At 45.8% G+C, this 1,153,433-nt stretch overlaps 1 protein-coding gene across 2 annotated transcripts; it reads left to right on the top strand.

Annotated features, from left to right (window-relative positions):
- The first annotated feature begins 300,059 nt into the window (after positions 1 to 300,059).
- LNPK (lunapark, ER junction formation factor) lies at positions 300,060 to 946,457 on the top strand. Of its 2 annotated transcripts, none has more exons than XM_086956173.1 (13): positions 300,060 to 300,199; positions 357,474 to 357,564; positions 421,303 to 421,344; positions 488,309 to 488,496; positions 540,627 to 540,685; positions 601,346 to 601,386; positions 665,660 to 665,743; positions 665,820 to 665,871; positions 725,871 to 726,086; positions 758,838 to 758,943; positions 781,596 to 781,666; positions 905,222 to 905,392; positions 945,605 to 946,457. In XM_086956173.1, exons 2-13 carry the CDS (start codon positions 357,538 to 357,540, stop codon positions 945,796 to 945,798), a joined length of 1,251 nt encoding a protein of 416 aa, XP_086812299.1. In that variant the 5' UTR covers positions 300,060 to 300,199; positions 357,474 to 357,537; the 3' UTR covers positions 945,799 to 946,457. The 2 variants fall into 2 exon arrangements, with proteins under 2 accessions (XP_086812299.1, XP_086812300.1); XM_086956174.1 differs by having other exon boundaries at positions 300,120 to 300,254.
- The last annotated feature ends 206,976 nt before the right edge of the window (positions 946,458 to 1,153,433 follow it).

Genomic DNA, 1,153,433 nt, shown 5'->3' with positions numbered 1-1,153,433 from the left:
GCATCGGTGCTTAATTGAGAGTTCAGCTCAATTTCAGGCATACAAACACATTTTTTGAATGCTAATTTCTCAAAGACCACAAAGTAGATTTACCCTTAACCAAGCAAAGGTACTTCTTCGAGTGACGTGCAACTTTTCTTCCAAGTTTTATTTAATGTCAGTTCAAGAAGTCTTTATTCGATTAATTCATCATAAAAGACATAAATACACAATACACATGAAACATATAAAACCAGTATTAAATCATCGGCATCGAGTTGACTTCTTACAGGGCAATACAAAAGTTTAAAAAAGAGTCGAGCACGACCATACTACCACAGTATATACAAAATTTAAACAATCTCCACTAAATTGTTTTTAATAAACCTACATCTAATCACCCAAGCACACCCGAGAAACTTTGCAACCCCCACAACAATAAGCGATCCAGATTAGTTTTTAACAGTCTCAAGGCTTCAACAGCCGATCTGGTACCTAGTTGCCTACATACTGGTTTGAGCCATTTGGTTCTGGGGGCTGAGTATAGTGGGCACACATACAGAAGGTGAGACAGACTTTCCCCGGTGCCGTGACAGTTAACGCAAAACCCCGATCTATCAATTCCCCACTTTTTGGTAAAGTCCCCTATGGGAAGTGAACCACATCTAAATTGAAAAAAGAGTTTGCGGTCCAGAGGTTTAGTAATAATTTCCCAGTACCCTTCTAACTTGGGAGAATCTTTATGTACCATAAACAGTCCAGAAAGACTGCTCGTACTCGTTTTTAAGAAAATGTTGTGCGTCACCCATTCCCAATAACATTTTTTAAGCTCATTTTTTGATGGGAATTTGGCTGTCTCGGGCGAAAACCACAACTCATCGAGGCCCAGAGATAGTAAGGTAGCCCTAAGATCTCTAAACCATCCAATTTTATTGGCACCAGTGAGGAAATATAAATTTTATGGTCAAGAAATGTTCCCTAACGTGTACCCCACCGTCTCCATGTACGAACTTAAAGTGCATGTAACTCCCCTCCTGTGCCAGTTATGAAGGCGCAAACACATTTGCGTCCAACGTTGACATGTCCTCTTCCAGACCCACCCTGAATGGGTCGAATAGTCCGCTGTAAAGTATACCATGCCAACGTCTTTTTGTGGTGTACTTTACACGTTTTTCAGCTCTGGCGAAGTAGGCCCTGAATTCTGCCATCAAGCTTTTTCTTGCCTGTTGACTCTGAAAGGCCTCAGCCTGGGTCTGCCTCTGTACCGTGACCTCTGCCTTACTCCCTGCGCGGCTAACAGCGCTTGGCTCAGCCTGTTGCTTGCCAAGACTGTATTCAACCTTCGAATTATCTGCTCCGCTCCTCGAAAATACATTCCTGTCTCGTAGTTCAAGTAAACATCCTTCCAGCTGCAGAGCAAAGGGCCCGGCCTCACTGTCTCCGTGCAAGTAATTCATAGCTCCTGTTTCCATGGTAGGCCCATGCCCCCTCGCATCTCATGCAGACACGTAGACGCTTATACACGCACTCACAGTCAGTATAGAATAGCTTCTGTCCGAGAGACCTTTCCCTTCCAGATAATACTGTTCCTTAAACATAAGATATTAGATACGATTCGGGATTAGGTTGATCTGACACTCCAGACTTCTGTCTCCACATGTAGGGCCAAATGTCAAGTCCCCCTTCACCCAACAGTTACACGTAAATCACACGTCATGCCGCTGCGCGCGCATCTCTGCCATGTATTTCTGCTGACACCGTAGGATTCACTTATGGATCCACCTACTTGTGACCTCATGTTAATGACGTTTCTAGTTCACGCCTTTATGCACGCCTATTGTAACGCCTTTTTATTACGTATATACATTCTTATCTCCCCTCTCAGCTGTTACGCCTTCTGCAATATGACATTACTGTAATGCATTGACTATATATATGAATGTCTGTTAATAAAATGTTGTCTGTCAGTCCCTTCCCGAACCTACGTGGTGACGGAATGGTATGCCACCTTGGCTCGAGCCAAATACCCAATTCCTTTTTAAGGAATAAAACCCCTTTTTAAAACCTCAAATATCACGGATTTTGCCTCTTATTTTTCATGAGTTATTCTTATTGAACTTTACCGCATAAATTAAGTATAGGTAATTTAATTTTACCACATAATTGGCGCCCGAACAGGGTCCCCTCCCCCATCTTACGCGCCGGAGGTGCATTGCAGGCCCGGCCCCCTGCCACAGCCGGACGGACCACTACGCGTACCCGCAGGATTTCCTGCATCTCCCTCAGGCCAACGGAGGTGACTGAGGCTGCGATCAACACCCAGACGAGGCGGTGAGGAGTGCGGAGGATCCCGACCAGAGCCTAGCTGAGAGAGCAAGATCCGAGGTATACGGAGGCCCACCAGGTTCCGAAGTTCCGAAGTATCCGCGTCACGAGTCGAGTCCGAATCCAGTCCGGTCCAGTCCAGTCCAGAGTTTCCGAGGCCTTCTGTTTCCGTGCATCCCGGTGAGTACCGTTGCTGGGGACGCATCTAGACGTGCGCATTAGTTTGTGCCGGTCAAGACGGGTCTGGGTAAACAGGCCTGGTCTGCACTGTTTAGCAGTGTATCTGTACTGTTTAGCAGTATATCTCGTCTGCACTGTTTAGCAGTGTATCTGTACTGTTTAGCAGTACATCCAGTATCATGCAGTCAGCTAGTTTTATTCTAATCATTGTTGTTCGTCTTAAAATGTTTTAATGTGTCTTAAAATGTCGTGGTATGAGTGATTGTTCGATCTTCATTATTGTGATCAGTGTGTTCATATCTGAATAAGGATCAAGTAGCCTGGTTTTAAGATGCCGTTATTCTCTAAATTAAGACAAATAAACACTAGAAAAGGGATACTCGAGGAAGCCGTTCCCATTCCACCTAGGGACACTCCAGGGTACTTTATGTACCACAAACATGGCCTAGATGCCGTTTTATATCTCGAGTTATGGGTGGACTACACCAAGGATCTAGCGGAGAATCAGAGATGGCCCGCTGCTGGGACATGGGATGCAGATTGCATCATGAGAGTAGAAGAAGCATTATGGAAAAAGAAAGCCAGACAGTCACAGAAAGATGCCATTGAATTATGGCGAAAAGAATCGCATAGGCGCACAGAAAAAGCACACAGAAAGGAAGAGAAAAGGAAAGAGGATTCAGACAAGGCCCAAGAAAACGTATTAGTTGAGGAAGGTATCCGAGTAAAAATAGAACAAGTAGATAGACAACGAAACACACTTATGAATGGTATGTACCCTCTTTTAACCGAAGGTTTACCTAAGGCCACCCCGGAAGTACCAAAAGATCTACCACCTCCAATGCTCCCGACTAAAATACATCAGAAAACCGCAAAGGACATTTTCCTTTCTTCCTATCTAGATGATGTAGCCCCCGAATATGTTAATACTGCACCGCCACGCACACCTCCTCCTGGCGGCGCTGCACCCAGAGACAATCCGCCCCCACCTCCGCGACAAGCTACTCCTCCTCCTCTTCCTCCTCCTCTTCCTCCCGTCCCGGCTGTCCTTCCTGGTCTTCCAGCAGTCCTTCCACCTCTTCCTACAACTAACCTTTCTACCTTACACCCAATGAATCCCTTCGGAGACGGCGCGTCAGGAGGGGCGACAGGTTTCCAGACACCACCACAAGCACATAGATGGACTTACAGGGATCTAGCACAACAACGTACCCCTCGGGCAGCCGATTTTGATATAATAAAGGAACGTCTCGGGGATTGTAGATATGATCCAGTACCCGGTAGAAATGATGACAGATTAATACTTGCATCAGTACGACTAAGACGGGTCACCAACTTCTTATTGACACTACCCGGAATGATTGATCATCTAGACAGAATATATCATTTTGTTCAAACAGGGGAAGGCCCTGAGAGTATTGGCCAGGCCATGGCTCACCAGAAAGTTGACACTCAAGCCAAGATATTACGGTTTTTTATAAACTGCTTAATAAGAGAACAAGATAGGCCGGGTGTAGACCCGGAGGAAATGAAAGCACTTCATAGATGGGGTCAGAATATAGCAGACGGGAACCACGATAAACAGAATTGTATAAAAAACATGTATCAAAGAATCAGAAGCGTAGTAATAAAAATACATGAAACAAGACAGTCAGAACCAGAACTGGAATCAGACAAGTTTGAGTCTTCAGGGGAGGAGGAGCAACCAGAAACGGCGACCGGACAAGCACAATTACCAGTTAGAGAAACAATAGCGTATGTAGGTAAAGGAAGACCCTTTAATAATTCAATGCGCCCAGTGCGTCCAGAAAGTAAAAGAATTTTTCAAGAAGCCATGTGTAATCCGAGAACTCCTGAACACTTATTCCAAGCCACTGATAACAGACTTCGAGAACGAATGGGGTACCATGTACTCGATTCGATGGATGAACAAGAATTAGCTAGGTCAGCAGTACAATGGGCTGACGATGCGGGGAAATATAGTGATGATGCGTTAGCACACACATTTTTGAACATGACACCAAGTGAACAGCGTTTAGCTGGTACGTACATGATACAACACCTGCTCTTATTGTATAGAAGTCAACACTCTGATCCAGGGCCCCTGCCGGATATATTAGCAGAACTGCTCATGAATAAATGGAGAGGTCTAGGTACCGATCTAATTAAAGTGATTTTAGAACATCGGCATAGATATAGTGCCTTCCTGTGTCCACAGTCTGATTCAGCACATTCCATGGAAAGAAAAATGTATTACATGGACAGACAGAATCCGTTACGAGAAGTGCACCCAGTTCAGAATCCTGATAATACGCTTAGACGTGTGTTTGTGTACACACCCATAACAAAAATAGAATTACTGGAAATGAAAAAACTAGTACCCAGCCATGACAAAGATCCCGCAGGTTTTCACCGTGAAATAAAAGACATGTTACTCATGGGTGATTACACTTATCCTGACCTTATGAAAATACTGAAAGTACTACTGCCTGCTGGCATTTACGAGAAACTTAAAGAAAAAGAGTGGGAAGTGGGAAATGCAAAGATTGAGTGGGCAGCATTAGAAAACGAAGAGAATACTCGGGTTCCAGGCCTAGGGCTTGGGGACAAAGTTAAAGCGTGACCGGGATTGTTAGTACAAGTGTTGCCACGTTTATTAAGTACGAAAAAGGAAGACTGGGGTGCAATCTCAGCCTGCAAACAAAAACCCGATGAAGACACTAGTGATTTTTATTCCCGTTTTGAAAAATGTTTTGGTATTAACAGCGGCCTGAAACCAGGTAGTGAATCATATCCACACCTTTTTGTAACGAAATTAGTCGAGAATTCCCTACCACAGGTAAAGAACAGAGTACTGAAAGTCGAGAGTACTTGGCAAGCTAACACCCCTTCACAAATGTTACAAATGTTACAGTATCACCAGAATAGAATCAGAGAAGAACAAGAACATGAACAAAGACGTATGAAGGACACGAAAATGAAAATGTTAGTTGCCCAGTCAGTTCCTGCTGACGGTCACAAGAAGGGTGCGACCCAGCCTAGTAATTCAACGGCTCCTGTTAAAGGAGTCTGTAACTATTGTAAACAACCAGGTCATTATATAAACGATTGTGCAGTCCTGAAACACAATATCTCCACGGGTAAGACCAAGGAGAGACCGCGTCCCCCTAGACAAGATCAGGCCCAGCAACAAGTACCCCAGAATATACAACATATTCCGCCTATGCCAGCTTCATCACAGACTGTAGCAGTACCACAGCAACAGCCCATTACCGCAACACAGAACACGACACAACAGATGTACCAGTATGCACAAAATGACTACCCCGATTATCAGCGATACACATGAAACAGCCTAGAGAGGGAGTGTGGTTTGCCTCTTATTGAGGTTCCTGTAGATCAAGAAGGTCCTTATGTACACAGTCAAGTATTAGGGAAAGACAGAAAGTTTCTCATTGATACAGGGGCAAGCAGGACCACAATAAGTCACGATGAGGTTCCAGGGGCACCCCTCTCAGGCTCACAGAATGTTTCCCTTGGATTTTCAGGAAAGCCTATTATTAATGAAGTATCACAACCCCTTCCTCTTGCAGTTGGCCCTCTGACACGGACTACAGATTTATTGCTTACAAAATCATGTCCGGAAAACTTGCTAGGTATAAAGACTTTGAAGGCTCTAGGAGCTATAATATGCTGCTCTCCGGAAGGAGTGCGATTATTCTTGCGAGATTTTAAAGGACACTATGTATTGAGAGACATGGATCACCGGTTGCAGAATGTCCCTGCACACTTGTGGGCGCAAGGCCCCACTGATGTAGGTTGTATGCACATTACACCATATCGAGTCACACTCAAAGCAGGAGTGGTATTACCACGAATTCGACAATACAAGTTACCCCCAGATGCTGTAGTGGCTTTACTGAGAATCATTGACGAGCTCATTGCACAAGGAGTGGTCGTGGAAACCGACTCCAATGTATGTAATTCTCCTATCATTCCAGTTCTTAAACGTACTGATCCAAATGCACCACCGGTATATCGATTAGTTATTGATCTGCGCGAATTGAATAAATGTATTGTACCACAGTATCCTGTGGTTCCAGATATCTCTTCATTATTGACTGCCATTGATTCAGAAGCGACGTTCTTTACTGTAATTGACCTCAAGAACGCCTTCTTTAGCATCCCAATCGATCCGGAAAGCCAATACTTGTTCGGATTCAGTTTAAATGGACGGAGTTTCAAATTTGCACGCGCACCTCAAGGATTCACAGAAAGCCCCAGCATCTATAGCCAAGCACTGAAAAGACAACTTGACAGTATCCACATGCCTGTTAACACCGCTCTGCTTCAGTATGTCGATGATCTGCTGATCACCGCCCGAAGCGAACCCGAATGTGAAAAAGCATCACTGACGGTCTTAAATTTCCTGGCTGACAAGGGGCACAAGGTATCCCCTTCGAAGCTGCAATTCTGTGTTCAGCAAGTTGTGTACCTGGGTCACTTGCTGTCCAAAGTGGGGAGACAGCTCACTCCTGACCGCATCCAGTTAATTGTAAACATGTCACCACCGAAAACACAAAAGGAGGTGCGGGCTTTCATAGGCCTCACCTCGTACTGCAGACAATGGATTCCCCAATATGCATTTCTAGCAAAACCGCTCATTCAGTTGACAACTCAGGAGGCAGCGACATCGACTGTCCTCCTTTGGACTCAGGAACATACACAAGCTTTTGAGGACTTAAAGAAAGCCTTATGTCAAGCGCCTGTTTTAGCAACACCATGTTACAGTAAGCCTTTCACACTTTTTGTCACAGAACGTGAAGGTACTGCATTGTCGGTCCTCACTCAGGAACAAGCAGGTTCACACAAACCGTGTGCTTACTTTTCTAGCACATTAGATCCAGTAGCCCAGGCCCTGCCTGCGTGTTTGAAATCAGTCGCTGCGACAGCTTTAGCAATCAGACAAAGTGATTCCATAGTGTTAGGACATCAATTGACAGTACAAGTTCCACACTCCGTGGAAGTTCTTTTAAATCGTACACAGACCCAACACTTGACCATAGCAAGACTGACAGGTTATGAATTGACATTGTTTCAACCACACATAGAAATCAGGCGTTGTAACACATTAAATCCTGCCACACTTTTGCCATTAAATGGTGTAGATCCATTGAAACATGATTGTATTGAAGTCATTACTATTACGACGAAACCCAGACAAGACTTGACAGATGTTCCATTACCAGATCCAGACCTGACACTTTATGTGGATGGTTCATGCATGAGAACCGGTACAGGTGAATTAGTGGCGGCCTATGCAGTCACGACAGACACCGAAGTTATAGAAACCAATTGTATCGACACCCTGTCAGCTCAAGCAGCAGAGCTCATCGCTCTGACACAAGCCTGTATTCAAGCCAAAAATAAGAAAGTTAACATATACACTGATTCACTTTATGCATTCGGAGTCGTTCACGACTTTGGAGTCCTCTGGCGAGAGAGAGGTTACTTAACTTCTCACGGTGCCAACATCCAACACGGTCCCCTCATTCAAGCTCTGTTAGATGCAATACATCTACCTACCGCGATATCTATTATGAAGTGTAAGGCACATACAAAAGTCACCGACACTATCTCCCAGGGTAACGACCTGGCAGACCGAACAGCTAAGCAGACTGCCCAGAATCGAATTCATGCAACTGACGTGTCAAAGACAATAGTCCCGACTCTGACACACTGCCTGACAGTCAGGGATCCCGCACATGATGTAATTGACATACAGACACATGCCACACCAGACGAAATGAAGAAGTGGACTGAACTAGGAGGGATCCAAACAGATCAAGGATGGATGACGAAGGGAAAATCTACATGGTTTCTCCCCGACTCTATGGTTCAAGTAATCATCAACACAGTACATAGTCCAGCGCACCTAGGAGAAAAGGCCATGTTAGACAGTATTCAACACATATGGTACAATAAAAACTTACGAGCAGCAGCGAAACAAAAAGTGCGTACTTGCATGATTTGTTGCCAGTTCAATCCAGGTAAAAGCATTCCAGTAGAGCAAGGTGGATTTCAGCCTCCCGATCACCCTTTTGAAGTCCTCCAGATGGATTATATCCAGATGGAACGTTGTCGAGGATTCAAGTATGTCCTCGTAGTCGTATGTGCACTTTCCCGATGGACAGAAGCATATCCAGTTCCAGATTACACTGCTCCGACCACTGCCAAGCAGCTGGTTCGTGAATTCTTCCCACGGTATGGTTTGCCCCGTATCGTGTACTCAGATAACGGTCAGCCATTCTCATCCGAGCTTGTGAAACACATTACACTCTTGTTAGGCTATCAGTGGAAGTTCCACTGTGTTCGGCATCCCGAGGCAGCAGGTCTCGTGGAGCGCCATAATCAGACTCTGAAAATCCGACTTTCGAAAATATGTAGAGAGAAAGGCGTTGACTGGATAGTAGCCTTGCCAGTTGCCCTTTTTTATATGAGGATGGTGGCGCATTCTCGAACCGGGCTATCCCCGTATGAAGTGGTCTTTGGTAGGCCACCAAATATGTGGGGGACGCCTATACCTCGTAAAATCACAGATGTTGACTGTATTATGCTGACAGATTACCTTGCCTCCTTAATGTCTGCACTACAATCTTGGCGTTCACAGGTAGCTGCAGCCTTTCCCGACAACACCGAGGTGAAGCCCCATGATGTGGTCCCTGGCGACTTTGTCTTCGTTCGCAACTTCGACCGAAGGAGTCCACTGGAGCCCCGCTGGCAAACTCCGAAATTGGTCCTTCTGACGACGAGGACCGCTGTTAAGGTGGAGGGCAGAAAAGGGTGGCTACATTCGAGCCACATTAAAAAATTCCACGGACTCCCTTCGGACTTGGACTCTAAGCCCTGCCCTCCTCCACAGACTGATTCAAAACTCCCCCTGGTTGAGAAAACCGCCTCTGAAGAATACAGACTCAAGCTACGGTCTAGCAAGTCAGACAGTTTAATTGTTTAAATCCTCCCCTAGGTGAATCGGTTAAATTAGTTCCTGACATGTATCCCCTAGACCGAGATAGAGAGAGAGATAGACAGAGACAACTCAAGAAACGTGCATATTGTAAATCACTCCGTAGTCACTGTATAGTGACATTATTGATTATGTTTTTTCTAAGCCTTCTGATTATTGCTGCTAGTATATTGCTGCCTATATACTATCCTATCTTCAAGCATGAACAATCTGCTTACAATGTTGCTGCCGAACATTCTTTTAGCGAATTACCTCCACATGAACTGTCTTACAGACTTGCGCTGCGCAACAACACATTCATTAGCATGTTACATCACTCCCATCAAACTAATAACGCTACAAACTGTTGGATATGTGGCCGACTCCCTCCTTACCAGAAATACAAGGGAGTTCTGCCCCTCTTTCCGTACCCGTTCACTCACAACGGCTCATGTGGTGCGTGGTTTAGACTGATTAATTCTTTATATTCTGACATTGCTGTCCTTGACGGGAGTTGGGTTTGGGGAAACCTGAACTCAGTTCTACTTAAAGTCTGTTACCCTGACAAGAAGGGACTTCCCACTAGAACAGGAACTGATCTAGAAAATGAAGTATATGGGTTAGGTAATTACACAATTAACCTCATGATCCTAACTGTGGAATCAGAAGCTGCACCAGTATTACCTGCTATGTCAGTATTACCAGTCACGGGTGAATTATGTATCAGAAAGAATGGTTCAGTACACTTGGGTCATAGTAAATGTACTACCATAGTCGAATTCAATGATCAAGGCAAATCTACATTCAGAGCTACGCGACACTCCTATTTCGTTTGTGGTCATACAGCATACATACGCTTACCTTTAGATTGGGATGGTACCTGTTACATTGCATTCCTTCTACCACCTGTTTTTCTAGCTCCTCCTGATTACCACAGAAATACCAATCTAGTAAACAATAGACTTCGAAGAGATCTCCCGATTGTCGACTACACTGAAACGGCATGGGAACAATACACAGACTTCAATAAAGGCTTCTTCCCCTACTTAGGTGCTGTCTTTAATAGTAAACTGATACGCAAATTAACTAGAACCCTCGAAGCGGTAGTGAATGAAACTACTTCTGCTCTAGGCAACTTAACAGAGGAACAGTCTGCCATGCGGGTTGTTGTTCTTCAAAATCGTCTCGTCATTGACGTCATCCTAGCAGATAGGGGCGGAGCCTGTAAGGTCATCGGGTCGAGTTGCTGTGTTTTCATTCCAGAAAACGCGCCAACGGTATATAAAGCTATAACACGTCTTCATAAGATTGCAAGTTTGATACATCAGAATCCAGGCACCTGGACTTGGTCCGGTTGGTTCTGGACAACATTGACCGCTTGGGGATGGAAGATCCTATCATTCCTAGGCATTGGTCTTCTCATAGTATTCAGTTGTTGCCTGTGTTTACAATGTGGACCAGCGATTTGCGGCTTGTGCGCCACATCATGTTTCCCGCATTCAAATTCCCATTCCCATTCAAAACGAGAAAAGAAGAAAGAAGAGCAAATGATGTTACGTGAACAAATTGATCGATTCATGAGGATCGATATATCATGAAGGGCCCATAGGGAACAAGGAGGGAATGAGGAAATATAAATTTTATGGTCAAGAAATGTTCCCTAACGTGTACCCCACCGTCTCCATGTACGAACTTAAAGTGCATGTAACTCCCCTCCTGTGCCAGTTATGAAGGCGCAAACACATTTGCGTCCAACGTTAACATGTCCTCTTCCAGACCCACCCTGAATGGGTCGAATAGTCCGCTGTAAAGTATACCATGCCAACGTCTTTTTGTGGTGTACTTTACACGTTTTTCAGCTCTGGCGAAGTAGGCCCTGAATTCTGCCATCAAGCTTTTTCTTGCCTGTTGACTCTGAAAGGCCTCAGCCTGGGTCTGCCTCTGTACCGTGACCTCTGCCTTACTCCCTGCGCGGCTAACAGCGCTTGGCTCAGCCTGTTGCTTGCCAAGACTGTATTCAACCTTCGAATTATCTGCTCCGCTCCTCGAAAATACATTCCTGTCTCGTAGTTCAAGTAAACATCCTTCCAGCTGCAGAGCAAAGGGCCCGGCCTCACTGTCTCCGTGCAAGTAATTCATAGCTCCTGTTTCCATGGTAGGCCCATGCCCCCTCGCATCTCATGCAGACACGTAGACGCTTATACACGCACTCACAGTCAGTATAGAATAGCTTCTGTCCGAGAGACCTTTCCCTTCCAGATAATACTGTTCCTTAAACATAAGATATTAGATACGATTCGGGATTAGGTTGATCTGACACTCCAGACTTCTGTCTCCACATGTAGGGCCAAATGTCAAGTCCCCCTTCACCCAACAGTTACACGTAAATCACACGTCATGCCGCTGCGCGCGCATCTCTGCCATGTATTTCTGCTGACACCGTAGGATTCACTTATGGATCCACCTACTTGTGACCTCATGTTAATGACGTTTCTAGTTCACGCCTTTATGCACGCCTATTGTAACGCCTTTTTATTACGTATATACATTCTTATCTCCCCTCTCAGCTGTTACGCCTTCTGCAATATGACATTACTGTAATGCATTGACTATATATATGAATGTCTGTTAATAAAATGTTGTCTGTCAGTCCCTTCCCGAACCTACGTGGTGACGGAATGGTATGCCACCTTGGCTCGAGCCAAATACCCAATTCCTTTTTAAGGAATAAAACCCCTTTTTAAAACCTCAAATATCACGGATTTTGCCTCTTATTTTTCATGAGTTATTCTTATTGAACTTTACCGCATAAATTAAGTATAGGTAATTTAATTTTACCACACCAGGACTATTTTTTACCTCCAGACAAGCTTCTGCGCAATGGTGTAGTTCTGGCGTCGTCCACAGGCGTCGCCAGAATGATAAAGGTCGGAGTCTTGCTTGGTCGACCACCGAGTGGCACCCCAGATCGTATAAAAGGGGGATTAGTGGTGTTGACTGAGGCAGACCTGTTGCCATCCTCAAGAACTTGTTTTGGGCATGTTTCAAAGACTCCAAATTACTTCCACTCCCAAAGCTCTGCACCATATAACACCGCCGATAAAACCTTTCCTCCATAGATCTTCATCAGCGGTGACATAGGCTTCGTAAATGACCCTTTATGTTCCTTAATCAAGGCTCCGCCCAACTGTTGATGTTTCAGGGTCATGAGCTCGATCTGGTGGGTCCAGCTCAGGGTGTCACTAAAGGTAACTCCCAGGTAGGTGAAGTACTTTGTCTGCTCCAGGGGGGTATCCCCCATGGTCACCCTAGCCTTAACTTGTTTATGCCCCCTCAAAACCATGAATTTAGTTTTGGCCACGTTAACCTCCAGCTCATGTTCGCTGCAGAAACTCTCAAACCTCGACAGAGCAAGCTGTAGGCCCTGTCTAGTTCGTGAAATCAGGAGAGTGTCGTCAGCGAACATGAGCAGGGGGATTTTCATGCCGGCCAAACTGGGAGCATCCGTGGGAAAGCCGTCAAAGTACTTGGTAACTCTATTAATATATAGAGAAAACAAGGTGGGTGCCAAAACACATCCTTGTCTGACACCTTTCGACACAGGGAAGTTCTTTGTCACCTCACCGGGTTTGCCCCATCTTACAAAAGCATAAGTCTCTGCGTGGAGGTTAACTATAAGGCGGACCAGAATGGGAGGCATGCCCATTTCTAGCAGGCAATTCCAAAGCCCAGCCCTCGGGACAAGGTCAAACGCAGACCTAAGGTCTACGAATGCCACAAATAAATTCCCTTTACCCAGGGTGACCGTCTTCCAATGCAGGAGCATAAAGCGAAAAGCCTGATCCAGGGTGCTTACATGAGGTCTGAACCCTGCTTGGAGGGGAGTGAGAACATTATACTCCCCGATCCATGCCTGGACCCTAGCTAGAACAAGTCGACATACTATTTTCTGTACCGCATCAATAAGACTGATCGGCCGGTAGTTCGATGGAACCGACCGATCACCCTTTTTGAAAATGGGCAAGATCTCTGCACCAGCCCATGAGTCAGGTACCTTGGCGCCCCTAGCCAGCGTGTTTGCCAAATGCAATAGATACGGTACCCATAAGTCTTGGTCCTGCTGGAAAATATCTGCTGGGATACAGTCCGGTCCGGGCGCTTTGCCCCTTGGGATGGCATTCAAAACATTTTCAACCTCTTTGGCTGAAAACACAAGGGTATCAAAGGTTAAAGGCCAACTAATTGAAGCTTCCCCAGCCCCAAGACACCCAAACTGTTCCTCAAAGTGAGACACCCATCTTAATTGATCAACCGAAGCGGGTGTGGGACGATCATCCTGGGACTGTCCCCATCTGAGGAGATGCCAAAATTGCTGGAGGTTCCTAGAGCCGCAGGCCTCAGCTAGGAGAGCCCAGCGCTCATCATCCCATGCGGCTTTAGCCCGCCGTTTAACTTCATTGTAAGCCATCCTGCTGGTTTTGATTAGGGCTGGGTTCTTAGATTTTAGAGCTTTGAACAAAATTAAATGGGACCTGCCGCACTCTTCATTAAACCAATTAGCAAGTTTCCTCGCCTTTCCTAAACCCTTGTTGGCTACATATTTGACAAATAATGTCTTTAGGGACAAAAACAGGCTGGCATGAATGTCGGAAATTTTAGGGATTGTCCGATTCAGATTGTCACACTTATCAAGTTCCCTTAAAGAATTAGAAACCAGGGTTCTTATTTTACTACGTGCATTCACATCTACAGCTACCTTTGGCCAACGAACCCTCCTCATATCGTTAGTTAATACCATGGCCTCTTGAACGGGATTGGAATGTCGCACAATCGGCCCGGCAAAACTAAAGTCCTTCAGGTATGCTATGAGTAGTTCGTGATCACTTTCTGGTCGTGGTTTAATTGTCATATCCGAAACTATGGGCCACAGGGTTATGTCGACTAGTATATAATCAATGCGACTACTATGCCTGCCATTGTAGAATGTTGGGTTGCCCAACCTATCCGATCTTGTACGACCATTTAGGGCACGCAGCCCCCAATTCAGACATAAACCTTTAATGAAGGTGGCGCCTTGGGACCACTTAGTGATCGGGGGTAGCTCGAGTTGTGGAATACCCCACATCATGTCCTCTGCCTCAGTTAGCAACCCATCCTCCCTGCTTAGAGGTTCAAAACAAGTATTAAAATCACCCATTACAACCACATGACCCAATGATTGGGTAGAGCCAAGGAATTCATCTAAACATGTTAAGGTGGTTGATACACGGCCACCCGGAGTTCCTCTGGCATATACATTAAACAACAAAATGTCCAGCCCACTATTAGATTTCATGCTAACTATTAAAATATCGGGGCAGTCGATATGAATTTCCTTCACTGAGACCCCTACTGTTTGACGAACCCAAGTAGTGAGACCCCCCATGGCCCTGCCTCTTTGGCCTCTAACTGCAGGTTTATTAAAGCTCAGGAAGCCTGGAAGAAAAACTGGAAGGATTGACCATGTCTCCTGAAAAGACCAAACATCGCCTTGTCGGATGAAGTCAGCCCAGTCAGGTATACATATACAGGATTCTATACCAGCCACATTCCAACATCCCAAAGTAGTACCCTTAACACAAGCCTGAACACACGGGACTATTGTGTCTATAGGGAGGGATTCACAGGGTTGAGAGGAAGATTTATCAGACGGAGGTGCCTCTATGAATGACCCTTCCCTTGTCAAGCATATTAACCCAGCCTGAGCAGCTTGCACAGGAGATGTGCCCGTGGGGGAAACAACCATAGATTGCCGTGGGGCAAGAGACAGTGTTGATATGGCTAGCTCTCTTGGGTAAACTAAACATCCCTCCTCACAGCACTGGTGTGTGACTTTGGATCTTACAACATTACCTGGAAGGATGCACTTGTCATCTCCCACACACGAGGTGTGAAGGTCGTCATCACTTTTCTCTAGTGCTTGTCAATCATTAGACGACAGGCCTGAAAGTGGGTCATATAAGTTTCTCAAGGGAATGTTCCAAAGGTCTTTGGGGTGGGTAGGCCTGTTGGCGTAAAGGTTTGCTGGAAAAAAGCTTGGAGGCTGCTGTGACTGTGTATAGGCTGGTGTTAAGGGAACCATAGGATACGGGGGCTTATTTGAAAATGGCAGATCCAATAGGGCTGGTGGACCAGTGGGCTGGGTGTATGACTTAGCCCAGCCCGGCGTTTGTACAGGGCAGTTGTAGGTAGATTGGATATAGGAACGATACAGCGCCTCAGGGTTAAAATGGGGTACATGGAAACTTGGCGTGAAGTTGGACCATTTAAGGAGGCTTTTGGTGTTTTTATTATTTCTACCGGGGAGTTGGTCAGTTGGATTGATCAAGGTCTCGGGGTAGAAATAGCTTAGATTCCTTGTGGAGATCCCTCCCTCGTTGTTTCCCACATACCAATCTGTAAGATGAGATACAACTCTGTGGTCCCTGAAGTTGATGATCACTATGTCCCCCTCTATGTCTTTAGGGCGCACCCCAACCCACTGACATCTTCTGACCGTAACAATATCCCCATTGAGGTTCGAAGGAAGGGGTCTATTTGTTTTTAGCCAAAAGATGACTTTATTTTTTAAACTTTCATTGTTTTCTCTATCCCCTTCCTGAACTGGTGGCACACCTGTCATAACAATAACAAAATTTACAGAGTCTGGGGGCAAATCTACATTTCTCTTTATTGGTAAGGGTTTGTTGTTTTTACCATTTGAACCTGCGGGTTTACCCGGCCCTTTCTTTGTCTGTGGTGCTGCTCCCTTAGCCAATGGTTTGCTGAGTGCCACACTAGGGTTTGGTTTCACGGTGGGAACTGTTGGAGTGGGTGTCGCAACCACAATCGGTGCTTTGTTTGACATAGTGACTGCTTTAGTAGCATTAATAGTGTGTTGGCTGGTAGTACTAGGAGGTTTGCCGGCAACATGAGATGAACCGGCTGATTTATTGGAAGAGCCCTTCTTCTTATCCAAGCCAGTACTATGTGTAGACTCTATGGTCTCCACAAGGCGATCCAATTTTTCTCCCATAGTCTTCACTCGTTCTAGTCCAGATTAACAGCGCTTACTATAGTCACTAATAAACCACTGCTAGCTATACACAGTGCAGAGATACTAAAGCAAAGCGTACTTCAAGCAAGATGTAAATGACCTGGCCCAGCCCGGCCTCCTGCGGCCCCGGACGGCCACAGACGGTCCCGCCCTTGTCCCGGGCTTCTCCCGGCGCCCTCCAGCACGCTCCCGCGCTGCGGGGATGTTAACTCCTTTTTGTAGCTTCACAAGGGTCACCAAGTGGGCGAGGCCGGCAGGGAGAGGAGCCCAGCTGGAAACGGGCGCGCGGGGACTCCTGGTCCGTGGAGTCCACCCGCTCTACCCTCGCAGCCCTGCCGGTCACAGGTGATGCCCCTTGAGGAAAATTGACAGCCGCTGTAAGTCCGCGAAGCGGGACCCGCGGAGCAGGTCCGGCGAGCAGCAGCGGCTCACAGCAGGCTGAATCAAAGAAACACGGTGGTGATGGTAAGCGTGGCGTCTGAGAGAGGAATCCGCCGTGGTGAGTTTTGGCAGCCTCTTTAAACTTGCTGTGATGGGGGCGGGGCCGGCAGGGAGAGGAGCCCAGCTGGAAACGGGCGCGCAGGGACTCCTGGTCCGTGGAGTCCACCCGCTCTACCCTCGCAGCCCTGCCGGTCACAGGTGATGCCCCTTGAGGAAAATTGACAGCCGCTGTAAGTCCGCGAAGCGGGACCCGCGGAGCGGGTCCGGCGAGCAGCAGCGGCTCACAGCAGGCTGAATCAAAGAAACACGGTGGTGATGGTAAGCGTGGCGTCAGAGAGAGGAATCCGCCGTGGTGAGTTTTGGCAGCCTCTTTAAACTTGCTGTGATGGGGGTGGGGCCGGCAGGGAGAGGAGCCCAGCTGGAAACGGGCGCGCGGGGACTCCTGGTCCGTGGAGTCCACCCGCTCTACCCTCGCAGCCCTGCCGGTCACAGGTGATGCCCCTTGAGGAAAATTGACAGCCGCTGTAAGTCCGCGAAGCGGGACCCGCGGAGCGGGTCCGGCGAGCAGCAGCGGCTCACAGCAGGCTGAATCAAAGAAACACGGTGGTGATGGTAAGCGTGGCGTCTGAGAGAGGAATCCGCCGTGGTGAGTTTTGGCAGCCTCTTTAAACTTGCTGTGATGGGGGCGGGGCCGGCAGGGAGCGGAGCCCAGCTGGAAACGGGCGCGCGGGGACTCCTGGTCCGTGGAGTCCACCCGCTCTACCCTCGCAGCCCTGCCGGTCACAGGTGATGCCCCTTGAGGAAAATTGACAGCCGCTGTAAGTCCGCGAAGCGGGACCCACGGAGCGGGTCCGGCGAGCAGCAGCGGCTCACAGCAGGCTGAATCAAAGAAACACGGTGGTGATGGTAAGCGTGGCGTCTGAGAGAGGAATCCGCCGTGGTGAGTTTTGGCAGCCTCTTTAAACTTGCTGTGATGGGGGCGGGGCCGGCAGGGAGAGGAGCCCAGCTGGAAACGGGCACGCGGGGACTCCTGGTCCGTGGAGTCCACCCGCTCTACCCTCGCAGCCCTGCCGGTCACAGGTGATGCCCCTTGAGGAAAATTGACAGCCGCTGTAAGTCCGGGAAGCGGGACCCGCGGAGCGGGTCCGGCGAGCAGCAGCGGCTCACAGCAGGCTGAATCAAAGAAACACAGTGGTGATGGTAAGCGTAGCGTCAGAGAGAGGAATCCGCCGTGGTGAGTTTTGGCAGCCTCTTTAAACTTGCTGTGATGGGGGCGGGGCCGGCAGGGAGAGGAGCCCAGCTGGAAACGGGCGCGCGGGGACTCCTGGTCCGTGGAGTCCACCCGCTCTACCCTCGCAGCCCTGGCGGTCACAGGTGATGCCCCTTGAGGAAAATTGACAGCCGCTGTAAGTCCGCGAAGCGGGACCCGCGGAGCGGGTCCGGCTCACAGCAGCGGCTCACAGCAGGCTGAATCAAAGAAACACGGTGGTGATGGTAAGCGTGGCATCAGAGAGAGGAATCCCTGTCATTCAGTTGTGTTTTTGTGTATCAGAGAGCAAATAATCCTAGGGGATTTAAAATGGAAAATATAATTATTTGATCCCCCTTTTTTGTCCCCACTTGATGGATCCCCACAAACCTTGATAAGCCAAACCCAAATTTGATCAATTTTGTTTTTAGAAATCTAAAACAACACCAACATTGTTAAGAAAACGTACGAAAAACAACTTTAATTCATTATTTTACTTTAAAAGTATACAGATGTACTAACCTTAATTTTATAATTCATACTACAAATTGTTTGAAAGATTGTTTTGTATGTTTATGCATTTATGCTAAATGTTTATTTTATTTTTATAAATTAATGTATAAATGAATCAGTGTGCAACTTTTTATTTGGAATAGAGAATAAATAAACATTTTAAATGAAAGTAAATGTTTAATTTATTAAAAGTGTTTTCAGTAAACACATTTTAAATACCACCTGTCACCTGGGGAAACATTTTGGGTGAACACCCTCAAGCCAGCCCCAGGTGGCAGCAAGACTGATGCACCTGTTCTGGGGTGGGAGCCCTGCACAATGCCTGGGTGAGTCACCCCACCCATCTATTTTTGGGCCTACTTTTTCCTTGGTGTCTTGTGACTTTTCTGTTCCCCGGGCTGATTTTGTCCAAATACCCTCAATCCATTGGGGGAGTGGGGGGCGTATGAAGACTTGTGCACCTATTCTGGGGTGGGAGCAAGGTGTGATGCCAGGGTGCCTACACACCCTCTGTGTTTTGGCTGTTTTGGAAGGTGTGGGGGAGGCTCACCCAGGCATCATGACATGCTCCCACCCCAGATTAGGTGCATAAATGTTTTACCCCTCTGGGATTGGATTGGGGTAACTTAGCCAAACTTTGCCCCAGGGGACAGTAAGGCTGCTGGGCAACATGGAAAAATAGGCCCCAAAAAAAGGTGTGGAAGCAGCTCACTCAGGCATCATGTTGTGCTCCCACCCCAGAACAGATGCATTAGTCTTTCTGCTCTCCTGGGGGTGGATTGCGGGCTTTTACCCTAAATCTTTCCCCGGGGGAGGAAGACCACTGGACACTAGGGAAGAATAGGCCCAAAAACAATAAAGGGAGTGGGACAGGTCACCCAGGCATCACACCGTGGTTACACCCTAGAATAGGCACTTCAGTCTTTTTGCTCCCTTGTGGGTGAATTGAGGAGATTTACTGCATATCTGCCCCCAGGGGACAGTATACACAGCGGTCAAAATTGGCTGAAAAAAATGGAGTGAGACACTCATTTTGCATTGCTCCTTGTCTAGAATAGGCACAACTGTTTTTCTGACCCTTAGGGCAGATTGTGGGTAAATACCCTCCAATCCCTGTTTAAAAGGAACAGAAAACCCCCCCCGGTGACTAGTGGACTTTCTCTCTCCCATCCCCCTCCGGGTGCCATATTGGAAGGAAAGACCTGCTATCTGACAACCAGGTGGACAGAAATACTATTGAGGCTATTTTGGGAGTGGGAGCTCAGCACAATGTCTAGACAGGCCACCCCAAACCTTGTGTATAGTAGACTCTCTGTCCTCAGCGGGGGATTACTGGAAGTAAAGTAATCTCATCTGCCCTCTGGAGAGGGGGCACAAAGACTCTGAGGGTCATTTTGGGGGTAGGGGCTTGGCTCGATGTCTGAGCAAGCCACACCCATCCCCAACAGCAATACAAAAAAATCACCAAGGTGTATAGTGGGCTTCTGCCCCCCCACTCGAGTTGGGGCAGATTTGAGGTAAGGACCTCCTATCTGCCCTCCAGTGGGCAGAAATACCATTGGCATATTTGTTGGAGTGGGGATTGGTCCAATGCCTGGGTGGGCCACTCCATCCTTTTAAATTATGAACAAAAACCTCACTAGTGTCTAATTGAGTTTCTGACCTCCCCGGTTGGCAGATTGGAGGTTATGACGTTCTATTTGCTCCCCAGGAAGGGCAGAAAGACTTTTGTGGTTGGAAGGTTTGGGGAAGCACAAGCCCATTGCCGAGGGGGAACTCCCACATCCAAAAACACTCCTCAGCAATTAGTGGCCTCTCTGCCCCCCCCCCCCCCCTAGTGTGCAGATTGGAGGTAATGGCATTCTGTCAGCTCACAGGAGGGGCAGAAAGGCTGTTGCCTTACTTGTTGAGTGGGGTTTTGCCCGATGCCTGTGTGGGCTACCCCCACTATCGTATATGCCCCAGGGTGCAGAAATACTTTTGTGGTTGGGGTGGAGAGGGCAGCACTAGCCAGTTACCAGGGAGGCCTCTCCCTCCCCCAAAAACACTTCCTGGCATCTAGTAGGCTTTCGGCTGCACCCCATTGCAGATTGGAGGTAATAGCCTTTAATCTGCCCTTGGGGTGGTAGAAAGACTTTTGGGGCTGAGACATAGGAGAAAGCATTAGCCCACTGTCATAGTGAGTGCTCCCCCTCCAAATGTACTCCCTGGAGGTCTAGATCTGGTGGGTTTTCAGCCCCATGCCTGGTGGGGGGGGGGGGAGATTGGAGAAAAACACGTCCTATGTTCCCCAATGGGGGGCAGTAAGTTTGTAGGGGGTAATTTTAGGGTGTGGGTCTAGCCCCATTGTCCGCAGAGTCTGCCCCACCCATTAGTATATAAAAACAAACTCTGGTATTCAGTGGGCATTCTGCACTTCCTGGGGGCAGAATGGAGGTTAGAACATTCTTGAGACCCTAGCTGGTGAGTAGTCCTGCTTAACAAATACCGATTGATTGATTGATTGATTGAATATCCAATGTGCCACAGGAGACTGAAAGACTTTTAGGCCTGGGAAGGGGAGCACTGGCTCATTGCGAGGGGGCTGCTCCCCCCTCAGAAAATAGACCCTGATGTCTAGTGGGCGATCCCTGCTTGTGGATCTCCTTGCTACAGCTATCTCCCAAAAAAGATCCACTAGGAAAACATACCATTGGAAAGGGGAGACTCTCTTCTTTCCAATGATACATCGCCCATCTTTATCAAAGCTAAGGGGCCTGAGATATGCCCAGAGCACCAATGCGGCGAAAGAGAAATGAGCCCTTCAGCTCATTTTACTTTCACTTTCAATTGTGAGGTCGTCAGTGCACCATACGTGCTGCTCGCCATTACCAAATTTGAAAAAATGCCTCGGGTTTCTGGCAGAGCTCTTTCCCAGCAGCTTAAAGTGAAATCAAAAAGGAAAATCCTCTGGCGCCTGCTGCACAATAGAGATTTCCTGTGGTCACTGCGAGAACTGGAGGGGCTGTCCTCAGCACAGAAGTGCTTCTGTGCAGTGCGGATCCAGCACATCCTCCACATGGAAGTAGTTAAAATCGTTACACACTATCATTATTTTTTCGATTAAAAAATATAAGTAACTGCTATTTTACTAAATTACCTCTAGTCCATAAAACATTATGAATTATACATACATTGACATGGTCATGATTACTATTCTAACTCAAGGCCCACAAACAATAGGGAATTTTTCATCAATTGGGGGTGAGTTGAAGGTGGGAGCAGAGGTGTCTAACTTCAGTCCCACAAATATTGAAGAAAATGCATACATTTGGGGCATTCGATTTATTATTCAAATTTGTCCCACAAATACAGAGGTAAATTTATAAACTGGGAGCAGAATTACTATTCTAACTATAGTCCCACAAACATTGGTGTATAGTGTATAAATTGTGAGTGGCAGGTCAAATCTACTAATCTAACTCAATTCCCACAAACAATCAAGTAAATACATAAACTGTAGGGAGGAGAAATGAAATTTACTATTCTAACTTGTCTTACAAACACGTGGGAACTTTCATAAATTGGGAGATGAGATTTACTATTCTTAATCCAGTTCCTCAAACATTGCTGCATGGTGGGGCGAGTTGACTGAGTTGCTATTTAAAAGAATTGAGCAAAATGTATGAAGTTGAGAGGAGTATGGATTTACTATTCAAACTCTGTTTAAAGAAACATTTGTTAAAAATGTATATATGTGATGGAGTTAAAACATTCATAACACCAATGTCCCATAAATTAGTTTATACCCCACAATTTCAAGTAACAACTCAAACAAGAACGATTATTAATCATAATCGCAAACATAACCCATGAGCTCATTACAATGTTTTTAAATCCACCTTTTTTTTAAGACTAACTTACTATAAACTCACTACCCACCTAAAACCCAAATAAACTACATACACACCCCACAAAAACATAATATTTTAAAAAGTGAAACCTAATTGTTGTGGACAGCAATACTGACAACCAACATGACCTAAATACCACTATAATTTAAAATATATTACACTGATGAAAATAATGACCCAAAGGAATTCAAACCTCAAATAAACAATGAACGTAACCTATTTTAATGTACACACATTATAAATGTAACCCACAACAACATTAATTTAACCCCCCCCCCAACAATTTACCAAAATAGAAATCCCAATGCAATCCTGCAAAAATTCCATAATCTACAGAGATTGTTAATTTCTAAAAAAAAAAAAACTCAAATTATATGGAAATATTGTACCCAAAAACCTGTGAACTCCAATATTTAAAACCAGTAAGACCAGTAAACTTTATTAATAAAAAGTACAAATAAGTAAAAAAAACACTGATACAAAGCACTCTAAAACAAAATGTACCCCAAAATATAAAATAATACACAATAAACACACCTCGTTAGCACAATTGCCAGATATAACCCACAATCACATTACACTTGAGTCCCATAAATACTAACTTAACAGAACACATCTTATATTATAACATTGTACACCCAATCCCTAGAATAAACTGCAGAGGATATAGAAAAAATGCACATGAAAAACAACATACTAAAATATAAGAGCCCCAGCATTTACAATCATCAGACAATATAAAACAGAATGCACAATACAATCTATTTGAAAGATAAAAATTATTGATGAAAAATAAGTAAATAATTCAACATTACAATACCAACGATCAAAACCCCCAAATCAACCCACATCAAAATAGGAAACAATTGGTTTCTTACATTTTTTATCTAAAAAAATACATTTTAGGCAAAAACATAATAGTAAACACACGCATTCTGATATCAATGTAGTCTTTGTAAAATGCCACGCTATTTTGATATACAATATTTTTTAATGCAATAATATTAACAAATAGTACCTATAATATTTTGCGTAATGATATGATTGTTGTCATGCTATTTTGATTAGAATGCTCCTGTACAATCAAATTAAGTACTCAATATTCAGATATCATACCATCACTTATTCTTACAGCATCTGAATTCCAAATTCTTTACCACTTCATGGAGTATCCTACCTGCAAACCTGGGGCCTCATTATAATGGCGGAATGACCGCCACCGCCGGGCCGGCGTGTCTGTCCTTCCGCCTTCATACTGAAAATTCCCACCGCCAAATTAGGATGGGGTGGGAATTATAATGGTTCTGCGGTGGACGAAAAGTCCGTCCGTCATGGTTCCGCAAGGTGGTCCTTTTCCGCCCACCTTGCGGAACCCGGAACCAGGGCAACATTGCGGTGGTGCCATGCAGGTTCCGTCATAGTGATTAGGATATGCCCTTCCGCCTGTCTGTTTGCTGCGGATATCCCGCCACAAAAAGACAAAAAAGACAAGTTCCATGCACCAAGTGGCAGGCACTTTCACTTTTAAAAAATATTATGTTTTTTGTGGGGTGTGTATGTAGTTTATTTGGGTTTTGGGTGGGTAGTGAGTTTATAGTAAGTTAGTCTTAAAAAAAAGGTGGATTTAAAAACATTGTAATGAGCTCATGGGTTATGTTTGCGATTATGATTAATAATCGTTCTTGTTTGAGTTGTTACTTGAAATTGTGGGGTATAAACTAATTTATGGGACATTGGTGTTATGAATGTTTTAACTCCATCACATATATACATTTTTAACAAATGTTTCTTAAAACAGAGTTTCTGGCGGGCGGTCCCAAAACCGTTATGATGGCGGGCGGACATGCCCCTAAGTCTTCAGACCCTAAAAGAAGTCAAGACCACTGTGCTTTCCTAGCTCATGCCTGAATCAGCCTCTAGTAGGCCACATAATCTAATGATGGACATTGTTATAGATATGCTCATCTAGGTGACATGCTCCACTGTCCACAGCTGTTAGTTGTGATTGTGTGATGGGGCATCACTGAGGTGTATCCCTCTTTTATGCACGAGCCGGCAGCAGTGTGCTCTTTTCTGCGGTAGCTCTGACTTACATACTTACCCAGTGTCTGCTTTCACCCTCAGGCTGTTGCTTCGGTGTTACAGGCCTCCTTATGTTCTTAATTTGAATTTCTATATTCTCTGGTCCCTGGGTGTGCAGATTTGGGTTCTTGGTGACGGTTGGGACTTGGGTGGAGACGCACAAATTTTCGGCACTGCGGCCACACTGGTCAATGGAGAGCAGATAGCGCACCAAAGGGTTTAGGATCTTTATGAAAGTCTTACAAGTCCCTAAGATACAGCCGAAAATTATCTGCTCAAACAGTCCAATGCAAGAAGGAGGCTGTTATATTAGTAGAAGTATGCTTAATAATCTGTCATGGCATTTTACCTATGTCCTGTTCTTCTATTTCATTTACTCTATTGCAGCTATATAAATCTGTACTGCTAATCTAATTCTTGTTTGGCCAGATGTATTCCGTATCCACTGTCTTTGAACAACCATTCTAAGGAGTTTTTTTTAATTCCTAAGGTTTTTTCTTCCTTCCGATAACTACTACCTTCAGCATAGGCATCCAATACTTTCACATTACATTTGTGAAGGAACGAGGTGGCTATAGGAGTGTGTCCCTTTTCTGGGACTCTACAAATCTAAGCATGCAGAGAGTAGACAGCATCTAGCAGTAGTAATCCAACAGCAAAACAGAAAATACCACACTCAGATCAACTTTTAACTGCTTAGGTGAAGTTGTTTCAGTGATAACAGAAGGTTCCATACAAACCTCTCAAGAGCCATTGAGGTTAAAATTATTTTGGGATCTATTGGCAGAGCATTTTGCATCTAGCACAATTTGCTTCTAGTACTAGATTGAATCCCTGCCTGGTGCAACCACTAATTGGGCAACTCATTCAGTGTCCTTTGAAGATGCCAATTGAAATAACCATTCAGCCTTTATGTATAATTTTGAGAAAATCTTTGCAGATCCTCAGAGGAAGTTTTTGACTAAGGACATGTTCTGTGTTATTCAACGGGGCGGCTAGTACGTTCTATCCTATAGAACTCAATTACAGCAGTTGGCAACTGAGACAGTTTGGGATTAACGCACTCAGATGACCGTGTTTTGTTTGGGTTTAAAATACCAAGCCAAAGATGAAATAATGAGGTCTTTGCAAATAAAATCACTCTCCAACTTGATTGAACAATCCTTGATAATTGAACATTGTCTACCTGAGGGAAAAGCTGAGAAACAAAAGACTAATGGAGAAGTCCTTAGGACTCTATATTAATTCCAGAAAACCTAATAATTTATTATCTGCTGCTTCAACTTCAGTACCTATATAAGAAGAGCTAATGCAGATTCAGAAGCAGAAAAGGAACAAAAGGGACAAAAGTCTGGTCTCTTCTCATACTGTTTGGGTCAAAGTCATTTACTCTTAGATTGTCCCAATAGGCCAATTAGGAGCTCAGGAAATGCATAGACCTGTACTTTTTGAGGATGAAAGGGATGGGGTTTAGTCAACTTCCTCCTCTTGTCTTTCTCTGAAAAAACCTGGATCCTCAAATTCTTTAATATTTATCTTGCTGCTACAATTCTGCACTCATCCTAGCATGTTATCAGTGTTCAAGCACTGTTCAACTGGGTGGTAGTGGAATGTACATGGATAGGGAAGACATAAAGAAATAATAGATTCTAACAAAACCCAAGAATATTCCTGACCATATTTAGATAGTTGATCAAACTCCAAACTCTTCAAGTTCAGTGAGCTAGATGATGTTGGGATGGAAAGGTCCCCTGAATGGTAATGGACTTGCACTCCTGAACTGAAAGCCCTAGCTTTGGGGAGATCTGGATATTTTGCAACATCACGGTAAAAAACGAATCATGTATGTGTGCCATGACTTATGCCTGTCTCATGGATTGCGACCATTAGTGGCTCACCGAGCGTTAACCTGGTAGTAACATGGGTGCTGCCCTTACCCAAAGTTAAGTAGCATGAGTGGGGTGGTGACAGCATACCGTTGTAACCTGTGTCACTGGGGTGAGGCTTACCTGCCCACTCATGTAAAGTTCAGCTTCACTTTATCTAATGTGCCCATTGCCTACATCATGCTGGTATGAAGCGCTATGTAGCGTGAATGTGATTGCGAGTGTGTGTGCTATGATTTATGTGTGCCTTTGTATGATATAGTACATGGAGACCTGTGGGTCCCATATATTTCTTTTTTTTGTCCTCATTCATCTCCGACTTCAATGTCAGTTCCACCTGCCCATATCCTGGGTCCATAAGTCTGGGATAGGGTTAGCCCACCTTCAGGTACGTATGCGAAAGTGTGTACATTGCCCCAAGTTGGTACGTCTCTCTCATAATTCTCCAGTAACCGGCAGCCGCACGAAGGGGGAAGGCCATTGCAGTTTGGAGAGTAGTTTAGGTGTAATTATTGGTCAACAGACATATGCTCTTTTGCACCACTCAATTACCCCCCCCCCAATTGTTCCCTTGTTCCCTAGACCATCTTAATAGGAAACTTCAAAATGTCTCCTTTTATTTGAGGCTCTCCCCATTAATGCAATTTTGGACATATAAAAAAGAGATTCTAACCACTCCAAGTGTTGTGGAGAGATAACTCCTACCCGCCTACGGTATATTTCCCTTCTCACCAGTACTACAGCATAAAACAAAAGATGGCAAAAGAAGATCTGCCAAATGTATGAAATGTGGATTAGAAAAGGCATCAGATGCACATATGTTTTAACATTGCCCAGGTATTCTGAACGTTTGTGAGGAAGTGGGTAAGACCATCTCAAGCATATTGATGTTGCATATTAAGGTAAACCTCTCACTGATAATCTTTGGAGTGTTGGAGGGTATTACAGGTCTGCAAGAGATCTTTTGCTTTATGCTATAGTACTGTGGGTCCCATATTGAAAGTAGACATCCTAGGCTGATTTGTGGATTTTCTGCATACATGATGGCCGGGTGGGATACACACACAGGAGTAAAGAAGAGACTGGCCCTTGAGTACTTCAAAATGGTTCTTTGAGTCTGTGAAGGTCATTGGATACATCTCAATGATGGGGCAGATAAGGAAATAATAAAGAAATGACCTGGGGCCTTGATAAACCTTTCATATGCATATATCAATGAGGTGTGACCCTCTAGCTACTCTGATGGTCTATGTGTGTGGCTTCCAAGTTTTGTAGTTGCTCCTGATGTGACAGACTGCTTCCTGGGACAAAGTACAAGAGAGAGGAGTGTGCACTTCATAGGCGGCAACCTCCACATCATGAACTTCAAAAACATAGACATTAAAACACATTTGTCTGAAAAGAAATTATAGAAAGGGGGTGTGATTGGGAATCCGAGGATGTGTCAGTATTCAGTATTCAGTTAACTTTATTCGGATATCCAAGTATCCACAAAAGTAGATGTGTCAGAAATCAGCCCTGGTGGGGAACCTGGGGGCATGAGTGGAGCGCAGGCAAGCGTTCTATTTGTTTTTCCAGACATGCATCAGAAGAAGTGCTTTGCCGTTAATTGGCCAAGACCTGTAGCCTATGATTTTTGTAGAGAGGAGGATGTGAAGAAAGCAACATCTAACGACGAGGACGCCAAGACGAGAGGAACTGGAGCAGAGAGATCAGGATCAGAGGAGTCAGACAATAAGAAGAGTGGGGTGCTGTGGAGCGAGCGGTGACACCAGATCAGGTAAAGGCTGTCCAACATCAGCCAGAGCCTGTGGAAGACTCCAAAGAGGAGGAGGACACCACAAGAACCCAGAGGAAAGGCAAAAGGGACGAGACTGCTGTGACTCCATGGCTGAGTCACAGCCTCAGGCAAGTGCGGGGTTTGCGCTGAGGGATTTTGTGGGCCGTTTCACTGGGATATTTAGTGGGTTTGCAAGAGCACAAGAGCACTATACCAGGCCTTAATTACCTGGTACAAATTCTGCAACAAGCACAGGAAAGGAAGAGAACACTGTGGCACATCCAGAAACCCCAACTCATGGGAAAACCCAGAGCCTATTCAGGTCTGTAGTACAAGACCTGTTACCAAGAGTCCTACAAAAGGATGGCAGTGGTCAATTACCCTAGACCAGCTCTCTGAGAGAAGAGCGCCCGGTGAGGTGACTGGTGCCCTTCCTTTTGAGAAGAACTGCTTATTAAGGTATTTTTCCTGTCTTATATTTCCCAGAGGCTTAAAACCCAGTTGGGCAGACAGGGGAACCAAGAAAGATTCAGAGCAAGATTCCTGGAAGTCATGAAGACCCCTTTACTTGTGACTCAGGCCTGTACCCTACTTGTTCTCTTTATTCTGCATCAATACATCCTTAGAAATTTTTTTATTAGTTTGAGTTATCTTCAAACCCCGTTAGAGGTGGCTTGAGCTGCCCAAATGGTCAAACTGGAGATGAACATCAGTGCGGAGAAGCTCAGAACAACTTCTGCCTGTTGTGACTAGGACTTGGGGCTGAAGTCTGCATGTCTCCCAACTGCATGGGTGCACATTGCCCAGGAGAATCAACACCACTCACCCTGGAACCTGGATCACCATCATCGCCTTACTATCAAGACTAGAGGACCCTGTTAGGAGGAGGGGAGCACTTGGGTGGAGCAAGCTCCATTGGGGATCCTGTTGAGTGGATCCCTGAAGCTGAGTGTGAGAATCTGGGTCTACGTTAAGGACCATAGCACAAATTTAGCTGTCTGTCCGAGTGCTGCTGTTTGCAATCCCCATTACTAGAAGGGAGCCACAGTGAAGATAATTGTGATCACTCTGCTTTAGCACTGTAGAAAGAAGCGAGCAATATTTGTTCAATGTTGTGACTCGGAGAGGCCGTTGCCCAAAGTGTGCTGTTTGTGCCCCCTTCCCATTGCCAGAGGGAGTCATGGTGAAGAAGAGGGCAGTTGCCCAGGAGCAACATGTTCCAGGGCAGTGTAGTGTGTTGTGACCCACAGGAGAGAGCATTGATTCCATTAGCCGAACACAAGAGCATCTGAGACTGGCTGCTAGACTTGGGAAGACTTACAGCATGATTGGAGGAGTGCTGTGGATGCCTGCTATCTTGTCTCAGCACCCAGACATCTGCTTACAGCTGGGCTGCTAACTGGCTCCTGGGTCTACCATACTGCAGCTCCAAGTGTGAGTGGGAAAGTCTGATTGCCAGGCCGTAGAGCCTCTGGGGAACTTGCTATGACTAAAAACGCTATTGCGTTGAGATCCTTTGACTTTTAGGAAGCTATTGTGGAACTTGTAAGACAAATACTTTTTTGCAAGTCCTAACTAGAATAATCACCTTACATGTATTGTGAACATCCACCATCCTTAGATAAGGGAGGAGGACTCAGGGACAAACCCAGACAACATTAGATTGCTAGCCTTATAAAGACTACATATATTATTTGTTGTGTGCCATATTTAATTTTGTGTTCATATATAAATACTACTTTTTCATGAAAGCAAGTTTTTGATTGGACATTGATTTATTGGGGTTGCTGCACTTATGTAGAGTTGTGAGTCTGTGTTCACCTCGCATCTACCTCCCTCCCACTCCTCCGAGAGCCTTGAACAGCTTGCCCTGTACTTCCACTGAGAGTCAAGTAGTAAAAAGCTATTGTTGGAAAACCAAAAGCCTCTCGACTGCAAAGTCCCAATATTTTTCTTGTAAGCGCTGTTGTGTCCAACTCCAAAGACTGGTTGTCCTCAGCCTCAACAAATACAATAGACAAAGGATAGGAGTGGCACTAACTAATTGTTGCACAATTCATGTAGTATAGGCAAATAACCTCAGTCCGATAGCAAAATAGTGTCTAACAAAGGAATACCTTTGAAATCAAATCTTTTAATTATAATTCAAACTATTGAACTTTTATCAAAATTCAGCCAACGGGTTTCACTCTTGGCAGAGAGAGCTTCTTTGCGACTGAAAACAACAACAAAAAAGTATAAATATAAAATATAAACATCTTTAAATACCTGTACAAGGCAATAAATATTATATATTACAAAACTGTCAAATCACAAACCCAATCAAAAATATCACAAACATCTAAAATATGCTCCCACCATTGGGAACATTACATGGACAATCCAATGCAAAGCATCTACTTACTTAATTATATAGTAAAAAAAGATAAAGATTAAATTAAAACACACGAGTCATTACACATAAAATAATTCCAAATACTGGGAGGGAAAATATGTCACAATATGCAGGTTTCATCAGTAAAAGAAACAAGGAAAGTACGTTCAAATCATATGTCATATCCAGAAGTCTCATGCATTGCAATATCATATGTAAACACAGTTCATAATGCTCTCCATATATAATATGAATCTTCTAAACTTTAGAATCTGAAAATTTTCATTAGGGATCAATAATAATAATAATAATAATAATAGTAATGAGAATACACACATGTATCAACATTAAAAAAATTCTTACCTACAAAAGTTTAGCAGTCATATAACAATTATTCAGCGTTCTGGCAAGTCCCAACAGCGGTTGAAATAATACAAGGTCAAGAGTCCACCAAAGAAGAGGTAATACAAGGCGATTTATTCAGAATCTAAAATACATCAGGCCCATGACATCAGGTTGGACCCAGTAACACTTGCTTGCATGGGGGCCCTCCGAAAAGAACCCCTGACAACTGACAATTCTGCTATTGGTCCTTATGGGCCCCAAAAGGAAACAGTTGCCTTTGACCTTATTGAAAATCACAGCTATATTACGTATTCCATACCTTGAGTGACATAACCCTTATAACAACTGGGTGACATGTACTCTGCCTCTCTCATACTTGTTTTGTTCGTAAAGTGCAAAGCACTTTACGAACTTGGACCCGAATGCCTCAACACACGACTGTCCTTCTACACCCCCTCCCGTCAGCTACGATCCTCCAACCAAGCCCTTGCCACTGTACCTCGCATCAACAAAACCACCATGGGAGGTAGATCCTTCTCCTACCTGGCAGCTAAAACCTGGAACTCACTTCCCACTCACCTTCGCCTTACTCAGAACCACCTAGCATTCAGAAAACAACTTAAAACCTGGATATTCGACAAGTAATTCCCCACCCTTCCTCTAGGGCCTTGAGACCCTATGGGTATGTAGCGCGCTATATAAATCTCTTGACTTGACTTGACTTGAGCATTGAGTTTAATCTGAAAGCTACTTGGCTCCTGTAATGGTTCGTTCAAAGAACTTGTAAACTTCATCCTGAATTGCCTCACTGCAATCAGTGGCAATTCAATATCACGCCAATGCAGACATCTATGAAATGCCAACAAAAGGTTTCCTACCATTGCATAGTAAATTTAGATGCACTGTTTCCACTCTTCCTGAAGCAATCATTCCTTATGGGAGCATACACTCTTTATCTGCAAAAGAATAAAAGTTTTGAAACATTATCTCCAAAAGAATTTTAAGTTGATGTCTCAAGCAACATCCCGAAAATTAATCTTTCTAAGAAGGCATATAACGGCGTGACAGAGCTATACACCAAACATTACAGGGCTTGCAGCTGGCTTTCTAATAAACACATTTTCAGCAGCCCCTTTGTGAGAACAGGGTGGTATTCGACTAATTCGCTTGAGGATCTGTGTAGTGTAGTGCTGATGAGGTATATCTATATACATATTTATATCTATCTACCTATCTACATATCTACATACCTATATATATATATATATTTATATATATATATATTACCTACTGGCGGTCGCCAGTAGGTAGTTATAGTTAGGATTTTTTTCAATGTTAAATCTCAAAATTCTATTTGGAATAACTTTGGCGCCGGTTGACGAATCTGCCTGAAACTTTCCTCAAATGGCCTCGTGGAGCTCCGGTCCTTCCCTGAAAGTTTGGGGGGGATGCGTCAAGCGGGGGCCGAGATAAAAGGGGGGTCCCAAAACGCGTTTTCCCCATGTTAATTTCCATAGGGCGGTCGATGTCACTTTTAGCCCGAACGGCTGAATGGATTTCCACCTAATTTGTCAAAATTGTAGGGACTGGTAGCCCGATGTGCCTTTGCTATGTCTCGAGATATGTGCTCCAGTGGATTTTGAGTAATTTAGGTTCAAAAGAATATATATATCTAGAGCCGCGCCCCGGTACGCGCGCCGGGGAGCGCTCAAAGCGCGCCACGCGACTTGCGTACGGAAAGCTGATTGGCTCTCGGGTGTCTGTAAACATTCGAAACAGTCCGCAGCGGCCGCCATCTTGTACCTCGGTAGGATTGAGGTGGTAAAAATCAAAGGGGGAAATGAGCAAAAGGGGGCAGGGTACACCCCCCCTGATCCCCTAGGTTTGATGTGGGGGTCATAAAAGGGCCGTACGGGGCAAAAATAAAAAAACATTTTGATTTGCGCCGGGGGAGCGCCTGGTACGCGCACCGGTGAGCGTACGATTGAGAAAAAGAATGACACTTTTTTTTTTAAAAATAGAATTTTTTTATAAATTGGAGGTAGTTCTGAAAATAACTTTTTTTTTTTTTGTTTTTGTTGTTTTATAGTTTTTTTTATACTTTTTGAAACGAATTTATATATTTTTTGGATTTTTTACAGGGGAAAAACAAAAACAGGGATTCAAAAAATGCTCAACAGGAGCAAAAAAATGAGAAAATTTAGGGACGGGGAGAGCATTGGTGTTCCTGTTTCTTTATTGCAATGAGTTCAACGCTCTGCTCCCCGTAACAGAGTAGTTCGTCACAGTCCTTGCATAAAAATGTTATTCCTGCAAATACCGGCTGGACGTTAGGGACCATTCTTGCACGTGTTGAACCTGAAGGTGTTGCTCCACCAGTGGAGGTGCTGCTGCCATCTCTTCGTGCCTTCTCTGCCAGCTCCCTGACACTCTCCCTGGAGTAATTGTTGGGGTGTCTTCTTTTGACATGCCTAATTAAATTGGGATTTCCAAAGCTGCATTTTTTTAGAGGATTGCCTCTGGATAAAATACTTCCACATATTTTACAAGTTACTTTACTTGCATTAACTTTTTTTTGTCCTTCAGGGATGTCATAAAATTTCCAGATGAAGTGGTTCTTTGTTTTCTGGTGAGGAGGGTCCTCTTGCACAAATCCATCTGAATCACTGCTGGATGACTCCTTGCAGTCATTGCTGTAGATCAGGAAAGTAATGAGTTGAAAATTCCCAAAACACCTCTTGCTCTCTCCAAGTGCAAATCAATAGTGAGAGTAATGGGTGGGTTTCTCTAAATTTAGAAAAAAATAATTATTGAACCAATGAAAAGTGTTATTTACAGGTCACATGACCAAGGGCTTCATCATTATGAAACCAAAACTGTTATGAACCAATGAAAAGTGTTATTTTCTGGTCACATGACCCGATGCGCTTACGTGACGCGCCGCGGGGCGCGGCCAGAGGCGCGCCGCGTAAGCGTGTCAGACGCCTACGTTGCGCGATCGTATTCGCTCGAGTGCTTCCGGGTGCGCTTACGCCGTGCGTATCACGCGGACGCGGCTACGCGATACGTCACGATCATGTTTTTGTTTGCGATATTGGCGCTCTCTGGACGCTCCCCGGAGCGCGCCTCGAGACGCTTTATAGAAGTACGCTTTTCGGGGCGCTCCCCGGGGCGCGCATCAGGAGCGCACAAAAAAAAAAAAAGGGATATTGTAGGGACAGGTAGCCCTATTCTGAAGTGCTTTTTACGAAAATTAACTTTGGAAAAAAATGTATTGTGCTACATTGGGCTTTATATATGTTAGAGCAAAAATGTAGCCCAAATGTAGCCCAATGTAGCCCAATGTAACCCAAAGATGGCCACCAGAGACAAAAAAAAAAATATAGCTCAAATATAGCCCAACTGTAGCCCAATGACAGAATGTATCAGAGTGTTCTAAACAACTAGAGCGCTAACAGTCTTATTTATGAAGTGAGACTTATAGTTAGGAATTAGCATTTAAAAAACCTATGAAATTCACTGAAAAAACCATAGGTTTCACACCAGTTATAGTTAGGAATTAGCATTTAAAAAACCTACTAAATTCACTAAAAAAAACATAGGTTTCACATCAGTTATAGTTAGCTGGAAAATTTTACTGACATAAAACCATTGAAATTAAACGTTATAGTTAGTTGGACTCACTATAACTTGCGCGTGTAATGCACTGCTGATGACGTCACATATTACATCACTCATGACATGGTCAGTGACATCACTCATGACATCACTGATGACATCATCCTTGTGACAGAGTGACAGACCTCCTTTCACTGTAATGTAACCCATGAAAACACATATTGAAAAATATAAATTAAATTGTTTTTTTAAATGGAGATACCCATACCAGTTACAACAACCAATTCAATAATTCCACCATCTATATACACAGTCACTCATTCACCAACAGTTCTATATAGTCACTCATACATATATACACTCATCATATGTAGTGATACACCTATACATCCTGTTACACACCGACAGTCATCCAAACGTTACTCACACACATACTCACACATGCAAATAAACTATTGAACATCCATTTATTTGCATATACAGCTAAACACACACTACCACCTTACTTCTAAGGAAACTTACATATACTTACTCTCTTAAACAATCACTTATAGAAACACATAATTATTTAAACATGAACTCTTTCAATCTCTCACTCTCACATATACTCACTCATATACATCAATACTCACATACACTAGATTAAAACATATGTACTTACTGATAAAGACACTAATGAGACAGTCATTCACTCACTAACACACGCATATGCACACTCATCCACCCATACAGTCCTGCACATATGCCGTCTTCAAAAAACATACAGTGAGTCAGTCATTGATGCATCTATGTGCTAAGTAACACTCCCACCAAACCATACAGACACTCATACTGATACTAAAAAACATCTAATAATCTATATACACACATATGTAGCTACTCACCAACCCATGCAGCCATTTATACACAAAGTGAAACACTGATACATATATTTAAATATTTAAACATTAATCGTTAATATATGTATTCACTAAGATACACTTAATAAGCCAATTAATCAATCATTTTTTTTTAAAAACATCCATTTACACACTTATTTAAACATTTATTGTTCCATCGACCTTTACATATACATGTATAAAATATATTTATTTTTCAGAAAGCCACACATTCACTGGATGGTGTCATCAGTGATGTCATGAGTGATGTCACTGACCATGTCATGAGTGATGTAATATGTGACGTCATCAGCAGTGCATTACACGCGCAAGTTATAGTGAGTCCAACTAACTATAACGTTGAATTTCAATGGTTTTATGTCAGTAAAATTTTCCAGCTAACTATAACTGATGTGAAACCTATGGTTTTTTTTGTGAATATATATATATATATATATATATATATATATATATATATATATATATATATATATATATATATATATATATATATATATATACACACAAACATGTACATGTACATGTATATGTTACAGAAATATTACAGCAGCAGTTGCTGCTGTGTAGTTTTAGTTAGGTCTGGGCTTCCCCAGGAAATACATTTTTCGGTTTGCTAATAAAGTTGTTGGCATTTGAGAAATATTCACAAAGCTTTCCACAAAAAAAATTGAGCCAGCTTAGCTCCTTCGTGAAAAGTTCCAGGCATTTTGTCAAGCGGGGCCAAGAAAAAAGTAGACCCAAAACCTTCTTTTGCCCATGCAATTTCTCATAGAAATACTGAGCAATGCTACAGTCAAAACACCTGAACGGTGAATGCATGGAACGATTTCTAACCAGAGGCTACAGTTTTTCCCTTTTGCAAAACACCCTAGAGAGGGTTAGGAAAGTACCACGTGCTAGTCTTTTTGTTAAAGAACAAAGTCCTGATACTGAAGGTAAATTTCGCATCATAACACCATATGCTGCCGACTCATGCAAACTGCGATCCATTTTGTCTAAACATTGGCATATTTTAAAATCGGATCAAATTGTAGGGCCGGATATCCCCAACACCCCACTGATCACATTCAGAAAGGCCAGATCACTCAGGGACAAGATGGTTCATAGCTACCTACCACCGTTGAAAAGACCACTAGGCACCTTGAAAGACGCCAAAGGCTTTTTCCCTTGCGGAAAATGCAAAGCCTGTGCCTCAAGTAAAAGGACGTTAACATACCGAGTCCCAGGAATTAAGAATGGTAGGAAAATAGCAAAGTTTATGTCATGTCAGTCTGACTTTGTTGTTTATTGCCTCATGTGCCCCTGTCAGTTACAGTATGTTGGGAGTACCATCAATCCTGTTAAGTTGAGAATTTTGGAACATATGCGGGCCATTGTGAATAAGGACATCACGTATCCAGTGGCCCGTCATTTCTCCCTTAAACATAACAGTGATAGAAACCTTCTTAGATACTTCTGTTTGGACCGAGTCGAGGAAAATCCCAGGGGGGGTAATAGATTACTTGCACTCAGAAGACTCGAGTCCCGTTATATAATAGACCTCGAGACGAAAGCACCTGGAGGCTTAAATTTGGGAGAGGAACTGGCCTCACACCTGGGTTGAACATATGTGCAGTTCTATGCTATGACTTCCTGTCAAGTTGAATACTGAATTTCCAACATTGACTTGACATTTTGCTAATTTGTGCTAAGGTTCTTTGGAGTTGTTTTGTATGTTTTTGTTTTTGCTTTGTTTCTGATATGTGATGGATGCCTTCATCACCACTGAAATTATACTGAAGGATATGCTTAAATAGGTAACCACATTGTATGTTTTGCAGTCCATACAGGGGCTGCAATTGCCGATCCACGGCAAGATTTTTCCGACCTGTACACTTTATACATACGGTGTTCGTGTCGTAGGTTGGTTAGGTTTCAACATTATACCACTGTCTTAACCTTGTGATATACTTTATAAGATTAGTATTGGGTTTTTTGTTGACAGGAGGTTAGCCGATACACGGCATTATTGTTGTTTGTGGTGTTACTATTAGCAAAACAGTATTATAATTGTGATATTGAGACACTCTAAGATGGCGCCCCTTGCTGCAAAAAAGCATCAGTCCTTTGTTTGTTTCTTTATGTGTTTGTAAACATTCATAATGGCGCTGCGCTCGTCTTGTGAGACGAAAACATTGAGAAAGGGAGGGCTCTCCCGAAACGCGTCTGTCCTGAATAAACTTGCCCTGTGAATACGAGCTGTGCCGTGCTTGCGAGTGCTTCTTTCTTCCTTTGACCCGGCTGGGCATTTTGAGGATTGTGGAGCTTTGATATATATATATATATATACACACAAACATGTACATGTACATGTATATGTTACAGAAATATTACAGCAGCAGTTGCTGCTGTGTAGTTTTAGTTAGGTCTGGGCTTCCCCAGGAAATACATTTTTCGGTTTGCTAATAAAGTTGTTGGCATTTGAGAAATATTCACAAAGCTTTCCACAAAAAAAATTGAGCCAGCTTAGCTCCTTCGTGAAAAGTTCCAGGCATTTTGTCAAGCGGGGCCAAGAAAAAAGTAGACCCAAAACCTTCTTTTGCCCATGCAATTTCTCATAGAAATACTGAGCAATGCTACAGTCAAAACACCTGAACAGGATTACACAAAGCTTGGTACATAAATGGCTCTTTACCCAGACAGTATGCTTTTTGTGAGTTGGTACAAATGTGTTCATTATTCTTTAAGAAATTCAAGGTTCAAAGTTTCGCCTTTGTACAACTTCAGTACCACCGTGTTATTGCAAGCTCAAATATGTGATCTGATTGACTGGCTGCAACCTGAAGAGAAAGTTGAAGCCGCCATTTTATGACTCGGGGACTCGGCCCTTGTGTCCAAGATAAAAAACAAAAATAAGGGGGGGGGGATAGTGGTACACTGGTGCCCTGGCCTTTGTGGGGTCTCCCAGATGGATACTCACTGAAGTTAAATTAAAAAGATTTTCTTTTTGCGGCACATTATTGATAACAATAATGTGGATGTGTTATAGTTACTTCAGTTAACTATAACATTTAACTGACATTTTCATTGATCCATAGCGTCATTTTAAATTTAGTCTTTTTCAGTGCATGTCTCCATTTTTTTAATGTAAAGTAAAATTTTATAGCCATGCCTAATAATAACATCACTTCTACCTTTGTTTTTTCTGATGAAAATATAGTTGCCACTGGGTTGAAGAAACTATAACTCATGCCGGCGCCATTCACTGCTGATGATGTCATATACTACATTACTCATGAAACATTCTATGATATAATTACTAACATCACTGGAGACATCTGAAAAGACATAATTGATGACAATACAGTGTATGGTGAGAACGCAAGTTAGAGTTTCTTCAGTTAACTATAACTGGTGAATTTCAATTAACTGTTACCGTTTAACTAACATTTTCACCTAACAATGGGAACATTTTAACCTTCGTTTTTCAGTGAATTTCTAAGGTATTTCTTTAATGTAAAGTAAGATATTATTACTATACCTAACTATAACGTCACTTTAAACTTAGTTTTTTTCAGTGAATATATGTATAACTGTTTGAAATGGGGGTCTCTAGTTGGCAGAGATAGGTATCTTTGTCTAAATAGGAACCCTTGCTTCTAGTCAGGGTAAGGGGGGATACACTCCTAAAATAACCCCTGCTCACCCCCCTTGGTAGCTTGGCACGAGCAGACAGGTTTATCTCAGAGGCCGTGTGTAAAGCATTTGTGAATACATACAGTAATACAGTGAAAACACTGCAAATGGACAGCACACCAGTTTAGAAAAATATGCAATCTTTATCTAAACCATAACAAGACCAAAAAAACAAAAACCCAAATTACAGTATCATAAATATCCTTAAAAATAGGTTATTCATGTAAACAAGCTTGTAGCAACAAATAACTCCACCTGGAGATACAACAACCTCGTGGCAGATGAAAATCCCAAAGTACGGCCTCGACCGCAAGGTGCATGGCGTGGGGCCCACAAAGAACAGGACCTTGAAATTATGAAAGCAAAGACGGTGCATGGCGTCGGGGAGGTGATACTTTGTTGGCGCCACACGCCGGCGGTTCCTTACTGCAGCGCTGGGGAGGTGAGGCCATGTCTCAACTAGATTTAGGCTTTCCCTTAATATTTTTGGGAGGGGGAAAATATTTTCTCATTTTTTCTGTGAAATTTGTGATTTTGATTTGTGATTCACAGTGCCAGGAGACTTCGTTAGGAGTGGCAGTTGCGCTATAGAAAAACTACTTTTCATTTCATTTCATTCATTTCATTTTAATGAAAATCACAGTTGCAAGCACAGAAATGATGGCCTTGAGATGGCAATTATTATTAACATTGTGATTATATCACAGAAAAAACATTTTTTTCTTTATTGGGGCCATTTTCCCACACCACTTATGGTCCAGTCCATGGCTGTGGAATTTGTGTTTCCACCTTATGGAAATTGCAATTTTTAATTTAAAAATAAGTCAATTTCAAGATGGCAGAAAGTAATTTGTTTTTTTCTTCAGCAAATCTCTAATCAAAAAATCAAATGTGGTAGACAGGATTCACAGTTTTCTGAAATCTGATTTAAATAGTGGAGCCATACACAATGTTAAACATTCAAGGCCGCCCAGCAACTTTTAAAATACTAATATCTCAATAACTACTGCACAGACTTGCAAACAACCCTAGCTGCACACACCTGAAACAGGTTTGGAGCTAGGCCTAGCTGAAGGCAGTGCTCAGAGTAGAATGGGTACATCATAAGGTTCCTCATTAAAAACATGACATTCACTGAAAAAAACAGATACATGTAAGTTATGGTTCAATAAATAGAAAGAATGAAATTCGCCAAATTGCACAATACACACCATAATGTGCACCCCCTCCCACCGTGCTTGTGCACCCCTTAGCCAATGGCATACAAAAAAGGCCTGGCTATGAAAACCAAAATATGGTAGAGGCATGAGCTAGGGTTAGCGTTGTGCACAACTCACTAAAACTGGCACAATTCAGGGTCTTTTTGTTTTGTGCTTGCTGAGCTATACCTGACCCATAACTGTATTTTTTCAGTGAATATATGTATATGTGTGAGACGCAACGCCAACAAGAAACTATACTTGCAGCATGAAGTAGTTTGAGTGTTCCCTTTGCATGAGTGTTGATCTTGTAAGAGATCTAAAACAATAAAAATCAATGGAAATTGAAACTGTGTGCCCTTTATACTTGGAGGAGTGGTGTATGGAGGGCTACCGAAGCCCTGCTCAGACCGCCGCATAATCAGCCTCAGAACTTCGGAAACCATTTGTGTTTGCCACACAATTTTTTTATGTTGTTTCCCCGGAAGGGTTTTTCTGGGACCCCCCCTGTAAGGTTTCGTGCCTCAGGCCGACATGCTGGTAAACAAGGTGACACAGACACTGGGATAACGGTTTGTGACTTCTGTGGTGGGTGGGTATACAGTGTAACACATACACACTTGGCACACTAGAATGCTGACTCCACGTCACTACACCCCTACCAGGGCTATGGGGCCAGGGCATGCCTACACTCCCTCTTAGCTCCTATTTCATTTTATTTTTTAGGACTCTGTGACCGAGTCCTGTAATGGCATCCTTAAAAACTTTCATCATTGAGCCAGTCAATGGCAGCGCTTGGTCAACGGCCTTTAGGAATTGATAGAAACTGCATTGGGGGAGAAAGTGTTTTGGACCTCCCCCTCCCCCCCATATTTGCCTTAGCCCATGCTTGATAGATCACCTCAAAACTTTCCATGAAGGAGCTGACGTTGACGAACTTTTATTCAGAAAGTTTTGTGTAGATTTGCCAAACAGCTCCAACGCTATTAGCAAAACAAACAAAAAAGTTCTTGCTAGGAAACTGAATCAGGCTTTGCTACACAGTGGCTCCCGACACTGTGTGATATATAGATAGATGTGGCCCAATAACACATTATTTAGACCAACTGCACCATTAAATGCATAGACAGACATTTATTACTACTGTGCAAAAATCAAATGCACGTTTATTGGCACAGTACTGCTAAACTGACAGTAGAAAAACAGTCTTTACTACATCACACATTGCATGCAATAATTACTTCACAGAGGAAAACAACTCTCCGAATGATCACAAGGTCTCTTCAACGTAATTTTGCCATACTGTACCAATTTAATTAACCCCTTGCATTCTTGTTCTGATTAGATACCTTTTGTTAAAACAAGAACACATAAAAAATCCATGGCAGAAATCATATACGCAACTGCCATTGTTAAGGAAAAGGAGAGACATCATGACCCATCGTAGGTTTATGTCAGAATTTTATTTTAGGGAAAACCTCAATGAAAAGACTTCTCTGCCGCTGTGAGTGCTTCAAACCTATGCATTTCGAGCTACCCGTGTTTAGCATGGTAGAACAGTGAAGTAATGTTGGTGAACTTCTACAGTGAATCCAAACCTTGTTAGGAAAACTATATTTAACTTTCCATAGCTAATAAATCTGAAAAAACACCCCACAGGCGAACTTGTTATTAATTTGCTTAAAGCCATTCTCTAACAAAAATGCACTTTTAATTGAATTCAAAATGTTCTCCACAGAAGTATTTCATCATTCTGATAAATCCCCCTTCCCTTAATAAATGATTTTAGAAACACAACCACATATTGTATAAAAGCCGTAATGGGGCTGTTTTCTTACTTAGTCATTAAGGGTTTACCTTTACGGCCGCCTTAGGCAGCTAGAACACTACTCAATGAAAGCATTTCATCTGGTTGCCGCATATTTTAGACCAAATTAATCATTTGCAAAGCCAGAACCCTCTACATAAATTGATACATGATATTATTTCCCGGGAATAAGAAAGAAGTATTATATCCCTTGCTTCCAATTCAGGCCTGCTAGGCATTTCCTTCCCTGCTGGTGTGGGGTTTTTATAATGTCGTAAATAGTTGTTGCCTTATATACATTACGGCTGAACCTTTTGCGGATATTTGTGTAACCCTTTCAAAGAGACAAGAAAACATTTATACAGCAGTCTTTTCGTTTTTCATTGCTCCCTTGGGACGATTACACGCACACAAACATATCGTATGCAATATCACACTTATCTAAGTACCTAATGAGGGGGGTATTTACTCAAGGTGTGCAAAGCCACAGAAGGGCCAGGCCGCGAGGCCACAACAGGAGGATCTGATTCACAAAGGTAAACTTACATTTTTGTGTAAAGGTAGTATTTTTTGGGTATTCACAAACTACGCGTTTGATTTTACGAATAGTAACTTTACGATTGGGAAACGTGTTCCACTTTTTAATGTGCGGAGTCTCCGCGGTGGTAAAATTAAACTCTGTAGTTTGTGAACACCAAAAAAATAGCTACATATACTTCATCAATATTTCTCGTCATTCATGACTGAGTGGAATAAAGGTGGTAGCTGAGTTTACTATTATTAGGATAAACCCTGTTTTAGCGAAAAATTAATTTAAAATTACCAAGTAAATTTAACAGCTTTACATTGTCACTTACAACAATGAATCAGTGAAATAACAATACTTCATAAAAGATAAAAGGTAAATAAATCGAGTTCTTTGGAGTTTGTTACACACTACCCAACGTCCTCCTGATTATCATCAAAGGATTGTCTCACATCACAGTTTATGCCTCATAATACTTTTGCCTCATAAGATCTCAGATCAGGGTAATATCACACTATATCATGGTATTAGTTTTATTTTTTTTTTGTAGCACATACTTGGCCCGTGGGCATTAGAGCGCTTTACATGAGAACCGGAGTACGTTACATGTGTTTTAGGTATAGGGAGACTGAATGATTTGCCTGGAATCACAAGATGTTGATCCGAGCCCAGGGTTCGAACTTGGTTTCACAGTTCTGTCACCAGCTCGAGCCCTAACGCACTCACTTTTTTCCCAGAGGTGGGTTAGCTCACTAGCTTATTGGGAGTGCCAATGCCTAGGGCCGGCCCTAGCTTTCAAGAGCCTGAGCCTTGAACATTTTTGGCATGTGACTCTTGCAACAAAGTTCCCAGCGGCGGCTCCTCTTCAATGGTGGAGGAGCGTCACCCCACTGCCTGGCTCAGAGCAAGCAAATGACAAATAAACCTTAGCTATGATAAGTTCTGCAATACAAAGCAGTGTATTTATCTAACACAACGTAGCATTTCACTTCAGCACATTACATTGAGAAGGATTTATTAAAAGTGTGAGTTTTTAAACATGAACTGTGAAACATTGCTACCTCTTCCGTGATGATAATGCTATCAATGAAGTAAGTGACAGCTCAAAGGTCATGCGTGCCCTATAGGATGGCTCGTTTTTATTATACATTGAGCAGCATATTAGCCTATTCAATGAAACAAAGGAGCTTTTCTGTTCAGCACCCAACCTGAACTCAAGTATTTGAAGTATATGATAATGGACAAAAAAGGAGAACCAGTGAAATAAATTGTTTGACAATTGTTGCAAAGTGACCCCTTGGTGGGTGGTCACCAGAAGTTTTTAACATCCTTTATAAATTGCAACACAACATTTTTTGGAGACTCACCTGCAGGTATTCTTGATCTGCAACACTGGGTCACAGCAATCTGGCACCCAGTATATTTGCTCTGACCGTATGGCATGTTGAAACTCACTTAAAACCTAATTCACACAATTAACCTTCTTGTAAGGCTATAGGATAGGTACAGAAATACATCCCTGACATGGAAAGTTAAATGCCACCTGTCGACTGCAGCACCTATTGTGCCATCTGCTACATTGGGAGTGAAAACATGGCTTCAGGTTACCTTGTGTGGCCTGATAGTAGCAGTTTTAACCCTTCTGCACCCAGCTGTCAAAATCATCCTATTGATAGGTAGAAAAAATAGATTTTAAAACCTTGCCACCAGAGTTAGCAGAAGTGACATCGCTTACCATTTGACCTTAATGACATCACAGGAAGTGATATCATGTGAACCCTAACCTTGAAAATTTTCAGGAAATCATGCCACATAACCTTAATTTTAATTACATCATGATAACTGACAGCTAAAGTTCAATATTACCTGCATGATTAATGTAACAACACAACATTGCATTGACAAATGTCTACTTAAGATAACTCTTATATTATGGTGCCGCTCACTGACTGCTGCTGTCCCGGGAAGAACGACGTGGGATTCCTGTGCTCCGCCTGCGCTCTGATAGCGCTTGTCACTCTGTGTGGGCTCTGTTGTAGGGAAAAAGGATTTGATTTGCACCAGGCGCCGAGGGACTGCGAGGTCCAGCAGTCTCTTGGCTTCACAGCTGCTGCCTCTTCCCTCGGCGCTCCGCCCCCCGCCTGGACAATACAAAAACTTATCGCGGCCCCCGCTCCGCGTGTGCCGCTCACTGACTGCTGCTGTCCCGGGAAGAACGACGTGGGATTCCTGTGCTCCGCCTGCGCTCTGATAGCGCTTGTCACTCTGTGTGGGCTCTGTTGTAGGGAAAAAGGATTTGATTTGCACCAGGCGCCGAGGGACTGCGAGGTCCAGCAGTCTCTTGGCTTCACAGCTGCTGCCTCTTCCCTCGGCGCTCCGCCCCCCGCCTGGACAATACAAAAACTTATCGCGGCCCCCGCTCCGCGGGTGCCGCTCACTGACTGCGGCTGTCCCGGGAAGAACGACGTGGGATTCCTGTGCTCCGCCTGCGCTCTGATAGCGCTTGTCACTCTGTGTGGGCTCTGTTGTAGGGAAAAAGGATTTGATTTGCCCCAGGCGCCGAGGGACTGCGAGCTCCAGCAGTCTCTTGGCTTCACAGCTGCTGCCTCTTCCCTCGGCGCTCCGCCCCCCGCCTGGACAATACAAAAACTTATCGCGGCCCCCGCTCCGCGGGTGCCGCTCACTGACTGCTGCTGTCCCGGGAAGAACGACGTGGGATTCCTGTGCTCCGCCTGCGCTCTGATAGCGCTTGTCACTCTGTGTGGGCTCTGTTGTAGGGAAAAAGGATTTGATTTGCACCAGGCGCCGAGGGACTGCGAGGTCCAGCAGTCTCTTGGCTTCACAGCTGCTGCCTCTTCCCTCGGCGCTCCGCCCCCCGCCTGGACAATACAAAAACTTATCGCGGGTGCCGCTCACTGACTGCTGCTGTCCCGGGAAGAACGACGTGGGATTCCTGTGCTCCGCCTGCGCTCTGATAGCGCTTGTCACTCTGTGTGGGCTCTGTTGTAGGGAAAAAGGATTTGATTTGCACCAGGCACCGAGGGACTGCGAGGTCCAGCAGTCTCTTGGCTTCACAGCTGCTGCCTCTACCCTCGGCGCTCCGCCCCCCCGCCTGCAGTGAATAAATCGTGATCCATATCCCGCGACGCGGGATATAGCCCGGGGCTAAGCCCGGGCAAAGGGCGGGCCCTCCACGGCCCTCAAAGGCCGGAAAAGGACGGGACGGGCCACCCCCCCTTGGTTGCCACATTGTAGGCATACTATATAGTAGGTAAAGACCACCTGTAAGTATTCTGTGTTCCTATTAGTGGACTCTTTCTCATATCAAGGTCCTACATCCCTATACCACCATGACCACCAAGGGGGACCATGTTACCTACGAAGACAGCAGTGGGCAAACGTGCTCCCTGTTAGATGAGCTGAATCTCCTCTGCAAAACCACATATGCCTCATTGGATACTCCCCTTCTGCCCCAAAATGTTAGTTTACTTTCACACAAGGTTACACTTCTAGATCCACCCATATTTGTTAATAAATCCTGCAGTCCGAATACACCAAGCAATGAGTCCCCTCAGATCCCATCTACAAAAAGGAAAAATATCGATGTCTTTAAAGATGGAAATAATCCTAAAATTCAAAAACTGTGTCCATCCACTGCAAACTCCCCAACGATTCCTCCGTCTGTGGAGTTTCCGGAAGCTATAGCACCCCCTCCCCAACTGCAAATAATACCCATTATCGAACAACTGCTTAGTTCCATGATAGCACCCTTACTAGAAAAAATGAACTTGTTAGGGGAACGGCTTTCCGAGATAGAGAAAGCCATTATGTTAAATCCGCTGGTTGGCAAACATAGTGCTATACCCAATCGCCCTAAGACTTCTCCTACACATCTAGGCTCAAAACCACCTGGGCAGGATAAAAGGCATCAAATAAAACCCACTAGCCCTACTGCTTCAGGGCAACAAACACCTAAATTCCCCACTAAAGTTTCCCTCCCACAGCTGACCGCACTGAGAGTAGGTCAAAATAAAATTAATTCTATCCATTTACCTCCGGAAGCGGCCCCATACGTGTGCATCCTTGCGGGTGTACCTTCTCTCCCACCGGGAAAAATTGAGAGACAATATGATTTAGTCAATAAAACCAAATTCTGGCTGTCAAAAAATAGACCATTGCCTCCCAACCTATACGGAGTAATAAGGAGTGTTAGAAGGGTTGGTTGGCTGGGCTCTCTTCCCAAAGACGTTGCGGGGGACCTGGTACTCGTGAGATTCAGGGACCGAAACATAGTACCTTATTTGAAATCCTGCCCGCCTCGAGTAAGAGACGGCCCAATATCAATATGGGACTTACATGACTTTTACCCCATAATCCCGTGTTTTCCCCCCTGAATATCTGGACATGTAACAAAGGCTAATCATGAACTCCTGTGTTTAAACCACGAACTCCTTTGATACTGCCATACCCTTAGAGCGGAAAATAACTTTTTATGTCAGGGACCCTTCCTTACTGTACTCTGGTCATTTAAAATGTTTTTATATAGATTGTAAATTGTATTTATCATGAACTTTTATGGTTTTGTTTTTCAAAAGCCGAATAAAGTATATTTGAATTTGAATTTGAATTTGAATTTATATTATGGTAATGACTTGAACTTTGAAACTTTTGGAGTATAATACTTGCCTTGAATTGTAGTGAACGAGTGAAGCAAGTATGCAGGACCTCTTCCAGGGGGTTTTGATCCCCCAGAACATTTTGAAAAGAAATGGTTCGAATAGTGCATTTTAAAGCACAATTTTCCCTTAAGTATGCTAAAATGCTATAGGGTTTGAAAGAACGTACACTAAATATTCAACTCCTTTCATGATCTACCAAGCTATTTAAATTTGCTGCTCTCCAGGATTTGACCCAATTTTTTCAAAACGTACTATGGGTGCCCCATATGTCAAAAAATTACCTCCATTGTGCCAGGGCTTACAATGTGTCATGCGTACCCTATATGGCACGGGTGCCCCCAATGTGACAGTGCATAATTTTGCCATTTATACTGTCCATGACCATTATTTCAAAAATTACCTCAGAATGCCATGGTCAGAATTTTTTCATGGTTGCCACTCTCCCGTATGCCGACTGTCCTCCTTTTACCAGGGAAAGAAAGGTTTTGCCAAGTTGGATTTACAGCAGAGAGGTGAACTGTGGGATAGTTGAAAGTTAAACACACAGAAAGTACTGCAAAAGTAGGTAATGTCACTTCTGGGAACTTTTACCTCATTGGTTAGGTAGTGGCCAGAACTTTACCCCACTCACAGGTGTATACCCGACATAAATGTAGGATTCCTAGTACCCTGCTCAGAACATTCCTGGACATGTGAAGAATCAGAAGGCAGACTGCTCTGGTGTCAGAATAATATGAAGGAAGACTGGACCTGCTCGCTTTGAAACCAAAATCCAGAACTCCAAGGGTCTCCAAGGTCTCTTAATAGTGCTCCATATGTATACGGAGGAGAGGTGTGCCTATTGTCATACAGTGGATTTGAAAAGGAAAAAGAGAGGAAAGCATTAAGCTTCAGGGTTCTCTTGTGAATTAAAGCCTCTGTCTTAGAATCAGCTATGCTGTACTTATGACTGCAAGGTCCCCACCTGGACTGCGCTACTCTGTGCCTGCATCTTGAAGCAACTGAGCAGCCTAAGCAACTTCTGACCCATCTGCCTGCTCCCCGATCCAGCCAAAGTTACCGAGAAGGCAATTAACAAGCAACTCACATCCAACCTCGAATTTGACTATCTTCTATACAACTAACTATCAGGATTCAGAAAGACCCACAGCTCCGAAACAGCACTCATCACAGCCACTGGACCGAAAAGAAACAGCAGCCCTCATCCTGCTTGACCTCTCCGTGACCTTTGACACTGTCTCCCACAAAACCTTTATCAGAAAATTGGCATACAAGGACCTGCTCTCAAAAGGATCTGTTCCTTCCTCACGAAAAGAACTCAAGATTCAGGCAGCCACCCTTCACATCAGAGACCAAGAAACTGAGGGATCATCCCTCAGCCCCACTCTTTTTAACAAATAAATGACACTGCTCGTCAACATCATCTGATCACGAGACATCACCGTCATCTCCTTGCCGATGACACCCAACTCATCCTCTTCCTGATGGACAAGACAAAAAATACCAGAACCAACTTCACAAAGTGCACAACCATAGAAGCAGGCTGGATGCGAACCAACTGCCTGAAGCTCAGCTTCAACAAGATGGAAGTACTGGTCTTTGACAACAAAACCTCCCCATGGGAATCCACCTGTTTTGATTTTAACGTGATGTCTTTAAAAAGTCACACCACCTTTACCCGGTCCCTCACAACCTTCGCACTTCACCTCCCCTTCTCACTGAGAGCACTCTGAATGTAATGATTTGACAATTGCATTTAAGTAATTTTTTTAAAAATATTTGATAGAATAGGCTGATTAATGTACGCAAATACCAATATTGCGCAAATACCAATATTGCACAAATAAATGCAATTTCTTTATCCCTGATTCTTTTTAATAAATGTGTGTAAATCCATGGCAAAATGTTTACGTGGTGAATGTCTGTTTGATATGATACAGACTTATTATAAGTACATTAATCACATTGTAACTCGGACCACCTCCTTTTTTGTACTGTGGATCGAGGTCAAGGCATCACACGCGCTCCCCACAGCGGTCACCTTTACACCGTTATCTAGGGGAGGGGGCGGGAGAAGAGGTGGAGGCGGGAGTGGGGCTGGAGAGGGAGCGGGGCTATGAGGAGGAGCAGGAGCGCCAAAAAATGGGAAGCGGGAAGCGCTAAGGCGTTGCCAGAAGCGGAGGACAGAAGCTGAAACCTGAAAAGAAACTAACAGGCAATATGGCAAAATACACGCACACAGAACTGAAGAAATTAGCTAGAAGCCACAAGCACACAAACAAAACCTGAGGCACAGATGGGCGCGAGGCTCGAACTCTGCTCCTGAGGACTTCTGGCGAGATTCAGACTGACGGAGCTCCCGGGGAGAGTGCTGCCTGGACCGAAGTCAAGGCGTTACACGAGCGCCCCCGCAGCGATCGCCGTAATGTAGGGGAGGGGAGTGGGAGAAGAGGTGGAGGCGGGAGTGGGGCTGGTCAGGGGGTGGGGCTATGAGGAGGAGCATGAGCGCCTAAAAATGGGAAGCGGGAAGCGCTAAGGCGCTGCCAGAAACACAGGACAGAAGCTGAAACCTGAAAAGAAAATACCAGGCAATATGGCAAATTACACGCACACAGAACTGAGGCAATTAGCGAGAATCCACAAACACACAAACAAAACCTGAGAGCGAGTCAGGTCGCGAGGCTCGAACTCTGCTCCTGTGGAATGCTGGCGAGAGTCAGACTGGCGGAGCTGCCAGGGAGAGTGCTGCCTGGACTGAAGTCATGGTGTTCTAATCAGAATAAGGGGGATCCACTACTGAAATAACAGCTGCTCACCCCCTTGGTAGCTTTACACAAAAAACTTGGGTAGCACTGTCATTTTGATAATGTTGCATCTTCCAGTTATACTAATTGGGAGTTTATGCAATATCTTTAAGTTTTGAATTACAGATTGCAGCAATGGCTCATAGTTTAGTCTCCATATCTGCTCAGCGTTGGGAAAATGCGTATGCCTAGGTAGGTAGTTGGCAAGCAATTACCTAATATCAGTCTCTCCATATGAAAATTGAGAAGGGCTTGAGTCTTATTGACATTCAGCTTCTAGCCGGAAAAGCAGCCAAATTGTTCCACCTTATCCTGAATTAAAACAAGTGCTGTCGCTGGATCAGAAGAAAAGGCGGTTATGTCATCTGCATACGCAGTGACATTTAGCTTGTGTTGCTCGATGCTAAATGGTAAGATGTGAGTGTTAGAATTAAGTGATTTTAAAAATGGCTGGATATATAGCGCAAATAGCAATGAGGAGAGGGGGCACCCCTGCCGAGTACCTCGATATATTCAAAAAGGGTTTGTAGTTTAGATTAGTATAAATTAACTTAACTTGCAGGATAATGTATAAGGCCCATACCCATTTGCTATATCGGCCCCCAGACCATTGGCCAATAGGGTTGACCATAAGCAGTCCCATACAACTCGGTCAAATACCTTTTCAGCATCTAGGAGTACCATCCCTATAATATGCACAGCCTTCTTTGCTATATCAAAGGCAATAATAGCTGTATTCACATAAGCTGTGGTATCTCTCCCTGCTATGAACCCGTGCTTCTGGCTTGAGACTAACCCAGGCATGAGAAGGGCTAATCGATTTGTCAATACTTTGGCAAAGATTTTTGCATCTGTGTTTATGAGGGATATAGGTTGGTAAGATCCACACTCCTCAGGTGGCTGGCCTTTTTTAAAGAAGAAAGCAACAGTAGTCATGTCCCAAGAGTTAGGCACCTCCACACTGTCTCCTATCTGATATATAACCACACTTAACAGTGGTAAAATGAGATTCTTAAAGGTTTTGTAGAACTCGATTGGCAGGAAGTCATCCACTGCTGCCTTACCCGAAGCTAAAGCCGCCAAGGCAGTCAGAATTTCTTGATGCATGATATCATGGTGGAGAAGGGCAGCTTCTTCTTCATTCAAGCACAGCAGATTACAGTCTTTTAGATAATTATCAAGCTCAACTTTGTGCGGTGAAGTAGACGGCATATAGAGTTTCTGGTAAAATTAAAAAAATTGCTCTATTATAGAGTGATAATGCATATATAGCAATCCATTGTCTCCTTTTATAGCCTTTATTTGGCTTTTGGACCTCTTATCGGCTAGTTGATATGCCAACACTCTGCCAACCTGTTCCCCATATTCGTATTTTAAGGAGCGGTGTTTGTTAAAATTAGCAGCCGTCTTCTCTTTTAACATCCTACCCATAAGTGAGCGTTTCTTTATTAATGAGACATATAGCTGCTCCTGGTTCGGCCCCCCCAACCTAATTTCATCTGCGCTAACAGTTTCTAATTGCCTTATTGCTTTAAAAGCTGCCTTAGTTTTATTTTCTCTAGTTTTATTTTGTCGCAAAATATACTGTTCAGTAGTGCTTCGGAAATAAGCCTTCATTGTGCCCCATACTGTAAAGGGGGAGGCAGTACCAATATTGGACTGTGAAAATTCTGCTAAAGACTTTCGAGTAAATGCAATAAAATCATCGTCAGTAAGCAGATACTTGGGGAATAAAAAAGACTGTCTAGTTCTATCCACTGCTGATGAATGAAAAACAAGTAGGATAGGATTATGGTCTGAGGTTATCCGGGGGCAAACCTGAATGTCGGCCAAGAGTGATTTATTACTATTGACAAATGCCAGATTTATTCCAGCGTACTGTTTGTGTGGGGCGCAATAGTAAGTGTACCCTGGCAGTGCAGAATAAAGTGTCCGCCCTGCATCCCTAAGACAATGAAGACGGGCCAGCTCCAAAATTGAGTTTCTAACTTTTGCCATTCTTAGAGTAGCCCCCCCCCGGTTTGTACAGTCAATGCCATAGTACAGTTAAAGTCCCCCATAACTAACAAGTCACCCTGCCAATCCAGTAACTCTAACATCAAAGTGTTAATGACAATACGTTGTCCACATTAAGTCAATATACAACTCATCGTACATATTTTCTGCCATTCATTTCTAACAGCGATATTGCCCATCTCCCTCGATGATCAGCATAGACCCTAAGAATACTACATTTCATCCTTTTGTCCTTTAAAATACTACCCCTCTAATCACTCTGGGAAGTGCAAACTACTATTTCAAAACCAGGGTGCTGGAGTAGTCTCCTATTCTTGGAGGCCAAAAGAATTTCAGTAAGAAGTAAGAAGTGGGTCTTGTATAGTTTAAGTTCTTCTTTGCTAGCTGACGCTTATTCGCAGCATTCAAGCCAGCTACATTCCAACACATACACTTAATTGCCCCCATTGCTAAGCATCATTATTTCGAGAAATATTAAAATGAAGTTCCCCGCCCTTCCCTGTTGACCTGATTCATTAATAAATGAAAAAAAGCAGAAGCAAAATAGTGTACTCCATATCAAGGACATTGTCCTGTATTAAATCATTATCATGATTGTCTTTGGTCCCTTTGATTTTCCTTTCTCTTCTTCCCCCTCCACTTCCCCAAACTTGCCTGAATGCAGACCCTTCTTTTACTCTCCCCCTCCCTTTCCTAGCACTATTAAAGACTCTAATCCCAAACCCACCCCCATGTGATCTGAAAAAGTAATCAACCCCCATACCGGCTGTCGATGGTTGACAGCCACAAAGGAGCACGAGAACCGCAATCCCCCATACTGCAGTTGCATAGTAAATTCTGCAATTAAACAGTATACAAGCAACAAGGAACAAAAAAAGGATGAAAGGTTGAAAAGGTGAAACAACATATAGTAGAGAGAGAAGGGCCAAATGGCATAGATGAGTTATGCAAGTATCTCATTGCGCCTATCAAAAAGAGATCCTGCCAAAGGCCAATGTAAATGACACAGTCAATTTAAGAAAACCTCCCTTCCCCTTGCTTCAGCGAGTTATTGCTTAACGCTTTGCTGCCATTTAGTAAGAGCCTATTTTACATCTAAGTACGAATGAAAAGTCTGCCAATGTCCATCCTTGATAAGCTTTAAGAGAGCTGGCTTCTGCAAAACCACTTGTGGCCCAGTAGCCTTCAAAGGATCAATGAACTTCTGCATTGTCCATCTCCTGTGCATTGTGCTTTTGCATAGATCCGCCCTCACAAAAATGGAAATAGATTCAACAGCAACAGGGGCAATGGGGCGAGCTTTTACAGCGAATGCTTGTCGTAGGATAAAGTTGCCACTGAATATAAGAAATGGGCGAGGGTGATATGGATTAGTCCAATCAGAATGATTTAGAAAAATTGGCAGTTCATGAGCCCTTTGAATGTGAGAATCACAATCCCAGTCTGCCAGTTCAGGAAATGCTTTCTGACATGGCTGCACGATAAATACACGGGGGTCCCAGCCCTACTTTTCTTCAGTCACCTGAAAAGTCTTTAGTTATTTTGGCACTGACGGTTTTCTAGATCTTCTGCTTTCCTCTGTAAAGCTGCAGGCTGATTGTCATGGGCTCGAATTAGGCTAGTTGTAGATGTTATGGCATCTTTGCTATCTGCAATACATTGTTGTAGTTCTGCCACGTCGATAGTGAGTGAAGCCACCTTGTTAGTCACTTCAGATAATGAGTGCTAAATCAAGATGTCATCGACTTTAACCTGTGAATAGTGTTCTTGTGCCTCATCCCTTTGCACTTGCAAGGCTTGTAGAATTAGCAGAAGAGAGGCTTCCTGAGCATCGGTGCTTGGTGTAGCCATTTCGCCCATTACCACAGAAGAGGAGCCAGATATCTCCCACTGTGCCCCCCCACCAATGTTTTGCAATTCTGAAATAGCAGTAGAGTTGGAGTCAGAACTGGGCCCATCCCCTGGTCCAGAGTTTGAGAGTTGTAATATGATAGCTTTGACTTCTCCCTTAGCGGTAACCCATTTCCCTAAAGGGCTTCCATCATCTCCACCCTTTAAGTGTGTTGCCATAGAACCTTGATCTTGTGGAGTGGTGTGGCTCACTGGTTAGAGGCGGCAGACCCGGAAGCAGAGAACAGCCTGGGACCAGGGTTCAATTCCCAACGCGGCAGGGTCGTGGACCAGGGTCAACGGACTCGATAATTCTCGCCTCGGTGCCTACTCTAATCAGGGATCACACTCGGCAACTCTGGGCATTAAGCTTGCCTCATCTCTACAACGGCCCCCCACAGACGCAGGGGATGCCTGGTTTCACCTTGGAGATATCCAGAAAGGGACCATCTCACAGGGAAAGCCAGGACGGGTTTTCCAGTGGTCTTCAGCGCCAGGACACCCCGAGATGGGGTAACAGTGCGCTTTACAAGTGTCATCATTACGTTGTATTTTGCTCAGGTATCAAAACTTTTCTTAAGGCATTTAACAGACTTAGCAGACTTAGCACTGTGTTTCCTCTTAACTGTGGAAAGAGTAGCTTCAAAGTTGGGATCCCTTGAGGCTCTAAGAAGATCTGAGAGTAAATGATCCATGCCCCGTAAGAAAGGGAGTGGAGCCAGCAGAATATCAGCCTTATCAAGTATCCCAGTAAGCTGGCCCCATGTCTGCTTCTCAGAATTAGTAGCTGTTGTTTCCTTTTTCAACGAGCACTCTCCCCATCAGGGGAAGATATGTCTAGCCCAGTTATTGAGATTGAAATTGGGACTGCTGGGTTAGGGCAGATTGCAAGGTCACCCTGCATTTTAGATATTTCCGAGAATTGCTGAGGTTGCTCAAATTGCAGCAATGGTATTGAGGAAATATTCAGTTCTTTAGCAATAGCGCTGTCACGAATCTCAGCCTTGTATAGCCATTTGATGAGGGGTTTGTTGTAGCGCCTCTGTCAGAGCATCTAGTGAATGACCATTAATAGAATCCGCTTTTTCCTTCGTCCGAAAGGTGCTGGACCTGGCAGGCGACTCTTCGTAGGGGACTCTTCGCTGCTTTTCTCCCCACCAGTGCAGCTTGATTGTACTGTGTCAAGTAGAGCGTCCAAAATTGCTGTTTTGGAGATGGCAGAAAGGATGCCCATTGTTTTGCCGGATTGAAGGAGCCTCAAGATTTGTTTACCCATGCGAGATGGGGTACTTTTGTGACCCCCAACTTGCTGCTCAGTTGCATAGGGGCAGTAGGCAAGTTCTCCTCGGTGATCATCAGCCTAACGCCCCGCTGTAGTGGAAGCTCGAGTTGCGCGTTCGCCCTTTGAGCCGCCGGTCATTGGAGGAGCCATGGCGTGAGCTGGAGACAGTCTGGACCAGTGAAGAGCAGAGCGGCTGGGCCCAATCAGCTGGCGGGCATGTGCAAACAGTCTCCAAAGGTGAATGAGAGACGATGTATACTGGTGCAGCATCTGGAAGAATGTAACTTATCTCTGTTTTTCTTGGGTTATCACCGTCTCTATTACGTTTCTTGATAACTATCCCTTAAACAAAAGGTTGCATTCTGAGAAGATAACCAGCAACAGCGTTCGCAGAGGGCTCGAGGGACGTGCTCCTCACAGCGCAGTCGATCCGCCATCTTCCCTTTTCCTCCTCCTGCAATTCCCTTACGCATTCCTATTTTTTTCCCAGAAACTATAAGGAGCAATCAGTAGTTTTATTTGGGGATATGAGCAAGGACACTGTGCCATACAATCGTTTAAAATCCCTTAGAATCAGGGAGGGCTGCAACTTCCTGATTTTAAACTATGCTATTGGCCCGCATTTTCAGGACGCCTAAAAGTCTTTTGCTTGCCAAGAATCAACACTTTTGCTTCCACCTGGCACTTGGGTAAGATAGTAATATGTTTTGTATAAAATCAATGACCCTAAATATTTTAAGAGACTTTGATTTAAGACGATTAGGGATATAACACACATATGGCATGAAATTTTATGCTTTTGCTCTCTGTCTCCCAATCTCTTCAATTACAATCTTAACCTCCATCTGTGGGGTAATCCAATGCTCCTGAAAGTTTTTCACAGCATAGACGGCCGACACTGGGCAGACTATGGAGTTGAATGACTTGGGCAGTTCTATGATCTCAATGGATTTCGAACATTTGACAACCAACAAACCTCGTATGAATTTCCGCAACAGCGATTCTATAAATACGTACCGATCAGAGACTATTTTATGAGACTTCTAAAGATAAAAACACCGGACAACCCTTACTTATTGACATGCCTATACGATATGTCTAAGAAATCACAAATTAGCACAATCTATTTGCGACTCTGTCAAATTAAGACAGATGATAGTCCAACTTTAGGTGTAGAAATTGCTCCTATAGAGTTAACTTCGGCAATAGACACTCGGCATGGGGCAGTACATTCTATTAGCTTAAAGCTGCAGGAATTCCGTACTATTTGTATGTTATACTATAACCCGATAGAATTGCGAAATAGGCCTAAACTGGACGAGGAGTTGGGGGAGATAGGCGGCTCTGCCTGAAATGTGGAGTTGTTGCAGCAAATATCTTACAAATGTTTAAAACCTGTCCCAAGCTGGATATTCTGGAATGAGGTAACACAAATTACCAACAATTGTAGGGTTGGATTTTTTACCCACTAAAAAAGAGATTATGCTTGGTTACAAGGTGGAAGCCAATGGTTGGCTTGAGGTCTTTTCGATCAGTTATCTTAGTGGCTGCTTGACTCTGTATAGCAAGTTCATGGATTTCTCCAAAACCCCCTGAAGCAGTAGAATGGTGGGCAATCATGAAAGAAATCTGTGTGAGGGAAAGGGCATTGGCTAGAGTTAGAGAAGTATGCTCATTACAGAAATTCAATTACATATGGCACAGATTTACTTGAATTACATATCTGGGTATCAGTTAGATATCTCTTCACTCTCTTTATGTTTTTCCTTTTTTCTACCCTACCCCTACCCCTTTTCACTTTCTTATTTTGAATAGTACATGTATTGTTTTTTTTTTTAAATTAAGTGCTATGTTGTACCCAGTGCTTAATTTCTAAACAAATAAGTGTTGGGGCTCATATGTTGTCTCAAAAGCGTACAGGGAGGCACTCTGCCTGTAAAGTATTTAGTTGTGGTGCACGTGCAATAAAGATAACCGTATCAGGATGCCCTTCCTGTGCAGAGTAAAGAGTTGTAGGGAGCCTTTTCAAGCAGATCAAAGCACCCGTGTGTTTTATTTCCACAGAATACACATATGAACCTTGGTTTGCCATTCAGACTTCTTGAGGTGTGCTTTGCCAAGCAAAATATCTGGCTCTCGCATGCTTTGGTGTTCTTAAAAGCTGGAGAATGCTGAAAGAATTCTCTTTACCTTTCATTCCACAGGTCTCAGCACACTGTACTCCTATAATCGTGCATTTTCACAAGCCACGTGTTTACTGACTAATCTACCTGGGATCGACAGGCTTATTTGGAGCCTTTCCCTTTTCATAATGATAGCGTTTTTAATTTTTCCTGCACTTTGTCTCGTGCGCGGCCCAAAGCATTTAACCCCAGCTGCCCCAACTTGGTGACAATCGTCAAGTAATATAAATGTATTTCCTGCAGTAGCTTCAAACGAACGTATCTTTAGATGCATGCTTTGTTTCAATGCCTTCTCGCTTCAAATCTGGTTCCCATTTAAAACTGGGACGTTCAGTAGGCTGTAATAATAATAATAATAATAAAGAGCTTATAGAGCGCTCAGTAACGCCATCACGGCGTGTCCCCGCGCTGAAGCTATCAGTGAACAGCGAGAGAGCCTAGGATCTACGTTGTGTATAGATGTGTTTTAAGCATGGCCCTAAACCGCGATTCACTGCTCTCCAGTCTCAGAGCAGGGGGAAGTTTGTTCCATTGTTGAGCTGCTTGGAGCGCAAAAGAGCGTCCGCCCATTCTAGCCTTCCTAATCCTGGGGACTGTCAGCAGTCCGGCACCCTCCGAGCGGAGGGTCCTAGTTGGTTCATATCGGCTGACTAAATCCTTTAGGTATGCGGGGGACCTGTCCCAGACAATTCGGTGACAGAAAAGGAGGCACTTAAACAGCACACGCTTCTTCACAGGCAACCAGTGAAGCGCGTCCAGCGCCTTTTTCGAGTTAGCTCTCCTGGGTCTTTTTAACACCAGTCTAGCGGCGGAGTTCTGTATGACTTGTAGGCGGCCTATGCTGCCCTCGGTTGCCCCAAGGAACAGAATGTTTCCATAATCTAACCGCGAGGTCACCAGTGCCTGAGTTAGTGTCCTTCTGGCCGCTAAGGGAAGGAGGTCTAGAGTTTTATTTAGGGTCTTTAGTACTCCAAAACATTTGCCCACAAGACGCCTTATGTGGCCATCATATGAAAGAGAGGGGTTCATCCAGATTCCTAAGTTCTTAGCCTCCTGACATGGTATGGGGGTAGGGCCCAGACATGAAGGCCACCACTCGGCCGACCAGTTTTCGCTTTTACCCCCTACCACCAGCACCTCTGTTTTAGAGCCATTGAGTTTTAAGCAATGGGCATCCATCCACTCTGCTAGTGCCTGCATACAGGATTTAAAGTTGTTGGGGGTGTTGGAGGTGTTCTGCGATAGGGAGATCAGCAGCTGGGTGTCGTCGGTGTACGACACCAATTCCACCCCAAATGAATGTACAACTTTCGCCAGGGAGGCCATGTATAGATTAAAAAGGGTAGGGCTCAGAGCTGAGCCCTGAGGCACTCCCTGGTCTAGTGACATCTCAGCTGAGCGGCATGTCCCTTGCTGTACCTGGAAACACCTTTCCGTAAGAAACGATTGTAGCCAGCACAGCGCTGGACCAACTACCCCGGCTTCGCTCAGACACCGTAGCAAGATGGAATGCGCTACAGTGTCAAAAGCCGCGCTTAGGTCGAGCATTATCAAGGCCATTGTATGACCTGCATCTGCCCCTGCTCTTAAGGTCTCAGTGGCTCGTAGGAGAGCCGTCTCCGTGGAGTAGCCCGCCCTAAAACCTGATTGTGAGGGATGGAGTAGATTCCATTTCTCCAGGTGCTCCGTAAGCTGAGCGTTAACCACCTTCTCAGCCACCTTCGCCACGTACGGCAATAAGGAAATAGGTCTAAGGTTTTCCAGCACCTCCATGCTTACATTCGTTTTTTTCCTTATTGGCAGTACTATGGCCTTCTTCCACTCCATAGGGACTTGTTGAGTGGAAAAGGAGGTTTATAGGACGTGTCTGATGTGAGGTTCCAGGGCTATCAGGCCCTCTGAGATGACCCAGGCCGGAGCCGGATCGTTGGGGGAACCGGACTTCACACTTCGACAGATCTTTATTAGCTTGTCAGCTGCGGGGACCTCGAAAGTTAGTAAGGAGGAATCAGGGGCTGCCGGTGAGCTGTCTGCTATAAAATCTATGCCCTTATCTGGTTGTTGAGAGAAGGAAGCATAAATCTTTTTAACTTTACTAGAGAAAAAGTCGGCGACTCTATTGCATCCCTCCTTGGAGGTTTTTATGGGGGTGTTAAAGCTAGAGACTAAAGATATTTCTTTATATATTTTGAACAGTTTGCGCGAGGAGCTCTCAGCAGCCTCAATACGTGTCTGAAAGTATTTGGCTTAAGCTCTACGCACCGCATACTGGTAGCTCCGGTGTGCTGAGCTATAACTGTTTTTTGCTTGTTCACTCGGGTTCCTTCTCCATCTCCTTTCAAGTTTTTTACAGTTAGATTTAATTTGCTGGAGTTCAGTAGTGAACCATGGGGCAGTACGTTGTCTGCCTTCTCTAGCTTTACCCTTGCTCATGGGAGCTAGCTCATCCAAGGTGGCAGTTACAAGTATATTAAATTCCTTGTTCGCCTGATCACTATCTGTGGCACTTAATGGTTGTGCTTTCTGGATGGCACCTATAAAGTTTTCTTTAGAGTATTGTCTCCATTTGCGTTTCATGGTGTTTCCCATTCCATTGTCAATAGTCCTAGCAGGCTGGTAAAAACACTGAAAAGGGACCAGGAAGTGGTCGGTCCAAGGGAGCTGACAAGGGGTAAGTACTTTTATCATATCCCAACTGGCGAAGATAGGGTCCAAACAGTGACCCCTCTGATGTGTAGCTGCGACACTTAGAAGGTTGAGCTGTAATTCTTGTAAAACAAGGCGAACATCCTCTGCCTCCTTCTGTACGGGATCCTCTAGGTGTAGGTTCAAGTCACCCAGCACCAAAACCTTATTGTGTTTAATTGCGGTCTGAGCAACCCCTTCTAATAAGCTACTTCGGAAGTTGCCCAGGGAGCTAGGAGGTCTGTATATTAGGATGCCCGAGATAGCCTCGTGTTGAGTCAACTTAATACTAAATTCACCTGCTTCGCTGTCATCAATTTTTACTGGCTTTAGAACACACTCAAAAGGGTGTTTGACGATAATGGCAATGCCACCTCCCCTTCCTTTTATCCTATCAAGTCTATGGAGGGTATAGCCTGGTGGGATAGTGTCCACTATGTCTGGATCAGAGTGTTCTCCTAACCATGTTTCAGTTAAGAACAATATCTGCATGTCCTCATCCAATAAGAGATCCCACAGCTGGAGAGTGTGTTTGCTGATGGATCTACAGTTTAAAAGACCCCCTTTAACAAGAATCGCTTCAGAGTCAGAGACCATGGGCGCTAAACAACTTCCTCTAAATGAACAGTGAGGGCATGGACCTAGGTCCAGAGGCTCCATCGTGTGATGGCAGAGGGTAGGTAGAGCGGGGCACAAATCTCTCAGCCTCTTACTAGTGTAGGACTGTCTGTGGCACGCGTGAGATGTAGGGGTTTGGGCCCCTGGCCCCGGTCGGTCGCGGACGGGCGCAGACGGGCTTGGCTTAGGCGCGGCTTCGGCGCGCGTCCGGCGCACCCGCTGCGCCAGCCCGCTGCGCCGTCTGAACCCAACGCACATTTTATAGGTGATGAGGAGGGTGGGAGGCCGGCGCGACTAGAGCGCAGCCCCTGCCCGCACCCAAGATGGCGCCCGCCGCCGCCTCAACTGGGATTAAAGAGCGGCTGGGCGAGGCTGTCAGCGACGAAGTAGTGTGTGTAGAGGTGTCAGAGTGCCTCAAGAAACAATTCCCATTAATTCTAGGAATAAAAAGCCCCCCTCAGATTAAAATCGTAACAGTAGCAAAACACGCTCTAAAATCACCAATGCTATCGCTGGACTCGAATGCTGCTCGACTGATAGCTCGCAGCCCTAGTCCTCCCTCTAGGGAGAGCTCTAACAGGCAGCGAGCAGCTAAGAAAACCTGTTAAAATAGTCTGGGAGGGCGGGAGGCCGGCGCGACTAGAGCGCAGCCCCTGCCCACACCCAAGATGGCGCCCGCCGCCGCCTCAACCGGGATTAAAGAGCGGCTGGGCGAGGCTGTCAGCGACGAAGTAGTGTGTGTAGAGGTGTCAGAGTGCCTCAAGAAACAATTCCCATTAATTCTAGGAATAAAAAGCCCCCCTCAGATTAAAATCGTAACAGTAGCAAAACACGCTCGTAGATGTGAAGCACGTGTATTTGTATAATTTTCCTCCGTCTGCATCTGATGACGTACAAATCGAGCAAACACAAACACCACCCTGTCAGCCCCCTAGACCTTCAGAAACAAATAGGGAGCTGCTGAAGGAACACGTGACAGGTAACAGACACGAAGATTCTATCGTACTTCCGATCTTTACTCCCTGAAGAGGCTCTCTAACTTGCTTGGAAGGAGAAGGATTTTAACCGTGGAAATATAGATGGCTCATGGAGAGCCTGTTTGCTTTTTTTACTTTTTAAAAGCTTGAAAATTAAATCCAGTCAGCGGTGGGCTAGCCTGCATTGACGAATGTGTGAGAGAGAGAGCAGCACAGACGACGTAGGAAGAGCCTTGTGCATATATTTTTGAAAACATTAAATTCACCACCACTGCCGCGTAAAAGAAATGTATAGCCCCGCTACTGTCAAAAAAGTTCTGGTGCTTAGCACCGGAAAGCACCAGCACAAATTAAGCACTGGATGTACCTGATGGAAATACATATTTGTTTCTTACTTTATGTACTCTGAAAAATTGTTAAAATTGTAAAAAAATAATTCAAAAGACTTCAAGGATTGTTTCCCTTTGACAAATAATGAAAAAAGGATTTACAAAAAAAAGGTAGCTTTGCACGAGCAGTCAGGCTTATCTCGGAGGCAGTGTGTAAAGCATTTGCACATAACCAACAGCAATACAATACAGACACTACAAAAGGACACCACACCAGTTTTAGAAAAATAACCAATATTTATCAGTGCAAACAAGACCAAAACGATAAAAAAGGCATCATACGGTAATCCAAAATATGCACTTTGCAAGAATAACTCTAAAATGCAGTTCCTTGAAACCACTAAATCCATCCGGGGCTACCACAGTGCTGAAAACAGCAGAATCCAACAGTTCCAGCTGATCGCAGTGGTGCAGACTGGTGTTAGTATCAGCAGACTCATAAATAGGTAGATTGGGGGATAGGATACAACTGGGTCTTTAATAATATTCTCCCCTTGGACCCTCTGTGAAGTTTACTTTTATATACAAAGAACAGCATGCCTGCCTAGACTAAAATCTACCAGCTGTCTCACACATTGAGGGTCAACATCAAGGAAGAAGTATCTAAGATGGTTAATTTGGGATTATTGAGCTGTCCTGTAGTCACTGGTTCAGATGCGTCGCACTGGTACCCAAGGCTGCCTCACAGGGCACGGCCCAGGACTTAGGTTCTGAGTAGATTACTTGAGCCTCAATTCAATCATCAAGACAAATGCTCACCCTATAACCAGAGGTAATGAGCTTATTGATCAGTTAGAGGCTGCCAAGTTCTTTGAAACCTTTGATTTGATGTCAGACTGCCCTGAATGAGGTGGGTAAGGAATGGTTGGCATTTCCCATGCCCAAAGGACCACTTTCAATTCAAATGATGCCCATTAAACTTAAGAATGCCTCTGCCTCCTTCCAGAGCTTAGTCACCAGAGTCCTGACTGGGCTAGAAAATGTCAGTGCCTACTACTTGGATGACATTGCTGTTTTAGCCCCAGCTTGGATGACCACCTGCATCACCTACTGGAAGTGCTTTAGGCCTTGCAACAGGGGCCTCTGATTATCAAGGCCAGTAAATGTCAGATATGGCAGGGTTCAGAAGTGTTCTTGGGCTACCAGGTCAGAAGAGGCAAGGTGCAGACTCTCCAGTCCAAAATACAGGCCATTATGATTTGTGAGCCTACCAGGACACAGACCGAAGTTGATCTGGAGACTGGTGTGCCACAAGGATTTTGACACCCTAAAGCAGGTAATGCAGTTGGCACCAGTGATCAAGGCAACCGACTTCTCCACGTAATTCCTTCTTAAGACGAATGCTTCAGAGCATAGCATTGGAGTTGTCGTGTCACAGCTAAATGATGAAGGCTTGGACCTACCAGTAGCCTTCTTCAGCGGGGGATAAAAAAAATATCACTTACCTGCAGGACGGCCGCCGCCTCTCGGTCCTCTTCAGCTCTTCGGTTGACTCCAGGAGCAGGAAGCACCCAGGCTCCCAGACTACCCTAGCCAATCAAAACACTGTGTGAAAGCAGCGTTGTGATTGGTCTGAGCGCCATGGCTCAGCGTCTAGACAGGGGCAGGAAGCCTGTGCATGTTCTCTGCCCAGGTTGTGCAATACAGCAGGGTGGAGAACATGCAAAGTGCGCAAGACTGTTTAGCCGGCCTAAGACAGCTGGCCAAACCATCATGCGCACTTAAGGGAGTTCCTTCCACTCCACCCCTGCTCTTCTGACAGCCCACTCCGGCCCCTACTAGCTGAGCCAGACCTGAAAAATAAAATGTTAATAAAATTAGGTTATTATCATTTTATTTTTCCTTTTGGAACTGCTCACGGGACAGTGGGACGACGCTCCTCCATCTTAGTGGACAAGCCGCCGCTGACACCATGGCATTTTGCAACACTCCCTGTTGTGAGGTGCTCTGCGCTCTGGTGGTGTTTGTTTGGCCCTTTTTTCATCGAGGTATGCGCTCCTTATAGTCGTTAGCAGTGCTCCTCTTGGTGGTCTTGCTGTGTGTGCCTCTTAAAGATGTGCACTGCCCTGTTGCACTGTTTCAGTTATCTGACACTTCTTGCAGGTGTGCCCCAACTTCCTTTTGTAGAAGAAGTCCTTGGAACGTCCGGAACAGCCTCTGCAGTGCGTACAGAACACACCCCACAGAGCAGACACCATAACAGCCAAGAGTGCCTTGGTTAATCATGGAGCAGCAGGGCAAAGCCGTCCTACTCATCGCCTGCAGGTGTCCCTTGACTATGCACTGTACCTATAAATCACATGGCACACAGCGCAAACACAGTACATTTCAGTAAGTGGGTACACTCACGAACCTCTGCGACTAATTTAAGAATAAAAGTAGCAGTAAATGCCCCAGAGGCTCCAGTGGGGCTAGACAACTAGATCGATTATCCAGAAATTAGGGAGCCAAAGGTCGCCAATAGTTTCTTCTAAGTCATATACTTTCACAGTACTACATTCTATTATAAAATGTAAAGAATCAAAATGAATTAAAAAACGAACGTCACAGCAGTATCTGCGGCCACATCTACGCATTTCGACACAATAATATGCCCTTGTCACAACAAAGGTCACTTGCCTTACAAAGCATTATATATACCTTTTTTATAGGTTATTTGCCCGCCTAACTATGGAAAGGTGACGTCTTAAAAGCAACATCAAAGAAATCTGAAAAAAATAAATGCAAAATCACGCTTCTCAGGGAAAAACCGAATAAACCTAGAAGTATTTCAGTTTAACAGTTTCAAAATAATGATTCACACGTAATATAATTTCCAGCATATTCTAATCATCATAAACAGTGTAGCTGCGGTGGGCAATATTACTTGCCATACAATTTATTATAGGAAAAACAAATATAATTAACCAACAATATTAATAAAACAAAGTGTAATTTTAAACCCATATGATCGAACAATGTTGGTTCACTGTTAGGGCCACTGGAATTATGCTGCAGGGGAGGCCCAAAGTTCTGCGTCTGGATTTCCTAAATTATGAAGCAAGAAAGGGTACATTATTTGGCGTAATGCAGCACGTTTTGTGATATAAATCCCTCGTTATTTCATCATTTATTGCCACGTTAACACTATCTGGGTAAAGACTTCACCTCATGGGTACCGATCTGACCCATAAATACATCCATAAGCGACAGGCTAATAACCAGCCAACCTTTGTGGAGGGCCTTCCACTGCCCAGCAACAGGTGTTGCTGCATTTTTAGTACCTTTTGAGCCTCTTGAGCTAGAAGCTCATTTTTTTGTTATAATCTGCAGATTTTGCAACAGCTGATGGATTATGATGCAAATGCTGCAAATTCTTAATTATGTTGACAACACGACAGCCGCAAAATTGCATAATTCCACAGGCCCTGGTTATTGTACCCCTCCACAATTGAGATAATTTGCGTACAAGTAAACAAGTTTACCCTTTAAGGAATATTCAAATGAAAAGTTCGAAAACCTTTAAAATACTTTTAGTTCTTGAAAAAAAGTTACTTTAGGGTATTATTACCAAGGCTAACCATAAGTCTAACCTAAACAGTCAAAGCTAACCTAAGTCAGTGAACCTTTGATCACATACTACATTTAAATTTCTATTAAGCTATACCTTACCCTGATCAGTTTCAGCTATGTGCATTAGGGTTGGCTGCAGGGCTTGGCCTTTGCTCAAGGCTCACACCCAAACAAATGTGGGGGTCCAACCCTTGATGGCCAACCCTACTGTGTATGGTTTCAGCACCCATGCAGTCTTTTTTTGTTTTTCTTTTTTGTACTCGCGGGCCACAGTTTAGATTTGGGAACTCACACTTATGGGCCCTTGTTGGAACTCTCACTGGATCCAATGACTCAGTACTGGGACGGTGAACCCTGCAGGAGGTCCGACAAGGGCCCATGGGCCTGTGTGGGTTTGTGGACCATAACCCAGGTTCCGTGGACCAAAGGACGGAACCTAGCAATGGTCTACAAGCTCCTGCCCAGGAGTGTTTGTGAACCTTGGAGATGCACTGGAGTTGGTGAACAAGCTAAACTTTGTCTCACTGTCTCTGAACCTCGCAACAAAGTCTACTCTTTTATTCTAAATTAAGCAGCCTCTTTGTGGCCCCTCTGACACAGAAAGAATGAGAGAAATCCCCTTATGGGTCCTTTCGTTCTTCATTTTCAGGACATGGGGACTATGCCTTGAGTCCAGTATGATAGCTTCAGGACATATTTCTTTCATACAAGCAGGCAATCAGAAGCTTCCGGTCCACAGACCAGGCTTTGCATCAAGGGACCAAAAATGGAAGATGGAAAAAAAGCTCTCTCATCCAATAGTATTCCATTATTTCTTAAAATTAGTCCTAGGGTGGTTCAGATATCGTTTCAGGTCCACCATGACAAACTTTTAAATGCTAATTTCTGGAAAGCTACTGAATGGATTACACCATTCTTTTTAAAGGCACCCTTTTGAGTACATTTCTACTTTAATGCAAAGTTTGGGGTCATTTTTTCTGGAGTTAACTTTCAGGAATGGAACTAAGTGGGACCAACGGAATAGTATACTGTATAGAGAGGCAAAACTCCTGTGGGAATTAAAATTAGGAAAAGTAACTTTTTTACCCCCTCTCCCCACTCCCCTTATCCCTTCCCACCTTGATGAATAGCACAAAACTTGCCACTCCAAACCCAAATCAGATGACCTTTTTTTTGTTACAGGTCATGGAGATCGGTCAAATAGTACCAAATAGATTAAGAAATCAATAGATACTCTGACCTAACAGTAACTACATAGTCACTATCACTACCAAAGTAATTGTTGTGTATAGGTATATTCATGAAGTCAGCCTTCCTCAGGACACAGTAATTTCTCACTCTTGACTTATGACTAGGCTTTATTTGCTTTTTCTGTATTTCACTATACACGGTTCGATTTCCAGCCCATTTTTTGTTTTACAATTTTGTATTACGCCAAATTTACTTTTTATTGTTCCTTCCTTTTTTTCGTCTGACTTGTAAGAATTACACTTTAGTATCCCCTTCAATGTTACTTTCATGCTCATGGTTATCCCCATGATTACATGCCACTCATTTACATGCTAGATGTGCTTTTTAATGTATAATACATTTTATTTTTATATTAACTTATCCAGTTAATATCGGGTTTATACTTTTGCATAACATTCTGTCATATTCTGCCATAAAGTATATTGTGAAATTATACATTGTTTTTATTCATTCTTAATCAATCACCTTTTCATATGATATTTCTAATTATCTTGAGAGGTGATAATTTTCTTTGCACATCCCTCTATTAGCCATTATTTGTTTCATTTGTTTATCAAGATGATGGTTTTCCATTGCATTGCATGTCCTTACAAGTGGCACTTAAGGTATCCAATTCAGCATGCACGTATTTATCTTTTCCATTTGTTTATTGTTTGTTTGCCCGACATCTTTTCCTTCTCTGTTCGGCTTGTGGTATTGGCATCTGTGGTTGTTATCTTTGATTGTTCTTCCCAGATTCGTCCTAGATTCACATAAAGTTCTTCCTTTGCAGACAGTGCAGGTCACTGATTGAGCTTGATTCTCTATAATGCAATTTCATGCTTCTGTTGTCACTTCTTACATGTTATGTTACTTGATGTATTCCATTCTATAGAAAGTCACTGAGGTTCTTATTATGCGTTTGATTTAAACAAAATGTTTACTAAGCAGCAAGGGAGATCCTTGTTCTTAAAGGCTCTCATAATTGAGAAAATCCTTAGTTTCACTGAATTTTCCTGTCCTGCCCAGATAAGTTTCTGACACATATAGGTCCACGCTACAAAAAACAGTGGTCCCTACTCGTGGACACAATGGTATACTGAGCTCATAATCACACACCTGATAAGTGTTATGTATTTTGTCCAGCCGGACAAGGAATTTATTTAACTATTTTCTTAATAAAACTGAATGAACATATTAATAACAAGTGGGCACAGCCGTGACCCACAACATTCAGACAAAACAACGAACAGAATGGTAAAAGGAGCAAAGCAAAAATATGTCTGTGTACTTGTAGTCAGTGTTACAGACAGAGATTGTTACAACCACACCATTGCATTTCACAATATTTTAAATGTCATATTGCATAAGGGGGTTTTTGGTCGACGACGTTTCGATGCCTAAGTTAAATGAGGGGCATCATCATCAGGACAAAAATATAGTCATTGTTGTCTTTAAATATTACACTGCCTTTTAACGCAATTCTATACATTTATACATTACATGGGAAAAAAGGAGGAGAAAAGGGGAGAGTAGAAATACATGAAATTAGGCATGTTGTATTGGAAATTTGCAACCTCATCTCTTCCATTAAAACAGAGTATATTCATGTGCTCGTGGTGGAGAAAAACGGCGCATGGTGGAACTCAGTGTCCAGGATTGTAAAAGACAACAGGGAAATGACTTCATCGTGTAAGAGGGGTGTATTTGAGTGCGAGTGATGACAAAATAACGGCGCATTGATGAACAAATTATCAAGTACCGTGAGGGCAGACTAATTAGGCACAGTGATGGAGACAAGTGTTCCAAATTTCGATGTGGCACAGTGACCGGAGCAAGATCGGTCGGAAATGTTGGCAGTGAAGGTCTAATAAACCATAAAACACAAATATAGACGGAGGCTGAACCGGGTTCCGTGGGGCAGTCATGTAGTGAAGGGCACAACCGTTATGAGTGCAGGTGAACATAAATACGGAGCATGCGACTGGCAAAAATAGAGACTAAAACCTACGCGTATTACAACAGGCAAATCATCGGATCAGCAGATACCATGAACATAGGAGGAATCTGGAAAAGTAATGGTTGAGCATTAAAAAGGGTCGTGTGCGACCAGGGGGGTAAGCGGCATGGCGTGCTACTGGTAGAATAATTACCGGTACTGCCTTGTCCAGGGTGGAGAGTCGTCTGGATCGGGAGCGTAATAACTCGGTCTGGGGAGAATGTTCAGTGGAGTCAATTACCCAGCGGGGCATGGTGGGACTGGAGTGAAAGGAAATGGCGCGTGCGGGTTACTTACATGCAGAAGTCGGCGGCACTGTGGCGGATGGTAGGGTTCTGGTGTTAGAGAACTGGCGTGTGGCAAGTTATTTAAAAGGACCATGTGGTCTGCAGAAAGCGATGATGGACTGCAGAAGTGAAAGCCGGTTAGGCTGTGAACAGTGAAAAAAGACTGGGGAAGTGAAACCTCTAGTCATGGTAAGCAGACGCGGCGGCCATCTTAAGGTAGTGAATATTGTGAAAAGAGTAAACATTGTTCAAGTTAATCAGGCGCATTGCAGTACATAGAATAACATTTAGAGGGTTATTTCATGTAAGCTTTGTTTACAGGAGGGAGGTCCAAATTTCGAGACCATTCAGGCCATTCCTGATACTGTTGGTTTTAACGATCCAATGGAGTTCCTCCTTGTTGAGCAAAAGGGACATGTCTGCTCCTCTAGGAGGAGGTTTGATGATTGTTATCACAGTCCATACCAAGTCTTTGTCACTGTGACCTTTTTCTGAAAAATGTTCAACAAGCGGTGCATTAGCTGTCTTGCACCTTATCCTGCTTCTGTGTTGGCCAATCCGTAGTTTCACTTTCTGGCTCGTTTGGCCTATGTAAATGAGCATGCATGGACATAAAATAGCATATACAAGATTTGCAGAGTTGCAGTTAGAAAAGTATTTACGGTCAAATTTTATATTTCCATACTCAAAAGTTTTGCCTTCAATGGTTGAGTCGCAACATACACAGTTTCCACATTTTGAGAGGCCCAAGAGTGGTGGCAGACCCCATGGATCAATTATTGAGGTTTTGAGGGGTTGCTGTGGTAGGGATGCTCTCACTAGATGGTCCTTTACATTCTTGGCTCTTTTAAAAGCAAACATGGGGCGGTCCAGAGTCAGTTGACCTGCATGAGAACCGGCCAGTATTTCAACACACTTTTTCTGACTGCATTGGAAACAGGGGAAAAGGTGGTCACACAGATTACAATCACAAAGGAGGGGCGAGGGTCAAAAAAGTTTAGACTCTGCCACCCCGAACCCACGGGGACCTATAATTGTACACACAAGAGGGGTGGGTAGAGTAAGTAACAAAACAATATATACTAATACAACAAAATAGAGAAAGCCCCAATAGCGCAAATCACTCTATTTGAAAAAACTGCCCTCACTCACATACTAAGGTATGTGACATGCTTCATCATTGGGCCTGCTTACAATACGCCCTGGTGTACCCTACACAGGGCGGAGCATAAGGGAGGGGGAAAAAATAATAAATTTCTCTTAACACAACATATAGTCAAAACAAACTGAACAAACACAACACTTAACACATCAGTATAGTGAAATCGTGCAAACACCAAGTGTTTTCAACCGAAAAGTGCGACAAAAATGTGCAATATGAGGAGTGATTTAAAACCGATTAAAAGTGTCAACCAGAATACAACCTTTATTAAACTTTTCTTGGCACCTCTACTAGGATTAAAAGAAAGTGAACAAAGGATGGGAAAGTGCCTTCAGGAGATAATTAGGAACCTCAAGGCTTCCCTCCTACCACTGCCAGAGTCAACATGTTTTGACCGCTCTTGATCCGCCTGAAAGGTCACTCCGGTCTTCTTCAGGACCGTTGCATTCGGTATCACTCAGGGTTCCCCCGTATTTCGGAGAAAAATTACCCCAACAGGGAGGTAGGTCCAATTAATCCCTACCACTCCTGTACAATATGTGGAGAGTGTCCCCTCAAATGCGGGAGAATATTCGCTGTGGCAAAGAAAGAGAGAAAAGAGGGGTGGATAAAGCACCCTTGTTAGGATCCACCTACTCAATCTTTCAATTATATACATTGTCTATAGCCACTGAAATAGTGTGTCTCGTGTTGTTTAGAAAGCCCCAAATGCAAACTTATGCATGGACTTCTGTTAAAATTATCAATTGTCCCTATACAGTCCGGTGTGTATAAGACCCAATGCCTTATACTAGACCATCTCTCTGCCTTCACATAGTCACTTATACCAAGTACCCAGTTCCACTTAGAACAGCCCAGAGGCCATTGTAATACCACAGTATCCAACTGTGGCTATTATAGTCACGCCACTCCGATTGTTATATCCAGATGGTTCACTTACCGAGTTTATGTCATTTATGTACTCGTACTGGTGTCCGGTGTAGAGGACACCAAAGAACACAATCTGGAAAGTAAATAGTGAGGGAGATTTAATCTAGAAGGCTCAACCCCCTCATATACGTCTGAGAATCAATGTATCCCAGTCCGCTCTTTAACCTTCGTTTGTAAGTTTGTTATTGCCTGCGCAAAACGCGTTACCCCCTGTCGAGCCCCCCACTTTACCGTTCTGATGGCTTGTCCTGGTTTTATCATTCACGACTCGTGGCACCACGTAGATCAAGTACGCCGTGTTTGCCCGGGTTCTTAATGTTGTGAACCGGCTCAGGCGTCCCACGTGACCGCGTCAAAGAACGTCATTACGTTCCACGTTCACGTTCAAAGATAATGGGAAATGTAGTATTCTGTGCAAATGACGCTTCGCGTTCAGGGTTCGAGACTCCTGTGACGTTGTCCCGTTTTCTGAAAACTACAAAACTATATCGTGTGGTAAATTGCCATTTTCTGATTATCCCTATTTTACCCCAGCTCAAAAAATTGATTTAATTGAAGAACTTTGTCAGACGATCAGAGTCGTTACTAAGAAACAGTGGGGAATATAATTCGTGCCGAGAATGTTACCTCGTAACAGGGGTTCAAGACTCCTATGGCGACATCATATTTGTAAAAGTTGTTATGTATATATTTTTTTTAAATAACATAATTTCCCATATTCTACTCCAAGTATAAGGAGAGACTTGGTAGGTAGAATTCAACGAACGACCCAACACGGTTGGCGCAGGCTCCCAATAGAGCTAACTAGGAGACAAGTAATGCTCATTGCTAAACCTGGTTGCCCCCGGATAGCATATAGGTCAGAACCTGAGAGGTATGTGGTGTACAGGAGCCTCATAAATCAGCTCTTCTTCATAGGGATAAAGTTATTTAGGACTTGCAAGGAGGAAACACTCCTGATAGATCGGGAATACCCCCTCCATAGAGCCAAAGTAGGACATCCCTCGCAATCACTCATGGCTCAACATTAACCACTAGATAGATGCTGGGATAAGTTGTAAAGGCATTTTGAGGTGTTGGGGGGGGGGGGGGGGGCAAAATCCTAAAAAGGTTTTGTATAACGAGGGGCTCCATTCAATTCTAGAGACAGACCCTCATGAAAAAAAGGCTACATAGTATGTCGGAAAACCACTGCTTCATCATAAATAGAGAACTATTGTCTACTCAGTGCCTGCCAGGGGATGTCATCATTCAGTCCTACCAGATGGCTCTTCAGACGATACACCCATCTTTGCTCCCGCCGGAGCAGAAGATTCTGATCGTCTGCTTGGTATCTACTTAGTTGAATTTTTTCGATGACAGCCAACTCCAGATCATCTATACCGTGTCCTTTTTCCTGGAAGTGAGCTGTAAGTCGAGTATTGGTCTTCCCGCATCTGATAGTACTGCGATGTTCAGTTATTCTCACGCGCACTTTCCTACTTGTCATCCCTACATACCTTCGTTGGCAAGGGCATGTAATCAAGTATATCACCCCCTGGGAATTACAGTTGGTATGAGATCTCTGTTCCCAGGGGGTGCGAAGGCCAAGGTCAATGGTTTTGGAGTTGCGTGTGAGATGACATACACTGCATGAACCGCACCTAGTGTGACCAATCAGTCTAGGTAAACCTGGTAGTGCGTTGGTCTCCCTCGCTCCCCCCAGATCCCTGGGTCTGGTATGTACCAGTAAATCCTTCAGGTTTTGGCTGCGTCTGAATGAAAAGAGTGGTGTTGGAATGTTCATCCCCCCGGAGTTCAGGATTTTCCAGTTCTGCATGACTAAGCGTTTTATGTGGTGTGAAGCCGTATTAAAAGTTGACACAAACACTGGCTTATTCATTTCAGGTTTGACAGTCTTCACGAGTAATGACTCTCAATTGGTGTTGAGGGCCCTTTTCTTAGCCTTTTTGATTATTTTAGGTGGGTACCCTCTTTGTTGGAGTTTATTTGTCAAAACCTCTGATTCGACTTGAAAATCCTCTGTTTCCGAACAATTTCGCCGGATCTGGAAGAATTGTCCCACAGGTAAATTCTCCCGCAGGGAGCGGGGGTGGAAGCTCCCAAATTCCAATAAGGAATTCTTATCCGTAGATTTGTGGAAAACCTTGGTCTTTACTGTACCGTTGGAGGGTTCAATCACCAGATCCAGGAAAGGTAGTTGCGTTTTGGTGACAGTGGAGGTGAAATGCAGGAAAGGATTGTGGGCGTTGAGCCATTCCAAAAAGTGGTCGACTGATGATTTATCACCCCTCCAGATCACTAGGACGTCATCAATGTAGCGACGCCATAATCGCAGGTTATTAACCCAAGGTCCATTGACGTCCAGAATAGTCATTTGCTCAAAAGCGCCTACATATAGCCCTGCCAAACTGGGGGCGAAGACACTCCCCATTGAGGTCCCATGGGTTTGGAGATATATAGACCCCTCAAATTCAAAAAAGTTCCTGGTTAAGGCAATTTCGGCCAAATGTAAAATGAAGGTCTGCGGTGTTTCATATGGCCACTCCAGTTCAAAAAGTAATGTTTCTAAAACCCTGAGGGTTTCCCGCTGTGGAATGTTGGTATATAGGGCTTCGATGTCCAGCCCTATTAGGAATTCCTCCTCAGGGTTGAACGGTATCTCTTTCAATAGATTCAATACATCTAATGTGTCCCTTAGATAGGTGGGTAGCTTTTGGACCATAGGTTTCAGGTAGAAATCACAAAACTCCGAGAGAGGTTCCAGCAGGGACCCCATCCCAGAGACAATAGGTCTCCCGGTAGGGGGTCGCACTGCTTTGTGGATCTTGGGCAAGATGTAAAAGTACGGAGTCCTTGGTAGTTTTTGTACAAGGAACTCCGCTTCTTGTTGTGTGATCCAGTCATTAGCCTTGGCCTCCTCTACCATAATGACAATTTCCGTGGTGATCTCCTCCGTGGGGTCTTGTCTCAATTTCTGGTACGTTTGTGGATCTGCCAGGAGACGCAAACATTCACAGCTATAGGCCTCGATGTCCATGATTACGGTGGCCCCGCCCTTGTCTGCAGGCTTCAGAATAATATCTTTGTTGGACCCCAAAGTCTTCAGTGCTTCCTTTTCCCGATTTGAAAGGTTGGAGAAATGCCCTGAGTTTGCCAAGTTTCTTGATTCCAAATCATGGATCACTGCTGCCTCAAAAGCCGCAATCTGTGGTGGAAGTACTGCCAATTGTGGTGTGAAGGATGACTTAGGACGGAATGGTGTATCGCCCCTTTGTCTATCAAGAGAGTCTTGGTGCTCGAAGAAGACTCTCAGTCTAACATTGCGGAAGAAGACAGCCAAATCCTGTCGTAGTTTAAATAGACCAGGATAGTTCGTAGGGACAAAACCCAGACCCTTGTTGAGGATCTGCTCCTGGAGGTCAGTCAAAAGATGAGAGGACAAGTTAACCACTAGTGATTGTCGCTGCTGGTGCTCGGTGTGGTTCCCTGTGCCATGCTCCTGGTGATTCGTTGGGTAATCTCCGGGTCCTGGTCTGACCAGTTGACTCTCGCAGGTGTCTTCTGCTTGCCACGTCCCCTCCCGCGGCTTCCCCCTAAAAAAGGCCCCTGGAAGTTTTGGAACTGTGCGTTCTGGAAATCAGGATTCTGGAACCGTTGATTGCCAAATCCTTGATTTTGATATTGTCCTGCTGGAGGATAACCCATCATAGGCCAATTGAAGGCTTGGTTGGGATATTGTTGGAAGGGTTGTTGGAAAAATTGGGGTCTCGGGCCCCTCCAATTCCCACAACCTCGTCCTCTTCTCTTAGGGTAGGACTCATTTTCACTCCCCTCACTCAAACTGCTGGTGGTATACTGGCGAGGGCGGCCTTGCTGGTTGTTTTTGTTCCCTTCTGCCATTTTTTGTTTAGCATACTCCTCTGACGTGTACGGGTAAGCTTTCTCCCTTGAGAAATTCTTCAAGTCTTTTTGTAATTTAGAGATCTTTGAGTGTATCAAGTGATCCCTATACTCCGCCAGTTGAGTATTAATCTGGTCTAATTTTTGGTCGAATGTTGCCATGACAATATCAGTTTGTAAACCCCTTTCAGTCGTCTGTATTTTAATTAGCAGAGCATCCGCCAACCGTTTGGCCGTTCGAATGATTAGCACGAGCCAGTCTCTGGTGCACTTCCATGACACCAGAGCCCAATCCCGTATGAATTCCTCGGCATCCAGGAAAATTAAAGGCTCATTGGTCACAAGTAAGACCCTGGGGGTGGCATTTACCCGCAAGTATTCAGTAAGGATAGCTCCGTGTAAAATAGTTTTGACTTGGTTTTTCTTCAGTTCCAATAAAGTGTCCCAGCCCTCACCCTGAGCTAACACTGCAGTGACTGTGCTATCACCCAAAAGGGATGGTCCTGCTAGTATGTCGGAGACAATGTCGTCCCCAAACGAGAGGCCGGGGATAAGCGCCACATTAAACCTTTCTCAACAAGGTCAGGTGGTGACCCAAAGTGATTTTACTAATACTTCAAGATCCAGAAATAAGTAAAATTAACTATGGTTGGAGACGAATACAAGTAGGGTGGAATTGGCTACTGTAAATGAAAGTGGTTCTAGGAAGTGAAGGTACTTAAGTGTCTACCCAGTTGGACTAGAGAGTAGGGAACAGAGCTAATAACCCCTGCGGCTGAGCCGCCGCTCTTACAGAATTCAATCACAAAGGAGGGGCGAGGATCAAAAAAGTTTAGACTCTGCCACCCCGAACCCCCGGGGACCTATAATTGTACACACAAGAGGGGTGGGTAGAGTAAGTAACAAAACAATATATACTAATACAACAAAATAGAGAAAGCCCCAATAGGGCAAATCACTCTATTTGAAAAAACTGCCCTCACTCACATACCAAGGTATGTGACATGCTTCATCATTGGGCCTGCTTACAATACGCCCTGGTGTACCCCACACAGGGCGGAGCATAAGGGAGGTGGAAAAAATAATACATTTCTCTTAACACAACATATAGTCAAAACAAACTGAACAAACACAACACTTAACACATCAGTATGGTGAAATCGTGCAAACACCAAGTGTTTTCAACCGAAAAGTGCGACAAAAATGTGCAGTATGAGGAGTGATTTAAAACCGATTAAAGGTGTCAACCAGAATACAACCTTTATTAAACTTTTCTTGGCACCTCTACCAGGATTAAAAGAAAGTGAACAAAGGATGGGAAAGTGCCTTCAGGAGATAATTAGGAACCTCAAGGCTTCCCTCCTACCACTGCCAGAGTCAACATGTTTCGACCGCTCTTGATGCGCCTGAAAGGTCACTCCGGTCTTCTTCAGGACCGTCGCATTCGGTATCACTCAGGGTTCCCCCGTATTTCGGAGAAAAATTACCCCAACAGGGAGGTAGGTCCAATTAATCCATACCACTCCTGTACAATATGTGGAGAGTGTCCCCTCAAATGCGGGAGAACATTCGCTGTGGCAAAGAAAGAGAGAAAAGAGGGGTGGATAAAGCACCCTTGTTAGGATCCACCTACTCAATCTTTCAATTATATACATTGTCTATAGCCACTGAAATAGTGTGTCTCGTGTTGTTTAGAAAGCCCCAAATGCAAACTTATGCATGGACTTCTGTTAAAATTATCAATTGTCCCTATACAGTCCGGTGTGCATAAGACCCAATGCCTTATACTAGACCATCTCTCTGCCTTCGCATAGTCACTTATACCAAGTACCCAGTTCCACTTAGAACAGCCCAGAGGCCATTGTAATACCACAGTATCCACCTGTGGCTTTTATAGTCACCCCACTCCGATTGTTATATCCAGATGGTTCACTTACCGAGTTTATGTCATTTATGTACTCGTACTGGTGTCCGGTGTAGAGGACGCCAAAGAACACAATCTGGAAAGTAAATAGTGAGGGAGATTTAATCTAGAAGGCTCAACCCCCTCGTATACGTCTGAGAATCAATGTATCCCAGTCCGCTCTTTAACCTTCGTTTGTAAGTTTGTTATTGCCTGCGCAAAACGCGTTACCCCCTGTCGAGCCCCCCACTTTACCGTTCTTATGGCTTGTCCTGGTTTTATCATTCACACAGATTAGCCTATCTTGTTCTCTCTTATGTTTGGGTTCCAAGAGGGCTTCTCTTGGGCAATACCAAGCCCTTTTGAGGGAGCGACGTACCAATTTTCTGGGATAGCCACGGTTTCTGAGTTTCTTACTGAGTGTTTTGGCCTCTGTGAAGTAATCTTCTTTAAAATAACAGTTACGCCTGATGCGCAAAAACTGGGAAAAGGGGAGTGAGTCCCGTAAGGCCCTGGGGTGATGGCTGCTGTATTCTAGCAGAGTGTTTCGCTCTGTAGGCTTACGGTGTAGACAAGTGGTAAGACGACCATCAGTGTGTCTTATCTCCAAGTCTAGAAATGCGATGGATTCAGTACTGGTGGACAGGGTGTATTTTAAACCTCCGCTATTGTTGTTCAACCAATGTTGGAATAGTAAGAGATTGTCAGAGGATTGGGACCATAACATAAATATGTCATCTATATAGCGTTTCCACAAGGCAATGCCATTGTGGAAAGGATTAGATGTATGTAAGATGTTATTGGTCTCCAAGTGGTCCATATACAGAATGGCCAGGTTAGGGGCAAAAATTGCTCCCATGGAGTACCCCTGACCTGGCCATAAAACTGCCCCTCGAAAAGAAAAAAAGTTTTTCGTAAGGCAGATTTCAAGTAATTGTAGGATGAACAAGGATGGAACATTGTGAGGCCGTGTCCTTGAATCAAGTTCCTTTTCGATCACACGTAAAGAGATGTTGGTGTATAGTGACTCCACATCCAGCGTGCACATGGTGCTGGATGTGGGGTCAAAAGGATGTTCTTCTATCATGTTAATCATGTTCATGCTATCCTTGATATAGCAGAGAGTTTCGGGTACAAAGGGTTTAATGAAATAGTCAATATAGTGGCCCAGTGGCTCTAAGACAGACCCGCAACCAGAAGCTATGGGGCGTCCTGGAGGGGATAGAGGGTTTTTGTGGATTTTGGGTAAGCAATATATGACAGGGATGCTGGGAGACTTGGTATCGAGGAAATCAAATTCTTTTTTTTAACAAAAAACCTGAGTCGAGTCCTTCTGTGGTAACCTTACTAATCATTTCTTGAATCTCTGTTGTGGGATTTCGAGGGAGTTTGCAATAGTGCTCAGTTTTGCTCAGTTGGCGTAATATTGCCTGTTTATAGAGTTCTAGATCTTGGATCACAATACCTCCTCCCTTGTCTGCAGGTTTTATTATGAGAGACTGGTTGTTTTTGAGGGAGGAGATTGCTTGTTTTTCTTCAAGCGTGATGTTGTATGGTATGAAGGACCTTTGGTTCTCAAGGTGGCTTAGATCTTTGAGTACTAATTTCTCAAAAGGTGGTATCTCCGCCGGGATCATAGCGCCAGTGGAGTAGAAATTAGACGGGGGTTTGAAGGGATTGTTGCCATGTGTGGGGGGGGGGGGGGGGGGGGGTTGAGAGCAAAGAAGCTGTGTAAGCGAATCTTCCTGAAGAATCTCAGAAGTTCTATTTGTACGTCTTGGAAATTGGGGCGTATTGTCGGGACAAAGGAGAGGCCTTTGCTCAGGAGTGACACTTCATTGCTAGACAGGGTATGGTTGGTTAGATTGAAGATTGGAAGGAGGCAGCTTTGTTCATGGTCGGTTTCAGTCATATTGTGGTTAGGTATGTCTAACAACGGTAATGCTGGAGGCGTGTGAACCTCTCGCCTGGAGGGTTCGGTGGTTTCTTCCATGTCTGGGGTGGCCTCCCTCTGCCTCTCGGATGGCCTCGGCCTCCTTCTAAAAAAGGACGGTTAGAGGGACCGGGACTATCACTTTGGTCTGACTGTCCAGAGGAGTCTGCTGAACTGTCTGAAAAACCAACAAACTGTTGTCTTCTGTTAAACCTCCCCCACGGTCTTTGATTTTGTGGGCCGTCAAAAGGGCGGATTGTATAGTAATCTTTAGATAAATAAGGGTATGTTCTTTCTTGGCTAAAATTCTTGATGTCTTTACGTACTTAGGTAGTTTTTTTGTTAAGTTCAAATTTGTGAAAGTCCTCAATCGTTTTATTCAGTTGTTCAAAGAGTTTGGAGGTTTCTGAACTGGTGTTATTGTCTTTGATTTGTTTTTCTAGCACAGTAATTTCTGTGTTGAGCTTTTGAAGCTCTTCAGTAGCGATATCAATTCCAAGCACCATCCAGTGCCTGGAACATGTTGTACTGATATAGCTAAAACCGTTCAGATATTTTGGGGTCCTAGTAAAAACTCCTGGGACATTACGTACCTGTAGGCCCAATGGAATTGTGTTTGATTTTAGATAGTCTGTTAATAGTTTTATCATTAACATCAATCGTACCTCCTTTTTCTTAAGTTTTTCTAGATCATCAGGTAGTGATGTGCTTGGCCCAGATGGTGTTTCTATAGCGTCAGAAAGGAGCGATGGACCTCCTAGGATTTTATTAATGTATTCTAAGTTGTATAATGGAGGGTGAGGATCAGACATGCCTTGGTTTTTTTTTTTTGGAAAGGATAGAAAACTACACAGGTGGACAGGTAAGACCCACTCGTAAAACAAGGGGCTGGGATAGCTAGAATCCCTTGCAACCCAGCGGTTGCGCTAAATATGTTTAGGAAAGACAAGGGAACCCAAAAGGTATGCCATAGGGACCTTGGGCAGTATCATGCTACAAAAAACAGTGGTTCCCTACTCGTTGACACAATGGTATACTGAGCTAATAATCACACACCTGATAAGTGTTATGTCTTTTGTCCAGCCGGACAAGGAATTTATTTAACAATTTTCTTAATAAAACTGAATGAACATATTAATAACAAGTGGGCACAGCCGTGACCCACAACATTCAGACAAAACAAGGAACAGAATGGTAAAAGGAGCAAAGCAAAAATATGTCTGTGTACTTGTAGTCAGTGTTACAGACAGAGATTGTTATAACCACACCATTGCATTTCACAATATTTTAAATGTCATATTGCATAAGGGTTTTTTTTGGTCGACGACGTTTCGATGCCTAAGTTAAATGAGGGGCATCATCATCAGGACAAAAATATAGTCATTGTTGTCTTTAAATATTACACTGCCTTTTAACGCAATTCTATACATTTATACATTACATGGGAAAAAAGAGGAGAAAAGGGGAGAGAAGAAATACATGAAATTAGGCACGTTGTATTGGAAATTTGCAACCTCATCTCTTCCATTAAAACAGAGTATATTCATGTGCTCGTGGTGGAGAAAAAAAATGCGCATGGTGGAACTCAGTGTCCAGGATTGTGAAAGACAACAGGGAAATGACTTCATCATGTAAGAGGGGTGTATTTGCGTGCCAGTGATGACAAAATAACGGCGCATTGAGGAACAAATTATCAAGTACCGTGAAGGCAGACTATCTAGGAAAGATCTTGGAGACCCATGTCACACGCTGTCTGAGCGCCTTTGTTGAGAGCTCATCTTTTTTGGATCCCCAACAGGCCGGTTTCCGCCCCCTTCACTCTACTGAGGCGGTCATTGTTGCCGTCATGGACACTCTAAGAACTGGTACTGACAACAACATCTCTCAAGCCCTCGTCCTGCTAGACCTGTCGGCGGCTTTTGACACGGTCGATCACTCTATATTGATCGACCGTGTCACTAACGCCGGCATTCAGGGCGTTGCCCTCGATTGGGTCAGATCTTTCCTTGACAAGCGTTCTCAAGCCGTACATCTCTCTACTTTCTCTGCTTCTTTCTCTTCTCTTTCCTGCGGAATCCCTCAGGGCTCAGCTCTATCCCCTCTGCTGTTTAATTTGTATATGCAGCCCCTTATGGTTTCTCTCCGCAAATCCTCTGCAACAATTTTCAACTACGCAGATGATTTGCAGCTGATTTTCCCTATCGACACCTCTCCCTCCTCCCACATTGGTTTTCAAACCACCATGTTAGACATCTCTGACTGGATGGCTCACAGCCAGCTCAAATTAAATCCTACAAAGACTGAGCTTGTGTTGCTGGGTGGGCCGGCCAACCCATGGAACAATAGCTTTTGGCCCCACTCACTTGGGATCCCCCCTCGCCCTGTCAACTCTGTGAAAAGCTTCGGTGTAGTCATCTCTGGTGATCTATCCATGAAGTCTCAGATCAGTGCGGTAACATCATCCTGCTTTTTCCATCTACGTAGGATACACAAGATCTGTAGATTTCTCACCAGAGATGCACTTATCCTGGTCATCCTGGCTCTTGTTATCTCCAGAGTTGACTTTGCCAACATCTTATACGCAGGGATCCCCGCCTACGAGCTCCAGAGGCTACAGATGATACAAAACCAGGCTGCTCGCTTAGTATATCACCAGCCTAAGCACCAGCACGTCTCGCCGCTATTACGGAGCCTGCATTGGCTTCCAGTGGCCAAACGTTGCACTTTCAAACTTGGATGCACAATATTCAAAGCCCTCTACAATCTTGCACCTGCTTTTATTTCTTCCAGCTTGAAGCGGTACATACCCACACGAAACCTACGCTCTTCTGCTGATAACCTCTTGCACATCCCTCAAATCCATCGCAAGAAACATGGTGGCCTCCGTTTCTCTTTTTTAGCCCCTACATTTTGGAACTCCCTCCCCTCCCCCTTCCGCCACTGCCCCTCTTATGAATGTTTTCGCAGGACACTGAAGACGTTTCTTTTTAAGTCAGCATTTGAGTAAACTTCTGCCCTTGCCCTCCGCATCTGTTATGAGCGCCAAGAAACCGTTTCGGTGAACGTGCGCGGTATAAGACTTTTTAACATAACATAACATAACATAACATTAGGCACAGTGATGGAGACAAGTGTTCCAAATTTCGATGTGACACAGTGACTGGAGTGAGATCGGTCGGAAATGTTGGCAGTGAAGGTCTAATAAACCATAAAACACAAATATAGACGGAGGCGGAACCGGGTTCCGTGGGGCAGTCATGTAGTGAAGGGCACAACCGTTATGAGTGCAGGTGAACATAAATACGGAGCATTCGACTGGCAAGAATAGAGACTAAAACCTACGCGTATTACAACAGGCAAATCATCGGATCAGCAAATGGGTGTGGCTAGCGCTATAAGTATGTGTGCGCTGCGGATTGAAGCAGCAGTCTCCGTAGAATTGTCTTTGTTCCATTCTGGGACCCTGCCCTTAGCTCGAGCTAATAAATAACTTACTTCCCTCCAAGGCTGGTTGTCCTGGTCTCTTTGGTAATATATGATTTAAGTAAGAAGAACCCGTAGATTCTAGGTGTCCCCTGCACCGCTGGCTTTGACTCTCCTAGTGGGGGAGGGGTCTCCAAAAAGCCAGTTCTAAACAACCTTTCTATATTTTTAGGTTTTCGTCAGGACCAAGTGAATAGAGTCGAGAGGTCTGCACATGCTAAGGTGCACCCATCCCAGACTCTGCCAAATGCTAGACCGTGTACTTACGGTTTACCCTGCTTACATCCTTCTGAGTAAGATCAGACAAATCTGAAAAAATAAAGCAGAGCATAATGGTTGCATAGTTGTACATATTTTTTTAGTGGCGTTGCTCCACATTCAAGGGCATTCCTTTTTTAAAGGGTCTCACTAGTAGTCTTGGTACGTGACATGATTCATAAGTGCGTATTTTCTTAGCTATCATACCCACTCAACCTTGAGTGTCAATGCCTTTCTAAAATTTTACATAGCGATTGGCATACAGTGAGAAATGTCAAATATTCACTGCTCGTGAAATGATAGGCTTGTCTTTGCAGATTCATTCCCACTCAAAGTTTCTCCTCTCAAACGGTGGGTGTCGAGCGTACCTGCCAACATTATTGGGGCACCTTTCACGTGCTTTTAAACCCTGGTAAAAGAACTGCCATTTTTAGGGGCATGATCTGATCGTGCACGTGTTTACTGCTAATGGGTGAGAAAACCAAAGGATGTCTTTCGCCGATATTAAAAGTTTACACTCAACAAAGTCCCAGGACTTACTTTCAACTATCAATCAATCAATCAATCAATCAGTGACACTTATAGAGCGCGCTACATACCCGTAGGGTCTCAAGGCGCTGGGGGGGGCAGGTTGCGTGCGTGGTCTGTCGGTTTGGGTGCGGTGCCCAGGGCGGGAGGCCACCAGGAGTCGTCCCAGGCGGAGGGGGAAGAGCCCAGGATGAGGACCTCCGTCTTGTCAGAGTTCAGTTTCAGGCGGCTGGTCGTCATCCACTCGGCTACCTCTTTCATCCCTTCGTGCAGGTTGGCTCTGGCGGAGGCGGGGTCGTTGGTCAGGGAGAGGATCAGCTGGGTGTCGTCGGCGTAGGAGATTATGCTGAGGTTGTGTTTGCGTACGATGGCCGCGAGGGGGCTCATGTAGACGTTGAAGAGGGTGGGGCTCAGAGATGATCCTTGAACTAGTTGTAGTTGGACCCCATGGATACCATGGGGGGCCTTTTAATGAGCATTCTGTGGGTGAAAAGATAAAAGTATACATGTATAAATGCCAAGGTGTTTTTTTTTTTGCCGTGGTCGTATCACGGGGACTCGTGGTCCCAGAGCCCTCCTTGCAATGCTATGCTGTTGTTAGCCCGTCTTTGCAATGCTATGCTGTTGTTAAGCCAAAGTGAGCGAAAACAGAGCCCCCCCCGCAATGCACTTACTTATCAACTAATCGCGGCCCGCCGGAAACCTGACGAATGCCAACACGGAGTCCCGAAGCCGGTTCGATTGAGGACGTCCGACGAATGCAGGCTACGCAGCGTGATCAGCTGCTTGTGACGTAATCAGAACAGGGCGTGTGCCTTGTGTTCGTTCAGGGATCGTGTGGAAATGCACTAATCCCTATGATGTTACCCAGGGATTAGGCGAAAGTTCCCCAACACGGTGTTGCAAAACTTTATTCAACACCTCAAAAGGCCGAGTATAACAGTTCCTATGCATTGTAAATCTGGGGCCAGAGTTAGATTGAGGTTATTTGCGTTTATAATACTTTCTTAATACTTTTTTAATATAGATATGCTTTACACAGTGTTAAAAAAATAAATGTATCTCTTATTCTAGAGTAATCAACTCTGGTGTACGTAAAGGGAGTGTGAAGGGATCTGAGTCAGCAGTGTAATTTCCCTTCTGTGTTGCGCTTGAATAGGGTATCCACCTATATTATTGAGAGATAATAATTCAGCTAGCAATAGAGGGAGACCATGAGATTGCATGAGTTTGGGACTGCATTACACCGTTCATCTTTGTCTGACCGTGTTCCAGATTATATTATCATGCAAGCCAGACACATTGGTAGAAAGTCTGTATACCCAGCGTTCTTCTTTCTCGAACAGGCGTTGTGTCATATTTTCCCCAGGATTGACCACTTCTATTATTGTCCACCGTATGTCATTGTCATTGGTGGTGTGGTACCTCCTTGTCTCATTTGGCCCTCCCATGGCGACTCCCCGTTACGTGTGTTGTTGCTCGGTAGGCTTTAATTACAGCCTCCGAGCCCTATTTTCTCAAATAGCCTTGTCATCCCTGTTGTTGCAGGCAAAACACGCTTTGTACTAACTTAAAAAAAAAATTATAGCATGCATTTTCAATGCAATAGGTCTTGTATTCGAGAGAGTTTAAGCTATTGGCATTGTGTATGACAATGCCTTTTATTTACCTGTTTTAAAAACAGAACATACATAAAAGACATTGTCATTTACAATGCCTATAGCTCAAACTCTCATAAATGCGAGACCTTTGCATTGCAAATGCTTGCTTTTTAAGTGTAGGCAGTGGTACGAGGGACAACTGCCTGCTCTTAAAAAACATTTGTGCAACCGTTCACAAAGGGTAAGGGGCCACTTGGCACCCCTTCCCATTTGCGAATGGGTTACCAGCTACTTGAAGCAGGCAGTAAAATACAAATTATTTAGCGACCGCATTTCAATTGCTAAACATTCTTACATATCACTACAATTTGGTATTAGGAACAGACAACCTAAACACGCCCCTTCCAAATACCAAATTGGTATGTATTTGTAATTCCAAATTGTGATTCGGTAACATGCTACTGAATCGCAATTAGGGAATGATACTGTTAGACTTCGAACCAGGGCTACACGACAAACACTACAAAGACCATAATGCTTTGTAAGGGGTTTGAACAGTGTGCTATCCCATACTGCTTTGGTCTAAGTCACCTGATGTCAGGGGAGGTTCGTAAACTACCAGAGACGTAATGGCGGCGCTTGGCTTTCCGGCTCAGTCCTTAAGTATCCTGTCTTGGATTCCCTATTTTCCTGCCTCCCTACCTTTGGAGATACGCTTAGCCTTTTGAACTACGGATTCCCTCCTGATTTGGCAACTTCCTTGTTCGAATGCTGCGTGCTTGTTTGTCGCCTTTGCGGCATCCTGCCGAGTCTTGCCTCCCGTCACCCCCTCCCTTGCTATCTCAGAGTAGCGGTTGTTCGTCGTGGATTACCTGGAGAACCACTGTGTGATTTACTCCTCCGTGTGTGTGCTGCCTGTCCCGGCATCTAGCGTACGCGCCTGAACTCTGACACTGGGCTTTCCCGTGGAGAAACGGGTAGGCGCTTCCTTCCATTTTTTTTTAATTGAGAACTTTACGCTAACAAACGCGTGTGCTACTCCTCGTTTTCCGAAGCATCTGGACAACACGCTTTGTTCCTTAGCGTGTCACTAGCTGGGTGCTTTTTGCTACTTGTAGAGATTCCTGGATTTCACGCATTGTTCCTTCTCCAGAGTCTTACTCATACTCGGTCATACTCGGGTTGCTACTGACTTTACTTTGTTGCACAACGATCTCCTTAGAAAGACTTTTGGGTTTTTTCTTGATCTTACAAAAGGATCCCTGGCACTTCCCTTCTTCATTTATTTGGGACCTTTTCGTTTTTTGGTACAACGTTTGTACAAACCTTTTGTTACTCAAGAGACCACGACCTCAGGTGTCAAGCTTTCCTACTTTATATGCGCTGGTGAGTATGGGATAGCACATAGTTGGGGATTGTAACTTTGACTCAGTTTGTTATATACTGCCTTGATAATCATTCTAAATATTTCTTGTTTTGTGTTCTCCTCCTCTGCAGTGATTCCCTACTCCTGTGAGAGCCAATCCACCCATCCTGCTTAGGGCTCTTAACTGCGGACATATTGACTTGGTCTCTTCATTTTCCGAAGTGGTTCTTTCCTCACTGTTGTGTTTTCTGCAACACAGAGAGGGAAACCCCTTTGGGAAACGTGGAGGCATAGCTTCGCTTCTGGGGTATTGGTATTCCTGCCTGGACACATCTTACGCCCGACAGATACATATCAAAATGCATTTTTTCTGGTCGTGAATAGCCCAATTCTGCGAATCGGGCCATTTGCGCACGGAAAAATGCTGGATACATCTGGCCCTAAGACACTGCTTATCAGGCAAAACTTAAGTAGTTGTATGAACATCTCTGTGTGATTCATTAAGCTCACAGGTCTAGCTCTCAAAATTATTTTGGTTGCATGGCTTCCCAAATCATAATTAATTGATGTATGTTAGGAGACAACTAGTGGAATTAACTTGTATGTGCTTTCCCACCGAATTATTCTCTTGGATGGAAATGTGTGGTATTTTTTATGTAGGGTGGCAGACCATCCATAAGGGTTCACAAAGATATCCACAAAGTGAAATGTGTTGTTATAACTTGTTATAACTCTTGGGGAGTTTGCTTAGCTATTATGTATTTTTGTAATGAAATATGTAGTGGATTTCTTTTTCATCTATCAAAACTTCTTCATACCATGTAGTTAGAATGTTCCTTTTCCATTTTTTGTTCGGTTACTCTTCATTCTTGTAGATCATTCCTCTTGCACTGGTTCCCACAGGTTAGAAATCGCCCGAAACGACTATTTTAGCTGATTAAAACACAATCCAACCACGCAACCACCCAATCTCAACAATCTGCTTGTTCACAGCCAACTTGCGAAGCGGTTGCTGACTTCTTCCTAGAAAAGTCGAACAAGATCAAATCTGACCTAAGGTTGGCTGCACTCTCACTCTCACCCCTTCCTGCCTCCTACCTCTCCACGCCATCGCCCAACCAGTCTGTTATCTCTCTCAAAAACAATGCCTCTTAGAGCCTATTCACTCCCCTTGATGACATTAACATCCTCAACACTCTCTCGACCATTAAACCTTCAAACCACTTCAATGACCCCTTAACCCCAACTTCTATAAAGAAATGATAGGCTGTTTAGCACCGCTCTGGTCCAAGATTATCAACGCCTCTCCCAGGCAAGGCGAGATCCCGGACTGCCTGAATGAGGGCCTAGTGCTACCCATCTTAAAAAAAACCTCGGCTGAACCTGAAGACCTGAATAATTACAGATCAATCACAAACATTCCTACCTTGGCTAAACTACTGGAGAAATGTGTTCATGAGCAGCTGCGTAGACACATTAAACAAACCCCGGTCCTTAAATGGTTTGCCTCTTTCCTCAACAATAGAGCTCAAATAATTAAATCCAACCAGTCTCTATCCAACCCCAGTCCTTGCATGCTGGGTGTTCCCCAAGGGTCTTCCCTCTCCCCCACGCACTTTAATCTCTTCCTGGAACCACTGACAGTAATTCTTAAAGCCTCAAACATCCAATATCACATGTACGCCGATGACACCCAACTATACATGAAAATATCCTCCCCCGAAGACATCAATGCTCTCAACGGAACCCAGCTCAAAACCTTAAACTGGCTTATGTCCAACCACCTCAAACTAAACGCCCTCAAGACGGAATTCCTCCTCATTGCACTGGCTAGGCAAACCCCCACTGTTGTGAAATATCTGTCTAATCTCACCGCGCTCAATTGCACACCTCACCTCATTGACTCCACAAAATCACTAGGAATTCTGCTTGATAAAAACCTTAACAAGCAAGAGCACATCAGAGCATATACCAAAGGGGCGAATTTCCAGTTGTGCATCCTAAGAAAACTCAAACCCTACCTGCCCCATGAGGACTTCAAATCGGCAGTGCAAGCACTGGTTATCTCCAGACTAGAATATGGCAGTGCTACTTTATGCAGACTGCCGAAACTCAGTTTAGCCCCTATCAGAGCTTCACTAAATGTGGCTTCCAGACTCATCACAGGTTCTAAGAAAACCACCCACATCTCGCCGGACCTGAAATTACTCAACTGGCTTCCCTTTGAGGCAAGGATCCAATTAAAGATTGCTTGTATGACCCATAGAGCTCTTCACTTCAATACCCCACTCTGCCTGGCAAATAAACTGGAACTCTCTGGTGGATCGCGGCACACAAGGAGCACCGGCCCCTTACTGCTCAAGCCAAAGAAATTCAATAAGCTTAAAACCTACAACCGTACATTCTCAGGCATTGCCCCGAGAATCTGGAACGCCCTTCCAGTGGAGACAAGGCTTATTCCATCCTTTTGTTTTCAAAAGGGAAGTGAAAGAACTACTTATGAACAATGCGCTGATCTAGAAACTTGCTCCTCTTACCTCGAGACTTTTTGGTTATCCTAACTATTACATGTCATCTGTTGCGACCCATTGTTGCCTGCCATAATGTCCCTTTTGTTCTTGATGTATATTAACTTAAATTTCCTGCTGCAATTGCTGTCTACCTATTTCCCTCCACTAGTTAATTTTTACTCTTGTGACACATTGACCTACTTGTAACTTGTTGTGTCTTTGAACTATGTTCCTTTTTCTTCGTCATCCTTATGTAAAGCGCTCTGATACCCACTTGGGTCATGTTCGTGCTATACAATGCTTACAAATAAATAAATAAATAAATATATTTACTCCTATATCTGAGGACGGTAGTATTCATTATTTATTCTTCCTAAGTTCATTTTGCTAATCTAAGTTACTGCGCTTCATTACTCTTATGTCTCTCTTTATTTTGTTTCCATTTAGCAAGGCTTCTCACTGCAAGATCATTGCACACCTTTACTGTATTCCTGAGTGGAATGTTTGGATAATATTTGTTTTATTTAGAGTTTTGCTCATCCAAAAGACCCCAAGTTCATTCTACTCTTATAATATTTAGTTGAGTGTAGAGTACTTTCATTTACCAATTCATTGAGGCTTTTAAAATTTTCCTGATCTGCTATAAGTATGCATTTCTACCCAGAAGGGTCATATGGTGGATTTTGATAAGAGGGTTTTAATACTACCATAAAATAAAAGTTGCAGGATGACTAGAAAGAACTCAATCCTACAGGTTCTCTTGGGGGAAAAACGGGATATAGAGTAGAAGAGAAATACAATGTAGGATAGAGATTTATGCCCCAAAGTTTTGGATTGCACCCATCTCTCGCTCTCTCTGTCTCTCTCTCTCCCTCTATCTCCCTCTCTCTCTTTCTCTCTCTCTCTCTCTCAAATAGTGGAGATCAATGGTGATAATGCACACACCAGAGGGACAGCAATTTTTAACAATACTGAGCACGTACAATCCCCATAATGGTCACAAGATTCTCCGTTAGGTAGCGCTGGTAATGAACTCTGAGGGAGGAACTGGAGACCTTCCCCGAGCTCATGCGCATCGGAACAGGAGATCTGTTGGTGAGATCAACTTCCAAATATATTTAAGAGTAGAAAAGGCTGAGCTGTGAGGGAGTCTTCTTTGGATGTGATGGAGATAAGCTGGAGGAAACATGAGTACTGATATTTGCCAGTCTTACTGAGAGAACAAGTAGGTGGACAACAAGTGCTTGACTATGGGTAATCAAGGTGGCTAACAGTGCTTTGTAATACTGGTTCCATATTTCTACACATGACAAGCTGATGTGATGAAACTGCATATCCACTGTGACAGAAAGAAATGAACTGGACAGCAAGTTGGTGCTTTGCCAATAGTGCATAGAAGCATGGTGGATGCTTTCTTCTTGCCAATGCATATTTACTGATTTCTGCAAAAACTGGCAGATATCTTCAGATGGCATAGGCCTCGAGGGGAATAGAGAATGATTTAGGAGTAACTGTTGTTTGCCTGTCCATCAGGAGAAGGCAGATACTGCATGGCTGCATGGTACCAGCTGCCTTCATGCTCCTGCATAAGCTATTGGCTTCTATGATCACTGGCAGAATTCCCCAGGTGGCACAGGCCTCAAGGAGAATAGAAAATGATCGAGGAGTAACTGGTTTTTGCCTGGCAAAGTGTGAGACTGCTTCTCTGAATGAAAGAAAGGCAAAGCTACTTTTTACAGAGGTTTTTGCATGTCAGCAAATCAGTTGATGGCTTCATTAACATTTTCCTGCTGAACCTCATTAGTTTCACAAACCATTATCATAAATCACTGAGTCTCCTGTTTCACATTTATTGTACAAATAATGTTTTAGTAGTTTCAGACGGAAGAAGAATCTTTCATGTGTGGCAGTTGTAATAGGTAATGTAAGAACTAGATGTAAAACATTCAAAACCTGAGGATATGCTCCTGGTAGATGCATACAATACTGCCTGACAGTGTGAATACCTGGTACATTCTTGTCTGAAACATACGATTTTGCAGTTTCCAGTTCAGATTGTAGAAGACTTCGGTCTACTGCAACCTCTGCATATTTGTTAACAATAACTAGTGCAGAGGAAAAGTCCCAAATATTTGCAGCTTTTGGACTGAACATTCCAACAGCAGACTTGAGGCCCATGTTGTCTGTAAATCGAGCATCAGAGCATCAAACTCATTTACAAATCTATCCAAAGTAGATAAATATACTTCCTTGTTTAAGCGCTCATAGAGTGGAGTTTGACTTTCTGAAAAATCAAAATGGCTGGATATTTTCACTACAGAGGTACTGAGAAAATATTTTGTCAGTTTGTAACTCAATTTATGGTGCTTCAAAGTTGGAGCCCTTGGGTTGAATTTTTCTAGAATCTCAACTCCACGCTGCTCTGCTAAGTTCTTAACCTGACTTAACAATTCACTCCACTGACTGTCTTGATGGGGTTTCACTAAATCTTTTCTTATTGACTTAATTAGATCACATGCTCTTGGCAAGTCAAGGTCTTCGCTCTGTAGTACTTCGGACAAACTGTGAATCTTTTGAAGCATTAATTCCATACACTGCAATGCAAGCAGAAAACCAAAGTTTTCTATGTACCCATGATGTGCTTTGGCTACTGAACTCGCCTCCTTGTCATGTTGTATGATTGTATTACACAGAGAACAATGATAATAGACGCAAATCGCATCTGTACTTTCCTAACCCAGGAGCCCCAGTAAAACCACCTCATACCTGAGAGTCTTTCTAGCTCAATTACACACAGATTGCTCTCTTTCTGAGCTTTCACAAAGAGCTCATACTTGAATTTGTAGAAGAAAAACATAAACTGCTTGCAATGTAGAAAAGAAATGTTGTACTGGTTGTATGTTAGCTACTGTTCACACTAATGCAAGGTTTAGGCAAAGGGCATGGCAGTGTACATACATTTCTTGCAATGCAATCTCTCTTATTTTTGCTTGGACACCATTAAAACAGCCACTCATAAAAGATGCTTCATTGTAGCACTGTTCAACACTTCTCTTCCAATCAAGTCCATTTTTCTGTCCTGCTTCAACAATGGCTGCAGCAAGACTGGACACATCTAACTTCTCTATATGGTAATACCCTAGTACATTCTCCAGAACATTTCCATCACCATCAACAAAGTTGACAATAAAACTCACTGCTCTTTATGTGAGACATCTTTGGTTACATCAACCAGCAGCGCAAAACATATTGTTACCTTTAGAGAAAGCACTCCCTGACAAGCGCTGACACCACAGATATCTTGTCATTTTGGTAATCTCTAGAGGTAGAGTGCCCATACCTCCTGACCATTTTTTCTTTTAACCTCTCATCTTTATCAGAAATCATCTCTAACAATTCAATGAAATTTCCCCTATTGTGAGAATGCTCAGTTTCATCCGTGGCATGGAATGCAAGTCCTTGATGACCCAAGAAACATTATACCTTTAGCAGCTGCCCGCATGTTGTTTATTCTAGTGAATTTCCAGCTTTGCAGCTCTTGCTATCATGGAAAAGGTAGCAGAGCTTCTGTCACTGGTGGTTGTAGGCTGCTGTAATCTTTTAAAGTTGGTCCAAGCAATAACTGATGATTTATTATTTTCTGACTCAGAATGTTTGACAAACAACAAGTACGCTTTTTTCCACTTACTGAAGCCAATATCAAGGAATGCAACACTGTCATGTTCAGGTCCTCCTCCTCCCACAGAACCAGCACTAAAATGCCTGCACGAAAAACAATAAACAGCATATTTAAGGACTGAATACTCCACTCAAGGATGTATTTTTTTTATCATCCATTCAACCTAAGGCATGCTGTTAAGGGGGAATCTTTAAAGTTTTAGTTGCACTGGGTCGCTATAATAATTCAGTGACAAGTCATCCGCCAAACATTCACTTGCCAGGTGGCATTTTGATGTTGGTGTCTGACTAGTTTCTTTAATTCGAGATGCCTCTGTTATGTCACTCCTCAAAAAAGAGATGGCTTTATTGTCATCACAGGGTGATTAACAGTCAGCAAGGTCAATCTGGGAAGTACTGTCACCTAAGCTGCCAAAATAACAAGATGAATCTTCAACCTCAGTCTGAAAGCAACACTTCAGCATGCGAAGAAATATTAGTAATATCAACAATGGCAGAACTATCATCAGCACACGGAGAAAAGCTGCATTGACAGTAGATGATGTTTCAGGGATGTCATAAGAATTTGAGCATATGCCTTCACTGCTAGACAGTGCAGCATCTCTTTTGTTCTCTTCGGTACTCCTTTTTTTAGTGAACAAATCCAATATTGATCTTTGGGTTTTGTAGTAGGGAAAGACATTTTTCTGTGTTCGTTTGTTAGCAGCTGAACTCATCAATTCTACTGCTCAAATGCCAAACATACAGAAAAAGGGTTAGGGCATGGCATGGTACACAGCACATAACAGTGAGGAAACATTGGATACCGGACAGTGAGGAAACATCGAACCATAGAGGGCAGGAGAGAGGGGCATGTGCATGGACCCGGACAACAGAGGGCAGGGAGGCAGTGGGTAGGGGCAGCAAGCTAACGGTGCAGGACACATGAGGGAAAGGCAGTGGCAGAACAACGGCCACACAGGGCTGGATGTAGTGGAAGGGGTATGGACTTGGACTTGGACAATGGAGGGCAATGAGGAGGGAGGATTAGGGGCAGTAAGTTTGGACGAGGGCGGCACAATGGAAAATTCCAAGCCAGACCCTGTGTGCAGCTTAACTTAGCAATTCCACTACTAAAATGTCAAACATACAGAAAAAGGGTTAGGGCACGTCATGGTACACTGCACATAACAGTGAGGAAACATTGGATACCGGACAGTGAGGAAACATCGAACCATGCAGGGCAGGAGGGAGGGGGCAGGTGCATGGACCCGGACAACAGAGGGCAGGGAGGTAGTGGGTTAGGGCCAGCAAGCTAACTGTGCAGGGCAGATGAGGGAAGGGCAGTGGCAGAACAATAGCCACACAGGGCTGGATGTAGTGGAAGGGGTATGGACTTGGACAATGGAGGGCAACGAGGAGGGGGGATTAGGGGCAGTAAGTTTGGATGAGGGCGGCACAATGGAAAATTCCAAGCCAGACCCTGTGTGCATCCCCCCTGCCATGCTTTACAATGGACATCTTACTTTACGTTATAAAATCCTAGAAATCCGCTGAAAAAACAAAGGTTAAAGTGACATTATAGTAAGGAAGAGGTGAGGTATGTCAGGTGTAGAGGACCAAAGGTGCTTTGTGGTGAGGGCTGGGCTGGGTTGAGGGCATGGAAGCAGCCGTCCAAAGAGGCAATGCGGGACATTCTGGGTAGTTAAGCAGAGATCGAGTGGAGTGGTACAGGGAGATGGGAGTCATGACGCATTTATTTTATTTTAGTTGGTTTCCAGAGGAGCATGGCCCCCTAATGCAATTAAACTGCAGCTCTAAAACATGCTAGAATTGATTTTTTATAATGCCTAGCAGTGTTAAGTGTGTATTACTACAGTCAGTCACTCTGGACTTGAAATTGAAGAGTGGCTCAGAGGTTACTTGATTGAAGGCTTTTGTTTTGGTGCCAGCAATAGTGCTCTACTGCTGTTAGGGTTAAAATGTGAGTGGGGAAACTGCATACAAACTTCACATGGTCAAAAATTATGGAAACAGCATGTTTAAACATTAAACTGGGACAGTAGTGTGCGGTCAATCCCTGCACGGAGCCTAGGTGTTTGAACCTCAGCAATGTGCAAGATGCTTTTGGTCAAGGACATAATACTCATTATCTGAGGGATATACCCTTTAGAAAATAGAGCTTGCTTTTATGCACCTAGCCTTTTTTTGCAGACAGTTGGGCACACGTCACCTATACCTTTGTTAAAACACATGATGCGTTCCACCATTCGTAGGAGATCATGGGCCTCACTTAAGTGCTCTCATCTCACCAGTGAAGCACCAGCACCCTACCGCTTCACATCACACCTCGTCCCTCCACTCTTCCAACCAGGAAAGCAACGTTGTAACTACTGCAGTGTGTGTCAATCTATTTTCCACACCACATAGATGTTCAGGTGTAACTGATGTGCAGCATGTAGTCATCCCTTTCTTCAATGCCAACTGAAAGCATGAACAAAGGAGTTCACACAAGCAGATAGTGGCTGGTAAATTCAAGAGCACTTTATTACACCTTCTCCATCACCAGCACCAGATCTTCTAAATGCCAGATCCCTTTAAATCACAACCTTCTTTCTCTGCTGACAGAGAGAGCAAGAGTTCTAATATAGAACCTTTGCCACCCACAACAAGGTGGTATTACTTTGTAATCGGAGCCGTGAGGGAAACGGCAGTACCTTTCGACGGACCGACCCAGGGCAGGAGCGGGCAAGAGCGCTGCAGCCTTCATTCGCAGCCATCACTCACACCGCCATACCGCCACCGCCGAGAGGGCTGGACTCCAAGACCCAGGTGCCCCGGCGGTAGCGGACGCAGCCCCAGTCACACCTGAGCGCCCGGAGGCGCGATAAAACAGCGGTGCGCCGAGCGCACTTCGGGGGCATTACTTTGTAATCGGAGCCGTGAGGGAAACGGCAGTACCTTTCGACGGACCGACCCAGGGCAGGAGCGGGCAAGAGCGCTGCAGCCTTCATTCGCAGCCATCACTCACACCGCCATACCGCCACCGCCGAGAGGGCTGGACTCCAAGACCCAGGTGCCCCGGCGGTAGCGGACGCAGCCCCAGTCACACCTGAGCGCCCGGAGGCGCGATAAAACAGCGGTGCGCCGAGCGCACTTCGGGGGCATTACTTTGTAATCGGAGCCGTGAGGGAAACGGCAGTACCTTTCGACGGACCGACCCAGGGCAGGAGCGGGCAAGAGCGCTGCAGCCTTCATTCGCAGCCATCACTCACACCGCCATACCGCCACCGCCGAGAGGGCTGGACTCCAAGACCCAGGTGCCCCGGCGGTAGCGGACGCAGCCCCAGTCACACCTGAGCGCCCGGAGGCGCGATAAAACAGCGGTGCGCCGAGCGCACTTCGGGGGCATTACTTTGTAATCGGAGCCGTGAGGGAAACGGCAGTACCTTTCGACGGACCGACCCAGGGCAGGAGCGGGCAAGAGCGCTGCAGCCTTCATTCGCAGCCATCACTCACACCGCCATACCGCCACCGCCGAGAGGGCTGGACTCCAAGACCCAGGTGCCCCGGCGGTAGCGGACGCAGCCCCAGTCACACCTGAGCGCCCGGAGGCGCGATAAAACAGCGGTGCGCCGAGCGCACTTCGGGGGCATTACTTTGTAATCGGAGCCGTGAGGGAAACGGCAGTACCTTTCGACGGACCGACCCAGGGCAGGAGCGGGCAAGAGCGCTGCAGCCTTCATTCGCAGCCATCACTCACACCGCCATACCGCCACCGCCGAGAGGGCTGGACTCCAAGACCCAGGTGCCCCGGCGGTAGCGGACGCAGCCCCAGTCACACCTGAGCGCCCAGAGGCGCGATAAAACAGCGGTACGCCTCTCGCCTCGCGAGTCGCGCGCGGGAGGCGCCCGTGAGAAGCCCGGGACAAGGGCGGGCCCTCTGTGGCCCTCAGAGGCCCGAGGAGACCGGACTGGGCCGGAAACGTTGCTCGGATTGGGTAGGCCCCTTCTACTTTTGTTAGTTGACAATCAGTAGATATGGAGACTTAATTTCAATTTTGTGCCTACATTTTGTAGGGTTCTGCTCTTGCACAGTGTATCTTTTTAAAGTGTGTATATATATCCCATGATCACAATGTCGAAGGCTAAAGCAGGCAACATGCTCCAGGGTCAGAGTGCCATTAATAACTATATGGTAAAAAAAGTCGCCCAGATAAATAATGATCGTCGTGTATCATTAGGAAAAGGAGTTACCTCAGTAGGTACACAGGATGATTCTCTGATCATCGCTCAAGACCCAGATGCCACTTTCAGGGACAGTTTGTCCAACATGGAAATGCCCCCCCCGAGGGCAGCTGTTTCGCTACCAGCTAGCCCATCAACATGCACACGGACACTAACATCTAACTCTGTTAATGTTGTGGCACTGGTACATTCAGGTGAGAGGGAGCAATGTGACTTAATTAATGAATCCAGTAAGGGAGTATCTCCCAAGAGGCAGCCATTAAGGCAGTGTAGAAAGATGGCAACACGCAAGGGGAGAAAACCAACTAGTAAACCAGCGGTAGCTAGTCACACTACAGATAAAATTTGGACAGCCGCTAACAATCCTTTTCTGTTTACGGGAACTGATTCAGGCTCCCAGAAGCAGATTGCCAGTGTAAATACTACTAATGATCAGTTTACTGCCTTATTCTCTAACATGGAGAGCAGCCTGGGGTTGAAGATAGAGGAGTTTCTTAAACCACTACTGGAAAAAATTGATTCCCTTGTAAAAGAAGTAGATAGGCTTGGGGGGCTTGTCTCCGCACAATTAAAGTCCGCTGGAGATTCTAGCACTATACTAAAAGAAATAAGGTCCACCCAAGCTGAACAGGGGAAAAATGTGTCAGCTGCTGTTAATCTCACAGGTGCTCAGAGTACAATAGGGAATAGACCTCAGCGGCCACCACCTGTCAATGTCCCTCAACCTAATACAGGAAACTCGCAGCCTCGAGTAGGCTTACACTCAAACAGAGGTAATAAGTTAGCGCCCAGTCCTGATAGAAGAAATCGCTATCTAAACCTTCCTCCGGAGTGTGCACCCTTTGTGGTGGTCTTAAGTAATGTCCCTGCAGTTGGCACGCACCCGGCATCTCCTCATGGCGAGTCACATGACTCATTAAAAAATAAGACAGTCTCATGGCTGAATAAGAATTGCGGCTTTCCCGTTGGGTACGCAGATCAGATAACGCTAGTTAGAAGGGTTAACTGGGTAGGGCCCTCTAACAAAGTGGGCAATGGGGATTGCATTGTGGCTAATTTTAGACACCCCCAACATGTGGCAACTATACTCCTGAGGGCTGCATCACTGGTATACAATGAGGGTAGTATTTGTGTTCGTCCCTTGGGCTACTTTTATGCTCACCTTTGCAAGGAACCCCCACATCGAAACAGGCCAACACCTCGGCCGGACTCCCAGACTTCGAACAATGGGAATAGTGGGGTGCAATTTACTTACAATGTAGCCAATATAGGTGGGCCAGGTTTTTCCACTAACTCAGGGAACAGATTTGATCTCGGTGGGCAACACCAGATGGCTTATAATGTCAACACACTTAACAGATACGAACTTTTGTCCGGTCTCGACATGTGTGACTGACATAAAATTCCTGTGGGTGAGGACGGACTAATAGTAGCCGATTCAACATGTAATATTGACTCTACCAACCCACAGGAGACTAATAAATGTGTGAATATGGTGTCTTGGAACGTTGCAGGTTTGGCAACCAAAATGGCAGATGAAAGATGGGTCTCTTTTATCAAACAATTTAAGGTCATCTGCCTCCAAGAGACATGGGATGTGGGGTGCGAATTGTTTTTAGAAGGGTACAAAGCATTCTCTGTGCCAGCAACTCCTTCTAATAGAGGAAGACCAAAGGGAGGCTTGGTGATCTTTGTATCTGTGATGATAACCTCGTGTATCTACTCTATTAATGTACAACGATCTTGTGTCCAGGGCATTGTCTTGTCTGTAAAAAGCAATAGGGTTGGGTTGGTTAATTTCTATAATGCCACTAACACCACTCTAGCATGCAATGAACTCAATGTACTTGACGAATATATTAATGTCTCCATGAAGAAACACAGCCATAATATAATGGTCATGGGAGATTTTAATTTGCACCTCTGTGGTGATCCCCTTAGGAAGTGCCTACGTGATTTAAATTGCGACAGAGCTGAAGGGTTACACTTTGCACATACAGCAGAGGGTGAATTTTGTAATACCATGTTGAATGATTTAGTTCTAACAATGGGCATGGAAATTAGAGATCCCAGCAAAAGTTTTGACACTCCAACCTTTAAGGGGCATGGCAGTGGCACGATTATTGACCACATGTTATTTTCTGAAGCTTTGTTGCCTTTTTTAGAATCCTTTGATATTATCACAAGTGAATTCAGCGATCACAACCCCCTTGTGGTCTGTCTTAGGGGTTTTGGTCTCTCAGATGTCATGCTCCCTCGTCCTGAAAGCAACTTGATAACGACTGATGGGAGGCGGCGTATAAAGTGGTCAACTATTACCCCAGACCTTCTATATAATAACATTGAGGAATCTTGTGCAGATGAAATTGTTAAATGTACTGGGACAGACCCGGTGGGGGTGCTCAATGCCTTTCAATCTCTGGCGGGGAAAGTGTCAGGGCTACTAACAAAACCATCTAAGAGTAACTTAGAGAAATGTGGGCCAAGGTGGTTTAATCGAGAGTGTTCAAAAGCAGCCCGTAATTTGAAGGCAGCATTGGCAGAGGTACCGCGAATACATGAAAATATCCGACACTGCCGCAAAGCATATAAGTCCACCATTAAAACACACAAGGAGACTTTGCGTGTGGAGGCCTGGAATGAACTGTTGGACCCAGAGACCCTAAACAATAGCATGAAATTTTGGCAGTTAGTAAAAAAACCATTCTTGTCAGAACAACCTGGGGACGGGTTGGAGTGCTGTATATTGAAAGAGGACTGGTTCCGGCACTTTGAATCACTGTATTTTTCGGCCGACCCTGTTATTAATGCTAGCTTTCCCAGTGACCCTAATGGAGTACTCAGTTTTGAGTGTAGCGAAGTACTGGAAGCTATAGAAGGTTTAACATCAAACAAAGCGCCCGGCCCAGATGGCATCCCACCTGATTTATTTAAGTCCAGACCACATTTTTGGGCTCCTATCTTACTGGCGGTTTTCAATGCTGCCATTGTGGTAGGATGTCCAGTGTCCTGGGGGGTGTCAACCATTGTCCCGGTATTCAAAAAGGGAGATAGGGGTAGCCCATTGTGCTACCGTCCAATCTCCCTAATTGATTCCAAGGTTAAAGTTATCGGGAGAGTTCTGTTGAAGAGAATCACTAGCTGGGCAACTGCAAATAATGTTATGTCCATATCTCAATATGGATTTTGTGAGGGCAGATCCACGATAACCCAGTGTCTTAATTTATTTCTTATTCTCAGTAAATATACGGTAGCCCAGAAGGGTACGATCCACCTCGCCTTCATGGACCTGTCATCAGCCTTCGACTGTGTCAACAGGGGGAGGCTGTGGCAGTTCATGAGGGCGAGGGGAGTCGACACTGGGATTGTTGATTTCCTGGAGGATATGCACCAACAAACCAGTGCCAATGTTAGATATTCATCTAATGGGGACACCACTGATAAGTTTATGATAAAAAAAGGAGTACGTCAGGGATGTATTCTTGCCCCTTTTCTTTTTAATTTTTATATTAATGATTTGGATGCAGCACTACAATCTATACAGGCTGACTGCCCCAGAATAGGTAGAAGGGGCATCCCCGTGCTGTTATACGCGGATGACGCGGTTTTAATTTCACGCACGGAGAAGGGGCTTCAGGCACTTTTAACTGCTTTTAATGTCTTCATGTCTGACAGGGATCTTATGGTTAACAATTCTAAGTCTTACGTAATGCAGGTTGGCCAACGCCCAAGAAAGACTTATGTATTTAAGCTTGATGATAGTCCTATCCCGGTAACAGAGACTTTTTCTTATCTGGGTGTGCTATTTGATTCGAAGTTATGTTGGGCCCCTCATCTGGTGAAGAAGAAGAATGACATGCTGAGGGTTAATGGAAGCATCCTTAATCTAGCGAAAAAGATAGGAAAGAAACCAATAGCCGCAATGATTAAGTTATATAATGCCAAGTCTGTAGCCACGGCGGCTTACGGCAGTGAACTGTGGGGCTATGTGCCCAATACTCAACTACAGGTCACTGAAAACACTTTCTTTAAACGATTATTATGTGTCCCTGCTAGTACCCCGAACCTTGTCGTGCATGAGGAGCTAGGGACACCGTTTTTATGTGATAACCTAGCACTGAAGCCACTGATCTGCTGGGTTTCATTGTGGCTTAACAAAGAGATACCACTCACCCATCAGATTGTAAGGGATGTAATTTCCCAGGATAACTGTATGCGCATCCCCTGGCTAAAATATTTGAAATCTTGCTTTGAAATGCTGGGGTGCGCTAATTTGTTTTCACATCCGAGTGGCATCGTGAAGGAGGACTTAACAGCGGTTAAAGGAGCCTTTCTTAAGCACAAATTAGCGGATAGAGAAAGTACGGAAATGCTGAAACCGAGTGTCAGAAAGTCTATTATGCTAAAGTCGTGTGGTGGAATGGAGCCATACCTGGCATGCGCCTTTAGTTCATATGAAAAATTTTTGCTGACTAGGTTCAGATTTAATATATTTCAGCAGCTTTTAATAAGACCCAAATCAGACATTTTTAGCAAACATGTAGCTCCCTGTGGCTGCGACGGGAGGTCTCCTCAGGACATGCTACATTTTATATTTTTATGTAGGTTTTATGATTATCCCAGACGCCACTTTCTTGTTGATTTGCTGAGAACACTGGAATTTAAACAAATTAGACCTGCCCTTATTTATTTGCAGCTTTTGCACCAGGACTGTGTACTCCACATCTTGTCATTTTTAAAAACTGCACTAAGAATAAGAACCTGCCTTGACCTAGGTTCTTAACTACCATGATGAATTTGTGTTATCTGTGTATAATGTTTTTATAATGTATGATGTGTAATTTGAAAAATGTTTTTAATGGATGTACTTTTTATGGTTTGAAATATTAACCGAAATAAAGTCTCTTTTGATTTGATTTGAACAAGGTGGTAGCATGCACCTAGGGTTCAACTGACTGGTGCTGGAGACATAAGCAGAGCCTCTTAGATGGCCACCACTCGTAATCTACCTCCCTGTACAGCCCCCTTCCACCTCACTCCCAAGTAACAGTGCTAGCTGCGATGACCAAAAATAGCACAAGCAAACCTAGTGGCCTCAATGTCATGCTCAAAGACTCTGGACTCGAGGAGAATCAAACATGCTGTGCCTGCTCAGTTTGGCCCACTGTTCTACTGTACATGACAATGAGGCAGCCAATCTTGAGCTTCGAACATTGCACTAAGGTTGCAGCAGCTTTTAGGGTCAAGCCCCAGAGGCCAAGCCGGTCCAGGCAAAAGTGATTTTATCTACAGCTGAAAAAATGTTTGACCCACAAGCTGGCCTTTGCCTCAGGCCCCCCGGGCAATGGGGCTTTGCGGGGGGTGGCCGACCGGAGGGAGGCTCTCCCCCCCCCCGGGGATTTTGGGGCCCTGGGAGGATGGGTGGGGGGAAGGATTAGACTGGGGGACAGGAAGTGGTTTTTGGTCTGGTTGGGCTGTTTAGGGGGATTTGGGCTGCCTTGGGCTACTTTTGGGCCGGGGGACTATAATTACGGCCATCTTGGGTCACTGTGCGCCATTTTGTGGGACAGTGACCCAGCAGCCGAGCAGCAGGGGAGAACTGTTGTCCCTCCCTCCCACCCTTTAAGGCTGGCTATGGAGTTGGTAAGGAAGGGGGTGGTACTGGGGGGTTGATGAGTTATTTCTGCCCTGTGGTTGCAGGGGTTTTGTTGGGAGCAGGTGTTTCCTCTGGTTTAGGTGGTGGGAATATGTTGTCGCTGGGAGCAGGTGCTGGAAAGTTGTTCATGGTGTGGCACTTTTTCCTAGTTAAGGGGGGGGGATAGGATAGGAGGAATGATTTGCCCTGGAGAGAGGGTGAGGGAGTGTACATATGGCAGGTGTTTAAACAGTTGAGGCAGGCGTTTTGTGTATTTGGTAATTATGTTTATGTTGTTGGCAGGGGAACTGTTTAGGGGTGGGGGGTTTGGTCAGGTATGTGCATATTTAGTTAGACCTAGTTTTGTACGGCAAAGGCCAAGGATGTGGTATATTTTCAGGATACACCTGTTTCCCAATAAAGCAGCCTTTATCACACCTTAGTATTGTCTCCGGTCGGTCTTTCCCCTCCCCGTCTCCCCATGGGCCCCAATGTCTGATTTCCCACCCTGCCAATCCAACGCTGGTTCAGGAGCCCAAAACTTTATTTAGAAGCCACCAGCCAGCGCTATTGTTTGTCGGGCACAGTTTTTCCCTCTTTCTCTCCCTCCTTTTGTGTTTTTAGGTCTCGACCTTCCAATGCGCAAGCGCATTGCAGCTCGAGACATATAGAGTTGGATCACGAAAGCTGACCAAGGGGCTTTGGCAGGCGGATTACACAGAGTGCATGTGCCCTTGCACACGCTTGCCATTTGCTCCCCAAGCCGCCTCGCATCATCGCATCAGACCCGCCACAGCAATGCCGAGAGCTGCAAATTTCAAAGGAATGCTCTCCCCCGCCCCCCTCTGCGCAATGCCAGAGCTTGCCATTTCACGAGCTCCACAGAATCAGCCCTCCTCCGAAGACTTGTTTTTAATCCTACAACGTATTTGTAGTTGATCTAGAGTCGGCAATGTTTGCTTAGTACATCGCTGTAGCAACGCATCTTTAGAAGCTCATCCAGTAGAAGTGCTTTTATTCTTGTTCATTGTATGCTGCTTTCCTTAATAATTCGAGCAGCATTATTAATTATGTATAACATCTCATTGTTTCTGTTCCACTGTTTTCCTTCCTTTTTGTTTCACAAATTAGCTTTTCTTTCACCAACTTTGGAGTCGTGTGACACTCCTGTAGGTAGGTTGCGTGGTGTGATATTTGCATTTACCTTTCGACTAGAGTTATCTTTTTTTAGATGTGTGAAATGCAGCACAATTATCGTGGAATGGTTATCCTCTGTTGTCCACATTTGAACGCTTCCTTACAAAACTGATTTGTATTCAAAATGTATGCTCAATGCAACAGCCTGGCAGGAAATTAACCTTTTCCAGTGAATATTTTCTGCCTGTAGATTTTTCGATCCTGGAAATAACACCCGATGACTACGGGTGCCAATTTGCACAATTTAGACTCAGCGGTACTGATCAGCTCTGCCAGTGCTTCTACGTCATTTCTTACTACCACCAGATTTTTGTCTCCACTAAAACATTTTCTCCCTTTTAGGCTTTAACATAATTTGTGTTTCTTCCACAGCCTTTTGGCTCAAAGTGCGACAAGAATCATCATATTACTCGGGGCTTTAAGTGGGATGAAAAAACTGGGTGGGGTCTCTCAAAGGGGCGTGGTGAATGTAATTAAAGGCGTGGCTTGAACATGTAAGCTAAAAATCTGTTGCTCGCAAAGTGTGCCGTCCGACTTGTATTTTGCTGATTCTTTCTTTGCATCCAGATATATGATACAGCAAGTAATATCACACCTACAAGAAGTCAGGACAATTGACTTTGTCAATGGTGGTTAGTTGTACACGATAAATAAGCAGCATGTATGGCTTGTTACCCTGTGTGTTTCACAATCACTACTCACAGTTCCTTTAGAGTTTCTCTTTTTCTAGTCTGGACTGAGCATGTGCAACTTTTGCGTTCTTGGTGTGAGACAATCTTTGCATTCTTTGCGTGTCATTGCGTGCAGTCCGAGTGCCGTCACTGTCCGCTTTCTGTTTCATTATCTTCTTAATGAGTGTTTTTTTCCCAGTATTTTCGTCTTGAATGTCTGTTGTCCATTTTCTGTGTGTCACGGTCTGTATTGTGTTAGGATGTTGTACTTTCTAAGTGTCTGCTGTACTTTGTGGGTTACTATCACATTATTCAGGCTACGTGTCAATTTATTCATGCTCTGCATGTCTGCTGTGCACCCTGAGAGTTTTTGTTTATTTGTAGTATATGTTTTTATGTATTTATTAATGAAGAACTTCACCTGGAAACACTGTGCCCCACTAACATGATGGTACATTAGATCTTTGTCGCCAGAAATTGTTGTTTGATATGCAGTGAAAGCGACTGACTGTGAATGTGATGGTATACATTGAAGGTATATTACGTTTAAATGTACTCTGCACCCATTTCATTTAATCATTTCGCAGTGTTACTGCCTTCTCTCATTGTAGAAGTCAATGTGCTCTCAGTTTCATTCTCTGGACAGTGTGTGAGTAAGAATACACACTCTTCGGGTGTGATTCGTGTGTGCACACTGTCTACTATCTGTGTAATAACAGTTCTGTTGCTTGTTTTACTTTCATGCAAGAAGGGTGTCCAACGAGGGTTGGGATCCATGACACCTTTTAAGGATAACCATTATGTCATTTGCATTTATATTAATTAAATGCATATTTCTCATATGTGAATGGCTTGTTTAATTAGCGTGGCCGCGCTGGACCCCCACGCAGTCTCCCCCCCCCCCTCGTGCAGCACCTCCCTCATTGACTCGAACCGCTTTGTCTTCCCCTCATTAACAGCCTTGTTCTTTGACCGGCTGTAATGAATGGTTTGTCACATGTGCACAGTGCCTATGGGGTCGCTGCACCTTCCTGCAGGAGCTCACACTCTTATAAAATGGTCCATACCGTCCCCATAAACTTCAGTGATCAGCGGCTTTTCACCGTAGAATGGCAGATTTTGTGAGTGTTTTTGTGCGTGTCGTGTTTACTGCGGAGCGTGTGCAGCGACAAGACCATACTTGTATGAAAATGGTTCTCTGTTCCAGGCACAGACTTACTTTGTCCGCATACAAGGCGGTTTGCAACAGTTAGGCCATCTTTAATTTAAACCCCTCGGGGACTCGTCAGAGCTGCTCCTCCACCCTCTCGCTCCACCCTGTGCAAACCGCTTCAACCATCTGTCTGCGAGATGAAGGAGTGTTGCACCTTGCCAGTGTGAAAGTTTCCGAATGCCATGGGCGTTGGTGACTGTTGCTGCTCCGGCACTGTCGCCGTGTACACTGTCACAACAGACGAGAAGCATTTATTTCACGCATTCACCACCTTTGAACAGCTCAACCCACGACAGACTCACTTTAGATGATGATTGCGACAAAACATGGAAGAGTTCTATGCCAGGCTTCACCTCAGGGGCAGTTTGTGTGCTCCTCTGCAATTCTGGCTTTGGTCTTTCTTCATCATCTGCTGCTTGCCCATTCACATCCCTGCCCCCCTTCTCTATGTTACTCTTCCAACCAACCCCAAATCCACCCTCCAACCCCAAATCCACCCTCCAACTCCACCCTCCAACACCAACCTCCAACACCAAATCCACCCTCCAACTCCACCCTCACCCTCCCACCCTCCAACTCCACCCTCCAACCCCACCCTCAAATCCACCCTCCAACTCCACCCAGCAACTCCACCCTCCAACACCACGATCCAACACCAACTCCACCCTCCAACTCAAACTCCACCCTCCAAATCCACCCTCCTACTCCACCCTCCAATTCCACCCTCCAAATCCACCCTCCAACACCAACCTCCAACACCAACTCCACCCTCCAAATCCACCCTCCAACTCCACCCTCCAATTCCACCCTCCAACTCCACCCTCCTATGCCAACCTCCAACACCAACTCCACCATCCAACTCCACCCTCACCCTCCCACCCTCCAACTGCACCCTCCAACTCCACCCTCCAACACCAACCCCACCCTCCAACTCAAACTCCACCCTCCGAATCCACCCTCCAACTCCACCCTCCAACACCACCCTCCAAATCCACCCTCCAACTCCAATTCCACCCTACAAATCCAACTCCACCCTCCAAATCCACCCTCCAACTCCATCCTCCAACTCCACCCTCCAACTCCAACTCCACCCTCCAACTCCAACTCCACCCTCCAACTCCAATTCCACCCTCCAACCCCAACTCCACCCTCCAACCCCACTCTCCAACTCCAACTCCACCCTCCAACTCCAACTCCACCCTCCAACCCCAACTCCACCCTCCAACCCCAACTCCACCCTCCAACCCCACTCTCCAACTCCACCCTCCAACACCAACTCCACCCTCCAACTCCACACTCCAACAACAGCTCCACCCTCCAACTCCACCCTCCAACCCCAAATCCACCCTCCAAATCCACCCTCCAACCCCATCCTCCAACTCCAAATCCACTCCCCAACCCCAAATCCACCCACCAACCCCAAATCCACACTCCAACCCCAAATCCACCCTCCAACCCCACCCTCCAACACAAAATCCACCCTCCAACAACAACTCCACCATCCAACTCCACTCTCCAACTCCACTCTCCAACTCCACCCTCCAACTCCACCCTGCAACTCCACCCTGCAACTCCACCCTCCAACTCCACCCTCTCTCTATCTATCGCCCTCCTCCTCAATCTACCAATCTACCGCCCTCACTCTACCGCCCTCACTCTACCACTCTACCGCCCTCACTCACTCTACCTCCCTCCTCACTCTACCGCCCTCACTCACTCTACCGCCTTCTCTAATTCTCTGTTCACTTCTCTTCTCCTGTACCGATATGCTGCTCTCTTCCACCTCCTCCTTCTCTAGCTCCCTGTTATCTTCTCTTTTCCTGTGCCGATCTGCTGTTCTCATCCAACCTGCCTCCTTCTTTAGCTCCCTGGTTTCTTCTCCTGTGAGGATCTGTTCCTCTCTTCCACCAAACTCCTTCTCTAACTCCCTGTTCTCTTCTCTTCTCCTGTGCTGATCTGCTGCTCTCTTCCACCCCACCTCCTTCTTTAACTCCCTGTTCTCTTTTGCTGTGCTGATCTGCTGCTCTCTTCCACCGCCTCTTTCTTTAAATACATGTTCTCTTCTCCTGTGCTAATCTGCTGTTCTCTTCCACCCACCTCCTTCCCTAACTCCCTGTTCACTTCTCTTCTCCAGAGCTGATCTGCTGTTCTTTTCAACACGCCTCCTTCTCTACCTCCCTGTTCTCTTCTGCTGTGCTAATCTGCTGCTGTCTTCCACCCCACCTCCTTCTTTAACTCCCTGTTCTATTCTGCTATGCTGATCTGCTGCCTATTCCACCCACCTCCTTCTCTAACTCCCTTTTCTCTTCTTTTCTCCCTATGCTGATCTGCTGCTCTCCTCCACCCGCTTCCTTCTTTAACTCCATGTTCTCTTCTCCTGTGATGATCTGCTGCTCTCTTCCACCACACTTCCTTCTTTAACTCCCTGTTCTCTTCTCTTCACCTGATCTACCTCATTCTATCTATCTATCACCCTCACTCTATCTATCGCCCTCACTCTGTCTATCACCCTCTATCTATCGCCCTCTATCTATCGCCCTCACTCGATCTATCGCCCTCTATCTATCGCCCTCACTCGATCTGTTGCCCTTTATCTATCGCCCTCTATCTATCGCCTTCTATCTATCGCCCTCTATCTATCACCCTCACACTATCGCCCTCACTCTATCTATCGCCCTCACTCTATCTCCCTCACTCTGTCTATCTATCTATTGCCCTAACTCTGTCTATCTATCTATCGCCGTCACTCTGTCTATCTATCGCCGTCACTCTATTTATCTATGTATCGCCCTCACTCTATCTTTCACTCTCGATCTATATATCGCACCACCACAGCATCACTCAAGGGCACCACAGCATCACTCAGAGGCACCACAACATCACTATGCGCAACCACAGCATCACTGAACGCGACAGCATCACTCGTCGCCCCCACAACATCTCTCCGCGCCACCACAGCATCAATCAGTGCAACAATTCAACAACAACTGGTTCAAATATGTTCTCTCAATGTTTCAAGCTTTATTACAAATGTCACAAAAATATGTTAATATTTCACTTCAGTTCTTGGATTTTCGTCACAATAAAATACACTGCACATAATCTTCACAAAAGGTATTTAATAAAGTTTAAGCTATTGCCATGATAAATTACAATAACTTTTATTTAAGTACTAATTATTTTAAAAAATATAAGCCATTTTTATTAGTAATATCAATACATCTAAGTCATGTAAATACAAAACATGTTGCATTACAAATGCTATAAGTGTCACATTTGCAAAAGTTAAAAGTATTGGCATTGTAAATGACAAAGCTATTAATTTCACTATTTTCGAAACCAACACATAAATATAAAATGTGTCATTTACAAGACCAATAGCTCCAACTATCCTAATGCGAGACCTATTGCATTGCAAATGCTTGTTCTTTCTCTTGCTCAAAGTCTGATGAGAAAAAGTTAGAGCTGGTCCCCAAATAAGAATGCTGGTGGGCCCCACCTGCAACCACCGGCTCAAATTATGTCCTAGTAGTCTGACCCATTTTTGCATTGGAATTATCCTGTTCAATGTAATTCCCATCCCCTCTCAACCCCGCCAGCTATTTCTGAATCAACGTTATGTTGCTTCTGGTGGTAAGACTGCATTTAATATCAGACACAATTCTGTTAGTCTAATACTGAATGGTCGAGGGAGCAAAAAGGCAGTCTCGTTGAGAGTGACCGCATAAACTGTCTGCATCTACCCTTAAGGAAAGATGGGGGGGGGTCTTTGTCACACCTTCCCTTTAGGATGCTCTTGTTTAACACCCGAGGATAAACTACTTTATATAATGCCTCTCTGCACAGGTTTACCTACCCAGCTGATTAACAATCCAGCCAGCTTAGGCCGAGGTCTGGTCACATAGGGGCAGATTTACAACCCCCTTGCGCCAATTTTGCGCCATTTTCCCCATGTTAAAAATGACGCAAAAGTGGCGCAAGGGGGGTGTAAATTTGGCCCATAGTTGTTAGGGTCCCTTGTTTTTAAGTTCAACAATTATGCAGTTCCACGAAAGTGAGCCACCTTTAGTTCTATATGAAGGGTCTGTATTATGTTCATCCCTGTCACACTACAGTCAACCCGACCTTCCTTAGTAGGCCAGACACATAACTTTTTATTCGTTTTCTCACACCTGACCTTCCCGTGGCTAACTCACAGAGATCAATAGAATCACATGGAAGAAACTGGATAAACACATTTACGAATATAGTACACCATTGCCTAATAATGAGTCCCCATTCTAGTTGGATATTTCACTATTGCTCATCTTGCAACTTGGCAAATATACTATAAAAATGGGGAGTTCCAGCTATGTAAAAGTATGTGAGGAGGAAATCGAAAAATCTCCAACCACTAGCACTCTAAATTGTTGAAAACAATATTGTGATACCGCACATTTTTTTTATCAGAATGTTCACATTATGGTTGCCAGTCCCAAAACATTTGTTACGTGCTAAAAACACATTCACAATGTTTCTTTACTTAAACAACAATGGCTATTTTGCTACGTGCAGCGTAAGAACAGTTCCTTCTATTAAGCTCTGCACACATCTAATGACTGTGGGTGGTTCCTTCCGCTTTATGGCTTCCCCTTAACACCTATTTCTTTCCTTCATTCTCTCAAGAAGGGGGCGGGGAGGGTGCGGAGGTCAATGCTTCCAATCTATAAACACCCATTAAATGTTCCCAGCTCTTTTATCCTGGGTTGCACTTAATTGTTTGCAGCTGGGCAGGTCACTGGGCTTGTGTTTTTTTAATGTTGAGATTCTTAGTGTGTGATGCACTGCTTTGAACTATAAAATGAACAGTTACTCCCAGAAGAGGGAAGAGAGGGGGCAGGGCGAGCGCATCGTTTTGTACTGATGAATTAATTCTACAATCTGTGAACAGTGGACCAGTCTTGAGGCCTTGCTCGCTCTTATAACTGCGTGTCCATCCCAACTTTCAGTTAACACATTCTTCTCACTGACGTTTAGTCAATTTAAAGAGCAAATACACTCTTCTCAGACCTGAAAACATACCGTGGTAAATGCAGACTTTCATAGTAGGAGTAAAAGAAGGTCCAGCTTAGGTCTGGCTTCATAGCGCTACCTTCACAGACCTTATGTCTTTTTGTGACTTTCATCCTTTGATTGGGAAGATGTTGTGCACTTCTACCAACAGAGAGTACTTGTTGTAGTCCTATTATTTGATGAAAGTGCTCTCAGCCACTGTGTCAAGAAGTAATGAAGCAGCGTTCATAGTTACATCATGGCAACAGGACCTCCCCGCCCCACAACATACCACATACCTGCAAATAACACACAAGACACAAGTGTTATGTTGGGAAAAAACTTGCTGCAGGTTTATTATATACAACATTATGGTGGGTTATCTGACGGGCGATCCAAGGGCAGGCCGCATTCTCGCCACCTGCCCGCCTGATGAGCCAGGCAGCACCGTGGCGAACCACCTGAGTGCTGCCCCCTAATGGTAATTAATATACTCGCGCCCCTAGTGGGACGGAGCGCAGTTAGGCAAGCTCCTGGTTGCACAGGCCCACAACCGCCCAAAGGACTACTGGGGCGCCGACACGGGTTCCCGGACCTCCCCTGAGGTCCAGGTCTTAGCCTCTGGAACCCCTATGTGCCTGCTGAGGTACAGATGCTGCACCTCTCTGCTTCCGGATCGCCCTGTAACTCCGCCACAGCCCGGCCGGCGCCAAAAGCGGCCGCCCGGGCCCCCCACCACCTAAAGTCCTCTACTATTTGCAGCCTTTACCCTGCAGGGCTTCCTGTAAATCCATTAGAAAAAGGTCCATACCGACCGGAGAAAGGTGGACGCCGTCAGGTTCAAAGTAACCTTTTATCTTATCCTGAATCATTTCATGCCTGATGAAACCAATGCTCCTCTGTAAGGTGAATTTACGCATGTTGCTGTTTATTCTCCTTCTAGACTTCTCTATTGCTTGGCCTGACTTAGCGCCCTGCCATACCCTGCCTGGTACCAGTTCGGACCACCAAACCTCACAGCTTCCCACTAATCTGCACACTTCTCCCAGGTCGACTTTCATTTTATTCTTTCACAACAACAAGGGTACCAGAGGGTCAAAGTAATAACAAAGGATACTCGGATATTGGCTGAGAATTAGTACCACTAGCTATACCACAACTCTTCTTTATAGGATAAAAGTGAGCCAATCAAGTGTATGGTCTTGAACACCCATCAGTCACCACTCGGAACCACCCTTCATCATTTGGGGTTCTGGGGACCCGCACACCAAATTGCCTGATCTCAACCAGGAAAGAGCCTAATAGATGATAAACGGTCCCTCCTGTGGGCAGCGTGGGGTCACCTCTTGTCAGAAATAGTTGGTATATATATATATATATATATATATATATATATATATATATATATATATATATATATATGTGTGGCATGGCTGATGGGGTAACAGAAAATGTGCAGTGCAGATAAAATGTGATACCAAAAAATGAGAGTAAAGTAGGTAAAATTGATTTAGGAAGCAAAAAAACTAATTTAATTGGATATAGCTTCCAATGCCAACATTAAAAATAGCCAAGACAGAGAAAATTTATAAACTCTCTAGTAGTGGAACGCGGTCATTAAACTAGCCCTAGGGTCCCCATAATCATATGTGTTATAGTTGTTCGACTTTCATTTTATGCAAAAGGGGCTGACCATCCCAGGATGGTGATATCATTGCCCCCCAAGTGGATGACCAGATGATGGGGAGGAGCCCCCCTTGAAGCTAGGGAGTCTTTGAGCCTCGGCAAAAGGCTGTTCCAGCACATGCCAGGGAAACCCATCCACACGCACTTAGTGTTGGTGAAACCACGTATCCAATTTCTTATGGCCGCCCATCGGCCTAACCTTGCGACGGTTGAATGCCCCAAAACCCGCACTCTTGAACCTGTTGAAACAAAGGACACAATTTCACTTATTGTTCTTTTATTCACACCAATGGTACAACACAGCAAACACTGCACACAAAATTATCAATTAGCCAACACTGCAAACTTAACATCGACCCATGACTCAGGGGCGGATGTAGCGCTTATAACAAAGGGATTCCCAGCGCCCAACTCTTTTTATGCTTGCCGCTGGCATGCCAGCGCAGGCAGCCGCAGTACCCGCCCCTATTCTAAAAGAATGGCTGGAGAACCTCATTCCCTTATTCGAAAAACCTGCTCTGGAGAGACATGCCATCATAACTCTGTCCATCTGGTACCTGGTGAGCGGGCTTAGATCCTCATGCATGAGGAGGTAGCCAGATACTGTTGGTTGAAGGGCGAGGTAGGCACGGACCGTTGAAACTGGACAACCTATCTGGTCCTGTAGTGGAGCTAGCACAATGATAACCTCTTTCCTAGCCTGGTCCGTCTTTGACTTCCTGAGCATAATGGTCAGGTTCGTGTCTATACTGACGTCATCCCTGTCCAGAGCATCCCCTGAAATGTCACTTTTGGAGAGTGCCACCAACTCGCTACTACGAAAAGCTCCGAAGAAAGCTAGGCAAAAGGCTGCCGCAAACAAAGAAGATTCGAAATGATTGTGAGCCACGGCTTGCAACACCACCAGCATAGACTGAAGAGTGCGGAAATCAATGGGGGCTCTGTTGTCTGGTGTCCTAGGTTCGTCCCTTGCCCACCCCTTCAGAGCCGCCCTGATAACGAAGGACTGGGCTAGATCCCTCAAACCTTTCAGCTTTGCATCATTGCTAACAGCGGCTAAGTGGCTACAAATCCAGGAGTGAGACTTGCCCTGCTTCTTTGCCCAAACAGTGATAGCCTGTACTCTGTCTTCAAGGGGGATTCCCGCCAAACCCATGCCTATGACTGGCTCATTGAAAATCGACAGGTGCCTCCATAACGCTTCCTGGTGCTTGGCGCCAATGCTCTCTCCCCCATTGCTCTCAGTTCTTGCTCCACTCCAAGATGCGCTAGAGTGCCGGTGGGAAGGGGGCAGGCCGCACGGAAACGGTCCCACTGGAAACGAAAAAGTGCATCAGCTGCAATGTTAATGACCCCAGGAATGTGTCACGCCCTGAACTCCATGTTGCAGCGCAGGCTCCTTCTCGCTAACTCCCTAAGCAGGGAGAGGACCAACGGGCAACTGGCAGTCTGCCCATTGATGGCTTGGACAACCGCCATGTTGTCCGACCAAAAGAGTACCTTTCTGTTAGACAAAAGGCCGGGCCAGAGATGCAGAGCAATAACAATGGGGAAAAGCTCCAACACTGTGATGTTGGCAGTGATGCCTCGCTTGCGCCAGGCGTTGGGCCATTCTTGCGCACACCATTGTTCGCCCAGAATTGCACCAAAGCCCTCCCTGCCTGAAGCGTCCATGAACATGCTGAGTTCTGGACTGTCAGCCCAAGGTGTCCTCCAGATGACAGTGCCGTTGAAGTCATCCAGGAAGTCATCCCACATTATCAAGTCTTGCTTCAAGCCAGCTGACAATTTCACAAAGTGGTGGCGTTTGACTACCTTCGCAGTTGCCCTAGCTAAACGCCTAGCAAAAACCCGGCTCACAGGGATAACACGTGCCGCGAAGTTGAGTTTGCCAAGGAGGCTCTGGATGACGCCTAGCGGTGCCTTGTTCTTCCCCAGCAGATCGCGGATGTCCCGTTGCAGGTCCTGCACCTTCCCGGCAGGGAGTCTTGACACCCCATTCACTGTGTCTAGCTCGATGCCCAGAAACGTGAGAACCTGTGCTGGGCCCTCGGTCTTGCCGGGGGCCAAAGGCCCCCCAAGGTGTCCTGCTAGATCCATGAAGCATGAAATCCCATTGCTGCATTCCTCAGTACCTTCCCTCCAAATGAATAAGAAATCGTCCAGGTAGTGAGTAACTCCCCTGACCTCATATCTCAACGAGAGGGACCACTGCAAGAAAGAGCTGAAAGCCTCAGAGAATGCGCAGGAAACTGAACATCCCATGGGCATGCACTTGTCAAAGAAATACTTGCCTCCCCACTTAAAACCCAGCAGGTGATGGCTCTCAGGGTGAACAGACAGGAGTCTGAAAGCTGCCTCAATGTCGGCTTTCGCCAACCAAGCCCCCCTCCCTGCTCTCCTGATGATGTCTATGGCCACGTCTAGTGAAGAATAACATACAGAACATGCAACCTCCACCAACCAAAAGTTAACAGAGTCCCCCTCCGGGAAGGATAGATGATGGATGAGCCTGAACGCACCTTGTTCCTTCTTAGGGACCACTCCTAAGGGGGATACCACAAAATCCGGAAGGGGGGGAGGTCGAACGGGCCTGCAACCCTCCCTAAAGCCAGTTCTTTCCGGATCTTTTCAAACACTACTTTGGGGAGGTCTCTAACAGATTTCAGGTTTTCCGCGTCCCTACTGACTCTCGGCCCCAAATAAGGGATTTTGAAACCTTCTAAAAACCCTTCAGACAATGTAGCCCTGTCTTTCGCATTGGGATATGACCTCAGCAGGGGCAGGAGGTTGGGAACAGTAATTGGGGAAGGGCCTTTCGAGTGGAGGGAAAAAACATTTGTGGTAGCCCGGACATCTGAGAAGGCTGCCCTGACAGGTTGTAACCAAGGCTCATGAGGAGGAGCAGAAGGCTGGTCTGTTGGCAGTGGAGGATGGGCTGCAGAGGATATGGTGGGGCTGCTACTTATCTTGTTTCTGCTGGCCCCCAGCTGTATCCCGCTTGTCGCATGACAAGGCAGGATGGGCGCCGCTGCACTTGCTGCATGAGTGAGCGAATCTACAAGCCTTGCCCCACGTACAGTTCCCCGCATTAAACAACCTGCATGTACCAAAGAAGGATCTTTTACCACCCCTGTTGTAGCCACCTCCTCCTTTCCCGCCCCGAAAGGACTGTTTATAATGACCTTTTTTGTCTTGGCTCTGGCCTTTCCCTGCCTCCACTTTCTTCTCAACGGAGCTGAGCAGTGACATCAGCCATACCCATGCCCATGTACTGCACCCAAAGCCTAACTTCCATTTGGTCCCAGTCCAGTTCGGGACACACTGACATATTTTTTCTAAATTCGCAATCGTAATTGTACCAACCCAAGCCCCCGCTTGATTCCGCCTCATTGGTGATTACGCTTGCGTACTGAAACAGGCCCTGCGCCTGCTCTGGGAAACGCTCTGTGATGACAGCGGCTAAGATAGAGAAAGCCTGCCTCCAATTCTTAATGGTTTTCTCAGGCCAGGCCTGATAGCGTACTTTCTTCTCCTCATCCTTAGCCCCCATCTTCCTGATGTCAACCCCTTCAGCCCCGATCATGAGGAGGGAGAAAATATCAATAAATTCCCTTCCGCCAGATGCCCTCCTTTGCCGCCTGGGGCACCTGCCAAGCTAAAGAGCACTTTCCAGAAAGCAAGGGAGCCATGGACATTTGCGTTGCTGCTGGCACACTGGATGATGATGTGCTTGCCACAGGGGTGGGTGCTACAGTTGGCGCGGGGGGTACCTGAACGGCGGGGGCCGGAGGAGATAATGCTGGGAAGGGGGGTACTGGCGCTACGCTTTGCTGCTCGGCAGGGGTTGTGGGGGCCGTTGAGACTGCTGGCTGGGGGACCGCGACGGTGCTTCTGCTGACTCCTAATTGGGAGAGGTGGCTTCCCCACACTTGTGTAAAATTTGCTTCTGCAGCTGGCACAAGAACAGGTGCTGGTGCCCCTGTCCCGCCCCCCACCACCACAGGTTCGCCCCCTGCTGGCTGTCCAGCTGTCTTTAGTCCTGCTCTAATTTCAGCCATAAAGTCTGTGAGGGTGGTGGTGAGCTTACCCAACTCATCATGTGTAGCAAAGTTTGTGGGTGGGGCCACCGCTGCCACGGGGGGGGGGAAGCCCTGACCACGGGTGGAGGGGACGCCGCAGCATGTACTATGACATTCCTGGCTGGCTCCATGTTGCGGCTTTTGGCTGGAGCCGGTTCCGCAGGAAAGTCTTTACATATGGTCTTCTTCAATCTCTTGGGCCTTGAAGACCCAGTTTCCTCTGTTATCTCAGGTTCCGCCGCAGGTGGCGACAAGACAACCCCGAAATCCCCAGGACCGTTAGCACCCAAACGCTCGCTGGCCCAAGCCACACCTCTGGCCTTTATCAGGTCCATGAGTGCCTTCATTTGTGCATCCTGAAAAGGTCCTGCTTGAGACTCTTCAACTCGGGACATCTGTGAGAAGAGCTGGGGGGATCCATGGCTGTCCATAACGTCTCTTCAAGCTCGGATCCTCTAAAATATCTCACGAGAAGCAGTGCGGATGCGTGTGCAAATGTTTCGGTACGACAGTCGTCTGAAAGGAAAAGGAATCCATGAATATGACGTTGGGACCTTGTGAACCAATGTATAAATAGCCATGGCCTGCTTGATGAAAACTATAGCACACATCTTCACAAGGTCGGTGACTGTGCTCTACCTGAGGAACATGGTCGGTAAATGTGCGCGACCTGGGGGTCCCCTTGCACTGACACCCTAGGCCCAACTTCACCAGCATTACCTATACTTTTTTTTAAAAGGCTGTGTGTCCCTGCACGCCCAACACGTCACCTCCTTCTACATCTGAAACAGAAAAGACCATGAGCACACGCAATGACAATTCTCTGCTGAAAATACAATGCATGTACTGAACAGACTGTCCCTTTCCGCCCTATGCGTTGGCGTGCCGCCCATTCCTTGGCTACCTATACCTTCTATACCACATTGATAAAACGTGTGAAAGAAATGGGGTAATTGTCTGCAAGGTCTGCGCTTCCCCTGATCCCTGTAGCCCCCCTAAAGCACTGTGTGTGTGTGGGGGGGGTTAGGTTTGCCCCCATCCGGACCCCAGATGCTCGCATGTCACTGCAGGCATGGGCCACAGCATCCAGCCCCTCGCGCGCTGCGAGATGCATCGCAAGGCCTTGTGATAACAATAGCAGCCCGACGCAGAGGATAAATGTAATAGCATCTCCCCCCTCGAGCGCATGTGGACGGCAACCCACGGAACTGTATGGGGCGCCCGGGGAGGAGCACACCACAAAGTACGGACCGAGGCACGAGGCCCGCCGCATCTCCCAAGCGCCAAAAGGGTGTGTACGTGAACCACGCAGGGAGCCTGGCCCGGGACCACAGCGGGCGGCACCAACGACCCCGCCCGGAACGAGTACTGCCTCAGCCTCCCAGCGCAGAAGCCGAATTGCGGCGCGGCAACATCAAGCTCGCACCCACCCGATCCCTAGACACCGCGTGTGCCATCGCGACCTGACGCTGGCACCCCCCCCGCGACACAAGGGGCGGGGAAATACCTGGGCAGTGGCGACATGTTTCGTATTCTCGGCCGCCGAGGTAGCAGCCGCCATAATGAGTTTACAGCGCTGCTGGCCATGAGGTGAGCAGAACGACCCTAATTGCATTCCACAATGTAACAAAACGGCAGTGCAAGCCCCAACCCGTTCCCCGAACATCGCGGGTAGCCTCGCGGCATTGCGCCCCCTGCCCACCTCGCACGAGGAGCAGGGGCGACACAAGGAGCAAGGGCGACTAGGCATTCAACATGAGCCACCATATTGACGTCCGCCATTTTGTGATGTTTCTGGGATGGCCGCGATAGCAATTGTCCTCGCACGCAGAGCCTGATTGTGGGAGAGGGACGGAAGCTGCCAATGGTCTTGCCTTTCCCATGGTGCAGGCCGCGGAGGACCGTGCCCAGCACGAATAGTCCCTCACAAAACAGCAAAATAGACTCTGCTAAGGACGAGGGGGGGGGGGATCGCCGGAAAGTCCGCCGCCTGTCCCGCTCGCCGCCATTTAAATGCGCACACATTGTGGAACTGAGCATAAACGGCCAGATAAAACAAAACATTGGGCCTGCTCCAACCAGCGGATCGGCCCTATAGTCCTTTCCGTCAATTCCCTGAAACACTCGCCCAGTACTAAAAGCCACATTCATGACTGATTAACTCACAGCAGTCGTGAGCTCATGTCACCCACAACACTGAGTGCACTGCTCTTAATGTGTTATGCCACCAGACTAGTACGCAGTTGCCGGAATACGCACTTACATACGACGTCCCCAGGGGCCCCATGAATGAAAACACGACGGCCAGGAGCCGAGCGGCGCAATGGCGTGTTGGCACGGTGGGGTATCTGGGTGCCATGGACTAACCACCCGACCCCCAGCTAAATGCCGTTCCCTCACCGGGACGCAGATCACACATGGGGTAGCGATGAGCACGAGGCACACAAAGGGGGGGTGGGCGCCCGTACAACCCCATACTCCCGCAACGGCCTCCAAAGACCCATTATGCGGGCTTGGTGAAGTTTGGCACCCCCACCTCCACAGTGACCCACTAACTAAGCAGGTCACCTAGCCCCGCTCAACCTCCGCTCAACCTCCGAAAAGAGGGAGTAGGCGGAGGGGGGGGGGGGGGTACCGACCAGCTAGGCCCTCACTCACCGTGAAAAGAGTGTCCACGTATCGACTGGAGGCGTCCGGGGCGGCAAAGAGGCCTCTAAAATGGCACGGGGACTTAAATAGCCCCTCGCCCTGCCTCCTGCCCCGAGAGCACGTCACTAGCCCAGCCTTCTCCCTGCCTGTCAAGACTCATCCTGTACCAGAGGAGTGATTGGCCAAGAGACAGAGGGCGGGGGGGGGAGGCCCTCTGTAACTAAGTTGCCGCCCTCTTAATGGCCACCGGGTGGCCTCGGGCAGCCGCACAGTCATGGTTGGTTTTATTTTTAATGGCGTTAACGACAGTCATATTGTGCTCACCTGTCTGCTACTCACACATACCGGCTATATATATTCAGCACCACATTCGGTGCAATTATTGGCCTTTTTACGGACGTTTGTGCCTATTTTCGGCACACTGGATCGTACCAGCCAGTCTCCATTGGCCGAACACATTCTGAGTCGTCAGAGAATGGGATCGTAACTGTAACATGACCGTGGATTGGCGCGTTGTCAGCACCACAGCCAAATCTAAAGTGCTGCACGGAATTCCAATGTGCTCACTGCTTGTGGAGCAGTGCATGCACAAACACTGTTTATGCTATGGTCCTATGCAGCTGTCCTCTACCTGGTGTGGATGGCGCTCCTCACTGGGCAACACGCACTCTTTGTGCACAGAAATACATTTGTAACTCATGAATCTGCCACTAAACAGGTAAAGTGCATTCTGCAAAACCGCAAGCAGCAAGCGCCTAGCCACACAGATTACCAGCTAAAATGGGAATACCCTCCCTCAATGATTCTTCATAAAGAAGGCAGTTTGGATACCCAAGCAGAACCGGCAGAGCATCCTCCTGCCTCACAGTTGCAGTGTATGGTTCCATCTCAAAGATGCTCAGGTTAACACTTCTAAAGTTTTAGTCACAATGTGTGGTACTCAAACGTCCTCAGGTCGCCCACACCTGTTTGCATTGAGTGCAGGCATAGGGTAGATGGAGCAAACAGTGACATCAGAGGACGGCTACTCAATGCTGCCCTCTTTCTAATTTGTCTTTTCCCACCAAGCCACTCCACTCTATTGCCCTGGGAGGGTACGGTGGGTCTCATAATACTGCTCTTCTGTCCTTCTCTCCTCCCTCCACTGGGGTGCTCGCAATACAGCTCTTCCAATCCTTTCTGTCAGGAGCGTAGCTTGGTGGGTGAGATTGCGGGTGTGTGAGCTTCAAGTTTCTCAACAACCACGCTGGTTAAAATACATTATACGAGAAGCAGGGCAGGTGGGGCACATTAAAGAGCAGCAGGAAGGGAGAGGAGGGCAGATTGTGAGGGGTACTTGAAACTCAATGTTTTGTAAATAACCATTTTTAAGACCTTCAAAACAGAGACAAGAGTGTCTGTGTTTTTGTCTGCATGAGTATGTAACATTCCAAAGGTGAAATCTGACAAACAACACACCATACCCGACTTAAAACACCTGTACCAAACTAGTTCGTACAGAGTATATTTATTAGCAGTGTACCATCCCAACCCCCCCTGAAACTACGCACCAGCTCTCTGTCTTTCCCTGTCAGGCCGCCTCTCTTCTGCTTTGGCGGGAAGCTGCAGGTCCCATAAGTCTACCTCCATCCCTATGGGCAGTCTTCCCCTCCCAGGCAAGTCTTACAATTCTGCTCTCCCACTATTTCTCTGTCTTTTGCCAACAGGCTCCTTCAGAGGCTGCCGCACCCCCCCGAAGGGGGGGGGGAGGCTCAAGGGCTGGCGCTATAACCCACGCCGAGCCCCAGTTGAAGAACCGGTTCTGGGCGCCCAGAAGCGGCAGGAAGGATCAACACCTCCCAAGGGAACATCCGGTTGGCACCAAGGAACCCCCTAGCCAATAGGGGGGACCGCTTGGTACGAACTCCCCAATGGGGGGACAGCTGCGAGTAGTGGACGAGCAAAAGGGGGGATATAAGCCGCCGCTCCCCCAGATAGCTCCTAATTTCTTGGAGCGGGGGAAGCGGCGCACCTGAATTTTTGGAAGAAGGTACCTTGCTTGTTGGTACGAGGCAAGCTCCGCCGGAGGAGAAGGAGGAAAGCGCGAAGAGCTGCCGGAGGAGAAGGAAGAAAAGACGAGGAGGCGAACCCCTGCCAGTCAGAGGCCCAAGAAAATCGGCAAAAAGCAATGGAGGTGCGCCTGCTCCTCGCCCGTTGGAACCAGAACCTGGGAGGTCGGGACCGACGTGCAGCTGGGCAGCAGGGCGATCGAGAGGAACCCGAACTGCTAGCGAAGCACCTAGAGCCAGAACGGCCGGGGTCGGGAGACTTCTATCTCCTTCTCGCATGAGGCGTAAGGAGAGAGAAGACGGACCTGACCGACTGAACAGCAGGACCCTGGGGTGAGCGGCCATACGGAGCAAGACGCCGCGAACGAGTCGTGGGGGAAGGCCAGAAATTGGCCCCGAGGCTGCGATGCTCGAATGCGAGCTCATACTGGTAAGCGGTAGCTCCGACCGAGGGTGAAGCAGCTGCGTTGCAGTGTGCCAGGGGAAGGCCCAAGTCGGTATCGCAAGGAGGCAAGCGCAGCCGTGTGAGTAAAGGTTTTTTGAGTTCCAAAGGTTGCAGCCTTGCCCCACGTACAGTTCCCCGCATTAAACAACCTGCATGTACCAAAGAAGGATCTTTTACCACCCCTGTTGTAGCCACCTCCTCCTTTCCCGCCCCGAAAGGACTTTTTATAATGACCTTTTTTGTCTTGGCTCTGGCCTTTCCCTGCCTCCACTTTCTTCTCAACGGAGCTGAGCAGTGACATCAGCCTTACCCTTGCTCATGTACTGCACCCAAAGCCTAACTTCCATTTGGTCCCAGTCCAGTTCGGGACACACTGACATATTTTTTCTAAATTCGCAATCGTAATTGTACCAACCCATGCCCCCGCTTGATTCCGCCTCATTGGTGATTACGCTTGCGTACTGAAACAGGCCCTGCGCCTGCTCTGGGAATCGCTCTGTGATGACAGCGGCTAAGATAGAGAAAGCCTGCCTCCAATTCTTAATGGTTTTCTCAGGCCAGGCCTGATAGCGTGCTTTCTTCTCCTCATCCTTAGCCCCCATCTTCCTGATGTCAACCCCTTCAGCGCCGATCATGAGGAGGGAGAAAATATCAATAAATTCCCTCCGCCAGATGCCATCCTTTGCCGCCTGGGGCACCTGCCAAGCTAAAGAGCACTTTCCAGAAAGCAAGGGAGCCATGGACATTTGCGTTGCTGCTGGCACACTGGATGATGATGTGCTTGCCACAGAGGTGGGTGCTACAGTTGGCGCGGGGGTACCTGAACGGCGGGGGCCGGAGGAGATAATGCTGGGAAGGGGGGTACTGGCGCTACGCTTTGCTGCTCGGCAGGGGTTGTGGGGGCCGTTGAGACTGCTGGCTGGGGGACCGCAACGCTGCTTCTGCTGACTCCTAATTGGGAGAGGTGGCTTCCCCACACTTGTGTAAAATTTGCTTCTGCAGCTGGCACAAGAACAGGTGCTGGTGCCCCTGTCCCGCCCCCCCACCACCACAGGTTCGCTGCCTGCTGGCTGCCCAGCTGTCTTTAGTCCTGCTCTAATTTCAGCCATAAAGTCTGTGAGGGTGGTGGTGAGCTTACCCAACTCATCATGTGTAGCAAAGTTCGTGGGTGGGGCCACCGCTGCCACGGGGGGGAAAGCCCTGACCACGGGTGGAGGGGACGCCGTAGCATGTACTATGACATTCCTGGCTGGCTCCATGTTGCGGCTTTTGGCTGGAGCCGGTTCCGCAGAAAAGTCTTTACATATGGTCTTCTTCAATCTCTTGGGCCTTGAAGACCCAGTGTCCTCTGTTATCTCAGGTTCCGCCGCAGGTGGCGACAAGACAACCCCGAAATCCCCAGGACCGTTAGCACCCAAACGCTCGCTGGCCCAAGCCACACCTCTGGCCTTTATCAGGTCCATGAGTGCCTTCATTTGTGCATCCTGAAAAGGTCCTGCTTGAGACTCTTCAACTTGGGTCATCTGTGAGAAGAGCGGGGGGATCCATGGCTGTCCATAACGTCTCTTCAAGCTCGGATCCTCTAAAATATCTCACGAGAAGCAGTGCGGATGCGTGTGCAAATGTTTCGGTACGACAGTCGTCTGAAAGGAAAAGGAATCCATGAATATGACGTTGGGACCTTGTGAACCAATGTATAAATAGCCATGGCCTGCTTGATGAAAACTATAGCACACATCTTCACAAGGTCGGTGACTGTGCTCTACCTGAGGAACATGGTCGGTAAATGTGCGCGACCTGGGGGTCCCCTTGCACTGACACCCTAGGCCCAACTTCACCAGCATTACCTATACTTTATTTTAAAAGGCTGTGTGTCCCTGCACGCCCAACACGTCACCTCCTTCTACATCTGAAACAGAAAAGACCATGAGCACACGCAATGACAATTCTCTGCTGAAAATACAATGCATGTACTGAACAGACTGTCCCTTTCCGCCCTATGCGTTGGCGTGCCGCCCATTCCTTGGCTACCTATACCTTCTATACCACATTGATAAAACGTGTGAAAGAAATGGGGTAATTGTCTGCAAGGTCTGCGCTTCCCCTGATCCCTGTAGCCCCCCTAAAGCACTGTGTGTGTGTGGGGGGGGGTTAGGTTTGCCCCCATCCGGACCCCAGATGCTCGCATGTCACTGCAGGCATGGGCCACAGCATCCAGCCCCTCGCGCGCTGCGAGATGTATCGCAAGGCCTTGTGATAACAATAGCAGCCCGACGCAGAGGATAAATGTAATAGCATCTCCCCCCTCGAGCGCATGTGGACGGCAACCCACGGAACTGTATGAGGCGTCCGGGGAGGTGCACACCACAAAGTACGGACCGAGGCACGAGGCCCGCCACATCCCCCAAGCGCCAAAAGGGTGTGTACGTGAACCACGCAGGGAGCCCGGCCCGGGACCACAGCGGGCGGCACCAACGACCCCGCCCGGAACGAGTACTGCCTCAGCCTCCCAGCGCAGAAGCCGAATTGCGGCGCGGCAACATCAAGCTCGCACCCACCCGATCCCTGGATACCGCGTGTGCCATCGCGACCTGACGCTGGCGCCCCCCCGCGACACAAGGGGCGGGGAAATACCTGGGCAGTGGCGACATGTTTCGTATTCTCGGCCGCCGAGGTAGCAGCCGCCATAATGAGTTTACAGCGCTGCTGGCCATGAGGTGGAACGGGGCGAGCAGAACGACCCTAATTGCATTCCACAATGTAACAAAACGGCAGTGCAAGCCCCAACCCGTTCCCCGAACATCGCGGGTAGCCTCGCGGCATTGCGCCCCCTGCCCACCTCGCACGAGGAGCAGGGGCGACACAAGGAGCAAGGGCGACTAGGCATTCAACATGAGGCACCATATTGACGTCCGCCATTTTGTGATGTTTCTGGGATGGCCGCGATAGCAATTGTCCTCGCACGCAGAGCCTGGTTGTGGGAGAGGGACGGAAGCTGCCAATGGTCTTGCCTTTCCCGTGGTGCAGGCCGTGGAGGACCGTGCCCAGCACGAATAGTCCCTCACAAAACAGCAAAATAGACTCTGCTAAGGACGAGGGGGGGGGGGGGATCGCCGGAAAGTCCGCCGCCTGTCCCGCTCGCCGCCATTTAAATGCGCACACATTGTGGAACTGAGCATAAACGGCCAGATAAAACAAAACATTGGGCCTGCTCCAACCAGCGGATCGGCCCTATAGTCCTTTCCGTCAATTCCCTGAAACACTCGCCCAGTACTAAAAGCCACATTCATGACTGATTAACTCACAGCAGTCGTGAGCTCATGTCACCCACAACACTGAGTGCACTGCTCTTAATGTGTTATGCCACCAGACTAGTACGCAGTTGCCGGAATACGCACTTACATACGACGTCCCCAGGGGCCCCATGAATGAAAACACGACGGCCAGGAGCCGAGCGGCGCAATGGCGTGTTGGCACGGTGGGGTATCTGGGTGCCATGGACCAACCACCCGACCCCCAGCTAAATGCCGTTCCCTCACCGGGACGCAGATCACACATGGGGTAGCGATGAGCACGAGGCGCACAAAGGGGGGGTGGGCGCCCGTACAACCCCATACCCCCGCAACAGCCTCCAAAGACCCATTATGCGGGCTTGGTGAAGTTTGGCACCCCCACCTCCACAGTGACCCGCTAACTAAGCAGGTCACCTAGCCCCGCTCAACCTCCGCTCAACCTCCGAAAAGAGGGAGTAGGCGGAGGGGGGGGGGGTACCGGCCAGCTAGGCCCTCACTCACCGTGAAAAGAGTGTCCACGTATCGACTGGAGGCATCCGGGGCGGCAAAGAGGCCTCTAAAATGGCGCGGGGGACTTAAATAGCCCCTCGCCCTGCCTCCCGCCCCGAGAGCACGTCACTAGCCCAGCCTTCTCCCTGCCTGTCAAGACTCATCCTGTACCAGAGGAGTGATTGGCCAAGAGACAGAGGGCGGGGGGGGAGGCCCTCTGTAACTAAGTTGCCGCCCTCTTAATGGCCACCGGGTGGCCTCGGGCAGCCGCACAGTCATGGTTGGTTTTATTTTTAATGGCGTTAACGACAGTCATATTGTGCTCACCTGTCTGCTACTCACACATACCGGCTATATATATTCAGCACCACATTCGGTGCAATTATTGGCCTTTTTACGGACGTTTGTGCCTATTTTCGGCACACTGGATCGTACCAGCCAGTCTCCATTGGCCGAACACATTCTGAGTCGTCAGAGAATGGGATCGTAATTGTAACATGACCGTGGATTGGCGCGTTGTCAGCACCACAGCCAAATCTAAAGTGCTGCACGGAATTCCAATGTGCTCACTGCTTGTGGAGCAGTGCATGCACAAACACTGTTTATGCTATGGTCCTATGCAGCTGTCCTCTACCTGGTGTGGATGGCGCTCCTCACTGGGCAACACGCACTCTTTGTGCACAGAAATACATTTGTAACTCATGAATCTGCCACTAAACAGGTAAAGTGCATTCTGCAAAACCGCAAGCAGCAAGCGCCTAGCCACACAGATTACCAGCTAAAATGGGAATACCCTCCCTCAATGATTCTTCATAAAGAAGGCAGTTTGGATACCCAAGCAGAACCGGCAGAGCATCCTCCTGCCTCACAGTTGCAGTGTATGGTTCCATCTCAAAGATGCTCAGGTTAACACTTCTAAAGTTTTAGTCACAATGTGTGGTACTCAAACGTCCTCAGGTCGCCCACACCTGTTTGCATTGAGTGCAGGCATAGGGTAGATGGAGCAAACAGTGACATCAGAGGACGGCTACTCAATGCTGCCCTCTTTCTAATTTGTCTTTTCCCACCAAGCCACTCCACTCTATTGCCCTGGGAGGGTACGGTGGGTCTCATAATACTGCTCTTCTGTCCTTCTCTCCTCCCTCCACTGGGGTGCTCGCAATACAGCTCTTCCAATCCTTTCTGTCAGGAGCGTAGCTTGGTGGGTGAGATTGCGGGTGTGTGAGCTTCAAGTTTCTCAACAACCACGCTGGTTAAAATACATTATACGAGAAGCAGGGCAGGTGGGGCACATTAAAGAGCAGCAGGAAGGGAGAGGAGGGCAGATTGTGAGGGGTACTTGAAACTCAATGTTTTGTAAATAACCATTTTTAAGACCTTCAAAACAGAGACAAGAGTGTCTGTGTTTTTGTCTGCATGAGTATGTAACATTCCAAAGGTGAAATCTGACAAACACCACACCATACCCGACTTAAAACACCTGTACCCAACTAGTTCGTACAGAGTATATTTATTAGCAGTGTACCATCCCAACCCCCCCTGAAACTACGCACCGGCTCTCTGTCTTTCCCTGTCAGGCCGCCTCTCTTCTGCTTTGGCGGGAAGCTGCAGGTCCCATAAGTAAGGCCATAAGTAAACACTGTTGGGAGATGAGCTTCCACTGGTGCAAACTCCCACCGAGCCAGGGGTAGACCAAATGAACAACTTGGTGCGCATTTCTTTTGAAAGAGGTTCAACACCGGTCTTGAGTAAGGCATTTCTTTTGTGTGACGGTGGATGCCTGTTGACATGTTGGTAATCAATTTATAGACACTGACCACCAACAACCGTGCCCTCCCTCCCCCCCCCACAAATTTAACAAAAGTGCATTGGCAAAGTCAACTGTTATGGCTTTAAACTACGGCATTTCTGCGCGTCGGCAGTTACACGTTTGGACTCATTAAGTACAGGCTTACTGTTTGGTCAAATTCTTCAGTAAAATAAGCATGGGACAATAGCGGTTAGATGTAATGTATGTGTTCTTGTAAAGCGCACTGCTGCCCTGAGGCGTCGTGGCGCTGTAGACCTCTGGGGAACCCGTCCTGGCTATCCCTGTGAGATGGTCCCTACTGGGTATCTCCAAGGTGAAACCAGGCATCCCCGGCGAATGTGGGGGGCCGTTGTAGAGATGAGGCAAGCTAATGCCCAGAGTTGCTGAGTGTGATCCCTGGTTAGAGTAGGCACCGAGGCGAGAATTTTCGAGTCCGCTGACCCTGGTCCACGACCCTGCCGCGTTGGGAATTGAACCCTGGTCCCGGGCCGTTGTCTGCTTTCGGGTCTGCCGCCTCTAACCAGTGAGCCACACCACTCCACTGAGAAAGCAAGGCAGCGAAGACACCACCCTTTAAGGTTTCGGGAGCGTTCATCATTTTGAAGTTGGTAATGCGGTCATGGCAGGGGACAGGGGACACTCATCGTACAACCGCAAAAGGGTTCTTGAATATTCGCTTTCCCTGGATTGGAGAAGCATAGCGAATGTAAGAGGTTAGGCCGCTGCTCAGCGCAGTGGCATTCAACCAAATTTCATGACAGAGAGGGAGATCAGAAGCGCGACCGTGATTCACGGTGCGCCGAACACCTCACTAAGTAAGAAACACTGCAAGCGGCTGCAATAGCGAGATTTTGGCCACAAAATCAAGAGACGCCCACGGGCGAGCCCCTCACGGGACTAGAGACGGCACCGGCTCTCATCCGAGATATCATCAGATATCGGTCGAGTTTACGGGCCCCTGGGCGGGACATACTTTGAAGCCACCCTCGTTTGAACAACTTTGAGTGCATGCACCCTTTCCAGCGCGGATACGGGATACCGAACATTCAGAAACGGGGGCATGCAAAAAACGGCCGGGAGCCCGGGCAGTCGGGTATCGGCCGGTCAAAGGGTGGAAAAAAGCTTAAACAAGCATTGATAAAACCATTCCTTTTTGAATAGTCAGATCAATACAACCCAGACCAGCTCCAATGACCTGTAGCTAACAGGGAGACAGCCGTCTGGATCAGGTCGCTAGGCGACCAGCCCACATGCAGTGGATGCTGGTGTACATAGTGAGAAACTTCAGAAGCATACAAAAAAAAAAAAAAAGAGCCAGGGAGTAACGTCAGTTTACGGCAACGAGTCAGGGCTAGGACGCCCGGTTACAGGACGCCGGCACAAGGCAACCACAGGAGGATGGCTCCGCCGCACGCACCCAGCGGAATTTTGGGGCAGAGCGCTAAGGCACCGACAGCCAGCGCGGGGGGGTTCCCCAGTTCTGGGCACCTGGGGAGCCAAGCCCAAAGAAACCAATAGCAGGCAAAGCAAGTATCCATCAGGGCCGGCACCCATGTTCCCGGCAATTGACAGCAAATGTTTCAGTGGGAGGCGAAATCCCGCGCATGCCAGTCAGAAGGTGAGCAGAAAAAAGGGGAATGAGTTAGCAACCGCGCGGTGAAGGTAAGCGATTTCACACGCAGGCACAGTCCTGCGAACACCAGATAGACCCTAGACCACGTTCCAGCCCCGACAGGGAGGCTCAAACATCCTGTGATTCTGGGCAAATCACCTAGTCCTCCTGGCCAAGGGGAATGATGGTTGCTCTGGGTGCCAGTGGCCCCGAGCGCAGATCCCGCGCCCACCCTGGTGTGGGTATTGGGCCTGCCTCACGAATAAGAAAAGAGCACAGCCGCGCATAGGTTCACAAGGCCGGCACAGAATACGTCAGGCGGGGTTCGCCTTGGATTTGCCCTGATCGCCCAGAGCCATTCAGCCATGACGGAGTCTAGCTGGCAGAAGGAAGGATGAGAGGCAGTGGAATGCCTTTCGGTGCCACAATGGCGCAGGCAGGCCACAAAAAATCACGAGAGCTGGGGGGAGCCGCATGAAGACGTGCGCCTCCCTGCGGCGTTGCGGAAATTGTTACAACGGATGGGTAAGGAGACACACCAACAGGGCGGTGTGTAGAAGTAGGCTACTCATTTTGCGATGCCGCACAGCAGGGTGAGGTGGCCGGGCCAAGGAGGGGAGTAGCAAACGGAGACGGCGCTCGCGGCCCAGACCCGGCCGGACGGCAGGGCACAAAAAGGTAGCGAGTTGGGCCTAACTCCTTGGAGAAGCTATCCCTCCCTACACGCAAAGGGCGTTGGTGACCAGCCAAATGGTGGTCCCAGAGGTAACACGACAAAGAGGACTACCAAGGACTAACAAAAGAACTGTTTTGGTAGGCGTGCCATCTACGAACTGAATGTACCACAATATGATCTGCACAATATGATGATTGACATGTTTATGACCCACATATGATTTATGACGATGATGATGACATGTTTATGACCCAGATATTAATTTGGACTAGGGTTAGGACATGCATGATTTATGACCCAGATATGATTTATGAATATGATGATGACATGTTTATGACCCAGATATGATCTATGACTATGGAGATGGCATGTATGATTTATGACCCAGATATGATTCATGATTATGAGGATGTCATGTTTATGACCCAGATATGATTTATTGGCTATGGTGTTGACATGTATATGACCCAGATATGATTTATGATCCCAATAAAACTGCGGCCAACAACCGCCACAACAAATACGACCTTGTTGGCTAAGTATATTGGGATGACAGGGGTACTTGTCTTGGGGTAAATACTTCCCACGGTATGGGGGAGTCCGATGGTTATTTGCTCTCTTGCTCTGGAAGGGACTGGTGATTCCCGGAAGGATTTTCTCTTGCTCCTCCCCCTTCCCTCCCTGCAGTAACGCCCTGCCATCCGCAATGCTGCCCTCTTAAGGCCCCACTCTGCATGTGCATCCCGTAATACTGCCCTCCAGCCCCTCTCTCTCTCCCACCACTTGTAGGGTGAGCAATGCAGCCTGCATTCCCCTGTTGGCCCCACTTGCAGGTACTTCCATACTGCCCACCGCCCCATCTGCCATTGCTGGTCCAGTCCTCTCTCCTCCAATGGGTTTTCTGGAGAGTTTGTAAGGCCGATAAGGGGAGAGTGAATGTGTGCAGAGTGAGCAGTGTCTTTGCAGTATGGTGTGCCTGTGTGAGTGGCTGGTGCACGTTGTCTGTGTGAGTGAAGAATGAGCAGTGTTTGAGTGAAGAGTGAGCAATGTCTGAGTGTAGAGTGAGCAGCAGGTCTGTGTGAGTGTTGGGTGGGCAGTTGACTTACGTAAGTGTGAAGTGAGACGAGGGGCTCTGCGAATGTGGGGTGAGCAGGAGGCTGGTGAGTGGGGCCTTTGTGAATGTGGAGTGAGAGTTGGGACTTTGTGTGTGTGTGTCTGTGGTGAGCTCAGTAGTAAGGAGGTTGCCTCGGTGCAGGTTGAGTGGAGTCTGTGAGTGCAGCATGAGTAGTATGTCTGTATGAGTGCAGGGTGAAGGAAGTGTATGTCTTAGCATGGGGGAGTGGATTGTCTGTGTGTTTGGGAGGCGAGTACCTGTGTGAGTACTCTGTGAGGGCAGTGGAGGAGTCTGTAGAAGTAAAGAGTAAACTGTATGGGTGCAGTTTGAGTGCAGGGGAGGAGCCTTTCTGTAAGAGTCAGATTGAGTTGTGCCTGAGCAAGTGCAGGGTGAGCAGTGTGTATGAGTGAAGGTTGATCAGAATATCTGTTTGAGTGCAGTATGTGAGCTGAGTGTCTTCGAGTGCAGAGTGGATGCATCATCTGCAAGTACAAATTCAGTTGGGTGTATGAATGAACAGTTGCCCTCCTCAGTGTGAGTGTAGGGTGAGCAGTGTGCCTGTCTGATTGCATGATGAAGGAAGTATCTGTACAAGTGACAAGGGATTATAATGTGTGATGGGGTAGTTGAGTGTCTGGGAGTGTAGAGTGAGTTAAGTGTCTTTATGACTGCAGGGTGAGCAGTAAGTGCAGGCTGAATGGGGTGTGTATTGCGAGTGCAAAAAAGGAGTCTGTGTGAGCACAAAGTTAGTTGTATCTGTGTGGGTGCAAGGGGAGGGTAGTGTGAGTGGAGGGCTAGGAGAATGTGTGTGATTGCAGGGGGAGGGGAGTGTATGAGTGGAAGGTGAGGTTAATGCCGGAGTGAATAAGAGTGAGTTGAACCTATGTGAGAGCAGGGAGGTGGTTGGTATGAATATGAAGTGACATATGAGTTTCAGTGTGTCAGAGTGAGTGCAATTTGAGGGGTATGCGTGTGAGTGTGTTGAGTACGGGTTGTTCCTGTGTCATTTCAAGGTGAAGGGTGTGCCTGTGTGAATGCAGGGTGGGCGTAGTTACCACTGGGGGAGCATATTGCTTGTGTGAGTGTGGGATGTACTTGTGTAATTGCAAGAGGAGGGGCCTTTATGAGTGTGGAGAGAGATGCATGAGTGCACACTGAGGGTTATGATCATACTAGTGTACACTGAGGGGTGTGCCTCTAAGTATGCAGGGTGAGAGGTGTGCTTGTGCGAGTGCAGGGTTAGTGGTGTGCATGTAAGAGTGCTAGGGGAGTACTCTACCTGTTGGTGAGCTGTGTGCCTGTGTGAGTGCAGGGTGATCAGAGTGTCTAGTGCGGGGAATTCTATGTGCAGGGAGAGTAGAGTATGCGCATGCAGGCATTGCAGTGCAGAGTCCTTGTGAGTGCAGGGTGAGTGGTGTATCTGTGTGAGTGAAGCGTGAGCAGTGCACTGGTGTGCAAGGTGAGCCAAGGACCGCTCTGAGTGGAAGGAGAAGGGCTTTTTGAGTGCAGGGTGTGTCTGTGTCAGTGCAGGGGAGAAGTGTGCCTCATGCAGCGCAGAGTAAGCACTGTGTCTGTATAAGTGGAGTTTGCAAGTAGAGGGGTAGTGGAGTGTCTGTAAATGCAGCATGAGTTGACTGCTATGTGACTTCAGGTCGAATGGAGTGTCTGTATAAGTGAAACGTGAGTAGTGTGCCTGAGTGCAGGGTGAGCCGCATTCCTGTGTGAATGCTGGCAGAGCTGGGAGCCTGAGTGCAGGGTGAGCAGCATTCCTGTGTGAACGCTGGCAGAGCTGGGTGCCTGAGTGCAGGGTGAGCCGCATTCCTGTGTGAAAGCTGGCAGAGCTGGGTGCCTGAGTGCAGGGTGAGCCGCATTCCTGTGTGAATGCTGGCAGAGCTGGGTGCCTGAGTGCAGGGTGAGCCGCATTCCTGTGTGAACGCTGGCAGAGATGGGTGCCTGAGTGCAGGGTGAGTCGCATTCCGGTGTGAATGCTGTCAGAGCTGGGTGCCTGAGTGCAGGGTGAGGATGGTGTTTGTGAAGGTGCAGAATAAGCAGAGTTGTTGTGTCACGATCCTATTTTAATCAAGGTCAAAACAGACGTAGTGTCTGTACAACACCGTTCCCTGTTCCTTAAGAACAGTACATTCCCCAATTAAAATCTACCCCTGTCCCATGCATCCAGCACTCCAAGTGTATTATGTATGAATATATATGATTATTTTTATACTCAATACTATAGGACAGTCTGATCGTCTAAATGTACTCCAATACAGGTTGGAATTGCCAATTTTTGTTGTCAGGCATACTGAACCTCATCGTGTCTAAGGTCTTGAATGCACTTTGGTATTTACAAGAGTCTCTTTTGTACTGCAAAATAATAATGTTTGTCGTGGTTGTTTTCATGGAACTTTTCTAAGGTGAAGACAAGCGTTTTTAAATACTCGCGTTCACCCGCATGCACTCATTCTGCCGATCGCACTGGCACAACGTAAGCGCGTAGGGACGCCCATGACTCAGCGGACGCTTTGGGAGTGGCATGAGCATATAATGCCACACCCAGGTTCTAGAAGGCGCTTAGCCTTCCGGTTTTCTACGCGGCAGCAGCTGTCCTCGTTTCTGCGCTTACCTGATTACAAAGAAGCCTTCGTTATCTTCAATCCTGATCTTCACGTCGGATCAACGATTCCTGAAAGAGAAAAAAGGAAAGCTAAGTGACATTCTTTTACTTTAAAGGCGCCCATCGCAAGAAAGCAACCAAGTAGCGCGCAGCTATAGATTTTAAAGGACAATTTTTGGAAACACTTTTCTATTTCTTGAAAAGACATTTTGAACTATAAGGAAATATCAACAGCATAAGAGAAGCCAAGTTATTTGTGCATTTGTTCCGCATTCTTTTCTTTCCTTTTTAGCATAGGGGGCCATATGTATGAAGCATTTTTGCATTCGCCGAATTTCGGCGTTTGCGAATGCAATATTGCAAAAAGGTATGTATCAAGGCAAAATAAGGAATCACAAAATTTGCGATTCCTTATTTTGCGATTGCATTTAAGGAATCGCAAATTTTGCGATTCCTTAAATGCAATGTAAGAAGCCAAAAAAAAATGCTAATTGGCTTTAAGGAATCGCAAATTACCACCAACTTCAAGTTGGTGGTAATGTGCGAATTTCTTGAAAAATCCAAATATTTGTGTTTATCAATGTGCCATGTGACGCACATACATGCCCTTAGGGCATGTCGTGGTTGTTTTCATGGAACTTTTCTAAGGTGAAGACAAGCGTTTTTAAATACTCACGTTCACCCGCATGCACTCATTCTGCCGATCGCACTGGCACAACGTAAGCGCGTAGGGACGCCCATGACTCAGCGGACGCTTTGGGAGTGGCATGAGCATATAATGCCACACCCAGGTTCTAGAAGGCGCTTAGCCTTCCGGTTTTCTACGCGGCAGCAGCTGTCCTCGTTTCTGCGCTTACCTGATTACAAAGAAGCCTTTGTTATCTTCAATCCTGATCTTCACGTCGGATCAACGATTCCTGAAAGAGAAAAAAGGAAAGCTAAGTGACATTCTTTTACTTTAAAGGCGCCCATCGCAAGAAAGCAACCAAGTAGCGCGCAGCTATAGATTTTAAAGGACAATTTTTGGAAACACTTTTCTATTTCTTGAAAAGACATTTTGAACTATAAGGAAATATCAACAGCATAAGAGAAGCCAAGTTATTTGTGCATTTGTTCCGCATTCTTTTCTTTCCTTTTTAGCATAGGGGGCCATACGTATGAGTCATTTTTGCATTCGCCGAATTTCGGCGTTTGCGAATGCAATATTGCAAAAAGGTATGTATCAAGGCAAAATAAGGAATCACAAAATTTGCGATTCCTTATTTTGCGATTGCATTTAAGGAATCGCAAATTTTGCGATTCCTTAAATGCAATGTAAGAAGCCAAAAAAAAATGCTAATTGGCTTTAAGAATCGCAAATTACCACCAACTTCAAGTTGGTGGTAATGTGCGAATTTCTTGAAAAATCCAAATATTTGTGTTTATCAATGTGCCATGTGACGCACATACATGCCCTTAGGGCATGTATGTGCACCACATGTGCACCCATGCTTATTTCAGGGGTGCAACAGGATATCCTTTGGACACCCCTGCACCCTTGGAAATATTCTCAATTTGCGATTAGCAAATTGCGAATCGCAATTTTCCCTTTCATTTCAATGGGCCAGGAGGCCCATAGAAATGAATGGGAAGTATTCCTTAATTGCGAATTCGCAATTTGCGAATTCGCAATTAAGGAATATCAAGAAATCGCAAAAAAATAGCATTTTTCTTGATACATACCATTTTGCGATTTTGAAATAGCGATTTCTTGAAAATCGCTATTACAGAATCGCAAAATGGTTCCTTGATACAGTAGTGAGGAGATTAGCACAAGGGCATAAGTGAAGTAAGTGAATACTGTGAAGTAATCATAGAATGTTCTGTCATATTTCAAATGCGGCTTTAAACTAAAAGAAACAGAATACTAATCCAAAGTTGTTGGTTACTCTCAGAAAAGAGTCAACATTCAAAACCACAACTAGAACTCCACAATACTGACCACGCCCTCAGGAGACAACATCCCAAATTCCTGGATTAACTCACGACGACATCCAGGACGCGACGCCCATTCCTGTAGTTGGCAGGTCGATGACAGAAGCTCCACCAGCATCCCAATTCGACCCTCCTCCCTGATTTCTATCACCAAACCATAGTGTGTTAAAATAAATCACTGGTTGTAGGATAGGGTTCCTGGGAGGTTGGCCCATAGCGTCTTTGCGAAACTCTACCAAGTATCCTACAGGTAAGATTCCGGTAACAGTCAGGTAAGAGTGCATTGGTGAACCTGACACGTTGTGAATGTGGAATGAGTAGTATGCCTTAGTGCATGATTTGAGTGTGGAGAGAGTTCTATTGGGGCAGTACCAAGGGAGGGATCTGTCTGCATGAATACAGGGTGTTAGAGATATGGTAAATAGTTGGTAGTCGGCATTCACCCTGTCCAGGTAGGGAGCCTCACTCTAGTCAGGGTAAGTCAGTTACACATCTAAGAGAACCCCTGCTCACCCCCTTGGTAGCTTGGCACAAGCAGTCAGACCTCTCTAAGTGGCAATGGGTAAAGTGATACAGTGTCAGAAAGACCCGCAAAACAGTACCTTTGGAAGTGAAGGGACCTTGCGATGAAATATGAAGATGAGGCATCACCGGTGTCAGGGGGAGTAGGCTCTGAATGCCAGGATTCGTTGAGGCCTTGGAGTCACGTGTGCTGGGGGTCGAGCTCCGCGATGTCGAGGTCAGGAGTTCTGGCGCTGGCGGGGCCGGGGCTGCAATGTTGCCGCATTTGATGCAACATGCTCTTCGCGAGCGGTGACCACGGTTTCAGTGCAGGTAGCGACATAGTGTTGGTGCGGAGTGCTGTGGTCGGCAGACCCAGGGCTGCGATGTGAGATACGGCAAGTTCAGTGGCCCAGTGAGCCAGGGACCCACATCAGGGCATACCCGGTACCCCTAGGGCGAGAAAGCAAAAGACACACAGTTGATGGACGGAATGCTGAACAAATCAAAATATTCACCCCAGCCAAGAGATCTGGGTTAAATCCATCATTCTTTTGCTCACCAGGAAAAATGTTAGTTATGACTGGGATGAAGAATGTGAACGTGAGTTTTAAAGATAGAAATTGCTAATGCATATGCACTGGTGCCATAGGCAACTAGGTGCGACCCTGCAAATGTAAAGTAATTTTCACAGGGGGAATGTGCTTAGGCAGACAGGAATGGAGAATTGGAAATTAAGGCTTATGCATCACACCCGTTGAGAGACACAGACGCTAAGCATTCTATGATTGAGAAAGAGACACCAGTGTGCGTGGTGGGGAGTGTTATTTCAGGGCATATATGTGGGGAATACCATTTATACTAGATACCCATCATCAAATGGTGGTGTATGTTTTTTTTAGCAAGCAATGGATGGGCCAAAGTGACGCCAGGATTTGTTATATGGCAAGATTGGCTGTTGGAATATAAGTTTTCTAATGTTTTTGGAATTTGCAAAGTATTAGCAGATTGTGTCCTGGCTCTGGTAATCGAGGAAGGCAATCGCATTGGAATGAATGATGATGAAAGGGAGATGATTGTGGCAGTGTCATCTATCAATGAGGAATGTAAGATGTTACAACGTATCCATTCACAATGCAGTTTTTTACATCGCGGTTGCTACAACGCAAGTTGTTACAACGACTTGCGCTGGACTTAGGCATAATATGATTTACTATTCCAACTCCAGCCTATGTAAAAGTAGGGAAGGTGTTGGAATAGTATATTATACCATTCCTTATCTCAGAGCGTCATCCAGAGCAAGTTGTTGTAACGACTTGCATTGTAATACCCTCGATGTAAACATACCGTTGTGTAACGACCGCGATGCAAACATCGTTCTCCATCAATGAGGTGTCTGGTAGAGGAATAGGGAAGGAAAAATAGTGTGATACACTTGTGGAGCATGATGTGCAGGTTTAATTAGGTTAAAGACTGGCCTGACAAGAAAAATGTAAACACTTACATATTATTCTTTTATGGTCTGAGGAACACATTTCCATGTATAAACTGTTTGGCATTGAGGTGAATTAATATTTTTAACTACATAATTAAGAAAGAGTAGTATCGCTGAAGCATGGAGCACATTCATTTTTTTACGACATATGTGGATAGAAGTGTAGAAGAGAAGATGTTGCCAGTGCCTGGAGTGACTATTATCAGAAGACAGCGCATTAGGCCTTCAGGGGTGTGGAAGATCCCAGGGAGCCGTAGGACAAATTACCCCTTGTCATATCTGGGACATGGTGTTCCTGGAGAAAGTCCAAAGCCCACTGTAGTGATCATGGGACAATTTTGTCATTGACCCATATTCACATTGGATGAAATCAAGAGGGAAGGTATATCAAAGGAAATACTGACCTGCAACAGTGTACAGTTTGTTTCCTATGATTTGGAAGGTTTTTAAAGCAGTAAAGCAGTATGGCATACAACACATTATGGAAGTGGGAGGGACAACCCTTCAATTGCTGGCAGTTTTCAGTCCCTGATGGACAATTCTTTTTTTTATGCCCAAAATAAATCGTATGTATTTTGTCTCATATTGACCTCCAAGCAAGGACTTCAGAGAACCCCATTGATTGCTCTTTTTTTGGAAAACAGGCATGTGAAGTTGCGAGTCACTGAAATTCATAAAGTCACAGTAATCAAATTAAAACAAAACTCTTCATCTCAAGATAAAGGAATACATCTAAGTATTTAATAAAACAAGAGAGGAAACAAACATATACCTGACTGCGAGCAGAAAGGGAAATATGCTAGCATCGGTCAGGAGTTTTCAAGGAAAGATCACATCACTGCATCAATTTGGTGGTTGTTTTCCTTCCCTGGGCCTTTAGAAATGAGGTCGTTCTTGGTATGTTACTAACTGGTTACTAAACTAAACCCATATAGCATTTCAAACATAATAGGAGCCTTCAGTATTGTTCTGAAAAGTTCATATCAGTATTTGAAGTAAACTCTTGTCGGTTTCACACCAAAACCAATACTAGACACATAGGGACAGATTGGGAGTTTGGAGTACAAGTCACCCTTCCTTTGTCATGGAGTGCTTAATTAATTTGATAAGCTGACGTAAGTCCGTCCCCCATATTTATAGATTGAGCTCAAGGTCCCCAACCTTTATGATGAAGTTGTCTCTCTGATCTGTACCATCTTACTATGTTGTCAGTTACAACTCCATCAACATTGGTATAGTGGCTGTTAGAAATGGGATCTCTAGCTGGCAGAGGTTTTCACCCTGTGCAAGTAGGGACCTGTTAGAAATGGGATTTTTGGTAGGTTAGGGCATGTGCCAGGCAGAAACTACCACTCTAGTCAGGATAAGTTACACTTATAAAATAACCACTGCTCACCTCCTTGGTGACTTGGCACGAGCAGCCAAGCTTATCTTAGAGGCAGTGTGTAAAGCATTTGCACATAACCAACAGTAATACAGTGTAAGCACTACCATAAGACACCACATCTGTTCAGAAAAATATCCAATATTTGTATATACTGAAGTCAAGACCAACAACGATAAAAATCCACAATACAGTACTTAAAAATCTTCGGTTATCAAAATATGCTTGAAAAACAGTTCCTTGATGCCGATAGCTCCGTCCTGGGCTTTCACGGCATCATGAGCAAAGAAAGCCAAACAGTTCTCGCTGACCGTGGGGTCGCGGGCGAGCTACGGTGCCGGGAAGACCCGCAAACAGTACCTTTCAGAAATGCCAGGCGTCAGTGACCTCTCGTTGAGCTTCCGAAAACACAGCGTCCGCAGGCGTCTGTTCAGGAGGTCAGTGCAGGAGTCGTCGGTACCCTCGAAGTCAGACTTGTTGCAGGCTGGAGTCGACAGGCGTCGGGTGCTGCAGTGCGAAGTGCAGCTGTATGGTGTGCGGTGCCCTCGTCGTGGTGCGAGAAGCAACTCGGCGGCGACATCAGATGGCTTCATCGGTGAGGCTAGGGTCGCGGTGCGAAGCGAATGCGGTGCTTGTTGCGGTGCTGGCAGGTTGCGGTGCAAGCAGCGGCATCGTCATTGGTGAAGCGCTGTCGTCGGCTGACGAACCTGAGTCGATGGGGCCGGCGTCGGTAGGCCAAGGCTGTGGTGCGGGATGACGGCGGTGCATTATGTAACTTTATGAGTGGTGCCCTCGAACCACGGTGCAAGCAGCAGCGTAGATTTTGGCGTGGAGCGGCGGCTTCGGGGATACAAAGGCATCGTTGTGAGGTGGTGCAGAGTGCGGTGCCCCAGGTCTCGGTGCGAGTAGTGGTTAAGTGGCGGCATCAGCAGGGGTCGTCAGTGAGACCAGGGTCGCGGTACAGCGTTACAACGGTGCCCTGTGCAGTACCTTCAGGACACGAAGTTGGCAGCGGCATCATAGACGTCGTCAACTTGCTATTCTTCTGTTGCAGCACAAAACACAGTCCCCAGTTCAGAGGGCAGAAGAGCTTGAAGTCTTTGCTGTTCCTGAGACTTCTTGAACAGAAGGCTCTACATCAATTCCTTGGAGAAACTCACAAAAGTAGATTGCAGAAAGGCCAGTCCAGTCCTTTCACTGCCCAAGACAGAAGCAGCCACTGCAGGCCAACACAGTAAAGCACACAGCAAAATGGTAGTTCCTCCTCACAGCTTCTCCAGCTCTTCTTCTTAGCAGTCTTCTTGGTCCAAAATAATTTTAAAGTTCAGGGGTCTAGGCCTCAATATTTATATCCCAAAATCCTTTGATCTCTTAGGCAGAGAGTGTCTGTGCCCAGCAGAACCAGTTCTGCCCTCTCTAGTGTGACTTCCTGGCAGAAGATGGAGACGGCATGATCAAAGGCAGACCATTCCCTTTGAGATACAAGGAAATCTCGTCCGCCTTCCCCAATTGCAACCCAGGTCTATTCAGCCCTTTCCTGACCCACCTAGACTATCTGGAGCTACTCCTGCTCCGAGCCTTCTGTCATCCAACACCCAGACAGGCAATCCACATTCCAGCAGAGGCACACAAAATGACTGAGCAAGAAAATACCTCCTTTCTAAAAGTGGTATTTTCAAACACAGAATGAAAAATCACCTTCACTCAAAGATGCATCTTTAGATTCTGATTTCAGGCGTCCTAAATTTTATTTTCCAACCTAATTCACTGGGCCAGTTAAGTTTATAAGATGTTATAATCAAACTCTCCATTCTGTTCTATGGGAACAAGTGCCTTGCAATAGGGAAAAACAAAATTGGCCGTAATTCTCTATTAGGGCATGCCACACACACCAGGGCACGTCCTACCTTTCACATAGACTGCACTTGGCCCACAGGGGTACCTCCGGCCTATCTTAGGGATGGCTGACATGTAAGACAGGGGACGTTGAGGGACTGGCAAGTGTGCGCACTGGCCAATTCGACATGACTGTTACAAACTGCACGCAGACTCCGTAATGGCGTGGGTGGCACAATCAGTGCTGCAGGCCCACTAGTAGCATTTGATTCACAGGCCCTGGCACACTCAGTGCACTTTACTAGGGACTAACAAGTAAATCAAATATCCAATCATGGAAACACCAATCCATAACACAAGTTACCACAGGAGCACTTACACTTTACCGCTGATCAGCAGTGAGAAAAGTGCACAGAAACACTATGCCAGTAAAAACAGAGTCAAAACCGTGAGTTCAGAAAGCAAAAACTCAGGGGAAACACGCCAAAAGATGCCAAGTCTAACACATGTCCCCTCCAGCTGAAAGTAGGGAGAACTACCCACCCTCCTGGGAGTTTTCTTCACTAAGGCAGAAGAACCTGGACAGACCATCTGCATTGGCGTGATCTGTGCCAGGATGGTGTTCCACCGTAAAGTCCATTCCCTGTAGGGAGATGGACCACCTCAGCAGTTTGGATTCTCACCCCTCATTTGCATCAACCATATGAGGGGCCTGTGGTCTGTCTGAACCCGGAAGTGAGTCCCAAACAGGATTGGTCTCAGCGTCTTCAGTGCCCAGACCACAGTGAAAGCTTCCCTGTCTATGGCACTCCACCTCTGTTCCCTGGGGAGTAGTCTCCGGCTAAGGAAGACTACAGGCTGGTCTAGGCCCTCTTCGTTCAGTTGTGAGAGCACCGCTCCCACTCCATGCTCTGAAGCAAATTCCTTGGAGAAGTCGGGTGCCTTGAGCATGGGTGCCGTGCACATGGGGCCTTCAGGTTATCAAAAGCCTTTTGGTAGGACTCAGTCCAGATCACCTTCTTAGGCTGCTTCCTGGACGTCAGCTCTGTTAAGGGGGCAACCATGGGGCCATACCCCTTAACAAACCTCCTGTAGTACCCAGTGAGTCATAGGAAGGCCCTCACCTCTATCTGGGTGCTGGGGGGCTCCCAAGCCAGAACGGTGTCGATCTTGTGTTGGTGGGGCGCCACCTGGCCGATCTTATCTGGTGTCCCAAGTACACCACCTAACCCTGCTTGATCTGGCACTTACTGGTGTTGATCGTGAGGCCTGCCCTCTGCAGCGCCTTCAGCACTTCACCGAGGTGCTGCAATTGTTCTTCCCATCTGGAACCGAACACTGCAATATCATCAAGATTGCATTGGCTTCCTGTGAGAGACAGGATTGCTTTTAAATCCCTCTGTATTGCCCACCAGTCATTCTGGTCAACTGATTAATCATCCCTTAATCACCCCATACCTCCCTAGCAGACAGCTGCGCTCAGCTAGTGCCTTCCTGGCTACGGTGCCCAAAGTTAATCGGGTTAGATCAGGAGGCCGTTCCTTTTCATTGAATGCTGCTAAGCTGTGGAAGAGCTTACCCCTCCAACTAAGGTCTAATCCAGATTTGACTTCCTTCAGGAAACATTTGAAAACTTTTCTGTTTAATAAATAAATTCTCTTTCTGTCTGTGTCAATTGGTCTCATTGCTTAGAACATCTTGCAATCTCAGCGCTTGGACGCCTCCGGGCAACTATTTGCGCTTTATAAGACGCATTTTCATTTCATCCAGGTAGGCAGCACTGAGATCCTCCAGCCCAGCCAACACCTGATTGACCAACCTCTGAAAGGTGGCAGGGGCATTCTTCAACCCAAAGGGCATCACCTGGAGCTTGTAATGTCATTCTGGGGTTGAAAATGCTGACCTCTCCTTGGCCCCATCGGTTAAGACATGCTGCCAGTACCCAGACTTTAAATTAAATGTGCTGAAGAATTTGGCAGCTCCCAACCGATCAATGAGCTCATCAGCTCTGGGGATGTGGTGTGAATCAGTCTTGGTGATGGCATTGAGCCCATGGTAGTCCAAACAAAACCACAGTTCTGGAGTGGCACCGGGTGCAACAGCCTTTGGGACCAAGACCACTGGGCTGGCCCAAGGAGTGTTGGAAGGCTCAATCACCCCTAACGCCAACATCTTAAAGACCTCCTCTTTAATGCTGGCCTTGACCTGGTCAGTCAACCTGTAAATCTTGTGCTTCACTGGAGGGCTGTCACCGCTGTCCATGTCATGGTACACCAGTGAGTGACACCTGGGGTCAGGGAGAACAGTGGGGCAAACTGTCCCAACAACTGGTGACAGTCGCTCTGCTGCTCTGGAGTCAGTGTAGGGGAGAGGATCACACCTTCCACTGACCCATCGCGCTCCTTGGAAGACAGGAGGTCAGGGAGTGGTTCACTCTCCTCTTTCACCCCATCATCTGTCGCCAGGAGCATGCTCACTTCGGACCTCTCGAAGTGGGGCTTGAAGCGGTTCACGTGCAGGACCCTCAAAGGGTTCCTTGGAGCCCGCAAGTCCACCAGGTAGGTGACATCACTTGTGCGTTCCACCACCTCAAATGGCCCAATCCACATGTCCTGCAAGGCCCAAGGTTTTACTGGGGCTTGACCCACACTTTGTGGCCAGGTTGAAATTCAACCAGAGTGGCATTCTGGTCATACCACTTCTTCATTTCTTCCTGGCTTGCTTCTAGGTTCACCTGAGCGAGTTTCCTGAAACGGGCAGTTTGGTTTCTGAAGGCCAGCATGTAACTAAACACATCCTGGGGAGTTTTCCTGGGAGCTGTCTCCCAGCCTTCCTTCACCAAACTCAGAGGTCCTCTCACAGGGTGACCATACAGAAGCTCAAAGGGACTGAACAAAAGAGACTTCTGTGGTACCTCCCTGTATTCAAAGAGAAGGCACAGCAAGAGGACATCCAACTTACGCCTCATGGGTTCTGTTAGATCCTTAATCATGCCCTTAAAGGTCTGGTTGAATCTCTCCACCATATCATTACCTTGTGGGTGGTAAGGGGTGGTGAACTTGTAGGTTACACCACACTCCTTCCACAGGGCTGTCATATACTTGGATATGAAATTGGTCCCCCTGTCAGAAACCACCTTTCTGGAGAACCCCACTCGGGAAAAGATCCCCATTAACGCCCGGCCCACCACTGGTGCCATTGTTGTCCTGAGAGTGACTGCCTCCGGATACCGGGTGGCATGGTCCACCAAGACCAGGATGAACCTGTTGCCTATGGCTGTCTTGGGATACAGCGGCCCAACAATGTCCATCTCTACCCATTCAAAGGTCGTTCCAACTACTGGAAAAGGTTGGAGAGGAGCTTTGACCTTCCTCCCACTCTTACCACTTGCCTGGCAAGACCGGCAATGTTCATCTGACTGCCTTCTCTTTGTGGCCAGAAGAAGTGGGGACAAGCCTGTCAAAGGTCTTGTCCTGCAAAGGCACGTCATGAGCCAGACCCAGCAGGAAGATCCTGAAGCGCTGTGGTACCACTAGCACACGGGCTGACCCAGGCTCAGCGACCTTAGGCTCACTGTACAGGAGATCATTCTCCCAGTAGAGCCAATGTGAACCGGAGTGATCACCAGCTGCCTGGTCTGCAGCCTGCCCCAGCAGACCCTCCAGAGAAGGGCACTGCTTCTTCTATTTGTAGAATTCCTCCCTGGTGGGCCCTCTTCTTGCTACCAATGGGTCAGCTAGGAGATGTCTCCCAGTTCAGCTACTTGCTCCCCTGTAGGCACCAGGACGTCCCCCTCCCGGTCCGTGGGGACTTCAGGGGCTGGTTTCCTGCACCCCTTGCCCTTTCTCTTGGCAGGGACTTGGGCCACTGTTTCAGGCTCCAAGTCCTCTTGATCACCCTCTCTGGCCGCCATTGACCGAGTGGACACACATGCCCACTCTGGCAACCCAAGCATCTCCAAGTGAGACCTGAGCTTAACATCCTTCCATAAGGACTGCTCCATGTCGTTACCTAGCAGACAATCTACAGGCATGGAAGGGCTCACAACCACCCTCAAGGGACCTGAGACCTCCCCCCACTTGAAGGGAACCTGCGCCACCAGACACTGGCGCTCTGAATTGTCCACCGCATTGACTTGGTGGAATGCCCATGGGACTACCTGCTTCTCAGAGACCAGGTGACACCAGACAGAGGTCACACTGGCTCCTGTATCTCTGAGAGCCTCTACCCTTTTCCCATAGATGGTCACCCAGGTGTTGTATTTCTTTGTGTTAGGGGGCACCGGATTTCCTGGGACCAGCTCACTGTCCCCACGTGAGAAGAGGGTCATTTCTGCGGGGTCCCCACCCTCCTGTGGGTACTCCTCCTCCCGAAGCACTACACTAGCCAACACCTTGGACTGCCCACCGGTGGGTGGCTGTGCCCGCTTAGGGCACCTGGGGTCCCCCTTCATGTGACCCACCTGGTCACATGCAAAACACTAGCAGAGGCCGGTCTCAGCAGGCTTTCCTGACGAGACCCCATGTTTATTATCTCTTGGGGGATGGGAACCTTTACCCTGGGTGTTAGTTTGGGGCCCTTTAGAGAACTCCTGTATTTTACTCTTGCCACCCCCACCTTTCTGCTGGGGACCCTGCCCGCCTTTGGCAGAGTCTCCCCATTTGCTTTCCTGTGAACCCCCGTACTCACCCAGCAGACAGCCTCCATAGCAAGCGTCCTGGGGTCAGTCAGCTTACTATCAACTAGGTGCTGGCGCAGATCTGCAAAACATAGACTAGACAAGTGCTCCCAAGTAATCAAATTGTAGAGCCCCTGAAACTCTGTCACATTACTGCCCTTCACCCAGCCATCCAGTGACCTGCGAAACATATCTATACATTCCAACCAAGTGTTGGCATCGGACTTTTTACTGGACCTGAACTGATCCCTGTACTTTTCAGGAGTGAGACTATACTTAGTGAGAAGGGCGTCCTTCATCTCTGGATGGGTGAGGTGATACCCCTTACCCAAAGCTATTAAATAATTCCTTGCTTCTTCTGGGAAGAGAGGCCACAATCCTGTTCCCGAATTCTCCTCAGGGACCCCATTCATGTGTATCGCTGTCTCGTAACCCTGAAACCACCTTTGTATGTCATCCCCCTTCTTGAATTCTTTGCCTACATTCTTAAGGATGTGCACAATCCTGTCTGCCTTTCTTGACGGGTTGTTGTCACCATCTGAGCTGGCTCTACTCCTCTGATCCAGCTCCTTTATCCTGAACTCATGATCTAACATCATCCTTTTCTCCTCCATGGCTAACTTAAGCTTCTCCAGTTCTGCTGCAACTCTCCTTGCATCCTGCCTGTCCTCCAGCTCTCTTGGGGACAGGCCACCGCTGCCTGGCCTGGAGGGTTCCACCCCTCCCAAAAGCACATCCACCCTAGGAATTGGCTCCTCCGTCTCTCCACTGAGATCACCAGACTGCTCGTCGGCATGTATGGCTGCTACCCAGGCCCTCAGCACCTTTTGTAGCTCCTTCTTCCTCGTGAGGCCCTTGACTTGGACTTTTAGGTTTTTGCAAATTGATTTCAATTCCCTATCATTGTAGGATTCCAACCTATCCTCCTCAAAGGCAATTTCCAGGGACGCAACAGATGATGCTTTTTATTCAGGCATGATGAAGTAGCAAGTTCAAACTGGCAAGATCAAAAACAGGCCAAAAAGAAAAAGAACCAGTATGTGGCACGTAATGGTCTGCGATATGGTAGTAGTGCACACCAATCACTGTAAGTCAAGTGCAAATGCAAGTCCGATGCTCACGGCTGACAACCAATAATAAAAATTGGATTTTTGGTAGGTTAGGGCATGTGCCAAAGCCAGGCAGAAACCAACACTCTAGTCAGGATAAGGGAGTTACACTCCTAAAATAACCCCTGCTCACCCCCTTGGTGGCTTGGCAAGAGCAGTCAGACTTATCTTAGAGGCAGTGTGTAAAGCATTTGCACTTAACCAAGAGTAATACAGTGTAAGCACTACAAAAGGACACCACACCAGTTCAGAAAAATATCCAATATTTTTATATATACTTAAGTCAAGACCAAAAACGATAAAAATCCACAATACAGTATTTAAAAATCTTCAGTTATCAAAATATGCTTGAAAAACAGTTCCTTGATGTTGATAGCTCTGTCCGGGGCTATCAAAGTGTCGTGAGCACACAAATCCAAACAGTTCTGGCTGACTGTGGTGTCGCGGGCCAGCTACAGTATTGGGAAGACCTGCAAACAGTACCTTTTAGAACTGCCAGGTGTTGACGACCTCTCGTTGAGCTTCTGAAAGCACAGTGTCTGCACGCGTCCATTCCGAAGGTTGGTGTAGGAGTCTTCGGGGCCCTCGAAGTCACACGCGTTGCAGATCGAACTCCTCTCTGTTGAAGTCGGATGTACGACGTTATGACGCGTACTATAACAACGAGTGCTATCACAACGCGTCCCTTACAACGCAAGTCGTTACCACGACTTGCGTTGGGGGCGCGGATTGTGAATAGTATAATTTACTATTCTAACACCAGTCCCTGTGGACACTAGGGAAGGTGTTGGAATAGTAAATATACTATTCTTAATCCTCTAGCGCCCTCCAGCGCAAGTCGTGGTTACGACTTGCGTTGTAACGGACGCGTTGTGAAAGCCTTGCGGAGTAAAATCCGCGTTGTAAAGGATGTTCCCCGTTGAAGTCAGAAGCGCTGGCAGCGGCAGGCATTGGGTGCTGTGATGCGAAGTGCAGAGGTATGGTGTGCGGTACCCTCAGGTCGCAGTGCGAGCAGCGGCTCGGTGGCAGCATCAGATGCCGTCGTCGGTGAGAGCAGGTTCGCGGTGCGAAGTGAATGCGGTGCTCGCCAAGGTGCTGGCATGTCACGGTGCAAACAGCGTCATCTTCATTGCTGATGCGCTGTCATGTACTGACAAACTGGAGTCGATGGTGCCAGCGTCGGTAGGCCAAGGCTGCGGTGCGGGATGAGAGCAATGCGTCATGTAACTTTACGAATGGTGCCCTCAAATTGTTGCAGGGATTCTGCACATATACAGAACTATGCACAGGAAACCAGGACCCCGGTGTGTAGTGGTGTACCAACTACCCATCTTAGTGCCCAAAATCCCAATCCGACTAGCTATAGTGTCTCATTCGTTCTCCGTACTACTGCAAAGTTACCAATTGATTAGACACCCAGAAAATGTCACTCCGACTCTCTCAGGAATTGTGGGAGCAAGAGCACTCTTTCACTCACTCACTCATACTTGCCCACAACATGAGTAATCAAAGACACTGTATAGTTTAAAATGTTTATTTTAACTAGCGTTCTCTAAAAGACAGTGCATGTGCTATTACTAAAGTAAAGAATATGAGAGGAGACCCCACGGGCTCCTGGGAACAGGGTACTTAAAACACTGAAAGTCAAAGGGCTATCCCTGGAATGGTTTGTAGATAAGAATACTAACACCAAAATACCATATTGCTATCTCATTCACTCACAGCATGCACTAAATATGTTGTTTAAATCACTGGTCACGAACTAGATTATAACGTTTACAGTCTTTTTATTAAAAATTATATTTGCTAAAATTTCAGTAAGGGATCTGTTAGATTCTACTGAAAACATTTAGCATAGAGACATCTCATAACATAAAAGAATTGTTTAAAAAAGCATAGTAAAATTGCATTTATACAGCACATTAAGGAAAAAAGAAAAAATAAATTTTTCAAATCATCAGAAATAATCACACAGTATATTTAAAGTCAATAGGAAAAATACAAACAAAACCCCCCCTGTCTTCAATAGTGCAATTGATGTTGCTACAGATTATCTGATTCAATAGCCTTTAAATAAATACATTGAGACTTCCAGTGTTACAAAATGAAATATCACTAGAGTCCCTAGGCTTTGTTTGAATTCTGTATAGTGAAGTGCATCGACGCGTTTCGGTGTTTGAGCCCGCAGATATGGTCACACTTTCATCAGGACAATTTATATTCGTTTGGGGTCATCAAGTTCAAAAGACCGGTATCCTTTCTGTATATTAGAAAAGCATCAGTCAGTACATGTTTGTGTTTGTACATACAGACAAACAGACAAAAATAGCGAACTTTGTAGGGCCAAATGACGAGAAGGAGGCCAAGAGTATGTATAACATGTGTGAGAGGCAGACATTGTTTAAGATCTGCTACTCGAACCCAAAGCAGTTTATGCTTAATTCCGCTGCCTTTGGAATCATAATAGTCATTCTGAGACCAAAATATTAAGTTTTCATTGAAAGACTGAACACAGTAATAAGAATCACTCACAATGAGAGTAGTCACATTAGGATCAGCAAACTCGAAAGCAAGCAACAAAGAGCGCAGCTCGACCAATTGTGCGGTACAGTCACCTAGTGTTGTGTTTGTCAAACCACTCACCTGAAACCCAGGTAGTTGGCAGGGGCGATGGTGAAGACTATTCCTCAACCCGTCCAGACCATTCCCCAGCCTCACTAAATAAAACGGTGGTGCCAGCAAATACCCCAAAAGGAAAGGGGATTGGGACGACTAACAACACAGAAAAAGAAAAGACACTGCAACTTCACTCCTGGACCTGCCGGGTTCTTAACTGGGAAGTTGCTTCTGTCTTTGTGTTCTAGGAAATAAACACAAGCCTTCTATTAACACTACATTCGTCTGAATTGAATCTATTGTTCAAATAGGTTTAATTTGGTGAATCACCTTGCACGACAACAACAAACTCCAAGCACAATTGTATGTCTTTTTCTGAATGCTTTCGTAAATATTGCTCACTAGATCAGACTGAAATGTTAAAAAGAAAAGAATGTTACAGAAAGATAATTCCTTCTCTCGCTCTTGTTTTATCTTTTTGAGAATATACATATGCAGGAATCTCACCCTTAAACACTTTTCTTGAACAGTACTGATGATATACCTTCAAGACGCCTTGGCGAAACACACAATTTTGCTGGAGAGCATTTCAAAAGCACTACAGTAGAAAGTCTTGAACAATAGTGGCGCAGGATTAATCTTAAAAGTTCAATCACAAAGTCAGTGCTGGTTTAAAACAAGCTTTTGCTTAGTTTTAACATTTACCAAAAACAAAGTTCTGCTCAATGCCAGTGAGCTCAAAATAACATCTTCATTAAAGAGATAACAAGTTCTGCGCAATTTCTTACAGCTCAAATCAACATGTCCATGAAAGCGCCGAATCTACAGAAGAAAAGCGCTAAACAAACATTTTTATGAAAGCGCTACATAAGCACCAACTAGGCGCTGCAAACAAGATTCTCCAGAAAGTTTTGACACAATTCCAATAATTGGAGCTAGTCTACTTTTCATGAATGCACCAAATTAACATTCCTCTCAAGCCGCTGAATGAACGTCAATAAGAACATTAAAATAACCAGGTTCCTGCAAAGTAAATAAACCTCAGAACACAATGTGTCCCCGGGACTTAGCTTCTTGACGTGCAGAAGCAGCGTGGGAGGTGGCTCTCTCTTCTTGAATGTCCTTTGTTGACTTTGGCTGCTTGGCGATGACACATATTTACTGAATGGAGTCCAACAAAGTCAAGGAAAGGATTTAGATACTCGTGGTTATTTATACCCGCAGTAGGGCAATAGGGTTTACTTAGCAGAGAGACACGCTTCCCAGGCTGGTTTCCTGGCAACCATTTGAAAGCATCCCCAGGGCACGTATCTGCCAAAGTATTTCAGGAGACAAACTATTGCAGGGAACAGGAGGATCAATGTACACATTTAGGAACAAATAATAAATGAGAAAAGAAAAGGTACAAAAATAAGTGCAGCATTAAATATATATATCAGTATTTAGAGGAAGGCAGCCATGATTTATGTGTTTAGTACCAGTGGAAACACAAAGGACACAGTTGGAGAAAACAGTAGCCTGCTGATTCCTGACACCTAGCACCTGAGTATGAACAACAATGGTCTTGAACTCACTGTTCACCATGGTACCTGCCACAATAGCACAGGCCGCCAAATAAGCATGCTAAGACCCGGTGGCCGGTTGCGCCGAACCATTGCTGTAAATGATACAATTGTACTCCTCAAGCGGGCACAAAGACAGAGGAGGAGGATGAATAAATTCATACTGAATAACTCATGAGTCTGAAGAGAGGAGTCCAAGATAAACGTGACATCCTGAGACGTCAAAGAAGTAGTCCATTGTATCTAACGAGGATGCAAAGCCTTAGAGTTCTGTACACCTGCCTTTGTCACTGCCTCTAGCGCAGGGTATGGTGTTACCACCAAAATGTGTATTCTCTGTGTCAGTGCGCATTCCTTCAGGATTATCATCTGTACAGCTGTCAAGACTTTTTCAGCAGTGGAGAACCGCAACTCGGCAGAAGTGTATAAATGTGATTTGTAAGCAATAGGTACTGTGTTACCTTCATTAAACAATAAGTAAGTGAAACCAACTGCGCCTGGCACTATTCATATTACCAGGTTTGTATGGTTATCACGTGTTAACAAGTATTTTGATTCAAGCAAATCAGATTGTAAAGATAGTAAAATAGCAGAATGTTCCGGTAACCAACTGGCTTTTGAAAATGTAGGTTGAATCGAAGCATAAAGAGGCTTGATACGTTGGGCATATTCGGGAATGTAAGAACACCAGAAGTTAAAAAATTCCAGCCATGACTGAATTTTTTTCAGGGTCGTCGGAGGCCGCAAATGTGCGCATTTCTCAAGGAAGTGAAGCGCCAAGCCTTTACCTTCATTATTGAGCTCATAGCCCAAAAACACCACTATATTCTGCGAAGTGTGATTTAGCAAAGTTAAATTTGTAGCCGTAGTCTGCAAACAAAATAATGATGCGGTCGACTCGGCAAAGATGTGGCCACAACTCATCGTCTGTGAAATAAATATCATCAACGTACGAGTACGCATCTGGGTCTATGCTGTCTAGTAAAGAGACAATCAGCCTGATTCATGTAGGTAAATTGCACTCGCAAAGGGCCAGATTCTCAGAATCTGGCCCTTAGCGAGTGCGATTTTTGCATTTGGTATTCATGATACCAAATGCAAAAATCGCTATGTAAGAATTTGCATATTTGCGTGGAATGGCATTTAAGGAATCTCTAATAGAGATTCCTCAAATGCTATTCATGACACACAACAAAATTGCGATTTTGGACTTTTGGGGCCGCTATTTACCGACAGGTCAGACCTGTCGGTAAATAGCAAAAACTCAGAAAAATGCTTTTAAAAGCATCATTCAAAGTTGCATGTAGCACACACACATGTCCTTTGGACATGTGTGTGCGCAACACCTGTCCAAAAGTGCATTTTAGGGGTGCTACAGGGCGTCCTTTGGACACCCCTGGCACCCTTAAAATCGCTATCTCAGTTGCGAGTAGCAAATTGCTACTCGCAAATCCCCATTCATTCCAATGGGCCTCTTGGCCCATAGGAATGATTGGGGAGTATTTGCGAGTAGCAAATTGCTACTCGCAAATAAAGAACATGTAGGAATCGCTATTTAAGTAGCAATTCCTACATGAATGCCGTTTTGCGTGTCCTCAATAGCGATTCGCTATGATTCGCTATTAGGGACACGCAAAACGGCATGTACATGAATCAGGCTGAATATGGGCGGTGAATACCCCATGGCTGTTTCCATAGCCCATTGCTAAATGCCGGCATTCTTTTTGTTTCTCAACGGCTGTGAATGCTGTCCATTGACTGCATGCAGGGGACAGATTGTGACTGAAGAAGCCTTTGGAAATGTCTAGGGTCGTTTTATATCTTTTACGAACAAGACTGTGTACAAGAGCTGAACTATGGGTATTTTGTACGGCAAAAGTGCGACAATGAGAGTTCAAATGCAGGTAATACAAAACTATGCGGTACGACCCATCGGGTTTGGTAACAGTAAAAAGAGAGTTATTCATTGGTGACACACAAGTCTCAATCACTCATTGATACTCCAGCTGAGTTAGAATCTCAGATGCAGTATCTTTTGCTTCCCACCGAATGGGATATTGGGTTTAAGGCATAGACTGCAATGGTATCTCATGGGGTGGAGAATCTGGATCCGAGCCCACATGAGTACGGTACAATGCCGGTGCAAGCACCAAAGCCCATTCTTCTGCAAAATCCTCTGCATCCTCCCGGGGGACGTTATATGGAAAACTCAGACGTATCACCGCCTCCCCTTTTGGAGCGGTTAAAACAAAAGGTGAGGGGCAATCTGCCTCCGCCAACAAAATGTCATAAGAAGATGATAGATTCTTCCCCAAAAATCCCTTTAATAGCACGTTGTATGTCAACTTCAATTAGAACTATATCATATAGTCTGTAAGGGGGAGCCACTCGAGTGTTAGCTGTTTCATCAGTAACAAAAGTTTCATATCGCTGTCGCCTCCAGAAATGGACGCAGTGCCTGCCGCATTATGGTAACTTCCGCTGCGCTGTCGAGTAGAGTCACACCCCATGTTAAATTCAGGAGCCGGGTTCTCACCATCTCTGGAATATCTGGCTGTTAAAGCCACAATTTTCTTTTTCTGAAACTGAGGGCGCTGACGAGAAAATTCATCTTGTTTTCCCTTTCCTTCAGTCTGCCGAGGCTGCTCACGTCCTTGTGGTGCACCCCGACCTCTGCCGCAAACCTGGCGCTCCCCTTCACCGGCTTGTGAGCCTGATGTTTCCTGCAAAGAACAAGGTGAATGCTGATCAGGAACCTGAAACTTGTCAGGAGACCTAATTTTGCGCGCGGTCAGGCAAATCATAAGTGTGCTCAGACGCTTCGGGTATCGCTGACGCAGCACGTAACCCATGTTTCTGTTGTTGCTTTCCCTGTTTCTTAATTCTCCAATTCTTCTTAGAAAAGATTGGACGCTCGCCTTTATCAGACTAAGACTTCTGTTGTGATTGTGTTTGCAGTGGTATTTTAGCAAAAGGCTTAATTCCCAAACTATTGCGGCCAATGGTTTTATAAGCCTGTGCAATAATTTTTGGTAATTCGCGTGGCTTCTCATCCTCTGGGATGAGAGCTAAAGCATTAGCTACTTGAAAGTTGACTGCATCCCCCTTCATGTGTTCAAGAATGCGATCAGCAACTACATCGAACACTCCCACTAACCTCACCCCCAACTCGACAGCCACTTCAGGGCTGTGCTCATCCTGAACACGCTTAATCACGGAGGGAAGTACGGTCATTGAGGGAGTGGCGAAACACTTCGCATATACTGCTGTCGACACCTTACCCCAATTGTTACAATCGGTTAACACAGGAATTAAGTCTTTCTGCAAACTTATAGTCAAAATCCTGTGTTTCTCCACAGGAGAAGTATTCGGAAATACTGCCTCCAACTGGTCGAATTTCTCAGCAAGCCAATAAGGTAAATCATCCTTATTCTGAGGACGCTTGCCTATTACTGAATTAACAATGATGGGTCTGATAGTAACACCGCCAGATCCAGCTGGTTGCGCAGCAATTCCAGGTGGTCCACCTGAACACTGCGTGTGATGTATCGTACAACAGCTCTGTGCACCGGTATCAAAGAGGTGTGCATCACACAGAGTTCCGCCACTGCCAGATAACGTGGGTGTGGGGTGTACCCAACCAAAATGAACAAAGTGGCCCCTTAAATAGATAAAGGGCCTAAACGGATTTCAGTCACTGGGTGTGGGAGGGCGCCATTAAACCAAATCTGGTTTTACCATGCCGTTAGCGGAAAACTTCAAGATTTCTGTATGGTCGAAAAACATTAAGGACTGTGGCAGTGTATTCATGGAACAAATTATCAGTTCCATCCACCGCCATAAAAGTGACCCAAGAATCAAAAACCTCAAAGTGGTGAGCTGGATCAGCTTCTACCACGGAGATTTTTTTTGTGTGTGTTTTATAGAGCACGAACTTGACCCATGAGGGCATCAGAGCGTTATACACGGTATACAGTGGTGAACAAACAACACGTTTAAAGTGCAGAAATATACAGAGTCAACAAAGGCAAAGGCAAGGGCCGGGGTGCTGAGAACCTGGGGGAAAAGGGGGATACAGGTGTATGTTTACAATCATAGTTAGAGTCAGTGAAAACAAAGGTCCCGCTATGTTTACAATCATAGCTAGAGTCAGTGAAAACAAAGGTCCTGCACATTTTCGTCGGGGAGAATTGATAGTCTGTGGAAGAAGCAATAGTTTTAGATTCAGCTGGCAACATGTGGTGGTGGAGGGCCGGCCTTACACAAGGAATTTACCCATGAGGAAGGATTAGACCTCCTTTTAGAAATGTACTAGAGAAGGGATTCTTCTGATGGCTGGTGGGAAGGAGTTCCAAATTCTTGGTGCTGCTCCGGTGAACGCCCTATTGTAGTTTTTTTTTTTTTAAGGAAGGTAGGTTGGAGTAAGAGGTTTTCAGCGGACCAGGAGTTCCTGTTTCCTCCTGATACCACAAGTTTCTGTGGCAGATAAGCGGGGGAGTTTGTGTATAGAGCCTTGTGAATAATGCAGGCCAGTTTCAACTGGATTCTGGCCTCAAGAGGAAGCCAGTTCAGAGCTTTCATGTGTGGGGAGATGTGGTCGAATTTCCTGGTGCCTGTGAGTAGTCTGGCAGCTGCATGGAGGCAGGCTTTTAGAGGTGCTAAGGAGATCTTTGGTAATCCTGTCTAGCGATGACTAGTGCTTGAACTGCCATTTTTAAGTCAGGAGCATCTATGAAAGGTTTCAGCTTCCATAGGTAGCTCAGGTGGAATCTGACTGCTTTAGCCATCGAGTTAATGTGGTCTCGCATGTTCAGGTTACAGTCGAGGATTATGCCCAGGGATTTGGCAGAGTCCACGATGGTTGGCGGGCAGTTCAGGGCTGTAATGGCCTTGATCCACATCTGAATCTCTGGATTGGCTTTTGAAGGGGAAATAAGGAGAAATTTAGTTTTCTTAGCATTAAGTTTGAGTTGGTTATTTGCTAGCCATTGGACAGTCAGTTTTAGGGTCTCAATCAGTGAGAGGATCTCCTCTAGCGATGAGATATTGATAACTTCAGTAAGTGGTTCTAAGTAAAGATTATAGAGGGTGGGGGAGAGGGTAGAGCCTTGGGGGACTCAGACCTTGACCGGGGTGGGAGCTGATAGGTTGCCATTGATGAGGAATCTCTGGGAGCGGTTGTGGAGGAAGGACTTGAACCATTCTAGGACCACGCCATTCAGACCCATCCTGACTCTGAGGCGCTCAAGTAGTTTTTCATGGTTGACCGTATCGAAGGCAGAAGATAGGTCTAGGAGGATTAACAGGCAGGTTTGGCCTTGATCTAGGGCTTGGAGGGCATCATCCACGATGTGGAGCATAATGGTTTCAGTGATGTGCCCTGGTCTGAATCCAGATGGGAAGTTATCCAGTAGCTGAAAGTTGTTGATGTGCTGACTTAGTTGCTGGTGTACATACTTCTCCAATACTTTGTCTAATAGCGGGATATTGGAGATAGGTCTGAAATTGGCAGGGGAGGCTGGATCCAGTGATGGTGTTTTTAAAATAGGGAGGACTTGGCCGGCTTTCAAAGGGTCCAGAATTGAACCCTGCTGGAGAGAGGCGTTGATTATTGTAGTCCAGCATGGTACGATGGATTGGGAGGCGGCAGCGAGGCAGTTGGAAGGTAGTGGGTTGTTAAAGTGGTTATTAGGGTAGATGCGATCTACACCCTCATTTGGCACTCCATATGCAGTCAAATGTTGACTGAGTGCAACGCGGCTATGTGCTGCAATATCCACCGCAGCCATGAAGACAAAGAAGGTCTAACAACCTAATGCCCTGCAGCGCAAAAAAAGGGTTAAGAAATAATAAAAAAAACTTTTAATAACATCAAGCTTGAAAGAACCTATAAAAATATCAACATAGGAGGTTACACACTCACAGCTGTTTCCGGAAACTGAAGTGAGGGCATTGTGGACAAGCACAAGCACTACTCAAGTGTCTTGCAGATAAGAACCAAACCAAACTTTGGGTGCACCATGTTGCAGCAATTCTGCACATATACAGAACTATGTGCAGGAAACCAGGACTTCAGTGTATAGGGGTGTACCAACTACCCACAGTTAGGGCCCAAAATCCCAATCTGACTAGCTATATTGTCTCATTCATTCTACAGCGAAGCTACCAATGATTAGACAACCCAGATCATGTCACTCCAACTCTCTCAGGAATCGCGGGAGCAAGAACACTCTTTTGCTCACTCAGTCATACTTGTCCACAACATGAATAATCTGAGACACTGTATAGTTTAAAATGTTTATTTTAACTTATGTGCTCTAAAATGCAGTACAGTTGCTATTACTAACAGCAGAATGCATAAACACAATATAGCAGCATTGTTAGAATTCCATAGAATATGAACGGGGATATAATTTTATAAAGCTGGTGGAAAATGGCCTACTGTGCCTTGCCACCCTCCCAATGCAAGGAACTAGTTTATTATAATGGAAGACCTCAGGGCTTTGTCAAGGCGACCCCATGGCTCCAAGTCTAGATGCAAAGGTTTACATCTCCGGACAAGCATAGCTCTTCTCTCTGGAAAGGTTTTTCTCCAAGTGCCTTGAATATTCGTGCATGCAATATTAAAAGCACTCAATTTTAAGAAGTGCAGCTGTGTTTCGTGTTATGTCTAGGTGCGGGGGACTGACCAGAGCAGAATAACCAGGGACATTGTTTTTCGACCTTGCACATCATGTACAGACGAACACCACAGAGAACAGCAAGGAACGCGAAAGGCAGACGGTTCTCATGTGAACAGGCACAAGCAGAGTCTTAGTGAAAACAAAGTCATGTAGTAATGTGTGCAACAGCAGCAGCATGCCAGCCAAGCTTGTGCTAACGTAGCAATGTCTGTAGTCAACCCACCAACCTCACTACAGAACCACGGTGCAAGCAGCAGAGTAGATTTGAGCGTGGAGAAGCGGCGTTGGGGATACCAAGGTGTCGTTGTGAAGCAAAACGGGCGGAATGCGGTGCCCACAGGTCGCGGTGCGAGCAGCGGCTCAGTGGCGGCATCAGCAGGCGTCGTCGGTGAGACCAGGGTCGCGGTACGGAGTTGCGGCGGTGCCCTCTGCTTTACCTTCAGGACACGGAGTCGGCAGCGGCATCATAGACGTCGATGGGTTGCTTTTATTCTGTTGCAGTACAAAACACACAGTCCCCAGTGCACAGGGCAGAAGAGCTTGAAGTCTTTGCTGTTCCTGAGACTTATTGAACAGGGGGCAAGCTCTACCTCAAGCCTTTGGAGTAACTCACAAAAGTAGATGTGCAGAAAGTCCAGTCCAGTGATTTCACTGCCCAAGACAGAAGCAGACACTGCTGGCCAACACAGCAAAGCACACAGCAAAGTGGTAGTTCCTCCTCACACCTTCTCCAGCTCTTCTTCTTGGCAGTCTTCTTGGTCCAAAAGAGTTCTATAGTTCAGGGGTCTGGGCCCCAATATTTATATCCCAAAATCCTTTGATCTCCTAGGCAGAGAGTGTCTGTGTCCAGCCAGAACCAGTTCTGCCTTCTCTGGTGTGACTTCCTGGCAGGAGATGGAGACAGCATGGTCAGAGGCAGACCAGGCCCTTTGAGGTGCAAGGAAATCTCCCCCCTTTCCACAATTGCAGCCCAGGTCTATTTAGCCCTTTCCTGACCCACCTAGACTATCTGGAGCCACTCCTGCTCCCAGCCTTCTGTCATCCAAAACCCAGACAGGCAATCCACATTCCAGCAGAGGCACACATGATGACTGAGCAAGAAAATACCTACTTTCTAAAAGTCGTATTTTCAAACATAGAATGTAAAAATCCCCTTCACTAAAAGATGCATTTTTGGATTCTGAGTTCAGACATACTAAACCCCTATTTTCCTACCTAATTCCCTAGGCCAGTTATGTTTATAAGATGTTATAAACAAACTCCCCATTCTGTCCAATGGGTAACTGGTAGCATTGCAATAGCAAAAACGAAATTGGCCGTAATTCGCTATCAGGCCATGCCACACACACCAGGGTATGTCCTACCTTTCACATACACTTCACCCGGCCCACAGGGGTACCTCGGGCCTATCTTAGGGTTGGCAGACATGTAAGAAAAGATAAGATGAGGGACTGGCAAGTGTGCACACTGGCCAAGTCGACATGACAGTTACAAACTGTGGGCAAACTCCGCAATGGCAGGTCTGAGTTACCTTTTCAGGGCTACTCACGAGGGTGGCACAATCAGTGCTGCAGGCCCACTAGTAGCATTTGATTCACAGGCCCTGGCACACTCAGTGCACTTTACTAAGGACTAACAAGTAAATCAAATATTCAATCATGGAAACACCAATCCATTACACAATTTACCACAGGGGCACTTGCGCTTTACCACTGATCAGCAGATTAGAAAAGTGCCCAGAAAAACGACGCCAGCAAAAACAGAGTCAAAACCGGGAGGTCAGAAAGCAAAAACTCAGGGCAAACATGGCAAAAGATGCCAAGTCTAACACAACCCCTACCCTAATCAGGAAAAGTCAGATTCACACCCTAAATTAACCTGTGCTCACCCGCTGGTAGTTTGGCACAGTGCAATCAGGCTTGACTTAAGAGATAAAGTGCTAAGTATTTGTTAAACACTTAAATTACAGTCACTCAATGAAATCACCACAAACACTGGTTTAGGAAATTAGAAAATATTTATCTGATTAAAACAAGGCCATAACAACAAAAAAGTAGATGTTGAGATATGAATTTTTAAAGAATAAATCACAAAAAGTGCTTCCTAGTTTCTAGCAGCCAAAAGGTTACCTAAGGTCGTGAGGGACCGATGCAAAGTCACTATTCAGGCTGACCGAAATGGAGGGCAGTCTGGCTACAGGACCCAAACAAGTCCCACTGAAGAAATACCTTGAATGGAGCTTTTGTTGACATTGAGAGTCTACTACATTAATATCAAGCTGCGCAGAGGGGGTCCCTCGTCATCGTCGAGCTTCGTTGAGGTGAATACAAAGCTTCGTCATCAAGCCACCTATGTGTCGTCGTCAAGCATTGCAGGCTGTGGATTCTTCATCACCTGGCTAAAATATTAGACAAGACTGATTTGCATATGGCTGGGTCCAAACTTGGGTGACATAGTTAGCAAAAGAAAAATGGACTAAACTCAGACCTCTTAACTGGAGTGAGTGTTTCAAAAGTCTCAGCACTCCGTTCATCATCTTGTTGTGTTTGCTATGTTAGCCCTAAGTGGTCAAGGGTATGCCCAGACGCGGATCCCTTGCTCGCTGTGCTACTGGATTCAAGCTAGCCTGGCTGATGAGGGGTGATACCCCAAAACCGGTCCCAGGATGTTTGTTTCCAGTTTGCTAGTATTGGGTCCAGCCCCAGGTTTCAGTGACGGCGGAACACCACCCAGGCTCTGCCAACAAAGTTGTAGATTGGCAATCACAAAATATTTAGGATAAAAGCCTTTGGAAGTTGCTTCCAGCCATATTTCTATCCCTCTCAGCCTGGTGGGGCCCGTTCACGATAGACCTCTTTCCAGCCGGCTCGATTACATACTTCCCCCGGTACTTCAGTTGGAGGCCAGATACCGGCGCGGTGGCGACCAACGCCTTCCTTCAAGATTGGTCAGTGGAGAAGAGTTATTCTTTTCCTCCCTTTGCCATGATTATGAGACTGGCGGCATATGAGCGCAGGCATGCAGCATGTCTGGTGGTAGTTACCCCAATGTGGAAGTTACAAGTATGGGTCCGGTTCTGATGAAACTTTCTTTGGATTTTTCAATCTGTCTACCCCTGGATCCAGCTCTCCTCAGTGATCCCTCAGAGAATCCCCATCATCTGCTGGGGAACAGAACTGTCTAGCTTATCGTTTGGAGGATTACAGGTCTAAATGGTAAGTCCCAGGACTTTCGAGAAGCTCAGCGGATCTCCTTTGCTAAGCTTGGGAGGACGGTATGGTCAAACGCTACTAATCAGCTTGGTCTCGATGGGTGGGTTGGTGCCAGCAAAGGGACTTGGATCCTGTAAGGAAGGAAGTTGTCAATATCATAAACTTTTTGGCTTCCTTGGCTACAAACAGAATGGCTTACAGATCGGTCAATACCTTTTGGTCTGCAATTTCTGCTGGACATGCCCTGATGGGAGGTCTCCCAGTCGGGGAACATCACCTGGTTAAAAAATTGCTCAGGGGCATTCGTTTGTCTCTTCTGCCCGAACTGAGATATTCGGTTATTGGGATGTCAACAAGGTTCTGAACCTTTTTGTCTCATGGCCTAGCAACAAATACTTTTCCTGTAAACAGCTATGGGCCACTCTCCTATGCCTGATCTCTTTCAGGATAGTGTCAGCTTTCCAGGCCTTGTGCCTGATTTAATACTCGGCTTTTTCCAATTCCTCTAAGTTGTGAGTGGTCTGATGTAGCAAGGCATATGAAGCGGTGACTGAGGAGCTTCACCGCATGGTTTCTCACTGCCTTTCGGAGACCATTTAGGGTGGTCTCTTTCCTGACCTTTGTAAGTTGGAGGCCAGATACCGGCGCGGTGGCGACCAACGCCTTCCTTCAAGATTGGTCAGTGGAGAAGAGTTATTCTTTTCCTCCCTTTGCCATGATTATGAGACTGGCGGCATATGAGCGCAGGCATGCAGCATGTCTGGTGGTATTTACCCCAATGTGGAAGTTACAAGTATGGGTCCGGTTCTGATGAAGCTTTCTTTGGATTTTTCAATCTGTCTACCCCTGGATCCAGCTCTCCTCAGTGATCCCTCAGAGAATCCTCATCATCTGCTGGGGAACAGAACTGTCTAGCTTATCGTTTGGAGGATTACAGGTCTAAATGGTAAGTCCCAGGACTTTCGAGAAGCTCAGCGGATCTCCTTTGCTAAGCTTGGGAGGGCGGTATGGTCAAACGCTACTAATCAGCTTGGTCTCGATGGGTGGGTTGGTGCCAGCAAAGGGACTTGGATCCTGTAAGGAAGGAAGTTGTCAATATCATAAACTTTTTGGCTTCCTTGGCTACAAACAGAATGGCTTACAGATCGGTCAATACCTTTTGGTCTGCAATTTCTGCTGGACATGCCCTGATGGGAGGTCTCCCAGTCGGGGAACATCACCTGGTTAAAAAATTGCTCAGGGGCATTCGTTTGTCTCTTCTGCCCGAACTGAGATATTCGGTTATTGGGATGTCAACAAGGTTCTGAACCTTTTTGTCTCATGGCCTAGCAACAAATACTTTTCCTGTAAACAGCTATGGGCCACTCTCCTATGCCTGATCTCTTTCAGGATAGTGTCAGCTTTCCAGGCCTTGTGCCTGATTTAATACTCGGCTTTTTCCAATTCCTTTAAGTTGTGAGTGGTCTGATGTAGCAAGGCATATGAAGCGGTGACTGAGGAGCTTCACCGCATGGTTTCTCACTGCCTTTCGGAGACCATTTAGGGTGGTCTCTTTCCTGACCTTTGTAAGATGGGTTTGATGGACCAAGCTAGAGGCAGGCATCAAACCAAGGCATTTGGGGCAATTTTTGACCAGAGTTGTTATGGCATCAAAAGCCTTCGCCCAATTTATATTTCAAGCCAATCTCCTCCATCCATTGCTGTTCTGGATATTTTTTTTTTTTGTAAGTTTCAAAAAACCTTTATTGATCATAAACACGGTACATCAGTGTAATAAAGTCGTCCGATGCAGTGCCAAGTATTCAAACATATTAGCAACACCTTCCAGTGAAAGCTGGTATACATTGTGCATAGTAAGAACTAAGAACAAGAAGAGAAAAGAAAAACAGAAAAACTACCCCCCACCCGCCCCATAATACGTATGTGCATTGTACAGAAGGCAATCAGAGGCATCAAATAACGGTCCAAATAATAGCAATGTGACAGGCATTTCGATATGCATAACATGTGTGGTACGGCATATAGGAGGACATAATAATCAGCGGTGGACGCAGACCACAACCCAACAGGGTTATTCCTTCCGAACTAGTCACAGCCATCTCAAGACATAAGGTATATTTATATTTATATTTATATTCTTATATCGCGCCTGAATCAGCCCCGAAGGGGTATCTCCGCGCGTAGCTTCTGTAGGGGGTAAGAAACATACTAGGGCATGACAATGTAGGAGCTGGAGGGAATTAGTCTTGGGTGAAAAGGTATGTTTTTAATTTCTTTCTGAAAGAGAGAAGATTAGGGATTTGTAATACTTCAAGTGCGACTAGTGCAGCTGAGCAATCTCAGATACATGGTGAATTTGTTAGAGGTGCAATATTTCTGAGTCAGGTTGCACTATGTAGGCTCCCACCCCCAACATTCTCCTCCCTTCCCATCTCTCCTTCCTCGCTTGCTTCTTGTCTGAGAAGGTATGATGTAAGTGGGCCCACGATGTCCTTCGGGCGCGATCTGAGTGGTAGCAGGTCCGCATAAGAGTGTAGCTGGTCCTGCCAAGTAGTCATAGTCAATACCCAGGATTTGAATTTGGGGGCTCGCCCTCTTCCCCACCTGCACGCCACCTGCCGTTTAGCCAATAATAGACTCATTGCCCAAAACTATTTATGCACAGTAACAATATTTTGCGTCAATCCTAGCAGCGCTATAAGTGGGCATGGCGCTATCTCAATCCCCAACATATCCGCCAGTCCCGCAAAAACCATCATCCAGTACTCAGCTACTTTGGGCAGGGCAGGTCCATGCCAGGTGTAGAAAATCTGCTCCTTCCGCCCCACAGCGGTTGCAGCAATCATTATCTCTTAGATGGTATTTGTGTAATTTAGTACAGGCGATGTAAAAAGTTTAAGTGTACGAGGCGCAGTGTGCTATCGCTCGTAATTGCGTCCGTTTGTGTAGAGCTGGTCTCCCATTGCTCATCTGTGAGTGGTGTGTCAAGGTCTTTATCCCAGTCTTGCCTAGCCCGTAAGGGGATAGTCAAGGGTACACTTTGTGTATGTTTATAAAGTAATGATACGACATGATGTGGAGCTTCTGTTTGCAATATGGCATGTGGGGGTGCGAGGGTGTCAGGTTCGCCTGGGAATGCAGGGGTGACAGCTCGAACGCTTTGTCAGAGCCGGGTGTACAGAAAATTGTCCATTATTGTAGGCTGACGATCCCCCAAAAATGGTGCTATGGTACAAAACTGGCCATGTATGTAGAGGTCTCCCCAGGTGCGGAAAGCAAGCCCAGTTAACATCTTACGGCATATTTCTTCACATGTTACTTGTAGGGGGAGATCATTTAACAAGGACGCCCAAGGTGAGTATAGAAATAGGCTCCCCATGGTGCGAGCAATACGTCTCCATGCCGCCACCGTGCAGTCAACCGTGGATGGATCTCGATCCCTCTCCCCTACGTGTGTAAATAAATAACCAGACTGGCGCGTTGGGGTCATATAGCCGTCCTCTACTGCCAGGTGTGCCATATAAGGTGGCGGGTGGAACCGATTCGTGGCAAAGTGGACCTGCGCGCAGTCATAATAACGCTCAAAATTGGGGACTTCAAAACCGCCCTGGTGGTATAGCAGCATTAGTGTGTTGAGACTGAGTTGCGCCTGCTTCCCTCCCCATATTAGCCGTGTCAATTGGGTTCTAAGTGTGCGGAAAAAAAAACTTCCTGGGTTATATGGGATATTAACGAAGAGGTATAATAATTTTGGTAGCAGTACCATCTTAATAAGGGAGATACGACCCGCCATTGAGAGTGGTAGATGTATCCATTTGGTAATACTATCCATGATTTTGTCAAGTGCCGTCCCGTAGTTGGCTCTCATCAGGGCATCTTTCTGCCTTGTAAAGCGTATACCTAAATATTTAAGTTCGTCTGTTTCCCACACAAGGGAGTAATCTAGCTGGTACGGCTGTATTTTATCCGTCAGAGGGAATATAGGGGACCTGGCCCAGTTGGTCTGCACCCCAGCAATGCCCCAAATTCCGTGATTTCACGCAGCACGGGATTGAGATTATCCTGGGGGTCTTTATATATAGTGTATGATAGCGCTATTCCAAGAGGGAACGAAGTCCTCATAGAGCACTCAAGAGAACATTTCCTTCAATTTTCAATTCGTTTTACTGAGTTTTTATTCAAGAGTTTTCTTGTTCAAAAAATCATATTTTCTTCATGATAACATCATTTTAAATCAAAACAATCAAACGCCTAATGCATTTCGGGCAAGAGCCCTTCTTCAGGGGCATAGTATTCTGTTGAGGAAAATAACACAACTGTAATACAGTCAGCAGACCTTCAATTGGTATAAAACAAACACATTTTAAATTAGGCATTTTTCAAGAAACATCTCGTTCAAAGTATTTTATATACCTTCCCAGTACAGTATACGAAATTTTATCATTTGTGTACCCGTGAGATAAAATTATGTAAGCTTGTTAGGATGCAGTATGCAACAAATGCAACGAGAAAAACGTGTTGAAAGCATAAAAAAGATGAAAAAGTTGTGGTACCTGAATAGTGTTATCAAGATAAATCCTTATAACAATGTTTTGGAAGATCGACCCATAAATGACCTGCAAAATGTATGGTTACCAATTAGAACTATGGTAAGCGTTTCGAGTTTAAAAATAGACAAGTTTACATGTGCATGTAGGGTATTTACGTACCGGTATCGAAGACCGGCTTGTTGAAAATGGGTTGATGGATAGGTCGTATTTCTAAAATGCACGAAAAGTGTCAAAAAGTTAGGTGGTGGCATGATATTGGTTTGGAATACACTAAACAAATAAGCTAGGTCATTTGAGAAGTCTTACAGTGAACGGTGAAGATACGGGCGCTGGTGTCCGAACCGAATGTCAGTGGCGTTACAAAAACGCGGGTGGAATGCGACTGCCGGAACTGCCGGATTTAACCTGGAAGTTCCGTGGGATAATCATGAAAATAAATGAGGGACGTGTTATGAAAGTGTGATTCCGACCCAAAATGGCGGATTGAAATAAAGGTACGATACAATGCGACTCGCTGAACTGTCGATATTAACCCGGAAGTTCAGTTGGTTAGTGAACAATGTGAACGTCGTGAAGCATATATAGACATACATAGATTGTAAACTGAAATTAGGATATGTACTAATAACGGGTCACAAGTTTAAAAGGTGTACTGTTTATCAGGACTCGGGTCCGGGTCAAATAATTTGTGTCTAAACAGTATAGAAGAGATGGTGTCAAGACAGTCTAGGATACAATTATCTACCCTCAAAGACAATTATCTACCCTCAAAGACAATAGTCAATTCTATTAGAAATATACATGATGTAAAAATACAGTAGTGTAAAGCGTGGACTCATAATGATTAATACATCCCATTAAATATCAATTAAATGAAACAATTTAGATCCATACGATCATTAAGACCTTTCGGTTGACAAGTGTTCAAAAATGAAATCCAAAACACTTCTCTCCGCAAAAGATGTTGGGAATTATCTCGACCTGGTAGTATTGGAACAGTTTCCAGAATCAGAAAACGAAGTTGGCTGGGAGTGTGGTTGTTGTTATTGAAATGGTTTGCTAATGGTGATTTTGGGTTCTTTGTACGTATACTGCTCTTATGTTCTATTATGCGCGTCTTGATTTTGCGTTCAGTTTTTCCAACATACGTGAGTCCACAAGGACATTTAATCAAATATATGACATTGCGGCTGTCACATGTCGCAGTTACACGCAAGGGGATGGTGGTACCTTTGCTTGGGTGTTTCATTTCTTTGCCCTTAATTATGGCATTACAGTTCCCACAGTTTAAGCAAGGGATGGTCCCCTTGAACAATTCTTGTCTGCATGGTGCCTTTTTGTTCAAAATTTCTTTTATGTTTCTGGATCTTTGATAGGCGAATCTTGGTGGAAGTTGAAAAATGTGATTGAAATTGTTTTCCATGGATAATAACGGCCAGTTTCTCAATATAGCACGTTTGATTTTAGAACTTTCTGTAGAATATTTCGAGACAAATACCATTCTCTTTCTTGTGTGGTTTGTTTAGGTTTAGGTGATAACAAAACACGTTGGTCTATGTTGTTCATTTTGGATGTTGCTTCCTCTAGAATATCTCGAGGGTATCCTCTCTCACTGAATTTCTCAATGCAATTTTTGACACTTGATTTCAGGGATTCATCAGTAGATGAAATTCGTTTTATTCTTATTAGTTGCGAATACGGCAAATGTCTTTTGAGGGATGGATGATGAAAACTGTTGAAATGCAACAGATTATTGCGATCTGTAGGTTTGGTGAAAACACTAGTGTCCAGTTCTCCATTATTGTTTGTGATTTCTACATCCAAGAATGATATTTGATTATTTTGTATATTGTGTGTGAATTTGATTCGGTCATTTACCAGATTAAGACATTCTATTGCTTGTTGCAATGCAGGTAGTGTACCTTTCCAAAGGATGAATATATCATCGATATATCTCCTATAAAGTATCAAATTCTCTGTCCAGCACTTTTTATTCAGAATGTTATCCAGCTCAAACCGGTGCATAAACAAATTAGCATATGCCGGTGCGGCACAATTGCCCATAGATGTTCCAGAGCTTTGAATAAAATATTGGTCTTGCCACGTGAATTAACTGTGATACAGTATGAAGTTCAATAATTCCATGATAAATACTTTCAATCCTTCTTCCATGTTTGATGTCATTAGAAATGACGCAGTTGCATCCAGTCCCAAATTGTGGGGGATTGATGTATAAAAGGCTTGTACATCGATTGTGCATAGAAACATGTCGTTAGTGAACTCCGATTTGTGGTTATCCTAGATGGTGAGGAAGTGCGTGGTGTCCTTTATATAGGTTGTCATGGATTGTACTAATGGTTGCAGATGTTTATCAATATACCGTCCAATCGGTTCATGGATAGAATTTATTGTAGAGACGATGGGTCTGCATGGAGGGTGCGTGGGATGTTATGCACCTTCGGTAACATGTAGATGTACGGTATAGATGGATTGATTTTGATGAGGTATTGTTTTTCTTTCTGTCCAATGACCCCCAGTTCTATTGTTTTGTCAATTAAGTTTGTCAATATTTCCATGAATTGTTTGGGGGGGTTTTGATCAACTTTGTAGTAAGTATTGGTGTCGTTAACATGTTCGTTGACTCGTGCATTGTAAAACTCAACATCCATAATCACAAGGGCTCCTCCCTTGTCCCCTTGGCGAATGGTGATTTCTGGGTTGTTGGCAAGATTTTTGAGAATGTTTAGTTCGCTTTTGGACAAATTGCTCAATTTGGATTTTGGTTGTTTGTAAATTTTTTCCATTTCTTTCTGAATGATTTTTTCGAAGGCGTCCAACACCTTATGGCTTACCGGAGGAATGTTTTTACTTTTACTCCTGAGGCCCATAAGCGTATCTTTGGGAGGCTCTTCCGTAATTGGAATCACATTGGAAAAGAAGTGTCGTAGCCGTAGTGCTCTCATGAATTTGTGAATGCAAATTTGTGTATCTAGTAAGTTGGAATGGAACGTAGATACATATGAGGTTCCTTTTTGTAATACATTCATTTCTGTATGTGAAATTGTTTTATTTGATAAGTTGATTACTAAGGTCTTTGACTCCTGGTATTTTTGGCTATTGCGTCCTCTGTTATTGGGCCTTTTGCCCCTCCTGGTTCGTCTGATGATTTCTGGCCTCTCTCTAAACAAGCACTGGCGTTGCCAATAGGTCTCGCAGTAGGAATGTTGGAGCTATTACAATTGCAAATAACAATGCCTTTTATTTTTGTTTTCATTTTAAAAACATAAAGGGCTTTGTCATTTACAAAACCAATAGATCCAACTTTCCTACTGCGAGACCTATTGTGCACTGCACAGTGTGGGTGAAAGTGGCACTGCGTGTGTGTGTGAGTGGCTTTGAGTGAGTGGCGTTGCGTGGGTGTGAGTGGTGTTGCGTGGGTGTGAGTGGCGTTGCGTGGGTGTGAGTGGCATTGCGTGGGTGAGTGGCGTTGCGTGTGTGAGTGGCGTTGCGTGTGTGAGTGGCGTTGCGTGTGTGAGTGGCGTTTGCGTGTGTGAGTGGCGTTGCGTGGGTGAGTGGCGTTGCGTGGGTGAGTGGCGTTGCATGGGTGAGTGGCGTTGTGTGAGTGGCGTTGCGTGTGTGTGAGTGGCGTTGCGTGTGTGTGAGTGGCGTTGCGTGTGTGAGTGGCGTTGCGTGTGTGAGTGGCGTTGCGTGTGTGAGTGGCATTGCATGTGTGAGTGGCGTTGCATGTGTGAGTGGCGTTGCGTGTGTGAGCGGCGTTGCATGTGTGAGCGGCGTTGCATGTGTGAGCGGCGTTGCGTGGGTGAGCGGCGTGGCGTGGCGTGGGTGAGCGGCGTGGCGTGGGTGAGCGGCGTGGCATGGTTGAGCGGCGTGGCGTGGGTGAGCGGCGTGGCATGGGTGAGCGGCGTGGCATGTGTGAATGGCGTGGCGTGGATGAGTGGCGTTGCGTGGATGAGTGGCGTTGCGTGGATGAGTGGCGTTGCATGGATGAGTGGCGTTGCGTGGATGAGTGGCGTTGCGTGGATGAGTGGCATTGCGTGGATGAGTGGGGTTGCGTGGATGAGTTGTGTTGCGTGTGTGAGTGAGTGGTGTTGCTTGGGTGAGTGGCGTTGCTTGGGTGAGTGTGGCATTGCGTGGGTGATAGTGGGCTTGCGTGGGTGTGAGTGACGTTGCGTGTCTGAAAGTGGTGCTGTGTGTGTGAAAGTGGCACTGCGTGGGTGTGAGTGGCTTTGCGTGAGTGAGTGAGTGGCGTTGCGTGGGTGAGTGTGGTGTTGCGTGGATGATAGTGGGCTTGCGTGGGTGTGAGTGGCGTTGCGTGTCTGTAAGTGTTGCTGTGTGGGTGAAAGTGGCACAGAGCCTTTAATGTGGCCTGGCGCAGGAGAAATGCTGCTGCTGCTAATTAAATATAACTAGGGTTGAAGGCATGCGGTGGAGCTGATGGCCTATTTGTGGGGCGCACGTGCTTTCTGTGGATTCTGAAAGTCTGGAGTGCTGACTCTGCCGGCTCGGGTGTTTCCCATTGTCTTTTTTTCCGCCTGCTGGCGCAGAAAGAAGCCAAAACAGTAATAACATTTCACTTTGAATTACTGTCCCAGTCGAGATAAGCCCCGCTGCAGAGGATGTTTTCTGTAAGCCTTCCTCGCTTTTGTTGGCGCGTTGTTGCCTGCCTGTACGTCGTTACGATCCACGGTACGCCTTACGTAACCCAACTATTCGAAGCCCTGACATCACAGCAATGGCGAACCAACCCAGTGTGTTTACTGAGGGAACGCCACCAAGGCTCGTAAAGAAAAACACGTGACGGATCTCTGCTTCTTAAAAGAATAGGCTCTGCCACACCTTCAGCTGAAGGCCATTTTTAGCGATGGACGTGATAGAAATAAGAAGATAATACCATGCTCTAAGAAACAAGGGAACTCCGAGACAGTTGAAATTGGAAAAAGTAGTTTTAAAGTAAAAAGAAACAAGTCAGGCCTGGGAGCGGACGGACATGTCGGCAACAACTGTTCACAAACGAACCACACGCAGGACGTGTAGGTTTACAACAACCACATCACGAAACCGAGGCCCTGCATCTGAGAAGGGCTGTCCGTACACGGTCAGGTCAGAGACAGGCTTCGGGAGTGTATTTTACAAGGCTTGTGATAAGTGGACGAGAAAGGCTGGTCACCATCGGAAACCATGCAAAGGTGTTTGCGGGGAGAGAGAGGGGAGGTGCTGGTGTGGGAGGGGGGAGGTGCTGGTGTGGGAGGAGTGCTGCTAGGGCAAGGCTGTGTTTCGGGGAGAGAGAGGGGAGTTGCTGGTGTGGGAGGGGGGAGGTGCTGGTGTGGGAGGAGTGCTGCTAGGGCAAGGCTGTGTTTGCGGGGAGAGAGAGGGGAGGTGCTGGTGTGGGGGGGGGAGTTGCTGGTGTGGGAGGAGTGCTGCTAGGGGAGGAGAAGCCTGATGCCGGATGGGGGCGGGAGAGCCTGGGAATGCGAGAGGCTGGGCTTGCATGCGATGCGTGTGCTGAACAGATGTCCGTGAGGTGTGGGAGGAGTGCCTGATGCCGGATGGGGGCGGGAGAGCCTGGGAATGCGAGAGGCTGGGCTTGCATGCGATGCGCGTGCATGTACACGTGAACTGCAAGAAAACCGCGGGGCTGAAAGCCCTTGGTTTGACTTGTGTTTTGCCGACATGAATTCTCGCTCCGCTCGATGTGGCGTTGCGTGGGTGAGTGGCGTTGCGTGGGTGAGTGGCGTTGAGTGGGTGAGTGGCGTTGCGTGGGTGAGTGGCGTTGCATGGGTGACTGGCGTTGCGTGGGTGAGTGGCGTTGCGTGGGTGAGTGGCGTTGCGTGGGTGAGTGGCGTTGCGTGGGTGAGTGGCGTTGCGTGGGTGAGTGGCATTGCGTGTGTGTGAGTGGCGTTGCGTGTGTGTGAGTGGCGTTGCGTGTGTGTGAGTGGTGTTGCGTGTGTGAGTGGCGTTGCGTGTGTGAGTGGCGTTGCGTGTGTGAGTGGTGTTGCGTGTGTGAGTGCCGTTGCGTGTGTGAGTGGCGTTGCATGTGTGAGTGGCGTTGCATGTGGGAGCGGCGTTGCGTGTGTGAGCGGCTTTGTGTGGGTGAGCGGCGTGGCGTGGGTGAGCGGCGTGGCGTGGGTGAGCGGCGTGGCATGGGTGAGCGGCGTGGCATGTGTGAGTGGCGTTGCATGTGTGAGTGGCGTTGCGTGTGTGAGTAGCGTTGCGTGTGTGTGGCGTTGCGTGGATGAGTGGCGTTGCGTGGATGAGTGGCGTTGCGTGGATGAGTGGGGTTGCGTGGATGAGTTGTGTTGCGTGTGTGAGTGAGTGGTGTTGCTTGGGTGAGTGGCGTTGCTTGGGTGAGTGTGGCATTGCGTGGGTGATAGTGGGCTTGCGTGGGTGTGAGTGGCGTTGCGTGTCTGAAAGTGGTGCTGTATGTGTGAAAGTGGCACTGCGTGGGTGTGAGTGGCTTTGCGTGAGTGAGTGAGTGGCGTTGCGTGGGTGAGTGTGGTGTTGCGTGGATGATAGTGGGCTTGCGTGGGTGTGAGTGGCGTTGCATGTCTGTAAGTGTTGCTGTGTGGGTGAAAGTGGCACAGAGCCTTTGATGTGGCCTGGCGCAGGAGAAATGCTGCTGCTGCTAATTAAATATAACTAGGGTTGAAGGCATGCGGTGGAGCTGATGGCCTATTTGTGGGGCGCACGTGCTTTCTGTGGATTCTGACAGTCTGGAGTGCTGACTCTGCAGGCTCGGTGTTTCCCATTGTCTTTTTTTCCGCCTGCTGGCGCAGAAAGAAGCCAAAACAGTAATAACATTTCACTTTGAATTACTGTCCCAGTCGAGATAAGCCCCGCTGCAGAGGATGTTTCCTGTAAGCCTTCCTCGCTTTTGTTGGCGCGTTGTTGCCTGCCTGTACGTCGTTACGATCCACGGTACGCCTTACGTAACCCAACTATTCGAAGCCCTGACGTCACAGCAATGGCGAGCCAACCCAGTGTGTTTACTGAGGGAACGCCACCAAGGCTCGCCATTTTTAGCGATGGACGTGATAGAAATAAGAAGATAATACCATGCTCTGAGAAACAAGGGAACTCCGAGACAGTTGAAATTGGAAAAAGTAGTTTTAAAGTAAAAAGAAACAAGTCAGGCCTGGGAGCGGACGGACATGTCGGCAACAACTGTTCACAAATGAACCACACGCAGGACGTGTAGGTTTACAACAACCACATCACAAAACCGAGGCCCTGCATCTGAGAAGGGCTGTCCGTACACGGTCAGGTCAGAGACAGGCTTCGGGAGTGTATTTTACAAGGCTTGTGATAAGTGGACGAGAAAGGCTGGTCACCATCAGAAACCATGCAAAGGTGTTTGTGGGGAGAGAGAAGGGAGGTGCTGGTGTGGGAGGGGGGAGGTGCTGGTGTGGGAGGAGTGCTGCTAGGGCAAGGCTGTGTTTCGGGGAGAGAGAGGGGAGGTGCTGGTGTGGGAGGGGGGAGGTGCTGGTGTGGGAGGAGTGCTGCTAGGGCAAGGCTGTGTTTGCGGGGAGAGAGAGGGGAGGTGCTGGTGTGGGAGGGGGGAGTTGCTGGTGTGGGAGGAGTGCTGCTAGGGGAGGAGAAGCCTGATGCCGGATGGGGGCGGGAGAGCCTGGGAATGCGAGAGGCTGGGCTTGCATGCGATGCGCGTGCATGTACACGTGAACTGCAAGAAAACCGCGGGGCTGAAAGCCCTTGGTTTGACTTGTTTTTTGCCGACATGAATTCTCGCTTGCGCGCATCGATAGGTCGCGAGACCTAAAAAGCATTCCCAGTGTTGTCACTACCACCAGATGTGGTTGGTATTTCTTGCAATGGTGTAGCAATTGTTGTTGATTTATCTTGCAATGGTGTAGTGATTGTTGTGGGTTTGGGTCGTGGAGGCTGTTTTCTGAATTGTGAGTCATCAGATGATGAAGTGTCGTCAGATGTTCTCCCTGAATTAGGTTTTTGTTGTCTTCTCTATACATTTCTCCTAGCTTGTAATCAAGCGTGTCCCTTTTGAATTTCCTGATTTTACGATCGTTGATATCTTTGGTGTATGATTCCAATTGTTTATTGATGTCGTTTAACATTTCATCCATTTCCTCCTTAGTTACCATTTCATTAAGTTCATCCTTAAGTTGTTGAGTTTCTGTTATTAAATCTTTGATAAGTTGAGCCAATTCTTCGATGATCAAGAGGATCAAATCGAGCGGACATTTATTAAGTATAGCTTGCCAGCGTTGTGTGAATTTTGGGTTATTTTTACAAAGTGTTGACTTGAGTGAGATGCGTAGCCCTCGAGGGATTCTTTGTACTTTGTGATACTTAATGAGAGTACTTGCCTGTAATTTTTGATTTACTATTTTCTTGGATAGGTAAAGTAATTGTTTGATGTTACTTTGTTTAGATCCCGTTGATGGTAATACTGTTTCAGTTTCTTGAATCAGAGAATAAATACGTTGTGTGTCCTCCTCTGAGAATCTAAGAGTATCTGCTTTTTCATTTGTCATGAGTAAAATGTCTTCGTACTGCATTTTTGTTGGTGGTGCGTGATTCTGTTGACTCAGAATGGGGAAATTGAACACTTTGTATTGACAGAATCTTCGCACTCAAGTTTATATGAGGTAAGTACTGGTAATTTCGTGTATGTAGGTGCTGAATGAGATCTCCCTTCTGGGTCGTGGGAGTCAAATAAAGAGTAGGATAGCGCTATTCCAACAGGGAACGACGTCCTCATAGAACACTCAAGAGAATATTTCCTTCAATTTTCAATTCGTTTCACTGAGTTTTTATTCAAGAGTTTTCTTGTTCAAAAAATCATATTTTCTTCATGATAACATCATTTTAAATCAAAACAATCAAACGCCCAATGCATTTCGGGCAAGAGCCCTTCTTCAGGGGCATAGTATTCTGTTGAGGAATATAACACAACTGTAATACAGTCATCAGACCTTCAATTGGTATAAAACAAACACATTTTAAATTAGGCATTTTTCAAGAAACATCTCGTTCAAAGTATTTTATATACCTTCTCAGTACAGTATACGAAATTTTATCATTTGTGTACCCGTGAGATAAAATTATGTAAGCTTGTTAGGATGCAGTATGCAACAAATGCAACGAGAAAAACGTGTTGAAAGCATAAAAAAGATGAAAAAGTTGTGGTACCTGAATAGTGTTATCAAGATAAATCCGTATAACAATGTTTTGGAAGATCGACCCATAAATGACCTGCAAAATGTATGGTTACCAATTAAAACTATGGTAAGCGTTTCGAGTTTAAAAATAGACAAGTTTACATGTGCATGTAGGGTATTTACGTACCGGTATCGAAGACCGGCTCGTTGAAAATGGGTTGATGGATAGGTCGTATTTCTAAAATGCACGAAAAGTGTCAAAAAGTTAGGTGGTGGCATGATATTGGTTTGGAATACACTAAGCGAATAAGCTAGGTCGTTTGAGAAGTCTTACCGTGAACGGTGAAGATACGGGCGCTGGTGTCCGAACCGAATGTCAGTGGCGGTACAAAAACGCGGGTGAAATGCGACTGCCGGAACTGCCGGATTTAACCTGGAAGTTTTCGTGGGATAATCATGATAATAAATGACGGACGTGTTATGAAAGTGTGATTCCGACCCAAAATGGCGGATTGAAATAAAGGTACGATACAATGCGACTCGCTGAACTGCCGATATTAACCCGGAAGTTCAGTTGGTTAGTGAACAATGTGAACGTCGTGAAGCATATATAGACATACATAGATTGTAAACTGAAATTCGGATATTTACTAATAACGGGTCACAAGTTTAAAAGGTATACTGTTTATCAGGACTCAGGACCGGGTCAAATAATTTGCGTCTAAACAGTATAGAAGAGATGGTGTCAAGACAGTCTGGGATACAATTATCTACCCTCAAAGACAATTATTTACCCTCAAAGACAATAGTCAATTCTATTAGAAATATACATGATGTAAAAATACAGTAGTGTAAAGCGTGGACTCATAATGATTAATACATCCCATTAAATATCAATTAAATGAAACAATTTAGATCCATACGATCATTAAGACCTTTTGGTTGACAAGTGTTCAAAAATGAAATCCAAAACACTTCTCTCCGCAAAAGATGTTGGGAATTATCTCGACCTGGTAGTAATGGAACAGTTTCCAGAATCAGTGTCATATATATAGTGTCATGTCATCTGCATAGAGGGAGATGAGCAGTTGTCGGGCTGGGAAAATGAGGGCTCGGTGATTGTGATGCTGTCTGAGTTTTGCCGCCAAAGGCTCGATAGCTAACGCAAAAAGGATAGGGGATAGCGGGCATCCCTGGCGTATGCCTTTGCAAATCCTAAAGGGAGAAGACCTAGATCCATTTAACAATACTGTAGCCGTCGGTTGGCAATATAATAATTGCATCTAATTTAGAAAGCTGGGGGGCATTCCCATGCGTCCCAACGTGCTCAGCAAGTAATCCCATTCTAGCGAGTCAAACACTTTAGTTGCGTCAAGAAAAACAGCTACTGCCTCGCTGTTGGGATCTATATCTTGCAGTACTGTGTTAAGGGTCCGCAAGTTATGGGATGTTGCATGATTGGGAATAAATCCTGCCTGATCTGGCAAAACCAGACGTTCCATCAAAAGGTTAAGGCGTGTCGCCAAGACCTTTGCTAATATTTTAGTATCGCAATTCAACAGGGACAAGGGACGGTAGGAATCGCACTGTGTGGGAGGTTTGCCGGGTTTGAGCAAAGAAGTTATAAGAGCCTCTCTCATAGTGGCAGGTAGGCACCCTTCCTCTAACGCTGCATAAAAGACTCCTTTCAATATGGGAGCTAGTAAGGGAGCATAGGCTTTATTAAATTATATCGGGAGGCCGTCCGAACCCGGGGCACGCCCCGACTTCATCTTCATCATGGCTTCAGTATCTCGTCTAGCTCCAATTCTAAGTTAAGAAACTTTTGTTGAGTTCCCCTAGCCAATCCAGTGCAGTATCCTCAAAGTAAATAGCTAAGTCGAGTGGCATACCTCTGTGTGAGGAATAAAGTGTACTATAATAGTCTCTAAAAATGCGAAGTTGGTCCGGGAGATTCCTGTACGTGTTTCCTTGTGCATCGTGTATTTCAATGACATAGTTGTCGAATTTGGGAGGTCTAATTGAGTTCGCTAAAGCCTTCCCTGGGCGGTATCCCTCACCATAAATGCGCGCCATGTGCGGCTTCCCTCGAAATTTACATTCCCTATCTGCAATCATCTTGTATTCAGTTAATTTGTCTCGCATTTGGGCCTTAGTTATATTGTCGTTCGGGCTATGAGTAAGTGTGTGTTCCAGCTCATGCAAATCAGTCTCCAACTTTTGAAGGTCCCTACGCAGGGTCTTAAGGACACCCCTCCCTTGGCTAAGCACCACCCCCTCACAGTAACTTTGAATGCCTCCCACACTGTCGTGATACTAGAGACAGAAGTCAGGTTACGGTCAAAGAAATCCTGAATATCCTGTTCCAATTCTGTCTTAAACACGGTGTCAAAGAGGTGAGAGGGATTAAGACACCAATTTAAATATAGGGAGCATTCTAGGGGAATCTGAAGTTCAACAACAACTGGTGAGTGGTCTGAAAACGTACGAGCTAAGTGTGTCACCTGGTGTAGCCAATGTGCCATTCCCGCCGACGTAAACACATAATCAAGGTGAGCCCAGGCGGAGTGAATCGCCGAATGATGTGTGCCCGCTCTGAGTGTGGGGTAATTGTACCTCCAAGCATCTATCAGGCAATTTCCGTCCACTATATCTTTTAGCGTCCTCTGCGTGACTGTGTAGTGAGCTGGGAGGGCCCGTGACCTGTCTAGTTGCGGTTGCAAAGCCGTGTTGAAATCACCTCCTAGGATTACATATGTGATACCTAGCATTTGAATCTTACCCCATAGTAAAAGCAGAGCGTTAGGGTTGTCAATATTAGGACCATAATAACAGGCAAATAATACATCATGTGAATAGAATCTACCCCATAACAGACAGAATCTACCGTCTATATCAGACTCCGTCCCCCTGGGCACAAACGCCACACCTCATTTAATCAAAATGGTCACTCCTTTAGAGTAGTTAGAATAGGACGCAAAGCTGCGGCATGAAGCCCATCTAGAGGCAAATTGGGGAGAACCACCAGGCGCCAGGTGTGTCTCCTGTAGGAGGGCAATCGCTATCTCATGTCTATCAAGATATCCCAATACCTGTCTGCGTTTCCTAGGGTCATTGAGGCCTCGAACATTCCACGAAGCAACTTTGATAGTACGAAGAGCTTGTGTCTCACCCACTGTCCATATAGCGGTGGATGTTGAAAAGTATATGTAAATTGAGTACTGTCTCCCCTTCAGCACATGGCAGTATAGTCGTCAAAACATAGTGTCCCTCCATCCAAACCGGCGACCCCAACTTACCGGGTAAAGCCCTCCCTACCCCACCACCCATGCTGGCCCCCCAACTTGCCAGGAATATCCATCCCTCCCCCAATCCTATAAATTGTATCTGTACCCCAAAAAAATTCATTCAATACAGAGAAGAGATACGAAAAAAAACAAAAAAAACGAATTAGGGGAATGCCCTTAGTTGGGGACCGATAGGGGCCTTCGCCGCACCCACTCAGCCTCCCTATCTCACCCACCCACAACCCCAGTTATCTCAGGGGTCGTTCTGATGGGACGGAAGCGAGTGTCTGGGCAGCTCAATAAGTCAAGCGATCAATAAACTGCGTAGCAATACATCACCAGTCGGTATAGCGTCCAGAAATCTCTTGGTTACGGCTCTGCTATTATCCCCATCTCATTTAGTGTCTTGATGTCAACCGGGCTCCGACAGTGGTGAGTGGGACCGGGAGCGCTGTCAGGTATGTTCTTCCCGGGATGCTGATCTACCATCACGTTTAAGGTACTCCTCTACTTGCTGAGGAGAGCTAAATAGATGTTGTTTCCCCCGGTGGTGGATCCTCAGCCTCGCAGGGTATAGCATGGCGTATGTTATTTCTTGCACTTGTAGTTTCTTCTTCACAGTTGTGAATTTGCTACGGGCTTCCTGCACAGCCTGTGTGAAGTCGGGGTAGAAGTCTAAGGTGGTATTCTCGTAACGTACTTCACCTTTTTCACGTGCTAGGCGCAGAACAGTGTCTCTGTCGCGGTGGTTCAAAAAGCGCATTATCACAGGGCGCGGCAGGGCTCCGGGGGGGGTGGAGGGGGGCGTGCCGATAAGGATCTATGGGCCCGTTCGATAACTAGGTGCGCTGAGAAGGCGTCTGTGCCGAATACATCAACCAGCAGACGTTCCATCAAGTCCTCCAGCCGCTCTGTGTTGGTAGATTCCGCAAGGCCTAGCATCCGTACGTTATTTCTCCGGGAGCAGGCCTCCAACTCCTCGGTCTTGTCCGCAATGACCTTCAGGAGTTTGTCGATTTGCAGCATGTGTTGTTTACTGGCCACCGCTCCATCTTCCAGCCCGGACACTCTTTGCTCCGCTTCCTTTAGTCGCTCTTCATGCTGATCAAGTTTCACCACCACCATCTCCAGCCTGTTGTTCATAGCGTCCATTTTAGCGTCGATTGAGGTGAGGCTTTGTTGCATCCCCACCAGTAATGCTTTCCACCCCTCATCTTTCGTCTCCGGTAGATCCTCCCCTCGTGCTATTTGGAGTTGGAGCCAGTCGCCTTACGTGTGTCAAATGTTAGTTTTGGTTGCTTGGGTTCCGTTCACCCCTTGTCAGCTTGCCAGCTGCAGTATATGTAGATCTGAGGTAAGTGTCACAGGGGGGTCAGATGCGCTATTTACAATTGTGAGTCCTTCCACAACATGCACTCTATCTCGTTCTTGCAGGCTTTGTTGTATTTCTATCTAGGACCCTAATTCGATATTCCTGATTCATGCCCTTATGTGGTTATAACAAATAATATCCTTATAAAGGCATAGGAATCATATCCATATTTAGTAATAGCCCATGCAGTCCAAAACACGGCAAGGCTACTCCCATAGACTCCTAGAAAGCACAACGCGTTCTTTAAACAAACCAAGCCTCCAGCAGCCCGGGAATTCCCCCTGCTTTTGTTTTGATTTGCACAAGAACTCCTGGAGTCCAGAAAGAACTGTTAGTTCTTAGTGACGTCTTATGTCCAACCTTACGTCAAACCCGGCAACTTTCAGGTATAAATATACCAACGTTGCCTTAAGCAAACACACAATGGTGTGGAGCAGAGCGGCTATCTACTTATCAGAAGCCCAGCTGATGCGAGAGCCGAAGGAAGCCGCCCCTCCCTTGAGAAGCTGCCTTTTCTCAAGCCCAGAAATCCAGCTCCGGTGTTCCCAAGTCACCCTCGCAGGTTGCTGGGAGATCGAGTCCTGAGAAACGAGATACAAGACCTCCTTCATTCTATAACCAAGGTACGGAGCTGATTAAAACCTTAGAGAGAATTCTTGATTCCAATTCTTGGCAAAAACCTAACTTAACTTAAAACTTCAACTTACTTACTCCTTCCCACGTATTAAGCTTAGGTCAGGTACACCGGGGTAGGCGTATCTTAGAAGCACCAGTTGAGTTCGTTAGTCAATGTTTTTATGTATGTATATATTTTATCCATTTTAAAGTATCATATGGCTAAGAAACCATATCAATGCTTTTACAGTATTATTTCATAATACTACTTTTACTGTACGAACTTTACTTTATAATAAGTATTGCAATTGTGGCAATTCATTTCTCTTGCATGAGAAAGAAGACTGCTCAATAAAAAAACACCTTTTATTGAAAAGGCCCGTCTCTCTATATCTCTGCACTCTGGTGAAATTAAGCATGCACGATTGACTGAGCGAAACAGTTGTCTATTGTTTTCAAACGACTCTAGAGATATACTCTTTATTCTGAGGGAGCAAAGTTGTCATGTTTATGCGGTTGTCAGAAACAAATCCCTTCTTGTCTAAATCAGGACGGTTAACCCTTTCCTGAACATTCGAGAAAGTTTCTAGTGACCTCTGAGCTAGCTGGCAAAAACGAATTAAGTCTAACATAGTCAGTAGAGACCTAGATGACCTCAGCCCTACGTCTACACTGCTGTTTATGTTATTCCAATGCGCAGAGCCTATTTGGAATATAGGAACTACACTACATGGCGCCCAACGTTTGGTAAGGCGATACTCTAACGAAAGACACTAGAGTAACTCAGTCGTGCTTTTCACACAGACCCCTTTCTCCCGTAAAAACTCAAATAGACGTCTGGAGTGGGTGAAAGGTTAATATCTGCCGAAACTTAGTAGGATGAGAATCCTATGTATTCGTTTTTGGTATAGTCAACGTTGAAGGATACAGTGTTCCAAAATATTGTGCACCTAATCTTTGTTTCCTTGAAACTTGCTCTGCAACAAAAACATTCTTTAGTCAATAAAATGACGGAGAGTGAAAATGAAAGAGATAGAGAAGCATTAGCAACTCAACTCTTAATGGAAGACACAAGTCTCCAGCAAGATGACCCAAATGCTATAATCATTCCGGTCAATATAAGAAAAACTTTAACTCTTAAACTTATCGAACATGGACTATCACCAAGAGATGGTAAGGGCATATTCGTGATAGAGGCACATGAGTATCGAGAGACAGAGGTATTCTATTCATGGATACATTTTTCAGCAGCACACGCTTTCCACTATTACAAAATAGAAGAACCACCGGATGTATATACTCCTTTCGAGGACGTTGAAATCCCACTAACTTACCAAGAGCACCTGCTCTGGTTTAATGGCGCCCTAAAACATCAAAATCACATCACCAGGCACGGTCCACTAGGTAGACCAGGAGCCACGTGGCCGGTTCTAGCCAGCTACACACCACACCCAGACATTGATAAAATGTCGGACCGGGCACTTTTAGCTCAGCTAAAACTATTACTTAAAATACATAGACAATTGGTCCAATATGTCATGCAGACTTCAACAATCCAACCAGCAATTAACATCCCACAACTGACCGCTCATCAGGGGAATACAAACAAAATTACACCACAGAACATACAATCATGTCTTGGTAAAACACCCATAAAATGGGAACAAATCCCATTCTGGTTAGCTCAAAAAATAACTCAAATAGAGGCAGTATTTCCTAATACTACACCTCATGAAAAACACAGAATTCTGACTATCTGCCTCCCAATGGGGATCGCACCACATGTGGAGGACTGTGACACTTGGGGCACGGTCTTTGCTTCCATCTACACAAAAAACCAGATGTACTAAGACAAATTCCAAACGAATACGGTCCAGAACCTGCTTTAACTCTGGGTATGAAATTACTAAAAGACTTTAAGCAGGTCTCAGCTATATTATTAGCCAACATAAAAGGAGAAGCAGCATGTGTGGCAATCCGCCAGAAATTAAAGGAGACAGATATAACAGACCAACCATTCGAAATTGCCAGAATCATAGAAAAATCCTATGAAGTACTAGGAAGAGATAGTTTGGGGGGGAAACCAATAAAACCCCAACTAACTGAAAATCCTGAAAAAACATTTATTAAAAATAATCTAAACACTCCAAAAAAGAGTTGGGATGGTGATAAACAATCCACTCCCAAGGAAAAACGATTCCAGTCCAGAGGAAGGTCTCCTGGCCGAGGAGGCAAGTCTCCCCAAAGGGAACCCTCTGAAAAAGATATAATCTTAGAGATCGGGATAAATTAAGGAAACCTGACAGATATCAAGATATTGGTACACGTCCCTCTCGATCTTTTCAGACTTCCTCACAGAAATTGGAAAGAAGAGGACGGTCAGAACACAAGGAAGAACACGTCAAGTCCAAAGACAAAGAACCTGTTCATCAAAGTAAAAAATCACAATTTCCCAGGAAGAAGGTAGCAAGTATTAAAATTAAACATGCCGAGGATTCTGAGGACACAACTGAAAAATGGAGAGTAGGCCCAGACAATGCTAGACAGCACAGCAGAAGTGACCATAGCTCGCAAGATCCTGATGAATCTTCTGGAGACAGTGGACACGAATGAATACATTCAGGTGGAAACTGCAGACACGCGAGTTAGCGTGCCCCATATACTATATGAAATAACATTACGTATAGAGGGAGATAAAACTAGGAAAATAAAAGGTCTCTTTTGGGAGAATCTATCTAAAGGCTATGACATCCTGTTAGCTGAAAAAGACTGGCCACCAGATTTTGTCAGGGAGTGCCCACATGGCGAAGAAATGATTATGCCTGCCTTCTCAAATCATTTCCCAAATCATAAAAAATACACATTTGCAAGAAAATGGGCGGTGGCCCAAGCCTCTGCCTAATATAAAAATCATGTAGGATGGGATGAGGACTCTCCTCCCCACAAAATCCAGTTAAAAAATCAACCCACTGCACAAAGGCAGTACCCAGTTAAACAAGAAGCTACAAATCAAGTCAGGGAGATTTTAGATCAACTTGAATATCAAGGGGTGATTGAAACATGCACCTCACAAATGAACAAACCTTTGTATCCTGTCTCCAAGCCAGACGATTCATATTGTCTAGTTTTGGACTACAGACATTTAAACTCCTGCTGCAAAACTTTTGCAGTACAAAACTCACACAGTGCAGCACTAATGAACAACATTGTGCGCAAAAAATATAAAACGACATTAGATATCTCTAATGGATTCTTCTGTCAAAACATTTCACCTGAAAGCAGGTATTTGACCGCTTTCTCAATAATGGGGTCGCAAAAACAATTTTGTCGACTCCCACAGGGATTCAAGAATAGCCCAGGATTATTCTCAGCAAGGATAACAGAATTACTACAAATGTATGATAATGAGGCATTATCCTATGTCGATGACATCTATCTTACAGACGATGACCTGGAGACTCACTTAAAAACAGTGAACACCATAATACTTGGGATTGCATCAGAGGGTTACAAATTCAACTTTAAAAAGTCAAGAATTGCCCATCTAACAGTCCTATTTTTAGGATATGAATTATCAAGTGGAGGCAAAAGCCTGGCAGACAACTTCTTAGAGAAGTGTGCAGTACTCCAAGCACCAAAAACGCTGAAAAATTTACAATCAATAATAGGCTTCCTGAATTTCGGTAGAACATACATTCTAAATTATGCAGAGAGGATTAAACCTCTCTATGAATTAATAAAACCTGATTTCAAACCAATAAATTGGACTCAGAAACACACAGAAATTTTAAGATCATTACAGACATGTTAGCTAAAACAAAATTGCAAACTCGCGAAAACGTATGCAACCTTGTAATCCGAGTCATCCCAGGAAGATGCGGATTCACGTACCTGACCTCTAATGAAGGGGAAACGGTACCAATAGCTTACAAATCACACTGGTACACACAAGCTGAAATGAAATTCAGTTCAACTGAAAAAATTCTAATAGCGGTTCAAACTGCTGTAGCAAAAGAAAGAGCTCTAGCCCAAGGCAAAAGAATATCTGTTTTTTCAGCAGAATCAGCCCTTGAGGCATTAACAAGTTCACACAATCTGAATGCAGTGGCATTAGATCCAAAATGGATACAATGGGAAAATTCTCTTGCTACAGAAGACGTGAAATACTACTTTGACCCGAAAATGAAAAAACTAAACGATCTAGAATACGAACAAGAATATCCTCTGCCAATCGAAATCCTGCCTCTCGAACAATATACCTGTGTGATCTATATGGACAGATTTGCACACCATTACGATGTAGAGAACAAATCCTACAATGCAGCGTGCGCGATTGTTAAAGGTCGCTGACGCTCTGGTAAATTCAGACCGATGATTACCAAAACTGAATCAGTCAGAAACTGTTCAGCTCAGCGAGCTGAAATAAGATCTTTAAAGATGGCGCTTGAAAATGCCGATCGCGAATTCCCCACACTGATAGTGTGCGATTCGCATTACTGCGTCAAGTCATACAATAGTGACATGCAGACATGGAGCAAAAACGGTTACAAAGATGACACAGGTGCCATAATAAAGCATAAAACGCTTTGGGAACAAGTAGTTCTTTTGCAGAAAGAACTACGAAAGACTCACGTGATACCTACACTGAGTCATCAGCGTGATGGCGTTCACGTTGCAGGGAATTCATTGGCTGACAGAGCCACAGCGGCAGCGGTTCAACTGGCTTCCGTAGCCACAAAAAAGCGTTCTAAAAAACACATAGATGGAGAAACCATGCTAGCGGTAAAAGCGTCATTAAAAGGCGATTATGCATTATTACCTCTCAACTATCCACTCAGTAATACATACATAATTGATGCAAACTCCGTTCCTTTTGCTCAAATCCATGGAGTGGGGGATAGAGTAATTCCAAACACGAACCGGAGAATCTTCTTGATACAAGAAGCACAATTGGGATTGGGTCTGAGGCACCAAGAGATCCTGAAATCTCTGATAGAATTACAATCACAATACTGGTGGCCGGGGATGAGCGTAGAAATTTACAATTTTGCAATGAATTGTGAGAACTGCAACAGAGATCGCAGTTGTGAACCAGACCAGGCACCAGCCCAGACACCACTATTAGACAGCATCAGGCTTTCTATGCGCAGACGTCCGACCGGACAAATGCGGTTCCACAATTATTAAGACTTGATTCACTAAAGATGTGGCCCCAGCGCTCGGCTGACGCCAGAACTGTTATAAAAGATTTGCGAGTCTTTATCGGCACATACGCAATTGGCAGGCTACATTCTGACCAGGGTCCTGCGTTTAGCTCTCGAGCTTACAAAGAGGCCATGAGCAGCATGGGCATTGCATTGCGGTACTCTTCTCCCTTCCATCCTGAGGGAAATGCGGTAGTGGAAAGAAAAAACGGTGACATAAAGCAATCTATAACAGCGAGGGTATTAGGTTCGGGTGATGGGTGGGTCAAACATCTAATAAGTGTCCAACGTAGTCTTAATAACATGCCAAGAAATTCTCTAGGAGGTATCAGTCCGTATGAACTTTTGTTTGATACTAGAATGATTATCCAGGATTTGGATCGTCAAACTTCAGTGGTAGAAGAAAAAACTTTTGATATAAAAGATCGTTTGGCTGTTTTACAGGACTTGAATGAAACAAGAAAGAGTCTAAGTAACATAAATTTTAAGCCAACAACCACTGAAGAACCACCTGTTCCAGGAAGACCTGTCTGGATTCCAAAGATTGGGGATCTGGTCAGAGAAAAAATCGCGGTGAAGAAGGAATTTGGGCCTTCTTACAGAAAAGCAGTACCTGTCTTAGCTGTCAGCAGAACAAGATCAGTAGTACTACCGCCACTTGCTGGTAAAAAAGAAAACAGAATTGTTTCCATCGACCTGGTGAAACCACAATCATGTGGCCGATAATAAGTAGTAGGCCCAGTGGACTCCCCAGAAATAGCAGAAGACCAAACTTTGCTACAATCCAAGAGGTTCAAACTGAGAGACTAATCACATTTGATAAACCTGCAGTGAATAAAAAAGGACTATGCAACAAAGCCATGGAATTTGTGCCTCTTGAAACCCAAATTGCTACAATTCATGATGATCCACCAATCTACAACGATGTAGCCTCAGACTCTATAAATTTAACAAAAGAAAATCCGGAAGCAATCCCACCAATTGTCAGAACTGCATCTGGCTATTTTATCAACTTTGATGACTTTTCCGATGATCCGAGTGAACATGGAGACAAACCAGCAACAAAAACTTTCAAAGAAAAAATAACCGAGCTTTTTCACCAACTAAAAGAAACATATCTGATTTCCCCATGGATTGAATTTTGGACTGTGTTAGGTGTAATTTTCCTCCTGCTTTGGCTCATCATGGTTTTATGCTTGGGTAAATTCATTGATGGAAAATATAGTACAATGGACACAGCAAGTCAGAACATCAACTTGGTCCTGAAACCACACAGATCCTCTCACATCGAGAAAAGAGAACTATCATCAGTGAACATCACAGCCAATCCAATACCCGGTGGTATAGCATGGGACAGAACTGACTATGAAATCTATGGCCCGATTGAGCTCTTGAAGTATCCACACCAGTTTAAGGTTTCCTTAAGCGACTTTGTGATACCAAGTTCTTTCTCTGATGATTGGGACTTTGAAAATATTAATAATATGATGTCAGATTTAGTATTGTCAGCTAAATTCACAGAGCATGATTATTTACAGGGTTCATCAAATTATGAAGAATTATACTGTTACAATCACTATGGTCATCACTATTTGCATAAATCTGCTCAACCTAGAAATGTTTTTACTTATAATCAATGGGAACATTGTCCAACTCCACCAAAAGTAAGTTCGAAGACATTTTATGAGAAATGTCCATACTTCTCAGGGTTTAACAACAGTGATCCAGAAACGTTTTATTTTAAAATGTTAAATAAGACAGGAATTAAAACAATGTTGACTAATACTAAATTGATTTATTCTGAAAAAATGTATGACGAAATGTCAACATTTGGTTTTGAATTTTGGAAAAACAACATTGAAACAAAAACCATCTGGGGAACAAAAGACTGGCAGGTACAAGGTCTAGAATCATTATTAAGAGCCTGCATGATCCCACAACAAATAATATTCCTGAATGATACAATTCAACAAACTACTTGTCTTGGTTTAGCTAAGATAAAAGACTTAAATAAACCGTCTATTCCGAAGCCCATACCTGATAGCAATAGTACTATGGATGTGGAAATAGACGTATCCCATATTTTTCACCAAAACAGAACAAATCCTGATTGGAAAAAATGGTTAATCTGGCCCACAGACACAAATAACTGTCAAGATAGATTCCTGAACAAAAGACAGGGGTTCAAACTGACCAGGCCAGACCCAAGATACTCCCAGAGACAACATCCAGGGATAGTTACAACATACAGTGTAGGGAAATTATGCCTTGAGTGGCTACAGAAATCCACACTGGCTGAAATTAAGCAACACTTGACTTTACTTAAAGAAGGTGCTGAATTGCGAGATTTCATAATGGGACCTCGCAAACAGCATCAAAAACGTTTCATGGCGGCCGGTATATACGCTGCATACAACGAAGCTTGGAAAGTAATGCAAATTAAAACAGCAGAAAAAATACGAGAAATTGATTGTATAAATTTGGAAAAATCACTTTCTGTAGTGGACAATGGTTTAACGACTCTGTCCTCCAGAATATATTTACTGGACAGCATTGTATCATCTGCCTTTGATATAATAGAGCAAGACTTGCTAATGTTACAACATGGTCAGTCCCAATTGCGTTCTATTGTACAGCTAGGCTGGACGTTGCAAAACCTACGTTCAGGCTACGTGCCATGGCGTCTAATCAACATAACGTCATTATTTTCTATTTTTAACCTTACTGATAAACAAATCAGTTTGGCACAAAAAGGAGCAGACTATACGATTCTGAGCATTGAAAAACTTGAGAGATTACCATTGACAATGTCAGAGAGACCTGTCATTGAATGGATAATACACGGAAAAATTACAATTCCAATAACAACTTTCCAGTTTAAATATTGCCAAGAATATATACCGGTACAAAAGGGGGTGGTGATGGACGGAGCATCTGAATCAATCAAACACTCACACCCAGTCAAAAGATCTGGGTTTAATCCGTCACCGTTCTTTAGCCCACTCTGCCCCCCCAGTTCAGATATGGCTATATGCAAATCAGACTGACCCTGTGCCTCATGGGAACAGTCCAGCCCCAACTACCAAGCCATGTCTTCCCTGGACCGGAAACAAGCTTCCGAGGACCGGTTTCTGGCATTCCAGCCGTCTTCAGCCCGGCTTGCTTGAATCCAGGGGCAAAGTGAGCAAGGGACTCACGTCTGAGCATACCCTGCCACACTTATGGCGTCCAAAAGCGGTACAAAAGGGGCCAGGCCGGTATGAAAGGTTGGGTAAAGGATACATCAAATCAACCTGGGATTTACCTTACACACACAAATGTTATAGTGAAGGGAAAAAGGAGGTATTCCTTAGTGGTAATAATTGTAAAAAATCACTAATCAATCAATCAATCAATCATAGCATTTATATAGCGCACTACTCACCCGGAGGGTCTCAAGGCGCTTTGGGAGGGGGGTCAGCTACTGCTCGAACAGCCAGGTCTTGAGCTGCTTCCTGAAGGCGAGGTGGTCTTGGGTCAGGCGTAAGTATGAGCTCAAAATCCGTTCCGCTCGCGGATTTTGCGAATTTTCGGTAAATTCGCGATCCGCGAACTCCCGCAAATTTACTGAGAATTCGCAAATCCGCGAGCGGCGGATCCGAGGGCAAAAGTTGAAGCCTGGCCTGTTGTAACTATTTTACGATGGCGCCGGCAAGCTGCCAGCGCCATCCTAAAATAGTTACTAAGTTAGCTTCAACAGGAAGCTCTAATAGATAAAATAAAGCAGGTGCTCGATTTTATCTATTAGAGCTTCCTGTTGAAGCTAATTTAGTAACTATTTTAGGATGGCGCTGGCAGCTTGCCGGCGCCATCGTAAAATAGTTACAACAGGCCAGGCTGGTGTAATTTCCTTTCCCAAATCTACCGTGGAACATCAGCTGTGATGCTGGATAGAGGCCTTTGCATCCTTGACTTTCACTAGCGCAATACCTGTGCTGTTCTTGTGACCAGGGGCTTCTTTCTCTTCATCTGCTGAACTGATCTTTCTCTGACCTTTTATACACACAAGAGGCATGTGAACTCGCATTGAAGCCCCGCACGTTTGGTCCCGCTCACACACTCGCGGTGTGCACCGTCTTCCCGCCATTTACCCACTATGATGGACAGCTCACTCAGGGACCCCTGCGCCCTTCGGGGCGATAGCATAGTAACACACACATGGTCGCTCGAACTAGTTGAAGCTCAAATTCAGTGACTCATTCATTAGCCCAAAAACAATCGTGAGCGTCGTCGAGGCTGGGCAGGTGTGCCTTCATCCCAAATCTACCGTGGAACATCAGCTGTGATGCTGGATAGAGGCCTTTGCATCCTTGACTTTCACGAGCACAATACCCGTGCTGTTCTTGTGACCAGGGGCTTCTTTCTCTTCATCTGCTGAACTGATCTTTCTCAGACCTTTTAAACACACAAGAGGCATGTGCACTCGCATGGAAGCCCCGCCCCAAATCCGCGGATCCGCAAATCCGCCGATTTTGCGGATCCACGGTCCGCAAATCCGCAAAATCCGCGGATCGTGGATCTGCAAAATCCGCCCATGCTTAGTCAGGCGGAGGTGAGTCGGGAGGGAGTTCCAGGTCTTGGCGGCCAGGTAGGAGAAGGACCTTCCTCCTGTGGTGGCTCTTCGGATGCGGGGGACGGCGGCGAGGGCGTGGCTGGTCGATCGGAGCTGGCGTGTGGGAGCGTAGAAGTTGAGGCGGCTGTTGAGGTAACTCGGGCCTTGGTTGTGTAGGGCTTTGTGTGCGTGAGTGAGGAGCCGGAAGGTGATTCTCTTGTTGACCGGGAGCCAGTGCAGGTCTCTCAGGTGTCCGGAGATGTGGCTGTGACAGGGGATGTCGAGGATGAGTCTCGCTGAGGCGTTCTGGATTCGCTGGAGTCTCTTCTGGAGCTTGGCGGTGGTTCCGGCGTAGAGGGCGTTGCCGTAGTCCAGTCGGCGGGTGACGAGGGCCTGAGTGACTGGGGATCCACCGGAAGATCTTACGTAGCATGCGCAGGATATTGAAGCAGGACTAGGAGACGGCGTTGACTTGTCTGGTCATGGAGAGGGAGGGGTCCAGGATGAAGCCCAGGTTGCGTGCTTGGTCTGTCGGTTTGGGTGCGGTGCCCAGGGCGGGGGGGCACCAGGAGTCGTCCCAGGCGGAGGGCGAGGAGCCCAGGATGAGGACTTCCGTTTTGTCTGAGTTCAGTTTCAGGCGGCTGGCCATCATCCACTCGGCTACGTCTTTCATCCCTTCGTGTAGGTTGGCTCTGGCGGTGGCGGGGTCGTTGGTGAGGGAGAGGATCAGCTGGGTGTCGTCTAAGCGGTACACTTCTGTGTCACGGTATTAACTTGCATGGGGCCTGTGAAGGTTCTTCAAACAACCTTTCATGCCATCTTCAGGGTACCTCTACTACACAGATAGAGCCATTTTTCAAACAACTTTCCAACGGTAGTTACGTTTTAATAAGTGATCACAGCTGCTGTGGCATGGTGCCAGGGAAGGCCTATCTCGTAACTGTGATGTCCAGGGTCATTTGCTGTATGCAAGTATTGTATCCAAACAGCAATCCAGACATGGAGGCGGCAATATGGCCTTATGTCAATATCTCTTCTATTCGAATTGATACTTTTAGCAGAATAAAGTCTATTCTTTTACAGACTACTGTGCCATTAACCTCGTCCAAAGAAACGTATGATCTCCAAGTTGCAAGGACAGCGGTAGAGATACATACCTTTTATCGACAAATTGCCCCATGCATTTCGTAGAAATGTTAAGTCACATTTTAAACATGTCTGATACCAGTGGCATCGCACATGTATTTAAGACCATTTTTTCGGGACTGTTAACACCATTTGAAACAGTTCTGGGCATCTTCCCGAATTTTTTCCATTCTGTCTTTGGCGGCCTACCTTTAATTTTGGGACTTGTAGCAGGAATTTTATTTTTGTTCCTTCTGCTCCGATATGGCAAGCCAAGCCACAGACAAGACTCCAGCAACAATGGAACAATACGCTACTGAGACAAAATCACTAAGGTCCTCGGATTAGCCCGGCTAAGAGATCAGAGTACAACTTGGTTTCTTTCATTCAGACCAATCTGGCAGGATTGCATCTTACCTGTGCTTCAATGTCTGCTATGCGGAGAAGAATGCGTGTTGGACGTCTGTCTTACACTACCATCAGCAGTACCAATGGATATCAATACTTTGCTTTGTCCAGTAACGACTCATGTAACGTGTTGTCCCCAGCGGCTACCGATTCTGATGACGGCATTCGTTGGGACTTCACCATTACGAGTAGGTGGCGGTGAAGTACGAAAGGAAAGCAGCACCAAACAGGTACAACCTTCTGTGAGCATTACTGATCCAAACATCGATGATAGCAATCACGCTCACAACTGCACAGTTACAGCATTTTCAAACTTGGTCGAACTTTCACCTGATGTTGTACACCAATATTTTACAAGCCTGTCTGATATGATGTTCTCCCCTGAACAACGAGAATAATTTGTAAGAAAAGAAAAAAAAACGACAAGCACACAGCGTTCCCTGAACTCTGAATTCGGCCTTCAGTTCTGTTAAACAAAGCAACTGAAAACATTTGGAACTATTTCTTCCCCTGAAAGCGAAATTATTTTTCTTTCACATCAAAAATATTTACAATTTTTTTGGGCACATGGTACTCTGCTTAAAGTTGAACTATTCTTAGAGAACAGAGCTTCTATTTTTAGAGACATTAGAGACACTATTTTACCTCAGCCTCTAGCACTTGTACAGTATCGTATAAATATGTGATGAAATGGTCTCGACCTTCATTTCTGTATACAGAGCCATTTCATGTGTAATTTTCGCAAATTCATTCAGCTGATATATATATATGCATTTAACTGAAGGATAACCATGCTTGAAAAACGTACAGTACCAATACTCATTTTCGTGTATAAACCATACACCATTTCAAAAGCAATTTATGTATTTTGGGGTGGGTTGGAAAACACACATGCATCGTATGTTTAATATTGCTTATTATTTTTAGTAATGATGGACATTAATACGTGGAGTGGCTGTTGTATTTCTATCTAGGACCCTAATTCGATATTACCGATTCATGCCCTTATGTGGTTACAACAAATAATATCCTTATAAAGGCATAGGAATCATATCCATATTTAGCAATAGCTCATGCAGTCCAAAACACGGCAAGGCTACTCCCATAGACTCCTAGAAAGCACAACGCGTTCTTTAAACAAACCAAGCCTCCAGCAGCCCGGGAATTCACCCTGCTTTTGTTTTGATTTGCACAAGAACTCCTGGAGTCCAGAACAAACTGTTAGTTCTTAGTGACGTCTTATGTCCAACCTTACGTCAAACCCGGCACCTTTTAGGTATAAATATACCAACGTTGCCGTAAGCAAACACACGGTGGTGTGGAGCAGAGCTGCTATCTACTTATCCGAAGCCCAGCTGATGCGAGAGCCGAAGGAAGCCGCTCCTCCCTTTTGACGCGGTGGAGAAGCTGCCTTTTCTCACGCCGAGAAATCCAGCTCCGGTGTTCCCAAGTCACCCTCGCGGGTTGCTGGGAGATCGAGTCCTGAGAAACGAGATACAAGACCTCCTTCATTCTATAACCAAGGTACGGAGCTGATTAAAACCTTAGAGAGAATTCTTGATTCCAATTCTTGGCAAAAACCTAACTTAACTTAAAACTGCAACTTACTTACTCCTTCCCACGTATTAGGCTTAGGTCATGTACAACGGGGTAGGCGTATCTTAGAAGCACCAGTTGAGTTCGTTAGTCAATGTTTTTTTTATATATGTATACATTTTATCCATTTTAAAGTATCATATGGCTAAGAAACCATATCAATGTATCATTTCATAATACTACTTTTACTGTACGCACTTTACTTTATAATAAGTATTGCAATTGTGGCAATTCATTTCTCTTGCATGAGAAATAAGACTGCTCAATAAAGTAACACCTTTTATTGAAAACGCCTGTCTCTCTATTTCTCTGCACTCTGGTGAAATTAAGCATGCACGATTGACGGAGCGAAACAGTAGTCTATTGTTTTCACACAACTCTAGAGAAATACTCTTTATTCTGAGGGAGCAAAGATGTCATGCTTATGCGGTTGCCAGAAACGAATCCCTTCTTGTCTAAATCAGGACGGTTAACCCTTTCCTGAACATTCGAGAAAGTTTCTAGTGACTTCTGAGCTAGCTGGCAAAAACGAATTAAGTCTTACATAGTGAGTAGAGACCTAGATGACCTCAGTCCTACGTCTACACTGCTGTTTATGTTATTCCAATGCGCAGAGCCTATTGGGAATATAGGAACTACACTACAGCTTTCCCTGATCCTTTCCGAGCTGGCTTTATCAAGAATGAGGGTGTAGTCAATTCCTCAGGGGATAAGTGGAGCAGCAGTTCCCAGTTAGCCATTGCTGGTATCCCAGGGCAAACAGGGGTATCTGATTCCCAAATTCACTAGCAGAATGGTCCCCTTTCGCCTCTGATAGGTTGTAGGGGCCAGTGACTTAAGCACGCATAAAATGGCGGCTCAGGGCCTGCAACACTGCACAATCAGCTGCCAGTTTTAAAGTGTGGCTTCTCATCCCCACTCGCGCTGTCAGCCTCCCTCGTTGCAACGCGTCGCTGTTGTCTGCGGCCCCAGGGCCTCCAGACACCCCTGCTCCTCACCGCCACCTTTGCCTCTGTTGAGTCGGAGGGGACGGCGTTCTACGTTCACATAAAATGGCAGCTCAGGGCTTGCTATATAGCAACAATCAGCTACCAGCTTTAAAATCTGCTCTCTCGCCCTTACTCGCACCGCCAGTCACTCTCGTGGTAATGCGCCGTTGGTATCTGCACCACCGATGCCATCAGCAGCCTCCGCTCCTCACCTCCGCCCCCGCCGGGCCTCCGGTCCCACTGTCCCTCTCAGGCCGCTACGCACAGGCGTAGGGGCCGCAGTCTTATCTTCCCTCTAGGGCCGTGTAATCGCAGCTCCTACTCCCCGTTTTGTTTATGTCTTGCTGGGAGGGATCAACCTCCAGAGGCTGCCGGTCGTTTCTTCAGAGCAGCGCTGAGTCACGACCAGCTGCGCAATTTGGCCTAGTTCACCACGGCCTCACATGATTCCTCCAGCCAGCCAAGCGTTCCTGGCCACACGCTCTTCGCACCTCTACCAGGCTCCGCAGCCCGTCGCTCTGTCTTAAAGCGGCCCACCGGTACCAAACTTGGGACTCAGCCCCAGGACACCTTCCGTTACTCAGTGGTGATGTTGGAGGATCGTTCTGCTGAAAAGGATGGGGTTTATGATTAAAAGTCCGCCCGGGACGGCGGGAGCCTCACATTAGTGCGACCATTGCGGTCCAGCGCCACCTAGCGCCCCTGGTGTTGGATACATTTTAAACTAGAATAATCCTCACCTCTAGGTTCTGACACAAGATAAAAAATTTCCTAGTTAACATAACAGAAAATTGAAGTTCTTTTAAGGAAATAGAGGCAAATATTATCCCACCCAATGTGTGCATTGTGGCCCACATGAACTCAATGAATCTGGCTATGGATGTAAGATAAGTAAAAAAAGAATTCTGTCATTTTATATTGGGGAACTGTTTTCCGATGTGATTATATTTGGAATTACAATCAATAGCTCATTATCTTAGTGGTTGTGTTACGCGAATCTTTTCTGATTTGGGAAGGGCACATGGACTGAAAATTGACCTGTTGATTATTGCAGGATCAGAGTCTTACAAACAGGAATAGGATCTTCCATGGTCGGCATCTGTGGCAGGAAGAAAGAGTAAACGAGAGAAGCAACAAGATTGGATTATGGCATTCCTTGGCGTACCATTGAATGTTGAACTTTATCTTCTTTTATCTTCATTTTCTCTCGGCTTATAGGAAATGAAGTCTATTATGATGTTTCAGTATGGCTGCTGTTTTAATAAATGAAGAAAGAAGAGCAAAATCCGCGCCTCCGTGTCCTTTGGGGAATTGAAACTTTCCATTATGTTTGGTAGGAAATTCCTATTGTATGAAACTTATTGAGTTTCATTTAGGGATTCCATGTGAGTCATAAATAGACCTACCTTATAAATATTAATGCAGTAGGTTGCAGTTTGTGACCCATTAGGAATCACAGCTATCAAAGCCATCACAGGGATGGTGGCCTACTGAGGTCAGCAGTCCACCATGTCTGTGATTACTTTTAATAAAGAAATCAAAATTTTTTTTAAATGCAGCCCATTTTCCTTGAAGGAAAATGGGGTGTGTTTAATAAGAAAAAAATGAAAGCTTAAAGATACATTTTTTAAGAGTAAAGTGGTTCCACGGACCACTGCCTGCTCTTAAAAAATATTTTATTTACATTCTTCTTTGGCGACCCCTTCCATTTCGCGAATGGGTTACCATCAGTTTTAAACTAGGGGTGGGTGGAATTTGTGGAGTCATAATACGCGGAATTCCGCAGAGTCGCAAAAAAACTCCGCCGCTGGCAGAGTTTTCTGGTGCGCCTGTTCGCGTTGCTCTGGGAATGCAGAGTGCGTCCCCGCATGCCAAAATCGCGCAGGAACAGCACTACGTGGTCCTGAAGTGTGCTTGCATTCTAAATCACATGCGAGCAGCACCACGCAGTCCGGATGGGTTCGGCCATCTTGTTTTTCTGCTCTCTTGTATGTTGCTGGGCCTAAATTTTAATCTCTTCTTAATCTTTGTGATCCTCCCCCTTTATCACTTTTCTACCCCTAATTTCTATTTTTTACAATAGTGTGTCTTTTTGTGTTTGTGTATTTTACATTTTTGTGTAATTTTTTTTAATGTTTTTGTTTATTTCCCCTTCTTTCCTTCTTTCTTTCTTCTTTACTTTCCCTTCTTAGTTTATTATTTCCCCACCGAGCGCCATGGAAGAGGGGCGGCTTCCATGCAGGTGGTGCTGCTGTCCAGGTGTGGAGCCCCGGGGAATCTTTGGAGAGGAGGAGGTGCAGCACTAGTTTTTTTGTGCAGTGCCACCTTCCCTCTATGCTGGCAGCAGGCATCAGTCACTGCCCGTGGCACTGGGAAACGGTGCGCCGGTGCGTGCGGTGCACCAGCGAGGTTCGGAGCACCGCCCAGCAGCAGTGGCACTGCTGGGCCGAGATTCTCAGCCGGGAACAGGACCTGCTCGACCTGCTCGGCATCGAGAATCTGGGGCTCAGTGAGTATTAATCATTTGTTGTGTTTGTGTTCTACAATGCAAAAAAAAAATCAGAGTAGCATGCTGCTCACACTCAGAGGTAAGTTATATAGTAATGTTTAGTAAAGTTTACGCTTCTACATTACTGTGTGATCCGATTTCTAGTTTCTGCTAGGTAGGTGCTGCTACCTAATTCATTAGGCGCTTGCTTTGGCTGATTAATTAAGAAGCCATTGCAGACTGTTTCGTCTGTCACTATAGTGAATCACTGAGTAGTGCGTTCTCTCTGTGACTTTGTTTATGTAGCTCGTACAGTTCTATGTTATTTAATTGAATTCACAGTTATGATGTGATGCATGCATTGCAAAAAAGGAAATGTGAAATATGGATTTAACAACAGGCGATAGACTCGAGTCAAACCTAATAGTACTAAAGGTGATCTGTTTTAGCGACTGCATTTGCTTTTCATAAGATATTTTGTGGGGATTATTAACAGAATCACTAATCTATTTTTAATTATCTTCTTAATTTCTTTCATCAGCACCCCAGGGCCAGACGGGGGATAATTCAGAGGGTCCAGAGCAAGCTGGTCAACAAGTGCTGACCACCAGCGCCACTGCTGAGGGCTCTGCTGATCCCAGTAAGTCCGTTTATGATTGTTGTGGATTTCTTAGTGTAGAACCGTCAAATCTTGGGGTATTTATTGGTCTATTGGAATGTTGGTGCTATCTATCGTGATTTGTGAAGATTCATTTAGCAGGCCCAAGTAAGCTTATATTTTAAAAAAATTAAACATGTATGTTTGCTCAGAAAGCTTTTCCTTTGCTGTTCACACCTAGCTCTAATACATTCAGTCCATGAAACATTGGCCATGGTCATCATGGAACATGCCCCCCAATATAGTGTGCTGCAGACCCATTTATTTATAGTTACAGTGTACCAGCAGTTTCCAATGACAGTGCAGCAAATCTGGTAAAAAAATTATGACGTCCCACTCTCATTGCATTTGCCACTCAACACTATGTTTTTCCTTGACCTTTATTCCACGCCTGGCTTGTCTAACTTTGTGAACTAATCAATCAAATACCCAGAGTGATACTTCGAAGGTACAGACGTGCTAACCGAGCTTTAGTGCTGCATTGCTGTTGTATTTGGGGTTGCGTATCTGGGATCTAAATTATGTGTATTGCTTTATTCTAGCCACACAGAAAATCGGTGATGCCAGCTCCAGTGCTGCTGCAGGAGGAGACGGTGACGTGTCAGTTGAATGGGGAGAAGCAGCGTCAGAGACATACACTGGTAAGTCACATATTTCTTGCAATTACTATGCTCACTAGCTATTGCCATGGCGTTGCTTGTCATCATAAAAAATATCTGTGAGGTCATCCTCCCCAGCTTTACCAGCCCCAGCGGGGGTTGAGTTATTATTATGACCTCTTCTATCTGTAATGCAGCAAAATCTCACATAATGAGCTTTAGTGGCTTAAGGGAGACACAAAGGAACATAAGTTAACTTAAAAGAAAGGAAGTGATATATGAGTGAAATGGTGGGCGTATCATTCTTTTCCTGTGACACCTTTAACCCCTTTGATGCTCATGACGAGCTCAGCTCGTCATGCGGTACACCTCTCGTGTGCTCATGACGAGCTGAGCTCGTCATGTAAAAGGGGATTCTGTAAATTTCAGCACAGTGGGGGGATCTGCTTAGCAGCCATGGTGTTAATCATGCAATACCCATGTGAAGTGATTCCAGCACATATATCATGGTTTCCCATAACAGATTAATTTACACTTGTTCAGATTTTTTCCTTTTGAATTGAACCATGACTGAAACAGCCAAAGGTGCTAAATCGATGATCATTGTATTGGCCCCTCTATTATATATTTAAAAAAAGGCTCTACCCTACCTGTCTAATCCCTCTACCCTACCCCCTGCAGTAGAGAAAATCAAGTCTCCTTTCCTTAGTTACTGTCCAGCAAATGAAATTATTGGACATATGTTATGGCGAGAAAGACCACAGAGTAAAGTGGGAGTAAGTGCATGATTTGATATCAAGTTTGGCATATGGGATACACAGTGACGAATGTGCCAAATACAATCTATGTAATCCATTCCATTAGCTGTATTGTAGTCCATTAGATTAATTCTCCTCAACGTCTACTTATGGCAGACAGGATAATATATCAATATCCGTATTTCATACTTGAGGTGTGTGAATGATGTTGTATCTTATTTATCATCAGTCTCTTTGGAGGCAGGGTAGAAAGAGAAAAGCATTTGGTGAAGACAGGGCCATTGAAATTAAAAATAGATAATTGTCTACTACAACTGCAGACAATAGTAAACGAGCAGAGGCATCGGCTAGCAATGAGCATTGCTTCATTATTTTAGCACCACACACAACCTGTACTCTATATAGTGTATAATAACGTATTCATCAATAAGAACTCATTTATTTTTCAACTCGAAGTGTCTGACTCTAATTATAGTTACTTGAAAAGCCTTTAGAAAAAAAAATAATGCAATCATGGTTTTTCTAATCCTGTGGTGTTATTCTCTGCCTGTTACTTTTCTGCGACACAGTTAGTGCTTTTTCATGTTTGGCAACATGTGTGGGTAAAAACAACCCATTAAATTGGCCTTGTGATTATCCTAATCATAATCACATCAAATACATTCCAATGGCCCTAGGGGACCAGAAATGTACTGCTATTGTGCCACCCAGTTATTTAAAACAATTGTTTGCACAGAGCATTATTTACAATTTGTCTTTTTTGCATTTCTCAACATAGCTGCTCCTGCTGGTCCAACCAGACCACCGGACAGGCAGGAGAGCTTGGCCAGTTTGCGGCAGCAGAGGCTGGAGCATATTCAGCAGCAATGTTGGTGGCTGGTGGTCCTGGAAGAGGAGGATGAAGTGCAACTGGTCCCCCTCAGCCTCTAGCCTCCCGACCATCCCATCACCAGCGCCACCGCCAGCCAACTGCTGCCACCCCTTACCAGAATGGCAACAGGCCATTGCTGTACCACATTCTGCAGCGCCTGGACACAATTGAGGGCCAGCTCACCTCAATGGAGCAGAGCATGGACTACCTCCGGACCAACGTCCATAATGCCCTCCTTTAGCCCTTTTAAATTTTGTTTTGGTGGGAGGGATTTGTTATTTGTTGGGGCTGGATGGAGAGGGTGGGAAGGGAGTTGGTAGTTGGACTGGAGAGACTTTCTTGAACATTTTGAGTTTTGTGCCTTGTGCCAGTTTTGTTTGGGAGAGGAGTGGGCATGTTGGTTGGGTGGAGAGTGTGGTTTGCTTTGTAAATAAATAAAGGGGTAAACAATTTTTTTATAATCTAAAATTATGTCTGGAGTAGTTTGTTTTACTTTTACTTTACACTGCTACCTTCAAGTAGTTTTACGCAGCATGTCAGGTGCTTGTAACTTAAGAGATAGCGTAGCATTTAGTTATAGAGTCTAGGCTTATACTTCTCTAACTAACTTGACCACCATGGGGAATGCTGCCATGATGACCTAAATTGTGTCGAAGTTCTGAACTATCTAGATAAAAAACAGTAGCAGTTAATTTAGGTCTTACTAAGTTAAACTACATCCATACTAATTGTCTTGCCTGTATATATGCAGCAATAACAAGACACGGGCATGGGGAGCAAAGAAACAATGGATTTAGGCCCAGATCTCTGTACTGGGGTGAATGTATGACATTGTTCTGCATTCTGTCTATCAATTGTTCTTTTTGCATTTGTCACTCCAAGTGGGATGGGTATGCTCAAACGTGGGTTCTGTGTTCTCCATGTCACTGGAGTCAAGTTATCCTGGCTGATGAGGTGTGAAACCCCGAAACCGGTCCTAGGATGCTTGTTTCCAGTCCATGGAGGACCCGGCCTGGCAGTTCAGGCTCGACTGTTCCCATTGGGCACAGGCTCAAGACTGATTTGCATACGGCTGGGTTCAAACTGGAAAGACACGGGGAACAAAAAAACGATGGATTTAAGCCCAGATCTCTGTACTGGGGTGAATGTATGACATAGTTCTGCATTCGTCCATCAATTGTTCTTTTTGCAATAACAAGAATGGCATCACAACTTCACAAGCGATGTCCCACTTCCAGTTCCACCCAAAGTGAGCTTCAACTGTAGGATTGATCTAGTTGATTGATTGATTGCTTAATTATCCATCATAGGCAACTAGATGGAAATAGAAAGACTGAGTAAGTGGGTTATATATTTATCAAAGATATACAAAGAATTTACACCACCCGAGTACTACGTGATGACATAATAAGAATGCACGGTTGTGCTAAAATAGAAAAAATGACAATACTAGTAAGTTTTAACCAATTTGGAGCTAGCAGTATTATTTGTGAAATCCTCAAGTTAACAAAAATGGACTCAAAGTCTGGCGTCTACAAGCTTAGGTTAGGCGCTTACGGTTAGGCAACACAAGGCCTGAATAATGATGATGTTGACGACTGAAGTTCTTCATTCTATATCTATAAAAATATGGACCATTTTTAATGCACAGGTTGGTAATGGGCAGGTGTGGGCTACTGCTTAGAAGATTCTACAGTAAGTTGGTGTTGCTTTCACCACATCTGCCCCACCAAGTGTGTGATCCATTGATTGCTTAATTTAAGCCACATGTTAATAAATCACACAGCTCGGGGGAAAAGGGTTAGGGGTTTGATGAATGGATGGGTGATGGGATTTGGGGAAAGGTTTGACAAAGACAAACACTACATCACAAGGCCAAGAGCCTGACAAGGCTCTTCTCGTTCGTCGGGAGGATGATTTGCTATTCTTCAGCGACTCTTCGGGCTCTGCAAACCTCTTCCTGTACTTGTTGATCCGTCTTTCCGGGTCGTTTTAGGGGAAAACGGCTCTGCCCTGGGTGTGGATGGTCGCCTGTTTGTGCCCCCCCCGCCACTCTTCGGTTAGACAAGGTCCGTGTGAAACATCTATGCCTACTGCTTAACACGAGATCAGTAGGCAGACATGCCCTTGACATCTTCGATCTTCTTGTTAGGGAAAAACCTTTATGCCTTCTGTTGACCGAAACCTGGTTGGGGGAGATGTCAAATCCGGACATCTTAGCGGCTATTCCACCGGACTACAACATCTTCCGTCAGGACAGAGCCAAGGGTAGGGGAGGTGGGGTGGCGGTGGTTGTGAAGAAGAGTGTTCCATGCTCTATTCTCCCCTTGGACACTATTGCAGGTTCTGAGTCCCTTGCCTTCACTTTTAGACTGACCCCGCATCAAGCTTTGAAAGGGCTGCTGGTATACAGGCCTCCAGGACCTGTGGGCTCTTTCTTTGGGGACCTCCAGGCGGCCATCTCCGGATTGGCTTTGTCTACACAGCATTGTTTGTTGGCGGGTGATTTTAATTTTCATCTGGATGTGGTTGAAGATTCAGATTCAAACAAATTGTTGGACATTACTGCCCCTTTGGGCCTTGCTCCTTTTGTGACGGGTCCCACACATGATAAGTGTCATATCCTGGATCAAGTGTTTTCGTCGATCCCTTTAGCCGACATTGAAATTCTCCCGGTACTATGGTCTGATCATAGGTTGGTCAGGTTTTCCATATTGGGAAGCATGCAACTACCCAGCGGCGCTCCCACACAGCCTAGATCAGCCTTAAGGGCACTACACAGAGTGACGCCCGAGTTGCTAGTGCAGGCGTTTGCTGACCATCCGTGCCCCCTTTCGGGTGACTTGGAATTGGACACAGAGGCCATGCAGGTCTGGCTGGCAGAGAGGGTGAATGATTTAGCCCCTGTATTGGCCCCCCGGCCTATGGCCAAACGACTGTCTGCGCCGTGGTTTACTGAGGCGTTGCGCATCACTTGTAGCCAGTGTAAGGTGGCTGAGAGGGCATGGCGCCTTCAGTATGATGGGGAGGCCATACTTGCCTATAGGTTGGCAGTTAAAGCCTACCATCGCAATATTCTCTGTGCTAAAAAGGAATATCTTGCCAGAAGGATAGCGGCGTCCTCCAACTCTTGCAAGGAGATCTTCACTGTGGTGAGGGAGTTTACGGCCCCTAGATCCAATCTGCCTCAAGTAGTGTCATCTGAGTCGTGGGTCTGTGATCTTGCCAGGTTCTTTACGGATAAGATCAAAGCGATCCAGGCCTCCTTTTCAGAGAGGTCCGATGAAGGGTTTCTCAGCATTGGGGCGGGACCTGCTCCATCGTCCACGCCAGTTGCTGTTTTGGCGGAGTTCCCCGCTGTTTCCAGCGACGCCTCCATGGTGCTTTTGGCCAGTCTTAAATCAGGTTCGCCTTTAGACCCTTGTCCGGCCAAATTTCTGGCCAGGATGGCGACGGTGGTGAACCCATTGGTCAATCCTCTCTTGAACGCGTCTCTGAGGGAGGGTAGGGTCCCGCGGTCCTGGAAAAGGGCTATGGTGATCCCCCTCCTCAAGAAGCCTGGATTAGATGCCGAGGTTCTGGCCAATTACAGGCCAATTTCCCTCCTCCCGGCTCTGGCTAAGATCACAGAGAAGCATGTGCATGGCGTTCTTTCTGGCTTTCTAGAATCAAATGACCTACTGCACCCCTCACAATCCGGATTCCGGCCTAATTTAAGTACGGAGACGGCACTCCTTGAGGTGTCAGAGGTTATTCGGGAGACACTGGACGCAGGAGGCAAGGCCATGCTTGTCATGCTAGATTTGTCGGCGGCCTTTGACACCGTCCCCCATGAGGCGCTCCTCGCCAGACTTTATGACATCGGTCTAAGGGGGACGGTGCTCAAATGGTTTACTTCTTTTCTTGAGGGCCGCCGACAAACGGTCTGGGCCTCCCCGAGCTCCGCTGAGATGCCGCCTTTGGGAGTCGGAGTTCCACAGGGTTCTGTGTTGAGCCTGACTCTTTTTAATATCTTTATGACCCCTCTGGCGGCACTGGTGGAGGCTTTTGGGGCCCAGATCGTGTCCTACGCGGATGACACGCAACTGCTCTTTACGTGCAGGAAAGATCTGGCATTCGATGGAGAGAGCATTCGGGGGTGTCTGGGGATGGTCTTTGATTGGTTCCAGCGGAACAGCCTTAAGGCCAACTCCAGCAAATCGGAGGTTCTGTTCTTTGGCTGTGCCGCAGGCCCTGAATGGTGGGAGTGGTGGCCAACGGACATGTGTCCCCCTGCTCAGTCATCTCAGGTGGCCAAAAACTTGGGAGTCAAGCTGGATAACAATCTCACGCTAAGATCTCACATTCTTGGTCTGACGGGCACTTGTTTTGGTATCCTGAAGATGCTCCGTAAGTTTCTACCTTTGCTTACAGAGGAGCACAGAAAGATCACTGTTCAAGCCTTAATAGGCTCTAGATTGGACTATGCCAATGCCCTTTATTTAGGGCTTCCGGCTTATTTGGTTCAGCGGCTGCAGGTGGTGCAGAACTCCGCGGCTCGCGCCATCTTTGGCCTTCATAGGCGAGCAAGAGCATCCGGGCTGCTGCAGTCGCTTCATTGGCTGCCCATCCGGAAGCGGATTATGTTTAAAACTCTGACTTTGATGCATAAAGCACTTTTTGGCTTGGGAGCAAGGTATCTGCAGCGAAGGCTGGCCTTCTATCGCCCAGCTCGCTCACTTCGGTCGGAATCTCTGTTCACGGCCGTGGTCCCTCGAGTGAGGAAGGCTTGCACCGGGGGCCGCTCCTTTAGTCTCAGGGCTCCCCAGCTGTGGAATTCTTTACCTTTGGCTTTACGTAGTACTCCCAATTTGTTCCTGTATGGAAGAGCCTTAAGACCTGGCTTTTTAACCTTTAGGTTGTTTCTCTTTTCTTCTGTTTCTGTTGTATGCTGTTATGTTTGTTAACACTGAGCTGCCTGTATAAAGCGCCGGGACACTCTTTCTGAGTAGCCGTGCGCTATACAAATAAAAGTATAACATAACATAACATAACAAGATTCATCTGGGCATTAAGCAGCAGCACATCATTCGCCATAAATCAGTTTGTAGAAGAAAAGAAAGGAATCTTCTAGGTTAAGGAGTGCACCCACCCACCCACTTCTCTTAGTTAATATGTTAAAAGAAAAACGCTGTGTTGTTGAGAGCAGCTAGCTTTCACCTTTTGTTCATGAAGGAGACTAGAAAAAAGCCTGCGGATTGTAAAAGAGAAACTGTATTTAGGGTCAACGAAAAAGACAGAAGAAAGGTAGGTAAGCTTCATGAGGAGTGGATCAAGAAGACTCAGAGACAGCATCAAAAAAATAAAAGGGGGACTCAGAGTATCACTGTTGCCACAATTCCAACACACACACACACACACACACACAGAGTAGCATTTCGCAAATGCACCTCTCCCTTTTCCACACAGCTGAATACTAGGCCTCAGACTCTTGGTTTTCCTTTGAACTCAGGTCGATAGTATACTGGATAACTTCTTGCTTCTAGCTATTGATGAGGTAGTCCTGCAGCTCCGAGTCCCGCCCTGAGTTCTTCAATTATACTCCTCCAGTCCAGACTCCGAGTAACGCCGTTCCAGACCAGTCATCATCATGATCATAATGACTAAATTATGGTGAGCAGACCAATATAGACATGGAGTGCAGTCAATCAATCAGAGTACTTGTAAAGCGTGCTACTTACCCGTGAGGGTCCCAAGGCGCTGAGGGGAGGGACCGGGTGCTGCTACTGCTCGAAGAGCCAGGACGAGAAGTCTTCTGAAGGCGAGTAGGTCTTGGGTCTGTTGTGGGTAGGGAGGGTGTTCCAGGTCTTGGCGGCGAGGTAGGAGAAGGATCTGCCACCGGAGGTCGTTCGTTGGATGCGGGGGACAGCGGCGAGGGCGAGGCTGGCGGAGCGAAGCTGGTGGGTGGGGGTGTGGAAGCTGAGTCTGCTGTTCAGGTAGGCTGGTCCGGCATTGTGGAGTGCTTTGTGTGCATGGGTGAGGAGCTTGAAGGTGATCCTCTTGTCGACGGGGAGCCAGTGTAGGTCTCTCAGGTGGGGGGGTGATGTGGCTGCAGCGGGGGAAGTTGACGATCAGTCGGGTGGAGACGTTTTAGATGAGTTGTAGTCATCGTAAGTGTTTGGCTGGGATGCCTGCATAGAGTGCGTTGCCATAATTCAGCCTGTGTCACCGTTCTTCTTGTTTTGGTTGGGATCTACTTGTAGATCCTGCAGAGAATGCGGAGGGTGTTGTAGCAGGAGGAGGAGCCGGCATTGACCTGCTTAGACATGGAGAGGGAGGAGTTGAGGATAAATCCTAGATTGCGTGCATGGTCGGTGGGTGTTGGTGCTGTTCCCAGTGTGGTCGGCCACGAGGAGTCAGTCCAGGCTGAGGGAGTGGGTCCGAGGATGAGGACCTCCGTCTTGTCAGAGTTCAGCTTCAGACGGCTGCTCCTCATCTAATCGGCGACGGCCTTCATTCCCTCGTGGAGGTTGGTTTTGGTGGTGTGTGGGTCCTTGGTGAGGGAGAGGATGAGCTGGGTGTCGTCAGCATAGGAGATGATGTTGAGGCCGTGATGGCAGGCCACTTGTGCGAGGGGGGCCATGTAGACGCTAAAAAGCGTTGGGCTGAGGGATGAGCCCTGGGGGACGCCGTAGATGATGTTAGTGGCTTCGGATCGGAAGGGTTGGAGGCGGACGCTCTGGGTTCTGCCGGAGAGGAAAGAGGTGGTCCAGTCAAGAGCCTTCTCTTGGATTCCGGCTTCTAGGAGGCGTGTCTTTAGAGTGCGATGGCAGACCGTGTCGAAGGCGGCTGACAGGTCCAGGAGGATAAGGGGTTGTTTCGCCGTTGTCTAGTTGGCGCCTGATGTCATCTGTGGCAACGATGTGGGCTGTCTCAGTGCTGTGGTTTCGTCTGAATCCGTACTGGGACGGGTCCAAGATGTTGTGGTCTTCGAGGTGGCAGGCCAGTTGCAAGTTGACGATTTTTTCGATGACCTTTGCCGGGAACGGGAACAGGAGCAGGGAGATTGGCCGGAAGTTATTGAGGTCCTTGGGGTCCGCTTTGGGCTTCTTGAGGAGGGCGTTGATTTTGGCGTGCTTCCAGCTTTCTGGGAATGTTGCTGTTTTGGAGGAGATGTTGATGACCTTCCGTAGTTGGGGTGCGATAGCTGCGTCTGCTTTGTTGAAAACATGGTGTGGGCACGGGTCAGGTGGAGATCCTGAGTGGATGGAGTTCATGATCTTGCGTGTCTCGTTGTCATTGGAGTTGTTGGTGTTCACAGGGGAGGTGGAGCCTGGCGTAGTCGGGGCAGTCGTGGTGTCGAAGCTGTCGTGGATGTCAGCGATCTTGCGGTGGAAGAAGATGGCTAGTGAGTCGCACAGTGAGTTCCACCAGGTCTCGGTCAGGAAGGCCATGTCTGGGGCCCAGGTGTCGAGCAGATCCCAGAGCTTGACGGCGTGTTTGCGTGCAGAGCGGGTATTGAGGAGTATGCAGCGGAGGTGGTTGGGTCCAGTCCTTGGAGGTTTGGTGGTTCTGTCGCAGTTGAAGCTGCAGGTGTGGCAGGAGAAGGGTCCGTGGGTCCATTTTGGGGTGGCCTGGAAGCAGGTGTGGTTTTTGCCCGGCGCTGAGTGTGTGGAGGGTGCTGGCGTCATAGTGGATTCTGGTGTTGTGGCATTAGCGGGGTCCAGGGGTTCTGGCGCTGGGCGCAGTCCAGGCGCAGATGGGCGCGCGTCTGCTGCGCGGCTGCGATGCTGCTTCTCGGCCTGGATATGAGGTGGCTTGGGAGGGAGGAGCAGCTGGGAGGTGGGAGATGGGGAGGCGAATGGGTATGCAGGGGGGAGGGGCCACAGGGATGCAGCAGCGGGAAATGGTTGGATCGGGAGTGGCGAGGGACGGGGGAACTGGTGCACAGGGCAGAGGGGAGGGAAAAACCCAGGAAACAAGGAGGAAGGAACCAGGCAGTCAGGTGACAAGCAGCAGCGTGGGGTCGACCTGCCTGCAAGCAGGGTCAAAGGTCACAAAAAAGCACAGAAAGGTCACAAAAAACGGGGGGAAACGAGTGGCACAGAGGCAGAAAGGTTCCAAGAAAGGGCAGAAAGGTGACAAAAAATGGGGGGAAACTAGTGGCACAGAGGCAGAAGGGGAGTAGAGCCAAGAAAAACTAGTACAACTTGGGGGGCAGAATGCAAAAAACGAGTGCAACCAGGGGAGCAGAAGGCACGAAAAACGAGTGCAATCGGGGGAGCAGAAGGCAAGAAAAATGAGTGCAATCAGGGGAGCAGAAGGCAAGAAAAACGAGTGCAATCAGAAGAGCAGAAAGCAAGAGAATGGGCACAGATAAGAATGCAGGCACAGGGGGGAGACAGGCAACAGCAGTCACAGACACCAGAAGACAGTATGGGCAGTACAGGGAAGACAGACAGCAACAGTGATACAAACCTAAGGCTTACCACTGGCCACCAGGGATGAGGCGCAGGTGGTAGCCTGCGGGTGGAGGAGGGCCTCAACTTCTACCGCAGCGGCAGCGGGACAGGGTCAGGACAAACAGACAGAGCTGTGTGGTGGGGGAGCGATCTACCAGCAAGGTCAAGGGTCGCTCCACCACCACACAGTGCAGTGCACATCTGTTGCAGAACAAGTAGAAAATGGAACAGAATTGCACTATTTTGGATAGGTTTTTTTTTATAACAAAAGTGACTGTTCTGGTGTCCGAGGAACCAAAAAAAAGGAGACATCCTTGCAATTAATACAATCTGGCTAAGTGTGAAAGGGCTGATTATCATCTACAGGGAAAAAAATTGCACGTATCACTCAAGACCCAAACAATGCAGATCAATATTCATCTCAAGAAATGTCCCATATTACAGTTCAACAAACACCCTCCTTCAGTGTCTGCCACCACATGAATCATCGATCAACTTAAATCATGCAATCAGTCACTCACCATTGCAATAGTTGAAGTTACCTCATCCAATCCAAGCACATGTAGTTTAGATAGGTATTCAATCATTTTTTGATGCAGAAAACACAATGGAATTTGGTCTTGGCAGGCAGTCTTGTGGGATTATTAATAATGTTATGGGGCAGCCATTCTAGTGCTAAGTGATGCAAAAATGAATATACATTAGGCAATAGGCATGTGAGGAGGGCAGGCCTTGTCCTCCTCAATGTCATGAAGGAATAGCGGAGTCTTCTTCAATGCACAATGGTCCAACTGCAATTCGGCAATATGTATGTGACGAATAAAAAAGGTGGGGCAGCATAAATCTGACACCAAAATAATAATGTTCCTCTTTGCAAAGAAAGAACTAAGTTCAACAAGAACATTTTAAAAGTTCTATGGGGGTACTAGTATATTTAGTCTGGGAAGTAGAGTTCATCCTCAAACGCATGGGGTTCACCCAAAAGTTGGTCAGCTAACACACTTGATTCAATTTTGAACCAATTACCTTTTTCTCCTCCTGTGTTGCTGTTTCAGGAATGGTGTAATTGTGTGGTATAAAATGTTGGTTAATTTAGACCATATTCATTCTCTCTACATTTTGAGGTGAGAGATTGTCCTTCTGAAAATGACAACTATACCACCTGCACTGAACACATGTTCAGCAGACACACTGGTGACAGGACAAGCCAGAAACCAGCCTGATGAGATCTGGCCACTGGCGCATCTTCCCATACCAATACATCAATGGGTTTTGATCCACATAGACCTCTTTTGGATCATCCAGATACGCCTGAAACATCCTGTGGATGGTCATTGGTGGTGCCACTTGCTCTACTTGTTTTGCCATCACGTCTGCACTGAACTTAAGCCCTGTCAATTGAAGCCAAAAAAATTTAGAGGTTCGGCCCGGCCCTTCTTTTGCTGTTGTTGCCGGTGTTCTGGTTGATGGTGTAGGTAGCTGCTGTGAGACAAAACTGCCCTCTCCGGAAGTTGCAGGCAGCACCCCAGAACGGCGGGGTGTAACTCAAAGTTCCAGCCGTTCTTCTTCCAAGTCTCCGACTTGCTCTACAATATACCTCATATATTTTAAAACATCCCCTTTATAACATACGTACAGAATGGTCATCAACAAGATACAAAATACATTATTCAGAGTAGAAGGGAGCAACGTGGTGAGGGAAACTTTTTAAGGACTAAACCGGAGTGTCTGGGCCAGCGAATGCATCTGTCATCCAAAGCCAAATTGGATCCACCTCAGCCTCCTTCTCCTTGGTTCATTCTCTATTAGGATCATCTCCAGCATACTGATATTTAAGAACTTCTGCGGCCAGTTCAAAGGATCGAGGATCAAACTAAAAAACCATGCAATTATGCATGCAAGCACAAATCTGGCCAAAGAGACTGAAAAGAAACATAATCCCACGAAATATGAAAGGATAGCCGGCGAGTGTCCCAAGATAATCAGTTTCAAATCTGTAGCCACCTGTAAATTTGTGATACTGCACATTTTACCCAAAACGAAGTCCCACTATAGACGCAGGGCAGGACAAGAGTCAAAGATTTTAACTGAATTAGCCCCCTCGAGGCCACAACGGAAACAGCAATCATCCACCAGAAGCTTCATAGCATAAAGGTGGTGGGGAATATAATAAAAATAATCAATGCATTTAAAATTATGCACCTTAATATGTGACACATTGAGGGCCGTATGTGCCAGAATATCACTATGCCTCAGATCGCCAGTCGTTACCTCTGTATTGAGAGATAGGCTCCATTTATTATCCCTACACGAAATGGATACTCCATGTGGTCCCAAGAAAGCTAATAAATTAGCTTATAGACCAGACCAATATTTCTCTTTTCTGGAGCTTTCGCTACCAGCTCTGACAAAGGATTATCCAAACACCTATACTCACCTTTGTTAAGACTAGATATAAAGTGTTGAACTTGCAGTTACCTGTAAAAAGAAGTATGAGGAAGAGAGAACTGCTGCTGTAGATTCTCAAAAGAGCGAAGAACTCCACCCCAGGGTAAGTAATTTTGCCCTCTCACAAAAGCAGTCCTGCACACAGGAGGGTAAATTGGGGTTATATCCAAGATTAGTTAAATGATTAAGCGAGGTAAGATCAGAGAATATTTTCTTTGGAGAACCCCAAATAAGATGAAAAACCTATAGGGCAGAGGTCTTCAAACTTTGGGATGCCGAGACCCCCCTGTCAAAAAATTTCAGGCATGAGGCCTCTCTCCTTACAAACATTTCTAGAACTTAGTATTCCTCATAATTGGTGCTCCTGTTTTCCGTTTTTACAGATAGAAAACATTGTATATCCTGTCTGTATCTTCTTGTAAAAGTGGAAAAATGCAGATAATTGGCTTCTTTAGGGTATAAAAGATCTGAAAGCACAGCCAAGGCATGCCAGCAGGTGCCTGGCTGAACCTATAAAATGCTCTCCAGCCTGTGTTCACTATTCCAACCTCGTGTTATTGTTGTGTGACTTTCTTCAGCAGAGGAATTCCAAAGACAGCAGTGGGGAAAGGGTGGGCGTGAATTTTTAGAGTTAAGAATGTGTGTGTGTGCGTGTATGCTTGTGTGTGGGTCTGAGGATTAAAAAGCCAGGGAATGGTGGAGGTGGGGCAGGGACAGCCTATTTACAAGTTCCACCAAGCTCTGGTTGCCGCTGAAACCAGGACACAGCCACGGGATTGTATTTCAAAGGCAGCCACGAAGAAGAAGCATGAAAAGGGCACCAAATTGCAGTTTCAGGCAGTTCCAGGCAAAAGTGCGATGGGAATGCGCGACCCCCTTTCTAGGACTCCACAGCCCCCCTGGGGGTCGCGCCGCACAGATTGAAGACGCCTGCTCTAGAGGTACTCAGAAAGAAATAATTCAGGGATACCTGTGTGAAATCATCTAGGCACTCTCTCCACTTTTTCATTATTTGAGAGTCAGCACATGGATTCATTTTGTGAAAGAGAAGATAATGGCTTTCTTTGTTACACTTGGAGGGTGGCCTTTGAAATAAATTTTGTGCAGGACCAAATACAGGAGAGGAGAATAGGTTTTCAGAGCTTCCAGTGTGTGCAGAAAAATGGCAATTCCTTATTTGACTTTTCTGCCCGTTTCCTCCTCTTTGTCCCAACCTTCACTCCAAATGTACCCCATTATTCTCGATGTTGGCCTTCTCCCACATTCTCTCCCTACACTGCGTCCTTCCCTGCCATTCTGCAAACATGCTTGCCACCTATCCTCCACCTCAGGCACTCTGTACCTTCTCCCACTACTCACTTATCTCTTATGCTAACCCTCTCTATCCATGTCCTTATCACGCCTCCTGTAATCTCTCTCCATCCCTGGTTTTGTCTTTCTTTGTCCTGATTGATCTCCATGTTTCCTCTCACCTTCAATCTCGCTCTGTTTCTCTCCGCCCCCCCCCCCCACACTTTCATTCATATAAATACTTGGGCCTAAAATATCTTTGCGGTTAATACAAGAAAAAAATGAAATACAAGGAGTAATGAAGAAAGATATTAGATGGAAACATGAACGGGGAGAGAAAGTAAGAATGGAATGGACTTGATTTAGGGGAGAGAGAAACTATTTAATAGCAAAGGACACGAAATGTGATCTAAAAACACTGGCAGCATTCGTTGCTTGCTTGTGAGAAACCAGATCTCACTAAAACATCTGCTCTCATTAGTTATGTATTTTTCAAGGTTTTACTGTAACTACTGGCAGTGTACGTGCCAAATAATTCCTGTTTGTTAGTGTCTCCAAATAAATGTGAAAGAGAAACATTGTTCTCCAAAGAAAATTCTATTATCAACGCGAACATGAAGTTCCAGGTGCCACGGAAACCAGGAAACAGCCACAGGAATCGAAAAGGACCCCAGCTGCTGGAAAAACACAGCAGCAGCATGGACAACGAGGAAGATCAGGAAATGCAGCAGGAGTGCAAGGCAGCAGCAACAACAATAACATTAAACCACTCCAGACGCTTCTCCAGAGCATATTTATGGCCCCAGTTCACGGCATTTCCTGATGTTAAATCTGCAACTTCTCTGATTGGAGGACAATCACCGATGATGCTGTATGCTTTCACGATGTCCTCCAATCAGAGAGCGCCCGAAGAAGCCACTATTCAGGCAGTTCTAGGCAAAAGTTTGATGGGAATGCGCGACCCCCTTTCTAGGACTCCACGGCCCCCCTGGGGGTCGCGCCCCACAGATTGAAGACCTCTGCTTTAGGGTCTTAAATTGGGTCCGCTTGAAATACATCGTGTTCACGATTCCAACACCTGGAACGATTGGTTCCCCAACAACCGGAAGTCGGTTAAAGTATGCCCTTGTTACTACACCCCCACCCCAGAACCAAGCAGAGTCATGACAAAAATGAGGCAAGATAATAAAACCGCAGGATTGCCATCCTCCTTAGGTTGTTGAAGAAAATAAATCTCACAGTTAGGTTTCCTGTAGCACCAGATAAGCCTCTTCCATAGAGCCTCGATCCCATATAAAAAAAAAACACCAGAAGAAAGAGCGGAATACATAGAAACAGGTAAAGCTACCTCATGAGGATGATCATTTTGATGAGATTACAGCATTCAATCAAACCTAGATGAAGACAGTTCCATTTAGTAAATACATTAGTGGAGTTTTGATAAAGCTTACCATAATTATTCCTAACAATATCCACCATATGGACCGTTAAGGTTACCACTAAATAAACAAACAACTGTACCCATCTTATATCATGACAAGGGGGAGTAACACTGGACAAGACCTGCATCTTATCTGTGTTAAGCTTATATCCAGAAACGTACCCAAATGTTTGAGCAACTCCCAAAACTGCCACTAATCTGCTGGTTGGGGTAGGGGTTAAAACAGCCAAATCATATGTGAATGCTAAAACCTCGGCCTCAGAAGATCTCAGGAGTTGGATGAAGGTCTCAATGTATACTGCAAAATACTGAGGGGAGAGAGGGCAGTCCTGCCTGGTACCTCAAGAAATGGTTATGGGTTCTGAGAGGGAGCCTGAACAATGGATCCTAGCTTTCAGACCGATATACAGATGTCGAACTCTGGATATTAAAACACAGTAAAACCACAGCTTAGTCCTGCACTCTCCATGAGCCCCCAGAGGAAGGGCCAGGAGACTCGGTCAAAGATCTTCTCTGCATCTAGAAGGATGATGCCCACTCGTCACCCACCAACTGTGTCATCTCCAGGGCAGCGATTGCCATACTGACATGAGATGTTGCATCACATTCCAGGATAAAGCCATATTGATTTGGATCAACCAAGACTGAGATAAATGCTGAAAATCAGTTGGCAAGTATGCATCTGTAAATCTTTGAGTTGGCATTGATTAAAGAATTAGGTTGGTATGACCCACATAGCATGTGATCTTTTCCTTTTTTTGAGAAAACAATATTTGTCTCTCCCCAAAACCCAGGAACCCGACCAGATACTTCAAAAGGATTACACAGATTTTCAGTGGTCAGAGCCAAGATTGTAAGAAAGTGACATAAAACTCCAGTGGAATCTGATTGGGCCAGATGCCTTACCTTTAGCCAGGAAGCTACTAGTAGTTTCCACCTGAGAGAGTTATAGGTGCTTCAAGTTTTGATCTTTGAGTATGACTCATCTTATGAAGGAAATACCGCCCAATAAAATTGACAATTTCGTTGGCAGAAAAAGAACTGAACAGCTGATGAAGAGCACCCCTAAGTCGATGCTTACCACTAAAAGCACCGCTAGAATAAACTGGGTCGGGGATTAGAGTCTCAAAAGAAGAGCCCCTATTGGGGCATGCCATCACGTTAAAATCACCGCAAACATTAAAGAGTAGTGGCCAAAGATGGAGCTCTGTCAACAGAAAATCAAAGGCCTTCAGATTGTCGATATTAGGACTGTAGACAAAGGCAATTAGTAAAGCAGATAAGATCATTCTGAATAGTCACCAAAACCCAACCCTCCCCCCCACCCCAATCCACCCTCTGGCATACCACTCCCCATTTACTATCCCAAACCAATAATACAACACCCCTATGTGCTGAATTGAAACACAAAGTGGACAATACCATCTATTCAGGATCCTGCCCAAGGCCAGTCCCCAGTCTCACTCCCCTGGAATGCAATGAAAAGCATCTGCCAAAACAGAAAACGATAAGAAATAGGAAATAACACTCTGCGAGAAAGAAAAACAAGAAAGAAAAAAACAAAAAGACAAAGAAGAAGGGGGGAAACAGTTTCTTTAACCTCTTAACCCTTCTCAACCCTCGAAAAGGAATACCCAGCTGTCAAAAGACTATTACCCCTCCCCCAATAGCCATGACCTTAGCCAGTGTGGCCCATCCCACAGGGAGACTGTTATACTAGAAGAAGGGGAAACCTTGTTGAATGGGAAAAGCATAGAAAGCACACAGAGCAGTCTCAGCCAACCGGCTGCCAATAGCAATCCATGCAGGTAAACGCGGTGGGGTGGGGCGAGGCGGGGTGGAGGGCGAAGGTTGACAGACGATGGGATAGGAATTATTTTTTTATTTCATTTTCCCTATTCCGTCGCCTGTCGACTCCCCCCTCCCCCGGCCTGCCCCATTGTGCTTACCTGCACGGTCCGCCGCTGCCAGCTGACACTTTGTTAACAGCTCCTGAACCTTTAAGCCTTCATAGAAAAATAAAATCTGTCCTTCTATTCGGATCTGCAAAGTTGCGGGTTACATTAGAGAAAGAGTTGCCCCCAGTTTCTGAAGTGCCAATATGTGCTCTTGGACCTGCCAGCGCCTCACCACCATAAATCACACAGGCTTTATTAGGCATCCTAGGAGTGGTGAAGGATTAAGTTCCCAATGTAGATGAGGATAGCCCAAAGAATCTGAGAAGGCTTATTGGGAGGTCAGAATAGGATGGGATGTGCCCTCTGGATCATACTGTCCAAGTTTCAGTCACTTAATTCTAGGAAAGCTTCTCAGAATAAACAAACCACAAAACTCCTAGGGTAATCCCCCTCCATGTATTTTGAGACCCCTAAGTTATTTCTGCATGACCGGTTCTCCAGATCTTCCACCTGGGTATCATGTAGGGCGATCATTGGGCTGTTTTCCTCCATCTGCTTTAGGAAGACCTTTAGAGATTCCTCAACTGGCCTGAGCTGAGATTGTATGATATCCATATTTTTTTTAAATTTTACATCAAAAAGGTCACATACCTTGTCGTATTTAATCAGCACAAACTTGAAGTTTCAAGCATTATTTTTCTGTGACATTTTCAAAGCTATTTTAAAGAATTTGTTGTGTGGATTTCCACACGCACTCACCAGCTGAACATCGGATCCCGGCCTTGCCCTGTTTCGCCGCAGCAAGTGCAGTTTGCGCAGAAAGCGTGGTTGGACCAATCAACCGCTCTCCTCACTTCCGGCAGCTAAAAGCATTTCCAGATAGTGTGCAGGCTTTTTTTCTGCCCCAATCACCTTATTAGCCGATCCTGCATGGGAAGCTGATGCGCCGCCGGCGTGCAAATGGCAAGCCCGTCTGCGCCTGTCTGTGCCTGGTTGGTCCCCAGTGCCATAACCCCTGCCATTTATTTCCCAGAAGTAGGGTCAATAATCAAATACTCAAGGGATTAGCTTCTGGCACTTAACAAGGCAGTTGGAAATCATGATTGCCCTCTATAAGACATACAAAGTGAGCCCAGGCAAAGCCACCAATGCAAACTTCACCTGTGCTTCACTAAGGTCAGAAACAGTGCCCTGGCCACCATGCATAAATATCTGCTACCAGGAGCCACAAAGGTGTTCCTGGGTATGCTCATTAATGCACGGTCCTTATTTAAACACAGTACCGAATTTGCAGAGATGGTGGGCACCTATAAGACTGACTTGGCATTTGTCACTGAAACCTGGGTGGATGATTCCACAGGTCCAGAACTGGGTTTTGCAATACCGGCAGGTTACTTGATTCTTAGAGCAGATGGAGCAGACAAGTGGGGAGAGGGGCTAGCAAACATCTTCAGAGATGACTTGCTGGTCTCAGGGTCCGCAGCAGGAAGCTTCCAAGATTGCGAAGAACTATCCTTTCGGATCCTACTAAGTAAAAACTATATATTTAAGGGCATTCTCCTATACAAACCGACTAGGTCAAAGCCCACCTTTTTGAATGCCATTAGCCCGTTTGTAGAATCCAGTATCGATGCAGCTGACTTTACAGCGTTAGGCAATTCCAATTACCATCTTGAAAAACAGGAGTACTATGACACATCCTCATTAGTCGACGCCATGGCTAGCTTCTCCTTGAGACAGATAGTCAAACATGCTATCCACGACGTAGGGCACACCTTAGATGGTATTTTCACCTCAAACCAATCCTTGAAGGTCATCAAAGTGTTGCAGGTCCCATGGTCAGAACATAAAGCTATACGGTTCTCATTAAGCATTGATCAGCACTCCCCGAGGCCGCACAATCCCCATGTCCCTTCCAAGAGTCATGAATGGGGGGACATCGATCCAGGCACTTCACAAGTATCCCTTTCCTGCTCAAAGCCAGACTTTAACAGCAATGCCAACACTGCTGCTCATCGGCTCTCTGCCTGGATTAAAACTGCAGTTGACCCACTAGCACCGACTAAGATCTTTCCCACCAAGCGGAAAAATCTCTCCAAACCATGGTTCTCCAATAAATTAAGAGCTCAAAAACAAGTCTGTAGAAGGATAGGGAGGCAGTGTAGAGCAAATTTGACCCCACGTTAAAAACACAATATGCATATTCACTGACGAATTACATAAGACTGATAATAGAAGAAAAAAGTAAATACTTCGCAACAAAAATACTACAAGCAAAAAACTCTGGCAAAGAGCTCTTTGATACAGTTAAAAACCTAACCAAACTTCCCGAGCCACCAAGGCTGGAAAGCAGTGCCGAATTTTGTAACATACTGGCTCACTTTTTTAAAGACAGTGGACAATGTGGACAAATTCTTCACTGATTATGATGAAAAAACATCTGGGAACACTCTAGCAGTCATAGCTCCTCTCCCACCCTATTTGTTTACGTCCTTTTCCCCTCCTTCCACAGAAATGGTCATCCAGATGGTAAAAATGTCCAAATCATGGGCTCCTTCCGACCCCTGTCCACCTAAAATACTGCACCTGGTGCCTGATGTCATCAGTGAACAACTAACCATGGTTTACAAGGAGATAATTCTCTCAGGTACCTTCCCGGACGCTTCAAAAATTACATCGATTTTTCAGCTCCTAAAAAAAACAATCTTGATCCAGCATATCCCAGCAGCTACAGATCTATCGCCAGACTATCCTTCCCGGCCAAGGTACTGTAAAAAATATTAAATACACAGCTTACGGCATTTATATCTGCCACTGACCTTCTGGATCCCTCACAGTACGGATTCCAGGAGGGGCACAGCACTGAGACAGCCCTGGTCATGGCAGCAGAAGAATTAAGAGTTATACTGGACGCCGGGGGTAAGGCCGCTGTGATCTTGTTAGATCTATTGGCGGCCTTTGACACAGTGAACCATGAAATATTAGCCAACAGAATCTCCAATCTGGGAATTAGAGGCTCAGCCCTTAAGTTGCTGACATAATTTCTCTCCGGCAGGGTTCAATCAGTAGAATCTGAATTATTCGCGTCTGAGCAATTTAAACTCCCCTGCGAGAAGCACTACACTCTTTAATCACTACATGTCTCCAGCAGCCACAATCATCAGTCGCCTCTGCTTCTCAGTGGTATCATACGCAGATGACACCCAGCTAGTGGTTTCAGTGTCAAACAAAGTCGAAGAAACAGCAGATCGCTTTAACAGCTGCATGACACGGCTAAACCTGTGGATGAGGTCTAATTGCCTAAAACTTAACGGCGGTAAAACAGAGGTCCTACTGTTGGGTACTGATACCTCCTTCTGTTCACCTGACCAGCTAGTCTGTGAGTCTTTCCATTCCCAGTGCAGAGGGTGAAAAACGTAGGTATCATTTTCAATGACAAACTGACTTTTAAGAACCAGATCAATACACTCACCTCTTCCATCTTTTTGATCCTAAAAATGATCCAGAAAGCCTGCCCATTTATCCCACCCGACTCCCTGAAAACACTGGTAACAGCCCTAGCCCAGTCCAGATTAGATTAACCCCTTTGCTGCTAGGCCTTTTCCCCTCCTGTGCTGAAACCTTTTTTGGCAATTTGGAATAGTGCGCGCTTAGGCCCCTGTAACTTTTTGACCACATAAGGTATCCACGCCAAATTTGCGTCCTTTTCTTCCAACATCATGTGGATTCCAAAGGCGCCCAGGGTTTGTGGATTCCCTTGGAGGGGTCCCAGAAATTAACCAAAATATAGTGATTATTTTGTTTTTTTCAGGAAAATGGGAAAAACGGGCTGCAAATGAAAGCCTCTGGGTTTTTCCCTGAAAAAGTTATCAAAAAAGGGTTTGTGGGGCTGAAATCTCCATTTTCTCAGCTTTTAGGGAATGACAGTCTTTTGTCAAAGAACTCACATTTTCACACAGTATTGGCATTTTTCTGTGACATAGCCTATTTTTGCTATTTTTAGAGCTTTCCACCTCCTTCCAGTTAATGGTAGAAAAGAGTTTGAAAGCAATAATGGATCCTGGAATGCTGTACATTTTCGAAAAGTAGACAAAATTCTGAATTCAGAAAGGGGTCATTTGTCTAAATCCATGAAGGTTTCTTTATATAAACTAACAGTTAAATATTGGAATATTTGAACATTTGTTGAAAAAAACAGCCTTTTGTCTCAACGTTTTCACCTATAACTTTTTCTAATTTTGACAGCTCTTGGAAAGCAATATACCGTTACATCCGTTAGACCTTCCTGGTTGTGGGGATATATAGGACTTGTAGTTTCACCAAGAACCCGACGAACCCAGATCCAAAAACTGAGCAGCAACTTGCAATTGTATTTTTTCATTTACCGGGTATAGAGCACTTTGTCTTGGAAAATGTATACATGGAAAAATCTGTATGAAAGACACCTATGTATTTCTGGAATGGGTACAAATTATAGAGTTCAGAAACAGTATATAATTGCTAATTTTCAAAATTGGGAATACTCATACTAGCATGAGAATTATTGGTCATTTTTCAAAAATATTTTTTTTAAACACAATGTTTTTCATTTTAAAGGGAGAAATGCATGAAAGCTCAATTAGTAATAACAGTTGATTTACAAATCTGAATTACCCCAATTCTCCCGATAAAAACGGTACCTCACTTGTGTGGGTCGGCCTTGTGCCTGCGACAGGAAACGGCACAAAATGCAACGTGGTCACACCTAAATTTTGCAGTTACAAATTGACCCTTTTTTGGCAAAGTGCCTACATGTAGTTTTTGCACCCTAGCTCTGCCGGCACCTAGGGAAACCTAGCAAACCTATACGTTTTTTAAAAGTAGACACCCAGGGGAATTCAGGATGGGGTGACTCGACTGCCTACCCTCAGGTTTTGTTACCCAGAATCCCTTGCAAAGCTAAGAATTTGACAAAAAAACACATTTTCCTCACATTTCTGTGGAGGAAAGTTCTGGAATCTGCGTGGATCAACAAATTTTCACCCTCCCAGTGTTCCCCCAGGTCTCCCCAAAAAAATGGTACCTCACTTGCGTGGGTAGGCATAGTGGCTGCGACACGAAACAGCGCAAAACGCAACGTGGTCGCACCTCAATTTCCCAGTGAAATCTTGCGCTCTTTGGACAAAGAGACTACCTTTTGTTTTTGAGCCCTAGCTCTGCCAGCACCTAGGGAAACCTAGCAAACCTATACATTTTTGAAAACCAGACACCCAGGGAAATTCAGGATGGGGTGACTCGTCTGCCTACCCCCAGGTTTTGTTACCCAGAATACCTTGCAAAGCTAAGATTTAAAAAAAAAACATTTTCCTCACATTTCTGTGGTGGAAAGTTCCGGAATCTACGTGGATCAACAAATTTCCACCCACCCAGCGTTCCCCCAGGTCTCCTGAAAAAAATGGTACCTCACTTGCTTGGATAGGCATAGTGGCTGCGACATGAAACAGCGCAAAACACAATGTGGTCGCACCTCAATTTCCCAGTGAAATTTTGCGCTTTTTGGACAAAGAGACTGCCTTTTGTTTTTGCGCCCTAGCTCTGCCAGCATCTAAGGAAACCTAGCAAACCTATACATTTTTGAAAACTAGACACCCAGGGGAATTCAGGATGGGGTGACTCGACTGCCTACCCCCAGGGTTTTGTTACCCAGAATCCCTTGCAAAGCTAAGATTTTGACAAAAAAAACACATTTTCCTCACATTTCTGTGGTGGAAAGTTCTGGAATCTGCGTGGATCAACAAATTTCCACCCACCCAGCGTTCCCCCAGGTCTCCCGAAAAACATGGTACCTCACTTGCGTTGGTAGGCATAGTGGCTGCGACATGAAACAGCGCAAAACGCAACATGGTCGCACCTCAATTTCCCAGTGAAATTCTGCACTTTTTGGACAAAGAGACTACCTTTTGTTTTTGCGCCCTAGCTCTGCCAGCACCTAGGGAAACCTAGCAAACCTATACATTTTTGAAACCTAGACACCCAGGGGAATTCAGGATGGGGTGACTCCTCTGCCTACCCTCAGGTTTTGTTACCCAGAATCCCTTGCAAAGCTAAGATTTTGACAAAAAAACACATTTTCCTGACATTTCTGTGGTGATAAGTTCTGGAATCTGCGTGGATCAACAAATTTCCACCCACCCAGCGTTCCCCCAGGTCTCCCGAAAAAAATGGTACCTCACTTGCGTGGGTAGGCATAGTGGCTGCGACATGAAACAGCGCAAAACGCAACATGGTCGCACCTCAATTTCCCAGTGAAATTGTGCACTTTTTGGACAAAAAGACTACCTTTTGTTTTTGCGCCCTAGCTCTGCCAGCACCTAGGGAAACCTAGCAAACCTATACATTTTTGAAACCTAGACACCCAGGGGAATTCAGGATGGGGTGACTCCTCTGCCTACCCTCAAGGTTTGTTACCCAGAATCCCTTACAAAGCTAAGTTTTTGACAAAAAAAAACACATTTTCCTCACATTTTTGTGGTGGAAAGTTCTGGAATCTGCGTGGATCAACAAATTTCCACCCACCCAGCGTTCCCCAAGGTCTCCCGAAAAAAATGGTACCTCACTTGCGTGGGTAGGCATAGTGGCTGCAACAGGAAACGGTTCAAATCGTACGGTGGTGAATTTACAATAACCAATAGCAACATTACCTTCTTTTTTGGGGGGGGGGACTGAGTTTTTGGACCGGGGCTCGGCGGGCATCGTTGGAAACTACCAAACCCAAACAGTTCTGAAAACTAGACACCCGGTGGAGTCTAGGGAGGTATGGCATGCGTGGGTCCCCCAATGTTTTCCTACCCAGAAATCCCTGCAAACCATAAATTTAGGTTAAAAAAACAGTTTTCCATACATTTTTGCGTGGGATCTCCGTGTCGGCACAAATGTCCTACCACCCAGCGTTCCCCTTGTTCTCCCGAGTAAAATGATACCTCACTTGTGTGGGTGGGCCCAAGGCCTGTGTCTAAGGCAGGGGGGCTTAATTTGTAAAACTTTAATACTACTTTTTCAAAATTCATTTTCGGACTGTTCTGCTTTGGGGCACCCACACAAGTGAGGTATCCTTTTACTCGGGAGAACAAGGTGAACGCTGGGTGGTAGGACATTTTTGCCGACACGGAGATCCCACGCAAAAAAGTTTGGAAAAGTGATATTTTTACCTACTTTTAAGGTTTGCAAGGAGTTCTGGGTAGGAAGACATTGGGGGACCTACGCATGCCATACCTCCCTGGACTCCCCCGGGTGTCTACTTTTCAGAACTGTTTGGGTTTGGTACTTTCCAAAGAATACCACCGAGCCCCGGGCCAAAAACTCAGGTGCCCCCCCCCCAAAAAATCAAGGTTGTTTTGCAATTGGGTATTGTAAATTCACCACCGTACGATTTGAACCGTTTCCTGTTGCAGCCACTATGCCTACCCACGCAAGTGAGGTACCATTTTTATCAGGAGACCTGGGGGAACGCTGGGTGGGCGGAAATTTGTGTGAGCCCAGTGACGCCACGCTTTCCCACACAAAAAAGTGTGAAAAAACTGATTTTTTCAGCAAATATTGAGGTTTGCAAGGGATTCTGGGTAAAGGAACGTTGGAGGATAGACACGCACATATGTCACAAGAGATTCTTGGGTATTACCGAAGGGTATAGTATCCACAGGCCAGACCCACGTTATGTACAATGAGAACACCCAGGGGTAGTGACATCCTACAGTGTTGGGAAGTAGTGCCTTGATTGGCTAGAAACCTCAACACTCACAGAAATGAAACAACACTTATCTTTACTCTCACAATGACATGGATCTTAGGGATTTTTTATTAGGTCCCAGAAAGACACGTCAGAAACGATTCATATATGCTGGTATTTACGCTGCCTATAATGAAATCTGGAAAATATCACAAGAGGCCGCGGAGAGAATACGGGAAATAGACCGTATTAACTTAGAGAAATCGTTAGCTGTGGTAGACAATGGGGTAACAACTTTGTCCTCCAGAATATATTCTTTAGGCAACATTGTGTCTTTGGCTATGGACATCCTAGAACAAGATTTGGCCATATTACAACACGGGCAGTCCAATTATGTTCTATCATGTTATTAAACTGGACGTGACAATCATTGTGTGCAGGCTTTGTGCCTTGGCGTTTTATAAATAGTACGACTCTGTTTTTTTAACCCCTTCCGTTCGGCCGCGATTTTCCCCGTGTGCGGCCGCCGGCAGAACACGGGCGGGCCATGACGAACCCCAGCCGTCATCAGCACACGAGCACCGTAGTGCATGACGGCTGGGGTTCGTCACCAGCATGGAAGGGGTTAATATAATCTAACAGATAAACAGGTTGAAATGGCACAAAATGGAGCAAAATATTCAATGCTGTGTATTGAAAAACTGGACCGACTACCATTTACAGTGGCGGAAGCTCAGTCCACTGAATGGCTTATCCATGGCCACATAACTCTACCGGTCACTACATTTCAGTTTCAATATTGCCTTAAGCAAAGGCAGGCGAGCAAATTTGCAAAATTGGGTAAAGATTACATTAAGGAATCCTGGGATTTACCATTTATTTATTTTTTTATTTTATTTATTTAGTGCAATTTTATATAACGCGAACTTTACCCAAAGGTGTCAGAGCGCTTTACAAAAGGACCAGTTACATTACATAAGGACTTCGGAGTACATGAGCTACATAAAAGACAAATACAGACAGAACTCTAAAATCGCAAAAGAACAGTAGTCAGTACATACGCCTACTACAGAAACTAGAGGTTAGAGTTGCATATATACAAGTTGAAGATTCACTCAAGGAGAAGAAACAAACAGAAAAAACTCTAAAATTACATAAGAACGGTAATAAGTAAATATGTCTACTACAGATATTAGTAGTTCGAATTACATATATACAAGTTGCAAAACACTGAAGATTACATTTAAAAGCGATTAGGGTTGTATAGTGCACATTTCCAGAGCATGGCATTTACAAGAGTATCAGCAAGAAACAAGTAAGAAAAGCAGATAGGGACAGGAAAGAGAGACAGAGACAAAACGGAGGTGGGACCAGAAGTATAAACAATAGTCACAAACAGGGAGCAGATCTGTGGAGAAGTAGGACGATCGATAGGTTGCCCAGCTGGAGAACAGCAGGGACGGAGGAACAGACCACGTTCGCAAGATGGAGGACCAAGGAAAAGAGCGACAACAGGAGACGCTCCCAAAATGGCGGGCGCACACGAGTCCCAGCCCAAAAGTTAGGAATACCAAGTCCGAAGAAAGCCAGGGAGCCGACCCAGTGGAGAAGGAAAAAGAAGGGGAAAGGAGCCAGACAGTCTAAAGGGGGGGGGGGGGGGGGTGGGCAGGCGGTCTCCGAAGCACAGCTGTGCCGTCCATGTACGCAGGACCCAGGCAGTGGGGGCAACAATGTCTGATCCATTCTCCCAGGTCGAAGGTAGACTAACACGGCTCCAGGGCAACAGTCCAGAGATCGGGACGCTGTAGAGTCCAAATCAGAGGGGGCGCCTCACCGGCAGAGATGGAAGGTGACAGGCTCAGATAGACACAGAGAGTCGCGCCACAGTTCCCACCCCGCCAAAACCTCCAGCGAGGCAGGCGGGCCAGTGGTAGCGAAAAGCAGCGGCCGTCAAATCAGGAGGGTCAAGAGGAGAGAGCCCCAGCCCGGCTCAACCGCGGCCATCCAGGCTTCCGGGCATTGCCTATCTGGTCACTTTGAACTCCTGGGTTACTTGCTGTATGCAAGTATTGTTTCCCCATACAAACACAGTCATGGAGGTGCTGTTATGGCCTTCGTTGAACGTTTCTTTTATACAATTTGATACTTTGAGTAGACTGAAAGCCATGCTTTTACAGCAAACCGTGCCCTTAACCTTCGCTCGAGAGACCTTTGATCTTCAAATCACAAGGACCTCAACTGAGATATAGGCACTTACATACAAATTGCCCCATTAATTTCGCAGAAATGGTGGGCTGTATCTTTAATATGTCTGATATGAGTAGTATTGTACACCTTTTTAAGACCATAGGGTCAGGATTTCATAGCACCTTTCAGGCAATCGTCAGAGTTATTCCAAACTTTATACACTTAGTATTTGGAAGCATCTTTGGAGGTCTACCACTGATCCTGCTGGCAATAGCAGGAATCCTGATTGTCATTTACCTGATACGCAATGGAGGACACAATCACCAACAAGATGGCAAAAGCGCACCTGGAGCAGAAATACCATGAATGCATGGTACAGCATCTGGGCACACCTCGCCTACGGGAACTAAGCACCTCTTGGTTCCTATTGTTTAGACCGGTCCTGATGGACTGCATCTTACCTGTATTTCGATGCCTGTTTTGCGGTGATGAATGCGTGTTGGACCTCTGTCTGACACTTGCCACGGGCACGCCTGCAGGCTTGAATACCAGCCTGTAACCCTTGAGGTCTCATGCTCGGCAATGTCCCCAGCGTATTCCAATACTGACGACTGCATTTCTTGAGAATCAGCAGGTGCCTTTTACAACTGGAGTAAGCATTAGCTATGCTGTTAGCACCACTAGCACCCAGGTATCGACTACACCACCGGCTGCCTCTACACCAATTGTTGGCAGTACTGAATATCATTTGTGCTCCATTGAGGTACGCTGCCAGGTCTTACAAGGACCGTCCTCTGAAGCAGCAAGCAGTGATGATGTTGCGTCTTCCAGCCAGGACATTTAATCTATAATTGGCTCATCGTGTGCTGGTAAAGAATTGGGAATCTCCTTTCTCTACAACTTAACTAAATTTGGAACATTTCCAAAAATAATCGGCACTTTTTCACTGAAAAGCACGGCCTTTTGGATACTTGTAGTAAATTCAACTTATATAAACAAACTCAATTAGGACTGTGGCTTAAGGGACAATTCAAACACATATAATTCATAGAAAAGTTCTCTTTTCCCCCTTTTTTTAAACTATTTTTAAGCAATTTAAAATTAAAAAAAATATTTTTGAAATGGCTCAGTTAAACTGTTATGCGCAGACACCTAGTAAAATAGGTGGTTAACTAGCATATTATTATTATTGACTATTCGGAAGAGGAGTGGGTGTTATGTTTCATATAGGTAACCTAATATAGGCACAGAAAACATCATAATCTTTCACCTACATCACCTCCCCTACATTAAACAGTAACAAGCCTTTTAAGGATTGAACACCTTTTATGGACAGAACCTTTTAGCTAGTTCTAGGCCTGGGTGCAGAAGGAGGGTTTCCCAGAACAATAGTGTTCTATGACTCCATCTTTAGATTGACACAGTATGAATGAATATTCATAAGTCTACTTGGAAACTAGGCAGGGGCTAGTTTCCTAATATCTATGCACAAGGTTCATCACATACGTCATCCTCATCCCCAAAAATGGCTAACACAACAACAAGGGACAAAGGGACTCTGTATACTTTTCTGTATAAATACAGCACCTCTTGCTAGCAGTAGTGTGAGGGAACCAAGACATCCAGGCCCACACAGTGACCAGAGATGCTGAGGCTCCTGCATGCAGACGCTCCAGCTGACAGTGATCTGACCATCCATTGCGGGGTGTCCAACTTGAGACCAAGAAGGGCTCCAACATTGCTCACACTGCAGGTAATGGGGTTCGACTAAATCCTAGAGGGATTCTTTGCTTCACACCTACTCATATGCTAGGTACACTTAGGTACATCTAGATATGCAACGTAGGAGTATGCACACTTTTATCATGCATTTTATATTCATGTATTTATTCATGCTAATTGCAAAATGGTAGAACTGTACTATCCTTTTATATTCACAGTACTGCTAATGATATATCTCTGCTACTGTCTAATGGTTGTTGCAGCTCATATATTTTACACAAGAATAACAACTGTTCAATAAATTCTTATTGAAATGCCCAGACTGTTTATTCTGTGTATCTCTGAGATAAACTAAATGAGCACGAGTGACTGAGCGAAAAGTAGTAAGTTGTTTTGATGATCTTGAGGGATCAGGGTTGTCATTTTCTAAGGCTGCCAGAAACTAATCTCTCCCCAATAAGAGGAGACACTAGTGGCACTGTGAGCTAGCTTATATGCAAACAGGCTAACATTTCTCGGTGGGGGTGTACGGTACCAGTCTGCCACCAATCCCACAGTTTATGTCATCCAAACACGCAGGTCCTGCATGGGTACTATAGGAACCAGAAATACAGGAACCCACTCTGAAGGGTTCGGAGACCTAGTTGGTGTGTATGGTTACTGCTAATTATGTCAGTGTGTACCAAAAAATGAGAAAGAAAAATTTGAGAAAGAAAAATTTCTTTCTAGAGTCCCCTCACTCACCGGGGTTTTCCCACGGTGACATGCTTCATCATTGGGGCCATCCCAGTTCTCTACAAAAAGGGGCGTGCTGCGACTAGCGGACTACGCAGGAGCACTGTATTAGTGAAATGACTATGTGTGGTGTAAAGTGTTGTGATGGTGGAGTGGGTGTGTGATTTAAAAATACCGTGCTAGTGGGCCTCAACAATTTATTATGCTCCTAGTTTGGTATGTTAAAATGGGGTAACACTGTATGCCAACCTTAAATTTGGGTTAGACCAGTGTTGTGGTCGACATGTTTCAAGCTCCCCAAGCTTTTCATCAGGCCCATACAGGCATTTGACAGCTACCACCCTCGCCACCTCAGACAGAATCTTCCGTTCGGGCAGTTCCTTCGATTACGAAGGAATTGCAGTAAAAAAGCTGATTACCTGGCCCAACCTGAAGATTTGAGTACAAAGCTGAAAAATAGAAAATATCCTAGTAAACTGATTAAGGAAGCCAAAAAACGGGCTGGAAATAATAACAGAGATGCCCTTTTAGAACCAAAAGAGAAAACTGAATCAGAAAATACCAGACCAATCTGTATCACTACATTCAACCCAACATCAGACACAGTGGCAAAAATAATCAAAAAACATTGGCCCATGATCAACAGTGGTGGTTTAACCATACCTACCCCTATGTTCAGCCATCGACGGGGGAAAAACTTGAAGGACTTCCTTGTTCACACTCGACCCATATCTAAAAATCAGACAATAAGAACCCAACCACTACCAAGTGGACACTTTCCCTGTAACAACTGTAGTGTTTGTCACTTAACATCTGCAACGAAATCTGTAACCTTTAACAACACTACAAAATGGGAACTAAGAGGTTTCTCTAATTGCAATACCAGTGGAGTGGTGTACCTAATAACATGCACCTGTAACCTACACTATGTAGGGATGACCACGAGGAAGGTCAGTACCCGCATAGTGGAGCACAGAAGCAATATCAGGTGTAAACGAGCCACCACCAGGATAACTACCCACTTTATTGAACAGAACCATACACCGAATGACCTGACCTGGGTGGTGCTAGAAACAGTAAAAAACACGGACAACCTTGAGAGAATTCTTCATGAACGTGAACAAAGATGGGTGTTCCGATTGCACACTGACACCCTTGGGCTCAACGATGAAATCCCGTGGGGCGCCTTCAGAACCTAACTATCAAGAAACAACAATATTCCTTGGAGATCCACAATTCTTGAGGAATCTCTCTGCCTTTTTTTGAACTATAACCAAAAATAGATAAGAAAAACTATCTAGTGGCATGGGAAATCACAATTCCATTGTCACAGAACACAGAACTTAATTGAACCTAAGTGGATGGTCTCAACTGTTTTTCCAGACCCACTATTCAGAATAAACATGGACTAAACATTTTTTCACAATTCATACCTAAATTGCATAAAACGAAAGCCCAACATTGAGGCATCACTCTAAAAAACTCCTTTTCTTAAAAATCAGCCGATTAAGAACTATACATAGAATTGAATTGCGCACTCGTGGCGACTTCATCTACATACACCTAAGATGGCCGCCGCATTGTGTACGGTATAGCGTTTACAGACGCTCTGAACCCGGAAGCGCAGTGATTCCAAATACACCGGCGCACCCTTCCAGCATCAGTATGCGGTCGGGTGAGGATTGAACAGGTAGTACCGAGCGGGTTTGCCGATAGGAAGTAAGTAAAATATCGCGAAGCAATACAGAAGGTTCAAGCCTCCTAGGCCCAGATGTAGGTAAATCTGATTTACCGACTCTAGAATACCGAATTTTACCGATTCGGTATTCTAGATTCGGTAAATCAGATGTAGGTAAAAATTCGGTAATTTTTAACGAATCTGTATGATTCGGTAATTACCGAATCAGTATTTACCGATTCGATAATTGCCATTGATTCCTATGGGCCTATAGGCCCATAGAATCAATGTCAATTACCGAATCGGTAAATACCGATTCGGTAAAATTACCGATTTTGCAAGGGTGACAGGGTGTCACTTTGACACCCTGTTGCACCCCTGATTTTGCCTTGTGTGCCATGTGACACACAGACATGCCCTTAGGGCATGTCTGTGTGCCACATGGCACAGGTGTACATGCACAGATTTGCATGTACACTGGAATTCGTTATTTACCATGTAATAGTATTACATGGTAAATAACGAATCGGTAATGGCCTGTGGCACTGTTTTCAGTGCTACCTACATCTGTATTTACCGATTCGGTAAATTTACCGATTCGGAATTTTACCGAATCGGTAAATTTACCGAATCGGTAAATATACCGATTCTGTAAATTAAGCCTACCTACATGTCAAATCCCAAATACCGGTCGGTAACGGCCGAAATCGGCCGTTACCGACCGGTAATTGGCGACCTACATCGGGCCCCTAGAGTGTTTGAATACTTGAAAGATGGAAACGCTCAACTGTGGGTGTAAAGAAATTTAACTATCGCCTGATATTTTACAGCAATGTTTCCACGAGGCGATCCTGCCCTCGCTTGAGACCATGAAGTGCAACCTAGCACTTACATATGTAAATATACCTTTTGCTATGACAATATTTTATGTATATGTGTTGTGTGTCTTGTCTATAGTCACTTTAAGTCCTGTGTTATTTGTGTGCAATCATGTAACCACTTTTTTCACAGTTCTTTTCAATTTTCACTGGTTTTGAAAGCCTGCATGCACCATTATGGTGCCCAAGGCACACCAATGCCCTAGACGAAGTGAGCTGCATGTGTGATCCCCTTACCTTTTTGAGGGGGGATGTTTGCCACTAACCAAGTGTCATTCTCTTTTTCAGAAATACGAGTAGGATACAAATCGTATGTATAAAAAACGCATGTTTAATCATTAACAGCGCATAGTATAACCACTATTTTTATAAAACGTATTATTGGAATACAGGAGTGGCTAATACAGGGCTGGACCCTATATGGTCCTGATGAAAAGCTTGGGGAGCTTGAAACATGTCGACCACAACACTGATCTAACCCAAATTTAAGGTTGGCATACAGTGTTACCCCATTTTAACATACCAAACTAGGAGCATACTAAATTGTTGAGGCCCACTAGCACGGTATTTTTAAATCACACACCCACTCCACCATCACAACACTTTACACCACACATAGTCATTTCACTAATACAGTGCTCCTGCGTAGTCCGCTAGTCGCAGCACGCCCCTTTTAGTAGAGAACTGGGATGGCCCCAATGATGAAGCATGTCACCGTGGGGAAACCCCGGTGAGTGAGGGGACTCTAGAAAGAAATTTTTCTTTCTCAAATTTTTCTTTCTCATTTTTTGGTACACACTGACATAATAAGCAGTAACCATACACACCAACTAGGTCTCCGAACCCTTCAGAGTGGGTTCCTGTATTTCTAATACTACTTGGAGGCCGACCTAGTTTGGTTTAACCTCCTTCTCCCCCCTACGTTCTTTTACTATAGGAACCACACAACATTATCCCACCCACAGAAGTGTTCTATTGAAATATTGAATAATTGATGGTTGTGTCAATGTTAATGACTTTTATCACCTGTGATTGTAAGATGTTCCAGATACCCGCCCATGATTGGTGAAGTTTTGTATTACAGCTTTGGTTTTCTTTTCAGGTGCGGAGAGCAAGGCGACCTGAAGGATCATGTTAAGCTAGTGATCTGGCTAGGACGTTGACAAAGGATGCCTTCTGTTGAAGGTCCCGGTGAAGAAGTGCGGTTGAAGGACCAGATTTTCTGAAGTTGATATTCATGTTTGGACTGTTTGCAAAGAAAGAGGACGATGGATATTAGAACTGAGTGATATACCCTAAGGGGTGTGTGGTGATGGCAGAGACAGGGTGCGCTATGCCTGAAGGGTAATGTAGTTCAAAGTTTAATTGGCAGCTGTAATGTTTATTAATGAAAAGAGAAGCATAATCCTCGCCTCCGTGTCCTTAATAGAATTGAGAATTATTGATGAGTAAGCTAGAATTTTTTTATGCCTTCGCAAACTCTAGAAGCGGACCTGAGAGCAACTTAAGAAAAGTCCCCACAAACAGCGCATCACCATCTCACAAATATTTATGCCTGTAAATTCCCTCAATTACTAAGGGATGATAAGCATGCCATTAAGATCATAACCCTGAGAATTACATATAATTGCATAAAAATTTCAAAAACTGCCTGTGCCAATTCAGTTAGGTAATATATGCAAACGAAGTGAGTTAAAATCACTCAAACAGCATTCAGCAAAAAACATTTGCAATCTTGGCAAAATATAAAAGTGACAACGTAACACTAGTCTGATAGTTACCATTCCCCACATAAACGATGTGATACATGCAAAGGAGAGAGACACTTTCTATGTATGTATGTGTAGATCAAATAATAAATCATATAAAAAAGTAAATTACACTGAAGAAAATAAAGAAGAGGGTATATCAAGTGATATACAGAATATGGTTTCAAGTATTCGTGACTAAGTCAATAAAAGTCACAAAGACAGGACAACAATAAAAAAAACAAGCTGTGAGGTAAAAATTGATAACAAAAAAGTGACATTAGAAGTGCATTCAAGCTTATTGCATATAATCTCACCAAACAATACATGGTAAATGTTGTGGCACAACATGGTATTAAAAGGAAATATGAGACTGGATGGACACAATTGTGGAAGTGTAGACCTAAATGGATATTGAAAAGGAAAAATCAAATTTAAGGACAGATGTGTCCAAGAAGTATACTTTACAAAACGAGGACCAATTGTTTTAGGATGGAATCAACAGTATGTAATGGACGCAGCTTTAAAGCCAGAATATTGCGAGGAAGTGTTCATAATAAAAATGTTATTAATTTGCCAATAAAGAAACATGAAAACTATTTGAGAGAAGGATAGGCAAGTTGAAAGGTTATGAACACAAAATAAGAATTAAAATAAGTTGTGTACCTGTATGCCACCGTATGAGACCAGTCCCAGTACGTCAAGAAGTAAAGAATTTGCTTAAGGAACTGGAAAAGGAAGATTTTTCCAACAAGTGGAAGGAACTGAGTGACTTTCTCCAGTGGTCAGTTTAAAAGGGCATGAGATAGAAAAATATGTGTGTGCACTGATTTACACACAGTGAACAAAAATATAATTATAGACATCTGCCCACTACCGAACATAAACAAAAAGGTTAACCACATTAGGAGGAACAAACATTTTAAGTAAACTATATTTAAAATCATGGCACCATCAATACACCTTCATCCTCATTCTGAACACATAATGGTATTTATAATATCAGAAGGTATGCTGCCTTTGTCCATTGGCCCTATGCAGCATGTATAGTACTGGACCTGGCAAAGTCATTTGATGTTGTAGACTGGGAGTTTAAGTTTGTGACCCTAACATCAATGAGCATCACCGGTAAGCTTCATCAACTCATTAGACTCTTCTAGACAGAGCCCTCTGCCCGGGTGAAGATTGAGCAATGTATTTCTGGCCCACTAATGATGAGTAGAGGAAGGCGTCAGTGATGTCCTTTATCTCCGCTCCCCTTTGCCCTAACGAAGGAGCCGCTCACACAGCGGCTCAGACAATACAGCCAGGCATGGAGCATACCGATCAGTGATTAGACTCATGTTGTCTCCCTGTATGCGGATGATGTACTAATCTATGTTTGCAGTATCTGGAACAGTATATCAGAGGTACAGGACATTCTAATGGAGTTCCAAGCTGTATCAGGCTTGAGGGAATATTGGGCTGAATCGTAGCTGTTCTTGAAACACCTGGATTTCCTGCTACAGAACTTGATGGTAGACTTGCATCTTCTCCACTGGGAGCCGCACATCTTTTGGTATTTGAGCATTCATATTTACCATGCCACATAAGACCTTAGTGATGGCAACCTTACCAGGGCCATTACCCCCCTGTGCTCACAAATGGCGTTCTGGAGCACGCTCCCACTCACTGTCCAAGGTAGAGTTTCACTATCTAAAAGTGATGCTCTCACGTTTATTATATTTCTCTCACAATGTTCCAGTGCACATACCCTGCGGTACGTTTTGTGCCATCCATGCTACATTAGGGGGATTCCTCTGGAATAAAAGTAGGTAACCAGTCGAATTATACACGCTACAGCTCCTTGTTGAGAAAGACTGCCTCTGAGCACCAAACTTTGAACATTATTCAGCAGTGCAAATATGGTGGCCAGGCTGCTGGCTCACAGGGCGGCTACTGGAGGAACCAGGTTTGCCTACTGCTGATGCGACTTGGTGCGAGTATCATTTCTGCCACAAGAGAGAGATCTGCTGCGTTTAGAGCATACGTTTTCAAAGGAGTCTGCGTCTAATGTCGACCCTAACACAATACACACCTGAGATTTGTCCTATATCAGGACTTTCAGAGATCTAATTGGGAGGGATGGATTGACCACATGGGAGGCTTCAGGTGTGGGCACTCTAGGCACCATGTTTCATAATGCTGTGCTCATGCCATTTGAGCAACTCCAGACTGTAAGAAGCTGCCTCTGCATATACTATACCAAAGTAACACCTTACTCTCTTTTGTGGTAGTGTGGTTCAACAGTCAGGCTTGTTAGAGGGCAGTGATAAGTATCTGTTGTACACACTCAGGCAATAAATGATTACATACACTCAAAGACTGAATCCAAAACCAATTGTTTTTGTATAAAAATGTTACTTTGTTACTTTTATTTTCGAACCTAGAGAAACCCAGTTGCAGGTAAGTACCAGTTTAAAAAAGCAATGCTTTTCAGGTACAATGGAAAGATGTTTCTCAAAAGCAGGAAGAATACTTTAAAGTGATACTGAAAATACTTTGTGGCGGCAATCAAAAGCAGCAGTGTTTTGGCAATGTACAAGAGACAGTGCAATTTTTAAGAAATGCAATGTAATCCTATCGGAGGAAAACAGTTATGCATATTTACAAATAAGTACTCGACTTACACATCCAGTCTTTGGGGATTTAGACCAACACTGGACAAAGGTGAGATCAATCTAGGTACTGCACCACCAGCAGCAATGGGGTGGCCGGGTGCAGAGATCACTGGGCCCAATGTTAGTCAATTGAGACTGGGGGCACCCACAGGTGTTGGTTGCAGGTAGGTACCCGCGGTTTCAGGGCACAGGCCCAAGGGTTTAAGCAAGCACAGGGGGGCCACAAGGCACACCAAAGCTACACCACCAGAAGCACAGGGGCAGCCGGGTGCAGAGTGTAACCACAGAGTTGGGCATCCAATGCAATTCTATGGAGATTCTTATTTTTGGAAACAGGCTGCAGGTGTAAATCCGAAGGGTGCAGGTGGAAAACCAGCAACAGTTCAGGTAAGTTGGATGTTAGGGGTCACAGGGGCAACACTGGTCAAGCTCCCCAAAGCCCAGGGGCTGCGGTTGCAGGGGTGCCTTTAGATGCTGGATTTGTTCTTACTGGGCTGGTTGCGGTTGGGGGAGCTCTTCGAATTCACACTGCAGGTGTCTCCGTGGTGGATAGCCAATGCAAGATTCGAGATCAGGGTTGCTGGGGTACTTTCATATGGCTGGGGGCCCACCTGGAGTCGGGCCGGAGGCGTCGGGGGCAGAAGGGTCAGGACTTAGTTCCAGATGGCACAGGAGTCCTTGGAGTTCATTTTTCTGGACAGATCTGCTGTCCACAGGAGTTTGGAGTCTTTTTTTTAAGGCAGCAGTCCTCCCTGGGTTTTCAGATGTCACTGGCTGCAAGACAGGTCCCCTTTTTTTGCAGGATCTTCGAAGCTAGAGACAGGCAGTTGTGGTCTTTAGGATTCTCTGCAGGGTTGCTTCAGGGATGTCTTCTTTCTTCTTAGATTGTCGCAGATCTGAATTCCTTGGTTCAATTATGCCCCTAAAGTACTAAACTTTAGGTGCATTACCTTGAGTTACAGGTAGGAGCCAATGGGCTAATTACCTTAAGGGTGACTACACCCTCTATGTGTTTACTTCCTATTGGCTAAAATCCTTCCATCCAATATGGAGCTTGTCAATGGAAGGGGTCACTTCAGCTCAGTACACCTTAGGGGTGGTTCTGCCTGGAAAATGAAACACCTCTACTGAATTCAAATGTTCCCGCCGACCTTTCCGCCAAAAGAGGGGCTTGGTCAGGGGAGCGGGCATCTCCCTTAGCTGGAGAGGCCCTGGTTAGCTGAGCAAAGGGCAGGAAGCCTTTGAGGCTCGCCGCCCTGAATGCTGTTCCTACTTGGGAGTTGGTGTGAAGCACCTCCACCCAGCGCAGGCTTCGTTTCTAACCCACGAGAGCACAAAACTCCCATGTCAAAGGATCAGAAACATGTCTGGAAGCGGACCACTCAGCTGCACACCAGAGAATTGGTCATTTTTCAGGGGGCATCTTTAGGATGCTCTGTGATTGTATTTTACATAAATCCAACACTGTGTGTGTTTATTATGCTGAGAAGTTTGAGATCAAACTTCCTAGCATTCAGTAAAGCCATCATGGTGCTGCGGAGTTTGTAATGACAAACTCCAAGCCTATGTGCTCAGTGTGGCTTCACTGCACTTACAATGTCTAGGAATGGACTTAGACAATGTAGGGGGGGGCATATTATTCATGCAGCTATGCCCTCGCCTGTGATATAATGCACCCTGCCTTAGGGCTGTGAGGCCTGCTAGAGGAGTGACTAACCTATGCCACAAATAGTGGTTTGTAGGCATGGCATACAGGGATGTGTACCATGTCGACCCTTGAGTTTTAGCTACACCTAAACACAAAGTCTGCAATGGCAGTGTGTATGTGTTAGGATAGGTGAGGAGTCTCTTGGGATGGCATAATACATGCTGCAACTGACAGGATTCGTATCTTTCGCGGAGCGCTGTGGATTCCTGTAAGCCATTTCGAGTCTCGAAGAGGGCAGCAGCGTCAACAGTAAACTACAATTCCCGGCATGCCCGGAGTCACGTTGCGTATGTACCGCAATCCACGCAAACCAGGAAGTAAATGGTGCGCCAAAGACACCGACTTTGCCGCTTATTCGTTGGAGGAGCCGTAGATGGTTGGTATGGAGCCGGTTCGGTAAGCTCCTCTTCTGTTTCCTTAGTACTTGGTAATCCAACCGTACCCCACTCTGGTCGAGTATGCTGCCGTGAAAGCTCCAGGTGGAGGCTCGTTGTTGGTGGGTCTCGGGGCATATTCTTCTCGCTATCACAGAGAACTCCCTGTTGGAAGAGACGTAGACTGCCGTCTCATTGCAGGGGGGAGGAAACCTGAACACAGGCACGAAGGGATATCATGTGCCTTTAGATTGAAGTCGGGGCTCTGATTTAGTTCCAGTGATAAACTGTGCGACATAAGTGCTTGAACGTCTAAGAGGTATTAGACGTCTAAGGAACCTGGAAACATTATGTTTTATATGAAACTGTGATTTTACTCACGACCTGTTGGAGAGGTCTTCACATTGTTATGTACTTTATCATCTCTACACAGGAAAAACGAGATAGGGGGTACAAGCCAGAGGGAGTGGTGTGCCTACAAGAATAAAAACATACAGAGTTTGGTATGCATAAAAGTTGTTTGTACGTAATATTAACACCAGTAGGAATGTGAATTATATGTGGTATACTGTGTCTTCCTCAGCTATTGGTTGCAACACCCTGGCATTACCCAGTGTCCTTTCTCCTAGATTTCAGGTCCAACGTATTTTCCTTTACAGGTAGGGGTGATACTGCATTATCTGAGAAAAGAAAGGATTGTGTTTGAGTCTCATATAAAGGGGTGTGGGGGTGTTTTCTAATGTACTGTTGTTCTCGTTACAGATCTCCCCCTCCGCTGTCCCCTTCCTTTCCTTCCCCTGCGGGACTGTCCTAGTCACCTGTGTTCCTACTTCAGGCTCTGGGAGAGTTGTGTAGGGGAGGTTATAGGTCATTCAGCACAGCCCCGAAGAGTTGAGAAGACTGTGCCTGACAGCAGCCCTTAGATACCCTCTCTGGTCTCAATGCCCTTGGCACTACTGGCATGTTTTAAAAGGGACTTATATGTGAGTGTGGCGGGGGGAATGTAGCGGGCCGGAAAAGCAGGCGAGGAGGCCGTATATAGTGGGCTATATTGTTTGTTTATTGTAGAGAGACAGAAAGGAAGGTCACAAGGGAAACAAAGAAGGATCCAGGGGACGAAATCCGCTCCGGGTCTTGGGCTCTGCTCCAGGTCCTCTGGCACTCCAACGTCGACTCCGATGACGGGGAGGATCCACGGAGGGCAGTAAGAGAGGAAAAACAAGGGACCGTTAGTCCTATCCTGTTCTCAAGGCACAATATACCGATCACCGTCACCCGGGTAGTGTGAGGGGGGGGCGAAGAAGAGCCAGTGAGGGAAGGGAGGTATCGGGAGGTAGGAACACAGGTCGGTTGATAGAAAGGGTGTCGAGTCGGGACGTGAGCGGAACGGTTGGGGTATGCTGTGAGGGTGCTATACAGTTCTACTACAGTGCAGGGGACGTGATACTATGGAGAGAGGGGAGAATTTACAGGGACTTTACAGGGATGCCTAGTGAGCAGGGGAAAAGAAGGCTAAAGGCACTCACGCGGTCCGCCGTAACTCTCCAGTGAGTTACGGCCGCTCTTCAGCCACCTCCTGAGGACTCCACCACTCTTCAGTCCACACGTCTTCGTCGCACGTCTGCTCTCCTTCTCCACCTCGAGTCCAAGCGTCCTGCCACGATTCTCCGACGGCGTTCTGTTCTTGATCCTCGGCTTTATCCTGTTCTCGCGCTGCCACTGGGGCGGGACTTCCGGGGTCAGCGAGATATGACTCCTCCGGACCTGGTGCTCGGGTTGGTCCCTGCGGGAAAAAGAAGGGCCGGGTTTCGTGCGTAATGGCTCGTGCTCCGAGTCCTATCTCTGCTATGGCGTTTTGTTTTCGGGTTTGCAGTCCCGGTGGAAACGAAGGAGGTACGTGCGGGGGAGGGGGGCCTCCATGTTGAGGTCCCCGGGACGCCGTCTCACATCCCCTTCCCCTAGCTGTCCTTCTTGTACTGGATGGAGAATGAGGGTACTGCGAAAGGAAATCGGCATTACCCTGGTCCGACCCTTTCCGGTGCATTATTTTGAAATGGAAAGGCTGTAGGGACAGAAACCAGCGGAGGACCCGGTCGTTCTGACCCTTGTTCCGGGCCATCCACTCCAAGGGGGCGTGGTTGGTGTAGAGGACAAAGTCTCTGCCCTCTAGGTAGTATCGCAGATTGTCCACTGCCCACTTTATTGCCAGGGCTTCCTTTTCCACCACAGCGTAATGTTTTTCTCTGGGAAACAGCTTGCGGCTCACATAGAGTATGGGTCTTTCGTTACCTAGGGCATCTTTCTGGGATAGCACGGCCCCCAACCCCTGATCGGAAGCATCCGTTTGCAGAATAAAGGGCAGGGAATAGTTAGGGGGTACCAAGACAGGACTTGAGGTCAAGGCGTTTTTTAAGTCCGTGAAGGCATGCCATGCTTCGGGAGAGGGGTTTCTGAGCATCTCATCGGATCGGTTTGTTTTCTTCAGTAGATCCGTCAGGGCGGCTGCTCTCTGGGAGAAATTGGGCACAAACCGCCGATAATATCCGAGAAGCCCTAAAAAGGCTCGAAGGTCTTTTTTTGTTTGTGGAAAGGGAAGGGACCGGATAGCCACTGTTTTATTTTCTTGGGGTCTTATCAGGCCATCCCCCAGAAGATACCCCAGGTATTTGACTGTCTTCGCCGCCAAGGTGGTTTTGGCTGGGTTAATGGCAAATCCAAAGGAGCCCAGGGAGGAGACAACGCTGAAAAGATGCCTCAAATGTTGGGGCCAGCTGTCACTAAAGATAATGATGTCGTCTAAATAGGCGCCGGCGTACTGTGAATGGGGCCGCAGAACGTGGTTCATAGCACGCTGAAATGTGGCTGGGGCGCCATGAAGACCAAAGGGCATGACTAAAAATTGGTATAACCCCTCAGGGGTGGAAAAGGCAGTCTTCTTTTTGTCTTGTTCCCTGAGAGGTATCTGCCAATACCCTTTGCAGAGATTGAGGGTGGAAATATACTTTGCCTGTCCTATCCTCTCAATCATCTCGTCCACCCGGGGTAAGGGATAGGTGTCAAAGTTGGACACCTTATTGACCTCCCGAAAGTCAATGCAGAAGCGGACCGACCCGTCTGGTTTTGGCACAGGAACGACAGGGGAATTCCAGTCACTAACTGAGGGCTCTAAAATTCCCATCTTTTGTATTTCTTCAATCTCCTGACGTATAACAGCCCGGCGGGCCTCTGGAACTCTATAGGGTCTCAAGCGGACAACTTTCCCTGGTTCTGTTTCTATTGCATGCTCAGTGATGTGGGTTCGACCAGGAGAAGAGGAGAAGACTCCTTTCAGAGGCTCTAGGGCTTGTCGCAGTTCCTGGACTTGTACGGGGTTCAGTTCAGGGTCAAGACAGGGGTCGAAAGAGAAAGGGAGGGGTTTGCTGGTTCCGGACAGCACCGGGCGGGGTTCTTCCCATTTTTTAAGCAGATTCACGTGGAATATCTGGGAGGTACCCCGTGTGGGGTCTAGTTCAACCTCATAGGTACCCGGGGTCACCTGCCGGAGGACGGTGTAGGGCCCTTGCCACTGTCCGAGGAGTTTCTGGTCGGACGAGGGCATCATGAGGAGGACCAAATCGTAAACAGCAAAGACCCGGGACCGAGTGCCCTTGTCATATTGCTTCTTTTGGTTGTCCTGAGCGCTCCCTAGGTTCTGTCTGACTATGTCCCGGATCATGGATAGGTGGGTTTTCAGGTTTTCCAGGTATTCGGGAAGCGGACGTGTGCGATCCGGTTCGGCTTCCCAGGCCTCCTGTGCCATGTCTAACAGGGTACGAGGGGGACGCCCGTACAGCAACTCATATGGGGAGTAGCCTGTGCTGCTCTGAGTCTTACAGCGGATGGCAAATAAGGCCAAAGGCAGCATGTCTTCCCACCTTTTTGCTTCCAGGCCCAGGAGCTTCTTTAGAGTCTGTTTTAAGGTGGCGTTGTAACGCTCTACCAATCCGTCCGTTTGTGGATGATATGCAGATGTTCTGATTTGCTTTATCCCAAGTTCGGAACAGACTCGTTTCATAAGAGCAGAAACAAAAGGGGTACCCTGATCGGTCAGGATTTCCCGGGGAAACCCAACCCGAGAAAATAGGGAGATCAGGGCTTTCGCTATGGTCTGAGTAGTGGGTTGGCGTAGGGGTATGGCCTCCGGAAAGCGGGTGGCATAGTCAACTATGACCAACACATAGCGACACCCACTGCGGGAGGGCAAGAGAGGTCCTATGATGTCCATCCCTATGCGGCTGAATGGGATGTCTATGAGAGGGAGGGGTTGTAATGGTGCCCGGGGGGGTCTGTGACGACTGTTTTTCTGACATACTACGCGTTCACGGCAGTAGGTTTTTATTCTTTGATATACCCCCGGCCAATAGAACTTCTCCAAGACTGCTTGACTGGTTTTCTCGTCCCCGAAATGACCCCCTAGAAGGTGGCTGTGAGCGAGGAAGAGGACTTTGTCCTGGAAGGGACCGGGGACGAGTAACTGTGCGTTTTGTTATGCTCCCCCTTTTCGGTATAGCAACCCGGTTTTCTTATAGAAGTAAGGACCTACTTGCAAGGGGTCTTCATGATCAAGGGCTCTTCCCCATGCTTCCTGTAGGAGGGGATCCTCCTGTTGTGCCGCCCTGAACTCCCTGTCGGTCTGCCAAGGGTGGTCTTCAATGATTGCAGGATAAGCGCTGACGTACTCTTTCTTCTCTTTTCTCTTCTGGCTTTTAGGTTTGTGAGGTTTAGGAACCGTAACCGGATTGGTCTGTCCCTGATAAGGAGCGTCCTTCCACCACTGTGCCAGGGAGTCAGAGGTGTCCTGGAGGAGCGTAGGCAGTCCCGGATAATCGCTCCCTAGAATGGCTTGCTCGGGAAGAGCGGGTACGAGACCTACAGTGAGGGAGGTTCCGGGGTCCTTGTGATGTTGGACTCGCACCTGAGTAGTGGGGTAATGTTTGGTGTCCCCATGGACACATTGGATGGCTACTACCCCCGTAGGGTTACTGACCAGTTGTGCAAGGTCTTGTGGTCTTAGAACGCTCTGACGGCAACCGGTGTCGGCAAGGGCCATAAGTCGTTGACCGTCAATAGACACAGGGCAGTGGAACGGTGGTGGTGTGGACCCTGGAGGGGTGCACAGATAGTTCCTTACAAGGCCGACCTCCATCGGCTCCTCCTTCTGCGGGCACATCCGGGCGATGTGTCCGAACCCTCCACACGAATAACACTGGGGTCCAGGATTAGGGGGTCGGAACACGACCGGTGAGGGAAAAAGGGGTGATGATTCTTGTCTTCGGACCGGTAGTGGCCGGGGAGGACGAGTGGTCATAGCATTCGGGGGCCTGTGTGGATGTTCCTCCTTACCCCGCTGGAGTTCCTGTGCACGGCTAAAGGCAGAAGCTATCTCGATGGCCGTCTCCAGGGTGAGTCTGGAGTGCTGCCTCACCCAACGCTGGGTGGCTGGGTACAAGGAGTTCAGGAATTGTTCAAGATATATTTTTTCCAGGATATTGTCCTTTGTGGAGGTCTCGGGTCGAAGCCATCTGTTTGCGAGATCCCGGATCCGGAATGAGAGGGCCCTTGGATTCTCTTGGGGTCTCTCTTTGGCTTGTCGTAGTTTCACCCTATAGGTATCATCGTCAATGCCAAGACGTTCTAATATGCACTCTTTGATATCCGCATATGGTGTGTTGCCCTGTATGTTAGCCTGTTGATAGGCGGCTTGTAGGTCGCCGGTGAGAAGGGGACCTAAGTATTGGCCCCAACGGCCCACGGGCCAATTGGCTGCTTGGGCTATTCTTTCAAAGTTAGTGAAAAAGTAGTCTGGATCTTCTCCCGGGACATACTTTTGCAGGACCACGGAGGGGAGAGAGGTCACAGGCCTTTGTTGTCCCAGGGCATCTGTTAACTTTTCCATGGTTTGCTCGTGGGCCACCCCCTGACCCTTCAAGACGTCGTGTAGCTGTCCCCTGTCGTCTTCAGCGGTCTTCAGGAACTGCTCCATCAGTTTACCGAACTGTTCCTGGGATTCCGCCATCCTTTTAACTACGGCCTCCATGCTTCTAGCGGACCCCACTTCTGACACCAGATGTGGCGGGGGGAATGTAGCGGGCCGGAAAAGCAGGCGAGGAGGCCGTATATAGTGGGCTATATTGTTTGTTTATTGTAGAGAGACAGAAAGGAAGGTCACAAGGGAAACAAAGAAGGATCCAGGGGACGAAATCTGCTCCGGGTCTTGGGCTCTGCTCCAGGTCCTCTGGCACTCCAACGTCGACTCCGATGACGGGGAGGATCCACGGAGGGCAGTAAGAGAGGAAAAACAAGGGACCGTTAGTCCTATCCTGTTCTCAAGGCACAATATACCGATCACCGTCACCCGGGTAGTGTGAGGGGGGGTGGCGAAGAAGAGCCAGTGAGGGAAGGGAGGTATCGGGAGGTAGGAACACAGGTCGGTTGATAGAAAGGGTGTCGAGTCGGGACGTGAGGGGAACGGTTGGGGTATCCTGTGAGGGTGCTATACAGTTATACTACAGTGCAGGGGACGTGATACTATGGAGAGAGGGGAGAATTTACAGGGACTTTACAGGGATGCCTAGTGAGCAGGGGAAAAGAAGGCTAAAGGCACTCACGCGGTCCGGCGTAACTCTCCAGTGAGTTACGGCCGCTCTTCAGCCACCTCCTGAGGTCTCCACCACTCTTCAGTCCACACGTCTTCGTCGCACGTCTGCTCTCCTTCTCCACCTCGAGTCCGAGCGTCCTGCCACGATTCTCCGACGGCGTTCTGTTCTTGATCCTCGGCTTTATCCTGTTCTGGCGCTGACACTGGGGCGGGACTTCCGGGGTCAGCGAGATATGACTCCTCCGGACCTGGTGCTCGGGTTGGTCCCTGCGGGAAAAAGAAGGGCGGGGTTTCGTGCGTTACGGCTGGTGCTCCGAGTCCTATCTCTGCTATGGCGTTTTGTTTGCGGGTTTGCAGTCCCGGTGGAAACGAAGGAGGTACGTGCGAGGGAGGGGGGCCTCCATGTTGAGGTCCCCGGGACGCCGTCTCACAGTGAGCCAGAGGTGTGCCAATTGTGGAAACAATGGTACAGTTTAGGGAAAATAACACAGGTACTGGGGCCTGTTTAGCAGGGACCCAGTACACACTCAGTCAAAGCTGCATTGGATACCAGACAAAAAGTGAGGGTTACTGCAACATAACCCCATTTTCCTACACAACCTCCCACCTCACAGGCCAGGAAGCTCAGCCATAATCTGGGAGAGCCTACCTAGTCTGTCAGGAGCAGAATCGTAGGGAAAATGGTTGGGTGGTTGCAGGGCCTACTCTGCCTTACATCTTTCTGGCTAGGACGCTCCCTCTAGAAAGCTGACCTAGACTGAAGTGCACTCTGTCTATTTCTTTAGTTTCCTTCCCCAATCTTTTTTATCTTGGGATCTGGGGTATCTATCTCTGCTAACCCTATCTTAGCCAGGGAAACACCCAGCTTACCAAAAGGGATCACCCACAACTTCAGCAACCCCACAATGAGTGGAAAGTATGGTCAGGGGGCCTATCTTGCTTTTGGTTATGGGGTCAGACCACCATTTCAAGGGTAGTGCAGCCGTAAAGGCTAACACCCGGCAGAGGCCAATGGCAGCTGTCAATTCCAAGAACCACGCATTGAGCTCTTCACTGACAGGTGAAGGAGCTCCTTCACAGGCTCCTTGGGGTTCAGAGGGCCTGTCTGTGTCTTTTAAGTATGGGGTCACTGCATCCTGTAGTAAACACCTTTCTTCCACTCTCTTTTCTGTTAGCTGGGGAGCCACCTCCTCAGATTGAACAGCTGCCTGATTATGCAGGACTTTTTTTGTGGGTCAGGTAGGACTTCTCCATTGCCACCTTTGGAGTTCCTTCTACTAGTGTAGAATCTCCTTGGTCCACTAGAACTATGGTTAACAGTTGTCCACCTTTCCTACACTTACCCTTCTTATTCTTTTGGGGCTTACCTACAGTAGTTGCTGGTTCAGACCCCCTAGAATCCTTGGGGGAGGCCTGGCACTGGACCAGTGCCTCACGCTGGTTCAGACCAACCTCTGGGTGGTCATTCCCAAGGAGACAGTCAAGGGGGAGGTCTACCACCCATCTCCAAATAATGGACTTAGCTATTTCTAGGTGCACTACAGCCACAGGCCTAAAAATGACCTCCCCTGGGATAGCCCTTACTTGTTTCATCTCCCCTAGGACATACTGGTTTGAGAGTACCAACCTGTCATGAACCACAATGTGACTGGCACGGGTATCTCTCAGGCCAGTGGCTGGGATTCCATTCACCAGTAGGTGGTGTAAGTGTCTACTACCCTCTGGAATGTCCAACTCACCTGTGGACCCATTTTCCAGTTAAAGGCTAGGAGGACATCCTAATCTAGAGAATTAAACCCGAAGGGCACACTGGCAATCCATGGAGCTACACTAGGGGTTTTGTTTTCCAGACAACTAGGGTTCTTGGCATGGTGTCCTGTCTTTTGACAGTTGTGACACCATGCCCTATTGGGATCCCAATTCTTACCTTGGTACGCAGTTTTGTTCTGTGAGGTATCTTTGGGCTCACCCTCCTGGACAGGATTTTGAGGGGCTGTGAGGATGGTACCATCACATTGGTCGGTAACCTACTGTGCCCGACTCATGGTCCGACAATCTCCGATATCTGTGACTCAGACGGAAGGGAAAGGAAGGGGTTAACAATAACCAATGCTTCCCCCTCACAGGAAGGATGGCGAATGGCTGACGTTGACGAAGGAGGAAGAGGAGGAGCCTTCAGTACATAAGAGGAGGGAATCTCTGGAAGCCGGAGAAGAAAACCCGGAAGACGCCAAGTGTTTGTGGAGCCCAGTTGTGACGGAGTTCGAGGATGCCAAGCCAATGGAAGAGGAGAGCCCAACTGACGCCAGGAGAGAGGACGGAGACCACACCGAGGACGGTAACCCCGACGACTGGTGGAAGCACCCGGGAATAATTTTCAAGCCACTGCAAATTAGAAGAGTTGCGGCAGGTTACTAGAGCGAGGGAGGGTACATAAGGGTCTGTCCCAGTAGAGCCACAATAGGGGAAGAGGAGAGGGGTCACAGAGGAACACCTCTCTGATATTGTGCACTACCGTGGTCTTTATCTCATGCCTGGATTACCCCAAAAACCTCCGGAGAGGGAGACTAATATACACTTTGGGGTATAACATTACCAACTGGAACCTGTAGGTTGGTCTGTTTCTTTTTTTTTCTTTTTCTTGTTTTTATGGTGGGTATATGACTTATTCCCTGGGACTAAGGGATAGGCAGAACAGGGCAGAGAGGGAGGGAGAAGAATAAGCAGCACAACATTATTTGCTTTAGCCAGCACATTCTTAGCCTTTTTCATTACTCCTATATCCCAGCACTTTTCTTGGTGTGGTGACAGACCCTTTACTGGAAACCCAAATACAGGGCCATCTTACTTACGCTACTTTCTTCTTTTTTTCTTGAGACTCCGGGGACGTTGTCCTGACAGCATGATAGAAGATACCTGGAGAGGACAAAGAATGAGAAGAGCGACTAATTGGAACCTCTGGGAATACCCCTACATTTTATGTTCTGGAGTATTGCTTAGTGTCAATCCAATAAAACTACGCCAATATTGAGCCGCACATCAAGCCTCTGAGATTTTATTCCCGCCTGTCACTCCCACAGGGGCTACATGGGACTCCTTACTTTTATCTTTAGGAGGCTCACCCACTTTCTCCTGGGAAGGTTTAATAACCCCTTTCTTTTGGTCACCCCAGTGGTAGACTTGGCCACCTTAGTCTTGACTCAGCAGTCTGCCTTCTTTGCCAATTCTTGGGGAGAAATTGGACCTAGATCTACCAGATACTGATGCAACTTTTCATCAGTGCAAGTAGCTAATATATGTTCTTTCATGAACGTATTATAAAGCCTAGCATAGTCATGCACTTCACTTCCAGTCAACCAGCCTTCTAGTGTTTTAACTGAGTAGTCCATGGAGTCAACCCAGGACTGACTCAAGGTTTAAGAGGCCCCTTAAATCTAATCCTATATTCCTCAGTGGTGAGTTCAAAGCACTCAATCAGGGTACCCTTCATGAGGTCATAGGAGTCAGCATATACCCCAGTAAGAGTCAGGAGTCTGTCCCTGCCGTTACCAGTGAACAGTTCCCAAAGCAATACTCCTCAGTGGGACTTATTCGCCTTTCTCATTCCACAGACTCGCTCTAAGGCTAGGAATCATTTTGTGATTTTATCACCTTCCTCATACTTGGGGACAATCCCTTTGGGGATTTTAAGGGCAAAATAATTCTCTCTGTCCCTAGATATTAAAGTGTTGTCACCATTTATGGGTGCTAGACCCATTTCTGCTCTTTCCTTTTCTATAGCCAGGAGTCTATCCTCCGGGCTAGTCTTTTAATCAACCTTACTAAATATGTATTCTTCATTGAGGCTGTCCTCAATGTCACTTGGGGTGCCTGTCCCACCTGTGTGGGATCTAGTTACTCTAGTCACTACTTTTTGGAAGATGGGTGCAGGGGCCACATCTTCTCTATGTAGATGGGGGTGGGGTGGGAACCAGTCTATTAATCCTTACTTTCTCCTTCAGCAGGGAGATCATCCTCTTCAGAAGAGTTTTCCTTAGCATATTTTGCCAAGAGCTCCTGGAGCTTAACCTTGGTAGGTTTGGAATCTGATTTTATTTTTCTAAGTTTGCAGAGGGCCTTAGCTCCTTCCAGCGAAGATGAAGGTAAGGAGTGAGGTTGAGTTCCACAACCAACTCATCTGCACCTTCCATTATGTTACTAATAGTTGGGTCCTTTTTAAAAGGACTAAACAAAACTTCTAAGCACTTTTACCCTTAACTAAAGTAAACTTTAAAATACTAGAGGGACTTAACCAACGCCTTGATTAGACTTTTAAACATGTATCAATTCAAAAATACAGTTGAATCTAAAAACTATTTTGGATTATAGTCCTGTCGTCACTTTTTGTCAAAGTGGTCCAACAAATGCTAAGTCGTAGGCCCCACCACTGATCCACCAATGTAGGAAGCTGGCTCTGTATATACTATACCAAAGTAAGGTATAGTGTGCACAGAGTCCAGTGGATCCCCAGAGACTTTACAGAGATAATACCTTACATTCTTTTGTGGTAGTGTGGTTGAGCAGCCAGGATTATCACATGGCTGTGTTATACATTTGTTGTACACACTCAGCCAAGAAACGATTACATACACTGAAAGACTGAATCCAAGACCAATTATTTTTGTATAAAAATATTACTTTGTTACTTTTATTTTAGAACCAAGAGACACTCCGTTACAGGCAACAGTTTAAAACTGCAATACATTTCAGGTACAATGGAATACAGTGATACTGAAAATACTTCGTGGAGTCATGCAACAGTAGCAGTGATTTTAGAATGTACAAGATAAATACTTAGGACAATTTTTAAGAAATGCAATGCAATCCTATGGGAGGAAAACAGTTATGCACATTTACAGGTAAGTACTCGACCTACACATCCAGTCTTAGGGTTTAGACTAACACTGGGCAAAGATCAGATCAAGGGAGGTACTGCACCACCAGCAGCACTGGGTTGGCCGGGTGAAGAGGTCACTATGCCCTGTGTTAGTCAATGGAGATTGGGGGCACCCACAGAGGAGCTGGTCACAAGTAGGTACCCGCAGTTTCAGGGCACAGGCCCGGAGTTTTAAGCAAGCACAAGCATGTGATCTGTCAACAGTTGCTTACTTTTGCAAAGACGTATTCATAATCTGTTGGGAGAAAAAAATATGTATCTAATATTATCAGGGAGATATATGAATGTATGCAAAAACAAAATGGACGGCAAAGAAATATAATGAAGAGTGCTAGATATCGTGGAAAAGCAGGCTTACCTTTTTTTTAAAAAAGGAAGTGTTAATTTGGGATGTGTGAGTTGGAATACTTATTGCACATGCTTTCAGGGAAAGGCATATAACCCAATTCAGACTTGCTAGAAGCAATCAAAATGGCACCAGAAAGGAAAATAAGGAGACTTTGAGTTCCTATTTAAGATTAATAGAATACTTTGTGAACTTTGTTTTGGGTGACAATACTAAGAAAGAAGCATTACATAAACTGTGGGGTCAAGAACAGAATGAAGCTTTTAATGACGCTAAGAATCTGATATTATAAGCAAATATTTTAAATCCATTCAAATAAAACTATCACACCAATGGTGGATGCAAACAACTGAACTAGGAGCAGTCCTATCCCAATAAGACAAAACTGATTAAGAGGAGGTAATAGCTTTAATTTCCACAATATTGTCACCAACCGTATGTATGATGTTCCAGCTCAAATCCATTTGATCTGGCATCAGTGGCATTACTTTGCTGATAGATGTGATAAAAAAGAAACATTATCACATGTATGGTGAGTAGCACACTTCAACACTTACTTGTGGGCAGAAAGGTTTAACGTTCTATGGGCCAAAAGTGCCTAATAAGAGTACTGGAAACAGATGGGACAGATAAAGTGTCACCAGACTTGACAAGATTAGCAGTTTAGATGCAAGAATATACTTATAATACTTCATACCTACCAGGTTGGAATAATAAATTAGCGGGATTGCTTGCCATGATTGCTAGAATCAACCGGAAAAAGAGAAGGAAAATATGGACTATGAGACAGTGATCATATGTTTAGACGAGATCAGAAGCAGGAATGGTGCACGTACTAGAAGTGAGTGGGGAAAATTGGTGGAAGACCTGAGGATGAAATAACTTTATGAAAGTATAATACAGGGATGGGCCACTGAAATAACCACACTGAAATAGCTTTACAATCAAGTTTGAAAATACAGGATTATCTGTGCAGAAAGGCTTCATCTTGAGAGGAAGCAAATTGGGCCCCCAAAGGTAATGAAAAGTAAATTAATATATTTGACGTATCAATGACAACTGTCGAAATCTGTAACAGAAAGTAGGCTAAAAGAAAGTTATTGGTGGACAGAAATGGTCAAAGGAGTAGAAGAGAGGATTTATAAGGGTATGACATGCACTGAAATGAAGAAAAGACTATACACATGTTAAGCACCATACTCCGTGGCTGAGGTTCCAAAAGAAGTTTGTAAAAAAAAAAGCTTTTGATTTAACAGAAGTAGAGTGTCATCTGCAAACATTTTGGTAGGAATTTTGGTGGAACCAATCTTAGCTTCATCGTTATCTCTTACCCCATTCAATAATTCAATAAATCCATTGATATAGAGAGAACAGGGTGGGGGCAATACGCAGCCCTTTCGCTCTCCCCTCGTCACGGGAAAAGGATCTGAGAGCTCACCCAATGTCCCACAGCAGACCTGTGCAAAATTGGCCTCTTGCAGCCTCCTGATTATGTGGCAAAGGTAAATAGGAACTTCTATAGCACTTAGTGCAGACCAGAGTTTATCCCTAGGGACTAAATCAAAGGCAGACTTAAGGTCCACGAAAGTTAGGTATAAGCTACCACACTCCAACACAGTTGCTTTCCAGTAGAGAAGTTGGAGGCGGAACACCTGGTCAATTGTGTAAGTTCCGTTCCTAAAGCCTGCTCGTAAATCTCTTAGTATGCTCTGTTCCTCCATCCACTCCTCTAACCGATCCAGTAATATCCGTAAAAAAACTTTCTGCATTATGTCTTTTAGACTGATGGGTCTATAATTCTCGTATAACAGGGGGAGGTATTATTATTTCTGCACCAGCCCAAGACTTACGAATGGGCATGCCCCCCAGTATGGCGTTGAAAATGACCCGCAAATAAGGGCCCCAGACTCTGGGCTCAGTGATAAACAGATATTGTGTCGATACTCTGTGCCTTGTGCGGACCTATTTTAGATATAGAACTATGTACTTCTGTAGCAGTGATTAGAGGAAAATCCCGCAAATCATACTGATAAATGCCAATTATGGGCGATTCAGTTGCGGTAATCACCCCTACCGCGATCTCTCCTGTCCATCATATAATGGCCAGAAAAGCCCATTCTTTACTTTGGCTGAAATGTTGGGCTCAATGTAGTTTCTTCCTTCCCTGTTCCCAAAGATGACTATGTTCCAAAAGGCCCTAGAATCTTTAGTCTTAAGAGCCTGGGGGAGAGAATCCTATTTATGCTGGCTCCTGTCTATTTTGGCCAGTCTAATGGCGTTCCTATGTCTCCTTCGTGCACTTTGAATCTGGCGCTTGTCTTTGGATTTTATAGCTGTTAATAGTGCGGTTTTGTCTTTTCTGCATTGACCATTATAGCATGAGGGGATTGTGTGCTTATGCCCACTGGACAACACCTCCACAAAGAAGAGGTACTTCAGAGAGGTCATTAAATGTGAGTGAATTTTTGCCACCTGCTTGATCAGATTACATGTATCAGTGGTCTCAACACATTTGCACAGATCTTCCATAGCATTACCCACTACCTCGTATATGGCCTTAATGCTACAGGAGATTGCTGCACCCTGGCCCAATGGATACGATGCCTAGACGACGACAGGAACAATCTAACGTCAAAGGGGTCCCAGTGCTTCTCTCACTGTCCCTTCTAGTAGTAACAAATCTAATAAAAAAGACGTTGTGGTCGCTATCATGTCGGGAAACGACGACGAAGTCTAGAATTGAGGGCCACAGTTTGCAGCTCACAAAGACATAGTCATTTTGAGACTTGGACCCTGCCCGATTGAACGTAGGATGACCTTGACTGAAGGACTGTTTTGACCACTACAGGCCCTCATAGAATGGTTCAGTGCGAAAGCATTTATTTGCAGGGCTAAGGAGGACCATTGTTTAATCCTTATAGGCCGACCCCGGGATGGAAGGTAAAAAGATTGCTAATTTATCCACTGCTGGGGATTCTTTACCATTACTCACAGGTTTGGAGTAAACATTAACCAGTACTATGACTACAGCAGGGGAGAATGTCAACAATGCACACATTATATCTTGCGATCCAATTTGAATCTCCCTAACTGTATATCCAAGATGAGTAGCAATATATATGGTAAGCCCCCTGAGGATCTTAACCTCCAACCAGATACAGCAGTCTTGAAGAAATTCACAAAACCAGGGCGCCTTAGTTCCTCTTTGGACCATGTTTCCTGGAATAACACGAGGTCAAATTGGTCCGTAAATGCCCCCCATTCGCTGCATGCCACCCTGTTTCTAAGTCCTGTTACATTCCAGGAACCTAACTTATAGTTTTGGTTCATACTTTGGTAGCTAGTGTAGTCACTCCAGTGTCATCTTCCTGCATGAGCTTCTGAGGCTGTCCTCTAGGGTCAGTGCTGCAATTAATGCGCAGCCTGTTGACTGATCCCTGTTTCCTCCCTATCGCTAATGATCAGCCCGGTCCCCCCGCCTGTGTCTGAAAAGAAAAGTGTTTGAGGTGTACCAGGGCGGGCAGAGACTACTAAAGTGTATTTATCAAGCCTGACATCAACCCCCTAGAGTCCGACCAGGCACCTGTCATAGATCTATCCTACTCATCTGCCCTACAATGGGATTCACTACTTGGGCCTTCCTGGTTAAGGTATGGGTTTAAGGCATGGTAGCCATAGGCTCTATTGGCCCCATCAGGAAGACCTGCTTCTTTCGAATTCCTGGGAGAAACGGTCTTCTTGGGCCCAATATGTCAATCCAGTCCATCTAATGTCTCAAGTCTATTGTGAACTGGAATTGCGTAGAATGGGGTCCATGAACTATAGGGTTTTGGGGTCAGACTTGGGGAAAAGGTTAGTAGTGCGCCAGGAGTGGTGCTTTGGTATGCCTGGGGTTAGTCTGTGAAAGTAGCAAAGTGGAAGAACCATTCTGGCTGAGTTAGGGAACTGTGAAAATAAGTTGCCTAATAACAAGTTGTAGGTCAAGTGGGTGTCCCTAAAATTGATGACAATGCAAACCCCAGGCTTCTCTATGGACCTTTCCCAATCCAACTGACTCTTCGTGTTAGAATGATATTGCCAGCTCTATCAGTGTGAAGTGTATATGCCTGAAGCACCATTAGAAACAATTGTTTTTTAATTCCTCATGGCATTCTCTCTGATTAACTTTTAGTTCCTGAACCCCTGTCAGAACAACAACATACGGGCACGATGCAGGGGGCAGAGCGATGATTGGAGATTTCAGCAACGCCCCTGGGAGCCTGTAGGTGCTCCCCCTCTATTCTACTGAAAGCAGTACCTGGTAACAGCTGGGTCCTGGAACAGGTACCAATTGGCCTCCTCTGGTCCTCTTCCGTGGCTGCTTTATAGGGCCCTCCTGTGGTATTAGGAAGATATGGCGTGGTGGCTTGGCAGGAGCATCTTTTACAACATGATCAGTTTGGGATCCAATGCACCCAGGGCCGGACTGACTACCGGGCAGTTTGGAATGCTGCTGAGCTGGGGGCTGATTTCACTGTGGTGGGGGCTGATTTCGTTCATGGAGACCCGCGTGTGCTTCGAAATAATTAAAGCAAAACGGATTTCGTTTAGCACACGCAGGTCTCCATGAACGAAATCAGCCCCCAGCTCAGCAGCATTCCAAACTGCCTGGTAGCCAGTCCGGCCCTGAATGCACTTGGACAAGTTGAACCCCCACACTTTCTGATATTGGCATCTTCACTTAGTTGGCTCAGCTTATCAAGTTGCCTGATGAGGAGATTCTGTTCATCACTTATGATAGTTTTGACCTGCTCGATGATGACCATTATGAGGCTTATGACCCACAGAGGTTGGGCCTAAACTTCCCTATCATTACACTTAAGGGGGTAGTAACTTCCCTGGGTTCCCATGCATTTCTAGAGGCTTTCAGTGCACAACATGGGGCGATCTTTTTCTTAACCGCCTCATCTGCAGAGCTTCCCTCAGGATGCACCCTGTTGGAAGCCTCTCAGAGGCCATCCATATGGGCCAGGGTTGCTAGATCCTTGTCAGGGGGGTGTCAAGACTGCGTGGTGAGGTAAATTGGTAACTGGGTATTCCTCCTGGGGAATCAGTGGACAGACATCCGTCTTTAAGTTAGTTCAATCCATGTCGCCACTACACCAATTGTTCTTTGCAACATCTTGTCAATGGAAGTGGCTTTGGAGGTTTTGAGGGGCCGGGGTAATAAAGGTCTTCCTTGAAGTTTCTTTTTTCCATTCTAACGGTTTGGGGGCAGTGTAATTATTTAATTTGATCCCCAAATAACCCCAAAAATCCAACAAGGGTTGCAGCAAGAAAGGATAGACGTGGAGTAATTCTCACAGGGTGATAGGTTTGTAGATAAAACAAATGAAATGGACGTCGGAGTCACTCACCCACTGATCCTTTGGATGAAAGAGGGGTGGTCCAACCCAGCCTCGGCCGGTGCATATAGGCCCGCTCTAGACAGCGTGACCAGCATGCGTCCTGAGCCTGCGGGACTCAATGAGCGCTTTGCTTTTGCAGCATGTCCTCCTGCAGGCTCCACCCACACACAGACTGCACTCTGGAGGACAAAGTCCCACCCCAGAGGCTCGAACAGCGGATAAATCAGGGGTCCCGCTGCAGCTCAGGTCAGCATTTTGATATTCTGTTTAATATCTCTATGGTAAAGGTTTAGTCATTCAATACATTATGTTACCAGTTTCCTTTGCAATTCAGTTTACAGACTCAAGATCCACTTCCTGCTTGAGTTTTGCCATAAACATAGCTAGATCAGCTCTTTGGTGTTTGGTGCCAGAGGGTGTGAGTAAGAGATTCTTTGCATTGAAAGCCCTCACATTCATGAGAAGCACAGTAAATTTGGTAAATTAAAATTTCTTGTTTCAGTTTCTCTTTTTTATTTTTCAGGCTAGGTATCTCCACCTTGGGGCTCTAGTCTCTGATGTCTGAGTAGTTTCTCCTTTAACACTTGATATAATTAAAGGAGAATTCGTTGTTCAGGGTTTTCCCATATATTGGTACAGAGGACTTCTTTAAAAACATTTAATGTTCTTTTTTACTTTCTTTCTGTGTTGCTTCAATCACCAGCCGTATGATCCAGTGATCACAGCCCACAGGGCTCCGCCAGCTCCCTCCGCCGCTTTCAGGTGATCACAATCTCCATGGTGCTCATGGCGGCTCAATTTGCGAGTCAGTTAGTGGCTTCCTCCGAGTCGATGACTTAACCTCAGCCTCTCACTATGGGTTCCTTTATGCGGGGAACCGGGGACTGCAAGGGTGCAGGGGCCTGCTCACTATTCAGCTTTGTCTTCCTTCGCAGATCCTGCAACTTGTTCTCAGTGGTGATGAAGGACCCCTATTTCGATTTGATTGGCCCAATGTCGGACCTGCCCTTATTTCAAAGATATGCACCAGTCATCGTGGATTACAAGAGCAAGTTTGTAGAAATAAAGTTTAAGAAGGAAAAAACAATGGCTAATACTATTGATTTCATGGAGAAAACGTTCAATAAGGAAGGGCCACCTGAGACGATAATAACAGACAGTGGAATTCAGTTCACGCCATATTGACTAATAAAACAGGCCATATTGCTGGCTATATGAAGTAACATAAACATAAAAAATATACTGTGTGAGGATCTGGGGTCACTATATGATATGGCTGTGGGGGCCTTATCGTGGAGTACACTCACGGATACCCTTCTAGGTACAGTCAGCATTGTTTATTTAACCTTAGCTCAACCCTGGGTAGCTGTGGCTGCAACCAGTAAGGCTTAGCAAAGGAACTTAAAGTTAAAGATTTAAAAGCACCACACATCGGAATAAGAAAATCACACCAATAACAAGACATGACACCAATTTATAACAATAGAGCTTAGTTTTTAGAATTTGTGATCATTAAAATCCAGCTGAGGGTTCCGGAGATACAGATTTTATAACATTTATCACTTTTAAATGCAACTGCAAACAAGCATTGGCAAACGTTAAGTTTGAAACTTTTGAAAAGTTTGTCAAAGTTAGTGAGAAGGTCCTGGCCTGGCTTGGGCAACCAAATCCAGCAGGGACATGGTCTAGGGGACCAGAAAGGATACTTCAGACAGTTACCTGGCAATCAGAGTGTTTTTAAAGCAAGATTTCAACAATATAGCATGACCACCATCGAAGTCACTGGAGTTGTTGTGATGCTGAGGGATGCAGGCAAAGATGTTCCCGTTTTGTTGTCGGTGGAAGTGTCTCGTGGTGGTTCCTTGGACCATGGGTGGTATGGGGCAACTTTGGCCACAGAGATCGGGGTCTCTTGAAGTCGTCTGTGTTGCAGTAGTCAGACAACAGATGCTGGATTACAGTTCATGTTGCACCACAGTTGGAGGCAAAACCTTTGATGAGGGATGATGTTCTTTGAGTATGACTAATCCGACTTTGAACAGCACTCGGTGCAGGTTTTGGCTGTCTTGGATTCTCTCTTTGTTGTTCCCGGCGACTGGTAGCGGCAAATCATCTGCAAAAGCTACCAGTCTGTTGATTTTGACTCTTTTAGTTCTGGGTGTTCTGGAGCTTGTTTCAGGGGATCAGCCACCCGATCATTGGAGTCATTGGTCTTGGAGAAGAGGGGGAAAAAACCTTTTCCTGAGTCAGGAGCCGCAGGCACAGTTCCAATATTGCTAGCCCAAAAGTGCAGCTTCTCTTTGCACAATTCAGGGACAGCAGGGCAATCCTTCTTCTGTTCTCTCTTCTTCTCCATTGTGAAGTGAGGGGTAGGGTGCCAGATTATCCCAGAAACAAGCCCTGAGGCGTCCACACAGTCACTAGCCAATGGGATACTGGGTCCCCTCCTCTCTAGTGAGAAGGTTCCTGTGATGTGTGGCACTTGGCTATCCCAGAGTACCCCATTCTTGCCCCTTTAAAGGTGGTACGACCCTTTCTCTGTCATGAGGAGCAGAGTACCCCACCTTAGGGGTTTGGCTATCAGCGGGCTACAAGCCCACGAGAAAAACAGTTTGGGCACTGGTTTCCCTCCCTTTGCCCGGTCTCCAAATTGTCTGCAGAAACAAAAAACTCATGCTCGGGATGTTTTTACCAGTAGAGGTTGCTTCGCCTTTGAAGCCTGGCTTGTGGGCCAACACCCTGAGTAGCCATCCTGGGAAAGGAGGTAACACCGCGCTCTGCAGCAAACGCCTTTGTTCCTGGGCCTGGGAGTCCTTCACATGTCTTCCCAGGCAGTCAGAAATCCATCTATGTGTCAGGGCCCTTGTGAGGCCACTGTACTATCTAGAATGCAGGGCAGCAGGTTTCTAAAGCAGCTTACCTTTAATATTGACCTTAAATCTGACCTTGCCTTTAGTTCAGATGTAATGTCCCAATTAATTTGATTGTACACAAAAATGTAGGAGGGGGGTCCAAGGGAAGGTTACCCCTCCCATGCTCATGACGAGATCAGGTCGTCATGAGCAACGGTTCCCGAGTGCTCATGATGAGCTGAGCTCGTCATGACTGTTGGAACGCTCACAAACGGGGCTAATTCCCCTGCTGTGCTGAGCGTTCCATTAAACGGGCTCAGCTCGTCATGAGCACACGAGAACCGTGGCTCATGACGAGCTGAGCTCGTCATGAGCACCGGGGCGCTGTGTGCGCCCACCCTCCCCCCAGCACAGCAGGGGAATGTGCCCGGCAGCTAGGGGTTAAAGATCAGCAAGGATTAGTTCCCCAAACAATTCATAATAAACACTGAAAAAACCCTGGGTCTAAGTTACAGACGATTATCTCATGATGTTTGTGGGTGAACCCTTTGTTAGGACAAAATCCCTCACCCACCGTAGGTGGCATGCTTCATCATTGGGATTCTCCTCGTGATGGGAAAACATAGTTCAGCAACGGGCTACAACCCCCTCTCTGAGAGGGAGGAGCTCAGGGAATGTTTTGTTCCTAATTAGTAGGATGAGCTAAATCCTGCAATGAGAAGAAGAATATCTGGTTGGGGAGAAGGCGCAGCGCAAACAAAAATGTAAACTGTGCGGGTAGTGATATTAAAACTAGCTACCAGGAGAAACAGGGATGAATTTATTGACTCGTTCCTGGTGCCAGGATTAAAACCAGAGTACCTGCAGTGGTAATTTATAAATGCAGGTATCAGATGAAAACAGGTCTACATGTTTCAGCCTTATAGACTCAGAAAGGTGTTGCGACTCTCGTTAGGACCTAATTATGCTTCTGCGTGACAAAATGTGATAAGTGATAAATAATAAAGATGAATACAACACTTATATTCCTACTGATAGCTTGGATGATTTACTGGTCAAAACTATATGGAAAACACAAGCAACAGGAGAAATAATTCCAAAATGTGACTGTGAGCATGTCTGGTATTTACTAAACAGACCAGTGCAATGTAATTCTGACATCACTGGCCTACTGTTATGAATATTATTATGATAAAGAATTTGCTTACCCGTGTCATAAGGATAAGAGGCTTCACCTCAACCTGGCAACAGCTCAGGGAAGGGACACCGCTCTGGAAAAAAGGAAATGATGTGTCAGACATTCAAAATGAATGCAAACACTTCACCGAAAAGAGATTATGTACAGGCATCTGATTACATGAATAACCGGATGCACTCATGCACTTGCTGGAAAGATGCACCAAGTAATGGTACTGGGCTCATACATAGTAATCAGCCACGTCAATACTGCAATTAACCTTGAGCCTAAGTAGTATGGGACTTATATTGGAGCCTGTCAGAACTTAACAAGACCAGACTTTGTGGTTCAAGCAACAAAAAACAATGACTATCTTTTCATTAAGGAAGCAAACTGCCAGATGGAGAAATGAACAGATCTAGCAAGCTTTCTAAAATGCAAAAGGTCTACTCATAGGTCCAAGAAGGCCCCACAAGGTGTTCAGAACAACACTGCAGGATACAAACATGTCAAGCCGAGCCAGAGCGCCGGGCACCGATGGTTAGACCTATAATTACTTATCAAGCTCACACCACATCAAAAAAGAATTGTTTCCTTATTAAGTGAAATGAAGATATAACAGCCATTAAGGGACATCATGAAACCACACAATACTAGCAACATAACCACGTTGTGAGGGTATGCTCTTACGTTGTATACTCAGGCTTACAGTGACAAAAAGGGCATTGCTAAAATGATTTAAATGAACATGGACAATTTAAATAAAAATTGTCCCATATTGAATCATGCTCACAGAGAAGTTAAATGTATTAAAAAAGAATCCTTTATGGGAAACTACCAGTACGTGGCCTGGCAAGGAAACACCCCGCATATAAAATTCGCTAGCAGAGAAGGGCTCTGCCAAGCCCTTTACCTTTCCGTCAGTACGCCAGATGGTGGTAAAGCTGAAACCGGAGGCAGTGAACAGCTGCTCCGGTGGGATTGAAATAGCCTGTGTCAAAGAAGTCGTATGTGTCTGACATAACTACGACATCATGTTGCGGCCAGTATTCATGGGAAATGGAGTCTCATTGACTCCCAGTGTTCTTTTGTTTAATGAGACAAGTGGTGCTCTTTGTGTCTCACAACTGTAAGTCATGTACCTCATGGCATGGACCCTCATTATGCCAAAAATAAAGAGATTTATAAATAGTAAACTGAGGCCATCACTCCGCTGGGTGTTGAGAGGTTCCTCGGATGGATTCTGGGAGATGTAGTGCAGACACCCAGAAGTGAGGTTAGAGTGGTTGATACTAGGGTCTCGTCCTGCTAATTGATGAAACCCCTGACATTATTAGTCCTAGTGCAGTGGTCTAAGCCTCCCCGGAAATACAAAGATAAGTTCCACTAATTTACATATTCTCAATGTTGGATCTGAAAGTGTATATGGTGGATGGACCCTAGCTACAATTGTCCAAGAAAATAGTGTATAAGGAAATTTATAATGGATAAAGGCAATTATACCCAGACATATGGTCCCAATGATTGATTATAAATCAGCATGAGATATCTAAAGGCAAAACAGAAATGGATCTCCACAGTTTCAGAGTAATGTTATGAAATCGGTGTCTCCTTTACAGTGTATTTTACAGTGAAGTCCAAGGGATCTCGTCATTCAAGCCCCCAATGTCACTATGTAACTGGTGAGCCCATCTCTGCTCTCAGGAATAAGAATCTTGTGATGTCAGATACATGTGTAGGAATGTTTGGTTAGTCCATCCCTGTCCATCTCAAATCTTCTGCATTATGTTCTTTCTCCAGGAAATGGTTTGTGAGTTTAGTAGACAGTTTCCTACATGATATAGTACTTTTATGTTCCAATATCCAGGTTTTGATCTTCCGTGTTTTCATACCCACATAACGTAGTCCACAGGGACAGTTTATCAAATAGATAAGTCTTTCACTGTTGCAATTATTGTGGCGGGCTAGTGTCCAAGGTCTCTTCGTGCCAAATAAGTTGTATGTTTGGTCTGAGGACATACCGCACATGAACTGCATGGTAAATGTCCCTTCATGGTCGGTAATCCCCAAAGTGTTTCTTGATTTGTAAGTCTCTTGTTCTTTGGTCTGGTGTGGTCCAAGTGAGACCCTTCTACCGGCCACCTAAAGTAGACCCAACGGAGAGATTGATGCTAGAAATAGCCACATTGGTGGAGGAAGCGAAGAATAATGGTTGGATCACTTCCATGGAGAATGTATGACGTAACTACATGAGTCAGTACAATTCGTGCCATTACATCACGGTGTTACAACGATTGCAATGTTACCACACTATGCCATTACAACGCAAGTCTTTACATCGACTTGTGCTAGATGGCGTGCTAACATAAAAAAGTGTAATTTACTATTCCAACTCCATTCCACTTAACAGTAGGAAAGGCGTTGGGATAGTAAACTAAACTATTTGTAAAGTTAGCACGCCATCTAGCGCAAGTCAATGTAAAGACTTGCATTGTAATGGCATAGCGGGGTTACATCGCGGTCATTCTAATAACCGCGATGTAACAGCATCGCGGTGTACTGACCGCAATGTTAAGGATGCTTCCCACTATGGAAGCAGCCTTCCTCATTACATCCCACCCTGTCACCCACTACTTTTATGTATTGCCAAAAATACATAGGATACAAAGGCCCCTCCTGGGAGACCCATTATCTCCGGTATTGGGTCTCTCTTGGAGCCGCTCTCTACGTTTGTGGATCACTTTCTCTGGCCCCTTTTATCTGAAATGCCTACATACCTTCACAACACCAAGGACGTCCTAAGACTACTTATGGACATACCCTTTGATGCCGTAAGAGTTTATTTGGTCTCGTTTGATGTGGAGTCTCTGTACACTTGTATCCCACAAGACAAGACTCTCACAGAAATAGAGACACTACTACATAACAAAGACTTGGATACCATCTCTCCAGTGCACTTTATCATGGAATGCGCCCGATTAGCTATGAAGGAGAATTTCTTCCGTTTCAAAGACACATTGTACCAACCAATATCGGGTACTTCAATGGCAGCATTGTAACGCTAAATCTAGCTAATCTGTATGTGCACATCTTTGAACAAGAACAGATTTTGACAGACAGCAACCCCTAGAGAACACACGTCCTCCTGTAGAAGCGCTATATTGATGATATTTTTGTCATTTGGCGGGGGAACCAGATGCAATCATCAAGTTCCATTGGTGGATAAATACCAAGAACAAATTCTTGAAATTCACGTTTGAATTCAGTAATATCAGCCTACCGTCTTGGACATTTGGATTTATCTCACAGGAGACGGACTCGGGCCAGAGCTATACAAAAAAATGATTGCTCGGAACTCCCTCCTGTTCTATAAATCATCATCCTAAATCGCTATGGGCAGTTTTTGCGAATTAGGAGGAACTGTTCTTCCAAGGACAAATTTGAAGAACACACTAAAAAGCTCTTGACACAACTAAGAGAGAGGGATTATCCTGCAAAATTGATCCGACGCTCTTTAAAAAGAGCAAGAAACAACAAGAGAGAGGCGTTGATCGAGATTGCTCCAACAAAGGAACCTCTTTGCAGGATTACATGTGTCAACACTTTCTGCACATTTTCCAACAAGGTTAAGAAAAGCATCCAAAAGAATTGGAAGATCCTCAATCTAGGAAACACTCCTATTCCAGAACCTTTGTTTGCTTTGAGAAAAAGTACTAACTTGAGGGACCGGCTGGTCCACACCAGACCTAAGAACAAGAGACTTACAAATCAAGATACATTCTGGGGATTACCAACTGTGAAGAGACATTTTCCGTGCGGTTCATGTGCGGCATGTCCTCAGACCAAACATACCAACACCATTGACATTGGCACAAACAGACCTTGGACTATAAAGGTCCTTATACATCATTTTATTGGACAATTGTAGCTAGGGTCCACCATATACACTTTCAGATCCAACATTGAGAATATGTCAATTAGTGGAACTTATCTTTGCATTTCCAGGGAGGCTTAGACCACTGCACTAGGACTAATAATGTCAGGGGTTTCATCAATTAGCAGGATGAGACCTTTGTATTAACCACTCTAACCTTACTTCTGGGTCTCTGCACTACATCTCGGAGAATCCATCCAAGGGACGTCTCAAGACCCAGAGGAGTGATGGTCTCTGTTTACTATTTATACATCTCCTTATTTTTGGTATTATGATTGTCCGTGCCATTAGGTACATGACTTACAGTTGTGAGACACAAATAGCACCACTTGCCTCATTAAACAAAAGAACACCGGGAGTCAATGAGACTCCATTTCCCATGATTACCGATCACAACATGATGACGTAGTGATGTCAGATGCATGCAAATTCGTTGACACAGGCTATTTCAATCACATTGGAGCGGTTGTTCATCTCCTCTGGTTGCAGATTTACGAACGTCTGGAGTATCAATGGAAAGGTAATGGGCTCGGCCAAGACCTTCTCTGCTAGGGCATTTCACATGTGGGGTGTTTCCTCGCCAGGCCACATACGGCTACTTTCCCATAAAGGATTATTTTTTAATACATTTAACTTCTCTGTGAGCCCGATTTAATATGTGGCAATTCTTCATTTAAATCATCCATGTTCATTTAAATCGTTTTAGCAATGGCCTTTTTGTTGCTGTAAGAATGAGTATACAACGTAAGGGCATAGCCTCACAACATGGTTATGTTGTCAGCGTTGTGTGGTTTCTGAAGTCCCTTAATGGCTGGTATAGCTTTGTTTTACTTAACACAGGAACAATTCCTTTTTGATGTGGTGTGAGCCTGATGAATAACTACAGGTCTAACCGTCGGTGCGAAGGGCTCCGGGTCGGCTTAACATGTTTGTGTCCCGCAGTGTTGTCTGGACACCTTGTAGGGCCTTCTTGGACCCACGAGTAGACCTTTTGCATTTTAGAAAGCTTGCTATATCTGTTTATTTCTACATCTGGCAGTTACCTGCATTTACCTGCATTAACGAACAGATAGTAATTGTTTTTTGTCGCTTGAACCATGAAGCCGGGATTTATTAAGTTCTAACAGGCTCCAGTATAAGGACCATACTCCGTAGGCACGAAGTTAATTGCAGTATTGACGTGGCCGATTACTATGTATGTGAGCCCAGTACCATTACTTGTTGCATATCTTTCCAGCAAGTACATGAGTGCATCCGATTATTTACGTGATCAGATATCTGTACATAATCTTGTTTAGGGGAAGTGTTTGCATACATTTTGAATGTCTGACACGTCATCCCCATTTTTTCCAGAGCGGTGCCCCTTCCCTGAGCTGTTGCCAGGTTGAGGTGAGCCCTCCTATCCGTACGACATGGGTGAGCAAATTCTATGCCAGGACCGGAGGTGAGGATTATGCTCAAACTTTCTTTATTCCTCCTTCCAACAGTTTTTAACTTTTAACTTCATAACAAAAAATTAGCACTCCCATGGTGTCTTAGCAAGGTCATGTACAGTCCAACAATAGATGGTCTCCATCATCCCCGAGGGCGTCTGCTTCCTGTGCCAATTACTCCTTTTTTCCTGCTGCCAGCAGTTAAGTCCTTTTTCCCTCTTGCTCATCAGGGTTGTGGGGAAATTGTATTGAATACATATTTTATATGGTTTTATTGCCACAGTGCTAGAAGTGTCCAGTATGTAAATCGTTTCCCTTAACGTGTTGTGGCAAAAATTGTTGTTTTATCCTGTATTGAAAGCGCTTATTTTTTCTATTGTATTTATCACGCTTGCGGTGTAACGCTGGAATTTCCTGGAGAGCTATTGTGGTAGCATTTCCTTTCAATAAACTTGGGGCCGCGGGAGCACCGTCGTAAGGTCCACTTGCGGCCCCCCTCATAGACAGGCAAGCAGTGAGTGCACGTCAGGACTGCGGGAGGGGGCGCATGTCTCAACTCATTGATCCCGACAGCTTTAGACAGCAGAGCCGATGAGTTTAGTCACGGAGCCCGCTTTTCCCAGAGCGCACAGAGGCCTGGAATTCTGGAAGCCTTGACGCACACCTGAGTGTAAGTCTGTATATGAAATTGATAGCAGCCAGATGCCCGCATCAAAGCGGGTCAGTATTCATGCCTTGAGGCATGCAAAGGCACTGTAGGTACTAAGAGGCTGTGGGGGGTGGGCCCAGACTAATGAGAAACCCGATAGGATAAGGGCGGTTGCCCCTTTACCGGATAATTCCAGCTAGCCGTTTGGCGGCACAAAACTTAGTGATTCAATCACAATAAAGAAACTGCCAATATTTTTCAGTGGGTTTGCCTACTAGCGCACAGAGCACTTTAAAAGGGGGTTAGCATATATATATTTTTTTCCCAGCCACTGTAGTGTCTATTCCCTAGTCATGGAGGAGGAGTATGCAGAGGAAGAGTCCCTGCAGGCTCTCCCCCTCGATGACGAATTTTGGGATACGGCTGACGGTTCCATTTACTAAGCAGTGGCTGAGGCTATGGAACCATTTGAGCACCGCATAATGCAGATAGCATATGCTTTCCAGGCAGTTCAACCCCAATGTGCCATGAAGCGCAAAAGCACCTCGCACATGGACGTGGGCGCCTTTGAACGACTGAAGAGAGCCTTCTTAGCAAAGCCAGAGGTAGGAGGGCAGGATACGACCCCAGACATCCCAGAGAACCCAGGGATCATGCATGATGTGGAGAAAGAATCCTTGGGGGATTCGGCAGATGAGGCAGGCCCCTCTAGACCCTAGCGCCCCATAGTGTCGCCCTCAGGAACACCCAAAGAAGCGGAGGAGCTCTCCGATATGTTGGTACCAGAGGACTTAATGCACCCAAGGTCGTCGGAATGGACACCCTCTCCAAAGGTTTCGGCGTTTGTTGCAGGAAGGCTGTGCAAACCTCTGGATAAGGAGGTAAGGGCTTGCCTCAGAGCAGAGTGCCCTTGCCCTGCCCTTCCAGGCAAAGTAGCACCCACGCCAGAGGTCGACCCAAAAATGGCCACCTTATTGCAAAAGTATGTAAGGGACCCAAAAAGGGGATAGATAGATCCTGGGAATCCTGCCAGGATAAGCTTTTAGACATAACAGGGCCCATTCCAAAAATATTGGAGTTGGCAGACGAGGCCAAACTGCCAGGCACCCCTCTTCCCCCGGAGAGAATTTCCAAACGAGCACAAGGCGCAATAGTTTTTTGGGGAGATGCTAACTGTGCCCTCCCTACAGAGAGGCGTCGCTCTTTTCTCCTAAAAGTGGATCCCAAGCTTGGGGACTTGGCCTCTTCGTAGGCGGGCACAGTTGCGAAGGGCGGTCTCTTTGGAGACCCATTCATGAAAGAGTTGACGAAGGTCGACTCCACTTATACGTTCTTAGATAAGGCGCAGTCATCAATTAAAAAAAAAGGTTTTCCATCCTACAGTTTTTGTCAGGGCCGGTCGTGGAAGAGGGCACTGGACCAGCTACTTTTACACTGAAGGCCCTCGCAGGGCCGGTAAAAGAGTCACAGACTCAGGCAAGCAAGAGTTTTTAAAATCCCGGAGAGGCTACAGAGGCCATGGACGCAGAGGAGCAACCAGAAGTCAGCCCTTGCCCATATCAGGTGAGCCTTTCTCCTTTTTACCATCTAAAAGTGGGTGGCAGGTTGGCGTTTTTCGAGCACAATTGGAGGTCCAGTACCTCAGATGCTTGGGTACTTCAAACCATCAGAAGTTTCCAGGTAGAGTTTTACGGCACACCTGTTCAGGCTGCCCGACCCAGACCGCTAGTTTTCGTGCAGGATCAAGCCTCACTAATAGACAAGAAGGTGGCGGACCTGCTGCAAAAAGGAGCAATTGTATCATCCCATCTGCATCCCAGAGGCTTTCTCAGAAACAAATTTCTCGTAGACAAGTTGGAAGGAGGCCAACGACCGGTAATAAACCTAAAAGAGTTCAACCAGTGGCTGGTCTACCGCCACTTCAAGATCGAGGGATATTTTGAAATCCCCAGCACACGTCACGGTGTCTCACATTTAATTCAAACAATGCAGTGTAAGCACAAATAATATACAAGTCAGTTAATCCTTCGCTTGTTTCATTTAATCTCAGGGACTTCAGACAGCCGACACGTGTTTCGTCGCATATAAGGGAATTCGTCCAGAGACTTTATCAAGGCTATATCTTCTGAGATGTATTCTTTTGTTTGTGGTGATAATTCCGACCCACAAAGCGGTTCTGTTTCTTACGACGTCTAAGCGTTGCTGTGTATCTAATGGGGTTGTATGATGTTACAACGTGATCTTTTAGATCGCGGTACATCACAACGCATCTTTTACAATGCAAGTCATTACCACGACTTGCACTGAAGGGTGCTGGACAGGAATAGTAAGATTTACTATTCTAACTCCAGCCTACGTACAGTAGGGAAGGTGTTGGAATAGTAAACCTACTATTCCTTAGTCTACAGCGCTCTCCAGCGCAAGTCGTGGTAACGACTTACGTTGTAAAAGACGCGTGGTAATGGCAGCGCTGTGTTTTGACCACGTTGTTATGGATGTTCCCCATCTAACAGGGGCTACCAGTATGCTCCCAAAGTCTCCAACATAATTTCTGGTACAAACTGTATCAACGTCATTTTCCTGTGCGCTCCGAGTGCGGGACACAGAAGATGGAGGGAATCCATCTTTTACGGGACCTCCTACAACCCAACGATTGGATGGTCCGTCTTGAAGGACACATACTTAGTGGTATTCATCTTCCCCACACACAGGCGCTTCCTGCTGTTTCAATGGAGAAGGCAGGTTTACAAGTTTGCATCTCTTCCTTACGGCCTCTCATCGGCCCTGTGGTGGTTAATGAAGGTTCTCAAACTGGTAGTGGAAACACTAAGGGCCAGGGGCTCTCGGCTCATCATTTATTTGGATGATATCCTACTCTTAGAACAATGCCTGTTGCGCCTATCGCACCATTTGCACGAAACAGTGGATCTTCTCCAGAATCTGAGGTTCGTGATCAACGCCAAAAAGTCTCTTCTTACCCCATCCAGACAGGTGACCTTTTTGTGGTTCACTATAGACTCGGTGGCCCGCACTCTGAGTCTTCCAGCAAGGAAGATCACCAAGATCCGCAGGGAACTGAGGAGAATGTTAGAACGGTCCTCCACTTCACTGAGAAAGATAGCTCGTTTTGTGGGTCTTCTCGCCTCTTCGATTTAAACGATCTTCCCAGGGCTACTCCATTACAGAGCATTACAATGTTTGAAGGCCTATCACCTCCGCAGGGGCCTGCAGTACTCAGATCAGGTTCCCATTACGGAGGAGGTCTGCATGGAAATGAGATGGTGTCTAGACCATATGGAAGCCTGGAATGGCAGAGCCATCTTTGGATGCGATTCAGACTTGGTAATTGAGTTGGATGCCAGTAAGTTGGGCTGGGGAGCCCGTTGTGGGGATTCCCTTACAGGGGGGAAAGTTGTCTGCCGAAGAAGGTCAGCTCAACATCAACTGCCTAGAGTTGATGGCGGGCTCCTTCGTGATCCACTGCTGGACGAAGGACAAACTGTTCTGCAGTGTTCTCTTGAAAATGGACAATGTCTCGGCTGTCCGTTACATAAACCACCTAGGGGGTATGAAGTCCACGGCGCTAGTGGATCTGGCCAAGGACCTTTGGAAGTTTTGCCTCTCCAACAACATCTCGGTAAAGGCAGAATACCTCCCGGGAGCCTCCAATGTGGTGGCAGATTGGTGCTCCAGGAGTTGGCCGGACATGAGTTTGTGGCAACTGCACTTACAGACATTTTAGAGACAGCACAAGTGGGGCCTGTTTTCATAGAGACCTGTTTGCGTTCCAGTTAGATCACCAGCTACCGAAATTCTTCCGCTGGAAACCAGACCCTCTAGCGGCTGCGACGGACGCTTTTCTCCAAAACTGGTCCAAGGAGGCGGGATATGACTTTCCTCTGTTTGCAATGATATTGAGACTCACAACGCATATCCGCAGACAGCAAGCGAAGGTGGTGTTAATCACACCGTATTGGAGATTTCAAGTGTGTTTTTCAGTTCTTCTGGAACTTTCTTGGGATCCTCCAATCCTTCTACCCTGCGATCCTTTCCTTCGGAGGGATCCCCGGGGCAATCCCCATCCTCTAGTCCAACAAGGGAGAATGCCATTAGTGGCCTGGCGGATTTCAGGCACCGCAGGAGAGTCTCTGGCCTTTCGATTGAGGCTCAAAAGCTGCTGGGAGCAGCGTGTGTGGATAGCACAAATAAATTATACTGATCAGCTTGAGCCAGATGAGTCAGTTTGTGTGCTCAGAACAATCAGGATCCCATGGGGTGTGAGGTGGTAGCCATTATGAACTTCTTGGCGTCACTAGCAGCCCAGGGACTGGCAGAACGCACGGTTAACTCCTACAATTCGAGGATTTCAGCAGGCCATATGCCAGTCCAGGGTCAGCCAGTCGGAGGGCAACCAATGGTCTGTAAGTTGATGAGGGGAATCCGCCTCACGCTTCCTGCTGAGCCCAGGTATTCGTCACTATGGGACATTAATAAAGTGTTGCATCTGTTTCAGTCTTGGCAACCCAATAAGTATTTGTCCTGTAAAGAACTATCTGCTAAGCTGGCGATGCTTTTGTGCCTGATTTCTTGCCGGAGAGTGTTGGCCATTAGGGCACTGGACATGTCAGGATGGGTTATCACTCCACAGGGAGTTACGTTCCATATTATTCGCAGGATTAAGTCAGACTCCAGAGTGGTATTTTACCCGGCTTTTGATAACTCACCTAAGCTGTGTGTGGTCCAAAGTCTCAAGGAGTATGAGAGTATGACGGAGGAAAGTCGTCAACTCGCCCTCCTTGGGAACGCCAATTGTTGATTTCCTTAAAGAAGCCCTTCAAAGCGGTTACGCCAACTGTAGCCCGTTGGTTCCGATGAGTAATGCAGGAAGCAGGTATAAAAGTCTTGCAGTTTAGCACCCATTTAGTGCGAGGAGCCATGGCTTCAAAAGTTTTCTCCCTGAGGGCCAGGTTAGAGGATATTTTGAATGCTGCAGACTGGTTGTCGGACTCTATGTTCAAGAGATTCTACTTTATTTTTTTATAAATCTTTTTATTATTTTAAAACAAGAAAAAGGAATAGACATATCCGGTGCCATACATTCATACCTAATAATAGGGCGGACAGGTACAATGACAGGATAGACGTGAAGCAACAGAAGAATCGCTGAGATGCCTGCACTAGTAAATACGAAGCAGGATTGGTAGCATTACAATCGACAAACAATTTAAGCGCAGGCCCTCAGGGCCCGCCCACCCATAAAATCAGAATAATAGACAAGCACTGGCGTTGCCAATAGGTCTCGCAGTAGGAAAGTTGGAGCTATTGGTTTTGTAAATGACAAAGCCCTTTATGTATTTAAAATGATAACCAAAGTGAAAGGCATTGTTATTTGCAATTGTAATGGATCCAACTTTCGTACTGCGAGACCTATTGGCAACGTGAGTGGCGTTGTGTGTGTGAGTGGCGTTGTGTGTGTGAGTGGCGTTGTGTGTGTGAGTGGCGTTGCCTGTGTGAGTGGCGTTGCCTGTGTGAGTGGCGTTGCGTAGTTGAGTGGCGTTGCGTAGTTGAGTGGCGTTGCGTAGTTGAGTGGCGTTGCGTAGTTGAGTGGCGTTGCGTAGTTGAGTGGTGTTGCGTAGTTGAGTGGCGTTGCATGTGTGAGTGGCCTTGCGTAGTTGAGTGGCCTTGCGTAGTTGAGTGGTGTTGCGTAGTTGAGTGGCGTTGCGTAGTTGAGTGGCGTTGCGTAGTTGAGTGGCGTTGCGTAGTTGAGTGGCGTTGCGTAGTTGAGTGGCGTTGCATGTGTGAGTGGCCTTGCGTAGTTGAATGGCGTTGCGTAGTTGAGTGGCGTTGCGTAGTTGAGTGGCCTTGCGTAGTTGAGTGGTGTTGCGTAGTTGCGTGGCGTTGCGTAGTTGAGTGGCGTTGCGTAGTTGAGTGGCGTTGCGTAGTTGAGTGGCGTTGCATGTGTGAGTGGCGTTGCATGTGTGAGTGGCGTTGCATGTGTGAGTGGCCTTGCGTAGTTGAGTGGCCTTGCGTAGTTGAGTGGCGTTGTGTAGTTGAGTGGCGTTGCGTAGTTGAATGGCATTGCGTAGTTGAGTGGCGTTGCATGTGTGAGTGGCGTTGCATGTGTGAGTGGCCTTGCGTAGTTGAGTGGCCTTGCGTAGTTGAGTGGCGTTGCGTAGTTGAGTGGCCTTGCGTAGTTGAGTGGCGTTGCGTAGTTGAGTGGCGTTGCGTAGTTGAGTGGCGTTGCGTAGTTGAGTGGCGTTGCGTAGTTAAGTGGCGTTGCATGTGTGAGTGGCGTTGCATGTGTGAGTGGCCTTGCGTAGTTGAGTGGCCTTGCGTAGTTGAGTGGCGTTGCGTAGTTGAGTGGCGTTGCGTAGTTGAGTGGCGTTGCGTAGTTGAGTGGCGTTGCATGTGTGAGTGGCCTTGCGTAGTTGAGTGGTGTTGCGTAGTGGAGTGGCGTTGCGTAGTTGAGTGGCGTTGCGTAGTTGAGTGGCGTTGCATGTGTGAGTGGCGTTGCATGTGTGAGTGGCCTTGCGTAGTTGAGTGGCCTTGCGTAGTTGAGTGGCGTTGTGTAGTTGAGTGGCGTTGCGTAGTTGAGTGGCGTTGCGTAGTTGAGTGGCGTTGCATGTGTGAGTGGCGTTGCATGTGTGAGTGGCCTTGCGTAGTTGAGTGGCCTTGCGTAGTTGAGTGGCGTTGCGTAGTTGAGTGGCGTTGCGTAGTTGAGTGGCCTTGCGTAGTTGAGTGGCGTTGCGTAGTTGAGTGGCGTTGCGTAGTTGAGTGGCGTTGCGTAGTTGAGTGGCGTTGCATGTGTGAGTGGCGTTGCATGTGTGAGTGGCCTTGCGTAGTTGAGTGGCGTTGCGTAGTTGAGTGGCGTTGCGTAGTTGAGTGGCGTTGCGTAGTTGAGTGGCATTGCATGGTTGAGTGGCGTTGCATGTGTGAGTGGCGTTGCGTAGTTGAGTGGCGTTGCGTAGTTGAGTGGCGTTGCGTAGTTGAGTGGCGTTGCGTAGTTGAGTGGCGTTGCGTAGTTGAGTGGCGTTGCGTAGTTGAGTGGCGTTGCATGTGTGAGTGGCGTTGCATGTGTGAGTGGCCTTGCGTAGTTGAGTGGCCTTGCGTAGTTGAGTGGCGTTGCGTAGTTGAGTGGCGTTGCGTAGTTGAGTGGCGTTGCATGTGTGAGTGGCGTTGCATGTGTGAGTGGCGTTGCATGTGTGAGTGGCGTTGCATGTGTGAGTGGCCTTGCGTAGTTGAGTGGCCTTGCGTAGTTGAGTGGCGTTGCGTAGTTGAGTGGCGTTGCGTAGTTGAGTGGGGTTGCGTAGTTGAGTGGGGTTGCGTAGTTGAGTGGCGTTGCGTGGTTGAGTGGAGTTGCATGTGTGAGTTGCGTTGCGTGGTTGAGTGGCGTTGCGTGGTTGAGTGGCGTTGGGTTGTTGAGTGGCGTTGGGTTGTTGAGTGGCGTTGCGTAGTTGAGTGGCGTTGCATGTGTGAGTGGCGTTGCATGTGTGAGTGGCGTTGCGTAGTTGAGTGGCGTTGCGTAGTTGAGTGGCGTTGCGTAGTTGAGTGGCGTTGCGTAGTTGAGTGGTGTTGCGTAGTTGAGTGGCGTTGCGTAGTTGAGTGGCGTTGCATAGTTGAGTGGCGTTGCGTAGTTGAGTGGCGTTGCGTAGTTGAGTGGCGTTGCATGTGTGAGTGGCGTTGCATGTGTGAGTGGCCTTGCGTAGTTGAGTGGCCTTGCGTAGTTGAGTGGCGTTGCGTAGTTGAGTGGTGCTGCGTAGTTGAGTGGCGTTGCGTAGTTGAGTGGCGTTGCGTAGTTGAGTGGCGTTGCGTAGTTGAGTGGCGTTGCATGTGTGAGTGGCGTTGCATGTGTGAGTGGTGTTGCATGTGTGAGTGGCCTTGCGTAGTTGAGTGGCGTTGCGTAGTTGAGTGGTGTTGCGTAGTTGAGTGGCATTGCGTAGTTGAGTGGTGTTGCGTAGTTGAGTGGCGTTGCGTAGTTGAGTGGCGTTGCATGTGTGAGTGGCCTTGCGTAGTTGAGTGGCCTTGCGTAGTTGAGTGGCGTTGCGTAGTTGAGTGGCGTTGCGTAGTTGAGTGGCGTTGCATGTGTGAGTGGCGTTGCGTAGTTGAGTGGCGTTGCGTAGTTGAGTGGCGTTGCGTAGTTGAGTGGCGTTGCGTAGTTGAGTGGCGTTGCATGTGTGAGTGGCGTTGCATGTGTGAGTGGCGTTGCATGTGTGAGTGGCCTTGCGTAGTTGAGTGGCCTTGCGTAGTTGAGTGGCGTTGCGTAGTTGAGTGGCGTTGCGTAGTTGAGTGGCGTTGCGTGGTTGAGTGGAGTTGCATGTGTGAGTTGCGTTGCGTGGTTGAGTGGCGTTGCGTGGTTGAGTGGCGTTGGGTTGTTGAGTGGCGTTGCGTTGTTGAGTGGCGTTGCGTGGTTGAGTGGCGTTGCGTGGTTGAGTGGCGTTGCGTGGTTGAGTGGCGTTGGGTTGTTGAGTGGCGTTGGGTTGTTGAGTGGCGTTGGGTTGTTGAGTGGCGTTGTATGTGTGAGTGGCGTTGCATGTGTGAGTGGCGTTGCATGTGTGAGTGGCGTTGCATGTGTGAGTGGCGTTGCATGTGTGAGTGGCCTTGCGTAGTTGAGTGGCCTTGCGTAGTTGAGTGGCCTTGTGTAGTTGAGTGGCGTTGCGTAGTTGAGTGGGGTTGCGTAGTTGAGTGGCGTTGCGTAGTGTGAGTGGCGTTGCGTGGTTGAGTGGAGTTGCATGTGTGAGTTGCGTTGCGTGGTTGAGTGGCATTGCGTGGTTGAGTGGCGTTGGGTTGTTGAGTGGCGTTGCGTTGTTGAGTGGCGTTGCGTGGTTGAGTGGCGTTGCGTGGTTGAGTGGCGTTGCGTGGTTGAGTGGCGTTGGGTTGTTGAGTGGCGTTGCGTAGTTGAGTGGCGTTGCATGTGTGAGTGGCGTTGCATGTGTGAGTGGCCTTGCGTAGTTGAGTGGCCTTGCGTAGTTGAGTGGCGTTGCGTAGTTGAGTGGTGCTGCGTAGTTGAGTGGCGTTGCGTAGTTGAGTGGCGTTGCGTAGTTGAGTGGCGTTGCGTAGTTGAGTGGCGTTGCATGTGTGAGTGGCGTTGCATGTGTGAGTGGCGTTGCATGTGTGAGTGGCCTTGCGTAGTTGAGTGGCGTTGCGTAGTTGAGTGGTGTTGCGTAGTTGAGTGGCATTGCGTAGTTGAGTGGTGTTGCGTAGTTGAGTGGCGTTGCGTAGTTGAGTGGCGTTGCATGTGTGAGTGGCCTTGCGTAGTTGAGTGGCCTTGCGTAGTTGAGTGGCGTTGCGTAGTTGAGTGGCGTTGCGTAGTTGAGTGGCGTTGCATGTGTGAGTGGCGTTGCGTAGTTGAGTGGCGTTGCGTAGTTGAGTGGCGTTGCGTAGTTGAGTGGCGTTGCGTAGTTGAGTGGCGTTGCATGTGTGAGTGGCGTTGCATGTGTGAGTGGCGTTGCATGTGTGAGTGGCCTTGCGTAGTTGAGTGGCCTTGCGTAGTTGAGTGGCGTTGCGTAGTTGAGTGGCGTTGCGTAGTTGAGTGGCGTTGCGTGGTTGAGTGGAGTTGCATGTGTGAGTTGCGTTGCGTGGTTGAGTGGCGTTGCGTGGTTGAGTGGCGTTGGGTTGTTGAGTGGCGTTGCGTTGTTGAGTGGCGTTGCGTGGTTGAGTGGCGTTGCGTGGTTGAGTGGCGTTGCGTGGTTGAGTGGCGTTGGGTTGTTGAGTGGCGTTGGGTTGTTGAGTGGCGTTGGGTTGTTGAGTGGCGTTGTATGTGTGAGTGGCGTTGCATGTGTGAGTGGCGTTGCATGTGTGAGTGGCGTTGCATGTGTGAGTGGCGTTGCATGTGTGAGTGGCCTTGCGTAGTTGAGTGGCCTTGCGTAGTTGAGTGGCCTTGTGTAGTTGAGTGGCGTTGCGTAGTTGAGTGGGGTTGCGTAGTTGAGTGGCGTTGCGTAGTGTGAGTGGCGTTGCGTGGTTGAGTGGAGTTGCATGTGTGAGTTGCGTTGCGTGGTTGAGTGGCATTGCGTGGTTGAGTGGCGTTGGGTTGTTGAGTGGCGTTGCGTTGTTGAGTGGCGTTGCGTGGTTGAGTGGCGTTGCGTGGTTGAGTGGCGTTGCGTGGTTGAGTGGCGTTGGGTTGTTGAGTGGCGTTGGGTTGTTGAGTGGCGTTGGGTTGTTGAGTGGCGTTGCGTAGTTGAGTGGCGTTGCATGTGTGAGTGGTGTTGCATGTGTGAGTGGCGTTGCATGTGTGAGTGGCGTTGCGTAGTTGAGTGGCGTTGCGTAGTTGAGTGGCGTTGCATGTGTGAGTGGCGTTGCATGTGTGAGTGGCGTTGCGTAGTGTGAGTGGCTGCAAGTACAGAAGGACCAGCTTTGCTTGTTTAAAACTCAGAGGCAAAAGAAGAGGACATATGTACTTATGACATATGCTCTCCCACTTCAGGCAGATGAGTGTAATGTGTAAAGCGTTTTGTGGAGCAACCATGTCACATGAGCAGATCGTGGAGTCTGAGAATGGCAGCCAAAGCAAATACAAACAAGAGGAATGACTGTGAGGCGCATTGGTGTGAAGCACATCAAAGGGCTTCTCCTCCCCTAATTAGGTGAGTTTCGGGAAACTGAAAGTACGGCCGGCCTGCGGCCGGCCATGAATAATTAGGGGAGGAGAAGCCCTTTGATGTGCTGGGCTGGCTGGCCCTGAATGCGCGTGCATGTTATCACGTGGTTCACGTGAACAGCATGAAAACCGCGGGGCTGAAAGCCCTTTGGTTTGAAGAGAAAATATCCGACTTGAATTCTCCCCATTTCCCATTCCTGCGGAATGGTAAAGGCGAGACCTAAAAAAGCATGGCAACCAGACACTGGAATTTAAACAAAAACATATTAATTCGCCAATATTACTAATAAGGGAGAAACTAAAGAGAAGATTGAAGAAAAGAAAACCATAAGAACGAGAACAGAAATAAAACAATAAACCCATCCCCCACTCTGCACCCCTGCATATGGCTATCGCCTAACCCAAACTAGCAGTGTGCCTGTCGCCCAAACTAACTAGGTTCTAAAAATAGAAAACGAAAACATGGGGGACGGCATTTCTGTAAGGGCTCCCGGTCACCTTCCCCCCCGCCAGAGACAAGCACCCCTATGATAAAAATACAATTTTATCAGAGATCACAGAAAAAGTAAATTAGGGGGAGCCATGATACACCGCCCAGGCTCCAGTTAGACCTACAGTTACGATTCCCACATCCGTTAAGGCCATAGTACCAACCCCGGTCAATCGATCTCAGCCTTGGCCCTTTCGAACCATCATGCGAACCCCTCCCGGTAGGACCACTACTTCTACAGGAGAATCAAAGTGCAGAAAGAGTCCAAAAAATGTCAGTCCAAAACAAATCAAAGTCAGTAACTCCTCAGGAACTCCATCAGCACAGAAACGCTTCCTCATGGACGGATAGTCCCAATGTTGTTTTCTCCACGATCGTACGGGCACCAAAGAGGGAAAGGATGAAACAGACGTCCAAGAACAATCACCAACAGGAGTCTCCGGGAAGGGAACACCAATCGATTCTTCCAAAGTCAGCAATGATGGTAGGCGTAGTAATCTGTTTAGCAAATCAAAATGGAGAGAGAGGACTAGATAGGCTAGTCCGGATCCCCTGGTTTATATGTAGTATCAAGAAAGGACTAGCTTAGTTGTGTTTGGGAGACTCAGTGGGTACGTATGTCGGCAAACCAATTGGTTTGATTGTGAAGCCCTCACCCACCAACCTAGTTGGTGGCATGCTTCATCATCGGGCCCACCACAGTGACACCGAATGTGTCCCGGGTGTGCTTCGACTCCAGATTACTGAGGAGCTGGTATACTTGCTGAGTGTGCTGTGTTGTGGGTGTGAATGTGATTTAAAAGCTATGCAGTGGGTCCCAGTTCCCGAGGGTATATGGATAACTTTAATGTCTGGGCCCCTGCTAGCAGATAAAAAGGCAAATGGACGCAGTGGAGTGAGTTATGGGCTCCCGTGGGCTCCTGTGTACCTACCTAAGGATGGGGAATTAGCAATATACAAGCTTAGATCTTCTAAAACACCACACTCATACTGTATAGTCTAGGGCAACATGGGCCCAGACTAGACTACCCTAAGGCAGTTCTGATTACTTACCATTACAGACTGACCGTAATCAGTGCTCTCTCAAGCCACAATCCTGTGGGTATATACACTGTATCCTCCTAGTGCTCTCACTATTTCATACAGACACAAGCCACAATCCTGTGGGTATACACATTGACCGCAGTCAATGCTCTCATTAACGCTGCTTTCCCTAGAGGCAATCTCACTACACACCGTATCCCCCCGGTGCTCTCTCAAGCCACAATCTTGTGGGTATACACATCGACTACAGTCAATGCTCTCATTAACGCCGCTACACAACGACGATCACTTTCCTATGAATACCTTCAGCTCTCCATGTTGGGAAATCTCTCTCCATCTACAATACTACAATATTATAGATCACACAAAAATGGCCAAATTACACTGTGTAAAGGTTATTCCCTATTTCAAGATCTCCTCTCTCCCTCATTGCTCAGTTACCATTTACCTGGACGGGAGACGCATCCGTTCACATAACAGCATCTGACTAGAAGAAAGGTTAACTTTACCTTAAGAAAGTAACAAATACACACTAGTTCACTAAGAACTGGGGTATCTTTATTCATTAATAATATCAACAATATAATACTGCACTATAACACATAGCCTGAAAAGCAAAAGGAAAGGTTAGAATGTGTGTGCACGCTAATAAGAAAGGGTCGACGTCACCTTATGAATATGAAATCTTGCCTCAGCAGTCATCTGGGTTCCCTTCTCGTCTGTGCCTTGGCTCGTCTTAGGATTACCTCTGCAGTCACGGATACACGTCTGCACCGCTATGCTCTGTCTCCTCCGTTTCCCTCCAAGTCACTGGAACCTTTTTCTTATTCTCTGTCTCATCAGCTGCTCTCTTGCTGTTCTGCACTACTCCTCTCTCCTCTCAATCACGGACTGTCTTCACTTTTCAGCTTCGATCTTATAAATCAGTTTCTACCACACTGGTATTCGTTCTCTCGGCTAACTGCTTCACTCTGTATGCTCTGATCTTAATGTCAAAGCTCGCCAGCTGCTCCAACTAAAATAACTTCAATCTTTCTAAGAGAGTATTAGCTAATCGGTCTTTCTCGGACTTCAAGATGGCGACTGTCTGCCTTGAAATAATTATTTGCAATGATGCTAACGGCTAGCTGCCGCCTATGAAGTGACTCACACTACCTCCTGCTTTTGCTAATATGGAACCTTGTTCCTGCATGGAAAGTTACGGTCAGTAACCTGCCGCCCACCAAATTCTTGTACCTCCCCGTACCAAGGACACGTTCTCAGCCGACCGGCCTGATGTTATGTCTTCGACACGAAGAAAAATACAGTCCTTCGATAAGGGCCAGCCCGAGCCATTTCTCTCCAAGCGAACAACACCTCATAACTAAAACATTACATTTGACCTAAAAGCATCTCAAGCTACCAAGGCAGAAAGAAAGATGGAGTCTCTCCCGTTTCAGGCCTACAAGGCCCGAAATAAGCATTACTCCATCAGAAATATACTAGCACTCTTATAAAAGGACGGATTACTACTAATACTAAGGAATCTATCCCTTAACATAGATTTATAAGCCCTAAAATAAAAAGAAGGGTAGGGGATTGCATCAAACGCCTTGTAAATAGGCCCTGTCTAAGGTTCTAGTCCTCCTATTAGAATGATAGCAGACTAAAGTCACCTTCAATCACCTTCACTCATGAAAAGGGGCAAAAAGTTGGTCAGAACAATGATTTAGCACATCCTACTAATTAGGAACAAAACACCCCTGAACTCCTCCCTCTCAGAGATGGGGTTGTAGCCTGTTGTGGGACTAGGTTTTCCTGTCACGAGGCGAATCCCAATGATGAAGCATGCCACCCACGGTGGGTGAGGGATTTCGTCCTAACAAAGGGATTCCCCCACAAGCATCATGAAATAATCTCCAATAAATTCAATACCTTACGTGACTGTGTTAGGTAGTCCCCTTTAGGAGTTAAATGGCTTGCAGTGCCAACTGTTTAACACTGTGTTTGCCAATGGGGCTCCTAACCTTCCCCAGCAAATCAACAGTTTGGAAGTGTTGCTGCTGAAAAATATTAAAACATATGCCTTACTTTAAAATATATAGCTCCCTGCCATAGGACTCTATATGCTTTTCTTAGGGGAGTCTTACATATATTACTTAAAGGAAGTTGTCACTTTTCCATTAGGCGTAATGGCAAAGTCAAGTTAGCAGTGTGATACACTGCTCTGTCAGTCTGCAGTGGCAGGCAGGGGGTCCATTTTACGTCTGTCACACACCGGATGGCACAATTAGTGCTGCAGTCCTGAGTGAACACTCTGCCTTACATGCCCTGGGTACCATATACTAGGGATTTATAAGTAACTCAGAACCTCCCAATTGGGTGTATCTAATTAAAAATATCTTTGTATAGGGCTAATCACTGGCACTGAGGTCTGGTTGGCAGGCCTCAGTGCACTCTCAGAGTTTAAAAACAAGCAGCATCAGTCCCAAAAAGCAGGGGTGAACATTAAAGAAGATGCATTTCCTTAGATACTGGAAACATTGAAAGCTCATAGGATAACAACATTTAAAGGAGACTCAAAATGGACCCACTTTGATTAAAGAGCGGTCGTAAATCACATTTCAATATGACACACTGGTGGACAAATAAATTCAGGAGACGAAAATTCCAAGCAAACAATACAAAAAAAAAAAAAACTAAAGACAATATCAACAAACTGCAATGAGCGACAAAGAAAGAAGCTTGCACATTTCAAAGGAGGCAATATGGTATGGGTAAAATTACAATGCATGCAGAAACAAAGTTTGAATAAGTGTAGCTCACCACTGGAAGTCAAGGGACAAAATGGGGCATTGGTGATGTTAAAGGACAGGAACAACCAGGGCTGAGGTCGAGGTACCACGGGGTGGACGGTGTTCCCCACTTATTTTATACGGGAGCTCTATAACTGGAGCAAATGGAGCCACACATTCACTATTTGCCCTCTCTGGGGCGAGATCGGAGTTCATGCAGAACGCTGCTCATGCTTCTCTAATGCAATCGCATCTAAGGGTGAACTAGGGGAGGCAATGAGTCTGATGGTGCAAGCCATCTTCCGTGATTTCACTTCCTGTTGTGATGTCAGAGTCCCCCACTTCTTTTTTTAGGACTTGAGCCCTGAGAACAACTGGATTGAGTCTAAGGCGGCTTTGTTTAAAAGAAAATGCACATAAAAACACATGACTGGAGAAAACAAATATTACCATACTCTGAAAAAGATTACTATTCTTATGGTGCTAGTCACAGGCCAAGTAACAAAGATGACAACCGGCCACAATTCACAACAGAACAAGCGATGCAAGACAGAAAACCACAGAAATGAACACGTATATGTAGCCCACACAGTAGATGTAAGGAGTTTTATTGGGACTGACTTTGTTGCATATGTTATATGTTTATAGTTTAGAAGATTTGTTTCCTGTAAGAAGAGAAAGGGTTATATATAGTGATCCTTCTTTGGTTTCTTTTGTAGCATTACCGAGCCCCAGCAATGTTTCAAGTCTAGGAACTTGATGGGCACCGATGCATGACAGTTCATGTGAGGAAAGTGGGAAGGTGGTTGCGGAGCTCGTCTCTCTGTTCGCCTTTTTATTTTTTATTCCACAATAAATAACCTTTAATTTCATGATTTTTGCTCCATTCTTGTCAGCTTCAACCTTCTCCACTGTCGATCACGTCCTCTATATATATTTACTTTATGATATGCTCTCTTCCCACAGTTATTGTTTAAGACTTACTGGTCACTACCAGTACAAATTAAAATAGGGAAGACTATTTTTTTAATCGTCAAAATATCATTCCAATACCATCACCGCACACCTTATTTTCTATTTTAAAATTAAACAAATTTGAAATAAAGGAAATAGGGCGGAACAAGAGCTATATAATGAATGCCTTTTACACGAAAAAATGCTATTTTTTTTACAGCAATTGCAATGACAAGAGGCATGATGAATAACGTGCCGTATACAGAGGTACTCCTCCTGAACTTCACAACACTGCATCACCTCGGGAATAGGAGTGCCATACAGAATGTGATCTGTGAGTGTCAAATAGACTGCAACCAGTGGTAGAAGTGGGCGGGAATGGAAGGGCACGGTGTGCCCTTACTTCTAAAAATTATTTCAGTCCGTTCCCCTACTTCTTACTTTCAAAAAAGCATCCCGGGACGGCAAGAATAGTCCTACTTAAAAATAATAACTTTTTTCATTAGATTCCAGGGGCTGCTCAACTTCTCTGTTGAACTCCAGAGGCTGCAGCAGCCCCTCCCTGAGCTCTCACAGACTGAGGGCAGGCCCATTGTCATTCCGACTGAGGCTGATTATCCCAATTTGAATGACAATGCACCCGCCCTCTGACTTTAGCATATCAAGTGCCAGTGAGATCAGAGTTGGTGATTACAGAGGAGCTTTCCCCAGACAGATACTGTGGGGAACTTGACACCTTGTGTAATTTGTTAATGTTGTACACAGAGTGAATTGGGCAGGAGCAGTGACCGGACAGAAGAGGCGACAGGAAAGGAGAGGTACTAGGGCAGGAGAGGTGACCGGTGCAGGAGAAGTAACGGATAGGAGAAGTGACGGGGCAGGAGAGTTGACGTGTCAGGAGCAGTGACGGGACAGGAGAGGTGATAGGAAAGGAGAGGTGACAGGGCAGGAGAAGTGATGGGTTAGGAGAAGTGATGGGGCAGTAGCAGTGATTAGGCATGGGCAGGAGCAGTGAACGGATAGGGGCAGTGAACGGATAAGAGCAGTGAACGGGGCAGGAGAAGTGATGGGACAGGAGAAGTGATGGGGCTGGAGCGGTGATCAGGCATGAGTGCTGACCGAACAGGGGTAGTGAATGGGCAGGAGCAGTGAACGGGCAGGAGCGGTGACAGGGCAGGAAAAGTGACAGGGTAGGAAATGTGACGAGACAGGAAAAGTGACGGGTCAGGAGCAGTGACGGGGCAGGAGAGCCAACAGGAAAGGAGAGGTGACAGGGCAGGATAGGAAACTGGGCAGGAGAGGTGACCAGGGCAGGAGAAGTGACAATCAAAAGAGGTGACGGGCAGGACAGATGACGGGCAGGGTAGATGACGGGGCAGGGGAGGTGATGGGGCATGGGAGGTGAGGGGGCAGGGGAGTTGATGGGCAGGCGAGATGACGGGGCAGGGGAGGTGACAGGCATAAGCTAGAGCGGTACCCGGGAGGGAGCGGTGAAAGGACAGTAGCGGTGAAAGGGTAGGAGTGGTGAAAGGACAGGAGTGGTGAACGGGGCAGGAGCGGTGAACGGGGCAGGAGCAGTGAACAGGACAGGAGCAGTGAATAGGGCAGGAGCAGTGAATAGGGCAGGAGCAGTGAACGAGGCAGGAGCAGTGAACGGGGCAGGAGAAGTGATGGGGCAGGAGAGGCGACAGGGAAGGAGAGGTGAGGTGGAAGGAGAGGCAACAGAGCAGGAGAGGTGACTGGGCACAAGAAGTGACGGGCAGGTGATGTGATAGGCAGGAGAGGTGATGGGCAGGAGAGGTGACGGGGCAGGAGAGGTAACGGGGCAGGAGAAGTAATGGGGGGAGCGGTGATTAGGCATGAGCAGGAGTGGTAACCGGGCAGGAGCAGTGAACGGGGCAGGGGCAGTGAATGGGGCAGGAGCAGTGAACGGGGCAGGAGCAGTGAATGGGGCAGGAGCAGTGAACGGTGCAGGAAAAGTGAACGTTGCAGGAAAAGTGACAGGATAGGAGAAGTGACAGGACAGGAAAGTGACGGGACAGGAGAAGTGACGGGACAGGAGAAGTGACTGGGAAGGAGAAGTGATGGGGAAGGAGAAGTGATGGGGAAGGAGAAATGTCGGGGCAGGAGCAGTGAACGGGGCAGGAGCAGTGAACGGGGCAGGAGCAGTGAATGGGGCAGGAGCAGTGAACGGGGCAGGAGCAGTGAACGGGGCAGAAGTGACGGTGCAAGAAAAGTGACAGGAGAAGTGACGGGACAGGAAAGTGACGGGACTGGAGAAGTGACGGGATAGGAGAAGTGACGGGGAAGGAGAAGTGACGAGGAAGGAGTGGCGACAGGGCAGGAGAAGTGACCGGGCAGGAGAAGTGACCAGGCAGAAGAAGTGACAGGCAGGAGAAGTGACTGGGCAGGTGACGTGATGGGCAGGTGACATGACGGGCAGGTGACATGACGGGCAGGTGATGTGACAGGGTAGGAGAGGAGAGGTGACCGGGCAGGAGAAGTGACCGGGCAGGAGAAGTGAAGGGCAGGAGAGGTGACGGGACAGGAGAGGTGACGGGGCAGGAGAGGTGACGGGGCAGGAGAGGTGACGGGGCAGGAGAGATGATGGGGCAGGAGAGGTGACGGGGCAGGAGAGGTGATGTGGCAGGAGAAGTGATGTGGCAGGAGAAGTGGTGGAGCAGGAGCGGTGATGAACCGACAGGAGCAGAGAATGGGGCAGGAGCAGTGAATGGGGCAGGAGCAGTGAACGGGGCAGGAGCAGTGAACGGGGCAGAAGTGACGGTGCAGGAAAAGTGACAGGACAGGAGAAGTGACAGAACAGGAAAGTGACGGGACAGGAGAAGTGACTGGGAAGGAGAAGTGACCGGGAAGGAGAAGAGAGGCGACAGGGCAGGAGAAGTGACCCGGCAGGAGAAGTGACGGGGCAGGAGACGTTATGTGGCAGGAGAGGTGACGGGGCAGGAGAAATGATGGGGCAGGAGAGGTGACGGGGCAGGAGAAATGATGGGGCAGGAGAAGTGATGGGGCAGGAGCGGTGATTAGGCATGAGCAAGAGCGGTAACCGGGCAGGAGCGGTGAATGGACAGGAGCAGTGAACGGGGCAGGAGCAGTGAACGGGGCAGGAGTAGTGAACGGGGCAGAAGCAGTGAACGGGGCAGAAGTGTCGGTGCAGGAGCATGAATGGGACAGGAGCAGTGAACGGGGCAGAAGTGATGGGGCAGGAGAAGTGACAGGACATGAGAAGTGACGGGACAGGAAAAAGGACAGGGAAGGAGAGGCGACAGGGCAGGAGAGGCGCCAGGGAAGGAGAGGCACGAGGGCAGGAGAAGTGATGGGCAGGAGAAGGGACGGGCAGGAGTGGTGATGGGACAGGAGAGGTGATGGGGCAGGAGAGGTGATGGGGCAGGAGAGGTGATGGGGCAGGAGAGGTGACAGGGCGGGAGAGGTGACGGGGGAGAAGCAGTGAATAGGCATGAGCAGGAGCTGTGACCGGGCAGGAGCAGTGAAGGGACAGGAGCGGTGAACAGGGCAGGAGCGGTGAACAGGGCAGGAGCGGTGAACAGGGCAGGAGCAGTGAACAGGGCAGGAGAAGTGAGGGGGCAGGGGAATTGACGAAGCAGGAGTGTTGATCGAGCATGAGCAGGAGTACTGACTAGACAGGAGCAGTGAAAGGGCAAGAGCAGGCGTTTCCAGGGTGACTGAAAGGGTAGGGGGCCAGTTTAGTTTTCGGGACCGGTTTTGTACAAGTGCAGGAGTTTTAAAAACACTACAAAGTTCTTTGTATATTCAGCAGGTTTCGGTCAACAATACAAGTGCCAAGATAACCATGGTGATCAATGTACCTGCTGGAGAGAGATGGGAGCCAAGTCAAGTCAAGTCAACACTTATATAGCGCACTACATACCCAGAGGGTCTCAAGGCGCTTGAGGAAGGGGGGGAATTTTACTTATCGAATATCCAAGTTTTTAGTTGTTTTCTGAAGGATAGGTGGTTTTGTCTAAGGCGGAGGTGGATGGGGAGGGAATTCCAGGTTTTGGCCGCTAAGTAGGAGAAGGATCTTCCCCCCATGGTGGTTTTGTGGATGCGCGGAACAGCGGCGAGGGCTTGATTGGACGATCGCAGCTGGCGGGTGGGGGTGTAAAAGGATAGGCGCGTGTTGAGGCATTCGGGTCCAAGTTCGTAGAGGGCTTTGTGTGCGTGGGTGAGGAGACGGAACGTTATCCTCTTGTTGACGGGGAGCCAGTGAAGGTCTTTCAGGTGACCGGAAATGTGATCTTTGCGGGGAATGTCTAATATGAGTCTAGCTGAGGCGTTTTGGATGTGTTGGAGTTTTTTCTGAAGTTTGGCGGTGGTTCCGGCGTACAGGGTATTTCCGTAGTCCAGCCGGCATGTGACCAGTGCGTGGGTGACCATCTTTCTTGTTTCGGTGGGGATCCAACTGAATGTTTTTTGAGCATGCGTAGGATGTTGAAACATGATGAAGATACGGCGTTGACTTGTTTGGTCATCGAGAGGGAGGAGTCCAGGATGAAGCCCAGGTTACGTGCGTGGTCTGTCGGTATGGGTGCATTTCCCAGGGCCGGTGGCCACCAAGAGTCGTCCCAGGCGGAGGGGGATGTACCTAAGATAAGGACTTCCGTTTTGTCCGAGTTCAGTTTTAGACGGCTGTTCTTCATCCATTCGGCTACTTCTTTCATCCCTTCGTGTAGGTTGGTTTTGGCGGTGTTTGGGTCTTTGGTGAGGGAGAGGATCAGCTGTGTGTCATCTGCGTAGGAGATGATGTTGAGGTTGTGTTGTCGCGCGATGGATGCGAGGGGGCTCATGTATACGTTGAAGAGGGTAGGGCTGAGTGAAGATCCTTGTGGTACGCCGCAGATGACTTCGGTGGCCTCTGATCTAAAAGGGGGAAGGCGGACTCTCTGCGTTCTTCCGGCGAGGAACGAGATGATCCAGTTCAATGATTTTCCTTGAATTCCGATGTTGCTGAGTCGTTGTATAAGGGTGCTATGACAGACTGTGTCGAAGGCTGCGGAGAGGTCAAGTAGGATGAGGGCGACTGTGTCTTCGTTGTCCAGTAGTGTTCGAATGTCGTCTGTTGCTGCGATGAGGGCGGTCTCGTGCTGTGTTTGGCTTGGAAGCCGGACTGTGAGGAGTCGAGGGATTTGTTGGTTTCGAGGAAGGCGGCGAGCTGGCTGTTGACGGCTTTCTCAATGACTTTGGCAGGGAATGGGAGGAGCGAGATGGGGCGGTAGTTTTTGAGTTCGGTGGGGTCTGCTGTGGGTTTTTTCAGAAGGGCGCTGAGTTTGGCGTGTTTCCAGCTTTCCGGGAAGGTGGCGGAGTTGAGGGAGCAGTTGATGACGTTTCGGAGATGGGGTGCGATAATGGAGTTTGCTTTGTTGAAGATGTGGTGGGGACATGGGTCTGTTGGGGATCCTGAGTGGATGGAGTTCATCAGGCGAATGGTGTCTTCAGTGGTGATTGGGTCCCAGTCGTAGAGGTTGTTCGAGGGGGGTTTTAGTTCAGAGGTGGGTGGGGTGGGCTGGTTTTCGGGTTGGTTGTCAAAGCTGTTGTGAATGTCGGCGATTTTGTCGTGGAAGAATGAAGCTAGGGAGTCCCAGAGGACTTGGGAGGGAGTGATGTCGTTGGTGCTGGCGGTGTGGTTGGTAAATTCTTTGACGATGTTGAATAGTTCCTTGCTGTTGTGGGCGTTGTTGTCTAGTCGGTCTTTGAATGCTGATTTCTTGGTTGTCCGGATTAGTTGGTGGTGTTTGCGGGTGGCGTTTTTGAAGGCGGCTCGGGTGATAGTGTTTGGGTCTTCTTTCCAGGCTTTCTCAAGGGCACGACAAAGCTTCTTGGATTTCTTAAGGTCATCGTTGAACCAGGGGGCGTTTTTGCTGCCTTGCTTGATTTGATGGTTTTTCAAGGGTGCTAATTCGTCGGAGCTGTGGGTGATCCATTGTGTGAGGTTGATGGCTGCTTGGCTTGGGTCCGATGAATTGGCATGAGGGTTTTGGAGAAGCGATGTGAAGATCTGGTCGGTGGTGATTTTGTTCCAGTTTCTTCGCAGAGTTGGTTGAGGGTGGTTGTGGATCGTGGTCTTTTTGTAGTTGAAGTGAACGCAGCTGTGGTCCGTCCAATGGAGAGCTGTGGTGTGATTGAAGGAGATGTGCTTGCTGGAGGTGAAGATAGGGTCGAGCGTGTGCCCTGCATAGTGGGTGGGGGTGTTTACAAGTTGTTTGAGTCCGAGATTGGCGAGATTGTCCAGAAGGGTGGTGGTGTTGCAGTTGTTGCTCTTTTCCAGGTGGAAATTGAGGTCTCCCAGTAGAATGTAGTCCTCAGAGGGGAGGGCATGTGGGGTGATGAAGTCAGTGATGTCTTCGCTGAATTGTGTGCGGGGTCCTGGTGGCCTGTAGAGGAGGGTGCCTCTGAGTGTGGTCTTGGGGTCGGTGTGGATCTAGAAGTGAAGGTGTTCGGCGATAGTGAGGTTATCGTCTGAACTGGTCGTGACGCGGATGGAGTTCTTGTGGACGATGGCAATGCCTCCTCCTGTTTGGTTGGTGCGGTCCTTTCGGATGGTCTTGTAGCCGTCCGGGATGGCTATGGTGATGTCTGGAGCTGATGAGGCATTCATCCAGGTTTCTGTTAGGAAGGCGACGTCCGGAGAAATGGTGTCGAGTAGATTCCAAAGGTCGATCGCGTGTTTGTGAACCAAGCGGGTGTTGAGAAGGATGCATTTCAGGTGGTTAGTGTCGGGGCTCTGTTTGGGGTTTGTGGATTTGGTATGGGTCCTGATGGAGTCGAACTTGCAGGAGTGGCAGGTGAATGGTCCATGGGTGTGTCCTGGGGCGGCTTGGTGGCACTTTGGTGGACGGCCAGGGTTAAGGGCTGAGAGGGTTGGGGCGTCGTATGTGATGCGGGAGGTGATGGGTTTGCGGGGGCCAGGGGGTCTGGCGCTGGGCGCGGTCCAGGCGCGGACGGGCGTAGACGGGCTTACCTTTGGTGCACCTTCGGCGCGCACACTGCGCGTGAAACGCTGCGCGTAGGTCCATCTGACATAAGTGGATAGTGGGGGGGCGGAGCGAGGGAGGATCAGCTGGGAGGCGGGAGCGGGGTGGGGAGGCTGGCTGCAGGCACAACAAACAAAATGGCAGCGATAGTAGAAGTGAAACTGGGCGAGATTGGGGGCACAGAGGTGGAATATGCTATGGGCAGTGATCTCGGTACAATCTGGCAATTTAAATGAAAAAGCACACGTTACACAATGCGAGCGCAGTGAGGTAGTGAAATCTGGCAATTTAAAGAAAAGACACAAGTTACACAATGCGAGCGCAGTGAAGCAGGGAAATAAAGTCAAAGCACTACGATTTCCTGGCACCAAGCAAGCAATGTGGAGAGCGCTACGATACCCTGATTTCAATCTGATTGCAGGCAGGCTGTGTAAGCAGTGCAGGACGAGCAGGGAGCGTGTTTTGTCTAGTGGCTATTTTACTCATCTAATGTAGTGCAGAGGGGTAATATGCCTGCTGCGAAGAAAATGTACCATGCATATCAAAGAGCAGTATGTTATGTGCATAGTTCAGTGGGTACAGCTTTGTGTTCACTTCCCGAATGAAAGGACACTTGAATACATATTGCCTGGCAGTTCGGGCTGGACTGTTCCCATGGGGCGCAGGATCTAGACTGATTTGCATAGGGCTGGGTCCAAACTGGAATGGCATAGTGGGCAAAAAACAATGGATTTAAGCCCAGATCTCTGAACTGGGGTGAATGTATGACATTGTTCTGCATTCTGTCCATCAATTGTTCTTTTTGCATTTGCCACTCCGAGTGGGACGGGTATGCTCAGACGTGTGTCCCGTGCTCTCCATGCCACTAGAATCAAGCTATCCTGGCTGAAGAGGGGTGAAAGCCTAAAAGCCGGTCCTAGGATGCTTGTTTCCAGTCCAGGGAGGACCTGGCCTGGCAGTTCGGGCTGGACTGTTCCCATTGGGTGCAGGATCAAGACTGATTTGCATATGGCTGGGTCCAAACTGGAATGGCAAGGTGTTGGACCTAGATTACCCAAGCCTACATATGGTAGCTCGGCACAGTAGTGGTCTACAGCTAACTCAAGGCGTTGGCTAAGTACTTACAAGTCTCACTCACAGTAACACAGTGATGAACCACTAAAATAAAGACACAACACCTCTGTTTGGAAAAATACCGTTACCTTTTATAAAAATAATATGGCTCTTTGGATTTAAATCATACAGGATACAACATCAATTTCTTTTAGGAGTAAACATTACACTTTTACTTTGAGAAATTACTTTTCACTCCTCCTCCTGTGGAAAAAGGGCAGTAAAACACATTCACTTGACAAGAGTTCAGTAATGAGGAAGTGACACTCTTTTGAAATTAAAAGAAACCTGTTAGATTTACACTATGCAGGGTTACACACTTACATCACCTAACTGGCATGTACATTTCCTAACAGTTTCAGAGTGCTCTTCAGGGTTATTGGCCTGCTTCAGTAGTAATTTTCAAGACCCTAGTATCACTACCCTGTAACCAATTCTATAATTACTCTGGGGTATCAAGCTAACTCCCAGCTTTGATCAACCCTGGTTTCTACAATGAGCTATTATTTCTTCTATTCACAACTTAGGATTTTCACTAACAGCTCCCAGTTATCAGACTCTTTAGTGGCCCCTCTTCCCTGCTCCTTACTTTAGCGTGGGGACGATGATGTTCCAGTCCCCACGCGTCACTGTTGCCTCAGGGCGCCTGCCGGCGTCTTTGCCTCACTCTGCCTCGGCTCCGCCGAACCGGCGCTTTGCTGGGGGGTCTGGCGGAATCGATTGGGGTCCCCAACTCTCCCTTCCCTGCTCGTGTCTGCTTCACACTTTGACACTCGAGCGGGGAAGGCAAAACGGAGCAACACGCCTGGGCCTTCTTTTCCCTCGCTCGCGCTGGCTCCTTCAGCTAGCGCTCGAGCGTGGGGGATCGATGTAACTGACACGGCGCTCCGGGAATCCTTCCGGCGCCTCTTCAGTCACTCCGACCGTCGCGCTGAACCTCCGGTCATGCGCGGAAGCGCTCCTCGACGACTCCGCCTCCGCTCCCGCCTCCTCAGCGACGCGCACTGCTCTGGGCCTGCTCACCTTATTGCCCCTCCTTCCGGGGACATCCACAGCTCACGGGGCATGCGCGAGCCTGACGCTGGAAGCGTCTCTTCAGGGGCCGGCTCACTTCGCCTCACAGAGGCCGATTAAGGCAGCGCGGGTGCGAGGGACCAGTGTTCCCGCTTGGCGCCGCGCTGTCACCACTCTTTTGGCCACTGATCCTCCCCTCACTTGGCTCCAAGGAAAAACGCTGCACAGAGCGGGACGCTCTATCTTCAGGGTCCCAACAGGCTCCGCTGCCGCCTGCCTCCTCCACCAAGCCTCAGGAGCACCACAGAGTCCACACCTGTGGTAGGTGGAAGTCTTATCCAGGGAAATTAAGTCTCCTAGCAGAGCGTTCCACTAGGGATCAATGGGGGCAAGTCTTAGAAGGGTCTTCCTTCTCAAATAGATCGATTTCTTTATCAGTAGTTGTTGTCTTGAGAGAGGGATCGGTCAAAGGCTGAAGGGGGAACAATCCTCTGAAGTAACTGTCAGCCTCAGTGACAAACTAGCTGCTCTCAGTGTGTCCACCTCCTCTCGCCACTGCCTCACTCCTCTACTCTGGGGTCAGCACAAAATGGCTGCTGGTCACTGGCCTTATATAGGGTGGCCTGAGACCTGCAGAAGTCTCTAGTTAATTCCAGAAAGTTCCCTAATGTTATCCTATGGACCTGTCCTCCAGTAGTGTCCGTTATGGCAGTTGGTGGACACCATTTTAGATCTCTGGAGATCCCTAGATTTTCAAGGGGGTGACTAGGCCTCACAAGTTATGAGGGAAAAATGGCGTCATCGCCAAGGAACACCTAGCCCCCTGACAGCATTAAAAATTCCTGATGGACACATGTAAAAATAAAAATAGAAACTCTGGGAGGCTAAGGGGGACAAAAATAAATCATGATGGTTAGAGTCTTCCCAGAAGCAGACAGGTCTAACACGCGTCCCCCCCAGCTGAAAGTGGGGAGAACTACCCAACCCCTTGGGAGTCCTCATCACTAAGGCGGAAATACCTGGATAGACCGTCTGCGTTGGCATGGTCCGCCCCAGGTCGGTGTTCCACCCTAAAGTCCATTCCCTGTAGGGAGATGGACCACCTTAGCAACTTGGGATTCTCCCCCTTCATTTGCATCAGCCAACGAAGGGGGCGATGGTCAGTCTGAACTAGGAAATGCGAGCCAAACAAGTATGGCCGCAGCTTCTTCAGAGCCCAAACCACCGCAAAGGCTTCTCTCTCAATTGTACTCCACCTCCTTTCCCTGGGGAGTAGCCTTCTGGACAGGAAGACCACGGGTTGATCCAAGCCCTCATCATTTAGCTGCGATACACTGCCCCAATGCCATGTTCTGACGCATCTGTTTGGACAATGAATTCTCTAGCAAAATCAGGGGCCTTGAGAATGGGAGCGGAACACAATGTTTGTTTCAAGGTCATGAAGGCTCGCTGGCAAGCCTCCGTCCAGACTACCCGTCGGGGTTGCTTCTTGGAAGTAAGTTCAGTGAGGGGGGCCACGATAGTGCCATACCCCTTCACGAAGCGACGGTAGTATCCAGTGAGGCCCAGGAAGGCTCGGACCTCTGTTTGAGTCTTGGGGGGCTCCCAGGCGATGATAGCCTCAATCTTTGCCTGGAGGGGCTGCACCGTCCCTCTGCCCACCAAGTGACCTAGGTACACCACCGACCCCTGTCCGATCTGACACTTGCTGGCCTTGATTTTCAATCCAGCCTGTTGCAGGGCATGAAGAACAGCTTGCAGATGCTGCAAATGGTCCTCCCAGCTGCTACTGAAGACAGCAATGTCGTCCAGGTATGCAGCAGAAAAAGCTTCCATTCCAGAAAGGACCCTGTTCACCAGCCGCTGAAAAGTGGCAGGGGCATTCTTGAGCCCAAAGGGCATCACACGAAATTGGTAGTGTCCCTCAGGTGTAGAGAAGGCTGACCTTTCCTTCGCCTCCTCGGTAAGGGAAATCTGCCAGTACCCTGAAGTTAGGTCAAAGGTACTTAAGTATTGAGCAGCTCCCAGCCGGTCAATAAGCTCATCCGCCCGTGGGATAGGATGTGCATCAGTTTTGGTCACTGAGTTCAAGCCTCGGTAGTCCACACAGAATCTCAATTCAGGTGTGGTGCCTGGTGGGGCAGCCTTTGGTACCAAAACCACCGGGCTAGACCAAGGGCTTCCAGAAGGTTCAATCACTCCCAGCTCCAGCATCTTGGCGACTTCACTCTTGATGCTGGCCTTCACCTTGTCCGACAGCCGGTAGATTTTAGACTTCACAGGTGGGCTGTCTCCTGTGTCCACGTCATGGGTACACAGGTGGGTCCTACCCGGGACAAGGGAGAACAGAGAAGAAAATTGCTCCAGGATCTGGCGGCAATCACTCTGCTGTTCAGGAGTTAGGGATGGCGAGAGAATTACTCCCTCCACCGACCCATCCTTTTCTTGGGACGAGAGAAGATCAGGGAGAGGTTCGCTTTCTTCTTCCTCTGCTCCATCGGTTACCATCATTAAGACAACCGCGGGCCTCTCATGATGTGGCTTGAGGCGATTGGCATGCAGCACCCTGTGGGGCTGCCTCGGGGCCTTAAGATCCACCAAGTAGGTGGACTTCCCCTTCTTCTCCAACACCTCAAAGGGGCCTGTCCAACGGTCCTGGAGGGCATTTAGCTCTCCAGGTTCCATCACCCACACCTTCTGTCCAGGCTCCAGTTCCACTGGGTGAGCGTTGTGGTCATACCACTCTTTCATAACTGCTTGGCTGGCCTCCAAGTTGTCTGAAGCTTGCTTCCACAACTTAGCCATTTGGCTTCGGAAGGCCAGCATGTAGCTCACCACGTCCTGGGGAAGCTTCCTGGGAGTCCGTTCCCATCCGTCTTTCACCAGGCTGAGAGGTCCTCGTACAGGGTGCCCGTACAAAAGTTCAAAGGGGCTGAAGCCCACTCCCTTTTGTGGCACTTCTCTGTAAGAAAACAAGAGACAGGGTAGGAGGATGTCCCATTTCCTCCGCAGGCTCTCAGGTAGACTCCGTATCATACCTTTCAAGGTTTTGTTAAACCTTTCCACAAGACCATTGGTTTGTGGGTGATAAGGAGTGGTAAACCGATAGGTAACTCCGCACTCCTTCCACATAGCCCGCATGTATGCTGAAAGGAAGTTAGTCCCCCTGTCGGACACAACCTCCTTGGGGAAACCCACTCGGGTAAAGATCCCCATCAGGGCCCTTGCCACCACAGGTGCAGTGATGGTCCTCAGAGGTATTGCTTCTGGGTACCGTGTGGCATGATCCACCAAAACCAGTATGAACCGGTGACCAGCTGAAGTTGGTGGATCCAATGGCCCTACAATGTCGATGCCCACCCTCTCAAAGGGGGTGCTAACGACAGGTAGTGGTTCCAGGGGAGCTTTAAGCTTCACTCCTGTTTTCCCACTAGCTTGGCAGGACACACACGTCCGACAATATGTATCAGACGCCACTTTCATTCGAGGCCAGTAGAAGTGGGGGACAAGCCGGGCAAAGGTCTTGTCCTGTCCTAGATGTCCTGCCAATGGTATCTCATGAGCCAGTTCCAGTAGAAAGGCTCTAAAGCATTGAGGGACCACCAAGGCTCTGGCTGAACCGTGGCCAGGTGCCTTGGGCTCACTGTAGAGGAGTCCATCCTCCCAGTAAATCCGGTAGCTCCCTTCAATGTTTCCCGCTGCCTGGGCGTTGGCCTGTTGCCGCAGCCCCTCGAGAGTAGGACACTCTTTCTGAGCTTTGCAGAACTCTTCCCGGGAAGGACCTCCCTCCACATGCCATTCAGTAGGGATGGGTAGGTTCTCCAGGGAAGCAACATTCTCCCCTGTGGACTCCAGATCCACCTCCGCAGGTGGTCCAGCTGTCTCACGAGGTGGAGATGTCGAGGCAGGGTCCTCCGGCCTCTTGTCCTTCTCCTCTCTGGCAGCCGGCTGGGCCATTGTTCCAGGCTCCAGCGTAAGCAAACTTCCCCTTCGGGCAGTCGCTGACCTTGTGCTGACACAAGTCCAGTCAGGGGGTCCCAGCATCGCAGAGTGAGTCTGGTACTCCACCCTCCTCCAAGCATTGTGCTCCATATCATTCCCTAACAGGCAGTCAACAGGCACGGCAGGGCTTACGGCAACTCGAAGTGGACCTGCAACCCCTCCCCACTCAAAGGGAACCTCAGCCACAGGGTAGTGGCCCAATCTGTCGTCAGCCATTACGGCGGGATGGAGTACATCTGGGATGACCTGCTCTGGAGACACCAGCTGACTCCTTACCATAGTCATGCTGGCTCCTGTGTCTCTCAGAGCCTCCCCTCTACGGCCATTGATGGTGACCCACTGCTCATACTTAGTAGTATTAGAGGGCAGCTGGGTCTTGGGAACCATCTCCTTATCTCCCAGGGATACTAAGGTGACACCCGCCCGCTCCCCCCCATTAACCAAAGGCATCTCCTCCCCGAGCACTACACTAGTGATTCCCGGGGCTTTTCCTCCAGTGGGAGGGGGTGGTCTTTTTGGGCATCTCACATCTCCTTTATAGTGTCCCACACCACCACACTCAAAACAATGAACAACCCTTGGCTGCTGGCTTTGGCCAGGGGTAGGGTTGCGAGGGGGGTTACTCTTGGGGATGAATCCTCTGCCCCTTCCTTGCGAAGTATTTTGTGGCCCTTTTGAGAACTCCCTCTTAGTTTCCCCTCCCTCTTTCTTCTGGGGGGCGCCCTGTCCTTGCTTCTGGGAATTCCCTCCAGTCCCCTTAGTCGACACCCGGGTACTAACCCAGATGTCCGCCTCCTCAGCAAGCTTCCTGGGGCTGGTCAGCTTGCTGTCCACCAGATGCTGTCTTAGTTCGGGAAGACACTTCTCGAGTAGGTGTTCCTTGAGTATGAGGTCATATAGTCCCTCATAGTCTCCTACTTCGCTGCCTCTTACCCAACCCTCCAGGGCCTTCCTGGAGTAGTCCAAGAAATCTACCCAGTTTTGCGTGCCCAGCTTGTAGCTGCCCCGGAACTTTTGCCTATATTTCTCAGGGGTCAACCCAAACTTCTTGAGCAGCGCTGATTTCATAGCCGGGTAGTAGGTCTGTTCACTCTGGTCAAGGGCCAACAAAGTATCCCTGCCAGTGGGGGGCATGTATTTGTATAACCCACCTCCCCAGTGGACTTCCAGAATCCCATGGGCCCTCAGCGAGACCTCGTAGGCGGCTAGCCATTTAGCAATGTCGTCACTGGGTACATAACAAGCCATAATATCTTTTGGTAGGTACGGTCTAGGTTCCCTGATGTTGGTCTGGATATCGCTGCCACCATTCTCTGGTTTGGGGGTACGTAAATTTAGGGCTTGCAAATCCATCTCTTTGATGGTCCGCTCATGCTCCAACCTCTTTTCCTCCCTCACCATGTCCATCCTGGCTAGTTCTATTCTCATCCTCCTCTCCTCCCTCCTATCTTCTAACTCGGCGTCGGTCAGGCCCCTCTCTGACACGCTACTGCCCACTCTGGAAGGTGTTCTAGGACCTGTTACAAGGTTCTCCCCTCCCGCCTGGTACAGTGTTGCGGTCTCCAGGACAGTGTCCTTGTCACTCTCTTCAGGATCTACCTCCTCCCCGGAATGAGCCTCTACCCATGCCCGGATACTGGTCAGCAGCTCAACTTTTCTGGCGCCCTTCTTGAAAAACACCCCCTGCTGCTGACACCATTCCTTCAATTGGGTCACAGTATAATTGTCTAGCTCTTCCACATTTATCTCCATTTCTATTTGAAGTATACAATGCTACACAGGAGAAATCCACAAAGTGACCTGAGGTCAACCTCCACCCACCGCCAGAAGTAAATTTAGAAAAATCAAAAATGTAAATTAGGAGGGCCGCAGGGAGAAAACTCCAGGTGAGGTCTCGTGGTTGGCACTGCGTTACTAATAAGTGAGTGTAAGTACAAATCCGCTATCCCACCGCTGAAACACCAATTATGTTGGACCTAGATTACCCAAGCCTACATATGGTAGCTCGGCACAGTAGTGGTCTACAGCTAACTCAAGGCGTTGGCTAAGTACTTACAAGTCTCACTCACAGTAACACAGTGATGAACCACTAAAATAAAGACACAACACCTCTGTTTGGAAAAATACCGTTACCTTTTATAAAAATAATATGGCTCTTTGGATTTAAATCATACAGGATACAACATCAATTTCTTTTAGGAGTAAACATTACACTTTTACTTTGAGAAATTACTTTTCACTCCTCCTCCTGTGGAAAAAGGGCAGTAAAACACATTCACTTGACAAGAGTTCAGTAATGAGGAAGTGACACTCTTTTGAAATTAAAAGAAACCTGTTAGATTTACACTATGCAGGGTTACACACTTACATCACCTAACTGGCATGTACATTTCCTAACAGTTTCAGAGTGCTCTTCAGGGTTATTGGCCTGCTTCAGTAGTAATTTTCAAGACCCTAGTATCACTACCCTGTAACCAATTCTATAATTACTCTGGGGTATCAAGCTAACTCCAAGCTTTGATCAACCCTGGTTTCTACAATGAGCTATTATTTCTTCTATTCACAACTTAGGATTTTCACTAACAGCTCCCAGTTATCAGACTCTTTAGTGGCCCCTCTTCCCTGCTCCTTACTTTAGCGTGGGGACGATGATGTCCCAGTCCCCACGCGTCACTGTTGCCTCAGGGCGCCTGCCGGCGTCTTTGCCTCACTCTGCCTCGGCTCCGCCGAACCGGCGCTTTGCTGGGGGGTCTGGCGGAATCGATTGGGGTCCCCAACTCTCCCTTCCCTGCTCGTGTCTGCTTCACACTTTGACACTCGAGCGGGGAAGGCAAAACGGAGCAACACGCCTGGGCCTTCTTTTCCCTCGCTCGCGCTGGCTCCTTCAGCTAGCGCTCGAGCGTGGGGGATCGATGTAACTGACACGGCGCTCCGGGAATCCTTCCGGCGCCTCTTCAGTCACTCCGACCGTCGCGCTGAACCTCCGGTCATGCGCGGAAGCGCTCCTCGACGACTCCGCCTCCGCTCCCGCCTCCTCAGCGACGCGCACTGCTCTGGGCCTGCTCACCTTATTGCCCCTCCTTCCGGGGACATCCACAGCTCACGGGGCATGCGCGAGCCTGACGCTGGAAGCGTCTCTTCAGGGGCCGGATCACTTCGCCTCACAGAGGCCGATTAAGGCAGCGCCGGTGCGAGGGACCAGTGTTCCCGCTTGGCGCTGCGCTGTCACCACTCTTTTGGCCACTGATCCTCCCCTCACTTGGCTCCAAGGAAAAACACTGCACAGAGCGGGACGCTCTATCTTCAGGGTCCCAACAGGCTCCGCTGCCGCCTGCCTCCTCCACCAAGCCTCAGGAGCACCACAGAGTCCACACCTGGCTGGAATCCACTCCCTACTCAGCGCTGGTAGGTGGAAGTCTTATCCAGGGAAATTAAGTCTCCTAGCAGAGCGTTCCACTAGGGATCAATGGGGGCAAGTCTTAGAAGGGTCTTCCTTCTCAAATAGATCGATTTCTTTATCAGTAGTTGTTGTCTTGAGAGAGGGATCGGTCAAAGGCTGAAGGGGGAACAATCCTCTGAAGTAACTGTCAGCCTGAGTGACAAACTAGCTGCTCTCAGTGTGTCCACCTCCTCTCACCACTGCCTCACTCCTCTACTCTGGGGTCAGCACAAAATGGCTGCTGGTCACTGGCCTTATATAGGGTGGCCTGAGACCTGCAGAAGTCTCTAGTTAATTCCAGAAAGTTCCCTAATGTTATCCTATGGACCTGTCCTCCAGTAGTGTCCGTTATGGCAGTTGGTGGACACCATTTTAGATCTCTGGAGATCCCTAGATTTTCAAGGGGGGTGACTAGGCCTCACAAGTTATGAGGGAAAAATGGCGTCATCGCCAAGGAACACCTAGCCCCCTGACAGCATTAAAAATTCCTGATGGACACATGTAAAAATAAAAATAGAAACTCTGGGAGGCTAAGGGGGACAAAAATAAATCATGATGGTTAGAGTCTTCCCAGAAGCAGACAGGTCTACCACAAGGTGATCAAAGAAACAATGGATTTAGGCCCGGATCTCTGTACTGGGGTGAATGTATGATATTGTTCTGCATTCTGTCCACCGGTTGTTCTTTTTGCTATATTATGATTGAGCATCTAGTTGGCTGACATGAATATGAAGGACTGATTAATCAATAGGGGGGGATTAGGGATTTGAATGTCTGTTTCATTCCCCAGGGTAAGTAGGATTTATCAAAGAAGAAACAGACACTTGTAACACCTTAGGCCATTGGTAACAAAAATTTTTAGAGAAACCTCAAAAACCCTATGCCAATATGGTTGTTGCGGTATATTTGGTTCATCCGCCCCGCATAAGGGTTGTTGGCCGTTATCATTGGTTGCTCCAAATTTGTGGTGTTGCCAGCCTCAACCCGAGGCACCTATGGCTTGTAGTGCAGTGTCCAGAGAAAGGGATGAAGTGTGTAGAAATTAGAATCTCAAAAAAAGGAATAAAGGTTTAAAAACTGAGAAATCACCCTGGGTCATTTTAATTATCGGTGTGATTTTCAGATTAATTAAAAATGGATCGGTACTACCCAATTGATCGAGTTACCAGATCGTGGTAGTTAGGTACAGTTATCACACAAACGTCGACATGTTTCTGCTCCGTCGGCCCACAGGGGTCTATAGAGCATTCGTCAGGACTAACAATAAAACAAACAAGGTACGTATTACTCACACCATTTGTGTTGTATTTTGATAAGAACCTGTATACATTTCCAGGGATATTGCCTCCTCCAGTTTCTGAAAGATAATAAGGAGAGTACATAGAGAAATACACACTTATTAGGAGCATCCTGATTTAGGCTTATGCATTAAGTGGAATAAAATTGTTATTCGTTATTTCCAGAATTTTATCTCGTTTAGGAGGGGAGGGTTTTAGTGGAAAGGATCGAGTTTTTTACGCTGCAGACATAGTATTTTTTGCTTTTGAAATTCATTAGTTATTGCCCTGTATTTAAAAGAACCATTACGTGGTGGAAGAATGTTTTTAAATTCTTACGTACAGGCCTCTCGGGGCGCAATGCTGTAAAGCCCTTAAGGTAAGGGAAACGCGTTAAGTTGCAAGCGCGGCGCGTTATCACGGAGGAAGAAAATTCTAAACTTCTTACGCGCTGGCCTCTCGGGGTCCAAAGGAAAGAGGAAAAAGGCCCGTTAGGTTAAGGCAAACGTGTTGGATTACATGCCCGTTAGGTTAAGGCAAACGTGTTGGATTACATGCGCAGCGCATTGGCCTACCTTGTAACTGAGGAGTATTCGCTTGCGTCGGGGGAACCCTCTGGGCTCAGAGCTGAATTTAAAAAGTATTGCATTAATATCTATTGCACGTAGTCACCTTACCGGGATTCAGTAGTTTAAGAAACAGCGCTCCGCCATTACCCGCGTTAGATTGCAACCTCGTCTTGTTCTGACTCTGCCCCCGGACGTAACTGACTCCGGCTGGATAGACCTTTTTTAAAGGGGCAGGAGCTTCTAGTTACGTAGTCAGAGCACGTCATGGGTTCTAGTTTTTTTGTTAGCAAACTTTATCGATACAGGGGATAAGTATAGCTCTTTTGTAATTGTTGATGGGAGCACAATTTGGTGGTATTCATTGAATACCACCAAATTGTGCTCCCATTTTGTGCAGGCAGGTCATTCCTGCGATGATATCCACTGGTCGGTAATCGAAATGTTAACTGATAAGTCTCAAAGATGCGAAAGAACTTTGTTCGAGAAAGAACAGAGGTGGGTGGAACGCCTCAAAACCCATGAAAATGGACTTAATGATTGTATTCCTTGGCACCAGTTTTCGAAATGATCCCATTTCATCATGAAATGATTGCTTACTCCCTGTAACAATTACAAAAGAGCTATACTTATCCCCTGTATCGATAAAGTTTGCTAACAAAAAAACTAGAACCCATGACGTGCTCTGACTACGTAACTAGAAGCTCCTGCCCCTTTAAAAAAGGTCTATCCAGCCGGAGTCAGTTACTTCCGGGGGCAGAGTCAGCACAAGACGAGGATGCAATCTAACGCGGGTAATGGCGGAGCGCTGTTTCTTAAACTACTGAATCCCGGTAAGGTGACTACGTGCAATAGATATTAATGCAATACTTTTTAAATTCAGCTCTGAGCCCAGAGGGTTCCCCCGACGCAAGCGAATACTCCTCAGTTACAAGGTAGGCCAATGCGCTGCGCATGTAATCCAACACGTTTGCCTTAACCTAACGGGCATGTAATCCAACACGTTTGCCTTAACCTAACGGGCCTTTTTCCTCTTTCCTTTGGACCCCGAGAGGCCAGCGCGTAAGAAGTTTAGAATTTTCTTCCTCCGTGATAACGCGCCGCGCTTGCAACTTAACGCGTTTCCCTTACCTTAAGGGCTTTACAGCATTGCGCCCCGAGAGGCCTGTACGTAAGAATTTAAAAACATTCTTCCACCACGTAATGGTTCTTTTAAATACAGGGCAATAACTAATGAATTTCAAAAGCAAAAAATACTATGTCTGCAGCGTAAAAAACTCGATCCTTTCCACTAAAACCCTCCCCTCCTAAACGAGATAAAATTCTGGAAATAACGAATAACAATTTTATTCCACTTAATGCATAAGCCTAAATCAGAATGCTCCTAATAAGTGTGTATTTCTCTATGTACTCTCCTTATTATCTTTCAGAAACTGGAGGAGGCAATATCCCTGGAAATGTATACAGGTTCTTATCAAAATACAACACAAATGGTGTGAGTAATACGTACCTTGTTTGTTTTATTGTTAGTCCTGACGAATGCTCTATAGACCCCTGTGGGCCGACGGAGCAGAAACATGTCGACGTTTGTGTGATAACTGTACCTAACTACCACGATCTGGTAACTCGATCAATTGGGTAGTACCGATCCATTTTTAATTAATCTGAAAATCACACCGATAATTAAAATGACCCTGGGTGATTTCTCAGTTTTTAAACCTTTATTCCTTTTTTTGAGATTCTAATTTCTACACACTTCATCCCTTTCTCTGGACACTGCACTACAAGCCAGAGGTGCCTCGGGTTGAGGCTGGCAACACCACAAATTTGGAGCAACCAATGATAACGGCCAACAACCCTTATGCGGGGCGGATGAACCAAATATACCGCAACAACCATATTGGCATAGGGTTTTTGAGGTTTCTCTAAAAAATGTTGTTACCAATGGCCTAAGGTGTTACAAGTGTCTGTTTCTTCTTTGATAAATCCATGAATATGAAGGAGCCTTTGTGGGTTTCCGTGAGTCTAGATTTTCCTGAAGAGTCCCTTTCTCTTCTGAGCCCTGCTTAACACATGTGTACAGGAGGAGCCCTGTATTCATGACCTCAATGTTTGAGACAAAAAATAATCATGGATTTCTGAACGATGAGTGTAAAAGCATTAAAGTAACATGTTGTTCCTGCTTATATTTCACACGCTTTACATAAACCTGTATTCCCTAGGAGCGTTTGGCATCTATACGGTTTCATAACAGCATGACAGGTATTTTAATGTACCTCCTTGTACAAAAATTAGGAAAATCCCCAATAGCCTAGATGTTTTACCCTTATCAGTACATACTTTAAACAGTAAATATACGGGAAAAATACCTTAAAATGTGTTTTGCAGCTGACTTAATGACCTCTGGCTGTTAATGAAAGTAAACAAAGATTGACAGGCTATGTTAAAAATGAATACAGAACATTTCATATAAAGTTCTACTTGAGAATTAACCTTAAACGTAGGAAATCCTAGAAACGCCACGTATGCCTTAAAAACTGCTACCCTGAAAGCCATCCGTCCCCTGCCACATCTATTATAGCTGTCACGCCCTCTTGAACCTCAGTAAGGTGGGCAATAACCAAAACTCTCGGCCCTGTGGCCACACTACCTGAGTCCAATCAACGCTCGCTCTCTAATCACCCGGGACCTGACTCCGCGCATGCCCCGCCCCATCCTTCCCTCCTATCTAGAATGGCAGACAGCTGGAGGCCAACGTGGCTTGCTGATGCAGCCTGTCACCGCCCGGTCCGTGGCTAGCTCACTTCACGTGGCCCTCCAACCAAACCCAGCCCGCGCCGAAGTAGGCTGCAACTCCCACCGACTCAAGGAGGACGTCTCGGCTCGGCTAAGGGCACGTGTGAAATTCACCAATCAGCATCTCGGAATCGTGTGTGGCTCACCATGATTGGCTGAGGAGCCTCCACTGCTCCAAATCTAGGCTACTTTACACAGTAGCAGAACCTCCCACGCCCAGACGAGTTTCACAGACTATGTTCTGCCCTGGATTGGTTGTTGGGTAACCCGGAAGTGTTAAAATTACAGACAGATGACTGCCGTTAGAGGAGCAACAACGGCCAGTGGGCATGAGGCTGAGCTCACGGCTGGTCCGTGTAAGTAGTGGACAGGGTTCTTACTTTGTACCGGTTATCTCAACCTTTCGACTGGGTAAACACAATATTTTGGTGGCCCTTCGCTAATACTGGTGGTGGGGTCTCTCCACTCGTGCTCCCCTCTTGCCAGAACAAGTGCTCACTCAGTATTTTATTTTGTTTCCTCGCCGCTAAAGCAGTGGTTCCGTAGACTAACTGATGGTTTTAGCCAATATATAAACCTACGTTAGTTAACTGCAGTGTTGATAAAACTTTGTTTTATTTCACGTTCACTTGCTTCCAAGCTCTGGCTTGACACTGCAGCTGTCTGACCTTCCTATTGCTTCCGATAGAGCGGTGACTGGTTCATCTTGCTTTCATTCATTGTTCTGTTTTGGTTCATCCTGCTTCCATTCATTGTTTTGTTTTGGTAAATTTCCTAAAGCCATTGCTTAGAAATCCTGTCAATCATATGTTGGAGCCAGGTATGTCCAAGGAGTATACGTCTCACCTCATGCTTTAGTATCTCACCGCTTCCTAGTAGATGGAAAAGACTCAACAAATGAACAGGCACGAGCCGAGCTTTGAAAATGTAAATCGTACAACATTCATGATAGTCTATTTAATAAAGCGTATTTTAATAAAGCGTATTTTACGTAATTTCCTGGAGCGTTTCACCCTATTTAATCCGATTTTATAACTCCATCGAGAGGCACTGATCCTTTTATTGTACGTGAGCATTCATTTGCTGCCCCCACCCTGACGACTATACCATTAGTACCCTAAAAGGCACGTATGTTATCATATGCACCCAATAAGTGTCCTAGATTCTTATAGACGGAGCAACACTTCAGTCTTACATCAAACACTATTTTTTTTTTGTACAGCACACATCTGAAATCACATATTTGAGAGATCCAGCATGTGATTATAAGAAAGACTTGATAAAATAAAGTATTTGACTAGGATCACCCAACTTGGTCAATCAGGGAAGCCAGGATTTATCCCAGGTATTCTAGTTTAAAGTTGTTCAATTCAGCCTTTGTTATGGATTTCTTGTTCTCCTGACTTACATCTACGTGTAATGCATTGTCTTTCGTGCTTGGTGCATGATATAGCCGCTTGCGTGTAGCTGGTATAAGCCACATGAAAGCTTGGCTCGATTTGGGATCGAGGATCCAAGATGACTGCCAGCTGAGCTGCAGCCAAGTACGTGGTTTGAGATTTCAGTGACTCGCCTACCCCCACTACATATGCAGTGGTTTATTACAGTACATGAAGTATTTTACTTTTGAAAAGTACACTTCGTTTTTCCCTGTTTTGTACATGTGTGGTGTACAGAAAGCAATTATTTTTTGTTTTTTTTGTTTACATATTGCGACATGCTCACTCCAAAATGGCTATTCTAATGTCTCATGATATTCAGGCTTTGCCCCTCCCTCCTTGTATGAGTGGGTGCATGGTAGTTCTGGTGGTTGCAGCTCTGGTCTTGTGAGAAACCGAATGTAGCATGCCACCCATTCCTTTGCAGTAATTATCTTGTCATCTGTGATATTCACACACGCACTTACACTAGTACAGCATGCAGTCTCCTTGCATGGCCCATGAGGATTTCCTGAGACATTAATCCTGTTCTCATGTCAGGAGTATGTGGTATTCGTGCATGTATCGTGTGTGTGTGGCGCGTGTGTGTGTGTGGCGCGTGTATGGCATGCGAGTGTAGAGCGTGCATGGAGTGTGAGTGTGGAGTGCGTGGTAGGTCGTTTGTAGAATGCAGGTGGGAGGCAGTTGCTGGAGGGAGAGGCGGAGGAGGTCCTGTGCTCATGTTGCTGTACTACCTGTTACTGTTAAATAAAGAAGAAGATCGAACAAGCAACCCTGTCTGCGTGTCCCTGCTTACAATACATGGCGACGAGCGGGATTTACAGCGACAGCAACATTGAGCACGAATTTTTTTTGCATTTTTAATTTCTTTACTTATTTCATTTAACTGTTGCTCAACTACCTTCAAAACGATAACGATTCAAGCTAAGCGGCGATCTCCTCGACGAATTGGTATGCTTTTAAAAATTTGTTTTTACCTTCAAACACACTATTTTATATAGTGCATCTTTCAAGTTGCCTTCTGAACCAGCATCGGCACGCGCAAGCTGTTTTTCCAAGCGAGGAACTCCAGAACGTCATCACTACGTTGTGCGTCACCACGTGATTCCGTCTTATCGTCACCACGCTCACGTTTATCTTTACGCACAGCGGCCATTTCTGTTGTTCTTGTAGCATAGCAACGCGTTAACGGAGCAACGCGTCAGGTACAGGATGTGTTAAGGGAATAACGCGGCTTGAGAAGAATTCAACTAACATTAATTGCCGAATGCCGATTTCAACGCCGGTTGCTGTTTTACCTGCAAATTACCATTTCTAACATTATTTAACCTCGGCGAACTGTTGAGCAACATAACCATAAGAGGTTAAGTATTACTTTAAATTTTTGAACTTTGGTGAACTATTTGCGCAAGCATTGGCAATTGTTTGAGCAACATGATTAGAAAGAAGTCAGGTATTAACATACCATTTTGAACTCTGGTGAACTTTTTGCGCAAGTATTTACAAAGAAATCTTTTTAAACATTTTTTTTTCTGTATGGTGTAACTTGTACCTTATTGAAATGTCTTCAATTCATCCACCACCATTTTTTTTAGCAGAATCTGGTGAACCTCCTATTGCATGGGACTTATGGTTAGATATGTTTGAAGCCTATGTAGAAGTTTTAGCTGAAGAAGAGTCTTCACAAGAAAGGAAAGTGTCATTGCTTAAACATAGATTAGGTGCTGTAGGATTAAGAGAGTTTAAAAATCTTCCTAAAATTGAGAATGCTGGTGACATGGGGGTTTACCAATGTGCTGTCAAACAAATGCAAGAAAGATTTGGGAGGAAAATTAACGTAGTGATGGAAAGGTTTAAGTTTTATTCAAGGGCTCAAAAAAGTGACGAATCTATTGACCAATATGTATCAGCTCTAAGAGGTTTGGCTGTCACATGTGAATTTGAAAGCATGACGTATGACCAAGTGTTGCGTGATCAGATTCTTATGAAGACTAAATCGAAGAAAATCCAAGAAAAACTATGGTCATCTGGAAGCACTTCTTTAAAAAATGCCATTGAAGTAGCTAGGGGTGTAGAAATTTCTGATCAATGCATTCGTGAGGTCAGGAATGAAAAGAATGATTCTGATTCTAATTCCATTAATGTTGTAAATAAGGGTGACATGTCCAAATTCAAGAGTGATAATAAGATAACAAATTATTCATCTTATCCCAGTAAGAAAGGAAATGAAAAAAGTTTCGAAAGAAATAATGACCCGAAAAAATTTGCATGTTTTAGATGTGGGTCTTCTACTCATTTAGCTAATTATAAATGGTGTCCTGCCCTTGATAAAATTTGTACCAACTGTAAAAAGAAAGGACATTTTACCAGAGTATGTCGGAATTTCAAAGCTAAAGTTAATTATTTACAAGATAACGAGCAGGATGACATTAATTGTGTCCAAGATGGGAATCAAGATGATGTTTTCCATGTTGTGGGTGACATATGCAGTATCCACGACGAAATAGCTAAAGGGGCGTGTAGAGTTAAAAAGTTACCATCTTGTTCTATTAATATCGATGGGCTAGAAGTAAAGGTCATGGTAGATTCTTGTGCCTGGTATACTATTATGGGTATGGATTCATTCAAATCTTTATGGCCCAGCAGGCCATTATTAGGTCCTGACATACATCCTGGAAGTTACACTGGACACAGAATACCGTTAGAAGGGTTTATAATAGCCAAAATAAGTTTTGGATGTAACTCTTGTCAGGGAAAAATTTATGTGGCCAATAAGGGTGCAACAATCTTGGGGTGGCCACACATTTATGATTTAGGCATGAAAATTGATCCTAGACGGGAATGCCCAGTTTATTCTATTCAGGATGAGTGTGTTGAAAAAGATGCTTACTCAAATCTTCCAGAAAAATTCCCTGATGTATTCTCAAGTGGAATTGGTAAAATGGTGGGATTCAAGCACAGAATAATTCTAAGGGAAGGCGCATGTCCTATTCGGCAAAAACTTAGAAATGTCCCGATTAGTTACAGAGAAAAATTGGGCGAGATACTTAAAAAACTGTGTAGTGATGGTATTGTTGAACCGGTTGAAAGTTCTGATTGGGTTTCGCCAGTGGTCATTTCGCTTAAATCCAATGGCGATTTGCGCCTGTGTGTAGACCTAAGATGTTTAAACGAGGCTATTTGGGTTGACACATTCCCTCTTCCAAACCTGCAAGAATTGACATCTTCTGTGGGTGGTTCTTCTTGGTTTTCCAAGATAGACCTAACTAGTGCATACCATCAAATCGTGTTAGAGGATGATTCTAAACACTGCACTGCCTTTATCACCACAGAAGGGATGTTTAGGTATAAGCGCATGCCTTTTGGGCTCGCTAGTGCATCTGCAGTGTTCCAAAGGGAAATGTGCAGGGTCTTACAGGGGATCGAAAATGCTAAAGTGTTTCAGGATGACATTTTAATATTTGGGAAGAACAAAGAATGTCATGATAAAAGCTTGTTTGCAGTTTTGGAAGCATTAAGAAAGAGTGGACTAACTATTAAAAATGAGAAATGTGTATTTGGGAAATCTGAGGTGGAATACTTAGGTCATGTCATATCTAAGGATGGTATTCGACCCAAAATTAGCCACGTTGATGCTATTTTAGCTGTTCCAGAACCTACAAGCAAAGAACAATTAATGTCATTTCTGGGACTGACAGAATTTTATTCACGATTTATTGAGAACTATGCTTCAAAAGTTGAATCGCTAAGATCCTTACTAAAGAGAGGCGTTACATTCTCATGGGGTGATCAACAGAGAACGTGTTTTGAGAAAGTGAAGAAGGAAATAGTTACCACGCCTTGTTTGAAACCCTTTTTACCAATGGCAGAATGTGTTCTATCTGTGGATGCGTCTGGGTATGGCATTGGTGCTGTTTTCCCAACGGTCCAAGTCTGAAAAATGGGTAGTAGCGTATGCTTCACGTACCCTAACCAAAGCAGAACGGAACTACTCCGTTATAGAAAAGGAATTGTTAGCTGCTTCATGGGCAGCTGAAAGATTTCGAATGTATATATGGGGAAGGAAGTTTAAAATCTGTACTGACCACAAACCATTAGTGAACATTTTGAGGCCTGAGGGCGGGAAGAACTTAACGCCAAGATTAGCTCGTTTGGCTTCAAAGCTGCAAATGTTTAGTTTTGATATTGAATACATTCCCGGTAAGGACAATGTTGTTGCTGATGGTCTGTCTAGATTACCCAATGCAGGTGTGTCTGATGCCAAGACCAACACTGATTGTGAAGTGGCATTTACCACTAAGGATGTATTTCTTATTGACGCTGAGAATGTTGTTAGCAGTGTTTCTGAAGCATCTTGGGTGAGTGAGATGGAGAAGGATGTGGTCCTGAAAGAAATTAAACGTTTCATAGTTGAAGGATGGCCTAGAGAGTCATATTTACGCGGTGAATCTATCGCCTTTTCCAAGATTAAGGATGAGTTATGCATTGTTAATGATATCATCTTAAGGGGTGACAGAATTGTGCCTCCAGTTGGGTTAAGGAAGGACATTGCTGAGAGAAGCCATTTGGGACATGGTGGCATGTCTAGTTCAAAGAGAAGGGTTAAGGAGTGGTTTTGGTGGCCAGGTGTGGACTCTATGGTGGACAAACTAGTAAGGGATTGCAAAATTTGTAATAACAGTGATAAAGTAGCTAAGCCGTTGAGTGTACCATTGACCATGGTGGAGCTTCCTGAATACCCGTGGCAGAAAGTAGCTATCGACTTTATGGGACCATTTTCAGCCTTGTCTTCTACAGACTGTTATGCCATTGTATTAGTGGATTATTATTCGAAATGGCCCGAGGTAAGAATGGTGAATGGGATGACTACGGATGTTGTCATTGAGTTTTTAGAGGATGTATTTTCGAGAGAGGGTGTACCTGAAATGTTGGTCTCGGATAATGGTCCCCAATTTGTTTCACAAAAAATGGAAGAGTTTTTATTGGTAATGGGCATTAAGCATATTAAGTCATCTCTGTACCACCCAGAGGGAAATGGCCAAGTTGAGCGCTTCAACAGGGTGGTCAAGGAAGTGATTGAATTAGCATTAAGTGCAGGGTTACCCTGGAGGAAGGCCTTGCAAGAGAGGTTGACTGCCTATCGTGTAACTCCCCACTCAGCTACCGGGAAGACACCTTTCGAAATTTTAAGAGGCAGGAAGCCTTTTACGGGATTGGTTCCCTGGTGGTTAAGAAAGAGAAATAATAAGATGCAATGTAACACCAAGAATGTTGATGAAGAAGTCAGATCTGAAATTAAAAAGTATCAAGACCGAAATCAGCAGTATCATGGGAACAGATGTAACTGGCCTCTAGTTAAGATAGGTCAGATGGTTAGGGTAAAGAACCCTAGGAAGGTATTGAAAGGTGAAAGTGTATGGTCCAAACCTTTAAAAGTGATTAAGGTTTTTGGTAGTGCTGTTGAGTTGGAAGATGGCAAAAGGTGGAATTTTCGTCAATTGAGCTTTTGTAATGAGAGGAGGGGTGTGGTTGGTGTACATTCCGATGGTGGGTCTTGTAGTGGTTACTTGTTAGGCGATGATTTTGGTTTGGTTAAGGATTTGAGGCTGACCGGTAATGCAGGTACGTGTGAGCCTAGGGATGTTGTTGACGTTCGTGATGTTGGTCCTTCTAGTGCTAGGAATGTTATAGATGCTGAGGGTGTCGTACCATTTCGCTCTAATGTTGACATTAGTGGTGAATGTCTCCGCCGTGGCGATAGAGTAAGGAAGATGCCAGCTAGGTTTTTGGATTTCAAGTTAGGGTGATCTTAAAGGTGGTTCCTTAGCTTTTTGAGGAGGAGGGTGTGTGGTATTCGTGCATGTATCGTGTGTGTGTGGCGCGTGTGTGTGTGTGGCGCGTGTATGGCATGCGAGTGTAGAGCGTGCATGGAGTGTGAGTGTGGAGTGCGTGGTAGGTCGTTTGTAGAATGCAGGTGGGAGGCAGTTGCTGGAGGGAGAGGCGGAGGAGGTCCTGTGCTCATGTTGCTGTACTACCTGTTACTGTTAAATAAAGAAGAAGATCGAACAAGCAACCCTGTCTGCGTGTCCCTGCTTACAATAGAGTACATACAAGATTCATCAGAACCAACTGTTGACATGTTATACATCTGTGGCATAATTATTCTACTAGAACTCTGAATCTGGAGTTGAACCAATTTTGCCTAAACAATCGAACCATTTCATCTCTCTTCTTATGTGCAGGACCATAGAAATGTTGTCACGGGAAACACAAACTGTCTAGCAACACTGATCCTTCGTCAGTTGAAACCCAAACGTCATGGTCATCCTTAACACAACCTGCTCTGACCCAGCCTTGCTGTTCTGCTTCTGAAACCTCATTTTGCAACCTTTTATTCTCTTCCTAAGTGTAAGCTACTGACAACATAGAAAAAGCAGTGTCTTTATATTCAATTGTATTTTCTCCATTAAATGTGCAAGTCACAAGTACACAATACCGGGCAACTTCCTCTGTATTTTTATCTCCAACTCTGACCTAATCATTGCCGGTTATATGCGCAGCAAATTTTACCACTCCAATTTCCTGGGGCAACTAAAAAGCGTCCTAAAATTCTTTCACATATTCCCCATTTCTAATTGGGGGGGTGAATCCTGAAGATGTCATAAAACCCCTTTGTGACCATATCTGCCCCAAATCATAGACCACCACAACTGCATACTGACTATCCGTAAATATAGTTATTGTCATTTGTGCTGAAAGGCAACCTGCTTTCGTAAGGGCAATCAATTATGCCACTTGTGCCGAGGTAACACCTTAAAGCCATGAAGCTTTTACCACTTCTTTATTTGTACAGACTGCATAAACTGCCATCAAAATTCCCTCATTGTTTCTAAGACCAGAGCCGTCCCAAAATAATAACATATCATAATCCGGCTCATCCAGAGGTTCATCTCTTAAGTCTGGTCTGGGCTTGGGTCATAAATCCGTAATATCTATACGATCATGTTCAACCTTACCCCCATCAATTTCATTTTCAGTCAGGAGCAATATTGTAGCAGGATACAATATGCAATATCTTTTTAGCTCCACCTATTCGGCTGCAAGTATCTGAGATGTCTGCTTTTTGTCAAATATTGTGTTTTCGTTCGAGTGAGCAAAATCTCTACAGAGTGAGGAATCATCACTGCAAGAGGAGGTTCCATCACTATTCTCTCGCATCTCTCAATACTGACCCTAACTGCCTCAATGGCTTTAGGAGGCAGGGCAATCCTGCAGCAACAGGACCAAGTGTTGTTGAAAAATATGCCACTAGGCTTCGAGGTTTCCTGTGCATCAGAGTAAGCACTGCACTGAGCGAGCATAGCCCTCCACCTCACTGCAAAACAATCTGAACATTTTACTATATTGATTGCAACCCATACCATGACAATATAACAATATGTAAACAATAAATCAAGGAAATATGTGTGGTATGGCCAGGTACGGAGGTGTCGACCAACCACTTTGCACTGTTGCTTAAACGTTACAGAGACTGAGTTCCTTAAGTTTGCCATGTCTCAAAGCAAAGTGGAAATCCCATTTTTGGAAGTTATGATAACTGTATACAGTGCTTTAAAAAGTCTACTACAAGCCTACCGATCAGAACCGCTTACTTCAGTACAACTGTAGCCACCTAAAAGCTCTCGGGCCAGCCTCTCAGTTGGCCAATTTGTCAGGCTCAGACGCAGTTGCCCCCTACAAACAAAATTTCCAAAGACATGCACATAGTCTAACAGAGAAGTTGGTAGAGAAGAAATACCCACAGAAAGTGATTTACAGGGCTTCGAAAAGAGCTTCTAATACACAAAGAGCTACATTATTAAACTCACTGAACCCCCCCCCCTCCCTCCCCGAGAGACTGTTGTGTGACTACTTTGGCCAGCCCTCTTAATACCATGCCAAAAATTATAAGGACTCATTGTAGCATTTTAAGATCCGGGTCATTGGAGTTATGAAAAGCCAATGTTCTCCTTCAAATGAAGAACATCCATAAAAGACTAATTGGTGCACACACGCCCCAAAGTCCTTAAGGATAAATCCAACCTACAATCTGCCTGGAATCTGACGTCCATGGTGGGGCACGCTACTTGTGACCACTGTAGTGTCTGCAGACTCACAAAAAGGGCCAAACAACTTGATTTAGGCCTTAGAACTCCCTGGCTAACCGTAAATCATCCAATGTGACATACATGCTCACAAGTCCATGTGCAGGAGGTATGTAGGAATGACAACACATAAAGAAAAAATACTTATCAATGAGCAGAGCTGTACTATTAGATGTTGAGACACATCCTTTAATATGACCACACAGAGAACCACTTTGAATGGACCATTATTGAGCAAATACCCTCATATGGACCAAACAAAAACACGACTGTTCTACGCTAATTGGAAATGGATGCACCGCTTGGGGACTTCCAAAGACTGCCTCAACTACAAGGTGCATAGGTTACAGCTATAGGCAGCCGCAGAGCTTACAAGGTGGGAATACGCCTCTGACTCATCAGGAAGTTAGGAGCACAGAAACCTCAGACCTTGGCTTACAACATGAAGCAAAATGGGTCGCATATCCGGAGAACATTTGTTTTCAGGGGACTACTTTGTGAACGCGAGTGTGTTGTGAACTCTCATCTGTGATCAAGCCACTTTTGTTCTTAACAGCTGTTCTTAAGAAGATTAATTAAATGCACATGCAGGCGTTATTTTATTGTAAATCTATAAGAACACCGATATGTTTTCTAAACACTATTGATAATAATTAATTGTAGTGTTCACTTGGTGGTTGCTAGGTTTTAGTTATGATTTTCCCTTTACAGAATTCCCTTTTGAGTAGGTTCTCTCCTCCCTCTTATTTTTCTAAAGGTTCTGTAATATATACTTGTCTATCATTTTAAATACCTGCTTTTGGTCATACATACCAACCCAGATTATTAAGATGACTTTGTTTTTGTTTTGCCGCACAGGTTGACGTCCAATTAGATGGTTGACTGGTTGGAAAAAATTCTCCTTTTTTGCATGGCATGAATGTATAGGATAGCATAGCTAGGTAGTCCGAATACCCTGACAAAGACAGTTGACCTTCCTTGGCATACCTACAGGTTGAAACATGTTTAGAATCGATGGATTCTAAATGGCTAGATAAAATATTGTATCTTCTGTGGACCATTCTGTCTGCTTTTAATCAATACCTGGGGTACTCATTAACAAAGGTAATTCTGTGGGTACACCCGTAGGTATTTTTCATTCTTATAACATGATGTGGATCACTGTGTTTGTCATTTAAAAAGATTTACAAGAACTCCTGGGTCCACGGACGTTGGTTGAGTGTGCTGAGTTGTCATTGTTCCTACCCCAGTGTGAGATGTTGCCGATGATGAAGCATGCCATGATACTTTGTGGGTGAGACAACGTCTCAAATATTTTGTTATGACCCTTTTGCCAGCTATTCCTTTCTGTGAAAAAACTGAGGGAACTAATAGGTTTGTGAACTCCAGTATCCGTGGTGTGAATATTTTGATTGAAGAGGACATACTTAAGTATATACTTCCTTTCCTTTCCTGCAGGGATTGATGGAGCATTTTACTACAATCTGGTATTCCTAGTGCCAGGGCACAACAGACTTTCTCTCAGCCCTAGGAAAGCTTTCAAGCCATCTTTGGGCCATGAAAGCTTTTCATGCACGTCTATTTGCATCCGCCTCTTTAAAGGCTTGACCACTGGGGAAAAGATTGGTATCCACTGTTTACAGTAGCAAACCATTCTCTGGAACATCCTGACTTCTCTTGGAGTTCTTAGTGGGCTCATTGTCAAGATTGTTTCAACTTGGTAACGTGACTCCTTTCTTGTTCTCTTCTTAATTCTATGTCCCAAATATTGGATTTTTTTTTTGGACAGTACTACAGCTTGCTCAGAAACCTTATGTCCATTCTCGGCTAAATGATTCAGGAAAGCAATTGTATCTTGTTTGCAAGCTTCTTGTGTATTTGATGCCATCAGTGTGTTGCACAATAACTGAATTGAAAGGTATCGGCAGAGTCGAGGTTTTGTTTCAAAATCAGATTAAAGATGAATGGACTCTCTCTAAATCCTTGTGGAACTCCGCCCCATATATCAAGTGAGAAGCAAACCTGTAGGATATCCTCTGCTTCCCATTCCATATTAATGCTATCCAGGTTAGAGGGCCTATTTAGGTTATTTGTTTCCAGAAGATCTGGGTGGTGGATAGTAGGACCGTGGAATGTTTTGGATTTTATATAGAAGGATCCTCACCCACAGGTAACACACATTGTATGTTTAATCATCGGATCCTCACCCACTGCATCTAGTGAGAGTGGATGGGCTGGATGTGATTTGTTAACACAGCTCTTACTATGGAAGACTCTGTATTAAAAATGGCATGCAGGTTTCTCCCGTTTCTATTTTGGTCAATCTTTTATTATGGATACCTTTTGGCATGGGTAAAAACAATTATCGGAAGATCTTGTGTATTATGGCCCAAAACATCAGAGGTCTACATGTTTCAACCCTGTTTATTTCCCCTCCGAGCCGTTTGGCTTTCTTTAAGACCGCTTTTTCTTTTGATCCCTGTTTTGAGTGATTTACAATTCTACGATATTTTGTAGGGGATGTAACCTTTTCACACACGTGGAAAACATGCATATAGGTACAAACTATACTCCAGGAATTTCCCAATGTTTTTCTGGAACGAAACAATACAAATATTTATCTAAAATTTTCCGCATAGTAGCACAAACTTATTGTACAATATTGCACAGTGTTCCTTTTGTTTTAAAGATGGTGTCTCTGCATCACGTTGTGTGCAATAGTAATCCCCATCACTGCACCATTTACAGCTGTAGAAACACTCTTGCTTCATTGCAAACACAGTGAAGTGTAAATCGTGGTATAGACTTGCATGCACGAAGTACTAAGACCTACTCTGTCCATTTAGATGTATGGCTCCGTAAGACCGCAGGAAGGGTGGACCCTGTAGTCAAACACTATATAAAGAGGAAAGTATGCCTGTGCTCGTAAGTTCATCTTATCATTAAGCTCCTTGGGAGCAGGAAGCATTCTGTTAGCAAAAGTGAAGTCCAAGCCCCCTCATGAAATATGCCCCAGAGACTTACTTCATCAAGAGTTTGTGTCCTGCGGGATATCTATTCCTTTCCTCCTAACGCTGTATCTTACCAGAATGTGATGTTACTCTGTTTTAAGCGTAGTAGTCGACCGAGCAGCGCGCGCAGATGTATTGTCACTGCAATTTTTTTATCCTAGTTCCATGGGTTGTGCCGACTTAGACGCGCTTGCGAGAGGCGCTGTGCAGCCCCACTTTTGTCTGGGAAATGGAGTCCCCTTGCATGTAGTATCTGATTCAGTTTGCTGTACTGCCCGTGTAGATTCTGTACTTATAGGAGTTGTAGTTCATTAGTGTATAGGGGCCCATTCAGGGTTTGTGTGAGGATCTCTTCAGGGGGTTGTCTATACTTCCCAAAGTAGGTGTTCATTATTTTGAAATTATGTTGTATTGTATTGCAGACTATCCATATAAACAACCATATGGTTAGCATTCTCAACTAGACTTTGGGTTCTGAGAGAGAAATTGTGGACATGATAGGACATTGAAGGTGTGATAACCTAGTATCGATTAATAAATATTTATTTTCTCATTGTCTGACTCTACTCAATTCCATTGTGCTTCAACAGGAGTGTGGTATTTTCTAAAATATCTACTTGTCAAGGAGGCCGGATGCTTTATCAATCCACTTGTCTCGAAAATAACTCCACTTGTCTCTTTAGTGCCATGCAACATTGTGGGGGGTGTTCTCACTATACCAGAGCTCGGATAATATACTTTCTGATTATGTTGGAGCTCACATATTGGATTTTCAGTTCAGCCAATGCTCTGATTTTTGAAAATCTACATACAGCTACTGGAAGTCGGGACATGGTAGTTCCAGGGTTGGAATAACTTTAGAGTCTGTGCATGCCCACAAACCAACATGTTTAAGGTTATTCATAACTCCTCTGCAATCTCTTCCTACTCCGTTAAATGTTAGACATTTACTCTTGGTAAGACCAGAAGTAAAGCGCTTCCATAATGGAAGTAAAATCGGGGGTAGATTTGTTCTGCTTGGTCTTCAGTCCCCCCACTGTTGGATACCAAAATATCTCTGACCGCTCATTGTTATGGAACGGTTTGTGAGCTGCCAAAACCGCTCTAGCAGCATAATGGAGGATAACCGAGACTAAATTAATATCTTTGTGGCTTCGTAGGCTATGGAATGTCCTGGCAGTGGAACGATTTTCGTATGCAATGAGCGATGCTCCTACAAGTTTTTAATAAATCTGCCATTCACTTATTATTTTTGTGACAATGTACCCCTTGTGTCTCGTTATACTTGCTGTGATGCATTCTACACCAGGTTGAACCTGGTGTAGGACGTTGAACTACATTTTTTCTGACGTGCTGGTATGGGACTGTTTTAGGGGTGGGAGAGAAAAGGGATCATTCCAACCTAGTGATGTTTTGTTTGAGAACTTAACTATAATATATGGACTCATTAGCAGCAAATGTATTTCTCAGGCACGGTTGATAAAGGATACTGTTGATCTTTATTAAAATTCAATAAACTACATGATACACAAAGCTTTAGGGAAACTGAATTTGCAGTTTTTCAGCAGGTTTTCACATGAGCAAATATACATGTAAAAATTTGCTCTGGCAAAAAAGATTCCCAGAAAATTGCTGAGTACGGGTTTCAGGCCTGCTTCTTTAACCTCTTGTGAATTTCTGAAAGTGGCATGAACTCTGCACCAATGCAAAGACCTATTTCTGCGATAGGGTTTGCTACCTTGTGTAAAGCAAAATACCAGCCACTTGTACAAGTTTTGAGCTTCTAGAACATAGGTACTCACAAACTTTCTCTTGGGGGGCCAAATTTACAGTGTGGTTTGTGGCTGAGGGCCGCACCGGTGGGGGCGGGGTCAGAGGGGGCGGGGCTAAAGCAAACAAAAATTGTCACCTTGAGGTTAAACACAGGTCCCTGCAGCAGACACCTTCGTCCAATGAGCCACCAGACCCAGCATACACACATGTCTCTCGCCTTCTCTCGCCTTCTCTCGCCTTCTCTCTCCTGTGTGTGTGTGTGTGTGTGTGTGTGTGTGTGTGTGTGTGTCAGCCCTCAGCCGGGCTGAGACAGCTTCCCCGGCCGCTCACACAGTCGCACCAAGTACTTAATGGGTCTTTAAAAGACCATTTAGATGTTAAATCAGTCTTTGTTGTATTTCACCTAGGCCCCTGCAGCTCCCCTCTGACAATCACTGATATCACCCGCGCCCCCACAGAGCGAAGTCTGAGTCCGAGCTGCTGCGGCTGTATTTGCGAACACTATTTAATTTATTTAATTTTAAACACAGGTGTCTGCAATGTCCGCGGGTCGCCCAGGAAGGCTTGCCGGGCCGCCACCAGCCCGCGGCACGTACTAGGAGTACCCCTGTTCTAGAAGGACCAGGAGCTATTGGTTTTATGGCAGTCTGACTGAAGTCTGCTGTGTACTCCTTTACCGCTGCATGATGAATACATATAGGAAAATGTTTGTTTGATTGGCCAAATATAACATAGTAGTTGCGAGCATAGACATAACATCTGGCTAACCTACAGATTGAACATCTCTCCTATCGTCAACACTTTTGCTGAAGTCTGTATTTGGTTATCCATGTGCACCATAAGAGCTAAACAGGAATATTTCACTGCACGTACCACCTCACTCTCCTCCCCGAAAGAGCTTTTTAAAAATTGTTGATTCCCTTACTTCCCTTCAGATTCCTGATCCCGTTATTGGCTCTCAGCAGCTTTGCAATAACATATCCCTTTTCTTTCAGGCAAAGATTGTTGATATCTATTCGGCCCGGGAGCTACAGAAGGCTTCAATCAGTGATTCCTCCGGTCCTTCTGCTTTTGCCCCAACTCTGGCGGAGGACATCCCCGTAGGGTGCTTAGCTACTTTTCCACCCCTTTCACTTCAGGAATTAGAAAGCCTCCTGAATAAAACCAGGTCGGGCTCCCCTTTAGATCCCTGCCCTCTTAAGATCCTCAAACAGTGCAAGGAGACTTTTCTGCCTCCCCTCCTGGATATTATGAATAGGGCAATGAGGGATGGTATTTTCCCCTCACAATGGAAGAGGGCAGTGGTGAAGCCATTGCTTAAGAAGCCAACATTGGACCCAGGTGTTCTTAAAAACTTTCGTCCTATTTCGCTGCTCCCGCTCCTGCTAAGATGCTGGAAACCCATCTCAACCAGCATCTTGCAGTCTTTCTGGAAGACTCTGGTCATTTGGAACATTCGCAGCACAGATTTAGGAGGGGGCATAGCACCGAGTCGGCCCTTACCATAGTGTTGGACAACATCCGCACCCGAGTTGATAGGGGCCAGACTACCCTCCTCATCTTGCTAGATCGTACGGCTGCGTTTGATATCCTCTCTCCCTCGGTCTTAACATCTCGTCTGAGGGAGATTGGGGTGGAGGGGTCGGCACTGAGTTTGCTGACCTCCTTCCTTGACCAGAGGGAACAGAGTAAAGCTGGTGGAGTTTCTATCTCCATCCCTGCCTGTGCATTGTGGGGTAACGCAGGGGTCGGCACTAAGTCCGACCCTTTTTAACATCTATGTGACCCCACTTGCCAGACTTATTAGATCTTTTGGGATGGAGGTAGTCTCTTATGCCGACGACACCCAGATCTTGGTCTCTCTCTCTCTCCCAGCCTGTCATCTCGGCTGCCTCCAATTTTAGACTCTATGGAGGCAGTCGCTCAATGGATGATTTGCAATTCATTGAAGCTAAATGGTGAGAAGACGGAGATCCTGGTGTTTGGAGGAAAGGAGGACATTTGATCGGCGAATTGGTGGCCCGCATCATTGGGAGCATGCCCGGTACCTGCTGCCTTAGCTAAAAATCAGGGTGTCCTGATCGACCCTACCCTCAGTATGCGTCAGCAGGTGAATAGAACAGTCTCCACATGCTGGGGCATAATTTACATCCTGAGGAAGATTAAGCACTACCTATCTCAGCAGGCGAGAAAGGAAGTTGTGGCCGCACTTATAGGCTCCCGACTTGATTATTGTAATGCGCTGTATGCAGGACTGAACAAGGGGCTGCTTCAGCGCTTACAAATGGTCCAGAATGCGGCGGCCAAGTTTGTGTTGGACCTACCCAAACGTGCGTCAGCCACCTCTGCAAGGAAATCTTTACACTGGCTCCCGATTGAGGATAAGATTTCTTTTAAAATAATGTCTGACCTATGGGGCCTTAGCAAGAAATAGGTCAGGTGGAATAAGAGACCTTTTGGTTCCTTATACCCCCTCCAGAAATCTGCGTTCCACCAATAAGTCTCTGCTAAATGTACCCCGCTTCCGCAGAGCTAAATGGGGTGGCAGAGCTTTCTCTAGCCTAGCCCCGAAAATGTGGAACGCGGCTCTGCCTGTGGAAATTAAGTCCTTTCCCACCATGCAGTCCTTCAGAAAGGCCCTGAAGACTCTGCTATTTGCTAAAGCCTACTTGTAGTTTTGTACTGCCTTTTTGAACCTTTTGTTAGGCGCATTGATGCCTTCGGCTTTTAGTTGCGCGTTATAAGTTACTTTTTCATTTCATTTCATTTCACCAGTGGCAGAAGGTGCTAAAAATATCTTGAGACAGAAAATGACTAATAGTGGCAGTGCAAACCAAAGGAATTTAATACGAGAATACATTTGAAGTGACCTGTTTAGTTAGTAGGTGACCTGCAGCCTGAAGATTCTACTGGAAAATTGTAAGGCAGCAACAAATGCAAATACATTATCAGTCAATAATATGCTGGCATTTCCATTAATCTCATACACTGAGATGTAGAACCTTAAAACGTATGGATAGCCTGGTAGTGTATGGCCTACAAAACGGAGCATACCTATGTGCACGCTGCAGTATAGGTGGACTATGACCCATTTGAAAGTCTGATAATGAGATGCAACGTTTTTGGTCCTTCTGTGAGCCGCAGCCAGAAAGCGTACCCATGGTGCTGTTTAGCTACAACACGCCTTCTATGGTTACCTCCTTCCTAAGCATATCAGAAGCTAGCACAAGACTTGTATTATGTACTGTACTTTACATTTATGTCCATGTATAACTATAACCTGCCTTATTTGCCATTAATACAAGTAGTGGTAAAATGCAGTACCGATATTTGTATTACTTTTTATTATTGTCCTTGCCTCTACATAAACTTGAAAGTTTGTTGTTTCACACTTTCACTGCAAATGTTTTATTTACATAACTTATTGTAAACCCTTCAGTGCTTTTTATCATGTCTATCCAGATAATCTGTTTTTCAAGATGTTCCACTTTGGACTTCCTCTGTCTTTCATGCCCTTTTACTTTCTTTCCCCAGGGGTACCATATAGTGCCGACACCCTGCCTCCCCCTCCGTCCTATTCTTCTTCTTTTTTTTTTTTTTTTTTCTTGACCCTGCGCATGACCCGCCCACTCCTTATGACTACGTCTCTTGGACGCTTGCTAGCACCACTAGATCGCAACCGTCAATACGGCACGATCAAAACGTCCTCCGGACCCAGAAGTTTGCTTGGCACCTTCCTCGGGTTGATTCCCTTCAACCAGACTATTTGAGTCTGCATTTCTACAGATACCACACAGATTTGTTCCGCAGAAGGTAATTACTTATCCAACTACTAGGATACTAGAATCACCCTCTCGTACTTGCGGTGGATGCACACCATGGCTCACATAACTGCCTCTCTTTTCCTTCCATAACTGATGCCCGGCCCACCATCCACCCCACACTTCAGATTCATCCTGTATTTACCCTGAATTCTTGTTTTACCTCCTAAGCGACCTCCGGGCATTACCCAAAACGTCCTCCGGACCCAGAAGTTTGCTTGGCACCTTCCTCGGGTTGATTCTCTTCAACCCCACTATTTGAGTCTGCATTCCTAAAGATACCACACAGATTTGTTCCGCAGAAGGTAATTACTTATCCAACTACTAGGATACTAGGATCACCCTCTCGTACTTGCGGTGGATGCACACCATGGCTCACATCACTGCCTCTTTTCCTTCCGCAACTGATGCCCAGCCCACCATCCACCCCACACCTCAGATTCATCCTGTATTTACCCTGAATTCTTGTTTTACCTCCTAAGCAACCTCCGGGCATTACCCTAACACACATTACTTGCGTTCCACAAGGACCTTGGGTGTCCCACGCGTAAGCTTTCACATTTATCGCTAGCACTGACGTCTAGGGCTGGAATTCCTCTTGTCATGCTATAGCCATACCTTCATTATTGCATTTTCCTTACCCCACAGACCGTGCCCTGATGCCTTTCCCTTGACTTGATTTGCTATAATCCTACAAGCTCCTCGCAACCTTCACAGGTAGGCCTTACACCTTTTCATTGACCTTTTTGCCATCCACTGGTACCTCCTGGTTCTTATCTCTCCCTTTTCTCCTCTTAACCCCCTATACAGCACTTACCCTATCCATGTAACACGGTCCTGAGGATGACCTGAAATGTACAGGTCGAAACACTGTCTACCTTCCAGCCCAATTGTGGGTGTTACTGTGATTTTCTTAAACAACTGAATCTTTTTTTGATAAATTATCTGTTGACTGTTTTCGTGACCATCAACTAAATTGTTTCTTGCACCTTTTCTCGCTGTTTCTTCGTCTTTGTCCCGTGTCACTTGCGCCATTCACACTCTTCACGAGCACATATGCGCACACCTACATTTGGGTTACCTATGCATATAATGTAATGTGGCGCTGATATAACTAATTTCATTCTAAATAGAATTTTTTTTTCACTAACTCTTGTGGTCTCCTTTATTAACCTCTCACATTGAATTGTTTTTCTAATGTGCCTGTCTAACTTAATGATTACCGGTTGAGACTTTGTTACTTTGTTAAACCTATTTACCCAGGTCTCAACTGGGTTAACAGCCCTTCTCCTGTTTAGGTCTCGCCTACGCAGCGCGCATGCGCTGCATAGGAGAGGACCTCCTGTCATCGATCAGCTTTTCCCCCCATACCTGTGCACGCGTTCCATTGCCTCCAGGACATCATAATTCCAGTAAACTACCATACAAACTGTCATCCGAATAACAACAGTAACCTTCTAGTCTTGTCTGCTTGCCCCCTCTGGACACTGGTGCGCTTGAGCCCCCTGCATTGGGACCTCAGTCTCGCGTACGCCAGGCATCAGTTCAGCAACGTTTAACTAAGGACATGATATCTATGAGCACGTTTCACACCTTATTAAGCCCACAATCTACAAGTATTGAAGTAAAGAGCAGCTGCCAGTTAAATACCTACACTTCGACAAGGCACGCTCCCTAACACTACATCTGCAGCTACGCATAGCAAGAAGGCAAGAAACAATCACAACAAGCATTGGCATAGCCAATCGGTCTTGTTTGTGTTGGAGCGAAGTTCATCGTGCAGAGGTTGGAATGGGCACACCAATGGGGGGTGCCCCAGCAGGCTGCCCGGGGCGAGGGGACTTGGCTGCACCTCAGTGTTTTTAGGTGAGTCATTGTGGTGGCTTCCGTGGTTGGGTCAGAGCTTTGCGATGGTCGCTCAATATTCTGTGGTGTGGCGGCAAAATTACTTTATTTCGCATTTTGTGTCTTTCTGTAACGCAATTGGATTATGTAGAGTGCTCAGATTCTCCCAAGGCGTATCGATTTTCTGGTTTTGATAGGTGGGCGCCGGAAAGCTGTGAGTGGGAGTAGCATGCACACCATGAACCCTGTGAGGGGGGAAGCGAGGTGACTGAGGTGTAATGGGGTAAAAGATAATGATGCACGGTTTGGAGAGAGATGATAGAATGGTAAGGTATTAGATTCTAGTGTTCTTGCAATACAGACATTAACGGATGCCGGAAACCACGCCGCTCGGCTGAGTTGAGTAATGACTCGCGCGGTGAGACAACCTAGTTTCTGGCCCAAGGTGGTACGCAATGATCTTGGGTAAAAAGTTCTATCTGCTTGGAGAACTAGGTTAGAGAGGTCAATTCTGATGGGCACTAGGTTGTAAGCTGAGCATTGTGGGCAGCGGAAGTGGCGTATTCCTGATTGCTCTTATCATTCTTCATCCCTGGAGCACCTTCCCTGCCCCTCTCCCCTCGCTATTCGGCAATAGCCCCTCCAGCGTAGAACGCTCTGGTGCTAGGGGGCGAGGTATACTTTGCGCATGTATGCAGGCTGACATAGAGCATGCTCAGTCCTGTACGTTCATGAGTCTGAGCCGCCCTTATCACAGGATCTTCCGGGCATTCAAGGGGGGCAGCGTGCTGAAGATTGATATACTTAAAGTGGGGCTACCTTGGCTATTTGTGAGACCTATTGGCTTTGCCAATGCTTTTTTAACAATGTTGGTACACCCCACCTTCTTAATACTCAGTTCAGTGGTTCAATTTTTACCACTCGGAGGAAAGATGTAAAGCTAACACACCTTTAAACCATGGACTGCAGTATGACACTCAATACGAGCTGTCATTTAGGCTTATCTTCTGGTCCTTTTATCTCCTGATGGGAACTGGAATGAACACGGTGAACCGATTAGTCGTGTTGTTGTCTAGGATCATCTTCCTGTTGCCTGAACGACTTGGAGTTTTGTGGTCTGAGTAGACTTGCCATTAGTTTGGGTGAGTGGTGGCATCCTCTGGGAAACACTGGATCAGTGGGCTTGCATTGCCCTTTTAATGCGACAAACGTGGGCGCCATTTCTTTCACCCCTAAGACGCCGGCGCCAGGCCTCAACAATGAGCTGGAAGTGGCTGTACACCTCTTGCAAGGTTTCTGTGAGTCCTCCTGGTCATCTAATGATTTTAGTGAGACGCCTGACACTCTCCGCAGGACTCCTGACACTCTCCGCCAGACGTCTGTCCCGAGCGATGACCCAGAGGGTCCCAGGAACTCCAGCGTTAACAGTAAATGGCACTGAATAAATAAATGAACGAAATTATAGCTTACAGCTCAGGGTAAGCTAGGAAACCGTCAAGATTCCAAAGTCAAATGGGGCCCGATGAGCCCCAGACCTTAATATGTCGCACACTGAATGCATGAATGAATGATTGAATTCATAGCTCTTCAGCTTTACAGGGTAAGCCACAGGCTGGATCCGAAGTCACGCAGGCCCTAAAGTACCTCAGTACCAAAAGTAAGGTCACATTGAACACCAGGATTAATCTACGTCTAGATCAAAGCTCTTGATAGGTAAGCCATTTCTGCATTGACCACACTCTTTTTTTTTTTTTTTTTTTTTTTTTTTTTTCTTTTTTGCCTTTGATCCTATCCACGCTGCACGCCTTTTCATAACCTATGCTAGCATCTGTAAATTATACTGTTGCACCCATTATTCCCTTTCTTGCTGTGCAGTACCCTGAAACCTGTGCTGGGTATAGCACCAAAATGCTCATAAATACCAGAAGTAAGCAAATTTGCATGCGGGATAGGTAACACTGAAGATGTTCACATTTTAGATAACTTTGCTGGGACCCAGATACGTCACGTTGTGTCTAATGCAGGTGTTTGCTGGTGACAACTGACAGTGAGGTATGGTTGCATTTTTGTACGATTCATTTTCCTTCCCTACCCCAAACTCTACCTAACAAACAAGAAATCAAGAGCACAATTCTAAAACAATTAATGCACAAGAAATAACCAAAAAGTAATAATAATTGTTTTAACCTACTAATTACGGATCCGGAGTAGCGTGCTACTTGTTGCAGATAACGCTTCAGTGTCTCTTCAGAAGTAGTAATTTCTGTGATGGAAAGTTCTGGAATCTAAGGAAAGCAACAAACTTCCACCAACCCAGCATTCCCCTAAGCCTCCCGATAAAAATGGTACCTCACTTGTGTGGGTAGGCCTAGTGCTCGTGACAGGAAACAGCTTAGAGTTATCGATTACAAAAGAACTCTTTCTAAGAGGGAGTCACCTGTGTTTTTGATCCCAGGCTTGCCGGCATTCTTGTGAACTCTACCAATCTCAGACATTTCTGAAGCCTAGACACCTGGGGAGTCCAGGGAGGTGTGACTTGCATGGTTCCCCCAACGTTTTCTCACCCAGAATCTCCTGCAAACTTCAAATTTAGCTAAAAAAAACATTATCCAATTTGCCTTAAATTTCTGTGTGGGATCACCACGCCGGCACAAATGTCCCACCATCGAGCGTTCCCCTTGGTCTTCCGATAATAGTGATACCTCACTTGTGTGGGTGTCCAATGCAAAATCGCCTAAAAACGTATACAACAAAAATATATAGTGCTTGGAGTTTGCTGTGCTATCCCCTCAATCCCTATGGTTTTCTGCCCTTGGCAGACCCCCACAATTGAGGTATCATTTTACTTGGGAGACTAAGGGGAACGCTGAGTGGGAGGACATTTGTGCCGGCGCAGTGATCTGAGACAGAAATGCGAGGAAAATGTGTGGCTATTGCCCTAATATGCTCCAAAGGCAGAAAGACTGTGGCCATTTGTTTGGGGGGTGGAAAGCATTGGCATGCCCATGCTGGGCAATAAACCTATTCCCTGATGCCTAGTGGGCTTTCTGACCCCCCCCCCCCCCTTTACCCGGGGGCAGGGAACACAGGCCGGGGGCAATTGACCCAATCTGTATCCTGGGGGAGGTAGAAAGACCCCCCCCCCCCCCCCCCCCCAGGGAGCAGATCATAGACTATTGCCCCCATCTGTTTACTGGGAGGGGGCAGAAATACCGTGGCATTTTTGGGGGGGGGAAGTGCGGGAATTGGCATGCCCATTCTGGGCAGCCCCTGAACTATAAAACAACAAAAAAAATCCCTGGTTTCTAGTGTGCTTTGTGCCCCCTCCCTGAGGGGCAGATAGGGTGCTACTGCCCTCATCTGCCCCCAGGCCCTACAAGCACTCATTACCCGTGGGATACTCACAAGGAATTTTTGTACTGCCTTTACCCTCAGCACAAACTGAAGGAGTAAAAGTGCTGTCGCACTTTCTCTGCAAAGAACATCAAAGACAGTTAGGCAGGCTGCTTCTCTTGCTTCAGCAGAAGAAAGCTCGGTCTGAATCTGAGTGCGAAGAGGACACCTCAAAAAAGTGAAAAAATGAGGGCTCTTTCTCACCTGGTAAACATTTAGAGGGCAAAATCCCATTGTAGGAAAGCCAGTGGTGAGCAAGGAACCTGCTGGACCTTCTCCCCCTCTCAAATCATCTTACTCATCTCCATCGGTTCCCGTTATACCTTTCAGAGAACTGTCTAGGAAGATCTGTTGGCGAAGACCATTTCATTGACTGCTACGTCCGCATCTCCTAGATTTCCTTCAATGAAGAGTTCATCCAGGGCTACGTTGTTGACGACCCAGTCGGTAGCACCTTTGACTGCAGTGACTGATACTGTTCATTTCTGACAAGTGCATTTCCACGCCTATGGGACATGACTTGTTTAATGTATCCCCTTTACCCCCAGTGCACCTGCTGGACATGTAGGAATTTGGGGATGAAAGTCTCTTTAACCCCGCATACAGTCTGCCTCAACTGAATTCTAAATAGATGGAAAGTGAATTTTCTTTTCAGGACAGAAGCCAGCACTCTGCACAGGAATAGGACACCTTCCAGGAGCATGACCTTATGATAAGTCTGAGGAAGAGCCGCATCAGGGACACAGACACTCTATTGCAGTCCCTGTCTTTTTGGTCACTGATTTACGTATGATAAATGACTATTACAAAAGGTATTCTGAGGCCAGTGCCCGACGCAACAGACCCCAATGCATCCAGATGTTCCAGAGACTGCATCTCTTGCAAAGACCCTGTTAAGACAGCAGCGAAAAGAAAGCTGTGTTGCCGCCCATTACAAGTACATATACTTTTGCTGATTGTGATGGAGACCAGCAGCCTAAAGAGGGCAAAATCTCCTTTGACTCAGCAGTGGATCACCCGGAATAGGATTACTATGTGGCGCCACTATCCTCCTTGTCTACCCCGCCCCTGGTGTACTCTCCTCTTGCTGATATTGGTTGCTTTCATGAGATCCTTAAATGAGCGTCCAAGATTTTTGACCTACCACTAAGCAAATTGAATGCTTTCTTTATGACTTCAAGGATTCTGCTCAACTCACTGTAAGATCTATTCCCATTGTAAACTAAATCTGGCAAGAGAAGTTGAAGTTAATGAATGCACCAGTTTCGTTCCAAAACTGGACAAAACAAATATAAAGCTCCTACAGCTCCCCAACTTGCCTTATAGGTCAGCCTCGCCCTGACTGTGATCATGCAGGCAGCCAACAGACTGGCTAAAAATTCATTATCATCTTACTCTGGCCCCTCCCCTTTCCCCAAACACCTGAGGGTCACATTTTGGATAATATAGGGAAGAGATTATCTGCCATTGCGGCAACATCCATTAGGCTTCTAATGTGTTGGCCATTCTGGGGAGATATAGTGGTCAGATGTGGTTGCACATGCCAGCATTTTTGGAATTTCTCCAAGAGGACAAGAGGAAAGAAGCAAAGGGAATACTGCTGGAAGAGGAAAAGGCCTCTTCACAGATCAACGCAGCTATGGACATCTCTTCTACAGTCTTATGCCAGATTGCAGGAGCAGCTATTCTGCATCACCAGGGTTGGTTAAAATCAACATAGTTTCTCACAGAAGTGCAGGCAAAAACTTTGACATGCCAACTGATGGGGAATATCTTTTTGGTAAGCATGTTGATGATGCCTTGCAATCCATAAATTCGGACGTTGAAGCTTCTTGTTCACTTGGCACCTTGCAACAGCAGCACTTCCAGGCTTTTCAAGGGGGGCAGAGGGCAATTTACATTTCTAGCACCTTACCAGCAAAGTAAGTTCTAGCCCTACTGTCAACGCGATTTTAGACCCGCATATCCTTCCCAACAACTTACAGGATGACCACAGTGTACTATTGTAGGCAGCCAGTGCGTAGACTTCCTTTGGCTGCAGGCAAGTCAGTGGACAGTTATAGGAGACAACGAAACATCACAGGCACGGTCACCTCAGTCCCTCCTCAACGTTTCGGAAATCCCCTTTCCAAATTTTACAAATGATGGAAGAGCATTTCTTCTGACAAATGGGTGTTGGCTGCAATCAGGTGTGGTCGCACCCTGGAATTTGTTCTAAATCCTCTCATTTTTCCACCACGCAGGACATCGCATAGTCTTCTTTCTCTCCGGGGATAGGAAATTTGCTTACTTCTCTCCAAGGAGGCAATAGAGGAAGTCCCTTTGTGTTCTTGCAACTTCTACCCCATCAAAAAGAAGTTGGGAAATGTGAGAAATGGACCTGAGACTCTTAAACAAATTTATCAAGAAGCAATCTTTCAGGAGAATCTGTAGCTCTTAGATACAAGGGATTGCATGACATTCCTGAACCTACTTGATTTGTATCTCCATATCCCTAGTCACATAGAGCACCCAAGGTTTCTGCGGTTCAAGATGGCACAGTGCCATTACCAATTCAAAGTGCTTCCTTGTGGGCTACAATGCGCTTCCAGGGCATTTACAAAGTTCATGGCACTGGTGGTGGCTTTCCTGTACCTGGACGACTGGCAAATAAAAGGATCCACTTCTCACTCTGCAAGAATCTACTTGGTCCTGTCTAAAGCTATTAAAAAATCTAGGCCTCAAGCTGGACAGAGAAAAATCTTCCCTAATAAAGCCCAGGTCCGCTGTTTTCTGGGGGCAATTCTGGATAAAAAGATTGCCAAGGCTTTCCGCACTCGATTTTCAAGTCAATGACAGCATCCGTCTCTGCAAAAAGGTTAACTTCTGTACGGTAGTAAAAGTCCATGTTGGGGATGATGTCATCCTGCAGCCTGTTGATTTGAAACTGTCTTAACATGCGACCGTTACTGGATCCACTGGACAAACCGTGGATACAGTGCTAGGGCACCTTCGAGGACCCAATTTTGATTACATCGAAGATTACATTTGCGATGTCTTTATGGATGAACAGACCAGATCTGTCAGGGCCTCTCTTGTTCCTGTACAGCCTCATATAGTGATGACTATGGACGCCTCCTGAGAAGGCTGGGGAGCTCACTTGCAGGACTTAAAGATACATGGAAAATGGACCGCTCAGCACTCTGTCACGCAAACTTTCTGAAGTTGGAGGCGTTTTTTCTAGGTCTTCAGGCCTTCCTTCCCAGGCTCCACAACTATTCAGTCTTGGTGAGAACAGACATAACTTACCTCACCAAACAAGGAGGAACTTGATAGCAGATTTTGTCTGCTCAAGCTTAACAGACCTAGGAATGGTTACTGGCCTTGAAGATCGAACATGTCGCGGGGTACAGAACGAATGGGCGGGCTCCTTACGCAGGACAGACAACGAGTGGCTCTGTCAGCGGCACCTAATGCAGATTTTTCAGTATGGAAGGTATCCGATTCTGGATCTTTTTGCTACTTTTCACAACAAGAAATGTAACTTGTATGCCAGCAGGTACCCTCAACCGAATTCTTGGGTGAAATGCTTTCTACCTAGCATCGACTGGGATGTTTGCATATTCTTTCCCTCCTTTCCCAAGGTCATCCACAAGATGAAGCAGGAACCTTGCCTTCTAATTCTCACAGGCACCAGCGTGGCCAAAGCACATATTTTCCATTCCAACCATCGAAAGATTTTCGGTCTATGACGAAGGGCAAGTTATGCATCCACAGATACTGTAGTGTAGTTCTATATTCCCAATAAGCTCTGTGCATTGGAATAATATATCCTATAGATATGATGTAGGACGTAGGTCAGTAGGTCTCTAGCGAATATACTAAACTTAATAGTGAGTGCCAGTTAGCTCAGAGGTCACTAGAAACTTTCTCAAATTCATAAGCATGGATTAGTTTCTGACAACTGCATAAACATGACAACTTAGTTTCCCTAGGACAGGAATAACTATCTTCACTCGTGGAAACCATAGATAAGTATTTCACCCCAGTCAATCGTGCATGCTTCGTTTCTACAGAAGGTGCACAGAAATAGACTGACGTTTCAATAAAAAGGTTTATTGAACAGGCTTCTTTCTCATGCAAGAGAGTTGAACTGCTACAATCGTTAGGCTGAATGCAAAGTATATTGCGTACAGCGTAAACAGTAATATGAAATAATACTGTAAGAGCATTGTATGGTTTCTAAGCCATAAAAAATACATACATAAACCACACAGGCTAAAATACTCAACTGGTGCTTCTAAAATACACCTAACCTAGGTCTAGTACGAGGGAAGAAGTAGGTATTGTTTTTTAGCATGGGTTTAGTTTTGCCAAGAATTTGCCAAAGGTTTCTCTAGGTTCTAATCAGCTCCATACCATAGAATGAAGGAGGTCTGGTATCTGTCTCGGGTCTTGATTTCCCAACACCCCGCAAAGGGAGTCAAACACTGGAGCTGGATTTCGCGGCAGAGGAGGGCAGCTTCCTGATCAGTGAGTCGGCTGGAGAGTCTGCCTCCTTCGGCGCTTGCTGTAGCGAGCTGTGTAAGGCAAGTAGGTTGTTGCACTGCACTGAACCACCGTACTTTTCAATAGCAAGTGAAGGTATATTTAGGAATGCCATGTTTGACGTAGAGTCTGGCATATGAACGTCATGAATGAACCCCTAGGGAATAGTTGTTCATTGTAAAGCAACTGAGTTCTTGGAGAAATCAATATTCAAGCAAGGGGAAGTCCCTAACTGCTCAAGCTGGTTTTCCAAGAAATCGTTGTGACGTTTGTGAACGGATGGAAGTAGCCATGCCTGTATTTGGTAGCATGGGCTATGCCTAAATAAGTGCTTGATTTCTATGCCTATATCATGGCAAAGTGAATTGTACCTATATAAGGGCATGAATCGAGAGAATTCATTTGGAATCTAAAATGCCATACAACACCCATGCCACATTTTTTTTTTTATGTACGATATTACTAAGTTCTAAACACGTTAAACATATCTAAGCATGATGTTTTAACAACCCACCCTAAACGCATAAAAATGCAATGGTAGTGGTTGTACACCAAACCTCATTGGTGCTGTACGCATTAAAAGCAATGTTTCATTCTAAGCATATAGGTGACATGTGAAAATGCTATCTTGAATGAATCCCGAAAATACATTTATGAAATGTCTCGTAAATACAGAAAAAAGGTGCCGAAACCGTTTCATGTCCTATTACATATAACTGTTGGTATGAGGTCCAGGTCAAATATTGTCTTGAAGTTATTTACAGAGAATTCTTGTTCTTTATGAATATTTCTACTTTAAGCAGATTAGTTTGTGCCAAAAAAGGGTAAAAATACAAATTTGGAGAAAAAAAAAATTCATAGGAAAAAGAGTCCCAAAGTTAGAACTTTGTTTTTGAAAAAATGAAGGTCGAATTTAAAGTCTCTCAGAACACGGTGTGCCAAATCAAAAGTCAGTTTGTGGTAGGTGAAAACCTAAAATCTTCCAAGTCTGTAAAAGTCATCTACCATTGTAGGTGAAAGTTGATTACCTCGTTAAGAAGATTAACCGCGCATAGATGTGAAGCATCGCCGTCCGCATTGGTCGCATTAGCAATGTTAGTAGTGGATGATACCTGTGTGCCTGTTTCCTGTCGTACTTCACTGTCCGTGTTAGACCTGGGCGTCTCTAGTTGGCAATGGTTTTCACCTTGGTCCAAATAGGGACCCTTACATCTAAGTCAGGATAAGGGATTACACTCCTTAATAACCCCTGCTCACCCCCTTGGTTGCTTGTCACGAGCAGACAGGCTTATCGCAGAGGCAGTGTGTTAAGCATATGTGAATATACACCGTAATACAGTGAAAACACTACAGATGAACACAACACAGGTTTTATAAAAATAAGTATTCTTTATATAGACTTAAACACAAGACCCAAACGACACAAATCCACAATACTACACTTAAGATTACTTAAAAGATTATTGAAGTTGCTTAGTTCAAGTTGATGGTAAATGCGACAAAGTTCTCAACAAGTACCTCGATGCGTAGCGCAAAGTGAACAAAAGGCTCGCAAAAGGGGACATGCGTCTGTTTCGTGACCCGGGGGAACGGTTGCGTCCTTCCTCAATCCTTGCGCAGAGTAGTGGACTCGTCGTGAGCCTTACTGGTGCGGAGGGGATGCATAGATTCTCTGCCTGCAGGCCCGCTGCGGTGCGCAAGATGGCTCCTTGATGCGATCTGACGATCCGGTTGCGATGCGAGAAGATGGGGCCCTTGATGCGGCGATGCGATGACGACGCCTTAGCAGCCTCGCGACGACTCTGTACTTTATAGCCGCGACAGGCCCCGCAACACGCTTCTACGGTGATGTGATGGCAACTCACTCTGGCGTCGCACTTCTCCAGTGATGCGACAGCAGGCAGCTTTGATGAACACATACTTCCAGGGAGATGCGACGAAGGCTCGCTTCTCCGGCGTTGCGGTGATTTCAGCTGCGGTGCGACATGCTTCTTCTCGATGCATCGCGCTCCCAGTGGCACGCAAGTGACTGGAGTCTGAATTTCCAGCAAGGAAATTCAGGAGGGAGCTGGAGGTGAAGTCTTTTGGCCCTCAGACTTCTGCAGGAGGCAAGCACAGTTCAAGCCCTTGGAGAATATTCTGTAGATGAAAGTCCTTACAATGTTCCTTCTCCTTTCCCTTGGTAATGAAGCAACCACTGCAGGCCAACCCACCAAACAGTACACTGGCGGAGGGGCAGTCCAAACTCCTGCAGCTTCCTTGGTTCTTCTCCTTGGCAGAAAGGTTTCTTGTCCAGAAATGATCTTATTTTCATGGGATCAGGGTCCCAATATTTATACCCCTAAATACTTTGTTCTCTGAAGGCAGAGAGGCCTCTGCTTAGTCCAAACCAGTTCCTGAGCACTTTATTTACATGACTCTCCTCTTCCTTTCACTGTGCAGGGGCAGAGACATCAGCCGCCCCACAGGAGGTGGATCCAGCACAGGGGAGGGAACATTTACATTTACATTTACATAAAGCTCTGGAGCACTGTTGGCATGATTCCTCCTCTCCTTTCACAGTGCAGCTCAGACATCAGACAAGCCACAAGAGGTGGAGCCAGCATTGTAGAGGGAAGGCCCAGCCCTATTCAGGTCCCAGGTGCAACTCCTCTCTCCCACCGAGATGCAGATCTCTGCTTGTGTAATATTCACTACCGGGCTGCCCCAGCCTGTCTCCTGGAATCCCCCAGCCCTATCCTCACAAACCCAGACAAGGAATAAACAACCCAGCAGAGGCAGGCCTGGATAGTTGGGCAAGATAATACCTACTTTCTAAATGTTCAAACTCAGAATATTAAACCACCTTTACTAAAAGATGTATTGTAGTATTCTGAGTTCAGGCATACTAAATTCTAATTTCTACCATGTTCCCGGAGTCAGTTAGGATGATAAGAATGTAATAATCTAACTTCCCATTCTGGCGTATGAGAACAGGTAGCTTTCAATAGTGAGTGAAAAGCGAAAATGGCTGTAATTCACTATTAGAACATGCTACACACATCGGAGCATGCCCTACCTTATACTTACAATGCACCCTGCCCTTGGGCCTACCATAGGGGTGTCTAAAATGAAGCAAAGGGAAGGTTTAGGGACTGGCCAGTGGGTGCACTTGGCCAAGTCGACATGGCAGTGCTAGACTGCACACAGGCCTTGCAATGGTAGGCCCGAGACTCACTTTACAAGCTGCTTCTGTGGGTGGCACAACCAGTGCTGCAAGCCCACCAGCAGCATTTGATTTACAAGCCCTGGGCACACATGGTGCGCTGTACTAGGGGCTGACAGATAAATCAAATAACCCAATCGTGGAATAAATAATTAGTACATACATTTAACATAGGGAGCACTTGCACTGTGGCACTGAATAGCAGTGGCGCAGTGCTCAAAGCATAAATCTAGCTAAACATATCAAAACAGAGGAGGCAATCCGTGAAAATGGACGGGAGACTCACACCAATGATGCCAGGTCTAACAGTCCGCATTTTGCGTCTGTGAGATCTTAATGAATGCTGTCATCCGAATTGGTAGCCGCTTGGGATAACAGTGCATGGGCCGTTACTGGTTCAAGCAAAGTATCAACATCCGTTGGCTTGACTGATGGGAGTGTGAGACATGTGTCTAAATATTCTTCTCCGCATAGCAGGCAGCTTAGAACAGGTAAGATGCTATCTTGCCAAATTGGTCTGAATGATCGAAACAATGTGGTATTCAGGTCTTAGACGACGTGGACGATGCGCTCATGACACTTCATCGCCAGTAGAGTTGTCTCCATGGAGAACTGGATGTCGCTGGTGAATTGGCTAGCCATATCGCAGCAGTAGGAGCAAAAATAGTATCCCTGCAACGAGTCCCAAAATGAGAGGATGTCCGCTAAACACGGAGTGCACGAAGTTTGGAAATATTCCTAGGACTGCTTCAAAGGGTGCTAACAGTCCAGAAAATACTGTCTTAAATACTTGTACAATGCCACTCTTATCAGACATTTTTAAGATAAGACTTAGCAATTCCGAGAAATGTATAGGGCAATTTGTAGTTAAGAGGGCATGTATCTCTGCAGAAGTCCTTGCGACTTGCATATCATAGGTTTCTTTGGCCGAGGTCAGTGGCACAGCTTTTTGCAAAATAATGGCTTTCATTCTGCTTAAAGTATCAATTCTTATAGAAGAGATATTCAGTGAAGGCCATAAAGGCGACTCCCAGTCTGTCTTCGGTTTAGGAAACAATACTTGCATACAAGTGACCCTGGCTGACAGTTACTAGATATGGTAATCCTGGCAACATGCTACAGCAGCTGTGTTCGTTCAACATAATGTATCTTCCATTTAAAAGTTGTCCAAAAAGTCGATCAATCACCGTAGCCGGAGAACCTTGCAGGTGGCAGGATAAGTTGTTGGAGGAACCATCGCAGGCCCCGTGTAGGCTCTAACCCTGACACAGAAGGGAACCACTTAGTGCGTTTTCAGTTTTTACCACTAAAACACCTCACAACCTCCACTCCAACATCTGTAAGAGTGTGGTAATTCCCAGGATGTCTTCATGTATTTTTTACCCAACTTTTCATGTGCCTGCTGGTATGTTTTAGGCAATACTGAAATTGTAACAGGCAAGAGTGATTGTTCCATGTATAATCCATTCAGTGGCTGGTTTTTCAGCATCTATAAATGGCAATCTTTCCAATTTTTCAATGCTCAGCACCGTGTAGTCTGCTCCCCTCTGTGCCAATTCGATCTGTTAATCGGTGAGATTGAATTCTGAAAACAGTGACATAGTATTGATTAAACGCTAAGGCACGTAGCCTGAAAAAACGTTTTGCAACGTCCAGCCTAATAGCATGATAGAATGTAATTGCGACTGACCATGTTGCAACATGACCAAGTCCTGTTCCATGATGTCTATGGCAGAGGACACTATGCTGTCCAAAAAATATATCCTGGACGACATTCGTTAACCCTTTGTCCACCACAGAGAGAGAGTTTTCTCTAAATTAATGCGATCCATTTCTCATATTCTTTCTGCAGTCTTTGCTTGTGTAATCTTCCATGCTTCTTTAGAAGCAGCATAGATACCGGCATATGTAAAACTTCATGACGCAGTGTTCTTGGTCCTAGCTAGAATTCCCTGAGATCAGCGCAATCTTTAGGTAAAGATAAGTATTGTTTAACATCCTGAAGTGTAGATCTAAGTAGCCAGTCAAGGCTCGGCTTCCTACGCTGGATGCTGTCTCTATTCTTGGATGCTGTCTCTGAACGTATCTTGGATCTGGCCTAGGGAATGTGAAACCCTGTGTTTTGTTCAGGAATCTATCTTGACCGTTGTTTTGTGTCTGTGGGCCAAATTAACCATTTTTCCCTATCTGGATCTGTTCTGTTGTGAAGCAAAATAGTATGTACGTCGACCTCCCCCACTGAAGTATTACTATCGGGTGTAGGTGTTGGTATAGAGGGATTGTTCAAGTCTTTTATCTTGGCTAACCCAAGACAAGATGGCTTTTTGACAGTCATTCAAAAACATAATTTGCTCAGGGATGATATAGGCTCTAAACATGGCTTCTATACCCTGGACCTGCTAATCTTTTGTGCCCCAGACAGTTTTAGTGTCAATGTTGTCTTTCCAAAAGTCGAAACCTAGTGTAGACATTTGAGCATAAAAAGCTGCAGAATAAATTTGTTTGATATTTGTCAACATACTTTTCAATCCTGTCATAACCTTTTTTTAAAGTCCAATTATTCTGGATTGGATACATTAACATCAGAAAAGTATGGACACTTTCCTACAAATATTTTTGAGCTACCCTTTGGTGTAGGACAATGTTCCCATTGGTTATACATAAATACATTTCTAGGCCTTGTTGATTTGTGCAAGAAATGGTGACCATAATGATTATAACTATACATTTGTTCATAATCTAATGAACCTTCTAAGTATTCATGATTTGTAAAAACAGCAGACTTTTCCAAATCTGACATCAATTTAATAACTCTCTAAGTCCCAATCATCAGATAAGGTACTAGATGAAACCGTCATTCAAGGAAATCTTGTGTGTGGAAATCAACATCTCCACTGGGCCAAAAATATCAGTCAGTTCTGTCCCAAGCTATACCACCAGGTATAGGAACTGCTGTGATGTTCACTGATAAGTGTCTTTGTTCACGATGAGATGATTCTGGGGCTTGAGGAGTAAGTTGACGTTCTTACTTGCTGTGTCCATTTTTACAGATCAGCATTCCCAAAGTTATTACCACAGTCAACCAAATTAGAAGAAAAAGCACACCCAACACAATCCAAAGTTCAATCCATGGTGAAACCAGATAAGTCTTTTCCAGGTGATGAAAAATGTCTGTTGCTTGTTCTTTGAAAGTTCTATTAGCGGGCGTCGTTTCAGGCTCGCTGGGATCCTCAGAAAACTTATCCACGTTAATGAAATAGCCAGAGGCAGTTATGTCCATTGTAGGGATTGCATCAGGATTCATTGAAATTGCTTGAACCTCACGATCACTTGTTACATTTGTGTAGTCAGATGCTATTTCGTTGTAGACAGGAGTTTCTTGACTGTTATTTGGGTTTCAAGAGTTACAAGTTACATAGCTTTTGTTGCTTATTCCTTTAGTTCCCACTGCAGATTCTTTAAAGGTGATGAGTCTCAGTTTGAACCTCTTGGATAGTAGCTAGAGTCCACTTGGCCTACTGCTTATGTTCGGCCACTTGATGTGGTTTGACCAGGTCGATGGACACAAACCTGTTCTCCTTATAACCAGCAAGGGGCGACAGTAATACTGTTCTTGATCCGTGGATTGCTAGGACAGGTACTGGTTGTCTGTAAGAAGGCCAAAATTCCTTCTTGTCCACGATCTTCTCTCTGACATAGATCCCCAAGCTTAGGAATCCAGAAAGGCTTTGCTGGGACAGTCTGTTTCTCTTCAGTGGTGGTTGGTTTCAGGAACACGTTACTTTGTTTCGTTCTTATTTTATTTAAGTCCTGTAAAACAGCCAAACAGTCACTGATATCAAAGGGTTTTTTGTCTACCTCTGCAGTCTGACAATCTAGGTCCTATACTAACATTCTGATCCCAAAAAGGACTTCCTATGGAGTGATACCCTCTAGAGAAGGTCTTGGCAGATTGCTAACACTACGTTGGACACTTATTAGATGTTTGACCCACCTGTCACCCGAGCCGTATACCCTAGCTGTTATAGATTGCTTTATGTCCTGTTTTTTTTCTCTCCACTACCGAATTTCCCTCAGGATGGAGTGGACTAGAGTACCGCAATGCAACACCCAATTTGACCATGGCCTCCTTGTAAGCTCGAGAGCTAGACTCAGGACCTTGGCCAGAATGTAGCGTGCCGCCTGCATATGTGCCGATAATGACTCGCAAATCTTTTATAACAGTTCGAGCGTCAGCTGAGCGCTGAGGCCACATCCAAATGAATCTTAAACACTAATCCACTGCGACCATGATATATTTATAGTTACCATCCATCTGTAAAGGATGGTTCATCTTAAATGAACAGGGGCATCTGCGCAGGAGGTTTCACTGTAGAGACTTTCATCTTTTGGCATATTTCACATTCTAAAACAGTTTTTGGTTTGTTTCCTCATGCGTGGCCACCAGTATCTCTGTTTTTAATAACAACACTTTGCCTAAAACCCCTGCATGTGCAGAGGCAAGCCCTTCATGTGCTGCTAGGATAAGTCCTAATCTATGTTCCATGTTTGGAATTATCCTATCCCCCACTCCAGGGATTCGAGCAAACGGAAGATTGTTGGCATCAGTTATGTATGCGTATTTGAGTGGAAACCCTTTAGGTAATGTTTTGCCACTGTCTTTGCTTGAAGCATTGACGGCTAATATTATTTTGCTGTCTATTTTAGTTTTTGAACGAGTGATTGCAGCTACGGAAACTGTTTGCACAGCTGCCTTAGCGGCTTCATCAGCCAATGAATTCCCTGCAACGTGAACGCCATTACGTTGATGACTCAGCGTATGTGTTTTGTAGTCCCTGTCGTAACTGAACTACTTGTTCCCAAAGCATTTTATGCTTGATTGTGCCACCTTTTGCATCTTTGTAACTGTTTTGAATCCAGTTTTGCCAGTATTCATTGTAAGATTGAACACAATAATACGAATCGCACACTGAGTGTGGAGAATTTGCGAACTGTATTTTCAATTGCCATCTTGAATGCTTGTAGTTCAGCTCGCTGAGCTGTACAATGTCCTAGATATTGTGTTTTAGTGACCATTGTTTGGAATTTTCCATTGCGCCAGCGACCTTTAATGATCGCGCACGCTGCACTATAGGCTTCTTTACCCACATAGTGGGTTGAGCTGATGCGTCAGTATAAATTATACATTCATACTGCTCTAGAGGCAGAATTTCAGTAGGCAGAGGACTTTCTTGTTCATATTGTAGAAATGCTTGTGTTTTTAAATATGGATCAAAAACCTATTCAACGTCTGTTGCAGCAAGAGAATTAACCCATTGTATCCATCTTGGATGTAAAGGTTTAGCATTTGGAATGCGCGCTTTGGTCACTGCCTCTAAGGCAGGTAAAGGTGTGATGACCATAATGCGCTTTCCCTGTGCAAGGGCTCTTTTGCTACTGCAGTTTGAACCGCTGTCAGAATTTTTTCTGTTGAAGTGCATTTCATTTCTGCTTGTATGTACAAGTGTGATTTGTAAGCTAGTGGTACTTTTTCACCTTTGTTAAAAGTTAAGCACTTGAATCTGCATTGCCCTGTAATGATTCGGATCACTAAGTTGCGTACGTTTACGCGTGTTTGCAAATGTTTGGTTGCTAACATGTGTTTGAAATGATCGCAAAATATGTGTTTTTGTGTCCAATTAGTTGTTTTAAAATCAGGTTTGATTAGTTCGTAGAGGTTTAACCCTTTCTGCGTAATTTAGAATGTATGGTCTTCCGAAATTTAGGAAACCTAGAATCAACTAAGTTTCAGCGTTTTTGGAGGTTGGAGCAGCGCACATTTCTCTAGAAAGTTTGCTGCCAGGCTTTTGCCTTCATTTGAAAGTGTATATCCTAGAAAGTGGCTGTTTGAATGGGCCTTTGTAGATTTTTTTTTATTTTTTTTTTATTTTTTATTGATTTGTACCCTTCAGAGGCGAATCCCAATATAATTGCGTTCACCCTGTTCAAGTGCCTATCCAAGTCATCATCAGTCCAATGTCATCAACACAGGACAATGCTTCATCATCACAAGTTTGTACTAACTCTGTTATCCTCGTTGAGAGTAACCCAGGACTATTCTTGAATCCCTGTGAGACGACCGAAGTGACGCTGTGTCCCCATTACTGAGAAAGAGGTCAAATACCTACTTTCTGGTGCAATGTTTTGACAGAAGAAACCGTTAGAAATATCTAATGTGGTTTTATATTTTTTTACGCACAATGTTATTCATTAATGCTGCTCTGTGTGCATTTTGTACTGCAGAAGTTTTGCAACAAGAGTTTAGATGTCTGTAATCCAATACTAGACGGTATGTATTGTCTGGTTTGGAGACAGGAAACACAGGATTGTTCATGGATGAGGTGCATGTTTCAATCACCCCTTGGTATTCAAGTTGATCTAATATCTCCCTGACCTGTTTTATAGCTGCTTGCTTCACTGGGTACTGCCTTTGTGCAGTTGTTTTTTTTTTGAATTTTTTTTATTTTTTAACTGGATTTTATGGTGAGGAGAATCCTCATCCCATCCTACATGATTTTTATATAATTCAGGAGCCTGGGCTACTGCCCATTTCCTGGCATAGGTATATTTTAAATGAATTGGAATGTGGTTGGAGAAGGCTGGCATAATGATTTCTTCGCCATGTTGGCACTTCGTGACAAATTCTGGTGGCCATTCTTGTTCAGCTAGAAGAATGTCATAACTCTTAGAAAGTCGCTCCCAAAACAGTGCTCTCACTTTTCTTGGTATGGCTCCCTCCATCCGGAGTGTTACTTCATATAACTTGGAGACCTAACCCTTGTATCTGCAGTTTCAACTTGAATACATTCATTCAAGTCCACAGTCTCCAGATGATCCTTCAAGTTCTTGAGAGCTAGGGGGACTTCTACTGCTCTGTCCAACATTGTCTGAGCCCATTACCTGTTCTTGAGTTGTGTCCTCAAGATCCTCGGCTCGTCTGATTTTTAGACCTGCTACCTTCTTTTTGGTGAATTGAGGTTTCTTGCTTTTTTGTACTTTGTTGATCATCTTTAGACTTCACAAGTTCTTCCTTGTGTTCGGACCGTCCTCTTCTTTCGGATTTCTGTGACTAAGTCTGAAAGGTACGAGAGGAACGTGTATCAGCATCTTGATAGCTTTCAGGTTTTCTAAAATTATCCCGATTCCTGAGGTTATACCTCCTTTTAGAGGGCTCCTTTTGAGGAGACCTACCTCTGGAATGAGAACGCTTCTCTTTAGAAGTTCGTTTAGTGTTTTCCCACTTCTTTTTATGGTTTACATGTTTTATTGAGATTTCACAAAGAACAAAACAATAAGACCTTGCTCTGTCAAACAATCTTAGTGAGTCATGCTCCAGTGTGAGATAGATCAGCATATTCAGTGTCAGCCGGAGCTAGTCAGCGACATAAGTCGTTTGTAATGCCTCTAAACAATACATGTCCCCACCCCCCCTGTCCACCAAATAAAACGGTAACTCCATTACAGCCAGGCTTTCTGTTCGCTCTTGGATGTTTTTTGTTCCGGGATCGGGGTATCTGCCAATCGAAGAAGACATAAGTATCTGGGACAGCTCAGTTCACGGAATTCCCCTGTGAGCAGCGTCAAGATAGGCCACCACTACTCTGGGAATTCATCCCCCACTCCCGGCCTGTACCAGGGACAGCTTCTCCATGCCAAGCAACATCCACAACCTCTGTAGCCAACCTGTGTGGGAGGGGAGGCCTGTGATGATCTCCTGTGTGCTAAAATGTTTTGTGTGGCTGCCCCTTATGCAATGGTGATGAGGCGGCCCCTCTGTGACTTCAGGGGATACATCAGGGCGTTGGGCAGCCCCAGCAGAATATAAGTGGGAAACCGGTGGAGTTGGGTATCTAAGTGAGAGTCTGTCATCTAGTATCGTGTCCCAGCACCCCAGTATGCATTCGCAGCTCCAGAGTAGATGTTAAAGTGTGCCCAGTTCCCCGCACCCCCTCCAACAGCGATTGCTAATGCGGGGGATCAGCTTGATGAAGGCGTTCAGGTGTGTGGTACCAATAGGTGGCCAACTTGGTCAGGGTTTCAGTTAGTCCGGCGTGATATGCGGAATGCCGTGCTCTATGGTAGATACCACTCCATTCTTTGTGTGTGAGGGCCCATCCAAGTTCCCGCTCCCACCGACATCTGCCCTCGTTATATGTGTGGATGTTCGTGGGGAGGAGATGTTGGTACAGGTCAGAGATCAATTTTTTTCTCGGAAGTGCGAGGGACCAGCCATTTCTCGTAGGGGTTAAGATGTCGTTGGGCTCCCGGTTTAATGTAAGGGTGAAGAGCCCAGTGTCGCACCTGCAGGTAGGCTAGCCTGTCTTCCTCTAGAATGCCGTAATCCTTCTTTATCTGTTGAAAGGAAAGAATACCTTCCAAATTAAAAAGATGCCCTATCGCTTTGCAGGGAGAGCGTCGCCAGTTCGCAAATGCTTTTGGATCGAGGCCCGGGGTGAAGTCTGGGTTGGCAAACAGCCGTGTCAGGGGGAGGGGAAGGATGTTGGTTGGTATTTGGTGGCGACACTGTCCCACACCTCCATGACCGTGCCTGTGATTTGGGATGCGTAGAGGTTAGGCGGCCGGTGGTGCCTTGAGAGAAAGGGAATCCCTTGTAGGGGCATTCCTGCTACCGCCTTGCTAGATTCCAACTGGTGCCACTCCACCAAGCTCCGTAGTTGTGCCACGTAAAAATAGAATTGGCGGTCCGGTATTCACACTCCACCGTGACCCGGCGGGAGGACTGAAATGGCCTGTTTAAAGCGCGGTCGACGACCCTGCCAGATGTAACGTGCCAATTCGGACTGAGTCTGTTGGATCCAGTCTTGCGGTGGACAGAGGGGTTGGGTCTGAAACGGGTAAAGGATCTGTGGTGGGAGAGTCATTTTTATGGCTGCTATCCTCCCCGGCCAGGAGAGGGAATGGCGTTTCCGTCTCAGGAGTTCCTCATGTAGTTGCGTGCGAAATCTGGCATAATTCGCTTCCACCGTAGCTGGAATGGTGGGGCCAAGGAGGACTCCCAAATAGGGAACTGTGGTGCCAGACCATTGCATATCATGCTCCCCTCGCACTTCAGCTAGAGTCTCGGGTGACAGACGTTAAGGGCAAGCAATTTATCCGTGTTTTTTTTAACCCAGAAGCGAGTGCAAAACTATGGAGTTCAATAAAAAGTGCACGTAGCGATTGGAAAGGATCGGTAAGGGAGAGCAAAATGTCATCCTCGTAGAAGCTAACTTTGTGGGTATCTCCTCCGAACTGAATACCTTTGAGAACGTGCTGTCTGATCCTCTGCGCCAGCGGTTCCATGTAAAGGGCAAACAGTATTGGGGACAGGGGGCATCCCTGCCTGGTCCCCCTGCCAATCGGGAAGCGAGAGGAGGTATGCCTGTTGATGCGCACTGTGGCGTTGGGGTATCTATAGCAGTTTAAATACGGGTACAGAGAACATCCGAGGCCGAATAGTTGTAGGACCTGTCTAGGTAGGGCCAGTGCACCCTATCGAATGCCTTTTCGGCGTCGATGGTGAGGAGCATGCAGTCTGGTCGCCTACGCGACCCTGCCTCAATGAGGTGGAGGACCCTCCTGGTATTGTCGCTGGTCTATCGCTGGGGTATAAAGCCCGCCTGGTCTGGTTCTACCAGCTGCTGCATGTAAGGTGCAAGCCGGCTTGCCAGAATGCCTGTATAGAGCTTGAAGTCAATATTCCATAGCGATCGGTCGGTACGAACCACAGCGGGTTGTGTCCCTGCCGAGCTTCGGTATGACAGATATAGATGCCTCCAGAAGGCCTGCGGGAATCGCACCAGGCTGATCAAAGGAGTTAAAAAGATCCCGCAGGAGGGGGCCACCTGATGGCAGAATGTCTTGTAAAAGATCGCTGGGTACCCATCGGGGCCGGGGGATTTCCCAAGCTTCAAGCAGGAGATTGCTAACCCCACCTCCTCCAAGCCTATGGGCCTGTCCAGGAAGTCTGCTTGGGCCTTGTTTAAGGACTGGAGACGCGCTCCCTGTAGGTAAGTCTGACCCGCCTGCAGGTCAAGGGTGTCGCCGGCATAGAGGGACTGATAAAACGTCCCGAAGGTCTCCGCTATTTCGGCGTCTTCCGAAACAAGGTCGCCCCCATCTGTCTGTATGGCCTGCACCCCCTGCCTCTTGCGCTATTCACGCAGTTTGTTCGCCAGTAGCCGACCGCAGCGATTTTCCCCTCCCCCACCCCCCCTGTGTAATACGCCCGCCGGAGGGCCGCATACTCCGCTGTGTCTTGGTCTAGAGCAGCTAGCATTTTCCTCTCGGCGCACAGTTGGCGCCAGGTCCGTGCCACCCCGTGCGCTGGTGCATTTGCACCAGTTCCGACACCCGTTGCATAATTTTGGTCCTTTTCTGCGATCGGTCTTTGTTGTTGGCCGTGGCTATAGATATAAACTCACCTCGTAAGACCGCTTTAAGGGCAGCCCACTAAGTAGCCCGTGTGGTGTCGGTGTTGTTGTTGTGGGTCAGGAATTGTGTGATAGCGGCTTTAATCCACACATCCGTTGAGGGGGTATGTAGAAGGGATTCCCTGAGGCGCCAGTGCCGTTGTGGGGTCTGTGCTGCCGGTAAGAGAAATGTGGCCACCACCAGAGAATGGTCAGATAGCGAGGCCGGCAGTATATCCACTTCTGCACGCGGTACCAGTGGGGACGCGCAGAGGAAGTAGTCTAGCCTGGCATAAGACTTATGGGCCCCAGAGTGATAAGTGTAGGTGGTGCTGCGTGGGTGGGGGTGTCTCCTAGGTCGGTGAGGCCTAGATCCCGGAGATATGCATGTCCAGATTTGGAGAGGGCCCCCACTTGACCTGTCCTTTGGCAGGAGCGGTCTACTGTGTTATGGAAAACTAAGTTGAGGTCGCCCCCAATCAGTAAATGTTGTTTGGTGTTGGCTGTGGCTGCTGCTAGTGCTGTCTGGAGAAATGTTTCCTGCCGCTGGTTGGGTTAGTAGACCGAGCCCACTAGGAGTGTTAGTCCTGCTATTAGGAAGAGGTATACCAACAGTAGCCCCTTTAATTCTGCCTCTCGTTGAAGAACCTTGCCCGTGAATGATTTGGATACCAGTATCGCCACTCCTGCTACCTTTTTGGGGGAGGATGAGTAAAGTTGTGTGGGAAAGGCCCAGGATTTAAGTCTGTGTTGGTCTTTGGGCAACAGATGCGTCCCTTGAAGGCAAATGTCGGCTGAGGAGTGGTCTAGTAGGGACAGAACTGCCTGGCGCTTAATGGGGTTATTGAGCCCTCTTACATTAAGGGAAAGGACTTGAAGTCTAGTGTGTGATATCGTTTGTCAGGGTGGCTTCTGGAGCTCTGAGTGGTGTGCGAGGAATAATGCAGAAAGAAAAAGAAAAAAAGGGTGGACAGGGGGTTCCCCCTCCCAAACAGCTTACTCCCAACCCCCGCTCCCCAATACGTCCCCCAACACCCAAACCTCAGTCCCCAATTACCCTTCCTCCCCCTCCCCTGGAACCAACCTCCTCCCCAACTCTTTCCCCCCCCCCCCTCCTCCCCAACTTCTGCCCCAGCCAAAAAGTCTTGTGCGTTGCCTGCCGCACATGTCGAGGCTCCCCTTCCCGGTCCCCGCCCCAACTTTAAGTCCCAACTTGCGAATCATAGTCTCAGGCCAGTCACCCGTAGTTCAGGCCTGTAGTAGTAGGAAAAAACGGAGTGTGTGGCAGTGGTGCAGTGGCGACCCCAGTGGCTTCAAGACCTGTGCAGTGGAAGTGCGTTTAAACCCCCGTGATCTCTGCTTCAGGCCTCAATCGTCGTGTCCTTGGACACCTCCATTATAGCTGCTGCTTGCTCTTGCGCCATCGTCTTGGGGTCTGGTTTAAGGTTGTTTCTGGGCGAGCTTTGGTGTCCCACGTGTTGCCACCTCTCCTGGGGGGGGGGGGCTGAGTGGATTTCGTTGGTGACAGCCGTGTTGACGGTCCCTCTGCGTTGTGAAGCCTCCTAGTTGTCGATGCCCAGTAGCGTGCACGTCTCCTGCATCGATCGGAGCTGGTGCAATGTCCCTTTCCACTTGAAGATAAGTCTAAAGGGGTGCCCCCAGGAGTAGGGGGATCTCATTGTCCCGTTGAAAGGTGGTGGCCATTCTGAAGCTCTTCCTTTTTGTAGGGTGATGGCTGAAAGTTCTTGATACAGTGCTACTGGGTGGCCTTGGAATTTGAGGGGTTGTTTCTGGCAAGCCTCCTTCAAGATGCGTTCTTTCAATGCAAAGTCCGGCAGGAAGGCCAAGATATCAGGTTGTGGGGCAGGTGCCCGGCGCGCCAGACCCACCCTATGTGCCCTATCAATGCGCACCTCAAAGTCCTCGGGTTCCCCTAGGATCTCCCGGAACAGCTTCTGCAGGTAGCTGGTTACGTTGTCTCCCTCCAGATTTGAGTGGCACGCCTCAAACCCTTATGTTATTTCTTCTGGAGCGATTCTCTAGGTCTTCTGCGTATGCCTGGAGGGCAACTTGCTGTTCGCGGAGATGGATGACCTCCTGTTGTAAGGTTTCCACTTCCTCACTCCTAGATTGGTCTGCTTTTTCCATTGCTGCCACTCGTTCCCCCTGCCAGTCCACATCGCGGGGTAATTCCTGGTGCTCCCCAGCCATGTCTTGTTTGAGGGTCTAGAAGTCCGGTCCCTCAGAGTTGAATAAGGACTCCCAAGAAGGCTTTGGTGATGGGGGGGGCTTCTTTGTCCTCCTGTCCCGGGGTCTCTTTAGTCGATGTGGGTGGCGACTGGCTCTTCTCTCCTTTAGGGGTGCCTTTAACATTTCGGAGATGGTGCGGCCTCATCTGCGATTTGTAGTCACCATGGCGTGTTTACTGCTGGCACTGCAAATGTCACTCAGACAGTTGGCCCACTTTCAATTGCTGACTCCGGGGTGGGGGGGGTATCACCTATTAGTCGTGTGACGCCGATAACTCTCGTTAGGGGCCTTGGTTGCTGACCAAAAACCCATCGCAAGCTGTGTCTGAAGGCGCACCTGGTGGGTGGTTGCGTGCTACAAAGGCGTTGTCGCTAGTCTCAAACTTCTCGCCAGGGCTTTAGGACTTTGTGGCCTCAAAGTCCAGGTCAGGGGTCTGATCTCTGTTCACCGTGGCTGGTCACGCTGTAGGGGGGCCGTGCTGGTGCGCAGACGTCCGCAGTCTCGATCCCCTTGTGTGCTGTGGCTTCCCCTTATGTGCTGCGTTCCGATAGATCCTAGAGTGCGGGCGCAGGCTGCTGACTGTAAGCAAGGCGGTTGTGGCCCACCCTTGGCATCCCCAGCTGTCGCGCTCCCGAGGCAGGCCGCAAAGCCGGGGCCTCTATTTTCGCGCCAGCCGATGCGGCGCAGTCTCTGCGTTCGCCTGCTCCCCTTGCAGCTGGGCACACTCACCGGCCAAATGCTTTGTGGGGGCACCTGGCGTTGCTGGAGCTCTGATGTCCGCCGTTGCTTGGTGCACGTTCTTGGCTGGCAGGAGGCGCAGCCACTCCGGGGTCCGGCCGCCATTTCCCAGCAGCGGTCGGTGTCCTGTGGTCTCATCTGCTTGGGGTGCTATTGGCTCAGGCTGGCCCTGCAGCACATCCTCCCCAAAGTTCGCCTGCAGACTCTCTGGGCTCCTCTCCCTCCTGTCTGTACCAGGGTTGTGGGCCGCCCTTGACGACCCCCGCTGTTGCGCTCCCGAGGCAGGCCGCAAAGCCGAGGCCTCTATTTTACCGCCAGCCGATACGGTGCAGTCTCTGCGTTTGGCTGCTTGCCTCGCGGCGGGGCGTACTCGCCGGCCAAGCGCTGCTTTATGGGGGCACTTGGCGTTGCTGGAGCTCCGAGGGCCGCCACCACTTGGTGTGTTTGTGGCTGGCAGGAGGCGCGGCTCACTCCGGGGTCCCGGCCGCCATTTCCAGCAGGGGTCGGCGGCTCGGCACGTTCAGGGAGGGGTGCCGCGCAGGGACAGATCCGCAGACTCCCGCTGTCCAGAGATGTTATCGATGAGTACCCCTGCTGTATTGGGCACAGATCAGTGTTATTTGGGGGTGTCTAAGGGCTAATGAAAGGCCGGAGTGGAGGTCCGGGCCGGGAGCCTCACAAGCTTACATCTGCCATGGTTGCCATCTTGGCCACGCACCCTCCCACTTTATTTTTTTTTATTTTTTTTATTTTTTTAAGTAGTAGGAGTGTTTTTTAGTAAAGGCCTTTAATTATGTAATTCTATTAATTTTTGTATATTAAGTAATTGTTGATCCAACATTGAATCAGTGTCTGGGTCAGGTCTGTAGTTGGCTAAAGCTAGCAATGTTGCTCCTGGTCTACCTAGTGGACCGAGTCGGGTAATGTGATTTGTATGTTTTAGGGCGCCTTTGAACCAGAGCGCATGCTCTTGGTAAGCTAGTGGAATTTCAATATCCTCGAAAGGAATGTATTCCGCTGGTGGTTCATCTTCTCTGTAGAAGTGAAACACATGTGTTCTTGAATCTGCTTCAGGGAAGACTATCCATGAATAGAATACCTCTGTCTGGTGATATTCATGTGTCTTGATCACCAAAACTGCCCTACCACCTCTTGCTGATAGGCCATGTTTTATACGTTTTATAGTGATGACTTTCCTCAAATTTAGAGGTATGCTTACAGCATCATCTGTTTCTTGGAAACCTGTATAGTGTAGCTCCACCGGCTTTGGTGTTGTCACTAAAAGTTTGCAGAGCAAGTTTTAAGGCAACAAAGAAGGTGCACAATATTTTGGAATACTGTATCCTTTAACGTTGAACAAACCATAGGATTTCGTCCTACTCCGCTATGGCGGGTATTATCCTTTTACCCACTCCAGACGTCGGTATTACGGAAAAAGGGGTCTCTGAGAAAAGCATGACTTAAGTATCTAGCATTAAATTAGTGCCTTACCAAACATTGAGCGCCATGTAGTGTAGTTCCTATATTCCCAATCGGCTCTGCACATTGGAATAATACATCCTATAGAAATGACGTAAGACTTGGGTCAGTAGGTCTCTATTGGATATACTAAACTTAATAGTGAGTGCCAGCTAGCTCAGAGGTCACTAGAAACTTTCTTGCATTCACAAGAAGGGATTAGTTTCTGACAACTGCATGAACATGACTACTTTGTTTCCCTAGGACTGGAATAATTCTCTTCAGAGTCGTGGCAACAATAGATAAGTATTTCACTCAGTCAATCGTGCATGGTTAGTTTCTACAGAGGGTGCCCAGAAATAGAGACTGGCGTTTCAATGAAAAGGTTTATTGAACAGTCTTCTTTCTCATGCAAGAGAGGTGAACTGCTACAATAGTTAGGCAGAATGCAAAGTATAACGCGTACAGCGTAAACAGTAATATGAAATAATACTGTAAGAGCATCGGATGGTTTCTAAGCCATATAAAAATACATACATAAATAACACTGGCTAAAATACTCAACTGGTGCTTCTAAAATACGCCTACTGCAATGTACCTAACCTAGTCTAGTACGGGGGAAGAAGTAGGTATTGTTTTTTTCAGCATAGGTTCAGTTTTGCCAAGAATTTGCCAAAGGTTTCTCTAGGTTCTAATCCGCTACATACTTAGAATGAAGGAGGTTTGGTATCTCTGTCTCAGGACTCTATTTCCCAACTCCCTGCAAGGGGAGTCAGAAACACTAGGGCTGGATTTCTCGGCAGAGGAGGGCAGCTTACTGAACAGTGCATCAGCTGGCGTCGGCTTCCTTCGGCATTTGCTATAGCGAGATGCATCGGGCAAGTGGGTCATCGACCTTCACCGAACCACCGTAGTTTGCTATAGCAAGTGAAGGTATATTTATACCTTGAAGTTATTTAGGAATGCCATGTTTGACGTAGAGTCTGGCATATGAACGTCATGAATGACCCATAGGGAATATTTGTTCATTGTAAAGTAACTGAGTTCATGGAGAAATCCATATTCAAGCAAGGGGAAGTCCCTAACGGCTTAAACTGGTTTTCCAAGAAATCGTTGTGACGTTTAGTGAACGGATGGAAGTAGCCATGCCTATATTTGGGTTGCATGGGCTTTGCCTAAATAAGGGCTTGATTTCTATGCCTATGTAAGGGCCACGTGAATTGTACCTATATAAGGGCATGAATCTGGAAAATTAATTCGGAATCTAAAACGCCATACATCAATACAATCACTCAACTTGTCAGCCTGGCTTATGGACACTAAATCTTTGAGGATTACAGATCGCTTCTCTGGCACACTGGTGCTGAATCCACAACTGAATGTTACGCTGCAAAATGAAAGATTTTGCTTCTCGTATGGTTCTCGTTCTCTGCATCCTCTCCTCCACTCCGCCGCAGATATTCCATTATCTGCTGCAGGTAGCGAAATCCGGTCCGACTCGCTCATCTATTAAAGTCCATCTGGCAGCTATATCCTATTTTGAGTCTATTCTCCAGTGAAGCCCGCATCTGTGATAAGGCAGATTAACACAACCTTATCGCTGCTCAAGAAAGCTCCTTTCAAACCAATTTATAACGCTAACTTGAAATTTCTTTCCTGGAAAGTAGCTTTTTTTTTTTGGGGGGGGTGCTCTCCTCCACAAGGAGAATAAATGAAATCCAAACCTTGATGGTCCATGAGCCATTTTGTAGTGTAGTTCCTATATTCCCAATAGGCTCTGTGCATTGGAATAATATATCCTATAGATTTGACGTAGGACTTATGTCAACTAGGTCTCTATCGAGTATATTAGACTTAATTGTGAGTGCCAGCTAGCTCAGAGGTCACTAGAAAGTTGCTGGAATGCACAAGAAGGGATTAGTTTCTGACAACCGCATAAACATGACCACTTTGTTTCCCCAAGAATAAACTGATCTTCAGAGTTGTGGGAACAATAGATAGATATTTTACTCAGTCAATCGTGCATGCTTCGTTTCACCATAGGTGCAGAGAAATAGAGAGACGGGCGTTTTCAATACGTATTTATTGAACAGTCTTCTTTCTCATGCAGAAGAAATGAACTGCTAGAATCTTAATACTGGCTGTAAAGTATAATGCATACAGCAAGAAGAGTATTATGAAATAATACTGTAAAAGCATGGTATGGTTTCTAAGCCATAAAATACATACATAAATAACAAAGACTAAAAGTACTCAACTGGTGCTTCTAAAATACGCTTACTCCGGTGTACGTAACCTAAGTCTAGTACGAGGGAAGAAGTAAGTATGTGTTTAGTTTCTTTGCCAAGAATCGATCTACGATTTCTCTAAGGGTCTAATCAGCTCCATACCTTGGTTTTAGAATGAAGGAGGTCTGGTATCTGTCTCCGGAACTTGATTTCCCAACACCCAGCGAGGGGAGCTTGGAAACACTGGAACTGGATTCTCAACGAGAGAAAGGCAGCCTCTGTCGGTGCGTCAGCTGGAGGGTCGGCTTCCTTCGGCACTTGATGTAGCGAGATGCGTCAAGCAAGTAGATAGTCTAACTGCTCTGAACCACTGTGTGTTTGCTAGGGCAAGTGTAGGCATATTTATACCTTGAAGGTGCCTGGATTGACGTAAGGTCTGACATAACATCACCAAAGAACAGTAGTTCTTTGAAAACGCCATGATTTCTAGGATAAATCAATATTCAAGAAAGGGGATGTCCCTGACTGCTGAAGCCGAGTTTTCCAAGAAATCGTTGGGGCTTTTTCGAACTAGTGGATGTAGCCATGCCTGCCTGCCTGTATTAGGACTGCATGGGCTATGTCTAAATATGGGCATGATTTCTATGCCTATATAAGATAACGTGAATTTTATCGATGTAAGGACATTATTCGGGAAAATTACACTACAAATTCAGTCTCGATTTAACGAAGACTTTCAAGAAATCTGATCAACTTGTGATTTCCTCTGCCCCATCAAGAAAAGGACAAGCTCTGTCATGGGAGAGTATTGCTCTTTGGCTGTCTGTAGGAAAGTGACCCTCTTGGATGGTTACTCTGCACTTTTTCTGTAGCAAGTATAGCTGGACACTGAGAACCTGGCTGTACAGATTTGTATTTATCAAATGTTATTGACCACAAATAAAAAATAAACAATCTTATTCTCCTCAGTCCTTTATTTATAATTAGTCCGTGTATCAATTGTACAATTATTAAAATTGCTGTTGGATCACTGTTTGACAACCTAAATTGATCTCATTAACATCAAAATCATCAGGAAAAAAATGATAAAACAATGAACATTGGTCTATTTCACAAATTGGTATGCTCTTATATCTTTATGGTGCATGTCCATTGCATTTCGGGATCTATATCCCTTCTTCATGGGCCACTGTAGAAATGAGAACCTACTCTTGTTACGTGTATAATAATTCTCGGGGAGGTCGCACAATATCACTCATTCATAATTGTGATGACTGTACTTCAGTAAAGCAAATTTACTTAACTGTCTTTGTTATGTAAAAGTAAAGCAGACTTTGGAATCTCTTCACCAAATGCCAAGAGGTGCTTGTGAAAAGAAAACTACAGAATTTTGCAATTTAAAAGGTTACGAAATTATGAACTGCAATGCTGTCTTCACGAAAAGCAAGTGCACCCTTTTTATGTGTCTCATGACAGTATGCAAAATGTAGAAAGCATCCAGTGAGCGGAAAGCATTCCCCCACTAAATTCAAGAAAGGACCACTTACTGATAATACCCAGTGTATTTATTTATATAGTTTTATATAGCGCGAACATGACCCTAGTGTGTATCAGAGCACTTAACATGACCTGAAGTATAGTAACACTTGGCCTGGTAAACCAGAAACACATGCTTGAGAGCCGAAGTGGGGGCCCTTACAGACAAAACGTGAGTTTAAAAAGCCATTATAGATGGCCATTATAGATACCATCTATATGGTAGGTAAAACGAGGTGATCGGTGTGATTCTATTGTCCCCACACCGATGTCAATGACTCCATTGACATCGGTGGGGGGGACAATAGAATCCCCAACACACCTATTGCCTTTTAAAAAAAAAAATGTTTCCTTCCAACCAGCAGTACATAGAATGAAACGTATTGCATTTACCAAACATTGACTTTACACATCGCTTACTGATGCAATATATATCCTACACATCATTTATCACTTTACAATTCCCGCTTCGACAGATTATATCCTAGTTCAAAAGAGGTACCTCACCCCCACTACCTCACCACCACCGGGTTTTCTACTTCGCACTGCTTTTTACATGTAGTACATGTTGAGTACATATAACAAGTTAGTTTAAGGTCTTGTGTTATAGTACGTCAGTCTATGGGTTCGGGCCCAGGGGTCGCTTGTAAGTATTGGACTAGTGGTTCCCAGAAGTCTCTGGGTCGCGAGGCTTGTGGAATGTCCTCTGCGTAGGCCTCCAACGTTGCCTTACAGTAGGTCATGTCCGTGATCCAATATTTAAACCTGGGGGGTCTCTTGCTTCCCCCACCTAATCGCTATGCACCTCTTTGCAAGCAGTAGTGCAACAGCCAAGAATTTCCTGCGTCTCGCATGTTTAAGTTTCCTGACACCTAGAATGCACACTAAGGGGGTGTTGGGGATCTGTTCCGATAGCATGCCAGTCAGTGAGTTAGTAACTTCGCTCCAGTATGGCTGTAGTTGTGGGCATGACCAGGATATATGCAGGAAGTCAGCGCTCAGTGCATTACACCTCTGGCAGGCACCACTCTCTTTTAGGACTAGTCTATGTAGTTTAGCCGGCGTGTAGTATAGGTGATGATGGAATTTAAAATGAATAATTCGCAAATTGCAGTTTGTGAGGAGCGCGAGTTGTGTGCAGCTGTAGTGCCAGTCTTGTTCGTCTATTGTCTCACCAAGTGCTATTCCCCATCTGCCTAACGCTGCATTAGGTTTCTCAGCTTGTTCTTCCTGGGCCGCGTTGTAGAGGCGTGTTACCAAGTTTTTTGGAGTAAGAGCTGTTAACAGTATTTGTAACTTGTTCAGTTACGTAGGTTTGTCTGGGAAGGTGGTGTATAGTGACCTGATTGCTGTGCGTAAACGTAAGTATGCAAATTTCTTCAGGGAGAGTTGATTAGCGCATAATGAGGGGTCTGTTAATTTTATGAATTTATTTTGAGGGAATAAATGTCCCATAGAGGACAGTCCCATCTCCTTCATCAAAGTATGCATTTACTTTACTTTTCTTGCGTTAAAGTGAGCTTAGGGCGTTTCTCAGTCTGTAGCGCCCGTGCATATACCGGTAACTTATGTGCTCTATATGCCAGCGCATGCCACGCTCTAGAGGTGCATAGGGCTGTGTGTATCTTGTCTCGGGTGTATATTTTATCGGGTCGGCTATGAGCGCGGTCAGTGGCACGGGAGATATGCTGTCTTTTTCCACCGCAATATGTGGGATGTATGCGTGGGATTTTGTCCAGTAGTGTGCATCCTGTGCCTGTGCGCAGAGAAAATATAAGTGGAAATCTGGAGCCCCAAATCCTCCCAGATGGTACGGTTGTGGTAGGATCTTCCAACTAGTCCTAACCTGTTAACCTTCCCATGTCAGCTTCTGCAAGATAGACCGCAGTCTGACAAAGAAGGCCATGTCTAACCATATTGGTATATTCCAAAACCGATATAGGAACAGGAACCTGGGTAGTACAATCATTTTCTGTAGGGCTATTCTGTCAGCCATTGAGAGGGGCATTTTTATCGATTTGTCAACCTGGTCTTCCAGTCTCACCAGCGCCTTGCCATAATTCTTCCTAATAACCAGTTCCGTATCTTGGTGTATCCAGATACCTAAGTATTTAACTGGGTCTGTGCGCCACTTTAAAGGGTATTCCAGATCGGGTTCCAATGTGTGTGCAGTGAGAGGTATCACGGCTGACTTACCCCAGTTTATTCTGAGACCTGCATATTGCTCATACCTGATATATTCTCTAATGACCCACTTTAGGTTCCTGTCTGGGTGCGTGGTGTAAAGGACTATATCAGTGTACAGTGTAATGCCAATGGGCCTGAGATCGAACTGTAAGGCCGAATCAGAGTACTTCTGCCGAAGTTTACAGGCCAGTGCTTCCAGGATTAAGGCAAAGAGCATTGGCGACAGCTGGCAGCCCGGTCTTGTGCTTCGTGTAATCTCTATAGGGTTGGATTTGTACCCGTTTATTATGATCCGCGCTCTCTACGCAGTATATAGTAGTGCTATCCATTTTAGGAACGGTTCAGGAAACCCCATTTTGCGAAGGGTAAAAAAACATGAAGGGCCACTCTACTGAATCAAATGCCTTGGCATCTAATAGGGCCGCGGCTGCTGGCATATCTGGATTTATTTGGTGGTATAGTGCAAAAAATGGTATGGATATTGTGGGAGGTGAACCGTGTGGGCATGAAACCAGCCTGGTCTGGCAGTACCTGAGCACATAGGAGCGGTTGTATTCTGTTTGCTATTATTTTTGCTAAAATCTTAGCATCTATGTTTATCAGGGATAGATGCCTGTATAATTCACATTCACCGGGGTCCTTGCCTGCTTTCGGGAGTGCTATTAGAAGCGCCTCACTTAATTAGGTCGGGAGAGTGCCTTCTTCATAGGCTTCAAGCATTTCAGCCAAATGTGGGATTAGTAGATCCTGGAATTCTTAATAAAATTCTCCTGGGAGTCCATCCAGTCCCGGTGCTTTATTATTTGGGAGGGAGTTAATGGCTTCTATGATTTCGTCTTTGGTAATGTGGTGACAGAGGTACTCTCGGTGGGTGTCTGACATCCATGTCAGTGCTACGTCATCTAGATAGCTTTGTATATATCAGATGTGGAAGACTGCGTCTTTACTGGTGTATAACTGAGTGCAGTATGTGGCAAACATTCCAAAATAGCTGGAGTGTCGTATATTCTTTGGCGCTGCTCGTTTTGGATCTGCGTAATGTATGCCGTGGTGTGAGTGGGCTTGAGTTTATATGAGAGCGCACTACCAGGTCTCCCTCCCTCACCATAGTTCCTAGCAGTGTATTTGTGCGCAATGTATTTTACCTCGTCATCTGCAGACACATTGAATTTATCAATGTGTTCAAAAAACTGCCAATATTATGTTGTCTTGAGTGACTTTAAATTCCCGTTCTAATCCAGCAATGTCAGTCTCTATTCTTTCCAGTTGTCCCTGTATATCCTTTAGTATGCCTGCATGTTTACCAATGCAGTGCCCCCTAATGGTGACTTTGAAAGCCTCCCAGAGTGTCCTTGCACTCTGTACTGATCCTGAGTTATGTTAAAAAAAGTCTATTGCCTGTCGTAATTACTCCCAGAATACCTGATCCTGCAGTGCCGTCTGTCTCAGTCTCCACATGAATTGTCGCGGGGTATGCATTGAGATTTCTAGTTTGATTCGAACTGGGACATGGTCAGAAAGTGTTTTGGGTAGGTGGGCAATGTCAGTAGTCCATGTGCACCACGTCTTAAAACACCATCCAGTAATCCAGCCTGGACCATGTTAGGTGTGTTGATGAAACGCAGGTGCCTTCTACCTATCACCTTGTTTTACTTTTTGTGAGATGCCTGCACTCACAAATTAATTAATAAACTGTAGCACCTGGGACACCTTACTGGGAGCTGCACTTTGGTGGGTTTCCCTAGTTGGCCGCCGAGCCTGGGCCCAAAACCCAGGTCCCCCAATCCCCCTTGCTAAACCACGTCAATTTGTGGTAGGTAATTGTGATGTCTCCACAATAAGTTTTGGGCCTTTTCCTGCTGCAAAGGGGTTAATACAGCAATTCAGCATCCTTCTAGCCCCTTGTTTTGTAGGGATGTGTTGCCTATCCACTATTGACTTTAGTTCCTTGTGGGAATCCATTTTTTGAGTTCTGTGTTTCCTGCCGGACTGGATATTCACAGCTCCACTCTGGAATCTAACCAGCGCTTCACTTGTGGGTTTCTGTTCCTGAAGGATGGCAGCCCAGCTGAACGAAAATTCTCTGCAGAACTGCCTAAAGAGACTGTGCCCAAACCAAGAGATTATTTTACATGGCACCTTTTGATCTATTTCAAAGTTACACTGCCGTCCATCAAAGTGCCAGTTAGAAGCCTGAGAAGAGCAAAATCAAGCACCGAAAATAAGGAGACATTTAATCCGGCAACCCCTATATCTACTGACTGTACCCATCCGTAGGGTTGCCACTTTGTGTATTAAGGTGTACCCATGATTTCATAATACTACCCCCCTGTGCGAACCAGGGATTCGGTGCTATAATCCTGTGTTTTCGCTTTAATAACCTAATGCTTTTTGGGAAGTTGTTGTCTTGGTTTACAGCATACATGGAACCCTCCTCAACTGGATCCCCTCCTTCGTAACCGGCAGAACCCAAAGAATCAGACTACCAACCTTTCTCTCAGAACCCACGGAAATCTACTATGGAGTACCTCAAGGATTGCCGCTGAGCTCCATGCTCTTCAACATCTACATGCCCCCCCCCCCCAGCTGCCATCGTCTGACAGCACAGACTCCGTATAGTATCCTACGCAGATGACACCCAGCTCATTCTCTCCCTCACCAAGGACCCCGTCACTACTAGATTCCAGGAAGGAATGAAGGACTTTGCATCCTGGATGAGTGGCAACTGCCTGAAGCTCTCCTCTGAGAGGACTGAGATTCTAGTCCTTGGACCCTCCCACCCGGCATGGGGCAACACCTGGTGGCCCACTGCCCTTGGCAGCCCACCCCCACGGACCACGCCCTAAACCTCTGCATTGTACTTGACCCCTCCCTCTCCATGGTCCGAGAGGTCAACTATGTCTCCTCCAGCTGCTTCAACACCCTCTGCATCCTCTGAAAGACTTTCAAATGGATCCCCTCTCCCGAAATGAAGGAAGTCACCCACGCCCTCCTCACCAGCAGACTGGACTACGGAAACGCTGTATATGCCGGAATCAACGAGTCTCTGCTCCACAAACTCCAGACCGTACAGAACACAGCAGCTTGACATGTCCTCTGCATCCTTCGACACAAACACATCACTCAACACCTGCGTAACCTCCACTGGCTCCCCATTAAGAGTGACTTTCAAGATACTCACCCATGCCTATAAATACCTCCACCACACCGTACCCAAGAGACACCTTCGGTCCGCCAACCTTGCCCCAACCATGCACAGAGCCAGGACAGGTGGAAGAACCTTCTACGTCGCAGCCAAGACAAGGAACGAGCTTCCGATCGACCTCAGACACGCCTCCTCCCTGAACATCTTCAGAAAGGCACTCAGGACCTGGCTCTTCGACTGAACGGAGCTGCCAAACTGTCGCGCCTTGAGACCCTCACGGGTGAGTAGCGCGCTTACAATTCCCCTGATTGATTGACTGACTGGTTTTCATCAGCTGATCCAGTTGAACTACAGCAAATTAAACCAGTACTGTGTAAAAGAAAAGTACCGCACCTAGAGAATTAAGTCTTTAGTGCGGCATCATCTGATAAGTGTAACTCATGTCGTTTTAGTATCTAGTTTACCAGACTAGTCCATTTTGGGACCTGTAATCTTTGAATGTTTGATTGTAATCTCTGAAATACCTGACACCAATGATTGCATGTTAATGTAAGTTACTAGGTGGCATATAACTTGTTTGCTTTAGAGGCTTTACTTCAGTGATTAAGTGACGGATATACATTACAGTAACCAATTCCGTTAAATATCTTGTGATTACCTTGAACAGGGAAATACATTAAGGCCACGCCTACAGTAGGATCTGGGAAAGCTGTGATTTATCGAGTATTCTAAATAAAACGTTTTGCGAGTGACTGTCTGCAGTGCACATCTGGTTGCAATAAATGAATGATTTAATATGCTAGCTGCTCTAATGGCCCCAATCTGGATATCTCTTCGCTGCAGTTAGTACAAGATACTGTACATAGTCTGAATCCTAGAACAGTGCAATTTTAAAATCTTTCCTGAATTTTCTGGATTCCTTACAGGTTCGAACTGTGAGAAGTAATTTGTTGAAAAGGGAGGGTGCCAGGTAAGACAAATGATCTTTACCGGGAGCCAATGTAGTCCTTTTGAGAGGAGCAGGGGCCGTGGCGGTCGGTAGCAAATCAACAGGGCTACCGTGGTTCATAGGACTTGGTGTTTTTGCAATAATGTCACTATAGGCAGCAGCAAAGTGAGCATTTCCATAGTCCAGCCGGCTCACAACAAGAGCCTGAACCAGGGTCTTTTTGGCCTCTAGGGGTAGAGATGGCAAAGCCTTTTAGTAATTTTAGCATGTTGAAACAAGTGCCGGTTGTAGATAGAACTTGTGTTTCATATTAAGTTCAAGATCTACCTAAGTCCAATGTTTTTCACAATCTTGCTAGGAGTTGGGACCTTGCCTAACTCCGGTGGCCACCAATACATGTGAAACCGCTAATAGTTAATCCCAGAGGCCTGTTACGGAAAAAAACATTTTTGCTTTTCTTCATTGATTTAATAGTGTTAATGTCTTAAAGTTCCCACTTTTGTTCAATCGGTCACGATTTGTGTGTCTTCTATGTTCCTCCTCCAGCACTCCATCGTTTGGCTCACCCAAACCCCGCTCCTCAGGCTCTGTCTACCCCACCATCCTCCCTCATGTTGCTTAAATCCCCGTTCTGTTATTATTCATGTTCTCGCCCTCCCACTGATGTCCCCCCTTCTCCAACTAACTGTGGTTTCACACAACCCCCCGCTACCTCGTGTTTCTTAACCCTGTGTGTATGTGTGTATGTATATATGTGTATGTATGTATATATGTGTATGTATGTATATATGTGTATGTATGTGTATGTATGTATATATGTATATATGTGTATGTGTGTGTGTATATGTGTGTGTGTATATGTGTGTGTGTATGTGTGTGTATGTATATATGTGTGTGTATGTATATATGTGTGTGTATGTATATATGTGTGTGTATGTATATATGTGTGTATGTATATATGTGTGTATGTATATGTGTGTGTGTGTGTGTGTGTATATATGTGTATGTGTATATATATATATATATATATATATATATATATATATATATATATATATATATATATATATATATAGCTAGGGCTGCTGTGCAACATGTAATAAAAAAGCTAATAGTTTTCGCATAGGATAAACCTAATGGTTTTGCCAGTGCTTGTTATAAAGTCTTATATTAAGGGTCTTCATGTTGGAGTCTCATTATAAAAATAAACTTGGCATTCTGATAACTTGGCAACCCGAGATAGTTGCAATAATGTATTAACAACTGCATATTAAAGGCTATTTTTACTGGTTGGAAACTGATGTCCTAACTTTGAAACCATTTTTTTTAAATGGTTCATTTGTTTCGCTTTGTATTTTTTTCACAATAAAAATGTGAAAACTCACAATTAAACCAAGAAATTACATCTCCAGCACTGAGTAATTTAAGGCGACCTATCTCGTGATCACTGCCAGTCTATTTTACATAAAAGAGCGAATGTAATGCACTGTGTAATTTCATAATTGTTAATATGTGCATGTTTTCTCCTAGGTGTGAAGACTATCTAAATATTTTTCGCTCCTTTTCTCATCACTGATCTAAAAGACCGTAAACCATGGGGGCATTTCTTACACGGTGGAGGGTAAGTAACAGCCCATACTTGCTGGGATGCCTATATCACTCAAAAAATGTGTTCATGTCCACTGTAAAATAGGAGGCAAATAATTTTGATAAACATGTTTTATAATATCGGTATGATACTGTATTATTGAGATTGGAATTAACAAATCTGAGTTGTGATTTAAGATTTAAATTTAACTCCATCCTTCTCTTCAGGAGCGGAAATGTTAATTCTCTTGCAGTGCATGTTCTGCTTGTGCTTGCTGAAAACTGACTGCTAGTGTTTAAAACGCTTCTCTGGCTTATCCAGGAAAGCCATGGATTGACACTATGCTTGAGCACTCTCACGTAACCTGTTGCATACATTCATTGCAACCAGCTTTAATTAACAACCACAATTGTCCAGAGATTGTCATTTTGAGCTGTGACTTGACTTCCATTGTGTTTAACACCATCCTTGGGTGACTGCAACCCAGAATGAACTAGTTTGGCAGCGTTGACTAATTTTATGTTTGCCAGGATAGGAAACAAATCTGAGGAAACTGAACTGGGTATTTTCGATTTCCTTTTTGAACCTCTAACCTTGGAGAACCATGCCACAAGTTAGGCGTGGATATTGTAGGACCTTTTACTACCCTCTAAGACAGGGGTCTCCAAACCGGTCCTGGAGGGCCGGATCCATTCCTGATTTTTGGGATATCCCCATTGAGATACATGTAGTAATTTTAAAAATCTGGCATGGATCCGGCCCTCCAGGACCGGTTTGGAGATCCCTGCTCTAAGAGGTATGTTGGGGTCTTTGTTGTAACCCATTTTGTGGAGTAATCAACTAAGTGCCTCAAGGCTGACTTTTAAAACTGAGTTTTTGAAAAACTAGTTTGCCAGAGAAGATTCCAAAGGTTGTGACAATGTCACAAGAAATGCATGAGATCAGAAGTGGATTGGCAGTTTCACATGATCACACAGCACGTTATCACCCTCAAGCAACTGGAATGGCAGAGGTCATGAATATAATGGTGGAAAGGTGTGTGCAGAGAACATTGCTATATGGGGTGCCTCTTGTGGATACCGTAAGACATTTTGTAGGCACACAGAACTACTTCCATACAGGGATGGGGTAGTCTTTTGAGGGATTGAAAGGTAGAAAAGAAGGGACAGAGTTGGATATCCCTAGAAACTGGAACTTATGTGGGTAGTGGTGTGAGAGATGTGAAAGGTATAAGAAGCGTTTTGATTCTTTGCATCATGGGTTTGTAATAAAGTGTGGGCGATGTGGTGTATGTCAGGAAGCCAAGGATCATTAAAAAGGCAACCATAAACTTAATGGGACTTACTAAATAACAGATGTTAAGAAGAACGCTATGATTTTTAGTCCGGTGGTGCATAGAGCATGTCCTGTTTGGTGAGAGCTAGGAGTGAACGAAATTAAAAACTAATGTTGCTGAGAGCAACTGTGTGGGACAGAAATGAAAAATGATGGGAAGTCGTAAAGGATGCTTTTCTAAAGTCCGAAGGAAAGAACAGGGTGGTTGACATAGAATAGCTAATCTCATTATATCCATTGTTAAGTGGATAACAGCTATTCAATTCAAGTTCTTCTGAAGGCTCTATTTGTTATGTTGGAATATCTTGTTTTTATTACTGTATTTCTTAAGAACTTATTTGTTTTGTGTTTTTCTTTATTTTATTAGAAGGGGTGATGTGTTATGTATGACCTGGTTGGATGGGGAGCTGTATGACCTGGTTGGATGGGGAGATATGTGCTGTCAAGGCTTCCTATTCCAGAGTTGAATGGCTTGATGGGATTCAAAAGGATTGTTTATTTGGACAGTCATAGAGATGGTGGTGGTTAAGGCCTTTCCTCTGCCACAATGATCCAGGGACATTCAGGATATGATCCCTGGGGTATGATTATTCCTGGGTCTTGGTTGACACATCCTAGAGGCATTTTGGTCTCATGGGCTGATGCATTATTCTCATCTCAAACTACAGGTGGCATGTATAGGCACTGTAGTGGGACTTCAGAACTCAATGGGCTCAACATCTGCTTTGCATTTTTGACTATTCAGAACTTGGGACACTACAGGATCTGCAGTGCTGGCTGGAGGACGAAAGTTTAACCTGCGGCAAGCCACTCTCCTATCCAACCCAGGGCTTATGGTTGCGACAGATGTGCCACTGATGGGTTGAGGAGGTCACCTGGGAGAAGCTGAGATCAGAGGCATCTAGTCTAAACCGGAGGTCTAGCTCCATAGCTACCTGCTGTAGCTTTCGGGGATCTGTGTAGCCCTGAAAGCTTGCCTGCCATCCATTAAAAGGGCGGGGTAGTGCAGGTTCTCACAGGCATAACTTATGTGGTACTGTAACAAGCAATAAGGAATGTGGTCCCCCACTCTGTGCTAGTAGGCCCTAAGCCTGTGGCGGTGACAGAACAAGCAGAACATCTCCCTGGTCACCATCCACCTTGCGGGGTCTTCACCGAACAGCTAGGATGCCTTTAACACTATGCACACAAAATAAGACTCAAAGAAAACTCCAAGCCAGTCTCAGCAAAGGTTAGGAACCTACCCATCTCGATACAGGAAGCGTGTGGGAGGAGCTAAGTTCAAGTTCAGTGATTTGTATAGCGCACTACTCACTCGGAGGGTCTCAAGGCGCTTGTGGGAGGTTTGGTGCATTACTTATCAAAGCTAGGTTTTGAGCTGCTTTCTGAAGGAGAGGTGGTTCTGCGTAAGACTAAGGTGAGTGGGGAGAGAATTCCAAGTCTTGGCTGCTAAGTAGGAGAAGGATCTTCCTCCCATGGTGGATCTATGGATGCGCGGAATTGCGGCGAGGGCTTGATTGGATGAACGTAGTTGGCGGGTGGGTGTGTAGAAGGATAGTGGTGTGTTGATGCATTCAGGTCCTAGGTCGTAGAGAGCCTTGTGTGCGTGGGTGAGGAGACGGAATGTGATTCTCTTGTGTACTGGGAGCCAGTGGAGGTCTTTCAGGTGGCCGGAAATGTGAGCATGACTGGGGATGTCCAGTATGAGTCTGGCTGAGGCGTTTTGGATGCGTTGGAGTTTTTTCTGTAATTTGGCCGTGGTTCCGGCGTTAAGGGTAGTTCCATAATCCAGTCAACTAGTGACCAGTGCGTGGGTGACTGTCTTTCTCGTTTCGGTGGGGATCCAACGGAATATTTTTTTGAGCATGCGTAGGATGTTGAAGCATGAAGATGAGACGGCGTTGACTTGTCTGGTCATCGAGAGGGAGGAGTCTAGGATGAAGCCCAGGTTACGTGCGTGATCTGTAGGTATGGGTGCTGTACCCAGGGCCGGTGGCCACCATGAGTCGTCCCAGGCAGAGGGGGGTGATCCTAAGATGAGGACTTCCGTTTTGTCCGAGTTTAGTTTTAAACAGCTGTTCTTCATCCAATCGGCGGCTACTTTCATTCCTTGGTGTAGATTGGTTTTGGCGGTGTTTGGGTCTTTGGTGAGGGAGAGGATCAGCTGGGTGTCGTCTGCGTTGGAGATGTTGAGGTTGTGATGTCGCGCGATGGGGCTCATGTAAACTTTGAAGAGGGTGGGACTGAGCGATGATCCTTGTGGTACGCCGCAGATGACTTCAGTGGCCTCTGATTTGAATGGGGGGAGGCGGACTCTCTGGGTTCTTTTGAATGGGGGGAGGCGGACTCTCTGGGTTCTTCCGGCAAGGAACGATATGATCCATTCCAATGCTTTTCCTTGTATTCCGACGTTGCTGAGGCGTTGTATGAGGGTGTTATGACAGACTGTGTCGAAGGCTGCGGAGAGGTCAAGTAAGATGAGGGCAGCTGTTTCTCCGTTGTCCAGTAGTGTTCGGATGTCGTCTGTAGCTGTGATGAGGGCAGTTTCGGTGCTGTGTTTGGCTCGGAATCCGGATTGTGAAGGGTCGGGATTTGTTGGATTCGAGGAAGGCGGCGAGCTGATTATTGACGGCTTTCTCAATGACTTTGGCCGGGAAAGGGAAGAGTGAGATGGGGCGGTAATTCTTAAGTTCAGAGGGGTCTGCTGTGGGTTTCTTTAGGAGGGCGCTGAGTTCGGCATGTTTCCAGCTTTCCGGGAAGGTAGCGGAGTTGAAGGAGCAGTTGATGACACCGCGGAGATGGGGTGCGATGATGGAGTCTGCTTTGTTGAAAATGTGGTGGGGACATGGGTCGGTTGGAGAACCTGAGTGGATGGAGTTGTTCAGGCGGATGGTGTCTTCAGTAGTGATTGGGTTCCAGGCGCAAAGGTTGTGAGAGTGCTGTTTTGGTTCGGAGGTGGGTGGAGTGGTCTGATCTTCGGGCTGGTTATCCAAGCTGTTGTGTATGTCGGCGATTTTGTTGTGGAAGGAGGATAAAGAGGCGCAGAGGTCTTGGGAGGGAATGATGTCGTTGGTGCCGGCGATGGAGTTGGTAAATTCTTTGACCATGTTGAATAGTTCCTTGCTGTTGTGGGCGTTGTTGTCGAGTCGGTCCTTGAATGCTGATTTCTTGGTGGATCGGATCAATTGGTGGTGTTTGCGGATGGCGTCCTTGAAGGTGGTCAGGTTGCGAGTGGTTGGGTTTTTTCTCCAGGATTTCTCGAGGGTACGACATAACTTCTTGGATTTCTTAAGGTCATCGTTGAACCAGGGGGCCTTTTTGCTACCTTGTTTGATCTGGTGGTTTTTCAAGGGTGCTAGTTCGTCCGCGCTGTGGGTGATCCATTGTGTGAGTTTGGTGGCTGCTTGGTTTGGGTCCGATGATATGGTAGGAGGGTTTTGGGTAAGCGATGTGAAGAGTTGGTCGGTGGAGATTTTGTTCCAGTTTCTTCGAGGAATAGGTTGTGGGGGGGTTGCGAGTCGTGGTCTTTTTGTAGATGAAGTGGACGCATCTGTGGTCCGTCCAATGAAGCGCTGTGGTGTGATCGAAGGAGATGTGTTTGCTGGAGGTGAAGATCGGGTTGAGCGTGTGTCCGGCTAAGTGGGTGGGGGTGTCAACAAGTTGTTTGAGTCCGAGATTGGCCAGGTTGTCCAGAAGGGTGGTGGTGTTGCTGTCGTTTTTTCTTTTCCAGGTGGAAGTTGAGGTCTCCCAGTAGGATATAGTTCTCGGATGTTAGGGCATGTGGGCTGATAGTCAGTGATGTGTTCGTTGAATTGCGTGCTGGTTCCTGGTGGTCTGTAGATGAGGGTGCCTCTAAGTGTGGTCCTGGGGTCGGTGTGGATCTGGAAGTGAAGGTGTTCGGCGGCCGCGAGGTTGTCGTCGGAGCTGGTCGAGATTCGGATGGTGTTCTTGTGGACAATGGCGATGCCTCCTCCTGTTTGGATGGTGCGGTCTTTTCGGATGATCTTATAATTGTCCTGGATGGCTATGGCGATGTCGGGTGCTGATGAGGCGTTCAACCATGTTTCAGTAAGGAAGGCAACGTCCGGCGATGTAGTGTCAAGTAGATCCCAGAGTTCAGTGGCGTGTCTCTGGACTGAGCGGGTGTTCAGCAGGATGCACTTCAGGTGGTTAGAGTCGGAGCTGTGTTTGGAGGAAGTGGATTTGGTGTGGGTACAGATGCAGGTGAACTTGCAGGAGTGGCAGGCAAATGGTCCATGGGTGTGTCCTGGGGTAGCTGCGCAGCATTGTGGTGTGCGTCCGGGGTTAAGGGCAAAGGGGGTATCGGCGGCGTACGTTATGCGGGTTGGGGGGGGTATGCAAGGACCAGGGGGTCTGGCGCGGTCCAGGCACGGACGGGCATAGACGGGCTTACATTTGGCGCACCTTCGGCGAGCATGGGGCGCGACCGCTGCGCGCAAAAGCATCTGACGTATGCGGATAGTGGGAGGGGAGGGGCGAGGGCGGAGCAGCTGGGAGTCGGGGGGGGGGGGGGGGGGGGGGATAGCAGGGTGGGGAGCCGGGCAGGGAGGCACAACAACAAACAATGAAATGGATGGCTGCGAGCCGAAATCGAAAGAGGAATGGGGCACAAGCACTGAAAACGCGAGCTAATTGGCAATGGCACCGGCACAATCAAGCACAAGACAATTAATTAAGGCAAGGCAGCACAGCACAGTATAATCATACACAAAGCGCACTTTCGCACTATAGCGCTGTTTTACAAATCTATTGTGCAGTCAGGCACTACTAGTAGCGTGAGCAATGCAATTTAATTCCAAGCAATTTAAAGCAATTTAATTCCAAGCAATTTAGCAGTCTTGTATGCCGTCTGGCGCTACGATACCACTCGGGAGCTGGGAGCAGCGTGAGGAGTTGTGCAGGTTGGAAGTGATTAAACCTTTAGAAGCCACAGAATGGTTGGCACCAATAGTTGCAGCCTAGAAGGTTGATGGCACAGTGCATTTGTTCATTGTTCTAAGAGAAATTTACAGGGAACTTTTAGTTAACAAATACCCTCTGCTGAACATTTCATAAATGAGCAGGTTAGCATGGGCAAAGGTATTTACAACACTTGTTCGAACATCTGCCTACTGCCAAGTCAGGCTCCACCCAAAATCATAATTACTCACAGCGTTTATCACGCCTATGGGAGCCTACAAATTCAAGCGCATGCCGTTTGGACTTGTGTCCGCTGCTGTGGTTTTTCAAAGGATCATGAGAATCCTCCTAAAGGGCATATCCTGAGTTTTATGCTATCAGGATGATCTGATCTTTGGGGAGAATGGTACACAAAACTATCTCCGACTCAGACTGGTGCTTAAGAGATTCCAATAACAAGGTCTCACGGTAAAGAGAGCAGTGCAAGATCGGGTGTGCGGAGATAGAGTTCCTGGGGCATTCGCCCTAAGACAGATCTGCAAAACACCATTCTTAACCTCACACCCCCTAAAAGTAAAGATTAAATCAAATCCTTCATGGGCATGGTGGAGTTCTACAGAAAACTTGTCTGCAACCTGCTAGGGAAAGGGGTAACATTTGACTGGAGTGAGGCGTGCCAGAAGGAGTTCAAAGACACCAAGAAGGCCTTGGCTGAAGCACCAAACCTCAAATCCTTTGTACCTGGCAGGAACTGTCATAACCACGGACACCAGTTCTAAGGGTTTAGGAGCAGTTCTGATGCAAGTAGGAGACGGTGGAGAAGAAACAATAGCGTTTGCATCACGCTTGCTACGCAAGTCCGAGGTCAACTACTCTGTGATCGAGAAAGAGGCTTTGGCGGCTCATTGGGCTGTTACTAAATTCAGAGACTTTGTGCGGGGAATGAAGTTCAATCTGAGGACCGACCACAAGCCTCTAGTCTAAGTATTCATGAAGAAGGGTCTAAACTCCATCTCAAGCAGAATTAGGCAGTGGGTTGTGAGTCTTCAAGAATACATGTTTGAGGTTGAATACGTACCCGGGGTGAGTAACTTTGCAGTGGACTGTCTCTCTCTCTCCTGGTAAGAGGAGAAAGTGATGGGAGCAGTCTACTGTGTGGAGGAAGATGAGGCAGACCAGGATATGCAGGCGGAGCATGTGTGTCCTCACTCAAGGAGCCGTAGAAGAACGCTGGAAGGAAGCTTTGAGAGCGGACGTGCTCCTGCAGAAGGTGTGTGAAAAGACTAAGGGTGTTTGAATGGGCCAAGACAAGCTGGAAGAGACACGTAGACCATTCTGGATGGTCCGAGACTAACTATCCATAATTAACCACTGTCTTTTCAGGGGTACAAGGTTGGTCCTTCCAGAAACTTTGAGAGACAGCTTGGTCAACTACGAGGGGCACCTGGGAGCTACCAAAACCAAACAGAGGTTGCGTCTAGACTATTGGCGGCCCAGCATGGATCAGGAGATCGAAAGGAAAATAATGGACTGTGTACGATGCTCCACAAGTGACAAGGTTCTAAAACACATGCCTCCTATGCACTGTAGATCTCTTCCTGTTGGCCCCTGGGCGGATGTGGCTTTTGACATAGTGGGTCCATTTACAGGGGAACATCGCACACCTTACATACTGGTACTCCTAGATATCTACTCCAGGTGACCAGAGTTAAAGTTTGTGTCTGAAATCACCACCAGAACTGTCAGACTTCCTACTAGAAGTGTTTATCAGGGAAGGTTTTCCAAGTAGCTTGCTTACAATGGGGTGCAACTCTGCTTGAAAGAAATTAGGGAATTTCTAGTGTGCAATGGGATAAAGCACACGCTATGTGCACTTTATCATCCAGAGACCAATGGGACGGTCTAACGATTCAACAAGACAATCAAGGAGGGTATCCAACTAGCGAGGGCTGTGCTGGAAAGATGAGGTATTGAAACGCCTAGAAGCTTACAGGCTTACCCCCGTTCAAACCACAGGCATGACATCTTTCGAATTCCTCAAAGCTAGAAAACCCAACTCAAGGTTGGTACCAGGGTGGATTAAGTGGTACAAAGGTTGGACAGGTCATTCAAAAGCGGCACAGTGGCGAAATAGGGAACAGAAGGCAATGACCGAGAGAAAAGCCACATTTGACAAGTTGCATGCAGTCAAAACATAAGATTTCATGTGGGGGATCTGGTCAAAAATTAAGCCCCCTCAGGTAGGGTGAGTTGGTCAGAGTTCACTGGGCCTACCAAAATTGTAAAGTTGCTCAGAAATGCTATAAAAACACAAGAAGGGAAGATTTGGAACCTTGGAAGGGTAGTTAAGTAAATGTTCCCACTGTGGACACCAACAACCCTTTGGAATCTAAAAATATAGTTCAAAGTAGGGCCAGGTCACTAGAGCCAGGGTGTTCAGGCAGGCCAGCTCGTCTCCTAGGAAAAGCTGCAGGAAGGTTTTCCGTCCAAAGCATTTAGAACACTATGTGGACATGTAGATTTAGCCATCCTACATCTGCTCCTGATTTTCACTGTTCATCAAATGTATAAAGGAGTCGGATGTGTGGTATCCTCTGCTCTTGTGGGGTTGCACTGTTTATTCCACTCACCCCCTCCCATGTGCATGCTAATGGTTTGTTCTCTTGGTGACATGCATTAGAATGTCACCACGCTGAAGATTCTATGTTGAGCTCCTTGCGCGGAGTGTTTGAGAGAACGTGCTGGTCGACAGCTGTGGCTGTGGCCTTTTTCTGTACATAGTCATATTAAACTTCCTCTTTTGTACGTCTTCGCCTCTTGCTATCCAGTTAATTTCCAAAGTATGTCTTTGCTAAATCTTTTCTTCAACATTAAACATTCAGTGTTGACAATCTGACCCATTTGAGTTTCTTCCAAAGCACCCCTCATGCAGTTCAATCTGTCTGGAATGGAAGGACCGCCTTGTGTAAGCCTTTCCTCTGCTACCTTTCCTGCCTCTGGTTCTGAGGAAGATCAAATCTGATTGGCCCAAATCATTCTCATTGCCCCAGACTGGGCCAAGAATGTGTGGTACCCGGAACTCCAGGAATAAGACTTCCTCTTCGAGAGGCAACAATGCATGGTCCTGCATTAGAGTATCCGCAACTTACACCTCCATGCTTGAAGATTAAGTGGCAGCAGCTAAATGCATATGACTTGCCGGCTGAGGTGATCAATGTTATCCTTGTGGCCAGATATCCTTCAATGAAGGCTGCCTATGCTGGGTGTTGGGACACGTTTGTGTCCTGGTATTATAGGCGAAACGCAGCCGTTGCAAGCGAAGGTTTCTGAATACGTTTTGTTTGTTCTTTTGTTAGCTCAGCTAGGCCTTGCAGTAGCCACAATAAAAGGTATTTGTCACCCTGTCCGCCTTCTTGCGTTTACCTGAGCAGCTGTCATTGTTAAATCACGTGCTTTGATGAATTGGTTAATAGGTTTGACTCTTCTTTCCTCCCCCAAGCCATTTGCGATGCCTCAGTGGGACCTTAATCAGGTCTTGACGTTTCTTATATGCATGCCCTTTGAGCTGGGCCATAGCTGTTCTTTGAAGCTTTTGATTTTTCACCTTCTACATGTAAAATTCTCACCATACTTTCGAATGCAACATTCATTCTCCCAAACCAAATCTTTCACATGCTTTTTACCTTGTGTGAGCGCCTTCAAAAGGCTGTTCTTTTCTGCCACAGGTCAGGGAGAAATGTCCTGATCCAGGGAGCCATTCACATTTGCCTACTGTTATTAGATTGCGTGCAGCCTGATAACGTATGTGGGATGGACGTTGCATTTCTAATTAAGGCAGTATCTATTAGTGTCCTTGTTAGTCCAAGAATACAGCGTTTGGGTTTTTTATATTCACTTGTCAAATGTTTGCCTGAGTTGCTACTATATAAAAGCTTTCAGTATAAAAGCTCTTTCAGTAAATCTACTATATTCTATCCCAGGGTGGTGTTGAATAAGGAACCTATGGACACAATACTTTATGCGCATGTTTTTACTAACTCCATGGGAGTTGCCAAAAGGGGCTCTACTTTATAACTACTGTGCTAGGTCTTTGAAAGTTCTGATTTGCATGTGTACATAGTGGCACTCTTGATCCAGACCGGAGAGGGCCTTTGAGAACCCGGTCTGTTTTCCCTGCTAGCCAGGGTTCAAAGGATCTAGCTATGATCCCTATTTGGGTCATGAGGAACCCTGGATATCCCTGAATGATGCACCCTTATTTCAGGTCACAGGTGACCCTGGATATCCCTGAATGATGCAGGTCACAGGTGACCAATCCAACCTGCTGTAATTAATCAAGTAGAAAAGAATTGGATCCAATTAAATGGTAGGTCTTCTGCTCATGGCCCCTTCAAGCCACTCTAGTAGGATTCTATGGGCCACATCACAGGGCACAGAGGTGCAGTGGAAGATTACTGCCCATAGTTGGTCTTTATCAATGGAGAATGGAGTTATTCTGATGTCCTTAACTATTTGGTTACCAGGATCGAGGAAATCTTTTTTTGTTGGCTGAGAAATCATGAGCCCGACTGTGGTTTTATAGTTGGTTCATGATTTCCTATGTGAGGATTTAGGCTGGGGATGGTGCAGTAATGGGCTGGGTTTTTGGATCTACTAACTTTTATTATGCTTATTATAAGGACAATATACACTACATCCGATAGATGGAGGCATTCACAATCTTGATTATCTCTGGACTCCATGTATCTGAATTGTTTAACCCTGTGGTTGCTGGGGCTATTCCCCTGCTGTGCTGGGGCGCGTCGCGCACAGCACCCCATGCTCATGACTAGCTCCGCTAGTCCTGAGCCACGGTGCTCCGGTGCTCATGACTAGTTGAGCTAGTCATGACCACTCCTGTTTAATGGAACGCTCAGCACAGCAGGGGAATTAGCCCAGCGTGCGAGCGTCACCGGAGCACCGTGGCTCATGACGAGCTGAGCTAGTCATGGGCATGGGAGGGGTTAAGGAATGCACCTTCTCCAGTATTACATCTTTCATAGATTCACATGCTTGTATCTTCCCAGTCTTCATGGTGGGAGTCTCACGGTAACAGAATGACCAAGCAGTATCATAGAGAACTGCATAGAAAATCCCCATAGGGACTGTAGTATTTGGTAACCAGACCATTTCCTTGTTTGGTCCAAAAGTCAGCCAATCAGCATTGTTGCCCTGCCCTCACACTCCCCAGCAGAAGCTTCCTGCCTCAGATTTCCAACCGCCTTCGTGTGAGAAAGGAGTCTCCCTGAGCTCTGCTCAGTTTACACTTCCTGAGTGAACTATTGACCTTTTGGTTCTAAATATCCTGTCTACTGGATTAAGGTATTGTGTGTACCTATTTTCTTCATTATGGCTGAAAGCTCTAAAAAGAGGCTGTTCAGGCCTTGCAGATCCTGTGGGAAAGCCAGGCTTTACTCAGAAGATCCTCACAAGGACTGCCTATACTGTCTTCATCCTAAACATGTTGCTAAGGATTGTAAATACTGTAGAACCTTTTCTGTCAAAACTCTTAGAGACAGAGAGGCTCGCTTGCTGTTATGGCTTCAGAAGAAGAAGGCCACATCAGACTCAGATTCTGGGGAGGAATCTTCTCAAATGACACCTAAGAAGAGAAAGGCCTCTATTTCTGAGGAGAAAGTGGAGCCTAAAAAGAGTAAATCTAAAGAGAAAGCAGCATCCTCTCTTCCTATTACTCCTCTGAAGAAGCAGTCGAGTCTAAAAGGGTCAGCGTCCGCTCCGTCGACCAGTTCCCTAGCTTCTGCTTCAAAATCTGTGGTAAATACTTCAGCTCAGTCGACTACTTCACCGTCGACGACTGCTTCGTCGACGATAGGATCTAAAGCTGCGTCGACGTCGACGAGTAAAATTACCCTGTCGACGAAGAGACAGTCGACGACATCGTCGACGAAAGGTTCGACGACTATGTCGACGGGGGCCTCGTCGACGGTGGTCCCGTTGACGACGGCTCCGTCGACGGTGACCGCGTCGTCGACGGCACCGCCGACGAAAATCATTCCGTCAACGGCGAAAGCTTTCAAATCGCCACAGTCTAAGACCATGATCTCTATCCGGTCTTTTCAGTCGACCAGGGGTTCGGCGACTATCAGCAAATCTGCGGAATTCACGTCATGGACGCAGATTTCACCTCTACCACCATCTTCATTGTTGGAACAGGACTCAGATGGAGAGGAGTCCTCAGGTGCCGCCTACAGTCCTTCACAGCTCCAAATAAAGAGCCAGGACACGGACGAAGAGGAAGTATTTTCCTTCAAGGACAGAACTCAATCTTCTAGATAAGTCTTTCCAAGAAACTGGTGATTATAATGAGGAGGAGGAGGAGGAGCAACAAGAGGAATCACGAGAGGAAGAGCGGCAGGAGACGGTTTCCATAACTGTGTCTCTTGTATCTGACCTCAGGTTCATGATAAACGACTACTACCGTCGTTTTCAGGAGGCAAACGACCCTCAATCATCTACGCTGGTGGCTTCTTCACAGCCTCCAAAGACAAACTCTACCTCTCAAGAACAAGTGGTGAAATCACCGCCAGTAATTACAATAAGGGATGACCTAACAGAGTGACGAGGATGAATAACCTGAAGGAGAACTTGTTCATGATGCTTCGGGGCAGGAATGGAATGAATACATTTTGCCATTGGCCCCGTCACCTAACCCACTACCATCTACCTCCCCTCCTCAAGACATCGGAGGGTTCCATGACATCATGGAGAAGGCGGCTAAGAGGTTCAATTTAGATGTGGAAGTTCAAGAGACGGAATGTTTCTTGTATGATTTCAAGGACGATGCCAAAAGATCGGTTCGTTCAATACCAATTATCCCTCACGTCTGGGAAGAGGGCCTGAAATTTTTAAAGACACCGGCTTCCATAGCGGTTTCTGTTCCAAGGATTGAAAAGAAGTATAGAGCGCCAGAGTCTGCTGCAGCCTGTCTTATAGGACACCCCAGACCGGAGTCAGTTGTGACGCAGGCGGCGCAGAGAAATTCAAAAAACCCGGTGGCTACTTCCTTGGTGCCACCAGACAAGGAAGGACGGAGAATGGATGGTGCCGGTAAGAGGTTTGCGGTCATGGCAGCCTCTACTATTAAGGCAGCCAATGCTATGGCTCTTATCAGCCATTTCAACAGGCAAATGTGGTCAGATCTTGCACCCATACTATCTGCGCTACCGGAAGATGGGAAGGAGGAAGCGGCGGCTATCCTTAAAGACGGAGCAAGGTCTGCTGCCGAATCAATTGACATCGCCATGGATGTTTCATCTATGGCCTTCAGACAGATGGCTGGGGCAGTTTCGCTGCGCAGGCAAGGCTGGCTTAAAGCAACATCGTTTCGTCCGGAGGTGCAGGCAAAAATTGTGGATATGCCTTTCGATGGCGAAAATTTATTTGGGAAACATATAGACGAAGCGCTACAAGGCATCAAATCTGACACGGATACTGCTAGAGCGCTGGGGTCCCTTCAACAAGGACTGTTCCAGTCCTTTCGTAAAAGGGGTGCAAGAGGTCAATTCAATCAGAGATCCTCTTATCAGACCAATAGATATCAGCCTTATAACCAACAGGGATATCGACAATACAATGCTAACACCCAGTACAGGCCCAACTCCTCTTACCAGCAGCAGTCTAGGGGCAAACCAAACACCAGAGGGAAGAATCAACAGTATAACAGACGTCAATGATTTCAGGCCGGCGCTCCCCCACACAGCAGATCCCGGAAAACGATCACTATCTGTCTCAATACTTCAACAACTGGATGTCCATAACATCGGACAAATGGGTTCTAGATGTCATAAGCAGGGGTCATACCCTGGAATTTGTAGAAATGCCACCAGATCATCCCCCGGTGCTCAGGCTCAACCAAAATAGTCAGGAAATGCAGAAGGAAGTCCACTCGCTTCTGCAAAAGGGAGCCATAGAGGAAGTGCCGCAACATCTCAGAGGGAAAGGCTTCTATTCTCATTTTTTCCTCATCAAAAAGAAACAAACCCTGAAATGGAGACAGGTATTTGATTTGAGGGATCTGAATCAATACATAAAAAAGATTCCCTTTAGAATGCTCTCATTACAAGAGATCCTACAAATGTTAAAGAAAAGACTACATGGCGTCTTTGGATCTCATGGATGCGTACTTCCATATTCCCATTCATCGGAAGCACAGGAAATATTTAAGATTCATCGTTGAGAGTTGCCACTTTCAATTCAAGGTCCTTCCATTCGGCCTCAAATCGGCCCCGAGAGTGTTCACCAAATGCATGGCCCCGGTGGCGGCCCATTTAAGATTGCAAGGGCATTACATTTATCCATATTTGGACGACTGGCTGGTGACAGGTCCATCATTCAGAGAAGCAACAAGATCTCTTCAGTGCTGCATTCGGCTATTTCAACGCTTGGGACTAAGGACCAACTTGGAGAAATCCTCGCTGACTCCAGCCCAGGGCATCCAATTCTTAGGGGCATGGATATGCACCAAGGCAGTGAAAGCTTATCCTTCCAAAGACCGAATGAGAAAGATAATGGGTCTAGCGGCGACACTTCAGACAAAAAGGTCCACTTCTGTGAGAATGTACAAGTCCATGTTGGGGATGATATCATCCTGCATCCCACTGGTACCAAATTGCCGTCTTCGAATGAGGCCTTTGCAGGAACAACTGGACGAGCAGTGGGTTCAGTCCAAAGGAACCTTCGAGGATCGAATTACCATCGCGAGCCGTATGAAGGTGGCCATGTCATGGTGGAAGGTTCAGAAGAACTTGGATCAGGGCTTGAACTTTGTTCCTCAAGATCACGATTACGTGATGACAACGGACGCCTCGTTGAAAGGATGGGGGGTGCGCATCTTCAAGAGCTGGAGATTCAGGGCCTTTGGTCAGACTGGGAAGCACAGCTTCACATAAACATGTTAGAGCTCAAAGCTGTGTTTCTGGGGCTTCAAGCCTTCCTTCCCAGGATACGACACTCGTCGGTACTTATTCAAACGGACAGCACAACGACTATGTTTTACTTGCTCAAACAGGGCGGAACAAGATCCAAACAACTGTCGACGTTGGCGCAAATAATCTGGAAATGGCTGATAAACAACGGCATTTCAATTCAGGTACAACATATACAGGGTATCCTCAACATACGGGCAGATGCCCTGAGTCGCACATCAAACGTGACGCACGAGTGGGAACTGCACGACACTCAGATTCACAACCTGTTTCAAAGGTGGGGCACTCCCACATTAGACTTATTCGCAACCAGAGACAATTCAAAGTGCGTCCAGGTACCATCAACAAGGATCCAAGGGAAATGCATTCCACATGGACTGGACAGGAAGGTTTGCCTACGCGTTCCCTCCGTTTCCATTAATACCGCGAGTACTTCGCAAAATGAGATTAGAACCGTGTCATGTCATACTGATAGCACCAGCCTGGCCGAGGCAGGCATGGTTTTCAGAAATACTACAGATGTCGAAGGGCAGCAAGATCCAGCTTCCGACATTCCAGAACCTCATTTCCATGAAAGACGGTCAGATTCTGCATCCGGATCTGCAATCGCTAAAATTGTCAGCATGGAACCTCATGAGCGGGAATTCCAAGACTTAAACATTAAACAGGAATGCAGGCATATTCTGTCGCAAGCCAGAGCTATGTCAACAAACAAGACATATGCAGCAAAATGGACTCGTTTCTGCCACTGGTGCGACAGTCAAAACTTACATCCGTTAACAGTACACCCCGAAGGTATTCTACCTTACCTGCTGTCGCTATCTAAGGCAGGTCTGTTGCATGCCTCGGTGAAGGTACACTTGGCAGCAATATCACGCTTCAGGAGGAAGCCAAATGAGCCATCTCTGGTCTTCCAGGATAATAAAGGAATTTATCAAAGGACTTTTTAGAGTCTTTCCACCCATCCGGCGCCCACCAGTACCGTGGCACCTCAATACAGTCCTGTCACAACTTATGAGGCCACCTTTCGAGCCTATACACAAAACAGACTTACAGTTCCTATCATGGAAGACAGCCCTACTGCTTGCCCTAACATCAGCAAGGAGGGTTAGCGAAATTCAGGCCTTTTCAGTGGAGGAGCCCTTCTTACAATTTCGCCAGGACAGGGTTATATTAAGGACAAATCCAACTTTTATATCCAAAGTTCCTACGTCTTTTCACCTCAATGAGCCTATCATTTTGCCTACCTTTTTCAGCAATCCCTCATCAGAAGCAGAAAGAGCATTGCACTCTTTAGACATCTCTAGATGTCTGAAGTTCTACATTGAACGGACAAAGACATTCCGCAAATCCAAACAATTATTTATTGCATTTGAAGGCCAAAGGAGAGGCCTTCCTCTGTCAAGACTGAGTATTGCCAGATGGATATCATCAGCTATCCTGAAATGTCATGAGAAAGCGGGAAAGCCACTCTGTTCTACAGTGAATGCACATTCCATAAGGAAGATGGCGACTTCAATGGCCTTGTTCGCAGGAGTGTCGCTGCCTGACATCTGCAGAGAAGCAACATGGAAGAGCGTGCATTCATTTACAAGACACTACTGTCTAGACACTGCGTGGAAAGAGGACACGGCAGTGGGACAAGCTGTTCTGAAACGCCTATTTCAGTAAGGTATGATTTGATTGTATGATTATCTTTCTATGCAGTACTTTGATTTATGTTTGAACATAGATATATATATATATATATATATATATATATATATCTATCTATATCTATATATCTATATATCTATATATATATCTATATATATATATCTGCATATATGGTATTATATTGATATGTATTGTTATATCATTACTTTGCTGCAGAGCTTCCTTCTGGGTTCTGTCCTGGAAACGCTGCAAATTTTGTGAGCACTGCTTACTACTCTGATACAAGCATGTGAATCTATGAAAGATGTAATACTGGAGAAGGAATTAGTTACTTACCTGTACACTATAGCTCTCCAGTATTATCTTTCATAGATTAACATGCGCCCGCCCACCTCCCCGTTTCTCAGGCAGATCCTGTTTCTCGGTATTATCCATGTCTCTCACTCGGGGACGGAAATCTGAGGCAGGAAGCTTCTGCTGGGGAGTGTGAGGGCAGGGCAGCAATGCTGATTGGCTGACTTTTGGACCAAACAGGGAAATGGTCTGGTTACCAAATACTACAGTCCCTTCGGGGATTTTCTATGCAGTTTTCTTCTCTATGATACTGCTTGGTCATTCTGTTACCGTGAGACTCCCACCATGACGACGGGGAAGATACAAGCATGTGAATCTATGAAAGAATACTGGAGAACTATAGTGTACAGGTAATTAACTAATTCCTTACCATGGAGAAACTGTGTGTTTTGAAGCTTTATATTTGCATGAGGCCTGGAAACCTTGAACGTTGTTAAGTGAAAACTACATTATAAGTCTGATGTAGTTTCCAGATGCTGACTGGTGTTTGATGCTGGATTTGGCATGTTTGTGCGCTGCAGTGGCTCCATGTTGGTTGGTTGTGATTGACTTTTTCAGTAATTTGCTTCAACAGTAGTTTAAAAGGTTTTCAAATTGTTTTGGTGAGTGGGGCGTGCTTCTGTGCAAGTCTGACTTGGTGACCTTTGTAGCCAGTATTGCGTATCCATTTTAGTTGCAGTTGACATTCAAAAAATTAAATCTTTGGCTGGTGTGCTTCATTGTAGTGACCTCCCATCTAGGCCTTGCTGCTTACCCTAAGCTTTTATGGTTAGCTAGTTCTGTTTGCCCATCAGTTGGATAGGTTTGTATCTGGCATCAGCTTTCTCAGATGGCTTAAGGGCACCATGTTTATCTTTTCAGTAAGCTTGAATGTGGTTTGTCGACTAACAAATTTGGATAAACTGGTTTGGCAGGTTAACTTCTCAAAGGTGGCTCGAAATACCTTTGTACTAACCTGCTATTTAGATGAGGGAGGTGGTTGTCGTCAACATTTTGAGCAGAAATCCATTCCAAGTTGTTGCCCAGCTGTGTTCCGAGAAGAACATTGACTTTGAAAATTCGCACCAATCGTTAATGTTTTTAAACAAACTACTTAAAATACTTTATAATCCTGTTCTTAAAATGTCAACATTTGGGTTTTTATTTAGAACAACAAACCAAAAGTTAATGTGTCAAATCAAACCTAGATATTGCCAAACCCGGTCTAATTATTTGCCTCGGAATATTCACTGATGACTATTTTTTAGATCTCTGTCCTTATCTACTGATCACCCCTTATCTACCTGTCTGTCTCGGTTCTTCTCTTGCTCCCTGTCCTTGTCTATCGGCACATCTAGTATAAATATGAATGAAAACAAATCTTTTCCTTGTTCTGTGACTTTTTTTTAAATATCCTAAAGTGTCTTCAACGTAATATTTCTAAATGGTTTTATAAACCTGACGTTTTGTGGAAGGTGTGGCGCAGCGGCCAGGGTGCCTGACTCCGTACCACGGGGTTCATGGTTCAATCGCCAGCGGAAGGTTAGCCCAGCACCAGGTGTCTCTGGGCAGTAGGTCGCTTAATCTTTCCGACTGCCCCCAGCGCTGGGACACCTCTCCGGAGGTATAGGTGCGCTTTAGAAATGCTGCATTACGTTTTTATTTAATTTAGTTGAGGCTTTACTCGCCCTTTAGAACATTTTAATGGCACATATGCTTCATTTGCTTTTAGACTGGTAAAACGCGAAGTGTGGACTTCAAGAGTCCTTTGCACGGAAAGCATTACGTTTTGGATTTTCTTGTGTGGGTGTTGAAACTTAAAGCAGTGTCTTTCTTGAAAGTCTCAGTCAAGAAGACAGGTGTTAGTTGTAATTTTTCTGCTCTTGTAACCGCAAAGCTGACTGAAAGAAGACCCGGTCATACTTTAGTTTTTCCAAAGGTTGTTTTTCGAGAGGGAAGTCATTCATTTTATCCCACCTGTGTCTCTGTATTATTGTTAAAAATGTTTCGTGTGTTTTATTCTGCTGGAGGTCTTTTCCTACTTTTTCAGCTTTGAATAATGTAGAAATCGGTGTACCACCCACACTTCATATGGCTTTTGGCATGACCAGCAGTAGCAAAATACATGGACCTCTTTAAGGTAAAGGAATAGAGGCTCACGTCCTCCATGTTACCTTTGGAATGCAGAGGACAGGAACGTCCCATGCTCATCCTAGATGTTACAGGGCACCTGCAGACCATGAATACAATAGTTATGGTGAGTGCCAGTAAATACACCCACACTCCGTGTCGTGGTGTAAGCCGGAGGTCACAAGCGACCCGACCCCTTTATTTAAGCCTTCTGGACACTCCTGGCCAGAAGGTGATACAATGTGTAGAAACGCTTCCTGGGTCATAGTTCAGGTCCCGCCTCCACTGGACTCTAGAGAATTGCATCCCTCCCCAAGTTAGTGTTCAAATGAAATTGCATAATCAACAAATAAAGTCTTGGAGCATTTGACTGAGAGGGGATGTGGTCTCAAGTTATACCTTCCTTGGCTGGACCGCAGACTCATGGGTTGACTGTGGTGATGGTATGGCCGTGTCAGCATTTGGGTTGATGATCGTGGTAGATGGTTGGGAGAAGCCTGCAGCACACAGAGTTCCAGTGGGGACAGATGTCATTTCACCCACCGATTCTTCCCTGTATCTTACATGGCTGGACTTCTCGTTGTCATAACCAGATGGTGGCACTCTCTTGAACCCGGAGACGTTTCGGTTTGTCCTGTCCGTACACTTTTTGGCAGTACTTGCAGTGCCGTTCGCTTTTACGACAGTCTACAGCCCTGGTTCTTGGGCTTTCCTCCACTGCGTCGATTCTGCACCAGTACAAAACTCCCTGGCATGATGAGACTAATCTTGGCTAGTTGGGACATCTAAAGGCAATTGCGAAGCCCCTGTATATGCTAATTTGTACATGAAGGCATATGAGGAGGAGCACATACTGAACAATCCCACATGGACTGACAATCTGAAAATATTAGTACGGTATATAGACATATTTTTGATATGGAAGAACACGGAAGACAAGTTACAACAAGCACTAACTGAATTGAACCTGAAAAACGAAAGAATACAACTCACTTGGGAAACCTCCAAGTCCACTATAACGTTTTTGGACGTCCGGGTCAATTTACAGGAAGGTAAAATACAAACAGAAATGCACAGAAAAGCGACCGACAGGAGCAACAAAGTTTTCATCAAGACTCACTAAAAAAGAATCTACCTACATCTCAGATGATGAGAGCAAAAAGAATTACCTCGGAGACAAGCAAAGTGGATCACACCTTGAGAGCTATGGGTGATAGATTCCTAAGGAGAGGATATCCAAATACTCTTATTGATCAATCTATTGAGAAGGTCAAGAACATTCCAAGGGCAGAACTGTTGAAGACACGTATCAAGACCAAACAAGAAAGAATGACAGTTGTATCAAAATATTCAACCATGAGTTATAAATTCAAAAGAATCATACGGACCCATTGGAGTATCCTACGAGCAGAAGTAGACTTTAAACCAAGCTTTGAACAGCCTATTTTTGCCTTTACCAGGGGCAAAAATCTAGGAGAACTATTGAAACAAAAAAGATCTAAAAATGACACTTACCGAGGAATAAGACCGTGCCTTCAATGTGGACACTGTAATAACATTATGAGAGGAAATAAGATCACACAACCTATGAAGGGACATAACATAAAGCACGTGTTAATGCAACCTGTGACACGGCCAACGCCATCTACATGTTAAAATGTCCATGCGGAAAGGCTTACGTAGGAAAGACAACCCGAAAAATAAAAACACGACTAAATGAACATAAATCTAACATAAGAACTGCGAACGTCAAATCCACAATAGCGTTGCATTTCAATGAAGCCAAGCATAACGTCTCACAACTTCAATTTACCATCCTGGAAGTAATTGAAAAAATAGAGGGTCGGGACAATAACTGGTTTCTCCTTCAGAGGGAGAACAGTTAGATGTATCTGCTGAATACTCATAAGCCCTTTGGACTCTATGATCGGGTAGAATTTATGTGCTATTTATGAATACGCAGGATAGATGTATAGAAGCACAGCTGTGCTCTGCCTTACCCACACTGGTGGATGTAGTAGCCATCTACTTGTAAAGTATTTTGTTATTTCATTTCTTTGGCTACATTGTCACATCGTGCTGATGATGAATGTTTTTCACTCATCTTTATTTTTATGTTTCATTTTAGAATGCCACTAGTTCATCTATGGTAATAGCATCGAGAGAGGATGTGTACAACATGTTTTTCTATCATGATTTACATTAGAAAGCTTTAGTGACAGCTATTTGTATTAGAGACGCGTATGATTGGCAGAAATCCCGCTCACGTGACCGGGAATCATCCAATCAGAATGACAGAGTAACGTTTACCGCACATTGAGTTATAATATGGGTGATTGGACTGGCTTCTTGCGAATGCCGGGAGATTGCCGTCTGCGGTTTTTGACCGAGAGCAGGAGAGAGAGGAGACGCTGTTCAATGCGTCGAAAGTGAGTTAAAATCAACACAATGATGCACTTAAACGAGTTTCTCTTGACTATCGTGTATGCGGAAGGAGGCTTTATATCAAAGTTGTTCTTACGCTTTCCTTGACAGTTTCGCTAACATAGCAACAGTGTAAAACGTTTTCAAGGACAACAAATGTGAGTGCCTGAATGGGCATTTTTGCAATATTATGTCACGAAAACACTAAAGCTGGTTTTGCACTTGGGTGAGATGCACAGAAAGTCACTACAAACAGTATTACATAAATGAACAGCATGTACTTATCTGATATTATTCCTTATTATTTTTCTGACATGGCATTTTGTTATACCTTGTTTCAGCTCATGTGGTCCCAGATGAAGGTCTAAATGACCGAAATGCATTGGACTTGAGTACGATTAAAATGCATTCTAAATGATTAATTTGATGAACTTAATCAAAAGAATACTTCTTTGACAAAGAAACACATGAACATTGAAAATTTGTGCATTTATAAACTTTAGAGGAACTCTGGGTCATTTCCAGCAGGATTTCACAGCTGTGCGTCAGGGGATGCTTCTACTTTGTCAGTGGGAAGCACTACTTGTTGGATTGTTCATTGGGTGCCTATAGGCAAGAGGCGCCGCCTTGACTGCACGCTTAACAGAAAAAGGTCACAAGCGAAAGTAAGAACATTTCATTTAAAAAGGAAGCAGTGCGCTCTAACCTCATCCTATTTCAGTTCTGAATGTATAAGGATGTCATCACTTACATTTAGTACCCCTTGGAGGCCTGACAACATCTCATGTACTGCATTTTGGAATATCTCCGCTGCGGACGAAATCCCAAAGTTCAACCTCTTGTTGAACCTATGTGGGTCGAAGGTCGTAATGTACCGGCTCTGCTCTGAGAGCTTCAAATGGTGATAGCCTGCATTGAGGTCCAATTTAGAGAACCATCGGGATCTGTTGAAATCAGCGACTATGTCATCGACTGTCGGGTTGATGTGCTTTTTCCTTTTGATCACTTGGTTGGGCAGGCGCATGTCAATGCATAGCCTCAGCTTCCCGGGTGGTTTCGGCTTATCAGCTATACCCAAGGGCGAGACCCACTGGGTTGGCCTGGTAACCTTCTCAATCACCCCTTGTTGTTCCAGCCTGAGGAGTTCTTGTTCCAGTAGAGGTCAAGGGTTAAACGGCATACGTCTGTGACGCAGTGCTGTTGGTTTCATGGCCTTGTCGATGTGCTGTTGCTTTCTAATCTAGGACCCCGATCAATACTGTGACCTTATGCCCCTATATGGCTATAATCCATTTATTCCCCTATAATGGCATAAACGATCGAGTGATATTTCAGAAACTCGTCTCTGGCCTCACATGATCAGAGCCACATTTCAGAATCACTTCCTCTGCAGCTCATTAGATCAAATGACACAGCAGAAGCCACTATCTAAGATTCCTAGATTACACTCAGTTCTTCAAGATAAAACTCAGCAACCTTGGAAAACCCTGCTTGCTATGTTTTGATTAGTAATAGAACTCTAATGAGCACTAAGACGATCACTTCCTAGTGACATCTTTATTGACGTCTTATGTCCAAAAACTTACGTCAAACCAGGCACCTTTCAGGTATAAATATTACCAACGTTGCCTTAAGCAGCTGCTGATGTTACTACCGCTGCTGCTGTCTTAACAACAACGATAGCGATGGTGTGGTGAACATAGGAGCAGAACAGCTGTCCCCGTCAGAGCCCAGCAGATGCAAGCTGCCCACGGACGCTGCCCCTCCTCTTCGACGTGCTGAGAGAGACTCTGTCTTTTCTCCTGCAGAGAAATCCAGCTCCGGCGTTTCCAGCCTACTCTTGTGAGTGACTGGGATATCGAGTCCTGGAAGGAGATACAAGACCTCCAACATTCTATTCCAGACGTATGGTGTTGATTAAACCCTTAGAGAATTCTTGAAGAAAACCTTGGCAAAACCAACTTAACTAAAACTGCTACTTACTTACTCCCTCCCAAGTATTAGGCTTAGGTCAGGTACACTGGGGTAGGCGTAGTTAGAAGCACCAGTTGAGTACGTTAGCTAAATGTATATATGAATGTATAGATGTTTTATTAATTTTAAACCATTGTATGGCTAAGAAACCATATCAATGCTTTTACAGTATTTCGCAATACTCATTTTACTGTACGCACTTTTTATAATAACTAGTCTTGCAATTGTGGCAATTCATTTCTCTTGCACGAGAAGAAAGTCTGTTCAATAAATAATACCTTTTTATTGAAAACGCCCGTGTCTCTGTTCTCTGCATATTGGTGAAAGTAATCTGCACAAAACTGACTGAGTAAAATAACTGTCTATTGTTTCACACGACTCTAGAGATTGACTCTTATTCTAAGGAGCAAAGTTGTCATGTTTATGCGGTTGTTGGAAAACTGAATCCCTTCTTGTCTGTACCAGGGAAGCTGATCACTTCCTATTCAGTCAAAGTTTTCAGTGACCTCTGAGCTAGTTGGTAACAAACCCAATTAAGTTTAGCATAGTCAGTGGAGACCTGGAAGATCCGCACTTCTAAGTCCATACTACTGTTTGTTATTCCAATGCACAGGGCCTATTGGGAAAATAGGAACTACACTACAGTGCCATTCGCTAGGCGACCTCTTCATACACCCTGAACAGTTTGGGGAACCGCTCTAGGTCATCTTCTGTTTGCAGCGCCTTGACAGCTTGGGCGAACCTGATGAGGCAGAGATCTTCGGCCATGTGGCTACCCATTAGCATGTCGACTTCTCGGTCTACTATGTGGAACTTTGTCGTTACTACTTGACCCTCTGCTCTTACGGGCACAGTTATCTTGCCTTTCAGGGGCAGCGGCATTTGTCTACAGTAGGTGAGTATCTTGATATGCGATGGTACCAGCAAGGGTTTGGGCTGGAGCTGTTTTTACCTCTGACTCCCCAGGACCTTCACGGATGCCCCGTGCCGATTAATGCAGTGACTCTGTACCCAGCAACGTCTGACACGTGGGTTGTGGGCATCTTCTCAGTTTTAGGTCATTGGCAAACAAGATGAGATGGCATTCACCTTCTTCCTCTGTGGATGAGTCTTCTAGATACCGTTGGCGAGACAGGGTCTTCGCTTTTTTCACATTGTTGTTCTTCCAGTGCCAGTTGTCTTACTGCCATCGAGGGTGGTCTCCCTCCTCGTGCTCCTCTACTCCTAGTATCCGCACCATGAGCCCACTGAGCTCTTTGCTGGCCAATGTCCTCAGTTCCCTGTGTTCGGCGTGCATTGGCACCTCTGTTTTAATGATCGTGGGCTTCTCTGACTGTTGGGTGATGGCCATATCCATTTCAGCCACCCTTGCATCGGACAAATCGTATGATCTTGCCATAATGAGGATGTCTTCCAGCGAGATTCCGGGCTGACTAAGGATGAGGGTTGTAAGGGTCTTATTACGGGGTCCGTGAATGACTTGTGCCCTCACCTCCTTATTCTGGTAGTCCTTGTCTCTCATGTGCTGGCTAGCTCCCTCAGGCGTGCATGGAATGTGCTACAAAAATTAAAGAGCTCCCTTTCCCTGCTTTTGTACAAAGTGAGGCTAAGTGCCTCTTACAATTCTTGAATGTGAGATTTCCCATTCTATTTCTTACTTAGTCTGCCTAAAGTAGGTTACCAAAAAGGAATTTATTCTGTATTTCAAAACAAAATTAATAACAATTAAAACAGGAAAACTCCGGACAATTAGAGTCTATTCGTTATCTATTTTATTTGCTAAAAAGCATGAATTCATAGCACATAACATATCATTGCAAACATCAATTTTCAAATAATAAAAAAAATCAATTACAATAAAATACAAAATTGTTAAAGTTCTGTCGACACGGCGTTTCAGTGTTCAGATGAAGATAGTCACCTTCTTCAGGACTATACTTTCAAATGAAAACATCTAAGTGGGAGCATAAACATGGTGTTCTCTATTTTCACCTAATTTTCATATTACTAAACCATTAAATTCACACTAAAGCTCTAAGTCACAGTGTGTTTTACTTATACAAACATCTAAGTTAGTTTTCTCCAACCCATCCACAAGATTCTTTTACACTACCCAAAAGGATTTACGTTATAATATCGTTCATTATGCTTCACATATTGCAGTGTTTGTGAAAAGAATTTATTTCTACACAATACAAAATCCCAAAACGATCTGATTTTGGTAACCTCAATAGACTGCCTGGTTGTTACTACTACTAATAATGCAGTTTCGATATACTTTATTAGACTGGGTGTAGAAACTGCTTCAATTGGGTTCTTGAATATTCGCTTGGGTTCTTCGTTCATATAAATTAGAAGAAAAACTGGACAAAAGAAAATAATTTTTATCTCCTTTTCTTCTTTTATGTCTTGTTGCTTCTGTTGCTATATGCATATGCAGTACAAGTCACTCATAGGAGAACGGCAACTTTATATAGTTCTTTCTGTTCTGCCTACCTGGATAATTGAATTCTCCTGCCTTTTATTAATGGGCTTCATAGTCTCATATAATCCAATGTGTCCGTTTCAATCTTATTGAGTTAATACTGTTAAAAAAGAAGCATATTATAGATGTATTTTGCTCTAATTATACTATTTATTGCCTTATTCTTTATATATTATAGTTCTGCATATCTTATCTTACCCTTTTCACTTAAGATAAGACTTGGGTGCAGGACGGGTCTGTAAACAATGTTTTCCTTCTGGTCTTTTTGACCTCCAATTCTAAGAAATTGGAAACGGGAAACATATTGCTATTGCCTCTGTGTGTACACTCCCACTTAAAAAAACGTATCCTTGCTAGTTGTTACATTAATCCATCAAGTTACCTTCTTTAAAAGATGGCCAAGGTATTTAATCCCTCTCCCTCTTATAAATTTGTCTCTCCTGGTCTGGGAGCCTTCAACTTGGGGAAAAAAGGAACCTACTGTCCGTTTAATCTAATTTCCTTTGGTAAAGTGAAAAACCTTTAATCGAACTCCCTTTCCTGCTGGAACGACTTACTTGGTAGAGAAATCCCTGGTGTGGACCATCCTGCAGCATGTTCCTTTTTAATCTGATGTTCTGAAGGCTGCTTGCCCCTCTTCTTATACTCTACTTAATTGGTAATTAATTCTATAACTATTTCTCATTAAGGTAGTCATCTGCTGGCTTCCCTTTGTTTGCTATAGAAAACCTCCTCCAAGTGGCCGTTTTCTTGGAGTGATGCTCCTTAATCTATGTTTGCCACCAATCTCATTATTCTCAAGGTTCTTTTGATCCCTTCGTTATCATTTGTCTCTTAATTCTTTCTTCTGGGGTGTAAGCCTGTTTTCCGTTTTTAATAATATCAAATTCCCGAATTTATTTATTTATTTTTTTTAACTTGCGGATTTTCGGTCTTTATTGTTCACTACAAGTCTTGGTTGCAACTTATTTTTATATTATGCTCCCATTTACAATCGTACGGATATCTGGGTGTCATATCTTTGTATTTGAGATATAAATTATGAGGCTTGCACTTTCCTTCATTTGTCGGGCCCACTCGCACTCGATTGGCCTTTACTTTGCTTGCTTGTGAAAAATGGCGTCCATCTTGGAGAAGTACTCCTTACTCTACGACGCCTGCCACCGGGTTTATTGATCTCGTTGTTCTATTAATCCCTTCACGATTGTTTTATTGTTAATGCTATCCTCTAAGTTTGTAAACATTTATGGCCGTGTTTAACATGGCGAATAGTATATTCTACTTCCCGGTTTTTAACACACAATTTTTAGAACTTAATTGTTTATTCAAAATGAAAGCCCCTAATTCAACTTGTTTCTACCCTCCTATGCCCTATTTTGTTCGTTTAGAGATGTCCCGCTTATTATTTGGGACATGGAAAAAAACAACAACAAAAAAAATAAAAATTGCTTAACTCGTCCGGTACACAATTTAACAGCGGCCATTTTGGGGTGGGACAATTTTTTTAAATAATTAACTCCACTTTCGGGAACGAAAGCTTAACTTAAACTTACAAGGGACTCATATTATCAGTTTAATTTCTTTTTAATTTACTTATATCCTTTGTGTCCCCCTTGTTCTTAAAGGCTTATTTTACAGGTGTATATACTACCCCATTTTGTTTCCTATTACTGGATCATAGTTTTTCATCGACCATTTTGCAATGGTCTTGGTATATCCTTACAGTCATCCTTACTTAGTCGTCATTGTGGTGAGTGTATACCGCTTGTCACACTGATGATCTATGCACACTTCTTATTGATCTTAGATTACTATTTCTGTTAGTGATTTTATAAAATCACTAACCCCTTATTCATTTAGATGCATGGAATGTGTCCATGGATTCTCCTTCCCTTTGCCGTGCTTGGCGCAGTTTGAATCTCTCATAATCTGGGTTCAACTGAGGGTCGAAATGCGAATTTAGGGCCCTGACGGCAGCATCGTAATCATTTGCGTCTCCAGTGTTAGGCAGGTGTGCAAATAATTATTAGATCTCCTCACTCACGAAATCGGGCAGTAGAGAAGTTTTTACGGTGCCGCCCGCCTCCCGCGTCGCAGTGAAATAATTGTCTAACTGGCTGATCCATATTTTCCATCTTGGAGATGCCGTGGGTAGGGCAGCAGTGCATTCATCTAGGTGTGCTGCTGGCCAGCCTGTGGTCCTGGTTGTGCCTGTTGAGGTGGTGGCGCTGCCTGCGCCGCTGCATCAGTCATGCTGCTTTGCACAACCCTGATCTTTTTTATGGGCTGTGAAGACACACTGTGGGTATTGTCTGTTATTTTGTGCTGCTCCCTTTCAGTTTGGTTCAGTCTCCATATGTCCCTCTGCCTGTGTTCCTCAATCCTTGCTTGTTCGGAGTTTTTTAGTTCTCGGCTGGCGAAAGCAGTGCGCATGCGCAGCTTTCGTCATACGAGAGCTTCTAAGAATCAATACAGATTCCAAAGCTCTTGGAGGCGGAGTTGAAGCCCCGCCCATCTTTCTCCTCCGCTGGTGTCATCCTGCATGCAAAACGCAGGCTCACGATTGAAAAGGAGGCTTCTTAGTCCCTCCTTGTTGCTGCCTTGTCTCCTTTTGGCCCCGCCCACCGGGATTGGATCGTTTACTGGCGGCTTGTTACTATGCTCTTTAATTACAGGGTGATAAAAGTACTCCACTTCAGTGGAAGTTGTAGAGTAGCTTTAATGTACAACCATCAACAAGGAAAAGTAACAGCAAACTGAATCCCCAGCAATTGGAATGTAATCATTCTATTAGTGATGTAATCACCCAAGACACTTTTAAAGAAACAGTAAACATAACACATCCCCCATACACAGTAAAAGAAATAAAAATAAAGCTTGAAAAGAGAATATGAAAAAATTCAAACTAGAAAAAGGATGTGCAATATAAAACCTCAAACTAGACGGAGAACGCGCAACAAATAAAATAAATTAACGCATTACAAAATCATTGAATTTCCTAGGAAGCTGTAGAGACCTTCTAGGAGAATCTCTCTGACCACTTGTAGGAGATGCAACATTAGGACTGTTGAAATGTCTGAAATCACCATTGAAGTGATTCCTGACATCATTGAACTTAGCTAATTTAGACAAGTTCCAAGTGCAACCATTATCCAAAGTGACAACATTTTTCCTTATAGAAACAATCGTGAAAGGACCAGTGAAAAAATTTCACCAAAACAGTCACCTACATTCAATTTCCTAAGTTTGACAACCATCTTAGAATCATAACGTTGTTTATATTTCTGCTGATAGTTTGTCAACACTTCTCTCCTTCTCACTTCTTCTTCAACACTGTCACCACAAACCCTCTCCGGAAGCCAAGTAGGATTGAGCTTAGAACTAGCTAATGACCCCCTCAAAGCCTCAAAAGGAGATCCCTGCATGACCGCATTAGGAGTTGTGCGATGTGCCCACCACGTCTCCCTCAAAACACTGGCAAAAGAGACTTTGGACTCCAGAGCCCTCTGTGCACAACATTTCACAACCCTATTCATCCTCTCTGTGAGACCATTCGCCTGAGGAGAGTAAAGAGCTGTTTTCTGATGAATGATCCCAAGACTTCTCAAAAAACTATCCATCTCACTGGAGGTGAATTGTACCCCGTTATCAGTGAGCAAATACTTTGGCACAACTTCTGACACAAACACCTGTCTCAAATTCAATCACAGTTCTAGAATTAGCAACACTCATGCATTTGGAAACCACCAATTTAGAGGTTTAATCTACCAACACAACAAATCTCTCATGTGAGGGCATAAGCTCAAACGGAACTGCAATATCCAACCCTAACTTAGTCCAGACAGCAACAGGAACCTCAACAGGTGAAAGCGGAGCCTTACTAGTGGTACTTGATTTGTCATTGACAGCACACAAATGACAATCTTTGACAACAGATTCCATCATACGATCCATACTAGGCCACCAGTATTGCTCTCTAATCCGAGCCTTCGTGAGATTTCTACCCAAATGCCCTTCATGAGCGAGATTAACAACTCATTCTCTTAAATCACTTGGGGGCACAAATCTGTCACCTCTCATCAAATTATTTTGCAAAAAAGACAAATCCTCCTTCACCGTCCAAAAAGGCTTCAATTCACACTCCAGAATATCATAGTTTGGCCACCCATTCCTGATGACATTTCTTAACAATTGAAAAACGACGGCATCTTTAACACACTGTAACCATTCCTCCTTGGATATGCTAGGCTCCAATACCCAATTTATACATGTATAGACACCATCAGCAACACAATCTCTTTCAATAGAAAGATGTGATAAACAATCAGCAGGTTTATTGTTCTGTCCTGAAATATACTGTACTATAAAGTTAAACTCCTGCAAACCTTCACTCCATCTTTTCAACCTAGGTGTCATATGATCACTCTGACAAGAAAAAATTTGAACCAGGGGACGATGAGATTTAACAACAAACGGAATGCCCCACAAGTAAAATTTAAAGTGAAGTACGGACCAAAATACTGCCAACGCCTCTCTCTCAATACAAGAATAATTAAACTCAGCTTCCTTTAAGGCTCTTTAAGCGAAAGCAACCACAACTTCTTCTCCATTCACAACTTGGGAAAGCACAGCACCCAAACCCTTAAGACTGGCATCAGTTGTCAAAATGGTCTTAAGTTTGGCGTCAAAATGACCCAGAGTTGGCATTTTACCAATTTCCATTTTTACCAATTCGAAAGCTTTCTCACAATCAACAAACAAAGTAAAATGTACACCCTTCTTTAAAAGAGATCTTATGGGCTCAACAAGACTGGCAAAACCCTTAACAAACTTGGAATAAAATTCTGCCATTCCTAAAAATGACTTGATTTGGTCTTTATCTACAGGAGTTGGTGCGTTCACAATGCTCTCAGCCAATTCCAATTTGGGCTGAATTCCACTCCCAGAAATAACATGTCCCAAATATGTGACAGACTTTAAACCAATACGACATTTTTCTCTCTTAACTGTAAGTCCGCTATCATTCAACTTGTCTAAAACTGATCTCAATACTTTGTCATGTTCACACTCCTCCACCCCATGAACTAAGATATCGTCTTGAAAAAACATTTAAAAAATGTCTGCACGTTCACCATCAGCCCCACCAACGGGTATCGTATCCATACTGTCATATGTGTGTCTGCCTTCAACCCCTAAATTATGTAACAAAATAGCTTGTTTCCTAACAGCTGAAAATTTCTCTCTTCCAATCGCTACTAAATACGAATCAAACAAATTCCTCCATCTCTTCCAAGGAAGAATAGGTTCACCCTCCTCCGAAAGAAAAGGTGGTGGTTATGACATGCTAGATGTGGTGGCCATGTTGAAAAATGAAAATAAAATCCAATGTTTCTAAATACACACCAAATAGAAGTTGAAACGTTAAAAGTACAAGTGGTTTCTTTGAGAAGAAGTACTCGCAACAGGTCAGAATAAATGTGCTGCCATGCACAACAAAGAAATATCAAGTTGAATATCCAATACTTCCAATGTACTGCTTGTAGAAAACGCTGAAATGTTCAATGCGCTGATGTGCGCACCGGCGCTGAAAATGGTACTGGGACACAAGTAATATTAAAATTTAACGATGCACAGCCGTGCGCATCGGCGCTGAAACTGTTGTCATGGCAATCACAAAATGGCCGCCAGCGCGATGACGCTGGTTGCGTGTAGACTCAGGTTCCTCGCATCAAGAGGAGAAGAATGGAGACACCAGCACCGAACACGGAGCTTGAGCATGCAGATTGCTTGCGATGTCTCACGCGAGGAAGATTTAAACCCAAACCAAGTGAGTAATCGTTGCACACTTCGGAGAAACCTCCATCAGCCCCACAAATCCAAATTTGATAATGATATGATACATACGATTTTCCGAAATTTTACACACGAAGGTAGAGTGTTCTCAGATCGCCAGTTAAGAGGGGCTTTTCACAAAGAAACGCGATGAAGGGGCAGCAGTCCAAATCTCAGAAAATGAAATAGTTATAGAGGTTGAAAGGTACAGGAGCTTCAGCAAAAACGTAGAAATCAAATGTAATCCAATCCAATAAGATGATGGTACAGTGTCTAAGTAAAATGGTCCCGAAAAAGTAGACCCAAACTGTCCAGAATAATCCAAAATTGTCAAGAACAAGTCCAATAAACCACCTGTAGGGGAGTTGATGGTTGCAGGTGCCTGTCCCCAATCAAGCCTTGACCCTCGTCGCCAGTGATAAAAGCACTCAAATTCAGTGGAAGTTGTAGAGTAGCTTTAATGTACAACCATCAACAAGGAAAAGTAACAGCAAACTGAATCCCCAGCAATTGGAATGTAATCATTCTATTAGTGATATAATCACCCAAGACACTCTTAAAGAAACAGTAAACATAACGCAGGGTGAGGACTTTTTTTGTCATTTCAGCTGGTTAACTTTGAAACGGAGCGCGGCGCCGCTTCACGGACACCGCGCTCTGATTATTTATATATTTCTTAACTTAAGCATAGAGCGCAGAGCCAGCTTCAAGGACACCACGGCCAGTGTTAAAGTTATAATATATAAAGAAACAGAGTGCGGTGTCCGTGAAGCGGCACCGCGCTCAGTTTTAAACTTAAGCATTTGCAATGCATTCGGACCGATTACATTGCAAATGCTTGTTGTGTTACTGCCGTGGGTTATTTTAATCTCTTCTGACAGCCTGCATTAAACGCTGTGATCCAGCACGCGCCTCCCCTTGCGCCTGCCGGCTTAGATTCCCTGAACGTTCTATGATGGCGGGAGAAGCTTGGTTGTTGCCACAGTGCACGGCTGTAGTATCCGGCACAGTATGTCCGCATGTCCTGCCGGAGGTTTTTGGTGCATGGAGTGCTACTGTCCGTGTGTAGAATGTTCCTTCCCGCGGAGTCTACTAGAGATCAGTGAAGGTCTTGAGGCAGAGCAGGCACGTCAATATACAGCTCTTGGAGGGTTAATATTCCAAGTACTTGAAACTATATGTGTAACCTACACAAGAATAACTCTCCTTGTGTTGTACCTGCACGCTTGGAGAAGACTATTCCGAGTCTTCTATATAAGTCGCCTTGGCATTTCTGCTATGTGTAACTAATAACATTACAGATTCAGTACCCACAAGCGGTTGGCACGTTTGGGCAGTGTCCAGTTAATGGTGCTTCACTGTAGTGTAGTTCCTACATTCCCAATAGGATCTGCGCATTGCAATAATATATCCTATAGATTGGAGGTAGGACTGAGGTCTACTAGTTCTCTATCGAATATACTAGACTTAATTGTGAGTGCCAGCTAGCGCAGAGGTCACTAGAAACGTTCTTGAATTCACAGGAAGGGATTAGTTTCTGACAACCGCATAAACATGACCACTTTGTTTCCCCAAGATAAAACGTATCTTCAGAGTCGTGGAAACAATAGTTAGATATGCTCCGTGTCAAAATGGCGAGGAATTGAAGAATATACTAGCCTCACGTAACCTAGTGAATGCTATGGAAATCGCTGGAACTAGTGCTGAAGCTAAATTTGCACCCACCTATATAGGCCAAGGCTGCGCCTCCACGATTGATTATATATTTCTTTGTTCATCTCTATGCAACATAATTCGAAAAGCTGAGGTTATTTGTAGCGCATATAGTGACCACTATCCGCTTAGAATACATCTAGACCATCCTCAGACAAGAAAGGCTGCATCAAAGACTGAGAGTGGGCCACAAAATTTGGTATTGTCTACCGATAGATTAAGACTAATATGGAAAGGGGCGGATAACAAAGCTATTCTAGCCAAGGTAATCAGAAAGCATCCAATGTTAATAGACATCTGTCTGTCTCTTGAGAGTACTGATGAAGTATTGATTGGGGCATTTAGCAATCTCTGTGGGGCAGTAAGAAGGGAATCCTCTAAACCATCTAGGCCCAATATAGACCACAGCCCACGCTGGTTTGATTCCGCGTGTTCTAAAGCCAATAGGGAACTGAGGACGGCCTTACAACTAAACCCTAGGGATTTTAACCTAGTGAGAGTATTAAGAGCTAAATATAAACTCGCCCTACGGACAAGAACTGAGGCTTTAGTGGTTAACCATTGGGAGTCACTAACGCGGACTGTCTTATTAAAAGACACCGCGGGGTTCTGGAGAGAAGTCAAATCACTCAGGTCTTTTGGTTCTAACATCCAACCAATTAACTGTAACATAAATGGAGAGGACTGGGTGGAGCACTTCTCCAAAATTTACAATATAGCTGCCCCTAGCATAGATTCTATATTGTCTTTAAATAATACTGATCAACTGAACTTCTCCATATCTGAGGTGGAGGATGCAATTTCTGACAGTGCCAGTAATAAAGCCCCTGACCCTGATGGTCTATCTATCGACCAGATCAAATCGGAAACTAACTTCTGGGCCCCCCTATTATGTAACTTATTTAATCATCTGACCGACAGCTCCATCCCCGAAACCTGGTCGAACAGCGTTATCGTACCAATATTTAAGAAAGGTGACAGGGCCGATCCGGCCTGTTACCGTCCGATCTCGCTGATCGACAATACATTAAAAGTCCTTGGTAGGGTACTATTTAAGAGAATAAGGGATTGGGCTGAGGATAATAATGTGTTACACTGTAGCCAATTGGGGTTTAGAAGCCATGTGGGTACGGTTGAGCAGTGTCTCAACTTGAACCTAATCATGGCCAAATATATTATCGTCAAAAAGTCCCCACTTTATTTAGGTTTTATGGATCTGAGTTCCGCTTTTGATTTTGTTAACCGCTCTAGGTTATGGTCACAATTGCTGGAATATGGTTTAGATGATTCATTAGTATATTTTCTTTCATATTTACACAGGGATCTTAAGGCAAAAGTACGCATCAACAATGAAGGTGAACTATCTGGTGACATTTCCATCCAAAGAGGAGTCCGGCAGGGCTGTGTACTCGCCCCTCTACTTTTTATTTTATATATTAATGGGCTGAGCCCTGCCCTGAGCAAGAACACCAAGGATGTTCCAATTATTAATGGTTCCCCTATCACCACCTTACTCTATGCGGATGACGCTGTACTGATGGGGCGTACCCCAAATGCGTTGCGCTCATTAATTACAGGGTTTGTTGTTTTTATGTTTGATTTAGGTTTAAATACCAATTTAAAAAAATCATTTATCATGAATTGTGGTTTAAAAAGATACAACATTCTTTCAATTAAAAGTGGCGAAAATGAATTAAAATGCACAAGCACTTTCCCCTATTTAGGGTTATTATTTTCCAACACTGGCTCGTGGCAACATCACACCGCCCACGCAAGAAATAAGATTGGCAAATCAATTAACTCAATTTTATCTCTTCGCCAACCGAGAACGGCAGATGTGATCACCCCCTTGTTAAATATTTATCGTACCCAATGTCTGCCAACTGGGACATATGGATCCGAAGTGTGGGGTTATTGTAATAGCCTGCCTTTGCAGCTAGAGGAAAATAGATTTTGCAGGAAGGTACTGGGTGGTATTTCTTGCACGCCCATCTTTATTTGCCACCAAGAACTTAAGTTGCCATATATAGCTGATTTTATAAGGTCAAGGCCTACGCTTTTCTGGTTAAAAACATGGACAAATCCAGCGGCTTCCTTGACCCGTAGCATAATCTTAGATTGTTTATCTCATGAACGATCCAACCTCATACCTTGGCTAAATGCGGTCAAGAATAGCCTAATTAGTGTTGGACATGGTTCCCTGTTTAGCTCCCCAAACACCATTGTGCCCGCCCATAAGAATAATGTAAAACGGGCATTGTATGAGTTATACAAAGAGGAACGCATGAGAATTGAAATAACAAAACCAGCTATTATTAAATATCTTCCACTAACTGTGACTAGTAATGCTGTTTTAAATGAACCCTACAAACCCTGTAGATATCTGTCATTACCGACAGGAAGATGGAATCGGAGCCTCTTATTTAGGTTCCGCGATGGCAGTATTGTAAATTTACTGAGCTTTCCACTCGGCTATAATAAGAATCTAGAAGAGCTTGAATGCCCGTGTTCTGTCGGTGGGAAACAAAGTTTACTGCATTATTTTATCTTCTGTGGCCACTATAAATTGTACATCCATCACTACCTATTGCCAATTTTCAGAAAATACAATCTAAGAGACTTTAAATTGGCATTGAAATTCTTGCAAATGTTACCAACCGATGATGTTATATTCACCATAAGCTGCTTCATAAAAGCCTGTGTAAAATCGAGGGCAAGTATGGAACATGCATAATGGTCTCCGGATGCATAACGCACTTTAAACTCTAAATATAAATTGTATAGAGGTTTAATTATCTGTCTGGAAACATTGTTACTAGTATTATCTAAACAGAAATTTACGAATGCTTTTCTAAACTGTTTATGATACTATATCATGTAATATGCACTTTATGCCATATATGCTGCTCATGCCTAATTGGGATGCATTTTAACTTTTAACTTTTGTATATGTTTTTATGTATTTTAAATGATTCATCCTGTATGTACTTTTATGGATTTTTTCAGAATCCGAATAAAGATCATTTAAAAAAAAAAAAAAAAAAATAGTTAGATATTTCACTCAATCGTGCATGCTTCGTTTCACCAGAGGTGCATAGAAATAGATAGACTGGCGTTTTCAATAAAAGGATTTATTGAACAGTCTTCTTTCTCAAGCAAAAGAAATGAACTGCTACAATCGTAAAACTGGTTGTAAAATATAACGCATACAGTATAAAAAGGAGAATAAAATAAGAGCATTGTATGGTTCCTAAACCATAGATAAAGACATACGTAAATAACAGGGGCTAATTGTACTCAACTGGTGCTTCTAAAATACGCCTACTCCGCTGTACGTAACCTAAGCTTAGTACGAGGAAAGAAGTAAGTGAGGTGTAGCATAAATATAGTATTCTTTTGCCAAGAATCTGTCCAAGATTTCTCTTAAGATCTAATCGGCTCCGTACCTTAGTTTAGAATGGAGAAGGTCAGTCTTGGGACTCTATTTCCCAACAACCTGCAAGGGTAGCTTGGAAACACTGGAGCTGGATTTCTCTGCAGGAGAAAAGACAGCTTCTCTCTGTGTGTCTGCTAGAGGGTCGGCTTCCTTCGGCACTTTCTGTAGCAGGATGCGTCTGGCAAGTAGATAGTCCAACTGCTCCAAACCACTGTGTTTGCTAAGGCAAGTGTGGGCATATTTATAACTTGAAGTTGCAGAGTTTGACGTAAAGGTGGACATAATAACGTCATCTAAGAGTCTCAGTTCTTTGAAAACCCCATGAGTTCTTGGACAAGTCAGTTCTCGAGCAAGGGAATGTCCCTAGCTGCTGAAGCAGAGTTTTCCAAGAAATAGTTGTAGATTTTCGGAACTAGTGGAAGTAGCCCTGCCGTTTTTGGACTGCATGAGCTATGCCTAAATATGGTTATGATTTTTATGCCTACATAAGATCTGGTGGTTTATACCTATATAAGGGCATGAATTGGGAAAATAACAATAGGGTCCTAAATTGATACATAACACCCACTCGACGTTATCATGTTCATCTAAGTTCAAGCACTAAATTATATAATCTAGAGCATGTGTTTACACCCCCCAAAAGACCATATAAAATGCATTTGAAATAGTTGCACACGGAAAAAATGAGCATTTTGTACAGTACACATTTAAAAGCAATGATTTCATTGTAAGCATATGATATAATGCTAACCGAATGAATCACGAAATTTACATTTATGAAATGGCTCTAGATACAGAAAAAAGGTTGAGACCATCCCATAACATAATATATAAGCTAGTCTGATTTGTGTATTGGGTCAATATTGGTTTTAGGAAGTAGTCAAAGAATTCTTGTTCTCTGAGAATAGTACTACTTTAAGCAGATTACTTTGTGCCAAAGTTCAGTGTGTTTTGGAAAAAAGTCAAATCAAAAGTGGAAATAGATTTTCAAATTTTGGAAGCTTTGGTTTTTGAGAAAGTGAAGGTCTAATTTCAGAGTTCCAAAAAGAACGCTGTGTGATAATTTCAAAAGTTTTTCTTGGTGTCAGGAGAAAACATTAAGTCATCAAGTCTGGCAAAGAAATAGTCTACCACAGTAGGTGAAAGTTCGACCACTTCATTAAGAAGGTCAATTGTGCACAGATGTGAAGCATCACCGCCAGCGTCAGCCGCGTTAGCAATGTTCATAGCAGATGGTACCTGTGTGCCTGTTGGTCCCCGTATCTCCCCTCCAGTTGGATTTGCCGGTGAGATCTCAAAGAATGCCGTCATCAGGATTGGTAGCCGTTGGGGGCAACACAACACATGAGCCGTTACCGAACCCAGTAAAGCGTCGGCATCCGTTGGCATAACTGATTGTAGTGTTAGACAGATATCCAACACGCATTCCTCTCCACACAGCAGGCATTGTGGAACAGGTAAGATGCAATCTTGCCAGATTGGTCTGAATGACAGGAACCATGTGGTATTCAGATCTCTCAAACGAGCCAAGCCAAGGATCTGTGTTATGCGTTTGCGTTACCTCATGGCCTGGAGCGCATCCTCCATGCTGACTTTGGTATCGCTGGTGGCCGGATTTGCCATAACGGAGCAGGAGGAATAAAAATAAGATCCCTGCTAAGAGTCCAGAAATGAGAGGCAGGCGGCTGCACATAGTGTACGAAATTCGGAAAAATGCCCAGGACTGCTTCAAAGGGTGCTAACAGTCCCAAAAAAATAGTCTTAAATACATTTGCAATACCGCCGGTATCAGACTTGTTAAAGATACAACCTAACATTTCTGCGAAATGTATTGGACAGTTTGTTGATGATAATGCATGTATCTCTGCAGAAGTCCTTGCAACTTGCAGATCTTGCGTCTCTTTGGACGAGGTCAGTGGCACAGTTTTTTTGCAAAAGAATGGCTTTCATTCTGCTTAAAGTATCAATTCGTATAGAAGAGATGTTCAGTGAAGGCCATAGTGGCGACTCCCCGTCTGTCTCCAGTGACCCTGGCTGACACACTAACGAGATAGCCTATTCCTGGCCTCATTCCACAACAGCTGTGTTCATTTAACATAATGTAGCTACCATTGGAAAGCTGCCTGAAAATTGGAACTATCACCGCTGAGGGCGAACCTTGCAGGTGGCAAGAGAGGTTATTGGAAGAATCTTTGCAGGCTCCTTGTAAATTAATACCTTGACACAATAGTGTACCGCTTAGTGAGTTTTCACACATTTTACCACTAAGAAACCCCTCCTTTCACCCACTCCAACATTTGTGTGTGTATGGTAAATCCCAGGTCGACTTAATGTATTCTTTACCTAACCTTTCATACAGGCCTGCTGGTATGAGTTTTAAGCAATATTGAAACTGGAAAGTAGTCACTGGTATTGTGATGGTGCCATGTATTATCCATTCAACTGATGGTTTCTCAGAAATGGTCAAAGGTAATCTCTCCAGTTTTTCTATGCTCAACACCATATAGTCTGCTCCCCTTTGTGCCAACGAGATTTGTTTATCTGGAAGGCCAAATACAGTAAACAATAACTTGGTGTTGATTAAACCCCAAGGCACATAGCCAGAACGAAGGTTTTGTTACGTCCAGTCTAACCACATTATAGAACGTAATTGAGACTGGCCATGTTGTAACATTAGCAAGTCCTGTTCCATTATGACGACAGAGTTGTTAACTCATTGTCAACTACAGAGATTTCTCTAAATTAATACGATCGATTTTTCGTATTCTTTCAGCTGTTTCAATTTGCGTGACTTTCCATGCTTCATTGTATGCAGTGTATATACTGGCGAAAATGAAACGTTTATGATGTGGATTACGGGGTCCCAGTAAGAATTCTCGTAAATCAACGCCATCTTTAAGCAAAGATAAGTGTTTTATTTCTGGAAGTGTAGATTTCTGTAGCCACTCAAGGCATAATTTACCTACACTATAAGTTGTTATTATCCCTGGATGTTGTCTTTGGACATATCTTGGATCTGGCCGAGTTACTGTGAACCCTGGTGGCTTGTTCAGGAATCTATCTTGAGTTATGCGTGTCTGTTGGCTAGATTAACCATTTTTCCATTCAGGATTTGTTCTGTTTTGTTGTAAAATATGGTTTACGTCTACCTCCTCACTTGAAGTTAAATTTATCAGGTGTGGGTTTAGGTATGGATGTTTTTTTTAAATCTTTTATCTTAGCCAGGCCAGGACAAGATGTCTGAACAGTGTCATTTAAGAACCATATCTGTTCTGGGATGATGCAGGCTCTAAACAATGCTTCTAAACCATGTACCTGCCAGTCTTTTGTGCCCCAAACAGTTTTTGTCTCAATGTTGTCTTTCCAAAAGTCCAAGCCTAAGGTGGACAATTGAGCATAAAAGGCAGCAGAATAAATTTGTTTAGTATTTGTCAACATACTTTTCTTGCCTGTCTTATTCACATTTTTAAAGTAAAAACTTTCTGGGTTTGTGACATTAAAACCAGTGAAATATGGAAGACTTCCAATAAATGTTTTAGAACTACCTTTTGGAGGTGTTGGACAATGTTCCCATTGATTAGAAGTTAAAACATTTCTAGGGTTTGCAGATTTATGCAAGTAATGATGACCAAAATGATTAAAACAATACATTTCTTCATAATTTGATGAACCTTCTAAGTATTCATGTTTTGTAAATTTTGCTGACATTTCTAAGCCTGCTATCATGTTATTAACAGTCTCAACGTCCCAATCATCAGAAAATGTGCTGGGTGAAACAAAGTCACTCAAGGAAACCTTAAATTGGTTTGGAATTTTCAGCAGCTCGATCGGGCCATAAATGTCATAATCAGTTCTATTCCACCTGGTAGAGGAACCGCTGTGATGGTCACTGATGACAGTTCTTGTTCACGATGAGATGATTTGTGTGGCTTCAGGAGCAAGTTGATGATCTTACTTGCTGTGTACATTTTAATGTGTTTTCCATCTCTCCGCTTTCCCAGACTTAAAACAAGAATGAGCCATAGCAGGAGTGAAAAATACATCTAACCCCGTCCAAAATTCAACCCATGGTGAAACCAGATATGTTTTAGCAAGCTCTTGACCAAGTTCCGTTCATTTTTCCTTTAAGGTTTTATTTGCTGGCGTAGTTTCAGGTTCACTGGGATCCTCAGAAAAGTTATCAAAGTTGATAAAATAGCCAGAGGCAGTTCTGTCAATAGTTGGTATTGCATCCGGATTCTTTGAAATAGCTGGAGTTGCTTGTTCCCTTGACATGTTTGTATAGTCAGATGCTACATCATTGCTGAGGGGAGTTTCTTGACTGACTATTTGGTTTTCAAGAGGCACAAGTTCCATGGCTTTTTGCATAGTCCTTCTTTTCTCACTTTAGAATCTTCAAAGGTGAAGTCTTTCAGTTTGGTAGCAAGATTTGGTCGTCTGCTACATTTTGGGAGCCCACTGGGCCTAGTACTTCTTATCGGCCACACAGTGTGTTTTTACCAGGTCAATTGATACAGACCTGTTATCCTTTCTTCCAGCAAGGTACGGCAGTAGCACTGTTCTTGATTCATGGATTGCTAGTACAGGTACTGTTTTTTTGTAAGAAAGACCAAATTCCTTCTTGTTTGCTATTTTCTCCCTGACTAGATCCCCAACCTTTGGAATCCAGACAGATCTTGCTGAGGCTGGTGGTTTTTCTTAAGTGGTAGTTTGCTTTTCGCTGGTATTGCTTAGACTTCTTCTTATTTCATTTAATTCCTGTAAAACAGCCAAACTATCTTTGATATCAAAGGGTTTTTGTTCCACCACTGAAGTGACGATCGAGATCTTCAACCAACATTCTAGTGCCAAAAAGGATTTCATATGGAGTGATTGCACCCAGAGAATTTCTTGTCGGGTTATTAAGACTATGTTGGACATTTATTAGATGTTTGACCCACCCATCACCCGAACCTAATACCCTAGCTGTTATAGATTGCTTTGTCACGTTTTTTTCTCTCCACAACAGAATTTCCCTCCGGATGGAATGGACTCGAAAATCGCAATGCAACGCCCAAGGTGGCCATGGCCTCCTTGTAAGCCCTAGAGCTAAACACAGGACCCTGGTCAGAATGTAGGGTGTCGATTGCGTATGTGCCGATAAAGACTCTCCAATCCTTTTTATAACCGTTTGGGCATCAGCCGAGCGCTGAGGCCACATCCAAATGAATCTTGAGCATGAATCTTTGCTATATTTATAGTTGCCATCCCTTTGAAAGGGACCAGAGTGGTCCAGGTAAACACATGCTAATGGATTATCTGAAATTAGAAGGGACGCCTGCGCCGGGCGTTTCACTGTTAAAACTTTCATTTTCTGGCAGATTTCTCATTCCCAAACATAGTTTCTCGTTTGTTTCCTCATGCGCGGCCACCAGTATCCTTGTTTTAATAATTAAACTGGCAGAAACACCTGCGTGTGCAGAGGCAAGACCTTCGTGTGCTGCTAAAATTAGTCCTAATCTGTGTTCCATGTTTGGGATTGCTCTATCCCCCACTTCAGGGATTAGAGCAAACAGAACATTATTCGCATCAGTTTTATATAGGAGTACTTGAGTGGATAGCCTTTTGGTAGTGTTTTACCACTGTCTTTTATTGAAGCAGTGACTGCTTGCATTATTTTGCTGTCTATTGTTGTTTTTGAACGAGTAATTGCAGCTACGGAAGCCATTTGCACAGCTGCCTTCGCGGCTTCATAAGCCAATGAATTCCCTTCAATGTGAATGCCATCACGCTGATGACTTGGTGTATGGATCACGTGAGTCTTTTGTAGTTCTTTCTGCAAAAGAACTACCTGTTCCCAAAGCATTTTATGCTTTATTGTGGCACCTTTTGCGCCTTTAAAGCCATTTTGAACCCAGTTCTGCAGATATTCATTGTAAGACTGGACGCAGTAATACGAATCGCACACAGTGTGGGGAATTCGCGATCGGTGTTTTCAAGCACCATCTTGAAAGCTTGGAGTTCAGCTCGCCGAGCTGTATAGTCTCCTAGAGATTGAGTTTTTGTGACCATAGGTCTGAATTTACCATCGCGCCAGCGACCTTTAACAATCGCTCACGCTGCACTAGAAGCTTGTTTACCCCCAATTGCGGGCTGTGCTGATCAATCTGTATGAATTATACAGCCGTACTGTTCTAGAGATAGAATTTCAGTAGGCAGAGGACATTCTTGTTCGTATTTGAGAAATTCTTGTGTCATTAAGTAAGGGTCAAAAACTTATTCAACGTCTGTTGCAGCAAGAGAATTAACCCATTGTATCCATCTTTGATGTAGAGCTTTTTCATTTGGAATGCGTTTACCCTGTGCGAGGGCTCTCTCCTTTGCTACAGCAGTCTGAACCGCTGTCAATTTTTTCTGTTGAAGTGAATTTAATTTCAGCTTGTGTGTACAAGTGTGATTTGTAAGCTATTGGTACCTTTTCACCTTAATTAAAGGTTAGGTATGTGAATCCGCATCTCCCTGGGATGATTCGGATTACAATGTTGCGTACATAGTAATGTGTTTGTGTGTTGTTGCCAACATGTCCGTTTGTACTGAACGCAACATTTGTGTGTGTTTGAGTCCAATTAGTTTGTTTGAAATCAGGTTTGATTAGTTCGTAGAGAGGTTTAGGAATCCTAGAATTGACTAAGGTTTTTCAGCATTTTTGGAGGTTGGAGCAGTGCACATTTTTCTAAAGTTGGCTGCTAGGCTTTTGCCTTCACTTGAAAGTTCATATCCCAAGAATAGGACGTTGAGGTGGGCAATGCTTGCTTTTTTTTTATTTTTCTTTTTTTAGTTTGAATTTATACCCTACAGAGGCGAATCCAAGTATCATGGTGTTCACCCTGTTCAAGTGCCTGTCCAAATCATCATCTGTAAGATAGATGTCATCTACATCAGATAATGCCTCATCATCATACTTTTGTAGTAACTCTGTTACTCTGGCTGAAAATAATCCAGGACTGTTCTTGAATCCCTAGGGGAGACGACAAAAGTGTAATTACGTCCCCATTATTGAAAAAGCAGTCAAATACCTGCTTTCTGGTGCAATGTTTTGACAGAAGAAACTGTTTGAAATATCTAATGTAGTTTTTATATTTTTTGCAAACCATGTTATTCGTTAGTGCTGCACTGTGTGCATTTTGTACTGCAAAAGTTTTGCAACAAGTTTAAATGTCTGTAGTCCAAAACGAAAAGATATGTATTGTCTGGTTTGGAGACAGGAAACAAAGGATTGTTCATTGACAAGGTGCATGTTTCAATCATCCCTTGGTATTAAAGTTGATCTAAGATCTCCCTGACTTGTTTTTTAGCTTCCTGCTTTACTGTATACTGCCTCTGAGCAGTAGGTTGATTTTTCAACTGGATTTTATGGTGAGGAGAGTCCTCATCCCATCCCACATGATTTTTATATAATGCTGGAGCCTGGGCCACAGCCCATTTCCTGGCATAGATATATTTTTTTATGAATAGGAATATGTATAGAAAAGGCTGGCATAATTATTTATTCGCCATGTGGGCACTCCCTGACCAATTTAGGTGGCCAGTCTTTTTCAGCCAGAAGGATGTCATAACCCTTAGAAAGCTTCTCCCAAAAGGGTACTTTTTATTTTTCTAATTATGTCTCCCTCTATCCAGAGTTACTTCATGTAACTTATGGGGTACACTAACCCTGGTGTCAGCAGTTTCAACCTGAATGTATTCATTCAGATCCACGGTTTCCAGATCTCTCAGGATCCTGCGAGCTATGATGCGCTGTCCAGCATTGTCTGGGCCCACTCCCCCTTCTTGAGATGTGTCCAAGATCCTCGGCATGTCTGATTTTAATACTTGCTACCTTCCTTTTGGAGAATTGATTTTTCTTATTTTTTGGAACGTGTTGGTCAGCTTTGGACTTCACGCGTTCTTCTTTGTGCTCTGATCGTCCTCTTCTTTCGGATTTCTGTGAGGAAGTCTGAAAGGTACGAGAGGATCGTGTATCATCATCTTGATATCTATCAGGTTTTCATAAATTATCCCTATTTCTAAGGTTATACCTCCTTTTCAGAGTGCTCCTTTTGATGAGATCTACCTCTGGACTGCGAGCGCTTCTCTTTAGGAAGTGGCTGCCTATTTTCCCATTTCATTTTATGAGTAGTTAGATTATTTTTGATAAAAACTTTTTCAGGATTTTCTGTTAGCTTGGGAGGGAAACCTGTAAAGCCTGAACTATCTCTTCCTAGTTCTTCCTAGGATTTTTCATTAATTCTGGTAAGTTCATACGGTTGCTCAGTAATATCGAGTTCTTTTAATTTTGGGCTGATTGCCACCGATGCTGATTCACCTTTAATGTTAGCTAATAAGATAGCCGAGACCCGTTTGAAATCTTTCAGTAATTTCATACCCAAATTAAAGGCTGGTTCTGGACCGTATTCATTTTGTATCTGTCTCAGAACGTCTGGTATTACCACCATAGACGGGACACCATGTGTTTTTGTGTAGATTGAAGCAAAAAATGTACCCCAAGTGTCACAGTCCATGTGAGGTGCAATCCCCATTGGTAAATAGTTTGTTAGAATCCTGTGTTTTTCATGAGGTGTACTATCTGGAATTACTGCCTCTCTTTGAGTAATTTTGTGGGCTAACCAGAATGGAATTTGTTCCCTTTTTGCGGGCAATTTACCAATGACTGATTGTATAGTCTGTGGTGTGATTTTGTTTGTGTTCCCCTGATGAGGGGTGTGTTGTGGAATTCCAATAGCAGGTTGGACCGTAAAGGTCCGCATGACATATTGTACCAATTGTCTATGTATTTTAATTAATTGTTTTAGCTGAGCTAACAGTTCTACATCTGACATTCTTTCAATGTTAGGATGTGGTGTATAGCTGGCTCGTACCGGCCATGTTGCTCCTGGTCCACCTAGTGGACTGAGCCTGGTCATGTGATTTTGATGTTGTAGGGCGCCTTTAAACCAGAGCTGATGCTCTTGGTAAGCTGTTTAGTGGAATTCAGTGGAATTTCAACTTCCTCGAATGGAAAGTATTCCGCTGGATGTTCCTCCATCTTGTAGAAGTTGAAAACATGTGTTGTTGGATTTGCTTGTGGAAAGACAATCCATGAATAGAATACCTCTGTCTGCCGATATTTGTGTGCCTCTATGACTGATATAACCGTACCACCTCTCTGTGATAGGCCATTATCTATAAGCTTTATAGCTATGGCTTTTCTTACGTTTTCCGGGATGATTATAGCATCCCCGTCGTCTTCATAAAACCCTGTGGTGTCTAAACTTGCTTAATGAGTTCCAGATCCACCGGCTTCGGTGTTGTCCTTATTCGATATTGTTTAATGAAAGCTTGCAGAGCAAGTTTCAAGGAAATAAAGATAAGGTGCACAATATTTTGGAACACTGTATCCTTAAACGTTGAACAAAACCAAAAACTAATACATAGGATTTTTCGTCCTACTCAGTGTAAGGCGGATATTTTATCCTTTAACCCACTCCAGACGTCTATTGGAGTTTTTACGGGATAAAGGGGTCTTTGTGAAAAAGCACGACTGAGTTACTCTAATATCTAGCATTAAATTAGTGCCTTACCAAACGTTGGGCGCCATGTAGTGTAGTTACTATATTCCAAATAGGCACTGCGCATTGGATAATGTATCCTATAGATTAGACGTAGGACTGAGGTCTACTAGGTCTCTATCTAATATACTATACTTAATTGTGAGTGCCAGCTAGCTCAGATCGCTAGAAACGTTCTCGAATTCACAAGAAGGGATTAGTTTCTGACCACATAAACATGACCACTTTGTTTCCCCAAGATAAAACGTATCTTCAGAGTCGTGGAAACAATAGTTAGATATTTCACTCAGTCAATCGTGCATGCTTCGTTTCACCAGAGGTGCAGAGAAATAGATAGACTGGCGTTTTCAATACAAGGATTTATTGAACAGTCTTCTTTCTCAAGCATAAGAAATAAACTGCTACAATCGTAAAACTGGTTGTAAAATATAATGCATACAGTATAAAAAGGAGAATAAAATAAGAGCATTGTATGGTTCCTAAACCATAGATAAATACATACATAAATAACAGAGGCTAAAAGTACTCAACTGGTGATTCTAAAATACGCCTACCCCGGTGTAACTAACCTAAGCTTAGTACGAGGGAAGAAGTGAGGTGAGTATAAATGTAGTAGTCTTTTGCCAAGAATCTGTCCAAGATTTTTCCTAGGGTCTAATCGGCAACGTACCTTAGTTTAGAATGGAGAAGGTCAGTCTCGGAACTTGATTTCCCAACATCCCGCAAGGGGAGCTTGGAAACACTGGAGCTGGATTTCTCGGCAGGAGAAAAGACGGCGTCTCTCTGCGTCTGCTGGAGGGTCGGCTTCCTTTGACACTTGCTGTAGCAGGATGCGTCTGGCAAGTAGATAGTCTAACTGCTCCAAACCACAGTGTGTTTGCTAAGGCAAGTGTGGGCATATTTATACCTTGTAGTTGCCGAGTTTGACGTAAAGGTAGACATAATAACATCATCAAAGAGTCTCAGTTCTTTGAAAACTCCATGAGTTCTTGGACAAGTCAGTTCTCGAGCAAGGGAAAGTCACTAGGTGCTGAAGCCGAGTTTTCCAAGAAATTGTTGTCGATTTTTGGAACTAGTGGAAGTAGCCCTGCCGTATTTGGACTGCCTGAGCTATGCCTAAATTTGGATATGATTTATATGCCTATGTAAGGATATGGTGATTAATACCTATATAAGGGCATGAATCGGGGAATATTACAACATGGTCCTAAAATGATACATAACATCACTGTCACAATGGCAGTTGTCACCAGCAAGGTTGTGTAGTACAGCTAGTTTCGAGGGAAGCAGTACTTGGTTTCCTGCAAAGCACAGCGTAATCCTCGCTGACATACACAGCAGCTGAAAGGCGTGCTACTGAGGGAATGCTCATGACACATTATTTGCAGAAGCAGGAGGGTGGACTGTTTAGTCCCTTCTGTGAACATTTGTGCCACGCCGGTAATGCAAAAATCCCGGGGAGAACATAACCGTGACATGGCTGGCTCATAGGTGTGACACAACAATAACATCTATGAATAGATACTCGCTGAGCATATGTGTGGAGTGCTGTATGCTGATGTCGGTTTATGTAGCATGAGGAGCTATATCGAGCAGTATGTTATGATGTCAGTCACCTACCACCACAGCGGTTGCCTGTATCATGGGGATATTAACTAATTAGCCCAGAATTCCTGGGCAGTAATCTAACGCATTGACTGTCATGGCTCCAAAACTTCTAGCTCGGCTGCTCTAATCATTTCACCACATCCTACTGCCTATGGAGATTGCCTACTGCCATATTGTGGTTAGGCTCCTAGCTACAGTACGTGAAACATTCAAAAGCACCAGCTACACATTGCGGTGGTTCATTTAGCCGGTGTAGTGAGTGCAGCACGTCATACATTATTTAAAAGCAATAGCAAAAGTCACATGCTACAACCTTTTTATATCTGCATCAGCGCCGTGATCTACCATGGTTCCCTAGCTTCTTGCTCGGCAGCTCTGCTCATTTCCCCGCATGCTGCAGCCTAAATTGTCCGTGAAACCTTTATGTTCGAGGCATGTGGGCTGCTGAATTCATATCTGTGCATAGGTCGCCGCCTAGTGTTGGGTCTGGATGATTGCACATTGTTGTCCTGGAAGAGTCTTCGAAGTATCACGAGATAGGTGGCTCCTCCCCTGGACTACAGTGCGCATGGGCATCAACTCCATCCCCAGATAGTTTTTTTCCGCCATTGGGTTCGGATGTGTTTCGGTTCCCTCTGTCGGAATCGATAGCTGTTAAACTTACTTTGCTCGAGACCAAAAGGTCTTTAGGACTTGCGTCGGTATTGTCTATCGTTCGGGTTCGTATTTTCCTCGGCTCCGAACCAACACTGCCCTTCCGCGTGCTTTCGGCGCGGACGGGCCTACTCGACGCTCCAACCTCTTCCATCATGGAACGAAGTCCATTTAAACGGTGCCCGGTGTGTGCCTCGAAGTATCCGCATATCGATGTACACCCGGTGTGCAATAAGTGTTTGTCGCCGGACCACGACGAGGCCAAGTGTATGGCCTGCTCAAAGTTCCGGTCCAAGAAAACACTCAAGCTCCGCCGAGCTGCGCGCCTGGAGGCCCAACGATCGGCACCACCTCCTACAGACCTCTTCAACGCGGAGGATGTCGGGGACGACACTGTCCAGGAGATCACAGAATCTAACCCGGCATCAGAGGTCGAGGACGACTACGACGCGGAAGACTAGGATTTCAATGAAGTCGTCGAGGAGGTAGGGGACGACGACTGGGCCCTTGCCACCGTAGAGGATAGCTTGGATGAAGAGCTTCCTCAGACTGACTCTGGGGCCAGCCAACATTATAAGGCCCAGGTCGAGGGATCGCCTTCGGGCCTTACCCAAAGCCTTGATGCCCGTCCTACGGCTCCGCCTTCCGGCCCAGCCACGGACATTGATACGGCACCACTCACGGTACAGCCAAAACCGAAAGTGAAACCGACGGTCTCGACGCCAAGCGTATCGAAACCGAACGCGCAAGTCACGCTGGTCGGGTCGAAGACTTCGGAGGCCTCGGCGCCGAAGAAATCCAAGATGGCCGTCTAGCTCAAGAGCCACGCCAAAATGGCCGACCCGAAGGCTACTGTATCGAAGCCGAAGGTTAAAGGGACCGACGCAGCTGCATCGGCGACGAAGACGGTCGACGCACATAAGAGTCGAGTCGATCCCAAGACGGTCGACGACCATAAGAAGTCCACTCTCGACCCGAAGAAGCGGCAGGACGACCCAAAGTCCCTCACTGCCTCGCTTCCACTCGACAAGGCCAAGGGGGCAACGGCGTCGACTCCGAAGAGCGCGTCATCGGTCACCACCTCAAAACCAGCTTCAAAAGACTCTCTTGAGCCGGTGCGTCCCTCCGCCTCGTTCACTAAGAAGGTTACGGAGTCCCTTCAACGTATTAGGGAGGGGGCCGCAGCAGTCGAGCCGAAGGACCCTGTGCCGCCCAAGCCTCTAGAAAAACCAGCGAAGGCGCCAACGCCTATTCTCTTCACAGGAACAGACTAATTTGCATACAGCCAGGTTCTGAAACTGGGATGGTGCAGTGAGCTAAAAAACGGTGTTGGATCTAGCCCTGATCTCTTGACTGGGTGAGAGTATTCTGTTTAATTCAGAGACTCTGTCCCTCACCACCCCTTGTTGTAAATATTTTTGTCCACCCTAAGCGTGGAAGGGTATACTCAGATGTGAGTCCCTTGCTCATTGCACCATCAGGATTCAAGCAAGCCGGGCCGAAGAGGCTGAAATGCCAGAAACCGGTCCCCGGTAGCTTGTTTCCTTCCCAGTGTAAGAATTGGCTTTTGTAGTTTGGTTTGCCCTGTTCCCATCATGCACTGGGACAGGAACAGACTAATTTGCATACAGCCAGGTTCTGAAACTGGGATGGTGCAGTGAGCTAAAAAACGGTGTTGGATCTAGCCCTGATCTCTTGACTGGGTGAGAGTATTCTGTTTAATTCAGAGACTCTGTCCCTCACCACCCCTTGTTGTAAATATTTTTGTCCACCCTAAGCGTGGAAGGGTATACTCAGATGTGAGTCCCTTGCTCATTGCACCATCAGGATTCAAGCAAGCCGGGCCGAAGAGGCTGAAATGCCAGAAACCGGTCCCCGGTAGCTTGTTTCCTTCCCAGTGTAAGAATTGGCTTTTGTAGTTTGGTTTGCCCTGTTCCCATCATGCACTGGGACAGGAACAGACTAATTTGCATACAGCCAGGTTCTGAAACTGGGATGGTGCAGTGAGCTAAAAAACGGTGTTGGATCTAGCCCTGATCTCTTGACTGGGTGAGAGTATTCTGTTTAATTCAGAGACTCTGTCCCTCACCACCCCTTGTTGTAAATATATTCTGTTCACTTTGCCACCAAAAATGGCGCTGAAAGCTTTCACAGCAAAACCAGGGGCCGGAGTGCCCGTGAAAGTGTCTTCGACGCCGAAGCCATCGTTAGTGGTCCCGAGCCCACGGCAACGACCGCTGGCAGAAGAGGAGCGTCAGGAAGTTCTCATCGACGCCAACACGGGCAAGCTCTCTCTCCTTAAGAGGAAGATCACCCCTTAACCACAATTGGAGCATTACCAAATTCCACTCAAGAAAAAGATGGACTCTGCTGGTGCCTCTGCCTCTATGGAGCCCGTATCACCATAGGCACAGGAACTTTCACCCTCTCATTCACATGTAGAGGAGGGTGACGGCAACGACGAGGATGAGTATAGCTATCCCGTCTACTCAGACCCAGAGGATGTGACTGAACCATGGTCTGCTGGTGGTGATCCTGGGGACCCGCATTCGGGACAAGAGCCTCAGCTTTTTTCAGCCAAGAATTCCCCAACAGAGGACTCTGCAGCTTTCAATGCCCTCATTGAAAGGGCGGCAGCCAATCACGACGTCGATCTCCATGCTGACCCAGTGGACGTCGACTTCCTCTTTACAGTTTTTTCAGAGACTGAAAAGGTGTCAAAGACTTTGCCAATGCTAAAAGGGGTGTTGAAACATGCGGCTGAGGTCTTCAAGGAGCCCACCCGGGCAAGAGTCATCAACCCACGTATCGACAAGAAGTACAAGGCAGCGCCCACTGATCCTACTTATATCAAGGGACAGTTGCCTCTGGATTCCCTGGTTGTCTCCAATGCACGCAAACGAGCCAACTCACAAACTACGGGTGATGCTCCTCCCACAGACAAGGAATCAAAAGTATTTGAGGCTTCTGGGAAAAGGGTGGCTGTGCAGGCAGCCAACATATGGCGCATATCCAACACACAGGCGCTACTAGCGCGTTATGACAGGGCACACTATGATACTCTAGAGACCCTTTTACAGCACTTACCCGATCAATATAAGGAAGCAGCAGAGATGTTGATACAGGAGGGGAAGCTTATCACCAATGCTTCAATTAAGTGCGCTCTAGACGTGGCTGACACTGCCTCGCGAGCAATTAACACTAGCGTTCTACTCCGTAGACATGCATGGCTAAGGATATCCGGGTTCAAGCCAGACATTCAAACTACCATCTTGAACCAGACGGTCAACCCAGACCACCTTTTTGGCCCCGAGGTTGATACCACTCTCGAGGATGAAAAAGGACACCGACACTGCGAAGTCTATGGGTGCCTTGCAGTTTCGGGGTGGTTCCTTTCGTCGCTCCAATAATAGAGGCGCCTCAATGGGTCAACTTTCACAGTCAACACAATTCTACAAGAGCAACACCCAAACTTCTTATACCAACAAAGGTCGGGGTAGATACCGTGGCAACAACGCCAAAGGCAGAGGACGTGGAAATAACAGCTCCAGGTCCTCCACCGCCAACAAACCGTGACGCCTTGTCACTGCCCCCCGACCACGCAACACCGGTCGGGGGGAGACTCCAGCAGTTCCTGCCCGTGTGGAAGTCCATCACCACGGACAGGTGGGTCAGAACTCTTATCCAATACGGTTATTGTCTGGAGCTCACATCCACTCCACCCAACATACCCCCAAAAAAACGTCCTATGTCAGGCGAGCACTTGCACTTGTTGCAGCAAGAAGTCAACGTCATGCTGCAAAAAGGGGCAATAGAGCTCGTGCCCCTACAGGAAAGAGGTGCAGGAGTTTACTCCCTGTACTTTCTGATTCCAAAGAAGGACGGATCCCTCAGGCCCATCCTAGACCTCCGGCCGCTCAATTTTTACATTCTATCAGAACATTTCCATATGCTCACGCTGCAGCAGGTTCTCCCACTGCTTCGGCAAGGGGACTTCCTAGCGACTCTGGACCTGAAGGATGCGTACTTCCACATTCCACTACATCCTTCACACAGAAAATACCTCAGGTTCGCCATCCAAAACCAGCACTACCAGTTCAAGGTTTTGCCTTTTGGGGTCACCACGGCGCCCAGGGTTTTCACAAAGTGCCTAGCGACTGTGGCGGCGCATCTGAGACGTCAAAACATCCACGTCTACCCCTATCTGGACGACTGGCTCATTCAAGCGAAGTCGGCCCAGCAATGCGCCAACCACGTGTCCCACACCATTCATCTTCTGCACGATCTGGAGTTCTCACTGAATTACCCAAAGTCCCATCTCCAGCCCGCCCACATACGGCAGTATCTGGGTGCTACCATAAACACTCTGGCGGCCACAGCACAGCCAAATTCAGTGAGTCAGCAGCATTCAGTCGCTGATCCAAAAATTCAGACCTCAACACTCGCTCCAGCAAGAGTGTTCATGCAGTTGATAGGCGTGATGGCCTCCTGCATCTCCATAGTCCCGCACGCGAGACTACATATGCGTCTGCTTCAGGAGTGCTCAGCACGTCAGTGGACTCATGCTCACGGGCAATTGAAGGACCTAGTGTTGGTGACCGGTCGGGCATACAACTCTCTGCATTGGTGGAATCCACGAAACCTTTGCAAGGGCCGACTGTTTCAAGAGCCTGTGCCACAGATTATCCGGACAACGGACGCTTCTCTCCAGGGATGGGGAGCGCATGTACTCCAATACACGGTGCAGGGACTATGGACGCAGCAGCATAAGAAGATGCACATCAATGTACTGGAACTGATGGCGATCTTCATGGCATTAAAGGCATTCAAAGTACATCTGTGCAACAAGGTCATGTTGATCCGGACGGACATGACGGCCATGTACTACATTCAGAAGCAGGGGGGCACACACTCTCCGCAGCTGTCTCATCTGGCTCAGAGCATGTGGAAGTGGGCCATTCAGAGGAACATTTTCCTCATGGCAGAGCATCTCCCAGGCAAAGACAATCAGATGGCGGACATGCTCAGCAGGCACAGCCACCAAATGCACGAGTGGGAGATACATCCATCAGTACTCCAACCGTACTTCCAAAGGTGGGGTCATCCAGAGATAGACCTGTTCACCACAAGGGAGAACGCAAAATGCCAAAGCTTCGCCGCCAGGTTCCCACACCCACAGTCGCAGGGCAATGCGATATGGATGAACTGGTCAGGCAGATTTGCGTACGCTTTTCCCCCAGCACCTCTGATTCCGCTGGTGGCACGCAAACTCAGGCAGCACTCGATGACTCTCATCCTGGTTGCTCCAACTTGGGCTCGCCAACCATGGTACACCACGTTTCTGGAACTATCAGTGGTACCGCATCAAAGGCTGCATCTCACACCCAGCCTTCTGACGCAGAGCCATGGCGACATTCAGCACTCAGACCGCAACAGCTCAACCTGGCGATCTGGCTCCTGAAGTCCTAGAGTTTGGCTACCTCAACCTTCCTCCCAATTGCATGGACATCATTCGGGAGGCTAGGAAGCCCACTACTAGAGCCTGTTATGCGGCGAAATGGAAGCGGTTTGTCATCTATTGCGCAAACCACAACATTGATCCGCTAGATGCTTCTATTCAGAACATCATCTGTTACCTGTTCCATCTATACAGGTGTAATCTGGCATATACTTCCATTCGCATTCACCTGTCTGCGATGGCCGCATACCTCAAATAGACAGCACCTTTCACTTTTCAAGGTGCCTGCCATCAAAGCATTTCTGGAAGGCCTCAAGAGTCATTCCGCCACGGACTCCACCAGCTCCTGAATGGAACCTCAATGTGGTTCTTACAAGACTGATGGGTCCTCCCTTTGAGCCACTACATTCCTGCGAGATTCAATTCTTGACATGGAAAGTGGCTTTCCTTGTAGCAATTACATCGCTACGGAGGGTTAGTGAACTGCAAGCCCTCAATCCAAGAGCCTTTCTTCCAAATTCATTCCAACAGGGTAGTGCTCCGCACTAACCCTAAATTTCTACCCAAGGTTGTGTCTCAGTTCCACATCAACTAAACCATTGAGTTGCCGGTTTTCTTTCAAAATCCAGAGTCACTGGCGGAGCGGATGCTCCACACCCTTGACGTTAAACGGGCCCTAATGTATTACATTGATAGGACCTAGGATTTTAGGAAAACTAAGCAGCTTTTTGTTGCCTTTGCACCACATCACAAAGGTAACCCTATTTCCAAGGCTGGTATTGCTAGGTGGATCGTCAAATGTATTCAAATCTGCTATGCAAAGGCAAAACGCACTCTTAGCATTCCACCAAGAGCCCACTCCACCAGAAAGTTGAGGGCCTCTATGGCTTTCCTTGGAAACATTCCCTTAGAGGACATATGTAGAGCAGCCACATGGTCTACCACACACCCATTTACCAAGCATTACTGTGTAGACGTGCACTCCAAACAGCAGGCAGCTGTAGGGCAGGCTGTTCTCAAGACACTTTTCCAAACTGCTGCAGTTGGCACAGGCGGCCGCCGCTAATGGAGGGACTGCTATGTATTCTATGCACAGATATGAATTCAGCAGCCCACATGCCTCGAACTGCAAATGCTACTTACCAGTATGCATCTGTTCTTGGCATGTAGGGCTGCTGACATTCATATCGCCCGCCCTCCTCCCCGGCGCCTGTAGCAGCTGCAGTGTTCACATATAATTTCATGGCATGGTCATCATTCACTGAGTTTCACTCCATCTTGGCCATAATGGCTGAAAACAATCTGGGGATGGAGTCGATGCCCATGCGCACTGTCGTCCAGGGGAGGAGCCACCTATCTCGTGATACTTCGAAGACTCTTCCAGGACAACAATGTGCAATCATCCGAACCCAACACTAGGCGGCGATCTATGCACATGAATGTCAGCAGCCCTACATGCGAAGAACAGATGCATACTGGTAAGTAGCATTTGCATTACATTGTTTTGTGTTCGCTGTTTGCAATCTCCTTGCTTCCAACTTCATTTCACTCTCGTTCATCATATCGCGGCGGTTTAGTCTTTTTTTACTTACCTTCTCATATGTTCTTGGCGTTTATACTTGCCCATATTGCAGCGTTTTATTTCAAGTTTGTTGGTTCTAAAATGTACATACCACTTTATTGTTCAACTTTACCCCATTGTTTCAAGTTAGGTCACGCAATAGTTTAAGCTGGTGTTTTCGTACACTGCCTTTTTGCAGTGCTCTCAAATCCGACCGTAATATTATCGCTATACTATAAGATGGAAAGAATTTTGCCTACTACATACAAAGAAACAGACTGAGGCAACATTTCAATTTTGTCCTTAATAAATAGTGTATAACATTAACCCTGGGCGTAGTTTTTGAAGTAGTGCTACGTCAAGCTACGCAGTGCACTGTCCAAAATACTGTTCGCACTGATTGCACAGTGCCGGATGCTTGTCCGCACTGTGCAAGCAGTGCAAACTGCTTCTTGCACAGTGCAAGCGGTAGTTTTCTGCAGCTCGAGTAGATTTCTACTCTAACAGCAGCTTTCTCAACGCGGACTGGTAGTTTCTCATCGCGAGCATACACGACCACTCTCAATGAGAAACCTGACCTCCCCGCGTTGAGAAGCTCACCGGGAGGTTTATTTTCCACGCTCGCGATCGGCATCTTGATGTTGCTGATCGCGAACGAGGAAAAATTGTTGCGGGGATGTCCTTTCTGCTTGCTCGCGGTCGCCAACTTGACGTTGAGGACCGAGAGCAAGCAAAAAATGACCACTACGCTACACGTGTTTGCACTGTGCTACGTGCAATTCGCGTAGTGCGAAGTAGCGCAAACTACGCGAGCGTAGCGCTTTGCCCAGGCTTACACAAAATGCGGTCACAAAAAATGCATTTTTTGAAGTAGTACAAAACTTATCATGTGTGCAGCAACTATTATACCTTTTTCATACTCCATGCATTCCCAAATATCAGACGCCCTCACTGGTAAATATTTGCCTTACTACTTACTTTCCACGGGCCAGACACATGCCCTTCCAGTACTTTCTTTACTGTTTCAAAGGCTAATTTCTTAGTCTCATCAATACCACAATCTATTGTGCGCCCTGCATTAGGTGCTAAAAGTAGCATGTTGTGGTTTGTACACCACATGCTGCGACTTTCACTGTCTCTGTAAAAGCTTTCATTAAATTGCAAACAAGAAAAACAAGCTTTGAAAATGCAATCGGTCACGCTTTTGATTAGGTTAAAGCCATTTGCTTTGCTAATGGTATTGTATAGCAAAGCAAATGGCTTTAACTTATTAAAAGGCGTGGCCTAGTGCATTTTTAATGCTCGTTTGTTTTTTCCTTGTGGCACTGCACTGACAGGAAGTCTTAAGGTACCCTGCACTAGCGAATCAGACTGTGTTGGGCCGCAAGAGGTGCAGACGGTCACCCTCTGCAGCTGCCTGGAATCTTGAGCAAGAGCGTACACAGGCGTGCAAGTGGAAGTTTCCCCAGGCAGGGCTGCAGCGGCGTTGCTACCTCGCGAAGCCTTGGAGCCAGTAGGGGGGCGAGACGCACGGGGCACGGATGGCAGTATAAGTGGGCCGGTGTGCCTTTCTCCTCAGTCACTGAACGTCTGCTCTGCAGCATGTCGTGCCGCTGTAGGTCGCGCCATACCGCCAGCAGCGTAGGGGCTTTCACCCGTTACTCCGGACGTGTGCAGGTAGAGCCACCAGTTAAGCGGTTCCCCTCAGGCGTGGAGCGTTGGCTCATGAGTTTGTGTGCGCACCTGGTACGTGGGGTGTAACTTGTCACCCCCCTTGTTGCCTTTATTACAGGGCACCTGTATGGCGAGCGCCAGTAAATACACCCACACTCTCGACCCCGGCCCTTTTTTAAGCCTCCTGTCCAGAAGCTGATAAAATGTGTAGGAACGCTTCCTGGGTCATAGCCTGGGTCCCATCTTTGCAGGACTCAGGTTTGTTACAATAGAGACAGAGTAGCCTTCTTGGAAGTGTTTTGCTGCAGGGCAGTGATTCTCTGGCCTGCCCACCTCAGGGACCCTCCCCCCCCCCCCCCCCCCCCCCCCTTCTACTCCCCCAAAAAAACACCAGGGAATCTCTCACAGGACACTGGGGAAAGCAGTCTTCCAGGCACGGGTAGGTGCTTTCCTCAGAACAAAAAAGGCCTTCAGTTTTTTTTTTTTTGGGGGGGGGGGGGGGGAGGGAGGAGAAGGTGGTTGCTGAACTCAGACTTACGCCAGGGAGATCTTTATATGGGGATGTAATGAGTGGGGGCAGCCCTACCTGGCCACAGGCAGTGTTTGCACTCCCTAATTGGCCCCATGGTCTACACAGTACTATGTGACAATACTAAGAGCAACTGCATAAAGATTACTCCTCTCGTAGCCTCTTAATATTTTTGCAAGACATGACCTTGTTGGGAATGTCCCTAGACCTCAAATAACTATGTTAAGCCTCCCGGTGACCCACTCCCAGCCTAAGTAGCCCTTTCTAGTGTAGTATACCGTTATCTAGTATTGGGGTATCTTTCATAGATTCACATGCTTAGAATCCTCTCCGCCGACTAAGTGGGAGTCTAGCGGTATAATAAAACATATACATAATAGCTACTATGGATAGCGAAGTCACTACATTAGCCTATCTTAGTCCTTTTGCAAAAAGAACCAAAACACAGAACACAGCCAATCAGGCTGCAGCCTCCTCTTAGAACCCTTCACAGAGAGGCAAACCCTCAGATTTTCTACTGCACGTCGTGTGACTGGGAGTCTCCCTGAGCTCTGCTCAGTTTTCTTCACCTTTGTGAATAGATATGTCTGACTCTTCAAAGAAAAGCTTGTTTTTGCCTTGTTCTTCGTGTGGAAAGGAAAGATTACATTTTGAGGATCCCCACAAAGAATGTATTTGTTTTTATCCAGCACACAAGGTTAAAGACTGCAGAATTTGTAGAACCATCTCGGCCAAGACTCTGAAGGACAGAGAAGGAAGACTGCTGGTTTGGCTGGAAAAATTGAAGGCTACATCTGATGTAGTTTCAGGAGATGATGGCAATGGAAGTCCTCAGGAGTCCACCCCTCTGGCCAAGAAGAGGGAGAGATCTGATGATCCCCCCCCCCCCTGAGCGATAGAGTAAGATCTTGAAGAAGCCTCACTATGGGACTGGTCACTCTTCTTTCAATGAAAGTGCCTCAAAACAGCGGAAAACTTTCTGGGTCTGCCAGGATCCCGTCGACGTCAAAAGCACCTTCCACGATGAAATCTCCTCAAATGGTGAGTGATTTGTCGACTAAGAAAATTCCGTAGTCTACTATCATTTCGTCGACGACGGCACCGTTGACTATTATTTCATCTCCGTCGACTAGGCCAATCTCGTCGACGCCTTCTTCATCGCCGATTGGACACATGACGTCGACGCTTTAGATGTCGATAATACAACTCTCGTCGACCAGTCGACTGTCTACTATGATACAGCTCCAGTCGACGAGTCCACCGTCGACGACCATTCTACTTCCGTCAACCAGTCCACCGATGACGGCAGCGGCTTAGACGTCAATGACAACTTAGTAGACTATGGTTTTTCGGTCTACAAGTTGAACAATTACAACGTCTATGGGATCTTCTGTTATGGCTATTCCTACCGATACTTGCTCACCATCTATGTACGTTTAGTCGACGCTGAAGCGTAAAAGGCCTACATCTCAGATTATGCCAGTTTTGACTTCAAAATTATCGTCGTCATTCCCATCTTCAAAGGAACTATTACCAGGACGTTTCTCATATTTCACCCTTACCTCCTAAGTCAGTATCTGGAGTAGTCCGATGATGGACTTTTTAGCCCCGCACGTAGCCCTTCTCAACTCCGGCTTAAATATCAGGAGGATGATGATGAGGAAGAGCACTATGAGCTTTGTGAATCTGTGCGAGGTCCTCGTGTCGTTTCGGCAGGAACCTATGGTACAAATGCCTATAGCTTTGATGCAAGATATGACTGCTATGTTGAGGGATTATCATACACGCTTTCCACCAACAGCGCCTGTTCCAACACAATCTACTATGCCTACGGTTTTGCAGACTGCTGGTCCTTCTGCTCCGATCATTGTACCTCAGGAGGTCGTACCTGCACAATTATTTCAAGATGGCGATACTGTGGCTGAAGATAGGGAATTACCAAACTCACCCACAACTGTGGATGAATGGGATGAATATTTGATTCCTACGCCATCCTCGCCAGTTCCTCAGGTAGTAGATTCCCCTCCTGAAGATATTGGAGGTTTTCATAAAATTATGGGAAGGGCAGCAACTGATTGTTTCCTTTACGATTTTAAAGACCAGAGTAGGAAATCTGTATGTTCTATCCCTATAATCGATCATATCTGGAAAGAAGGAACGAAGATAATGAACTCAATTTTCAGTGCCTGCGATTCTCCCTAGAATCAATCAAAAGTACAAAGCACTGGAAAATTCTCCTGCTTGCCTGTCTGGACACCCTAGACCAGATTCCGTTATTTTACAGGCAGCCCAGCGTAAGTCTTGGAATACATCCATTCCTGTAACCGCACCGCCGGGTAAGGATGGGAGGCGCCTTGATAACATTGGTAAGCGTCCTAAAGAAACCCCTCAGCTGCCGCTTATAGACAGCAGAACAGAAGACATCTGCTAGAAAACACTGACCATTTTTAAGCACCTGCAGCAGATCTGCCTTATCTTGTTTACAGGATTCCAAATGTATCCCAACATCTCAAAAATTGGTAAAGATTAACCACAGACAAGTGGGTCTTGGATATTCTCAAATTTGGGCACACCCTGGAATTTGTCAATTCGTACCTCACACCCGTCTAAGTATGGGGCCGATTCAAGAGGAACTAGACGTTCAGTGGCTGCAGATCTCTAGACGTTCAGTGGCTGCATATCTCTGGGTCGTTCGACGACCTAGTGGAAATAACTCCAGTTATTGGAGAAGCGCTTGTCTGATGGCTGCGCTCCAAGGGCTCAATCAGGCTCACTTTTCTGCCTTCCATGCCGGACTTCATCCTCACGACAGATGCCTCGCAAGAAATGTGAGGTGCACACCTTCAAGATCTTTGCATAAGAGGAAGATTGTCCGCTGCTATGGCGAAAATGCATATCCGTTTTCTGGAGCTTCGAGCCATTTTGCTAGCGTTGCAGTCTCTTCTCCCAAGGCTCCAAGGGTCAACTGTTATCAGAACCGACAACACCGCTTGCATGCATTATCTAAACAAGCAAGGAGGTACCGGTTTGCACATTCTGTCTCAAGATGCTCAAAGCATTTGGGAATGGCTGCTGTCTCACAATATCAAAATCAAGGTGGAGCATTTGCCAGGGATTCACAACACTTTAGCGGACACTCTGAGCAGGACCTTGAAGTCCTGTCCTAAAAGGGAGCTGGGTCAAACCGTGGTGGAACATATATTTCAGATGTGGGGCAAACCAACTCTGGATCTCTTTGCACCCAAGAACAATCGGAAGTGCCTATTCTTTGCCAGTTGGGAACAGGAGAAGAGCTCGTGGGGGAACGCCTTCATGATGAGATGGACCGGGATCTTTGCGTACGCATTTCCCCTCCTTTCCGTTGATCCCAAGACTTCTACACAAACTCAAGGTGGAACCATGTTACATGATTCTCATTGCTCCGCGGTGGCCACGTCAGCATTGGTTCACGGAGCTTCTCCTACTGTTGAAACACAGACCATACATCCTTCCTGCAGTTCTGACCTTTTTATCAATGAGCAAGGGCCAGATTCTTCATCCTCGTCTAGTCCAATTGAATCTTCATACATGGTTTCTGGATTCACAGAATTCTAGGAGATAGATCTACCTCAGGATTGTAGAGATTCTTGCTAGGGCAAGAGCTCCTTCTACGTTAAAGACTTATGCTTTGAAAAGGAAACTATTCTGCTCTTGGTGCAGTGACGAGAATATTCATCCTTTAAGATGTTCTCCAGATAAAGTTTCGCCTTATCTTCTATCATTATATAAGTCTGGTCCTATGATTACATCGTTAAAGTTGCATCTAGCCGCCATCTCTACCTACAGACGTTCTGCAGGAGCGGCATCCCTTTGTTCTAATCGTTTGATCAAACAATTTCTAAAGGGGCATTTCAGAACCTTTCCACCCGTTGGAGCTCCTCCTCCAGAATGGAGGCTTAATCTGGTGTTACAGCAGCTCATGAAACCTACGTTTGAGCCTGTTCATAAAGCTGACCTTAAGTACCTCTCCTGGTAGACATCACTTTTAGTGGCATTCACCTCTGCTCGGAGAGTCTGTGAAATTCAGGCTTTCACTATCAAGCAACCGTATTTGAAATTCACCAATGATTATGTCCTCCTCCGAACTAATCCAATGTTTATTCCGAAGGTTCCCTCTACATTCCTTCTTAATGAGCTTGTTATACTGCGTTCTTTCTTTCCAAATCTGTCTTCTGCTGAGAAATCCTTGCATATCTTGGATGTTAAAAGGTGTCTACAATTCTATATTTCCCGTACTGAGTCCATCAGAAAATCTGATCAATAATGTATTTCCTATTGTGGTCAAAAGCCAGGAACGGCTGTGACAAAATCCACTATTGCAAGCTGGATCTCATCTACTATCCAATTCTGTCGTTCTAAAGCTGGACATCCTTGATCTATGAAACCTAAGGCTCACTCCACAAGGGCAGTGTCCTAATCTACTGCTCTGTTTGCTGGAGTACCTTTGGAGAAGATTTGCCGTGCTGCAACTTGGAAGAATGTGCACACCTTTACACTGCATTACTGTCTTGATCTGGCGACAGAGGCTGAATCAGAAGTGGGTCAAGCAGTGTTACGAAAACTTTTTAACCAAGGTAAGCCTTTGTAAGGAGGTTATTATATCATTACATGTTGACCTATATATGGTGTATTGTTACATATGTATATGATTATTTCCCTTATTAGGTTAGAATGTTGTATTGCATTGCTGTATTGGTTTTACGAGGTATCTCCTTTTTTTTTTTTCTTATGATACCCACCATCCACTATACAAATTAGGATTATTTGCTGCTAACTATTCTGATTCTAAGCATGTGAATCTATGAAAGATACCCCAATACTGGATAAGAAAATGAGTTACTTACCTGTAACTTCAGTTATCCAGTATTGGTATCTTTCATAGATTCACATGCGACACCCTGCGAGAGGCTTACCTGGCATACTTACTGTCACTAGTGCTATCTGAGGGTTTACCTCTCTATGGAGGGTTCTAGGAGGGGGCTTCAGCCTGATTGGCTGTGTTCCAAGTTTAGTTCTTTTTGCAAAAAGACTAAGATAGGCTAATGTAGTGATTTCGCTATCCATAGTAGCTTATTGTATAATGTTTTTATGACTATTATGTATATGTTTTTATTATACCGCGACTCCCACCTCGTCGGCGGGGATGATTCTAAGCATGTGAATCTATGAAAGATACCAATACTGGATAACTGAAGTTACAGGTAAGTAACTAATTTTCTCCTTTAACAAGATTTGCACTGTCTGGCCCCATCTGTCCAGGATTTTACCAGAGCATGCTTATGCCAGTAGCCGCTATCCATTTCCTTATATATACAGACCACGGCCGTACCCTCTTTGCCTTATTATGCGACCTCACGTTTTACATAGTCCTCATATGCATTTTACATTATTTGTAAGTATAATTGCAGTCTATTTTAAACTCCTTTCTTATCTACACAGGCCAAACCATCCACTGTTGAAGTTTTGGAAACCATGGAAAAGGTACGATTTTGTTTTTCTTTCTGTTTATATTAAAGTGCATGTCCTTCTTCTTTAAACTAAAGTATATAATGACTTTGATATTGATTCTTTCTAACACCATAAAAAGAGAACCCTATAAAATGCTGCAAAAGGAGCCTGAATGGTTACATTTGAAGAATGAATGAAATTTGTGGAGCGCATCGCTACTCCAAGATGTGTCCTAATGCTGTAGCTCCAGATTGTGAGAACCAGTAAGCCTGCTACTTTGCTGAAAAAAAGTTTAACACTTTGTGAAAGGACCGCTCATGAGAGATGGAGCGGAGATAAAGCGGAAGCTTATTTTATTCACCACCAGACACCACCAAAAAAGGACCTCCCTCCACATTGTGAGTGTGAAACCTCAGAATGGTGACTAACACCGCAGAAGCGGAGCGCAGGTCTGGATGGAAAAGGGTGCTTAATTTATTTAATCAAATACTTGGGCCCCTGCTGGTAGAGAGCCTGAGAACTTTGAAAAGAATCCCCTTTGTGACTGGGAACCAGTGAAGCTCTCACAACTGGTGACTGATATTCGTCCTCCCCAGAATGTCTAACATCAGGTGGGCTGCCACATTTTAAACCATCTGGACAGCCATTCCACGTCCAGATGACCAAACAGAAAAATATCTGTTTTTTATTTTCTGCATTGCATAGCTGCTGGGTCTCTAAACTACTGCAAAGGGGCAAATAGGCAGTGTATCATCTGCATAAGAAATCGTTTTAAGGCCAAAAGATTCTGTTAATTTTACCACTGCTGCCATATAGATGTTAAATAACAGAGCTCAACGAGGAGCACTGGGGCACCCTGCAAGAAAGTTTCCTAGCTGATAGGCTTGGCATAGGGAGAACAAGACGAATATAATCTGTTAAATTAAAAAACGCACTGTGAAATTGATGATAATGGGTAAGGTGCACTTATTTAAATTATTTTGCCTTACTCTGCTACTACATCAACAAATCAATACTTAAAGGAGTTTGTGGTACAGATGCATGAAATTTCCCTATTGCCAAAAATGAGTGGTCTGTTCTCAATCAATTGGCAGTCTTCAGTGGTTCTCTTTAAACCGCATTAATGGAAGATTCCCACAACGTTGACACCATACCTCACTTTTCTTTTCTGACTCTTTTCCTAAATGCTTGTTGTGAGCCAGTGGCTCTTCAAGGCCACGAAGCATTACAAATAATTTGTGCTTCTTGGTGGCTTTCTCCTGTTTGTCTCCTATGCCTTTTTCTTGTAGCACAAACTGCCATATTTCCACAGAGTAATTCCCTGGTGAAGAAAATGTTTTGCAGTCTCAAAAAAATCACTAGCTTGTGTGAACTAATAGACATTTTAACAGGTGATCCATATTGATGCTCTTAAGCTCTTGTTACGAGTGGCCTGTAAAAAGGTCTTTAATTCGAAGCCCTTTTTATGTCGAGCCTGTAGCAGCGTGCATGCGTTGCTTGCGAGACTTTCTGTAGGGGCTTTTGAATGCTGACCACACACTCGTGCGTGTGCTTCTGTTTTTGTCGGCTGCAATTAGCTTTTGCCTGCATCTTTTTTTAAAAAGACAGCTCGTAATTGGTGAAAGGTGGGTGCATGTTCAGCTACCTTTAGAAATCTATCCACCCATGGCCTATTGGTGTCTGTTACGCGCAGCAGCGGCATCTGGTTTTAATTATAAACGTGTTTATAATTAGCGTGTGTTCGCTTTGCTGCCGCGCTCCCTCGCCCCTCTGTGGTGCGCGCGCACCACTGGTGTTTGGACAGTCCATGCCATGCTCTCTTTCTGTATGTATACCTTTCTCTTTTCTCCTATCTCGTTTCCTCTTTCCATATATATTTTTCTGTCTCTGCCCACCCCTCTCTTAATCTCTGCCTAACTTTATCTTTCACACTCGCTCTATTTACAGTTTATGGAGATGCACGTGCTCGGTATGGATGCGGGCAAAGAACAGTGGTGCAAGTTTTAAAAATAGTGTTGTGGTTTGGGCTTTTTTTGTTAACTAATGCTTAGGAAAATATTTATTTACCTTTTTTGCATATTATATGGTAGTGTTAGACTTACATGGGTGCAGCTCCTTCCCATCAACCCCCCACACCCCCCCGATGATGGAAAGGAGCCCCGCAGCCATCACACCTCCCTCCCGTACCCTCCTCCCAGCTCGGCCTTCAGCGAGAGCAAGCCTAACCGAGCCTCCTGCGTGCCCCTCCAGCACTGAGCCAGGCAGAGCGGGCACTCCATCTCCCCATCCTCTGGCAACCACCATAGGAACGGAGAGGGGGAGCTGGAAAGAACAGCTGCAGCTCTTCTCTGCCTCCGGAGACCGCTTCTCTGCTCACAAATTCCCCTTTCCTGTTTTCTGCCTTGCCAGGCTGGACATGTGCAACTTCCCCCAGCCCCCACTGGCTGCCCAGACACTCGGAAGGGAGTGCACTTCTATAGCCACTTCCCTAATTAGCATTTTTCTTGCCCATGCTGGGACTGAAACCTTAGTAACCGCCGCTGCGCTTTATTTTATTCCTTCTGGGGCCTCAGGTGTATATGGGTGGGGGCTGCATGCCTTTCTTTTATTCTACTTGAGCCCCCTTTCAACTAGTTCCCCCACCCACCCCGTCGCTGCCATGTGTTCTCACTGTGTTTGTGTCAGTTTCTGTGGTTTTTTTTTAGGTCGAGGACCGAAGGCTGCGCTTGCGCAGTCTCCGGGAGGAGATTTAATGATTTGGAGTATGGGGGCTTGAACCCGCCTCTCTCCTCCGCTCTCCTCCATTGGCTGGCTTCCTAAACGGAGGCCAGCCATTGGAGGAGACAGGCGTCACTCCAATAAAGCCCCGTCTTTCGGATTCGTGGGCGTGTTTTTTTGCGTTCTTTCGACTGTGCCGTCACCCATCACTCAGAACGCCAAAACCCGCCCCGATTCCGAAATTTTCGGAGCTTTGCGTCCGCCAATTTTTTCCCTGTTTGTGCCGTTTTTTTCATGGCGGAGCTCGCTAGTTTCATCATGTTGGTGAAACCTGTTGGGTAAACCCGGTCTCTTTTTTCTTAGCCACGAACATTTCGTATTAAATGTATTAACCCCTACTTTCTTCTCAGGGCACTATGATCATAGGCACAGGGATGCGCTGTAAAATGCAGATCTGTAGCATGCCCTCTCGCTTCGCATTGGCCTCATTTTAGAGGGCCCCAATGGATGCTTTCGCTTGTGGAACAAACTTGCCGCATTTTTGCTTTGACCGTAGCCGAAGCAGGAGGAGGCCGAGGACCCGCCGCAAGCGGGACGCAGGGCGCTGAAGCAGTTTTGCCATTTGCTCCCTCCTCTCCCTCCGCCTCGGCCCCAGCCCCCCGCTGATCACTCCCCATCGTGGGTTGAGTAAAGACAACTGAGCCGGGGGCAAACGGACCACAGGCAAGACGTGAGGATGAGGCTGGGTGAAGCTGCTAGGGGGTGGCGTACTCACGAGCAGTACGCAGTGGCAAGAGCTCTACCTTTAATAAGGCTGAGACCATTGTATTGTAAATGCTTGTTTATACAATGCATCCCTGCTCTGTTTACTGGCCCCTGCCTCACCCCATTCCAGCAAACGGGGAGTATGTAATACTTACCCACAAATCAGCTTTCTTTCCTCTTATCAAGTCCTGCCAGATGCCCGACCCGACCCCAGGCCATCCGTCACATTTCCCTCCTACCATTAATCCCTATAAAAAAATAAAATACTGTGTGGAATTCCGCTTGGTAAAAAAATGATCTTCAGTTATTCCCCATTCTGCTGGAATTCACTTGTAACAGCATTTACTTGTGAAGTTGATTGTACCGATTTTAAAGGAAATGAAAGTTAGACGATGTTGCGCCGCCTTTTTAGAACTTCAGAAATTAGATGTTATTTTTATTGTAGCTTCCATTTCGGAATATTTTAGTAATGTTTTTAGATTACGTAAATCAATTTGCACTTTAATTCAACGTATGTTCTTAAATCTACTGCATACTGTACCCATATTTGCATTGCCAATAACCTTGTGGTTTTAATTATTTCTTTTAATAATAACTATGATGTAGTATTATGAATTGTTTTTATGTACTTTTATGGTTATTAATTTTTTAACAGAATAAAGTCGAATTGAAAAATACTTGTGAAATATTACGGCATTATATACCAGTGTTTATGCACCGTAACCTTCTTACTCGAAAGGAAGTGAGAGCACTTCTGTAGCCCATTCCCTAATTAGCATTTTTTATTATATACCACTGTCTGGTGCACACATGCCTTTCCTGTTTATATTCTGCAGTGTAAGATGTTCTAGGCAGCCTACAAGGCATCTTACATATTTGACTATAATAGTTGTCCATATTATCCCTTGGCAGTTAGGGTTTCTGACATCCTTCTGGTGCGTGTACTCTTCTGAAACATGATAGATTGCATTGGTGGACAAAAGAAAGCAAGGGGTTGCAGGGAGGTATCCTTTCAGATGGAGGCATATGGTTAGTGTTATCTTTTAAAAAAACAAAACAGTTTTTATAGATATGTTTTTATCGATTTAAAAAAAAAAAAAAAAAATTTTTTGGGGGGTGGGGAGGTCAGGGGGGGTCTACCTTTTTATTAGGTAAGGGGGGCAGTGTCTAGTATTGGTTGAACAAACCTAGCATGGTTGCACTTCCAGAAATGTAGCCTGCGCGATTGCTCAGTAATTTTAATATTCATGTACATCTAAAAGTTACAGGTTCACATTGACTCAAAATTAGTTCAGCCTTCTGTGCTTACGAGGGGGAGGGGTGTCAGTACATTGAGCGCCATTACAGCTACTAAGCTTAACTAACACCAGATATTTAATATGCAGAAAAGTGCTCCAAAGTGTTATAATAAAAAATGTAGTAAAGTTACTGTCTTTATTCCTCTCAGATCCCACTTCACCCACAATGTATTGGTAATACAGTGCTTAATTTGTAAATAGAAAAGTGCCAGGGCCCGAAGCATTGCTTACCAGGCCACTGCAGGGGACGCCTTTCCTTTCCGTTGTGCCATAGAAGTGTGTTTGTGTACCTGAATCTTGTCGGTGTTTAGGCTTAGTCTCCAGAATCTGTACTGTTGGAACCTTTTGAAGCCTGGGCTGGTTGGGGATATCAAAGGGCCATAGCAATGTGGCTGTAATTGTTTTAGAACTCGCCAGAAATCAGACACCCTTGTATTGGTAGCTTCCAAAATTGCTAGGGTTCGACAATTTGTTGCTGTTTATGCCGTTCTGTAATAAGTATTTGCAATGCAATAGGTCTCGCATTTGTGAGATTAAGCTATTGGCATTGTAAATGACAATGCCATTTATTTATGTTTTCAAAACCAACACCTAAAAGGTTTGTCATTTACGATGCCAATAGCTCTAACTTTTGCAAATGCGAGACCTATTGCATTTTAAATGCTAGTTTTTTTTTGTTGTCCCGCCTGAACACCTGAAATCTGTGTAAGTGCGCAATTTAATTCTGATGGGGCCGGGAACTGGTGTTACTGTATGTCATGAAGGGGCCATATATGTTGTCTGAATATCCCTGGTAGTGGAGTGATTAGCAGCCTGCAAACCATTCAAATATGGCAGCTAAATACATAGTGATCAGATTAGTAACCAGATAACTCCTAGAAAGAAAGGTATACTGGAATAGTAAACCTATAGGTGATGTTTGCAAGCCTCCTTTTAGACAGTGTTTTGTGGGAACACAGGGCAGACAAAGGCTGCTGGCCTAACCTGTTGTGGTTGAGGCAGTTTGCCAATGGTGTCATATAGTCTGTCCTACTAATTCTCTGGAAACTATGCCAAGTACTACCCATTCCACACTTTACTCTCAGGGTGGCAAAGTCGAGCAGTCACAGGCTGCTTGGCGATGAAAACCTTGTTGCGAATGACAGTGACGCGCTACACCCACTTCGTCCCAGTATCCCACATTTTCACTGTAGGTTTTAGTCAAGATCAGGCACCGGTTCAGATGGATTTATTTATCTTGCATGTGGATTCCACAACTTCAGCTTAATGTCTCTTTACCCCTTCTTGGTGCAAAAGTCTTAGCGAGCACAGCAGACTTGTTGGCACACATTCAGTGTTTAGTCCCTATGCAAGCTAGTCCCCATGTTTCCCACTGTTGACATTTGTCGCAGCAAGACAGGAGCATACCAGTTTCTGCCGCATGGCAGAGGTTCTCCTTAACTGTATACTGGGCCAGCACCCTCCCACATGAATGCAGGAAATATGCTTCCCCTGCCTGGGAAAGCTTAGCTCATCTTCCATCATGAGCCATGCTAATACAGAGCATCCAAAATGGATCCAATAGCCCCAGTACTAAGAATCACATACATGGAGTACTACTACCATATGTACTACACATGCACTCGGAGTGCAGAGCAAGATTCTGGGTTTTACAAAACAGTAAACCATTGCACGAGAGGGCTCAGTAGAACACCCTCTGTCAGCGAGAAAAGGGTTGAATCTCACTACTCCTTTTCAAAACATGGTATGCTGGTAACGTTGGTTTACATGATGATCTAGGGAATGGACAGGAGTTAATTGGCTACTATGGGGACTCACTTGAGTTGCCCCTGCAGGTCACAGGGCAGGTCCTTGAGTCTTATTGCAGGAGACAAATCTAGGCCTTTGTTCACATGGTAGATTAGCAGGACACCAGGGAAATAAGTTAGGATACCAGTTTCTTATGCAGTAAAGCACCCCGTTCTTTGAAACACTTCTGTTTACCCTGCAAGGGACATTCCTGTCAAAACACTACCCCTTTAGTTTTTCTGTACTTCGAGGTATTTCGTTTTTGTGGTGCAAAAATGTTGGGCGTAGTCTTAGCTATCTAAGCTTCAGCCCTGGTGGCAGTTTTTGTTCCACTGGTTTGTCACCATCTCCTTTGTATTAAAATTGATTATTGTGGAAACTGGTGTTATCACACTAGCACACACTTGTGTTAACCTATTATCTTCAGTGGACAGCTCAGTTGCAACCTACTTTTTACACTACTTTTCAAGTATCATGGGTATGTAAACTTATTATTTCAGTCTGTACATTGGAAAATCCTTGGACATGGCCATAGGCAATGAAAACAACCTCTTAAGCCCACTTGACTTGTGCCTCTAGGATCTGTACAAGAAATGTTCATTACCTGTCTGGCTGCTCAAATGAATGTATGTTCAGAGACTCTAGTAGCACAAAACTGTGTTGATTGGGAACCACAGTCCTTGACCTGAATAGAGGGACCTATTTTCACTGATGCAAGATTTATTATTTCCCTTTTGACAAGATAGGAGCTGGTCGTATTCTTTCATAACTGGCTCAAATGTCCTAATATCTCACAAAGAAATGAAACTACTTTTCTGCGGGATATTCGTTTTTTTTCTTTTTAAGTTACTTGTTTAACTGTGCTTGCACCTAGTTACACAAGTTCCCCTTTAGTAGGTTTAGTCGTATAATGAGCAGGAACTCACTATGAGGTGAACTTAGGAGTACATTTGGGCACAAAGAGTACATTTTTGCTGCAAGACATACATCTATAAAAATGTTTACACTACGATACGTTTATTCTCTTCGGTGTAGATCCTACCATACAGATCCATAATAGGCATAGTTGTTGGGTGCTTTGCTTTATGTGCTGTCAGCACAAGGGCATGCCATGGGCATTGGTAAGTTATCTGCCCTTTTGGTCTTTTAACATTTACTAGACGACCAAATGTCCTTATTTCATTCACCTGTTTGGATGCCTTTTCTTAAATGTCGGGTCTCTATGTTTCTTCCCAATCCTTTTGTGATGTCACAGCGGGACCTCATTTTGATTCTTACTTAACTGATATGTACCCCAATCCGATAGAAACCACTAGCTGCAGATTCCTTACCTTTGAACATCCAGGCCTCAGGCTAGTTTCAAATATTTTTCGTTTAAGTACCCCTGCGCGCCGGTCAACCCCGCTTGACATCGTGACGTCTGCGTCGTCAATACAACCGCCACTCCTGTGCACTGCAATCAGTTCTTTTCTTTCCACACCAGCCAGCGCAGATCTGTTCAAGAAAGCCTACACCCTGTCATTTTTTTGACAGACTTCTTAAAAACATGTTAACTCCTTTTGGTGTGCTATGGATGTCTAGCAAGAAGACCTCTTGGCTCAAGTCGTGTGGTACCTATCACCGCTCCATGTTGGTCTCAGATCATACCCCCCCCCCCCCCCCCCCCCCCTTAGTGTCTCTGGTGCCTGTAGCGCGACTATGACACAAAGTAGTTCTCCAATTGCCAGGCAATGGTCCCCAAAGCTTTGAGGGAGCGGTCCCTAAAGCTAATCTCAGCCCGGCGTCCAGCGCCTTGGAGGTCGCCCCATTGATCTCGGTCGAGAGGAAGGTCCAAGCACCGCTCCGGAGAAGAAAACTCTTCTTTAGTCATCAGGTAAGAGGCTTCGCAAATGCAAGAAGTCGAAGCATGCTTCGACATCTCCACTGCCGTCGCATGACGAGACAGAGGATCCTCTGTGCTTAAGGGCCTCGCTCTGCGGAGCTGGTGCCTGTGTAGGGTCCACGTTTCCATCCCTTTCCAGGGCTGTGAGCAACCTCCGCCCAACTGAAAGTGTTCTATGACTCCATGTGCCATAAATGGGCAGCCTGACCCTGCTGGCACTCCTTCGGGCTACATGCCGTTTAACCTACCCTATTCTGAAGGGTTAGGAATGGATGAGGAGGATTGGGAGGGGGAGCAGGACCCTTTAGAAATCCCGCAACCCCAGGACAAGGACTGGTATAAGGAACTGGGTGATGCCAGTGGCCTGGACACTCCCCAGATTCTGGCATGCTGTCTCTTCCTAACCTGGTTACAAAAAAAAGGGGGGTCCTCATTCGCTATGGTGGAGCTGCGGGTTTCTTGGATAGTGGCAGTCAAAACATTAGAGGTCCTGTTGTCTCCAACTCTGAACCCTTGATGCCTTACAATGAGGCCTTGATGGCCGTTCTTTTGGGCACCTGGTCTAAGCCCAGCTCGGGGGGGCTCCTGTGAATAGTATGATTGTCCGCGCCTGGTGACCCAGCTTTCCCCATGGCCCAGCCCAGCACACCCCACCAAGCTTGGTGGTTCAAGCTTCCTCTACCTGTGGCGCGTTCCCTTCCGCACCCCTGGGCAGAGAATCCAAGAGATTGGAAAGCTTTGGGAAGAAAACTCTCTTCTGTCAGTCTAGCATTGTGGTTGGTGAACACCGCATTCCTTTTGGGCTGGTATTCCCATTCAGTATGGGACACTGTTGCGCATGTGCGAAGGAGACTAGATTCTACTCACCCAGGCCATTTGAGACCGAGATGCAGCAAAGTTTGCTATCCAATGTGACTTGGACACGACAGACTTGCTGGGCAGAGCGATTTCCACGATGGTGGCCGTAAGTTGCCATACCTGGCTGAGGACGTCTGCTTATTCAGGGGATGTCCAACCTAATTTAATGGAAATGCCCTTTGATGGCTCCTGTCTTGGACCAAGCAGATTTCGCCCTTGTGCATTTCAAGGACTCGTGGGCTACGGCAAAGTCCTTGGGCCTCACCACTACATCTGGACTTGTCTGCCTTTCGCTCCTTTCGTTGCTACGGAAGGGGCTACCAACTGTGCCAACCCTATGCTGGCCAGAGGGCCCTGCTAGTTCAGCAACCTCTGCGGGCTGTGGATGCGGTTCACACCAACCCCATGGTTCGGGAGGCCTGAAGTCGAGCCAATCCACAATCCCCTCCACCACCACAAAACCCTCTTAGTCCGATCCCTCAGGATCACTCCTGGCCAGTAGGTGGCAGAATACCCCATCAGCAGCAAAACCTCCCCTTGAACAGGTGGGTGTTGCAAATAGTCCGAAGGGGCTACTCCCTCCCCTTCAAGACTACCCCTCCATCCATGCGTCCAGTATGCGATCGGATGACTGAGGATCACCTTGCCTTACTCCGCAATGAAGTCTTAACTCTCTGGGCCAAGGGAACTATAGAGAGGATTTCCGGGCCAGAAATAGGCTGTAGTTGTTCCTGCTATTTTCTGGTCCCAAAGAAGGACGGAGGCCTTCGTCCTATACTTTACTTCTGAGCCCTCAACTACTTCCTCAAAAAAGTTCAGGTCCTGTCTGCCCTGGATACGGGAGTATGGATCGTAGCGCTGGACTTCCAGCCGGGCCGATCCACTTTCTGTGTGGACCAGCTCCAACCCGGCAAACATTTGTGAAAGTGATGGCAGCGCCCTAGTGTGCGACTGCTACTCGGCCCCAGAAGCAAACAGCCATTGACTTCTGGGTCACTATGGGCAGCTCAACAGGTGCAATCACTTGTACTCAAAACTGCCAATTACCGGCCACATAAATGGAGCCTCCCTGCCGTCTCATTCACACCGAGGAGCCGCAGGATGGCATTACTTAGAGCGAGGCAGTGTTATTGCCGTTCGTAGAACCAAGGTTTCCACAGCCCTCCGTAAAACCACAAGCAATGGAGTGTACCCATTTTTTTCCCCTGTCTTTAAATAACAGAATACAGTGGCGACACCCCTCCCACCCGTTTCAGAAGCTCATAAAGTATTGTCTCCTACATAATATAGTATGTATTTACAAGTGTATGTTTGTATCTTTTACATACCCACTTCTTTGCAATTAATCTAGTCATGCGCATAGTGTGTATGATTTGTGTTTTATGTGTGTGCGCGTCTCGTTTGTCCTTTCTTTCCACAGGTCATGGCATTTATGTTTTAACACAAAACTAAAGCTAAATATACAACCGTCACATTATGTTTTTTTGCGTTTACAGGTCTCGCGTGTTTGCGCATTGGGAGGCGCAATTATAATATTGATTCTAGGTCTGGACCGGAGACTTCAGATTATGCTTTTCCTTCTTCGCTCTTTAATTAATAAACAAAACACAGCAGCCAGAAAAGCACCAACGTAAGTCCTAAATCCCAGAACAAGGATAAGGCTTAAAAATACATCAAAGAACAACACAGATTTGCATAAAAAAAACTACAAATCCCATCATGTCCATCAAGTTAGTCCACAGAGCAGTCCTTTGCCAATGTCCATAACTGTGACCACTTCCTCTTTCTTCACTGCTTCGCAGCCAGTTAAGTGTTTTTTTTATTCTCCCTAGATGTCTTGGTCATTTTGTATAATTTATGGTATCTTTATCTGTTTGCTTGCTTGGGGACTCTTTAAGGCTGTTTTTCTCGCATTTCTAACATTGTTGCCTTTCAGAGCCCCTTTAGATCGCCGGAACATTCTCCGTTCCTCACCCGATCTTTCCGAGTTTGCGGCTCAGTTATGGCCACCAGGGGGCGCCAGAGCGTCTCGTTGGTCTCAGCGCGGTTCTTCACACACTGAGAACCGCGCTGAGGAGAGCGACCCGCCGGAGCCTTCCCCACCGCCTCACCTTTACGCCCAGGCATCCTGGGTCAGTACTTTGCCCCCACAGCTTCTGAACGCCCCGCGGGGGTCTGTAAAAGCGGTTTAACCGCGTTTGCCACCTGAGGGCGTTTCTGGTTGGTACAACAAGCAAGTTAGCTCGAGACAGGAGATACCTGCATAAATTGAATTTCTACCCAGTGAACAGCGCGCAGGGAGGTGGCACAGACCCGGTCTATCAGAGGGTCAGCGCTCTGAGGTGTTAGTGCTGCTCCAGTTTCCGGTTCTGCCGGCCCCAAAGAGTCTCAGACGGTGGTCTGCCAAAAAGTGCGCTGGTTTACCCTGCAACTCTGATCCACTGCCCGACCTAATTCATCCTAATAGGGGGTGTGTGCGTGTACCTTAAAGGGATCAGGAGGAGGAGGAGGAGACTCATAAGTACTTGAATGATGATGAGTTTTTCAACACTGTTGATAGTTCTATATACCGCTGTGTAACTGAAGTGGTAGGGCCTATGGAGGAGCGCTTATCTGCCCGCATTGTACAGGAATGCGAAAGGGTGGCGCAGGCCCATTTAGGGGCTTCTGGAAATACACCTACCCCAGAAGGGGATAACTTTCCAGCCCCCAAAAAGGTTTTCAGGGAAGGTGTTTCTGGGGCGACGCAGGCTGTGGACAGACGCAATTGAGCGTTTGCGTGATGCTTTTTTGGCCAAGGCGACTGCGCCCACCCCTGCGCCTCCGCTGACCCTGGGCCCTTCAGGTTGGATGGGCACGGCACCCTCGTCCCCTGGCAGGATGTCCCCAGCAGACATGGACGATGAGGATGGGTCTGTGCATTCTTGGCACCCATCGGGCTCCCCTGCGGAGTTACCACTGGATAGTTCAGGCATGCTGGATCCGGCTGAAATAATGCATCCGCGGTCGACTGCTTGGACCCCGGGGGACAAGGTGGTGAAGTTTGTGGCGGGTCGTCTCCGCAAACCCCTGGAAAAGGAAGCAAGGAGCTGTCTGCGCGGGGAGTGCCCTAGGCCCACTTTGGAGGGAAAGGTGGCCCTTACACCGGAACTGGATCCGAAAATGGCCACTTTCCTTGACAAAGTCTTTAAAGACCCTCGCAAGGGCATTGACGTTCCTGGCGCTCCTGCCAGGATAAGTTGCTAGATGCAATAGGGCCCATAACTAAAATCCTGGATATGGTGGAGGAGGCGAAGGTGACAGGAGCAGCCATTTCCCCCGACGTAATGTCGAATTGGGCAGAAAGGGTGGTGGTCTTTCTAGGGAACGCCAATTGCGCCCTCTCGACCGAACGCCGGCGGTCCCTTTTGATCAAACTGGATCCAAAACTGTGGGACCTGGCCTCCTCGGAGGCGGGAGCCGTGGCCGAAGGGGGCCTCTTTGGGGACCCTTTTTATAAAGGAGCTAGGGAAGTTTGTTATCTACCTTTACGTCTCTGGATAGAGCTCAATTGAGCATCAAGAAAGTTTTTCAGCAACGTTTCTCTTGAGGGGCCAGTCGCGGTGGAGTACGCGCGACCGTCCGTGGCGGTCAGCAGTACGTTAACTAAGAGCAAGGCTCCGGAAGAGGTCAATGTAACACCTCAGCGAATTACATCAACTTCTATCCCACCAGAGGCCAGCGTTTCTGTGGTCGAGGTGGATTCAAGAACACCCCTGGAAACAACAATTCAAACGGTGAGTGTCATATTGGCGGATCAGGTCCTCATTGGTGGGCCGCTCGCCTTATTTCCAGAGGCTTGGGCTGCGATCACGACAGACGCATGGGTCTTACAGACAATCTGCGGTTTCCACGTAGAGTTCTACGATCAACCCCACCAGGGGAAACCTCCATGTCCTATTGTTTTTTCCCTGGCTGACGCGCAGCTGGTCGACGAAGAGGTCGCAGACTTGTTTAGAAAGGGGGCCATTTGCTAAAAAATACAGTGGGATGGCGAGCTGATCGGCAATCTTTCTGGTGGAGAAAACGGATGGAGGGAAACGGCCGGTAATCAACCTCAAAGAATTCAACGGCTGGTAAGTTTACCATCATTTCAAGATGGAGGGTATCCATCTTCTGCGGGACGTGCTGCTCCTGAACGACTGGATGGTCCGGTTGGACCTCAAAAACTCGTACTTGCTAGTGCCTATCGAGTTTACCGCCCTTCCATTTGGTCTTTCCTCTGCGCCTTGGTGCTTCACCGAGCTTCTCCGCCCAGCGGTAGAGTTCTTGAGAGGACTAGGAATCCGGATGATAGTCTACTTAGACGACATCCTGTTGATGGCCCAATGCTCCAGGACATTGGGACTTCACCTTCAACAGACGGTCTCCCTGCTCCAGGGATTGGGTTTTGTTATCAACAGGGACAAGTCCATCCTCTCTCCATCCCAGACCATTGTGTTCTTGGGGTTTGCCGTGGACTCTGTTCGGTCCACCTTAACTCTTGCAACCAGGAAAGTGGGAAAGATTCGCCACATGTCGCATCAAACGATCTCGAGATCCCACACATCCCTCCGACAGATTGCCCGGGTGGTAGGGCTCTTTCCTCTTCCATCCAGGCAATCTTCCCAGGTCCCGTCCATAATCAGGCCCTTCAGCGGCTCAGGGCACATAATTTCAGACAAGGCCTGACATACGAGCAAATGGTTCCTCTTTCGGACGAGGTGAAGGGAGAGATGGCCTGGTGGCTTGCACTTATGGAGGCCTGGAACGGCCGAGCAATCTTCGGTCCGGTACCAGACCTGGTGAGAGTCAGACGCCAGCAGGGCCGGTTGGTGTCCCCTTTGTGGGGATTTTTCCACAGGCGGCGCCTGGTCGTCCGAGGAACAAGAGTTGCACATAAACTGCTTGGAACTGCTGGCGGGGTCCTTCGCAGTGTGCTGCTGGACCAGGGACTCAGTTCGATCCTGTGTCCTTCTTCGAATGGACAACGTCTTGGTGGCCCGATACGTCAACCACCTGGGCGGTCCTCTATCCAAAGCCCTAGCAGACTTGGCGAAGGATTTTTGGGACTATTGTCTGGCTCACCATGTGTCTGTCAGCGGAATATTTTTTTTTTGTAAACCATTTTATTGGCATTTCTAGTCGTATACATACAATTGGCAGAAAAACTGGCACCTTGTCGCAAGGTAACAATAATACAATTTAGCATTCGTATACGGTACGTAATATTATCAGTAGTGGTCAATTGGCACAAATCATAGTCTCACTCGGCCACAAACCCCACGGTGAAGGCATCATGTTTATCAACAATGTATTTCCCTCCTCCATTGTCGGTGACAGCGGAATACTTGCAGGGCTAAGCCAACCAGGTTGCGGATTGGCACTCCCGACACTTGCGGGACTTTAGTCAGTGGAAACTGGACATTCAAGTTTTCTGATGGCTGAGCGACCTTTGGGGCCCGTTCTCTGTGGACCTCTTTGCGTCACAGTTGGCCCACCTACTCCAGCGGTTCTTCAACTGGAGGCCGGATCCTCTCGCGGAGGCCACGGATGCCTTCCTCCAGTACTGAAGTCAGGAGAAGGCTTACGCGTTCCCTCCTTTCTCGATGGTGGTGCGGACGGCGGCCCAACTCTGCCGTCAGGAGGCAGAGATGGTGATGGTGACGCCCTTCTGGAGGTCTCAAGTTTGGTTTCTGGTTTTTCTGGAACTTTCTTGGGATTCTCCAATCCTACTACGCCGGTTCCTGCGCCTTCTTCTCAACATGGACGGGGATCCTCATCTGATCGCGCACAGCTCTCTCCGCCTCATGGCATGGCGGCTTTCAGGAGACGGTCGCTCCCAGGCCTTTCGAGGTCAGCTGGGGGTTTCATGTCAAAGGCCTGAGTAGTTAGCACAGCAAAGTGCTATCGCTCCGCCTGGAATAAATGGACCCGTTGGTGTCTTCGACGGGACTTGGATCCCTTGGTTGCAGGAGTCATTCCAGTGCTAAATTTCCTGGCGGAATCCACTTCAACAGGCTTAGCTTATCGCACTATTAACGCGATGCGGTCGGCGATTTCGGCAGCTCACCACCCAGTGGAGGGAGCACCATTTGGGGAACACCCTTTTGTTTGTAGACTTCTGAGAGGTGTCAGACTCTCCTTGCCCCTGGAACCGCGCTACTCGGTTCTCTGGGATGTCAATCTTGTGTTGAATCTTTTTTTGTCATGGCAACCTAATAGGTATCTGTCTTTGAAAGAACTGTCTGTGGTTCGTAATGCTTTTGTGTCTGGTGTCTTGTCGCCGAGTTTCCGATGTTAGAGCTTTGGATATCTCGGCGAAAGTTTTTTCTCCAGAAGGGGTGACCTTCACGTTGGAGCGTCGCACAAAATGTTCGTGAAGAGCGATTTCGTACCCAGATTTTGTGGACGCCCCCAAATTGTGTGTGGTCCAATGCCTGAAGGCGTACGAGGAATTAACTCTAGAACTTCGCCCTCCGGGTGGACGACAGTTGCTTATTGCTTTGCGAAAGCTGCACAAAGCTGTCTCATCCCCCACCATTGCCAGATGGGTGAGGTGGATCATGAAAGAAACAGGTATCGATACAAAACTGTTTGGTGCCCACTCGGCTAGAGGGGCTATGGCTTCTAAGGCTTTCTAGTTGGGAGACTGTTTGGAGGACCTAATGCGAGCGGCGGATTGGTCCTCTGATTCCACTTTCAAAAGGTTTTATTTTAAACCAGTGGTCGACATTGCACATTTGGTGGGAGTAAGCTTTAAACTAGCATAATCTGAAACCTCCGGTCCTGAGATAGAATCGAAATTTGCATAACATTGTAACGGTAAGTTTCAATTCTTTTAAGGACACGGAGGTGAGGATTATCCCTCCCAGCGATTTTTTTCCCCCCCCATGCTACAGTAAGTAGTCAGGTTTCCTCCAAGATGTTAATCAACCTTGAAATTTCATTGTTGTTTTTTTTGCCTGGAGCGTGTGACTGTATCCTTTTTTTCTTTCACCTCTTACGCTGTTGCTTTTTTTTTTTTTTTACTAGGAAATGTTTCGAAACCATCCAATAAGATCATGCCGTGACTTGCGCGAAGAAATAGGAAGTGGTCACAGGAGGGACGTCCTATCTACCTGTTATGGTCATTGGTGAAGGACTGCTCTGTGGACTAACTTGATGGACATGATGGGATTTGTAGTTTTTTTATGCAAATCTGTGTTCTTCTTTGATGTATTTTTAAGCCTTATCCTCGTTCTTGGATTTAGGGCTTATGTTGGTGCTTTTCTAGCTGCTGTGTTTTTTTTTATTAATTAAAGAGGGAAGCAGGGAAAGCATAATCCTCGCCTCCGTGTCCTTAATTGAATTGAAACTTACTGTTAAAATGTTAGGCAAATTTCGATTCTACTTTCTGTTTCAGACTAACATTTTTGGAATACTAATGGATAACGTATAAAATGCATGACATTTCTGCATTTTTTCACTTCTGTATATAGCCCACAATCTCATTTGATAGCAACATAGTGAGTACTGAAGGGATCTTATTCAGTCCTGATGAAGAAGCCTTGATGCTTCGAAACATGTTGACTTACTATGAGTATCCGCACATTGTACGCAGGACACCTCCGAATCACTTTTTTAACAGGTCCAGCCTCCTGTGTAGTTGCAGGTCGCAGCGGGACAGGAAGACCCCTATGATGAAGCATGGCACCAAGGGCCCTTTTGGTGTGTTAGAGGTACTTAAGCAAACACTGTGTGCATCCAACCCAGGATAGCAAACACACTTTCTTGACCCAGCAAGGCACTCTATCAAGAGACCCACACTCTTCAAGGTAGATCCTTATGTTTTCAAAAACTTTTATGCCTTGGCAAAGAAGCAACCTCCTGAAGGCCTTCAAGCACATTCCACCGGGGCGAAGGTAGCCACCACAGCCCTTCAGCATGGAGTTACAATTGCCGATATCTGCCAAGTGGGTGTCTCTGCACACGTTTGCCAGACATTGTTGCCTGGATTCTCAGGTTCGCAGGGAGGGCCTGTTTGGCCGCTCTGTTCTGCAGAATTTTCTGGTCTAAAACTTTCCGCAGACACTCCTCCGGGGAAGGTATTGCTTGGGCATCTGTTCAAAGGTAAGGAATCTGCAGCTAGATGTCTATCAGATGGACATGTTACTTACCTTGGGTAACGCCTTATCTAGTAGAGACATGTTCTAACTGCAGATTCCTTACCGATCCACCCATCCTCCCTGCCCTGCGGAATTGTTTTTAGTGTTGGTGCCGGTCCCCTTCAGACACACCATGGTCAGTCACTTCATGGCTCCGTGCTTCTGACGTTGAAAGTTGTGAAATGTACTGACGTCAGTGCTCCAGAGTGGCTGTTTTATTGACAAAGCGGACGTCACAATGACGACTAACATGACCCCGACGTCATGCAGAGTCGGCTGATGCCACGTACTGGCACGCAGGCATACTGCTAAGAAAAATCTTCCAGATCCAGCCTGACGCCTGGAAGTTCAAAGGTAAGGAATCTGCATCCAGATCATGTCTCAACCAGATAAGGCATTACCGAAAGTAAGTAACTTGCCCCTAGAGCTGATTTGCAGCTGTACTTGACTCCTACTGACCCTCAAAACAGTCTTTCTTGAAGCATTACCTGAGTGAGCTAGAAAGTTGGTCAGTTTATCCATCATATACCACCTTTTCCATCAGACAAACTAGTGTGGACTAGTCCATCATTCCTGCCAAATATTGTGACTCCTTTTAATATCTGACATTCAACAACCATTGTGACATTCTTTCTTCCACTCATCCCTCTAAATCAAAGGGGCTGCTTAATATTTTTTACCCCCAAAAAACCTTGAGCTTTAAAATCTATCATATCAAAGATCATCGAGTGGACGTTAGTTCCTTTTGGAGTTTGCTAGGGCGAAGAATGGGAAGGTAGTGCAGAAAAGCACCATATTGAGGTGGATAGTTCTTTGTATTAAGATCTGATGTACATTGGCCAAGAATCAACTCCTGCAAAGTATTATGGCTCATTAGACCAGAGCCAAGGCTGCCACCACTGTGTTGGCTCGTGGAGTACGTGTCAGACTGACATATGGGGCAATTCACCTATTAATAGCCAGCTCTTTTCCAGTTTGGTTCTGCAGGACTTTTTTGTTTGTGCCCTTCCACAGACACATCTCCTTAAGAAGTACTTGGTATATAATCACAGAGTGAGGAATATAATTATCCATCAAAAGAACAAGTTGGTTACCTTTGAGTCACTTATTACTTAACAACCTCCTGCCTCCCCATTCTGTGAAATGGACGCTCTGTTCCATCTATAAAAAAAATCCCAAGAGACCTGCACACTGCTATAGATGACTACTGTTTAAGCTCCATGTCTGAAGGCGTGTACGGAGTCAAAGTGCTTGTATATGGCTCTGGTATCACTTCAGTGGTGGGTCCGAGTTGATGCGGAGCCCACAATGCCACTTAGTGGCATGTAGGAGCAATGCAGAGGAATATCTGGATCCAATCTGGTGCCTGGAGTTATTCACAAGGTGATGAGGTATCTGTGGTTAGATAGAGTATCCACCAGAAAGAGTGTTACTGAAAGCAAGTAACTTGTTCTTCAGAGTCACTCAAACAGAATGTGGCAGAATGTTAGGCCTCAGGAAAAATGAAGTGATGTAGGAGTCAGTTTAAGGAAAAGCTTCAGAGAAGCAGAGTGCTGATGATGCAATATGATGAGAATGAAAAGCAGCATCAGTGCCATATGGACAGGAGGTTATGTTGAAACCCTTTGTCGAAGAGGTTAGGATGATGCATCCATACATGGTAGTGCAGAAAATATCTAAAGTGAACAACTTGGAAATCATTTTAGCGGCGAGAGGAGGTTGATAAAGAGTAACTCACTTTCTGACGGGTTGCATAGTGATGAGAAAGATGGACCTATGGAAGTGGTATAACTCTCCCCAGCAGTGACTCATTAGCAGAGAGTGCAAAGAGGCTTTGGGATAATTTCCCCATCACTTTTTGCTAACTTCTAGGATTACACCTGGCTGTTGACAGATTGTTGTAGATAGTTTGCCAATGAAGAGCAAGGTTTATAGGATTTCGGTCCAGGATTGCATCAAGGCAGACGTTTAGGATGTTCCTCTTGGGAGTTATTGAACAATCCTGTAGTCCTGGGGGTAGTCCAGTGAAGTTTGTGCCCAATAAAAGAACCACATACTTGAACTTTCTGTTTATTTCGGGCCCTCAGTGACGAGAACAATGGAGATGCACACCTGATTCCTAGAGCTGATGAGCTATTGTACTGGCTGGGTGCAGCTCCCTTTTTGAGTACCTTTGATCTGACCAGTGGTTATTGCTAGATTGCATTAATGCCAAGGAGAATACTGCATTTTCTATACCACAGCTATTGTACCAGTTTACGGTCCTACTTAGATTTTTTTTTTGGAGTTCTGAATACTTCTACCACTGAGTGCCCGGTGAACTAAAGAAATTCGAACAGGCACGAAAGGTGTGCACATCCTGACTCCTTAGCCATGTGGGGGGGGGGGGGGACACCAAAGAAACCCCCATGCACCCCAGAGTTTAAAGTTAAAAAAAAGACTTTGTATTTTTCCTTTTAGGATTCGCTTATTTGAGTACGGCCATCCATGTAAATTTGCAGATCCTCCCTGAAGTTGAGAATCCCCTGATCCAAGAATAATAATTTTTAAAAAAAAATGCCTTCCCTAAATATTTTGTGCTGGCCCTGGCAGGGTTCAACATTAAGGAATCAGGCCTGAATTTCCTTGGTGGGTTGCAGTAGAGAAACAAGATCACTGATGTGTCTAGTATTTTCTCTGCTGATTGCAGTTGGGATGCTTCAGCTTGTATGCAGATGTTCCTTGCTGACTCTCACGTTTCGTACGCCTTCACAGCTGCTGCTGCCACGATGGAGGATTGTTTGTCTTTTTTTGCTGAGTTGCCGGCATGTTGCGAAGGCACCACCAAAGGTGCAGGGAAGGTATAATTTCGAAGATTGAAGGTGACCAAATTCAATCGCTCTCTAGAGAATGTGCCACAAAGTGAGGCTTTTACTTTACAGCACAGCAAGAGAGCTATTTTCCAAGCGGCTTATGTGTGGTCTCAGTGGTGGAATGTGTGTCCTGACAACTGATCCAGGTCAGTGTGAATGGCCGAGGGAAGATTCTGGATATGAACCTCTGTGGTCACTTTTACCTGATGCTTCAAAATGCTGCAAGGAACTTTTTAAGTGTGTATGTAAACCATTGTGTGCCCATGCTTGTAAATGTAAACAAGTGTCTTACATGTACTAGTCTTCGTGTTTGTGATGGACCATGCAATCAGGAGGACATGTTTTAGATGACTTACCAAATCGTAACCTTTAAAAAAAACACTGACTAGAACAAATAATATCATTTGTATCTTTTTTTTATCAATAAAAAAAGTTTTAATGTTTACATCTTAAAAAATCTTTTTTTTTTTATTATGAACAAGTATAGCAAAAATATGCAGCCTGCCATGTAAAATTGTGTAGTAGACTTTCGGTATATGTGGCCCAAGTGTCCCAACAATAATAACCACTTAAACTAGACATTTTTTTTGATGAACCATGATTTTTGTTTGAAATTTCTTTCTTTAGCTGTTCAAAAGTTAAGGGGGGGATAGCAAGTTATGTAGAACACCCTGTATATCTACGATATCTGAAAGAGACACGTTACTGATAGATTCCTTACCTTAGAATATCCCCCGGCGTCAGACTGGATCCGGAAACTTTTGCGTAGCAGTACCCTTGCGCGTCGGTAGGCGCCGTCTGCGGCTCCGCGTCTGTCGTGGGCGCCGTGATGACGTCGTTGGAGTACTTAGACGCCGCCTCCGTGTGCTGACGTCAGTTCTTCTTTTTTCCGCGCCAGCCAGCGCAGATCTGGAAAAAGCAGTAACCCAGTCAATTTTTGACAACTTTTTTGAGATCATTTTTGATCCTTCTCGAAGTCTTGCGACTCCGATCAGTGCCGTAGGGATGCCTGGTTTCAAGCACTGTGAAGATTGCAACCGCACCATGTCGGTTACGGATCCTCACCACCTGTGCCTAACGTGTCTAGGCGTCGACCATGACGACAAGGCCTGCTCCAACTGCCGGGGCCTCTCTTTGAAAGCCAGGCGGGTGCGTGCCGCAGGCGACTCGAACTCCGACAGTCGGCCCTGCGCAGTGTGAGGTCCCGGTCCCACGGGAGGTCGCGGGGACGGAGCCACCAAAGCTCTGAGTCGGCACCACTCCTCCGGGAGTCGGCACCACTCCTCCGGGAGTCGGCACCACTCCTCCGGGTCGAAGTAGTCGTCGGGTAAGAAGCACAAGAAGTCGAAGAGGCGTCATCGCTCTTCTGAAGACCCCCCCCCCCCCCCGACGTGGCCGGGGGTTCGGGTGACACCGACCACGCGGCTCCTACGGAGTCACGGGCGTCACGTCCCGCCCCACACCCTCCGGTCCCTTGGCGAGACGCGACGCCGGAGGAGATTGAGCGCTTCCTCATGGCCATGAGGTCCCTTTCTCCTCCGACTGGCTCTGTGGCGCCTCCGGGCCCAGCAGACCCGTCGGGGCCCCTAGCGGGTCGGGGGCTTCGGCCCCGATGCCGTCGGGTGCTTCGGCGGCGCCGGCGCCTTCGGGCCCAGTGCCGCCGGACACTGCTGGACCTTCCTCGGGCTCTGGATCGTCACCGGTGGCCCTTACGACCCCCCCCGGCGTCGGTCATCAGGTGTCGCCTCCGGCGCCGTCCCCGATTCCTCCTTTGCTCCGGTTCAGAGGTCGGAGCAGTGCCGCTGGGCGCCGCATCCGACGCAGTTTGGAGATTTCCACTTCTATGAACCGACCCCATTGATTGACAACCTTGAGAATCAGGAGATGGGTGATGAGGAGGATTTATCTACTTATCGTGGTGTACGAGAAGTCAATTACATTGCAGCATTTTTTAAATCCTTGGCTAAAAAAACATTACAATTATGTTGTTGTAATACTTTATTCGATATCGGAGTATCATAAAAGCAATACAAATTCATTACATAAGGTAAAATTGGATAAAAACAAATAACAGGATATAAAAGCGAAAAGCAGGTTTAAAAGCCAATTAATATACACGTCAATGATAAAAACAGGTCCAGTCTAGTTTGTTTAAAAGGGATGCTAATTAATAAGGTGCTAGTTAATATAGTGACACAGTTGTACCTCTTGATGTCCTACCCCATTCTCAGTTGGGCAAGCCTTGTACGTATTTGCCATGCTTTCCCCAGAAATTTTGCAACTCTGCAAATTACCATCATAGATGTGGTATCTGTTAAAATGCGGAGGGCCAATGAATAATGCCTTGTTTCCAGTTCTCTACACACTGGTCTTAACCATCTCCTTCTTGGACCCCTGTATGCCCTGCAGGCAACCAAGAAGTGAGCAAGGGTCTCAGTGGGATTTGCACACCCCGGACAGGTAACTTGATGGTGAGAGGATACTCTCCAGTTTCTAGTAAAGGCATTCAAGGGTAGGGTTCCATATCTCAATTTCAAAAACCATGTTTTATCCCTCGAATTACTAATGAAGTCTAGAAAGGGTTCTAGCTTCCTCTCAGGCTTATGGTCCAAGAATTGGTCAGTTAAGAGGCCCACCTTTTGGATTTTTCATCTCTCTAGCTTGAATCCACTCCCAGTAGAGTTTCTTGATGGTTTCCTTCGGGGGTGGTAACTGAGAGATCCACTCTTCCCTTAGTCCCAAATTGATCGCCATATCCCTCAGTTTTTTCAGCCAGCCAATCTTCATTGGGGAATTGACAGTAATAAGATCATCAAGGACAGCAGCATAGTTGGCAAGCTCCGGTGTCCTTCTAAGGCGTACCCAATAAAGTAAAGGCCGAAGGGCAACAATGTATTTAAAGGAGCGGCAACCCATGTCGTGGTGTAATGGTTTTAAGGGAGTGGGAATGGCGAGACACTAGCTCTCTCAGGATATACTCTGCTTTAACCAGATCTGGGACTCTGTCAAAGCCCCAGAGTTCCGACCCGTATGTTGCAGCAGCCAAGGCTTTGCCATCATAGACTGCTAAAGCAGGGCTGATGGGTCTGCTAGAGGTTGCACGATGATCTCTAGAGATAGCTCCTGCCACTCTCTTGAAGCTTAGAAGCATTTTAGCTACGTGGGAGTCCCACTTCATTTTGCTATTTATCCTGACTCCCAGGTAGTCCAAGGCTTCCACTTCCTCCAATAAAATGCCATTAAGGGAAACCTTAATCCTCCTAGCTTTTTTAATGCCAGACCGCACCATCAATTTAGTTTTGGAGGTGTTAATTGTGAGCCCACGTTCTTCACAAAAGGTACTAAACCTATTTAATAGTTTCCGGAGACCAGAGGGGGTTTTAGACATGAGGAGGGTGTCGTCTGCAAAGAGGGGGGTCGGTATCTTTTCACCCGCCAGGGTTGGGGCATCCACTGGGTCCTCCCTCAAATGGTCTGCCACCCCATCTATAAAGAGGGAGAACAGGGTGGAAGCCATCACACATACCTGGTGGACCCCCCTCTGTACTGGTATTCTCTCAGTTCTCCTGCATTCCCCAATCTGATTGCATAGGTACCATCGTGCAACCTTTTGATTAATTCTAGGAGGTATCGCGTTAGGCCCATGTCATGCAGCACCTGCCACAATTTGGCACGTGGTACAAGATCGAAAGCAGTTTTAAGGTCTATAAAGGCCAGATACAAAGATCCCTTGCCAATGGTCACAGTTTTCTAGTAAGTTGCTGTAAATCTGAAAACCTGGTCCATTGTACCTATTTTCTGCCTAAATCCTGCTTGTAGGTGCGTTAATGTCTCCCTCCTCTAACCAAGCAACCATTCTAGAGATCAGGACCCTACCAACCACCTTTTGAATTACATCAATTAAACTTATTGGTCTGTAGTTTGTAGGATCCTCTCGCCCCCGTCTTATGTATTGCGACCACTTCTGCGCCTTTTCAGGAATCTGGGACTGTATGGCCCTGTAGCAGGAGATTAATCATGTGTAAAATGAGATTAGACCAAACAATGGGGTTATGTAGAATTAAATCGTCAGGTACACCATCCGGCCCAGCAGCCTTTCCAGGGGCTATGCTATTAATGGTTGCCTGAACCTCCAAGAGTGTAACGGGGTCATCAATTTTAAGAGCCGTGCTCTCTGGCTCGAGGTCTGGTTGGACACCCGGAATATGCTCAGCACCATCCTCATAGCTGTACAGATTTAAAAAGTGGGAAAACCATTGTTTTTCAGTTACATTATTTGGGACGGAGTCAGTTCCCCTTCTGGTTAGTTTGTTTATTAAATCCCAGAAGAGTGGAGTCTTTTTAAAAAGGCCGCCTTCCTGAGTTTCTGCCAGTGATCCTCCCCCCATGCCCGTTTTGCAGATGCTGTGATGTTTCTGTATTCCCGTCTCGCTAACCCTACGGCCAGAGGATCTTTTTTCCGTAGGGCTATTCTGCAGGAAACCAGGGATTACCACTTTTATATGCAGGATTTTTCCTACCTCTGGTCCCCTCAATTTTAAAATGGGAGCCTATTATATCTATGAAGGCCTTATAAGATTCACTGAGCTCGAACCCCGGCATAGAATTAAGTATGGGGTTAAGAAGGGAGTGTTCCACTGTCATAGATGACACCTGAAGAGATATACTAGACAGTGTTTCCTCCTGACATGCCACCTTGTGCCACTTTAACCTGCGATTGGAGTTAGATGGGACTACTACTTTTGTGGGAGGAAGGGGATTTATGGCCTTCCCTTTAAGTTCCCATCTAATGCAAGCGCAAAGTGGGTTATGGTCACTGTCTGGCATCTGTTTAACCTCCATATCTATCACGTTCCCCCATAATCTTAAATCTAAGATGATCTAATCAATGCAAGAGGGGCCATTCAGCCTGTTAAATGTCATAGCCCCTTTGGGGTCCGAAGTTGTTCTCCCGTTAAGTGCCCGGAGGTTGTATTCTAGTGTCAGGGCATTAATCTGTAGGGCCCTGACAGTCCATATTTTAATAGGACTATTTCCAGAGATAGAACTGTACTCGAGTTTTGATTGCTTGGGCTTCCTCTGGTATATATATTGAAAAGATTTACTCTATTGCCATTCAGGGGTCCTCTAAAGGATAAGTGTAGGATGTCCTCTGAATTTACATTATGGACCGAGATATCCAGGTTAATTGATATCTTGATCCATATATGTAGACCCCCTGATGGACGACCCAAGCCTTGCGTTACGGCAGGGATGAAAAACGTGGTGTAACCAGACTTATACAAGGGTACCATGCTTCACGTCTCCTGGAACATGCAGATCTCATGTTTATCAATAAATTCATGCCAATCTGGAATATCCAGTTTCTTTTTTAGGCCTGCAATGTTCCAAGAGAGGATACAAATAGTACCTGGTTTGCCCTCCCCAACCCCATTTGGTTCAATGTCAAATGTGGGGGGCTGAACAATGGTTTCATCTTCAGGAGTACCCTTCCAGCTAGGAACAGTGCTGCTACTTGTTGGATGTGAACTAGATGGTAGTGGGCTCATAGGGATGTTCAGTGTGTTATCTACTTCTATTCCACTTAGAGCCATATGTGATGAGTTGGTGAGTGAATCCACCTCATCCAAGCCTACAAAGGGGGTAAATCTGTTTGATGTTTGGATATTAAAAGCTGTCCCTCCCAATGTGTTGTAATAATGTGGCTTGCTTATCCTAGGGTGCCGTGGTTTTAGTGACCTAGGATAAAAATAGCTCAAGTCGTGTATCCTTATCCCCTCTCCACCGGTCCCTGACACCTGGTACCAATCTTTTAGGTATGAGATGACCCTTCGGTCCCTGAAATTAATGATTACTGCGTCTCCCTGTGTGTCTTACGGCCTCTGGCATACCTACCCAAGCCTTCTCACATTTAAAATGTCCCCATTAATATTGGGAGGTAGTGGTCTGTTATTCACTAACCAATGATTCACTTTGTTTTTTAGGTCAGTGTACCCTTCCTTTATCCCTGGTTTTAATTCGGGGACCCATGTCAATATAGCCACGTATGGGGCGGCTTCTGGGGGCAAGTCAATCAACATTCAAGCCTTTGGGATTCCTGGGGTCTGACATCCACCTGCTACCATCTCCACACACATCTGCTGTTTGCTTGGGGATGCTTCGGATTCCTTCACCCTGGGTGTTTTGGATGCTTGTAGCTCGATGTTAGTTTTAGTGGAGGCCTGTGTTTTACCTGATACCTGGGATGTTGGTTTTACAATTTTATTCCCTTTGCTTAAAGGTGTCGATTTAGGGATATTGTCCACTTTTTTTAGGTTGTCTATTCCAGATTTGTTACGATTACCTGCTAGTAAGCCTTTTAATAGAATTGTGTTTGAGGTGATGGCTTCTTCTAAGGACTCCAGCTGAGTTGCTAGCCTTTTAGATCTTTCCACCAGGGGTAATACTAAAGATCTAACCAGGAGCTCTATACTCCCCAGTAAGTCTTGATGTGGGGAAGGGTGAGCCAATTTCTGGGTTGGGATTATGTTCTCAGTTCCTATCTTCCTTGTCATTGGGGGATTCCGGGTGATATTAGGTAATTTTGCCTGCCTACCCTTATGGGTGTTTCGCCCCCCTTTTCTCTCACAGGTGTGTCAGCGCCCATGCTCTCTCTGCCTTGTTTGCACTGAATTGAGCACTATTAAGAAACTGAAGAATGGCATCTCCTGGTGTTGCTGGCGGCTAGGAAATAACTGCAGGAAAACATGAATTTCACACTGTTTGTTTTCTGGCGGCGGGCTGCCGCAGTTTAAATATTTGATAATGTTAAATAGTATTTGTAGTAGTAGTAGCCTTGTTACTTTATACCTTCTGTGTCCCTTTAAGTGGGTTGAAGTAGACTGGAGGCAGTTTTTGTGTATTCCTATTGCTTTGCCGTTGGGTGTGTATCATACTATTGGTATCCGGCAATAAATCGTAATCCGCTGCAATTGCCAACAATTTAAAAAAAGGCTGGATAAAACCCAACGAAGGGCCAAACAGAAATCTGAGTAGATGAAGGATGCATACAAAAAGTTCTCTGCTTTTAAAAGCATGTCCACGAAGGCTCAAAGTTAAATTTGGCAACGAAAGAAACAGGGGAATTTGCCCCCACGAAAGTAGTGTAATTAATTACAAGAATCTCCACCAAGCTTGTTTTGGATACATTACAGCCTCCAATGGGGGTGATAAATAAGTATTACAACGTAAACAATGAGCAACAGTTGGGCGGGGAGGGGCGCAGCCTTTAGTCAGTCCCTCAGGTCACAAAACTAAATTCCATCGATGCCAGCCCTTGTTAGTGAGGAGTGTAATTATATGGGGTGGAAATATAAACGAGAGGTAGGGAGTGAGGAGAGTAGTAGATTGAGGAGAGTCTCTCACACGCACTGTATCTCACACGCACTGTATCTCAGTCTTACAGTGTCTCTCACACACAGTGTTTCTCAGTCTTACACAGTGTCACACGCAGTGTCAGTGTCCCTCTCACACGCAGTGTCAGTGTCCCTCTCACCCGCAGTGTCTCACACACACACTCACACACACACACTCACACAGTGTCTCTCACACAGACTCAGTGTCTCACAGACTCTCACACAGTTTCACACACTCGGCGTGTCTCTCACGCACGCAGTGTCTCTCACGCACAGTCTGTGTCTCTCACGCACAGTCTGTGTCTCTCACGCACAGTCTGTGCCTCTCACGCACAGTCTGTGCCTCTCACGCACAGTCTGTGCCTCTCACGCACAGTCTGTGCCTCTCACGCACAGTCTGTGCCTCTCACGCACAGTCTGTGCCTCTCACGCACAGTCTGTGCCTCTCACGCACAGTCTGTGCCTCTCACGCACAGTCTGTGCCTCTCACGCACAGTCTGTGCCTCTCACGCACAGTCTGTGTCTCTCACGCACAGTCTGTGCCTCTCACGCACAGTCTGTGTCTCTCACGCACAGTCTGTGGGTTTGTGAGACACAGACTGTGGGTTTGTGAGACACAGACTGTGGGTTTGTGAGACACAGACTGTGGGTTTGTGAGACACAGACTGTGGGTTTGTGAGACACAGACTGTGGGTTTGTGAGACACAGACTGTGTCTCTCAAACACACAGTCTGTGTCTCACAAACGCACCCAGTGTCTTTGTCTCACAAACGCACCCAGTGTCTTTGTCTCACAAACGCACCCAGTGTCTTTGTCTCACAAACGCACCCAGTGTCTGTGTCTCACAAACGCACCCAGTGTCTGTGTCTCACAAACGCACCCAGTGTCTGTGTCTCACAAACGCACCCAGTGTCTGTGTCTCACAAACGCACCCAGTGTCTGTGTCTCACAAACGCACCCAGTGTCTGTGTCTCACAAACGCACCCAGTGTCTGTGTCTCACAAACGCACCCAGTGTCTGTGTCTCACAAACGCACCCAGTGTCTGTGTCTCACAAACGCACCCAGTGTCTGTGTCTCACAAACGCACCCAGTGTCTGTGTCTCACAAACGCACCCAGTGTCTGTGTCTCACAAACGCACCCAGTGTCTGTCTCACAAACGCACCCAGTGTCTGTGTCTCACAAACACAGTCTCAGTGAGACACTGAGACAGTGCGAGTGAGACACTGAGACAGTGCGAGTGAGACACTGAGACAGTGCGAGTGAGACACTGAGACAGTGCGAGTGAGACACTGAGACAGTGCGAGTGAGACACTGAGACAGTGCGAGTGAGACACTGAGACAGTGCGAGTGAGACACTGAGACAGTGCGAGTGAGACACACACTGTCTCAGTGTCTCACTCGCAGTGTCTCACTCGCACTGTCGCTGTGTCTCACTCGCACTGTCTCTGTGTCTCACTCGCACTGTCTCTGTGTCTCACTCGCACTGTCTCTGTGTCTCACTCGCACTGTCTCTGTGTCTCACTCGCACTGTCTCTGTGTCTCACTCGCACTGTCTCTGTGTCTCACTCGCACTGTCTCTGTGTCTCACTCGCACTGTCTCTGTGTCTCACTCGCACTGTCTCTGTGTCTCACTCGCACAGTCTCTGTGTCTCACTCGCACAGTCTCTGTGTCTCACTCGCACAGTCTCTGTGTCTCACTCGCACAGTCTCTGTGTCTCACTCGCACAGTCTCTGTGTCTCACTCGCACTGTCTGTGTCTCACTCGCACTGTCTGTGTCTCACTCGCACTGTCTGTGTCTCACTCGCACTGTCTGTGTCTCACTCGCACTGTCTCTGTGTCTCACTCGCACTGTCTCTGTGTCTCACTCGCACTGTCTCTGTGTCTCACTCGCACTGTCTCTGTGTCTCACTCGCACTGTCTCTGTGTCTCACTCGCACTGTCTCTGTGTCTCACTCGCACTGTCTCTGTGTCTCACTCGCACTGTCTCTGTGTCTCACTCGCACTGTCTCTGTGTCTCACTCGCACTGTCTCTGTGTCTCACTCGCACTGTCTCTGTGTCTCACTCGCACTGTCTCTGTGTCTCACTCGCACTGTCTCTGTGTCTCACTCGCACTGTCTCTGTGTCTCACTCGCACTGTCTCTGTGTCTCACTCGCACTGTCTCTGTGTCTCACTCGCACTGTCTCTGTGTCTCTCTCGCACTGTCTCTCGCACTGTCTCTCGCACTGTCTCTCGCACTGTCTCTCGCACTGTCTCTCGCACTGTCTCTCGCACTGTCTCTCGCACTGTCTCTCGCACTGTCTCTCGCACTGTCTCTCGCACTGTCTCGCGCACACACACCCACCCACACTGCCTCTCGCTCGCACACACACCCACACACAGTGCCTCTCGCACACACACCCACACACACAGTGCCTCTCGCACACACACACCCACACACAGTGCCTCTCGCACACACACACCCACACACAGTGCCTCTCGCACACACACACCCACACACAGTGCCTCTCGCACACACACAGTGCCTCTCGCACACACACAGTGCCTCTCGCACACACACAGTGCCTCTCGCACACACACCCACACACAGTGCCTCTCGCACACACACACCCACACACAGTGCCTCTCGCACACACACACCCACACACAGTGCCTCTCGCGCACACACACACCCACACACAGTGCCTCTCTCACCCCCCCCCACACACACACACACACAGTGCCTCTCTCACACCCCCCCCCCCCCCACACACACACACACACACACAGTGCCTCTCTCACACACGTGTGTGATGATTGGCACCTTAATACCCCTTCTTGCTAAATGCTCTGTCGGTAAAACGCGTCACACTCTGAAAAAGTCTCCATGACACCCGATTAGGAAGATTTCTTTTTTTTTTTTAAAGACCTACGTGAGAAAAAACCCTGCTTTCAGTGGGTGCTGTGGTGAGGGGGCGGAGGGAGCAGTGTGTTTTCGCCGTTCTGGTGGGAATGGTGCGTCTTACAATCCGTGTGTTTAAAAAAAGACAGACCCCCAACAGTCCCCAGTGCCGTGGACGGAAACATTCAGCAAAATTGAAAGGTCTCTACCCTCTGACCTTTTCACCCCAAAACCCTCGAATGAGGAGGCGGGGTGCCCGAAACCTGCACTGCAGAGCGAGGGGGTTTGCAGAGGCAGACCAATGTCACAGATGCTCTTGAGGCTTTAAGAGATGTACTGTGAAATCAGCTGACTCCTTCTAATCCCAGCTCACGAGATCAACTTGTGATTCTGGCTAAATTACTGTCGCTCACATTTCAGTTCCCCTTAGCTTTGAAGATCGGGAACAGTGTGGAAAATGGAAGATATTTGCATTGAGGGGAGCTGGATTTTAAACGCCTGTGTTAAGTTTTGCTTCTGGGTGAGAGAGACTAGCGCTCACTAGGAGCCATGGTTATGACAGACTTTTCTTTTTTTGAAACGGCCCACTTGGATGGGCTCGTCTGACTTCCTTTTGGCATAAAAGGTTTCATATCTTTATGCGGTCAACATGGCCCCATAAAGATAAGAAGCCTTTTACGCCAAAAGGAAGTCAGACAAGCTCATCCAACTGGGCTGTCGCAAAAAGAATAAAGTCTTCACAGAATGCTCTTTCCCAATGGCTCGCCACCGTCTAGCATAAACGGTGACGCCGGCCAATAGGAAAGAGGGGCGGAGCTTAAAGCCCGATAATAATAAAAGCCTCTAAAAAATAATTAAAACTCACCAGCGAGACTGCGCATGAGTTGCAGCCCACGCCAGGCTGAGATCTAAAAATTGAGGTGGGCGAGCAGAATTATATTGTAGAAAAAGTGGACTCTTAAAGTGCACTCCACCATCAATCAGGCCAGTGTTGAAGAAATCAAGGAGCCTCAACCTGCAGACTCCTGCTCATTTGATAACAAGTGAATCCTCAGTTGCCTCGATCTCCAGAGATCAAAATGAGCAGCAGTGGTCTTCAACGACAAATTGTTATAGACTCAGCAACTAGGGTGTCTTCTCAAGAAATGGGCACTTGCATGCCACTGGAACAATCTGCTGAAACATTGAGTATTCAAAACCTCCACCACAACAAGGCTGAGACAACACTGCAACCAGATGAAGGTGCATCAAGCCCAATTAGTATGGACATAGCAATTAACAAACTCTTAAGGAAAATAAAAAATGTTTAAGCAAACTAAATGAAAAACCAATTGTCATATAAAAGCTGCACAGAAAATATCTCATATTTGAAGACCTTCCATCCGTGAGAGAGACCACGACCAAAGGTCAAATAAAAGACAAAACAACGCCTGGAATTGATATTGATCCCAGTAAGCAACAGTTAATACAAAAGGGACAATGAAGGGTACTATCCAACAGGCTTTACAAATGATCAGAACCAAAGGAATAAAAAAACAAAAACCACAGACAGATATGCGAGTACTCCTAAAAGATGATAGTTGCGTATTATAGACAAATTAGACTGAAACAAATTCTTGACAGCACATGTTTTTATCTGGAATTGGGGGTGGGTGGGGGCTGTATTGTCTCGGAAAACACAAATCCTATAAATAGGGGGGTTCATCAGAACTCTCTAGCCAGTAGGGAACCGCAATCAAGAGATCGCTTGGCACAATATTAAAAATATGTAATCAAAAAGGACTAGCCTATTGTGAAATTATAAACAGGACTCTGAGCTGTATGTTGAAGCACAAACCATTAGGTTTTTTCATGAAGCCCTCACCCACCTACTTAGTTGGTGGCATGCTTCATCTTTGGGCCCACCCAGTGACCGAGTGTGTCCCGGGTGTGCTACAACGCCTGGTTACAGCGGAGCTGGTATGTAATAGTGTGCAGTGTGGTGACGTGAATAGTGATGGTTAAAAAGCTAAACGGTGGTCCCAGTACCCGAGGGTTAATTAGACGTTAATAACTGGGCCTCTGTTAGCGTTTAAAAAGGCTGGTGGATGTGAAGGGAGTATGTATTGGGGCCTCCTACATCCAGGTATGGTCTACATGTTTCAACCAGGCCTTTAAATTTAAAACTGGCTTTCCTCAGGACCGTAAAATAGTGAAAGTGCAAATAAATATTTAAGTGAGTGTTTTGGTTGGAATATGTGAAGCACTCTCTAAGGTGCTATACTTGTGCGAGGGGGATTCCCTCACCTCGCAAACCTGGACATACAACATGTATGACAAGACAAACATACAGGGAGAAAGTCCTAGCATGATGGCTTATGTCACAATAAAAACGTTATTCGCTGGTTTTTAAGGTGCAATGTACATGATCAAATGTGGCAAAGGTGTGACCGTATTGGTGGTACGGTCAGCGTGAAGATATAGAGTTGGTATGTACAAGAGTGGCGAGCTAAGACACGGGAGCATCACACACATGATCAGTGATGTGGAGCATTTTAAGGGAATTGTATTCTTACGCTGGCGTTTTGTTGCAAATGCCCCCAGGAGTTATCCGGCAGAGGTATTGACCCTGTAAAAATGAAGGGCCATGGATAATGAGCGACCCTCAAAGAAAGATTGGCTTACCCGGGAAGTTGAGTTTCATGCTACTCACGGTACTGGCGGTCAAGACCTGTGGTGGACCTGTAGTGTCATCACGGACCTCCGGAGACTGGTTCGAGGTCTTCTGTGGTCTTAAATAATGCCTGGTTTTGCTGAGAGCACCTGTGTTTTGAGAGGACACAGAAGAAACACTGCCTATTGCCGTGTCTTGCTCGCACCGCGCCTGTGCGTGTGTGGTAGCAGGCGTCTCACAGGCTGCGCATGAGCAGAGGAGACAATCTTGTAGTTGGGTGGTGCCTGTGCAGTGATGGCAGGCGTTGTCATGGAGACTGTTGCCGGCAGTACTCTGCAGAGAGATTGCCGGTCTTATGTGCGCTCATATATTGCGGGGTGATGTCAATTACAAAAAGCTGCTCCATGTGCCTAAAACGGGGCAGTTTGTCATTTATGGAGACCTGCTCTGTCTGTGAACGTTAAAATGTATACCGTTTAGGAACACTATAGACAGGGGCCTCTTCTAAGGGGAGAAAAAAGCGTGCCCAGTGCTATGGGTGTATGAACACTGGTACATGGCAAGTTACTGCTTTAAGGTAGATATATCTAAAGCTGTTTTTTTAACACCTTGTCTAGGGTGTCCACGGTCATGGTTTTAGCGAGTTCCATAGAATAGAGTCATGGAGACCATGATGATGTAGGGACAGACAGTAGATCCATCTTTGTTGCTTGGTCAGGAGGATCTTGTCACTGTCTCGTTGGTTGGTATCAAATTGTTCGATGACTGTCTAGGTTATATCATTGGGGGTGTGGTTACGTTGTAGGAAGTGGTCAGTCAATTTTGCTGATGTTCTTTTTGCATCTGATGGTGCTCCTGTGTTCCACCACTCTGGTCCTCACTTTGCATGTTATCATGCCCATGTAGCGGAGGCCGCATGGGCATGTGATGAGGTACACCACAATACTGGAGTTAGTTGGTTTGTTGGCGTTGCGTCCAAGTCTTCCCCGGTTCAAGGCTGAGTGTTTTGGTATGTTGGGTAAGGTGGCAAACGCTGCAGTCATTACACAGGTAGTGGCCAGTAACCCTCGGAAGCCCCCAGGTATTCAGAATGGTATTAGGGGGTTTGGTGCTAGTTTTTGGACGTGTTGACACCAGGTGATCTTTTAGGTTATTCGATCGATAGTATGCAAAACGTAGTGTGTCCCATTCTCTTGTTCCTGAGTTAAATATCCGACCGTGTTTGCGGATAATGCTGGAGACCTGGTTGGAAGCAGTGTTATCGGTAGTTACACAAGTCATGGGTGGTGATTCGGTTTCTTTTGTTACTGTTTCAAGAAGTGCCTCCCTGTTTGGGTCGCGGGCCCTTTTGCTAGTTTTTGCAATGACTGCCTTGGGGTAGCCACGTTGTTGTAGTTTGTGCGATAGAGCAGCTGACTGTTTCTTGTAGTCCGCCAGTTGGCTAAAGTTCCTGTGTATTCGCCCAGCAGTAAAACTTAATATCGTCATTACATGCAACCATTTTAAGATGGTCGACCCTTTTAGTTTTGTTATCAGCACCAGTCCACTTTTTATGTTTGTCACAGGATTGCGATAGGTTTGTTTAAATGCCCACATGTTATAACTTGGTTTACCCGTGAGCAAGGCGGCTACGCCGAAACGTGTTGGGTACTTTATTTTGGCTTAAGATGCACCTGAAATAAACCTCATCGAAGCTACGATACAGAGTTGGTGTCGAAGTAGTTGGAGTGCGCGTGTGCTGCAGTGCAAGAAGGATCGGTATATGTATATGTGTGTGTATATATCTATATATATATCCTGGAAACTCGAGCCACTTCCTAATACACCACTCGGCGATTTTAGGCGTGGAAGGAGACACAGACCTCTGTAGTTTCTTCTGGGCAAAAATCTTTTTTATTAGAGAGACCCAAACACAACGCCTTTCAAGCCCGTAAGCCCTTGTTCAGGTGTAAAAAATTGAGAAAACGCCATCTACCATTTAAAGTAAAAACACCAACTCCCCTTGTCTGACATCATAGGTCACATGGTGATAGGCATAGACAACAGACTTTTTATGCCACATAAATAGTTTTGTCGTTCCAAACTAGAATAGCAACATATGACACACTCTTTATATATACACATGTTATTAAAAATTTTAAAACATGTAAAGTGCATAAATGTCTGTCTGTGTGTATGTATGTATGTATACTGATTTTTATAAAATTCTCATTGGATAAATCCAAGACCGCCTACATTTCTGTTGTCATAAAATTGAATTATCACCGGATAAATCCGAATTTGATCCTCTCTAAGGGTGATGACCTACGTGTCATTCGTGCATAACAATTTATTTTTTACGATTTTTAGTCATTTTTTTTTTTTTATAAATACGAAAGTGAGTGAAAAATGTGCAAATATATAAATATAAAGTGCTGGTATAGACAACGTGTTGAGTTCATGATTTGATTTTCCAAACTATTCAGATATTGGTGTATTGCTTAAAACTACCAATAGGTCAAGGACAAATCGATTGTCCGAAACCAGCATACAATTAATAAAAGCCACCTATATCAAAAATATATGACCATGTAATAATCAAGTTCATTAAAAAATCAAATCGGAGGGAAAGAACAGTATTGTATAATTCATATAATCGGGAAATTAATCCAATTCACCCTAGGTTACCCCAAGGTAAATCTATTGGTGACCGGAGGGTGTAAGGGGCCTGCACAAAATAAAATGGTCCACTGTGATATCTGCACAAAAGGTAGAGTAACGTAAGAAATTCCTTCAATCAGGGTTAAATGACTCTGTATCAACACCATACCAATGGCCAAACTTCATCGCACAGTTGCTACATACATTTTTGCAAAAATTGTCTACATGTAATCCTGAAAAGTTGCAACCCTTTAACTATCCCTGTGTTAAAAGCTCGTAAGCAGAATGTGAAGTCTTCTGAGAAGGGGGTTGTAACAATAGAAATTGCGATCTATTAATCCTCAACTTTCGGAACGCAAGAGGCTCATGGAACAAAGTTTTGGGAAATCCGCAGACAAATTGAGAAAGTGGATTTAACTACATCAAGCCACGAAACTAAAGATTTCAATTAAGTTTTGGCAGCTGGTGCAGAAATGGTCAAATGCAAATACGCAGATTTTGACAATTAGCATCTCTGCAGTTAGGTGAGTTGATTATGTAACCAATCTATATGCCACAACAGATATAGAACGCTTGAGGAGCCCGTGACCGTTATTTGTGTAGAGCCTTGTTTGGATATTCTGAAGGAATAGAATAACTGCTAAAACATAAACTGAATAAATTTGCAATTGCCTCATTTTGTTTGGTTGGTACTCCCGGACCAAGTGTTATAACAGCCAATATGTTCAAAGCCGCAAAGGAAGAATGGGCAGCCCTACTATGTTCGCTGTTGCATTACAACAAATCTATGACATCCCTGACAGCTGACGAGGCTCAGTATTCACCCAAATAGATAAAGGACCAACAAACCAGCCGGCCATCTTCCAACTGATTGCACTCCTTGATGTGGACTGTAAATGTGTTGCCAAATCACTAAACATGGATTTAAAAGAATGGACCACAAAGAGCGCTCTAATTCCAATCATGCAATCGGGGTCTCGACGTGGGAATGGAACTGAAGGTAATTTGGTTATTCTTTCCTCGTTGATTGAAACCTCAAAGAAAGATGCATCCCCGCTCTATGCAGCAGTTATCGATTATACCACAACATTAGATAGTTGGCAGAACTAGGCTTTGGCAGAAGCTTAATAATTGGGCTTTTCCCGACAGTCTTAAGAGTTTTAATGAACCTATATTAAAAGACCTTGGCGAAAGTTAGTTTCTTCCAATAGAGTAACGTCAAAAAGATCTTGACTAATTTCAGGGCTTAAGCTGGGGTGCCTACTAGCCCCCCTCCTGCTATTCAGTTTGTTTGGCAGACATGAATGTCGCCCTAACTAAAGCAAGATCATTACTGCATACGTTTGCAGGTATGCAAAAACAAGAAAAGAGAGGTAACCATCTCCAGTGTTAACACTGCTGATGACCCACTTATATTTGATCACACAACTGTTGGCTGTGAACAATCTCTGGAGTTTTTGACCATTTTCTTTAATGATAATAAGATCTTAATCAATTGCTCTAAATCGCAAATAATGGTTTCTGGAAATATTAACCAAGCCAGATTTTAAATTGGATTAAGTGAAATTAGAGCTAGTATAAACATGAAGTATTTGGGATTTCACTTCAACCAGCACAGCTAACACGATAAAGGTTTTTAGTATTGAAAGGAATATCTAGGCCCCTGAATATCAGTTTTAAAAGAAATAAATAATGGAGGATCAGATCTTACAGCAATTTGCTGTGTTATTGACGCTAAGCCTGTAACAACATTGTCGTACGGCACGATTTTCAAACCACTCCTAGCTACTTGGTTGGAAAAAGCCCAATGGTGCTAATATAGAAGATTTCAGCTGCCTGATGCCACTCCATCCCTATTCAAACTTGAATTTAGCAATCTATCATGGCGAAAGCAAGGTTTTTTGGCTACAATGCCAAGCCCAAAAGCTTTCCTGATTTGATCCCTAAGGGAACTGATCAGGTTGAGCATGCAGAACAAAAAACTCCAATGGGAGACCTACATGAGAGACTCAATGGATTTCTTGGATTTACAGGACATGTAGGCTTTAAATGTGCATCTGAAATGCGGTGCTAAAATTTTGATTAGAATGCAAAAGCTAAATTTCTTCCTGATGATCGGCATGAGTTGGAAGTGAAGGCCCATTCAGGTCTGTGTGCAACGTTTTATCAATCCACATGGAAGGCACTATCTATCCAGCCATCTTAGCCTCAATCAGAAAAAAAGACTTAACAAGGCTGAGGGGTGAACAGAATGAAGGCTACGGAGAACCACGCCTCAGGGTAGCCTCCGGTGACGCTGCCGCTCCGCACCCAGCAATGGTGAATAGTACCTTGGCGGTCTCCGAGTAAAACGCGGCAGGAACAGCCACCCGAAATCCGAAAAAAGCCCCAAAAAAACGAGCCCTTGCTGGCTAGCTTTTGCTGTATGGTTTCCCCCCCGCCGGAGGACAACGCAGCTGAATACTTTGTGTGAATGCGGCAGGGTAGCAGGGAAGCTTCTTGCATAGAGCCCTACCGATCCTTTTTGGTGCTCTCCCACAGTGTGATAGCTGGAAGCTGCGCAGCTTCGGTCTTTGCCACAGGTGTTCCCAGGTCTCTCTTCCACCGCGGACCTGCCGGCTCTACACCTTTAAAGACGCTGGGGAGTAAAAGAGCAGATAGCGCCAGGATTTTATTGCAAAATACACCTGGGCTCTGAAAACTAAAAAAAAACGCCAATGACAGGATAGACACTGGAGAAGGACCGGGCAGTTTTCAGGCTGTATGCAGAGGAAGCTGAAGAGGCACAGCGGTACGGAGCAGCAAAAGGTGGAAGGAGGTGGGAGGCACTTGATCCGATGTACATAATTATATGTGCAAAGCCCCCTGGATTTTGTGTGGAGACCTGGGAACAGTTGGCTCTGTCAGGAGACACCTGGACAGATTTGAGGGGGGAATAAGAGGGCGGTTGAAACAAAAGGAGGAAAAAAAATGGGTAAATACCTCAAACATTCTAGCGTAGTCGCCAAAGTTAACTCCACAGAAATCCTGCTTAGCCCAGGCAAAGGCGACCGCACGAATAGCTAGAAAGACGCATAGTACCAATCCCCATGGCTCTGATGCCAGCTTTGAAAGTTCAGAAGAAGAGATGCCCCCCTCTCTTTCCCAGAAATCGGTAGAAGATAAGATTTTAGTGGCACCTAATCCGATGGAGGTTCCAGTATCATCAGCTAAGCAACGACCAGACACCCCAATAGTCTATGGACACGAAGGAGTTAAAAGGTGCAAAGGAATTTCCTCTTTTCCTGAAAAAAGCATCCCTACCACCACCACCTCCTCCCAGATCAAAAACATTAAAAGTGCCACCCGAGACATTAGGCAATTTACCGGCAGGTCTTGCACAGGACCTGTTTATCACAATGCGCCCAGTTGTCTGAACAGGCCCCATCTTCACTCCCTAAGAAAACCCCGGCAATCCAGAACTAAGACCCGGGGGTTCCATCAGAACCATCAACTTTGGCAGAAAAGATTGCTCTGAGCCCGACCCAGCTACTTATACTTCCATCAGAAGGCAACAAGACGCCAGAAAGCGAGGCACAATATTCTCCACCACCACAGGACCTAGCCCAATCCCAGCCTCAACTCCGACCACAGTCTGTCCCAGTCTCAGCCTCCGATATGGGGAATACCGCCAGGCGATGCCTTACTGGAAACTGAGAACTCATTCGCTGAGAATTTGAACCAGGACTGGACGGCATCACTAATCGACTGTAGCAACAGGGTAGAAGCACCCTTCACGCATCAGATCGACATAAGAGACATGTTGAACTTTATTCTGCAAGCGGTCAGGGAAATGAAGAAATCACAAAAACTCGAGATTGCCTCTTTACATCAACGGCTAGGCAAAATTGAAGAAGCAATGAAATGTCTCAGCTAAATTGCAGGAAGCTGAAACCAGAATCTCACTGCTGGAAGACCAAATGAATGAGATGCTCAGGAAGGTGAACAAAGCAGCTAAAAACAAAAGTTTTTGGGAGAATAAGTTAGAGGAACTCGAGAACCACTCTCGGGGGTTGAATCTTCGTATAGTGGGGGTCACCGAAGGAATTGAAGGGACTCAAACTCTTCATTGGGACAACAAGTTTATTAAACAAAGTTCTTCTCGAATTTGAAGGAGACTGAACAATTACAAGGGCACAACGAGTTCCCGCTCACCCCTTCCCAAACTCCACGATACCGCGAACAATTTTGCTGAACTTTGCAGTCTTTCGTGTTAAGGAGCGTATTTTAACAAAGGCTATTCATCAGAGGCAGTTTGTTGTAAATTAAACCTCTAAATGCCGAATATTTTCTGACATGACAGATGTGGCAGCGTTCAGACGAAAAGAATTTGTAAAGATGCTTTATCTAATTAAAGCTCAGGGTGCCCAAGCATCTATAGCACAAGTCATAGCTGGGGGTTTTGGTTAAGGGGAAGTTCCATCTATTCTCAAATTTGTAAGTGACCCAGGTCCTATTGAAAAATCTCGGCTGTATCTAGAACCTGATATAATATTAAAGAAAGCTTGAGCTCCTTATTTGCTGGGCGCAGCAGGGCCACCTAGGGTGTGGCACCATGACATCCACAAGGTTAGCAGGGTGGGTTGAAATGTGGCTAGTGGTTTTTTTTCCACATTTCTGAGGAGGAGTTCTTCTTTTTTGGGTGAAAGGGTGGGTTGGTGGTGGGGGGGGGGGGCAGTAGTAGGAAAGAGCAGCAGCAAAAGGTGTAGACAGTGGTACACACAGGTACTTGTTTTCGAGCAAACCAGACACTTATTTAACAAATAGAAACATAAATCGCTAGTAAATGTAAGATCCTGTAAGTCAATGCCAATGGAATGCTTAAACAAAATTATGGCGGGCTCATTAGGTGGCTTGCCTAGTTTAATCCCCATGTCTTGTTTTTCCAAGAGACACATTTCCTAGGGCATTTTCAGATGCCTTTTTCGCATCAGCAGGCCTACCTATGAGAGAGCTTGGTATTTATTTTACTAAGAACTTGCCATGGGAGTTTGAACAAATTCGAAACGATCCACAGGGGAGATGGCTATGCGTAGTAGCAAAGTTTAAGGGGAAGATCTTAAACTTTATAAACTACTATGGTCAAGTCACGGATGATGCATCAGGGCTGATCAAAATCAATGAGCTCCTGAGGGGGCCCCTGGGCAGATCATTATTGGTGGAGATTTTTATTATATACAGGACCTAAAGGACACCTCAAATAAAAACAAACCACTGAAACCAAATACTAAAAGAATCTTTGAGGTTATCAGGCATGATTACCAATTATTAGATCCTTGTCGGAATATAAATATCGATAAAAATACCTTCACTTGTCATTTGCCCCACTTTCAGACTGCTTCCCAAATTGATTTTTTTCTAACCTCGAGATCCCTTCTTGTCGAGACATTGGGATCAACCTCTTCTCTAATCATGCGTATATAGGGCTTGAGCTAGAATTTGGTGAAGGGAGCGACCCAGGTGGCAGATGGATCGCCTCCTTCTCCAAGATCAAGAATGGGTGGAGAATTTTAGAGCATGGATCTGCGAATATTTTAAGATCAATGAGGACGACCGGACCCTTTGCAGTTTGGGGGGGGGGGGGCGCTTCAAGGCCGCAGCTCGTGGACAAATCTCCTTTTCGGCCGCCCAGTCTAGGGCCCGGCAGTCAAAATAGCTGAACTGCAGCGGGCGGTGGAAAAGGCTCATGCTTAGAGGACCCGGTCATGCCCACATCAATTGGATAAGGCTAAAAAGGCCCTGATTGACTTTTTTGTTGTAGAAGAGATTCACAGTTCCCGATCCTACCTACGAATGGTCCGAGGATAGCCAGATGGTAGGCAAACTGCTGGCCAGCTCTACAAAAACCAAGCATGAAGCAGCTTTAGTTTCGAAGGTGATCAACCTTAAGACCGGAGTAGAAGTAACTAATAGTGAAGAGATTCCACAGATTTTCTTAGAACACTTCCAACTCTACACTACTGAGTACTCTGTGGGGGAGGGGACTATACAGCAGTACTTTGACAACGTAAATATTGCCAGATTATCTGATTTTCGGATTAATCAGTTAAAATCAAATTTAGAAACTGCTGAGATCTTGGCAGCTAATAAATCAACGGCCGAGGCTAAAGCGTGTTGTGAAGATGGGGTCCCAATAGAATTTGATAAGATCTTTTCAAAAGAATTGAATCCACCCATGAAAAAATGATTTAATCACATCAAAACGGTGGCCAGGTTACTTCGTTTTTAGGTCTCGGCTAAACGCGCGGAAGCGCGTTGTCGCCGAGAACTTATTGTTAGCGAGTGTGCTTCCCAGGAGACACTCCTGGCCGCGCGCATCGCCTTGGAGGGCGATTTGAAACGTGCACGCGATCGCGCTCGCTGTGGGCAGCTGCTGTCGTGCATTCACACAGACACACACCAGCGCCCATGCACGCACTTGCTCATACAGTGCCATGCTTCAAGGAAGTAAAAATAATGTGGACAGAACGAATAAAAAGAAGTTAAACATGAATGCTAAAGCTGTGATGGGCACTAAAAATCGAAAAGCTTAAATCAGATGTGTGAAATAATAACGTACAGAAAAAACCCTGAAAAATAACATGTGCATGAAAGCCAAAAAATGAAAAGCAAGTGTTTACCTGTGGATGCAGTCCGTGCGAAGCATTAATACAAATGTTTACATGCTGGCTTATGTGTTTAATCAAACGGAGAAGAGAGGATAAAAGCACAGTGCTAGTGCAATGAGTGAAACAAAACTGCTATATATGTCCTCCTAGATCCAACACAGTCTTACATCGTAGGTGCCAAGAAATATATGAGAGTACCTACATACTGCATCCGGCCGTGAAGGGCATTTACATTACGGAAGGGAGAATGCAGAGTGGTGAGTGCAGAGTGGTGAGTGCAGAGTGGTGAGTGCAGAGTGGTGAGTGCAGAGTGGTGAGTGCAGAGTGGTGAGTGCAGAGTGGTGAGTGCAGAGTGGTGAGTGCAGAGTGGTGTGTATTGGCAATGTAAATGACAATGCCATTTATTTATGATTTAAAGAAAAAAAAAGAAATGTCATGAGCAATGCCAATAGCTCTACCTTTAATGATGCCGAGACCATTGCATTGCAAATGCTTGTTTAAGGAGGCAATCGTTGTTTGCTTCGTAAAAAAAGGATAAGAACCTGAAGGATGTCAATTCTTATAGGCCCATTAGCTTCCTCAATTCAGACTACAAGATTTTAATAAAGTTGTGGGGCGTACGTTTTTTATCAGTTGCACAGGAAACCATTCACAAAGACCAGGCAGATTTTATAGCAGGAAGATCCATGGCAGCTAATACGAAATTTTTAATATAGGCTCTCGATTTATTGTAACACTAACCCTGTCTGTATTGTGATGGTGGATGCGGAGAAAGCATTCAATTTGGTGAACTGGAACACTGTCTTATGCCCTTGGTCAATTTGTTTTCCTCCCTCAGGTTATTTCAATGCTACTTAATATTTATCAGGGGGCACAGGCCCAGGTGGTAATTAATACGAAACGGGCAGGCACTGTAAAAATAAATCATGGAACAAGACTAGGATGTGCGTTTTTCCCATTACTTTTTACTTTTTTTATAGAACCTTTAGTTAATAGAATGCGTGACCATGCTGCAATTAAGGCCCCAATCTCAGGGATGGCTAAATGTAAACTTTTAGCGGATTACATTATTTCATGTTTGAAGCCCAACAATTATAATTTGGAAGTGGTGTTGAGGGAATTTAGTAAATTTGAATTAATTGGTGGCTATAAAATAAATTCTAACAAAACTGAAGTTCTTGTTTTGAAATCAGATATAAACTTCGTCACACCCTGTCTCAGGGTGCAAGGCGAAAAGCCAGATCCAATTAGATACTTGGAGATCTTTGTGTCCAACCAATATGGAAAGCGATATAATCTGAATTATGTAAGAACACAAGAGACAATAAAGTGGTTATTAGAGCAGTGGCTTCTACTCCCTTTGACCTTGGTGGGACGGGTATCCCTAATTAAGATGTCCATACTTCCACTACTCCTATTTCTTTTTATTAATGTAACTATTAAAATAAATGTTTTTTTTTTATAAAAAGAAATGGAAACCCTGATTAGACAGTTTGTCTGGAGAGGGGGGGGGCGGGGGGGGAGGTGGGAGTGCAAAAGGTTAAGCTTATATCACTACAACTAACTATTGAACAAGGAGGTCTGGCTTTACTCCATTTAAGGACTTATAACGATGCTGCTTTTTTGGATTTACTAGAGGGCTTATTGCTCTCAAATGGCGCTAGAGAACTTCTTTGTGGACAAAATGGTGCAGGAAACCGGCTCTCAGATCTCTCTCTATATATAATATATATATATATATATATATATATATATATATATATATATATATATATATATATATATATATATATATATATATATATATATATATATATATATATATATATATATATATATTTTATTTATTTAACATTTTATTGAATTTTAAGAGACATCACAGCAGTCGTATAAGCCCCCTTACCACCAAAGGAACATACACAGTTCAGGGCTTCAGCGTCGTAGGACACGTGTCCGACTATGGGCAAATACACAGCCGTATATCCAACAACCCAACAACGGACAGGCGCCGCTCAATGCACTCATCATTATCTTAATAGACAAGTGGGACAAACAACCCCCAAAACCAGTCCTCCCCACTCCCAGAGGGCTACGTAACTGTCCCATGCCGCCTTGTATGGCAGCACCTTATGCGCACGCACCCTCTCCAAACAACGCCTTACGTGTCTCCACACAGCCCCCCTAACCCCTCACAGCTCTCTCAGTAGGTTAACTTACTAGGTCTGTTCGCGCCCCCTCCCCCCCCCCTCCCCCCCCCCCCCCTGGAAAGTACACCCCTTGGATACCCCAGAAAGCAGAGGCCACATATCGCACACCCGTAATAAGTGATCAAATCTTATCCTCGTGTTGCGCTTCCTCATCCCCACTGCTGGCACATTCCTCTGCCTTTTCCTCAACGCCCCGCCACTCAAATGAGTCTGGAACAGCCCCCAGAAATTTTCCGGGCGGCTCCTACCCTTTCCCGCCGCATAAGTTCAGCTGTCCTCGCTGCAGCTTCTCATTAAAAACTCCTACCATATGCAGATCCCTTCAACATCAAGGTAGACGAAAGAGACAGGTATGCTCCAAGACAGCTTTCACTCGCCCCCCTTTTAGTTTTTGGAGCATAAACTGCAGATCCTTGCCACAACATAGATACAATATCCATGACTTTCTTGTTGATAATCAACCTGATGCGATATTCCTGACCGAGACGTGGCTCAGAGACTGCTCAGGTCCGGATATTGCAGATGCCATTCCCTCCAATTATGCCATTCTTCGTCAGGATAGAGTTTCTGGCAGGGGTGGTGGAATTGCAATTATTTACAAGAATGTATATACTTGTAAATTGGTAGATACCACTCAAAGATTGTGAATCAGCCCTATTTAAATTGTCCATTACCCCCCAATTCACGCTGTCAGGATTATTGGTTTACCGTCCCCCTGGGACAGCGAGCTCATGGATAACATCATTACCGGATCTCTTAGCTCCAGTAATGCTTAAAGCGTCGAATTTTACGATCTTAGGGGACCTAAATATACATTTAGATGACCACGAGTGCCCTAATAGGAATCCGCTTCTCTCCATCCAGGAAGCTTTTAATCTTCAACTTCAAAACACAGGTCCCACACATTGTGCCGGTCATTTACTGGACCCGATCCTGTCCAACCTGTCTTTAGACTGTTCTCGTGAAGCTCTACAAATTTCCTGGTCCGACCACTTAGCTGTCCCCTTCTCCTTAGATATGGCTGAAACAGCAATAAGACCTGAGGTGGAAACTACGAGGCCAGTTCGAAATTGGGGGAAGCTCAACATGCCAGAACTCAATAAGCTATTGATTAAAACACTCCCGTGTGCTGAACTACCAGTTGTTGCACTCAATTGCGCCACTGAACTCTGGCTAACCAATGCGGTCAATTTGGCACTACCGATGACATCAAAGTCCGCACTTTCACACCATCCCCTGGCTCCATGGTACTCGGAACAACTAAAAAGCCTCCGCTCACAATGTAAGACCTTGGAGCGTAAATGGAGACAAGGCTATTCTCCTTCACGCAAAGTTATATATAAAGAAGCCTTGAAAAAGTACCACAACAGCTGTAAAACTGCCAAAGCAGATTACACTAAAAAAACAGTGACGGATGCACAAAACTGCCCAAAGGTGCTATTCTCCGTTGTTAAAAAAATTGACTGGTGCAAATTCTACTCCTCCTCCTCCGGCACTTGATGCCACCCAGTGTCAGTCCTTAGCAGATTACTTTATAAATAAAGTTGATCTTATCTACGACCATTTCACTACACTTCCAGGTATTACTTCCACTGCCTCTGATATGGTCCAGGAACCGGAAAATACCGCCTCTGATGTAGTAATTACTACCTGGCAGCCTTTAGATGCCACTTCCTTTGTCTCCTGTTTAAATAGTGTGCGATCGGGCTCCCCACGGACGCTCTCCCGGCCAAAATACTAAAACTATTAGATCCCCTCACTCACCCCACCATTATCAAATTATTAAACGCTTCGCTGAGTGAGGCCCATGTCCCCCAACCTTGGAAACATGCCATGGTTGTACCTTTACTGAAAAAACTGGGTGCAGATTCTTCCAACCCTGCTAATTTTGCCCTATATCTCTGTTGCCAATCGTCTCGAAGATACTGGAGAGACATATAAATTCCCAGCTTTCTAAACTGGTCGAAAACACTGCTTTTCTCCATCCTTCTCAGTCGGGTTTTCGGCCTAGGCACTCAAATGAGACAGCCCTCCTGGGGGTAACAGAGTCTTAGGCACGGTGTCGATCAGGGAAACACCATGGCGCTCATCCTGCTGGATTTGAGCGCAGCCTTCGACACCGTGTCGCACTCCATCCTCATTGACTCTCTGAAATCTCTAGGTGTGGCAGGCCAGGCCTTGGCCTGGCTGGTGTCTTTCCTCAACGACCGAAGCTTTCAAGTGTTTTCTTCTAAAGCAGTTTCCACCATCTGCCCATCTACCGCGGCGTCCCCCATGGCTCAATCCTTAGCCCTCTATTATTTAACATTTATGTTAAACCCTTGGCAACCATAGTTGAACAGGCTGTGCTAACCCTGTTTTCCTACGCAGATGACACCCAGATTGTCTTCTCCTTATCAGGGAGAGACGAGAACAATATCTCCGCACTCAAGTCGGGCCTCACTCTTGTGGCCGATTGGATGCGGAGAAACTGTCTCAAGCTGAATGGGGAGAAGACCGAGGTGGTCATTCTGGGACGGAACAAACATCTATGGGGTCCCCACCATTGGCCCACCGAACTGGGAAATGCGCCTACACCATCTACTGCAGTTCGTAACCTGGGTGTCATTATTGACGACAGGCTAACCATGAGGCAACAGGCTACTAAGGTTGCAGCCATTTGCTTTTCAATGCTGCGGTGGCTTTATAAGATTCTGTGGATGCTCCCCCTCTCCTCCCGCAGAACCGTAGTCCAGGCACTTGTAACATCACGCCTGGACTATGGCAACATTCTCTATTTGGGCGCAGATAAAGCCACCATACATGTGCTGCAGGTTGTGCAAAATGCGGCTGCGCGCCTGCTAAAGAACGTCCCTAGACGCACTTCAGCCACTGCCGCTTTGCATGACCTTCACTGGCTGAGCATCCCTGAACGTGTTAAATTCAAGGCACTCTGTTACATGTTCAAGGCCAAGCAGGGCAGCGCCCCAGCATATATTCAAGGGCTGGTAAAACCCTACAGACGCCTGCGCTCACTAAGGTCATCGGACACTGGTAACTTCACAGCGCCAAGATGGAAGTTGACAAAAATGGGAGGCCGCTCCTTTTCTACTTTGGGTCCTAAATACTGGAACTCCCTCCCTTTAGCACTAAAATCAGAGACCAACCTACTCCGCTTCCGTAAGGCTCTGAAGACTCTGCTTTTTACTAAGCGTGAACAATAGTCGGCTGTGGCCTCAAGTCAGGTGATACACCCTCCTTCTTCTACAGTCTATCCCTGGCGCCGGGAAACCCATTGTGGGTAGCTGTGCGCGGTATAAGCTTAAATAAATTAAATAAATAAATAAATTGTAGTGTTCAGACTGCGTGCAGCAGTATAGCATGTCTTGTGTCCAGCGTTTGACCGTGGGTGCTGGTCCTCTCATCCAGCATAGGGCAATCACCCTTTTAGCTATGAGCATACCCATGTCCACTAGCCTGCGAGTAGCCCATGGCAGCTTCCTGGAGTGACCCAAGAGCGCCAGCACAGGGTCTAGGACCAACTCAACCTCCACTATCCTGCTCAGCTCTTTAAAGATGTCCCCCCCCAGTAAGCCTGTACTCCCGGGCACAACCACGCCAGGTGCAGGAAATCTGCCATTGGCACATGGCACCTCTCGCATTCTGCCTCCTCGCGGAGGGCATATCTGTGCAGGCGTTCAGGGGTGTACTACACCCTATTAATGGATTTAAAATGTACTAGCCTATGTTTGCCATTTAGAGATATCCGCCTGGTGTTCACACAACAGTAGCGCCGCATATCATCTTTTTATATCGGAAAACAACGGTTCCAGTGGCACAATAAATGTAAGACTGATAGTCAATACAGTATATGCTAATTAATAACAATTAAAGGGTTAAAGAAGGGTATCCGACAGAGAAACGACTCTACACGGAAGATTCCATATCATCATTAAATTTTATGTTTCTTTTGTTTGATTTTTTTCATACTTTTTCAACAATCAATAAATATTCTTAGTGTTACAAAATTAAGTGCAAAGTGACCCAAAGTGTAAAATAAGAACCAAGGAGGTACAACAATTATAACAAACTAATACAGACAGGGGTAACATATAAGGTTTCTAAAAGGAATAATAGTACAAGAAAACGACCACAATTAATAATGAACACAATAGTTTGTGACAATGGCTATCAAGAATCATAGGCATTTTGTACTCACGCTTGGTGGCCACTACTCAAGTTATCATCCTGTTCGCGTGTGATTCAAACGTCTAGGTAACTGGTCCACTTGCCTCCCAATAATCTCCAATTAAATATCTTTGTTAAAAGTAGTGTTCTTACACCACATTTTATTTTTTTGTCGCCCCCTATTCACAGAGTCCCACATTGTTTAGTCCTGACGAGACCCATTATACTGTCTGGGTCGAAACGCCGTCGACGCCCCCATAAAACGAACCCTACGAACAGTGCCTATGATTCTTGATGGCCATTGTCACAAACTATTGTGTTCATTATTAATTGTGGTCGTTTTCTTGTACTATTATTCCTTTTAGAAACCTTATGTTACCCCTGTCTGTATTAGTTTGTTATAATTGTTGTACCTCCTTGGTTCTTATTTTACACTTTGGGTCACTTTGCACTTAATTTTGTAACACTAAGAATATTTATTGATTGTTAAAGTATGAAAAAAATCAAACAAAAGAAACATAAAATTTAATGATGATATGGAATCTTCCGTGTAGAGTCGTTTCTCTGTCGGATACCCTTCTTTAACCCTTTAATTGTTATTAATTAACATATACTGTATTGACTATCAGTCTTACATTTATTGTGCCACTGGAACCGTTGTTTTCCGATATAAAGTACTGACCCTGGTTCCTTAGTGTGTAGGGTTCCCTTGTCTCTTTTGTGGCTCATCATCTATCGTAATCTGTAAGTCCTTTTGCCATGCCAGCCTCGCAGCCGTGAATTGGTTCTTTCTGTGGGACATCGCTCTTTTATAGAGATTGGTCACCAACTTGCGGGGAGTCTCAGCCTTGATTATATAGGTAGGCTCAGGGACCTCCGGTGGTTCTGCAAGGTCATCCCCCAGCTGCTCCAAAAGAGCTCTGCGTACTCTGTGATATTGGAAACGTAGTAGTGAGTCCGCCCCCCCCCCCCCCCCCCCCCCCACTCTCAGTAACGTGATCCCAGGTCTTAACCTTTTCTTCTTGGAAGAGGTCCACCGCCTGCATGATCAACTTGTGCAGGGCACTTATCACTCCCTTATCTCTGCAGGGAGCCAGCCATTGGGCCCATTTCACAGGCTTACTGGGCGAGTACAGCAATGCCCCTCCCTGCTGTTGCAGGAGGCAATGCCAAGCGTGGTTAGTGGATGTGATGGAATCTAGAATCCCAGTTCAGCGATCCACTGGTTGGAAGATTGTTGCAGTAAGGTAAAGTGGGTCTGCAAATAACTTTTTCATGCGAACATGGGGAATATGCGCGTCTCCGTGCACCCAGGTGTGCATGTGCGACCCCTGTGCCACCCTGTAGTAAAGCTCAAGGTCTGGGGCCCCTAGGCCCCCCATACTTACGCCAACATGAGAATCTTTCACCGCACCCACAGTTGCTTACCCGCCCACGCAAGTTTTATCATGATTTGAGTTAATCTCTGGAAGAATAGCACCATCGGAAGACTTGTGAACAGGAACCGCATTCTTAGGAGCACCACCATCTTCATGACCGAGATGCGACCCAGAAGAGCAAGCAGGAGTCTACACCAGGCCTCTACATCTTCCAGTTTGCTGACAGCCACGCCGTAATTCTCTCAACACTATCTCGGAATCAGTATGTAACCGTATGCCCAGATATCTAAGTCAGTGGTCCACTGCAGTTGAAATTCCATGTCTAATTCCTGCGTGACCGAAGTAAGGGGGAAGGCCAATGATTTCGTCCAGTTTAACTTCAGTCTAGAGAGAACCGTAGTGCACTACTTCTCTGAGCACCGCCGATAAATTGTTTTCCGGGTCACGGACGTATAACAAGGGGTCGTCTGCATACATAGAGACCACAATTTTGTAGGTAGGGAAGCCTATGCCCTCATGACCATGGTATTCCCGCAGTGCGCACGCTAGTGGCTCCGCTACCAGGTCGTACAGCAGGGGGGACAGGGGGCACCCCTGGCGGGTCCCCCGGAATATGGGAAAGAGTCTGTAACCAGATCTCGGAGGCGAATTCTCGCCTTCGGCCTGTTGTACAAGGTTCCAATCATTTGCAAAAACGGCAATCCTAGTCCCATCCTCGTTAACACCTGCCGCATGAAAGCCCACTCCAGTCAAAGGCCTTTTCCATGTCCAGGAACACTGCCAAGGCATTTGTGTCCTGTTTTACGTGCTGCATAGTGCCAAAGACTGTGCATATGTTGTATTTGAGGTTTCTGCTCTGGATGAATCCTGCCTGCTCCAGCGCACCCAGCAGCGGAGCCAGGAGCGCCAGCCGATTTGCCAGCACCTTAGCAAATATCTTTGTGCACTCATCGGGCGCTTTCCCCGGCTTGAGGATAGTACCGATCGCCTCTCTCATCGACTAGCATGCAACCCGCCACACATAGGTCATCAAACAGTGTCGACAGGTGTGGGAGCAAGAAGTCCTGGAACGCTTTGTAAAATCCTACCGTGAGCCCGTCTGCCCCCGGGGCACTACCCGACCGCATGCCCGCAAGGGCCTCCACAATTTCGTCCTTCTCTATGGGAAGCATCAGGAATTCCCTATGCGTGTTCGTGAGGGTGGGTAGCTCTATATGTTCCAGGTATTCTAGAATTTTATCGTCTAGGTCGCTGCTCTTTGAGTACAGATCTGTGTAGTAGCGCTTGAATCTGTGCTAAGTCTGCCTCATCTGTGAGGACTTCTCCCTCTTCTGTCTTCACCTCCGTAACCTGTGGCCTGCCCCGTCTCCCCTTTAGTACCCTAGCAAGAACAGAGCTAGGTCGATCTCCCTCTCCATATGTGCGGGCCGACGCGCACTTCCCCATATGTTTGACCTCCACATCTGCCTTTTTTATGGTATTCAGCCAGTAAAGGTTTAATGTCTTAATCTAATGCTGTATCATGAACCCTCTGTTGCCACTCCTCTAATTGCGCTAGTCGCTTCTCCAATTCAGCCAATCTTTGCCTGATGGACTTGAGAACCCCCGAGTGTTTGGACATAGCTGTGCCCTTTATATAGGCCTTAAATGCCTCCCACACTGTTTGGAAGCTGTCAACTGAGCCTATGTTAGTGCCGAAGTACAAGTCAATAGCCTCCGCCAACTCCCCTCTGAATAGTGGGTCAAGGAGTGAGTAGGGCGGGAAGCGCCATGTAAATAATGGAATTGTTTTCTTAGGGGTAGCTAATAATACTACTAATAGTAGTGGTGAGTGATCAGAGTGCACGGGAGGACCCTGCAGTCTTTGAGCTGTCACAGCAGGGAGGAAGACGCCAGCCAGTAGTCTATTCGAGTGTGGATGTCATGGTAGGCTGAGTAGTGTTTATAGCCGCATGGTGCTGAGTTGCGCGCTCTCCACACATCCTCTAGGTTCAAGCTGGTAATAATGCTATTTAACATTTTCGCATCCGCTGAGCCTGCAGATCTGTCCAGTGTCTGGTCCGGAACCAGATTAAAGTCCCTGCCCCACAGGAACTGGGCCTTACGGTAATCACGGGCCGTCGCAGCCAGAGATGTATAAAATTCTGGGCAGTCATAGTTAGGACCATACACATTAACTAACACGAAGTCCAGCCCCTGTCCCTTGCACTTTGATATCACAAATCGGTCTGCCGGGTCCGCCCTCTACAGCTCCAGTGTGTATTTCGATTTGGGGTTCACCCAGGTCAATACCCCTCTAGAGTGTGTCGTGAAGCCAGCTGAAGTGGAATTCCCCTCCAGCCCCCTACTTTGTAACATTTTGCTCGCTTGTGGAAGGTGAGTCTCCTGTAGGAGTGCAGCGTTCACTTGATGCCTTTGTAAGTAACTTAGTACCTTCCGTAGCTTCCAGTAGTCGTTAAGACCCCTGACGTTCCAAGTGAGTGCCCTAATCGTGTCTACCCCTCTAGGGTTCTCAGGCTCAGCCGTACCCGCCATCGCTGTCTGCTCTGAACTTCGTGTGTGCACACTCACTGAACGTATCTGCGCCTTGCTTTGTGTACAAAACCCACAACAGTCCCTCCAAACACCCCAACATACACCCCATGCGCTGTATCGCCCCACCCCCTCCCTCAGCTAACTACCACCAACCTGGCTATACAGAGTCCCCAATTCTCCCCCCCCCTCACCCCCCCCCCAATCCAGCTGCCCTGACAGCTTGACCCACTGAGTCATGTGGGTGCTTAACACGCAGGGGCAAAGGTTGCTTCACAACCAACTAGTAGTGCGTCTCCATAGATTGCTAGACTCCTTCCTCCGCCCTCTCGTTGTGCCAACTCTCCTGCATCATTAAGGACCAGATTACTCCGTCCCCTCTTTCAAACATTAACCTTAATAAGTTTCAGTAAGTGCTTTATCCCTCCCCCTGTCTGTTATGTCCCAAGGCTTCCAACGTTGGGCAATTCGCACAACCTAAGCAACTTTGCACTCTTATCATCCTACGCTTGTGTCGGTGGTGTCACTACGGTACACCACTCTCGTGCTCACCGCGAGCCCTAGCAGACCATCCCGCCCGCCTCCTCCACCCAAGTAGGAGGAAATCATGTCCGAGAGTTATAGCGCCACAAGACCCCACGCCTCACCACTCATTGTCCCTTACCCCCCCTTGCATCAAGAAATGTACAAAGTCAGTCCTGTTCATCCAACTGGCTGCCGCTCTCCTAGTCTTCCAGGTGCCTGACAGAGTTTTGCGATGTTCCTTCGTCCACCCTTTCAGCGCCTGCTGCAAGGCCTTCGGGTCTGTGAACAAATGTGATTTCCCCTGTCGGTAGACACGCAGTTTTGCAGGGTACAACATGGCGTAGTCAAAGTCACGCAACTGCCTCTTAAACGGGACAAAATGTTTCCGAGCTTCCTGCACTCTAGCTGTGAAGTCCGGGTAGAGCGATATCTCGGAGCCCTCAAACTGCAACGACTTCTTTTCCCTTGCGAGTCGTAGCGCTGCATCCCTGTCTCTATAGTTGAGCAGCTTTGCAATTATGGGTTGCGGCGGTGCTCGCGGGCCCAGCGAGCGGTGCGCCCATCCCACAACAAACATTGGCAAGAACGCTCCCTCTCCGAACAGGGCTACTAATAGCTTTTCTACAAACCGCTCCATTTTGCCTGTGGGGGTAGTTTCTGGCAAGCCCATGATGCGCAGGTTGCATTGCCGCGAGCGGGCCTCCAGGTCCTCAGTCTTATCCTGCAAGGCTTGAATGAATTTTCTGAGTTTTTTTCTGATCTGTCTAGCTCCGTATGTGCTTCCTCCACTTCAGTGATCCTTCTTTCGGACATGTCAAGTCTTTCCGCGTGCTTGTCGATCCTTTCTGCCATCCTGTTCATTCTATAGGTCAAAGCGTCTATTGTCGTGCCTAGGGACGCCATACTACTCTGCAAGCCTTTCTCCATGGCTAGGAGTACGTTTTTTTTATGTCCGTACCTGCAGCGTCCCCCTCGCTGGCTTGCGTACTTTCTCTGTCCGCGCCAGCAGCGTCCTGGGATTTCGAAAGTCTTTGTTTAAAGGACCGCTTGCTTTGCGTTTTGTCACCTCTACCCATGTTGCCCAGGGACCCCTGTGGGGTGGTTTCCGATGCGCTAGATTAACGTCGTTTGCAACCTACTGCAGTCTCCTCGTGTCTACCCGGGCCAGTTAGTGCCCGGTTCGCCTCGGGCATGTTGCTCTGTCCCTCTACAGTGCAGCTGTGGTTTTTGTCTCCACAAGAGACCGCTGCCTGTCCGCTATTGCTGCATGCCTCCTGTCTCCAGTTCTCGCGTGGTAGTCTTCCTCACCGCCTTTGTTAGCACTATACCGGGTCTACGCCGTGTCCCTCAGAACGCCTCCACTTTCTCTGTGGCTCCTGTCCCCATTTCACCGCACAGTTGGCTTCCCAGTGTCTTCTATGGGCCCTCAATTCACCCCCGTCGGAGCGTGCTTCACTTGTGATACTGCCGCTCAGGGTCACTTCAGTGCCGCTCTTTCTTGTAAGTTGCTCCTCACTGCAACGCAAGAGGCCAATCCAGTGCTCCCCCCGACTGTCTGACCACTCTCTTAAGTCCAGCAGCGCCAGTCTTCACCCTGCTCAGTCTGTAACGCTGCCGCCTCCTCCTGGGGACCGCATGGAATCTCCTCACTCCGGCACCGCGGCCCTCACTCCAGCGGCGCCGCCCTATGCTCTCCCGTGGTCGCTGCTCACCCCGCTCCACACTTCACGCTGCTGGACCACCCGGTGAAGTAGCTGCCAAAGCCAGGGCTGCCACCTCCAAGCGCCGCGACGTAGCCCACTGCTCCCGCCAGGCGCCTTTAGTCTCTCGTTGCGCGGCGTCACTAACCTCGCCAACCGGGCCAGACCCCAGGAGCGCTCGCTCTTCAGGGCGTCCGAATTCCGCCGCCTGGCCAGCACCGGGCAGTCTCCAATGCCTATGCCGCACGTACAACGCTCCCAGCAATCCAGGTCGCGCGGCCCGCCGCACCTACTCACTTCTCCGCAGGATATCTTCGGGCTCAGGTCACCGATCTCAAACCGCCAGACACCCGCCTGTAGCTCCGCTCTTCCGCTCGTTCAGGGGGTACCTCAGCAGTTCTGGTTCGAACAAATGATGCAGGATAATGCCGGATAGTTTGCACACCGAGACTGAGCCCAAGGCTCAAGCGGCCATCTTGGTCGCTGGCAAGCTCCGCCCCCCCCCCAGATCTCAATATTTTTAAAAACCTCAGAACTTTCGAAAAAAACAGGATATAAGACTCTGAAGGACTATTCTACTAGACTTCAGTCTTTTTTTTAAAGTGACAGGTTCCTCTGGGCTACAGTATTTGAAATTGAGGGAATGTAAGTCTTGGCCTCCAAATCCAGTCAGGTCATTTGAGAAACTGGGAAGGCTGCGGACTAGGAGAGCTAAGATATTTTTCAATTCAGAATAGGGTGATCTCCTGGCAGGAGGTGCTTCTGAGGGATGGGAATTCGAGGAAGCCTGCCCTTTTTGAATATTTACCAATTCATTTCATAATGGTATTTTTGATACACCAAGTAAACATGTGATGGCTCTTTGGGGCCCAAATTTAGCGGCGTAGAGAACTGGTCTCGTTTGCTACGAAATCAGGGCCAACTCCCATTGATAAGAGAACCATTTGGAAAGGGTGGCGCACAAAACACAATTAACTTTTTTTCCATTCATGAATAGGAAGCTCTGTCATTGAAGAAGTAAGTCGTTGAGAGCAGGCAATTTTTAAAGAATGGCCTTCCTATCCCGGTTGCTGGCCTACCTTACTCCGAAAGCACTAAGGAAAAGGTATCTGGATGCCGGAAATAGGTGCTTCCGATGCCAGGCGCAAGGAGAAGGGGGCTGGCTCCATATTTATTTTACCTGTCCTAGGTTGGGGTTTTTTTGAGAGGCAATCTTGGCTGCCCTAAACAGGGCCTTTGAAAAGAGTCGATTGCCGGAGGCCAAGGTTGCCCTGTTTGGAATTTGTAGAGAGAACGATTTTAACTGGAGCAGAAGCACTTTCCTTTCTATCACTTGCTTGGTAGCCCACTCCTTAATTCTTCAAAATTGAAGGTCCAGGGATGTTCCCACATTTACGACAAATGGTTGAAAAAAATGAAAAGTACTCAGGCTTACGTGAGACGGATGGGAGCTTCCAGGAAATTCAACAAGAATTTAACGTTTTAAAGTAATTTGGAAAACCCCGATAGAGGTGTAGTATTTACAATCTAACTGTTGTTCTATCATTATTATAAGGTTTGGAGGAATTAGAAATATGCTCTGTTAAGCACTTTAGCACTTTAATATTGTAATTTAGAATCTTTGCACTAGCACTTGCACTTTTTAGGGCTCGCCTGCTGTGCGCATGCGCATAGCTGGCAAGCTCTATAGGGGCTTAAATAGGCTTTACCTAGACTGGCGATTGACTGGCGATTTGATGCTGTGCCCGTGGCTTTTAGGTCAATGCGCAAGCGCATTGACCTAAAATGCGCGTGCACATCATCAAATCGCCAGTCAATCGCCAGCAGCACTCCTCCCCTGCTGCTTCACACCCTCATGCCGCTCTCCCCGCTCCGCCCCCTCCCCTGCCCGCCGTGTCGCATTTCTCATCCCCCCTCCCCACAGCAATGCCCTCAGCCGGCCGGCTTGTATGCCTGTGCCATTTTGTCGTTACACGCATTTATGGTGCGCATGCTTAAAAAACGACGCAGGCAGCCATGTCAAAAGCTTATTTTTTTTTCCAACTTTAGCCACTCTGCACTGCGTTGCTAAAACAATTGGCGTCTTGTGATCCTCGACCTCTGCCAGATAGACTTATCTGTCAACCAAACTTTTAAAAGTAAGTTTGCATTTCGTGGCCGTTGTTTGTGTCTTTCAACAGTCACTGTTATTTACCGTTGTGCAACCTCCAGTTTGAAGAGTGATGAAACCACAACACACTGTGCCAGCCACCATCTTTCATGCTGGTATGACTGCACACACTGTGATCTCATTGGTTGAACTGGCACGTGCTGCCAATCTTGTGCTGCCATTGAGAGGTTAAAAGGCACAGAATGCCACCCTCTATGACACTGTCGAGGATCGAATGGCTTTCAATATCACTTCCTATGATGTCTTACTGGAGCTCAAATGCATAGGATGTCCTTTCCTACTAAGTAATTTCCCATGATGTCACAGAGGGGACAATTTGCATATGACCTAGCGTTACTTCAGTGAAATAGGTTAATGGGTTTCTTTGACAATTGTACTAATTGTGAAACAGGCATACTTTTCTGCAGATAGTTATATTGTTAGGTTTCTCTTGTACCAGTAGCACTTCCACGCCGTTTCACTATATATGGAACCATCTCTCTGTTGGTGTTCATCTGCTGAGGCTTACACATGCTTTCACAGCAGTGTCCTTACATTTGCATTTGAATGCCTGAATTTCAAACCATTTTGACATGTGTCTGCCAGGTTTGCCAACGGCATCGTGTGGAGATATGTGGGATGTTAGATTACAACCATATGTAATCATATGCAAAGTAGGTGTGCTCCGTGTGATTTCTTAAAGTGAACACACATGCACGCGTGTAAGATATACTTTATCACGCCAATCCACCACCACCGCATCCACCACCACCGCATCCACCACCACCGCATCCACCACCACCGCATCCACCACCACCGCATCCACCACCACCGCATCCACCACAACCGCATCCACCACCACCGCATCCACCACCACCGCATCCACCACCACCGCATCCACCACCACCGCATCCACCACCACCGCATCCACCACCACCGCATCCACCACCACCGCATCCACCACCACCGCATCCACCACCACCTCATCCACCACCTCATCCACCACCTCATCCACCACCTCATCCACCACCACCTCATCCACCACCTCATCCACCACCTCATCCACCACAACCACATCCACCACAACCACATCCACCACAACCACATCCGCCACAACACCACCACATCCACCACCTTCACATCCACCACATCCACCACCACCGCATCCACCTCCACCGCATCCACCACCACCGCATCCACCACCACCGCATCCACCACCACCGCATCCACCACCACCGCATCCACCACCACCGCATCCACCACCACCGCATCCACCACCACCGCATCCACCACCACCGCATCCACCACCGCCGCATCCACCACCGCCGCATCCACCACCGCCGCATCCACCACCGCCGCATCCACCACCGCCGCATCCACCACCGCCGCATCCACCACCGCCGCATCCACCACCGCCGCATCCACCACCGCCGCATCCACCACCGCCGCATCCACCACCACATCCACCACCGCATCCACCACCGCATCCACCACCGCATCCACCACCGCATCCACCACCGCATCCACCACCGCATTCACCACCACATTCACCACCACATTCACCACCACATTCACCACCACATTCACCACCACATTCACCACCACATTCACCACCACATTCACCACCACATTCACCACCACATTCACCACCACATTCACCACCACATTCACCACCACATTCACCACCACATTCACCACCACATTCACCACCACATTCACCACCACATTCACCACCACATTCACCACCACATTCACCACCACATTCACCACCACATTCACCACCACATTCACCACCACATTCACCACCACATTCACCACCACATTCACCACCACATTCACCACCACATTCACCACATCCACCACCACCATATCCCCGGATCCACCACCACCACATCTACATGTGTGTGGCTCTGTGTGTGTAGGTGCAAATGCAATGTTCTTGGATTGTCGTCACAATAAAATACACTGAACATAATCTTCACAAAAGTTATTTACAAACGTTTAAGCTATTGCCATTATAAATTACAATAACTTTTATTTAAGTATTAATTATTTACAAAATTAAAAGCCATTGTTATTTGTAATATCAATACATCTAAGTCACGTAAATACAACACACATTGCATTACAAATGCTATAGGTGTCACATTTGCAAAAGTTAAAACTATTGACATTGTAACTGACAAAGCTATTAATTTTGCTACTTTAAAACCAACACATAAATAAAAAAAGTGTAATTTACAATACCAATAGCTCAAACTTTCCTAATGCGAGACCTATTGCATTTCCAATGCTTGTTTTTAGTTGCACTCTTGCACTTTGGTATTATATGGCCATCAATCACTCTGTTTTAGATATTTGTGAAATCCGTGTTTTAAAAAGGAAAGATGAAGTTATCGTTTTTGTGCCGATTAGTGTTAATGTTTGCTCGCATATCATTTAATGCTCTTGATGCTCTGCTCAATAATAAAAAAAAAAGGCTGAGCTGTGAAATAATATCCATAAACGCGTATAAGTATAGGTGTTTTGAAAGGGACGGCTGCTCTCAACTGCAGACTTTGTCATTTCAGAGCAAGAATCATTGTTGCACACATTGTGCCTTTGTAGTGGTTTAAGGCCTTAAGGTGTTACTGGTTAAAACCAGTATTTCTTCATTTAGGAATAAGGGAGTGCAAATTAACAATAAGAATGTGTTTGAGTGGGGACAATGTACATTTAACATCTAGGTTTTTGGAGGATGCCTACAAGATCATTAATGAGAGTGTCTACTTTTAATAATGCTGTAATACATTCGTGTTGCCTAAATATCTAACCACTCTTTTAGTAGTTCATGAATAGTGTGATTTCTATTTTCATTTTTGCACTGTGTGCTTTATTAAGCTGAATTTTTTTGTTTTGTTTTTTAGAAATTAATGCAATTTATTAATAGTCTTGTGAATAGTAGTATAGCTATTGCAAGTCCCTATGAATTGCACTTTGTACCGCTAAAGGCTTTCGTGGATTATGGCGAATTGAGAAAGTAACTTTGAATTCATTTACCCCAGAGGCATTATTTGTATTGTGAATTGTACATTTCAACTTGGTCTGCATGGTGTTTTTAACAAATATATATGTATAGCCCTCCATTCTTTTTTAGATAGTTATGTCCCAAAACCTTGTTGCCACAGGTGACGACTGCTATTACACTGGTCTCGTTCCCTTAGAGGCAGCATTTGAAAATCTGATACAGACTTCTAACTGCAGGTGCCTGACTAGTTATGGAAAATCTTGACCATCCGCACAAATCCGGAAGACATACCTCATTTTTTTTAAAGACACATTTTCAATGTTTTGTCTACCTTTTTGAGCCTTTTGCTCTTAGTGTGCCGTATGGATGTCCCCTAAGAAACCTATGCGTTTTAAACCCGATGTAGCCTGTCACAGATAAATGTCCGAGTAATTTAGAGGAGATGATTGACGGAGTGCTGAAACTTATTAAATGTCTGACACACTCCAACTCCTGATTTACATGTGGTGCCTGGAGCTGTACGGACTCCAGGTTATGCCCCAAATTCCTTACTATGAACCCCAAAGTGTATCGGGAGCAGGTGATGAAGCTCTTGGCTGGACAACTCTGCACCGTTCCATGTTCCGGTTGCGCGGACTGTTCAGTTACTGTCATCCTATAAGTCTCATAAGACCAAGAAATTGAAGCACTCTTCAAATTTGCCTTGCCGTTCCAAGTCATTTGGTGAGGTGCAGGAACAACAAGTCTAGGCGCTGCTCCCTCACATACCCTGCTGAGCTTGGGTCTGCTCCATGCCTTCCTGCATTTCCCGGAGCTGGAGTGGCCCCCACTCAGGGAGTTCTATGAGGCCTTTGCTAATCTTTGGTGGACCGACTCCTGTAGAGCGCTCTCTGGCCCCACAGGTTTAGGAAGTGCCGAGATTGTGGTACCGCTAGCCGGTTTGCTCTTGGCGCCATTTGTTCCTTCTGAATCTGTTCCTGAATCCAGATCGACTCTGAAACCATGATCTTCGCTGAGGTTGGGTCTAGTGGTGCCATTCTTTGCGCCACCTGCGCTGAACCCACATTCATTTCAGACTCCATTACACAGCCAGACCAGCGTCCTCTGATGTTCACTCCAGTGCCTAACAGACAGAGACCTTCCAGGTCCGAGATGGTGCCTACTTTTCCTGACCGGCCCTGTGATGAGTAGGATTGGGGTGAATCTGAGGATACTTATAGCTACCCTGCCCCCCTTTTGCCGAAGACTGCTGATAAGAGAATCTAGTTGAAGTCAGTGGTCTGGACACACCACTGGCCTGGTCTCTCTTTCTAGTGTGGCTACAGTGGAAGCGACCTCCTTTGACATCGGCGTGCGTAGGGCAGCAGAGGTCCTAGACCTCACACTACCCACGTGGATGACCATACCAATGTCGTGATGGAGGTGCCTAAAAATGGAGTGTCCCACACAGAACTCTGCCCTTCAATAAAGCCCCATCTGATGCCCTGTTTGAAGTCTGGACCAAGCTCTGCATGGGCTGAGAAATTGCACGCCATCACCTCCCTGCTCCTGAGCTTTCCTCACCCGGCACAACACCTCGAGAGCCTGGTGGTGCGGGCCTTAACTTGTAAAGTTAATCCAAGCGTCTTCCCTAAAACACCACCAGATAGGGAATCAAAGAAGCTGGATACCTTTTGGGAAGAGGATTCACTTTTCCACCAGCCTTGCACTGCGGTAACTGAACACCGCCTGCCTCTTGGACCGAAATAGCAACACAGTATGGAATTCAGTTGTGCAAGTGCTGCCCATGGTCTTGGAGGACGGTACAAAAGGGGGTGGTGATGGACAGAGCATCTGAACCAATCAAACACTCACACCCAGTCAAAAGATCTGGGTTTGATCCATCACCGTTCTTTAGCCCACTCTGCCACCCCAGTTCAGACATGGCTATATGCAAATCAGTCTGACCCTGTGCCTCATGGGAACAGTCTAGCCTGAACTGCCAAGCCATGCCTTCCCTGGACCGGAAACAAGCTTCCGAGGACCGGTTTCTGGCATTCCAGCAGTCTTCAGCCCGGTTTGCTTGAATCCAGTGGCAAAGTGAGCAAGGGACTCATGTCTGAGCATACTCTGCCACACTTATGGTGGCCAAAAGCGGTACAAAAGGGATGGTCTTGGAGGAGGCCCAAGCCATCCTAATCCAGGCTATGGCCGGAAGTAGGGATGCAGCCAAGTTTACCATCTGAAGTGGGATGGACATAACAAAGCAATGGCTCCGTCCAGCGAGTCTCATCAGTGGCGCTTCGTCACCACGCCTGGCTGAGATCAATTGACTTCTTGGGGATGTCATCTGTCTCAGTCATCCCTTATTGCAACAAGGTAGATTCAGTGCTTGTGCTTTTCAAGGAGAGTAGGGTCACTGCCCAGTCATGTGGGTTCACCATGGCCCCACGCAAGCCGCACTCTTTTGTGCCCCTTCTATGGCTATGGTAGGGTCTACCAACCGTGTCCTTTCTAACTCGGCCAACAGGCTCCCAGCCTTTTCGTATCAGTGGACTCTGCTCCCACAAATCCTGTGGGACTCAAAGCCAGAGATCAGCCCAGTCTGCCCTCTCCACGGCAGCCGCATCCTCCAAGCATCTTTAGTATGCCTTCACACAAAAACTGCAAACAAAACAGGTGATGGACCGAATGTGGATCAATGTCACACATTCACCCCAGTCCAAAGATCTGGGCCCAAATCCATCGTTTTTTTGCACTCCACACCACCCTGGGTTAGACAATGGCGATATGCAAGTCAGCTCTGACCCTGTGCCCCATGGGAACAGTCCAGTCCGAACTACAAAAGCCATGTCCTTCCCAGAACGGAATCAAGCATCCGAGGACCGGACCGGTTTCGAGGTAACACCTCTCATCAGCCCGGCTAGCTTGACTCCAGTGGTGTGGAGTGCCTGGGACCCACGTCTGAGCATCCCCAGCGCACTTATGGCGAATTTGCAAACAAAACAGGTGATGGACCGAATGTGGATCAATGTCACACATTCACCCCAGTCCAAAGATCTGGGCCCAAATCCATCGTTTTTTTGCACTCCACACCACCCTGGGTTAGACAATGGCGATATGCAAATCAGCTCTGGGAAGGACATGGCTTTTGTAGTTCGGACTGGACTGTTTCCATGGGGCACAGGGTCAGAGCTGATTTGCATATCGCCATTGTCTAACCCAGGGTGGTGTGGAGTGCAAAAAAACGATGGATTTGGGCCCAGATCTTTGGACTGGGGTGAATGTGTGACATTGATCCACATTCGATCCATCACCTGTTTTGTTTGCAAATACTGCCATAAGTGCGCTGGGGATGCTCAGACGTGGGTCCCAGGCACTCCACACCACTGGAGTCAAGCTAGCCGGGCTGATGAGAGGTGTTACCTCGAAACCGGTCCGGTCCTCGGATGCTTCCTTCCGTTCTGGGAAGGACATGGCTTTTGTAGTTCGGACTGGACTGTTCCCATGGGGCACAGGGTCAGAGCTGATTTGCATATCGCCATTGTCTAACCCATGGTGGTGTGGAGTGCAAATAAACGATGGATTTGGGCCCAGATCTTCGGACTGGGGTGAATGTGTGACATTGATCCACATTCGATCCATCACCTGTTTTGTTTTCACACAAAAACTGGCATCCTGTTGGCAGCACGATCCGCCACCACCTTTCCCAATGGCATGTCATAATTTCAGACAAGTAGGTGCTTTTAATTGTCTGGTGAGATTACTCTCTTCTACTTTGAGGAACCCTGCTGTCCCTGCAACTGTCCTCAGATCAGCTGACAGAGGGCCACTCCTGCCAGGAAGTGCAACCTTTTTTGGCCAAAGGAGCTAGGACGTGATTGTTGTTCTTGCTACTATCTGGTGCCCAAGATGGACGAATGCCTCCACTCTAGCCTAGACCTGCACCCTCTCAATGCCTTCCAAAAGAAAGAGAAATTCAAGATGCTTACACTTGCTAAGGTCCTGTCTGCGCTCAACCCTGTAGACTGGTTGTTATCTCTGGACCTGCAGGATGCCTATTTTCATACCACCATTCAGCAGGCCTGTTGGCTTTACCTGCTGTTCACGATGGGCCTGAAGCATTTGCAGTTCACTGTGCTCCCCTTTGTTCTCACCTGTGTCCACCAAGGCGATGGCGATGGTTGGAGCACATCTGCGGAGGTGAGGGATTATGATCTTCCATTAGCTTAACAACTGGCTGCTGACGGCAGAATCGCCCAGGCAGTCCTCAGCCACCTCCAGACTTATGCAGAGCTCTTTAATTTGCTGGGGTTCACTATCAACATGCCGAAGTCAAACCTGACCCTTTCTAAGACTCTCCCTTTCTCTGAGCCATTCTAGACTCAGTGCAAAGTCGCACCTACCCTCCAGAGCTGATGGTCCAAGATATTCGGGTTATGATCCTGATGTTTACATCTCAGTCCTGGATTTCAGTGAGACTGACTCTGAGACTGCTGGTTCTGATGGCCTCCTGGTGGTGAAGTACTCGCTGGCACATGTGGGCTCTGCAGTGGGATCTGAAGTCCCAGTTGGTGCAGCATGAGTGGAATCTCTCTAACCTAGTCCAGATTGCAAGGGAGACTACAAAGGATTGACAGTGGTGGTTACTGGACTGATCAGATTAGTGGCAGACCCCTTTCCTACCAAGAGCTGCTGGTGGTGACCAATGTATTGCTTCTAATCTGGGGTGGGCGTCTGGGAGAGGTGGAGATAAGGCATCTGCTTTCCGGCAGAGATTCTGTTCTGCCCCACATCAATCTTCTGGAGTTTAGGGAGATTAGCTTGGCATTGAAGGCTTTCCTGTCCTCCATCCAAGGGAAGCTTCTCCAAGTGTTCACATACAGCACTACCGCTTTGTTCCTACAACAAGCTAGGCATAGTGAGCTCATGGACCCTCGGCCAGGATGCTCTGTGTCTTTAGACATCGCTGGAATGTCAGGATATTTTCCTGGTAATGCAGCACTTGGTGAATTTCTAAACGCCATGACTTTAAAACTCCGCCATTGATGCATCATGGACCCGAATGGCAGCTGCATTTGGAGGTCGCTCAGGTTCTCTTTCAGGACTAGTGAGAACCTTGGCTAGATCTATTCACCACTAAGAACACGCACTGCCAACACTTCTGCATGCTGGAGTTTAAAAACACCTCTTGCTCGGAGGTGCATTCAGACTAGACTGGCATACAGGACTCTTATATGCCAATCTGCCAATATCTTTCTTTCCCAGAGTGATCAAGAATATCAGAACCGACCAGCCCAAGTTATCCTGGTGGCTCCGCTCTAGCGCTCCAGAGCATGTGCATCTGTCTTCCAATCAGGCTCCCCTTATGGGAGGATCAACAGGGCAGGGTTCTGCACACAAACCTGCACAATTCCACCCTCATGCATGGAGATTGAGCGGTGAGAGTTGAGGTATTCAGACTCCCTCTCGAGCTATCTTACGCCATCTTGGCAGCCAGGCATCTGTCGGAAAAGACTGTATACGCCTGCTGTTGAGAAATGTATGTGGCTTGGTGCGCCAACAAACCTATTGATACACTGTCTGCACCCTTGTCCGAAGTGTTAATGTCCTTAGCCAGAAAGGCCTTGCTCTGGGCACAGTTGAGAGGTATCTTTCAACCATATTGGCTTTCTTGCAGTTGTTAGGACAACCCTTCCTGTTTGTCACCCTATCATTCTTCAACACATATTCCCTCCCAAGCCTTTGGTATTGGCGCTAATGGATCTTAATTTGGTTCAAACCTCCCTGATGTGCTCCCCCTTCAAACCTATGCATAGTTGTCCTCCACCTCCTGACACACAGTTTTCTTGATGCCCAATACATCAGCCTGGTGGGTTAGCGAGTTACAGGCTCTCAGCTCTGTCTGGTCAACCTCAATACACCAGCTTCTTCCCAGATAAACTGGTTCTCCCAACTCATGCTTCTTTCTTACCGAAGGTGGTGACACCTTTGCATGTTGGCCAAAGTATCACACTGCTGACACTTAACTATACCAATTCCTCACTATACCAATCCCTCCCAAAGAGGAGGAGAAACTCCACTATCTGGACCTGAACAGAGCATTCTATCTTGATTGCATTAAATATTTTTTGGTTAGACAATCAGCTGTTGGTGGCGTTTATCTGTACAAAGAAAGGGAAAGCAGTACAGAAATGTACCATATTCAGATGGATTGTACACTGCATTATAATCTGCTGCACACTGGCCAAGAAGCAATCTCTCCTCCTACAGATGTCCTGTTGACCCTTAAATTTGGCACACTAATCACACCTTGCCTTGGCTCAGTGCTTCGGGTACAGAAACGATCACATAGAAACTGAGGTCCGTGCAGTGGGGTGCCACCTACATAGGCACCACATACACCACTTTCAGCACAGTTGACCTGGAGCGGTTCAGTACCACCTACCAGCGTGCAGATATACTAATCCAGATTTTCCAGATCCAGTCTGATGCCAGTAGAGTATTCGAAGGAAGGAATCTGTGCCTAGATACAATCTACACCAGATAACACGTTAGCGAACGTAAGTAACTTGTTCATTAGACGGTCAAATTTGTAAGTGCTGTGAATTAAAATAGTTGTCATTAACTAGGCCTGTTTACTTATCCTCGCGCATAAATGACCTAGCTACCTATACCAGAGAATAAAATGGATAGATGGGTGCTGCCTTATTTAGTTTTAAGGCCTCATTCATACCTAGAGTTGTTTTTAATAAAATGGGCTGTATTTATTCTGCCCCATTTGACTTTACAAACTTTTTTTTTTCTAGGAAATCCAGTCATTGGAGGAGTTCAGAGAAAAAAACCAGAGGTTAAGAAAGTTATGGGTTGGAAGGCTGCTTATTTATTCCTCATTTGTTTACCTCGTCACCTGTTTAATTGTATATTGCTGGTACCTTCCTGTAGAATGGACAGCAAGACTCCTTATGGCACTTCCATTTTTTGTTTTTCCAATCATGTAAGTAACCTTGTACTTCTAAACACTACTTGTTGTATTGTGCTTTCTGCTTTTATAAGCCTGAAACCGCAATAATCTTCATTTGACTTATTTTCAGAAAGATGTTTGTATTTAATGGTTTGTAAATATTTATAAAGGTCGTACCCCCTATGTCTTCAAAATGTGGTGGTATATAAAAGGTTTACGTATTTAAACATTTAATGGTGTAAAAATACCTTCACCTTTACTTGATTCTCATTCCAGTTTGGATGTTCTTCCCATGGCTACTGTTAGCTGCAAATAAAATCAGTGAAGTGAAATGGTTGGATTGTTGAGGGTCTTAAGATAAAAGTATTATCCGAGGAAATTTGTTTTTTATTACCGAACTATCACTGCAGTCTAGAAATGCACAACGCTGCCAGGAGTTGAGTTCTCGGTTTAACCATTTAATCTTTTTTATGTCTATCTTTTAATTGCTTTGCAGTGTACTTGTTCCCTGCTATTTATTATGAGAGCGTGCATGATTTATCGGGTTTCTAGCTATACCACGGAGCTGACAACACCTTTTGCGTATCACTGCGTTTTACCTTCCTCCTTCAAGACACCCCCCGTTTGCTGGGCAGATAACTATTTTCAGCATCCAGTGGGATTAGACAATTTGGAATACGTACGTTTTACCATCAGATTACTATTTTTCATTTGCCATGAATCCTGTAACAAATGGACACGTCATGAACAGCCGGTTACACCAGAATGAAGGACACATCCCAACAAACTAGCTATTCTAACTTGTTACAACTCATATTTATCCTTGTGGTTGCCATTTGGGGTCGTACATTTCGTCAAATTTAAGTAGTCATTGTAAAACATTTTCCAAGACACTGATGAAGTCTATTCCACTTTGTTTTGAGGCTGTCAATTGAATGAGCAAGGTTGACTTAAAAGCAGATTATTTTTTATAACAAAATCCCAGAGCACTTGTTTAATGACGGTCTCTCGGCGAGGAATCCGTTCACACATCTCCCTCCCCTCTTGTGTGCATCCTCTTCCCCTAGTAAGCACAAGAAACGTACAAACACCAAAATGGGTCCCCTTGCCAAGAAAGCATCTTATAACTTTCAAGCGCGAAGCACTTTCCTTTTCGAGTTTGGCAGTAAGAGTCATGTAGTTCGTGGAGTTTGTCATCGTTGTAAAATTGTTTTAATGCAATTTCTGATGTGCATTTGAATATATGTGGACTAAATCTGAAGAACGTAGCAATAAGCACTAAATATGTTGAAGTTAGTGTAGTCCAGAAATATGATTTTACTCTTTGGTTGTGGTCTGTGGTGTTTTCCGGGGATGGGGGGGAGGCGGGGGTGGGGGGCAAGGGGGACAGAAACAGGAAGGGCCCTGCTCAGGTGTCCGATATAATTTGCCTCATCTGATAGACTTCTTGCTGCAGTTTCCTTACCTTAGAAAATTCCCTGGCATCCAATTGAATCCAGACCTTTTTTAGCAATCCTCATGCACGCTGGTAATTTGCGTCGTTTGGTTCCGTGTGGTGTCATCTGCACCTGAAGTGATCAATGCGGTTCTTATATAAGCGCCATTCCAGTATGCTAGCCTCTGTTCCTTCTTTTCTGCGCCGTCCGTGCTGATCCGGATTGAGCTCCCCTCAGTCACTGCTCAACTTCTTTTGATGTTTTTGTCGAAGTATAGTGTGCCTTCAATCAATCAGAGTACTTGTAAAGCGCGCTACTTACCCGTGAGGGTCCCAAGGAGCTGAGGAGCTGAGGGGAGAGGGGGGTGCTGCTACTGCTCGGAGAGCCAGGTCTTGAGGAGTCTTCTGAAGGCGAGCAGGTTTTGGGTCTGCCGTATGTGGGTAGGGAGGGTGTTCCAGGTCTTGGCTGCGAGGTAGGAGAAGGATCTGCTGCCAGAGGTCGTTCGTTGGATGAGGGGGACAGAGGCGAGGGCGAGGCTGGCGGAGCGGAGCTGGCGGGTGGGGGGTGTGTGGAAGCGGAGTCTGCTGTTCAGGTAGGCTGTTCCGGCGTTGTGGAGTGCTTTGTGTGCGTGGGTGAAGAGCTTGAAGGTGATCCTCTTGTCGACGGGGAGCCAGTCAGTCAGTCAAAGAACTTTATTCGGTTAATTAAAACCATAAAAGCAATACATAGTTCATAAAACAAGGTTAAAATACAATTAAACAAGTTTAGAGGTGATTGCCAATCCTGGGTAAAAAACATGTTAAAAAAGGATTTATAAGAACAAGTTTAAAAAAAGTAGATATAGGGAGTACCCATTCCAGTATGTTTTAAACATTCCCCCCGAAACTTATTTGCAAGTGTCAGGTTTGGTGGTTGATTTTTGGAACAAGTCTTGTTTTGTTTTGTCTAACGGCTGCTACCAAAAAACAAGCTACACCATATGTGACCTGTACCAAGTTCAACATCTGTAGGTATAAGAGAGCCGGCTGTACTTGAACAAAGTTTAAGTCTTTCAAAATTGGGAAAATAAATTTTTTACGGGCCACCAAATAATGTTCACAAAGCATAACTAGGTGAAGAGTGTCCTGTGTGGAAAAATAATCGCAGGTGCAGGGTGGGGAATTTTCTGGAGTACCCCACTTTGTGTACGAGCCAAGCACAAGATGTATCAGGTTGAACCTGAACCTTATTAGTAGGAAACGATGGTATGGTTTGGTTACATATTTTAGATAAGGTTCCATAGCCATGGACGACGAGAGTTGGTATAATGATCTTACCATTGGCTTACAAAGCTCAACCGTTTCCCTCTCAGTCTCCAACATATTTCGAAAATGCTGCTTGACCCACCTTACATCCTCTTTCTTAAGGTTCTGTGGAAAAGAGTACATATCCGGGCGGCCTAGCCTCGCGCATGCCGCTCTAACATACGCCAGCCACGGTATGCTGTCTGCTTTATCCAGAGTCATACAATCTTTGAGAATGCAGTGATTCAATGTGATCTCCTCATTTGTCCAGGTTTTAATCCAACATAACAGTGGGGACATTTTTAAGAGATCAGTGACATGTCCCAAGCCTATTTCGTTGTGGATTGAATATGTAGGAGATGATTTCGGGAGTGATAACAAGGCTCGTATAAAATTGTTTTCTACAATTTGGATGCCTGGGGCTGAAACATATTCCCAAATGTCTGCCCCATAAGATGCAATTGCTACACATTTAGCTCTATAGATACGAGTCATGGCTTCCATGGGTCTCGAACCCAATCTTTTAGAAAAATGCATAAGAGCTGCGGTGTATCTGCTAACTCCATTCTCCTTTAGTTTCAGTTGGGCACCCCAAGTTCCTTTCTCGTCAAAGGTGACACCCAGATAGCAAAAGAAGGGTACCCTCGAAATTGGAGAGCTATTACAGCTGAAGGACCTGATCTTCATGTTTTTCTGCCGTGAGCCTGTAACCATAACATGAGATTTAGCAGTGTTAATCTTTAGGTCCAGGGCTTCCATAAAACCACCAAAGTGATCTAATAGTCTTTGCAGGCCCGTACCTGTCCGAGCTAGGAGGACAGCGTCGTCCGCGTATAGGAGGACCGGAATAGGTAGCCCCCCCCCATACGCGGCATGTCCAAAGTAGCTGAGTTCAGGGATTTCCCCAAGGAGTTAATGTACAATGTGAAAAGAAGAGGGGCCAGGATGCAGCCTTGTCTGACCCCTCTCCCTGACCTAAACTTTGCAGTGCATCTTCCTTCCCTTGTTACCCTGACAGAGGCGAACCAGTTTTGATGGAGGTCGTGCAAGAAATTAACCAAAGTAGTGTCCAAACCCAGGTCACGCAAAATAATCCACAGTTTTGAACGGTTAACCAAATCAAAAGCAGAAGATAAATCCATAAATCCCAAATAAAGAAGCCCCCCCCTTCACCACGGTGTATTTGGTAATAATGAGGTGAAGGTTTAAACATTGGTCCATGGTCCCACTATGTGCTCTGAAACCGTACTGTAGATCCGAAAGGATCCCGCTCTCCTCAAGCCAATCCCCCAGTCTTTGCAGAATGACTCTGCCCAGGATCTTAACAGCATAGTCCAACAGGGAGATTGGCCTGTAGCAGGCAGGGTCCCCCCTGTTCACTTTCTTGAAGATGGGCACGATGATCGAGGTGGACCAGGAGGAAGGAAAACCAGCTGCAGGTATCGCATTGAAAACATTAGTTAATACTTTTGACCAAAATTGCGGATACTGGATGTAGAGATCTGCAGGGACCCCATCCGGTCCCGGGGCCTTGTGTTTACTTGTGTCTTTAATCGCCCTTTTAACCTCAGTGGTGTTAAACTCCATAACCAAGTTGGATGAAGCATGGGCACTGGGTGGTGAAGTTGGTGCTGTGGATTCATAAATCTGTTTAAAGTGGCATAGCCATCTATCGTCTTCGATCACACAGTCCATATCAGTTTTCCCATCCTCGGGAAAAAAAAGGCTGATTCACAGTGGACCAAAACTTTTTGCTGTCTCTCAGTACATCAATGGATAGTAAACTATCCCAAGCTTACTCCTTAATTTGGGTTTTGCGATTAATAACTGCAGTTTTGTATTCTTTCCTTAGGTTAGCCACTAAGGGCCTGTCTCTGGGTTTGTTTTAGTGCTTTCAACAGGGCACTGTGTTTTAGCGAGCATTCCTTGTTAAACCATTTGTAAATCTTCTTATTGCGCCTGGCCTTGGCTCCAGGTTCTTAGAGATCCTTGCACATATCTCCTCATAGGCGGCCACTACGTCGGAGCCCAGGGCGGTTGGATCTAAGCACACTGCCATGTTAGCCTCAGACTCTTGGGCTAGTATTTGGAAGAATTGATCAGGGACAATCATTTCCCATTTTAGATGCCTTCCCTGGTCCTTAGTCGTCAGATCTTTTGGAGCTGCCACACCTGTCAATCTACCGGTCCGGAAACAGTCTAGGTCCAGCATTAGGAGGACAGGATAATGATCACTGAAACTAGCAGTAACAACCCTATACTCACATGCCTTTACCAAGACCCCGGTTGATACAAAAATATAGTCTGACGGTGTTGGCGTCTCTCCCAATAAAAGTTGGGGCTCTAGGCTCATTTTTACCCTGATCAAATTCAAATAGGTTTAAGTTCGCAAGGAAAGTCAAGACCCTCGCCCTCGTTCGTGTGTTCAAAATGGGGAATGCCCTCTGTCGGTAAACCCCCATATCTATCGTTATAGCAATCTCCCTCGCAAGGGTGAATATTAAAATCACCCAGGATTACCATCTCTGGGACGGAAATGCAATCTTGTCTATAGACTGACAGGAAGTCTAACAGGGAGGTCAAATGCTCATTCGCGCAGGAAACCTCCTTGGAATTATAAAAATTAATAAGCAAAAAATTTTTTGAATCCGGTAGAGTCCACTCCACAACTAACGTGTTCATGGGTGCGGAATGTAGTTTTTTAAAAACCCCCACCAAGTTCAGAGAACACAATGTGAGTAGGCCGCCCTTAGCTCTCCCTCTTGCTCCTGGAACTGCTGGAGTAGAAAAACTGCAGAAACCATCCAATGAAAAGCTTGTGGTGGTATCCCATGTTTCTTGGATTGCCATGATGTCGTATTGTTTTACGAACCCTTGCCATATGGGATCTAGAGCCTTTACATTTAAACCCGCCACATTCCAGGTAAGAAATTTGCAATATAGCGAATCTGCGTTAGGAGGGGTAAGCGTTCCCCGGCTCTCGCCCTCCGTCGGGCCTTTGTCAGGCGTAGGAGATAAGTTTAAATTAATCAAGTCCTTCGTAGCAACATCCTTACATGGTTGAATAGGAATAATCTGATAACTCCGTCCAATTGGGGAGCCCTGTGTTTGTCAGTCAACCCAGTCTGTGGTTGACAGGCATTCGAAGCGATTGGCTATTGGAAAGTGCAAAGGATTATCTAGACCATTTGTAAACTGGTGGTAATAATAAGGTTGGATGTGTTGTGGACCAACAAAAGGACCGCCTTGGCGCGGTCTACCTCTTCTTCTCCTTGCCAGGTTCCATCCCGCATCCCCCCCTCCTCCCACCCATGGGGTTGTGTTTCCCAAGGGGGATTAAATCTGTCTGGATTTACAGTCATGTGGTCCTTTTAACCAGCTCCATCGATTATCAGCTTGATTTTGTGGTGGATAAAAGTAGGAAAGAGGTCTAGCAGTCACCGTACTCGCCTGATATCTAGGGGATCCACTACTACAAATAAAATCTACAACCTCCGTATTCTCAAAGGTGACCACTACGCAGTCCCCTTGTAGGTTTTTTCTGTTGCCTCCCACCCACGGAGCTCTCTCGATCATTAGAATGTTGCTCGGTATGTTTGGCGGGAGGGGATAATTTTTTGATAGCCAGTGACATACTTTGTTTTTAAAAGCCTGGTACGATTCTACTTCTGATGGAGGGATTTCAGTAACACCAGTGAGAATAACCACATAGGGACAGGCATCAGGGGGAAGGTGGATATTTCTGCGAGCCATGCCCTTGGCTCTGTCGGGTGCATCAAGATTTAGAGGCTGTGATAAGCAATCGCTCGATGTAGCCTGAGGGGTTGGATTAATTTTAGTTGTTTTCTGGGATTGATCTGTTTTCTGAATTTGGTCAATTACAGAGGGCTTTGTTTTAGTGCCGACCTGGTTTGGAGTGTTACTAGGTTTCTTGGGGGCCACACTTTTGGTCTCCAACGTTCTGTTATCAACCACCGAAGGCTTGTTGGCTGTTTTAGGTGGGATGGTGACCTGGGCAGTTTTGTTATTCAAGGTAAAACTAGGAGCACTTATATCCTTATGTATGTTTTTTAGGACCGTTTCCAGGCAGCGTAATCTAACCTCTATGGGTTCAAGCAATACTTTTAGCATATTAAAAATAGTGGTATTATTTATCCTTAAACCGTTCCCCTCCTGTGATGGTGATTTTGCTAAATTACCAACTTCCCCACTCAGCTCCAGAATTTCCTCCAGACTTTGATCGATGATAGTATCGTCTGGGAGGCTCAAGGGTAGACCAATCTTGATGGAATGCGGTCCTCCTGTGGGACTAGGTAAAACTACTGGCAATTTATCCATATTAGGGAGATTAGGGGGAATTTGAACCTTCTTTCCTTTAGGAATGGGTGGTTTATTGACCTTTCGTTTTTTGCTTAGGGATTGCCCCTTCTATCCGTCCCCTTTCATTTGTAGCGGATATGGTGTTAGGGGTGTTTGACTCACTTTGTTGCGCTCCACTCTGTTAGGAGATTAAGGTTAGGAGAAGCTTCCAGATCCTGTAAAGTGTTTGAAACATCAAGATCCCCAGTCGCTCCAGTGCTATGTACTAAAGCCTGTATATTTGACCGAGAATAGATATTAGGTGTGTGCCTGTGCAATGAGGCCCAGGGAGGATCGCTTGGCCATGGCCAAGTCTTGGGAAACTCTCCTATCCATTAGTATTATTCCCTCGTCGATTAACGCATGGGTGCGGGTGATAAAATCGTCCAGAGTTCCAGTAAGTTTTTTAGCTCCTGCGGCAGCCATTCTTCTAGTTTCGCGACAGTTCATAACCCGTGTTTCCTAGCAGTGGTAACAAAAGGGAGCTAAGGGAAACCGACTAGGGTTTGTGGCCCAGGCCAGGCTCCTCGGCCTCTGAGGGCCACAGAGGGCCCGCCCTTTGCCCGGGCTTCGCTCGGCGTCCCGTTCGCGTCCCGCTGAGCGGAAGAGCGCTGTTCTTAAAGGAGGCGTTGCGGCCGGGGGCGTGTCTTGCTGGGGGCGCGGCCGTGCACACCTGTGCAGCGCAGGGACTCCTGGTCTAGAGAGTCCCTGCAGCGCGCGCCCTCAGTTACCTCACAATGTTGTTCCCTCCTCCTTCCGAGTGCTCTCCGGCGCTCCTGCAGCCTCGGCCACACGCCGCGCAGCGGCACCCGCGAAGCGGCTGCTGCAAGTTGTTAAACGGCGGTATGGCGGTCAATCCCTCCAGGGACACGGGGAGGCTACAAGATGAGTTGGCGTTTTCCCTGTTGTCTTAGGCGTCAAGCGGCGGCGTCCAGGTAAGGTTCCTCGCACATAAGGGTCCCAGTGTAGGTCTCTCAGGTGGGGGGTGATGTGGCTGCGGCGGGGGACCTTGACGATCAGTCGGTCGGAGGCGTTTTGGATGCGTTGTAGTAGTGGTTGGTGTTTGGCTGGGATTCCTGCGTAGAGTGCCTTGCCGTAGTCCAGTCTTCTGCTGACGAGGGCCTGTGTCACCGTTCTTCTTTTTTCGGTTGGGATCCACTTGTAGATCCTGCGGAGGGTGTTGTAGCAGGAGGAGGAGACTGTGTTGACCTGCTTAGACATGGAGCGGGAGGAGTCGAGGATGAATCCTAGATTGCGTGCATGGTCGGTGGGTGTTGGTGCTTTTCCCAGTGTGGTCGGCCACCAGAAGTCTTCCCAGGCTGAGGAGGTGGGTCCGATGATGAGGACCTCCGTCTTGTCCGAGTTCAGCTTCAGACGGCTGCTCCTCATCCAGTAGGCGACTGCCTTCATTCTCTTTTGGGGGTTGGTTTTGGCGGTGTGTGGGTCCTTGGTGAGGGAGAGGATGAGCTGGGTGTCGTCAGCGTAGAAGATGATGTTGAGGTCGTGATGGCGGGCCACTTGTGTAAGGGTGGCCTCTTAGGCATTGAACAGCGTTGGGGCTGAGGGATGAGCCCTGGGGGGGATGCCGCAGATGATGTCGGTGGCTTAGGATCGGAAGGGTGGGAGGCGGACGTTCTGGGTTCTGCCCGAGAGGAAGGACGTGGTCCAGTCAAGAGCCTTCTCTTGGATTCCAGCTTCTAGGAGGCGTGTCTTTAGAGTGCGATGGCAGACCTTGTCGAAGGTCGCTAACAGGTCCAGGAGTATGAGGGTTGATGTTTCGCCTTTGTCTAGTTGGCGCCTGATGTTGTCTGTGGCGGCGATGAGGACTGTCTCGGTGCTGTGGTTTCGTCTGAATCCGGACTGGGACGGGTCCAAGATGTTGTCTTCCAGGTGGCGGGCCATTTGCATGGTGACTATTTCTCGATGGCCTTTGCCGGGTGCAGGGAGATGGGCCGGAAGTTCTTTGGGAACGCTTTGGGCTTCTTGAGGAGGGCGTTGATTTTGGCGTGCTTCCAACTTTCCGGGAATGTCGCTGTTTCGAAGGAGATGTTGATGACCTTCTGTAGTTGGGGTGTGATGGCTGTGTCTGCTTTGTTGAATACGTGGTGTGGGCACGGGTCAGACGGAGATCCTGAGTGGATGGAGTTCATGACCTTGCGTGTCTCGTCATTGTTGATGTTGGACCAGGAGGTCAGGCGGTTGGTGCTAGTGGTGTTCACAGGGGAGGTGGAGTCTGGCGTAGTCGGGGCAGTCGTGGTGTTAAAGCGGTCGGGAATGTCCGCGATCTTGTGGTGGATGAAGATGGCTAGTGAGTCGCACAGTTCTTGTGAGGGCTTGATGTCGTAGGCGCTGGGGCTGGAGAGTTCCTTTACAATGCTGAAGAGCTCTTTGCTGTCGTGTGAGTTGTTATCCAAGCGGTATTTGAAGGAGGATCTCTTGGCTAATCTGATGAGGTGGTGGTGTCTGCGGGTTGCGTCCTTGTGGGCTGCGTAGTTGTCCGGTGTGCGTTCGTGGAGCCATGTCTTCTCCAGTTTCCAGGCATGTTCGTTTAGTGGTCTGGAGCTCGTTGGTGAACCAGGTGGCTCTCTTGTTGGCGTGGCTGTTGGAGGGTTTCATGGGCCGGGGTGTTGGTGCAGTTGTCGATCCACTGTCTGAGGTTTCGGGCCGCGGCGTCTGGGTTGGTGGGGTCAATGGGTGGCTTCTTGGCAAAGGAGGTGATCAGCTGGTCTCCGGTGACTTTGCTCCAGCAGCGGCGAGGCAGCTGTTGGGTGCGGTGGTGCGTGGTTGGTTTCTTGAAGGTGAAATGGATGCAGCGGTGGTCGATCCAGTGGAGTTTGGTGGTGTGGTCGAAGGCAACGTGTGAACCTGTGGAGAAGAATGGATCCTGAGTGTGGCCGGTGGCGTGGTTGGGTGCGGTGATGAGTTGGCCGAGGTTGTCGATCAGGTTGGCGGAGTTGACATTGTTCTCAAGGTGGAAGTTCAGGTCCCCGAGGAGGATGTAGTCCGTGGAGGCGAGTGCGTGGGAGCTGGCGAGGTCTGCAGTGGAGTCGCTGAACTGAGCCTGGGTTCCGGGGGGTCTGTAGATGAGTGTTCCTCTGAGAGTGGTGTTGGGGTCGGTGTGGATACTGAAGTTCAAGTGTTCGGCGGTGTTGAGGGTGTCGTCTGCGTGACACCCTCAACACCACTGTCACTCTTATTTATTCTGATACCTCCAAGAGGGCCATGTGGGTACTAAAGCCGGTCTGAATCCAGATTGGGTATCATGCAAGATGCCAGATTCCTCAACAAACGAGAATAGCTGCCTTTGTACCCACTTCAGCATTTTTGCAGGGGCTGGGAGAAGAGAGATTGGGTGATAATTGCTGAAATCATCGGGCACTCCATTAAGTTTTTTCTCGAGTTAGAACAATGGCGAGTTTTCATGACTCAGGAAAGATACCAGTTGTTAGGGAAGTGTTCCAAATGTGGGTCAACATCTTTACTGTAGAATGAGCCACTACCTTCAAGAGTTTTGGGGGCAGGGGTCCTCTGGTGATCCAGATTTGAAGCTAAGAATCAAAGCCATTCCGCCTTGCAGCGTAATCGTGGAAAATTCGCTGAACGAGGCTTGAGAACGGTAGCTCTCAATCATATCCGTTTTAATCATTGCAACATAATCTGTAAAGGCGTTGTAGATGATTCGAATTTTATTATCAAAGAAGTTGGCGATGTTCTCACATAGTGAGGAAGAGGATTGGGCATCAGTTTGAAGTTCTTGAGGCTTAATGAAGGCATTCACAACCTTGAATAATTCCCTACTTGAGTTCTCTGCTGACTTAATGCTCTTTGCTATGTATTCTCTTCTAGCCGTTTTTAAACTTTTGTGTAGCTTTTTAAGGGCTTTCTTGTATGGGCTTTAGCTATATCGCCATAGTTAGTATGCCACTGGCGTTCTAGGCTCTTACATCTACTTTTGTCCAGTTTGAGGGCTTCAGAAAACCACGGGCCGAGGGCAGTTGCCTCCGTGATTTAGTGAGAGTGGACGGAGCTACAGTATCTATTGCCGTAGAGATCCAGTTATGAAATTCCAAAGCATCTACATTAGGGTCATACGTACATGGAGGTAGGCTCTCCTGTAGAGCCGGTCCTAAATTTTCTACCGAAAGCTTCTTTCAATTCCTTTTTCGGACCATGCATGAACTGGCCTGCTGCCTTTTTTTGCCCAGGAAGATTGAAAAAGGGATCAGATAGCGGTCTGATCATACCACCTTTCCTACTCCAGGATGGCAAGTTTGTAAACACAAGGTCCAGGCTGTGCCCTGCCTTGTGAGTCGGAGGTTTTACCTGCTGAACCAAATTGATTCCGGCAAGAGCAGCTTTCAACTGAGCAGCCTGGGTACAATTCGGGTTATCCCCGTGAAGGTTGAAAGCCCCCAGTACCGTGAAATTAGCATATGCCAAGGATTTCTGTACTATGTAATTGCACACTTCTGAGGTTGCACTAGCTGCGCAGTCAGGGGGCCTATAGATCAGGAGTCCTGAAAGTGAAATGGAGCGGCCAATTTTCATGCAGAAGTTCAAGCCTTCCATCGCGCCTATTTTAGGCATCCCAGAGGACTCCGCTTCCCATGAAACTCTGTATATAATCGCTACCCCCTTCCTCTTTTTGACCCCTCCCTATGTGCACAGCAGATTTTAAAGCCTGGAGGGATAGCCAAGGCAATTGCAGGTGTGGCATCCTCCTTAAGCCATGTTTCTGTCAGAAACATGGCATCCCATTTGCCCTCTTCCAGTAGTAGCCATATGTCCATTGCATGCTTAACCAGAGATCTGCAATTGATCAGACACGCCTTAATAATAGTTGTTTGCTTCCTTCATTATGCTTCATAACCTTCCCTACTACTTGTAACTGTATGCTCGGTCATGCTCTCGGAAGCTTAAGGGAACACCACAAATCTTGTCGGTGTTCGAAGGTGGTTACTTTGCAGCTGGCTTTGAAAACGAGGTTCGTCCCATGCTTTCCCAAATTTCCTGGAGTCCCTGACATCCGCCCAGCTCTGAAAGTTTTGAGTCCATAAGCCTCATTTTTGGGAGGTTGAACCCTTCTGGAGCACCTTTAGGTCCCACTAATTGGGGAGGGTGTTCGGCTGGGATTCCACCAGCAAGTCCACCTTCTGCGCACCAATCTATCCCATAGGATTCGTTGGTAGATCTGGATCAACACTGGCTGCAACATCGCAACCTCCTTAGGGGACCGTTCCAGTGGCACATTTCCCGGCGCCAGTTACGCCAAACCCATCGTGATTTCAGACTCCGATTCCGGTGCTGACCAGGCCCACATGGCCTGTATTGGAGACGGTGCCCTATTTCACTGAAAGTCTTGGTGAGGAACACAGAGGTGGTCAGAGGGTCTCTATACCTGCACTGACCCCGTAGCAGTCAATGGCAACCGGTATGAGGACCGGGCAGATGCCAGTGGTCTGGGGACCTCACCAGACACTGGCCTTATCTCTTCTCCCACAGTAGCTATGGAGGGGAGGGCTTCCTTTGCGATGGTGGTCCAGAGGGCGGCGATGGTCATGGACCTGCAGCTGCCCATAGTTCAAGTCAAAATCTATGTCTTGATGGAGGTGCTTTAACTGGGGGTAACTGTAGTAGTTTCTCATTTTTATGCTGTTTATCCATTCTCTTAGTCTTAGGATGTCACTGTCATGACAATGGAATGCTATGGTTTGAATCCCAGGAGGTTGTCAGTTCCTGGAAGCTGTGGAGACAAACAGTCAAAGTACGTGCTCTAACACTTACCTGTCTGGTGTAATCACTACAAATTTGATGGACTCGGTGGTATGATCTCCCAAGTTAAGCAAGGAAAGGAGTTCACAATAGGTTTTGCCTCACAAGCATTATGCCAGTGTGAAAAAACTACTCTGTCATGGAGCGAGAATTGCTTGTATGCTGTTGGGCTGTTGAGTGTTTCAAGTGTTTTTGTGGGGGAAGAAGTTTACACTCCTTACTGACCACAAGCCTCTCATTCCCATCTTAGAGGGTAAGATTGTCAAGACAACACTCCCAGAATCGCTAGGTTGAGTTCAGAGTTGCTGCAATACAATTTTGGGGTGGCACATATTCCTGGTGGGTGAAACACACTAGCTGATTGTCTCTCTAGGTCTCCCTTAACTTAGGAAAATCTGAACACGACAACGATGCCTGATTGCTGAAGTTGATGCTTGTGCTGTGGGTTGTTTCACTGAACGTGATTTTTTGTGGTATGGAGTCTAATTCTCTGCTTAAGAGAGTGAAGGAGTTTATCGTTCCTGGTTGGCCCAAGGAAAAGCATCTAGACTGTGATTTACATGCTTTCGCCAAGGTCGCTGATGAGCTTACCTTTGAGGGTGGAGAGATAATCATGCGTGGGGGGTAAGTTTGTTCCCCCTGAATCTCTGCGGTCGCATCATCGACTGTGACCATGAGGGACATCTTGGGCTGACAAACACTAAGAAAAGTATTTGCAGTGTTTATTGGTGGCCTTCTATGGACCATCAAATCAATGATGTTGTGGAGATGTGTCTGACTTGTTCTACAAGTAATAAGGTTTTAAAAAATTGTTTCGCCTCCAATACAACAAGTCGAGGCATCTGATGGTCCCTGGTTGAGATTGGCCATCGACTTTGTGGGACCTTTTAATGTGTTGGGCAATAAATACAAGTTCGCTCTGGTGGTTGTAGTAGTTTCTCATAAGTATGTTGTTCATACATTCTCTTAGTCTTATGATATCATTGTCATGAGAATGGAATGGATGAACAGCATACTAATGATAAACTACTACAGTAACCCCATCAAAACCCTTACTACCCTTCAAATAAGCTGTCCCTGATGTTCTGCTGAGGGCCTGGGCCAAGGTCTGCATAGACCAATCTGTGCATCGAACCATTGCTTGTAGTCCTCTCCCTGCTCCTGGGGACCCAGCCTTCCTTTCCCATCCCCCTTCCCCTGGAGCCGGGTGGTCCAGACCTCCACTTCCCAAATCAATACTGGCACGTTTCCTACCACATTAACGAATAGGGAATCCAAGAGGCTGGATACCTTCAGTAAGAGATTTTTCGCTTCTGTGAGCCTGGCACTGCTGTCCGTGAACAGTGTGATTATTGGGCTGTTCTTCCCATACCGAGTTGCTAGGGTTGTTTAAGTTCTGCCTATGGTCCCGGATGAGGCCTGGGCCGTACTTTCCCAAGCTATTGCTGATGGGTAAGATGCAGTAGAGTTCACGATCAGATGTGGGTCAGAAACCACACTCCCTAAGTAGGGCTGCTGCTTCTTCAGTGGTACTTCAAACTCTACCAGGTCCATGAATTCTGGCTTTTCGGGTGATGTCCAAGCCTCGCTCAGGGACCTGACTTCAATGGAACCAGCATCTTTGGAGATAAGGCGAATTCGACCTTGGAGAGATTGAAGGACAGTGGGGCCACTGCCTAGATCACTGAGTCTCTGTGCTTTACAACAGCTGTATTCCATCATACGCCCCTTCCATGGCTTTGGCACGGGCTATCAGCAGCATCCTTCCCCCTAGCCACTAGTGAGCTGGCTCAGTACTTTTTGTGGCTGCTGATACAGCTCCCACAAGCCTGGTGGGGCTCAAAGCATGATGTCCGCATGATGTCTGCCCAATCCGCTAGCCCCCCCCTCCACACACACCACCCAGCAGTTGCGCAGTCAAAGCCTTTTTAGTTTGTTCTCAATCCAGCATGGGCATCCTGTTGGCAGAATCCAACACCATTTGCACCAATGGTGGGAGATTACAATAGTCAAATGAGTGCTCCAGATTGTCCTCCTGTCCATCCAACCTCTCCACCACTTGCTCCATCTCCAGACTAGATGAAAGAGGACCACTTTGTGCTCTTGCAGCAGGAAGTACTGCCCCTTCTGAGCAAAGGAGCTCTTGTGTGCCAGTGTCTTAGAAGTGGGTTGTGGTTGCTATTCCTGCCACTTTCTGGTGTCAAAATAGGATGGAAGCCTCCATCTCATATTAGATCTGTGACTTCTCAATTAATTCGTGAAAAAGGAAAAATTCAAGATGCTCACCTTGGCTAGGGTCTTATGTGCCCTCGCCCCTTGGCTTTACCAGTGTCCCTCGGGTGTTCACCAAGGCGATGGTGATGGGTGCAGCAAATCTGCAGAGGACACGGGTTCCAGTCTTCTAGTCTCCCCCCGCCCCCTCCCTTATCTTGACGAATTGCTGTTGAAGGTGGCTTCGTTCCAAGCGTTACACTCTCCCCTCCAGACTATGGCAGACCTCCTGAATTCACTGGGGTTCACTATCAACGTTCCAAAGTCACACCTGACTCCTTCTCAGACGCTCCCTTTCATCTGAACTATTCTGGAGAGCGTTCAGTTTCAGGTGTATCCTCCAAAACAGAGTCCAAGATATTCGGGCTATAAATCCGATGTTTCAGCCTCTTGCCTGGATTTCAAGGAGACTAGCTCAGCGCCTGCTCAGTCTTATCACCTTCAGCATCCTATTGGTTAAACATATCCATTGGCATATGCAGGCTCTACAGTGGTACTTGCAGACTCACTGGGTTCAGCATCAGGGAAATTTCTCTGATCTGGTCCACATTTAGGAGGAAACTACAGACTATCAGCAGTGCTCCCTCAGACGGCAATCTAGTCCAAGACAGACCTCTCTTCCCCATTCAGAGCTCACAGTGGTGACCTATATCACTGCTTGGTTGGGGCGGCCATCAGAGAGGTGAGGATCAGAGGACTTTGGTCTCCGTTAGAGTCTGGGCTTCACATCAACCTGCTGGAGCTCCGTACAATCTGGTTGGCATTCAACACCTTTGTTTTTATCAAGGAAAGGTTAGTAAAGGTATTCATGGACAACATCTCTGCCATATGATACTGCAAAAGGGTGGGGTGAGGGAATGGCCCATTTGTCAAGAGGCCCTGCGTCTCTGGACATGGCTGGAACGTCTGGGCACTTCCCTGGTAGTTCAACACCTGGCTGGCTCTCAACGCCAGAGCAAACTAACTCAGTTGTTGATGCCTAGTGGATCACAAAAGGGGCCTTCATCTGGAGGTTGTGGAAGGTCTCTTCCGAGATTGGGGAGTACCTTGTTTAGATGAGTTTGTCACCATCGAGTGCTCTGTGTCCACACTAGTGTGCGCTGGAGTTTCTAAGCTGGCTTTTGTTAGGGAACATGTTTAGTCTAGAGTGGAGCTCAGAACTCCTTTACGCCTTTCCCTTGATTAAATTCCTGTGTAGAGTTCTCAAGAAGATCAAGAATTGTTGTACCCATGTCCTCTTACTGTCTCTGGATTGGGCACAGAGTATGGGATCCAGCCCTCCTGAGCATGGGCATCTCTTCTCCTGTCAGGATGCCCATTTGGGAGGGACTTCTGTCACAGCAACAGGGGCCAGGCACTGCACCAGAACATATCCTCTCCAACTTCATACATGGAGATTGAGTAGCACCAGTTGAGGGTGTTTTGATCTGCCTCCAGAAGTATGTCCTGTTCTGGCAGCCATGCGTTCTACCAAGACCGTTTACGCCTGCTATTGGGACAAGTTTTGTGGCTTGGTGTAAATCCAAATCACTTGATCCTGTCTGCTCCCTTGTCTGCAGTTCACTTTTTCGTTCTTTCCTTGGTTAGGCAAGGCTTTGTTTTTGGAACAGTAAAAGGATATCTGTCCACCATTTCTGCTTTTTTATGGTTGCCGGATAAAAACTCGCTTTTTGTCATCTGTTGTGACTACCTTCCTTAAGTTTACAGTGCGTTTTCACCCACGCATTCGTTATACCCCAATGGGACTTGAATTTAGTTCTTACCTTACTCATGTGTTCCCCTTTTTGAGCTGATGTACCGCTGCCATTTACGGATCCCAACAATCAAAACTGTCCTCCTTGTGGCAAAAACATCTGCAGAGAGGGTTAGCAAACTGCAGGTGCTTGCCATTCAATCTCCCTACACTTCCTTCTTGCCATACAAGCTGGTTCTTGGAACTCGGGCATCCTTTTTGCCAAAGGTGGTCACAGCTTTTTCACGTTGGGCAAAACATCACCCTGCCTACCCTTTTCACCCCACCTCATCCTTCTAAAGAAGACACTCCACCACCTGGATCCAAAGAGCGTTCACGTTCTATATCGTACATACCCAAGAATTCTGGTAGCGCAGCCAACTCGTTGTTGGATTTGCAGGCGCAAAGAAAGGGAAGGCAATTCAAAAGAGCACCATCTTTCGATGGATCATCCTTTGCATTAAGATCTGCTACGCATTGGCCAACAAACTGCCCCCTCAGGGCTTAAGAGCTCACTCCACCAGAGTTACAGCTGCGACCACTGCTTTAGTTAGTGGAGTCCCAATCGTGTACATCTGCCAAGCAGCTACATGGGCCTCACTGCACACATATGCCGAACACTACTGCCTCAACAATTCAGTCTGGTGAGATGGGCACTTTAACCTTTCAGTTCTTCTAGTCGGTCCACAGACCGTTTTTGAGGGGAGGGATTGCGTTGGTATCTATTCTAAGGTTAAGAATCCGTGGCTAGAAGTCTCCATCAGATGCACCTTCAGAGGCTTTAGGCAGGTACAAGATAACTTCCTAAAAGTACCATTAACTTTTCCAATTTTTCAAAAGCCAATGTTTTTAGTAACCATTAATGAGTCTATATTTCTAGCTGTTGACTAACCAAAATTAGCATTATTAAATGTAATCATATAACCCAGACTTTTTCCTATGGAACCGCCAGCCTTGCTACTGTGAAAGTAACTATCTGAAAGAGACAATTATTTATGGGTTCCTCACCTTGGAATTACCCCAAGGCCTCAGACTGGATGCTGAGAATTTTTTCCTCAACAGTATATCTACGCGTCGATAGGTGGCATCGGTCGACTCTGCGTTCTTTATTGGTGTTGTGGTTGCCGGAATTAGGTTGCAGTATCTACTTTTTTTTTTTTACTTTCAAAAACCTTTATTGATAAATGAAGCATTTACAAATACACTTAAGCATCGTACGCTGCAGATGATTAACAGCATAGCATAGACCTAATATTAATACAGTTGCACACAGGCCTAAGTCTGCAACACGGCAATGGCACCCTAAACAACACTACATTAAAGGAGAGCACGTCGCCTCTTTAAAAATGGGACCGGCACTGTCAGAGTGGGAGGCAGGAACATGGAGGGAGGCATTCACTGACCAGCACCGGCAGCCGCCGCGGGCGGAGTGCAGGCGGGAAGTGCAGGGGAGGCAGCATGGCTCAGATGAGGTAAGGAGTGAAGGTTTGTCACTAGGGGCCCCCATATGTCTATTGGACGGGATTGCGCAGGCAGTAGGTCCCAGAATTCGGATAACAAGGTCTGACATCTCGAAGCGTCTTCAAGCCAATGAGAGAGCTGAGGCGCTGATCTGCGACCCAAGCACATGGCCACCTTACGCCTAGCCAGGACAAGCAGCATTGCGATCAGGCGTCAAGATGAGTCCGGGCAAAATTTGACAAAGCACAGCAGGCACAATGGCGGATCCGGCTGTACCAGTGCAGAGATAATCACGGAGATGGCAGTGCATACCGCCAACCAGAACTCAGACACCTTATGGCACAACCCTGCTAAATGAATAAAATCTGCAGCAGGAACAGCGCAGTGCCTGCAACTATTGTTAGGTATGAGTCCCAGTTTATGAAGCTGAACAGGAGTACGCTATAGCCTATGCAGATATTTAAAATGTATAAAACGAAGCCGAAAATTAGGTGAAAGCTTCTTCGTCTGGTTGCAGCAATAAAGCCAGATCAATGCCCAAGTCCTCGCCCCAAGCCAAGCGTGCGCAGTCAAAAGTGATGGAGGTGGACGACAGCGTGAGGGCATATAATTTAGTCAACAACTTACAAGGAGTGGGGGGATGTATAAATAAAGTCAAGCGCAGGCATCGAGTGGGGCCTGGGGGAACGTTGAATGCAACTCCTTGCAAATAGCTCGCAGCTGATTTAAAAAAAAAAAAGCAATGTGTCCATCGAACCAGAGGAAGTGGGGAGAGAGTAGAACGTGCCATAGGGATAAAGATCCGCCAATGTAGTCAGCCCCAAGCGGGTGGCATGTTTAAGCATACCGGTTGGCTGGAGAGGAGGGAAAGCAGGATGGCGAATTAGAACGTCTGAGCATTGGAGAGGCGGCGCAGTCAGGACCAGGCACAGCGCAGGGTCTCAACCATGTCTACCTCAGCACGCGGGCAACTCGCCGGGGCAAACAGAGAGGTGGTCAACGACCAGGGATTTGTGATGTTGGCCTCAACCGCCACATGTGGCTGATAAGGAGAGTGGTGAATCCAGAAGTGTAAAAAACTGGACTGGGCACTCAAGGCATAAAGCTTAAAATTGGGAGTGCCCATACGGCCTGCCTCCATGGGGAGAGTGAGGATATTGTACGCTATCCTGGGCTGTTGCCCAGACGAGAGAAATAATCAAGGAACAAAGTTTACGAAAGAAGTGGGCAGTGAGAAGAATGGGGATATTTTTTAAAAAGCTAGTGGAATTCAAGGGGGACCACCATCTTGGTGATGGCAATACCGCCAGCCAGGGACAGTGGGAGCCGGTGCCAATGAGGTATTTTAGACTCTAGCCAGTCCACTGCGTGCCCAAAGTTGTCCCTCCAGAGTTCATCCCGGTCCCTACTCAGCCAGATACCTAGATAGCTGGTGGGGCCAGAGGCCCGAACAAAGGAAAAATCCAGCATGAATGGTTTGGTGGCATCAGTAAGATGGAACAGCACAGATTTGCTCTAATTCACCTGTATGCCGAACAGTCCACCAAATCGTATTATCTCTCGAACAAGAGGGCTGAGGTTGTCTTGGGGGTGCCAGACATACAGTGTAATGTCGTCTGCATACATGGAGACCAGGAGGGATCTGGCTGAAAAACCTATGCCCTTCTGAGTATTGTGATGCTGCAGTCTGACCGCAAGAGGCTCCATTCCGATTGTAAAGAGCATCGGGGATCGCAGGCATCCCTGCAGAGTGCCGCACTCGATCGAGATGGGATTGGATATCTGACCGTTAATTCGAAGTTGGGCAGAGGGGCGAGTGTAGAGGAGAGAGATCTTACGCACGAACATATTCCTAAATCCAAGACGTGGTAGAAGAAAGAATAAAAAAGGCCACTCCAGTGTATCGAACGCCTTGGTGGGATCGAGTAGCGCCACCACAGCTGGGAGGCTGGGATTATTTTGATGAAGGACTGAGAAGATAGTCATAAGGTTGTGCGAGGTGGCCCGACCAGATATGAAACAAGATTGATCGGAAGAGCAATGAGGCGCATGAGGGGAAGAAGGCGGGAGGCAAGTAACTTGGCATAGATCTTATTGTCAATATTAATGAGAGAGAGAGGGTGGTAGCAATCGTGGCAGTCAGCTGGTTTATCCGGCTTAAGGAGTAGCATTATCGCCTCGCGGAGAGTTTGCGGGAAGATGCCATTGTCAAAGGAATCGTTATACATGGCAGCAAGGTGTGGCTCCAGGAGCATAGCAAAAGTCTTATAAATGGAGGCAGGAAGGCCATCGAGACCAGGGGCCTTATCACTGGGTAGGCAGTTTATGGCAGCGAGTATTTCTTCCATAGTAAAGGGCACTTCCAAATATTTACGATGATGGCCAAACTAACCCGAGGGTATCAAAATATTATTCAAAGTCCTTGCTCGAGGGAGGGAGAGCCGGCGGTATAAAGCTGAGAATAATAGTCCATAAAACGAGTCTTGATTTCGACAGGGGAGGGGGTTCTAGTGGGACCACCATCTCGGAGAGCCGCGACATACGACGAAGCACGAGGGGGGTGCATGGGGTTGGCCAAGGTCTTTCCCGGCCGATCCCCTTCACCGAAGCGACGGGCATGGTCCCCTCTCTACCAAGGAAAGCGAGTTCCCTATCAGCCTCTTAAACAAATTCAGTATGCTTTTCCCGTAAATATGTGAGGCCCGGGGTGGGCCGCCTGAGCGGCATCCAAAGCCTTAATTTCCGACTCCAGCTTATCCAATGTGGAGCGGATGGGCAGAAGGACTCCGTCTTGCGTGGAGATACACTCACCTCGTATTACTGTTTTGAATCCTTTCCACAGGATGGACGCAGAATCCACAGATCCATTAGATCAAAATAGTTGGGAATCGCCGTTTGGATCTCATCACAGAAGACGGAATCACGGAGGGTGTTCGGAGCGAGCCGCCATGTAAAAGCTCGCTGTAGGGACTGAGGGTGTAGGATACAGATTTGGACTGGGGCATGATCCAAGAATGTGCGTGCCATATGAGTAGCGGAGGTGAGCCAAATGAGAACATCCGGTAAAGCGATCCATAAATCAATACGTTACCAGCAGCCTCTAGCTCCAGGTACCAGACATTAGTGCAGAGATCGGGATCGTCCGAGTTGGGGCTGCGACAAAAGGGAGCCATGCAGAATCACATGCCATCCGTCAAGATCCGTAAGAACCTGAATAGTTTGCAGTCTGGAGTAGGTCCCAGGCAACAAGTGGGTCTCCTGCAAGAGACTGATGTCTACCTTGGGCTGTTGCAAGTATGAGTGGATGAGCCTGGCTTTCCGGTGGTCATTAGGACCACAGATGTTCCAAGTCCAGCGAACGATATCGGTCATGTCGTTCTGTAGTTGGGTGAAAAGGGACACACAGCAGGAGGCTGGGCAGCAGTGGAAGCCAGAGGTAGCGCTATGGCGATAAGGAGCCGACCAAATGGGGAGCAGGGCGAACACCAATAGAAGATAATGGAACAAGCAGGCGGCCTGCAGCACCAGAAGGCCAAGTCTAGGGGTAGCTGCCAAGGGTCAATGGGCGCAAGAGGTTGGGAGAAGCTTTTCCAATCTGGAAGAGCAGGAAGTAGTGCACAATCTTACTGCGGTAAGTATGGTTAGCGATACAGTGATGCAATCTGTTTGATAGCTTAAAATGAGGACAAACATGACAACAAGATAATCAAAAAATTATGAACAAACACACAGAGCCCAACCCCGAACCCACTCAATCCCCGCACAATCAACGATCTGGAAACCGGGATCTGGCAAATGAAAAAAACAATTGAGTGCAGGCGACCGTGTCCTAACAAACCCCCCACATGACCAACCCCCCCCCCCCCCTCCTCCAGCAAACCAATAAACCATACCCGAGAACCCCCCACCCCCACACCACTCTGAGATACTACCCCTGCCCACCCCAGGAAACCACAACCAGGAAGAAGGAAAGCACAAATAAGGAAGGGACTTATCCTGTGAGGGCACGGCAGGGCTCAGCGTACAGCCCCTCAGAAAAGCAGGGTGCCCAAGCTATGAAAACAGCTGACAGCAAACAGGGAAACATTCGCCAAAGAGTCTCCACAAATCAGTCATTGTCACTGAAGTGATCGGATGCAACTAGCTGAGACCTGGAGGGTGATTGACATGAGAATTTATCAAGTTTCTTGGCAAATGCAAGGGCATCTCTGGGAATCAGGAAACCTGAGTGTCTTAGCACCCTGTCGGACTCTCAGCTTTGCTGGGTAGGCCAGTGAGTAAGCAACCTCATGTTGTTGGATAATTCGCTTGGCTGGGAGGAATTCACGGCGAGCGGCCTGTACTGCCAGAGTATAGTCCGGATAAAAAGAGCGCAAGTTACCTTGATGGGTGATTTTGCTCGTAGGATCGCGTCTCGATCTCTAAAGTTTAATGTTTTAGCAATAATAGGATGTGGAGGAAGACCTGGACCTGGACCTGGACCAAGAGAGCAGTGAACGCACTCGACAATGAAAACTCAAGAGAATGTCCCTAAAAAATTCCCGGACACTCTGTTCAACGAAGTCCTCCATGTGCGAAATATTGGCCGATTCTGGCATGCCCGTGATGCCGGGGTTGCTCCGGCGAGAGCGCGCCACCAAATCCTCATTTTTATTATGAATAACGTCCAGTATTTTGTCCATCTGCAGTATTTTCTGATGATCTTGAGTAGCGGCGTCCTCCACGTCCAAGATCTGGGACTCCACGTGAAGGAGGCGATTGCCGTGGGAGTCCACCCGGGCCTTGACCGAATCCAAGCGTGCGGAAAGTTGATCAAGTTGGTCTGCGTTTCTGGTGACAGTGGATTTAACGTCCAACATAATCGCCTTCAGATCATCATCACGTGCTAGTGGGGCCTCCATATTGGCCACAGAGTCTCCTACGTCTGGTCCCGTACTATCCTGGCTGGTGGATCTGCTCTGGTCAAAGGACAGTTTGGGTTGTTTAGGTCAGTCCTCCCCATGGCGATCAGACTTAGGCGGGAGGTGCCACAAGGGAGCTGCAGATCAGAGTAGCGGTCGAGGGGGGCCGCAGTGCAGGACACAGCAGGCGGAGTACCTCTCCTCAGCATGTGCAGTCAGTGTGGTATTGCCAGCAGCCAGCACAGTGACAAACAGTAGTCCCAACCGGCTGCAACCACTGGCGGGCGCAGAAGGGTGCCGAAGAGCAGCGGAGGGAGGCACAGGTGTCTGGGAGGCACACACAGCCCAGCCACAGTGCGGCACCGCAGGGGCAAGCTCGGGGCGGGTGTAAAGGCAGACCAGCTGCAACGCCGCGGCCCCCAGAGCGCCGGTGGGACGCAGGCTCTGGGTCCAAAGCCACACCAGAGGACGTGTGGAATGAGCTCACGAAGACACGCGTGAGGGCCTCCGTGGCCCAAAGCCGTGCTCGCCCGGGCAGCAGGGGTGGCACCAGGTTCCAGAAACAGAGGCAGAGCAAATCCGTGGTCACACACGAGGCGAGGCAGCGGGGTAAACATGTTTACACTGGGCCCCTCGCCTGCATGCGTTGCGCAGCAGGCGAGGGGCCGGGCCGATAAAATAGGGAGACCTGCCTGTCAATGCGTGTATTGGCAGCCCCGGGGCCAGTAGTCCAGAACTGAAGGGGAGAAGGGTGTGTGGCCTAGTTCAGAAGCAGAGGAGTGGCGAGGCCGGGTCATGTCGGGCCGATGAGGCAGAGGTGCAGTAACTCGTCAGGCGCAACCCGTCCCCTTCCCTCCCCCCCCCGCTCCTCCATGTAGTTCTCCGGTAGTGCTCACAGCAGGAGGCGCAAGAGCCAAGGAGCAAAGCGGTGATGCAACCACAAAAGGGCAGGAATCTAGGAGATCAGATGTCCTCCGAGTAGCGTGGGTCCCACAGGCGGCCAGCTGCGATGCAGGCGGCAGAGAGCCGGGCAAGGCCCGCCTCAGGGGATTAGGCCCAGCGCAGCAGACGGGCCTCAGAACTCTATCGTCGCGAGTCGCCCGGGAGCCAAAGCGACACTGATCGACTCCAAAGACGAATTCCTCATCAGGAAAACAGGTTTGTGGCCGAGATGGTGCTGTCAGCATGCAGGATGTTGTCGGATTTTTAGCTTGGCTGGCAGAGCCCACTTAAAGTGCGACCATCTTGTAGCCGGCCAAGCCACCCCCCGGTCGCGCTATCTACTTAGACGCCATCCTCACACGTTGACGCCAGTTCTTTCTTTTTCCGCTCCACCCAGCGCAGATACGGAGAGAGCGGTTCCTCTAGTCACTTTTTGAGACACTCTTTGTGACTTTTGTCGACTTCTTTTTTCGAGTCTCTTGACTCCTGGTGCACAGGGATGTCCTCTCTGTGGACCGGCTTCAAGCTGTGTCTCCTGCCACTAGCTGAAGTCTGTGACTCACCCCCATCTTGTGTGCCTCTGGTGCCTGGAGCGTGAACACAACCCAAAGTTGTGTTTCGACTGCCGGGCCATGGCCCCGAGGTCTTTGCTTGAGCGGTCTCGAAAGCTACTGGAGGCCCGGTAGTCTGCTCCTTGGCACTTTTTTCGCGTTCTCCCCGTCCGTCGGCTGATGGGACGTGGCAGGTAGTAGTCTGGCTCCGTCCGAGGTTGACTCCAGTCTTCCCTCCTTTTCCGGGACCCGAAGCGACCCCTGCCAAGCTTCGAAGCTTTAACGAAACCTTACATTCTATCTTCGGGCCTCCTGACTCTGCCGGCACTCATTTGGGCCCCGCAGACTTGGTTGGGGGCTGGAGGCCATGGATGTTAGTGGCTTCGGTGCCGCAGGGCCCCCAAGGATCCAGGCCTGGATCCAGATCGGCGCCGGTCTACCTCATGACTCCTCCAGTGACGACACCCACCGGGGCTTCCGACGCCGCTTGTGTCCCAAGCCGGTGTTGACTCCCGGCTTCTCCCTCATTGAGACACTGAGCCGGACTGACGTTGCTACCAGTACCGACCGGTACTTTTGTACCTCTCTTGTCTCCTTGTGTTTCCTACTGCCCTGAGTGGCTCACAGGAGAGGGTGAGGAGGATTGGGAGGGGTCTGTGGACCATCTTGCAGACCAGTTGGAGGAACCGGACTGGAGAGATGAGTTGGGTGAGGCCAGCGGTCTGGATACCTCCCCAGACCTTGGCATGCCATCTTCCCTTCACAGTTAACTCCTCCATTTTACTCTTGGGTGATTTTAATTTTTGGCCCTCTGATCCTGCAGAATGCCCATCCTCAAAAGAATTTTCAGATACCCTTCAATCTCTTAACTTTACATCTCATATCCACTCTCCTACCCATATCAAGGGTCACATCCTAGACCAGATTTGGTCCTTGAACTGTCCCGTAGAGTCCCTTTCTATCTCACCTTGTACATGGTCTGACCTTCATTTGATTTCATTTGCCCTTCCCACACTCCCGCCGGTTAAGCACCCACTTCCTAAGAATATCTGGGTCCGCGCTTGGGGGCGAGTAGACCCGGAAAACTTATCCACTCTACTCACCACCTCCCACCCCTCCCTACAAGGTCTATCCACCCTTTCCCAGGTCACGGCCATTGAACAGTGGCTCTCACCAGGCTGCGACTCTATCGCCCCTCTGAAACGGGTCACCTCTAAGCGGGAGAAGGACGCCAATTTGTGGTTTAATGAAGATCTTAAAGCCACCAAACTAACGGTACGTCGAGCGGAGCGGGCCTGGAGGAGAAACTACTGCCCCTCACTGCGATTGGAGTTCATTAACATCCTGACTCAATATAAAAAGGATATCTTGGCGGCTAAAACAACATATTTTTCCTCTAAAATCCTGGCAGCTGAGAACCAATTGAGGGAAATCTTCTCGATTGTGCACAACCTGGCATTTTCCGACAGAACCACTCTAAAGCCCACCCCCTCCCAGGAACTCTGTCACTCCCTCAACAATTTCTTTATCCAGAAAATAGCTACCATTAAAGCCAACATCCCTCCCCCCCTCTACTTTTGTGGATCCCCAGTGTCCTCCCCCCAAGGGACAACTCACTACCCTCCCTTCTCTGACCAAGGAATCCCTGACTTCCATAATTCCCCTTGCCAAATCCAGCTCCCCGTTAGATCCCTGCCCTGCCCACATTCTCCGGCACATCTTTACTACTTGTCCAGACCCCCCCCCCCCCCCCCCCCCCACTTCACCTCCTCAATAGCTCTCTCAGGGCGTGGTACCTAATCCACTCAAAACTGCAGTCATTGTCCCCATCTTGAAAAAGCTGGGCGCAGACCCCTCAGTCCCCGCCAACTTTCGCCCCATCTCTCTCCTGCCTTTCCTGGCGAAAGTGCTCGAGCGCCATGTCACCTGCGCTCTGAGCTCTTTTGTGGAGAAGTACGGGGCTCTTGCCCCCCGCCAGGCCGGGTTCCGCCCCGTACACTCTATGGAGTCCGTAGTCCTTTCGGTCCTTGACAACCTCAGGGAGGGAATGGACACTAACCAAACCCAGGCTTTGGTTCTCCTCGATCTCTCAGCCGCCTTTGACACGGTTGATCATACCATCTTGCTTTCCCGTGTCAAGGCGGCGGGGATCGGGGGCACCGCGCTGGTTTGGTTATCCTTCTTCCTGAGGGACCGCACCCAGGCAGTTCGCCTGGGTGATTTTACTGCGGACTTTCGGAAAGTTCAGTGCGGGGTCCCCCAAGGATCCTCCCTTTCACCTCTTTTGTTTAATCTTTACATCGCCCCCCTTATTTTCTCACTGCACCAAATGGAGGTCGCCGTATTTAATTATGCGGATGACCTCCAGCTTGTCTTTAATCTGTCTTCTTCCCCTGCTTCTGTTCTTAACTTCCAATCTATCATGATCCATATCCGGGACTGGATGAACCACAACCATCTGAAACTCAACCCAGACAAGACTGAGCTGGTGTTGACGGGTGGTTCATCCAGCCCCTGGTCCTCTCTATTCTGGCCCCCTTCCCTAGGCCCTCCCCCTGTCCCCTCTACCTCAGTAAAAACTTTGGGCATTAAACTCAATTCTCAACTCACCCTTCACTCCCAGGTTAGTTCTGTGGTTTCTTCTTCCTTTCTTTCACTGCGCACTATACGCAAGGTGTCCCGCTTTTTTTCCTTTGACGCTCTGAAATTGATCACCCTGGCGATGGTCATCTCCCGCCTGGATTACGGCAACGCCTTATATGCAGGTATACCTGCATATAGCTTAAGGTTTCTGCAGCAGATCCAAAACCAGGCGGCGCGCCTGGTGTTCAAACTTCCAAAGTCTCACCACATCACTCCCCTCCACAAGTCCTTACATTGGCTTCCTGTCTGTGCCCGGGTCCAGTTTAAGCTTGCTTCCATCACCTTTCAAGCACGACTGGGCACGGCACCGGCTTTTATCTCATCTGAGATCATCCCCTATGTTCCCTCCAGAGAACTGCGCTCATCCACTCAATCCCTTCTCACAGTCCCGCGGTTCCGAAGAAAGAAATGGGGAGGTTCGAAATTTGCGACCCTTGCCCCGCTTTTCTGGAACTCCCTGCCTCTCGAGCTTAGAGCCTTAACTCTTTATCCGTAATTCCGGAAACAGCTCAAAGCTCATTTGTTCACCAAATCCTTTAATTAGTTCATTAGCAGTTTTGTTTTCTTTTAATTCAGTTCCAGCTCCTTCGCCCAGATATCTGTTAGTTGCAGCGCCATGAAACCGCTGGTGTACGTGCGCTTTATAAATAATTTTAAATTCAAATTCCCTTACCGTGGCTACGGAGGTGGGTGCATTGTATGCAGTGGTGTTGCGTATGGCAGCCGAAGCCCTAAACCACGAGCTTCGTACGGTGGCGATCACAACTAAGCTCCTGACAGAGGTGCTTCAACTGGCAGCGACCTCCCCGGAGCCCTTGCTGTTCAATGAGGCCCTTACGGACATCCTCTTGGGCACTTGGTCCAAGCCCAACACAGGGGCTCTTGTGGACAGGATGATTGCCCGACGCCACTGCCCAGCTCCAGGCAACCCCATTGTCCTCTCTTCCCATCCTGCCCCTGAGAGCTTGTTGGTCCAAGCCTCAGCGTCCAAGGGTTCATTCCCCAACGCACCACCTGATAGGGAATCCAAGAAGCTGGACCACCTTGGGAAGATGTTTTCTTCCTCCAGCTTGTGACTGCTTTTGGTGAACACCACATCTATTGCGCTGTTAATCCCACTCTGTATGGGATTCGGTTGTGTAGGTGCTGTCACAGTGCCCGGAGGAGGCCCGGGCTGTGCTCTCCCGTGCTGTTGCTGAAGGGAGAGATACAGAGAAGTTCACCATCCGGTGTGAGCTGGACACTGCCGACTCACTGGGCAGGATGATTTCCATTTCAGTAGCGCTGAGACTGGTTGAGGTCCTCTGGCTTTTCGGGTGATGTCCAAGCAGCGCTTTTGGACATGCCCTGAGATGGCCGTTGCCTGTTCGGCAACAAGGCAGACAACGCGCTCTAGCTCTTGAAGGATTCTAAGGCTATGGGCAGAAACCCTAGTCCTCGCTACCACCTCCCGCCCAGCGCAGCCTGCTTTTAGCCCCTTTTGTGGCTATCGAAGGGGTCCCCCGCCACGTTCCGCCCGGAGTCACAGGCCTGCACAAGCTGTCCAGCCTCTGCGCGGCCGGGGACGTGGATCACACCTCCGTGGGTCGAGAGGCCAGCGGGCGGTCCAGTCCACCAACGCCCTTCTACAGCAGCCTCCAAACCCTCCTAGTCTGACCTTTCAGGCTCATCAATTGCCAGTGGGTGGCAGGATTCGCCATCATCTCCCCCACTGGCTCAGCATCACGTTGGACAGGTGGGTTTTGCAGATAGTCAAAAGGGCCTACTCCCTCCTCTTCGAGGCTACCCCATCATCCATGCCACCTCAATTCCATCGCCTGTCGGAGGATCACCTAGCCCTTCTCCAACAAGAAGTCACAGATATCTTGGCCAAGGGAGCCATCAAGCATGTCCTGCCCCAGAAGTCTGTCATGGTGGTTATTATCACTTCTTTCTGGTGCCCAAGAAGGCCAAGGGCCTGCTTCCTATCTTGGATCTCAGGGACGTCAACCGCTTTTTTTTGGAAAGAGAAGTTCAAGATGTTTACACTGGCTCAGGTCTGCTCTCGACCCTGGAAACTGGATGGTAGCATTGGACTTGCTAGACGCTTATTTTTCCATCCCCGCCCTGCCGGCCCACCCGAGGTACATGCAGTTTACAGTAGGCAACAAGCACTTTCAGTTTACAGTGCTCCCCTTTGGCCTTACAAGCGCTCCTCTGGTGTTCACGAAAGTGATGGCGGTGGTCGCCGCTCATCTGCGCAGATCAGGGGTTCCAGTCTGCCCCTATCTCGACGACTGGCTGTTGAAGGCGGGCTCGCCCCAGGCTGTTGTCACCCACCTGACTACTGCCGACCTCCTGCATTCACTGGGGTTCACTTTCAATGTACCGAAGTTACACCTGATCCCCTCTCAGAAGCTCCTTTTCATCAGAGTGGTTCTGGACACAGTGCAGTTTCGGGCTTAGCCTCCTGAGCAGCGAGTCCGGGATATTCGGGCTATGATTCTGATCTTTCAGCCTCTATCCCAGGTCTCGGTCAGAATGACTCTGAGGCTACTGGGCCTCCTGCATCCTGCTTGTGGACTATGCCAGGTGGCATATGCGGGCTCTGCAGTGGGACCTGGAGTTCCAGTGGGCACATCATCGGGGGAATCTTTCCGATTGCATCCAGATATCGGAGGGCACTGCACACCAGTTGCAGTAGTGGCTAACAAACGGAGATTGGTTGGGGAAGGGAGAGGATCTGCCATTGACCCAGAGTTCAGTGGTGCATCACTGCTGGGGTGCAGCGGCCACATCGGAGAGGCGGAGATCAGAGGCCTCTGGTCTCTGGCGCAGTCCAGGCTCCAGATCTACCTTTTGGAGCTTCGGGTGATTTGTCTTGCACTAAAAGCATTCCTTCCCTTTGTCCGGGGAAGAGTAGTTCCAGTGTTCACGGACAACAGCACTGCCATGTGGTCCTGCAACAAACCGGGTGGGGTCGTGGACTTTGGACATGGCTGGAACATCAGGGCATATCCCTGGTGGTTCAACACCTGGCAGGTTCTCTGAACGCCAGAGCGGACAAACTCAGCCACAAGTGCATGATGGATCACGAATGGCGTCTACTCTCGGAGACGTGGCAAGGATTCTTTCAGCAGAGGGGAGCGCCTTAGTTAAATCTATTCGCTACTGAAGAGAGCGCACAATGTCAGCAGTTCTGCACGTTGGAATTTTCAGGGCGGGACCCGCTAGGTGATGCTTGTCGTCACGAGTTTAGTTGTGGTCTTCTTTACCCCTTAACGCCTATACCACTTCTGCCCAGAGTGCTGAAGAAGATCAGGCGCAACAGGGCCCAAGTCATTCTTGTGGCTCCGGATTGGGCAAGGATATTCTGATATCCCGAGTTACATATAGCCATCAATACTCCGATCAGACTGCCTCTTCGGGAGGATCTTCTGTCTTGGCAGCAGGGGACGGTCCTCCATCCGAACCTGTCCAGCCTCCACCTCCTTGCATGGAGATTGAGCGGCGGCAGTTGACAGCTTTCGTCCTTCCTCCCGAAGTCTGTAATGTTATCTTGTTAGCCAGGCACCCCTCCTCTAAAACGGTAAACTCCTGTAGATGTAATACATTTGTGGCATGGTGCACAACAAGGGCTGTGGATCCCCTTTCTACCCCTTTTTCAGAGGTACTCCTTCATTCTTTCTTTGGCCCAGCAGGGCTCTGCTCTGGGCACTCTCAAAGGCTACCTTTCGGCCATTTCGGCCTTCCTCCGGTTGCCTGACCAGCCTTCTCTTTTCAAGCCCCCTATTGCTGTTAACTATCTCCCTGTGAGCGAAGGGTTGATTATCCAGATAATGAGGGGAAAGGAAATGAGGGTCTAGAGGAGCAGCTCAATCTGATAAGGGGCGAAATTTCATGTTCAAGGGATTGTATGGGTAGACTGGCCAAAGCTTTAAATGATAAACTGGATAATCTTTCTGATCTAGTAATGAAACCTGGTTTTCCAATAGAACAAAGAAAAATAAAGCCACTCCTAGTTCAATCTAACAATTATGTAGCTCATAGTGCAATTTAGGTGGAGCTAAAAGTGCGATTTAAAGAGGTTGTAGGGAACCGTGGAGGTAGTCCAACATTGCCTAAATATATATATATATATATATATATATATATATATATATATATATATATATATATAGTCCAATCCTGGCTTGACTTCCAAAAGAACAGGCACCGACTCCGTGGATGAAAATCAAAGGTTTTTATTTACCAATGCACACAATCAGACACGTTTCGGTGGACAAGTCCACCTTGTTCACTACATCTATATACATATATATACCCCCCCCCCCCCAAAATAAAGGAATCCGATAATTGCTGATAGGTTAATCACACTTGAATTACGTTTCAGACCAAATAGTAACATACAGTTAAGACTATAATTGAATACCCCGGGGTCCACAGCGAATCAAACCTTTGTAAGGGAACACAAATCGGTTTACTGACTCTTAAAAAAAAAATAAAAATAAAAATAAATAAATGGGGCTTCCTCCCAGTTATCAGAGGTAGCGAGACATATGGATGCCAACAGGGTGTCTGCCCCTATAGTAACATTCGTGAGAAATGAACAATATGCAACATCCAAGGAAAGGACCCAGCAAAAGCTACTCCTAGATACTAACACTATAGCAATTTATGATGGTAACTTACTGACGAATCCTGTAACACTTACTTTGTCCCTGAATACACCACTCCAAAAAGGTGAGCTTGAGCTATCAAAGGGCGACTATATAAATATGTTGTCCTGGACTGTAGCGGGGTTCAGAATAAAATTTTCTGATCCAGAGTGGGAAACTTCAATAGATCAATATCATATTATACTGCTATAGATCTGGGTTCCTTGCATTTAGTGCAAATGCACTGCCCTCCCCGGCGGGGCGACCATCGGATGACTTTTTGATATGGCTAAGGCTAGATTTATTTCCAATGGTGAAATTAGTGCCCTCAAATTCAAGGGACTTATTAGCCTTTGAAACTAAAATCACTACTCCAACAGGAGTTAGATATACAGCTTTAGTGAATATGTACATTAGCTCAGTACCCCCAAATCTTCAATCTGCTATAATGGGCAACTGAGCGGAGTTGATAGGGCAACTTAATCAGAGGGCACTAAAGATAGTAGGGGGATATTGCAAAACACGAATACCTACCGAGCATCCTTGTGATTCATAGGCATGTCACCCCTATGGAGTTGCAAAAACATCCAGACCAGACCAGTCCTGGCTGACAAGAACATATAGTTTTTTTTTTAGTTCTAAAAATGTGTTTGCAAGAGTTTATTTATCCCCCCCCCCCTACCCCCCAATGGCCAATGGCAGCATGGAAGGGGTTAAAAGACAAGAAAGTGAAACTAAAAGACTGGCACACCCGTCATTCCACTGAAACACGCTTATTTTCAGTCAAATGTACACTGGTGAAATACCAATACTGGCAGGGCTAAAGTTGCTTTAACCATTACTTCAAACTATTTGCCATCACATGCAGAGGCAGAATGTGAATGACACTTGAAAAGACAGAAAATAACAGTGCTGGAAGATTCACTTGCAGGAGTGCTGGTCCATTTTTCTCCTTGACTTTACATATCTGGCTTTGGTAATTTTATTTAGCCGCTATATGTGACATTTGGGTCAGAATTACTTGACCCTCAGATTTGTCACTTCTCTTCAATATTTCATCCTCTTCTCCTAATATGACCCCTTGCCAGTTACGCTTTTAAAGGGGGAAACAAGAGACAAACAACAAGGGCTGAAATTTCATTCACAATCACTGCTTTTTGTTATAAGCTCATGTGATTTGTTTTTGTTTGACGCAGCCCTGGGTAGATGGTACATTTTACTCTCCCATGTGCCACCCTCATATTTGAGAAGCATTTTATTACTGTATGCAGACATTCATATTTCTTTTCCCATTCGTTTTCATAATGCTACAGGTCTGTTGCTGCTTTGCCTCACCTCATTCAAATTCTTTCTTTATTAGGTGGTTTTTGGCGAGCAAGGCCTGCTGCTCTTGCATTGAACATGTCTTATATTTCAATGCTTGCTGTTTTGTGGTAATGTCATAGTGATTCTTCAATTTGATGCATTTTCTATACGTTGCATTTGCTGGTCACTACTTTATTGCATATACTTTTTTGGTTATTTGATGTGCCCTTGGTTTCACCATTGCTTCACACTCCAATACTTTATCAATTCGCTTTTGTAGAACACCTATACAACGGTGCACTACAATGTCCAATAACAAATGGGGGTCGTGGACCCAAGCCGCCACTTTTTACTGAAATGGTGAAACAAAATTCTAATCCACTGATGAAAGGAAATGGCTCCGCATCGGCCCCCTCATCGCAAGCTACATCAACTCAGAGTGACAAGTCATTGCCAGATACTATGGAACGTATTCTACTAGAACATTCCGGTGTTAATCGCAGATTGGAGGGGCTGGACATCACCATGACATCTTTGGCTACAGAGACTAAGTCTATTCGTACTGAACTTACTACTTGCCATACACGGATTGATGCTATTGACTCTAAAATATCGGATATGGAAACCCGACTGGATACTGTCCAACGCTCAGATCAAGATCTATTATTTTTGCATAGTAAAATCATTGATTTGGAGGATCGTAGTCGTAGAGACCATATTCAATTTTTTTTTGATTTCCGGAAAACATTGAAAAGCAAGACATGAAGCTTTTTCTATATGAGACTTTTCCTATTCTGACTGGTATTTCTTTTACTCCTCCTCTTGAAATACAACGCGCTCATAGACTGGGTCCTCCACGCTCTGATGCTTCTGCTCGACCTAGACCGATTATTGCTTGCTTTCTTTGGCATGAGCACAATAGACAGATCTTGTCAATAGCTCGTTCACGTGGCTCCATCCTATTTCAAGACCATACTATTCATATGGCGGTGGACTTCTCCAAGAGACAAATGAAAGATGGAAGGCGTTTCTCTCTCTACGGCCTCAGTTGCGTCGAATGGACATAGTATGGATTATTTGAACCCGCACGTTTTCGTATTACCAGGAATGGAGATTCCAAAGACTTCTACGATCCTGCTCTTCAACAATTTTTGGATACTATCACGTCTGATGACATGGAAACTCAATCTTCCTCCTGTGCTCAGACTTCTCAGTCCAAGGCATCGTCTACAAGTCCTACAGCGTCTCCTTTGAGACTCACTAATGACTCTTGGCATCGTGGTCGGGTTCTTGCACGTCTGCCTCGCACTCGGGATAAGGCCTCAGCACTGCATTCAGTCTCCTCCCTCACCAACACACCACAAAGGGTTAAGTCTATATCACCTTTCTTCAGATGCTGACTGATTGCTTTTTCTGTTCTATTGTTTCTTTTACTATTTTATAGATTATGATAATTCCTGTTATCAGTGATGCTTTAACTGTTTACTTAGTCACCTGAGGATTTCTAGTATTATATAATATGGTTACTTTGGCTTTCTGTTTTACTTTATGCTCTACGTCTTACTGTTGTCTTGTAGGTTTTCAAATTTTACATTTTTATGGGCTTTATAGGAGAATTTACCCATTTTAGGCCTTGCTCATTATATTCTACATGTGTATTACCTATTACATGGGGGCTCTCTTCCTGCTCACTCCCTTGTCCATGTTGTGGTTAATGTTGTTCAGCTTCATACTGTTAATTCACTTCATCAGATACTCTTTTTGCATAATGTTCTTTTATTATATTTATTATATTGTTCTACCTATTTAAATCTAAGCGGTCTTTATTTATACTCATGTTTTCTTATGTGTTTACCCCCCCCCCCCCTTTTTCTTCTCTTGCTTACTACTTCTTTTCCTTTCTCTGTCTGCTCTGTTCCTTCCCATATTTTATCTTTCATGTTTCATTAACTCTATCTTTTCCCCTTCTTTTATTATATACTACGGGGGTTCCTTCTTTTAGTTCACCTCCTTTCGTTTTCTTTTCTTTTATTACCAAGTTATTATTTACCGTATGGTAATTGCACCACGCCTTTAATCATTTCTTTATTCACTGGCTGTGTTTTATGATGGTATTTCATGTTTTCTTACGATTTATGATAATGTTATCCTACTCTATGGTGTCTCATATATTCCATATTATCCTTTGCTCTCTAGATCCCCATTCTTCTTTTCTCCTTCCTTGCTTTCAGTGCGCCCAGACCCGTAGAAAACAGTCTAGGTTCTTTTCTCTTTTCTTATTCTATTTTTTCTCCATCTTTAATACTTGTTGTTCTTTTTCGATCTGCTTTGTCTCTCTCAGATACTCACTCTGCTTTTCTAACCTACTTTTGTATTTTCTTCTCTCCTTTTTCCCTTTCTTCTTTTCATTCTTTTCTTTTCTTCTATTTTATTAGTTTTTTCCACCTTCGACACACTTTCTCTTGCTTCCCAGAGTAACATCTTTCTTCTCTTCCTTCTGTCTACTTTTTCCCTTCTTTTTTTATCTACCTCTTGAATTTTCTTATCTCCTCATTCGCTGTCAGTGATTTCCTGGAATGTTCATGGGCTCACTCATTATATCAAGCGTAAAAAAAGTCCTTACATACTTGCGCTCTAAACATGTGGACGTTGCTTTATTGCAGGAAACTCATTTAGATGATATTGAATCTAGTAAACTCAGCAGAGATTTGGTTGGTAAAGTGATTCATAGAAGTGTTTCCAAGCATGATCCCCCCCAACCCTAACCCTGTTAGCAAGGGTGGGGTAGCCATTCTTTTTCGAAAGTCACTTCCCTTCACAATTCTCAAAACCTGGTCTGATCCAGAAGGTCGATATGTGTTTGTCAAGTTGAAAATTGGGAACGCTTTTATTTGTCTTGGTTCTATTTATGCTCCATTAGGTTCCAAAAAACAGTTTTTTCTTCGATTGAACCGTCTTTTCACAGAAATCAATGCCTCCCAGTTTCTCATTGGAGGAGACTGGAATCTGGCTCCAGACCCTGCCCTTGACAGGACAGGTTGCTTTGATACCGTTAATGCTCCAGATAGAGCCATTTCACGGGACATTCTTGCTGACAGTGGTCTTGTGATCACTGGAGGCTGAGTAACCCTCGGGACAAAATATACGTTTTTTTCTTCTACACACGGTACATTCTCGCGTCTGGATTATTTTCTTCTTTCGCAACAGGCAGTCCAATTGGTTACGCAGTCCCAGATCTTGGAAGCAGCCAGATCTGACCATTCCCCTGTTCTTTTATCTCTCGATTTGGGTCTCTCGAGACCAGGTCGTAAACCATGGCGCTTGAATATAGCCAAATATAGGGCTCCAGCAGGTAAACTCCTTTTGCAATCGCATCTCCACGATTACCTTGTTCTTAATAATACCTCCGTCTCTTCTAAGAGAATGGTTTGGGCAGCGGCTAAGGCAACAATTAGGGGTCAACTCATGTGGGACGCTGCTTTTCGCAATAAGGAAAACGCTGCTAAGCAGACTGCGCTGGAGAACGACATTCGCCGACTTTCTCAATCATATATTTCAAATCCATCCCTTCAGGCTCGTAAATTACAGAGCAAGCACGAATGTCTCTTAATAGTCTCTTAATAGTCTCTTAATAGTCTCTTAACCTCTAAAGCCGAATATGCCTTGCAAAAGATGAAAGGACGTCATTATGAACAGGGGGAAAAGGCTGGCCAGTTATTGGCTGCGCAATTGAGACAGAGGGAGGCCGCTATGACAATACCAGCTATCAAGTCAAGTGGTGGTGATGTACATACTCGGCCACAAGAAATAGTTGAGAAATTTGCTTCATTCTATAGATCTCTTTATTCTCCAAGCACCCGTATAGACACTTGAGATGTCCAAATTTTTAGATGCAATTCATCTTCCAAAACTCTCTGATAAAGGTAGAGCCCTACTGGATGGTGTTATTACGAAGGATGAAATTTCTTCAGCTGTAGCTGCCTTGCCATATCATAAAGCTCCAGGTGATGATGGTTTTCCTCCTGAATTTTATAAATGGACTGGTCAGAGTATGATTGCTTCCCCCAAATGCAGCATGTAAAGTGTCAGTGGAGGAGTCTTCTCTCGGACCTCTTTCCAACAAGGCCGTTATATCTTTTTTGCCAAAACCTGGTAAGGATCTGTTGTTATGCAGTAGTTCTAGACCCATATCTCTTTTAAATTCTGATGTTAAGATACTTGCTAGCATTCTTGCATCACGTCTTCGTAAAGTTTTACCTTCTTTAATTCATAATTCGCAGGTGGGTTTTGTTCCAGGTAGGTCATCTCGAAACCATTTACGCACTTTGGGCCCGATGTAGGTGTCAAATACCGGTCGGAAACGGCCGAATTCGGCCGTTTCCGACCGGTATTTGGCATCTTGAGATGTAGGGGGCCAGATTTTACAGATTCTGTAAATTTACCGAATCGGTAAATTTACAGAATCTGTAAAATACCGAATCTATATTTTTACCGATTTGGTAATTCCCAGATGTAGGTGGGACTCTTCTGAGTCCCAAAGGCCCTACAAATTCGGTATTTTACCACCCAATCCAATTGGGTGTTAAAATACCGAATTCAGGTGTGCATGCACATGTGTGCATGCACACCTAACAAAAAGGTTTCTGTTTCCAGATACCCAAGAGCCTAGCTCAAAGAAGTAGTACAGTCAGCACACACTGGGGTTGACCGTGAGACATATGTTAATGTGTGTAAAAAGGGAGAATTGCTCCTTTTTTAGGTGTCCCCTCACTCACCGGGGTTGCCCCACGGTGACATGCTTCATCATTGGGGCCATCCCAGTCCTCTACGGGCTGGGGCGTGCTACGACTTGCGGAGTTACGTAGGAGCACTTTTAAGGATTATGTGTGGTTCATGTGTAATTGTGGGGAGTGGACTATGTGTTGTAAGATAAAAATACCTGCCCAGTAGGTTTTCAATAAACTTTATTCTGGCCTCTAGGTGGTAATATTAAAAACGGGGTGGGGAGACAGGCTACCCTAAACTTAATGTGTTCAGATGTTCCTATCAACTCCTATAGTCGACATGTTTTGTGCATACCCCAAGCACTTCTTCGGGACTACACAGGGACCAGCCCTGTGTTCGCCACTCCTTAACTCTCCAATTAGGATTTATCAAAATTACTTTTTAAATGCAGCAAACTATATTAAGTGCATGCAAACAATACCTACGTATTTTGTTCCAAAAAACACGTGGTTCCTGAAAGATAAAAAACATCTTAAAAAATCATGGGGTGAATACCCCCAAATCTCATCACACATAGTTGGCAGGCAGAAAATATGGTGATTTTCTGTGATCTAGAAAACGGACATATTGACCGTGGTTGTTTTCATGCACAAAACACGTGATTTATTTCGTGCATAATAACGTGATATAAAACACACCACTCTCAGTGACACACCCAAACATTCACCAGTCACACTCACTCATACATACTTTTCAAGAGACCTAACTGGGCCCCATGGAGTCGGAGGGGTATCGATATCCTAGCAACTCTGATGGAAGAAGAAAACGAGGTTTTGTAAATAACCACAGGTCCGCGCCGGATGGCGATATCAACCACATCCTTTCTCGGGCCCCAATCGCCCCGTCCTTACTTACTTGTGCACCGGATACCGCCCGCATTCAGGCACCTACTTGTGTCCCTCCGGTCCGGATGTTATCGGACTGGGGGTTGCGGTGTTGTATTTGAAGGAGTGCCGTTCGCTGTTCACGCTCCACGTGTAGCCGCCCTTACGTGAACTAGAGCGTAACGTGCCTACCGCCTCTAGACTTTGCGGCGGCCATCTTGAGGGTACCGATTCCGTTTTCATATAACTAACGTATTAAACGGTGTTGTACGCTCATGGAAGCGCATAAAAAATAATTTAGGATGTTATGCGAAATATGTTACATATTATCAGGTGATAATTTGGCAGGGTCATTTTTTAAGTGCATACATCACTTCTTAAGCGCGCAAGGCGCTGGCGAAAGGGGTGTCTAATTCATATCTATCTTTATATATGCTTATTCAGTATATAGTGTTAAACACATACGCTCTATTGGTTATTCCTCGCTTTACACTAGGTGATACAATTTTGCTGGGATTCGTAGAGTGGATTAAGTTTCCCTCATCATGGTTCACAGATGGTTTGGAACAAATGTGGTAGTTACATTGAAGTTGCTCCTCTAGTCTGTTATCTTGTTTGTTAAATTGACTAATGGTAAACCTTTCACATTAAAGGGACTAGCCGAGAAAAATCGAAACAACACCACCAGTGTTCTAAGACAGGTCAGTTCGGTGATCATATTGACATACATGATGCTCAATGAGTTTTATTCTATATGAGTAAACACTCATATCAACAGAATTCTTGTTCATGTGAACTGACCCCAGGGGATATCCTCATTGAGTCCCACAATATTGTGTGCATGCACTTAATATAGTTTGCTGCCTTTAAAAAGGAATTTTGATAAATCCTAATTGGAGAGTTAAGGAGTGGCGAACACAGGGCTGGTCCCTGTGTAGTCCCGAAGAAGTGCTTGGGGTATGCACGAAACATGTCGACTATAGGAGTTGATAGGAACATCTGAACACATTAAGTTTAGGGTAGCCTGTCTCCCCACCCCGTTTTTAATATTACCACCTAGAGGCCAGAATAAAGTTTATTGAAAACCTACTGGGCAGGTATTTTTATCTTACAACACATAGTCCAGTCCCCACAATTACACATGCACCACACATAGTCCTTAAAAGTGCTCCTACGTAACTCCGCAAGTCGTAGCACGCCCCAGCCCGTAGAGGACTGGGATGGCCCCAATGATGAAGCATGTCACCGTGGGGCAACCCCGGTGAGTGAGGGGACACCTAAAAAAGGAGCAATTCTCCCTTTTTACACACATTAACATATGTCTCACGGTCAACCCCAGTGTGCTGACTGTACTACTTCTTTGAGCTAGGCTCTTGGGTATCTGGAAACAGAAACCTTTTTGTTTGACGTATATTTTGGAGGACGAGCCTAGCTGACTATCCTCTAACTCCCTTTTCTATATGTTGCATGCACACCTAGCCATGTGACAGACAGACATGCCCTTAGGGCATGTCTGTGTGCCACATGGCGCACATGCCTATTTTTGGGGTGCCAGAGGGTGTCAAAGTGACACCCCCTGCACCCTTGCAAAATTCGGTATTTACCGAATCTGTAATTACAGAATCGGTATTGCCCATTGATTCCTATGGGCTTTAAGGCCCATAGGAATCAATGGGCAATACCGATTCGGTATTTACAGATTCGGTAAATACCGAATCTTAACGATTCGGTATTTACAGAATCTGTAATACCTACATCTCCCCCCCTTCATATTTACCGACTCTGAAATACCGAATCGGTAAAATTCGGTATTTAAGAGTAGGTAAATATGAATTACCTACATCTGGCCCTAAATCTCCTGCTTTATGGTCAGCTCAACATCTCACTGATGATGCATTACTTCTTTCTCTGGATGCTGAAAAAGCGTTTGATCGCATTGAGTGGGAGTACCTTTTTACTATCATGCAAAGGTTTGGTTTAGTTGATCAGTTTATAGATAAAGTGAGACTGCTTTGATGACCCATCGGCTCAGGTCAATTGCGGCGGCTTCCTATCTACTCCATTTCCAATTAGACGAGGTACTCGTCAAGGCTGTCCACTTTCCCCTTTTCTTTTCCTTCTTGCAATGGAACCTTTAGCTGCTGCGATACGTCAATCTGCTGCAGGGGTAGGCGTCCCTCTTCCAATTGGTCATTCTAAAATTTATTTATATGCGGATGATATTCTCCTCACACTTACTGATCTTTCTCGTTCTCTTCCTGCTCTTCTTCGCATCATCAATGATTTCTCTTCCTTTTCTGGTAACAAGATAAATTGGGATAAAAGTGAAGCATTACCCATGTCCATTGGTACTACAAAAGCTATAATTTCTGGTTTCCCTTTTCATTGGCAACCATCCCGGCTTAAGTATTTAGGAATCTTGATTAATAGAGGGTTAGATAATATAATCACAGACAATCTGACTCCTTTAATCGCGCAAATGCAAAGAGACTTTGATAAATGGAAGGATTTGGGTTTATCCTTATGGGGGTGGGTCCAGGCGGTCAAGATGGTTACCCTCCCTCGATTTCTTTGTTTTAGGTATGCTTCCTTTTCACATCCCCCTTACCACTCTGAGATCCATTGACTCCAAAATAAAACTTTTTTTCTGGGGAACGGCTAAACCGCGTCTTACCTTCGCAAAATTAAAATCTCATCAAGGGGGTTTGGGTCTCCCCTCTATTGAACACTACTCACTTGCTCTTCATCTCTCACAACGTACTTTTTTTCTGCCTAAGTCTAAGGACATACCTCAATGGGTCCCACTTGAACGTCATCTATTAGCTTCTGGTCTTGGTTTGTCCCTTCTATATGGCAAAGGAGTCGGTCCTTCTGATCCTAAAAACCCTATCTTATCTGCAATGTATAAATCTTGGCAAAGAAGTCATCGTATACTTAAATCTAATCCGCGTATTCATATCAAAGCTCCTTTATGGCTCAATTCTGCTGTTCGTGTTGGGGGTCGCACTTTGTTCTGGCCTGTATGGCAGGAAGCTGATATTCAGACTATAGATCAACTGTTTCACAACGATACTTTTAAATCCTTTTCTCAACTCTGTGAGGAGTTCCATCTGCCACCTACACGATCCTGTAAATACACTCGGCTTCAACAAGCTATCACAAAACATTTAGGTCCTCCGCCTGACTTGATATCTGTATCTCCTATTTTATCCTACCTGCAGTTATGGGGGAATCTTAAAGGTTTGACTTCTGGTCTTTAGAAGACTTTTTTGCATCCTCTATTTTCGCAGCCTCTCACAAGCTCTCCAGCTAAAATGGCAATCTCGCTTATCAGTTGTATATTCCAATACTCAATGGGATCAACTATTGGAAGGGTTACATAAGGGTGTCCGAGAAGCCAGTCCTAAATTTTGCATTTTAAAAATTATACATGAATGGCACTGGTCTAAAGTTAAATTGCATCATGCTAAGTTATTATCACATACTTTGTGTGGAGGTGTTCAGCTTCTGGTTGTGATATTAAGCATATAGTTTGTAAATGTCCCCGTACAACACCCTTTTGGCTTTTTCTACGGAAGACATTGGCTAATACCATGTCACTTCCTCTACCCCTTACTTCTCAATATTATTTTGCATGATTTTCGTAGCCTTCCGAAGCTTTCTAAACCACAAATTCGTCTTCTTCATATTGCTCTGGCCACTGTCAAAATTTGTATACTGCAGCAATGGAAATCTCCTCTGTCTCCTTCGCAGGAAGAGTGGTTGGTGGCGATGATGCAAACAGCTCTACGTGAACATACAGTTTATAACTTGCAAGATCAAGCTTCCATTTTTCTCCAGGTTTGGTCCCCTTTCCTGGAAGCCACTGCGAATAGTGACCCGGTTTCCACGCCTCCTTCTCCTCTGACTGTTATTCCTTCTTAATTCTATTCTTTTATGTTCCTTTTTTCGTATCACTCAGCTTTACATTCTTTCCCCTTACTACTTTTCATATATACTCGTGTTGCTCTGGGATTCTTTCTTATTGTAATGATGTAATGATGTCTTGTAAAGAGCATGAATCACCCCCCCATGGGGTATCTCCGCGCTATAGACCGCTGGGGAACCCGTCCTGGCTTTCCCTGAGAGATGGTCCCTACTGGGTATCTCCAAGGTGAAACCAGGCATCCCCGGCGTATGTGGGGGGCCGTTGTGGAGATGAGGCAAGCTAATGCCCAGAGTTGCCGAGTGTGATCCCTGGTTAGAGTAGGCACCGAGGCGAGAATAATCGAGTCCGCTGACCCTAGTCCACGACCCTGCCACGTCGGGAATTGTACCCTGGTCCCGGGCCGTCCTCTGCTTCTGGGTCTGCCGCCTCTAACCAGTGAGCCACACCACTCCAATTATTCTTTCTTTTTCTTTTCTCTTTCTTTTTTTCCTTCATTTTTCTCTTTTTTCCTTTCTTTTCTTCTTCTCCTACAATGTACTTATTTTGCAATTTCCTCATTATTATATTTAGGAATATGGAATATATGATATTTTTGCGTCATATTTATTATAACTTATGTAACTCTTTTCCTCATTGGTACTATTTTTCATTTATCAAAAATGTTATCCTGCTTTATTATTGCATTTGTATTTTCATCTCAAAATTTTTAATAAAAAATTTCAACACAAATAAATATGAAATTTGTAGCGGTTTCCTAAGTGTTGATGACATTGTTTAATATTTATATTATATCCCAGTGCTTTTCTATGAAACCGCTGCCCTGCTACAATGAAAATTGTGATCTGATGGTCATCTAGCCATGGGTCCCAGAGGAGGCCCAGGCCTTCCTCTCTCAAGCAGTATCATACTGGAGAGATGCAGCAATGTTCGTCATTCGTTATGCTCTTGAAATGACCTTTTCGCTGGGCAGAGCATTTTCATTGACGGTGGCTGTTCGATGTCTCGCCTTGTTCAGCACCTGCTGGTTTAACACCTGGAATGTTCTCTGAACTCCAGGGCAGACTAATTCAGCCGTCGATGCCTAGTGGATCACAAATGGCATCTCCATCTGGAGGTGGCGCAAGGTCTCTTTTAACAATGGGGAGAGCCTGGGTTAGATCTCTTCTCCGTGCAATGTCAGCAGTTTTGCACACTGGAGTTTCCAAGACTGCTTTTACTCAGACGCTTTTCGTCTCTAGTGGAGCTCTGGCCTACTATAGTCCTTTCTGACAATACCATTCCTGTTCCAGAGTGCTCAAGAAGGTCAGGAGCGACCAGTTCCCAGTCCTTTCTTTGGCTCTAGACTAGGCTCAGGGAGTCTGGTATCCAGAGCTTTTTCAACTGAGCATTGATCCTCCGAATACACTGCCTCCTTTGGGTGGGTCTTCTGTCGCAGCAGCAGGTGTGAGTTCTCCTCCCGAACCTGTCAATTCTACACCTTCTTGCTTCGAGTTTGAGTGACTGCAGTTAATAGCATTCGATTTTTCTCCCGAAGTCTAATGTTATTGGCAGCCAGGCATCCCCTTTACCAAGTCCTTGTATATCTGCGGTGGCACAACTTTTACTGATCATGTATAGAAAGGTCTATTGATCTACTTTATCCTTCTTGCTCATGTTTTGCTTTTCATTTTGACCCTTACCTACCAGGGCTCTGCACTGGGCACTCTCAAAAGGTATCTTTCCTCAAAAGACTTGTAAACATGTTCCCATCTTCTCCTTTCAATATGCTTAAGTGGGACCTTAATTTAGTTCTTACCTAATAAATGTGTGCTTCATTTAAACCTCTGCACAGTTGCCCCCTCCATCTGCTTACTATCAAAACAGCATTTACAGTGGCAATTGCATCTGCCAGGAGGGTGAGCGAATTGCAGGCTGTCATCTAAGCCTCACTACTTTACTTTCTTCCCTGATAATTGGTGCTTTCTTACTGAAAGTGACACCATTCCATGAGGGGCAAACTGTCACCTTGCCCACTTTCTATAGTCCTCTGCACCCCTCTAAAGAGTAGTGACGCCACTGTCTGGACCTAAAAAGTGCGTTTTTGTTCCACCTTTGCTGCACTAAAGAGTTCGGGTAGACAACCGACTTTGTGGGGGTAAGTTGGATCAAAGAATTGTTGTACGGTACAGTAGAGGAAAATCTCACCATGGTTCGTCCTCTGCATCAACATTTGCTATACTCTGGCAAGTTGCAGCCTCCTGAAGGCTCAAGGGCTCATCCCACAAGATTCAAAGCTGCTACCATGCCATTGCAATGTGGAGTTCCAGTCCTCCGCATTTGTCAGGCAGAAACGTGGGAAACTCTGCACATTTTCATCAAGCACTACTGCCTGAACATTCAACTCCGCAGTGACAGCCTTTTTGGCTGCTCTGTACTGCAGGACTTCCTGGTCTAAACTTGTCCACAATCCTGCTGGGGATGGTATTGCTTGGGTTTCTATTCAGAGGTAAGGAATCTGTGGCTATATGTGTATCAGATGGAAAAGTTACTTACCTTTTGGTAATGCCTTATCTGGTAGAAACCGGATCTAGCTGCAGATTCCTTACCGACTCACCAGTTTTATCTCGCACTGCAGGCAGGTTTTTAGGGCCCAAGCTGAACCCTTTCATGGCCCTAGTTGTTCAAAACACACCACTCTCAGTGCAGTTCATGGCTCCGCGCTTCTGGAGTGGAAAGTAGTGTAAAGTGGACGTCCACACACCGAGGTGGTGCCTATACAGGTGACATGGACATCAATATGGCACGGATGATGCAGACTGCACCTACTGGTGCGCAGGGGTATTGCAGAAAAATCTTCTGGATCCAACCAGACACCTCGGAAAATGAAAGATAAGGAATCTGCAGCTAGATCATGTGTCAATCCAAGTTCAGTGGGGCCAAAATAGATGTCTGTAAATCAGATTTTTGCTTGCACGATGGAAAGTGGTGGAATAAACTGTTGCACAGACATCATCCAATCAAAATGAAGACGGGCGTTCATTATCACAATTACTTCTCTTCAGGGTGTGAGCTCAAATAAAAACCATCTGTTGGTCAGAAAAAAAATTGGTTTAAAATTCACTTAGAGGGGATATCACGGCAGGTTGCCTCCTGTGTAGATGAAAGATTACAAGTAGGATTATTTTTGGTTGTTCCATGTTCTGTGTAACAATTTGTATCCTTCATACTGTAGTGTGCCAGTACTATTTTATCTGGATAAGTAAATAGTTTGCTTTATGGCGTTTGTAGGATCTTTTGTATAGTTAATGTATTCTCTTTTGTCAAGAGGAAGATCGGTTATATCTTGTTCAAGCCGCAATATCAACCATGTGTTGGTCGCGCAGAACCCATGAGACCTCTCGTCTGCGCACAAGCTTGAAGGTCTTTTTGATTGCTTGATGCGACTGTTGTGAAACCGCGCGGCATTGTTGCTGTTGCAACTAGCTGGTTACTGCTTGCCCTAGTGGTCTTTTATTTCTCAATAAACTATAACTTAACTTAGTTTAGCAGCTGACCCAATTGACTGGGTGCCGCTCGCAGCCTTGTTCTTGCTCTGCTTACCCTAACTATTGCTGCTGATAACCAGGAAAGCTGAACTCTGCCGTTCCCTGCGTGGACTGCCTGGATTGCCGGGGAGTGACTGAAGCTCGGTCCGGTTGGTGAGGGCGGGACTGCGAGTCCCAGCAGGAGTAGCGCTTCGGACAACAGCGCACCTGCGACTCTTCCCGCCCACTCTCGTCCTATCTACATAATCCCAACCACCTACGCACACGCGGGACGGAGCCCGGGGCGAAGCCCGGGCCAAGGGCGGGCCCATTTAAGCCCGTTCAAGACCGGGTAAGACTGGACTGGGCCACCCCCCTGACTTTTGATGATTGGCACCTCCCTTATTGCTAAACACTGTTTGCCCTACTCTATTACTGTGTAGCTGTATTCTCATTTTCCTATCTGGGTCCTACCAACACAAACTATGTCTCCTAGAGGGACCAGGAGCAACAAGGCTCTTCATAGTGCTCAAACTACAGGCCCAATTGATCAATTTATTGCCAAAGCAAATGACGCCATAAACCAAGGCGTCCTTCTATTACAACGGAGGGTTTCACAGGATTTGACAGCCGTGAAACGCTCCTCGTTGGGCATACTGGCGGCAGCCAAAACTCCTTTGCGCACTTTAGAAGCTGATACTCTGTTGGCCGATTCTCATCCTGTTCCTGGTGTTGTGGACCTGTCGGTCTCACTCGAGCTGTCAGCTCTTCAAGCATCTCATTTATCAACGTCTTTGGAGCAGACACCAGCCCCTCTTATTAGCCCGCTCAGGGATGACCCTACTGCTACTACAATTCGGGGTATCAGGGAGGGAGCAATACCCAAGAACAAAAAGAATAAAAAGAACCAACAGCATAACAGGACCCGCCAGCAAACTAACACTTCGAACAAACAATCTCAAATTACAACCCTATCCCTTCCTACCCATCAATCCCCTAAACAAGTTGCCCCCACACTGGATGAAGGGAATCCAATTCCCCCAGATATAATAAACCTATCTATCACTTCAGCTAATCTTAGCGTTACTAGTATTATTGATAACAGTGATCCCAATGGTCTAAATAACCAACTACTAGACAAATTGGGGGCCCTAATTAAAACCTACCTCCAACCGCTTGAACTTACCCTTTCAAAAATAGAAAAACAACTAGAAGAGCTATCATCAGTGATAAAAACTAACAAAGGATCTACTCCTAGCCTTACATCAGGACAACTGAGGGTTCAAAAGCCACAACTTAAAATCCCAGCTGGTGGGGCAACAGCACCAAAGGCAACACCAAAGCCAACAAAGACAAATACCACAGTAGGGGCTTCCCAGCCTAAACCTTCCCTCCCAAGGGCAACTAATACTAACACTCCTACCCAAACGACCACGCCTGCTCCTCCACCGGAGCATCCTACTATTCCGCCCCTAAGCTAATTAGTAATTCAGGGACACAAAGCACCACCTATAAGAACAGAAGGAAGGGGGGGCATTCTATCCATCTTCCCCCAGAAGCTGCCCCATATGTTGTCATTATGACAGGGGTCCCTGAGCTGAATTACAACGTGGAGGAACCAGGCTGGTCCCTTAGGAATAAGGTACTCCATTGGCTTTCTGTTAATAGGCCACTCCCCCCTTATTCTGATAACCGAGTTACAACAGTTCGTAGGGTCCCCTGGATAGGAAGAGAGTCAAAATCCACACCGGGCGATTGCGTCATCATTAACTTTGAGGACCCCCATACTGTAGAACATATTTGTTCCTGGGGCACACAATATACACCCGATGGAATTGGTACCAAGAGACTTTCCTTCTTCTATCCTCCAGTGTACCACCACAACTCCGGTCCAGAGTGGAACTGGACGCAAGTTGGTAACTGGAATAGGAGACGTGACTGGGTCGATTGGTCAAACACCGGGGGTAGAGATGTAGCCCCCACCTTTGGTTGGAGAGGTGTCCCCCTGACCAACAGATATGACTTCCTTGAGATGGTGGACTGACAACAACCCGACAGTCATCTGGATAACATTGCCACATTTACTCCAGTGCCTACCTTACCTGATCAACCCGATGATCTTCTGTCTTCCTTTTCCCCAACTAGTAACCCATCTATTTCTCATGCAACAATGCCAGAAGTTCAAATTGCTGTACCAGTACTATATCTAGATTCTGTTACCAACAAAGAAACTCAGTCAGATATATCACTCTTTGAATTATTAGCACACTCCCCTCTTACCCCAGTTCCCTTAACCCTAGAACAAAATTTGAATATTAAAAAGTCTACTCCTTCCACTTATCAACTTTCAGTTTTATTCTGGAATGTTGCAGGTCTCTGTTCGAAAATAAAACTCAAACCATGGTTGGAGACAGTAACTCCCCATCAAATAATTTGTTTGCAAGAAACATGGGCTATAGATCCGATTCACATGCTGGGCTACAAAACGTTCTATTCTCCAGCCAGCATCACCACACACTGTAGATCTAAGGGAGGTCTGGCGATGTACATTTCAAATAACTTATCTGTAATTGGCTTGTATGTCTTACATACCACGGCGAACTTTCAAATTGTTTAAGCTGCATTTAGTAATCATACGATGTATCTTTTTATTAATTTTTATAATAATTTGTCCCCGATTGAATGTGTTAAATCCGTAAAAGCAATCATGTCTGTTGTAAATGAACACTGTAACAAGCATTCCTCACTTGCTTGCTTTGTAATATGGGGGGGAGATTTTAATGTCTCACTGTGTGCCAACTATACGAAAGGTATTTGTGGTTTGTTAGACGAACAAGACTGTCCATTAATCCATTTTACTCACTCACTTCTGGGTAATGCTCTGAACGACTGTCTTTTCACAATGGAACTAGATTATGCAAACAACCTAGTAGATATTCTAGTTGAATTTAGACCTACTTTTCATGGTAGAGGTATGTTTAGCACTATTGATTTCATTTTATGTTCTACGGTCCTAAAAGGTAATCTCCAACGCTTTAGTACTGGTACAGATATCTCCAGTGACCACTTCCCTAATAGTATTCCCTTATCCATAGAAATTGGTGCCTCCCATTGTAAAAAGGTCAGCCAACTAACCCAGCAATCACTGACCATGGATAAGCTAAACAGATTCTCTGTGAAATGGTCCAAAATAGATCCTGTAGTTATTAGTGGCAACGTTGTATCAAAAACCCTTCCTTGGATAATCAACTGTTAAGCAGAGGATTCCCCACCCGAGTTGATCCTTAACAGTTTTTCTGAGATTTTATCAGCAATGCGGTCAGAGCTATTCCGTAATCATAAATCAGGTAACCAGGGGTCCCTAGGATGGTTTGACACTGCTTGTCGTAAAGCCCTATCCGCATTAAAAAAGGAACTACATAACCCAATTAGAAACCCAAAGGAGATAGCTAACTTAAGAAAGATTTATAAAGCTGCTCAACAAAACTGTAAAAGGGAGCTAAAGAAAACTCTATGGGCCCAACTACATGAAAGTTGCCTAAAGACAGCTCGCAGTTTTGGCGTGTCTTTAAGTCACCTTTTTTAACTAATATTAACGCGCCAAAGCATCTCGACGTGGCTGTGCCCGCTGATGCATGGGTGACCCATTTCACAAACATTTTTGGGGGGTCACCAGTAGATACTATAAAACCGGCGAACCCAGTAGATGACCCCGCGAGGTCTCAGGTCTATCCTATTGAATTATCTTTTAGCCATAGTGAGGTCATCCAAGCACTAACATCTGCGAAATCTGGTAAGGCGCCTGGCCCTGATGGGGTCCCCGTAGACATCTTTGTAAACAACATAGAATTGTGGTCTCCTGTCGTCACCCAGGTGATGTCGGCAGTCACGAAAGTCGGCCTTATAGATTCTTGGTCCTCCTCCATACTACTACCTATCTACAAAAAGGGGGATCGTAATAATCCTGCCTGTTATAGACCCATTTCTCTCCTGGACTCCCTGGGGAAAGTCGCCGGACGCCTGATCCTGGAATGTCTGCAGGATTGGGCGTCTGAGAACAACATCATGACGACCTTCAGTATGGTTTCCAGGAGGGTCTTGGCACAGTCGAGCAGGCATTAAATTTAACCCTCTTAATAGGGAAATATACCGGAGCGAAGGGTGGCAATATACACGCTTTCGATTGTGTGATCCACCCTAAGCTGTGGTCCATTCTTAGTGAGCTCGGGGTGGACCCCCCTATTATTAAATTCCTCCGTGAGCTCTACTCCGATGCCACAGCTTGCATGAGATATGGGTTATGCGGTGAACTAACATCTTTATTCACAATGAAAAGAGGAGTAAGGCAAGGGTGTGTCCTGGCCCCCTTCCTGTTCAACCTCTACACTAATTGGCGCGTGCTAGACAATACCCATACCTAGGTATCCTAATGGACGACCAGTTAGACTGGAAAGCAGGAGTTACAAGTAAAAAAATGCTCTTTCAAAGAGCGACCTCTGCTCTTGTTTCATTCTCGCGAAAATTGGGTAAACCGGCCCCAAAAGAGCTGCTTAAAATTTACTATGCAAAATCCCACAGTGTTGCCATCTACGGTGCTGGCGTTTGGGGCTATGCCTCTGTGGATGGATTACAACTGGTCCAAAATGGGTTTTTAAAATATATTCTGGCACTTCCTCCTAGTGCTCCAATATACGGATCCCATATCGAGCTGGGTATCGATTATATAACTGATATTATTAGATGCCAGCCGATACTCTTATGGCACCGTGTTTGGACCAAACCCCAATGTCACCTAACCCGCTCTCTATTACAAGACTGTTTATCATTGGAGAAATGGAAAAAAATTCCATGGCTTCTTTATGTTCTCAACTTCTTAACAGACCTGAATTGTGCTTACTACTTCACCGAACCATTGACCCTGACCGAGATCAGCAGAAAGGCGCTGAAAGCTCTCTGTTTAAATCATCTGAGAGATCTCCGCCTTCTAATTGAAGTATCTAAGCCTACTAATGTGCAAATTCTTATGGTTCAAACCTCCCCAGGTATTCACCCTTACCTTACTTTTTTCTGACCAACCATGAGAAATTTGTTTTAACGAGGTTTCGATTCAACTCCTTTTTTCGCCTCGTAACCTTCCCCACGATGTCAAATTGGTCTCATGATCTGGCAAAGTGTCCTTGTGACGGAGTATCACCGCAATCGACCATCCACCTTACTTTGTTCTGTCGATACTATGAACAAATTCGTAAACGCTGGATCATTCCACCCCTTCGTAAAATGGGGTTAAGAACATGTCGGCCAGCTTATCTTGGACTTCAGATGTTAGATACACCTTATGTGGCCAAATGTGTCGCTCTTTTTCTAAAATCATGTTTGAAAATGCGTTCCAACTTAGGGCTACTACCATCCTGACTTATTATAAATTGACATACTATGATTATCTTGATATCATCAATTTCTAGTTATGTTACAAATTACTAATTTGTTTCTTTTAACTGTACATAATTTGTTTGTTTTTATATTGTCTGAATTTGTAAATGTACTTTTTATGATTTAACATAATGTTAATCGAATAAAAGTCTTTGAACTGACTGGCTGAACAAAATCATTTTACTTTGCACCATTGCTTTGGAAGTGTGCTTTCTTAAACCTATGCCCTTAATTGTTGTTTAGCCATCTGCATGTTTGTTTTGAACGTTAACGTCAAAAAGCCTTGCATTGTCTAGCACGGCTAGCTGTTATATTTCAGGGGCGAAGTACCGGTATTTTAATAATTGAATCGGTATTTTTGTATTTCAAAATTGATTTTTTCTTTCTTTCATTTTTGCAGAATTTGGTTGACAAGAACTTTGCTTATTATATGGTTTTCCAAACGAACAGAAAGAAATAGTAAGTTTCATCTTTCAAAAGCTAAACGTTTCTTCAATGGCATCCTCTGCACATTCAAACGCCGACTTGCATGTACATCCTCGTCTTTTTTTTTTTTGTGTGTGTGTGTGTGTGTGTGTGTGTGTGTGTATGCGTGTGTATGCGTTTATGGGTTTCTGTGGAGTCTGTTTCCAATCCGGACAAAGCACGATGAACGATATTTTGGAAAATCGGCCCAGAGAAAGTTGTGTTGATTGTTCGGGACTTAAACAAAGGTTCACACTACACAGCATATCATTCATTTCTGAAATTGGTAGATGTGAAAATGAAATAATGTTTTCATTGGAAATTCATTTGAATAGCAGATATTTTATGTGTCTTGTTTTTACTGCTTTGGCTGCTTGTTCTTAGTTGTTGAAATGTTTAGACAATTAATAGGGCATCATGGAAGGCTTATATGGTCCACTCCTAAACAATAGAAACAATTGTGAATTTCACAATGCTTCATTTGTTTGTACCACCAATAATACATAAGAAACCAGGTCAATGGAAGCAAAACATATGAAGCGAGTAACAATGTAAACCTTAAGATTTCCCATGGGGTGTCTGTTAGAACAAGATTGGCCTTGCCAATTGGTTTCGCCATATTGTAGTGTACTTACAAATGCAATAAACATTTGAATGGTATAATTTCTGTAATAAATGACAGATATCGATATTGTATAAAACAAAAGACCTGCACAAATGGGTGCCCGTTTTGAGAAAGTGCTCCTGTACTGTGCTAATGATAGCAAGCGCTATGCACATGACCAACCTAGCATTCTTCAAGCAGATTTACTGGGAAAGGTCAGTGCCTAATACATTGACGCTTTACGTGGGGGTGGGGGGGGGGGGGGGGTGGACACAGGGACTGAGCGAGGTCTGTACTCTTCCGTTACTTCCATGAGGTAGACACATGATTGTCAACTCAGTGCTGCTACTCGAGGAGCGAAGGTAGGCCAGACTGGTGTGTGGCTGACTCTTCCCCAGCTCTGCCGGGCGTCCTGGGATCTCACTAAGTCCTCGCCTATAAAAAGCGAGGCAGGCTGCGTACTGGAGCGTAGAACACGATCGATAAAAAACAGTTCAATCCTTCAAATTTCAAACTACAATCGGTGTGGAGCGAAAATACGTTCCAATATTAGCAAGTGCTTTATTTGTAGTAAAAGAAGGAATCCATGCCTGCTGAGCTCACCGGGACGGCCACAGAAACTGATCTGTTTCCTGTTCACCACAATCCTAGAACACCAGAAAAGAATGCGCAACTGAATGCCACTGTTTTGTTTTGCATGCGTACGATGTAAAGCATCGTGCGCATGCGAGACAAAGAGTGCAAACCCATCCACCAATCATATAACAAACAAGCATTGAAAATGCAATAAACCGTGTTTACGTGAGGGATATTGCATTTTCAATGCAAGTGTGGACGTGAAATAAGACACGAACAGGAGGGGGTGGGGAGGGTGTGCTATCCCAAGAAGTAAGACTACGGGAGGGATAGGGGAAAGGCAGGGGAACTAAACTGTTTTTAAAGTAATAGGGCCGATAGCCTCAGAAGGAAATACATGACGACATTGCCATGAGGAGGCGGGAGTAACAATCTAAAATGCAATGGTCTCACCCTGCAAAAGTTAGAGCTATTGGCATTGTAAATGACAACATTTTTATCTATCTGTGGGTTTTGAAAACCTATAAATAAATGGCATTGTCATTTACAATGCCAATAGCTCTAACATTTGCACACAGCGCCCCACACACAGAGCCCCCCCACACACAGAGCCCCCCCCACACACAGAGCCCCCCCACACACAGAGCCCCCCCACACACAGAGCCCCCCCACACAGAGCCCCCCCCCCACACAGAGCCCCCCCCACACAGAGCCCCCCCCCACACAGAGCCCCCCCCACACAGAGCCCCCCCCACACAGAGCCCCCCCCACACAGAGCCCCCCCCACACAGAGCCCCCCCCACGCAGAGCCCCCCCCCCCCGCAGAGCCACACACACACACAGAGCCACACACACACACAGAGCCAGACACAGAGACACACACACACAGAGCCAGACACAGAGCCACACACACACACACAGAGCCAGACACACACACACACAGAGCCAGACACACACACACACAGAGCCAGACACACACACACAGAGCCAGACACCGAGACACACACACACACAGAGCCAGACACCGAGACACACACACACACACACAGAGCCAGACACCGAGACACACACACACAGAGCCAGACACACACACACACACACACACACACTCACATACAGAGCCACACACACAAACTCTGACACTCCAAGCCCACTCAAATAAGGAGCATTGACAATCACCTCCAGTACTAGGGGGCATTAAAATGGCTCTTCCCGTCATTGTAAACAGAAGATGGGGGCTTATAATGCATACAAATGTAGTAGATAAATGTTGCCAGGCCTAATCGCTCACAAACTCTGCAACAGTGTGTTCATATGTACAACACCACACCATGCTTAGAGCACACCTTCAAAGGTCATCCACCATTTCCCATGTAGGTATAATGCATCCAACACCGTTCACTGTACTTCTGAAACGGTTCCCAGTTGCCAATACGTTAATAAATGCATTCCTCATGAAAAGGGACATTTCAGGATCAGTGTGCAAAATGTTTTTTATTCTGCTAAAGTTCTTCCACATCTTGGCGACTGTGCTATGGTAGAGGCTGCACACTTGTTTGTGCAGAGGTAAAGCTTACTTATTGAATATATACACTGGACTCCAATGTGCCTTCATAATAGCACCATAAACTTTGAAACGTTTCATAATAGCACCATAAACTTTGAAACGTTCCAATGTGATAAAACAGCTTCCAAGCAATGGAGTGATTGTCACAGCAACAATATTAGAAACAGTGGTATTCTAAAAAGTTAAACACTGTTTTTTTTGCGTGCTTGAAATCTGTGAAAAGATAGAAACTGAAAAGGCCAAGTCGCCCTTTTCGTATTTAACCTTGCTCATGGCAGATTAATTACAGAAATGCCGAGATTGGAATGGAGCTAGTCTCAGCCATGACAATAAAATCCTTAAAACTAAAATATAATACACTATCAAGGTGTCTGTTTCCAGAATACAAGAAGCTTTGTAAATTGTAATTGAAAAGTTCAAATGAAGGTTTACTAGGCTAGCTTTATCGAGACAGCGCAGAGAAGAGAACGTGGCGCTAGAGTGCAAAAAGTGTGGTATCCCCAGGCAGTCTTCGAGGTCCAACCCATTTCTCACCCAATTGGCATGCAAAGAAACACTTTCCCGAGCACCTGACAGAGCAATGCAGTCAAAGATAAATGACTGGATTTTCATGCACATTTCCGAAATTGAGCTCACCCTTATTTCGTGACTGCTAAAACTGCTCTGCATTTAAAACTGATGAAAGCACGTAGAGCAGCTGTCGCGGCACTTTAGTAATAAAAAGCCCTTGTCACTATTTTGTTCTAGAATCGTATTGCTCTGCTACCTACAGATTTAAAGAAAAAAGCGGTGCCAACTCGAGGAGATTTTGTGAAGATGTTTCTCTAAGAAATGCACTAAATCAGTGGTTTCTGAATTTAGTGGGGAAGTGCGCTGTCTCAACAAGCTTCGACATGTTGAAGCCACTTTGCCTTATGTTCCAAGTGATTGCTTGTGCAGCAAAATAAGTGTAGCTTTTATACAGCAGAGCATGGGCGCGAATTCCGCTGCAGCGGCCGTCACTCTTTTCAAGCGCAGACACAGAACTACGCAGATAAACAAGACACAAACTGCAAGTTAAAGCGCACACATTTACACTTGCTCTAAAAAAGCTGGGAGGCCTAAAGTAACTTAACGATGACATGCACATGTCCGGAAGTCAAGGTGGTGCCTGCCAGGGCCAGACTGGGAACCAAAACTGGCACTGGCAAAGTGCTCGTCCGGTCCCCCGGGGGTCGGGGGTGCCGCCGAGCTCTTTGCCAGTGCCGGCTGCAAAAATGGCCCTGTAACAAAATCGGCCCCCAGGGGCACAAAACCGGCCCCCACCTGTGCGGCGCACTGGGGGATTGCCCGGTGCCCGCTACGGCCAGACCGGGCCTGGTGCCTGCTCTGACCCACACTAGGGTTGAAAGTTACAGTTCTGTGTACTTCTATGCGCTAGCTTCTCATCCGTACCGCGCAGGATCATTGTCCACGGAGCCTCCATGCAGACACATCAACACATTCAAACCCTCGTTGGTCCCGGTGATGACAGCAGCTTTCTGTACACTCAAAGGGCCATGCAAGACCTATTACAAGTGTAGATGCCTGCAGCCTCGGGGTCCGCGGGGTCGATACATGTGTGAATGAGTACACAACCCGCCTGACACTAAGTGTCATACACCCACCTCAGACAGGGCTCGGGCGATGCAGGAGCACACGGTGGCCTGCCAGAGGTCAGAGGAGCCACAGTGACTACAAGAGCAACGCATCTGACACCCGCCGCCTGAGCTGGAGGAGTCCGGACCGTGTACACTGAACTGTCTGTCAGGGAAAATAGTGCAAACAATAGTGCAAACAAGTAACCGCAAAACAGAAATTAAAACGAGGACAGCATGCTCAACACTATGGGCTTCTCTTTGTCCTGTTTGGTTTCCTGCTTGTGCTGTCTCTGCCTTCCCTGTGAATTGGCTCTTGTTGCAAACATGAATAACTCCTTCGGCATTAAAAACATTGTATGCGCGCGCAAGTGTTGTGGACAGGTCAGGCATAAAGTGCGAACTCCTCCAGCCAATCACAGCACAAAACAAGCATTTATAAATGAAATAGCTCTCGTGTTTATGGGAGACTTATTGTATTGTACATAAAAGTGTATGCCTCGAAGAAGGTACGAGTGGGAGGGGGTGGTGGGCAGAGAAGCAACGGACTGCAGGAGGGTACTGGGGGAGGCAGGGGAACAAAAATGTTTTGAAAGTAATGGGGCTAATAGCTATGGATGAATAAAAATGACGACCTGGCCGCCAGGAGGCGGGATAAAATTGCTGAAAACCAATCAGATTGCAGCATTTAGGATTTCAGTGAATCACAAAGATAGGCAGAAAGTGGGCGGAGCTTCCCCCACTATATTGTATACAGCATCTCTCGCCGAGACAGCGCATGCGCTGCCTAGGCGAAACCTAAAAAAGGGAGTCCCAAGCAGCACACACTTTCGAGTTCTGTTTTTCTAATCACATACTCCTTTTCCCATATTCTTTTCTACCTTAAAACAGGGATGCAGATCATAACCTGTTTAGGGATAGTTTTCATGACCGCTTCCTAAAAAGATGGATTGTACATTTGTTTGGCTATTCTAAGAAAGCAGTTTCACCATCAAGGGCTCTATCTCGAATCTATGCGCTTAGAATTCCTTTCCTTTTGCAATAAAAGATGCAACAACGCGTTTTAACTCTGTTTGTTTCTCTATTTCAAAATGAAGCTCTGATATTCTGTCACTTTTAATTCTGAACCCTTTTTAGGAAGGCCTCGACAATGTTTTGATCCAAAACCCTAAGCACTTACTGTTATTTACCTATTTAGGATATCCTGAAGTTTCAAAACCAATTTTGTAATTTATATATATTTTTATTCAGTTTGACTTAGTCTTTATTTAAATCCCTTCATTATTCTTCCAGGCTTTTCCAGTCCGTTATGGCCAGTTTCCTTTTAAGCACAAATTGTTCTTATTGAATTATTTAGAGCTCGGTGCTACCAAACAATGGTTTCTTGATGCTGCATCAGTGTAGAAAATAAAAACAGGGGAGTAGACAGACAGTAGCTGCAGCCAACCAGGAATGAATGGAGTTGGCAAAATAACTGCTATCAGAGCTTTGCAGATAGAACTGGCTTTCATCTTTTGATTGACAGGAACGTGGGTCCATAATTTGAAGTATCGAAGGATAGTCCTTGGATGCATTCTTTGAAAATTCGTGTGACTTGCACGATAGGAGGCACCATTTTTTTGTGTAGTGGACAAAACCATAAGTATATGTATTCAAGATAAATACATTGTAGACAACTGCCAAGACCAAAGACGTGAAACAACCACTCAACTCGTCGTGTTTCCTGTCTCTTCAGCTGTCTGGAACCCAGAGCAAAGCTGGGCTACATGTCCTTCAGGATAGCAGTGAAAAGTTTACAATAGCATACATGAACTTAAGAACTTTTACCAGAAAGAAAACCTTACATGAATGAGAAACACCATTAATCCAAATCTAAAATCCTGAAAATTTCACAGGATATAAACCACAATATTCCACTACAAAATCCTTAAGTTTCACAGGTAATTTACATTTGCGTTCATCACTTGTAGGAGACTGATTTACTATTCTACTTTCAATACCAGAAAGTATGCCACTATCCTTGGGAATTCTTTTCACTTTCACCCCTGGAGCACAATTCCACAATTGTCCATTTTCCAATTTGACTGCACAACCATCCCGATTAACATCCACGACCTGGAAAATTGTTCCAAATTTCACCTTACCTTTTACCACTTTGTCCAGCAATTTGACTCGAGCCCAATCACAACTTTTTAGGGATAAAGAGTTAGTTATTTTGCTCATATATCTAATTTTACAATTCACCTGTCATTCAATTTTAGATTGCATTCTACTAATATTCTGATTAACCTCAATCAACCTTTACTGTTAAATTGCTCAACCAAGCAGGCGTACGAAAATCCTGTGAAGCTTTGCCTCTCAACTCCCGAAACGGTGATACTCCTGTGACAGTGTGGGTAGTGTTACAATAAGACTACATGCTGCAAACTGCATTCACCATGTCTACAACCTTCAATCGCCGCACCTCACACACACTCAATCAGCCCTCAAGACATAAACTCGCTATGACAAGTAATTTTTAGTTCTCGCCTGGCGATAGCAGCGCGCATGCTCTGCTCTCTCCATGCGAGGGCTTCTTGGAATCAATACGGTTCCAGAAGCAATGTGTCCGCTTGGCCTGAAATTGTCATTGGCGTGCGTCGGTTTTTGGCACTAATTATGCTGAACATGCTTTCTTGATTGCACAGGAGTGTTTTTAGTCCCTCCTGGTTGTCACCCTGTCCGCTTTGGGCCACGCCCACCGGAATTGGATGTTGTACTGGCGGCGTGAGATGGCGCCTTTAATCTTTACTCGAGCCCAATCACCACTTTTTAGGCATACAGAGTTATTGTGCTCATATATCTAATTTTACTATTCACCTGTCATTGAATTTTAGATTGAGGTTAATCAGAATATTAGTAGAATGCAATCAACCTTTACTGTTAAAAGATTGCTCAATCAAGCAGGCTGAAGAAAATCCTGTGAAGCACCTCCCACTCAGTTTGTTCCACCCCCTCCCTGGCTTCTCTCCCGCCGTGCTTTCACTCCCGCTCTGCTTATTCCGACCCCTCCCTGGCCTCTCTTCTGCTGGGATTTCACATGGGCTGCATTTTGTTACTTGCAACATTGTGTTGCTTGAGCAAACCCCGGTAAGCTGGAAGCGCTTCCTCTCAGCTTGCACACAAACGTAAGACAGGCGGCAACTGTGTGGGCACTGCTTCGATCTCCGCCTGTGTTACATGAGCCATGCAATGCAATGAGGGTGAACTCCATCACACCAATGCGTGTGTGCTGGATTTCTTGGCCATTGTGTCAACTGTAGTAGACGTAAGAGTATGTTTCGCCACAAGTAAGTTGTATGCAGTTAGGGTTATTAGCTGCTGTACCTTGGGCTTGTGATTGAACCGCCCGTGTTGTAGCACGACCCCGGTTGATGTGGCTTTCAGCGCCGATGTCCCCAGCACTTTTCAGCTGCGACGCCATGTCCGAGGGGCGCTTTAGCCTAGTTATAAAATTCTTTGCAATATTAACAAGCATGGAGGAGGAGCTACGACAGCAAACAAGATGGCTGCTTAGGTTCCCGGCTCCGCCGATCTCCGTATTCCGCCGCAAGATCCTGTACAATATCCTGACCTTACGCCCAGCCTCTGCTTGTATGAAGTGTTCCTCACTCCGATGGCGAAATCCCGACGTTTTTATCTGCTGATTTAACGAACTTACACCGTGTTGAAGATCGTGGCCTGTTCCGACAGTGAAGCCGTGTCCTCGAGTATCCGCAAGGCTGGGCTGCAGTGCAACATCGGCTGGGGACCGTGGCAGGGTCCGGTCGATCGCAGTGGAAACTTCATCTATGCCCGAATCTGGTGGAAATTGTTTTCCTATTCCAGCATCGAGAGTGAGGTGACCTGCTTGTTGACTGAAGGTGGGGGATCCCCGTCCCGCGGACCCTGGCATAGATTTCTGCGGGGTCTCGGCGGGTTGGGACCCCGGCCCGTGGTGGTCCGCCGGGTCAACGCAGCTGTGGATAACGGCGGGTCACCGTTTACGCCTGCCCTCTCGTGATCCTGTTCGCCCCTTCTGGAAATGCCAGTTTCACCCGGGGAGCTGATCGAGACTGGTACCGAACTTGATAAAATGGATCAAACGACATCAGGGCTAACGTTAAGATCGATACTGTCGGAACTTTGGGCGTTTCACTCGCAAATGGATGTGTCCTTGACTAAAATGGATGCATGCCTAACTGGGATTCTGCTCGAGGTCCCGGACCCTGCCCTACGGTTGAATCGGCATTCTACAGCCGTTCCAGCAGCGGCCATTTTGCCTTTGTGTGAGGACCCCGTGAGGGAACGAGTAGAGAAGCGAATATCAAAACCAACGGATGGCGCTCTGGAAGATTGTGTCTCCGAGGCCGTGAGTGTGTGTCACTGTACCTTACATCGTCATTGACTTTGGAAGTATCGTGTTGCGTTCCTCCCCCGGAGACCTGTGCCATAGACTCTCCCCTCATCGTGTGGTGGTCTCTTCCTCCTTTGGAGATTCTACGATCCCGGGGCGAGAAACATCAAGACGGTCAAGCGCGGGGGAGGACACTTTCAGTGCTTGAACTTTTAGTAGAGTTATCAGCTACAAGTGGTAATGGCTTGACTTTCGATGGCTTCCGTCTCATTTATGACTTGTATGTGTGCTCATGGGTCTCGCTGGGGAGGGTCTGTGTGCTGGTTCGGAAGGGTCAGGGTTAAGTTCATTACATTGGGATGATTTGGAACTACTGTTATTGGCGCCTGAATTGCAACTGTTTGATTAATGAGGCTGGGCGGTACCCCCCTGTGGTCCTTTGTAGGAGTAGCTCTACATCCGTCCTTTGCGACAGGAGGGATCCGTGTTGGGCGGGGGCACTAAGGGGTCGGAAACATTGTATGATTATGCCCTCCTCCACTCTTCTTTTTCCTTCTTTTAGGGTTTAGGTTAGTGGGCGACAGGCACGCTGCTAGTGGGGTTAGGCTATAGCCATCGGCAGGGGTGCAGGGTGGGGGTTGGAGGGGGGGGGGGTTTATTTTGCCTTTCTTATTTTCTATGGCCTTTCTTTTTTCCCTTTCCTTTATTCCTTTGGATCAGTATGGTTTGTGCTTTATTTTGACTCCTCGAGATCTGGTATTTAGTGCCCTTGATTTACGGTCGGTCGAACCTTGGGTGGGCAGGCCCTGAGTACTGGCGTCTATGGAAATGTATATTGCACTGTTGTGTTCTCTGAATTGTAAGTCTCAACGCCAGAGTCCCATGGATGGTTCTTTTATCTGCATATCCTGATTTCTTGGCCTGTTCTCCGTGTCCTATTGTTCATATTGTATGGCACCTGATCTGCTCATTTAAATAATATAAAATGAAACATTTATTATCTCCTGTAATGTATCAATGCGTTCTAGTACAAGATCCATTCTGAATCCCTACCGTACCTCAGGGTTGTCGGCTGAGGAGCTTTGTTAAATTCTGATAAATCAGGTTTCACTTCTGTTTAGCGGCCGGCCCCCGTGGTTGTAGGCCCATACTTGTACCTTATGAATGCTGCAATAAAGGTTTTTAAAAATATATATATATTAACAAGCATTAAAAATGCAATAGGTCTCGCCTTTCATTAAGTTAAAGCCATTTACTATTCTATACAATACCATTAGCATGGCAAATGGCTAACTTAATCAAAGGCAAGACCTATTGCTTTTTCGTTGCTTGTTATCAGGGCATGCTATTTTTTAGGGCCTACTTCCTGGTGTGGTGAGAAAGCTCAAGCTGGCAAATAGGTGTTCAGTTCATTCAGAAGTGAATGAGCAATAAAGATTCCTTTAAATCTTGTTTGTTAATCTTGTCTCAAATGCTTATTATTCAAAGATTGAGGCCAAATATCAGTTTGTCTTCCTATACATTAAGGCTTATTTTATCCTGGAGGATTGGTGTTAACAAAATCCTCTAACATTGCAGTCTGAGAAAGTAAAGGTAATTATCTCCCGTTTGTGCAAGGAAAAAGGCAGTTTGAAATGATGGGCTGTACAATGTCAATCAATCAGGGAATTTGTAAAGCGCGCTACTCACCCGTTAGGGTCTCAAGGCGCTGGGGGGGGGGGGGGGGGGGTGGGCACCACTGCTCGAACAGCCAGGTCTTGAGTTGCTTCCTGAAGGCGAGATGGTCCTGGGTCAGCCGGAGGTGGGTGGGGAGGGAGTTCCATGTCTTGGCTGCCAGGTAGGAGAAGGATCTTCCTCCGGCGGTGGCTTTGCGGATTCGTGGGATGGTGGCGAGGGCGAGGCTGGCGGAGCGGAGCTGGCGGGTTGGTGTGTAGAGTGTGAGGCGGTTGTTGAGGTACGTGGGGCCCGCGTTGTGGAGAGCCTTGTGCACGTGGGTGAGGAGTCGGAATGTGATTATCTTGCTGACGGGGAGCAGGGGCAGATCTTTCAGATGGGCAGAGATGTGGCTGTGGCGGGGATGTCCAGGATGAGTCTTGCCGAGGCGTTCTGTATGCTCTGTAGTCTTTTCTGGAGCTTGGCTGAGGTTCCGGCGTAGAGGGTGTTTCCGTATGCCAGGTGGCTGGTGACAAGGGCCTGGGTGACCGTCTTCCTGGTTGCGGAGGGGATCCAACGGAAGATTTTTCGGAGCATGCGCAGGGTGTTGAAGCAGGATGATTAGACGGCGTTGGCTTGCTTGGTCATCGTGAGGGAGGAGTCCAGGATGAAGCCTAGGTTAAGTGAGTGGTCTGTGGGTTTGGGGGCGGTGCCCAGGGCAGGTGGCCACCAGGAGTCGTCCCAGGCAGAGGGGGTTGGTCCCAGGATGAGGACTTCCGTCTTGTCTGAGTTCAGTTTCAGACAGCTGAGCTTCATCCATTCCACGACGTCTCTCATTCCTTCCTGGAGGCTGGCTCTGGCGGTGTCCGGGTCGTTGGTGAGGGAGAGGATCAGCTGTGTCGTCGGCGTAGGAGATGTTGAGGTTGTGTTTGCTGTGATGGCAGTGAGGGGGCTCATGTAGATGTTGAAGAGGGTGGGGCTGAGCGAGGATCCTTGTGGGACGCCGCAGATGACTTCGGTAGCCGCGGACCGGAACGGGGGGAGGCGGACGCTCCGGGTTTTTTTTTTTTTTTTCCCTAAAAGACTAGTTTAAATAGCTTGTAATTGCACTGTACAAACTCTTCGAAATATTTCAATAGTTGAGAAAGTAAGTTTTGTAATTCTGAAGTTAAATAGAAACCATAAGTGTGGGGAATTCAGGATCCGTATGTTCCACTGCAAGAATAAAGATTTAATTCAGCCAACTGCACAGTGCACTCCCCTAAGGACGGAGTGAGTTTTTTGTGGTTTGAATTTGATATGAATGATCAGGTTTCAAAACAGGAAAGATTATTCATCTGAGAGACCCAAGGCTCAATTACTCCTTGGTACTCCAATTGCAAAAGTGTTTCTTCAACTGGTGCATCAGCATCTCGTTTAATGGGATATTATGGTTGCACTTGCGGGCTGGACCTTATGGGTATGATATGGTAAGGAGAGTCCTTATCGCAGCCAACGTTATTGCAATATAGGGCAGGGGCTAGTGCAAGAGCTCATTCTGCTGCATAAGATTGTTTGACTTGCTCAGGGACAAGAGTAGAACTGAGAAGGAAGGAAGGAAGTATGACATCATCCTGTGGGGATGTTTGTATGAACTGTTTGGGCCAATTGACCTTCGCTAGAGTGAAGTCCTAGGACAAAATACAATTTTCCCAGAATAATGCTGTAATGGTGTGGTGTATGCCACCCTCAATTTGAATGTTTAGATCATATAATCTATCAGGAGGGGGTACGCGCCTGTCTGAAGCTTCAATTGTAATAAAAGCATCAGTTGCTTACGCTACCAGAAACTCCTGGAAATTCCGACACATTATGGTGATTTTCTGCTGCGCTGTCGGAGTCACTGTCCAACTCCTGTGCAGGAGGAGAGTTCTTAGGGTCTGTGGCATATTTTGAGTTGATAGCCGCAACCTTTTTTTTCTGAAACTGGGGTTTAGATGTAGGGGATTTCTCCTACCACTTTATCTTTTATGTTAAGTGAGCCTTTGAGTCTCTTTTCAGAATAAGTAAGTGATTTATAAAGCGTGCAATCACTGAAGTATCTTGGTGCTAGCGTAGCCCTCAAAACAGTTACCCAGCCTAGACTAGGTGGAAGAGGTGGAAAAAAGCCAGGTCTTTAATGATTTTCTGAAAAGGGAATGGCTAGCTTTGGATCTTAAAGATAGGGGCAAGGAATTCCAAAGTTTGCCGGCTAGGAAAGAGAATCTACTACCACCCCAGGCAACCTTTTTTTTATTTTTTGAAATGGTGATCAGTTTAGCTGTGGTAGATCTTAAGGTTCTAGAGGGGAGTACCAAGAGTACCCATTTTGAAGGTATAAGGGGCCTTGTAAAGCTTTATGGGCCTGGCAGAGTGTTTTAAATTTCACTCTGTCCACCACTGGAAGCCAATGTAGGGCTCTAATCTTTTCTGATACAGAAGTGAATTGGGAAGCTTAATTAGGTAATAACATGAGGATGTGATGCAGTTTATCTGATTTGAGAAGCTTAGTTGGTCGTCAAAGAGGACCCCTAGACTTTTTGCCTTCTGAGTTGGGGACGGTCGAGGAACAAGTACAGTCGGCCATCAGGTATTACCCCAAAATGGAGCGTTCTTGCAAAACAAGATAACCTCAGTTTTTCTGCATTTAATGTTAGGCAATTGATTTGCATCCAGGTTGAGACCTGCGAGAGACAATTATTGAAATTGGTGGCTGCTGTGACTGTCATCCAGGATTGATACAATATTCTGTGTATCATTGGTGTAGGAGTTGGCAGTCAAGCAGCCAAAAGATTGAATGAGTTGTACCGGCAGGGAGATGTAGAAGTTAAACCGTTTTGGAGACAAGCAGCCACATACTCTCCTTCTCTGTGCTTGGATCAGCCTCTTCTCTCGTACTGCTTGTCAGATGAGTCCTGCAAGGAACAAGAACGTGTATTAGAACTCGAATACCTGTCTGGAGCCTTTATTTTATTGCGATTACAAAAATCATAGTGTCTCTCAGAGGTCTACCAGGGTTGAGACCCTCTGTGAGGTTTATGTTTTGGTGTATGTTTAGCCCATGTTTTTTTATCAAACTCTTGGTATTGCTTGGCTTCATTGTCTGTCAGTACTAGGTTTGCCAAGAGGTGGCTTGGGTCTTATTCCCAAATGATTGTGTCCGAAGGATATGTACACATCAGCAATAATTATAGGTAGCTTACGTTCATGATCGGCTTGTGTGACAGCTGCGAGTCTCTCGCATATAACCAGAGATGTTGCTTTGCCTTTAATGTTCGACAAAATCTATTCGTAGACCACAGGAACATTTCTCATTTGTTTCATCCCCAAAACTAGGGCAGCAGCTGCCCCTTGCTTGTTCTGATTTAACAGGTCCGGCAAGACTGATATGGGCGGACTGCCTTGAATGATTGTAATTACAGCAGCCCATGTGGTAAGCACATAGTTAATAATCTGTGCTTGTCTTGTGGTCTCATAAGGAGAAGACATCTAGCAGGTACAGGTCACGGATGGTCCCCTATCACCTGGTCGTTGGATGCTAACAACAGGATGTTTTAGTTAAGAAACCCCTCACCCACCTACCTGGTAGGTGGCATGCTGGATCACCGAGTGCAATCCAGCTGTGCTGCAACGCCGGTCTACAGCGGAGCGGGATTTCTTGTGAAAGTGACAGTGCTGTGTGGTGAACTATATGTTAAAGTACCTATAGGAAATTCCCTTTTTGAAAAAGTTTTAATAGAAGGGTCCTATGGCACGGGTAAAAACATCAATAGGATATAGGTGAGGTAAAAATGTACCTCTATATCCCTTTCAAAAAGTGTAGGTCTACTAGTTTCAGCCTTCTACTTTACTCGTGAGGTTTTCTTCAGGGCCATTAGTGCAAGTGGCCAAAAAATGTTTAAACTGGCCACTGTGATGTGTAGTTATATCAGCGCGCACCCTAAAGCGTGCTGTGTATGTAGTGGATCAGCCTACTCACAGATCCTGCACGTAAAGCATTGTATGTTTACGAGTGTCTCATTACATGGATCCTGTCGCCAGAAAAAACACGAAGGGACCATTTGTCACCTTTAGCATAACATCATAACCTGGTTCGTGGCTCAGGACCCGGAGGGACCTACACTTCTTGAAAGGGATATAGAGGTACATTTTTACCTCACCTATGTCCTATTGATGTTTTTGCCCGTGCCATAGGACCCTTCTATTTAAACTTTTTCAGAAAGGGCATTTCCTATAGGTACTTTTAACATGTAGTTCACGACACATAGCACTGTCACTTTCACAAGAAATCCCGCTCCGCTGTAGACAGGCGTTGCAGCACAGCTGGATTGCACTCGGTGATCCAGCTGGGCCCCGATGATGAAGCATGCCACCTACCAGGTAGGTGGGTGAGAAGTTTCTTAACAACAACATCCTGTTAGCATCCAACGACCAGGTGATAGGGGACCATCCCTGACCTGTACCTGCTAGAGGTCTTGTCCAATCAATCAATCAATCAATCATAGGCATTTGTAGAGCGCACTACTTACCCAGAGGGTCTCAAGGCGCTAGGGGGGGGGGGGTGCTGCTACTGCTCGAACAGCCAGGTCTTGAGCTTCTTCCTGAAGGCGAGGTGGTCTTGGGTCAGGCGCAGGTCGGTCGGGAGGGAGTTCCAGGTCTTGGCGGCCAGGTAGAAGGACCTTCCTCCTGTCGTCGCTCTTCGGATGCGGGGGACGGCGGCGAGGGCGTGACTGGCTGATCGGAGGTGTCGTTTGGGAGCGTAGAAGTTGATGTCGTTGTTGAGGTAGCTCGGGCCTTGGTCGTGAAGGGCTTTGTGAGCGTGGGTGAGGAGACGGAAGGTGATTCTCTTGTTGACCGGGAGCCAGTGCAGGTCTCTCAGGTGTTCGGAGATGTGGCTGTGTCGTGGGACGTCGAGGATGAGTCTGGCTGAGGCGTTCTGGATCCGCTGGAGTCTCTTCTGGAGCTTGGCGGTGGTTCCGGCGTAGAGGGCGTTGCCGTAGTCCAGTCGGCTGGTGACGAGGGCCTGGGTGACAGTCTTCCTGGTCTCGGTGGGGATCCACCGGAAGATCTTCCGTAGCATGCGCAGGATGTTGAAGCACGACGAGGAGACGGCGTTGACTTGCCTGGTCATGGAGAGGGAGGAGTCCAGGATGAAGCCCAGGTTGCGTGCGTGGTCTGTCGGTTTGGGTGCGGTGCCCAGGGCGGGGGGCCACCAGGAGTCGTCCCAGGCGGAGGCCGAGGATCCCAGGATGATGACTTCCGTCTTGTCCGAGTTCAGCTTCAGGCGGCTGGTCGACATCCACTCTGCTACCTCTTTCATTCCTTCGTGGAGGTTGGCTCTGGCGGCGGCGGGGTCATTTGTCAGGGAGAGGATCAGCTGGGTGTCGTCGGCGTAGGAGATGTTTAGGTTGTGTTGGCGTGCGATGGCCGCGAGGGGGCTCATGTAGACGTTGAAGAGGGTTGGGCTCAGCGAGGAACCTTTGGGTACGCCGCAGATGACTTGTACGGTGGTAGGCGGACTCTCTGTGTCCTTCCGTCGAGGAAGGAGACGATCCATTCCAGTGCCTTCTCCTGGATTCCGACGTTGCTGAGGCGCTGCACTAGGGTGCGGTGGCAGACGGTGTCTAAGGCCGCGGAGAGGTCTAGGAGGATGAGGGCCGCTGTTTCTCCGTTGTCCAACAGGGCTCGAATGTCATCGGTGGCAGCGATGAGGGCGGTCTCGGTGCTGTGGTTGGCCCGGAAGCCCGACTGCGAGGGGTCGAGGGATCCATTCGTCTCGAGGAAGGCGGCCAGCTGCTTGTTGACGGTCTTCTCAATGACTTTGGCCGGAAACGGGAGCAGCTAGATGGGACGGTAATTCTTGAGTTCGGTGGGGTCCGCTGTTGGTTTCTTGAGTAGAGCGCTGAGTTCGGCATGCTTCCAGCTCTCTGGGAAGGTGGCGGTGGTGAAGGAGGTGTTGATGATGTCCCGTAGGTGGGGTGCGATGACATCGTCGGCTTTGTTGAAGATGTGGTGAGGGCAAGGGTCGGTCGGAGATCCGGAGTGGATGGAGTTCTTCATGCGGACGGTGTCTTCGGTGCTGATGTGGGTCCAGGCGCGGAGGGTGGTGGTGGGGGGCGTTGGTTCGGTCGTGTCGGTCGTGGCGTTCGTCGGTTGGGTGCTGAAGCTGTCGTGTATGTCCGCGATCTTGTTGTGGAAGTAGGAGGCGAGGGAGTTGCAGAGTTCTTGCGATGGGGTGATGTCGTTGTTTCCGGCGTTGGGGTTGGAGAGCTCTTTCACGATGTTGAAGAGTTTTAAAAAATGAGGCACTGGCGGCGGAAGGTCTTCATAAATAAGGTCCTCAGTGACTACAGTTAAGGTTATGTGGAACCCATGAATAGTTTTTCAATATGAAATCATTTCAGTTGAGATTATGGATTAAAAGAGAAACCGTGAATATTTGAAATGTTTATTTAGAAATGTACTGTTTTAAAGGCAAATCATTATGTAATATGAGTACAGAAATTGCAAAAAACACAGTAATTGGTATTGTCAGTAGTACATGGAATACAAACGCTATAGTTGAAGAAAAATGAATATAGTTGGAAAAAAACATTGTACACTCCTATAAGGAAGTATATTATATTTTAATAAATGGAAGAAGGTTTCTGGCCTTTCAGTTTAGGAACGATATATGAAAATGCAAGTGGTTATACATCATTACTTTATGAATCAGCTGTCAAACAACACGAAATCATAATGTCCACTGTTAGTAAAGCAAATAGGTCTGTTCTTCAAAAGAAAATATGGAAAAGAACGTGAAGAATATAGAAAACCAAAAGGAAATGAGGACGTCAATGGCTTGTTTGAGAGTTATTGAAGCATTGTTTAGGCAAAATAGGTAGCTTCTGCTTGTAACAGGAAATCAGTTTTATCATTTGAAAGTATGTCAGCTATCCAATGGAAAAGAGTAAAGCAGTACTGATGATCTGTTATAATCGAAGCCTCTTTTACCATCAGAGGGCAGCTCGGTGGGTTTTCGATGTAGCTCGCTGTTAGGAAAGAGTTAACCGTCCATTGTGTAGGCAAAGTATGCAGCAAGTGCCTCTAACATGAAATCATTGTTATCATCTGAAAACATGTCAGCCATCCAATTGAGAAGATGAAAGGAGCATTCATGATCTGTCATTATTGGGGCGTCTTTTACCATCATAGGGCAGCTCGGTGGGTTTTCGATGTAGCTCTCTGTTAGGAAATCTTGCGCCGCTGCGAATATATTCCAATGACCCTGAACTCCTTGTATCGCTGCAAAGGCCATAAACCCTCCGGAAAGTATGTCAGCTATCCAATGGAAAAGAGTAAAGCAGTACTGATGATCTGTTATAATCGGAGCCTCTTTTACCATCAGAGGGCAGCTCGGTGGGTTTTCAATGTAGCTCGCTGTTAGGAAAGAGTTAACCGTCCATTGTGTAGGCAAAGTATGCAGCAAGTGCCTCTAACATGAAATCATTGTTATCATCTGAAAACATGTTAGCCATCCAATTGAGAAGATGAAAGGAGCATTCATGATCTGTCATTATTGGGGCGTCTTTTACCATCAGAGGGCAGCTCGGTGGGTTTTCGATGTAGCTCTCTGTTAGGAAATCGTGCCCGCTGCGAATATATTCCAATGACCCAGAACTCCTTGTATCGCTGCAAAGGCCATAAACCCTCCGTTGTAACAAAGCTGTTCATGATCAAGTAACGGATTCATGAGGTGATTGCAATTTGGTACCTCCTGAACCGAATTACAGAGACATAAATCCAGGGCCCACGTGAAATCACAGCTCATGCAATGAAATACAGGCTGCACACAGGTGAAATACGAATATCGAAATGATGATCGATATGAAGTATTCAAAGTTGAGAGTGGTAAGGTGCCGTAGTACAGAAGCATTCTCTGTCGAAATAGTTCTAAGTGGCCCGGCTTGTTTGCGAAGGCAGGAGGGACATCCATTTTGAATTTCCCAAGATGGTAAAGGAAACGGCGCAGCACTGCCGGTTGTATAGCAACTCCACAGAATTAGGTCGCCGGCTATGCAGTGGAGAGGAGCAGAATGACTTGATACATTTTCTAGGAGTCTAGTCACTTATATATTGCTTAGTGGTTATTAAAAAAGTAGCTTTTTTTGAACTGGAGGATGCGTTAAAAAATAAGGGAGTGATTTGAGGGAGTTGTGAAGCAAGGTCAATTTTTTTTTACATCAATGCTGTTTTCTTTGAATGTTAGCTTAGTGAAAGATGTGTGTGAGCAGATGCAACGTTCAGTTTTAAATGTGACAATGGCGGTCTTGTTCATGTCTTCCGATTCAAGGTTGGTATTCGCTGCCAAATACAAAGATTAAGAAACGCATGCGTGGGGTACATAGTGTGCATTCTTAAAGGAAAGCAAATGAAGGGTTATTTTTACCGCGTTAGCATTGTCGTTTAAAAAGTTATAGTGATTTCTATTATATGTGAAGAAAGTGTCACTGATGAAGACTGAAAATAAATCCTTATAAATGATGGGGACTGGTGTATTTTAGAAAAGGTGTGTAACATTACATGAATTGTGGAAACAAAAATAATGTAATTGAAAGTGTATGGTTTGAAAATGAAAAGTAGAGGTTTATAGTTCATGTTTTGAAATCAGTTCTAGAGGGTCAGATGAAAGTGTATGGTTTGAAAATGAAAAGTAGAGGTTTATAGTTCACGTTTTGAAAGCAGTTGTAGAGGGTCAGATGCATGATAGATTTATAAAAAATAGAACATGTTTTTAAATAGTATTTTGGAAAAAATATGTGCCTTTATGTACTATTTACATTATCTGCCTGTTGCGTATTCTTTGAGTTTCAGTAATCCTGTGTCTTATAAGTTTTCTAGGGGCGGTTTGAGGTTCATGGTGGGTTTGGGCAGGGAGGGTAGGTTGGGGGTTTGTAATAGGGGGTTCGGCTGGGGTGGAGTGCGGAGTTTAGTGAAAAGTGAGGGGGGCGGGGAGTTACGGTGTTTGGTAATGGAGCAGAGTCAGAGGACGCCACATTTGTGTTATGGGGTGCCACGGAAATATGTATTTATTCTCCGAGGTTTATTATATTAAGGATATATATCAGCATGGTGGCTCTTGTCGTTTTGTGGTTCTGTGTATGTTTATAATGCTGGCCCTGTCGTTTTTGTTTATGGACCTTATTACGACACACAGGGGAGCTACGTTGCACAGTTGGAGATCAGAGACTTAGGAAATAAAACTTTATAATTGTAAGGGCTGTAAGCGATAGAAATCGCCCGTTCTCGGTGTAAAAAATATCACCGCTATTGGTAGTATTTTATACGGTGTTAGTACTCGAAGGAGAATAGTAACATATATGTGAAATAAAATGATGTAATAGGCTCAGCATTTCACATTATTGCGTGAAAACAAAAGTTGCTTTTACATAGCAATAAGTCTCTTATAATTAAGGGACGGAGTGTATATAGTGCTATTTGGTACTCTATGTGATTGATGTCGAATATTTCATAAGAGGAGGCTTTAAAAGTTTTTCGATAAACTGGTTTTCTAGGGAAGTGGGTGGCGTGTTCCGTGTAAATTGCAGAATAGAAACTAGTAAGAACCAATTGGAAGTGTTAAAGTCACATGACTGCACATGCGTGTCTCGACGCGATAGGTGGGAAATTTAACTTTTCTTGGAGCATTTATGACTCTCAATTTTGTGTTTAATTAGAGTAAAGCTTTGCTCTCCGTATACAAGAAGTTCTCCACAGTTGTTGCATTTTATGTGCACCTTCGCCAGACATGGTTTCAAGTCCATTTCAGCACTCGATGGAGATACAGGTCGTCCACCGGAAGATGTGCTGATTACTTCTGATGGTAATAGCGTGGCCTCCGTTTTTCTTGTCAAAGGTGGTCGCTCATTTTCATCAGATTCGGAAGATGAATGCGGAACGGTAGCCATTGTACCGAAGTCTTCGGGAAGATGTTCGACGTTGTGTTCTCTTGAGAGTAGAAAAGAAAGTGATGGAAGTGGGTGGAGTGCTGCGTGTAAATTCCAGAATAGAAACTACCAAGAACCAATTAGAAGTGTTGTTTAGAAGTCACATGACTTCACATGCAAGTGTCAGGTCCTGTACGCGATAGGAGGGTGCGCGCACCCGGTCGCGCACTACAATGAAGCGGCGAAAAAACATGTCATAAGATGCTCTTGGAGCATGTTTTGGTAGAAATAGTTAGTTCTGAAAAGAAAATTTTTTTTTTTTTGGAAACAAGTCGTATGATGCTTTCGATTTCTTAAAGTTTGTACTACATTTTTCAGTATGTAATAGTATGAAAATGAAGTGAAGAAATTTATTTTTTCTTGGGGTATTTATGACTTTCAATTTTGAGTTTAATAAGAACAAGGCTCTGCTCTCCATACAAAAGAATTTCTGCACACTGGTTGCATTTCATATGTACCTTCGCAAGATATGGTCTCAAGTCCATCTCAGCACTCGATGGAGATACAGGTCCTCCACCAGAAGATGTGCTGGCCACCTCTGATGGTAATAGCCTGGCCAGGGCTCTTGTCGATGCTTTTGCATAATGCTCAGGGTGCCTTTGTTTAACATGCCGCTGCATGGTATGTATAGAAAAGGAATATTTTTTATTTGGATTTCCCCTTGAGAGCTCCGAATTGCATATCGTGCAGGTTACTTTTGGCGCATTCACTTTTTTTTGATCTTCAGGATAAGTAAAAAATTGCCAAATGAAAGATTCCTTTTTTCTTAACGGTGGTCGCTCATTTCCTTCTGATTCGGAAGATGAATGCAGAACGGCAGCCATTTCAGCAAATTTTCCGGAAGATGCTCGACGTTGTTGTCTCTTGAGAGTAGAAAAGATTGTGAGGAAAGTGGGTGGAGTGCTTCGTGTAAATTTCAGAACAGAAACTACTAAGAACCAATTGGAAGTCTTGTTTTCAAGTCACATGACTTTACATGCGCTTCTCAGGACGTGTAGGCGGTGACACTATCTAGTTACGAACGTGATTACATACTTAGGAACTAGCATTCAAAAAAACTATGAAATTCACTGAAAAAACCATAGGTTTTACACACGTTATAGTTAGGAAGTAGCATTTGAAAATGTTAGTAGGTTAGTCTCTCTGTCACAAGGATGGTATCATCAGTGATCTCATTAGTGACGTCACTGACCATGTCATAAGTAATGTAATATGTGATGTCATCAGCAGTGCATTACACGCGCAAGTTATAGTGAGTCCAACTAACTATAACGTGGAATTTCATTAGTTTTATGTCAGTAAAATTTCCAGCTAACTATAACTGGTGTCAAACCTATGGTTTTTTCAGTGAATTTCATAGGTTTTTCAAATGCTACTTCCTAACTATAACGTGTGTAAAACCTATGGTTTTTTCAGTGAATATATATATATATATATATATATATATATATATATATATATATATATATATATATATATATATATATATATATTCCCAACCCGTCAATGGCAATGGATGACAGGCAAAGTCAGGGTGCAGACCTCAGTACGCCTCAGCAAACAGTCGTAACGGAGCTCACAAAGGATCCAACTCAGGTGAGTAGCAGGAATAAACGTTTATTGAATGAATGACGCGTTTGATATACAGTAAACTCAAAAGTACCATAGAACTGAAGAGGCCCATAGAAAGCCTAAAGGAGAAAACTCAACTTGGTAACATATCAGTGTCATTATGTTTTGGTCCAAATTCCAGCCAATCAGGCTGCAGTTCCCTCTAGAACCTTCTCCTCAGAAGCCCAAGACCTCAGATTTTCTACCGCACGTCTGCTCAGTTTTTTTTTTTTCTTCAACTTTAGCTGTTATTTCTTCAAAATGTCTTCAAATAAGAAATCTTTGTTTAAAGCCTGCTCTTCCTGTGGTAAACTGCGCCTTTTCCATGAGGATCCTCACAGTAAATGCATTTACTGTCTCTACCCAGACCACGAGGTTAAGAACTGTAAGTACTGTCGCACTTTTCCTCCCAAGACTCTGAGGGATAGAGAGACCCGTCTCCTTCTGTGGCTACAGAAGTTGAAGACTTCAGAGTCTGTGGTTTCTGATGTGGAAAGTTTTTCTTCAGGCATTTCTAGATCCTCTCCGAAGCGTGGGTCTGAAACTGAGGTTCCATCTCCTTTTCTTAAGAAGAGTAGACTGTTGGAATCCTCCAGGATTGTTTCCCCACAGGATTTGCTTCAGGGCACGTCTACGGGACCTGGTTCTCTGACGTCTGCGCCCAAAGCCTTGCCTTCCTCTTAGAAATCCGGCATAGGCTCGTCGACAGGCTCGTCGACGCGCCCGTCGACTTCTTCAGCGACGACGAAGTCTGTAACCTCTACGTCGAAGACGACATGTTCTATGTCTTCCACTGCTGCGTCGGCGACTATCACCTCGTCGACGACAGCCCAGGAGACTAGACCCATTAAGTCGATTGTTAAGATCTCGTTGACGAGTGTCAAGTCGATGCCGTCGACGAAGAAATCATCGTCGACGCTTCCATTGTCGACGCGCACACCGTCGACGGGTACGTCGTCGAAGCAAATACCGACGACGAAGACCAAATCATCTAAAAGAAGCTCGTCGACGGGTCCATCAACGTCGACGACAACCTCGTCGACTGCCATCGCATCAGCAACGACGACTCCGTCTACGGCTAGCTCGTCGACAGTTACTTCGTCATTGACGACCAAACCTTCAATACCGTCGACGACTTTGTCGACGGCTCCGTCGACGGACAAGAACTCTTCGTCGACAACGAAAAAATCTTCAATTTCTGCGCCTCAGGTTGGCCATACGACTAGTGCTGTTACATCAACAGGCTCGTCGGCATCTCATCCTCCGCCGGCCTCAGCTACCACTTTTACAGTGATTACTGCTTCTACCTTGAGGACTGTGCCTCTCATTCAAATAAGTCCAATAAGGAGTGGAGCACGTCTTCCTGAAAAATTGTTTCAATCAGGTGGAGAAGAATCCGGCCATGAATCGGAGGTGGAACAACTGTTTGGACAGGCTTCTAGTCCATCTGACTTGCACATTAAGTGCCAGGAGTACAGTGATGAGGGTGACGAAGAGGAATACGTCGAAAGTGGGAATGATTTATTTCCTGTTGACGAAGCAGAGACAGTAACTTCAGAACCTGTTACACAAATACCTTTATCTTTAGTCAAAAATTTACAGCACATGCTTGATGACTATAACCGCAGGGTCCCTCCATCTACACCTGCCTCCCCAGCATCACAACCTCCTCCCCAGCCTCAACCTCAACCCCTACAAGCACCTGCTCCGGTTCCACCCGCGTCACCAGAAAGAACTCGACCTGACACTGACAATGAGGATCCTGCTCCTCACGACACTGATGACTATGATGTCGATATGAATGAGTGGGACAATTACAGGGCTCAAACACCTTCCACTCCGCCCACCTCACCTCTTGCATCGCCTCCAGTGGACATTGCAAACTTCCATAATTTAATGGTGCGTGCAGCGAAACGCTTTCATCTCACTGTCGAGAAACAGCAAAATGAAAGTGAATGCTTCCTGTATGATTTTAAGGACGTTTCACAAAGACAATCCCACACAATTCCAATTATTGACTTTTTTGGTCAGAGGGACTTAAACTCATGGAACATCCTAACTCAGTACCTGCAGTCTTGCCCAGATTAGACAAAAAATATAAGGCTCCAGCGTCCGCTCCAGCCTGTTTAGTGTCACAGCCAAAAAGCAGAGTCGGTTATTACTCAGGCAGCACAGGAAAGATCTCGTAATCCGGCTACACCACTCACGTCTCCTCCTGATCAGGAAGGCCGCAAGTTGGACTCTATAAGAAAAAAGTTTACTACAATGGCGGCCACTACTGTCAGAGCGGCAAATACCTTGGCAATTCTGGGCCGTTACGACCGCCAAATGTGGTCCGAGATTGCCGCACTGATTCCTCAAATACCTGAGGACATCCGTGCAGAAGCACAGGCTATTATCCAAGAGGGAGAGGTAATTTTGTCTGCAATTATCGAATGTGCGCTTGACATTTCATCCACAGGCTTTCGCCAATTAGCTGGGGCTGCAGTCTTGAGGCGTCAAGGCTGGCTGAAATCTACAACATTTCGCCCAGAAGTACAAGCAAAAGTCCTCGACTTGCCTTACGATGGAGAGTCTTTATTTGGCAAGCATGTAGACGATGCTCTTCAGGCGATCAAAAAGGACACTGACACCGCAAAGTCTTTGGCTACTCTCCAATATAAAAGCGGCCCTTTCGGGGGGCACGAGGTAGAGGCGGTGGCTCCTCTACTTTTCGTGGATCAGGCCAGTATCGCTCATACAATACCTACGGCGATAACCAGCAGAGAGGTTCTTACCAAAACCAGAATCGTCAGTCTTCCTCCAGACCATACCAACGGAAAACAACTTATAGAGGTGGCGCAAACAACAAAAAACAGTGACAGTCTCAGTTCCTTTCGTCTGCCGACTGCATCTTGGAGGTCGCATCTCAAAATACTTTTGCAAATGGTCCGAAATCACCTCCGACCAATGGGTCCTGGACGTTATCTCCAAAGGCCATACCCTGGAGTTCACAAAATTCCCTCCCACTCATCCACCTTCGGGGCCACCCTCCCCAACCTCAAAGAACTTTTGGCCCAGGTAAAATTAATGATCCAAAAAGGGGCCATTGAGGTAGTGCCGCTAGGTCCACGCAGCAAGGGATTCTATTCCCGGTTTTTCTTAGTAAAGAAAAAGTCGGGAGAATCGCGTCCAATCTTGGATTTACGGGCCCTGAACAAATTCATCATTTGCAAAACCTTTCAGATGTTAACTCTGCTTCAAATCCTGAATTACCTCAGTCCAGGGGAATTCTTCTCAACGATCTACCTCCAGGACGCATATTTCCATGTGCCAATTCACCCCAGACACAGGAAGTATCTACGCTTCACAGTCTGACACCTGCACTTCCAATTCCAATTCGGCCTCCGTTCAGCACCAAGGGTCTTTACCAAGATCAAGGCCCCGGTAGCTGCCTTTCTACGCCTACGAGGCATACAATTTTATCCATACCTGGACGATTGTCTCATAAAGGCTCCAAATCTTCAACTGGCAATCCAGCATACACAGTCTTGCCTCTCCCTGTTTCAAGACTTGGGCCTTTCCATCAATTGCCAGAAGTCACACTTTCGCCAATCTCAATGGCGAGATTTTCTAGGAGCCTCTCTAGATTCTCATCTGGCAATGGTTTTTGTCTCCCAGGAATGACAAGACCGTATGCTCCAGATGGTACGATCCCTCCAGTCAAATCTGTACATTTCAGTCCGAATGTTGAAATCATTCCTCGGCATGGCTTCTTCTGCCATACAGTTGATTCCCCATTGCAGACTTCATATGAGGGTCATCCAAGAGGAGTTAGACAAGCAGTGGAAGCAGATTTCAGGATCGTTCAACGACAAGATCCTTCTTACGCCCGCATCCAAAAGGCTCTGGAGTGGTGGGCTCACCCTCCAACATTTCAAAAGGTCGGTCTTTTCAAGACACTACTCCAACTCTGACGCTTACAACCGATGCATCCCTGGAGGGCTGGGGAGCACATCTCGAAGGCCTGTCAGTACAAGGAAAATGGACTGCGGTCCAACGCACTTGGCATATAAATCGCCTGGAGCTTCTGGCGATCTTCCTGGCTCTGAAGTCTTTTCAACGGATCGTTCAAGGTCAATCTCTGCTGGTGAGAACAGACAACACCACCAGCATGCATTACCTGAACAAGCAGGGCGGCACCAGGTCCCTTTTGCTTTCCCAACAAGCCCAGGAGATATGGAATTGGGCAATTCATCACCAGATTCATCTCACTGCCATACATGTGCCGGGTGTTTCCAATGTTCTGGCGGACACACTCAGCAGGTCTTTTTCGGACGACCACGAGTGGGAACTCAATCCACCAACTCTGGAGTTCATTTTCCGCCAGTGGGGCCATCCGCAGATAGATCTTTTTGCGACTATCACCAACAAGAAATGCCAACGCTTTGCAAGTCAACATCCCCGCAGAGAGTAGAGCGGAAATGCATTTTCGATCAGCTGGTTGAACGCATTCAGCTACGCTTTTCCTTCGCTTCCTCTGATTCCACGCTTGTTGCACAGGATGAGGCTTCAACCCTGTCAAGTCATCTTGATCGCACCCAAATGGCCGAGGCGCCCATGGTTCCCGGAACTTCTCTTGTTCTCCCAGAGAGCCAATTCCGCTTCATCCGTTGCCTCACCTCCTCACGATGCAGCAGGTGCGGATTTGCCATCCGGATCCAGCATACCTCCAACTTCATGCCTGGAACCTGAGCACCATGAATTTGCTCATTTGACTATCGACGCAGACTGTAGAAAGGTGTTAGCGCACGCCCGTGCTCCTTCCACCATTAAAACCTATCAGTTGAAGTGGAAGCATTTCTGTGTCTGGTGCCACTCCAAGGCCTTGGATCCGATGACCGCTAAACCAGAACAGATTCTGCCTTTCTTCTTATCCCTTGCGAAGTCAGGACTTTCCCACTCCACTCTGAAGGTCTTTCTAGCGGCTCTATCCCGCTTCCGTCATGATGGCTCTTCATCACTATATTCGTCTAGAATTATTAAACAGTTTTTCAAAGGTCTCTTCCGAATGTTTCCACCCATTTGACGTCCTCTGCCTACTTGGCGCTTAAACCTGGTCTTGTCTCGGCTCCTCCTACCTCCTTTTGAACCCATCCATTCAGCAAGCTTAAAATTCCTCACGTGGAAAGTTGCCCTATTGCTCGCCTTGATGTCATCTAGGCGTGTCCGTGACATTCAACCTCCTTTTCTCCAGTTCTCAAAGGAGGCTGTTACACTACGTACTAATCCTACATTTATTCCGAAAGTTCCCAGTGATTTTCATCTCAATGAACCGGTCATTTTAAAGACTTTCTTTCCGGATCCACAAACTCCTGCGGAACTTTCATTACATTCCCTGGATATGAAACGTTGCCTCAAGTTTTATATTCAGCGCACTGCATCCTTCAGTAAATCTGATCAACTGTTCGTGGCCTATGGCCCGGCCTCTAAAGGACAACCTGTCACCAAACAAACTATTACTAGGTGGATTTCTTCCACTATTGCCTTCTGCCATCAGCGTGCTGGCAAGCCTCTTCCAGCTCCAGTACGTGCTCATTCAACTAGAGCTGTGTCAGCTTCTACTGCCCTTTTTGCGGGGGTACCTCTGCGACACATCTGCAGAGCTGCTACGTGGTCGAGCAGCCATACTTTTACGAAGCACTACTGTCTGCAGTCAACAGATGCCGCAGATGCAGCAGTAGGACAAGCGGTGCTGCGGAATCTTTTTCATTAAAGGTGAGCCTCTGTTGCTACCCGCCTCCTGTCATAAAGGTTATCTCTCTTTAATATGATATGTCTATTATATGCTTGAAATTGCTGTTACCTTTATGACATATATGATGATTACTGCTTTCTACTCTTATTCAAGCATGTGAATCTATGAAAGACACCCCTAATACTGGAGAAGAACATAAGTTACTTACCTGTAAACTGTGGTTCTCCAGTATTGGTGTCTTTCATAGATTAACATGCGACCCTCCCATCCTCCCCTCAGAGGGTCTCTTCTCCTCAGGCACTTTGGTTACTCTGTGCTACGAAAATCTGAGGTCTTGGGCTTCTGAGGAGAAGGTTCTAGAGGGAACTGCAGCCTGATTGGCTGGAATCTGGACCAAAACATAATGACACTGATATGTTACCAAGTTGAGTTTTCTCCTTTAGGCTTTCTATGGGCCTATTCAATTCTATGGTACTTTTGAGTTTACTGTATTTTATATATATGTATATGTATTTTTTATAATTATAATAATTTTACTTATATATGCATATATTACTGCTATTTTATGTACCGTTGGACTCCCACTTCGACGATGGGGAATATTCAAGCATGTGAATCTATGAAAGACACCAATACTGGAGAATCACAGTTTACAGGTAAGTAACTTATGTTTGTCTTCATCATCCAATTCTAATTCTTCTCGTGTCCACTTAACCCTCAGCTCTTTAAGTCCGCCCTATTATTGATAAGCTTCTTATAGATCAGGGAGATCGTCTTGTCGGGGAGATGACATCTAAGATTCTATCCTCAGGAGGCGATGCCATAGTCCGAGCAGCCGTTAATAAATGTCGAACTTGAAAATAGCGGAAATATTCAGAGCCTGAGAGCTCAAACTCTATTTGCATTTCATTGAATGATTTTGTTTGCCCCTTGACCCACATGTCCTTAATAGTGGAGATCCCGATCAGCTCCCATTTATCAAACCCCTTAGTAATCCACAGCTTACCTAATCTCTCCGAAGCAAAAAGTGGGGTTGCTAGTGTTAGTTTATCTTTCCACCCCAAAGAACTCGTGGCATCATGCCAGATTTTTACTGCGTGTTTCGTCGGTCCCGTGAGACCGAGCTTCACCGGTTTAGAATACAGTGCCCTATTATAACTGCCGCCCGGGAGTAGCCATTTGTCCATAGCATATCCGGGATCTGCAACGGGCCCCTATGTTCCATGATTAACAGCAGCCAGCTGGGAGGCCCAGTAGTAATGCTTGATATCTGGGAGGGCGATACCTCCGTCATACCACGGGAGCGTTAGCTTTGCTAAGGCAATACGGGGCCTCCCCTCCCATAGCAAACTACGTTGTAGCCCCTCTACCTCGCGGAAATAACTCGCAGGCACTACGTCCAAAGTATTTTGAAGGGCATAAAGGAAGCGCAGCAGGGACATCATCTTGAAAAGGGCCGCCCGGCCCAACAAAGAGATCTGAAGCCTTCGCCAATGGGCGGACTCACTCCTAAGCCTCGGCAGAGGGGGAAGAAGATTTTCCACATATCTAGCGGTCGGGTCCAGAGAAACAAAAATACTGAGATATTTAAATCCACTCGTATTAATCTGGATGGGACAATTCCTCGGAGGGACCGGGGCCTCTCCACTAAGGACATACAACAAAGATTTCCCCCAATTAATTGAAAGTCCAGAGTTTTTACAGAAAGAGGCTAGTACATTGCATACTACCATGAGGGATTTCCGAGGAGAGGTCAAATAGAGCAGAATATCATCCGCATATTAGGAGATCCGATCCTCCCACTCAGGGGACCATCGTATTCCACGGATGGATGGTTCCCAGCAGATCCAAGCCGCCAGGGGTTCCAAAGCTAGGGAGAAAAGAGAGGGCAGCCCTGCCGCTTGTCCCGTCCTAAAAGAAAGGGTGCCGAGGCTCGTCCATGAACCACTACCTGGGCGAGCGGCTCAGTGTATAATAACCGCACCCAGCAAATAAATTCAGGTCCAGATCCAAATTTAGCCAGGACCGCCCACATATAGGACCATTCAACAGTATCAAAGGCCATGGTTGCATCAAGGGAAGCGATAACAGCTGGTTCCTGCAGAGTATGAGCTCTGGCGATCACGCCATGTAACCTTCTTAAATTTAAGGCAGTATTTCTATGGGGGATAAATCCTGATTGGTCCGGGTGGATCAACCCACTAATTACTTTTTTCAATCCATTTGAAAGGATCTTGGCCAATATTTTGGGCTCCGTATTTAATAAAGAAATAGGTCCATACGAGGCACACTTATTTTTGGGCTTACCTTCCTTATGGATTACCACCACCGACGCCACTCTCTGGTCCCTAGGCAAGATTCCCTTCTCCCGGGCCTCAACAAACATACCTTTAAGGTAATGGGCTAATCTATCTGGTCTGAGTTTATAAAGTTCAATCGGGAGTCCGGTAGGTCCCAGCTCCTTGCCTGAGATCAATGAGCGGATAGCTTGAGCTATTTCATCAGCAGTCAGAGGACTATCCACAAAGTCAATATCCTCCTTAGACAAACAAGGAAGCCGTATATCATTAAGTAATAAATGGGAGTCCTCCTCCGGTCGATCCGAGACCGAGGCATATACAGTATGGAAATAATTCGCAAAGATTTCTACTATACTCTGGGGGTCCGTGAGCAACTCTCCTTTGTCCGTAACCAATTCTGGGACAACGCGCCCAGCCCTTTCTTTCTTGTCCGGACAAGCGATTAACTTCCCTGCCTTATCTCCAAGATCATAGTCTTCCTTTCTGTTCCCTGTCGAGAGCTCTGGCCCTATCAGTGACCAATGAGTTATAATCATGTTTTAGGCTCAAAACATGTAGGTTAGCTCGTGTTACCCCCTGCTCCAATTCCTCCTCCAATCTCCCAATCTCAGTGTCCGCCTCAACAATTTCTTTGTTCTTTTCCTTTTTGGTTCCAGCTATTAATGATAGTTTGACCCCTAATATCCGTTTTGATTGCCTCCCAAAGTGACACCACAGAGGACACCGATCCTTCATTATCTACAAAATAATAGTCTAGAGCCTTTATGAGGTCCTTGCGAATTTTGGGATTTCGAATATACCATGGGTTAATAGGGGCAATTCTACCTGCCGAGTGTGATGCGATAGAGAACCGGAGCCAAAGTGGGGAGTAGTCAGAAATGCCGCTAGCAAGATTAACCTCTTCTCTGATGTAGGATGCCTGATCCGCTGGGACCAGACAATCTAACCGGGAGAGGCTGCTGTGTACACCGAGTGAAAAGTGTATTGCTTCCTATCTGGGTGAAATAGTCTCCAGCTGTCAACCAAACCCATTGCATCCATAAAATCAGATCACCATCTCTGGGAACTCCTCATATCTCGTGGGGGGTATCTATCCAATACTCCAGAAACTACAGCATTGAAATCACCGCCTATAATAAAAAAAATCCCGGCAGTTCGAGTAATAGTTTTCCCAGATCAAAAAAGGTGGTAGATTGCAGATCCAGGGGGGACATAGACCGACAAGAGGGTTACAACATGCTTCTCCCATATACCCGAGATCCCAACGTATCGTCCCCTGTCATCCGCCCACGTGGAATCTATCACTAAGGGGAGTGCCTTCTGAATCAGGATACCCGCCCCCCCACAACCCCCCTCTCCTAGACCCAGACATGAACCACCAAATTATATCCCATTCTATGCATAGCCATGCAGGAGTTTCCAACTAAGTGCGTTTCTTGAAGCAAGACCACATCTGGCGCGTGGCGCCTAAGATATTGAAGGACTACACTACGCTTGATTTTGTCCCCCAACCCATTTACATTCCAACTTATAACCTGGAGTTCACTACCCCCCCATCATCATAGGAAAAAGAAAAATGATCATCTGGTGTCTGTTGTATGCTAATCAAAATCAATACACTGATGCCATCGATAACACAATACATGGAAAAAATAAAACCAAATACCAATATTGTGACATACAATAGTACAAAAAATTCTTCAACTCTTCTTCCCCCACCCCCACCCTGCATTTCGCTTACGCGCATCCCCAACTAGCAGTGTGCCTGTCGCCCCCCCCCGCACCCAAATGCTAATCTACAACTAAATAGAGGGAGGGCCTATACTCTCCCGCCACCTCACCTCGCTCCCAACTCCATCGCATCCACCCCGTTTTCAGGTTAATATATTGCAGCACTTATGCGAGCATAGTAAATAAAGAGAGAACCGTACACATCCCCCCCCCCCCTGACCCCAACACATCACTGTTTAAGCCCAATGTCACCATTTCACATTGTTCTTGATCTCCTATCTCGCCTCGGTCTTGGCTCTCCTTCACTGAAGCAATCCCACTATCCAACCAGTCTGCCACCACCTCAGGATTTTCCAAAAACCAGGCCTTTCCATTTAGTTCTACTCGGAGCTGGGCCGGAAACATTACATATTTTAGTCGCACAGCTTTCCTCGTGGGTGGCCCAAGGCAGCCGCAACATTCCCCAGTCCCGCAGCTTATCTCTAGAGTCTGGGCGTTAGGCCCCAGTCGCCTGTGCTCCTTCGCATCATCGCACACCTCTCAAGGCGGAAGGTGCGGAAATCAGCTCTCTTCAGTCCTGCAATCATCTCTACTTGGTGCTGGGCGAAATAACACCCATGCCACTCACCGCGAACTCCCGGCGGAGGCGGCAGGACGCAGCCCCCTACAGCTCCGCGATCAATCTCCGGAGGCGGGCAGAAGATCCCTATCGCCTGTGCCCCACACCTCTCACCACAACCCTCCAGGCAGGGGCGGCAGGAAGTCTCAACAATTTGGGGACTCCAACCTCCACCTTCGGGCCGGGGCGACTCTCTCCGCAGCCCCGATCTTGTTGCACTAGAGGTTGGCCTCCTCATCCACGCAAGGTCCCGGCTTCTCTCCGGACCAGGCCCCAATCTTCCGGACGGCACAGCTCCATACTAGAGTCACGGAGGCGACCCGAGGGAACAGGTAAGGGCGCCGCTCACACTCTCATAGCAGGGGGTGATGATTGCGAGCAGGATAATTTACAGGATGTATTGTCCAGGAACGGAGGTCGGCGGAGCCGAATCTCTACGCAACCATCTTGGTCGCTGGCTTGGCTCCTCCCCCACTTTAACACCTGTTAACCCGAAGACAAGACAGGAAAACTCCCCACATGCCTCTAGCAGGTACGATAGGTGAGGCCATGAAATCCGTGGCTCCCTGAGATGGAAAAGGGCGTCCTCCGCATACAGCAACACTAAATGTGAAGTCCCCATTTCTGATCCCACACTTGTGCAACTCTTTCCTGATGGCCAATGGCTTCTTGGCCAGAGCAAATCGGAGCTGGGACAATGGGCAGCCTTATCCAGTGCTCCTTTCGATAGACCAGATTTCTGACAGTATTCCACCCGACCGTACCTGTACCGTAGAGCTCATGTGGAGCTGGCAGACACAGCTACAAAAGGTAGACCACATCTGCTGAAGCACTTCCATCAGAAAAGACAAACTCAGAATAATCAGATATCTTCACCAAGTCAATCTCTATTAGACAAAGCTCATCACAGGCTACAACAGTATGCAGGACATGAGTGAGTGTCATATCAATAGCAGTGCTGTGGCCCAGCATGAATCCACACTCGTCCTGGTGGAACAACTGCCCAACTACACAGTGTAATATACTGGCCAGCTCTTTGCAGAGTACCTTCGCATCTGTGTTGATCATGGTCAGTGGCCTATATGATGCCTGATTTTTCAGCACTCCATCTGGATTAGAGATCATGCATACTATGCCGCCTTGCATAGTAGACAGGAGGGTACACCCACCGTGTTGCATTAAAGACCTCAAAGCTTCTCGGAGATGGTGCAAGAAGGTTTGATAAAATTTCACTGGGAAACAATCACCTCTTAGCGTCTTACCTTTTGGCAATGCTTGTAGTGCCTCTCTAAGTTCATCCTAGGTGAAACCAGCCTCTAGTTCCTTAAGAAACTTCTGGGACCCTCGGCACATATTCCATGGCAATGTCAGTTGCATCAGTATCCCCTCTCATATAAACACCTGGAAAACATTGTTTATGGCCTTCTGCTTAATTGCTGTTGTACCATCTGGGCGCTCAAGGCCGCACACCAGTGGTGTCCAAGTTATAAACGTTTTTATTTTATTTATAAGCTAATTCTTAAAAGTACAAATAAATCACAGTTCATCAGCATTAAAAACATCATTCTAATATCTTGATAAGAAATGAGATAACAGCAAATATAAATAGGATTCATAAGCACAGATATGGCCATGTTATCTCCATTTCCCACCTAAACAACCAGGCAAGTAATCGGCCAGGCTTAGCCCTTTCCATAATCAGGCCTTGGGGATACGCATCTAATAGAGACTTCTAGCTACAGATTCCTTACCTTTGAATTTCCTCAGGCATCAGACCGGATCTGGAAGAGTTTTGAGCAGCACCCTTGCGCGCAGGTTGGTAGCATTGTTCGACACCGTGTCTGTCTTCAACGCCGGAAGTGAAGTGACGTGTAACATTATATAGGCGCCACCTCTGCGCTCCGACGTTGGTTCTTTCCTTTCCACACCAGATAGCGCTGATCCAGACTAGGCTATCCCTCAGTCACTTTCTGACTGACCTTTTCCTTGACTTTTTTTTTTTTAGATTTCATCTCCGGATGTGAGCATGTCACCCAAGAAACTGGACTGGTTTTAAACCATGTGGGGCCTGTACTAGGAAGATGTCGGTAACAAACCTCACACTTGAAGTTTGTGGTGCCACGAGCCAGTACATGACTCCAAGGCATGTGAGGACTGTTGCGATATCACCCAAAGGTGCTGAAGGAGTAATCCCTCAAGCTCCTTTGACTCGGTTGACTCTGGGACGCAGGTGGGCCCATTCGTGTGTGGGTCCCAGGAACGTTCGCGGATTCCCTCCCAATGTTTTTCATTGCACTGCAAGTCATCGGAGAAGTTGGCAGTTCCACAACCACAAAGTCGAAGTCAAAACACTCTTTGACTTCCCCATGCCAATAGAAGTCATGTGACGAGATGAGAGCTTTGGCTCTCCAGGCCCTTCGAGTAGGCGGGCCCTGACCCGGGGTTTGCTCTGTGCTTCCCTGATTTTTCCTAGAGCCGTAGTGACCCCTGCCAGCTGAAGGAATTTTATGAAGCCATGCGACCTGGCCCCTCTGGAGTGCCTTTCTTGCCACACTGGCATGGGAGGGGCCTCTATTGGGGCCGTGCCAGTGGTTTCTACCTCAATACCAGTTGGTACTCAATGATCCTTGCTGGATCGAGAGGAGAGCAACCAAAGATACCTTCCTTGTCCCCCCCTCCAGTGCTGACCCCCCCCCCACCCCCCCCTCGGCTCCTTCCCATTCAGTGAAGTCCTTACTGACATCCTGCTTAGGGCCTCGTTGAAGCCCTGCACAAGCTCTCCTGTGAATAAGACTATTGTCTGCCCCCATTTCCCAGCTCCTGTGGATCCCAGTTTCGTTACCCAGCACCCCGCCCCATGGAGCTTTGTGCTCCTAACCTCCTCATCCCGCATTCACCCTGGAGCGTTCCCTACTCCCCCCCCCCCCCCCCCCCCCCCCCCCCCCCCCCACTGGAAAGTGATTCCAAGACTCAGGACACCTTTAGTAAGTCTGGCACTGTGGTCAGTGAATACTGTTTGCCTATTGTGCCGTTATTCCCATACACTATGGGATCTGGTTGCACAATTGCTGCTTATGGCCCAGGAGGAGGTCCTGCCCTGCTCTTTCAGGCTGTTGCCGACAGGAGAGATGCTGCAAAGTTCTCCATCAGATGGGTCTTTGACACGACCGACTTGCTGGGCGGAGCAATTTCATAGTCAGTGGCCTTGCGGAGCCACACCTGGCTGAAAGCCTCTGGTTTTTCAGGGGATGACCAGGCTGTTCCTTGGCTTGTGTTTGACTCCTCGTCAACCCCAATCTTCTTCCGCCCTATTGCGGCTACCAAGGAGTCACCAACTACAGGCATATTCTCCCAGACCCCATGGCCAGCAGGCTTCTCAGCCTTTTCGTGGCAGAGGGTGTGGATACCAGAGACCACATGGGACAGGCAGTGAGGTCAGTTCACCACTCCCCCAGCTGCCACTGCCTCCAAGCCTCCTTAGTCTGATCTCCGACCTTCATGGGAACCTAGTGGGAGGCAGAACACAGCATCACCTCCCCAACTGGCCATCACGAACATCAGACAGTTGGGTACTCCAAATAGTCCAAAGGGACTGGCTAAAAGGGCTACTCTCTCCCCTTTGTCACACCCCTCCCCCCACTTATGATTGGCCGTCAGAAGACCATCTCTCCTTGCTCTATCAAGAAGTGCTGGCTTTGTTGACCAAGGGAGCCATAAAGAGGGCATCTGCATCAGAAGTAAGTTGTGGCTGTTATTCCCGCTACTTTCTGGTGCTAAAAAACGCCAGAGGTCTTCTCCTGCCCTGGATCTGCACCTTTTTAACCTCTTCTTGAAGGAGAAATTTAAAATTCTCACGCTTGCTCACGTTTTGTTTGCCCTATATCCGAGAGACTGGATGGTAGCTTTGGACTTGGAGGACTCCTATTTCTACATCCCCATCCTGCATGCCCCTAGAGGCTGTCTGCTGTTCGCGGTCTGCCACAAGCACTTTGTTTGCTGTGCTATACTGTGGCCTTACTAGCACCCCATCGGGTGTTTATCAAGATGATTGCGGTGGCAGCAGTTCATCTATGGAGGTCTGGGATTTCAGTATTCCCCCTACCACGATGAATGGCTGTTGATGGCTAACTCATCCCAAGCAGTTGTCACCCACCTTCAGACTACAGCGAACCTACTGCACTCGCTGGGGTTCACTATCAACCTGCTGAAGTCACACCTTACTCCCCCTCAGACGCTCCCTTTCATGGGAGCTGTTGTGGAGACTACATTTGTGGGCCTATCCTCCCTGAGCGGCGAGTCCAGGATATTCAGTCTGATACCAATGTTTCAGCCTGTATCCTGGATTTCGGTGAGACTGATTCTGAGGCTGTTGGGCTTCATGGGGTTGTGCATCCTGCTGTTGACACATGCCTGCTGGCATATGCAGGCTCTGCAGTAGGACCACAAGGTCCAGTGGGTGCAGCATCTGGGAAATCTCTCAGACCTGGTCCAGTTCTCAGAGGAAACTGCAAAAGACCTGCAGTGGTGGCTAACTAATAGAGATTGGGTCATTGGCAAACTCCTCTTATTCTTTTCCCAACTAGATCTAATGGTTGTGACGGATGCATAACTCCTGGGCTGGGGGGTCATCTGGGAGAGGTGGATATCGGAGGGCTCTGGTCTCTGGCGAAGTTGGAGCTTCACATAATTCTGTTGGAGCTACAGGTGATCCACTTAGCGTAAAAATATTTTTTTCCTTCAATCTAGAGCAAGTCGGTACAGGTGGTCCTGGACAACACCACTATATACTACCGCAACACACAGGGTGGGGTCATGAACCTGGTGTTTAGCGGCTCTGGTCCTGGACATAGCTGGAATGTCGGGGCATTTCCCGGGTGGTGCAGCATCTGACAAGATCTCTGAATTCCAGAACTGACTAAGCCTGCTGTAGATGCCTAGCATATCACTAATGGTGTCTCCACCCGGAGTTGGTGCAAGGTCTCTTTCAGCAGTGGGGAGAGCCTTGGTTAGATCTGTTCACCACTGCAGAGAACGTGCAATGGCAGCAGTTCTGTGCGCTGGAGTCTCCAAGGCGACTTTCTCGAAGGCGATTTTCACCTCGAGTGGAGCTCTTGCCTCCTGTACTCCTTACTGCAAATACCACTCCTGCCCAAAGTTCTCAAGAACGACCAGGCCCAAGTCATTCTTGTGGCTCCGGATTGGGCATGGAATGTCTATCCCGAGCTGTTGAACAGGACCATCGGTCCTCTAGTCAGCCTTCCTCTTCAAGAGGATCTTCTTTCGTAGCAAAAGGGGAGGATTCTGCACCTGAACTTGCGTACTCTCCACCTCCATGCTTAGAGATTGAGCAGCAACAGTTACCTACTTTTGACCTTCCTCCCCAAGTCTGTAATGTTCTGGCAGCCGGGCATCCCTCCACCAAGCCGCAGTATGCCTGCCATTGGTCGAAACTTGTGTCATGGTGTGCTCCCCACAAAGTAGACCTCCCCGATCTGCACCTCTTTACCCAGTTCTGTTATTTGCATTGTTTGTCCCAGCAGGACTCTTCTTTATACACAGTTAAGGTTACTTGTCTGCCATCTCCGCATTCTTACGGTTGCCAAACCAACCTTCTCTCTAAGTCACCTCTGTTGGCTAGGTTTCTTAAAGGCCTGGAACATATGTTACCACCTACGTCCTTCTTCATGCCTTAGTGGGACCTCAAGCTGCTCATCACCTTTCTCATGTGTGCACCGTGTGAGCCTCTACACAATTGTCTTCTTAGGTTATTGAACCGCAAAACTGCCTTTTTAGTGGCTATAACATTAACCAGGAGGGTTATTGAACTGCAAGCTCTCTGCGCAAATTCCTTATACCACCTTTTACCCAGACAAGCTGGTCCTCCGGACGAATACCTACTTTCTTCCAAGGGTTGTGACTCCATTCCATGTAGTCCAGAACACTACCCTGCCTACTTTCTATGCCCCAACTCATTCGTCCAAGAAGAGAGACTCCACTGTCTGAACCCAAAAAGAGCATCGACATTCTACCCTGGCCCACTAGAGTTCCGGGTGTACGATCATCTCTTTGAGGGCTAAGTTGGAGCTAAGAAATGGAAAGCTGTGCAGAAGAGAACCATCTCACAATGGATTGTCCTGTGCACATCTTGCTAAAGTAATAAATGCCCAGTGTGTGCAGTGAACATCTTCAATGACATTGTGTGGTCACACGAGTGTTGTAGCCAATACTGTATTAAGTGTTCCCACAGTCAACTGTTGGCTTTCAATAGAAAAATGGAATGCCCCACATTGCAAATTCACACACTGGATCTCATAGTGCTCCTGAGCTGCCAAGAACTATTGCTCTGGGTCTGGCACTGCAAGTCCCCCTTGTTAGTCTGAGACCCACCCCAGACCAATCTAATAATTAAGGCCTGTACCCTCTTATAAAAGTGACTGTTGGAGGTATGGGGATAGTTCTAAAATGTTAAAGTAATTTGGGAAGGATCAGCATTTGGGTAAACGCCAATCAACCCACAATAAAGCGATCCACCTCTCTATTTGTATTGTCAACTTGTCTAGCAGTGGTCCATTATTGCCTGACAACTGCCCCTTGTTCACTGTGCACCAAAATACCCAGATACCCAACTGAGTCTTTTCACCATGCAAGCTGAAACTCTGAGTGTCCCTGCAGGTCTCCCCCCGTTAGTGGAAAGATATTTAACTTCACTATTATATGCTCAACTGGTCTCAAAGTTTGTGATCCTAGGCAATTGTTTTATTTCCCAGCCATCTTTTTTCATTATCACGAGAGCACTTTCAAATATGGGAGTTCAGCATGTCTGCTGTACCAGATCTCTTTTGTTTGATTAAATAGACTAAGCATTTGCTCCAGTTATAAAAAAAAAGTCTAGCCCATATGTAGTGTACACCTGACTCCCTGACTACCCTCTTAGTTTGCTTACAGCTTTGTCATCCGGTCAGGGGTAGGAATGTCTCTGTTCATGTTTAATAACTCACTTTTGATAAATCCATTACTACAGCATGATGGATCTGGTAGCGCACTCTCGTTTATAGACAACACATTTCCATTGAAATGGACACAAACTTTCCCATTGACCTGCAGTTTTATTGATAAAACTACTTAGTTTACTAACCATGTGAAATTCGGGGCTCAGCAAATACTTATCATTTGCACTTAAAGTAAGTGTTCTGATTGTTTTTGATCCTAATAAAATCTTTATTTCTATCGCAATTCATAATTGATAGTGCTTCCTGAACTACTGAAATATATTTTGAAATTTGTGTTCAGCTCATTCACAAGCTACTTAAATGTATTAGAAAAAAACTGACATCCTAAAGCCTTCATTTGAACCAACATGATTGTCAGACCGTTCAGTTTAATTTTCTTTTTCTGCCTGCAAAGTTAGAGATTTTGTAAACACCAATCTCCAGGATAAAATGGGTAGCAATTTGTAACTAGGCATAAGCGGACATTTGACATGTCTTTGAACGTACACCAAATGTGACAAGGTAAAAAGATTTAAAGGCATCTTTATTGTTCAGTCACTTTCTGAATGAACGAACACCGGCTCTGAGCTTTCTTGCCAGACCAGGCCAGTAGCCCTTAAAAATAGCTTGCCCTGTTAAAATCTGACTTGCATAGCAAATGGGCAAGTACATTTCTTGAGGCCTGAGATGTTCCTGGTGGGGAAGCAGTCAGGAGACATACGGTAAACAGTAATAATCATGTAGGTTCTGCAAGGTAGGTGGGACTTTTGTCTTGTAATCTCAATAATTGGACCACTGTCCTTTGCTGTCCTCCCATCAACACCCAAGCTAGGTCGCTCCCCCTCATATGGGTGATTCCGGGAATGTTCCCAAAGGTAAGCATCCTTGCTGTCTGACAATTCCTTAAACAGTTAACAATTCATCTGTCGCAGTACGTGGAGGAGTGCTAAGGGCAGAGTAGTGGCAGAGCTGGGCAGATGCCTACTGTGTCTCAAGGATCTGCAATTGAGTTTACCGGGCCTCAAGAACCACTGTGTGTTTGGAGATCACTAGACTGTCCCAAATGTGAAACTTAAACCCCTTCCAAACAGTTTGATAAGTGTACCAATCTCACATTAGTATCAAGTACTCCTCAATGGCTGTAGCTATATCTACCCTGAAAGCTGCTTCCAGCAAAGCCGTTGATTTGAAGATCCAGGGTCTGTGACTCTGCAAGGGGTCCTGCAAGTCTACTGTGAGGGACAGGCTGAAAAATGTACCTGCTAAATAATCACAGAACAAAGGTAGAGCACATAATGTATTCACTCCCCAACATCCAATAAATCCCCAGAATTTGCTTAGCCTCCCTCTGATGAGGCTGGGGTGCCACAGAGACTCCGACTTTGTTATTTACATCGGATAAGGAAGTAATGCAACACATAGTTCTCAATCTGACGATCTAGCTTTGCCATGTATAGTATAGGGTAAGATGTATAATTCACTCATGGCAATTACTTTTCCTTGACATGTGCCGCTGGGTCCTCCTAAATGACCATGGTGAAGTCAATGTATGGAATCCACTTTGGTAGTGGTGGTGATCCCTACAATGGTGTGGAGCACACAGAGTTGTTTTAAATACGCCTCACAGGCCCCTTGGTGTCATGCTTCATCATCGGGGTCTTCGCACCCCTCTACGGGATGCGTCGTGCTACGACTCACGGCTATGTAGGAGCACTGAAGGTGGACTATGTGTTGATGTGTGTGAAGGTAATAAAGTGTGAGTGGTGAGGTGGTGGAAGGTGATGGTTAAAAGATACCTGGCTCGTAGGAGAAAAAGTAATACAAATTTTATTAAGCCCTCGGCTGGTATCGTTAAAGTGCAGGGTGAGGTTGATTTGTTACTAGTTAGGGTACGTTAACCTCGAAAGTGCGTCGACATGTTTTGGAGTGTGAAAACTCCTTCAGGACGAGGATATGCACGGTTATCCCCACCTTACTCACATGGGTAATGTAGATGTCCAAGTGTGCTCTACAAAAATTGAAAAGGTGAAATGCACCTAATCGTGTTTTTTAGATAAGTAAAGTCTGTTGCGCCCAATTGGCGTTAATGGTACAGAACCTGTGAATGAACAAAAACATCATGAAGTATAACATCACAGTATGACATTTGAGAAAAATCTATGTTAATACATAGGAGGGTGATGAACCTAAAATGAGGTTCAAGAACCCTGTAAAAGAAAAGAGACATACACATACACATAGACAAGGACACACATTGATTCAATATAGTAGTCATAGGATCCCTGGGATGGAATATTGGAAGGAAAACACATATTTTGCATATATACAGTGCTTACTTATGGACAAAGGCTAACTGGCCTCATGAGTATTGGGGGTCTTTTTTCTTCCTGCTCAATGTAGCAACCTAAAGGATGTCAAACAGCTAGGTTTTAGGATCGAAGATGCTGTTTTTTAAGAGAGCAGAGAGAAGTAGATGCCTCTATACCCCAAGGACAAACTCACGGTTACTGCATAGCCTGGTAGGCTGTCATCCCCTCAACGCGGCTCCGACGAAGTGTCGAGTCGTTCTAACCTCGTATCTTATATAGTGCCAGAAATCGCCTTAATTGCTGCTCAATTGGAAGCGGAATATGCCCAAAGAAGGACTTAGTCCATAGGAATCAAGTCCGTTCCTGCGCGCGTGTGGAGGGTGTGTCGCTTTTGACCGCGCATGCGCGGAAAGGTAGCGTCTCCGTTTAGCGATGCCATTGAAGGTGCGCATGCGCGCGGGGTAACACTAGTTTTCCGCGCATGCGCGGAATGGAATGCCGAGATTGGATCGGACATCGGGCATATTCGGGGGTTGGTGGGGTTTTTTGTCGGCAGTTTGACAATCCTAATCATGCTGGATATCTTTTAAGGGAAGATAAAGTTATTAATTGGCTTCAATAGGTTACACAAAATTTGAAGTCAATGCCTAAACCCCGGGTTATCTGGGGGACAGATAGAGTTAATCAGCTAGGGTTAATCATCGCAGTTGGCATTTAATCCGGGGAGGATAAAGTTATTAATTGGCTTCAATAGGTTACACAAAATTCGAAGTCCATGCCTAGAACCCGGATTATCTGGGGGACAGATCGAGTTAATCAGCTGGAGTTAATCATCGCAGTTGGCTCCAAGGGATGGAGTCATTTAGTCCGGTAGTGTCAGTGCCCAGACGAAACACCCACCTCTGCTCCTTTTCAAATAAACCAACTTCAGATGGCAGCTGTTCAATCACAGTCCAGTGTAGTTAATTTACACAATGCTGTGCCTCCAAGAAATGTGCTGCCATCTTTGTAGTCGATTTATTACATCTAACATTGCTTTTATGCTCGTTTATCCTAGTCTTTACAGCTCGTGTGGTCATACCCACTTACTCTTTGTTGCATGGGCACGTGATGAGGTAGACCACGTTCCTGCTGTTGCAGTTAGTGAACGTTCGTCGTTCCCATTTGGTGCCATTCTGAAAGGTGAGGGTCAGACTCTTCACGGTCAGATGGCAACTGTTGCAGTTTCCACATGGATGGTGTCCATGTAACCCTTGTAGTCTTGTTTGTCGAATTACAGTGGTCGGGGGTCTAGTGTGCACAAGAATGTCTTTTAGATTTTTTCCTCTCCTGTGCGCAAATAGAGGCTTTTCTAACTCAAGGGCGCCACTCGTCCGAATACGCCCGTGTTTATTCACCATCTTGGAGACCTGGTTCGAGATATAACTATGTTGTAACACAGACTGTTCTGTTGGTTTAGTTTTCTCTCGGAGTTCTATCTTCCAGAAGAGCTTCACGGTTGTTATTCCGGGCCCTTTTCATTGCCTTCTTTATAACTCTATCCGGATATCGCCTCTGTTTCAGTTTCTCACTCAGGTCTTGGGCTTGGGATTTGTACTTTACTACGTCGCTACAATTGCGGCGTAGGCGTAGGAACTGCCCGTATGGTAAATTTTCTCTTAGGTGACGTGGATGGAAACTGTTGAACGTGAGAAGGCAGTTCCTCGCTGTGGGTTTGAAATGAGTCTCTGTTTTCAGAAACCCTGCCTCATGGTAGATGTTCAAATCCAGAAACAACATTGATTCATTAGACATTTGGTAGGTGAATTTCAGAAAGGCGTTTTGTGTGTTCAGCCAAATCATGAAATCTGCAATAGATTGGCCGTCCCCATCCCAGATGGCAAGGACGTCATCGATGTAACGTCACCAGGTGCGAATTTTGCCTCTGAAGGGATTGTTGGGATGGAGAATCTTGGATGCTTCTAAATGGTGTACGTACAGCCCCGCCAGGCTCGGCGCGAAAGTACTACCCAAGCTGGCTCCATGACGTTGCAGATACAGGGTACCCTCATATTCAAAGAAGTTCTTGGTTAGTGCTATGGAAATGCACTCCATTACTACTCCTCGCGGGGTTTGGTATTTCCATTGGTTGGAATGGAGCACCTCCTCAATGATTAGGAGGGTTTCATCATGTGGAAGGCTGGTGTAGAGGCTTTCTACGTCAAGACTCGGCAACATCTGCGAGTTTGGGTCAAATGGTTGAGTTTTTAGTAGCTGAAGGACTGCTTTGGTGTCCCTCAGGTATGTATCTGTGGCCTGTACCAGAGGTCTCAAAAAAGCATCGGCAAATTTGGATAATGGTTCTAGTATAGATGAAATGACGGACACAATTGGACGGCCAGGTGGATTTTGTAGGTTTTTATGGACCTTTGGTATTTTATAGAAGTAAGGTGTATGGGTTTTTTTTTGTATCAGAAATTCTGACTCCTTCTTTGTAAGCCAGTTGTGGGCCAAGGCTTCCTCAATCATTGCCCCTATCTGTATACGTATGGATTCTGTGGGGTCCTCTAAGAGAATCTGGTAGTTTCTCCTATCTGAGCGGAGTCTCCTACATTCTTGATCGTATGCAGTCGTCGTTTGGATCACCACTGCCCCGCCTTTGTCTGCGGGTTTTATAGTGAGTTGTTTGTTCTGCGAGAGTTCTCTTATCGCTTCGTTCTCCTGTTTGCTCATATTCTGGAACACGTTCTGGTTGAGGTTTACTTTGCTAGGTTCAAGCATAATGGCCTTCTCAAATGCCAGGACTTCAACAGGAAGTTGGTTGTCCAAAGGTGTGAAAGTTGACGTAGGCCTTAAACCCGTGTCCGAAGGATCGTGGGTGGGTTCTTGGTTCTTAAAAAATGCTTTTAACTTGATAGTTCTCACAAAGTCTTGGATCTCTTTGTGTAAGCGGAACGTGTCCGGTTTGTTTGTGGGAACATACCCTAGGCCTTTATTAAGTACCTGGTTCTGTAGGTCTGTTAAGGGCCAGGGAGATATGTTAATGACTAGGTTCCCCTCTTGCTTGTTGAAGCTTGGTTCTCTGTCATGCTCCTGGTGTGGACCCTGGGGTCTGCTTCGTCCACCGGTTGCCAGGTGACATTGTTCCCCTTCTTGTTCCTGCCTCTGCGGGGTCCTGGGCCCCACGATAAAAAAGGCTGATGGTTTTGAGGTGTGGCAGTATGGTCTGGCCCCCATTGTGGGTACATTGGTCCGATTGGTGGTGGGCCGTATTGATACTGAGGAAATTGGTATGGGCCTTGGTAAGGATTAAATTGTGGTGGCCCTTGGAAGCCTCTCCAGCCTCTCTGGCGTGGGAATTGGGTTCTCTGCTGGCGGTAGCCTCCCCTTTGTTGTTTTCTTTGTTGGAAACCACCTGAGTTGGTGCTGGCAGAGCTACCATCTGAGTTCACACTATCAGTGTCGCTTATGTTTCCATTAGCCACATAGTCAGCTTTTGTGTAGGGGTACACCCTCTCTGCCGTAAAACGGTCTTTGTCTTCTTTGAATATGAGGGCACCCTGTATCTGCAACGTCATGGATCCAGCATGAGTAGTACTTTCGCGCCGAGCCTGGCGGGGCTGTACGTACATCATTTAGAAGCATCCAAGATTCTCCATCCCAACAATCCCTTCAGAGGCAAAATTTGCACCTGGCGACGTTACATTGATGACGTCCTTGTCATCTGGGATGGGGACGGCCAATCTATTGCAGATTTCATGATTTGGCTGAACACACAACGCCTTTCTGAAATTCACCCACCAAATGTCTAATGAATCAATGGTGTTTCTGGATTTGAACATCTACCATGAGGCAGGGTTTCTGAAAACAGAGACTGATTTCAAACCCACAGCGAGGAACTGCCTTCTCAGGTTCGACAGTTTCCATCCACATCACCTAAGAGAAAATTTACCATACGGGCAGTTCCTACGCCGCAATTGTAGCGACGTAGTAAAGTACAAATCCCAAGGCCAAGACCTGAGTGAGAAACTGAAACAGAGGCGAAATCCGGATAGAGTTATAAAGAAGGCAATGAAAAGGGCCCGGAATAACAACCGTGAAGCTCTTCTGGAAGATAGAACTCCGAGAGAAAACAAAACCAACAGAACAGTCTGTTACAACATACAGTTCTATCTCGAACCAGGTCTCCAAAATGGTGAATAAACACTGGCGTATTCTGACGAGTGGCACCCTTGAGTTAGAAAAGCCTCTATTTGCGCACAGGAGAGGAAAAAATCTAAAAGACTTTCTTGTGCACACTAGACCCCCAACCACTGTAATTCGACAAACAAGACTACAAGGGTTACATGGACACCATCCATGTGGAAACTGCAACAGTTGCCATCTGACCGAGAAGAGTCTGACCCTCACCTTTCAGAATGGCACCAAATGGGAACAACGAATGTTAACTAACTGCAACAGCAGGAACGTGGTCTACCTCATCACGTGCCCATGCAACAAGGAGTACGTGGGTATGACCACATGAGCTGTAAAGACTAGGATAAACAAGCATAAAAGCAATGTTAGATGTAAAAAATCGACTACAAAGATGGCAGCACATTTCTTGGAGGCACAGCATTGTGTAAATGAACTACACTGGACTGTGATTGAACAGCTGCCATCTGAAGTTGGTTTATTTGAAAAGGAGCAGAGGTGGGTGTTTCGTCTGGGCACTGACACTACCGGACTAAATGACTCCATCCCTTGGAGCCAACTGCGATGATGAACTCCAGCTGATTAACTCGATCTGTCCCCCAGATAATCCGGGTTCTAGGCATTGACTTCGAATTTTGTGTAACCTATTGAAGCCAATTAATAACTTTATCTTCCCTTAAAAGATATCCAGCATGATGAGGATTGTGAAACTGCCAACAAAAAACCCCACCAACCCCCGAATATGCCCGATGTCCGATCCAATCTCTGCATTCCATTCCGCGCATGCGCGGTAAACTAGTGTTACCTCGCGCGCATGCGCACCTTCAATGGGATCGCTAAACGGAGACGCTACCTTTCCGCGCATGCGTGGTCAAAAGCGACACACCCTCCACACGTGCGCAGGACCGGACTTGATTCCTATGGACTAAGTCCTTCTTTGGGCATATTCCGCTTCCAATTGAGCAGCAATTAAGGCGATTTCTGGCACTATAAGATATGAGGTTAAAACGACTCGACACTTCGTCGGAGCCATGTTAAGGGGATGACAGCCTACCAGGCTATGCAGTAACCGTGAGTTTGTCTTTGGGTTATAGAGGCATCTACTTCTCTCTGCTATCCTAAAAAACAGCATCTAAGACCCTAAAACCTAGCTGTTTTTTGACATCCTTTAGGTTGCTACATTGAGCAGGAAGAAAAAAGACCCCCAATACTACGCTTGGGCTCATGAGGCCAGTTAGCCTTTGTCCATAAGTAAGCACTGTATATATGCAAAATATGTGTTTTCCTTCCAATATTCCATCCCAGGGATCCTATGGCGACTATATTCAATCAATGTGTGTCCTTGTCTATGTGTATGTGTGTCTCTTTTCTTTTACAGGGTTCTTAAACCTCATTTTAGGTTCTTCATCACCCTCCTATGTATTAACATAGATTTTTCTCAAATGGCATACGGTGATGTTATACTTCATGATGTTTTTGTTCATTCACAGGTTCTGTACCATTAACGCCAATTGGGCGCAACAGACTTTACTTATCTAAAAAACACGATTAGGTACATTTCACCTTTTCAATTTTTGTAGAGCACACTTTGACATCTACATTACCCATGTGAGTAAGGTGGGGATAACCGTGCATATCCTCGTCCTGAAGGAGTTTTCACACTCCAAAACATGTCGACGCACTTTCGAGGTTGACGTACCCTAACTAGTAACAAATCAACCTCACCCTGCACTTCTTTAACGATACCAGCCGAGGGCTTAATAACATTTTTATTATTTTTTCTCCTACGAGCTAGGTATATTTTAACCATCACCTTCCACCACCTCACCACTCACACTTTATTACCTTCACACACATCAACACATAGTCCACCTTCAGTGCTCCTACGTAGCAGTGAGTCGTAGCACGCTGCATCCCGTAGAGGGGTGCGAAGACCCCGATGATGAAGCATGACACCAAGGGGCCTGTTGGTGTGTGAGGGGTATTTAAAACAACACTGTGTGCTCCCCACCATTGTAGGGATCACCACCACTACCGAAGTAGATTCCTTTGTGTTTGAATAAATTGCTAGGGGAGACAGAATCCACTTCTTCGACAGAATCCACTTCTTCCTCTCCCTCCCTCCTCCTGTTAGTTTCTTGAAGTCAATGTATGGCCAAGTCAGAACCCTGGTACAACAAAAGCTCATAGGCAAATGTTTGACATGTTTGAATAAAAAGAAATGTATTTCACAATCCTTGCTTGCTTAAAATAGAAGAAGCAGTAAAGAGGGTGTTGCCCCTTTAACTTGTTGATGTATGAAGTGGTAGTGTGAAAAATAAAAATATATAAGAAGGTACATTTAGTTTTGTCTTTCTTACATCAGCAGTATGGGCTTAGTCAGTGTGTTGGTGCTGCTACCTGCATCTTCCTGTTTCTTCTGTGTTCACTGTAAGGATGGTGGGGGTTCTTCACCCACTTCTCAATTTTGAGTATGGCATTGTTTCAGCAGTCTTTGGCTGGGAGCTCTATATATGTTGATCCCTTTAAGGGACTGTTGATTATGTTCCGGCTGTATCATATAAAGTAACAAAAGTTGCTATCTGTATTTTATTTACATAATAATGTGGCGGATACTTAAGTGTTTCTTTATTGGCCACTTTGTGGTGCCAGTGGCAACTTATCAGAGTGCATCCAGTCCAGCCGCTGGCAGGGTGTCCCCACCTGCCGAAGTGTGAGCCTGTTACGAGGGTCTTTTTCTGGTCCTAGTCTAATATTAGTGTCTACACCACTGGCTGGCATCTCCAGTTGCCCAAGCGAGTCAGTGTAGCATGGCGGATTCTTGAGGAACTCCTCGTGGTGGTTTATTGCTTCCATGTTGATTCATGAAGTGAGGAATCTGCAGATTGAAATAGCCACCTGAAGGATGTTACTTAACTTTTTGTAACACGGTTTCTGGTGGATAATCTATTTGCAGATTTCTACCAACCTGCCTGCCTTCCCGTTATACAGAGTGGCATTTGTTCATACAACCCTAGTTAGTTTCTCATCACTGCTTATGTCATTTTTGACAAACTAGCCTGCACCTTCAAAGGCATGGAAAAAAGAACCGGAGTTGACTTCACAGTGCTCTGGTGGCACCATATATGGCTGACCGATTATCCAGGAAGGTAATCACATGGAATTGGTCCCATAATGTCACCTACCAGCGCAAGAGAGCTATTCCTGCTTTTATGACACCAGTCTGGCGCCTGGGGAGGTTCATGGGGTGAGGAATAGTCAGTATGATCTATTCTTCTGTTAGATACTGGATTACTTATCCGAAGACCCCTCTTTACCACAGACCCAAGAGTTCACTCCATGGTTCCATTCGGTTGAGTGATTTCCATTATTAGCACGCTGCCTCATTGTACATGAAGCTTCAAGGATACCATCAGAGATGGAATTGTCATAGATGCATGATATGTTGCATACCTCTGTAGTTTATCTTTTGAATGTTAAGCCTTCTATTCAGTGTAGTACCTAAAATGTGGCAGAAAGCAATCATCACTCGACTTGCCAATCTAGAGTGTGAATTATATCATGTCTCTCCAGGATTCATACTGTACTGTTTGGTCTCAGCATTTGCTTTCCTTAAGACTTGTTAATGTGCTGTAAAACCTAGGTAGTACAGAACAATGATTTCATACCAGAGAATGAATATCCTTCGCATAAATGTAGCAGTTGTCTTAATAGATATTACTATACCTGATCATTTTTAAGTAAGATGGGTAAAAAAATTCTTTTTAAAAAGGGACGCTCAAACTGCTACAATGGCACACTTAAGGCAAATGATGCAAAATGTACTTTTCCCCATGAGTTCTGGTGAAGTGTGCAAGATTACTTAATGTACAACATTTGTCCCATGGGAAGAATCTGTATTTGTGTGGTATGCTCAGATAGCGGACCTCTCAAGAGGAACATGACAGGGATACATTTTCTTCCTAGCTCCACTTAGCTTTTATACATTGAACAGTGTTTCTACTGTTTGAGCCTTTGATTTGTGTTAGTTATTGAAAGAGGCGATCTAACACCATCAATGTACTGGTTGAATTTTAGCATTAACAATAGAGTACTGTCTGGGCTAAAAATTTAATATAACTGTTGCTTTTTTGGTTGTGTCCTAAGCTTGAATATTTGGGGAACCTGGTGTATTAATGTGTTCTGTTTGCTTAGGTTGGTGTCCTTCTGTAGGATGAACGGGGATCCAGGTAATTTGTATTCTGCTGTGCCCCAATGCTGTTAGGGTGGGGAATTATCTAATATGTTGCATATTGCAATGTTTCTTTTCCCTGGGCTAATTAGAGAAACGACTATGTATTTGTTTTATGCTAAGAAACGTTGAGAATTTCAGTGAATGTTTATATGCAGGGCGGGCAAGAAGATGTACACAACAGTATGTAGTTCATTTCAATTGATTTCTATACCCAGAGTGGACGGAAATGATGCAGATTGGTTTTGATGCAGTCATTTGTTTTTCAGTGATGTGCTGCTGCCTGATGAATTGTACTCTTAAGTGAATTTTGCCAGTTTTTGGTCGTCGGTTTGTCTGGAGAGATTAACCTGTGACATTCTGTTTGTGCAATCTACTGTTTCAGTGTGACTGTGCCCTGTCAAGTTTTCTGCGTGACAAGGGTAAGATTACCCTATGTTGCTCTATAGGTCGATACATGTCCAAGCTGATAGCTGTTCCCCATTGCTGGTTTTGGAATATTTGTTTCACTGCTCTGTTTGTTGCCTGTAAGATTTTTATTTGTTTCTATGCCGTCTTTTTTTAAAATACATTGGCTGAACTTTGATGCCTATGTGTTATTATCTCTTTATTCCTCTTTCTTTTGTATGTTAGAATGGATATTTGTGGCGTTCAGTTTGTCTGGGCTAGAAATGTGCTGTGACCTGTCCTGTAGTAGTGGCTTTCACTTGCACCATACTAATCCTGTTCTGTATAGTGTAAGGTAAAATATGGTTGTGTAGTAGACTGTGCAGATCTGCAAATTGGACTAGAGACTGAGGAAGTTGGGTGCTGCTTCTGTTTTTTATTTTTTTATATGGGACTAGAGCATATTTAAGAATTAACATTTTGTATCCTAGTTCTTCTAGCTGTCTCTTCTGCTACAGATTACTTTTTTGTTATTATGGTCTGCCGCCATTTACATGGACATTGATTCAAGATGATCAACATAAATGTATACATGACCATATCAAATATCATAGCTATCGTGAATGAAAGTTTCAATTCTATTAAGGACACAGACGAGAGGATTATGCTTTACTCTTCCTTTATTTTCCGCTCAGCAGCCTTATCAACATAACGATACAAAAGACTACAAATCCCATGAGCCTTTGTACTAGAAACAGCAACAACAGTAAAGGCAGTCTCGTATAACAATAGCAAGGAACAGGACTTCCTCTTTCTTCGGGCGAAAGATGTTATCCCACTTTCCGTTTAATAGTCTTGCTTCTGCTGCAACCCTGCGAAGAACAAAGGGAACCCTTATCAGGTAAAACTAACATCAAATAAAACATCAAATCACATTTCTTATAAGACAACAAAATTCTTTAGTGAAAAGTGTTTTGAACAAACCCAGCAAGCAACTCCTAGATGCATCAATGAACCCCGATAAATGACAGTCAGAAACATGATCAGCTTTCGAAAAGCAATTCTACTAATCAAGCAGCCAAATGCATGTATGTCCAGGGAGGGTACAAACAAGTGACCAACTGGAGGTGGGTGAAAATCCTCGCCTCCACATCCTTAATAGAATTGAAACTTTCCTTCACGATTGCTAGGAAATTTTGTACTCTCCAGACTAGAGCCGCAGATTATGCTAGTTCAAATATTATCGGCCACTAGGGAGGCCTTGTTCAAGATGGGCTTGAAATAAAAAGCCTTAAAAGTGGAGTGAGAGCACCAATCCGCTGCTCGAAGGATGTCCTCTAGATGACTCCCTAGTGAAAAAGCTTTCGAAGGCATGGCACCCCTGGTGGAGTGTGCTCCAAAGACTGAGGTATCCTCCCCTGCTTCCTGCAGTGTCCATCTCGCCCTTCGGACGATTGTAGTGGACGAGACCTGTTTGAAAGTTTTCTTTATTGACAGGAAAAGTTGCAAGGTGTCAGGGCAACAACACTCTTCAGCCATTGAATCATACCCCCTTAGACAACATACCACACACAACTTTGGGTGATCCAGGAACGCCGGATAATAAACTACCCTGGTATTGGATACGGTCTGGAGGGCAATCGTAAAAGATACCTCTTCCAACGTAAAGCTACAAGAAGAGATTTCCAGCACTCGTACATCTGATACCCGTTTACAAGAGATCATGCACGGAAGCATGGCTATTTTTCCTGTTAGCTCCTTTCGCGAAAGATAGTGGTTATCCTGCCATGATTGAAGGAGCCTGAGGACAATGTCAACGTCCCATAAAGAAGAATGTTTTGAACATGGGGGGGGGGGGGGTAAAGACAACCGAATACCCCTCATCAATCGACAAACCAGGAGATGTTCGCCCACTGCGACCTAATGAAGGAGAACATGCCCTGCCTGGATTGTAGAACGCCTGGCGTTAACTGACCGGTCGGCTAGGCCCTTATACCAGTTCTGATAAGTAATTCACTATGTTAACTATATCCGATCCCATGGTATCCAACCCCCGTCGCAGACACCAACGTTACCACCTTCGCCATGCCGATGTATAACGTTTGACTGTAGAGTCTGCCCATTCCTTTCTGATTAGAGAGCTAGCACCTGCCAAAAGGCCTGGGATTTCTCAACAACCTCTGTAATCCTCCGGGCCATGAGTGAGTGTCCTCTCTTGAACTAAAGGGTGCAATTTGCTGCTTGTTCAACAGATGCGGAGACTACGGTAGTTGGATTGGAAAATCCGTGGAAAGTTCCAGCAGAACTGGAAATTAAATTGAGACTTCCAGAACGCTTCACCAAGATCAATTCTGCTTTCTGCCTCCTGATTAATGCCGGTAGCCTGGGTATCATGGAGAAGGGGGAACTGCATACCCTTAAAACTGAGTCCAGTCTTGCAGGAATGCGTCCGTAACTTCTGCGAGCAGATCTGGTCTCCTTTTGAAGAAACAAGGTAGTTGGTAATTGAGACGTGAGGCATAGAGGTCCACCTGAAAGAAACCCCAATGTGCCTTAAGGCTCTAAAAGATCAAGGGATCCAACTTCCTGACACTGAAGTTCTGCAGGTGTCTGGAGTGCCAGTCCTGCGTTTGATTGAGACTCCCGGGAAGATATTCAGCTGTGACGGACAGGTTGTGACTGAGGCAGTAATTCCAAAAATCTTTGGCTACATCCGTCAGAACCTTGGATATTGTGCCCCCCAGACGATTGATATATCTCACTGCGGAGCTATTGTCCATCTTCAGTAAGATGGAGCAGGATACTTTGTTGGCCTCCAAACTCCGAATCGCGTAGGACCCCACCAGGAGCTCCAAACAATTGATATGGAGAGACATCTTGTGCTCTCTGCCCCAGTCGAGGCGACTGGCATGCGACTCGAACACTAGTTCCGGAGCCGAGACTAATATGCCTCTCCCGTTCCAAGCTTTTATGTGCTGTAGCCACCAAAGCAGTTTTGAGCGAACCTCAGGAGAGAGGACAATCTGTTGGGTATACGTCCGACCCCGATGTAGATGCTGCGTTTTCAGGTGTTGTAGAGCCCATTAATGAAGAAGGTTGTGGAAAATCGCTTGACAATCCAAGTCAAGTGCTGCAGGGAAAATGTTTCCTTCAAAAACGTATGGCGCAGTTCCCTGCGCATCAGGCTATTTTTTGCTGTGGTAATCGCTGGCATTGCTGCACGGTGTCCACTTCGAACCCTATTAACATCCTGCATTGTGCCAGTGTGTAGACGGATTTCAGGTTTTTCAAGGTGAACCCTAGGTCTTGCAAAAGGGCTGGAGTCATTTGAATTGGGGTCCATAACACCTCCTTTTCTTGATGCATCTGAAGGAGGTCGTAGACTGAGACTTACACCCCGTGCTCTGAGCCATTCAATGACTGGTCTCAACATCTTAGTAAACCACTAGGGTGCTGAGGACTGACCGAATGGTAGACAGGTGAACTCGTAAAAGAGACCGTTCCACTGAAATTGAAGAAAGTGTCTGTGGGGGGAAATATTGGTACCGTCAGCGCAGAAACTTTTCAGACAGATCTGGTATGAGTCTTAAGTCTAGCCGTACCATCCAGCTGCCCGGTAGTAAGTCATCTCTGAGAAGGTGTATATACTCCATTTTGAAGTGGCGGTAAACAACCCATCAATTGAGATCACTGGCCGAACCCTTTGTCTTTTTTTTCGTCCAGGAAGAGGATTGCTGATGAAGCCTCTGGGATGAAGATACACGGGTACGATGGCCCCTTTTTGGAGGAAGTCTACTACCTTCCTGTATACCACCTGTGCTCCTTTCTGCGAGAAGACTAGGGGTTGTGGCTGGGGCAGTTGATGCGGTGTACTGTGGAATTCTATGTGAAACCCGGTGACCGTCTGTAGTTCTCAAGTATCCCGTGTAACCGCTGCCCACCAGTGTCTGAACCACTGAGGTCCACCCCCCACTCTGTTAGGAAAGAAAGGGTATTCCTTACCGGTGACACGACCTGGTGCGTTGCTGGCTCTGCGGAAGCCGCCCTTTCCGCCATGTCCCTTGCAGTGGCCTCTCGAGGGGTAGAAGCCCCCAAACTTTTTCTGGTTCTAGCACTGCATGAAAGGTTTAGTCTGGAGTATGTGGGGGTTGGAATTGAAGCCCCGTTTCTCTTCCGTCCCCCCCCCAAAAATGTGTTGAATGAAAACTTTCTTGAAAGACTGCTGTGCCTTATCTAGAGGAGAAAGTGTTAATGAACTGGCATAGTTCTTTTATGAAAGGTTCTCCGAAGAGCCCCCCTTTTGCCACCGGGCCATCCTCCGTGGTTCTCTAAGTCTGGGCTCAATCTTAATCAACAGGGAATGCCTATACTCTGTTGATTGCAAAAACAGGTGATGGACAGACTGCAGAACAATGTCATACATTCACCCCAGTACAGAGATCTGGGCCTAAATCCATAGTTTTTTTTGCTCACCATGCCATTCCAGTTTGAACCCAGCCATATGCAAATCAGTCTTTACCCTGTGCCCCAAGGGAACAGTCCTGCCCGAACTGCCAAGCCAGGTCCTCCCTGGACTGGAAACCAGCATCCTATGCTCTGTTGATAGCACACAATTTGCTATTCCAATGAAGCCAAGGGCTTTCTGGGCCCAACCCAAGCATAATGGCTGAGAGGTCCGAAGGTCCCCCTACTCGGAGGGGAACAAACCGATGCACAGCATGTAGACCGTGGTCTTATTCAATAAACATTATTGATCAAAAAAGTCTGATAGTTAGATTTCCAAGTGTTTTATTCTACACGTAGTGAATATTCTTTTCAGTATTTTTGTTCATCAGTATGTTATACACCTAAAGCATGTTACTGGGTGATCCATAATTCAGTCATTATGATCCATGACAAAAATTCCCTGCATTTCGGGCAGACGCCCTTTCTCAAGGGAAATGCTCTACAAAAAGAAACAAATGTGACCAAAATCAATAATATGAAGGCAATTCAATATTCGACCGAATGACAGCATGTTTAAGCCGGATTTAAGGTGGCTAGACAGCAAGTGGCGATTGTTAAAATAAAACGTGACAAAAAATCAACCAGAGAATTCCAAGTAAAATGTAGGTAACCAGAGAGGTGCACGCAAGCAAGAAACAAAAGTAATGGCAAATAGTTAAGCAAAACGACTCAAGCGTTGTTAGACCCGGGGTCGGGTCAGAACAAACATCAACATGCTCAGCGGCGCTAAAGCGAACTTACATGAGGGAGTTAGTGAAGTGCCTCGCGGCGTAACAGCGGTGTGATGATACCAATGAAGGAGGTTCAAACGTGTGTATAACTAGTATGCCAGACATAAAGAAAGGACACGAAACGTGAAGTTAGTAAACAGTGACAAAGGACCCCGGGAGAAGGGAGTTGGTCGCCATGTTGGAACGGGTGAAGGGACAAATAATAACAAAGATAAGTGCAATAAAGCATTTGGTGCAATCAACAGAGACGGACATAAAGTTCATAATGAATTATAAGTAGCACAAAAATTCAATTCAGTCGTTCAGCCCGTTTGGCACCATCGTGGAAAGAAAACGGATCCAGAAGTTCTCACGTTTGAGTAAAGTGTTCTTGTTGTTGTGGGTAATTGGTACTTGTTCCAAGATCAAAAATTTTTGTTGGGCAACTGTATGTCTGGATTCAGCAAAGTGGGAAGCAACTGTGGATTTGAGATTGTTGGTACGTATATTGCTTTTGTGTTCTAAAATCCGTGTGCGGATTTTTCGTTCTGTATGACCCACATAGCATTTTCCACATGGACACTTCAAAAGGTATATGACATTAGTCGAGTTGCAGGTGGCGTTTACTTTCAATTTGATAGGGTGCCCTTTCATCGGATGGCAGATGACATTACCAGAGATGCAATTGTTGCAATTCGAACAGTTGTAGCAAGGTCTCAATCCTTTGTAGATCCTGGTTGTGTCATCAAGATTTGGTTTGGATAGAATTTCCTTCAAATTTCTGCCTCTTGTGAATGCGAAAATGGGTGGTTGGTTGAACAAACCCTTAAAATCAGGTTCAAGGGTGAGAATGGACCAGTGTTTGCGAATGATGGCTTGGAAGTGGTTGGACGTTTTGGAATATTTGGATACAACCACAATGCGTTCTGATTGTTCTTTGTGCTTGGGTTGCAACAAGGCGAGCCTACTTTTCTTGTCGGTTCTTGCCATGGCAAGGTCCAAAATAGGTGTGGGATATCCTCGTGCTTTGAGTCTGTCCAATGTGTATTTCATCTGTATTTTGCATTCATTCTCATCAGAAACTATTCGTTTGATCCGTAACAGTTGTGCGTAGGGTAAATTATTCTTGAGGCCAGAACGGTGAAAGCTGTTGTAGTGAAGGGTTGAGTTTCTATCTGTGGGTTTGCGATACACAGTGGTGTACCAGTTGCCTTGACTCCTGTGAATTTCCACATCTAGATAATGTATGAGATTTTCATTGTGTTCCCATGTAAATTGGATTCTTTGATTGAACTGATTCCATGTTTCCAAAAAGGCATTCAAAGTGTCAGTGTTGCCCTCCCATAGGAGGAAAATGTCGTCGATGAAGCGTAGGTAAAGACGTCCATGTTTTTGCCAGCTGCTTTGAGTCATGATATAAGATTCCTCAAATTGCTTCATATAAATGTTGGCGTAGCAGGGAGCTGCCGAATTTCCCATGGCAGTGCCATTGAGTTGGAGCATCCACTTGTCTTTGATAGAGAAATAACTGTGATACAGTGTAAAAATAGTCAGTTGCATTAGAAATAGTTTGAAATCGGCATCTAGGTCGGAAGAGGATAAGACGTGTTCAATAGCTTCAATACCTCCATCGTGTGGAATGGAGGTATACAGTGAACAGACATCCACCGTGCACATGATGAGTTGAGTATTCTTGTGCTTGTTCATGATGGATTCAATCTTCAGCAGGAAGTCGGTTGTGTCTTTGACATGTGATCTGGTGGCTAAGACAAATGGTTGCAAATATTTATCCAAAAATTTGCCGATGTTTTCATGCAGGCTCCCTCTTGTCGACACGATGGGCCGAAAGGGGGGATGGATGGGGTGCTTGTGCATCTTAGGCAACATGTAAAGAACCGGAGGTCTAGGGTTAGAAAGTGTTAAAAATCTGCGGGTCTTATCATCAATTGTACCTTGGTCAAAAGCAGTCCCTTGAGAAAGGGCGTCTGCCCGAAATGCAGGGAATTTTTGTCATGGATCATAATGACTGAATTATGGATCACCCAGTAACATGCTTTAGGTGTATAACATACTGATGAACAAAAATACTGAAAAGAATATTCACTACGTGTAGAATAAAACACTTGGAAATCTAACTATCAGACTTTTTTGATCAATAATGTTTATTGAATAAGACCACGGTCTACATGCTGTGCATCGGTTTGTTCCCCTCCGAGTAGGGGGACCTTCGGACCTCTCAGCCATTGTGCTCTCACTGTTCGGCAGACAGTGTTTAGCCGATTGCACGCTACAATCCATTACAACCGCATCAATTTGGGTTTATCCACGCTGTGCGAGTGCCCACTCAATTTAGATTCCCAACCCAAGCATACCATGAGGTCAATCAAGTGGCCAGTCTCTCTTGTGTCTTTCGCAATGTCCAGAATTTTAATGAGCGGACCCAGGACGTCCAGCTCTTTATCTTGGCAAGACCACCAAGAGCGGTCTTGGCTACTTTTAAGGTCTTTGATAAACTTTGTATTAAATGTTGCCATTCTGGCTTTAATCTTGGCGTGTGACGTGTGAGCCACTTTATCTGCCAGGGCGGGCTGAGGGCACTCTACCTTCAGTCGGACGCATACCTCTTGGTCCATAGGTGTTCTTATGCGACTGGCCACGTAAGACCCCACCAAGGGCGCCGGTATCCAATCCGCAGAGCTGGGGCGATAGATGTCTTCAGGAGTCAACATCCCTGATGTACCTGCGGTATCGTTTTAGTGCCTCCAGCTGGGGTTTCTTGGCCCCCTCTTCCGGATGCCAGGTTCTGCTCGGACATGGCTCGTTATCAGAGTCAAGAAATAGGTATAAGAACTTGCACTACTAGGTGAACGGAGTAGCTGGGTTGTGTGCCTCAGGCATCATTCTCTGGTCGTTGAGTATGGCGAATCTAGTAGAAAGGTAGCTTTTCCTGTATAAGATGTCTCCCCGAGCACAGCTTGAAAATCGCTTATCGCGATATGAGACTGTTTTGCATTTGTGCAGAAATGTAAACTGTAGTCTTATTAGAAGATAAGGCTTTTATTCGTGAGACGATATTCAACTTTTCATATCGAAACTCGATGGTAACTAATTAACAGCATCTGTTAATTTCCAGGACTTCTGGGGGATGAGGCGGGTCGGCCTGTTTAAGAACCAACCGCGTCTCAAGACCGTGGAATCCCGCAATAGTGCAGAGAGCACGTAAGTGCTAAACCAACAAGGTAGGGAAGAACATATGCTTGCAGAAATGAGCAATAGCAAGGAAAGGCACTTAACTGGCTACTAAGCGCGAAGAAAGTGGAAGTGCTGTTCTCTGCTATTGTTCATATGTGACTGCCTCTATGATCGTTGCTGTTCTAGTACAAAGACTCATTGGAATAGTCGTCTTTTGTATCCGTTATGTTGAGAAGGCTGCTGAGCAGAAAATACAGTAAGAGTAAAGTATAATCTGAGCCTCTGGTCCTGACATAAAATCATGAACCACTGAAGAAAACTTCCCCCATGCTCCCTTTTGTTGTCAATTGATGGTGAACAACTTAAATCACGTGACACCCTGATTATCCGCAAACCTTTAGTGATTCTCCTTTATTTATTTATTTATATATAAAGATTTATATATAAATATTTATATAGCACGAACTTGTTCCCAAAGGATATCAGAGCGCTTTACAATTTGAGGCAAAGGTAATAAATCAGAACATTAGTTCAACATTGGGAATCATATAGGATATACATGCAAAGGCAGGGTCTGTGGAGCGGAGACCTATGGTAATGTTATAAAAGTAACAAAGACCATGCTCACAGTGGATGAGAAACGCATCCTAGGTTCTCAGCTGTGCCCAGGAATCCTGGCAATCACACAGGAAAATGCAAGGCGGAGACCTAACATAGCCAGCCACAAAAGGCACGGAGCTGGAGAGGATGAGTGTTGAACAGGAAAAAAGGGAAACCAAGGGAATAGAACACTAGACAGAAAGAAACAACCACAAAAGGAATCTGGAAGCTAACGCAGGAGGGATACGGAGGTAGCAAACTAGAAACTGATTACACTTTCTCCTTTACTCTGTGTGGGATCTTTACTCAGCTTGAGTGTTCTTCTCAGGTTCACAGGCTTAGAAGTTTCCTTTCTGGTTGGAGGGCTTTAGAAAATGTTTGATCCTTACCTGGTGTCAAGTCTTTGCTTGCGAGGTGTTTCATTCATTTGGCATCGAAGACTTATATATATTCATGATATCTCTGAAATTGGCTTGTGGCAAAGTTAATTTCTAAAAGATTAGGAGAACCTTGTGGCTATAATAGCTAAGGTAGTGAAGTTCCCTGCATTGGTGGACCCTGCCCAAGTTATTACATGTAAAGGCATTCAGACACTAAATCCCAGGTGACCTTTATGACCTACTCCACACTGACTGAGAGGCTCAAGTGCCAGGACTGACAGTACTTGCATGATGGAGAAATGTAATAACCCCTGCAATGCCTAATTGTTGTAGGCAGTAGATGCTAGTGTTTTTCTTAATCTGACTTGGACACCATGCAAGACAATGTCAAGAAAAGGAAGAGAAATATAGGAAAAACGTAAGGGAAAAAGCAGCAATTAAAACGAACCTGCAAGAGTAAAGTAAAGGACAGGAAGTGTGAGGTGGTGGAAGATGGGGGCCTAAATAAAAGTTCATTCCCCAACACTTATCAATTTTTCAGAAAGTGTCAAAGCACACACTACATCAGAACAAAGTAACGATCCACCTTTACACTCAGAACCCGTATAGACCTCTGTCTCCTTTTGACTGTATCCTTCACTTTAATCCTATATTGGGTTGAGCTGCCTCTTGGCTTCTGTACACATACTGCATGCATGCAAAGATAAGATCTTACTCATTAACTCAAAGATGCTGTACTATTGGACTGCAATGTAAAATATATAACTTGTTTAATTTGTTTCAGATGAAGCTTTGGAAGAATTGAAGTCTAAGAAGAAAAAAATAGTAAGTGAATTTTTTTTATATATATATTTACGTTTTAGCTATTCAATTTATACTACTTTATTTATTTTAAAAATTTATAAAGCTCAGCGTATACCCGTGGGTGTCTTGGCGCTATGACTTAGCTGACGATCTCTGATTGAGCGTGTGTCTACCTTAGAAAATGTTGTCCTGGGCAGTTTATTGGTCAAATAACCAGGTTTTTACCAATTTTCTGAATTGGAGTAGCGAGGGTGCCAATTTTATTTCCTTTGGAAGCGTGTTCCAAAGTCTGGCTGCAGAATTGGTGAAACATCTGTCGCCCCATGTAACCGTCCTGGTACGTGGCACACCCAGTAGATGTCTCTGTTCCGATCGTAAGGATCTTTTCGGTAGATAGTAGAAGAGTTTCTGTTTGAGAAATGCTGGTCCATGACCTTTGAGAGCTTTATAGGTGAGACACAAGGTCTTGAATCTGATGAGATTTCTCACCGTTAACCAGTGGTAATTCCTTATCGCTTGCTTGGTGGACTGAAATTTGGGAATGCCAGCTAGCAGCCTTGCGGCAGCATTTTGAATAAGCTGCAATTTGGCCACCACCCGTGCCTGAGCATTTACAAATAATCCGTTGCAATAGTCAAGTGATGAGAGTACTAAGGACCTCACCACTGTTTTCCTTGTACTCTCAGGAAGATAGGGCAGGATTTTCCTGATAATCTTAAGCTTATAGAAGGCAGACGACGCAACCTGATTGGCATGACTGGAGAAGTTGAGATTGTCGTTGAATATAATTCCTAGATTCCTGACCTTTTTCACAGGTTCTGGGGGGGCTCCGAGTGGGGTCGGCCACCAAGAGGTGGACCACTGTGGCGATAGTTTTCCAAAGATCATTACCTCAGTTTTATCGGAGTTAAGACGTAGGCAGTTCTCTGACATCCATTCCTTGATGGCCAGCATGCCTTCTTGGAACCTGGCGGCTACCTCCTCACCATCATTCTTAATTGCGATCACCAATTGGGTGTCGTCGGCGTATGAGGTAAGGCTCATCCGGTAGTTCTTGATTACCCTCGCTAAGTCCGACACATAGATGTTAAAAAGTGTCGGACTTAGGGATGAGCCTTGCGGAACGCCACATGGGAGGGCGAGCTCAGTAGATTGAAATGCGCCTAGGGTCACTGCTTGCGTTCTGTTAGACAGAAACGAAGCCAGAAGCTCCCTGGCACTTGAGCTAATGCCCATTTCCTCGACACAGTCAATCAGGACAGCATGATTGACCGTGTCGAAGGCCGCCGAGAGATCCAGCAGGACCAGTATCGCTGTTTCTCCTTGGTCCCTGATGGTTCTGATGTCATCGGCAGCCTTTATGAGAGCAGTCTCTGTTCCATGGAGTTTCCGGAACCCAAACTGAGACTCGTCCAGGAGGTTGTTTTGTTCGATATATTCAGCTAGTTGGCTGTTCATTGCTTTCTCCACTATTTTGGCCAGGAAAGGCAGGCTGGCGATAGGTCTATAGTTTTTGAGGGTTGTTTTGTCTAGACCAGTTTTTTTGAGGAGGGGTTTCAGTAGTGTGTTTTTTAACTTGTCCGGGAAAATCCCGGATTGGAACATGGCGTTGCAAATAGGTGTAATGACTTCACTAACCACGTCAATTACTGGAATGAAAATTTTAGGGGGGCAAGGATCTAGAGATGAGCCTGTTTTTACCTGTCTCATGAGATCTTTTATCTCCTCGTTCGTCACATCCCTAAATCTAGTAAATGAGCAGTCCGGGTTATTTCTTAGTTGTTTAGGTTGTGTATTGGTATTTGGTAAAGTAACCGAAAATTCCGAATATATATCGTTTACTTTTGAGAAGAAAAAACCTGCTAAATTATTGCAGAATTCCTGTGAATGGGGAGGGCTCAAGTCTACCACTTTCCCTGCCAGAGTCTTGACTACTTCAAACAATTGTCGACTTGAGTTTTTAGATTTGTCTATTTGCTGCTCAAAATAGTTCTTTTTTTCCTCCTGAATCATTTTTTTATAAATGGTTAGTTCGTCTTTATACTTGGCTTTGCTTATGTTGTCGTACGTCTTGCGCCAGATTCTTTCCTGGTTCCTGCAGGTCTGTTTTTGCTTTCTGAGGGTCTCTGAATACCACGGTGCTGAAGGCACTTTCCTATTATTCGATATGGTTTTTAGTGGAGCATGCGTTTCCACCGCGTTGCCTACCCAATTGAGAAATTGACCTACTGCTTCAGTAGGGTCTGACTGAATATCCGGGCGAGTGTTAGACAAGGACATCCTGAAGGTTTCGTAATCGATGTCCTTCCATACTCTAAATTTATTCTGAGAAGTGGTCTGTTTAGAGGGGTTGGTTCGTTTAATCGGTATATGACACAAAATGGCATGGTGATCTGTCCACGTGAGAGGCAGTATATTGGATACCTCCAACTCATTAATGTTGGAAAAGATGGCATCCAAGGTATGTCCAGCATCATGAGTTGGTGCCTTTATATGCTGGTTTAAACCCAGTTTGTGACATTCTGCTAGTAGAGCTTGAGTATCAGCCTCGTCTGTCTTGTCTAGATGGAAATTTATGTCTCCCAATGCCATAAAGGGGTCCTCAATAGCTAGAGGTTCCATCCAGGAAGTGAAGGCGGAAAGGAACTCTGCGCGAGGTCCTGGTGGTCTATAGATGAGCACTCCTACTACTAGGTGATAGTGCAGTCTGGGCAGTGATATTTTCAAGGTCGGGGTACGAAACCTGTGAAACTTTAATAGACACTCTGGGTTGGGTGTGATCAGGTGGCCAAGTGATGGGTGTCTTAAGGCAGTGAAAGGAGATAATCTCAGTGAGCCCTGCAGAACATAAATTCACAGTACTTCTGAGTGACTGGTGATTGTTTAGCACCTCCGCTGCAACAAAGGAGCAGGCTGTTCCAATGTATGCGTTTTCAATGACTTTATAAAAGATTTCACATTGTCGCAGTGCCTCCAGGTCAACCGGTTCCACCCTGCATTATTGGCTGTACTCTTCAAAAATATATTGCTGCTGTTTATTTATCAGTAACTCGTGCGAGGCTGAAGAATTAGTCCACTTAGGTTGGCCCTTTGACAGTAATGCCATCAGTATTGGGGAAAGGTTGGAATTTCATTAGTGTCAGTTTCTTGTTCTAGATCGCCATTGGTGCCTATGTAGGCACCACCCCAGCATGCTGGCGTTAGTCCTTTTCTTTCTGCGCCAGTCAGCACAGATCTGGGTCGATGTTTTTTCAGGATTTATTTCTTCCTGGTGTCATCTAAGAAAGCCGGCTTCAACCCCTGTGGCACATGTCACCACTCTCGGAACAGACTCGAACCTTGTTTTCCTTTGGTGTCTTGAACGAGACCACGAGCCAAAGGCCTGCTCTGATTGCAGCACCATGCACTCAAAGGCCTTCATGGAGCAGCCTCTCAAGCTCCTGGTGGCTAGACTTGCAACAATCCAGATCCTAGTCAAGAGGAAGGTCCCGGGACGGTCGTGGAGTCTGAGATCCTCGTCGCACTCCAAGTAGTCTGGCTATTCGAGTGAGTTCCACTCCCTGCTTCGCCTTCTCCTTCCTCCTGTCTTTCAGCCGACAAGATGAGGAAGGGTCGACTCTAGAGGACTGGCTCTGCGGTTGACCAGCACCTGGGCTGTCTCCGTGCCTCCAGGAGTTGGAGCTACCCCCACCCAATTAAAATAATTTTTGCGAGCCTATGCACCTCCATATTTGGGTGACCTGTTCTCTGGTGCGCCTTCCGGTGCTGTGGGTTCGCGAGGGGGCCCCTACTGGATCCATGCCGGTGGCTCTGGTGCCAGTCAGGCCCCAGGATCCAGATCGGTGCCGGCCATGCCATGTCGACCTTCCCTGGTCCCCAGACCGACTCTGCTATCCTGATTTATGTCCCGGACTCTGAGCCGGAGGGCGTCACCCGACACAGACTCCAGCACCGACTGGAGCCATGCCTTCCAGGACGCAGGCTGAGCCCTATTCTTATGGGCTAGGACTCTGGTAGCAATGGGGTTGCTGGAACCTGAAGAACACCAGCCATATGATACCGATGTGGACTGGTGACAATTTGGCGGAAGCCAGTAGACTGGATACTTCTCTAGACACTGGCATGCTTTATTCCCCTACCGTGGCTACAGAGGCGGGAGCTTCATTCGCAGTGGTGAGGGTAGGGCAGCCAAAGTCCTGGACCTGAGCCTGCTCTGTGGCAGTCGAGACTAATGTATTGACGGAAGTGCTTCAGTTGAGTGTCTACCCCTTTGGATGTGGACTGGACACCACCGACTCACTAGGCAAAGGGGTTTCGTTGACAGTGGCCCTACGTCTCCACACCTGGTTGAGAACTACTGGCTTTCCTCAGGATGTCCAGACATCTATTATGGTCGTACGCTTTGATGGCTCAGTGTCTCTGGGAACGAGGCAGATTCCACACTGGAGCGCTTTAAGGACAGAAGGGCAACAGCCAGATCCATGGGTCTTTCCAGGGCCTGCACCACACCCAATTTGCCCTTCGCGGAACCTGAAGGGGCTTCCAGTCGCCTTTATACCTGCCCAGCCACTGAGGCGTGCAAGCTTCACTGCCACTGCGTGGCCCAGAACTCTGTACCTACAGGCCACGTGTGTCGGGCAGCCAGTGGTCTGGTCAGTCCTCCACCACCCCTTCCAGCAACAGAAGCCTCCACACATTCCTTATCTGCCCCTTTTACCATCATGGGCACCCAGTGGAGAGCAGGATTCACAATCACCTGCCCCACTGGCGGTCTATAACATCGGACAGGTACATTTTGTAGAATGTCCGAAAGAGCTACTCCCTCCCCTTCATGTCTACCACTTCCTCCATGCTGCCTAGTTATGACAGACTAACGGAGTACCACCTATACCTTCTCTGCAAGGAATTAATGGCTCTCGTGGCCACGTGAGCCATAGAGATGGTGCTGGTGTCATAAATAGAGCAAGAACAAAGGTTTGGGTCCTGTATCTGAACTGGCTTGGACCACTCAAATATGCTAAACAAACAGGGAGGCCAAACAGATTTATTTTTAGATTTTTGATCCCACCCAGCCAATTAGTTCTGGAGGGTCATCTATTTTTTTTAGTTTTTTTGTATTTTTAGAAAAACATTCAACCATTTCATTTATATATGTCATCAAATAGACAGTCAGCGAACAGTGAAAAATACATATGAACAAGTGAAATGTGCAATAATATACAAGTGCTGTACAAGTGCTCGAAAATTAATACTGTCAGTTCATACAGGCAACACCAAAAACAATAAATCAAATACCTAACAATAAATTCACATAAGGAACAAGTCCTTTATATTTGGTACAAGAAGACAGGCGGACAAACAGTTCAAAGGGACTGCCTGCCTGGCTTACTAAGCCAAGGATAGGAAAATAAATTGGGGGGTTACAAAACTAGGCATAACACTGTATAGGTTTAAACAGCCCTAGGGGCACCCTTATTCTTTTTCCAAGGCTCAGGGTCAACGTGTTTCGGACCACAACATTAGTATGGGTTCTCCTCAGGACACGGACTGGATGGAGCCGAAACTGGGAATGACAGGTGGATGTCACTCTCTTCACTCGCGGAAGGCGTTTGGCATTAGCTAATGCCAAACGACGTCCGCGAGTGAAGAGAGCAGACCGCCCACACCGTACAGCGAATTCACGTTGCTGACGAACTGAGAAGCGCTTGAATGTGCAAGGGAGATCCCTGAGCCTCGGCGCCGGCCGCCCTCAACACAGTTGGCTCCAGCCGAGATCCGCCTAAAACCACGGATTCTCTTGATACTCCTCCACTCACTTGCAGAAATAGCGCCCTTCTACACAGAACCGCGGTACATGAGAGGCCCTCCATTACACTGCAACTACTTATGAGTGACATCCACCTGTCATTCCCAGTTTCGGCTCCATCCAGTCCGTGTCCTGAGGAGAACCCTTTGAAATGTTTGTCCGCCTGTCTTCTTGTACCGAATATAAAGGACTGGTTCCTTATGTGAATTTATTGTTAGGTATTTGATTTATTGTTTTTGGTGTTGCCTGTATGAACTGACAGTATTAATTTTCGAGCACTTGTACAGCTCTTGTATATTATTGCACATTTCACTTGTTCATATGTTTTTTTCATTGTTCGCTGACTGTCTATTTGATGACATATATAAATGAAATGGTTGAATGTTTTTCTAAAAATACAAAAAAAATAAAATTGATGACCCTCCAGAACTAATTGGCTAGGTGGGATCAAAAATCTAAAAATAAATCTGTTTGGTGTCATAAATAGGTCATGGTGTCTATTCCCACTACTTTCTGGTGCCCAAGAAGGACGGCGGTGTTAGTCCTTTCCTCGACCTGTGCTCAGTTTCTGCCTTAAGAAGTTCAAAATGCTCACTTGCGGTCATGTCTGCCCTGTACCCAGGAGACTGGATGGCTGCGTTGGACTTGCAGGACGCATACTTTCATATCCCCGTCCAGCCTGCCCACAGGCATCACCTGTGGTTCACACTGACCCACAAGTGTTTTCAGTTTTCTTTGTTTCCCTTTGGCCTCACCAGCGCCCCTCCTTGTTCACCAAGGTGATGGCGGTGCTTGCGGCTAATCTGCAGATATCAGAGTTGCCAGTCTTCCCCTATCTCGACGACTAGGTGTGGAAGGCGGGCTCGCCCCAGGCTGTCGTCTCCCACCTCCAGACCACTCAGAACCTTATACACTCGCAGGGTTTCATTATCAAACATGCCAAAATCACACCTGACATCCCTCTCAGATGCTCCCTTTTCATTAAAGCTGTTCTGGACGTAATTCAGTTTTGGGCATACCCTCCCAAGCGGGAAACACAGAATATTCAGGCTTTGATACCGATGTTTCAGCCTCTATCCTCCATTTCGGTGTTACTCACTGAGGTGGCTTGGCCTCATGCTTGTGACACATGCCTCCTGGAATATGCAGGATTTGCAATGGGACCTGAAGTTCCAATGGCTACAGCAGCGGGGAAATCTGTAATTGTCTGGATCTCTGAGGCAACTGTAAAAGATCTGCAGTGGTGGTTAATGAACCCTGATTGGGTCAGCAGCCGACCCCTCCCCCAATCAAATCTGTCACTACAGTCAGATGTGTCGCTTCTAGGATGGGTATGCCATCTGGGAGAGGTGGAGATCAGAGGCCCCTGCTCTCCGATGGAATCCTGACTCCACATCAACCTGTGTGATCTCTGGGCGATCTGGCTGGAATTGAAATCCTTTCTGTACTCCAAGGTACTAGTACAGGTATTAAGACAAAGCTACCGCCAGGTACTACTGCAACAATTAGGGCGGTGGGGTCATGTTCTGCGCACTGATGTTTCTAAGGCGGCTCTCGCTCAGACACTTTTCGTCTCAAGAGGAGCTCCGACTCCTGTCGTCCCCCCCCCCCCCCCCCCCCCCCCTTAGCCCATACCATTCTTCCCCAGAATTCTCACTCAAGAAGATCAGGAATAACCAAGCCCTACATCCTTGTGGCTCTACACTGGGCACAGAGTCTGATATCCTGAGCTGTTGAGCATGACCATCGATCCTCTAATCAGGCTGCCCCTTTTGGAGGATCTTCTGTCACAGCAACAGGGAAGAGTTCGCCACCCAAACCTGTCTACGCTCAGCCTTCTGGTGTGGCGATTGAACGGGAACAGTTAGCCGCTTTCGACCTTCTACTCAAAGTCTGTAACATTATCTTGGCTGCTAGGCGTCACTCCACCAAGACTTTATACGCCTGCAGTTGGGGAAAATGTGGGGTATGGTGTACAGAAAGACAGATCTATCTCCTTTCTGACCCTATTTATTAGGTTCTCCTTTTCATTCTCTTGCCCAGCAAGGTTGTGCTTTGGACACTCTGAAAGGCTATCTTAATTCTATTGCTGCTTTTCTGCAGTTATCTGACCAGCCATCCCTTTTCAAAACCCCTATTGTAAATGAGTTTCTGAAAGGTTTACATTTATTCACAACTTCTCCTTTTATTAGGTCCCAGTGGGTCCTCAATCTCGTCCTCACTTTCCTTATGTGAACTGTGAGAAGTTGGCCTGATATGTGATGTTTCCAATTCTGGAACCACCTTGTATCAGTCCAAACAATCACTTATGGTGTCTGGTTGTAAGTCAACCTTGTTAGACAAGCTATCCTAGGGGTAGCATGGACTAAGCAGCCTTAAAGGCTTAACTTAAGAGGTCGTGTTAAGCGAGCTGTTTTACCACATACAATCCTGTAATATCAAATGAAAGGACACCACACAAGTATATATTATAAAAATATATGTTTATTTCTAAAATAATCCCCAGTACTCTTTATGAGCAAAGGGGCACAAGCGTTAAATCAAAAGCACAGTATAACATACAAAGTTGCACAATTATGGATGAGGGCGGGTGGCCACTCAAACCATATATTAAAAAAGTGGTATAAGAGATACCAATGGAACAGTGGTTAGGCCTAGGGAATCCCTGGGAGCAGTCGGGACAAGCAATGCTGAAGTCGGGAAAAGCCCGCGGGATTCGGGTGCAGCGCTTAAAGCGCGGCTTGCACCAATGCAATGTCAATGGTGCGTAAAAGTTACACAAATAGAGTTTAAGGACACTTCCGCTGAACCTAGAGGAACCAAACTTTAGACACAGACCCTAGAGGTGTGTACCAGTGTGGGAACACCGGCGTTGCAATGTTACCTCACCCACAGGAAGCAGGTGCATAGGGTCGAAGTGGCGTCGGGTTTTGACACGCAGGCTCTTGGTGCTTGAAGCTGAAGATGCTGCAGGCGATGTGAAGGAGAAGTGTCCGGTGGATCCAAGGGTGGATCTGAAGTGGTGAAGACCTGAAAGCAGAGGGGACAATGTTCAAAGTCACTGACCAGTGACCACCGTGGAACCAGATTGGAACCAGGCAAAGTCGGGTGCAAAGAGGTGATGAGGTGTTGCTTCTCTCTGCAGCCACGTGGACACGAAGAGGTCAAGGACGTCCAGGAGTCGATCACGAGCTGTCCCACGAAGGCTCTAGCTGATGGCGGTGTCGGCAACTTGGTTGAAGCAAACAGGTCTTGGCTAATGCAAGCCACGCAGAAAGTGAAAAAGGCTTATTACTCGGACCAGCAAGGTCAGAGCGGGTACTCCTTTCTACAGGAGCGAGGGCAGGTCTGGAGCAACAAGACCCGCAGTGTAAATTGTAGGTTTCGTCGCCAAGATGGCCGCTGACCACGTGGCAAGTTTCCGGGATGGCGCGTCGAGTGGCACAAAGCAAAAGGGCCCCACGCAGATCGTGGAGATGCTGGAGGGCTGATCTTTGGTGCAAATGCTGCTCGGTTGTGGGGCTTCTCAAACCCCAAAGCACAGAGTCGAGGGTGCCTCTGGTGCTGCGCAGTCAGCGTCTCGGGGGTCTTCCAAGATGTCCGATCCCACGTCTCTCGGTGCCTCCACGGGTCTATTCTTTGCAGGGACTGTAGATCGGGCTGTGAGAAGTCTGGGAGTCTGGGTCTTGTCAGGCTCTGCACTCTGGCTCCGGCGGGAGGCGGCGGCAAAGCAGACGTCGAGTTGCTGGATGGTGCCTGTGTTCACAGGGTGGCCCCTCCTAGGCCACAAGGGAGATGCTCTTCAGTCTTCTATTCATCAGAATGTCGAAGTCCAGTCGTCTTCTTAGTTTAAAGTTGATTCAGGATGATCTGCTGTGCTAGGGCACTGCTCCCACTCTTATTCCAATCTGAGGGGTGGATCTCCTGCTAGGTCCCTCCCTATTGGTGGGACCAGGAAGGGGGGCGGTTGCACCCCCTTTCCTTTGTCCAGGTCGCCCTGGAGCTGGGGCTGGTGTGCCCCAGAACCGGTTTGACCGGATTATGCAAGGGGAAGCATTGTGCTCCCCAGGCACTGTCTGGTTTCTTTGAAACCTCCCTGCTACAATCCACTATCTCCTGTCTGGGGTGGTGTGACACCTCCCTATGACAGGAAAGCCTTTGGCCAGGCCTCCTCCTGCTGAGTTTCGGTCAACAGCAGGAGGTCAGACATGTGTCTGTGGCAGAAGCATCCATTTTGTGGATCTGAGGCTCTTTTAAAAATCAACCGCGTTTTAGCAAAGTAACATGTTGTCTCCCTCTAGAGGGGTGGAATGCTACCCCCGTCGCCAGAACTGGCGAGGGGGTAGTATTCCAATTCGTATGACAGCTTACACGACATGTTTTGATAAAGCCAAACCAAAGTTGCTATATAACCGCGAGGATTATAATGCACTTAATAGTATATGGTATGGCAATATCCCGGAACAGCTTAGGGAGTTGTTCCTGACAGCTGCAGACAGGCTCAGCTCATGCTAGAGCTCCATCTTACATTAAACCACGCACTCTGCCTCCTGGATTGATAAGGCCTTCCATAGGAGTGGCTCACAGGTTTATATGTGTCCAGATATAGGTTTAGATATAGGTATACTATATCTAAGCAAGGGGTGATTACACCGCCTTGCCCCAGCTGAGTGATCAGCCAGTTGTGTCAATTTTAGATAGCCAGCCAGGGGTGGCAAAAGATATGCTGCAGCCCCTGGTAGGCATTGGATGCACCTATGCCCTGGGCACCTATAGTGCTCTGTACAGGGGCTGATAAGGTGACCCAAGCCAATTTAGTTATGCACCTAGGGTACATGGAATCCATTTTACAGAGAGAGCAGATAGCCTGGGGCCCTGATTAGCAGGGAACCAGGCCAACTAAGTCGAAAACCAGCTAAACACAAGGCAATATATCTGGGGTAACCATAGTCAGGTAGCCACCTTCCTACATGCACTCTGTTTAAGTCCTTGCACAATTGTCCACTGCCTTTCCCATGGCTAGAGCAACAGCCTGTGGGGTTTGTGAGCTTCAGGCATTGTCATCTAAGGATCCTTACCTGAACGTATACCCAGACAAACTGATGCTTCGTACGAGCGCTTCCTTTCTACCAAAAGTGGTCACTCCCTTTCATTTAGCCCAATCCATCACTGCCTACTTTTTACACTCTGCCTCATCCCTCCGAGGAGGAGCGACTTCACTTTGTAGACCTTAAGAGTGTCTTTCTACCTTGACCGCACACGATAGTTCCAGGTGGATGACCAACTCTTTACGGGGTATGTCAAACCTGAAGAAAGTTCGGGCAGTACAGAAGAGGACCATCTCACGATGGATCGTGGTATATATAAAAAATCTGCTATATATTGGCTAAAAAGCAATCCCCTGAGGGGTGTGTGCTCAGTCCACCAGAGCCAAAGCTACAACCACTGCGTTAGCATGAGACGTTCCAGTATGGGATATCTGCCAGCAGTAGTGGGGGCTTGCTTGCACACGTTTACCAAACACTACTGCCTGGACAGTAAGGTTTGTAGGGATGGGCATTTTGCCTGTTCGGTCCTGCAGGACTTCCTCTTGTGTAATTGGTCCGCAGACCCACCTCTGGGGAGATTTTGCTTGAGTATCTATTCTAAGGTAAGGAATCTGCAGCTAGAAGTCTCTATCAAACAAACAAGTTGCCTACCTTTGATAACACTTTACCTGGTAGAGATTCCGTCTAGCCACAGATTCCTTACAGACCCACCCATCCTCCCTGCTGAGCGGAATTCTGGGGACAGGGTTTTTTTCTCCCTTTCAGGCCCCTAGTATTCCACACCAGTGGTCAGTGTGCTTCGTGGCTTGGCTCTCCTGGCGTTTAAAGTCACGAAAAGTAAATGAAATCAGCATGCTAGGGTGGCACCTATATAGGCACCCCCGCCTGTCACTTCGGGTCTGGACCACGCCAAATAATGCCACCTACCGGCATGCGGGGGTACTGATCCAGAAATATTTCTTGATCCAGCTTGGATAATTCTACGGTATGGAATCTGTGGCTAGATTGGCTCTGCCAGATGAGGCATTACCAAAGGTAATTTAGCTGTTCTGTTAGGTTTATGAGAAGATTACCATGTTTGTGTTTTTTGTCAAGTTTGACCACATCACAGTCCCAACTTATATGGGTGCATCCTTGGATATCGTTATAAAAACTTACATCTGTGGTTTCCAGCAAGGACCCAGAAGATCCTGAATCAGCTCAATTCTGAAATGACCTGAGAGAACACACTTGTGACAAAAGTATTCCGGTTTAGTGGAGTGGGTTTGTCTCTAAATACCCTATAGTTTTGCAGCATGAATCTCTTCTGGATTCCCATGCTGTGCGTTATTCCGCCATCTAGTGGTTGAGTCCAGAATTACTGTATTTGTGTTTTATTTTTTCCCGTGGTTGGTGAGCGTCGACATACCACCATTTGGTGTCCTTCCGTGACCTCGACTGGCTTCTTCTGGAAGCTCCCACCTTTGGTCGCCATCTTCAGATTCTTTTTTTCCGCTGCTGGGTCTGGATCGTTACAGAAGTGGCTCCAAGGATTTGGAGAGAATAATCCACGAAAATTGAAAAAATTAGTTCTACAGGTCCGCGATACCTACATGTGACATTCCTGTCTATTTCAACAGTCGCAGTACACCGAAATGTGAAACAGCAAAACTTCAAACAACCAGAGAATGTGCATGCGGGGGGCTTCCTGCGCAAAGTAACGGACAAAGCACCGTTCAAGTTCTGCAAGAATTGCCACCACAAGTATGCGCAGAAAGATCAGCATCCAGTTTGCAACCTTTGCCTCTCGCTAGATCATCAAAGTCAAGACTGCAATGCGTGCTGGGCCTTCACCCAGAAGAAGTTGAGGGTAAGAGAAAGGCAGAGAAGTGCCAACTACAACATTCAGGGGCAGAGCCCTCCACCATCGCTTTGAAACCTGGGCCTCTTCAGCGAAGTAGAGGACCACGTCGCCGAAGGGCCTGAAGTCGACGAGGACACAGACGTCCAGGCCGTAGTGCTTGAGAAGAAGACTTGTAAGTGATACGTCTGCCCCTAAAAAAGTAGACGAGTCACGAAAAACTGACTCGAAAGCCTCGAAGGGAGCCTCTGCGTTGAAGCACTCAACGACTGCCGAAGCATCCAAAGATAGGCACTTCCTTGGACAAGGACTCCAGAACGGCAAAGACCCTCGAAAAATTAAAGGCATCGAAAGACTGACACAATAAAGAAGCTTTGACGTCAACCAAATGAGAGGTCGAAAAAGGCTTTGACAACCAGGTCTGACAAAAAAGTGGTTCTGTCGGGTAATATACAATCTCTTAGGGTTAGGCTAAAGATAGCTCTAAAACACAAACAGTCAAAACTCTCTGATATCCAAAGTTTTTATGTATATTAAAAACAAAGACCAATGAAACAGTAAAATGGAATTACTTCATTCCACTACAATACTGACAAATATAAGTGAAGTGACTCTAGTGATTTCAGTGACAATTGTGAAACATATGGTGACACTTATATACAAGAACGTTAAATCAATACACTTTGCAACAAAGGGAAGGGAGAGGGTAGGACGATACGTTGTTTTATCGTTCAGTGGCCAGTTTCATCAAAGTAAAAGTTCCAAGGAAAGCAAGGAATTATTGTCCATATTCCTGGAATTATCTTGGCCAAAAGGAAGAGCGTCGACGTTTCGACCCAAGTTGCGCCCCAATTGGTGGTCGCGGCGGGTCTTTATCAAGACAAAGGGGGATGGGGAATGATCAAATGTTAATGCGTTCCAGAGGGTAGCCCGTTGGTCAACCCTCAATATGCACGAAGCAGCGTTAATGTCTCCGCGAAGTGGGAACAGCGATCCGAGTGCAACCGCCTGAACCGCGCTCTCTGATTACAAGCGCTCGTAGTCTTGTAATCAGAGAGCGCGGTTCAGGCGGTTGCACTCGGATCGCTGTTCCCACTTCGCGGAGACATTAACGCTGCTTCGTGCATATTGAGGGTTGACCAACGGGCTACCCTCTGGAACGCATTAACATTTGATCATTCCCCATCCCCCTTTGTCTTGATAAAGACCCGCCGCGACCACCAATTGGGGCGCAACTTGGGTCGAAACGTCGACGCTCTTCCTTTTGGCCAAGATAATTCCAGGAATATGGACAATAATTCCTTGCTTTCCTTGGAACTTTTACTTTGATGAAACTGGCCACTGAATGATAAAACAACGTATCGTCCTACCCTCTCCCTTCCCTTTGTTGCAAAGTGTATTGATTTAACGTTCTTGTATATAAGTGTCACCATATGTTTCACAATTGTCACTGAAATCACTAGAGTCACTTCACTTATATTTGTCAGTATTGTAGTGGAATGAAGTAATTCCATTTTACTGTTTCATTGGTCTTTGTTTTTAATATACATAAAAACTTTGGATATCAGAGAGTTTTGATTGTTTGTGTTTTAGAGCTATCTTTAGCCTAACCCTAAGAGATTGTATATTACCCGACGGAACCACTTTTTTGTCAAACACGTTTACCCAGGTTCTGAGGGACACAGGCTTACCCCATTTTGTAAAAATATTGACAACCAGGTCAGCAAGCGCAAAAACGAAAGGCCGAAACTCTTGTCTTCGAAACTCGCGCATTAGAGTTTGAGAGAGGAAGCGCCTCGAAGCCGAAATGGCAAGCATATTACAGCGCAAAAAAAATTCGACAAAGGCTTGAAGAAATTCAAGATACCACCGAAGACTTCTACAGAAGTAAAAAAAGTTGTCTATGAGTTGCAGTCTCCCAATGACACCCAAACCGATCGACGAATAAGAGGAGGAAGATTACGTCTTTGAGGAAGAGAGGGATGTAGATGAACACACATGTGGAGTCGGGGACCTCAGACTCAAGAACTCCAATGGCAAGATCTTGACGCACAATCGCCAGAAGAGGTTATTGATGCATATCCCTCGAGGCCCTTGCAGCCAGATGACATTGGGATGTACAATCAGGTGATTAAAAATGCAGCTGAAACTTATGGAGTGCAGTTGGAATAGGAGAAAACACAATCCTGTTTTCTGTTGGAAACTTTAATGCCAATACAGTCAAGAAAGCAATTCCTTCCAATGCTACCAAGTGTACTAAATCAAGTAAAGGAAGCATTTAAGGAGTCTGCAACATGCAAGGCAGTCACACCAAGAGGGGAGAAGAAATAAAAACATTCTTCAAAAGATCCAATCTACATCAAAGGGTCAATAGCAGGTGTCTCTTATCACTTCCACGACTAGGAAGAGGGCAAATGTGCCAACCACGGGCTGGCCTACCACCGGACAAAGAAAGTAAGAGGATAGACCTAGTGGGAAGAAAGGTCCAGAGAAGCGCCATTTACCAGTGGCGTATAGCTAACTCTAATGCATTGCTGAACTGCCATGCATATCCGCACTGGGAAGAGGTAGGGGATCTACTGAAACACCTATTGCACCAGTTCCAAAAGAGCTAACCACTTAGTGGAAGGGGGAAAAACATTGCAAATACATGCATGACATCTGCTCTGGATGCAGCAAAAACATCCAGTAGACAAATGATAAGCATCACAGAAAGAAGGCATGCTTGGCTGCGAATCTCAGGATTCAAACCAGAAGTCAAAAGCAACATTAATTCGCCATTCAATAGAGAACTGTTTGGGAGCATTGTTGATAATAAACTAAACCAGTTGAAAAAAGACAACGAAACAGCAAGGTCTATGGACGCTCTACAATTGCATGCGTAGGGGCACCCTGTCAAGAAGACGAACCAGTAGAGGGGGTCACCAACCTACTACCTCACACCAGGCATACCAGCAAACCTACCATGGATCAAACCAGGGCTATCAACAGAACTGGCAGTACCAGCATGGAAGACAGTCCTTTAGTGGGTGCCCAGGGGAAGGGGCATCCAACAAAGAGGCTGTCCACAGACCACCACCAAGTGACTGCATTCCAAAAGGAGCACACTTAGCGAAAACGTCACAATGTACCCACAGCATTACAACCTACTGATACTCCTGTAAGCGAAGAGTTTATTCATCATACAACACCAGTGGAAGGCAGACTAAAATCTTTCTGAGAAGAATGGAAGGAAATAACTACGGACAAGTGGGCGATAAACATAATCCAATAAGGCTACTGCATAGAGCTAAATAAGCAACCTCCCAACAAAAGACCAAAGCTAAAGATACATTCACAAAGGGAATTATCTCAATTACCTGAAGAAGTGCAGGAACTTAAAAAAAAAACATGCAATAGAACATGTACCTGGCAAGGAACAAAGGCATTTACTCAACGTACTTCCTAATTCCAAAGGTAGATGGAACACTACGCCCTATATTAGACTTAAGGTTTCTAAAGAAGTACATAAAAACACAAAGGTTCATAATGACAATGCAGCAGGAGGTAATATCTCAATTGTAACAAGGTTACGTGGCAACCATAGACTTAAAATACGCTTACTTGCACATCCCTATGAACACAAAGACACAACCTATTAAGGTTTGTCGTCAACTAAATGCACTATCAGTTCAAGGTGCTAGCATTCGGACTCAAAGCAGCACCAAGAGTGTTAACAAAGTGCCTAGCAACAGTAGCCGCACACCTAAGAAGACAGGGAATTCATGTCTGCCTGTATCCAGACGACTTGTTGGTAAGAGCAAGCTCATACGATCTCTGCAAACCACATATACAACTAGGGATGCAAAAACTAGTTCAGCTGGGTTTTTCAATTCATTGGAAAAAATCATCGCCAGAACAAGTAAAGGTGTTTCTAGGCGCAGAATTAAACAGTGTTGGGGGAAGGCGTTTCCAAGCAGCGAAAGAACATTAGCTTTACTGAAGGAGATTCTTCTTTACCAGAAGGGGCAAAATCTGACAGTAAGGACAGTGGGAAAAATACTAGGAATGATAGCATCATGCATTCATTTAATTCCCAACATCAGTCTACACAGGAGACCATTTCAAGAATGGCTCCAACAACAATGGTCAGTCAACAGGGAGTTGGGAGACTCTAGTGGTTGCTACGCAAAGAGTTCTTCGGGAGATTGCATGGTTGAACAAAACAGACCTATCACTGGGCAGACCTTTTACACAACCAAGCCCAACATTGACCATAACAGATGCTACCCAAAAAGGGTGGGGAGCGCACATGAACAATCTCAAGGTACGAGGATTGTGGACACACCAGTATGCAGTGAAACATCAACTTTTTGGAGTTGAAAACAGTGTTATTAGCCATGAAAGCGTTTCAGAAACCAATCTACAATAAGGTTTTGATTCAAACAGACAGCACAACAACCATGTTTTATGTAAACAGACAAGGGGGAACTCCGTCTGTAGCTCTCTCTACTCCAGCCCAAGAAATTTGGAAATGGGCAATCCCAAAGAACATAAACCTAGTAGAAATACATCTACCAGGAAATGATAATATCTAAGCGGACAGACTGAGCAGACAAACGTCATCCTACGAGTTGAAAATTAATCAAACAGAACTTCAAAAGTTTTTCAGGAAATGGGGGACTCCACAAATACTTATTTGCAACACCCCACAATGCAAAATGCCAAAGCTTCACATCCAGGCAGCTGTGCAATCCCTCCCTAGGGAATGCCCTATGGATGGAATGGTCAGTGATATTTGCTTACGCTTTCCCCCTGATCCCACTACTCCACGAAGTGATCCTCAAATGCAAAATCAGCCACATGACAATGATTCTCATTGCACCTCAGTGGGCAAAGCAAACTTGGTTTTTGGAGATAATGGAAATACCTCAAAGAACAATGCACAAATTGCCAGAGGCAAGACATACTAACAATGTAAAACTGAAAGGTACTACACCCAGAACCAGAGAGCTTCAGCTTAGCAGCATGGCTCCCGAGGACTTAGAATTTGCATACCTCAAAGTACCAAAAAGTACAATGGCTGTTCTCAGAGAAGCAAGAAAACCAACAGCAAGAAAATGTTATACAGCAAAATGGAAGAGATACACGCAATGGTGCCTTACACATCTGACAAAAAAGATTACAAAAGAAAGAACAGTTCTAAAGTACTTGACTCATTTGCTTCAGAGTAACCTAAGCTACACTTCACTAAGGGTGCACTTAGCTGCAGTTGTAGCATACACAAGGGGAGAAACGGGGAAGAGTTTCTTCACTTCTCATGTGGTCAAAAAGTTCTTAAAAGGAGCAAAAAGAATAGCACCACCAAAGATGGTGCCAGCGCCCACATGGAATCTGAACATAGTTCTGACACAATTGATGAAAGGACCATTCGAACTGCTACATAAAGCAGCGCCACAAATGCTCACTCTAAATACATTTTTCTTAGTAGCGATGGCATCGCTACGCAGAGTTAGTGAACTACAGGCTCTATCGCTACAGGAACCCTACTTCCATATACCTAGTGACAGAGTGGTCATGACTACAGATCCACATTTTATGCCAAAGGTGGTATCACAATTCCACATAAATCAAACAATACAAAATCCTAGTTTCTTTCAAAAGCCAAAACCAGAAAAAAACACTGCAAACACTTGACGCTAGGAGAGCAGTCATGTACTACGTTGAAAGGACCAAAGAATACAGGAAGAGAAACAATTCTTTGTTTCTTTTGCTAATAGTTTTTTGGGAGGACCAGTAATATGAGCACCATCGCAAGATGGATTGCCTCAGCCATTCAGCTATGTCACAAACAAGCAGGTCAAACATTACAAGGAGCACCACGGGCTCACTCAACAAGAAAGAAGGCAGCTACTGTCTCATTTCTGGCAAATACTCCAATTCAGGCCATTTGCATGGCAGCAACTTGGTCTTCCGTACACACATTTACAAAGCATTACTGTGTGGACATCCAAATGAATAAGGAACAAAAGTGGGACAAAAGGTCTTGCATCATATATTCACAAACCAATGCTCCTCTTCCACCCAGCCACCATAAGACTAGCACACGTTACAAAGTCTATGCACAGCATATGAATCCAGAAAAGATTCACGCTGAAAAACTAATAGTGTCTTACATGTTGGTGGAGTTTTACAGCTTGAAGAATTTTCTAGATTCACTAGCGAATCCACCTTCCTCTGCCCGGAAGGATGAGATGAAAAAAAAAAAAATCCAAAGATGCCGACCAAAGGTGGGAGCTTCTGGAGGAAGCCCATCGACACGAAAGGACACCAACTGGTGGTATGTCAACGCTCACCAACCATGAAAATAAACAAAACCACAAATACAGTAGTTCCAGACCCAATCATTAGATGGCATAATAATGCACATCACGCAAATTAAGAAAATTCTTCAAGCTGCATAACTACACAGACAGGTAAGAAACACTTTGCTTTCTGTTAGTAAGAGCTCTTGGTAAGGTTTATCTGACATTTCCCTGCTGAAATATCTGAAATGTGGGTCTGTCCATAGTCATAGTTTACTAGGTTAAAGGCGCCCATTCAAGCAATTCTCCTTTATTATCTGTAGTAGTCCAGAGAGGATTCTGTTCTGGTTGGAATTAGGATGGAAAGATACTACTAAAGTTAGTTATTTGTACTGAATTTATTTTCTACATCTATAATATATCTGCCCTTTTGCATATCTCCGAAAGTTTTATTTTATTTCGGAAGAGGTATGTGTATAACGATCATTGTTATGTTAAAAATATTTATTAAGCGCATGTACACCAAGCGGTTTCATGGCGCTGAGGACAAAGGGGAGGCTGCATCAACGAGGCAGTTAACTTAATTGTATGCCTCGGAGCATAGCCAGGTCTTGAGTTGTTTCCTGTACTGTGCATAAGAGGGAACAGACCTCGGTTCCATAGGAAGCAAGTTACAGTTTTGTGGAGCCAAAACCGCAAATCTAAGGCCCCCATGCTTTGTGCTTTTTAATGAAGGAATGATCAGCAAATTCAGATTGGAGGAACGCAGGTCCCGACAGGGGTTATAGCGCTGATCTTCCAAAATCTTAACGGGTGGAAAAACAAGCGACCACTGCGCCAATCTGGGCCTTCATGGACAGATCATTGCTGTTCACAATCCCCAAGCTCTTAAGAGAGCCTGCTGGAAGTGGGGGGCTGCTCCGCAATGGTAGCCAACAATTGGAGTTCCACAGGTTGGCTGGTCCTCCCGTGAGAATCAGTTCGGTTTTATCAGGATTAAGTTTTAGTTGATTGTCGTTCATCCATTCCCTGATGAAACACAAAGTAGATTGGAAATTAGAAACAGAAGAAATAGAAGAATTGATGTCAAACACGAGCTGTAGGTCGTCAGCGTAGTTAAAGGTTTCGAACTTTCTTTCACCCAAAGACCAAATTCAGGGTAGGAGATACAAGTTAAAAAGGAGGGGCGTGAGGGAATAACCCTGGGGTACCCCACAGGTCAATTTCATTTTTTTTGGTAGAAAAGTTGGCAAGGCGAACTGCTTTAAATAGATTGCTGAGAAAAGAAGAAATCCACTTCAACGCCAGACTCTGGATCCCAGCATGGCTGACACGGTCGATCAGGAGACCATGATCGACTGTGTCAAAAGCAGCTGACAAATCCAGGAGTGCCAGGGCCTGGGTGATACCCTTGTTGGCCCCACTTCTAAGCTCATCCATGACTGCTAGGATAACTGACTCTGTTAAATGTGCAGGTCTGAAACCTGCCTGGTGGGAGTCGAGTAAGTGGGAGTGTTTGGTGAAGGAGCTGAACAGTTTGTGACATGCGCTTCTAAAATTTTGCCTTAGTAAGGCAACCAGGAGATGGGCCGGTAGGTACTGAGAACCAGGGGTTCAGAGGTGGGCTTCTTCAGGATGGAGACAATTTCAGCACTTGTGAAAGCGTTCGGGACTATACCTACCTTGAGAAGAAGTGTTCAGGAATGAAACCGGTGTTAAATCACAGCTACCCTTGAGTCGGAAGCCGGGGGTGTTTAAAAATAGCTCAATTCCACACTCTGTTGACTTTACTAACACAGTGTGTTTCGTTTTTAAATGCTTTGGATGACATTTTACCTTACAGCGCTGCTGTAGAAGGACGCTCTTAGCCGCCATCACCTCCCTCGAGACCCAAGACCACGCCCCCTCAACTAGCCACGCCCCCTCCTCCTCCCATAACTATGATCACTCCTCAGAGGCGCAGCGGTCGAGCCCTCAGCACGCCGAAGACACGCCAAAGACTAGCCCGTCTGTGCCCGTCCGTGCCAGTACGAGACACGGGGCTAGTGATCATACTCCTCTACCCAGGCTCTCAAAGGTAATGTCATCTGACCTATTAAAATCTTTGCGCCCTGCCCAACATGACAATTGCACGTTGCTTGAAATCCCTCGTCTGGGCACTGCTTCCTGCCCATTTTGTAGCTACACAATTACATTATCAGCCCTACCCCCCTCGTAGAACTAGACGTAGTAAGCAGATGAAGCCAGCACACCCTACTAACGAAAACCATCTACTCTACGGTTTAAATTGTCGTTCCCTACCTATGCATAAGGTTGAGATTTTCGACCTGCTAATGGACGACAAACCTAGCGCCCTGTTTCTCACTGAGACCTGGCTACATGAAGGTTCAGGGCCCGATATAGCTATGGCCCTTCCTTCCAACTATGCGATCGCCAGATTGGATAGAACCCTTAAAACCGGAGGTGGAATCGCGATTGTTTACAATAAACAATTTACTTGCACATTTGAATCGATAGTTATACCTGACAGTGAGGCTGCATCTTTTAAATTGTCTTAATCCAAACTTCACGCTGTCCGGTATTCTTGTGTACCGACCTCCCGGAAATGGCACCAAATGGGCTATGGAACTAGCAAATCATATTACCCCTTTTATATTAGCATCCAAAAATGTCTCTATCATCGGAGATTTGAATCTTCATTTAGAAGATAAATTGAACACAACATGCATAAATTTGCTGGATGATCTTTTAGCCATGAACATTTACCTTATTAACTCAGGGCCCACCCACAGGGCAGGACACCTACTTGACCCGATATTGTCAAACCTTCCCTCACTTAACTGGATAGAAAACATCCCTGTATGCTGGTCAGACCATTTTCTAGTTAAAGCCTATCTTACTATACCCAGTACCTCAACAGACCAAAACAGGTCACTGCCGTCTCTGAGGAAAAACTGGAAAGCTCTAGACATCTCTAATCTTAACGCGAACCTAAACTCAAATCCCCCAAATAAAAATCACAATATGGAAAGCATTGCCATAGCTACTCAACTATGGCTTACCAATGCGGCAGATGCCTGTTTAACCCAGACTAAGACCAAGGGGAACCTACATCGTCCCCCCGGCCCCCTGGTTTACTGACTCTCTTAAGGAAGAAAAAACTAAATGCAAGGCACTTGAGAGAGATTGGCGCAGAGATTTCGATCCTGAGAAAAAAACCAGGTATCATATAGCTAGAAATCTCTACCATACTGCTTGTAGAAAAGCTCGCACTACATATGTAGCCACGTCCATAATGAAAACTGGGAATAAATCAAAAACACTGTTTAATACAGTTAAAGACCTCGCAGGGGCTCAAACTACTGCTCCAACGCGACCCCTAAACATGAAGCAATGCCAGGACTTAGCTCAATTTTTCTCTGACAAAATTGACAATTTGATTGTCGAGATAGGTAAAAACACTTCTACAACCGTCCCTAAGGAAGATTGGAAGTACACTCCGATCATAAATCAGACCCTTCATAATTGGCCCCCTATCACAACGGATGCTCTCATCTCAATTATGAAGACGATAAAATCTGGTTATCCTCAGGATCCCATTCCTATCAAGGTAATAAAATAACTTGACACGCCTGCCCTCAAAATCATTGCGGACACCCTAAATTCTTCTTTGGAGCTTTCCACAGTGCCAAAGATATGGAAACATGCTATAGTGACACCCTTGTTGAAAAAACCTACAGCCGATCCGGATAAATTAGCCAATTATAGGCCTATTTCACTCCTTCCCGCTTTTTGCAAATGTTTGGAAAGACCTGTGCATTCAGCACTGACGCTTTTTTCAGAGGAAAATGCCTTACTTCACTCCACCCAGTCAGGTTTCCGAGCGGGCTTCTCTACAGAAACTGCCCTACTGGGTGTTTCTGAAACCATGAGGAAACTCCTCGATGACGGTCAAACGGTTGCGCTTATTTTACTTGACTTAAGCGCAGCCTTTGACACCGTATCGCATAAAAGGCTAATCGCTCTACTAGGAAAAAATGGAATAGGCGGAAACGCACTCCAATGGATTAGATCATTCCTGAGTCACCGGACCTTTCAAATATCATCGTCAGCGGCATGCTCGGAAACCTTCAATTCCCCTCATGGAGTACCGCAGGGCTCCATCCTTAGCCCGCTTTTTTTCAATTTATATCTTGGACCCCTAGCGGACCTAGTGGAAAAAGCGGGTCTAACCTTCATGTCGTATGCCGACGGTTCTCAGATTGTGTTCTCACTATCTGAACCTTAAACTTCTTCTCCATCTCTCCTTAAGGCTGGCCTGCTATCCATTTTCAACTGGATGTCAACTAACCAGTTGAAATTAAATGGAGATAAGACGTAGATTCTCCTTCTGAGCAGGAAACCAGAACTTTGGAACTCATTGCATTGGCCTGCCCAGATGGGAAATCTCCCGACTCCAGTGCCGCAGGCTAGAATCTGGGGATAATCCTGGACAATTCCCTGTCCATGATACAGCAAGTCAACAAAGTAGTGAGCATCTGCTTTACCATCTTGAGATGGCTCAGAAAGATCCTGTGGATGCTGCCCAGCCCTATGCAGAAAACGGTGGTCAACGCCTTAATTACATCTCGGCTTGACTACGGGAACATCCTGTATCTAGGTGCAAATAAAGCAGTCACAAAAAGACTGCAGCTTGTACAAAATGCGGCCGCTCGTCTTCTTTGTGACATAGCTAAAAACAGCAGCGTGTCCCCTTACCTGCGTGAACTGCACTGGTTGAGGGTGGAGAATCGCATTAGGTTTAAAGCACTAAACTACATGTTTAAAATTAAAGCAGGTACCGCTCCTAAATATTTGCAGGCACTAGCTTCCCCCTACATCCCTAATAGGAATTTACGATCCAAAGCAGCTGATAAATTCTGTGTCCCCAGATTTAAGCTGGCCAGGATGGGAGGCAAATCTTTTGCCTACCTGGGTCCCGTCATTTGGAATACACTCCCAATTCAAATACGCAAAGAGCAAAACCCTCTTAGGTTTCGAAAGGAGATAAAAACCTGGTTGTTTAACCAGTAATCCGATCACCTATGCGGTCTACACTCTATACCAGGCTGTGTGTTAGGCGCCGGGAAACCCTTTTTGGGTAGCTGTTGCGCCATATCAGTTGATAAAATAAATAAATGAAAGGGGTTACGGGCAGGTAAGAAAAGCTTCCCGTAGAATGTGAGGGGGACAGCAATCAGTTGGGTAACCTGAACGCACCTTTTGAATTAAAACAAAGAAGCTTTTCCTAGGAATTCGATCAGATAGGAGTGGGTTTTTACATATAAGCGGAGAAACTGTAGGAGAGATAGCGACAGGGATGCTAGCCTTGATGGTGGCAATTTGAGAGAGTCGCATAAAGATTGCGAAGGAACAGGTTTCGCCATGACTATCTGGTTTCACAAGCTCATCAACTATCGAGAAAATATCCTTGGACTTGTTAACCGAGTTTACGATTTTCGAGAAGTATTCTGCCTTAGTCTGGAAAATAGCATTTTTATATTCTTTAAGCAGGGTAACAAAAATGACCTTGTCTGAAGAATAATCACGTCTCGAACTACGTTCAGCTTGCCTTGAGGCCAGTTTCTTTGTTTTTAGGACATTTGAGAACCAATGTTGGGCGTCATGGGGTCTCATGTTCTTGATTTTCTTAAAAAGGGCAATGCTATCACTGGCAGATTCAAGCCAAGTCTTGATGCTTTTTGCCTGATTGTGGAGAGACTCCTGTGCAGAAGGAGCCGTGGCAGTTAATAATGAACAAAATTTGTCAATGTTTGCATGGTTCCAGTTTCTAGCCATACGATTTCCTGTCTGTAGAGTTTTGGTTGGGAGGACACTGGGTATAATAAATGTCATAACATGATGGTTCGACCACGTACATGGGGAGATCAGTAGCTTAGAAATTTCCAAGTTGGATGTCCAAACTTGGTCTAGAATGTGCCCCTTGTATATGGGTAGCTGCATTCACATGCTGGGTGCAATTCATTCCGGAGAGCAGATCTGTTAGTTCCATAGAGCCAACACTCTCCCGTGCATCGTTGGGCCTGTAGTTAGTCTCGAATTATAAGAGATCATTTCGCCTAGCAATTTTGGGAATGTGGGCATGTGATGAGGGGGTCTATAGAAAAGGGCACATATAAAGGAGGACTGGCGAGATTCAAATTTCAATATTAGGCTGTCGACTGAGGGTATGCCTGTAATCCCTAGTGAGGTGAACTGGAGTTTCTGGTGGTTAATGGCTGCAACCCCTCTCCCGACTTTACCCAAGGTCCTGTTAGCCTGAAGAATATAGTAACTATCCGGTACTGCTGCTAGAATATCAGGAACTGACTCTGCAGTAAGCCACGTTTCAGAGAGGAGGAGAAGATCATTGTCACTAAGGTTTTTTTCTTATCTTTTGCAATATATGTCTGTTGCCAGCATATTAAGCCTGGCAAATTTATTACAATTGCTTTCCATTTTTTTATGACTCTTTACTGTGGAATGCAAAAGTATACAAAAAAGTGATGGATGGATGGAATACCTGAATTAATCTCAGCCACTATTAATTATTCAGGTTGCTTCCTAGTCAACCATTATTTTGAACTGTGGCATCAGTTTGGACCTGCCATTTGCACAGCAGTCTTTACCCTGCTCCAATGGAAGCCATCCAGCCCAAGCTGACGGGCTAGGTCCTCCCTGAACCAGAACACAAGCAACCTAGGACAAGTTTTGCCCTAGTTAAGGCTTATCAATGAAATGAAAAAAGTATTTAATAAAGCGCACTGCGGCCAAGCAGCCTTCTGGCGCTAGGGACCTGATCAGAACTCAGAGGAGACCCAGGGAGACTAGGAAGGGAATGCCTGAGAGAAAAGGAAGGTTTTGAAGGCTTTGCGGTAGTGTGTAGATGAGGATGGAACGGATGGAGAGTGGAAGACTGTTCCAGAACTGGGGGGCCAGGACTGAAAACCGGGTACCCCCCGTTCTGGATTTACGGAAGCGAGGGATATGCAGAAGAGAAAGAGAAGGGGAACGGAGAGTGCGGCTAGGGGCATGAGAGGAGATGAGAGAAGTGATGAACAGGGGAGCAGAGCAGGAATGAGCCCGAAAAGCGAAACAGGCCAATTTGAAGAAAGATCTGAAACGGACAGGAAGCCAATGAAGGGACTTGAGAGCCAGGGTGATATGAGAGGATTTAGGAAGGGAAAGGATAAGGCGGGCAGCTTGGTTTTGAATGGCCTGTAGTCGGCCGAATTCGTAGGCAGGTATGCCCACGTACAGGCCGTTCCCATAGTCGAGGCGGGAGGTGACAAGGGCCATGACTATGGTTTTAAGTGCATCGGTGGAAAAGAACCGTGAAATTTTCCGGATTAGACGGAGGGACAGAAAAAAGGAAGACACGGCGGAACTGATCTGACTATGCATGGATAAGTCATGGCTGACTTTGATACCAAGGGTATGAACAGAGGAAGCGGGCAAAGGGGGGGGACCAAAAGAAAGGGGCTAATGTGCAGGAGACCAGGGGTTCGAGGGGCCACCAGTGAGGAAAAGTTCTGTCTTGTCTGGATTGAGCAAGTGTTTAGCGCTCATCCACTCGGAAATAAAAACTAAGGTGGAACAAAACTTAGGGAGAGAATCAGGGGTAGAAGAAAGATCAAAAACGAGCTGGAGGTCATCTGCGTAATTGTACAGAGACCCCCAGCTCAAGAAGGGAGGTGTTGAGGGGATGGATATAAAGATTGAAAAGGAGGGGGGAAAGAGAGGAACATTGGGGAACGCCACTAGTGACTGTGCGGGGAGGGGCAGAGAAACCGGGGAGATGAACCGCCTGGGACCTGTCCCGAAGGAAGGACGCGAGCCAAGAAAAGGCCGCGCCCCGAATGCCCGCTGCGCTGACACGGTCGAGAAGGATGGAGTGGTCAACCGTGTCAAACGCAGCAGACAGATCGAGAAGGACCAGGGCTTGGGGGAGGTTAGAGTCGGGCTTCCCCTTGAGCTCGTCCAAGACTGCGAGGACCACCGTCTCCGTGGAGTGGCCTGGGTGGAATCCCGCCTGATGGGATGCCAGGAGGCCGTTCTCCTCTATGTAAGTGGAGAGGCAGGAGGTAACGTGGGCTTTAAGGATCTTGCCGAGATAGGGAAGAAGGGAAATGGGTCGGAAATTAGAAGGGAGAGAGGGATCCAGGCCGTTTTTTTTTCATCAGCCAGGTATGTGTTGATTCCAGTGAGTGTGAACAAGACCTACGTCTGGGCATACCCTTCCTACTTAGGGTGACACAAAGTACACCAAAAGGTGATGGATGGAATGCTTGAATTAATTTCAACCACTGGTAATTACGCTGGCTGCTCCGAACTGAGGTGGCATGATGTGCAAAATAATTCATTTTCAAATCCGTCTTGCCTCTGCACTCCTGGGAATAGTCCATCTCGAATTACCAGACCTAGTCCTTGACTTCCATGTTATAAGCCTAACTTTTACGATGGAATCAAAGTATTCTAATTTTACTAACTTGCTTCTAAAGCTTGTTTGTAAATAGGATATTTTGTGCTCTGTTCTGCTTCTCATCCTGGTGTTTTAACTTTCATTTCCAATTTTACCCCTCAATAAGTCTCCTCAAACTTAGAACTATGGGTGGGGTTTCAATGCACCGCAGGTGTGGTAGCTGAATTACACCCATGGCCATATTTTTCGCTTCCCACCCCCTAAAGTCTCTATAGTAAAGGGTGAAAACCTCTAATACAGTGTTGCTTTTTTATTGTGATGTGGAGAATATCCAAAGCTGTAAGGCGTAGCAGGACCTTTATGAGATCGAGCTTATTCGGTTACTTACTTTATGGCTGGAAACGGGAGCCAGACCAGTTAATGAAGTCTGAATAACCAGCCATTAACTGGAAGTTATGGTGCAGCATATGGAAGTCAGGGCAGCATGAGTCCATACAGTAAGTAAGCCAATTGGGTGACAATGTATCTTATACAAGTAACTGCAACTGTGCGATCCACATGCTTAAATGGACGTTGCTGAATTTGCCAGTGGACTATCACACTGCTCAAAGTAATTTTATATTTCCCCATACTAATTCCCCTCTGACCCGGTTTGTGTTCCGGAGCAGTGCTACCCCCCAAAAAGCGCTTTAGCTCCTAATCAATAGTAGCAAGCACTTTATAAATGCAAACCCTTCCATCCCTCCACTATCCTTTTACAAGCCAAATAACAGACCAACTCCCTCTGCTTCATTTAATTTCATATTTCCCTAGACTAATTCACCTTCTATTTTTGACTCCCGAGTAGCATGCTACTCCCTGAAAGCGCTTCAACACCTCATCAGGGATCTCCAGCTCTATATAAATGCAAACCTTTGCCTTTTCTATTCCTCCACTATCCCTCTCAATCCAAATATTAGACTTAACATTCACCGCGCAAATTAATTTCATATTTGACTATACAAATTCACCACTAATCCCTTTGGACTCTGGAGTAGCGAACCACTGGCCAAAAAAAGGGCTTTGATGCCTCGTCAGGGGTAGGAAGTGCTATATAAATGCAAATACATACAAACATTTCTGAGCTAGTTTTGATAGTTTTTTTTTTCTTTTCTCCTTCCCATCTGCTTCTTTTTTGAGTGTAATATATGTATTTTTCCCGAAGGTCACCGGTCAGAGAGGTGCTTTGGAAGAAGGCAGATACATAAGGGGAATACAATAAAGTTCTTATGTATTTTGAAGTCCTATTGAAAAATTAATGTGAAGGACTATGCATATCTGATCTGCTTTCTCTTTAATTCCTCTGTGATATCCAAGAGTGACGTTTTACATAACATGACTTGCATAGGTCTTGGAATAGGTGCATTGTGCAATCATCAAAAGTCACTTCTCCGGTTCAACGGGTCCTTATATGTATTTTGTGTTTTTGTGCCAAGGAAACTTAGGCCTTTTATCTCTTCTGCAAGCCTTAATATGTTGGAACAGGGCGTCTCGAGGATTGCACCCATTGGGGTAATGGCGTATTTATTAATACGGTCTCATTCTCCATTTCAGACGAGTTTCCTTCTTGTATTGTAGCAAGTCGATCCACATTTTGCTTAGTTTCTCTTTCCGATCTACCAAACATACTAGTATCCCTCCCTCTGTTTAGGGTAGTTGATCTCCCTTTTGCTGCCATCTTGTTCTCGATTTGGGCTCTTGAGTCAGCCTTGGTGTATTTCCTTGTGTGCATGTTTTTTCCCCTCATTTTTGTTTTTTTTGGATGGGTGGGGGTCCTTTTTTTGAGAATCTTGTGTCCCACAGTTTTTAGATCACGGGGGTTACCCCCATGGTCTGATTTCTTCAACCAGTATTTTATTATGGATGTGTGCAAACTGTATAGGTTTTCCTGTGGGTGGCCTTGTGTGTGAGGTTGCCAGTTTAGTGTTCTGGGTGATATCAGGGTTTACATCTTTGCTTTCAGGATTTTATGAGACCTCTCTTTAGAGCTGTTAGACAACCATTTACATTTGAAATTCATGTTCTAGGCCAATCCCACGTTCTTTGCAAGACCATCTGATAGCTTTAATTTAAATAGTTTATCCGGAGTCTGGTGAAATAGCGATGTCGTAGTGTTTGGCCTGAGCCAGTGATAGAATTTTTTTGTACTGGAGCATTTGAGAACAGATTATGGTCCAAGTATTTCCTTCCTATGCCATGGAAATATATCGTCCATTTAATCTGAATGGGAGGAAGAAATTTGCTTTTGGAGGAGCAGAGATCTGTATATCTCGGATGCATAGTGGCAAGATGAAGCGTGGAGTTTATCACTGTTTATTATTCCAAGTGATATGAAGGTGGTCTTATTGATGTTCTGGAACAAGTTTTTGTCACCATGTGTAGCTCTTTGTGTCTAAGATAATTTGCTTTGTTTGTGTAAATTGTTGTAGAACATGGTTAATGTTGCTGCAGTAGAAAAAGGAGAGTAAAGATGTCATTCAATAAGTAGCCGAGAGGGCCGATTTATATGTATCAACCATCCAGTAAGCACACCGAGAGACGAGAAATGCTGTCTGATACTCAGTCTGGAAGCTTTCAACCTCATTCACCATAATTAAGACCCAATTGAATGAAATAAATTCTGTACTTATTGCTCTGAAGGAATTCAGAGGAGATGTTACTATTAGCTGAAAAAAAATATTGAAAAGACTACCGGAAGTATGCTAGAGAGGTAGTTTACTAAAGGTGTAACCATCAGTTTTAGTTTCCATTCTTCTCCTCCACAAAATATATTTAAGAGACAAAGCAGTCAATAGACAGTCCATTAGTACACAGTACAGAATGCTGCAGCTCAAATTCTTTTGGGTGTTCCCAAATTTCAGGCTGCCTCCTCGGCACTTGCCAATTTACACTGGTTACCCATTATCGAGAGTATTCAGTTTAAAGCGCTCTGCATGGTTCACCACATGAGCCTCTTATCCTTCACCTAGTCAGCCCCTACCACCCCAAAAGAGAGAGAGCTAGCAACTGGAGTATTTCTTCCTTCCCCAGGGTGAAGAAAGCTAGCTGCGGTGGACGCTCTTTCGCCTAACTTGTTAAACTGTGGAACGCCTTACCCCGAAATCTTAGGCAGAATGATAACTTAATCCACTTCAGGAAACAACACAAGACATATCTGCTTGCTTAAGATCATTGTATTGAGCCTGGTAGACCTCTCAGCACTGGGAAGCCCGTTCGGTATCCATGTGCTTGATAAATCCCCTTGAATTGAATTCATCAATTCGTTTTTGTTAATTTTATGCTATAGATTCTTTAGATTGGTGCAGAACTAAATATCGAAATACTTAATGTATTTTGATGGCCAGTGGAGACCTGTGCTCCCAATGCAGGTCCACTGACAATGAGGATTAAGGGGGGGGGAGGGAGAACTTCAGTTTTATCTTTAATTAGATAGTACCCTGAAAATTTGAAAAGTTATGAATGATATTTACGATGCCTGGGATTGCTCGATCAGCTGCTCTGAATATTTGTGTATCATCAGTGGTCTGGTATCTCAAGGGAATTATTTATTTGTATTAGAAGTGGGTCTATTCCTAAAAAATAGAAGTGGAGCCCAAAAGCAACCTTTGTGTGTTCCTTGTTGAAGAACAAAGGGATCTGATGGGGTATCATTAACTATGATCCTTGCTGTGGGATTAGAATAGGCTATAATCGTTTTCATAAACACATCACCGAGGTCACATTGGTATAATGCTGCTTCTCCGCGTCTAAGGCTTCATCATCGGTCTTTTTTGGGATAGTAAAGTGTTGATGATGTGGTAAAAGGTGCGGACTTTATCACTGGCACCCCTACCATTGACAAACATGCATTAGTTTGGCAAATAGGTTGTTCAAAACGTTTGACAAGAGATTTTGTGTTGATTTTTGCTTGCTTATTTCTCAATGAGATTGGCCTAAAGTTCTTTGGTACTATTTGGGTTTTGCAGTCTTCTGGAATAACCAGTATGGTGGCTTCAGCAGTGGTGACACCCTGCCAAAGAAGGCAAAATGGTTATGGCCTGCCTGCCTCAACCAGTGCTTTGAGTGTATAGGCAAAAGTATTATAAAAGCTGATAGACATTTCATCAGGACCTGAGGCTAAACCACTAGTTAAAAGTTTGATTGCTTCCAGGATCTCTTTAGTCTGTTTTATTTAGATTACGTTTGTCAGTCTCTGAAATTGATTTATTTTTTTGGAATGAACACTAAGTATTCAAGAAAAGACTCTGTAGAAACGTTTGTTTGGGTTGTAGAGTGAGTCATACAAATTCTTGAACACATCTAGAATTGTCTTCGTTTTTGTTTTGAATAACCATTAGGGTCTATTATGCTAGATATTAGACTAATATTCTTGAATTTCAGATCGGCAGCGAGCGATTTCCCAGCTTTCTTTTGGCAACTTTTTTTTACATTTTTGCTCATGTACCTGTATGTTGTATTATATTCATATTTGAGAAGCTTAGGTGTGTCTTCCTGTTACTTTTGCCTTCCTGACTCTTTTAAGCGCTGGGAGCGTCTGACTCTGAGCGGGACCTGTGGTGGCTGTATTTCGAGCACTAGGAGCGGGAGAGACGCGCTAACAGCAGCGCGGGGACTTCAACTCCCAGAACTGACTCTGCCTCACACCTGCAGCGGGAGTTAAAGCACCGCCCCTTGCTACGCTATATAACTTCTTGCTCATACCGCTGCGCGGGAGCGTCCCGGGAGAAGCCCGGGACAAGGGCAGGCCCGTTTTAGCCCGTTATAGACCGTTTGAGGCCGGGCTGGGCCCCCCTCTAACTTTTGAGCTAGAGTTTGGACTAAACGTATGTTCATTTCCAATATATTATAAAATTGTCATCTGGGTTTCTTGCACTTGACATTTTCCATTACTTTTTAAACTATGAGCACACGTGGGAGCAGGAGTAAAACGGCTGCGGGCGGGCCCCATTAACGGGCACTCTGGATAACATCATCATACGGGCAAACACTTTTATAGACCAAGGGATTTCACTAATGGAGCGCAGAGTGTCTCAAGATCTTGCCCTGGCAAAAAGATCATCCATGGGCCACCTTGCTACAGCTAAAACCCCCGAAATATCAAAGGGCGCGGGCCCTATTGAAATCCATGCAGATATTCATACTGACAGATGTAGTTTGCCCAACACGGTAGATCTATCAGTGTCTCATCTCTTATCTCAATCCCAACTGAGTTTGGACTTAGAAAAAAACCCGGATTTAGTCACTATTATTACACCCGACGATATGAGTGCTAGCCAGCTGAGGGGTAAGAAGGAGGTTGCCATCCCCAAAAAACTCAAGCTAAAAAAAGTAAGGGGAAGGGGCAATCAACTGCAAAAGACCAATGGGGACTCTGTTCGAACCCTGCATACAGAACATGTCTATCCCTGTAACGTTGCAACTGGAGAGGCCTTGAGTATAGAGAATGCAGAGGCTTCGGCTAACTTGACCCGGAAAAGTGTCATTGGTGATGAGGTGGCCTCCTCACTCCTATCCAAGATAGGAGACCTTTTCAAATTTTACCTCTCGCCCATTGAGACAAGACTATCCCGTATTGAAAGACAGCTAGCCGACCTATGTGTTTTGTCCAAAAAGCAAAATACTCCGGGGGCTCAAAAAGTAGGGGGAAATAAACCAATTAGTAACAAACCACCTGACCATGCTACTAAAAATCCACCAGCATTAGTGACAAACACAAATCCCAAGCCGGCTTTAGTCCCTACGAAGAAAGCTGCATCTAAAACTAAAGCTTGTGCCAACCCCCCCCCCCCCCCCCCCCCCCCCTCGAGTGGGGAAGACCCGATCTAGGGCACACACACCTCTCAACCAAATGAGAATAAGAACGATGTAGGGCCAATTAAGAGAAGAGCGGTGAACCTACCCCCTGAGGCAAGTCCCTACATGGTAGTTATGACGGGGGTTCCGGAATCGGGTGACGCCGCTGAGGAAGCAAACTGGTCATTAAAAAACAAGGTCCAACATTGGCTAAACTCAAATCGGCCTCTACCACCTTACCGGTCAAGTAATATCTTGACGGTGCGCAGGGTGATGTGGGTGGGACATGAGAAGAAATCCCTACAGGGTGACTGCATCCTAATTAACTTTGCGGATCCCCACATCCCCAGATGACACTCCTATTTTTATCCATATAGCAGCGGATCAACACTTGACTGGGATTGATAGAAATTGGTACAGAACAGGGCATCGGGAATGGGGTGGTGACTGGGGGATGTGGGGTGTGCAGCCCACCACGGAGCTAGCTTTCAGGGACAACTGGGGTGGCATTACCACCACAAATAGGTTTAACTGCCTGGAGATGGTAGATTAACGGCCATAATCCACCAGCCTATTAAACAATGAAAAAATGGATCTTATAGCCTCAAAAAAAGGAGACAGTGGGTTTGTAAATGGTTGCGCTGTTCTCTTAGATATGCCAATGGTCAAAGATAAAAGTGCAGCCTATACGACTCCTGGCTCGCCATCTGCAGGATTAGATAGTACTGTAGTACTGCCGAATCAGTGACTAACTCCATTAGTCATATCGAAGGAAATAATCTCGCTCTGACTTGCTGTACTCGCCCAGTTGTAGCGGAAGAGGTCGCTGGAAAAGCAGTTGGGGGGTGGGTATTGTGACTATATCTCAGCTTGAGGCCACTTTTGAGGCAAACCCATCAGTAGTACCAACTGTCCTCCCATTGTTTGATCCTAGGGGTAGGCTGACCCTTTTATCTTGGAATATAGCGGGCCTATCTAGTAAAGTGAAGGACCCTGACTTCCTGGCATTTATAGATAATTTTGATCTAATTTGCCTTCAGGAATGCTGGGAATTATCTGAGATACATCTGAATGTTTTTCACACCTTTTTTTATTCCAGCACAGCAGACTACTAGGGGTAGGAGCTCAGGTGGGTTATGTACTTTTATATCCAACACTGCCAATTTATCAGTCAAATGCACACCTGTCAAGGGTAACAACCATTATTATCAGATACTAACACTTGCGTTGGGAGGAAGTCAGCATACCACCTTGATCAATTTTTATAATAACATTCCAGGTGAACATAGGAACAGGATAATGGATGATTTAAAAGCAGATTTGAGTAGGGAAAGTGGCACAGAGCAAGAGGGAAGGTCTTCTATAGTGACGGGAGATTTTAATTGTCAGCTCTGTCCTCTTAGTAATTTTGATATATGTGGTATGGTCAACCTGAAGGGAGATCCCTGTGCTCATTTTGAACACTCTACGTTTGGGAATCTATTGAACAGCTTGCTATTTGAGCTTGATTTAGGTTTCGTAAATGAGCTTTGTGACCCCCAAGTTGAGTTCTCACCTACTTTCATTGGGAGGGGTTTTAAGTCGGTGATAGACTTTATGCTGATCACCACAAGTTATCTCTATAACGTCCAATCGTTTACCCGAGAGGACATTGCTCTTAGCGATCACTTTCCTATTGCTGCAACTTTCAGTAGGGGAGTGGGCGAGGCCAAGGATCCAACGTAGCAGAAAATCTATATAATCATGGGATCCACTTAAATAGAACAAATGGCTTCTCAATAAAATGGTGTAGGTTTATCCCAAAGGATTCCTGCAAAGTGTAGTAATAGGTCATCTCCCTGACTTTATGATTTGTCTTGCGGAAAATCCTAACCCTCATGAGGTTATGGTAGCTTTCCAGAAAATTAGCGCACAAATTAGCAGCAAATTGACCGGGATTGCCTGGGGGAGGGGAGGCGTGGAGGGGGGGGGGGGGGAGGGGGAGGGGGGGATTGGATAGCTTTAAAGTGAAGGGTTGGTTTAACTCAGATTGTTCCAAGGCGCATGCCCTTCTGAAAAGAACCTTTAAAATCTGTGCCAAGAATTCCTCTAGAAATTAAGTCTGCCAGAGCAACTTATAAACTTGCCCTGAATAAACGCTAAAATGAATTGAAAGAGACTGCGTGGGGTGAACTGCTTAAGGCGTGTGCATTAAGAGACAATACTGCCTTCTGGAGAGCAGTTAAGGCTCCTTTTTTTGTGGAAAGCAGCTGCGACACGATCGAGATTGCCATCGAGAAGGCGGTTTGGGTAAATTATTTCACCGAGCTCTATAAAATAGACGATACTGTCAGTTTAGCTAGGATTAACACAAATGAGCATGCAACCTTGGAGTCTATTTCCCATGGATCATTCCCTTTGGATATAGCCTTCTCCTTAGCAGAGGTGGAACTGGCCATTGTAGAAAGTTCTAACAGCAAGGCCCCTGGCCCAGATGGGATTCCCATTGATATATATAAGGAAAATACCGCCCTATGGGCACCGCTCCTGACTAATGTGTTAAAGAGTTTTAATAGTTGAATTTCCGTCCACTTGGCAGGATGCAATAGTAGTGCCACTTTTAAAAAAGGGCGATCGTAACGATCCTAAATGCCTCAGGCCTATTTCTCTGCTTGACTCCCTCATGAAAGTAGTTGGTCGAGTTATACTAAATAGACTGCAGGGATGGGCCAAGAATAATGACATCTTATCTAAACTTCAATATGGGTTCAAGTCTGGTTTGGGTACTGTTGAGCAAGGACTTAACTTAGCACTGTTGATCGGTAAATATAAGACTGCCAAAAAGGGAAACTTATTCATGACATTTGTTGACCTTAGTTCAGCATTTGACTTTTTAAGTCACGATGTTTTGTGGGACACTCTGTTTCAGCTGGGAGTGGATTCAAATATTCGTAATTTTTTAATGGAACTATACAGAGGGGCAGGGGCAAAGGTGCGTCACGGTAAGAAAGGTGAATGCACAGAGAAGTTTCCAATAATGAAGGGTGTTCGACAGGGATGTATCCTGGCGCCCTTTCTTTTTAACCTTTATATCCATAGTGTAGCAGACCACCTAACACAACTGGATGTAGATTATCCTCTAATCAATGGCACTGCGGTGCCTATTCTACTCTACGCAGATAATGCAGTAATTATGTCAAGAACCCAAGTCGGCCTCCAGAAGGCGTTCACTAGATTCTCAGGGTATATGGGAGCTAGGGGCCTAAAAATAAATACAGGGAAAACCTTCACTATGTGCTGCTCATCCAAAAATAAGATTTCATGCTACACTTTTTTAGAGCAGTCAAAGATAGGAATAACGAGTACTTTTTCTTATTTATGGGTTGTTTTTAACAATAAAGGTACATGGACTACTGCTATCACTACCAGGTGCCTAGCTTTCTCTCGTGCTATTGGGGCATTAATGCAGTTCGAAAATAAGCTGGGTGGCAGGCCCGTATGCATTCTGCTTGACATTTACAAAGCTAAGTGTGTATCGACTGCCATGTATGGGGCCGGCATTTGGGGCATCTCAGATTGTCAGGAAATCCAGGTAAAGGAAAATAGCTTTCTCAGATATTTGTTAGCCGTTCCTAGGTCTACCTCTACCTCAACCTACGCCTGCCATAAGGAACTTGCCTTGGTCTACATCACTGATCTAATTAGGATCAGCCCAGTGCTGCTCTGGCATAAGATCTGGACCTACACTGAAACTGATCTTAACAGGGCGATCATTGAAGACTGTATGAGGCTTGAGGGGTCTAAAAATATTCAGTGGCTTTCCTATGTCAAGGATTTTTTTAACAAATATAGGACATCCAGAATTTTATTATACACCTTTACTGATAACTTCCATGCCCAAAAAAATCCTCAAAGAAAAATGTACCTCTTTTCTGGCTGATCAACGTTGGTCAGTCGAGGGAAAGAAGGCTTCTGTCCTCCACCATCACTCATTATTGCAGGAGCATGGTCTGCAGCTTTATCTGCGCCCCGAGTTGGGCAGTTATGATAGAATGCTACTAGCACGACTGAGAATGGGTAACTTCTTTAGGATGGTTACCTTCCCAGCCTCAAATGACTGGTGTAAAAACCTAATTAACTGCCCATGTGATGACCTTTCTGTGCAGTCTACCATTCATTGTATTCTTTTCTGTAAATTGTATGGGTGGGGAAGGACAAGATACTTAATCCCCTTGTTAAAGCGTTGGGGTTTAAGGCAGTGTAGACCAGCCCTTTTTAAGATTTTATAACTTCAGGATGAAATAACTATCATTACTGTATCAAAGTTTTTAAAATTCATTATTAGATGTAGAACTTCCATGTGCTAATGTATTTCTGAACTGCTCTGGGCACTTTGTGTAAATAGTCTGGAAATGTATTGATGTAGTCGAACTGTATTTCTTTGTTTTTTAACCAAATCTGATTTTAATTGTTTTTAATGTTTTTATATGTGCTTTTATGTTTTTTTAATGAAATCGAATAAAGCTATCTTTGACTTTGACTTTGAACTATGAGAAGCTTAGAAGTTAGATATTGAAGATTCCTTGGAATGTCTGTAGAATATTTCTTTTTGTTTAATATCTTTAGCCAAGTAGTCCAGGAAGTTTTATTTCTAGATTTCTCTTTGCCACCTGACTTAATATCTGATCCCTGTTGAAATATGTTAGAGCTTCCTATAGAATGTCATGCGAGGAGACTGACGTCCTGTTTGTGTAAAAGAAAAAAAGGAACAATTTGCGTACCAACTCGTATAAGTCTGTGTGGCGATGCAAGGAAGGAAAAACTCCTTAACTGTAGGGTTTGCCTCACTTCGGAACATCCTTGGAGGCCTGTCCCTTAAACCACTACTACAAGTCATGGCTGCTAAACACGCCCCGTTCCTGTCATACGGCGTGGAGACTGAGGGACAACTGATAAAATAGATAAGCTCACGGTAGGGACCTATCGTCGCCTATTTAATCTCCCTAAACAGGCTTTGCCAGCACATATTCAATTAGAGGTTGGCCTCCAGAGACAAAATATAAATGGTCTCTGGGCTTTTCTGAAATTCTGTTCTAAACTAAAAACATCTTAACTCCACTCTGATGACAACCGTATTGCAGGCTGTAAGCGACCCTAGAAATATTGGCGGCCATGAATATTTTAATTTTGCCATGATCCCTTTTAGTGGAGAGCAACTATGTATTTTACCCCCCTCAAAGTGATTTTATAGAGTGATTAACGGGACTAGTAAAGTGTCCTCATTAATGGATAGAGAGGCTCCGCAAAAAGATCACACGCTTGGATGGTAATTGCATCTTATGGCCATCTAAAACCCCAGAACTATCTGCATGGGTTTTAACGGTTTAAAAGTAGAATTAAATCTTTTGAGCCACCGGCTAGGCAATTTTCAATTTCGTAGTAATTTCCCAGCTTGGAAAAGGGTGGGTAATTCAATGTCATGTCGCCTCTGCAATAATTACAGAGAAGATGTTTGTCATATAGTGTATCGTCCGGCTTTATCAAGAGAAGGTAGATGCCTGCTAAGAGTGTTTTAACGAATATGTCGTTCTCACATGTCGTCAAGCAGTAATAGCTGGTTTGTCGGGAGAAGATTTATCGTTTACTGGTAAATTTCTAAAGTTCATTGAGGTAGCAGAGGGTAAACTTGCTAAATGCGTATAATAACGATTTACAGTGTTGATCATGCTATTAACCCTCGCTCAATCCTAGGGGACAAGATAGACTGAGAGTAAGGGTTTCCCGCCAGATAAATGCTGTGGTTGTAGCTACAAGGACATTTTTTTCTTTTTTTTTGTACGTTTTCGAAGGTAAAGAATCATAATGATGTTTACAAATATGGGCACATAGCACTTTAAAGTTCTTAAAGAAGTAAGTGGGCAAAATAGATAAAAGCCACAGAATGTATGGAATAATTTTCTTTATGAACTTTGAAGTAGTTTTAAAGTGAATTTTAAGAAACCGAGGATCTGTGACAGGCACATTGCACTTTGTTGGTTCTTTTGCACAAATTGAATTGTGGATTAACTCTCAATAGTGTAAATAGGACATTTAAGGGGCTTTGGGTTTATCAGGTGCAATAAGACGTTATGAAATGTTAACACTTATTAAATTTTCTATGCAGTTTTTGATTTTTTAACAAAGGTTGTAACTGTTTTTTAAAACTATCTATTTAAAATGACATTTAGTCATGTGTCAAAGGGGTTATGTAAGAGTGGCATATTGTAAGTTTTAAATAACTGAACAATAAAGTACCAATCAATCCATCTTGGCCACCTGACTTATCTGATCCCCGATTAAATGTTTTGGAGCTTCCTATAGAATGTCATGCGAGAACAGCGGCGTCCTGTTTTTGTATTGGGGAAAAAAAAGAAGTACCAATATGCATTCTAATTCATATAAGTCTGATTCTTTTTCTAACATTTTGTTCATATGCTATGAGAAGTTTTATGTTTGGAGAAAGGCGATCTGTAGTGAGATGGTAAAGTGAATGTGATTAGTGATCACAATTGTTTCAATCAAAGATGGTAACGTTTTCTGAAGTAGGCTACTAATGATCAATTATCAAAAAAACTGCTAGGGCAAGAAAAGGGTGAAGGGTTTACCTGTGCGTTGTGTAATTTCAGATGTCCACTAGGAGATATTGCTAGTGTGGGTGTTTAAGATTGACCTAACTCGAGGTACTTCACCATTAGGAACCTAAATATTTATGGCTAATAGTTCTGTCACCAAACAGGAGTCTGGTAATTGACCATCTGACTTTATTATCCGGTTCTCAGTCAATTATGGATCAAACTTAATTTTCCAAAATTAAGGTGATGACTTAAATATACTTAGCCACATCCTAAATGGAACACCTCTAGGTCCCAAAGAAATGGCACAGCAAAATACCACATTTAGCAGTCTATTTTTTCTTTATCCTTTTTCGTTTTTTTGCTTCTTACACTTTATCACTCTTTTTTTCATTCTTTCATTATCGAAGTAAGTATATACACTGTTGCAGTCCGCATGCAAGGAAAAAGACATTTCCTATATATACTTAGATCATGCTGCAGAGCACATCCGATGGTTGACCCAGCCACAGCACATTGTTAATGCATCTTGGTATTCCTCCAAGAAACCAAAATATGATACAAAGTCTTTTTTAAGATTATTGCAATAATCTGATATTATCTGTCTCTTCAACGGGTGGTTAAGGCCTTTGGTGTTAAGGGAGATCCGTTTCGAAGGAGTCTTATTGTAGCAGGTGTGCATTATGCCTGCGCGGTAGCATGCTTGGAGACACTACCTCACCTGGTCACATGATGGATTGGAGAGGAAGCGTCTAAGAAGACATCTGTTAAAACTAAAGCTACACAAGGGGTTGAAGCTCCGTTATTGGAGGGAGAGTACATGCAGAGCCTGTAATGCTTATTAGCAGGAGGATTAATACGACAACACTCGCAGAATTAAAAAGATTGAAAGCCGGAATCAGTCAAATACCTGACCACCATTGGGTGGTGAGTAATACTCAAGAGTAAGGTATGGTGGAAGTAAATCTAGATGGCAAGTGGAGGTATATGGCCTGATCGCGGCACATTAAACAACTAGATGTAAAGCAGGTCAGTAGTTCATTTCACTCCACGTAACTTCCTCATTCAATTTGCTCATGTGTGTTAGGCAGAAGATCCAGTTATTTCCCTTCTAAAAAGGGCACCTTTGTTCATCGAGAGGTTTGCCTCTAATACAGTCCATTGTATGTTGTTGGCAGAGTGTCCTTGGGTTATAAAGTGTGTGCACATCTTAGTCCTTTTTGTCTGACCACGAAGTTGCTGTTATGTTCCATGATGCGTGTTTTGAATGATCCAGCGTCATCCCAATATATCTTTTAGGAACATGCCACCATGTATATAAGTTTTATTTCTTTGGTAGTGGTAGTAAAACTACTGACAGTACATGAGCCACAAGGGAAATGTTCCATCACTGGGGGTAAATACCAAAGCATCCTTTGGTTAGCTCTGTAAGGCGTGCATGGGCTAGGGTGTGTGAAAAAGGTCATGGGCCCGTACCTTTTTCCAAAGTTGCCTGGCGCTAACCGCCTCTAAAACCACTCAAGTTACCAAACAAAGAGGCTGGCGCTGGAGACTGGAAGGCAGGAAACAGAAGTTTTATTCCGACGGAGCAGAACACATCAATTCAGACAACAGGGTATCTTCAGAAGGTGCTCTAGCCGCATCTCTGAGGCCTGGCCTCTTATACACCGGTTTATGATCTTTATTACAGTTTATTGCATGTGGCACATTGTCGTAAATACTTTGAAGTACGGAAAGGCATCCTCGGAATCCCCGCTTCTGGCCCGTTCCCACACACATTTACAGTTGAAGTCCCCACCCCGGTCACAACAGGTGATGATTGTCGCGCAGCTGGACATTCCGCCGATCCACGGAATGTATGTGGTGGATCGGATCTCATGGGGTGGGGGCTTTGATCAACTCGTGGATCCTTTGATGGGAGAAGCTTCCTACTGTATGGGGGGCAATAAACAGCATCCGCAGGGCCAGGTGGCGGCCTGGGAATGAGTAAGACAATCGGGCACAGAGGAAAGGGGGTTTCATCAAAGGACCCGGGATCATGAAAGGAATGGAGGGAGGTGTTGAGCTGGGAACAGGATGGGGTTCCGAGGCAGGGTTGCGCTGAAGAGGGTTTATGGCCCAAGCATGTGAGAGGGGGGGGCTGTCAGCGCGCGGGGGATGCCGGCGAGGTCAGGAGAGAGAGAGAGAGAGAGAGAGAGACGCGCTGGCTGTTGGCGATGGGCAGAGAGGCCATGGTATTTAAAATGGCTGCCGCTTACGCGCACGAATTGACTCAAAAAGGGAAACAAGATGGCGCCGATAATGTTGACACTGCAGACTAGATTTTAACAGTCCTCCCTTTTCAACATATCTAGCCAGCTTGTCTAATCAATGTCTATCTGCATCAGATTCCTAACCTCGACATCATACAGTGCTCTCATGCGTTCTTTTTCAACGTCCACAGTCTTAGGGCAGATACAATTCGCACATAGTGAACACAGAGGTGGCAGGCATTGAATTCCTAAGCAGAACCCACATATTACAACTACAGGAATTAGGATAATAGTAAACAGTCTCCAGCCCCAGTTCTTAACAGTATTCCAAAACCATCCACCAAGCGACCATTCTTCTTGCTCCTGGTGAACTTCTGAGGAGAGTCTGTGGAGAGGTTTGATGGCTTTGTACACTGAGGGTGAATTGTCCGGTATAAATGTACAGCAGCTGGACCCAATAATGCGGCATGCTCTACCACGATCCGCTAGAACCACATCTAGAACAAGGCGGTTCTGGAGAGCCACCAAGCGGACCGCTTGAAGCTCGGCTGTATTTTTGGCAAGGATGCCAGCTGTGATGTTCATTGTTGTCTCGACTGCCTGAGTCAAATGTCGGATGGCACGGCTGTTTGCCATCGGGCCCCAGAGCGGAACAAGTCCCTTCATTGCATCGAGGAACTGTGCTCCTGTAGAGTCGGCTTGTTCGATGTCCTTGGCTTGTTTTTGTCTATGGTGATTCGCCGGAGCCACATAGGTCGGAGGAAGGATGAAGGAGATAAAACAGGTGCCCCCCCCAGCCTTTGGGGAGCCAGGTGTAGGCTTTTGTGCCGCAAACAAAGTACATGTTTGGAGAGGATACAAAGGAAGGCGGATCGGTGGAGTCCAAAGTTCTGGTGATGCGGCAGGCACTGCGGCCCACCAGCTGTGTCCCAAGCCCTTCTATGCACATAAGGCCTGTGACGTTGATGACGGATAGGACCACAGTCAGGGTGGCAGCTGTTCGTTTCCGAAGGTAGGAGAAGGTGGGTCTGGTCGGATTGTTAAACACCTGCATTTCAATTCGTTCTTTGACAGGGATGTCCATGTGGATAGATTCGTTGGAGGTCTGCGGGCAGAAGTGTGTCTTTGTTTTGTTTCGCCAGACCTCATGAAAGAAATGCGTCATAGTTTTGCTGGAGGTGGCATTATCCCTATAGCTCTCTTGCAAGAGGATCAGCCAAGCAAGGCAGGAGCCGTGAATTGAGAAGGGTGAAGGGATGAAGGGTATCTAATGTCCAGTGGCGTGGGGTAGCAACCCACAGATCCAGCAGTTGGTGGCATTGGTGGCAAGACTGTGCTGGTGCAGCAGTTGCACGAAGGAGTTGTTCCAAAACTCCTTTCGCCTGTCTTTGAGTTGGGGTGAAAGAGAAATCAGATAATGTTCCTTCATGGTGGTAGGCTGTGCAGTGGTCAAGAATGTCTCATGAGCGGGTGCGCTTTCTTCCACAATCCAGAGGGTGGTCATGAGGAGGAGGCAAAAGAGGATTGCGATAAAGAGTGCAATTGTCTTTGAACTGTGGATTTTGTCAGTGTTTTGGTTTCTGTAGTGAATCTTCGGGTGTCCGGTTGCTTCCATCATCTTCTTATCGGGCGCTTCCATCATCTTCTTATCGGGCGCTTCCATCATCTTCAAGGGAGCTCAATAGCAGGCAGAACCAAAGACCTCGTCTGGCTTTCTCTCCTGACAGCCTTTGTAGTGTTAGGCCACCGATCTGAGAATTATGACTTAGTCAATGGTTTACTTAGCCGAAACTCCCTCCTTTTGTCGCAGGTTATACCCTTCTCTGGATGGCACTGTGGGGTCCGGAATCTTTGCTAGTTCGAGTGTCTCTGTGTCTGGATAGCAGTTCAGTGATGGTCGGTCTTGGTTCAGGAGATCTTCCTGGGTAGTCACGTCTTCGGTCGTCGTCGGAGTCTGGGGGGATCCGCTTGCAGTGGTGCGCATGTACCCAGGTCCGTTTTCCTTCCACTCGAAGAGCTGTTCGGGTGGTGAGGAGGACTTGCCAGGGGCCCGTCCACCGGGGTTCCAGACTCTTGGCACGCTGGAAATTTCTTATTAGCACGTAGTCCCCGGGTTGCAGGTTGTGTCCGGGACCCCTGGAAGCGTCAGGGATGGCATGCAGCACCTGTTGGTGAATGACAGACAGAGTTTCAGTCAATTTATACAAGTAATCAGACATTAGGACGCCCGGGACGTCATGAATGGAAGTCGCTTTTGGTGCAGACCAGACGCTCATGGGTCGGCCGAAAACGACCTCGTAAGGTGTCAAGTGGTGTTTGGTGGGGGTGGAACGCATCGATAGCAATGCCAGTGGGAGAGCGTCTGGCCATTTCAGTCCTGTGGTAGCCACTATCTTAGCTAGTTTTAGTTTTAGTGTGGCATTGTGTCGCTCAAGTCCAGCAGACTGGGGGTGGAAGACTGCGTGGAACTTCTGTTTTACACCCAGCCCTTTCAAGATGAGCTGGATAACTTCGGCTACGAAGTGGGGGCCATTGTCGCTCCATAAAGTTCGGCAAAGGCCGTAGCGAGGGAAAAATTCTTTTAATAGTACTTTTGCAGTGGCCATAGCAGTGTTGTCACGGGTTGGGTATGCTTCCACCCATTTGCTGAATGCACACACCACAACAAGTATGTATTTCAGGCCTTGGCATCTGTCTAGTTGGATATAGTCCATCTGTAGGACTTCAAATGGGTGATTGGGAACCCCAAACCCTCCCCGGGGTACTACAGTTCCTTTCCCGGGGTTATGTTGCAAGCATAGTTGGACCAGACGTTTGGCGGAGTCTGATTTTGTCGTTGTGCCAAACTCTGGAGACAAGTTCGTTCATGGGGGTTGATCCTATGTGTGCAGGGGAGTGTGCCATAGTCAATATGGGAATCGGGAATGAGTCAGGTAGCAACCATTTGTTCATGTCTTTTATCCGCCAGCAGCCTTCGTCTTTCAGTCCCACCCGTGCCCATTCAGTCAATTCGTGTTGTGAGCTAGCCATTTGAATGTCCCTAATAGTGTCCCTAGCGTCTGTCCATTTCTCTGCTTGTGACCTGGGCACGTACATGCATGTCGTCCTATTCTCAGCTGTGGTCCGAGCAGTGATGTCTGCTAGTGCATTTCCCTGTCAAATAATGTCTACCACTTTCTTGTGTGCCTGGCATTTGATGACCGCAAGTCGTTTAAGGAGAAGGACGGCTTCGATCAGGGCGGAGACTAGATCTCCATGTAAGATGGGGGTGCCGTGTGAGGTCAAGAATCCCCTCTCCTTCCAAAGGAGTCCAAAATGGTGAACCACCCCAAAGGCATACTGGCTGTCGGTGTAAATGTTTGCTGTGGTTCCTGCTGCTAGGATGCATGCTCGTGTCAGGGCAATCAGTTCTGCTCCCTGTGCAGATCGTTGTGTGATGCGGGCTGCCTCTACTACAGTTCGGGCCCTGGTGACTGCATAAGCAGCTGAGGTGGTGCCATCGGGGAGTTTGATGCAAGAGCCGTCCACCCACAGCTCTCCGTCAGGGTCAGGAAAAGCTGTGTCTCTGAGGTCGACCCTACTCCTAGTCTGTTCGTCCGTGAGAGTCACACAGTCATGTACAGGGGACACATTGGGATCGTTTTCTGGTAGGGGCAACAAGGTTGCCGGGTTCAGTGTGGTGAATCTTTTCAGGGTGATTTGGGGTGCAAGCAGGGTCAGTTCGTATCCAGTCAGTCGTGCACTCGTCTGTTGTTGCGTCTTAGTCTGGTTCAGGAGGGTGTCAACTGCATGGGGTACTAATACCGTGAGGGAATTCGAGAGCACGATCCCCTCACTTTGTCGGATAGAGATAGCAGCGGCAGCTACAGCTCGCAGGCAAGGCTCTGGCTACAGGGTCCAGAGTGGCAGAGAAGTAAGCGCACGGTCGTTGCTTTGGGCCAATGGACTGGGTCAAGACAGATAAAGCACATCCCTCCCTTTCGTGAGTGTAGAGGGAGAAGGGCTCCGTGTAATCGGGGGTTCCTAGGACAGGGGCCGAACAAAGGGCATCTCGTAGTTCTATGAAGGAGGATTGGCATTCAGGGGTCCAAGGGAGTGGGAAGGGGACATCTTTAGCTAGCAGAGAAAGCAGCGGTTTCACAATGAGACTGAAGTTTGGCAACCACTGCCGACAGAAGGAGGTGAGGCCTAGTAGGGAGAAGACTTGGTTCTGAGTCTTAGGGACAGGGGTTTCAAGAATGGTTTGGATCCGGTCGGGAGTAAGTTTCCTTCCGTCTTTGGACAAAAGGTGGCCTAAGTAAGTGACCTGGGGTTGGCAGAATTGCAACATCTTCTTGGAGACCTGTGGCCATTTTCCGCAAGGAAGTGCAGGAGTTGAATGGTGGCTGTGACTGCTAGTGGAGTGGTATCGGCCGCCAAAAGGATGTCATCGACGTATTGTATCAACACCACTCCATCGGGTAACTGGACTTCATCCAGTTGTCTCTTGAGGGCCTGACTGTAGATGCTGGGGCTTTCTGTGTAGCCTTGGGGTGCTCGACAGAATCTATATGAGCGGGCTTTTAGGGTGAAGCCAAAGAGGTATCGGCTGTCTGGATGGATGGGGATAGAGAAGAAAGCATTTTTGAGGTCAATGACAGTGAAGGTGGTGGCAGTAGAAGGAATCAAAGTCAGGATAGTGGTGATGTCTGAGACCACGGGGTACTGGGGTACAACTACTTTGTTGATCTCTCGAAGGTAGATGATGAAGCGGTACTCTTTCTCATCTCCCTCTCCTTGTTTCTTGATGATGGGCAAGATAGGGCTGTTGCAAACATTGCTAACCACTTCCTCTACCACTCCTGCGTCTATCAGTGACTGAATAATCTTTACCAATGCCTTCTCGCCCTCTGGCGATATCCGATATTGTGGAAGTTTTGGGAGTATTGCATCCTGTCGAACAGTGATGTGCACTGGTCAATCATGCGTCCTACGTCCGAATCTGTCTTTGCCCACAGATACGGAGGGAGAGTGTCAAGTAGGGACGAGTCAGTGTCAGTGATGGAAAACATGCGTCGGGAAGGGCAATGTCTGAGCAAAATTGGGTTGTCGTAGAGGAAAACTCGAACTCCGTCTTGTGAACATCTAATAGTAGCTCGGAAATGTTTCAGCAAGTCAAGTCCCATAATGGCATCAGGGGTATTGGCGGAAAGCAAAAATGTTGTGTCAGTTGCGTTGTTCTCTAAGTCGAAGGAAATCGGTGTGGACAAAGGGTTAGTGGAGGGCGTTCCATCGAAACCTATCGATGTTACAAGCGAGCCAGACAAGGGTGCCCTTGGAATCAATCATTTAGATAACGCACTACGTGTCGCGCCAGTGTCTACCAGAAATGGAGATTTTGTACCCAGGACCTTAGCGGTGACATAAGGACCTTGCTGGTCAACATAGAGCTCGACTGGATCCCTCCCTTGCCCTAGGCAGTCCTATGCGAAGTCGCGGGCATCGTCAGTCAGACTGTTGGTACTGGTTCTGTCGGGGACGGTCAAATGTATTCGGTCTGTTTGATCTATCGTTATTCGTGTCATTCGTGGATCCCCGTTGCTGTCCTCTATTTCTCGGTCCACCCGCTATGTCCTTGGGGGTCCCTATTTCTGTTAATCTCCAACAGAACCGGACACTGGGATTTCCAATGGCCAAATCCTTTGCAGAAAGCACACTGGTCCTCGCTAATGTCTCTACGTCCAACATGGGGTGTTGGGGTGCGGTCTTTAGGGGGTGCGTTCCTAGGGACATTTGTCTGAAAGTTCCCTTTGTATTGCTCTTGTCCTACAGTCACCCCTTGCAACTGAGCAATCACCCTTTCTTTTAAATCTTTCTTCTTTTTCTCTGTCGCTCTATCGTTTTCATTTTTCTGGTGCTCGTAATATTGGGCCATCTGGAGGATAGCCGCGGGTTTGGAGGCTGCCCAACTACTCTCGCTGTCCTGCAGTTTCTGAGAGACCTCCTGCGACAAACCCTTTACATAATTCTGGACAAACAGATGGTGTCCGGTTGCAGTGATCATGTCCTGGCCGCTGTAATCGGAGAACACCGTTTCAAACCGGGAGAAGTATTCCGATACGTCTTCCTGGGGTTTCTGACGACAGGCCATTACTATCGACCAGTCCACTTTCTTTTCTGGGATCAGGGTTTTCAATTTCTGTACAATTTTGTCTGGAAGTTCTAAAATGAGTTTCAAAGGCTTTTGTCCAGGTTCTCGTTGCCTATCTATGCCATCGAGTTGTGACCAGGTATGTCCGAACAGCTCAAGGTTGTCGACTTTCCGGATTTGCTTCCACACATCAGCTGGCAGACATAACCCGAAAAACAAGTCGATGTCAGCCAGGGTCATAATCGTTGAACCTAGGGCTGTACCTAATTCAGTATAGAAGGCAGTGGGGTTTTTACGTAAATCGGGCAGAGACTTCCGGAACGTCAGAATATCTTGCCGATCCCATGGCTGATAGACCCAGTTGTACACTACCCTCCCTCTTGCATCTTGGTGGTTGACGTCATCGTCTGTTCCCAGACCTCGTGGGGGAACCCAGTAGGGGGCAGCCTCTCTTATTGGCATCATGGTGCTAGCTCGCTCAGTTCGTGATTCGGTTGCTACGGGTGTCGTAGGTTTAGCTTCCGATTCTTGTTCAGTGAGATTGCGGAAAACCTCAAGCGTACGCGTAAGGAGGTCCGTCACGTCACACTCGCCCTCAGCCCCGATATCTACCTTTCTATACAGAGTAGTTAGGCTCTCGGGACCTTTATCTCGATATCAATCCTCATACGCATTCAGGGCATGATAACAGTCGTACGGCAAAGTGCCGTCTGTGGCTCCCTGCATATGAGTTGAACATATCCGTGATGTGCTCCCCATTCTCCTTTCTTTCTACCAGTGTACTCACTACCTTGTCGATCCCTGCTCGCTCATCTTTGCTTAACCTGTTCGTTCTTGTGGAATCTGTCTTTCGGGCCTCTGGGTCATCTAACACTGTCGCTTGTGCTGTATCTAGTACAAGGGGTTCGGCCGGCGCGGAGGCCATGGGGACCGAAGCTCTGGTACTACTCTCGTCTGTGCTTGAGGGTAGTGGGTGCTGTGCTAAGGGTTGGGAAGGGGCATATGGAGGGGGCATGTAGATGATCGGAGGACCTAACAAAAGATCATCGTTGGCTCGCTGTTTCGAGGGTAATTCAGGGTAGAGCGTAGAGGGCGTTCTAACTGGACACTGGCTTGATGTCGCTAATTCTTGTTTCTGTTTGGCTTCTTCTCTCTCCTTAATCTCTTCTTCTAATTTCTTAGCAGCTAGGTGGGCTGCCTTTCGCAGCTCTTTTTCCAACCTACTTTCATTTCTCTTTTTATATTCTGTTTCTTTGCCCCACATGCCGAGACTATCGAGCATAGTGGGCGTTGTCTTGTGTTTCCCAAGGGCTGCTTTTAGCGCGCTTATTTTATCCTCGTCGAAGGATCCTATCAGTGGCCACTGACTTTTCTGATCCTTCGTATATTTATGCCACAGCTTGCTATAAGCTATAGCGATCAATCCATGCTTCATAAACATGTCCTTATTAGGGGTGCCTTCCAGTGGAGCTGGATGGTTCATCTCTAATAAGCGGTCCGGGCTAAACAGGCTACCAATCAGTGGGGAGAAGATAGGCATGACTGATTACAACGGGGACAAAAGTCTGCACTACCTATCTTTTCACTGCGTGCAAAGACTAGACAGAATATTTCTATTCTTCGTTATTTGCAGGCGGTGAATACCTCAAAAGAACCAATATCGAACAGTCAATGTTCGGTCAAACAATCAATGGGGAGAATAAGTAGGCACGACTGGTTACAACGGGGACAAAAGTCTGCGTTACCTACCCTTTCACTACCTGCAAAGAGAGAACCTGTTCTTCCCTGTTTGCAGACAGAGAATCTCCAGAAAACAATCCGCGAACAGTTCGGGCCAAACAATCAATCAGTGGGGGAGGAAGATAGGCACAACGGATTACAACGGGGACAAAAGTCTGCGTTACCTATCCTTCACTACCTGCAAACCTGTTCTTCTCCGTTTGCAGACAGCGAATCTCCAAAGAGAACCAACAATTCAAAGAGTAATACTAGTATTTTCCAAATCAAACAATCATTTCGCAATTTGTCGTGTTACACGACCTTACCCGGACCGCATGGACAGTTTCTTGTCTTCCGAATCCAGCGCCGATTCGTCCTCTATTCTTCGTGACCATCGCGGCACTCCTGATGGTTCCCAGTCAGGACCGTAGATCACTCGAGAGAGGTCTGTTCGGAACCAGTGAAGTTTGGATGATCGGCTGTCAGACGAGGGTCTATCGGACAGGAGCTCTCCCGATCGTTGCAGTCGTTCACTCTGTCGTCAGGACCTCTCCCACTGGACCCACGAGTCGCTGATGGGCCCCACGTTTGGGACGCCAATTGTGGAAAAAGGTACGGGCCGATGACCTTTTTCAAAGTTGCCCGGCGCTAACTGCCTCTAACACCACTCAAGTTACCAAACAAAGAGGCAGGCGCTGGAGACTGGAAGGCAGGAAACAGAAGTTTTATTCTGACGGAGCAGAACACATCAATTCAGACAATAGGGTATCTTCACGAGGTGCTCTAGCCGCATCTCTGAGGCCTGGCCTCTTATACACCGGTTTATGATCTTTATTACAGTTTATTGCATGTGGCACATTGTCGTAAAAACTTTGAAGTACGGAAAGGCATCCTCTGAATCCCCGCTTCGGGCCCGTTCCCACACACATTTACAGTAGAAGTCCCCACCCCGGTCACAACAGGTGATGATTGTCGCGCAGCTGGACATCCCGCCGATTCACGGAATGTATGTGGTGGATCGGATCTCATGGGGTGGGGGCTTTGATCAACTCGTGGATCCTTTGATGGGAGAAGCTTCCTACTGTATGGGGGGGCAATAAACAGCATCCGCAGGGCCAGGTGGCGGCCTGGGAATGAGTAAGACAATCGGGCACAGAGGAAAGGGGGTTTCATCAAAGGACCCGGGATCATGAAAGGAATGGAGGGAGGTGTTGAGCTGGGAACAGGATGGGGTTCCGAGGCAGGGTTGCGCTGAAGAGGGCTTTATGGCCCAAGCATGTGAGAGCGGTGGGGCTGTCAGCGCGCGGGGGATGCCTGCGAGGTCAAGAGAGACGCGCTGGCTGTTGGCGATGGGCAGAGAGGCCATGGTATTTAAAATGGCTGCCGCTTACGCGCACGAATGGACTCAAAAAGGGGAACAAGATGGCGCCGATAATGTTGACACTGCAGACTAGATTTTAACAGGTGTACCAACATGTCTTTAATGTTAGGGGTGTATTTGAAGGCAAAATGAGGTGGTGGTATTGTCACGTTGCCGGTCTGTAATATTCCCCAATGTCTTGATGATTTTTTATATTGTGTTCGAGCTAGTGCGCATGTAGTTACATAGGTTAGTATGTCTCCTTGTGGCATTGTGTGTTGTTCCAATAGGGCATCTCTATTATTCCCAGCACTTCTTTTGGCAATTCTGACATTGTGGGGGATATTCTTGTGCTGCCAGATTATCATAACGTATTTGTGTCTGTGTCCTAGTCTTGTATGGCACTACAACTGCAGCGTAGTCCTAAAAATTGTCCATAAGGGAGGTTGTCCGGGAGTGCTTTCGGGTGGTGACTGCTGTATAGCAGAAAACTGTTGCAATCAGTCGGTTTTCTGTAATTGGTAGTGTTCAATCTCCCATCCGACAGACCATGATATCTAGGCATGGAAGTTGGTAGTTAGAAATGCTACTGGTAAAACATAGATAGGGGTTTAAAGTGTTAACCCAGTCACCAAAGGGATTGCATGCAGTCCTAGCTCCCTTCCAAAAGATAGAAATGCCAGTATATCTGCACCAGAGGGATATGTTGGTGTATATAGGGTTGGATTCACGAAAAATCTGGTTTTCCTCAAAGGCTGCCCTGTAAAGGCATGCTAGGCTTGGGGCAAACATAATCCCCATCAAAATCCCCTGGGTTTGGTGATAGTTGATTGGCCCTCACAGAAAACTTTTTTTCAATACTAGGACAACGCGCCACACTCCATAATAAAGCTTACTGGGGTAGGTGACGTCCATTCTTCAGACAGTAAGGAATTCACAACCAATTCTAATGTAGAACCTTGAAGAATGCTTCAATGTCAAGTGGGACTAGTAAGTCAATTTGGTAAGTGGCATTAGTGTCCTCCATGAGCATTGGGACATCTCTGGTGTCCTGCGAAATGAGGGAGTGTTTTTACCAAAGGCTGAAAAAATGTTCAAAGAACCTTGAACTGGGCTATAGTAAAGAATCCATCCCCAATACAAAAGGCCTACCAGATGGTGCATGGAGCCCTTTATGGATTATGGGGAGAATGTAACGGTAAGGGGTCCAATGTTGGTTGCGTAATCACCACAGTCGATACCCCCTCCCCCCCCCCAAATGACAAGCACAGTGTTAAAAAGTAGCATTACAACACACCAGTCCCTCCACAGTACTAGGCACAGCCATTCAGCCAACAACCCGAAACTGGGCAGGTGGCAAATGTCCCTTATCCAAGAGGGGATAACTGAGAGAAGAAGAAAGAAGAGAAATGATATAGAAAGAATAAGTGGAGGAGCAATTGCATTCAATCATGAAAGGAACATTTTATCTACGCCCCACCCCTCTCCCCACTCCTCATGTCCTGTCCCACCCCTTCCTATCTCGCTAACAGTTGTCAGTGACTTTAAGAGTTATAACCATCCCTTCACGTCTAGAGGATAATCAATGCCTGACCCCCAAGTCAGGCCAGTGATGCCAACCCGCCGAAGTGGCTCCGCCAGGACCACCCCAGCGCCACACCCTGCCCAGGCTTTCCGCCCTATTGTCAGACTCCCCTTGTTGTGTCTAGTGGATTTATGTGGGCCCAACAGTCTCCGCCCGCCATCTCCAGAGTCCACCGAGTTGTCTGCAACACCCCTTCTACTGATATGTTTGGTATAGACCCCAAAAAATCTTTGGACGACTTGTGGGGGCAAGCAGCTCACTGTAGTGTTTGGATTGTGTACAGCAATAAAGCATATTGTGCGCCCATCGTTTGGGTGTGGGCACCGGTCCTCTCATCCAGCACAATGCCACCACCCGCTTGGCCATGAGCATCCCCATATCCACCAGTCTGCGCGTTGCAACTGGCAGCCCCCTGGAGTGTCCCAAGAGCGCTAGCGCGGGATCCGGGGCAAGGTCAGTCTCAACAATCTTGCTCATCTCGGTGAAAATGTTTTCCCAGTACTCCCAAACCCTCGGGCACTGCCAAGCTAAATGTAGGAAATCTACCTCCGGCACGTGGCACCTTTCACACTCAGCCGATTGGCGGAGACCATATCTGTGAAGTCTCTCTGGAGTGTAGTACACTCTGTTGAGAAATTTGAAGTGCACCAATCTGTGCTTACCGTTTTAAGATATTCGCCTGGTATTGTCACAACAGTAGCGCCACATGTCGTCTATTGTAACTTGTAGGTCCGTTGCCAGGCCAGCCTAGCCTTTGTGAATTAGTGCTATCTATGCGACATAGCAATTTTGTATAAATTGGTCACCAGTTTACGAGGTGTCTCAGTTTTTATTATGTAGGAAAGTTCGGGGACATCCAGTGGTTCTGCCAAATCGCCACCCAGCTGCTCTAGAAGGGCGCTGCGCACTCTGTGGAACTGAAAGCGTAGTAGCAGTGAGGCCGCCCCCACACTCCCATCCACCTGTTCCCAGTACTTAACCTCATCCTGGAATAAGTCCCCCATGCACCGAATGTTAAGCTTGTGCATGGCTTGTATCACACCCTTATCCCCTAGGGGGGTATAACCATTAGGCACACTCCACTGGCATAGCCAGTGAATATAGCAGCGCCCCTCCCTGCAATTGTAGGAGGTTGTGCCATGCATGATTCGTCGCCGTGCTAGAGTCCAAAATCCCAGTCCTGTGGTCCACCGGTGCGAACACAGTTGCCGGGAGCGGGAGTGGGTCAGCGAACACCTTTTCCATCCAGACATGAGGAATACGTGCATCCCCGTGCACCCAAGTGTGCATATGTGACGCCTGGGCCACTCTGTAGTAGTCAGTTTCAGGAAGAAAATTTTAGGCAGGACGATCGGGATGGTAGCGAATAAGAACAGCCTGGGCAACACCATCATTTTTATTATGGAGATATGACCCATGAGGAAAAGCGGGAGCCTGATCCAGGCCTCCACATCGTCCTTGAGCTTACTAAAGGTAATCCCGTAATTTTCATTGAATAGTACCTCTGCATCAGTGTGGAGCCCTACACCCAAGAATCTGATTGATTCCGAGGTCCACTCTAGCAGGTACTCCATGTCAAATCGGAGAGTTACCGAGGTGAGAGGGAAAGCTAAAGATTTCGACCAGTTTACTTTCAAACCTGAGAAGGCTCCGAAGTGTACCAACTCTCTGAGCATAGAAGATAAATTGTTTTCTGGGTCGCGGATATATAATAGGCTGTCCGCGTACATAGAGACGTCTATACTGTATGCTGGGAAGCCAATACCCTCATTGCCGCGGTACTCGCGCAGTGCGCACGCCAACGGTTCCGCCACAAGAGCGTACAGCAGGAGGGACAACGGGCAACCCGGTCTAGTCCCCCTGCCAATTGGGAAGGAGTCCGAAACCAGGTTGCCTAGTCTCAGTCTGGCCCTGGGTTTGTGATGGAGAGAGCCTATCATTTGGAGGAACGGCAGACTCAGCCCCATCCTCTGCAGCACGTGTCACATAAAAGGCCACTCCACCGAGTCTAAGGCCTTTTCCATGTCTAGGAACACCGCTATGGCCTTCGTGTCGAGCCTTACGGGCTGCATAGTGCCGAGGACCGTGAAGATATTATACGTTAGATTTCGACTTGAAATTAAACCCGCCTGTTCCGGCGCGACAAGCAAAGGGGCTAGGAGTTCCAGGCGGTTCGCTAGCACTTTGGCAAAGATTTTTGTGTCGACATTCAGCAGGGAGAGGGGTCTGTATGAGCCGCACTCACCATTTGCCTTACCGGGCTTAAGAATGGCTACTAAGAGCGCTTCTCTCATGGCGTAGCATGCTCCCTTCCACGCAAATGTCTTTGAACAGCGTTGAAAGGTGCGGTAGCAATTTTGTCCTGGAAGGCTTTATAAAATCCCACCGTGTGCCCATCTGCACCGGGGGTGCTGCCCGATCGTATTCCGGCAAGAGCCTCAACTATTTAGTCTTTTTCTATTGGTAGCATCAAATTCCCTTTGAGTATTGGTGAGCATAGGCTGTTCTATATGTTCCAGGTAATCTAGAATTTCGTCGTCAAGGTCTCCACACTTAGAAGAATATAAATTTGTGTAGAAACTGCTAAACACCTGTGCGATATCCTACCCGTCCGTGAGGACAGCGCCCTCCTCAGTCCTTGGCTTCGTTATCTGCTGTCTTCCCTTCCGCCCCTTCAAAACCCTCGCCAGGACTGAGCCAGGCCTTTCACCCTCCCCATAAGCTTGGGCCGTCCCATATTTTCCCATGTGCTTCACTTCCCTGTCTGCCTCCTCGTGATATTCAGTCAAGAGGGTCTTATTCCCTCCGTCTACCGCTACGTCCGGGTGCGCCCGCTGTCGTTCCTCCAACCGCGCTAGCAGCCGTTCCAGTTCCGACAGCCTGCGCCTGATGGACTTAAGCACCCCCGAGTGCTTGGACATGGCGATACCCCGTATGTAGACCTTGAAGGCCTCCCATAGCCAGAATGGGGTTTTCCGACGTTTGTCGAAGAGGGATACTTGTTTACATTGAAACCGTTGGGTGTTTTCCCGATCCAAAATGGCGGTTGAGCTCTCGCGGGAGTACGCGAGGGGTCGGGGGAGTACGTGAGGGGTCGCGTGAGTTGAATTATAAACTGAGCCGGCGTGTGTAGCCTGCATGAAGGAGACAACACGCTCCAGAGGCCCTGGTCAGTAAGATGGGAGGGAGACCGGGTTTGATGTTTCCTGCGGCGCAGGTAAAAAATTTGCTATTTACTGGCTGAATTTACATGAAGGTGTTCAGAGGATATAACCCTGTGATTAGCCACCACATTTGCAGTTAGTCTAGAGCATATAGGATATATAAAGGCGGTATCACCCAGGGTGTAATACGGCACTAGGAGACTGTACCAATCCCTTCATGATAAAGAACTATGCCGAGGAGTTTTTGAAGCATAGGCAGTTGAGAGACGCATTTTAAAATATGGCTGGGTCAGAATGCACGGTATAGCTACAAAATGGGAGTGTTGCATTATAGGACAGGTCTATACCAATAGAAGTTTTTAAAGATAAGAAGTGGCTATGTACAAGATGTGAAAGACCCGCTGTGGCTACATCTGTATGAGAATACCAAATAGATTGTTTCTGCTTTTTAGATTCATGTAACGACTGAAAGACCGAATCGAAAAGGAGGACTCGCATGGGGAGTCTTTCATCATTTCATGTACCTCTAAGCTGGTAGGAAACACGGTGGCTTATTGAGGGTAAATAATCCTATGGCAATATTTATGGAATTAAGAGAGGAGATAGTGTCACTAGAAGAATGCCTAATGGTGTGTCTATTTCGGTTTTTATATTTGTCGACAGTTTTTTAGAATGATGTGTCCAACCTAGGTTCTGTGGCAAAGTCTGGCCCTGAAGAATCTGCCCAAATAAACGAAAGGCAGTGAAACATGTTGGCATTCAGTAAGGGTATGCATTAATAGCATCCCACTTGACTTTTTACTTTTTACTTTTGACTTGGTTCACTTGGTAAAGAGTAAAATTGTTGCGAGTTTGTAAATCCTTGTCAATTTTAATCACCTTTTGCCACAACGTGGAGTGATTTGTTGTCACTTCACTATATGCACTTCTATACACTTTCATTTTCTGTTTTGTACACTTTTTCTTTGGGCAAAATGACCGCCAATGATGAGAAAAATGGGCTTATCTGGCGAGTACCTGCCAGTTACCCTGTTGGTGGTGCGCCCTTGAGGGGTCATTTTGCCCTTTCACTTATTTTTTTTCACAACTGTCGTGTGCATGGGACTTTATATAAAAAATAGGATTCTGATGAGCGTATGCGGTGTGAGTCCTGTGTTTTCTTTAAAACTGTCAACAAAGTTTTCTCAAAAAGGGTTTTTATGTAATATAAAAGAAACTTGTAACAAAGTGGTGCCGAGGGACAAGGGTATCCCAGCCAACCAGGTGCGTGTCGCTCTTATGGGGCCTGGGCAGACCGGACTCTCGGTGTCTTCGTGCAAGCGTCAGGAGTCGTCAGTCCCGTTGCAGAAATGCAGCGTGCCACTAAGCTGCACCGGAGTCCTCACCGCTGCCCGGCTCCGCCTGCAACTCAGGGTCACCCCTCGTTGTCGCCACCTCTATAAGCCTCCCAGCCACATGCTTTTGTCCCGCTGCGGGCTTGCAGTGCACTCCCAGACTTGATTAAACAGCTCTTCAAATGTCCGTAGTGCCCCCGAGCTCCACAGGCTGAATGGTGCCTTACTCCGCGAACCAGCAAGGCGGGGCAAAAAGCATTCAGCCACAGAAGCACTCCTGACAGCGATATGGGCGTCCCGCCATCTTGCTTTTAACTCCTAGAGCTACCCAGGGCCTCGTGGTTCACTCGCACCCCCGGGCGCGTCTCAGTTCCTCAGCGGAAGGTTGTGGGCAGTCCACCTCACGCCTCAGCCCCCCGCGGTCTCCGCCAGGCCGTTCCTCCCCTAGGCCGCCGGGACCCAGGCACCAGCAGCAGGCCTCCAGCCAGGTTCCCTTTGTTTAGGCCGCGGCCGCAGCGGTCAGTTCACAACACCACTCAGGCAGGCGTGGGGGGGGGGATGGCGAGAGGGAGAAAGTAGCAAAGTCGCTCACCCCTGCTGGCGGTCAGCGCGGACCGGTCTGGTCTCCCCGGTCCGCCGCCGAGCACACACCGGGCGCCTCCTCTCAGTCAGGCCGCACGCACTGCTACGCAGCGCAGATCCGGGCTGCACTTCAGGGCGCGGCTCTAAGGCCTACCACGCAGTCAGCCACTCGTCCGGTAACTGCGGAATTCCGGCACCGTTTGTCACGCGCCCGGCCTCCGCCGAGAGCCCACGCTGTCTGCAAGTTGGGGGGGGGGATGTCACCAAATCTGATAATCTTTATGCTGATGCAGGATAATTAAGGATTACTCCGACAACGAGACAGAGCTCTAGGCTCAAGCGGCCGCCATGGTTGCTGGCAAGCTCCGCCCCCCCCCAGCCGTGGATACAATTGAGGTAATCTCAGTACTCAGGCGATCAGTAGAGATGGCAGTGTAGTAAGTCCTGTTGGCCAATTGATGGCCACATTCTGCGTAATCAGTTGTAGACATGATTACTATCAGGCGTTAGCCAAGGATTTCACTGCTTCTAATTTTTTATGGAAAAAAGCTCTGACATATTTTTAGAAGAAATTGTGCAGTTCAGTTATCCCGGAACTTGCCAGGCTTGGGAGTTGGTACAAAGCCAAGGCCTTTCTTCAAGACTTTGGTTTCTGAATGTGAAGAATCTCTGAGAAAGATTAACTATTAGTTTTTTCTTTCATGATTTTCTGGGTTTGCATTGGTTGTTGGAGTGGTTCCTGCCATTGAATCCGTTTTCTGCCTCCCCTTCGTCCTCTTCCTCTGCTTAAAAACGCGGGGTTAAATGGTTGATGGAAAGGCTGTTTGGGTTCCCTGTGGGAACATGGGGTATTACCAGAAAGGTGGTACCTGAAATGATGCCAACCATGACCAAATGTGAGTGCTGGGGGACTCCTTCTGCCACTGTTGCTGTCTCAACTATCAGTGCTGGAGTTACTGTTAGAAGAAGTGTTTCTTCTTCTTGAGGAATAATTCTCAACTGATGTTTTTCCTGTGGTGGTTGGATAATCCTGTCAGAGATGAGGGTACATTTCCTCCTTATATTTTATATTCCTTTGAAGTTTGGCATTCTTTTGTTTCATTAAGTAGTCCTCATTAAGGAGGTCACTGAAAATATCAGCCAGCTTCGTTTTGTAAGCTGAAAGCAGAAAGTGCCTTGAAAGCAGGCATATTGATATCTGCATCCTAATCAACAGGGCATCCGCTAGGCGTTTCTCAGTATTCATGATTAGGTTTAACTAGTTTCTAGTATACTTCCAAACCACCTGTGGCCATTCCTTTTTGGGTCTCGCCTACGCTGCACTCAAGCGCTGCTTAGGGGGACCTTTAGCCATCGCTCAGGACTTTTGCCTAAACGTGCATGTTTTCCATTTGTTTGTATTGCAACTTGTGCACGTTTGGCGTTTCCCTTGCGGGAGCGAGCAGCGGCGCCACCTGTTTTTAATTATCTTGATCGCACTTTCAAAACAGATGGTGCCGTTGCTCGCTCCCGCAAGGGAAACGCCAAGCGTGCACGAGTGGAATAACCACCCAATGCAAAACATGCAAACTACTAAGCCAAAGAAAACACTGTGCGTGTCTGGTCCCTGTTACAATGCAAAGACAGCTTGTTTCTAATATTCAGACTCTTTCTGCTCTCCCATGTGCCCCCTTCAGATCCTCCTCTCCTTCTGGATTCTGCCAGAACCCTCCTACCCAATAGTCCTCCACCTCCTCCACCACCATCACCTCCTCCACCACCATCACCTCCTCCACCACCATCACCTCCTCCACCACCATCACCTCCTCCACCACCATCACCTCCTCCACCACCATCACCTCCTCCACCACCATCACCTCCTCCACCACCATCACCTCCTCCACCACCACCACGTAGTCCACCACCACGTCCAACACCACCACCACGTCCAACACCACCACCACGTCCAACACCACCACCAAGTCCAACACCACCACCAAGTCCAACACCACCACCAAGTCCAACACCACCACCAAGTCCAACACCACCACCAAGTCCAACACCACCACCACCACCAAGTCCACCACCACCACCACCAAGTCCACCACCACCACCACCAAGTCCACCACCACCACCACCAAGTCCACCACCACCACCACCAAGTCCACCACCACCACCACCAAGTCCACCACCACCACCACCAAGTCCACCACCACCACCACCAAGTCCACCACCACCACCACCAAGTCCACCACCACCACCACCAAGTCCACCACCACCACCACCAAGTCCACCACCACCACCACCAAGTCCACCACCACCACCAAGTCCACCACCACCGCCAAGTCCACCACCACCGCCAAGTCCACCACCACCGCCAAGTCCACCACCACCGCCAGGTCCACCACCAAGTCCACCACCACCGCCAGGTCCACCACCAGCGCCAGGTCCACCCCCAGCACCACCACCCGTGACTGGTAAAGTGTCACTGGAGGGCAGGGGTAATAGGAGTGTCAACCCCAGCTGTACATGGGACATTTAAGAATGCATTGGGTGTGAGAAGACGGGAATAGGGGCTAGAAGTATTACACCAGACCCAAGATACATTTTGAAGAGGCGCAATGTCACAGGGGATTGTGTAAAAGCACTCGCATCATCTCTACCTTAGTGGCATACCTGCATGAGCCACTCACTCAGAACAAGCATTGTCATAGCCAATAGGTCTCGCCTTTGGGACCTTATAAGTGTTTAGCCATGCAACATTTTATGTTGTAGCACCAAGGATATTGTACTGGATAACTAAACACTTATAAGGTCGCAAAGGCGAGACCTATTGGGTATGCCAATGCTTGTTAAATGTAGTCTCTTCAAGAAAGATACGTGGCGTTTGTCATCACTAGTCCGTTGGGCGAGGTATTGACCCTCAGATATTCTATCATTATAATTCCATGGAGAGTGATTTTCACCCCTTGCCTTTTCATGGCTGTGAGTGAGTTCCAATCTTCTTGACATTTCCAATCATGTATGTAAGGTCTATTCATTCTCTTTAAGAATGTGGTGTATTTGCCTATGTAGGTAACTACACTAATAGCCAATTATATTGCATGTGCTAATAAATATTTATTACTACCAAGGGAACCCTGTCTAACAATTTAGAATAGTGAAGCAGTGGCACATAAAAGCAAAGTTCTAAACATATGCCTTGTAGTATTTATGCAGCTCTTTGATGCTTGTTTACAACTCACTAACTCTATTCCATCTTGAAGAAACCTGGCGCGGACCCTTCCATCTTGGCCAACTATCGCCCCATCTCCCTGTTGCCCTTCTTGGGCAAGGTGATGGAACGCCACGTCACCGCGGTACTTAGCGCCCATATTGAGACCAATGGGGGGCTGGCATCTCGCCAGGCCGGCTTCCGTCCTAGACATTCGACCGAATCGGTTGTGGTCTCAGTCCTAGACAACCTCAGAAAGGGTATGGATGATAACAAACACCAGGCACTGGTCCTCCTTGACCTGTCCGCCGCCTTTGACACGGTGGGCCATACCATCTTGTTGTCCCGTGTCAGGGCGGCTGGAATCGGGGGATCAGCCCTGGTTTGGCTCTCCTCCTTTCGGAGGGACCGCACCCAGGCAGTGCGGCTAGGCAACTTCTCTACCACTCCCCTCCCTGTCACTTGTGGTGTCCCCCAGGGATCCTCTCTTCCCCCCTACTTTTCAATCTCTATATCTTCCCTCTTATCTTTGCGCTCCAGCAGCTGGAGGTCACCGTGTACAACTACGCGGATGATCTCCAGCTCATCTTTGATCTGTCCTCCTCTCCTCTTTCTGTCTCTAACTTCCAGTCAACTATGACATTCATCAGGGACTGGATGAACCACAACCATCTTAAGCTGAACCCAGATAAAACTGAATTGGTTCTCACCGGTGGTTCATCCAGCCCCTGGAACTCTCTTTTCTGGCCCCCCTCTCTTGGGCCCGCACCTTCCCCCTCAACCACGGTCAAAACACTGGGTGTTAAAATGAATCACCAGCTCACTCTTCACTCACAAATCAGCTCCGTGGTCTCCTCTTGTTTCCTCACTCTCCGTACTATCCGCTCTGTTTCCCGCTTCTTCTCCCCTCTGGCACTCAAAATCATCATGGCCGCCCTGGTGATATCAAAGCTGGATTATGCCAACGCCCTCTACCATGGCATTCCAGCATATAATCTGCGAAGACTCCAGTCGATCCAGAACCAGGCGGCCCGGCTGGTTTACGGCCTCCCACGCTATCACCATTCCACCCCCCTTCTCAAGGAGCTCCACTGGCTTCCCGTAAAAGAACGTTCCCTTTTTAAGACCAGTTGCATGGTCTTCCAGGCCCGTCAGGGCACTGCCCCCGTTTTTATCTCGTCCTTAATAAAACCCTATGTTCCCACAAGAGAGCTCCGGTCTTCCTCCAAGTCCCTTCTCCAGATCCCCCGCTTCACACGTAAAAAGTGGGGAGGGACCAACTTCTCCACCTTGGCCCCTTCTTTCTGGAACTCCCTCCCTGACCATCTTCGTTCTGCTACCCAGTACCTCTCCTTCCGTAAAGATTTATAAACTTATCTGTTCAATCAGGCTTTCCCCGCTTAGCTCTTCATCCCTATCACTCTTGTTTTTTCTCTCAGTTGCCGATTCTGTTCACTAGCGCCAAGAAACCGCAAGGTGTACGCTGCGCTTTAGAAATGTTTTAAATTAGAAATTAGAACTATAGGTGAATCTTGTGGCTTGCAGGCTATAAATAGATCTCTGAAACCCTCTCACCTATCCACATAAAATTCAAATCTGCGTGTTAAACATAGCTCTTTGCCATAGGTGCCTTAACTCTGTATGCTATTTCATAGAGAGTCAAACGTGACTGAACTGCATACAGGTCTCTCCTTCAGTACCGTAACCACCAGAATTATCATACCCTGGAACGTGCTTGATAACCTATTATCTCTGTAACAGGTGCCTAAACCCCGCAATATATTTAAAGTGCATCTGTACGTGACCAAATAAACCAGCTAGAACAGATTTGAGATCACATTTGTCCATGATACCAATTTGTTTAGGGTCCAATTAAAAAAAATAAAAAATAGTCAGGACTTGATAGCCTTCACTCCATGATTACACCCTAATTATTCTGGCACACTTTGAACCCCAATTTATGGAATACTGTAGAATTTTTTTTTTCCTAACACTGCTTGAGGATTGGTTGTTCCAAACCGCCCCTTTTGACATTTTTTCAAATGTAATAATGAAAGTATGTTCAATAATTACTACCCAGTAGATGTATTGTACGCCTACCCTCCTAGTACACAAGATGCGTCATTTTTAATCATAAACATTTTACAGGAGCATTATTTGTTGAATTGTGTAGCAACCTTGTGGTTTTTACCATCAGTTGTGATGTTTGAGCATGCGATGTAAGAATCAACCGAATTATGTACACCTCATTCCCTATTAGCCAGAATCGGTTAACTCTTAAAATTGCTAGTTGAAAGGTGATTTATTATCGTGTTTTTTTTACTCTGACTTGATTGCCGAGTCAACTCTTTGTTGTATTTTTTTTGTTTGTTTTTTAGTATTTTTGGTTGTTTTGTGTTTTAGAAATTTGCAAAGAGTGCTTTTAACAACTGCTGTATCAATTAAAGCCAAATATTGGTCATCCTTAGTCTGGTCGCATTGTAAATCAAATGTTGCAAATAAGTGTTTCAATTATGATGTCTAAACTGTGCAGTAAGCACATTGTTTTTATTTTTTACGTGTTCATTTTTGTAATCGCGATTTGGCCTTTTGAGAGCAATTCTGATAGAGTATCCTATTTCGTTAATGTTCTTGGTATTTGCTGCAAACCAGTTACATCTGCTAATAAATAATCTGAAATCGATGCTGACAGCAGTTAATTGGCACAGGCTTGATTTCGCAAAAGCATTTGGCTAACAAGCTTCTTTAAATTAATAGCATGAAGTTCTAGGAGGATATTAATCTGCCGAATTGCTTGTCGTTTGCTGTCATGTCTAATAACTTTCAATAATGATAGCTGATAGATTTTTGCACATTCCATTATTAAGTTGGAGCATGTAATTATACTCCTCATTATATGTAAACAATTAGCAAATGTTTGCCTTTTCAAAGCATCGAAGCTGTTTAGTACAGTTTGTACAGCACAAATTAGAAGCAATTTAAATGGCTTGATTTTGTATTTCATTGGGTGGGAGGCCTCTGACATTTGATAACTTTGCAATTTGTCGGCTGCTATCCTGTGCAATTATAAATGCAAGCTGTTCTTTCATTGGTGTAATACATTCTTTCTTGTAGCTTGAAGAAGTGATGGAAAAAGAAACCTATAAAACAGCAAAACTAATACTTGAAAGGTTTGATCCTGATTCCAAGAAAGCAAAGGTAAGTGTAATATGTTTATTTAGAATGTTAAAACAGTAACGTTTTTATCTGTGTTTAATATACCTTTATTTGCCAGGAACTTGAACAGCCGCCAGGAGGGACATCTCCAACACCCAGGCCTGGACAAGGTATGTCTTGAGCAAGCTTTTTTGTAATGTAATTTGAGGATAGCTCTAATATTTGTGTGCCCAAGCTACTTAGTTGATTTTTCTGTACATGCCTGATCAATGCATCTTTCTGGAAAAGCAGTTTCGGATTTTTGTGTTAATTTTTAAGCACATAACTTTCCATCTACTGAATGCAGAAGAACAGGCTTTCCAATAGTTCTTTTATAGCAGGTCGTTATCACAGTGAACTTGTCCTTACTGAAATGCCAACTTTAATCTGCAGTGATTTGTAATCCTAAAGGTGCTTCTCCATCTTCCCGCAATGTTTAGAAACAAAACCACTACAGATTAATTCTGATGGTGGAGCAGCATTGTTTATTAGTAATTCTGCGTTACAAGTGTAACGCGGAAATACAAAAATCTCCAGTTTCCGCCAGCTGAATTATTAATTCCAAACAAAACAGGTGATGGACCGAATGTGGATCAATGTCTCACATTCATCCCAGTCCAAAGATCTGGGCCCAAATCCATCGTTTTTTTGCACACCACCCCGGGTTAGACAATGGCGATATGCAAATCAGCTCTGACCCTGTGGAAGGGTATACTCAGACGTGAGTCCCGAGCTCATTGCACCATCAGGATTCAAGCAAGCCGGGCTGAAGACGGCTGAAATGCCAGAAACCGGTAGCTTGTTTCCTTCCCAGTGAAAGAATTGGCTTGGTAGTTTGGTTTGCCCTGTTCCCATGATACACTGGGCCAGGGACAGACTAATTTGCATATAGCCAGGTTCTGAGCTGGGATGGTGCAGTGAGCTAAAAAACGGTGTTGGATTAAGCCCTGATCTCTTGACTGGGTGAGAGTATTCTGCTTAATTCAGAAACTCTGTCCATCACCACCCCCTGTTAATTGAATTATTAATTCCGCCTCGGCCTAATAATCTGTGCCCCATAACCGAGGTATTGCTGCAACAACCAGTATTATTCCAGCAGCCCAGTTGACCTCATTGTGGCCTTTTCACATCATGAGGAATCCACCGCCAGCTAGATCTTCCTGAAGAATGGTCATCACCATCCAAAGGAATATGATGAGCACAGTGCCCTTACCCCCAAGACCTTGCATTGCTTCAGTTTCAGTGACCTCGTGCATTTTGGAAGCCTAAAACAACTAATGCTATGGTCCAAACATAAAAACACAAATACCCATAAATGCCAAGGAAGGAAAATGATCACATGCCCTTAATGTGTCCAAGATATCTATCACTACGTCATTATACAGTGACCCCCTTGTTGTTCAGTCCTGTATAGTTCATGCTCCTACATTACATTCTGGCATGTGGCGCCCTGCTTTGAAAATGGCAAAAGGAAAATTGAAAGTACCATAGTTCAAATGGGGAAAACATGATTCATGCCATAGGAGTCAACTTGAGCTCTTAACAAAATAATTAATTTTGATTGAGTACTTATTCAAATCATTGGTGGATTTTGTGTGTAAGAGGAACAATTTCCTTTGTTAATATCACTTCATATTTGAAAATACAAATTAAGTGTTGGCAAATAAGAAAAGCTTGTGTGCAAGCACAATTGCCAATCATATTAGTGCCGCATAGACTTGGCACATATTTATAATCCAGACGTTTTATGGCAATTCTCTTTCCTACTGATACAGGTCTATGTATTCAAAGAATACCAGAGGGAAACATACGCACTGATTTTGTTTCCCACATAGTTCCTCTAGCTTGCAACAAATGTAAAGGGTGTAAAATGAATTTCATGTTGCTTCCTTTTATGGTCTGCTGTTCCAGCCATGAGTAAATTACAAAGTATTTCAATGAAGAAGTTAAATCTGTTTAGCTGTCATGTAGCCGATTATCAGGCAAGTGACACCACCTTAAATTTGTGGCTTTGAGGGGTTGTTTAAATGCCCAATATTCTTAGTGATGCAGGCCAAAACAAACTCAACACTAGCTGAAGGTGTCAAATATGACCTAATCGTTTGGTTGCTATGGTAATTAAAGTTACCCACTTGGTATGATGAGAGGTCAGCTCCGCTACTACCCTGCCTGGTATTAAGATGCTTCTGCATTATATAGTTGGTCATAGCCTAAACTGGGCTCTCTTACTATGTCGCTGTGTGTAGATGATCATGTAGCCAGCTGCAGTGCAGGGACTGGCCTTTTCTAGGTTCACTGGTTGGTGAGGCTGAGGGGGTAAAGAGGTATCGTGACGAGGCATGAGAGATGGCATTCTACACCTTCAGCTAATGCAAGCTTGCCCTCAAATAAGAGTACAGGCCCGAGGGTAAAGAATAGAATTGTCTCAACTCAGAGGAACAGAACTCCCATCGGAGTCCTTTGTCTGGACAGGCACCAAGGAAACCATATCAAACGTTTGATAAGGAGGAGGAGCAAGGAGTAACTGGTGCAGCAGAGCGGAGACGCTGCAACCCGAAGGGGCCGAAAAAGCCGGAAAAAAGCCAAAAAACTGAAAGCAGTTTCCTGGCCGTACTCATACCTGCACCTACATCCGAGGCGAAGCAAGGCTCTGGAAGGCTGGGAGGCGGCGGGAAGCCGTTAGACACCGCTAGCTGGAGCGGGTCGTCAGCAGGCAGCGCACCTGTGAGGGCATCGGTATCAACAAGTACCGGTTCATGTGCTGACTGTTTCCAAAACTTGGATCGTGCCCAGTGGCCAGTGCCAGTGCCCAAGCACGAGCCCCCACCCCTCAACCACTCGCAGGACCGGGAGCAGCTGGGAGCAGCCGGCAGAGTGCAGAGCGCGGTGAGTGTAGGACGGCAACAGTGTGTGGTGGCTCGGGAGGCCAGGTTTTTTTTTTTTTTTTTTTTTTTTTTTAATCTAAGTGAGCCTCCTGAGCCTTGGAGTAGAGCGGAGTTTGGGGGCTTTTGGGCAGTGGATCCCAGAGGCGGCTCAGCTCTGCTCCCCTCGCCTTCTCCGAGGCGGATAATTGCTACTGCCTTGCTACTGACTTGTTTTGCCTGTGTAGCGAGTTGTCACCACTGTATGACCCCTTTTTAGCCACGTTCGTGCTGGCCTACTGACTGCTCTCCAAAGCAGTCCGTCAGAGGAGACCAGAGGAGTCAGGCTGCGAGCTGAGTGCAGGTGTGAGCACTGAGTCCCGCGCTGCGAGAACACCCCCGCAAGCCCTCAGCCACAGGGAGGAACTTTAACGCCCCCTAAACCTCCCCCCCTCCGTAAAAGTTGCGAGGCACGGTGTAGCACGGTAGGGGGGGGGGGCCCAACCTAAGGAGGGAACAGCATCAAAACACCAACTCCAGTGGCCGAAGGAGGGAACACCATCAACTCCGGTGGCCGAAGAGAGCAAGGAAAAAAGGGAAAGACGTGGGCTCTCCCAAAGAGACATCTGTACCTCTTCACCACCATGAGATCCGGGAAAATTAGAACAGACCCTATAACCAAGAAAAGAAACCAACCACACTCCAGAAAAACGAGTGAAGGAACCCACGATTCCTCCGATGAAGACCTAGGAGAAGTGCAAAACACTATTGCTACCACCCGCATAGAAACGACATCACAACCAACCCCACATCTAAAATAATTCTAAGATCAGAGACTTTTTGATCCTTCCCTCATCGCCATCTGTGCTGCAGAAGCCCACACTCGCAAACAGCAATAAGAGAATATCGCAGTCAGTGGGTTCGGTGTCGTCAGTTTTGCAGCCTATGAGCAACACCCCACAAAAGATTAGTTATAACTCCTGGAAAACTCCCAACAAACTCATAGTCAAAGCACAAGTTGACCTAACGGAAGCAGCAACCCATGCAAATGTCCATGCGGCGGTATCAACGGAAAAAACATCAAATTTGCCAACGAAGCGTCGCTCATTAAGTCTGGGTTCCTACTTTTGTACGACAGAGACTGACCCTGGGACCGCAAACCCAGCCTCAACAATGGACATAAGTTACATACCAGACAAGGACATAACCGGCACAGGAATGATCGAAAGACCTCAAGACGCCCAGGACTATCGGGACGAACACACAAAAGGCAATGTTACCCCTAAACTGGAAGGAGCCACGGAACAGGGACGACCATGCACGGATGGCCTCGATGGCCAACCGAAGGAACAAATAACATCCAAACCTCAATCCCCCCCCCACGTCTAGAATCTCGGGAAGCTAACCACTGCATTCGTTCAGGTAGTTTAATAATTCATCATGAGGCAAACTGCCAAACACCGAATGGTCCGTTGGGACTATTCTCCCTTCATTACTCTATTTGTTCACTGACCAAAGCAACCCCTCCGAAAGGACCTGAGCCCAGAAAAACAAGGGAACATGGAACAATTACCCCAGGAACAGGTCAGGGTGGAGATCCTAGAGTGCTGGTTCGGAACAAGCCAGGGGTCAAAGTCGGGTCTAGTTCACAATCCACCAGCAACCAAACAGACAACCAGCCACTAGCGCAGGCACCGCTGTGGCCACCATTCATCAGTATTATGGAAACCATTTCCTCAGCCCTACTCCGACACTCTGAAAAATTAGAGCTACAGATAGACCTCCTACAAATTTTGGCATCTCACGTGGTCGGTATAGACAGCAAGATACTAGAGCTTAACTCTCTCATAGAGCGGGAACAGAAAGACCCACACACAACGTTCCACGAATGCCAGTGTCGGAAACAATGAACCAACTAAAAGTCTTACCGACCATTCTAACAGACATTCTGTGGGAAGTCCAAAACAAAAGTGCACCAAGACATCATGGAAACTCACCCTACTGATACTCTCTCTGACAACTTCACAAGTATAACCAGCGGTGACATCTCAATTGGCGAGGACTTTGGGCCAGACGCAACGGAAGGACTCCCAACGACAGATCATTCATCAACAGTACACATTGCACTTCTAGAAGACCCCACTCCCCATGACAACCGCACTCAGGACCCAGCTAATCCAGGGAGTGAAGATCCTGGCCCTCTACCCTACGGGCAACAAAATCAATTCACCTCCCTAACAAAACGAGAACGCAAGAGATTAAGGAAATCTAGGCATAAGAAGCTGCAAAGAAAACAAATGACACTACAGCCCAACAGGCACCTGGGCCAAGACTCCCTGGGGGCCTGCTGTCAAAAAACGAATTTGGTTCTTGCGTGTTATTTCGGAGGTCAAAGTTCAAAGATGCAAGCACCAAGGTTCAGGAGGAGCAAGGGGAAACCCAGCAGGGATCCTTACCTCCAAGTTTGCCCCACACAGTCACATCAATAGAATCGGCCAGCCACCAAAGTGTACATACTCCAACACAAGACCATCTAAAAAAGCAACCGGAGTGCAGCTCTTCTGCGCAGAATTCCCAGGCAGAACAAAAAAGCATTACGCACTATTTCACGAAAACGACAAAGGAACAAAACGAAAATCCTCGACCTAATGTGTAGCATCAAAGACCCTCTACTTTAAGGTGCGACTTCCCAAGATCCCTCCAGTCTGCCCCAGCCTCAGAACTAGCAGCCCAGTCCATTATCCCATTCCAGGGCAACTTAGTTAAGATAGCCAACACAATCACTGAAATAAGGAATAAGGAGCAACAAGAAGATCCAGACTTAATGTATCCACCAGACTTAATGTATCCACCAGACTTGATGTATCCAGCAGGCTCACTTAAACATGAAATTATTCCGCATTATAGTTCAAGGGGGAAGAACGATATTCTCAATCGGAGCGCTATCCTAAAACTAACCAGTCTGATAGAACCTCTGAGTCATCTGAACACCAACCACATTGAAAGCCTCGAATTTCATCCAATTGCAAATACTAACGGGAGAGAAATGACGGTGGCAACAGGGAAGGACCCCAGGATAGCCAAGGAATTTTGGCAAAACGGACATATTCGCAAAATGGGGAATAGAATTCAGACCGGTTCCATTGGAGAGATATCCGGGCCCGTTATCCTTGTTGGTGGAGCAACGCTCACATCCAGGCAGTGGAGTACTTCAGGGGGCAGTCGGCTGCTCGGAGAGTACCAAGGGAGGATGGTCCAACCTACGAATCATCCACCACGGCACATTAGGTGGGCCAACAGTCGCAAAATCTTACCCCCAACAGCTAGTCCAGCAGCCCATATGACGAATGAAGCATGAACACATAATCTGAAAATATGTTCATGGAATATAAACGGGTTGGGAGGCAAAACAAAAGACGCGGACTTAATAGCATTTCTAAATAAATTTGACATCATATTACTCCAGGAGACCTGGTTAACCACTGCGGAACAAATTTACGGCTTTAAGGAAATTCAACTACCGGCCATCAGAAGAGGTAATACAGGTAGGGCCGCAGGAGGCCTATCGATCTACCGTAACACCAACATTCCTTGGACTCACGTTACCATCGTCACCGGACAAAAACATGGATCCAGTGCATCAAAATCAAGTTATCAAGTTATCCAGTTATCCGTCCTCAAGTCCTTTTGCCCCTCAAGAGTTTCGGCAATTGGTAATTTGTAACCCCTACATACATCCGGATGTAAAGAAGAAACCAGAGAAAATCCTGACCCTAAAGGTGCTAATTAAATATATGCAATCCACTTACCCACAGGCGGGGCTGGGGGTGTCAGGAGATCTGAATATGTTCCTTCTACTTAAGGACTACGCCCTCAACAGCAATCAAAATAAACGGAACGATAAATCCATCCCTCCAATGGTATCAAACCATCAAAAAAAGGATCAGCACGGCCAGCAGTGTGCGCAAATGCTCAGACGTCGGACTTATCGTCCTGAATGGCTGCTTTCCCCAAGATCAACCGGCGTCCCCAACTAGAATAACTAAACAGGCTCAAGCAGTTCTAGATTACACCATAGTGGACTCAGGTCTTACAAAACAATAGTATCCTTCAGCATAATTCACCGGTTGGAGAGCGACCACAGCCTTCAATCAATTGAACTCAGCCATCAACATATTTGGGCATCAGCATGCAACGATCTGACCAAACCTTTGTGTTTTTACAATCTCAAGCGATTAGTATGGAACGGAAAAAACCCTGAAGAAAGCACTGCACATGCGAAAAGAGTGCATGCGGAGGGTACCGAGAACAGTCAAACGTCTCATCGGGACAACTGGGTAAAGATCATCACCACCCTATTGGAAAGATTTGGCCACCAAACATACACAAACAAAAGGAAACCATGCAAGGCACTCCAGGCGCCCTTGGGCTCAGTACTGAGCAAAAAAAGGATTCTAAATCAAGAAATAAGAAAGTTATCAAGAAAATGCACGATAAAGGGTGACGACACCAAGCAGCAAATCTGTAATCTACGGCAAAAATATAAAAAAGACGTTTGGCTAGAAAAGTCAAAACAACAAACAGCAACTTGGCAACAACTATTGGAATCAAGCAAATCAAACAGGAAATTTTGGGCAGACATCAACAAAGTAGCAAACGGAGCCGCACAGACCATCAATTCAAACATTCTACAGGAAGACTGGATCCAGCATTTGGAGCTAACACAAGACCAAACTCCAACCATGGGATTCAAATCATTTCTCGCACCAACATGAAAATCAAGAAGCGGCCCAAAACTGCAAAGAACATTGGATCACGCCATCCCAAGTTCATATGGTCATCAAAAAACTAAGGTCAAAAGGTGCGCCAGGCCCAAACGGTTTGCCAAACGGCCTCTTTAAATTTGACCAATCCTTTTGGGCGGAATACCTTACCCCCTTGTTCAACAATGTCTTTCAAACAAGAAACATTCCTACATCATGGAGAGGGAGCATTTTACACCCAATATTTAAAACTGGTGCAAGAACAGATCCTGACAATTATAGGCTGATCGCCCTAATCGACGCGGAGGCAAAAATCTACGCATCTAATATCCTGAGAGATCTGGAAGACTGGGTTAGTTCCAAACATATCCTCCCAATCACCCAGACGGGGTTTAGGCCCAGAACCAACACCACATGTAATCTTCTAGCACTAAACCTCCTCGTTGAAAGAGCAAAGGAAAGGTCAACAAAATTGTACACCTGTTTCGTAGACCTAAAGGTGGCGTTCGACACTGTCCCAAGGGAGATCCTATGTCAACAGATGGACAATTGGGGGATTCCTCCGAACTTGTTACGAGCAATAATAGAACTATACTCCTCCACGTGGGTCAAGATCAAATTAGGCAACGGAGATAGAACAACAAAAAAAATCCCCACCCTAATCGGCCTGAAGCAGGGATGCGTATTAGCCCCAACCTTCTTAAAACCTCTTCACCGCCGACCTTGACAAGTGCATCGCGGAGGCACAAAGTGACCCGCCAAAGCTAGCTCAATACAAAATAAGGAGCTTACATTATGCTGACGACATAGTTCTCTGCAGCCAGACCCCGCTGGGTCTACAACGCTCCATCACAAGATTGCATGAATACATCTCTGCGAATGGCTTGCAAATTAACTACAATAAAACAAAGATCGTCTGCTTCTCACCCCGGCAAGGGCGACAACCCTCTAAATGGCACATCGCGGGCACCACTATAGAGTTAAGTAACTCTTACAAGTACCTGGGGGTAGTGGTCAACTCAAGTTGGTCACTAAGAACTTGCCAACTGCATAGAAAAGCACAGTCTAATAAACTACGGTTTGCTCTAAACTTACTGAAAATAAAATTGAAATGACCATCCAACCTTTACCTCTTGAAAGTGATTGAGGCAAAGTTTCTACCATCTCTTACGTATGGTTCGAAGCTATTCCGAGGTAAAGACGCAACCTTTTTGAACTTACAACAGTCAAATCTGTTCAAATACATTTTTCACATACCAAGGTTTGTATCGCAAGCACAAGTACGCCTGGAATTCGGGCTTTCAAATCAGCACCAAGTCAGGCAAGCCGGGATACTAAAAATGTGCTGGAAAGTAAGGGCAGCAAGTGAGGACACGCTGATGGGCCATTGTTGGTGCGAACAAATGGGAAAAACGTATGGATAACATCTTTGGAAAATGCATTGACACATTTAGCATGCGGGAGGCATGGAATACTAACCACCCCTTTATGGCCTACAAAAAAATAGCCAACCGCACAGCAAAACAAAAATCCATGATTGTCGATAAAGCCGCCCTCGCAAAGAAAAAACATGGCTGGACGGTGCTAGTCACGTATGAGAGAAGTGCCCCACAACCATACCTAATCAACTATATAACACCATCCACACAACAAATGCTACTATGCATACGCCTGGGCACCTACATCACAAAGGATCAGACCCCAGTATGGAAGCAAACATGGCCAACATCGCTATGCAGACTATGTGGCCGTTCTGAAGAAACACTCACTCACATTCTGTGCATTTGTCCATTACTGATTAATCTGAGACGTTACTACCTATCACACATTTCATTTTTATCAAATCAGAACATGCCGGCCGTTATGTTAGCACTGAACAGTTTCCAGTTGCAAACAGCCTGTAGGGCCTCCAAATTCTTACAGAAGGCGAGCCTCCTAATCCAGAAAACTGAAAAAATGATGCAGACTTAGTCCGAAGGACTAACCTGTAAGGAGAGGCTCATGCCGTAGACTATGTAATACTGTTTTTCAAAAGAACTTGTTTTTTAAAGTGTAAATGTATTTTAACCAAGGTTAGTTCGAATACTGTTTTGTACTCAACTTTGTAAAGGTTTTAATTAACCATATGCAATAAAATATTTTACTTTACAAACGTTTGATAGCTTGTGGAGATTCCTTCCTGCACCTAGCCATTTCATAGAAGAGGACTCCATTTCAGTCAGTGAGGATGGACCAGATTCTGTTAATAGTATTTGTAGAGTGCACGTCTCACCTGGGAGAGCATCCAGGCACCAGATGAGAAGGGGACTGAGCTGGCAGAGTCTGAGGCCTAGGTAAAAGAGCCATGTATTCAGTTGCCTGTGGAATTCAAGGACTGAGGAGGTGACTTGCGCAGGGGATGTTGTTTGAGGTGCGGGAATGCATCGCCAGGCTCTGCTGATGTGAGGGAGGATGCGAGTATGCAAGAGATCCACCAGTCGGAAGTTTCTTATCCGTGTGTGGAAATTGACGCATCTGTTGAGGTGAGTGGAGTCGAGGTTGTGTAAGGCTTTGTATGTTTGTGTGGGTGATGGGCTTTTTGAAGTGCAGGGTGATGTGGGAGCTTGAGTGTGCATCTAGCTGCTGCGTTATGTATTACTTGAATCCTCCAAGACAATTGGGCGGTGAGATCTACAAAGTGCCTTGCCGTTTTCCAGTTAGCTAGTGATAAGGGCTTGCATGGTTGTTTTGCATATGTCGATTGGTAGCCATTTCAAAATGTTTGAGAATCTTTCGAGTGTAGATGGTAGGATGAGGCAACTGCATTGACGAAGCCTGTCAGCCAGAATTTGTTGTCTACCACTAGTCCCAGGTTTTCTGGCTTAATTGGTCAAGCAGTATGTCGGTCCGTGTCCCACAGGCCACCAGGTAGAGTTCTATAGGGCAGTGTTCTTAATGAGAACTACTTCTGTTTTGTCTGAGTTGGGTTTTAGACAGTTGGTCTTCATCCAGCTAACAATTCTCGATATGTATGAGGTAAGGTTGGTCTGGTTGTTTCAGTATGTGTAAAAGAAAATATGAGCTTGATGTCGGCATAGATATTGATTTAGTAGAAACAGATGTTGGGGAGAGGTGCTGTGTAGGCGTTGAGCTCTGGGCAGGCCTCAATACATCATAAAAATGCTGCTGCAGGTTTAGCGACTTAAATTATTTACTCGACTTAATTGTAATGCTCTTCACCCATAAACTGGTTTCAAATTGTGATCCTGGATACTTGGAATTGGGGTCTACTCAAGAGTTTGAACCAATTTAGTTTTTTTGTTGGGATAATGGTACCTAGAAAAAGATATGAATGAAAAATGTCCTATCGAAACTGAAAGTTCCAATTCTATAAAGGACCTGGAGGTGAGGATTATGCTATCCTTTCTCCACTTTTTGTAATAGCAGCCATTTGAAGTCAAAGTAAAACAAACTACCATTCCCCTGAAACATTGGGTGTAACAGTTAAAACAATAGTGTCCATGATAGTGTCCCGTCCATCTACACCAATCACAGGTCTTCAGGGAGCTGATGGTTCTGTTGATGTCCATTTCTCCTCTTTCGTTGCTCGACATCAGCCATCAAGGATGCTTCATGAATCTAGTTTGTTAGTCGCCTTTAGAAAACAAGGCATACCTTAAGCAACAGCAATGGCTAATGTTTAGCCCTGTAGGGGAAAAAAATATCACAAGTACATTCGCAGAGGAAACTTTGTCAGATTAGACACAAACAAACTAAAGAGCTTACTTACCCCAGTATGAGGGGCGGCAGGTTACAAAAAAAACGTGTGCCCTGGGTGGTATAACCCTCACTTCCGAGTCCTTAATAGAATTGAAACTTTCCATTACTATAGCTAGGAAATTTGTCATTCTATGTCAGGACCGTAGGCGAGGATTATGCTTATTTAAAACTTGCTCACAACCAAGTGAGCCATGTCAATTGCTGGTGTGAAATAAAACAGTTTAAAGAGTCTAAAGACCAGTCTGCTGCATTCAGAATGTCTTCCAGACAAGCTCCCAGGGTAAATGCTTTGGAGGTCTTTGCTCCTCTAGTAGAGTGAGCCCCAAATGCTAGAAAGTCTATGCCGGCTTCCTGCATCACCCATCTGACCCAACGGGCAATAGTGGGGGAGGAAACAGCCTTGTGGGGCATCTTAAGCGCAGTGAGCAATTGACGTTCTCTTGGAGGATGAAACTCCTCCAACATCATCTCCTCAGCAAGAGCCCACGCACCACTTTGGGGGGGTCCAGGAAAGCAGAATAAGAAATAGATTTTGGCCCACATTTGGTGCGCCTATGAATGGTGAAGGTAACCCCTGCTGGGGTGAATATCCTACCTGATACGTCCAGGGCCCTGACATCCCCAACCAGTCTGCAAGAGACAAGGCAAAGAAGCATAGCCAACTTTACTGAAAGCTCCTTCCTAGAGAGGAATCAATTGGCTGCCAAGACCGAAACAAGTTCAAAACCTGGTTGGAATCCCAGAGCTGTGAATATAGAGGCTCTGGGGGTAGAGCGAGGCAAATGCCTCGAAGGAGGCGGCAGACCAAGGGGTGCTCACCCACCGGAGAGCCGTCCACCAGGGTGTGGCCTGCTGAGATGGCAGGACGGAAGGTATTGATTGTTCTATAAGCCAGGCCCTCTTACGTTCGGGCAGGCAAAAAAATCAGGATGGAGGTCACATATGCTGCCACGGGATTGATACTCTGTCGCACACACCAATGATACCACCTTCTCCTGGTGGAGCGGTAGCGCTTGACTGTACTGTCTTCCCAGGCCTTGGACATGAATTTCTCAGCTGGTCCAGAATGGCCTGGGACCGCCCATCGTCCCCTGTAATCCGCCACGCCATCAGGGCTAGGGAGCCTTGCGCGATTAATGGGTGAGGGTCCTTGTCCGGATTAAGAGGGAGAGTTGGAAAGCAGGGGAGAGGGATTGGAGAATCCCAAGAAAGTTCCAGAAGAACCGGAAACCAAACTTGCGACTTCTAAATTGGCGAGATAAGCATCACGTCCGCTTTCTGGCGACGAACCTGTGCTGAGACCCTGGTGATCATGGCGAACGGGGGAAAGACGTAGCCTGTTTCCTCCTGCCGGTTTTGTAGGAATGCATCTGTCTTCTTTGCAAGAGGATCTGGTCTCCAACTGAAGAACCTCGGAAGTTGATGATCCAGGCAAGATGCAAAGAGGTCTACTGAAAAAGGACCTCAAATTCTCTGGAGATCCGACAATTACCCCCGGGTGCAACCCCTAGAGGCTCACGTCATGAAAATGGCGTGATTGGAAGTCTGCCACCAAGTTGTCCTGTCCGGGAAGATTCTCCGCTGTAATGGAGATCTAATTGTCCAGGCAGTATTGCCAGAGGTTTGCTGCGAGGTCCGAAAAGACTCTCAATCGTGTGACCCCAGGATGGTCGATATATTGGACCGCCGAAATGTTGTCCATTTTGAGGAGGACCCAGGACTGGATGGAATCCTTAATCCAACACCGGATTGCGAATGAGCCCGCTAAGAGCTCCAGACAGTTGATGTGTAATATTTGTTCTTGAGGTGACCACACACCTCCCGTGGTGAAATCGCCACACCTCTCGCCCCAGCCTGATCTGCTGGCATCTGATTCGATAACTGTATCTGGCGCAGAACCGAAAAATGCGCGACTATTCCAGGCCTACATGTTGGTGAGCCACCACTGGAGCTCCTCCTTGGCATCCGCCAAGAGGCTCACTTTCTGAGCGTAAGAGAGGCCTCTGCGCAGGTGCTTGGCCTTGAGACTTTTGAGGGCTTTGTAATGGAGCGAACCCAGAAATATAGCCTGGATAGAGGCTGAGAGGAGACCACTATACGGGTTAGTTGCCTGAGGAAGATTTGATTCTGCGGGAGGGATCTCAGAATCTCATGACAAATCTTCGTCCTCTTGCGAGATGGGAGGCTGAGAGTAGAATCTACTGAGTTGATCAAGAAGCCGAGAAAAACAACCCTCTGGACTGGGACCAGGACCATGGTAAAACACCAAGGGGTGGGTGAAAGGCAAAACGGGAGTGTGTTGAGGTCGTAAGTCCTGCCCCACCAGAGAAACTGCAGGAACCGCTGGTGAAGCGGGAAGACTGGGATCGTAAGGTAGGCGTCCTTGAGGTAGAGGTGCGCCATCCGGTCATGGGGCCGGAGGATATCTCGAAGATGTATTCCCTTCATCTTGAATTGACTGTAAACCAGCCACTCATTGATCTTGCGTAAGTTGATGACTCTACCACCTTGTGGATGGAAGCATCCACAGCGTCGTAAAAGTAGTCATCCCACTGGAGTACTGTGAGTCCTCCTCCCACTGATCGTCTTGGTAGACTTTATCCTGGTAAGTATCCATAGGGCCAGGAGATAGGACTATACCAGGTAAGTGGGTAACTAAGAAGAGTGGTGTGTCTCAGAGTTAGTGGGGGGCTGGGTGTTAGACTAAAATTGGGGCGGGCAGTATTTGCAATAGGGAGGGCTAAAAGCACAGGACCCAACAGCCCTGGTGGAAGATGGAAGGGCAGCCTGAAAACTAGGGTCCCAGCAGATTCTGGCCTGCAGTACTGACTCGTGGAGAACGTTGAGTGGCCTAATATTACTGACCCCCGGGGCAGAAAGAATCGCCAATCAAACTGTCTAATGGCAGATTCAGACCCTTGTCCGATGCGGGCGATCAGCAGGGGGCGTGTGAAATATAACACTGCCTATTGGCAGTTTAGACAAACCCGACTAGTGGGTTTTCGTAGGCAGATGAAACAAGGCTCCGCACGGCGTTGTGAGTTGGATGCTGGAATGCGAGGCATCCAAGCTCGCAAGCCGCGGAATGGCGAGGCATAGGCACCCCCTAACTAGAGAGCTCAGGCTGGGCGCAAGTCAGCCAAATAGCGGTTGACTCGCGAACAACAAAGGCAAAACTAGGGAAATACCAAAGTGACACAAACAATGGAAACCCAAGATGGGCGCACGTCGGCGATTAAAACGCTAGGCGCGTGCGACCGCTCAACTGTGCAGTGAGGGAAACGGCGATAGCAGGCAAAGGCAATAAAAAGGTCGCCAGTTGAAAATAGATAACACTGCAGCGCAAAGCGCACACATACGACAGGCTGTGACTCCCTACTACACACAAATGTAGAGTAAGAACGCTGAGACGCCCTATTACACACAAAGGTAGAGTATCAACAATTTACAATCCGAGAGAAAATAAATCTGACTTATCTGGGTGCGAGCAGTGAAGAGGAGGACTGGACAGTAACAGAGAACTAGCAGCTCCTCTGAGACCTGTGATGGTGTAAATGGATGGGACACATTATCATGGACACACTATTGTTTTAACTGTTATTCCCAATGTTTCATGGGAATGGTAGTTTGTTTTACTTCAACTTCAAATGGCTGCCATTCAATAAAGTGGAGAAAGAATAGCATAATCCTTGCTTCCGGTCCCAACATAGAATTAAAGCTTTCTCTATTATAAAATGTTTTCTCTGAATCCTTTTCTACACAAAAAAATTTGTTTATACAGGTTTTCATATGCCCACATGTGGTGGGATTAAAACGGCAAACACCTAGATTTACGAATTCTTCGCTTATTAACCCCTTCGCAGCTGCACGAATTTCGCCGCGGCGGGTGCTAGGTGGGTAAGCGCTGCGGGGCTCGTGACGGAACCACGCCGTCATGAGTCACGGGCAGCCTGTGCTCATGACGGCGTGGTTCTGTCACGAGCACCGCCAGCTCAATAATTCGACTGCACAGGCGGGGAATTAATGCCGCGTGGACGGAACGGCAGCCGCATGACGGAACCACGCCGTCATGAGCACACGCCCCCGTGACTCATGACGGCGTGGTTCAGTCATAAGCAGGCAAGGGGGTAAACAGCATTGCCATCAGGCCAGGGGCAGGCATGTTTCTCAAATCATGTTTTAAACTTAAGAATGAAGCAGTAGCACATGGTCATTTGAGGTCAGCATATTTTACATTGAAATGGCCACCAAATTCCCCACTGACATGCGAGGTTACTGATAAAACTGTATAGTGTACAAACAATGTTTGGAAATAGTTTCTGTAAATATTTGTCATTTGCACTTCACCAAGTAAAGTGTTCTGATTTGTTTTGCTCATATTTAAATCTTTATTTGCATCACACTTTCCAATTACAAAAAATGTGCTTTCGTAATTTCCGATATATTTTTAATTATTTGTACTGTTAACTTACAAGCTATTTAAATGTATTAGAAAAAAAACCTCTTTCAGCCTTTTGCGTCACATTAATTGTGACTGCTCACTTGACAAAAGACTCGAACTGTAGTAAGAGTAAAAAAACTCAATTTTCCAAGCAATTAGTAAAAAGACAAAATGACAATTGACCTCTTTCCTTGAACAGGCCTCAAATGTGTCAAGATACAAACCAGATTTAAAGGTATCTTTGTGGATCATTCACTTTGTGAATGAACAGAATACCTTTTCGTTTCCAGATTATGTTCACTCGCTAGATCAGACCACTAGGTGCTAAAAAGAAATAGCTCGACCTGATAAAATCAGACTCGCCATTGTGTATGGGCAAATAGATTTTTCAAGGCCTGTGGGGGTACTCAACAGATGAATATTGGGGTGGCCAGACTGACCAACTAGGAAAGAAAAGACGAGATTCAGCACAGGGTGGGACCTCGTATGCTGGCCTCGTGAAGGCACTGAATAAGGATGTGTGGGAGACCGCATTGAAAGTCCCCGATATGTTGAGTGGATGAGATCTCTGGTGTCTTTTCCTGTCCATGATCAGTCTGATGTTGTCTGTGGGGAGAATGAGTACCGTCTCTGTGCTGTATTTGGGCCTGAATTCTAAATGGGTCAGGTCAAGGTGATTGTTCAGTCATTCAGGAACTCGTTTCATGATTACTTTGACCAGGACTTTGGAAGGACAGGGCAGCAAAGAGTTTGATCAGTAGTTAGCCAGAATCTTAGGTTCTGCTGAGAGTCTCTGCAGAAGGGGGAATGTGGTGGCGTGTTTCCAGGTGTCTGGGAATGTAGATGTGCTAAAGTTGTTGAGTATCTGGTTCATGACTGTGAATAAGGAGTCCAGTAGTTTGGTGAAGATGATAAAGTGATGGCAGGGAACCAACACAGCTCCAGTCTAAATAGATTATATTGTCGCTGTGGTTTCCGCCATGGTGGTGATGGGGGCAGGAGTGCATGATTATGTTGAGAAGGTACGGAAGGTCCTCGTCCAGCAGGTGGACTTTGATGGTGGATGGGTCCAGCTGAGGGTCTAAGTTGTTAATGCTGCACACTTTGCGGCTCAAATAGTGGGAGAGCTGGGTGCAGAGGTCCTAAGGCAGGGTGATCGTTGTGGAGCTAGCAGCGGGTTAGGGGAAATCCTTTCTGATGGTGAAGATTTCTTTGGTGTCATGTGCTGTTTTCAGTGCCCTCAGTCAGTGCTAATTTGCAGTTTTTTTGTTGTCTGTTTAGCTGTGGATCTGACTCAATCTGCGTTCCACTAGCTTGCATTGGCGTTTGGAGAGTTTATTCTGTGCACTTGGTTCTGGTGGAGGTTGAATTAATTGAATCTTTATTCGATTTATTAATCAAAAATCATACAAGTCCAAAATACATTATGAAATCACCAGTCTTGACAAATAAAATATAAAAACAGATTTAAAAAATGCCATAGCATCCCCATCCGAGCAGCTAATAAAAAAAGTAGTAAACAGTTTACAAATTCAGAGCAGCATTCAGATACAAGACATTTTAAAGAAAAGTTCCAACAACAGTAACAGCCAGTACAGCAATCATCTGCAAGTTAAAAAAAAAAAAGGTGGCCTGTACTGGAAAAAGTCCCTGGATTTTAATATTGCTATCCGATATCTCTGCCTAGGAAAAAATCATATGCCTTACAAAATAGGGTAAGATGTTCAGGAGTCTGAGGCGATGTCCCATCACAGGGGCATACTAATATTAAACTGACTTTTTATTGTTCTAGTGAAAAAACAGCCTATGCTGAATGGCACCCAATATAAACTAGGTTAGCAAAGACTTCTCCTATGAACTTTTCTTGAGCGCTATACAGCTCAGCCCAAACATTGGTTTGGATACTCATCCATGCTCTTATGGCTGGCTTCTCCAGTGCAGCCCTCACTCTATATCTCGGTCTCTGTCGCTCTTCTCAGCTGCTTGGCTAAGGAACAGCTTTTTAACTTTAGGGCCGTCAGGCTTGCTTATCAGGTGGGGGGTGGGGTGATACAATTCCGGGCATCGCAATGAGGCAGTAAGATTTTCAATATACGATAACCATGGGATTTTTATGGCCATACTCACACCCGAGGCAATCGAAGATTGCTGCCCTATTGAAGGCTGTATGTTTCCTGCTCCAATTCGTTCTCTACAGGAGCAGAACAGCTAATTTAACAGTTTTCCACATACCCCAAGTTAAGCTCATTGTAATGGAAAGGCTAGGGCTTGATGGGCCCACCCCGTAATTTCTACAAAGCTGGTTCTCCTGTCACATATTTCGACAGTTCTGGTACCCCCAGATGCCAGCACGTAAGTGAGGACCGGGAGACATTTTATTTGGTAGACTTGCAATACTTGGATAGCTGATTTACTGCCTATCCTTAAAGAAAACCTGAATAAAGCATCACCGGCTTGAATAAATCGCTGAGTTCAATCAATCAATCAATCGATACGTTTGTAGAGCACGCTACTCACCCGTGAGGGTCTCCAGGCGCTGTAGGGGGGGGGGGGTGCCGCTATTGCTCGAATAGCCAGGTCTTGAGGTGTTTCCTGAAGGTGAGATGGTCCTGGGTCAGTCGTAGGTGTGCGGGGAGGGAGTTCCATGTCTTGGCTGCCAAGTGGGAGAACGATCTTCCTCTGGTGGTGGTTCTGCGAATCCGTGGGACGGAGGCGAGGGCGAGGCTGGGGGACCGGAGCTGGTGGGTGGGGGTGTAGAACGAGAGGCGGTTGTTGAGGTATTCGGGCCCATGTTGTGGAGCGCTTTGTGTGCGTGGGTGAGCAGCCTGAACGTGATCCTCTTGCTGACTGGGAGCCAATGCAGGTTTCTCAGGTGGGCGGATATGTGGCTGTGGCGAGGGATGTAGAGGATGAGTCGTGCGGAGGTGTTCTGTATGCGCTGAAGGTGTTTCTGCAGTTTGGCTGTGGTTCCTGCGTATAGGGCGTTCCCGTAGTCCAGTCGGCTGGTGACGAGGGCCTGGGTGACCGTCTTTCTAGTCTTGGTGGGGATCCACCGGAAGATCTTTAGGAGCATGCGCAGGGTTTTGAAACACGAGGATGAGACTGCGTTGACTTGCCTGGACATCGTGAGGGAGGAGTCCAGGATGAATCCCAGGTTGCGTGCGTGGTCCGTGGGTGTAGGTGCAGTGCCCAGCGTCGTGGGCCACCAGGAGTCGTCCCAGGCAGATGGGGATTGTCAGAGGATGAGGACCTCCGTCTTGTCCGAGTTTAACTTCAGACGGCTGTGCGTCATCCATTCTGCGACATCTTTCATTCCATCCTGGAAGTTGGTTTTGGCGGTTAATGGGTCTTTGGTGAGGGAGAGTATCAGTTGGGTGTCGTCGGCGTAGGAGATGATGTTGATGTTTGCGTGCGATGGTGGCGAGGGGGCTCATGTAGATATTGAAGAGGGTTGGGCTGAGTGAGGAGCCTTGGGGTACGCCGCAGATGATCTTGATGGCCTCGGAGCGGAAGGGAGGGAGGTGGACTCTCTGGGTTCTGTCGGAGAGGAACGATGTGATCCAGTCCAGGGCCTTTCCTTGGATCCCAGTGTTGTAGAGGCGGTGGCAGACTGTATCAAAGGCTGCCGAGCGGTCCAGGAAGATGAGAGCGGCTGTCTCTCCGTTGTCCATCAGGGTCCTGATGTCATCAGTGGCTGCGATGAGGGCGGTCTCGGTGCTGTGGTTGGCTCAAAATCCGGACTGGGATGGGTCGAGCGAGTTGTTTGCTTCGAGGAATGCAGTCAGCTGTTTATTGACGGTCTTCTCGATGACTAGCCGGGAAGGGGAGAAGAGAGCTGGGGCGGAAGTTCTTGAGGTCTTTAGGGTCCGCAGTTTGTTTCTTCAGAAGGGCGTTGATTTCTGCATGTTTCCAGCTTTCAGGGAAAGTGGCTGACATGAAGGAGCTGTTGATGACGCTCCGGAGGTGGGGGTGCGATGATGGTTTCGGCTTTGAGTTCTGTTGTCCAAGTATGGAGTGCAGTTATTCTGCTGATTAAAGGTTACTCCCAGGTAAGAAAAAGAGCCTACTGTGGGAATTCTCTTCCCTTTTATGGTTAATGGTCTAGTTTTAGCGGGCGGCTTCCCACAAATCATGTAATGGGTTGTAGCGATATTTACATCAAGATCAGTCTTGTCCATGAAGTTAACAATTCGGTCCACCAACCCTTTTAGACCATTCAAGATGTGAGATAGGAACTGGTTGTGCTGAAAAGAATAGATGACTAGGCCCAACTTAACAGCCTTCTCAGCCCCACTCAATATGGGTTCAGAGAAGAAAGAGGCATAGAGGAACATGCCCAATATGTAGGGGCAAAAAAAGGGTATATATATTTAATTCATGGAACTGAGCAGCGCTTTTGACCGGGTTAATGGGGCCAAACTCTGGAACTTATTGGCCGATCTGGGTATGCCCTAGGAACTAATTATCTTTTTACAAGCTCTTCATTGTGACATTGCTGCCTCGGTTAGGTATGGGCAAGAGGGGCAATGTACCAATTTTCTCTGCCTTCCACCGGGTGTTAAGCAGGACTGAGTTTTGGGCCCCTTCTATTTTTACTCTATATTAAGTGGATTGAATAATTTTCTGGGAGTGAATGGAAAGGACGTGCCGAAAATATGAATCTCATTTATCCTGACTGTTCTATGCAGACGATGCAGTGTTACTAGCTCACATCCTGAACTTTAATGGTGGAATTTGATACCGAAATGGGTCTCTAGCAGCAAGGATCCTGTCTATTTAATTTCTTAAAGAACTGTACAATGGTGGCAGCTTCCCAAGATATAGGGATGCCCTCTAAGGCGGCTTCAGTTACAAAATTTGTTGGGAGGGAGCCCAGAAGGGAATGTTGGCTGTATAGAGGTCCAAAGGGATCCCATCGGGAAAAGTGACCTTACTAGATGGACTGTCCTCTAGGGGAGAGCTGACATCCTTGAGCTCAAAATTGAGGTATAGGGGAAACTTTGGTGCAACCTTGGCACTATCCTCAGGGAACACACCCCCTGTTGAATAAATCACTTTAAATGTGTCACCCAGGAGTTATATTGTTACCCAAGTCATCAGACTGAGAGAACGGTTTCCCCTTACCTATCTCCCAATATCCCTTTTCATTTCCGGAGTTACAGGTACGCACTAATCAATCCCAATGTTCCTCTTTCATAGATCTAATCCTGCCCTCGACAGTAGTCCTATAAGTGGTTCTTGCCCGGGAAATACCCCATTGTGTTCTTGGCCTCTTGTTCAGCACCTCCCTTAAATGTTTGTTAGTTAGCCCGTTTTTACAATGACTTTCTTACCAGAGAGGTCAGACATCATATATCTGGTGGAAATATTTACATTTTCAAATGCCCCTAAAATGGTCTCTTCAAGAGTATCTGCCAGGAGCAAATGATCCAGGATCCAGGATCAAGGATCGATTGGTACCAACTAGGGAATTTAACACAACAGGGATTGATATACCACACCATTTAATCCTTAGGCCTCCTTCTTTGAAGGACAAGCCAGTCAGTCCGGGATAGCTGTACGATTACCCCCTGTAGTAATAACCAGGTTCACTCCTATAGAATTGTGGTCACTGTAACAGGTGACAGTAGACAACTAGAAATAGTATCTGGGAGTCAAATAGGCCAATTCAGAATCTACTTTGAAAACAACCAAAAACCATATTAGGTGGTAATTGTAGTGACGTGACTGTGTCTTACTGTACACTGATTCTCCTTTTTGGAAAAAAGTGCCCAACAGGTCCCACCTGAATCCGCCCTACATCATCTGGGCTCTCCTTACCCAGGAGAAAATGTGGTATTAATACCAGTTTGGCAATGGTAGTATAACTTAAGAAAATTTCCAAAGTATGTTGATAGGACCGTCAAGATGTTATTAGTCGGGTAACCAAATTACAGTGCCAAAGTAAATGTGAAAAATAGTGATGTTAAAATTAGGTAACTATTGAGTGGATGCATCTATTGTATTCTGTTCCCTCAAAGCTCCCAATATTAAAATGTGAATAAACAAACAGATTTAACAAAATATCTGTTCAGTATGGTCAACATGTTTCAGCAAGTGTGATGTGATTTATCACTGCTTTCTTCAGGACCTAGTTCTTAATGACTACTGTATGAATAAAGGAAAAATATCACCTGTATATATTTCACTTATGTTCTGTCTTCACTATTATTGGTGAACAAGAAAACAATTATACGTGCAATTGTGGAAACAAAGTAGAAACTTAGAAAGGCAAAAGATCATGAACTCCTATTAGGGCTAAGACATTTATTTATGAGATTGGTTAATTAATCACCATATCTTGTTATTAGAAAAGCAAAATTGCTACTTTTCTTACCTCAAATTTATAGGTGGGGTGATGCTTTCCCTCCTATAAATTTGAGGTAAGAAAAGTAGCAATTTTCTCATTTAACATTTTCGCCTGGGTAAGGAGAGCCCAGATGTAGGGCGGATTCAGGCAGGAACTGATGGGCACTTTTTTCCAAAAAGGAGAATCAGTGTACAGTAAGACATAGTCACGTCACTTCAATTACCACACAATATGGTTTTTGGTTGTTTCCAAAGTAGATTCTGAATTGGCCTATTTGACTCCCAGCATGTACCTGGTGTGTCGTTAAACGAGCCCAAGGACCCCATCCTAATGTAATTTGTCTTTTGGTCACTGTAACAGGTGAACAGAACATCTCCTGCTCTTACAATGTCCCCTAAGGATCTTGAAATAAAAACCATAATCAATAATTGACCCTTTTCAGCATCCCGCATTAGTTGCTTTAGAATCAGTAGGCTTGCCTACAATACTCCCAGCATTAAGGAGACTAGCCTGACCTATGGCGTTAATCATTCCTCTTCCTCTCTCATCCACTGCAGATAAACAAGGGGATGTATTTTGTCCTGCGAACGGATAAGAGTCCATAGGACCTCGGCATTAAAATCCTCGCCCACTATAACACTAAAATGGCCCAGATTAGAAAAGGATTTCTCCTTTAGTTTAGACAGTGCCTCAAATAAAGCCTTAATCTGACAGCCAAGGGCGTACACCAAATTATACAAATTCACCAAGAAAGCTGAAACTACTGAACACCACTGCCCACAAGACCACTATTCCCCTATGATTCAGAGGTACCGGAAACACTATATAGCTTTGTTGTATGAATCATGAAAACTAACCTGCCCTATGGCCTCTGTCCCAGAATAGCTTTAGCTGGGACACAATTGCACTCAAACAACTCAGAGGGGAGGTATACAGGGTCCAAGTTTCCTGGAACATTATATCCATTTAGGACACAAAATTAATCCACACTGGCTCTATTCGCTTGATTCGAATACCGCTTTATTCTAGCTAACCAGTTCTGTTAGGCTCCCACTTTGCATAGTCTTACGGTCTGAGAAACTTTGATCCTCGGAGATAGAACGAAGGGATGAGTATGGGAGTTCATCATAACTGGCCAAATAGGGCATGGGCTAAAATCTATTGCGGGTGGGAATTGGCAGTTTCTCTCCTTTTCTTGCAGGTAGCACTTATCTTACCCGTGGACCCGTATGCAGATGTCTAGAAAAACCATAGCGGTGCAAGGTTTGTGCCCCCTTCTATTAAAGGCTGTAAACAGAAATTATGAAGCCATCATCCTGCTAAGGCAGGGTACCTGCAATTAATCACCATGCAGTGACCCCTTAAGTACTTGATGGTCTGGCCAATCCTCCTTACTCTCCTTACAAAAAGTTGTTGATTTCCCTAGAGGAGAAACTACTATTTCTACATAACCAATCTCTTCCTTTATATTGAAGCTGGGAAGTTGTCTCTTCACTATTGGGTACTAGCCCCGGTCCCCCGTCCTTATGACAACATAAAGACTACATGCAGGTGGTAGGTTTAACATGAGTAAAACATTTACCTCTTGGGCGCTCCCTTTGACCCTCCTACTTGTCCCCAATTGTGCACATATTGAAACAGGTTACTCAGTTGTTGTTTCAGTGCTTTCAGGGGACCTGATGTTTTAGCAGAATTATTTGTCAGGAGGCCTGGCAGTAAACATGCATTATCTTAACAAATGCTTCCCCTTATTGGCTGTATTATTACCCAAGGTAGCTGAATAGTAGTCGTAGGAAGAAGCACACTGACTGACTCACCTTTCTGTAGCACTGTGGAGATGGCCAATACCAAATGTCACTGTTATAGGGGCTACGCATTGGCTTATAAGGGGTTTAAGTTTATCCAAAATGGTTTCCTAGCTTAATAGTGGCTCAACATCTACCTTAGGCCCAGATGGACCCTTTCTACTTGGGCTTTTAGTATGGAGTTTCCCTCCAGCAGAACGCTTATTTCTACATTACCTTTTACCTAGAGAGGCATTATTAATAACCTTCAGAGCATTAGTGCCACTGAGCTCTAATGGAGTCCCGTCAGCAGGCACAGGTGAATTAATAATACAAGCTGCACCCACGTTATCCCGTTCCAAGGATGTGCTGGTCTGAGTAGGTATTGAGGAATGTGGGAATATTCCATGCTTTCACAGTATATGTATGGTGCTTTATAGTTTTAACTTTAACTCTGTACGGTGTAAAAGATAAATATGAGGCTTGTAGACTCATCAAATAAGTTCATTTTCACAGGAAATTCTCATTCTACTGTTCACACACACGTCATGAGGAGAACGTCTTATCACACTTTTTTATACAGTGAGAACCACTACAAAAAGGTCATGGTGCTCTGGGTTTGACTCTGAACAGAGGATCGAACCAGCACTGATTGATCTCCAATCCTAGTTGGCACTTACCCCTATCCTCTTCCCCCCCAACCCCTCACCCCCTGACACAGCCCAGCAAAATCTGTGGGGTATGCAAGCAAGGACCATATCTGGCTTTGGGCAGTTATGCATCTTACCACTGTTCTTATGAAGGATTATCTGCTAATGGTGAAGTGTTAAGATATGAAGAAAATGTATGCTAACTGTATATTGTCATATTATTAGTTTTCTTTGGGTTATCTGTTGCATGTATGTGAATCTGTATGTCCTCAGTGTGTTCATTTTACCAGGGCGGGAGGTTTGAGAAGAGTGGAATTTAGTGCTAACCTGTTGAATGTTTGGCAAGGCACATTCATCACATTTTAATTGATACTTCTAATCGCAGATTCCTCATGTTTTGAATACCTCCAGGTCCCACACTTGAGCTAGAGAATTTTCTTAATCCATTCTATCGTACATGGGTAGGTGGTTTGTGCTGCTCAGTATCTGATTCGTCCTGTCCTGGATTTAACTTTGGAGCCCCTTCATGGCCGTCACCTCCACAGGCAGACGTCATGTTCTTTGCTTCCATGCCTTCTGATGCAGATCTGGATTTTGTTCCTTGGAATTCTGTCAGGCCTGAAACTTATTTCTTCACAATGTTTCCAGTGTGCAAGGGACATGCCCTCCTAGAACGACAGGGTTTAAACATTCTAATGATTGCCACAAACAAATGTTTGCGACGGGCCCTTACAAGGTCTATCTCTGGTGTTTGGGCTTATCACCCGATTCAACGTCCTGCGACATATGTGCAGTGATGAATCGGAAGGCCATCCAAAATCGTAAGACCAAGTTAAACATCACAGAAAGCTGATTTAAATTAGGATGGCTGATCCTTCTTGAAAGGGAGGACAGGTTTTCATTCCCGTGGCTGATTTTATGACCGATCCTCTTCGAGATCGAAGTCATCAGTTAAGACCTCACATGGTCATCCCAGACTCCAGGACCAGAACCCCTCTTAATGTCCCTTACAGCACCAAAGCCAATGCCGGAACCTCTTGCATTGGCAGTGGGACCGACGGAGTTGCCAGTAGTCCTTTCAAACTTTGAAAGGAATACTCCATGACTTCCCCTGAAGTCTCATCCTGCACTCTCACTAGCCTACTCTGATTAACAGACTCTTTTGCTCTATTATGAACTACCTGATCCCGATGACAATAGACCTTTGTTTATGATGACAATAGACCTTTGTTTATGATGACAATAGACCTTTGTTTGACAACAAAACTTTGTTTGACGACAAAAACCTTTGAGGACATAAACCTTTTTCTGGCCTATCAGTCTACCAGATGCCAGTGAGCTCTCTACTGTGCCTAACACCGACCTATACCCCCTCCTCCAGCCCAGCGACTGAAGACTCTGCCTCTTTTGCAATGATTAGGAGGGCAGCAGAACCAATGTCTTTACAGAGGTCCTACTATCAGGACAAACACAGGAGCCACTCCTGCCATTTAATGAGGCCTTCACTGACACACTGCTGGACACATGGACAAAAATAGGATATTGCCTGCTAGTGAACAACCAAATATCGAGGAGAGACAGATCTGCTATAGGTGATCACAACTTTCTACTTTAACAGCAATTGACAGAAATGCATTTCCAACCACCATGCTGGAAAGAGTCCAAACTCATAGAAACATTCTTGAAACCTATGTTTTCTTCTGCTAGTCACTCCCTCTGTTCAGTGAACTCTAGCTGCCTCCTCAGTAGATACCCACTTGTGCTGTGCGAGGTGGAGATCTTGCCTACAGTTCCAGAAGACCTCTGGGCCAACCTCCACGCTATGCAGGATGGTCAGTACACTGCGAAGTATGTAATTTGTTCATGCCCAGACACTACCGACTGGCGACAGGTAATGACTAGTGTAGTGCTTCGGCACCATGGTTGAAAATGTTCAACTGGATTTTCTAGTGAAGTGCAACAATCTCCTATGGACATGCCATTTAATGGCACATCGATTTACAAAAGGGGGTGGTGATGAACAGAGTGTCTGAATTGAGCAGACCACTCTTACCCAGTCCAAAGATCAGGGCTTGATCCATCACCGTTATTTATCTCACTGCCCCATCCCAGCTCAGAACATGGCTATATGCAAATCAGTCTGTCCCTGGCCCAGTGCATCATGGGAACAGGGCAGACTAAACTACCAAGCCAATTCTTTACCAGAAAGGAGACAAGCTACCGGGGACCGGTTTCTGGCATTTCAGCCTCTTCGGCCCGGCTTGCTTGAATCCTGATGGAGCAGTGAGAAAGGGACTCATGTCTGAGTATACCCTGCCACACCTATAGTGGCCAAAATCGATTTACAAAAGGGGGTGGTGGCTCATTGCACCATCAGGATTCAAGCAAACCGGGCCGAAGACGGCTGTAATGCCAGAAACCGGTCCCCGGGAGCTTGTTTCCTTCCCAGTGTATCGAATTGGCTTTTGTAGTTTGGTTTGCCCTGTTCCCATCATGCACTGGGACAGGAACAGACTAATTTGCATACAGCCAGGTTCTGAAACTGGGATGGTGCAGTGAGCTAAAAAACGGTGTTGGATCTAGCCCTGATCTCTTGACTGGGTGAGAGCTTTCTGCTTAATTCAGAGACTCTGTCCCTCACCACCCCTTGTTGTAAATATTTTTGTCCACCCTAAGCGTGGAAGGGTATTCTCCGATGTGAGACCCTTGCTCATTGCACCATCAGGATTCAATCAAACCGGGCCGAAGACGGCTGTAATGCCAGAAACCGGTCCCCGGGAGCTTGTTTCCTTCCCAGTGTAAGAATTGGCTTTTGTAGTTTGGTTTGCCCTGTTCCCATCATGCACTGGGACAGGAACAGACTAATTTGCATACAGCCAGGTTCTGAAACTGGGATGGTGCAGTGAGCTAAAAAACGGTGTTGGATCTAGCCCTGATCTCTTGACTGGGTGAGAGCTTTCTGCTTAATTCAGAGACTCTGTCCCTCACCACCCCTTGTTGTAAATATTTTTGTCCACCCTAAGCGTGGAAGGGTATTCTCAGATGTGAGACCCTTGCTCATTGCACCATCAGGATTCAAGCAAACCGGGCCGAAGACGGCTGTAATGCCAGAAACCGGTCCCCGGGAGCTTGTTTCCTTCCCAGTGTAAGAATTGGCTTTTGTAGTTTGGTTTGCCCTGTTCCCATCATGCACTGGGACAGGAACAGACTAATTTGCATACAGCCAGGTTCTGAAACTGGGATGGTGCAGTGAGCTAAAAAACGGTGTTGGATCTAGCCCTGATCTCTTGACTGGGTGAGAGCTTTCTGCTTAATTCAGAGACTCTGTCCCTCACCACCCCTTGTTGTAAATATTTAATGGCACATGTCACTTCGGATACAAGATGTACTGAACCTTGGAGTGCTTCAAAGAGCAACAGCCTGCTCTCTTGGGTTGTGCTAGTAGTGTTTGTGCATCAATGATGCCTCTTTTAAGGCTTTGGAACGAATTTCAACAGAGGCTGTGTCCGATATTTCCTCTGTAGCAACAGCATTTCGAGATAGAGACTGGGGATCTGCCCACCAGTGTCCAGGCCCCAGGGACAATGAAGTATCTAAACCTGTGCCCCCACTACTGCTGTGCTGCCACTACATAACCACTTTTGTTTGCCCTGAACAGCTAACCATTGCCCTGTAGGAGCTTGAATAATCCTTTACCTCCATGGGTGGCAGAGTATTACATCACATTGATTGGTGCTCCAGATTGGATGTGCTACCCTCACACTATACTTCCTACACTGCAACATCTCTCGTAGGATCACTTGTCCATTCTGGAGAGAGTAAGTTCAAACGGCCTTAGAAAAGGCAGCTGCACAGAAGGTTTCAGAGGTCGGGCTGATTGTTATTCCCTTTAGTTCCTGATGCTGAAGAAAAATGGAGACTGCTGTCCTATCTGCGACTTTCGCCCTATGAAATTTTTCCTTAGGAAGAAGGGGGGGAGGGGGGGGCGGAGTTCAAATCTCACCCTTGCCCCAAATTGTCTGTCTTTGATCCAGGAGACTAGATGGTGGCGTTCTATCTGCACCACGCCTATTTCCACATCCCCGTCCTGTGGTCCCACAAGCGTTTCCTTCAGTTTCACGTACGTCATAAGCACTTTCAGTTTTTACTGCTCCCCTTTGGCCTTACCAGTGCACCTTGAGTGTTCACTGAAGTGATGGTGGTGGTCTCCGCCCAACTACAGAGGTAGAACAGTTCTCCTTTATCTGGAAGAATGGTTGTGAAGGCAAGCTCACCTTAGTCATGGGCCACCGCCAGAAGTTGGCTTATCTGTTTATTGTAGTCATACTGGACTCCTTCACAGAGGCTACCCTTCATTAGTGCAATACTGCACATTGTCATCTTCAGAACCTTTCCTCTGCCTTAAGGAGTCCAGGACATTTAGGCTATAATCCAGATGTTTAAACATTTGACCTGGGTCTCCATGAGGGTGGCTGAGGCTTCTTGTGTCATGCATTATGCTTGTCGACTAAACCAGCTCTAAACTCTGCAGGCTCAGCACCAAGGAAACCTTTTCGATCTGCAGTGGTTGCTGCTCTGCAGTTGGACTGGTGGCAGACCTCACCCTCCCCCACCCAAAGCGAACTGTTATGGAGGCCTCATTGCTGATTGGGGAGTTACCTTGGGAGAGGTAGAGGCTAGGGGACTGGTCTCTGGTGGTAGTCTGCCTCCACATGAACTTGCTAGAGCTGTGGACCGCTTGCTTGACATTGAATGCACTCCTCCATCGGGGAGGGGGGTCCAGCGGAACGTTAAGGTTTTCATGGATAACACCACCGCTGTGTGGTACTGCAACAAGCTTGGCCAGGTGGGGTTTGGCTCTTGTACCAAGAAGCCCTACGCCTTTAGAACTGGCTGAATCATCAGAGTATCTCCCTAGTCTTTCACCATGTTTGAATGTGCCTAATGCTAGTGAGTAGGAATCCTCGCATAGCCCTAATGAATGCCCTTAACCAGTTTCCAGGAACATAAGCATGCATAAACATGTTGGCATCTTAATATCCTCAAACCACCCAGAATGTACTTTTAATTCTACCCATAGTGCATGTTAATAAAGGGAATTTCTTTGGATATACCCTAAAGTATTTTAACACCTTCTTGATCCCTGTTTTATATTCTGGCATTGGCTTTCTTAAGAACACCCTCATAGAAGAAGTTGAGTCCACCCTGGTGGTACAAGCTTACCAGGGTGTGGTGAAGTTGCCAATGGTGAAGCATGCCACATAATGTGGGTGAAGCTTTCTCATCCAGAAACAGCTGGTTTCCCCATGTTCGTAGTGTTTAAATAGGACTGGAAAGTAAATCCTTCCTGTTGGACCCGGCCCTTTGGGCAGGTTCACCCAGAGACTTTTTTCTTTTTCCTAGCCTGTTTCTGGAACCTGGTGGTGGTGATTTTAGGCCTCTGCGCACTTTTTCACTGTGGTACAGTGTAAAGTGCTTGAGCTCTCTGTGTATGTGTGGTGAGTGACCTGCCCTCCCATAGGAATGAATGGGGAATATGTATGCCCATGGTAGTTCCTGATGTGTGGGGAGTGCAGGGGCGAGTTTGGTATGAGAGAACTCGTGAGACTGAATGCTGCGAAATGGTAGTGAGTGACCTGCCCTCCCATAGGAATGAATGGGGAATATGTATGCCCATGGTAGTTCCTGATGTGTGGGGAGTGCAGGGGCGAGTTTGGTATGAGAGAACTAGTGTGACTGAATGCTGCAAAATGGTATATGCGGCATGACTGTGTCTAGTCTAGAAGTGCCACTTTTAGAGGTTGGCATATTTGTGTAATTTGTTGCTGGCGTGTGATTGGCTGGTGAGCCTGACCCAGAGTGCCTGGGCCTGCTGGTGGATTGACTGTCTGGTTTGAGGATGACAGGGGCTGCAGATCCCCCAGAGGGTTATCTTATCCAGCCCGTGGATGAAGGGCAGCATCTGCTGCCAGGGAAGTGGGAGGAGATAGCCCCTGATAGTGAAGGGCTGTGCCTGCCTGACTACAAAGCTGGCTCCACCTCCCGCTGGGCGACTGTCACCTCTGTCCCTGATACTGGAAGAATGAAGGAAGCCAGGAAACCCCCAGAGCCCCAGCAACACCCAGAACTGGTTTAGACCGGGCTCAGGGACCCCTTGCACAAAGACTTCAAAGGACTTCAAATACTTTTTTCTGTATTAAAAGGGGCTGTGTCCCCTTCCAATTGGTTCTTGTTTTTAACTTGAATCTGCCAGGGGCATGCTGCTGCTTGGGCTCAGGGGAATCCCTGGGCCCTGCCCAGCCCCTGGACCTCTGATGGACTTTCCTGGACTCCTGGGGGACCCCTCTGCCTTGCTTGGGCTGATGGGGAGACTTGGCTTTGCCCCTGGGGATCTCTGGGACCTTTTGCAGCATAGAGAAGCTGCATTTTCCTGTGGCGAGCGCTTGAGTTGTATTCCTAGCGCCTGGAAGCGCCGTGCTTCCCCCTGAGCGCCTGGGAGCACTCTGCCGGTTTGCTAGCGCTTTGGAGCGCTCTATTTCCCCCTAGCGTGTAGGAGCGCTTTATCTTTGGCCATAGCGCTTAGGCGCGCTTTATTGTGTTCTAGCGCTGGGGGCGCTTTGTGGGCTTTGGCAGGTGCCCACCCAGCATCTTATTATCCCGATTATGCTGCCGGAGAATCACCGCCGCAGCCCGGGGCCTGAAACTGCCTGAGAAGCCTCGCCGGGACCACGGAGAACAAAGATCGGCGAAACTGTCCTCTCATTGGTTGAGGAGGACGAGCCCCCCTCAGGAACGCCGCGCAGGGATTGGCTGGCGGGACGAAGCTCTTCCGCGGCGCCGCGCTGACATTGGCGGGCTGCGGGAGGCTTGTCTGGAAGACCCGCGAGCTGATTGGCTGTTCTGCCGGTCTCCCGTGACCAGAGAGGGAGACCGGGGAAGAATATGGCGGCGACCGCTGTGGGGCTCCCGTGACAGAGAGGGAGCCCCGGGAGCAGAGGAGGTAGCGTGGCCTGATGCTGGGGCTCCCGTGTGCGGAGGGAGCCCCGGCGAGAGAGAGGAGTCCGGCCGCAGCATTGGAGAGTCCCCCAACCGCCGCCGCACAAGAGAACCGGTGAGTGCTGCTCAGAGGGGAGAGGGGGGCCGTCGGGGCACATTGCCGGTGCCCGGGCCCCCCCCCCCTCTGGTGTGTAGAGCCTGATGAGGCTCTGGGGGCATATCTCTGTGTTCGAGCCCCCGAGCGGGACTCCAACCACCGGCTGCATTTTTCTTGTGAGCCCTGAGAGGCTCAAAGGGGGCACAAATGTTTTACGAGCCCTGAGAGTCTCGAGGGGCATTTGCGGTATCTCGAGTCCCCCAGAAGGGGGGGGGGGGGGACTCCGACCAAGGGCGGCCCCGGTTGGCAGTGGGTCGCCCCAACGTTTGGAGAGTCCAGTGGGGCTCTAGGGGGCACCATTGTTTTCAGAGCCTGAGGGCTCTACGGGGCCTATTCTTAGAGCCTGTGTGGCTCCAACGTTTTGGGCATGTGTGATGCCCAGAGCCTGTGTGGCTCCAGCAGTGGTGCAGTTTGCGCCGAAGGGCCAGTGAGAGCCCTGCCGCAGTTTTATTTCCCAGCTGCCCAGCAATTAGTGGGCAGCTGCACCGTTTAGGCCTTTTGGTGACTGCTTACAGCTGCCCAGCACTTTGTGGACAGCTGCCACGTTTAGGCCTGTACTTTAGACTGGCGCTGCATGGCAGCATGCCCTGACATTTGGACTTGGGGCATCTTTGCCCCAACAAGGCCAGTTGGCCTAGGGACTGCCACAGGTGGTGGCTTATGTAAGTTTTGCACAATTGTATGGTTATTGCACCTCTGAATGTGTTTTCTTGCATCATGTGTTATTCCTGCACCTCTGAATGTTTTTAGGCATCATGTGATTTTTGCGCTATTGTATTGTTCTGGCACCTCTGAATGTTTTTATGCATCATGTGTCTTCCTTTTCCCTGCGCTGCACCTCTGAATGTTTTAGGCGTCATGTGTCTCCTAGCGCTGCACCTCTGAATGTGTTTGTGATGCATCAGGTGCCATGTTCTTAACACCACTTAATGTGTAGGTTTATGCATCATGTGTTTCTCTTTACTACTCCTCTGAATGTATAATTATGCATCATGGGTAATGTGTTCTTTCGTAGACCCCTAAACGCTGTGTGATACTTAGTTGGTTGCCCTTACACCTCTGAATGTTTTAGGCATCATGTGTTTTTCCTTTATTACTCCTCTGAATGTATTTTTGCATCATGGGTAATGTGTTCTTGGTTATACCCCTAAATGCTGTGTGATACTTAGGTGGTTCTTTTAGTTCAGGTGGTCCTAGTGAGGTCCTGGTTCCTGTTACCAGTGGTTACTGGTTGTCTGCCATAGTTGCTAATTTGTGCTACTATGATTTTTATTCTTTATTATTCTTTATTCTAAAAGTGCTATTTCTGATTCTGACAGTGGCCCATGTGGCCCTGTCCTGTACATAATCCCTTGTGAATATTGCCCGTGCCAGTTGGCACCATGTATATTGTGTGATACTATCTGATGTGTGTTTACAATACAAAAGTTATTTTATAAATAACCTTGTGTGGAGTTCCTTTTGTGGTGTGCCTAGTATGTTGTTGCTGTTGTGCGCTGGCACAAATGCTTTACACATTGCCTCCGAGTTTAGCCTTACTGCTTGTGCCAAGCTACCGAGGGGGTGAGCAGGGCTTATCTTGGCGTGTGACTTCCTTGCCCTGATTAGAATGGTGGTTTCTGCCTGGCTTTGGCGTCAGCCTTCGCCTACCAGAAATAGCCAGCTCTAACACTTCCCCATTACTTTGTACACTGTACCATTGTGTTCGGTATTGTAATGGGCCTACTGGGCGTACCTGTTCAGATGTGGATATCCGATAAACTTGTAATAGACCACATTCTACAAGTTGGATGAATTATATTTGCTTTAAGGCCATGGAAGGACCTACTAGACCTGGTTAATTTTGAGCGCCATGATAGTGATCATAATGCCCTTAACTTATCCATGAATGGCTCACTTTTTCACTGTAATTCCTCATGCCTAGGAGTGAACTCACCATCTCAAATCAGATGAGCAATAAAGTTGGGGTCCTTTACTGCAGCACCCTGAGATCTTAGACCGTCCGTATCGATCTGTGGATTACTGAATGGCGCTACTGTTGCAAACATTTAATAACGATTGTAGTACCAATACTTTTGTCCGCACCCCTGAAGATTTTTATACCTCCTTAAAAGTATTTCTACAGGGTAAAGAAGCTAAACTCTAGCACCTTTTAAGAGCATTTCCTGTTCAATATGGAATGTAAATATGCCAAGTTGGGTTCCCGGATTTCCACATTTAAACCATAAATAAAGACCCCTGTAAACTTGATAGAAATGGCAATAAGAAAGCACTAATGTTTGCTAAGAAGAACTGGAATGATTATAGCTGATTAGATCTTACTAAGGCAGCAAAGAGCAAGGGCAACAAACTGTTCTGGCAAAAGTGGCAAATGGTAGTCCCTATAACCAGACCACTGCAGACTTTTTCACTGCACCACTGACTTGGATCAAACCTTTTACTAGCTTCTATTCTTCCCTGGAAAGTCCTTGCAGAGATGATGACTTAACCCAAGTAAATTGCTTGCCCATGACTGTTGAACGTGTAAACTTCTCTAACAGATACTCAACAAGCAGTTAAAAGTATTATCCCTAATAAAGGTGTTGATAAAATACCAGGAGACTTTTCAACAAAACCACTATTTTTGGACCCTTATGTTAACAAAATTCCCAGCGCCATTTTGCCAGGTTTGAAATGATCTCCTACGTGTGTAGCGCCAAAATTATCATTTTTAAAAAGGGTTCAAGAGAAAGCTCTAGCAACTATTGTTCAATAAGCCTTATAAACAGTTTACAACATTTATGTTGCCATATTGTAGACCAACTACAATGCTGGGTTGAGGAATAAGATATTCTTTCAAACTTCAAGTGGGTTCTAAGAAAAAGGTAAGTACAATCAATCCGGTTTTTAGGTTTACTTTATTAAATTGGAAAATTGTAGTCTTTGGCAAAGGACGTTCGATCTTGCAGTTGTGAAATTCAGATTTGCTTTTGACCTGATCTTACATAATAAGTCCGAAACAATCTTGAAAAGAAATGAGCCCTAGAAATTATTTTGATAAGATTGTGCAGCAACACTTGCACATGAGATTGGGAGCCCCAGGAGAGCTAACAGAATTAATCCCAATAAAGAAAGTGGGTTGGCAGGGATACTTCCTGGACCGAACGTTGTACTTATTATACATAAATGATATGGACTTTCTGCGCTCTTGCAGAAATGATTCCCCAAACCTACCTGGTTGTGAAATTCTGGCCCTCTCAATTGAAGGTGATACACTAATATTTACAAAGACCCCTATGGGCCAACAAGCCCTATTAAACTAATTTGCAGACTTATGCAAATTGCATGGGCTAGTAATGAATACTTCTAAGACCTAATTTATGGTATTTAATTTGCTTAATAATTTACGGGGCATATTTGTACTGGAAGTGGTAGAGCTTGAGAGGCATTTGAATATTTGGGCTTGAAACTGTTAGGTGACACACATCATGGGCTATGCAGATGAGCAAAGGTGTCCAAAACTTGCAACATTTTAGCCCAGGGATAACAAAAGCACAGAAATTGGCATTGGTAAAATTAATCTCCCCTGCATTACAAATCTACAATGTTCAAGCAATAGGGAAAGCTTTATATGGTTGTAGAGCTTTGTGGACTGCATTGTTGCAACTGCAGATGTATATGGGAGTTTAATCTACTGTGCTGAGAGTAGGAATTTGACAATTAGTGTATTTGCAGCGTATCTGGCCTAGTGAGGATTTTCATGCAGAATGGCATTAGAGGTACTTAGTCTAGACTGCCACTCTAGAATACCTTGACTGACATTTATCAGAACACAACTGTATATTTTGGGTTTGGAAATGCTATGGGTGAACCCAATAGAGGCCAGCCAGATCTCCAAAGGTGATATCACAGAAATACTAGTTGCATGCTGTAGAGAATGACTTTGCTAGCTCTAGGCAAGGACGTCTTAAACATCTTCCTTGATTTCACGTCTTCAATTAGCTTTGAGATGATCCTTAAAGTTTACACCTCCCCTTTCCGAGCAGCTTTATGCTAAATTTAGGGATAGTATCCTTGTACTAAACTGCTTCTGCAGCAAATTGTCAACGGCCCAGTCATTTAACGTTAAATGTCCAACTGGTAAACACGAAACTCGCCCTGTGACAAGCTCTATTCTGTTTTTTTTTTAATACATATATTTTACGCAGGGATTGGCTTGTCCGATCTTTCATTAGTCGAGTAACACAATAAAAGATTGCCTTTAGAATTATGAAGTTTGACTCTACAGAAATTATAGTCTTGAGTAGGTCTAGACTAAATCCACCATGGCCGGAAGGGAGTAGTGTTATGCATGGGGCCATTCTCAAGCTGAGGAAAGCATGGATGGAACCGATGATCAGCGATATAACACCACCCTCCTCAAAGGTGAACCGAAACAGAGTGAATTATCTTTTTTTTAATTTTTTTTTATTGTTCTTACGGCAAAATTACGTACAAAGTAACATTCACAATTCCAATACTCTCCTGGGGCATTACAGCAAAACAAGAAAAAGTACAAAGTAAGTAACAAATAACAAGTAGCAGCTTAGTCCTCCTAGTAATCACGGAAAGAACTCCAGATTTTTATGCCCAGTCCTTTTTTTTCCTCAACCCCTTACTAGAAAAAAGACCCCACTCCAAGTTATATAAACTAAACATTTTAGCCTGCCATTGATGAAAATCCGGCGTTTTTTCCTGGAGCCAGTCCGTGGCAATGCATAGACGTGCCACTGTCATCGCAAAAAATATAAAATGCCGATGTTGAAATAACAGTTCAGACGGCCTGTCCTTCGGTATTTTTCCCAGCAATAACATTGCTGGCGTGATAGCTACAGATGTTCTAATTACCAAAGATAAAAAAATTTCAAGATCTAAGATAAAACACTGAAGTTTGACACAGCTATAGAAAATATGCACATCCCCAGCATCCTTGTCTCCACACCGAAAACACTTGCCTTCGTTTCCTGCTCCCCATTGTGACATTCGAATCCGAGTATAATATAAATCATACAATGTCTTCTGCAGCAAATTGTCAACTGCCCAGTCATTTATCATTAAATGTCCAACTGGTAAACACGAAACTCGCACTGTGACAAGCTCTATTCTGTTTTTTTTTTTTAAAACCTATATTTTACGCTGGGATTGGCTTGTCCGATCTTTCATTAGTCGAGTAACACAATAAAAGATTGCCTTTTGAATTATGAAATTTGACACTAGAGAAATTATAGTCTTTAGTAGGTCTAGACTAAATCCACCATGGCCGGAAGGGAGTAGTGTTATGCGTGGGGCCATTCTCAAGCTGAGGAAAGCATGGATGGAACCGATAATCAGCGATATAACACCTCCCTCCTCAAAAGTAAACCGAAAGAGTGAATTATCAGTAACAAATTTCAAGTCCTGCAAGAACTAGAGGACGAGAGAGACCTAGTAGAAAGTCAGTGGGAGAAGGGCAACAAAACTGACCTCCACCCGCCAGGGGGTCCTGGGTCCCAAGAAACAATAGCATAAATAATGGATCTCCTCAAAATCCAAGTGAGAAAGGGAAAGAAAGGTGCAGTCCACACCAGCCAAACATGACCAGAAAAATCTAAAGTTTAAGGCAAATACACCAAAACCAATAAGGAAGTGTTAGAGCTGGCACAATTGGCGTGGGTCTCCCTTCCCTTTTTTGCTGTTGCCGCCTGTATTTTTACTAGGTGTTTTGCTGGTCTAGATGCTGTGGTCATTTTGCCACTGCTATTCAGTGCCCAAGTGCTCCCTATTGTAAAGTATTGTATTGGATTAGTGACTCCATGATTGGTTCATTTGATTTACTTGTCAGACCCTAGTACAGTGCACCATGTGTGCCAAGGGCCTGTAAATCAAATGCTGCTGGTGGGCTCTCATCACTGGTTGTGCCACCCACAGAAGCAGCTTCTAAAATGTGACTCCGGCCTGCCATTGCAGAGCCTGTGTGCAGCCTGGGGCTGCCATGTTGACTTGGCAAGGGCACCCACTTGCCAGTTCCTAAACCTTCCCTTTTCTACATTTGTCACCCCTAAAGTAGGCCCAAGGGCAGGGTGCATTGTAGGTAAAAGGTAGGACATGCCCTAATGTGTGTAGCATGTCCTGATAGTGAATTACAGCCAATTGTGTTTTTCACTATTGCAAGGCTACCTGTTCCCATAGGCCAGAATGGGCAGTTTGATTATAACATCTTATAATCCTACCTGACTCCGGAAACTAGGTAGAAATTCGACTTAAGTATGCATGAACTCAGAATGATAAAATGCATATTATAGTGAAGTTGGTTTTAACATTCTGTGTTTAAAAATGCCACTTTTACAAAGTAGGTATTTTCTTGCCTAACCATCCAAGCCTGCCTCTGCTAGTTTGTGTATTCCATGTCTGGTTTGTGAGTGACAGGGGCTGGGATGGCTCTGGGAGACAGGGTGAGTCAGCAGAAGGCTGAATAGACCTATCTGCATGAGGAGTGGTAGGAGGAGTAGCACCTGGGCCTGAATAGGGCTGTGCCAGCCTTCCACAATGCTGGCTCCACCTCTTGTGGTGTGTCCCTGGCCCACATTGACAAAGGAAATGAGTCCTGTACACAAAGTGCTCCAGGACTGCACAAAACTGGTTTGCATTAGGTACAGACACTCTCTGCCTTCAGAGACAAAGGATTTTGGTGTATAAAAGGGGGACCCAGATCCCAGTACTTTAGATCACTTCTGGGAATCAAGACCACCCTTTGCCAAGGAGAAGAACCAAGGAAGCTGAAGGAGGAGACTGCCCCTGTGCTGTTGGCCTGCAGTGGTTACTTTATTTGCCAAACCAAAGGAGAACAGGAACTTTGTGTGTACTTTTGCAATCTTGAAGATGAATCTTCAAGGGCTTGAACTGTGCTTGCCTCCTGCCTGAAGACCCAGGGATACAAGACTTCACTACCAGCTCCCCTGAATTCCCTTGCTGTGGAATTCTGCCTGCAGAGGTGCCTACTGTTGTTTGGGCCCTCTGAGAAGCCTGTGAGTCGCTGGAAGCACGACTCAACAAGGGGAAGTGTGTCGCAGTTGCCTTTGCATCGCCGAAGAAGCGTGCTGCTGTTGTTCGCCGTTGCATCATAGACTAAGTGCGTCTCATCACAAGAGAAGCGTGTCGCTGCCGCATAGTTTGCAGTCGCATCACCGGAGAAGCATGTCGCAAGGCCTGTTGCGGCTCAGAAGTTAGAGTTCGCCTCGAGGGCGTGCACGCATCGGCTCCAACGTCCTCGCATCGAGACGCCATTTTCTTGCACCACACTGTATCATCGCATCGAGGCTCCATTCTGTTGCATCGCACCAGATCACAGTAAGAAACAGACGCATCACCTCCCCTGTGCTGCAGAATGGAACAGACTCATCACCTCCCCCGAAGCAAGGAACCGACGCATCACCTTCCCTGCAACCCTTTTGTTTGTATTGCGTGACGCATCCAAGGTACTTTGAGAGTAAAGTGTTGCATTTACCATCTACATTGAACTAAGCTATTTCTACCATTTTAAAGTCTATTTTGATTACAGTATTGTGGATTTTTGTTGTTTGGTCTTATGTTAAGTCTAGTAAAGATTACCTATTTTTCTAAACTGTTGTGGTGTCCATTTGTAGTGTTTTCACTGTATTACTGTATGTGTTCACAAATGCTTTACACACTGCTTCTGAGATGAGCCTGTATGCTCGTGCCAAGCTACCAAGGGGGTGAGCACAGGTTATTTTAGAAGTATACCCCCTTATCCAGTATTATGGGTATCTTTCATAGATTCAAATGCCTGAATCATCCCCCGTCATCTGGGTGGGAGTCCCCGGTATATAAAAATAGTAATGTCATAAAGACATATATACACTAATAGGCCAGAGGCCTCACATTAGTAACCTATCTGAGTCCTTTTGTAAAAAGGACCAAACTTTGGCCAGGAGCCAATCCGCTACTACCACCCTCTAGAACCTTCCTGGAAGGAGCCCTAGTCCCTCAGATTTTCTACCGCACGTCGTGCTAAGGGAGTCTCCACTGAGCTCTGCTCAGGTTTCTGGTATTTCTGGATTTATTCCATATTTTTCTCTTCATATTTACTCTTGTGAAGGAGGGCTAGAGCCTACTAGGTCTACCATTCCTAAAAAAGGGCTCTTTAGACCTTGTGCCTCGTGTAGTAAGGTGAGTCTACTTGTAGATTACAAACATGAAGACTGCCTCTACTGTCTCTACCCTGACCATTCTGCCAAGGACTGTAAGGTCTGCCGCACTTTCTCTGTCAAGACTCTTAAAGACAGAGAGGGACGCCTGCTTCTGTGGCTTCAGAGACTAAAGGACAAGGATCAAGCAGTCTCAGGTGAGAGCGAGTGTTCCTTTAGGAGCTCACACTCCTCTTCTTAAAGGCCGAGACAGACCTCTCCAGGTCAGTCTAACATGCCTCCTCAAAAGAAGACGCCAAAGTCTTCAGAGGGTCGTCCAAAAACCATGGTAGTTAAGACTTCTCTTCAGGAAACCACCTTTAAGAAGCCTGTCCTGGTGTCTTCTGCCATGCCTGTGACAGCGTCGACAGTCACCATCTCTACGTCGACAGCATCGGCCTTCACCACCTTGACGACATCTACTTCAACTTTGTCGTCGTCGGGTGGGTCTATAACATCTATTATTCCTGTCAAAAGAACGTCGACGACAGCTCCGTTGACTAAGTCGAAACCATCGTCGTCGACGAAAGTCCCATCGACTTCTACGACCACCTCGTCGACTATGTCTTCGACGACTAAGCCATCGACAAAGCCATCGACATACACCAACGACGACGAAGCCGTCGACACCAGTGTCGACGAGGCCATCGATGAAGCCGTCGACAGCAACTCCAACACTGCCGTCGACTAAGAAATCACCATCGACGACAATACCGTCGACTACGTCGTCGGTGAAGACGACAGACGTCTGCTGTGGCTGTCAGCATCCCACCGTCGACAACTACCCCGTCGACAGGCCCGTCGACGGAAGGCTCTCCCAAGCTGAAGTATACCTATACACACTTCAGGATGTCAGCGCGTACGCTGACGCCAGAGGCGACTTCTCCTAGCAAAGTCCAGCCACTGCCACCGGTCCATTTACTGGAGTCTGAGGACTCTGATGATGGCGCCATGTTCCCCACTGCAACAAGTCCATCAGAGTTAAATGTCAAGGTCCATGAGAGTTCGGATTATGAAGATATGGGTCAGGCAGAAGTCCCATACCAGGAGGAATATTATTCGCCTCCTCCTTCACAATCTATGGTGTGCCTCCCGGCCTCAATTGTCACGGACCCCCAATTCCTTATAGCGGACTACAAGCAGCGGTTTCCTCCTACTCTGCCACCTCCAGTAGTGCCACCACAAACCGTGACACCAGCTCCTACTCCTCGCACTAGACCACCTCCGCTGGGAATTACTCCAGATCCTGTATCTTTGCCTCCATAACTATCTTCGGATGAAGAGGAAGCAGTGGAAGAAGACTAGGAGGGTCAACAGGAAGAGGGAGAAATACAGGATGACTAGTGGAATGACTACATCATTTCACATCCAGCATCCCCAGACCAGGCACAGCCGGATTCACCTCCAGAAGACATCGGGGGGGGGGGGTGTGGGGGGGTTCATAATGTTATAGAACGAGCAGCAACAAGGTTCAAAATAGAGATGACCACGCAACCTCAGGACTGCTTCTTATACGACTTTAAGGAGCCATTCAAGAAGACGGTCCGGTCAATCCATATTATTGACCACATCTGGGACCAGGGGATAAAGATAATGCAAAACCCTAATCTCTACTTCCAGTGCCGACCAGACTTGATAAGAAATATAAGGCCCCGGACAAGGCTCCGGCATGCCTTACAGGCCATACTAAACCGGACTCTGTGATTACACAGGCCACGCAGCGGAAATCCAACAACCCGGCTGCCGCACTGACTGCGCTCCGGACAAGGAAGACCGTAAACTTGATAACATCGGGAAGAGGTTCTCATCGATGTCGGCCATTAACGTCAGGGCGGCAAACTCGCTTGCGCTCTTGGGACACTACAATCGCCAGATGTTGCCCCATACCTAGGCACACTGCCAGAGGAGCAGAAAGAAGAGGTCAAGAAGATCCTCCTTGAAGGAGAGCGGTCCGCCTCTGAGATTATTGACGTGGCGATGGATATCGCCTCTACAGGATTTCGCCAGCTGGCGGGGGCGGCTGTCCTTAGGTGCCGAGGCTGGCTGAAAGCTACATCTTTCCGGCCGGAAGTCCAAGCCAAGGTACTGGACATGCCGTTAGACGGCGAGCTTCTCTTTTGTGAAGCATATTGATGAGATGCTCCAGGGTATCAAGAAAGATACCGAGACCGCAAAATCCCTGGGTACCATTCAGTACAAGAATACTTCCTTTCGGGGCTCCAGAGGAAGAGGCCAGCAGACAAGAGGTGGATACCAGGGGTACAAATCCTCCTATGGCTCGTCCCAGCAATACAAGCCTCAATACCGACAGAGGCAGCAACAAGGCCAGTCTTCTTACAATAAGTCCTCCTTTCGAGGGAGAGGAGGAAAGAAAGATTCCCCCCCCCCCAGAAGACAGTGACTTCTTTCTCCAACAGGCCTCCACTTCATGTTACGTAGTTGGAGGCAAAATTTCCAACTTCCTCCACAATTGGCAAAAAATAACTACGGATCGTTGGGTTCTCCAACTGGTTTGGTTCGGGCATACTCTGGATTTTGTGAACACTCCTCCTTCGAACCCACCATGTCCCATGCAACACGAGAATCTTCATCTTCTTCAAGCGGAACTCTCACTAATGCTTCAGAAAGGAGCCGTAGAATGAGTTCCCAGAGGTCAGAGGAAGGGATTCTATTCACGGTTCTTCGTGATACGAAAAAAGGATAAGAAATGGAGACCTATACTGGATCTAAGGAACCTCAACACATACCTCAAAAAACAATCGTACCGGATGGTATCCATTCAAGAGTTGTTACAACTACTCAATTCCAGGGATTTCATGGTGTCCTTAGACCTCCAGGACCCCTATTTTCACATACTCATCCACAAGTCACCGCCAATTCCTAAGGTTTACTGTGGCGGGCAGACATTACCAGTTCAGAGTGTTGCCATTCGGCCTGAAGTCTGCGCCATGCATTTTTACAAAATGCCTATCTCCAGTGGCAGTTTACCTTCGCCAGCAACATAATCAGGTATTCCCCTACCTGGACGACTGGCTCATCAAGTCTCCCACTCTAGAAGGCGTGAACAGGTCTTCCAACTCCTGTCTTCAGCTCTTCGAGAGTCTAGGACTTACACTCAACCAGGAAAAGTCAGTACTGCAGCCCTCAACGCCTCACTTTCCTGGGAGCAATTCTAGACACGCATCAGGAGAAGGCCTTTCCATCACAGGAGCATCAGGCCAAACTGAGGTCGCTGGCAGCACACATTCAGCTAAAAAAGACCATCAAGGTGCGACTTTTCAAGTCATTGCTAGGAATGATGTCATCCAACATGCTCCTAATACCACACTGCTGCCTCCGTATGTGTCCCTTACAGGAGGCGTTATTATCTCAGTGGCTCCAGTGCACGTGATCATTCGACGATCTACTCAGGATCACTCCGTTCATCGTGAAGACCCTGCACTGGTGGCTTCAAACAAAAAACCTGAACCAGGGCCTACCATTCCTGCTTCCAATCTCCCCACACGTGATAACAGATGCATCGTTGGAAGGATGGGGTGTGTTCCTGCAGGAATCTCAGATACACGGTCAGTAGTCACCAGCCGAAAAACTGCTCCACATCAACCTGTTAGAGTTGAGGGCAGTATACCTGGCTCTTCGAGCTTTCCTGCCCAGAATCAGGAACTCCCCAGTGCTTGTGAGGACTGACAACACCACTACAATGCACTACTTAAACAAGCAAGGGGGAACTCGATCCATGACGTTGTCTCAAGAATCGCAGCGAATTTGGGAGTGGCTACTCCAACACAACATTTCACTGAGAGCGGAGTACGTCCCAGGAGCAGATAACACCCTGGCGGACTCACTAAGCAGGCAACGCTCCATTTGCCACGAGTGGGAGCTCGACCAACATGCTCTCGAGGCAGTATTCTCCAGATGGGGCAGACCTCACCTGGATCTATTTGCGCCGGAGAAAAACGCAAAATGCCAACATTATGCAAGCTGGCTTCCCCAGAAAGGATCTTTAAGGGATGCATTTTCGATCGCATGGTGGAACGTATTTGCTTACGCCTTTCCTCCATTTACCCTGATTCCCAGGGTCCTTCGGAAACTGAAAGCGGAGCATTGCACACTGATCCTAATCGCCCCAGCGTGGCCACGCCAACACTGGCTTACAGAACTCCGCCTTCTATCGCTGGAGCCTCCGATTCCTTTCAGGCCTTACCCGCATCTCCTCACTATGAACCAGGGGCAAGTCCAGCATCCAGATCTATCTCTCAGATTATCGGCTTGGCTCCTGAGTTCAGAGAATTCCAGGCCTTGGATATCCCTCAGGACTGCAGGGTCATCTTAGCCCGGGCTGACAGTACCAATAAGACATATTCTCTTAAGTGGAAGAGATTCTGTTTATGGTGTAAAGCTAACAAACTGCACCCGTTCTCGTCCACTCCGGCACAACTGCTGCCCTACCTGCTTCACCTAGCCAACTCTGGACTGGCTCATGCCTCAATCAAGGTCCACCTGGCAGCCATATCTCGGTTCAGATGCTCTTCGTCTGGTGTTTCCCTATGGTCCAATAGACTGGTCAAGCAGTTTCTGAAAGGCTTATTCAGGACTTATCCTCCAGTGAGACCTTTACCACCTACATGGCAGCTCAATATTGTCCTGGCGCAGTTGATGAAACACCCCTTTGAGCTGATGCATTAAGCGGATCTCAAATACTTGTCATGGAAAACAGCTCTCTTGCTGGCTCTCACGTCAGTAAGGAGGGTAAGTGAGCTGCAGGCTTTCTGTATTCAGGAGCCGTTCCTTCAGTTTAAACAGGACAGAATCATTCTACGGACTAACCCCAAATTCATACCAAAGGTTCCGTCCTCTTCATCTAAACTAACCTATTGTGCTGAGATCTTTCTTCCCTAATCAATCTTCATCAGCGGAGAGATCTCTACATTCCTTAGATCTGAAGAGATGTCTGAAATTCTCCCTTCATAGAACAGAACAGTTTCGCAAGTCCAACCAATTATTTATTGCCTTCAGCAGGCCCAGGAAGGGCCTACCATTGACAAAGCAGATCATTTCAAGGTGGATCTCTGTGGCCATCGCCTTCTGCCACCAACAGGCGGGACATCCTCTGCCCGCCAGAGTTCGGGCTCATTCCACTAGAGCGATTTCCACCTCCATGGCGCTCTTTTCTGGGGTTCCCATTGTCGACATTTGCAGAGCGGCGACATGGAAGACACCACATACGTTCACCAAGCACTACTGCTTGGATTCGGAATTCATGAAGGATGCAGCAGTGGGACAGGCGGAGCTCCATCATCTATTTCATTAGAGGTGAGCCTTCTTCCTTTCATCCCACCTTTCCTATTACCTAATTGCACATTTCTTATCCTGCTACTGTTTGCAGTTTATTGTGTTGCACTATTGATAAGTTATTATCAAGTGTCTTACATGCTATATTATGCGAAATGTACTGCCTATTGCTTGCTACTCTGATTCAGGCATGTGAATCTATGAAGGATACCCATAATACTGGATAAGAAATGTGTTACTTACCTGTAACTGCAGTTATCCAGTATTGGTATCTTTCATAGATTCACATGCAACCCACCCGCCTCCCCTGGAAGGGCTCACCTTGGTTCTCTCAGTAGATACTACTTAGCACTGTGCTTACGAAAATCTGAGGGACTAGGGCTCCTTCCAGGAAGGTTCTAGAGGGTGGTAGTAGCTGATTGGCTCCTGGCCACAGTTTGGTACTTTTTACAAAAGGACTCAGATAGATTACTAATGTGAGGCCTCTGGCCTATTAGTGTATATAGGTCTTTATGACATTACTATTTTTATATACCGGGGGACTCCCACCCAGACGACGGGGAATGATTCAGGCATGTGAATCTATGAAAGATACCAATACTGGATAACTGCAGTTACAGGTAAGTAACGCATTTCTTGACTAGAAGCAAGGGTCCATATTTGGTCAAAGGTACCTACCTCTGCCAACTAGAGACCCCCAGTTCTAACATTTGTGGCAGCCGTGGGATTTGGCCTTACATTTGTGATTCATATACAGTGATTGGTGTATGCTACTAGTGAGTGCAGACCATAATGCAACCACATACGTTTTGGTAGAATTTTCCCTTGGAACTTATTTTTGTTTTTTGAGAACTGCCAACTGTTTTTCCACATGAGCAAAAGCAGCATCCAATGCATCTATGGTTCTACAGTTTGAAAAAGATAGGGTTGATACCTACACTGTGCAACAGCTTAAAACCTTCTGCAAAAGATTTAAAATCCCAGTGAAAGGCGTAGCCAAAAAGGAAGAGTTCCAAAAGGAGCCGAGGGCCCGGTTGGAATCTAGAAATGCTACTGAGCATGTTGAAGGGCCTAGGGATGAGGCAGAGAATGCAGATGGGCAGATGGGAGAAAGTACCTTCAAGGCCAGGCAGCAGTGTTTCTTCAAAGGGTCTGTCCCCAGAGTAGCAGGAGGACGGGAAAAGAGGTAGAATGCATAAGATGGAGCTAGCCAAGCTCAAGATAGGTGGGCTGATAGTTAGAGAATAAGAAATTAGCCTTGGAACAAAAGAATGCATTTGTAGCATCAGGGAATTGGAATTGAAAGCTTAGTTGAGAGATTTCTCCCCTGGTGGCAGCGCACCATCTGATCCTGTAGAAACGAGTGTTCATTCCCAAGGATGTTATTAAGGAGTTTCATAAGAATGAAGATATTGGGCAATGGTTCAAGGCTTATGAGGTAGCTATGTCCTCCCACCGGGTACCTGGGAAGGATTGGGGAGTGGGGTTGTGGGGGCAGTTCCTCAGTGATAGGGGTGGGGGAGGGGGGGACACTTTATTAGATTTGCCTTCTGAGGATCAGAATTCTTATGTACACATGCACGAGGCCTTAATGTCCAGGTATGGGTTGACCCCTGAGCTTTATAGATAAAGATTTAGGATTTGTAAGAAACTGGAGTCTAGCACTTGGGTAGAATGTTTCTTCCTTTGGCAGAACATTGGATGGTTGGGTGAAGGGTAGGTAAGTAAATGATTTTGAAGCACTCTATAATTTGAATTCAGGGGAGCACTTGTCAAATAATTGTTTTCCAGTGCCAAGCCAGCGGACCACTGGGTTAGCACCTGGGTTCAGAAGGGTCATGTGGGAGACTGCCAAAGGTGGGCAGGGTCCCCAGCAGAAGAGTGAGGGGGACAAGGGTAAACCAAGAGAATTCCAGTAAGGGCCCAAAGTAATCCCCAAGGGAACCAAGGGAAAGGTTCCCAGCCTCCCTCTGAGAAGAAGCCCGGGGCCCGACCGGTAAACCTGTTTATAGGGGACTCCTGAAGTGCTTCAAGTGTGGTGAAGTGGGCCATAAGTTTTATGATCCCCATTGCCCACAGAGGGACAAGACCGCACCTACTGGTGCACCACCCTGGTAGATTGCGAGTGTAGCCCGAGGGGAGGATGGGTGCCCAAGATGGGTGGTGTCCCGCAGAGATGTCCCTTGTCTCTTAAGGAAACTGTGAGGTGGTCCACAGGACCCAGCTGCCTGATGACACTAAAAAGTACAGGCAGTGGGTGACCATCAATGGCTATAAAGTGGAGGCTCTTAGACACCGGAGCCAGTATAACAGGTGTCGGGTGTCACCTGGTGTCTGAAGGGCAGGTGGTCCCCAATGCATTTTACCCAGTTGTTGCCGCTGACAACACAGAGCCACGGCAAGGTGGCTCAGGTTCCCTTCGAGTGTGAGGGGGTGTCTCTGGTACTCTTCAAGTAGCTGTGAGGCTGGCCATGCCTGTTGACTGTCTGTTGGGTAACGATTTGGAGAGCTCCCCTTGGGCTAAGGTGGAGCGAAGTGCTCAATTGGGCATGTTGGGTCTGCCTGAGGGAGGGTGTGTGACCACACGGTCCATGGCAGTCAGTAAGGGTGTTCAAAAGGACCTGGAGCCTGAAAGAGTGGCCCAGGTGCCTGCTTTACAGAGAAGAGGCCGGAGGCACGGCAAACCTGCTCCAACTGTTCCCATGGTCCAGGAGGAGGCAGACCTTGAGGGGGATACCCTGGAACCTACAGGGGAGCAGGTAGCTGAACTGGGGGAACTGCCTGAGCTGACCCATTGGCAGTAGGAAGCAGGACCCTCCAGGGAAGAGTTCTACGAGGAGCAGAACTGTCCTTATGTGGGTTTGCAGCAACAGGCTGCAAACCAGGTAGTAGGTGATCAGTCTGGATCACATTGGATCTACTGGGAGAATGGTCTCCTGTATACAGAGCCATTTCACGGTAGCTTTTGCTATAAGCGGTGGGTTGCTTCAGTCTCTTGGTTAGTTTCCCATACACGAGCGACTAATAGAATTAAGATCCTTTTTTAAAAAAATGTGTTTACTCTGAGCCCTCTGAACTTTTTCCTGCGTATGTGTTCACAAATGCTTTACACACTGCCTCTGAGATAAGTCTGTCTGCTCGTGACAAGCTACCAAGGGGGTGAACAGGGTATATTTTAGAAATGTACCCACTTACCCTGACTAGAAGCAAGGGTCCCTATTTTGTCAAAGGTACCTACCTCTGCCAACTAGAGACCCCCAGTTCTAACAGGAAGCAAATAGAAGTTTAGGAGCAGACAGGTGAAGATTCATTGATGGTCTTGCCACAGAAGCCCAGTAAACAGCAAGCCATAAAAATGTGAAATAATTTAGTGACATGAAAAGGACACACTCTGGCAGGTACAGCAAGCTAGAAAGACCAGTCTGAAGAACTGCTGAACCAGCCTGTGCCGTAGTCTCCAACACATTTTCAACGAGCTGGTGAGGACTTGCTGCAGATCAACCCAAAAAAAAATACGACAAGGCATCAAACATCTGAGAAATGGGAAGGAAGCAGAACCTGACAACATTCCTGGAGCAGCCCTGAAGGCAGAGATTGAAATATGAGCCGGTAGTCTCTACGCCATGTTTGGAAGGATTTGGGAAGAGATAAAGGTGCCATCAGACTGGAAGGAGTGATATCTCATTAACAGTTCAACAGAGTCACCCTGAACAGAATGAAGGAGCAAGTCGACACTTAGTTGCAAAAATGGCAAGCTGGCTTATGCAAAGATAGATCCTGCACAGACCAGATTCCAACACTGTGCAAAATCCTTGAGCAGTCCGTCAAAATCTACTTTATTTGTTTAATTAAAACAAACCATAGAAGTGCACACAGTAAAATTGGAATACACATTAAAACAATATACATATAAAAACAATTTTAAAAACCTGGGCAAAATAACACAGCGTGACAGTAATAACTGTCTCCACCGAAAACAAATCAGACGCAACAGTCAATAACCCTTCAATTACACAACATGTCTCTTCCTGTTTCTAACTGCAGTTGCTAAAAAACTTGCAATACTAAAATATTCCAGAGAGCTGGGTAACATCTGGAGATAAGTTGGGTCCGGTATCACTTGCAGAAAGCCTTTTCCTCTTGATAGCGGAACTATGCAACATTATTGCAGTGAGCAATAATGGTCACAAAATATCATGAAATGCATTGTCCTGCGGGGAAAAGCGATCACAAGTACACAGACCCAATTCATCCACTTTTTGCCACCCCTGAGGTATGGCAAGTAACCAATGTAGAAGATTAAAATTAAACTTAGTTAGCAGGAAGTAATAGTATGGTATTGTGATCTCAGATAGGACTTTACCGAGGTGCAGGTTTTTAATACATTATAGGCCCGTACAGTGGGTTTAGTTATCTCCCTGGATTCTCTCTCCGCACACATGACCGAAAATGAAACCAAGATCAGATCGCTCTTAGCAAGCCCATTGGGGGTGACAAACAATTCGGGATGACCCAGTTTCTCTGTTAAGGTCTTGACATGACAAAACCAGGGAATACTATTTGCCCTCTCCAGGGACAGGCATTCTTTAACTATTTTCTGGTTCAAATCCAGATCTGGATTAATCCAAATCCTAATCCAGCGCAAGATAAGATTTAGGGGGATACAGATTGAGGGACAGATAAGACTTCTGAAAAATGTATTGTCCCTATTTGCAGGTGCACAGGATCATTGTAACCTCAAATGTCACTTATATAGCAGGCAATGGAAATGCATTTCGCCTTGTAAACCTTTAGAGTGCCTTGCATTGGTTTGGCCCCTAATCTTTTTACAGTTGAGAACTGCAACTGCAGCTATTGACATAGCATTTATTTTCACTTTTCTTAGCTGGACCCATGAACTTCTATCCTCAAATAGAATTCTCAGTTATTTCAGCACCATCCCCATTCTGCCGTCTCAGGTTTCAATTTCTGGTGCTCATTACAATTGTGTGGGATTTAGCAAAGTTAGTACTCCAATGCCAAGTTAATCCACGGAAGCCACAATTTAGATCTATTCTCTCGGTCAAAAGCAGATGTTGAGTCCATAAAGGCCAAGTGCAGTGAGACTCTCCTAGCTATATACATTTCCTAATAATCAACTGTAAGTTAAGGCACTGATCAATGGTGCTTTTTCCTGGCCTGAACTCCAACTGCAAGTTGGAAATTATATTGTGTTGCTCTAACCAGTTGATCAGTCTAGTGAGGATCAAGTTCCCCAAAACATTCACGACTGAGTCAATAAGGAAAATAGGTCTGGTATTGTGGATCTACTATAGCCCTTTCCTTGAATACTGGTATAATAATCAACCTTGACCAGGAAGATGGTAGACCTGCCTTGCAAGCAGCATTTAAAACATGGTAACATTTTGGCCCAAATTAAAGGGTTGTCTTATAGAAATCACCGGGGACCCCGTCTGGGCTCAGGCGCTTTATCCTTTGGCATAGAAAAATAGCCTCGGACACTTCCGTCTCAGTAAATACCAGGTGGCAATTGCCACCAGTAAGCGCCGCTGTTGTAGGTGTATGCCCCTCTGTGGGGTTTCCGTATATATCCCTGAAAGTGAGTTGCCCATATATCAGCTGGTATGGTGCAATCAGTTGTACTATTAAGGGCCCCCGAAAAGAAAGAACCATTAACAAGCTTCCAAAACATGGCACTTTTCTTTAAAACATCTGCTTTTTGTAGCTCATCCCACTCTTTCGCACTTAATTTCTTTTACCAGCCGCCAGTGTTTGCTTATAAGAGTTCCTTCTCCGGGCTATCTTGACCTTAACTTGTGGAATAGAATTAGAGCTTTAAACCGCTTTTGTTGTCTCCATGCACTTATGTTTAAATCACCTCTCTGTCCGATTTCTTTCTGCCTAAAGGTCTCCTGAAGTTGTTTGCTACCTGATGGCATATTATATAGAGGGTGCTTAGTAGGGTTTCGCCTTTAGTGGCCATCTAAACAAAGGCTTATAGCTTCCTCACAAACACTAAACAGATAGTTTGTAAATTGTACAGGTACAGCCTTACACCATTTCAATCTGCGGGCCTGATAGTGGGGAACAATATCAGTATTTTTAGGACCAACAAGGGGGCCAGCTTACTTCTTCCAGCCCCAATTCAGGGATAGCAATAGAGGGTTATGGTCACCAAACTGGTTCCACTTGTCCTCAAAAATGTAAGACAAACTGGGCCAGGTAGTTGGAAATGAATATGTAATCAATGGTGGAGCTCAATACTCTGCTAATGAATGATGCAATACTCTCCCCCTCCAACCCCTCCCCAATATGCTGTAGATTAAAATCAGCAATTATTTCTTCAAGCAGCCCTCCTTGGGGTGTGTGCTTAAAATGGGCACCTAAATGGTTCCTTGGACCAAGATAGTCCTACATCTGGCACCACCTCCAGCATTGATACAAAATAAAATCACCTAAAATGGCTGAATATCGAGAATTCTCCCTTTCCTCAAACGTCTGTAGAAAATTTGTTAAGCATAGCAAGTGATCGGTGGGTTTAATCCTCACAAAAAGATTATGACCATTCACAATAAGTAAGTTTGATCTATTTTTAAAAACTAGCTGAACCATCAGGAGGTTACTGGAACATGTATCAAGCTTCTGTGGGGTGAACAGGATCATATGGGAAATTAAGGTGACTAAACCTGCTTTAGCACTGCCTGACTGTGAAGGTTGGGTGGACTCAGTGTGAGAGGTAAATACTCCCATAAAGAACGGGTTATCCGTATCCTAGGTTTCCTGTAGGCCTACTGTGTGCTGGTCTGGTAAAATGTTAAGCCACCTCATCACCTTTTTTACTTCCAGCTGGGAATATGTCTTAGGCGCTAAATTGATCAAAGTGGGAGGCCTCTCAGCCTATTCCTTTAACATAGTACAGGGACCATTAGAGGGCTTAGAGCCCAACCAGTCAATAATATCGAAGTGGCTCAATGGTTGAAATCTATTGGACAGCTTAATCTGAGACACCCTGTATCCCTCTATCCTGAGCTGATGGCACACTCGGAGGAAATCTAACAAGCCCTGTGCGAACAAGGATCATACGGGTATCGAAAAAAACTAACTGCAATGCTCTGATACCCCTGAGGTACGCATTAAGCATATCATGAAACGGGCCCCATACTATATCGGGTTGATCAAAATTAAGGACTGTATATTACTCTCTTCTGTTTTCCTCCTTGTCCTCAACCGTCTAGTCCTAATATGTGAGGAAGACTCTGTCCCATCACCCTCCCAATTATTACACCAAAATGTAGCTTTACAAATGATTCTTGAAGTGGACTCTGGTAATCCCCCTCCTATTGGTTGGGGACACGGCTACCAGTGGTGTTTCTTCAGGGGTAGTTGAAATCTAAAGGTGTTAACCCCTGACCCTTTCATCTCAGGACGGGAGAATGTCCTAGGCCTATTGGAGGTAGGAGATGGAAAAGGAACCTTACAAGCCAACAAAATCTGGGGAGGAAGAGATACACTTCCACCTTATATGGAGGAGTGAGCTAAAATATCATGGTGCACCTTGGGCAGAATCCTGGCGCTATGAGAAACTCCCATTGCCTCAACAGGTTCTTGACAGGAATAAGTACCTGACACAGGCCCGGGTGTGACTGTGAATGCATTTTGATCTCTTTGGGGGGGTAGTGGGGAATTGGCTCAAAACTCTACTTTGGTTCTCTGTTAACAAAATATTCAGATCAACTGCGGTTTCTATTCCCCAACTTCACCTTCAGCCCCTCCATTGTACTCTGTGAAGACATTACAAGCTTTTCATAAAAGCTTTCAACATGAACTCCACTAATTCTTGAATGTGGGTGTCCAACAAAGTTGCAACAGATTCAAACACGTTAGTGTTGGCTCGGGAACTTCCATAATCAACGGGCTGTTGAACTGTTTATTGATTGCTGAAGCCATTTCCCCAGAATAAGCCTAGTCTTGCGGTGCCTTTTCTTCCTTTTTTTGACAGGTGAAGCCTTCTCAGGAGATAAGGAGACTACTACAGGATTATCCTCTGCTGGGGTGGTTTTCCTCAATGAGTTATCGCGTATTACCAAGTCCCCCCTGCACAACAGACTGCACATCTTCATGTGCCCCACACCCCCGCGACCACACTGTAGGTTCTTCTTTAACACTGAGCAAACCTTTTCCCTTCCCTCGGTCCAGCTTCTCCTCCGCATTCTGAATCTCTTTCAATAAGGCTCCTGTTGCTGATGTACAATACGAGATAATTGAAGCACATTTTCGTGGGACCATGGGCGCAACGTGTTAAAGATAACATGTTTTACGCTTACCCATGGTAGAAGCCAGATAACCAATGAAAGAGGTGGCCCAGTCTCTGCCAATTGCCGACGGGCGCAGGAGGGGCCTGCTATTGGCCCAGGCTTTGCCCATGGGAACTAGCGTGCAGCTGTGCTCCTGCTAGCATTTTATAGCTGATACATTGATTTTTAGAAGCCAGGTGGCTTATTTTTCTCAATTAAATCACTTTGTAGATCAGGTAACATTTTATAAACGTTATTCTTGGCAGGGAAAAGAATGCAATGCAGATCATTGAAAGGTGGAAGAACTGCGCTCAAACTTTGTGGTAGATAATTATTAGAGACTTTAAATGGAAAACTGCCTTAAGTGATGTCAATGAGGTCTCTAACTCCTTCAGTGGGTATCAAGACGAAAGCCTTGACTGTGCCACTGAAGTTCCTAGATGGAAGTAGTAAGGGCACAATTTTGCAGTTATTCAAGCAAGTACCAAGTTGTTTGTGGATTTATTTTTCTTGATGTGGTAGTTGAGCTTTTTCATTGACTATCTTTTTATGGTTTGGCAGTGGAGAAGCCTTCTAAGTCCCTAATATTGGTCCATCCCTGAATATCCTGCTGTATGACATAGTTTGTTGTGGGCTATATTGATGAAAGTAGTGGAGATGATGATTTGTAAAGCGGTGTGGTTTTATAATATTTAGCGTTGTATAGATTAGTCTAATGTTGGGGTCTGATTGTATGGTATTTTTTTGCTGTGATGAGTTCCAGTGTAATGTGGTGTTAATTGGGTGATGCTTTCTTGTGTGGTGTTATTTAGTATAATTGTTGAGCGTGTTCTGTTTTGTGCTATGGTGTGATTATAATGGGGTAATATGGCAGCTGGGTCCTCCTGGCCTTCTGGTTTCTTATCGTTGTGCTGGTCTCCATGTGTTCCCCCAGCTAGAGTACTTGTTTCTCGTTTCAGTGCTGGTATTAAGTCTTTTTTCCCTTTCTCTACAGTCTGTTTCTCTTGGGTATACTGTCCTTTGTGTCACCCTATTTCTTATTAGTCTCATTTCTTAGTAGGAGAACCTCTTCTGCTGACAAATGTTTCTGGGGATGTGCTCCTGGGCCCATAAAACGTGACAATTTCAGGGTTTTCTAAGCCTGTAAGGAGAAAGGATAACATCACACTCAGCTGACCCAGGGAACTTGTGAAGCTGATACCTTACATATTATTTTTTGTTGAGAACCTCATCTATGATCGTGACTAAGCCCTCCTTGAACAAGAACTCCCATATTACGACCGTGACCTGAACATCAGTTACGCTCCAGTCAGCCGTTTGTGATGATGCATTTATATCTGTCCAGCAAGATATAGTCAATGACAGCCCTGTTGTATAGAGACCCTGCACCTCCCTGCTTCCCCTTCCAAAATGATTGCAGCATGCACATCATTTTTGATAAGATGAATATGCCTGTGTCCTAGTAATTCTTCGATGGAAAATTTCAGTTGCGATGATTTCATATCTGCCAGCTTAGCAACATCTCCAGCTACTTATATTTTTGCAGAAAAATATAGAATAGTCTAATAGAAGATGCCTGAAACTTTATCTTCCCTAGCGCAGGGCTTGCGAATCCCTATGTTGGAAGAGTGAAACTCTAGACTTTCCGTTTTCACTCCTCAGTTCTTCAAGTCCCCCAAGAGTCCACCCTGCTTAAAGGAATAAGGGTGCTTATGAAGGTATCTTAGGAAAAGAATGATAAGGAAGCAGAAGGGGATGGAGATGACATGGCAGCACAGTAGTACTGGAAGAGGAGGCACACAAACTGGAGTCTTCTTCAGATGAGATTGGGTGGTTCCGCTTTCAGCAGCGAATCAAATGGGGGAAGAGGTTGTCTACATGCCACTAAATGTTATGATATGCAAGATGCCAAAGGATTGAAGCAATAGAAAGGTTTACTCCACGAGTGTTGTGCAAGTTACAGGCTAGTGGATTGTTGAATTTAGATCTACTGCCCCTCAACAAGATATGAATGACCGAGAATATCTTCATGTTGAACATTCAGCACTTATAGTTTCAAAAATAACCCTTACCCATTAAACTGGTGCCTAAAATGTACTGAATTAATAGCCCTATTGGCAGACTGTCTTTACATTAACTGAGTTCCTTTTCCTCTTACGGAGTGGTGTAATTGACTGAATCCATCTTCATCATTGTTAATTTCCTCCTGCTGTGAATCAAGTTGAAGTCCTGCTCCATTTAAAGGGTTGGTATTTCTCAGAGCACCATTCAGTGTAGAGAAAGTGGTTCACCCCTCAGGTCAGAGGGCCCTGATGCCAATGGATTGATCAAGCACTAATGGTAATGGGAGAAATGCTTGTAAATAACCTAAGCACTGTCAATCATTTTCCACCTACTCTGACACTCCAAGAAAGAGACCCACCTTATTCAGATCAATACCGACCCTGCTGCTCAAAGGATCAGTCTGCCACAAACTGCCAGTCGAGGCGTCATCCAGAATGGAATACAAGCAACCACCGGCTTGTGTCAGCCTGATCAGGCCTTTTCAATAAGATATAGCTTGGATCCTGTGGCACAGTGAGCAAAGGGCCCACTTCTGGTCATAGCCTTGACCACTGGCTTAAACAGTTTGCAAGCCTTTCTCCCATCGCCTTTGGTGTGTTTAATGTAACACCCTAGGTATCCATGGTTGGGCCCCCATGTGGGTCTCTTCCACCTTTGCCACAGAATCCAAGCTATACTTCACTGATGAGGGAAGTACATTTGTAAGATCAATTGAAGCCCACTGACCTGCCCACAAATATCCTAGAGCTCAGGGCAGCCAGACTGGCACTTAAACCGTTTTTGATAAACCTTTAAAGAAAGACAAACTGTGTTAACAGATAACACAACATTGTTGTGTTTATATAAACAAGTTCGGGTGACGTTTCTTAAACTCTCAGCATAATCTCCGACGTTATGGAACATGTATAGTAGTCATGCATGACTTTAGAGTGCCTGCCAGTAGCAAATAACACTATGGTGTATCATATGACGAGGGAACAAAGATTCTGGATCAAACTTGTAAAACCTTGGACATTTTCCATTGATGGTTCTTAACCCCTTCGATGCTTGTGACAGAACCATTCCGTCATCAGTCACGGTTGAGCTGTGCTGATGACGGAATGGTTCCGTCACGACCACACCCAGTTGAGGAATGTTCAGCACGGGAGGGAAATCGGGGCAGCATCCCTGTGGTGAACACGCGCAACGCATGCCATAACATGAGCCGCCTGCGATTTTTTTTTTCCAGACAGCTCTTTTTTGGTTTCTGTGCCGTCGGAAAAAAGATATGCTGCGCATGGTGGCTCCTGCGAGTCATGGAGTGTGCTGTGTGTACATTAATAACTTTTATTGCTGAATTTCAGTGGTTTTATGTGTTTGAGCCTGAACCAGAACTCCGTTTTTAACAGTTTTGTCTGTGAATTTCTTTGTTTTTTAAAAGATGTATTTAATTAACACCAGCTGTGTACTGTCTGGCCGATCAATAACTATTTGTATATACCTATATTTAATATGTATAATGTAGGAATAGATTTAAAGGTTTAGAGTTGGAACATAAAAATATTTTTTGTAAAAAACTAAATATTTTATTATATATATGTATGTGTGTGAAATGAAAGGGTTGTCACATGCATCAAGAGTCCATTAATTGTGATTATTAAGGAATCGCAATTAAGAACTCACAAAAGCCTATGCATGTAGGAATCACTATAAAAATAGCGATTCCTAAACATTCCTTAATTGCGTCTCGCAGATTGCTAGGCGCTATTAAGGAATGGCTTCCCATTCATTCCTATGGGCTTACAGGCCCGTAGGAATAAATGAAAATTGCATGCGCAATGTGCGAGTACCTATAGGTACACACAAATTGCGCATGCAATTTCAAGGGTGTCAAAAGGACACCCTGTTGCATCCATGTTGCACACACATGCCCCAAGGCATCAAAGTTTTTGCAAATTACTGACCAGTCTAAATTTTTGGTAATTTGCAAACCCAAATAGCAAAATCGCTTTTTCAAAGTCTTTCTACAATTGCATTCAAGGAATCGCACATTGCGATACCTTAAATGCAATAGCAATTTAGGAAACCGCTAGAAATTGCGCATCCCAAAAACTTTCATGCATCGCAAAAGTCCATTGTGCGATCGCAAAAGTCCATATTGCGATCGCAAATGACCAATGTTTTTTTTTATTGCACTGTTTGCGATTGCAAAATCCCTTGATGCATGTGCCCCTTATTGTTTAAAGCGCATCTATGTAGGAAAAAGGGGGTTGGGCGACTAATACCCCTGTACCCCCAAAAAAATTACAAATGAGGGGTTGTGGATTTGCTCACCATACAAAAAAAACATATAAATGAAAAAAGTGGAGTTGAAGGGCTTTGCAACCCCCTCTTCTCCCCCCCCTCTTCTCATTTAATAATATATGTATAGAGTCTGATCTTGGAGAACTGTCCTAACAAATTAACTTTCCTTTATGGCGTTTCGGTAAAAAACAATGTAAAGAATCTGTGGTATATCCTCCTTGTGAGATTGTTTCATTAGAAGTCTTTAAAAGCACTTCAGTGGAAACAGATTCAGGAAAATAATTTGAAGCAGCTGTAACAAAGTGCCTTAGATACGTCGTAATTTCTTAGAAATCACAATTGAGTGAAGTGGGGACGTTTAGGACCTGGTGGATGGATAAAAATATAAATGTTCCTATTAGAATACTGGTTACATTTTCGTATTGTGTCAAGTTTGTCTTTTAGTAATGGTACTAGACATTAATTTTCCTAAAATGAACAAATGAAATGAAAGAATTTTTGTATAGCGCGATAGCTACCCTGAGGCGTCCTAGCGCTGGGGACCGGCGTGTGTAAAACGGTGGGGCCTAGTCTGATTTATTGAATAACAGGGTTTTTAGCTTTTTGCAGAAGGACAGTAAATTGGGCTCTGATCGCAGGTAGAGGGGGGAGGGAGTTCCAGAGCCCTGCCGAATTGTAGGAAAACGATCGGCGCCCACATCTGGCTCCCCGAATCTTGGGTACTGTGACGCGGAAGGAGGAAGCAGATATAAGCTGTCTGTTGGGGTGGTAGGGGGTGATCAGAGAATGATTAATGGTGGCCCCCTTTTTCCGGAAGGCACAGTGGGCGATACACAGGCACGTAAATTCGATTATTTTCTTGACTGGGAGCCAGTGGAGAGCTTAGTTCTGTTTTGACAGGGAAGTGACGGGCAATCTGGAGAAGGGTTTGCGCAGCACAGTTCTGAGTGACCTTGAGCTTGTTTAGAGTAGCCTGGGTAGAGGGTATTCCCAAAGTCCAAACGGGATAGAATAAGGCCCTGGGTCATAACCTGCCTCGCCTTAAAGGGTAGTAGGGGGGGGGGATTTTACAGCTGAGCCTGCGTGTATACCAAAGCAGGTGGCTGAAAGTTTGACTGCTTGGTAATTGAAGTTCAAAGACTTATCCAGCCAGACACCCAGGCTCTTGATTGTGTCCTTGGATGTAGGGGCAGGTATAGAATTTTCCAGTTGAATGAATATTGCATTATTCTAATAAAGTTTGATACAAATTTGTTTTAAAAAGTAAAAAATGTGCTTTGAAGATGGTGGGAAATGGAGATTTTAGATCAAATGGAAGATAGTACCAGTTTGTAAGCCTAAAGATTGGCAATTTTGACGTCCATCGAGCTCCATGTGGGACATTTATGAAGATTTTAAATGTATTGCAAAGCATCAATATTCCTGAATTTCATTTTAAGCAAGTTTGAGAGAATGTGTTCCGAAAAATGTGCTATAAGTAGAGTGACATCAGTTCCTGGATTCGAAAACTCATCTAAATCTTTGTGAGGAATATATTCATAAACCGGAAAAGCATGTGAAAGGTGAGATCCAGCGTCAATCTAATAATTTAACTGACACTATCTGAAACTTCTTAATTGCATAACTTGGTAGGTATATGGTTGTACTGACTGGATTTGTTAACTTAGACAATTATGATGCTTTAAAAGGGAACTACAATGATTGAAAATTAAGACTCCCTGTTTTTGAACTTGGATGGAAGCTATTAGTGTGGGGAAACTCCAGAGTCTTTAACATTGTGTACCCTTTTGTCCCCATCCAACACTTATCCCATCACTACAGTACTGTCCTTTCAATTTTGTGCAGTCTTCCATGTGAAGCATAAATTACATGGGGCGATTTCCTGGCCCCCAGACGTGGTTGGGGATGTTGCCTAGCGCCACACTTGGAATACCTTGGCAACAGTGGGAGTTTAAGGCGTTTGTCCAAGATCTGTATGCAGGATTGGGATCTCAGTATCCAGACCCATGCCGTCAAGTACACAGTGCTATATTCCCATTCCTTTTGTTCATATTATTTCTGATTGCCAATCCTCAGAAGATTCCCATAACAGCAGTGGTAGAAAAAATGTAATTGACATTGTTAGAGAAACATTTATAGTACATGTATCTCTAAATGTTGTATTGTTAAGAAGGGCTATTTGCAATAGATTATTTCAATATGTTTGTGTAACACTTTGTCACATGTTTTTCGTCAGAACTTCGCCAACGAACGGTTGGACAGAGAAATCTTAGTGCATCCACTCCAGCCAATCCTAACCTGGGATCTCCACAAGCGCCGACATTGCAGGCGACGTCACCTGGTGTCCCAAAAGACTCTTCAGCCCCTGGCGGCCCCCCTGAGAGAGCCATGCAGCAAGTGATGCAATCAAATGCGTTAGCACGACGGCCCGGATCCCCGATGCTTGGAATGGGTAAACGGCACTTTGTGTTATTTACAGTTTACTCTTCTCTCTCGTTGCCAATAAAATAGGTCCTTCCAGGCAGCATTCATAGCGTTAACATTTCTTCTGAAAGAGCAGAGCGGTTATCTGATTAAGCAAGACTTCCATATTGAATTAGCCATAACTCTTTACAGCTGGCACCTTATGATCCTGAAAGCTATTGCTGTTGCTCGTTTAATTGTTATGTCGTCTTTGTTTAAATGGCAATAAAACGTTGCAGTAGCCTGTCATCAATATGTAGCATACCTTTTATGTGCGAACTATAGAAGCGCCGATGATTTATATAAATTGGATATTAAGGCAAAAACATCCAGTGTTATGAGGCTTAGACAAAAACCCCATATATTTTGTAAATGTGTTCATTAAAGAACGAGCATGTTGTCGAATTTGCGTTAGTAGGAGAAGAACGGAGCTGCCAGTTTTGTTTAGCCCTGCTATCCCGGAGAGACTTAAACAGCCACTCTTTGCTCTCTATGTGCTGTTTTATGATCTGTGTATCTCATGGTTTCTGAATTATCGTGTTACAGTTTGTTGGAAAGTTCAAAGATCAATGGTGATAATTATATTTCGACCAGTTCTTGCTATAAACCAAAAGGCTTGTGTTCAGCTAAGTAAAAAATAATATAGATATAGGTGTGTGTGTGTGTGTATGTATGTATATATGTGTGTGTATATATATATATATATATATGTATGTATATGTGTGTGTATATATGTATATGTGTGTGTGTATATATATATATATCGCAAAGAAAGCACTCCCACTTCCACTGAAACGGCGGCGAAGAAAGAGAAACGAACCACTTCTTCTCTCAGGCAAGATGTTTATTTACAGCCTAGCAGCAGTCAAACAGATGACGCGTTTCGGGCTTTGGCGCCCTTGTTCACATAAAGGCTGTGAATGAATTTCGCCATTTTAAATGATATGCCCTTCCCACCAAAGTCACATGTTCCACAAGTTAATGAAAAACATAGAAAACAGACTTCATGATTCGAATACAATCGATATCATATAAATAATCATTGGCGCCAAAAATTTCATATTAGCATCAAACACCTTCCGCATTTCCCATTGTAACGGAAAATTGTACTCTTATCGGCAGATGTTAATCAAAGATAATACACTTTGAAATTCCAGTCATATTCTAATGAAAGAACTGCTTTTGGCACTCTAAAGATTCCTGGATAAATCCAAATACCATTATAAATAGTATCAAAAATTCATTATAGCTGCATAAATGCATATAATCACTAACAGACCTGTGATTTTAGTTTGGAAGGAATGTGCAAAAAATATATAAAGTGCATAGCAGAGCTAATCATAACAATTATTCTACAAATATATACTATGTGAAATAATTAAGTGTATGTGATGAAAAAAAGGTTGCATAAAGAAATACATTTTGCAACCCAGCTCCGGCTGAGATATAACACTAAGTAACACAGAGTGAGATATGTTGAGGGGTGCCACCAGCTAATTTTTAAGAGTTCCCCTTTAAAACTCAGAACACATTCTAAGTTTAACTTCTTCTCAAAGTATGCAGTCACAACAGTACAACATGTCCTACCTATATTGCAATATCTCTGCCGAAGTATAAATAAGTGAAAACCCACTACTAATCACCATGATAAAAGGTTTGTCCCGGATCACTGATCATTCTTATCTTGACCACGGAATTTACCAATACCAACACACTCAAAAAAATTTTTTATATACAATATCTAGAATTCGATCAGAAAACAGAATCAAACGAATCTATACGATATCAACATTCACTGCTCCGGGTTACACACAGAATACCTATTTACAAGCACGTATACATGTCTTCGGTGTTGTTCAGACCGTTTGGGCATTTGCTATCGAAGTTAAGGATAAACTTGGTCTCTAATTTTCTAAGCAAAGCCTCTCTATTCCCACCTCTGCAAAGTTTAGGTACAGCTGATACCACATAGTATGTTAAACAAGATAAATTATTCCCATGAACCTGTTTAAAGTGGCGCGCCACTGGGTAATTGGGATCATTGTGCAAAATGGCACGAAGATGTTGAAGGATTCTCTCATGTACCTGTAACTTTGTGCTTCCGATGTAATTGAGCCCACAGGTACAGGAGAGAACGTATACTGCAAATTCTGTTTTGCAGTTATAGTTTCCCATTATCTTGTGTGGTGTGGGACTGAATGGAGTGCAGTATTCTGTTGTGTTCACCCCGAACTTGCACACCCGACAAGATGAGCATTTATAGAAACCATCTTTGGGTTTTAACCAATTGGGTTTAGTTCTTATTTCAGGGCTGGTAGGATCTAACACAGCTCCCATGTTTCTGGCTCTACTGAATGTTATGGTGGGGCTAGATGGCAGACTCATCCTCAAAACGGGGTCAGTAAGTACTATTCCCCAGTTTTTATTGATGATGGATCTGATTTTGCGTTCGTTCTCACTATAGGCTGTGATTAATCTAGGACATTGGGCCTTGTCAATTGTCCCGGGATTAGCTGGAAGATCAGGTGGAATATCCGGGACGGGCTCCTCCGCTATAGCAGCTGGAAGTAAGCTCGCTCTAGATCTGGAAGATGTTTTATTTAGAGCTGATGTTAGAATCTTTTCTGAATAGCCTCTAGCTCGCATGCGACGCATGGATTCTGCAGCACAGATGTTGAATTCAGTGTCAGTGCTGCATATCCGTTTTAAGCGTAGCAATTCCCCGTAGGGGATGCTTGCAATCAGATGCCAAGGATGATGGGCACTGGAGGCATGGAGTGTGACATTGCCAGCGGTGGATTTTCTGAATAGGGTGCTTTCTATTCTCCCATTAGCTACATACAGTTTGACATCCAGGAATTCCAAGCTGGAGTTGTCTATGTGGTGGGTAAAGTGGAGATTCAGATTATTAACGTTGATGGTTTCAATGAATTCCAGTGCCTTTTCTTTACTACCACGCCACACGATGACAATGTCATCGATAAACCTGTAGTAGTGTACAATGTTTTCTTCAAAGATGGAAGAATAGTCCCTTTTGAGCACCTGCTCCTCCCACCAGCCAACGTGCAAGCACGCATAGCTCGGGGAGAAGCAAGCGCCCATAGCCACACCCCTTAGTTGCTTGAACAACTCCTTTCCGAATAGAAAGAAGTTGTTATTGAGACACCAGCTCATCATGCTGACCAGGGCCTTGTTGTGCTGGTAGAATTCGCACGGTCTTTGGTCCAAAAAGAATTTAACAGCTGATAATCCTGCCTGGTGATCTATACTGGTGTACAATGATTCTATGTCTAATGAAATTAGATACATCCCATCTGACCATTGAATGTTTTTGATTTTACTAAGGAAATCACCTGTATATATATATAATGATATTTGTGAAAACTATTTTTTGTGTTCCAGAATAAAATCAAGGCAGCTGTGGTGCCAAATCTTAAAATGATACATTTGTAGCTTAAAAATACAAGTTTTAAACATTGTAGGATTCAGCTGTCTTTTCTGTTCTCATGAGCCGGTACAACGCAATGACAAATACGCAATACTTGTAACAAAATTTTGCCGCTGTCCCTGGAAACCCAAACACCAGAAACTACTTTAAGCTGATTAACTTCAGCTTGGGCATTGACTTTCGGGAGGTGGTGTACCCATCCCAAACTTGTAGAGTGAGGTGAGTTGAATGTCGATCTCAGCCAGCACAGGTGTCTCTCACAATGAATGTTCTGAGTAGGGTTATTATTTTGAAATGTTTTTATTACTGTTCTGAAAATAATGCTCAGTTACTTAAAGAAGTTAATTGCGTCAATTAATCTTCTCAAACCGCGTCCCTGATATACTCAGACTCTGCTGTGTTTGCACTTACTAAGCAATCATGAGGAATTGCAATTATAAAATCCCATTTAGCAACCAGTAACTAGAGAATGTTTCAAGAGTGATCTTGCAGCTCAAGTTCCATACCTGGTTATGGTGATCATGAATGGGTACCGCATTTCTGGTCATGCTCGATTTGCAATGGATTATAGTCTGGGGCTGCAAGCTGTTCGCGCTAGAGATGTGAGGGGAGAGAGGTAGTCTTTGAGTGCAGAGTACGTCCATGTTCAGCAGTGGTGGTGCATTTATCCGACATTCTGGTGGTAACTCATTGAAAGGGAGGATTCTGGGGGTTTACTTTAACCAATCCTAGTTTGACTACATTATAGACTTGAGAAAGAGCAGTTGGAATCGGACTTAAAATGAATGAAGCATACTTCTAGAGCATAGTTACATAAGTCCAGAGTGCCCTGGTAGCGTTGAGGGCACAAGGAGACTCTTAGACGGGCTACAGTCCAGTCTTATGAATTTTCTGTAAACTTGAAATTTGGCATTTGAAAGGTTTATGAGGGGAAGGGGGTTTTAGTGCTCGGCTGCCAGATTATAAAAGGCTTCTTTTGCACTTGGAAGATGGAAAGGTTGGTGGCCAGAATTTCTGCTTCATAGTATAACCCAGCTTTGAACCGTAAGAGCAGAGGGGTCCTTTGGTGCAGTGCATAATGGATAAAAGAGCCTTGAAGTAGGGGGCTGCTTAGCTACTTGGTGCCAGTGCAGAGCCTTGAGATGATTGAATATAAATAATAGAGCACAGAGTAAGACCATGTAGAATAGAACACGAGCCACAGAGTTCTAAGCCTGTTGGATTAATTAATACTATTAGCAGGGAGCACGATATGAAGTGTGTATGTTGTAACGATGGCCTAGAACTGTCACCTGGACAACCAACTTATGGAAAGTACAGCCAGCATACACCGATTAAAAACAGCTGCCAGAAACTTATTCATTTAATTGATGAACAAAACCGAAAAGAATCACACAAAACAGACGCCTTGCACGATCAACAGGAACAGTCAAACTCAACTTCCTGGGTCAGTAAGCATAGAGTCAAGATAACTGTAGGGCCCCAAATACCAGAGCCTTGGATTTGTTATTGTTTTAATTTCAGACAGTTGTGCTGCATTCATGTAGCTAATGTCACCAGGACAAGCTCTGAAATGATCATGGGCTTCACAGGAAGATTCATTGAACACAGTTTGCAACTGTCCACATATCGCATTGCCGTAAGACCATCTGATCGGATGAGGACAATTCAGAAACTCAGTTGTGAGTCAAAAAGATTGTACCTCAAGGATGATCCCTGAGGAACTCAGCAGAGAATATATTTGGCTCCAGACTTGAAACTGGGTGGATTAATATCCACTGACCATTTAAACAGAAATTAGGTTAACCAGCCCGAAGCCTAACCCTGTATGCCTAGAGAAATGACACTGGTTCAGGGCAGTTCTGTTCCTTGATCAAGAATCTGGAGTAATCTACTATTTCCATTCGGACTACTCCTATTTTATTGTGGAGGCAATTCTGTACTTGCACTGGATCTAAAATATAGTTTGCTAGTTGGCTATGTACATCAGTTTCACATGAAATGGATCTGAAATTACCCAAGACGTAAGGATCCACTGCCTTTTAAAAAAAAAAAAAAAAAAAAAAAAAAAAAAATTTTTAAATCAAGTGGAACAGTCTTGTTTTTTTCCAGGCAGAAGATCTTATCGCTGTAGGAGCAAGTGACTGAACAGTGTTGAAGTATGAACAAAGCACCGTGGTCAAGTTGAGATCCAAACTTGATGCTGATAGCTAGTTCCAAGGTGTCTTCGTAGGACAAATGTTAGAAATGTATGTCTGCCTTAGCAACGGCCTTTATACCAAAAATCAGGTTATGCTAATGTGACCTGTCGCATCTTCAAAGATTTAGAATGAAGGCTGAGATTTCTCTAAAAAAAGTTGGCTATAGTCTGACAAATATGTTAGCCGACAATAAGAGTTGTGATGACTGTTTTCTAGACGTGGGACTAACGTGCTATATACTTCAAATCAAATGACGTTATCCATACATCTCTCAGCGTTCCCAAATCATGTGTTGGTTGATCATAACCCTAAAACGTAAGTTACTTTTGTGACTACATGATGACTTACTAATTCCCTGAGGGACTAAGGAGCAGTCTAAGTGCAATAGAGTGCTGGCTTTTCCGAATTGGACTCTGAAGCAGTGCTAACACAATACATTGCCGTGAAGAAGCCCTTGTATGGCGAAACGGGTTGCTTTGCCTACTAGTTACTGAAGTTAATGAAATAACCTTTCTGCTTACTCGAGAATACAGATTATGGAATATTATTGAACATTGAAACATCCTGTTCAGATTGTATTGCCTCATCTTTCTATTGAAATTGTATTTGAATTATGGCCATGTGGCAGCTGGTCGGTTTAGGCGGGCAATACACAAGTTGCGACACATACTCATGTATTGGGACTATACTGAGTGGTGCAGTTTTTTAGCCTTGCTGCCTTTCTCTGCCCTCAATATGAGTTGTGACTTTGGAATGAGAGTTGCTTGAAAATAGAAGGCTTCCAGAGTAGAGTTGGAATCTGCATACGTTTACCAGCAATTAAAAACTGAAGTTATTAGTTTTTTGTAGAATTTGATGGTGCTTTAGTATAGTGTTCTCTCCTTACAATCGTGTTTAACTGCTGTTAGTTTGTCGTTGAATCCTGGAAAGGAAGGGCTTTGCCTAGAGGAGTTTAGCCTGTTGGGTTAGGGGAGCTAGCTTATCAGAAATATTATCAAGGCACTAAAGGCAGAAACATTGGTATTCATTTTAAGAGACCTTAATTTAGGTCATATCGTTAAAAGATTGAGAATTAACTTGGGACCTGGACCTGACCTCTTGGGTACAGAAATATGGTGAGGGAAAATTAGATAAATGGTGCTTCAAAATGTTTGGTCCACTCAAACTGGCTGATGCAATCTCCATTCAATTTCAAGATGAACATGTTCGATTAAGAGTTTTATGGGGGGCATAGTGTACCAGGCTATTACTCCTTGCATTAAACCACAGACTGAGAAGCTATCCATGAAATAAGATGTCAGGTCAGCCGAGGTAATCTTTGCAAATGTTATGGTCACCAAGAACAGTAAAGTCAGTGTATTCAATAATGCAACGGAAGACAAAAATCCCCCTTAAGGTTGATGTAGGTTCCGGCATAGTCAGGATGGCAGTAGATAAACAGCCAAAGAAAAGGTAGGTGTACAGTTGATTCTAAACCAGAACATTTCAACAAGAGTGCAGTGATAAAATATATTTTTAATCTTTAAAAAGACGAGTAATAGGTAAGTTCTGTCTGAGCGTATCTTTAAGACACAGACCCAGTTTTGATTGGAAGATTACATCTTAGTTTCCGAAAGCTACAAGCTCAGCGAGTTTTGTTGTATGCGTATGAATGGAGAAGGTGCATAAAAGAGCATTCTTAGAGCTTTATCATGACCATGGAGATGTGTTACTAATTGTCATTATTTTCCACTTGGGATGGACTAGAGGTAGTAGTTTGGGCCAGAGCTACATACTGTGTTTACTCTACTTAAGTTCCTTCGGGATTGAAGTTCCGTAGGGCTGTAGGAAACATGAGAAGCCACTTTGCCGAGAGTGTAGCTTTGGACACAACTGGCACACTGTCAGACTTGTCTTTTATGTTCCCACTACACTTGAAGTGTTAAAAGCCATCAAATCTGTCTTCACTGGCAACGTAGCATAATGGGCAGGTGAGTGGTAAGCTTGACACTGCTTGAGAGGTCGCTTGTTGGCATTTGCATTCAGAACAAACTCCGTTCTGGACTCTACTAGATTACTGTAAATTCAAAGTGCACTCACACACTTGGTTAATTATGGCTGAGAATGGATGCCTCTTTCCTCTGTGTGTTCTGATGTGTGGCACTGATAGTGCAAGTGGTGTAATTGTATGGGTTTTTACCATAAAAACCCAGGCACTCTCCTTAATCTATTGGCCAGCAAGGAATGGGTAAATAACGTACCTATCAAAACATTTTTTTCTCCCCAAGTGTAATAAATTCAGACTTTTGTCTATCCGTTCTGTGGCGAAATAGGAATTGTGTATGTTTGAAAGCTTATGCAGATCCCCCTATTTGTTCTGGCTGTGGACAATGTCTCCAAGGTACCCTTATGCTCTGTCCCATTTCTGGATCTGTTGGACTGATCGGTGGGATACAGGACTATCAAGTAGATGGGGCATGTGAGCTCTTTTGAGAGGAATGCAATGAAATGAGCCCATACCGCATCAAAATATTTAGTATTGTATTTCAGTGACCAAGTGAGCTTCTCTATATAGAAAAGTTCCTAGATGTGCTACAACCAAGACCTATGGTTGCGTCTTATCTGTACTCCATAATGAGATGGCCACTCATTTCACTGTGCAGAGGGCCAGCTACATTTGTTTCCCTTTCAATGAATGCAAGGGGCAGGATTAGTGGTCAGTGGTCTACTAGCAAATGGTTTTGCCACTTCTTTGGTCACCCAGTGTCTAATCAGTACATAGCACAGCCTCTTTTTCTCTGGAAGGGCGAGATCTTACTTGAGTTGTCCGAATGAGGTTATTCCTACCTAGTAATGGACTAGAGTCCTCTACAAACCCACTTCTTGCCATTTAACGAACCCTTCTTTGAAGGTCGAAGGTAAGTATGTGGGTTGCTTATGATGGCGGTAAGTGGTGATTGAAATTGCGTTTAAAAGTTCTTCTTGCCACTTCGTCCCACACTGCCATGATGGCCCTTGTTACTGGGTAAGAATACAAGCCCCACATACCCACTTTTCTGGGTATTGAGGAAACTTTCCAGAAATGGGTCCCAGCTATAAGCTGATCTATTAAACACTATTTCTTAGTTGTATTTGTGTCTGCCTCGCTTTATCATATATCTGTTGGGCTGTTTGATAATACTGCATACATTTGGAAGGCCCACATCTTCCACACCCAGATGTTTAAATGAAATATGTTGGGCCATTCAATGTGTTTAATCGACCCAAATGAAATCTTCTGTCACTCCCTACAGTTTCCTCAGGGTTGTTGGATGGGGGCTGCAGAGGGGACGGAGCTCATTTTGAGAACAGCTATTTTGTCCAGTTTGAAAGGACCGTATTTCTGCCAGTATAGCAGATCTTAGTATATGGTGCGTAGGAGGTTTTTGTTTACAGTATCAGCTACCTGGGAAACAGCTAGCGTCTTCCCGAGGTAGTGAACTGATTGTTTGGCCCATTCAGTGTGGAGCTTCTGGAATACTTGAGCTTGTTTTGTTATGTACCCAAGCTAGCCCATGTTGTGAAGCTGCTCATTTCTTACTATGTCCTATTTTTCACATTAACATTTCTGCCGTGACCGTCTGTACATTTTTGCATGCATGACAGTGTTTGATTAGTTTCTCTGAAACTACTTTGTTTACACATCTAGCTTCGCACAATATCATGCTGCCTTGAACATCATGTACAAGGGTCTTCTATGCACTATGTTCAAATGTCATTTCTATCTTCATCTACCGGGTGACAGGGTTATCTACATGTCCATAACATCGCTAATGCACTCATAGCAAGGCTGCTATCTATTATAAATAAATAGGATCCCATAAGATTAGCATAGCAGGCACTTCAGCTGACAGAGGGTTGCTGGCTGCATGCTGAGATTTCACCACGCAGCGGTCTGACATTTTGTGGAGGATGTCCAGGTTGTGGCCAATACATGGTCCTTAATTCTCTCTCACCAGGTAATGGGGTTGGGTCGTCCCTTGGGGAGATTCTGGGCTCTACACCTACACACACTCTAGGTACACTTAAAATTTGGCTTGTATAGTAGGAGTACACCTGATTACTGCCTTGTTTATATGCCAGCATATATACACTGCTTTAGCACCATGGTAGAGCTGTACCTACTATTTACTTTTTGGGTGCTTGTAATACCTTTCAACTGCTTTTGTCTACTGATTATCGCAGCTCATGCATTCTATACAAGAATAACGTTGGTTCAATAAATATATTGACAATGTTCCACTATGTATTCTATATATTTCTGTGAGCACAAGAGACAGAGCGAAAGGTTCTGGTCCGTTTCTACGATCCCTGTGGGTTCAGGGTTGTCCTGTTCAGTGGTTGCCAGAAATCATTTGCTTTCTGGTATCATTTGCTCATATATTTTTTTATATATACTGGTAAACATCTCTGAGCCAAGTTCCCATTTGATGTTTTAGAATGTCCTGCAATTGCATTGAGAATATGACCCATTCGCAAGACCCTGTGGTTTGGAACCTTAAATCCCGGGATAGACTTGGTAAACTGTGAAGCCGCTCAAGCTTTTGTAGCTTGTGAAAGCTGACTTCCATTGACTTCAGAGGACCCAGGTGTTCCTTTTTGAAGTTGACCTGAGGCCCGACTGATTGAGACCTGCTGGGAAGATCTACCCGTGGAGCAGAGCTCAGCCAAGATCACAGCATCAGCAAACCATCTGCCAAGGGAGACCACGAAGCAAGAGTACTATGAGAAGAAACCAAATTGAACATTTGTTGCATCCCCTCCTTTGCTCATTATTGTACAACCCATTGCAATTTGACATTTTGCAGATGGACTTGATTTTTGGGCTGCGAGTGTGGACTGGCAAATGCAGACTTCTACCTGCCTGTGCTTTGACCCCCCATCTCCCATGTTGAGGACAAATCTTAGACTTGGGTAAGGCCTCTACATCTTGTCCATATCCCCAGACACGCATGTTGGAGTGCTGTCCAATATATAGGCATGGATGTGCTAGTTATGTAATTATTTTGTCTCTGCAACCCCGTTAGGGCATTACTAGTTCAACCCCTTGCACTACCCAAACTCCAGTTTCTTCCTGTAGCCCTGTGGTCAGAGACTTGGGATGACCTCTAAGTTCCCAGGTCCCTCGACAGACCCATCTAGAGAGGTCTCTGATGCAACCCTTTAAGACCAAATCAACTGTTAAATGGTCAAAACTCCACATTTCCTTTGTCTCAAATCCATACACTCCCTTAGCAACCATAAAGGAAGCCTTTCTAGTGATCCTTTGGACTGTGAAATAGTAGTTTTTAGGATTTTGAGGGCAACCATCAATTTATGCAGCACCTTCTACAATTGCTGAGCTAGGTGTCTGATTTCTGGGAATTTGTGGTCACACTGTTGTAGCACTGCCAATTTGAAGATATGGTTGCTAAGAAACCTGATGTCTGTAGTACAAGTGGCCTGCTAAGTTTGGGACACTTTCCTTGCCTGCTACTGAACCAATGCTACAGAGAATATTTAATTAAACATGAGTGCAGCGATGCTCCACAGCCGCATTGCTGTGAGAATGCTGCTTCAGATCAACCTTTCTCTAATGAACAAGAAAATGCTGCATCTGTGCACTTTTCGATACATCAAGGAGAATGTTGTCTACCTCAGCCATCCCAGATATGACGTGCATGAGCCTTGCCTCCCGAGAGAGGGTTACTTTTATTAATTAGGAAATGTATTTCTCTAGTCTGTGAAGGACTAAGGCAGAGCCTTATGTTCCTTTATCATGCAGGGAGTAGTCCTCTTTGTTAGGTTGCAAATGCATGCTACACAGCTGTGCCTGATTAAGCAGTGAGAACATTTCTAGGCCCTGAGTTTAAGCTTATTAATTTCATCTAACACTCCTATGCTCTCTGAAGTTGTGAGCCAACGCACCTAACCTGCTTTTGGTCTTCCCTCCTAACCTTTAGTCTTGATAATGACTCATTCCTCCAAACTCAGTAATCCCAGACTACAGGGAAATCTCAGTCAAACTCTGTATGAAAGGATCACATACTTAGTGGGGCATAAAAATATTGGATTGGAAAGTTGGTTACACAATTTTTAAATGCCTTACTCCTTTCTCTTGAAGTCCCCTTTTTCAAAAATGTGAAATTTGCTTTTATGCATCTTTGCAATTTAGGTTTCCCCCATGTCTACTGACACCAAGAGAAGGTTTCTATAAATGTATGTCAACTTTATAAGAACACACCAAGGTTGTATTTGTGTCTCATGCGACGCATCATGCATCATTTGAGTCCTCTTTAGCTCTTCTCGCCTGGGCTGGAGGCATCTGGCTGTAATGAATCTGACGCTAGAGCTCCCCAATCTTTGTCTTCCACCCATATGTCCTCTGGGAGCTTAAATTGGTGTCTTGGAAAAGTTGGTCTTCTTAGTTGCCATCACCTGTGCAAAGAGTGGTGCAGTTATGAATCCTACATTGGTCTCTGTCAGTGCACGGTAGTCATCAGAATGGAGTTACCTTTAATTATTATTTGAGTGTAGAGTGAATTCCACTGTAATTAATAAATCTACAAACCCATCTTCTTGCACCTTCTCTCCTCGCCAACTGTTTTGTTGGACATGCCTTGTTCTTTTACCTGAATAAGACTAAGGAATTTTGTTCCTCCAACCAGCTATTTAATATAGTGGTGTAGTTGTAGACAAAGTTGCCTCTTTTGCAAATTGGAGAACTTCAAATTAGGTCTTACTGCCTCTTTCACGTGTTCCCTTCTGCAAAGATCTGCATACATTGACTAAACAAGTCCTGTTCAAGTTCTGTTGTCTAATAGGCATGCATGTGTCAAACACAAGAACATCTTGATCAGAGGTTTTTAACTTTTTGACTTCTGTGTAACCCTACTAGAATCCGGGGACCCTAATTGAATCATTATTGGAATGCGGGACCCCCACTGAGTCATTACTCAAAGCCGAGACACCAACCAAAGTTATTTGGATTATTTGAACAAAAAAAAATAGACACAAGAATTTATTAAAGTAGTACACAAATTATGAACTATTTAAATTCACAGATCTAACCAATAGAAATTCAAATTTTAATGGGAAGGTTGGAGTTTTTATAAATGTAGCTGAGGCCACCCATCATTTGTATTCTATTCGATCACTTGTACTAACTGCTCCCATGAATCAATCGGAGTATACCAACTTAATATTTAGGCACAGATTTCAAATTCCTTCACACTTGCATAACATTTAAAAAATGTCAGTTTTATATTTTCCTTTTTTGTATATACGCTTTATTAATCTGTTAAAATGTAATTTTCCAAGCAGTCTCAGATCCCTTGGCTAGGCTTCATGGACCCTCAGAGGTCCCCACACCAGGTTGAGAACCACTGATCTAGGTGGTTTGGCCAACATGCTTTGAGACAATGCTCTCTATTCATCCTATAAGAATCGAGCATAGGCCTGCCCGGTTACATGGGTGAATTGTTATTTAAAAGCACTGCTTTCACATTGCTTCGGTTATATCCCCTTCCATGCTTGTTTTCTTCTTCTGAGGAATCTTTCCTTGGATGGTGATAGGAAAGAGCCAAAACACAGAACTTAAGTAATCTTAATCATCACTTAATTACAATGCGTATTTCTAATATTTGGAACAACTTTTGTACAAGCCCTTGATCTTTAAACTGGTAGGCAAGTGAGGCCCTGTTTGTGGATGCGTGGATGTCTATTGTTTGACAATAAATGAGTAGTGCCTGCTGCTCACAGCTCTATGATACCTTTGAAAAGCTAAATGGGAAGAGTAGGGCATCTTTGACTAGTAGAAACGGAGTATACACGAAGGTCATTTTCACACAGCTATGGCTGCAAAGTGTGATAAAAAAAGACAAATGTCTACTTTTGTACGCAATCAACAAGGTTTAATGGGTTCTTTTAAATCAAGCCTCGTCCTCTAATGCTCAGGAGAAAAAGGGTTCAATGGTGAAGGTGCCAACACCTGAAGGGTTCAGCCTCCATAATGCTCCTACTTACATTGTGTAACACCCAAAGAAACAAATTGATATGATGGTAAATCAATCGTGAGATTGATGACTTCAGGACAGCGCACGTGTTATTCATATAGCAGGACTAAATGTTAAAGTACAATTTCTTTTGATTTTTCTCCTGCTTGTCCAAATGCAACTAGTGCAAGCTGGAGAGAGACTATATTATAGTAGGACAGAGCTACAAGGCACACTTTTCTGTTACCTCTGAAGCCTAAACTGGCAACATTTTATATAGCATTAGCATAAAAAAGCAAACTGTTCTTGTTAGTAGGACATGTATGGGCGGGGCAACTACAAAGATGGATGAAGCCTGTTTCTGCTCATGTTTCTTTGTATTAATGATATAAGTCTTAGAAACTCAAGATTGATGCGTTTAACCGTAGATTACAATATCCACCAGGCGCCAGACTAAATCCAGAGACTTTTCTTCAGCAGTGCTCCTGCGTATCAGTAGGTGGCACCATGTGGCTCTGTGCTGGATCCTGAAGTGACGAAGCAATGCTGCATGTGAATGCCACCCAGGCAGGCTGACGTCTGTTTCTTTTTCTGCACTGTTTCTAAGCCATGATACACCTTTTGAGCCTATGCATAATTGCTCACTGTGCCTCTTGACCCGGATACTTGTCTAACTCAATGCAGTTCCGTCAGATTGTCATGCGAGTGACTTGAAGTCACAATCTGAAAGAAACGCGTAGTGATAGATTCCTTACCTTAGAATTACCTCCAAGCGTCAGAGTGTATCCGGAAAGTTTTCTTCAGCAGTCCCCCTGCACGTCAGTAGGTGTCATCGTGCGGCTCTGCGTGCGTCGTTTGCACCGGGATGACGTCGTTGGAGGTACTTGGAAGCGCCCACGCACGCTGACGTAAGTTCTTTCTTTTTCTGCGCCAGCAAGCACAGATCCGGGAAGAGCTAGTACCCCCAGTCACTTTTTGACTGAGTTTTTGTGGCCTTTTGGCTTATCTTTTTGAGTCGTTCGACTCCTGGTGTCCTAAGGATGCCCGGCTTCAAGAACTGTGGGGACTGTCACCTCATGATGTCGGTGACGGAACCACAACGCATGTGTCTCTACTGCCTGGGTGCGACCACGACCCCAAGTCGTGCCTCGACTGCCCGGCCATGGCGCCGAAGACTTTGCGGGAGCGGTCCCTAAGGCTGCTGGAAGTCTGGCAGTCTGCTCCACACACTCGAGGTCCAGGTTCAGACCCCAGACGACACCGGTTGACCTAATAACACTTCCACCACAACCGACGTCGCCCGCTCCTCGGAATGACTTCGTACCCAGGTTCAGCCGGACACGGTGCCGGATCGGTGCAGATTCAGGCGCCGATGGGACACTTTTTGCCCTACGTCCCTCCTCCTTATTTTGAGCCTGTTCCACTGACATTGGAGGAAGGGGAGGATTGGGAGGAGTCGGAGGACCCTCTTGCACAGGAGTGTACTTATGACCCGGAGTAGAGGACTTGGGGGAAGCCAGTGGTCTCAATACCTCACCTGACCATGGCATGCTGTCTCCTCCTACCATGGCTACGGAGGAGGGAGCCAGTTATGCAGTGGTGTTGCGTATGGCGACTAGGCCCTCCACCTCGTCCTCCCTACAGTGGCCGCAGTACTAACCTCCTGACAGAAGTGCTCCATCAGGTGGCAACCTCTTCGGAACCCTTGCTGCCCTTTAATGAAGCACTGTATGACGTTGTTTTGGGCACCTGGTCCAGGCCTAACACAGGGGCTCCCTTGGACAGGAACGTGGCCTGACGTCATCCACCGGCTCCGTGCGAACCCCTTTCTCTCCCAACACCCCACCCCTGAGAGCTTGGTTGTCCAGGCCTCTACTTCCTAGAACGCATTCCCTTCCACCCCTCCGGATAGGGAATCCAAGAAGCTGGAACAGCTTGACAAGAAGCTGTTTTCATCTGCCAGCTTAGGGCTGCAGTCGGTGAACACCGCATGCCTCTTAGGCAGCTGTTCCCACTCTCTGTTGGACACTGTTGCGCAGGTGTTGCCCAACTGCCCAAAGGAGACCCAGTCAGTCCTCTCCCAGGCTATTGCTGCTGGGAGAGACGCAGCTAAGTTTACCATAAGTTGTGGACTGGACACCGCCGACTCGCTGGGTAGATCGATTTCCACTACGGTGGCGCTTAGGCTTCACGTCTGGCTGAGGACAACTGGCTTCTCAGGTGATGTCCAGAACACTCATGGACATGCCCTTTGATGGCATTCGCCTCTTTGACAAAGCAGACAGTGCGTTGGAGCGCTTTAAGGACTCCCAGGCTAGGGCCAAGTCCTTGGGCCTGTCTGCCACTCTGCCTCCTCCGCCTTCTGCTTTTCGCTCCTTTCGTGGCCACGTTTGCAGGGCCACAGGCTGGTGCAGCGCCAAGGGGGCCATCGAGCACATTCCGATGCCAGAAGTAGGTTGTGGTTGTTACTCCCACTACTTTCTGGTTCCAAAGGAGGACCAGGGCCTGCGGCTTGCCCACAGGCACTACGTGCAATTCACGGTGGGCAACGAGCTCTTTCAGTTCACCGTGCTCCCCTTTGGCCTTACCAGCGCCCCCTCAGGTGTTCACGAAGGTGGTGGCGGTGGTCGCAGCTCATCTGCGCAGATTGGGGGTTTCCATCTTCCCCCTATCTCGATGGCTGGTTGTGGAAGGCGGGCTCGCCCCAGACAGTCATATCTCACCTCCAGAACGGCAGACCTCCTGCATTTGCTGGGGTTTTCCATCAAAGTTGCACCTGATTCCCTCACAGAAACTCATCTTCATCGGAGCAGTTCTGGACTCTGCGCAGTTTTGGGTTTATACTCCTGAACAGCGAGTCCAGGATATGATTCCGATCTTTCTGGCTCTATCCCGGGTTTTGGTCAGGATGACCCTCTGGCTACTGGGCCTGATGGCCTCCTGCATCCTGTTAGTGGATCATGCCAGATGGCATATGTGGGCTCTGCAGTGGGACCTGAAGTTCCAGTGGGCACAGCATCAGGGCAACCTGTCCGATCACGTCCAGATCTCGGAGGGCGCTGCACGACAATTGCAGTGGTGGCTCACGGATCGCGATTGGGTCATTGGCAGATCCCTTCCCCTTCCCTAACCGAGGCACACAGTGGTGACGGACGCGTCCCTTCTGGGATGGGGCAGCCACATGGGAGAGGTGGAGATCAGAGACCTCTTGTCTCCGGCGGAGTCCCGGCTCCATATCCACCTTCTGGAGCTTCGGGTGATCCGACTTTCATTGAAGGCATTCCTTCACCCTCTGACGTGGGGAGGGTAGTGCAGGTGTTCAAAGACCACACCACCGCCATGTGGTACTGCAACAGACCGGGCGGGGTGGGGTCGTGGATCCTATGTCAGGAGGCTATGCGCCTCTGGGCATGGCTGGAACATCAGGGCATGTCCCTGATGGTTTAATTCCTGGCAAGTTCTCTGAACGCCAGGGCGGACGAACTCAGCCGTCGGTGCATGATGGATCACGAATGGCGTCTGCACTCGGACGTGGCACAAAGTCTCTTTCAGCAGTGGGGAGGGCCTTGGTTAGATCAATCCGCCACTGAAGAGAATGCGCAACGTCCTCAGTTCTGTGCGTTGGAATTTTCAAGGTGGTTCTCGCTAGGCGATGCTTTTTGTTGCGAGTGGAGTTGCGGTCTACTATACGCCTTTCCGCCTTTACCACTTCTACCCAGAGTACTTAAGATCAAGCGCGGCCTGGCCCAAGTTATTCTTGTGGCTCTGCAACTGGGCTCAGAGTATGTTATCCCGAGCTACTCAGCATGGCGTTTTATCCCCGTTCAGTCTTCCTCTTCGGGAGAATCTTCTGTCGCAGCAGCTGGAGAGGGTTCTCCACCCAAACCTGTCCAGCCTCCACCTCCTTGCGTGGAAATTGAGTGACGGCAGTTGACGTCTTTCGACCTGCCTCCCGAAGTCTGTGATGTTAATTTGGCAGCCAGACATCCCTCCACTAAAACTGTATACGCATGCAGGTAGCATTAATGTGTGGCATGGTGCACAGCAAAGGCTGGGAATCACCTTTGTGCCCCTCTTTCAGAGGTCCTTCTATTTCTCCTATGTTTGGCCCAGCAGGGCTCTGCTCTAGGTACTGTCAGGGCTATCTCTCGGCCATTTCAGCCTTTTTATGGCTTCCAGATCAGCCTTCCCTTTTCAAGTCCCTTGTTGTAAATAGATTCTTAAAAGGCATTACTCCTCTTTACCCTCCTGTTCTTTTCATAATGCCTCAGTGGGACTTGAATCTTGTTCTAACTTATCTGATGTGTGCTCCCTTTGAGCCACATGTTATGTTAAATGAAACTTATATAGCGCACTGACACCAGAGGTTTCCTGGCGCTGAATGACAGAGTGAGTGAGTGTAAGGTCTGGGGAGGCAGAGTTAGCCTGATGAGGGGAAGAGGAGGGTTTTGAGCAGTTTTCTGAAATGAAGAAGGGTAAGGCTGGACTTGATGAAGAGAGGGAGAGGGTTCCAGAAAGCAGGGGCTAGGTGGGCAAAGCTACGGCCACCGAATTTCTTGGTTTTGACTTCACAACTGTCCTCTTCATCTTCTCACTTTAAAGACTGCTTTCCTGGTGGCCATCACCTCTTCCAGACCAGGGAGAGACCGCCATGCTCTTTGTTCTAAGCCTCCATTTCTCTGAGTCCACCTAGACAAAGTTCTTCTGCGGACTCCATCTTTTCTGCCAAAGGTTGTCACTGCTTTTTACACCTGGCAGAAAATCACTTTGCCCTCCTTCTTTCCGCCTCCGCATCCCTCAAAAGAGGAAGAGAGTCTCCTCCATCTGGACCCAAATCGTGCGCTCTCTTTCTATCTGAACTGCACACAACAGTTCCCGGTTGATGATCAGCTCTTTGTTGGCTACTTGGGCGCCAAGAAAGGTCGGGCCGTGCACAAGCAGACATCTCTCGGTGGGTCGTTCTGTGCATTATGGCTTGTTTTTCTTTGGCTAAAAAGGAGCCTCCAGTGGGGCTGCGAGTCCATTCTACCAGGGCGTTGGCATCCAGTACTGCTTTGGGACGGGGCGTTACCTTGCATGACATCTGTCAGGTAGGTGCGTGATCTTCGCTGCACACGTTTACCAAGCCTTACTGCCTGGACAGCCAAGTCCGGTGGGACGGCTTCTTTGACTGTTCTGTTCTCCAGGACTGTCTGGTGCGATCTTGGTTCGCAGACCCACCACCGTGGTTGGTATTGCTGGGGTATCTAATCTAAGGTAAGGAATCTATCACTAGTTTCTTTTAGATGCGCAGGTTACTTACCTTCAGTAACAATTTATCTGGAAGAAACATTCGTAGTGATAGATTCCTTACCGCCCCACCCATCCTCCCTGTTCTACTAACTGATTTCAAGGGTTAAGGTCATCCCTTTCAGGGCATTAGGTTCGAGGCATGTGGGCTGCTGAATTCATATCTGTGCATAGATCGCCGCCTAGTGTTGGGTCCGGATGATTGCACATTGTTGTCCTGGAAGAGTCTTCGAAGTATCACAAGATAGGTGACTCCTCCCCTGGACTACAGTGCGCATGGGCATCCTCTCCATCCTCAGATTGTTTTTTTCCGCCATTGGGTTCGGATTTATATTTGTTAACTCAAGTTCGGATTCAATAAAAAAATTTCTTTTGACCAAAAGGCCTTTAGTTATCGTCGGTATTGTCTTTGCGATTGGTGCCCAGTACTTGTTCCAGCTCTGTCCCCGAGCCGGACGTCAAGAGGAGCCGCATGGCTTTTCGGCATCATGGAACGGAGCCCATTCAAGAGCTGTCCCATTTGCAACTCCAAGTATCCTCACATTGATGTCCACCCGGTGTGCAACAAGTGCCTGTCTTCGGATCACGACGAAGCCAGCTGTATGGCTTCTTCTCGGTTCCGCTCCAAGAAGACTATTCGCCTTCGACGAGCAGCGCGGAAGGAGGCTCAGTAGATGGCACCTGACCCGGTGAACATCTTCGATGCCGAAGATGAGGGAGTCTAGCAGGAACTTCAAGGAAACCGGTCTGATCCTGCATCGGAGATCGACTCCAGTTACGACGCAGATTTGGAAATGGTCGATACTGAAGACGTCGTCGACTAGGTAGGAGACGATGATGAGTCCTTTGGGGCCGTGGAAGATAGCTCGAGCGAGGAGCTAGGTCCAGCCGTTAGTTTGGGGGGCGCAACCAAAACACTCTAAGGCTCAGGTCGAGGGATCGTCACATGGCCTTACCCAAGATCATACGCTTGGATCTACAGCCTCGCTTTAAGTCCCGGCTTCGGACATTTCTAAGGAGCCATCGGTTGACCGATCGAAATCGAAACCAAAAGCATCGGTGTCTACAAAACAGAAAGCACTGGACACTAAATCGAAACCGAAAGTGCGTATTACTTTGGTCGGATCGAAGACCTCTGAACCATCGGCACCGACAACACAGAAGAGTGTTATCGACCCGGTGAGGTCGTTAAAGGGTATCTAGCCGAAGACCGGGGCACCGAAGAAACTGGTCAAGGACGTCGACCCGAAGAAGTTGGCGCCGAAGGCCGTCAACACAAACAAGGGACTCGAAACTCAGAAAGTTCTCGATCCTAAGCGTCGACTCGACAAGGCTAAAAGCAGTATGGACCTAGAGTCCACAACTGGCAGTGGCTCAAAGGAACCAGTCGAGTCAACACAGCCATCCGCCTCTTTTTCCAAGCAAGTGTCTGACTCGCTGAAACGCATTAAAGAAAAGGCTACTACTGTCGGACCGAAGGCTACTCCACCCCCGAAGCCGGTCAGTAAACCTCCAAAGTCGTCGGCACCCATCCAGTTCACGCTTCCGCCGAAAGTGGTACCTAAGGCGTTCGCCCCTAAGACGGGCGTCGAAGCAACCAAGAAGGTGTCCATGCGGCCGAAGCCTACAACTACGGAAGTGGCCACCAAGCATAGACAGCCTCGGCCGGAAGATCAGTCGAGGCAATTCATCGACGCTGAGACGGGTAGACTTTCAATTTTCAAGCGAAAGATTGCCCCAGAACAGCCTATGGAGTCATATAAAGCTCCATTAAAGAAAGAGGGATTCTGCTACGTCACCTATTCTTTTTGAACCTATAACACCACATGGACAAGACACTGCTCCGATCTCACCCACATACTCAGATGTGGAAGTCGGGGATGGTGGCAATGAGGATTACAGTTATCCTGTAGACACTGATCCAGAAGATCACACTGAACCCTGGACAGACACTGCTGACCCAGGGGATGCACAAACTGCCCCAGACAGTCATGTCTATGCTATTAAAACCTCGCCTACAGAAGACACGGCTGCGTTTAATGCACTTATTGAGAGGGCAGCAAAAAATCATGATGTCCAGCTCCATGCTGACCCTATTGAAGAGGATTTTTTGTTTGACACGTTCTCAACCTCTGAGAGAACTGTCAAGACTCTACCCATGCTAAAAGGTGTCCTGAAACATGCTGGAGACATCTTTAAGGAGACCACAAGGGCAAGGGTAATAAACCCCAGAATTGAGAAGAAATACAAACCAGCACCTGTGGACCCTACGTATATCAGGGGACAGTTGCCGTTGGACTCTAGTGTTTTCCAATGCCCGGAAGAGGGCGAACTCGCAAACAACGGGTGATGCTCCTCCCCCTGACAAAGAATCTTAAGTGCTAGAAGCATCAGGGAAAAGGGTGGCAGCTCAAGCGGCCAATATCTGGCGAATCTCCAACACGCAGGCACTCTTAGCCAGATATGACAGGGCTCATTATGATACACTTGAAACCCTGTTACAACACTTGCCAGATGAGTATAAGGAGGCAGCAGAGATTCTAATACAAGAAGGGAAACTTATATCAAACGCGTCGATTAAGTGTGCGCTGGACGCAGCAGACACTGCAGCCAGGGCGATTAATACAAGTGTCCTGTTAAGGCGACATGCCTGGCTGAGAATCTCCGGTTTCAAGCCCGAGATACAAACCACCATACTCAATCAGCCAGTTAACCCTGATCACTTATTTGGCCCAGAGGTGGACACCACCTTGGAAAAAATAAGGACACAGACTGCAAAGTCTATGGGGGCTCTACAGTCGCAGCAGTTCAGGGGTGGTTCCTTTCGTCGCTCCAACAATAGAGGAGCTTCCGAAGGCCAGCTGTCCCAGTAGACACAATACAGTAAAGGAGGCACGCACCCACCTACAACAAACACAGTAGGGGTGGCTATCGTAGAAACCGCACCAAGGGCAGAGGTCGTGGAAACAGCTCCCGATCCTCCGCCACTAACAAACAGTGACGTCTTGTCACTGCCCCGACCATCCCACACCGGTCGGGGGGAGACTACAACAGTTCCTGCCGGTCTGGAAATCCATCACTACAGACAGGTAGGTGAGGCAACTTATCCAGTACGGTTATTGTCTGGAGTTAACATCCACTCCACCCAACATACCCCCAAGACACCGTCCTATGTCCACAGAGCATTTACAATTATTGCACAGCAGGTAGTCCGCATGCTGCAAAAAGGAGCCATAGAGCTCGTGCCTGTGGAAGAAAAAGGTACAGGGGTGTACTCGCTGTACTTCTTGATCCCAAAAAAGGACGGGTCCCTCAGACCCATACTGGACCTCAGGCCCTAAACCAGTACATTCTCTCAGAACACTTTCACATGCTCACATTACCGCAGGTTCTACCGTTACTCAGTCAGGGAGATTTCCTCGCAACATTAGATCTGAAGGATGCATATTTCCATATACCGCTACACCCGTCACACAGAAAATACCTCCGGTTCACCATTCAGGATCAGCATTATCAGTTCAAGGTCCTCCCTTTCGGAGTGACAACAGCACCCAGGGTGTTTACCAAGTGCCTGGCGACAGTGGCTGCACACCTACGGAGAAAGAACGTTCACGTCTACCCTTATCTTGACGACTGGCTTATCCAGGAAAAGTCGGCCCAGCAATGTGCCGCCCACATGTCCCACACCATTCACCTTCTTCACGATCTGGGGTTTTCACTGAATTATCCAAAGTCCCACCTTCAGTCTGCCCACGTACGGCAGTATCTGGGCGCGACAATAGATACTCTGGCAGCCAAAGCACAGCCAAATTCAGTGAGGATCAGCAGCATGCAAGTGCTGATACAAAAATTCAAACCACAACACTCACTTCCAGCACGAGTGTTCATGCAGTTGATGGGCATGATGGCCTCCTGCAGCTTCATAGTCCCGCTCGCGAGACTACACATGCGTCCGCTTCAGGAGTGCTTAGCACGTCAGTGGAATCAGGCTCCAGACAATTGAACGACCTAGTGTTGGTGACCGGTCGCGCATACAACTGTCTGCATTGGTGGCATCCACAAAACCTTTGCAGGGGCCGACCGTTCCTGGAGCCTGTGCCACAGATTATACTGACAACGGACGCATCTCTCCAGGGATGGGGAGCTCATGTACTCCACTACACAGTGCAGGGACTATGGACAGCACAGCAGAGGAAGATGCACATCAACCTTCTGGAACTGATGGCTATCTTCATGGCGATGAAAGCATTCAAGGTACATTTGTGCTACAAGGTTGTGTTCCGGACGGACAACATGACGGCCATGTACTACATACAGAAGCAGGGAGGTACACACTCTCCACAGTTGTCTCATCTGGCTCAGAGCATGTGGAAGTGGGCCATTCAGCGGAACATCTTCCTCATGGCGGAACACCTCCCGGGCAAGGACAATCAAATGGCAGACCTGCTCAGCAGGTACAGCCTCCAGATGCACAAGTGGGAGATACATCCATCAGTACTCCGACCGTACTGCCAGCAGTGGGGTCATCAAGAGATAGACCTGTTCGCCACAAGGGAAAACGCAAAATGCCGAAGCTTTGATGCCAGGTTCCCACACCCACAGTCGCAGGGAAATGCAATATGGATGAACTGGTCAGGCATATTTGCGTACGCTTTTCCCCCAGCACCTCTGATACCGCTGGTGGCAGGCAAGCTGAAGCAACACTCGATGACTCTCATCCTGGTTGCTCCGACGTGGGCACTCCAACCATGGTACACCACGTCTCTAGAACTCTCCGTGGTACCGCATCAAAGGCTGCACCTCACGCCCAGGCTTTTGACTTAGATAGGTGACATTCAGCATCCAGATCCGCAACAGCTCAACCTGGCGATCTGGCTCCTGAGGTCTTTGGCTACCTCAACCTGCCTCCTGACTGTATGGATATCATAAGGGAGGCAAGAAAGCCCACCACTAGAGCATGTTATGCTGCAAAATGGAAGTGGTTTGTCATTTATTGTGCCGACCACAACATTAATCCACTAGATGCATCTACTCACGACATTATTTATCTGTTACATCTGTACAAATGCAATCTGGCCTCTGCTTCCATTCGTATACATTTGTCCGCAATAGCAGCTTATCTCCAAAACAGGCAGCATCTCTCACTTTTCAGAGTGCCTGCCATCAAAGCCTTTCTGGAGGGACTCAAACGAGGTATTCCTCCCAGACACCCACCAGCATCTGTATGGAACCTAAACGTGGTCCTCACCAGGCTGATGGGTCCACTTTTTAAGCCTCTACACTCATGCGAGATTCAATTCTTGACGTGGAAAGTGGCTTTCCTAATAGCAATCACATCGCTACGACGAGTTATAGAACTTCAGGCACTATCTATCCAGGAGCCATTCATACAGATTCACTCCAACAGGGTGGTACTCCGCACTAACCCTAAGTTTCTGCCTAAAGTGGTTTCACAGTTCCATATGAATCAGACTATAGAACTGCCAGTGTTCTTCCAGAATCCTGAGTCCGTGGCAGAGAGAATGCTCCACACACTAGACGTCAAAAGAGCTTTAATGTACTACATAGATAGGACAAAAGATTTTAGGAAAACAAAACAACTGTTTGTTGCCTTTTCGCCACAACACAAAGGCAACCCCATTTCCAAAGCAGGTATAGCCAGGTGGATCGTTAAGTGCATACAGATTTGCTATCAAAAGGCTAAGCGCACATTAACTGTTCCCCCAAGAGCCCACTCCACGCGAAAGCCGGGGCCCTCCATGGCTTTCCTTGGAAACATTCCTTTAGAAGAAATATGTAGAGCAGCCACATGGTCTACCACACACACATTTACAAAACACTACTGCGTAGATGTGCACTCCAAACATCAGGCAGCTGTAGGGCAGGCTGTTCTAAAAACACTTTTTCAGACTGCTGCAGCTGGCACGGGCGGCCGCTGCTAATGGAGTGACTGCTATATATTCTATGCACAGATATGAATTCAGCAGCCCACATGCCTCGAACCGAATATGCTACTTACCAGTATGCATCTGTTCTTGGCATGTAGGGCTGCTGACATTCATATCGCCCGCCCGGCGCCTGAAGCGGCTGCAGCACTCCGAATTACTCTTAGCATGGTCATCACTTACGGTATTACACTCCATCTTCGCCACAATGGTGAAAAACAATCTGAGGATGGAGTGGATGCCCATGCGCACCTTAGTCCAGGGGAGGAGCCACCTATCTCGTTATACTTCGAAAAGACTTCCAGGACAACAATGTGCAATCATCCGGACCCAACACTAGGTGGCGATCTATGCTCAGATATGAATGTTCAGCAGCCCTACATGCCAAGAACAGATGCATACTGGTAAGTAGCATATTCGTTTCATGGCACCAGCGGTCAGTTTCTTGCATGGCTCTGCGTTCTTGGTGATGAAAGTCGTGTACAGAACTAACGTCCGCGCGCGTGGGCGCATCTAAGTAACTCCAGCGACGTCATCCCGGCGCCAATGACTCATGCGGACCCGCACGACCCCACCTACCGACGTGCAAGGGTACTGCTGACAAATTTTCCGGATCCAGTCTGATGCCTGGGGGATAATTCTAAGGTAAGGAATCTATCACTACTAATGTTTCTTACGGATATATTGTTAATGAAGGTAAGTAACTTGTGGTTAAGTGCAGCTTCCCAACACCACCTACCTTCTGGACAAATTAGTGCTGAGCACTCGGATGGCCTTTTTACTGAAGGCTGTGTCTCCCTTCCATGGGGAACAAAGCCCCCTTCCAACCTTCTTTGCTCCCCCCTCAGCCATAAACCGAGGTGGAGTTGCTCTATGGGTTGCACCCCCAACGGGTCTTTGAGTTGTTATATAGATTGTACCAGTGGCAGTTGAGTGGACATCAGCTCTTCGTGGGTTTACTGTAGAGTAAAAGGGAAAGCTGTGAAAGAGTACCCATCAGTAATGCTCTGTCTGGTGGACACTCTAACCTCAGTTTCTGTACTACCTTCCCCTCTCCCTGTACTGTGGAGTGGTCTCCGGTCTCCAGTTCGCATCTCAAAAGGTCCCCGCCACTGCTGCCCCCGTGGCCCCTCCCCTCCCAGCGTGACCATTCCAGCTCCCCGCTCCCACCTCCCAGTTGTCCAGCCCTGCCCGACCCCCACTTAATGGCGGCTGCGCAGCTGGCATGCCAAAGACAAGCCAGTCTGCGCCCGTCCACGACCAGACCATCTCCAATAACCCTGGACCTCCGCCCAGCCAACGCTATGACCGAGCAGCACTCCGCGTACTAAACCCAGGCCGCATCAACAACTGCAAGCTAGCATCAACAGCGGACACCCACGAACTCTTCAGATGTCACCGCTGCTGGCACACCTGCAGCACCGCCAAGAACACTGATCCAGCACAACCCACCCATAAGGACACAACCGAACCGAAGACCCTGCAATGCATCCTCCTCAATATCTGGTCTCTCCACAAACACGCCACCCAAATCTGGGACCTCCTCAACAGCACCACATCGGACGTAGCGTTCTTCACCAAAACCTGGCTCAACACCACCTCTGGACCGGACATCGCCATCCCCCAAGGATACAAGATCTCCAGGAAGGACCGCCACACCCGCCCAGGAGGAGGAGGAGGAATCTCCATCGTCCACAAATCCACCCTCCGCCTGAGCACACTCCCTGACGAGCCCACAGAACTGATGGAATACCTTCACTTCAAGATACTGGCCAGCCCCACCGCCACCCTCTGAGGAACCCTTATATAATGACCCTCTGAACCCCGCCGATCCTTCGCTTACTCCATCACGGACATCATCTCCCCGCAGGCCATCGCATCCACCAACTACACCCTATTGGAAAACCTCAACTTCCGCCTTGACAACCAACTGGACCCCAACACCACATCCCTCCTGGACAACCACCTAACATTAGACTGACAGATAGTGGCTGAGCCCACGCACTCAGCAGGACACACCCTCGACCCCTCTTCACTACAGCAAACTCCATCACCTTCAGCCATGCCACTGAACTCCAATGGACCAGCCATGGTTGTGTCCACTTCACCTTCAGAACACCCACCATCCACCGACACCAGCACTTTCTCCCACAAAGAAACTGCACCAAAATCACTGACGACCAGCTCACCTCCTCAATTCTACCCCAACCTTTGCGGAAAATGATGACCCCCAACACCGCAGCAAGAACCCTGCATAGATGGATCTCGGACAGCACCAACACCATAACCCCCCTCAAGAAAAACACCTGCACCAAGAAAGGCAGATGGCTTTCCACCAAACTTCAAGAGTCCAGACGCACTTACCACCGCTTCTAAAAGACTGGAGGAACACCAAATCCACAGAAGCCCACGACAACTTCAGAGCTGCCACCAACACCCCCCACCAACTCAGCAGAGAAATGGGGAAAAAAGCGATTGAAGACAGAATCTTCACCCACATGCACAACAGCAAGGAACTCTTCAGCTTCATCAAGGAGTTTGCCCAACCCACCAGTGAGTCTACTGACATCCCTCCCTCACAAGACCTCTGCGACAAACTCTGCACTTTTTTCCACCACAAAATCAAGAGCATCTACGACAACTTTGACAAAGAGTTCAAGTTCTAGAATTTGTATAGCGCACTACTAACCCAGAGGGTCTCAAGGCGCTTGAGGGAGGGAGGTGCTTTACTTATCGAATATCCAAGTTTTTAGTTGCTTTCTGAAGGAGAGGTGGGTGGGGAGAGAGTTCCAGGTTTTGGCCGCTAAGTAGGAAAAGGATCTTCCTCCCATGGTGGATCTGTGGATGCGCGGAATTGCGGCGAGGGCTTGATTGGACGATCGAAGCTGGCGGGAGGGGGTGTAGAAGGATAGTTGCGTGTTGAGGCATTCGGGACCTAGGTCGTAGAGGGCTTTGTGTGCGTGGGTGAGGAGACGGAACATTATTCTCTTGTTGACAGGGAGCCAATGGAGATCTTTCAGGTGGCCGGAAATGTGAGCTTGCCGAGGGATGTCCAATAGGAGTCTGGCTGAGGCGTTTTGGATGCGTTGGAGTTTTTTCTGTAGTTTGGCTGTGGTTCCTGGGTAAAGGGTGTTTCCATAGTCCAGTCGGCTAGTGACCAGTGCGTGGGTGACCGTCTTTCTTGTTTCGTGGGGATCCAACAGAAGATTTTTGAGCATGCGTAGGATGTTGAAGCATGATGATGAGACTGCGTTGACTTGTCTGGTCATCGAGAGGGAGGAGTTTAGGATGAAGCCCAGGTTACGTGCGTGGTCCATAGGTATGGGTGTTGTTCCCAGGGCCGGTGGTCACCATGAGTTGTCCTAGGCAGAGGGGATGACCCTAAGATGAGGACTTCCATTTTGTCTGAGTTTAGTTTTAAACGGCTATTCTTCATCCACTCGGCTACTTCTTTCATTCCTTCGTGTAAGTTGGTTTTGGCGGTGTTTGGGTCTTTGGTGAGGGAGGGGATCAGCTGGGTGTCGTCTGCGTAGGAGATGATGTTGAGGTTGTGTTGGCGTGCGATGGATGCGAGGGGACTCATACGTTGAAGAGGGTGGGACTGAGTGAAGATCCTTGTGGTACGCCGCAGATGACTTCGGTGGCCTCTGATTTGAAAGGGGGGAGGCGGACTCTCTGGGTTCTTCCGGCAAGGAACGATATGATCCATTCCAATGCTTTTCCTTGTATTCCGACGTTGCTGAGGCGTTGTATGAGGGTGCTATGACAGACTGTGTCGAAGGCTGCGGAGAGGTCAAGTAAGATGAGGGAAACTGTTTCTCCGTTGTCCAGTAGTGTTCGGATGTAGTCTGTTGCTGCGATGAGGGCGGTTTCGGTGCTGTGTTTGGCTCGGAAGCCGGATTGTGAAGGGTCGAGGGATTTGTTGGATGCGAGGAAGGCGGCGAGCTGACTGTTGACGGCTTTCTCAGTGACTTTGGCGGGGAATGGGAGGAGCGAGATGGGGCGGTAGTTCAGTTCGGTGGGGTCTGCTGTGGGTTTCTTCAGAAGGGCGCTGAGTTTGGCATGTTTCCAGATTTCCGGGAAGGTAGTGGAATAGAAGGAACAGTTTATGACATCGCGGAGATGGGGTGCGATGATGGAGCCTGCTTTGTTGAAAATGTGGTGGGAACATGGGTCGGTTGGCAATCCTGAGTGGATGGAGTTCATCAGGTGGATGGTGTCTTCGGTGGTGATTGGGTTCCAGGCGCAAAGGTTGTTAGATTGTGGTGTTGGTTCGGAGGTGGGTGGAGTGGACTTGTCTTCGGACTGGTTTTCAAAGCGGTTATGTATTTCGGCGATTTTGATGTGGAAGAATGAGGATAGAGAGTCGCAGAAGTCTTGGGAGGGAGTAATGTCGTTGGTGCCGGCGGTGGGGTTAGTAAATTCTTTGACGATGTTGAATAGTTCCTTGCTGTTTTGGGCATTGTCAAGTCGATCCTTGAATGCTGATTTCTTGGTGGATCGGATCAGTTGGTGGTGTTTGCGGGTGGCGTTCTTGAAGGTGGCTATGTTATCAGTGGTTGGGTTTTTTCTCCAGGTTTTCTTGAGAGTACGACAGAACTTCTTGGATTTCTTAAGGTCATCGTTGAACCAGGGGGCTTTTTTGCTACCTTGCTTGATTAGATGGTTTTTCAGGGGTGCTAGTTCGTCGGCGCTGTGGGTGATCCATTGTGTGAGGTTAGTGGCTGCTTGGTTTGGGTCCGATGATTTGGCAGGGGGGTTTTGGTGAAGCGATGTGAAGAGTTGTTCGGTGGTGATTTTGTTCCAATTTCTTCGAGGAATAGGTTGTGGGGGGTTGTGGGTTGTGGACTTTTTGTAGTTGAAGTGAGCGCAGCTGTGGTCTGTCCAATGGAGAGCTGTGGTGTAATCGAAGGAGATGTGCTTGCTGGAGGTGAAGATAGGGTCGAGCGTGTGTCCGGCGTAGTGGGTTGGGGTGTCTACAAGTTGTTTGAGTCCGAGATTGGCCACTAAACCCTCACCAACCACCCCGACACCCAGAAACCAGCGATTGACAACTGGACAGCCCTCACCACCAAAGTCACACTGAAGACAAAGTTAATCCACTCAGAGGCCCCCACAGGCCCCTGCCCCACCACATCTTCAACACCATCGCACCCATGCTCCGCCACACCATCAACCGCTCATTGGCGACCGCCTCGTTTTCCCGATGACTGCAAACACGCAGAGGTCAACCCCTTCCTAAAGAAACCCTGAGCGAACCCCACTCACCTCAAAACCTACAGGCCCATCTCCCTGCTCCAATTCCCAGCGAAAGTCATCGAAAAAGCCATCCACAGCCAACTCTCCACATTAATCGAAGAACGCATCCTAGACTCCTCCCAATTAAGCTTCAGAAAAAACCGACAGTGCCAAAACCACCCTCCTCGCCGCAACAGACTACATCTGCACAATTCTCGAAAAAGGAGAAACCGTAGAACCCTCCTCCTCCTCTACCTCTCAGCGGCGTTAAACAGTCTCCCACCGCACCCTAATACGCAGACTCTACGACACAGGAATCCAGGACAAGTCCCTAGAGTGGATCTGCTCCTTCCTCTCCGGCAGAACGCAGCGTGTCAGACCTCCCCGCCCCACCCAATTTCCTCTTGGACCTGCCACCTGCGTAGTCCCCCAGGGCTCCTTCCTCAGCCCGATGCTCTTCAACGTTTACATGGATCCACTCGCCCACATCGTCAGAACCTGCAGACCCAACATTGGGTCATAAGCAGACGGCCCCCAACTCATCCTCTCCCTATCCATCGAACCCAACACCGCCAGACAACTTTCGAGAAGGCATGGAAGCTGTCTCCAAATGGTTAAACAGCTGCCTACAACTAAACACCAACAAAACTGAAGTACTCATCATGGGCCCAAACCCAGATGCCTGTAGCGATATCTGGTGGACCCCCGCCCTCAAAAACCCGCCAACCCCCACAGACCATGCATAAAACCGTGGAATCATCCTGGACTCCGAGCTCAAAATGGACCGCCAGATCAACTCCGTCTCGTCTTCCTGCTTCCACACCCTCCGCCTCCTTCGTAAGACCTCCAAATGGATCCCCCTCAAACACCGAAAGATCGTCACTCACGCCCTGGTCACCCGGAGACCAGACTACGGCAACGCACTCTATGCTGGAATAAACAAAAACCTCTCCCGCAAGCTACAGAACATCCAGAACGCCGCCGCAAGACTTGTCCTCAACCTGCCAAAACACTGCCACATCTCCCAGCACATGTGCACACTGCACTGGTACCCCGTCGAGGCGAGAATCACCTTCAAGATACCCACGCACACAAGGCCCTCCACGGCACCGGACCAGCAGACATGAACAACCGACTCAAATTCCACGCACCCCAAAGGACCCTACAATCAGCCAAGCTCTTCTATGCCGTGGTCCCCCGCACCAGAAAAACCAGATCGGGAGGCTGCTTCTCCTTCCTCATGGCCATAGCATGGAAAGCCCTTCTGCTCCACCTCAGACAGACATCGCTCCCTATCTTCGCATGGAACCTCAAAAACTGGCTCTGCGACTGATCCCCCTCCTTGATATAATGGAACCTGCTCCCCCGCCCCGTACCCCTAGCGACTGGAGTCCCTGAAGGGTGAGTAGTTGCGCTTTAACAAACCCCTGATTGATTGATTTTTAGGGACTGGGGACTGGGGCCCATGGCGTCTCGATATCTGTACCCTGGCAAAGTTAATCCAAACGATGTGCAGGCCATTATCTCATTGACTAAGCAGATCCAGTAGTCCAGCAGAAACACAGTGAGAAACTGTAAAATGGAGCATTAGTGAGGGCAGGGTGTTGAGAGCAAGACTGAGGGTGGGGAGTAGAATTGTGGAGGAGTAGGGTAAAGGAAACTGGGACGGGGGCAAGCAACATGGGGTGTGAGTTGGAAGGAAGCAACACAGAGGGCATGGGGAGGGATTCAAACTGGGAGAGAGCATCAAACTTGGAGAGAGCATTGTGGTGGTGAGGAGGAAAGGAAAGCAGGAGAGAGAGAAAGGCAAGCAGTTGGGGAAGATTCACATGGGCAAGAGCACACAACATGGAGCACCGAAGGGGAAAGAGAAGCACACTAGGGAGACAGATTCAAATTGTGCACCCTTGTGGCGCAGGTGAAGAAAGAAAATAGAATAACCTGAGAAAATGTGCAATGGAAGGAGTGTACATACTCCAGAGGAAGGACAAACAAAAGTAGAGTAAGGTAAGCCAGCACAAGCTAACACATAAACTAGCAAATGAGTGACAAGTCAATGGTAAGCAGTGGGTGGCCTTTAAGATAACTAAGATAACTACGGTAACAATAGGTCTTGCAACAGACAGCCCATGCGCAGTCTAGTAGATGAGACCTAATAATTAGTGCAATACAGGTGTCTTGATAAAGCTATGTAATTTTCCAGCTCCAGCAGATACAACGATGGCTTGTTCAGCAGTGAACTATCAAGGCTTCAAACTCTGAGAATGCCGGTCCAATGGCCGTTGAGGAGGTTGATAAGGTGCAGAGGCTACACAGCCATAGGCTGGGAGGCCAAAGTGTCCTATGTGCCTAGTTGCTTCACGCCTGTAGTACGGCCTCAAAATAATTTTCTTCTGACATTTTCATCTTTGAAATTGGCTGTATGATGTAAACTAATGTTTAAACATCACCCACACCCTATACATAAATTAATTGCTATGATTGCAATACATAAATAAGTTATAGCTACTGTTAAACAGCAAAGTATTTTGTGCTCTGTATGGTATGACTTGAAGTTAAATTAATGGAAGTAAATGATGAATGATCAGTAAGCAGTGTAATTTTTAATTACTCATTTTGTATTACCAGGTCTTCATCCACCAGGTCCGCCTCTAGCAAGACCTGTCCTTCCTCGAGAACGGGGAGTTGTGGACAGAGTTGTTGAATACTTAGTTGGCGACGGTCCACAGAACAGGTAACATTTTAATTTGTCATACTAATTGCAGTAGTTACTTGTATCCTAAGCATCAAGGGGGGCTGAGGGGGGAGAGAAACCTGACTTGGCAGTTCGGGCTGGATTGTCACCATGAGGCACACGGTTAAGACGGGCTTGCATATAGCTGGGCCTGAACTGGGGTGGCTAAGTGAGCTAAAGAAAGATGATGGATTCAACCGAGATCTGTGACTGAGTGTCTGAAAAGTTTCACCACTCCATCCTTCATGTTTGCCCTTTTCAGATTTACCATTGATCCTGATAATTTACCAGAAAATTGCAATGGTTTCTTGGCTGTTTTGTTTTTATGAAACGTTCCTTTCGTCTCTGGCTTAAATTGGAATGTCCTCATGCGGTAATTTGGCTGGTATTTAGACCCATTTTTTTCAGTTTAGAAAACTAGAAGCTACATTTGTTTTTAAACACCAGTTGGGCTTAATGGAAAACAACACTAGATACCTACTAACGTCCCTAACATCCAGTTGTTGGTTTCAAGTTTGCTCAAAATACCTTGGTGCATTGTCCTGTTTTTTGACTTAGAAAACCCATGTGAAACCCTAAATGAAGACCGGCATTTTCCACATCAGGGAGGCGATCAGTTTGAGCGAGTCACTACAAAATGGCATAGAACATGGTTGTGATATGTATTACTTTGTTGCCTCATGGTTTCAGGATTTGAGATAAGTCCATGTAGGCATATTTCACACAGACAAACAAGGTAGAGGGTGTATTCACAATTGTTTTAGTAATCTTACGGACTTGTCAGTAAGCACTAGCTTTCACTAAAGTTTCGAATTTAAATCTGAAAACTTGCACTTGCAAAATAAGTCCTATTGTGACCTATTTGCCTGATGCCATTTATCTTAATTAAAATCCTAGTTTTCTCCTTCACATATTCACTTGCTTATTTACCTTTCTTTCATAGTATCATATTTCACCCTAACTATCTTTGCTATCCCCTGCTGATATAGCACTGCCATCTAAAGCTGTAGCATTTGTCAATACCTTTGACCATAGAAGATTAACGTATCCTTTCAACCATGTGTTTCTCCAATCTGTCACAAAGGTAATACTTATCATGCTAGAGTAAGAAGCAGTAGGTAGACTATTGTAATGCAGTTTATCAGAAAGCGATTCCGGGTCTGTATAGAACAAGGAGTTGTGATTAGTCCAGATGACTATCTGGACAGGAGTTTTGCCTCTTGTTGCAAACATGTCTATCTCATAGCAAGGAGCAGGCCGACCAATCATATTTATTGTGGGTGTGTCTTGAACAAACATTCATGGAGCTACCAGCCCATATGGATGGAAGCGAACAGCAGCAATCCTATTTCCAACAATTTGAAAAATGTGTGGGTAATCTGTTTTCATTGGGGGGTGCATATCTAACCAGTATAAACGAAGTAGCATTGTATCCGGTGCATGCATAGATCTGGCTTGTTGGAGTAAAATGTATCGGAATTGAAGAGTCATATAAATAAAACAGGGTATGAACACAAGTTGTTTGTTTATATTTAGAACACAGAGACAGCCAACATTTGCTCCTCAAATAGTGCCTCCCATCTTACTTCTGTTTATTTCCCTCCAGTACCATGCAGCGATACTGACCTGGATTAAATTTCTGATGCAGTTCTATGGGCAAACCTGGAGTTAATAGTACATTCTAGTGGTGTAAATATTAAAGGTACTATGAGTAGGGTCTGGTAAATGTATTTTAAAGTTACAGGTGAAAATGCATTAGCAGGTGCAAGAAACCGAGGTAACCAATTCCTTAAATGCAGTTAAATGAATTCCCTTAGGAAAAATTTCACTAACAGTGTTCATACTCTTAAAAAGGATTTTTTGGGGAGCATGGTAGCGCACACCCTTTATCTTTTTAACACTCACCTGTCGCAACCTCACGCAATACTGGATTCCTTCAAGGCATTAGACACCAGAGGTCTGAATGTTGGAGCCTCCAGGTCCTGTGGAAACCAGTAGAAATACAAAACTCGTCCAGTGAGGTAACTTGCTCACGATCTAAAAGTACCAAGTCTCCCCTAATATGAAGGGTCAAGACATCCCATTTAATCCTTGCTTGTGATCCAGTTGTAGGTGATTCTTATACTTCTAACTCGCTGCTGAACTTAAAAAAAAAAAGTAATGAGTAAGATACTTGAATTAGTCTCTGCTACTAGTAATTACGTTGGTCGCTTCCCAGTCAATTTTGTTTTTATTTTATTTTTTATTTCGCCAACAATGCCACCTCAGATTAGACCCCACCGTATGTATATCAGTCTTAACCCTATTCCTATAAGTACAGTGCAGTCTGAAGTTCCAAGCCAGGACTTCTTGGGAGGCTTATTTTCCCAGGTAACAGAACTCCTGGCTTGAAACTTCGGACTGCACTGTACGTATTGGAGCAGGGTTAAGAATGCTAGACATACAGCGGGGTCTAATCTGAGGTCGCATTGTTTGTGAAATAAAAAATAAAATAAAATCAAAATTGACTGGGAAGCGACCAGAGTAATTACCAGTGGCCGAGATCTATTCAAGCATTCCACCTATCGCTTTTGCATACTTCAGTGGGACTGGCATAGCCAGACATGGTGTGTGTTCATGTTGCCACTGTAACCAAGCTGCACCAGCTGATGAGCCCCCCAACTATAGCAAAACTGATCTTGGGAGGCTTATTTTCCCAGTTCACAGATCAGTTTCGCCATAGTTGGGGTGCTCATCAGCTGGTGCAGCTTGGTTACAGTGGCAAAATTAATACAGACAATGTCTGGCTATGCCAGTCCCACTGAAGTATGCAAAAGCGATGGGTGGAATGTTTGAATTGATCTTGGCCACTGGTAATTTCTCAGGCTGCATCTTAGTCAAAACATTATTTTGTCCTCAATGCCACCTCAGGCTAAACCTTGCCATATTCAAATCGGTTTTGATCCTGCTTTACTAGGTACAGTCCAGTCCGAACTACCAATCCATATCCTCTTACTGGAACACAAGCAACCTAAGACCGGTGTTGCCCTAGTAGGGGCTCATCAGTCAGTTGCAGCTTAGTTCCAATTGTGGTATCGGGTTCCCAAGGCCTACATGCTCCGTAGATAACCCACTTACACTGAAAGAACTGTTGGCACGGAAACTGAAAAGTACAAAGAACAAGTTTATTAAGACCCCATGGGGTGGTGGTACATTCCTACAGCACCCTTCGGTAATGCAAGAAGTATCACACCGAACGTTGGTGTGAGTCCCTCTTTTATACAATTTACAAGCAATAAAAAGATAGGCGGCACAAGGTTTACAGAGTTTATGTACATATATGGTCATTTTTGGAACACAGCCAACTCATGGGAGGGGTTACAACCCCACTGGTCAGTTTGGCGGCACATTCCTGAGGGGTGACTGGTCAGATGGAACTGCGCATGTACAGGCTTGACCGTTGCTAAAAATAGCCTGTTGCTGGGCAAAGTCGAGTGGTCAGTGGTACGGACAACGGACTAAAGGGCATGCTGACCACGAGGCCGCTCATTCTCTAAAATGGCCGCCGCAATACACAAAATGGCGTTTTCGAGTATAGTCAAGTTAAGGGGGAAAACGTGTAGCACAGCTAAGCGCTAACTCGGCCATTGTCAAATTACGACAGACGACCCTTTTAGCGTTTAGCTGAAGCTACCTCATAGTGGACGTAGTCGGGATGTTCATCTTCAATATCAATTAGCATCATTTGAGCTACTTCTTTATGAAGCATCATTTTGTTTTGAGCAAGAGCTCGTCTTGATAGTATGCAAGCCGATAAACACATGGAACATAAAGCTGGGCCACATTGTATACATAAACATACAAGGAACAGTATCCCAACAATGATACATAAAATCGTTAGCAGTTTCCAACCCCAAGTGGTAAGCATTGACCAGAACCACCCTGAAAGAGTCCAAGTTCCATTGTCCGGGTGTATTTCAGCAGCTATTTTGTGCAATTTCGAAATGGCATCATAAACAGAAGGCGAATTATCTGGCACGTACACACAACAGCTACTTCCGATGATTCTACATGCCCCCCCACGGTCAGCTAGAACCACATCTAGAACCATGCGATTTTGAAGCGTAACAATCCTAGAAATTTGGAGTTCTTCTGTTATGTTCCCCAATGCAATAGCAGTATCATTCGCTACAGCCTCAACAACACGGGTCAGCCGTCGTATTTTCCAACTGTTCAATGCAGCCCCCACAAAGGAAAACAATCCCAAATTAAAGTCCACATATTGCTGTAAGGCAGTATCAGTCTGATCGATGTCATCCAAGACCACAGCATGTTTAACACGATTTAGTACAAAGTCATGATAGAGAATATAGTCATTATGATACATTGGTGGGGCGATGAATACAGGGGGCAACACAAACGATACATAACATGTGCCTAACCATCCTAAAGGGAGCTGATGGTAACCTTTATTGCCACAAATAAAGTACGTATTTCGGGATGCCACAAATGATATACCATTTGGACTGTCAAATGTAAGTGTAGTGTTACATTCACTTTTCCCCACCGGGATCGTGCCTTTATTACGAATGCAAAGGTCTGCCTTAGTAGTGATGACATTAATAACATGTGTACTGGACATATTAATGTTCCTTTGATTGCTGTAAACACGAGGTGCAGACACATTGTCGGGACGGTACTCTTCCCATTCGAATCGAGTACCCTCAGCTCGTGGATACCCATCTCGGTCATGGTAGCAAACTTTGTTCAAATGGAAGAGCACCCCCCCCCCCCTTAGTTGGCCATTGTAAGGTAAAAAGAAGAGTGTACCAGGCGTTACAGGAACCATTATGCGAAAATGGGAGTGGAATGAGTGGAGTGCCTCCCTTCTTCTGATGCCCAGGCAACATCCCACACACCCAGCAATTTGAAGTGTTCGTCATATTGTGAGTATGATGCAAAATCTGAATAAAGCTATTCAAATAAGTCTGTCGATGCCGTTCTTCATGGTAAGGCAAAGTGAAGTGAAAATGTTCAGATGGAGCCGGGGTAGTCTGCAGCAAATGTTCACGTACAGGCACCACAAGTTCCACTACCCAGGCTATTACTGCTATCACCACGATTGTCAAGACAAACAGAATGGCACCAAGTATTCTTTTGTCTCGTGATGCAGAAGACGCCATAGTTCAAAGAGTTCTCAATGTCTCAAATATATATACCTAAAAAAGAAAAATACGGTGCTGAGCTCCGAGGTAGCCGTTGTTTTCCTCTCCGGGCGTCAAGACGGGTGTCGCTACTCTTGGCAGAACTGATCCCCCCCCCTTGAGATTCCCGGCTTCCGTTTCACAAACCCCAGAGCGGTAACCAACCAGTCTCGAAAACCCCAAAAATCTTCTCCTTATTGTGGCCGCAGATCGTAACGCTGTCGTCCAGAAACAGTGTGGTCCGGGAAGGCTCCCTCGACTTCGGCCGATGTCACAGCTGGGCTCTTTTCTTTATCCAGAATCTCCTTGTAGTCAGTCAGCACAGCAGGATTCACCAGATCCGGAGAAACACGACGGCAGTGAGTTGAGTGCACCCACCGCTTTCTGTTGGTCACTCGTACAGCTGTCAGAGTAGCCAGGAGGACCTGCTCGGGGCCACGCCACCTCGGTTCCAAGCTATTCGCCCTCAAACGATCTGACCATCACAAAATCCCCAGGACGGAGATTGTGAGCCTCTCCAGTAGAATTGTCAGGGAGCGCTTCTCGAACCTGTTGATGGATAGAAAGCAAATCATTTGTTAATCGTGCCAAATAATCGTTCATCATTATACAAGGCACATCATGAATCAATCGCGGCTTAGGCACTCCCCATATGTTCATAGGCCTTCCAAACACCACTTCATACGGTGTGAGGCCTGTTCGAGAGTGGGGCACTGATCTAAGAGAGCAATGCTAGCGGTAAGGCATCCGGCCACTTCAATGACGTGGACGCCACAATCTTAGCCAGTTTCAGCTTCAACGTAGCATTGTACCGCTCAACAAGACCTGCTGACTGAGGGTGGAACACAGCATGAAACTTCTGCTGGATCCCTAACCCCTTCAGCACATACTCCACAATTTTCCCAACAAAATGAGGCCCATTATCGCTCCACAAAAATTTGCAAACTCCAAAGCGAGGAAAGTACTCCTTGAGCAACACCTTAGCTGTTGTTAAAGCTGTATTATCTTTCGTGGGGAAGGCCTCAACCCATTTGCTAAAAGCGCACACCACCACTTGGACATACTTAAGGTTATTGCAGCGCTCAAGCTGGATGTAATCCATTTGGAGTACCTCAAATGGTGCAGATGGTGGAACGAACCCTCCTTTCGGAGTATGGGTCCCTTTCGCAGGATTGTGTTGTAAACATATCAAGCAGGTCTGCACTACTCTCTTGGCAGTATTGGCAATCTCGGGATGCTCCCAAACTCGTGATAACAGTCGAGTGATCGCAAGAGCTCCCACATGTGCTAATCCGTGTGTCATCTGAACCATCGCTTGCAAGTAAGCTGCAGGCAATTTCCATTTCTCCATGTCTTTGCTTCTTCAACACCCCTCATCATCTAGCACCCCATCTACTGCCCATGCCGCAAGTTCTGCTTCAGTCGCTGATTTTTGGATATCTAGTATCTCTGCTCTAGCATCATACCATCGCTCAGCTTGTGATTTTGTTACGTACATGGGGGAGTCAGTTCGGGACACAGCTGTTTGTCTCGCTATGCTGTCGGCAAAAGCATTTCCTTGACCCACTTTATCAGTGATATTTTTATGGGCACTACATTTAATTATCGCTACTTTCTTTGGGCAAAGCAACACGTTTAGGAGATCACGCACCAGTTCTCCGTGCATAATATGTACTCCATGAGAAGTTAAAAATCCACGTTCTCTCCAGAACAGCCCGAAGTCATGTGCTACTCCGAAGGCGTACCGGCTGTCTGTGTATATGTTCACACATAGGCCAGCACTCAATTCGCAGGCTCTTGTCAAAGCTATCAGCTCTGCTGCCTGAGCCGATTTTTGTGGTATTCGTGCTGTTTCTACCACTGTCTTAAGTGTCGTGATCGCATATGCTGCGGAAGTCGTGCCATCTGGCAGCCTCAAACACGATCCATCAACCCACAGTTCCCCATCCACATCTGGAAGTGGCATATCCTGTAGGTCAACACGACCCTTTGTCTGTTCCTCGGTCAGGAAAACACAATCATGATGTTTTTCTTCCTGGCCCTCCTCAACCGGATAGGGCAATAAAGTGGCAGGGTTCAGGGTAGCACATCTTTTCAGTGTGATATGTGGCGCCAAAAGTGTAAGCTCATATCCTGTTAAACGTGCACTGGTAAGATATTGAGTCTTTGTTTGATTTAACAGGGCATCTACTGCATGGGGAACTAGCACCAACAGTTTGTGCGATAATACTATTCCCTCACTCTGTCGTATAGCTACTGCTGTTGCTGCAACTGCTCAAACACCCAGGTAATCCTCGTGCTACAGGGTCAAGAATAGCTGAAAAATACGTGCATGGCCTCTGCTTATCCCAGTGTGCTTGCACTAACACTGATAACGCGCACCCATCTTTCTCGTGCACGTACAATGTGAAAATCTTTGAATAGTCTGGTGTACCTAACACGGGTGCAGAGCAAAGGGCCTGTCTCAATTGTTCGAAAGCATTTTGACATTCATCTGTCCATTCAAGGGGCATTGGTGTAGTTTTGGACAGCAACGCTAACAAAGGTTTGATAATGTGCGAAAACCCCATGATCCACTGTCTACAAAAGGACGTTAATCCTATGAAGGCACGTACATCTCTCTGTGTGCGGGGGACTGGTGTATCTAGAATCGCCTGAATTCGATCCGATGTTAATGCACGCCCCTCCTTAGACAAAAGATGACCGAATTAGGTCACCTTGGGTCTACAGTATTGGAGCTTTTTCTTCGAAACTTTGTGATTATTCTGAGCCAGAAAGGAAAGCAAAGCAAGCGTACTCTCCTCACATTGTGCATAAGTGTCTGCAGCTAACAAAAGGTCATCGACCTATTGTATAAGAGCAACTCCAGATTGCAATTGAACAGAATCAAGCTGTCTTTTTAAAGCCTGGCTGTAAATACTCGGACTCTCAGTATACCCTTGAGGAACACGACAAAATCTATACGATTTATTATTCAGCGTAAAGCCAAATAAATATCTGCTATCAGGGTGGATGGGGATGGAAAAGAACGCATTTTCAGGTCGATGACGCTAAAGGTCGTCGCCGTTGGGGGGGACCAATGTGAGCAATGTCGTGATATCGGACACCACCGGGTATTGAGGGATGACAATTTTGTTAATTTCTCTCAAATCAATAATAAATCGATAGACCTTGTCGTCAGTATCTTTCTTAAGGATTGGAACAATAGGGCTATTGCAAACATTATAGGGGACTTCCTCCACTACCCCTGCAATGATCAAATCTTGGACAATGTGTGTCAGAGCAATTTCACCTTCCCTGGAGATCTTATACTGTGGTACACGTGGCAAAAGCACTCCCTCCTTTACAGTAATGCGAATAGGTGGAATAAGCATCTGTCCCACATCCGTATCTGAGGTTGCCCATAACGTGTGAGGGAGAGAAGCTAATGCTTCACATTCTTGTATAGTACAAAACCTGTCAGAATCTGGATGATTATCATTCAAAATAACTCGCGCTCCCTCCGGAGCGCACCGTATCGTTGCTCGAAAATATTTGAGCAAATCAATGCCCAGAATATTATCCGGGGTATAAGGTGACAGTAAAAATTGACCAAAACTGAAAAATTTATCAAGACAAAGTGCAAGAGGCTTCGATAATGGGCTAGGAGTGGGTGTGCCATCAAACCCTATACATGTTATCATGTCGCCAGACAGGGGAGCCCTCGGAACCAAGTTTTTAGACAAAGCGCTACGAGTAGCTCCTGTGTCGACTAGAAACTGATCAGTAGAACCCAAAATGCCCGCTGATACATATGGACCACTCTGATCTACTGGCACTTCAACTGATTCCGTACCCCATCCTACGCAATCCTATGCATGAACATAATCCTGATGCTCCACATTCTCACCTTCTGATATCTGATACTGGTTCCGTCTATCAAATGTATTACGCTCATCCTGGCCACGGCCCCTCTCCTCAAACCTGCTACGATCACCTCCGCTGCCTCTCGCCCCCGAGGAACTTCCCCTCGACCGTCCACCTCCTCGACCACGCTGACTACGCTGCTCACGGAGTACCGGACAATCATCAGCCCAATGCCCAAACTCCTTACAGTAAGCACATTGATCCTCCGCTATATCCGTACGCCCGTACGACGCATTACCCCCTCCTCGTCTGCCTCTATCATTCCCTCTAGATTGCGTTCCACTAACCTGTGCCAACATCACCTTCGTTTTCAACTCCTTCGCTTTCTTATCTATAATTTCTTTAGCCTCCAATTCCTGCCGCTCATAATACTGAGCCATAGTTAACAAAGATGCAGGGGTCGCCGTGGCCCAGGAACTTTCACTCGATTTTAATCTCTTCGCAATCTCCGGTAGGAGATTAGCCACGTACTTATCTACAAACAAATGCCTACCTGTATCGTCTGTTAACGATTGACCACTGTAATCATGAAATGCCTCTTCGAAGCGTGTAAAGAAGTCTGACACCGTTTCATCTGACTTTTGTTTGCGCGAAGCTAGCATGGTCCAATCAATCTTTTTAGAAGGAACAAGCGTTTTTAGTTTAGTTAAGATAGCCGCTGGAAGGTCTAAAATCAAGTCACATGGCTTACATGCTGGCGCCCTGTCTAAATCAGCCTGATTTATTTCTTTCCACGTTCCCATGAGCAGTGTTTAATCATTATTTTTACGAATCAATCTCCACATATCAGGAGGAAGAATTAACCCAAAAAACAGATCTATATCAACAAGAGTCATGACACAGGACGAAATAGCCCCTTCCACCCCTTCATAAAATGCAGCCGGATTTTTCCGAAGATCAGGCAAAGAATTTTTAAGCGCCATAACATCTGCTCTATTCCAAGGCGTATACACCCAATTATATATAAAATACCCCTTTGCATCCTTCGATGTTTTATCCTCATTTGTACCATCCCCCTTAGGGGGAACATACAGAGGTGCGGCTTCACGCATAGGCATAACATGCACGTTAGAATTCTTATCTGAACCCCGGAGAGAACACTCCTTAGACTGCTCAGCGGACTCCGGCCCGGACTCCTTATTCTTTTTCCGCTCGTCCCGCAATCTGGACGTCTCATCCCGCAGCTGGATCAGTTGCTTGAAAAATGTATCAACATCTGCAAGAACAAATAAACCTTTATCTAGGTTCTCACGATAAACCGACACAGCCTTAGGCTCTAACGTATCCGAATATTTACGAAATGCAGTAACAACTTCATCAGCCAACGTAGTCAAAAAACACACCAATTCTCGTTCTGTCCATTTACCCCTCTCGGCAACAACTTCAGACACAGTTACAAAATTTGTATTCAATTTACGAGCCCAACTACGCAAATCCGCGCTTCTCTCCGCAGATAACCTGACATAGGACTTGTCCCCTTTTCCCGGCTTATCCTGTCCTTCATCGTCAGACTCTGCAGTCGGAGCCGTAGGAGAAACGTACGGAGGCGGTTATCGATCTAGTAATGAAAAATCATTAATTTCATTAGTAAGGACAGGATAGAGCGGTCGCCGAATAGGAAATTGACCGGTCGTTTGCAAATTTCGTTCCCGTTCCTCCCTTTCTTTCTTTTCCTGTGCCTCCTTTTCCTCAAGCTGTAAAGCCTTATCTCGAGCAGCACCGCTTTCTCCCACATTCGTACACAATCAAACATATTCTGTCTAGACCTACGCTGAAACAAACATTGCTCCACAAATTAAACCTTTCGTAAATCAAACGACCCATGTAGTGGCCATTGCAATTCAGGATCGGTTTTGGTGTATTTATGCCATAATTTGCTGTACATTATAGGGGGAAGGCCAAATTTTATGTACATTTCACGATTTGGAGTTCCTTCTGGGGGAGCCGGCTGTGATTCCGCTAACCTAATTGAGGTACCATTTCCAAGACAGCACATCCCTCGGAGTGTGCTTAAAACAGGCATGTTCAAAGAGTATCACGAAAGCGTGATGCTATATAACTGGCACTTACAGTACTTCTCACAAATGTGCCGCTCGGAGGGAAAAGAACAAAATTAGAGAAACATCTCTACATGCCTGCCTATGTGAAGTGCACTACACATATGATTCAAAGGTCACAAAGTCACAAATGTTAGCTAACTCAAATCATAGACACAATCATAGAACTACAGTAAGCGTCCGTAGACTACCTTACCGATCACAAATCATAGAACTTCAGTAAGCGTCCGTAGACTACCTTACCGATCACAAATCTTACCCAAATCAAATATCCAGGTTCCAAATGCCAAGGTCTTTAATCGAATCAGCCAAACGGCACTTATCCAGCAACGCAGACGTTCAAGAACTCCAGTCGGAGACCGGCGCCACCTGGAAGGTCAGATCGGAAGGAAGGGAAGAAACACCGTGGGTGCCAAGACTCGGGTCACTCTGTGGCAGCGTACGCGTCCATGGCGAGTTTCCAAACCTTCGTCACGACCTCTCCTTCGGGCATCCGAGTCGCCAATGAGTCCCTTTGTGGTCGCCAATTTGTGGTATCGGGTTCCCAAGGCCTACATGCTCCGTAGATAACCCACTTACACTGAAAGAACTGTTGGCACGGAAACTGAAAAGTACAAAGAACAAGTTTATTAAGACCCCATGGGGTGGTGGTACATTCCTACAGCACCCTTCGGTAATGCAAGAAGTATCACACCGAACGTTGGTGTGAGTCCCTCTTTTATACAATTTACAAGCAATAAAAAGATAGGCGGCACAAGGTTTACAGAGTTTATGTACATATATGGTCATTTTTGGAACACAGCCAACTCATGGGAGGGGTTACAACCCCACTGGTCAGTTTGGCGGCACATTCCTGAGGGGTGACTGGTCAGTTGGAACTGCGCATGTACAGGCTTGACCGTTGCTAAAAATAGCCTGTTGCTGGGCAAAGTAGAGTGGTCAGTGGTACGGACAACTGACTAAAGGGCATGCTGACCACGAGGCCGCTCATTCTCTAAAATGGCCGCCGCAATACACAAAATGGCGTTTTCGAGTATAGTCAAGTTAAGGGGGAAAACGTGTAGCACAGCTAAGCGCTAACTCGGCCATTGTCAAATTACGACACAATTGTTGCAGTTGGCAGCTTTATGCGGGTGTGCTGCTGGCAAGTAGACCCATCCAAACCACTTTCCACCTTCTTTCATCTCTTGGGTTTTCCATCAACGAGTCAAAGTCCCACCTGAAGCATATGCTGAGGTCACCTTTCATAAGGTCCATCCAGGACACTAACATGCAAAGCTTCCATTTTTTCACACCTAGGTCCCTCTGCAGACCGTGTTGAGGCTTATTAGCCTCATGCAGCCTACTGGTTTCTCTGGCCCAATAGACAATGTAGACTCTGCATTGGAACCTACCCCTGCAGTGGGCTCAAAACTAGGATGTTGTCGGGAAACATCTTTCAGCAGTTTAGATCCGCAAATGGTGACGGTCTGTCACCAACCTGACCTGCAGCAGACCATTCTCCCTACCCCACCCAGAGCTCACAGTAGTGGCAAATGCATCATCAGTGGGTTGGGGCTGTGTTAGAAATGGGGGTCTCTAGTTGGCAAGAGTTTGCACCTTTATCCAAGTAGTGACCTTTCCTTCTAATCAGGATAAGGGAGTTGCACTCCTAATATAAGCCCTGCTCACCCCCTTGGTAACTTGGCATGAGCAGTCGGACTTATCTTAGAAGCAGTGTGTAAAGCATTTGCACCTAACAGTAATACAGTGAAGACCCTACAAAAGGACACCACGCCAGTTTAGAAAAATGTCCAATATTTTTATATATTCAAAACAAGACCAAAAATGAAAATAAGTCCACCGTACAGTTCTCAGAAATGTTCAGTAATCAAAATAGACTTGAAATACAGTTCCTTGAAGTAGATAGGTCGGTCTGGGCTATCAGGGCGTCGTGAACAACTAGTCCAAACAGCGGGCCAGCTACAGCGTCTGAAAGACCAGCAAAAGAGTACCTTTTAGAAATGTAGGGTGTCGGCGACCACTCTATGCGCCTCGTAAGGCCGGGGTCCGCAGGTGTCGATTCTGGAGGTTGGTGCAGGAGTCTTTGAGCACTTGAAGTTGCATAAGTTGCCAATCGAACTCCTTGCGGTCGAAGTCTGGAGCCCCGGTGTCTGCAGGTGTCCGGGTCTCCGGTGAAAAGTGCAGCGTGCAGTGCTCTCGGGTTGCTGTGCAGGCAGTGGCTCGTGACGGTCGTCCAGCGCGTCAGTGAGACCATGGTGTCTGTACGCCAAGGCTGTGGTGTGAGATGAAGACGGTGTGTTGTGTAACTTAGGAGCGGTGCCCTCCAACAATGGTTCAAGCAGCGGCGTTGGGGATACCGAGGCTGCGTCATGAAGCGAGGCTGTGCGTAGTGCGCTGCCCACAGGTCGCTTGCAAGCAGCTACTCGGTAGCGGCTTCGTGTGGCTGCATCAGTGAGACCAGGGTTGCAGTGCCTTCAGCACACTGAGTCGGCAGTGGCGTCGTAGACTTCATCTGGTTGCTTTTTCTTCTGTTGCAGCACAAAACATACAGTCCCCAGTGCTGATGGCAGAAAAACATGAAGCCTTTCTGTTCCTGGGACTTCTTGAACAGGAGGCAAGCTCTACCTCAAGCCCTTGGAGAAACTCAAAAAGATGTTGCAGAAAGTTCAATCCAGTCCTTTCATTACCCAAGACAGATGCAGCCACTGCAGGCTAACACTGCAAAGCACTCAGCAAAGTGGTAGTTCCTCCTCACAGTTTCTCTAGCTCTTCTTAGTCCAAAAGAGTTCTAAAGTTCTGAGGTATGGACTCCAATGAATATGGCGATATCCCGCAGACAAACAGCCCGCATACCATCAGTCCGCAAAAATAATCCAGCATGTACTATTAGGCCGCAAATTAAAAGAACAAAAACTTTTAGAACGAATATGCCTTAGCACGCATGCCTTTACAACGTAAAGGCATGCATGTTAAAGGTATACTCGTTGTAAAAGTTGTAAAGGTTAGTAAAAGTACACTACCCTACCCTACACTTTAATGTAGTACCCCTGCACCACCAACCCTTGACACAGTCCTTTTTCTACATTTACGCTACCCAGCACGACCCCCCAACAATACCATAAAGCACGTTACTTCCCTACACAAACACTACAACAGTACCTTAATACACTACTCCCAGCATGACCCTACACAAACACTACAATACTACACTAAACCACTACACCTCCTAAACCCTAAAACACTACCCCGAGCATGACCCTACACTACAACACTACCCAAACCCTAAACCACAACACCCCAGCATGCCCCTTCACTACACAAACACTACAACACTACCCTAAACTACTACACCCCAGCATGACCCTACACTACACAAACACTACAACACTACCCTAAACCACTACCCCTGCATGACCCTACACTACAACACTACCCAAAACTCTAAAACACTACCCCCAGCATGACCCTACACTACACAAACACTACAACACTACCCTAAACCCTAAAAAACTACCCCTGCATGACCCTACACTACAACACTACCCTAAACCCTAAAACACTACCCCCAGCATGACCCTACACTACGCAAACACTACACTACCCTAAAACACTACCCCCAGCATGACCCTACACTACACAAACACTACAACACTACCCTAAACCCTAAAACACTACCCCCAGCATGACCCTACACTACGCAAACACTACAACACTACCCTAAACCCTATAACATTTCCACCACCATGACCCTACACTAAACAACCACCACAACTCTACACTACACTAACACAACACTACACTACACAACACTACCCTACACAATCACTAACCCACGAAAATATTAACACAAACCCACTTACCTCTCTCGTCATCGTGGTTTTCACAACGCAAATGCATTTACCATACATGCCTTTAAAGGCATACGTGATAAATGCACATGCGTCTTGAAAAAAATGCGGGATAATGGTATGCGAGGTCCATGACCTTGCGGGATAATGGTATGCGGACTGAAAGTCTGCGGGATAAAAAATGCGGGATAATGGCTGCAAACCGTCCCCAATATTTATACTCCAAATTCCTTTGTCCTCTCAGGCAGAGAGTGTCTGTGCTTAGTCCAAACCAGTGTGGTCCTCCCTGGTCCAGCTTCCTAGCAGGAGGCGGAGACAGCATCGTCCAAGGCAGACAGACCTATTCAGATGCGGGGGAAGTCTCCTCCCACCACTCTAAGTACAGACTGGGCCTATTCAGGTGCTAGTGAAAAACTCCTCCCACTACTCTGAATGCAGCCCAGGTCTATTTAGCCCAACCCTGACTCATTCAGGAAAGGCAGGACACACATTAAACACCCCCCTGCCCCCCCCCCCCACCCCAATCTTTATATTCTGTGTTCAGGCACACTAAACTTTACTTTCCTATCTCGTCCCACTGGCAAGTTATATTTAAAAGATGTTCTGAATAAACTCCTATTCTACGTTTTGGGACAGATAGCCTTTCCATAGTGAAAAACTAAATGCACTATAATTCACTGCCAGGACATGTCAAACACACACACACACCAGTACCTACCTTTAACATAAACAGCACCCTGTCCACAGGGGTATCTTGGGCCTACCTTAGGGAATACTTCTGTGTAAGAAAAGGGAAGATTAGGGCCTGGCAAGTGGGTGCACTTGCCCTGTCGACATTGCAGTCACAAATGCATGCAGACACTGCAGTGGCAGGTCTGAGTTACCTTTACAGGGCTCCTTCTGTGGGTAGCACAATCAGTGCAGCAGGCCCACTAGTCTCATTTGATTTACAGGTCCTGGCACTCTCAGTGCCCTTAACTAGGGACCTACCAGTAAATCAAATCTGCCAATCATGGAAACACCAATGCAGAACACAATTTACACAGAGCATATGCCCTTTTTAGCACTGATAGCAGTGGGAACGTGCCCAGAATCGTAAAACCAACAAAGACGGGTCAGGAAAAAATAGGAGGAAGAAGCAAAAGGTTTCGGGATAACCCTGCGAAAAGGGGCATTTCCACCAGGCTGCCATCTATGGGAGAGGTGGTGATCAGGGGCCTTTAGTACCCAGCTATGCTGAAGCACATCCACCTGCTGGAATTTTGTGCCATTCAGGTAGTTCTGTATACCTTTCTCCTGTCCATCAAAGGGAGGTTCACATGACTGCCATGTGGGACTGCAACAAGCAGTCCAGTAAGGCATCCTGGAGATGATGTGGCTCTTGAAGTTTTTGTACTATCATGGGATCCAGCTGATGGCCAACCATGTGGCAGGTTATCTGAATGCCAGGTTGGACGTTCTCAGGAGATGTGATCTGGCAGACTACAAATGGAGTCTTCATCCAGTTGTGATTAAGAATTCTTTGGTCTGTAGGGCTTCTTTTTTTTAAACTTATGCCGAGAATGCACAGTGCCATGGCTAGTGCACGGAGTTTCCGCCAAGAGGCTCTCTGGCAGATGCATTCCCCCTGTAGTGGGACTTTGGTCTCCTGTACATCTCCCTGCCTCTAAATCTCCTACATGGAGATCTGAAGATTCTAAGAATGGATTGTTTGAGCATTTGCCCCAGATTCTCCTTCCTCTTTGGGACAACTGCCACACCAAATCATGGTCCAGTCAAGTTGTCTTGTACGTCAGTCTTTAAGTGCATCACAAGTACAAGAAGGCCAAACAGGATTCCCCTCCCCCCCCCCCCCCCCCCCCCCCCCTCGAAATCAGACGAAGGGTAGTGCAAACTGCACTCCAAGGCCCTACTCAGCTGGCATCTTCTGACTCTGAATGCATCTCCGGGCTCGTCCCAGCACACCTGAAGGTTCCCAGGCCTCGTGTACCCTACAGCAGATTGAGGTCTTTAAGAAAACAATACTGCAAATCTGTCAGGCAGTGTCTGTATCCTCTGTGGCACCTTTGGCCCCGCATAGCTGCAGAAGCCTCCAACTGAGCCTCCTTCAGGACCACACCCTTGCTGGCTATTGTGCCACTCCATCCCCAGATACTGTGTCCGTCCTGGCTACTTCGGTACCAGCCCAAGATGTGCCTCTGGCAGATTTCAATGCCGTCCGAATGTTTCTATTATAAGATGGGAATATTATCGCCCCCGCACCCATTCAACTCATTAAGCTGGCACTGGAACATACCTAGATCTACATAATGTAAGTGGATCTGATCATTCTCCAGAAACTGTGCAGGAGTGACATATGAGTTAATGGTACTTACGCCATCACAAGTCTTCCTCTCTACAATGGGCAGCTGTATGTCCAAGCTAAATCTGGTTATTAAGATTCTTTAGCCAAGGCCGGCCTTACCATAGCCCTTAGTTCCCTTCAATGAGATTCTTAACAGACCTTGTAACAGCCAGGTCAGCAAAGCCATGCACAACTCCCCCAGTCAGTTGCTCTGTGGCCAGGTGACAAGTTTTTTCTTGGGTAACCCAACTTTAACTCAACACCTTGACTGAAATTCCTTTGGTTCAAGCAACAAGTTAAGTATTTTATTTTAGAATATTTTTATCTCATCAATTAAAGTAAACCTTAGAGCAGTCTCTTTTGCTTCACCAGTTAGGGAATCTAATCATTTTGTTGCATTTGCTGAGTGTTTTTACCAGCCTAGCCCTATGTTATTTTAATGTGTTCTGCCTCATGAGCCCATAGACACATGCGCTTTGGGACATCACCATCAAGATCTTGCAGATTGTTACTGAGGATCTCAGGACAGGTTTAGTCCAGATGACTCTGAATTGACAAGATGCAACAAGATACATTCTGTGAGCAGGCCTTGACACAATCGAATGTGTGTGCCGTCCCTTGGCCACTAACATACCACACCTAACTGTGTGACTGGAGTCACACTGGGGATGTCTAGGTGTTCCTGATGGACATGCATTTTGATGGACCTACGACCTTTTAGGAGAAATATTCTATACAAGAAGGAGCTAAAGAGGAAGTACACAGATTAGGTCGCCCTCCACTCAGTCATCAACAACAGTAAGACCTAATCTGCTCAGGCATTCATCTTATTCACTTCAGGAGTGGGAATGGAAGTTTATTTTCTTCCTCAACAACACATGACATTTTAGTGGTATTGTCCCTACTCCTAATTGCCTTGAATCTTTTCATTTAAAGAACCAACTTAAGAGTCACCAGTCACTGCGTTCAAGAAAAATACCCCATACTTTCACAGGTGTATTTATGCCACACAAATGTGCACCAATGTGAAAAAATTTGAACATACAAGGTAGCACCTCACATGCGCACCACCAGGGGGGCTGACAGGTTAATTATCACCAGTTATACCCACGTTTCTCATCATAGGTTGCTACCTCGTAAAAACAAATATAATTGGTGTCCAGAAAAATAATAAAGAATGGCGAACATCTATGTAAAAAGAACACGCTTCAACCCTGTATAGTTAAGATTGAGAAGCCACACAGTCACCCAAAAACCACTTTTATTCTAGACTTGTGTGCTTATTCTAAAGAAAACATACTGCATGTATGCAGAACAATTAATGATGGGCCGACCTGTTTCAGTGCCTGTCAATTGCAGTGACAATTTCTTCAGGGCTCGAGGACTTTGTCCATCTTTTCTGGACCCTTATTAAGGACACTCTGTGCCAATTAAAACAAGGAAGGTTAATTAAAAGCACATCCAGCCAGTACATTGAGGAGTGAGCGAGAGTTGAGGGCCAAGGAAAGCACTATCAATTTTTTTTTTTTTTTAAAGTTAGCAATTTCTTCACATTTCTTAGTGGAGGCCACCGGGTTGAGGGAAGCAGGGGAGGTTTGATTTCTAATAATGATGAACAGTTCTCTGGGTCTGTTTTTAGCACGGGAGAGTTGCAGACGAAAGAAAGGTGCTTTTTTTAGAAAAGATGTTTTTTGTAGGAGGATCTTGTGGTTCTAAGGAGAACGAGATGGGAGTAGGAAGAGTGTTGTCTCCATGTTCTTTCAACCAGTCTAAGTGAGCGTCTTTCTTAAGGTCTAAGGTAAACCATGATTTAGAGGGGACATCTTTTAGCGTTTTAAGTTTTGAAGGGGCAAGTTGATCTAAACCTCAGTGACGTTTTTTTTAAAGTGCTCAGTGAGTTCATTAGCATTTGAAGAGGGGGGGGATGAGGGGGGGAGACTGAGTTGGGTTTGGATTTTTGTGTTCCAGGGCGCCAGGAGGGATTTGCTTAAGATTTCTGGTCATAATCGTGGTTTTGTTGTTTTTCACTAGGGTGGGTGGGGCTGGAGGGGAGATCGTGAACAGTATAAGATGGTGGTCAGACCAGTTGATAGGGATGCCAGATCGGAGTTGGAGATGATGGCGTCAAGAATAGCTCCTTTACAGTGAGTAGGTGAGTGGCAAAGTTGTTTGAGGTCGCTAATCCAATAAGATTATTGAGAAGGTTGATTCTAGGATCATTAGGTTTATTCCAGTGGAGGTTAGGATCACCTAGGAAGAGATTTTTCGAGTTTGAGAATAGCTATTTCGATAGACGGTCCAACAGTTCTTCGGCAAAGGGAAGGGGTAGGCCTGGAGGGTGGTAGATGTTATGAAGTCCTATTGGGGGGAGAGCTTTTTATTTTAAGTTCGGCTTCTAAGTACTCTAAGGTTGTGTAGTTGGTGTTACTGATTAGGAGGAGTTGTAGTTCTTTTTTAAAAATGATTGCTAGTCCACCCCCTATTTTTTCAGGTCTGTCTTTTCTAACCAGGGGGGCAAGAAGGTCATGGATGGGTGTTGAGTGATCTTTGAGCCAGGTTTTTGTGAAGAAGGCGATGTCCGTGTCTTCGTTGAGCATAGTTTCTGAAATTTTGGTCGTGTGCCGGACAGCCGAGCAGCAGTTCACGAGCATGCAGGTAAGGGGTTTAGGGTTGGTGTAAGGGGTGGGGCATAGTTGAATGGCAGTGAGTTGAGGAGGGGACTGGGGGAGCTAGGATAATAGTAGGTTCTGCTAGTCCCCAGGATAACAGGAATGTTGGAGTGGGGGAGGAAAGATCTTTGAGAGGGGGTTTGTTTAGGTAGGAGTTGCAGAGGTCCGAGAGGTCGGGGAGGAGTAGATATTCGTGGTTTGAATGGGTCTGTGGGAACAGGAGTGTAGAGGCGTTGTTGACCAATGCTTGGGATATGGGTGTTTTCGAAGGCTAGCACATAGAGCAGCAGGCCCAAAGGGCCGGGTTCTGGGATTGTAGGATTGAAACAGATTGAAATCTTTGAGTCTGGTAAGTTCAGTAACCAGGGTGGAGAAATTTTAATCCAGGTTGCGAAGTGTCTGGTTAAGGCGAGTGAGGAGGGAAGTGGTTGGAGCTGAAATGGAGGAGAAATTATGTATACAGTAGTTGGGGTGGATAGGGCTGGGTTTATGGGCGAAGGGGGGAAGGGGGGAGAGGGGAGGGAGGTGTAAGCCGGTGTTTGGAGGGAGGGATGGACGCGGTGCAGGATGGCCTGGTGGTGAGAGAGGGGGAAAAGGAGAGAGGTGAGGGGTGTGAAGTGACGTGGTAACAATGTTATGGGTGGAGGTGTTTATTGAGGGAGGAGGAAGAACAAGAGGGGCTTTGGTTGTTATGGGACGGTTAAGCGGGGGAGGAAGCGGGTTAGGGGGCTGATAGGGTGGTGGAGGGGAACGGTCATTGGGGGATGCGGAAATTTGGGGGAATGTGGGTGCATTAGAAGAGTTTAGGGGGGTGGGTTCAAAAGAGTGACAGAATATTGGTAGTTGAAAGGTAAGTGTCTTTAGGGCGAGGTTTGGAGTCTGGGCGGCTGTTGGGAACCAGGAGGGGTTTAGGGATTGTGTAGTTGTAGGGGGAGGAGTAGGTAGGGACAGCTGGTGGGAGAGAGTGCTGAAATGGAGTTCGAAAATAGTAAGGTGGTGTTCTGAGGCTTGAATCTGGATGTTTCCAGTTTTGTAAATGGAAATGTCAATTTCACCATGGAAAAATGAGGTTGGAGTAGTGGAAAGCTTGAAACTGTAGGGGATTTTGATTGCATTAGATACTGGGAGGTGGCGCAAAAAGGTACTCTTCCATTTGGAGCGGCGTTTGGTGTAGAAGATAGTTAGTTTTAATGGGGGACGTGAGGTTGTGGTAGTTGACTTCAATTAGGGTTTCGGAATGTCGGATTAGTAATTTGTTTTAAATTCTTTTTGGTATTTTTTTGAAAGGTTGGGAGGGTAGGGAATGGTCCCAGAGTTTAATCCATGTTTGGTGAGGGTGGGATGTTTGTTGGTTAGGGTAGGAACAGGGCCTGGTGTGGGGACTGGATTGAGGTGGGACATGATAGGGCAGGAGTTTTGGGTAAGAGCGAGGAGGGAGTGGGAGGGGCTAATAGGGGGTTAGTTTTAGTTTATGCAGCAGCAAATCGGGGGGGGGGGTTAGAATGGTGAGGATGGGCAGGTGAGGGTTGGAAATTTTGGGCAAGATAGAGGCAGGCAGGGGGATATTAGTATTGGAAGGCTAAAAGTTAAAAGCGGAGAAGGGCGAGGATAGTGTGCAAGATGGGGCAGGGTGACAATGAGATAGGGGTAGCAGTGGGTAGGAATATGGGTTAAGAAGAGGTTATGCTGGGGGTTAAGATGAGGTCTGATTCAGAATTTGAATAGGTCAGATTCAGAATTTGAATAGGTAGTAGTGTTCCTGTGTTTGGGAAGTATTGGGGATATACTGCTTAGCAGAGTGAGCAGAGGAAAGAGGAGTAGTTGTATGAATAGGGAGGTGTGCAGTAACGAAGGCAAGGTAAACATCAATAATAGAAAGCATAAGAACGGAGCAGGCAGTTTATGATGCATGCTTGGTCCAATGAAAATAGCAAATGGCTAGGAGGGGAGGAGTGAAGTTGGTGCGAAACAAAAAGGCCATAGTACTGAGGTGGATTATGGTGCATAGGCATATGAATCGGATTAAAAAGTGGAGGCGAGTTAAAAGACAGTGAGGGTAAGGAAAAGGAACAGTTATATAGGTCAAAAATGCAATACATTCAATTTGAGGTACATGCGGATCTAATTAAATAACAATGAGGAAGTACAAAGGGAAAAAGAGCGCATAGGAGACATAAATGGGAGAGAAGGGGGGAGGATTTCGTATCACTTACTACTTAGATGTTTTTAAACATTCAATATCAAAAGATTTGCATGGCATTGGTAGAGCCAGAGGTAAGCTTTAGAGTTTATAAGTGATTCTCTTATGTAGTTCCAAACTGGCTGGCGGTAGAAACCTCGTGACAGGGGAAGCCCAGCTGGACTCTTTGCTCCAGGCCGTAAGTGATCCGATCGCCCTGAGAGGTAGACGACCGCTGGCCTCGTTGCTGCGATATGCCTTTGTCTGTTTTGATACTATGTACGTTTGTTAATGTGTAATAACTTCAGTTTACTCAAACACTTGTTTCGTTTTTCTAAATTGGTCAATCTTTACTCTGTCATAGTCCAGATTTTAAAACATAAGAGCTGTTTGTTTGCTTGCCACTTTAACATGTCGTATCACAGGTCTGTAATTTGTTTTTTTGTGTTTGTTTAATTTGTAGGTATGCTCTTATCTGTCAGCAGTGCTTTTCTCACAATGGAATGGCTCTAAAGGAGGAGTTTGAATATGTTGGTAAGAACCTGTGATGGATGATAATTAAGAGGGCGGAGGGTTGTTCTGTTATTTGAGATTAATTTCATTTTGGTATAAATTAGATAAAACCGTTAAGTTTTTTTAGAATGAACGATTTCAAGCTATAAACGTGTAACTGCTATGTTAAAAAACGAACAGCCAGGGTTTACGTTGTAGCTTAGCCTGAAAGGAAACTGATTCAGACAGGGGTTAACCAGCTCTACAGTTGCATTTCCTGTCAGAGGGAAGGATGTACCGGGTAGTACTAAACCTAGAAACGGTATTGCATTTACAAATGCCAACATCCGCAATTTCCCATTTTGCTTTGTGTTTCGTGAGTTTGTGGTTCCTACATGGCACTCTCCGCTGAGGGGAGCAGCTGCCTGTTCTTCAAAAACTGTATTCTGCTGTGTGCTGCCAAAAACTAGATTTTTAGCCCGTAGCCCTACCTCGACTTTTATGCCTGACATTGCTCACGGTAATGGATCTATAACCCAAAATATTCAGGAACCTAAGCCTACCATTGACTCTGTCAGTTGTCCAGCACAGCTAGCAGCAAGCCAGGGACAGACAAGGTGAGCTCCAGTAATGCACGAGTTGAAAACAGATCACAGAAAACCATTTGGGCACATGGAACTCGTTACCTTAGAACATTGTTTGATGTAGCACTGAAAGGAATCACTTCTCATTGTGGAGTAGAATGGTATAAATTTCCAAAGCGAGCAAAATCGGCAGGGTAATAAGGCTAGTCCAGCCAAGTTTAAAGGTTTTTGGTTAAAGCAGCAAGTAAGCTGACTTCAAAGCCTAAAAGCAGATTAAATCTCTGGAACAAAAACTAGAGGAGAAGAAGGAATTGCCGGAAGAACTTGATGATACATGGCCTACTCCTCCCTGAGTTATTCCGCTTTCTCTGTGGATACGCTGGGTTGAATCTTTAATCCTCTTTTAATTCTTAACCTCTGATCATAGATTTCCACTAATTCCAGGGCTAGACTTCTGGCTGGAGAGACTAAGGGACTCTTAATGAGGCCCTGTACCACTTCACCCTGGAACCAACCATATTAAAGCCAGTCGTGCTTCTGCAACTGTAAGAACAATCTAGCTCTAGCTTGGAGTTCTCGGGCCCTCTAAATGGAAACAAAAGCAAACCCAAAGCATTTATTGCCTACTTGGGCCTCAACAGTGAGGTGCAGCTCGAGTCCCCTGGAACAGTGAGGAATGGGATCCCCCCAAGCGTATTCGGGGATGTTACTAAATATTTTTGCGGGACTGATCTTATTAGAGCAGGATTATGGCTCTTTTGCATATGGTTGGTACCTGTTCATTGTTGCACAGTAAGCTAAATAGTGAGCAACTGAAATGAAACCCAAGTAAACCGTTGGCTGAGGTCGATTGAAGAACCCATTCCCCAGCCCTTATCATCCACCCAAATCAAACCATGAAAGTACTTAAGTACTTCAGTATTTCAGGAGTTCCCTTTCAAAGCATTTCCTTTTTTGGCAACTTCATATGAAATCTGGGCTGGAAAAAGTAATAGTAAAATATTTTTTCATTATTTCCTCGTGAGGGGGCAGGGGGACGGGTTGTGCAGTCAGGCAAGTAGAAAGCTCCTGACCTTAGTTCCAGGGTATACTCATCAATGGTCCTAAGCATGGTTGATGTAATGGCTGCCAAAGCACTTTAAAAACATGCATGTATGTATAGTTAACATTTGTACAATAATACAGTACATAGATGTTGCAGCCTATCAAAAGGTAAAAATGGCTACATATAATTTTGTTTTAAAAAAAAAAGGAGCCAATTACATAAAGCTACTCGCTGGTAGAAATGTAACCAGGGGATCCTCATCAATAGTCATAAGCACATCTTCAGTTATCTGGAACTTTTTGCCTTACTTCGACGTTTTACATCTTGTGAAGTAAGGTTCTGTCTTTTTTGACAGGATTTGGCATTTTTTCCACTCAAATATGCCATCTCTTTTTGACTCCTGCCCTTCTTGTGGAAAAAAGGCCAGGTCAGACTCTTATGAAGTCTGTATACTTTGTTTACCTAAGGACCATGTACCCAAGACTTGCAGTCATTGTCAGTCTTTATCTAAGATGACTCTGAAAGAATGAGAAAGAACCCGTTTTTTTTTTTGGACTGGCAGAGAAGGGGATAACTTCTTCCAGAGGCAGGTCACTGGTGAGGAAGGGCTCTAAAAGGACCAAATCTTCTTCTAGGAGCAAGATTCATCGCTCTTCCTCTTCAGCGTCCGGCTCGGCACTGAAAAAACTATCACCGGTGGGTAATATGTCCAAGAGAAGACTTCGACGGCGGGCTCACCGTCGAGAGAACAGACATTCAGGTACGTCAATGCATTCGCCGTTGAAGAATCCTGAACCTCCCCCGTCGTCAACCTGGCGATGATCAGCGCTGAGGAGCAGAAGCCCTCCGCCGTCGTCAACTCTGCGTCGAGGCCGTCGTCAACCCGGCGACTATCGGCGTCTAGGATCACAAGCCCTCTGTCGTCATCAACCTGGCGACAATAGGCGTCAAAGAGCAGAAGTCCTCCGCCGTCATCAGCTCGACGACGTTCGGCGTAGAGACACAGATACTCCGATGTAGTCTGCGAGACAGTCTACGCCGAGACCGGTTCCAACACCTGACCGGAAATCGAAGTCGAAAAGGAGGTCAAGGTCGGTGTCGAGAAGGGCTCTGTCAGGGCAGGTCATACGCTCGATGTCTAGGCCCACATCAGTGAGGTCTGGAGATGGTTCTGTGGTTTTAGTGACAGAATCGGTGTCACAGCACTCATTCTCTCACTCCTCGAGACGCCCTTCACCAGAACATTCGCCATCTGCATCCCCAAAGCGGCATTCAGAAAGGTCGCGACAAAGATCACCTTCACATCACAAGGGGGCCTCCCCTTCTATTCACTTATCTCCAAGATGGCTCCTTCCCCTCCATCACTGGAGCAAAAATCCTACAGGTGCATCACGACAAGAAGAGGAATACAGGGGGAGGAGCCAAGATGGCGACCGGAGCAGACGTGTAAGCTCCCGGCTCCGCCAGCCCTTGAGCCCCATGTTACTATCCTGCCTGATATCCTGCTCAATCCACCGGCTGTTCGATTGGGGACTGCGCGCTGACTTCACCCATGTCCCTCCGACACCTCAGCTCGGTCGGAATGCGAAGATAGACCGTTGCCCGCCCAGACGCCATGACCCCGGTGTGAATCGCCGCCGGATACCGGACCTCGACGGAGCGGAGACGGCCGGCCTGCCTGCAGGACACCCACAGTCTGTGAGGAGCTGCTTCTTTCTCGATCGCGGACCACGGCGCACTGCTTGCCGTGGAGTGCTGTGTACCGCGCCTACCTTGCGCTTGGAGTGTGGAATACACTGAACGACCGGCTCCTTTGTTACGTGCTGGGTGAGGGCTGCCTGGACTCCATTGCGGGACTTGCCCGGACTCGGTGGACCGCCCGTTCGCCCTGATTGCCTGTTCAGGCCGGCGGGGGCCCCTCACTGGCGACGCTGGGCTATAGCTGGCTGCAATGGGAGACGGGGCAACTGCTGACTCCTGTCGCACCCCCCCATGTTCTTGTGACCGGCTTGGGGGCGCTGTGGATGTACTCGTTGACTCAAGGAATGGAGGAGACTGCCCACCCTCGCCCTGTGCCTGCGGCACCATGGCCGGGCCGGGGTCTGCACTGACTATACCCACTTCTGTCCCAGGCACAGACGGACCGCAGCCTACCCTATCCTATGGCGATATCATGTCTGCCCTTGGCGAACTGCGATTAGCGTTGCTTCATGGCTCCCACAGGCTGAGCAAGAAACTCGACGACATAGCCTTCGACTTGGAGCTGATGATGAGGGACTGCTCCCAGCAACAGTTGCACTATCCCCTGCTGGTGCCTGAGTTTGCTACTATGTTGCCAAGCGCTTCCAGCGGTGGAGAGACCCGGGACGACTGGACTGGCGCCTGTGGAGGAACGCTTACCGACTCTGCCTGTGCTACATTGTTTCCACATTCGGGGACTGATTTTTTGTATTCGCTTCCACTATCGACTGAGGCTGCCGGCTAGGCGATTTCTGGCTCCCTTCAAGACTCTCTCATTGAAGCCTCCGTTCTTTCCCCTGATGTATTTGTGCTATCATAACAACTTGGAGACTCTTTTGGCTGCGATCACTGCACTGTTGGGTATTTGGCACTGACCATTTAGTATTTACGAGTCTCCCCCTTCTTCTTTGCGCCCATTTTGTTTCTCTGTTGTAGAGGGGGTTGGCATTCATCGGGGGCTGGGTTCAGAGGGGCATCCGAGATCGGGCCAGGGTTAGGCAGTTTCCTAGTTGTATTGCTTTCTTGCCTGGCGGGGATTGGGTTTAGAATGCTATATATAGTGGCTGCACGGATCACACGCATAATGAAGGTTGTTTTCCCCCATCTGTCTCGGTCATTGCTAGTTACTACTTTGCTCTTACATTCAAGGCATCCTTCGTGACATTGCGACCCTTGTCTATGGCACAGTCGGCGCTATAACTGGCTATCCTGGTGAATTATGAGCTACTGGCTCCGCCACATTCTCTTTGGTGCCTGACTGCTTTGTCAAAGATGTTCATTGGGACGGGGGACTGTGTGTTGAGGGTGGCGTCCATTTTGCTCTTCTTTGTCTCTGCGCTACCTAAGGCGGCCATCTTGTTCCTTTGTTCCAGCTGGGGCGGGCTTCTGTCTGGTATCAGGGTGTAGTGGTCGCTCGCGACCTGACTAGGGCTAGGGGCCTCCGGGTGCTAATTTTTGTTGGTCTGTCTGGCGCGGTCCGGACTGGGCCGCCTCTCTGGCGAGTGTTGTAGTTATGGCTCCCCACACTTGTTCTGCTATTGTTGTCTATCCTGGCATCTTCGTACGTGGGGTGGAGCTGTACATATCCTGTTGCCTATCTTTATAGACGGGGTGGTGATTCATGTACTGACTCGGGGACCTGGGTGTACCTGATTCTGCTCCCCTTTTGGTACTATGCATTTCGATATTATTGTCTCACTCGGTGTGGGAGTTGCAAATGGCTGGGAGTCCGGGAGATCTGTTATTGTGTGGGCTCCTCCCCGTCTCCTTCTCTTTTTTGGGTGTGGTAGAATAGCTTGTTCTTTTCTTCATCCCTATATTTCAAGAGTTAAAAATCTTCTATTTTTCTTATCGTTTCCTTTTTCTTTTCTTTCTTTTCTTGGTCTATATTTCGGGTTCTTTAATGGGCGACAGGCACATTGTCGGGGGGGGGGGGGTAGGCCGTAGCCTCCGCATTGGTGTAGGGTGGGGGGAGAGATTTAGTTTTCCTTGTTTAGTTTCTATGGGCCTTATTTTTCTAAACTTTCTGCGCTTTCTTGTCCTGTTTTCTGTTCTGGGTCTGCGACAGGGGTTAATAGGGAGTGGGTGGCGCTGTGGGTGGTGCATAAATGCGGACTGATGCTCCTGTTGTTTTACACTGTACTGCCATATTGACGGTGCGCTCACCACTACTGTTTTCTTAATGATGCTGCCTACTCATGTTGTGAAGCTAATGTACGAACTCAGTTCTCCTTGATCCTATTCTTCACTGATTTATATTTAGATCGGAAAAAACTTTAAAAATTAACCTTCAATGCTCCTTCTCCACGGCGACATGATTCCATTCAGTGTAACTGCTATTAATTGTTGCTATGTCGCCTGATGCCGCTGGGGTACCGCATTGCTTGCACTTGTGCTTCAAAGTATCGTGGCCGGCCTGACGGTTGTAGGCCCGTATTTGTTCCTTTTTTCATGCACAATAAAGGTTTTCAAAAAATTTAAAAAAAAAAAGAGGAATACACCAGCCCTCCCCACAGATCGCCTCTGCAAAGAGTAGTGCAAGGGGTGTGTAGATCACCTTCAGCCAGGCGTAGGGACTGTACTGGCAGATCGCGAGAGCGCAGACCTTCTAGTTCCTGTCGCAAAACATGGTCTTCTTCCTCCACTTGCTCCTCTAAAAGGGACTATTCATCCACTCTATCGGATAGCCCTCTATCAAGAGTATCTCCGATAGATGACAAATACAAACCATGATGTGCTTCAGAGAGTAGCTCAGAAGCTGAACATTGAGATGTCAACTCCTCAGGTTGCAACAACGGTGATTTTTGAGACGCTATAATCAAAGATCTGTCTCGACTGTTGCTCCCTCTGGTTCCTGGTCTTCTGGACATTTTCCTAACTCCATCTACAATTAAGGATGCACCGGCTAGAATTCAGAAGGAATACAATCCGGCAGGAACAGACCCTGTATGCATGAATTCAGATCTGCCTGCAGACTTATCGCAGCGGCAAGAAAAACGCACACAGTTGCGGCATCCTCAACCAGTCCCGCCGGACAAAGAAAGTAGGTCCCAGGACTCTTGGACGGAAGGTTTGCGGGTCTGCAGCATCATCGCTAAAAGTATCTAGCCCAGCAGCTTTATTAGGCTGCTACGACAGAGCCTTATGGGACTCCTTGGAGCGTTTCAAGGGAAAGCTTCCTAAAGAAGATCAGCAGGATTTTGAGGATGTCATCACAGAGGGATCTCTTGTGGCCAACCAGATGATTAGCACAGCAGCGGATGGTGCTACGCTGTCGGCACATTCTTATGTGCTAGGAGGTCTGCCTGGCTAAGACCGCTCTTAAACCAGATGCACACCAGAGGATTCTTAACCTTCCTTTTTCTGGCTCCTCCTGGTTTGGCGCCCACACCGATGAGGAGATGGCTAGAATGAAAACTGAACTAGACACACTCAAGGCGGTGGGATTAGAAAAGAAAAAGGAATTATAATGGAGATACAGACCCAACCAGCGCAAGGGTTACCAACAGAGGGCTCAAACCCCTCAATGGTCCCAAAGCAAAAACCAAGGCAAATCACAGTTCCAAGGCCGTAAGTCGAACAGGGGTAGAGGAGGTCATCTGCAGCAATCCTCTAACACGGCCAGATCAGCAGGGAAGCAATGAGCAGGAGCTTCCTCTGGCGCCGTGGCCCACTCCAGTGGGAGGAAGTGTATCACATCATCTGAAAGAGTGGTGCAACATAACAAAAGATCGTTGGGTGCTCAGTATACTGCGCAATGGATACGCACTACATTTCCGTGTGCCTCCAATGGATATTCCTCCGAAAATATCTTGTCCTCACCAACTAAAGTTACTTCAACAGGAAGTGATAACCCTTCTGTGAAAAAAGGCCATAGAAGAGGTTCCTCCCGCTCAGCGAGGAGTTTTTTTCCAGGTACTTTCTTGTGCCAAAAAGAGATCAAGAGCCTAAATTCAGACCTATCCTGGACCTCCGACTGCTGAACAAAGTCCTCTTGAAGGAAAAGTTTTGTATGTTGTCGCTTCATCAAATATGTCGACATCTGCAAGCAGGAGATTGGATGTGTTTGATGGACCTCCAAGACGCATACTTCTACATACCTATCGTGCCACGTCATCGCAAATACCTACGATTCGTGGAGAGCAGCAAACCTTATCAATTCAAGGCCTTGCCCTTCGGGCTGAAATCTGCCCCACGAGTCTTTACCAAGTGCATGGCAGTGGTGGCAGCGGCTCTACACAGAAAGGGTCAGTTTGTTTACACTTACTTGGACGATTGGCTCCTGAAAGGGCCATCTCCTCGGAAAGTAAGGAACGATTTTCAAGTTTGTTTGATTCTGCTCCGCAGGCTGGGTCTTCAATGGAACATGGAATAATCAGTTAACCCGCCTACCCAGACGATCCATTATTTGGGCTCCACTCTGGATTCAAACATAGGAAGAGCGTTTCCTTCAGAGGAGAGACTTTCTGCGATGCAACAGAAGTGCAAGGCTCTTCTCCAGACAGATCATTCAATGGTCCGGCAAGTAGCATCTCTGCTAGGATTGATGGCCTCTTGCAGATTTCTCATTCCCAACGCCAGTCTGAGAATGAGGCCTTTGCAACAGAACCTGGAGGACAAGTGGAACCAAGCATCGGGTCACTGGGAAGACCGAATTGTGCTCTCTCAAGCAGCAAAGTCGTCCATTCTATGGTGGACTCTCCCGAAGAACCTCTTGGTGGGAGTCCCCTTCCATCAACCAGTTCGGCACAATCCTTGATAATGGATGCATCTCTAAAAGGATGGGGGGCACACAAGGATTGCCTGCAGATGCTGGGCCTAGGGTCCATCAAGGAGCAGTCCTATCATATAAACATGTTAGAGCTGCAAGCAGTCCACCTTGCTCTGAAAGCTTTTCAGCCCTCAATCACGTCCAACTCGATTCTGATCCAAACAGACAACACAACCACCATGTGTTACCTCAACAAACAGGGTGGTACACGTTCTCGCCCGCTCTCCCTGGAAGCGCAAGGGATTTGGCACTGGCTTCTGGCAGAGGCCTCCATCACTGCAGTGCATCTTCCAGGGGAGCAAAACGTGTGAGCAGAAGCACTCAGTCGACACTTCGAAGATCAGCCAGACTGGGTGCTAAACGACGAGGTGGTGGCGGATATTTTCCATCAATGGGGTAAACCTCCCATAGATTTGTTTGCAGACAACTAAAACAAAAAAATGCCACGCCTTCGCATCCAGGTTCCAACGTCCAGGGACGAGGGGAATGCGCTTTTGATGGATTGATCCGGAATACTTTTGTACGCCTTTCCTCTCCTGCCTCTAATCCCGAAGGTGGTGTCCAAGCTCATATCATCCAACATGATGATCTTGATAGCTCCAGATTGTCCTCGTCAGTGGTGGTACCCGGACCTGTTGCAGTTGTCGGTACTCCCCAACAAGAGGCAACCTTACAGATCAGACCTGTTGACCCAAGATGGAAGGGAAGATTCTCCATCCCATCCTTCCCTTGCTAAACTTGGCAGCATGGCTCCTGAAGTCCTGCAATATGGACACTTAAATTTACTGCAGGACTGTATGCACGTCCTGAAAGAGGCAAAAAGACCCACTTAAGAGTACGATGCCCTCGTGGAGGAAGAGATTCTACTTGTGGTGTACACGTAATCATTTTAATCCTACAACTGGGCAGGAAGAGGTCATTCTTCCTTACCTCCTTGATTTAGCCAAAGCAGGTTTAAAGTATTCCTCGATCAGGGTGCACTTGGTGGCCATTACGGCCTACAGAAAGTATCCAAACCAGCCCTCCTGTTTTCAACTGCAGATTGTTTAGGATTTCCTACAGGGGTTAAAGAAGGTGTCTCCCCCTGTTTGGCCTCCTTCTCCTCCTTAAGAGTTGAATCTAGTCCTTTCTAGATTGATGGGTCCTCCTTTTGAACCCATTCATAAGGCCACGTTGCAGCACTTTACATGGAGGACCGCTTTTCTAGTGGCGATAACATCAGCGCACAGAGTAAGCGAGATCCAAGCGCCATGTGCCAAAGAACCATATACTGTTATCCACCACAACAGGGTAGTGCTAAGGACTTACCCTGCTTTTTTGCCAAAGGTTGTATCTGATTTTCATGTTAACCAGTCGTTCTTCCTTCCGCCTTTTTTTCCCAATCCTGCCTCACCTGCGGAGAGGTCACTCCACTCATTAGACCTTAGGAGTGCTCAAGTTCTATTTGGAGGGAACGAAGGCCATAAGGAGATCAGCTCAATTGTTTTTAAATTATGGTTCCTTGAGGACAGCCTTTCCAGCTTCCAAAAGGTCCATTTCAAGATGGATAGTGTCCTGTATAAAATTGGCCTACCAGTTGACAAATAAACCCCTATTGTCACCTAAAGCGCACTCCACTAGGGGGAAAGCGACTACAATAGCCTTCTTGCATGATGTTCCAATGACCGAGATCTGCAAGGCTGCAACCTGGAGATCTGTACACACTTTCACAAGGCAGTATTGTCTTGAATCAGATTCCAGGGCGTATTCTCAAGTAGGCCAAGCCTCCTTGAGGAATCTATTCAGATAATGAGATCTGTGTTTTTTAAGTTTAGTTATCTGAGCTTGATTATAATGTGCCTTTTTTTTCCTTTGCCCGCAGGTGGAAGAGGTGAGGCCAGCTGTTCTATTCTAGTGCTAATGACTATTGATGATGATCCCCTGGAAGAGAAGTATTAGTTACTTACCTGTAATCCTAGTTCTCTTCCAGGGGTATCCTCATGAAAGTCATAAGCAACCTTCCTGCCTCCTTGGGCAAAGGAACCATGTTTTTAAGGAATTGTCAGCTCTTTGTGCCATGGCTTTTGAGTCACCGCAAAGAACTGACCTAACAGTCACCCCTGAGGCATGATGGGAAGCTGGGGGGCATAGCTGCCTTTCGGCTCCTTCAGTCAGGACCCTGGTTTTACAGCTCCTACCTTTTTTGACTTTCTGTCCAATATCTTGATATTCTTCAAGTTTTTCACTTTCAGTCGGCGTCTTTGGACTTCAGAGTGCTGGTGCTGCTTTTTTTGTTTTTCAAAAAAGGTTTATTTTTGTCAAAATGCCTTCCTTTTTCGATCCATGCCCTTCCTGTGGCAAAAAGGAGGCCAGGACTGACACACACCCTGTGTGTATCCTCTGTCTCCCTGAGACACATTCTTCAGACAGCTGTCAGCACTGTAAGAACTTGTCAAGGAGAACCCTCAAAGACAGAGAAAATTCGTATTTATGGCCTCTCTGAAAGAGGTAGGTCTCCTAAAAGGCGGCAGAAGAGAACGAGGTCGCCGTCTAGAGACGTCCCGACCTGTTCTCCATCTGGATCGGTGTCTAAGCTGCCGGCGATGACAAACCGCTTCGAAGACAGCTCATCATCCTTCGACGGCTAAGATTCGACGTTGAGAATTCTGGTGCCTCCGTTGACATCAACCCGGCGGCGTTCAACGTCGAGAGGCAGGTCTCAGTCATCGCCAGGTGGGCATACGACTTCGAGGCGGATATCTCCGTCGTCGCCACAGCGATCGACGTCGAGGCACAGCGCTCCGTCGTTGCACCGGGATCAACGTCTAAGCACAGCGCTATGTCGTCTCACCAGTGTTCGAAGTAGAGACACACTTCGTCGACTCCTCATCATGGCATTCGACGTCGAAGCAGGTTGCGCGATCGAGGTCGAGCCGCAGGTCTCTGCCAAGGATGGTTCACCAGTCTTCGGCGTCGAGACACCAGTCACCACCTTCAGCGTCTAGGCATACGTTGACCCAGCATACCTCAAGGTCGAGGCAGAAGACACCTTTAAGAACGACGTCAAGTTTGGAGATAGAGATCTCCAGTCGACGTCGACAAAAAAAAGCGACATTGGCGTCAAAGGGACGTTCTCCTGTACGCTCCAGCCCACCTTCTAAGAAGTCGTCTTCAGGGCAGTCTCGGTCAAGACAACAGGCATCAGTCGTTCCAGATCTTGCTCTAGTTGCCCTTCAGGGGAGACCTCTCCTCCAGTGAGCCTATCATCATCTCCCTCAGGCTTTCATATCTCACCATGGATCAATATCTCGGTCCCCAGAGGTTGTAATTTATTCTTCTTACATTGCAGTGTCGGGACATTCAGCAGCAAGATCACTGCATGAAGAGGTGAACCCATCTCCATCAGCACGTTCCCTGAGAGGAGAGAAAGACAGAAGTCGCTTTCCATCAGGTTGTCACCTAGATGGTATAGGCCATTACATCACTGGGCTCCAGACAAAGATACCGCAGCTCGGTTAACACCGCAGGCAGATCGGGATTGACCTCCTTCCAGGCCCAGAGAGCGAACGCACACCCCGGTGCGCTCAAGCAGACTGAGATCCAGGTCAAGGAGCAGGAGAAGAGAACACAGATCTCCTTCTTCTTCCTCATCTTCTACTCGCTCACATAGAGACTATTCTCCAACACTGACCGACAGTCCACCGTCGAATCTCACCAGTGGACGACATCTTCACTTTTCAAGACATTTTAGGCAGAGGGGCACTTAAGCTGGGGTTTCCCATGACAGCTCGTCAGACCAAGTCTTCAGTGATTTTTGAAACACTGCATCACAAGACAGCAGCCAAACCTCTGCTTCCCTTGGTTCTGGGTATCATAGAACCAGTCATGGACGTATTCCTCACACCAGCGACAATAAAATCCATTCCACCGAGGATTCTCAAAAAATATTGTTTGCCAGAGGAGGATCCACTCTTTCTCAGAGTCAACCTTCCCCCGGATTCAGTAATAATCGCAGCAGTAAGATAGACCCATGGCTTGGCATCTTCCTCCACTGTACCACCAGACAAGGAGAGCAAGACTCTAGACTCCTGGGGACGGAGGGCATGCAGCACCTCTGCCTCCATGCTGAAGGTATCTAATGGGGAAGTGCCACTGGGTCGCTATGATAGATCCCTGTGGGATTCCTTTCAGCGCTTCATTGAGAAACTCCCTTAAGAAGGTCGCTGGGATTTTGAAGAAATCCTGACCGTGGGCAGCCAGGTCTCCAATCAGATCATTAGCGCTGCAGCTGATGGAGCTACCCTTTCGGCGCATGGATATGCTCACGGGGTATGCGCAAGAAGGTCATCTTGGTTGCGTCTTACCACCCTAAAGCCAGAAGCTCAGTCTCGTATCATGAACCTGCCTTTCTCTGGATCATCTTTATTCGGTTCACACACACTGATGAAGAAATGCAGCGTTTGAAAACTGAATTGGACACGCTAAAGGCCTTCGGTCTTGAAAAGAGTTCTGTAAAAGGTTCCACCCCTACAACAAGCTATCTTCCCAACAGAGGATTCAAACCCCTCCGTGGCAGAAGAATCAAGACCAACAGTGGCAGCAAAATTCACAATACAGAGGCAGGCGCTGCTCTAGAGGTGGAGGAAATCCGTGTCAAGGCAACAATTCCAACAAGACTCAATCCAAACCATGAGTTCTTCCTTCCCCCAGCACCGTTGACCACTCCAGTGGGGAGGAAGCATCACGTATCCTATGGAAGAGTGGCGTGCCTTTACAAAAAATCGCTGGGTGTTAGCTACACTTCAGAATGGTTACTAGTGTCGCTTTCAACATCTACCTCCCTCTATCCCTCCAATGCCAACATCGAGTCATCAGTTAAAACTCCTACAAAAAGAGGTGGCCACCCTTCTCAAAAAATCAGCCATTGAGAGGGTACCAATATCTCAAAGAGGGAAAGGAGTTTATTCAAGATACTTCCTGGTCAAGAAAAAGGGCCAGAAAGCAGAGTACAGAGCCATTCTGGACTTGCGGAAACTCAATCAAATATATCCACATACATCAAAAAAGAAAAGTTTTGCATGTTGGCACTTCATCAAATATATGCACATCTTAGACAGGGGGGTTGGATGTGTTCGCTGGACTTACAAGATGCATGCTTTCATGTCCTGATGGCTCACGGTCACAGGCAATTCCTCCGGTTCTGGGTGGGAACCTCTCATTACCAGTTCAAAGTCCTCCCATTCGGGATGAAGTCAGCCCCCCCCCTGTGTTCACGATGTGCATTGCAGTGGTAGCAGCCGCTCTACGCCGAAGGGGAGTCTCCGAAGGAGCGACTTTATGAGCTGCATCGATCTATGCTACTGGTTGGGTCTACATGTGAATTTCAACATCGCAACCGACGCAGAAAATACATTTCCTGGGAGCTCTGCTAGACTTCGAGGCAGGAAAAGTGTTTCCTACGGAGGAGAGACCTTGTTCCATCACTCAGAAATGCCAACTGGTTCTACGGAACAAGGACCTGACGGTGCGAAGGATTACCTCCCTGTTAGGGTTGATGGCATCCTGCATTTTTCTGGTCCTCTCCAGCAGTATCTGGAGGACAAGTGGGACCAGTAGTCAGCACACTGGGACGACAAGATAACTTTGTCAAACACAGCACGAGCGTCCATACCTTGGTGGATGAAAAGACGAAATATGCAAGTCGGAATTACGTTCCACCAACCTCTACCGGTCTCTACAAGGCTGGGGGGCTCACATGGGCCATCTCCAGAAGCAAGGGCTTTTTTCTCCCAAAGAGCGATACTACCACATCAACATGTTGGAGCTAAGGGCAGTCCATCTAGCCCTCAAAAGCTTTCCTGCCCTCGATTCAAGCATCATCAGCGTTAGTACAAACGGACAACACCACCACGATGTACTACTTAAACAGGGAGGAACACGCTCACGCACCCTTACCTTGGAGGCACAAAATCTGTGGCATTGTCTCCTGGCTCGGAATTGGTCAGTCACAGCAGTCCATCTCCCAGGAGAGCAGAACGTGAGAGCGGACGCTCTAAGCCGGCATTTTGAAGACCGAGAACTGGGTTCTCAACAACGAGGTTGTCTAAAACCTCTTCCAGTCATGGGGTCGTCCCACCATGGATATCTTCGCGGACGATGAAAACACCAAATGCTGAGACTTCGCCTCTAGGTTTTACCGACCAGGTTCGAAAGGGAATGCCCTTTTGATAGACTGGTCAGGGGAATTTGTGTACTCCTTTCCACCCCTTCCGCTGATCCCGAAGGTGGTGAGCAAGCTAGCTCACTCGTACACAAAGATGATTCTCATTGCCCCTGACTGGCCGAGACAGTGGTGGTACACGGGCCTTCTATATCTGTCAGTGTCCTCATAGGAAGCGGCCGTGCAGGCCGGACCTGCTATCCAAGATGAACAGGAGGATTCATCATCCCAACCTACCATCACTGAACTGGCAGCATGGCTCCTGAGGTCATACAAGATGACCACCTAGGACTGCCGCAGGACTGAATTTCCATTTTGAAAGAAGCGAGACGTCCTTCCACAAGGCATTCCTATGCATGCAAGTGGAAGCGTTTCTACATGTGGTGTATGCAGAACAATTGTCATCCTATCACGGGTCAGGAAGAGGTCATTCTCCCTTACCTATTATATCTGGCTAAAGCAGGGTTGAAATGTAATTCCATTAAGGTGCATTTAGCAGCTATAACCGCTTATAGGCGCTCACCTTCCCAACCTTTTTTTTTCCAGTTACAAGCTGTGAATGATTTTCTGCAGGGCTTGAAGGTCTCCCCTCCAGGACGTCCTCCTTTCCCCCCTCTGGGAGTTTAATCTGGTGCTATCGAAATTGACGGGTCCACCTGTCGAACTCCTTCATAAAGCCACCTTGCAGCAGGTTTCTTGCAAGGCTGCTTTTTTGGTAGCGATCACGTCCGCTCGCAGGATGAGCGAGCTTCAAGCTCTCTGTTCCAAAGAGCCATATACAGTGTTCCATTTAAAAAGGATGGTGTTGAGGACACATCCCTCTTTTCTGCCTAAGGTGGTGTCAGATTTCCATGTGAACCAGAACATCTCTCTACCCACCTTTCCCAATACCTCCACTCCAGCTGAGGGCCTTGCATTCTTTGGACCTGAAAAGGGTTTTAAAATTCTATTTCCTCTTTCCTTCTTTCATTTAGTTGCTTCCCTGTAAAATGGATCCAAAAAAGAAAAACACTCTTGCGGGAAATGTCCTTTTTTTGACATTTTTCTATTCCAAAGTGCAGCCTTGGGATGGAGAGAAATAAAAGGTTGTAAATATGAAAAATAAACACATAACTAAATAAAGCAAGCCAGAGTGGTGGGTGCAAGGTGGCCAGATTGGTTTTATTCACATCCAAACACATCAGCCTCACTTTACAGACTTTGCAGTGAAACGCTACTGTTTTCTCATCTTTCTTCGAACAGTATTGTTGTCCCCAGGAGGGGAAGTGCACCATTCCTGGATGTATTGCAATACCTGGTTGATGGGTGGATTAGAAAACAAAATGTGTACCATGGCTCGGTGTTTATGGATGTGGTCTTTTTAAACTATAATGCTTACGTTTTGTATGGATATAAGCAATGGACATTGAAACGGTTCGCTTCAGGGCCCTGTAGTCCTGTCCTTAACCTTTCAGGTAAAACATCTCGCTGATTTCTGAATACTGAGTGAGAGATCGTTTCAGTAACTGTGTTTCTGCTACATTCCACATGCTTTAGTCAATCTTGCATTCCCTATGAGCGTTTGCTTTTACTTTTATTTATTTTTTAGGCAGCATATTAGTCTTATCAGGTGCATAATTTGAATTGAGCCACATCCAAGTGTTTATAGCGGGCATAATTAGGTTGTAGCTGAAGGCAGTGCGAGTTTCTCTCAGTGGGGCAGTATGGTGTTCAGTGGGGAAGAGGCTGTGGCACTATGGCCAGAGCTGTCGAATTTCGAACTGGGGAACCGGATTCAGCCTTCATGACCAGTCCACCAGACCACTCTACTGAGGGAGCATATTCCCATGCTAGACCTTAGAAGGCCCCACCAGACCTTAGAAGGCCTGATGTCTTAGCACAAGCAGGTGTACCCTAGCGGTGTCAATTGTGGGTTAACCTTGAAACCTGTCCACCACAATCCATACTGAAGTTCATCTCCAATTTTGCAGGCAGGCCTACGAAGCAGCACAGCCTAGACAGTGACTGTCTCTGAGGTCGCATGAACCTTGAGCAGGTTAGGGCGGTGCGAACGGTGTGACAGCACTGGGTACCTATTTCGGGTGGGTGCGTAGTGTTTGCAAGTATATTATTGTTAGAACTGGCTATTTCTGGTTGGCTAAGCCTGACGCCAAAGCTAGGCAGAAACCACCATTCTAGTCAGGGCAAGGGAGTCACACGCCAAGATAATCCCTGCTCACCACCTTGGTAGCTTGGCACGAGCAGACCGGCTTATCCCGGAGGCAATGTGTAAAGCATTTGCTCCAGCACACTGCCTCCAGGATAAGCCTGTCTGCTCGTGCCAAGCTACCAAGGGTGTGAGCAGGGGTTATCCTGGCGTGTGACTCCCTTGCCCGGACTCGAATGGTGGTTTCTGCCTAGCTTTGGCATCAGCCTTAGCCAACCAGAAATAGCCAGTTCTAACCTTGTTGGACAGCGGTGAGGATTAGGACTTGTGTTTGCGCAGTGCCACAGGACAGCGGGCTACATTACAAAACTGCATTTTTCTAGATAGTCACATGTTTGCGATTATGGTTTGTGATTTTGTTTTTCCTCGAGTGTCATTTTCAAATGGTGTTTCCTGCGCTTTTATGTTTAGTGGCAGAAGAGAGAAAATGACGGCGGAACGCCAGTAGAGAGGGAGGTTCCCATAGATAAGGAATCCCTTGCTGGGTCCAGTGCCCAATCCCGGTTCCTGTCCCTGTGTGGGTAGATGGAAGAGGGAGTGCGGAGGAGTAATGGCTAGCTCGGGAGGGTGGTTATCGCCGGAGTGTAGTGTGTGTGTGTGTGTGTGTCTGGATTCCCCAGTATGGTAGGATCCAGTGGTGGCAGCTAAAATGTGTCCAGTGCGTGAAGTCCCATTCCCAGTTCCCAGAGTATGGTGCCTGGTGCTCAGTAAGAGGGGTACAGGTTGAGAGTCGGAGGCAGTGAGGAACTGTCTCACCAGTCTGGAGGGGGAGTGTGTGGATGAGTGGTGTGTTGAACTGGAGGAGTTTGTGTGGGTTTTTTATTTTTTTTAAAGGAGCTTGCACAGGAGGTTTACCTCTGGTGGTGTGCAGGAGGTCCTGCAGAGGCACTGGATAAGAAGGTGGACATCTGGCGGTGTGCTAGATGTCTTGCAGAGGCATTAGGAAGTGATTCTAAAAGTAGTGGCTTGTGTATCTGATGATCCTGTGTAGGGGAAGAGGTTCATGTGTAGCCCAGCTAGGTCCCAGTAGGATGGTAGGGGTGTAGGGGCTCACGTCCTGGCTCAGTGGAGGCAGAGTGAGTGTGGGACTTGTGTCCCGGCCCGAAACCCTATCTCAGGGCCTGGAGGGTTCTCTAAGGGAGCGCCAGGTCAAAGGCCTAGGCTGTACTTACAGGTCATTTGAGGAGGATCTTCCTGTGTCTAGAGGACGGGGAGTGTCTGTAACCAAAACTCTGGCGGTGCTGGTGTTGGGCAGTACCGCCCCTAAGTGGAGGGTGCGGAAGTCCTGGCTCGCTGAGCATTTGACCGTCTAGAGTGCTTGACCATTTGTGGGGCCTCTGGAGGTCGTTCCCCGAGGAGGGGGGGAGTCCAGGTTCAGGTTCAACCAGACCTGGAGGGAAGGGCATCTGTAATCGGTGTCCTGACCGGTTTTGGCTTCTAGGAGTACCGCACCAAGGTAGGAGGGTTCAGAACTCTGGAAGGGGGTGCAGAGGGACGGTGTACTTCTGACCCCGGTGCAACCTGAGGGTTTAGATCCTAGGTTGGGAGATTAGGAAGCTTCCAGGTCAAGCGGAATCTCTACCCACGTGGATCAGCTGAAGAGACTGAGGGGGCTGCCCTTGCTGTGTGATCTGGGGCTCACCTGCAGTTTGTTGTTTACACTAAGGTAGAGGAAAGGGGACTTTGCTGTGTGCTGTGTCCCCCCCACCTGCTTGAAGATGAACTGTGCTGTGTGCTTTGTACCGCAGAAGTGAAATAGTTTCTAGGTGGTAGACCAGTGACGGAGTGAGGTCCTGATCTGGTAGGAGAATTGTGTTCTGGTGAGTGCTTCCCTGTGAGGGTGCGGGAACCCCAGAAGTAGAGGTAGGGTGGGGCATTCTTGCCCGTGACCTCTGGTCAGCCTGAGGGTATGGTCCCTAGGTTGTTGGATCAGTGGTAGTTGTAGCTACACTGAGAGGGAGAGTGGAGAATGGCTATTGTGTGCCAGGGGTTACTGTCCCCACTCTGTGGATTGGACAGGACCTGTGATATTTGGATGGCCTAGGGCCTGGTCGTGGACCGCTAGAGTACAAGTGTGGTATCCTAGTTGGGTCAGAGAGTTCCGGTTTGGAGGTAACCATGTGGGTTCAGAATGGCGTAGAACCGGACGGTGTCCATGCCGTACGGGCCCGTGTCCGTGTTTTGTCGCCCAAAGCAGGGAAGCCCATCAATGGAGTGATTGATCTACGCTGCGTTTTGGCTGGAAGGGGGTTGTGTTGGACCCGGCCCTTTTGGCAGGTTCACCCCAAGACTTTTTGCTTTTTCCTAGCCTGTTTCTGTGAACTGGTGTTGGTGATTTTAGGCCTCTGCGCACTTTTTCACTGTGGTACAGTGTAAAGTGTGAGCTCTCTGTGTATGTGTGGTGAGTGACCTGCCCTCCCATAGGAATGCATGGGGAATATGTATGCCCATGGTAGTTCCTGATGTGTGGGGAGTGCAGGGTCGAGTTTGGTATGTGCGAACTCGTGAGATTGAATGCTGCGCAATGGTATATGCAGCATGATTGTGTCTAGTGTAGGAGTGCCACTTCTAGAAGTTGGCATATTTTGTGTAATTTGTGTCTAGCGTGTGATTGGCTGAGGCTGGCTGGTGAGCCTGGCTCCACGAGTCTGGGGGGGGATCTGCACCGGTGGTGAATGGAGTGTTTAGCATGCTGATGTGAGGGGAGGAGTGAGCCTGGTCCTGCTTGTGGATTGACCGTCTGGTTTGAGGGTCCTGAATGAGGCTGGGTTTTCCCCACACAATGCTGGCTCCACCCCCTGGGGTGCGTCTGATCTCCCTAGCCTGGCCAGTGAAAGGAATTCCCTATAACCAGTTCTAGCTGGTTCTCACACTGCCTGCACCCTGCTAGACAAATGATTTTATAGTATAAAAAGGGGCTGTGTCCCCTTACAAAATGTTCTTGTTTCAGACTTGAATCCTGCCAGGGGCATGCTGCTGCTTGGGTCCAGGGGAAGGCTTGCCTTCCTGGGCCCTGCCCAGCCCCTGGATACTGATGGACTGATGATGTCCTGGACTCTGGAGACCTTTTGCTGGGTCCCCTTTGCTTCACTTTGCTGTTGGACCTTGCTTGTAGCACTGGGGGAGCGCTTTATTTGAGACAGAGACCTTCTTTTGCCTGCTAGCGCTTAGGAGCGCTTGATTTGTCTTTCATAGCGCTTGGGAGCGCTTTTTGCTTTATTGGAGCGTTTCTCCGCCCGCATTTTGCGTGAGGAATTGCAGGTGCCACCCTGCTTTATGCCCGATATCGCTATTTGCTTTATTGCGGGTGCCCACCCCGTTTCTCCTATTATTTTATCTGGCAAGGGTGCCCACCCCTCATTCTGCCCCCTTCGTTTCACCGTCGCGGCCCGAGCCGTTTGTGATAATGGCCGCCGGAGATGCCGCGCTGTGATTGGTCGGCCGTGGGAGTCTCGCCCTGGAAGGCCACGCTATGATTGGCCAGTGCTCGGGAGACCGGAGAAAAGGATGGCGACGGCCGCTGTGGGGCTCCCGTGACCGAGGGGGAGCCCCGCACCCAGAGAGGAGACGCTGCCGCGAGAATCCCAAGGAACGGGGGCACTCCGTCCCCAGCCTCCGCCAGACCCGCTGAGTGTGGCAGCAGAGGAGAAGGGAGGGGTGCCGGGACACATTGTCGGTGTCTGCCCGCCTCTTCCCCCCCCCCCCCCAGTAGTGCGAAATCGCGCTTGTTGTTGTTGGAAAGCCACGAGGGCTTCAGGGGCATATCTTGTGTTCGAGCCCCCGAGCGGGGCTCTTACGTTGCCCGGGGGCATTTCTCCTGCAGAGCCTGCAAGGCTCAGAACCGGAAGGTGGATTGAGGAGCCCAGAGAGGCTCTAGGCGCCATTATCACTTCGAGTCCCCCGAGAGGGACTCCCGCCACCGGCCATATGTGTTAACGAGTCTCGAGAGGCATTAGGGGGCAGTTCTAGGTTATTGAGAGCCCGAGAGGCTCAGGGCATTCCTTTTCGAGCCCACGAGGCTCCACGCCCGCATCTTATGTATATTTACGAGCCCTGAGAGGCTTGAGGGCCAGTTCTTTTATTCTAGAGAGGCTCAGGGGCGACCAGTTGTTCAGAGCCTGTGTGGCTCCCACGTGGCCCCATCATTGATTCCCAGCTGCCCAGTAATTAGTGGGCAGCTGCACCGTTTAGGACCCTGACATTGGGACACAGGGCGTCCTAGCCCCAACAAGGCCAGTTGGCCTAGGGACTGCCACAGGTGGTGGCTTATGCAAGTTTTGTGCAATTGTGTGGTTTTAATTCACCTCTGAATGTGTTTTCATGCATCATGTGTTTTTGCGCTATTGAGTTATGTTCTGGCACCTCTGAATGTGTTTATGCATCATGTCTTTCCTTCCCTGCACCTCTGAATGTGATTTTGATGCATCATGTGCCTTGTTATGACACCTCTGAATGTTTGTTTTATGCATCATTTATTTTTATTTATTTTATTTGCTTGTATAGCGCAGGACTCGACCCCCTGAGGGGTATCTCCGCGCTTGTGCTCTTACTAAAATAACCTAATCAGGATTCATGGACTGTGTTAGTGTCAATTTGTTGATAAATTAGCAGGTAGGAAATAAATACGTTTTAAAAGTCTTTTTAAAGGACGGAAAGTTAGTGTTTAATTTCAAAGTTGAAGGGAGTGAATTCCACAGAGTGGGGACTATCTAGGAGACCCAATACCTTCTTTTGTTCACACTATGTAGAGAGGGCATGACCTCCTTGTCTAGATTTTTTAATCATCTGTTTTCCTTCCCTAAACCTCTGAATGTTGTGATGCATCATGTGTAATGTGTTCTTGCTTATACCCCTAATTGTATTGTGATACTTAGGTGGTTGTTCTTTCTAGTACAGGTGGTCCTGGTTCCCTGCGTGACATTCTCCTAAGGTGTTTAGGGTTGCGTAGGTGGTACTTACCTGTTACCAGTGGTTACTGGTTGTGTGCTATATTTTCTAATTTGTACTGCAGTGATTTTATATCCTATGTTCTAGAAGTGCTATTTCTACTAAGTGCTGATTCTGACAGTGGCCCATGTGGCCCTGTCCTGTAAATAATCCCTTGTGAATATTGCCCGTGCCAGTTGGCACAATGTATATTGTGTGATACTATCTGATGTGTGTTTACAATACAAAAGTTATTTTTATATAACCTTGTGTGGAGTTCCTTTTGTGGTGTGCCTAGGATGTTGCGGTTGTGTGCGTGCGCAAATGCTTTACACATTGCCTCCGGGATAAGCCTGTCTGCTCGTGCCAAGCTACCAAGGGGGTGAGTAGGGATTATCTTGGCGTGTGACTCACATGTCCTGACTAGAATGGTGGTTTCTGCCTAGATTTGGCGTCAGCCTTAGCCAACCAGAAATAGCCAGTTCTAACAACTATGGTTTAAAAAAAACTTCTGCCTCCTTCCTGGCCTCCAGCAATTTTCAGCAACAATAAAAATGTCATTATAACTTTATTGACTAATGTTCTTCCTAGAGAGAGATCAGAGTTTTGTGTAGTGGAATTGTTGACTCCTGGAAAGGTAGCACAAAGGGTTATTGTGCCTGCTGCAAAGAACACGTACCATGCAGATCACAAAGTGCTCATAATGTTAACTAGGTTAGTAGGTTACTGCTTTTGTCAGAGAAATCCTTTTGTCACTTGCAGTTTATAAGTTAAAATCCTAACATAGAAGAGTGAGCTATTAAACTCTACTGCCTACTAGTATGGTTGTCATGTGACTTCTACATTTGTAGTCCTTTGTTTTATGTAACATTACCTATACAGTGACTTACACACGTATACATGATTGTCTCTGTGTAGTGTGTGATGTAAAGTGCTCTGACACCATACACTGATATGAGTGGCGCTGTTAATCAAATTAAATGCATCAGAGTGTGGGTATGGAGACTTGAGAGGGACTGTTTAAGGGTGGTAGTGATGGAGTCCGATGCATAGGTGATCATTGAGGGCACCAACAAACCTTATTGCACAGGGCGCCACCAGCACTAAAGCCAGCCCTGCAATCAAGGCCAGTCCGCCTCACCCATTGGTACCTCCATTGGCCTGGTCTAGGAAAGTGGCTTTATATATACTGGACCAAAGTAAGATACAGTGTGTATACAGTCCCCAGAGGTTTGGCAGATGCTAAAGTTAGATATAACCTTACTCCCTAAAGTGGGACCTTGGTCGAGCAGTAAGGCAGTATCAGAGGACTGTAAAGCATTTGTTGTACCCACTCAGTCAGCAAATGGTCTCACACACTCAAGAACTGAACTCTAGGCCAATGGTTTTGTATCAAAAGATATAGTTTTATTTTAGAACCAACAAGGTATCAAAATATACTTTCTCAGGATGAGTTACTTTAGTACTTTTCAAATAGGCAATAGACTTTTTGAATGCAATAGTTAGTTTGTTGCAATAGGCAACACAATTTCAAACACAATGCAACTTTCAACTCAATGGGAATTTCTGGTTAAATGCAGTTAATTACTTTGTAGAAAGACAATGCAACATTGACCTCAATGTGTTTTTCTAGTTAAATGCAATTAGTTACTTTATGGATTACTTTTATAACCACAGGACTGGATCCTAGATTCAGTCCTTGGATATCTCCTGTAAACGGTTGAGGAAAAGCATTTTGGTTACAGCAGTGATTTTTAAGGAATATTATTGTATTTTGAAGGTTGACACTTCAAAACGTTTTCAGATGAAATTACCAATGTTATCCTATGGAAGGAAATTCACTTTACAGGTAAAGCAGATTCACGTTACTTTTGTAATCCAGTCCTGGACTCCTAGGTTTAGCACTGGGACCTCTTATCTAAAACAAGTAATTATGTTTTGGTAGTTGGTACGATTTTTAAAGAATATTTGTAGTTTGGAAAAAGCGACACTTAGAAGAAATTTCACAGAAAGACAGTCAATGGTTTCCTATTGAAGAAAATTCAGGTTACTGCGAAGTACGGTTAAAATAACTTTTCAGGATTGGTGCTGGGCTGAAAGGTGCAGCACTGAGGTCTCTCCTGATAACAGGTGAGTAAATCCGAATTAGTTGTTCGGCTGATTTCAGGTGAATATTTTAAAGTTCCAAAACTCCACAATGTTAGCCTATGGAAGAAAAGTGAGTCATCGGCTTTTAGTTAAGTACTCGACTGGCAGAGTTAAGGTTCTGGCATAGACTCGGGGGTCGACCAGGGTCTGGTAGGTACAGTTGGTACACCCTCAGTGGCACCAGAGTGCAGAGATAGTTAGGTCCAAGGAAAGGCAGGGGGCTTTCGGTTGGTGGCTGCTGGCTAGCAGGCTTCGCGGCTGTGTGAGCTGGGTTCCTGGTCACTTGCTCAGGCAAATGGGGAAGTATGATGGGAAACAGGTTGCACTGCCACGGGCACTCGGGCGGCTGGGTGCAGGGTGCTTTTGACCCATCTGGCGCACATTGTTAATCAATGCATCTTGAAAAGGGAACAAATGCTGCAGGCCCGGGGACGGTGGATATTCTGGAGCGAACAGAACTTCGAGGGGCAAGTTGGGATCTTGGAGGGTAGGTAGGTACCCCGGAGATGGGCACATGAGGCCGGGAGGCGCCGGGTGCAGTGGTGTCTTTCGACGTCAGGAAATCTTACCCTCTGCTGGTCGTGGTAGGAGGAGTCCCTGGTTCTGAGTCTGCAGTCGTCGTCTGGGTTGTCGAGGCGGGTCCTTGGGCACTGGATTCCAGGTCAGAATCGCCGGGGGGACGTCCTCCGGCTTTGTCCACTTGGGTACAGGCCGGGCTCGGCGGGTGCAGAGTGGGCTGTATTCGCGGTTCCTGACTGGCACAAGGGGTATTGCTGTTTGAGCAGAGCCACTGCTCGTGGGAGTCCTAATCTCTAAGAGGGTCAAGGAAGGCAGGTCCTCCAGGGTTCTCAAGGTTGCTGTCCGCAGGAGATGCCGGGATTTTGCTTGGGCAGGTTCAAGGATCAACAGGCCTGTAGGTCTGGGGCCAAGTCCGTTGGTGTAGTCCTCTTGTTAGCAGCTGCATGGTAGGTCTTCCTCTCTTAGTCTTCTTTCTTGTTTCGAAATCGTGATCTGAGGAAGGAAGGTTCTGGGTGCCCCTAAATACTACATTTAGGGGCATTACAGGTAGGGGAAGGGCAGGGATCAATAGGTCCCTGTCCTGGGTTGAGTACACCCCCTTTCTCTTCCAGGGGATACTCATCAATAGTCATAAGCACTGAATTATCTCCTCCCATATGCGCGAACCCGGAACATATAGCATAATATATAATATATGTGTGTATACAGTAGTAAAGGAGTACATAGTACGAAAAAAATTATACACATACATGTATAAACCAATAACACGCAGCCCTAAACATATCTAATAGGCTAAGCAAGCCAGAATTACATGCATTTCTCCAGTATTAGGGGTGTCTTTCATAGATTCACATGCTTGAATATTCCCCGTCGTCGAAGTGGGAGTCCCACGGTACATAAAATAGTAGTAATATATGCATGTATATATGAGAAATATTATAAATAAAATATACATACATATAATGCAATAAAAATGTAAACTTAAAAAAAGTACCATAGAACAGAATAGGCCCATTGAAAAGCCCAAGGGAGAATTCACTTTAGTAACTTATAGGAGTCATTATGTGTTGGTCCACATTCCAGCCAATCAGGCTGTAGCCTCCTCTAGAACCTTCTCCTCAGAAGCCCAAGTCCTCAGATTTTCTACCGCACGTCGTGTGAAGGGAGTCTCCCTGAGCTCTGCTCAGTTTTCTTCAAGTTTCTTCAAATCTCTTCATATTTTTCTTTAAAAATGTCTTCTTCAAGGAAAACTCTGTTCAAGGCTTGTCCATCCTGTGGGAAACTTCGCCTTTTTCATGAGGATCCACACAGTAAGTGTATTTACTGTTTATATCCGGACCATGTTGTCTCCACCTGCAAACTCTGTCGCAAATTTCCTCCTAAGACCTTGAGGGACAGAGAGGCTCGTCTCCTTCTGTGGCTACAGAAGTTGAAGTCATCTGACAACATCGTGTCCGATGCTGAGAGTTTGTCATCTGGTTTCTCTAAAACCTCTCAGAAGCGTGGGTCTGAGACTGAAATCCCCTCTCCTTTTCTTAAGAAGAGTAAAAAGCTGGGATCTTCCAAGGATGTCTCCTAACAAGACTTGCTTCAGGGCGCGCCTACGGGACCTGGTTCTCTGGCGTCTCGTCCCAAGACCATGCCCTCCGTTTCTAAAACGGGCATTGGCTCGTCGACGGGCTCGTCGACGCGTCCGTCGACGTCTTCGGCGTCTACGAAGTCTGTTTTGGCTTTTTCCACGTCGACGACTACTTCTTCCATGTCGACTAGTTCTGCCACGACGATGATCATCTCGTCGACGAGCAGCCAGGAGGTGAGACCCATCTCATCAATTATTATGATCTCGTCAATCAAACCGTCGACGAAGAAACCACCGTCGACGCATCCATCGTCGACGGCTATCCCGTCGACGAAGACCAAGACTTCATCGTCGACGACCGGATCCTCGTCGACGACAGCCCCGTCGACGATACCATCGACGCAGATGATCCCTCCGTCGACGACTGCTCCGCCGACGACCCCCTCGTCGACGGCAAAGACAGCGATTCCGTCGACGGCCTCGTCGAAGGCCTCGTCGACGGCCCCGTCGACGGCCAAAAAATCATCATCTACCAAAATTAAATTTCCTGCGCCCGATGCAGCGGCGCCAACGAAAAAACAACTAGAGGGTGTTAAAGCTATGCCACTCTCGTCGACTGGCTCGTCGACGACACAGCAACCCCTACAATCTGCTACCACCTTCAAAGTGGTTTCTACTGCGTCCCTCAAGTCTGTACCGCTAATACAGTTAAGTCCTATTAGGAGTGGGTCACAACCTCCGGAGAAATTATTTCAATCTGGAGCAGAGGAATCTGGAAATGATTCAGAGGTTGATCAACTTTACCAACCAGCAACCAGTCCATCGGAGTTACACATTAAGTGTCAGGACTATAGCGATGAGGATGAGTATGCGGATCATACCGTCGAAGATGGGAACGTCCTTTTTCCATTGGATAGCACACAACAACCTAATTACGAACGCTTTACACAAATTCCTATGTCTATGGTGAAAAACCTACAACATATGCTGGATGACTACAATCGTAGATTTCCACCATCGTTACCGCCTTCCCCAGCACCCCAAGTGCAGCGGTCCCAGGCTCCAGCTCCACGCCCTCAGTCTCCAGTGCTTCAACCACAGTCTCCAACGCCTAGGCCTCTAGTTCAAGCGACTGTTGCACCTACGTCTCCTTTAGGTGCTGCTCCTGATACAGATAATGAGGGTCAAACTCCACAAAACACTGGAGATAATGACACTGATGATGAGGAAATGCAGGATTGGGACAATTATAGGGCACAGACACCCTCTACTCCACCAACATCACCGAGAACTTCGCCACCAGTGGATATCGCAAGTTTCCACAGTCTTATGGTCCGTGCAGCAAAGAGGTTTCACCTAACGTTAGAAATGCAGCAAGCAGAATGTTTTCTGTATGACTTTAAAGACTTGCCTCAACGCCAAACTCATACCATTCCTATTATTGACCACATATGGGAAGAGGGTCTGAAGTTGATGGAACGTCCTAACTCCATTCCAGCCGTTCTACCTAGGCTGGACAAAAAATATAAAGCACCGCCTACTTCCCCGGCCTGCTTAGTTTCACAGCCTAAACCAGACTCGGTAATCACTCAGGCGGCACAAAAAAGGTCTCGAAATCCTGCCATTCCCTTAACTTCCCCTCCGGATCAGGATGGCCGCAAATTGGACTCCATTGGTAAAAAATTTACCACAATGGCAGCGACAACGGTAAGAGCTTCCAACGCCTTAGCCATTCTGGGTCGATACGACCGTCAAATGTGGTCCGAGATCGCTGGTCTACTTCCACAAATGCCTGACTCCATCCGGGAAGAAGCACAGTCCATCATTCTCGAGGGAGAAAAGATTTCGGCGGAAATTATCGACTGTGCCGTCGATATAGCCTCTACTGGATTCCGTCAATTGGCGGGTGCTGCAGTTTTGCGTCGCCAAGGCTGGCTGAAGTCAACAACCTTCCGGCCGGAAGTTCAATCCAGAGTGCTCGATTTGCCCTACGATGGCGAGTCTCTGTTTGGTAAGCACGTTGATGATGCCTTGGAACTCATCAAAAAAGACACGGACACAGCGAAGTCCTTAACGACTCTGCAATACAGAAAGAGGCCATTTCGTGGGGCTCGTGGTAGAGGAGGTGGAACCTCTACTTTTCGAGGCACGGGCCAATATAGAGGATACACTTACGACAACAGGCAAAGAGGATCCTATCAGTCCCAAAATCGTTCATCCACCTCCAGGCCTTACCAGCGGAAGTCCAACTACAGAGGTGGTGCGAACACCAGCAAAAAACAGTGAGAGGATTGTGCATCTTGGAGGTCGAATCTCGAAATTCTTCTCCAATTGGTCGAACATCACCAACGACCGATGGGTCTTGGATGTAGTTTCAAAAGGACACACCCTGGAATTTACGAAATTCCCCCCCGCTCGCCCGCCTTCGGGCCCACCTTCTCCCCACTTCAAGGAACTGTTGGCCCAGGTGCAGCTTCTGATCAGGAAAGGAGCCATAGAATTGGTACCGCAAGATCAACGCGGCAAGGGATTCTACTCCCGTTTCTTTCTAGTGAAGAAAAAATCAGGAGAGTGGCGCCCCATCTTGGATCTGAGGGCTCTAAACAAGTTCATCGCGTCCAAGACTTTTCAGATGCTAACCCTGCTTCAAATCTTGAATTTCCTCATTCCAGGAGAGTTCTTTTCGACAATAGACCTTCAAGATGCATATTTCCATGTGCCAATTCACACCAGGCACAGGAAATACCTTCGTTTTACAGTCGGCCAATTTCATTACCAATTCAAGGTCCTTCCATTCGGCCTTCGATCGGCACCGAGGGTGTTTACCAAAATCCTAGCCCCGGTGGCAGCTTACCTGCGTTTACAAAACATCCAGTTTTATCCATATCTGGACGATTGCCTCATAAAGGCCAGGACTTTCCAACTGACACAAGAACACACACAGGTCTGCATATCCCTGTTCGAAACTTTAGGTTTCTCCATCAATTGCCTGAAGTCACACTTTCACCCTTCTCAACAGCGAGATTTTCTAGGAGCCTCGCTCGATTCTCGGCTAGGGCAAGTGTTCGTTTCACAGGAACGTCAGAGCAGAATGTTGCAGAAGGTGCAATTCCTGCAGTCAAGAAAGTACGTTTCTGTTCGAATGTACAAGTCATTCCTCGGCATGGCTTCCTCATGCATTCAACTGATTCCCAACTGCAGACTGCACATGAGAGTCCTTCAGGAAGAACTCGACAGCCAGTGGAAGCAGGTATCAGGCTCATTCGAGGACAAGATCCATCTCACGTCTCGCATGCAAAGAGCTTTGGAGTGGTGGGCCCATCCTCCAAATATAGCAACAGGTCGTTCATTCAAGGACGAACAACCAACACTGACACTGACGACAGACGCCTCCCTAGAGGGTTGGGGTGCTCATCTCGACGGAATGTCAGTGAGGGGCAAGTGGACAGCGTCTCAGCGCACTTGGCACATAAATCGCTTAGAACTACTGGCGATTTTCTTGGCCTTGAAGTCCTTTCAAAGAGTAGTGCAGGGACAAACATTGTTGGTGAAGACAGACAATACCACCAGCATGCACTACATCAACAAACAGGGCGGCACAAGATCTCTCGTGCTATCACAGCTGGCACAAGAAATTTGGGACTGGGCTCTACAACGTCAAATACATCTCCAAGCTATTCATGTACCAGGTGTGGCCAATGTGCTGGCGGACGCGCTCAGCAGAGCCCTCTCGGACAACCACGAATGGGAACTACACCAACCAACGTTGGATTACATCTTCAGACAGTGGGGCCGACCGCAGTTGGATCTCTTTGCAACGATTCTCAACAGGAAATGTCTAACGTTTGCGAGCCGGCATCCACACAGAGTCGAGTGGAAATGCCTTTTCAATAAATTGGTCGAACACCTTCAGTTATGCATTCCCTCCTCTGCCGCTCATTCCACGTCTGTTACACAGAATGAGATTCCACCCATGTCGGATGATCCTGATCGCGCCCAAATGGCCGAGACGCCCTTGGTTCTCAGATCTCCTCCTATTCTCTCTGACACAGCCGATACGGTTGCATCCTCTGCCGCATCTTCTCACAATGCATCAAGGTCAAATATGCCATCCAGATCCAGCATACCTTCAACTTCATGCTTGGAACCTGAGTACTATGAGTTTGCACACATGAATATCGACAAGGATTGTAGGGCAGTGCTATCAAATGCTCGAGCACAATCTACTGTCAAAACTTACCAGCTGAAATGGAAGCGTTTCTGCGCTTGGTGTTCCACTAGATCACTAGACCCCATGTGTGCTCAGCCAGAACAAATTTTGCCATTCTTTTTGTCGTTAGCAAAATCAGGACTATCTCACTCTACCCTTAAGGTTTTTCTGGCTGCTATCTCTCGTTTCCGTCATGATGGCATAACATCTTTGTACTCTTCCAGGATCATAAGACAGTTCTTCAAAGGCCTTTTTAGGATGTTTCCTCCAATCCGTCGGCCTCCACCTTCATGGCGACTCAACCTAGTTCTGTCTCAGCTGCTTTTGCCTCCATTCGAGCCCATCCATTCTTCCAATCTGAAGTTCCTCACGTGGAAAGTGGCTCTGTTACTTGCTCTGACCTCTTCTAGACGCGTCAGCGACATCCAAGCCTTTACTATACAGCCACCGTTTTTGCAATTTTCCAACGAGGCTGTCACCTTGAGAACAAATCCCAGTTTTATTCCTAAGGTTCCCAGTGACTTTCATCTCAATGAACCTATTGTTCTTAAGACTTTCTTCCCTGCACCTCAATCTGCAGCGGAGCGCTCCTTACACACTCTGGATGTGAAGCGCTGTCTTAAATTTTACATCCAACGCACAGCTGCCTTCAGAAAGTCTGATCAATTGTTTGTTGCATATGGCCCAGTATGCAAAGGACAACCCGTTACTAAACAGACTATCACCAGATGGATATCGTCTGCCATATCCTATTGTCATCAGCGGGCTGGCAAGCCCCTTCCTGCTCCTGCTCGAGCTCATTCCACGAGAGCAATGTCGACTTCTGCTGCCCTCTTTGCGGGGGTACCTCTAAGACAAATCTGCAGAGCTGCTACTTGGTCCAGCAGCCATACTTTCACGAAGCATTACTGCCTGCAATCAACAGATGCCGCGGATACGGCAGTGGGTCAAGCGGTGCTGCGGAATCTTTTCCATTAAAGGTGAGCCTCTGTTGCTACCCGCCTCCAGTCATAAAGGTATTGTCATGTTTTGGTTTTTATTGCTTATTAAGTGATAAGGTATGCCTAAACTTAATTTGTATCTTCCTTTATGACTAATGTATGTTTTTACTGCTTTCTATTCTTATTCAAGCATGTGAATCTATGAAAGACACCCCTAATACTGGAGAAGAACATAAGTTACTTACCTGTAAACTGTGGTTCTCCAGTATTGGTGTCTTTCATAGATTCACATGCGACCCTCCCATCCTCCCCTCAGAGGCTCTCTTCTCCTCAAGCATTTATACTTACTTGTGCTGCGAAAATCTGAGGACTTGGGCTTCTGAGGAGAAGGTTCTAGAGGAGGCTACAGCCTGATTGGCTGGAATGTGGACCAACACATAATGACTCCTATAAGTTACTAAAGTGAATTCTCCCTTGGGCTTTTCAATGGGCCTATTCTGTTCTATGGTACTTTTTTTAAGTTTACATTTTTATTGCATTATATGTATGTATATTTTATTTATAATATTTCTCATATATACATGCATATATTACTACTATTTTATGTACCGTGGGACTCCCACTTCGACGACGGGGAATATTCAAGCATGTGAATCTATGAAAGACACCAATACTGGAGAACCACAGTTTACAGGTAAGTAACTTATGTTCTTCTCTAGTATGAAAATAACACAACATATAAGGTAAGAGGACATGTACATTAATTGCATTCCGCAAAAAAACCTTTTATTTACATCCAAGAAAACAGGTAATGACAGGCAATTAGCCTAAAGAAGGCTACATAAGTAAATAACATCCCTGTACAGAAAAGGAAACTGGCACCTCGCCTTTAAGGTCTCAGAATCTGAACACTGCTTTTAAGGCCTCCAGGAGAACCCTGCTCCCTTCATGCACCACAGGTGACAGTTAGGTCAGTTCTTTTTTCTGGCACTTTCTGAGAGGAACTTGGAGCTTGAGCTCAACTGATTTTGGCTTTTTTCAGTCCGAATTTGTATTCTACCTAATTTTTACGATATTTCTTGTTGCTGGTGGTATTTTTCAATCTGTTCTGACTAATTGGTCATTCTTTTTTTTAGTCAGATATGCCACCTTTATTTTATAAATGTCCTTCCTGTGGGAATATGTTTAAAACCGATCCTCATTCGGTCTGTGTAGTGTGTTTACCTTCTTCTCACAACACATGTTATCACTGTCTTCAGCTTTCAAGAAGAACTTTGAAGGAGAGCGAGAAGATCAGACTTCTTGGCTTAATGGAGAGAGGAAAACATCATGAAAAGGGTCAAGGGAGTCCTCTTTCTTCTGGGGGCCCTCTCGAAGAAAACGGCAAAGATCTGCTTCACCGGAAGCTAGAAGTAAGAAAAAGCTTTATAGCCTGTCGTCTACGTCGAGACCAGCTGAAAAAGTAAGATCGATGTCAAAGACAAGATCGCTGTGGAAAGTAAGACTACGTCTAGACCTGTGACTTCAACGTCAGTGAGATCGACGTCGAAGACCACGTCGCCGGCTAGAAGTAGATCTACGTCGAGGCCTGAAAAGCGAGTGAGATCGACGTCAAGATCGGCGTTGAGACATAAATAGACATCGGTCGAGGCATGCTTCGGGCTCGAAGCATGAGAAATGAAATGGGTCTTGTCGTGCGCAAACTTAGCCCAGTGGGCGTCAAGGCGCCTAATTCAAAAAACCAGCTCATAACAAAGACCAAGCAGTTCATCCTGAATAGGCTCGCAAGTCTACGTCGAACCGACCAGCGAAGTCAAGGAGGTCGACGTCTATCTCCACCACCTGTTTCAAGGTCAGCTTTGAGGCGCTCAAGATCAACCTCTCTGACCTCTACAAAGACCTACGAAGGGTCCGAGTCTTCGTCTAGGATACCGCGTGATCATCAGCGGTCGAAGGTGCCGACGTCGAGAGCTTCATCCCATAGATCTCCGTCTTCGAGTGTCACCTCCACGGTCGTCGTCTATGGTGGCTCATTCTGGTTCAACGTCGAGGTACAGGCAAGTTATCCTTGTGGTAGAGGTGGAAAGACCAGCGTCTAGATCTCAACGTTCGAAGTCGAGGGTTTCTTCTTCGCTGGGGATAAATATTATTCAAGTTACGCCGGAGGGCTCTCCGTTGCACAAATCACCTTCTATTAACATGTCTCCTAGATGGATGGAGGACTTTAGACACTGAAAGATTCCACCCAGACCTAATGAGAGGCCTCTTACCATGGAGTGCTCAAGACCTGCTAGTAAGTACCTGAGACGTTCCACATCACCGTTAAGACGGCGTTCACGCTCAAGAGAGCGCTCCCGAACACGCCGATCTCATACGCCAAGGAGAAGACACAAGTCTCCTACAATGACCATGTCAATAAAGTCATCATACAGAGACTATTCTCCTACTATTTCATCAACTTCACCTTCCAGGGTCTCCCCTGTTGATGCTCTTGGGACATTCAGTGAGGTGTTATGTAGAGGTGCTAACAAGTTCATCATTACCATGTCTGTGCCTCAAGTTACTTCATCTGTTATATTTGAGACTTTGCACCATAGGTTTTCGGCGAAGCCTCTACAGCCTTTGGTGCCAGGGTTGCTGGCGCCTGCTATAAAGACTTTCTGGACACCTATCACCGTGGGCTCGGAGCCCTCAAGGATTTCAAAGAAATGTAAGGCTCCAGACCAGGATCCCTTATTTCTGCGTACTGACCCTCCACCGGATTCTCTTCTAGTCGCCGCTGCCAGGAAAGCACATTCTGATACATCTATCTCATCTGCTCCCCAGAGAAGGATAGCAAGAACATGGACTCCTTGGGGCGGATAATGTGTAATACGGCAGGGTCCATGATGAGAGTGGCTAGTGCAGCCGCTCTACTGGGGCGATACGACCGATCGTTATGGGATTCAATGACGAGATTTGCGGAGAAATTACCCAAGGAAGGTCAAAGATTTCTTTGAGCTCTGGTGCACAATGTTAAGCAACAGTACCAGATTCCTTGTATGTGTTTGAATTGAGCATTAGCATAAGTAAGCAACCATCTTTTAATGTACAACAAAACCTTTCCTGAATATCCTTATTACGTATTTGTACATAATTGTTTTATTTTTACTCCGTTTATACGTATGTCTGTACATTTTCACAGGTATCTCTACTTTTCACAATAAAAACATACTTAACGATGAACCCAGTGGTTCAATTATAACAATGTCAACATGCATAAGCCCATATATGTTGCTCCCTTCTCCCTTAAGCATTTAAATAAAGTTCTCCATGTACATGGTAAAAGTTAGACTTCTTGGCTTTATCGTGGTTTGCTTGTTAGGCTCCGAGCGGAAATAATCATTTACCTTTTATTTGAACAGAGCAAGTTCCTAGGTAAGGCAATTATCCACCTTTGACACACTGCTTTCCAAAACAATGTACCTGCAGGAGTGGGTTTCAAATAATTCTATAAATTGAATATAGGCTGGGATTTTCTCTAATATAGGGAAGACTCCCCTTGACAGTCTATGAAGGACTCTCACCATAGTGAGGTGCCGGGTTTTTAGGACCCGGTGGTGCCAGGGGATAACACCCGAAGACCTGAGTTCTCCCTGTTCCGGACCACAGAAACAGAGTCTTCTAGTTGAAGTCAAGGATCGAGTTTTATTGGTTGCAACCAAGTAACATGTGTCCTAGACTTATACCAGCACGGGTCATAAGTTCTCAGGAGACTGTTCGTTTTTACAGAACCCGCCTTCCCCTTATATACAGAAATAACAGCTGCGGGCAAGAATTCTTGAGTTTATGACATGGTTATACACATCTTTACAACAATACAAAGAGCGAAGTCATGCTGGTCAGCACATATTTTAGATGTCCAGATCGTGATGGATGACCCAGCCTGGCCCAGAACTACCATCAGATATCGATGAAACACCAATAAGGGCAGGCACCTCCCAGTCGTAAAGCGGGCCATAAACAAGAATCATAGACAGGTGTATGTGTATGGAAAACATGGTCTGTATGTAGTGAATGGTTTGACATGTTGAGCCTTGATGCTATCTTACTCGGCCACTGGGCGAGGAGCTGCCCAAACAGGTTTGGCTGGAGGGCAGTGGAGTCAGCTCGGCCAGGTCATGGGGAAGTCAGCTAAAGTGGACGTGTCCTTTGGGATCAAGCTCGACTTTAATCAATTGACTTATGAGGGCAAGCCATAAGATGGACGCCGCTCACGAAATGGAGTCCGAGGGTGCAGAACGAAAACCACGATTTAAGGGTGCTAGCATCGCTCAATCATGACGCAAATACATAGGGATAATGTCCTAATCATTACCGGTCTGCCGATACCAAATTCGTCATGGTGCGATGATATTTTGTGACACGAGTGTTTGGACCACGGTACCGGTACTACAGCAGGGTCCAGAATTTCAGAACCACAGACCCTCCTTTTGCCCTCATGTAAGGCAATAAACTCATGCTAATCGGAGTCCAAATCTGTATTAATGAATTCATGGAGATGCTGCTGTAGCATCATTCTGTTGCTCAATTCGTCCCTTGACACAGGCTTCCTTACACATGAAGTAGCACAGATGCCACATATTGCAGGAGCGCACTGCACAAACAGGCAGAACATAAACAGAATGGCTAAGGTCATCCCAATGAAGATCAGAGTTTTCCATCCCCAGGCAAAGATCAGTTCCCAGAGCCACCCTAGCAGGGACCAATCCCCTTTCTCCACTTGAAGGGAATCGGAGATTTTGTGTAATTTGGAGATGGCCTGGAATACTGTCGGGGCATGATCAGGGATGAAAGTGCAGCAACTGGATTGGATCACTCTACATACACCACCACGGTCTGCCAGTATGACGTCTAGGGCAACCCTGTTCTGAAGAGTCATGAGCCGGTCCGACTTGAGCTCGGCTGTCTAATTACTAAGGGCACCGGCCGTTTCGGTCACGGCGGGCTCAACTATCCTAGTCAACTGTTGAATGTTTCTGCTGTTCGCCATAGGCCCCCAAAATGGCAGAAAACCCTTCGCGAAGTCTCCAAACTCTTGACCCACAGTGTCGTCTTGACTCATGACACCCCTAACTGTCCTTTTCCGATGGTAATCTGCCCCGGCCGTGTAGGTGGGTGGCAGCAGAAACGAGATAAAGCATGTGCCCGAGAAGTCAGGGGGCAACCATGTATAGGCTTTTTCATGGCAGACGAAATAGGTGCCTTTAGCTGCCAAGAATGGAGGGGAAGTTCGGGAAGCGAACACATACGTTTCCGTGCATACGCTCTTCCCCAACTGTGCTTTGGGATCCCTGCCAATACCCTTCAGACATAAGTGACCTCGGTGGGGTACTATCCAGACTGGGGAGGATTTCTTTGTTTTCTGGCTTTTATTCAAAGAGATCCCATATTTAGTTACATTCCAACGACTGTAGGGAGTGAGTTCATGTTTAGGAATAGTTTGATACGTGTCAATATCCCTACTCATATTTCTTATTCCTGCCACTAGTGCCTTGTTGCTGGAATCGCTCTCAGTGGAACGGGGCGGGTATGGTTCTAGGGCGAACTGGAACATGGTCTGGAAAGCCCACAGAGAACCGTGATAACTGAATGGCAGTGCGAAGTATGGGATACCCTCATCTGTTGTGTGCGGCATGAGTCCACATATCCAACAATTCCATGTGTTCATTATAGACTGGTGCTGGTGTAGGAGCTGGATGAAGGAGTTATTTACAAACTCTAGTCTTCTAGCAGACTCGTGTTCGGGTAGAGGGTGAAAGGAGTGTGAAGAAACAGTTGGAGGAGGTGTGGGCTGAGTGTTGTTTACAAAGGTGACTCCAAATGTGGATAAGGTACAGCCAACCAAGAACATCGTTATGCTACATATCATTAGAAAACATATCATCAAGAATCTTTTTCTGGCCATCACAGTGCATATTTTCTTTTTAAAGTTCATGTGTCTAGCAGGTCTCTCTACCCTCAAACTCCATCCTCTGGTTGCTGCCCGCGGTGGGAGTTTGATTCTGCCAAGAAGTGCGCTCTGTCCAGTCCGGGGTAATTCCCTCAGACCGACCAGAACCGTTGACCTAGGCGTCCCCAGCTGCACTCCTCAGACTTCAACCGCGGCATTAGCAGCAGAACCGGATGGCGGTTCGAAAATCAAAAATTAGCTAGTTCCCTGGGCGAGAGAGCTGTAAAATCAAAAATAGTTCATGGGAAAAAGGGAAAATCGCGCTAATTTGCTTTAGTTAGTCCCTTGGCCTTGACCTCAGATTGTATCTTTCTTTCCCAGGTACGGTGTGGTCTTTAAACAATGTTTCATGTTCTGTAGTGTCCAACTGCATTGACGAAGGCACAGATCCTTGCAAAATACAATCACTCTCCTTATCGGTACCAGTTCCTTTTAATCGTGCATCGCTGAAGGGGACAAAGCGAGGTATGGAGTTTGTTTCAGAATCAGCAACTCCTTCCTGGACCCACCGGTTGTATGGAAGGGGCAGCGGGACCCGTTTGCAATGGGCGCCGTGCACCCAGTGTTTTTTCCCGTGGACTCGTACTGCAGAACGGGTAGATAGTAGGACCTGGAAAGGTCCGGTCCAGCGAGGCTCCTCGTTCTTTGTTCGCCTGAATTTCCGGACTAGGACCCAGGAGCCAGGTTTGATGGTGTGGCCTGGATCGTCAGACGCCGGTGGAGAGGAGCTGTGGACCTGTTGATGTAAAGCATGCAGTTTAGTTGTCAATTCGTGCAAATAGTCAAATAGTGCGGGGTACTCTATTTCACTCAGTCTCTTAGGTATGGGCACACCCCAGATGTTAGCCGGGCGGCCAAACACAATTTCATGTGGGCTAAGCCCTAATCTGGAATGGACAGTCATTCTGGTTGATAGGAGTGCTAGAGGCAAGGCGTCTGGCCACTTGAGACCTGTGCTGGCTTGGATCTTGGCCAATTTCAATTTTAACGTGCCGTTATAGCACTCTACTAAACCTGCCGATTGGGGGTGATTCGCAGCGTGGAACTTCTGGTGAATGCCTAGACACTTGCACACTCTCTTCATCACTCGTCCCACAAATTCACTTCCGTTCTCACTCCAGACAATCCTAGGCATGCCAAATCTAGGGAAGAATTCTTTGACAAGTGCTTTGGCAGTTGACAAGGCAGTGTTGTCCTTAAGTGGGTACGCTTCTACCCACCTGGAGAAGGCGCAAACGACAACAAGCACATATTTCAGGTTATTGCACCTCTCCATATGGATGAAATCGAGCTGTAAGACCTTGAACGGATACGTTTGAGGTGCAAAATGACCAGCTGGAGTTGGGGTTCCCCTACCGGGATTATACTTCAGACATACCATACAGTTTCTGACCAAGTTCTCCGCACATTTTAGGATACCCCTATTCTGCCATACTGGGGCCAACAGCTTACAGATTCCTTTCACACTGACGTGCGCCATTCCATGGGCCATCGTCACCACTGCAAGCACATAGGCGTCAGGTAACCTCCATCGCTGATGTTCCGACAGTTCGACCCAACAACCATTCGCATCTAATCTACCCTTGCTTTCTCTCCATTCATTCACCTCTTTCTCGGTGACATCGGCTTGTATAGATTTCACGCTTGCAATGGTGTCTTCACACATACCCACATCAGTAATCCATCTAGCAGGACCTAAAACATACATCCGACTCATTGTGTTCCTTGCTGTCTCTTTCGCGACCTCATCGGCAAATGCATTCCCTTGACTAACATCATCTTGAATCTTTCTGTGTGCACTGCATTTCACAATCGCAACCTGTAGGGGCAAGGTCAGTGACTCGAGAAGGTCGTGTACTAGCTGGCCGTGTTGAATTTTTGCACCGTGTGACATCAGGAACCCACGTTCACGCCACAATCTTCCAAAACTGTGGGCTACGCCAAAGGCGTATTGGCTATCAGTATACACATTCACTCGTTTTCCTCTCGCCAACACACACGCTCTTGTGAGTGTGACTAACTCTGCTGCTTGCGTGGAATTGTGGGGGATGCGGGCTGTCTCTACAATCGTGTGTAATGTTGTCACTGCATATGCTGCAGTCGTATCGCCATTTGGCAACTTGAAACATGAACCATCAACCCATAACGCATCATCACATTCAGGAAGGGGGGTGTCCTGCAAGTCTACTCTCCCTTTTGTCTCTTCTTCTGTCTTAAAGCAGCAATCGTGTTTTTCAACCTAGTCTGTCTCTGCTGGAATGGGTAATAACGTAGCGGGGTTGAGTGTATCACACCTCTTTATGTGAATGTGACTCGCTAATGTCAGCTCATAGCTGGACAGTCGGGCGCTAGTTAAATGCTGCGTTTTCGTTCTATTTAGTAGGATATCTACTGCATGTGGGACCATAACGATTAGCGTATTCATGACTAACCCAGCAGACTGTCGAATACAGACAGCTGCTGCAGCAGTGGCCCTCAAGCAACTTGGTAATGCCTTAGCTACAGGATCTAGAGTCGCAGAGAAATACGCACATGGGCGCTGTTTGTCCCCAAAGTGTTGCGTCAAGACTGATAATGCGCAACCTTCCTTCTCGTGGACATATAATGTAAAGGGCTTACTGTAGTTGGGGTTTCCCAACACAGGAGCCGAACATAGTGCATCGCGCAACTCATGGAAACTTGTCTGACAATCTTCAGACCAAGGCATAGGATTGGGTGTGTCTTTGCGGATTAATGCCAGCAAAGGTTTGGCCAATAGTGAGAAGTTCGGTATCCATTGTCTACAGTACGATGTAATGCCCAAGAAAGCACGCACTTCTCTTTGTGTCCTTGGGACACTCAATTCTGCAATTGCCTGTATTCTTTCTGGGGTCAGTCTCCTTCCCTCCTTCGATAAGATGTGACCTAAGTAGGTTACTTCTTGTCGACAAAATTGTAATTTGGAAAGCGAGACTTTGTGCTTCATGTCACATAAGTGACGCAATACCGACAATGTGGCTTGTTTGCAAATTTCTTCAGTATCTGCAGCGATCAGCAGATCGTCTACATACTGAATCGGAGTAGCACCATCAGGTAGAACAATCGTGTCAAGTTGTGTTTTCAGAGCCTGGCTGAATATTGATGGACTTTCACAGTAGCCCTGAGGAGCGCGTTTAAAGCGGAAACTTCGTCCTCCTAAATTGAAGCCAAAAATATCTCTACTCTCCTCAGCGATCGGGATGCTGAAGAAAGCGTTCTTCAGGTCAATCACCGAAAACCAATTGGCCGAAGCTGGAACCATTGTCAATAAGGCTGTAATGTCGGGGACGACTGGAAACTGTGGTACAACGATCTTGTTCACTTCTCTGAGATCAATCACAAATCTGTACACAGGGGGCTGTGAAGGATCGGTACGCTTTAAGACAGGCAAAACTGGACTGTTACAAATGTTGCCTGTTGTCTCTTCGATGACATCTTTCTCGATCAGATCGTAAACGATTGCTAAGAAGGCCTTTTCACATTCGTTTGACATTCTATATTGGGGAATGCGTGGTAACCTAACATTAGCTCTCAATGTTATGACATATGGCGCTATTTCCAAACGACCTACATCATTAGAACCAGTAGCCCAAACTGTATCCGGAAGAGATGACTATTCGGTTGGAATATTTTCCTTTGCCAAATACATCGGAGAAATAACTTTCCTTTCTAGGGTAAGCTGTACTCCCGAAGGGGAGCAGTACAAAGTTGCATATAATCTTTTTAACAAATCCAAACCTAACAAGTTTTCGCCACATCCTGTTGTAAGAATGAGGGGTGCTTCTAATTCGCATGGGCCAACAGAAAGGGGCATGGGACTAGAGATCGGGTTTGTAACAGGGGCGCCAGAAAAACCTACTGAAACATTCATTTCGCCAGACTAAGGTGAGCCAGGAAGTTTTGAGTGCATGATAGTACTCTTTGTAGCACCAGTATCCAGCAGAAATGGCTCTGACACTCCTGATGTGGTCACCTCGACATAAGGTCCATTCTGATCTCCTGGAACTGAAACAACTCCCTTTCTTTGTCCATGGCTGTCCTAGCAATTATTACCCTCATTCTCGTTTTCGGCATAATAGTCATCAGCATAGTACTGAGCTGACCTGGAAGACTCATTATTCTGTTGGTCGAAGCTGTTCATAGAATTCTGAGGCGGAAATGAAGTTGTGTTCTGGGGGAAATTTCCACGGCCCCTACCCCTAGGAGCCTGTTGAACACCTCTACCTCTTGCACCGGAAACACCGTTTAAGCGTCGCGCAAGAGCTGGACTATTACTTTTGAAATGACCCTCTTCTTTGCAATAGGCACATTGATTCGGGCCATACGGAGAACGCTGATGGGAAAACTCGTTTCCTTGCGCGTTTCTCGAATACTGCTGTGGGTGCTGATAATTGGGCTGACTAGGAGTGCGCTGCGGATAGGCTTGCTGGAGAAGAGCTTTAGTTTTTAACTCTTTAGTCTTTTTATCTGCCTTATCCAGCTCGTCTTTGCGCCTATTTTCGTAGTACTGGGCTGTGGCTAAAATCTGCGCTGACGTGAAAACAGCCCAAGCACTCTCTGAATCTTTCAATTTATTGCACAGTTCAGGAAGCGGATTATGTACAAACGTGTCTACGAACAATCTTTGACCACCTTCGGTAGCCATATCTTGACCACTATGATCGGTGAAAGTCTCTTCAAATCTCGTGAAAAAGTCAGACACATTCTCGTCTTTCTTCTGCTTGCACGCAGATAGCTTGTCCCAATTTACGCGCAATTCTGGCATTAATGTTTTCATGTACGCGATAATCCTACCGGGAAGTTCGGATATTAAAGGCTCAGGTTTAGAACCACCGATTTGTCTAGCATCAGTAGCAGTAATATTAGCCCATGAGTCACCTAGTTCTTGATCATGATCCGTATGACGAATTTTACTCCATAAAGGATGCGGAACAACATTCTCAAACGACATGTCTATGTCCGCTAAATTCATTATACATGAGCTGGCAGTCTGTGATAACTCCTTATAATACCCAGTTGTATTTTTACGTGGATCAGGTAATGTCCGAGTGCTAAAACTTCAGATCTTTTCCAGGGGACATGTACCCATACACGCTGAAAATGTGGTAGAATTGGTGGATTTACAGTTGCATCACCTTCCCTCCATACTGGAGGAACCTCTCTCATTGGGTACTGTCGCGCCTTTTTCCTACCTGACACGTCATCTTCATACAATGATCTAGAAACATTTCCCTTACTCCTATAGGACAACAACAGATCTATTGCTTTTTCAACATCGACACCTACAATCATACCTTCATGGAACTTAAAACGCATACGGAATAATTCCTGCATTTTGCGTTTGGGATCATTTGTCTCCAAATCTTCACAAAGATATACACACATCTCTTCGAATACGTTTCTTTGAGTGGGTGCATCCCATTGACGGAAAACTTCCATAACAGACTGAACATCGTATCTAACAGTGTCCGTAATCCATTTGTGTGCTAACTCATTCAGCACTTCTCTTTCCTCGTAATCAGGCAGTTGACTACGCAACTGTCTACGTCCTGTTTTAGGGGTCGTTTTAGGCGACCCAAAGAAGGGTGAGAACAGATCAGTGACAGTACTTGCCACTCTCTGTCGAACAGAAGGAGAAGCTTGCGGAGAGGCAGATGTGCCAGAAAAGACCGGCTGATGTAAAGAAGTTGAGGCAATAGCAGATGTAGTATCATAGTGAACAGTTGGAGCAGTAGGCAAAGTTGTAGAGATAGATGGAGTATGGAGCAAAGGCGGCGGCCCTTGAGAAGGCTGCGCCGGAGAAGTAGAACCAGCTGAAGAGGAGCTGGTGCTTGTGCAAGAGCTGCATTTCGTGCACTGGGGTGCGGTATAACAAAGCGCTTTGGGGGTGCAGTAGCGTCCAACGCAGGCGAGCTTAATAAGTGGGACATTAATGGATCTTTCTCGGGTGTTCCCTTTGAACCTTGTCCCTCATGTGGTAACATTGGGTAGCATTTATCTACTGCTAGTTTCTTGCTCCTAAGCATTCGTTCACTTTCTTGCTCTTCCTCATTATCCCTGTATGCAACGGCGGCTTGCACCATCGACATACCTCTTTTATTTTTCTTAGCTAATTTCATTTCTTTCTGTTTGGCTTCTTTGCGCCATAAGCGAAAAGAGTCAAACATCGCCGGTCGGGCTTTCTTTTTAAACAGTTTGACCTCGAGGTTGTCTAAAATTTCTGCGTCAACTACCATATTGGGGCCATTTTAAAACACCATCCTTGCGGGTGTATTTTATCCACACTTCATTATACGTGATAGGACCTTCTCCGTGCTTTATATATAACTCGTATGTTGGATTTCCAATCGGAGGAACCGGACAAGAATCCTCTAATCGGGAGTCCCCACTAAAACCAAGACAAAACAAGTTTCAAAGTCTGCTAAGACCAGGCATCTTTGCTCACTAGTCTAGCTTCAAACTTCAAAGGATTATCGATTACGATATTTCTCGTGAATACACGAGTCCTTCGGCTTTGGCGCTTGCAAGTTCCAAATCAAAGCGTATCTCAAGGATACCAAAACTAAGGATCAAACTAAGGACTGGGAGACGCTCCACTTATACTTAACAGAATATTGAAGATCGGTGACGTCACTAGAAGACTCGTCTATCGTTTCGCTCTACCAAGGATCACTGGGTCCAAAACAGGGCGATAGTCAGGGCAGCAGTCCTTCGTAGCTGTCGGGACGCGGGGAACCTCGCAGCAAAGACCTTCGGAACCACGTCGACATGCAGGGGTCGCTGAAGTGGCTGGCCTCCCTCCGGAATTTTCACACGAAGCTCCTCACGAACATCTGGCTTGGACCGTCGCCGCTTGATATCGCCTCGAGTTGGGCGCCAACTGAGGTGCCGGGTTTTTAGGACCCGGTGGTGTCGGGGGATAACACCCGAAGACCTCGGAGTTCTCCCTGTTCCGGACCACAGAAACACAGAGTCTTCTAGTTGAAGTCAAGGATCGAGTTTTATTGGTTGCAACCAAGTAACATGTGACTTATAACAGCACGGGTCATAAGTTCTCAGGAGACTGTTTGTTTTTACAGAACCAGCCTTCCCCTTATATACAGAAATAACAGCTGCGGGCAAGAATTCTTGAGTTTATGATATGGTTATACACATATTTTTACAACAATACAAAGAGCGAAGTCATGCTGGTCAGCACATAATTTAGATGTCCAGATCGTGATGGATGACCCAGCCTGGCCCAGAACTACCATCAGATATCGATGAAACACCAATAAGGGCGGGCACCTCCCAGTCGTAAAGCGGGCCATAAACCAGAATCATAGACAGGTGTATGTGTATGGAAAACATGGTCTGTATGTAGTGAATGGTTTATGACATGTTGAGCCTTGATGCTATCTTACTCAGCCACTGGGCGAGGAGCTGCCCAAACAGGTTTGGCTGGAGGGCAGTGGAGTCAGCTCGGCCAGGTCATGGGGAAGTCAGCTAAAGTGGACGTGTCCTTTGGGATCAAGCTCGACTTTAATCAATTGACTTATATGAGGGCAAGCCATAAGATGGACGCCGCTCACGAAATGGAGTCCGAGGGTGCAGAACGAAAACCACGATTTAAGGGTGCTAGCATCGCTCAATCATGACGCAAATACATAGGGGTAATGTCCTAATCATTACCGGTCTGCCGATACCAAATTCGTCATGGTGCGATGATATTTTGTGACACGAGTGTTTGGACCTCGGTACCGGTACTACAGCAGGGTCCAGAATTTCAGAACCACGATAGGTTTTAGGTAAATTTTTTTGCACAACGAATGCAAACAATGCTTGCAGTGTATGATTTTGCTGGCTGTAATCAAATCTTACATAAATTGTAAATAGGATTGTTTAACTCCCAGTCTCCCACATGTAAATGTAAATGTATAGGCATTTATATAGCGCACTACTTACCCGTAGGGTCCCAAGGCGCTTCGACCGCTGCGAAACCCTTCCTGGCTTCCCTGAGAGATGGTCCCTTAATGGGTATCTCCAGGGTGAGACCAGGCATCCCCGGCGGTCTGGTGGGGCCGATAGTGAAGATGAGGCAAGCTAATGCCCAGAGTTGCCGAGTGTGATCGCTGATCAGAGTGGGCACCGAGGCGAGAGAATTATCGAGTCCGCTGACCCTGGTCCAGAAACCTGCCGCGCCGGGAATCGAACCCTGGTCCCGGGCCGTCCTCTGCTCTCGGGTCTGCCGCCTCTAACCAGTGAGCCACACATATAAACTTTGATCCCTTGTTTTCAAGCTGCCTTTATTGAGGACTGAAGGCTTCAGATTGGAATCGCTCTAAATTGAATGACGTTGTTTCCTGTATTAAAAATAGGAATGACTCAAAATTCTGATGTCGTTTTCGGACAGAAGTTCGTTTGAGGACACTTTTGTTTTCAATGTGTAAATTGATACAAGAGAGCGTATCATCTGAGTGTAGTAGTTTGACAAATTAACTAGAAGTGCTCAATCCATTTTGAAGTTGCTGCCACGGAACTTCAGCAGTGCATTCCTTGCATTCTGTACTATTTTATTAAAGACCTAAAGATGGATATTTGTTAATACAAGACAGACTTTGTAGCTTTTATAATAGAAATATTTGGTCAGTAGTAGTATTTCATAATGTGTAGGTGCTTCTTGGGACAATTGTGAAGGTTAAGTGATTGGTTGTGCAAATGATTTTCTCCACTCTCACTTTCTCCATTGTCTAACAGTTGTAGGCAGAAATGTTAGTCACACCCCCTGGTATCCGCAATTTGCTGGAAAAGACAAGCGCCCCAGAAGGCGGACGCATTTGATTGGAAAATCCAGAGCATACTTGATTCAGTGATTCATTTGACACATTGCTATATGCTCTATGGGACTTGAATGGTATTCCTTCTCTTTCCCCTAATTCCCCAAACAACATTGGTCTACTTGCAGGTGCCCTAGTGCAGTGGCGGCTGAAAATCTTTGAAAGGGGTGATGTGCAGTGCTTGCACTGCACAGAGTTGCAGTGAGTAAGTGAAGTGAAGAACCGCCTTGCTCCTGGGGGCCATGGGCGAAACTTTGCACAGGGGCTTCTGTGCATCGCATGATTGCTCATTCATTATCCTGCCCCAGGAACTGTCTTCCTTTCCCAGCACCACTTCCCTGATGCCTAGTGGTGCAGGACACAATTGCAATGGTCAACCCAAGCGTACTTCCTACCACACCACCAGATAGGGAGTCCAAAAGGCTGGACACCTTCGAGAATCAGTAGTTTCTTCCACCAGCTTTGCCCAGGGGTCGGTGAACATCACTTGCTTCTTGGAGTGATATTCCTGTGTTTTATGGGATTTGGTTGCTGTTGGGATGGAAACGTTCTCTGCATGGTTAGAGACGTGAATCCCTTCCCTGAGTGCCCAACAGTATTGTTGTCTAGCTCACTAATGTTTTTTTTGTCATAGGCGACCAAGGATCATGTATGTGCACCATGACATAGGTCGGTTTCACAGATTGCAGTCTTGTTGGACTGGGAGGGGTGCCCAAAGCGATGCCCTCCTGTAGTGAAAGGCTACTGCAATCACCAAGAGTTAAGCAGCTTAAGCGCGGTGGTGGCAACATACTATGTAGTGGTTAGTAGTAATGAATCCGTCCTTTTTACCCTGTCACTGGAGTAAGGTCTACAGGCTCACTGAACTTCTTAAAAGTTCTGCTGTTGTGTGCTTCACGCACCCCTAGCCTACGTCAGGCTGATGTGGAAGTGCGTGAGTGTTGGAAATGTGCGTGAGTGTTGGAAATGTGCGCGAGTGTTGGAAATGTGCGGAGTGCATGTGCGCTTGCAAGAAATACACTACACAAAGGGTTAAGTGTGGTGCAGTACACACATGGTAGGTGTGTTTTTAAATAAAACACTCGTACAGTACAGAGAGACTGCAGCATTTAACAGCGTGCGTGGAGTGCATGTGTGTGCTGCATGTGGGTGTGCTTGTGGCGGAATAATATGTGAGGATAACAGTGCTGTGCAGTAAGTGTGCTGGGATGTACACAGAGTGCAAATGTGCCTGAACTGGTACATTAATCAGAGGACCTTGGGTTGTTCCAACCAAGACCACTTGCCTTGTCGCTGGGCGCACCAGTGTCCCCTAGGAAGGATAGGAGAGCATTGTCCAGAGAAGAGCCCTGACAGGAGGACTTCCTGTAAGGTGTGAGGAACCTGCTCCTGCACCGATCAGGCCGTAGCCTGTGTACTGGATTATTTCAGCGCAACCTGTGCCAGGAGGGGCCACCATGGATGCTAATACTAGGTCAACGTGACTGGACTTGTGAGTGCCGTAGGGGCGACCCCTTATGCCAGTCAGGGCCACCGGAGACGCTGAGGCTAAGGGTCCAGGTCATTGTAAGAGACAAACTTCTTCTGTGACCAAGGCGGCACCAGCCTGCATTCTGTGGACTGCGCCAAAGGAGGCGCGACGATCGACAGGACCCCACAGAAGCTCCGTCAGAGCAAGGAAACCACCCCTGCGTAGCAAAAAGTGGCTTACTGTGCAATACCTGGATCAGGAGCAACTCCATTTGCCAGAACCAGCCAGTAGCATGGCTCGAAGGAGAGAGAATGTGCTTGTCGGTTGCTGCCTTATGTGACAGCATTCAGGCAAACCTTGCTGTTCCACAGCATAACTGCACTGCACTGCACCACTGAAGGGTTCCATACCTCCGGAGCAGGTAAGCCAAGAATTGGGCTTTTGGGGCCTGGGGGTACATACCACCATTGGTGCTACTACCCCATATGATCTAGTGACTGATTGTACGAAAAGATTGAGGGGAAAGCTCCAGACTATGGCCTAATGGTTTACATTCCCTGGATGCGGTGATCCGTGAATGTGGAGTAACATTGATCCCGTTGCACTAGAATTGGGGGGACAGGGAGTGGCTTGACCACTACTAGAAGCCTGATCTCAAGAGGATTGTGCTATTACTTTTGAATACTGTTTACCTTTACAGGTGTTAGAATAAAAATACTTTTTACATAAAATCTTATTTGACTAGACATTGATTTATTGTTCACCCTGCTTGCACAGCGGGAGGCATGTTCACTGATCTGGGTCTACGCTTCCACCCCAAAGGAGCCTTGACTGCTTGTCCTATGCTACCCAGCAGAGTCTGGTGCAGAAGGGGCTGCTTGGCTCAGTCGAGCGGGGTCCATAGTGGGACGTACCCTGGGACATCAAGAGTAAAAGGCCTTGACCACCATGGTTGGGCTCAGTTACTCCTGCTCGCCCCATGGCACTCTGAACGGGGTTCTGACAGTTGCACAGCTGCTTCCTATGCTGTGTGAGGAAGACCAGGCCAGCCTCAAATAATCTTTGATGGATGACATGGATGTAGTGAGGTTTGCCATCTGATACGGACTGCACACCACGTACTACCTGGTTAGATCAGTGACATCTGTATGGTACTATGTCCTCTGTGTTCTCGGGGTGGTGGGATGTCCAGGCTTCATTGACTGGCATACCCGGTCTAGCAACCTGCCCATCCCTTTCTGGTACAGGGCAGCGGAGCCCCAGAAAGTGCGTAGGAGCCTGTTAGTGTGCTGTCAATGTCCCCAGCCCCTCCTGCTCAATCGGCCTCAAAACCTCTTTAATGTGCCCTCCACTCAGTGCAGCCATCCCTTTGGTGGCAGAATCGGGCACCTGCCCCAATGGTCTGCGATTACATCTGACAAGTGGGTGCTTGAGATCTAGAAGGGGTAAGCTCTACCATTTTCGGAAACGCCTCCAACCATCCCAAAAACGGTTGCTAGAGGACGATCTTCTTACTTTGTCAGGAAGTGTAGTCTGGTCCTATCTGCCCTGGAGACTGGATGGTATTCCTGGACCTGCAGGACGTGTATTTCCACATGCCTATCCTCTCGGCCTGTAGGCACTACCTGTGGTACACTCAGCGTTTTCAGTTTGCTGTGCTCCCCTTCGGCCTCACCAGTGCCTCCTTGAGTGTTCACAAAAGTGATGGTGGGGGTTGCAGCCCATCTGCAGAAGTTGGGGATTCCAGTTTTCCCCCTACCTTGGCAACTGGCTGTTGGTGTGCTCACCTCAGCAGCTGTTGTCCACTTCCGGACTACAGCAGACTTTCTGCATTCATTGGGATCACCATCAACATGTTAGTCACACCTGACTCCTTCTCAGACCTTTCATTTCATTAGCGCTCTTCTGGACATAGTCTTTCAGAGTTGGTCTAGAAATCAGAGTAAACTGCAAAAGATCTGCAGTAGAGGCAGCAGCAAAGCCCTCTTCCCTTCCCCACCCAGAGTTCACTGGGGTGACAGATGGGTGACTCCTGGGTCTGGGGGGGCTATCTGAAAGATGTGGAGATAAGAGGACTCTAGTCTCCATCTTAGCTCCACATTAATTTGTTAGAGTTGAGGGTGATTCGCTTAGTATTGAAAGCCTTTCTTCCATTCATCAAAGGAAGGCTTGTTTAGGTGTTCTCGGACCGCAACACCACCATTTGATAACTGCAAAAAACAGGCTGTGGTCGGCTCGTGGGCCATGTGGCAAGCAATTGTGCGCCTCTGGCTGGAATATCAGGATATATTCTTGGTCATACAACACCTGGTGGCATCTCTTAAATGCCATGGCAGACCAACTCTGCCATCTATGCCATGCGGATCACAAATAACTTCTATATCTGGAGGTGGTGCAAGGACTCTTCCGAGACTGGGGAGAACCTTGGTTAGATCTATTTGCCACCGCCTCTGCGAATGCACAATCTCAGCACTTCTTCGTGCTGGATTTTCTAAAGCAGTTCCCTCTCACTCGTTCTGTCTCTAATGTGACTCTGGAATCCTGTAAACCTTTCTGCTCATACCACTAGCTCCCCAAGTTCTCTGAATGATCAGGACTGACCGGGCACAAGCCATTCTAGTGGCTTTGGATTGGGCATTATGGTATGCAGAACTTTTTTGAGCGTCTATCCTCTGGTCAGGTTAGAGAGGATCTCCTGGTGCAACAGGGCCAGATCCTTCACACGCTCCACTATGCATGGAGATTGAGCACATTTCTTTTCCTGTTTTTATTAATATATATTGGGATTACACTCTTTAGTGTGGCACATGTTGAACACTTTCTGTAAGATACATCGTAATCGAATTGTATTCTGTGTGTCTGTGGGGCAAGAAGTGTACTTTCAAGCATACTTTAGCTCTACGACTGGAGACCTTAGTCATGTCTTCCTTTTAGTTGCTAATCCTAGCCCCATATGAAATCAAACCTTAAACCCAACCTAAACCAGTATTCCTAACCTCCACTATCTGCAAGCTCTGTAGGAGAGCAAGCTAGGCAGGAGAGGCATCCCGTTCAGGTGGAGTAGCTTCAAAACTACTTCGCGTGTACATCAGGGGCCCGACTCAACCCTTTTGCTTGGGATATCAAGAGAACAGTCAAGTGCCACCAGCTAGAAGGGTCACAAAGTTCTGAGAGATTGATCTGCGACAATTGAGGGTTTTTGATCTACCTCCCAAAGCTTGTGATGTCATCTTGACAGCCAGGCCTCCTTCCACTACACTAGTCTACCCCTGCCTTTGGATTATGTTTTTAGCTTGGTTTTACTTACGTATGTGCATGCCCTTTCTGCACCTCTTGCTGATGTTTTGTTGATTGTTCTTACCTTAGACGAATAACCTTTAATGGTGACCAGAGAGGCCATGCTGGGCTGACATCTCTGCTTTCATGTTGCATTGCTAGATTAACCCTCTCTGTTTAAGGCACCTCTTGTGACTTGGTTTTTGAAAGGTCTGCAACATTTGAGGTTGAGGTAGTTGAGTGTCACGGTGTAAAGATAGTGTCATATACTGATCACACTCAACTGATTATTACCTTGGCACAGGATGAAAGTGAAGCTCTTCCAAACATGTCGGTTGACCTGGCAAAATGGATGGATTCCAGCTGCCCCAGATTTAACACATGTAAAACCAAGGTCCTTCTGTTAGCAAGCAACTGTCTGTTAGGACCACTACATGGTGGCCATCTGATTTGGGTCCGGTGCCTGCTCCTAAATCTAAGATAAAAACCCTTGGGATTTGATTAGACTCCTTACTGAACCTTGATCATCAGATTTTTACTATTGCTGGTACTTGCTTTGGCATCCTGAAGATGCTTTGCAAAATCTTAGAGCTCTTGCTGAACTCTACAGTGAAAACGGTCATCCTTGAATTATTGTAATGTACTAAACCTTTGTGTCTCCAAGGGCAGGACAAAATGGTTGCAGAATGTCACAGGGTGTATGCTTCTGAATATTCATTCTAAGACACTCCTCTATTGGTTCTGCCCTTGCCAAACTTCACTGGCTTCCTATTTAGGACAGAGTAGCTGTTAAAGCTCTATGCTTCTGTCTCATAATATTAAGTTGAAAGGGTCCCGATATCTTTTATTGTATTTATTTTACTTATTGAATGTATGTCGCACAGCTTCCCGGAGGTTTCCCAGCACCAGTGGACAGTGCTAGACAGGAGGCAAGGGCTCACGGGAGGATAAGAGTTTTACTTATTAAAAAGCCATGTTTTCAAGTGTTTGCAAAATTTGAAGTATTGCTATTCAAGGCGCAAATGAATAGGAAGGGAATTCCACAGGGAAGGAGCCAAGAACACAAACGAGCGTCCTCCCATTCTGGCTCATTTGATTCTAGGCACCTGCAATTTAATTGATTTGAGGATCGAAGTTGGCGTGAAGGGCAATAATGTGGCACCAAGGCCTTTAGGTAGTGGGGAGCAGAGCCCATGTTAAATCTATACATGTCGGAAAGGGCTTTGAATTTGAAGCGGTTGTCAATTCTCAGCCAGTGAAGATCACGAAGTACGCCCGACGTGGGAGAAGTTCTAGGAAGTTGACAAAGTAGTCTTGCAGCAGAGTTTTGAGTAACTTTAAGCTTGCGGAGCACTTCCTTACCAGCGCCCAGGTAGAGTATGTTGCCGTAATCCAATCTTGAAAATACTAGGGCCTGGATGACCGTTTTTTGAGTGGCAGAAGGAAGCATCCAGAGGATATTACGGAGTCACTTTAAAATGGCGAAGCTAGTTGAAGCAACTTTAATCACTTGCTGCTTCATCGACAGTTGGTAGTCAGTAATGACGCCAAGGTTACGTGCTGATTGTGATGGGAGGAGAGGATCACCCATCTGCGGAGGCCAATGTTGTGGGCCCCGGAGGGTTTTATTGTGCCAAAGATGAGTTCTGTTTTCCCACCGTTAAGCTTGAGTTTGTTTGCGTGCATCCAGTCTGCTATTTTTATTAACCCTGGTTTTCCATTTGGTTAAACCTTACCTGCCAAATCGATTGCCTTAGGTCCTCAGGAACGGCCAGGCTAATAATACCCAAAACTCAGGGTTCATCTGGGTGGTGGCTCTTTCAGCTTCCTGGCAGCTAATTTGGGAAATCTCATCCCTGTGGACCTTCGAATGCAACCCTCTGAATTCTTGTTTGGCAAAAAACGAAAACGTTTTTTTCAGGCAATTTATGGCATATTAACTGCTTGACTGACTCTTCAAGAAGAAACGTAGCGAGGGGACACTCCGAATTGGACCAGGCGCTTTACAAGCTTCTCACATAACATAGCATTTGTTATCGCCTTTTGTGATGCCCCACTGGGACCTCAATTTGATCCTTACTTTTCTTGTGTTCTGCATTTGTGCCCTTCATAGCTGTCCTCTGTGGCTCTTGACTTTGAAAACAGCGTTCCTGGTGGCCATTACATCGATAAGAAGGGTCAGTAATCTTCAGGTTTTGTTGGTGCAGCCTCCATATGCAAACTTCTTCCCTGACAAATCAGTCCTTCGAATGCGTGCCTCTTTCCTGCCGACGGTGGTCTCCCCTTTTCACTTTGGCCAGAGTATTACTCTGCCTATCTTCTACACTCCACATCATCCATCCACTGAAGAGGGGAGACTTCATTTGTACCCTGAGAACTCTGCCATTCTATATTGAAGCACCAAAAATCGGGTGGAGGATCAGCTCTTCATTGGGTTCACCAAAGCGAAGAAGGGTAAGGCTGTATAGAGGCAAACCATTTGCAGATGTATAGTATTCTGCATAAAGATCTGACACACACTGGCAAAAAAGCAACCCCCTGAAGGCTTACAGGCTCACTCCACCAGAACCAAGGCTGTTACTGCTGAATTATCTTGTGGAGTACCTGTGATGGACATCATTCAACCTGCCACGTGATCATTCCTCCATACATTCATGTAGCAATAGTGCTTGGACAGGCTGGTCTGTCGCTATGGGCATTTCGCCTATTTAGTCCTCCAGGACTTTTTGCGCTTAGCCAATTTGCAGAACCACCTCTCGAAGGGTATTTCTTGGGTATCTATTCTAAGGCGAGGAATCTGCAGTTAGATGTCTCTACCAAAGAAAAAAGTTACTAACCTCTCGGAATCCTTTTTCTGGCAGAGACTCTTATCTAAGCGCAGATTCTTTCTGGCCCTCCCATCCTCCTCACTCTGCGAATTAGGCTTTTTTTTCTCCAAAGGCTTCCATTGGATACTGCACACTGGACAATAATATTGGCTTTTACATGTCTTTGCTTTTTTTGTTAGGTTAGATACATTTTCTTAAATTGCTCAAACAAATTTCACAATTCATTTCCTTCATTTCCCCTCATACCGCAGGTTCTGATCCAGTTCTACCAATCCAAGACCCGAATAATGATAGCACCAGAATAGCCTTGTCAGCGGTGGTTCATGGATCTCCGTCACCTCTCCAAGCATCCACACAAAGTCATGCTAACAAGATCCCCAGTGCAGAATTGGTAGTCCGATCCTGTACCCCAATCTTCCATTGCTGACTTTAGCAACCTGGCTCTTCAATGTGATCTAAAGTTACTGTAAGACTGCGTGGACATTTTACGAGAAGTCAAACATCGTTCCGCTAGAAAAATTATACACCTGTTAAGTGGAAGAGATTTTGCATTTGTGCACTATGATCCACCTTCATTTCAAGAAGATACGGTATTCTATGTGACAAAAAGCGCATAGAGTCCAGGGGGGAAAGCCAAAGCCAGGAGCACGCCTCTGCAGATACTGGCAAGAATTCAGAACTTTTGTGACCGAGAGGTTATCCTCCAAAACGCCAGGATTGCCCCACCTCTTAGATATGAGAACTCTGTAATCTAGTTCTTCCCGGACTTTACCCTAGCTGTGCAGAAGCAATGAAGATCATTTCTTATGGTAAAAAAGAATCTGTGACAAGGGCATCAAGTATGCAGTGTTTTTCCCAGCCCAACTCCGGGTAGAGGCGAATGGTAAAGCCTCGTTCTCTGATCGTCCGGAGGACGTTGCGGCTGGCTGGAGGGTCGTGGATGAGGGGAGTGACATGCGACCTACTGATGACTGATCCTATTCTGGCCCAGAACTGTCCGGACTACCGAACTGTAAGATGTATCCTAGCATATGTTGGGGGCCGGTATTCATGCTGTCGATGAGGGGTGGAGGGCTCCTTGGGCCAGACGTGTGGGCATACAACCAACTGTTGGATCTATATAGTAATGTTTAACCTACTTATAAACCAGGGACTCGACATTGGGGGCTGACCATTTCCCACACAGACAAAAGTAAAAAATATTTGTTGGTCAAATTTTTAATATGAAGTCCTTTTGATTGAATTGAATATTTGTTAAAATACTTTTGGCATTAATTGCCACAGGAACAGTGCTACCCACAAGCAGGGATTCTTTCCTGTGTCAACACTATTGATTCTAGCCTGCAGGGCCACAACAGGCAGTGGACATGCACCCCTTGTTACAAATTGTTGATTAATAGATTAGAGAGATTAATCAGATTAGGCAGTGCATCCCCCGCCCCTACACTAGACTGGGGATATCGGACCATTCACCGGTCTGGACTCTGGTAGTCCTGGGCGGAAAACAAGTGGGAAGAATCACACCCATCAACCTCTGGTACCTCTGCAGAAGGGAGTCCCTTACTACCGGGGTACAAACTATGGACAATTACTTCCTCAAATGTGGGCTCGTTCCACTCCCCCTAACCATATGGGAGGCATTTAAGACCGTGATTAGGGACATGCTCTCTCCTCGATAGCCGGCACGCGGAAGGAAAGATTAAAAACTCTTGGAACAGGTGGAGAGTGAGATTCTCTGCCTGGAGGGGACTGACAGGGAAGAGATGGAGGAGACCCTCTACACCCTGAGACTCAAGAGAGACAAATACAAAAGCATTGCTACCGACCTAGCCAAGGCAATGGGGAGGGACAAAGCGGGTAGAATATATGATCTGGGGACAAAGCCAGGAAATTGCTCGCCTGGCTGGACAAAAAGGACTTAGCGAGCCGTCTGGTCCCGTATTGGAGGTTGATGGAGGAAAAATGGTGACCGACCCACAGGCTATAGCCAATGAATTTGCCAACTATTTTGGCTCGGTTTATTATTTTAATTCCACCTACTCCGTGGAAGATTCCGCTGAGCTGCTCAAAGATATCCAGATGCCGACCCTGTTGGTGGAAGATGGGGACACACTGGAAAGCGCCCTCACAAATGATGAGCTGGCACAGGCGATCAGAGTCATTCGACTCGACAAGACCACGGGTCCTAATGGCCTACCAATAAAGCAATACAAACTAAAACCAGACGCTATTGCCCCACACCTACAAGCAAGGTTTGATGATAGCTGGGAAAAGGGACTGCTGCCGAATGACCAAAGAGTGGCCATGCTAGTAACAATCCACAAGGAGGGTAAACCCAAGGATAAATGCTCCTCTTATAGACCCATCCCTCTGCTCAACTCGGAGCCCAAGATCTTAGCCAAAGTACTTGCATATCGCCTCATCCAAGTAATCAGAAAATGAGTACACCCTGATCAATCCGGCTTCATGCCTCACCAAAATACTGCTTTAGATTTACGCCAGCTGTGGTGGTCTTACTAGACGCCACCATGGCATTTGACACAATAGAGTTGTCGTACTTATTTGGTGTGCTAACAAAACTGGGTTTCAGGCCTGTCTTTATAGGATGGATACACGGAGCTCTTGGCACACTTCGTGGTCAATAACAAGAAATCTGGGGGTCTTTGGGCTGGGTAACCATCCACTATTCCCCCCCCCTTTTACCCTCTCCCTGAAGCCATTGGTGGCTTGGATCTGCTGGAGCCTTTCTATCAGGGGACTCAGGTGGGCGATGGATGGGAGGACTGCATCTCCTTGTATGTGTATGAAATCCTTCTATATCTGGCCTCCCCGAAGCCCTCCATCCTCTAGGTCCTCCATATCTTTTCAAACTTTGGAAAGTACTCTGGATATAGGATAAACTGGAGCAAGTCCTTGTTGTATGTTCTAAGAGGGCATCCCCCGTTCCTGCCCCGAGACTGCCCCATACAGACATTGAAAGAGGGTTTCTGCAACCTAGGTATCTTTATCACGACGGACCCCGAAATTAGATACGAGCGAAAACTTCCCCCCCCCCCCCACCCACCCCCCTGTACAGAGGCTCAAAAGAGAAGTTGACACCTTGAAGACGTTCCCGCTCTTGTTAATAGGAAGGGCAGCGTTGTTTAAAATGATGGCATTGCCGCGTTTCTTCTACGAATTGCTAGACACCCCAGACATAGCCCCAGCTAAATACTTTGACGAGATAGAGAGTATACAGCGAGATTTATTGTGGGAGGGAAGAGTTTGAATAGCCTTAAAGAAACTGGTCCTAAGTTGGTACGATGGGGTATTGGACTGCCCAATATTAATAAGTACTATTGGGCAGCACACCTGACGGCGATTAAACACTGCACCTACCACCAAGACGTGGTCCCGGCATACAGACTAGATAAGTGGCTGCTCCTGGGGAGTGGGGGGGCGAGGGAGGGGGCGGCATATCACAGGGTTCTACTCTGGGCCACAAAGATATCCTTTGATGGATCCAACCAAGCATTCAGTGTTGGTCTGGCACACAGCCAACAAAAGCCTGGGCTGGGATAAGAAGCTTGGGCACATTAGGTACCACAAAGGGATTAGACTAGTTGGACATCATTGGCATCTCAAATTGGGGAAGGGAGAAGTGGTCACATTTGCTGATCTACAACAGAGCCATGAGCTTGTGTTGCAGGGATTCTGCTCATACACAGAACTGTGCACAGAGACTTGGGACCTCAGTGAATTAGGGTGTGCCAAAACTCACTTTAGTACCCAAAATCCCCTACCAGACTAGCATCAGTGTCACATTGGCTCTTCCAATATACCAATGATTAGACCACCCAGAACATGCGACTTAGGTAACCTCCGGCAATGTGGAAAACATGATTACTTTTGTTACTCTCGTACCAGTCCAAAACAGGGGGTAAAAAGAGACACAAGCAAGTTTGAAATATTTATTTCTAACGCTGTGCTCTCATGCGCAGCACCTTAGCTAATACAAGCAGACATATTGTTCAGAACAAGGTTGTCAGCATAGTTACTATTCCATAAAATACAAAGGAAGAAAGCATGTTATAATGCTAAACGGAAACAGGTTTAAAATATACCTACATTTCACCCTCCCTTGCTAGTAGGTTATTTTATATCTACAGAAGGTCTCTTTGGGATTACATAGGCGGCCGAATACCTCTGGTATTTAGCCGAAGTGGATCACATCAAATTCTGCACAAGCTCTCAGCATACAAATTTTCTCCAAGTGTGTGTGATCATGCCTACGCAGTGCATTATTAAACGCTCCAATCTCAGAGGTGGCCACAGCTGCATATGTGTTATGTCTAGAACGCGCGCTGAACAGTCCGAACAACAACCACTGTGTTGAAATAACCTTGAAGGCCTCGGCACTCACTGTTCAGACTAAGCTTACCAAGCAAGGCTGCTAATACAGAAAAACATGTTATTCTCGTGTGAAGCAAAACACTCTGCTAAACTCTAAACATTTAATAAAGTCTGTTTTGTTTGCAAAAAGGCAGCAGAAATAAAAAATGGTGTTTAAACGTCTAATAAGCTCATGTCATCTTAACACTGTGAATGCAAGGCTCAACCTCACGACACCCTCCCTTGATCTGAGCACAGATAAGAAGGGGGCAAATTTGGAACGCAGAGTTCTAGTCAGAATCCAGTTCAAGAGTCAGAATCCAGTTCAAATTGCCACATTGAAAAAATGGGAGCAAACTCCGAAATTTGAAAATACTTCAAATCAACAATCATTTTAATGGGCACAGTGTAGTCAATGGGCCTGTAAAAAAAAAAAAAAAAAAAATTCAAATATAATTTAAAAAAATAAATCCGATGTCCAACATGTGACGTCGGCCATGAAAGAGAGAGAAGAGGAAACTCATCTCACTCCAAAAGTGTATATGCACAGTACATTGCAACAGCCTCCAACAGGAAGTCATTGTTCGCATCTGAAAACATTTCAGCCATCCAATTCAGTAATGGGAAGGAACATACATGTTTCTCAACCGGAGCCTCTAGTACCATCAAGAGGACAACTCTGGTTTTCTTCAATATAACTACGTGCCAAGAAGTCATGCGCCGCTGCAAAAACATTCCAACGTCCCAGGACTCCATGCATCGCTACCAAAGGCCATAGTCCCGTCGCCAGAACAAAACAATTCATGAGCAAGTAAGGGCCTCATCAGCTGATAATAATCCGCATGGGAGACACCGTATTGTAGAGACACAAATCCAGGGCCCAGTCAAAATCACAGCACAGGCAATGAAAGACAGGCTGGACGCATGTGAAAAAGGAAAATCGAAACGATAATCCATAAGCTGTACTCAATCTGGCAAGAAGCAGCGCTCCATAATAATCAAGCATTCGGTTGCGGAGAAGCAACAGCCGTGGCAGATCGTCTTGTAACACAGGACGTGCATCCATTTTGAAATAAACAAAACAGAAGCACTCCTGCAACCAGAGCAAGCATCAAGGGAAATCCACCTAATAGGCTGGAAAAAATCGAAAGAAAAAATGCCGGGAACACACCAAATATAGTTTGAAAAGAAGTCACAAGGCCACTTCTAACAACCTTAAAGTGAGCCAGCTCCGTGGTGGAGGAAGCATTAAAGATAGAGTGAATTCATTCACTGAAATGCGAAGGCAAATCCGTATTTAATAAAGCATGCACCTCTGTGCAGGTGTTTGCCATGTGAAGGACAAATGTTTCACGAGCAGATGTGAGGGCGACTTCTTTTTGAGACCAAAGAGCTCTTATGCGACTCATCCTTTTGAACTCTGCTTTCAAGGTCGGAATCGACGGCCAGATGGAAAAATCCAGCTTCCCTTGTGGAGGAGGAAACATTACGTTTTTACAACAAACAAACCACACGTTCAGAGACCGTAACGACGTAAGGAATTCCAGCTAACATCCCACAACAATCTGCATATTTGAAAGTAAATAACTACCATTTGCTAGTAATGTGAATGTGGGTATGATTGCGGGCGTAGGTGTACCCTACAAGACACACGCTAAATTAGGCGCGTTCTAGTTGCAAGGGCCATGCAATTGGATATTCCTACACACTGAGTGATCTGGTGTTGTTGTGCAATCCTCACCATCCAAATAAACCTCTTTTTTCCTCCCTCCGGCACCTATAGGTAAAAGGTAGTGACCAAGCTTCATGGAGATAAGCCGTGCCCAGAGGTTCATATCTGCCAGTTGCCTAGTACTTCATACAACTTTCGAGCTTGAACAGAGGGAAAGGTAATGTTATTAACCCATGGACGAGCCACACAGCAGAATTGTTTCGGCCACAGAAAATGGCAAAGGTTCTAACTTTTCAATATGTAACATAGAAAAAGTTGCATCCTTCATAGACCTAAAACGTTGCTTGTCAGTCAAATTAAAAGGGGCAAACAAGGATAATGTGTTAATGTAGTGCCAATGCACTTTTCCTGCCTTTAACGTTTGCAAAGTCCATGCGAATTGCATAATAAAACGCAATTGATTTTGACCATGGTACTAAACCGAGACATCATCTTGCACAATATGAACAACAGATGAAACAATATTATCTAAAGTGTAAATGCGGGAAGAAAGCGTGTTAATGCTGTTATCTACAACTGCCAGCACCTTCTCTAAATTTGCTTGATCTGTTGCTCTTAAGCGGGAAGCAGCCTCAATCTGGGACAGTTTCCAAAACTTCATTGTAAATAGCATATATCCACCTTTTGGATCTGCCGGAAGAAGGGCCCTTGACAAAATCATTTAGATCAACATGGTCAGTCAATTTAGACAAATGAAGCTTAACTGACGGTAAAGTGTTTGAGACAATTCTGACATAACTTGCCCACAGACTAGGTAGTCACAGAATGGTCACTCTCAAAACTGGGATCCACCCTAACCTATGTGTAGCCAGGGGCTAAACCCAGAAAACTATGTTGGCAGAAATCTGCACTTTTGGGCCACAACAACCAACCATTAGGATCCAAACTGGATATGTTGAAAGTAGGATTCAGCAATAGGGTCTGTAATTTTCTGATAGAAAAACTGGTATTATTATCCCAACCGGAGTATTCTTCCAATTCTGGAAAAGGAGCATTTAATTTTTTTAGTAGTAGCCAATCCAAAGCAGGTGGTTTGTTAAATGGTCGAATTCAAAAACATATGGTTTGGGATGAGACCTGCACGATGCAAAGCCTGTGCCTTGCACATGCCAACTTTTAGAACCCCAAACAGATTTAAGATCAATAGTATCTTTCCACAGTTAATAGCCCCCAATAGCCAATTAGTCCAGAAAGGACTTGGAATATAACAATTTTATGTGGGTCAGTCTAACTTTGGAAGTGGACTTTTCAATCATCTTAAAAAAAAAAAGCATTGGCATTTGACTGATTAAAATCAGTAAAATAGGTGAACTTCTTTAAAAGAGAATTGGAGCTGCCTTGAACAGGAGCGGGGAAATGTTCCCATTGCGTATAATGAACGATATTCGTCCTGGTGTTCGCCTTATGCAGGTAATGATTGCCAAAGTGTTGGTAACAAAACAAATCACCATAATTCGCAGAATCTAAATATAAATCATCAGCATCAAAAGCAGCATAATGTTTCAAATCTGAAAACAAAGCCTCTACAGCTTGAACATCCCCATCATCAGAGCGTATATTTTGTTTAATTACATCCCCTAAAGAAACTCTTAGGACATTCAGGACATTTATAACTTCTGTGGAACCATGGATTTGAAAACGAACAGCATCCCATACAATCCCATCTAAGACAGGCCAAGCAGTAATGTTTACAAAAGTCAGGTCCCTCCTCAATCTGTGTGACGAGGAATGGGTGCCAATGTTCCATTGGTGTCTAATAGACGTTCTCTCCAACGCAGTGTCCGTTTACAAGACAGGACAAAATACACCACATATCCAATTGACATGAACAAAAAAATTGAAAAAAGTACCAACCAAATGTAGGTCCAAGGAGGAATTAAAAAATATTTTTTAAACCATGTAGCAAAAATAGATTTTTGATGGGGACTTAGATGTGGTAGAGTTGGTGTCAAATGAAAATCGGGCATCGATAAGTCTGTGGGGTAAGTATACTCAGTATCATCCAGTGGAGTACTCATTAAAAGACCTGAAACCGCAGGCATCTCAATGGCAACGTAAGGCCTGGTGTTAGGAGCCGGAGCCAAAACAGAATGTCTCAGTATAGATGGTCAAGAGACTGCAGGTGTCATACTAAGAAGAATCGGCCACTCTGTGTAATTTGACATTGTCAATGGAGATGTACCTTCTTTCTTTACGACCTGGAAGTGGAGGTAAAATGACTGTTCTTGTGCCCTGCACTCCAAGTACAGGAGCTAGATATGAGGGACCAAATTCTTTCTTGTTCTCGAACTTCTCTCAAACCAGTTTTCCAACTTGGGGTAGCCAGCCAACTGCCAGAATCTGCAACGCAGCATCTGATGTGGAGGGCAAGTGTTTCTTTGCAAGAATGTCTCTCGTCTCTTGTAGATTCTGTAAAACATGACTGTGTTCATCTATGTCAAAGGGGGCAGCAGCCGCCACCTGGTCTAGACCTTCAAGGTCCGGGACAAACATTTTGATACCAAACAGCATTTCGTATGGGGCACGCCCACCCAGAGACCTTCAAGGGAGATTATTAATTGCACGCTGTATGCTATTGAGATGGGCTAGCCAATACCTATAACCCTGGCTGTCAAAGACTGCTTTAGATCTCGGTTAATTTGTTCCACAACACTATTACCCTCAGGTCTGTATGGAGACAAACTTGACTTGGACCCCCAACAAACTCATGGCATCCTTGTACGCCTTAGAGGTGAATGCTGAACCCTGGTCTGAATGGAATGTGCCACAGGCAAAAATTCCCACAAAGACACGCAAGTCTCTTAGGATAGTTCGCGAATCAGCGCTGCGGCCAGACCCAAACAAAGCGTGTGCAAGAATCAACTGCAACTAAGATGTACTTATACGCAGTATCCGAGGAAAAAGGACCGCAGTGATCTAAATAAACACAACCAAGTGGTCAATTAGAAATGTACAACTCTGTCTGGGGCGGACGCGTAGCAGTCGAAGGCTTTATCTGCTGACAAATGTCACATTGAAGGACATAATCACGGGTCTGTTTGTGCAGTCCCCGCCACCAGAAACTTTGTGACTGAGATACAGTAGCCGAAACGCCTGCATGCGTGGACGCAACACCCTCGTGGGCAGCTGTAATCAGTGTGGACCTGCCGTCCGCATTGGGAATCAATCTTTCACCAACGTCTGGTATTTTTCACATAAGGAACTTTATCAGGATTTAAGTGATAAGAATACTTTGAAGGAAATCCCGTAGGACATTTACTTCTCTTCTCAGTAGCGGCAATTGCTGACAAGATGTCATCATCTATGTTACTTTTGGAACATGTAACTGCTGCAACCAAATATGTCGAAACTGCTGTCTTCGCGGCCTCATCGGACAAACTATTGCCAACAGCGTGAACTCCCACACGCTGATGACAAGAGTATGAATTACATACACAAGTGGTAACTGCTCTTTAAGTTCAGCCACTCGAACCCAGATAATTTTAGGTTTTATTGTGCTACCCTTGGAATCTCGAAAATCATTCAGAGCCCAAAAGAACAGGTTTTCATTGTAAGACTGGACACAGTAGTAAGAGTCCCTCTCAATGAGAGTAGTCGCACCAGGATCATCTTACTCCAATGCAAGCATCAGAGCACAGAGCTCTGCCAATTGGGGGGTCCAGTCCCCTAATATCTGCGTATGTACGACATCAGACTTTAATTCATCATTCACCATGGTACCAACCACAATGGCGCAAGCTGAAATGTACGCGTGCTTAGACCCATGCGCTGAACCATCAGTGTAAATGATACAATGGAAATCCTCCAAAGGCCGCATAGTTAATGGAGCAGGATGAACAAACTCATACTGCAAAAACTCCTGTGACTGTAAGGAGGCGTCAAAATAAACGTGACATCCGGAGACTTCAAAAATGAACGTGACATCCAGAGATGTCAATGATGAAGCCCATTGTATCCACCGTGGGTGCAAAGCTTTAGAATTCGGTACACTGGCTTTTGTCACTGCCTCTAGTGCAGGATACCGGGTAACCAACACGCGTTTTCCCTGCGTCAGTGCGTGTTCCTTCAGAATTGCCATTTGCACTGCTGTCAACTTTTTCCACAGTAGAAAACCGCATTTCAGCCAAAGTGTACAAGTGTGACTTGTAATCGATAGGTAATGTCACCTTCGTTAAAAGTAAGGTATGTGAACCCCACCTCCCCTGGGATGATTCTTATCACCAGGTTGGTGTGGTTGTCACGAGTCAGTAGGAATTTAGATTCTAGAAGATCAGCCTGCAAAGATGGCAAAATGGCTGTATGTTCAGGCAGCCAGCATGATTTGGTAAAAGTAGGTTGTATCAAAGCATACAATGGCTTGATACGCTGGGCATATTCAGGAATATATGTTCGCCCGAAATTCATAAGTCCCAGCAGGGACTGTAATTTTTACAGTGTTGTATGAGCGCGCAGCTGTGCGCATTTCTCCAAGAAGTGAGGAGCCAATCCTCGACCTTCATTATTGAGCTCATAACCCAGGAACAACACTGTGTACTCTGCAAAGTGAGAATTTGCAAAGTTGAATTTGTAACCGAAGTCATCAAAATTACAAATTATGCGGTCAACGCGACACAGATGCGCCCAGATTTAATCGTCTGTGAGATAAAGGTCATCCACATACGAGCACGCATCTGGGTCAACTCTCTCCAAAAGAGACAATACGGGCAGCAAACACACCCTGACTTTTTTTTATACCCCATGGCCAGGTGTTTAAATTGGTGTTCTTTGCCACCACTGGTAAAACCGGTCCATTAGGAACACAGACCAGACAAATTGTGGGCAAAAAAACTGTTGGATATGTCAAGTGTGGTTTTAAACCGTTTACGCACAAGACCATCCAGCAAAGCAGGGCCGTGGGTATTCCATACTGCACAGGTACGGCAATGGGAGTTTAAATGCCGGTAATCCAATACCAAACGGTATGAACCATCAGGCTTGGTCACAGTAAAAAGTTAGTTATTAATCGGTGACATTCAAGTTTCAATCACTCCTTGATATTCCAATTGCTCAAGGATCTCCGCAACGGAAGCCTTTGCTTCACGCCGCATGGGATATTGAGGTTGAGGCTGTGGCATAGACCGTAAGGGAATCTCCTAGTAGGGGGAGAAATTATCCCAACCACAGTGAGTACAGTACAAAGCCGGCGTAAGGGCCTTAGCCCACTCTTCTGCAAAATTCAGCGCATGCTCCTTAGACGCAGTGTGCGCGAAACTAGGGAGGATCACATCCTCCCTTCTCGGAGCTGTGAGAACAAAAGGTAGGGGCCAGTCTGCCTCCGCTAACAAAATGTCATAGGTAGTTGTAAGATTTTCCCAAAATACCCCATTTATGGTACGTTGTATGTCACCTTCAATTAAAAGGTCAATTTCAAAATAATTTTTGATACTCTAGTATCAGCTGTCTCAACAACAACAAATTGGTCAGTCGCTGTCACCTTCAGTAGTGTACGCAGGGCTTCTCGTACTATAGTAATCTCCGCTGTCCAACAATGTCAGCACCCATGTCTGATTCCGAAGCTTCGTTCTCACGATCTGTGGCGTATCTCGCTGTCAAAGCGGCAACTTTATTTTTCTGAAACTGGAGTCTTTTCTGCGAAGAATCGTCCTGCTTACCTTTTTTGTTTTTCGGGGGGGCTGTTCGTGACTCTACTGGCCACCCGACCCCTGTCGCTGCCTTCACCACCGGACGATGAGGCAGATGTGTCCTGTAAAGAACGAGGTGGACGTTGATAGGGAACCTGAAATCTATCAGGTGGCTTAAACGTAGAGCGGTCACGCAAATCATAAACGCGCTCAGTAGACGCAGGCACTGGTGATGGGGGACAGGACTCCTATTTCTGTTGCTGTTTCCCCTATTTTTAGGTCTCGCGACCTATCGATGTACGCAAGCGCATCGAGCGGAGCGAGAATTCATGTGGCGAAAACATCTTCAAACCAAAGGGCTTTCAGCCCCGCGGTTTTCATGCTGTTCACGTGAACCACGTGATAACATGCACGCGCATTCAGGGCCAGCCAGCCCAGCACATCAAAGGGCTTCTCCTCCCCTAATTATTCATGGCCGTCCGCAGGCCGGCCGTACTTTCAGTTTCCCGGAACGGCTTCTCCTCACCGAATTAGGGGAGGAGAAGCCCTTTGATGTGCTTCACACCAATGCGCCTCAGTCATTCCTCTTGTTTGTATTTGCTTCCAGACTCCACGATCTGGTCATGTGCACAAGACGCTTTACACATTACACTCATCTGCCTGAAGTGGGAGTTTTAAACAAGCAAAGCTGGTCCTTCTGTACTTGCAGTTTCACTTCTAATGTGTTTTGTTATTTATCATGATTTTTAGCTGAGGTGTATCACGCTCGTTCATGAGTTTGATCTTTTCATACTGTGAAATGTTTTCGAAGTTGTTTTTGATTGTCTTACCGCTGGAGGTCTCCCTGTGCTACATTTAGCCTCTGACACATGCAACGCCACTCAACCATGCAACGCCACTCAACCATGCAACGCCACTCAACCATGCAACGCCACTCAACCATGCAACGCCACTCAACCATGCAACGCCACTCAACCATGCAACGCCACTCAACCATGCAACGCCACTCAACCATGCAACGCCACTCAACCATGCAACGCCACTCAACCATGCAACGCCACTCAACCATGCAACGCCACTCAACCATGCAACGCCACTCACACATGCAACGCCACTCACACATGCAACGCCACTCACACAGGCAACGCCACTCACACAGGCAACGCCGCAACGCCACGCAACGCCACGCAACTACGCAACGCCACGCAACTACACTTCTAATGTGTTTTGTTATTTATCATGATTTTTAGCTGAGGTGTATCACGCTCGTTCATGAGTTTGATCTTTTCATACTGTGAAATGTTTTCTAAGTTGTTTTTGATTGTCTTACTGCTGGAGGTCTCCCTGTGCTACATTTAGCCTCTGACACATGCAACGCCACTCAACCATGCAACGCCACTCAACCATGCAACGCCACTCAACCATGCAACGCCACTCAACCATGCAACGCCACTCAACCATGCAACGCCACTCAACCATGCAACGCCACTCAACCATGCAACGCCACTCAACCATGCAACGCCACTCAACCATGCCACGCCACTCAACCATGCCACGCCACTCAACCATGCCACGCCACTCAACCATGCCACGCCACTCAACCATGCCACGCCACTCAACCATGCCACGCCACTCAACCATGCCACGCCACTCAACCATGCCACGCCACTCAACCATGCCACGCCACTCAACCATGCCACGCCACTCAACCATGCCACGCCACTCAACCATGCCACGCCACTCAACCATGCCACGCAACCATGCCACGCAACCATGCCACGCCACTCAACCATGCCACGCCACTCAACCATGCCACGCCACTCAACCATGCCACGCCACTCAACCATGCCACGCCACTCAACCATGCCACGCCACTCAACCATGCCACGCCACTCAACCATGCCACGCCACTCAACCATGCCACGCCACTCAACCATGCCACGCCACTCAACCAGGCCACGCCACTCAACCAGGCCACGCCACTCGCCCAGGCCACGCCACTCGCCCAGGCCACGCCACTCGCCCAGGCCACGCCACTCGCCCAGGCCACGCCACTCGCCCAGGCCACGCCACTCGCCCAGGCCACGCCACTCGCCCAGGCCACGCCACTCGCCCAGGCCACGCCACTCGCCCAGGCCACGCCACTCGCCCAGGCCACGCCACTCGCCCAGGCCACGCCCCTCGCCCAGGCCACGCCCCTCGCCCAGGCCACGCCCCTCGCCCAGGCCACGCCCCTCGCCCAGGCCACGCCCCTCGCCCAGGCCACGCCCCTCGCCCAGGCCACGCCCCTCGCCCAGGCCAGGCCCCTCGCCCAGGCCAGGCCCCTCGCCCAGGCCAGGCCCCTCGCCCAGGCCAGGCCCCTCGCCCAGGCCAGGCCCCTCGCCCAGGCCAGGCCCCTCGCCCAGGCCAGGCCCCTCGCCCAGGCCAGGCCCCTCGCCCAGGCCAGGCCCCTCGCCCAGGCCAGGCCCCTCGCCCAGGCCAGGCCCCTCGCCCAGGCCAGGCCCCTCGCCCAGGCCAGGCCCCTCGCCCAGGCCAGGCCCCTCGCCCAGGCCAGGCCCCTCGCCCAGGCCAGGCCCCTCGCCCAGGCCAGGCCCCTCGCCCAGGCCAGGCCCCTCGCCCAGGCCAGGCCCCTCGCCCAGGCCAGGCCCCTCGCCCAGGCCAGGCCCCTCGCCCAGGCCAGGCCCCTCGCCCACGCCAGGCCCCTCACCCACGCCAGGCCCCTCACCCACGCCAGGCCCCTCACCTACGCCAGGCCCCTCACCTACGCCAGGCCCCTCACCTACGCCAGGCCCCTCACCTACGCCAGGCCCCTCACCTACGCCAGGCCCCTCACCTACGCCAGGCCCCTCACCTACGCCAGGCCCCTCACCTACGCCAGGCCCCTCACCTACGCCAGGCCCCTCACCTACGCCAGGCCCCTCACCTACGCCAGGCCCCTCACCTACGCCAGGCCCCTCACCTACGCCAGGCCCCTCACCTACGCCAGGCCCCTCACCTACGCCAGGCCCCTCACCTACGCCAGGCCCCTCACCTACGCCAGGCCCCTCACCTACGCCAGGCCCCTCACCTACGCCAGGCCCCTCACCTACGCCAGGCCCCTCACCTACGCCAGGCCCCTCACCTACGCCAGGCCCCTCACCTACGCCAGGCCCCTCACCTACGCCAGGCCCCTCACCTACGCCAAGGCAAGGCCCCTCACCTCACCCAGGCAAGGCCACTCACCTCACCCAGGCAAGGCCACTCACCTCACCCAGGCAAGGCCACTCACCTCACCCAGGCAAGGCCACTCACCTCACCCAGGCAAGGCCACTCACCTCACCCAGGCAAGGCCACTCACCTCACCCAGGCAAGGCCACTCACCTCACCCAGGCAAGGCCACTCACCTCACCCAGGCAAGGCCACTCACCTCACCCAGGCAAGGCCACTCACCTCACCCAGGCAAGGCCACTCACCTCACCCAGGCAAGGCCACTCACCTCACCCAGGCAAGGCCACTCACCTCACCCAGGCAAGGCCACTCACCTCACCCAGGCAAGGCCACTCACCTCACCCAGGCAAGGCCACTCACCTCACCCAGGCAAGGCCACTCACCTCACCCAGGCAAGGCCACTCACCTCACCCAGGCAAGGCCACTCACCTCACCCAGGCAAGGCCACTCACCTCACCCAGGCAAGGCCACTCACCTCACCCAGGCAAGGCCACTCACCTCACCCAGGCAAGGCCACTCACCTCACCCAGGCAAGGCCACTCACCTCACCCAGGCAAGGCCACTCACCTCACCCAGGCAAGGCCACTCACCTCACCCAGGCAAGGCCACTCACCTCACCCAGGCAAGGCCACTCACCTCACCCAGGCAAGGCCACTCACCTCACCCAGGCAAGGCCACTCACCTCACCCAGGCAAGGCCACTCACCTCACCCAGGCAAGGCCACTCACCTCACCCAGGCAAGGCCACTCACCTCACCCAGGCAAGGCCACTCACCTCACCCAGGCAAGGCCACTCACCTCACCCAGGCAAGGCCACTCACCTCACCCAGGCAAGGCCACTCACCTCACCCAGGCAAGGCCACTCACCTCACCCAGGCAAGGCCACTCACCTCACCCAGGCAAGGCCACTCACCTCACCCAGGCAAGGCCACTCACCTCACCCAGGCAAGGCCACTCACCTCACCCAGGCAAGGCCACTCACCTCACCCAGGCAAGGCCACTCACCTCACCCAGGCAAGGCCACTCACCTCACCCAGGCAAGGCCACTCACCTCACCCAGGCAAGGCCACTCACCTCACCCAGGCAAGGCCACTCACCTCACCCAGGCAAGGCCACTCACCTCACCCAGGCAAGGCCACTCACCTCACCCAGGCAAGGCCACTCACCTCACCCAGGCAAGGCCACTCACCTCACCCAGGCAAGGCCACTCACCTCACCCAGGCAAGGCCACTCACCTCACCCAGGCAAGGCCACTCACCTCACCCAGGCAAGGCCACTCACCTCACCCAGGCAAGGCCACTCACCTCACCCAGGCAAGGCCACTCACCTCACCCAGGCAAGGCCACTCACCTCACCCAGGCAAGGCCACTCACCTCACCCAGGCAAGGCCACTCACCTCACCCAGGCAAGGCCACTCACCTCACCCAGGCAAGGCCACTCACCTCACCCAGGCAAGGCCACTCACCTCACCCAGGCAAGGCCACTCACCTCACCCAGGCAAGGCCACTCACCTCACCCAGGCAAGGCCACTCACCTCACCCAGGCAAGGCCACTCACCTCACCCAGGCAAGGCCACTCACCTCACCCAGGCAAGGCCACTCACCTCACCCAGGCAAGGCCACTCACCTCACCCAGGCAAGGCCACTCACCTCACCCAGGCAAGGCCACTCACCTCACCCAGGCAAGGCCACTCACCTCACCCAGGCAAGGCCACTCACCTCACCCAGGCAAGGCCACTCACCTCACCCAGGCAAGGCCACTCACCTCACCCAGGCAAGGCCACTCACCTCACCCAGGCAAGGCCACTCACCTCACCCAGGCAAGGCCACTCACCTCACCCAGGCAAGGCCACTCACCTCACCCAGGCAAGGCCACTCACCTCACCCAGGCAAGGCCACTCACCTCACCCAGGCAAGGCCACTCACCTCACCCAGGCAAGGCCACTCACCTCACCCAGGCAAGGCCACTCACCTCACCCAGGCAAGGCCACTCACCTCACCCAGGCAAGGCCACTCACCTCACCCAGGCAAGGCCACTCACCTCACCCAGGCAAGGCCACTCACCTCACCCAGGCAAGGCCACTCCACGAAATCGGACCAGAATGCCTCAACGCACGACTGTCCTTCTACACCCCCTCACGCCAGCTACGATCATCCAACCAAGCCCTGGCCACTGTACCTCGCATCAACAAAACCACCATGGGAGGTAGATCCTTTTCCTACCTGGCAGCTAAAACCTGGAACTCACTTCCCACTCACCTTCGCCTTACTCAGAACCACCTAGCATTCAGAAAGCAACTTAAAACGTGGATATTCGACCAGTAATTCCCCACCCCTCTTCAAGCGCCTTGAGACCCTCTGGGTATGTAGCGCGCTATATAAATTTTCTGACTTGACTAACTACACAACGCCACTCAACTACGCAACGCCACTCAACTACGCAACGCCACTCAACTACGCAACGCCACTCAACTACGCAACGCCACTCAACTACGCAACGCCACTCAACTACGCAACGCCACTCAACTACGCAACGCCACTCAGCCACGCAACGCCACTCAGCCACGCAACGCCACTCAGCCACGCAACGCCACTCAGCCACGCAACGCCACTCAGCCACGCAACGCCACTCAGCCACGCAACGCCACTCAGCCACGCAACGCCACTCAGCCACGCAACGCCACTCAGCCACGCAACGCCACTCAGCCACGCAACGCCACTCAGCCACGCAACGCCACTCAGCCACGCGACGCCACTTTCACACACACTGTGCAGTGCACAATAGGTCTCGCAGTAGGAAAGTTGGAGATATTGGTTTTTTAAATGACAAAGCCCTTTATGTTTTTAACATGCAAAATAAAAGGCATTGTTATTTGCAATTGTAATAGCTCCAACTTTCCTACTGCGAGACCTATTGGCAACGCCAGTGCTTGTTTATTTTTGTTCCACTTTTGCTTTGGAGTTTTGGGTTAAACGTCTGCATCAGATCTCGGACCCTGAGGTTGTTTTTTACCTTTGGCCAAAAAGGGGTTGACAGCTAAACTATTGCGGCCAATGGTTTTATAAGCCGCAAATTCTCGGTAACTGTCTGGGTTTGACGTCATCGGGGACATCGCGCAAGGCATTAGCCACTTGAAAGTTCACCGCATCGCCCTTTATATTAGAAAGGACTAGATCGGAAACTACTTCAAATGAGCCTACGTGTCTCATTCCCAATTCAACCACAGCCTCCGGTCCATGTTTATCTTGAACATGGTAAATGACCATCGGAAGGACAGCCATTGACGGAGTGCCAAAGCACCTTGTATACACCACCGCAAAAATTCTACCCCATGATTCGCAGTCACCGACTTCTGGTACCAAGTACTTGGGTAAACTAATTGTAAGAATCCTGTGTTTTTCTACGGGAGTCGAATTAGGAAAAACTGCCTCCAGCTGGTCAAATTTCTCGGCAAGTCAAAAAGGCATGTCATCCTTATCTTGGGGACGCTTGCCCATAACCGCATTAACCACCACAGGACTAAGCTATTGAACTAATTACCCTGATAACACTGATCGCAGAGTTATATAGGGTCCGTAATTCAGCAACGGACTTGCCCTGAATGAGGATGCAGGGTGAATCCAGCCAAGAAGCGCCTGGAATGGACAAAGGACCCATTCTAATCGCCGTTTCGCTGTGAGGAAGGGCGCCATCAAACCAAACACGGTGCTGCCATGCAGAAATGGGAATTTTTTGTGTCCTATATGGAACCTATTCCAAGGGCACGGCCGTGTGAGTGTGAAATACCTGTGTAGCCGCATCCACTGGAGGAAACGTCACCCACGAGTAAAAAATCTCAAACGGGTAAGCAACCTCAGCACTCACCACTAAAATAACTGCCATGCCCTCCAAACCAACGTTATAACTATAGGTAGGTTTAAACGTCACCACTGTTAACCGGAAACAACAGTGAAGGGGCTAATGACTGATAGAAGTACTACTCAAGCGTCATGAAATAATACCACCATCGCTGGGCACCATGTTGCAGGGATTCTGCTCATACCCAAAACTGTGTATTTGTATTTGTATTTAGGTATTTATAGAGCGCAACTATCGCTCCGGAAGGAGCATCCTGGCGCTGGTTAGATAGTATGCATACAATTACAGAAGCGGAGTTATATGGCGGCCATAACATATTCGTCTGGGAGATTGAAGATCCATGTTTTTAGTTGCTTCCTGAAATGGATTTCTTTAGTCTGGGACCTGAGGTTTTGGGGCATGGAGTTCTATGCTCTAGAGGACAGATAGGTCAGGGTTTTCCCACCTTTGGTTTTTAAGTTGAATTTGGCTAGTTTTAGCAGGTTATTGTTGGAGGATCGTAGGGTCCTCGAGGGGTTGTAGTGGGGGTAACGTTTGGTTAGATATTTGGGGCCTGTGCAGTTGAATGCCCGAAATGTGATGATTAGGATCTTAAAAAATATCCTTTTGTGCAGAGGCAGCCAATGGAGGGTTCTCAAAGCGGTTGATGCTGAGGACCTCCTGGGAAGTTTTAGTACCAGTCTGGCGGCTGAATGTTGGACACTCTGCAGGTTTTTCAGTGTAGTTTTTTTCACTCCTGCCATTAGACCATTACAATAATCTAGGCGGGCGAGGATTAGCGCGACTGCTACTGCCTTTCTTGCGTCAGTTGGTAGGAAATCAAAGAATTTTTTAAGAGATTTTATGATCTCGAAGCAGCTTCCTGCCACATTCCTGACGTGTTGGTCAAAAGATAGGTCAGTGTCGAATAGGACTCTGAGGTTTCTTGCTGTTGCTACGGTCTGGGGGGGAGCGGTGGAGTCCTCTGGCCACCATAGGCTAGGACAGAAATTGACATTTTCCCCCATAGGGAGGATTTCAGTCTTGCTGGCGTTGCATTTGAGGTGGTTTTTTTCCATCCAGTGGAAAACGTCCTTCAGGCAATTTTTAAGATTTTGTTCAGCATTAGTTGAGTTCATCTAACGGAACTATGAGTTGGGTATCATCAGCATACGATGTCACAGGTATGCCGAATGATTCAATCAGGGAAATGAGAGGGATTAAATAAACGTTAAAAAGCAGAGGGCTCAAAATGGAGCCTTGTGGTACTCCCGAGCGAATCTTTTTCTCTTCTGAGCTGAAGGGTCCCAGTGCGACGGATTGTGATCTGTCTGTTAGGAAGGATGTTATCCACTCCAGAGCCACGTCGGAGATGCCAATATCTTTTAGTCTGTCCAGTAGTATGGAGTGCGAGATTGTGTCGAACGCTGCTGTGAGGTCCAATAAAATCAGCTCAGCCTCAGTGAATTAGGGTGTGCCAAAATTTATCTTTGTACCCAAAATCCCCTACTAGACTAGCATCAGTGTCACATTGGCTCTTCCAATATACCAATGATTAGACAACCCAGAACATGTGACTTAGGTTACCTCAGGCAATGTGGAAAACATGAGCACTCTTTAGTTATACTTTCATACCAGTCCAAAACAGGGAGTAAAAAGAGACACGAGCAAGTTTGAAATTATTATTTTGAAAGCTGTGCTCTCATGCGCACCTCCTTTGCTAATACAAGCAGACATTATTAGAAACAAGATTGTCAGCTTAGTTACTATTCCATAAAATACAAAGGGAGAAAACATGTTATCATGCTTAACGGAAACTGGTTTAAAATATACCTATATTTAACCCTCCCTTGCTAGGTTATTTTATATCTACAGGTCTCTTTGGGATTACATAGGCGGCCCCATACCGCTGGTATTTAGCAGAAGTGGATCACATAAAATTTTGCACAAGCACTCTGCATACACATGTTCTGCAAGTGTGTGTGATCATGCCTACGTAGTGCATTATTAAACGCCCCAATCTCAGAGGTGGCCACAGCTGCATATGTGTTATGTCTAGAACGTGCGCTGATCAATCCGAACAACCACCGTGTTGAAATAACCTTGAAGGCCTCGGCCCTCACTGTTCAGACTAAGCTTACCAAGCAAGGCTGCTAATACAGAAAAACATGTTATTCTTGTGTGAAGCAAACACTCTGCTAAACATTTAATAAAGTATGTGGCCTGTGCAAAAGGCAGCAGAAAGGAAAAATAACGTTCAAACTTCTAATAAGCTCATGTCAACTTAACACTGTATGAATGCAAGGCTTATCCCCACGACACTTGCTAGCATGGAGAACTTTCTCTACCTACAAGTCGGACATGCACTACTGTTTAACATATCCAGAGGTACCACCCTACCAGACTCTTCGCCACAAGCAGACAGGTTGTTGGACGGGTATATGCCGGACAAAGCGATATCCCGGACCTATAAAAAACTGATCAATAATTCTACGAACCCTCTGATGTCACTCGGACAACATTGGGAGAGTGATGGACTAGAAATAGATGGAGAAGAATGGCAGGAGGCAGTTGCATCCCCAAGAGGTGGCGATGGGGAAGCAGAGGATGGCAACTGTAGACAAAGGTGTGGTCTGCCGGGCTCCTTTATGCATATAATATGGGAATGTGAGTATATCCAAACCTGTTGGTTGAAAATACATGGTTGCATGGGTGCTGCTTTGAGGCCGGAAGCCAAAAGATGCCTATTGAACATAAGAGAACCCACCGAAGTGTTGCTGGCAGCAATGGCAGTTAGAGAGAAAGGAGAGCTTAAAGCAGTCACGAACAGCATCAGCACATAAAACTCATTTCCCTGATGAAGGCTAGAGTATAGCCGAAATGCATTGGATATGGATATGAACATGTTTTTTATGTACGGCTGGATGCCCATAACCTTGTTTTGAAAAATGCAAAATAGAAATCACAAGGTCAGACTGAACAAAATTGCTGAATAAATACATTTTGGAACTTGTATTAAGTTGAGCTTCATTTTTGAATTTTACAACCCTACGTGGGATTATGCTGTGATTATGGGACGTCACCCAAACAGGGCCACGCAATACTTGGAACCCACCGATCTCAGCTGCAAAGACAAATCTTGGTGACACTGGGTCATATGCTGGCCAAACGGAATATTGCACAAATGTGGGGTGCAGGAGAGCCGCCCATGGTAGAATCTTGGAAGAAAGACCTGGATTGGTGCATGTTCTGTGAGAAACCTGTATGTTTCACGTTGGTGCCCCAGAAAATGGTCTTCCATTTGGAGTAAATTGAACAAGTACAGAGGCAATATTTGGGTTTCCTGCCCACTGTCCCAGTGCCAGATGATCGGACTATCCCATAGTCAATGTTAACTACCACAAACTATCTATGTACCCTGTAAACATGACAGCATTTGTTATTAGTTCATGCCTTACTTATTGTACCTGTGAAGTCGACTCTAATCTGTTAATAAAAAGAATTGCATAAAAAAATTGCAGTAATCCTTTGCCTGACTCCATTTGGCAAGGCCTTGCTTACGATCTTCCTCTATCAAAGTAGAGCTTTTGGCTATGACTGGCAATAACCTGTGGCTGAGTATTTTATTAGAATGCCTTAGGAGAATGTTTCCACATGTAAGTCTTCTCCTCCTCGGGAATGTAACCCACTTGTATTTAAATTGATAGGATACCCCTTTGAACCCATTCTCAAAGCCTCCTTGCAACAAATTAAATGGAACGCAGATTTTTTATTTGTTACCTATGTGCGTGCAGGTTAATGAAATTCAAGCTGTATATGCTACGAACCATGTAAAGTATTCCATAGAAATAGCGGTAGTGAGGACCCACCCCAGTTTTCTTAAAAGGTTGTTTGACATTCTTACATTAACCAAACAATCTCCTTACCTATGTTCTTTCCTAATCCATCAACTCCAGCAGAGCGAGCCCTGCATTTTCTAGATGTAAAAACTATTGTAATTCTACACAGACAAATCCAAAGATGTAAGATATTCAGAGCATTTTATCATAAATTATGGTACAGTAAGAACAGGTTTACATATATAATTTCCGTACCAGGTGGCTAAAAAGATTATACCTGGCCTGTATTACAAATAGGGCCCACTTTCTCTGTTGCGCCACGGTTCACCTTTAAATGGATGCGCCGGGCTCAAACTTGGAAGTGCACCTTGTTATGGTGAATGTACTGGCTACAATTATTCCCTCATATGCTTGGTGCCTCGCCCCTTTCAAATGAGGCAATGCCTTTGCATGATAATGCTGGTGCTACATGTACGTCAGCATTACAGAAGGGGTCGACCAGCATCTGAGGCCCCTTCTATAATACCAAAGGGCCCGTGGGGGAAAAATGGGCACTCATGCCTTCTGCGCACCAGGCACTTTCTGTAATAAGGCCCCTGGTAGATCTAAAGCATATTATATATGTGAGGTAAAGCAGCTACTATAGCCCTTCTTAGAAATTGTCCTATTTCTGAAATTTGTATGTCCACTACTTATAGGCCTGCTCACACTTTCACTAGACACTACTGTCTGGATTCAGACTCTAGCACTTATACTCGAAAATGGGGCATATATCTTCTGAGGAATCTGTTTTGGTGATTGTGAGAGCTATTTCTATTTCTTGTCTGCTTATTTATGGGGTGGGCTTGCTATTCTATTCAGTGGTTATGACTATTGGTGAGAGTCCCTGGAACAGAAGGAAATGTTTTTCACCAGTAATCCTAGTTCTTTTATGGGAGAATCCTCATGAAAGTCATAGGCAAACCTCCCACCTTATCTAGTTTTGGGGTATCTTTCATAGATTCACATCCTGAATCATTCCCCGTCACGGGAGTCCCACGGTAAATAAAAAAGCAGTACCAAAGGTACATAACGGTAGTAGGCCCAAAAGAAAGGCCTGAGGCCTAGATCTTAGTAGCCTACCTACATCATTATGCTAAAAGAACCAAGAATTTGGTCACAACCAATCAGCTATCGGCACCCTCTAGAACCCTCTCTGCAGAGCCAGTTCCCCTCAGATTTTCACCGCACGTCGTGGGTGAAGGGAGTCTCCCTGAGCTCTGCTCAGTTTTTTCTTCAGATTTACTTCTTTTTAGATTTCAAGATCATACTTCATTTCTCTGACCCTATTAAGGCAGTAATATGGCAGAATGGCAGTAAACAAGGTAATAGACTATGATTTATGTCTAACCTTTTCCTCAATAACTCTCACGTTCTGAGAGATGAGGCTATTATGGGTCAGAGACTTCAACCTGCCACTTCTGATGAGGATGAGGAGAGGTCAAAGGGAGACGTCGCGCCAGGAGTCTACTGAGGGCGCGCATAAAAGCCATAAGATTCACCTTGAGTCTTTATAGGCACTTCTCGCAGAGGATACAACTCCCTTTTCATCCCTGACACTGCATCAGGGAAGTCCTCTTGACCTGACATTAGGAGTATATAACATAACTCCATGTCTACTATTACTGCCTTACCTTTATAATCCTCATCAACTATGATCGTCGACGAGGGCCTCATCTTCGATGGTCGTCTACGATGGCCTCTTCTACGAGATGGCCTCATCTACGATGGTCGACGACGACTGCCTCATCTACGGTGGTCGTCGACGACGGGCCTAGTCTACGGCGGTCGTAGACGACGGGCCTAGTCTACGGCGGTAGTCGACGACGGGCCTAGTCTACGGCGGTCGTCTACGGCGGTCGTCGACGACGGGCCTCGTCTACGGCGGTCGTCGACGACGGGCCTCGTCTACGGCGGTCGTCGACGACGGGCCTCGTCTACGGCGGTTGTCGACGACTGGCCTCGTCTACGGCGGACGACAGGCCTCGTCTACGGCGGTCGTCGACGACGGGCCTCGTCTACGACGGTTGTCGTCGATGACCTCATTTGTCTACGACGGTCGTTGACGACGGCCTCATCTAAGGTGATCGTCTATGCCTGATCTTTGATAGTGTCATCTACAATGGCAATGCTTAGCTACGACGGTCGTCTATGACAGCCATATCAAGGTAGCCTTATATACATATGACCTCATTTGTGAATGGCCTATACTACACATGGCACCATCTATGAATAGTATCATCTATGACTGGCCATCATTAGATTGCCTCATATGAGCGCCTAATCTACGGATGATATCACCTATTTTAACCTCATCTATGATGGTATTGCTATGACTGTCTTCTATGACAGCATCATTCTCTAGCAATGGCCTTGTATGCCAATGGCCTAGTCTACCGATGGCATAGTCTACCAATGGTTTCGTATACCAATGGCCTCATCTGCCAATGGCCTGATCTACCAATGGCCTCATCCATCGATGGCCTGATCTACCAATGGCCTCATCTACCGATGGCCTGTTATACCAATGGTCTCATCTACGAAGGGCGAATGGCCTCATTTATGTTACCCTCATCTACGGATGCCCTCACTTACAATGCCATCGAAGATGAGGCAATCATATATGGCTGTCGTCTATGACCGCCTCGTCTAGGATGGTTGCTCATGACTGTTATCTATGACGTCGTTCTAGTCTGCATTAACCTCGCCTACATAACCATGTCTACGACAAAGTCTATAATGAGATTGGCTGCGATGGCTTCGGCGGGAACAGCATCATATATATATTTTTAATGTAGTGGGCAGCAGCTAGATTTTGACTGCCAGCTACAGGCGAACAAATAGAATATCTCCTTCAAGGTTTTGAGGAGGTATGCAGGAAGTTTACGAGAGTGGTACCTATAATAGACTAAGTCTATTCCAGTGTTTCTGCGCATAGAACAGAAATGATGTGTACCTACTAGCAGCCCAGCCCGCTCAACAGCAATCTAAAATCCTGCAATGCCTATCACCAAACCGCCTGACAAGGAAGGATGTCGTCTGGACCTTTATGGGGAATAAATTCTCTACTTTGGCAGCGGCCTCTAGTAGAACTGGCAATCCTTTATCCATGATCGGTTGTTATGACCGTCAAATTTGGTTGGACATAACGAGTTTCAATGACCTCATTACTGAGGACCGAAGGCAGGATGCAGGAAAGATTCTGTTGGAAGGTGAACATGCCGCATCAAAAACTTTAGATTGCGCCTTGAACATCGGGAACACCAACCTCCGTCACTTAGCAGGGGAGGCAGGGCGTAGACGCCAGGGATGACTTACAGCCGCTACCTTAAGCCCAGAGCAAAGATTCTAGGCATGGCCTATGATGAAGAGTTTTTGGTTGGGTAAACATTTTAAAGAAGCCCTCTTAGTTATAAAGCCTGGCACTGATACTGCACGATCATTAAGCAGCCTTCAATATGGGCGCAGATCTTTCTGAGGAGCGAGATGAAGAGGTTTTCATCAAGAGGAGGATACCAAAACCAACGAATAAGCAGTATCAATCTCGGTACAGCCTTGCAGCCAGGCATCTTGCTGTAGATAGTCTGTCTAGTTTCTCCCGTCAGGGTGGTCGAAAGATTTAATTATCAAGGCTGAGACACCAACAGGAATCCATGATCCCCACAGGGCTCCAATCATTTTACCCTTTTCTCGCGTGGGCCCGAAGGTTTCAATTTTTTTGTTTACAAGTCACAGGGAACTATGTCAGACCAATGGGTTCTAAACCTAGTAACCAATGGCCACTCCCTGGAATTTATCAAACAGCCGTATACTACTCCGCCCAGGGGTCCCCCTCCCCCTCGTTTTCACAACAATTAAGTTATTTAAACGAAGGATATTTTATGGCTTCTCTGGATGGAGAGGATGCGAATTTCCACATACCTGTCCACCCCGAACAGCAAAAGTATTTTCGCTTTCACGTGGCTAGCGCCCTTTATAGGTGAGAAGTGCTCCTGCTTGGGATGAGATCGTCACCAAGAGCCTTTCACAAAGTACTTGGTACCAGTGGCAGCAGCATTGAGATCTTGAGGAATGCAAGTATTCCCCTGTCTAGACGATTTACTGCTCAAAGGTCCTTCAGAACACGAAACTAAGATTGCCACAGTAGATGTACCCATCTCGTCTTTTCTCTGGAGCGGATTCTCAATGACAGCAAATTGCAGTTTCAGTTCAAATGTTTGCTTCGTTCCTGAAGATGTGCTCTTCAGCGATACATCTCATACCCTTAGCATTGCTCAAAATTAGACCTTTTCAGGAAGACAAACAATGGGTTCGTTCGACGATACCTTCAAGGTTACGTCGTGCATGATAAATTATGTACATTGCTGGTCGTAGACAGAGAATATAACCCAGGGTCGCACGTTCCTGCAAACCATTCCAGGGTTCGTTTTAACGACTGATGCCTCCATGGAAGGATGGGGAGGTCATCGGCAGGATTTGCAGAATTCAAGGAAAATGGTCTCAAAGACAACAGCAGATCAACAGGCTTGAGCTCCACAACACTGTTCTGTCCCCCCAAGCATTCCTCCTGAGGATTGAGGGTTCCTCTGTGCTAGTCCAAACCGACAATACCATCAGCATGTATTATATCAATAAACAAGGAGGAACTGAATCAGCTACACTCTCGCAAGAGGTTCAGGAATTGTGAGGTGTCGCATTTCGCAAGATTTCTTGAGAGCTGAACACGTCGGGGTTCTCCACAATGCTCTGAGCATGTCTGTCGGACTGTGACGAGTGGAAGCCGGGAAAGGGACAGGTGAACCCAGTGTTCCAAGTTTGGGTTAAGCCGGCACCGGATCTATTTGCATTCAGAGAGAACAAGGAAGGCAGATATTATGCCAGCAGGTTCCCTTAACAGGGATCAAGAGGGAATGCTCTGTCCATGCAATGGTCAGGAGTTTGTGCGTACGCTTTTCCCCCAATACCATTGGTTCCGAAGGTGTTCTGCAAGATGAAGCTGGAAGGTTACCATCTGATTCCGATTGCGCCCTGTTGGCCGATATTGATTCTCGGAACTTCTGCTATTGTTTACAGGCAAGCTCATTCGGCTACAGCCTGAGCCTACGATGTTGTCAGGGGACGGAGGCCAAGTGGTTCGTCCGGACCCACAGTCACTACACTTGCAGGCACAGCTTATCATTTGTTAGAGTTCAAGGGCATCAACGTTTCAAAGAACTGTTGTGAAATTTTGGCCAAATCTCGTGCCCAAGGAATCAGGGCTTATGGAAGCGATTTTGGGGTTGGTGTGAGGTGAATGCCATTCACTCAATTAGTTGCTGCAGAACAAGTTCTCCATTATCTGCTCCTCTAGCCAAGTGTGGGCTTAGTTTTTCATCGAACAAAATGCGTCTTGCTGCTCTTTCCAGATTTAGGAAATGTTAAAAAAAATTCTTTTTCTGCTCTTCGGCACTTGCCAAACAGTTTATGAAAGGGCTTTTCCAAGCCTTCTCTCCAGTGCGAGCACCCTCCCAGAGTGGGAACTCGGCATTGCTAGAGCAGATAATGCAGTGAACATTTGAGCTGATCCACAAACCAGATCTCAAATTCCTCACCTGGAAAATTACCCATTTACTGGCTCTTACCTCGGGGGGGGGGGGGGGGGGGGGGGTGCGTGAGATCCAAGCTTTCACTATAAAGGTACCCCTCATTTTTACATTTTCCTCTGAACTATGTATCCCTTTGGACAAATCCCAAGTCCATTCCTAGGGTACCAACACAATTTCACTCTAACGAACCGGTAAGATTAAAGACATTCTTTCCGGATCCATCTGCTCCAGCTGAAAGAGTAATATACTCGCTTGAGATTTAACACTGTTTAAGATTCTAACTACAGAAAACTAAGGATATCAGATGATCCAGCCAGCTGTTCGTGTCTTATGGTCAAGCAACTCTTAGAACGGCTGTGACAAAGGCAAGAATAGCCAGATGATTAGCATCTTTTCTGCCATGACAAGGCTAACAAATCTTTGCAGAGGAAAGTCAAAGCTCTTTCTGACTAGAACAGAATCAACATTCACAGCTTTGTAGGCTGGAGTAATTCCAGAAGATATGTGGAGCTGTGACATGGAAAAATGTCCACACGTTTACGAGACATTACTGCCTTTAGTCTACATGTCAAGAGGGTTCGGCACTTGGACAGGTGGTCCTACGCTACCTTTTTTCGTTAATACCAGTTTCTGTGACCCTTTGGCTTTTAAAATATTATCTATGCTTGCCTTTATTCATGATATGCATGAGGTTATGCGATTTTAACATGTTATAGTTATAGGTACTTTAGTAGATATATTGGATGTGTATGAGATTTACATATCCATGTTTGGACTTTACTATGCATGTCTCTTTAGTTCTTATAACTCATGTTTTAACTTTGAAGGTTTGCATTATCAAGCCTCTGGTAACAAATAATGGATGCAACTGGGAGTTTATCAGCACACGTCTCCCACCATCCGCAACCGACTGTATACTTGGTATACTGTTTGCTATTCTGATTCAGGCATGTGAATCTATGAAAGATACCCCAAAACTGGATAAGAAAACAAGTTACTTACCTGTAACTTCAGTTATCCAGTATTGGTATCTTTCATAGATTCACATGCACCCACCCTCCTCCCCGGAGAGTCAGTTCTCTAAGTTCGGAATACTTGTTCCCACTTGTGCTACGAAAATCTGAGGGGAACTGGCTCTGCTGAGAGGGTTCTAGAGGGTGATGATAGCTGATTGGTTGTGACCAAATTCTTGGTTCTTTTAGCATAATGATGTAGATAGGCTACTAAGATCTAGGCCTCAGGCCTTTCTTTTGGGCCTACTACCGTTATGTACCTTTGGTACTGCTTTTTTATTTACAGTGGGACTCCCGCCTCGGCGACGGGGAATGATTCAGGCATGTGAATCAGAGGAAGGCGGCGAGGTACCGACGGACAGAGCGGTGCTTCCCTCGAGTCCTGAGCCGTTGCCAGGCGAGGCGCAGCCTACTACTTTGTCTATAATGTAGTGACATACAACAAACTGCGGAAACAGACGACACCTAGAGGATCCAGGTGATCTCCATTAAGGTCGCAGATTTATTTTTTGTAGTCACTTTTTAATACCCCTCACTATTGCAGTAGCTTAAGTTAAAATAGGTCCTGATGAATGCAATGGACTCGGTGGTCCTTTAATTGCAGAAACATGTTGACCAATATTCCTGGGTAAATATTTGTTTAATTTACCCCACTGCTTTTTAACATTGGTGGAGTAGGCAAAACACGGAATAAAGTAATTTGTTTGCCCCCTCACCCAATTTTAGTTTCACTCTTACACTCACCATATGCACTGCACAATCAGTCACTCTCACCTTTTTCTCTAGCTTTTAAATAGCCTGTGAGACTCTGTCCATCAAGGACGGCATCGGTAACAACAGAGGTTTAAATATCTCCTCCACTATGCCGGCTCCTGTCGAATGGCTATACAGGAATCCCAAATGATGAAGGGCGGTTCCGAGTGGTGACTGATGGGAACCCTGTTATAGATCACGAGGTGCCCACTTAACTTGACAAACACATAGATGTAATTTCTCTAATACATCGACGACAGTACCACATTTTCTTTAGACCCGGTGACATTATTTGTATTTTTGAGTCTATTAGGGAACATGTCATCGCTAGGTCTCTAAACTCCCTGTAGGCCCCTTCCCCACCCTATTTTGTTTATAATCTATGAAAGATACCAATACTGGATAACTGAAGTTACAGGTAAGTAACTTGTTTTCTTCCAGGACAAGAAGTGACATTTTTATCAATTTTCACACCAGATCTTTTTATTTCTATTAAAATGACTGGTCACCTGTGGGACATAATGGTATGCAGGGTGTGCTGTTGAGGACTTTAAAGTCAGTCCCCGTTTTTTCCTCTTCTGTTCTTTGCGTTGCAGCCCATTGGCTAACACTGTCACACATTTCCTTTCCTTTAAAAAAAAGTTTGCAAAATATTTTCTATGGTAGTTTATTTAAAAAAAAATGATCAGAGACTCATGTTATGTAGTTTTTTTTATTTTTAATTAAATTAAATGTGGCCATTTTAGCCTTTTTTAGGCTGCAAGCATATGTAGGGGGTGAACCAGGTACAGAATTAAATATACATACATGAATGTTTTAAAAAGAGCTGCAGGGGCCCTGCACATGGGCAGGACTAGTCCGTGGTTAGGACTTGATGAGGATTCCCCTTCATTAGAACTAGGGTTTCAGGTAACTTTTCCTTTGGTTTCCTGCTGCAATCTGGCTTTGGGAATTGTCTATAGCATTCAGCAGATGCTGATCGAGGTGTAAATGGGAGCTGCCAGGAGAAGATGTAGGCAGAGCCAGTGAGAGGAGTGGGTGAGGTCTTCTAAGAGAAATTCTGAGCACATTAAACATTGCAATTTGTGGAATATAAGTAAAGTTACAACCCCCCACTCCGACTCCATCAGCCACCTGATGATGGGGTGGGCTGTGATAAGCCACAGAATTCTGTTACAGATCTACCAGCTTTATAGATGGTTCAGAACGTGTGGAATACCTCTTAAATATGCAAAGTGATGTGATGCCCCAACACACCTTCATAGACTAATCAGTGTTTCATGATGTGCTGTATTACAAATGATGATTAGTTTGTCACCCCGGATTAAATTTGTGCCCTGCAGGATTTGCACTGCTCTGCTGTAGCTACATTACATCTCCAAGTTCACCTGTTCAAATGAAGTGAATACCTTCTACTTATACTGATGGATTCTAATTGCACAGACATTAAATCTGAATCTTCAGGCCAGGGTTATCATTTGTATTAGTCTTAAAGGGCTGGTCTATTCCCGTGACCCTTCAAAATATTAATTCTCCTGTACAATGCATGATATGAAATATTCAACTAGAACCAGTTTGAGTGTCAGAAGACTTTCTTTGTGAATTTGAAAAAGCATTTGAGCTATACTACAGCTCTCTTGTGATGTCCGAATTCATTTGTGAATCACAAACATGCTTGTTTCTGCCAACATATGTGCTCTGCACTGAAGTATTCTGTTCAATCATTTATTTAATTTGTTGCATTATACCGATATTTAAGGCAAGGCAGTTCTGCTTCAGTCCAGGGTGCAAAGCTGTACTTAAAATTTCCTATGGCTGTTGACAGTACTGCCAGTAGGAGGACTCTAGTCACATGACCTTAAGTGTGTATTACCATGTGGATGTAAGCATTACAACCACTCGTTTGCCACCACAGGGCTGCTGGTAGTACTGAGAGTCCTAGGGTGCCCTGGATGAGCAAATAGCATGTTGTGAGGCCATCAGGTAGTGCTGTCAATTCTAGGATGCCCTGGGTCATGATTTCATATATTTGCACTGGGGACTTCAGTAGACCGCAAACAATAATACTGGTCACAAGACAGAATTAAGTAGCACAGTAAGTAGTTATAATGGTTCTAGAAAGCACCAAAGCGTGAGTCGACACAGCTAGTCAGCAGAGATGAGGCCTATAGAAATACATTTGTCAATATGGTTCTGCAGTCATTCCAAAGAGAAGTCATTGCTGAGGTCACGGTCTTTGAGTACACCCAAGAAAAAGTCCAAGCGGGACTCTACCCCATCTTATCTCTCGAAGTCCCTAGAAAAGGCGCGGGGTAGTCAGCGTGCCTTCAAGACCTGCTTCCTCAGCCGTACCACGGAGCTTGTCCACGGCCGTGCATCGCTTCCTCCTGAATTTTCTGGTCCCAAGTTGACTCCGATACAAATTAGATTTTCATGAGATAATGATGCACTTATTTGCGCAACCAACTCCCCCTGGAGCACCTTTGGCCCTATGGAGCCTAGAGGTCTTGCAACTGGACTCCTTCTGGTGAGACTTCCTTCAGTTTCAGTTGGGCTGTCTGTTGGGCTGTCTGGTGGGCATGGATTTATACTGACTTCTATACTGAACCAGTTTCTGGTACCAGGCCCTATTCCAGAGTGTGATCTTCCAATGCCATCTTCACTTAAGTCTGCCAACAGCGGCTGACCCCTTGCGCTGTCTGGCTCTGATACTGTGCCTAGCTGCCCTCATCTTAGGCCATGCTCTAAACCGCTTATTCTTCTAAACGCTGGATATCCATCTGAAACGGACACTGCTCCCCTTCCCGAAGTTTGACGTTTGTTGGGCATTGACTGTGACAATAACCTCTTTGATGCAAGGGATGACATTGCTCAGCCATACCAGAATAACAACTGGCACGATGAACTCCAAGAGGCCAGTGGCCTGGGTATTTCTCTGGACACACTTTCTCCCCTCTGCGTCTGACTGCTGAAGAAAGCGCATCATTATTTTCTATGCTCGTGTGCAGAGCTGCGGAAATCCTTGCCCTCAAGGTCCCCACACAATTCAAGACAAATGTGCGGACCAAGATCCAACAGCCAGAACAAACCTAATCCGAGTCTCTCCTCACATTTTAACCAGGCATTGACTGATATGCTTTTGGGGAACTTGGCCAAGCCATGCTAACGGAAGCTCTGGTCAATTGCCAGAAGGCCTGACGTTTCAGTCCTGCACCTGGGGACCTGGATTTTTTTAGCCAACATCTTTCTCCTGTGTCGGATGCTGCAGTTGGTAAAATCCACCAAATGCTCTCCCTTCTGCCCATCCAGACAGTAAAACAAAAATAATCAACACTTTTAGGCATAGTTTTCTCATCCACCAGACAAGACAAATTCTGCACTCAAGCACTTCAAGGATAAACAGGGCCACGGCCTGCTTCCTTGAGTTGTCTGACGCTCCACGTCCGCAATCTTAATGCTTTCGCCTCCTCTGTGGTGTTTGTAGGGGGTTTCGGCTTCATCAGCATATACTTCCTGCTCAGCAGCTGTTCTAGCCCTTTTGTGACCGGGGTTTCCTAGGATCCAGCGGGCAACAAGGGCTGCATGAAACCCAGCCTTCCCTCTCCTCCCCCTTCTCCCACAGCCCCCAAGCCTCTTTGAGTCTTTACCTACAAACATCCACCCAGTCTGTAGCAGGATCTGGCACTTTTTGTCAGGGTGACAGGCCATTACTTCCGACCCATGGGTGTTGCAGATCATTAAATTGGCTTATGCCCTTATATTCCTGGATACTCCGCCATCTTTGCCTGCCTCCCAAGAATGTTTATGAAGGGTCATTTTTTCTTTTATGATGGGAAGTGCAGGCTCTTTTGTCCACAGGAGCCATATAACTGGTGATGGCTTCAGAAGTGGTATGTGGTTGCTATTACTGCTACTTTCCGATGCAGAAAAAGGATGGGGGGGCCTTCGTTCATATCCGTTCTTTTCCCACTCTATGCCTACCTGCGGAAGAACAAATTAAGAATATTCACCACAGCCCTGGTCATGTGTGCCCTCCACCCCAGAGCCTTGATGGCAACATTTCCACATTCCCATTCTGCAGGCCACAGACGCTACTAGCGGTTCATGGTGTGCCAGGAGTATTTTGAGTTGTGTGTCCCCTTTTGACCTCACTAGAGTCTTGGGTTTTCATGAAAGTGATTGCTGTGGCCACAGCTCCTCTCAGGGGAAGACTGGGGACCCTGACCTCCAATATCAAAGGAGGGCTCGCAACAGACTGTAGTCAACCACCTCCGTGCCTCAGCAAAACATTTTAACATCATTGAAGGTTCACTCTAAATGTGCAAAACCCACATCTAACTTTCGGTTGTATGATAGGACCATGCATGCAATCGTGGTGGTTACTACACGGTACTGTTACCAAGCATTACCTTTTCCACAGAGAATGCTACAACGAATATGCCTTTACTGCGCATAGCTTTACAATGAATTTCGTTGTAAAGGCATTAATGGTGAAGACATATGGGTGGTAAAGGCTAAGTGTGGTAACAGTACCCGTGTTTTAACCGCAGACACCTGCCATGGCCCCTCCTATGCCAGAACCCTAAAAACACCACAAACCCACCCATGAACCCTAAGACCAGCATACGCCGCAGCTCTTTCCCAGCTTCCAAATCAAAAGCCTCTTCCCTATCCTTAAACCATATACACCACTCCTTCCATCTCCCACAGCCCTGAAAACCATCCTGATCTCTAAAACCCAGCCCTGAAAACTACCCCAACCCCAGCCCTGAGCCTTAAAATTCACACTTGCTCTGAGCCCGAAAATCCAGCCCCCAGCCCAGAAAACTACCTCGACCCCAGCCTTGAGCTGGCCTCCACAAACCTACTGCTGATCCTACTTCCACTCCGAGCCCTAAAACCCCCTTGTGTGGCGATAGTCTGCCAACACCGTCCCCAGCTGTGAGCCTTAAAACCCAGTTCCCAGCCCTGAAATCTACCCTGACCCCATCCCTGACAAGAATACGCATACCTGCCCTGAGCCTTAAAACTCTGCCCCTTGGAGGAGAGGTGTGGCACAGAGGCCACGGTGGCTGACTCCAAAGTGCATGGCTCAATTGTTCGACACCTGCCTCAGCTCTGCACCATGTGGCTCTGGGCAGTGGCTCACTTAATCTCCCCGACGGCCCCATCTCCTTGAGATCCATAGGGGTGAGTAGTACCCACTTTACAAATACCAGATTTAGATTTAGCCCTGAAAACTGCTCACCAAGCAGCATCCCAATCTCTTTGATATCTTGGCGACTTTTACCTCAAACACCCCTCACCTCCACCCATTCGCTCCGAAGGCTGTTCTGTGCAGTCTCTAGAGCGCTAACTACCTTTACAATGCGTATGCCTTTACTGCCTTTACAACGAAGATTGTTGTAAAGGCATGCGTGGAAAGGAATAATTGTTGTAAAGGCATGTGTGGTAAAGGCTATGCATGGCAAAGGTAGTCTTGTGGTAACTGCCGCGTCCAGGCCAGTTCGATTATGGTCCAGATAGATCGCCTCAGTCCTGGATTTCAGTGAGGGTGCTGCAGATTCTTCTTGGATTGATGTTCTCATGTAGCCTGCTTGTCTGGCACACCAGCTGGCATATGCAGGCTTTGTGTTCAGTGGGATATGAAGACTCAGTAGACACAGCACCAGGGGGATCTCTGAGTTAGTCCAGACTTCAGAGGATACTCGAAGACCTGCAGTGGTGGCTACAGAACTTCCCTCTCAACCCCTTTTGCCTTCTCCACATTGAGTTGACAGTTGTGACCGATGCATCCCTTCTGGGATGTGGTAGCCGCTTGGGAGAGGTGGCGATCAGATGTACCTGGTATCTGGCAAATGCCTGGCTCCACATCAGCCATCTGTAGGGGGTTGAAAACCTTCCTGCCATCCATCAAAAGGAGGCTGGTTCAGGTCTTCAGACAAAACCGTGTGGTACTTCCACAAACAGAGCGAAGTGGGGTTGTGAACTTTGAGCCAAAAGGCCCTTGTCTCTGGATGTGGCTGGAACGCCAAGAGATTTCCCTTGTGGTGCAGCACCAGATGGGTTCTTTAAATACCAAAGAGGACATGCTCAGCCATCAATGCCTTGTGGATCCCAAATGACTGTTGCATCCGAAGGTGGCACAAGGTCTTTACTGTGAATGGGAAGAACCTTCGCTCGATCTACAGCTCACCACTGAAAATGTGCAAGCTCAGTACTTCAGCATGTCAGTTTCCAAAGTTTCACTCTCCATAAGACTCATTGCACTTGGAGTGGAATTCTGGACACCTGTACACCTTACCTCAAATAGCTCTCTTGCAGTTGGTTCTGAGGAACATCAGAACCTCCTGGGCCCAAGTCATCCCAGTGGCTCTACATTGGCGAAAGAGATAATGATATCCAGATCTCCTGGGCTTGAGCGTCTTTCCTTGAATCATGCTGCCTCTGGGAGGACCTACTGTTGCAGATGGAGGGCATGATCCTGCACCCCAACCTGCACTCGTCCCACTGCCATGCTTTGAGATTGAGCAGCAGCATTTGATTGCCTTCGACCTTCCTCCTGAGGTTGTAGATGGCATTCTGGCAGCCAGGCATCCCTGAAAGTCTGTATATGCCTGTCTGGCACATGTTTGTGGCCTGGTGCACTACGAAACTGGTAGACCCACTAGATGCCAAGCTGTCTAAAGTTCTGTTTGTTTTGTCCCTAGCCAAGAAAGGCTTTGCTTTGGGCTCTGTTAAGGGGTAACTCTTGGCTAGTTTGGCTTTTTTAGGTTTGCTATCCCAGCCCTCTTTGTTAAAGTCTTCAGTTGTAATGAGGTTTCCTAAAGGGTTACAACCTTTGTTTCCACCTTCAGTTTATCATGCCCCAGAGAGTATTTAATTTAGGGTAGACTTTTCTTAAATGTTCTCTTGTTGAACCTTGGCACTGATGCCCTCATGGTTTACTCACAGTAAGGCTGCCTTACTGGTTGCTGTGACAGCGCAGAGTGAGAGTTAACCCCCCCCCCTACACTACTTTCTACTGAGACAAGCTGGTTCTATGGACTTGCACCTCCTTTTTCAAAAAATGTGACTACTTTCCATATTGAACAGTGTCATACTTCTGACGTTCTTTGCTCTGCCTAACCCATCTAAGCAGGAGGAGAGGCTACTTTGGCTGGATCAAAAAGCTCTCAGCTTCTACATTGATCATATCAGAGAACACCAATGGGACGGTCAGCTCTTCATCAGATTTACTGGAGCTAAGGAAGCCAGAGCAGCAAAGGACCATCTTGCACTGGATTGTAGTCTGCATTAAGATCTGCTGCGCTTTGGCCAAAGAACAGCCTCCTAAAGGCTTCAGGACTCATTCTGCTAGAGGTAAAGCTGCTACTAGTGCTTTGAATCATGGAGCGTCTGATAAAACATTTGCAAGTAGGCTACAAGGGCATTTCTCCATACCTTCACAAAGCACTATTGTCTAGGCTGCGAGGTCCTACAAGATGACCATTTTGCCTTCTCCATCCTGCAGGACTTTTTATGGTGAGCCAGCCCAACCACCTTGAAGGCATTGGTTTATCAATTTTAAGGTGAAAGATCTTTGGTTAGAAGTCTCAGAAAAACAAATTACTGACATTTGGTAACCCCTTTTCTGGTAAAGTCTCACCGACCGTCCCATCTTTTCCGTTCTATGAACTGGCCTCCTTCACCTAAAAAGATTCCACTCTAGGAATCTGCACACTAGTCAAGATCAATTTATTTGTTTACTCCTTGTCTGTGGGCGTGAATTAGTTCAGAAAGTAACAGATGTACGTTTGCAAAGTTGATGCCTCAACAGGTCAGAGGACATCAGTCACTACATCCTTGTGCGCAAGGCTATTGCTTAAAAGTTTTACTGATTCCTGAGGGAATAGTCTAAGCTGAGGAATCCACAGCTATAGTCTCTACTAAAAAGGTGCTGCCAAAAGTTAGTATCTTCCCCTTTTTCCTTTGAGTGGAAGAACATTTCAAAGATAACGGAGCTCTTCACCATTTTGAAGGGCATTGGAACCTGCAGTGTCACCAGTTCCTAGGGGGTGTTCATTTTTTTTTCTATGCTATATCCCAAGAATCTGCACACTCTGTAATAGTGGTTACCTATCCTGGGATCTTGATGTTCTTTAAGGCTGAACGTTATTCTGCCTGTGTGATTTCTCCCTGCACTTTGCAATATCTGTAATGATCTAAAGCAAGGCCTCAATAAATAAACCTTTTCTTCGCTTTCATTAGTTAAAACATGCGCTTCTGGTTGATACGTAGATTCCACACGTTGTGAATACCCTCAGGCGCCAGACTGGAACCAGAGATGTATCTCTGCGATTCCCTTGCGTGCTGGTAAGAGGAGTTCTGCGTCTCTGTATCAATGTTTGTTCTCCAGTATTAGAGTGTCTTTCATAGATTCACATGCTTGAATATTCCCCGTCGTCGAAGTGTGAGTCCCACAGTAAATAAAATCGCAATAACATACTAATAACCTATGTATGTAAATACATAACACATAAAATATATACTAGAAAAATATAGTAAATACTCAAAAACAATTCCTGCATAGGAATACATAGTAGAGAGAGAAAACACTTGTAACATATTCCTGTCATTGTTAGTCCGAACTACAGCCAATCAGGCGCCAGCACCCTTCCAGAACCTTCTCCTCAGAGCTCAGACCCTCAGATTTTCTACCGCACGTCGTGTGAAGGGAGTCTCCCTGAGCTCAGCTCAGTTTTCTCAACTTCAAGTTTTCCAGTCTTCTCAGCAGGTCTTCAAGTAAGAAGTCTTTATTTAGACCTTGTTCTTCTTGTGGGAAATTGCGTCTTTACTCTGAGGACCCCCACAAGAAGTGCATTTATTGTCTTTATCCCGACCATGAGGTTGGTAAATGCAAGTTTTGCAGAACTTTCTCTACAAAGACCCTTAAGGACGGAGAAGGCCGTCTCCTCATTTGTCTTCAGAGACTTAAAGATAAGGATTTGGCACTGTCGGATGCAGAAAGTTTGCTATCTGGACCTTCTAAAGCAGCCTCCAAGCATAGTGGTGTGCAGGACATGCCTTCTCCTGTTCTAAAAAGGAAGAAACTTTCCCTGTCTGTGGCTCCTGCGGTGTCCTCACCACCTCCTACTACCTCTACGCCCAAGAGACCTGGCTCTCAGGCGACTTCTGCTGCCTCCATGTGAAGTAATCAGGGTTCCCAAGGCCTACATGCTCCGTAGATAACCCACTTACACTCACGAACTGTTGGCACGGAAACTGTAAAAGTCAAAGAACAAGTTTATTAAGACCCCATGGGGTGGTGGTACACTCATACAGCACCCTTCGGTAATGCAAGAGGTATCACACCGAACATCGGTGCGACCCCGTCTTTTATACAGTTTTCAGGTAATAAAGATAGGCGGCACAAAGTTACAAGACATTATGTACATATATGGTCATGTTTTGGAACACAGCCAGCTCATTGGAAGGGGTACAACTCCGCTGGTCAGTTTGGCGGCACATTCCTGAGGGGTGACTGGTCAGTGGGGACTGCGCATGTACGAGCTTGACCAGTACTAAAAATAGCCTGTTGCTGGGCAAACTGAAGTGGTCAGTGGTACGGACAACGGACTAAAGGGCACGCTAGCCACAAGGCCGCTTATGATCTAAGATGGCCGCCGTAACATTCAAAATGGCGTTTTCATATATAGCCAAGTTAAGCAGGAAAACGTGTAGTTTCAGCTAATCGCTAACGCGGCCATATCAAATACGACAGACGACCCTTTTAGCGTTTAGCTGAAGCTACCTCATAGTGAACATAATCAGGATGTTCGTCCTCAATGTCTATCGACATTATTTGCGTCACTTCTTTATGAGGCATCATTTTGTCATGAGCAAGAGCTCGTCTTGATGGTACACAAGCTGATAAACACATAGAACATAAGGCTGGGCCACATTGGATACAAAAGCACACAAAGAACAGTACCCCTACAATGATACATAGAATCGTTAACAGTTTCCAGCCACAAGCAGTAAGTATTGACCAGAACCATCCTGAAAGTGTCCAAGTTCCATTGTCCGGGTGTATTTCAGCTGCTATTTTATGCAGCTTTGATATGGCATCATAAACAGATGGTGAATTGTCAGGTATGTACACACAGCAGCTACTTCCGATAATTCTACATGCCCCCCCACGGTCAGCTAGAACTACATCCAACACCATCCTATTTTGGAGCGTAACGATCCTAGAAATCTGAAGTTCCTCAGTAATATTCCCAAGTGCAATGGCAGTATCATTTGCTACAGCCTCAACAACACGTGTCAATCGTCTTATTTTCCGACTGTTCAATGCGGCCCCCACAAAGGAAAACAGTCCCAAATTGAAGTCCACATACTGCTGCAAGGCAGTATCAGTCTGGTCGATGTCATCCAGAACAACAGTCCGCTTGACTCTATTCAGGACAAAATCGTGATACAGGACCTAGTCATTATGATACATCGGCGGGGCAATGAATACAGGGGGTAGTACAAACGATACATAACACGTGCCTAACCATCTCAATGGATGCTGATGATAACCTTTCGTTCCACAAATGAAATACGTATTTCGAGATGCTATAAACGAGATGCCATTCGGACTATCCAAAGTAAGTGTGGTATTGCATTCACTTTTCCCTACCGGAATCGAACCTTTATTTCTTATACACAAATCGGCTTTAGTAGCAATAACATTAATGACATGTGAACTGGATACATTGATATTTCGTTGATTGCTGTACACACGCGGGGCAGATATGTTATCGGGCCGGTACTCCTCCCATTCAAATAGAGTACCCTCAGCCCGTGGAAACCCATCCTTGTCATGGAAACATATTTTATTCAAACGAAAAAGCACCCCCCTTTCGTTGGCCATCTCAGAGTAAAGAGGAGGGTGTACCAGGCATTGCAAGATCCATTATGTGAGAACGGGAGTGGAATGAGTGGGGTGCCCCCTTTCTTCTGGTGCCCCGGCAACATCCCACACACCCAGCAATTGGAAGTATTAGTCATATTATGCGTGTGATGGAGAATCTGGATAAAGCTGTTGTTCAGATACGTTTGCCGATGCCGTTCTTCATGGTAGGGTAAGGTAAAGTGAAAATGTTCAGATGGAGCCGGGGTAGTCGGCAGCAAATGTTCACGTGCAGGTACCATAAGTTCAACTACCCAGGCTATTACAGCTATCACCACAATAGTCAAGACAAAGAGAATGGCACCTAATATTCGTTTCTCGTGATGCAGATGACGCCATAGTTCAGAAAAGTTCTTACAAAGTCTCAAATTGTTCAAATTGTTCACAAAGTCTCAAATACACATGTGTGTATACCTAAAAAAGAAAAAATACGGTGCTGAGCTCCGAGGTAGCCGTTGTTTTCTTCTCCGGGCCAAGACGGGTGTCGCTACACTGGGCAGAACTGATCCCCCCCCCTTGGAATTCCCGGTCTCCTTTTCACAAACCCCAGAGCGGTAACCAACCAGTCACGAAAAAACCAAAAAATCTTCTTATCGTGGCCGCAAATTGTAACGCTCTCGTCCAGCAACGGCGTGGTCCGGGAAGGCTCCCTCAACTTCGGCCGACGTCACAGCTGGGCTCTTTTCTTTCTCCAGAATCTCTTTGTAGTCAGTCAACACAGCAGGATTCACCAGATTAGGAGAGACACGACGGCAGTGTGTCGAGTGCACCCACCGCTTCCTGTTGGTCACTCGTACAGCGGTCCGGGTCGCCAGGAGGACCTGCTCGGGGCCCTTCCACCTCGGCTCCAAACTGCTCGCCCTCTCAAACGACCGAATCATAACATGGTCACCGGGGCGAAGATCATGGCCCTCTCCAGTAGAGTTGTCAGGGAGCGCTTCTCGAACCTGTTGATGAATAGAAAGCAAATCATTTGTTAATCGTGCCAAATAATCGTTCATCATTATACAAGGCACATCATGTATCAATCGCGGCTTGGGCACCCCCCAGATATTCATAGGGCGACCAAACACCACCTCATATGGTGAGGCCAGTTCGTGAATGGGGTACTGATCTAAGAGAGAGCAGTGCTAGCGGCAAAGCATCAGGCCACTTCAACGACGTGGATGCCACAATCTTGGCCAATTTGAGTTTTAACGTAGCATTGTACCGCTCAACCAGACCTGCCGACTGAGGGTGGAACACAGCGTGAAACTTCTGCTGAATCCCTAACCCCTTCAGTACATACTCCACAATCTTCCCAACAAAATGAGGCCCATTATCGCTCCACAAAAATTTGCAAACTCCAAAGCGAGGAAAGAATTCCTTAAGCAACACCTTAGCTGTTACGGCTGTATTGTCTTTCGTGGGGAAGGCCTCAACCCATTTGCTAAAGGCACATACCACCACTAGGACGTACTTCAGGTTGTTGCAGCGCTCGAGTTGAATATAATCCATTTGGAGTACCTCAAATGGTGCAGAGGGTGGAACGAACCCTCCTTTCGGAGTATGGGTCCCCTTTCCAGGATTGTGTTGTAAACATACCAGGCAGGTCTGCACTACTCTCTTAGCAGTATTAGCAATCTCGGGATGTTCCCAGACTCGTGTTAACAGTCGAGTGATTGCAAGAGCTCCGACATGCGCCAATCCATGTGTCATGTGGACCATCGCCTGCAAGTAAGCTGCAGGCAATTTCCATTTTTCCATGTCCTTGCTTCCCCAACAACCTTCATCATCTAGTACCCCATCTGCTGCCCATGCCGCAAGTTCTGATTCAGTAGCTGATTTCTGAATATCCAAGATTTCTGCTCTAGCATCGCTCCATCGCTCAGCCTGTGATTGTGTCACATACATGGGGGAGTCAGTCCGAGACATAGCCGTTTGTCTCGCTATACTGTCTGCGAAGGCATTTCCTTGGCCCACTTTATCGGTAATCTTTTTATGGGCGCTACATTTTATTATCGCTACTTTCTTTGGGCAAAGCAACGCGTTTAAGAGATCACGCACCAGTTCTCCATGCATGATATGTACTCCGTGAGAAGTCAAAAACCCACGCTCTCTCCAGAGTAGCCCGAAGTCATGTGCTACTCCGAAGGCGTACCGGCTGTCTGTGTATATGTTCACACATAGGCCAGCACTCAATTCGCAGGCTCTTGTTAAAGCTATCAGCTCTGCTGCCTGAGCCGATTTCTGTGGTATTCGTGCTGTTTCTACCACTGTCTTAAGTGTCGTGATCGCATAGGCTGCGGAAGTCGTACCATCTGGCAGCCTCAAACACGATCCATCAACCCACAGTTCCCCATCCACATCTGGAAGTGGCATATCCTGTAAGTCAACACAACCCTTTGTCTGTTCCTCGGTCAGGAAAACAGTCATGATGTTTTTCTTCCTGACCCTCCTCGACCGGATAGGGCAATAAAGTGGCAGGATTCAGGGTAGCGCATCTTTTCAGTGTGATATGTAGCGCCAAAAGTGTAAGCTCATATCCTGTTAGCCGTGCACTCGTAAGATATTGGGTCTTTGTTTGATTTAGCAGAGCATCTACTGCATGGGGAACTAACACTAACAGTTTGTGTGATAACACGATTCCCTCACTCTGCCGTATGGCTACTGCTGTTGCTGCCACTGCTCGAAAACACCCAGGCAACCCTTGTGCTACAGGATCAAGAATGGCAGAGAAATACGCACATGGTCTCTGCTTATCCCCGTGTGCTTGCACTAACACTGACAACGCGCACCCATCGTTCTCGTGCACATACAATGTAAAAAGTTTTGTATAGTCTGGTGTACCTAACACGGGTGCAGAACAAAGGGCCTGTCTCAATTGTTCAAAAGCATTCTGACATTCATCTGTCCATTCAAGGGGCATTGGTGTAGCTTTGGACAGTAACGCTAACAAAGGTTTTATAATGTGTGAAAACCCCATGATCCACTGTCTACAAAAGGACGTTAATCCTATGAAGGCACGTACATCTCTCTGTGTGCGGGGGACTGGTGTGTCTAAAATTGCTTGAATTCGATCAGATGTTAATGCACGCCCCTCCTTAGACAAAAGATGACCGAGGTAGGTCACCTTGGGTCTACAGTATTGGAGCTTTTTCTTCGAAACCTTATGATTGTTCTGTGCCAGAAAAGAAAGCAACGCAATTGTACTTTCTTCACATTGTGCATAAGAGTCTGCAGCGAGCAGAAGGTCATCCACATACTGGATGAGGACAACGCCAGTCTGTAACTCAAAGGAATCAAGCTGTCTTTTCAAAGCCTGGCTGTAGATACTCGGGCTCTCAGTGTAACCTTGGGGAACACGACAAAATCTATACGATTTATTATTTAACGTGAAGCCAAACAAATATCTGCTATCAGGATGGACAGGGATGGAAAAGAACACGTTTTTCAAATCAATTACACTAAAGGTCGTGGCCGTTGGTGGCACCAATGTAAGCAAGGTCGTAATGTCGGATACCACCGGGTATTGGGGAATGACAATTTTGTTAATCTCTCTCAAGTCAATAATAAACCGATAGACTTTGTCGTCAGTATCTCTCTTAAGGATCGGAAGAATAGGGCTGTTACAAACATTATAAGGAACCTCTTCCACCACTCCTGCAGTGATCAAATCCTGAACAATGTGTGTCAAGGCAATTTCACCTTTTCTCGAAATCTTATACTGTGGTACACGTGGTAGAGAGGCCCCCTCCTTAACAGTAATGTGAATAGGTGGAATACGCATCTCTCCCACATCCGTATCTGAGGTCGCCCATAACGTGTGCGGTAGAGAGGCCAAGGCTGGAATGTCTAATATAGTGCAAAACCTATCTGAGTCAGGATAATTGTCATTCAGGATAACCCGCACTCCCTCAGGAGCGCACCGTATCGTTGCTCGAAAATATTTAAGCAAGTCAATGCCCAGGATATTATCTGGTGTATGGGGCGATAACAAAAATTGACCAAAACTGAAAAATTTGTCAAGACAAAGTGCAAGGGGTTTTGACAGTGGGCTAGGGGAGGGTGTGCCATCGAACCCTACACATGTTATCATTTCGCCAGACAGGGGAGCCCTCGGAACCAAGTTTTTTGACAAAGCGCTACGAGTAGCCCCTGTGTCGACTAGAAATTGATCAGTAGAACCCAGAATACCCGCTGTTACATATGGACCCTTCTGATCTACCGGCACTTCAATTGATTCCGTACCCCATCCTACGCAGTCCTATGCATGCACATAATCCTGGTGTTCCACATTCTCACCCTCCGATATCTGATATTGGTTTTGTCTATCAAACGTGTTTCGTTCGTCCTGGCCACGGCCCCTTTCCTCAACCCTTCCACGATCACCTCTGCCACCTCTCGCCCCCGTATAGCTGCCTCTCGACCTACCGCCTCCTCGACCACGCTGGCTACGCTGCTCACGAAGTACCGGACAATCGTCAGCCCAATGCCCAAACTCTTTACAATAGGCACATTGATCCTCCGCTATATCCGTACGACCATACGACGTATTTCCTCCGCCACGTCTACCTCTATCATTCCCTCTACCCTGTGTTCCCCGAACCTGTGCCAACATCACCTTCGTTTTCAATTCTTTAGCCTTCTTATCAACACTTTCTTTAGCCTCCAACTCCTGCCGCTCATAATACTGATGATAAAGTTGAAAGAATAGGCACAGGCGCACAGCAGGAGGTTGGTGAGGAAGTTGGGAAAGATTTGGAGAGTGGGTGAAGGTAAGTTGAAGGTGCTCTAACAGGCAACGCAACTGTCCAGGTGCGTTAGGCTACTATCTGAAGAGGAGTGCGCTACGTGGGTACGTGGGCGCATCCCTGTATGATAGGCACACTTGTAAATGTTCAGGAAGGCCTGTATATGGGTTCAATCGAAAAAAGTTCAAAAAGATGAGTTTCAAAGTTTCATCATCGTTTGTATTTGGTGGATTCACAAAAGTATACAGTCAAGCGTTACATCACGCTGTGTTCATTATGAATCAACAGTAGTTCAACAAATGCTCCAATGCATTTCGGACTGGAGTAGTCCTTTGTCAAGGAGCGCTGCGGGAGGATACAAAAAATGCATTCAGATCAACGGTAACGAATGTAGTGAAGTAAAAGGATATTTAAACGGTATGAGGTCATGCAGGTGCTCGGAGTTTATGCGTGCACTACGGGGTGTGTAGGAAAGTAGGGTTGGGTAGTGAGGGTCCAGGGTGTGTTGGGAAATTAGTCACGAAAGAAGATGGTAAGTCCGTGATAGCAGATCGTGAGGTCAAAGTGGGAGTTTATTTAGCAAAAGTGCAAAGAGAAACGGGCTACTCTTACGCTTCAAAACATAGGTGGTATGCTCACATCGGTGCTGCAAGAAAAGACAGTGAAAGACCATGAGGTGTACCGAACGAGAGAGCGTTCGTGTAGACAGTAAAGCGCATGCAATTAACGTACTTACTGGGAGTAGTTCAAAAGGTGAACCGAGTGTCACGAACTTCGCGGAGTTACTGCGGAGTTCCAGGAAAGTGAACAGCTAATAGAGATAGATAAAGGACCCATGGTGTGTAAAAGAGTGGAGGCGGCCATCTTGTAGTGGGTAAAAGTGATAGACAAAGGTAAAATGCAGAACGAGGGTACATAGTGTCAAACCAAGTTATCACAAGTAACAACTTAATTCAGTTCGATCGTTGAGCCCAAAGGGCTTCAAGGATTGGAGTCTGTAGATCCATGAGATCTCCCTTTGTAGGAGAGTTTTGTTGTTGTCTTTTCCTTCTTTGCGGGTAACCATCTCAAGCACAAGGTACTTAAGTTGAGCCACACTGTGATGAGCTTCATTGAAAAGTGTCGCCACGTTTGATTTGGTATTTTTTGTGCGAATGTTCGATTTGTGCTCATTCAAGCGAGTTTTTATTTTTCGACTGGTTTTTCCCACGTAGATCTTCCCACATGGGCATTTGAGTAAATAGATCAGGTTAGCAGAATCACATGTCGCATCCACTTGGAGATTGATTGCAAAACCTCTCATGGGGTGATTGATCGTATTGCCACTGATGACGTTATTGCAATTGCTGCAGTGGTGACACGGACGTGTTCCCGTGTATGTTCTTGAGGTGGCTGTTGGTTTGGACAGTATTTCTCTGATGTTCATGGGTCTGCTGTATGCAAAAATAGGGGGTTCTCTGAAAAGGTCTTCAAAGTCTGGTTCTGATGATAAAATTCGCCAGTGTTTTAATACAATCTTTTTGTAGGTTTTGCTCGAGGTGGAGTATCTGGAAACCAGTGCCATTCTTTGGTTTGGATCTTTTTGTTTGCTTTTCAAAGCTTCAATCCGGGAGATGGTGTTTACTCTTTCTGTTGCCTCTTTGATGATGGCTTGAGGGTACCCCCTGCTGGAGAATCGCTTGGCCATAGATTGCATTTGGGAGTTTTTTGTGTCGTTGTTGGAAACTATGCGGGTGACTCAGCATTTGGCTGAAAGGAAGGTGTCTTTTCAGAGAATCTTGATGAAAACTACTGTATAGTAATGTGTTGTTGCGATCAGTCGGTTTTCGGTAGAGGTCAGTTTCAATACCCTCAGGGGTAACTTTCACAAGTACATCCAAGAATGTTGGGGCTTTGTCGGAAATGTTCCATGTAAATTCAATGCGGTCATCTCTGGAGTTCAAGGTGGTTAGTGCTGTTTCTAGATGATCACGTGAGTCTTTCCAGATGAAAAATAGGTCATCGATATATCGTGCGTATAGTTTCAGGTTGTCATTCCAGTTGGCGTTAGTTAGGATGTGGTTGAATTCAAAGTTGCCCATGTAAATGTTGGCATACGTCGGCGCGGCGCAATTGCCCATTGCCATCCCAGACAATTGTAGGTACCACCGTTCTTCAAAGGAGAAATAGCTGTGGTATAAGGTGAAGATCATAAGCTCCAAAATGAAGCTCTTCATAGGTTCTGTCAAATCCGTTTTCAGTAATGCCAATTCAATCGCTTCAATTCCGCCGTCATGCGGAATCGAGGTGTACAAGCTTTTCACATCGGCGGTGCACAGAAAGATTTGTTCATCCTTGTTGATTTGTATGGAGTTCAGCTTGTTGATAAAGTCAGTGGTGTCTCTAATGTAGCTCTCGAGGTTAATGACTGAAGGTTGTAGGTAGCGATCGATGAATTTGCCAATCGGTTCGTGGATGGATCCTCTCGTGGAAACTATAGGGCGGAAAGGTGGATTCATAAGGTCTTTGTGAATCTTGGGGAGCATTGTGATGGTGGGACTTCTCGGATGTTCTACTGTGAGATAACGTTTGGTACGATCATCGATAATGTCGTTTTCTATGGCTTTATCAAGGATGTTGCATAAGATCACTCTGTATTCGTTGGTGGGGTTCCCTTCAAGTGGCATGTAGGTATTGGTGTCAAAGACATGTTCCCTGGCCCTCCGGTTGTAGAGGTCAGTGTTGAGGATGACGAGAGCGCCTCCCTTATCTGCTTTGAGACATTTAATTGCTTTGTTGTTGGCAATGTTTTTCAATGTGTCTTGGTCTTTGTTGGTGATATTTCTACGTGATTTTTTCTTGAAGTTGATCTTAGCAATGTCTTGACGTACTAAAGTTTCAAAAGTGTCAATGCTTTTGTGGCTGCTCGGAGGCATGTAGTTGCTGGATGGGCGTAATCCGCGTAACAGGTCGGGTTTGGTTTCCGCGGGAGGTTCTAGGACTTTCTCAAAAAAGTGCTTCAGTCGCAACTTCCTGGTGAGTAAAGGGTTTTGGTTTCATGCATAGTGAGGATGGTATCGGAGATATTGATGACTAGCGATTCCTCTTGGTTTTTGGTTTGGTCTGGGGTGGTTGTTGGGTTTTTCCGTTGTCTTTTGTTTGTCCTTTTGCCCCGTCTGGGTCGTCGATTCTGTCTGGGCGTGAATCTAAAAAAGGCACACTGATGGTTGTATCGGTGTGAGAAGTGGATGGAATGGAAGTTTGTTCAGACCGGTCTGAAGAGGCTGTGCGTTCGGTTGGTGGACTTGTGTTCTGGGTGTATGGCTTGTTCCTGCGGCGTTGGGCGTAAACCTCCGCCCAGGTATACACTTCCCCAAGTTTTTAGTCTAAAGTGTCACGCCGAAATTTGCGCAACTTACGCTCATTGATCTCACTGGTATGACGGTCAATTTGTTTGTTGATTTCTTCCAAGGTCGTATTCAATTCTTCCGTAGTTAAGAGGGCTTTTAGTTCACTTTCAGTAGTAGTTATTTCTAGGGTGAGTTCTTGGAGGATGCCAGATAGTTCTTCGATTATTAGTAATATCAGGTCGAGACTGCATTTGTTTAAAATGGCATACCATCTTTCCAAAAACGCTTTGGAATTCTTGCATAACGAGGGCTTGAGGGCAATCCGGAGGCCGCGGGGAATGCGGAGCGCCTTGTGGTATTTGATGAGCGTGCTTGCGTGGAGTTTCTGGTTAACGCGGCGTTTAAGAAGGTAAAGCAGTTGTTTGACACATTGCTCCTTCGTTTTGCTGGATGGTGTTTGTGTTACCTCCTCGTTGATCAGTGCATAGATCCTTTCCATTGCATCATGATCAAAGGCTAGAGTATCAGCGTGAGCTTCAGTGGATTTTGAGATCTCGTCGTATTGCATTTTTAAATGGAGTTGGAGAGGCGTGCTGCCAGCCTAATGGGCAGTAGGGTTCCGTCTATAAAGTTGAAAGAATAGGCACAGGCGCACAGCAGGAGGTTGGTGAGGAAGTTGGGAAAGATTTGGAGAGAGGGTGAAGGTAAGTCGATTGAACCCATATTTGAGTCAGGCCTTCCTGAACATTTACAAGTGTGCCTATCATACAGGGATGCGCCCACGTACCCACGTAGCGCACTCATCTTCAGATAGTAGCCTAACGCACCTGGACAGTTGCGTTGCCTGTTGGAGCACCTTCAACTTACCTTCACCCTCTCTCCAAATCTTTCCCAACTTCCTCACCAACCTCCTGCTGTGCGCCTGTGCCTATTCTTCAATGAGATCAATGAGCGTAAGTTGCGCAAATTTCGGCGTGACACTTTAGACTACAAACTTGGGAAAGTGTATACCTGGGCGGAGGTTTACGCCCAACGCCGCAGGAACAAGCCATACACCCAGAACACTGACACCTCGTCCTCAGACAGTGACACCACCAACCGCCGCCCTAGACGTCCACCAACCGAACGCACAGCCTCTTCAGACCGGTCTGAACAAACTTCCATTCCATCCACTTCTCACACCGATACAACCATCAGTGTGCCTTTTTTAGATTCACGCCCAGACAGAATCGACGACCCAGACGGGGCAAAAGGACAAACAAAAGACAACGGAAAAACCCAACAACCACCCCAGACCAAACCAAAAACCAAGAGGAATCGCTAGTCATCAATATCTCCGATACCATCCTCACTATGCATGAAACCAAAACCCTTCAGAAGGGTATGTCATTCATCCCTACCAGCCATACCAATTTACTTGAACTCGAGGTCAGCACCTTTAAACTCACCAGGAAGTTGCGAATGAAGCACTTTTTTGAGAAAGTCCTAGAACCTCCCGCGGAAACCAAACCCGACCTGTTACGCGGATTACGCCCATCCAGCAACTACATGCCTCCGAGCAGCCACAAAAGCATTGACACTTTTGAAACTTTAGTACGTCAAGACATTGCTAAGATCAACTTCAAGAAAAAATCACGTAGAAATATCACCAACAAAGACCAAGACGCATTGAAAAACATTGCCAACAACAAAGCAATTAAATGTCTCAAAGCAGATAAGGGAGGCGCTCTCGTCATCCTCAACACTGACCTCTACAACCGGAGGGCCAGGGAACATGTCTTTGACACCAATACCTACATGCCACTTGAAGGGAACCCCACCAACGAATACAGAGTGATCTTATGCAACATCCTTGATAAAGCCATAGAAAACGACATTATCGATGATCGTACCAAACGTTATCTCACAGTAGAACATCCGAGAAGTCCCACCATCACAATGCTCCCCAAGATTCACAAAGACCTTATGAATCCACCTTTCCGCCCTATAGTTTCCACGAGAGGATCCATCCACGAACCGATTGGCAAATTCATCGATCGCTACCTACAACCTTCAGTCATTAACCTCGAGAGCTACATTAGAGACACCACTGACTTTATCAACAAGCTGAACTCCATACAAATCAACAAGGATGAACAAATCTTTCTGTGCACCGCCGATGTGAAAAGCTTGTACACCTCGATTCCGCATGACGGCGGAATTGAAGCGATTGAATTGGCATTACTGAAAACGGATTTGACAGAACCTATGAAGAGCTTAATTTTGGAGCTTATGATCTTCACCTTATACCACAGCTATTTCTCCTTTGAAGAACGGTGGTACCTACAATTGTCTGGGATGGCAATGGGCAATTGCGCCGCGCCGACGTATGCCAACATTTACATGGGCAACTTTGAATTCAACCACATCCTAACTAACGCCAACTGGAATGACAACCTGAAACTATACGCACGATATATCGATTACCTATTTTTCATCTGGAAAGACTCACGTGATCATCTAGAAACAGCACTAACCACCTTGAACTCCAGAGATGACCGCATTGAATTTACATGGAACATTTCCGACAAAGCCCTAACATTCTTGGATGTACTTGTGAAAGTTACCCCTGAGGGTATTGAAACTGACCTCTACCGAAAACCGACTGATCGCAACAACACATTACTATACAGTAGTTTTCATCAAGATTCTCTGAAAAGACACCTTCCTTTCAGCCAAATGCTGAGTCACCCGCATAGTTTCCAACAACGACACAAAAAACTCCCAAATGCAATCTATGGCCAAGCGATTCTCCAGCAGGGGGTACCCTCAAGCCATCATCAAAGAGGCAACAGAAAGAGTAAACACCATCTCCCGGATTGAAGCTTTGAAAAGCAAACAAAAAGATCCAAACCAAAGAATGGCACTGGTTTCCAGATACTCCACCTCGAGCAAAACCTACAAAAAGATTGTATTAAAACACTGGCGAATTTTATCATCAGAACCAGACTTTGAAGACCTTTTCAGAGAACCCCCTATTTTTGCATACAGCAGACCCATGAACATCAGAGAAATACTGTCCAAACCAACAGCCACCTCAAGAACATACACGGGAACACGTCCGTGTCACCACTGCAGCAATTGCAATAACGTCATCAGTGGCAATACGATCAATCACCCCATGAGAGGTTTTGCAATCAATCTCCAAGTGGATGCGACATGTGATTCTGCTAACCTGATCTATTTACTCAAATGCCCATGTGGGAAGATCTACGTGGGAAAAACCAGTCGAAAAATAAAAACTCGCTTGAATGAGCACAAATCGAACATTCGCACAAAAAATACCAAATCAAACGTGGCGACACATTTCAATGAAGCTCATCACAGTGTGGCTCAACTTAAGTACCTTGTGCTTGAGATGGTTACCCGCAAAGAAGGAAAAGACAACAACAAAACTCTCCTACAAAGGGAGATCTCATGGATCTACAGACTCCAATCCTTGAAGCCCTTTGGGCTCAACGATCGAACTGAATTAAGTTGTTACTTGTGATAACTTGGTTTGACACTATGTACCCTCGTTCAGCATTTTACCTTTGTCTATCACTTTTACCCACTACAAGATGGCCGCCTCCACTCTTTTACACACCATGGGTCCTTTATCTATCTCTATTATCTGTTCACTTTCCTGGAACTCCGCAGTAACTCCGCGAAGTTCGTGACACTCGGTTCACCTTTTGAACTACTCCCAGTAAGTACGTTAATTGCATGCGCTTTACTGTCTACACGAACGCTCTCTCGTTCGGTACACCTCATGGTCTTTCACTGTCTTTTCTTGCAGCACCGATGTGAGCATACCACCTATGTTTTGAAGCGTAAGAGTAGCCCGTTTCTCTTTGCACTTTTGCTAAATAAACTCCCACTTTGACCTCACGATCTGCTATCACGGACTTTCACCATCTTCTTTCGTGACTAATTTCCCAACACACCCTGGACCCTCACTACCCAACCCTACTTTCCTACACACCCCGTAGTGCACGCCTACACTCCGAGCACCTGCATGACCTCATACCGTTTAAATATCCTTTTACTTCACTACATTCGTTACCGTTGATCTGAATGCATTTTTTGTATCCTCCCGCAGCGCTCCTTGACAAAGGACTACTCCAGTCCGAAATGCATTGGAGCATTTGTTGAACTACTGTTGATTCATAATGAACACAGCGTGATGTAACGCTTGACTGTATACTTTTGTGAATCCACCAAATACAAACGATGATGAAACTTTGAAACTCATCTTTTTGAACTTTTTTCGATTGAACCCATATTTGAGTCAGGCCTTCCTGAACATTTACAAGTGTGCCTATCATACAGGGATGCGCCCACGTACCCACGTAGCGCACTAATCTTCAGCTCATAATACTGAGCCATAGTTAACAAAGACGCAGGGGTCGCCGTGGCCCAGGAACTTTCACTCGACTTCAATCGCTTTGCAATCTCCGGTAGGAGATTATCCACATACTTATCTACGAACAAATGCCTACCCGTATCGTCTGTTAAAGACTGACCACTGTAATCATGGAACGCCTCCTCGAAGCGTGTAAAGAAATCTGAAACCGTTTCATCAGGCTTTTGTTTGCACGAAGCTAACATGGTCCAATCAATCTTTTTAGAAGGAACAAGCGTTTTTAGTTTAGTCAGGATAGCCGCCGGAAGGTCTAGAATCAGCTCACATGGCTTACATGTAGGTTCCCTATCTAAATCTGCTTGGTTTATTTCTTTCCATGTCCCCCCCCAGTATTGCTTCATCATTATTTTTACGAATTAGTCTCCACATATCAGGTGGAAGAATTAACCCGAAGAACAGATCTATATCAACAAGAGTCATTACACAAGACGAAATGGCCTCTTCCACCCCTTCATAGAATGCCGCCGGATTTTTCCGAAGGTCAGGTAAAGAATTTTTCAATGCCATAACATCTGCTCTATTCCAAGGAGTATACACCCAGTTATATATAAAATATCCCTTCGCATCCTTAGACAATTTATCATCATCTGTACCCTGCCCTTTAGGAGGGACATACAAAGGTGCGGCTTCACGCATAGGCATAACATGCAGTGCAGAACTCTTATCTGAACCCCGGAGAGAACACTCCTTAGACCGCTCGTTAGACTCCGGCCTGGACTCCTTTTGTTTCTTTTTCCGCTCCTCCCGCAATCTGGTGGTCTCATCTCGCAGCTGGACCAGTTGCTTGAAAAAGTCATCAACATCTGTAAGAGCAAATAAACCTTTATCCAGATTCTCACGATGAACTGACACAGCTTTAGATTCTAACGTATCTGAAAGTTGACGATACGCGGCAACAACTTCTTCCGCCAAATTAGACAGAAAATACAGTAATTCATGATCCGTCCAACTACCCCTTTCCGTAATCACCTCAGACTGAGAAACACAGTTCTTATTCACTTTACGAGCCCAACTACGTAAATGTGCGGATCTCTCCGCAGTAAACCTGAGAGCGGATACACCCTTCTTTTCCGGCTTATCCTGTCCATCATCTTCCGAATCTGCAGCTGGAGCCGTAGGCGAAACGTACGGAGGCGGTGACCGATCTAGCAATGAAAAATCATCAATTTCATTATTAAGGACAGGATAAAGCGGTCGGCGAATAGGAAATTGACCAGTCGTTTGCAATTTACGTTCCCGTTCCTCCCTCTCTCTTTTCTCCTGAGCCTCTTTTTCCTCAAGCTGTAAAGCCTTATCTCGAGCAGCCTTGCGCTGCTCTTTGTCCGCCAAGGCAACTTCACGCTTCATTCGCTCGCGCACCGCTTTCTCCCACATTCGCACACAATCAAACATATTTTGTCTAGACCTGCGTTGAAACAAACATTGTTCCACAAACTGTACTTTACGTAAATCGAACGACCCATGTAGAGGCCATTGCAATTCAGGATCAGATTTGGTGTACTTATGCCATAATTTGCTGTACATTATAGGGGGAAGGCCAAATTTGATATACATATCCCTGTTTGGTGTTCCTTCTGGGGGAGCCGGCTGTGCTTCTGCTAACCTAATTGTGGTACCATTTCCAAGACAGCACATCCCTCGGAGTGTGCTTAAAACAGGCATGTTCAAAAAGTATCACGAAAGCGTGACACCGTATAAAATGGCACTTGCAGTACTTCACACAAATGTGCCGCTCAGAGGAAAAAAACAAAGTTAGAGAAACATCTCTACATGCCTGCCTATGTGAAGTGCACTACACATATAGATTCAAAGTTCACAAATTCACAAACGTTAGCTAACTCAAATCAAAATCATAGGTCATAGGACTCCGGCAAGCGTCCGAAGACTACCTTACCGATCACAAATCATAGAACTTCAGTAAGCGTCCGAAGACTACCTTACCGAACACAAATCATAGAACTTCAGTAAGCGTCCGAAGACTACCTTACCGAACACAAATCTTACCCAAAATCTCAAATGTCCAGATTCCAACTGCCAAGGTCTTGTGATCAAATCAGCTAAACGGCACTTTCCCAGCAACGCAGACGATCGAAAACTCAGTCGGAGACCGGCGCCACCTGGAAGGTCAGATCAGAAGGAAAGGAAGAAACACCGTGGGTGCCAAGACTCGGGTCACTCAGTGGCAGCGCGCGTCCATGGCGAGTTTCCAAGCCTTCGTCACGACCTCTCCTTCGGGCATCCGAGTCGCCGATGAGTCCCTTCGTGGTCGCCAATTTGAAGTAATCAGGGTTCCCAAGGCCTACATGCTCCGTAGATAACCCACTTACACTCAAGAACTGTTGGCACGGAAACTGTAAAAGTCAAAGAACAAGTTTATTAAGACCCCATGGGGTGGTGGTACACTCATACAGCACCCTTCGGTAATGCAAGAGGTATCACACCGAACATCGGTGCGACCCCGTCTTTTATACAGTTTTCAGGTAATAAAGATAGGCGGCACAAAGTTACAAGACATTATGTACATATATGGTCATGTTTTGGAACACAGCCAGCTCATTGGAGGGGGTACAACTCCGCTGGTCAGTTTGGCGGCACATTCCTGAGGGGTGACTGGTCAGTGGGGACTGCGCATGTACGAGCTTGACCAGTACTAAAAATAGCCTGTTGCTGGGCAAACTGAAGTGGTCAGTGGTACGGACAACGGACTAAAGGACACGCTAGCCACGAGGCCGCTTATGATCTAAGATGGCCGCCGTAACATTCAAAATGGCGTTTTCATATATAGCCAAGTTAAGCAGGAAAACGTGTAGTTTCAGCTAATCGCTAACGCGGCCATATCAAATACGACACATGTTTCTGCTCTGAAATATGTTTCATAGTTGACTGGAGCGTCGACGATCGTCCCGACGACGAGATCTGCTGTCTCCGGATCGTCGACGACAACAGTGACGATGACCTCAGCTTCCGGATAGTCTGCAACGTCGACATCTTCCATGTCGACTAAGGTATCGCGTAGCTTGAAGACTGTCTCGTCGAATATACCTTTTGCCTCTGCTTAGTCAGCAAAATCGTCTACGAAAGTTCACAAATCTTCTTCGATGGTTCAGTCGACGGCAGCTCCATTGACGGTGGATCCTTCTGCAGCGACTTCGTCGACGCCTCTGCCATCATCGTCTGCACCGTCGACGGTGGTTCCATCTTCATTTGGTTCATTGCCTTTGGTGCCTTTATCTTCCACCGGGTCTGGCTCTTCCGCCGCCGACCCTTTGCACTGTCGATGTCAGCGGCCAGTTGACCAGCTGTCCATCCCAGATCCCCAGCCTCCCCTGCCTATGTTTGGCACGGGCTCTGAGCAGGACTTTGACAATGATGTGGGTGATTCCTTCAGAGTGGCACGCAGTCCTTCAGATTTAATTATCAAGTGCCAGAATTATGGTGATGATGACGACCAATATTCTCAGGCAGAGGAACATTCTGTGCAGGTTTCAACTGCGACGCTGCCTTTGTCGCTCATCTCAAATCTCCAACATATGTTTGATGACTACAACCGGCGTTTCCCGCTCTCTCCACAGGGTTCGCCTGTGCCTAATGCGGCTGCAGCGGCTCCTGTCGCTGTTCCACTACCACAGCCACCAACGCCTTCTCAAGTTCAGACGTCAGTGAAAATACACACTACGGTGTACCCTGTTGATGATGACAACGTCATTCCAGAACTCGAAGATGGAGAAGTTCATGATGATGATGACACCACCCACATGGCGGAGTGGGACGACTATCAAATCCAGACGCCTTCCCCCATCAGCTGATGAATAGAGCGGCCTAGCGTTTTAAGTCCAGAGGGAGGACTGTTTCCTCTGATTTTAAAAATCAACCGTTCAAGCAAGTCCACACTATACCCATCATAGATTTTATATGGACTGAAGGTGTAAAATTGATGCAAACTCCAAATTTACTACCAGCACAACTGCCTCGCCTTGAGAAAAAATACAAGGCGCCCATCGGTTCTCCAGCGTGCCTTGTTGCTCATCCGAAGCCTGACTCAGTGGTCACTCAAGCTGCACAACGTCGTTCACGTAATCCGACATCTCCAATTATGGCTCCTCCGGATCGGTAGGGTCGTCGCCTGGACGCTATTAGAAGCACATTTTCCTCTATGGCATCCACTACGGTGAGGGCGGCTAATGCTTTAGCCATCTTAGGCCGCTACGACTGCCAGATGTGGTTGGACTTGTCTGCCCTGGTGGCCCTCATCCCTGACGCCTCCAAGGCGGAATCCTTAAAGATTCTGCAGGACGGAGAGAGGACATCGGAGGAAATTATTTATTGTGCAGTTGACATTGCGTGCACTAGCTTTGTCAGCTTGCTGGGGCAGCGGTCTTGCGGAGGCAGGGTTGGTTACAGTCCACCTGTTTCCGCCAGCAGGTACAAGCAAAAATCCTTGATATGCGTATGACGGTGAGTCGCTTTTTGGGGCGCATGTAGATGAGGCATTACAGTCCATTAAGAAGGACACTGATACTGCTCGCTCATTGGGGACTTTACAGTTTCTGAATCAGCCTTTTCATGGTGCACGCAGACGCGGCACCTCAACTTTTTTGTGGAGGAAACACTCAATATTAATCCTACCACCAAGGTAATCAACGTTACTCATCCAACCAACAGCAGTCCACCCGACAGCAGTCGTCCAAATCTTACAGGGGAAAATCCTCATATAGAGGATCCACTCCCAAACGACAATGACTTGTGTATCCCCCCCCCAGTGTTGGAAGTCGAATCTCCCTGTTCTTTTCTCAGTGGTCCTCCATCCCCTCGGACCGTTGGGTTCTGGACATTATGGCAAAGGGCCATGCTCTAGAGTTTATCAAGATCCTCCTCCCACTCCACCGTCTGGCCCGCCTCCTCCCCACCTCAAGTACCTTTTCCATCAAGTTCGTCTTCTAATTCAAAAAGGTGCCGTCGAAGTAGTTCCCAAGTCTCTGCGGGGAGAGGGTTTCTATTCCCGTTTTTTCCTCATACTCAAGAAGATGGGAGACTGGCGACCGATCCTGGATTTGCGAGCACTCAACGGATATCTCAAGAGCCAATCCTTCCGCATGCTTATACTAGTAGAGATCTTGCGTCTTCTCTCCGTGGGCGACTTAATGACCACCATCGACCTTCAGGATGCTTACTTCCATGTTCCAATTCTCCAAAGGCATCAGAAGTACTTGCGCTTCCGGGTGGGACGGAGAGACTTCCCGTTTAAGATGTTGCCTTTCGGCCTCCGGTCTGCCCCTCGTGTCGTCACGAAAGTATTAGCTCCAGGAGTGGCTTACCTGCGTCTCCAGGGCGTCCAAATCTTTCCAGATCTGGACGACTGCCTCCAAGTCAGTCTCGCAAACAGCTGCTGCAAGACACTCGCATTTGTCAGGACGTGTTTCGATCTCTCGGCCTAGCCATCAATGCCGACAAGTCCCAGGTCCAACTGGCTCCCCGCAGGAATTTTCTGGAAGCCGCATTAGACACAATGCTTACAAAGGCATTTGTGTCCCAGGAGCGTCAACAAAAAATCCTCCGCTTGCTGTCTCTGATTTGGGCAAAACGGTCCGTTTCAGTCCGGATCTTAAATTCATTTCTGGGGATGGCATCGTCTTGTATTGCACTGATCCCAAATTGCAGGTTACGGACTCGCCCCATTCAGGAGGAATTGGACGTACAGTGGCGTCAGGTCACCGGTTCTTTCAACTACCTCGTCGGTGTCACCGCTCGCATGAGAACAGCTCTCCAGTAGTGGGCGCAACCATCCAACCTTGCAACAGGGACTTCTTTCCTCTCCACTACTCCATAACTCACGCTAACAACGGACGCCTCCTTAGAAGGCTTGGGTGCTCACCTTCAAGGCCTCTCTTTCAAGGGCAAATGGTCTCTGCTTCAGCGTTCTTCGCACATCAACAGGCTGGAGTTGATGGCCATTTTTCTGGCACTCAAGTCGTTCCATCCTGTGATTCAAGGGGAGTCTGTGCTCAGACGGTTAATACCATCAGTATGCACTATGTCAACAAGCAGGGCGGAACCAGGTCTCAACTCTTGTCTCGGCTGGCTCAGTCAATCTGGGATTGGGCAATCAGTCATCAAGTTACCCTGACGGCCGTGCATCTGTCGGGCATCTCCAACATCCTAGCGGATTCCCTCAGCAGGTCCATGTCGTCGACCCGCGAGTGAGATTTGCATCAACTAACTCTCGTCCTTGTTTTTCAACTGGAAATGCCCATCTTACGCAAGTTGGCATCCCCACCACGGGTCGTGCGAGAATGCCCTTTTGATGAATTGGTGCGATCTATTCGCCTACGCTTTTTCTCCGATTCCGCTGGTGCCTCGTGTGCTGTGGAAGATGTGGAGGCATCCATCCCACATTCTCCTGATCGCCCCCAGATGGCCCGACAGGCGTGGTTCTCGGAGTTGCTCCTTCTGTCCCAGTGCGAGCCCATCCTCCTCCATCCTCGACCGGACCTCCTCAAGATGGACAAGGGTCAGATTTGCCATCCGAACCCCTCCTCTCTACAATTGTCGGCCTGGAACCTGAGCACCTTGAATTTGCACATTTAAATATCTCGCCGGAATGCAGAGACATTCTCGCTCAGGCCAGAGCTCCATCTACCATTAAGATTTACAAGCTCAAATGGAAGAGGTTCTGTCATTGGTGCTCGGCTACAAATATCCATCCTATCCATTCCACTCCGGAGCAGCTACTTCCGTTCTTTTTGCACCTGGCTCCATCAGGGCTTTTCCATGCTACTTTGAGAGTTTTCTTGGCGGAAATCTCTTGTTTCCGGCAGGAAGGCTCCTCCTCTCTCTGCTCTTCCAGAGTTATTCGTCAGTTTTTCAAAGGACTGTTCCGGAAGTTCCCACCTCTTCGGCATCCTCCTCCCACTTGGCATCTCAATGTCCTCTTGGCCCAACTAATGAAGGGGCCATTCAATCCTATCCATAGGGCGGACTTAAAGTTTCTGACTTGGAAGGTAGCCTTTCTCCTTGCTCTGATATCATCTTGTCGTGTGAGTGAGCTTCACGCTTTTACTATTAAACCTCCTTTTCTCCAACTCAAATCTAAATGTGTGGTGCTTTGCACCAACCCAACTTTTCAGCCAAAGGAGCCTACGGATTTCCATCTAAATGAACCTGTTTTCTTAAAGACTTTCTTTGCCGATCCTCAATCTCCGGCAGAGCAACAATTGCACTCTTTGGACATCAAAAGATGCCTTAAATTTTACATCAACAGGACAGCCCCTTTTCACAGGTCCTATCAATTGTTCATTTCCTATGGACGCATGCGTAAAGGGCGCCCTGTTACCAAGCCAACTATTGCACGTTGGATTTCTTCAGCCATTATCTTCTGCCATCAGAAAGCCGGCAAGCCTCTACAATTTTCAATGAGGGCTCAATCCACCAGGGCGATGTCATCCTCTACCGCCCTGTTTGCTGTTGTGCCGCTTCATCAGATCTGCCGAGCAGCCACGTGGTCCAACAGGCACACGTTCACGAAGCACTGCTGCCTGGATGCCATCGACGAGGCGGATACAGCAGTGGGACAGGCAGTACTTTGTCATCTTTTTAACTAAGGTGAGCCTCTGTCTTCCCTACTCCATTATGGTTTTATAGGATTGCTATCAGTACTTACATGACTGTTTTATTGTCTCATTGATTTTCTCCATGCTGTTGCATAGCAATCTGGCCTCTTCGGCTGTTACTGCTCTCTATTCTATTCAAGCATGTGAATCTATGAAAGACACCCTAATACTGGAAAAGAACAATTGTTACTTATCTGTAAACAGGTGGTTCTCCAGTATTGGTGTCTTTCATAGATTCACATGCGACCCCCACCTCCCCTCAGTGGCTCGCTTCTCCTAATCGACTTTTGTCACCCTTGTGCTACGAAAATCTGAGGGTCTGAGCTCTGAGAAGGTTCTGGAAGGGTGCTGGCGCCTGATTGGCTGTAGTTTGGACTAACATAATGACAGGAATATGTTACCAGTGTTTTCTCTCTCTACCATGTATTCCTATGTAGGAATTGTTTTGGAGTATATACTATATTTTTCTAGTATATATTTTATGTGTTATGTATTTACATACATATGTTATTAGTATGTTATTGTTATTTTATTTACCGTGGGACTCCCACTTCGACAACGGGGGAATATTCAAGCATGTGAATCTATGAAAGACACCAATACTGGAGAACCACCTGTTTACAGGTAAGTAACAATTGTTCTTTCTGTCTGCACCTTCCTACACGTATGTGGTGCTCACTCCCTCGATTTGCATCACATGACAGAAAAACTTTACAAAAAATATAGCCAGGGGGCAAGGGCATATCTCTGTGTAAATCTTTACTGGGTTTGAGCCCTATTGTTTGAGACAGATGTAAGTGACGGACCTGCACTAGGGTTGTCTCTGGTGTCTTGGCTCTTCTCATGACTCTAATTGATGCAACAAATGTCCCTAGATGAACCCGAAGGCCATCCAAGAGTGTGAGGCCAAACTCTGTTGCCTTAGGAAAGCTTGGAAGGCAAAGTTCTTGTCGAAGTTAGGGATACAGATGCATTCTTTGCCCCAAGGCTGCTTCCGATAAAGATCTTCATTCCACTCCAAGTCTCTAGTTAAGTTACAAAAGAAGAAACATGAGAAGTAGAATCAAAGCTCTTCTTCCACCCACTCAGGAAACTTCTTGTGGACATCAGGGTACCATACGATTTTGCTCTTACTGCATAACCGATTTCTACATAAGTCCCGATTCAGCCCAAGTTTCAGTGACATTGCAGCAAGTACAGACTTCCAGTAAGGTGATGCTGTGCATTTTTGGTTCCTTTCTGGATCCCCTTGGCATGTCTTTGGGCGCCATAGATCTGAGGAGGTCTCCAGTTGGACTAGTCAGCAGATCAGTTTCAACTCGGACTGTGCTGTCTGCTCCCGCTTTTGTCCTGATTTCAGAACCTCGCCCTACCCTGACTTCTACCCCGGTGGCAACTATCCACTCCAGTCCTTTGTGCAAGCTCGGACAGCGACTATGCAGCATGGCAAACTAATAGTCCTATCGGACTCAGAAGCAAATCAGTCACAACTGTAATTGAGGCTGCGCCTACCTAGAGCTGTCCCACAGCTACAGATTCAGACACTCTTCCTCTACTGCATAGATTTTCAGAACCTGAGCCTCATGACCATGGAGATGATGAATCTCCCTTATCTGAGGTCGAGAATCCATTTCTGACCCACAGATTCCTTACCTTAGCATATTCCCCATGGATCAACTGGAAAATCTAGAGCAGCACCTCTGGACACTGGGCAGGTCTGCACCTGCCCTCTTGAGTGTAGAGTCTAGGAAATTCGTGCTATGATTCAGATACCTTTTCCCCGAATCTTTGGAAGAATGATTCTGATACTGCTGGTCTGATGGCATCCTGTTGATGCACACCCAATGGTACATGTGGGCTCTACAGTGAGACCCGACGTCCCAGTGGGTGCAGCAAATCTGGTCCATATTTCTAAGGAGACTGTAAAAGACCTGCTGTGGTGGCTGACGAACCACAATTGGGTCAGTGGCAGTGCGCTCCTCCCCATCGTGAGTGAACAGTGGTGACTGATGCATCACTTCTGTATTGGGTCAGCCATCTGGGAGAGATGGAGATTATTGGATTCTGATCAATCTCCCGAAGTTGATGGCCATCCGCTTGGCAGTTAAAGCCTTCCTCTCATCCATTAAGGGAAGGATGGTGCAGATGTTCACGGACAACACCACCGCCATGTCGTATTGCATCAGATGGTGCAGGGTCTGGTTGTAGACCCTGTGCCAAGAAGCTCTGAGCCTCTGGACTTTACTGAAGAGCTAGGACATCTTCCTGGTCGTACAGCACCTGGTTGGAACTCTGAATGCCAGGGCTAAATAGACCATCAATGCCATGCTGATCACAAATGGCAATTTCACCCTGAGGTGCTGCAAGATCTCTTCCCAAAATGGGAACAACCTTGACTGTCTCTTCGCCACCACTGAGAATGCAAAATTTCAATAGTTCTGAGAATTCCAAAGTGTCTGTCAGACTCGTTCTAGTAGATTTGAACTCCTGCACCCCTTTCTTCTGATGCAACTCATGCCCTGAGTTGCCAAGATCAGGGCCCAAGCCATCGTATTTGTTCTGGATTGGACACAGACTGTGGTATTCCAAATTCCTGAGCATGTGCCTCCATCTTCCGATCAGACTGCCCCTTTGGGAGAATCTTCTGTCACCGCAGCAGGGCAGGGTACGGCACCCAAACCTATGCTTTTTCCACCTTCATACCTGGAGTTTGAGCGGCAACAGTTGAGTTTTTGATCTCCCTCCAGAGGTCTATGATGTCCTTCTGGTAGCCAGACTTCCCTCAATCTGCATATGCCTGCCCTCGGGATAGATTTGGTGCTCAGTGCTCCCCACTTCTGCACTCTGTCCGAGGTGTTGCTGTTTGTGTTGTTAGCCTTGTGCGACCTTGCCCTGGGCACTGTTAAGGATTTTCTTTCTGCGATTTCACATTTTCTGCTCGTGCAAGATCAACTCTCCACCTTTAAGTCACCAGTTGTGATGCGTTTAGTTTTAACATACTTAATGTATTCTCCCTTTGAGCACATGCATAGCTGCCCTCCGAGGCTGCAGGTAACAAGACAGTTTTCTTATTGGCCAGGAGGGTCAGTGAACTTCAAGCTGTAGGTTCACCCTCCATGCATAAGCTTTTACCCGGACAAACTGATTCTTCGGACATGTTTCTTTTCTGCCAAACGTGGTCACTCCCTTTCATGTCGCTCAGAACGTCATGATGCCAACATTTTTCACCAACACGCTCCTACAGTATTGGTGCACTGGGTATCAGTCCTGGGTATCTGCGAATCTGACACTTGGCATCACTCCAGTCCGATCCATCGGCATCTCACCCATTTAAACCTCCAAGACATTTTGGTTTGAGCTAGTTCCCAGGTCCACCTGCTGGCAATTATTGCTTTGGTATCTGTTCTCAGGTTAGGAAGCTGTGTTAAGAAGTTTCAATCAGAAGAAGTTACTTACCTTCGGTAATGCATTTTCTTGTGTAGACTCTAACTGCAGATTGCTTACACCCTGCCCCCAATCCTCTGTGTGCCGCAAGATGGGCTCTTCATCTAAAAGATCTCAATAGGTGCTGCACACTGGTCAAACAATATTCTGACCAGGCTCAGCATTTATGGCACAGAAATGGGATCACAAAAAACTTGAGTCTGCGCAACGTGGTGAAGCAAATATGGGTTCCATAACGTCCCTGCCGACTGTTGGCGCCTACTGGCCCGCAGAGGTGCTGCCCGAGAGATTTCAGATCCAGTCTGATGCCTGGTATATATTCAAAGGAGAGGAATATGTGGTTAGATAGTCTCTACCAGAAAAAGCATTGCCGAAGGGAAGTTGCTTATTTTTCTGAACCTCTCAATGGCCAGTCACCTTGACACCTCTTCAGACACTGAACTTCCCTCCCTGCCGGACCCCTCAATGGAGGAATCTGCTTCTTAACTCACGGTGATTAGAAGAGCAGAAGTAGTTCTTCATCTCCAGCTTCTCTCAGTGGAAATTAAAACAAATGTGCTTGCTGAGATCCTGCAGGTAGGACAGACTTCTTTAAACTCAGTGCTCCTACTCGATGGACAGGGACCCTCTTGGGCACATGTGTGAAGCCAGGATCTTGCACCCCTGTCAATAGACAAATAGCTCAACGTCAGACCAGCTCCGGGGAATCCATCTTTCTTCCTGCAGCATCCAGCACCAGAGAGCCTCTTGGTTCGGGCTTCCACCAGCTGACTCCTCAAAACATATCCCAACCACTCCATTAGACTGCTTCTAGAAATGTATTGACTTATGTAGGAAAAGAATGTGCCCATCTGCCACCTTGCCCTTTGATGTCAACTCGAGTTGTCTCCTGGGGCATTATTTGTTAATGTTCCATCTTGTCTGCAGTCTCAGACTAACTTTGCACTAATCTTTAACATAATAATTCAGGACGGTCAACACGTGGCAAAGTGCATCAATAGATCGGGCCTGGACACTACAGACTGTCTGGGTAGGGCAGTTTGTTCAAGTGAAGTGCGTCAGCACCATGGCTGGGTACGATCAATGGACTTCTCCAGCAATATCCAACAGTCATTCATGGACATGCAATTTCATGGCACCCATTGCTTTGGAGGACAAGGCCACCTTATTGCTTCTAAGAAAGCAAAGCAATAGTGCACTATCTTGGTCTTGTTCCACCATTCATCTGTTTCCCCCAGCAATGTTGTCCCTTTCAAAGGTTTGTAAAAGGATTGCAACAGAGGCCACAACAAACGTTGCCTTCACAGCAACAGTCCTTTAGTAGTAGAGGTCTGGGTAGAGGTCTGGGATTGAGCTATCGTCGCATAGGATTTCAAGAGGCAAATCCCCAACCCTATTCATCATAGCTCGGAACTGGCTGCTACTTATTCTACTTTCTGGTGCCAAAGAAGGGCAGATGACTTAGTTCTATTCTAGACCTCCACCCCTGATATTCTTCCTCAAGAAAGACAAATTTGAGATGCTCACCAAGTTAGGTCTGCCGGGGGTCCAGGTAAAGGGTTGGTGGAATTGGATTCACAGGATGCCTATTTCCACATACCTATCCTGCCATCCCACAGGGGCTGCAATTTCAGGCATTGCATGGGTGCTGTCCTTTTGCTTCACCTGTGAGCTCAGTTCACGAAAGTATGCCTATCTGAGGAGGTTGAGCATACCACTCTTCCCATACCTACAAGACTGGTTGCTACAGACCAGTTCCCTGAAACGGTAGTGATCTACCTCCAGACGACAAGCAACCTATTGACATCCCTGGAATTTACCATCAACCTGCAAAAGTCACACCTGAATCCTTCACAGTGACTTCATTGAAGCCATCCTGGACAAAGTTCCATTTCAAGTCTTCCCACTTTCTCTACGAGTTCAGGCTATTCGGACTATGACCCTAAGTTTTCAACCTTTGACCTGGGTCTCAGTGTGATCAGTGGAGGCTTTTTGGCCTCTTGCACCCTGTTAGTGGTCCACGCAAGGTGGCATGTGAGCTCTGCAGTAGGATTGTAGTCTTGGTGGGCTTAGCACCTAGGAAACCTTAAATTCCATCCAGGTGTTTGCACCAAGGGAGCCTCTCAAATTCCATCCAGATGTTGAGAGGACTGCAAAAGATCTACAGTGGTGGTTGCTGGACTGTAGTTGGACCAGCAGCAGACATTTCTTCCTACCCCACCCAGAACTAATGGTTGTGACAAATGCATCATTGCTCGGTTAGGGAAGCCATCTGGGAGAGGACTCTTGGTTTTGGTGGAAACATGCCTCCACATCAACCTGCTGGAGATGTGGGTGATTTGGTTGGCACTAAAGGCTTGCCTCCTTCCAAGGAGAATTTGGTGCAGGGTCTTGCAAACAACACCACTGCCATGTGGTACAGCAACAAGCAAGGCGAGATGGGATTGTGGGTCCTATGCCAAGAGGCCTTACACCTCCGGAATGAGCAGGATCACTAGTGCATCTCCCTGGTTGCACAGCACCTAACAGGATCTTGAAACTGTTTTTCCACTTGGCTGCAAAACAACTTGGATCCCAATTAATGAGCCTGTTGCCCATGTGAGGACTGGAGGACCCCCTCTCCGCGATGATGGGTGAACCAGCTAGAATACAGATATGGACCTGGAATGTGAATGGGCTTGGTAATAAAATAAACGCACACTAGTTTTACAACATCTAAAGAGGCACTCCCCAGATCTAGTCATGATCCAAAAATCGCACCTACGGGGGAATAGGTGGAAGGCATTAGATCGCTTTGGTTACAAAATGGTAGCCCATTCTGGGTTTACATCTGGGGCACGAGGGGTGGTGTCGCAGGGATTCTGCTCCTACACAGAACTGTGCACAGAGACCCAGGACCAAAAAACTCACCTCATTGCCTAGAAACCCTAACCAGCTAGCATCAGTGTCACATTAGCTCTTAGTCCTATAGCAAAGGAACCATTGATTAGACAACCCAGAACATGCAACTTGGGGTATACTCGAATGGTGGGAAGCAAGAATACTCTCATTATACTCTCATACCAGTCCACAACAGGAGTAAAAAAGAGACATGGGAAGGGTTAAAATATTCAGTTTAACGACGTACTCTAAGATGCAGTATCTTTGCTAACATAAGCAGACATATGATTTGAAATAATATGGTCAGCATTGTTACAATTCCATAAAACACAAAGGCAGAAATCATATTACAATGATGGTGAAAATAGGTCCTATAGCGCCTAGTGACTCACCCGCCCTACCTAGGAACTATGTTTTATAAAATATAGAAGGTCTCTTAGGCTTGTTTGGGGGACCCCATACCTCCAAGATCAGCAGGTGTGAATCACATCAGGATCTGCAAAAGCTCTGTCTGTCTGGAAAAACGGGCTTCTTCCAAGTGCCTGAAATCATGCTTCCATTGTGATATTAAAGGTGCCAGAATCACGCTGGCTTGCAGCTGCATATGTAATGGCTAGAACGTGAGCCAATCAGCTCGAATAACAGCTGCTTAGTTATGACCTTGTAGGCTTTAGAACTCAGTGTGCAGACTAGAGGGTAACGATGCAAGTTTAGGGATGCTGAAAACAAGCCGTTCTCATGTGAAGGATTTCACGCAGCCTAACTTACAACAATTATTTGCAGTGTTGTGTTCAAAAGTGGCAAAAAGGTTAAATGGCGTTTAAACTTTTAATAAGCCTATGCTAACTTAACAATGTGCGCAACAAGGCCCAGCCCACACTACAGTGGGAATCCTGGTAAGCAACACCCTGCCCCTAGTTATCTCAGGCATGTGGGCAGACAACGCAGGCTGCTTTGCTGTGGCGAGTAGATGGGAGGGGCGTTATTAGTATTCTGCTCCTGTTATTTACCCCCTGGCCCACACTCCACGATCCTTCCTAAGTTGAGTTACTTTTTAATGGATCACCCCTCCGGTGTTCTCCTTATTGGTGGGGATATGAATGCAGTAATGAACTCGGAACTGGATTGTTCCATTTCCCAGACGGGCAGGCAGGGAGAACGCGGCTTGATTGACCTTGTCACAGCACCGGGACTGTGCGACCTATTGCGGGCACATAACCCCTCACTCAGGCAGTAGACGTTTCACTCGGCACAACATGAGTCTTTTTCCAGATCGACCACTTCTTCAACCGCAACGATCAAATGGGAGACTTCACTGATACTAAACATATGGCACATGAGATTTCAGATCAGTCACTCGTATGCATCACTCTCAGAGGTCCGGTTGTCAACTGGGCGATATTCCCGAGGATAGATCCTTAGCACCTCAGATCCGGCAATAGGGGAAAAGCTTTGTGAGGGTTCTAAGCTGTACTTCGAAGAAAATCTGGTGTCTGTGGATTCCCAAATTACACTGTGGGAGGCCTATAAGACTGTGTTAAGGGGATTGGCTCAGGTGCTGATTGGGGCACAGAAAAAGGAGGAGTCCCTGCAAATCCAACTGTTAGAGTGAGAGATTGAGCAGCTTGAAGGGGATAGTTCAATGGCCTCGTCAGTGGACTTACGCCCCCTGATCAGAGAGAAGCTATGATTGTAGTGATTCACAAAGCGGGAAAGCTGGCGGACCAGTGTACTTCGTACCGCCCGATATCTCTAATTAATGTGGAAGCCAAGGTCCCCGCCAAAGTCTTGGCGGATAGGCTGGTATCTGTCATAACTGAGCTGGGGCACGTTGACCAATCCGGGTTTAGGCCCCGTAGAAGCACCCGCCATAATTTACGGCGACTATACGGGGTGCTGCATATGACCGAAGATGTTGTGAGTTCTCAGACGTCACTGATGGCACTGTATGCCTCAATGGACTTTGATAGCATTGAATGGCCCTATTTGTTTATGGTTCTCCAGTGGCTGGGCTTTGGTCAGATCTTCTGCAGTTGGGTAAGACTCTTGTATGAACTACCCACTTCCCGGTGTGGGTATTTGTAATTTTGGGTATTTTTGTAGTTTTCCTTATTCACTTTGTGCTCCTTCCAATGGCTTGCTTTAAACACTTGTGGGTATTTGGATAGTTCAAGCATACAGCCAGTGAATGATAGCAGTGGTAACTGGTCAGTGGATTGTTAATGCATTGTGATGTAGTTCTTTGACCAGTAAACCAACAATAGGCCTTTTTTTATTATTTAAATAAAAGGTCAAAGCCAAGGGGTCTTGCATTAATATGCTCATCATGCCTGTAAACAAATGTATTCACAAATGCTCTCTGCATAGGTTGGTTGCACAAATACCAATTAGCACATTAAAGTCACACTTACTGACTTTGCCACTGCCTTGGCAAAAGGTTGCAGAAAGGGATTGCTTTATTTGTATATTGCATATGTTGAATAATTAGCTGCTTGTTGCAAACAGTATGAAGGTTGAATCTATTTTTCAGATCTAAGATAGTCCCTTACCCATTCCAGTTGAAGTAATTCCTGGAAGGTGGAATGATATACCAAATATCCAATAGCTCACAGTAAGAGATACACATTTGCATGGTGCTAAAGTACACTGTACACATTTTCTAAAGAATTTATAACTGTAGGCCATACACACAGCTTTGCTGTCAAGCCCGACCTACAAATAACACCAATGAAGCATTAAGTTGTGGGAGCAATTCAATAATAGCTGTATGGGGTAATTATGGAGCTTTAGGTCTATTTTCCTTGTACAAGTAAGAACGTAAGTCAGTGAAAGTGTATTTTTTCTTCATTTTAATGTTTCATTTTTGTATTGATAAAGTCTAAAACTTGACTAAACGTCCAATGAAGCAGATATTTTCTTACAAGCTAATGTATTACTTTTATGAATTTAATTTTAGCTTTCAGATGTGCATACTGTTATTTCTTGAACCCTGCAAGAAAAACTAGACCGCATGCTCCGAGACTACAAGAGTTAAGTTTTGAGAAAAGACCTCGCTCAGGATCACAATCTTCTGTTGGGTCTGCAACTTGTGAAGGGGCTGATTCTGGTGATAAAGAACCTGTTGGTGGCAAGTATAATACTCATTTCTTATTTTTAATTGTTTCATTTGTTTTTGTGTATTACTACAATTGAACGTTAAATATGATAAACCAATACAGAATTTTGTGGAAACGTTGCTACACAGCTCATTGCAATCAAATATATTGGCCAGGTAAAACTAATTAAAGTGAACAAAAGTATTAGGTGTCAGAAAGTATACAGATGAATGTGTTGCTAGGTAAAAGACAAAGACTTTCCTTCTATCACTTTCAAAGAAACAGTCTGTGACTTGCAGCCAGTGTCACTCTCCTGGGACACTAACCTGGTTAGTGCCTTATTCCAGCCTACGTTATGCAGAACTCATTTTTTCCGTTCTGCTAAATAATTTTCCCCCCCCCATCATAACTCCTTTCCAAATGCTAATCCGATGGGTTCATATATATATAAACCTATTTCATGGAGTCTAGTGAGTAAACTGTGCTGGGAAAATAATAACCTTTCCTATGAGGGTTCTTTATTTTTGAGTTGTCCAAAAAGTTGTCTAAAAAGCTGTTAGCATGATTTAATTACATTACTACAATATTATATTTACTACTCCGGAACTATTGATGGATACTTCTAACTGCAGATTACTCAAATTGTGAATATATCCCAGGCCGCAGACCAGAAAAGTCAAAGCAGTACTCTTGTGGGTCAGTAGGTGGAGGCACGTAGCCTCTCACCAACGCAGTTCTGCTCTGGAAGTGTCAATCTGAGCCGAATATAAATGCCATCCATGCACATTGACATCAGGTCCTTTCTTCTCACACCTTAATCTACACTCAGCTACTTTGCCTTTTAAGTGGTCTCCCCAGACTTTCCTCCCACCCCCCAATTTCTCAGTGTGTAAGGGATGGCCTATCCGAAAACAAAAGTAGACTTAGAGGAACTGTCAAACAGTTGTCTGTGACGGAACTCAATGAAACCGGTCTGTGGTGCCAGGTATTTGAACACTACCCCAGAACCAGCGACGACTGCACCCAGATGAACCTAAAGGCCATCCGGAACCGCAAGGCAAAACATTGTCATCAAAGGAAACCCCTAAAGACTCCACATCATGAATGGTTAAAGTTGAAAAGAAGATCCTGTTCCTGCTCCCAAAGTCATTTCCAAGGTAGATCTTTGTCACAGTTAAAGTCATTGGGTGAGTAAGAAGAAACATAAAAAATCCAAGCTGGACTCTGCCCCTCGAACTCCAGAAAACGTGAGGGCATCAACGTGCCTCCTGATCCCCTTATGAGTTTGATCCAAATTTGGTCCTGATGGGCATCTTTGCAGCAGCAGCCTTTTGTGATGTAATTTCCTTTACACAGGAAGTGACATTGGATTTCCCATCTGTAGAGGAAGTGACAACACTGGATTTCCTGGCATCCATTTGCACAGGAATTACATCACTTGATTTTCCATCAACCATCTGCATAGTAGGTGATATAACTGGTTGCCTGCCCAAACTGTATTCACTTAATAGAGGCTGGAATGTGGTTGCGCTCCAAAGGTAAACTCATCTGTGAGGCATGCCAAAGGCCAACCTATCTGCTCCAGCACTCACACCAGGATTCCTGGTGCTCCTAAAATCCCACCACTCCTACGGCCCTCTGTGCCCTGACCCCCAGACACATCTCACAGCACTGTTGCCGCGTCTTACCGCTTCCAAATTTATAGATATATAGATATATATATATAGATATATATATAGATAGAGATAGAGATATATATAGAGATATATATATATATAATGTATCCCTACCCATAGCCCCTTCTGCAGCACCTACCAGGAGTACAGATGCATCCTGTGACCTGTAGTTCCTTCGACGTATGGTTGGTTGAGCAAGCATTTGGAGAAGGGGCGGAGAATGGGGAAGCTTGCTGGACATTTAAATCTTGGTGTTCCTATGCCTCCTGACACTTAGGCATCCGAAGAAGGCCGGTTAAGGGCCGAAATGCATTATGCCGCATTTATTTCTGTAAAGGTGTTTACTTACAGTCCCCCGTGAGGTCTCTGCTCTTTCTTCTGGAGAAGATTTTTTGGATATTATTCACGCCAGCCAGCAACGTGATTCAGAGGCCCCTGCATCTTTAAGTTGGCCATGGACATTACTGGCGGTTGCAGAATTGTTTGGGTTCAGAGGTAACGGACGTTCCGCGGCCCACCTCACTCTCCAGAACATCAGACGGCGGCGAGATGTAGGGCGGGTTGCATTGTCGCTCCTGCCTCCACCGTAATTGATTGCCTGGATTGCGGGGCTGAAGCGGTGTTTGGGGACCTGAGGATACACAGAGAAAAATTACACAAGCAGGAAATTGGCATTTGTGGATCACCATAATTTGCCCGGCACCCCGCGATTCCATTTGGACAGCATAACCCCTTCTGCAGCACCTACCGTGAGTAAAGATGCATCCTGGGACCCGTAGTTCCTACACAGTATGAATGGGTGAGCAAGCATTTGGAGAAGGGGAGGAGCGGGCCCCTCCAATGGGGAAGCTTGCTGGACATTTAAATCTAGGTGTTCATATGCCTCCTGACACTTAGGCTTCCGAAGAAGGCCAGTTAAGGGCCGAAATGCATTATGCTGCATTTATTTCAAGAATGGTGTTTCCTTACAGTCCCCCGGGAGGCCTCTGCTCTTTCTTCTGGAGGAGACATTTGATAGATAGATTGATAGATATCTATCTATCATATAGTCTAGTTCCCTCCGTCATGTCAGTACTCCAAGCTTTCTGTTCTGCTTGCCATCTAGCTTATGGCTTTCTCAACCCTTCCTTGAAATCTGTCTGGATGGGCTATAGGTTTGTAGGTATTAAGCGCCCTCTCCATGCAGCAGCTCACCCTCCTTTTCAATTTTCTGTCAAGCATGTTCTTTAAGCAATTCATGCAAAACAATGCAATCAATTTCAACAACTAACCCTGCTCTACTCTGAAATTAAAGTGTATTCATACACTCAAGAGGTAATTCAGAACAATACTTCCCGACCTATTCTATCATTCTCTTCTAGTGAAACCTCGACCAGCGGGATCTCACGTAGTTTGATAGTTATTCCACAGGCACTGAGATTAGCTATACCAACCACATCTCAGTCACACAAAGGTTAAGTCCCTTTCTCAATAGTGCTGTCGACGTCTCACGTCTAGCACCTCAACTCAGCAGACCACTACACCCAGTGTCTTCTACACTGTAACTTGACTTTACATCTTATATTTATCCCGGGATTTTCAGCCATGACAGACCCGATAACCACTTAAACTTCTCTGTATTAAGCCACATTCATACATCAACTTAAATCATTTATGCATGATATCATACAGTCACTGCAAAACACCGCAATCTAAGCATAAACGATTGCAACGCAAAACCCTATTACTTCCTGTAGTGGGCAATGCCTTCCCCTTCCTACTCGTATGTAGCATTGTTACGGTTTCCCTGCTTTGTCTTTCTGTCTCCAGCTCAGTTAATGTTGTAACCTCATGTTTTACAGTGGTAGGATGTATTATCTCTGTCCTTCCTTCGTTTACCTCTGTTCTTGGAGTGTCTTCGTTCCTCCGCTTCTCGCCCTCCTGTTCACTGGCAGAGGATGTGGGTTACCTTATTATGAGTGGATATACTTTTGCTGTACCCTGTATGACTTGTGTGCCTATTGGAATTTCAATGTTTTTATATGCTTATTTCTCCTTCTATACATTTATCTTTGGATGTCTCTGCATGTACATATCTATCTCTTGATTGCTTCTCTTGTAGATGTCTTTTACTTCCAATATATTTATTTCACTGAATAAACCAAAGGTTACAGAGACTTTCTAGTTGGGGCCAAGTTTCACTCTTACATAACCAGAGAAATTCAGATGTTTTAGTTAGCTGAGCTAACTACAACTCATGCCTCCGCAATGCACTGCTTATGACCTCACATTTTACATTATTCATAACATGGTCAGTGACTTCATTGATGACCTCTCGAATGGCATCACTGATGACCTCATCCACAGTATCTCACACACCTGCTCACACCCCAAAATAACCTTTCGAGTCGCAAGATAACTACCAACACTTCCTGGCTAAAGTTTTGGCAGCTAATCAGAGCAGTGCATTTCCCTGCATGCGCTCTTTGTTCGCAAAGACTTTGAGACCAGAGATCACCATTTTAAATTTAAATTTCTCAAACTACTGAACAGATTATTTTTATTTTTTATTTTTTTTATTGCGGTGTCAACATTATATACAAACCCAGTACAGCATGTAGTACGTAACCATGATACCAGTCCCTTTCCATACAGCTGTTGAGCCCACATCCCGGAGGCCGGGCGGCGTTAATCGATGGGACAACGTGGATCGTTCCTTCTATGTAAAACTGTGTTATTTGCTGCCATTAACATATACACCACCTTTATGTAAAACCAACTTCAAACAAGAGGCTTCTGCCCTTCATAGCTTCCCCAGTAACCTACGTTCTCCTACCAGTTGACACACCCTGTAATTAACCGTTCACATAATAGTGATTTAAGTGGGCTCAGACTCCGAGCGGATGGGACCTTTGCTTGCATCCAGTGCTCTCCCCTCCAATATGACCAGTGTGTCACTCTTCAGTCACCGATGGGGGGGTAGGGTGAAAGAGGGACCGGCCTGCCGGCATCCTCGTTATCCACTACTGAACGTATTTACTCCAAATTAGCGAAAGACACTTCCTCGAACCAACATCTACCTCCCTGCCAAATTTGGCATAAGTCCCTTTTGCAGTTCGGGCTGTAGGTGTGGCTAAAGGTTCCTTTGGGAATTAACATTACAAAAGCACCCTTTTTTCACGCCCCAAATTCTTTGTCCCGACTGCACTAGTCACCCCCAAACTCTCCATGACAACCAGGACCTACCATGACACTTTTTTTGTGAAAAATTTCATAAAGATTGGTCTAACTACGTAAGTTATAGCCACAGCAAAAAATTATTTTCCTATGGAAACTAGGTCCTAACTAGAACTACCTTTTGGCGACTGCCAGTAGGTAATATATATGTATGTATATGCATGTGTGTGTGTTTTGAACATATGGTCATTTGGCCTTCTATATGGTGTATGCCGCTGCATTGTAACTAAACCCTTCTTAGTCATTGGGTGTCTGTTTTTTCGAAATCTGTTCTAGATAGTTTCCTTGATGATCAGTGGGTGCTCTTTATTCATTGTATGTGTGCACTGCTGCTGAGCACGCTGTGATGCTCCTTCCATTGGTTTTGAGCCAGGACTCTATGGGCTATTGTCCTTGGTCCTGTTGCATTCCCCGATCGCTGGTTGTGTCCCTTTTTGGGGCTGCCTATTTTACTGGTTCTATACAGTGTTTCTCATGGTCTTATAGTTTTCTACTCCCTACGGGCTTCCCATAGTCCTTCTTGGACACCAGTCCCTTCGGTGAGCATCTTTTCTTCACCTGTAATTTTGCGGATAGTCTGGCCCCTTTTTATCCTTTGGACTAGCTTCTCCTATTTGGGTGTCCTTGGTGAGGTCAGTTTGCAGCCCCTCCTCCAAGGATGGTATTGATTGGACATCTGATTCTAAGGTAAGTAATCTGCGGCTAGATGTCTCGGTCAGATGAACAAGTTACTTACCTTTTGGTAATGCCTTATCTGGTAGAGACTGGATCTAGCTCCAGATTCCTTATCGACCCATCCATCCTCTCCACTCTGCGAACTGAGGTCTCCTAGATACCTTAGCATTGTACTGCAGTTCTTTCAATCTGGATTTGTTGATACAAGATGTTTCCCTTTTTGGCACACTGTTTCAAGAGACTGTTTCTCTAACTGGCTCTGCTATGTTGGCGCGGAAATTGTCACAAAAGACACTGATGGCAGCTTGTCGGGGGAGGGCTTATATGGACTCCCTTAATGTCACATTCGGGACACTGCATGGCTGCAAAGTCACTCAACGCTCTCTACCGACACGCAGAGCTACTGCTCAAAATAATTTCCAGATCCTGGGGTGGATTCTAAGATAAAGAATCTGCAGCTAGATCCTGTCTCCACTAGATAAGGCGTTACAGAAGGTAACTGGTATATATATTTACATACTGTATGTATGTGTATATCTATGTGTAAGTTTGTGTTGGAAATGGGAGTCTCTAGTTAGCAGAGGTGTGCACCTTGTCCAAGTAGGGACCCTTCCATCTAGTCAGTATAAAGGAGTTACACACTTTAGATAACCCCTGCTCACCCCCTTGGTAGCTTGGCACAAGCAGACCGGCTTATCGCAAAGGCAATGTGTAAAATATTGGTACCTTGACAGTAACACAGTGAAAACACTACAAATGGACACCACACCAATTTAGAAAAATAAAGTATCTTTATCTAAACCAAACCAGCCCAAAAACGACAAAATTCCAACTTACACAATTTAAAATATGACTTTTAAAAGATTTCAAGCAATTCTAGCCACAGAAATCTATGGATGCATGATTGTACGCAATGTACCTTCAAATGTGTCAAAATTCACAAGGCCAAACAGCCACAGAGAAGGTAAGCATTGAAAAACACAGGTCTGCGTCAGTTCCTGGGTCCTTGAGGAGGCATTGCGACTGTTCTTCAGGCAGGTGAAGTGATGCGTTCAATGCAGACTGCAGGGGCAAGTGATGCGTCGATTCCAATACAGTTCTGTTCTGTGGGTGATGCGTCGGAAAACTTGCTGCACAAGTGCGATACGTGGTACGTGGAGATCTGAGAGGACCTGGAGGTTGATGCGGCGGCGAATAGGCACTGCGTCTACTTCTTCAGCTGCGGTGTCAAGATGCATCGATGTTTTCAGCTGCCCAGGAGGGCCTGTGTCTGAGTTGGAGCAGTTATCTCGGCCTGAGGCGCACTGGACTCCGCGTGCAGCAGATTTTTCATCCACAGCGGAACTTGATCATGTTGCAGTGTAGCTTCAATTATAGCCTTTAGGACAGACAGCCTTTCAACAGCGAAAAATGAAATACACCGTATTTCAATTTCAGGACATGTTAAACACACCCGTACGTGCCCTACCTTTCACACACAGTGCACCCTGCTCATGGGTAGCCTGGGCCTACCTGAGGGGTCCCTTACATATAAGAAAAGGGAAGGTTATGACCTGGTAAGTGGGTGCACTGGCCTGGTCAACATGGCAGTCTAAAACTGCGCGTGCAGATACTGCAGTGGCAGGCCTGAGGCACATTTGAAAGGCTACTGGTGTTGGTGGCACAATCAATGCTGCAGGTCAACTAGTATAGTATCAAAGGAGAGGGTTAACCCAATAGTCACTGGGACCTGGGTAATATAGCGTTAAGAATAAAGGGGTCCCAGTAAGGGAGGAAAGCGTATTGTTGCAACCAATTAATTGAATCAAATAAACATAAAATGCATCTATAATGTTTAATTCACATTATAGGAAAGAAGCAACCAAAAATAAATTCACACATTGCAGTTTTATTAGTGCCCCTGGGGGTAAGGGGGACGTGCAGTCGTGAGGGTAGTGTAGGAGGGGATCGGACAATAAAAACACGTATCTATCAAACATTAGTACGAATTCAATGTAGGATAAACAGTAAAACGGTCACAAATCAAACCAATAATTCAAGTTACACATGCCCCATTGTCCATAGTATACAGGAATAGTGGGTAGGAGGAGGCTGTGTTATAGGTCAGGGAGTGTGTCGAGGTTTCGACCCAGATGAAGCAGGAATCCATGGAATCCTTGCACGGGGGTCTTCATCAGGACGGAAGAGATATCACACCCGGAGAGATATCTGAATTATCATGATAGTCTTTTCCGTCTTAATATACTTTATTTATTTTCTATGTTTCCTCAAACTCCAATATATTAGAATCTAATCTGATCACTTCGGCAATTTAAGACTTCCATAGTCTTTTTTCCCTTATTATTGCCCATGTGACCTTCCCGTTGCTATGACCACGAACGCTTCAGGAAGTTCGGCGTTCGCCTCGAGGCTGGCGCAGAGAGACGCTGAATCTTTTTCCGACCGGTAAGCCCGCTGATCACCGGCTTATGACAATAATAATAATAAGAATGGCGCTTCCCACGTTGTATTTATTGTGAACCCCATTTCCCTCTTAGGATACGACTCCAGACTAACACGGACGTAATCCTTTGAAAATCGGGGACACAATGCAAATCTCTACGCTACTCGGTAAGCTATCCCGCCCACTGACCTCTCTCCCTGAGTGATTATACATTGGCTGGCCTTTGCTGAATATTGTTCCCTTTAGACAGATACGTAGAGTGGTCCCCTATGCCCAGTGCCCGGATCCATTGCCTTATCCTATCGGGATATCGGACTTTACTCATCAAGTAAGTCTGATTTATTCCATTTTTTGTCACTATGATGCCCTCTTTAAAATATAGTGTTAATTGGTCTGTTCGTGATTTCTCAAAGGATTGAATGCTTCTCATCGATTCCTGTCCTGATCATTAACCACAAACACTGATTTACTCAGGTATGCTTTTTCATATGGTGTGTCTACCCCTATATTTTCTCTTGCGATTCAGACAGCTTTGATAATGGTAATAATTTGGATCTATTACTTCTTAAACTAGGTTGTCTGCCCCACTACCCCTCTTCCGTCCTGATGAAGACCCCCGTGCAAGGATTCCATTGATTCCTGCTTCATCTGGGTCAAAACGTCGACACACTCCCTGACCTATAACACAGCCTCCTCCTACCCACTATTCCTGTATACTATGGACAATGGGGCATGTTTAACTTGAATTATTGGTTTGATTTGTGACCGTTTTACTGTTTATCCTACATTGAATTCGTACTAATGTTTGATAGATACGTGTTTTTATTGTCACGATCCCCTCCTACACTACCCTCACGACTGCATGTCCCCCTTACCCCCAGGGGCACTAATACAACTGCAATGTGTGAATTTATTTTTGGTTGCTTCTTTCCTATAATGTGAATTAAACATTATAGATGCATTTTATGTTTATTTGATTCAATTAATTGGTTGCAACAATACACTTTCCTCCCTTACTGGGACCCCTTTATTCTTAACGCAGGTCAACTAGTGGCATTTGATTTATAGTCCCTGGGCGCACACAGTGCACTTTACTGGAGACTTACCTGTAAATCAAAAATAGCAATCATGGATAACCAATCAGAATCAGAATTTACACAGGGAGCACTTGCACTTTGACACTGATCAGCAGTGGCTAAGTGCTCTAAGCCAGAAGAAACTAAATCGGTAAACGTCAAAAATGCAGGAGGTAGAGGCAAAACGTTGGGTGAAACCACGCCAAGGATGCCACGTCTAACGGTAAGTGTATATGTATGTATTCGTATATATGCTTTTATGTACGCATAAATGTACACATGTGTCTATATATGTTGGTGTGTTTATATATATATATATATATTCGAAGATCAAGTCCTGGCCGATGCATATACAACAGCACCAAGCGGGTACCGACCTTCTGCCCAGAATCAAAACGTTCAATGACGAGCCATCAAACACCAGAAAGTGTAAGCAGTTGCAGAGTATTTATTGTGCAAATTTCGGGCGGCTGCCCTCCATTACGCGTTTCGCTCCGCAGACGGAGCTTGATCACATGACGCGCCACTGTAGGCTGTGCAATTTTAATTTTAAGTGCGCTAAAAGCCTATCAGCCAAAGAAAATGGACTGAGAGGCGATAATAAAGTGAAAAGTGAAACATAAACAATGTACAGACAGTGAGAGGTTAAACAATGAACTCCAATAACGAGATGAAGATATAGCAAACACCGTATGGAGCTCAATAAATTTTACAGTGCAACGCTGAATACGTCAAACTATATGAAGAAATGATGGCCAGTGCCAGATATCTCAACATGATTAATTCAGAAGCGGATGACTAATCAACATCTCCATGGTTGGAAAAACAGATCATAAATGCATTAATGGCACATGTAATAAATAAAGTGAAGAAACCTTCAATTACTCATTGTACCGCCCATGCTTGATTTACCAAAAAACGTTTGCTCATCATATAAAGTTCATAACCTCTACCTCAAAATCAATTATAAATATAAACATTGCATATATTCCATAAAATGAATCTGTACATAGCAATATTAGTGAAAAATGGAGAAAAAAAAGAGTATAAATAATATTGACAAAGGGCACTAAAACAGTTAAGCAAAGGCACCCAGGTGGGTAACCTACCGAAAAATGTCATGAATATATACTATAAATAGTGCACATAAAAACTGATTAGAATTCAAAGGCCACAAGCTATGTAGAAATCAATTAAACGAGCCAAAGAAAGACATTCAGTCTCATCACAGATTTGCAAACAATTACAGAAAATTACCCAGTCCTTCATTGATGTTTAATCCATTGGGGACTTTGGTATCGAGCAATAAAATGAATTGAGTTTCCTTCTGCCTGAGTAATTTTTCACGATCCCCACCCTGACTTGGAATAGGGACTGAACCCAGGACAGTGAACTCAAGATCTTTAAGCTAATTTTTATGCACTGCTTTAAAGTGGGGGGCCACAGGGTAATTGCTGTCTGAGTTTACCATTGCACGTATGTGCTGTAGAATACGTTTATTGACTGGGAGCTTGGTGCTCCCGATGTATTCTAAATTGCATGTGCACCTCAGTTTGTATATCGCGAATTCCGAACGACAAGTCAAATACTTGCAAATCGGTATTAGTCTCGCACTGAAGGCTGATTGATAAGAAGTGCCATTCTTGGCAAATGTGCATGCACGGCATAAAGTGCATTTAAAAAAGCCTTTTTTAGATAACCATGGACTTTTAGGTGTATTTTCAGTCATGGATCTATCTAATGCGTCTCTCATTAATGGTGCCCGTCTGAATGTAATCATGGGCAAGCTCGGTAAAATGGGTCCTAGAATGTTATCTGTGAGAATGATAGGCCATTCAGAATACAAAATAAGTCTTATCTTTCTCTCTTGGCTACAGAAGGTTGTAATCAAGCAAATTGGGCCTAATGTGGTGGAGTCAGTGGTGGAGGACGTCTTGGGCTGTAATAGTTCCTCTCTGAACTTACTATTGACTCTAGTTAAAGCCTGGTCCAATATGTTGGAATGATAGCCCTGTGCCCGAAATCTTTGATAAGATTGATTAAGACAACGGGCAGAGATCAAAGTGTCACTACAAATACGTTTAATACGGATGAATTCACCATAGGGAATGCTTTTGATGGTGTGGGCAGGGTGGGCACTCTGAGCATGTAATATAGAATTGCCCGCTGTCGACTTACGATGTAATTTAGTATGGAGTTTCCCTCTTATGAAAAGATATACATCCAAGAACTCAGAGTCTGTAGTGACAGTAGCTGTGAATTTCAAATTACGTTCATTTTGATTCACATCCCTCACAAAAGCATGAGCCTGTTCCTGCGAACCCCCCCAGACGATGAAAATATCATCGATAAATCTCCAGTAGTGGATCAAATATGGTCCCCACTGGCCATGTGTGGTTCTGAGCTTGTGCTCCTCCCACCAGCCAATATGTAAACCTGAATAGCTGGGGAAGAAGCATGAACCCATTGCCACACCTCGTTGTTGGTGGTAGATGACGTATATATAATGTGTGTGTGTATGTATGTATACGTGAAGGAGATTTGAGATATATATATATTTTACCAAGTATTTATTTCAGAAAAAACTACACACTCACTGGTAAACTCGTGTCGCACTTTTTGTTTTATTAAGGCAGCAACATTTTAAATGACAAGCCCAACAGCCCTACGCGTTTCGGTCTGTCCACAAACCTTGATCACGGATACAAAACGCATGAAACAGCGCTCATATTTAAAAAGCACATTTACCACATGATGTTACATCACATACTTTTTTAGGAGTGCTTTGCATTCTGGTAACTGTAGTGAAATATTCTTGTGCAATTCTAAATTAGTATTTAGTGAATATAGTGAAAATAAATAAATAATAATTCCCTTTTAGTTACAACTTTTCATAGTTTCATTTGTTAATCTATTGATTATTCCTTTTGTTCAACCGGTTCATATTTAATTTCATCATTTCAGTAGAAACTATACCGCATGTCCACTTATTTGGGTTTCTTTTAAAACCAGCCCTCTAGTGGGCATATGTTTCATATGGTAATAACAGAAGTTATTTTTTTTTGTCCTCATTTTGCCCAATATCTTGCTGGGTTATACTCTAGTCCACAGCTTTCCAAACTTTTCATGTTGGTGACACACTTTTTGGAGATGCATCATTTTGGGACATAGTAATGCAGTGTAGCGAGCGAGCCAGAACCTCCCAAGGGGGGGGGGTTCTACCCCCGGAAGAAAATGTTGAAATAAGTGGGCAAATGGTGCATTTTCAAGCAAATTTGAGAAAGCAGGAAGGTTACTAAAGCAATTGTGAATCTGACCCGGCATACACACGTCTGTCTCCCTCTCTCTCTCTCTCTCCCTGTCTCCATCGCCTCTCTCTCTCCCTCTTTGTGTCTCCCCCTCTCTGTGTCTCCCCCTCTCTGTGTCTCCCCCTCTCTGTGTCTCCCCCTCTCTGTGTCTCCCCCTCTCTGTGTCTCCCCCTCTCTGTGTCTCCCCCTCTCTGTGTCTCCCCCTCTGTGTCTCCCCCTCTGTGTCTCCCCCTCTCTGTGTCTCCCCCTCTCTCTGTGTCTCCCCCTCTCTCTGTGTCTCCCCCTCTCTCTGTGTCTCCCCCTCTCTCTGTGTCTCCCCCTCTCTCTGTGTCTCCCCCTCTCTGTGTCTCCCCCCTCTCTCTGTGTCTCCCCCTCTCTGTGTCTCCCCCTCTCTCTGTGTCTCCCCCTCTCTCTGTGTCTCCCCCTCTCTCTGTGTCTCCCCCTCTCTCTGTGTCTCCCCCTCTCTCTGTGTCTCCCCCTCTCTCTGTGTCTCCCCCTCTCTCTGTGTCTCCCCCTCTCTCTGTGTCTCCCCCAGTGGTCTGGAATTATCTCCAGAGTGGGAAATTTCCTCAGCTCCTGACGTCCCTTCGAGGGATGTAGTACCATATCACACAGTAATCAGAATGGCGGCTGAGCTTTTGGATCTGCATCTGCCCACTGCTGAGTTCAAGTCTAACATCTTGACAGAGGTATTACATTCTTCCTCTTCAGTAGTGGAACCTATGTTGTCTTTTAATGAGGCAATTACAGAGCCTGTTTTAGAGGTGTGGAAAAAGCCCTTTTCATCGCCTGCTGTTTTGCGAGCTGTTGCTAGTAGATATAGGGTGGTTCCTGGAGATCCTGACTCTCTCTCGACTCATCCATCTCCAGAGAGTTTGGTTGTTCAAGCAACCTGTTCCAAGACTACAACTGGGGCTTTTCCGCAGGTACCCGCTGACAAGGAGTCTAAAAAGCTGGACCAATCAGCTAAAAAGGTATTTTCGTCAGCTAGCATGGCTCTCAAGTCTACAAATGCAACGTGCCTTTTAGGATGATATATACATGCTTTGATGGACTCTGCTAAACAGTTGGCATCAAAAATACCGGAAGAGGATGGACAGAATTTCAATGAATTTCTTGCGGATACTCCGGCTGCTGCTCACCATGTGATCCAGAGTGGCTTGGATACAGCTGACTCTGTGGCAAGGGTCATGGGGTCATCTGTTGCTACCAGAAGACCTGCGTGGTTAAAGTCCTCTGAATTTTCTCCTGATGTACAGGCTACATTAATAGACCTCCCATTTGATAGCTCAGGCCTGTTTGGGAAGAAGGCGGATGCAGCCTTGGAAAGGTTCAAGGACAGTAGGTCAACGGCTAGATCTTTGGGCCTTCAGACCGGAGGTACATCGAGCAAAAGATACAGAGAATTTGGGAGATCTTCATTTTGTGCCTACAAGCAACCACAACAGCAGCAGAATCCTCTGTACAAGTCGTACAGGGGTAGGAACAGAGGCCGCCCAAGAGATCGTCCAGCTTCTTCCTCCTCCTTTTTACTCTTCCCACCCCCCACCAACCAGAGCATTCCGCCATTCCGGATCATGCAGGTACTGTAGGGGGTCGGCATACTCCTTTTCTGCGGGATTGGGAATCAGTCACATCAGACCTTTGGGTTCTCAATCTCGTGGAGAATGGGTCTGCTCTTCCCTTTAGGGAATTTCCCCCAAATTATCCTCCTTGCCAAGGGTTCTGCACAGAGGATAACCTGCTACTTTTGCAGGAGGAAGTCCTGGTATTACTAAGAAAAGGTGCGATGGACGTGGTTCCGAAGCAGGAATGGGGTCAGGGATGCTACTCCCGGTATTTCCTGATCCCCAAGAAGGATGGCAGACTTCGTCCGATCCTGGACCTCAGGGTCTTGAGTCTTTTTCTGAAACAGGAGAAGTTCAAGAGGCTCACCCTTGCGCAGGTTCTTCAAGCGCTGCTGGAAGAAGACTGGATGGTGTTGATCGACTTGCCGGATGCATATTTCCACATTCCCGCCCTGAAGTCGCACAGGAAGGATCTGTTTCACAGTGGGTTTGCAACATTACCAGTGTGCGGTCCTTCCGTTTGGTCTTACTACTGCACCTCGAGTCTTCACCAACGTGATGGCTGTGGTGGCATCACAGCTCAGGTCAAGGATACCAGTATTCCCTTATCTGGACAATTGGCTGATCAAAGCAGAATCTCCAAAGAAGGTGCTCCATCATCTGCAAGTCACAACTCAGTTGTTGTACAGATTGGGTTTTTCGATGAATGTACCCAAATCTCACCTGGATCCCTTCCAGTGCAACCTGTTCATAGGTGCTGTACTGGATACTACTGTGTGACGGGCATTCCCTCCACCTCAAAGGATTCGCGACATACAGGAAATGATTCCTTTATTTTACAATGGAGCAGTCGTTCCAGTCCTGAAGGTTCTCCGTCTGCTCGGTCTGATGGCTTCCTGCATTCTGTTGATCAACCATGCACGCTGGCACATGAGGGCATTCCAGTGGTGCCTCTGCCGGCATTGGTATCAGCATGATGGAGATCTCAGGGAGTCTGAGGTTCACCAGAGAAGCTGCATCAGATCTGTCTTGGCGGAGCGTGGAGGGCAATTTGTCTCAAGGAAAGCCCTTCCATCTGCCTCCATCGGTGACCACGGTGATAACGGATGCATCCACTCTAGGGTGGGGTGCTCATCTGGGGGACCTGGAGATCAAGGGTCTTTGGTCGCCAGAGGAAAGGTTGCTTCACATCAACCTTCTAGAGTTGCGGGCGATACGTTTCGCGCTCAAGGCATTCCTTCCTTTCATTTGTGCTCGGTCGGTTCAAGTCCTGACGGACATCACGACCTGGATGTGGTATGTCAACAAGCAGGGAAGAGTGGGATCGCATTGCCTTTGCAGAGAGGCTCTGCGTGTCTGGTCCTGGGTTCAGGACCACCAGATTTTTCTGATGACAAATCATCTTGCCGGAGTTCTGAACGTACGTGCAGACAGTCTCAGCCGGCAGTTTTCGGCCGATCACGAGTGGAGGCTTCATCCCGAGCTGGTTCGTCACGTCTTTCGGATGTGGGGAACTCCTCGGGTGGTCCTGTTTGCCACTCACGAGAATGCTCACTGCCCGTCATTCTGCAGTCTCCAGTATCCGATGCAGGGAGCTTTGGGGGAACGCGTTTCAGTTGGGTTGGGACTCAAAACTCCTTTACGCGTTTCCTCCCATACCCTTGATTCCTCGGGTTCTGAGGAAGATTCACCAAGACAGCTTTTAAGTTATATTGATCGCCCCGGATTGGCCAAGAAGGGTGTGGTTCTCCACCTCTCTTCGTGCCCACCGCTCAGTCTCCCTCTCAGGGTATACCTCCTCTCTCAGATAGAGGGGCATGTTCTACACCCCCACCTCCAGACCTTACACCTTCATGCCTGAAGATTGAACGAGGCAACCTGAATTCTTTTTCTCTCCCGCATGACGTGGTGGATGTCATTTTATCAGCCAGGCGTCATTCCACCAAGTCTCTCTACTCTTATAGGTGGTCTAAATTTGTCTCATGGTGTGGGGAGAAGTCCATTGACCCTTTGAAGGCTCAAATGTCTGACATTCTTCAGTTTGCTCTTTCCTTGGCTCAGCAAGGATTTGCTGTAGCTACGGTCAAAGGTTGTCTATCGGCCTTGTCAGCATTCCTCTGTCTGCCGGATCAGCCGTCCTTGTTTAAGTCTCCTATTGTTTTAAGGTTTTTAAAGGGCCTTACTAATACATTTCCTCCTACCCCATTTATTGTGCCACAATTGGACTTGAATCTTGTGCTTACTTTCTTAATGGGTTCACCATTTGAGCCTTTGCACAAGTGTCCTGTCAGGCTTTTATCTTTTAAACCGGTCTTTCTGATTGCGATTACCTCGGAAAGGAGGATAAGTGAGCTTCAAGCTCTGAGTTCAAAACCCCCTTTTTTGACCATTCATGCTGAAAGAATGGTACTTAGGACCAGGGCTGCTTTTCTGCCTAAGGTGGTGACTCCCTTCCATCTTTGGCAATCCATTACCCTCCCTACCTTCTATCCTCCCCCTTCTAAGGAGGAGGAGAGACTTCACCGCTTGGATCCTAAGAGGGCGGTGAGCTTCTACCTGGACAGAACTAGTGAGTTCAGAATTCATGACCAGCTCTTCGTGGGTTATATTGGCGCCAGAAGATAAAAGGCTGTGCACAAGCACCCGCTGTCAAGATGGATTGTCTTGTGTATCAAGATATGCTACTCTCTGGCAGGTAAGGAACCTCCTGAAGGTTTGAGAGCTCATTCTACTAGAGCAAGGTCTGCTACATCTGCTTTGTCTAGGTGTGCCTTTAGAGGACATGTGTAGAGCGGCGACTTGAGCCTCCCTCCACACTTTCGCAAAGGATTACTGCTTAGATTCCGAGGTGAGGAGGGACGGTCATTTTGCGCGTTCTGTCCTCCAAGATTTTCTGGTATAGAAGAGTGGACACCCTCCTCCGAGTGGGACTTCTGTGGGAATCTACTCACAAGGTGAGGAATCCACTGGCCGATGTATCCATCAGAAGAACAAGTTACTTACCTTCGGTAACGCTTTTTCTGGTGGATACAGCATCTGCCTGTGTATTCCTCACTGACACACCCGCCTCCCCGTTGTCTGTTTCGTCTGCGTGGCAGCAGCCTTGATCACAGGACACCCCAGAATTAGTGTATTACATTTATAGTGACTTCCTGGTTCAACATGATTGCGTTACACAAATAGAGATAGACAAAATACTGTCATAAAATGACTGATACCCTGGGTCACAGTAAGGTACGTTTGTTGTATAGAAGGGCTAAAATCATAAATATATACTTTAAAACATTGTACTAATTTTGATATGAACTCAACTAAAATACAATCAGATTAAAACTGTTTAAAATACAGAGTTAATAACGATCGAGTTTATAGTATGGGCCAAGTGGCCATTAATCATAGAGCTTTCATATTGCAAAACCCAAGCCCACAGAATAAGTACTTGTCCTCTATGTAAATGTAATCAACTACCTAAAGTGCTAGTGCATAAAAGCTCCCCAATGTGCAATAAATTGAAAATTATCTCCGAAAACATGATATTAAAATTCATATCTAAAAATTCCAGGATAAAAAAGGTATTGGATTAAAAAATCGAAAAATGCGGGATATAGTCATAAATAGCTTGAATCAAATTTACCCACAATAAGATAAAGTGCAATTACTATTAAACTATTCTAAATGAACAGTCAGTTATAGAAAAGTCACTTTAACCATTACTCTCCTAAAAATATAGTACACATTATGTATTGGAGCTGACTTCGAAACGCGTTGGGTAGTATTCCTTGTGCCTAAAAAAACCCTTCTGCACAACATTTGGGCTTCGACTCTGGTTCTTTACTGATGCGAAGATTTCCAGGAGGTGATTGAATATATATATATATATATATATATATATATATATATATATATATATATATATATATATATATATATATATATATATATATATATACTTCATTCTCGATTTCCAACAATTTCATCATGTTTGGCTTAAAAATATGCCATAACACATTAATATAGAAGGATTTTCATGTATATTACCCTGTTTTAAGATGGCCGACGAATTTTACCGGAATTCTCAGCCTATTAACAGTGTAGTCCTCTGTTGATGTCTAAACTCATGATTTTGATGGTTTGGCAGGCTTTTTCAAACTGTGTATTTAAGTATGGTGGAGCGCAGTGGCTAGTTGTCAGTGAGCAAGGGCACAGCCAGTGCCCGAAACGCGTCTGAGGCTTGCACCCTTTGCACGAATATTAAATAAATCACCATCTGAAATTCAAGTCTGTCTCCAGTGTCTACATCTGGTGTCCGCGTATTTGTCTGCGCTGCAGCGCATGGGAGGCAAGTTGGATCTAATCTATATCGGAACTGGTCTTTTTCCGATCAACGTGGACCCCTCCACCAGCAAGAAGGCCAACGAGTTAAAAAGGACTGAAAGGAGTACCTGTTTTTACAGAAGCAACGAGCGTTGGCCCCCTGCAAGTTACGAATTCGGTCAGCAAAATACCTGTTTGGTGCCGCCCAGGCGAGAGTCGAAGGACGGAACCAGGAAGCAGCACCATCTGAAAGAGACACGTTAGTGATAGATTCCTTACCTTAGAATATCCCAAGGTGTCAGACTGGATCCGGAAACTTTTGCTTAGCATTACCCCTGCGCGTCGGTAGGCGTCGTCTGCTTCTCCGTGTCCGTCGTCGGCGTCGTTAGCGCCGGAATGACGTTGTCTGAGTACTTGGACACCGCCCATGCGCGCTGGCGTCAGTTCTTCTTTTTTCCGCGCCAGCTAGCGCAAATCCAGAGAAGCTCTACCCCCAGTCACTTTTTAACTGAACTTTTGATCTTTTTGATCTCTTTTTCTTTCGAGTCTTCGGTGCCGGTAGGGATGCCCGGGTTCAAGCCCTGTTCGAAGTGTGACCGACTAATGTCGGTCACGGACCCCCATCGCCGGTGCCTGAAGTGCTTAGGCCTCGACCATGACGATCGAACCTGCTCCGACTGCCGGGCCCTGACGTCGAAGGCTAGGCGGGAGCGGTCCCGCAAGCGACTCGAGCTGAGGCAGTCGGCCCGCGCCGCTCCAGGTCCCGGTCCCACGGGAGGTCGAGGGACAGGTCGCGAGGTCTGAGTCACCGAAGCTCTGGGAGTGGACACCGGTCGTCAGGCTCCAAGTCCTCGGGTAAGAGGCATGAGAGGTCGGAGCGACGTCCTCGTTCCTCCGACCCGCCCCAACACTCGCACGATGTGGCAGGGGGTTCTGGGGACAGCGAGAGACGCAAGCGTTACCGCCTGCCCCACACCTTCGGGTCCCTGGGCACGGTGCGACGCCGGAGGAGATCGAGCGGTACCTCATGGCCATGAGGTCCCTCCCTCCTCAGTCGGGTTCCGTGGCACCTTCGGGCCAAACGGCCCCGACCGGAGGTTCTAGCGGGTCGGATGCTTCGGCTCCGACGCCGCCGGGTGCTTCGGCCCGGCGCCGCCGGCGACTTCGTTCTCGGCGCCGCAGGACCTCACCGGATCCGCATCCGGGTCGCCGCCGGTCGACCTTACGACCGCGCCGGCCCCACGGGTGTCGCGCCCGTTGTGGACGCCGTCCCCAACGCCTCCTTCGGTCCAACTCTGGCGCCGGAACGGCGCCGCAACCGACGGCCTTTGGAGATTATTTCCACGAGGAGGCCCCGTCTACTGATCCTGTTTTGCAGGGTACGGGTGATGAGGAGAAGGATTAGGAGGGGTCTGAGGACCCTCTGGCACTAGATTGCCAGTCTCAACAGGACTGGACTTATGAGCTTGGGGAAGCCAGTGGTCTTGACACTTCGCCAGACACTGGATTTAGCTCTCCTCCGACTGTGGCTTCGGAGGCGGGCTCTACATGTAGTGTTGACGAAGGCAGCTAAGGCCGTGAGGATTAACCTCCTCACTGAGGTCCTCAAACCGCAGTCAAGCTCCAGTGAGCCTCTGCTGCCGTTCAATGAGGCCTTGTGTGAAGTTCTTGTGGGCACTTGGTCCAAGCCCGCCACGGGTCCGCCTGTGGATAGGAACGTGGCCAGACGCTACCGCCCGGCCCCGGGCGACCCATGCTTTTTGTCCACCCACCCCACCCCGAGAGTCTGGTTATCCAGGCCTCCAACTCCCAAACCGCATTCCCGTCGGCCCGACCGACAGGGAATCCAAGAGGTACGAACAGTTCGGGAAGAAGGTGTTCACGTCTGTTAGCTTAGGGCTGCGGTCTGTGAATACCGCCTGTCTCTTGGGCCGCTACACCCACACTCTGTGGGACACGGTTGCGGAGGTGCTGCCACAATGCCCGGAGGAGGTCCAGGCTAAACTCGCCCAAACCCTTGCGGAGGGCCGATATGCAGCACGCTTTTCTATCCGGTGTGGACTGGACACAACGGACGACGTTGGCGGTTCGACGCCACGCCTGGTTGCGGTCCGCCAACTTCTCGGCCGATGTCCAGGCCACATTCCTGGACATGCTGTTTGATGGCCGTCGCCTCTTCGGCCAAGTCCTTGGGTCTCACGGCCCCATGCCAGCAATCGTGTGCCTTTCGCTCCTTTCGTGGCCACGGAAGGGGCGCCCCCCCACGTACTGCCAGCCACGCGCCGCAAAATGTTCAACAGTGCGGTGGCGGACGTGGAAACCGCCGTGGCGGCGGTCGGGGAGAACGGCGAGGCCAGTCCACACCTCCCGCAGCAGCACCCGCCTCCAAAACTTTATAGTCCGAGTTTTCAGGCCCATGTGACGCCTGTGGGAGGCAGGGTTCGCCATCACCTGTCCCACTGGCGCACAGTCACTTCGGACAGGTGGGTGCTGCAGATCGTCCAGAGGGGCTACTCCCTCCCCTTCGAGGCGACCCCTCCATCCATGCCATCGCAGTGCCACCGCGTATCGGGGGATCACTTGCAACTTCTGCAAGAGGAAGTCACGGCCCTCTTGGCCAAGGGGGCCATCGACCGCGTTCCTGGGCCAGAAGTAGGGTGTGGATGTTACTCCCACTACTTCCTGGTACCCAAGAAGGGCAAAGGGGGCCTACGCCCTATCTTGGACCTGCGGAACGTCAACGGCTTCCTCCGGAAGGATAAATTCAAGATGCTGACTTTGGCTCAGGTCCTAGCTGCCCTGGACCCGGAAGTCTGAAAGGTAGCGTTGGACTTGAAGGACGTTTATTTTCACATCCCCGTCCTGCCGGCCCACCGGCGTTACCTGCGGTTCACGGTAAGCAAAGAGCACTTTGTTTACCGTGCTCCCCTTCGGCCTTACCAGCGCCCCACAGGTGTTCACGAAGGTGATGGCGGTCGCAGCTCGTCTGCGCAGGTTAGGGGTTTCAGTCTTCCCCTACCTCGACGACTGGTTGTTGAAGGCGGGCTCGCCCCAGACAGTCCTCAGCCACCTCCAGACTACGGCCGACCTCCTGCATTTGCTGGGGTTCTCCATCAATGTGCCGAAGTCGCACCTGTGTCCCTCTCAGAAGCTCCTCTTCATCGGAGCGGTGCTCTACTCTGCGCTGTTTCGGGCTTACCCTCCCGAACAGCGGGTTCGGGATATACAGGCTATGATTCCAATCTTCCAGCCGTTATCCCGAGTCTCGGTCAGGTTGACGCTGCGGCTTCTGGGGCTGATGGCCTCCTGCATCCTTCTGGTGCATCACGCCCGGTGGCGGATGCGGGCTCTGCAGTGGGACCTGAAGTTTCAGTAGGCCCAGCATCAGGGCAACCTGTCCGATCATGTCTTGATCTCGGAGGGCACTGCGAGACAACTGCAGTGGTGGCTCACGGACCGTGATTGGGTCAGTGTCAGATCCCTCTCCCTACCCCACCCGGAGCACGTGGTTGTGACGGACGCGTCCCTCCAGGGCTGGGGAGGCCACATGGGAGAGGCGGAGATCAGAGGCCTCTGGTCTCCGGTGGAGTCCCGGCTCCATATCAACCTTTTGGAGCTGCGGGCGATTCGTCTAGCACTGAAGGCATTCCTCCCCTCTGTCGGAGCGAGTGTAGTGCAAGTGTTCACCGACAACACCACCGCCATGTGGTACTGCAACAAACAGGGCGGGGTGGGGTTGTGGACCCTATGCCAGGAGGCTCTGCGCCTCTGGCAGTGGCTGGAACATCAGGGCGTGACCCTGGTGGTTCAACACCTGGCAGGCTGTCTGAATGCCCGGGCGGATGAACTCATGATGGATCACGAATGGTGTCTGAACTCGGACGTGGTGCAAGGTCTTTCAGCAATGGGGAGAGCCTTGGTTAGATCTATTCGCCACAGAAGAGAATGCGCAATGTCATCAATTCTGCGCGTTGGAATTTCCAAGGCGGCACTCGCTCGGAGACTCTTTTCGGCGCGAGTGGAGTTGCGGTCTATTGTACGCCTTTCCGCCTATACCACTTCTGCCCAGAGTGCTGAAGATCAGGCGCGACCGGGCCCAGGTCATCCTTGTGGCTCCGGACTGGGCAAGAAGATACTGGTATCCCGAGCTACTCAGCATTGGGCTCAGCTCTGGGCACTCTTAAGGGGTACCTTTCTGCTCTTTCCGCCTTCTTACGGCTACCTGATCAGCCTTCCTTATTCAAGTCCCCCATTGTAAATAGATTTCTGAAGGGCATCACACACATGTTCCCTCCTGTTCCCTTCGTGATGCCCCAGTGGGACTTGAATCTTGTACTCACTTACCTAATGTGTGCTCCCTTTGAGCAGCTCCACAACTGTCATCTCCGTCTTCTTACGCTGAAGACTGCTTTCCTGGTTGCCATCACCTCTGCCAGGGGATATATGATGTTAGCACGCATACTTTTAGCACGCATACCATTACCACGCATTTTTTACAACGCAGGACCTTTTACAACGAAAACCTTTACAACGCATTACACTACAACGCAGATACTATTACAACGCATACCATTACAACGTAAGTATAGGTAAGTATATAATATTTTTAAATAATGTAATTAATAATTATTTAAATATTTTAATTAATTACATATTTTATTAAATATTTTAATTAATTATATTAATTTTTATTTAATAATTTGTAAATATATGTTAAAAATACCCCTGTACCCCAAAACCCAAACCCAACCCTGAAACCTAAAAATACCCCTGTACCCCAAAACCCAAACCCAATACCCCTAATAAATGTTTTTAAAATAAGATAAACTTACCTATACTTACGTTGTAATGGTATGCGTTGTAATAGTATTTGCGTTGTAGTGTAATGCGATGTAAAGGTATTCGCTGTAAAGGGTCCTGCGTGGTAATAGTTTCGTTGTAACAGTATTTCGTGCTAAAAGATGCGTGGTAACAGTTACATACCCTGCCAGGAGAGTGAGTGAGCTCCAGGCTTTCTTCTACTCCACCTTTCCTATCTGTTCATCCAGACAAGGTGGTGCTGCGTACACGACCTTCCTTCCTGCCCAAGGTTGTCACGGCCTTCCACATCGGGCAGTCCATTACTTTGCCCACCTTCTTTCCGCCTCCGCATCCCTCGGAAGAGAGGCTCCACCGTCTAGATCCAAAACGTGCGCTCTCCTATTATCTAGATCGCACACGCCAATTCCGGGTGGATGACCAACTCTTTGTTGGTTACGTGGGCGCGAAGAAGGGAAAGGCAGTACACAAAAGGACCATTTCGTGGTGGATCATCTTGTGTATTCAGGCATGTTACTCCATGGCAAAAAAGGAGCCCCTGCTGGTTTGCGGGCTCATTCCACTCGGGCCACGGCAACAACAACTGCCCTGGGCCGAGGAGTCCCCTTACAGGACATTTGCCAGGCAGCCACGCGGGCCTCGCATCACACGTTCGCTAGACACTACTGCCTGGACAGTCAAGTCCGAAGGGATGGCTTCTTTGGCCGTTCCGCCCTCCAGGACTTTCTGGTGTTATTATTGGTTCACAGACCCACCACCGGGGTTGGTATTGCTGGGGTATCTATTCTAAGGTAAGGAATCTATCACTAACGTGTCTCAGATGCACAAGTTACTACTTGTGTAACGATATATCTGTAAGAGACATTAGTTAGTGATAGATTCCTTACCGACTCACCCATCCTCCCCGTTCTGCGAACCGATATCTAGGGTTAAGGTCATCCCCTTTCAGGGCCCTAGTTTCATGCCACCAGTGTTGGTTCTATCATGGCTCTGCGTATCAGAACTGACGTCAGCGCGCATGGGTGGCGTCTAAGTACTTCGACGTCATTCCGGCGCTAACGACGCCGACGACTAACGCGGAGCTGCAGACGACGCCTACCGACGCGCTGGGGTATTGCTACGCAAAAGTTTCCGGATCCAGTCTGACGCCTGGGGATATTCTAAGGTAAGAAATCTATCACTAACTAATGTCTCTTACAGAAACATTGTTACACAAGTAGTAACTTGTGCAACGGTGAGAGACTTCATAGTAACTAACACGCAGGTCGGGGAGGTGCTGCTAGAGACAGCAGAAGGGGTTAGCACAGAGAAGCGATATAACCCTGTGGTGTAATATAACATTCGTATATAAATAAGGGTAGCAATGTCTGAAGAACGTGAAAGAGAAGAAGCTTTTGATGAACTTTTTCTTAACCTGCCTAAAATAGGACCAGGGACCAGCCAAAATAAAAACGTCGAAATGGGTGGCAATTCTGATGTGAAATCACTCATGAAAGGGCTAGAAAAAAATAGCCGAAGCGAACTCACCAAATGGTGGGAAATAAGATCACTTGAAAAATACCACGAGGTGGGGAGGGTACCTCGGGGCCTCCGAATTATGTTGGTCCGGAGTTTCGAGAACCCCAACCCTCTTACTAAAAGACTGGGCAGAGAGTAACCTGGAAGCTTCAATGAAACTAGTATGTCTCCTTGTGAAATATGCCAAGATTGACAGGCAAAAGAATTTGGAGGAAATCACCCGAATAAAGGAAGAGTTGGCAAAAGAGGAATATGCAAAAGATAAAGCTTACATAGATAAGTCCACACAAGAAATGAAGGACCGTCTTAAAAAGCAAGAAGATAGAAAGGCATATAAATTTGCCCGGGACCAGCAGGACTACGAGCTAGGTCAGATATACACTTTTGCTCGTAAGTATGACCATATTCGCAAACAGCGAGGTGGGGCGATCAACAGACCGGCCCCTGTGGTGCTCAATGCTGAGGCAGCCGCAATTAGACACTGGGTACTAGACTGCCGTCTCTGTTCGTCGCAACACCGATTCTGAGAATAGTATCCCTGGTGCAAAACGAGGGGGTATGGGCCAGCTCACCCTGGCAGAGGAAATCGAATATATAAGAATGCAAAGAAAATCCTCCCTGCGTCCGAGAAATCCAAATGTACAACCAGGCAAAGGAGGAATGCAAGGAGACGCCAGCGTAGGAAATGTGTCCAAGCAAAAAGGAAGGCAGCAGAAAGAGATTCTGGCAGAACAACAACAAACCGTGAATGAACCTAACTGGAATCGATCTTTATTTTGCTGAAAAACAATTATTATCCTTGGGCCTTTCCTTCTGCCCGGAGAGTAACTTCAATTATTGTCACACTCGCATCGATATTTTCAAATTCATTCGGAAGATCAAGCTCCGCAAATATTATTCCATCAAGACAAAGTTGGAAACAAAAAGAAAGGAAGTGTATCTAATACCACGGAACTAAGTTGCCTACAAGTGAGAGATGTCAATGTGATGCAACAACTATCTGGTGATGACAATGAGACGCTTAACACACAGGACATTGCCGACAGGGGAGGCATTAATGTGGGCCAACCATCAGCAAGCCCGTTCAAACCACTATCTACCTTTATCCCCAGCATGCCAAGAGACGCCATAGATATCTATGCAGACCGGATTATTGAAGAAATCAAGCACCTACATATAAAAACCATACAAACCCACAAAGCCCCCAATGCTAAAATTAGAGAATATTCAACCCTCATGCGCAAACTGAAAACCAACGATGCTATTATCAATCAATCGGATAAAGGGGGGAACATTGTTGTGTGGGGCAAGAAAGAATATATGGAGGAAGCTTTTCGTCACCTTAACGATGTACAATGTTATGCCAAGGTTGATATGAAAGTAGTTAAACACATCCAAGGTCAGTACAAAAATGACCTTAATCAATGGAAACGTGAGGGTTTGATCTCAAGGGATGAGCACAAATTCTTATTTAAAGAACACCCCACTATTCCCAACATGTATTTCATCTCCAGTCCATAAAAAGGAGTTTCCTGTCCCTGGGAGACCTATTGTCTCATCTACAACAGTACTTTTGAAAATACCTCGAAGTATATAGACTTCCACCTCCAAGAGTTCGTGACAGCTTTGCCGGCCTATATCAAAGACACTACAGAGTTCCTGCATTTATTGAACCAGTGTACATGGTCTGACAATCTATTATTAATTACCATGGACATTGCAACGCTTTATACCAGCATTGACAATGCAGATGGCATAAGAGCTACTAAGTATTTTCTGGAGAAAAGACCAATTGAGATGTACCAGCATAATGGCATGTTACTACAAATGATTGAGAAATGCTTAAACAACAATGTGTTTTTATTTAATAGCACAACATACAAACATCTGAGAGGAGTGGCAATGGGGGCATTTCTGATAGATACATCTGCCATGTGGATTCCTCACCTTGTGAATATCCCCCTTGCGTCAGCAACATTCGGAAATTCTTTTGTAGCCTCCCGCCGACGTGGACTCGGGCGTCATAGAGACACAACATCGCTCGCGACTCCGCTGACGTCACCGACGCCTACAATAGGCCCACGCCGGCGTGATGACATCAGTTCCCTTTTTTCTGCGTCGTCGACTCTAACGGTTTCGGGTTACTCTGTAGCTTCTAGTATCTTTAATACTTTGTTTCCTCGATTCTCCACTCTCTGACCTTTTTGCTCGGTTGTCATGTCGACAAAGAAAACAGGGTTTAAGCCTTGTAGAGAATGTGGGAAGATGATGTCCGTTACGGACCCTCACCAGGACTGCATATGGTGTTTGAGTTCAGATCATGACGTTGATGGGTGTTCATCGTGCCAGAAGATGAATCCGAAGGCTCTTCGAGAGAGAGAATCAAAGCTTCTTGTGGCTAAGCTTAAGGCGAGTAAGGTTAGAAAATCTTCGAAGCACTCGAGGAGATTGAAGTAGAGATCCAGGTCGAGGTCTCGTGAGGCGTCGGCCTTGAAGTCTTCATCTGATCACGCTTCCTGTTCTCGAAAGAAGCATAAGAAAAGGAGGCATGAATCCAGTCATCATTCAGGGGATAAGTCTGGTTCAAGATCGAAATCTCCCAGGAGGATGAAGTCTAAAGTGATTCCTCCACAAGTGTCGGATCAAGAAGGTGAGGCTTCGCCTTCGGAGTCAGTGGTCCATTCTCTGACTCCGGTTCCGGATCCGACTCCGGCTCAGTCTCCGGCTCAATCTCCGGCTCCGGTTGACGCCGATGGAGTTCCTGTTGAGGGAGAGTCTTCGAATCCTGTTGAGGAAAGAGATTCAAACCTGCCTCGAGGTCATCCTGAGCATCCACCATTCCCGACTCCAGGTCAGGACCCTTCTGCGTTTTTAAACGCGATGTATGGTGTTTTCTCGATCATGGTACCCCTCTGGTGCGCCTTCGGGTCCCATGGGTCCTATGGCCTTTAATTTGGGTGTTCCTCACTCATATGCTCCGGCACCTTTCATGCCGTATATGCCAACCCCGACTCCGCTGTGGCAGTACCAAGCTTCACCAGGGTCGACGCCGGCCCAGCCGAAGTAGACGACTCCGGCTCAGACGTCACCGGCTCCAAGCAAGTCTATGGAACCTCCTTCCAAGCCCTCGGATTCGATTCCGAAGTCTGCTCCGGCGCCGTCGGATTCGGCTTTGGATTCGGCTGCTCTTCGAGTTAAATTCAGGTCTCGAAGAGAGGCTCAACGTCTGCTTGATGAACAGAGGATTGATGAGTCTTCTTCTGACATGGAGGAAGGTGAGCTGGATGGGGGTTGTTTTGATGACCTGGCAGAGGCAAGTGGTCTCGAATTTTCCCCGGAATGGGCTTTGCCTTCGGGATCGGATGCACCCTCCAGGGATGTTCAACCATATCATGTTGTCATGAAGAAGGCAGCTGGACTTTTGGGTTTGACTTTGCCTACTGTCGAATTTAAGTCAAATTTACTGACTGAGGTTCTTCATTCTCCAAATTCAGCAGTGGAGCCTTTACTACCATTTAATGATGCCTTAAAGGATCCCATTATGGAGGTATGGAAGAAGCCTTTTTCTGCTCCTGCAGTTTCGAAAAGTGTGGCTAGGAGATATAGGGTGGCTCCTGAGGACCCTGCATTCTTGTCATCACACCCGTCTCCTGAGAGTTTGGTGATTCAGGCCGTATGTTCTAAAGTCGGTTGGGGCTTTTCCGCAGGTGCCTGGCGACAAAGAGGCCAAGAAACAGGACCAAATTGCAAAAACGACTTTTTCTTCGGCTAGGATGGCATTGAAATCTTCTAATGCCACTTGCCTTATGGGAAGATATATTCATGCTCTTATGGACGCGTTCATTAATCCCTAAGGTTCCTGAGGATAGCAGAAAAGACTTTGAGGAAGCCTTGTCTGACTCTCAAGCGGCTGCCCGTCAAGTCATCCAAAGCGGGCTTGATACTACGGATTCTGTGGCAAGGATCATGGGCACAGCGGTTGCCACGAGGCGTTCAGCCTGGTTGAAGTCATCTGATTTTTCAGCTGATGTGCAGTCTGCTTTATTGGATTTGCCTTTCGATGGTGAGGGGCTCTTTGGAAGGAAAGCAGATGCGGCCTTGGAGAGATTCAAGGACAGCAGGGCTACTGCTAGATCTCTTGGCCTTCAGATCAGAGGTTCTACGACCAGGAAATTTAGAGGGTTTGGCCGCTCTTCCTTTCGTTCATATAGACTAGGTCAGCAGCAGCAACAACAGCAGCAGCAGCAGAATACCTTGTATAGATCATACAGGGGAAAGCAGAGAGCACGTCCTCGAGGGCGTCAAGCCAATTCCTCCCCCACCGCCTCCAACCCCCCAGCCACAGAAAAGCAGCCCTAGATCCGCCATTCAGGATCATGTAGGCCCAGTGGGGGGCCGGCTTACTAACTTTCTACGAGATTGGGAATCGGTTACATCAGATCTTTGGGTTCTCAATCTCGTAGAAAATGGGTATGCCCTTCCCTTTCGGGAATTCCCTCCCAATTACCCTCCTTGCCAAGGATATTGCTCAGAAGAACATCTGTTACTCCTTCAGGAGGAAGTCCAAACTCTATTGAGGAAAGGTGCGATAGAGGTGGTCCCAGAGCGGGAAAGGGGTCAGGGATGCTACTCCCGGTATTTCCTGATTCCCAAGAAGGATGGCAGACTTCGTCCAATCCTGGATCTCAGGATCTTGAATTTTTATCTGAAGCAGGAGAAATTCAAGATGCTCACCCTTGCTCAGGTTCTTCAGGCTCTGCTGGAAGAAGACTGGATGGTGTCGCTCGACTTGCAGGATGCGTATTTCCACATCCCCATCCTGAAGTCGCACAGGAAGTATCTCCGTTTTACGGTGGGCTCGCAGCACTATCAGTTTGCGGTCCTTTCATTTGGACTTACTACTGCGCCTCGAGTCTTCACCAAGGTGATGGCAGTGGTGGCGGTGCATCTCAGAAGATTGGGGATTCCTGTATTCCCGTATCTGGACGACTGGCTGATCAAAGCGGAGTCGTCGGAGATTGTGCTTAATCATCTGCAGGAGACAACCCAGTTGTTGTACAGGTTGGGTTTTTCGATAAATGTACCCAAATCTCACCTAGTGCCCTCCCAGTGCAACCTGTTCATTGGTGCTGTACTGGACACAACTGTATGTCGTGCATTCCCTCCACCTCAAAGGATTCGCGACATACTGGAAATGATCCCTTTATTTTTCAATGGAGCGGTTGTTCCGGTCCTGAAGGTCCTTCGCCTGCTCGGTCTGATGGCTTCTTGCATTCTCCTGGTCAACCATGCACGCTGGCACATGAGGGCACTCCAGTGGTGCCTCCGCAGGCAGTGGTATCCGCACAACGGAGATCTCAGGGAGTCAGTGAAGATCTCCAGAGAAACTGCAGCGGATCTGTCTTGGTGGGGCGTGGAAGGCAACCTGTCTCAGGGAAAGCCTTTTCAGCTGCCTCCATCGGTGGCCACGGTGATAACGGATGCATCCACTCTAGGGTGGGGTGCTCATCTGGGGGATCTGGAGGTCAAGGGTCTTTGGTCTCCATAGGAAAGGTTGCTTCACATCAACCGTCTAGAATTGCGGGCGATTCGTTTAGCGCTCAAGGCCTTCCTCCCTTCGTGGTCAGTCGGTTCAAGTCCTGACGGACAACACGACCGCGATGTGGTACATCAACAAGCAGGGAGGAGTGGGGTCGCGGGGTCTCTGCAGAGGCACTGCGCCTCTGGTCCTGGGTTCAGGACCACCAGATTTGTCTGATGGCAAATCATCTGGCCGGGGTTCTGAACGTACGAGTAGACAGTCTCAGTCGGCAGTTCTCTGCCGATCACAAGTGGAGGCTTCACCCGGAGGTGGTTCACAACATCTTTCAGATGTGGAGGACTCCTCTGGTGGACCTGTTTGCCTCTTGCCAGAATGCTCACTGCCAGTCATTCTGCAGTCTCCAGTATCCGATGCAAGGAGCCTTGGGGGACGCGTTTCAGTTGAGTTGGGGAAATCAACTCCTTTACGCGTTTCCTCCCATACCTTTGATTCCTCGGGTTCTGAGGAAGATTCGCCAAGACCGGGCCCAAGTTATATTGGTCGCCCCGGATTGGCCAAGAAGGGTGTGGTACTCGGATCTTCTCCACCTCTCCTCTCACCGGCCGCTCCGTCTCCCTCTCAGGGCAGACCTCCTCTCTCAGATGGAGGGGCAGGTTCTACACCCCCACCTCCAGACATTACACCTTCATGCCTGGAGATTGAGCGGGGCAACCTGAATTCCTTTTCCCTTCCGCCTGACGTTGTGGATGTCATCTTATCCGCCAGGCGTGACTCCACTAAGTCCATCTATTCTTATAGATGGTCGAAATTTGTCGAGTGGTGTAGGGAGAAGTCTATTGACCCTGTGAGAGCCCATTTGTCTGATGTTCTCCAGTTTGCCCTTTCTCTGGCGCAACAGGGGCTTGCTGTTGCTACTGTGAAGGGCTACCTTTCGGCGCTGTCGGCATTTCTCTGCTTGCCTGACCAGCCGTCTCTTTTTTAAATCTCCCGTGGTTTTGAGATTTTTGAAGGGCCTCACAAATAAGTTCCCTCCTTCACCTTTTATTGTGCCTCAGTGGGACTTAAATCTTGTTTTGTCCTTTTTGATGGGTGCTCCCTTTGAGCCTCTTCACAAATGTCCCATGAGGCTTCTTACTTTTAAAACAGTCTTCCTCGTTGCAATAACCTCGGCAAGGAGGGTAAGTGAGCTTCAAGCTCTGAGTTCTAAGCCCCCATTCCTGACCATTCATGCTGATCGAATGGTTCTCAGGACCAGGGCTGCTTTTTTGCCTAAGGTGGTGTCTCCCTTCCATTTGGGTCAGTCCATTACCCTACCTTCCTTTTATCCTCCCCCTCACCCTTCTAAGGAGGAAGAGAGACTGCACCGTCTGGACCCTAAGAGGGCGGTTTTCTTTTACTTGGACAGATCCAAGGATTTTCGTTTGGAGGACCAGCTCTTCGTTGGGTTTGCTGGTTGCAAGAAAGGAAAGGCGGTCCATAAAAGAACCCTATCAAGATGGATCGTTCTCTGCATTAAGATCTGCTACTCTTTGGCCGGTAAGGAACCACCAGAGGGTATAAGGGCTCATTCTACAAGAGCTTAGTCTTCGACCTCAGCGTTGGCTAGAGGTGTACCTGTTGAGGATATTTGTAGGGCGGCAACTTGGCCTTCCCTCCACACTTTCGCGAAGCATTACTGCTTGGATTCCGAAGTGAGGAGGGACGGTCACTTTGCTCGCTCTGTCCTTCAGGATTTTCTGGTTTAGAAGAGTGGACTCCCTCCGGGAGTGGGGACTGCTGTGGGACTCTATTCACAAGGTGAGGAATCCACACGGCAGATGTATCTATCAGAAGAACAAGTTACTTACCTTCGTACCGCTTTTTCTGGTAGATATATCAGACTGTGGATTCCTCACTGACCCACCCGCCTCCCCGTTGTCCACTCTTCTATGCCAGAGTTATTGTACTGCAATCTATAATTATTTTGATGTCAAGGAAATGTTTCAATTGCTTTCCTGCATTTGCTTTGCACTGTGTGTTTTGCCTTGACTATTGTGTACTGTGTATACTTTGTATATATCTACTGTCATTGGTCCGTCCGTGTGCCTCGATGGCACGGAAAAAAGGGCGGAACTGATGTCATCACGCCGGCGTGGGCCTATTGTAGGCGTCGGTGACGTCAGCGGAGTCGCGAGCGATGTCGTGTCTCTATGACGTCCGAGTCCACGTCGGCGCGAGGCTACAAAAGAATTTCCGAATGTTGCTGACGCAAGGGGGATATTCACAAGGTGAGGAATCCACAGGCAGATATTGTATCTACCAGAAAAAGCGTTACCGAAGGTAAGTAACTTGTTCGTTTTTCCCCCAGCTACGCGGGGCTCCACGTGGGCTGGTGGGAGGAACATGTCTTCAGGGATCAATTTGCCGCCATTTGTGAAACACATGTGTTGAGATATTGGCGTTATATAGAAGACTTATTCCTGATTTGGCAGGGCACAATGCAGGAAGTTGTTAACTTTGTAGAAAAAAATCAATGATGGTCATCTTAATTTGAAGTTTACAGCCAACATGAGTGCCAGTGAAGCTGATTTTCTTGATGAGCATGTATCCATAGAGAATAACAGCATGGTTACCAGTCTATATAGGAAAAGCACATCAGGGAATATGATTTTACACGCAGGCAGCTTCCACCCTCGCCCCACTATCGCCAGTATCCCCTATGGGGGAATTTCTCAGAATCCACAAAACATGCAGTACACTCCCACTCCGAGATCTATGCCAATAGGAAGCGAAGGCTAGACTCATGGCAAGAGGTTACAACTCTGATAAACGTAATGAATCCATGAAAAAAGCAAATGCACAAAATCGCTCAGCCCTTCTGGACCCCGACAGAAGGGTATTTAATACCACTGACGGAGGCCCAGTGAAGGAAGAGATCAGACTCATCACCGGTTTTAGCCGTCAGGCTAAACAAATATCCAAAATTGTAAGACAGGAATGGCCTATCATTATGACTGACCAGGTGCTAAAAGAGATTGTGCCTGAAGCTCCAACTGTAACGTTCAGGCGCGCTTTCTCTATGCGTAATGAACTTGTCTCGAGCAGTCCAGAAACCAGGAAAGCTAACAATTGGTTGTCCCCTCGTCAGGGTTTTTTCAAGTGCAGTTCCTGCAGGGCCTGCACATTCGGGGTGAACACATCTACCCACAGCACCCCATTTGATGATACCCCTATAGCCCTTAAAGGTCATTACACATGCCGCACGGAATATGCGGTATACGTATTGAAATGCAACTGCAATTTAGTGTACGTGGGCAGCACTAAACACCCAGTCCACGTGCGCATTTTCCAGCACCTAAGGGCTATAGTACATTCAGATCCGTCTTCCCCCGTGGCACGCCATTTTGAGACCACGCAAAACAAGAACCTATCACATTTGAAATACTTTGTGATAGATGCGGTTACACAAACTAAGAGAGGTGGCGATATGGACAAGAGTCTCAGACAGTTAGAATCCAAACACATTATCAAACTTAACAGCAAGGCACCTGGGGGCCTGAACATGGGTGGGGATCTCCATAACTTTTTGTAAATGACACTCCAGGCTTGGAGTGTAGAATTCTAGTATATGATGATCCCAATAAATTTCCCCACAACGGTTATAAAACCATTACTACAATGCATAACCTGGTCCTGTAGGCAGGCAGGTCGAGAATATGAATTAGTCAATAGACACTTCTGAATTGTTTTAAATCACGATTGCACTTTTTTACTCACATATCAGGTTAGCCTGTTATGGAGTTCTTCAGTTGTTAGCTTCCCTGTACACCTAGCTCTACCATGTACATTTACATTTATGGACCAATGTCGCGCCAACTATCATGAGAACCGTAGATCGCTAACAGTTTTAATCGAGAGTGACTATTACATTTGAGCTATAAGCATTGCTTACTGTGTATCTCTTTATATATTTGGGAGACCTAAGGAAAAAGGAAAATATAATGTTTAATCATGGCACGAACCTTTTTTTGCACTAATAAGAATGTTAACTGCGTTTTGGTTTACATCTGCACTTTGCACTTTATTGTTGACATTGCATGGAACAGTTTGCACAAGTCTACTGTTTTTATCATCGTGATCGATAAATGCACTATGCACAATGCACTTTAATGCAATGATCTGTTTTATAATAATATCTGAGGTATACAAAACATGCTTGATATTGTTTAATATGGTTCGTGCACTATATTGTGGAGTACCCGATTGTATGACTTTAACGTATTTGAACGTCAAGATAGGAGATATGCAATGATATGAGCTAATAATTTTTATTTATTCTACCTTCATTCTCGATTTCCAACAATTTCATCATGTTTGACAAATAGAGCAAATGTCTTTGGCTTAAAAATATGCCATAACACATTTATATAGAAGGATTTTCATGTATATTACCCTGTTTTAAGATGGCTGACGAATTTTACCGGAATTCCCAGCCTATTAACAGTGTAGTCCTCTGTTGATGTCTAAACTCATGATTGTGATGGTTTGGCGGGCTTTTTCAAACTGTGTATTTAAGTATGGTGGAGCGCAGTGGCTAGTTGTCAGTGAGCAAGGGCACAGCCAGTGCCCGAAACGTGTCTGAGGCTTGCACCCTTTGCATGAATATTAAATAAATCACCTGGTTAGAGGCGGCAGACCCGAGAGCAGAGGCCGGCCCGGGACCAGGGTTCGAATCCCAGCGCGGCAGGTTTCTGGATCAGGGTCAGCGGACTCGATAATTCTCTCGCCTCGGTGCTCTCTCTGACCAGCGATCACACTCGGCAACTCTGGGCATTAGCTTGCCTCATCTTCACTAACGGCCCCACCAGACCGCCGGGGATGCCTGGTCTCACCCTGGAGATACCCATTAAGGGACCATCTCTCAGGGAAGCCAGGAAGGGTTTCGCAGCGGTCGAAGCACCTTGGGACCCTCCGGGTAAGTAGTGCGCTATATAAATACCTATACATTTACATCTGAAATTCAAGTCTGTCTCCGGCGTCTACATCTGGTGTCCGCGTATTTGTCTGCGCTGCAGCGCATGGGAGGCAAGTTGGATCTAATATATATCTCGCACACAGGCGTATTTTTCGTCGAACCACAAAGGTGCACTCATAAAGCAATCTCGGGTCCCAAGTACGGAGTTTCAAGGGAAAGATTTATTCCATTAATCCATTACTCATTTGCTGCAGGAAACAAATTGACAAACTCGTTTCCGCGTTAACCGCCTTCGTCAGTCATATATATTATACACACATAAACACCTCTCACTCTACTGGCGGTTGCCAGTAGATAAGCACAAGGTAATGATGGACGGAGCGATGAAAGTTTTCAGACACTCGCCCCAGTCACAGATCTGGGTTGAATCCATCATAGTTATTTAGATAACTTCACCACCCCAGTTCAGTCCCAGCTATATGCAAATCAGTCTTGACCCTGTGCCTCATTGGAACAGTCCAGCTCAAAATGCCAAGCCAGGTCTTCCCTGGACCGGAAACAAGTATCCTCGGACTGGTTTCGGACAAACACCTCATCAGCCAGGTTAGCTTGAATCCAGTGGCAAAGTGAGCAAGGGAACCACGTCTGGGAATACCCTGCCAACTTGAGGCGAACAAAGATTGCCAGTAGGTAGGTATAGTTAGTAACTAGTTCCATAGAAAAAGCATTTTTTTTTTTGGGACTTGGCTATATTGTTGGTGCCATTTAACAAACCTTCGCAAAATTACCCCCAAAAAAGTATCAAGTTAGGTACTGCTGTGAATAGAATATTTTGTGGTGATATGTCAAGCGGGAGTCTGGGAAAACGGGGGAGGGCGGGGTAAAATAAAGTGTTTCCCATGTTCATTTCCATAGAGATTTAGATACACCTACAGCATGAACTGTAAGACAGAATTGCACCAAATTTGGTAAAAGGGAAGCTTTCGATCCAGAAGTACAAGTTACTTACCTTCGGTAATGATATATCTGTTAGAAACAATAGTTAGTTGTAGATTCCTTACCTTAGAATTACCCCCAGGCATCAGACTGGATATGCAAAGTTTTTTCCGTCAACAGTACCGCTGCACGTCGGAAGGTGGTGTCAGTCGGCTCCGCATCCGTCGTTGGAGTCGTGTTCGCCGGGATGATGTCACGGCGGCAGCTTCGATGCTGACGTGAGTTCTGTACATGACTTTCCACGCCAGAAACGCATAGCCATGCAATACACTGACCATTGGTGCACAAAACTAGGGCCCTGAATGGATATCCATAACCCTAGAAATCAGTTCGCAGAACGGGGAGGATGGGTGGGGCAGTAAGGAATCTATAACTGTTAGATTTGTGGGTCTCTAGTTGGCAGAGGTAGCTACCTTTGACCAAATAGAGACCCTTGCATCTAGTCAGGGTAAGGGGGTTGACCCTGCCAAAAGGGCCAAGTCCAACACTAAATGTTTCTTCCAGATGTATCATTACCGAAGGTAAGTAACTTGTGCATCTGAAAGAAACACGTTAGTTATAGATTCCTTACCTTAGAATAGATACGCCAGCAATACCAATCCCAGTGGTGGGTCTGCAAACCAAGATCACACCAAAAAGTCCTGGAGAACAGAACAGCCAAAGAAGCAGTCTTTCCAGACTTGGCTGTCCAGGCAGTAGTGTTTGGTGAACGTGTGCAGTGATGTCCACGTGGCTGCCTGACAGATGTCATTCAGAGGCACTCCCCTTCCCAAGGCAGTAGCGGCTACCATCGCCCTGGTGGAGTGAGTGCCTAGCCCAACCGGAGGTGCTTTTTAGCCCGGGAGTAACAAGACTTAATACACAACACGACCCATCGAGAAATCGTGCGTTTGTGTATGGTCCGACCCTTCTTAGGCACCCGTGTAACCAACAAAAAGTGGATCATCCACCGGGAACTGTTTTGTGCGATCCAGATAGGAGAGCCCATGTTTTGGGTCCAGTCGGTGGAGCCTCTCTACCTCCTTAGAAGGATGTGGAAGCAAAAAGGTGGGCAAAGTAATGGTCTGCTCGATGTGAAAGGCAGTGATCACCAAAAGAAGAAAGGATGGACGGGTCCGGAGAACCACCTTAACCGGATGGACAGATAGGAAAGGAGGTTTCGAAGAAAGAGCCTGTTATAAAATATAGTTTGTTGCTTGATTATTTAATATTGAGGAAAGCATCGCCTAACAAGAATTGTATGGACTGCACCTTGACGAAGGAACTGTGGACACGGTCCTTTCCGAAATGCGCGTTGGCGCTTCTTTTGTGTTTTGTTGTAACTACGGTGTATGTTCTTTGTACTCCTTTTTTTTTTTTTTGTAATGTCTTGTATGAATTATTTTACTGTGGTGTAGTTGTGTATGGTAGATTGGATGAATGCAAAGATGTGTGGTATATAAGATTTAAATTTGGAATTGTACATATATTCTTCATGTCCAATAATAAATAAGAAATATGTTTTTCAAATTTCATGTTGGACAATGTTGATATATGCAAGTTAATGGATGTATTACCTATGTACTAAATGTGTTACCTAGGGGAGGTTTTGTTCTTGTTCTATTTCTCTTGTCTGCTCTCGACCCACAAGACAGGATGGTGGCACTGGACCTACAGGACGCTTATTTTCATATTCCCGTCCTGGCGGCCCATCGGCGTTACCTGCGATTTACAGTGCGCCAGGAGCATTTTCAGTTTACCATGCTCCCCTTTGGCCTTATCAGCGCCCTTCGGGTGTTCACAAAAGTGATGAATTTATCTACGCAGATCAGGGGTTTCAGTCTTCCCTCTATCTCGACGACTGGTTATTCAAGGTGGGCTCGCCCCAGACAGTAGTTTCCCACCTCCAGACTACGGCCGACCTCCTGCATTTGCTTGAGTTCTCCATCAAGTTGCTGAAGTTGCACCTGATTCCCTCCCAGAAGCTCCTCTTCATCGGAGCGGTTCTAGACACTGCACAGTTTCGGGTTTATCCTCACGAACAGCGAGTCCAGGACATTCGGGCTATGATTCTGATCTTTCACCCCTTGTCCTGGGTTTCAGTCAGGACGACATTCCACTTTTTTCCACCTCTGCACCCTTCCAGAGAGGAAGAGAGGCTCCACCGTCTGGACCCAAAATGTGCGCTCTCCTTTTACCTGAATCGCACTCAAGCATTCCGGGTGGATGACCAGCTTTTTGTTGGCTATGCAGGCTCCAAGAAAGGCCGGGCTGTTCACAAGAGGACTATCTCCCGCTATTTCTTTAGATGTTCCCAGCACAGAATTTGCCAACACGTGTTTCGTCTAAAATATAGACTTTTTCAAGGCAGTTCACACGTATTCAATTTTGACACTTCTATACCAAACAATCAAGTAATCACGATACGAGAAAATGCCACGAGTTAGTCTCCTCATGGGATTCGTATGAGTGTGCAGGGCAGTGTCCTCATATTCTTTCAGGTCCTTAATCTACTGTCTGCCCTCATATACAACTCTTTCTATTGTAGACCGCTCTCCGGTTTAATATCTGTATCCGATTCCAGACGTCCAAGTATTAGAAAAATGTTGACGCCCACTGGAAGCGGATTTTTCATCTGCTTCCCTGCCCACATTGGAGTGGGCAGGGTAGCAGATGAAAAGATTGCTCCTGCCCGCAGAGAGCAGAATTTTTTACTTCTCCCTGCGGGTGGGAGCTGTCGGCTCCCGCTAGAGGCGGGGAGCCGGCTGGGGCTGCGGGGGATTTGGAGCTTCCCCCGCAACTTCCTCCCAAATTAATTGGCCAAGCCCTAGGGAGAAACGGCTGTGCTGATCTTTCTTGACCTCTCAGCAGTCTTCAACAGTGTCACACCACACCCTGATCAAGAGTCTTCATCAGATCAGAATTCAAGGGGAAGAAATGGATCGCTGCCTTCCTCACAGGAAGAACCCATAGGATCCACCTACCACCTTGGAACCCATGAACATCATCTGTGGTGTCCCTCAAGGTTCGCCTCTCATCCATCCTGTTAAAACTTTACTTTACCCAACCCCGGCTATCATCAGAACCCACAGGCCGAACATCATATCCTATGCAGACAACACCCAGCTCTTCCTTTCCATCCAAAGACCCATCCACCACTGACCAGCATCACTGACTAGATGCAATACAACTGCCTCAAACTCAACAGACAAAACGGAAGTACTGCTGTTTGGGAACAACACGTCCACATGAAACGACTCCTGGTGGCCTGCTGAACTAGAACCCTCAACCACAGGCCTGGCCCGGAATCTCTGCATAATCCTGGACAGCAAGCTCACTATGAAAAAGCTGATCAACTCGGTCTTCTCTGCCCGCTTCCTTGCTTCCTCACTCTTCCCATGCTCAAAAATCTTAAAAAGGGTCCCTGTCAGCACTAGTTATACTGTCACTCAAGCCCTCGTCCCCTGCTGCTTGGATTACGGAAGAGACTTTCAATTACCCTACTTATTACGTCAATTATGACTTCTTCTATGACATCATTGATCATATAACTGCTGTAAAATTGATGAGAAATCTGCATGGTGGGGGTGTGAGTTATAGTTACCTTAGGGCATGAGTTATAGTCTCTTGGGAATTAGAAGTGCTGAATTTCTACGGTTTTGTTAGTGTAAAATCTGATCCCAACTATGTCGTCCCTGTAATCTTTGATTTTTTTTTTCCTATTTCCAAACTATAACTTCCCTGTAACTTTAGTCTTTTTAAGTGAGGAATTGGTGTGTATATAAGTATATATGATAGTGTCAAGACAAAATGCATCAGTCTTACTCAACGGAATGCTGAAAATATAAAATAAAATCTTATAAACTGAGAAACCTTTCCGCTTCCTCTTGATTTGAAAGAGTGGTTCCTGATTGGGTGCCGCTGAACTGCTTTTCGGTGGGATTGAAGGCATTTGGGAAAAACATTCACTAACTTTATAGAATACACTGCTCCATGTTGGTGGAAGATATAGGTTAAGTCATGTTTGTTGTCCTCTTGCAGATTCATGACGGGCATAAGAACTAATCTGAATATTGCTTGTTGTCATTATTGCAATGTGAGCTATAAATGCTGTGTAGTGGAGATTTGTATTCAATTTATTTTATAATTTTGCAGTTGCAGAGCCAGTGGAGGAATCCGAAAGGTCTGCTGAGCCTGATCCGCTCCAAGAAGAAAAACATCAAAGCTCTGAACAGCAATGTGACAAATTATCTGAAAGTTATGATAATGAGGAGGATCTGTCCGTTAAGGAAAACATAAGTCCATTAGTTAATGCTTCGGAGCGCAATGAAGAGTCTCTTATGGAAACAGAATAACTGGTTGAAGTGCCCGAGTTTTCAGCTTTGAATACAATAGTGTTTTTTTGTGGCACGTTTTGAAAATGTACTTAAGCTACTACTGCCTCACTGCTAAATGCAATGTACGGTGTATTGTTTAATAATGTATTTTTTTATTTGAAACATTGCACGTCAGAATGCACTTACTGTGTTCAAGCTAACATAAAATCAAGGGTCTTTTTTTAATTTACACAAGTATTTTAAGGAGGATGCACGTATTTATTTAGGTGTAGTTTATTACACAAAGTAGATGTTATTTTTGAGGATTTACAGTATCTTGCTATAAACGAGTTTGTTAATGCCAAATTCCTTTATGTTGACAGATCTAGTCACAATTCCTACATGACAATAACTAGGTACCTTGTTCGCATTTTTACCTCTTGCATTGTTTTCCGTTGCATTTAATATTTGGTAATTGTCATGAGAAGGACCCCAAACGTCCCTATGTACAGCTTGTCAGCAAAAATAAATGTGTAAAATTAGCTCTATTGTTTACATAATGTAACATAGGAATGTCCTCTAACCGTACTTGAATAATGTATTCTATTTATATCTAAACAATAACGGTACCCAAGTCGACACTTTGCCTTTTTTTATTTTGTTAAGTAAAAAATAAAGTTTCATTATTTTAGAATGTATGGCATGGGAAATGTAGATTTTTTTTCTGTCCTACTTTGTGTGTTTTGATTAACTACCAAAATTGTATTAATTGTTTAACTCCCATCTCACTTAATTCAAAACACTACTATGTTATGGTCTTTCACCAGTTCTGTTTTTATGGGCTCTGGTATACTGAACCACAACTCAAATTTCTTTTCCCCTTTTTTCCACTCCTTTGAACATGGTTGTCTTGAGACGTGAATCCTTCTCTACAAACTAAGCACTTCCCCTGATGTCCAGACAGAGCCATTTTATATGCCTAAGGGCACCTGGCCAAACGGGTCTCAAGCGAAGGGTATTTGTATTTAACGTAGTCATTTACCATGCTTCCCAAAAATTATGGTATGCTTTTGGATGAAGATTTGTCACAAACTGAACATGGATCAGTCTAAATGTGATTTCACTGTACTATATCTAAAAGATCACTTAAAGTGTACTCCAGTTACCTTAATTCGAACACTTTTTCTTCTCTTAACTCTTGTATGCATGTGAATAAGATCCTCTATCTTGTGCCAGTGCTCCTTATCACATGATCCGTTGTGGAAGGATAGAGTACCCACTTGATACTGAAGTGGTAGTTTTTCCCTTCTGAAGATGATGGGTAAAGGATTATTTTGCAACCGAGGGGGGTGTGGTCTGACGCAGATGGAGTGAGCAGCACAGCTCGCAAGCTCCGGTCAGCCAGCCGCCATTAAGTGCCATCCTGATTCCCAGAAAGGGACAGAGCCCCTGCGGCGCACTCTCGTAGCTGCCTGTGTGCGAAGAATATGTGAAAGGAAGAAACCGCCTCCCTGACGAGGAACAGAGGTGGAGAACCGTACTTGGATTGCAGCCTGGAGGCGACCCTAGATGGCGGCATCCATGGGGTGTTAACTACGCTGCAGAGAGTCAACCGCCGACATCGTTGGAACAACTGCAGAGAATCGTGGTCCCCCCCGGCTGCCTTGCAAGATCCTGAGGTGAGCCCGGAAACGCCCAGTGCAGGCGGAGGCGCAGAAACACAGCGGCGGCCGGGAACCCAACGTGGCTTGCCTGGGAGCAGAACCTGAGAGCCGCCGGATGAGACAGACTGCGGGGCTAATAAGGCCGCCCTGCTGCCCCCAGAAGTCTGTGCTGATTCCCTGAGGTGAGTGAGCTGCTGCGATTTCAGCGTCTGAGGAGGGCCCTAGATGGAGGTATGAGAGGCCCCTCTCCCTTCACCAGTGCAGTGGATTAGACGTTGACCTGGAGACCCCCAGTGGTGGTCAAAGGAGTAGGCCATAAGCGAGGACCTGGCAAGAGCGGCTAAGCCGGGGGACCGAGACCGTGCTGAAGAACCCCCCCCCACCACCCTCCCTTTAAAAAACAAGACTGACTGAGCCTGGCGGTCCTCTGAATGAGTAGATTTCTGGGGGGGTCTGCCATGAGTGCATTTTGTGGGGAGTCCGCTGGAGCGAACGAGGGACCAATGGGAGAAATAAGCAGCAGGCAGCTGCCAGTGAGGAAGGGCTCATCAGGCAGCCGCGGAGGTGTGCCCCAGGCCCCAGGATTTGACTAAAAGAGAAGGGGCATCTCTGTGCCACCAGGGAGGCTTTAGTGAGGTGGACAGACACTGCAGAGGCCTAGCGTATCTGGCTAGGCCCAACAGCACTAGTGAGGCCAGGGAGCGTGCCTGGCTCCTTCTTACCTCGAAGCCCAGCACCTGATACAGGAGAGGGGCCCCCACAATGTGTGCTGGCTGAGACTCTGCGCCGCAAGAAGACCGAGCCATAAGGGGTGTGCGAGGAGACAGAGCAGAGGTGGGACAGGCGAAGTGGTCACGTGGATCGGACTGTGACTCAGAAATACCTGGACTAACAAGTGACACTCTGAGGGGCGCGTAGGGGGCCCATGAGGCCAGAACCCGCCGTGACTCAAGATCCCTGAAAAAACACTAAAGGAGGCAGGCGCTAGCCTGAGCTGTGAATGCAGGATGTAGCTGAGGAGACCTGCGATGGGTAGCATAGGACCGGTGCAGAAGTGAACGCAGCTAATCTGTGTACAACTGGGGGAACATAGTTGCTGACGAACGCCTGCAAGAAGAGAAGACCCAGCATTCGACAGGAGCTGAAATCAACATTGTAGGAGTGGCCGCTACGCTAGAAGTGCAGTAATCCGAGAGTGCGTGATGGGGAAGTCCCCAAAAAAAAGACAAGAGACCCCAATGGAAAAGCTTATGGAGAAGGGAGGAGAGCCCCAACCACAGGCAGAATTCTCTGGGGACCCCATGCAGCAGGACATACTGCAGGCCATCACATCCTCCAGGGAGTGCCAGGAGGCTAAAACTGATTTGCTGGACCTGGACTTACTTAGGGAAGATCACAAGCGACAGGCGAAACGTGCGAAGACGACTGAAGGCCAGCTCTCCGAGACCCATCCTGTACATGGTGAAAATGAAACTGCAACTAGCAAAGTTCAAGACAAAGGTGCGCACATTGGAATTCTGAACAGAGGACGCTGAAATTAGATCACACAGGGAGAATCTCTGCATTATAGGTCTACCTTAAACAATTAAAGGCCCCAACATGGTGGATTTTCTGGAAAAATGGCTGTGTGAAGAGGTAGCACCAAATGGCCTGTCAAGCTACTTCGTCTTAGAGAGGGCGTACCGAGTCCCAGTGAAACCACCAATACCAGGCTATGTGATAAGCTAAGCTTCTCCATTATGGGGACAGATCATATCCATGCCCAGGCGTGCCGCACAGGATACATGTCTATAGACAACTCAAAGGTGCCAATCTTCCCGTATTTTTCCAGGGAAGTGCAAAGGCACAGAGGCTCCTACCAAGAAGTGTAGCAAAGGTTGTGAAAGCTGAACTAAAAGTATGTTGCACAATATCCAGCTAGGCTTCAAGTGATCACGGAGGGAGGAATGGAGTTCTTCGGGACCCTGCAGGAGGCGTTGGACTGGCTGGAAAAGCACAAAGGGATGGAACCGCTTTGAGACCTGGAGAAGAGGATTAGAGAACCGTTCTTGGGCCGTCTGGCCTTGAGGGAGACCTTGGTCCCCACACAAGAGAAAGTGCAGCAGAAACGTCAGAACGTGATGCAAGTAGTGGCGATGATGAGTGGCAAAGGAGGAAGCTATGCACCCGCCGGAGGGCAGCGAGCCATCAGGAGGCTATTAGAGGGCCGGGAGATAAGTATAGTTAGTATTTACGCCCCCAACTCAAACAAACAACCTTCTTCTCAAGACTGAAAAATTACCTGATGCAGTACTTGATAGAACTACCCTCATGGGAGGAGACTTCAGTATTGTAGACAATGTCCTTCTAGATAGATCTCACCCCCATTGCGAAGTTCCCGAGCAGCACAAGCCTCAAAAGGATTCACTACCTGGAGACAGAGCTGGGTACTGATAGATGCCTGGAGGACGTTACACCCCCAAGATAGAGTATTCCTATTTTTCTGTGGTACACGCGCACTTAGATGCCTTCCTATGCAGAGCAGACATGCAACAACACATTATTGCTGTGGAATATCTTATGCGCACACTATCTGATCATAACGGAGCGGTTCTCTCATTGACATGGATGCACCCTATACCGTTGATCCCCATATGGAAGTTCTGTCCGGACACCCTAGAAGACCAGGTTCCGGGAAGAGATCAGGGGTGAAATTGAGCACACTTTGCAGCCAGCACAGGGACGGCTTCGTCTACCAATGCAGTGTGAGACGCCTTCAAGGCGGTCTTGAGAGGTCAATGCACAACACGGACCACAGGGGTTAGAGGTATCCTAATGGGGGAGGTTGAGGAGGCAGAGGTGACCCTTAGGGGATTGGTGCGCAGAAGGCCTGAACACCCAGAGCTCTAGCAAGCCGTATTAGAGGCCAAAGAAGAAGTGGCAAGAGACCGAGAAGCTTAGGTGCTTCAATGACAAGAAGTACCTGGAGGGCACCCACGCAGAGAGATAAATCAGGATCGCTCCTGGTGAGCAGGAGCCCATTGCTGGTGGAAATAAAGGGAAAGGAAGGGGTTAGGCACAACACACTGGCAAAGATTAATGATGTCTTCATCCGCTTTTATGCAATGTTATATAAAAGGTCACTAGAAGATGAGAATGTGGAAGCTAGGAAATACCTTGCAAGTATGCAGATGACGAAGCTGAGCCCTGAGGAGCAAGGAGCAGACATTATGCTGCAGGAGGTGCGGGCCGCTATCCAGTGTATGGCAAGGAAAAAGACCCCAGGCATAGATGGTCTACCGGCCAAATTCTATGCAGTGTATGTAATGGAACTAGCGCCCGACTAGTTACACTATATCAAGAGTCCCATGAAACGGGGGTCCTGTCGGAGAGTACTAGGAAGGCCCTCATCGTCCTGGTGCTTAATCATGGGAAAGAGCTGCATGACTACACAGCCTACAGACTGCTATCCATGCTGAAAATGGATTATAAAATCCTAGGCAAGATTTTGGTGATGCGCCTTCTCCACGTGCCAGAACTGGTCCATGCAGGTTTATTCCTGGGTGGAACACGGCCATAAATATTCGGTGACTCCTGGCTTTCATGAACTTCAATGTATACAACAAGCAGGAGGCTGCCGTGTTCACAGTGGACATTGAGAAGGCCTTTGGTAGCCTTGAATGGCCTTACCTTTATGAGGTGTTGCTTGAGATGGGAATGGGAGGAGGCTTTCGTGCATGGGTACGGTTACTTTGTGACCCCCCCCCCCCCCTCCTCCAAAACGGCCTGGGTTCGTACTGAGAAGACCATCTCACCCAGGCAGAAGGTGGAGAGCTGCACAAGGCAGGGATGTCCCCTCTCCCTGCTGCTGTTTGCTCTTGCCATGGTGCCCCAGGCATGCAGGGCAAGAAGAGGACAGGACTATAATGGCTTAAGGATAGGGGAGGTGAACCACTATAACTTTATACGCAGACAACCATCTGCTATTCCTCATTGATACAGGAGTTGAGAGGGGCACTGGGCATGGTGGCCCAGTTCAGTAGTGTATCGGGCGTCAGTCAAATGGCAGAAATCTAGACTGTACCCCATGGTGCCTAATACCCCCTCCACCTCCCCCCCCACCCCCCCTCCCCCACTGCCTGACCTAGAGACCCTGATTTGGGAGCCTGACTGCCTGCTATACTTAGGAGTTAAAATATACTATGGTGCAGCTGAGCTTCAGGAGGCTAATGTAGGTGGAGCAATGAGATCAGTACATTCTGCGATGGAATTCTAGGTAACATTGCCATTATCGGTAGCTGGGCGGGTAGCAGTGTTAAAGATGGTGGCACTTCCGCGGCTCCTGTATTATTTCTGGGCACTCCCGTGGTGGATACTGTGGCAACGTTCAAGCTTAACCCGATGATCATATCCTTTATATGGGGAGCTACATGCAGAAGGGTAGCATTAGCCTCCTTACAGCGTCCCCTAGCGGAGGGCGGCCTAGTGTTCCCAGATTTTGAGGGATATTATATAGCTGACCAGCTGTACTGGATGATACAGTGGCTAGCAGCAGAGCAGAACCCGGGAAAGATACCCAGCCGCACCAGATGCTGCAAACCTTGCAGAGATCCTGCTCCGGGTACGAAGGGACCCGTCGGAACACACAGCGGAAACCATAGTGGTGGTACGTTGCTGGGCCAGATACCTGAGGTGGGAAGGTGTAAAGATCTTTTGCTCCCCGGATTACCTATCTCTATGCTTCGCTGTCTGCCCCAAGGAGAACACTGAACAGGACTAGAAGACTGGGAAGAGGCAGGTCTGAAAGTAATGGGGGACCTATATCAAGACTGTCCTACTTCCCTTTGAGGAATTGCAAGCGGCCAGGAGGTCAGTTCCTCAAACATGGGGCCCTTATTAGAAGGATTAGAAAACACTGCAGCGTGGGTGATGAAGCAGGATATGCAGAAGCCGCTGCGGTTACAGTGGGAGGAAGACCTGGGGAAGCGGATCCCAGAGAAGCATTGGGATAGGATCCTAGAGCGAACCCCAAAGGCATCTAGAAATGAGTGTTTCAAACTAACTTTTTTATATTACATAGAGCGTATCTCACTCCATCCCGCATTAGGAGATGCTTCAGGATGGAGACTGCGGCATGCCCAAGATGCAGAGAGAGGGAAGCACATATCATTCACATGTTCTGGAGCTGCCTGCACTGCAATGTTTTGAGAGGAGATCAGACAGATAATTAGCGACCTGATTGACAAAGAGCTCCCACAAACCCCAGAGCATTTATTAGGATGGTTCCCACACATGGACAAAAACAAGAAGACTGGGAAGTTTCAGGATCTCGCCCACATTCTGGCTAAGAGATAGTTAAAAATTGGAAAGCGTGGGGGCGCGGCAAGGATTTGATGTCTGGAGAAGAGAACTCGAAGAATAGGCAGGAGCAGATGGCAGACTCTTATTCAGGGTAACCAGCTGAGGGATAGGTAATATAGATTGGACGAGGGCATGGGAAAGCCTTGTAGGCGGATAAACGGGGATCTAGCGAGATGGGCTCCCCACAACTGGCAATTTTGGAACAGGAGAGGGTAAGAGAAGAATAGGACTAGGGGCAGCAGATGATTTATAAGCACCTAGCCACTCCCAGAGGTCCCACTACTCTAACTTGAGCACAACTCAGGGGTGTGGGAGGGACAGTTTTTTGTTACGTGGATGTGAAGTAAAACAAGCCAGAGAATAAGTGTGTTTAGGGATATGTGCAAGAACTGAGGAGAATACTATGCATGTATGTCAATGCTGTATTTAAAAAAACTTAATAAAATCTAGTTATAATTTTCTTTTTTTTTTCAAGGGAGTCTTTTGCAACCAGTTGCTTGACGAGGGGTATTTGTGGTCGAAAGAGGCAGAGGTACTAGATTGGAATTTGTCTGTTACCAACGGTTGTACTTTTGTAATTTCATAGATCAATATAATGTATGTATGTAATGTATAGGCATTTATATAGCGCACTACTTACCCGTAGGGTCCCAAGGCGCTTCGACCGCTGCGAAACCCTTCCTGGCTTCCCTGAGAGATGGTCCCTTAATGGGTATCTCCAGGGTGAGACCAGGCATCCCCGGCGGTCTGGTGGGGCCGTTAGTGAAGATGAGGCAAGCTAATGCCCAGAGTTGCCGAGTGTGATCGCTGATCAGAGTGGGCACCGAGGCGAGAGAATTATCGAGTCCGCTGACCCTGGTCCAGAAACCTGCCGCGCCGGGAATCGAACCCTGGTCCCGGGCCGTCCTCTGCTCTCGGGTCTGCCGCCTCTAACTAGTGAGCCACACTACTTCAATATAGGCCTTCCTGTGGCTGATGTAATCTTTTGGGAGGGTGCGGGGGTGATGGAGATCGATGCTGGTGGAGATTGGCATGGCTCTATGCCATGTGTTGGGAGACAAACCTGGCTTGTGTGAGGCAAGGACTCCTGTATGCGTTACCACCACAATCTCTCCTGCCTCAAACTCTGAGGAGGATCGACAGACCGGAACCCAAGTCCTTCTTCTTGCCCTGTTCTGAGCTGGAGTTTTGTGGTGGCTATAGCTCTAAGGCTCCCTAGCACACAGCAGTTCCAGTGCAGGTAGCTTCATTGTATGCTTTCACCACAGAACAGATACAGATTTTCTATGTGAGAAATAAACACCACTATTTATATTTTTACTCTACGTCTTCCGTGCATTGCTTTTGCTTGCAAACACATTTTCCTAGTTCAAAATTCAAAATGATCAGTATTGCCATTAATTGTTTCTATTGGGCAATTTGTTTGACATTGATATGCAATCTTTGCCAATATGTTTTGTGCTTATAACGTACAGCTTCTGGAATACATTTCAATTTATTTGCGGTCGTTGCTTGTATATTGAGACACCTGTTGCCGCTATTTTTTTAGAGTTTATTGTGAAAGATCTAAAATCTGGCAAAACATACCCAACATTTTATTGATAGTCTTGAAATAAAGATTGAAAATGTACTGGAGTAACACAACCAACACACTAACTTTCTTGGTAATATATATAACTGTTGTGTAGTTCCTAATAAAAACGTATTCAGGATCGGCACGTTCAGACAACATACACTGTAGGACCGGTGTCAGACTGATTCTAAAACCCCCCACCGGATATGTTGGCCTTCTGTATCAAATGCAAAAAACACAGTTGATGGACAGAATGCAGATCAATGTCATACATTCACCCCAGTACAGAGATCTGGGCCTAAATCCATCGTTTTTTTGCTCACCATGCCATTCCAGTTTGAACCCAGCCATATGCAAATCAGTCTTGACCCTGTCCCACATGGGAACAGTCTAGCCCGAACTGCCAAGCCATGTCCTCCCTGGACTGGAAACAAGCATCCTAGGAGTAGTTTTGGGCTTTCAGCCCTCAGCCAGGATAGCTTGATTCCAGTGGCATGGAGAGCACAGGACTCACATCTGAGCATACCCGTCCCACTCAGGGTAACCAATGCAAAAACCAACAGTTGATGGACAGAATGCAGAACAATGTCATACATTCACCCCAGTACAGAGATCTGGGCCTGTAGCGACCAGATTTTCCGACCAAGTTTATCAACTTATCAATTATAGCACACCCAGCTGCCACGTACCACCACCCTCCTCAGGCCCTATAGAGCACAAATACCTAGAATACCTTATTGAGAATGGGGGAAATGACAATAGACAAACAAAGATACCACTAAAGTCTAGGGAATTCCACACTATATCCTATAATTACCTCATAGAACTGGATTCATAACACCCGACCACGGATGATCTCACTAACACCAATCACTATTGGTGATCTCATTAGCACCAATCACTATTGGTGATCTCATTAACACCAATCACTATTGGTGACCTCATTAACACCAATCACTATTGGTGATCTCTTGGACATCTACCATTTGGGTATCTGATGAGAGCCAATTACCCTAACACATGGAATAGGGGCCTGACCTTCCCAAACAGAAACCATTAGTGCCAATTAAACCCATTGAAAGTTATTTCCTCACTTTGTAGCTTTGTTCTTTTTACTGTTCCTCTTTTTCATAGACAGAAACACTTGTTATGTTTAATGGTTAACATTTATTTTGGGAGACATGAGTAGGCCTAGAATTTTGTCCTGGAATGTTAATGGTCTCCGCACCAAACCCCGAGCTAATAAAATCATACAATACCTTCGGGACGTGGATGCCGAGATCCTTATCCTCCAGGAGACACATTTAACCGAGATTGAGACACTTGAATTAGTGAAGAAAAATAGGTGGATAAACTTCTCAATTACAACGTCTCCATCCCTAAACACGCGGGGGGTTAAAATTCTTTTTAAAAAATCTTTAAATTTAAATTTGAAGATCTTAAACAGAAAGTGGATAAGGGAGGGAGATGGGCCATAACAGCGGTTGAGATAAGAGGGGCGGTTATAACATTGGCTGGTTACTATGGGCCCAACTGCGACGATACTTCCGCACTAGAATCCCTATTTCAACACCTCTTGAATTTCCCAGAGCCGGTCATCATAACTGGCGATTTTAATATCACCATTAAGCCTCTACTGGACAAATCTACAAATAGCAGACAACAAGTTCCCTCCAAATCTAGAAACTGTCTACTGGGAGTAATGAAACAATATGGCTATGTCGATATTTGGAGGCTGAGAGAGGGCCAAAAGCAGTGTTTTTCCTTTAAAAATCTAAAATATAGACACAGCTCAAGAATAGACTTTATCCTAACAAGTAGATCTCTGGTCGACTCCATAACTTTAGTAGAGTATATTCCATCTCATCTATCGGACCACTCAGCAATGAAGCTAGAAATGGAGTGGGGAACTAAGTCTTCTTCCCCGAAACTCTGGTCATTTGACAGGTCATTTCTAACATCGGCAGAAGATATAGAATTCCTTCAATCTGAGACTCGTGAATTTTTTTCTTTCAATAGGGATTCAGCCCCAGTAGGTATCGTATGGGACGCTTTCAAATGTTTTCTAAGAGGAATAGTTAAAAACAGGGTAGCTCACAGAAGAAGGCAGTATAGGGAAGAAATTTCTTCTATTGAGAACAGTATGTCAGTTATTCAGTCCTGTATAGACACTGACAGATCTCTAGATAATCTTAATCTATCCCTGAAACTAGCAGAGCCCAATAAGCTTAAGAATAACTTGTCCTCGCTAATGGAGAAACGAGTATTGCAAAAATGGGAGACAAGCAAACTCATTTCCAGTATGGTGAGGGAGCGGGTAGGTTGTTGGCCTGGAAAGTTAAATCAGACCGGGTTCGGAATAATATTGCCTCAGTAACCTCGGATAAGGGTACCTTCACCAGTGACGCAGAGAGAGACCTTTAAATCATTCTTCCAGTTAATATATCAGGAACATCTTAATATCAATACTAACGATATTAGTAACTGGTTCGAGGGTATTTCTCTTCCCTCTCTATCAATAGAACAGAGCAAATCTTTGGAAGAGGAAATAAGTCTTGTCGAGGTAGAACAGGCCATGAAAGGTTCTAAAGGGGGAAAGGCGGCAGGTACTGACGGGTTACCGAGCGAGGTATACAAACATCTGATCTTAGAGATATCCCCAATTCTAACAGTTTTGTTTAACCAAATATTGAGGGAAGGGGTAGCACTGCCAGCCTCATGGGATCAGGCCACTATAACGCTTATTCTAAAGCCAGGGAAGCCCCCTTCTGACTGTGGCTCATATCGGCCTATCTCAATCTTAAATGCCGACTACAAAATCTTTGCCACTATATTAGCCTAACGGCTTGGCCAGGTTGCCCCTAATATACTTCACTTGAACCAAAAAGGGTTTACAAAAGGGAGACAACTAAATGAGCTTACATACAAGTTAGTTGGATCTATCGATGTGGCGATAAAGGAGACTCTCCCCTTGTCTGTTCTGACGTTGGACGCCACCAAGGCCTTCAACAGGGTAAACTGGTTATACCTGTCGGAGGCCTTGAGGGGGTCCAATGTTGGCGAAAGATTTCGAAGGGAAATAGATCTATTATATAGAAGTCCTTCAGCTTCAATTTTGATCAATGGGGGCCTTACAGCGCCATTCGATATAACCAGAGGAACCCGGCAGGGTTGTCCCTTGTCTCCTCTCCTTTTTAATTTATACATAGAACCTTTTGCACAAACACTAAGAGACAGTACACTTATTAAACCTTTTATTTTTGGTGAGTGGGAAAAAAAGGTGGCACTTTATGCCGATGGCATAATGATTTTTACGTCAGACATTAATACAGCTTATCCAGAAGCGATAAATCTTGCTCTTAAATTTGGGAAAGTTTCTGGATACGAAGTCAACGCTTCTAAGACGGAATCCATGACATGGAATGCAGGCTTGGATACGGATAACGAGTCATCTAGACCTCAATTACGTTACTTAGGGGTAAATATAAAGACATTGATCGTATCACTTCATTAAACTTTTCTACAATAGCAGCACAGTGTCGTAAAAATATGAGGGATTGGTCGCATCTTCCACTTACCATCCTTGGCAAAGTTAATCTAGTAAAAATGTGTATTCTACCTAAGGTTTCCTTTTTATTTAACTCAATCCCACTCTTTTTTGATCCTAAATTAATTTCTAAATTACAAAGTGCGATTTCAACTTTCATTTGGAACAGTAAAAACCCAAGAATTTCCTGGAAGAAAATACGAAAGTTATTTCCTATCCAAAACAAACATTTCCTTCCGTTATCAGTTACCTGTAAGAAGGAAATCGCCCATCCTTCTATACGTCAGCACCTGACTAAAAAGAAAGGTTAATCTTCTCCAAAGAAACAATATGCAATGGTAATCTCTAATCATTGGGGTCTCTTTATTAGATGATGATAAAATGAAAAGACAAAGAAGACATTACAGCAATAACAGTATATCTATATATAGAATGAAGGATTATTAGTGCAAGGGTGAATCTAAACATAACCTAGAAAGCAAAAAGGAGTGAATGATTATATAATGCAAACTATCTAAGAACACCTCACCATGATCTTCTGTATTCTGGCCTCAGTAGCTGAGCTGGTCCCTCTCTCTCTTGCTTCGCTTCTTCCAGGACTCTGCTCTGCAATCACTGGTACACGTCTGCACCGCAATGCCTCATCAAAGCTGCAGCACCTTCAGGCCACTCGAACCCTCTCCAATCTCTTCATCTGCACCAGTTCAAGATGACATCCTGACAGCCACTACTGCTGACTTCCAACCTCTGGACAGAGAAAACAACTTCAAACTGCTCCCAAGTCTGGCTGTTTAACATTCTTCCATTCCGGAGACCAATTAATTAACTGACAAACTGATGATGTAATTCCAACCGTTCCAGAAACCATGTGATCTCTCCAACTTTTGAAACCAACTGAACTCTTCAACTCTCCAAAACCAACTGACTTCTCCAACTCTCCAAAACCAACTTTCTCCACCGCTCAAAACCAACTGACAAATCTTCTCCACTGCTCTTGGATAATATGGGAGGCTCTCTGCTCATGGAAATTTCCAACAAGCACCCTACCTTCCACCGAATTCCTGTACCAAGCCCCGCGCTCTCTGCGCTCCCACAGTGGCCATCTGCAGTTGCGTCTAGAGCCCGGGAAATAAGCACATTCCTTCGATAAGGGCCGGTCCTCACCGGTTTCCAACTAGTGAATAACAAACTAAAACTAAACATTACCCTTACCCTACAAGCGTCTCAGACAACTGAGGCAGGAAGGAAAGATGGCTGCTCTCTAGTTTAGGCCTCTAGGCCCGAAAAGAGGCAAAAGAGACCTAGATCATGCCAAAGATAATAGGCAAACCCTGCAAATAGGTAGAATAAAGTCAGAAATAATGGACCAATCCTCATATACTGAGATGGCGGTGGACAATGGTCACCACCAGTCCAAATGGTACAAAATACCCTGTTGCTACAGGGCCTAAATCCATCGTTTTTTTGCTCACCATGCCATTCCAGTTTGAAACCAGCCATATGCAAATCAGTCTTGACCCTGTCCCCATGGGAACAGACCAGCCAGAACTGCCAAGCCAGGTCCTGCCTGGACTGGAAACAAGCATCCTAGGACTGGTTTCGGGCTTTCAGCCTGAATCCGGTCAGCCATCAGCCAGGATAGCTGGATTCCAGTGGCATGGGGAGCCAGAAACCGGTCCTAGGATGCTTGTTTCCAGTCCAAGGAGGACCTGGCTTGGCAGTTCTGGCTGGTCTGTTCCCATGGGGACAGGATCAAGGCTGATTTGCATATGGCCATGTCTGAACCTGGGTGGTGTGGTGTGCAAAAAAATGATGGATTAAGGCCCAGATCTCTGTACTGGGGTGAATGTATGACATTGTTCTGCATTCTGTCCTTCAATTGTTGTTTTTGCATTTGTCACCCCGAATGGGACGGGTATGCTCAGAAGTGAGTCCTGTGCTCTCCACACCACTGGAGTCAAGCTATCCTGGCTGATGACGGCTGATAGCCAGAAACTGGTCCTAGGATGCTTGATTCCGTTCCAGAGATGACATGTGCTTGGCAGTTCGGGCTGGACTGTTCCCATGAGGCACAGGGTCAAGGCTGATTTGCATATGACCATGTCTGAACTGGGGTGGTGTGGAGTGCAAACAAAAATAGATTTAGGCCCAGATCTCTGTACTGGGGTGAATGTATGACGTTATTCTGCATTCTGTCCATCAATTGTTGTTTTTTGCCTTCTGTATTAGCTAGCTCACAGTGCCACTAGTATCTCCTCTTAATAGAGAATAGTTCCTGGCAACCATCGAACATGACAACCCTGATCCCTCAGGATTGTGGAAACAATGTTATATGTTAGACCACTGTGAGTTGGAGTGTCTGCATGCAGAGAGCTCAGCTTCTCACGTCAGTGTGTTGGCCGGGAAGTCCTGGTCTCCTCTGGCTATCTTAGCAAGATGTGATGTGTATATATAGCCTTGGGTCTACCTGAGGGTTCTATCTCGCAGTATTACTTTGACGGATTTAGGATGACGGCGAGAAAGAACTTTGTACATAGATATTATATAGGAGATTTTAGACCTGCTGTGCTTCCAAGAATCCTCATGCATAATGTATGATGTTTTTACCAGGGAAAATCCCGCGTTCTGAGTGCAGTGTTATATCTAGGTAAAAGGTCAGTTCTTAAGAACCGTAATGTAGGGAAGAATATAGGTGAAGGGTTACAATGTTACCTGAGCCTATATTAGGGTACCTATGTTGAATATAACGGAACTGATGGGACACAAACCTAGTTTCTGCAAACCACAGCTGTTAGACCTGACAGCCCTTGAGGTTGTCTTCCCCAAACGTTTTGCCTACTCGCCTCCTGTTGCTGAAATGTTATTTTCTTGGCTTCATTTTACCACTGCTAACCATTTATCAAGTGCTTTTGCTCACAACTTAGAACATGGAAAAAACTGCCTACACCTACAAAAGGACTGCCATTTGATGGTCAATATGGAATCTAAGATGGACATATAGTATCCTGCCAGGCTTCAATACTGTTTTGTACTAATTTCAGAGATTTTAGCATTAATATTGGGTGCAACATCTGTATCAGTTACTGCCACTACACTACCCTGTAGTGGGTTAGATTCAGGAGAAAAGCCTCATTTAGAGGAGGGTGGTAATGGCAATCTCCCTTTCCACCTCTGGTGAATGGACCACCCTATCTGTAGTTCCTTATCCTGCCTGCTAACTTTAGGTTAGGCAGGGTAGATGGCATTATTACTGTCCTGCCACAGCAGCATCTTTAAATATAATCAAGAAGAAAGAAACCCTACAGTAGTAAAACCAACACATACATTCTAAAATCGATCACTTTGCAGTGCTGCGCTTCAAACCTCAGTGTTCATGATTTTCTGGTTTTGTGTTTACATTTATCTTCATATTGCTGGAGAATAAGACAATTTAAAGAGTTTATCTGATAAATGTTACATTTTTCAGTTTTTATTTCTATGTAATTTGTCATAGTGTACTTATTTAAAATAGACAGATTTCCTTGGATGGCCATGTAACAGGCCATTTGCAGTGAGCGTTGTATTTTTTCTGTCAAAGAGCACTTGATTTTGTATGCATACATAATATGGACATTTTGTTTCTTTTCTTTTAAGCTGCATTTGGGCCTAGCATGTGCTATTGGAGTGCAGACCGTGCTTGAGTTAGGACTGTATAAGTCCACTGAGTGCAAGCAAGCAGTATTGATGTCTATCACTACCTGACTCTTCTGTGCCGAAGCGATGGATTATGCATCTGCAGCCTTCTAACCCTCTAGGGTAACAGGCTTGCACATTTATTGTTTGGTAGTCTGATCGGTTTTCATCAGATTATGGCAGCCATCTGAGATAGGAGTTTAATCCAATAAATGGCAATGCGAGAGGCACAGCTATTGTAGTTGTAGGCAACTGTCACAGAGCCAACAATGCGGTCTTTCTTTTCATATAACGTATTTTGAGGGTTTCCAGGAGCATTTCTGTAGAAAAAGATTTGTGTATTTTATTTGTTAGCAGTGTCAATATATTTTAGTATAGATAAGACAAAGTAGCAAGCGTAATGCTATACCAGATGCAGGGAAACTACAATGCAACCAGAATAAAATTGATTTTGATAATTTTTGGTGATAGATTCAGGCCTCTCTCAAGAAAGTGAGTTGTCTTTAGTTATCTGCAGGACTCTCAATGATGTCGAAGATATATGGGGTTTGTCACAAGGGGAGCAAAATGAATCTGGAAAGAGGGAGGATCTACTTAGTTTGTAAAGTAGATCGAGCTTTCGGAAACATAGCCTATGTAAAATCATCAACGAAAATGTATCCCTTATTGATTAGGGTGGCCCCCTGTGCTACAGTCAAAGACGTTGACGCACACAAAAGGAAACTAGTATTCAACTAGTAATGATATTGCTAGGCAAAACATACTTTTGCTGGATAGGGAGGAGGAAGAATTTGATTAGTATATGTATGACAACCCTATAAAGGAGGCTTTTGGGGATGAACTTTGAGGACGGTATTGCAATGTTGGTTTGCAGTGCTTTAGAAGACCATTAAAAAGAGGATATCTTTAGTCAGTCGACAAAAAGACATACGTCATTTGAGCCATGTTTCTAAATATAGTGAACATGGATGAGATTACCACTGGGAAAGGAAGCCGGAAATAGATTGAGTGCTCTATACACTGTTTGAAGGTAAGGTCTGTGCAACACTGGATTTAGATCCTGGCCTCAAGTTCCTGTTCTTCCTTGGAAGAGACCATAGAAGGGGGTTGGAAATGTTGTATAAATAATTTCAAGGCAAGCATTGGAATATTATTTGCCCTTTGGCTAGAATATTTGATATGGCAGTGCTGCTTAAATAAAAAAAATACATTTGGATCTGGTGAGTATAGAGACTATTTCAATTTGTCTCTGTTGTAGTTTAAATCCACGTATACCTTTGGGTAGCTTGTAGTATATGTATTGGTCGTCATAGATTGAGCCTCCCAGCCTGCTCAATACCCTCTTCCCCTGTCCTCAAGAGTCCCATTCACTGTCGAGAGCCACATCTACCACTACAAGCTGCACATTCGATGCCTCTCATGACAACTACACTAAAACATCTTAAACTACAATAACACATCTAGAATAAACATCCTCCAACACCATAGCAAATCTTTTATCCTCTGGTAAAAAATCCACAGAACCATACACACTTTTTCCCAAGAAGCACCAGAATCATTCTTACATACCCATACTTTGTGCACTACATTCTAATCTTTTTTCACTTCCTGCACAATAAACAATTTTTCGCCCGCACTTTACCATCATGGTCCATACATGGCCACCAAAACTTAACCTTGAGTCTTTTCTTGGTTAGCATATTCCCCAAATGTCCTTCATGTGCTAACAAAAATAATCTCCTGAGATTTACAGGAGGTACATACCTCTCTCCTCTAGCACTAAATCGTCGGATGTTCCAATACTCCATTCAATTTCTTTCTTTATTCGAATATTGAGCATAAATATCTATAAAAGCACAATTTAAAATTACAGATAAATATATTTCATAAGAGGAACATCATACATATATACACTTCAAATTGTTGTCATACATTATTGGAAATTGATTTACGAGATCTAAAAAAATTTTTTTTAAAGTTGATACACATTCAATGGTTAAAACATTGTCTAGTTTTTGTATGGCCAAAAAAGCTAGGCGACACTGGTTAAATCCTATCGTTCTCAAAAGGGGCACAATCAATTTTTTCCTTTGGGCAGTATAAAATGTACAAAATAATAAGATATGCATATCAGACTGTGTCGACAATTCATCACATGGACATTTTTAATTCTTTAGTCCAATCATTCATTTTTTGGGTGACTAATTAATCTATGTAAAATGTTCATTCTAAAACGGATTAATAAAAACCTATCAAATGCTTTCATATCCAGTTTTAAGTATGGTTGGATTTCACATGAGATAATAGTTAATTGATGCAATATTACTGTACTTTTCTTCATTTCTACATCATATCTTTTCTCCTCTAAATATGTCATACATTGTCGTTTTAGTTCTTTTCTGGTAATGGACGACATTACATTAGGATCATCAAAGTAATCCCTATGTCCAATCTCCCTAAGAAAGAATTCAATGTAGGCCAACCATCTTATTTTTCTACTTTTTTCAACCACCAAAGCATCTTTCAAAATTACACGGTTAAAAATGCACTCCTCCGTTGTCCACACCCGATGCAAAGAAGGACCGTTGACATTTAATTATATCCTCGATACAGGGTTGCCATAACTCCATATGGCAATTGAGTGTAGCAGCGCTATTAGGGGCTGCAAGGAGGTAACGCATAAAGGAATTTTCTACTAGTTGTGAAGACTTGACGTTGGCATAGCCCCAAATGGCAGCGCCATGGGTTGCTATAGCTACACTCGTTGCTCTATATATTTTTAAAAGTTCCACAATCGTTTTTTTCCAATCTTCCTTGCAAAATTTCCAACAGCCATAATTGATTTGGCAAACAAGAGTTTGCGAGTTTTAATTGTTGTGTTCCGTTCACCATTCTGTGTCAACAATATGCCCAGGTAAGGAAAGGCTGACGTAAATTCCAGGGGTTAAAGATTTATAAACATATGTTTCTTGTTCTTAAAGCCCCAGGCCCACAGTTCATGCAAAACGTTTTTGAGGAATTTACCATCAAATCTAAACTAGCCATGAAGGTAGTGAAAGAATTAATCCTCTGCTGCATGGCTAGTGGGGTTCGGGCCATCAGAACTGCGTCATCCGCATATAAAAGGCCGGGTATTGATCTTTTACCAATATGGGGCATATCCCGACATTCTCCAAGTAAGACATTTTCCAAGTTGTTAATGTAAATTAAAAATAGAAATGGGGCTAATACGCACTCTTGTTGTACGCCTCTTTCAATTCTGAAGAGTGTAGTGCGTTCCCCCTCCCTACCATATCTTACTGTGGCCTGTGCACCCTTATATAATTCTCTCAAGAAGTTAATTGTATTTGTATCCACCTTCAAATTTTCTAGATTCTGCCACAGCTTATTATGCGAAACGCAGTCGAAGGCAGGTGACAAATCGACAAAAGTTAAGTACAGGGGGTTTTCCCTTGCTTTTGTATACTTGTCTAAAATGATGTGTAAATTAAGTCCCTGTTCTATAGTCCCTAGGTGCCCTAAACCCATATTGTAGATCACTCAATATAGCCTGATCCTCGGCCCAGACCTGTAGTCTGTTCAGAATGACCCTCCCAAAAATCTTAATTGTGGAGTCAAGCAGGGATATCGGGCGATAACATGCACAACTTAATCTATCCCCTTTTTTAAAAATTGGAATTATAGTTGATTCGTACCAGGAGGATATTATTCCTTCAGTACATACTGTGTTTAAAAGGTTTGGTGAGGATTGGGGCCCATAGAGGCAGGTAGTGCTTATACATATCAACAGGAACCCCGTCGGGGCCTGGGGCTTTTCCCCCCATGCTAACATGTATTCCAGCAATTACCTCATTTAATGTTACTTTGAGATCAAATCTGTTACTACTTACAATCATCTCATCCTGGGTTCCTATTAATCCAGTTTCATCATCCCTTTCTAGATTACTATATAAACTTTCATAATGCTTTACCCATTCTGGACCTGTAATGGTGATCTCTATACTTGCCTTACCTTGCTCCTCAAAAGGAGGTGCGTTGACTACCTTCCAAAATGCCGCTGTATCCTTACTCTCAGATGCTTCACAGAGTGATTCCCATGCCTCCCTCCTTATGGATTCCTTCCTTTCCTTTAGTGCATTTTTATATGCCTTGCGGCAATATTTAATTAGCTCACAATCACGCAGGAGGTTTTTTAGGGACTGCTTTAAGTTAGTGTGTGCTATTATACAGGGTTTGTCGAACCACCTAATCTCCTGTTTTTTCCGAGTTTTACAGTCAACTCATAAACTCTTTTTGATCTCTCAATGTATTTTTTGGAAATGTTCAATCACTATGGTATTCTGGGAATCTATGTCAAGACATATGTCAAAGCTTGTTTTACACTGCTTAATAATTTTTTCTATGAAGTCATCCGGGATTATTTGTATCCATTTTAAAGCATAACCATTGTGCCTCTGGAGAACTATATTATCTACCGGATCCCTCTCTAAATTACCCTTATCATACCTGATGTCAGAATTTACCACTTCTATAGTTTGGGGATAATGATCACTCAGTGCTATTTCTAAAGTTCTAAAGTTGGCCACTTCATTGGCTGATTTTAATATGAAATCTATAATAGACATTGAGCTTCTTCCACAAAATGTTGGGCAAAAATTCACCTCAGGTTGGCATGCCTTGTTTGCAAAAGACAGATCACATGAGAAAACTGTTTCATTTAACCAATTCCCACAGTTACTATGGTCAAAATGAGATAAAGGTATTTCCTTTTCGAGGTTTGTACCACATATTCCAAGTTCACCCTGCTTGCATAACAAGCAATTAAAATCCCCACCCCACACTGCAAAAGCATCTTTATTTTTCCAGTGGATCATGTGTTTCAGAACTATGGTAAACTGTATCATGACCCCCTCCCGTACCTCAGCAGCAATATTATTGTAGAAATTTACAATCAGTAGGGATTTATGCTTAATACAAATTTGCAACATTTGATAATGTGTTAATTAGAACATCTATACTCTCATACTTCAGACTATTTGAGATATAGGTGCTCAAACCTCCCTTCGCTCTTCCTGCTACTGATGCTATTGCAGGTACAAAAAAGGTTTTATAGCCGGGGAGATAGGCCTCCTTTCACCATGTCTCCTGAAGATTGACTATGTCATGAGCGTTTACCAGTTTCAACCATGTTCCGGCTGACAGTTTAGATTTTATGCCAGCAATATCCCAGAACATGATCACCCATCTTCCATTATTTAGCTTATCTTTACTAGGGACATCACTTTCTGATATTATAATTGAGTTATCGAGATCTTCAACTAGGCCACTCCGAGTATGTGGTCCATGATCTACTCTAGGATGCCCTTCAGAATTATCCACCCCAGTCCTGATCAAATTTGTAGTAGTTTCTGGGGATTCTAAATTAATTTCACAATAACTTCTATTATTTATGGAAAAATCTATATCCACATTTTTGGGGCAATTGAGACCATACTTCGTAGCGAGGGATAAGGGGTGGTCATGATTTGAGTTTTATTGCACCGTCAATCCACTCCTTCCAGTCCCTCTAGTTCATGAAATATATCAAAGCGATTTTGAATTGGTACCCTGTAGTGATTTTTATAGGAATCCATGTATGTCCTTCCCTGGGAGCTTTCTGGATAGTTATTACGTTGCTCTTCGAACGGTGGTGGGTAGAAGTACCTCAGATCTACTGTGAGTATTCTGCTCTCCAAGCTTTCCGCCCTCCACCCACAGATATAAGATACCACCCGCCTATCTCTAAAATTCACCAAAACGCAATCACCCTTTTTGTCTTTATATTTCTGGCCCACCCAACTTAGTCTACGAACATGGAGAATTTCTCCATGAAGGGATGGTGGGATTGGCCTGTACCTGTTAAGCTAATGACTTACTTTGTTCTTCAGTTCTATATATCTTTCAGGCTTGCCCTCTTCCAGTTCTGGTACCCCTACTAAGACCACAGTATATGGAAACGATTCGGGGTGCAGATCGATACGTTCATTCTTATCAAATCGTCTAGTTTTATCGAGTTGGTCCTTGCCAGGTCCCTTGTCCGATCCAATCACGCTAGCTTTCCTGTCTTTATTGCCTGCTCTCAACTCCCCAGTCTGACTATCTTTACCCGCGTCTGATCTAACTTTCACTGGTGTGCCTGGATTTTTATCTAATGAAACTATAAGACCAGAATCAGGTTGGTTAGCCGGTCCAATGGGTAGTTGTAGATGCGTATCATTACTAGATTCAGACGTCAGGACCTCTATGTTGCCCACAGGGTTGGTTATTGTCATACTGTTTACAGGAAGTGTAGTTAAGTGTACAAATTTCACCAGCATCTCATTATTTAAGTGGACCGTTTCCTCCATTTTTATTCGTTTCTCCCCAATGCCTTTGACTCTTTCAAGAAGTGGTAGCATAAGCGACCTCACCACATGTTCCATTTTTATTAGAAGTCCCTCTGTGCTATCTGAATTTTCTAATACATTATTTACACCATTTGCCTTAGTGAGGTTGATGGCTATAGATTTATCAGTGACCATCGGTGAGGTAATTTCAGGGGTAGATATTGTTACTGTAATACTCTTCCTTGTTTTATTCTTCATTCCCCCTCTCTTTGCTGTTGGTATCTTCAGTGTATTTATAGGGATTTTTTTTATTACTTTCGGTTTATTCCTGGCATTAGAAATATATTTGGCTTTAGATCTAGTCCTACAGGGAGATGTACCATTTCTAATTTCGCCTGAATCCTTAGTTTCGCCGAGCTCAGGTGTATCTTCATTACTGCTATCCCCCTGCAGAGGTGATGAATCCGTCATAACTGGGGTAGATCCTTCATCATCGTTGAGCGGGTTAGTTAGCCCGGCTTGTGTCCTTACATTTTGGGGTGTGCTGGAGATAGCTAAAGCCCCCAGGGATGAACGCCTCAAGAATAATACTTCGGATGACAGGCGTTTCTCAGGTATAGCAATTTCCTTTTCGGGCGAATCAGGAAATTATCTAGCGTACCCACAATACCACCCCCTGATCCCCCCCCCCCCCCCCCAACCCCCTTCTCCAAGTGTCATTTTTTTGTGGTCATTTTCTCAAGACTGTTAGCAGTAGCAGTAGTAGGTAGTCCAAAGTATATGGGTACAATATGTAAATGCTTACGGTTTGACCAATGTTGATAACGTGGCCCAGTTCGGCCTCGTACGGTCATGAACGACCAAAAACGGTCCCGCCTTTGTCCCGGGCTTCTCCCGGGATGCTCCCGCGATGCGGGGGATGTTGCTCAAATTTAAGCGCCTCCTGGCGCGGATTGCCCCGTTGTCGGCTTCCGGCCGCAAAGTCACCCGGGAGTTGTGGTCCTTGATCCTGGCCGTGACCGGATACAGCGGCGAGAGGTGCAGAGATGAAGCGGGCTCACAAGAATGCCTCCAGGAATGCCCCCAGAAATGCGGCAGAATGGCAGCAGGATGTTCCAATACTCAACTCTTCTTGCAACTTCATGTAACATTTCAAAGCTGGTCTGATATCACTCTCACACTTCCAACCGATTGAGATACACTTCTCAAACTCTTTATAAGCATCATCCTACTGAGCCTCCTCCTGCCACTCTTCTTTGGTGATTGTACTACACACATCCTCCAATGCATCCTCAATACTATCTCCCAAACTAACTAATTCTTCATCCTACCAATCTCCCCCATCACTACGAAGAGGAAGTTGTGACTGACAGTCTGCCTGAACATTCTTCCTCTCAGCTACATGTTCCACTTCATTCTTGTACTCCTGTAACCTGGCAGCAAAATGCATAAGGCAAGAGCAACCTTTAACAGCACAACCAGGACTCAAAAAGTTAAGTAATGGTTTATGAACAGTCCGCAGCTTGAATGGAGTGCCCCAGAAGTACACACAGCAATACTGAACACCCCATGCTGCAGCGAATGCCTCCCTCTTAATTACTAGTAACAAAAATGAGCTGGATCTAATCAGTAAGGCTGAGCACTGAGAACTATATAACAAAAGATATGCCAAAACTGATAATTAATTCTCAAGCAACAAATGACAACCAGAGCAGAAAAACGATTCCAAACTGGGTTAGGCTAATTAATAGCGATTTATTCTAGATAAATTGAAAAATATGACAAAGATCATTCCAATCATAATATTATACATTTATAAAAAACTTGGACACAGCACAATAGAAATATAAACACATCAACACTCAGTCAGGCATATCACAGTCATTCAACTTACATACATGCAATCATACCAACCACTGAATCAGGGATTCAAAACGCGTAGGCCTCTGTTTTCTGGTCTGCTCTGGTCACTCAAATGTCGATTATACCACATTTTGAGCGAATTTCATGTACACAACCTTTGATATGTTCTCTGAGAATGTGTATTGTTATGGATCTTTTGGCGTGTACTGTCTTTCACAATTAGTTTTGTAATAATTTCATATAGACCAAGAGAGCAGTCACACCTCTGTTGTCTTCTTTTCCACTTCCGAAACTGGTAGACCTGTCAATCCAGTTCTGTGGAGTGGTTGGTATGATTGCATGTATGTAAGTTGAATGACTGTGATATGCCTGACTGAGTGTTGATGTGTTTATATTTCTATTGTGCTGTGTCCAAGTTTTTTATAAATGTATAATATTGTGATTGGAATTATCTTTTTGTCATATTTTTCAATTTATCTAGAATAAATAGCTATTAATTAGCCTAACCCAGTTTGGAATAGTTTTTCTGCTCTGGTTGTCATTTGTTGCTTGAGAATTAATTATCAGTTTTGGCATATCTTTTGTTATATATCCCTCTTAATTACAGCATAATTCCTTTCTGACTTGATAACTGTGCATGATGCAAAAGCTACTGATTTCTCTTTACCTCTCTTGACTTGAGACAAGACTGCCCCAATACAATGAGCACTGACATCCAGCATAAGTAAAGTTTCCTTCCCTGGCTCATAAGGGGTCAATATTCAGCATTCACTAGTTCACTTTTAATACAATTGAACGCTCTGTCCTGATCAGTACACCACTCAAATTGCCTTTTCCAAGTAGTTTTTGCAAAGGTTTAGTCTTCTCAGCAAAGCCATTCACAAATTCCGAATAGTAAGCCGTTAAACCCATGAATGCCTTTAGTTGATCTTTACCAGTGGGAGTGGTAGCCAACTCAATAAATTTCAATAAATCCTCTGTAGGTTGTACACAGTACTCTGAAATATTATATCCTAGATAATCTATTTCCTTCAACAAAAATTTGCATTTATCTTTCCTTCGGGTGAAATCAGCATCTTCTAGAGTACTAAGCACCCTATCTGAAGTCTTATTATACTCTGTTTCATTTGTCACTGTTATCAACATATCGTCTTAGAAATGATGCACATTGCTGACCCACCAAACAAATTATGCATCATGAGTTGAAAAACGCTGACCGTAGACGCCAGACCAAAAGGCAACCTTTTAAACTGGTAAACACCTTCCATGGTAATGAAGGCTGTCAACACTCTTGCCTTAGGATGCAAAGCAAATTGGTGCTAGGCTGATCTTATAGTAGTATCCATATCAACAATTTATTATTTAAGAAGTTCCTTTCCATTTTTTTTTATTTCATTTTGAGGATTGTGGCCAGAAGTGGTGGGCTTCGGAGAGTTGAGCATCTTCTTTGGAAACTTTGAAGAAAAGTACTGAACATTAACTATAGTGCACATTTGTTTTGTCCTCACCGCCTTGCTTTTGGTACTATATGATCTTAAATCCAACTTGGAAAATAACTTAGCTTCATTCATAAGTAATACCATCTCTGCTATGTTAGGCCCAGGAAAACGGTCTGCCACTATGCTCTGATTGAAAGACCTAAGATCCACACACAATCTCAATTTACAAACCTTTTTCTTCATACTAACAATAGGGGCGAGCCATTCTGACCCCTCCACTGGCTCAGTGACACCCTCCTTTTGCATATCAGACATCTTTCACTTCACTCCTAATAGCAATCTGAATCCTTCTCAAACTATGTCTAACGGGTTCAGAACCTTCCTTTACTTTGATTTCGTTCATGTAACCTTTTGGCTTACCCACACTTTTACAAAACACTTTAGCATGTTTGGCAAGAATGGATTCGACACAGTTGCCCTCCTGTACAGACAAAAACTTGCATTTTTGACCTAGGATCCAGAACTATATGTTCTTAGAAGCAGGGAACTGCAACCCAGCTATAGCTTTAATATAATTTAAAAAAAATAGTAATCCACTCATCCCACTCAATAGAAGCATAATCACCGTCATGCAAAAATGAAGGAGGTTGTGTGACCATCTGATAGGCTGCCATAATGATGGAATAGACAGAAAAATAAAAATATTAAAATAGTACTCTACTATTCTTAGATTGAAGAGAATAAACAATTACCAAGTAGACTGCCATACTATCTAAAATTACACTTATGTAAACAATCAAGCATAGAAATTCCTGAAAAAACAAAATTTGTAGACTAAAACTTGTGTTTAAAAAAAGTCAATGTGGTTTGCAAATCACAGTGAAGTAATCTGCTTCGATCAAGTGTGCAGATCACTGTATTCTGATGTGCCTAGTAAAGGTATGCAGATCACAGATTTGACAGATATGTAAATGCCAGAACAGGGTAATGACCCTTGAAATGAATCAGCAGAATAAAAAATCACTGTAATGTGGATGAAGAGTACAAAGCACTGTATTTTGATCTGCGACGGTGTGCAGATCACCAGTGTTTTTTGGAGATGACCAGCAGTTACTGACAGGTATGAAATAACGTTGAGTGCACACAACAAGGATGTTGTAAGAATTCAGGAACGGATGCAAATGGTCCATGTTGAAGCCAAAACTGCACAAAGATGGCTTCATGTCGTATATTGTGTAATATGTGGGTTGTGTATACCTTAACGCACTCCACTCAGAGAATGAGATGATGATGTGGGCGAGAGGAGACTGCGTGCTCTGTAACCGCAGAAACAGTGTCTTGTGCACATAACCGGCAAAATGAGCGTTCCTCCCTGAGAAACGGACGAGTAAGTGAAAAATAAAGTTCACAGTACCTTAATGCTGTAGTGTCACCACACAATACTGTGCAAAGCAGAACAAGGCATATCCTAAACGCCGACAAGCGTTAATTTCCATAACCTCTTCATGGTCCACAAATGAGCGCATAGGTTCTACTTCTCTGTGATGAAGTGCAGGCAATTGTCGCCAAATTGTTGTAGTATACATCCACGTACACATTTGGGTAGCTTATAGTATAGTTATTGGTCATCACAGATCGAGGCGCTCAGCCTGCTCAATACCATCTTCCCCTGTCCTCAACTGTCTCATCTGCTGTTGCAAGCCACATCAAACACCACAAGCTGTGCATTTGATGCCTCTCACGACAACACGAGGTAGTCACGAGGTCACAGTGCATATATATTAAGCTGTGATATGCAACAGTCTCCTTTTAATGGTGCGAGTGTTTGGGTGATGTTTTTTCCAGAGGCTTGAAATGCCTTTGTATGAGTTCAAACATAAAGCTGGTAGTACCAAAAGGTACAATTGTGGAGGTTCAGACCGAGTACAAGGGTCCTTGGGGAGAAGGAAAACCAAGGTTGGAGATGGCATAAAAATGTAAGGAAGCTAAACACATTCATGCTGGCATTTCAAGATGATACACATTTTTGACTAATTACCTTTCAGACCAGGATTGACTTTTGAAACCAGAATTAAAAGATGCTTACATCATTATTGAGGTGGAGTATCTACAATGAATGCAGTTCAGATTTGCAACCAAATAATTTTAGGTACCTGCTATTCTGTTTTGTTATTGGCTCCTTGGTATTTCAGAAATGTCTTTCGGCCAGAGGTTTCTTACCTCCCAAAGAGGGGTTTATGGCTGATTGTCTATTTTGATTGCATCCTTTTGTTGTCCCCTGAATTCATAGATCTAAAAGAACATTGATTGATTGTGATGCCATTATTGCAAAGTTTAGGATTTGTTATAAAACAGGAGAAATATTGTTTAATTGGGCCAGTAATTAGAAGAACGGTAGATAGGTTATACCGCTTGTGCGCAATTGTCATCAGTAATTATGAAACTTATTGGGGCTGCTACTAGGCAATTACTTCAGGAGCTACTAAAACTAATGAAGGACTTAAGGCCAAGTTTATCAGATTAGAAAAACTGAAAAAGTTGGAAATTAGTAAATGGTGGGACGGAGCCACACTTAAGGAATACCAACGTTTAGAGCGAATACCTCGTGGTCTCTGATCCCAACTGTTTCCGACCTACGACGATCTGGATGAGGATCTGATGTTAATTTGGGATAAAGAACTTAATGGCAACTCTATGCGACTTATGAACTTGCTCATAGAAAATTCTGAGAGAAAAGTACTGAAAACCATCACTGAGTTTGAGGTACTTGAAAAAGAAATTGCTGATCTCAATATAGCTGAGGGGACTCAGAAAAATTGAGATTTTGAAAGTTATACTGGAAAAATATGAAGATGACATAAAGCAAAGGAAGGCACGTAAATTAAAGTGTGACGAGCAAGATTATGCAAATGGTAGAGTATATACCTTTGCCAAACGATTAACAAGATAGGGTTCTCGGTGGGAATAAGACTGTTATTCCGGATAACGCGAGCACCGCGTCGTCCAGTGTTATGTCCAGTAGTGAAGATGAGAACACTAGTGAGGCATCTAATAAGGACATGGGCAACAAGGAAATGAACTAAAGACAGTGGGTTAAGAGAGAGGAGGTAGAAGTAGGACTAAAAGAGGCAAAAGGGGCGGCAGGAAATGTAAGCGGAAGGGAACACTACAATAATTGATCATGGGGCAAGGTGAATCAGAAAAGATAGGAATGAATGATATACAAGTAATTAACCTGTCTAGTAAAGATCTGTCCAAAGAGATGACCTCTGTTCTTAGCAAAGGGATGAGTTTCTGTGTGACTGCTAATTGTGATGTTAATGATATCAAAATTGATGTTTACAAATTTGTAAAATAGCTTAAATTAAAGATTTTTTTTTCTGTTCATTCATCAAATAAAAATGTACCAGCACAAGAGACAATGTGTGGAGAGATGACAATTCATGATGTATACAATACCAGGCTGTTATTGTCAAATATTAAGAATGAAAATGACCCAGTAACTGTTCATAAAATTTTACAGGAAATGGATTGTTTTACAACTATGAGTGTTGACAGTGGTTTTAAAGATAAATCTAAGTGGACCCCACAATTACCAAGTGGTAACAATATTGATGCTTTTTCCGAAAGTGTTAACCGTGAATTGGATCTATTGGAAGAAAGTCTGAGAAGAAAAAAAAACCTCATGCTATATATACAATTTGAGGGCTAGAGATAAGATGGCCCTTAATTATTTGAGACAAGATGATACTTTGGCCGCCAGAGAGGCGGACAAAGGCGGAAATATCGTCGTCCTGGATAGATCTAAATATGACGACGAAATTCTCAGACAGTTAAGTAACACCTTGTGGTATAAGGAGCTAACATATAATCCTATTTTTGAAGTGACCAATACAATTAATAAACATCTTAAAGAATGGTTCACACTTGGCATCATCAAAGACTGTAAATATAAATATCTCCTGGTGGATAGACCTCGTTTTCCATGCATGTATGCCTTACCCAAGGTTCATAAGGATCCGGTTTCCCCACCTGGTAGACCGATTGTGATTGGTATTGGGGGTCCTACCGAGAGACTTTCGGAATTTGTAGATTCATTCTTGCAGCCCTTTGTATTAAACTTGCCGTCTAGCATTAAGGACACTTAGCATGTTTTAAATATCATGAATGACTTTGCTTGGGAATCTGATATGCTCTGTCACATTGGATGTGGTATCGTTATACACGAATATTGGCCACCAACATGGTCTGCATGCACTACAATATTTTTTATATCGAAGACCAGTGGAACTGTTGGAGCATACTGAAATGCTTATTACTGGGGCCAGGCTCATATTGGAGCAACACGTGTTCCTGTTTAATGGCAAGTGATTTAAACAGATGTGTGAGACTGCCATGGGTTCCAGATTTGCGCCGTCTTTTGCCTGTCTCTTTATGGGATGGTTTGAGGCGGTGCAGATCTGGGGCCCTGGTGGTTGCCCTTGGCATGACTTTATTTGCTACTATGGATGGTATATTGATGATTGTTTGCTAATTTGGACGGGTGGAGAGACTGAATTACTACGTTTCTTTGAATATATGAACACCAACGACTTTAAAATGACCTTCACCATGAACCACAATAGTGAGAGGATAGTGTTTCTTTATGTGGAGTTATTTATTGAGAATGGTAGGGTTTGTAGTAAACTCCAAAGGAAAAACAACCTCCTGCAATTCGGTGTTGCATGGTCAGAGTGCCCACCCGAGAACACAAGTTAACTCATTACCTTATGGAGAACTCTACAGAGCAAGCCGTAATTGCTCCAGGGATAAAGATCTTTTAGAGTGTCACGTGGATATGACACCAAAGTAATTGCACAAGCTAAACAGAGAATCATTAAACTCCCTAGAGAACAAACTGAAGTCTAAAAATAAAAACGAATAAGAGCGTGTCCCCTGTGTGACTGATTACTAACTATAACATCCTGTCCTCTAAAGTGTATAGGATTTTTTTTAAAATACTGGTTTCTCTTGACATCAGATTCTGGTCTACGTCCATTTATTTTAAATTATTCTTCTGTCACATATCTCAAAGGCAAGTCAATTAAGAACATCTTAAGCCCAGCATTGGATCATTCAAATGTGGAAATTGCAGTATGTGTAGAATGATGATACAGGGCATACGCTGCTTTAGTTATAAAAGTTCACAGAATTTTAACATCACTACACATTGATTGTAATACTACGTATGTAGTATATACCGTCATCTGCAAATGCCAATTAATTTACATTGGGAGCACCATTAGAAGACTGAGGGATCGAATATCGGAACACTTCAGGGCTCTGAAGAATCGCGATATTAGATATCCTATTGCGGCTCATGCAGCTGAATGCAAGTCACAGGGTAGTTGCCCCTCTTTCACTTTTCATGGTAGAGAGAATATCTTGATAGACGCAAGAGGAGGTAATAGGGAGCTTAGACTTCGACAGAAAGAGGCTCGCTGGATTTAGAATTTGCGTGCTGTTGAAAAGGGCTTGAATTTTGATAATGAATTGCAATACTTTTTAGGATGATATATTCCCTTCGTAATATACTGTATTGATTATGTACAATATTATGTGTGTTTCCTGTTTATCTATGCTGCCGCTTCTTGTCCTGATTCAGGAATTATGTGTAATTGGCTATCACCCTACTCGATGTACTATTCGCATTATTATGTGTATATGGATGATATTATTTTTAGTTTAGTCACGCTTTAAATGATTATTTTGTTTTGTCATGAATTGTATGTTTAATAATTTGTACTGATTCTTGCTGTAATGATTATTATCTTACTCTATGGTGGGTTTTATTTTGATTTCACTCTTTCTTTTCATTTCATCTTTTGTACTCTTATCTTTTTAAATCAAACACTTTAGTATTATGATTTTTGAATATCAAGTAAGGTGATTGATGAATGGAACTTAATCTTTTTTGTCTATTTACCTGGATATTAGCTTTATATTCAGCTCGTGCCTTTTACTTATACGCTGGTTTTAGTGTTATGAGAAAACGAATAGTATTATATTGGATGATGGATGCATTGAAACGAGTTTCTTAAATATCTCGTGCTTTCATTTTACGTGCCGAATAAAGTTTTGAGTTTGGTTGACAAACGTATTTTTGTGGGTGCCATTTTGGAATGGTCAAAAATTAAGGATTATTTGGTCCTTCCTTTGTGTTTCTTACTTAGTATTTAGTGGCACTGAAAGATGGCGCGGGTGCTAGACGCCGTACTCTTGCTGCCGCCCTCATTCGAAACACGGAATTTACTCAGTGAGTGGGTTGTGAGCTGCTAATTTTACATTTTCTATTTTCGATACGTGCCTTACCTTTTGGCATGTTTTGTGGTATGGTTTTTCTTTTAAATTGATGGTCCATATACATTGAGACTACCGTTATCTAATTAAAATGAATTGTTCTCTTAAATACTCAGGACCACCTTTGCATATCATTGTTTAAATGATTGATTTTTGTATGAATACGGTTGAGGTGATTTGTTTGAACCCTGACATGTCTTTAATTGACTGTCATGTTAAATCGGGTTGTGGTATTTTTTTAAGTTGTTTCGTTCTTGTGTAAATATGTTATAGTGATAACTCATAACTTGGGATCTAATACTGATGTCTTGTTTTAGATTGCGTGACCTGATTATGCCCTGACGAGGGTATCGATAACTTTTAACTTGAAGTGTTACTTCTTCGTGGAGTCTACTTTGAACTTTGACTTTAGTGAGTATAGCAGCTCTTTTGATATTTTGCTTACTGTGATGATCTAGATAATTCTGGATTATCACCTTCATTACTGTGTCGAGATGGACTTTATTTTGTCTATTTTTCTTCTGTTTTTTTAACGCGCCACTTGGAACTGGTAGTCAGTGGTGTTGCCAGTATCGTAATACATGTGTTGGTGAGCTTTTACCTTATTAACTATTATTTGTATTTTCTATCACTTGGGGTCTTTTTAGGATTAACGTTTTTTGTGGATTTAGTTTGGCTGGATATATTCTTACGTGTCATTTTTTTCCTTTTTCTTATTTATTTATTGATCTTCGTCCCTTTTGGTGTTTTATTCAGTCTTTTCTGCACTTGTTATATTTTTTGTTACTTTATCGTCTATTCTTTATGCACATTTTCACTCACTTTTGGTTGTCTTGTTTGGACTCGTTTTGTACACATGCAAGAAGCATTTGCTCTTTTAGGTGCTCCTGTCTTCTGCTGTGGTATTGATGTCACTGGGTTGAGATAAATCTTGTCTCCTTTATTATTTTAAATGTGTCCTGCATTGACAAAGTCAGTTAGTAATTATTGTCTTTGTTGTATATTCTAGCCCTGATGAAGCCTGTATGCATATACTGCTAATTAGACGAAACACGTGTTGGCTAGAACTCAAAAGGATGCTGTTGTGAACATTAAAGAAGAAGATTGACACTTATTTGGATTATGATGTTTCATTTTGGATTAATGATTTGTATAATACGATTGTCCTAATTTCCTCGGGATACAACGTGTTTATCTGTGCCAGTAATTAGTTTGGGTTACCAAGCCGACACGTCTATGCTGAAACTTCCTCCAAAGAGGAAAGGAATAAAAAAAAATGTTTTTGCTGTGGGCTGGCTGTTTTTCCACAGACCGTACTTGAAATGAGTTGTGTTCCATGCAGGCTTTGTACTCTGAACCTCTGCATTATCAAGCTGAGCAAAACTTGAAAGCCGCAGTATGTTTACATAAGGGCCTTTGTTACAGAAACAAAATAATTAAAGACGGGACATAAGAGGGAGGAGCTTATTTAGTATTGTGTAATTTGAAGAACTGGATTAGTCATTCGGTATTTGACATTCCACCTTATTTTGTGCTAGACTTGTAATTGGTCCTCCTTGCAGATACAGAGTCCGTTTTCTAGTGTTCATGGCAGAAACTTTTGCATTAAAGCATTTTTTGTCACCAGATCAAAAATATTATTTGAGTGGAGCCAGCAGTACTCCCAGTTGCTACATTCCTTTGAGGCTCTGGCGCAGCTGCCTTCAATGGGTCTCTGTGTTTAAGGCAGTGTCAAACCCAGTAGATTGTGTTCTAGCTGCAGAATGGGTGAGATGCTTGGACCATACCTAAAGTATGGAGGCTTTACCACCACCACAGTGGGCATCCAAGTGGAAAGATAAGAGCAGCCTCGCACCAACTGACTGTCATGTGCAATTCCATGCCTAGGGTGGAGGGAAGGCAAACCTGATCCCTCAAGTGATCTGGTTTCTGAGGGATTCCCACACTCCAAAGAAGCTATCGTGACTTCTAGACCTGAGAGAGTATATGCCATTGGGAGGTCTGAGAAGATATATCTTTGTTCTGGGGGAATCTGACCTGCCCCAAAGTGTCAGAGAAAACACCTCCAGGGAAGTAGTTATGGAACATACCGTAGAAGAGCAGGATACATTGAGGGAACCTTAATTTCTGATAGTCTAATGTGCCTTGCAAGGCTGAAACCATGTCCCTTAAAGGGAGAAACAAACCCCAGAAAAACAAAACATACTGTTGCATCTAAAGCCTGATCCACCTGTGAGTGCTGTGTGGAGGTTACAGAGGAGGGCACTACAGCTGATTTATCACACTGCCAACCAGATATGATGGCAGTGATAAAGAATCTGCAACATTCAAACCAGAAGATGAAAAATAATGTTTAAGCACCGGAGAAAATGATAGACGGCAATAAAATAATTGTTGAGTGTAAAGAGAAGGGAGCTGGTGGCATGGACCACCAAATCTCTATTTTGGAATCCTCAAAAAGAAACCGAGCCTGACAGCTGACCACAGGCACCATTATAAACAATGAGCAAATGCCACTCTCATCCACTTCAAGAGTAAGATTGGGCACTAAAAAAATTAGATCACAGCTCCTGGTCTTCAAATTCTGGCTGTCCTCAGTTTTGATGCAACAGACCCAAAATTAGGTGTTCAGGCAAGTAGTTTGTGATAAAGCTTGCGGGTCATTTGAAATGATTAGGGCTATTAGGTTTCCAACAAGAGGTTGTCTGTGAGCAACACAAGGCTCTGGAACTGTTGGTTGACTTATCGCACCCTGATGTGGGTCCTAATGGTAAGGATCCCAGAAAAACTGTTAATCTTTCTGTGAAGGGTCTAAAACCTCATGTTTTCTGTGCATTAGTTAGGCCACGATTCAAAATTGACAGGAGTTACCGAAGATGAAGAAGTGTCGGATAACCAGAGGATTTGAGGTATCTCTGATTCCTACAAGCCCCAGGACCAAGCAAGATGTGAAGAGATTTAATTTTACACAGCCTGAGACAGTCCGGGAATTCCTTAGTAGTACTAATAATGAAAGTTAAAACGTGATGATAATCTTGGTGCGAGTACCCCTTCGCTTGTGGTTTTCCATAGTTGGGGGGTGCTGTTTCACATGTTTTTTTTCTCTTTTAAGGTTGGGAACCGCTTGCTTGGTTGTGTTTAAGGACGCTATATTCAAAGTTAATGAGTGATGTTTCCCTGGTTATAGCCACAATCGTCTTCTCCCTGTGACTAGGATTTTCTTGTACCCCCTTGAGTGGAGAAACACAGGATCCATATACCAAAGTTAAAAGAAATTTTTAGGTTTGAATCTTGATTACTATTGTGTAGAGTCTTTTAAATTAAGGCTACTAGCTAATAGTTCATTTATGCCAACATTTGCTTAGTATTTTGATTGCATAAACATTACAATGAACTTAAAAATGTTTGCGTTATTGCACTTGAGCAATGCTCATTAATGCTATTTAACTTGTTGCAGATTGAAGCGCCTTTCAGGAAGCCGAGGGAAGTTTGTGGTGTCCTTTCAAAAAGGCCGGTCCTATATTGCAGAGAAGTGCAAAAGAGACTGGTTTATCTGGAGCCTAAATACAGCAAAATTCATTTTTATGTTAAAGTCCTGGAAACATAATCAAGCATAAAAACTATAATACAAATCACTATAGAAAGGCTTTATAAAATTAATAAAATGTCACTTTGCAACTAATGTTAATGTTAATGTTAAATTGGTCTTCTATAGCGCACGGCTACTCCGATAGTGTCCCGGCGCTTTTATTAGCAACCAGAAAAAGACAGACAACAACAACAACAACAAACAGATAGGACTACTACAGAAGGAATACGGAAGATCCAGCAGTAGAAAAGCGTGATAACGGGCAAAGAGCCATGTTTTAAGGCCCTTCCTAAAAGCCAGTAGGTTAGATGTACTGCGTAGTGTCAAGGGAAGAGAGTTCCAGAGCTGCGGAGCCCGCAACCTGAAGGAGCGGCCTCCAATGTGGGCCTTTTTTACTCGGGGAACCAAAGCCAGGAACAATGACTCAGATCTCAGAGATCGAGCCGGATGGTAAAAGGCAAGCCTCCTTTGGAGATATTGAGCTCCCGAGGTGTACAGAGCCTTATGAGCCAGGGTCAAGGCCTTAAACACTATCCGCTTCCGGACAGGCAGCTAATGGAGCGACTGCAATAGTCCAGAGACTCTGGCTCGCCTATGGAGGCCAAAGATGGCCCGCGCGGCCGTGTTCTGGACCACCTGCAAGCGTTGCAGAAGATTCTCCGGTAGGCCAAGATATAGTATGTTGGAGTAATCTAATCTTGAGCCAATTAAGGCCTGAACCGTAGTCCTCCTATGCTCTTCAGAGAGCAGGGGGAAGAACTTCCAGAGCATCCTGAGAAGGCCAAAGCAGGTCCCCGTGAGAGACAGAACCTGGGATCTTAACGTCCACCCGTTATCAATCTTAATTCCCAGGTTCTTAGCTAACTGGGGCGAGTGCGCTGGAGGGAACGTGTCAGCAGGCCACAATTCATGCCAATCTGGGTCGAGTGAGCAGCCGAAGAAGAGTATCTCAGTTTATCTGAGTTGCACTTGAGGCTGTTAAGCTGGAACCATTTGAAAACAGCCCCAAGGCACTCGTGGATACTCTCTCCGTCGAAGTCTTCTCCTTTCCGGCATGTAAAGAGGAGCTGGGTATCGTCGGCATAGCATACGATCTGGGCCCCAATGGACTCCACCAATGCCGCCAGAGGGGTCATAAAGATGTTAAAGAGAGTCGGGCTCAACACGGAGCCCTGAGGGACTCCGACTCCCAGGGGCGGCATCTCGGCAGAGCTAGCAGAGGCCCAGACCGTTTGTCGACGGTCAGCCAAGAAGGATCTAAACCAGCTGAGCACTGTCCCCCTCAGACCGATCTCATAAAGTCTGGCGAGGAGACCCTCGTGGGGGACGGTGTCAAAAGCCGCCGACAAATCAAGCATGACAAGCATGGCTTTGCCTCCCGAATCCAGCGACTCTTTAATGGCTTCAGACACCTCCAAAAGCGCTGTCTCTGTGCTTAAATTGGGGCGGAAACCAGATTGAGAGGAGTGTAGCAGATCGTGGGACTCCAAAAAGTTGGAGAGCACGGTATGCACATGTTTCTCCAAGATCTTAACCAGTGCAGGGAGGAGAGAGATGGGCCTATAGTTGGCCAGAACCTCAGGGGCAAGGCCAGGTTTCTTAAGGAGGGGAATGACCATTGCCTGCTTCCACGCCTGCGGGACCACCCCCCGACTCAAGGAAAGATTTAGGAGCAGGTTTGCCAAATGATTTACGATAGCCGCCATTTTCGCCAAAAATTTGGCCGAGCATGGGTCAAGAGGCAACCCAGATTTAAGATTGGCCATAAGTGCCAAAGACGAGGATGCTGAAAATGGTGGAAAAATCGCCAAGACTGGACCAGAAGGGGTCGATGGAACTGGCCCATCCTCTAGGCTGGGAGGAACATCAACCAGCCTCACGGGAAAAGAGTCCTGGATCAGCTTTATCTTGGTGGTAAAGAAATTGGCGAGGGCAGACACCCATGACTCAGAAGGGGCGGCCTGAGTCGAATTCGATCGTGGGGTCATAAATTCCCTAACTATCGTAAAAATCTCCTTACAGGAGTTGGCTGCAGCCTCAATCTTCCTGGCAAAATAGCCTTTTTTCTCCTGAAGGATTTCCCGGTGATAGGCTTTAACCGTTGTCCTGTAGACAAGCCTAGCATCGGAATCATACTGTGACCGCCAAGCCCTTTCGGCCACTTTGCACCATCTTCGGGAGTCCGACAGCGCTTCGGTGAACCAAGGGGCAGAGACCCGTTTAGATGTTGATCGGTTGGTAATCACAGGGGCTAGATCGTTCAACCTGTCCGCCAGCCACGTCTGCAGGGACTCTAAATCTTTGTCCAGATCACCCGTAAAAGGGCAGGGATGGTCCAGAGATGCCTGGGCCAGCATCTCCGGAGTCACCCGATGATACGCCCTGGATGTTGGCCCCTGGTGTCTCAAAGCAGTGCTCGATGGTTTCTTGGTGCACGGTACATAAAAGTTGGGCAGCCGATGATCTGACCAGAGCACCGGCAGCAATGCCGTCACCTCTATAGGGGACGTGGAGAACTAATTCTTGACAACCTCAAAGTTAACTAAACTCAAAAGACCTTCAGAATTTTCCCTTACACCAAAGATGATTATTATCCAACTCTAAATATTTATCCAAGAAAAGTAGAAATCAAAAGAAGAAAACCCACTACAATGAGCTGGACTTTCATTTCCGAGTAACTCGGCACGTGGGGGTGAGGGCCCAAGCAGATGTCTCTAACCCCATATAAATAAGTACAGTTTGGGCCTGGAAATTCTCCTTCTGGGTCTTTGCAAGACGGATTTCAATCCACTATTATAGGCTAAGAAAGAAAGAAGATACATAAAAAAAGAATCCTTACCTGCAGAAAGCTGTTAAGCTTTGGCGCCCTTTAACTTCTCAAGTGTGTGTCTCTGAAGTTCTCAGTCCTCCTTGATTTAGAAGAATTGATGCTTTCCTTATTTGGAATACACAAATTACTGTTGCCCTCCTTTTGTTCTCAGGGACATCTTCTCGGCCTTGCCCCAAATTATCCTCCCTTTCCTCAATGAATCCCTCAGCAAGGGCGTAGTACCTAGCGCCCTCAAGGATGCAACTTTAGTTCCTCTTTTAAAGAAACCTGGGGCAGACCCCTCAAACTCTTCCAACTACCGCCCTATCTCCCTCTTACCCTATTTTGGCAAAAATTTTGGAGGCTCATGTGGCAAGGTGCCTCTCTAAATTAATCGAAAGCTCTGGGTTCTTAGAGCCTAACCAAGCTGGCTTTCAGCCAGCTCACTCGACTGAGTCAGTTATCCTACACTGAGAGCAAACACAGACAGAGGGGGGTCCCTCAGGCTCTGGTGCTCCTGGATCTGTCGGACGCGTTCGACGCAGTCGACCACGACATCTTGTTGCACCGTGTCGAACAAGCAGGCATTCATGGCCCTGCATCTGATTGGATCAAGTCATTTCTCACAGGCAGAACCCAAGCAGTACGTCTCAGTACTTTCACTGCCCCTAAACTACCTACCTCATGTGGGGTGCCGCAGGGCTTGTCCCTCTCCCCACTGCTGTTTAACCGCATCGCTGCTGCGGCGATTTTTGCGCTGTGCGGCTTTTTAAAAATAACCGCGTTACATGACGAGCTCAGCTCGTCATCAGCACACGCCACCCGTGGGTGATGACGAGCTGAGCTCGTCATCAGCATCGAAAGGGTTAATCTCTATATTCGGCATTTGATTCACTCACTTAAAGCCAGGAGAATAACGCTCTTTAATTACGTTGATGACCTTCAGATTGTTTCTCCTTGGATTCCCCCAATGCTGCTGCTGAATTCCAATCTGTGATGCTCCATATCCAGCACTGGATGAATCTCAATCAGCTAAAACTTAACCCAGGAAAGACGGAACTGGTGCTGCCTGGGAACAGCGTTGCTTATTGGGAACAACACTTCTGGCTGAGCGAATTAGGCCCTCCCCCCACCCCTTGGCTCTCAGTGAAAAGCTTAGGGGTAGTCATCTACTCTTACCTCTCACTTAGTGGACTTTGGGGGGCCGTGATCTCTGCTAGCCTCTTCCAATTGCACAAAATCAGGAAGATTTCACATCTGCTATCTCACTCAGCCCTTGTACAGGCAGTGATTGCATTAGTGCTGTCACGCCTAGACTTCTCTAACTCCCTTTACATTGGGCTACCCCAGACCTTACTCAATCGTCTGCAAATGATCCAGAACCAGGCGGCAAGGTTAATTCACAAACAGCCGAGATGGCAGTCGGCTAGGCCCTCGTTGCAAAAACTCCACTGGCTGCCCATAGCACAAAGAGCTGCCCTTAGTTTTTAAAGGACTGCAATGTAACAGCCCAACATTTCTCAGTAGTCTGATCATAAAGCACGTCTCTACCTGTAATCTCCTCTCAGCCCATCTTCATTTACTCACCACTCCCACTATCAAGTTGAAAAGGCAAGGAGGCCGCAGGTTCTTGTTCCTTGCACCCAGGCTCTGGAACTCCCTCCCCCTCACAATTAAGACCTGCGGCAACCTATTGAGCTTCAGAAAGGCCTTGAAAACTTGGCTATTCGTACAAGCCGGCTAACCTGGCCCACCGCAGCAACAGCATACATAATCGGCGCCAGGAAACCTATGGTGACAGTGCGCTTTACAAGCTTCTATTAACATAACATAACAAGCAAAACTTTGAAATTAAACAAAGCTATACATTTTTTATCCTTCCTCCAGGTCTGTATCAGTCTTGATATTGAGGCTTTATTCACTATTATTCCACAACAAGATACACTACACACAGTAAGGAGACTATTACAGTTAACATACTGGTCCTATCCTATACTTTTCTAGTATTTTATGGCATATGCAGAGTTAGCTTTGTCTTTTTTTTTATCGCTCTTGGGAAACTTTTTTTTTCTCCAGATTGGTAAAACCTCAATGGGCAGTTCTATGGCACACAGCCTGGCAAATTTGTGTTTCCATTCCTTTGAAACAAACATTTTTGCAAGGATTAATCCATACTGTGGAAAGCAACTAATGATGCATTAAATGGATGTTAATATTTTGCGCACAGAATGAAGCAAAAGTTGAGGAAATTCATGATGTGGCCGAATAGGCATACAAATCACTTGAGATTCACAGTGATATGCACATACATACACTTTCATTTCTAGACATCTTGATGGAAGCTAGAAGTGGCAGCTTGCATACTCCAGTGTGCACAACAGCCAGAGATGGAAATTCCTTATTCAACTTTGATAGCGGACACCCAAAATCACAGAGCGATAACATACTATTTGGACAGTTTCTCCACATTAGCAGGAGCTGTTATGCTCTTTATCTTCAGAGAACACACAAATGTCATCTGTTTAAGCTAAAGCAGAGACCATGCCCACTGAATCTTATCTGTACCAAACAAATGCAGAAAATAACCAGAAATGTTTTAGTAGAAACTGATTCCAAGCAACAAACAATAGACTCCTGTGTTACAACATTCTAAGCATTGGAATGGTTTACAGGGAGGGCCAGCTATTTTAACATCTTGCTCATAAGAGTAGGTGCAACATTCAGGGTTGTACACTTCACACCAGGCCAGTCCCTTTACCCAAAACCAATACACAGATGTCTTTATGTGAGTTATCTGGTAATGGGACATTTTCTTTTTAGTTTAGTTCAATGTCTGTATTCAGACAAAGCTGTGTGACTTAGAACTTGAATACCGTTGGGAATAATGCAGGCATGCAGCTTGTAATATCACCAATCTTTTCCAGCACTGAATTTTTCAGATAGTCACATTGTTGAATCATTCCCCATTGTCGGGTTGGGAATCCCCTGTAACTTTAAATAACAGTAACCTTGTTAAAACAGCCATAGGAGGAGCGCGCAACGTGGCGAACCAAGATGGCCGCACCCTGAAGAGCTCCGCGCTGACGAGCAGCGCTAGTTTACGAAGGGTCCGTTTCGCGGCAGCGTTTCGGCATTCAACCGGTGGATTCTGCAGTCAGAAGTGCCCCCAAACACATGGGTATGCTTTCAGCTTCCACCAAGATGCTTTTTTGATAATTCTGGGCCGGAATGTCCTTTACTCGGTCACAGCTGCCATTTTGTTATTTCTGCCTTTTTCTTCACAGGGTTTCTTTTCCATTTCTGCTGCTCTATTACCTCTTGCTTGCTTTTTTTGCTTGCCTTTTTGACTGACATTTTCATGGATTTACTGCCCCAGCCTGCAGAATATGTTGCCTCACTCGAGGAACCTCCTGCAAACCGTCTTTTTCTGAACTTCCTCATTTACTTCAAGCTTTAACCTGCGTCATGGCTCTTCAACCCTGCTGATATGTTTCCCAGTTGCCGCTGCATGCTTTCAGGACTAAAATAGGGGTATTTTTCATTTTATTCTGCTGGGCTTCAGTCTTTGTTTTGCTTTTCTTGATTCCTCAACTCAACGGTTGCTGCCTCATTCATTTGCTTTCTTTCAGCTCCCCTGTTGGTGGTTTCTTCACGATTCTCTGTTGCCCTCACCTCCTGGTCTGGCTGGTGTCTCACGCCTTTGTACCACAATGGAACCTCTGCATACTTCTTAGGTTCATGGCAACGCCTCTCCTACACGCAAGGATGCTGCAGCCACTGCTAAACGCCTTATAAAAGATCCCCCATCTCCTTCTAAGTCCCCACTTCCTGTTACGTTGGAGGAATTGTGTCTCATACGCCCCTTTATGACTGATACTACAACTCTCCAGAGACTTGGCGATAAATGGTCCAGTCTGGATTTGAGACCAACTGATGTAAAGCAAAAAGTCAGTGATGCTTAGGACGTCTTATCCAGGGTTGCCAGTCTTACCAAGGAAGTTGACCTGCTCAAAAGGACCTCAGAGGATTTGGAAAATCGCAATCAGCGTAACAATTTGCCATTTATGGTATTCCGGAAGGTTCAGAGGGGTCTGACATTATCCAGTTCTTTAAGACTCAGGTCCTTCCCATTACTGGCCATCCAAAGCACCTGGATATCAATATTCAAAGGGCGCATAGTCTTGGACCGAAGAATTCCTCTTCTACTTCAAAACCCAGGGGCATCATTGCTGATTTCCTTCTTTATTCAGACCTTATGGCTATCCTTCATTCTGCCAAACAGCATAAGCAGATGCTTTGGTCTGGACATAAAGTTTTTATCACTCAGAATGTCTCTAAACCAAAGGCGGTACGACGTAAGGAGTTTTTGGATTTGCGACCTGCTCTTCGATTAATGAATGCTCGATATGGCCTCATCCACCCCTGTTTTTTCAAAGTGACTTACAAATAAAGAACTTTCAGCTGTGACGATCCGGCTGACTTGCGTAAATTCATTCACACTTATGAAGAGGAATCCATGGAACTCAGCAAACCCTAAAATTAAAGTTTTCATGTTTTAGTTTAATGTTGTTCAGCATTTAATTCCCTGTTGTACTGTTGCCTTTATCCCTCTCTTGTTTTTTCTCGTTTTACAGGTTCCTCCTCTGTAGTCCTTGTTGAACAACTCATTTTTGTGCTGCTTCGATAACTGTATTGTTCCTTTCGTTTCGCTGCCCCTCCTTCCCATCTGTTTGGTAAGTTCTCTTCATTTGTCTTAAATGGTTACTCTTGGTTTTTATGACCTTTCTGTTTTTCTTCTTTCATTATTGTTTTTTATGTAACCATATATTTCTTCTTCTCTTCTGCTCATGCGGTTGTCTTGTTCTCGCTGCTCCCTCTCCCACTTCATTGTCCTTCATTTCATTGTCTATTATGGCTAAGTCCTCTGGCTTTTTGTCATCTTCTCTCTCTTATTCCATCTCTCGGGAATTAATTTCTCCCATTCCTCTCCTTCTTCCCCTATCCCCTGTCCTCTCTTCTTCCTTTTTTCCTACTCTCTCCTTTCCATTGATTCTCTCATTCTTTGTTCCTCTTTCTATTTCCCTCCACTTCTCTCTCCCTGGCAATAACTTTTTTATTCACCCTTCTTTCTTTTCTGCTTTTTCTTGATACTCTCTATTGCGGTAACACATTGTTTCTCTGCTGTTTATTTGTTCTCATATTTGTGGTGTCTCCTTCCCGTTTTCATTCATTTCATCAAGCTACAATGTTTTTCTTTCTTCTTCACTATCCATTTCGTCTTTTTCTATTTCACTTCCTTCTTTCTTAACTGGTATATGCTTTCTCTCTTATCTTCTCTTCTTTTCCTATCATGAATGGTCTTCGTATTATTTCCTGGAATGTTAAGGGTCTCCAAAACCCTATTAAAAAGCAACGTATTTTATCTCATCTTGCTCGTCTGAAATGTCAAATTGCTTTATTGCAAGAAATGCATCTTTCTTCACAGGATTTATCCTCGTTGCGTAAACAATGGGTTGGAGAAGCTTATTGTGTTATGGTGTTATCATTTTATTTCATAAATCTTTGTCTGTTCAAATACAAAATGAATTTTCTGATTCTAATGGTAGATGGTTGTTTTTGGATAGTGTTGTTAATGTTATGTTATGTTATGTTATGTTAGTGCTATTTGTATTGCGCACGGCTGCTCCAGCGAAGGAGCGTCCCGGCGCACCGACAAGGTGGCGAACACAACACAACTGGGGAACAGAAATAATTATTAAGAAATTGGGGAGTGAAGGATTTAACAAAGCTCAGAAAATAAATGAGTTTTAGCGGCCTTGCGGAAGGAGAGCAGGTCACCAAAGGTCCGGAGTTTCAAAGGGAGAGCGTTCCAGAGTGCGGCTGCCCGCACCTTAAAAGTGCGGCCCCCCACCCGACTGAGTTTGAACCGAGGGGCTACCGCTAATTCTTGGTCTAGCGAGCGCAGAGTGCGGCCCGGGATGTAAGGGCGCAAAAGTTGGTGCAGTAAGGGAGGTGATAGGCCCTTCAGAATTTTGAAGGAAAGGCACAAAACTTTAAAGTGGATCCGCTGCCTAACGGGTAACCAATGCAAGGCTCGCAAAGATGGACTGGCCGAGCAAAACCTAGGAAGACCTACGATCGCTCTGGCCGCAGCGTTCTGCACTCTTTGAAGTCGAGTTAACTCAGCCTGGTTTAATCCTATAAAAAGGGAGCTGGCATAGTCCAACCGCGCCAAAACCGTTGCTTGCACCACCAATTGGCGAGTTGCGGCATCGAAGTATTTAAGGGCAGGGCGCAGATTGCGCAGGATGCCGAAGCAGCAAGCCGCCGTCCTTTTGGTGTGGTCAACGAAGTTGAGGGAAGGGTCCAGCCAAACACCAAGGTTTTTGATCTCCGCAACCGGAGTGGGGGTCGGCCCCAGCTCAGAGGGCCACCAAGTATCTCCCCATAGGTCCGTCCGCTTCCCAAAGATCATCACCTCCGTTTTTTTGGCGTTTAGTTGGAGACAGTTGGACGTCATCCAACCAGCCACCGCCCTGAGTCCTTCTCTGAATCTTGGGGCATCCACCCCAGAGTCCCCGCTGATCGTGACCGCTAGCTGGGTGTCATCTGCGTACGACACCATGGTCATACCACAGAGCTTCACAACCTCAGCCAGTGGCCTCACGTAGATGTTAAACAACGTGGGGCTCAGTGAGGAGCCCTGTGGGACCCCAAGAGACAGAGGATGACATTTGGACTGGTAGGGCGGGGACGCCACACAGAAGGAACGATCCCTGAGAAACGAACGGAACCACTGGTATGCAGTGCTGATCACCCCTATCTCCTCAAGACGTTGCAGGAGAATGTCATGGGAGACTGTGTCAAAGGCGGCGCTAAGGTCTAACAAAACAAGCACCGCCGTTTGACCTGCATCCAGAACTACCCGAAGGTGCTCGACCATAGATAACAGTGCTGTCTCCGTACTGTGGCCAGCCCGAAAACCATTCTGGGTGTCGTCCAGAATGTTGGCACGCGACAGATGACCAGTGGGGGCGGTGTTGACATGCGCCTCCGCGAGTTTGGCTGGCCATGGGAGAAGCGAAATCGGGCGGTAGTTCTCCGATTTTGTAGGGTCGAGAGATGGTTTTTTCAAAATGGGCATTACTACCGCATGCTTCCATTTCAAAGGCACCTGGCCTGATGCTAGCGACATGTTGATTAAGTCGCAAACCGGGCGAGCAAAAACCTGGTCTCTGAACATAGGTGGCTTGAGCGGGTCGTCCGGCGACCCCGACTTAACTCGGAGAGCCAAGGCCGTGTAAGACTCCAAAGAGAGAGAGGGGAGAGAGTCTAGCACCACCTGATCCAGCCGGATGGGAGGCCCCATACTGGTTTGAGCAGTGGAAGAGGGGAAGGCCCTATATATGGTCTGGACCTTCTCCAGGAAGAAAGCCGCCAGCGCTTCACAATGAATATTGGAGCTGATGGAGTTACCGGCCGGCTTCCTTGCCACAAGGTCTTTAAGGGCCTTAAAGATGGTTTTAACAGGATTCCCACTATTGCGAAACTCCAGAGCGTAGTATTCAGCCCGGGTTCTGCAAACCGCGCGGTGATAAGACTTGACCGCAGCCATATACAGAGTTTTTTTGCTGCTGTCGTACCTCTTCCTCCAGTCTCTCTCTGCACGTCTGCAGACACTTTTCAGAGCCCTCAGATTGCCATCATACCAGGGACTGGGGGCGCGGGAGCCACACTTACTGGAAACCATCGGGATAAGGGAGTCGAGGGCCCTGGTTACCCATCCACAGAAATGGTCATAACCAGACTCCACCTTCTCCACTGCACCCAGTGGGTCGTCAGTGAGAAGGCGGTGGAGATCTTCCGCCTTTAATTTGCTCCAGCGCCGTCTGGGCATGGCTCGCAGTGGCACCTTAAGTGGGGCTTCGTCAAGAGGACAGTGGATGGTCACAAGTGAGTGGTCTGACCAGGTCAGGGGGACAGGGGGGGCCACTGTAACCCCTTCTAAGTTAGAAAAAAAGGGGTCCAGAGTGTGGCCACCACTATGAGTGGGGTCCGAGACCAGCTGGAACAATTGAAGGGCCTCAAGGTCCGCCACCATCCCTCCCACAGAAGAAAGACACGAAGTGTCAAAATGGAGATTCAAGTCACCAATGATAGAAAAATTGGCAGACCCTACTGCTAGTGAACTAACCGCCTCAGGAAGAGCCTCTCGAAATGCCACTGAACTACCAGGTGGACGGTAAATCAGCAATCCTGACAAGGTAAAATGCGGAGTAACCGTGACCTTGAACAGGGCGCTTTCGCAGCCCGTGATGTTCTGCACACTCCAGGCGCAAGAATAGCACGATTTAACAGCAAGAGCGACGCCACCCCCTCTCGAAGAGCGGTTGAGCGTGTAGATGGAATACTCAACAGGGAACGCCAGATTCAATACCGTAGAATCGGTGTCTTGCAGCCATGTCTCTGTCAGACAAAAGATGTCAGGGGGGTCATTGTCCACAAGATCAGCAATATCCTGATAATGCTTGACTGCCGATCTGACGTTTAAATTCCAGATGGTGAGATGTCGCGGAGAGACCTTACTGCTTATGGCAGGCTGCACTATACAAGACCCCAACCAGGAAGGGGCTTCGAGTAGCCAGCCGCCACAAGCACAGCGATGGGGGCCACACAAAGGATGTTCATCTTTCCTTTTGCAATGTATATGGCCCTAATGGTGTTGACCTATCCTTTTGGAATGAGTTTTCTTCTCTTCTTTCTTCCAATGTGAGTGATGATCTGATTGTTGGTGGGACTATAATCAATTAGTGGATCCTTTTTTGGATTGCAGATCTCAAGTATGATATGTCTCTAATAAAATGCAAAAGTCATTCCACAAGTCCATCTCCTCTAGAGGCCTAATTGATTCATGGAGAATGTCATCCCGATTCTTTAGAATGTTCTTTTTTTTTTCTCCAGTGCATGCTTCACATTCCCGAATTGATTACATTTTTCTTTCACACCATGCTTTTCAATTTATGACTAATTCTGAAATAGGCTCTATTCTCATCTCAGACCACGCACCTGTCATTTTAGATATGGACTATCCTTCCCCCATACCTGCATCTCGCCGGTGGCATTTCAATAACTCATTACTGCTTGACCCCCATTTCACTGACCATTTCAAACAATTCATGGATGAATTTTTTCATAATAAAATTCCGACACATCTTCCGATTTTCACTTTATTTGGGATACATTCAAGGCTGCTGCCTGTGGTTGTGTTATAGACTTTATGTTCCGAAAGAAGAAAAAGGCCCTCACTTAAGCATCTCATTTTCTCAAACAAATTAAAGACCTTGAACATCTTTTTTGCACTACTAATTCTCCTGATTAATTATCCTCCCTTATCAAAGCCAAGATGCAATTTAATAGACATTCTTGGGACTCTGCTTCTAACCAGCTTCTCAAATTTAATGCCAAAATGTACGCTGGACGTAATAAGGCTGGTAACTCGCTAGCGAATTACCTTAAAATCAAGAAGCAGAGATCTAAGATTGTTGTTATTAAGGATTCTCAGGGATCTCCCCAATCCTCGGTTGCTAAGATTCTTGACGGTTTTGTTCAATATTACTCTTCCCTTTACACTCCAGAATCCAACCCTTCTCCTGAGCAAATAGATTCCTTTTTAATTCTGTCCCTAAATCCTCTGCCCCCCTGGTTGACCTTTCTTCCCTTGATGTCCCTATTGCAGAAAAAGACATTCTCGCTGCGCTTTCTCTTCTCCCCAAGGATAAAACCCCTGGTCTGGACGGATTTACAGTGCGATTTTTCCGTCATTTTAAGACAGTTTTAGTACCACACTTGCTTGCCTCATTTAATTAATCACTTTCATGTTACAGGCGAATCCAGTGGTTCTTTTACACAGGCAATGCTCTGTCTTCTTCCCAAAAAAGACAAAGATCCCTCCCTGTGTAAAAATCACAGACCTATTTCACTTATAAATACCGACTGCAAAATGTATGCAAAAATCTTGACTATTCGTCTCAATGCAGTTATTCCCGATCTGGTTATCATCTATCAATCTGGGGTTGTTCAAGGTAGGTTCATAACTAATAATTCGAGAACCCTTCTAAATATCATTCACCTAGCCGCCAAAATGGATTCCCCTATTGCAGCGATTACTTTGGATGCTGAGAAAGCTTTCGATCGAGTCAATTGGGATTTTATGTTTGGAGTGCTTTGTTGGCACGGTTTCAGCCCTACCGTTCTTAGACATATTCCATTACTTTATTCTGATCCCAAAACTTCTATGTGGGTTAATGGTACTCAGTCAGATTACTTCTCTCTTCATAGAGGAACCAGACAGGGCTGCCCTCTCTCCCCTCTCCTTTTCATTTTGGCTTTAGAATCTTTTTTGAAAAAAATTAGACGGTCTCCCTCTTATTCCGGTTTTATCCTCAAAGACGTTGATATCAAATTTACTGCTTATGCTGACGATATTTTACTTTACATCTCAAATCCCATTGATGCACTTCCTGCCTTCCTTTCCTTACTTAACGATTATTCTTTGGTCTCTGGCTATAAACTAAACATTGATAAATCAGAGGTCCTTCCTCTTAATAAGTTTTGCCTTCCTCATATGTTCGAGGGTTTAGGGTTTGAATGGAATCCTAGATTTATCAAGTGTTTGGGCATTTTGTATGCTAATACCCTTGAAGAGACCATCAAAATTAATCATTCTGATATTCTTAAGAAAATTTCTTCTCTCATAGAACGCTGGACCCCCCTTTTTCTTTCGTGGTGGGGCAGATTATCAACTATTAAAATGATGCTGCTTCCTATTGTTAATTTTTATCTTTCCCTGCTTCCTGTCTCTCTTCCCCACTATTTTTTTAAATCTATTAATCGCCTTCTTGTGAATTTCTTATGGAATAATCGCAAAGCTAGGGTCTCGCTTTTCCGTCTTAATCAACAACCTAAGAACCTAGGCGGTGTCAATTTTCATAATATTTCACTTTTCCACTCCGCCTTTACTCTTAAACAGATCTGGCCCTTTCTTACAGACTCATCCTCCTCTCCTTTAACGGCTTGGAGCTCTTTAGAATTAGCTCAACTTACTCCCTTCTCTTTCCTTACAGTGACCCGCTTATCTCACCCTCCTAAAAGATTTATATCCCCCATTTTCAAGCATTCCAAAGCCCTAACACTTCTACTTTTTCGTCTTTTTCTTCTCCTTCTAATATCCACTTGTGTACTCCGATTTGGTACAACAAATTCCTTAAGATCAACAACAGAGCGCTTTTGTGGAAGGAGTGGATTGATAAAGGCATTATTACTTACGAACATTTACTCATCGGTGATTCCTTAAGAACCTTCCAGGACCTATGCGATTCCTTTGGTATATCTAGCAAACACTCTTCACACTTCCAATTGCTTACTCCTACCCTGTCTTCCACTATTTTACAGGACATTCCATCTTCCTCTGATACCACCCCCCTTTTTTCTCCACCAGATTTTACTAGTCCCTTTAGAGCCTCATCTATTTACAGACTAATATCACCTTCACCTATCGATAGGCTCAAATCCAAATTGGAACTTGTGTGGGAATTGGATCTAGTCCAAGTCTTTTCTCCACAAATCCATTTGGTCTAAAATACATGCAGTCTCTCGCTCAGCTAGCACCACACAGACTTTTTATTTCTTTTACAATAGGCTTTATTTCACCCCCTGAGACTTGTGTACATTTAAACTATTAGATTCTAAAAAGTGTTGGTCATGTTCATGCGACAATAGTGATTTGTTACATATGTTTTTTATAATTCTAGGGTTAAATTACTTTGGTCTCATATTTGGTCTACACTTAACAATATTTTATCTACTGCTGTTCCATTTGAAATTGTTCATATTTTTTTGGGTGGGTTGGCTCCCATATTGAATGTTCAATGTCATGTTCGTAAATGTATTGATCTTTTCATAGCAATTTCATTTCAAATTACTACAAATTGGAAAGATACTACAAAAATTGCTTATAATGCTTGGTGTAATTTGTTATGTCACCACCACAGACTTGATCGTGCTTATGCCACATCTGTACCTTTATTGGTCTCCCTTAACTGATTATCTATCTAGACATGCTCCCTGAATATTCTGTTGTCCTTACCCTTTCTTTAGTGATTATTAGTTACTTTTAGATTATGAGACATTGTATTATTTGTTGCCTTCTCCCTTCCTTCTTTCCCCCCCTTTCCCCCTCTTTCTTCTTTTTTTCCCTTCTATGAAAAACCCATAAAAACATTGTTCATTGGTATAAGGTTCTCCCCTTTATTGGGGTATGTTTTACATTTGCTCTCCTATTATTGGATGCCTTTTATTTCTATGATAATATTTGCAGTTGTAATGATGTTTTACGTTGTTTATTTTCACGCAATAAAGCTTTTTAAACTAAAAAAAAAACGGCCATAGGCCTCAACAACAATGTTTGTTTAGTAGCACATCTGAATCATTTGAAACAATCCGAACTTTGGCCAATGTAGAAGAGGGATATACTCTCCTACTTCCCTTAGAGGCCCCTTTAGCTCAGATTTCTATTAAACACCATGTAAGAGGGACTCCCTGAAAAGAACTCTGCTCTAACCATGTCCGGATACTTTTCTGGTCTGCCCTGAAGCTCAGCCAGCCCAATCTCCAGCTTCCAATGTACTAATCCAACAAGTAGCCATGCGAAGCAATTAGTGCTTTTGGACTGTTTGGTCAGTATGCTTACAATTGAGAAAGACATCAGTCACAGTTTCAGCTGTGGTTCCCTAATCAGAAAAGAAGTACATGGCCTCAGACTCCACCTCTGCCTTCCTTAAAGGTCATCCCAAACAAGACTGCTATCATGCCTGCCGACCAGCACAGATCAAAGTACCCCTATTGTGCGATCGTCGGCACTCCACAATAGGGATGGCAGGCACATTTGGGCTACAGAGTTGGTTCTAGAGTGGCAACATCAATCAAGGTTGCAGATGCCTTTGCAATTTTCAGTTGTGCTGTATGCCACATGTAGCATAACATCTTGCCAATAATCAACCTCTGACCAGAGGATAAGAGGGAGACTGCTGAAGCATCAAAAAGGGCATAATACCATCGGCAGCATTCATTGACGCTGTAGAAGATGTTTCAAACTCAGACTTTAAACCAGCTGGCCAGAGCAGCTGTGTTTCGAAGATTGGGATGGCTGGGATCTACAGATTTCTGTCCGGAAGCTGAAGGAAACTGGATAAGTTATTTGATGGCATTCCCCTTTTTGGAAAGCCTGATGATGCCTTGCAGGATATAAAAACTAATCGGATACTGCAGATTTCCGAGCCCTTACAGTATCTTCTTCAAGGCTTAACAGCTTTTCATGGCTTACAAAGATCACAATCCTACAAGGGATGCATCAATCAGTATGGTGGTCAAAGCCACTGGAATTATCCCCCAGATAGCCAACAGCAACCAACATCAATGATATGGCAGGTCTTCAGGGTGAAAGAGGAGCACCTCTCAAACATGCTTCCAGGACAACCAAAACACAAGCTTGACTCCGCAACTGTCCCCCACCAGCAACTCGATCTCAACAGATAGGGGGGTGAATTTCCATTTTTTGCCCCTTCGTGGGTATCCATTACATCCAACCTATGAATGCGACAAATTTTACACAAGTCATAAGTTGCAGTATTTACAGAAACCACCAGTCTGCCGTCCCAGGAAGTAACCTAATGTTTTACGCCATCTCAGATAATCTGCTAAAATAGTGATAAATTGCCTATGCAGGATCCGTGGACAGTGTTGTCCTCTAGAATTGATGAGGAAACGTATCCCTGAAGATCAGATTCAAAACAGCATTTAAAAAAGCAATACATTAACAATCTCTGATGCTCAAAAAGGCTTGAGATCAGTAAGTTAGAAATAATGAAGGTTTGGTAAAAATATTACCGTGCAATATGAAGACAAAATATAGTTTGTCTCACAATATATCATAAATCCGGCATAGGGAATTAGCATCCTTAGCAAAATCTGGAAGATAGTCGAATTCCAGAAGATGCAGGAAATCAATAGGAAATTGACCAGCAACACTAGAGGCTTACAGAAAGGGCACACAGAGCCTTCAAATCACTTAGATTTTATACACCATTTCATAATGGAAACCAATAAAAATAGCACAATCATCATAAAGTGAGAAAATATATCATATGTTGACAAATCAAAATGCAGAATTAATACACCATCTCATAAATTAATGCCACTATTCTAGCACTTTCCCCCTAAATGAATACTAATGAATTCCACTCTGAACTGATGTCATCGAAAACATTAGTCCAATCTGGTTACATAAACAATAGCAGCCTTTTAAATGAATAGGCCTACAGTGAGTAAGAAGAAAAAGCCTTAAATGTAGCAAAAGGCTCATTTCAGAGTTCGCGAAATTATAACATGGCTGCTTAAAAAAAAAATGGATTTGATGCCTTATTAAGGGCTAGTCCGGCCCATGCAAAGAACACGTAGTTCTGTGCATTGCCATTCCAAATGCAAAATGTTCAGCTTGTTAAGCAAATCTGATTTTAACCAAAAATGATTTCAAAATCATCTTCACTTGCGGGGCATTCAACTGGGAATCCTCCTCCTCCTCCTTAAGAGCAGTGAAGACAGTCCAGAAATCCCAGAGGAATCCGATTCTTTTTTCCAGATTCATTCTAATAAACTAGGCAGGACAATAGATACCTATTCTGGACCTCAGTGAACTGAACATGTTCCTGAAAAAACTAACCTTTCACATTGCAATGATCCAAAAAGTCCTTCTAATGCTCCAGAGAAATGATTAGCTGATATACATGGATCTTCGGGGTGCATATTTCCATATTCCAATACACTGGAAACACTGGCCAATTCCTTCGCTTTTCAGTAGGGGGCATCACTACTGGTACAAGGCACTTCCATTTATCCTCAAATCGGTACACAAATATTTATGAAATGCCTAGTACTGGTTGCTGCCTTCCTCAGATGGCAGGGTCATCGGGTGTACCCATTCATGGATGACTTCTCATCGAGGCGTCATCAAAGGAAGAGACTTCTGTGATCTTCTGCATCTCTGTTTTGCCGACTGTGATTGACACTGGACACTAACAAGCCTTCCATGGAACCCCAGAGAAGGCTTCACTTTGGAGCTATACTAGGCACTCAGTTGGGAAAGGCTTTTCCTTCCGCTGACAGACCAATAAAGCTTAAGTCCTTGGCAAAGACAGTCTGTGTCAAGCATTTATTCACGGTCAGACAGTACAGATCTCAGCGGGGCTTAATGGCATTTTGCATAGGTCTCATATCCTTTTGCAGGCCTCAGATGAGACTCATCCATTAAGAATTGGACAGCTAATGGAGGCAAATTCATGAACATGGGCTAGACGGTCAATGCCACAAGATGCCTTAAATAGGCACTCTTATGGTGGCGGTTCACTACGAATCTCGAAACAAGGCACCCATCCACCTTTCATCACACCAAGTGGTGTCCACAACTGCCACATCCATTGAGGATTTTAGGAGCTCACATGCAAGAACTGCTGACCAAAGGGCTCTGGTCAGACACAGAAGATAAGCTCCATATCAATATCCAGGAGCTCCATGTCATAAGACTGGGTCTAAAGTCCTTCCTCCCAAGACTTGCAGGTCAAGTAGCCCTCATCAGGACTGACAATAAGATACCCATGTTTTACATCGCCCAGCAGGGATGAATGAGGTTCCGGCCTCTGTCAGAAGTGAATACAAATGCTATGGGTCTGGTCCATTTCCCACTAAGTCGACACTGTTGTGGAGCATCTCCCTGGATGCCAAAGCGATCAGTTAGGTGCACTAAGTCAAATACTATGGGATTGCAATGAGTCCACCAAGTGGACTAAGCCTTCTATTAATGGGGTTGCCCCACACTGAATTTGTTTAACATCAAGAGCAACCGGAAATTCTGGTGCTTCACCAACAGGTTTTGGCATCGAGGGTCCATGGGCAATGCCTTTTCAATCCGATGATCTAACATCTTTGCATATGCATTTCCACCATTTTGTCCCTGCTCCCCAGGGTCTTAAGAAAAGCAAAGGTGGATTATTGTACTCCGATTCTTATTAACCCGTCCTGGCCTGCCAGTACTGGTTTACCCGGCTCCTCAATCTATCTATACTACCAGCAATTGCTTTAAAATGTACTCCAGTCTCCTCTTCAGGCACAATGGAGAGATACTCCACCACAACCTCTGGTCATTGAACCTGACAGCAGTGTAGCTGACGACCTAGAGTTCAGTCATTTGGATCTGACCGCAGACACAAGCCAGGGCACCAGCAACTGTGAAGAAATATAACAAAGTGGAAGTATTTCTGGGTCTGATGCCAAGCCAAAGGATTCCATCCAGTAATCACAACACCCCGGCAAATACTTCTATATTTGCTGGGCTAGCAAAAAATGGTTTAAAATACTAGTTTATCAATTTCTTTTCTTCTGGCAAAAATCTCATGTTTTGGAAGACATTCCACCACTCTTTTGTCACAGAGAATCAAAAAGCAATTTATGAAGGGACTTGCCAAAGCATTTCTTCCTGTAGGGTCTAACCAGTACCCTGGGGGCTTAATACTGTCCTGAGCCAGCTCATGCTGCCCAATTAAAGTCGGTCTACAGAGTGTATCTAAATTTAATTTCATCAAAAACAGCACTGCGCTTACATTAGCATGCAGAGTAAGCATTTACAGTGTGAGAATCCTTTCCCGGACATACGAAGGACAATTTCATCCTAAGGACCTATTCTAAAGTCCCTACTGACTTCCACCTCAATGAGACTGTCAGTCTGCACTAAGCATGGGCGAATTTTGCGAATCTGGCGTTCGCGAATTTTGCGAATTTGCGAACTCGCAATCCGCAAAATCCGCGAATTTGCGGATTTTTTTTTGTGTTCGCAAGGATTTCTGCCAGTTCGCAAGGATTTCTGCCAGTTCGCGAGAGTTTTGTACCAGTTCGCAATTGCGAACTTACATGTCATCTCGCAACGGTCGCGATTACGTTGTTTCTACGTCTGGTTCATCATCACGGGTTCCCAGCACCCTCTGTTTCACCCCTGCCACCCTCTGTTTCACCCATGCCACCCTCTGGTACATCAATGCCACCCTCTGGTTCATCATCACTGTAGATTATGGGGGGAACAAGTAAGCACACCTGCCTGCTTCAACTGACATGAATTAATTTGGGGTTGATTTATTAATGTGTCACTGTTTTAAAATTCCAGTCTGGCACCTACTTCCTTATCTGTAATTTGCTTTCTGTTGCAGTGCAATTTTTTTTCCCAGGACCTTTGTGGCCTACTTGTAGCTATTCTATGAGCCTGCTGTGAGGGTCAGAGCAGGGTCATACAATCGTTGCAACTAGCAACTGAACTCTGGAGGGGCCCTTGTCAGGAAGCACTACAGGGAATGGTTACTAATGATGAGTTTGAACTTTTGAACCTGCTGAATGCTTTCACTTTTTCAAAACTCGTTTTTCTGAAGAACAGCATTACAGCAACTGTAATGCCCCAAACAAGCTTATATGAGAAAGTTGATTTCTAATCCAAAAGTTATCCAAAGAAAATCAAAAGGCCTCAAATCCAAAAAAGTGCAGGCAAATGTCCACCTGAGGAGTTATTCTGATAAAAATCATCATTTTCAGAAGGTCTATGCTGCTTGCTAGTAGATTTCTTGTGCAGAATTGCAATTTTTGTAATTTCGCGACTGCGAGACTGTTGCTGCCCGCCGCACCTACATGTTCACAATTGCGAACTTACGCCGCAAAATTGTATCACCAAGAAAAAAAAATCCGCTGCGTGCGAATTTTCGGATTTTCGGTAAATTCGCGAGCGTTCGCTGATTGCGAATTTACCCATAATCCGCGAGCGGAACGTATTTTCCGCCCATGCTTAGTCTGCACTCCTTCCTAAATCTCAATTTTCAGCAGAAAAGTCATTGCACTTGCTTGATGTGCGCGGGTGCATTGAGTTTTCCATGGACAAGATTAAAGGCATTGGCTCTTCTGACTAACTATATGTCTCTTTGGTGATCCAGTGATAGGCTGAGCCCTGGCCAACTATATGTCCCTTTGGTGATCCAGTGATAGGCTGAGCCCTGGCCAACTATATGTCGATTTGGTGATCCAGGGATAGGCTGGGGCCTGGCCAAAGAGGTAATATACTTTGTTTGGCTATCAGCCTGCATATCCTTTTGCCACACGGCAAAGCAGCCACTCCAGGGGAGAATGAGGGTGCATTCCATCAGGGTCATGGCAACAACTGCAGCCCTCTATGCTGGTGTGCCTTTGCAAGAAATCTGCACCTACTTGGAGGAGAGGGCACAAGTTCACAAACCTCTACTGTCTGGGCGTGAATGTAGCAGCTGAAAGTTACAGAGGATTCCCAGACTGACAACGGGGAATGTTTCAAGCAAGTGAATATATGAAAGATATCAGTACTGGAGAAATAAAGTAATAGTAATTGACATAAAGTTATGACAACTAGGAAAATAAAATGAAGGACGCAAGAACACAGACGCAGTTTACACCTCACACCATTGACCACAACATGGATTACCCATTGAACACAAAGGAGACATGAGCCGCAATGATTACACTGCACCATCATCGAAGAGATCAATCCTTGTCAGAACGAAAATATGACTGCATATATGCTATTTAAAAAGAACAACATTAGATTTTTAAATTGTCCACACGCATACGTACAAGGCCTGCACCATGACATTCAGTGGAATCGCCTATGCATGCAATTAACACTGCCCACATAAATACATATTGAAATGTTGCCAAATGGATTGTCCGCATTTGTGCTTATCAGTTTGTTACTGAACAAGAACATAGTTTCCCCTCGTAGGGTTTGAAGCTGTGAAAAACACCATCGCCCAAGTTTCTATCGTGCAGTGAGGTAACGTGGCAATGACAAGACACCTATACACTAATATTGCCCAACTTCCAAGGGTAAATGGTAATTTTTTATAAAAATGTATGAAAAGGTCAGATTGTCAGTGGTAACTAATGCTGTTTGTTGTTATAATATGTTGTTGGATTAATAGATGTAAAAATACTTTGCTTGCGACTGCTGAAGGGAGAAAGACTACATTTCCCAAAATGTTGACATGATGGTATGTTTGCTGGAAGACATACCTGGCTGAGACAGTATTGTCCCAGACACATTAGTTTGGCACCTTCCTTCCTATATTAGACCGCATTGGGTTCTCCCCTTTCAGGACAGTGGGAAGTTCTAGGTGAAGAAGCAAATGATTGACTATGCAGGGGTAGGATAACACTATGACAGTGGGTGGTTTGCACTTTTGACAATTGTTTTACTGTCACGTTGTCTTTTACTGATTGTTGGTGGGTGTTATATGGTGTGTTAATAATTCTTTAAAAAAAATTACACCTGCACCTTGATACTTACTTATGTTTTTACACTTGGAAGGTGTATCATCATTAGTTTACCCTCACCCAGGAGCATGTAGGTCATGTGCGCTTGATGAGTTTAGAGTAGTGACCGCCTTTTTACATGCCGTAGTGAGGTGGATAAAGCTAAGCACTGGTGCGTATCTTGACCAGTTTCATAAGAAATAGCTTTCTCTGGAGCGTGCTGTGCAATCAATGAATAATGATACGACAACTCACTGTAATGAGTCTTTGGCTTTCTCAAAGGTGAGTATATTGAGGTTTGAACCACAACTGGTAGTCCCACATAGGTTGTATGTGTACCTCTCTTCTTTTGGTTTTTGTCTATTAATTTATTATGACATAGGCCACAGTCTTTACAACACTGTGGTCTTGTTTTGTCCTGTCTAATGCCACAGACTGTGTGTCTATATTTTGGAGTAAAATGACATGTCAACATTTCTTTTCTGACATAAATCTACTCCTTGTGTCATTTGGTTTTTATTCTTGTGCTAGGAAAATTTTAATAACTCACATTAGGAATTCCTTCGTTTACACAATGTCATGATACTAACTCATTACAGAATAATACATCTGATAGAGACTTCTAGCCGCTGATTCCTTTCCGTTGAATTTCCCAGGCGTCAGGCTGGATCCGGAAACTTTTCTTGTGAAATACCCCTTGCCCGTGCTGTCGGGTGGCTTCATTTGGCTCCATTTGACGTCCATGGCGGCGGTTATGATGTTGCGGTACCTATATAGTTGCCAACCAGGCGCGCAGACGTCAGTTCTTTTCTTTCCACGCCAGTTAAGCGCTGATCTGGGAAGAACTACCTCTCAGTTGCTTTTTGACAGATTTTTTTTGCCATAGTTTTGTTGACTTATGCATTTTTTCATAGTGTGCAAAGGATGTCTTCGAGGAAGACCGGGTTTAAGCCATGCAGGGCCTTTCCCCGCATGATGTCGATAACCGATTCCCACCTCATATACTCTCGAGTGCACCATGGTCCGAAGTTGTACTGGCGGGCCATGGCTCCAATGACTTTGAGGGAGTGGGCTTTGAAGCTCCATGCAGCTCGACAGCTGACACCGTCAAGCTAGACTCCAGAGAGGTCCCAGTCCTGATCGAGGAAGAGGAGGTTGGGGGACCTCTACCGGAGCCCAAAGTCCTCTTCATCTCACTCGAGGTCGTCAGGACACTCTGGGAAGAGGCACAAGTAGAAGAAGCCCAAGCAGACTTCATCTTCTCCTCAAATGTCGTCCGTTGACGAAGGAGGTAAGGAGCGCCAAAGCTCTAGGCACGGTTCTGCAAAGCCAGAGCCCGGGTCAACTTTGTGCCCCCCCCCCCTTTTACGGGAGCTGAAGCGACCCCCGCTCAGATAAGTTTTACGAGGCCATGCACCACGTATTTGAGCAGGCCGACCCCTCTCGTGAGCCTTCAGACCCTGCGGGGTTGGAAGGGGCCCTGTTGGATTCTACCCCGTTGGCTCCAGCCATGGTGCCGGTGGGGCCTCAGGGTTCCAATCTCGGATCCAGGTCGATGATGGTCATGCCAAAGCAACCTCCTCTGGTGTCGGACCCGAAGTCAGTGCATGAGGTGCTGCCCATCGGTGGTGCCAGCCCCATCCTCATCCCTGATGACACAGAGCAGGAACTACGTCACTCGACACCAATTCCGATGTGGATGGAACCCAGATGTTCTATGTTGTCATCTGAGCATTTTGTGGATGTGTTTGGCTTGGGAGAGGAATGGGAGGGGTCTATGGATGACTCTGCGGAGCAGTTGGACTGGTATTGGGAACTTGGGGAGGCCAGAGGATTGGACAACTCTCCAGATACTGGCATGCTCTTTCTGCCAACTGTGGCTACTGAGGAGGTGGCCTCTTATGTTATGGTGGTTAAGAGGGCAGCTCCGGTAGTTGGACAGGAGCTGCCCATAGTGGAGCTCAGGACTAACCTCCTGACCGAAGTGCTTCAGCCTGGGGCTTTTACATCGGAACCCCTTTTGCCCTTTAATGAAGCACTTACTGATGTCCTTCTAGGCACATGGTCCAAGCCTAGCAGAGTGGCTCCTGTGATTAGGACAATCTCCCGCCTCCAACGCACAGGTCCAGCCAACCCAAAGTTCCTCAGTCAACATCCCTTCCCACCCAGAAAGTTTGTTGGTGCGGGCCTCTATGTCCCAGGGTGTGTTCTCTTCCACTCCTCTGGATAGGGTATCTAAGAGGCTGGATTCATTTGGGAAGAAAATGTTTTCATCTTCCAGCTTCGCATTGCAGTCGGTGAATATCATGTGCTTATTGGGCCATTTCTCCCACTCTTTTTGGGAGATGGTTGCACAAGTGCTGTCACTAGTCCTGGAGGAGGCCTGGGCTGTGCTCTCTCAAGCTGTTAAGGACAGGAAAGATGCAGCAAAATTCACCATCAGGTGTGGCCTTGATACGACTGATTCGCTGGGCATATCAGTTTCCATGACAGTGGCCTTAAGGCATCACGCCTGGCTTTGGACTACTGGCTTTTCGGGGATGTCCAGGTAAATCAGCCCTATCCTAGCCACCGTCCTGTGCAGGCATCCCAAGATGTGTGGGAAAATGGACTCGGTTCATTCCAGCCTAGCAATGGAAGCCAGAAGTAGTCGGTCACCCTGCCATGGGGCAGCCGCAACTTCCGAGCACTCGTAGTCTGACTTTGCAAGACCACACCACTACAGTTCGCAGGAGAATCCATCGTCTTCTTCAGGTCCATAACATCGGACTTCTCAGATGCTCCCTTTCATCTGAGCTGTTCTGAACACAGTGCAGTTTCAGGTCTATCCTCACGTACAGAAAGTCCAGGATAATCAGACTATGATACAGCTATTTCAGCCTCTATTCTGGATTTCGGTGAGACTCTCTGAGGCTGTTGGGCCTCCTGCATCCTGTTAGTAAAACATGCCAGGTGGCGTATGCAGACTCTACCGTGGGACTTAAAGTTCGAGTGGACACGGCATCAGGGAAATCTCACTGATGTGGTTCAGATCTCAGGAAGAACTGCGGAATATCTGCACTGATTGACAAACCGTGATTGGGTCAACGGCAGTCTCCTCTCCCTTCCCCAACCAGCTCTCACAGTAGTGACAGATGCGTCACTTCTGGGATGGGGTGGCCATCTGGGAGAGGTGGAGATCAGGGGACACTTGTCTTTGGCGGTGTCAGGGCTCCACATAAATGTGTTGGAGCTTCGAGCAATTCAGTTGGCATTGAAGGTATATCTTTCCTCTGTCAAGAGGAAGTTAGTGCAGGTGTTCACGGGCAACACCACTGCCATGTGGTACACCAACAAGCGGGTGGGGTGGGGTTGTGGACTCTTTGTCGAGAAGCCCTGTGTCTCTGGACATGGCTGAAACAGCAGGGCATAACCCTGGGGGTTCAACACCTGGCAGGTTCTCGGAGCGCCATGGTGGACAAACTCAGCCATCAATGCCTAGCGGATCACAAATTGTATCTCCAATTGGAGGTGGCTCAAAGTCTCTTTCAGCAGTGGGGAGAACCTTGGTTAGATGTGTTTGCCTCCAAAGAGAACTCTGTGTCCGCAGTACTGCGTGCTGGAGTTTCCAAGGCGGCTATCGCTCCGGGATACTTTTCAGCGCGAGTGGAGCTCAGGCCTGCTCTAAGCCTTTCTGCCCATACCACTTCTGCCCAGGGTTATGAAGAAGATCAGGAGCGACTGGGCCCAAGTTATTATTGTGGCTCTGGAGAGTCTGGTATCCAGAGCTTCTGAAAATGAGCATCGATACTCCGATCAGGCTGCGCCTTCGGGAGGATGTTCTGTCGCAGCAGCAGGAGAGGGTCCTCCACCCAAGCCTGTCAACACTGCGCCTCCATCAATCAATCAATCAATCATCGTATTTATATAGCGCACTACTTACCCAGAGGGTCTCAAGGCACGGGGGGGAGGGGATCTGCTACTGCTCAAACAACCAGGTCTTGAGTGGCTTCCTGAAGGCGAGGTGGTCCTGGGTCAGGCGGAGGTGGGTGGGGAGGGAGTTCCATGTCTTGGCGGCGAGGTAGGAGAAGGACCGTCCCCCTGTGGTGGCTCTGCGGATGCGGGGGACGGCTGCGAGGGCGTGACTGGTCGAACGAAGCTGGCGTTTGGGAGCGTAGAAGTTGAGGCGGCTGTTGAGGTATCCTGGGCCTTGGCTGTGTAGGGCTTTGTATGCGTGGGTGAGGAGACGGAAGGTGATTCTCTTGTTGACCGGGAGCCAATGCAGATCTCTCAGGTGTCCGGAGATGTGGCTGCGACGGGGGATGTCCAGGATGAGTCGTGCTGAGGCGTTCTGGATCCGCTGGAGGCTCTTCTGGAGTTTGGCGGTGGTTCCGGTGTAGAGGGTGTTGCCGTAGTCCAGACGGCTGGTGACGAGGGCCTGGGTGACCGTCTTCCTGGTCTCGGTGGGGATCCACCGGAAGATCTTACGTAGCATGCGCAGGATATTGAAGCACGACGAGGAGACGGCGTTGACTTGTCTGGTCATGGAAAGGGAGGAGTCCAGGATGAAGCCCAGGTTGCGTGCGTGGTCTGTTGGTTTGGGTGCGCTGCCTAGGGCGGGGGGCCACCATGAGTCGTCCCAGGCGGAGGGTGAGGATCCCAGGATGAGGACTTCCGTCTTGTCAGAGTTCAGTTTCAGGTGGCTGTTCTTCATCCATTCGGCTACCTCTTTCATCTCTTCGTGAAGGTTGGCTCTGGCGGTGGCGGGGTCTTTTGTAATGGAGAGGATCAGCTGGGTGTCGTCGGCATAGGAGATGATGTTGAGGTTGTGCTGACGTGCGATGTCTGCGAGGGGGCTCATGTAGATGTTGAAGAGGGTTGGGCTGAGCGAGGAGCCTTGAGGGACGCCGCAGATGACTTTGGTGGCTTCAGATCTGAACGGGGGGAGGCGGACCTCTGTGTTCTTCCGGCGAGGAAGGAGATGATCCACTCCAGTGCCTTCTCCTGGACTCCGACGTTGCTGAGGCGTTGTACTAGGGTACGATGGCAGACAGTGTCGAAGGCCGCGGAGAGGTCGAGGAGGATGAGGGCCGCTGTTTCTCCGTTGTCGAGCAGCGCTCGGATGTCATCGGTGACTGCGATCAGGGCGGTCTCGGTGCTGTGGTTGGCCCGGAAGCCAGACTGCGAGGGGTCGAGGGATCCGTTCGTCTCGAGGAAGGCGGCCAGCTGCTTGTTGACGGTCTTCTCGATGACTTTTGCAGGAAACGGGAGCAGCGAGATGGGGCGGTAGTTCTTGAGGTCGGTGGGGTCAGCCGATGGCTTCTTGAGTAGAGCGCTGAGTTCGGCGTGCTTCCAGCTCTCCGGGAAGGTAGCGGTGTCGAAGGAGGTGTTGATGATGTCCCGCAGGTGGGGTGCGATGATAGCGTTGGCCTTGTTGAAGACGTGGTGAGGGCAGGGGTCGGTCGGAGATCCGAAGTGGATGGAGTTCATCGTGCGGACGGTGTCTTCGGTGCTGATCGGAGTCCAGGCGCGGAGGGTGGTGATGGGGGGCGGTGGTTCGGTCGTGGTGCTCGTCGGTTGAGTGCTGAAGCTGTTGTGTATGTCCGCGATCTTGTTGTGGAAGTAGGAGGCGAGGGAGTTGCAGAGGTCTTGCGAAGGGGTGATGTCGTTGTTTCCGGCGTTGGGGTTGGAGAGCTCTTTGACGATGTTGAAGAGTTCTTTGCTGCTGTGTGCGTTGTTGTCCAGTCGTTCCTTGAATGCAGTTTTCTTGGTGGCGCGGATGAGTTGGTGGTGTTTCCGGGTGGCGAGCTTGAGGGCAGTCCTGTTGTCCGGTGTTGGGTCTCTGCGCCAGGTTCTCTCGAGGGCTCGGCAGTTCTTCTTGGAGCTCTTGAGTTCGTCGGTGAACCATGGGGCTTTCTTGCTGCCGGGTCTGCTGGGCGGGGTCCTCAGGGGGGCGAGCTCGTCTGCGCAGTCGTTGATCCACTTCGTGAGGTTGGTGGCCGCCTAGCTAGGGTTCGTTGTGCTGGTGGGAGGGTTCGTGCTCAGGGAGGACGCGAGCTGGTCGGCTGTGATCTTGTTCCAGTTCCTGCGTGCAGCCTGTTGCTGGTGGTGGTGGATCGTGGTCCTTGCGAAGCTGAAGTGGACGCAGCTGTGGTCCGTCCAGTGGAGTCCGGTGGCGTGGCTGAAGGCGATGTCCTTGCTGGTTGAGAAGATGGGGTCGAGTGTGTCCGGCCTAGTGGGTGGGGGTGGTCACCAGTTGCTTGAAGCCCAGGTTGGCGAGGTTGTCCAGCAGGGTGGTGGTGTTGCGGTCGTTGTTGTTCTCCAGGTGGAAGTTGAGGTCCCCTAGGAGGATGTAGTCAGCGGAGCAGAGGGCGTGCGGGCTGATGAAGTCGGCGATGTCTTCGCTGAATTGTGTGCGTTGTCCAGGGGGTCTGTAGATGAGGGTGCCTCTGAGGGTGGTCTTGGGGTTGATGTGGACTTGGAAGTGCAGGTGCTCGGCGGTAGCGAGGGTGTCATCGGTGTTGGTCGTGATGCGGATGGTGTTCCTGTGGACGATGGCGATGCCTCCTCCGGTGTGGTTGATGCGGTCCCTTCGGATGATCTTGTAGCCGTCTGGGATGGCGATGGCGATGGCGATGTCAGGCGCGGAGGAGGCTTTCATCCAGGTTTCCGTGAAGAAGGCGGCGTCTGGGGCTGTGGTGTCGAGCAGGTTCCAAATCTCGATGGCGTGCCTGTGGACGGAGCTGGTGTTGAGCAGGATGCATCTCAGGTGGCTGCTGCTCGTCGAGGTCTTGGGCACTGCTGGAGTGGTGCAGGTCCGGATGCAGGTGAACTTGCAGGCGTTGCAGCAGAAGGGTCCGTGGGTGCGTCTCGGGGTGGCTCGGTAGCAGCTCGGGACTCGGCCGGCGTTGAGTGCGTTGAGGGTGGCGGCGGCGTCGTACGTCCGGCGGGTGGGCAGGGGTCTGCGGGGGCCTGGGGTCCTGGCGCTGGGCGCGGTTCAGGCGCGGACGGGCGCAGACGGGCTTACCTTTGGCGCGCCTTTGGCGCACAATCGGCGCTCCCGCTGCGCGTGACCGCTGCACGTTCGCACGGTCGCCATATATGGCGAAGTGCGAGGGAGGGCGGAGCAGCTGGGAGGCGGGAGCGGGGAGGGCACAGAAAGAAAGGGGGCGTGGCTAAACAAGGGAGGTGGGAAGCGGGGAGCGGGGTGGGAGGAAACCGGGGAGCGGGTACAGGGGGACAGGCGATGACAAATACAATCCAAACAAAAGACAATATCAGTTACAGCAAAGGGGCACACAGCAGGATAAAAACGGGGCACAGGAGCCTAAAAAGGCAACAACAGCGAACACAGCACTAGATGTCCCGACCGCAGGAGACCACGCCATGCGTGGAGATTGAGCGGCGGCAGTTGATGGCTTTTGACCTTCCTCTCGAAGTATGGAACATTATTTTGGCGGCCCTCCTCTAAATCTGTATATGCCTGCTTTTGGCTGAAATTTTTATTATACTGTACAGAAAGGTCTATTGACCCTCTTTCTGCTTCTCTTTCTACTGTAGTTTTGTTTATCCTGACCCTTGCCCAGCAAGTCTCTGCTTTGGGAACTCTTTGACTGCCAGACTATCCCTCTCTCTTTAAGTCTGCTATTTTACATAGATTTCTAAAAGGGCTGGCTCACTTGTTTCCACCCCCACCCTTTGTCATGCCACAGTGGGACCTTAATTTGGTCCTCACCTACCTGATGTGTGCTCCCTTTGAGCCTTTAAACAATTGTCCCATCTGGCTGTTGACCATCAAAACAGCCTTCTTAGTGGTGATTACATCTGCCTGAATGGTGAATGAGTTGTGGGCGTTATCTTGCTTGCCTCTCTATCTGATGTCTTTTCTAGAAAAAGTGGTGCTTTGAACCAGAGCTTCTTTTTTACCAAAGGTTGTGACTCCATTCCGTTTGGGTCAATCAATCACATTGCCCACCTTCTTTGCTCCTCCTCATCCATCTAAGGAAGAGAAGCGTCTCTGACTGGACCCAAAAATAGTGTTATGGTTCTACCCTGACTGTACTAAAGAATTCCGAGTGGACGACCAACTCTTTGCTGGGTACGTGGGAGCTAAGAAGGGAATAGCAGTGCAGCAAAGGACCATCTCTCACTGGGTCGTTCTTCGCATTCAGGTCTGCTATGCCCTGGCAAAGGAGAATCCCCCTGAGCGATTAATGGCACATTCTACCAGGGGAAAGGTTGTGACTATGGCCTTGGCGTGGGGGGGGGGGGGGTGTCCCAGTCCTAGACATCTGTCCTGCAGCAACGTGGGTATCATTGCACACGTTTGTAAAACATTACTGCCTAGAAAATCAAATCCTCGGAGTAATACATTTTGCCTGTTCATTCTTGCAGACTTCCTAGTTTGGGGTATTGGTCCTCAACCCACCACTGGGATGGTATGACGACTTGGGTATCTAAATTCAAAGGTAAGGAATCTGCAGCTAGAAGTCTCTATCTGATGAACAAGTCACTTACCTACGGTAAAGTATTATCTGGTAGAGACCCTATCTAGCTGCATATTTCTTATAGCCCCCCCCCATGCCTCCCCTCTGTGCGGACTAATGCTGTAGAGCGAGGGTTACTCCCCTTTTCAGGGCCCTAGTGTTGCAACCACCTACATCAGTTACTTCATGGCTTCTGGCTAAAAAAAAACAAGATGTACTGATGTCCGTGCGCCTCGGTTGTGCCCGATATAAGTACCGCAACGTCCTAACCAACTCTAACAACATTATACAGAGCCGAATGGAGCCACCCGACTGTGTGCACAAGGGGTATTGCTCAGCAAATGTTTCCGGATCCAGCCTAGGAAATTCAAAAGTAAGTAATCTGCAGCTAGATAGTGTCTCTACCAGATAATGCGTTACCGAAGGTAAGTAACTTCAGGACTGTAGGGGAGTAGGATCTGCTTCTTATAATTACCCCCACTTTTTCACTGTTTTTGACTTAGACTGGCTGGGATCCTGCTATCCAGGAACCCAGCCTAGCAGTTATTCCTATAATTGATTGCATGTACTTTAGGTAAACTCCAGATTGGATTCTGGGGTACCCTTATAAGTCCCTAGTATATGGTATATGTACCTAGGGCATAGGTACCCCAGAGGCCTCCCAGGGGCTGCAGAATGTATTGCGCCACCCCTGAGGGACCACTCAAACTGACACCACAGGTCTACTACTGCAGCGTGTGTTAAGTGGTGCATGCACCCCTTGCTTAGATATAGGTTCACTATATCCACCTTATATCACTGCACATATACACCTATCAGTCACCCCTATGGCAGGCCTTATCAACCCTGAAGGCAGTGTTCTGGGTTTTATGTGAGAGGGTGCCCTTGCATGAGCAGAGCCCCTCTGCAGCCTTCAGAACCTATTCTCCGGGGTGGTTCTGTGATGCAGCCAAACCTATAATTTTAAGTGCATTATAACCTCACTTTAAATGCTAACTTTAAAACGGCTGCTTATAAACATGTTGTGTTTGGTCTCAAACACCTTGGAATCATACCTCCCCACCAGTAACTGATGGAGGAGGTATGATTCCACCCTCCTAAAGGGACATATGCGACACACCGGTACACCCAGTACCAGCTTTCTCGACCTGGTCATCACAAAATGGATGCTGCCAGCCACAGACACGAATCTGCCCTCCTGAGCCCAGCTCGAGCGGAGGAAGGCTTGACAATAGGTTTCCTGTCACAAGGAGGTGTAACCACCTCCCAGACAAGCTTTAGTGTATTGGGTGGGTGGGTGCACTCTGAGTGCTTTGATGCTGCACTGGGGGCACATTTGGTGTCCCTGTGCATGTTCCAGCTCAAACCGGTTGCAGGAGCCATTTGCTCCTGCTCTGGTGCAAAACTGGAAAAAGGACATGGGTGTAGCCACCCCTCTGTCCTGACCCTCCCAGAGGTGGGTTCCCAGAGTTTGTCCCACTCCTTCCTTGTGTAATAAAGTAGGAACCCCTGACTACAGGACTTTAGCTTTTACCTGGACTAAACTCTGCTACAGAAACCAAGTACTTCAATGATCTGCACAATGCTGGACGATTGAAGAATCTCCCTTGGAGTAAAGGAGTTACTCCCCTGCTAAGCAGGCACCAAAGCACATCTGACCGGTTTGCATCTCCAAAGCTCCTGAGGACTCTGAAGATTTCTGCAACACAAGAGGTGGGTTCCCGAGGTCTCCAAGGTTGATCTGCACTCTCAGCAATTCTGAGGCCCATTTCCCTTGTAGGGACCGTGCAACCTGAACCCCTGTGCACCCTGCTCTTTTGAAGCAGCATATGCTTTCCGGAGACCCCTGAGGCTGTGCTTTGGGCTACTTGTAGTCCTAACCCTGAGCAGTATTTCCGCTGAAGATTTGCAGCCTATACTTCACAAATGTTCCGTTGGCTGGTATTTTGTGATTCCTCTCCAGATCCCTTCACAAACCCTGGTCCATTGGCCTGTGAGTCCCTGTGAAGGTAACTTTAACTTTACGTGAGCTTTCCTGGTTTCTCCAGACGTGCCCTGACCCTCCATTGCTTGGAGAGTCCCCAGAACGTTGCCGGTCCTCACCGAAGCGGATTTCCGCTGACCATGTGAGTCGCAGTTGCCGGGGCTTGTTGGTTTTCCATACAAATACTATCCCCCCCAGCACTCTACATCCTTTGTGGGACAGCTCACCTCTGGACTTTGGTCATCCTCGACGTCTCCTGGTTCCCGTGGCTGCAGAGTCGAGCATCGCGTCAACTCACCTGAAGTATCCAACATCGGTGGGCATTCATCTACTGAGCCCCTGGTCACCCTGAAGTGACTCAGACTCTGTCCCCTCTGCTTTCAGGTTCTTCTCACCTGGAATCCAGGCTTGGATTCCACCAGACACTTTTCCTCTTCATGGCAGCATCACTTTTCAGCATCACGCCATTGAAAACAACAAAGATTCCCACCATCACTTGACACCTATGCACCCGGCTTACCTGAGTTAGGTAACACAAGTACTCTGGTGCCTCCAAGGGTGCTGGCCTTAGAACCTTCTATGTTTGAAAGGGTTTGCTCAAAGTCCTCTCCGAAGTGTCCTAAAACTTTAAAATTCCAACTGCAGCTTTCCCACAGAGTTGTATGGAGCTTGCGTCTGTGTTTTCACACTGCTCCCGTCCTCCGTGGGTCCCATGTGTCAATACTTTGGGTGGATCCTGGAGTCACAGCGATTCTATGTGCTTTAGGCACTGTCTAGTCAAGTTGTGGTTGTTATACCACTTTCTTAGTATATGGTTAGGTCTCGCCTGGAGCCCACTGTGTATCGTGCTATTTACTGTTGTTCTAGTGATTTAGTATTCTGTGCTTTGTTATCTAATCTCATAAAGAGGTTAGTAGAGAGTGTTTAGTAATAAATACATATATTTTACTTCTTCGTTGTGTGGTTCTCCTTTCATTTGATCATTCAGGAGGTTGTGATCTGCTAAAACAAGCCGATTTACATTCCTTCAAGACTTAGCCTGAAGGTTGCTCTCCATAGCTACCACTAGAATAGCTTTCAATGAAGGCTATCTTTAACCTAATCATCAATAAGGGTTGTTTGGACTGGTACAAGGTGCCCACTATAATTAATGGTCAGCATATACCAGGCCAACTTCTCACAATGACAACAATCTTACATTTGGAGGACATAAGTAAACAAACTAAGACCACTTATGAGGAGCTCCCTGTGAATACAAGTCCACATCATCATGACTCTATGATGAAGCATACCACAATTTGTGAGTGAGAGTTGAGTGTCATTAAACAAAATTCTTTGGCCTATGGAAATTTCATTCAAAGGATATATACTCATTTTGCTTGTCTAAGTCTTGACTCTCGGGAGAGATGGAATTAGTGATGGAGGATCTTTTTCTACTTCCAGTATGGCTGCATCTTTTATTAGCGCTAGACTGGGTTGATTATCCACTTTTGTCTCTGAGGATGCTTCACCTTCTTGTACGATAGATATCAGGGGATTGAGTTTGTTGAATAATCTTTCACTAGTCTTTTGGGCTCCTCAGAGATGTGGAGAATAGGAAAGGATATCATACAACATAAAATGTATGGGTATGTGGGTGCCTGGAATATTTCTGGCTCCTGTGGAAGCATCTTCTCTAATGATATTGACATATGTGTCTGAGCTATTTTTAAAGGGTTTAGCTACAGGTTGATACTGTTAAAGGTCAGCAGTTTCAGCAGGTCATAGGTTGAAGGATGGGAAGGGATATTCTGGTTTCAAAGATTATAAGAAGTGTGAGGAATAATAGACCCCCAGGCTTTGATACAATACTGTTTAGGCATATGTGGAATATATGGACTGACTGAGAGTTGGTGTCCGGATTCATGCCATAGCTCACCTTGCTTGACTATCACAATATAACGGCATGACTCTTATCATTCCTTCCAACATTTATGAATGAACAAACATCTTGTACCCAGACTTTTGACCATAATACATGCTGTTGGTAATAGCTAGCTGCAGCTGGTATTCCCTGGCTTGTTTGAAAAGGTTTAATATCTTTTACAAATGTTGTCCCATGCATTTGCAAGGTGAGGTTTCAGGCGCCATTGAAACATCCAGAAAATCCACCAGCATAAGCATCAAGCAACCCGCGTAGAAGACCTCAACATGAACCTTCCTGAAGACAGCCCTCATCAAATTAGTCCCCTGCTCCTCTTCTTTGCAATAAGCAATTAGAATGTGACCTTTGTGAACATTCTAAAACACTTTCTAGAAGACAGGCTCATCAAATTAATCATCTGCACCTGTTCCTTGCTATGTGCAATTAGAACCTAAACGTTGTGAACATTCTGAAGCACCTTCTGGAAGGTAGCCTCATCAAGTTAATTAACTGCACCTCTTCCTTGCTACAAACAATTAGAATGTGACCTATACGAATGTTCTAAAGTATTCCTATCTATAGACTGTCACTTAGCCTCTTCGCCAGCCACTTACCTTTTTTCCTGCTTCCAGGACTCTCTCTTACCACCTCCCTTGATCCTCTGTTTCGACCTCACCGCAAAGAACGTCCCGCATTAGTCTCACACCTGGATTGAAACAGAACAAGAAGAAAAGTAGCGATACATTTACAGATTGGGGCCCACTGTAGGACACAAAATACCGGTCGGTAACGACCGGTATTTGGTTTTTGATATGTAGGGGCCTTAAATTTTACAGAATCAGTAAATTTACTGATTTGGTAAATTTACCGAATCGGTAAAATACCGAATCGGTAAATTTACCGAATCAGTAAATCTAGATGTAGGTGGCACTGAAAACAGTGTCACAGGCCCTTAAGAATTCGTTATTTACCACAAAATAATATTTTGTGGTAAAGAACGAATTCCAGTGTACATGTACATCTGGCACACAAGCCAGAATCAGGGGTGCAACAGGGTGTCAAAGTGACACCCTGTCCCCCTTGACAATTCGGTAATTTTACCGAATCTGTATTTACTGATTCGGTAATTGCCATTGATTCCTATGGGCCTCAAGGCCCATAGGAATCAATGGCAATTACTGAATCGGTAAATACTGATTCAGTAATTACCGAATCATACCGGTAAAAATTACCGAATTATTTCCTACATCTCATTTACCGAATCTAGAATACCGAATTGGTAAAATTTGGTATTATAGAGTAGGTAAATGAGATTTACCTACATCGGGCCCTTGATTACTACGCGCTGAGCTAAGTCACAACATCATGCTGCAAATAAAGGTAACCAGTATTGTTGTTCAAATTGTACATAGAGGACTTGGGTGACGCTAACCATGACTACATTTGCTTGGGGGTTTGATGCTGAAATGCATACTCACTACAGTTTCAAAAATGTTGATAAAGGAGCCTCTACAGACCATCTAAATGAAAACAAAACAACAACAAAACTAAAGGATGGTTGAGATTTAAAAAGCTTTCATGAGGTGCTACCTTAAGAGAGAGAGTTAATACTAGACTAAAGACTTATTTGTTTGTTATAGGTACCATTACTGCTTGTACCATTCATCGACTGGTGTGAATGCCTGCTGCAGTATTGCTGTTGAGTAGTCGAGCTACAGTATATTTGACTCTACATGCTCTCCCCATCCCAAATCTCTCCTCCCTGTGATTTGCTGCCCGAGCAGTGTCTCCTTCTATAAACCGAAGGCAGGTCTCGTCTGGTGGCTCAGTGGACTAATGCGTCTACTGCAGGGGCCTGTGTTCGACCTCATGGTCACAGGTTCAAATCCCGGCGGGTCCACTCAGCCTTTCATCCATTTGGGGTCGATAAAATGAGTACCATTGAGTTGGGTAACAACAAACATCTGTTATTTCAGCGCCAAGAGGCCCGTAGTGGTGAACGTGCGCTTTACAAATACTCATGTTATGTTATTCAGGAACTAGCGTCACCACACCATTGGAATCCTCTGGGATCCAGGTAGGTGGCTTATGATAGTTGACCTTTTGTGGTATAAGTGTATGGGTAGTGTGTAGCTAAATGTGATGTGTGTCTTTGCTAAGTTAGGCTGATGACATACTTAAGGTTCCCTTGTGACATACAAGTTTTCTGAAAGAGAACCCTCTAGGTAGACTGCCAGAGAAGTGGTTGGTGACTGGATGTATGTTCTGGGCTCTGTGTAGTTATTACTTGGATTCCTGCTGTGTTCAATATACCTTCAGTGGTTTAACATCATGGATCTTGGTGTCTACCTCACTTCAAAATTGCCAATGAGTGGCTGTGAAGAACCCTGTGTGGAGGCACCTGCATTGTGAAGATTTCTCGGTCTAGGAGTTTGAGCCCAGGAGACTCATTGCCTAGGAAGGGACCTGATATTTTATTTGATTTGGGTGATCTGTCTAATGTGCTAAGCCTTCAAGTGTGGATTCCCGGATTACGGTATCTGTAACTATTCATACACTTTCTGTGTGGCAGTTGGTCCTGACTGTCTCGAGAGCATTTTGCTGTGCTATGTTTGTGAGCCTTGTGTATGCTGGACTCTCATGCGCATTTCTCCACGTGTCCCTGCTGCCCTTGCGAGCCTGAGCACGTCTCTCTGCTTGAGCACTACTCTTAGCTCAAGCAGCCATTGCTTTATTGAGCTTCTTATGCTCTTGTTGAGCCTCCTATACATCGCTTACCTCCTAGTGAGCCTCGATCATGATCTTCCATTGCTGTGTCTCCTTTATTGGTTCTTTGTACCACAGAGAACGAGAAGCTGCCAGGAGTGACAGCCAACCAGTGAGTTGAGGTTAATTTTCTTTGATTTGGTCACAGCTCTACCTACTGACTTCTTCTGGGATAATGCAGCAGCGATTGGCATGCTTTCTCGTGTCAATATTTCGACAGCGATCAGCATGCTCACATGGCAGTGGAATTTGAGTGCAGACAGTGATTAGCATGCTACTGACTAAATTTTTTTCCTATTATCATTGCCTACATTTAGAGCACTGTATGCAAACACTATATTGCACAATATTATTGTGTATTATTTAGATTTGTTTAAGAGTTGTTTATAGGTCAATTTAATTTTGATTTATATATTATTTCTTTTTTAGTGTACCTTCATTGCTCATTGGTTTTTTTTCTTGTCTCTCTGAAGTTTTTACTTTATTTAAGAATGTGTTTGAGTGTATGTTTGAGGTGCAGCATGATGCAAAGAGTGACAACTCCCGCTCTCTTCCTTGAAGAACCTGGGGAGCCTCCATTGAAATGGAGTGTGTGGATCAGGTCGTTCAATGCTTCTTTGGGTGCGATTGATAGTCAGAAATTTAGACCTGATAGAAAAGGAATCTGTTGTCCTATTATTTAGGAATAGAATGCCATAATAGTTGTAATAAGCCTAACTGATTTTAACCCTAGGGAAGACGAAGAATTGGACGAATACCAAAGTGCTATTAAGCAATTGGAAGCTCATTTTTAAAGCAAAGTCAACCTTGTTGTATGTAGGCATACTTTTTCCTAGAATTCAAGGACCTTCTGAATCTGGGGTTTCTTATATTGCTGCTTTAAAAGTTTTGGCATCTTATTGTGAACCTCACTTCACAACTAATAAGGGATAAGTTAGTAGCAAGATGTAATTCTAAGAAGATCCAACAATGTTTATTGCCATGTAAGAAACCTATGTTAGATGAGGCCGTCAACATAGCTAAGACCAAAGAGTCATCTAAGGAGAGCTCCAAATTGCTCGACAGTAAGTGTTCAGCAAGTGACTGTAGCCAATCAAGGCTTCAACAGGGGACAACAGGTTAGTCATCAGCAGCAACAGTCAGGTTCAACATCTGTAGCCAAAGGTGTGACAAATTCTAAGTGCTTTATGTGTGGTTCCCCTTTTCATGTTTCCAATTTGAAGAATGTTCCTCCAATTTTGCAAGAGTGTTGGAAATGCAACCAAGTGGGTCACTTTGGCAAAGTGACAGATGGTTGTGGTGTGCAAAGACATGACCCCTTGAAGGAAATGTAGGGGCATTTTACCAACAAGTAGCAATATTTATCGCTAAATAGTCTTAGCGACGATTTTTTTATCGCTGAGCATCGCCGGAATTTATCGCTGAGAGACCGTGCTATTAGCAACGTTTATCTCCAAAGCGATACATTTTCCGGCGATAGGGGCGAAATGCGTGAATATCGCTGAGAATACAGCGATATTTACGCATTAGCGACTAAATGCTCTTAGCCATGTTATCCACCTCCCATTGGATAACATGGCTAAGAACTGGTCTGGGCAGGTGTTCGTTTTTGGAGATATTCGCGCTTAGCACAAATATTTCCATCGCTACGCCTGCCTTGCTAATAGGCGATAGCGACGTTAGCGACTGCTTTCAGTCGCTAACAGGTTGGATACGCCCACTTTGCATGTCATTAGCGATAAATATCGCTGACATGCAAAGCGGGCCCCAAACCGCTCGCTATCGCCTAAAAGCTGTCGCTAACTGCAGTTCGCGACAGCTTGCTAATAGGGTGATAGAATTATCGCCGCTTAGCGGCTGAAAACGGCTGCTAAAGCGGTGATAAGTCACTATCGTCACCCTTGATAATATGCCCCCCAGTGTTTTGGAAAATAAGGTCGAGGAATTGTATTTGTAGCTGACGTCATTGGTGCTGAGGACAATGTGGGTTCTAAATATTAAAGTTACCCTTTGGTTGAATTTGTCATTAATGGTTGCACCATCGTCTTGGATTCTGGAGCAAGGATCAAGACCATTCACCTCACTAAGTTTAACGAGATGTGGAATGGCTGAATGTTGTTATCCCCTGATGTCATTACCGCTGCTTTTGAGGGGGAACAGGATAGATTTGATGGGGTACTTTTGGGCTACTGTTGGCTTTTCCTCCAAGTCGAATAAAGGTAAAATCTACGTGGCGAAAACGGGAATCAACATGCTTGGGTGGTGACATCTGGCTGACTTTGGCATTATGATAAGACATTGGAAGAAACACCCTGTAGCTTTGGAAGAAAGGCACAATGTTGGGAGTTCTATCATTTTTTAGGTACATTGGGTCTTGGAGTTTACTAAGGTTGTTGCAGATAACATTGGAGAAACCAGAGATTTCAAGCATGGAAAAAGGGGTGTACTCCTCTTAAGCACAACTTACATAATGTACCTTTCAGAGCCAGGAGTGACCTGTCTAAAATGTTGTCTCAAATGCAACTGGATGGCATTATTGAACCAGTAGATGCCACTCCATGGTTGCCACTGGTTGGTTTGGCCAAGAGGAGATCTGGCGAACTACTCCCATGTACTGATTTAAGGAGTGTGAGTGTGGGGAACAGCGTTTACAACGCAACTTTTACAACGCAGTACTTTTACGATGCAACCATTACAACGCAAGTCATTACAACGACTTGCGCTGGGGGACGCTCTAGGATAGGGAATAGTTTTAATTTACTATCCAACACCTTCCATACTATCCACGGGGACTGGAGTTGGAATAGTAAATTAAACTATTTACTATCCAGCGCCCCCCAACGCAAGTCGTTGTAACGACTTGCGTTGTAAAAGTTGCGTCGTAAAGGCATGCGTTGTAAAAGCATGCGTTGTAACGACGTACATCCGTGATTGTTGCAATATGGGTGGAGAATTTTCCTATTCCATGGATCGAATATCTCATCACAGTGGTGGGTCAGGCCAAATGGTTTACAAAACTGGATTTAAAGGCGGCATATCATCAGGTGGTCTTGACTGAGGAGTCACGCCATTTGACAGCTTTTGTCACTCTAGATGGTCTTGACATTTTATAGAATGCGCTTTGGTCTGGCCTCCACTGCATCCGTGTTTCAAAAGATCATGACCAATATTCTTCATGACACAAAAGATAAACCTGGTGGTGTTACAGGATAACATCCTAGTGTTTGCAAATTCTCTTTGTGAACATGACACTGTTTTTCAGCGTGTGCTAAATGGCTTGAGTAGTAACTGTGTTGCCTTGAGAAAGGAAAATGTGTGTTTGCTGTACATTAAATTGAGTATCTGGGTTGCATGTTATCATCGGAGAGTGTCAAACCTAAATGTAGATTGGTTGATGGCATTGTGAAAGCTCCTCAACGCAAGGACCTAGATCAACTCAGGTACTTTTTGGGAATGTGTGAGTTTAGTTCTAAATTAAAGTGTAATTTTTCCGATATTACAGAATGTTTTAGAAATTTGTTGAAGAAAAATTCTGAATTTGTTTGGTCCACCAAATGTCAGCAAGAATTTCAATCTTTTAAAAATGGTTAAGGACTCAGCTCCAGCACTACAATCTTATGTGAAAGTGCACAGGACAATGATCACAGTAGATGCCACTACCTATGGTTTGGGAGCTGTACTCTCAACCTTACATTGACAAAAAGTCAACAGTTGGATTTCATTTACAGAGGAGTAACTTATGTTGAAACCAGATATTCTGTCATTGAAAAAGATATGCTCGCTTGCACGGGGGAGGAGTTAAGTTTAAACCCTATTTTTGTGGTAGACCATTTTGCTATCAAACTGACCACAGACCATTAGTGGATATTCTTCAAGAGATTACGATTTAAAAATATACTGCTAGGTTGGCACGTCTTGCTGTGAAACTCCTAGAATTCAATTTTGAAGAAACATATATTCCGGGGGGAAAGAATTGTAAGGCTGATTGCCTGTCAAGATTATCAATTGTTAACACAGAGCAGCTTATGGAGGATTAGGTGGAAGAATGTATGACTGCAAAAGTTAAGGATCAAGTGGTGTGTGCGAAACTAGATGAGTGGTGCAGTAAGGTGCTTTAGGAGGTCAGGGAGTTTGTGTTGAATGGTTGGCTTAAAAAGCGGAGTATGATGTCGAATTGTAAATGTAAATGTAAAATGTAAATGTATGTATACTTGTAAAGCGCACTATCACCTGACAGGCATCTTGGCGCTGTACACCGCTGTGGAACCCGTCCTGGCTTTCCCTGTGTGATGCTCCCTACTGGCCACCCCCAAGGTGAAACCAGGCATCCCAGCTCTTTAGGGCTGTTGTGGAGATTAAGCAAGCTATTGCCCAGAGTTGCAGAGTGGGGACCCATGATTAGAGTAGGCACCAAGGCGAGAATTATCGAGTCCGTGGACATTGAGCCCAAGACCCTGCCGCATCGGGAATTGAACCCTGGTCCCGGCCAGACCTCTGCATCAGGGTCTGCCGCTCTAACCATTGATCCACACTTCTCCAACCTTTTTGCAAGATTGCAGATGAATTTGCCCTGGAAAGTGGCATTTTAGTCAGAGAGAGACAAGTTCCTTCCTCCTAGTTGTAACAGGCACAGGATTGTTGAGATGGCGCATGCAGGACATTTGGGCATAACGGCCACTAAAAGAAGAATAAGGTCCATGTATTGGTGGCCTTACATGGATGGTGAGGTGGACACTGTTATGCTTGAGTGTCTTTAATGCTGCTTAAGTGATCAACATCTTGTGACTTCAGTACAGGAACCCAGAATGTCTTTTAGTCCAAAATATGGAGAAAAAAAGTGTCTTGATTTCTTGGGAACTTTTCATGTTTCACTTGTCCATATGAGGTACATGATTGTGGTAATTGGCCACTTGTCCAGAAGGGTGGGGGTTAAAGGTGTTGTAGAGCCCACCACAGCTAGTGTGATCAAACTTTTTAAGGATATTTTTTAGAGTGCAGGCATTTAGACTGAAGTGTTGTCTGACAATGGCGTACAGTTCACTTCAACAGTTATACTTGAGTTTTTCAAGCCATACGGGATTAAATTCACTCGTAGTCCACTTTATTGCCCACTATTTAATGGAAAAGTGGAAAGGTTCAATAATGTGCTAGTAAAAAGTATTCAGAGTGTGTTGAAGTCTCAGATTGACTGTGAAGAAGCAGTCAATGATACTATGAGTGTACTGTACCACTACCCACTCTGTTACTAGTCAGATTCCCTTTGAAGTGGTGCGGTGAAGAAGTGTGAGATAATGCCTTTTCCCTGGATGGGTTTATGATGTCCTGGATGTGGCTGTTAATGTACAAGAGGTATCTAAAAAGGCAAAGGCAGCTAGCGATGAAATATCATGAACAAAAGTTGGAGATGGTTTGGTTGGGGTAAAAAGGCGCCAGAATGCGGTATGGGTAAGTGCAGGTGACTGGATTCACTTTAATGACCCTTTGTTGTTGAGAAATGGATTGTGAAAGTTCAGAGAACCCTTACATGTGAGGAGTGTGTGCAGATTCTGTTCAAATTTCGAACGGCCAGTGGTGGAAATATTCACCTGTTGTCGAGAGTGAATAAGGGTACAGCTATGCCTTCATGTGGATGAGACTGATGGAGAATCTGTGTTGGATACACTATCCAGTAGTAGTGGCTGATTGTTAAGAAGTTCTTGTGTAATGAGATTACCTAAGAAACTGTTGGTCTAGTTTTTTTTCTGCCTGGTTGTGTTTCCTTGTGTGATTGTTGACTGTTTTTTTATGGGGGAATAAGGGGCAGTGTTACATGGGTATTGGCGTATTGTTTTTGTTTTGGTTGTGTTCAATAAAAAAAGAGGGGAGATGTGTGGTATAGTTGTATGAGTGGTGTTTAGCTAAATGTGGTGTGTGTCTTTACTTAGTTAGGCTGGTGACATACTTAAGCTTCCCTTGTGACATACAAGTGTTCCGATGAAGGACCCACTAGGTAGACAGCCGTAGAAGCAGTTGGGGACTGGTTGTGACTTCTGGGCTCTGTGCACTCATTACTTGTATTCCTGCTGTGTTTCAATATACCTTCAATGGTTTTACAGCATGGATGTTGGTGTCTGCCTCGTTTCACGTTTCTAACTCTGATGCAATCCCCGTGACGTTAGCAACTTTGTTTTTTAATTTAATTTTCTATCGTTTTGGATGTAAATGCATTGGAAGTAAGTTCGAGGGTTTTTCACTCCAGATAGTTACTTTTGTTTTGTTTAGGAGGTCAAAGAAAACGCTGACTACAATATTTTATCCATTTTATCAAGATGATGCAGAATTGTGTGTGACGATATGTTTGAAAGAATGAGATGAGTGATAAACGAGCATCCTCCAGCTGAGGCAACAGCTGTTGATTTCTTTCAAAATGCCTTTCAAGGCAGTTTATTCGCTTACCTTGGCAAGCAGTCACTTGCAAAGTGTTTTTGTCTGGGGAGATTGGAATACGTTTTAAAATAAGTTGACTGATGTAATACAGGTGGATTCTCGTCCTTTTGTTTGAAACCATTTGATCCTGTTTCTTAATTGGGTTTCTGCGAATTTAACCATGCCTAATGCTAGTCTCCAGACTCAACATAAGTTGATATCCTCCAAATGTGTGACAGGAATCAGGACCTTATCAAAGACATTGATTGAGTGAGTAGTAGGCCTGGGCGAAGCACTACACTACGCTCACGTAGTTTGCGAAGTTTGCGCAACTTCGCACTTTGCGAGCTGCACGTAGCACAGTGCGAACACGTGTAGCGTAGCGGTCATTTTTTGCTTGCTCGCGGTCCTCAATGTCAAGTTGGCGAGCAAGCAAAATGACATACTGGCGAGACTTTTTCCTCGTTTGCGATCAGCAACATCAAGTTACCGATCGCGAGCGTGGAAAATAAACCTCCCTGCGAGATTCTCAAAGTGGGAGGTCTGTTTTCTTATTGAGTGGTCACGTATGCTCGCGACCGCTCGCGATGAGAAACTACCAGTCCGCGTTGAGAAAGCTGCAGTTCGAGGAAAAATCTCCTCAAGCGGCAGAAAACTACAGCTCGCACTGTGCAAGATGCCGTTTTCAATGTTTGCACAGTGCGGACAAGCATCCGGCACTGTGTAATCATTGAAAACTGCATCTTGAACAGTGCGAACATGCTACTACGCAGTTCGCGTAGTGCTACACGTAGCTTGCGAAGTGCACTTCGCATAGCTTCGCGAACCGCTACTTCGCAAACTACGTCCAGCCCTAGTGAGTAGTAAACTTGGGAGTTATGATTGAAAGGAAGGGACAAGTGCAGCAATGCTTATATAGTATGAAATGTATATATTTTTGTTCTGAGTCTTTGCAGGTTTCATATTGTTTTCTATAAACTCTTGGTTGCTGAGGATTGTACCTGGTTAGTGTGGGGTTGATGATACTGATGTGTTCAATACTGTTTCAGAGACACTGTGATTAGATTCAGATTTGGAAAGAAGTTGGACTTGGAGATAGGTGAAATTCTTCGTCTATCTAAGAAAGGACTGAGAAAGTATTTAGAGGGAGATTCCAGAACGTGGCTGGTGTTTATACTTCTGTGCCTTTCTTTATAGTTCTCCAGTATCTTTAGTGGTTGGTGTGGAATGGCTTCAATCAATGTATTGCATGATTCTAGATTCAGTATCTTTACGAAAATGCTGACTGTCCTGTCACATATATAAAGAATCATTATTCTCCCCTGCCTTCACCATACTTCACTGTATTAATTCACCACTAATTCTTTATTGATCCCGAGGTAGCCAGCTACTCGCTGAAAAAGCATTTCAACACCCCATCAAGGGTAGCAACCGTTATATACATGCAAAGCTTTTTCCCTCTTCTATCCCTCCACTAGCCTTCTTAATCGAAATAACTGACTAACATATCCACCACTCAAATAACTTTCTTATTTCACTAATTCACCACTAATCTTTTATGGGTTCTGGCGTAGCGTGCTACTTGCCGAAAAAGCTCTTTGACAGCTTGTATGGGGTAGTAAGTGCTATATAAATGCAACTACAACACAACACGGTACCATTGTAGCTGTTAAAGTGCCGCAGCAACTATAGCAGAATTGCTGGCGGCGTAGCAGCCCAACCTCATGTGACATATCTGGCAGAGTTAAGTCCCTTAAGGTCTGCCATGGACCGTGGATAGACTTTCATCAAAAGGTAACTTTAGCATACCTACGAAGCTGGGTCCCTCTCACCCCTAGCATGTTGGAGAGATTACATATACGCCTTTTTGATAATCTACCCTCACCTTGGGTGTACATTCGAAGTGAAAACATTTAGAGACAGATATCCACCCTTCTGCCACTGGCATCCGCGGAATTTCTATTAGGTTTTTCAGCATCGATGTGATCCTCCAGTTGCCCCTATGTGGGATGGGTTTGCCCAGACGTGGGTCCCGTGCTCACTACGCCACTGGAGTCAAGCTATCCTGGCTGATGAAGGCTGATAGCCAGAAACCGTTCCTAGGATGCTTGATTCCGGTCCAGGGAAGACATGGCTTGGCAGTTCGGGCTGGACTGTTCCCATGAGGCACAGGGTCAAGACTGATTTGCATATGGCCATGTCTGAACTGGGGTGGCTTGGTGAGCAAAATAACGATGGATTAAACTCAGATCTGTGACTGGGGGTGAATGTATTGCCATTGTGCAACATTCCGTCCATCATCTTGTGCGTTTTGCCATCCTCCAGTTGCAGCCACATAAATGTTGGTGGGAAAGAGTACGTTTAATACATGCAGCAAGGGCATTTCATGCGATGGAGTTCTTACAGCAATAATCAAGGGGTGAGAGGGTAGTCTTGTGCTGAGGTGCAACAGGAACTGTGCTTTTAATTTAAGCAGTGAACACTGCATTACTTTTTTCTGAAGGGTTTCTGCATGAGTAATGTGGCATTAATGTGACTAAATAACTGTATCGTGTCATCATTGGCCTCCTGCTCCAGCGGCAAGCTGGCGGTGCAATGCTTGCCGGGCAACACGTAGTGTTACTCTTTTGGTACACTTGGGGCTCGTCTTTACTAGTCTTATGTCTTATGTTTTTGCAACTATTGCTAAGCGTCAATGCCACTAGCGTTTTAATCCCTGACGCTGGGGTTTTTGCTACACTCCAAGATGGCGCGCAATCTCAGCTCTGCTGAAATAGCACTTTCCCGCTTGCCCCTTTTCTCTGTCCACACGATGCCTGGGTGCGTCCCCTAGCAACCCCTGGGACACGCCCCCCCATCCCGCCGCAACCCTCACGGCTACCGGCTTTTAATAGAGCACGGAGTGCACAGTGGTCTACCGGCTGTTCTGTGTTACCGCCGCCGTGGGATGGGTAGGTTCTGACCCGCCATCCGCCTAGAGCATCCAGGTAAGGTGGGGTGATGGTAGTGGTGGGGGCACCTTGGGCTCAATGGATGCCAATATGATCGAGACGCACTACAGGGTGCTTCGTTAAAACACTACGAGATTGAGGCTTTTTGATCGCCTGTAAACAGTAAAACTAGTAAATTAGCTGCCTCTCAACACTGCGTAATCCTTCCCTTTGATCGTCACACGCTACCATAAGCATTGACATTAAGCACTCGAGGGGTTATTTAAACTTATTTAAACTCCTTTAAATTCCTCTGTAACATTGCTTGATCCGTGCTTTTGCCCGCCCCAATGCTAACAATAGGAGTAATTGTAGAAGCATGATGCTCATGATTACCTTGACCACCCTTGACTACTAACAGCAATAATACCATAATGTCAACTTTGGCCATATATTGAAATAAAGCGTGGTTGGCGATCACACGCATTACCATGACAATAATTAATGACAAAAAATAAATATCTATTTTACCCTCCAACGCAGGGGACTCCCCGCCGCTCAGGCCTTCCCAGGGACAGTCGGTGGGGCCCGACCTTCATGGGTTTAGGTAAGATCTCGCAGACATGTATAAACTGGCAAAACCGCCACTATGGCTAGATTGAATACACGCGGGACTTTGTTCACTATGTACTTGCAGAATTGTTACAATTGATACACCTTATACTACCACTATGTTGTAAATAGCACGAATGGGTGCCACAACCTTGAGTATAACAATAATAACTATTATTTATTAATTATTGGTGGAGATCTAACCACGACATCCGTAGCACTTGCTCTGCGTGATACACCATTTCCCGAGGTTCCCTTTTCACACACAGCCTCCACCTTTCCCTGTACCCCACTGGGTTTGAACTTAGTATAGCTTAACCATAGTAGTATGTTGGGAAATTGCTGCCGCGCACAGGATCCTGATTACATTCAGGTCTGATTTTGTTTGTTTCTTCCCAACTTCTAGGGCTAGGACCATTGCAGTAGCACTTGCCGCCTTGACATACAGGTTGTATATGGAAGTTTCTTCGATTTGGGGGAGACTTCGCATTAATTGATGAGCAACCATAGGTCCTGAAGAATCGCCTTAACTGGCGTGAAACATGTTGACCACACTATAGGCGAGGGTCGAACGAAGCCACATCACCCTTATTGTTGTGCTCCGCTACCCCTCCCTTTATCAATTTTAATTAAGCAGTGAGCCACCTGATTAAAAATGTTCTAATGGACTCTACTGACTTACTTTTAACTTTCACTCACGCTCACAATCCCACCTCTTAGGTCCCTCACACGCATGCACCCATTGGCCAGGAATAGAAGATCTCCACCAAAAGAGTAACACTACGTGTTGCCCGGCAAGCATTGCACCGCCAGCTTGCCGCTGGAGCAGGAGGCCAATGATGACACGATACAGTTATTTGGACGGATGGCTACTGTTGTCCAACCCTCTAATTGTGTGAGGCATCCTAATTCCGAAAAGGGTTTACTCAATTCCCTGTTGCACACTCCTGAGAGTGGCTGTTTTTCAAAAAATTTTCCCCGTCCCCGTCCTCCCTCCTCCTCCTCAGGGGAACCTTGTACAATTGTTGTATATTGCTCATTGGACACGTACATTGGACCCCGGTAAATATCGTCCTCCACTGTCCCCCCTTTTGCATATTATTCTTTACATGGTCTCTGCCCACGGGACTTACAGGTTACCAACAGTGGAAAATCTTTTCACTAGCTGGCCCACTCCATAACCTCCATTCTGAGTACTATAGAAACAAAGTCCCCGTGTCTCTCTGGCGAGCGCATTCCTTCCTTTCTTACACCGGTGCTCCCTTCCTTTACAATATGGAAGACGTACCCGGCCTCAGCTTTGATGAAGACACTATAGCTGAGGCCTTAAGAACTGCTCCACCTTTGCTTACTGATCCGACCGCCCCAACATCTGGTGCGTCTAATGATGATTGGGCTACATTAACAGTGATGAAAAAAGAACTCATCAAAATCACACTACACGGCAGGATGATGACGGAATATCTAAGAAGCAACATAGCTCCACAAGGCCTAATTGTGAACATCATCCCTAGACTATTCCTGGAGGACAAACCCTTCAAAGTTGATTGGTGCCAGGTATCCTGGAAATGCACTAAAGATCTCCTATTCCTAATTTCGCAAACTGCGAAACGCCTTGCCAATGCTCTAGAAGAGAAAATCTCAGCCATAGAAGCCACTATGAAAAGCGCTATCAGCAAGAACAACAAAACGGCCTTTACGACCAAGCTAGCTGAAATAAATAAGGAAATGTCAGATCACCATGATTTTCTGCTAAACCAAAAAACGACCAAACTACAGAAAGACATTTCCAAATTTGAAAAAGAAAAAGTTTACCCCTACCTCAAGGATGGTTTCAAAGGGAAGAAAACCAGTTATTCCTCGGATGAGAATTCGGATAGTAACTCCAACAGACGAGGCTCCACCAGCAGTGACTCCAGTGGTGGCCAACCAGGTAGGAACAATCGGTTCCAACAACGCCCCAGCTGGCAGCAAGGTTACCAACCGGGTCCGCCCTTTATGGGTCCCCCCCCATCTCATATGACTCCGCCATGGCAATATCCTTTCTTCCAGCAAGGCCCCCCACAATATTACCCTCCCAATCCGCCACCTTTTCAAGGCAGAGGTTGGGGCAGAGGAAGAGGGCGCAAGCGAGGAGGGCAGAAAGGCGTGCAATGGCAGGACCAATCAACTCCGTCAACCTCGATGGAAACCAGGAGCTTCACGTCGAGAGGGAAAAGACCCTAATTGTCAACCTTTCAAATAAAGTACTTTCACCTGTGGAGACCAGCATTTTGGAGAAGGGTCTCGGTTTTGTGCCGACACCTACCCCAGACGGCTTCCAGGAGATGATCGAGATCCAACAACTTTTTAGGAAAGTACGCCTTCGGGCTTTCTTTGACAAAGCACCAGAAACCATCAATGATGACACCGGACTAAGGAAACCCTCTACCTTTACTCCCACTGATGGGATGGTCCCCCCTGAGATCTTAACCTTTGAGCGTGCGGTGTTGACCAGTTTGAAAAATAAGCCCACCATCAAGCAGTTCCAAAACCTTACGTCCAAAGAACGACAAGCTTCCATCACCCTGGGTCAGGACCAGTCCATTGTCATAAAACAGGCAGACAAGGGGGGAGCTACGGTTCTCCAAGACTACCAGGACTACGACCGTGAGTGTAGACGACAATTGTCTAATACCAATCACTACCGACCACTCACGGAGGATCCGACAAAACGACTAACCACGACTATTATGAGCCTAATAATTGAGGGTGAAACCAACGACTGGATTTCCAAGAAAGAGGCGGATTTCCTTACCACCACGGAACCCATCACGCCATATTTCTATACCCTCCCCAAAATTCACAAGGGAACTACCCCAGTACCAGGTAGACCTATAGTCTCTGGAATAGGTTCTCTCCTGGAGCCACTGTCACAATTTTGTGACGCTTTCCTACAGCCCGTGGTGAAGCAAATTCCATCTTACCTTCAGGACACCAGGGATGTCTTACGCCTCATTGACGAAGTGGATGGCAGGGAGGATGTGGACCTCCTCCTAACTCTGGATGTGGAGGCACTATTCACCAACATCCCCCAACAGGCCACTTTGGAAGCTGTGGAGACTATGTTACGGTTGGAGGAATGGACTTCTCCCACCCCTATCACCTTCATAATGGAGCTAGCACATATAGCCCTCACAGAGAATTTCTTTAGGTATGAGTCACAGCTCTACCACCAGGTGAGCGGGACATCAATGGGTTCTACCTTTGCGCCCAGCCTGGCTTGTATTTATATGGCATCATTTGAGAAAAATCATATCTACCCACCTGAACAAAACCCATTCCGGACACACTTAACCTTGTGGCGTCGTTACATTGACGACATTTTAATATTCTGGAAAGGAGATCGAGCCACCTGTGAGGCATTCTGTGCATGGATCAACCTACAGGACCCCTTCCTGAAGTTCACAGGCACTATCTCTGAACAATCGGTCCCCTTCTTGGACCTAACAATTAGGTTGGAACCCACAGAAATAACTACTACTCTTTTCAAAAAAGAGACCGACCGTAACAGCCTTCTCCTGTATAATAGTCACCATACCAGATCCTTGAAAGACAACCTGCCATTTGGGCAGTTCTTACGATTGCGCAGGAACTGTACCTCACTTTCAGATTACAAGCAAGAGGCAAGCAATTTACAACATAAGCTCCTGGACAGAGGCTATCCTACACACCTCTTAAAGAACTCAATGAAAAGAGCCCTGAACAATAACAGAGACTCACTCCTTGAAACCCACACTAAGGAGAAGGACGACGCAATTACCTGCGTGACGTCCTTTACTAGAAATTCTTCTTTCATTAAAAAGACCGTGATCTCACATTGGGGCATCCTGAACACAGCAGGCCTTGACCTACCCCAACCTCGTTTTGCCTTCAAGAGGACGGCCAACCTCAGGGACACCCTTATCCACACCCGTCCCAAGAAGTCAAGTACACGCCCTTTGAAAACCCTATGGGATTTACCCCCTGTCGTGGGACACCACCGATGCGGCTCCTGCGTGATCTGCCCCCAGACAATTCAGGGCAAATCCCTGGCACTATCTAATGACTTCATCTGGCATCTCAATAAGCATACGAACTGTAACAGTGCCAAATGTATCTATATGCTTATTTGCCCCTGTAACTTAATTTACATTGGGATGACGATGCGCACTGTCAAATTGCGCATCATGGAACACTACAGCAACATCCGTTGTAAAAAGACACATATCAAATTGTACGAACATTGCAACCGATCCAACCACCTGCCCACTGATGTCAAATGGACTGTCCTGGAATGCCATCCCTCAATTACTCAGCAAGGACTGTACAAGATGGAGCAGCGTTGGGTGCATCGCCTCCAAACTGATGCACAGGGGCTTAACGATTCTATCCCCTGGAATGCGCTTGCCAGATAAAGCCTGAATCGCTATTTTAACCCAACTTCCAATTGAATTCAATCTATGAATTATACATACACAAGCACTGCTTGCCCCCGCATTATTATTTTATTTATTTTTTGTCATTTTTGTCAAACGTCCCTCCCAGACCGTCCCAACACTTGGGGCTCGTCTTTACTAGTCTTATGTTTTTGCAACTATTGCTAAGCGTCAATGCCACTAGCGTTTTAATCCCTGACGCTGGGGTTTTTGCTACACTCCAAGATGGCGCGCAATCTCAGCTCTGCTGAAATAGCACTTTCCCGCTTGCCCCTTTTCTCTGTCCACACGATGCCTGGGTGCGTCCCCTAGCAACCCCTGGGACACGCCCCCCCATCCCACCGCAACCCTCACGGCTACCGGCTTTTAATAGAGCACGGAGTGCACAGTGGTCTACCGGCTGTTCTGTGTTACCGCCGCCGTGGGATGGGTAGGTCCTGACCCGCCATCCGCCTAGAGCATCCAGGTAAGGTGGGGTGATGGTAGTGGTGGGGGCACCTTGGGCTCAATGGATGCCAATATGATCGAGACGCACTACAGGGTGCTTCGTTAAAACACTACGAGATTGAGGCTTTTTGATCGCCTGTAAACAGTAAAACTAGTAAATTAGCTGCCTCTCAACACTGCGTAATCCTTCCCTTTGATCGTCACACGCTACCATAAGCATTGACATTAAGCACTCGAGGGGTTATTTAAACTTATTTAAACTCCTTTAAATTCCTCTGTAACATTGCTTGATCCGTGCTTTTGCCCGCCCCAATGCTAACAATAGGAGTAATTGTAGAAGCATGATGCTCATGATTACCTTGACCACCCTTGACTACTAACAGCAATAATACCATAATGTCAACTTTGGCCATATATTGAAATAAAGCGTGGTTGGCGATCACACGCATTACCATGACAATAATTAATGACAAAAAATAAATATCTATTTTACCCTCCAACGCAGGGGACTCCCCGCCGCTCAGGCCTTCCCAGGGACAGTCGGTGGGGCCCGACCTTCATGGGTTTAGGTAAGATCTCGCAGACATGTATAAACTGGCAAAACCGCCACTATGGCTAGATTGAATACACGCGGGACTTTGTTCACTATGTACTTGCAGAATTGTTACAATTGATACACCTTATACTACCACTATGTTGTAAATAGCACGAATGGGTGCCACAACCTTGAGTATAACAATAATAACTATTATTTATTAATTATTGGTGGAGATCTAACCACGACATCCGTAGCACTTGCTCTGCGTGATACACCATTTCCCGAGGTTCCCTTTTCACACACAGCCTCCACCTTTCCCTGTACCCCACTGGGTTTGAACTTAGTATAGCTTAACCATAGTAGTATGTTGGGAAATTGCTGCCGCGCACAGGATCCTGATTACATTCAGGTCTGATTTTGTTTGTTTCTTCCCAACTTCTAGGGCTAGGACCATTGCAGTAGCACTTGCCGCCTTGACATACAGGTTGTATATGGAAGTTTCTTCGATTTGGGGGAGACTTCGCATTAATTGATGAGCAACCATAGGTCCTGAAGAATCGCCTTAACTGGCGTGAAACATGTTGACCACACTATAGGCGAGGGTCGAACGAAGCCACATCACCCTTATTGTTGTGCTCCGCTACCCCTCCCTTTATCAATTTTAATTAAGCAGTGAGCCACCTGATTAAAAATGTTCTAATGGACTCTACTGACTTACTTTTAACTTTCACTCACGCTCACAATCCCACCTCTTAGGTCCCTCACACGCATGCACCCATTGGCCAGGAATAGAAGATCTCCACCAAAAGAGTAACACTACGTGTTGCCCGGCAAGCATTGCACCGCCAGCTTGCCGCTGGAGCAGGAGGCCAATGATGACACGATACAGTTATTTGGACGGATGGCTACTGTTGTCCAACCCTCTAATTGTGTGAGGCATCCTAATTCCGAAAAGGGTTTACTCAATTCCCTGTTGCACACTCCTGAGAGTGGCTGTTTTTCAAAAAATTTTCCCCGTCCTCCCTCCTCCTCCTCAGGGGAACCTTGACCAATTGTTGTATATTGCTCATTGGACACGTACATTGGACCCCGGTAAATATCGTCCTCCACTGTCCCCCCTTTTGCATATTATTAATGTGACTACCCATCTTCGAGGGGAAACCGGAAGTCCAGTCTAGATGATTTTGTTGAAGCTCTGTGATTAAAACTGGGAGCTAAATGCACTTATTTGAACTCTGCTCCACTTTGGACCTCATGAGAAAACAAGGCCAGTTTTCTTTTATACTTCATCTGCTCTGTTGCACAGTTCAGACTGGAGATCCTATGCAGTTGCTTTGTTCACATATTGGTGATTTTTTATGCTGTTATTATGGGTGGCTATAACTCGCGGTAAACAACCTTCACAACGCGGTCAAAACACCACGGTGCCATTACGATGCGTCTTTTACAACGCAAGTCGTTACCACGACTTGCGCTGGAGGGCGATCTAGACTAAGGAATAGTAGATTTACTATTCCAACACCTTCCCTACTGTATGTAGGCTGAAGTTGGAATAGTAAATCTTACTATTCCTAAGTCCAGCACCCTACAGCGCAAGTCGTGGTAAGGACTTGCGTCGTAAAAGATGCGTTGTGAGGTTACAACGCGATCAAAATGATCGCTGTACATCATACATCCATAACTCGCATCATTTAATGAAGTGGAATTGCACAAAATTTTTGAAAAATTACACGAAACTTCACAAAATGTATCACACACAAATACTTGCCTGACTGGTCCTTTCGGATAAAAATGCGACTTGATTGGATTTCCTGTCGCTTTAAAAACCCAGCCACTCATGTGTCGAAGGACTTTTACAAAAGTCCCAAAATCGCGATTTGTTTTTTCCCCCTCAATTTACACAATCCTGGAGGGTAGGCCTAACAAGTCAGCCAAAAGTCAACAGCATCTTTTTGGGTCTTGTCTAGTCAACATTTGCTGCTGTGTGTAAGAGCCCTTGTGTTAGCAATACAGTATAACTTACATACATGTAGTACAGGTCAGTTTTATTGTCAACCTTCTTCATCCAATGGCAGTTGGCATTTTTTGTAAGCAGTTGCCGTTGGCTGGGCTTTCCTTAAACCCATGGCATGACATTGAAGCTTCAATATGGCTTTAAATAATTCCCTGTGGTAGCCACCTCTACTATTCTAGCCTCCCACGGTGTCTTTGCATGCACCCTGCCCAGCACCACAATGCTATGTGACACTATCATCTGACGCCCAGTACAGGGCCCCAACGGTCTGTGAGTGCTTTTTGAATTGCAGCACATGTATTGGCAAATCAAAAAGCCATTACAAAATGGTCATTGTGCATGTGCGTGCATACTAGGCGGCCATTTTGTAATAGACTTTTCTTAAATTTGTCGAAATTGTATCACAATGTATTGGCATGCATACACCACGGCATGTTTTAACATATACTCAAAAATTTACAAAATATTCTATAAGCGGGTTGCCTTGAATTGACATGCTCGCCTCGACGTCTATCTGGGGAATAAAAACATTAGCAAAGGCGAGATATACTTGATTACCAGTGCTTGTTTTAAGGCCTCACCGGACGAGACACCCGAAGTTAAATGTAAACAATGTAACGATACTGGGCCGAAGTTAAGTGTGTGCTCGTGCGGCCATTCTTTCGAATCTTTGCTTTATTCATGTGGATGGCTACAGTCAATAAATAGGTATTTTTTTTGCCTACATGAAGTAGATACATTAGAACTACAAAAAGGAAGGCAGAAAAATGATTCTAAAGTTTCTTGAATGTAAATTCCAGCAGTCTTTCTAAAGACTTTTGGTTGGGTGTGGGGGTGGGGCTTGAAGTAACGTTACTATTAAGCATATGTTAACAGGTTGTAAGCAGCACGAACACGATTTCTGAATAAATATATATGCTTCGGATACATTATTACAAATATTGATGGTGGTGTTTGCTTGTAGGGGTGACTTGAAGCCTCTTCCATTCGACTCACAATGTAAGGGAGGCAACAGCATGATCAGTATGTGAATGATGCAAACCGTGCCCCTGCTTATCCTCTTGTTCTTCAGACTGTCACCGGTGCCTGTTAGAAAGTAAACGAGGAGCCTTTTGTGGAGGACACTGGAAGTTTTATGATCCAATCTAAATTACAGTTACCACAGAAACGAAGCAGATTTATCATACAAGCACAACTGTTAGCTATTCATAGGCAAGCTCTTTAGTTACAATTTCAGGGTTTAGTCTAATACCGCTTTGGCACATTTATAGCAGTGTTTTCTACTCCACCAGGCGATCCGGGGTTTTTGTCTTAAAAAAAAAAAATGATACGCTCTGCCATAAAACCGGCCCTGACGATTTATTAGTGGTCCCGAGTAAACTGGGTTTTCGTTTTTCCGTAACGCACAATATATCGCTGCACTTTTAAAAAAATATATTTCGCTGCAGATGAGGGCAAGAAGCGGATGCTCAGTTTTCCATGGATTCTAGATTGATCAATTTCACTCGAAACACAGATGGTAATTAAAGTGGTAGATCATGGCAAAAATGCGGCCCACCCTCATAAATCAGACCGGCTCACGCACCGACAAGCCGCATTGTATTTGTAGGCGAATATGCCACCGATAAGTAAAATTTAGTGTTGGTGCTTTAACTGTGAGACAGCAAGATAGGTGGTTGCAGACGGTTGCCTTCAGAACTGCAGTGAATAGATATTTAAACATTTCTTATTTTTAACGCAGGGTTCAGTCAATCTAAATGGTGATTTATATAATAAATTATGCGCCGACGCCTAGAAGGAACAGCCGGGTGACGCAGCTTTGTGTTCGCACATGTTCACAAGGTTGTTTTGTTTTCATTAGACGAGCTGGTGTAGGCCGCAATCATGGCGTCACGCCTCGGTGGCACTCTCTGACAGCGGTAGATCACAGCGCTGACATGGCGCCCTCTCTGTCAGGCGGCTTGACCCTTTGCCACAGGAAACATATGTTCATTATTTCAGCCCTGAACAAAAGCATTTTACTCCTATTATGTCCTGGACACTTGACATAATCATACATTGTTTTGCCAACTGGTAATTTATTAATAAAGAGCTAAGATTCGTTGATTTCTAGAGTTGTATTAGCATGACAGGAGTAACCCATGCTGACATTTTCTTTTCTACACTTCATGATGTTAGATGCAGCTTTCTAGAAATATATTGGTCTGTGGTTTAGGAAAATAAATGAGTGAGAGTTACACTGGTGTGAGTGAATGTGTGACAGAATAATTAATACAACTGAGCTCTTTTTACCTTTTGGTGCACTAAGCCACTAATATCCTTTTGCCAAATAGTGAATTGAATGTTTTAACACAGCCTTCTACTACAGAGATGTTTTATTTTAGTCTTTCTCATGCAGCCATTGAAAAGGTTGTGTTTCAAATGATCTGAAATGTGTTGCTCAGCAACGCAGCCGTTGTGAAATGAGAATGGTTAGTAGTGCCAGTTAAACCTCAACTTTCTCACACATTTTGGTGGTGTGCAAATACGTGAAATCATAAATAGGTAATCTTCAATAGCATTAATGTCACATATGACATGAATACATCACAGATTGCATGATACATTTCTCAGGAAATATGAGTGGTGTTATTAAAATGAAGAAAAAAACACCACCTGGATGACTCTGAAGGATTTAAGGTTGCATACAGCGTGGGTTACTAGGTTCACAAGTGTTTCCCCCAATATGCAAATGAATATTATAAAACAAAAACAAACAAAAAAATTGCACCTATGCCAATTCACAAAAGCCACTTTCAAATTTCAAAATTGTGCTTCATGTCTCCACATTAAAGGCACACATGCATTTGACCCAAGCTCAACGTTTTGGATTTTTTGCGGTAGGCTGGAATCTTTCCCAGAATGAAGCCGTTTGCTTTTGTGTAAAGTGTTTAATTTGTATCTATAAGTCAGGGTTGGAAGTGAAATAGTCGGTCTAGAGAAGAAACATTCCAACAGCTACATGGTTTGGAGCCTGTTGATGTGAGAACAGTGTTCATTTGCAGAATTACGTGAAATTGTAAGGAAAATTATACAAAATATAGCGTAAAGGGGGCGTGGCTTAAGCTGCCACAAGATGGCCACGTCTTCTTGAGGCTCTGTGCACCAACAGGACCTTCTCCCTTCACGGAGCGGCTGCAGACGACTTTGGGTGCCATGAACTGAATCCATTTGGAGCACATGCGCGGGGGCACAGGTAGCTGCCTTTTTTGTGTGATTTTAGCTGCACTTTGTTCCTGTTTCACTCGCTTCGCGTTCCCCTCAGACGTCCCAGTTGGGGTCGCCATTTTGTTTACCGTGGGACGCGACAGTGAGCAGGAACATTTTCTACTTTGTCCAGACTATAGAAATGCCTTCTATTCTGCCCAAGTCTCTGCAAATGCTTCAATTTTCTATAAAAGCCAGCTCTCACTGACTTTTTGAGGCATTCAGGTTGCTATTAATTCCTCCTTGGCTCCCAGTCATATTTGGACATTAGGGTCATCTCTTGTTGGTCAGCACAGTGTGTAAGTGCGGCTACAAGAAATAGGCTTTTGTCTTATTTTCGATTTTAGCAGGCCTTTTAGGTTTTGCATGCTTCTCCTGGGTACTACGTTTCTCTTGTGGCCGCATTATATCAGTGCTATCTTTCTTTATTTATATAGAGCCCCCTTCCTCTTTCAGTCAGAAGAGTTCCTTTGCCAATATGTCCTCCCTTATTCAAGGATCCTACCACTGCTGCCTCCAAACGTTTAAAGAAGGAACCCAGTTCACACACTATATCTCCAATACCTATTACGCTAGATGACCTTATGGAGGAAATAAAGCTCATAAAACCGTTCATGATTGACAGTAATGCTACTCTTGAGAGACTAGAGGAAAATTGGTCCAATTTAGACTCAAGAGTTTCTGTGTTGGAGCAGAAGATCAGTGATACTCAAGACTTGATTCCTCAGGTAGCAGCCATGTCCAAATATATAGTTCTTCTCAAAATACAAGCGGAGGGTTTGGAAAATCACAATAAGCGTAATAACCTTCAAATTTAGGGTATTCCTGAAGGGAAAGAGAGGTCTGACATGCTTGTCTTTTTGAAAATTTACATTCCTAAAAAAGTGGGTCTCAAGGAAGGCACCAGTCTTAATCTGCAACGCGCCCATCGTGTTGGACCTAGGCTCGGGCGTTCTCCCCCTACAGTCGCCCCAGATGGATTATTGTTTTTTTTTTTGAGTATACCGAACTGTTAATGGTTCTGTCTGTGGCAAAACAAAGAAAGCAGATGCGGTCTAAGTAACAAGTTTTTCTCTCTCAGGATGTGGCCCGCGCCACTGCAGCTTGTCGTAAGGAGTTCCTCTCCTTCCGTCCTGGTCTTCGTTCCATGAATGCTAGATACAGTTTGGTGCATCCATGCTTCTTTAAAGTCACCCTCAAAGAAAGAACATACTTATTTGATCGCCCTGAAGAAATACGACAAGTTATTCTTCGCCACAAAGGAGAGGAAATTGACTCTGAGGAAACCTGAATACTGTTTTTTGCATCATGTTTTAGTTTCCTTGGCTTAACTTTCCTTGATTTACAGGCACTGGTGGTTTTTGCTCTTTTCTGTTTTTTAACACCTTGGCTGCTAGGGGGTTTTCCCCCTCCTGTGCTGACTCTCATTTTTTCCCATTGTTCATGACAAGGTCAGCTCGTCATAAGCACAGCGCAGGTAACACCCATGACGAGCTGACCTTGTCATTAGCATGGAAGGGGTTATGTGTATATTACTGGTGGTTGCTGTTGTTTGTCTGCCTTCTCCGGAGGCTATTTCTTATTTATTATGTGTTTGTTGTTTTTCACAGATGTTTCTTGTCCTGTAAGGATACCCTCCCTTGATGTTTCCTTCATCCTGTTGCTCCCTTCCCGCTCCTAATGCTCATAGTTTTTCCTCAAGTGTGGTAAGGGTTACTTTTTTTTTCATTAATTATCCTTGTATCTAATGTTTGCTTGTTATAGTATTTATCACTTTGTCCCATATGTTCTTCGTATCTCTTTGGCAGCCACTCCTTACTATGAGATCTATTAGGATGGCGGTCGGAGTGATTTTCCAACTGCCATGGTAGTGGGAAAACACCGCCCGCTAGGACCGCGGCATAACCGCTGGTCCAATTAGTATGCTTTGCAGTCAAAATCCGACCACGGCGGTATGATTGAAGCATTTAACATTGCGCCGCAATGTCCAAAAAAGCATGTCCAGCATATCCCTGCACTGCGTGGCAGGCACTGCATAGTCATCGAACAGCGATCATCACTGTCAACAGGTGGGATCAATTTAAATCAATTAGCCTGGGGATAAAAAGGCGTGCTCTCCTCCCGTACGGTACCTCCACTCCCACTTGGAAGCAGGCGAGAGGTACCGACGGAGAGGTGAGCACAGAGGGCTTAGTTTAGTGTAGTCTATTTTATCGCTGATGACTAGCTATTGCCTTCTAATTTTAAAACATTGAACTTCTCTAATGTGGTTCTTTCTTTAGAGTTTGACATCTGACTCTATATTTTAAAATGAGATCCTTATCTCTGGTCTGGACCTTTATGGTTTCAGTCATTGGTCTGGGGGTGTCTTCTGTGAGAGCAACTGGAGATTGTTTGAAAACATTTTTGGAAGCTTTTGGAAATATATTGCAATCACATTCTTTTTGTAATGCAATGTGTTCTACTACCTCTTCCATTCTTTTAAACAGAGCGGGGCCTCTTTTTTCCCGAGCGGGTGCCGGGTGAGGTGAGGTAACTTCCCACAAAAAGCTGGGTGAGTATACAATTGCAAACATTATCATGACCTTTGTCATATAAATTCAGGAGGACTATTGCCTCTGCCCAGTGAAGGAGACTTTTAAGCTTGTCTTCACTATATGTGTTGTTTGTACTTTTCTTTCTGCTTTTTTGATGGTTTGGAAACACAGTTTGATATCACATATTTTGTGTTGAATTCTTCCTACAGGAAAGGATAATTTATTCATTTTTCCTCCAGACTACATTGGGGATCCAAGTTTCTGGTAGGATTATTTATGACTTGATATTTTGCTTGTTTCACATATCACACTAGTTGTTCACCGACATTTGCAGTGTTTATTTACATCACGGTCCTGAAGAAAGCTGGACATAATCTGTCCGCCAAGCTGAAACACGTCGACCACTCTGCACTACGCCTTCACATAGTCATATTTTCAAACTATGGGGCGTTATTTTAGCCTTAACACTGTAACAGTGCCTATTAAACATATTTTCTGTTACAGTAGTTAATTTTAGTACACACTTTTTCACTTAGCACACCATCACCACCTACTGATACATTGTGGCTAGAGAATCACTTATAATCCATCTCTACACCATCACCAGATGGGCTGGGAGAGATTTGGATTCACCATCCGTATCCCACGTGACGATACTCCGCCATAATGGTGGTCTGATTGGAGTTTTTCAGCCGCATGTAATCTTTGGTGTTTTTCATGCCTCAGTTTAGCTCTTAGATTAAGTACAACACATATTTTGACTTTATATCTCCTGTATGTTTTGTGATATTGATAGGGTTTCGAGATATATAGGTCGGTAAACCAACCCATAGACCCCCTCTACCTTTTCTTTTTTTAGGCACTCATAGTGCCTGCCAACTGGTACAGGGACATGTAGGGGGGTACCCTGGGTATCCCCCAATGCACTCACCCCCCCAAACACATAGGGTGCACGCAATGGGCCCCCAGAGACATTCTCCGCATGCCTTTCTATGGTGGTCCCACTGCTGCGGGAAGGCTGGCTACCACCGGCATCATAATTATGCCAGTGGAGCCTGACCCTGCACTGGCCCCATTTTAGCGGTCGAGCTCCGCCCCCCCCAGGCAAGTGTGTGGACTGCTACGAGCAGAAAAGTGGCGGGCGGAAAATCTCACTGACACGGTCGTCACCGCCATGCTAATGGGACCAGCGGTTTTCTGGGTTGCGATCGCGGTTGGATGCCGGCGGCGGCCATCCGACGGTCATCCTAATAGACCCCCTATGTTCTACTTTTTCCTGTTCTTTTATCTAGTGATCCTTGTCGTTTACTCATTGGTTTAGTTGACTCTGTCATCTGTCTTCCTTTCGCAGCTCCCCTTTTCCTCATGATATCCCCTTGAGTCCGGAAATGTATCCTGATTTTACTGGCTGAAGTCTGTTGGCTTCCTGTCAGCTTCTCTCTGTCTACCATTTTCATTCTATTCTTTTTTTCTCCCTATTTTTAGTCTATCCTGGTTTTCTTTTTTTTGTCTTTTTTTCTTTGACTTAAGGCTCCCTTCCTCCTTTTTCTCCATACAGTCTACCATCTTTGACTATTTACCTCATTTTCTCTTTTCATATTTTGTATTCTTTTCACATCCTTTCTCCTTGCTTGTTTTTACTGCACAGTTATCTGTCTGCAATTTTTTGCAGGTTGAATTCTCAATTTTATTAATTCTAAAGTGCTCTCGGTGTTGTTTATTCTTTCTCCCTTTTCATGATGACTAATAATGTTCGTATTGTCTCATGGAACGGGAAAGGTTTATGTAATCCCATTAAGAAACAATGGGTACTGAACCATCTTTCTAGATTACATTTGAAGATTGCGATGTTACAGGAAACGCATCTTAATGATGATATTAACTCTCTTAAAAAAAACAATGGGTTGGTCATGTGTATTGCTCCTCAGCTAAAGATAGGAAAAACAGAGTATTGACACTATTCCATAAGTCTCTTTCTCTCACTATAGTAAAGGAGGAGAGGTATGCTGATGGTTGATGGCTTCTTCTTCATTTACATATAAATGGTCCCCCTATCTCTCTTCTTAACATTTGAGCCCATTGGTATTGATTCACAGTTTTGGCAATCTATGACACACACTCGCCACTCATGTTCTGGCTCCAACCTTTTTTAAGGGTGGGGATTGCAACCAGGTCATGGATCCTTTCATTGACAGGAAATCCACTTCTAGATACATCCCTGATAAAATGCTAAACACCTTTTCGACCACTATCCGCTCAAGAGGTCTGGTAGATGCTTGGAGGATACATAATCCGGACTGTTTGGAATTTACTTTTTATTCTCCCACACATAATTATACTTCTAGAATAGATTATATCTTTCTGAGCCCACACCTTCTCCCTAATCTAAACCATGCTGAAATGTAATCCATACTTTTATCTGATCACGCTCCTGTCTGTATCAATTTAAATCTCCCTTCGGAGCCTTCCAAATCCTGTAGATGGCGTTTTAATAACTATCTACTTAAAAATCCTACTTTCATTGGGCGCTTAAAGGATTTCATGTCCGTATTTTTTCTCTTTAATGCCAGTTCTGATACACCTTTTCCAATCATCTGGGACGCTTTTAAAGCAACAGCTAGAGGCTTTATCATTGACTATGTGGCTATTAAGAAGAAACCTTGCCTTAAGGAGTCTGCCTCACTGCTATCTTCCAATAAGCAACTGGAACACACTTATTTTTCCTCGAAAGACGACGTTGCTCTTCAGAAATTGGTCCAAGCAAAATAAAATTTTAATAGGAAATCCATGGAGGAATCTTCCGGAACGTTACTTAAAATTGATTCCAAATTTTATGGTGGTCATAATAGAGCTGGTAAATTGCTGGCAAACTATTTGAAGATCAAATCCTCAAAAATCTAGAGTAGTTAATATTATTTATGATAAAGGTGTTAATCATTTCAAGGATGAGGAGATATTGAAATGCTTTCCAGATTTTTATAGGACCTTATATACCCCTGAATCTTCCCCTTCTGATGTTGCCTTGAATCCCTTTTTTGATTCATTGCCTCCTCAATCTTCTCCCTCCCCGATTATTCTATATTAGATAAATATTTTTCCCTTTCTGAGATTAAGTTAGCCTTAGCTATGTTACCCAATGATAAGGCACCAGACCCGGATAGCTTTATTGCTGGATTCTATTCTTGCTTCTCACAGATTCTTCTGCCTTATCTTTTATCCCCTTATCAGCACTTCATTTCCCACAATGAGGCTTGTGGCTCCTTTTTTGAAGCCATGATTTGTTTAATCCCCAAAAAAGATAACGAGCCCTCATCCTGTGCCAATTATCGCCCTATTTCTTTATTCAATTTAGATTGTAACATTTTTGCAAAGATCCTGGCCCTTCATATTAAACAAGTAATTCCGGATTTGATTGGTTCTGAACAGACACGGTTTGTTAAAGCAAGGACATTGGCAGACAATTCTAGAACTTTTCAAAATACCATTCATCTTGCATCTAAGAGTTCTTCCCCCGTCGCAGCCATAACCCTTGACGTGGAGAAAGCTTTTGATCGCATCTACTGGCTTTTTATGATGTGTGCTCTTAAGTGGCATGGTTTCGGTTTTGCTATCTTGTGTCTTATTAGTCTGTTATATACTGCCCCAACCACTTAAGTTTTTGTTAATGGATCTCTATCTTTTTATTTCTCTCTCCAGCAAGGTACCCGTCAAGGTTGTCCTCTTTTTCCCTTGCTATTTATCTTATCGCTTGAACCTTTTCTTCATTCTCTGCAACACTCTTCCTCCTTCCAGGGTTTTAAACATAAGGCAATTGAAATCAAATTTACGGATGACATTTTTGTTTTATGTTTCTGATCGTTCTACCTCTTTGCCTGCTTTTACGGATCTTTTATCTGCATACTCCGCCTTGTCAGGTTATAAGTTGAATTTTTCCAAATCCGAAGTGCTTCCATTAACAAATACTGTTTAAAGAGTATGTTCGATGGAACGGATTTCAAACGGAATGTCAATAGTATTACATGCCTCGGATCAAATATTCTTCTTCAATTGTCAGAACGGTTCAGCTGAATTAGGACAAAGTGCTATTAAAAGTTAATAACAAGGCAGGAAAATGGTCTCCCTTATTTTTGTCTTGGTGGAGTAGATTGGACACAATCAAAATTAAGATGCTTCCCGTTATCAATTTTTATTTGTCCATGTTGCCTGTGAAACTTCCATTCACATTTTTCAAATCTCTTAATGGTGTTCCAAGCAAATTTCATTGGAATAACCGGAAAGCTTGTTCTTTCCTGTCACCCCCTAAGGATCGGGGAAGTGTTAATTTTCCTAATTTTAGCCAGTACCACTCCTCCTTTTTAATCCGTCAAGTATTGCCCTATTTGTCCTCTTCAGTAGAACCCCCTATATCAGTATGGCAAATATTAGAAGAATCTGTGATTCAGCCATTTCCTTTTTCCTCGTTAGCCAATTTTACTCACCCTCCTCGTTTGTTTAATTCCCCAGCCATTTCACATTTTAATACACCTTTCTATTCGATCCTTAGCAAATCTCATACATCTCTACAAATGTTCCTTACTTCACCTTTATGGCATAATAAATCGATTAAACTTACTAACCGTACTATTTTTTGGAAAGCTTTGGCAGCTAAAGCGATCATTCAGGTTAAACATTTAATACAGGATACACATTTTTGATCTCCTCAGGAAGTGCAGTCTACATTTTGGCTGCCTATCTCTTCACTGCTTCGGTATGATTCTTTAAGATTGCTTTTATCTCATCATTTTTCTCTTCTCTATAGATCTCCCTCCCCCTCATCTGACCCCCTTTAGAACCATTATCTATTTCGCTTTCTGTTCAGGCATCTCCAATCTATGAATATTTTCACTTCATTCTTACTAATCGACCATATCTGTACACACATGGAACTCTCTTTGGACATGAATGCACCACACCACCTGTACTGCTAGCACCACTCGAACTCTCTATTATTTATATCAGAGGTTATTTTTGACTGCACGATCTCTCTCCAAGTACAGATCCGACTTGTCCCCTAACTGTTGGTCCTGCAAAAACACCCCAGGCGCATTCCTACACTCCTTTTTTTCTTTGCCCTGGCATTTTTTTCTTTTTGTACCAAGGTCTGTAAATCAATCTCCTCCATTTGCTCTACCAATTTCCCTTTTGATATCTATTCCATATTTTTAGGGAGTAATTCCGTAAATTGGTTTGGTGCTCACAAGATGGGCATGTTTGTGGATTTGTTAATTGTTATTGCCTTTCAGGTAATTACCTCCAACTGGAAGGATGCCACTAAGGTCTCTTTTTCTGTTTGGTGGAATCTTCTTTGTGATCATCATAGACTAGATAGAGCATCTGCCACTACATCCCAGCAACTCCTTCGCAAAGAAGCCTTTTGGTTTCCACCCACCGAGTATTTATCCTCTTTTGCATTACATAACAAAGATAATTCTTTTGTCTTTCAGCCACCATGAGTATTCTGTTATATTTCTTTAATATTGTACCTACAAGATAATGTACAGTTCTTATTCTGTTTTCAGAGAATGTATAATGTTTGTTATCTGATATTCTCACATATTATATTTGGTTTCTTTTTTTCTTTTTCTTTATTTCTTCTCCCTTTTCTGTTTCTTTCTTTCTTTCTCCAATATGAAAAATGTAAAATGCTAAATTGTTATGGTACACATCCTGTTACTATTGCTCCCAGCCTTTAGTCCTAGCTCCCGACTATGATAGTTGTTCTAAGTTTTCATATTACCTGGTTTACACTTAGGGGCCGATTCCGTTCTCTGTTAGTAGGGCACTGAATCGGGCTCGGCCTAAGCGGATCCGATTTGGAGGCTGATTTTCGGTCCAAGTCGTACATGGGTCTGGACGTCAAAGTACGATGCGAACAAGCTTGAAATCTCTGTCCGAATCTTTTCTGGGTCCGAACCGCTCCGTACGACTTGGACACAAGCAAACCGTGGTGCGCAATGGAGACGTTTCACGACCAAGCTAGTACGATGCTCGATTTAGACAGCCGGAACAAGCCGAACGCTCCGACTCAATCTGGCTGTCCGAATCGAGCATCGTACTGAAGAAAAGGTACCCATGGGTCTCCAACACAGGCATGTACGGTGCGGATGGCACAGACGCTTACCCACTGTAGGGGACGCACTTGTCCGCGACGTACCCATTTAGTCAATGGGAGCCCATGTACTCGTCGTACGACTGGCTCCTATTGACTTCTATGGGAGTCCGACCGAACCGAGTCAGACAGCATACGGCTGCATCGTACTCGCTCGGTTGGACTGCAGGAGTCCAGATCGGTCGGAGTGCTTTCCGGCCCAGATCGGCATTGGCTCCAAAATGCTTGACATTTTTTGCAAATTTTTCTATAAGTGTTGTTGTAATGCTGTACCGATGTTCGTACTTGCCCCATTAAAGCTCTTTAAACAAAAAAAATATAGCGCAAAACTATAAGTTGCGTTGCCAAAGTGAACAGCCATTTTGTTTACTCTAACATGCTCCTGCCTAGATTTCCCTGTTTCCTAGGCCCATCCATATCCATCCACTTCATTTTTGTCCACCTCGCCCCTTTTTTCAACTTTTTGGTACTTTTTACTGTCCTGTCTATTCATTTTTCATTGTTTACTTGTCTATTTTTCTCTATCTTCCCTTTTCTTCAGGTAAACTATATTTCCTAGATACGGCAGAGGCATGCAATGTCATGTGCCCTACAGGCAGGAAAAGGAGGTCACACCCTGCCATGTTTTTACTGAGGTGGTGGAGGCAGTGCTAACTATTTTTGCGCAGTAACCCTTACCCTCATGCTAGTGTCAGGCCAGAGAGTGGGCACAGCCCAGTGGAGCACAAGCGGCAGAGGGGAATGTTGCAGCACAGCACAGCATGTGCTGCCACACCGGAGTCTTCCACACCCATTGGCAGGTGATCCACCAAAGGGCTGATCTCCTAGACAGGAGGACCTGCTCAATCTGTTTGGCATCCAGATGGCCTGGCTAGGTAAGTGAAGTTTAATTTTTTTTTATATTTATTACTTTTAAGGAGGCATTATTAAAAAAACAGGTACGTTTACATGATATATATGTTTGTGTATGTGTACAGAAACATAATAAAAATAAAAGAATTCATAATTCTTGCGATTTCCTCATGTCATCAAATCATGGCACAGTTACAATGTGTGCTTGCAAAAGTTTACCATTCTGAAACAAATCTTTCCATCTTTGCAAAGCGGGTTCCTTTTTCAGATGTAGTGCTAACGCATCTTTTGTCCAGAATGGATCACCAGGAGAATCCCATATTGGAGCCATATAACTAAAGTAAGGCAATTTTAATAACTTTTTTATTTTGTACCATGTCTCAGCCAAATCCCGCAAAATCTTAGGTCTCACCTTTTTAAAAAATTTAGAATCTGCAAACTTATATAGAAAACCAAAATCATCATATCCAGAACTTTTCAACAAGACTCCAAATATTTCTCCAATCGTAGATTTAAGTAGGGTACCCAACAACATCCTGCAGTTTTTTAAGCAAAAGGCCCATGCATAAATTTGAATATCTGGGGCCGCCAATCCTCCTTTATTAATTCTCCTCCTTAACTTTTTCCATGATATCCGAGAGCCCTTTGATGCCCAAATAAATGATGTTATCTCGCTCTGTAGTTTAACCAACCATTCTTTTTTAAATCCAAGTGGGATAGTCTCAAACAGAAATGTAATTTTTGGTACTATCACCATTTTTACAAGGTTAGTCCGGCCATATATCGAAAGAGGTAAATTCATCCATCCTTTTAATGTGGCCACGACTTTTTTTAATCCTATCAAAATTAGTTTTAGCTAATTCTTCAATGTTTTGTGTAATCCTAACTCCCAGATATCTCCTTTCTGATTTAGTATTTACCCCCTCCGTATTGAGATTCCAGGCCATTATTTCAGTCTTATCCTGATTTATCTGGTATCCAGAGATCTTTCCAAATTCTTTCGTTATTTTGACTAGATTCTCCAAAGAAAACATCAAATTAGAAGAATAAATAATATCGTCTGCATATTTGGATCTTAAACAACAATGATCTAAAATTAAAATTCACAAGTAATATTAGCAGCAAAGAGGTGGCCTTTCTAGATCTCCTGGTTTTTGTGGCAGAAGACCGAAAGCCGACGGCTGGCTATACTGTGTTACATTCAGTGAGCCAGCATCCCATTAGTTTAGTTCACAGCATCCCCTATGGGGAATTTCTTGGACTTTAATAGAAACTGCTCACTTGCAGATGATTATACCATAGCAGCAAGTGAATCATTGAGCAGATTCAGAAAAATAGGGTACAAAATCAGATATTGCACAATGCCGCCGTTAAGGTTCAATCAAAATAGAGACAGGAATTACTCACTGATAAACTAGCCGCAGCATCTGAGAATGGAGACGATACAGCAACAGTTAGGTTGATCCTTGGCTTTTCAGCAGAGGACCATAAGATCAGAGATCTGGGCCAGCGAAACTGTAAAGTCCTACAGACTGACACTGTAATCAGACAATTGCTGCCAAATAGACCAGATATAACTTATAGAAAGAATGCCTCGCTTAAAGACATCTTGGTACAAAGCCACTTCTCAGAAGGGACAGCTGCAAGGAAAATACCCATTACGGGTTTTTTTCCGAGTACCTCTTGCAAGGCATGCAAGAATAGTTTCAAGGTGAAGGACTATTCAGTCCCAGAAAAGAAAGTAAAACAAAGCATCAGCAAGCTGCTTAATTGCAATACCAACTTTGTAGTGTATTGTCTGGTTTGCCCATGTGGTCTCCATTACATTGGGAGTACAAGTCACCCAGCAAAGAAACGCATAATGGAGCACACACGGGCAATTACCAACTGTGACAACTCATACACTGTGGAAAGGCATTTTGCAGAGGTTAATCAATCCAGAAGTGATTAGTTGCGCTATTTTTGTCTGGATCAAGTTCCAGCAAAAGAGAGGGGAGGAGATAGTCAATTTACTACGGCAGCTGAAGGCAAGATATATAGTCGAGCTCAGAACCGACACCCCCTGGGGACTCGATAGCGAGAAGAAACTCTGGACAATTGTGGACTAAGAAAGGTGCTATCAACTAGTGGCCCATCCAGGGCTCGATCTGTTCATAGGTTCTTATACTTTCTCTGTACCAATATGTGTTTTTTGTAAAAAGCGGTACTTTGATGTGACCAAATGAAGTTTCTCATTTATGGTAATGGGGACGGTTAGGTCTTAATGTACTTGACAACGTATGTGTATGAATTTGAAATTCATGTTATAAAAAGTGGTCCCTTGCCCATTAAGGGCGTAATTTGTTTAGGGATCTTACATTTACACGTGTTGAGCCTTTTAAAAATGTACCATTCATCGATTTAATTTATTTATGTCTTGGTCTTTGGAATCCTTTCTCCTAAAAATAAGGGGGTCAAACTGAAGTTATATGATTGACACAAGGATTTTCTGTGGGTCAAGAAGGGCCCATTCACGGCGTAATTTAAAAGAATTGAAAACTAGTGCCATAAAAATTGCCATTGTATTATTATTATGTTCAACCTTATAGAATTGAACTATAAGACACTTTGGATGAATTTAGTAAGTGTTGATAATATTTTGTATGGATTCTCAAGAACTCAATATGATGAAATTTGAATTTTTGAAAGATGGTTTAACGAGAAATGCTCCATTACTATTATTGTGACGATACATATCAAAATGTCTGACACAGTAACATTTTACAACCACCCTGACACAAGTCATTTCTTTGTTTTTGTAATGAATTTGCATCCAATGATTTGTTTTTTTTGGTAAATAGCAAAAAATACATGTGTCAACTAAAATTGACGAAGGCCAGGTGGCTGAAACACGTTTCTTAGTTTTCTTTACTCTCTGAAGGAGCTGGAATAAATTAATTTAATGAATTATGAGCCGGAGTATGCAGTTTTGTGTCTTGTGACAACGTTTGCAGAAGATTTTTCACTGAGCCGTCTCTGTGCACTGTGGCACCCGTTGTGCTGAGAGCGGCAAACTACAGACAGCTTGCGTAGTTGGATATATATATATGTATACATGTGTATATATATATATATATATATATATATATATATATAAATACATATATATATGTGCATAGTTGTGTATATATGTATGCGTATATGTGTGTGTATATGTATATATATATATATATATATATATATATATATATATATATATATATATATATATATATATATATTCACTGAAAAAACCATAGGTTATAGACCATATATAGTTAGGAATTAGCATTTACAAAACCTTGAAAATTCACTGAAAAAACCATAGGTTATAGACCATATATAGTTAGGAATTAGCATTTACAAAACCTTATTTTACTCACACAAAACCATTGAAATTCGCATATATAGTTAGTTGCACTAACTATATATCGCGCACCCGCAATCCACTGCTGATCATGTCACATATTACATCATTCATGACATGGTCAGTGACATCACTGATGACATCACTGATGACATCTCAAATGACATCACTGATGACATCACTGATATCTCAAATGACATCACTGATGACATCACTGATGACATCACTGATGACATCACTGATGACATCACTGATGACATCACTGATGACATCACTGATGACATCTCAAATGACATTACTGATCACATCACTGATGACATCATTCATGTGATAATACGATGAACCTCTTCAGACTCTAATATAACCTTAAATACACTCAGTGTAAACAGACACTCACAGACTGTCACTCATCCATGGAGTTACTCACACACCTAGTCAGTCATGCAAAGAATCAATCACACCTCCATTTCCTCAACTATACAGTTATACACACTTTACTTATTCAAACATATACTAACACATATTTACTCTCTTATACAATCCCTGATACAAGTTCACAAAGATCCATACAGCTACTCACACATTCACTGGCTCTTTTGCACAGTTATTTATATATGTCAACTCTCACATGTACTGTGTTTTACATATGTACTTACTTTGACATGTAGCACTGAGATATCCATTCACTCACCAATACACTCATGCACACAGTCAACCGCCCATACAGCTGTTTCCACATGCACTGTTGAACCCATACATCTAGTGAATCAACTGCTCACACATCTATGCACAGAGTCATACACCTCCCAGCCACCCACACATGCAGTCTCCCATACAATTACTTGGGCAACCAATCAATAACCCATATAGTTACTCATATAGCTACTGATCAACACATGCAGCAGTTTACAGAACAACAGACATAAGGATGCACAAATTAAGACAGTTTAGTCACTAACCCATGCACTCAGTGAGACACATTTAATCACTCACTCATACAGTCAGTCATGCACCTACTAAATCCTTCATCCAGACACTTATATATCCACTCATTCTTCAATATGTAAGACATATTTTAACTTTACAGAAACATACAGTCACTGGATGTTGTCATCAGTGAGGTCATCAGTGATGTCATTTGAGATGTCATCAGTGATGTCACTGACCATGTCATGAATGATGTAATATGTGACATGATTAGCAGTGGATTGCGGGTGCGCGATATATAGTTAGTGCAACTAACTATATATGCAAATTTCAATGATTTTGTGTGAGTAAAATAAGGTTTTGTAAATGATAATTCCTAACTATATATGGTCTATAACCTATGGTTTTTTTCAGTGAATTTTCAAGGTTTTGTAAATGCTAATTCCTAACTATATATGGTCTATAACCTATGGTTTTTTCAGTGAATTTCAATGGTTTTTTAATAGTAAATATCAAGAGCTGTAAAATGTATTCTTCTTTTAAAGGAAAAATATATTTTATATGTATTTAATTTAATTTTTTTATGTATATAAATTTTTTGAGGGAACAAATTTATCAACTATCATGCTGAAGAAGAGTGTGGGGAAAAAAAACAAAGAGGAGGACTAAGAGGAAAGAACAATCAGTTCAAAAATACAATTGCTTTAAAGCATGAAGTGCTTTTCCACACATTTACATTTAAATAACCCATATTAGAACATACAAAATATCTACAGAGGAGACGGTGTACATTGAATTTTAGACTCTTCATTGGTACCTACATGTTGGTACTTACATCACCCACACAACACAACAGCTCTATTCAGAGCTACCCTACCTCAAAGCACTCAAAAATATTATTTTACTATTTCCCTTGGTTTTCCCCTTGTTACGCTTTCCAGAACGCTACCCGGTGCGCGGACCGGGCACTAACCGTGCGAAAACTTTACATATATGGGCCTCCTCAGCCACCCTCAGAAAACCTAGGGGGTCAGGATATGTCTCCCGTGCCCCCTTATACCCATTCCCAACATTGTTTATCCTCCATCTTGTGACTAAATTCGTCCGAAATACAAGATGGCGGACTCCCGTTACGCTACCGGTGAGCTACCCGGTTCGCGTACCGGGTAGCGCTTCCACCGCGAAAAATCGAAAAAAAAATTATTTTATTTTTTTGCCCCGCAGGGCCCTTTAATAGCCCCCACATCAATCCTAGGGGGTCAGGAGGGGTCTACCTTGCCCCTTTCATTCATTTCCCCCTTTGTTTATTTCCACCTCTTGTCTCTCGATCCTACCGAGAGACAAGATGGCGGCCGCTCTGGACTGTTTAGAATGTTGAGAGTCACCGGAGAGCCAATCCGCTTCTCCTCGCGAAGTTCCGTTACGCGTCTGGTACGCGAACCGGGGCGCTAACCAGGACGCTGTCACAGATATATATATTTTTTGGAAAGTTAATTTCTCAAAATCCACTGGAGCACATATCTTGAGACCTAGCAAAGGCCCATCGGGCAAACAGTCTCTACAATTTTGCCAAGTTTCATAGAAATCCATTCAGCCGTTCGAGCTAAAAGTAAGTCCAAGCGCCCTATGGAAAACTCAATGTTAAAAACACGTTTTGGGACCCCCCTTTTTTCTCGGCCCCCGCTTGACGAACCCCCCCAAACTTTCAGGGGACGCTCAGAAACAAAATGTGCCATTTTCCTGAAAATTTCAGCCAATTCCGTCCATCAACGCAAAAGTTATTCAACATAGAATTTTCAGAAATCCCTATTCAAAAAAATCCTAACTATATATACCTACTGGCGACCGACAGTAGGTAATATATATATATATATATATATATATATATATATATATATATATATATATATATATATATATATATATATGTATATATATATATATATACACAACAGCTGCAGCCTTCCAAAAGCTCCGTATTGCACGACCAAGGAAAACCACACGAATCCAGCGTAATTAAAGGCACAAAGGTTTATTTAAAAGCAGAGCCTAACGAAATCTGATGCGTTTCGGGCATACGCCCTTGCTCACAGACAGTCAGTAAGTGAGACAACCACATTTAAATACCTAGTGCTCTACAGTTTTTTTCAAGTTAGATTTTTTTCTTTCTCTTGCATTACACCATGTGACAATAGAGATAGAGGACATACTACAAATGTAGTACTCCATAGTCTGTTTTCCAAACATTACATTTACAGTGGTCTAATTCAAACAGTATACAATGGATAAAATCCACATTTTAAAAGTCCTTACAAAGGTCTATGTAAAGTGCATTATGTGACCAAAATAAAAATAAATTGGACACTGAACATTCCAAGTAAGGCTAAATGACTGCATATAATGCTAAAAGAGTCCATTTATGTTGTGCTATATAGAAGTTCACTTAAATCCAATGCAGTATTATGGATAAAACCTTATTCATCTGCAAATAAGCAATAAAGTGCAATGTGCCCTAATCTATAAAATATATATGGGTTACCAAATTTAAGCAGATAACAGGAATCATGTATTGATATAAATACATTTTAACAGTAAAGTGCTGATGTAGTATGTGCAAATTCTTGCCGTAGTACAAGCAATATCTTAAAAATGGATCCAAAAATTAAAATACGCAAGATTAGGATTTAAGTTTAGATATCCTCATAAAGTGCTAATGCAAAAGTGCAAATTCCACGACTATATAAATAGTCAAATAAAGTGACAAATGCATTTTGGTGCAAATTACGCAATACTGTAAACAATTGAATGCTCTGCAGCAGAACATAAAGAAAAAGGTTCAATGGTAATCAAACGTAATAAAGCAACAACATTATATATGCCTAAAATGCAAATAAGGACAACAGTCAAAAGCCAAATTGGAATAACGGACTACATGTATAAAAAGACCACTGTTCAATTTTCTCAGAGCAGTTGTGGGTAAGGAAACAGAGATTTGCATAAAGTACCCAATGTCTATGCCCAAAGGTAAAAGGAAATAAAAGTGCTGCCCAAATAAATACATAAAGGGAAGCTAATATGGTAACAACCATGAAGCTATAAGTGATGGGAAAAAAGGAAAGTGGTAAATGAACGAGATTCTATGAAAAAATCAACATGGAGGTGTTGGGAAGCTAACACTCCATCTAACCTGAAATAGAGAGGAAAAATATTTACAAGAAAACATGCAAATCATCCGTGTTATTAAGCCCGTTCGGGAATCTGCTATCTAGTTCCAAGATAAAATGAGACTCCAATCTCCTTAGCATCTTCTCCCTATCGCCACCCCTCATAGGCTTGTCAACTGAGGCGATGACGAAGTAGTTCAGGTATTGTAGATCATTTTTGTGATTGGTTTTAAAATGCCTGGCCACCGGATATGAAGAATCGTTTTTCACGATGGCTCAAAGGTGCTGTAAAATCCTGACATGCACAGGCTGTCGTGTGCTTCCGACATACCTAAGCCCACATGTGCATGTCAGGACATAGATAGCGAATTCAGTCTTGCAAGTGAACTGACCCTTGATGTTAACTGGGTCCGGGCTAAAAGGTGTATAGTATTGTGTAGTTGATTTACCAAATTTGCACGCCCTGCAGGAGGTGCAACGTTTGAACCCAAACCGGGATTTCATCCACTCCTCTTTCTTCCTAAGTTCAGGGAACTCATGGCAGATATGTGTCCTAAGGGAAGGGCCCTTCTGAAAGGTCACAGTAGGACCGTTAGGCAATCTTGGTTTTAACACCAAATCTGTTTGTAAAACCGACCATCTTTGTGTTATAATGGATCTGATTTGTCTAGCTTGTTTACTGTAGGCAGTTATGAGTCTTGGTGCCTCGGTATTGTCATCAACAGTATTCACTGATTCATTTTTATGGGTTTGGTCAAGTAAGGAATCGCGAGATCTGCTTTTGGCTTTATGCACTGCCAATTGTAAGACAGATTCACGATAACCCCTGTGTCTGAATCTATCCAGGGCTTCCATGGTGCAGTCTTCAAGATCTTTTTCGGTGCGGCATATTCTTTTAATCCTGAGTAGTTCGCCTAGGGGAATATTGTCTACAACATGTCGTGGATGTGCACTGCTGGCATGAAGGATACTATTGCCAGCAGTGCTTTTTCTATGTAGTTTAGTTGCCAAACACCCATTATGCACAAATATTTTGACATCCAGAAACTCTGCCTCACAATTACTGATAGATTTGGTGAATTTCAAATTTTCATGATTTGTGTTGAGATTTGTAACAAAGTTATCTGCACTGTTAAAATCCCCACGCCATAAAACAAAAACATCAATATAATGGATCCACAACAAAACATGTTCATCAAAAATGTTCGCGTATTGTTGCCTGAGGACCTGCTCCTCCCACCAGCCTACATGTAAACACGCATATCTAGGAGAGAAGCAGGCCCCCATAGCAACTCCACGCTTCTGAATATAGATATCATTCCCAAATAAAAAGAAATTATTATTAAGGCACCAGGTGGTTAACTCCATCAATACTTTGTTGTGACAATAACAATTCATGGGTCTTTTACCAAGAAAAAATTCAAGCGCTTTGAGACCAGATGTATGCTCTATGCTCGTGTAGAGCGATTCTATGTCCAAAGTAATCATTAACATATCATTGCTCCATGGAATGTTCCTAATTTTAGCAATGAAATCACCAGTGTCCTTAACATAAGTAGGTAGATTTTTAACCAAGTCCTGCAGGAAATAGTCAATGTATTGTGTGACATGTTCTGCCACCCCCGCAATGGCCGAGATGATAGGCCGGCCAGGGACAGGTGTCACCTGCTTATGAATCTTTGGGAGTAGATATAGCTTGGGCAATACTGAGAACTCAACATACAAAAATTCAAACTCCTGGGAGGAGATCATGCCATCTCTTTTACATGTATACAATAGTTTTTTAAAACATCTTTTGCATCATTGAAATGCTTAATGTTAGTTTTAGAATAGCATGTTGAGTCGTTTAACTGTCTCCTTGCCTCCTCAATATATGCTTCTTGGGGCCAAATAACTACATTGCTGCCCTTGTCTGCAGTAGTTACAATAATTTTATGGTCATTGCCCAATTTTTTGATGAGTGAAAGGTAATCTCTTTCATGCTTACTCTTGTAGCGTTTTTTATGTTTAATCCTGTGATGTAGTCGTTTGAGGTCCTCAACCACCACGTCCTGGAACACATCAATTGAGTCCCTAGGCATAGTGGGATTAAATTTTGATTTAGGTTTAAATGGGCTGATGTTGGCTCCAACTTGTGGAATGGATGCAGCTCTCAGTTCATCCTGATTGGAAATTATATCCGGAGATAATGTATTGTCAGAAGCCAAATGGTGCAGCGCTAATAACGTTTTAGTGTCCTTAGCCGACAAAGTTGGAGGAATATTCACAGTCTCCATGTTGCCTGGCAATGCTTTTTCATTTCAGCCTTCCTTGATGTTAAAGAATTTCTTGATTTTAAGTTTCCTGATGAATAGGTAAACATCAACACCGGTTTTGGCGTAATTAAAGTCAGATGCTGGACAGTAGGTTAACCCCAGGCTCAACAGTTGTTATTCCGCCTCCGTTAGGGTAACAGTAGATAAATTGATAACAGTGTTGTCACTTATCTTTTTTTGCGCCAATATTGTCGCTTTGGTTTTTTGGGCGATTTTCCGCTTTTTCCGGCGCTCGCCCCTCCTTTTGTTGCATCTGGCTCGCTTTGCTGCTGTTGCTGCCCCTTTTGTTGATGTTTGGTCCGAGGCCTTAAAGTCTGCAACCGATCCGAGATTAAAAAATCCACTTCCTCACCGAGGTCAAGGATCAAAGAATTTGCATCCCACGGAGTATTACCAACCTCATCTGATGTGAGGCCACTTGTTAGTGATTCATTATCGCTTATTTCTTGGTTGTTGCGCATGGTAGATGGAGTCTGGACCAAAGTGGAAGCCCCCGCCTGATTGATGGTCTTGCCCTGTTTCGCCTGCTGAGCTTGCTGCGCAAATTTTGTACGTTTGGCACTGTCGAATTTGCGCGCAAAAGTGTAAATTCGGCCTTGGGCATAGTCATCCTTATCTCTGGCGAACTTATAGATTTTTCTTGCTTTGATTTTTTCTTCTTGTTTAAGCAAGCGCTCGTCCATTTCCTTACGGGTCTTGGTAATAATCTCGTGGGGTTCAAATTTTTGTAACAATTCATTGATTTCCCCAATCTCCTTCATTAACATTTCTCTGTCGATGGAAGCATATTTCACCAGGATTTGTATTAGTTTGATGGAAGATTCTAAATTTGTTTGGCCCCACTCTTTCAACATATTAGGGTTCGGCTTATCGTAGCTGGGCGCTAATAAAATGCGCAACCCACGTGGCACACGATTTTCCTCTAGATACATTGATAGAGATTTGTGCTCCCACCATTTTGACATCTCTTGATACATGCATTTCTCAAGTCTTTTAAGCGCCGTTCGTATTTGGCTTTCGGATGTGTTGTCATTTTCCGTTGGGTCCGCTTTATCGCTTGCTCCTGAGCTTAGTGTTACTTTCGGCAGGTTAGAATAGAGTGCAGCAGCCGCCGCCTCTCTGCCACGAAGAATCTCGGCTGACATGGCGATAGGCTCTAAATTGCTTTAAACTGTTCCAGCGTCCGACGACCCGAGCTAATGAAGCTCCCAGGGTCACGCGCTGATGCCTGATACTCCTCCCCACCGTGTTAGTTAATTCACAGGCACTCACCGCAAGGGATATTTTTTCAGCGTCAGGCACCGCCCGGTATGTCAAAGACGCCGCTGGTTTGATCCCTTGACTTGAGTAACTCGAACCTTTTAAACACAGGGGCTGTGGTTGACGAAATTCCTTCCAGGAAGAAAAGTTTGGACTGATTGCACACCGCAGCCAACTTCAGGGGAGTGGATTCGTCTCGGAAGCAATCACCTTCCGAAATTTGAATGCAACAGCTGCAGCCTTCCAAAAGCTCCGTATTGCACGACCAAGGAAAACCACACAAATTCAGCGTATTTAAAGGCACAAAGGTTTATTTAAAAGCTGAGCCTAACGAAATCTGATGCGTTTCGGGCATCCACCCTTGCTCACAGTCAGTAAGTAAGAAAACCACATTTAAATACCTAGTGCTCCACAGTTTTTTTCAAGTTACATTTTTTTCTTTCTCTTGCATTACACCATGTGACAATAGAGATAGAGGACATACTACAAATGTAGTACTCTATAGTCTGTTTTCCAAACATTACATTTACAGTGGTCTAATTGAAACAGTATACAATGGATAAAATCCACAATTTAAAAGTCCTTACAAAGGTCTATGTAAAGTGCATTATGTGACCAAAATAAATTGGACACTGAACATTCCAAGTAAGGCAAAATGACTGCATATAATGCTAAAAGAGTCCATTTATGTTGTGCTATATTGAAGTTCGCTTAAATCCAATGCAGCATTATGGATAAAACCTTATTCATGTGCAAATAAGCAATAAAGCGCAATGTGCCCTAATCTATAAAATATATATGGGTTACCAAATTTAAGCAGATAACAGGAATCATGTATAGATATAAATACATTTTAACAGTAAAGTGCTGATGTAGTATGTGCAAATTCTTGCCGTAGTACAAGCAATATCTTAAAAATGGACCCAAAAATTAAAATACGCAAGATTAGGATTTGAGTTTAGATATCCTCATAAAGTGCTAATGCAAAAGTGCAAATTCCGCGACTATATAAATAGTCAAATAAAGTGACAAATGCATTTTGGTGCAAATTACGCAATACTGTAAACAATTGAATGCACTGCAGCAGGAAATAAAGAAAAAGGTTCAATGGCAATCAAACGTAATAAAGCAACAACATTATATATATATATATATATATATATATATATATATATATATATATATATATATATATATTGAAGTACAAATTGCCCTTGAGCAGCGGGAGGGCACTCGACAGCGTTCTCCTCATTGTAAGCCTCGCTGCAGCTCGCTTCTCTGCGCCCTGTGATAATTAGACAAAGCCGACGCGTTTCGAGGCATTGCGCCTCTTCTTCTTGGGCAGACTGAACAAACACTGTGATGCTCACCATTAACTTTTCCTTATTTCGTATCGTCACACTTAGTAGTGGGCGTGGCAACAACGACCCGCCGGTATTCTGGGACTTGTAGTTACAATGGTGAGTGTACATTCACATCCTTTAGTGGGTACAGTGCTTAAAAGTCAATTAAGTCCGTGTATTTTCCTTGGTAGGATGGGCTTCAGAGAAACAGGCTTCCATTTGTGCAAAAGAGCGCTGTGCCTCGTGGTTTGGAAGGGTTCCACTCCACAGCTTCTTCCTTCATTGTCAGAAAACGGTGCTCATCCCCACGGCAGGGGCCGCCGTGAAATTGATTGAAGTACAAATTGCCCTTGAGCAGCGGGAGGGCACTCGACAGCGTTCTCCTCATTGTAAGCCTCGCTGCAGCTCGCTTCTCTGCGCCCTGTGATAATTAGACAAAGCCGACGCGTTTCGAGGCATTGCGCATCTTCTTCTTGGGCAGACTGAACAAACACTGTGATGCTCACCATTAACTTTTCTTTATTTCGTATCGTCACACTTAGTAGTGGGCGTGGCAACAACGACCCGCCGGTATTCTGGGACTTGTAGTTACAATGGTGAGCTTAAACATGAGCAGGAAAGGCAGGCTGCATTAAGGAACCGCATGGTGAGGCGCTGTCGCGTGACCTTCTACTGCTTCAGGGCATTTTGGACTACAATATATATATATATATATATATATATATATATATATATATAATATATATATATATATAATATATAATATATCCACAACAAAAGGTAGCCCAAAGGAGAAACACCGCAGGCAGTTGATTACATTTGTTTATTTGCACTTCAGCAGCTTGCAAACAGGCTTTCAGCATAACTGCCATTACTTCATGTGAATGGCCAAACGTGTTTCAGGAACAACACTTCCTTTCTTCAGTGGCGCTAGTGCAGTGAACAACAGAGCAGCATTGCTTGCGCACATTATAAAGAGAACCTGCCAAAGTGGGCGTGGCCTTCTGGTCTTCGTAGTTCATGTTATTTTACCCAGGTGGGTCCGCTCTGTGCTCACAATTAAAAGCAAAATTGATTCCCCAGTGGGTTAATGACAGTGTCTGTTGAAAAGTCTGCCCCACTTTTCAGCTGCCAAGACTCGAACATTCTGTCTCCAAAGTACTGACTCTGGGAGGAGTCACGTTTCATGAATTTAAAATGACATCAGGTGTTTAGAGACGTGATGGTCAGTTTAAACAGACTAGATAAGAGGCCATGGCACGCAACACAGGTATGAGGAGTGTTGTATAAGGTTGGAGTAAGGGGTACAATATGCGTTGCAATAAGGGGGACTCTACATGAACTGACATGGGGAAATCAGAAAAGGTAGTCATCTTACTTGAGTTGTAGAATGAACAATTAGAGGGAAAACGCAGAGTGAAGTATTTTTTCTAGTTAACCAACGCACAAATGAATGTCTGATGAAATCGTATAATGGTTGTTCGTGTACGCTTATGGTTTAACGTTCCTATTTATATTTCTAGTGAATCCCTGATGAAGGGCTAAAAATACAGCCCGAAATGCATTGGATATTACTACTATCGAGGATGAATCATGTATAGATTCCTGCTGTAGAAACAAAGTCCGGTTGGACACGTCTACTGTATTAGAATTTTAAATACAAATATAGCTCGACATGCGACTGACTGAAATGGAGTAAAATAATGATTACTTTGGAATCAATTTGAATAAAAGACTCATAACGCAACTTTGTGGTACACTCATTGCAACAAGCAGTCTCAAGCAGTGCTTCTAGCATGGGAGCAGGACTTCGCTCCAGGATTTAACATTGTTTGATTCACTTACGTGGCGGAAGGGCGGACCATGAATCCAGAATGCACGCATAAATCAATACAAAGCACAAATTGACAAGAATGGAATTAAATTGGAGTGCACCTGACCTCTCGATCTTTTGATGAATTCATCTGGGCTTTCCCACAGCGTTTGCATGCCTAAAGCAGCCAGACTATCCCTAAGATGATTTAGCCACTGGATCTTATGGTAGGAATGGTAGGAATCAGATTTTATGACATCCATAAACCCTGCAGCATAAGCGGAAACGCAGGCATCGTCCACAACCTACACCAATACAAAATAGGGCATAGCTTGGCGATGTCTGCAATAGCCTTCCTACCCAAGTCATATCTCAAGTCATATTTCAGAGAGTGTCAGTGGTGCTGTCTTCTCAAACCCCCATAATTCTGCGCCATATAGCGCAGAGCTAACAGCTTTTTATTCATAAACTTGGAGAATGGTCTTAATTGGTTTGGTTAGCGACTTTTTGTGCTCCAAGTTTAGGGCTCCTGAAATCTGGCGATGTTTGAGAGCGGCTAGACCTATATGGTGATCCCATTTGAGATCCTTTACTAAATGGACACCCAAATAAGTAAAGTCTTTGACCATTTCTAGCGGCTTCCCGTTCATGTATAATTTCCTCTTAATACTAGGATGCGGATTAAAAGTCATCAGTTTAGTCTGAGTCACGTTAACTTCTAGGCCTCGCGCGGTGCAAAACTCTTCAAAAATTACTAAGGCGCGCTGAAGGCCACTTGGGGTTTTGGAAACAATTAGTGTGTCATCCGCAAACATTAAAATCCGAATCTTAACACCGGCTAGGGTAGGGGCATCTGTATTAACTGGTAACAACAATTCCATTAATGTACAAAGAAAATAAAGTTGTGGCCATGGCGCAGCCTTGCCGCACCCCACGTTCAACCGGGAATTGGGTGGTGACCCTGCCCTGGCCCCCCCATTGAATTTTGGCATAATTGGCCTCGTGTAGCCTCATAACCATAGTCAAAATGGCTTCAGAAAGACCCAATTTCTTAAGTGTAACCCATAACTGTGCACGGGGAACAAGATCAAAGGCAGCACGTAGGTCAACAAAGGCAGCGTAAAGGCTGCCTTTGCCCAGAATCACGGTCTTCCAATAAAGAAGAATAAACCGGGAGACTTGATCAATTGTGCTGATGTACTTACGGAAGCCTGCTTGAAATGGGGATAACATCCTAATCTCCTCAATCCAATCTAAGATTTTATTCAGGGTCATCCTCCCAATTCCTTTTTGAATTGTATCAATTAGGCTGATAGGCCTGTAGTTTCCCGGTTGAGTGCAGTCACCCTTTTTGTACACTGGAATACTTACCGCCCCTTTCCAAGAGTCCGGGACGGGGCTCCTTTCGCTATGGCATTCGCCAACAACTGGATATATCTGCCCCATTGTGGCTTGTCATAAAGAAAAACATCGGCAGGGACGCCATCCGGGCCCGGAGCTCTACCTCCTGCCACTGCGTTAAGAGCAATAAGTACATCATCATTACTAAAAGCATTGTCTTTAGCATGGGAATGAAATAAAGGATAGGGGCGGAAGGGATCTTCTTATTTTTTATGAAATGGAGAATCTGAAGACTATGATACTACTGCTCTTTTCAAAGTCCACAGTTGAACCTCTCACATTGTAGTCAGCCCCACCCAAAAAAATAGCTATGTCCTCCTTGACTGACTATGCTGTGCACATTGGTACATTTGGATTTCATTTACAATAGCCAGCATAAGCTGCAATGGACATGCTAGACACTCCAATACCTGCCGGATGAGTTTTGGCCTGAGTCCCTTCTTCCCAAGCCAATAGGTCATCCATTGTCATTTGTGCTACCTCTGGCTGTGCCTGCTCCTGTACACCGATTCAAGTCCTGCCTTAGGAAACCAACCCATTCCAGATGCTGAAAGTGAAGCTGTTGTCTGCTTAGTAGTAGTAGGCAATGGTGCTGGGTAATGTTGCTGCATTTGTTATTACATGGTTCTGGAGGACTCCAGGTTACCATCATCGTCCTCTCTGGAGGTTGAGGCTACATTTCAATTCTACCATGGCATCAAATTTGCAATTGTTCTTCTTCTGTATCACCCACTTTCCCGAGGATTTATTCTTATAAATTCACATATCGAATGTTGAGTAAGGAATGAAAGTGGCGAGAGCTTTATCATACCTTGGATCCAGTATCGAGACACAGATGTACTGTTGGAAGACACAATGTCTTTTTGCAGCCTTTTATTAGTGTTCAAGCGAATGATTAGCTCGTTTACCAAATCAGTTGCTTCATCTTTGACATTGTTAAATGTTTGTTCCACCTTTTGTAAATATTCCTGCTGGAGGTGCAACAATGGCATCGCTTGGCACTTGGTACTCTCTTCCCTCTTGACGTCCCATGGCATAATCTCAAAAAGCATTTGGATTAGTCACTCAACTGGCCCTGTTTGTTCACCTTCATTTTCACTGCTTCAGCAGCTGCATCTGCTCTCCTTTGAAGTACATAATCATTTGCAAGGGCTGCACTGCTCAAACCCGTGGTGCAACATGTAGTAGGCAGAGTTCTAATGTTTTGGCACCTCCTGCATGATATCTTTTATAGGTATTGAAGTAGCATGCTTCCTGACCCTCAACTGCTTACAATCATTGAACGAATGACCAAAATGAGTGCAAATTATTTAAACAGTGACCTGTATATTATTGACTACTTCAGATTTTTTTGAGGAAATCCTGCACAATTAAATCAATGCAGTGTGCTAAACAAATGACTTTGCAGTATTCTCCATCAGTCATGGCTTTGCCAATATTACTGCCACTGTCAGTGGAAACGAATCCAAATCTGTGATCTCTGTGTTGAAGCTATTCATAGACTTTGATATTACATTTGTCGAAGATGTTGACAGATATATGCAAATTCTTCATAGCGAATATTGCAACTTCGGCATGGCGTTGAATACCATGAAAAGCATCATAAGTGGGGAGAGCAACATTTAGTCGTCGCTTCGCTCCCTTGAAGGAGCTCCACTGAGCAAATATGCACAGGTTATCTTTTGCTTGACAACTGATCCACATGTCCGTCTTGAGATGGATGGATGGATGGACTGAACAGCACTAGTCTTAATAGCTTCACCAACCAATTGCAGCACTTGATGGTTCAGCAACAGTGGAAAAATAGGTCCATTTCTGTTTTGGGCAGAGGGTCTCCACAAATTCAAAAACTCCCATGAAAGAAAAATGGAGGAGATAAAGTGTTAAGATTTAGGACAGCTTCCTATTGTATAAATCAACTTTCTTATAGTGGTATGGCAACCCCTTGGTGAACATAGCCTTGATATTTGGTTGTTGTGTCTGCTTTATTAATGTTATCTTGCAAGTGACCTATGGAAAGTGGTTAGGCTGTTTGGGCACTTTGGGGTGACTGTATCACTTTGTTCCTTGTACCAATCTAAGATTCCTGCAGGTGATGATTGCCCTCTACAACTGATTTTACAGGGCTGCTTCAAAAGTTGCTTACATCCCGTTCTTCCTCACCACCACCTTCTATTAGTTGAATTTCTTCTTCTCTTTTACCAGCTACAGCTGTGTTTTTGACTTGCTCTTCCCACATGATTTAGCATTGATATTTTCGATGGGCCCGTTGGCTCCTGGTACCATAATGTCCACCTAGCTTACCACAACAAACTTTTTTGTGGCAAATTGCCTGCATGAGGAGCACATCACACAATGCTGAAAGCAAAAGGAAGTCTCAAACTGTGGAGGAGATCTATCTTATCGAGCCAATAGCTGAAGAACTTGTTGAGACAAAGCTAGGTGGTTCTGTTGGCCTTTCTCTAGGGCGGGAATTTCATGGTGGAAAGGGGAGAGGTTTCTCCAGGATTTGGATTTGAAAAAAATGGAAGCAAGCAGATTTGGTGTTACTGTATGACTCAGAGCAGGGTGAAAAGAGGTGAGCTGAATTCTTCTGTGCCACTCTCCACAATAACAATCAATGGCTCATCATCACCTTCCTCACTTCTAAGGCTATCAAGAACCTTCCTTTTCCCTCTTCTCTTGTGGTGGATCTCGGCTGGGTTCCAATTCATGTCAAGATCATCAGAAGGGGGCCTTGGAGAAAATGGGGGAGTGCTCTTTTTTTGCTTCACCGAAGATCATGATGCTGAAAGAGCTGTCACAATAACATTCTGCTCTGTAGCAAACTCTGCTTCCTGTCCTGTTTCCTACTTCTGGGAGTCCAGGCTGTCGTCCTCCTTCTGATTTTCCTGTGCAAATGTGGTCTGCTGGGACAAATTGGTGTCCTCAAATTACGCTGGTTTGGTTAAAGGTCTGTCCGGGCCTACTCATAACATGACAGAAGGCATCAGGTAAGTCCAGAAAATGTTCTTTTAATTTAAAATGGGACACTTTTTGCGCAGGTCACTACTTAAACTTAATAATGCTCGCTTATCCGAGGATGTCAAATTTTTTAGAGTTGTAGGGTCTCATTATGGTATAGTTGCATTATCAGTAAATGTTCTGCTCTTTAGCATACTGGGATCAGATATAGCAAATTCTAGTCTACCTTGTGGAAATCTATACTCAGTACCCATGCATATCCCTCCAGCATGCCCATTCAAGTTGCCTCAAGCGTTAAAAAAATGATAGAGGAGACATAGGGCCCGATTCTGAGCTCGCTAGGAAAGCCCTCTGTACGACTTGGATCCGCAGGGCTTTCCAAGCGAAATGTGCTCCGGGAGTCCGAACGAGCAATTACAATGTAGCCATATGCTTACGGGCTCGGTTCGCTCAGACTCCTATTGAACTCTATGGGAGCCTGTGTACAGACTCATACACAGGCTCCCATAGTGAAAAGGGGTCGGTGGGGAAAAGCCTGTGGCGGGCACCACTGTGCATGCCTGGATCAGGGGGACCCATGGGCACACTCCCATGACAGATTTGGAGGGCCCGGGGTTAAGGGGGGCCTGCCATGGCCCCCGAATTACGAGTCTGACAGCCATTTCGTCTCACTGAGACCAAGGCAAAGCGGCTGTCCGAATTGTGCATCGTAATATCACAGTCGGAATTCTGCTCCATTGTGCGTAACGATTCAGCGACAAACGAGTCGTACGGACAGGTTCGGGTCCCAAAAACGTTTCAGTTGACGCATACGCTATCTTGTCATTGTACTTGGTTGTTCGGACCTGTGTACGATTCGGTCGGAAACCAGGGCTACTAATCGGATCCAAGAAAGCCAAATCCGATTCAGAGGCCTTCCGAATGACATCAGAATCTGGCCCATAGTGTCCACCATTTTGGCGGCACATCAGTTTAAACTACTTGTTTGGAATGTAGTAATCTCTGGCCATTCTCCACAACAATTGGTGAAGGAAATAGCCAAATTAGCCTCTTTTGAGAGCATTCTACGCCAATTGCATGGCAAGGAGCTAAGTTTTGAAATAATTTGGGGCTCATTTCATGAAACTGTACAACATTATAATAGGTGACAACAATAGAAAATGATTCCGAGGTTCACTCTAGTCCAGTCTTCCACCCACCTTTAACTGATTTATTGAAGACTATGACTCTAGCAAATATGCAGTTTCAAGTGCTAAGATGCAATCGGTTCAGAAATAATAGTTCTTTTTTCATTCTTCTTTTTTTAGACCATACCAAAGTAAGCTTTAGGCACTTGGCAAGTGTAATTGTCAAGATTACACACAAGACACACCATATTGCTTTTTGCCCCAACCTCAGGCTAATCTAGTATGAAGCGAAGGCAATGTCTAGCCCTTGTTTTTAATGAGGTCCTGTGACCTAAAGTGGTGCACCAAGCTTGCCTGCATCTAACTGAGAGTGGACTAACATCCATGTAATTGGTTTAATATGTAGAGTGGTAGTGGCAGTATAATGTGTTTTGTGTATCAGTAGTTCTAATAAGACCTTTTTATCTGTTTCTCTAAAGTGTAAGCATACTGAACCACTCATGTAAAGCTTTTCTTCTAGGCAGTAACCCAAAACTTTGTGCTTACATCTCAAGTTCATGTTATTTGTGTATGTGGCCTGGGTGGTGCATACAGCATGTGTATGAGGGAGTCAAAGTAATGGAGGACCGCAAGTTCAATTCTGGAAGGCCATGACCTGTTCCCTTTTTACAAGATGGAGCTGAAGAAGTGCAGTGCTGTCATTTAAGAAGCTGTAGGAAGGAAACCTAAATGCTGCAATGAGTATTTGAAGGCAGAGCTTGTTTAGAAATGTAATTAGCTCATTATGCTGAGGGGCTGCTGGTCAGTCTTCATAGAGCACTGTAATTGAGTAGATGCTGGAGATGAAGGATGGAACTGTGTTTAGGTGAGGCCAGTCTTTTGTTTGTGTCCTGATCACTGTCATTGTGGCTGAAGATGAGCTAGATGCAGAAAGCTCACACTGCTTTGTGCCTCTCTGGTGGTTACTCTAGGCTAGAGAGTATACTGCTGCGAGGAGCATCATTCTTCACAAAGGCTATGTCTGTAATGCAGCCTGGAGAGGACGATTGAAAAGAGAAGTAACCCAAACTGTTTGGGGGGAGCACTAGCCCACTTGTTTTTCCAATTCCAAGTTCTAGTCAACCAAGGAAGGGCGTGCTCCACAGGTAAACCCTAAATGTATTATTCTTCTACTCTGGTCTAGGCAATCTTCTTTATGTGACTTATTACAGTTTATTCAACATCCCTAACACGAAGAGAACCAAGTTCATCAATGAGCATTTGCAGTAACGCTTTACTCATTTCAGCAACTAATCCAGGATACTCTTCCGAACTCAGATGAGGGAATTCAGTTTTGTTCAGTATCAGGTTTCTCAAGCCACTCCGTACTGGTGGGAAAGGAAGGACAAACGTGAGAAGGATCTTTGCTTCAGTCCCCAGATTCTTCAACAGGACATCTATTATCAGCCCAGTATTCCCAGAAGTCTCCCTCATCATCATTCACAGCCATATAGGTCCACGCAGGAGAAGAGAACTCACCCTTGATCTCCTTACTCCTTCACTATGCTCTGATGCAGATGTTTCATTAATGAGTTAACGTTTTCCTGCAGTGGACAACTGCAGAATCTTCTTCAGTTGTTCCCTTCGCCAGTTTTCTCCCACTCGTGGTCCTACGGCACTATTTCGTTTGCCAGGAGAAGGATCAGACTCATTCACCACTACTTCACCACCTTCATTTGAGTCAGCTCCAATGTCTCACTCTTCTGGACCTCCATTAGTATGCTCTAGTGCTGGTTCAGACTCAGTGTGTTCCCTTACAGCTTGACTGACCCTCTCCCTTGGCCTTCCAAATACTTCTGATGTTTATTCTGGAAAAGAAGCTGTTTTGTCAAGACGACACAGGACTCTGAGTGTGAGAGGCATGCACCCAGTTCACAAGACCACCACACTTCACAGCAGTCATTGTAACCAGAATCAAGGCTCAAGGCAGTTCTTCCTCACATGATTCTGAACAATGACCCAGTCTCCAGGGTTGAGGGCATGACACTGCTCCTGATGTTTTAGAAACAACAAAGGTCCCCAAGAGTATGAAAATCCACAGTCTGATGAATAATAGTCCACAATGGGAACTACCTTGACCACTGTCCAGCCGGACAGGGTAATTTATTTTTTCAATGATAGAGATACTGGGGTATGGAAGGGCACAGTCCTGTACCGTTTCCAGGAACAAACAGGGGGAGTTTTTAGGCAAGAAGGAGCATAATTGGCCACTTATATTTCAGTAGACATTGGAAGTAGTGCCAAAAAACAGTGCTAGACACAGCATGAATTAAACATAATAGTAAGTCTGTGAAAACACTCAAAACAAGTCGACGTTTCGATCCCATATGCTCAATGTTGCGGGATCATCATCAGGACTAACAATACATATATTTGCTTGCCTGGTAAAAGTTAAACACACAACCGCCTAATAGAAACCGGGAATAAAGAGACAGGTTGGGAAACAAAAGAAAAATGAATAGTAAATATGCATAAACCCCTTTGGTTGTACTCTAAAAGAAATGACACTGCATTATAATCGGAACCGACTTAACGTGTTCGTCTAACGCATGCAGGTGGTATCATTAGCATTGGAACACGTGGTTGTTGTATTGCGTGTCAATAACCTTGATTCATACAAGTGGTGCAGTGCGTGACACGTGTGTGTGGAAGATCGTACTGTACAGTAATTATCCGTTTTATTTAGATTTATATACATCGGCAGATCCGCTCGCATTTCTTCCGTTTTATGGCCATTGTCTCATGCATGTTCATGCTCATGCATTCAACACCTCCTAATGTGAACACTTACCCATATGGGTCGGTGGGGTTTTGCAGGGATTTTTATATATAAGCGGGTCCTCGTTTTGATATCGGTATTTGCCTACAGGGGGATAACCAATGGTAAGCCATAGATTCGTTTAACTAAGGTTTAAAATTGTGCATCATAATGGGCTGTTACCTGTATAGTGCAGGTCGCACCGTTATGTCCACCTCGCTGTCCGTTACTAGCAACAATATCTATGGAAATTAAGGTTTGAAGGGGCTGCTATCAGTCAAAGGGTTTACATTCAGATCAGCCGTTATTACAGAAAAATGGGGGTAAGAGCGACGGCGAGCTTACCTCTCGGAGGGGATCGGCCTGAAAGGTCCGTGTATATTCAAAACGAGTCTGTGATACAAAACTAAGTTTTAATATCGGCGCGGGTGGCCAGCATAGCGTTAAACGCCCATTGGTCTATAAGCTTACCGGGGGGAGGAAATGCCTCCGCGGTGTCTCTGGTCCCTGGGTGCCCTGCCGGATCACAGTCACTGGGGCCCGGGGAGTCAGAACGCTAGATATGCGTGCACTTGGGGAAATAGAAAAAGGACTGTGCGCACATGGGCGCCATCTTGGAGTGGGGTAATATTGGTTAGGATAGGATGCGGGAAATGGTGTAGAACGTGAAATCGTGCACAAGTGATCACAATTATCGGCGCAGTGACACAGTGAATAGAGAATTTTTTTTTAAAAAACATAGGTTATTTGCAATAAATAAGGTTCGTTGATTTACATGTATAGAGAAGTTTCCATATACAAAGAATTAATAGCCATAGGACAAAAACATTTCCTCATTCATAGTTAGTTGATGTCCTGTCCTTTGTGATTTCTGCTTTTTTCAAAATAGAACATTCACAGTAATGTTGTCCAGTCCTCCGCACGATTTAGACCATTGCGGATGGTGTTGAATTGGATCATAATACGCAGCTCCTCTCTGTTGAGCATCTGGCTGAGGTTGCCGCCTCTTGGTGGTGGTTTGACCACTTTTAAAAACAGTCCATTTGATATCATTCTCGTTGTGCCCTGCTTCGGTGTAGTGTTGCACCAGCGGTGCATTGGCGGTGTGGCATCTGACTTTACTCCGATGTTGGCAGATACGGGTCTTCACTTTTTGTGTGGTCTGCCCCACATACAATTTGGGACATGGACATTCAATGGTGTAAATCACGTTCTGCGTATTACAGTTTGACAAAGAACGCCTCTCATACGTGATACTATTGTGGGTGAAATCTTTACCCTCCACCGTGAAGTCGCAGACAGTACAGCCACCACACTTGACATGTCCAATGATAGGCGGCAGTCCCCATAATAGGTCAATGGTAGGATTCAGGGCTGGGGAAGGTAAGGCCGCTCTTACTAGGTGGTCCCTTAGATTTTTACTCTTTTTAAAGGCAAAAAGTGGTTTTTCAATAGTCAGGGTACCTACATTTAGCGTTGGCCAATGTTTTAATACTGACTTCCTGATTTTATTGGAAATAGGTGAGAAGGTTGTTACACATGCAACAATCTCTTTCTGGATTTTTTCTTTGGGGAATAATAACACCTCCCTAGGGCAATACCATGCACGCTTTAGGGATTGTTTTATGATCCTTTTAGGGTAGCCCCTGTCTTTCAATTTATTCGAGAGGGTTGCGGATTCCCTGAAATAGTCTTCTCTACATGAGCAGTTTCTTCTAATTCTTAGAAATTGCGAATATGGTAGTGCATCCCTCAGAGCTCTTGGATGATTACTTTTATAACTTAAGAGGGTGTTTCTCTGTCGGTTTTCTGAACAGTTTTGTAAGAAGCTTGCCTTCTGAATGGTATATGATGAGATCCAGGAAGGGTATAGATTCTTTGTCCCACGTTGAGGTAAACGTCAGACCACAGCAATTATTGTTTAGCCAGTGGAGGAACTGGGTAAGTGTTTCAATTGGTAAGCTCCAGATCATAAAAATGTCGTCTATATAACGCCTGTACACCCGGATTCCCGGGTAGAAGGGGTTAGAATCCGACAAAATAGAGCCGGTCTCAAGTAGGTCCATAAAAAGTATCGCCAGGTTTGGAGCAAAAATAGCCCCCATGCTGGTCCCCTTGATCTGTTGGTAATAGGTGTCATTAAAAAGGAAAAAATTCCTAGTAAGGCAGAGTTCGAGTAACTGTAAAATGAACAGGGTCGGTACTCTATGGGGACGAGGTCGTGTGTCAAGAACCTTCTGAATAGTAAGTAATGCTGTAACTTGTGGGATATTTGTGTACAATGATTCCACATCCATTGTACACAATGTCTCAAGACGGGGATCGAAATCAAGATTTTCAACTAGATTTATCATCTGCATACTATCGCGCACATAGCATTTGGTTGATTGCACGAATTCTTTAATAAAAAAAAAAAAAAAAAAAAAAAATCCACGTATGCTCCTAAAGGCTCTAGAACCGAACCACAGGCAGAAACTATAGGTCGGCCTGGCGGGTTTTGCAAGTTCTTGTGTATCTTCGGTAATGTATAAATTACCGGAATGCGTGGTGACTTAGTGTTGAGGAAGTGGAATTCTTTTTTGTTGATGAAACCATCAAGTAAAGCTTTTGATGTGATTTCACTTATAGTGTCTTGAATTTGTTTGGTGGGGTTACCTGGCAGTTTCTGATAATGGTCAGGGTTGCTCAATTGACGTTGAATTTCAAGTTTATAATTGTCTATCTCTTGGAGGACGATTCCACCACCTTTGTCTGCGCTCTTTATGACAAGATTTTTATTGGTTTTTAGTGTTGAGATAGCCTTCTTTTCATCAATGGATATATTGTATGGAATAAACACCTTAGTTTTTTCGATGGTATCAAGGTCTGCTAGTACTAGCTTCTCGAAAGTAGTGACTTCGGGAGGGATCATTCCTGCAGAAGGAGAGAATGTGGAAGGTGGGCGAAATGGAGTGTTGGGCAGAGGCAAAATACTTGGGTGTAATTGGAAAAAAGCCTTCAGACGGATAGTTCTGAAAAATCTAAGAAGCTCGGTCCGGAGTTCCATAAAGTTAGGAACAATAGTAGGGACGAATGACAAACCCTTCTTAAGTAACTCAAGCTCAGCGTCCAATAACGTGTGATTTGAGAGGTTAAAAATAGGAATTACCTCTGGGGTAGTATTAGTTACCATTGGTAAAAATTGTTCCTTGTTCTCCTCTCGCCTGGTGGATTTTGCCATCTTTGTGTGCGCTTTACTTTGCCACGTTGGGGAGTGTTGGGCTTGCCTCTGCCTAAAAAATTAGGCTGTCCGCCGCCTCTTTTATTAGGGATACTTGATCCTTCACCTGGATCTGAATTTTCTGATGAGTCAGCCGAGGTGTCTGAAAAACCAACAAGGTTTTGTCGGCGATTGAATCGGCCCCAAGGTCTATTTGATTGGGGGTAGGAATAGGCTTTATTAGTGTAGTAGTCTTTTTGAAGGTAGGGATAGGTGTTTTCCACGCTATATTGTTTAATGTCCTTTTTTACCTTATTTGCCTTTTTGTTTTCCTCGATTCTGTGGTAATCTGCTAAGCTTTTTTCAAGTTGTTCTAATAGTTTTTTGCACTCACTTGTGAGATCAGATTCACCTAGCTGCTTTTCTATATCTTTGATCTCTATATCCAATGCTTTTAGGGTTTCTATCGCTGTGTCTATACCCAATACCAACCAATGCCTAGAGCAGGTGGTGCTAATATAACTGAAATTGGTAATATACTTGGGATTGTCGGTGAATATACCTGGTACGTTCCTAACTTGGAGCCCCAGAGGGATTACGTCGGCCTTGAGATAGTCAGTGAGCATAAGGACCATCAACTTCAGTCTGGTCTGTTTCTTCCTGAGTTTCTCTAATTGCTCAGGAAGTGGACTGGAGATTGTACTGGGTGTTTCGGTGGTGTTGGAGAGAAGGGAAGGGCCTAGGCATAATTCTTTAATATAGTCATCGGTATACAAGGGTGCGTGTGCAGACATAACAGAGCACAAACTGTGGGGTAGCTGAAAAGTTTAGGGAAAATAAGAGGAGGGAGAAGTGAGAGTCAAAGGTTTGTTCGTGTTAAGTTGGTGAACAAGGTACTAGGTGAGCCAGCCCTCGGCCGGGGGCTAGAAGCGTTCACTTGGAACCCGTGCAATCATGCGATTGCGCTAAAGTCTGTATACAACAACAAGGGAACCCAAACGGTTATCTGGGGACCGTGGGTAGCTATAGTTTTAGAAACAACAAAGGTCCCCAAGAGTATGAAAATCCACAGTCTGATGAATAATAGTCCACAATGGGAACTACCTTGACCACTGTCCAGCCGGACAGGGTAATTTATTTTTTCAATGATAGAGATACTGGGGTATGGAAGGGCACAGTCCTGTACCGTTTCCAGGAACAAACAGGGGGAGTTTTTAGGCAAGAAGGAGCATAATTGGCCACTTATATTTCAGTAGACATTGGAAGTAGTGCCAAAAAACAGTGCTAGACACAGCATGAATTAAACATAATAGTAAGTCTGTGAAAACACTCAAAACAAGTCGACGTTTCGATCCCATATGCTCAATGTTGCGGGATCATCATCAGGACTAACAATACATATATTTGCTTGCCTGGTAAAAGTTAAACACACAACCGCCTAATAGAAACCGGGAATAAAGAGACAGGTTGGGAAACAAAAGAAAAATGAATAGTAAATATGCATAAACCCCTTTGGTTGTACTCTAAAAGAAATGACACTGCATTATAATCGGAACCGACTTAACGTGTTCGTCTAACGCATGCAGGTGGTATCATTAGCATTGGAACACGTGGTTGTTGTATTGCGTGTCAATAACCTTGATTCATACAAGTGGTGCAGTGCGTGACACGTGTGTGTGGAAGATCGTACTGTACAGTAATTATCCGTTTTATTTAGATTTATATACATCGGCAGATCCGCTCGCATTTCTTCCGTTTTATGGCCAGAACTATCCGTCTGAAGGCTTTTTTCCAATTACACCCAAGTATTTTGCCTCTGCCCAACACTCCATTTCGCCCACCTTCCACATTCTCTCCTTCTGCAGGAATGATCCCTCCCGAAGTCACTACTTTCGAGAAGCTAGTACTAGCAGACCTTGATACCATCGAAAAAACTAAGGTGTTTATTCCATACAATATATCCATTGATGAAAAGAAGGCTATCTCAACACTAAAAACCAATAAAAATCTTGTCATAAAGAGCGCAGACAAAGGTGGTGGAATCGTCCTCCAAGAGATAGACAATTATAAACTTGAAATTCAACGTCAATTGAGCAACCCTGACCATTATCAGAAACTGCCAGGTAACCCCACCAAACAAATTCAAGACACTATAAGTGAAATCACATCAAAAGCTTTCCTTGATGGTTTCATCAACAAAAAAGAATTCCACTTCCTCAACACTAAGTCACCACGCATTCCGGTAATTTATACATTACCGAAGATACACAAGAACTTGCAAAACCCGCCAGGCCGACCTATAGTTTCTGCCTGTGGTTCGGTTCTAGAGCCTTTAGGAGCATACGTGGATTTTTTTATTAAAGAATTCGTGCAATCAACCAAATGCTATGTGCGCGATAGTATGCAGATGATAAATCTAGTTGAAAATCTTGATTTCGATCCCCGTCTTGAGACATTGTGTACAATGGATGTGGAATCATTGTACACAAATATCCCACAAGTTACAGCATTACTTACTATTCAGAAGGTTCTTGACACACGACCTCGTCCCCATAGAGTACCGACCCTGTTCATTTTACAGTTACTCGAACTCTGCCTTACTAGGAATTTTTTCCTTTTTAATGACACCTATTACCAACAGATCAAGGGGACCAGCATGGGGGCTATTTTTGCTCCAAACCTGGCGATACTTTTTATGGACCTACTTGAGACCGGCTCTATTTTGTCGGATTCTAACCCCTTCTACCCGGGAATCCGGGTGTACAGGCGTTATATAGACGACATTTTTATGATCTGGAGCTTACCAATTGAAACACTTACCCAGTTCCTCCACTGGCTAAACAATAATTGCTGTGGTCTGACGTTTACCTCAACGTGGGACAAAGAATCTATACCCTTCCTGGATCTCATCATATACCATTCAGAAGGCAAGCTTCTTACAAAACTGTTCAGAAAACCGACAGAGAGAAACACCCTCTTAAGTTATAAAAGTAATCATCCAAGAGCTCTGAGGGATGCACTACCATATTCGCAATTTCTAAGAATTAGAAGAAACTGCTCATGTAGAGAAGACTATTTCAGGGAATCCGCAACCCTCTCGAATAAATTGAAAGACAGGGGCTACCCTAAAAGGATCATAAAACAATCCCTAAAGCGTGCATGGTATTGCCCTAGGAAGGTGTTATTATTCCCCAAAGAAAAAATCCAGAAAGAGATTGTTGCATGTGTAACAACCTTCTCACCTATTTCCAATAAAATCAGGAAGTCAGTATTAAAACATTGGCCAACGCTAAATGTAGGTACCCTGACTATTGAAAAACCACTTTTTGCCTTTAAAAAGAGTAAAAATCTAAGGGACCACCTAGTAAGAGCGGCCTTACCTTCCCCAGCCCTGAATCCTACCATTGACCTATTATGGGGACTGCCGCCTATCATTGGACATGTCAAGTGTGGTGGCTGTACTGTCTGCGACTTCACGGTGGAGGGTAAAGATTTCACCCACAATAGTATCACGTATGAGAGGCGTTCTTTGTCAAACTGTAATACGCAGAACGTGATTTACACCATTGAATGTCCATGTCCCAAATTGTATGTGGGGCAGACCACACAAAAAGTGAAGACCCGTATCTGCCAACATCGGAGTAAAGTCAGATGCCACACCGCCAATGCACCGCTGGTGCAACACTACACCGAAGCAGGGCACAACGAGAATGATATCAAATGGACTGTTTTAAAAGTGGTCAAACCACCACCAAGAGGCGGCAACCTCAGCCAGATGCTCAACAGAGAGGAGCTGCGTATTATGATCCAATTCAACACCATCCGCAATGGTCTAAATCGTGCGGAGGACTGGACAACATTACTGTGAATGTTCTATTTTGAAAAAAGCAGAAATCACAAAGGACAGGACATCAACTAACTATGAATGAGGAAATGTTTTTGTCCTATGGCTATTAATTCTTTGTATATGGAAACTTCTCTATACATGTAAATCAACGAACCTTATTTATTGCAAATAACCTATGTTTTTAAAAAAATTTTCTCTATTCACTGTGTCACTGCGCCGATAATTGTGATCACTTGTGCACGATTTCACGTTCTACACCATTTCCCGCATCCTATCCTAACCAATATTACCCCACTCCAAGATGGCGCCCATGTGCGCACAGTCCTTTTTCTATTTCCCCAAGTGCACGCATATCTAGCGTTCTGACTCCCCGGGCCCCAGTGACTGTGATCCGGCAGGGCACCCAGGGACCAGAGACACCGCGGAGGCATTTCCTCCCCCCGGTAAGCTTATAGACCAATGGGCGTTTAACGCTATGCTGGCCACCCGCGCCGATATTAAAACTTAGTTTTGTATCACAGACTCGTTTTGAATATACACGGACCTTTCAGGCCGATCCCCTCCGAGAGGTAAGCTCGCCGTCGCTCTTACCCCCATTTTTCTGTAATAACGGCTGATCTGAATGTAAACCCTTTGACTGATAGCAGCCCCTTCAAACCTTAATTTCCATAGATATTGTTGCTAGTAACGGACAGCGAGGTGGACATAACGGTGCGACCTGCACTATACAGGTAACAGCCCATTATGATGCACAATTTTAAACCTTAGTTAAACGAATCTATGGCTTACCATTGGTTATCCCCCTGTAGGCAAATACCGATATCAAAACGAGGACCCGCTTATATATAAAAATCCCTGCAAAACCCCACCGACCCATATGGGTAAGTGTTCACATTAGGAGGTGTTGAATGCATGAGCATGAACATGCATGAGACAATGGCCATAAAACGGAAGAAATGCGAGCGGATCTGCCGATGTATATAAATCTAAATAAAACGGATAATTACTGTACAGTACGATCTTCCACACACACGTGTCACGCACTGCACCACTTGTATGAATCAAGGTTATTGACACGCAATACAACAACCACGTGTTCCAATGCTAATGATACCACCTGCATGCGTTAGACGAACACGTTAAGTCGGTTCCGATTATAATGCAGTGTCATTTCTTTTAGAGTACAACCAAAGGGGTTTATGCATATTTACTATTCATTTTTCTTTTGTTTCCCAACCTGTCTCTTTATTCCCGGTTTCTATTAGGCGGTTGTGTGTTTAACTTTTACCAGGCAAGCAAATATATGTATTGTTAGTCCTGATGATGATCCCGCAACATTGAGCATATGGGATCGAAACGTCGACTTGTTTTGAGTGTTTTCACAGACTTACTATTATGTTTAATTCATGCTGTGTCTAGCACTGTTTTTTGGCACTACTTCCAATGTCTACTGAAATATAAGTGGCCAATTATGCTCCTTCTTGCCTAAAAACTCCCCCTGTTTGTTCCTGGAAACGGTACAGGACTGTGCCCTTCCATACCCCAGTATCTCTATCATTGAAAAAATAAATTACCCTGTCCGGCTGGACAGTGGTCAAGGTAGTTCCCATTGTGGACTATTATTCATCAGACTGTGGATTTTCATACTCTTGGGGACCTTTGTTGTTTCTAAAACTATAGCTACCCACGGTCCCCAGATAACCGTTTGGGTTCCCTTGTTGTTGTATACAAACTGCTCCTGATGTGGCAGTGTATTGCTACTTCAACCTGGTGAGACACAGAATGAACCACATCAGAACATCCCTTAAAGTAGTTGAGTTCCAAATCATCTCATATGTTCACAACCATGTCTGCAGACACAGCAGGTAACCTCTTAGCTCACCCCATGAGGATCTCATATGGTGACAGTCATGGTCTTCTGTCTGGGATACTGCAAAGACTTATTAACACAAGAGGCAAGGCATCAGGGCTTTTCAAAGATGTCAAAGCATAGGCTTTCTCCAACCTGGATTTCAAAGTACCATTTATCTGCTCCACAATGCCTGCTGTTTCTGGACAGTAACCAACACAGGGAGATGATGGATGGAGCGCTGAAACTTTTCAGACACTCACCGATCTGGGTTGAATCCATCATCGTTCTTTAGCTCACTTCGTCACCCCAGTTCAGACACAGCTATATGCAAGTTAGTCTTGACCCTGTGCCTCATGGGAACAGTTCAGCCCGAACTGTTAAGCCATGTCTTCCCAGGACCGTAAACAAGCATCCTGGGACCAGTTTTGGGCTAACAACCCTCATCAGCCAGGCTTGCTTGAATCCAGTGGCAAAATAAGCAGCGGACCAACGTCTGGGCATACCCTTCCAACTTAGGGTGACCAAAGCAAACACAAGGAGATGATGGATGGAGTGCTGAAACTTTTCCCATGCAAGTGCTTCAAAATGTATGGGTCTAGGCAATGGCTTAATCGCAAACAAAATTCCCCTCAAATGGTCAAGGATTCTCAAATTGAATGTGCCATAGCTTGAAAATATTAATGCACCTTTTTTTCAGTGATGTTGTGCCAATTTGTAAGCCAAATAATAGTTTGAAGCCCTACTTTAGTCCCCATATAATGAGCTGATGCCTCTTCGCCCAGCCTCGTAGGGATACCCATATTCCCATTGAATCATATTTTCTATCGCTCTAAACATCTAATTTTTCCAGTTTTTTTAGAGAGGTACAATCCAACTCCAAATGTAAGAATTTCCGAATTCCACAATGGCATAACCTCCAAAGATGTAATAAATCCAATCAATCACAGCGTGGATTTGCACAACCGCCCTATCCCAGAGTGGCACACTCTGACATCTGTTTCACTCCTTTAAGCAGCTCACCCTCCTTCTCAATTTTCCACACACATACCGTTCTCCTAAACAGCAAGTGTCTGCTTCTCTGAAAGAATCTATAGAATCCAATCATTCAAAGAGTACACACAATAGCAAATGAGACCTCGACCTGCAAGGAATCTACTGAATCGCATAGTTTTCCTTCTTCGAAAAAGGTCCACCACACTATTCACAATTGTCCCCCTCACACAAAGTTCCCTGTTTCAATTTGGCCATCGATCATGTCGCACGACACCCCCCCACAAAACTCAGCAGAAAAAATACATTCATAGTGTCTACTGCACCTTATTATATTTCCTGTGATCTTAGGTCACGTCAGACCCGATAACAACTTCAACAAGAACTTATCACCACTTTTACACAATTGTCACAACATCTCCACCAGACATCACACCAGCAGTTTCTACCTCACTCTAAACATAATATGCATGGGCACACAACCCTATTGATACTCACTCCTGCACCACTGTTCTCGCCATATGCCACTGGTTCTCCGTTCGCTCTCCAATCCTCGATCTTGAGTCCTAGACTAGGAGCAGTGGGGTTGGAGTCTAGGCTGTTCTACATCCAATTCTAAATTCACTTGCCTGACTCAATCGACAATCTTTTTGTGCGAATGAACGGTGAGGAGATGGACACTTTCAATTCAATATCCACGCCGAACTCAGCGCTATACTCAAGAAACCAACAGCGGACCCCACCGAACTCAAGAACTACCGCCCCATCTCGCTCCTCCCGTTTCCAGCCAAAGTCATCGAGAAGACCGTCAACAAGCAGATGGCCGCCTTCCTCGAGACGAATGGATCCCTCGACCCCTCACAGTCCGGCTTCCGAGCCAATCACAGCACCGAGACCGCCCTCATCGCCGCCACCGATGACATCCGAGCCCTGATGGACAACGGAGAAACAGCGGCCCTCATCCTCCTAGACCTCTCCGCGGCATTCAACACTGTCTGCCACCGCACCCTAGTACAGCGCCTCAGCAACATCGGAATCCAGGACAAGGCGCTGGAATGGATCATCTCCTTCCTCGACGGAAGAACACAGAGAGTCCGCCTACCACCGTACAAGTCAGAGGCCTCCGAAGTCATCTGCGGCGTCCCTCAAGGATCATCTCTGAGCCCCACCCTCTTCAACGTCTACATGAGCCCCCTCGCGGCCATCGCACGCAAACACAACCTCAGCATAATCTCCTACGCCGACGACACCCAGCTGATCCTCTCCCTGGCCAACGACCCCGCCTCCGCCAGAGCCAACCTGCACGAAGGGATGAAAGAGGTAGCCGAGTGGATGACGACCAGCCGCCTGAAACTGAACTCGGACAAGACGGAGGTCCTCATCCTGGGCTCTTCACCCTCCGCCTGGGACGACTCCTGGTGGCCTCCCGCCCTGGGCACCGCACCCAAACCGACAGACCATGCACGCAACCTGGGCTTCATCCTGGACTCCTCCCTCTCCATGACCAGGCAAGTCAACAACGTCTCCTCGGCGTGCTTCAACATCCTACGCATGCTACGGAAGATCTTCTGGTGGATCCCCACCGAGACCAGGAAGACCGTCACCCAGGCCCTCGTCACCAGCCGACTGGACTACGGCAACGCCCTCTACGCCGGTACCACCGCCAAGCTCCAGAAGAGACTCCAGCGGATCCAGAACGCCTCAGTCAGACTCATCCTCGACATCCCACGAACCAGCCACATCTCCGGACATCTGAGAGACCTTCACTGGCTCCCCGTCAACAAAAGAATCACCTTCCGCCTCCTCACCCACGCACACAAAGCCCTACACGACCAAGGCCCGAGCTACCTCAACAGCCGGATCAACTTCTACGCTCCCAAACGCCACCTCCGATCAGCCAACCACGCCCTCGCCGCCGTCCCCCGCATCCGAAGAGCGACTACAGGAGGAAGGTCCTTCTCTTACCTGGCCGCCAAGACCTGGAACTCCCTCCCGACCGACCTGCGCCTGACCCAAGACCACCTCTCCTTCAGGAAGAAGCTGAAGACCTGGCTGTTCGAGCAGTAGCGGCATCCCCCCCCCCCCCCCCCCCCCCCCCCAGCGCCTTGAGACCCTACGGGTACGTAGCGCGCTTTATAAGTGTCATTGATTGATTGATTGATTGATTGAATTTCAGTGTAGCCAGTTTAGGTTACACAATAACTCAGTTCTACACAAAGTCTCAAGTTAGTACGTTTGTTCCAAATTCAAAAACATATTAATATATACCAGTCTAAGCATTATTGTACAGAAATAAAGTGTCAATAGTAAGTAGCCAAACCTTTGGAAGTGATTCACTCTATATAACAAAAAGAAAACAACTAATTCTATTATCGCTATGTAATTATTAAGAAAACAGAATGTTGCATCAGAGTGCATTCACTTGTTGTTGAAAATTAGCATGAATCCCCAATCTGCCCCTACTCTATTCTACCCAAAAGTGGCAACTCTAAGCTAAAGCTAGAGGAAGGAAATAGAGAAAGGTGCCAACCTTCAGAGTCCTCTGTAAAGGAGCTCTAAAATGGGTCAAGTAGCATGAAGCCACAGTAACCAAGAAGAGGTCTGCACCTCCAGGTATCCTAAGTCAGGATGCTAGCTACCCCTTACTACGTTGCATCATTACACCAGTTGCGTTCAAAAGACGTCTCACAAGCTGTGTTCGGTACATTTATATGCTATCAACACACATTGGCTTCTTCCCACCATCCTGCGCTTCCCATAAACCATTAGTATGGCCGTCCTTGGTGTCTTCTCCGTCTCCCATGAGAACTCGCCTCCCATTTTCTTATCGCTCTCTTCGTACCAGTTGCCATTTCACATTCCTCCCTATCAACTAAGAACAAAGACCCTTTTCTCTTCACTAACGGAGCCTTCTCCACCTGCAGTCAAAAACACAAAGGGCCCGATTCACAGAACTAACTTAAGACAAAATCCTAAACTTACTACCATTTTGGTATTCACAGAAGGCACTTATTCATTTTGTTATTCACAGAAGGCACTTACTCATTTCGGTATTCACAGAAGTTAGGAGTCCTAACTTTAGGACTCCTACATGCCTTCTGTGAATACTGAAAGTCTTCAAATAACAATTTTTCTCAGTTTAGGAGTAGTAAAGTTAGGACTCCTAACTTTACTACTCCTAAACTAAGAAAAATCCTAACTTTACGACTTTAGGTATTCACAGAAGGCATTTAGGAGTCCTAAAGTTAGGAGTCCTAACTTTACTACTACTAATGTGCTGTGGGCATACCGTGTCAGTATTCTGTTTGCTTGTGGCCGCTTCTTTGCTGCAGCCACATTGCACGTTTTGCTGGGCTCCATCCACGTAATGCATCAGAGTCCTCAACCAGTGCCAATTTGAAGAAGCATCAGTTCCCTGTATACTTGCTCCTGAGATACACTATATGCTGGTTAAATTATTGATTTGGGGTTCTTGGATAACCCTGTCTTAATTACTTCCCCCCCCCCCTCCCAAGGAAGATTCATTGTTTAAGTATTAGTTTTGTGTATTTCCGAATCCTAATACAAGATGGCTGAACCCTTTTTTCTATTTCTCATGACCTGTTTTGCACTATAAAAGCAACCCCATCATAAGCTCCAGTTGCCTCGCAATTGTTTACGCACTGTTGCTCGCTCACTGGACTTTGTGGTCTCTCCTCCATTCTTCAGGTCCTGTGTTTTTCAAGTTCCACCTCTCTCCAGCCCGAAAGATTTTTCTGGGCTCCAGTTTTTTTCTTCTTGCTGTGATATTTTCTGGAACATTGCTAGGTAGCTTGTTTTCCTTCTGGTGTCTGGTACTGCCATTTCTCCCAACCAATAAGCTAAATCAAGCCTAAACGAAAAGACCAGCACTATACATGGTTGTCCAGATGTTTTAGTGTTTCATTTCTGCTAGGAAAAAGACATGGAGAAAATAGGGCATCTGGATCTAAAATGTAATGGTAAGCAATTTTTATATGATGATGGAGTGCATTTGCCCATTCTGGATATGGGCCGTCATTTGATGCAGAAGAGAAAGTCCTGTGAGAAAAGATGTGGCGAGGCTCATAGAAGAGTTAGTGGTTTGTATGGGGGGAGAAAAGATGGTGGTGGGGGGGCGGCGGTTGTCAAAAAAACTTCTTTTTTTTAAGGTGGTGGTGGGCATTAGAATGTAAGTCTAAACAGGTTGATTGCATGTTGAGGTAGGCTAATTAGCCTCGGTGGATGAGGGGGCTCGGGAAGTTTACAGTTCATTAGGCTTAGATGGGGCACATGTGTCAGCCATCTTGGAAATTAGTTTAAAATTTAGTAAATCCATTAAAAGTTGACTAATGCAGACGAGCTCACCTGAAAGGAGTTGCCTCTGAGGGTGTGATATGGGAAAAAAGAGGCAAAAGTGGTGGACTCGAAAATGATAGTCCCTTATCATAGTAGCTCAATGTAACAGAGGGACAGTGCCAGCCTATTAAAAAGTAATTCGAGGCTTTCAAAGTTGAGGCTACAATGTTGCACCGGCCAAATTGAAGGTCTTTAATCCGCATAGAACAGGAATTCATTATGTCTGAGAACCGGCAGTGCATTTCTAGAGGAGGTCCGTGATGGCCTTTGTACCGGGAGTGGGGATTAAAGAAGGTTGGTGTAAGAGGAAATTACCATTTTAAGGCACTGGTGGTTCCGTTCCTGCCAGAATTTGTTTTGAGCTAAGTAAGGGCACCTACAGGCTTTGGTATTTTTCTTATAAGGTTACACTGTGTTATTTGTAGGACAAAAAGAAAACAACTAATCTCAGACGTTTTATGCTTCTTTCCTCCTTCTCCTGTTTTCCCTGCCTGCCTTGTTGGGGAGGGAGGAACTATGATATACATGATTTCATTTATATGGGGAATATCAATAGGATTGTATGGGGGTTCTTCTTGAGCTGTATCTGTCTGGAAATGTTTGAGAAAATATTGAAAACTAGAAAGAAAATACATAAATATAGAAGCTTGGAATCTATTTGCATTTGGGCATAAAGAGAGAAAAATGATCCCCCGGGAGCAGGCAGAAGTCATCACCGAGACTAGATCATGGAGACACAGCAATGCTCACTGTATCAAGGAAACCCTTTAAAGTAAATGGACCAGAGAGACACTGGCTCTAACTTTGGTATTGGGGGGGTCTTCAACTTTCACAGCATAGCTCAAATAAATTATGGTAACTGGTACCCTACGTGGCGTTACAAGTCTATGGGCGTTTAGGTAGACAGAATGTGTGTCCCATTGATGAGTATTTATCCTGCCTGAAGGGTAACTATTCTAGGCCCTTCTAGCCTACTGGAGCTAATCAAATTTTATTCACCGCTTAACACAAAGTTTAACTACCAGATGTTTTTCTGATAGTTTGCAGTCTACCTTCAGGATTCTCAAATTCTGATGCGTCTCATGACCTTGGGGTGTAGCAGATCATTTATAGCCTCGTCCTCTGTGCACCAGTGAGAGGATGGAGGAGCACAAACTGCTTTTTAAAGTACCAGAACCAAGAGTTGATTTACCCATACTCTAGTAACCATGATGAGAGAAGGTTGTAAAAAACATTGGGGCTTGCTACTTAATACAGAGAGTTCATCAATACGTTAATTAACTCAGGCATTGTTCTACTGAGGGTATTGCTGGTAAGTGTTAATTAACCCCTTCACAATGCGGAACCGCCAGTGTGTGTCCAAGTCAAGGTTTTCCCAAACCACGGTGCTATGGGCTTGTTACTATATCAGCATCACACATGAATTGCAACACATTTTGTGTCAGCAGTGAAAGAGGTGGTGCACAATTAAACAAGGGATTTCATTTAACTCTTTCTTTTAAATAGGGAGACCGGTAAAGGTTATGCACAATGGGTAGTATTAAAGCATTCTTGGCAGCTTCTCTTGACTGCTCATTTCTGAGTTTTAATTGGTATCCTTGGCAGTAATATATGGGGACTGGCCCTCAATGTTAGTGATGGTCGAAGGATGCTGTTGTAGCAGAAGAGGTTGAAATTGGTAGGGAAGTCATGCACAGAAGTTGTAACTTTTGAAACATCCTCTTCACTTTCATGTTGAGAATTTATATTGCCACATGAAGTGTCTAAGGATTTTTTGCTATGTGTATAGATACAATCTGCACAATACTTTTCTGTCCATTTGTTAGTTATCTCTTATTTGAATTAAGACTCAACCAGTTCTCCTCCATTCAGTACTGGATGGGAGAAGAATCTCCCTGAGCAACCAACTAACCTTACTGATGTCACACTTACTTTCATAAGAAATTGATTGTCACTGCAGACGTGAGGAGCCCACGGACCACTGAATGAGATCAGCCACAGCCATATCCTAAAAGTGAAAAGGTAAGGGCTAAATTGCAGTGCTTTTTGGAACTCATAGATTACTTGTGATGATTTTCATTCAAAGCTGCCTTTACCTAGGCTGAAGTGTACTATTTGCTCTTTACAGAATGAATAGACCCAAATAGCAATTGCAAGAATACATTATTCTTGTCGTATCTTAAGGTAAGAGTGTAAGGTTCCCCTGCTAAGGACAAAGCAGCCTAAAAATCTCCACACTACCATGATTGTCCAGATGGCTTGAAACTGATAAAATGGACATAGTTGATATGGGTCAGATAACCTATTGATATATCGCTTGCTGTGGTAAGCTCAAAAGCTATGTCCTAGCGTTTTAAAACTCTTCTTAGGACATGTTAGGAAACATCACACAGCTAAATATAAATAAAGACATTGTACTCCTGCAGCCGTACAGAGGCACATGGTAAGTGGCTCAGGGAGGGCAATGTTTTAGAAAATGTACAAGTGCATAACCGGAGTGGATTTTATTTAATGAACCTTTATTGTTGTGTAGGTGTTTAGAGAAATAAACTTTACATTATTTTTAACTTTTATGTAGTAATAATAATAATAATAATAATAACCATAATAATTGATATATACAACGCTTATTTACCGGGTTCACACCTTACACGATAACACAAGCCAGGTTTGTCTAAGTTGTGAAAAATATGAAAGTGCATATCGTTTTTAAATAAATAGAAGTTTAAATATGTAGAAGTTAGTTTTATTTTTAAAGCATATGTGGAATTGCTCCCAAGGAACTAAACCAGAGGAATGTCCTTCAGTAATTAGCACTTTCATTTAGCATGCATTCATGGAATGACCAGCATGTTGTTACTGTACATATTCAAGGCAGGTGAGTGTAAAATGGGCACCGAGGCGTTGTGAATTTAAGAAAATCAAGGAAGGAAGTTAAGCCTTCTACATGATAGATTTGGTCTGCAAATCAGCAGTGTGACAAGTTTTTTTATAAATTGATTGAAACTGTAGACTCTTCCAAGGCTAGGCACTGAGAAGGTTGCTGTGACCTAAGAGCAACAAAATACAAACATTCACCGTCACTGAGCACAAGAACTTGTGGCGGGTGAGTGAGGTGAAACCTCTTTTCATCGAATAAATGCATCCCTACATGCAGCTAAAAGCCCAAGTTCAGTATAGGATGTTTGCCTAGTACTACAAGCAACTGAAGAGGAGTCGTGACATTTTGCCAGTGGATGTTGATCGAGGTTGGAGACTGCTATCCCCCCTCCTCAGTTCTTCACCTATTTATTTGGGAACTAAGAGAGGTATGATGGAGGGATACAAGCACAATGCAAATGTTAGGATGGAAAAGTCCCCTGCATGGTGACGTACCTGCACCCCTGACATGAGTGCCCCAGCTGCTGGGATAACTAGACCCCTGGTACTATTGTTTGGTCATGAGCAAACACAATCATGCATGTGTCCCATGAACTAGGCCTCTACCAAGGCAATGCAGTATTTTTAGTTCGGGGGTGGCACCCCAAGTGCTACCCTCAGTTGTAGAAGGCTACAGCCTTTGCCAGGAATTAAGTGACATACGTGTTGTGGAGGCAGCATACCAGTTTCATATTTTATAATAATCACTACTGTGTACAGGCTTTGTTACCTGTGTCATGGAAGTGATGCTTACAAGCAAATGTATTTAAAGTTGAGTGGCTGTGTACTTAATTCACCCTTGGACACAGGTTGGCTATGTATAGCGCTATTCAGCACGTGATGCTTGCATGTGCATGGTGGTATTTATGTGTGCCTGGTGGTATGAATGTGTGCCTATATATGGTGTGTATGTGTGCCTATAAATGGGACATGACATGAGTCCTTTGGATTCCATTTTGGAAGTCCATGGCCTGGAAAAGCTAGCTGGAGGTGATGACTGCAACTACCCTGAAAATATATTTATTCCAATTGCTGACATTCTTGAGGGCTGGGGTGAGAACACACACACACTGGAAAAACTGTAGCACAGCTTCCTCGGTGCACATTAAAGGTATCTTTGTTTCAAGGAAGAGTTACTGGTCAGTGGGGCCTGTGCTCTTCTCAGGCGAGCTGGCGGGTATGATAAGATCGGCACTGTAGGACCAGGGAATCATAATAGAAGGGAGGGCTTAGGCTCTGGAACGTTTTTGAGGAATATTTTAGTTGAAGCAGACGGCCAGGTGTGATCCTCGGTTACTCCCTTCGCCTGTGTGGTGGGTCAGTCAGAACTGCAGATGCTCTTTCTGTGACAGACTTAAGACAGGGCAGGGGAGAGGGCAATTCAAAGGACTTATCACCCACAACACATATTTCTAAGGACCAGATACTAAATAACATCCATGTCTGGATATGGACTGCAAACATGGGAGAGCGAGTCCCACAAGTAGTTCAAAAGGGCTGTGCACCAGTGTGGAAAGATCACCAAGGCTTTCCTGCTGTGACCAGGACTGGGGACCCAAATCTGCAAGTCTCCCTGCTGGATGAGGGGCCACCACTCAGGTCGACAGATCGAACTCACTCTTTCTAATCTGCAACTTCACATAAATGCTTAGTTAATAAGTTTCCTTTATTTCACAGAGTCACTTTAATGGGAGATTGCGGCTCACCCGGGTAGCTTGATAGCATCATAACACGTTCGTGACTCTTTAGCGATAAAAATCCTACTGGCAAACATCTGTAAGCGCACTTGTTCCCATTGCATTATTCCCTACCTGTTTGTGGATCGTGGTTTATTTCTACAAGTGCAATGGCACAAAAGAGCAAAATGTGATTGAAAATGTAATCGTATCTGCAGTGGGCTTCGTTTGCGGTTTGGAACTAAAATGACAAGAGTGAGTTAGCAAGGAGCTCCTGTGAAACAAATGTCTCTTTTGTGCTGCGGTTTACATAGGTAAAGTTTACTGTGAAGATGTGTTGATTTAAGTCCGTGTATAGGGCTCGAAGAACTTAAGATATATAGTTTGGCACTTACAGTAGAAAATACTTGTTCTCATTTTTGTGGGTGTTGAAGAGCTTGTTCAAGGTGGGGCTTGAACCTGCATCGATTTAAACCCTCTGTACAAGGAGCTTAGTATGCTTGGAAGTACAAACAGATTTTTATTTTTATTTATCTTTTGAGGAAATACGGCAGAAATGTGATTAAGAAGGACTGGTTTGTCAGGTTATTTTGCTGTCCGGAAGTGATTCCTGGAATTTGTTGATATGGAAATATTCTGAAATGTTGTGCACTGAAAATAAAGTGCATTACCATTTCTGGTAAGTGGCAATGCACTACCGAATTTGAGCCTGTTGAAAATAGGAGAGGTGTTTATATCGGACCCCTTGCAGTTAAATGACCAGAACACCTGCAGAGAAGAGGACCATAACGGGGTTAAGTGAGCTCTTCCTTAAGACGAGTACGTCACAGTTCCTTAAACTCCAAAATACCGTTTATACACAGTTCTCACAGTAGGGTCGATAAAATATAGTTCCCAAAAATGGCCAAACATCTTCCCTCACAGTCTGACCTCGCAGATTTTGTCCCCTGCTTTACCTTATCATTGTTGGCTCTACGTCTGTCAGGCAGCCATATTGGTGTGAAGTATGGAGCCCAAGTGAGGACACACTGACACTAGCAGTACCACAAAGATAGCTGATATTGTCAATTCTTCATGTTTGCCTCAGGAGCTTTTTAGTCTGAAAATTATCTTGTGAAGTCAGAGAACCAAACACACAGCAGCAAATGCAGGGGTATCAATTGTTATTTTATGTTAAGCAGACTTCTAGAGTGCATTAGGTGGCTTCTAGGCGGAATCATAGTACATATTTTTATATTGGATAAGAACGAGACAAGTTTTTATTTCATGGCGGGGAGACTAATGGTCATTGACAGGGCAGGGGTCTTTTAGGATGAATCGTGGAATTCTTACAAGGTGACCTGATGTACTCGTGGGGGAAAATGATTGTAAGACTCAAGGCAGGAAATGAGAAATTATATTTCTGACTAGGAATCTTCCATGCAGGTTATCAGAGGTCCTTAACTGTGCTTTTTGTCAAATGGAAGCCACTGTATTTAGAAACTGAGGGATGACATACATCAGACATTTTGGAAGTCCAGCAAAGAGACCAAAACAAAAGTTTACTCGAGCACATTACTAAAATGATGGAGCCATTTTGGACTTTTGGGAGCATTTATGCAATTATGCCAAATGCCTCTAGTTAGAAGAAAAAAGAGGTAGGGGCTGCTTCAATCTGGCAAATTAAGGTCAGTGGTTATCATGCACAACACAAATATCTCCAGTAAATGAAGCTTATCCAAAGATGAGTGTTTTTATCCCAACGGTCACTACAGATTTGTATCACTGTTTGACTTCAACAAGATTATCTTGCTATAGAAATCTGTTATTGATAAACATGTCTGGAGTTTTGACAGTGGAGGCACAGTTGAATCAGACGAGAACCCTCTTATCTAACTGCAGACTAAAGCCTGTAATAAGTGTGGCGATTAGTTGTAAAAATTATAAATATATGATTTGTCAAAACATTAGAATTTGTTGAGTGTCCCACTCACCATGAGGTTATAGTGTCAGTGTTCCAGGCACTCAGGCATTCCCAATTCCCAGTATTCTGGAATACTGCAAATACCTGATCCATGAGTTTCTTATCATGGCAGCGCAAAGACGGTATGTTCTGCTATTTGAAGTGCAGAGTGTACCATGGATTTCAAACATGTATTGGTTTGCTAGGTTTCCCTAGGTGCCGGCAGGGCTAGAGTACAAAAACTACAGCTAGGCACTTTGCTAAAAAAGAGTAATTTTTCACTGTGAGATTGAGGTGTGACCACAAAGCGTTTTGCGCCGTTTCCTGTCGTGGGCACTAGGCCGACCCACACCAGTGTGTACTGTTTCTAAACTCTATAATTTGTACCCATTTCAGAAATACATAGGTGTCTTTCATACCGATTTTTCCATGTATACATTTTCACACACTAATTGCTATATACCCGGTACATAATAAAAAGCCATTGCAAATTGCTACTCATTTATTTACTCTGGGTTCGTCTGGTTCTTGGTGAACCTACAAGTCATATATATCCCCACAACCAGGAAGGTTCAGCGGATGCAATGGTATATTTCTTTCAAAGAACTGTCATTATTACAAGAAGTTACAGGTGATAACATTGACACAAAAGGCTGATTTTTGAACTAATTTTCAATTTTTCCAATATTTAACTGTTAGTTTCTATAAAGAAACCCTGATGGATCTACAGAAATTACCCCTTTATGTATTCAGAATGTTGTCTACTTTTCTAAAATGTATAGTTTTCCAGGATCTATTATTGCTTTCATACTCATTTGTACCATTAACTGGAAGGAGGTTGAAAGCACTAAAAATAGCAAGAATAGGCTATGTCCCAGAAAAATGTTGGTTCTCTGACAAAAGACTGCCATTCTCTAAAATCTGGGAAAATGGTGATTTCAGCCCCACAAACCTTTTTTTGATAACATTTGCAGGGAAAACCCCAGACGCTTTCATTTGTAGCCTGTACTGTATTTTGGCTAATTTCTGGGACCCCTCCAAGGGAATCCACAAACCCTGGGTACCTTGAGAATCCCCATGATGTTGGAAGAAAAGGACGCAAAATTGGCATGGATGCCTTATGTGGTCAAAAAGTTACAGGGGCCTAAGCGCGCACTACCCCAAATAGCCCAAAAAAAGCCTAGCAGTGAAGGGGTTAAAGTATGCCTCACATTGAAGTGCATCAACGGTGAAGCCATGTACTGCAATAGAAGTGAATATTATTATCAGCCATTACAGTATTCAGGAGCATAATCTGGGGGAATGGTACTCCTGTATTAACACAAGCTGGAATATTGTCAGGGACAAACACGCCAGCCTCCAACAGTCAACTAACCTCCAGCTTTAGCAATACTACAACAAAACAGTAGTTCCCATACTGATTCTTGCCAGAAAGATGTGCAGTTACTCTGCTGATACTACTCTCCTGATACACGTACTACAGACCATGACACAAATCTCTTAACCACTCCCCCATATTGACTGTTTGGCTTCAGATTGAAACTAGAATATATGCCTAAGCTGATACACATTCTGGCTTCATGTGCAAGGACACTCCTCCAAGAACCTGTTGTCCTATTCTTTCATGCCTCAAGAAAGTTCAAGTTAAAGTTCAGGGATTTATATAGCGCACTACTTACCCAGAGGGTCTCAAGGCGCTTGGGGAAGGGTGGTTCAGTTTTTGTCGAATAGCCAGGTTTTGAGTTCTTTTCTGAAGGAGATGTGGTTTTGTGTAAGGCGGAGGTGAGTGGGGAGTGAGTTCCAGGTCTTGGCTGCCAGGAAGGAGAAGGACCTGCCACCCATGGTGGATTTTCGGATGCGCGGGACTGCGGCGAGGGCTTGATTGGACGATCTAAGTTGGCGGGTGGGTGTGTAGAAGGACAGTCGAGTGTTGAGGCATTCGGGTCCTAGTTTGTAGAGGGCCTTGTGTGCGTGGGTGAGAAGACAGAATGTAATTCTCTTGTTGACGGGAAGCCAGTGGAGGTCTTTTAGGTGTCCGGTGATGTGATCTTGGCGAGGGATGTCCAATATGAGCCTCGCTGATGCGTTTTGGATGCGTTGGAGTTTTTTTTGTAGTTTTGCTGTGATTCCGGCGTATTGTGTGTTACCATAATCCAGTCGACTCGTGACCAGTGCGTGGGTGATAGTCTTTCTTGTTTTGAGGGGGATCCAACGGAAGATCTTTTTGAGAATACGAAGTACGTTGAAGCAGGAGGATGAGACTGCGTTGACTTGTCTGGACATCGAGAGAGAGGAGTCTAGGATGAAGCCCAGGTTGCGTGTGTGGTCAGTGGGTGTGGGCGCTGTGCCCAGAGCGGAAGGCCACCAAGAGTCGTCCCAGGCAGAGGGGGAGGATCCTAGGATGAGCACCTTCGTTTTGTCTGAGTTGAGTTTTAGGCGGCTATGTTTCATCCATTCGGCTACTTCTTTCATGCCTTCGTGAAGATTGTTTTTGGCGGTGTTAGGGTCTTTGGTGAGGGAAAGGATTAACTGGGTGTCGTCGGCGTAAGAGATGATGTTAAGGTTGTGTTGACGCGCGATGGAGGCAAGTGGACTCATGTAAACGTTGAAGAGGGTGGGACTGAGTGATGATCCTTGTGGTACTCCACAGATGACTTCAGTGGCATCTGAGTTGAATGGGGGAAGTCGGACTCTTTGAGTTCTCCCAGCGAGGAATGAGATGATCCAGTCCAAGGCTTTTCCTTGTATGCCGATGTAGCTGAGGCGTTGCATAAGGGTGTTGTGGCAGACTGTGTCGAAGGTGGCGGAGAGGTCGAGTAGGATGAGGGCCACTGTTTCTCCATTGTCCAGTATCGTTCGGATGTCGTCTGTAGCTGCGATGAGGGCGGTTTCGGTGCTGTGTTTGGCTCGGAAGCCGGACTGTGAGGGGTCGAGGGAGTTGTTGGATTCAAGTAAGGCGGCGAGCTGGCTGTTGACGGCTTTCTCAATGACTTTGGCGGGGAAGGGGAGGAGGGATATGGGTCGGTAGTTTTTAAGTTCAGAGGGGTCTGCTGTGGGTTTCTTCATGAGGGCGCTGAGTTCGGCGTGTTTCCAGCTTTCTGGGAAGGTAGCAGAGTTGAACGAGCAGTTGATGACATCACGGAGATGGGGTGCGATGATGGAGTCAGCTTTGTTGAAGATGTGGTGGGGGCAGGGGTCGGTTGGCGAGCCAGAGTGGATTAAGTTCATTAGGCGGATGGTGTCTTCGGTGGTGATTGTTTTCCAGGCGCTGAGATTGTTAGTTGGCGGTGTGGGATCTGAGGGGGGTGGGGAGGGTTGTTCGCAGGGAGTGTTCTCGAAGCTGTTGTGAATGTCGGCAATTTTGTTGTAGAAGAAGAAGGATAACGCATCGCAGAGGTCTTGGGAGGGAGTGATGTCGTTAGATGCTGCGGCGGGGTTGGTGAATTCTTTGACAATGTTGAAAAGTTCCTTGCTGTTGTGGGCGTTGTTGTCGAGATGATTCTTGAAAGCTGATTTCTTGGTGGATCGAATCAGTTGGTGGTGTTTGCGGGTGGCCGCTTTGAGGGTGGTCATGTTGTCGGTGGTTGGGTTTTTTCTCCATGTTTTCTCTAGGGCGCGGCATAGTTTCTTGGATTTTTTAAGGTCATCATTGAACCAGGGGGCTTTTTTGTTGCCTGAATTGATCTGGTACTTTTTCAGGGGTGCTAATTCGTCAGCGCTGTGGGTGATCCATTGCTTGAGGTTGGTGGCCGCTTGGTTTGGGTCCAATGAGAGGGTGGGAGGGTTTTGGTTGAGTGATGTGAGGAGTTGGTCGGAGGTGATTTTGTTCCAGTTTCTCCGAGGAATAGGTTGAGTGCAGTTGTAGGTCAAGGTGGTTTTGTAGCTGAAGTGAACACAGCTGTGGTCCGTCCAATGGAGAGCTGTGGTGCGGTCGAAGGAAATGTGCTTGCTGGAGGTGAAGATAGGGTCGAGCGTGTGCCCGGCTGCATGGGTGGGGGTGTCCACGAGTTGTTTGAGTCCGAGATTGGCCATGTTGTCCAGAAGGGAGTTGGTGTTGTTGTCGTGTTTGTTTTCAAGGTGGAAGTTGAGGTCTCCTAATAGAATGTAGTTCTCGGAGGCGAGGGCATGTGGGCTGACGAAGTCAGTGATGTCATCACTGAATTGAGTACGGGTTCCTGGAGGCCTGTAGATGAGGGTGCCTCTAAGTGTGGTCCTGGGGTCGGTGTGGATCTGGAAGTGGAGATGTTCGGCGGTTGCAAGATTATCGTCGACGCTGGTCTTGATTTTGATGGTGTTCCTGTGGATGATGGCGATGCCTCCTCCTGTTTGGTTGGTGCGGTCTTTTCGGATGATCTTGTAAGCGTCTGGTATGGCTATAGCGATGTCGGGTGCTGATGATGTGACCCCAATGCTTTATGGCAGTCCTACATGCACATAACCACAAGCTCATCCAACATACATCAATATTTGCCAGCCTGTACCTTTACCACAGTCTAAAGAGCTATATCTTCTAAACGTAATTAAAGATTACTTTATACAAGGTGCCTTTCTGACCTCTGCGTCTGCGACCTCTCCTGCAACTTCTGTATCTGCCCTCATTCAGTACTGTGTCTTTGCACTACTGTGCACATGGAATCCTGACCTCAATACCACTAACTTACTCCTTAATACAACATCTTCCATCTTAATAGAGCAGTAATAACTGGTACAGAGAATCTTTATCAGCAAGAAGGCCTTTAAATGTAAACTGATTAGCTCATTACACTCATCCTCGATCCGCTCATTGTATAGGTTATAAAAAGAAAGCTTAAACCATGGAGGCTGAATATTGCCCACCTAGCAGTTAATAGAGTTGTGTTGATGGTTAACAGCTCTGATCAACTCTTCTCCACTGGGGATTGGATTTTCATGGGACATTTCAACCTCCACTGGGGAAAAGACAGACACCAACATAAACCTCCTCAATTTCTTCTGACTGGACAACAATCTACTACAGCTTTGCACTTTTCCTACCTATTGTAGGGGCTCTACCCAAGAGTGGGTTTTTATAAAGAAACACTGCATACAAATCTGAAACCCTTTAACATTGGATTGGTGAGATCACATCTTCATTCCTTTCAAAATCCTAGCCTAAACACACCATCTCCATACTATATCAGATACAAAAATGATAACATCCAGAGACCCCAAACAAATGATCAAGCATTAGCAAAGCCAGGAGGAAGAGCTTTAAGGTGCTAATCCACGCAAACACGGGCATGCATACTTTTGCAGAGACTGTGTGTTATGTCTCTGTACAACCTACCTCTTTCTATGTCTTCTATGCCTGACTAACACTTTTGTACTTGCCAAGCTTGCGGTGCTGATGTTTTTTATTTGACTACGCTTGCATTGCTGGTCCCATGTAGGTTTAGGATTTTCCCTAAGTAGTTTATTGTACAGAGTATGACATTCAGCAACTTGGGATCATGGAAGCAGTTTAAAACAAACGACGACCTGTCAGTCAAAAAATAATAGCTCCATGAGAAACCAGAGAAGACCAGAAACTAGAGGAATGAAGTAACAAGAGGCCAAAGGAGCTAGAAATGGAAAAGTAGGGATCAATGATAACATGAATGACAATGGCAATGGCAATAGTAAAACAAACCATAAAAATAACATGGAGAAAACTAAAAGTAAAAATAAAAATGTCACAAAAACTGCTGAGAAAGAGACTGAGGTGGGAGAACAGAAAAGACAAGATCAGTTAAACGAAGATACCCTGGAAGAAAAATCTGATGATCAAACTGATGAAAAGATGGAGCTTCTGGCTAAAAAGGCTAAAATATTACAGACTATTAAAAACTTGAAGGCCACAGCTAAATTAACGGGATCATGTGATGAAACACAACCAAGGATTTCAACTATATTTGTACCAATCTCAAAGGAAGCCTTGAATGGAAGCAATAAAAAGGACCACAGCAATAGCAACAACATTAGTAATGGGAAGCTACAGGATGCAATGAAGAATAAGCTTCCCGGTGAGGAAAAAACTTTATGTAGCGGAGGCACAGATGCGGAACTAGATCTGGATCATATGTCCAATAATGGACAAATTACAAATGGAGATAAAAAAATTACAAATTGGGAGCGAAGAATCAACAGAGGGATCTAACTCTGAAATTTATGAAACTGGGTTATCGATCTCTAGTGAAATTGGGGACTCAAGCGCGATCAGCGAGGAGGAAATCCCAGCTACCGCTAGTCTGGAAGTATTCGATCAGACAGATCAGAGAGACAAAAAGAACAATAGCGGATCTGGTCGAGACTTGGTATTAAAAAAGAAAGCGGAAGGGAAGAAAAATCATTAAAACATAGAAAACTCCACAAACCCATGGATGATGAAACAACGGATCAGGGGAGTAACCAGGATCAGACAAAGAAAAAATCTAGACTTTTCCTGACTCCTACATCTATAAGAGACACAGAATCTAGAAACCCGAATAGTGGTGCGGGCGAAAAATATAAGGAAAAACAACATCACGAAACTGGCAAATCAGGATCTTCCACGGAACCAACATTGAGCGAGGTCCTGAAGACCATAAAGGATCTCCACCTAGATGTTAAAATAGACAGCCAAAGAAATCACGAAGCTATCCAACAACTTCATGGCGCTATACAGAAGGAGGAGAATACTTGCACCGAAATAGTGGATAGAATGGTATCGGTAGAGAGCCGCACAGAAAATCTGGAAGCAGCTGTTATTAAACTTCAAAGCAGGGAAAAGGTCTAAGCCAGAATTATTGAAGATCTAATGACAAAGGTGGAGGATCTTGAGAGCCGGGAAAGGAGAAACAACCTACACTTTTTGGGCATTGCAGAAGGTGCAGAGGGAAGCGATCCGAAGGGATATATCATCATTAAAATCTTCCATGCCTGAACTTCAAACATGGGAACTAGAACGTGAAGTTCAACGCGCTCATTGGTTTCCTCTAACACTCCCCAAATGACCTCCAAAAGAAAACCAATATCCAAGAGCTATGTTGGTCTGCTTCGGAAATTTTCTTTTAAGAGAAGTAATTTATGACCTGGCCCGACCGATGAGCAAAAAAGAATATCAAGGGAACAAGTTTTTTGTTCACCTGGATTTTGCTCATGCAACGGCTGAACGCCGCTGGAGGCTGCGGCAACTTTTTGCCCCATTTGAAAAGATAGGAGCAACTGTTCATTTGCTAAATCCAGCACGTTTAAGAGTACTTTTTAAAGGAACCTCAAGGAACTTCGTTAGTGAGATCCAAGCGGAGGCGTATCTGCACGAACTTTCTGAATTGAAAAAACAGGAAGGGAAAAACTAGTCATCTGAGATGTTATATATTCAAAGTTTCTTGACAAATCAGGCGATCGAGCGAGTGGTGATGTTCGGATCACTCTGCCGCCCACACCTAGGGATCTAGGTCCCAGGATGCCTCAAGAAGTGGTGGGGTGAGGGGAGGGTGAGAGGGTGGGGAATGTCTTGCTACAGGGGGGAGAAAAAAGGGGAAAAATTCATCATCAGGAAAAGAAGAAACTATTGTATAGTAGTGGCGGGAGAGAATCACAGATACTGAGGGAAAAAGGCAGAATGCTTACTAAGTGGAATAAGGATAAAAAAAGAACTAGAGAGAAAATGGCTAAGAAACTTAAAATTTCATGCGCATAGTAACAATTAATGTTTGTGGATTAAACGACGCGAGAAAAAGAAGAGAGCTGAAAGAATATTTTAAAACACTGCAAGCAGATTTAATATGCTTGCAAGAAACGCATGTTGAATTCTCGCAGAAATATTTACTAGAGCAATTGGGTTATCTGGTTTTGGTATGTACTACCCAGGGTACAAGGACATGTGGGGTAGCGATACTGGCTCGAGGAAATAGTGTTAAACTGAAGAAACATCAGGCAGATAAACACGGCCGATGGGTTTTAGCTGAATTACAAATATATCATCTGAATTTTACTTTATGTTCAATTTACGCCCCTACGGTGGATGACCCTGATATTTTTAGCCAAATAAATGCACGGCTCTCTAGCTGGCCACTTCCGATCATAGTGTGTGGTGATTTAAATATAAATGGTCTTGCAGGGCTATGGAAGAATGATGTAGATAGGTTTAAAGGGAGGAAAAAAAAAGTCATAGAGCACTGGTTAAACTTATGAGGGATAATGGCTTAACTGATACCTGGGAGCAGATTATGGGAGGAGGAGGTAGTACTTACTACTCGGCTCTGCACAAAACAGTAGCAAGGCTTGATTATTTCTTGATCTCACCTGCATTGCTACCGATTGTTAAAATCAAAAAATTACCAAGATTAATGTCGGACCACAACCCTCTAGACTTAGAGATCGTTCTGGCAAATGCAATGTTAAATCTTTCTTCTTGGTCATTTGAGAGAGCTTTATTATATGATGTTGATTATGTTACCCTTATGGAAAATTGGTTAAGAGAATTTTGGAACATAATAGGGGTACGGCACGACCTTCAGTGGTTTGGGACGCGATGAAGGCTGGTATCAGAGGAGAAACTTTAAGCTACTCTCTTAGACGCAACAAAATGCAAAAAGTATTAATAGAGAATAAGATTAAAGTTGTGGTGGATTTGCAGGAAGATCTGATAAAGACTATAGTAGATAAAGGAGATGTGACAGAGGTGACTCAAAAATTAGCTATTGCTAAAGTAGCAGTAGGGGAAGTATATAGCTCAAGAGCAGCCGAGAAGTATTTAGCAAGAAGAGAAGAGCAATATGAATATAATGAGCAAGTTGGACGTATGTTGGCGATAAGAACTCGACAGCCAGTTACTAAGGGACAGATAACTGAAATGATCACAGAAGGAGGAGTGGTAGTTAAAAACCCAAAGGAAATCTGCGCAGTTTTTCAGAACTTTTATAAGAAACTCTATAATCAAGAGGGAGAGGAGCTAGGAAAGAGAGATATAGAAACATATCTGGAAGAGGCGGTACTAGACAAAGTTACGGAGGAAGATGGGGTTAGTCTGGAGACAAAATTTACACGAGAAGAAATTCAACTGGCTTTTAGTGGACTACCATCAGGGAAAGCTGTAGGACCTGACCTCATACCCATAGAATTTTATAAGAATTTTTTTGAAATACTAGAGGGGGATATCATTACACTTATGGTTTCGATCCAGGAAGGAGCTGAACCGCCCGATTCCTGGAGTGAAATGACAATGGTGGTTTTCTTAAAAAAGAATAAAATTCCCACTGATCCCGGGTCATATAGACCAATTAGCCTGGTGAATAGCGATACAAAGGCCTATTCGAAAATATTAGCTAATAGATTGAGCTTGATAATTGGAAAGGTGGTCTCACCCCGCCAACATGGGTTTATCCCAGGCAGGGGGACAGCCGATCACATTAGAAGAGTCATTACCTTGTTTGATGGAACATCAGCCTCACGAGACCCTATGTCTTTAATATTATTAGACGCAGAAAAAGCTTTCGATAGGGTCTCGTGGGGTTTTCTTTGGACAACAATGTATAAACTCAACTTTGGGCAAAAGTATATAGGGGGATTGAAAGCCTATATAAAAATCCAGTCATAAAAGTAAGAGTAGCGGGGGAACAGAGTGAAAATATTAACATCAAGCGAGGAACTAGACAAGGCTGTCCCTGTTCACCGTTGCTCTTTGCCTGCTACATGGACTCTTTCATAAGACACATAGAAAGAAATACGCTCATATGTCCTATTGTATTGAATGGCTATGAGACAAAAATTTTGGGTTATGCAGATGACCTAGCAATCACGTCACCTACCCCAGCAAATGCGCTAGTGGAAATAGAAAAAGAGGCAAAAAAATATGGGTTTTGGTCTGGGTACAAATTGAACCAGCCTAAAACACAGATAGTTATTAACCAATTTGTTGTAATAGACGATGCTAGAGTAACAGACTCGGCTGTCTACTTGGGTATAACTATAACATCTAACCTGCCTAAGCTAGTGGAGGAAAACCTCACTCCGGTAATCAGAAAGGCTAAACAAGATTTAGATAGGTTGGATAATCTACATCTTACAATAATCGGACGCTGTAATGTAATCAAGATGATGTTTCTTCCAAAGATGTTATATTTCTTTCGTACTATCCCTTTAATATTTCATAATAATTGGTTTAAGGATATTGAAAGGGTCTGTAATCGATTTATATGGGCAAAAGGTAAAACTCGGAGGTCCATAAAAAAGATGGCTCTATCTAAGGAAAAGGGAGGTTTAGCAGTTCCAGATTTTAAAGAATATTATCTAGCAGCATCTCTACAGTATCTTAGAGGACTACTTGGGGGGAACACTAACAATAGATGGCGGGACGGACTCGATATACCAGACATATGATTTATTAGTTAGAGATTCTAATAAAGGATTACTTACATTTAAAGAATTTAGCTACTACAAAAGAACAAAGTTTAAGGTATTTGCAGCAGCCAAATCAGTGTGGTCTATGGTCCGGAAAAAAATCAAGCTGGGACGGATGAGTTTCTATACACCTTTATATAATAATAAGCTACTCCCTGAAGTGTTCCATGATCAAGTTATGAAAAGATGGGATAGTGTTGGGGTTTGTACTATAGGAGATATTATAGATGATACGGGCATAATCTCATTTGAAAGGGCTTGTCAAATATTTAAGCTAGATCGTAGAGACTTCTTCAAATACCTACAGATCAGATCAGTAATACAAAAGAAACTGCCTAGGGGAGATAATTTTAAAAGAGAGGATTTGATGGAATATATTCAAAATGAGAAGGGTTGCTCAATCTCACAATTATATGGGGTGCTGAGCGAATGTAAAGAAGACGATAGGACTAAAATCTTCGCTAAATGGAGGACGAAGTTAAATTTAGTGGGAAACGAGGGGGAAAAATCACTGCAGTTTGCTAACTCTATTGTTAAAGTTGCTAATTTACAAGCACAATGCTATAAAACCTTCCATGAATTATATTATACGCCGCATAAAATAGCACAATGGGGGGAATTAGTGGAATATCTTGTCCCAGATGTCAAAGCACACAAGCTGATACTATCCACATGTTTTCGGCATGTCCAAAATTAAATCCTTTCAAAAAGGCAATGGAAATATTTTTAGAGATGAATTAAGGATATCATTTGGCTTAACAAACGAGATTATGATTTTGGGTGTAGGGAGAGATGGGCAGGATATCCCCCATCAAGAATTTATATACATTGCAATGGCTATATCCCGACTTTGTATAGCTACCCTATGGAAGGATCATAATCCCCCGTTATTTAACCAATGGCTTATAAGAATGCTATCAATGTATACATTGGAGAAATCATTGTATGAAAAAAAAGGTCGTAAAGCGATGCAATTAGGCAAACGGATTTGGGCACCGGTAGAGCATTGGAAATTAAGAATAGAGGGGTAATCTATTCTACAATATTAATTTATAACATTATAATAATTTTTACTATTTGTTTCTTGTTTTCATGAACTTTAGTTCGTGTGTGTAAAGACTTATATGACCTGTGAAATTATTCTTTATCTCTCGTTCATAATGATGCATATCTGCTAAAAGAAATGTATATCTGGAATGAAATAATTGATTGTAATCATGTGGAATTGTACTCTCTGATGATGAATATTAAAAATAAAAAATAAAATAAAAAAAGAGTATGATATTAGCGATGAAAATGGTTAGCTATCATTGCATCGCTAAAATCTATCTCCAGGGGTGTCTCCCAGCCTGACCTCCAATCTCTCCATCCTCAATGAATTCCTTATCCTGGTTCACTTTTACCTGTTCCTGGTTCACTTTTACCTGTTTGGGAGAACACTGTCACTTTTATTCTGGTTTGACATAATCCGGTATTGTTATTTTGGGAGTAACTGCAGAGACTGCCAAGTTTATGACTTCAGCTCCCTGGATCTAAGGTTTCGCCATGAATTTAGCACCATTACATTCTGTGTATGTCGCTGTGATTCTTTTGGCGTGTGCCATTTATTATAGGCACTTGATATAATTGTGTATGTTAAGGCTCACTCTTTGAGTCATTGTATGTATTTCAGTATTGGGTACTTTCCCACCAAAGTTATGCATTTACATTTCAGTACTGTAGCATATTACCATGTTTGTCCCTTTTCTCTTTTTTTTACAATTAGGCCGTAGTGTGTAACTTCATATGGTAGTATACAGCACCGCCCCTCAAAATATATTCATGCACACATTCATGGGGTGTAGATATAGCTTAATAATTAAAAAAAAGCCTATCATAATATTGATGCAACTTGTTTAGGAACCATGTAGTAATACAACGAAATTGCGCTTTGAAGGCATGAAAGAGCACAAGGGAATGGTTCTGCTGCGCAGTTTAAAGGTTTTGATATGGAGCGTGATTTCCAAGACAGCAGAGTGCTTTCCACTTGACCTAAATGTATACTGATCTTTTATTTATGATTTAAAAATATAGCAGATAAAAAGCATAAGTGTTCCTGATATTGTGTGTTGTCATATCTAGCCAGGAAGATTGAAATCCTGAGAAACAATTTTCTGTAGAAATGAAATGGTGTGCCCTCTTGAACCCGTGGGGAGAAGAGGCTCTCTGTTAGCTCCGAATATGAAACAGTGAAGCTGCGTAAGTAAAACAGACAGGCGTGCCAAGCATGTCACATTTCTATTTGTACAGGTTGGAATGATGTTTTAAAAATATTTTCTACTTATTTTTGTAGATAAATGGCACAAATAGCATCTGCAGGGCTGCATTGCTGAAGGAAGATACTTGGAATCAGATTTGTCATTCAATGAAAGTTGGAAAATTGCTTTCCACCAGTGAACTTTTTTTTCTCCTTTTACTTTCAGGGGAGCATTTTGAAAAAAAATACACTAGTGCGCCTTTTTCAAATTTATCTAGAAAAAAGTAAATTAATATCTACATTTAAAGCTACAAGAATGAGTGATGCAGCACCATGGCCGTAATGAAACCTTACTTAAAACTAGCCAAATGTATTATTTTGATTAGCCAGTGCATAATTAGAGTATTCTGCTAATAACTTTGACATCACTTGATGAATCTGCATAAAAGCTTCTAAAAATAGGTTTAACTAGTTTGGGCTGCATGCAAGGATTCGTGCAGATATATAGGGGGAGGGGAGGAAGGGGTTGGAGGGAGGGCCTGGGAGGAATAAAAGCAATGTTTCACACTTTAACTCTCCTAGGAATCTTTGCTAACCATTACTCGGGAAAGTGCCTTGCGTGGCTTGGTGCTAATCTGTTCAGTAGTTCTAGAGAAGTTATTGTTTCACAAATGTGTTGGTTTTAATTTTAGAGCTATTTGGACCGTAGGTCTGTGGACAGTCATTCCATTTATGTATATTTCAGCTTTTCCTACTGTCCTTCATTTTGAATTGACATTCTAAAAATTGGCTCTATGGAACTGACTATATTTACATCAATCCTGGCATGAAAGGAGAACTTTACTTAGACAGTGTGCATTTTGTGGTTTGGTGTAAATCGGTTCAGTAATTTTCGAGACATTACAATTTAAATAGGTGCTATTTGGGCTTGAAATATATATCGAAGTATGTTTTGTATATGTCTACTGATTCTCAAAATCATGATTTCTGCCAATCACATTGAAATGCTTTGATTGTTCTGATTGGCTGAGGAAAGGGACTTTTTTCTGCCATGTTGAAAATTGTTATTCTCTTAAAAAAAGAAAACATATATATTTTGCTCTGCAGAAAACAAACCAGAGCAATATGGGTACACTGTGAGGGGAGCATGGTGACCAGCTTAAGGGGCGGCCTCAAGCCCTGCATAGCTTTTGTTCTAAGGAAGAAATAGGGGGCCTATAGGGTTCACAAAGTGTTTTTAAGGAAATTGCAGCAGTACCCCTGTTAGACCTAGGGTATCCTAGGCTACATAGGGTAGCCTGGCACAGTAGAGGAAACAGCTAAACTCTAAAGCGTTGGTTAAGTGCTTACAGAACCCACTCACAGTAACTCAATGATTGGCCACTAAAAATAAAAGACGCTACACCAGTTTAGAAAAATACGAGTACCTTTTATAAAAATTTTCTCTGTTGTTCTTGTCTTAGGCAAAAGCAGTTCACATATAGTACAGCACAGATTTCAGATATATTACATCAACTTCAATACTCTCCTCACTCAATGCAAATTAATCAAAGGTACAGCACATTTGAGGTACATTCCTATCAATTTCACAGAATGCTTCTTCACTTAGTGGTTACAGAAGGGAAAACTCACTTTTCAGGTTCAATGTGCCACTTTACACAATCTTGGCGTGTACATTACCCATCTGTGCTCAGAGCCCAGGTCAGCTTGTCAGACTTCTACCCCTAGCAGCGCTGTTCTCAGAGCCCACAGCCAGTTATCTCGCTAAAAAGGAGACAAGGTGAATTAATAAGGCTTCCTTTCGTTTATACTATAGCTACACCCCACTGGAAGTGGAACTGACTCCAGGTGATTTGCTGCCCGCAGAGGTTTTGTCAGGGAGCTCTAAACACAACTAGCACTCTCTGGCCCAGCTGCTAGAATACTTGCGCAAACACATGAACCTAGCGGTTCGTTTCCCTTCTTACTCCCTCCCTTCGTATATTTATGTTCACAGTCAGCGAGTTGTTATTCACGTTCTCACAATGTTTACTTCTTGAGGTCCCGACCCCTCACAGTTGCGCTGGCTATTGCCGCCTCATAAATCTCCTGTCTGCTGGCACAGCCGCCTCCCGCTTCCCCACGTTCCCTGCTTACTTCAGCTGTGAGGCGATCCGACCGGAGTTGCCCCCGCGCTCAGTTGTCTTCCCTTAGCGCAGACGACGGGGCCTCTGTGGAGTCGGCTTCGGGGTGGGGGAACGGGAAGGCTTACTGCCGGTCTGGACGCTCCTCCGGCGGGACCGTGGCGACGCCGCTGCCTCCTTCCGCACTCCCTCAGGCTGGAGCTCCGCCTCGGGCGCTTCTCCGATGACGCGGTTGAGTCCTTCCTGCAGTCAGGCTCCGCCTCAGGCGCGCTTCTTCAGACACCGCCGGCTTCCTCCTGGCTCCGGACTCCGCCTCTTCTCCCACGATGATTTCTTCCGTCAATACACGGAACAGCTGGGCACTTCCCTCGCGTCTGGGTCAGACGTGCTGCCGGCGCTCCACACAGGTAGGAGACTCCGCCGGTGTCACCGCCTTTCTCCACAGGATGAGAGCCAGTCACGAGTGTAATGAATGTGACTGACACACCTCAGCCGGGTAACACAGCTCTGATTCGATGTCCACCTGATATGCCTTCTGGGCAGGTGCGCAGGTCGCTCACAAGGGTCGATTTGTTGCAGTTTATGAGGGTCTTCTTACAACACGACCCGGTGCTTTTCAATCAGTTCACAATGTCTCTGGTCACACTTGGCGGATGTCGTGACAGTGGGGTTCGGTCAGCCTGAAAGGGGGCACTTCCCAATAACGCGACAGCCGGCCCACAGGTCGATCTGGTCACCACTGGTGCGCAATCCTCCTCCACAAGTCACCTCTCTCCGCACTGGTCACTCCTGAGACTGCACAAAATGGCTGCTGGTCACTGGCCTTTTATAGAGTGGCCTGAGACCTCTGGAAGCCACTAGATGTTTCTGGAACCTTCCTCATATTAGCCTATGGGCCTGTTCTCCAGGAATGTCCGTTATGGCAGTTGGTGGACACCATTTTAGGTTCATGAATGTCCCTAGATTTTCCAGGGGCTAAACTAGGCCTCACAGGGTCTGAGGGGAAAATGAAGTCAAGGAACACCTAGCCCCCCCTGACAGCACTGAAAAATCCTGGTGGACATATAAAAATAAAAATAGAAACACTGGGAGGCTAAGGGGGACAAAAATAAATAATGTTGGTTAGAGTATCCCCAGATGCAGACAGGTCTAACACGCGTCCCCCCAGCTGAAAGTGGGGAGAGCTACCCAATCCCTTGGGAGTTCTCATCACTAAGGCGGAAATACCTGGATAGACCGTCTGCGTTGGCATGGTCCGATCCAGGCCGATGTTCCACCCGAAAGTCCATTCCCTGTAGGGAGATGGACCACCTTAACAACTTGGGATTCTCCCCCTTCATTTGCATCAGCCAACGAAGGGGTCGGTGGTCAGTCTGAACTAGGAAGTGCGAGCCAAACAAGTATGGCCGCAGCTTCTTCAGGGCCCAAACCACCGCAAAGGCTTCTCGCTCAATGGTACTCCACCTCCGTTCCCTGGGGAGTAGTCTCCTAGACAGGAAAACTACGGGTTGATCCAAGCCCTCATCATTTAGCTGCGATAACACTGCCCCAATGCCATGTTCTGACGCATCTGTTTGGACAATGAATTCTCTAGCAAAATCAGGGGCCTTGAGTATTGGAGCGGAACACAATGCTTGCTTCAAGGTCATGAAGGCTCGCTGGCAAGCCTCCGTCCAGACTACCCGTCGGGGTTGTTTCTTGGAAGTGAGTTCAGTGAGGGGTGCCACGATAGTGCCATACCCCTTCACAAAGCGACGGTAGTATCCAGTGAGGCCCAGGAAGGCTCGGACCTCAGTTTGAGTCTTGGGGGGCTCCCAGGCTATGATAGCCTCAATCTTTACCTGGAGGGGCTGCACCGACCCTCTGCCCACCAAGTGGCCTAGGTACACCACCGACCCCTGCCCAATCTGACACTTGCTGGCCTTGATTGTCAAGCCAGCCTGTTGCAGGGCATGCAGAACAGCTTGCAAGTGTTGCAAGTGGTCCTCCCAGCTGCTACTGAAGACAGCAATGTCGTCCAGGTAAGCAGCAGAAAAAGCTTCCATACCAGAAAGGACCTTGTTCACCAGCCGCTGAAAAGTGGCAGGGGCGTTCTTGAGCCCAAAGGGCATCACACAGAACTGGTAGTATCCCTGAGGTGTAGAGAAGGCTGACCTTTCCTTCGCCCCCTCAGTAAGGGAAATCTGCCAGTACCCTGAAGTTAGGTCAAAGGTACTTAAGTATTGGGCAGCTCCCAACCGGTCAATAAGTTCATCCGCCCTAGGGATGGGATGAGCGTCTGTCTTGGTTACTGAATTTAGTCCTCGGTAGTCCACACAGAATCTCAATTCAGGTGTGGTGCCCGGCGGGGCAGCTTTTGGTACCAAAACCACCGGACTAGACCAAGGGCTACTAGAAGGTTCAATCACTCCTAGCTCCAGCATCTTAGCGACTTCACTTTTGATGCTGGCCTTCACCTTGTCTGACAGCCGGTAGATCTTAGACTTCACAGGTGGGCTGTCTCCTGTGTCCACGTCATGGGTACACAGGTGGGTCCTACCCAGGACAAGGGAGAACAGAGAAGAAAATTGCTCCAGGATCTGGCGGCAATCTCTCTGCTGTTCAGGAGTCAGGGATGGTGAGAGAATCACTCCCTCCACCGACCCATCCTTTTCTTGGGACGAGAGAAGATCAGGGAGAGGTTCGCTTTCCTCTTCTTCTGCTCCATCGGTCACCATCATTAAGACAACCTCGGGCCTCTCATGGTGTGGCTTAAGGCGATTGGCATGCAGCACCCTGTGGGGCTGTCTCGGGGTCTTAAGATCCACCAAGGAGGTGGATTTACCCTTTTTCTCCAATACCTCAAAGGGGCCTGTCCAACGGTCCTGGAGGGCATTAAGCTCTCCAGGTTCTATCACCCACACTTTTTGTCCAGGCTCCAGTTCCACTGGGTGAGCGTTGTGGTCATACCACTCCTTCATCACTGCTTGGCTGGCCTCCAAGTTGTCAGAAGCTTGCTTCCACAACTTAGCCATTTGGCTCCGGAAGGCCAGCATATAGCTCACCACGTCCTGGGGGCGCTTCCTGGGAGTCTTTTCCCATCCGTCTTTCACCAGGCTGAGAGGACCCCGTACAGGGTGCCCGTACAAAAGTTCGAAGGGGCTGAAGCCCACTCCCTTCTGTGGCACTTCCCTGTAGGAAAACAAGAGACAGGGTAGGAGGACGTCCCATTTCCTCCGCAGGCTCTCAGGCAGACTTCTTATCATGCCTTTCAAGGTTTTATTAAACCTTTCCACAAGACCATTGGTTTGTGGGTGGTAAGGGGTGGTGAACCGATAGGTAACACCGCACTCCTTCCACATAGCCCGCATATATGCTGAAAGGAAGTTAGTCCCCCTGTCGGACACAACCTCCTTGGGGAAACCCACTCGGGAGAAGATCCCCATTAGGGCCCTTGCCACTGCGGGTGCAGTGATGGTCCTCAGAGGAATTGCCTCTGGGTACCGTGTGGCATGATCCACTAAAACCAGGATGAACCGGTGACCAGCTGAAGTTGGTGGATCCAATGGCCCTACAATGTCGATGCCCACCCTCTCAAAGGGGGTGCTAACGACAGGTAGTGGTTCCAGGGGAGCTTTTAGCTTCACCCCTGTTTTCCCACTGGCTTGGCAAGACACACACGTCCGACAATATGTATCAGACGCCACTTTCATTCGAGGCCAGTAAAAGTGGGGGACAAGCCGGGCGAAGGTCTTGTCCTGTCCTAGGTGTCCTGCCAATGGTATCTCATGAGCCAGTTCCAAAAGAAAGGCTCTAAAGCATTGAGGGACCACCAAGGCTCTGGATGAACCATGTCCAGGTGCCTTGGGCTCACTGTAGAGGAGTCCATCCTCCCAGTAAATCTGGTAGCTCCCTACAATGTTTCCTGCTGCCTGGGCTTTGGCCTTTTTGCCGCAGCCCCTCAAGAGTAGGACACTCCTTCTGAGCTTTGCAGAACTCTTCCCGGGAAGGACCTCCCTCCACATGCCATTCAGTAGGGATGGGTAGGTTCTCCAAGGAAGCAACATTCTCCCCTGTGGACTCCAGATCCACCTCCGCAGGTGGCCTGTCTGTCTCACGAGGCGGAGATGCCGAGGCAGGGTCCTCCGGCCTCCTGTCCTTCTCTTCTCTGGCAGCCGGCTGGGCCATTGTTCCAGGCTCCAGCGTAAGTGAACTCCTCCTTCGGGCAGTCGTGGACCTTGTGCTGACACAGGCCCAGTCAGGGGGTCCCAGCATCTCAGAGTAAGTCTGGTACTCCACCCTCCTCCAAGCATTGTGCTCCATATCATTCCCTAACAGGCAGTCAACAGGCACGGCAGGGCTTACGGCAACTCGAAGTGGACCTGCAACCCCTCCCCACTCAAAGGGAACCTCGGCCACAGGGTAGTGGCCCAATCTGCCGTCAGCCATCACGGCGGGATGGAGTACATCTGGGATGACCTGCTCTGGAGACACCAGTTGACTCCTTACCATAGTCATACTGGCTCCTGTGTCTCTCAGAGCCTCCCCTCTACGGCCGTTGATGGTGACCCACTGCTCATACTTGGTAGTATTAGAGGGCAGTTGGGTCTTTGGCACAATCTCCTTATCACCCAGGGACACTAAAGTGACACCCGCCCGCTCCCCTCTGTTACCCAAAGGCATCTCCTCCCCGAGCACTACACTATTTAATCCCGGGGCTTTTCCTCCAGTGGGAGGGGGTGGTCTTTTTGGGCATCTCACATCTCCTTTATAGTGTCCCACACCACCACACTCAAAACAATGAACAACCCTTGGCTGCTGGCTTTGGCCAGGATTAGGGTTGCGAGGGGGGTTACTCTTAGGGATGAATCCTCTGCCCCTTCCTTGCGAAGTATTTTGTGGACCTTTTGAGAACTCCCTCTTATTATCCCCGCCCTCTTTCTTCTGGGGGGAGCCCTGTCCAGACTTCTGGGAATCCCCTCCAGTCCCCTTAGATGACACCCGGGTACTAACCCAGATGTCCGCATCCTAAGCAAGCTTCCTGGGGCTGGTCAGCTTGCTGTCCACCAGATGCTGTCGTAGCTCGGGAAGACATTTCTCGAGTAGGTGTTCCTTGAGTATGAGGTCATATAAACCTTCATAGTCCCCTACCTCGCTGCCTTTCACCCAACCCTCCAAGGCCTTCCTGGCGTAATCCAAAAAGTCCACCCAATTCTGCGTGCCTAGTTTGTGGCTACCCCGGAACTTCTGCCTATACTTCTCAGGGGTTAGCCCAAACTTCCTTATCAGCGCCACCTTCATAGCAGGGTAGTAGGTTTGCTCACGCTGCTCCAGGGCCAATAAGGTATCCCTGCCAGCAGGTGGCATGTATTTATATAACCCACCCCCCCAGTGGGCTTCCAAGATCCCATGGGCCCTCAATGAGACCTCATAGGCGGCTAGCCATTTTGCAATATCATCACTTGGTACGTAGCTAGCCATGACATCTTTGGGTAAGTAGGGTCTGGGTTCTCTGATGTTTGCCTTGGTATCGCTGCCACCATTATCAGAATTGGGAGACCTTAGGTTTAGAGCTTGTAGGTCCATTTCTTTAATGGTTCTCTCATGAGCTAACCTCTTTTCCTCCCTCTCCATATCCATCCTGGCTAGTTCTATCCTCATCCTCCTCTCCTCCCTCCTATCCTCTAGTTCAGCGTCGGTCAAACCCCTCTCCGAGACGCTGCTGCCCACCCGGGAAGGTGTCTTGGGACCTGTAAGAAGATTCCCCCCTCCCGCTTGGTACAGCGTTGCGGCCTCAAGGACAGTGTCCCGGTCACTTCCTTCTGGGTCTACTTCCTCCCCGGAATGATCCTCCACCCATGCCCGTATGCTGGTCAGCAGCTCACCCTTTCTGGCACCTTTTTTAAAAAATACACCTTGCTGCTGACACCAGTCCTTTAGTTGGGTCACGGTATAGTTTTCCAGCTCTTCCACATTTATCTCCATTTTTACTAGAGTATAAACTTTTTACACAGAAGAAAACCAAAAAAAAATGACCCGGGGTCAACCTCCACCCACCACCAGAAGTAAATTTAGAAAAAACAAAATTCAGATTAGGAGGGCCGCAGGGAGAAAACTCCAGGTGTAGTCCCGTGGTAAGCACTGCGTTACTACTAAGTGAGTGTAAGCACAAATCCGTAATCCCACCGCTGAAACACCAATTATGTTAGACCTAGGGTATCCTAGGCTACATAGGGTAGCCTGGCACAGTAGAGGAAACAGCTAAACTCTAAAGCGTTGGTTAAGTGCTTACAGAACCCACTCGCAGTAACTCAATGATTGGCCACTAAAAATAAAAGACGCTACACCAGTTTAGAAAAATACGAGTACCTTTTATAAAAATTTTCTCTGTTGTTCTTGTCTTAGGCAAAAGCAGTTCACATATAGTACAGCACAGATTTCAGATATATTACATCAACTTCAATACTCTCCTCACTCAATGCAAATTAATCAAAGGTACAGCACATTTGAGGTACATTCCTATCAATTTCACAGAATGATTCTTCACTTAGTGGTTACAGAAGGGAAAACTCACTTTTCAGGTTCAATGTGCCACTTTACACAATCTTGGCGTGTACATTACCCATCTGTGCTCAGAGCCCAGGTCAGCTTGTCAGACTTCTACCCCTAGCAGCGCTGTTCTCAGAGCCCACAGCCAGTTATCTAGCTAAAAAGGAGACAAGGTGAATTAATAAGGCTTCCTTTCGTTTATACTATAGCTACACCCCACTGGAAGTGGAACTGACTCCAGGTGATTTGCTGCCCGCAGAGGTTTTGTCAGGGAGCTCTAAACACAACTAGCACTCTCTGGCCCAGCTGCTAGAATACTTGCGCAAACACATGAACCTAGCGGTTCGTTTCCCTTCTTACTCCCTCCCTTCGTATATTTATATTCACAGTCAGCGAGTTGTTATTCACGTTCTCACAATGTTTACTTCTTGAGGTCCCGACCCCTCACAGTTGCGCTGGCTATTGCCGCCTCATAAATCTCCTGTCTGCTGGCACAGCCGCCTCCCGCTTCCCCACGTTCCCTGCTTACTTCAGCTGTGAGGCGATCCGACCGGAGTTGCCCCCGCGCTCAGTTGTCTTCCCTTAGCGCAGACGACGGGGCCTCTGTGGAGTCGGCTTCGGGGTGGGGGAACGGGAAGGCTTACTGCCGGTCTGGACGCTCCTCCAGCGGGACCGTGGCGACGCCGCTGCCTCCTTCCGCACTCCCTCAGGCTGGAGCTCTGCCTCGGGCGCTTCTCCGATGACGCGGTCGAGTCCTTCCTGCAGTCAGGCTCCACCTCAGGCGCGCCTCTTCCGACGCCGCCGGCTTCCTCCTGGCTCCGGACTCCGCCTCTTCTCCCACGATGATTTCTTCCGTCAATACACGGAACAGCTGGGCACTTCCCTCGCGTCTGGGTCAGACGTGCTGCCGGCGCTCCACACAGGTAGGAGACTCCGCCGGTGTCACCGCCTTTCTCCACAGGATGAGAGCCAGTCACGAGTGTAATGAATGTGACTGACACACCTCAGCCGGGTAACACAGCTCTGATTCGATGTCCACCTGATATGCCCACAGCCTTCAGGGCAGGTGCGCAGGTCGCTCACAAGGGTCGATTTGTTGCAGTTTATGAGGGTCTTCTTACAACACGACCCGGTGCTTTACAATCAGTTCACAATGTCTCTGGTCACACTTGTTGGATGTTGTGACAGTGGGGTTCGGTCAGCCTGAAAGGGGGCACTTCCCAATAACGCGACAGCCGGCCCACAGGTCGATCTGGTCACCACTGGTGCGCAATCCTCCTCCACAAGTCGCCTCTCTCCTCACTGGTCACTCCTGAGACTGCACAAAATGGCTGCTGGTCACTGGCCTTTTATAGAGTGGCCTGAGACCTCTGGAAGCCACTAGATGTTTCTGGAACCTTCCTCATATTAGCCTATGGGCCTGTTCTCCAGGAATGTCCGTTATGGCAGTTGGTGGACACCATTTTAGGTTCATGAATGTCCCTAGATTTTCCAGGGGCTAAATTAGGCCTCACAGGGTCTGAGGGGAAAATGGCGTCATAGTCAAGGAACACCTAGCCCTCCCTGACAGCAATGAAAAATCCTGGTGGACATATAAAAATAAAAATAGAAACACTGGGAGGCTAAGGGGGACAAAAATAAATAATGTTGGTTAGAGTATCCCCAGATGCAGACAGGTCTAACAACCCCAGTATGTGGTTGGTGTGTTGCAGCATAGCTTTTACTGATAGGTCCCAGCAGGGCAGCAAGAAACCACCCGCAGACCCAGGCTGCGGGCAGCCCAGGGGCTCTGTCAGGATCGTAGTGCTGCAGCCTTGATTGGCTTCCAGGGTCTTTCTGGCAGTGTCAGTACCTGCTAGAATTCCGATGAAACGCTAACTAACTTCATTGAGAGGAAGTGCAGATCTATGCGATCGATTTGGAGGGCAGCGCCTGGCCCCAGACCAAAGTCAACAGAGGCGCATACTCAACCGGGGTAAGTTAAGAATGCCCCCAGCAGGAAACCAGCTCACCAAGGAGCATTGGATTCAATGAGGAAAGACATGGACCCCAGAAGCTGCCAAGGTAAAAGAAAAAGTAGATACTCACTAAGGAATACACAAATAAGTTTAGAACTGCCTTTAACCCAAAGAAAGATAGCGCATATTTCTAGCTGAGTAGCTTAAAAGGCGTGTCCCCCCACTGATGTTATCATCCACCATCTTGGGGAGAAGTCAGGTTCAGCAAGTACACAGATTTAGAGGGAGCAAGCAAAACTTGGGGGGGGGGAGAGTTTAAATTACGCCCTCATTGAGATCTTTTTTCAGAGTACAGGCAAAAGGAGATAAAGGAAAACTGGGAGCACCACAGCCCTAAACAGAAGCTGTGACTTCGCTAGTACAGGCCATGGAAGCAGAGCAACAAGCCCCGCAATAAGAACGCTCGGTTATAGCTTACAGACATGTTTCTTTCAGTCAAGAGATTCCAGAAGGGAAGAGAAATGAGAAATTACAAGCAATACAAAGGTCACACCATGCAGAGGGTGACAAAACTCAGGATAGCACAGGTCAGCTTGGTAAAGTGGCCCTGTTAATTACTTTAACGTAAGAGATTAAACTTAAGTTCAACATTTCTGACAAAAATCAAGCCAGAATTAAAGGTGCATGTGACCGCCTAAAACTTAAGATGAGACACTCTGTCCTTAAGATGAGACACTGTGTTCTATAGAAGCTTCTTTGGAGGCAATAAACATGGAGGTAGATTCAAAGAGATTCAGAATTTGAAGACTGGGAAGAAAGAACTACAGGAGAAGTTAGAACTGCTAGAAAACCATTCTAGAAGGAATAACCTAAGAGAGCTGAATCTTCCAGAAGTTGCAGAAGGGAGAGCTTGAAAGAGTTTGTGATAAAACTGCTTGGAGAGTGAAATTTTGAAATTTAAACTTTGTTTAGTTAAATAAAACCATAACAATTTGATGTATTTCGCACACACATTATAAAAGTTTATAAATTATCATTTAAAAAAGATTAAAAACATTTTATAAGAACAAGAATCAAGAGTCAATGTTTTTCCAGATTATTAACAGTTGGGATCTTCGTGTTGTTTAAGATATTTCTCAAATGCTTGCAAGAACTTCACCAGCTTGCAATGCATTCGAGGGGCAGTTATATCCAAGCTTCCAATTATAGCAGATCTACATGTTCGTAGCTTCTTGATCCGAAAACTTTGCTTTAAATGGTATGAACGCTCCTTAGACAACTTCCTACAGTGGCAGATTATGTGTATTAAATCTTCTTTGGGGCTACCACACAATCGACATTTTACAGCTACATGCTGTTTCCAGGCTGGTTCCTCTGCCAATGTCGGGAATTTGCCAAATCTCAGTAACATCAGCTTTCTTTTAATGAAAATGGAATATGTTGTTTCCAGATACACTGCTTGGGGAGTGTATTTCCTTGGTGGATTTAAAGGACCATGAATCCAATATACAGAGAATCCTCTGGAACCCCATTAGAAGAAGCCGCAATACGACAAAACCAAGGAAGATACTAGTCAACTTTAAAACATACTCACTAAAAGAACACATCCTCTCTAAAGGCATAGAACCTAATAGCTTCTCTAAGGGAGAATTAAATGTCTGCTTTTAGTCCAATATCTCCAGGACGACTCAGGAGAGACCGTGGGAGTTTGGGAAATACATTTAGGAATGTGGGTCCTTAGGCACCACAACTCAATTGAAGTTTCTTCCTACTCTGAGGATAATGCTGAAAAATAAGATGTATAACATCAAGGATCCTGCTGAGGCAAAAGCATTTAATGAAAAAACTTAGTGCTAAAGCGGTAGTCACTGGAAAGCAGAGGCTCAACGGTACCAGGAGTTACTCAAAGAAGATGGTTGAAGGGAGCAGTTAGGGAGCACAACAGTAATACATTTTTTTATACACTGAGTGGGGAGCATGTCAGAGAAAAACAAAAAAAGAAATCCTCGTCGTAGGCAATATGTGGAGAAATCTTAACACTAATAAAAGCAAAGGCCCCTGATATTGACTGACCTAACTGATACATTCAAATTAGGGTTCCTAACGTGGAATGCAAATGGGTTCATAGTACTTGGCATTAGGAGAACATTTGAATTTTTCAAACAACCAGACAGTGATAATATAATACTTCAGGAAAACACATCTACTGCAAGAAGAATGAGATACAATACATCAGGGGCATTATTGGATTACCATTAGTGTACATTAATCAAAAATACATTGTGAAGGGGGTAGCTATTCTGCTGAAAAGCTCAGCAAATGCAAAAATGATCAATCATGTTTCAGATCCTGGATGAATGGGGTAATTGCAGACATTAAATTCAATAGAACAGGCAACTTTTTTTCTGGTATTATGGTCCTATTATAGATGGCCTCAAGACACTCCAGGAACTCTATAGCCAGTTAGTGGATAGTAGAAATCATATAGTAATGGGTGCCGATTTTAATTTATTGCTAAATCCCTCACTGGATAAGTCTACAATTAGGCTAGGAGTAAATTTCCTTCAAGATGAAAGAAAGCATTCCTTATATTATGAAAGATTTGGGATTAGTAGACATATGGAGACAGAGCGGTCGGAGGGAATGTTTCACTTATTGTAACAAAATGTATGAGCATACTTCCCAGACTGACTTTTTTCTGGTGAATATAAAGCTGGCTCCAAAATGTAAATCAATAGTACATCAACCAATAAAATGGGGGTACCTATCAGTATGTTTTGACGTGTAGCTTGAGCTCCTGATTGATAAGATTCTAATTCCACCTAGATGGACGCTGGATAGGACCTTATTGGGGAATCCTTTAACTTTAAACAACAAAAGAACAACACAGGGGAGTTCTTTGAAATAAATGTTTCTGTCACCTTACACATAATATGGGACACATATAAAGCCTTTATTGGAGGAGGGCTTCTTAGTTATGCGACTTATAGAAGGAAGGAAATGAGACAAAGTGAGAGAACTGGAGTTGAAAATAGAGAGGCTTCAAACAGATTTGTCCTATGGTATGGAACCACGGGTACAGGGTGCTCTCATGATATCAAAGATTCAAAAAGAACTAGCAGACTATTTAGAAAATAGGGTGCGGGGAAGGTGTGAGGCCAGTAAGTTGGTTCATTATGAGTACAAGGAAGGTTGTGGGAAACTGCTAGCTTGGAAGATGAGGGTACACCACCCAAAAAGTATGGTTAAGGAGATTGTAAACTGGGGAACATTGGTCAAAAGAACACAACATAGAGAAGGCTTTTGTTAAATTCTTTTAAGACCTATAAACACATGACTCTTAGGTTACAGTAAAACAGATAGTTACCTGGCTTAGAGAGGACACTATTTCTGTACTACAGACAGAACTGAAAAGGTGTTTAAATCAGGAAATAAGCACTGAGGAAGCGAGCAAAATGCTTAGAACACTGAAAAAAGGGGAAGCTTGCCTCCAGTTTTTTATAGATTTATTAAAAATAAATACCTGGAAGGTCGTACCCAGCCTAGGCCATGGGAGGAGGAGGAAATTACCGTAATTTAAAAAAATGAATAAATGCCCTAGATCAAATGAATGTTATAAGCCAATATCATTATTGAATAACGATTATAAGATCTATACTCAAAGTTTGGCAAAAAGGTTGAAGTAAACTATTAGGGTACTTGTGCATGAAGATCAGAAGGGTTTCATGAAGGGAAGGCAATTTTTTGAGTTAACCCGCGACTTAGTGATTGCAATAGATGTGGAACTGGCTTTTGATGCCACCAAGGCCTATGATGGGGTGAGCTGGCTCTTTCTATATGAAATAATAAAACAACATGATCTGGGAGACAACTTTTCTAGAGCAAATAGAGCTATTTAAAAGGTTCTGATGGCTAGGATAATAGTTAACAGAAACTTAACAAAGCAATTTGAGGATAGGAAGAGGTACTAGACACTGCTGTCCACTATCTTCCCTACTTTTTAACCTTCATATTGAGCTCCTAGAAAGCTGTATCAGGATAAAAAGGAAATGATTCAATTTTGATATTATGACTGATTGAAGAAAGTAGAGCTATACGCGGATGATCTCCTAATATACAAGCAAGTCTTATAAACTCCTCCCCTGATACTTGTTTTAAATGACTTCTGGGAGGTTGCTGGTTAGTTAGAAATTCAGCAGAAACCCGAGCTGATAACATGGAATGACTCATTAGATAATCCTCCTGCTGAAGGAGATCAGGTGCGTAGGGATCCAGGTCATGAAAGACTTAGATAAAATGGCCCAAGTAAACTTTAACAAGCTCTGTCTAGAAACAAAAAAAATATTGATTTCCAGGGATTTCCAGGGCATACCTTCTGATCTCAATATTAGGAAGAACTAACATTATGAAGATGATGATTCTCCTAAAGATCGCTTTCATTTTTAACACGATTCCTTTGAGCTTTAGGACAGATTGGTTCGGAAAATGACATAGGGACCTGTCTAGTTTTATGTGGAGCCATAAAGGAATGAGAAACGCTTGGAAGAAGTTGCGTAAGAGCAAAAGAATAGCCTTCCCTGACTATACTGCTGGGCGATTCAGTTGATAAATATAAGGATTTTACTAACACAAGTTTTCAATCGTCGTACCCTCTGTACTATGCATTCGTGGAAAATCTCCTGGGAGGAGGACATTTCTTTTTGTTCAAATTTGGGCTCCCAAAACATTTCAAGAAGATCAGACTGAAGACTTTACAAACCGCATATAAAGTTTGGCCGCAGGTTAGGCATGTTTTAGATATATCATATTTTAGGGATCTGGCCCCAATATGGTACTCACCAGGAACCCTGGTTTGTCTATTGGATGCTCTGGCGCTGCCTTTAAGGAGGGTGTGATAATAATGTGGGGTCAACTGATGGAAGGTGGTACCCTGAGATCATTGGGAATACTGTTTTGTCTCATAAACAATAGGCTTTCAAAATGTATGTTTTACCAACTAACAAGTTGTGTACGCGAACAGAAGAAGGAAGTATTCAAGTGGTAATGGATGCTAATGCAAAGTGAGGATGGACCGCTTATTCTGCAAGACCATATCTGGGAAGCGGACCTGCCATCGCTGGAGATCTATAGCAAGTATAAATGTCCACACTTTGGCTGTTGTAAGTCCTGCACCTCTAAAGAGAAATCATTTATTCACATTGCATAGAGCTTGCTGGTCTATAAAGAAGTTGGGAGAGTAGAAGGTGAAGTGCTGCCCAATATGTGGATATGAAAAACCAGACGATGTACATCAATTTTGGCAATTATCAAGATGATGAAAAAATACATCACGGTAAGCCTTGCACTGATAGTTTTGGGCACTTTAGAAGGTGAAAGCACTAAAAGTCATGTTGCTTTTCATATTAATACTAGAAATTTGCTTGAAATAGGTGTCCTATCTTCCTCCAAAAGGTTCTAAATGGGTCATGTCTGCCCAGTGATTTGCTAATGTGGATTGTATAAATGGGTCACATAAATGGATTAAAATATGGGAGCCATTCTTGGCAAAAAATGTTTCGGGGAATTCCGAAAACATGTTGAATGAAGGCTTGCTCAAGAGTAAGTGACCCTATGCTAGAGGGGCTATACCAGGGTCACAAAACACTTCTTGCCTTTTGTCTTATATGAGGACTGTTTTTTTTTCTTTTTTTAAATATGGGTGCACTGTGAGAAGCTTTTTTTCCCATAGGGGCACTCAGAGGCTTGTAAAATGGGAACACAACAGTAAAAAAGAGTTTTCTAAATCTGAATTTCAAGAAATGTATGATTATGTTGCTACCATTTTATACCCAGGAATAAAATGCACAGTTTAGTGAGAACAGCAATTTTCATCAATATCACAATAAAAAAAACACTATTGTAACCTCCCCCCAAAAAAACCTACTGAGATTGGTGATAAGCCCTGAGCGATCACTACCACTTATGTTTAATGGTTTGCTTGTCACTAAACAAACCATTCATGCCAGGTACCTACAATAGATTGTTATTGACTGGGTTTAGGCCTAATACTGTCCATAGACTAGTTACCCTGACTAAAATGAACGACTGGTTGCAACAGTTGCCACTGTGTCCCTGTGACAATAAATCCTCTCAGTCCACTATCCATTTAGTCCTTTTTTGTAAATTTGATTCAGAGTTAAGGAAAGTGTGGTTAATTCTACTTTTAAAATCACTGGGGCTGAGGGAATGTTGTCCTGCTTTGATAAAACTTCAGTTCCTGGAGAATGAACATGTAGCATGGAGGCTAGCCATGTTTTTAAAGACAGTGCTTTGATTAAGAAAACGTTTTATTATTGATGAGTTCCAACTATAAACGAACCCCCTTCTTCATTTATATGGCCTTTTAATTAATTAAATATGTATGTATTTTAAATGACAGAATTGTATTGTTTATTGTAATTGTTTTTGTTTCTTTTAATTCATAGATCTTACTGGAACTGTATTATTTCTTTTTAATGCTTTTATGATTGTTTTAAAATAACAGTCAAATAAATGTTACCTTGACCTACTAGAGTGACATAAAGGGACAGACGGTGACTGGTAATGGATTAAAGAGGCATAAGGTGGAATCAAGAGTACTCAGCCTTGATAATCGGCGCACCAACATTTAATAACTCCGGATCCAGACTTCTGAACAAAGCTTTGGGCACAGCCACTCATTCTTTAACAAATTAAGTAGTGAATGGGATAAAAGCCCAGTCACTTGAACTCTTGTTGATACAGCATGAAGTACAAATGGCAGGAGTGGCTCCTCCATAATAGCGGAGGAGTGTTGCTCCACCAAAAATTACCCCAGAAAAGCTCCATTGACATAAAATAAAATGGTAATGAAGCTAACTTATTACCATTTTATTTTTGATCAATCCATCCTGAACAATCTCAGAACAGGGCGGGCCTGCTGAGTAGGGGAGAAGTGGTGGGCTGCTTGTGCATTGTTTAAAGTGTGCATGTCTGTTTGGCTGTCTGTCTTGCGACAGCCAGCCATACATACGCATTTTAAACTTCTCAAACCTAGCTGTCTTAGATAGCAGGGTTAGAGAAATCAGAGGCCTCCGGTACTCTTGAGAAGACTAGGAGAGACCACTCCCTCCATTCCTGATGCTTCTCTCATGTTGGTTACAATCATGAGAACAGCACCAGGATTAATTAGGAGAGTTGTTAAGGGTCCCGCGCTGGAGGCAGAGCTGAGAGGACCAAAACCGGATCGAAGAGGACCTTTTTGTGCAGGAAGGTAATTGTCTATTTCTTTTCTTTATTTAATAAGTATATATGTATCTTTATTTAATAAATATAAGTTTCTTTACTGCAGCTACCCACCCACCACCTATTTGTCTGACTCACCCATCTCTTGTGCTGTCAGCCTCCACTGATAAACAGCATCCAAAAGAAAGTCTGGTACGCAGTTATCAGAGTAACTATGAGCCAAGAAAAAAGTGAAAAATTGATAAAAGTCTTCCCTGCATCTAGTGCCACTGCAGCAGATGGGCTGTTCAGCAACTTTGTGATCCATGTTACTGACTAGTCGTGCTAGCGCTAGTCAGTCTGCCCATGAGAAAGCCCTCTGTCTAGAGTAAGTCGAGGAAAGAGCACAGTCTACAGCTAGGACTTTGGCATAAATGTTACATTTCACTTCTGCCTCATTAGCTATTCATTAATAATGGATCTTTCCCTTCTTTGTGAATAAGAATTGTTGCCTCAGCTGTGGTACCTCGGACTTGACTAGTGTCAGCAAAGTATCTGAAAAGTGAATTAAGTGTGACCTGAACTTTATCTTTGCATGTTTTAAATTGAGCAGTGAAGGTATTGTGTCCCTGGGCAGTAGCACTTTTTAAGGACTAGGTGGCTCTTAAGACTTACCTCCTGTTCAGTGTGTTTATAGATATTATCCCTTACTATTGCTGTAACTTCTGAAATGGTCATATTTTTAAGAATGCCTCACTGACCCAGTGGTGTATAGATTAGTCCAGTATATAGGCCAGGATAAAGTTGCCAAAATGCCTTCAATACATCCTAAAATTTGCATATAAAGCTCCATGTTCACTTTCACTCATGGTGATATTGTTTTTATTTCCATATTTCAAACAGGCTGCTAAGAGGTTCCTCCTCTAACTTCTCCCTATTGTTGATGTAAGGTCATGATGGTGGAAAGGTCTGAGATTCTTTTTGCAGGTACTGCAGACCCTGAATTTCTCACCTGATGTGCATATGCCTTCCGGATTACTTAAGGAACACCAAATTTTGTTGAGGCCCACTTTTCGATGACTGCAGGATGGAAATATAAAACAAACTATGGGTCTGATTCACAGAGGGCCTCCACATTTGTGGCAGAGACCCAGCAGTCGTATAGGTGTCTTCCCCACTCGGGCGGAATCTCCGCATTGAGAATTCTCATTACTGAAATTTTGTCCCGAATGCAGAGACTCCACTGTGAATACTGTGTCTCTGCCACAAGTGCTGAAGTCCTTTGTGAATAAGGCCCTATGAGTTCTTGTGTAGTAAACTGCTAAGCTGTGTAACTAAATTCATTAACAAAACACTCAGCTTGAGACTGTTGCCTTGCACTCGACATTTTGTGTAACCTCAAATAGGAGTGACCTATGACCGCTTACGAAAATCTAACTTGACTAATCACGTGTCAAAATGGTGAATTATTGTCATCGTTTAACTATTATAAAGTAAGTAACTTATTTTCAGTGTGATAAACTGAGGAAACAGGAAGTATGACATTTGGCTTATGATGAGAAATTAATGGCTGCAATTGTTTTTAAGAACCTGCACCCTAATTTTACAACATTCCTCGAGAGACATAACATGATTACTCACTGTTGTACCCATGTTGCTGGTTTTAATGTTAATATCTAATTGTATTCTTATTGTAATCATTTTAATTGCTCTTAACTCCTTCGCTGCGGTGGCTATTCCGCCGCAGCGCTAACGGTTGCGGGCGGGCGTGCGGCTCACCCGCGCTGGTGACAGAACCGTTCCGTCACGGCTCGCGGGTGAGCTGTGCTTGTGACGGAACGGTTCCGCCACGGCCCCGCCCGCTTAATTAAACCTGCCGCGAAGGCACGAAATTAGCGCCACGCAGGCGCGGCGGCCGGGCCGTGACGGAACCGTTCCGTCACCAGCACAGCCCACCCGAGGGGCGTGACGGAACGGTTCCGTCAGCAGCATCGAAGGTGTTAAATGAACTTCATTTATTTATAAATAGGCTGATAACATTCTGCTCCCTTTATTTTTTTCACATATTTATTATACCTTCTGGTTTAATACCACAAGTGAGCCCTACTAGTGGGCATTTTATTATATTTATACTTTAGGATTTTCATAGGGTTCAGTGAATGTGTACTCTTTAGGTTTCTAAGTCTGCGTTCTGTTATATGTTCTTTCTCAGTATATTTAGTTTGGGATTATTTACCGTGTTCTTATTTGCCATTATCTTTATCATGATCCCTCTACTGTAGCCCTTAAATACATCCAATAAGATCAGGGGCGAGGAGCATGAGATCAAATCTTTTGGCTAAAAACTGAGATATGTTGATTTATTTTTTCCAAGGAGCCCTGCATTTGCCAGAGCATGAAAATGATAATTGTTGAATTCTCTGTTTGTACTGTTGCTTGTTATTAGCAGAGAATGGAAAGATGAATGCATGGTCTGATGTGGTAATATGGTTGGGTCCAAACTGGTTGGCATGGTGGATAAAAGAACAATAGCTTGGAATGCTACCACAAGTGATTGCCAGTGGTTAGACAAGTTGCAAGCATTCCTACCATCACTTTTTGTGTGTTTGGGTTAAACTATCGCCATGGGTCTTTCAGATTAGGCAATGAGCACAGATCATTCACTAGTATATATGATTTGAAAGAAATGATGTACAGTTGGGAGGTCTGCCAAGTACCTCATCAAAGGGGAAAGTGAAATCTCGCCCTAGCATTGTTCATGAGTCGCAATTAATCTATAAGATCTTTCTTTTGCTTGCGGATTAGAATTCTGGGGCATCAATGTTCTGTACATTTTTGTAGTCTTGAGGGAAGCCTACAGATTTCAGGATGAGACTCTGCAGAAATGACTTGTATGCTTTTAGAAATAGGGGTTATAACCGCATTCTTCTTTTTAAGTTGGTGCACATGTAATTTCTTTCACACATTTGTCTCTCATCTGAATAGACTCCTCCACAGAAATCCACAATTCTTGTAACTAAGATTTTTTTTTTTGGCCTTTAGCAATTATCAAGCATATATTTCCTTTTAACTGGGAGATTGAGGTCCTTTGTACTGAGTGAGAGAAATTGTACATGCTTCATTGAGATGAAAGCACTCTTGTAGGTCTGTAGGCTGATTTTCAATATAACTTATCTGTTGCATATGAGTTGTCAATGAAAACAGTCGTCAAAATGGCCCAGGTCTTGAGGTGTATGAAACAATTCATTGTCCAAAACAGAATAAATTGGGCACCAAGGCTACACTGAAGTATAATAACCTTCATAACTACCCTACATTTCTTTATAACACACCACCCATTTCCAAATCCCAAAGCATATATCATCAACCCAATGGAGAATGAAGCAGGGTCAGCACAAATTTGTCAAAAGAAAAATAAAAGAAACATAGAGGTAACTAACACAAATCTATTCCAAAAACAAGTTCTTCCTCCAACTCCCCCCCCACCCAAACAATTACAACCATTAAAGAAGTGACAACGTGAGCCACAGAAAAATCGCCAGCCCCCTCCTCCAGATGAAAAATTAAACCATAATAACTTCTAATGTCTGGAGATTCTTAACTGTCTAAAGCTATATATACATAGATATTAGTGAGTAACTATGTTTATCGAACAAGCTAATAAATAAAACATTGCTTGTAAAGCTATGTAACTGAAGAGATACAACCAGTAGTGTACAACAGAGACCAGGGCAGGAGAAAAGAACTTGTTAGACAGATGGATGTAGCAGGTTGTTAGGCTAGTCACTAAACTAGCGAACAGCCTGTATTGTACGTCAGAGCCAGTTTGCAGTGAGTGATCATACATCTATTGTTGGTTAGGTGATCACTGATATTGTGTATGTAAGTCTGTTATTGCGTCAGTTCTTGGATGATAGGCATCTTCCCTCTTTGGGTCTCCTTAAATCTCGAGGGCCAAATAAGGAAAAACTGTTTTTTCCTGTCTTTGAGTTGTCAGAAAACTAGGAGGTTCTTGTTATTTTTGATGGTGTCCTTGGCATAATCCTAGGATTTTCATTCTATTTATCTTTTCCAACTAGCATTTTGAACATTAATCATTTATGCTAGAAACATCCCATTGTGGTGGTAGCTGAAAGCCTTAAAATTCATAACTCTTGAAAATGTAGTCAAAGTTCAAAGACCTGGTCATACTTAAAACCCTGGGTTTACAGGATCCAAGCCTCCAGGAGAACAACACAAGAGTTGGCTCATCGCCCACACTTGTGTTTCGACCAATTATATGTACGTTTCCACATCAGGTACAGTCTTCTATGTTGGTCACTTCTTTTTGAAGATCAACAAGTGGAGAAATTTTTAGTATGCTTTACCAGTATTACATTGGAGTCTAATCAGTTTTACATTCTTATAAATGGCAAACTATTGTCTTAGCTTCCACAACTTTGTTGGCCAGTTCACAAAACGAATTTGTTAAACCAGCCATTTTAATCAGCACAATCAGCATAAGGTTACTAGTAGTCTTTATACGTTGCTCCGGATCATGCATCATGTTGAGAGTTTTTTTTTTTACTAATGAGGTGCATATTCACAGTGCTATTCAATTTTTCCAGAATAGGAAGGCAGAAGTTGGAGGATCTGTCTTAGTTCTCTTGAACCCCACTAAAAGTTCTTAATCTTTTGAATCTGTCAGGCTGGTAGAAAAGATAAGACAAATTTAGATAATGTTAGGCACAGTGTTGCAGTTCAGAATGCATACAACATGGAGTAAAATTGTATTCAGAATGCTTTTTTTTTTGTCCTCATTTGCCTTTAACCATCTTGAAAAGAAACCAACCGCCTTTCGTAACCCTACTGAACAAATTCAGGAGTCTTTGATAGTTTAAGTCAAGTCAGACCAGGGTACGTTCAGTGGGCGGGAGGGATGTCAAGGGGTGAGGATAGGTGTTTTACTCCACCTCGGTCATTATAGACCTGACGGACCATATCGGTGACCTGTGAAACCCAAACATTGGTCCAAGGAGTAACCAAGAGAGGCATAATCATAGGACCCGGGGGAAAAAAACCTGAGCTCTCTATCTCCACTGTATCAATAGATCCAAAAAGGTGATCTTATTCTTGCTGCAAGATCTAGCCATGTCCATCTTGGATACTTCGTATAACGAGGTCAACCATTCGGAATGGGTTGGTGCTACTGAATCCACCCTATGCCTACATATTTGTCTCCTAGCCATGAGGATTGCATAGAAAAGTAGAGATCTAGCAGGGCCCATGATGTGGTCGTTGAGGGCAAAGATATCCAATGGTGCCTTCAGAATGGACTCCAGAGTCTTCTTTACATTTTCCCAAAAGGGGCGAATGGAAGGGCAGTCCATAAACATATGAACATCTGATGCTTCAGGCAATCCGCATTTGTGGCAGACTTTCCCAATCTGAAATTTTAATACCTTGAGTGGGGAAAGGTACGCTCTATGAGCCGAAAACAGATGATTTTGCTTCAACCAAGCAGGTTTAACTATTATGTGCAGGGTACTGAATGAATCCACCCAGACTGACTCACACTGAGCTTCCATCAACTCTCCCCATAGCTCATCAGGTAGTTTAAAGACACCATCCATTTCCTCCTCAATTGCCCAGTACCACACTGAGACCTCCTTTTTACCGCCTGTCTCACCACTAACTGTTCTTCCAATTTACTGGCCTTCCCAAAAGCTGTATTATGGCTAATATGGGCCTGGGCGCAGCTTTTAATCTGAATATACTTAAATCTGGAAAGGCCAGACCCCACTCTCTGTCGAAGATCTTCCCAGGGGAGTGGAGATCCACCATTCATCAAATCCCTCCACGTTGTAAACCCAGAATCTCTCGCTGGTTTAATCAAGCTATCTAGAAAACATGCAGGTGTGCCTGGGGAGTCCCACAGTGGTGCTAATTTGGAAAAATAACGGATCCCCACTTTTCTTCTTATTGTGGTCCAGTTTTTTACCATCGAATAGAGAACCTTTAATTGGCTTTAAAAAAAAATGTTGGTCACCGAACTTAAACATAAAACCTTCCTCCAGTAGCCCTGCCCCCCATAACATAGCCCGAAACATCTCACCTCCCGCGGTACTGGTGGGCATTTTCAACAGCATTCTTGAGTGTGAGAGCTGAAATGCCCAGGCATAGTATTGCAAGTCGGGTAACGCCAATCCACCTTTATCCCTCTGCCGCCTAAGCTTCTTCCATGCCAACCTAGTCGATCCATACCTCCAGATAAAGGAATTTATCTCTCGTTGGCATTTCTCTATCTGGTGTTCATCAAACAACAGCGGGATGGTGTTGAAAAGAAAAGTAAGCTTAGGAAAGATTGACATTTTCAATAAATTAATCCTCCCCAAGACGGATAAGGGGAGGTGAGCCCACAATTTCATCTGCTTTTGGCATTCTTTAAAAGCTCGATCGAGATTGTATTCTGGAATTCTGTCAACCTCCTGTATAATTCTAATGCCCAAATATCGCATTGTAGACCCAATTTGAAGTTGTGTATCTTTTACATTCCATGCCATAACTTCTGTTTTACCGGCATTAATTTCATAGCCCGAGACTTGGCCAAATTCCTCTGCATGTTTAATGACTGTAGAGAAGGCTGAATCCAGGTCATCTGCGTACAGGGCCACCCGCCTCTCCCACTCTCCAAATTTAAAAGACATGATGTTATGATCTTCCCTGAGTTCCTGTGCGAATGGTTCAATGTATAGGTTGAAGAGCAGCGGGGAGAGCGGGTAACCCTGTCTCGTACCCCTGGTGATTTTAAATATATCTGTCAAAGTTCCATTGACTAATAGTCTAGCTGTTGGGGCCTTATATAACAGTCTTATGGAGCGGCAGAATTTATCCCAGAGATTGCATTTCCTCAATACCTCAGACAGGTATGCCCAGTTTACCCTGTCGAAGGCTTTAGTTGCGTTAAGGGTTAAAACGGCCAGAGGGAGTGTAAAAGTAGAGGCAATATCGATTGCGCCTACCAAGTCGTAGGTAAGATCTGCTAATTGGCGCCCTTTGACAAAGCCCTTTTGGTCTTGGTGGATGATGCGATCAGCCACCCCCCAACCTATTTGACATTATGGCAGCTTAAAATTGTAATCATTATTGAGGAGTGAAATTGGGCGGTAAGACCCACAATTAGTCGGGTCTTTACCCGGTTTCAGGATCAGTACGGCTGTATCCTCACTCCATGAACTAGGGGGATTTTCACCCTTCAAAAGTATATTGTTATAAACGTTGACAAGTACTGGAATGATCATCTCTTTAAGGGAACAATATAACTCTCTCGGAAGCCCATCTGGGCCAGCCGCCTTCCCTCTTTTAGACTGGTCAATTACCCTTCTCACTTACTCTTCTGTGATTTCTTGTTCCAGATCTGATTTTTGATCATCCACCATGGTCGGAAGGATGACCTTCTCCAGCCACCTTTTCTTTTTATCGCTATCCTCAGAGATCTATTCATTAAATATGTCTTGGAAAAAGTCGCGAAAAGCCAACCCAATATCAAGGCTGGAGGAGCGAGATGATAGTTTGTCTCCTACCTTAATCTATTTTATATGATTACGCACTTGGTCTGATTTTACTTTCCAGGCAAGTAATTTTCCGGCCCCTTCGCCAAATTCAAAATGGGAAATTTTGCTTGCTTCCCATCTACGAGAAATTCTCTCTTGGAGAATACCCTCCAGCTGTTTTTTAAGCGAGTCTATTTTTCCCAGCTCTGCTTTCGGATCGATTTCTATTTGAGTGTTCAATTTATTCTCTATTTCCTTCATTTTAGCTTCTAGACCCATAGTAGCTTCCCTAAATTTCCGCTTTCTGATGGTTGCTCTATTGGTAATGCAGCCTCTCCAATAAGATTTTAAAGAGTCCCAGACAACAGACAAACTGGTTGAGTCTAGATTCACTTCCAAAAAATATTTAGTCTCAGAGAGGAGAAAATTGTCTTCATCTCCCTCCAGCAAAATGGTTTGATCGAAAGACCAAGATCTAGTCTGCTGTTGCTGTGTGAAAATTAAACTTAAAAAGATTGCAGAGTGGTCGGAAAGATGTGACGGCAAATATTGAATATCTTTCACTAGATCCTTAACATTGTAACTGATCAAGGCATAGTCCTTTCTAGACTTATGATTATAATTCAGATTTCCTAACTAGACTCCCAATTGATCCCCCGCCCGCTCCCTCCACATATTAGAAAGCCCGATCTGGTCCATTATTGTCAAGAGCAGCTGCCGAGATTTAGAGGGGACTACTGCCCCGGAATTTGGCGATTTGTCCAGCTTATAGTTCAACACTATGTTAAAGTTGCCTACCCAAATTACAGGATCTGGGAAATCGATAAGATGGCAACGAATTGTGACAAGAGGGATCGTCCTGATTCGGATCATAATAACCGACTAGAGAAAGAAATATAGCACCTAAGGATATCCTCAAGATGAGCCATCTACCACTTTGATCTTCCCAATAGTCCAATATTTGGGCTTTGGTTTGTTTTTTAAATAGAAACAGCACCCCTCTAATATTTGCCGTCTGTTCAGTACAAATAAAGAGATTTACCCATTTCTGATTTTTTAAAATTTCTTTAGTCTCTGATTTCAGAAGATGGGTTTCCTGGATAGCAATGACCTGCGCCGGAGAGTCTCGTAAATATTGTAAAATCCTAGCTCTTCTATCCTTCATGCGCAGGCCATTAACATTCCAGGTCAAAAACTGGAGTGAGGTCATGCTGATTCTTCTTTCATTTCAAGAACTGACCCGCTGATCATCCAACACCCGCCTCCTAGTCCTGGCCTTCTCTGAGCCCGAAGGGCCTCATAGACTCCTTCTCTAGGCAACCTGTTGAACTGGTAGGGTATCTGTAAATGAGAAATTTTATCCCTTAGCCCCCCGTGGCCCCCCCTCCTAACACCACCCACCCTTTGGGAAACCCATCCCTTGTTACTCTGGCCTGATGAATGACCAGGTTTACGTCCTGCAGCCGCTCTGCCCACCCCTTTCCTCTGTGTTGTGTTGTGTCTGTGCCGATAAGATATAAAACCATAAGCCATCCCAACTCATTGTGTACTCAAATATACTTTCATGTGAGGGAAAAAGGGAAAGAATCCCCAAATCTATATTCTAATAGAAGTTTCTTCTTCCCTTCCCTCCTTGCTTTCATCTCTTCTTTTTTTCTTTTTTCTTTTTTCCTTTTTTTTAATTTTATTTTATATTCCCCCTTTTTTCCCCTTATTTTTGTTTGTGTTTGTTTTATCTTTTTTTCCACTTCTCACATTTCACTTTGCCCCCTTTCTACCCTTCATTTCGCTGAGTACTACACTAATAGAGCATCAACCGTCAGAGCATATAAAAGGCAAACTAACAGCTTAGGGGGTAGAGAGGGATTAGGTGGAAGAATTCAACGAGCCACGATCTCCACAAAGTCAGGCCTCAGATCATATCAGATCGCCCCTACCGAGTTTGTGTCACTCCTTCTCAGGAGGTACATTACTTACGATTCTAGTAGCTTGTCTGCCTCATATGGAGATCTGATGTTGTACATCTTATTATAGAACATGATTTTTAAAAAATCGGGGGAATTTCAGTTGCACTGTAGCACCCGCCTTCCTAAATTTGTCCATCCTTTGTCCCAATTCCCACTGGCGCTCCAGTGTAACTTTAGATAGGTCCAAACTCACCTCAAAGGAGAAGTCAGGGCCTCTTAAAGATTTGGCCTTCAGGGCCAGATTCAAAATCTTCTCCTTAACTGCATAGGTAAGGAAATTGATAAGAATCTTCCTATGTTTAGAACTGCTAGGATTGAGATCTGGATATCCTTCTCCAAAAAACCAACAGACTCCTCAAGATTTAAAGAATCCTAAAGCAAGGCAACGACAAAGGACTTAATGTCTGCCCCTTCCTTGCCCTCTGGAATCTTCAAAAGACGAAGATTGATTCTTCGGGAATTGTTCTCAAGTGTCTCCATTCTGTCCCGTAGGGCATCCCCATCTCTACGTAAAGTATGCATTTTTTTCTCTGCAGACCCCAGATTTTCCTTAAGCTCTTCAACCAAGCTCTCCAAGGATTCAGTCCTTGAATTTAGCAGGTCGAAATGTTTTTCCAAAATTTCACATGCCGCTCTGATCTCAGACTGATTATCTGCTGACACTGCGAAACCTTGTTTTATGTCTTCTTTTAGAGAGGCGAAGGGAGCTTCTATCGAGTTCTTAGCTGAAGTCTCTGCTCCCCCACTTTCGGTCTGGCCCTGCTGCCTAATCTGCTGTTCCTTAGTTATCCCAAGGACTTCCAAGGATCTGGGTGCTAAGGGTAGTACTGAGGGAGGGGTAGCGATCTCAGGAGTGGTGGCGCTAGTGCTGGGGTTCGTATGTGTGGGGTTGGTCATACTATTGGCGACCTCGGGGGCACTTTAGGGTCTTTAGGGTCCATAGTGGGAGAGGATTTGAGAGGAGTGATTGGGCCGTACAGTCGGGGGGTCCCTCCTGTTTTGAGATGGTCAGGGTCTGAGGCTGTACCCTAAAGAATGACCTTAAGGATGGAGTAACTTTAACAGTGCTAATTTTGGAGGGTACTTTGGTATAGCCTTTACTTCTAACCCATTTTATACTCCTCCCCTTCACCTGGTAATTCTGGAAAGCGGTGTTGTGACCAAACTGAGGTTCCTCCTGCTGTAGACCTCCTGATATTTTTAACTCTGATATATCTGTTATATCTGTTGCATCTGTTACAACTATCGGGGTGCACTGCTCTTTATCCTGACCCTCAAGAGTACCTAACTGTGCAGCTTGTCTGGATATGTATTTCCCCCACTTCCCCTTCCTCCTGACCCTTTTCTTGCTCGTACTAGTACTTAATAAGGGGGGGTCTGCCTTTATCGCCTGCTCCTGCACAGTTATTCAAGACACCTCTGGTAAAGAGGGAGTCTCGCTCTTACCTCCTCTACCACTGCCGCCTCCACCATCAGTCTCCTCGTTGTTCTCCGCGTTATTCTCAATCTCAGTGTCAATGTCCGCTTTGTCTGCAGGACTGAAAACCTTCCTGCCAGCCACTCGAGGAATAAATGCACTGATTTTGCCGTCAGTGCTTGTTCTGGCACTGCCGCTATTCACCCGGAGGAGACCGCGGGCCGTAGCTCTGCGACCGCGTCTCAGCTCCAGGGCGGCTCCGGACCAGCGCGACAGGAGGAGGAGACGCAGGGGATCCAAAAGCACCTCCGAGTGTCCGACACACATGAAGAACACCACAAGGAATCCGCATTAAAAAAATGAAGGTAGGCGGGACTCCAAGGCTCAGGCATGCATCAGGAGCACCTCCAAGTCGGGAGAGGGAGAGCGCTTGCTTGGGATGTGCCTGCCGCTCAGCTAGTGGGCGCCATGTTTCCCCTCCATATTAAGAATGCTTAGACCGTATGTAATTTCTAGAGATGCAGTGGAGAGCAGAAAGTGAAGGAAAGAACTACAAGAGTGCACATTCTATTATATTCCCTTTTGGACATTCTTGTTTTACCGGATCGATTCAGCATTTGAGGTTAAAATCAAGTCATTCAATCATGTAAGTTGGGTAAGCCATTCAGGTCACATTGTAGGATTCAGTGTGAAAGCTATCTCAGTTGACAAACTATGAACCAGTATCCTCCAATTCAACATTGTTTTATGAGAAATAGTGCAGAGCTTTGGAGAGAGTAAACAGCTCTCAGAGCTCATGGCAGATGATGGGAGGGCAGTGATTGCACTTATATTAATAGTTCATGCTGTAGGAGGAGACTTCAACAGTGGAGCACTACCTTAAGTTAGGGCAGAGGACAAAGGATATGGGAGAGATCAGGAGAAACCTGTCCCTTGTGCCACTCTCTCTGGATAGCAGAATGGAAGAGTGTGCTCCACTGTATTTGTTTCTTTTTACTAGAGTGACTAATGTCAACTGTAGTATCTTGTGAGTTAGCGATGATAGCCCTTATGGTTCCTGATGGACTCTATAACCGCAAACTCAGACTCAGACGACTCGAGGCGACATGGATCATGCACCTTCACACTGTAAAACATGGCCAGAACACCGACCTTGAATTACAATACTTTCTGGGCACTTAAAAATGCTTCTGTATACCACAACATCATGTATTCTGTTTTAGGTGCTTCCTGTTCTGATCCAATTGTACCCACAGTATTCTTGTTTGGCCTTCTGGGTATCTCCCTACCTGGGTACCTCCCTAGTGAGACAGTACTATCCTATATCTATGTCAACATTATCTGCTTTTCAGCTACCCCTTCAGTTTATATCGACTGACTTTTCAATTTATCTGTTTTCCATTACAATGTCACCCTTGTGTATGGATTGTATACCCTGTGTAACACTCTGTGCACATTGGCTGTGTAATTAACAGTAATGTGTTGCCTCTGCTTGTGTGATTGTGCCTCTATATAGACTCATTCGATTTTCCTTGTTCCTTCACAGCTGTTGGGATATATTGCCATTTGCCTCTATATTAATTTGTTTTCAAATTGTTTCAAGCCATGCGTCACCGCTGCCATGTACTGTCATAAGATGTCACCACTGACTACTGTTCTATGATGTTGGTCCATTTAGTATTAACTTTTCCCTTTTTTGACCCACTGCATGCCAGACACTCTGTGGACAACTCTGTTGTAATGTACAGTATAGAGATGCCACCACCGACTACTAGACTGGGAAGTCGATTTTATTGATTGTAGATTTTGTTATGTGAACTACTATCTGCCAAATCAATTTGCTACACTTCTGTCTCGAGCACCCGCATACTATCGCACTTGTCATTCTGACTGCCATTCACTTTTCCGTGACACCACTTCCTGTGCACACCACCTTTGCACGGAAGTTAGCGTTCCAGCCTTTTTCCGATACTCCTGGATAAAGCACACTTCCTGCCACAGCTTGGCCTCCCATTGACTCCTTCGGCGAGACGAGCAACGGCTGGACCCTGCACTATCAGGTACTTATCATCACCATTATGCGTGGTTGTGGAGCCCGATTTTAGCTTCCACTTGCCCAATTACCAAATTAATGCCCGAAACCCTGCTTGTTTCCAGGCTCTGCACATATACAACCCTTTCCGATGGCCCCATCCACGGATGTTTTTGCACCCGTACACCGGGTTGGAAGTATCACCGGTCTTTCGGTGAGTTTCCCATTTTTTATGCTGGAATTTTAAATCCGTAGGTGCTACCTCTATCATTTCCAGTGCAATTTTTTCATACTCACTACGGGACCCTTTTTTTTCCTCTCTCTCCCTCCCACCCTTAGATCCTGTTCCTACGCGCTTTAAGGTAAACGTTTACCCAATTCAGGTTTTAACTCTCCAACGGTCAAATACAGCATGCTCTTGTCACATCTAGACCGTTAGCCGACTTTACTTGTTAACCTTGGCATCTGTAGACTGGTCTGCTATTTTGCTCCAACACCACCACAGCTTTCTATGATAGATTGTTTAAATGCCTCCTTGTGTAAATAATGTATTGATGCATGGCATATCTGTTTATTTGTATTATGAAACAGCAGGCATCCATTTTCAAGTAATCAAATTTTCCTCAGCATGGAGCGCATTTGCTGTTTGTCCTTGCTCTTTTCAAAGCCATACTATCTGTATAATAAGTTTCACGGTTCTCGCACTCGTGCTCTAACTACTGCACCAATCAGTTACGGGATAGATGTGTTTATTTTGAGACTATTTCTGTTATGATTCGCCATATGTTTTTTTCTACAAATGTGCATTTATCCTACTGTTTTCCTCATTCCTTGAGAGGCACTACCAGGTGTATGCTCTCCAAGAGAATCTTGCATTTTTCTGTCAACAACCACATTCATTGAGAAGCACTACTCTTTGTATGCTCTCCAAGTGAATCGCGCCATTTCCTGTTGTGTTTTTTTTCTTTTCCTTTTCCTGACCCCTCTCAGTTTGCAAACAAGAAGGCCAGGTTACTTCCTGTTGCCAGTTTTGGCTCGTATTTTCCTTTTGGTCTTTTCTCCTTTATAGGTCTCAATAGGGTTTCCACGCTAAGAATTGTGTTTCTATTAGTCACCCCACTTTTGTCACCTGATTTACAATAATTTTTTGATTTGATGTACACTGTGATTTGCTCTTAAATTGTGTCTGTCTTTTTTTTTTTTTTAAAACCTTTATTTATGAATGCACAGTACACAGCGTCTGCCTACAACCCCGCAGGGCCGGCCGCTATGACATAAACGGATGGTTGAAAAGAAAATTTGGAGACAGTACGTTGTTAAAGCAATTTCTCGAGACTACATTGTTGGATGGAACATAGCACCATATCAGATAGGATATGAAAGGTTTAATTTTATGATTTTGTCGAAAAGAACACCAACACACAAACACATGGTATCATAATGGCAAGGGTCGCAGGAGGGGGGAGAAGGGGGGAAAGAACGCTAATAAATAAAGGAGCACATATGGCGAGGGGGGGCGAGCACGAGGGAGAAAGCAAAGGCTATACTGGAAATTGGAAAAGGAACGACAATCATGGAGAGGAGGGAAGAGGAACCTCATAGTCTAGTGGAGGGGAGCAAATATCTCCGCGGTACGAATTCCACTGAGCCCAGACCCTTGACCATTTCTTGGGACGCCCCCGCGCCTCATACACCGTTTTTTCTCGGAACATGCACCAGTCCATGTTCTCTTTCCAGGCACTGAGCAATGGTAATCTAGGGGAGCCCCAGAGCTGCGCTATATCTCTCTTTGCGACCATGTTGCCCAGAGTAACCCAAAGCATCTGGGCAACATTGCAATCCGACGTTTCCCACACATTGAGCAGGCAACGTCGTGCTTCGGGAAGGAGGGGGATCCCGGTGACACGACCCAAAACATCATGCACTCTAGACCAAAAGGCTGCAATCATCGGGCATTCCCACAGAACATGAAGGAAGGTACCATCCATACCACATCCACGCCTGCACCGTCCATCCGGAACCAAACCCATTCGTACCAGACGCATTCCGGTTAGATACACACGGTGGAGGATCTTCAGCTGGACAAAACGAAGCCGAGCCGGGATAGCCACCTCCTTAGGGGAGGATACAGCTGACTGCCAGTCCTCATCGTCGAGTTCGAGCCCATCGGCCGTCCAGGAAGCACGAAGTTTCTCAAGTTGGTCAGCCCTGTTGTTGACAAGCTTTTTGTATATCAGGGAAATAGTGCTATCGGGGACATGGCCGTCTAAAACACGATCCTCCAAAGGGGAGGACTGCGGGATATCGGTACCAAAGGGAAAGACGGAGGACAGGGCATGTCGAACCTGCATATATCGGAAGTGCTCCCTATCATCGAGCCGGTATTCCAATTTCAGTACCTCAAAGGATTTCACAGCGCCCCGTGCCCACAGATCCTCCACCTTACTGATCCCAATCATGTCCCACTTCTCAAATCCTTTCGTCTTCCACAGATTACCCAACCGATCCGAGTCATACAATGGCGTCATACGCGTCAGCCTACCACCCCAGCCCGTGGCCACCGTAGCATCTCTCCATGCCCGCACTGCACACTTCATCGGGCCTGTAAGGAGTCGAAAGGGTGACTTTGAGTACAGAGCCCTATTAAAGTTGCCACCGGGCAATAATAGTTTATCCAAAGCAAAGGCGGGAGCAGGTTCCGAAGCGTACGTCGCATGGTTGATAGCGCTCAGGTGTGTGGCCCAGTAATAGCGTCTAATATCAGGCAACGCAATACCACCATCATACCATGAGAGGGTGAGCTTGGACAAGGCAATACGGGCACGACCATCCCAAATCAATTGTCGCTGTAAACTCTCAACCTCACGGAAGTAGCGAGCAGGGACAGGATCGAAAAAATTCTGCAGGGCGTAAAGAAACCGGGGGAGAGACATCATTTTAAAGAGTGCTGCTCGGCCCAATGGGGATAGGGGCAATTCACACCACCGTTGCACGTCCTGCTTGAGTCTGCGGAGCGGAGCATACAAGTTCCGCTCATAGCGGACCGAAGAGACCATAGAGACATAGACCCCCAAGTACTTGAAGCCGTCAGTCGCTACCAATATGGGAAACCTGCGAGGCAGAGGTGGCAGCGCCCCGGCTATAACGTAAACACAGGACTTGGTCCAGTTAATGACTAACCCCGAGTTCTTACCAAAGGACGTAAGAACGTCGAAGAGGACGTTAAGCGACTTTTGAGGGGAAGTGAGATAAAGAAGGATGTCATCCGCGTACAAGGAGACACGATCCTCAAGATCTGGAGACCATCGGATCCCCTTGATAGAGGGTTCCCACCGAAGCCACGCAGCAAGGGGCTCAAGCGCCAATGCGAATAGAAGCGGGGAGAGCGGACAGCCCTGACGAGTGCCACGGCCTAAGGGGAAGGGGTCAGAGCATCTACCATTTACCACAACCTGAGCCAATGGTCGTTCGTAAAGGAGTCTGACCCATGCGATGAAGTTGGGACCAAAGCCAAACTTAGCGAGAGCCGCCCAGAGATAGGGCCATTCGATAGTGTCGAAAGCCATAGTGGCGTCTAAGGAGGCGACCACTGCCGGCTCGGCGAGAATTGGAGCCCTCGCGAGAACACTGTGGAGCCTACGCAGGTTAACGGCCGTGTTCCTATGCGGGATGAAACCGGATTGATCCGGATGGATCAGGTCGCAAATCACCTTCAGCAACCGATTGGCCAGAACCTTGGCCAGGATTTTGGGTTCCGCGTTCAGCAGAGAGATGGGGCGGTAGGAGGTGCAGCGGTCACGAGGCTTGCCATCCTTATAAATGACCACTATGGTAGCTAGGCGCTGCTCGAGGGGGAGGCTTCCAGCCTCAACCGCCTCGAGAAACATGTTGCGCAGATGGGCGGCCATCTTGTCCGGACAAAGTTTGTAAAGTTCAATGGGCAACCCATTTGGGCCCATCGCCTTTCCCGAGCGTAAAGATCGGATAGCAAGGGCAATCTCATCAACGGTAAAAGGGGCCTCCAGGACAAGACCATCTTCATCCGAAACAGTAGGCAGGGCTATATCTCGCAATAGCAGCCTGGAATCAGCCTCATCTCGATCACTAACAGGCGTATAAACCTTCCGGAAGTGGTCCACGAAGCAATCAACAATTTCACCAGGATCGGAAACACTCTCACCGGATTCGCGAACAATGACAGGCACAACACGACTCGCTCGTTCAGCCTTATCCAGCCATGCCAGGAGCTTACTAGCTTTGTCACCCACATCATACAGTCGGCCTAGTTGATTCGCTCGCATCAGCTTAGCAGCATCAGTGACACAAGCTTTGTAGTCAGCCTGTTTTAGTTCCAAAGTGTGCAACAATGCAGGCGTGTCATCCCCACCCAACTCACTTTCAAGCGCAGTGATCTCAGTTTCAAGAGCCAGAACAGCCTCCCTCTTTACCCTACGCTCGGCAGCAATGAGTGATAGAGCGGAACCCCTGATAACCGTCTTGAAGGCCTCCCAAAGAACAGTAGGGGAGGTGACCGAGCCCACATTATCAGCAAAGTAACAATCAATTGCCTTCACCAAATCTGAGCGGAGCCGGGGGCTTCGGAAATGCCAGGAAGGGACCGGGGGGGGATCCTGTTACCAAGTAGACCTCTCACAGAAATCTTAATCATCAAGGGGGAATGGTCCGAGATACCCCGGGGAAGATGTTGTACCTCCCGGACAGTGGACAGAGTGGAAGCTAACATAAAGAAATAATCGATACGAGAGAGGCTGCCATGCGCACCAGAGTGAAAAGTATACTGCAGGAGTGTAGGGTGTAGCGAGCGCCAAACATCCACCAAGCCAAAAGTATCAGCCATCTCATTGAGCCACATCTGGGACGGCAGCAGGACTCTAGGGGGAAGCCGATCACATTCACCAGACATAACAGAGTTGAAGTCCCTGCCCAAGATTAACAATCCATCAGGAAGGCCAAGAAGAGTCCTGCCAAGATCAGCATAGGTGGTAGCCTGCAGCCCCGGGGGAATATAAACAACAACCAGCACAATCTGTTTACCCTCCCACCTCCCGGAGACAGCAGCATACCGCCCGCGGTCATCAAGGATAACCTCGTCAATAGCAAGAGCTAGGGAGGACTTCACCATGATACCCACACCCCGGGACCCAGAGGTGAAACCAGCATGTGCGACCAGGCGGTAACCCCGGCGGTCGAGGGCCTTACAAGCATTTCCGATTAAGTGGGTCTCCTGAAGGAACACAACATCAGGGGCATGGCGCCTCAAAAATTGTAACACAATGCCCCGCTTGATCCTGTCACCCAACCCGTTGACGTTCCAAGAAAGAACCCGCATTTCACCCCCCCCCCCCCCCCCCCCATTGCGGCAAAGGCAATCCACCCCAACCCCCCTCCACAACCCCAAGTTCGGATTAATTGCAATCAATGAAATACCATGAAAAATGAAACATAACAAAAAAAACGAAACACAACCAAGTCCCCAGGAACCAGCCCCCAAACAGAAACCCGTTACAACACCCCCCTCCCTGCACCCTTGCTGACTAAAAAGCCACCCCCAACTGCAGTGTGCCTGTCGCCCCATCTGATCTACACAAAGAACCCCCCGAGGAGGAAGGGAGAAATCACCCGTTCCCGCACCGCCACGGGCATAAACATAGAGCACACAGTTAATTTACTCTGTACAGTACGTAGTCTCAGTCCGGACCTCCGGGGGCCCATATTACTCCTGGGCCGTTGCACCACCTTCCGCACCACCAGGGCCACCGCTCTGAGTCATCTGTCGGCAACGAGTCCAACCAGTCGGCAGCACGCTCCGGCTGATCAAAAAAGTAGGCACGTTCTCTAAACTCAATCCGCAGTCGGGCTGGAAACAACATGGCGTACTTCAGTCCCCGGTCTCTCAGGCGACGCTTCACTCCGAGAAACCCAGATCGTTGTCGTTGCACTTGGGGAGTGAAATCGGGATAGATGGAGATAGAGTTATTGTCATATTTCAACGGGCCGTGTTTACGGGCGGCCTGCAGGATAGCGTCTCTATCTCGATAGTGAAATAGCCTTGCAATGATAGGCCTCGGCGGGCCTCCTGGTTTCACTTGTCCTCCTGGAAAACGATAGGCGCGCTCTACGGCAAAGAACTTACTGAGTCCAACCGGAGCAAGTTTAGCAACGATAAGTTCCTCGACCAATAAATCGATCGAGGCAGCACCATCACTTTCCGGCACTCCAACTAGGCGTATGTTGTTCCGCCTGGCCCTGTTGTCGTAGTCCTCCATACGTTTAAGCAGCAGATCATGCGAGGAACGCAGATTCCCAATCTCAGATTGCGCCTCCGCCATGTCAGTCACCAGGCTCAACGCCTTCAGGTCTAGTGCCTTCACCCTCTCGTTCGTTTTGGCTAGATCGGCCCGAATAAGAGTAACATCCACAGCCACCGTGTCTATCTTGGACACGATGGCTTCGTATTGCTGACTCATATCGGCCTTAAGTCCGGAGATGGCAGCCAATAGGTCTTGGAGCGATACTTCAGAAGAAGACGACATGTCCGTTTGAGGTCCTTCAGCGCCCACGCTGGTGACACCGGGGGAGCCTCTCGGCTGGGTATAGCGTTCGATCATGTTGGACTGGATCGACCCCCCCCCCGGGTTACAGTCTTCCTGCGTTTTTCGGCCTCAGGTTTTGTCGCCATGTTGCAATCAGTGGCGGCCGAGAACCCAAAAGGAGCAGTGGGACGGAGAAAAATCCAGAAACTCCGAAGTGTAGTTCGAAGAGGGAATATCGCAGGCCTCCTTGCCAGTCCAAGGATGGAAAGTGTGCACTGTGAGGGCAACAGGCGAAGACAGAGTAGGAGGAGACAGAGACAATGAGGCCGGAAACCGAAAGTGAAAGTATTACACCACCGGTGGGCCAGATGCCAGGCAGCCGTTGTTGTTGCATTACAGCTCGGCCATAGTAGGCAGCCGAGACCCCGTTTGCGTCCGTGGGCAGGCCAGAAAGTTGAAGACGACAGAAAAATGGTCCCCGAGGTCCGATTTCGACCAAAAAAGGATCGTCCGCATCAGTGAGAGTAGCACTTCAAAAGCCCGTCGAAATGATCAGGATAATTGTAGGATAGATAAAGAAGGGCGGCGCGGGTCTCGGGAGCTCTCTGCTCACGCGACCATCCTGGATGCCCGCGTAGCTCCTCCTCCAATTGTGTCTTTGTCATATTATTTTGTTACCAGCCCTGAAGAGTCACAGGTAGCGACATGTTGACGAAACATGTGTCGGCTGGCGTTGTTTTTTCTCATGAACATTCCTACATAAACAACCCCTAAGAAAACCACCGGTGTCGACTGTATCATAATTTTCAGTTTTGTATCTACTCTTGAATATACATTTGTGCCCAGGATCTATACACCTATCAAGGAACATAGGAAGCCCTGAAACCCACTTTGTGAGTGGCCCAACTGTTTGGGAATCCTCCCTGCATCCTGCTTGCCCCTGAATGCGAATACCATCTTGAAACACAGCACTCGGCTGACCTATTTGCTCTGCTCCCAGCCCGTCCGACCTGGGTAACGACGAACCAGCTGCTCTCCTGTGGTCCTGAGGCCCTTGTGACCCGATCCCTTATTTGGGGTCCCTAGACTTATCTGTAAGTCCCCTTGTGCAACCTGTTTTGAGGTGGCCCCCTTCTTTGTAGCGCATCAGCTACCAATGACCTTAGCACTATGCTCCCGGCCAAATCAGGGATGCCTCCGATGATCTGCTGGTGGAACATTGGACCTTGGCCTGCTGCCACCCTAATCCTTGAAAGTGAACCCCTAGAACTGACAGTACGATTTTATGTACATTTCTGTATTTTTCTCCATAGACTTTCATTATACGTAATTACACTTCAGGGAGATTTTACGAACTTTGAAAATTCAAAACTAAAAAGTACTTCCTTGTGAATAATGTTCTTGGTCTTCAAAATTAGATAAAAATCAGTGTTGTTTTTGCAAAGTGGTCTCCGAGTTATACTTGAGTGTGTGTCTAATTTATTTCCTATGTGAGTCCAACACATTCCTAGCACTACCCTCAGATAAATCTAACTGCTCACCCACACTACCACAAAGAGAGGGTTTGTATTATCTACTTTTGCTTCTGTATACCAATCTGGGTCTCAATGGGCTCTCTGCAAAGTGTTCTCTGTTTTAGTACACCATGTAGAGCGCCAGCTTCCTACATTAATGCTAATGGTGGAAATAACCAGGCACAGAGAAGTTCTAGAGGCAGTAACAGATAAGGGCGAGATGGTGGTAGCAGAGAAAATAGCTATGCAGAAAAGAGCTAAAACAGTACAAAAGCGGGTACCATGTATAAGGATGAAGAACCAGTACAAGAAACAAAACCAGGATTTACCTTGAAGGAGAAAGCAGATGGAGTTCATCTAGTGAGTGGGCCAGACAACCCCAGTTCAAGGCATGAGGTACACAGCCATCGCCTTCCAGAAATCACCACCTCCATTTGACACTGCTAAAAAGCAGAATATTGGTGATAAATGGACTGCCTGGATATAAATGTTTGATGGTTTCATCGATGCACTGGAAGAAACAGACAACAAAAATATTGTCACATTCCTTAAAAATATTGCTGGTGAAGTAGTAAAAGAGGTAATAAAGAAACTGCGGCGAACTGATGTAGTCATATATCGTCAAATCAAAGAAGCGTTAAATCTCAAGTTCAATCCAATGCCGAATGCCTATTACAAAAGATATATTTTCAGTCAGGAACAACAAAGATAGTGAAACAGTACTTGATACCGACATCAAACACTGTAAGTTCAATTAATTTATTGATGAAGAAGCTATACATTGATTTATCAACGGATGTCAGATTCATTTAAACAGCAAATGTTTTGAGAAACTCTTAGTCTGGAGTGAGTTCTCATGGCTGCCAGAGCTGAGGAATGTGCTGATTGACAAGGACAGAGGTGCCCAGACTGAGTTAGTCATGAACGTGAAAAGTAAGCACACAAAGCTGAAGGACTCAAAGTGATGTCTCTAAAGAAAAAGGAACTGCGCTTTAGATGTTGGTTTTTATTTTCATCTAATGTAAATGTCTCACCATTAGACAGATATGCAAAGGCAGTAGGAAGGAGAACCATTGTGTAACAGTTTGCAACGCGAAGGAAAAGCTAAGTGCATCTGGACGAGAAAACAAAATGGATGCCCAAATGTTCCAGAAGAGACATTCTACGTACGCCAACAAGGCCAAACGGCAACACCTGCTGAGGCAAATTAACACTAAATGAAGTTGATCGGCATCTAAATCTTCCTCCAAAAGTTCTTCAGTTTCACTGTCAATAGACAATGAGGAAGATGGATGTGCAATGTTGATGTTTCCCTCAGAAAAATGTGTGCATGTTGGACTGTTATGTATCATTTTAGGACCCTATTGTAATTTTCCCGATTCATGCCCTTATATTGGTATAAATCACCATATCCTTATATAGGCATAGCTCATACAGTCCAAATACGGCAGGGCTACTTCCACTAGTACCGAAAATCTACAACGATTTCTTGGAAAACTCAGCTTCAGCAGCTAGGGACTTTCCCTTGCTCAGAAACTAACTTGTCCAAGAACTCATGGAGTTTTCAAAGAACTGAGACTCTTTGATGACGTTATTATGTCCACCTTCACGCCAATCTCGGCAAATTCAAGGTATAAATATGCCCACACTTGCCTTAGCAAACACACAAAGGTTTGGAGCAGTTCGACTATCTACTTGCCCGACGCATCCTGCTACAGCAAGTGCCGAAGGAAGCCGACCCTCCAGCAGACGCACTGAGAGAGATGCTGTCTTTTCTCTTGCTGAGAAATCCAGCTCCAGTGTTTACAAGCTACCCTTGCGGGTTGTTGGGCAATCAAGTCCCGAGACTGACCTTCTCCATTCTAAACTAAGGTACGGAGCTGATTAGACCCTAAGAGAAATCTTAAACAGATTCTTGGCAGAAGAATACAACATTTATGCTACACCTCACTTACTTCTTCCCTCGTACTAAGCTTAGGTTAGGTACACCGGGGTAGGCGTATTTTAGAAGCACCAGTTGAGTACTTTTAGCCTCTGTTATTTATGTATGTATTTATCTATGGTTTAGGAACCATACAATGCTCTTACAGATTTATTATATTCTACTTTTTATACTGTATGCGTTATATTTTACAACCAGTTTTACGATTGTAGCAGTTTATTTCTTATGCTTGAGAAGGAAGACGGTTCAATAAAGCCTTTTATTGAAGACGCCCGTCTATCTATTTCTCTGCACCTCTGGTGAAACGAAGCATGCACGATTGAATGAGTGAAATATCTATCTATTGTTTCCACGACTCTGAAGATACGTTTTATCTTGGGGAAACAAAGTTGTCATGTTTATGCGGTTGTCAGAAACTAATCCCTTCTTGTGACTTCAAGAAAGTTTCTAGTGACCTCTGAGCTAGCTGGCATTCACAATTGAGTCTAGTATATTCGATCGAGACCTAGTAGACCTCAGTCCTACGTCTAATCTATAGGACATATTATTCCAATGCGCAGAGCCTATTGGTAATATAGGAACTACACTACAGGACTGGCCATATGCAGAGACAAATACGAGTCAAAGAAGTCAATGAGTAAAATCACAAAAATCATTCCAATATTGTCTGTAAATTACAATAGAAATAAATGGTTGCTCTATACCTTTTATTATTGACAGTGGTGTATCGATAAACATTATGCCTGAGGAAGAAATACAATAAACTGTCTCCATTGCCCATCTCACACCGTCAAAGACTAAAGTGTGTACCTGGGGTGCATCAACACCACTTAAGAGTCAAGGTTCATTCGTAGCAAGCATGACGAATGAGAGGACAAAAGTACAAGCACTCATTCTTGTACTTCAAGGTACTGCATCAAGAGCCTTTTTACTCAGCTTTAATATTGCTGCTGATGTGGGACTGATATCTGTGAACTACAACATGAATGCTCATCTTGAAAAAGTCAGTTTCCAACATTGTTTAATGGATTGAGAAAACTTAAGAAAATTAAAGTGCAACTGCATATCAATGAGGATGTTCTTCCTGTTGCTAAAAGACATAGACTCATTGCATTTCATCTACCAGAAGCTGTTAGGAAAGAGCTTGAAACCTTACTAAAGCATGATATCATTTAGCGATCCTCAATCACAACAAGAGTACGGTAGCGCAACAAAAAAGAAGTAAAGTTAGACTTTTTCCCATTTTTTTTATACAGGTCTAGAGTATGGACTTCACAGAATTCCTGTCAGAAAATTAGGGAAGACCATTCTTATGAAGGAGCAAGCCTCACACACATATTTGTGTCATGCTTCATTGGCAACCTCTCCCCACTTTGGTAGGATAATATCACCAGGGTGGACTCGACCTCCTGATGGACCCTGACAGGAGGGAGTTCATAAATCAAAACTACTGGACAGAGACAGGATCAAGATTAATTACAAATACCTTGAGGTTCTCCTGTATATCACCTTTAATGGTAGGGACCTCCAGTATATCTAAAAACCGAAATGGGATGGTAAATTTGAGGACAATGGCTCAAACCTTCTCTCTGAAGCCAACATGTTTCTGCCCTAGAGCTACCATACTCTTGTTGTGATTGAGTGTCTAACTAGGGAGGATGTACGGTGGCTTGACCATCCCCTCTTCCTTTCTGTATTCAAAATCATTGAACGATCTACTGGTCCAACTCCTTGGGTTTTGCCCATAGTTGTAATGCCCTAAAAGGACTGTGAAGAAGCTGACAGCTGTACACATCTGTGCTGATGTGCGTCAAGCCATGAAGACCATTAAAAGAGAATGACTTCCAGGTCGGCACATTGCTGCATGATCACATAGTTTAATGGTGCTAAAGCCTTCTCTTGCCTTGATCTGAACAAAGCGTATCATCAATTATAACTCAAAGAAAATTGCAGGTACATTACCTCCTTTTCTATCGATATTGGTTTGTTCAGATCTAAATGATTACGTTTTGGTGTGTCATCAGCTGGCAAACTTTTTCAAGATGTTGTTCGACGTATCATACAACCTGCCATGAATGCTTTCATATCAGTTTTCAGAGCTACACAAGAGGAACATGAAAAAGCTCTTACACATGTGTCGTTTTCTTTCTGTTGCATGTTTAACTTTGAATGGTGAGAAATGTGAGTTCCACAAAAAAACCTCAAATTATTTGCCCACATCTTTTCTGATGGGGTATGATGCTGGGTCTAGCCAAAGTACAGGCTTTGTCAGCCACCAATCCCCCACAAGAAAGTAACATGTTACACTCATTCCTTTGCATTGCCAGTTACTGTTCACAATACATATGTGTATTTTCTACAGTGTGTTCTCCCTTAAAAGACAACAAAAAGAAATGCTCCATTTTACTGGTCACACGAATGTGAACAAAGTTTTCAGGAAAATCTAACATGCAATTGAGAATACAACTGAAATGGCTTACTTTTGTCTGAAGCTTAATACAGAGGTTGTTGTTTACGCCAACCAGTCTGGTTGGGAGTGATCCTTGCCCAACACAATGGACACCCAAATGCTGCAGACATATTGTGCTTAAGAAAATGGTAGTATGCACTCCTTTTTTAACAAACATACATATAGTTCAGAATTTTCAATAGTTACGGCGTAAAACTCTGTATGTGCGTTCCATCCATGCGCACATGTTCAATGAAGAAAGTAATAGTGAAACCTCATCAGGTCCCAACACAGATTGCACTGCCGAAAGGGAGTTACTCCAACAAATTGACTCTGCAAAATTTTCTTCGTATTTAATCCATTTTATTGTGTCAAAATGTAATCACTTGATGTTCATACATAATATGAATGTGTTCATCCAGATTCAGCGAATGCCTATCCAGGGCTTTCATACAGCATCTGGGGATTCACCCCTCCTTGAAGCGTGACATTAAATTAGTTTTTAAACCCAATGCATTTCGGGCAACATGTGCCTTTCCTCAGGGGTAACTGTAAAGGGACAGATAACAAAAAAACACCAATCCATATCACCCAGAATTGTGCTGTTCTTATAAAATGGTATGCTTAATACCTACACTCTGGCCTTGGCTTGCACAAGACGTGTAAAACAACAAAAAATACAAATAAAATACATCATAAGATTAAAAATCCTTGCATGAAAAAACTAAACAAATAAATACAGCAAACAATAACTGCGAACCAGTGTACTCGTTCCTTGTCGCAAACCCCCAAAATTAATGCAACACGGCCACAATAAATCAATTGCTGTACTGTGTGACTTTTACCTTGTGTGCACGCCAAACGTTAACGGTCACCAAAATGAATGTGCTCACTAAACAAGCATTGACACTGCTGTTGCTTTTTTAAATCACGTCACGTGGTTAAACTAAGTAATCTGACGTGCGAACAATGAAACTAAGCAAAACACTCAAATTAGCCAGTTGGAACCTCAAATTGATGTGTCATAACACAACATTATAGACGCAAAGCTTACATGAATACAACATCGACAGACATAAAATTAACAGAAATTTAAATGCGATTATATAAAAGGTGTAAATTAATGCATTAGAATGAAAATAAAAAGGAAAAATCATGATAAAACATTTTCATTGCAGCTAGTGATGGCTTCTGGTTAACCTGCCAGGGTTCCAAAGTGAAAATGTTGGTAGTCTTGATACATCGACCATATAAAAGAGAGGTGAACCTCCGATGCTGTGCGCTTCAGATGCTGATCCCCAATTGTTCACCTACATTCATCTGTGGGTGCAAACTGCCTTGGATGGAATAATCCATAAATGCTTAGGAAAATGGTAGTATGCACTTGTTGAATCTGGATGAACACATTCATATTATATATGAACATCAAGTGATTACATTTGGACACAATAAAATAGATTAAATCCGAAGAAAAATGAGCAGAGTCAATTTGTTAGAGTAACTCCCTTTTGGCAGTGCAGTCTTTGTTGGGACCTGACAAGGTTTCACTTTTACTTTCTGCAGACTTATTGTAGCATTTGCGAGCAGAAGTTTGTCACAAACTGAACTCCCCTATTTGCAACCAGAGAAAGAAGGCTTAGCAGTTGTGTTGGCTTGTGAATATTTCCATGTATTCCTATATGGAAAACCATTCACTCTTGTAATCGATCACCAAGCATTGCTTGCCTTATTTGGCAATTTAAAAGCCAAGATCCCTCTTAGAATTGAACGTTGGGGTTTGCGACTACATGAATATGACTACACTATTGTGCTTCGACCAGGGAAATCCCTGCTGGTTATTTTTTTGGTCAAAATCTTTTTATTGCTTTTACAAAGATTAACAACTTATGAAGCTCAACAGAGCTCTATCTCCAGCCAGGATCATCCGCTATCTACAGACAATACACAGCTTTCCCACAAAGTACTCAGCGTGACTCTTAATATGTTCAGGTACAACTTCGCCATTGTCACATTGCATATGTCACACAATCTACATGTCTTTCTGTGCCTGAACAATATAAGCGAGAGCCAACAAGATAAACAAAGTGAAAAACAACTATACAATACAGTCGTACCTATTGCACATGACCATAGAGTATTTGAAGAGAGTGTGGAGCAGACCGGGCCCAACACGGGGAAGGCCGGAGGGCCCGCAGCTCTCTGCCAAAGGGAGAAAGGGAGAACTGCACATGAGGGGGGGGGGGGGTCTTGAGAGCCCTGAGGGCCATGGCCCTGGATCATAACCTGGTCCCGATTAGCTATGTTTGAAAGAGGTGAAGGGCCCGCAATCTGGGGCCACAGGAAAGAGTGGCAAACCTTCCAACAAGTAGCCTACAAATGAACCCCAAATGTAATCACACCCTTTGCGGGAGTCCAATATTATGTCAGTCATACGTTCAAGGGCTAAAGCACGCCTTAGCCGGGCATGCCATTGGGAGAGAGAGGGGGCCTCTGGTTTCTTCCAAGCTGCTGCTACTGCCATTTTGCCCACCCCCAGGCAAAGCCACATGATGGAACGGGGTTTGGGTTTCAGACTGGGATCCCATACCCCAATAGGATGGTTCTGGGGAGTCTGGTATTGGGTATTCCGGAATCTGTTTAATCTGTTTGATCTGGGACAGATTTTCCTTTCAGAAGGGTTGAATGGTGTGGCAGTCCCACCATATATGATGGAAGTCACATAAGAGCCCACATCCCCGGCAACATCTGTCTGAAGTGTTCGGGAACAGAGTGTGTAGCTTTTGGGGGTGTAGGTACCCAGTCGTACATGATCTTGTAATGGCCTTACCTTAGAAACATAGATCTATTGTACTTAACAATATCTTTATATAGGGAATTCCATTGTTTCTCTGTTATAGGGGCTTGCAGAAGGGCCTCCCAAAACCCCATATGTTGCGGGCCTGAGAGGGACCCACCGTGAGAAGGAGAGAGTAGAGAAATGAGATGCAGCCAATAGCTGTGCCTCCGGCCTGTACAAATCTTTCTATAGGGAGCAGATCCCTGGATGTGGCCAGCCACATCTGAGGTTGCTGCAACCAGTGTTTTAACTGGAAGTGGTGGTATTCTTCTGTTGGTGGGAGTTTAAAAAGAGAGGCGCAATCTGCGAAGGAGTGTAGTTCCCCTTGGACAAACAGGTCTGATAACATTAGGCACCCGCCCTCCCTCTATCTGTCAAAAGGACTCTCTAGCACCGCTGGGGCAAATGCTGGATTGAAATGGATGGGGGTGTATTGAGATGGAAAGGTCATCGGGGCAGGGTCTTGGTGGAGATATCCCATGCTTTAAGAGTAGTGGCTTTAAGGGTGCTAAGGTAGATATCTTTGGCCTATCCTGTTCGGGTTTCCAAGGCAAATCCCATATGGTTCTTCCCACTGCTTGCCTGTCTATGTGGAGCCAGTGTTTGTCCAAGGCTTTAAGGGACCACTCAGCCAGGACACAGAGCTGTGCTGCTCTATAATAGAGAGGGAAATCTGGCAGAGACAGACCCCCCATTAGGCCCGGTCTGGTCAGTAGTTGTTGAGATAGGTGGGTCCTACAACCTTGCCAGATACATTTTGTTATCATCCCCTTTAACTTACCGAACAGCTCCCTATCCACCATAATCGGTAGACCCTGAAATAAATAGAAAATAAGGGGCAATATATTCATCTTGATCGTGTTTATTCAACCAATTTAGGTAATGTATGTGGAACCCCATGTTTTTAAAATTGATTTAAGGTGCCTTAGCAAGGGGGGTTGTTTGCTTTGTAGAGATCTATTGGGGATATTGGTAGTGTGATTTTTGACACACCTAAAGGGTTAGACCTCTGTGATGGTTGCCATCATCTCTAGGGGCATTGTCAGGTAATGTAAGAAGGATTTAGAATGGTTAACTTCTCGATTTGTTTCAGGCCCACCAGGTGCCATCTTAGAGTCAGGCAGCTTCAGGTAGCTCTGGGGGAATCTCCCCCTGTTCACCACTTGTAGGGCCCAGTAGTGTGTCGGAGGAGGGATCCCAGGATCACCCGATCTCTACAGGTTTGTGTGTGCGCTCCCACCTGTGTTGCGGCATCCGCAGTGGGTCTTCTTTTATGGCCTCGCCGATCAGGGCAGCTCGCCCTAAGATCCTGCTTAGGGCTGGAGATAACCCAGGTCCGGCTTCCCTTCAGTTCCACTGTGACAGGGGAGGTATGTCGATGCGGTGTGCCAGGAATCGTGTGCTCACCAGCACTCATAAGCAGGGATCGCCTGGGCCGGCTGGACCGATCATATAACGGAAGGCTTAGCCGCCATTTTGTCTGCTCTGTAGTGTCCTCACTTCAGCCCGTGTTTTGCCAAGAATGCTACTCCTCTAGCCATTCGACTCGGTTAATGAAGTCTCATCCGGCTACAGCCCGCCCCGCGCATGAGTTGCGGGCATTTTTGCTAACATTTGGTGTGCCGTAGTGCCCTTGATTGCGGGGCATGGAGTGGAGCCTAGTCAGATCATGTCCACGTGGCCATGATATTTGGCCACACCCCCTGCGGACACAGTGTCCTGGCAATCCTTCCAAAGTGGCCGAAGCCTCCATTAATTTCATTGTAAGGTCCAATACACCTGTCGCTATTTCATTATAACAAATCATTGCTGCAACAAACCAAGATAGTGACATGTTGATGCTAAAAGACATTGCACATCAATCCTGGAAACAGCACATTTGACCTCTCACACGTGACAAAGAATATCAAAAGTTAAAAAATGTGAAAGATGAGCTGCTTACTCAAAAAGGTATTGTCATACGAGGTTCAGGAATTGTCAAAGCGGAGAGTCTACAACAGCAAATAATTGAAGTGGCCCAGGAAAGACATTGTGGAATTGTTGCCACAAAACAAGCTCTCAGAGATCTCATTTAGTTTTCTTATCTGAGAAAGCTGAAAGAGATGTGAGGGCCTGTTATTCGTGCAATTGCTTATCTTCCAAAACCACTCAACATGCATTGAATATGTCTGATTTGCCAAAACATGTATGAGAGACGATCTCCGTTGATTTCTTTGGTCCTCTTGATAGTGGACATCACCTGATGGTGGTCATCGATGAATACTTCCATTTTCCTTTGGTAGAACATCTCTCATCGACCACTGAAGAAAAAAAATAATTGGGAGGTTAGATTGAATTTTTCCAACATGGGGTGTCATTAATTCTAAAGTCTGACAATGGCCCACCATTCCTCAGTTAAGAAATCAGAGACTTTCTTAATCATCTCAGAGTGAAGCATCAGAATAGTACACACACAATAGAAGCTACCCTGAAATATTGGTCATTGACATAATGCAACCATGTCCCTATAAAGCACTAAGTCAGTAAAGTGCTGGACATCTCAAAAATTTTAACCATCGTCCAGGAGGAGGAGTGGACGTCTTTTGGAGGACGGTTAGGGACACACCTTGAGGCAAGTGTGACTACAGGGGTCCCTTTACCCTCTTCCCAGGGGGCAATTAGTACCCAATTTTAGGGTATAAAAAACACCAGTTTAGTAAGAGGATAACACAGGTTACCCTAACATAGTTGTAACATCTGGAACCAACTTGGTAAGATAGGAGCCCGATCTTCATCCTGA

Source organism: Lissotriton vulgaris, chromosome 2_1 (genome assembly GCF_964263255.1).
Source record: "Lissotriton vulgaris chromosome 2_1, aLisVul1.2, whole genome shotgun sequence".
Lineage (NCBI taxonomy): Eukaryota > Metazoa > Chordata > Amphibia > Caudata > Salamandridae > Lissotriton > Lissotriton vulgaris.
This window is presented reverse-complemented; position numbering and strand designations above follow the sequence as displayed.

What these genes read in the sequence shown, in the direction of transcription:
- LNPK (XM_086956173.1), top strand. Translation starts at nt 357,538, where the DNA reads ATGGGGGCATTTCTTACACGGTGGAGG. An exon ending in CAAACGAACAGAAAGAAATA is followed by an intron (nt 540,686 to 601,345) that starts GTAAGTTTCATC and finishes AATTTGTTTCAG; the next exon opens with ATGAAGCTTTGGAAGAATTG. An exon ending in GGAGGAGTTTGAATATGTTG is followed by an intron (nt 781,667 to 905,221) that starts GTAAGAACCTGT and finishes ATTTAATTTTAG; the next exon opens with CTTTCAGATGTGCATACTGT.